We start from the raw sequence: 997867 nt of genomic DNA on the forward strand, positions 1-997867 counted from the left end.
CAAACAGGTGTGGCTAATAAGCGCGGACTAACAGACATGCGGTGCGGCGTGAGTATGGATATAGGTGGGCGTAGTTCACTAGCATGTAGCGCCTTGGAGCTTGGAGTTTACAGCAGACGACATCTGAGCCTCTTACACTGGCGGGATGTACCGAGTAAACAGCCGTTATCAGAGAAACAGCAGGTAAAGTGGAACTTCGTAGACAAGGGAAGCGGGTTACGTCGAATGCTCAGGAACCGAGGACAATGTGCTTATCAATATACACCACTCGCCCCATGAACAGTGATATGTGCCATTCGCACGCGAAACTGCACTTTTCATGGCGAAAGACAGTTGAATGAGCGCTTATTCAAGGTGTAAAACAGGAACTTTAGTATCACGAAGAAATAAAATATCGATATAAAAGGACCAGAAACACACCGAAGACAACATAATATTGCCAGTCTCTTGATTTGTGTAGATATTGTGAGTTGTACATGGGAAGGATCGTCGATTTTGTAAGACTACGCTGTCAAAACCCACAAGTAAAGTTACACGTTTACCCTAACACGTTCAGACTTCACTATGTGATGTATATTTAAATGGTATATTCGAACTGAAGAGCGAAGTTTTTTAATCAGTTTGTGCTGAAAAGTTCCATTTTTAAGGCTTTTTGATTTTGATCTGTCTGCATGTTCACAGCCAGGAAATACAATCTTTGGTCTGCGTATTTGGTCAAGCACATTAGAGATGAATGTCCCTTGCGTTCATGTTCAAATGCTCGAATGTATGTGTATTCCTAAAGGACCAAACTGCTTAGGTCATCGGTCCCTAGAATTACACAATACTTAAACTTATACTAACTTATTCCAAGAACAACACACACACACACACATGCCCGAGGGACATGGCGCCTCAAACCACGTGGCCACTTCCTGTCAGAGGAACAGTAGCGACCTCGTGAATGCTGACGACACAGCTCTTATATGGATTAGAAACTTATATATTGACATTTAGTTATTTTTTTGCGTAGTTTTATATTTTCGTATTATTGTTATGTACACATAATGATGTTATATACCTGTATTCTTAAACTGCATGTGAGCCATACGAATAAATAAATAAACTCTGTGATACTGAGTATATTTTCTGCATCGACCTCCAAGCCTATTTACAATATGCTTGGCAGAAAGCAGGTGAGGACAATGACATAACAATATCTTCGTCTGAAAATGTAAGTGTCCTATGATATTTGATTTCCTAAGTGCAGAATTGATGCTGAACGTAAAAAAGTGCCTTAGAAGCGCGTATTGATCTCTTACACTTCGCTTTAACCACATCACTGAAATTCCACACCTGCACATCGAAGATGTAAGGCGCACAGTCCTGCATGTGAATGGTTCATACCACTGCTTTTGGGACAAGGTTTAATATTTTAAGCACATTTTAGTGCTGTTCTTAACGTTCGAGGTCACGCAGTTTGTTTGTGAGTGTGGTTTTGTCTGGGCGATTGGGTGTTGCAAGGCAGTGTAAATTTAAAGGGCGCATATTATTTCATAGCCGCTGTATGAGTAAGCCCTGTAGTAATAAAGTTACGCAAAAGGCAGTGGAACACGATGGAAAAGAAAAACGAGGCGAGTAAGCACGTTTACAAACTCGCTCCGTCGGCGGAATAGTACCTTGGGAAGAGACAATAATTGATAAATATGTATCTTTTATTAATGAGAATCCTGAAAATGTTAGCCAAATATAGCGCCAGTGCACGCGTTTGAAGAGCACTGTCGGAAATCTGTATCAGAGGATTTTTATTTAAGTAACAATTTGAATAATGTGCCATAACGTTGATTCTGATGATTATTAATCATATTTTAATGTAAAATAAATTGGGAAACTATAAATATATCGGTGACATGGAGTGATAAATCGAAATAGCTGTCTGTAGAAGTACAATTCTAATCAGTTTTAAATTGTTAGTGGTGAATAATGCTAATTTTGGGAAATTCGTCCTAATGAGATGCAAATAGGTAGAGAGCCTAAGTGCTCCAGCAAAAAACCAACGTCAGCATGTAAAGGCTGTTGAAAGTAGGCCCCATTGTGCAGCTTGTTGTAGTAATAAACATAATGTACTTTGTATTCATTTAAAAGTCTGCGCTGAGAAACACGATGCAAAATATATGTATAGAAACCAGACAAGTGCGAATAGGATCCGCGATCTAAGGGTCCTACACAAATTTGGTTGTGTGTATTACACCCATAAACTAAGTTGACACTGTGGCCGATGGGTGCCACTGTGAAGGGGAAATGCCTTTATGTTCGCTCCCATCAGCCATCACGCCGAGTGCCAACTTAGTTTGCACGTGTAGTACGCACTGCGAAACAGAGTAAACAGTCACTTTTTTGACACCCCGAATTTGTTTCCCGTTGCGAGAAGAAAGTATCAGATTAGGCTCAGAGGTGCCTAGAACGTTCGTCTATAATCGTGCAAAAGAGTGGCGTCCTGTAGTATCACCCTAGGGCTCGCCGATACTTGAAACCGAAGGGTGTCGCCACAGGACAAGGGCTACAGCTCAGAAATCCATCTCATGTTGGTTAATGGCACCACACTGGTCCAAATTTAGCCACAAATCTGCTTAATGCCACTGTGCACGTGTCGCGATGCGAAGATCGTCACCTCCCCCCTCCATCCCCCACCACCCCCAACGCCGCCGCTAACCACATTTCATCCATTCTTTTGATGCCGCAACGACGATCAGAACTGCGGCGCTCTCCGCTGAAATCACGTGGTTTTCTTATGGTTGACCGAGGTAAGCATTTCGGATACATTGTCGACAGCATCGACACGAAAAGGCCGTAGGGGGTTGCATAAAGGGCGTTGCGGTCGTAAACGACACTTGGCCATGCGATGAGCAACAGGACTAGTTCTTGATAAAGTTCAACATTGCTGACACCCTATGAACGATTCATACCTTTTCCAAGGACGTCATTTGGCTGCAGCACCCTTGCCGTGACCCCTTTGGAGTGCAGCACAACCGCATTGTTTACTCTCGAATACTGCATGGAACCACTAGGGAGCCATCGGGCTTCATGCCCCCCTGTGGGGTGATAACAAGGGAGGAACATTCACACGTGTGTGAATAAAACGGCAAAGGGTCCCTCTAAGAACCCCCACCTTCACCTTCATCCGGTCCGGCAGCACACTTGGTGCCAGCAACACACCTCTGACGAGCGCTCTGAAAATGTACCTCTGCAACGACTTCGACACCCATTCACTTGTGTGGCACTGCCACTGCTCTAGCGCCTGAGGGCAGGCAACACTTTTGATTCCACATGCCCGCCCACATGCCTGCACAATCCTCAAAATGTTCAAATGTGTGTGAAATCCTAAGGGACCAATCTGCTTAGGTCATCGGTCCCTAGACTTACACACTACTTAAACTAACTTATGCTAAGAACAACACACACACCCACGCCTGAAGGAGGACTCGAACCTCCGGCGGGAGGGGCCGCGCAGTCCGTGACATGATGCCTCAAACCGCGAGACCACTCCGCCCGGCGCACAATCCTCCATAGAGCTCCAATCTCTCCCCATGCAATTTCCATATTTTTGGAGTCCTGCGAAAGATATTCGTCGCAATCGATTTGCTTGAGATGAAGATATGCACGTCTGGGTACTATCAAGTTTCTGTAGGCAACTGTAAACAGTGAAGGCAATGATCGTCTCGTCTTACAGTGAGACAGCTGTACTAAAAGTTATGGCGACTACTTTTGAAATAATACCTACATTTCTTCCATTTGTCTATTTTTCATTTCACTGTCCCTCATACATCTAAATAAATGAAGCTTTATTCGTACATTTTTGTCATCGAAACAACACAAGAATGGCACTAAATATTCAAATATAATATGCGGTGCCGGCATCTGACGACATGGAGTTATTGAAAGCACAGCTGGAAGCTGCGTTGGCTACCGTCGACAAGTTTTTAACTAATGCTGAAAGTAGCGGTGACGTCGGGGCGCTAGTGACGAGACCTGCGACACCTTTGGTGCCACTGGAGTCCCCCGGTAACCCGGACGCCGCTGCGGCTTCTGGTACGCAACATCTGACCGGTCTGTCCTCACTCCATAGTGGGTGGCAGTCAGTCGTCGTTTCGCGTGTCACTGGGTGGAAGGCGAAAAAGGAAGCAGGCCGTGCGGCTGGCTCCCTACGTCTTAGCAACAGGTACGAGGTGCTACCCAATGTTGATGATAACTCTGAGCCAGCACGGGATGCCTCTCCTGTTGGGCTAGCGGTCGATTTTTCTGCCCCGTCAGGACAGTACAGAGATAGGGTATGCTTGCCATTTGGATCTCAGACGAGTGATGGATCCCCTCAGGGAGATAGCAGGCAAAGCTGCGTTATGTTTGCAGGAAGGTCTCATCCATGATGTGGAGGAGGTCCTGCCGTCGGCTATCGAGCTCACCAGATGCAACCAGCTGCGTGTAGTGGCACATGTCGCACGAATTACGCCTGCCGCTTGGTTTCTGAAACCATCCTCGGCTCCTTTCGGCGGCTGGCTGATTTGGTGAAGGCAAATAGCAACGCACGCGGGATGCAGTCTAAGCTGTCTATTTGTAGCATCGTATCCAGGATTGATCGTGATCCTCTGGTTTGGAGCAGAGTGGAAGGTCTAATCCAGAAGCTCAGACGGCTCTGCGACGGGATCGGATGGGAATTTCTCGACCTCCCCTATCGGGTGCAGAATTGTAGGGTTCCACGTAATCGGTCAGGCGTGCAATACACGCAGGAAGCGGCTACTAGGGTACCGGAGTACGTGTGGCGTGCACATGGGCCTTTTTGAACTTAGATGACCCCTCCCCTGCGATCAAAGACGAAATGCCTGTTTAATCATGCACAGTGACCTCAGAGAACCTTGGTCCTCGCAGATCAGAGATAGAAAAGATTAATAAGATTTCAGTAAAACTGCAGGAGCATCCAAAACAAGGTCCCAGAATTGGTATCACTTACGGAAGCCTGTAATGCACAGACAGTATTGGAAACAGAAGCTGGTTGAAACCAGACATCAATGACAACGAAATCCTAATTTCAGATTGGAATGTTTATCGTAAGTAGAGGTTAGTCGCAATTGATGGTGGCATGTTTATTACAGTAAAAAATTCGATAAAATGTAACGAGGTTATCACGGATTCCGAATGTGAATGAATATGGGTGAAAATTAGTATCAAAGAACGGTCAAAAATGGTGATCGGATGCTTTTATAGATCACCTGGGTCAGGACCCGTATTTAGAACGCTTCAGACAGAACTTGCAGAATATCGTTAGTAATTTTCCGTTGTAATAGGGGATGACTTCCAGGTATTGATTGGGAGTGTTATGCCATCAAAACAGGTGCCAGAGACAGGGATTCGTGTGGCATTGTTCCAGAAGCGTGGGAGAAGCGTTCAGTGATTCTGAAAGTAAGGCTTTGTCAACCGAACTGAGTAAAAACCCTAAGAAAATTTGGTCGTATGTAAAATCAGTAAGTGATTCAAAATCATCTATTAATTCTCTTAGCGACCACACTGGCAACGAAACGGAAAATAACAGAGAGAAGGCCGAAATATTGAATTAGGTCTTCCGAAATTGTTTCACCGTGGAAGATCGTAACACTTTCTCTTCTTTCAATCGTCGTACGAACGTCGAAATTCCAGATATTGGGATAACCGAAAGTAGAATTGAAAAGCAGCTACAATCACTTAATAGTGCAAAGGGTCAGGACCAGATGAGATACCTATAAGATTCTATAATGATTATTCGAAAGAACTTGCTTCCCTTCTAGCAGTAATTTATCGTAGATCGCTTGAGCAACGAAAGGTACCTAACGACTGGAAAAAAGCGCAGGTCATTCCCGTTTCTAAGAAACAGCTTAAGACAAATCCACACAATTGTAGACCTGAATCGTTGACTTCAGTCTGTTGTAGAATTATGGAACATCTTTTATGCTCAAGAATTATGACGTTTTTGGAAAATCAACATCTCCGTAAAAATCAACACGGATTTCGCAGACAGAGATCCTGCGTAACTCAGCTCTCTTTGTTCCTCCATGAGATCCACAGCGCAGTGGACAACGGCACTCAGGTTCATACAATGCTCCTTGATGTCAGTCAGGCATTTGACACCGTCCTGTATTGCTGTTTAATGAAAAAAAACACCAGCTTTGCGAGTATCGGAGCAGACTTGCGATTGGATTCAAGACTTTCTTCCACACATAGCTTAACACGTCACTCTTAACGGAACTAAATCGACAGATGTAAAGGTAATAACCGGAATACCAAAGGCAGTGTGATAGGGCCGTTGCTGTTTACAATATATATAATTGATCTAGTAGAAAGCTTCGGATGCTCTTTAAGGATATTCGCAGTTGTATATACCAAAGTAGCATCGCCAGAAGATAGTAAGAATTTGCAGAACGACGTGCAGTGAATTGATGAGGGATGCAGGCTGTGGAAGATGACTCTGAACGTAAATAAATGTAGTATATTACGCATACACAGGAAAAGAAGTCCACTACTGTATAGCTACACTATTGATGACAAATAGCTGGAGAAAGCGTCTGGCATTAAAAATCTAGTGGAATGACCACATAAAATAGTGGGAAAAATTGATACCAAACTCAGGTTCATCGGAAGAATCTTAAGGAAATATAGCTCACCCACGAAAGAAGTGGCTGATAAGGTGCTTGATCGAACGATTCTTGAGTATTGTTCATCTATCTGAGCGCCATATCAGGTAGGACAGAAAGGAGAGCGGCACGTTTCGTCACAGATCGTTTACCTGGTGAGAGAGCGTTACGGAGATGTTAAAAAAACTCCACTGGCAGACGTTACAAGAAAGGCGTTGTGCATCACGGAGAGATTTACTCTTGAAGTTTCAGACAGCACTTTCCAGGAGGAGTCAGACAACACATATGAACAGAGGCCTAAAGACAATCGTTCTTCCCACGCGATATTCGCGAGTGGAACAGGGTTGGAGGGATCAGATAGTGGTACCAAAAGTACCCTCCGCCACGCACCATTAGGTGGCTTGAGGAGTATGATGTAACTGTAGATGTTACGTGTTGTGGTTGGCAGGAGAGCCAACACCGTGTTACTAGAGGAGGCCGAAATGCACGCGTTTTAGCTCACGCAGGCTGGCGTGAGGTCTGGAACAGAATAAGGAAATTAGAATTTAGAAAAATTAATGATGAACGTCGGTTTTGACGGTACATGATTCCCAATATCAATAGTAACTGAATTTGGTGCCTTGCTAGGTCGTAGCAAATGACATAGCTGAAGGCTATGCTGAACTATCGTCTCGACAATTGAGAGCGTATTTTGTCAGTGAACCATCGCTAGCAAAGTCGGTTGTACAACTGGGGCGAGTGCTAGGAAGTCTCTCTAGACCTGCCGTGTGGCGGCGCTCGGTCTGCAATCACTGATAGTGGCGACACGCGGGTCCGACGTATACTACCGGACCGCGGCCGATTTAAAGGTTACCACCTAGCAAGTGTGGTGTCTGGCGGTGACACCACATTCCTCCCCCGCAAATCGGCGTACGGTTGTGGAATAAGGCTTCTGCCCGGCGTGGGGAGGACCCCCTGTTGACGTATGCGACGAGGTGGGTAGCCTAACAACAGCCGAGGCTGTGCCTCCCGCACCCTGCCATTCGGACCGCGGGGATCTGGGAAACGCCTGAAAACCTGCTCCAGGTTGCACGCCAACATGCGGTGTATGCGCCCGTAGAGAGACAGGAGGGGCCGAAGGGTCGACCTCCATCGGGCCGGGGCACCCGACGGGCGAAGACGACACATAGTCCGGAGCGGGCAAGAGTTCCATGTCGGAGGACAACTGGTCCCGGGAAGCGATCGACGGCGCGTGACCCAGGGAGGCGCCCGGCGGCTGCAGCGAAGCGTCCACTGCGGGCGTCGCCGGCGGGAGAACAGGCGGCGGCGGCGGCGCGTCGCCATGGGGCAAAATTGAAGGCAGCGTCGGTAACACCTGGGGCTGAGGCGAGCCAGTAGATGGGTCCCCAGGGCGCTGACCGGACGGCACCGTCGCTGGAAGCAGTCGGGGAGCGGCAGATCCCGTGCGACGACAGAGGCGCAGCTGATTGAGATGCCGACGCACCTCACCAGAGGCCCCCAAAAGCAGATACATAGCGCGGCCGAAGCAGCGAAGAATACGCCCTTCGAGCCAACGCCGTGAACCTCGATAGTGGCGATAGTGGACAACGTCGCCTGGAGCAAAAGCAGGTGTCTGCCGCTGCACAGGAACCTGATGCGGCGGATGTAGCAAAGACATCAAGGTTCGATGATAACGACCGTGGAGCAACTCAGCCGGCGAGCGACCATCTCGGGGGTGAGAGGGATACGAGGACAAAAAGAGCAATAACGCGTCCTCCCGCGAATGCGACTCTTTCAACTTCAACATCTGTGACTTGAAAGTCCTGACCAATCGTTCAGCGGCACCGTTTGACTATGGAAAAAGCAGTGCGGACGTCAGATGTTGAATACCATTGGCCTTGCAGAATGACTGAAATTCTGCGGACATTAATTGTGGGCCATTGTCGGAAACAATAGTCTGTGGAAGACCTTCAATGCAAAAGATAGCAGATAACGCTCGGATGGTGGCAGATGACGTCGTGGAAGACATCCAGACAACAAAAGGAAAATTACTGAATGAATCTACCACAACCAACCATCGAGCATTCCAGAATGGACCAGCAAAATCAATGTGTAAGCGTTGCCAAGGGGAAAAGGCTTTTGGCCATGCAAAGAATTTCCGCGGTGGTGCTGATTGTTGTTCGGCACACTCCATGTAAGAAGAGCACATATTCGTAATCGCGGCATCGATTCCGAACCAAGTACAGTGCTGACGAGCAAGTTGTTTCGTTCTCACTATACCCCAATGTCCTTGGTGGAGAAGCTTTAAGACATAGGACTGTAACGAACGTGCTACCACGACCCTGGACTGATCATTATCAGAACGCAACAGCAAAACACCGCGTCGTACAAAAAGTCTCTCCTTGTGAGCAAAAAATCGGCGAACCAACGGGTCCCTGACCTGTGACTTTGACAAGGGCCATTGCGTAGCAAACAAAAAGCAGAACGGTAGCAAGGACAGGGTCGGAAGCTATGGCTGTAGCTACACGACGAAAATCAATCGGAAACGATTCGACCACGTCATTGGTTTCCGCATCAATGAACATGGAAGCAAGTTCGGAGGAATCAAATGCCCTATCCTCAGCAACAGGCAAGCGGGACAACGCATCGGCGTTTCCATGCTTAGCAGTGGACCGATACAAGATATCGTAGCGGTATTGCGAGAGGAAAATAGCCCAGCGAATGAATTTCTGCGCTGTACGTGGAGGTACAGGCTTGGTCGGATGAAAAAGCGATGTCAAAGGTTTGTGGTCTGTGATTATGGTAAAGTGACGACCATACAAGAAATCATGAAACTTTGTAACACCAAATACGAGAGCCAATGATTCTTTCCCGATCTGTGAATAATTTCTTTGCGCAGACGAGAGCAATTTGGACGCAAAGGCAATAGGGCGATCATTCGATCCATCTTTGTGCGCAAGCACAGCACCGATCCCGAAATCCGATGCATCCACCATCAACAAAAGCGGCTTCTGGGGATCGAATGGCGTAAGGCAAGTATTGGAAAGCAACGCCGATTTCAACTGGCGAAAGGCGCGTTCGCATTCCGTCGTCCAGACGAACGGAACACCTTTACGGCGTAAGCGATGAAGCGGAGCTGAAATGGAAGAGGCATGTGGCACATATCTGTTATAATAATTTATTTTTTCCAGCACACTCTGTAGCTGCTTCAAATTCTGCGGCGAAGGCAAGTCTTGTATGGCACGAAGGTGCGTCGGACTGGGATGTATGCCTTGGGCATTGAGTACATGTCCCAGGTATGGCAAATCACGAGCAAAAAACACACACTTGTCCTTCCGCAAGCGAAGACCATTTTGTCGCAAGACCTGAAATAATGTTCTGAGATTGGCCAAATGTTCTTCTTCCGTCTTTCCGGAGATCACAATATCGTCCAGATAATTTGCTGCAGTAGGGACCGACGCACAACAAACTGTTTTTAGATTTTGCTGAAACAATGCAGGGGCGGATGCACACCGGAATGGCAGTCGTTTGAATTGATACATTCCAAGATGCGTGTTAACCACCAAAACGCGCTGGGATTCTTCGCCCACCAGTATTTGCAAGTACGCATCTGCGAGGTCCAACTTCGAAAAATATTTACCCGGGCCCAGTTTGTCAAAAAGATCTTCTGGGCGGGGTAAAGGAAAAGTTGCAATCACTAGTTGTGGATTCACTGTTGCCTTGAAGTCCACACATAGTCTAAATTTTCCCGAAGGTTTTGGCAAAATTTCTAAGGGTGATGCCCAGAGAGAAGCCTGCACAAGTTCAATTACACCTTGTGATTGCAAACCGTGTAATGTTTTTTTGACCTCATCACGCAATGCGAGGGGAACATTGCGCGCTCTGAGAAATTTCGGTTGCGCGTTTACTTTCAGTTCCAAATGGGCTTTATAGTTCTTAGCGCAACCAAGGCTCGGTGCAAAAAGGTCTGCAAATTCTTCACATAGACAAGAAACACTGTCAGAAGGCACAGTCTGGTTCACTGATAGGACCAGATTTACTATAGACAAGTTAAACAACTGAAATAAATCGAAACCAAACAAGTTCACTGCAGAAGAAGAATGAAGAACGTAAAATGACACAAGTTTTGTTTGTCCTTTGTATGTTGCAAGAAGGCTGCATTGTCCTAACACAGGGATATCTTGACCTGAACAACTAGTTAACTTAACATTTGCGGCACGCAACGGAGGTGTGCCCAGCTGTTTGTACTTGTCTTGATTGATCAGTGAAACTGCAGCTCCGGTATCGAGCTGGAATGGTATCACTTTGCCGTTAATGTCCAAGTCTACAAAAAGTTTATTGTCCTGCTGACGACCAGAGCGACTGTCTCGTGGAATGTGAACTGACACTGGTACATAATCACTTGCGACTTGACGGGAATTCCGGCGATGTCGACGCACACTATTTGTGGGACGAACACAGTCACTGTTAGAGAGAGTGGCACTGAGCGGAGTGGAATGAACTACATGAATTTCCATGGGCGAAGTTTCACGAGCCTGAGTATCCTTGGTTCGAATCCAGTGCGAAGCAAAGGGCCTGGAATGGTTGTGAGTTTCCGATCTGACCTTTTTCTGGCAAACAGTCTGAACATGTCCTTCTTTATTACAGAAGAATCAAATAGCTTGGCGTGATGGGCAATTCTCAAGCGAATGTTTAGCAGCACACCGCGGGCATGATTTGAACACTCCATTTGCTTGCCGGCGCGGCACACGTGACTGAGAGTCTGGCGGCAGCGGCGCGGCCGGGCGAGAGGGCTGTTTACTGCACCGTGCAGCTCGCCCGGCGGACTGGTTAACCTGACACATGGCTGGTGAAGTTTCAAATGATTCCTGAGCAAAGTCAAGTGTGTCCTGCCGATCCAATATGTCCATAACTTGTTGAAGGGAGGGATTGACTAGTTTCAAAATCTGTTCCCTTATACGAACATCAGAAACATTCTGTGGAATTGCATCACGTACCATATTATCTGAATAAGGGAGTCCACATTGACACTCAAAAGCACAATCCCTAGAAAGGCCTTGCAAGGTTGCAACCCACTCCCGATTAGTCTGACCTGCCGTACGTTTTGTACGAAAGAAGGTATACCGTTTCACAACTACATTTCTTCGTAGGATAGAGTTGCTACATCACGTCGGGGAAATAATTTGACTATCACATGGTACGTGTTCACCCCGACTGATGATAACAAAAAGGCTGCCGCTCATTACCTTGAATTCTGTAGGCGGCGAGATGGAATCCAAATTGGCGTGACCACTCCGTCCAACTTTCCAGTGCAGCATCAAAAGGTCGAAAAGTTGGTACAACTGCGTGTTGTGGCTGCGTTAGCGGTGGAGCGGCTGCATCGCACGTTGACCCGGGACGAGCTGTCCAAGGGCATCCAGTGAGGCCTGCGTCTGCTGATTCTGTAAGCGATAAAATTCGGACAGTACATCTGGAGATTGTGGCGAAGCCATTACACAAGTAAATCAGGGCAATATCGATAAGAACGCGGTTTTGCCTCGTCGCCAATGTTGTGGTTGGCAGGAGAGCCAACACCGTGTTACTAGAGGAGGCCGAAATGCACTCGTTTTAGCTCACGCAGGCTCGCGTGAGGTCTGGAACAGAACTAGGAAATTAGAATTTAGAAAAACGGACGTAGCTGGTGGAATACTTAACTTTAATCCATTAATGATGAACGTCGGTTTTGACAGTACATGATTCCCAATATCAATAGTAACTGAATATGGCGCCTTGCTAGGTCGTAGCAAATGACGTAGCTGAAGGCTATGCTAAACTATCGTCTCGGCAAATGAGAGCGTATTTTGTCAGTGAACCAGTGTACAACTAGGGCGAGTGCTAGGAAGTCTCTCTAGACCTGCCTTGTGGTGGCGCTCGGTCTGCAATCACTGATAGTGGCGACACGCGGGTCCGACGTATACTACCAGACCGCGGCCGATTTGAAGGCTACCACCTAGCAAGTGTGGTGTCTGGCGGTGACACCACATTATGTAAGTGGAAACGTTAGTCTTTGAAATTCAATGCCTGAAACCGGTTACGGCTCTGAAACAAAACATTTTAAAACTTTTTATGGGTGGTAGTGTTATTCATCAACAACATATGACATTACTCGTAGTTTAAGCACATGATCATTTTCAATCGTGTTGCTTCGGTGCTCTGAAAATGGTCACACGTCGAAACTGGCCAGTAATGTCATATATATACATGGTGCAGTAAAGGAATCGTCTATAATAGAACTGACAGCCCGCGGAAGTTACACTAAAACTGTGCACCCACACATGCAGAAACTGATATGCAAGAATTAAGGAAGGTCTACTTTACCAACTTCACAGCTAGGCACGTGATCAGTCTATCTTATCCGAGAACAGGTCTCATCACTGTCCAGTCACTAGGCATTAGCAGCGATGATAATACCTGCAGTTATCCCCAACGGCGACTGAGGTCGCATTTCCCTACCAATTTTACTTAAAAAAAAAAAAGCAGCACACTCCTGTCATGAATCCAAAGACTTTCCTGTTTAAGGTATATTTACAATATTAGAGTACCTTTGGTTCAGCAAACGTCTGCTGAAGGTCGATGCAGTATTGGCAGCGTGATGAAAGCTAATGTGATAAGATTTTATGCCCGTCTACAAGCTGTTTAAAACAAGTGTCACATATTCCTACAGAAGATATTATTGATCCAAGTAGAACAAAAGTTCCTGTAATGGTATGTCTGGAGACCAATACTTGTTGAAAAAAGGGCTATTTCACTTGCGACAAGTAATGTGTAGCATTTTCAGATAAAGCAGGATTCTCAAGAGACGTCGCAGTAAAGTAGTACAAAATATGCACGTGTGAGCAGATGTAAATCCTCGATCAATTACGTAGATGAGGCATCAAGACTGCTTCAGTACTAGTGTACGGCCTGTAAGTCTGGATGACAGCCTCCTAGGATTCATTTTACCAAACAGATTAACTGTTGCCTTGTATCACTGATGAATTAACAGCAGCAATAAAGAACCTTACCCTTGCGGAGATGGAACGGCTTGTGAAGCAGTATCTCATAGCAACGTTTCAAGGCCGATGGATTATTCGCGCAAGTCTGTTAGCGTAGCGTCCACGCTCGGCGGATTTGACCCCAATATTTATCTGGCTGTAGGGACGTTTAAAGAAAATGGTGTACGCCCAACCCATCGACAATATGCATAATTTATGAGATCGTGCGACCAATAAATGTGACGCTATCCGAATGGAGGCAGGCGTATTTGAAAGGATGAGTGATTCACTGCGAAAAAGGGATGAAAGATGTATAAGGATGCGTGGTAACTACATACACCACTGCCTATAGTGTCTACTTCTACGTAACAGACAGATCGGAATGAGAGATTGACTCCTATCTGAAGTTGCTTTTCTACTAGTTTCGACCAATACCATCTTCTGTGCGAATATGTATAACTTATTTTTTAAACACCCTATGTACGGCAACTCTCAAAGCCTTTTATATCACATGATAAAGAAATATAATATGAAGAAATTTTATAACTTAGCGTTATTTGGAGTTACAATACGACACTCTATTTGGAGTTACAATACGACACCCAGTAAATAACGTGAATGAGATGTTTCTTATGTACAATTGGATGAAGCGAGTTTTGCTTTCTTGAATCGCTCGTGATTAAAAGCAAGGTCTCTGGTGAACTCCCGCTATGTGAGCAGAGGTTGACCCGAGGATGCGCACCAGAATCGAAACGCTGCGCCTCGCAGCACGTGAAGAGGCGGCTGCTTCGACGTTATCTCGGCTCGCAGGGTGGCGCCGCCGGCGCCGCAAGTAATGGGGCAGCCACTCAGCAGAGTTGAGCTCACGCGTCCTGATCACGCTCGCCAATCGACCCCGAACGTGGAGACGCTTCCAGAGACCTAGGGCTGGAGCGCAGGAAGTGGAAATATGTTTCACGTAGACCAGCTCTCCGCTTCAGATCTCCAAACTCTAGCGCACTTCCTAATCTGTTACAGCTTACTAAACTCACGTTGAACTCATTCGGTAATCTCACTTAATTTCTAATTTACTACAGAGTTAATGGCTAAGTATATACACTCTTATAATATACACAAGGTTGTACCAAATAATAAAAACGTACAAATAACAACGCCTCCACAAGACGAAGCTATTTCTGAATAACATGAATAAATAAAAAAGATATTTCAAGATAATTATGAATGTAAGTTTACTAGCTCGTCACTCAGGTCTGTATTATGTCCGTTGCTACAAATGAATTTTAATTGTTAACTTTGCGATTGAGTTGGGTTGGGTTGTTTGGGAGAAGAGCCCAAACAGCGAGGCCACCGGTCTCATCAGGTTAGGGTGGAGAAGGAAGTCGGCCGTGCCTTTACAAAGCGGTTCGCCTGGAGCGATTTAGGGAAATAACGGAAACCGAAATCAGGATGGCCGGACGCGGGATTCAACCGTCGTCCTCCCGAATGCGAGTCCAGTGTGCTAGCCACTGCGCCACCTCGCTCGGTGCGATTAAGACCCTATATAATTGCACAGGAATACGCGAGGCAATAGTGACCCTGCGAATTAACTTAGAAGATAGGTTAGGGAAAGGCAAACCTACATTTATAGCATTTGTGGACTTAGAGAAACTTTTGACAATGCTGACTGAAACACTCCCTTGAAATTCTCAAGGTACCAGGGTAAAATACAGCGAGCGAAACGCTATTTAGAACTTCTTAGGAAACCACACGAAGTTTCAACAGTCGAGGGGCATGAAAGAGATGCAGTGGTTGAGAAGCGAGGGTTGTAGTCTATCCCTGAAGCTTTTCAATTTGTGCTTTGAACAAGTAGTAAAGGGAACCAAGAAAAATTTGGAGAAGGAGCTAACGTTCAGGGATGACATTGTAATTCTGTCAGGCACAGCAAAGGACTTGGAAGAGCAGATGAACGGAATGGACAGTGTATCAAAACGAGGATATAAGATGAACATCAACAAAAGCAAAACAAAGATATTGGAATGCAGTCGAATTAAATCCGGTGATGCTAAGGGAATGAGATTAAGAAATGAGACACCTAAAGTTGTAGATGAGTTTTTCTATTTGGGCAGCAAAGTAACTGATGACGGCCGAGGTAGAGAGTATATAAAATGTAGACCGGCAATAGCAAGGAAAGCATTTCTCAAGAAGAGAAATCTGTTAACATCGAATATAGATTTGTTAGGAAGCCTTTTCTGAAGGCATTAAAGTGGTGTGTGCCCAGGTATGAAAATGAAACATAGGCAGTAGACAGTTTAGATAAAGAGAGAATAGAAGGTTTCGAAATGTGGTGCTACAGAAGAATGCTGAAGATTACAAAGGTCGATCAGGTAACGGTTGAGGATGTACTGAATAGAATTGGGGAGACAAGGAATTTGGTGCCAAACTTGACCAAACAAAGGGATCTGTTGATAGGACATCAAGGGATCACGAAGTTAGTATTGGAGGAACGAGTGGGTGGTAGAAATCATAGAGGGACACCAAGAGGTGAATACAGTAAGCAGATTCAGGAAGATGTAGGGCCGGCCGCTGGTGGCCGAGCGGTTCTGGCGCTACAGTCTGGAACCGCGCGACCGCTACGGTCGCAGGTTCGAATCCTGCCTCGGGCATGGATGTGTCTGTTGTCCTTAGGTTAGTTAGGTTTAAGTAGTTCTAAGTTGCAGGGGACTTATGACCTCAGCAGTTGAGTCCCATAGTGCTCAGAGCCATTTTGAAGATGTAGGTTGCAGTAGTTACTCTGAGACGAAAAGGTTGGCAGAAGATAGAGTAGCATGAAGAGCTGCATAAATCCAGTGAAGTGAAGACCACAAAAACAGCAACATAACTGGGTTCATGTTTCGCCTATGGCATAACATAAAAGAAATATATTGTTACCTTGCTACCGGGTCCGCAGTATGTTTGAGGTCTAAAAATATCTTTTACTTATGGCACAGGTTTCCAAAGCACTATTGCTTTATTTACTCGTAGTAGTTACAAGGTTACACGACGAGATTGTCTCCTACCTGTGCAAATGATGTAATAGGTAAAATGCTATATTAGTTACTATGCCTACGTATGGCACAATATGCTTAAGTCTTACATTGTGTGACGTGGTTCGTATTGCGTCTTGGTGCATAGGTTACCGCTGTCTTCCACTTATGTTACGGACATTTTATTTCTATGTATTTTTACAGTCTGATCAAGGTAAACTTATTTGCGACAGTTTTCGATCCAACGATGCTGTAGATTTACAACAGAAATTATATTTTTCGGGAAGTCAGTGGTTCCGTTTCATTTTCAGAGAAAGCATTTTGTGGTTTTACGTAAATAACAAAAGTTCTTTTGTTTTTGCTTGTTGTGATAATTTACAAACCTTTTCTATCCTTTTTTACAGCGTCAATAAAATTTTCTTCGTATTTTTTATATTTAAAATCTATTTGTTCATTAAGGATTCCCTCTCGGTCTTTTTCTGAATGAGTGTAAATTTTATTTTCTCCGAAATGTTCATTGCATTACTTTCAGGTGTTTTGTGTAAAAATTTTATGGCCTTTTCGGTATTTGACGTCTTATGTTTCTGGGTTCTTAAATTCAAGTAAATCGAAGATCCAGCCAGTTTGCCACTTTCACGTGTCTGAGCCACTTGAGTGATTTTTTTTAACTCACTGCTAGTGTTTCTGTGCTCTGATAGCCATCGAACGGTGTGTGCGGAAGAAACGTTGTGTTGCGCTATCACATCTCCGACATCTTCTATTCGCAATTTGCACGTGGGAAAAAAATAAAAATTAAAACAGTGCATAGTCGCAGATTACGGATATGTCCGACATGTTAAGAGCAGCATTGAGTTACGAACTCTTCATGTACTTTTTTCAAAAATAATTTATTAATAATAAATGCATTTATACACTCACAGATCTTCCAGCTCGTCCACGTATTTCAAGACTAGTATGACACCGGTAAGAACAGAATTCGACTTGTCAGACTTGCAAACATTCTAAAAGCTATTTGTTGTAGATACGTTACAAATACCCGTGGTCTAGGGGTAGCGTCTTTGTTTCATAATCAAAACGTCTTCGGTCCCGGGTTCGATCCCCGCCACTGCCCAAACTTTGATAAATAATCAGCATTGGCGGCCGAAGACTTCCGGCATAAGAAGTTAGCCTCATTCTGCCAACGGCCTTGTCAAAGAAGGCGGAGGAACGGATAGAGGTTCAGGGCACTCTCTTGTCCTAGGGGTGGGAAATTGACCCTAAAGGCGGAAGAATCATCAATGATCAACGACATGAGGATGCAGAAGGCAATGGAAACCACTGCATTAAAGACACGTAACGTGTATCCACAGGACATGTGGCCTGTAATTGAAGAAGTGTCATGATGATCTCTCCATTGGCAAAAGATTCCGGAATAGTCCCCCATTCGGATCTCCGGGAGGGGACTGCCAAGGGGGAGGTTACCAAGAGAAAAAGATTGAATCATCAACGAAAGGATAACGTTCTACGAGTCGGGGCGTGGAATGTCAGAAGCTTGAATGTGGTAGGGAAACTAGAAAATCTGAAAAGGGAAATGCAAAGGCTCAATCTAGATATAGTAGGGGTCAGTGAAGTGAAGTGGAAGGAAGACAAGGATTTCTGGTCAGATGAGTATCGGGTAATATCAACAGCAGCAGAAAATGGTATAGCAGGTGTAGGATTCGTTATGAATAGGAAGGTAGGGCAGAGGGTGTGTTACTGTGAACAGTTCAGTGACCGGGTTGTTCTAATCAGAATCGACAGCAGACCAACACCGACAACGATAGTTCAGGTATACATGCCGACGTCGCAAGCTGAAGATGAACAGATAGAGAAAGTGTATGAGGATATTGAAAGGGTAATGCAGCATGTAAAGGGGGACGAAAATCTAATAGTCATGGGCGACTGGAATGCAGTTGTAGGGGAAGGAGTAGAAGAAAAGGTTACAGGAGAATATGGACTTGGGACGAGGAATGAAAGAGGAGAAAGACTAATTGAGTTCTGTAACAAGTTTCAGCTAGTAATAGCGAATACCCTGTTCAAGAATCACAAGAGGAGGAGGTATACTTGGAAAAGGCCTGGAGATACGGGAAGATTTCAATTAGATTACATCATGGTCAGACAGAGATTCCGAATTCAGATACTGGATTGTAAGGCGTACCCAGGAGCAGATACAGACTCAGATCACAATATAGTAGTGATGAAGAGTAGGCTGAAGTTACTGACTTTAATCAGGAAGAATCAATACGCAAAGAAGTGGGATACGGAAGTACTAAGGAATGACGGGATACGTTTGAAGTTCTCTAACGCAATAGATACAGCAATAAGGAATAGCGCAGTAGGCAGTACAGTTGAAGAGGAATGGACATCTCTAAAAAGGGCCATCACAGAAGTTGGGAAGGAAAACATAGGTACAAAGAAGGTAGCTGCGAAGAAACCATGGGTAACAGAAGAAATACTTCAGTTGATTGATGAAAGGAGGAAGTACAAACATGTTCCGGGAAAATCAGGAATACAGAAATACAAGTCGCTGAGGAATGAAATAAATAGGAAGTGCAGGGAAGCTAAGACGAAATGGCTGCAGGAAAAATGTGAAGACATCGAAAAAGATATGATTGTCGGAAGGACAGACTCAGCATACAGGAAAGTCAAAACAACATTTGGTGACATTAAAAGCAACGGTAGTAACATTAAGAGTGCAACGGGAATTCCACTGTTAAACGCAGAGGAGAGAGCAGATAGGTGGAAAGAATACATTGAAAGCCTCTATGATGGTGAAGATCTGTCTGATGTGACAGAAGAAGAAACAGGAGTCGATTTAGAAGAGATAGGGGATCCAGTATTAGAATCGGAATTTAAAAGAGCTTTGGAGGACTTACGGTCAAATAAGGCAGAAGGGATAGATAACATTCCATCAGAATTTCTAAAATCATTGGGGGAAGTGGCAACAAAACGACTATTCACGTTGGTGTGTAGAATATATGAGTCTGGCGATATACCATCTGACTTTCGGAAAAGCATCTTCCACACAATTCCGAAGACGGCAAGAGCTGACAAGTGCGAGAATTATCGCACAATCAGCTTAACAGCTCGTGCATCGAAGCTGCTTACAAGAATAATATACAGAAGAATGGAAAAGAAAATTGAGAATGCGCTAGGTGACGATCAGTTTGGCTTTAGGAAAAGTAAAGGGACGAGAGAGGCAATTCTGACGTTACGGCTAATAATGGAAGCAAGGCTAAAGAAAAATCAAGACACTTTCATAGGATTTGTTGACCTGGAAAAAGCGTTCGACAATATAAAATGGTGCAAGCTGTTCGAGATACTGTAAAAAGTAGGGGTAAGCTATAGGGAGAGACGGGTCATATACAATATGTACAACAACCAAGAGGGAATAATAAGAGTGGACCATCAAGAACGAAGTGCTCGTATTAAGAAGGGTGTAAGACAAGACTGTAGCCTTTCGCCCCTACTCTTCAATCTGTACATCGAGGAAGCAATGATGGAAATAAAAGAAAGGTTCAGGAGTGGAATTAAAATACAAGGTGAAAGAATATCAATGATACGATTCGCTGATGACATTTCTATCCTGAGTGAAAGTGAAGAAGAATTAAATGATCTGCTGAACTAAATGAACACTCTAATGAGTACACGGTATGGTTTGAGAGTAAATCGGAGAAAGACGAAGGTAATGAGAAGTAGTAGAAATGAGAACAGCGAGAAACTTAACATCAGGATTGATGGTCACGAAGTCAATGAAGTTAAGGAATTCTGCTACCTAGGCAGTAAAATAACCAATGACGGACGGAGCAAGGAGGACATCAAAAGCAGACCCGCTATGACATAAAAGGCATTTCTGGCCAAGAGAAGTCTACTAATATCAAATACCGGCCTTAATTTGAGGAAGTAGTTTCTGAGGATGTACGTCTGGAATACAGCATTGTATGGTAGTGAAACATGGACTGTGGGAAAACCGGAACAGAAAAGAATCGGAGCATTTGAGATGTGGTGCTATAGACGAATGTTGAAAATTAGGTGGACTGATAAGGTAAGGAATGAGGAGGTTCTACGCAGAATCGGAGAGGAAAGGAATATGTGGAAAACACTGATAAGGAGAAGGGACAGGATGATAGGACATCTGCTAAGACATGAGGGAATGACTTCCATGGTACTAGAGGGAGCTGTAGAGGGCAAAAACTGTAGAGGAAGACAGAGATTGGAATACGTCAAGCAAATAATTGAGGACGTAGGTTGCAACCAATGTGGTCGAAGCATTAAGACATAAAAAGAATGTTGGTGCTGTTACTGTGATCTTTAGTCCGAAGACAGCTGTCCACGCTGCTCTGTGCTACCCAAGCCTCTTTATTTCTGCATAAGTACTGCAAACTTCATGCATATCCATTTCCATCTGCTTACTGTTTTCATCCCTCGCTCTGCTTCAACAATCCCCCCCCCCCCTCCAAAAAAAAAAAAAAAAAAAAAAAACACGCACACACGCATCTCACTTTTACCAACTTGACAATTCCTTCATGCCTCAGGATGTATCCTATGTATTGACCCCATCTTTCAGCCAAGTTTTTGTGCCAAAATCATTTTTCCTCAGTTACTGTCTATACCTCTTCATAAGATACTTCATCTATCAATCTAAAGATCTGCATTCTTCTGTAGCACACTTTTCAGAAGTTTCACTCTCCTAGAGTTTATCATTAGCATTTCGTTTCGAGTCAAATACCATCGAAAAAGTCCGGCCGAAGTGGCCGTGCGGTTAAAGGCGCTGCAGTCTGGAACCGCAAGATCACTACGGTCGCAGGTTCGAATCCTGCCTCGGGCATGGATGTTTGTGATGTCCTTAGGTTAGTTAGGTTTAACTACTTCTAAGTTCTAGGGGACTAATGACCTCAGCAGTTGAGTCCCATAGTGCTCAGAGCCATTTGAACCAACCATCGAAAAAGTCTTCCTAACAATGAAATTTGTATCACACGTTAGCAGATTTCTCATTTTCCGAACTGTTTTTCTCGCTGTAGCTAGTCTACATTTTATATCCTCTCTAGTTCAGCCATTAACTGGTATTTTTCTGCCCAAATAGCAAGATCCATCTAATACTACTTGCGTCTCATTTCGTAATCTAATTCCCTCAGCACCAACCATTTTAATTCGCCTTCTATCCACTACCTTTGTTTCATTTTTGTTGATGTTTGTCTTGTACCTTGTAACCTCCCCGGAGAAAAGTTTGAAAAGACAATAATTGAATGTTAATCGGAATAGAACCTAAGTGTAACCTTCCCGCAAAAATGAAAGATAATTTTTAAATGAGAATAGACATCGTGCTAAGTGTAACCTCCCCGGAATTATTTTTAAATAATATGAATTGAATGAAAATGCAAATAGGAGCCAAATGTCATCTTCCCACAGTAACAAAACTCAATGATAACAAAAATGTGCAAAAATGCTAAGTCCCCACAAAATTAACGTTATGATCAACCTGATAAATTTTATAAGGTCATCTGCGCTGACCTTAGGCCCTGTGCAAATCTGATAAATTGATTCTGGCAGGAAAAGCATAGGAAGTATTGTTTCAATTGTAATGATTATTTTCTTAAAAAATTGCTTTCAGAACAAAATTATTATTGGGGCGATTCTTGAACAAATTAATTACTGTTAAGGTACACTACATAATCAGATGAGCGCAATGCTGCTTCATTACCTTATTTAAAAATACACCTCGTCCTGAACCTTGACCAGAGCCCCATGTCGAGATCCGCCGACTCCTTACACACAACTGCGACTCTCGCGCGCTACTACATGCTCTCGCGACTCGCTACGTACAACTACTGCCTCGCAACTGCACTGCAACTACCGACTCCCTACATGCAACAGAACACTCGCGCGGTCAAGCGCAGACTAGCAACGATAAATAACTCTCTGGTCAGAGATTCTGTCATGCCTCGCCATCGCTGCTACTGAATACACTGAATACATACGTGTTTCAACCTGTTCTCAAGACACTTTCAATTCCGTTCAGCTTCTCTTCCAAGTCCTTTGCTGTCTCTGAATAGAATTATGTCGTCAGCAAACCTTAGTGTTTCTATTTTTTTTTTTTTTTTGCCTCAAGTTTAGTTCCATTTGTAGACTTCTTCTTCGCTTTATCTACTGCTTGCTCAGTGAAAGGATTAAATAACATCGGGGACACTCTACAAACTCGCCTCATTTTCTTATCGACCACTACTTTTCTCTCACGTCCTTCGACTCTTATAATTGCTGACAGGTTTTTGCACAAGTTGTAAATGACTTTAGGCACCATGATCGGCTTGTACACGTTTTTCCATTCTTCTCGAAAGGATCTGTGTTAGTATTTTTCAGCACCCTTCCAGGGGACACCGCCTTATAGTAGGCACCTCCAGTGCCGGGCGGGAGGGTGTGCGTACTTCGTAGAAGTCGAGAGCTATGGCGGCGGTAGCATAGCTACTGGCAGGGTCACCCAAGCTGGATTGGTCTCAACTGAGGAGCCAGACGAAGTGCGTCCCAGAACATAGGGCAGTGTGAACTCTGGAGGCGTAGTGAAGCCAGCTACTGTAGAGGAGTAAACCTAATACAAATCCTGGTCCTCCGGGTTGGGTGTTGGTCATGGGATTAATAACTCAGTACTGTAAAAAAAAACATATTACCGATATTCAACAGAAGCCCCGGAAACTGGATGGAAAACATGTATCACGATCCCAGCAAAGGAAACGGATAAAGGATCTGACAGTAGCATCATAGAATGTGAGGACAATGCTTGACCCTGCAAAAATGAAAGAAATAGCTAGTGAAATTTTAAAATTTAAATATGTTGTCGTGGGGCTACAGGAAATAAGATGGCAAAGGAATGGGCAGATAGATAAACCTCAGTACCCTGTGGCACATAGTGGATCAGAAAAAGGACAGGCCAACTTGGAACAGTGTTTTTAATAACTAGGGAATTATGGAAACGCCTACCAGAATTTGAAACCATAAATGAAAGGATGTGCAGACTCAGACTAAGAGGGAATATAGGAATATATCAATAGTGAATGCATATGCACCGAGAAGAGGATATAATTACAAAACAGTTCTACGGAGACTTGGAGAAACTACGCTGCGCAGTACCTAAATATGACCTGCTGCTAGTAATAGGAGACTTTAATTCAAAAATAGAGAGTAATGAACTTCCACATGGAGTTCCTGGAAAAGATTTACTACGTGAAGAAAACAACGACAATGGAAACTTACTATGCCAAATCGCAGCAAGAAATGATATGATTATTAAAACTACCTGCTTCCCACACAAAAGGATCCATCTGGATACTTGGAGGTTTGCAGTCAATGGAGTAGTCAATCAGACTGACCATATTTTAGTGATTGCACGCCACTCCACGTCTGTTGTGAATGTATGGAGCTGCAGAGGATATAGACCACTTTGTGATAAAATCAATCTTGAAAAGAAACTGTCACTGACAAATGGCAGTAGAACAGGAAAGATGATGAAATGGAATACAGACAAACTGAAAATCCCTGATGAAGTAAAAAATACCAAGTACAGTTGAGTCTCGACAGTTCGAAGTGAACGGGAGCTTGCAGCGATTTGGCATAGTAAGTTTCCATTGTCATTGTTTTCTTCACGTAGTAAATATTTTCCAGGATTTCCATGCGGATGTTCATTACTCCACCTCGAACTATCGAAAACTCGGACTATCGAAATTGAAATGGGAAAAAATATTATGATATTGTAAGTAATACAGGTCAAAATATGAACTTTATTAAAATAAAAGTATTTACACATGCATTTGCATTGGCAGAATAACAATAATTATTTATTTAGACAAGTAATAGTTTAGTGTCATTTGTTTGGCCTATCTGCAACGTTTCCTCGCGGCAATGGCACGCCACCGTCTCTGGAGCAGTAGGTCAGTTGGTGTCGCCTCAGGCTGTTGTTCCACGTAACATATGGGGGCCTCGAGAGCAGCGTAGCCATCGGTGTGACTCATCATCGGTGCGGCCTCTGCCTCGTCATCCTCGTCACTCTCACACTGCGATGGAATGTTAACCATGTCAATTATAGAAGAGTCTGTCACTTCCGACTGTTCGTCCGAATTTAACCACTCTCCTACATCCACTTCTTCTGCCTCTTCACACCCTGGCAATCTTCTGATTAAATTACACAATGGTTGATCGTCCTCATCTACTAAATCTTCAGTTTCTCTGTCTGGCATACTTTCCCGTAGAATTTTCCTCTATGACTTAGAAATTGTATCTGACTTTATTTCGCTCCAAGATTCGCTAATCCAGTACACGACGTCCTTCAAAGTCACTTTCTTCAAGGCTCCTACAATGCTTACGTTGTCTTCGGAAGACAGGATTGACTGTAGCAATTGCCGTCGATACTTTTTTTAGACATTCCAGAACGCCCTGATCAATGGGCTGAATGAGACAGATAACGTTTGGTGGGAAAATCACGGCGCTGATGCCGTCGCATTGCAGTTGTCCTGCACTTGGATGTGAGGACGCATTATCCGTGATTAAAATTGCTTTGAATGGCAGTCCCCTTTCTTTTAAAAAATTGTTGCAGTCAGGTACAAATGAGTTAAAAAACCAGTTCTTGAAGATTTCCTGATTCATCCAGGCATTATTCTGATGTGCATAGACAACCGGAAGAGCTGAGATGGATACATTCTTGAATGCTGTTGGCTTGGCAGACTTCCCAATCACAACTAGTTTTAGTTTGTGGTTTCCAGTTGCATTTGAAGCTGCATTAACTTGCTTTTTTGGTGGCCAGGAGTACTTTTTTCTTCACAAGAAGCAAGTGTTCTCGCTGGTAACATTTTAAAACGTAGCCCAGTTTCGTCACAGTTATTTGTTCATTAGACAAATTTTCATCAGTTATGATTTTTTTTAAACTCGACAATAAATTCTGAAACGGTCTGAGCGTCACCAGAGAGTTTTTCTCCACATACGTCTAGTTGACGCAGTCCATACCTCTTCTTCCACTTGTCTAGCCAGCCCACTCTAGCGACGAAATTGTCATCTCCTTCCTGCATCTGGTTTCTGAAAAACAAAGCTTTTTCTTGCAAAGATTGGGCCATAAATCGGAGCACCCTTCTGTCTCTGTTGGGTAAATCACATGAACAATGCCTCACTTGTTTATTCGAAGTCTGAGTTCTTTATACTTCTTCTACTGAGAGATTCGTGTGAGCATTTCTGTGAAGAAAACTGTTCCAATTTAAGTCGGTTTCTTCGCCAGTCACCAACAGGAACTTCACCGACACCATATTCGAGAGCAAGTTTTTTTATTGTTTCTCCAGTGTCAAGTCGTCTTAGTGCTTCTAATTTTAGATGCAAAGGCACAAATTTCCTCTGTTTTATTACAGCACTCATCTTTGTGAGGTGTACAACGGAAAACACAATCAACAAACAAAACGACACACAACACTGTACATTACAGGTACTGGGAACTACATCAGCGTATGAACTCCCCAGTTTTGATCGGTAGCAGCCGGCAGCAGTCGGGATATATCGTGCCATACTAACAACAGATGTTCGTGCAAAAGGGCAGCGAGCTAACCGTCGCTGTTGATTGCATTGTTGTCTGCTTTGTCATTGAACTGTGCTCTCCCTATCTATCTTTTGCAATGATGTTTTCGTTATTTATCATGTCAGTAAAAAAAAGACAGTAGATCGTTGCAACTTTATTTTTTTTAAGAGGTTGGGATTATGGGAAACTCGAACTATCGAGACCCGAACTATCGAGACTCTACTGCAAGACTAAGCAGAAAGTTGAGCAATGAAGAGACAGCAGTAGGAGTAGACGAAAGGTGGAACAGGACTGAAAAAGCGATTAAAGATGCTGCAGAGGAAATAGTAGGCATAAGAAGGAACAGAAGAACCCAGGAAAGGTTTGATGAAGATTACAGGTCAGCAGCAGAGGAAAAGAAAAGGGCAAGAAAAAAGTGCTACAGGGAGAATCCAGAAATAATGTGGAACAATATAGAGAATTAAGGAGAAGAGCTAACAGACTGCGCAAGAGAAAGAAAAGAGAGTGGACTAAGAAGAAATTTCAGGAACTAGAAGAGTTAATGGAACAGGGTGAAACAAGAAACTTGTATCATGCTGTATGCAAAATGAAGAATACGTTCCGGCCAAAAACAGTGGCCTGTTCCAATAAAGATGGGAAAATGATCATGGAGAATGAACAGATAGTGTGAAGATGGGCAGAGTATTTCAAAGATACGCTAAACACCAGTCTAGAAGATGAAGAGACAGATCCACAGGAGAAAAGAGTGGAGCTGGAATAAGACAAGAAGAGAATAGAAGCTTTCGGAATGTGGTGCTATAGAAGAATGCTGAAGATTAGATGGGTAGATCACAAAACTAATGAGGAACAATTGAATAGGATTGGGGAGAAGAGGAGATTGTGGCACAACTTGACAAGAAGAAGGACCCGTTGGTAGGACATGTTCTGAGGCATCAAGGGATCACAAACTTAGCATTGGAGGGCAGTGTGGAGGGTAAAAATCGTAGAGGGAGACCAAGAAATGAGTACACTAAGCAGATTCAGAAGGATTTAGGTTGCAGTAAGTACTGGGAGATGAAGAAACTTGCACAGGATAGGGTAGCATGGAGAGCTGCATCAAACCAGTCTCAGGACTGAAGACCACAACAACAACAACCAATGAGACAAGAAAGCCAGCACTACAAGAGGTCTGCTAGGCTGCTTACAAATCAAAAATCAATCGAACTCCTGGGGAAGACAGCATAATCCCTGAATTAATAAAAACTGGTGGTAAGACTGAGATAAAGGAATTGCACACATTAATATCAGATATATGGAAAGCAGAAACTCTGCCAGATAATTGGAAAACTGGAATAATAATTCCCATTAATATTAAACGAAGGATACAGATTTGTGTAGAAAGCATATTAGGGGTATATCAATGTGGCTTTCGAACAGACAGAGGAACAACTGATCTAATATTTGTGATAAGACAAGTAATGGAAAAGTTCTATGAACATGATATAGATCTGGATTTCCTATTCATCGACTTCAAACAAGCCTTTGACAGCATAAACCGGCAAAAACTATACAGAGTACTGGTAGAAACTGGTGTATATGCTAAACTAATAAGACTAATCAGAATGACAATGACAGAGATATGAGCAAAAGTGAAGATCCTTAGGAGGACAAGTTAAAGCTTTGACTTTAATAAAGGCGTGAAGCAAGGTAATAGTCTCTCCACTGTCTTATTCAAGATAGCCATGAATAGTGTAGTAATTAAATCAACAAAAGAAGCACCATATTTATGAAAACTAACCAGATGTGTGCATACGCTGATGACACTGCTATAGAGGAAGAAATATCAATACACTCCAAGAAACGTACCGAGCAATGGAGACAGAAGCCTTACAAATTGGCCTCGTGGTGAATGAAAACAAAACAAAATATATGGTAATGTCACAATCTGAGGCCGCAAGAGCCCCAAGAAACCTAAACATCAATCGAAAATGCTTCAAAGGAGTGACCTCTTTTAACTACTTGTGAGCCCTAATAACAAATGATAACAGTATTGGAAAGGCTATAAGGGAAAGAATACAAGCAGGAAACAAAGCTTACTTTGAAAATATGCAACTTTTCAGAAATAGCCTTGTTACAAGAAAAACAAAACTACTAATACATAATTCCGTAGTCCATCCAGACATCACATACGGGTCAGAGCTATGGACGTTAACAGAACACGATGAGAATGCACTAAGAACCTTTGAACGGAAAATACTACGCAAAATATATGGGCCAGTAAGGTAGGAAGAAGACTAGTGAATACGCTACAACGCCGAATTACAAGAGTTAATACGAGGTAGGGGGACATTGTAAAATTTGTGGCTAGGACACTTGGAGAGAATGTTAGAGGATAGAATTCTAAATAAAATGATGAAAAGTGTGATCCATTCAGCTAGGCGAAAAGGGAAACTTAGAAGAAGATGGATTGATGACATAATACTGGATCACCAGTATGGGAGTTCGGAGGTGGAAAAGGGCAGCAAATAATCGAGAAGTGAGGAGGAAGATCGTTGAAGAAGCGAAGGCTCACCACGGGTTGTAGCGCTACTGAAGAAGAAGAATAAGAAGAAGTATTTTTCACCAGTGGCTTATTAAATTGATAGTTCGGTAATATTCACACCTGTCGCACATGCCTTCTTTGGAATTGGGATTATTACATACTTCTTCAAGTCTGGGGGGTGTTTCGCCCGTGTGATACATCTTGACCCGAGGGAGAATAGTTTTACCCTGGCTGCCTCTCCCAAAGACCACAGTGATTCAGACGAATGTTGTCTACTCCGCTGGTACTGTTTCAGTTCATGCCATTCAGTACTCTGGCAAATTCTTCTCGTAGTATCATATCTCCCATCCTATCGTCATCTATTTCCTCTTGCCTTTTTACACTACTGGTCATTAAAATTGCTACACCAAGAAGAAATGCAGATGATAAACGGGTATACATTGGACGAATATATTATACTAAAACTGATATGTGATTACATTTTCACGCAATTTGGGTGCATAGATCCTGAGAAATCAGTACCCAGAACAACCACCTCTGGCCGTAATAACGGCCTTGATAGGCCTGCAAGTTCAGGCAAACAGAGCTTGGATGGCGTGTACAGGTACAGCTGCCCATGCAGCTTCAACACGATACCACAGTTCATCAAGAGTAGTGACTGGCGTATTGTGACGAGCCAGTTGCTCGGCCACCATTGACCAGATGTTTTCAATTGGTGAGAGATCTGGAGAAAGTGCTGGCCAGGGCAGCAGTCCAACACATTCTGTATCCAGAAACGCCCGTACAGGACCTGCAACATGCGGTCGTGTATTATCCTCATGAAATGTAGGGTTTCGAAGCGATCGACTGAAGGGTAGCGCCACGGGTCGTAACACATGTGAAATGTAACGTCCACTGTTCAAAGTGTCGTCAATGCGAACAAGAGGTGATCGAGACGTGTAACCAATGGCACCCCACACCATCACGCCGGGTGATAGGCCAGTATGGCGATAACGAATACACGCTTCCAGTGTGCGTTCACCGCGATGTTGCCAAACACGGATGCGACCATCATGATACTGTAAACAGAACCTAGATTCATAAAAAAATGACATTTTGCCATTCGTGCACCCAGGTTCGTCGTTGAGTACACCACCGCAGGCCCTCCTGTCTGTGATGCAGCGTCAAGGGTAACCGCAGCCACGGTCTCCGATCTGATAGTCCATGCTGCTGCAAACGTCGTCGAACTGTTCGTGCAGATGGTGGTTGTCTTGCAAACGTCCCCCCGTCTCAGGGATCGAGACGTTGCTTAACGATCCGTTACAGCCATGCGGATAAGATGCCTGTCATCTCGACTGCTAGTGGTACGAGGCCGTTGGGAGCCAGCACGGCGTTCCGTATTACCCTCCTGAACCCACCGATTCCATATTCTGCCAACAGTCATTGGATCTCGACCAACGCGAGCAGCAATGTCGCGATACGATAAACCACAATCGCGATAGGCTACAATCCGACCTTTATCAAAGTAGGAAACGTGATGTTATGCATTTCTCCTCCTTACACGAGGCATCACAACAACGTTTCACCAGGCAACACCGATCAACTGCTGTTTGTGCATGCGAAATCGGTTGGGAACTTTCCTCATGTCAGCTTGTTGTAGGTGTCGCCCCCGGCGCTAACCTTGTGTGAATGCTCTGAAAAGCTAATCATTTGCATATCACAGCATCTTCTTCCAGTCGGTTAAATTTCGCGTCTGTAGCACGTCACCTTCGTGGTGTAGCAATTATAATTGCCAGCAGTGTATAATGCTTCTGAGTTCTTGATGTTCAGTTTATCGTTTCTCCCAACTTTTTATGTAAGCGGCACCCTTCTACAGGCTTATATTCGTCCTGTAGCGCATCCTCTTATTCATTTTGCACATTCTGCCAATCGCGTCTTCTATATGTGTGTATTGTCTGTCACATGCTTATTTTGTTGCCATTTTACATTTTATCCTTTCGTCGACTAAATTCACTATCTACATTTATATCTACATAGTTACTTCGCACGCCATCTTACGGTGTGTGGCTGAGGGTACCCTGTACCACTACTAGTCATTTCCTTTACTGTTGTGCAATCAGATAGAGCGACGGAAAGCGACTGTCTGTATGTCTTCGTATGTGCCCTAATTTCTCTTACCTTATCTTCGTGTTCTTTACCCCATATCCACATAAAACTGTGAGAAATGTATCATTACGATTCATAAAACCAAAAATATAGCCCCTGAACTAGCATAAGTTAGAAAACTCATCCGCCAGAAGAAATGAGTATTGACACAAAGAGGGGTAACATATGGCGAAATAAAATGGCGCGAAGGGTCCGATTTGACTTACATTAAATATTCAAACCAGAGTTCGAATATCTTCGAGCGCAGTAGGTTTGGATGTAACGGATTTCTTCTTCAGAATATGTGTCTCCAGTCATTCCCAAGTTAGACATTCATGTTGTGTCTCGTTGTTCGCCGAAACTACATCATGAAAAATACAACCGCATAAACATTAGTGACTCTCACTAAGTGTTGAAAACAACCGAACGAGGAAGTAAATTTGCTTTGCGAACAATACTTAAGACTCCACACCACTTTTTGGTCGATCGTATTAAGCGATTCGTAACAAACCAGGCGCCAGAAGACGAATGATAAAAACCAGCAATACGTTTTCTACAGAGTTTAACGATGAACCGATTCATTCTGTAAGGATAAGTATTTCAATAGAACTGCAGAAAATACGCAGAAGATATGCTTTCTACATTCTGGAAAGATAACGCAGAGGTATTCTCGCCCATTTGAAAGTTACATGTTTGTGCGAAGACAGTGTTATGCTCCGTATATGAAGAACAAAAGTTTACCAGCACATGTTGAATTTGACGCCAGCAGGGTCATGGCCTATCCAGGCTGCGCTCAGTTATTCTGCACTTCTGGTGCTCGCGGCGCTCGGTATCACACGGCTGTCAAGTGAATTTGAAATCTATGGTTTGATTGGAGTCATACTTTCCATCATACAAGACTTGGACAACCGCATGCGACTAGTGCCTGAGGGTGAAGACATACCCTGAGGTGACAAAAGACATGAGATAGTGATATGCACTATACACAAGGCATAAAACGGCAGTGCATTGGCGAAGCTGTCATTTGTAGTCAGGTGATTCGTGTGAAAAGGTTTCCTACGTGATTATGGCCGCATGACAGAAATTAACAGACATCGTGTGGTAGCTGGAGCTAGACGCATGGGGCAATCCGTTTCAGATGTCGTTAGGAAATTCAATATTCCCGGACCCAGAATGTACAAAGTGTACCGATAATTCGAAATTTCAGTCATTACGTCTCAGCACGGACAACACAGCGGCAGACGGGTTCGACTTAACGACCCAGAGCAGCGACATTTGTGTAGAGTTGTCAGCGCTCACAGACAACCAACGCTGCGTGAAATAACCGCAACAATTAATGTAGTACGTAAGACGAACTTATCCGTCATCACAGTGCGCCAAAATTTGGCGTTAATGTGCGAGGGCCTTTGCTAACAGCACGACATCGCCTGCAGAGTTCTCTTATGCTCATGACAATACCGATTGGCTCCTAGCCGACTGTGAAACCGTGGCCTGGTCAGATGAGATCCGATTTCAGTTGGTAAGAGCAGACCCACGAAGCCATGGACGCAATTTGTCAACAAGGCACTGTGCAAGCTGTTGGTGCCAAACACTGGTATGGGCTGTGTGTGAACTTCATCTTCCCAAACAATGATATCATGTCATCGGGTCCCAATTGTTCGCGACTCGATTGAAGAACAACCTGGACCGTTCGAGCGAATTTGTCCACCCATATCGCCCTACACGAGGTCAGCTCGTGCACAAAATCCTGCACCGGCAGCACTTTCGCAGTTATGGACGGCTGTAGATGCGTCACGGCTCAATGTTTCCGTATGGGCCTTACAACGAGTTTTTGAGTCCATGCCATGTCGAGCTACTGCACTCCATCGGCAAGGTACCCCATGGCAGTTTTTAGTGTAAATTTCAGTAGGTCGTGTAGGATGGTACCTCCAATTCAAGTACCTTGATTCAGGTAATGGGCTTGTTTGTAGCAAGATAAGTATCCAGACTGACAGAGGGAAGATATCTGAACACACTGGTCTGTCACCACGGCTTATTGCAGCTTCCCTTGACGAAGAAGCAGTGAGAGGTGCTCCGACAGTGATACGCCCAAGGACAAGAATGAACACAGGAGTGCCATGACGTCTTTTTACAAACACAGCATCACTATGCTCGTATGCGCGTGTCTAGGCTCCGAGGCGAACGAAAGTTGCCAGAGTTCGCAAGTGGTCATCATAGGGGCCCACCAAGTGCCATAGTGATACGTGATGTCACTCAACCCACAATGGGTATACCTCTGATACCAGCAGACTGTGACTTCGGCAACAGTCGTTGCACTTCTGGCCCCATGACGTCTGTGGCCGTGCCCTGTCTTTGAGGTCCCCACGGTGCTATCAATGAAAAACTTAAGGCAAGATCAGGTGTTTGCCGTTCAGTCCTGATCTGCCTAGACAGAAAAGGTCTTGGACTGTTTTCCTGTGCATTCTCCAGATTTCTCATCCACTGAAAGCATCTGGTGAGACTGCCACGACACAACTCACCAGCCACTGCGGTTAGTGAACTCTGGAATAGAGTTGTAACATCTGTATCTGTCATTCAGGCTCAGGTCGCCCAAAACCACAGACAAAAAAGAGCCATTGCTGCAGTCAGAGGGATAGCAACTCTGTGTACTAATTTTCGGGCTCTGCATAGTCTCAAATAATTTACAAATACACTGCCAAATATAAAAAATTAGCATCCGGAAGGAGAGAACGAAATTGAACAGGTTAAAAGAATTGTTGTTATTGTAAACTAAACCAAATTTACAAAGTAGGTACTTTGAAGTAAGAACCCACGTATCAGTATGATGTAGCAGTCCATCTGGGCGGGATGCATGCAGTGATTCGATTAGGAAGAGTGTCACAAAGCCTACTTACACCTACACATCCACAGATAAACCGAAAGCCACCGTAAGGTGCGAGGCGGAGGGTACACTGCAGCACACTAATCATTTCCTTTCCTGTCCCACTCGCAAATAGGCATAAGCCTTAATTTCATGTATATCTTCGTGGTCCTCATGCGCAATGTATTTTGGCTGTAATAGGCAGATTCAAACGCCGGTTCTCTAAACTTTCTCAACAGTGTTCCTCGAAAAGGATGTCAGCTTCCTATCAGGGATTCTCATTTGAGTTCCCAAAGCACGTCATAACCCTTACGTGTTGTTCGAACCTACCGGTAACAATTCTAGCAGCCAGTCTCTGAATTCTTTCGATGTCTTCCTTTAATCCAACCTGGTACGGACCTCAAACAGTCGGGTCGTACTCAAGAACAGGGCGCACCAGCGTCCTTTCTGCGGTTTCTTTTACAGACGAACCATACTTTTCTAAAATTCTCTAAATAAACCGAAGTCGACCCATTCATCTTTCCTTTTAGTGATTGCACGCCAATCCTCGTCTGTCGTGGATGTACGTAGCTGCAGAGGACCAAACTGTGATTCAGACCACTTTGTGATAAAATCAGTCTTGAGAGAGAAACTGTCGCTAACAAATGGCATTAGAATAGGAAAAATGATGAAATGGAATACAGACAAACTGCAAATCCCTGATGAAGTGAAAAATATGAAGTAACACTGAGCAGAAAGTTGAGCAAAGAAAGAGACAGCAGTATGAGTAGATGAAAGGTGGAACAGGACTGAAAAAGCGATTAAAGATGCTTCAGAGAAAATAATAGGCATAAGAAGGAACAGAAGAACCCAGGAATGGTTTGATGAAGATTACAGGTCAGCAGCAGAGGAAAAGAAAAGGGCAAGAAAAAAGTGCTACAGAGAGAATTCAGAAATAATGTGGAACAATATAGAGAATTAAGGAGAGGAGCTAACAGACTGCGCAAGAGAAAGAAAAGAGAGTGGACTAAGAAGAAATTTCAAGAACTAAAGGAACAGGCTGAAATAAGAAAGTTCTATCATGCTGTAAGCAAAATGAAGAATACATTGCTGCCAAAAACAATGGCCTGTTCCAATAAAGATGAGAAAATGATCAGGGAAGAAGAACAGATAGTGGGAAGATGGGCAGAGTATTTCAAAAATACGCTAAACACCAGTCTAGGAAATGAAGAGACAGCTCCACAGGAGAAAAGAGTGGAGCTAGAATTAGACAATGACACCAATGAGACAAGAAAGCCAACACTACAAGAGGTCTCCCAGGCTATTCACAAGTCAAAAAAAAAAAAAAAACAATCGAGCCCCTGGGGAAGACAGCATAATCGCTGAATTAATAAAAACTGGTGGAGACTGAGATAAAGGAATTGCACGCATTCATATCAGATATATGGGAAACAGAAACTCTGCCGCATAATAGGAGAACTGGAATAATAATTCACATTTATATTAAGCGAAGGATACAGATCTGTGGAGAAGGCATACTAGGGGACTATCAGTGTGGCTTTCGATCAGACAGAGGAAAAACTGATCAAATATTTGTGATAAGACAAGTGACGGAAACGTTCTATGAATATGATAGAGATCTGCACTTTCTATTCATCGACTTCAAACAAGCCTTTGATGGCATAAACCAGCAAGAACTATACAGAGTACTGGAAGAAGCTGGTATATGTGCTAAACTAATAAGACTAATCAGAATGACAATGACAGAGACAAGAGCAAAAGCAAAGATCCTTAGGAGAACAAGTGAAACCTTTGACTTTAATAAAGGTATGAAGCAAGGTAATAGTGTCTCCACTGTCTTATTCAACATAGCCCCGAATAGTGTAGTAAATAAAATCAACAACTCTTCCACTCCATATCGCCTTAGAACGTTATGCGCAGGTATTTAAACTATGTGACTATGTCAAGCAGGACACTATTAATGCCGTATCAGAAAATTACAGACTTTTTTCCTGCTCATCAGCGTTAACTTACATTTTGCACATATAGATCTACCTACCATTCATCACACCAACTATAAAGTTTGTACAACTCATCTTGTATCCTCCTACAGTCACTCAGCCTTGACACCTTTCCGTACACCACATCATCATCAGCAAAGAACGACAGATTGCTGCCTATCCCGTCCGCCAAATCATTTATGTATATAGAAAATAACGGCGGTCCAATCACTCTTAACTGGGACACTCCTGACAATAGAACGATAACCTCGCTGTTTGGTCTCTTTCCCCAACCAACCAACTCCTGACGATACCTTGTCTCTGATGAACACTCGCCGTCGAGGACAACATACTGGGTTCCATAAATAAAAAAAGTCTTCTAGCCACTCAGATATCAATAGCCTACAAAAGGGTGCTGAGTCTAATGCTTTCCGAAAGTCTAGAAATATTGAATCTGCCTGTTGCCCTTCATCCAGAGTTCGCAGGACGTGTATCATTTGAGAAAAGGGCAAACTAGGTTCCCCACGTACGAGGCTTTCTAAAATCGTGCTGATTCGTAGACATAAGCTTCTAGGTCTCTAGAAAATTTATTATATTCGAACTGAGAATACATTCAAGGATTCTGCAACCAGTTAGGGATATTAGCCCCCAATTTTGCTAGTCCAGTCTTTTACCCTTCTTGTATACAGGAGTGACCTGCGCTTTTTCCAGTGGCTTGGGAGTTTGCGCTGGGCGAGAGATTCGCGATAAATGCAAGTTAGGTAAGGGGCCGATGCCGTAGAGTGCTCTTTGAGCAACCGAACTGGGATTCTATCCAGATCTGGTGATTTATTTGCTTTCAGATCTTTTAGTTGTTTCTCTACGGCAGGGATGCTTATTACTATATCGTCCTCTCCTGAGGCAAAATGGTCCACAACTGAGGTAACTAGTGTCTGATGTCCTGGGGGCGCACTGGGACACAGACGGCTTCTGAGCCGGTGCCACACACGTTCTACCGAGGACGGGTCTTGTGACCTCACAGACTACAGGACGTATGCAATTTAGGACACGTGACATGTGTCCTGTTAGCAGCAGGATACTGTCGCAGGATGTCGGTGATGTTCTGTTACGTCGTCATAGTTCCGTCAGTAATTACCAGGCGTGACGTAAAGTCGTACCTTGTGGCTTCCCACACCATGTCGCCAGGAGTAACGCCACTGTGCCTTTCGAAAACTGTGAAAAAATGGTAAGTGTCTCCTGTACCCGCCAATGGTCACCCGGGGTAGTTCAGAACACAATGAGACGTAACTCAACAGCAGTTCGTGCTTTGCGGTCACGGCACCATTCCAGAGGCAGCCGTGTTATTATTAACTGCAGCGCACGCGTGCGACGGTGATTTCCCGGCGCAGCTGCTGCTAGTTCAGAGAAGTTATAGAGGAATTGCACTGCTTTGTATAGTATAAAACGTATCAGGAAAATATCATGACGGAGCAACTCAGTACGTATGTAGGGGAGTATCTACGAGACAACTAGTGTGTTTTCAGAACTAAGAGATCCACTACAGATCAGATTTTTACCATCAGACAGATCTCTGAAAAATGTTACGGGCAGATCATCGATGTCCACCACCTGTTCATTGATTTCAAAGAAGTTTATGTTAGTATCAAGAGGGATCAACTTTGGAAGGCAACGTAAGACGCCGGAGTATCAGACAAGCTAATAAGACTGGTCCAGATTGTGGTATCGATAGCTACGATGACGACGACAACGTCCTATAGCCGGTGCTGTGCAGCTCTACGAGCGCTACTCCGGATTGAACCCATTTGATTCCGAGTAGACGACCAAGCAACATTGTTTCTATTTCATAGTGGGCAAGCCACTACAGAGTTTGCCTTTGTAACTTGATGTACAGCTTCGCACCTACGTGCTCATCTCAGCCAAAGTTAAGTACAAGTTATTGTGTGGTGATATAGTAAAACCACTTTTAATTGCAGAACCAAGTGTTCTACCTCACCCGCTCCTTCTAGCTTCCTACATTCGGCCTACCCTTCCGTTTTCAGGAGCAGACTCACAGATGGCTTTGAGATGATCAGTATGTAAAGTAAAGGGTGAGGATACTTTCTCAAAGCCATTCGAAGTTAGCAAAGGATTGCAACAGGTTAATGGTCTCTCCATTTTTCTGTTTAATGTCGCTTTGGAGAGGGTAATGCGAGAGACACAAAGCGGCAACCCTGGGGAAACACTGTTTAATAGAGTGACGCAGGCTCTTGCTTATGCAGATCATATTCATTTGTTATCCAGGAGGAAACAGGACCTAGAAGAAAAGCTTGAAAAATTAGAAAGATATGGAGTAGAGATGGGGCTGCCAATTAATCAATCAAAGACAAATTATATGTTATATCTACGAAAAGGTATAGTGAAGGAGAAAGAAGCATGAATCTGATCGAGAAACAATTTGAACGCCGTGAAAGTTTTAAATGTCTTGGGTCACTGGTAACTGAGAATAATGATATGAGGAAAGAAATACGTGCAAGGATTACAGCTGATAACAGGAATTATTTCGCACTGATGAAAATATTTAAAGCAAGAAGCCTGAGCAGGAATCTGAAAGAGACAGTGTATCGTACAGTAGTGAGACCTGTGGTGATGTATACTTCGGTAACTTGGGCAGTGACGCAAAATGATGAGTTACTGTAGAGATGGGAAAGGAAGATGTTTAGGAAAATCTTCGGGTCAGTGAGTGATACATGGTTTCGGTGAATAAGAAATAATAAGGAGAACAGGCAGTTATACAACCAACCGGATATCGTGACAGAAATAAAGAGTAATAGAATATGTTGGTTGGGACATGTGGAAAGAATGATGGAGAGCAGCACAGTCAAGAAAATTTTCAAACGAAAACCAGATGGACGCCGTATAAGGGGCACACCAAGTACCAGATGACTAGAAAACGTGGAGATGAGAAAGATGGGAGTTAGGAGATGGAGACCCAAAGAAGCCAGCAGAGAAGAGAGGGTGGAGATTGCGTAGGTGGGCAAGGCCCTACACGGTCTGTAGCTCCATAGCTCCAAGGAGTTAGTAAGTAGCTGCTGCTGGTCTCTGACCAAAGCCAGGAGTGACACAAAATGCTTTACGCGTTCTCAGAAACCAGGTGCAATTATGGAGGGGCTGCGGTGTGCTCTGTGCACAGTACAGCTATTGTCTCCTGTGCTGGTCAGATGCGGTTGGCCGGAACCCTGGCAGCGAGTATGCCCACCCTCACATTCCTATGCACTCCAACAACGGATCACTGTCTCAGCTGAATGCCCTACAATTCCCGATACTGTACGATTCGACCATTCGGCTAGATGGAGATCAATAATGAAAGCCATTTCAAACTCTGTATCGTGCTACCAACGCTGCCTCATACGAGTACGCAGTGTCTGCGTATGCTTCACGTTGATCACTCACCATCTGAACGCTGTTAGCTTTCGTTATACATCGTCAACCAAAATTCCACCGAAAAAAATTTGGAACTTGTCAGAGATATATTCTGGTTATTTTGGTAAAAGAAATCGATAATCCCAGGCGGCTCCTTATAGAGTAATAATCTAATTATGATTTAATCGTTTTTCTTCAATTACCGCTGTTTTTGTTGAAAATATATTTACAATCACCAAAGCATACAATATTAAACACACATTAACGTACAGATGCACATGTGGTGTGATGGGGTTGCCATAGCTGAGGAAACACCTCAGCATAGCGACATTCAGCTCGTCTTCCGCTGCAATGTGCGACTAACACATTACGTGTAAACTGGCCAGCTCTTCGTCAGTGAGTATGCCTATAGTGCAGTGCCTCACTGTTAACGTACAGCTGACACTGCAGCAAATACAAATCCGAGAGAGAACCGAGCAATACTGAATACCAGCTTCAGGGCGAAGAGTAAAATGTCAACAGGTTGCCAACAGGAAGTACCTTCAGTGAATGGCACAAGTTTGTTTTTAAACAAGACACACATCGCATACCGTCGATATATTTTCAGAGAAGTAAACATACAGAGATAAATGGAAATCAGACATCAGACAAAAAAGACTGCAGTTACACTGTAATGGGCCACTGGACACCACCAGTTCCTTATACCGAACTGCTCGGAATATATCCCTGAACAACCTCCAAGAAACCGTATTACTCAGAACATGTCCCTGAACAATATTCCAAAATTCTCGTTTGAGTTGTGGTTCACCCTGTATATCGTACCAGGCTTGGTAAGAAGCTAACCACGGACAACACTGACGCAATCTGGTGCCTATTCTGCCTGTCACAGAGAATTACGGCACGAGACAATTACATACCCGCTCAAGTGTACCTCCACGAAGTTACAATGTCACCCGACCATGCCTTCTAGGCGTTTTACCTTTTTTGGCGGACAGTATGTGTATTCGTGATATTGTTCTGTACCAAATCCAAAAAATTCCAAAAATGACTTATAGATAGCAGCCCTTACCTAATAGCTTGCTGGATCTAACAATTTAATATTTTCTTGAAAAAACATCAAATTTCTTCTTGTTGTTGTGGTCTTCAGTCCTGAGACTGGTCTGAGGCAGCTCTCCATCCTACTCTATCCTGTACAAGCTTCTTCATCTCCCAGTACCTACTGCAACCTGAAACCAACATCCTTATGTATCTGTTTAGTGTATTCATCTCTTGCTCTCCCTCTAAGATTTTTATCCTCCACGCTGCCCTCCAATACTAAATTGGTGATCCCTTGATGCCTCAGAACATGTCCTACCAACCGATCCCTTCTTCTAGTCAAGTTGTGCCACAAACTTCTCTTCTCCCCAATCCTATTCAATACCTCCTCATTAGTTATGCTATCTACCCATCTAATCCTCAGCATTCTTCTGTAGTACCACATTTCAAAAGCTTCTATTCTCTTCTTGTCCAAACTAGTTATCGTCCATGTTTCACTTCCATACATGGCTACACTCCATACAAATACTTTTAGAAACGACTTCCTGACGCTTAAATCTGTACTGGATGTTAACAAATTTCTCTTCTTAAGAAACGCTTTCTTTGCCATTGCCAGTCTACATTTTATATCCTCTCTACTTCGACAATCATCGGTTATTTTGCTCCCCACATAGCAAAACTCCTTTACTACTTTAAGTGTCTCATTTCCTAATCTAATTCCCTCAGCATCGTCCGACTTCATTCGACTACATTCCATTATCCTCGTTTTGCTTTTGTTGATGTTCATCTTATATCCTCCTTTCAAGATACTGTCCATTCCGTTCAATTGCTCTTCCAAGTGCTTTGCTGTCTCTGACACAATTACAATGTCATCAGTGAACCTCAAAGTTTTTATTTCTTCTCCAATGATTTTAATACCTACTCGGAATTTTTCTTTTGTTTCCTTCACTGCTTGCTCAATATACAGTTTGAATAACATCGGGGAGAGGCTACAACCCTGTCTCACTTCCCTCCCAACCACTGCTTCCCTTTCGTGTCCCTCCACTCTTATAACTGCCATCTGGTTTCTGTACAAATTGTAAATAGCCTTTCGTTCACTGTATTTTACCCCTGCCACCATCAGAATTTGAAAGAGAGTATTCCAGTCAACATTGTCAGAAGCTTCCTCTAAGTCTAATAATGCTGGAAACGTAGGTTTGCCTTTCTTTAATCTAGCTTTTAAGATACGTCGTAGGGTTAGTATTGCCTCACGTGTTCCAATATTTCTACGGAATCCAAACTGATCTTCCCCGAGGTCGGCTTCTACCAGTTTTTCCCTTCGTCTGTAAAGAATTCGCGTTAGTATTTTCCGTCCGTGACTTATGAAACTGATAGTTCGGTAATTTTCACATCTGTCAGCACCAGCTTTCTTGGGGATTGTAATTATTATGTTCTTCTTGAAGTCTGAGGGTATTTCGCCTGTCTCATACATCTTGTTCACCAGATGGTAGAGTTTTGTCGGGACTGGCTCTCCCAAGGCCGTCAGTAGTTCTAATGGAATGTTGTCTACTCCCGGGGCCTTGTTTCGACTCAGGTCTTTCAGTGCTCTGTCAAACTCTTCACGCAGTATCGTATCTCCCATTTCATCTTCATCTACATCCTGTTCCATTTCCATAATATTATCCTCAAGTACATCGCCCTTGTATCGACCCTCTATATACTCCTTCCACCTTTATGCTTCCCCTTCTTTGCTTAGAACTGGGTTTCGATCTGAGCTCTTGATATTTATACAAGTGGTTCTCTTTTCTCCAAAGGCGTCTTTAATTTTCCTGTAGGCAGTATCTATCTTACATACAGAGATAATTAAATCCAGTATTTTACGCTAAACATACAAAATCCCTTTTAACTTTCATAGCAATAATACCAAATCCTCTTGCACTAATCTGACAGACTGCTGTGACGTCACAAACGCAGCGAGCCAACTTCAGTTTGTTATTGTGTCATTTCATATAATATTCTTGTGTTTACCGTTATGTTTGTTCATGGTGAATGCTTAAAAAGGAATTCTGACATGTCCGATGAACGTGCCGATGTGCCTGAATTCACAGAAAAGTCAGGGCAAGTATGAAACGAGGTAGTGTTTGCCGGGTAGCCCCACATCCGTAATCACTGTGCACATCGTCATAGACGGTTCAGTATGGCACAGAAAAGATGCCTACTAGATTCTCTGCAGTAGAGGGCATGGAAGAAAAGGAAGCAGGCCCAATGGCTTAATTCGAATCGTTCTGTTGGTTTTCGGATGTGGAGACAGTTTATAGAGACCGAAACTGTACACCAAAGACCAGGACAGGTCCGAACACGTGTGACTTCCGAAGAGAGGACCGTTATTTGGTCGCAAAGGCACGACAGTACCGCCTTAGTACTGCACAGAATTTGCTATGTGAGCTCGCAGCATCCACTGCACGTGTTTATCGAGGCAGACGGTGTACAGAAGGCTTCAGCAGTGAGGCTTTTATTGTTGGAGACATGCTGTATGTCTATCTCTGAACGCCGTTGTGGCCGAGCGGTTCTAGGCGCTTCAGACTGGAACTGCGCGACCGCTACGGTCGCAGGTTCGAATCCTGCCTCGGGCATGGATGTGTGTGCTGTTCCCTAGGTTAGATAGGTTTAAGTAGTTCTAAGTTCTAGGGGACTGATTACATCAGATGTTAAGTCCCATAGTGCTCAGAGCCATTTGAACCATTTGAACAGAAGGGAACGTCTAGAGTGAGTCATCAACTAGCCACCTGGACGGTCGAACTGTGGGCCAATGCTGTTTTCCCCGATGGGTTCTGAAAGTCTGGAGAGTGATCTTCGATGGATTTGCATCTGGAGGGAACGTGGAACACGATTTCGGCACCCAAACATTGTGGAAAGAGACCGAGATCGAGGAGGATCGCTGATGGTGTGGGCAGGAATTATATTTAACACCCGACCCCCTCTTAATGAAATTGAACGGGTGAATCGGCAAGGTTTAACTGTTGTTAGGTGTAGTATCGAGATCTCGGGACCCCATTTTCGGTTGTTTCTAGGTGCTGTGTGCCCAGACGTCGTACTGATGGATGATAATGCTTGACCTCATAGAGCACGGGTAGTTGGTGTTTGTTGGATACGGAAGATATTGCACGCATGGCGTAGCCTGCTCGCTCTTCCACTTTGTATGCAGTAGAGCTTGTCTGCGACGCACTTGGGAGACGGCCTGCATCACGTCAGCATCCACCGACCGCTCTCCAAGACAGCGAGCAGCTCTGCAGGAAGAATGGGCGTCACTGCCTCAACGTGAGACCGATGACATCGTTCACAGCATTCCCGTCGTTGCCAAGCCTATATTGCTCTCAGAGGTGGTCGCACCTCATACTGAGCACATTAAGCAATTGTCGGAATGTGTGTGCAAATCCGTTAAGTTGGAAAAAACGAAGAATAGTTTTGTCTACCGTTATGCACCTCGCAGTTGTTTACCTTCTGTATTCTTTACACTGTTTCTGCTTTAGTATCTCCTGTTTATACTGTTTTGTGCTAAATAAACGCAACCTTGCAAAATTTCCTTTGGTTGCTTTAATTTTGGACACCAATTTGTGTGGAAACGGAGTGTTCTGAAACACGAAAAACACAGATTTCCTGCAAGTTCAAAACCTCAAATTACGTGTAAATATAATGACGATTCTTGCAAAGGATTGTGTGTGTCATAAGATGACATGATACGTGAAAATAACATAGTCGAACACCACAGAAAAACTTTATATTGATGTGAAATTCTAAAAGAAGGAAGCCTGATCAAGGTAAGAAAGAATGTGCAAGCAAAAAGAAAATTATGAGCTACAGGACACTAACCGCTCTTCAGGGGAAGGTCCATCTTGTAGCGTGCAGCTGATGAAAACACGGACAGTGGGGCAGCGGTTCTGGAACAAGAGGTGGTGGAAGACTTGGTGATATTATCCAGAAACTATAGGCTGAAATTATGGCTCACATAACAGGTTTTAAATGCAGAAACAGAAAAAATACACAGTTAATAAAGTACCTGCTTCAGAATTAACTGTATCTAGGATGTGTAATTTATTTTGGGAGGAGGGTGTTATTTGTTCATGAAGTACAATTTGTACACCTTTAAAACAATTTTTACAACAGCAAGTACAAAATCGACAATTAAGTTCCTAATAACTGGACAGTAACAATGAGGTATACCTTAATTTTTTTTCTAAAAGGCGTATCAGTCAATCCCCGTCAAATAGTATATCAACTAATATTTGCGTACGAGAACTACACAGTTAGTAAAGTACCTGCTTCATAATTAACTGTGTGTAGGATGTGGAATTTATTTTGGGAGGAGGGTGTTATTTGTTCATGCAGTATAATTTTTACACCTATAAAAGAATTTTTACAACAGCAAGTACAAAATCGGCAATTAAGTTCCTAATAACTGGACAATAACAATGAGGGATACCGTAATTTTTTTCTAAAAGGCGTATCAGTGACTCCCAGTCAAATAGTACATCAACTATGATTTGCGTACGAGAACTATTGTGGCTACAGGGTATTTGCCTGCTCTGTTCAAGCATATGGATTTGGTACCTTTTGGAACCAAGATCTACATACGTAAAATAAGTAAAATGTCGTTGTTTGCTGTCCATCCTCATGCTGTAATGTTAATATTCGGCACTGCAATTTGTTACGATGATATTTCAGCTACGTAAACATACTTCACTGTTTGTGTGCATAAGACGCGGCTGCCGGAGCCGCTGCCCTGACACGTCTCGTTGAGTAGCTCGGCCGTCAGTGCTCGACTGCTCAGGTCGTTGACCAGTCCGGAGACGGTAAAGAGCGACCGGCCCGTCTGTAGCGAACAGCGGTATCCGGCAGCAGACGAGTGCAGAGTAATGATAGCGCCGGCGTAATGAGGTCCAGAGGGCGGCTGCGGCGAGAATGGCCCACGGATAGCTGCGGCGAGCGGCCGGCTCCGAGGCGTAATCTGGAGGAGCCCCGCGTCCCAGCCCACAATTAACTCAATCTGCTAAGTTTCGCGGCAAGTCGGGCCGGAGGGAGGGCCGCGAAGGAGGAGGAGGGGTGGAGAGGCGGGGGAGGTGGCTGACCCGGCAATCTGCATTGCAGAGGGCGGCGGCGCGCCTCGCCCTTTGATACCTGCCAGCAATTACGTGCGCCGATGCGATGCTCCGGCCAGAGCGCTGCTCGCAAGGTAATACCTGGCTAGCCACGCCGGCCGCCGATGTCAGGCTAATAGCGTTTACGGGACAGCGTGGACGCGCACTCGCCCGCATGCAGCAGCGGCCCGACTCACCGGCGGCTGCTGTTGCGGAGCTTCCGTCAAATAACTGCTGTGCGCCGTGCAGCCCGGCCTGACTACAAAGCTGTCACGTGCTGCCGGTGTACTGGCTGCGCCTGCCCCCTCTGTGTGCTTTACGGTGCTCATACTTCCAGCTCATCGCGTGCCTCTGCACCGAACCGAATTTAACTTCCCCGTCGACAGGATGGTCATCCGGAGTAGTTTCGTTCCTATCTGGTAAAGGCGTCGCCTACATCTATCCAGTAAAGGCGTCCCCTACATCTACAAACATAAAACAACAACGAACCAAGAGGGAATTATCCAATGGAACTGAAATCGATACATCTTATATACATGTACAGACAAGGAAATGACTGCCGTTTCAGAAGAACTGGATGATTTATTCAAGAGAAAGAGCTTCCCAAATTGAACAAGTCATTAACTCGTTGTTTCACCTCTGGCCCTTATGCAAGCAATTATTCGCCTTGGAACTGATTGAGAGAACTACTGGACGTCCTCTAGATAAATATCGTGCCAAATTCTGTCTAACTGCCGCACACGATTAGCCGTGCGGTCTAAGGCGCTGCAGTCATGGACTGTGCGGCTGGTCCCGGCGGAGGTTCGAGTCCTCCCTAGGGCACGGGTGCGCGTGTTTGTCCTTAGGATAATTTGTGTAAGCTTAGGGACTGATGACCTTAGCAGTTAAGTCCCATAAGATTTCACACGCATTCTGTCTAACTGGTGCATTAGATGGTTGGACGGCTCTGCTCAGAATGCTCCAAACGTTCTCAATTGGGGAGAGATCCGAAGACATTGCTGCCAAGTTAGGGTTGGCAAAGCATGAAGACAAGGAAAACAGGCATATTCTTGGTGAAATGTAAGCCCAGGGTTGCTTGCCACGAAGGACAAAAAACCGGGCGTAGAATACTATCGACGTACAGCTGTGCTGTCAGGGTGCCACGGATGACAACCGAAGTTATCCTGCTACGAAAAGAAATGGCGTCCCAGACCATCACATCTGGTTGCCGGGCTCGGTCTGGTATCCGACCACTATCCGGGGCGTCTCAAGATACGTCAGTTGTCCTCTGCGGCACCCTTACAGTACAGCGATAGGTCGGGGACATTATATGTTCCATTTTATTGTAACTCATGGTAAACCATCCTGGACTTATATTTCAGCAAGATAATGTCCTCCCGCCACGTCGAGAGACTCTATTGCTGGCCAGCAAGGCCACCGGATCTCTCCCTAATTGAGAACATTTGGAGCATTATGAGCAGCATCCTCCATCTCCGGAGAGTGACCATATAACGCACCAGTTGGACAGAATTTGGTACAATATTCCTAAGGAGCACATCAAACAACTGAATAAGTCAGTGTCAAGCCGAATAACTGCTTGCGTAAGTGTCAGAGGTGGACCCATACGTTACGGACTTGCTCAATTTACGAATCTCATTTCCTTGAAGGTATGATTAAATAGAACCCAGTACGTTGTCCTCGATGGTGAGTGTTCATCGGAGGTGAGGGTATAATCTGGACTGCCCCAGGGAAGTGTGGTAGGTCCGATGTTGTTTTCTATCTACATAAATGATCTTTTGGATAGGTGGATAGCAATGTGCGGCTGTTTGCTGATAATGCTGTGGTGTACGGGAAGGTGTCGTCGTTGGGTGACTTTAGGAGGATACAAGATGATTTGGTCAAGATTTGTGATTGGTGTAAAGAATGGCAGCTAACTCTAAATACAGATAAATGTAAATTAATGCAGATGAATAGGAAAAAGAATCCTGTAATGTTTGAATACTCCATTAGTAGTGTAGCGCTTGACACAGTCACGTCGATTAAATATTTGGGCGTAACATAGCAGAGCGATATGATGTGGGACAAGCATGTAATGGCAGTTGTGGGGAAGGCGGATAGAATTTTGGGAAGATGGGGTTCATCTGTAAAGGAGACCGTTTATGAAACACTAATAAGACCTATTCTTGAGTGCTGCTCGTGCGTTTGGGATCCCTATCAGGCCGGATTGAGGGAGGACATAGAAGCAATTCAGAGGCGTTCTGCTAGATTTGTTACTGGTGGGTTTGATCATCACGCGAGTGTTACGGAAATGCTTCAGAAACTCGGGTGGGAGTCTCTAGAGGAAAGGAGGTATTCTTTTCCTGAATCGCTACTGAGGAAATTTAGAGAACCAGCATTTGAGGCTGACTGCAGTACAATTTTACTGCCGCTAACTTTTTCGCGGAAAGACCACAAAGATATGATAAGAGAGATTAGGGCTCGTACAGAGGCATATAGGCAGTCATTTTTCCCTCGTTCTGTTTGGGAGTGGAACAGGGAGAGAATATGCTAGTTGTGGCACGGAGTAGCCTCCGCCACGCACTGTATGGTGGATTGTGGAGTACGTATGTAGATGAAGACGTAGATATTTCTGTCATTGTAATCATTTGTTTGTCGCTACATGTACATTATATCTACCGATTTCCGTTCCATTCGGATCATTCCTTAGTGGTGCGTCGTTTTCTTTCTTTCTCTGTTTCTTTTCCTTTCTCTTTATTTTATCATAGAGTGTGTACACCTCGTAGCGGAAGGCGTGTTGCAGCAGTATTATTTCCTTTCCTGTACCATTCGCTTATTGATGAGGCTTTTGGAAAGGTAAGGGCACCAGGGAGCCGGACGTGTCGTAGCGATTGATAACTGAAGAAAGACTTAATAAAAAATCAGAACAAGATCATAGAATTCGTCGAGCTAAAAAAAGCCTTCGACAAAGTAAAATATGCAAGATGTTCGAAATTTTGTGAAAAATAGGAGTAATCTGTAGGGAAAAACGGGTAGTACAAATATGTACAAGAACCAACAGGTAACAATAATAGTGAAGGATAATGAACGATTTGCTCCGATTAAATAGTGTGTAGCACGCTGTTGGAGTCTTTCGCATTTACTGTTAAATCTGTACATCGAAAAGCGATGACAGAAACAAAAGGGAGGTTAAAGATTGTGCTTGAAATTCAGGATGAGAGGACATTAATGATGAGATTCGCTGGTAACATTGCTATCCTCAGCAAAAGTGAAGAAAAATTGCAGGACGTGTTGAATGGAACGAACAGTCTATGAGTGTAGAATGTGGACTGAGAATAAATCGAATAAAGGCGAAAATAAAGAGGAGTAGCGTAATGGAGAGTATCGGTAAACTTAACATCAGTATTGAGGACCTCTAAGTCGTAAAAGTTAAGAAATTCTGCAAGCTTGGAATAAAAAAAATGATTCAAATGGCTCTGAGCACTATGCGACTTAACGTCTCAAGTCATCAGTCGCCTAGAACTTAGAACTAATTAAACCTAACTAACCTAAGGATATCACACACATCCATGTCCAAGGCAGGATTCGAACCTGCGACTTTAGCGGTCGCTCGGCTCCAGACTGTAGCGCCTAGAACCGCACGGCCAATCCGGCCGGCAGAATCAAAATAACACATGACATATGAAGCAAGAAGGACACGAAAAGCAGGCTGCCTCAGGAAAAGAAGGCCTTCCAGGTCAGTAGAAGTCTGCTAGTGTCGAACATCGGTCTTAGAGTGTGCGTTTGGAGTACGATGGAGTTCAATAGGTAATGCAATTTTTTTTTAATACACGCGTTGGTTTTACTCAGGATTCCAATACACCATACTACTCCCCATTATTTTGGCTATAAATCCATGTTTTTCAAAATCATCTCCGTTCAATGCAGCGGTCTTCCGTCACCTTCCATAGAGGGTCTGTATGCCCGCATGGTACCACTCGATGTCGGAGCCAACGTCTTGTTTCCTCAGTAACCTCCCCACCATCCATGTACTGCTTGCTGAGGAGTGGATGTGGCCAAAGAAATGGAAGGTGCGAGACCTGTGCTGTAGAGCGAATGAGGAAGAGCAGCCCAATGAAATTTTGTGATGATGACAGATACCTCGCTCAAGACTCACCTTGCTTTTGGTCGCTGCCAAGTATCTGTAAAACGCCTGAGTATCTGTGACGCTCTGGTTTTTACCTGTTTGTGTCGAACCTCCGCCGCAGACGCCGTTTTGAAGGTTACGTATAGCGCCGCCACCTACTTCATGAAACTGTAGGGGCTGAAGCGGTATATTCCACGATGACCCATTTTTTTTCTTTATTGTTATTTTAGTACCTTTAAAATAAAGGTAGGCCGGCAGCGGTCAATCTACGCCGCTCTTCGGCCACAGTGAACACATACAGGAAGATAGAAGACAGTAAAACAAACAAACATGGTGGATAGAAACGGGAGACATACATAGTAAAATAAATGATGCCTTTCACTGGCGCACTGTTTTGATAAAAACGTTCATCACTGTACACAAACTGGGCAAACAGAGTTTACACACGTTAACGGAGGAGCACAAACGGAGAGACACTGAAGCACTGACGCGAAGAAACACACGATCACTGGCGACGGTCTCCGGCGCACGAAGATGCACTGTTCACGCGAAAAAGCCGGGGACCTGCCAAAGGGACGAGGTGCCGGTAGGAGGGAGAGGGGGAGGGTGTTGACGCCAGTGGAAGAGGAGAAGGGAGGGGGGAGAGGGTAGGGGGGTTATGGAAGCCCTGGGGGAGGGGAAGGAGGAAGGAAGAGTGAGAAAAAGAGGGTGCCCTGGAGGAAAATCGCAGGAGGAGGAAGGGGAGGATCAGAGTTCGTAGGAGGGGTAGATGGAGGGGATAAGGGCATCGTCAGGGAGGGGGAGTTGGTGGAAGCCACCTTGGGCAATGATACGGAGTGTGGGGAGATGGAGAGTGGGTGGTGGCATGTGGGAGTACATGCGTAGCAGTGGACCAGGGTGGGAAGTGGGAAAGGATGGGAGAGACAAGCGGGTGAGAGGGATCAAGTCTGCAGGAAGTGTAAAGGATCCGTATCCGTTTGAGGAATAAGTGGAGGTGTGGGAACGGAATTACGTCATAGGGGATCCCCGTGGGGGAGGGGAGGCGGATGCGATAGGTGAGGCGGAGCGTTTCCAGGTTCAAAATGGTTCAAATGGCTCTGAGCACTATGGGACTCAACTGCTGAGGTTATTAGTCCCCTAGAACTTAGAACTAGTTAAACCTAACTAACCTAAGGACATCACAAACATCCATGCCCGAGGCAGGATTCGAACCTGCGACCGTAGCGGTCTTGCGGTTCCAGACTGCAGCGCCTTTAACCGCACGGCCACTTCGGCCGGCAGGAGCGTTTCCAGGATTTGAAGGGATTTGTAGAAGGTAGGAGGGGCGGCGATCCAGGCGGGATGGGCATAACAGACGATAGGGCGGATGAGGGATTTATGGGTGTGGAGGACGGTGGGGGGTCCAGACCCCATGTGCGGCCAGATGACCCAAAACAAACTTCGAATTTATTCAGCTGAAAATAGCCAAGAAAAGAAATGTGTTGCATTACTCATTGAACGCTCCCCGTATGTAGTGAATGATGGACTGTGGTGAAACCACAAAAGAAGATAATCGAAGCGTTCGAGATGTGATGTTATAAGGGATGCTGAACAATAAGCGTGTGCCGTTTGGTGATTCATTAGATTTGTCATGTGGATCTGTGTCTCCATGCGGTGGCCCACCTGTAAACGTTAGCTGTTGGAAGAGTGGCCGAGGTGGAGAGTCTATTGTGAGCCCATCACAAGGAAGACGGCGCCCGTGTTTGTAAACTGTCGGCTGATGTTAGTGGGCGGATCTACGGGAAGCGGCGGTGTTGTGACCCTTGGCCAGGTTTTCGGGAGCACGATGTTGGCTTGCGTTTGTATTAGAATCCGGATTTGCATCTAGCACTGTATGAATTGACATTATCTGCGATAGTTTGGAGTATTATTGGAGTACAGCTGAACTTCCAGGAGAAAAAAAACGTTTTTTGAATACATAAGTGACATTCGAAGGAGTAGTAAATAGAAGTGGTAGTGTCTTCTGTTACCTATAACAGCTTTCTTAACCTGTGTTTGAGTGCATTCTCTCTCCGAAGTTGTGGATTTCATACTGCCTGTTTTGTGCTTTCCCTTCCGACCTCGCGCGGTGCGAATTAAACATGGAAGTTTGGTCAAAGCTTGCAGGCGGCGCCTCTGTCTTGTAGAGGTTGTTACAGGCATAAATAACTACGCAGTGGGGCACGTGTTCATCAAATTGTTACCTCTGTGGGTGATGGGCGTTAATTTTGTACGGCTCAATGTAAGAAGCGGTATCTTGATTTAGGCTCTACCGTGGTGTTTGCTGTATTAAACTGATTCAGTACTCTTGACCATAGTGGAGCCACGGAGTGTGATGCAAAAACCTTTGCATTATATTTTAAGACGATGAAAGACATCCATTTATTTGACCACATCTGTAATTAGAGTGTAGAAATTAGATACGGTATTTTGCCATTTTCATGTGCCATCTTTATCATTTTCTACTCGGGCTAACGCCTACAAGAAGTGTGGGGTATGCCCTTTATTTTAATCCTTTGCGATCAACAGATTTTATTTTATAAACACTCCGTGTCTAGAATGAAATCCATTCTGTTAGTTCAGCTGTGGGCTAAAGCGAATTTTCTGCTCTCTCCAAGTTCAGAAACTGACAGCTGAATCGTTGGAATAAACAGGACAATAAAGTGGGAAGAGGGCGGGGCGCTGAAATCGAAGAATAGGGAGGGAGGTGGTGCTAAAAGACGCTAGCCCTCTCTGTCTTGGCGCACGTGACGTGGGGCACACAGGCGGAACGATCAGTCCCGCCGAATTCGTGGGCGTGCGTTTCCATTGGTTGCTGGAAGTTTGAGATGGAAGGATCGAGATCTTTCGAGAGAGTCTCTCTGTTAAAACAAGCGATCAACGAATCCATAGCATGCGCTTTTGTCGCAAGCTGATTGATCCATCGTGTTGCTCCTGGAACCTGGAGCTTTAATTGGTCAGAACGTGGGCCAAAACATGTTTCATCTAGTGAATGTACTGGAGCGAATGAGACAGTTGAAGATGGGAGGAACTATACGCTGGATGCGTTAGAAATGCTATTGGCTCGTGGTGACACACTGTGCAGCTGTACCGCCAGCCAATCATGGTGAGATGTAAGGCAAGTGCTAGCTGGCGCTCCGTCAGTCAGTGTGTGATCAGAGCTGATTAGTATTCCCCGTTCTGTGCATCAAACTCTTGTCGAATTCCTGGAGTTCTTGGCACATGCTTTAGTAGGTACGTTCTTTACACTGCCCTGTTCTAGGTTGAGCAATGTGTTCGTTCTCTTGTTTCAATGAGTGTAATTAGCATCTGTTTCACCTGTCGCCCTGCTCTTGTCCAGCGCAAATCGGTTAATGAAGTTTTGAGTTTACCGGCACCAAGAACTTCTGTGAATGCGCAACAACAACTTTCTCTCTTGTTCTTTGGTATCATCAATGTTTGTCTCGGTTGCAGCATGTTGGATCACACACAAGCTTATAAAATCCGTCCCTCGTTCCTATAGAGGCACCCCCACACTGATCACTGTGTCTGCTGTCAAGTCTGCATTTCATATGGAACCGCAGCATTTAAGAACATTACTTATTAAGCAGTTAAACTTTCTCCATTTGAAAAGTAACTCTAATAAATCCAGAGGTTTAAATTCAGTCTTTTACTTCGAGCCTCCCAGGTCAATTTCAGATAGGTCCGTCAATGGGAGATAACGCTAAATTTTGGTTCATCTCATTAAGGCTATGCTGTACTGCTTTTTTCCTTTGCGTCAGAGTAAAGAAACAGTTTTTCTTGTTTTCAGAACTCAAATTGCTCCTAACTTAATTTATCATAGTGTGGCCATGGCACTTATGTGATATGAGACCTTCATCAGTGGATGTGATAAAAAGACAAAAGGGATCAATAGTCAAATGTACTGAAGTCCCATCTTTGCCTATTTATGATCAGAAAAACAGATTGAGGTCCCTAATTCATTAACACATCACTCCATGCCACCGTACATAAGAACACAGCTGGCACGATATCAAGTATCTTTTAGTGGTTAGTAACTCGGTGTTATATGTTATTTTACATCTCCTAGGTTGCCTTGGTGTTTTAGAATGTAGATGGCGACACTCATGATAATAATTTACTGATATGTTATTTTAAGTTATTTTAATGAATACTTGTTAAATGCTGAACCTCGATCTAAGGCATACTCTCCAGTATATAATACAAGTAATTATTTTGTGAAGTATGATTTGTGGACTTGTTAATGTATTCTGAAGAGTTAACTTCGAGTCGGGCTGGGTTATAATATCCGCATGTGGGACAGGGCTGGAAAGAAGTTGATAACCATATGTAAAAGTTAGTGTGATAACAATTTTCTGGTACAATCTCTGAGTGGTCAGTATGGAGCTTAAGTACTGATGGTTTTTATCCTGTGGACAGTCCTCCGTGTAAATACCTTCCAGTGCTACCCACTGTATTATAGTATCTATGTAAATTGAGTTACTCTGTTTCTTGGCATATAAGTTTTGTTCCTTAAAAAAATTAACAAAATGAATTTGTTTGATTAATACGCTTTTCAGTTCTCATTCTGCATTTAAATTACTCAGACCTCGCTCCGCTACACCTTGTGGAACAGGTGGGCTTAAAGTAATTAGATTATTTGTAACATCGACGTAGGAAGGAACATACGTAAAACACTGGCAAGAAACTGGGGCGGTATGGTAGGACTTGTGTTAAAACATCAGAATTGACTTCCATTTTACTAAAGAAACAGAGTAAAGGCTCTACGGGAAGGCATAAACAGAAATTCATCGAAGAAATAATTGAGGACGTGGGTGCAAGTACTACTCTGAGAGAAAGAGGTTGCCCCAAAAGAGGAATTCATGGCAGACCGACCGCGTCGAACCACTCAGAATATTGATGAATAAAAAGAAACTGAGTGAGGGGAGAAATAACCGTATGTAACCTTTGTACTCATCTCTTTTTCGATATCTGTATGTGTTTCTGACGACGTTGGCAGCGTAATGGTCGAACAGCCTTCTCTAAATTTATTCAACAAGCTTTCGAGACAACTTCGGCCTCATTCTTGGAAGTGTACCCGTTTAAATTTGCCGAACATATCTGTTACATTTTCACGTGACCTCAACCGGTGTGTTGTGATCCTAGTAGTGTGTTTCAGAATTGAGTCCATACCTACTGCCACGTCTAGACTCCAAACACTGGAACAGTACTGCAGAAGTCGTCGCACCAGCCTCTTGTATGCGATTTCGTTTACAGAGGCGTTGAATTTTCCCGTAATTCTTCCAAAAAGATCTGGTTTACTTTCGTTTCTCCTAATAATGATTTTCTCTCGTCAACCCATTTCATATCCCACCTTAGTATTACCCATAAATATCAACGCGATGTTACTTGCCATGATGCTCATCACTAATTATGTAACAATGTAATATGAGGTTCTGTTTGTTGGAGGTATTATCTTACATTTATCCATATGTAAAGAGACCTTCTATTTATTGCACCAACTGAAAATTTTATCCAAACTTTCCGCAGTTCCTTGCAATCGTCCAACGACTATATCTTCCTGTATGTAACATCAGCAACGGAGACACCTTTATAGTGCTGCTGATCGTATTAGATAGATCGTTTATGTATATTGGGCAGATTAAATTCTTATTCCTGTTACCGCACACCCGGCGTAACCCCTTTCCGGGTTGCTGTCGCACACAGTATATGTTGTGAACTGCAATTAACTCGCAGAAATGGTGTCGATGTGATTTGTGGAAGCTGTGATTTTAGAAGGAAATAGTGCATCTAACTCAAAGTCTGAAAACTGATTCGACAATACGCTTAGACGCCTCCGGAAAGCAAAGAACAAACATTTCGTGTGAAGGAGCTTGCAAACCACTTAGCCTGATTCCTCATTGATCCACCTGACTGAATGATGCACCTGAGTGATCTTCATTCCTCTCTGCTTTTGCTTACTGCCCACTGTTCCATCTCTGATACTCATCTCTCTCACTGAATCTCCTAGGCAACTCCCTCTGGATGTCTTGATCGTTTTCCGCCTCTCTGTCCCTCACGGTGGTGAATATCCCATCGCGTCATCTCCATCACTCGTGGGCCCAGTTTGGAATCTCACCCAGTTAACGGTCGACGCTGTGAATTCACACCTACCAGTCTTCGTACAGAATTCCTAAATGTCTACCCTTGCTAGTCGAAAACCCTTGAGCGGTGGCTTGCATGTGAGGAAGGAACTCCCAAATTGCTCTTCTGCTGTCCGATTTCGCTGCACTTCCAACCTTACCTGCTGATCAGTTTTATTTTGAAAACAGCTAATAAGGGCAACTGAGTTTGTATAGGCCCTACCTTCCGTCTGGCAAGGTGGTTATTCCGCAAGTTACGAATTGCTAGGTAATGAAGTTTCTTGTTTGTGTGTGAAATTTATCTTTAACTTTTTTTTTGTAAACAGATTCCTTATTTTAGAGCATGTACCGCCATGTGGCAATATTTAATCGACATGGTGTTCTCCAGGTCTGTACTATGTGCATATCAAACAAGACTTTTGTATATTTTTTGCAAGTTTTTCAACAGAAGCAGAGAACAGTACAACGTAACGACGCACGAATTTCGACGTAATTAATCAAGTTACACCTTCGTGATGAGTATTCGTTGGTTTCAATGGTCATTAGAGTACTTACAGTTAAGTGGGTTCTTTCTTACATTATATTTTTGACACATAGTACCAACAACCTCTCACATAAATTTTTTGTGCTGCTGTTGCGACTCACATTGGCGGAAGAAACCTTTTGGTTGCTTTGTTGAATTTTCGCAGCTTCTCTACCTGTTTCTGAATATATGGGGTGAGTCACATAAGACATAACACCCCTTTCATTTCGTGAACAGTTACACATATCGATAAAACTGAAGAAACTGCAAAAAGGTGGGAATTGAAGGCGATGGGGCCTGGATAAACTAACCAGAGTTTGTACAGAGTTTCAGGGAGAGCATAAGGGAACAATTGACAAGAATAGGGGAAAGAAATACAGTAGAAGAAGAATGGGTAGCTCTGAGGGACGAAGTAGTGAAAGCAGAGGATCAAGTAGGTAAAAAGACGAGGGCTAGTAGAAATCCTTGAGTGACAGAAGAAATACTGAATTTAATTGATGAAAGGAGAAAATATAAAAATGCAGTAAATGAAACAGGCAAAAAGGAATACAAAGTCTCAAAAATGAGATCGACAGGGAGTGCAAAATGGCTAAGCAGGCATGGCTAGAGGACAAATGTAAGAATTATCTCACTAGGGGTAAGATAGATACTGCCTACAGAAAAATTAAAGAGACCTTTGGAGAAAAGAGAACCACTTGTATGAATATCAAGAACTCAGATAGAAACTCACTTCTAAGCAAAGAAGGGAAAACAGAAAGGTGGAAGGAGTATATAGAGGGACTATATAAGGGCGATGTACTTGAGGGCAATGTTATAGAAAGGGAAGAGGATGTAGATGAGATGAAATGGGAGATACGATACTGCGTGAAGAGTTTGATAGAGCACTGAAAGACCTAAGTCGAAACAAAGCCCTAGGAGTAGACAACATTCCATTAGAACTACTGATAGCCTTGGGAGAGCCAGACCTGACAAAACTCTACCATCTGGTGAGCAAGATGTATGAGACAGGCGAAATACCCTCAGATGTCAAGAAGAATGTAATAATTCCAATCCCAAAGAAAGCAGGCGTTTACAGATGTGAAAATTGCCGAACTATCAGTTTAATAAGTCACGGCTGCAAAATACTAACGCGAATTCATTACAGACGAATGGAAAAACTGGTAGAAGCGGGCATCGGGGAAGATCATTTAGGATTCCGTAGAAATATGGGAACACGTGAGGCAATAATGACCCTACGACTTATCTTAGAAGCTAGATTAAGAAAAGGCAAACCTACGTTTCTAGCATTTGTAGACTTGAGGAAAGCTTTTGACAATGTTGTCTGGAATACTCTCTTTCAAATTCTGAAGGTGGCAGGGGTAAAATACAGGGAGCGGAAGGCTATTTACAATTTGTACAGAAACCAGATGACAGTAATAAGAGTCGAGGGGCATGAAAGGGAAGCAGTAGTTGGGAATGGAGACGAAATAAAAACTTTAAGGTTCGCCAATGACATTGTAATTCTGTCAGAGACAGCAAAGGACTTGGAAGGCAGTTGAACGGAATGGACAGTGTCTTGAAACGAGGATATAAGATGAACATCAACAAAAGGAAAACGAGGATAATGGAATGTAGTCGAATTAAGTCGGGCGATGCTGAGGGAATTAGATTAGGAAATGAGACACTTAAAGTAGTAAAGGAGTTCTGCTGTTTGGGGAGCAATATAAGTAATGGTGGTCGGAGTAGAGAGAATATAAAATGTAGACTGGCAATGGCAAGGAAAGCGTTACTCAAGAAGAGAGATTTAAGTGGCGGGAAGTCGTTTCTGAAAGTATTTGTATGGAGCGTAGCCATGTATGGAAGTGAAACATGGACGATAAATACACTCCTGGAAATGGAAAAAAGAACACATTGACACCGGTGTGTCAGACCCACCATACTTGCTCCGGACACTGCGAGAGGGCTGTACAAGCAATGATCATACGCACGGCACAGCGGACACACCAGGAACCGCGGTGTTGGCCGTCGAATGGCGCTCGCTGCGCAGCATTTGTGCACCGCCGCCGTCAGTGTCAGCCAGTTTGCCGTAGCATACGGAGCTCCATCGCAGTCTTTAACACTGGTAGCATGCCGCGACAGCGTGGACGTGAACTGTATGTGCAGTTGACGGACTTTGAGCGAGGGCGTATAGTGGGCATGCGGGAGGCCGGGTGGACGTACCGCCGAATTGCTCAACACGTGGGGCGTGAGGTCTCCACAGTACATCGATGTTGTCGCCAGTGGTCGGCGGAAGGTGCACGTGCCCGTCGACCTGGGACCGGACCGCAGCGACGCACGGATGCACGCCAAGACCGTAGGATCCTACGCAGTGCCGTAGGGGACCGCACCGCCACTTCCCAGCAAATTAGGGACACTGTTGCTCCTGGGATATCGGCGAGGACCATTCGCAACCGTCTCCATGAAGCTGGGCTACGGTCCCGCACACCGTTAGGCCGTCTTCCGCTCACGCCACAACATCGTGCAGCCCGCCTCCAGTGGTGTCGCGACAGGCGTGAATGGAGGGACGAATGGAGACGTGTCGTCTTCAGCGATGAGAGTCGCTTCTGCCTTGGTGCCAATGATGGTCGTATGCGTGTTTGGCGCCGTGCAGGTGAGCGCCACAATCAGGACTGCATACGACCGAGGCACACAGGGCCAATACCCGGCATCATGGTGTGGGGAGCGATCTCCTACACTGGCCGTACACCACTGGTGATCGTCGAGGGGACACTGAATAGTGCACGGTACATCCAAACCGTCATCGAACCCATCGTTCTACCATTCCTAGACCGGCAAGGGAACTTGCTGTTGCAACAGGACAATGCACGTCCGCATGTATCCCGTGCCACCCAACGTGCTCTAGAAGGTGTAAGTCAACTACCCTGGCCAGGAAGATCTCCGGATCTGTCCCCCATTGAGCATGTTTGGGACTGGATGAAGCGTCGTCTCACGCGGTCTGCACGTCCAGCACGAACGCTGGTCCAACTGAGGCGCCAGGTGGAAATGGCATGCCAAGCCGTTCCACAGGACTACATCCAGCATCTCTACGATCGTCTCCATGGGAGAATAGCAGCCTGCATTGCTGCGAAAGGTGGATATACACTGTACTAGTGCCGACATTGTGCATGCTCTGTTGCCTGTGTCTATGTGCCTGTGGTTCTGTCAGTGTGATCATGTGATGTATCTGACCCCAGGAATGTGTCAATCAAGTTTCCCCTTCCTGGGACAATGAATTCACGGTGTTCTTATTTCAATTTCCAGGAGTGTAGTTTGGACAAGAAGAGAATAGAAGCTTTCGAAATGTGGTGCTACAGAAGAATGCTGAAGATTAGATGGGTAGATCACATAACTAATGAGGAGCTATTGAATAGGATTGGGGAGGAGTTTGTGGCACAACTTGACACGAAGAAGGGACCGGTTGGTAGGACATGTTCTGAGGCATCAAGGGATCACCAGTTTAGTATTGGAGGGCAGCGTGGAGGATAAAATTCGTAGAGGGAGATCAAGAGATAAATACACTAAGCAGATTCAGAAGGATGTAGGCCGCAGTACGTACTGGGAGACGAAGAAACTTGCACAGGATAGAGTAGCATGGAGAGCTGCATCAAACCAGTCTCAGGACTGAAAACCACAACAACAACATACACACATCGAAATGCGGCTTTCGGAAAACGTTAGAAGATCGAGGGGCACGTATGTTTCTCTATGGTTCATGTTTTAGCTCTTATGTAAACTGTGATATTGAAGAAAGAACGTTTTTTTAATAGAGCCGTACACTTTTATGTAAGTTCATTCGATAGCTCTTGAGAAGACACTTACAGTGACATCGCGATCGTTAATGCTGACATTGAAACCGGTCGTAAATAAAAGAAAGAAAAATAACTGAGGAATGTTCTACAATGAGAGAGCACGGTGGCCTGGAAACAGCATTTGCGGTACAAACACTGCCAAACTGGCGTTCCGGACCTGCCTGCGTAGTTGTATGCCGTAAGGCAGGCCAGCGCTACGAGAATAAAACTTCATTTCCCTTTGAAACAACGTACGACGTAGATGCAGGTTCACCTATGGATTTGAATATGGAAACGTGACATAGGCTAGAATCTAGCGTATCGCAAAGCGGTTAGTAAAACTATTTCACATTTGTGTGTCCTTCTTCCAGATATACGTGAGCTGAAACAAAGAAATCAACTGTTCATTCTTCAAAAATAAAGAGGTCTTATGTTCTGCAAAAAGCAACTACTGTATTAAATATCTCAGTGTTAGTAGGAAGATTTCACCTATCTTTTCCCTTGCCTGGCTGTTTAATTCTTAGAGGTAAAAGGCATGCTGTCGAACAACTGTCTCTATCAACACTGCTTTAAATTGTACCATGTGGGATGCATTCATTGAGCTAAACAATTTATTAAAAATACTTTGGTGACAACCCATTCACCGCAAAATAAATACTCTTCGTAAGGAAACGCCGTTTCATGTTGAACGTAAGCGCTTAATGACAGTGTTCACAGCTACGTACAATACACGCTGTCGACTTATTTGACATTACAATGGAATTTGGTACACACGAAATGAAGTAAACAAACTGCTAACCAAGATTCGGTAACCATCCAAATCATATATATAACATAAATTTTGTCTTTCAAAAAAATGAGTTTAGCCTTTATTTAAGCATGTGTTCAGACTGTTGACAATGGCTTGAAACGTCCATTTGGAACCGCCTTCGAAATAACAATGAACAGATGTAATTACAGTGAACGATACGGTAGAGAATGCACTGGCGAATCGACGACACGTAACGTCAGGCTAATTGGAGCTTCCTCAAAGACTGCATCTTTGAGTCCTCCCCAAAGAAAGAAATCAAGAGGAGTCAAATCGGGGGACCTCGCAGGCCATTTGATAACAGTATACTTTCCTCCTCAAAGTCCAGGAAAGTTATCACTCATTAGCTGTGTTGCAACACGGGGTGAGTGAGCTGGATTACAGTCGTTTTGCCCAATATTCAGTGGTATCTCTTCTAGAACAACCGGCAGAATGTTCATCAGAATTTGTACGTACGAATGTACGTTTAGAACGCCTGAGACGAAGTAATGTCTCACAATGTAATTTCCTATGATGCCACACCATACGTTTACGCTTCACGGCCATTGCTGTTGCACCTGACGAAGCCAGTGTGGATTTTCGGCTCCCCACTAGTGATTTTATGCCAATTTACATTAGTGTGGTTTGATGTGTCGGCAGCTGAGCCAACACCTTGTAGTTAGAGGTGGCTTAAAGGCACGCGAGACTAACGTAGACGGGCGTGAAGTACTGGAACAGGATACGTAATTAATGCTATGAAGAAAAGAACGGAGTTTCTCATATACTTATCTTTAATTTCTTCTTGTACATCTCTATGGTGAACACAAGTGAGACTCTAATTACAATCACTGTAAGGCTAATGGCGCCTTGCTAGTTCGTAGCCATTAACTTAGCTGAAGGCTATTCTGTCTCTCGGCTAATGAGAGAGAAAGGCTTCGTACGTCTAGTCGCTAGCTCTGTCGTCCGTACAACTGGGCTGAGTTCAAGTCAGTCTCTCGAGACCTGCCTTGTGGTGGCGCTAGGTTTGCGATCACACAGTGGCGACACGCGGGTCCGACATGTACTACAGGACCGCGGCCGATTTAAGCTACCACCTAGGACGTGTGGTGTCTGGCTGTGACACCACATGGTTAGTAAACGTTACTTCATCGGAAAGAGCACACGTTGTAAAAACATAGGGTCGTTCTCAGTTTCTGAAAGGAAAAACCGACAAAATTCTGTACGATACAGGATGCCAACGACACTCGTCTTGGTGTTTTCACATTCCTTGTTATATGTCTCGTACTACTGTGCAGATTCATTAGCAGCGTAGCCAGAACAGTTCCTTCGTGCTCTCTGTCAGTTGCAGTCTTCTTTCTTGTCCTCTTTTTGACGTTCAAGCAGCCTGTCCGCACTGGCGTCTTAATAATTCATCCAACTGCCTGGTGTGTCGAACATTGGCGATCCGGATAGACAGCCCCACACCGCTGCACTGTTTTCACAGCCCTTGTTTTACATTCATCATATAAAAGCAGTATATCCAACTTCTCCTCATTGTTGTACTTATCTGCATTCAACGAATGTTGAAGCAGAAATTAGCGGCGTGCAGTGCAGATAAGTAAACAGGCAAATGTGTTGACATTTTTATACAGCGTAGCATGAGAGCCCTGCTTGGCGGTGTTTGCACCGCTAATGCAGATTCTGGCCACCGTGCTTTCACGTTCTAGGACATTCCTCTAATTTTTTACAGGTTTCAACGCTAACAGTAACAAACACTGTATCACTGCAACTGTCTTCTAAAGAGCTATAGATTGCAGTAACAACGAGTATGCGGTTCCATTTAAAAAAAGGTACTTCCTTCAATATCTCCGCTGATAATAACTCTAAAACTTTAACCAAAAAAGAAAAGTACATGCCCCTTGACCCTCTGTGGAACCGTCACGAAATAAAAGCGGTGTTAGGTCTTACATGACTCATCATATGAATAACTGAGCCCAATCAACGTATTTCGATACTCAATCAACAAAATGTGCTACAATGTATGAGCACTTACGGTGTTACAGCCGCTCATTGACACAGCTACCAGGAGAACAGAAATGAAGTCCGCTTTCCTTCATTTATTCTGAGACAACTGAATATGAGGCAGTGGCAGACATTAAATTTCTCACTGAATCCCGGTAAGTAATAAGCAAAAGCTGAGCAAAAAATGTTTTCAAAACGTTACGCAAAACCTAAAAACTAATGGAGAGAGTTACGTTGTAGCTAAGGGAGGCCTCATATAATACAAACGCACGGACCTTTCGCCACAAGGGGCAGAAATAGCTGACAACTAACGCAAATAACGAAATTTAGTCTAGACGTGAACACCGGTCTGAAAATGAAACTGTCGGTTCTGTTTGTATAAATAAATAACGTTGTGAACAGTGAGTGGAGACTATTTTCTTCTTCGTAATAATTTTCTTGCACGCTGAAAAATATTATTCTGTCAACGGGATTTGATTTTATACGTATTTGGAACGCAAATATATATTTAAGTGAAATACGTACAGCTACGAAAGTTGTGAAGCATATTTACAAATGCCTAAGGTATAGATTACATATGTTCGGTATGTCCTCCACCTGTGACAAGAACAATGTCGCATCGACACTGGAACTCCTCCCACAATCGGGTAAGCATGTCTAACTTCACTGGTCTTATGGCAGTCAGTGCACCAGATCGGTTGACCGTGGATGCTGGCTTGGAAGTGCAAAGTCGTCGGCTGTTGGACGACCAATTCAAAGGCTCGGTAGAGTTTCATTCAGATGATCACGCACTTGACGACACCCGGACGGGTGGAAGGGGGAGGGTTGGGGAGGGGGGCCTCTGTTGAAAAATTACTTCGTTTTAGTTCGGACGATAGGTTTGCTACCTCAGCCTGATACGTGTTTGCACTGTAGTGACAGAATTACACTTCACAGACTCGAGAACGCAAAGTGATTTCTGCTTCGTAGTAGCCATTTTGCAACGTGTGACCGTAACAAAACAAAACGAAGGCATCCGAATCTAGCGGCTATAAATATAAACTAGACACCGACTTCTGGCACAGAAGTGGATAGTCTTGACAACATAATACTTTTTAATACATTAATTCTTTTTGAAGTACATATATTTTGTAACATCTATAACTAAAAACGTGGGACACATTCATTACATAATTGACGCATGAGTAGTTCACTTTCATACCATTACCTGTTGCATGCGCTGCATGACTTTCGTTAGAAATGTTACGAGTATTTTCACAGCGATTAAAAATTCACAGTAGCAAATTTTTACAACCATTTATATGGCTTAAGAATCTCTATGAGGCTCGAAGCAATTATTTTACACCCGTTAGTCTGATTTTAAAACGTATTACATTACAAATTTATATTTATTTAAATAATTATTTTCTGCTTCTTACAAGGGAACCTCCCCATCGCACCCCCCTCAGATTTAGTTATAAGTTGGCATAGTGGATAGGCCTTGAAAAACTGAACACAGATCAATTGAGAAAACAGGAAGAAGTTATGTGGAACTGTGAAAAAATAAGCAAAATATACAAACTGAGTAGTTCATGGGAAGATAGACAACATCAAGGACACTGGGAACGCAGGAACGTCGTGGTCTCGTGGTAACGTGAGCAGCTGCGGTACGAAAGGTCGTTGGTTCAAATCTCCCATCGGGTGAAAAGTTTAATTTTTTATTTTCAGTTTATGTGACAAACTCTTATGTTTTCATCACTTTTTTGGGAGTGATTATCACATCCACAAGAAAACCTAAATCGGGCAAGGTAGAAGAATCTTTTTACCCATTCGCCAAGAGTACAAGTTAGGTGGGTCGACAACATATTCCTGTCATGTGACGCATATGCCGTCACCAGTGTCGTATAGAATATATCAGACGTGTTTTCCTGTGGAGGAATCGGTTGACCTATGACCTTGCGATCAAATGTTTTCGGTTCCCATTGGAGAGGCACGTCCTTTCGTCTACTAATCGCACGGTTTTGCGATGCGGTCGCAAAACACAGACACTAAACTTATTACAGTGAACAGAGACGTCAATGAACCAACGGACAGATAATAACTATGCAAAAATAAAGAAGGTAAAATTTTCACTCGAGTGAAGACTTGAACCAAGGACCTAACGTTCTGCAACTGCTCACGCTACCACGGGACCACGGCGCTCCTCTGCTCACATTGTCCATGATGTTGCCTATGTAGCCAATGGACTACTCAGTTTGTATATTTTGCTTATTTTTTCACAGTTCCACACAACTTCTTCCTGTTTTCTCAGTTGATCTGTGTTCAGTTTATCAAGGCCTGTCCACTGTGCCAACTTATAACTTAATCTGAGGGGGGTGCGATGGGGAGGTTCCCTTGTTAGTCTTGTATGTGAGAAATTTCTCAATGGATTTTAGACATTTTGATGATAGTTCATTATTGTTGCAAACTATTGTAACCAGAGTCTCACAAGGATTGGAAACGATTCAAAGAACCACCACAGACTTGTCGTGCAGATGCTATCAGTAGCTGTCAGCTCTGTGTGAACAGGAGGGCAACAGGAGGAAAACACACAACAGGGACGGCACAACAGAATGACAAAGTTCAAATGAGTAATCGGAAAGCAGAAACATTAAGCACAGCAAAATATGAGCCCAAACAAACAGAATGTAATGAGAACGGTATGAGAGAGCAGCGAATACACGCCTGAAGGCAGAACCATAGTTCTCGCAGGCAATAATTGGCCAGCTAGGTGGGCGTAGCGCTGGTTTTCCATGAGGACAGCGCTGCAGAGGCAGTACTAGTGCCGTCTAGTGACCGCTCACGCACACCGCCTGGAACACGCTGCAGTGCCACCCACACAACATACTGGTCCTTCAGGGCAGCCGAGACGTCAGGCATCACCAACCCCTTTCACCCTATGTCTATCCCTATGGGAGCTAGGTGGATGGAACACATTAGAAAGAGAATCAACACTGCAGTTCTGAGCTATGTGTAGAATCTGTTAAGTGCCAAAATCATACAGCTAAGGACATATGATGAACTGTTGGAAAACTACACGCTATCACACCAAAGTTCAAAACAAGTACAACAAAAAATGAACACACTTCAGACGAACTGTATATTTGTAACTTAGCAAATTCTTTTAAGAGCTTTATGTTCCATTTCTGAAACTAGGAACAAGTGATAGTGTCTGATGAGCAATATAATTTTTTTGCAAAGCACGAGTCGCTTAGGACAAACAAAACGAAAGAATGTCCGAAACTAAGGAAAAGTAATAGTGTCTGTTAATTAACGTAATTTTTCACAAAGTGCAAGACACTTAGGACACAAAACGAAACAATGTGTGCAACTTCAACGAACCTCAAAGGCAACAAACTATGGTACATTTCCTGAAACGAATTTCCCTTATACAAAGAATCAGATAGAACACATATTGTTTCACCTACAAACCACAAACTTGTGAACATGAAAAGTAATAATCGATTATGTGCTCGTATTTTCACACGAGAGTGGTTCACGATGCCTGTAGACAAAATGTGCTCACTAGCGGACATCTTCTCATGCACTTCAATTATATTGCACGTTAACATGGGGAACATACAACGCTCCTGACATTTCGGACAGTATTCGAACATACCCATGTGAAGCTGGCTGATACTTAGGAACCCACATCTGACATCTGAATTTTGCACTCATTAGCTTCATAAGTGATTCATGATCAAATTTACACAACAATTTAGAAGGTGCCGTGATGTTGCATTCTTCAGTACAAGGGCAGGTCTGATGCAGCCTTCCTGGCTACTCTTTCCTGTGGAAGCATCTTCATCTCCGATTAACTGTTCTAACGAACCGCCACTTCAATCTGTAAGGCTACTGTCCACACAAACACACTGACGGCAAAACCCTGACTGCAAAATTGTACGTCACTCTGGTGACTCAACCTGCTGTGCTGCCAACATGCTTTACAGAGTGTCGATTCGTTGCCATGGCCTGCTCGAGCACATGGGACAACACCAACATTGTCCACAAACAGCATTAACCGTCCGTGTGCTGACTGACCAGCTTCAACAGGCATGGAACTCCATCCCACAAACTGACTTCTATAACACAGGGCATGCACATTTGCGTGCTTGCATTCAACATTCTGGCGGTTGCACAAGTTATTAATGTACCAGCATATCACATTCACAGTGGCTTATCTCGCGCTTATGTTGTTCTGTGATCTTTCAATGCTAATTGCTTCAATATGTTACCTAAACAAATGTATTTCGTTACTCTACACTGATTATGTTTCTGTGTTATGATTTTTTTCCGTCAATATACGTTCCCCTAAACTAATTCCCAGAATCTAAATCTGCATTCGATGATAACAATTTTTTGCCACTCAGCGTTTTAAGTCCTCTTTCCTTGTGCACTCATTAGTTATTCTGACATCCAAATAACAAAAATCGTCTGCTACTTTCTGTGACTGGTTTTCTAATCTAATTCTCTCATCAGAACATAAATTAACGCGATTATACTCCATCATCGTTGTTTCACTGTTTTTGATATTTTCAAACACTATCCACTCCGTTCAACTGAACTTCTCAGTCTCTGGAGGAGTTAAAATGTCATCCGCAAACTATAAAGTTAAATTCCTATTGTTTCCTTTACTGAAACCTCAGTGTACGGGTTGAAGAATGTGAGTGGGCTATCCCTTCAAGCACACCTCTCAGCTAACTTCTTTATTTCTTTATATCCCTTGAATATCAGCGTTTTATAAGCTGTATTTTACTGCTGACAATTTTAAAACTCAAAACAGTGTTGCTACCATGTATGATTTCATAATTATGGCAACAACTTGTTTATCATGCCTTATGACATATTGCTTTTAGATTTATGATCAGTAGGTTCTGTAAGAGACTGTCTACACTGTGGGAAAAATCGCAATACCAAAGAAATACTTAACGTAGAGTAATGAAATTTCAGGAATACATTTGCCTAGGTAACATGTTTACGTGATTAATATTGCAAGATCGCAGGTTAATTTACTGCTGGACATTAATAACCGGTATAGCTGCCAGAAAGTTGAATGCAAGCATGCAAACGTGGAGTCGTTGTTTTGTGCCGGTGCCGGATGTCAGTTTATGGGGTGAAGTTCCATGGCTGTTGAACTTGGTGGGTCAGTACAGGGACAGTCAATGCTGTTTGTGGATCAAGCCGAGATCCGACGACGTCTCATAATTGCTCGAGTGAGGACAGTTCTGGAAATCGAGCAGGCCATGGCTCTATGGAGCATCTCGTGTTACAACAACGATATGTGTGCGAACGTTATCCTCTTCACCTTCTGGAACGCTGATCAAATGGTTCAAATTGCTCTGAGCACTATGGGACTTAACATAGGAGGTCACGACCTAAGGACGACCTAAGGACATCACACACATCCATGCCCGAGGCAGGATTCACACCTGCGACCGTAGCGGTCGCGCGGTTCCTGACTGAAGCGCCTAGAGCCGCTCGGCCACAGCGGCCAGCTGGAAAGCAGTTCATGACTGGCAGCACAGCAGGTTGAATCACTAGACTGACGTACAAATTTGCAGTCAGGGTGTGTTGAGTGCACCTGCTGTCATACGAAATCGCATTCCAAACCATTAACTCCAGTGTAGATCCCGTGCACGTCGACAGGTTGGTTGCAGGCCCTCAACTGGCATCATTCTAACACACGGCCATCACTGACACCCAGGCAGAATTAACTTTCGTCGGAAAACACAACAGACCTCCACCCTGCCCTTCAATGACCTCTCGCTTGACACCACTGAAGTCGCAGATGGCCGTGGTTTGGAGTCGGTGGAAAGAAGGATACAGGGCGTCCGTCTTGGAGCTGTCCTTGAAGCAACCGATGTATAACACTTCATTCTGTCACTGTGGTACCAAACGCTAATGAAATTTCTGCTACAGATGCAGTTCGATGGGCCAGAGTCATACACCGAACACGATGGTAGCCGGGTCTTCTTGCGATTACATTCCTGCTGAGCCTTTCTGCAGTGTCGCAAAAGGAACATCCAACTTCCCATAGCCCCATTACACGACTTCGTTCAAACTCATCAAGGTACTGACAGTGGCGTCTTTGTCACCTTAAAGGCATTCTTGAGTAACATCAGCTCGCAACACTCAGTCTCAAATCTACACTCCTGGAAATGGAAAAAAGAACACATTGACACCGGTGTGTCAGACCCACCATACTTGCTCCGGACACTGCGAGAGGGCTGTACAAGCAATGATCACACGCACGGCACAGCGGACACACCAGGAACCGCGGTGTTGGCCGTCGAATGGCGCTAGCTGCGCAGCATTTGTGCACCGCCGCCGTCAGTGTCAGCCAGTTCGCCGTGGCATACGGAGCTCCATCGCAGTCTTTAACACTGGTAGCATGCCGCGACAGCGTGGACGTGAACCGTATGTGCAGTTGACGGACTTTGAGCGAGGGCGTATAGTGGGCATGCGGGAGGCCGGGTGGACGTACCGCCGAATTGCTCAACACGTGGTGCGTGAGGTCTCCACATTACATCGATGTTGTCGCCAGTGGTCGGCGGAAGGTGCACGTGCCCGTCGACCTGGGACCGGACCGCAGCGACGCACGGATGCACGCCAAGACCGTAGGATCCTACGCAGTGCCGTAGGGGACCGCACCGCCACTTCCCAGCAAATTAGGGACACTGTTGCTCCTGGGGTATCGGCGAGGGCCATTCGCAACCGTCTCCATGAAGCTGCGCTACGGTCCCGCACACCGTTAGGCCGTCTTCCGCTCACGCCCCAACATCGTGCAGCCCGCCTCCAGTGGTGTCGCGACAGGCGTGAATGGAGGGACGAATGGAGACGTGTCGTCTTCAGCGATGAGAGTCGCTTCTGCCTTGGTGCCAATGATGGTCGTATGCGTGTTTGGCGCCGTGTAGGTGAGCGCCACAATCAGGACTGCATACGACCGAGGCACACAGGGCCAACACCCGGCATCATGGTGTGGGGAGCGATCTCCTACACTGGCCGTACACCACTGGTGATCGTCGAGGGGACACTGAATAGTGCACGGTACATCCAAACCGTCATCGAACCCATCGTTCTACCATTCCTAGACCGGCAAGGGAACTTGCTGTTGCAACAGGACAATGCACGTCCGCATGTATCCCGTGCCACCCAACGTGCTCTAGAAGGTGTAAGTCAACTACCCTGGCCAGCAAGGTCTCCGGATCTGTCCCCCATTGAGCATGTTTGGGACTGGATGAAGCGTCGTCTCACGCGGTCTGCACGTCCAGCACGAACGCTGGTCCAACTGAGGCGCCAGGTGGAAATGGCATGCCAAGCCGTTCCACAGGACTACATCCAGCATCTCTACGATCGTCTCCATGGGAGAATAGCAGCCTGCATTGCTGCGAAAGGTGGATATACACTGTACTAGTGCCGACATTGTGCATGCTCTGTTGCCTGTGTCTATGTGCCTGTGGTTCTGTCAGTGTGATCATGTGATGTATCTGACCCCAGGAATGTGTCAATAAAGTTTCCCCTTCCTGGGACAATGAATTCACGGTGTTCTTATTTCAATTTCCAGGAGTGTATATAACTCTAATGACCCTTACAACTGATATTTAGAGGAAATCTGGTTTGCATACTCTTAGTGTCGCTACTAGCACCACTCTTACGTGACTGTTGTGAAATGGGAAGAGACATCGTCTTTCAGATGTAGCAACACGCCAACCAACTTTCCTTTATGTCGCACAGCTCCTTCTTGGCGTTGAAATTTTTTAACCGTGTCTTCGCTAGGTTCACACAAGCTTTCACAGTAACGTAGATGTAAACACTACAAAACCCTCATTGGCACTGTAGCGAGAAGAAAGTACTTCTTTGGGCGGTATCACAAACCTGGGGTCTTGCTGCTTCGTAAGTCCCTCGTCACGCAGTATTAGCGCTCAGTCGCCAGGTTCCATGTAGGTGGTGATCCTGCTGGAGTGTTTAGGGATGCCAGTCGTTAATTGTCAACAAAGTTTGTACTATACTTGTTTTAATACCGAAATTGCTTTGTCACACACGTCACAAAATCAGCATTAGCAATATGGCGGCTCTGGGCTACGCCGTTATATTCGACCCTTTACACACACTAATACCATTTTCTGACTTTACATAATGACAGACACCGCCCACGACACGTGGCGTTCTTATAACTAATAACTTCACTCTATATTTTGTTAACATCTGATATATGCACTCGCGACCGTTCTTTTAGAGCCGCCCCGGTTACTCGACCGTGCGTTTTGAGTGGCCCCTCGCGACTGACTCGCCCTGTATTCCCAAAGGACAAGAGAGACCTCCCTCCTTTCTTCCTCAGCCAATAAGGACACTTCTATTGTGTGATATATATATATATATATATATATATATATATATATATATATATATATATATATATATATATATATATCCAAACCTTCAGCCAATAGGCGTTCAGATCACTGTTGCTAGGCGGATCTGACGTCACGTTTGCGGACATTGTGACGGAAGTTTGTCTCGGAACATTGTCTCAGATCGTAAGATCCTACTCCCGAATAGTCAAATCTTGTCCCTACTAAGGTTGCACAACATTGCCTCCTATGATTTCATCATTAATGTACATGTACCCTAGCTGCTACTGAACGTTCCTGATCGCATAGATATGCATAATACTTGGCTTAAACACGTGAAGGGAATGTACATATGCATTACAACACTACGTACGGATGAGGCGGTAGGCATATTCAGACTATCCGACTGCTGGCTACAAGACAGTTCGTGGAGCAATGTGCGATTGTGGTACATGTGATCAGAATGTCACCAACGCCTCCAGCCGTTACTGCCAGTAGATGAATGCTGATTATGCCGCTGTAGCTCCTCATTTGGTCTCACAAGGGCTGAGTGGATCCCGTATTAAATCTCCGCACCTGAGAAAAAATATGACGAGAAACCGGGAATCTAATGCGGATCTTCCCGCACTGCTGGCTTCGACGCTAACCTTGTTTTTACCGTCCGGCTACGGAAGCGCTCGGGTTCCGAAGTAAAATGCGGAAAAAATCATTCAGGAGTCATTCCACTGTACTTGCATAGCAGTCTGTTCAGAGCGCTTAGTAATGTTGCTTTCCTCACGGAAAATTGTGAAGTCTCCGAGGAGACGCAAAAGGGACTGAAAAACATTGGAGTTTATGCAGGCTCCAGTTCACAGGCTGCGGCAATTTCGATTAAACAATGGTATTAATCAGCTTTATATTGAATCACATATAATTGGCCCCGGCGTGGCCAGCCCACACAATTGTTAAAATGCTCAGAATAAGCTTATTGAGCAAATCAGCACTGCAGATTGAAACAATATATAACCACTACCGGCTTTGTAAACAGAATTTTTATATATAGGTATATTCGTGTAAATACACGTATGCACAAATTACTGTGTGTGTGTGTGTGTGTGTGTGTGTGCGTGCGTACATGCACGGCCAACAGAGCAGTCCTATATGAATCTCTGCTAAAACAGCACAATCTGGCTACGTCGTAACACGGACCGCTGCTTTGTTAATACTGAACAGAGTGCTACTTTACGTTTGTTTCTTTACTAGTTTAGTTCGGAAATAAGTTGACTACTTGTTTTCGACAGCTACTTGGATCCATTAAGAGCAGTTGCTCCACCCAGCAGAACGTACACGTATACTCATACTTACTGAGGAGGGAATGTTTAGTTATTCAGACGTTTGTATTATGATAAGTTGTCCTATACAGATGAAGCAGAAATTACGAAAACGAACACGCCATGGAAGAACTTTATGGAAACCTTTACCATAAGGTGGGATAGATTGATAATAAGTACGTTGATCCATCCCGAAGAAGCTAACTTTCAACTAGAAGGTGGATTTGATGAGAAATATTATTAGCAATTGGAAATACTAGAATTTTTAAAATAGATGATATAGAGTGTTACCTGTATCAACTATACAGAGCTGAGAAAATTGACACTAAATGGATGGCATAAACTTGTCGAACGATCGATAGTTAAAAGAAGGCACTACACTTAAGTTGCAAAAAAATTTAACACTACTTCAATTTTAAAAAGTACCCGAAGCATGTCCTTGCATGCGTTAAAATATACACACTAATAATATTTGATCATTCTTTTGAAAATAAAAAGTTTGTAGTCCTGTGCATAATTTAAAATTGACCCCAAGTGTCTTCAATAATTCCAGCTATCCTTTCAAACTTCACACGGATAGCATTAGTGTCAACGACCGGACGACTTGCCTGGAATGGCGGTAATAAACCATACACACAAGCCTTGATGGTGAATCAGTCTGTCTGCCAGTAGAAAACATAACAAAATCCCTACAGCAATTTCTGAGATCAGCTTCCACATACAGACAGTAAAGCTCGGCGGGAGGATTTTAATTTAGTGACATATGTATATAAACTTGGGAAATTGGATGAATTTTTTTAAACACTCCGTCGACATTGTGTATCCTATCCTAGTGAAGTAAGTCCAACAAAAATACCCGTATTTTACCGGTTTCGGTCATCAGCCAATTTCTTTTTCGTTTCGAGCCAGGTTATTTTATAACAAAACTACCTTAGAGCCTGTTGGTTCTCTCGCGTAGACTATATGACTTGCAGTGATTTTTTGTTTTTATTTAATCGAATTTTTATGTTGTTCACAGGTTGCAACACCTTTTAAGCTTTTGACGCTAATGAAGGCCATATACTCATTATCTTTTCTGAATGTACGTCTGACCGAAAAGCAATTCAGGTAACTGTCGTCCGAGGGTTTTGCTAAACATGCCATTTGCGTTCTTGTGGAGATATTTCCACAGCAACTTTCATCCCATAACAAATGTTTCTTTATATCTAACTAAGAAGTGAAATACTAATTTTCATAAACTTAGCTTGAAATTTTTTAATGTAACCAAATATTTTCTTAAAAATTTCTATTCCCTATTCCAAATTCTAAAGGTAGCAGCGGTAAAATACAGGGAGCGAAAGGCTATTTACAATTTCCGCAGAAACCAAATGGCATTTATAAGAGTCGAGGGGCACGAAAGGAAAGCAGCAGCTGAGAAGAGAGTGAGACGGGATTGTTGCCTATCTCCGATGTTATTCAAGCTGTATATTGAGCAAGCAGTAGAGGAATCAAAAGAAAAAATTGAAGTAGGAATTAAAGTAGAGGCAGAAGAAATAAAAAAAATGAGGTTTGCTGATGATAATGTAGTTCTGTCAGAGACAGTAAAGGGCTTGCAAGAGCAGTTGAACGGAATGGACAGTGTCTTGAAAGGAGGATACAAGATGAACACAAAAAATAGCAAAACGAGGCTAATGGAATATAGTAGAATTAAATCGGGTGATGCTGAGGGAATTAGATCAGGAAATGAGACACTTAAAGCAGTAGATGAGTTATGCTATTTGGGAAGCAAAATAACTTATGATGATTGAAGTAGGGAGGATATAAAATGTAGAGTGGCAATTGCAAGGAAAACATTCACGAAGAAGGGATTTTTGTTAACATAGAGTATAGATTTAAGTGTCAGGAAGTCCTTTCTGAAAGTATTTCTATGGATTGTAGCCATATATGGAAGTGAAAAATGGACGATAAACAGTTTAGACAAGAAAGGAATAGAAGACTTTGAAATGTGGTGCTACAGAAGAATGCTGAAGATAAGATGGGTAGATTGTACGAGGAGGTATTGAATAGAATTGAGAAGAAGAGAACTTTGTGGTACAACCTGACTAGAGGAAGGAAACGGTTGGTAGGACATTCTGATGCATAAGCCATCACTAATTTATTACCGGAGACAAGTGTGAATGGTAAAAATCGTAGGGGAAGGTCAAGAGATGAATACAGTAAGCAGATTCAGAAGGATGTCTTTTTTTTTTGGTCATCAGTCTACCGACTGGTTTGATGCGGCCCGCCACGAATTCCTTTCCTGTGCTAACCTCTTCATCTCAGAGTAGCACTTGCAACCTACGTCCTCAATTATTTGCTTGACGTATTCCAGTCTCTGTCTTCCTCTACAGTTTTTGCCTTCTACAGCTCCCTCTAGTACCATGGAAGTCATTCCCTCATGTCTTAGCAGATGTCCTATCATCCTGTACCTTCTCCTTATCAGTGTTTTCCACATATTCTTTTCCTCTACGATTCTGCGTAGAACCTCCTCATTCCTTACCTTATCAGTCCACCTAATTTTCAACATTCGTCTATAGCACCACATCTCAAATGCTACGATTCTCTTCTGTTCCGGTTTTCCCACAGTCCATGTTTCACTACCATACAATGCTGTACTCCAGACGTACATCCTCAGAAATTTCTTCCTCAAATTAAGGCCGGTATTTGATATTAGTAAACTTCTCTTGGCCAGAAATGCCTTTTTTGCCATAGCGAGTCTCCTTTTGATGTCCTCCTTGCTCCGTCCGTCATTGGTTATTTTACTGCCTAGGTAGCAGAATTCCTTAACTTCATTGACTTCGTGACCATCAATCCTGATGTTAAGTTTCTCGCTGTTCTCATTTCTACTACTTCTCATTACCTTCGTCTTTCTCCGATTTACTCTCAAACCATACTGTATACTCATTAGACTGTTCATTCCGTTCAGCAGATCATTTAATTCTTCTTCACTTTCACTCAGGATAGCAATGTCATCAGCGAATCGTATCATTGATGTCCTTTCACCTTGTATGTTAATTCCACTCCTGAACCTTTCTTTTATTTCCATCATTGCTTCCTCGATGTACAGATTGAAGAGTAGGGGCGAAAGGCTACAGTCTTGTCTTACACCCTTCTTAATACGAGCACTTCGTTCTTGATAGTCCACTCTTATTATTTCCACTTGGTTGTTATACATATTGTATATGACCCGTCTCTCCCTATAGCTTACCCCTACTTTTTTCAGAATCTCGAACAGCTTGCACCATTTTATATTGTCGAACGCTTTTTCCAGGTCGACAAATCCTATGAAAGTGTCTTGATTTTTCTTTAGCCTTGCTTCCATTATTAGCCGTAACGTCAGAATTGCCTCTCTCGTCCCTTTACTTTTCCAAAAGCCAAACTGATCGTCACCTAGCGCATTCTCAATTTTCTTTTCCATTCTTCTGTGTATTATTCTTGTAAGCAGCTTCGATGCATGAGCTGTTAAGCTGATTGTGCGATAATTCTCGCATTTGTCAGCTTTTGCCGTCTTCGGAATTGTGTGGATGATGCTTTTCCGAAAGTCAGATGGTATGTCGCCAGACTCATATATTCTACACACCAACGTGAATAGTCGTTTTGTTGCCACTTCCCCCAATGATTTTAGAAATTCTGATGGAATGTTATCTATCCCTTCTGCCTTATTTGACCCTAAGTCCTCCAAAGCTCTTTTAAATTCCGATTCTAATACTAGATCCCCTATCTCTTCTAAATCGACTCCTGTTTCTTCTTCTATCACATCAGACAAATCTTCACCCTCATAGAGGCTTTCAATGTATTCTTTCCACCTATCTGCACTCTCTCCTCTGCATTTAAGATGAATTCCCGTTGCACTCTTAATGTTACCACCGTTGCTTTTAATGTCACCAAAGGTTGTTTTGACTTTCCTGTATGCCTAGTCTGTCCTTCCGACAATCATATCTGTTTCGCTGTCTTCACATTTTTCCTGCAGCCATTTCGTCTTAACTTCCCTGTACTTCCTATTTATTTCATTCCTCAGCGACTTGTATTTCTGTATTCCTGATTTTCCCGGAACATGTTTGTACTTCCTCCTTTCATCAATCAACTGAAGTATTTCTTCTGTTACCCATGGTTTCTTCGCAGCTACCTTCTTTGTACCTATGTTTTCCCTCCCAACTTCTGTGATGGCCCTTTTTAGAGATGTCCACTCCTGTTCAACTGTACTGCCTACTGCGCTATTCCTTATTGCTGTATCTATAGCGTTAGAGAACTTCAAACGTATCTTGTCATTCCTTAGTACTTCCGTATCCCACTTCTTTGCGTATTGATTCTTCCTGACTACTGTCTTGAACTTCAGCCTACTCTTCATCACTACTATATTGTGATCTGAGTCTATATCTGCTCCTGGGTACGTCTTACAATCCAGTATCTGATTTCGGAATCTCTGTCTGACCATGATGTAATCTAGACCACGGGTCATTCCAGAAGAATGTAGGTTGCAGTAATTACTCAGAGATGAAGAGGCTTGCACAGGGTAGAGTAGCATGGAGAGTTGCATGAAACCATTCTTTGGACTGAAGACAACAACAACAACAACAACAACAACAACACTACAACATTGCACTCCCTTAGGGGTTGAATTCCCAGAAACACTGAAATATTTTTTTAAATTGTAACCGAGAAGTCATATACCAATTGTCATAGATGCAGCCTTGAAAATCCTTTAATAGTTCCTTAGAAATAATTTATTTTCCAAAAAACTTTCATCCACTGTCTTACTTCCTTAGTGGTTGAAGTTCCAAAAATGCTGAACAAGTATTTTTTATTTTCTGATTGAGAAACCAAATATCAGTGTCATAGTTCTATTTTCAAAATCCCATTAATGGCGACATACTCTCAAAATTTTTTTCATCCCCTATTTCAGCCTCTTCGGGGTGGTATTTCGGACAATTCCTTTTGAAGCGATGGCTACAGTATAAGATCCACAGCCTCTCTATTGTTGGCGGTTTGGGCTGGGCGATGATGGGTCAGTGACCCTATGAGTCTGGCCCTATTTCATCCCCTTACGGGTTGAATTTCCAAAAACAGTGGAACACGTATTATATCCTCCCTTACCGAAAAACTAAACAACAGTTTTCAAAGATGTAGCTTTTGCAGTGGAATATTTCCATAAAAATATTTAGCCCCCAGTTTCACCCCCATAGTGGTTGAATTTCCAAAAACAATGAAACACGGAATTTTTCATCTTCAACCGAGAAGCAAAAGACACATTTTCATCGATTTAGCTTCAAAAATTCTCGCACAGTTAAACATTTCGATAACAACTTTCATTCCCCGTTTCACCCCCATAGGCGTTGAATTTCAAAAAACATTGAAACACATATGTTATTATTTCTAATTGAGGAGCCAAATGAAAATTTTCATAGATTTAGTTTTAAAAATGCTTTCATAATAAAATATTGTCGTAAAAAATCTCATCCCTGTTTCACCGCATTAGGGGCTCAGTTTCCATCAACACTGCAACACGTATTTTTTACTTTTAACCGAGAAGTCAAATACCAGTGTTCATAGATGTAACTTTAGAAATACTTTAGTAGTTCTTTCACCCACTATTTCAACCCCTTAGGAATAAATTTGAGAAAAATGTTGAAACACGTGTTTTTTCATTTCTGGCCAAGAAATCAAATACCAATTGTCGTTGGCCTAGCCTCAAAACTGCCTTAATTGCGACTTTTTCAAAAAATCCCTTCATCCACTATTTCATCTCCTTAGGGTCGGAATTTCAAAAAAAAATCTTCTTGAACGACGGCTACAGTATAAGATCCACACCTCCTCCAAATTTCAAGTTTCTGTCCTTAGCGGTTTAGGCTGGACGATGATAAACTCAGTCAGGACATTGCCATTTATGTATAGAGATTGCCCGGGCTTCGAGTTAGGATCAAACACGAAATATGATGTTCATCGGAATGAAGACTATTAAAAACAATCAAAATATTTATGAAGTTGAGTGAACTGGTTATTTGTCTGTCTTAAAGGATCGTGGTGTACCATGTGAAACTGTAAAGCGTCAAGACTAAACTTACTCCATTAACTCATGATAGTCTATTTGTTGTTGATGGATATTGTGGCCACCCCACTCTTTACTTTCGAGCCCCCATTCATCACGTTTCGTTCTGTCGAGGGTTTGCTTTTCTGCACTGTTAGTTACACGTTAACAGGGTTATACAGCAGTGTGGATAGTCCAACTGATGGAATCGTCGTATGTCACTATTAACGTATAATTAACACTGCCAGAAAAACAAATCCTAGACAGAACCGACCAGTACTGAATGAGTGCTTGAGAGCAGACGATACAGTGGGCGTTACTACTATATGCAGCAAATACCATGAGTGAAGGGAAGAAATCTATTTCCAGGCAAGATAGACAGTCCATACAGCGCAAACCTGCATTGTTTAACATGTGTTCTCAATGCAGTAGGGACACAAAGATAAATAGGAGGGATAAACTAAACGAAATATCTCGAGACTTCGTGCACCGCGGGACCCTCGTACCGAAGTATTCCGAAAACAACTGTGAACGCATCCGAAATTTTGTCCGAGGAGTTCTGGTTCACCCCATATACTGGTGACAGTTACGCAGCGTGTAATGAACAATAGACCTAATAACCATCGATGGTAATCAGAACTAAAACGTGATACAAGTGGGAAATAAACAAAATTTCCTTTCTGTATCAGTATTTGAGACAAGCTTGTATCTATTCTGAAGGTGATCGTATGGAGACTGAATTACTTGATCTTTTTATTACCTTATCTTAACGGCTAGCGGACGCTCCGCCGCGCTGGAAACAAACATACCTTCTGATTGGTTTTGCCACGAGCGTGTGACAACTTCTCACTTGCACTTTTCCGTGTCGGTTGATTACTCGTGGTAGTGCATCCCAAAGATTTTATGGTGTCCGAGTAAGACATAAAAATGAAGGATAGTGCTGATTATGTGAAAATGAAGTATGTCTTATTATCTACACTGGGGGCCGGCCGGTGTGGCCGTGCGGTTCTAAACGCTTCAGTTTGGAACCGCGTGACCGCTACGGTCGCAGGTTCGAATCCTGCCTCGGGCATGGATGTGTGTGATGTCCTTAGGTTAGTTAGGTTTAAGTAGTTCTAGGGGACTGATGATCTCAGATGTTAAGTCCCGTAGTGCTCAGAGCCATCTACACTGGGAAAAAAGAAACTCAAATATATAGTAACACTAGCAACGTGACACGTCCTCGTGGGAGTACACGAGAGCATTGAAACGGCTGGTGAATTTCTTGAAACTGTATTGTCAGTTATTGGCTATTGTTTATGAATTGTCGTAGATTAAAGTATGGACTGGTGACATGTACTGTGAAATATTTGTAAATTTCTCGCGAGCTATTGAAACTGCAGTATCAGCTGTTTTGAATTCTTAATCTCAAAAACAAAATATAAGAATGAAATTTAGAACACGCATTAAAAGCACTTCATAAAGATTATAGAGACGTACTATCATTTATTTCGAGAAAATTTTTAAAATATGACCACGAAAATGTCAGCAGGGGATGGTACACTTTAAAGACGATCGCCTGTATCTAGGCCTTTAATTAAAGTTTAATATATTTTATTCTTCGATTTTAAGTGGTGGTATTCACTTTTTACAGGGTGCGATCTTTTTCTGAAATTTCAAAATTTACTCCTGAAAATCAAGGTTTTCCCAAATGTGAAAACCTGTTCGAAGGTGTAACACGATCTTTAACTACGAACAAATATTCTATAGAAATTTAAAAACGTTACAATAGAGAAAATATTGCCGATATTTTATTTAATCACCAAATGAACTGGAATGAAGCACAAGTGTTTTCACAAACCTGTTACAATACGTAGTATCATGCCCACTCGTCTACTATAGAGTCGCTAGACAACAATTCAAGCAAATCGTCTTAATGGTGATTATCACAGTCTGCTAAACTGACAATGTTTAACTTTGTGTATTCACAAAGATGTGTCCCAAGCAAATGGCAACATGCAAAAAATTACTGTCCTTCAATGCAAGCAAAACAATTCAGTTCGTAAGTCACTGCTGTAGCATTTTCAGAACGGCTTGTCATCTGCTCCGTGCGACCTGGCGGAGCGGCGCTTAAATTCTCTAGGCCTGGATGCCGCTCCTGTCTTCGTGTCGTCTAAGGGTACTGTTGGCTGACGCCGTCTCACAGCCCTCCCTCCTCTCCCGTTCTTCATCGTCGTGGCGGCGCTTTTCGTTACGCCGGAACAAAACACATTTTGGAACTGAAGCCATTGGAAACTAACACAGATTTCCATTTTAGAGACAGGATAAGTTATTAAGAAACCAAAGAAACTAAGTTCATTTGTATGTATCACGTGTTCCATGGTGAAAGACCATCTGTTACAAGCTGGCTCACGACCGACGTAGTATGGCTTAACTATCCACACGTGTTCGAAAATTCGTTTTAGAAACTACAAGGACTTGTAGAAGAGAGTGAATAAATAATATTTTGAACAGAAACACATATCCGGAAACGTACCTCTTCTTTCGTGAGACGGTTTCAATTCAGATGTGTAAAGCGTCCAATTCTGTAAGGGAAACACAAAAGTTTCAGAGTTGCTTGTCCTGGTATGCAGTAGGGCAGACAGGATGACGATTACTACTTCTTTTGGGGTCGTACGCAAAGATTCATTTACGAGACTCCTGTAGAGACGCGGATAGATATTCTCTCACGCATTCTGGGCGCTCTAGTAGAAACTGAAGAGACACCGGATGGAATGGACAGTATGTACCAGAAGAAACTTCGCAGGTACAATGTCTTGTTGTAATGCATCAATATTGTTCTTTATGTAGAGTATACTGGGTTCTTTTTTTGTGTAGGAATAATATGTTGTTGTTGTTGTGGTCTTCAGTCCTGAGACTGGTTTGATGCAGCTCTCCATGCTACTCTATCCTGTGCAAGCTTCTTCATCTCCCAGTACCTACTGCAACCTACATCCTTCTGAATCTGCTTAGTTTATTGATCTCTTGGTCTCCCTCTACGATTTTTACCCTCCACGCTGCCCTCCAATGCTAAATTTGTGATCCCTTGATGCCTCAAAACGATGTCCTACCAAACGATCCCTTCTTCTAGTCAAGTTGTGCCACAAACTTCTCTTCTCCCCAATCCTATTCAATACCTCCTCATTAGTTACGTGATCTACCCACCTTATCTTCAGCATTCTTCTGTAGCACCACATTTCGAAAGCTTCTATTCTCTTCTTGTCCAAACTGGTTATCGTCCATGTTTCACTTCCATACATGGCTACACTCCATACAAATACTTTCAGAAACGACTTCCTGACACTTAAATCTATACTCGATGTTAACAAATTTCTCTTCTTCAGAAACGATTTCCTTGCCAGTGCCAGTCTACATTTTATATCCTCTCTACTTCGACCATCATCAGTTATTTTACTCCCTAAATAGCAAAACTCCTTTACTACTTTAAGTGTCTCATTTCCTAATCTAATCCCCTCAGAATCACCCGATTTAATTTGACTACATTCCATTATCCTAGTTTTGCTTTTGTTGATGTTCATCTTATATCCTCCTTTCAAGATACTGTCCATTCCGTTCAACTGCTCTTCCAAGTCCTTTGCTGTCTCTGAAAGAATTACAATTTCATCGGCGAACCTCAAAGTTTTTACTTCTTCTCCATGAATTTTAATACCTACGAATTTTTCTTTTGTTTCTTTTACTGCTTGCTCAATATACAGATTGAATAACATCGGGGAGAGGCTACAACCCTGTCTCACTCCTTTCCCAACCACTGCTTCCCTTTCATGCCCCTCGACTCTTATAACTGCCATCTGGTTTCTGTACAAATTGTAAATAGCCTTTCGCTCCCTGTATTTTACCCCTGCCACCTTCAGAATTTGAAAGAGAGTATTCCAGTTAACGTTGTCAAAAGCTTTCTCTAAGTCTACAAATGCTAGAAACGTAGGTTTGCCTATTCTTAATCTTTCTTCTAAGATAAGTCGTAAGGTTAGTATTGCCTCACGTGTTCCAACATTTCTACGGAATCCAAGCTGATCTTCCCCGAGGTCCGCTTCTACCAGTCTTTCCATTCGTCTGTAAAGAATTCGCGTTAGTATTTTGCAGCTGTGACTTATTGAACTGATAGTTCGGTAATTTTCACATCTGTCAACACCTGCTTTCTTTGGGATTGGAATTATTATATTCTTCTTGAAGCCTGTGGGTATTTCGCCTGTCTCATACATCTTACTCACCAGATGGTAGAGTTTTGTCATGACTGGCTCTCCCAAGGCCATCAGTAATTCTAATGGAATGTTGTCTACTCCCGGGGCCTTGTTTCGACTTACGTCTTTCAGTGCTCTGTCAAACTCTTCACGCAGTATCTTATCTCTCATTTCATCTTCATCTACATCCTCTTCCATTTCCATAATATTGTCCTCAAGTACTTCGCCCTTGTATAAACCCTCTATATACTCCTTCCATCTTTCTGCCTTCCCTTCTTTGCTTAGAACTGGGTTTCCATCTGAGCTCTTGATATTCATACAAGTGGTTCTCTTCTCTCCAAAGGTCTCTTTAATTTTCCTGTAGGCAGTATCTATCTTACCCCTAGTGAGACAAGCCTCTACATCCTTACATTTGTCCTCTAGCCATCCCTGCTTAGCCATTTTGCACTTCCTGTCGATCTCATTTTTGAGACGTTTGTATTCCGTTTTGCCTGCTTCATTTACTGCATTTTTATATTTTCTCCTTTCATCAATTAAATTCAATATTTCTTCTGTTACCCAAGGAGTTCTACTAGCCCTCGTCTTTTTACCTACTTGATCCTCTGCTGCCTTCACTACTTCATCCCTCAGAGCTACCCATTCTTCTTCTACTGTATTTCTTTCCCCCATTCCAGTCAATTGTTCCCTTATGCTCTCCCTGAAACTCTCTACAACCTCTGGTTCTTTCAGTTTATCCAGGTCCCATCTCGTTAAATTCCCACCTTTTTGCAGTTTCTTCAGTTTCAATCTGCAGTTCGTAACCAATAGATTGTGGTCAGAATCCACATCTGCCCCTGGAAATGTCTTACAATTTAAAACCTGGTTCCTAAATCTCTGCCTTACCATTATATAATCTATCTGATGCCTATTAGTATCTCCAGGATTCTTCCAGGTATACAACCTTCTTTTATGATTCTTGAACCAAGTGTTAGCTATGATTAAGTTATGCTCTGTGCAAAATTCTACAAGGCGGCTTCCTCTTTCATTTCTTCCCCCCAATCCATATTCACCTACTATGTTTCCTTCTCTCCCTTTTCCTACTGACGAATTCCAGTCACCCATGACTATTAAATTTTCGTCTCCCTTCACTAAGGAATAATATAAACACGTAATATTTAAGTATTAATACAAACAAATCCGCTTAAGTGATAAATGTATGTTTCGTTATTTTTTGCTTCCGAATTGTTGCCTAATAGTGGTGTTGCTGCACGCATACTCCTATTCCTTAGGCTGATGTGGAAGCGTTATACATCTGAACTGAAACTGTTGTGCTCTGCCAGTCCTAGAAATTTTTAACGGGAATTTCCCAACACCTTGTACAAATGTGTATAAAACATTTAGCATTTTACTCGCCATAGAATTCTGTACCTTAAGATTTAACAACACATATATTCCAAAGAGCTTCAATATATTATGCAGACCGCAATTGTGTAGGGCGCCAAATATTTAAATATGCTGTACAGAACACAACCTTATGTCTAACAACAATAAAGACTGTAGAAAATAGTGTAAACTGCTTACGGTAGTCTCTAGTGTGTGTATCTTCTTGTGACTCTTTAAGTCAGCCCTTGGACTGAAGTATCAACCAAAAAACGTCATGAGTACCTAGGTATATTATACTTAAGGTAAAACACCCTCTCTTACACAAAACAAAAACCACTGCAGTGTTACATCTGTCACAGTTGGTTAGTGAATTGGACAAAAATTCGTTGAAATATGTGAGATGTGAAATATCAAGTTACTCTAACGGCGCTAATTGGCAGGCAACTACACAAAAAAAGATATATTGTAAATGGATGCACAAAAATACACTGATCAGCGTGAACTTTGTTGTCATCGATCTACTATCTATATAAACCCACCCAGGCTATAGCGGCGTCACCTGGCGAGGAATGACTGTTAGTCAGACACACACTCACGATGTATGTAGTATCAGTGAGCATGCTGTCCTTGTGTAGAATCGGAAAGGCCGAGATCTGTCTGAGTTTTACTGTTGCATGGCCTGACGAATCCTTATAACCGTCACCATGTCGATAGGAGGGCGTGAATCCGCCGTCTGTCAGGAGGACAGCTCCTTGACACCTGTACTGCGGGTCGGAGCATCTGTCTGAGTTTTACTGTTGCATGGCCTGATGAATCCTTATAACCTTCACCATGTCGATAGGAGGGCGTGAATCCGCCGTCTGTCAGGAGAACAGCTCCTTGACACCTGTACTGCGGGTCGGAGCATCTGTCTGAGTTTTACTGTTGCATGGCCTGACGAATCCTTATAACCGTCACCATGTCGATAGGAGGGCGTGAATCCGCCGTCTGTCAGGAGGACAGCTCCTTGACACCTGTACTGCGGGTCGGAGCATCTGTCTGAGTTTTACTGTTGCATGGCCTGATGAATCCTTATAACCTTCACCATGTCGATAGGAGGGCGTGAATCCGCCGTCTGTCAGGAGAACAGCTCCTTGACACCTGTACTGCGGGTCGGAGCATCTGTCTGAGTTTTACTGTTGCATGGCCTGACGAATCCTTATAACCGTCACCATGTCGATAGGAGGGCGTGAATCCGCCGTCTGTCAGGAGGACAGCTCCTTGACACCTGTACTGCGGGTCGGAGCATCTGTCTGAGTTTTACTGTTGCATGGCCTGATGAATCCTTATAACCTTCACCATGTCGATAGGAGGGCGTGAATCCGCCGTCTGTCAGGAGAACAGCTCCTTGACACCTGTACTGCGGGTCGGAGCATCTGTCTGAGTTTTACTGTTGCATGGCCTGACGAATCCTTATAACCGTCACCATGTCGATAGGAGGGCGTGAATCCGCCGTCTGTCAGGAGGACAGCTCCTTGACACCTGTACTGCGGGTCGGAGCATCTGTCTGAGTTTTACTGTTGCATGGCCTGACGAATCCTTATAACCGTCACCATGTCGATAGGAGGGCGTGAATCCGCCGTCTGTCAGGAGGACAGCTCCTTGACACCTGTACTGCGGGTCGGAGCATCTGTCTGAGTTTTACTGTTGCATGGCCTGACGAATCCTTATAACCTTCACCATGTCGATAGGAGGGCGTGAATCCGCCGTCTGTCAGGAGAACAGCTCCTTGACACCTGTACTGCGGGTCGGAGCATCTGTCTGAGTTTTACTGTTGCATGGCCTGACGAATCCTTATAACCGTCACCATGTCGATAGGAGGGCGTGAATCCGCCGTCTGTCAGGAGGACAGCTCCTTGACACCTGTACTGCGGGTCGGAGCATCTGTCTGAGTTTTACTGTTGCATGGCCTGACGAATCCTTATAACCGTCACCATGTCGATAGGAGGGCGTGAATCCGCCGTCTGTCAGGAGGACAGCTCCTTGACACCTGTACTGCGGGTCGGAGCATCTGTCTGAGTTTTACTGTTGCATGGCCTGACGAATCCTTATAACCGTCACCATGTCGATAGGAGGGCGTGAATCCGCCGTCTGTCAGGAGGACAGCTCCTTGACACCTGTACTGCGGGTCGGAGCCAAGCTGGCGGCGGCTCCATTATGCTCTGGGGAACATTCACGTGGGCATCCATGGGTTCCCCGGCTCTGTAGCCGAGCTGTTCTAGGAGCTTCAGTCCGGAACCGCGCTGTTGCTACGGTCACAGGTTTGAATTCTGCCTCGGGCATGGATGTGTGTGATGTCCTTAGGTTGGTTAGGTTTAAGTAGTTCTAAGTCTATGGGACTGATGACCTCATATGATAAGTTCCATAGTGCTTGGAGCCATTTGAACCATCCATGAGTTCAGTGGAGCTCGTACGCTGCTTGCAGACCACGTACACCCCTTGATAACGATCCTGTTTCCCGACTGCAGTGGCATTTTTCAACAAGATAATGCGCAATGTCACAAGGTCAGGAGAACGAAGGAGTGGTTCGAGGAACACTGTGGCGAGTTCCAGTTGATGTGCGGGTTCCCAGCTCACCAGATCTAAACACGATAGAACACATTTAGGATATGACTGAACGTGTCGATAGAGTTCCTCCCCCCCCCCCCCCCTCACCAACTCCCCGGAATTTATTGGAAATACGTGATTTCTGCGTGCAGACGTAGTGCCAACTCTCTCCAGCGACCTAACAAGTCCTCAGTGCTTCCATGCCGAGACGAGTCGTCGCAAAGGTGGATATACTGGCTGTTAGGTACGTGTTCATAATGTTCTGCCTGATCTGTGCGTGTTGGATGAAAATAAAAGAAGCAAATAAGATTACATAATAAGGTATAAAAACCTACCAAGTAATATGGAAAGATCAAGTCTTATCTTGATCTTGGGTAGAACTTCACTCACGGTTTGACAGAATGAGAAAAGTCGTAGAGGAAGAAGGAACAGATGGAACAAACGTCTACAAAAACTTTTTGCTTGAAATAACCATCCCTCTCATCAGCCGGAACATATTTCTTTCCTTTTGAGGAACCGAGTATATGCGATGTAATCAAGTAGTACGTGAACAATTACGCTCCTTTGAGTGTAAAGGCATTTTAATGTTTCTTATGTCCATTTTTTGTAACAGTGGTGATAAGTTGAATGTCGTCTGTATGTCCATATCAGTGTACGTGGAAAGAAAAACATTTTTTTCTGAAACGTAAAAGTTATAGTGTGTATTTTTATGCATGGATGCACAGCAGTAATGAGGTTACTAATGTACTTCATCAGACGTTATAATGTTTTAACTACTCGTATATTTTGATGACGTTCTGGAACTGACATCTGGAGTACACCAAATGTTTTCAACGTTTGATGAATTCTGTGTACGATTAGATGAAATACCATGATTTACCTTAGACTCACATTGCACTTGGATAACACTTTCTTAAAATAATTCCAAAGATTTCCTTAAGGCGTCGTTCTCACTTCCTTTAGTATTGTACAAAAAGGTGTACACTATTCACTAGTTACACTTCCAACAGGCTTCCAGCAGAACTGCAACTAATGAGCGCCACAAGGAAAACATCCAACTTCGATTCGTTGACCTTGGGCATATCACTCATTATTTTCAGTTCTGCCGAAATTTTATTGAAAATAAACCTTACGAACAGCGCACACCTTTCTGTAAGGAAGTGTTGCTCAAGTGTAATACGTGTCTACGATCAAGTAAGTTGTTTTACCTCATTGTACATACAGTGAGTCAAATGTTCAGAACTCGACATACCTGAGTTCCAGAAAACTATCGAAACATTTCCCCTTCCCCTTTCCACGACGTGCTTATTCACTCTATCAGTATTACCATGGGCACATACCCGTAAATTGTTCCTGCAGCCAGTTTAATGTAACGTAAACTGTACGGTTGGCTTAACACTGTAACTAATACCTGGACCAATATGTCTTCCTCTTTCTTTTCTTCTCCTTCTTCTTCTTGTACACTTCACACATTAAGTGTTGAGCTTGTTTAATCTTCACACATTATCTGTCTCTTCTAAGATCTTCCAAGATCTCTTCTTAGCTCCGGTTTATAAACTAAGGCTGGATCAGGAAATTGTCTACTGATCATTCTTTATATCTGTTTGTACCAGGAGTTGCGGCATTTGGTTATTCTGCTTTCAGTTGCCTCTGCTTATAGTTCTTACCGCACTGTTTCGTTTTTTTATGTTGTCTGGTCTTGAGCATCCTTTTGTTCTTCTTAGGAACTTCATTTCTGCACTTTACATTTCACCAATTGTTCTTTCTGTAGGTGCCCAGCTCTTATTCCCATCAAATCGTGGAAGGGGCATATTATATTACTATAAATTTATAAATTTTTACTTTCGCTTCACACACACACACACACACACACATATATATATATATATATATATATATATATATATATATATATATATATATATATATAGCCTGTTTTTACATATTGATCTGTATTACTGTCTAGGCTAGTAGAATAATAACTAAGAAATTAAAGATTTGACTAGTCAGGATCGTCATGTGAACTATATGCTGTAGCGTTGCTCTTGGGGGACGAAAAGAAAAGGAATTGTTACTTTTTTTTTTAATGTCGAAAAAGTGAATATTTTTGGTGGGCCACTTGGCAACAGAATCAGGGATTTATTACGCTATTATAATAAGATACGTTGACCATTAAATACCTGAATAAGAGCAGCATATTGATGTATATATATAAGATCGCTCGGAAGAAACATGATCATTTCTGTGCATTTTTATAGTCGCGATGTAGTCATACCCGGATCAACACTAAGGGACCAGAAGATTTATAGACTTTAAAAGATATGCAACACTACACAATTAAAAAAAAGTTGGTTCAGAAATAATAGGAAAACGATAATGTTCCTTCTGCCTCTTGCTGCGTTCGGCCCATCAGCGTGATCGTAATTTCTGGTGATGAAGTAACACAAACAATAATTATCATTCAGAAAGGAGATGGAATCATCAAGGTTAATTTACGAAAATAAGCACACTTATCTTTAACACACGTTTTTTTAATGCTACGTACCTTTTCATATTAAATTACAATAGATGACCATTGTGGTTAAATACTTTATACATAACAATCAAAATGTCCTCTTGATGCTGTCTGTTCAATATCAGTTACAAGAAGCTACATGTTTTCTGATTGAAAAAAATAACAATTAGCATATTCACTCAATATTTTCTCATAAAATATAAAATACTGTTGCGGAACACAGCAAGTCCGCGTCCGCCTCTCATGGAATACAAACAGTAAAAGGTGAGGCGCCAAAAGCCTCATTTGTCTTGAAACAACAGAATTCATTTTTATACCATTAATCGATACTGTACATAGAGATTTACAGGCACGGCGCAAGAACGGCAAAGATAAAGAATAATAGATTCTGTCGCTGCTATGCGATGGTTCATTTCTTTTACTTTACAACTGTTCGATAACTTTAGGCCATCAGGCGTTTACTATTGAGCGTATATTAATGTTTGTGAGGCGAAAATTACTAATATTACACTGCCTTCCATGAGGAGGGAAGGAATACCGAAGGTATTACTTTCATCCTCATGCCCATTGGGGTATTTGTAATTTTCGGGTGTAACATACAGGTTATTAAAAGATTCATTTCATATTCATTCCATAATAAAAGAATTAACGCTTCAATTTGTAATTACTGACGGTGGATCATTGTGAATTTGTTCTGTGTTTCTATCAGTGTTTGCATGGATTCAGTCTTTCTTGATGATTCTTAAAATTAAGGCTATAAGTACACATATTTACAAACTTTATAAGGAAATAGAGTCACACTTCATTTTTCAACGTTGCAAAAGTAATTTGACTATCACAACTGGTACACAACTTTCTGTTTTGACTGTATTCATTATATTGTCATCGTCTTGTCGATTGATTGCCTTGTCTGTTGTCGCACTTAATTATACATTTATTTTCGTCGCACATACACTATTTATGATAGACTTGGATTGCAGAGCGGCCACTGGTGATGGCTTCGACAAGGAAGTCCATATCTTTCTCTTTCAGGGCTCGAGTGTGGCTCTCCGAATTATTTCACATATGAAACAGATAAAATATCTTATATTAGAATAGCTTACAAAACTAATTTTATATACTTGTGGGATGGGATTTAGGAAGGATCGGATCCTTTGACGTATTTTCGTGTGCTTATTTTCATTCGTATCGTTTACATTTCAACATTGTTTAGAGGTGACCTTGTGACTTGTCTCTGTGTACAATCAGTCATTATACTAATTACGTTAACTTCTCTTTCTTAGAATCTCTCGGAAGGTTTATGATACATACAAAATGTTTTTCAGTACTGGGTGTGAATGTTTTTGCAACAGAATGTAGCGCACAGCAACCGTGTTGGCGGTTGAACGTTTACATTATTTCGTCACGTGGTGGCTGTCAGCCTCCACTGTTGCGAGCAGTCTTGAAATTCAGTCTGTGCGCGCGCACGTGACCGGAGCTTTCTTGCAGAGCGTTGATTTCGCGCTTGAGGTGCCGTGCGTCGCTTTTGTTCGGCGGATCGTGGCTTTGTGGTTTTTTAGATTGCTGGAGGGAGCTTCTGCCACCGAAACTGCCTCACATCACTTCCTGTCCACTATCCAGTTACGGATTCACAGGTAAGTGGTAGCTACCGCTGCAGCTGCATGTGTGGAATGACACTGATTATTACACACTGCACACATCAATGAATTTTTCACACATATGGTGCAGTAGAATACTGCCACTGAAAATCGTCGAACTTTAAAACTTCACTTGCACTGTGGTGAGCGTCTGCGTGAACGATGTATTAAAAGAAATTCTCGCTTCATAACATCACACGGTGTTTACAATTTGATTTACATACTAATATTTAAATCGAGAAATAATCTAATTGACCACTTTGAATAAAAACAATTGTTTCTTAATTAGTCTTTTTTTTATTTATGCCTACGGTCACAGGTAGGCTATTATAAGTCCTTTTTCTTTGACCAAATTCATTCCAATCTCCTTTACAGATTAATTTAATTCATAGTAATCTTTATCACGCTTGCTTATTCATTTTGTAGGCCCAATAAATTAGTGCTCATCTTATTTAGTGACTTGTGAGGGGAGCTTCATTTATGTCAAAGTTTTTTCTCGTATGTGCTTGTCTTTAAAGAAAGTTCGAGGACAGATTTGAAAATAGCAATTCCGCCTCGGGATTTCGTGTAGGAATACAAACAGTCGAAAAAGAAAAATGGGCAAAGCGGGCCTACTCGCGGATCGTCGACAGAATTTAAATTACTCCTCAACCAGGTCGAAAATTTAATTTACATTGCGCATTACAAAAGCAATATGCGCGTCGCGAACCTACTCATTTTTATACGTAGTGCCTCACTTCCTAAGCACACGTGCATCTTTACAAGTTGATCCTGAGGAGCGGATATGATCAAGGATCTTAAAGGATTTGCACTTAGGAAAGGGATTCAATAATCACATAATCACAGAGAAAACAATAAATATTGCAGTGCGCACTTAAAATAAAATCTATCACTTCTAGCATTTATATCTAATATGTATCTTGCTGCAGCTTGCTTACTACTCTTTGCTCATTTCTTAGACTAAGTCCAGTTTATGCATTACGCATTTGGGTATTAATTATCATTTGTATATATAAGCCTCTCACTAGAGTGTTGTTGTTTGCTGCTGTCGCGACCTGTGAAGCTTGGGCGAGATCCTTATTCTATTTGCGGCTAGCTTGTGAATTTGCAGTATCGCTAATGCTCAATAGTACCGTGAAGTTGGCATAATAAACCATGTTACTCATATGTTCTTTTACTCAGCTTGTTTATAGTCTGGACTCATCTTACTTTGCGTTATATAATAAACTTCCTTTTTATTCCATCACGCTTTTACTTAAGGTTAACGTCAGGCCTTTTTTAGAACAATTGCACTGCGTTATCAATTTGTTCATGCTTAATCCTAGGTATCTGTTTACTTCAAAGAGATGTTATTTCATCGCTGGCACAGCACTGTGCTGGAACTTACAAGTTAAATCTACCGACTGTTTTGCGCTATCAGGTGGTGCCTTATTTACGTCACATTTGAAGATAGGGAATAACCTCATGGAATCGAATCTTTTCACACAACTTTCCTCTTTTGTCTGGACGTTTATTTATTTCCTTTTAAAACAGGTCATTAACTTGTCCTCGATTAAATTTCACTTACTAATACTAAGCACATATAATCATCATTTTCATATTACTATTTAGTGAGAGAAGTGCATTATTCGCTCCTTCCTGCTCATTCTCAAATTGCTGTTTAGCGAGAGAAGTGCATTATTCGCTCCTTCCTCTTTCCTCATTTTAGTACCTCGGGGCTAATTAATACCTCTCGAGTACATCATTTTTCTTACATACTAATTTATAACTAAAATTGAAAATCGCCTCTAGGACATGTCCTCCTGTTTGCATAAAGATTATTCATGTAAATACTTGTCTACAACTTATTCTGTATTTTATTTTCCAGACGCGTTGTTTTAATACATAGGTTCCCTTTTAGCACCAGTTAACGTCAGTAGTCAGTTCAGTTCCGTTCTTGTTACTCATTGGTTAATCCTGATCTCCAATACCTTAGAATTTTCTTACAGCTTAAATTAACTTAATTCCTGGCGTTATAAAATTTTCTTAAATCATGATGGTGGAACAATCCTTTGATTTTATTCGTGGCAGGGTCAGATAACAAATAGCTACCAATGTGTGGTTTCCTCATTATCACAAAGGGACCTTCATAAATGTGTTGCCACTTACGATTCTTCTTTAACAACAGGGATGGTTTAAAGTGAGTCCTGACTAATACCTTTTCTCCTTCTTTGAAATCTATAACTCAGTTTACCTTCTTATCAAATGCCTTTTTTCGGAGGTTAGCATACGTTGTCAATGATATGAGAGCTTGCCTGATTTTTGCGTCTAGGTCCAATTCGTTGTCTTGTAACTTTGGAAGGGGGTCTATCCATTCAAACCTGCAGCATCCTCTAGGAGGCTCAAAGGTGCTGCTTTTAATTTTCCGCTCGACGCTTACTTTCCTGCTGATTTATATTTCTTAAAGTTTCTTCCGTCTGGAACTGGTGTTGGTTTTGTGGTACGAACTCGGTTGGAAATGGATCTTGTTGTCCTGGCGTATTCGCTTGCACATAATAAATTTGCGTATTATGCTGGCGTTTAGGCTTCAGACTTCCCGAAGGTCCGTTCGCTTGTTGCGTGAAGTGTATATTTTGTGGCTGAAAGGTATTTTGCTGTGGCTTGTGTTGATTGTAACCGTTACTGAAAGGTGTACGTTGGTCTCCACCTTGATTATGCCATTTATTTCTTTTCCACTGACGATTTGAATCGTAAGACTGATCGTTTTGATAATTACCGTTGATCGGTTGCGTGTTTCCATATTGCTGGTGCTGTGTATTATAAAGTGCATTTCCGTACTGAGGTGGCGACGAATTATATATTGGATTGTATTTCTGGCCGTTATTGTACTTATTTTTGTATTTGCTGTTGGAGTACGTAGTGTGTTTATTTTTGAAACCGTTGTGGGGTTGGTACTGGCCGTCGCTGTGACGCGCTTTCGCTCGGCCACCATTGTTGCCTGCGTATTCTGTATTGTGCTGGCCGCCTGCACTGAAGTGGGCGTTACCAACATCAACTCTAGCGTCCTCGTAAATCAGATCTAACGAGTCTAACACAGATAGGAAAGTGTCCGTATCGTCCTCAGACACGTTTACTAACTTTTCTCTGATCGCAATCGGTAGCTTAGTTTTTAGAATCATAATAACGTCTTTGGCGGTGATCGGCGAATCCCAGAACTTGATTTTCGCTAAATACTTTTCAAAATATCTTCTCAAACTACCGCGCTTACTGTTAAACACTTCGGCGTTGTAAACCTCTTTTCTCAGGCGCTGCTGCACACCAGAACTCCAGAATTTAGTTAAAAACATCTGTTCAAACTCTTTGTAACTTTTACAAGAGTCGACCATTTCGGTTCCCCATAAGGCAGCATCGCCTACGATAAATCCACTAACGAATTGAATTCGCTGGCGGTCACTCCAGCTACTCGGGAAAATTCCTGAAAAATTTCGGAGGAACACTATAGGATGAATTTCTCTTTTCTGTGGGTGAAAGGTCGGGAAAATACGATGTTTGATCACGCTTTCCTCCTGCATCAAACTGACAAAAGTGGGTGGGCTGGTACTCTGGTTAAATTGTGCTTCTATAGAACTATGAGTTTGAGCGTTATCAAATGGTGAACGGTGATGTACCTGCTGTTGTTCATTACTTCGTGGTGAATTATTCCAGTCTCCTGACACGGGAGGTGGGGAATTTTCAACTTGAAATTTTAGTGTACGAACTTCATCAACTATCTGTTGACGCCATTCAGGTAAATCTTGAGCTAACGTTCGTCTTATCTGGCCTAATTCTGACATCACCGTGTCTCCTGTTTTTCCAGGGCTGCCAATATTTCAAAGGTCACGTTTTTGACAGTTTCCCTGAGTTCGTTCTTGACCTTGTTTTCTATGAATCCGTCTTTGTTTTTAATCCTCTCTTGGTAGTGGTCGGACAATGCTTCAGCATGTGCCTTAACAGTATTCTTTATTTGATCCTCTACATTAAGAGTCTCAATCTGTTTCGAAAGATCATCAACAACATTCTCGATCGTGTCAACTGCGGTTTTAACTCCTTTGACCTCATCAGAGATTGCAGTATAATCTTCTTTTAAGGTCGCAGCTTGTTTTTGATATTCCATCACTTTTGAATTTATTTCTCCTTTGGCTGCTTCGATTTTTTCATCTAACCTTTTTGAAATATCCTCTATTTTTGACTCTACTTGTGTGTCAATTTCTAGCCTCATGGTCGTGATCTGACTACTGATTTGGCTTTGGACATTACCCAACAGGGTATTTAAATCAGCTGTTATGTCTGCCTTTAGTTCGGCCTTTACCGAATTTAACCGTGTATTTAGGTCATTTATCTCCGTTTGCAGATCTGTTTTTACTGAATTTATTTCTGTTTTTACTGAATGTATGTCTGCTTTTACTGAGTTGCACAGATTTGTAAGGACCTGATTTTTATTATGCCGTCTTTCGACCTTCTCTTTTTCTTCGCGGGCCTTTTCATCTAATTTTTCCTGCTTTTCACGTTCCTGTCTTTGCACTTCTCTCTGTCTTTGACTTTCGAACTTGCGTTCCATTATTGCTTCGATCATTGCGGCCAAGTCATTTTTTTCAAAAGCGGGAATAGTTTGTACACTAGGACCGGCTTCTAAAACTTCGGTCGAGGCTGTTTCTGCCTCCGCTCGTGTACCTATCGCGCGTGATCGTAATGGATAGTGAGGTCCATTCGCATCACCGCTGTCGTCTGGTTTTGTTTGTGTCCGCTGTTTACCGTCAGCCATGTTCATGAATTATTTGTCAAACGTCAAAATGCTACAGATATTGTTTGTCACTGCCGTCAGTCGTTTGTCTGTGACGTAGTGCTATGGTTTACTGGGACCTAAGATGAAATTTTAACTCTGAGTAACAACTGACGTTCATTTACGCCAAGAAGACAAGATGGTTCCTACTAATTACAAACAATTGAAGTATCACACGTTTTACCAGTTTTGAGCGTAGTTATCCGCCATATCGTAATTTTTTTTATGCGCTGACAACAATGTTACACTTTCACTGAATTTAACTACATAAGAATGGACTATGGACAAATTGAAATAAAGCTGTTTCAAGGCAAGGGAAGACAGGTTCACGTTCTGATCAACTCGAAAGATGCTACGTCACTACGAAAGCTTGGCTACTGCGTATAAAAATTTCACTTACTATGGCTGTCTTGATGATGATACGGCTGGATACTCGCGTTTTTTGGTAATTTCATCAATCGTTCTTCTGAATTAATTAAAAAGTCTTCCCACTTCTCTTTGTCGGTTGAATTGCAACCACATGAAAAAATGAAACAATTATTTAAACAAGCACTGAAAAAATTTTTAAACACATACATGAAATGATTTTTTGATCAAGTCCCTGTTCGGGCGCCAAGTGTAGCGTTGCTCTTGGGGGACGAAAAGAAAAAGAATTGTTACTTTTTTTTTAATGTCGAAAAAGTGAATATTTTTGGTGGGCCACTTGGCAACAGAATCAGGGATTTATTACGCTATTATAATAAGATACGTTGACCATTAAATACCTGAATAAGAGCAGCATATTGATATATATATATAAGATCGTTCGGAAGAAACATGATCATTTCTGTGCATTTTTATAGTCGCGATGTAGTCATACCCGGATCAACACTAAGGGACCAGAAGATTTATAGACTTTAAAAGATATGCAACACTACACAATTAAAAAAAAGTTGGTTCAGAAATAATAGGAAAACGATAATGTTCCTTCTGCCTCTTGCTGCGTTCGGCCCATCAGCGTGATCGTAATTTCTGGTGATGAAGTAACACAAACAATAATTATCATTCAGAAAGGAGATGGAATCATCAAGGTTAATTTACGAAAATAAGCACACTTATCTTTAACACACGTTTTTTTAATGCTACGTAACTTTTCATATTAAATTACAATAGATGACCATTGTGGTTAAATACTTTATACATAACAATCAAAATGTCCTCTTGATGCTGTCTGTTCAATATCAGTTACAAGAAGCTACATGTTTTCTGATTGAAAAAAATAACAATTAGCATATTCACTCAATATTTTCTCATAAAATATAAAATACTGTTGCGGAACACAGCAAGTCCGCGTCCGCCTCTCATGGAATACAAACAGTAAAAGGTGAGGCGCCAAAAGCCTCATTTGTCTTGAAACAACAGAATTCATTTTTATACCATTAATCGATACTGTACATAGAGATTTACAGGCACGGCGCAAGAACGGCAAAGATAAAGAATAATAGATTCTGTCGCTGCTATGCGATGGTTCATTTCTTTTACTTTACAACTGTTCGATAACTTTGGGCCATCAGGCGTTTACTATTGAGCGTATATTAATGTTTGTGAGGCGAAAATAACTAATATTACAATGCCTACATCACCTCCGTCCTTTTTACACTTTCGGAAAACGTTTTACGATCGCATATTACGATCTTTATGGGCACCGAAAATCTTTTCTGCAGTATCCAACACAGATTCGCAAACAACAATGGTGCGAAACCAAGCCTGCTCTGTGTCTTCGCGAGACGCAGGCGGTGTGTACTGGCACCCACGCTATTAATATATTCCTTGGCTTACGTACGGCATTCGATAAAATTCTGTTGCCGTGTCACCAAATGAAGAGTTTCTTGCAAATTAACACGGTGTTTCGTTCTTCACACAGAGAAATTTTCGTATATAAGACCCAAAAGAAGTAAGTTAGGGCCAGTACTGTTTGCAGTATGTATAAATGACTTAGTAGATAATCCCAGAAGATTCACAGAATCATGGTGTTGTATATAAAGAAATCAAGGCGGCAGAAAATTTTAGATAAATGTAGGACAGTATGATGAGGATCGACACTTGTTGCATGGCCGTTGATTCTCAATACAAACAAGGGTACATCTATTTCTTGGAAGACGTCTGGCGGTATGTGGCGAAGCGTACTTCTCATCTCATAATCTTTTCCCCTATTCCCTGCTCCAACAATGAATGGTGTGTGGGAAAGGCTATTGTCGATAAAGCTCCACATGACATCCAATTCCTGTAATTTCTCGACGTGATCACACCGTGAGACGTATATGATAAGAAATACTGAATGACGCTTCTTGGACGCGAGCTCTAGAAATTTCAACAATAGACCCGCCCGTGATTCACACGTTCCTATTGTAACGTATTTCGCATAAAAAGGCTGACAGACTCGTTATTGGAGAATTGTACGATTGCCGAATAGTTACTGGAAGCGGCCACATCCGTGAAACACGTGGTAACATTCGTACGTAGCGATATAAAGTGGAATGACCACATTCGATTAAAAGTAACGGTAGCAAACGGGATTTGCATGACAGTTATTGACTGGAAGAATCCTTAGTCCACCCAGGAAGGATGATACAATACCATCGTTCGACTGATTATAAGTATTTCTACCTCGAGAACCTTATCAGACAGCAATGACAGAGGAAAGAATGGTCCAAAGACGACAGTGCGTTTCGTCATAGGTTGGTTCACTAAGCACGAAAGCGGTACAGAGTTGTTACCCAAAGGTTCAACAGAGGCGTTGTGAATCACGCTGTGCTTTAGTGTTAAAATAGTCCGCCACCGTAGCTGAGGCACTGGGTTCGCTGCCTTCTGTAATAAAAAACTGAGTGAGTGGACCAACGGCAAACTTGAAGAGGCGTCACTGGACGTCCCTCCTGGACAAATGCAACGGACGTTAACGAACAAATTGAGGTCAGAAAAAAAAGTGGACAGCGCTCCGGCTTGTCATGCCGGGAGGCCCGGGTTCTATTCCCGGATGGGTTGGAGATTTTCTCCGCTCAGAGACTGGGTGTTTGTGTCGTCTTCATCATCATCATTTCCTCCTCATCGACGCGCAACAATTCGCCGGAGTGACGTCACTTCAAAAGACTTGCATCAGGCCATTAGGTCTACCCGCCGGGAGGCCCTCGCCAAACGGCATTTCATTTTAGTGTTAAAATTCCGAAAGCGTACTTTTATAGATAGGTCAGATACGCTATTACTTTTTGCTACGTATATTTCGTAAATAGACGATGAAGTTAAGCTTATAGAAATTCCAGTTATCAAGGAAACTTATCAACAGTTGTTCTTTCTGGGCCTTACTCTCGATTGGAAAAGGAATTGATGTTGGGACGTAAAGTAAACTCCGCCATACATCATAAAGTTGCATGCGGAGTATAAATAAAGCATCAGGCTGCACGGTGAGTAGTTTTTGGAAAGTTTCTTTCTCAACTGTCGCTGTTTGGAGTTATTTTCTTCTTGTAACTGTGTGGATCAAGAATGTGGACGACGTAGGACGCAAAATAAAATCTACGAGCATTATGCGTTAATGGTCCGATAAGTATGGTAGAAATACAAGAAAAAAGAGGTTGTTTCGTAAACAACTCACCTTAATTGTCTTCAGTCTCCTTTGAGTGATACACACTTCGTCCAGCGACCCGTCAGCTGTTTCATGCCATCAGAAAAATAGGTTCTGTCAAACTCTACTAAATACTCGTTGACTGCAAGTTTCACCTTCTCATCTGATGAGAATTTTTTCCCATGAAGCCAAAGTTTGAAGTTATGTAACAGGAAAAAGTCACTTGGGACTAAGCCTGGTGAGTAGAGTCAATGAGGAACTAAAAGTAATTCGACTTCAATGACTGTGCAGAGACGGCGTGAAGTTCATCAACAACTGTTCTGATTTGTCTGGCAGTTCAACACTCTGAATGAAAATGTGTAATAACAGCAGGAAACTCAGTTTCTTCCATTTTCAATAGCAGTTGACGCGCCAACCAATTCAGACGGCTGTCAACAGTGTTGAAATTCTTAGTATCGTCCTTGGAATAATCAAGGTTAACAGCCATGAAGCCGCAACAGAAATGTTTCATTCTTTCATAGAAATTTATTAGCCTTATCAAACGCGCCTAATGCATGACAAAAAAACAAAGAATCACTTAGGGAAGACTCTTACGCTTACTCCTGAGTCTGACGAACAGAATATATAAAGGAGACGTTGGAAGTTTTTGATGTTTCAATATTATGCCAGCCATTCATGTTACCATATTTAGAATTAAAAGAAAAGAGAAAAATAGGCAGCTGAATATTGTGCTTCAGTAACTGGAGCGTAATATCGCGAATGACAGGTGTAATTCACTGGCATTTACGACCAAATGAGAACTGCGCAGCAGTCACTAAATGGGACGGGCATTTCAGTTTTTCCATCGCTGTCCTTCGATCACTTTGGGCCCCGAGGGAGCTCTGCAGGGCCGGCGTCCCTTGGAGGAGGATAATCGGGGATTACTCAGGCTGAGCCTGCGTTGATCTGAATGAAATGGTTTTCTGTCACGAGATCAATGCGGGCCCGATGTGAGCCATCCGCGAAATCCCCCATCACAGGCCGCTCTCTGCCAGAAATTTTAGGACGCCAAAATTCAGTAGCGGTGTACGCAACTACAGTTCGCTTTTCAGGGTATATTACTCTGACAAATATGTCTCTGAATTTTTTTTTCGTTAATACACCCCGGTAAAACAGATGGTCGCAGCAACGAACACGGTATCACTAAGGAAAACTAGAACAAGGAGATCAGTAAATCTTAAGTTTTCTTTGGAACTGTACTCAAGACTTTTCGCGTTTCGTTAATTTTGTCGTTAAATTACTAATTTGGGAGAAGAACATTAACTTTAAGAAAACTGTTAATCTGTAGCTAACAATTAAGTTATACATTTAAGCATTTTACTCATTAACCACCCTAGAGATACCACCACTTGTCCTTTGTTGAACATTTGGTGCAAGTGAACCCCTCCCCGCAAATTGTAATATAACAGTGTTCCTAGTTACATATGCTATTCCTTAGTGCACATTGTTTGCATGGCTATACCTGCTGTTTCCATCGTTTCTTGGTGGGAAGATGACTCTCAGATAATAAAGACATTAGTATGTGAGGAGTGCATAGGCATATCTTATGACTATATAGTGCATCCTATCATTTAGGGTGTCTATTCTGTTGCAAAATACCATAAAGCACTCAGTCTTCAGGTCACAAGTGGCCCATCTGGATCATCCGATCACCGTGTCATCCTCAGTTGCGGACGGGAAGGTCATGGGGTCAGCACACCGCTCACCCACTCGTGATAGATTTCTTTGACCGGAGCCGCTACTATTCGGTCGAGTAGCTCCTCAATTGGCATCACGAGGCTGAATGCACCCCGAAAAATGGCAACAGCACATGGCGGCCTGGACGGTCACCCATCCAAGTGCCGGCCACGCCCGACACCGCTTAACTTCGGTTATCTCACGGGAACCGGTGTATCCACTGCGGCAAGGCCGTTGACAAAAATACCATACGTCAATAAGAAATCAGAGTGCTATACATGTATCTTGGTGATTAATGTAACGGTGAATAATGTTGTCTTTTATTTCATGAGACCTAGGTCACTATTGTTTGAGATGAAAACAGATTTCAAATACCAGTTAATAGTAGATAGTTATTTGAGGGGAAATAATTATCACCTCATTCTCTGTGTTCAAGTAACATGATTTGGTGCTGAATATATATCCCTCTAATTACAAATGTCTATTAGCCACAGACACCCCTCTTTCACATCAATGGAGACCAACATTTCATTCATTATGAAGGGATGCAAATCGTATCACATACAGTGAGATCCAGGGGAATGAACGCACCAACTCTGATTTTCTGCTGCTTATACACCAGTAAGGTCGTATGGTCATATATACTGCCTCGAGATGCACTGAAGATGGCTATTTGTAGTCAAAACCTAGATATGTAACAGTAATAAAAACTAATAGGATTGCGGATGATTGCTGTGTGCCTCTCCTCTCTTGTAAATATACTTGTTTCTGTGTAGTCCTAACAGCAATTTTGATTGTGTATATAGAGTGTTGAGCATAACGGATTTGTGGAGTTGGGTTGTTGTGGGGAAGAAGACCAGACAGCGAGGTCATCGGTCTCATCGCATTAGGGAAGGACGGGGAAGGAAGTCGGCCGTACCCTTTTGAAAGGAACCATCCCGGCATTTGCCTGGAGCGATTTAGGGAAATCACGGAAAACCTAAATCAGGATGGCCGGACGCGGGATTGAACCGTCGTCCTCCCGAATGCGAGTCCAGTGTCTAACCACTGCGACGGATTTGTGGAACGAGCTTGTAAAATGTATTTATCTGCTACATATTTTTAATAATTGCATCAGACAAATATTAGTCACCCCCTTAAAAGAGTTCATCGGTGCTGCAGATTTTGTAGAGTTTGTAACAGGTCGTCAAGTGACCGTCCACCACAGTCATGGGAGTGAAAAGGTGTGAGTGTGTCAGCCAGTTTCATGGAAACAGCGCGGGAAGATGGGTCTACATGGAGGCTTAACGGACTGGCAGAAAAAAGGTATCGTGTTTGGATGCATCCATGAGCATCTCATGAATGAAGGCACTCGATTTATTGGTACCATGTGGTTGTAATTAGATGATGGTTTTCTGAGATCTGCAGTGCGGGCTGCATACATTGCAGGACGCCGAAATGCCGTTGGCGTGTTCAAGGAGTACTCCGTAAAAAGTAATAGTTCCTCTTTCTGCCACCCGGTGAAAATACTGTGCTGTAATCTACTGTGCTGTAATCAGTCAAATGTAAGATGTTTCCTGATTTGATGTCAGTATGTTATTTGTTGATTTCTTTTGTGAAGTGACAGTTGGTGTCAAGGATTACAAAAGTTAGATATTTTCTGTTCTTCATACGTAATGTCTGTTGAGAAGAAGGACCGTCCACTGCTGATAAAGTTGTTTTACCAGAACGGCTTCAGCAGCAGCGTTGCATTGCGTGAATATAGTCGACAGAAACACTATGAAGAGGCCCCTTGTTAATAAATGGGCTGAAGAATATGATCAAGAAATTATCTGAGAGTCATCCTCCCACCAAGAAACGATGGAAACAGCAGTGGTACCCATGCAAACAATGTGCACCAAGGAGAATGAGCTGGCCCAATGCCATGGAAATTGCTGATGAAGTTGCTGTCACTATAGCCAAAGCGCAGCATATTCCCCAGCTTCTGCAGCCAGTGCTCCGGCTGTGTGACGTGAATTGTCTCTCCACTGGTCAACAATTAAGAAGATTTTGTAGCCCATTTTACACTCGTATCCCTACAAGATTCGAAGTATACAAACGAAGCCCTAGGACAGGCTAAAATGCCGTGACTTTGCCCTTCGTCCTTTGGAACGTGTGGAAATCGATGACGTATGTCTGAGGAACATTCTTTGCGTGGAAGAGGCACATTTTACTCTGCACTGTGCCGTGAATGCACAGAACTGTCGCACCTGGGGTTCTGATCCACCACATGTTGTTCAGGAACATCCACTGCATTGAGATTATGTGACTGTGTGGTTTAGATTCTAAGTTCCATCTTTCCCGGTCCGTTTTTCTTCGAGGAGATGACACCTTGCGGGTCTGTTAGATGTACAGTGACGACATCTTTGTGCAGCAATTGATTTCAGCTTTGCCAGAATTCAACTGTTTCCGCGCCACTAGTACATTCTTACAAGAGACACCACATACAACTTACCAGGTGACAGATTTGCTTCGAGACACTTTTAACATCTCTAGCAATTTCAAGACGTGTGGGCTTCCAGCTCCCCCGACCAAAATCCATCTGACTTATAGTAGTTGGGGAATTTGAAAGATCTTGATCCTGAGGATAGAATCTGACGACATTTCGCTCTGATTATACCAGATATGGTGCGAGCAACTGTCGGCGGTGCAGTGTTATGAATGTAGCATGTTGCTGAGTCAGGAACACTTACTGTAACTCGTGAAGATATCCTAACAGCCGTGCCAGAATCACAGTTATCATGCATCTAATTGTTCCTCCCTTTTCTTGCTCCTATATCACATTCTGAGAACTTACAGCACCATATTTTCACTTGGTAGCAGAAAGTGGAACTATATTATTTTTCAGCATATTGCGCTATTGCATCGATTAATGATCATACCTTCGACGTTTCAGCACCCTGTGACGTTCACAGCCCACGCTGTAACCCTCAGAACACTGTCAGTTTGATTATAACCATCTTGTATATGACTGGACTGTCCAATGCAACTACAACAAATGTGCTACTCACATAAGTGTGATACGATGTATAAAGAGTGGTCGTAAATGCAGACAGACCGACACAGACCTGAGATGTCTTGTTCATGACAATCCGTTTCGATCTCAGTGAGTGCAGGACCTTCATGACCAGCTCCCGAAGTACATTGCGGATTGAGCTGCAATGAATGGACATCAGGAGTCGGATAGCTCGCAAATTGGAATTGTACCCAGCGTCACATAAAACTGCACGCATGCATTGTGCCAAAAACACAGAAATTGCGCAGTAGCAGACTAGAGGCCTGTAACGTGGTCCTACAAGAGGCAGTTTCCCATCTTTTCAAATTTATCGAGGCACAGAGAACACCGACAGCCCAATGATGCCACCACTGCTTCATGACTTCGGACCACTCATTCAGATTACCGTTAACATAACCCAGAAAGGTTTTTTCAGCATATTCGGCGATCAAGCGTTGGCGTTTCTCTCGCACTTTCTTAATGAGTACTCTGTGCACACCCCAAAAACAACAACTTCCACATATCTTGGGTTGTCGGGTGTTCTGCCGGATATCAGCGTCGTACTTGCACGATATTTCGGTCACGTAGCTCGTAACTTTCATCAGGTGCGACCTGAGACTGCTCCTCGAGTGGACCTGGTCCAGTATTTATGCCTATGGCCTTCCCCCTCCACCAACGGCTGCAGGCGCTTCCTCTGTGGTCCGCGTCCATTCCCTGCGACCTGCTGGAGCGTTGCTGCTCCGTTTTCCGTCCGCTGCAGGTCGCAGGGAATGGGCGCGGACCACAGAGGAAGCGCCTGCAGCTGTTGGTGGATCGGGAGGCCATAGGCATAAATACTGGACCAGGTCCACTCGAGGAGCAGTCTCAGGTCGCATCTGATGAAGGTTACGAGCTACGTGACCGAAATATCGTGCAAGTACGACGCTGATATCCGGCAGAATACTCGACAACCCAAGATGTCATTAGATCGCCGGGAAAGCCTGAAGAGTTACAACTTCCACATACATAGCACTGCACACATACGTTCGTGGTTTGATGAACTCTCAGGTACCCTTTCGCATCTCGACTGGAGCCTTGCACCGCGCCATATGCACCCGCCCGAGCCCATCTGCGGCCGACCGCTTCGTCCTGCTGCCCGCGCAGCGGGTATCCTATCTGAACTCTATCGCCAACGGAGTGCGCGGTCCACGATGCGCCGTCGAGGCTCGCGGCTCGTTGGTTAGCAGGCCGAGCCCAGGTGTCAACAGACATCGGTACAACCGGGAAACAGGCAGCGATGGGAAGACGATATTGACTGGCCACATACGTGTGGAATTGCTTTCTGAATCCTTTGGACACCTTTGAGAATCGTGAAGGTTTGATATGCTTGGAACAGGCCGTTCTTGATCGTTTACAAATAAAAATAACGCGTAATGTAAAATGATAGACGTAACAGAAGAAGAGCTTTCTGTAACATGGAAGTAATTTAATTCAAAGCAAATGGTTTAATAGCCCTAATGCTTCTATAATGCTTTATTACAGCAAAACTCAATTGGTCTTTCTTCCCTCTCATTCTCAGTACCAAGCCCATATTCTCCCATAACCCTTTCTTCTATTCATCTCTCCACAACAGCGCTCCAGTCCCACATGACTATTACATTTTCATCTCCCTTTACGTACCGAATTACCTGTTCAGCATCCTCGTATACTTTATCTCTTCATCGTCAGCTTGCGACGGCGACATGTGTACCTGACCAATTGTTGTTGGTTTGCTGTCGATTCTGATGAGAACAACGCTGTCACTGCCCTGTTCATAGTAACACATTCTCTGCACTACCTTCCTATTTGTAACGATTCGTACTCCAGTTATGTCACTTCCTGCTGCTGTTGATATTACCTTGTCTTCTTTCCATTACACTTCACTGACCCCCACTACAGGGTGTTACAAAAAGGTACGGCCAAACTTTCAGGAAACATTCCTCACACACAAATAAAGAAAAGATGTTATGTGGACATGTGTCCGGAAGCGCTTAATTTCCATGTTAGAGCTCATTTTAGTTTCGTCAGTATGTACTGTACTTCCTCGATTCACCGGCAGTTGGCCCAATTGAAGGAAGGTAATGTTGACTTCGGTGCTTGTGTTGACATGCGACTCATTGCTCCACAGTACTAGCTTCAAGCACATCAGTACGTAGCATCAACAGGTTAGTACTCATCACGAACGTAGTTTTGCAGTCAGTGCAATGTTTACAAATGCGGAGTTGGCAGATGCCCATTTGATGTATGGATTAGCACGGGGCAATAGCCGTAGCGCGGTAGGTTTGTATCGAGACAGATTTCCAGAACGAAGGTGTACCGACAGGAAGACGTTCCAAGCAATTGATCGGCGTCTTAGGGAGCACGGAACATTCCAGCCTATGACTCGCTGCGGGGGAAGACCTATAACGACGAGGACACCTGCAATGGACGAGGCAATTCATCGTGCAGTTGAGGATAACCATAATGTCAGCGTCAGAGAAGTTGCTGCTGTACAAGGTAACGTTGACCACGTCACTGTATGGAGAGTACTACGGGAGAACCAGTTGTTTCCGTACCATGTACAGCGTGTGCAGGCACTATCAGCAGCTGATTGGCCTCCACGGGTACACTTCTGCGAATGGTTCATCCAACAATGTGTCAATCCTCAGTTCAATGCAAACGTTCTCTTTACGGATGAGGCTTCATTCCAACGTGATCAAATTGTAAATTTTCACAATCAACATGTGTGGGCTGACGAGAATGCACACGCAGTTGTTCAATCACGTCATCAACACAGATTTTCTGTGAACGTTTGGGCAGGCATTGTTGGTGATGTCTTGATTGGGCCCCATGTTCTTCCACGTACACTCAATGCAGCACGTTATTATGATATAATACGGGATACTCTACCTGTACTGCTAGAACATGTGCCTTTACAAGTACGACATAACATGTGGTTCATGCACGATGGAGCTCCTGCACATTTCAGTCGAAGTGTTCGTACGCTTCTCAACAACAGATTCGGTGACCCATGGATTGGATTCCATGGCCTCCACGCTCTCCTGACCTCAACCCTCTTGACTTTCATTAATGGGGGCATTTGAAAGCTCTTGTCTACGCAACCCCGGTACCAAATGTAGAGACTCTTCGTGCTCGTATTGTGGACGGCTGTGATACAATACGCCATTATCCAGGGCTGCATCAGCGCATGAGGGATTCCATGCGACGGAGGGTGGATGGTTCAAATGGCTCTGAGCACTATGGGACTCAACTGCTGTGGTTATCAGTCCCCTAGAACTTAGAACTACTTAAACCTAAGGACATCACACACATCCATGCCCGAGGCAGGATTCGAACCTGCGACCGTAGCAGTCCCACGGTTCCGGACTGCGCGCCTAGAACCGCGAGACCACCGCGGCCGGCGGAGGGTGGATTCATGTATCCTCGCTAACGGAGGACATTTTGAACATTTCCTGTAACACGCTGAAGCCACGCTAGTACGTCCTGTTGCTTTGTGTTTCCATTCCATGATTAATGCGATTTGAAGAGAAGTAATAAAATGAGCTCCAACATAGAAAGTAAGCGTTTCCGGACACATGTCCACATAAAATATTTTCTTTCTTTGTGTGTGAGGAATGTTTCCTGAAAGGTTGGCCGTACCTTTTGTAACACCCTGTATATCTAGAGTGAGCCTTTTCAGAATTTTTAGTTTCGCTACCACGTTAAAGCTTCTTACATTACACGGCGCTACTTGTAGAATGTTATCTCCTACCAGAGATCCGAATGGGAGACTTTTCTGGAATCTTTTGCCAATGGACACATCATCATGACACTTTTTCAGTTACTGGCCACATGTCCTGTGTGTAGACGTTAGGTGTTTTTAATGCAGTGGTTACCATTGGCTTCTGCATCCTCATCTCGTAGATCATTGCTGATTCTTCCGCCTCTAGGGCAGTTTCCCGCCCCATGGGTAAGAGAGTGCGCTTACCTCTGTCTGCTCGGCACCTTCTTTGACATGGCCGTTCGCAGAATTAGGGCGACTGCTTATGCCACATGACTTTGGCCACTAAAGCAAACTATTATTCAAACTTTGAGCAGTGGCAAGTTTCGAACTTGGGACCGAGGACGTTTTGATTACTAATTAAAGGCACTACTTGTGAGCATTGGTTGTAAGGGACACGAATTAAAATGACAGAATTTAAAGTTGCATAATGTACAGGGACACATTTCCAGTGATAAAGAGTAGTTACTCAATGCAGTATTCAAGCCAAGAAGACCTTCCAGTGTCATGTTACATGTCCAGTGTTAGGTTACACAATTGGTCGACTTGGGTTCATCCAGCAACACCACTTGAATGAGATGCCGCAGATGATACCAGCAAGTTAGATTTTCATCATAAGGCATTGATCGAGGCTTGTATAGTGCACTACACATAGCTGCTTATTTGTCAGAGTTGTCAACAGCTTCGGGAAGGAACTATTTCGCTCTACTAGGCACTCTAGACACAGAGGAACGCTGCTGTGCTTGTCATCCTAATAGGTGGGATATGCCAATTCTACCACCAGGGCATATCCTTCACCAATATTTACAACTACACGATGGAAATTTTCCTTGAATCAAGTGAGTTATTCACGTTGGCCTACTTGTGCATGCAGTGGCAAAGTCTCTGGCACTAGCCGCCTTCAGAGTAGGGCAGCATGTCAATATCGATCAACATTTCAATGCTGACATGTATTCGTCCCAACATTGCGTCCTCGTGTGCTGAAATAGAGGGGAGGATCGAGGTAGTGTATGCCCATCTACAGACTACGGAATTTCTCGAAAATGTCCACGAGCTGGTGTACATCTCTGTTTAATATAGAACCTAACACATTCTCCTAAGCCACAAATGCCGAGCTCCTGCCAAACATTCACGACATGCTCACAGTCTGCAACTACTGTGGCACAGTATGTTAGGTTGCTGTTAATGTGGTTGTTGGACAATGTGGCTTCGAGGATTCTCTCCAATGAATCCAGGTATTCATGTGGCAAGACTTCCCAATTTGTCACAAGCTGAAACTTTGCATCATCAGGGTATGTGGCTCTGCTGACATGTATATCCTTCTGAAGCATTGTATCAGAAATTTTGTAAAGAGAAGCATATAGAAAACAAAACAAGTCGTGGAATTAGGACTACATTTTAGGCGTGATTCTTTTGGAGTAAAGATATACTTGTCAACAACATCAGGAAGGACACTGACCTTATAACTTTTCCGACCGTAATTAGCCTAATGCTGAAAGTGAGCATCATGCCCTCTCGAACTCTGAAACAAGACAAATATATGCCACAGAAGTTAGTACTTCAAGTCGCATGTTTTGCGAGCTATGCCATGGAACTTCCCCATAAGATGACAGCAGTCTTGATATGGGATTTGGCTTCTCTGTACAATGGCAGCCTACAAATATGACAATCAACAAGAAATCTTTCTTCTATGAGTTGGTCATTGAGATGTTTTTCTGATAAATCCCATGAATTCCCACATATGTATTTAGAGTGCAGTGAGCAATGATCTTACAGGATTATCTCCAATGTGTGTTTCAAAATTGTTATGAGCAAACCACATGATATGCTGCTGCATACAATACATGCGATTCTGTGCAGGTAGTGTCAGAGACATTGGGTTAATCTTCTCACTGTGCCACAGGAACTAGAGGACACTTGAAGTTGCCATATGTCATGAAGATATATCACTCCTAGCCGTAGGCATTCTTGAACTTTAAGAAACCCTCTCTAGGTACATCCACATGTACTGATTCATTGCTCAAGCTATCAATGGTGTACCTTTCTAGAACCCCTCTCTTGGTAAAAATGTAGAAAAACCAAACCTACATCAAAAATTTCTTGTACAGTACCTTCTACTCAGCTGAGAGGAAAGTAGGCAGTACATGTTTCTGATCCACTCACATTGTTGCTTGTTGCACTTGGAGAATGGTAACAGATCTATGTGTTTTGGGAACTGACCAGATAATTTTGAAAACCAGATGGGTCCAACAAATTTGTGAGTGACTTCTTTGTTCTGAACAATGTGCTCATGGTAATCTTCTGACTTTCTATCATCAACATCCTGGGCGCATACATGAATTGAATAATCTGGGCGCTGCCTGTCGAATTTTGGTAGGCCTTGGAGTTTTAGGGGGACAGAGATGCCTCGGAAATTTTGATGGCCATGGACATTAGATGTGTTGTAATACTCGGAAGTACTGCATTTGTAGTGTGATTTCTGTTGCTAGACAGAAGTGACCATGCAAACCAATAACTATCAGCAATATTCTGGACATTAATGCATGGTATTTTAGCAAGAATACCTTTCCTAAGAGGGATAAAAATGGAACCTCCACATCTCTTCATCTCTTCGGAAATAAAAGAGAAAAATTGATAAGTATCGCGTATAAATAAAAAAATGATATATACAATTGTCTATAGTAGTTCTACTCACGTTCTAAATTAGCAGCGTCTGAATAAGTCCAGAGTCCCTAGCCACATCATTGCTTACAGCGATGGTTTTTGTAACATGGTGGCCTGTCTATCCATCCAAATATTATCATCAAGTGCCTCTATAAATGAAAGTCCTTTATGATTGTGAGATATTCCAGGTCATGACTCCCTTGGCAAACGAGGTGGAATTAACCTTCCGTCGGGCGCGGCTGTTCAAATTCATACACCTCGCAGTTTACTGTAAATTATTTGTCAACGAGTGGCAACACTGACGCCTACTCGCTAGGAGCTAGTCTTTTCCGAACGCTTGTCATTGTTGTGTGCTTCAGTGTTGATACGACTGCTCTGTTGTCGTATATGTGCTGATTGATCAGTTTGATACACTGCGCCCGTTCGTGTTGCATTTCAACAATTGATTTCTTTGGTTATCAACATAACTTAGTAAGTAGTACAATGTTAATATACAATGTATAATGCACTTATTTTCTGTTTGGACCGTTTAATCGTCAGTTAAGAATGTTTTGAGTATCAGGTATCAAATTGATACACTGCGCCTGACTGCGTTATTGTATAGGAATTTTATCATTTTAGGTGTGACACACTTGATCATGGGAAGCTACAGTAAGACGTACAACCTCCTTGACCCAAATCATGTTGCAGAAATACAAAAATTGGTGTTCGAAGAGGATAACGATGAAGTTCAAGAGGATTTTGAAGATGAAGTAGACACAGATTATGATGACGCAGTTGAAGTTCGGCAGGAAGATTCAGAAACAGAGGAAAACGACAGTGAAAACGACGAGGAAGTACTTGAAGAAAGCCAGCATTATTATACTGGTAGGGATAAAGAGACAAAATGGAATAAAGTTCCACCATCGCAGAGAGTACGTTTCAGGGCCCACAATATTATTCGAAAGTTACCTGGTCCTATAGGTGCGGCGAAAGCATTAAGAACGCCTTTGGAATGTTGGAATTGCCTCATAGATGATGACATTTTGTCGATTGTAGTTATTTATACCAATCAGTATATTGAGAGCATCAAAGCTTCTTTTCAGCGAGAGAGAGACGTAAAACCTATAGATATTATTGAATTAAAAGCTTTCATTGGTCTTCTGTTTTTGGCTGGTGTTAACAAAAGTAACAGACAAAGCTTAGAAGATCTGTGGGGAAGTGATAGGGATGGAACTGAAAAATTTCGTCTCGTTATGAACATAAAACGTTTCAAATTCATCATGCGGCGCCTTAGATTTGACAATCGTGTGACTCGCGACGAAAGGAGAAAATTAGACAAGATAACAGCGATTCGGGAAATATTTTCTCTGTTTGTACAGAATTGCCAGAAATCCTACATTTCTAAATTTTCTCCTTTTATAAATTATATCAATATCTCTTGTGTTATCCTAGGATTCCTACAAGGCTTCGTCTTTTTACCTGTTTTATACTCTGCTGCCTTCACTATTTCTTCTCTTAATGCTACCCATTCGTCTTGTACTCTGTTCCTTTCCCTTATTCTAGGTAACTGTTGTATAATGCTCCCTCTGAAGTTCTCAGAAACCTCTAGTTCTTTTAACTTATCCTGGTCCTGTCTCCGTAATTTCCTACCTTTCTCCAATTTCTTCAATTTTAATCCATAGTTCATAACTAATAAATTATAGTCAGAGACCATATATACCCCTGGAAATGTCCCACAATTTAAAATCTGGTACCTAAATCTCTATCTAACCATTATATAAACAATCAGAAACCTTTCAGTGTCTCCAGGTCTGTTCCACGTATTCTAAATTCTTTTATGTTTCTTAAACCAAGTGTTAGCGATATTTAAATTACATTCTGCTCAAAATTCTACCAGACAGCTTCCTCTTTCATTCCTTTCCCCCAGTACGTATTCACCTTTTATTTTGCTTTCTCTTCCTTTTCCTACTGTCGAATTCCACTCCCCGAACACGATTAAATTTTAGTCCTCTTTAACTACCTGAATAATTTCCTTTAGCTTGTCATACATTTCTTCGATCTCCTCATCATCTGCGGAGCTAAGTGGCACGTAAATTTGTATTACTGTGTTAGGCGTGTGCTTGTGGTCATTCTTGGCTACGATAATGCGTTACCAAGCTGCTCACGGTGGCTACCCACATTCCTATTTTCTTGTTCATTACTAAACATACTCCTGCATTACCCCTATTTGATTCTGTATTTAAGAAGGGCGTTTGAAAAGTCCATGCAAAGTCGCATATCGAGGTCATGTTTAGTTGGTAACATCTTTGGAAAGAATGCACATCAAATTTCAGCCATATTGATCTATTTCTTTGTGTTTGGCATTCGTGTGAATCAAGGAAGTCGAGTGATTGTCAAAACATGGACGAAAAAGAATTTCGTGTGGTGATTAAACATTACTTCATGAAAGGCAAAGTGCCTCAGGAGACTAAAGAGAAGCTTGATAAACATCACGGTGACTCTGAACCTTCGATTAGAACTGTTTATAGGTGGTTTCAAAATTTTCGGAATGGCCATATGGGCGCAAGTGATGCTGAACGCTCTGGACGCTCTGTGGAGGTTACGACGCCAGAAATCATTTATCAAATCCATGATATGGTGATGGATGACAGAAGAGGTGCGTGAGACTGCTAGAGCTGCGGGCATCTCGAATGAACGGGTACATAATATTTTGCATAAGCATTTGGACATGCGAAAGCTGTCCGCAAGATGCGTTCCGCGATTGCTCACACTTGACCAAAAACGGAATTGTGTGAAGTGTTGCAAGGATGGTTTGCAGCTGTTCAGGAAGAATCCGCAGGACTTTAAACGTCGTTTCGTTACTGTGGATGAAACATGGATACATTACTACACTCCTGAGACCAAACAACAGTCTGAACAATGGGTTAACAATGGAGAATCTGCACCAAAAAAGGCGAAGACCATTCCTTTGGCTGGAACGGTTATGGCGACTGTCTTTTGAGATTCGCAAGGGATAATCCTCATCGACTATCGGGAAAATGGCAAAACTATTACACGTGAATATTATTCATCGTTATTGGACAGTTTGAAAACCGAGCTGCAAGAAAAACTCTGGCGACTGGACCGCAAAAAGTCCTTTTCCATCACGACAATGCACCAGCGCACACCTCAGCAGCTGTGGCCGCAAAAGTAATGGAAACAGGATTCCAACTCGTTTCACTCCCCCCCCCCCCCTTATTCTCCAAACATGGCTCCCTCGGACACTATTTGTTCCCCAATTTGAAGAAACGGGTGGTGGGACAAAGATTTTATTCAAACGAGGAGGTGATTGCAGCAACTAATAGCTATTTTGCAGACTTGGACAGTTCCTATTATTCGGAAGGGATCAACAAGTTAGAACAGTGTTGGACGAAGTGTATAAGTGTATGTCAAAAAATTAAAAAGGTTAAAAGGTTTACCCTAAACAAGTAAGTAGTTTTTATTTTTGCACAGACTTTTCAAACGCCCCTCGTACGAGGGCAGTTCAATAAGTAATGCAACACATTTTTTTTCTCGGCCAATTTTGGTTGAAAAAACCGGAAATTTCTTGTGGAATATTTTCAAACATTCCTGCTTCTTCCTGTATAGTTTCATTGACTTCCGACAGGTGGCAGCGCTGTATGGAGCTGTTAAAATGGCGTCTGTAACGGATGTGCGTTGCAAACAACGGGCAGTGATCGAGTTTCTTTTGGCGGAGAACCAGGGCATCTCAGATATTCATAGGCGCTTGCAGAATGTCTACGGTGATCTGGCAGTGGACAAAAGCACGGTGAGTCGTTGGGCAAAGCGTGTGTCATCATCGCCGCAAGGTCAATCAAGACTGTCTGATCTCCCGCGTGCGGGCCGGCCGTGCACAGCTGTGACTCCTGCAATGGCGGAGCGTGCGAACACACTCGTTCGAGATGATCGACCGATCACCATCAAACAACTCAGTGCTGAACGTGACATCTCTGTTGGTAGTGCTGTCACAATTGTTCACCAGTTGGGATATTCAAAGGTTTGTTCCCGCTGGGTCCCTCGTTGTCTAACCGAACACCATAAAGAGCAAAGGAGAACCATCTGTGCGGAATTGCTTGCTCGTCATGTGGCTGAGGGTGACAATTTCTTGTCAAAGATTGTTACAGGCGATGAAACATGGGTTCATCACTTCGAACCTGAAACAAAACGGCAATCAATGGAGTGGCGCCACACCCACTCCCCTACCAAGAAAAAGTTTAAAGCCATACCCTCAGCCGGTAAAGTCATGGTTACAGTCTTCTGGGACGCTGAAGGGGTTATTCTGTTCGATGTCCTTCCCCATGGTCAAGCGATCAACTCTGAAGTGTATTGTGCTACTCATCAGAAATTGAAGAAACGACTTCAGCGTGTTCGTAGGCACAAAAATCAGTACGAACTTCTCCTTCTTCATGACAACTCAAGACCTCACACAAGTCTTCGCACCCGAGAGGAGCTCACAAAACTTCAGTGGACTGTTCTTCCTCATGCACCCTACAGCCCCGATCTCGCACCGTCGGATTTCCATATGTTTGGCCCAATGAAGGACGCAATCCGTGGGAGGCACTACGCGGATGATGAAGAAGTTACTGATGCAGTACGACGTTGGCTCCGACATCGACCAGTGGAATGGTACCATGCAGGCATACAGGCCCTCATTTCAAGGTGGCGTAAGGCCGTAGCATTGAATGGAGATTACGTTGAAAAATAGTGTTGTGTAGCTAAAAGATTGGGGAATAACCTGGTGTATTTCAATGCTGAATAAAACAACCCCTGTTTCAGAAAAAAAATGTGTTGCATTATTTATTGAACTGCCGTCGTATAACGTCCTTTTCGCCCGACAAGAAGTCTGTTCCTCCTGCCACCGAACTTCACTAATGCCCACTATATCTAACTTCAGTCTATCGATTTTCCTTTTTAAATTATGTAACCTATCTGCCCAATTAAAGAGAGCTAACATTCCACTCTCCGTTCCGCAGAATGCCAATTTTGTTTCCTCTGATGACGAGATCCTCCTCACTAGTCCCCGCCTGGAGATCTGAGTAGGGGACTATTTCACATCCGTAATATTTTACACAAGAGGACGTCATTCACATTTAATCATACAGTAGAGCTACAAGTTCTGGGGAAAATTATGGCTGTAGTTTCCCCTTGCTTTCAGCCGTTCGCAGTACCAGCACAGCGAACACCCAAGCCACCCCACTGATGGCAAGCTCCATTGTTCATGGGTGGGAAAGGGGACTCATATTCTTTGAAATGTAGTCGCAGGAAGACCCGTCGTCTTTGATTACCAATCGTAATGTCCTTGGTCCAGGGTTGGAAACCTCTTAAATTTTCATTTGCGACCGAATACTTCCGGCGTAAAAAGTCACCCTCATTCTGCCAACGGCCTTGTCAAAGAGGGCGGGGAAAGGGACAGACGTTAAGGAACTTTCCTGTCCTCGGGGTTGAAAACTGCCCCCAAAGGTGAGAGAATATGCAGTGATTAACCGCATGAGGATGCAGAAGGCAACAGAAACCACCGCATTAAAGACACACAACGAGTATCTACAGGAAATGTGGCCTGTAACTGAAAAAGTGTCATGATGATCTCTCCATTACCAAAATATTCCGGAATAGTCCAACATTCGGATCTCAAGGAGGTGACTGCCAAGTGCGAAGTGACTACGAAAAAAAGACTGAATAACCAAAGAAAGGATAACGTTCTACGAGTATGGGCGTGGAATGTCAGAATCTTGAATGTGATAGGGAGGCTAGAAAACCTGAAAATGGAAATGCGGAAGCTCAATCAATATATAGTAAGGGTGAGGAAAGTGAAATGGAAAGAAAAAAGAATTTCTGGTCAGATGAGTACAACGTAATATCAATACCAGCAGAAAATGATGTAACGTGAAAATTCGTTATGAATAGGAAGGCAGGGCAGAGAGTTTGTTACTCTGAACAGTTCAGTGATGGGGTTATTGCTATTAGATTCGATAGCAAACCAACCCCGACAACGAAATTCAGGTGTACATGCCGACGTCGGGTGCTGATGAGGAAATAGAGAAAGTATATGAGGTTATTCAATGGGTAATACAGAACGTAAAGGGAAATAAAAATCTAATAGTCATGACGGACTGGAATGAAGTTGTAGGGGCAGGAGTAGAAGAAATGGTTATGGAAGAATATGGTCTTCGGACAAGGAATGTGAGAGGAAAAGGACTAGTTGAGTTCTGTAATAAATTTGAGCTAGTTATAGTGAATACTGTCTTCAAGACTCACAAGAGGAGGAGGTATACTTGGAAAAAGCCGGGTAATACGGGAAGATTCCAGTTTGCTTATAGCATCGTTAGACAGCGATTCCGAAATGAGATACTGGATTGTAAGGTCTACCCACGAGCAGAAATAAACTCAGATCACAATTTAGTAGTGGTGAAGAGTAGGTTGAAATTTAAAAGATTAGTTAGGAAGGAATGAAGAAATATGCTTGACGTTTTGTGAAGCTATAGCTATAGCAGGAACAGCTCAGTAGTTGAAGAGGAATGGACATGTCTAAAAATGGGCCATCACAGAAATTGAAAAGGAACACATAGATACGAAGACGGCAACTGCGAAGAGACCACGCATGGCACAAAAAATACTTTAGCTGACCGATGAAGGCAGTAACTACAAAATTGTTCAGGTAAATTCAGAAATACAGATATACAAGCCGCTGAGGAATGAATTAAACTTGAAGTGCAGGGACGGTAAGAAGAAATGGCTGCTTGAAAAATGTGAAGAAATGGAAATGTAATGGTTTCCGAACGACTGCCTCAGCATGCAGAAATTCAAAACAACCTTCGGTGAAATTAGAAGCAAGGGTGAAAATATTAAGAGGCCAACGGGAATTTCACTTTTCAAGGCGGATTGGAAAACCGATACGTGGAAATAGTACAATGACTGAAACCCTCTATAAGGGGGGGGGGGACAGATTTATGTAATGTGATCGAAGAATAAACAGAAGTCGATTTAGAAGAGATAGGGGATCCAGTATTAGAATCAGAATTTAAGAGAGCTTTGGAGGACTTTAGAACAAATAAGGCACAAGGGATATATAACATACCATCATAATTTCTAAACTCATTATGGGACTGGCAACAAAACGACATTCACATTGATGTGTAGAATGTATGAATCTGGCTATATACCACCTGACTTCCAGACAAATATCATCCACACAATTTCGAAGACCCCCAAGAGTTGAAAAGTGCGAGAATCATCGCACAATCAGCTTAACAGCTCATGCTTCCAAGTTGCTAACAAGGATAATATACAGAAGAAAGGAAAATAAAATTGAGGATGAGTCAGATGATGATCAGCTTGGCTTTAGTGATGGTAAAGGCACCAGAGAGGCAACTCTGACGTTGCGGTTGATAGTGGAAGCAAGACTAAAGAAAAGTCAAGATACGTTCGAAATTCTAAGGAAAATAGGTGTAAGCTATATTGAAAGGTGGGTAACATAAAACAAGTACGAGAGCCAAGAGGGCATAATAACACTGGACGACAAAGAACGACGTGCTCGGATTAAAGTGGGTGGACCACAGGGATGTAATCTTTCGCTCATACTGCTTAATCTGTACTTCCAATAAGCAATGATAGAAATAAAAGAAAGGTTCAGAAGTTGAACTAAACTTCTCGGTGAAATAAGATCAATAATACGATTCGTTGATGACACTGATACCGTGAATGAAAGTGAAGAAGAATTACATGAGCTACTGAACGGAATGAATAGTATAATGAGCACAAAATATGAACTAAGAGTAATCGAAGAAAGACGGAAGAACTGAGAAGTGGCAGAAACAAGACAGTGAGAAACTTAGCATCAGAATTGATGGTAATGAAGTGGATGAAGTTAAGGAATTCTACTACCTAGGCAGCAAAATAACCAATGATAGGCGGAGCAAGAGGGACATCAAAAACAGACTACCACTGGAAAAAGGGCATTCCAGGCCAAGAGAAATCTACTAGTATCAAACATAGGCCTTAATTTGAGGAAGAAATTTCTGAGAATGTACGTTTGGAGTACAGCATTGTCTGTCTGTGAAACATAGACTTAGCGGTAACGGGAACAGAAAAGAATAGAAGCATTTGAGATGAGGAGCTACAGCCGAACGTTGAAAATTAGGTGGACTGATAGGGTAAGGAATGAGGAGGCTCTGCGTAGAATCAGAGAGGAAAGGAATATGTGGCAAACACTAACAAGGAGAACTGATACGATGATAACACATCTGTTCAGGGAATGTCTTCCATGGCACAAGACAGAATTGTAGAGAGCAAAATCTGTGGAGGAAGACTATGAGTGGAATACGTTATGCAAATAATTGGAGATGTTGGTTGCGAGTGTTACTGTAAGATGAAGAGGCTGATACAGGAGAGGATTTAGCGGTGGGCCGCATCAAACCAGTAAAAATATGACTAAAAAAATGAGAATAAATTGCACAGGAATATCTGTCGCACCTTCAGTCAGTATACGCCGTTTGGTGTTGACTTGAAAGCCCCAGTGGCTATACAGGGTGTTACAAAAAGGTACGGCCAAACTTTCAGGAAACATTCCTCGCACACAAAGAAAGAAAATATGTTATGCGGACATGTGTCCGGAAACGCTTGCTTTACATGTTAGAGCTCATTTTATTACTTCTCTTCAAATCACATTAATCATGGAATGGAAACACACAGCAACAGAACGTACCAGCGTGACTTCAAACCTTTGTTACAGGAAATGTTCAAAAAGTCCTCCGTTAGTGAGGATACATGCATCCACCCTCCGTCGAATGGATTCCCTGATGCGCTGATGCAGCCCTGGAGAATGGCGTATTGTATCACAGCCGTCCACAATACGAGCACGAAGAGTCTCTACATTTGGTACCGGGGTTGCGTAGACAAGAGCTTTCAAATGCCCCCATAAATGAAAGTCAAGAGGGTTGCGGTCAGGAGAGCGTGGTGGCCATGGAATTTGTCCGCCTCTACCAATCCATCGGTCACCGAATCTGTTGTTGAGAAGCGTACGAACCACACGTTGTGTCGCACTTGTAAAGGCAGATGTTCTAGCAGTACAGGTAGAGTATCCCGTATGATATCATAATAACGTGATCCATTGAGTTTAGGTGAAAGAACATGGGGCCCAATCAAGACATCACCAACAATGCCTGCCCAAACGTTCACAGAGAATCTGTGTTGATGACGTGATTGCACAACTGCGTGCGCATTCTCGTCAGCCCACACATGTTGATTGTGAAAATTTACAATTTGATCACGTTGGAATGAAGCCTCATCCGTAAAGAGAACATTTGCACTGAAATTAGGATTGAAACATTGTTGGATGAACCATTCGCAGAAGTGTACCCGTGGAGGCCAATCAGCTGCTGATAGTGCCTGCACACGCTGTACAAGGTACGGAAACAACTGGTTCTCCCGTAGCACTCTCCATACAGTGACGTGGTCAACGTTACCTTGTACAGCAGCAACTTCTCTGACGCTGACATGAGGGTTATCGTCAATTGCACGAAGAATTGCCTCGTCCATTGCAGGTGTCCTCGTCGTTATAGGTCTTCCCCAGACGCGAGTCACAGGCTGGAATGTTCCTTGCCCCCTAAGACGCCGATCAATTGCTTCGAACGTCTTCCTGTCGGGACACCTTCATTCTGGAAATCTGTCTCGATACAAACGTACCGCGCCACGGCTATTGCCCCGTGCTAATCCATACGTCAAATGGGCATCTGCCAACTCCGCATTTGTAAACATTGCACTGACTGCAAAACCACGTTCGTGATGAGCACTAACCTGTTGATGCTACGTACTGATGTGCTTGATGCTAGTACTGTAGAGCAATGAGTCGCATGTCAACACAAGCACCGAAGTCAACATTACCTTCCTTCAATTGGGCCAGCTGGCGGTGAATCTAGGAAGTGCAGTACATACTGACGAAACTAAAATGAGCTCTAACATGGAAATTAAGAGTTTCCGGACACTTGTCCACGTAACATATTTTCTTTATTTGTGTGTGAGGAATGTTTCCTGAAAGTTTGGCCGTATCTTTTCGTAACACCGCGTATACAAGTTTTGCGCTGTGTAGTGTCAATCATTTGGAATGTGCTGTCCGATGCTGATGTGTAGCACAGGTGTCCGCAGTCGACTTGTATCCTTCATAGCGACCGCTGTAAAGTCATAGCCGTCCGCCGATCAGAGCCTCACCATACGCTAGTCGTAGCTCTAATGATAATGCAGGCTTATTTACATTTAGTCATGATGTATATGATCAGGGGAGCACATCTTACTTTATCATAAATAATCATCCTAAGATATTGAGTTGTTTTCCCAACTGGAGAAGTTTGTTGTCCGACTTACATTGTTTGAGAAAGTAGAATCCTATGACGAGTAAAGATCATAAGAGTAGACTTGTTGTCAGAGATTTCGAAGCCACTTTCTGTACACCATTCATGTAGATGTTTGAGATCATGTGAATTTTCAGACGTAAGGTTCAAATGGTTCAAATGGTTCAAATGGCTCTGAGCACTATGGGACTCAACTGCTGAGGTCATTAGTCCCCTAGAACTTAGAACTAGTTAAACCTAACCAACCTGAGGACATCACAAACATCCATGCCCGAGGCAGGATTCGAACCTGCGACCGTAGCGGTCTTGCGGTTCCAGACTGCAGCGCCTTTAACCGCACGGCCACTTCGGCCGGCTCAGACGTAAGGACTAAAGACTGTTGTCTTGAATATGTGCATACGCCGTCTTTTTACTGTGATATATGGATGTCACTGGCAAAGGTCTCATGCAGTTCTGCAGTATAGAGACTGAATAACAAGGCAGCCAAGACTGGTTGCTACAGGAATTCTCTGTAAATTTCTCTGCGTCCCTGTGTAGTCCTGTGTTGCAAAATTTGTCTTCCTATTGCTCAGATAGCTTACAGTGTTACACATGAGTGATTATGGAATCTGGAGTTTGTCCAATTTTCTCCCTAACGTTAACAAGACAACGTGGTCGTATGCTTCAGTCAAGTCTACGAACGCTATTATCATGTAATTATCCCGAGAGAAATTTAGCTGTATGTCGGTAAGTAACGGTTAGAGGATTTCAGTCGTCCCTACGAACGCTATTATCATATAATTATTCCGAGAGAAATTGAGCTGTACGTCGGTAACTAACCGTAAGAGGATTTCAGTCGTCCCTCTTCCTTTTCGAAACCCAAGTTGTTTCCCAGTAATATATTTTTTCCATACCACCATTCAAAGCCCCATCTGACAATCATTTCCACTACCTTCGCCGAACACTGGAGGAAGGTAATAAGTCGATACGACTCGTTTTCCCAATTTGTCGATGGGGACAGCAGAACATCTGTGATTTTTATCTTTTGTGTACATGTACCATTGTAAATCTTGAGCAGCACAGTTTCTCATTGTGTGGGATGTGTCGTAGCGTTGGATAGTCAGTACAATCTGGGCCAGGTGCAGTACTCTTCCCTAGGGTGATCCCAATCTGGAGTCCCTCTAGAGAAAAGGGCTGTGCAACTGCACTGGGGTCCCTCTCATATTCCGCCTCGTCTTCCTTGCCCATTACGTCAGGTGGAGCTATCGCATCACGTAAGAAAGAATCTAAAAGTCCTTCGGATGGTGGAGGTTTATGCTTGTCCATTGTCAGTCCGTTTTCTACATTCCTAATCACGTTCCAAATCCTGGTTATGTTTCTTTGCACACTCCAATGCAAAGTTTTACCACGATTTTCGTATTTCATTATTCCCTTGCTGCAACTTGTGCTTTCTTAATAACGAGATTATGTCATTAGAGCGACTCTTGTATTTTGTCAATGCCTACCTTCTTTCCTTAAGCACTGTGTCACATTATGAATCCCATCAACACTGTGGTGGCTGATGAGTGATCCCCTTATGTCTTTTTTGAAGTATGGAGTTTCTCACTGCTTCACTGAAGTAGTAAGTTCAGTGCACTAGGAGATAATTTACTGAGCAAGCCCTCCCAGCAACAAAAATAATGTATGAAAAATTATATTAATAAGAATGTTTTCAAACAATGAAATTCAGATTGTGAAATTCGTTATCATTATTTTTAGTACTCCTCATTCCTTTATACTTTAGCTTAATTTTACCATCTTAAAAAAATTGAAACTCCCAGTTAGTTATTATTTTATTAAACCTCTCTAGCAAAATAATTTTACCCTTATTATCAAACTCCATACAAATATTCTCTCCATATCTACGTTTTAAGTATTCATATCCCATAATGTAACACAAATCATTTACTTCTAGCTCACTAATGTGTTTAAACGAATTAGAACTGATTGGATTATTCAGCTTTTTCAGCAGAGTATAAATTTATATAGAATAAAATATAAGAACATTAAAAATTTTCACTGAATATAAATATGGCTCACGTGCAGGATGAATTGAAATTTGACAATTTTGTTGACAGAAATAATGAAAAAGAGAGAAGCAAGTCCAATGAAACTGATATAGAAATAACAGAGGAAATAGAAAACTCAGATTCTCTCTTTTTTATGAATGTAAAAAAGTAGCGAATTATAATTTACCTATAAATAATTTACAAAAAATATAAATATTTATTTAGTTCTATTCATTATTCTTAGAAATGTCTCGCTCAGTATTTAGAAATTTAGAGAATACTATAAAATTCAACTAATAAATTTATACAACAAATGTGTGGTAGCGTCTTTGATTCATAATCAAAACGTCTTCGGTCCCGGGTTCGATCCCCGCCACTGACGAAATTTTGATAAATAATCAGCATTGGCGGCCGAAGACTTCCGGCATAAGAAGTCAGCCTCATTCTGCCAACGGCCTTGTCAAAGAAGGCGGAGAGCGGATAGAGGTTCAGGGCACTCTCTTGTCCTAGGGGTCGGAAATTACCCCTAAAGGCGGAAGAATCAGCAATGATCAACGACATGAGGATGCAGAAGGCAATGGAAACCACTGCATTAAAGACACGTGACGTGTATCCACAGGACATGTGGCCTGTATTTGAAGAAGAGTCATGATGATCTCTCCCTTGGCAAAAGATTCCGGAATAGTCCCTCATTCGGATCTCCGGGAGGGGACTGCCAAGGGGGAGGTTACCATAAGAAAAAGATTGAATAATCAACGAAAGGATAACGTTCTACGAGTCGGGGCGAGGAATGTCAGAAGCTTGAACGTGGTAGGGAAACTAGAAAATCTGAAAATGGAAATGCAAAGGCTCAATCTAGATATAGTAGGGGTCAGTGAAGTGAAGTGGAAGGAAGACAAGGATTTCTGGTCAGATGAGTATCGGGTAATACCAACAGCAGCAGAAAATGGTATAACAGGTGTAGGATTCGTTATGAATAGGAAGGTAGGGCAGAGGGTGTGTTACTGTGAACAGTTCAGTGACCGGGTTGTTGTAATCAGAATCGACAGCAGACCAACACCGACAACGATAGTTCAGGTATACATGCCGACGTCGCAAGCTGAAGATGAACAGATAGAGAAAGTGTATGAGGATATCGAAAGGGTAATGCAGTATGTAAAGGGGGAGGAAAATCTAATAGTCAAGGGCGACCGGAATGCAGTTGTAGGGGAAGGAGTAGAAGAAAAGGTTACAGGAGAATATGGGCTTGGGACAAGGAATGAAAGAGGAGAAAGACTAATTGAGTTCTGTAACAAGTTTCAGCTAGTAATAGCGAATACCCTGTTCAAGAATCACAAGAGGAGGAGGTATACTTGGAAAAGGCCGGGAGATATGGGAAGATTTCAATTAGATTACATCATGGTCAGACAGAGATTCCGAAATCAGATACTGGATTGTAAGGCGTACCCAGGAGCGGATATAGACTCAGATCACAATATAGTAGTGATGAAGAGTAGGCTGAAGTTCAAGACATTAGTCAGGAAGAATCAATACGTAAAGAAGTGGGATACGGAAGTACTAAGGAATGACGAGACACGTTTGAAGTTCTCTAACGCTATAGATACAGCCATAAGGAATAGCGCAGTAGGCAGTACAGTTGAAGAAGAATGGACATCTCTAAAAAGGGCCATCACAGAAGCTGGGAAGGAAAACATAGGTACAAAGAAGGTAGCTGCGAAGAAAACATGGGTAACAGAAGAAATACTTCAGTTGATTGATGAAAGGAGGAAGTACAAACATGTTCCGGGAAAATCAGGAATACAGAAATACAAGTCGCTGAGGAATGAAATAAATAGGAAGTGCAGGGAAGCTAAGACGACATGGCTGCAGGAAAAATGTGAAGACATCGAAAAAGATATGAATGTCGGAAGGACAGACTCAGCATACAGGAAAGTCAAAACAACCTTTGGTGACATTAAAAGCAACGGTGGTAACATTAAGAGTGCAACGGGAATTCCACTCTTAAATGCAGAGAAGAGAGAGCAGATAGGTGGAAAGAATACATTGAAAGTCTCTATGAGGGTGAAGATTTGTCTGATGTGATAGAAGAAGAAACAGGAGTCGATTTAGAAGAGATAGGGGATACAGTATTAAAATCGGAATTTAAAAGAGCTTTGGAGGACTTACGGTCAAATAAGGCAGAAGGGATAGATAACATTCCATCAGAATTTCTAAAATCATTGGGGGAAGTGGCAACAAAACGACTATTCACGTTGGTGTGTGGAATATATGAGTCTGGCGATATACCATCTGACTTTCGCAAAAGCATCATCCACACAATTCCGAAGACGGCAAGAGCTGACAAGTGCGAGAATTATCGCACAATCAGCTTAACAGCTCATGCATCGAAGCTGCTTACAAGAATAATATACAGAAGAATGGAAAAGAAAATTGAGAATGCGCTAGGTGACGATCAGTTTGGCTTTAGGAAAAGTAAAGGGACGAGAGAGGCAATTCTGACGTTACGCCTAATAATGGAAGCAAGGCCAAAGAAAAGTCAAGACACTTTCATAGGATTTGTCGACCTGGAAAAAGCGTTCGACAATATAAGATGGTGCAAGCTGTTCGAGATTCTGAAAAAAGTAGGGGTAAGCTATAGGGAGAGACGGGTCATATACAATATGTACAACAACCAAGAGGGAATAATAAGAGTGGACGATCAAGAACGAAGTGTTCGTATTAAGAAGAGTGTAAGGCAAGGCTGTAGCCTTTCGCCCCTACTCTTCAATCTGTACATTGAGGAAGCAATGATGGAAATAAAAGAAAGGTTCAGGAGTGGAATTAAAATACAAGGTGAAAGGATATCAATGATACGTTTCGCTGATGACATTGCTATCCTGAGTGAAAGTGAAGAAGAATTAAATGGTCTGCTGAACGGAATGAACAGTCTAATGAGTACACAGTATGGTTTGAGAGTAAATTGGAGAAAGACGAAGGTAATGAGAAGTAGTAGAAATGAGAACAGCGAGAAACTTAACACCAGGATTGATGGTCACGAAGTCAATGAAGTTAAGGAATTCTGCTACCTAGGCAGTAAAATAACCAATGACGGACGGAACAAGGAGGACATCAAAAGCAGATTTGCTATGGCAAAAAAGGCATTCCTGGCCAAGAGAAGTCTACTAATATCAAATACCGGCCTTAATTTGAAGAAGAAATTTCTGAGGATGTACGTCTGGAGTACACCGTTGTATGGTAGTGAAACATGGACTGTGGGAAAACCGGAACAGAAGAGAATCGAAGCATTTGACATGTGGTGCTATAGACGAATGTTGAAAATTAGGTGGACTGATAAGGTAAGGAATGAGGAGGTTCTACGCAGAATCGGAGAGGAAAGGAGTATGTGGAAAACACTGATAAGGAGAAGGGACAGGATGATAGGACATCTGCTAAGACATGAGGGAATGACTTCCATGGTACTAGAGGGAGCTGTAGAGGGCAAAAACTGTAGAGGAAGACAGAGATAGCAATATGTCAAGCAAATAATTGAGGACGTAGGTTGCAAGTGCTACTCTGAGATGAAGAGGTTAGCACAGGAAAGGAATTCGTGGCGGGCCGCATCAAACCAGTCAGTAGACTGATGACAAAAAAAAAAAAAAAAAAAAAAAAAAAAAAAAAAAAAAAAAAAAAAAAAAAAAAACAAATATGGTACAGATTCTTACATTAGAAGATATAGAAGTATTATTTTAAAATTTATTAAATAGTAAATAATTGTAATATCCACAAGGCACTGCATCATAATTTTCAAGAACTACTCTTTTATCCTATTCAAATGAGGATTCTTTTTGAGCCAGTTTATTAACTAGATTTTTAGTGTCAACATCTCTAGTTATCTGACTGTAGTCTAATTGTGTCTTTTCCTGCAGTTTACTCTCAGTTAATCTTATCATAGATTCGCCATTCAGCTTTTCAATTTTCTTGTAAGTTAATGTGAATCCCTTTACTTTCATTTCTACTTTTTATCATTTTCTTCGTCAGTCCATTCCTCTATCGAACAACCTCTTTCCACAGTATTTACACCATTATCAATATTAACTATACAATTTGTATTAAAATATACAAAAGATATCCTAGTTTATCCAACATACCATACAATCTATGCCTTGCATAGTGAATGCCGCTATAAAAATATTTATAGCTGCATTATTTTCCATATAATAATCCTTGAAAGTGAACTTCATCTAAACCATATCGTCAATTTATATGTATATTACGTAATCGATCATCTGATAGAATCTCATAAAATCGCTGTAAATTTGTTACATAATCTGTTTGACTCATAGTTTGCCTTTTCCCAAATTATCCCTATAATGAATTAAGACATAGCAATGGCTCGTTTTCCTGGATTTCCCTTTATTCTATCAGGATCTAAGACAATATCTAATTTTTCTTTAACTATTTTGATAAACTCTTTATCAGTTTCAGAATTATGTGGACTGGTTTATAATTTTATTTCCAGAAATCTTTCACGTAATTTTTAAACAACATGTTGGTTTTGTTTCTAAAATCCCATAACTCGCACTCATGTAAAATTTTACATCCTTTTTCTACAGCTTTCTTCACTTCATCTGTCGTCCAAGTTCCAATACAATTTCTTTTGTTATCATTGTGATTGAATTATCTGTTTTTACTTGAATACGTGTGACACACAAAGGAAACAACAGTTTTTCATTTCTTCTTACTGCTAAAACAGGATGATACAATACTTTACCTGCCACTACTTTACATTTTATTAAACCATACCATTTTTTAGGTTAATATCTTGGTGTATATATTTTTCGCAGATACTTCCGACTGATTGCCTGCCTGAGAGTCTCGCTAGGTTGTACATTTGTTATGCTTTGAACTGGCAAGTGATCCAAACAAAGTACCTGGTACCACTTCCCATGTTGTTCTGGTAGACAGTGCAGGGGATGAAAAGCTGACGTCCACTACCGTAGGGGCTTCATTTGATTGGACTATTAGTCTGGGTGAGTCATTATTTAGTACTATGAGATTTTCTGAATATAATTCATCCACTAGTATTTTTCCCACTGCGTTGGCATTTCTGCAGCCTCACTGTATAGACTAAGCGAAAAGTAGCACAAGGGGTTTCCCGGTAGAGACAATAATTGTTGTTAAGTGTTTTTTGCAAAGTGTGTCGGTTAGGTGCTTTCGATGCTGAGACCAAATTCAGTTGGAGGTCCTTCATCCACAGGTGGATACCCATTATTTGTAATATGCCTTGCTGAGTGCCAGTATCAACAACCTTGATACGTTGTTTTACCAGGAAGTGTCGTAGCCATTATCTCTGTCTTCTCTAACAACAGAGTAGCCCAGAAGTCTGAACGGTTAGTTCGGTGTTACCCGTTTCGGTGATGGCACATAGGTCTACATTAATTTTGAGCAGAAAATGTCGAAGGTTATCTTTTTTTGCCATGAGCGATCTTGTGTTCCATTGGATGATTTTATAGGCCGTTTCATCTTCCTTTGGCCTAAAGTGAGAAGAAAGGCCAATTAGGCCGTTTCATCTTCCTTTGGCCTAAAGTGAGAAGAAAGGCCAGTTCCAAGATTCAGCTTGGATAACAAATAACTCCACATCAACAGCGGGTACCTTATATAGTTTAGTAAAAAGGCGAGTATGAGTCTAGTGCTGTGGGTTGCACACTCCAAAATCAAGGGGCTTCTGTTACATCTGTGTTAATGTGCTTCCTTCGTTCCCACTGTAGTTCCGGAAGTACGACAAGCGTGAGTACTATGGCGCTGCGGTCGCTTCATACTCGTCGACTCGTTCTTTCTTACTGAAGCGTGCGCGACTGTAGGGCTAGTCGTGATTTACTGCTTGTACAAAAGATGAGTGCACGGTCTGACTACTGTAAAGTAACACTGACAAGGTAAAATGATCGGTTGATGGGATCAGAAGGTTTTTAACGGAGCGGTGTTTTGTGAGACAGTGGAGGGGGTATGCAATGTACATATTCTCAAATGTTTTCCATTAGAGTAGGACAAATATCTGGAATAAGTCTCATGCTCTAGTCCACACAACAGACGAAAAACATAAAAATGCAAAGAAAATGCTTCTATTCGCAATTATACTATCTCCACCATAACATAAGAGCTGTATCACACGAAAAGTATCCACAGAGCAACGTCACAGTGTCTCTGTGACGAAAAAGCGCTCTATTTCTGGATTCATTTAGGTTTGGCAACTTGCTTTTATGGTTAAAAGCATATTATGTAGCTTAACATTCAATTCTGTAATTTATTTTAATAATTAGTCACCACTTAGCAATTCCACTTCATTCTCGTGTCATGTTCTCTAGTACTGCCGTTACAGACTCGGTAACGCGTCAAAGAGTGTGCATATGTCAACGTAATTATTAGACATTCTCTGAATAGGTATTAAATACTAAAAAAAATTTGTAAAAATCTTCGGAAAAGTACTACATGTACAGATGTATATATAAACAAAATAATATCATATATCATTATTTTGAAATATGACAACCGGCATGTTTAATGATTGATTTTGTCCTTCAGGCAGGTCGGACTTTTGTGGCGTTTCAACTTGAACGCGAGAATGGCTATAAACCGAAATCACGACTGCGTGAAATAAATGTACAGTAATTTACAGAGGTGAAAATTTCTTTCAAAACGATTACATACGTAACAGTAATGGCGCGAGTCCACGGCTGTACTTGCCGACTTTTCTACGCACTCTGCTTTCCGAGCGAGTCGAGTCCACCTGTAACCGACAACAGAGTCAGGTGACGGGTGGGCAGCGGCGAAGACTCACCGAGTCTACGGGCACACGGAGGTGGCGAGTTCGGAGATGATGCTACAGGACTCACTGGCGAGTTTAAAGCGAATGTAAGACCACGGACACACACGTTTAAACCAGCCTCATTTACGAGGTCACCGCGGCTCAGTTAGAATCGGGAGTTTTAGGTGACAAGCAACCGCTTGAGTGTGATAACGCACAAGGGCAAAGATGTTTATGGCATTCGATTCTCCTCATTGGCTGCTAACGGGGGCCGGAACTGGAGGTCTCCAATGGCGAGCACAGCGTGAAGCTACGGAGCGTAATTGAAATGCTTAGTCGACGAGTAACACATAACAATGCTATACTGCTAGCAATGGAAAGAACACACAAAGCAAACATTGCGTTATATCTGTGACACCAGTTGCTAAAGCTGACATTTCGTCAGAACGGAGCCCAAGCAATTTCGCAGAGTAAGAAAGAAGTACAGATGAAATATTAGTGTTTCTGCGAGATAAGTCAGTGGAATGTGTGGTGTCGTATACGCTCGATTGTGCGCACAATGCACGTGTGGAGAAGAATGATGGCGATAAGTGCTTGACATCTTAAAGTGATACTGAAACAGATGACTAACTATCCAGCTCAGTTTCCTTGTCGGGCAGGAAGCCACAAATCTACGTCCATTGAAATGTAGTAAATTACAATCCTTGTCCATGGTGCAGATACTACACGTACATGGAAGATCATCCGCAGCATAGTAGAAAGACAGCTATGAACAGATTTCGAATAAATTCGCAGCAATGTGAAAGTCTAGAGCATAAGAAAACTGCGGATATTCAAGGGACGACAAGGCGCAATTATTACAAAAAGTGGTTTTTGCTGTTTCAAGGATGATGGCTACAATTTACAGGATGTGTATGATAGTGACCTAGTACGTTATGCACATCAAATTGCGCGTGACATACATTACAGCGATTTCAAGGGACGCAGTGGATGACTGCATAACTTCTAACACTGCTACAAAATTGGAAGACGCAAGATAACGAAATTTCAAAGAAAGCGTCAACTCGACTATACACAGTAAACGGCGGAATCGATCTGAAAATTTGTAGATAAGATAAACAAACTAATTCCATAGTTCAGTACGGAATTTTTTTCAATTCCGAACAATGGGGACTTGAATAGGAAGTGCATATGAAACGAACCCTGGTTATTAGTGGTATCAAAACAGCTGTATCAAGATCAACTAACATCAGTGACTTGACGCATTCGTATACAGTAATGCGAACTGTCAATCTTGGTGGTACATTGGATGCAAAGTTATTTATTATGCTGCGACAAGTTATAGGTGTTCTTCCCCTTCTTTCTTTCCCGTGTGCGTGATCTTGCAAGGGAAGTAGGGAAAACTTACGTCTCAGTGAGTAAGAGTGTGAAAATGGGCGTAAGAGCACTACAACTATGGTATAAGCACTGCTTTTGGCCAGTAACTGGTCAAAATAACTTGCTTTCATTTAATTCCTGGTCTACGAGTAATAATCCTACTACTTTAGAGCAAACTAGCCCTCCTGCAAACTGCGTGGCATTGCAGTACATACCACATGGAACTAATTGCAAATTCTACATCTGGATATTGGTTTTTTTCCGCGCCTATAAAACATTCTATCGTACTACCTGCAGCTATACTTTAAAGGATAGCCAGTTTCACAATAAGCTCCACAACAGACTGTTTCTGATTCGATTCCATGTCGCCAGATTCCATTAGTTTTCAATATCCCGCAACACCAGTATGATTCTATATGAATTCTTTAAGAGTGCATACCTAGCTGAATGTCCTGCACGGTTTGCAACTCCCAAGAAGTTCACCTTCGATCTTGATGATGCGAACTTATATGATCATTGTGGAGTACCGTTTTTCATTCAGTGTTCATGGTGCAAGTTAATGGTTTGATTTGAACATTGCTTAAATGTCGACAATACCCATTTTGCGAGGTGAAATACATCCTTCCCATAGAAAGCCGATATCTGCATCTCACGTACACTCAATTTTCGTAACCCTCCTGATCCACATGGTGATCCAGTAGCAGCTATTATACCTCCTGTCATAACTGTTAACACTTTCAAGTGAGCGCTACTAAAGATTGAACTTTTGATCTCGTACTGCTTGTGAGACACTTCTCCACAATACAATGAAGTTCTAGGCCGCAGGCTTGTCTGGAGACACAGTGGACGGTGGTGACATACCAACCTGACTGTGCCCCGCGATAAGGCCCGACAACGGGGAGTCACTGTCTGGGGTGACGTTTTCTTCGTAGCTGGACTGCTCTGGTTGTCATCCGCGGCACCCTGACTGCACAGCAGTACGTCGACAGTATTCTACGTCCCGTTTTGTTGCACTTCATGGGACGCCATCATGAGCTTACATTTCAGCATCATAATGCCCCCCTGCACAATTCGACAGTTTCTACTGCTTTCCTTCGTGCTTGCCAAACTCCAACTTGGCCAGCAAGATCGCCGGATATCTCCCCAATTGAGAATTTTTGGAGCATTATGGGCAGGGCCGTCCAAACCACCTAGGGGTATTGACAACCTAATGCACCAATTGGACAGTATTTGGCACGATATCCGTCAGGAAGACATCCAACAGCTCAATCAGCCAATGCCAAGCCGAATAACTGCTTGCATAAGAGGCAGACATGGAACAAAGCGTTGTTGACTTGCTCAATTTGTTAAGTTTCTTCTTTTGAATAAATCATGTTTTGTAGGGCTGTACTTGTACTTTTTACAAGGGTGTATATCGAATGAGTTCTTGAAAAGTTTGACCTGATGAGGTTGAGCACATAACTAAGAATTCAGTGAAATTCAGATGCTCCTTAAACAATAAGCTTATGTCAGATTAACATGCTGAGAGCCATTGTTCATATTATTATCAGACGATCGCACTGCTTTTGATGTTGTGTAGAGTTCCATGTGCATGGTAATTTAACGCGCTGCACTATGTGGTGATCGGCACCTTCACTCTGGTCCTGCCAGACAATTTCCGAAGATGAAGATTTCTTCCACCGTCGGTATTCGAAATAGCCATTTCCGGCGACAAGGGCACAGAATCTTTGACGTTCACGGGGACCCTGTGCATTTATCTCACAAGAAAGTAGCGGCAAGCAGTGTAGTATAAATATAACTTGTTATTGCATGTGACGATAAGTGAAGAAGTTGAAGTAGATATTGAATACGTTAGTTCAAAAGACTATACAGAGCAAGGTCAGCTTGTACCTAGAGAAACCCATGAGTGAATGTCATTTCGAAATAATAGTGATAAGTAAAATGTACTGAATGACTTTCGGAAGATATCAATTAGCTGAACAGAAAACCATCTTTCATTTTAATTATACATCACTTTACTTGTTGTGATTACTTCAGTTAATATGGCATCAAACTATGAGTCACGAAATGGAGAGATGAGTAATTCCTAACTGGGAACATGAACAGTTACTAGAAAAGAGGTAGATAAAATGAAAACGAATATTGTAATATATTATAATTAATCAGTCAGCCTCGGAGTAGTAGACAACTAATTTATCTTTCACACTAGAGTTTAGCAACAGTAGGCACCTACAAAAATGTGACTAGGCGCAGTGGTAGCAAGAACTGATATTCACACTAAGCTCTCGTCATTTCGCACTGATGATATCTGTTTTGCTTGGGATCATGTAAACTTTATATTTTGGTTTCTTTTACCGGAACCATCGAAGACCAAGATGCCAGTGCAAAACACTGAAGAATGTTCATCATTTGAGTTACTACAAAATTGTTGAGGCTTTCGTGGCCACTTGTTGACAAACTGCCTATTGGCTTCTGTCTCGGGTTCTTCGGCCGACGTTCATCTAATGATTTTTCTGACGTTTCGCCAGCACGAGTGGCTGGCATTGTCAAAGCTTCACCCTCCATTGCCGGTGGTGAACTGGAGCCGAGCTCGCGGGCGCAGGCTATATGTACCTGGCGCGCCAACGTCCGAGGGCTTCTCCGCGGTCATTTCCGGTGCGGTTCTCCTCTTGCTACCTGCGACGGTCGTTCGCTGCAGTACGGGAAGCCAGGATCCGTTGACCTTAAGGCTTTCCTCTTTCTTGTTCAAACTGTTCGCGTGTTTTTGTATTTCTACAGCTTCTCTGAACAAGCGCGTGTGATAGTGCTTCTCTACAGCCAGAACTTCCGTGTCGGCGAATTTTATCACATGGTCGGTCTCATTCAGTGCGTGCTCTGCCACGGCCGATTTCTCCACCTGCCCCAACCTGCAATGTCGCTTATGCTCCTTGATCCTGGTGTTAATGGATCGTCCAGTCATTCCGACATAAACTTTTCCGCATGTGCATGGTATGCGGTATATTCCCGACATTGCAAGTGGGTCTCTTTTCTCCTTCGCCGATCTAAGACACTCTTTGATCTTCCTTGTCGGTTTGAAAATCGTCTTTACGCCATGTTTGCGCAATATACGGCCGATTCTGTCCGTCACTCTGGGAATGTATGGCAGAAAGGCCGTACCCGACAATTCTTTTTCCGGTTCCTTACTTCGCCGAGGTTTGGGCTCTGTTACACTTCTAATATAATTTGTGGAGTAACCATTGCTCCTCAGGACAGTTTCCAGGTGTTGAATTTCTCGTTTGAGGTGTTGCGGCTCACATATTCGTCCTGCTCTCGTTACGAGCGTACTAATCATGCCTCTTTTCTGGCTCAGGTGGTGGTTTGACAGTTTGTGCAGGTATCGGTCCGTGTGAGTCGGTTTTCGATACACGCTGTGTCCCAGATCTTCGCCGTCCCTTGTGACCAGAACATCTAGAAATGGCAGTTTCTTGTCCTTTTCTACTTCCATGGTAAATGTTATGTTGGCATGGAGGCTGTTCAAGTGTCTTAGGAAGTCACTGAGCTGTTCTTCACCATGGCTCCACACCACGAAAGTATCATCGACGTACCTGTACCACACCTTAGGTTTGCAAGTCGCCGAGTCCAGTGCCTGTGCTTCGAATTGTTCCATGAAGAAGTTGGCCACCACTGGACTGAGAGGACTACCCATGGCGACGCCTTCCAGCTGTTCGTAGAAATCGCCATTCCACGTGAAATAGCTCGTGGTGAGACATGCATGGAAGAGCTTTCTGATGTCTAGCGGAAAAATGGAACCGATGTGCTCCAGAGCGTCACTGAGTGGCACTTTCGTAAATAACGAAACAACATCAAAGCTGACCAGGATGTCGTTTGGTGCAAGTTTCAGTTTCTTCAGCTTCTCAATGAAATGTCCTGAGTCCTTAATGTATGTGTCGGTCTTCCCCACGTGTGGCTGGAGCAGAGAGGCCAAGTGTTTTGCCAGTTTATATGTCGGTGATCCAGGAGCGCTAACGATCGGTCTCAGTGGACGTTGTTCTTATGGATCTTGGGTAATCCATACAGCCGAGGTGGTAGGGCTTCTGTGTTGCGCAGGTTTCTCTGTATGTCCGCCGGCAGAGAAGACGCTTTGATTAATTGATTCGTATTCCGTGTGATACGTTGCGTCGGATCTGCGCTTAGTTTTCGGTACGTCGTCGGATCTAATAGGTCTCGGATCTTTTGCTCATAATCTTCGGTCTTCATTACGACGGTCGCATTCCCCTTATCGGCAGGCAGTACCAATATACTCTTGTCGGCGTTGAGATTCTTAATGGCTTGTACCTCTTCTTTCTTCAGGTTGCAAGCTGGTGGTTTTGCTCGGCGTAGTATCCTGGCTGTTTCCGTGCGTATTTCCTCTGCTCTTTCACAAGGAAGGGTACGAATGGCTGCTTCGGTGTTGGCAATGATGTCCTCCATAGGTATAGTTCTCGGGATGATAGCGAAATTCCCTCCTTTTTGAAGAACAGACACTTCCTCTTCGGTCAATTGTCGTTCAGTGAGGTTGACCACTGTGTGTGACATGTCGGGAGTCGCCTTGTCGGTGTGCTTCCGGCATCTTTCAAACTTTTTCTTCTGTCGATCGGTGCAGCGCTCGAGTTCGTTCTGCATGCTCCTGTGAGTGATGCTGTCAATCTTGTCCCAGTCGTCTCGATGCATTCTGCTACTTAGTTGATAGAAAAGGTCCAGAAGTTCCTGATCCGTTCTTGCCAAGTCTCTCCGTGTTGTATGTATTCGCTCACGAAGAAAAGCTCGTTCCATTCTGTCGTAGATACGATGTGCTTGGGCGGTGGTGAAAAGGCGCTTACATCTCAAGAACTTCGGTGTAGCACATTCATCTCGGCAACGTGACAGAAAGGCGAGAGAGGACATCAGTCGCGCTTTCTTCTTCCGTCGTTGGTCAAGGCGTCGGTACAATCTGCAAATCTCCTCCCCGTAGAGGCGTAATACAAAATTGTTGAGGCTTTCGTGGCCACTTGTTGACAAACTGCCTATTGGCTTCTGTCTCGGGTTCTTCGGCCGACGTTCATCTAATGATTTTTCTGACGTTTCGCCAGCACGAGTGGCTGGCATTGTCAAAGCTTCACCCTCCATTGCCGGTGGTGAACTGGAGCCGAGCTCGCGGGCGCAGGCTATATGTACCTGGCGCGCCAACGTCCGAGGGCTTCTCCGCGGTCATTTCCGGTGCGGTTCTTCCCGTACTGCAGCGAACGACCGTCGCAGGTAGCAAGAGGAGAACCGCACCGGAAATGACCGCGGAGAAGCCCTCGGACGTTGGCGCGCCAGGTACAAATAGCCTACGCCCGCGAGCTCGGCTCCAGTTCACCACCGGCAATGGAGGGTGAAGCTTTGATAATGCCAGCCACTCGTGCTGGCGAAACGTCAGAAAAATCATTAGATGAACGTCGGCCGAAGAACCCGAGACAGAAGCCAATAGGCAGTTTGTCAACAAGTGGCCACGAAAGCCTCAACAATTTTGTATTACGCCTCTACGGGGAGGAGATTTGCAGATTGTACCGACGCCTTGACCAACGACGGAAGAAGAAAGCGCGACTGATGTCCTCTCTCGCCTTTCTGTCACGTTGCCGAGATGAATGTGCTACACCGAAGTTCTTGAGATGTAAGCGCCTTTTCACCACCGCCCAAGCACATCGTATCTACGACAGAATGGAACGAGCTTTTCTTCGTGAGCGAATACATACAACACGGAGAGACTTGGCAAGAACGGATCAGGAACTTCTGGACCTTTTCTATCAACTAAGTAGCAGAATGCATCGAGACGACTGGGACAAGATTGACAGCATCACTCACAGGAGCATGCAGAACGAACTCGAGCGCTGCACCGATCGACAGAAGAAAAAGTTTGAAAGATGCCGGAAGCACACCGACAAGGCGACTCCTGACATGTCACACACAGTGGTCAACCTCACTGAACGACAATTGACCGAAGAGGAAGTGTCTGTTCTTCAAAAAGGAGGGAATTTCGCTATCATCCCGAGAACTATACCTATGGAGGACATCATTGCCAACACCGAAGCAGCCATTCGTACCCTTCCTTGTGAAAGAGCAGAGGAAATACGCACGGAAACAGCCAGGATACTACGCCGAGCAAAACCACCAGCTTGCAACCTGAAGAAAGAAGAGGTACAAGCCATTAAGAATCTCAACGCCGACAAGAGTATATTGGTACTGCCTGCCGATAAGGGGAATGCGACCGTCGTAATGAAGACCGAAGATTATGAGCAAAAGATCCGAGACCTATTAGATCCGACGACGTACCGAAAACTAAGCGCAGATCCGACGCAACGTATCACACGGAATACGAATCGATTAATCAAGGCGTCTTCTCTGCCGGCGGACATACAGAGAAACCTGCGCAACACAGAAGTCCTACCACCTCGGCTGTATGGATTACCCAAGATCCATAAGAACAACGTTCCACTGAGACCGATCGTTAGCGCTCCTGGATCACCGACATATAAACTGGCAAAACACTTGGCCTCTCTGCTCCAGCCACACGTGGGGAAGACCGACACATACATTAAGGACTCAGGACATTTCATTGAGAAGCTGAAGAAACTGAAACTTGCACCAAACGACATCCTGGTCAGCTTTGATGTTGTTTCGTTATTTACGAAAGTGCCACTCAGTGACGCTCTGGAGCACATCGGTTCCATTTTTCCGCTAGACATCAGAAAGCTCTTCCATGCATGTCTCACCACGAGCTATTTCACGTGGAATGGCGATTTCTACGAACAGCTGGAAGGCGTCGCCATGGGTAGTCCTCTCAGTCCAGTGGTGGCCAACTTCTTCATGGAACAATTCGAAGCACAGGCACTGGACTCGGCGACTTGCAAACCTAAGGTGTGGTACAGGTACGTCGATGATACTTTCGTGGTGTGGAGCCATGGTGAAGAACAGCTCAGTGACTTCCTAAGACACTTGAACAGCCTCCATGCCAACATAACATTTACCATGGAAGTAGAAAAGGACAAGAAACTGCCATTTCTAGATGTTCTGGTCACAAGGGACGGCGAAGATCTGGGACACAGCGTGTATCGAAAACCGACTCACACGGACCGATACCTGCACAAACTGTCAAACCACCACCCGAGCCAGAAAAGAGGCATGATTAGTACGCTCGTAACGAGAGCAGGACGAATATGTGAGCCGCAACACCTCAAACGAGAAATTCAACACCTGGAAACTGTCCTGAGGAGCAATGGTTACTCCACAAATTATATTAGAAGTGTAACAGAGCCCAAACCTCGGCGAAGTAAGGAACCGGAAAAAGAATTGTCGGGTACGGCCTTTCTGCCATACATTCCCAGAGTGACGGACAGAATCGGCCGTATATTGCGCAAACATGGCGTAAAGACGATTTTCAAACCGACAAGGAAGATCAAAGAGTGTCTTAGATCGGCGAAGGAGAAAAGAGACCCACTTGCAATGTCGGGAATATACCGCATACCATGCACATGCGGAAAAGTTTATGTCGGAATGACTGGACGATCCATTAACACCAGGATCAAGGAGCATAAGCGACATTGCAGGTTGGGGCAGGTGGAGAAATCGGCCGTGGCAGAGCACGCACTGAATGAGACCGACCATGTAATAAAATTCGCCGACACGGAAGTTCTGGCTGTAGAGAAGCACTATCACACGCGCTTGTTCAGAGAAGCTGTAGAAATACAAAAACACGCGAACAGTTTGAACAAGAAAGAGGAAAGCCTTAAGGTCAACGGATCCTGGCTTCCCGTACTGCAGCGAACGACCGTCGCAGGTAGCAAGAGGAGAACCGCACCGGAAATGACCGCGGAGAAGCCCTCGGACGTTGGCGCGCCAGGTACATATAGCCTGCGCCCGCGAGCTCGGCTCCAGTTCACCACCGGCAATGGAGGGTGAAGCTTTGACAATGCCAGCCACTCGTGCTGGCGAAACGTCAGAAAAATCATTAGATGAACGTCGGCCGAAGAACCCGAGACAGAAGCCAATAGGCAGTTTGTCATTTGAGTTACTGTTGTAAAAATCCATTTAGGTTTTTAATTATTAAAGTTTAATTAAATTGCAAGTACAGGTCAAATTTTGTTATTTTATCGAACAATTTTCTTTGTGCACAGGACACCCGAAACGGTCAGTATTACTTTTATTCAATCGCGGCACCACTTACGCGAAAATTTCTCGACGTTTTCAAGTGGTCACGGCAGTTCGCTCCGATAAACGAAAGAGAGAACATCGGTACGCTATGGTGCGAACACTTTCTACGTCGCTAGGGCTCGTGCATTGAGTACAGTGACAGTTTACATATTTGTTCTACTTACATAGTTAAACCTTTTGCTATGCTACGATCAACACCATGGACGATGGCGACTGCAGCCCTCTCCCTCCCTCCACCCCTACCCCACCCCCTATTTATAACACTATAATTGTTTGCGATTTGGACATGGCAGAAAGCAGTGCAGAAGCAACACAAGATGTGCGTACTGAGCAGACCTACGCAGAAATGATGCCTGTGGGAGGGCCAGTCAGCCAACCTGTATTCATTGTACCGGTGGTCACAGCGCCCTGTTTCGCACCTGCCCAACGTATGCCAAACACAAGGAAATTAACAAAAGTGTGTGTCTGAATAATAATACTTTAAGAGAAGCAGCATCTATGTTTGTAAATAGGCCTTAATTGAATGCAGTTACTTCCCACCCGAAAATTACTAGACGCAGTACAGAATTTCTAGCCTTCCGACTTAAGAGCAGCTCAATGCAAACATCAGCACCTCCTACGATCCGCGACGACCAACCCGTCCCATGATGACACTGCCACAGGCATCAGGAACGGTGGCTGCAGAGGATTCACTGCCGATACCCCCGCCCATTCCTCTCATACAGCGTGTCCAACTACACCAACAGCAACCTGTATATTCTACGAAACATAAAGGGCTCCGACCTAAACACGGCCCCCGATACCTTACTGTACCACCCAGCACTCTTCCAGCCTCTCGCTCCAGTGAATCCCAAACTCTACCGACCATAACTTCGCAGACTCATCCAACACAATGATTTTGAGAACTACGCCGTTAACAATATTCCTAGTGTGGTTGTGATGAATGATATATCGTACCAGACCCGCCAATTCTGTACTACAAACAGATTCGATCCGGATGTTAATCCAGAATATGTTGGGGAAAGAGAAATTAATTGAAAATGAAGTTTTGTTTTAGAAATCACACTCCATTGTATTTCAGACGTAAGTAATACAGAGGAAATACTCTTACAAAATTCGAAGGAGAATTCTTGACATTAAAACAGAAATGTCTGTACTAATAAATGTACGAGAAATATAAATTTTTATTAACAAAAGTGAAGTACGTAGCAAATAACCACACCTAGAATCACACCTAGTTCTGCTCCTTAACCGAAGGATATAGGAGAGTACTGGGAGAGGCACTTGTAATAAACAGTAGAGTCTAAAGTAAATTATTAAACTTGTGCCTCGATCTGAGAAAGCATTTCAGGAAAATCAAACGCTACTTGGTAAAACACTTTTGAATTGTACGTTGATATTGGAGTATCCGTTGAATTACCTTAAGCAGTGACGTAGCACACATTCGCAGAACGCTTGTCTCTAATCGGGGAGGAACACGAATAAAATCCCTGTCTGGTCACCCAGATACAGATTTTCTGCTTTTTATCATATCTGCAAAACATGAATGGCAGGATGGTTGCTTTACAAAGAATATAGCGGATTTGTTTCGCAATCCTTGCTGAACCAAATATTCTGCTTCGTGTTTGATGATGTAGTCATTGGCGGGAGGCCAAACCATTATTTTCCTTCAACATTTCCGTCAAATCATTCTGACAACACATTTTTGCACTCCGGAGGGAATAGACGAAATTGTTTCTTCAGTGAGATTAATGTAGGGTACGTTTTGGTCCCAATGACACCTTTGTCACAATGTCTGAAATTCATAGCGCAAAGAACGCATCCCAATACGAAGTTATTGCCTCATTTCTCTGTCCTTTTTTTCGGTGGCCGAGCACATTTTGTGAAGGTTCCTATTGGTGAGTCTGTGCCACGTTTCTCAACCCATTCTGGTGTGTTCTGTCGTGGTCGAATGATTTTACTTGGGAAACCCAGTATTTTGTCCCGATTGTGGGGGACATTTACAAAGTGTATTGTAGGTTCTGTGAAGGTTCGAAGCTCACTACTCATCAGTAGCGAGCTAGAGTGTGTATAGGTGGGGACGGAACGTTGGGTTCTTCCAGGAAATTCGTTCCAGAACGGCATAATACCTCGTAATATTTTAATAAATGTGACATTTGAGTCGTAAAAATTTATACTGTAGAATCTCCTTTGTGCGTAAAGACGCCATGACGCTAAGCCAGGTCAAAAGTAGGGGAAATTTTTGCTGTGGCCCTCATCAGGTTAAAAGAACGCCCTAAGCTCTCTTTTTTACCTTGTCACAGAAAAAATTTCTCACTGTTATTATTCAGAAAAATTCTCATTCAAGTAATTTTTATTTTCTTCAATCGGCTCCTACTGTAATCTCATATGGGATCAGATCAACAAATTAAAATACAAAGATCAGTTAAGAGCGTGTTTAAACTAGTGACAAAACCAGATACATAATTTCAGAAGTAAGACATAATTTGTAAAGTTACTTTATACATAAGCTAAAAGTGCAATGGCCACGTTTTAGCGTTAAATAAGGCACATTTCCACTGCACTCTCATCAGTTCTCTCGAAAGCTGATAAATATCTCAAATGCGTCGGAGTTTCTATCACAGCGTCCTCAAAGGCTTCCGGGAAAACCAATAATTCATTATCGCTGTGAAATTAGTACCATTCGGCTTAATGAAATTCATTTCCCTTTTGTTGTTGGCGTATATGTGTTTTGAAGTGCTCGTTTCTCTGCGTACCTTGTTTCATTTAGCAGTCGGAATAAGCAGTTAATCAAATACATTGTTCTTTATTTTCCGAGCCCGCAGATACTGTGAGCAAAGAGAGAGTTTGCTCTTCCTTTTCGCTTATTGTGCTACGTAATACACCGACATACAAACGTAACAAATTTGAAACCGATATAGAGATATAAAAGATATACTCCAAAGATTTCTGCAGTACTTCCAGAGTTTAGTTATACAAAAGTAATTAAACCACTTTCCGAACTTGGAAAGAAGGCAAAGGACAAATCACCGGATGGAAAAATTTTCCGGGCAATTTTCTAATAGAATGTACATAACAGCTGAAATTTAACATTCTATTACTAGCAAGAAATTATTCTCAATTTCTTACACAGATAAATCCAACATGAACAAACGGCCACTTATCACTTGAAGTCTACGAAAAACTCCAAAAGCAACCAAATATGCAATAAATTATTTTCTGCCGTTGTCGTGAATGCACACTTATTGATACAGTATATCCGAACATCAGACAATTATTCTCTTTTGTACACTGACGAAATCTCTGTTCCTACATAGTAATTGCATCAATAAATATTTAGTGTACTGCGTGAATAAATTTAAACTAGTGAACTGAACATCGAAGAGTCAAAGGACATGAAGAAGACGCAGAAGTTGAAGAGGTGGTAGGGTTCTCTACCACGGCATTTAATTTCTCCACGGAGCTAGCAGAAAGCTGGAAACTGAACTAAAGTTCGGAGAGAAGAAACAAATGCTTTGAAGCTCGCCGGTGGCATTGTCACTGTGTCAGAGGCGGGACAACAAACTTCAGAATCGATTGAAAGGAGTGCATGTCATCTCGAAAAAACATTTTAAGGTGGAAATAAAAGCTGAAGTACAGAATAAATTATAAGTCAGGTAATGCTGACGGTATGTTATTACGAGATAAGATTTTGTAAGTAGTAGACAAGTTTTACCATGCATGGTGAGTTACGCAATACCTAACACCCCTTTTATTTCTTGAATGGCTACACGTATCCAAACGCTGTTTCCGCCAAATGTTAGAGTGTCGAGGGGCACACTTTTTTTGTTTGGTTAATGTTTTTAGCGCTGGGATCAACTGAGATATTGAAGCAAGTACGTTTTTTTAAATGGAACCATACTTATTTTATAATTTCATTCGATAGCTCTTAAGAAGACAATTACAGTGATATACCGTTTGTTAATGTTGATGTTGAAACTCTCGTAAAAAATTCGAGAAATGTCCGAGAATGTGAGAGCACGGTGGTCGGAAAAGGCATACTTGCCAAGCAGGCATCTCGTACGAGGATGCGAAGTTGTATACCATAGGGTAGACCTGCGATACGAAAATAAAGCTTTATTACCCCTTGAACCAACTTACGACCAAGATGCAAGTTCACCTACGAATGGTGTGTGTTGAAATACGACGTAGGCTAGAGTCTAGTGCATCACAAAGGGCTTAGGAAAATTATTTCACATCTGTGGGTCCTCCCAGAGGGACGTGAACTGAAATAGAGATATCGACTGTTCATTCTTCAAAAACAAAGAGGTCTTATACGCTGCAGAACCCAACTACTGTATTAAATATCTAAATGGTAGAAGAAAAATTTGACCTATCTTTTCCTGTACGTGACTATGTGCTTCTTACAAGGGAACATCCCCATCGCATCCCCCTCAGATTTAGTTATAAGTTGGCACAGTGGACAGGCCTTGAAAAACTAAACACGGATCAATCGAGAAAACAGGAAGAAGTTGTGTGGAACTATGAAAAAAAAGCAAAATATACAAACTGAGTAGTCCATGCACAGGACAGGCAACATCAAGGCTAATGTGAGCTCAGGAGCGCCGTGGTCCCGTGGTTAGCGTGAGCAGCTGCTGAACGAGAGGGCCTTGGGTCAAGTCTTCTCTCAAGTGAAAAGTTTAATTTTTTATTTTCAGACAATTATTATCTGTCCATCCGATGCGATCACTTTTTTTGGGAGTGGTTATCACATCCACAAGAAAACCTAAATCGGGCAAGGTAGAAGAATCTTTTTACCCATTCGCCAAGTGTACAAGTTAGGTGGATCGACAACATATTCATGTAATGTGACGCACATGCCGTCACCAGTGTCGAATAGAATACATCAGACGTGTTTTCCTGTGGAGGAATCGGTTGACCTATGACCTTGCGATCAAATGTATTCGGTTACCATTGGAGAGGCACGTCCTTTCGTCCACTAATCGCACGGTTTTGCGGTGCGGTCGCAAAACACTGACACTAAACTTATTACAGTGAACAGAGACGTCAATGAACAAACGGACAGATCATAACTTTGCGAAAATAAAAGAAGTAAAATTTTCACTCGAGGGAAGACTTGAACCAAAGACCTCTCGTTCCGCAGCTGGTCACTCTAACCAAGGGACCACGGCGCTCCTTAGCTCACATTAGCCTTGAATGTGGCATATCTTGCACATGGACTACTCAGCTTGTATATTTTGCTTATTTTTTTCGTAGTTCCACACAACTTCTTCCTGTTTTCTCGATTGATCTGTGTTCAGTTTTTCAAGATCTATCCACTGTGCCAACTTATAACTAAATCTGAGAGGGGTGCGATGGGGAGGTTCCCTTGTTGGATCTGAAATACATGCTATCGGACAACAGTCTCCACCTGCACTGCTCTAAGTCACATCATATGGGATACATTCGTTGAACTAAATATTTTGTTAAATATACTTTGGTGAGAACCCGTACACTGCAAAACAAACATTCGTCTTAACGAATGGTCGTTTCATGCTGAACGTAATCGCGTAACGACAGTGTTATCACCTATGTGCAATACACGTGGTCGACATATTTGATATTGCAGTGCAATTTCGTAGACACGTAAATGAGATAAACTATTTACTAACAATGATTTGGTAAACATCCAACCACATAACGTAAATTTTGTCTTCCAAAAACTAACTTTACACTTTATTTAAGCATGTTTTCAAATTGTTGATCATGGACTGAAAGGCAAATTTGCAATCCCCTTTGGAAAAGACGATGAAACAATATAATTACAGTGGATGATATGGTAGAGAATGCACTGGCGATTCGACAAAACACATCGTCTGACGTAGTTGGGCCTTCGTCATAGACTACATCTTTGAGTGCCTCTCAAAGAAATAAATCATGAGGAGTCAAATCGGAATACCTCGCAGGACATTTGACAACAGAATTTCGTCTTATCCAGCGTCCAGGAAAGTTCTCATTCAATATTTAATCTGCAACACGGGGCGTGTACAATTTTACAAATGTACATTTAGAACATATCCCGTTAGAGACACTTATTTTTTTATCTTTACTGTTGTTGTCACGGCGATTCTTAAGCCTGGATTGATACAGCTCTTCACGTTAGTCAGCCTTGTGCAGGTATTTTTGTATCTGCATAATTAATTCACGCTACACTCATATAAACCTCCATACTGTATACTTATCTCACGACAATTTCTATCCCAGACACGTGCATTTGTTGTCAAATTAAATATTTTGTGTTGTCCTCATCATTTCATAATCATTCATGAAAGTGGCAAGATTGGACTGGGCAAAGGTTGGGAATTCGTATGGGCGCTGATAACCGCGCAGTTGAGCCCCCCGCAAACCAAACATCATCATCATCATCACCACCACCATCATCATCATCATTATCATCATCATCATCTAAGTCATATCTTATGGGATACATTCGTTGAACTAAATATTTTGTTAAAAATACTTTGGTGACCACCCGAACACCGCAAAATAAATATTCTTCTTAACGAAAGATCGTTTCATGCTGAATGTAATCGCGTAATGACGGTATTATCAGCTAAGTGCAATACTCATGTACAAATACAAATGACCGTTTAGAACGTCTGAGATGCAGTTGTGTCCCACAATGTAATTTTCTATGATGCCGGACCGTATGTTTCGCTCCCCGGCAATTGGTGATGCAGCAGACGAAGGTAGTGTGGATTTTCGGCTACACAGTAGTGCATGTTATGCAAATTAACATTAGCGTGGTTACTAACCGCTGCTTTTCGGTAAAGCTTGTCTCTCAGTCGATGAAGGGAAAACCGCAAAATTATGTACGACGTTCAAAATCACCTGATATAGCGACAGATGATAGGGATGGAAATTCTGTCTATGCAGGATTCGAATGATACTAGTCTGGCTGATTCAACATTCCTGAACAGTTTCTCCGAGTTCCCTGTCGGTTGCAGTATTCTTTCTTGTCCTCTTTTTACCTCTCAAGCAGTCTGTCGGCACTAGCATCTTACAATTCGTGCAACTGCCTAGCGTATCGAGCGTTGGCGATCCGGATAGATAGCCCTTACGGCACTTTTCGTACATTCACCACATACTCGTAAAAGCAGTATATCCAACTTCTCCTCATTGGTGTACATGTCTGCACAAGACGAATGTTAACGCAGATATGAGCGGCCCGCAATGCAGACAAGTAAACAGGCAAATGTGTTGACATTCTGACACGCGAAGCACGAGAACTTTGCATGGCGGTATTTGTACCGCTTTTGCCGATTCCGACCACAGTGATCTAACATTCTAGGACATTTCTCGAAATATTCCATGACAGGTTTCAACGGCAACATTAACAAACGCTATATCACTGTAACTGTCATCTTAAGAGCTATCGGATGCAGTTATAAAAAGTATATGGATCCATTAAAAACGTGCTTGTCTTAATATCTCCGCTGATACTAGCGTTAAAAAAACCATCAAACCAAAAAATACGTGCCCCTCGACGTTCTAACATTTGCCGACAACTGCGCGGCGATACATGTAACCATTTACGAAATAAAAGTTGTGTTACGTCGGACGTGACTCACCCTGAATATATTTTACCAAGTGAAATATGGCGGTGAAATATGGGCGATAAACGGTGGTGACGTGTGGTGGTACAAAAGAAGGCGGAACATTGTATGGGTCGTAGTGCATCAAGGACTAGTTAATTTGACAACAAATGGAGGTGTCTGGTATAGAAATTGTCCTGAGATAAGTAGGTTTGTATACAGCATGGGGATTGATATGGACGTAGCGTGAATTAATTATGCAGATACGAAAATTCCTGCACAAGACTAAGGTGGAGAGCTGTATCAAACCAGGCTTAAGAACTGCCGTGACAACAACAGTAAAGATAAAAAATTGGTATCTCTAAAGGGATATCAGAAGCTATCGAGACAGAAAAATGGCCAGGTAATTCTGAAATCAACGACTGTTACAAACTCTTTCCATCTTTGTTCCAAATGACTGGAAGTTAAAATCAAACACTCATAGTAATAAATTAGTGCTCCCTCACTGTTGATGATTTTGTCAGTCACACTTACGTGAAGAGAAGTGACTACTGGAAGGATAGCTACCAGCAGCACATACATAGCTACAATGACATGTAACAAAGTGTCATCCAGATGGAGGCTGGCGTTTTTTGGTAGTTTTCCTATATGATGCGATCTGATATTCCGAAGAATTTTGTTCTAATTTATGTGCATGTTGGTCAGTAACATACTTTAAATAGTACATACTCTAAATATTAACCAATGATCTGCCATTTACTCACGCTAGTACGGAAAAAAGTTTTTACAGTTTGTAAATCATCTTTGCCTTACGATAGAAATAAAACATTTGTGAGCCCCAGATACCAGTTATAAGCACGCATCCAAATATGTACGTGTAATTTCTTCCTATGTAAGAAATAGGGAAGCAGTACAAAAGTGCTTACCTTCTAATAGACTATAATGCAATAGTCTGGGTAAATCTATCCTTCTACTGCACTTCTTAACTGCGGGGCCACTTGAAATAAATGTTATTAACGGCACAAATACTTGAATTAGCAGAAAGGGTAGGGTAATTTACATATATCAGTCTGCTTAGCTATAAGGTAGAGCAGTGACATCAAGTCCTGACACGAATCTCTTCTGGAACTGGCAAAAATGAAGATGAATTACGTAAATGTGGGCATAACTGTGTTTCTTTTGTTTCCTTTCCTTCTTTGTGGGTACATGCAAAGCCTCTTGATAAGTGATGGCCATCTACTTAATATTTCATAGACTTTTCTCAAGACACATCAAAATGGTTCAAATGGCTGAGCACTATGGGACTTAACTTCTGAGGTCATCAGTCCCCTAGAACTTAGAACTACTTAAACCTAACTAACCTAAGGACATCACACACATCCATGCCCGAGGCAGGATTCGAACCTGCGACCGTAGCGGTCTCGCGGTTCCAGAGTGTAGTGCCTAGAACCACTTTTTTTTCGAATTGTGTATTTGGACAAAAAGAAATTAATTTTTAATCAATAATGCAGCTAATTTGTTAAAGATAATGTAGGTTTGGGAAACTTTCTGTATAATTGGTGGAATAACAAAAGAAAATGAAACAGAAGAAAAAAAAAGAAGTGCTGGAGGAGAAATCGAACCCCAGAGCTCTAGCGTAAGTGTCCGAGCCATAGCCACCTTTTTTTTCTTTTTTTTCTTTTACAAACATAAACTGCTTTTAGCATTGTTTTTTTACATATAAGACGATGACCTTTATAAAATAAATATTTCTGGGAAACGTAAATATGTAGACTTTTCTTACATAATGGTGTAACAATAACAAACATAAATTGCTTCTAGCATTTTTTTAATATATAAGACGATGACTTTTATAAAATAAAATATTTCTGGGAAACGTAAATAAGTGGAATTTCTTTTTACACAATAGTGAAAAAATATCCTGCTTCTGTCAGTACAAAACAATAACGGACCACGTTCCTCTTTGGGGCGCGTACCTCGCTAATCCCGTTATACCTCGCGTTGGTGTCGGGTACGTCTTCACATGTGGTTGTGGATCCTCTCCACTGTCCTGGTCCTTTCTTGTTCTAATACTTATAGGCAATAATTACATTCTCCGACCCGGGACACCCCAACTGGGTGGGGGATCAAGCAGGGCACTCCCTAAAAAATTTGTGTAATATGTTCGATATCTCGGATGTCTCATAAGCTGTGAGTGATGTTCCTGTAGTAAGGCCCAAAAGTCGAGCACATTCTTACTGCCGTCTCAGAAAAGATAACGCACAGTCAAACCTCAAATCCAAGTCACTACGTTTGTCTTTGTTCGGGAATAATATGTCCTATCATGGAAAAGTAGTATCCGTGCGGCCCCACCTGAAGGAGGAAGGCGATCATTTTTTTGACCAAACACCATACGTCCGCCGAAGGCTCGCATATCAGGCGATGCTCCTCTGTGTCTATAACATTGCACTGCGGACACAGTGGCTCGTCAGCCATATGAATAGTATGCGACCTGGAACGAGTCACGTATTTACCACCTGATACCACATTGCGCGCGTTCCCGTATCAAGGTGTGGGTGGTGCACTGTACGCCATACCACTGACCACGTAACAGTTGGTTGGCGGCGCTCTACGGCATTATTCGGCCGTCGTCGAGTCAAGATGTGATATATATCACGTGCCGTTGCCGTCCTGGTAGTCGGTAGTTCCATATGTACATAACTCTGTTCCACAAAAAAAGTTCGCATATGGGCAAGCGATGGTGAGATGTGAGACACCGCTACCGGAGCCGAACGAGAAGGTGGAGCGAGTTCGTCTATATACAGAAAGTTTCCCAAACCTACATTATCTTCAACAAATTAGCTACATTATTGAATAAAAATTATCAAGGTGCCCGTCAGACTTGTCCGGTGTCGTGTCAACATATTTATCATTGTGGTTACATAAATAGCCACTACTCGGTCTCGTACGTGGATTAGTCCAAGACCTCCACGACTACGAGGAAGAGTGAGGGTTTCGTACCCGACCTTAAAAAGCAGACCTGTTCTCACAAAATATCCTAGTGCCGCCAGGATTCGGCGGGCCAACACCACCGGCATAGGAAGAATTTGTGCCAGGTGGGGGATGCGAGAAGCTAGATAAGTGTTGACCTGTTGTATCATATCCAGTGCCCTTAACCTGTGACTTCGGACACTCGCACGAATTGTTTGCAGAAGATGTCTGTAGCTCAGTGCTGCCGTGCGTCGAACGTCCGTAGTGAAGAGAATTCCTAGGCATTTCATCGTGTTGATCGGCTGTAATGGTGCTAAACTTCCTGTCCCGATGTTCATCGCTCCCGACTTTGCCATGTTCAGGCGACTTCCCGTAGCCATACAATACAAATTAATCCACTCCAGGGCCGCTCTTGCCTCGTCTCCTGTCCGTGCTAAAAACACTAGTTCATGCGCATATGTTCTGCATATAAACTTGTTGTGCCTTATGGTCATTCCTTGGAGTCGATTCCGGAGCCCGCAGAGCAGTGGCTCGACAGCGATGGCATACAATATCGTCGACAGCGTGGCACCCTTGCCTGACCGATCGTGAGATGGTGATGGGCCGCACCAAGCGTCCATTGATGAGCACTTTGGATGCGGCTCCGTGGAGTAGTCGCATGACGACGGTGACAAAACTTTCCGGAAACTTCATTTGCGTCATCACTTCCGTGAGATAAGCATGGCTCAGCCTGTCAAATGCGCGATCGAAGTCTATCGATACCAATGCACCCGGTGACGACATGTTGATGCCAGTGCGATAACATCGCGGTAGTCGCTGAGTGCCGTTTGTATATTGCTATCTCCTCCTAGCTGGGTTTGGTCGAGTGATATCACTTGGCGTATTACGCGTTTAAAGCGTGCTGCAAGTATCCTGGTGTAGATCTTGTAGTCGCAATTAAGAAGGGTCAGTGGCCGGTAGGCCTGTATCCCTGTGCCTCCGGATGGTTTGTGGATGGGGATCATCATTCCTTCCACGAAGGAGGGTGTAAGAGGCACGTTGGGAGACATAAATTCGCAGTATATGGCAGTCCATCGTGGAGTCATGAGATCTTTAAATGTACGATATAACTCTAACGGAAACCCGTCGGGCTCCGGCGGTTTGTGCGACACTCCCTTATCAATCGCTTCCATTACGTCGTCAACTGTGACTTGTTAACTCCCGGTTGGCCGTCTCGTCGAGACACGCGGAGAGCGTTCGTCGGACCTCATGAAACGCTGCCTGATCGTGTTCCGCTTCTTCATAGAGATGAGCGTAGTGTTCCACAAAAGCGTTGGCAATGTCTTTTTGCGTTGTCATACGGCGATCATCTGGCAGTACGACCGTCTGTATTAAGGTTCTGCGACTACGTTGTTTTTCTCTGATAACGTGATACATCGACGGTGATTCTCCACGGACTCGTTCAAAGCCCCTTGCACGGATTGCGACAACCTCCAGACGGCGGCGGGTTATGGAAATTATTTGGGCCTGTGCTCGTTTTATACCGGCACGACGCTCCTGTGAAGGTGCTTGTACAGATAGTTCGCGGAGCATCGTGAAATAAAATTCCGTCGTGTGTCGCCTCCACATCATCTGCTCTCTTCTGTATGCAATTAACGCTCTGCGCAATGCAGGCTTAACGCATTCCAGCCACCACTACAACGTCGTCGGATACGTCACGATGCGTCGTACACACATATGCCAAGTGTCTTCGATTAAGCGTCTGCACTCAAGTTCTCTGAGGTGTGCTGTATTCATTTTCCAAACACTGCGACTCCTCCACACTGTAACCTTCCAGCAAAATTTCGAAAGACAATATTTAAATGTTAATGAGAATAGAACCTAGTGTAACCTCCCCGCAAAAATATGAAAAAGTATTATTCAAATGTTAATGGACATAGTGCCAAATGTTACCTCCCCGTAATTATTTTTAAATGAATACAATAGAACAAGAATTGCAAACAGTGCCAAAAGTTAGTAATTATTATTTTCTTAAAAGATTGTTTTCATAACAAAATTATTATTGGGGCGATTCTTGAATAAATTAGTTACAGTTAAGATACATTACATTCTCAGATGTGCGCAATGCTGCTTCATTACCTTATTTAAAAAATATACCTCGTCCTGAATCTTGACCAGAGCGCCATGTCGACGCCCGCCGACTCCTCACACACAACTCCGACTATCTCTCGCGCGCTACTAGCACTGACTGAGTGCAACTAGCAACTGCTACTACTGACTCCCTACATGCAACTGAACTCTCGCGCGGTCAAGCGCAGACTAGCAACGATAAATAACTCTCTGGTCAGAGATTCTGTCATGCCTCGCCATCGCTGTACTGAATACATACGCGTTTCATAACCCTCCACTGGGGGGGCAAAAATTTGGCAGCGATGGTGAGTCATTTGGACTTCCCATGAACAACAAATTTTTTCTTAATTAATCAACTTTACAATCACAGAGTATACAGATGTAGTACATGAATTAAATGTGGTGCACACGCACCGAGGACAAAACATTTCAGATAATGACAATGAGTACAGAACATATGACATGAGTGCACAGTTACTGACGTTCAGCACAAAACATATTAATACATGACATAAGTACACATGCACTGAAGAATTCTTCAACGTTTTCATAGCAAAAAATCATCAAATCACAAAATGTATATACAATATAAATGACAAGAGTGCACATATACTGTACTTCAGAATATATCAACAAATCAAAAAAAATGTACATAGAATGGGTAGAAATCATGTTACAAAAATGACAAAAGTGCACACGCACTGAAAAACTCTTTAGCATTTTCATAACAAATAAACGCAAAGGTAAAAAATTATGTTGACAAGTGACATAAGTGCACATGCACTGCAGTTGAGAATATATCAGCAAATCACAAAATGTATATACAATGAATACAAATCATATTGATAAATGACAAAAGTGCACACGCACTGTAGTACAGAATATATCATCAAATCACAAAATGTATTAATAAATGACAAAAGTGCACACGCACTGTAGTACAGAACATATCAGAAAACCACAAAATGTATACGTAATGAGTACAAATGGCATAAAGTGCACACGCACTGTAAAACTCTCTAATATTTTTACGACAAATAAACCTAATGAGTACAAATCATATTAACAAATGCCATAGAGTGCACACGCACTGTAATGCTCTCTAGTATTTTTCTTCAACAAACAAACAAATCAAGGAGTGTAATAAAGTGCACATGCACTATAGAAGTCTTTAGTAATTTCAGGATAACTGATCTTATTAACAAATGAAGGGAAGTGCACACGCACTATATATGACTTTTTCATTTTACAAGAATTAGGGAAGGAATAGGAAGTATTGCGTCATGGTTGTAGCACTTAGGTCACACGCAGCTGCACTGAAAGTCCATATCTTTCCACAGAAGTACAACATCAAGTGAGACAATAGGAAGTTCTTTTCCCAGAAGTGTTTATCAGCGTAGCCAAGACACTGAAATGTCGTAGTAATATTCCATGTTATCATTTTGGCAGTACATCAGGTACACCAAACAGTGGAACCATAATAATGTCTCCATCGCTCACGATGGTGGACAGCATGTCGTGTCAACACCACGCTCTTAGAAGGCACACCAACGTAGAATAAGTGCAAAAACCAAATATAGTGCTCCATGATCATGAGGATGAACAGGACAAATGGATATTGCAGTAATTCAGGGTAGTTAGCTCAGAAGGTGAAGGACATTAAGTCACATAGTAGTCTTCATTCAGAAATACAGTAGTAGTTTGCGGCATTCATAGCCCAGTTATTGAACATTTCTGTACCATGTATTTAGTATTACAGAATAATGTTCATAAAATTAACTGAATATAGCAATTATTGGCATCATGGGTAATCGTATTACAATAAACAGTGGCAGTCCTTGGCCAGTTACAAAGCATATTTAGTATGACAGAATAATGTTCATAAAATTAACTGATTATAGTGAATATTGGCACTTATTGGCTAGTTATAAACCATCAGAAGTCATCATTGAAAAGGAGAGTCAATTATTGGCATAGCATTAACATAATTCATTGAGTTATACTAATTATTGGCACTCATTGGCAAGTTACCAAAACATCAAAAGTCATCATTGAAAACAGGAGCTAATGAATCGCATAGTATTAACATAATTCATTTAGTTATACTAATTATTGGCACTCATTGGCCAGTTACAAAACATCAAAAGTCATCACTGAAAACAGGAGTTAATGAATGGTATAGTATTAACATAATTCGTTTAGTTACACTAATTATTGGCACTCATTGGCCAGCAAGTATTGAATAGTACAAAACATTGTTCATCATTCAGTATCATTCAGAACTCTCTTAAATAGGTAGCATTATTTGGAACTGGTGATACATTTTTTTTGTTGTTGTTGTTAGCAATGCATTGCTTTTGGTAATTATAAGGGAAAGCAAGAAGAGAAAAAGAAAAAAAAATGCTTCTGGGTTGTTTCTGTAAATGGAAATGTGTAACGTCATTCGTCATGAGTCAGCTGTAGCAAGGTTATGAAACAAGGAAGTATATGTGATCACATTTATAAATGATAGACACAACTGGGTAAAAAAAATGCAAGTACTAGTACAGGTTTAATAAGTAACAGGTTTACTAAGTATCATGAAAAGCTTCTCCTGGAAAAAATACAAAATGGATTATTGAGCTGAAAGAATAAACGCATACTATGCTGAAAAGTAGTGAACTTCGAATTAACAGGTAGTGAAATGTGTATAAAAAATGTGTTCAGTAGCTGTACTTTCCAAAACCTTCAGTCATCATACCATACGATATAAAACATACTGTCAAAACAAACTGCAACAAATACTTAAATAACTACATAGCATAAATACATAAACTTCAACATCATCCTCATTTGTAAAGAAAAAACTTCATTATCCATATTATCGTAACTTCATTATTATCATCACCTGTAAAGAAAAACTTCATTACCCATAGTAGCATATTCTTCATCATTATTCATCAGCATTCATTATCATCTGCAAAAAAATCACTTCATTACTCATTACACAATTATTCCTTATCTCTAGCATATTTCATCACTAAAACTAAGATGTGTAGTTCTGTCTGACAGCCTGCATCAATCGCCTTGTATTCTGAAAGAAAAAATTTGTTAAGACTGCTATTCTACGATGTGTATAGTATATTCTTGTTAATGCTTGTTAATTCTGATCCATTTACTCTTCCTCATAAGGTTTTTGTATCTTCTTTCGTCTATTCCGTAGTTGAAATTCCCATTTCTGTTTAATTTATTTCCTTTACACGTTATTTCTTTCTGAAAATGATGAACAAAGATTAATGTCTTGCATTTACATCATATACTCACTAAATAATGACTGGTTTATGTTGACAAAATTAAGTATACAGCATAACATGACAGAAAACGTAACATGTGAAAAACATAGATAGTGTTCAGAGGCAAAAATGTACACAGAATATCACAATGCAGCAGCAAAAAAAAAAAAAAAAAAAAAAAAAAATGTAAAACAGTCACAATATTGAGATATCATAAGGCAAAAATGTTAAAGTCAACTGGTGTTTGCTATGTCTTAACCATTTCATATTGCATACAAACAAAACATGAAACAATTGTATATACATAAGAAAGACAAAATGTGACGTTCGTTGTGTTCAGCTTGTATGTAGTGTAGTTAATAAAGGCGAGAATTAAAGACTTTAATGGAGAGAGAATTTGATAAAATTAATACGTCACTACATAGAATTGCATAATTATTCATAAAATACGTAAGTTTGTCTGGAAAAATATGCACGGTCTGATGTGTAACGACAAGAAAAGCGACCTGCTAACCTTACCTTGCCGGGCACTTGCCAAGAAAAAAAAAATACGATAGTCATCAATAAGCAGTCACATAATTATAATTGCATAAGAGGTCATAAAAATTAGTAAATGGCATCATAGCATGTTAAATCATAAAGTGGTTTCATTCAATAAAGGGTTTAATGTTCGACACATGGTGGTTGCCCTTACTTTTCCTGATTCTCAAAGTTTCGACGTGTACAACATTGGGGTGAGGAATGCTGCGAATCCGGTATGGACCTGCGTATAGAACTTCAAGTTTACTTCACTTACCTTTTATTCTGCTGGATAAATAGTGTGTACGTACTAATATCTTCTGTCCAATGTGAAAGTCACGGCGTGTACAAACCTGTTTTTGCTGTCTTCTTCGGCGCTCTGCGGCACGTTTGATGTTGTTCAGCGCAATGTTAATTATTTCATGGTGTCGTAATCGACGAGATGTAGGAAAGTGTACTAATTCTTTAATTTTGTTAGGTGGTTCAGCATTTTTCAGTATAACAGACGGAGATAGCATAGTGGATTCATTTGGTATGGAATTAATTACATCTTGGAATGAGAATATGTGTGTGTCCCAGTCAATTTGTCTTTTGTGGCAGTATATTCTACACAGTTTACCAATTTCTTTCATTAATCGTTCACAAGGGTTCGAAGAAGCATGGTACTTGGATATATAGATCGGAGAAATGTTTCTAGCTCGTAACATACGTGTCCATGTAGCAGAACGAAATTGTGATCCATTATCAGAAATTACTTTCATCACATGCCCTACATGAAATAGAAAATGTTTTACAAATGCTTTCGAAACAGTTTTAGCAGTAGCTTTGCGTAACGGAGTGAAAGTAACAAATTTTGAAGTGAGTTCAACAGCGACAAAGATGTAGCAAAAACCTCTGTTAGTTCTCGTAATTGGACCAAAAATGTCTACAGCGGCCATATGTCTTAATTTAACATGTACAATGGGATATAATGGAGGAATATGTGAAGTTGTGTCTGACTTAGCTTTCTGGCAAATTTTACATGACGCTAAAACTCGTCGTATACGTTTTTCCATGTTGGTAAAATAACAGTTCTGTCTCAGTGTAAGAAAAAATTTTCTGGCTCCGTAATGTCCATAACTTAAATGAGTGTACCAGATTAATTTGTTAACCAGTTCGTCAGGAATGCATAATAACCAATTGTTGCTGTCAGGATGAGAGCGGCGAAACAGAATGTCATTGCGTACAGTGTAATGGTTTCTAATCGTAACATTATTCTTATTTTGCCAAAGGTGTTTAATTTCTTTCCACACATTGTCTTTACTTTGCTCTTGTGCTATGTCCTGTAATGACGACGAAATAAAATTTTCGAATGAAACTTGCTGAATGTACATAACGCTGAAATTTGCTTTGCAGAAGTTGGTTGCGACGTCTTGTTGATTGTTGCTGAGAGAACGAGATAGTGCGTCTGCTATAACATTTTGTGTGCCGGGAATGGGAACTATTGTAAAATTAAATTCCTGTAAATAAAGCTTCCATCTGCTTAATCTGTCGTGAGTGAATTTAGCCGAAAGTAAAAACTGTATCGCTCTGTGATCTGTGTAAACGGTGGTATGTCTGCCATAAAGAAAGTGCCGAAATCTCGTAAAAGCCCATACAACACATAATGTTTCCAGTTCTGTAACGGAATAATTTCGTTCAGCAGGCGACAAGATGCGACTTGCAATTGCGATGTTTTTAATTACTGTAGAGCCATCTTCTTCAATTTCCTGGAAAATATGTACGCCTAAAGCGGTGTTAGAACTGTCGGTGGCAATAGAAAAATTTCTGGGAAAATCTGGGTGCGATAAAAGTGGTGCATTCAACAAAGCAGGTTTCAAATAACATTCTCGTGAACAAGATTCTGCGTGTCAAAATTATTGCTTACGTTACTGGAATATGCAATCTGTGCTGTATCTGTTTAAATTCCATCGTACGTGTTATTATTTTCAGCAGGATTCTGTGGCATTTCAACTATTTGAACTGTACTATTATTTCTTCCTGACGTGTTACGCTATAGATGACACCTATTGTCTGGTTCATTCATGATAATAAGTTGTTGCGGATGATTTTGCTGTTGGTAAGATCGACTGTTATTATACGTACGCTGATAATTGTGCTCATCGTTTTTACGCCTGTCGTGATAGTCATTCCTATACGGTGCATTGCGATAGGAATTGAAATACTGTGTTTTCTCTACGTAGTTGTTTCTTTGCTGCCGTGCGTTACTATTTGTTGTACCAGGGACTATACGTCCACGCGGCGAAACATTCAAGTTTGGTTGACCTTGTGCATTACATTGTTGTTTAGGTATGCTAACCGGCTGGTTTTGTTGCTGTTGTTGTGAAAAACCTCTATTGTTAATAAAATATGGTTCCTGCTGCTGATAATTTTGACGATACTGATAATTAAAATTTTGTCTGCTATTAAAGTTCTGGTGGTTGTCGTTCCTAAAGCGTCTGTTACTTTTACTATTGAAATTACGTGGTTGATCGTAATTACTGTAAGTTTGCTAGCCTTGGTTATTATATGAACAATTTTTGTTTACAAAAGAATAATCAGATTGTTGTACTTCTAAAAGCTGCAACAGATCTCTGAATGCTGAAACGTTTTCCTTCTGCTGACCCGTTAGAAGTGACACTCTTAATGACCTTGGTAATTTAGAAACGCATAATTGTATGAGTGCAGATTCACTATAAGGTTCACTTAAATACTGGTTTTGTTGCACCATGTGCTCAAAAAATTGCTTCACACTGGGAAAATTTGAGTTCTCATAATTTGGTAAGCTAATTAACTGATCTTTAATTCCGCGCTGTGTCGTCTTCGACCAATACGCTGACAGAAAAGCATTCTGAAATTCTTCTGCTGAATAACATTGTCTCGCGATCGGTCTCATACGAGTTGCCGGTTCGCCTTCCAAAAAACTGCAAATGAGTTCAAGTTTGTGCATTACAGGCCAAGTCGGTGGAAAAGCAAAGCTAAACTGTTGTATCCAATCCAGTGGGTGAATCTGTGTTCTGTCATTTTTAAACACTTTAAATTTTCTCACTGATAGAAAATGTTTGTAATCAAAATTATCGTCTCTGTGTGATGGAACAGGTTCATGGTTGTAAGAGAATCTATTTGGCTGTGTCTGTTCGGAATCTAAGTCGTGTACTCTCTATGGTTCAAATGGGTCTGACCACTATGGGATTTAACTTCTGAGGTCATCAGTCCCCTAGAACTTAGAACTACTCAAACCCAACCAACCCAAGGACACCACACACATCCATGCCCGAGGCAGGATTCGAACCTGCGACCGTAGCGGTCGCTCGGTTCCAGACTGTAGCGCCTAGAACCGCTCGGCCACTCCGGCCGGCGTGTACTCTCTATTGATTACCTAAATTATACGCACTGCGTGAGTCTAACAAATGTTCACAAAGTGGCGTCTGTTGTGACGTGTTAAACGCTGAAACATTTTTTATCTCTGTTACCTCTTGCTGTAAACTTGACAATTTTCTACGCAACGTGTTATTAGATGAATCTATCTCATTAATTGTCTTTCAAAGAAACAACTATCGCGATTGCAATTTTATACAGATTTTACGCAACGGGTAGAGCGCGACAAACTGCTCCAAGTTGCCCCACTTTTTAAAACATGTATTAAACGGTTTCACGAATCACACATTCTTACACAAAATATTCCGATAAAATATTTTTGTCGTTTCTCAGAAATTTACCAGAGTTCGCAATTCACATTAGTGCTTTGGGTGTACACTTTCAAACGTCCTCTTTGTAAAATTATGAATGTGTGGTAAACTTCTACGTGATTTGATTTTCAAACAGCTGAGCAAAACTCAGCGTACTGAAACAGTTCTCTCTTTTTACTTATTCTTACCATCACTAAACTGACACACAATATTTTAGCGCAACGCAATCTGACTTTCAATAATCCTTACAAAAGAATGACCCTGTCTAACAATAACCTAAACCTTTCATGAATCACTTACCTCACAAAAATCATCGTTATTCGAACTACTGCAATACAGCGAGCGCCAATAGTGCCAGCTAAACAAAAGATTCTAACTGCTGAAGGCACTAACTATATATATATATAATTTTGAGACATCCAATTAAACAAATTTCTTTTTTCTGACGGACGCACGCCCAGATCGTTCGCTCAAAACTCTGGCATTTCTGTCTCCCCATCCACCACTGTTGGCGGCTCACCTCCAACTGCCCAACACTGCGCTCTGTTCACATCCAACTGCCCAAAACTACAACAGCGAATATCCCAACAATGCCAACCAGCCACAGGCTGCACACAGCACAGCCAGTGATTTTCATCCATAGCGCCACGTGCCGTTAGCAACATAAAAACCTACACAGCATACTTACAACTTTATCATTAAGTATATCGCTACACTTGCATGTATGGTTCTCGGGCGAGACGTCGGATGTTATAGTGAAAACTGCACAATATTTCGTCAGCGCAACTGGCCGACATCTTCAGGTCGCACCTGAAGATGTCGGCCAGTTGCGCTGACGAAATATTGTGGAGTTTTCACTATAACATCCGACGTCTCGCCCGAGAACCATACATGCAACATGTCCGTCGGGAAAGCCTCAAGCAACACATCGCTACACTTGTTCGCAACCATTTTCCTTCTGAATCAGGACTTACTAATGACATGGTTAGTACTTGATTTTTCGTGGTCAATTTCCTAGACCAAGTTAGTATCCTAAAGCTCTGTCCTCGATACCAACATTTTTTATTAAAGCCTCTGCTTTTTCGTGTAGCAATTTTTAATACTGTTGGCGCTCAGGGAGAATTTATTTTGTTCGAAGTTACTGCACACATCTGGCAGAGACTCTGAAGAAGCACCACACGAGTGACGAGTAACAAACAATGTAACTCTTGGTAAGGAATTACGCTCTTTGGATTTTATAAGTCCGTTAATTATACTCGTAACTGAATGCAGAGGTGCACTCGTCGATATTCAGCGCTCTGAAGGTATTTTTCTAGCAGAGCGAGGTTAAAGCTCAAAACTGGTTCAAATGGCTTTGAGCACTATGAGACTTAACATCTGAGGTCATCAGTCCCCTAAAACTCAGAACTACTTAAACCTAACTAACCTAAGGACATCACACACATCCATGCCCGAGGCAGGATTCGAACCTGCGAACGTAGCGGTCACGCTGTTCCAGACTGAAGCGCCTAGAACCGCTCGTCCACATCGGCCGGCGGTTTAAGTTACTCTGGTATTCGTTAACATATTTCGAAAATGTTTTCCGTTTACTTACACACTTATTGTGGTATGTAAGGGACACTATACTAGGAGCTAGGTATTTTCCTGTATAGTTAATAGACTGTTCAACAAAATTTTGGAATACTGTCGTAAAGTCTAGTCTACGACACTGGAGATCTCATTGATCTAGGCACTTCATGCAGCATTCTGTTAAGAACCCTTACTGCTGGCATGAATTGTGGTCTTTCCCCATTCATGTAAACGTACCACTGCCGGAGCGGCACACCGGGAGCGGTCCAATATCAACCATAGCTTCATTTGATTTGCGTTCATCACTGCAGTAACATGCCACGTAGAAGCGTAAAATACTTTGATACAATCAGGTGGGTTGCTTTAGTTTCAACAGGTGATACAGAGCAAGATGTTGCCGATCGGTTACATGTCACTCAAAGTGGTGTGTTCTAAGGTATGGAGAAAGTACAGAGACACGCTAAATTTAACAATAGACCTCACAGAGGTCGTACTCGCAATGTAGGATCGTTTCCCCCAACTGCTGGCTCGCTGACGCCCAGCATCAAATGCCAGTAATATTGGAAATGGCTTCTTTTGGTCAAAAATAATTTGCATCTCAGGCCAAACAGTACTCACAATATTGCATCCGTGTGCTCTTCACACTAGAAGACCAATGAGAATCTTTACAGTGAACCAACTGAACCGACGGGGTCGAAGGATTTCGGCTCTTAAACATCAACATTGGACCATTTCAAAATGGAGTAACGTCACGTTTGCTGACGAGTCCAGGATTGGTTTGCGACCGATACTAGACGTGTTAGGGTTTGGAGGAGCGCTAGACGACACCAGGAATGCCGATAATTTCAGGGGGGCTTTTTTGTGTTGAGTCTGGCCTTTGGCCTACGATTTTAGACTGTGTTTTTAATGTGTTTCTCGGTGGTTGGCTTTTCCTTTTTTGTCTCTATGGTCTGCCAACCACTGTCCCACTCTGTGTAATTCTACTTCCTTTTGTCTGGTCTCTGTCTCAGTCTTTCTTGTCTTGTGTCGTCTGCCGTCTTTTCCATCGTTCGTTTTTATTCTGTGTGGGTGTTTGAAATTTTGGAAAAAGGGACCGATGACCGTAGCAGTCTGGTCCCTTTAATCCCCCAAACCAACCAATCTCTAATTCCCATCTATGGTCATTTGACTGGTCCCCGATACCTCCAAGAGGTCCTATAAACGATTGTAAGGCCCTACAGATGTCAAGTCGGCGACAACTTTATCCTAGTCGATGACAATGCAAGATCGCACCATACTCTATCAGTGTCTCGGTATCTTCACAGATGCAACATCAACCAAATGCATTGGCCAGCACAGGCTCCAGACGTGAATGCAACTAAGCATGCATGAGCCCTGTTGAAGGTGGCCATTGCACAGCGTCCAAATCCCCACGGAAATCTTCAGGACCTCATAGAAGCTACCACTGAGGAGTGGGACCTCATACCCTAAGATAAACATCTAGAGAATGCCTCACAGAGGGGAAGAACTCACCCATGTGCGGGGAGGACATATTCACTATAAAAGACCGATAATCATTACTGTGAGATAAAGATTTTCACTGTTTTTGTTCTCAAGATGTACACTTAGAAGAGAGCCTGCTTTGTTCTGTAATGATTTTTTGTAACTAACCAAACTCGTTCTGTTTTCAAAAGGTATTGTTTTTATTTTGTTAATAAGGTATTGTACAAACCACAGTGGGTGTATTATAAGAAACCATTGTAGTAAACTCTGTGACAGTCCAAACTTTTGTTGAGATATGCTCTTGTAGTTGATTTTAATACATAGATACTGTAGTCAGTATAAGCACTGTTGGAGTTTTGATGTCCAACTCACTATTAATAATGAAATACATATCAATCACATCCCGATACATAGCTACTTTTCATGTTAGAACTTAGAGCATACATATTGTACCTGCTTGATCTTTTTATAAAGTATTATGGGCTTCAGTTTACTAAAATTGCAGTTTACTAAAATCTATGTCGTCACGGTATCTCAGAGGCACGTACTAATGTTCTGTACTTTTGTTTACGAAAGAAAGCGTTAACGGAATGGAGCTAATCGGAAAAAGACCGTTGCTAACTGAAAAGAGAAAACGTTGTGTCGATAAGCAATTTGCAGCCAATGTGAGGCACGTAAACATCTGCATAGCAGCGCTATCCCCTTCAATTCGCCATAGCAGTTAAAGTGAACACAGATGGGAATATGGCCGCGCAGAATCGTAAGGGGCTTCTTCACAGAACATTTGGTGATCGAGTTTAATGCGCCACATCAAAGCTGCACGGCCGGCCCTGGGAGTTAACTGCCAGTAAAGGGTCAGAACAAAGCGCGGCCGGGCGCACTTGCTAGCACCCGTAAACCCGTTTGAGGGCCGTGTAAAAACGGTACGGAAACACGTCGCGCGAGCCATCACCGTAAATCGGAAAGTGTTGACATTTTATTCATTCTTAACTTACATAAAAGCGCCATTATTGGAAAGTAACGACGACGCAACTTTGCCCTCATGCTGGCTAATTCAGTCTATCAGCAATTGTCTCCGTTAGAAATAGGAAAGAACGTTAAGCTCTAAGGGCTTGCAAAAAGCTCAGACAGTGATTTTATTTAGTAGAAAGATAAATTACATAAACAAATAAAAAGAAAGAGGGCTGTCAACAACCGTAGCTTCATATCTGCCTATAAAGTAGGTCGATCGCCCCCTTGTAATGATGATTTTTATTTGTACACAGTTTTATTGCGGTTATACCAAACTGAGATAGGAATGCTTGACAATCCATAACTCGTTTCATAGCTTCCTCTCTGATCCAGAAAAAGCGGTTCATAAAATAATTTCGGATGTCAGTACAACTGTTATTCAAATCTGTAACCGACTCTTTGAAGACCTATGCAGAGTAAAAAAAATGCAAGAAAGAAAATACTTTCGCAGCTGGAAATCAAGAAACTTACAGTCCTTCCTCTCTGGCGGTTTCCACCAGACTGAATCTACAATGGAATATGCAACGTAGTAAGACTCACTGTGATGATACTGGCATTCAGTGGTTATAGCGGCGGAAGAAATATGCATACGTCCTATGCCAGCAAGCTCTAGTCTCTCCTGCCTTACGAAATTTAAAAGGTTCAAATGGCTCTGAGCACTATGGGACTTAACATCTGAGGTCATCAGTCCCCTAGAACTACGAGTACTTACACCTAACTAACCTAAGGACATCACACACATCCATGCCCGAGACAGGATTCAAACCTGCGACCGCAACAGTCGCGCGGTTCCGGACTGAAGAGCCTAGAACCGCTCGGCCACCGCGGCCGGCTATGAAATTTAAAGATTAACTGTAGTGTGACATAAAAACGGAAATGTAACCAAACAAAACGCAGTCTGTTCAAAAGCACACATTTCTCTCTCTCTCTCTCCCTCTCTCTGTCTCTTATTCGGGATTTACACCTCTTCCCTCCTCTGGTGGTGATTAAGCATAACTGCTGTTTTTCCATGATATTCTTTAGGTCGCATTTCTGATGACATTTCGTGCAAAACTCAGTTTGCCCTTTTCTCAAATGACATGTTACAAACCTTGGATAGAGAGCAACAAGAGATTCCACATTTCTCGATTTCCGGAAATCGTTCGACGCGATCCCTCACTGCAGGCTGTTCACGATGGTCCGAGCATACGGATTAGGTTTCTATATGTGTGAGTGGCTCGAAGACTTCTTAAGTAACATAACCCAATATTTTGTCTTCACCGGCGATTGTTCATCAGAAACAAGGGTATCGTTAGGAGTGGTCAGAGAAGTGTGGTAGGAACGCCCTCATTCTCTATATAGGCAAATGATCAGACTGGCAGAGCGAGCAGCAATCTATGGTCGTTTGCTGATGACACTGCGGTGTACTGGAAGATATCGTTGAGTGGCTGTAGGGAGACACAGGATAACTTAGACAGAATTTCTAGGTGGTATGATGAATGGCAGCTTGTTCTACAAGTAGAAAAATGTGAGTTTATGCCGATGAGCTAAGAAAGCCATACCTCTGACTTTCGAATACAGCATCTACATCTACTTCTGCATCTACGTGATTACTCTGCTATTCACAATAAAGTGCCTGGCAGAGGGTTCAATGAACCACCTTCATGTTGTCTCTCTACCGTCCCACTCTCGAGCGGCACGCGGGAAAAACTAGCACTTAAATTTTTCTGTGCGAGCCCTGATTTCTCTTATTTCATCGTGATGATCATTTCTCCCTATGTAGGCGGGTGCCAACAGAATGTTTACACAATCGGAGGAGAAAACAGGTGATTGAAATTTCATGACAAGATCCCGTCGCAACGAAAAACGCTTTTGTTTTAATGATTGCCACTCCAATTCACGTATCATGTCTGTGACACTATCTCCCCTATTTCGCGATAATACAAAACGCGTTGCCCTTCTTTGTACTTTTTCGATGTCATCCGTCAATCACACCTGATGCGGAACCCACACCGCACAGCAATACTCAAGAATAGGATAGACAAGCGTAGTGTAAGCACTCTCTTTGGTAGACTTGTTGCACCTTCTAAGTGTTCTGCCAATGAATCGCAGTCTCTGGTTGGCTCTACCCACAATATAATCCATGTGACCGTTCCAGTTTATGTTATTTGTAATTGTAATCCCTGAGTATTTAGTTGAATTTACAGCCCTCAGATGTGTGTAATCGAAATTTAGCTGATTTCTTTTAGTACTCATGTGAATAACTTCAGACTTTTCTTTATTCAGGGTCAACTGCCACTTTTCGCTGCATATAGATATCTTATCTAAATCATTTTGCAAGTTGTTTTGATCATCTGATGACTTTACAAGACGGTAAATAACAGCATCATGTGCAAACAATCTAAGACGGCTACTCAGATTATCTCCTATCTCGTTAGTATACATCAGGAACAATAGAGGGCCTATAACACTTCCTTGGGGAACGCCGGATATTACTTCTGTTTTACTCGATGACTTTCTGCCCATTACTACGAACTGTGACCTTTCTGAGAGGAAATCACGAATCCAGTCGCACAACTGAGGCGATACTCCGTAGGCACCCAGTTTGGTTAGAAGACGCTTGTGAGGAACGGTGTCGGAAGCGTTCTGGAAATCTAAAAATATGGAATCAATTTGAGATCCCCTGTCGATAGTACTTATTACTTCATGCGTGTAGAGAGCTAGTTGTGTTTCACAAGAACGATATTTTCTGGATCCGTGCTGACTATATGTCAAAAAGTCATTTTCTTCGAGGTGCTTCATAATGTTCGAATGCAGTATATGTTCTAAAACCCTACTGCAAATCGACGTTAGTGATATAGGCCTGTAATTCAGCGGATTACTTCTACTTCCCTTTTTGGGTATTGGTGTGACTTGAGCAATTTTCCAGTCTTTAGGTAAGCGAGTGGTTGTATATACGTAATTGCTAAATATGGAGCTATGTTATCGGCATCAGAATCGGTAATGTGCTGCTTGACACAGTCACATCGATTAAACACATACGCGTACCTTTCCACGCAATACCAAATACCAAATGGAATGAGCAATTCTGGCTGGTAGTCAGGAAGGCGAATGCTTGACTTGGTTTTATGGGAGAATTTTGGGAAAGCGTAGCTCGTCTGTAATGGACAAGGTGTATAGAACAGTAGTGCGAAACATTGTTGAGTAATGCTCGAGTGTTTGGCATACTCACCTTTCCCGGTTAAAGGAAGACATGAAAGCAATTCAGAGTCGTGCTGCGTTCAAACGGCACAGAAGTATCGCGGAAATGCTTCGTGAGTTCAAATGGAATCTCTGGAGCAAAGACGACCCCCCCTTTTTGCCGGCCGCTGGTGGCCGAGCGGTTCTGGCGCTACAGTCTGGAACCGCGCGACCGCTACGGTCGCAGGTTCGAATCCTGCCTCGGGCATGGATGTGTGTGTTGTCCTTAGGTTAGTTAGGTTTAAGTAGTTCTAAGTTCTATGGGACTTATGACCTAAGCAGTTGAGTCCCATCGTGCTCAGAGCCATTTTTGAACGACCCTTTTATCCGCGAGGTACTGTCGGGGACATTTAGACAAGCCAACGGTATTTGAAGCCAACTGCAGGTCGATTCTTCGGCGGCAGCGTTCATTTCACGCAAGGAACACGAAGATAAGATGAGAGAAATTAGGGCTCTTAGGGAGGCTTATAGATAGTGGTTTTCCCCCGCTCTGTTTGCGAGTGTAACAGAAAAGGAAATGACGTGGTAGCTTCCTCCAAGCGTTGTTTGTACGTAGATGTACAGTGATAAGGTTAGGTTAGTGTTCAACGTCCCGTCGACAACGAGGTCATTAGAGTGTACAGTGATAAGCCAAAACATTATGACCACTGTCCACCGTGGCGTTGGATACCTCATGGTGGCATTGCGGGTACATGACGTGGTGAGAAAAGTATCCGAGAGGGGCAGATGAGGACGAGGTATCGCCTTAGCGAAGATATGAGGTGCAAATGGGGAAATCCACTGAGATAAGCGACTTTGACAAAGGAAAGCCTGCGTACGAGTATTTAAAAAACGACGAAGCTGATCGAACGTTCACGTGCTACAGTCGTGAGCTTTTGCGGAAAGAGGTACCGCGACAGTGAAACTGTCGCTAGGAGGTAAATGGTTGGACGTCCACGAATCTTCACAGATCGTGGAGTTTGGGGGCTTGTCTGCTCTATAAAGTAGGATAGATTGTGATCTCTGTTGAAAGAGCACAATGTTGGTGCACGCACAAGTGTTTCCGAGCACACCGTTCATCATAGATTGTTGAATATGGAGCTCCCTAGTCGTGCACCCCTACGTCTTCGAATGTTGACTCTTCAACATTGCCAGTTACGATTGCAGTGGAAACGGGACCATCGGTATTCGACCGATCAATGGAAACGTGTCGACTTTTCGGGTGAATCACAGTTTTACTACATTAGGTCGATGGTCGTCTCCACAGACGCCGTCATCGAAGTGAACGACAGCTCCAAACACGCAGCGCGTCACGTATGCAGGCTCGTGGGAGCAGTATTATGCTATAGGAGACATTCTCCTGCGCTTTTATGGGACCTCTGGCAGTATTCAAAAAGATGCCGGCAGCAACGAACCACCTGCATCCCTTCATGCTTCATGTCTTTGTTGGCGGCGATGTCATCTTCCAGCAGTATAAAACTGCCTGTGTCTCGGAGCATCTAATCCCACGTCCCCACAAATCTACCAATAAATTGTCGGATCCCTGATACGCAAAATCTGTGATGTATTTAGTTCCAGATAGAGACAAACAAGCAGTGAAGCTGGTGGTAATAATGTTTTGGCTCGTCAGTGTAGATGTAGGTGTTCATCGGTTTCCTTCTCAGATTTCATGTGTCTTCTTCACTTCCAGCATTGCTTTCAGCTGTTACAATATACAGCGTCGGAGCGAAAACCGGTTGCCGAGTTTTCTTCGCCCTTAACTTTAATCCAATCTCCCATTTTTGTGTGTGTCGAGGAAGGCTGCCGTCGTGTCTCACTCTCTTCTCAACCCCTGCTTCCCTTTCGTGCACATCGACTTAAGCCATCTGGTTTCTATTCAAGTTGTGTACAACTTTTCGTTCGCTGTATTTTACCCCTGCTTCCTTTGGAATTTAAAGTTACTATTGTAGTCATTATTGTCAAAAGCTTTCTCTAAGTCTACAGATGCTATAAACGTAGGTTTGCCCTTCCGTAAACTACTTTCTATGATTCTAAGTCGTAGAGTCACTATTGCCTCGCTTGTTCTCATTTTCCTACGAAGTCCAAACTGATCCTGGCTTCTACCGGTTTTTCGATTCTTCTGTAAACAATTAGTGGCAGTATTTTGCAGCCATGTCCTATTAAACTGGTAGTTCGCTAATTTTCACACGTATCAGCAACTGCTTTGTTTCGAATTAATTATTATTGTTGAAGTCTGAGGGTATTTAGCCTGCCACTTCCGTCTTACAGACCAGGTGGAAGAATTATGTCATGGCTGGCTGTCCCAAGGCTATAAGTAGTTCTGACGGAATGTCATCTATTCCAGGGGCCTTGTTTCGACTCTAGCCTTTCAGCGCTCTGTCAAATTCTTCTCTCAGTATTATATCTCCCATTTCGTCTTCATCTACGTTCTCTTTCATTTCTATAATATTGCCTTCAAGTTCATGTCCCTAGTGAAGATCCCCTACACACTCTTTTTTCTTTAAGATTTCCCTTCTTTGTTTAGTACTAGTTTTCTATCTGAGCTCTTGAAGTTCATACAGCTGCTTCTCTTTTAACCAAAAGTCTCTTTAATTTTCGTGTGGGCGGTATTTACCTTTCCCCTAGTGAAATATGCTTCTAAATCCTTACTTTTGTCCTCTATCAATTCCTGCATTGTTATTTTGCGCTTCCTGTAAATCTCATTTTTAGACGTTTGTATTCCCTTTGGCCTGCTTCATTTGCCACATTTTTATATTTTCCTCCTATCATTATTCAGTAGCTCCTGTGTTATCCAAGAATTTCTACCAAGCCTTGTCTTTTTACCTCTTTCATACTCTGCTGCGTTGAGTATTTAATTTCTTAAAGCTACCCATTCGTCTTCTATTGTATTACTTCCCTTTTTCTAGTCAGTCGTCGCCTAATTTTCCATCTGAAACCGTCAACAACCTCTGGTACCTCCACCTTACCCAAGTCCCATCTCCTTAATTTCCTACTCTTTCTCAATTGTTTAATGTTCTGTTCGGCCCACAGCCTAGTCCACGTCGGCATAAGACGTTACGGTAATAAATGATCGAAACCAGCTGCAATACAGTAATACATGTTTCAATATTTTACACGACAGTCGTTTCGGCTTATTGCCTTTATGTACAGATAATCTTAGAAAGGTTATTTCGCAGGTCACTTGATTATGTCAAGGATTCGAAACAGGCCTGTTCTGTAAAAATTAAAAAAAAAATCATATTACATTATTGCAGCTGATTTGGAGCATTCATTTCCATAATTCTCAGATTTTTGCAATTTCTTCAGTATTAAGCTAACCAGTAATTTGAAGCCAAGGACCACATCTGTCCCTGTAAATGTCTTACAGTTTAAAATTTCACACCTGCATCTCTCTCTGTCTTTGCATGACGAATCTGAAACCTTCCGGTGTTTCCCGGTCTCTTCAACCTATACAACTTTCTTTCATGATTGTTATACCAAGTGTTAGGATAATTAAATTATGCTCCGTGCAGGCGGCTTCCTCTTTCATTTATTTCCCAAGGTCAATATATTTCTTCAATCTCTTTATGATCTGCAGAGCTGGTTGGTCTATGTACTTGTACTACTGTGGCAGGTGTGGGCTTCGTGTCTGTCTTGGCTCTGATAATGCGTTAATTATGCTTTTCACAGTAGATTACCCGCATTCCTATTTTCTTATTCATAATTAATCCCACTCCTGCTTTACCCCATGTGACTACTTATAACCCTGTATTAACCTGACCAGAAGTCCTGTTCCTTCTGCCACCGAAGTTTGCTAATTTCTACTACATGTAATTCCTACCTGTTCATTCCCCTTTTTTAAATTTTCTAGCCTACCTGCCCGACTGAGGGATCTAACATTCCACGCTCCGATCCATATATAACCTAAGAGAATTAAAAGTAAAACAGAATTGTTATCTTATTGCTCATGGCACCGACTGTTCGTTAGCTTTTGCCCAGTTTACAATAAAGAACAGATATTATTTGTTCATTATATATTATTACTCGTGCATAAATTATTAATAAGAAATAAAAGAGGCTATAATTAGGTGTTTATCAGCCGTAACGCAGTCGACAAGCTGGTTAAATTTGACGGTCTGCTTTCACCCATTCTCGATCTAGTGTAGCTTTTAAATTGGCTAAAAGGTGTGTTTACAAGGCGCTGCACTTACTGGCAGCAAAAACTTGACTGCAGGAAAAGCATTGGTTAGAGGGACCAAGCAAAAATACGTAAACTCCCCATATTTTTTACTTGATTCTTTCACCATCGTGTCTCACTCCAGCCCTTTCTTGTCATAAATCGAAAGCCCTCTGTCAACAACAACCGCACTTCTCACTACCACAAAAAAAGAGAAGTGGTAAAATGAAGAAGGAGGATCCGTGTTCCATCACAGTCGCCATTTTTATCACGTTTCGTTTATCGTGAAAAAGGTGCAACAGCAGCCGCTCGCAGACTCCAACAATAGCGCACGGAAGTCGCAGAGAGGACTCCATTGTTGTACATCAGCAAGCTGTGTAGGCTGTGGCTGTATAGGCTGAGAGCACTGTTGCCACTTAAGGAATGTGATGTAGTCGTTTCTTTATGATTTCACTTGGACAAAAGGAGACAGTGGAACAGTGTGCGTTTGTAGTTGCATATCAAGGGAAAACGTTTTTCTCTAACGCAGGAGATACGAATCTCGTGTAGGAGAAATATTGTACGTTTTATAGTTAATTATTAAACTTTCTTTATTTATTGTTTGCCTTTTCAGTGAGCTTTTACACTCCATTTGTAGCTGTGGCCTTGGTAGTGTCCTATTCCGCCATACCCTCGTTGCGGGTCTGGCCCTCGATACTCATCTTTCAAACTTAAATCTGAAACTAGGTACCATTCAGTATTCACTAAGGTTTTGCTCCACCCCATGCAAAGTAACATGCCTGCACTCTCCTTGCTTAGTGTCCGGAAAGGTTCAGATCAAGCACAAGTCAGTCCAGTTCTTTGACGGCGTTCCTGCTGTGATCGAGCGTGTAAGAGCGGTTCCCATCGACGACATAATGCGAACATCAAGCGGATCCCAATTTTGGACCATACGGGTATTTCCAAGCTTGTTGATTAAGAGAGGTGGACAAGAAATGTTAAGCAGTGTTTAAAAACCTTATTTATCTTACTAAGTAACCCAAGGCTCTTAGTTCCAAATCACAATTACTGACATCTACTGGATTCTACGCAAAGCTTTCTTTTACTTGCAAAACCTTGACAGTATAAATTTATATTGAAGCAGGACATCACAGTAAAATCAAATCACAGAAAACAAAAAAATAAAAATTAAGTAATTTTATAGTTGTGGTGTCACCGCCAGACACCACACTTGCTAGGTGGTAGCCTTTAAATCGGCCGCGGTCCGCTAGTATACGTCGGACCCGCGTGTCGCCACTATCAGTGATTGCAGACCGAGCGCCGCCACACGGCAGGTCTAGAGAGACTTCCTAGCATTCGCCCCAGTTGTACAGCCGACTTTGCTAGAGATGGTTCACTGACAAATTACGCTCTCATTTGCCGAGACGATAGTTAGCATAGCCTTCAGCTACGTCATTTGCTACGACCTAGCAAGGCGCCATTATCAATTGCTATTTATATTCTGATGTAGTACAGTCAGACCGATGTTCACCAATTATGGATTAAAGTTAAGTATTCCAGCAGCTACGTACTTTTCTTGATAGTATAATTACTTTACCTGTTCCAGACCTCACGCCATCCTGCGTGAGCTTAAACGCGTGCCTTTCGGCTTCCTCCAAACCCCGTGAATTGGCTCCTGTCAATTCACAACAATAGTAGATTAAAACATCAGCTTTACGATTTTCAAAACCTTCATCAGTTTTAAAATTTGTCAAGGTAAACTTTACAATAAATTTTCAGAAAATAAATATTCACAATTACCATTTGAAAGGTAAGCAACGCAATGACACTTTTACAGTAAGTGAATTATTATGTATGCAAAGACATACAAAAGCGTTGTGCTGACTGCAGCTCTTAAAACGTGTATACTGATTGTACTAGTATCTCACTTTCATCTCCCTCTATATCACTACTGTGCAATTTACACTAAAGTGCTTCGCAGAGGGTACATCGAAGCCTATTCCTCCGTCATTCCGTTCTCGAATGAGGCGCGGGAAAACGAACACTTCAGTTCTTCCTTGCAAGCTCTGACTTCTCTTCTTTTATTACAGTCATCGTTTTTGCATATTCTCGCGGACGCCAAAAGAATATTTTAGTATTCAGAGGGGAAAGTCGGTGACTGAAATTTCGTGAAAAGATCTCGCCGCTGCGAGAAACGCCTCTGCTTTGACGGCTGCCACCCCATCTCGCTTATCATATCCGTGACGCTCCCCCACCCCCCACCCCCCTTCCCCATTTCACGATAATATAAAACGACCTGCCCTTCTCTGAATTTTTTCGATGTCCACTATCAGTCATATCTGGTAAGGATCTCGCACCGCACGAAGGTACTCCAGAAGGGGGCATACAATCATAGAGTGGCCATCCTCTTTCCTAGATTCGTTGCATCTACGAGGACCTTTATCTTCTACCAAGAACACGCAGTCTTTGAAGTGCCCTTGCTACAACATTTTCTGCTTGATAATTCCTGTTTAAGTTGTTCGTAACTGTAATCGCAAGGTATTTAGCTGAATTTACACTGTTTGCATTTGTGTAATTTGTCATGTAATCGAAATTTGACGGATTTTGGTACTCTCGTCGATGAGCACAAACTTGTTTTTGTTCAGAGTCAACTCCTCGTTTTCGCACCGTACGGATAACGTTTCTAAATCATTACGAAATTGGATTTGATCTACTAATGACTTTACTAGACGGCAGACGACAGCAACAAACAATCTAAGAGGGCCGCCCATATCGTCTCCTAAATAGTTTCTGTAGATTTGTGACATCAGAGGGGCTGTAACTTTGACTATTATTCCTAGTGACGGCGAGGAACATGTAAAGGTCCTTGCTGTAGTTACATACTGGCTGCAACGGGCACACAATACAACGAAGGTACAAGGACTCCTATACATGACTTTATCAGTGCACACGAATACGAATGAATGTCATAAGCTTCAGTATTATGAAAAAGAGAAGTAGCTACTCACCATATAACTAAGATAGGAACAACAAAAAGACTGTCACAAATAAAGCTATCGGCCAGTAAGGCCTTCGTAAAAAATAGAAGACACACACACACACACACACACACACACACACACACACACACACACATACACACACAACTCACACACACATGACTGCAGTCTCAGGCAACGGAAGCTACATTGCCCTGTTGCCTGGGATTGCAGTCATACGTGTGTGTGTGTGTGTGTTGTGTGTGTGTGTCTGTCATCTTAATTTTTTTGGCGAAGGGCTAACTGGCCGAAACAGTTGCCTGAGACTGCGGTCATGCGTGTGTGAGTTGCGTTTATGTGTGTGTGTGCCTGTCATCTTAATTTTTTTGACGAAGGCCTCAATGGCCGAAAGCTGTATTTGTGACCGTCTTGTTATTGTACATATCTGCAACTCAGCATCGCCGCTATGTGGTAAATACCTACATCCCTTTTCGTAATATTGTTTCATAAACTTCAATTCATTTGTTAATTATTTGATCTAAAGAGCGGATACAATCGTCTGCGAGTGAAAAACGTAGCATATTGAAACACCGCAAAAGACAGGGTTCAATAACAGGAATTATGTATTCGTGGGAAAATACAGGAAACATTTAACTGTCCCCGGGTGTGATGAGTTTAGCAAGACTATTATTTGGATGGAGTAATGAAATCTTGCCTCTCTTCCACGTGCTTCAAAAATTAACCACCTCACTGAACAAACAATAATAACTTTGAATATAGGTAAAAACACTATATTATCTGAAAATGTTGCAAACAATTTCACTATACATTTGTAGTCCGTGATATGTGAAAGACTAACAGAAAGTACCTTCAAACTAAGCTGACACATTACCCTTCCATTGCAGAGATGCAGCAGCAGGAACAGCAGACAGGGAAGCTCTGCCAGGAGTTGACGCTCTGTGGATTCAAAAGGCCAGTACACAGAGGAACAAGCCGCTCCCATTGGCTACAACTACCACTCACTAAAGGGTCTCACTTCAGAAAACACTCCTAAGCTCGTCCAAGAGAGTGGTAGCATCGGCAACTCATTGCTTAACAAAGAAACGTATTTGCAGTATGCCTCCGGTTCTGAACACGTGGAAGGTAGTGTCATCGTGACAAGCAACTTTCATCTCGTAGGAGGCTTACTGATTGACGGGGAGACATCTGACTAGTGTCTGTATCGACTCGCCATCACGAGGACGACGGTTGAAACCCGCGTCTGTTCCCTTGAACTGGATTTTCTTTGATTTACCTAAATCACTCAAGGCAAATGGCTGGATGGTTCCTTTGAAGGGATGGCCGATTTCCTTGCCCATCCTTGACACAATTCAAGCTTGTGCTCCGTCTCTAACGACTTCGATGTTCTTGATGTTAAACCCCCTGCAGGTAATCAATGCGACACAGATCTTCAGTGTTCTGTGTTTCACAGTAATGACTGAATGTTGAATGACGTCAGCAAATTGGCGGGTAATGCCGTACACATACCATGTAATCTGCTTTGTGACTGGAGACGCAGCTGTCTCCGCTGAACTGCACTGAGAATGCACATTTGCGTCTCCCTCCATTACACAGGTGAATGTACATAGCTATTTTCTCTGCTCAAAACAGAATTCCGCATCCATATATAAATTTCCCAACCCACCGTACGATACGTGGTGGAGGGTACCCTGTACCGCTACTAAAGATTTCTTTTGCTCCTCCATTCGCAAACAGAGCGAGGGAATAGCTACCCTTTCTAATCCTCCGCACAAGCCTTAATTTCTCTCATCTTATCTTTGTGGTCCACACGAAAAACGTACGTTGGTGGCAATAGAATCGTTCTGCAGTCGGCCCCAAACGCCAGTTCTTTAAATTTCTTCAACAGTGCCTCATGAAAGGAACGTCCCAAATGAGTTCGCGAAGCACCCCCATAACACTTCCTTGCTGATCGAACCTAGTGGTAACCAATGTTGGAGCGTCTTACTGGATTAGTGTGGATCACTCGAGCAGTACTCAAGGATGGATGACACTATAGTTCTATACGCCATCATCTTTAGAGATGATCTACATTCCCTAAAATTCTGGCAATAAAACGAAGTCGACCATTCGCCTTTCCTATTACCAGCCTGAAATGCTCGTTCCACTCCACATCGCTTTGCGAAGTTACGCCTACAAATTTGATACATGTGACTGAGTCAGATAGCACACTACTACATTTGTATTAGAACCTTACAGGTTTTGTTACCTCATTTTCCGCATTAACTAACATTTTTCTACATTTAGAGTAAGCTGCCATACGTCACACTAATTAGAAATTCTGTGTAATTCACCCTGCATCCCCCCAACCGACGACACCACAGCACCATCAGCAAACAGCTCGTCACCAAATCCGTCAAGTCGTTTGTGTATAGGGAGAAAAGAGCTGTCTTATCACATTTTACTGGGGAACTCTTGACGATACCCTCGTTGCCGACGAACACTCGCCGGCGAAGACAACATATTGGGTTCTATTACTTAAGAAGTCTTCGAACCACTCTCATATCAGGGAATCTAATCCCTATGCTCAGACCTCCGTCAACAGTCTGCAGTGGAGCACCGTGTCAAATGCTTTCCGGGAAGCATAACTACAGTTTTTCAAATACTGAGAATTTTATTTCTTCATTGCATTTTATATACTTACGGTACTTACGGATGTACTCGTACTTTAGTTAACTGGTATTAGGGTTTGTTTAACCACATTGAGGTACTCACCATTACAGGACAACATCGAACAGTGACATACATGTTAGCTATTGCACCATTGCCTTGTACAGAAGGATGTTCAAAATGCACAGATAGAATTATTCAGAAGTTTCACTAGTCAAAAAAAAAGTGTTCTGGAACTAACTCTTTCTATAGATTTATGACACCAAGCTTCTTGCCAAACTGTATGTACAAAATCTCAATATGTACCGCGGATTAACAAAATAGACTAATCGTCAAATTGCGTAGACACATTTGTACACTGTTGTTAAGTATAATAGCTAACTTTTAATTTAAAAACATTAGTCTCTATATTCTGAAATGGAGTTATACATAAATTTTATGTGTAACACCTTCTGTAGAAGAGAAAAAGATATACATGGACAAATAAATAAACAAATAGATATCGACCTGAATGAAATTTTTACTCTGAAACGGAATTTGTGTTAATATGAAGCGTTCCGACAGATTTAAAGTGTGTGCTGGACCGAGACTCGAACTCGGGGCTTTGCTTTTCGCGGGCAAGTGCTCTACCAACTGAAATATCCAAACACGACTCACGTCCACTTCTCACAGCTTTACTTCGCAGTAGCCTGTCTCCCACCTTAGGCAACTTCAAAGCAACTCTCCTGCGAACCTCGAGCACTTGCCCGCAAAGGGCAAAGGTCCCGAGTTCGATCCTCAGTCCCTCACACAAGTTTTAATCTGCTAGGAAGTCTTACATGTCGTCCTCTCTCACACAAAATAAAATTAAAATTTCCAGAAGAGGAAACAGAAAGAGAGAGAGAGAAAGAGAGAGAGAGAGAGAGAGAGAGAGAGAGAGAGAGAGAGAGACGCAGGGCGAGAGAGCTCAGCAAGAAGGTCTATAAGTCTATACAACTTACAATTGAGAAAATAATTCCGACACAAAATAAATGACAAACCATTCACCTATTACAGCTAAGACACTATTTTGAACTGTTTATCTTTAAGATATTGTAACAATATTTTCCAGATAATTAAGTAATAATACGACAAGTAACTATGAACTCCTGCTTGCCACACATCTTTAATCGGTACATGAAATGAGCTTTTTCTACATCTACATCTACACTCAGATTCCGCAAGCCATCATACGGTGCAGGGTACTTTCGGTACTTTGTATCACTACTGATCACTCCCTTTCCTGTTCCACTTGCACACGGACTAAGGGAAAACGACTTTCTATATATCTCAGTACGACCCTATTATCTCATAAATTGTCTTCGCGATCCTTTCGCGAGATGTGCGTTTGTTGCAGTAAAACCGCTCTGCTGTCAGCTGAAATGTCAGTCTTCTAAATTTTGTAAATAGTGTAGGTTGATTCTTGCAGAGGAGATAACGCCAACAAGCCACTTTTTGTAATGCTATTTTTGTATATAAATAGCGCCGTTACCGGTTCTGAACTGACACCTTCACCATCAGACGGCTTGTTCATTTTATGATACATTTCTCTTGTAGTTTACGTTAGTCTGGGCGTCCTACAACCAAAACTTGATGTGAGAAAATTTCTGTTTAACTGTAACTATGCCACGCAACGATTTTAAACGATGTAAACAAATTATTAAAGTGCATACGTTTTGATTCCTTACGTCAAAAATTCCTCGCCATTAAGTTCCAGTGCTGAATGCTTGTCTTCACGCTTCAGCGAAGACCATATGAAGCACTTTCTTCATATATACTCTGAAGCATCACTCACACACCAAGAAATTTCGCCACATGGAAAGATGTATACAAAGATGGTGATATCACAACCATAACAATGTCGAAAAATTTGTTTCCCAAGGCTATTTCAATATGTACAGCAATGTGACAGTAGGAATTTACAAACTACAAACGTTCTATTACTTACAATTTATTTTAAATGAGAACTGATTAAAATTAAGGCAAACAAATAAAGCTTCTAATCTGTTATAAAGTTTTACTGTAATGATTTTTTATAAATATTGTCTCATACATTGTCGAGATGCGATGGTTCAAAGTCGAGCTTAATTCGGATATTATGTAAAAAAAAAGTTTTTGTTAGCTTTTATTTCGCGCGCCACTTCTATGTTTTATGTTTCAGACTTATGCAAATCGGATCAAGTTTTGTAAGAGGGTAAAAAAATTTGTGTAATTAATGGTCGTCCTGTTGTTTTGTGAAAGCTTTATTCGTTGTCACGATATACAGGTCTTAAGTCGCTCATAAATAGCACGCAAAATCCGGTTTGACGTATTTAGCACACGCTAGAACGGTTGTAAGTTATACAGAAGACAGTAAAAAAATATATTTCTATGGCATGTAGAAACGCTGATAAAAATCTTTCATCGTTCAGGTTTTATGTGCGAAAATTCACGCCCTTGCACATGAAACTGTGTTTCGTAGAAATGCGCTGTATTTTAAGCGCTACGTTTAGATATAATTAAAAAAAATGGTTATTACAGTTGATTATCGTTTCTTCGTCTATCCTTTAAACATTTTATATCAGTGGCTTAATAAGATCATCGAAAAATATTTGGACGTGCAAAAAAAGGCATGTATCGTATCAAATTTACACCCATCCCTGTACAAAATGATATACAGATCGCTCAATTAAAGTTGCATCAGTGGCCTTGCAGAAAATTAAAGTAAGCCGAAAACTGCGATACAAATAACTGTCAGAAAAATTTCACCTTATTTCTAACCAATAGAACATGTTCTGCTGCGTTTTCGTCAAAAACAATGACGCTGCTTTGTAGAAAATTTATTTTCGGGCAGTTATTGCACAGAATTGAAAATTTGATAGTAAGTTATCGTGCGCACATTATTTCCAGCTGTTCTGCTTCTTTCAGCGAATCATAGTCATACTTACTTCGGAATGGTTGTTGCATAATTTTACGCCAAAATGATTCACATTTTTCTAGCAGCGGTTTCTTAATTTTTCAATTTTTATTACTGCGTACTTTAAATAAGCAAAGAAAAGGCTTTGAAGAAAAGAGAAAGCAACAAGATGATGGCTTTTCAGTAGTCTGTTTGTTGCGCGAATCGTGCAGCTAGCAACATAGTAAGCTGGGAAATAAGTTTCTCTGTCTAATACGGTAACGAATCGCATGTTTATCTGCATAATATAAACTATTTACATATATTATTATCATAAACTTCACACAGTACTTAATATTTTGTTCGCTATCGTATTTATATTACGTGTTATGCTTTGCATTGTATTAAATATATAGGTTTCTTTTCATACGTTTCCCTATAAAGTCTCATGGATATATGAATAAAATCTGTGAAACACTAAAAAAATTAAAAAAACAATAAGAAAAATTTAGACATTAAACAATATATTCTAAAACAAAGTACAGACTAATAAAAATAATAAAAAATGTGAAATATAAATAGAAAATAAAACAATAATGTGCCGCAGACGCTGTGCTGAGGGCGGAATAGGCTACAGTGAACAGGTTCAACCATCCTAGGCGGGTAAATGCAGAGTAGCCAGATTAACGATCCCAACATAAGCAACATGATTGTAAAGAGAATAAAAAAACTTACACAGTTTCAGTCACCCCCCGAGTCAACAGAAAAATACATCGGTGTTATGGTATGGCGGTCTAATGTGAAAATAATGCAAGAGTAAAAGCTGGAACCAGAGTGAAAACTGCTCCTATGATAGCACAAAAAATGGCGAACATGTCTTGCGTGATGTTAGGGATGTAAAATAAGGGAAGTAGGATCTTAACTTATCTGGCAGCTTCAGAAGTATTGAAATCAAAAAATCAAAACGTTTCGCTTTATTTGCGCATTTTTACGAATTACCTCTACTTTCTCAGCGCGGTGCGCTCAATTAACTGTAAGGTGTTGGCACCCGTGCATTTTGCAAACTGTAGGCTACAGTCCATAATCCTGTGCCCAAAATTCAGAAACTTTGCTACCCATAGTAAACAATAACTTATATCGTGTGGCTGAAGATAATACTTGTAAGAGCTAAAAACGTTTTTCTGGGAGTATAAAATTTCTGGGGTTGTACTTGTTCCTGGAGGGACTCTAAATCAGTTTTTTCGTTTCTGGGTGAGGTGGGTTGATTTTTTTCCCCGAAGGGACCGTTCTCTCACAAACCCATCCCCTTTTGTATGAGTGGTGAGCGGTGGAAGAACAAACAGGCAAAACTTTATCTGCTTCTAGAGAGTGTGATGCATGTACAACAGGAAGTGTCCGTGGCAGGGGTGCATGTATAATTCGAAGTATGGAAAAGTGGGCATGTATGAATCCTAAACTTTAATGACACTTGTGTTCTATTCCACGAAATATCAAATGCCATGCTGGACGACACGATGGCATGTGTCACGTTGTGCCACATGACATCATGTACCGTATTACTTTATTGACACGGTGCATTACATCACGTAAGGTGAGTACTAGTGCTGACAAATAGAAAAGCGCAAATATGCCAAGGTATTTTGATTTAAATATCTTTATATCAGTCGAGGAAGTAGTTCTCCCCTTTTAAATCATATTCGTCTTTTTGTGCCATGAGAGGTAAGTGTGAACGTAATAACAAAGAGACATGGGAACTCGTAATATTATTGGGCTCTTCGTCGTGTGAAATCTGCAAGTACAATTGGAAAGGCATTCACCTAGCTGTGTATTAAATGATCAACTTATGAGATGAGACCTATTCTTTGAAAGACATTTGCTTTATATAATTTACGTAACTGTAAAGATGCGCATCTAGCGCGAACGCTAATACATCGCTTGCGCAGTAAAAGAAACATTTTCGATCTAAATAAAAAATTTGACGGTAAAAGCCTTTGTAGACCTTCAGATTTTATCGTACTTCTTCATGCGATGTGAAAGCGAAAAGAAGGCTGTCTTAAAGCCTTAAAAGTGAGCGGTCTTGCCAGCGTGCAGACAACAGTTATTAATTAATAAAATTCAAGTAATTTATGTTCGAAACTGTAAATTGGCAAGTTATTTTTATGAAGGTGTTGAACGGTGCAAGAATTGTCTCGAAGGAATCAGAAAAGTAATGACTGTAATTTGTGACAAAAACGTGCAGCAAGAAACTAGCATAAGACGGGCTGAAATCTGGTCGCACCATACAGTCAGAAAATTACTTATGTAAAAACTGCGGCATCCTGGTCGTAGACAGAAGGCCGCTTCTTTTTTTCTATATAACTCATAGCCGCCCCATTTATTAATGATTTCATTTGTAAATGCAATTTTTTTATTGTTCATTGTTAAAGGTCCCTTAGGGAATTACAAAATTCATACTGATTACGTAAAGGAATCCGGTTTGTTATTTTACAAATAATATAAGCTTTTGCGTAATCAAAAACTAGCCTCCTTCTGACAACGTTTAGCCGGCCGCGGTGGTCTAGCGGTTCTAGGCGCTCAGTCCGGAACCGCGCGACTGCTACGGTCGCAGGTTCGAATCCTGCCTCGGGCATGGATGTGTGTGATGTCCTTAGGTTAGTTAGGTTTAAGTAGTTCTAAGTTCTAGGGAACTGATGACCCCAGATGTTAAGTCCTATAGTGCTCAGAGCCATTTGAACCATTTTTGACAAAGTTTAGGGGCCGATCAGAAGACGGACGTGTTCGACGTCTTTCATGTTTTCTCTGGCAAAGCTGTGCCAAACTGGAAACACGACATTCTAGTACGAATAATTATCAGATTAAAATTGAAAAAATTGAAATACATTTCATTTAATTTATTTTTTTCTTTTATCATACTAGAAACTTCCGATCAGAATGACAAGAAATAAAGCGCACATAGCCGCACATAGGCGAAGAAACCCAAACCAGTGGGTATGAGCAGATCGCTGAAAATGGGTAGAATAATAAATCAGCGGAAATAGAATCTAAAGTTCTGTTCATAGATCATTTTCATATGAACAAAAGGTAGAAGTGAGAGAAGTATCAGTCAAGCATCATAACGTGTTTTCAAAAAGGCTAGCTATGGTGAGAGATTATTATTACTTACATTTATATGTAAAACCTGGCAATATTTTTTTTTTTCAAAAACCGTGTCCAACACCTGTCACTTGACAAGAAACTGTTAAGAAAGTAATTGAATGAATGTTAGATAGGATAGCCAATAAGTATAATTAAAAATCCTGTGATGGAAGCATAAAATTGGCAATGAATACACGCAGGTTAAATGAAACTGAAACGTGGGAATGGGACCGTCCGCAATATAAAGACGAGCTATTGCAGAATGAGCTACTTTTCTCACATCAATGGACATTTCTTCTTGGCAGTGGAGTCTGCCATTGGAAAAAGAGTCACGAAAGTAAACGGCCTTTTTATATGAGAGAGTTTGCTATCAGTAGAGAGTGGTTTCCTTTAGCTTGAATGTCAATGTAAGAGCTAAAACTCAGATGCTAGAGAAGGAACTATTAGATAATGACATACTATGTAGACAATATTCTGTTGGCAACCCCACATGGGAAGAATATATTAGACTATTGGAGAAAGTATTACATGCATTAGGAAAAGAGGTATGAAACAGAAATTAGAAAAAATGGCACGCTTTGGGAACCAACTGGTTTTTTTCAGCCATGTTCTTAGCTGGAAAGACGTATTATCAAAACCATCCAAGATCTTAGTTACTGAGCAGTTTGAAGCTACAAATAATAAGAAACAACCTAATGCCATGTTTGGTTTACCCAGACATTAGCAGCGAGTTGTTGGGGATCAACCATTCACTATTCCTTACGGGCATCATTTGCTAAAAAGATACCTTTTTGATATGGACTGCAGAATGTCAGGCCGCATTTGAAAAACTGAAAAACTCCTTGTTAAACAGATCACAACTACGTCCAGAAAACTTTTTCTATATTTGCAGACTCAAATGGATTAGGAATCAGAGCGAAGCTGTTTCAGATAGAAAAAGAAGGGGATACGGAATTTCATAAGTCTATCGCATTTTCTAGCCAATCATTACAAACTGTGGGGCTTAATTATGGGATTTTAAAGCTAGAAGCACTGGACATCGTATAAGAAACTTATAAGCTGGGAAGTAAGTTTATCTATCTAGTATGGTACCTTTGCACTTGCAAAACACTGCATGTATCGTATAATATTTATACCCCGCCCTGTATAAAATGATTTACAGAACGATCGCGCGATTGAAGTTGTATCGGGGACCATGCAGAAAACTAAAGTAGGCCAAAAATAGCGATTCAAATAACTTCCAGAAAATGGTCACCTTATTTCTGACCAATAGAACATGTTTTGCTTAATTTCTGCGTACTTTGGTGTACCTCTTGCTATGGCAATGTATGGCCATTTACAAATCCCACCAACTAACGAGTGTAGGAACACAAATTCATCTCTAGTCTAATCAGTCAAGTTTCGTTTAGGTAGAAAGACAAGAAGTCTCTCGTCAGATGTGGAGACGTTGACCCCGCACTGCTCAATCCTGAGATTAAAGATGTACAAGGGAAGGATAATTTAGTAGCTGACGAAAGTGCTGAGTCATGTAAGAAACCTGGAATTCTTTTAACATAAAACTGTGAGTTGTATAGTATTGCCATAAATGAAATGAATGAGATAAATTTATTGAATAAAATGTGTAAGAGTTTCCTTTTGTGGCTGACTCGTTTCGTTAAATATTAATTCTGTCAGCTTTTAATATTAATGTCGCCGGTTCATTCAATCTGAGGACAAAAATATATCAGAAGTAACACAAACAATTATGATCTTATCAGCCCATTTCTGTTTACTTTGGTGTACCTCTTAGTATGGCAGTGTATGAGCCAGTTCTAAATCCCGCCAACTAGCGAATGGAGGAACACAAATTCATCTGTAACACAATCAGCCAAGTTTCCTTTAGACAGAAAGACAGGCAGTCTCTTCTCTGATGTGCAGAGGTTGTCACTGCTCTGCTCTAATGCCCTACCTGACCTTTAGGACCTTCGCCCGCTAGGCGTGGGAGCTGAACTCCGGCGCAGAAAGAGATCTCTTGATTTTTGCTCGGTAGGCCACAGGCCAAGTCCAATATTTCTTGCTTCGCTTCATATACTAGCTTGTGCTAAGACGAGTAAGATGTTCGTCCAGTTATGTATCGGAAGATTTCTCTTCGGTTTTATTTCAGTATTTAGTATTTTGAGTTTTTATTTTGGTAATTCGTAAACTCATTTTTCATCTCATTTTCGATGTGCCTTTGTGTCCTTACATCCACATGACTGGGTGGACTTGGGAATCTGTTGGTTTCAGGAAAATGATTGGAGTGTTTCACATTCTAAGTTTTTTTTTTTTTTTTGCTTTATACTTTCGTTTAATGCAAAGTCTAAATTTTTTCCGGAGCCCTAGTTTTTCATTGTGTTTTGTGTGCCATCGTGTCAGATACGGTCTGACTAAGTTTCACGCTAGCTTAACTATCCGATGTCGGTTTTCTCTTGCTTAAATTCTTTGCCGCAGTGTGCAGAACTCCCTTACGTAATTTGTTTGATAAATTTTTAAAATCAGTACTATTTTTCTTTGTGAGACGTGGTGAACATGTCACTGAACAACGGTTTGCTGTAACTCGCGATGCTACGTAACCTTTCCCACCGTTTATTAGTGTTAAAGTAATTGCTGTTCTAAAATAATTCCATTCTCGGCACCTTTTGCCATTTATTTTATGTATTTCTATGAATTTCCTTTGTACTTCCGATACTCGTCGGATAAGACACACAATGAATCGAATAGCATTAAGATACAGAGGCGCTTGTACGCAAGTTCTTTTCTGAATTCTTTCTCCGATTTGAAGGACTACCCACGCGTGTTCAAAGGAGATTCGAACGTGTCATTTCATGCTAGTATCCTGTTGTGTGACCACTGACGTCGACAGGACGCAGGTTTCTTCTCATGATCGTGCCATTAATCCCATTTACATGTGTACTCGAAATGCACATGGCCAGCGCAGTTATTTCTATAATTTAAGAACGCGACAATAAGATAAATAACCAACCTTCCTATTCGTTCCATTGTGTCCTCTGGTCCACCTACGGTCGCTCTGAATTATTATTCTTTGTAAGCTAAATTACTTCCTATACTCTTTACTTCATTGAAATTTTAGTGCTCATCTTTGTCAGTAAAAGGGGAATCAGTAGGGCTCCTTTTGTTATTCAATTTCGTAATTCGTTAACCTTTCCTCCTGATCACTGACTGATTACTCAATTGTCCGCACATGATACTTACATGAAAGGGCAAATAAAAGAAAATGCGTTGCAAACTGAATTTTAATTGCATATTTATCTCCGTAGCCTTTTCCTTTGCCAGGGAAGTGCACTTTCGCCTTTATTGTTTATTATTGTTATGGATGAAATCCTACAGCAAGTATCAGATGCAATTGGACATCATAAAATGAAAGCAGTGCTTTTTGCCGATGACCTGATGTTATGGGGAAATTGCGAGAAGGAGGTGCAAGAGCAGTTAGATGCATGGGAGGCAACGGCAGCACAATATGGAATGCATTTCTCTGCAAAGAAAAGTGAAATAATTGTCACGACAAGGAAGAAGAATAGGCCAAATGTGGATATAGCTTGTGGAGGGGAAAAACTACAAGTGGTAGAGAACTTCAAGTACCTGGGAAGCGTGATTGAAAGTAAGGGGGGAAACGAAATGGAAATAAATGAAAGGTGCAGAAAAGCAGGGCAGTTCTACAAATGCATTAGGGGGCTTATTTGGAGCAAGGAGGTGCCACAGAAATCCAAGGGAATTATATACCGAACCTACTTTGTCCCATATTAGCATACGGAAGTGAGACATGGGTAATGCACAAAAGAGACAAAAGTAGAATACAGGCTAGTGAAATGAAGTTCCAGAGGAGCAGGTTGGGTGTAACAAGACGAGACAGATTGCGAAATGTGTATGTGAGGGAAAGACTAAAGGAGGAACCAGTACAGGACAGGATAGAAAAATCAAGACTGCAGTGGTATGGACACATGAAGAGAATGGATGAGGAAAGAATTCCAAAGAGGATGTTTGATCTGCAACTGGAGGGGAAGAGGCCCAGAGGAAGACCAAGAGATAGATGGGTGAAGGGAGTGAAGGAATGTGTAATGAGAAGAGGAGAGAACTGGACGAAGGTGGAAGAGGGGGAATGGTGGAAAGACAGAACACGATGGAGAGGCTTGTGTTCCCGACAGACCCAGCCAGTGGCTGGAAACTGTCCAAGATGATGATGATGATGATGATCTCCGTAGCCGAGCGGTGATCGTTGCAGGTTGCCTTGTGGAGGACACATGTTCGGTTCCCGGTACTGCCACAGATTTTTCGTTGGTCGGAGGACTTGAACGGGGTGTACTCTGTGATACCAACTGAGGAGCTACTTGACCGAGTAGTAGCGGCTCCAGCTCGTGAAACTTGACAGAATCAGGGAGAACGGTGAGCTGACCACACGCCTCTCCGTACTGCAGCCAGTGCCGCCATTGGCAGAGGATGGTACGGTGGTCGGTCGGTCTCTATGGGCCCGCTACGACCTGTGAACGTACATGAATAATAGCGAACGCTCTGGATACCAACGGATCAGTCAGCAACAGTCTTACTACTACGAGTCTTGCAATATGTTTCGGAAAATGTGTTCACAAGTACTTCACGAGACTGTCTGTCCATACCACCCGCAATTAAACCATAGATGTCCCAGTATATACTCAGTGTGTTAAAGTTGCCTCCAACTAATATTGCACGATTCGAATGACTCTCCGTTACTAAGGTTAGACTTTCTTTTAATTATTCTACTGTTAGGGCAGAATCGGATGGCTGGTACAAACATTCGATGATTGAGTTCACTTTGGCCACTCACTTGCGCCGAGACTCTATTTCGACCTCGATATATTAATATTTTCTTCGACTGCAACCAGCTCTCCCTCTCCTATAGCATCTAACCCGTCTTTTAGATACATGTTCCATGCATTGTTAAATATTTCGGAGCGTTGTGCTTTGGGTGTAATTCAGCTCTACAGTGAGATGAAAAAAGTCGCGGGATACCTCCTAATATCGTGTTGGACCTTCTTTCCCCGGTGTGCTGCAGCCCTCTACGTGACATGGACTCAATAAGTCGTTGGAAGTCCGCTGAAGAAATATTGAGCCATGCAGCCTCTATAGTCTCCCATTATTGCGAAAGTGTTGGCACTGCAGGATTTTATGCACGAACTAATCTGTCGATTTTGTCCCATAAATGTTCTATGAGTTTCATGGTGGGCGGTATGGACGGCCAAATCATTTGTTCGAAATGCCCAGAATGTTCTTCAAACCAATGGAGAATTATTGTGGCCTGGTGACATGCCACACTGTCATCCATAAAAATTCCGTGGTGGTCTGGGACATGAAATCCATGAATGGCTGCAAATGGTCTCCAAGTAGCTGAACGTAAACATTTCCAGTCAACGATCGCCGAGCGGTCCTAGTCGCTACAGTCTGGAACCGCGCGACCGCTACGGTCGCAGGTTCGAATCCTGCCTCGGGCATGGCTGTGTGTGATGTCCCTAGGTTAGTTAGGTTTAAGTAGTTCTAAATTCTAGGGGACTGATGACCTCAGATGTTAAGTCCCATAGTGCTCAGAGCCATTTGAACCAGTCAGTGATAGGTTCCATTGGACAAAGGACCCAGTACATTCCACGTGAACACAGCCCGCACCATTATGAAGTCGCCATCAGCTTGCACAGTACCTTGTTGGCAACTTGGGTCCGTGAATTCGTGGTATCTGCACCACACTCGAAACCTGCCATCAGCTCTTACCGTCTGAAATTGGGGCTGATCTAATACTAGTCTCTTCGGGTCCAACCGATATGGGCACGAGCCCAAGAGAGGCTCTGCAGACGATGTCGTGCTGTTTGCAAAGACACTCGCGTCGGTCGTCTGCAGCTATAGCCATGAATTCCAGATTTCACCGCACTATCCTAACGGATACGTTCGTCGTATTTGTCTCACGCAGTGTTGCTTGTCTGTTAGCAGTGACAACTTTATGCAAACACCGCTGCTCTGGGCCGTGAAATGAAAGCTGTCGGCCGCTGTGTTGTCCGTGGTGAGAGGTAATCGATGAAATTTGATATTCTCGGCACTGTCGTGACACTGTGGATCTCGAAATATTGAATTGCCTTACGAATGCCGAAATGGTATAGTCCATGCGCCTAGCTCCAAATACCATTCGGCAATAAAAGTCTATTAATTCAACATCTACATCCATACTCCGCAAACCACCTGGCGGTGTGTGGCGGAGGGTACCTTTAGTATCTCTATCGGTTCTCCCTTCTCTTCCAGTCTCGTTCGTGGAAAGTAAGATTTTCGGTAGGCCTCTGTGTGGGGTCTCATCTCTCTGATTTTATCCTCATGGTCTCTTCGCGAGATATGCATAGGAGGGAGCAATATACTGCTTGACTCCTCGGTGAAGGTATGTTCTGGAAACTTCAACAAAAGCGTCTCTCTTGCAGAGTCTTCCACTGGAGTTTATCTGTCACCTCCGAATGATCCTGTTTTGCAGCAATAATCACATCGAACACCTTTTCACATGAATCGCCAGAGTACAAATGACAGCCTCGCCAATGCACTGCTCTTTACAACGTCGTGCACGCGATACTAGGACCGTCTGTACATGTACATATCGCTATCCCATGACTTTCATCCCTCAGTGTAGGTTCCTAGCATAATTTGAGGGCAACAGCTTTTCTGTACCGCGATAGAACTCAAGGACTTTATTTGAATGCCTCGACTGTTTGCCGTTAAAAGTTTGATATTCAAGGTACGGTTACTTTGTACACGATCCGATTTTGCCTTCTGCGTATCGACTGATCAGAACCTCAAAGCATTTCCTAGCCTTACAAACAAGTAGTGCACTCCACAAGTACTCTGTTACCCAAGTATAAAGCACACCTGACCTGTCAAGGGGAATCCTTCTAGTCTCCAACCCACGGAGGTCTAGGAATCTGCAGCGAATACCGCTACAAAATCCACCCAGCTTAAAACCAAATGAACCCGGTCCATTCTGGGTACCTATTAGTTTCTCCGTATTGGGAGGGAGTTGTTATTCTTTAGTTCTTTATTCAGTCAGTGTAAAGCTTACTACTGGTTTCGGACTTCATATGCAATCCATTTTCAAGTGGACCTAAAACCCTAATTATTAATGCATAATGTGAAGGATATACATATATTTTACATAGTAGGAGATGAATACAAAGCTGACACATGTAGACTATTATTACAAAAAAAGCTACTGTGCTTTGGAGAACTTAAGAGCAAGGTGGATAAAGTAACATAATGTATTAACTACTCGGTGGAAATGGATGAAAGTGCAGGACCATGTTGCCTGAGGTCTTCCAGTTGTGCACCCAAAGCAAGACGTCACAGGGTGTGAGATCAGTGCGACAGTAGTGGCAAATTGCCTCGTAATACAAGGAGTTGAAGGCACGAGAAAAGACAGTATGTGTCAATCAGCGAGCAGTTAGGGTGCACTGTGGTGGTGTTGTTCATGGCCTGGAGACAACATGTGGATGACTTCACACGTGGAAGAATCTTCGGGTAACTGGAAAAAGGATGAAGTCTGACGAGAGTAGCCCAGGAGTATGGTAGTGATCACAGCACTGTTTCACTTGCATGGTCGGTGTTTTCTACCACAGGCGCTGCTGCCTGAAGGAGAGCCGGTGGTCGACCATGGTCAATACAGCAGCAGGTGTCGCTACGCTGTGCAACAGACTAGAAGGAACTCACATATACCTGAACTGCAAGACACAATATCTGACACTCCACAGTGGCACGGAGACTGCGTCGGGGTGGTTGGTTGATTGGGGTTGAAGGTCATCATACCCTTGTTTCAAATGTGGTCCATTCCGACAGTTTGACATCGCAGAAAAGTCAGAACGATAAAAGAGAAAAGGCTAAAAAACGTAAAAGTGCAGGCGTGTCGTCAATGGTAAAACCAAAATGAGGGAAGTCAGCAAGAGAGCAACCCCAAGGCTGTGCTAGAGGTTGGAAATATCCGACCTCTGATGCAGTAGAGGCAAAAGCAGCTACTATTTAAAAGCGTTCAACCGCTAGAATGTAAAAGTGTGTATTGGAAAAGGAGACCAATTCTAAAAAGTGATAAAAACAGAGTAAAAGGGAAAAAAAAGAGGATCTTGGCCAGGGAGGGGAGTCGGGAATCTCCAAACACAGCTTACAGTGGGAGACCCCCCAAACGTCACCGCACTGCCTCAACACCAGAGTGAGATTATAAACCTTGAAACTGAGAATAAAAACCACTTTCACGGAGGAAACTGAGAACCAGTTCGATCATCCGGGAATCGTCAGCCAACATTAAAGGTAAAGTGCGGGGAAGTCTGTACTTAGTGAGCAGAACCAAAAGAAGGGGGCATTCCACTAAAATGTGGGCTACTGACTGGAAGGCTCGACAACCACAAAGTGCGGGTGGCTCATTACGCAAAAGAAAAAAAATAGGTCAGCCTGGTACGGCCGATGCGGGGACGACACCGGGTGGTTGAGGCCTTTCAGGAGAGGCGGAAGGAAGAACGCCACGGAACTGGTGTCACCTTAATCGCAAGAAGTTTATTAGACAGGGAGGTAGCCTCCCAAGAGTTGGCCCATGATTGTCCGAAGTGGGATTTGATGTGAAGCCGTAAATCCGCTGCAGGAGGGGTTACAGAGAAGAGGGGTAAGTGATTGCTCCCGAAGCCAAACGATCAGCAAGCTCATTACCTGGGATACCCACATGGCCAGGGACCCAAAGGAAGACAATGGAACAAGCACCACGGTGAAGATCAGCGAGATGGTTATGGATGGCGCATCTGGTTGGTCTCCTTGCCCGAAGACCAGTATGTTGTGCTCCGTTGACACCCGCTCTACAGTGACAGCTTTTGCGATGTTGCCCAGAGCTTAGGGACTAGAGATACGAAAAATCAGATCGTGTGTTCCTTTTGGATGAGAGTAGGTTCAGCCTGAGTAGTGATTCTGGATGCACTCTCATATGGTGAGAGGTGGGAAGACGTAATACACAAAGGAACATTATCGAACATGATCGTTTTGGAGATGCAGGTGCCGTGGTGTTGGGATACAAAATCTTGCATGGGCGTGCTAACCTGCAAATGTTTGAACACGGCACACTTATTGGTCAACATTACTGTGACAATGTACCCCGTCGCGACCGTCGTGTTCCCAGGGGCGAATTCGGCCCTGACTTCGCTCCTATGGATGACAAAGCGTGACTGCGTCGAACTGTGCAGGTATAGGAGCTCTTGGGACGAGTAACTATTCGGCGAATGGACAGTCCTGCATGTGACTGAGGAGATGTATTACAGCTCTTTTACGTGCGCCAATGACCATTCAACAATCGTCAACCGCGATGATGAAAGAATGGAACGCCCTACCTTAATAACTCCTTACCAACCTTGTGGACCGCATACGAGCGTGTTGCAGACCATGTACAATTGCCCGCGGTGATCACACTCCCCATACAGAAGCGTGTCGCACCTTTTCTAATGTCCACGGAACCACCGTAAATCGCAGTGACTTTAGTGTAGTCGTAATTATTGTCTTTGAATAGAAGTGTCGTTTCTGCTCCCCTGACTGTGTATTTCGTTGAACTACCTTCTGGACTACATTGTAGCAGTTTTTTCTACGTATGTTGTTAGTGACACAACTCGCCAAAGCTACATGCGTAGTTACATTTTGCACACCAGTGTATATTATCGTACTTTGTGCTATTATGAAGCAATGTAAATGAAATTAAAGTGAAAGTTTGGTGGATTTAAAAGCTATACATGCTACTATATCTTGAGAAAAATAAGCGTTTCATGCTTATAAAATCTGTAGAGTACGGTAGATTAAAATTATTGGCATGTTTATGGTTTAAAAGAAATTAATTCTGGCATTTTCGAAATGTCCGATTTTATGGTTTACTAGTAAAAATCTAATAATAATTTTTAGATTTAATAGAAATCGAAAATAGTTACAGTGGACTATGCAAAGTTACGTCCTCTGACGTGAGCGAAAAAAAAAAAATTAAAAACACCGGCAAATGTAGAAACGATAGTATGTCTTGGATGTAACGTGGACTGAAAACAAGAACATGTTTACTAACATTTAGAAGTAGCTAAAAGATATGCAGAGTACCTTTAAAGGAAGTTGTCAATAACTGGCGGTAAATGTCAAAGAAACTGGTGTTTTTTTTAGTGCCTATTGCTCATTGACACTCTCTTTTATAGATTTTTTCCTATCCACTTAAAAGTGGTTTGAATGTGAAGGCCAAAACCGATCGTGGACTTCAGTACAGTACATATCAGAATCTGAAAAGGCCTTTCACTAACTCAGTTCTTGGTAGCACCCTGCAAATTGTAAGCTCTGCTTCCGCTGGTTTTTTTTTTTTTTTTTTTTTTTTTTTAGTGACTACTGCTCATTGAGTTCCTCTTTCCTAGCTTTTTGCATTAATAATTCCATTTTCAGACCCACATGAAAGCAGCCGTCTGCAAATCCGCCAGCCGCCTGTACGAACTGACGACGGCCTCGAAACCCAAGAGACGGTCGTCATCAGGGCCGAAACGGGCCACAACTTGCAGATGGCTTCATACTGAACCATCGATAGCTGCTGGCAGGTCCGCCTCCCCATCTATGATTCAGATCAGGCTCCCTACCTAACACACGCTCATTAAACTTTAGAGCCCTGGACGCTATTTTCCTAAGCGGCTATAAAATATGTCTAAGCGTCCTCTGATTAATTCTTTGTCCATCTCGTACAGCCTTGTCATTTTTATAGTCTCCTGCGTTCATTACCAACACTTATTATAGCAACATTTTAGGTGGGCCATTTCCCAAATCACTGTACTAACAGCCTTCCAGAAATAAGACATTGGTTTATGTGTTTTACTGTAGAATATATATTTTAGTGCTGAAGCTTTTAATAGAGGTGATGATTACTGTCGAAACTTCAGGAATGAAAGACGACAGACAACTTCGAGGTTTGTTCTTTCGTCGTATGGGAAATTCTCGCCGGCCGCGGTGGTCTAGCGGTTCTGGCGCTGCAGTCCGGAGCCGCGTGACTGCTACGGTCGCGGATTCGAATCCCACCTCGGGCATGGGTGTGTGTGATGTCCTTAGGTTAGTTAGGTTTAAGTAGTTCTAAGTTCTAGGGGACTTATGACCTAAGATGTTGAGTCCCATAGTGCTCAGAGCCATTTGAACCATTTGGGAAATTCTCAATTTCTTAAAATGGGAAAACAAAGAAGTAATAAGCCGTAAAGAAAGCCTTCTCAATCATCTGTGGCTGTCGATAATATTGCACTGTTTACCTTTACTACAGTCGACTTTTAACTATGAGCGAAATAACTTAATAGTAAAAGGAGGCCTGAAAATCATACATGATACTCCCAGAATAATATCTCATTTAAAATAAAATAGTGTAATTTGACAATAGTGTAATTTGAAACCACTTTGTAACACTTTCAGTTTAATGTAACTGAATGCTGTTAGTGGGTGGATAACAAAATAAATAAAAAGTACGGAGGTTGAGACGGTACATCCCGAAAGTGCCTACGAAGCGCTAACAACACACGCAGCAGTGCGCACGCGTTCTGTCATAACACCGGCAGTTGTATTCAGATTTTTATTTATTCTGAAGCACGTGGAGGGGGCTCAACAGTCGAACTTCAGTCGAAGCAGCAACTAATAGCTTCACCATTAGTCATTTACTCTTTCCTTAAGCAAACAGCAAGAAGAAGAAGAACAGTTTAAAACAAACATTTTCTCTCGCGCAAAGTTGCATCTCTTCCGAGATCGTACAAAAATATTTTACCCCTTAATATTGCCCCATTCAATGTCGCAATATGCTTTCAGCCATTTTGGCAATTAATGGTTCGGATAGGAAGTGAAACACATTGATCAAGGGGCACGCCGGAGTGCAACTCGCATTTACGGCTGTAATAACAATTAATGCAGATACGCGGTACAGGTAGATGTCCAATTGGTTGGCTGGTGTGCCAAAGGAGAAGTAAGACCAATACGAAGACTTATTGGGAAGTGGGAAGACGGCTTTAGAAGACATGTAGGAGCTACAACGACTCATAACTGAGAATGCAATGCACGGAAAAGAGTAGGTGGATGACACACACACACACACACACACACACACACACACACACACACACACACACAGGCACACGCACGCACACACACACACACACACACACACATACATACATACATACATAGAGAATGCATGCATCTCCCACCCTCCCGGTTCTTCACACGGTCGTACTCAATCGGAAATTATCCGTAAATATGAAGTCGGGAAGCGTGAGCGAATGAAAAGGGAACTAAAACCGATCTCGGGTTATGTCCGTCGCGGGGACGGCTGCAAGCTGCACGGTACGAAATCCAATAACAGCTCTGCCAAACAGGTTATGACAGTCGTAATGGAATTTGCTTCGTGGAGGTCAGCACCCTTCTGCGGTTACCGCGGTGGCAGGTGGGGGAAGCCACGTCTGGACGGGGGCGTAGTTGTCCGTCTCGCTCCCACCAACACTCCCGACGTCAACTGATTCTTCTCTCTCTCTCTCTCTCTTTGTGTACGTGTGTGTGTGTGTGTGTGTGTGTGTGTGTGTGTGTGTGTGTTTCTACACAGCTCAGTTGTGTCACTACTGACATCTGACATCGAAATACTCCGAAATGGACCATGGGATTATGCAATCATGCACACCCAGCCAGACACACACTGTTATCTCTACATCCCTGCCTCTCCGATCTACACACACACACACGCACGCGCGCGCGTCTGGCGACAATATTCAGTCTCCCAGCAACGAAGCGGCACAACCATAAGCTGGATGTAGGCCCGCTCAAGGACACTTTTCGGTACACTTTACAGTGAAACTACAGCCAAAAGTGATTGTTCATGGCGACGTCATAATCTCATCGTAGTTTTACACTCGCGTGTATCGACGCACGCATGCACGCTTTTGTTATTCCTTTGGGCAATCGAACACGTAGGAATAAGACTGCGAGTTTCAATGACGTGAAGGAAGGTAATAACAGTGCTTTGCTATTGAGGTGAACAGCCAACAATTCTTAAAAACAATGCATTTGTTTGACAAATAGCTGTCTTCATCTTAATAGTGAAGAGCTGCAGTTGCTTTCAAATGTTAAATTTCCAGGAAAACTCCTTCAACTGGTAGTCCATATCCTTCATAAAAATTAATAAATAATGTCTTGCCACAGTAACGACCACAGGGTGGTATTGTAGAATAAGCTTTTTTTTTGGACTGGTTTCTGGACAGTCGACAAGAACTATCCACCGCGTCATGAAAGCAGATTGCTGATAGCTAGCCGCAAAGTTCAAATCACTGCTCCAGGCTAATTGAAAGATATGGCTGCCCGATACTGCAAGTACACTGAGACATATTCACGGAAATCTAAAAATGTACCTCGTAAGATGGTTGTTCGTGGCAGGTGCGCGACGCGAACCTGCTGCGCTCAACCACTTTAACCATGAAGGATCTGCTCTCGCCAAACGCAGTCCATAAATAAAAGCCTATACTCAAATGAGAATCACAGGATTTTTTTTTATCAACGTGGTATTTACCTGTTGTTAACTTACTCTTCATAAAATTCCTGTAATGAGGCTTCTAGATTCATTTGTTCTTGTAATTAATAATATGAGATACTAACTTACTATGGCGTCCTATTGTTTGGTGTACCTAACTGCTCTAGCAGTTTAATATTTATACAGAAATGAGATGATGTTTGGCGCCGAACGAGATGGCATAGTAATGTGGACCCTGTTCTAGTATTTGGAAGGAGCGCAGTTCCAAATCCTTTCCAGTTATTGAGATTTAAGTTTCCTGTAATTTCTTTAACAAGTTAAGGTAAATGCCGAAATAGTGTCATTGAAAACGTCGTGCCAAATTTTTTCCACATCCTTGTCCTAACCGACTTGATCTCTGTCCCTAATGACCTCATCGTCGACGGCCATTAAGCCTAATGTCACTTCGTCTCCCTTCCTTCTTGTGCAGTTATTTTCATACATTTTCCCAACCCTTACGTCTGTTGACAACGGTAACGTAAAAATATCTCGTTACATGGTTGATCTTGGCAGGTGCGCGAACCTGTTGCGCTCAGCCCACTTTAATCGCCAAGGATATTTTCTTGCCAAACGTTGTCCATAAATAAAAGTCTACAGTAAGTGTTCACTATTGGTGGTCAAATGTATCTGGACACCTATTAGTGGACATTAATATGAGAAGTATCCATCCTTCGCCTTTGTGCTTTAATTCTGCTGGGGGCACTTTCAGTGATGTGTCTGAATATCTCTGGAGGAATGGCTTCAAAATCCGAAACCAGAGAAGTTAGTGATGTTGGCACCACGTTCTCTTTAAGTCGCTACACAGAGTCGTTGTGATAGCTAGATAGCTTGTATCACTTTGGAACTTCCAGGTGATTCCTTCCTTTGGTTTGATGCGATTTTTTACAACCACCCTTCCCAATGGTCGAGGGTCCCTCCTGCCCGCCAGTACATGAGATCTGCCTGGTCTTCGTTTAGATGGTTTTGTACTCTCACGTTTTCACTTCACAGCCACGACACCCGCAATCGAGTTAGGCTGCTTTAAACGGTTTGAAATGTCCCTGCTATACTTGGCACCCAGATGACTAGTCGAAACAGAAAGTCACTGAGTTCTCCAGACCCTCTCTTTCTGCTCATACCGCTTCTCTGCTGATAACACAGTACTCCCAGCCTCCTTTTATACTGGTTGGTCTCCGCCTCGTAACATCCAGTGATCAGTTCTGCTTTACATAGCGGTGTCTGTGTACTTTTGGTCAGTTATTGTAAATAAACCATCTGTAACACATTTTGAAATGTTTCTGCTGGCCCACGGTTAACAAAGTAATAAAGTAGATCATGACAAAAGAGCGAACCACTGGTGTCGATACGCCGTTTTTGCACTTGTTATATCTTTTCGATCGATGGGCAAGGACTTAGGGACTGTAGAAACCTTGGGCATTGAAGATTTATCGGGTCCGCCACAAGATGCGGAAACTGCGGCACTTGAGAAATAAGAAAATGCAGTGTACCCGCCAGCAGAGGAGACGGAAGGCTGTTATCTTTGAGCAGTTTGCTCAGATGGATCATCAGCAGCTCCACTAGGCCACCTTCCTCTCAAAGACACTGCTGCTGCTGTTGTCATTTTTCCACCTTGTCTGGAGCCTCCCCTGTCTTCAGCAACCAGCAGGTCTTATTGACAGCGATATAAAAGGTAGCTCATGGGTATGGAGAAAACTGTAAATGCACATGACTTTTACTGTTTCGATGTTCCTCATTCCGTGCAGTGCAGCTGTGTGGTGAGCATCAGATGTGGCTGTCACTGGTGGCGTCGTTGATTGTTGCACTGGTCGTGGCAGTGAAAGATCAGCTGGTCGTCACGAAGACTCTAGAGCAGTGTGCTCCACTGAGTCGGAGGTGTGGTTGCGTGATGAAAGAAATGGCGATGATTCACGTTGGTGTGTGCTGCAGGCGTGATCTGCTAGATATTGTTAGTATATATTTTGATATCAGTGTCTGTTGTACATTACGGTCATCTGTTTCCAGAGTGAAGGTCAGATATGTGGACCACTGTCGACAAGTGTACGCTCTGGTGTTACAGAGACAGGCATAAAGCAATCTTCCAGTTTGACTGGATCTCCAGTACCATCATTAGCCTTGTGCAAGTAGCTTTCGAACTTTGTAAAGGCCCATATAGATAAATTACGATTATTTCACTGTTATTTCATCAGTGGCTACTATGAAGAAAATGGCGCCGTTACTTCTTTGGTAGCAAACCTTTGATGGAAAACTTAAGGAAGTAGGTGGAATTTAATTGAAGTCTTATGGCTGTATGAAACTTATATATAATGTGCCTTCATAAAGAGAAAAACCTCTATCAATTTTCAGATCTGAATTCAGTTCACAATAAGATGCTGTAACATTTATGCCAAATAATAGGAACCTATTATTCCGTAATGTTGTGCAATATGGTGCCAGAGTACTGTAAGAGAGTGAGGGATGATGGCGTTGGATGATGTGTAACTTTCAGAGTGGCACCAGGGTGACTTGTCTTGTCGTCAGACACGTAAGGGTACGCTACTGGCTGAGCTAGGCAGCAGTATTTACATATGTGGAAAGATAAAAAATAGCTGTTACTCATGACAAACACTTTCATTCAGAGCTCTGATTCGAATACTACCTTTAACAATTTCCGTATACGTCCATTAATCATTAACTTCATTACTACAGCGTACCAGTAGAAAACAAACTAACTCACTGTCAAACCATAATCATTCCACTAATGAACAGTACTTTGAAAATTATGTCAAAATAACCACAACACCTATATACTACTGATTGTTATAAAGAGGCATCAAACCATCTACAGTTCTTGGAGTTACAGAATAATTTCATTGACTCTTGTGGCGTCTGCGTCTCCTTAAGAGTTGACACGACTTAGCGGTGATGGTTGTCCCAGTCGGTATGACGTGGAACGGCGTCCATCGATCACGACAACGCCACCCTGTAACTACTAAGAAAACACAAATTCCTCGCTTGGTTTGGTCACATTTCAGATACAGTCTTCCGTGATTAATGTCAATATTCGATAGAGCAGAGCGTCAGAATGTGCAAGCCGCTCTTGCTCCTTCTTTTTAGTATGGCCGGTTAGATAATGGATGCTGACTCTTAATAATACAAAGTATTGAATCTTCAATTCATCACCCAAGTCGTGGCCACATTATGGAATTGCGAGGTTATTAAGTTGATAAATTGTTACTGCGTCATCAAGACGTCGCTTCGTCACGTGTTCAATAACTACACGACGTAATTCCGAAGATAACGTATACTTAAGCAATGTTCACAATGCGTCGTAATCTTGGGACAAATCGATGTCTGTTCACTGTTACATAATCATTATTTCACTTTTCACTTCCAAATATTCTAATAGTCAGTTACTTTTCACTAACACGCATGATAATGTCTATTCGGTTATGTAGAGAGAAACGAAGAATTAAAGTTTGAATCCAATTTTATTGTTCCTTGTAATTAATTGTCCCTACGCTGAGCACGCACACCGATTTCCCACTCAGGGAATTGCTTCCGTTTGCTTCAGTAATCCTGTCGTTGGCGACAACTTCTAACAACTCGGCGCAGTTGTACGTTCTTCATGTTGGCGTTTGTATGTTACCTAACCAAGACTAATAATTGTTTTTCTGTGGGCGATCTTTCTTTTTCAGTGTCCTTGAATGTTCGTGCTTATTCAATATTACGAAGGCCAAGTCCCATCACAAATCTCACACGATTTAACTTCGTCACGAATCTCCATATCCCATTATCTTGCTAACGGTAAAGATGTCTTTCCTTTAGTATGACTTCTGAATAATACCGCAGTCTATATCGCAAACTTCCAATGAGCTTAAAACAATCTAATAGCGCTTACATGCATGCTACTATCGCAATAGAACTAAAGATCGACTAGATAGCAACTGAAGCTAATATTTCCATTTCCGAGTTACATCGTAGTCATATCGAACTTCCTTTTCGATGCGGCTACAACTCTCTTCTACGGTAAATGTTATCTTTGGCCAATTTGCCATCTGGGCTTTGACGTTCGTTATTAATTATTTCGCAGTTCTTCCTTTGATGTTTTTGTTACGTATCTTATTAGATTCTTTCATTCAGTGTCTATTTCATGATAAATGTTATTATTCACATGACATTCCCGTTGATCAAATTATCACAAGTGTAAATTTTGTCGTCAGCACCTACCGTTATTGTCAGGATGAATGATTTTCCTACTTCTCTTACAACAAAGGGTTGTTTACTTGGGTTTCTGTAATTGGGGTGTTACACTCTGCTTTCCATGTTCGTTCACATATACTTCCTCATTCTTGATTTGTAAAAAAATAAATTCACATCATTCCAAATATTTGTCTTTAAAAATATCCTGGACAATAGCACGAAATTATTATAACCTTTCCTCTATTACTGTAGACAATCATAGTCAAAGTGCAATTTTTAGCTATTCCAAGTACAGTGCAATCATCTTAAGTGAAAAAGAAGTTTGAATAATAAATATCAATTTACTCACCTATTTCTAGTAGCTCATCGTAAATAATGGGGCACGCTGTCAAACACGACTCGATGTAAGAGTAAATTTCGTATAAGAAGTATGACTATGTTTGTTACTTTACATGACGACACTACATGTCTCGTTTTCGACCACCTGATATTTTCTTAATCTTTGTTTCACTTTTTGTATTTTTGGATTTCCTCATAACAACAAAAATCAGTCTCTATATCTATACAGACAACTAACTCTAACAGAAAAGAATTACAAACTCCATACAAGTACTGATTCACGCCAAAAGTTGTTAACTCAAGAAGAGCAAGTAATATAAACAGCTCGCAGCACAGTTATCTTACAAAACATTGATTTTACATCCATGTAATACACATAATGTTAATTATTTCTGTTATAGATTATTGCTGAGATAAAATTACACAAAACACAATCATGACAATAAATATCATGAATTTCAAACGTCTCTTAAAATTAAATTAGGAGCTTTTTAGTATAATTAGTATTTTAGTTAAGAATAATTCAAAACAACTATTTACAACTGAATAAGGCTAACATACTTGTATTACTTTATCGTTTGTTAATTTAAAATATTCTAATTCTTTGATCGTATCGAGTGCTCCAGTGTATTATGAGAGCGGTCCACTGACCAGCTTCATTACAGCCAGCAACAGTATTGATGGCCGACTAATTTGGCCTTGGAATCATCAGCCGACATAAACCTGAGTTGCTGAAACTGCGAACAGCTGAAAGCAAGGGGAAACTGCAGCCATTATTTGTATTGAGGACGTGCACTTCTACTGTGTGCTTAAATCATTATGGAATCCTCACAGGTAAAATGATCAGGTTGTAAAATTGTACCCCAATTCCGATCTCTGGGTAGGGAATACTCTGGAGGATACAGTCATGAGGAAAAACAAATCTGATTCTCGGGGGGATTGGAGTAGTCTTTCTGTCAGGTAGGTTAACTAGAAAATTTAACACCGGAAATGAATAGGTTGAAGTTAGGTATAGTGAAGATTAGTTAAGTTCAGAGGCAAGCTGTGCAGTATTTCTGGTCCGATGAGGACAGCGCTATAAATATAAAATCAAATCGAGTTAATGCTGCAGTAGGTCCAACAATGAATAAGTACATGGAAATGTGGGTAAGCTAGTATGAACCGCATACCGAGTGAATTATCATACGTAAGTTGGACAAAAATTTAACACCTACTACAGTACTACAATTTCATATGCCAACTAGCTCTGCAGGTGACGAAGAGCGTATATGATGATATACACGTAAATCATTTAGATAGTTTGGGGACAGAAAAATTTAATTATGATATATGACTGGAATTCAGTAGTAGGAAGAAGAAGAGAAATAAAAATAGTAGGTGTGCGGTCCTGCTCATTCGTCTCTTATAGGGTACCTAAAGAATACGGCTTTCTCGTATTCCTATAAAAAAATTCAAGCAAATCAAATTAATCGTTTTTATTACAATAAAGTAGCTTGACAATACTTAACCTTGATTGTAACGAGTTGTAGCAAACGAAGGGCGACATACAAATAACCAATGTCTTTCGCTATATACAATGACCATGCAAGTAATTGATATGGATAACTAATAACTGAACTTCTAATGCTCTCTTCTAGTCCAGGTCTACTAGTCTGCGGCCGAGGCTGGCAGGAGCGGCGCTTATATTGTCTTCTTGTGGAGGCCGCTCCTGGTTTGGTGCGGTCCTGGTCAGCGAGCTATTGGCTGATGTCTCAGAGCTTTCTCTGCTGTTTCGTTATTCATCTTCGAGCAGGCGCTTGTGGTTACAACGGAACAGTAAGGGCATATGAAAATAGTGAAAAGGAATTGAATAGGAATCTGCCTGATAGAATTTTGCATGGAGCATAATTTAAAAATCGCTAACAACTGGCTTAAGAATCATGAAAGATGGTTGTAGATGTGAAAGAGACATGTAGGAACTGGAAGTTTTCAGACTGATTATATGAGTGCAAGATTTTAAACTCTAAGACTTTTCCAGAGGCATATGTGGACTATGAAGATTATTTATTGGTTATGAACTGTAAATAGCAACTGAATGATTTGGAAATAGGTAGGAAATAAAGGAGATGGAACCTGGATAAGTCAGAAGAACAAGAGGTTGTTGAGAGATTCAAAGGGAGCATTAGGCACGATTGGCTTAAAAGGGGAAATGAATGTAGTAGAAGGCGACTGGGTAGATTCGCGAGTTGAAATAGTGAAGGCAGTAGAGTATCAAAGAGGTAAAAAGATAAAGCCTACTAGGAATGCTTGGATATCACAGGGGACATTAAATGTAATTAATGAATGGGGAAAATATAAAAATGCAGAAAATAATGCAGGCAAAAGCGAATATACAGGTCTAAAAAATACGATCAACACGAAGTGAAAAATAGGTAAGCAGGAATATCTGTAGGACAAATGTAAGACCATAGAAGCATCTATAACTTGGGGAAACACAGAGATGATGTACGGGAAAGTTAAAGACACCTTCGGACAAAGCAGAAACAGCTGTATGATTATCAAGAGCTCTGATGGAGAAACAGAACTAAGCACAGAAGCGAAAGCTGAAGGTGGAAAGAATATACAGAGCTGATGAATGAATTAGAAGGAACTATTGTAGAAAGGGAAGAGGAAGTACCTGAAGATGAGATAGAAGATACGATACTGCGGGAAGAATTTGACAGAGCACTGGCAGACCTAATTCGAAAGAAGGTACTGGTGTGGATGATATTCTCTCAGAACTGTTTACGTCCGTGAGAGCTAGCGATGACGAAATTGTTTTACTTGGTCTGCAAGATATATAAGGCAACAGCATTACTTTTAGACTGCAAGAAGAGTGGAATAATTCCAATGCCAAAAAAAGCAGGTGATGATAATACCTAACTAGTAGTTTAATCCGTCATATTGAGACGTATTTTTCACAAACAATGCAATTACTGGGAGAGGCTGACCTCAGAGAAGATCAGATTAGGTTCCAGATAAATGTTGGAAAACCTGATGCCGAACTGACTCAACGACACGTCTTACACGAAAGGTTAAAGAAAGGCAAACCTAAGTTCATAGCTTTTGCAAAATCACAGAAACAGTTTGACATTGTTGACTAGAATACTATCTTTTAAATTCTAAAGATGGGAAGGCTAAAACAAAGGGAGTGAAAGTTTATATACCAGAAACCACACGGCAGTTGTGTCTATGGGCATGAAAGTGCAGCATCAGCTGAGAAGGGAGTGAGATGGGGTTGAAGCATATCCCTGATGTTATTGAGTCTGTACATTGAACAAGCAGTAAAGGAAGTCAGAGAAAAATTTGGAGAAGGAATTAAAGTTCAGAGAGAAGAAATAAAAATTTAGAGGTTTGCTTATGGTACTGTAATTCTGTCAGAGGCGGCCAAGACATGGAAGAACAACTGAGTGGTATAAATAGTGGATTGAAATGAAGTTATGAGATGTACGTCAACTAAATGGAGCTACGGTAGTTGACTGTAATCGAACTAAATCAGGTTATGGCGAGGAAGCATATTAGGAGATAAGACCTGAAAGCAATAGATGAGTTTTTCTGTTTCGACAGTAAAGTAAGTGATTACGGCCGAAGAAGAGAGGATATAAAGTTTAGACTGCCAATGGCAACAAAAGCGTTTCTGAAGGAGAGAAATTTGTTAACATCGAACATAAATTTAAGTGTTAAGAAGTTCTTTCTGAACGAATTTGTCTCGAGTGTAGCCTTTTAGGAATTGAAACATGGGTGTAAAGCAGTTGAGACTAGAAGAGAACAGAAGCTTTTGAAATGTGATGTTGCAGAAGAATGCTGAAGATTATATGGCTAGAGCGTCTAACTATTGAGGAGATACTGAACAGAATTGGGACAAATGAAATTTGTTGCATAGCTGGACTAAAAGAATGGATCAGTTGATAGGACACATTCTGAGGCGCCAAGGAACTGTCAGTTTGATACTGGAGGGAAGTTTAGGAGGAAAAATTGCTGAGTTGGCGATGGGGACCAAGAGACGAGCATAGTAAGCAAGTTCAAACGGATGTGAGTTGCAGTAGTTATTTAGGGATTAAGATGACAGAATAGAATAGCGTAAAGAGCTGCATCAAACCAGTACTGGGAGTGAAGGACACAAAAAACTATGGGGTGTTATGGCCTGTTTATTGTAGTGTGTATACCCGTGGTCTAGGGGTAGCGTCTTTGATTCATAATGAAAACGTCTTCGGTCCCGGGTTCGATCCCCGCCACTGCCGAAATTTTGATAAATAATGAGCATTGGCGGCCGAAGACTTCCGGCATAAGAAGTCAGCCTCATTCTATCAACGGCCTTGTCAAAGAGGGCGGAGGAGCGGATAGAGGTTCAGGGCACTCTCTTGTCCTAGGGGTGGGAAATTGCCCCTAAAGGCGGAAGAATCAGCAATGATCAACGACATGAGGATGCAGAAGGCAATGGAAACCACTGCATTAAAGACACGTAACGTGTATCCACAGGACATGGGGCCTGTAATTGAGGAAGTGTCATGATGATCTCTCCATTGGCAAAAGATTCCGGAATAGTCCCCCATTCGGATCTCCGGGAGGGGACTGCCAAGGGGGAGGTTACCATGAGAAAAAGATTAAATAATCAACGAAAGGATAACGTTCTACGAGTCGGGGCGTGGAATGTCAGATGCTTGAACGTGGTAGGGAAACTAGAAAATCTGAAAAGGGAAATGCAGAGGCTCAATCTAGATATAGTAGGGGTCAGTGAAGTGAAGTGGAAGGAAGACAAGGATTTCTGGTCAGATGAGTATCGGGTAATATCAACAGCAGCAGAAAATGGTATAACAAGTGTAGGATTCGTTATGAATAGGAAGGTAGGGCAGAGGGTGTGTTACTGTGAACAGTTCAGTGACCGGGTTGTTCTAATCAGAATCGACAGCAGACCAACACCGGCAACGATAGTTCAGGTATACATGCCGACGTCGCAAGCTGAAGAAGAACAGATAGAGAAAGTGTATGACGATATTGAAAGGGTAATTCAGTATGTAAAGGGGGACGAAAATCTAATAGTCATGCGCGACTGGAATGCAGTTGTAGGGGAAGGAGTAGAAGAAAAAGTTACAGGAGAATATGGGCTTGGGACAAGGAATGAAAGAGGAGAAAGACTAATTGAGTTCTGTAACAAGTTTCAGCTAGTAATAGCGAATACCTTGTTCAAGAATCACAAGAGGAGGAGGTATACTTGGAAAAGGCTGGGAGATACGGGAAGATTTCAATTAGATTACATCATGGTCAGGCATGGATTCCGAAATCAGATACTGGATTGTAAGGCGTACCCAGGAGCAGATATAGACTCAGATCTCAATATAGTAGTGTGGAAGAGTAGGCTGAAGTTCAAGAGATTAGTCAGGAAGAATCAATACGCAAAGAAGTGGGATACGGAAGTGATAAGAAATGACGAGATACGTTTGAAGTTGTCTAACGCTATAGATACAGCAATAAGGAATAGCGCAGTAGGCAGTACAGTTGAAGAGGAATGGACATCTTTAAAAAGGGCCATCACAGAAGTTGGGAAGGAAAATATAGGTACAAAGAAGGTAGCTGCGAAGAAACCATGGGTAACAGAAGAAATACTTCAGTTGATTGATGAAAGGAGGAAGTACAAACATGTTCTGGGAAAATCAAGAATACAGAAATACAAGTCGCTGAGGAATGAAATAAATAGGAAGTGCAGGGAAGCTAAGACGGAATTGTCTGCAGCAAAAATGTGAAGACATCGGAAAAGATATGATTGCCGGAAGGACAGACTCAGCATACAGGAAAGTCAAAACAACCTTTGGTGACATTAAAAAAAGAAACGGTGGTAACATTAAGAGTGCAACGGGAATTCCTCTGTTAAATGCAGAGGAGAGAGCAAATGGTTCAAATGGCTCTGAGCACTATGGGACTCAACTGCTGTGGTCATTAGTCCCCTAGAACTTAGAACTACTTAAACCTAACTAACCTAAGGACATCACACACATCCATGCCCGAGGCAGGATTCGAACCTGCGACCGTAGCAGTCGCACGGTTCCGGACTGCGCGCCTAGAACCGCGAGACCACCGCGGCCGGCTAGGAGAGAGCAGATAGGTGGAAAGAATACATTGAAAGTCTCTATGAGGGTGAAGATTTGTCTGATGTGATAGAAGGAGAAACAGGAGTCGATTTAGAAGAGATAGGGGATCCAGTATTAGAATCGGAATTTAAAAGAGCTTTGGAGGACTTACGGTCAAGTAAGGCAGAAGGGATGGATAACATTCCATCAGAATTTCTAAAATCAGTGGGGGAAGTGGCAACAAAATGACTATTCACGTTGGTGTGCAGAATATATGAGTCTGGCGACATACCATCTGACTTTCGGAAAAGCATCATCCACACAATTCCGAAGACGGCAAGAGCTGACAAATGCGAGAATTATCGCACAATCAGCTTAACAGCTCATGCATCGAAGCTGCTTACAAGAATAATATACAGAAGAATGGAAAAGAAAATTGAGAATGCGCTAGGTGACGATCAGTTTGGCTTTAGGAAAAGTAAAGGGACGAGAGAGGCAATTCTGACGTTACGGCTAATAATGGAAGCAAGGCTAAAGAAAAATCAGGACCCTTTCATAGGATTTGTCGACCTGGAAAAAGCGTCCGACAATATAAAATGGTGCAAGCTGTTCGAGATTCTGAAAAAAGTAGGGGTAAGCTATAGGGAGAGACGGGTCATATACAATATGTACAACAACCAAGAGGGAATAATAAGACTGGACGATCAAGAACGAAGTGCTCGTATTAAGAAGGGTGTAAGACAAGGATGTAGCCTTTCGCCCCTACTCTTCAATCTGTACATCGAGGAAGCAATGATGGAAATGAAAGAAAGGTTCAGGAATGGAATTAAAATACAAGGTGAAAGGATATCAATGATATGATTCCCTGATGACATTGCTATCCTGAGTGAAAGTGAAGAAGGATTAAATGATATGCTGAACGGAATGAACAGTCTAATGAGTACACAGTATGGTTTGAGAGTAAATCGGAGAAAGACGAAGGTAATGAGAAGTAGTAGAAATGAGAACAGCGAGAAACTTAACATCAGGATTGATGGTCACGAAGTCAATGAAGTTAAGGAATTCTGCTACCTAGGCAGTAAAATAACCAATGACGGACGGAGCAAGGAGAACATCCAAAGCAGACTCGCTATGGCAAAAAAGGCATTTCTGGCCAAGAGAAGTCTACTAATATCAAATACCGGCCTTAATTTGAGGAAGAAATTTCTGAGGATGTACGTCTGGAGTACAGCATTGTATGGTAGTGAAACATGGACTGTGGGAAAACCGGAACAGAAGAGAATCGAAGCATTTGAGATGTGGTGCTATAGACGAATGTTGAAAATTAGGTGGACTGATAAGGTAAGGAATGAGGAGGTTCTACGCAGAATCGGAGAGGAAAGGAATATGTGGAAAACACTGATAAGGAGAAGGGACAGGCTGATATGACATCTGCTAAGACATGACGGAATGACTTCCATGGTACTAGAGGGAGCTGTAGATGGCAAAAACTGTAGAGGAAGACAGAGATTGGAATACGTCAAGCAAATAATTGAGGACGTAGGTTGCAAGTGCTACTCTGAGATGGAGAGGTTAGCACAGGAAAGGAATTCGTGGCGGGCCGCATCAAACCAGTCAGTAGACTGATGACCCAAAAAAAAAATATCTACAAAAAAGATTTTTAAAGTGGAATTTTACCTACCCTTTCAACAGAGAGGTCCTCAATTAGTCTATAGCGTTATTCGTTTCACCTGTTAGGTCTTAACAGAGGCACTGAAGGACGAGGAGTAATCAATCATTCCGCAATGATAGGTGGGCCCTGACGCGTGCTAACTACTAGGCTGCTACGCGCTGCTCAGTACCTACTGGAGTACTGGTTGGTTGTTCTTCGTGTTATTAATATTCCTGTTCATAAATATCGGTAATACGAATATCGCACTAGAATCATCTGGTTGTGCTCTGAAGAATGAGCACAGAAAGTTCCGATTTAAAAATTATTTTGTTTGATGTGGGAAGCAAACTAACCAATTCCGTCGACGCTGAGCGTCTTATAAAACACATGATGAGCAGTATTTGTTTGGGCTGTCACCAGTTACAGATTGCAAAAACTAAATGGCAAATATCTGGCGAAACAGCAGTTTTTTTCCGAATAGATTTGTAATCAGGTGCTCATATTGCTAGTCAGTCAACAGATTGTTACAACACTTAGAAAGTATATTTTTAAATGAAACAATGCCTGTTGACATTGACGAAGTAACGGTAGGGTACATTAGAATGTCAGTGGTGTTAGTTGCAGGATTCTAATACTAGTCGTTTACGAGGTATCTTATGGAGCAAAGCTTCTACATTGACACTTGTTTGTGCCATTCAACCTGCGTGGTTGCTAGGTACGACGTTGTTATGTTTGCTTACAGTGCGCTTGTGTGATCCTTGAGTGCATTGTGATTTGCTAGTCAGTTAGTGCGTGACAGTTGAAGCAGCAGGTCGTGACTGGACGATGAGATTTACCTATGCAGAAAAAGCCGACATGGTCATGGTATATGGAGTGTGTAGAAAGAATACAGTTCATTCTTGTACAGTAAATGAGGCAAGATATCCCAATAGACGTCAACTATGTAATCAATTATTTATCCACCTCTTTAAGGGGAGCCGGACGTGCCTATGCTGCCCATGTTAAAATCACTAAGTTTGAGGAACATTTATGAATAGACTACCAAATAGAAAAATTTGAATTTTTTTTTACATATAGAATGGTTTAGTATTGCAGTTATGACAGAGGGATTTTGGAGTATCTTTTCTAGTTTCCTTCCAATTATTTTTTTTATTAATGACCCAAATTTTTTTACAAATAATTGCTCTATAATTAAACTGAAATGAAACTACTGAACATATTGCCAAATGTCTGTGGTACAATGTAAGATTGACCACTAGGAGTGCTGTATAAAAATTTCATCTCTCTAGCTTGAGTGGATTTTGAGAAAATGTTTCTTATATTCGAAAAATTCTAATTTATGGGAAATGGCTATCAAAGTTTCTCAATACATTCCTGCACTATAGGATGGATTATCAGGCTCTTCTTCTTCATCCTCCAAAAGCTTCCTCTTCTGTCTTCTTTTCTGGCCTGTTGTTCCATCACACTTCATATGCCTTTCTCTTCTTTCTGCTCCTCTTATCCTTTCTCTCTCAGTTTCTTACTGCTCGTACAGTGTTCACCCCAGCTGTAAATCCTAATGCCTTTAGAACTTCACACTTTACACTGTTCTCTTGGTTGTAGGTTGCTATTTCATCATAAATGCCAAAGTGCAGTGTTTTTATGCCTACAAACCGCCTTTAAGAATCACTTTCCAAATCAAATTGTTTACGCTCTCATTAGGATTCTGCGTCTTTCCATGTAGACATCTGTGTAACAATTCTGGCTGTGCTAAGTCATGAAAAATTGGTTTTATTGTTCCCTCCTGATTCTTGTACATACTGCATATTACCCGCTTTACACAAGAAGTATAGGGCTAATACTACCAACAACAGGCGCAACACTGAACTAATTGGAAACGGTAAACATCAAAGAGACGATGTTCCGCGCTCTTATTCATTGTACTCGTAGTATCGCAACTTGGTATTAGTGTTAATTTTCTTTACCCTACGTTCTTCTTCATCTTATATACACGGTTATTAAAACGTGGCATCATAACCAGAACAAAAGTGCACGACAATATTAAATGGAGCAAGATGTTCGAAATTCTGAGGAAAATAGGAGTTATAGGAGTCAGGCTCTTCTTCTTCATCCTCCAAAAGCTTCCTCTTCTGTCTTCTTTTCTGGCCTGTTGTTCCATCATACTTCATATGCCTTTCTCTTCTTTCTGCTCCTCTTATCCTTTCTCTCTCAATATTAATAATATTTGTCACAGAAAACAATGTAGCCAACCCTTGCACACTCGCTGTATGCGTAACATAAGGCGCTGTATGTGCAACAGGCCGAGAAAATCCCAAGCAGTTCGCCAGGAAGTCACGATAGGGTGTTAAATGCATTCAGCGGCCGCCCATTTCCTCTGCAGGCGTGGGGGAAAATGGTAATAACTCCACTTCTAGGGCGAGTAGAACAATAATTCAAAGTTTACATTAAAGAGGAATGTTCCAATTAATTTTCGGTAGCAAAAAAAAAAAAATCTTAATTTTTTGGATTTGACCACCTCCGGCTCGCCTTAATCAGTTACTAGAATAAGGAAGTGTAAAACGCACGCAACGTAACAGAAGGAAACAAATGATGGAAGAGGGAGCAATTAACGTTCCAGCTGCTGTTGCAGTTGATATGCACGTTAGCTCCCGCGCAATAGCACGATGAAGTGGCGTGAGGCAGGCAACTGTCCTGCGCATTCTCCATCGACATGGTTCCATCCCTATCATATCTCTCTCCATCAAGAGTTGCATGGAAACGATTATGAGAATCGTGTGAAATTCTGTACACAGGCATTACGACAGGATTCTTCAGATGTATCATCTTTCTTATCGATGAAGCCCCATTTACCAATCATGGCCAGGTAAATCGCTGAAACATGTACTATTTGTATGTTAACAATCCCCTTTGGTTTCGATAGTGAGAATGTCTGCGTCCATGGAGTGTAAATGTGTGCTGTAGCGAGCCATCAACTCTTTGGCCCGTTTTTCATACATGGAACACTGAATGCACCCAGGTATCGCAGCCTCCTAGCAGACCGTCTTCCACACATGCTAGAAGACATTCCTCCACAGACAACGAGGAACCTGTGCTACCAATACGATGGCTTTTCAGCCAATATGTGCAAAGTAATGCACCATGTCTTCACGAATTGTTTCCAAATCGTTGGATTGGACACAGAGGACTTGCACGTCGGCCAGCCTGCTCCCCAGGTTTGAAGCCTGTAGACTTTTTCTGTGGGAAAGCTGAAAGCCGCTGACTACCCGGACATACCAACTACACCAGATGGTAACCAACGACATATGACTGCACGTTGTCTGGACATCTCCGCTGAAATGCCGGCACGTGTGCAGCAGTTGTTCCGTACCAGACTGGAAGTGTCTCTCGTCGTTGCGAGTGTTCATTTTGAACACAATCTCTGACGGTCAGTTGTCTAGTTGCTAGTCACAATCCACATAACTGGTGTATGTACTTGCATTGTTCTTTAGTGTGTACTAACACGGGTATTGCACAAGTGTCAGCGAGGGAGTTTTTCAAAATATGGTATCTCACAGACGGCTGGCATTCTAATGTACCCTAATCTTATTTTGTTAATGTCAATAGGCACTGTTCCATTTAAAAAGTGTACATTTGCACAAAAAATACACTTTCTAAGTATTATTACAATCCCTTGAATGGCTAACATTACGGGCCCAAGCCCCTGACTATCAATCCATTCGGTGAAAACCGCATCTAAGTAGCACTTTCCATTTCCGCAATATTCACACTGTATATATATTGTGATACCTGCCCCAGTGGCCACATTTGCCAACACACAATACTAGTGGCCTAGGACCAGACAAAGTCAGACCTCATAGAGCAACAACCGGAAACGCTGGTGGATACTGAGCGGGACTTGCATCGACAGTTCCTGTCCCTCAGTACCTCCTTCGTATCCGAACAACATCGGTTTGGTACACTCCGATACGCCTGGGCACTTGCCTTGTTGAAGGCCCTTCATGACGCAACAATGCGGAAGCGATCGAACCTCGGTATTAACCGTCTAGGCATGGTTGAACTACAGACAATACAAGCCGTGTACTTCCTTCCTGGTACTGACCGGCTGTCGGACACCCCACCACCCCCTCCCCCGTCTAATAGGCGCTGCTCATGCATGGCTGTTTACATCTTTGGGCGGGTTTAGTGACATCTCTGAACAGTCAAAGGGACTGTGTCTGTGATAAAATATCCACAGTCAACGTCTAACTTCAGGAGTTCTGGGAACTTGGGTGAAGCAAAACTTTTTTGATTGATACTCAGGGTGAGTCACCTATCGTTACCGCTGGATATATTTCGTAAACCACATCAAATACTGACGAATCGATTCCACAGACCGAACTTGAGGAGAGGGGCTAGTGTAATTGGTTAATACAAACCATAAAAAAATGCACGGAAGTATGTTTTTTAACACAAACCTACGTTTTTTTTAATGGAACTACGTTAGTTTTGTTAGCACATCTGAACATATAAACAAATACGTAATCAGTGCCGTTTGTTGCATTGTAAAATGTTAATTACATCGGGAGATATTGTAACCTAAAGTTGACGCTTGAGTACCACTCCTCCGCTGTTCGATCGTGTGTATCGGAGAGCACCGAATTACGTAGGGATCCAAAGGTCACCGCTTTCACCCGTTTCATGTGTCGCTACATCAGCAATTACATGGTGATGACTTTAATCATCGAGTGCAATTCTGTCAATGGGCATTAACAGAGAATGCGTTGCAGTTCTACCTGTTCACCGATGAAGCGGGTTTCACAAACCACGGGGCAGTGAATCTACGGAACATGCATTACTGGTCCGTGGACAATCCTCGCTGGCTCAGACATGTAGAGCGACAGCGACCGTGAACTGTAAATGTATGGTGCGGAATCATTGGCGACCACCTCATTGGTCCTCACTTCATTGCAAGGGCCCAAAGAGCTGCAACATACATCGCGTTTCTACAGAATGATCTGCCAACGTTGTTCGAAAATGTGCCACTGGAAACGCGTCGACGTATGTGGTATCAGCATGATGGTGCACCTGCACATTCCGCAATTAACACTAGGCTGACCCTTGACAGGATGTTCGACGGGCGTTTCATAGGACGTGGAGGACGCATAAATTGGCCAGCCCGTTCTCCTGATGTTACACCTCTGGACTTCTTTCTGTGGGGTACGTTAAAGGAGAATGTGTACCGTGATGTGCCTACAACCCCAGAGGATATGAAACAACGTATTGTGGCAGCCTGCGGCGACACCAGATGTACTGCGGCCAGTACGACATTCATTACGCCAGAGATTGCAATTGTGTGCAGCAAACGATGGCCACCACATTGAACATCTATTGGCCTGACAGGTCGAAACACACTCTATTCCACTCCGTAATTGAAAACGGAAACCACGTGTGTACGTGTACCTCACCCCTCATGGTAATGTACATGTGCGTCAGCGAAAAAGACAAATAAAAAGGTGTTAGCATGTGGACGTAATGTGCTGTTCCAGTCTCTTCTGTACCTAAGGTCCATCACCGTTCCCTTTGGATCCCTACGTAATTCGGTGCTCTCCGATACAAATGATCGAACAGCGGAGGAGTGGTACTCAAGCGTCAAATTTAGGTTACAATATCTCCGGATGTAATTAACATTTTACAATGCAACAAACGGCACTGATTACGTATTTGTTTATATGTTCAGATGTGCTAACAAAACTAACGGGGTTCCATTTAAAAAAACGTAGGTTTGTGTTAAAAAACATACTTCCGTGCATTGTTTTATGGTTTGTATTAACCAATTACACTAGCCCCTCTCCTCACGTTCGGTCTGTGGAATCGATTCGTCAGTATTTGATGTGGTTTACGAAATACATCCAGCGGTAATGTTAGGTGACTCACCCTGTATGTATATGGAATGAACTTCAACAGCACCCATGACATCCTGCACATTTATTTCACTATGTGTATACTGAAATCAACTAGTTTCTGAACAGTATGAAATTCTGCAGAACTGTCCACACTTTATACTTTCTGTGGGTGTTAACACCAGCCGTTAGGCAGCATGTTATATAGGTATCAAATACGAACTTTGTTCTTGCTACTGATGATGTTTGTTCCTCTTTTTACTGCATATAGGTACTACTAAGTGACAAATCTCTATCAAAGATGATTTTCTATAGAAGAATGTGACAATGGTGGTTTTTTCAGCACATAAATTCTGGTTTCTGGTAATGCCTGACACTGTCAAAATGTAGAAAGCGGTCTTCATATAATTTATTAAAATTTTAATTTTTTAAAAAAATCTTATGTCTATACTGTGTTTATGTAAAACTAAAAGGCTTTTGTAGAAAATATTAATAAATTTTTGTCTTTTATGGATGGGAATATTTTTCGCTTAAGTGTTCAGCATAATGAAGAAAACATACAGCAAATTATAAAGCTTTCTTGTTGTACACTGAAATAGAAAATATAGTGTGTATACTGTTGAACACATTTTATTGTTAATTTTGTTGAAATGTATGAACCATTAACTGAAAAACTGTTAAGTATTGTAAGTCCTTTCAGTTTGTATGCACCCATTTGTACCTTCTTGCAACTGTGCTCTGAATTCATCTTGTAAGAAACTTCAGTCTGAAGGATTTCAATGAGACTTAGGCTAATAGTTCATTATCCTGAACTTCATAATCCGCAATGATCGAAAGCTCAGTTAATTTGCTGCCATCATACACTCTGTTTATAGTAATCCACAATGTATGTGGACTAATGGAAAAAATCGCAGTACCAAAAAATAAGTTATAAGTTATGTAGAGTAGTGACATTTTGTGAATACTTATGCCTAGGTAACATATTAAAATGATTTACATTGCAAGATAACAGGTTAATGTAAGTGTGAGATACGCCATTGCAAATGTAAAATACTGGTTCATTAGTAACCTGTGTAACCGCCAGAGTATTGAATATGAGCAAGCAAATGTTCCTGCTTCGTGTTGTACAGGTCCTAGATGTCAGTTTGTGGTATGGAGTTCCATACCTCTTGCACTTGGTCCGTCAATACAGGGACGGTTAATGCAGTTTGAGAGCGACACTGGAGTTGTCGTCTGATACATGCTTGATTGGTGACAGATTTGGTGATCGAGCAGGACAAGGCAAAATGTTGACACTCGACAGAGCATGTTAGGTTACGACAACGCTATGTCGGCGAGCGTTATCCAGTTGGAAAATGACCCCTGGAATGCTGCTCATGAATAGCTGCGCAACTGGACGAATCACCAGGTAGACGTAGAAATTTGCGATCTGCAGCCTCATAGTGGCGCTACTGGCACTACTCTCAAGTGACTGGTGTGAAATATGAATAGACAACATGTTTCAGGTGTCGAAACGTGCATACCAAGTTTCGTTTATGTTGCACAACTTCTTCTAGTGTCGCGATTTTTTTCCCGTCAGTGTTTAATTTTACAACTAGAGTGGCTTGGTGTCGGCATAAATTCTCTATCACAGATGGATATGAGCACCGCAGAAGAAGAGAGCTCATGGATAGCAGAAGTCATCACTACCATCTATCTACGTATGTTGATCTCCGATGTTACTAATATTGATTCCTGGCGAATGTGGTTAATACATTGACGTGTAACCTAGTGTGTCGAAGTCCCAACCGTGACGTGTGCGTGGTAAGATAGGCAATTCTTCGTAGCTGGTGCTACTGTGTCTCACAAGGGAAGTGTTACATTTTTGGCCCATAACTGGATGGCCAGTCATTAGCTGCTGTCATGGAGAATACGGCAGGCTGCGTCCCACACCAGTGGTGTAGCACGAAGGCAGCAGCGTTATTAGTACGGCACTGAGTGGCACAGGCTGGAAATTATAGATCCGCTCAGTCATTCGACGACGACAACAGGCTGGTCCCAGGGGGTTTCAGTACAGCTGTCCAGGGCCGACAATATGAAACACGTACCGTTTCTATGTCATGCAGAAGGGATTCCAACAGCAGCCAGTAACATCAGCCTAATTGCGGTAGCACAGTAGTGTCCCAGATCCGGATATTGCGTCGTGGATGTTTGGCGTAGAAATTTCTCGTTACTGCTGTGGTTTCTGAGGCAGGCAAGTTGTTAACTGTGACTGCTGGCCAAGAATGTGCTCTGGTTACGACTCTGGACTACGGCTGTGTTCTATGCTGGTACACTTCTTTCCCTTTAAGAAAATTCAGCTTTCTGTATTCCTGTTGTAAGCTAGCTGCAACATGAGCACTCATACATTTCAGTTATTCAAAGTTTATTTCCCTTACTTCAAACTGGGTCTCAATTGGCCCTATACACTTTCTTTACAGTTTCAGTAGCACTTGGGACCCACACTAACCTTTTGATTCATGGTTGGATTTGTCCTGCGTCAGTCAATTTTTAGCTCGTAGCGATATTACTGATGTGGAGTAATATGTAGTGCATTGGTAGGAATCGAATTTCGGGAACACTGCGCTTGAAATGACAGTAATCTTAATCTATTATGGATAAAATTATGCAGGCAGCATTTTTTGTGGTTTTATGGCTACAAATAGGCAATGATGTTTTGTATGATACTTTTACACGGGATCTACTTGATGATCCGTTAATATGCAGCCTTTCTGCGCAGCTAACGTCTCATCTAGAGAGGTGAGCAGAGTCGAGTCTTGTTGTTGTTGTGGTCTTCAGTCCTGAGACTGGTTTGATGCAGCTCTCCATGCTACTCTATCCTGTGCAAGCTTCTTCATCTCCCAGTACCTACTGCAACCAACATCCTTCTGAATCTGCTTAGTGTATTCATCTCTTGGTCTCCCTCTACGATTTTTACCCTCCACGCTGCCCTCCAATGCTAAATTTGTGATCCCTTGATGCCTCAAAACATGTCCTACCAACCGATCCCTTCTTCTAGTCAAGTTGTGCCACAAACTTCTCTTCTCCCCAATCCTATTCAATACCGCCTCATTAGTTACGTGATCTACCCATCTTATCTTCAGCATTCTTCTGTAGCACCACATTTCGAAAGCTTCTATTCTCTTCTTGTCCAAACTAGTTATCGTCCATGTTTCACTTCCATATATGGCTACACTCCATACAAATACTTTCAGAAATGACTTCCTGACATTTAAATCTATACTTGATGTTAACAAATTTCTCTTCTTGAGAAACGCTTTCCTTGCCATTGCCAGTCTACATTTTATATCCTCTCTACTTCGACCATCATTAGTTATTTTACTCCCTAAATAGCAAAACTCCTTTACTACTTTAAGTGTCTTATTTCCTAGTTTAATCCCCTCAGCATCACCCGATTTAATTTGACTACATTCCATTATCCTCGTTTTGCTTTTGTTGATGTTCATCTTATATCCCCCTTTCAAGACACTGTCCATTCCGTTCAACTGCTCTTCCAAGTCCTTTGCTGTCTCTGACAGAATTACAATGTCATCGGCGAACCTCAAAGTTTTTATTTCTTCTCCATGAATTTTAATACCTACTCCGAATTTTTCTTTTGTTTCCTTTACTGCTTGCTCAATATACAGATTGAATAACATCGGGGAGAGGCTACAACCCTGTCTCACTCCTTTCCCAACCACTGCTTCCCTTTCATGCCCCTCGACTCTTATAACTGCCATCTGGTTTCTGTATAAATTGTAAATAGCCTTTCGCTCCCTGTATTTTACCCCTGCCACCTTCAGAATTTGAAAGAGAGTATTCCAGTTAACGTTGTCAAAAGCTTTCTCTAAGTCTACAAATGCTAGAAACGTAGGTTTGCCTTTTCTTAATCTTTCTTCTAAGATAAGTCGTAAGGTTAGTATTGCCTCACGTGTTCCAGTGTTTCTACGGAATCCAAACAGATCTTCCCCGAGGTTGGCTTCTACCAGTATTTCCATTCGTCTGTAAAGAATTCGCGTTAGTATTTTGTAGCTGTGACTTATTAAACTGATAGTTCGGTAATTTTCACATCTGTCAACACCTGCTTTCTTTGGTATTGGAATTATTATATTCTTCTTGCAGTCTGTGGGTATTTCGCCTGTCTCATACATCTTGCTCACCAGATGGTAGAGTTTTGTCATGACTGGCTCTCCCAAGGCCATCAGTAGTTCTAATGGAATGTTGTCTACTCCAGGGGCCTTGTTTCGACTCAGGTCTTTCAGTGCTCTGTCAAACTCTTCACGCAGTATCTTATCTCCCATTTCATCTTCATCTACATCCTCTTCCATTTCCATAATATTGTCCTCAAGTACATCGCCCTTGTATAAACCCTCTATATACTCCTTCCACCTTTCTGCCTTCCCTTCTTTGCTTAGAACTGGGTTGCCATCTGCGCTCTTGATATTCATACAAGTGGTTCTCTTCTCTCCAAAGGTCTCTTTAATTTTCCTGTAGGCAGTATCTATCTTACCCCTAGTGAGACAAGCCTCTACATCCTTACATTTGTCCTCTAGCCATCCCTGCTTAGCCATTTTGCACTTTCTGTCGATCTCATTTTTAAGACGTTTGTATTCCCTTTTGCCTGCTTCATTTACTGCATTTTTATATTTTCTCCTTTCATCAATTAAATTCAATATTTCTTCTGTTACCCAAGGATTTCTATTAGCCCTCGTCTTTTTACCTACTTGATCCTCTGCTGCCTTCACTACTTCATCCCTCAGAGCTACCCATTCGCCTTCTACTGTATTTCTTTCCCCCATTCCTGTCAATTGTTCCCTTATGCTCTCCCTGAAACTCTCTACAACCTCTGGTTCTTTCAGTTTATCCAAGTCCCATCTCCTTAAATTCCCACCTTTTTGCAGTTTCTTCAGTTTCAATATGCAGTTCATAACCAATAGATTGTGGTCAGAATCCACATCTGCCCCTGGAAATGTCTTACAATTTAAAACCTGGTTCCTAAATCTCTGTCTTACCATTATATAATCTATCTGATACCTATTAATATCTCCAGGATTCTTCCAGGTATACAACCTTCTTTTATGATTCTTGAACCAAGTGTTAGCTATGATTAAGTTATGCTCTGTGCAAAATTCTACTAGGCGGCTTCCTCTTTCATTTCTTCCCCCCAATCCATATTCACCTACTATGTTTCCTTCTCTCCCTTTTCCTACTGACGAATTCCAGTCACCCATGACTATTAAATTTTCGTCTCCCTTCACTACCTGAATAATTTCTGTTACCTCGTCATACATTTCATCAATTTCTTCATCATCTGCAGAGCTAGTTGGCATATAAACTTGTACTACTGTAGTAGGCATGGGCTTTGTGTCTATCTTGGCCACAATAATGCGTTCACTATGCTGTTTGTAGTAGCTAACCCGCACTCCTATTTTTTTATTCATTATTAAACCTACTCCTGCATTACCCCTATTTGATTTTGTGTTTATAACCCTGTAATCACCTGACCAAAAGTCTTGTTCCTCCTGCCACCGAACTTCACTAATTCCCACTATATCTAACTTTAACCTATCCATTTCCCTTTTTAAATTTTCTAACCTTCCTGCCCGATTAAGGGATCTGACATTCCACGCTCCGATCCGTAGAATGCCAGTTTTCTTTCTCCTGATAAGGACGTCCTCTTGAGTAGTCCCCGCCCGGAGATCCGAATGGGGGACTATTTTACCTCCGGAATATTTTACCCAAGAGGACGCCATCATCATTTAATCATACAGTAAAGCTGCATGCCCTCGGGAAAAATTACGGCCGTAGTTTCCACTTGCTTTCAGCCGTTCGCAGTACCAGCACAGCAAGGCCGTTTTGGTTATTGTTAAAAGGCCAGATCAGTCAATCATCCAGACTGTTGCCCTTGCATCTACTGAAAAGGCTGCTGCCCCTCTTCAGGAACCACACGTTTGTCTGGCCTCTCAACAGATACCCCTCCGTTGTGGTTGCACCTACGGTACGGCCATCTGTATCGCTGAGGCACGCAAGCCTCCCCACCAACGGCAAGGTCCATGGTTCATGGGGGAAGAGTCGAGTCTTAAGTACTGTTTAAGTATATCAAGTTATGTGCATGTAGGATCAGAGATTAGGATGGTTAGACAAATAAATGTCTGGGTGAAATTTAGTGTGGTATGCCCAGTGATGATGGTGGATAGCTGGAAGGCTGATCCAGTAAAATCACAATAAAAAAATGCCATCCATCAACAATCCTTGTCTCTGTATTTTTATATGTACTGTGCACTACTATAATGTCACTGCTTGTAGTAAGTAAAAATAGTGAACATTGTGTTTGCCATGGATTTCAACCAATGTGATCCTATCCTTGAAGCTATTTTATCTGAAATTACTTGTTCAGGACATTCCATAGTGGATTTCTGACAGCAGAACAGGGAGAACTTCTATAACCTGAATGGAGTCTGTATATCTTGTGTAGAGTAGATGGAGACTGGCCTGACCCGGAAGCACAATAATTCCTGCATAGAGAGTAAATACACAAAATTCGTATACACATTGTGCCCTCATTTTGGAATCCTTTTCGTGACGTTATGATATATGGGTGGCTTGGAAAAACCGTATGAGATTACTGTTTGTTTTGCTTGGTCTTAACATTCTCTTCCTTTTTTCCATCCATCCCACTCCACCCTTCTGAAGTTGTTGCTCGAAATGGGTCCTCGGATCTAGAGCACAGCCTTTGTACACTACTGCTGTGATGTGTGTTAATTTAATATTAGCAGGTGACATCATGTCAGCTACTTGGTAGGTTCGTTGTCAATGTGCAACAGACTTTTAGTGTTTCCTTTCGTCACATAAGGGCTGATCACAAATCGCCCATTCTCTAACATAACACCTTGGTAATGCTGCTTTTTAATTATTTCTATCTTCCTGTTGTCCCAAGCTCTTAGTGTTCATTTCTGTAACTAGTCATCAAGCATTTCTTATCCTTAAAAAAATTAAAGCTGATGATATATCTTTACCTGAAGGCACTTTCATAACTCGAAAGGAGTCGGCAGCTTCTGATTGAAAACGACTACATGCAACATATACTCAAGATTTTTGTTTTATATACGACTACTGCATAAGGGAGCAGGGCATCTCAAGATCTGTGATGGCTGTTAAAACGGTAACTCAACATTTCTCGTATTGCCAATAGACTTTCTCATTTCGTCTGTTTGCCTGCTGGTGTAAAGCAATACTCTTGAGTTTCTTAGTGCGTAATAATCGATGCAACTGTTTTATCCAATCTGAAATAAAATGTATTCCTAGGTTCACATTGTCTCAGATGTTTCAAACTTTAATATCTACTGATTAATCATCGCTTGTGCCACTGTTTCTGCCAACTGGTTAAGTTTGGCTATCATGTACAATAAACATGAAGAATGAGAAATTATCATTAGCGCTTAATGGTTCCCTGCTAGTGTATGAGCATATTGGTCCAAGTTTGTCTATGGAATATATTGGAAGTGATTTATCTGCTTCTGGTAATCTCTGTAATGTAATTTCTTGACGACAGAGCTACACTCATTGCATGCATGGAACATAATTTTTTCGTGTAGCAATCGACATCTCTTTTGTGTGACTTTCACTAGTCGGTATGTGCAACTGTGCATTACGTGACTCGACAGCGACTGTTTTCTGCTAGAACTGTCATGAGCCTGCCTCATTATCTCATTTCATACACCTATAGGCCAACTACGTCTTGTATGCAGCTGCCGGTCCTCTATTCTGATCTGTGGTTCCTTCGTGAACTGCCAACATTCTGGATCAGCACCCTGATTTTCCTGCCATTAATTCTGCATTCTCAAGTACATATTTTGCAAGTGTTTCTGTATTCCCATGTGATTCACATGCTCAATTTATTAACTCACATTCGAATTCACTTACTCCTAATTCTTGTTGGGTCTCAGTAGACATATCAATGCTGTGTGAACAGGTATTATCTTGAAGCATCAACTGTACAAATAACAGCAGAAATGTTAATGCTAGCATTTCCTTTTTAGTAAACAAATAACTTTCCTCTGTCTTATTGAGTTCCCCTACCACATTTGCTGTTGGATATTCTCGTCCGCCTACCTCCTGGCGTAAAATGCAACCCAAGGCCAATCGTTTGCTGGAATCGCATGACAGTTGTAATAGCAAGAACTGGATTAGTGTTCAATACGTCTTTTAAGTTTACAATTGCTGTTTCACAATCCAAGAGCCGGCCGGAGTGGCCGTGCGGTTCTAGGCGCTACAATCTGGAACCGCGTGACCGCTACGGTCGCAGGTTCGAATCCTGCCTTGGGCATGGATGTGTGTGATGTCCTTAGGTTAGTTAGGTTTAAGTAGTTAGGTTTAAGTAGTTCTAAGTTCTAGGGGACTGATGACCACAACAGTTAAGTCCCATAGTGTTCAGAGCCATTTTCACAACCCAGAGACCATTTAAAGTTTATTATATTCTTTAATAAGTGTGTGAAGGTTCTCACAATTTCAGCGAATTTTGTAATAACTTTTCTATTGAAATTAGCCAATCCCAGATATGACTACAATTAACTTTCTGTAGGAGCTGTCAGGCAGTTTCTCAGGGCACCAACAAGTCAAAGGTCAGTGCATAAACCGCCAATATGGCCCAAGCAACAGTTCCATATATGCAAAATTGCTCTTTTCCAGGCTTTGTGTTAGTCATACCCCACCCAACTATCTTAGTTTTCGCGTAAATTCACTATATGCCCTTGCATATCGTTGGAGAGCACAATGATGTCACGCAATTAGACCACTCATTACTTTGGTTTAAATTACTATGACACCCATGTAAAACATGTACGGAAGTTGTTATCATGTTTATCAGTCCTAGTGACATAAAACAATGCTGATAATGATCGCATTGAACTGCATATGGTTTTCGGTCCAGAACTATTTCTAATTGATAGTACCCACTTCTTGGGTCGTGGATGCAAAATAATGACAATGGCCTAAATTGTCTATGTCTCTGTTGTATTAGGGGCAAGGTACGCATCTGTAACTGTTCGTTTTTAATAATAACCACACATGTAACAAAACCTGCATGCTTTCACTGTCATCTGATGATTCCTTTTGCACACTGACCACTAGAGTGGCCCAATTACTTTTTCTGTGGTCTGTGATCCACGGGGATCAAATAAATAAATGTATTCTTCCAACAGTCTCTCCATGTCCTCCTTGTTTTGTCCCTCTAGATGTGATACTTGCATCCTCAGTGCAGCTGAACTGACAGACAGTCACAGCATTGCATAGACTGATGTGAAATCCCTGTTTCATTTAGCCTCATCCAGTAAAACTAACCCAGCTAACAGAGTGCCATGTGAGAGTTTTACCTCTGTGGAATAAAGTTATCATGCTCACAGGCACAACTAAGAGGAGACACTGACTGCAAATTTGTATGTTAGTCTGATGATTCTACTTGTTACGCTGCCATTCATGAACATAATTTCCGAGGGCTTTTTCCAACAGGATAACTCTCGCCCACATACGGCTGTTGTTACCCACCATGCTCTGCAGAGTATCGAAATGTACCTTGGACTGCTTGATCGCTAGATCTGTCTCTAATCGAGCGCGTATGGGACATCATAGGATAACAAACCAGCATTATGGACAATCAGCATTAACTGTAACGAGCGACCAAGTGCACATGCGTGGAACTCCATCCCACAAACTGGCATTCAGCACTTGTACTACGAAATACACACAAGTTTGCATGCTTGCATTCAACATTCTGGTGGTTACACCAGCTACTAATGTACCAATATTTCACTTTCGCATTAGCTTATCTTGCACTTACTGAGCCGTGGTAAAAAAATTGCTGTTTTGAAGAGCGCGCCGCAGCGCGTTGTGTGAAGCAGTGGTCCTCCGTTTCTGGCGGTGGCGCCGCTGTGCCAGTCGCAGCTTTGGTGCCTCTTTCTGGTGGGAAAGCGGAAAGGTTGCCTGTTCACGTGCATTTAAGGGGCGTTATCAACTCGGTACTTCGTTAGTCGGGGTGAGGCTAGGTCAGTCTCGCTTCACCAGATGCTTGTCTGTCTCTCGTTCGCATTTGAGTCTGCGCGTTAAGCCGCCAGTCTGCTCGAGTAGCTCGGGCAACGGTCATTGGCGGTTGGATCGGTCGGTTGGTCGGTCGCACACTGAGACACGAGATGGCTTGTCCGCCTTGAGCGTCAGCGCATGTGAGATCCCCACGTGAGTCCAGTGGGCCTCGCCGTATAGAAAGGGGAGTGGCTTCGCGGTTGACACGAGAGCAACAGGAGTGAAACCACGACATCGGACTGGCCGGGGCGAGCTGCGACGCCGTGAGACGGGAGATCGGCGCGCCTTCTTGCGTCCGTTGAAGCGGCTGGCAGCGGACGGTTCGGGAGAGCGTTGGGGGTGCTGCGCCAGGTCTTCGCCAGAAATCGCAGATTATTAGAAGTTAAGTGATTGGGGATACGTTGTTTCATTTACTTGTTAAATTCTAATTGTTATCTTGGTGAGGTCACCAACCGCTTTGTTTTGGGGTCGTCCCACCATCTGCTCCGTTTGCCCACCCGCGGGAAGGTGGTTATTTGTGAATAGGGTGGTCAATTTTTCCCTTGTTGAGTTGGGGAGGGTTAGAGCAATCTGCGGTTGGGGTTGTTCAGTAATCCCCCTGTCAATCTGATTACGTTAATAGCTGCCTCTGCCATGTTTGTCGGATTCGGTGTTAACGAATTTATAGAATTAAGGCGTAAAGGCCGAATTCCTGAAATATGTTTTTATCTTGCCTATCATCTTGCGAGGCGGTATATGTGTAATGTAGAGCATGTTGTACATTTTATGTAAGTCTGAATTTTATGGGTTTTATTTAAATAGTCATTTTTATAAAGTTGCCTCCCTTCCACCGTAAGAGTCCTTTTAAAAACAAATTGCACTTCCGGTGGCAAATAATTTCTTAGTGTGAGTGTTTGTACCATTTCCATCCCTCTTACGGGGTGCATAGTTAATGTGTTTGTGTGAGTTGTTAAAATTTTTGGTTTAAAGTAATCTGGTGTGTTGCAGATTTGCACCAGTGTAGTCTTTCAGAGGTTGTTGTGAGCGGTCGTGACTACGGCCGTGTTGAAAGGGAGCGGCAAGCTTCTCTGCCCGAAGGCTCATACTGTCGATATTGTTCTTTCTGCCTCTAAATAAAATTGTAACTTGATATTTCGAGGGTGCTTTCCTGCTTATTAATTTTAAATCTGTTTTTGAAAAAGCTTTTATGAATAAAATTCCCATTTGTTAAAGGTAATTTCATTTTCATCAGTTACTACTTTCGCGCTCACCTAGTGTGATTAAATGTGTTAATGTTCTTGATGAATCGCTAGTGAATAAAGTAAATTCTTTAAGAAAAATTTTGAAAGTAAATTCACGGTCCACTTACATTAACTTGTTATCTTGTAATGGTAATCTGTTACATATATTACCTCCACAAATCTATTCCTGATATTTCTTTTCTCTACATTAATTTTTTTTTTTTTGTGTTGCGATTTTTTTCTCACCTGTGTAATGGCTAGAATGACCTCAATTCAGAACAACGGAGCAGGCTGCTGCCCTCCATTCGTTGTCCATTTTCATCTTCATTAGTTCTTCTGACAGTGTGCCTAGAATGATTTGGTGTGGGTGGTGACTCTCTATCAGAGAGGGATGTAGTTGCAGCACAAGAACACAGCTCATGGAAGCAAAAACCTATTACTATTTATTTACAATCATCAGTCTCTGATGCTGCTGGTGTTGATCTCTGGCCTGCTAATACACTGACAAAGTGTCTGCCACTGTGCTGACGTCCCAGCCTGCCCCTGTCGGCGGTACCACGGGCTGTGCCCTCTTGCTGCTGCTACTGTTGCTGTGTCAAGTTAAGTGTGGTGGCCCATAGCTGTACTGCCTGGTATTGACTTCTTCTACTGACAGTATGACGTTTATCCCGTCCCAGCCTGCTTTACCTCCTGTATCATGTGGGTAAGACATGATGCAGTGTAACTGTTTGTATAAATAAATAACAAAATCGTTGCCATCCCTGCTACAGCATAACTGTTTAAACAAAATACCTACTTCTTGAAACCCAGGTGGGAAAGATTAAGTGGACATGATGTCACGCTACCGCTACTCCCACCGCAACCAAAACCTCAGTCATTATTGCAATAATCCAAGTTCATTATTTTAACAAAGTAAATATGCTTATAAAGATGGTCCTGCATGCTGAAGTGCAGTTGCAGCATAAATGGGCTAGGCCTGCCTTTTTCGATTGAGGGAGTGAGAGGCAAGGGCGGAGGTGGAAGGAACATTGATGACCTTGGCATTGACCTTGACTTCGGAGGGGCAATGGATGATCTTAATTTGCGCCAGTAATCTTATTCATTCACTACTAGCATACCCCCTGGAAGAACAATCTGTTGTTTTCTATTCTTCCTAGTGTTCCATTTTTAATTATCAACAATGTGCACTTGGAAATCAGCAATTTCGTAGAGAAAGCTTCACAGATCAGATTTTCTTATTTCAGAAGCCTGTGATTTCATCATCATTTCATTTCCAACAAGTGACACCTGACCATGAACCTTCCATCAAAAGTTTTTTTTCCAGTTCCGTTGTCCTTTAGTATTTTAACATCTTAATGATGAGCTAGACCTTCGGCTACATTTTCATCTTGTCAGCCTTATACAGTGTTGCCTTTTCATCACGGTACTCATATTTTAGTGATGGCTTTAGCAGTCTGACAACAAAATTGTATGCAGTGAGTTATTTTATTATTTTCCTTCGTGTAAAGTGCTGTGTAGTCATTAGTTCCGCTCACCTCTTGCATAATTACCATTCTCACAGCACTCGCCTCTCTTTCCAGACAGTTTCGTTATTTATCTAACTATCGATTGGAATTTCTCTGGCACCAGCTACAGAGATAGTGTCCGACACACGCCACTGTTGACAAATGTCAGAGCTGTTAATTTTTCTCCACTCGAACATTTCTTACATAATGCATCTCGACTAGAATATTCTGTCCTCTCTAATGCCTCAGAAAGATGAAAACAGCCATAAATAAGATTACTCAGGGGAACAACAGGAGACAAGTATAAATCGACGCAGCATTTCGCTTCGATAGTACTTATGTGGTAAACGCATTACGAAACAGGAAATAACGATTTGCATTCATCGTCTTACAGGTCTGTTCTGAAGTAATACTTTTATCAGAGCGCAGTTGTGCTTCTTACCGACATGCAGACGGGAGCGTATAAGTTACCAAAAGATATACCTGTATGCAGACGTGCGTGGAGAAAGAAAACATCAGACAGATTACGAGAGTTTCATCAACGCTGGAGCCTGCTACTGTGGAGAGCATTTGGCCTTATCCCTCTGCGCTGCAGACATCGCCACAAAAGAGCTTCTAGGTCTTTTCTATCTTTCGTGTGGCTCATAGTCTTCTGTTGTGGAAATATTTCCTCCATGAATGACATTCTGAACTGTCATTCAACATCTCCTCTTCATAAACTAATTGCCTGTTTGGATATGGAAATGGCGCAACTGACGTCAGTATTATTACTATGTAAGAGCATACGCACAGGATGCGGAATTACAAAAAATGCTTGCTCATTTCCCAAAATGAGAGCTGGACCCAGATCTGGCACTTCGTGCACGAAACATGGCGCTAGCTGTTTTGCATTGGCCGTTTTGCTATTTACTGTTTGGATCTTAGCTGTCAGCGTACCCTGGGCCCCCACGCAAGCAGCATGCATGCATGGATACACCATTTTGGAGGTGTTTCTTGTAGTCCACACAGTAGTCTGGTTGTACCAGTTCGTGTCCTTGGTCGACGACGTGAAGCGGAGCATCGACACACTGAAGAATCAGATACCGAATCGGTTACGTCCACAGAGATTTTCCACAGTATTGTTTCTTCAGAAAGGTAGGTAGCAATCGTTTTAAGTCTTGTAATTGGTTACGGGTCATCTTCATCACCTTTTGTAGAATGCTAGTCCTTCTACGGTTACACTACAGCTACATGCAGCATCCACAATAATAATAAAGAACGTTATAGTACACATAGCTAGAAATATTTACAAGATATAAACAAAATCATAGAATGGAACAACGTGTACTGACGGCCACCTTGTCTACGATTAGTAACTTTGAGAAAACTTCTGACACAGTTTCAACAAATCTGTACGACAGTCTTTCAGAAACATAGCATGGTTATTCTTCCTATGTAAGAATAATGATGAATGTCACGTAATTATTTTTTCAGCAACTTCTGTTATAAAACAAATCGGATAGTGAAAAATTCAGAATTAAAAGAGAACTTAGACAACGAGGGTCGTTGTACGTAAAACTGTTTTCAACAGATCTAATTGATGTATTCAGGTCCCAGGAAGGAAGAAATATGTTTACCGTAACTGTCCTCCATTTAATCATAGCGTTGCTGTTTATATACCGTTTGCCTTTAATGTAGATTAACTCCAAAAACTTCAAAATAGGAGTAAAATATTATACAAAAACGCTTCTAAAAAGAAAATTCTACAAATAAAAAAGTTGTCTCAGATCCTGATGAATTTTTGTGTTGATCGCAGTTCAAGACAGTAATTAGACAGAGAGAAAAAAAGAGACTGCAGAAGTAATAATAGTTTGAAGTGATTTTTGTATACTAAATACATTTTCAAAGGTGAACCTCATTGGTTTGTATAACGGAAAGTATTTTCACTTACGGCACTGATCAAGTACGAAAAGCATTCAAAAACTAAGAGCTTCAATCCTGCCTCGGGCATGGATGTGTGTGATGTCCTTAGGTCAGTTACGTTTAAGTAGTTCTAAGTTCTAGGTGACTGATGACCTGAGATTCCCATAGTGCTCAGAGACATTTGAATCATATAACTAGTGTGGGGTACATAATAATGACTACAATGAAATTGAATTTGAGGTGAGCGAAATACCTACGAAGGCAAAAGCTCAGTTGGTGGATGAAAGCTATGGACCTTCCTTTAGAGATCGAGTAGGAGCGTAAGTTCGTAACATTCTTCCATAAGTTTAATAAACACAACACATACACATAACGGAGAATCTAGTCATCAATAATATATTCTCCTCCTCTATTTGGATGTCTGCTGACGCTGGGATAGCTTTTCAGTACTGCGACTATAGAAATCACATGGTTTCGAGCCATGTTCAGAGGGCATACTAACCGGGGAATGAAGTTTCTTGAAGTTTGTTCGATAGACAGCGGAAAAAGGTGAAAATCTGATGCCACAGATCAAGGTGGGTGAGGAATTACTCCTGCATAGTCCTTTTTGCCAATCTAGTAGAATGGGGCGGGCGCAATTATGCAGTATCATCACTTAACGCAATCTTCCTGGTCGTTGTTCTTCAACTGCGTCTACAAGACGTCTCACTTGCTGACAGTAAACGTCAGCAGTGATAGCTGCATCTCTGGGAAGCAATTCGTAGTACACCACACCATCGCTGATACACCAGATGCGTAACATTACATTTTGTGGACGCGCCCAGGTAGGGGCAGTTCCTGATTTGTTTGGGCTCAACGATTCCTTTCTTTTCCTTCTGTTAGCACAAGGACACCGTTTCTCGTCACAAGTAACGATAAAGAATAGGAATAGTTGGTGTTCCCAGAATGAGATTTTCACTCTGCAGCGGAGTGTGCGCTGATACGAAACTTCCTGGCAGATTATAACTGTGTGCCGGACCGAGACTCGAACTCGGGAACTTTGCCTTTCGCAGGCAAGTGCTCTACCAACTGAGCTATCCAAACACGACTCACACCCCGTTCTCACAGCTTTACTTCTGCCAGTACCTCGCCTCCTACCTTGCAAACTTTACAGAATCTCTCCTGCGAACCTGGCAGAACTAGCACTCATGAAAGAAAGGATATTGCGGAGACATGGCTTAGCCACTGCCTGGGAGATGTTTCCAGAATGAGATTTTCATTCTGCAGTGGAGTGTGCGCTGATATGAAACTTCCCGGCAGATTAAAACTGTGTGCCGAACCGAGACTTGAACTCGGGACCTTTGCCTTTACGGGTAAGTGCTCTACCAACTGAGCTGCCCAAGCACGACTCACGCTCCGTTCTCACAGCTTTACTTCTGCCAGTACCTTGCCCCCTACCTTCCAAACTTTACAGAAGCTCTCCTGCTTCTGTAAAGTTCGCAGGAGAGCTTCTGTAAGGTTTGGAAGGTAGGAGGCGTGGTACTGGCAGAAGTAAAGCTGTGAGAACGGGGCGTGAGTCGTGCTTTGGTAGCTCAGTTGGTAGAGCACTTTCCCGCGAAAGGCAAAAGTCCCGAGTTCGAATATCGGTCCGGCACACAGTTTTAATCTGCCAGGAAGTTTCAATAGTTGGTGTTGCTCATGAGCCCGTTGATGACGAGCAAGCAGAAATGCAAATGTGGCCTCCTGTTGATTTTCATGATTTTGGCTTAGAACAAGCCGTACCATTACACCTGATTTTCTAACCTACCCCACTGCAAGCAAACATCGCTCAACAGTGGGATGATCGCAGTTCACTGGAGCGAATCATTTTGGAATGATGCGTTTAAACGATCTTCATAAAACCCTAAAGGTCTTTGATATCATCTTTGCACCCAGGGTGAAAAGACGGAAGTACCAGAGAGCTGGTAACCTAGGATAAAAGGTCCTGGACTGAAAGTCCTTGGAATCTAAGAACAACCATTTATTATCAAACGAAGTTACAAACAATTTGTCACTGAGCAACAGTTAGTTTAAAAAGTTTCCCAAAAATGAAATTTATGTGGACTACTCCCCTGCAGCAATTACTTTGTTAAAATTGAAATGTACTGAATAATAATAAACATATGGGCTCTAGCCCACCAACTATAGAACAACGGGGACTACCCCACTGTAGCAAATACTCTTTGTTGAACAACATACATTGAACATTAAACACTTAAAAATATTAACACTTTCCTGAAGGTGCAATTTACGGGTACTGGCCCACACCAGTAATTACTCTTTCTTGAAAAGAATGTATTGAACTTCCAATGATTTTACAGGCAGCAAGTCACTGGAACAGTTGCCTTCAAAAAATGAACTGCTGTACCCATCCCGTGGAAACTGTCCGACCATTAACGAAGTATGACATACTTCGACAAGAAGCAAAATTCAACACCATTTACGAGAGCAAAGTAGAACGGATAGCAGCACGTATTCTTTAACTAGAGATACATATTCAGATGCGATTACCGGTGATAACACCCAGCGACAACTACTGACAAATAGAAACGGTTTATGCTAGCCGTTCTAATGAACTTTTCCGCCATTAACACATTGTGACTGTTATACTTTAACTCGAAACAAGTGTTCAGGTGCTTTGACTTGCTCTAACGCACTATGGCAATTAGTCTCTGAACAGACACAGTTTTATACTGTGCTAATCAGATGTCGTTTTCGGCCACTAGTACATTGTAACATCTAATCTTTAACTTGGAAGAAATGTTTAAATATATTTACCTACGCTAACACACTGTGGCAGTTACTCTCAAAACACATTCAGCCTTATTCTGGCCATTCAGATGAAATATTCAGACAGTAACACACTGTGACATCTATTCTTTAATTTGCCAAAATGTTCAAATATACAGGGTCCATAAAAAAGAATCATCCGATCTTTTTTACCTTTTCAGAGGTGTTCAGTATGCCCCCCTTGAGATGCGCGGAAATTGTCAACGCGGTATTCAAATTGTTCCCACAATGCAGTGAGCATGTCTTGAATTACAGTTTCCACAGCAGCTGTTATGCAATGTCTCAGTTCATTCATTGCAATTGGTAACGGAGGCACACAAACAGAGCCTTTTATAAAACCCCACACGAAATAATCACATACAGTCAGGTCCAGCGACCTTGACGTAGGAAAGGTAGGGCTGAATCATTTGGTCCAGTGCGACCGATCCGCCGTTCAGTAATCCTTTGATTTAAAAATTCCGGTACTTCCAGATGCCAGTGTGGCGGTGCTCCCCAGTTGGTAAATGAAGTCGTTCGAATCAGTCGTCAACCGTGGAAAAAGAAAGTTCTCAAGCATATCGAGATGATGTGCTTACTGCACAGTGTTCTAGGCAAAGAAAAATGGATAACACCCATTATCCCGTGAAACTGCACAAAATACATTAAAGCTTTGAGAATTCCTAACATATTGTACAACTTCATGTGGTTGTTCCGTCTCACAATATGACAGTTTATCTTCCTATTTAAATGGAATGTTGCCTCCTCACTAAACACTAAGTGTGGAATAGAACTGTGATCCCCCATCTTGCCCAGAACGAAAATACGTAAGTTCAGAAGTTGTTGTTTTCACCTTCACAGAGAGCTTCCAATAGCTGAATTCCTTATGGTTTCATGTGTAAACGTCGACGTAACACACTCAAGACGGACGTCGGGGCATGATGAGCTGTCGAGTTGCACGGCCAACGGATTTCTGCGGATTCGTTCGACGTCCGTGTCAGACACTCAGGGACGGCCCAGCGATTTCTCTTTACACAAACAACCTGTTTCTCGGAACTTTTCTTACCATCGTGTAATGCTCTCTGCTGTAGGAGGATCCACATCATACTTAGTACAAAAGTCACTCTGAACAGCTATTACTGACCAGCAATGCGCATAACGCTTTCTGTTGTCCCGCGACCACTTTTAGTAGAACTGAAGTGAGTACACACTGCTGCTACCTAGCGCGAACCATGTAAAACTCGAGAGTTTACTCTTTCCAACAGTACGTTGTTCAAGCACATATCTCAAATAACACATTAGTTATTTTTTTTTATCAGATGATTCTTCTTGACGGACCCTGTATTTACATGCTATTTACAAGCGCTAATACAATATTGCAGTTACTCTCAAACCGATACTGTTTTGTACTGCCCGTTGAAATAACATTTTTTGGACACTCAACAGTAAGACTGTTACTAAACCGTAATGGAGGAGATAAACCAACGAAGAACCATGGAAAGCCTCTGAACCTCGTAACCAGCCTTCAACTGGACAGTGAAAGATACATAACTTAGTATATCATCCGCTGTCCTCGGCTCGTAGGAGGTTGTGCCAGGGTTCTGCCGCATCAACCAAATTGCACTTCGTGACTGCCACCGAGGCTTCCTCTTCACACAGCACACCGCATTCGACATCGTGTTGATCTTCAGATCGGTGGGTCCATGAGGTCGTCACCCACAGAAGCGACTGCTTCCATTGCCCGTCGCCAGCTAACTAACGTACACACCACTCACAGGTGTTATCATCATTGACAGACGCGGGCAAACCTCTCTGATGCGCATCGATACTAACTACTTATCGCCAGTCTTCCTGAATGTGGAGAGTCACTAAGGTCCAAATGATTCTCCTTAAACGAGAAAACCGTTTTCTTGCCTTACCTTATCCAGTGGTATTATTCCCATACAAGGCGCAAATGTTTCTGGCTTGCCTCCGCTGCTGTCGCCACTATGCTGAACTCAAACATAGGAAAATCTCGTAAATGTTCCTACATCTCTGTTTGATACTACATTTTCTAGCGTCCACAGCTCCACTCACCATCTCTAAATGACAAAATAACAATACCTACACTCAAATAGGAACTATAAACTAAAACTAAAAAATGACAGTCGATAAATTAACCAATAGCAACCGGAATACCAAAATGCACAACAAATGCGCTACTAACTTAAGCACCAATCTATAAGCGGTGTTGCCGGCCGCTGTGGCCGAGTGGTTCTAGTCGCTTCAGTCCGGAACCGCGCTGCTGCTACGGTCGCAGGTTCGAATCCTGCCTCGGGCATGGATGTGTCGCCTTAGGTTGGTTATGTTTAAGTAGTTCTAAGTCTAGGGGACTGATGACCTCAGATGTTAAGTTCCATAGTGTTTAGAGTCATTTTATACGCGGCGTTCAAAGAGAAACGAGTCGGAGTCTGGAATGCGCAAACTGGTGACAGGAAGGTAATATCGTGGCTTGTGTAACGAGGTAAGGTTCCGACCAGAGCGTGGAAGTTCACAACCCGTCGTTAGAGGGCACGCTTGCACGTCACGTGACTATACAGAGCTAGCAGCAGCATCCATCAATCGTCCAACGCTGCCAGTTGTATTGCAATCGGTGACATGGAGACGTCAAAAGAAGAGCAGAGAGGTGTTGTTCGTTTTCTTACAGCGGAAGGAGTAGGTCACAAGTGTACGGCGAACACTGCATGTCCCTTGGAAGGGTCAAGGCATGGCACAAGCGCTTCAGGGAAGGACGCGTGTTGTTAGCCGGTGATGCATTACCAATGACATCGTCCAGCTAGTGGATGCACTTATTACCCAGGACCGCCGAGTGACAGTGAAAGCCATAGCCGCCATGGTTGGATTGAGCGTCGGAAGTGTTCACACCATCATGACGAAACGACTGCACATGCGCAAAGTATGTGCACAGTCTTCAACCACACCAGGAAGGATGTCGAATGGCCCATTGTCTTGCTCACCTGCAGCTCTATGCTCGGGAAGGGAATGGGTTCCTGGCACGAGTGGTGGCTAGAGATGAGTCTTGGTGTCATCATTTCGAACCAGAATCAAAACGATAAAGTCTCCCGTGAAAGCATCCAGGGACACCACCATCAAAAACAGCCAAGGCCATCCACACGACCGCGGGGAATGTTATGCTGACGTTCTTCTTTGACCAAGATGGCCCCCTTCTGATTCACTTCCTGCAGCACGAGGCAACAGTGAATGTGCAACGTTACTGGCAAACCTTGACCACCCGTCGCCAAACCATCAAATCAAAGCGACCAAGCAATCTTACCTATGAAGTCATTCTGCTCGACAACAATGCAAAGTCTCATACGGCTAACACAGTCACGGCACTCCAGCAGAAATTCAAATGGTTCTCGGCCACCCTCCATACAGTCCGGACCTCTCTCCCTGTGATTACGTCATTTTTGGTCCACTTAAAAAGCCTCTGAGGGACAAACAATTCACCGCGGACGTCGACGTCCAGCTGTACGTGCGGAACTGGTTGACACCGCAGCCCCGGTAATTTTATGAGACAGTCATTCACCGGCTTGCCTCACAGTGCGACAAGTGTCTGAACTGCCAGGGTCAATACTTCTAACATACAGGTACTGGTTTCTGTAATTATGCCTCCGGCTCGTTTCTTTTTGAACGCCACTTATAATACAATACTGTTAACCATTACGAATGGGACGACGCCCTCCATTTCTTGCCCGATGATTTTGTATTTTTGCTGGCCTCAAAACAAACCATTTACTTTCTTACAGACATGGAAGCTGCACGTGAGACTTTCACGTCCACCTCGAACCTCCGCACGCAGTACATGGCGGTGCTGAGGGAAATGCGGCAACTGCAGGACCACTTCGGGCTCTCCGTCGCCTGCGATGTGGCTGCCAACATCACCACCCTGTTGTACAGCATCGACCTTTCCCTTAGCTTTGCTCCAATGGGGTACGAGATGCGCATCTTCACAATAAGTACGATTTTAATATGTTACTCCCTGTTGCGCCTCTTGGTGGTCGCGGAGACCTGCGCTGCAGCATCCAGCGGCGCTTATGAGGTCCGCAGTCTCTTCGCAGAGTGTTCGCTGGAGGTTCCGCCATTGCGCTTCTCCGCTGCCGGGTTCTTCTATGTTGACAGGTCGCTGCTCGTCTCAGTCATCAGCATTACCGTCACGTACGTCATAGTGCTGTACCAGTTCCATTCCGTATAGCGCATGTAGCTTGTGTACCATCACCGAAGACATGAATACAAATCTATAAGCCATCGTACCATCGATTACTAACTTTAATAGAATATATAGCTGTGACACTGTAACTATCATATGATGAGAACTACCGCACGACTCAACCCTAATCTGTAGTTTAGGTAATTCGAATGAAATCTGGTTTCTACTGTGTTTGTTAAAATGATTGTAATTAACCCCATTAGCAGGCCTGTCTGAACAACGTTCGACTATCACTGTGGTACATTTGTAACTTGTATCATGTACACAGCTAGGACTCACAAAATAATGGGGCTGTTCTCACTGTCTGTAAACAGTCTCGAATTATTAATCACACTTTTGCTACTGGTTCTTCAAAATACGTGGGTTGGAACTTTAATAGTGGCAAATACTTATTTGCATCTCGTACAAAATATATACGTGTTTCAAAGTTTCACTGACCTTGAAAGTAGTCACCAGCATTATGTATAACCCGTTGCCAACGATGAGGAAGTCCTAGGGTACTCCTAGCAGTGCCAGTTGTGTTGACAGTTCGAGCGGTGCGGTCTATTTCCCGACGAATTTGTAGCAGTTCTGAAACGAATGCCGTGAGGTGTTTCCTTCAGTTTAAAAATCGAGTTGAACTCACGAGGTTTTAAGTCAGGGGAGTGCAGTAGGCGGTATAGCACTTATCAGCCCCATCAGTCAAACAAATCAGTAACAGCTTGCACTCTACGTGCCTAAGCTGGTTGTAGTTTGTGTTTGAAAAATGAACAGCATAGACACTCTCTGCAGGACCTCACCATCATTTTGCCTGACAATGCATTACTGAGTGTGCTGTACGATCTGTATGCACACAAAGATAACCCGACAGAAAATGTAGGCCGGCTGAGGTGGCCGAGCGGTTCTAGGCGCTACAGTCTGGAACCGCGCGACCGCTACGGTCGCAGGTTCGAATCCTGTCTCGGGCATCGATGTGTGTGATACTCTTAGGTTAGTTAGGTTGAAGTAGTTGTAAGTTCTAGGGGACTGATGACCTCAGCAGTTGAGTCCCATAGTGCTCAGAGCCATTTGAGACCAGAAACTGTAATATGCATTGGACTTTGCAAGAATACTGTTACTGTGTACGTTTTTGTGTACGTCAAGTCCTGTTTTTTTAGATATTGGCACAATGTCGCACTCTCATTAATCACCAACACAAGGTTGAATTATAAAGTGATACTGGATATAACGAAGCTGTATTTATACCTCTTTCTCAAAATGAATTATAAACTGATACTGGACAAAATGAAACTGAATTTCTATTTCTCTTCCAAGACAACTGAATTCCTTTACTAGAGTTAAAGGATAATGCGAAATACTCGACTGCAAGTGAATGTCTGTGTTTGATTGTGGAATAGAATCCATTGAGTTTTGTTATTTTTTAGGAATAACCGACGCTAATTCAACGTCTTTTGCTGATATCTACATTAATTCTGCTGTGAATTGTTCAGTTGCTTTGTAAACATTCGCAGACTTGTTGATAAGATGGCTACCTAAAGGTGTATTAATGCTAATCTCACCTGAGTTGTAACTGCCGCGGCAGGCGACAGTCGTGGGTCATGTAATGAGGTCGGCGTTCCTTCATGTCGTAGAAAACTGTAAAGATAGCAATGAATCCTCAACTGCAACGTTGCAAATTATAAGAAAACTATCTTCTTTCAAACAGCTACTACAAAAATTGATGTGAGAACATGTGAGAGCATGAAACATTTTGAGTTAGGTATGGCGAAGTGATTTCTATGGGCTGATTAAATATTCACACAGTTCTAAGAACAACAGCGGACGACCATCTAAAGACTGAATTACGTACCGTAGCGTCTGTTTATCAACATTGGATTTCTGAGTAATGGCTGCTTCGGTCCTCACATTAATGATTTTGCAACAGTTAATTCTTTCACTGTGCGCTTTCTCAAACATAGAAAATTGATAAACTGTCACTGTGATAATAATTTTCACACTTCAACTCCACAGTCTCCCCATTTCTTAATCAAGATAATGTCTACATCTCATTCACACACAGTCTCTCTTAATGCATGGTATACTCGTGTTTTGTGAGGGAATTTCCCACGATTCTCTTCTTTTAGATGTCTGATAACCTTAGACTTTGGGTCTTCTGTTTAGATCAGCTAGCTGAATCTTGCGTGCCTGTATCTTCTCTTTTACGTTGAGTATTATGAAAAACTCTTGGTATCCTTTTAAAATTTGATAATTCGCTGCAACAGTGATGTGTGATAAGTTTATGCCAACTTGTTTGTTTTACTCATATGTGGACGTGAAAAACTGCTTCCACTGTCTCAATATTTTATCTCCCCTCTGCACATTACATTATCCACCAATTACCACAATTAAAATTACTTCTTTTTCTAAAAAACCAGTGGCATTGCTAATAATAACCTCCATAAACTATTCATTTTCAACTGTCCTTAAATCTCAATAAAATTTACAAAGATTAAATTTCCCCTACTGGACCAAAGTACTCTCTCTCTCTCTCTCTCTCTCTCTCTCTCTCTCTCTCTCTCTCTATATATATATATATATATATAAACCATGATATACATATGTCTCTCCTAATTTATTTAATATTTATGTCGATAATACGGAAACATAAAAATAATCTGTGTGTGTTGTTGTGGTCTCCAGTCCGAGCTCTCCACACTGCTCTACACTGTGCTAGCCTCTTCGTCTCTGAATAGCTATTTCAAAATAATTTCATTTGTACCGGCTCACTCTATTCATTTCTTGGCCTTCCTACCATCCATACTTCCATCTAGTACCAAGCCGACGAAGCCTTGATCTCTCAGAACGTATCCTATCAAGTGATACCATCCCATAGTCAGACTACGCCACAAATTTCTCGTCTCCCCAGTTCTGTTCAGTAGTTGCTCCTTAGTTACGCTAACTATCCAACTTATCTTCATAATTATTTTGTTACACTGCATTTCAATGGCTTCAGTTCTCTTCTTTTCTAAACTGTTTATTGTGAATGTTTCACTTCTGTACAACACTACACTCCAGACAAAACCTTGAAATAAGACTTTCTAACTCTAAAATTTATTTTCGATATTAATAAATTTCTCGTCTTCAAAAACACTTTTCTTTCCATCGCCAGTCTACATTTTATGTCCTGTCTACTTCAGCCTCATCAGTTATTTAGTGTCGAAATAGATAAAATAAACTGCTACTTTTATTGTTTCGTTTCCTAATCTAGTTCCCTAAGAATAGCCTGATTTAGTCCACTGCATTCTATTACCTCCGTATTGCTGTTTTTGATGATATTCATCTCATGTTCTCCTTTTATCACACTGTCCATTCCGTTCATTTGCTCTTTCAAGTCCTTTGCATATAAGTTACACTGCAAGCCGTCGCAACATTTAATCATAAATGTGGAGCTACTCATGAACCACAACAATAAAATAAAAACAGTGAATAGTACAGGAAGTATGAGAGAGAACACGGGCGTACGTAAGTTAACAAAATCATGACCAGTTTTGTGAAACCTTTAGTAACTACATTTAGCTGATAAATTTTCCACGGAAGTGACAAACAAATCAGATAAGAACTGGTGTTTGATAAGTGAAGCAAATATTTAGGTGGAAACTACACTAGTGTCCATTAAAATTGATACACCACGAAGATGACGTGCTATAGACGCGAAATTTAACCGACAGGGAGACGATGCTGTGATATGCAAATGATTAGCTTTTCAGAGCTTCACACCAAAGATCACTGCCTTGATTTTTGCAGATCTCATAGGGCTGTGTGGCTTGCACGTAACTTAAGGGCTCTATTTGCATAGCTGAGTATGGCATCTATTGAACACTGATTACTCTGGATTAGACAAGATACCTGTACGCCTGACACATCATAAAGAGTTGTTCCCAGATGGTTAGGGGTGGCTCACCATCCTTAATATGATGAGGAACCATAAGCAATCTGTGGTCACCCATCTCCCTTGATGGTACCTAGTGTCTATGATTCTTAGATGTTGCAGAGCCCCCTACAACATGCTGACATGAGAAAAGTTTCCAACCGATATCTCATACACAAACAGCAGGTGACCGGCGTTGCCTGGTGAAACGTTGTTGTGATGCCTCGTGTAAGGAGGAGAAATGCCTGCCATCACCTTTCCGAAGTTGATAAAGGTCTGATTGTAGCCTATCGCGATTATGGTTTATCGTATCGCGATATTGCTGCTCACGTTGGTCGAGATCCTATGACTGTTAGCAGAATGTGGAATCGGTGGGTTCAGGTGGGTAATACGGAACGCCGTGCTGGATCCCAACGGCCTCGTATCACTAGCAGTCGAGATGACCGGCACCCTGTCCGTATGGCTGTAACAGACCGTGCAGCCACGTCTCGATCCCTGAGTCAACAGATGTGGATGTTTGCAAGACAACAACCATCTGCACGAACAGTTCGACGACGTTTGGAGCAGCGTGGATGATCAGCTCGGAGACCTAGGTTGAGGTTACCCTTGACACTGCATCACAGACAGGAGCGCCTGCGATGGTGTACTCAACGAGGAACTTGGGTGCACGAATGGCAAAACGTAATTTTTTTTTTGATTAATCCAAGTTCTGTTTAGAGCACCACGATGGTCGCATTCGTGCTTGGCGACATCGTGGTGAATGCACATTGGAGGCGGGTATTCGTCATCGCCATATTGGCGTATCACCCAGCGTGATGGTATGGGGTGCCATCGGTTACACGTCTCGGTCACCTGTTATTCGCATTGACGGCACTTTGAACAGTGGACGTTACATTTCAGATGTGTTACGACCCGTGGCTCTACCCTTCATCCGATCCCTACGAAACCCTACATTTCAGCACGATCACGCACGAGCGCATGTTGCAGGTGCTGTATGGCCTTTCTGGATACAGAAAATGTTCGACTGCTGCCCTGTCCAGCACATTCTCCAGATCTCTCACCAATTGAAAACGTCTGGTCAATGGTGGCCGAGCAACTGGCTCATCACAATACGCCAGTCACTACTCTTGATGAACTGTGGTATCGTGTTGAAGCTGCATGGGCAGCTGTAGCTGTACACGCCATCCAAGCTCTGTTTGACTCAATGCCCAGGCGTATCAAGGCCGTTCTTACGGTCGGAGGTGGATGTTCTGGGTACTGATTTCTCAGGATCTATGCACCCTAATTGCGTGAAAATGTAATCACATGTCAGTGCTAGTTTAATATATTTGTACAATGAATACCCGTTTATCATCTGCATTTCTTCTTGGTGTAGCAATTTTAATGGCCAGTAGTGTATACAAAGTTTCCCCTGTACTAAACCCTTGTACAACGCAATCTGACTTTGATTATATGAATCCACTGGGAGGTCCAATTCTATTCAAACAGAATCAACTGTATCCCAAACTAAGGTTCACCTGATAACAGGGAGCTGTGAATATCATGTAACAACCCTACGACTGTGAACCATCACTTTACAATTTAACCTTGATCCAGGCAGAAGCAGAAAACCGTGCGCTGTAGGCGAGGAGCGATCGCTGGGGCAGCTGTAATGTTCTGACACGTCCCAAGAAAATATGAACCCCACGCGGCATGGAGTTCCGATTATCACAAAACGCGGCGAACTTTCCCATCAGAGTTCTGAAATCCTGGCAGACTTCAGTGTGAGGTGTACCTGTTCGCTGGTCTGCCCAAATCAATTTGACTCACAGGAACGACGGTGTGTGCTGGAATTGTAAACCCAGATAGCCGAGTCAGGACGAATAAGTTCACCTTCATGACACTGATATGTCCGAGATGATACGCAGTTCCATTGTCGGTACAGCTGGAAACTGCCACAAGCTCTTAGTCAACCACAAGATACGGACCACAAGGCTCACCCACTACTGGAAGACTTGAAATTCTACACCTGGGGAGGACCAGAAGACGAAAATCCCTAAAGAATCACAACCACTTTCCACGAAGTCTCAGTAAGGGAGCCGAATTAGCTAAACTAAACCGCCCCCACATTGCACAAACTAACTACTCATTGAATGTACTCTCTTGAGTGTTTTGTTGGTGTGGTAGCTACTCCAGACACAGCACTAGTGTTCTCACATTGAGGGATCAAGCCTCGACTTTGTTTATCCTGAGAGGAGCCAATCAGCGACTCCAAATCCCTCTTGTCTGAAAGAATACAATTTTAGCCCAGCGAGGCATCATTCGGTCATTTGCACGCTAAGTATGGCCATGTTAAGGCAAAAAATATCTATGTAGACAGGACCACTGTCCCTCATATATGGAGTGATCTAATCTTTCCGGGCCGACCATTTGCAGTTTTTTTTAAGAAGGCTGTTAAGCTTCGCAGACAGTCGTTCCCATGAAAAATATGTTTTTGCCGCTCACTAAGAGAACCTGGAGACATCCTGGAGTCAGGCTAGTATGACACCTGCTCTGTCTGCTTCGTCCCAGCTTCTAACATATTCACAGAGTTTTATGACCTTCCCACCGTTTGGAAGAACCTCAGTTTACAGCATTCTCTCTTAAATGCTTGCTCCTTCCACTTGCAGCCATCTGGACGTCCTCCGTGGCCGACAGGCGCCAGGCCCAGGTAAAATGTTTTGTGAACCAGCACCATTCTATGCGAATCCCTAGTGGAAGGAGAAGAGATTTTCAGCCAGAAGTCCCTCTGTAGTTAATAATACTGAACACTGTTTCCCAGAATCACTGTCATGGCCAGGTTATTGAACTGAGCATTTATTGCGCCCACCTCATCTCATTTTCTGTTATCGATCGCCTCCGCTATCATCCCTGGGCACAAGGTCTCTGCAGGTTACACGTGCAGTTACAAAAACATTCTGCCTACAATTTCCTCATGTTTAAAAAGTCATTAACCACACATAACAAATGTAGTATTGGGGAACACTGACATTGTGTGCTAAAATGTGGATGTTAATACGACTGACAATGGTGTTGGGTTGGGTTGGGTTGTTTGTGGGAAGAGACCAAACTGCGAGGTCATCGGTCGCGTCGGATCAGGCAAGGACGGGAAAGGAAGTCGGCCGTGCCACAATGGTGTTAAAATGAGAGAGTGTTGTGCCACCTGTCTACTTTAAATCTGCCTTACATTCTCAACTACTACTAAAAGACACTGTGTTAATTATCCATGATGAAAATCTCCATCACATGTCCCTCTGGATATTCTAATCAGTTAACATCATTCTTGTTAGCATTTCTGACAGTTTCTGACATTTAGATTTTGCTGTGTGCGTCTTATTGTTGACACTCGCAAGTAATGCGTAGGTATAACCATGTGAAGGAGGGCACTAAGTGCCCAAAACCGGTAAAGGAATTAAATTTCTTTTATGCAACTGGTTGCTTATTATTTCTTCATATACAACTATAGTTGCTGAGGATGGATAAAATACTGTAGTTACATGAACCTATTACTGATCAAATTTACACATCTGAAAGAGTTAACAGTCTGAATTATGCCCATAACACCCATTCTCCCCCCAGCCCCCCCCCCCCTCACTCTCTCTCTCTCTCTCTCTCTCTCTCTCTCTCTCTCTCATACACACACACACACACACACACACACTCACACACTCACACACACAATCATACTCTCTCACATGCATACCAACACGCGAGACTAGCACCCTATATACGTTCAGTTCATTGAGAACTTCAGTGTTTATTAATAGTTCGTGAAGAAGTCGCACTTCAAAATTCGTACCTGTGCTTGCTAGCATATGACTCAGAAGCATTTTTTTTAATAACAGCTTACTGCCGAAATTAGCATTCTCTCCGAGCATATAAATCACTCCTTCCATTCCCAACACTGTCGTATGGCGCTCACAACAAAAATCAGCATGCTGTGTCACGCCGTGTTGTAATTACTGTGCAGGCACCAATCTTAAAGAACTCCTCTCCCTTTTTACACACATACATTACTACAATGAAACATTGGCAACACGTACGGAAAAACTAACAAAACAATACTGCAAACATGTCTTTACGCCTAGTATGTCCTTCAGCGATATTTCTGTAGTTCGGTATTGTTTTTTTGTCCCATGTCTCTCACTTATCTCCAGCTAATTCGTTCACATTTTAACCGGTCTGTTTCAGTTTCTAAATGGTCTCCGTACCAATTACAAAAACATTTAGATTTCTCTACATAGTTTTCTATGACTTGTCGCTAGAACGAAGTCTCTAATTCTATTGTCTTTACACTTTACTCTTGCATAACGTCTGCTTTTCCTCAATGCCGCCTCGCTTTCAAATTTTCCTATGATGCTTAGATTCTCAATTAAAACTGCTTTCTGCTGATTCCTCCTAATCAAATCAGATGTTAGATCTCCTTTCGTCAGTATATATGGTGTCTGACACGTACTTTTGTATACCGTTGATGACATCCTCAAATAGCTGAACATATTTTTTCCGAGCATTGTGTCTGTCTGGACAGTAGGTCTTGTCCATTCAAAACGTTTCCCTCACACAATGTTCTGATTCGTTACTCACTGGATGGTAAGGTGTCGTGCATGACTTTTTATGCCCAGAGCCACTCACTTGTGATTCCACTCACTGGTACAAACTGTGAACCATAGTCTCGCAGTATGGGTTTCAGTACAGCCATTTTATAAACACTTTCACATTACAGAAAGACCATGACTCAGCTGGTGTAGTCACTTAATTTGTCAATCAGCTTTTCAGGTCAATAGATGTGGTCAGTTAATTTGTCTATCAGCTTCTCTGCTCAACAAATTTCCATTCAGAGTTGTCATATTTTCTTTACGCAAATAGTATCTGTTTTTGAATATGGTAATATTTTTGCTGTGTATTACCACCTTAATAAACTGAATCTTGTATTAGTTTCAAATGCAGGCTTACCTCTTGACACTGGTGTAGTTTTTAACTTATTTTCTTAATCTCAACTTCCTATGGAATATCTTCGTTATGTATAATTTTGTACAACGCAGCTGTTCTACTTTTACTTTCCTATCTGTGTGATTATGCAGTGTAACACTGAGCTCATCAGTAGCTGTTTGTAACATTAGTTGCATTTCAAATGACACTTCTGTTTTAGAGTATCTATATCCATAGTTATGTAGATTACATGTCATTCTTATGAACATTATGTATCTGATCTGATACTTGTGAGTATTATGTTACTGTAGAAACTTTATATGTAATTTTGGTATTTCAGTTCTTAAAATAAGATACTCACACAACCATTAAACCACGTAATAACAGAATATGTGGAAAACCAGTTATCTCATTCCTAAATATAATCTGAATTGACAATCACTGTTCCTATGTGCACTTCACAATGCTTAATTCTAACCTTAATGATTACATGACTTACATGCACAACAAATGTTACCTCAGCAATGTAATGCAATTGCATTTATCTGCAACATGCTGAAATAAATCATGATTCTTTTACCATCATTTAAATTGAACCTAGAATGTACAATCCCAAGTTTATTAAGTGCCAACAGATCATAAGTAAACAGACAGGCCTTGTGAGCTGCAATGTTAGTCTAAAATGCTATGCTTTAAAAACTTTTAACGTGCAAGTGAGTTGTGGAGGTTCAAATTCAAATAATTTGAAACGTGATTGAACTTTGGTCTTGTATGCGTTATCCAGATTGGAGAATGTGAATAAGCATACATTGCTTATCTTTATTGTAAACAATCATAACTTTGAATACTAAAGAAAAATTTTGTGATGTCAAAACTTTTAAGTAAAACATTCTTTTACAGTGACTACTTTAAGAGGATGAGAGTAGAAGAGTGATGTGTTTCTTTCCTTAGTTTGTGCATTTATGAGATATGTGAAACAACAGTACTGTAATACTCAAACAATGTGAGTTACAAAATTCACAAAGCAAAACCCAAAATATTATCTACCTCTGACATACAACTTTCTGCAATGCTGTTGCTTGCTAATCCACAGCCAGATATTATGTTCTTTAATAAATACCAAGCCCTAGCAGCTATGCTCCAAAAGCATGCCCCAAACCATCAAACACCCTGCTTCAGCCAATGCTTAACATAGAAGAGCCTGCCCACACATGTAGATTAGTTGACAATGATATAAAATTTGGAATCCAGGGAATCTCCTTTATACATGTACTCCGAAAATATGGATACTGGGATAAGTATCACAAACAAAACAGGAACTTCTAATAATTTAACAACCTTTCATCACCCCTCACACTACCACATAAAACGTATGGAGTATTCTCTTACTAAGAAAAATAGCAATTAATATTTAAGAAATTCTTTTACAGTCTTACACAAAAGTAATAGGAGTATTGATAAGTATATGTGTGAAAAAGAAGACAAAATGCATAAAGCTATACATCCAACAATTAGAAAACAGAGCAAAAACAATGTGTATTGAAGGAGTAAACACAAGAAAATAATGGACGGGGGATGTGGTAATGTAATGTGAAAGCTAGATATCTACAGTTTCACTAACACTTGTTAAAGGCTAAGAATATTATATTTGTCATCAGTTCGACAGAATAGAATAATATTACACAAATTGTGTAGTCTGCACATTATCATATGTGCAAAATAACAAAATAATATGTGAAATAATTGTAAGAGACTGTACATGTTGAGTGAGGAAATTGGGTGAGTATCTGGTGAATACTGACACTAAAGGTAAGCGTAAAAATCTTAAATGTTTCAAATGTCTAAAACATTTTAATTGTTTTTCTGTAAATGTTGAGTGAGGAAATTGGGTGACAATCTGGTGAATACTGACACTAAAGGTAAGCGTAAAAATCTTAAATGTTTCAAATGTCTAAAAAATTTTAATTGTTTTTCTGTAAATGTTGAGTGAGGAAATTGGGTGAGTATCTGGTGAATACTGACACTAAAGGTAAGCGTAAAAATCTTAAATGTTTCAAATGTCTAAAAAATTTTAATTGTTTTTCTGAAACGAAGGAGTAAATACATATGGGACAATGTCGTGCTAGGAGAGGGTGGAAAAAATTCATACACAGCACGTATTTTTTGTAGAGGATACTCTCTATTAGTTGTTTCATGTAATCACACTTGAATGGAAAGCAGCATACCTGTGGATTAGGGGACTGTCTCGGGGAGCAGAAAAGAGTTCGATCAGTTTCTCCACTGACAAGCCAAAGATCTGGACGACATAACAGTAGTTTTGATAAGGACAAACTCAGAGAGGACAAAAGAGTTAAGTTACTTCCTTCACCGACAAGCCAACGAGTCACTGCCGACAGAATAACAGCAGTGTTATCTCTTTCATCATCTGTCATCACTTCTACTTCATGCTTTCAATGTCAGTAAACTTCACCAACAGCCATATATTTTAAGGAATTTTATTTCATTCTGAAAGCAGCTAATTTCGGCAAATCATTTTGCCATCTTCCGGCCCTATACGCTTTTATCCAAATAAACGAACTTATCGTACAGTGCCATAAAACCACTGGATATCGTGAATTCCAGTCGTTATACAAATGTTTCATACGAAGACGTGGCAGCAACTGAGTCCACCTACCTGCCCCAGCTGTCTGTGAGCTTCCGTAGGTAGAGCGGAACTAGACATGAAGCTTCAGTATTTATACCGTCAATAAACAGCTTCTCTCAAGGTAATGTGAGCGTGTACACCTTTATGGCTCTGAGTAGCCCCCATGCTTGTCCAGAATACATGAAACAAAAAAAAGGAAACTCGAAACTACGTTTATCACACATGTTTCCCAAGCTGTAATAAAATACTGATTGAACAGGAATATACTGTCTGACATTTAAACACTACAGTATTTTTTAAATAAATAACATATAAGCTTCAGATACATCTAAATATCTTATAAGTGAGATCCCAAGCTTTGTATATATTACGTTATGAAGGTATGCAGTGACATGGAAGTTGTATCTATGGATAATAGAATAGGTTCTATTTAGTTGTTGGTATCCATTTAACATAGTTCATTTTATTTTCAGTTATTATGATTAACCACAAAGAAAATTATTGTATTGTGTTTCATTTCAGGCCATCCTTCTACTAACTACATTTAACTACTCAGATATACCGAACTACGACAGATACAAACCGTTCAAGCTTATGGCAAAGGGAATAGGAAGAAAGATTGAACAAATTACAATTTTCTTATAAACCATAAAAGCCAACAGATTGTCAGACGAAGCATAAACGAAAATCTGTACAGGTCTCACGCACAGATAGGCGTTACAAAGAAGTGTTGTGTGCTTGCTTTCACCGCAACTAACGAATGCTGAAGAACACTGCAAAAATGTGCGACAAATACTGGGAACAGCTTTGACAGCTAACAGGTGAGAAAGAGAACAGTTCTCGAGTCACACACCAGCCCAGCGAGATAGAAAATTTTCATCTTGCACTGGGAGGCCTGGTCACGAAACGGCGATGAGTTATTGGCTGGCATTGCAGATTTAGTCTGTCAGCGACAGCGCTGACAGGGGAAAAAATTCATGGTGTCTGTGAACTAAGGAGAGTGATAGAAGTTGTAATATTATTGGATTTCAGATACTAGGCATATGAGATATTTGTCTTAAAAGAAAAGGACAATCAACGAGCTGTAGTTCGTAAAGATGCTAAGCATTACAGCGCGAGAGTAAAGAGACGAAATATTTTTATAACGTGCACCTATACCAAGACGCCCGTCCAGCGTTGAAATACTCGATATAAACACTATGACACGCTGGGCACAGATATTTAAAATCATTGCCGCAGCGTTTGATAGCAAGAAGCTGCGAAACAGAAGAAATAACAATCTATCTTCTTTTAAGAAATATTCTAGAGACTTTAGTATCCTTGTACTTTTAGTCGCCGACATGTTAATACTTACTACATAGCATTGCTACAAATTGTATTTTTTATTTTGTGTAAAACTATGTGAAACGACGAACAAACGTTTCGGTGGCTCGGGTGAAGATATACTTACGCGCACGCAAGGACATTGAATTTTAAGAAGGAACGGAATGATAAAGCAGCGATTATTGGACTGCGCCATGTACAAAAGAAATATCAGATGTAAGTCATGTATTTATTGTGTATTTGTCAATGTCTAGAAGTTTAAAGCCACTTTGTTCAAAATATATTAATACTTTACGAAGCAGTAATTTTCTTCTTGTTCTTTTCTTTCACTAACTGAAAATAATGTTCAAATTGTATATGAGCTTTGTTACAGGTTCGCTCTTTATCGCAATGTCTCGATTGTATTTGAGAGACTATTAATGTGTTCAACTTCCGATCTGTTAATCTTTCTCTTACGAAATCCCACTAATTTGCTTTCATTTCCATTTTTATAATCAAATAGGTCCCTTGGGTATTTCCACCGAAGATTCGGGTTGCGTGAAGGCAATCCGGGTCAAAAGTCAGTTAAGAAAACCCCTTCGCATAGTAAATCCGTACGTCTCCTGAACACAATCGAGAACCGACGCATTGGTGATCAGTTATTAATCTCTCTTTCTCTTTTTAAGTCATACTGAAAAACGGCCACACAGGATAGCCGTAAGTACGCAGTCTAGTGTTAGGTTGCATTTTGCCAGTAAATATTACCAACCAACAATGGCAGCGTCACTATTATTATTTACTACCATTTCTTATACAGAATAAGCAAGTTCCTAACGCCAGAAAGTGAAGACATAGTCAGCGAGGGATCGCAGAAGTAAGAGGAGATGGAGACTTTCCATCCATCGCCTACTTAATCTGCTGACATTGAACTTGATCCTTATTCCCATCCTAACGTTCATCGTCACATTGTGATTCCTCTCCTGTTTCATGTTAAATGGACGAATACATATGAGCTAGTGCTTGGGAATGAAGTACTCGACTGGGCATCACAAATCCCCGCCTAGCATATGCCTCCAGACGCCATGATATCACTGCTATGGCTACAATACCATATGGCCAGCAGTCAACGTGGAGACCATTCCTGAGCCCCCCTGAATGCCGTGGAGCACAACAGATGACCGACTCGCCCCCATATAGCTCTGAGGCGGCACATCGTCTCAACCCGGCATCTGCAGCTCTCGTCATCACATGACAGATGACTCTGAAGAATGGTTGTATGATTTATTCCTCCCTGTTTCCCCTTAATAACTGAGTTGTGTCCAGTCCAGTCTAAATGACCTGAGATTTGTGATTTTATTTAGAAAAGCTACAGAAATAAAACCAAAAACTCATTTTTACCGCTCTAATTAATCTATTCCATCAGCTTATTAGTCCCTTAATCTCATAACCTTTTTCTCTTTGATTTCACGTAATTATGGATCACAGAGTGCGGTGGTCTCATTAGTAATCTGCTTATCATTTCGCGCCAGAGATAAGATGTTTGAGTTTAGCACGGTGTATTATATATGCAATAAACTTCAACACCGTCCATTCTGCACCTGTATTTCACTTTGTGCATAATCAGATGAACTACTTGCTGAAAAGTATGAAATTCTGCAGAACTGTCCACACATTATACTCTCAATGGGTGTTAACAGCAGCTGTTGAACAGCATGTTATATAGATATTAGGATTCATATATGAATTTTTTTCTTACTGCTGATCTCAAGTTACGTTTGTTTTACTTTTTAGTAAAATGTAGGTACTAGTAAGTGAAATGTCCCTCTCAAACATGATTTTCTATGGAATAATGTGACGGTGGTGGTTTTTTCATCACATACATTGTGGTTTTTCGCAATGTCTGACATTGTCACAAATGGAGAAAGCGGTCTTCGTGTAATTTATGAATATTTAAATTTTTTTCAAAAATATTTTAATGCCTATACTGTGTTATTGTAAAGCTAAAAGGCTTTTGTATAAAATATTACTAAATTCTGAAACTTCCTGGCGGATTAAAACTGTGTGCCGGACCGAGACTCGAACTGGGGACCTTTGCCTCCCGCTGAAGTAAAGCTGTGAGGACGGAACGTGAGTCGTGCTTGGGTAGCTCAGTTGGTAGAGGACTTGTCCGCGAAAGACAAAGGTCCCGAGTTCGAGTCTCGGTCCGGCACACAGTTTTAATCTGCCAGGAAGTTTCATATCAGGGCACACTCCGCTGCAGAGTGAAAATCTCATTCTGGATTAATAAATTCTTGTCTTTTATGAGTGGGAATATTTTTCCTTAAGTGTTCAGCGTAATGAAGAAAACATGCAGCAAATATAAGGCTTTCTTTTTGTATACCGAAATCGAAAATATAGTGTGTGTACTGTTAAACACTTTTTACTGTTACTTTTGTTGAAATATATGAATCATTAAGTGAAAAATCGCATCTATTGTTAGTTGAAATTAAACATAAGTTATTAAACTCTTTATTTTTGTTCTTTATTTTTACACCCACCCATTTGCACCTTCTTGCAATGTGCTCTGAATTCATCTTGTAAGGAATTTCAGTGTGAAAGATTTCAAGGAGACTTAGATTCATAATTCATCATCCTCAACTTCATAATACACTATAATCGAAAGCTGAATTAACTTGCTACCATCATCCACTTTCTCTGTAATAATCCATAATGTATGTAGACTGATGGAAAAAATCACAGCACCAAAAAAAATTATGTAATGACATTTCGAGATTAGGTAAAATATTTACGCGATTAACATTGCAAGATAACACGTTCATGTAGTTGTGAGATAAGCCACTGGAAGTGTAAAATGCTGGTACATTAAAAACCTGTGTAACTGCCAGAATGTCGAATATAATCATGCAAATCTGCCTGCTTCGTGCTCTAGAGGTGCCGAATGTCAGTTTGTGCTATGGAGTTCCATACCTGTTGAACTTGGTCCGTCAACACAGTGACGATTAATGCAGTTTTAGAGTGACACTGGAGTTATTGTCAGATAATGTCCGATACGTGCTCCATTGGAGACAGATCTGGTGATCGAGCAAGAGAAGACACCATGTCGACACTCCAGAGAGCACGTTAGGTTACAACATCGCTATGACGGCGAGCGTTATCCAGTTGGAAAACGACTCCTGGAATGTTGTCCATGAATAGCAGCACAGCTGGACGAATCACCAGATAGTCGTAGAAATTTGCGACTAGGACGCATGGGATCAATACGAGAGTATTCCTGCTGTCTTGCGAAATTGCGCCCCAGGCCATAACTTCAGGCATAGGTCCAGTGTGTGTGTAGCACGCATGTAGGCTGGATGCCAGGCGCTATACTGGCCTCCTAACCAGCGCATGGTCATGACTAACACCGAGGCGGAACCAGGTTTCCTCAGAGAACACAACAGATCTCCACTCTGCCGTCCAGTGACGTCTTGCTTGACACCACTGAAGTCGCACAGGGCACTGGTTTGTGGTCAGTGGAATGCACACTGAAGGGCATCTGACTCGGAGCTCTCCCTCAAGTAAACGATTCTTAAGAGTTCTTTCTCTAAATGGCTCTGAGCACTATGGGACCTAACTTCTGAGGTCATCAGTCCCCTAGAACTTAGAACTATTTAAACCTAACTAACCTAAGGACATCACACACATCCACGCCCGAGGCAGGATTCGAACCTGCGACCGTAGCGGTCGCGTGGTGCCAGACTGTAGCGCCTAGAACCGCTCGGCCACCCCGGCCGTCAGTTCTTTCTCTGACTCTAGTGCCAACAGATGCACAAACTGCTGCTGCAAATGCTGTACGATGCGCCACAACCATACACCGAACACCATGGTCTTCCTCCTCTTCTACCGTCGATTTAAGTGACAACCATTGCCAGCAGTCATGCATAGCGTTGCTAAACTCCTGTCAAATCTTTCAAGAATACCGCAGAAGGAATATCCAGCTTCTCGTAGTGCTCTTACACGAATTCGTTCAAACTGAGTGAGGCGACGATAGTTGTGTCTTTGCCACTTTAAAGAGATCCTTGACTAACATCAGCTCACTAAGTCCAATCTCAGAGGTAACTAGCGTTCACGGCCGTTGCCGAGTGTGTTTACAGCAAAACAAAGATTTGCTGCCTCACAGTGGCGGTACTGGAGCCACTTTTAAGCGACTAGCGTGAAATATGAGTAGACGTCATCTTTCAGATAACGGAACATGCCTACCAAGTTTCGTATATGGTGCACAACTCGTTCTTGGTGTTGCGATTTTTTCCCATCACTTTTTAATTTTCCACTTAGCGTGGCTTATTGTCGGCTACATTTCTCTACCACAGATGGATGTGGGTGCAGCAGAAGAAGACATGGATAGCAGAAGTCTTTACTACCATCTATCTACATATCTCCGATGTTACTAATATTGATTCCTGGCGAGTGTGGTAATTATAAGTCTAGTGTGCTCAACTCCCAACCGAGACCTGTCATTGGTAGGACAGGTATTTCTCTATTGATGCTGCTACTGTATCAAGGGAAGTCTCTCATTATCGGCCCATAACTGGATGAGCAGGCATCAGCTGCTGTCATCGAGAATACTGCGAGCTGCGCCACAACCCAGTGGCGTAGAGCAAAAGGGTCCATAATTCTTACCGTGCCATCAGAGGTATGTGAGGTGGCAAAAGTGCAGAGTTGGCCAAATGCTAGGGTGGTTAGGCAGTGGCTGGAGGTTATAGGTCTGGCTACAGTGGTGGCAGCAGCGTCATTAGTACGGTACTAAGTGGCACAGACTGGAAATCATAATTCCGCTCAGTCAGTCCACGACAACAGGCTGGCCCCAGGGGGTTTCATTACAGCTGTCTAGGGCTGACAATATGGAGCAAGTTGCATTTCTGTGTCATGCAGAACAGATTGGAACAGCAGCGATTAATCTCAGCCTAATTGCGGCTGAACAGTAGTGAGTCACGCCACAGAAGCCTCCTGTAAGTAGGTCAATGTCCCGGAACCGGTTATTGAGTCATGGAAGTTTGGCGTGGAAATTTTTCGTTACTGCTGTGCTTTCTGAGGCATGCATGTTGTTAACTGTGACTGATGGCCATGAATGTGCCCTAGTTACGACTCTTGACTCTGGCTGCGTTCTATGCAGTTCTTTCCCTTCAAGAAAATCCAGCTCTCTGTATTCCTGTTGTAAGCTAGCTGCAAATCAGCACCGATATACTTCAGTTATTAAGACTTTATCCCCCTTACTTCACATTGAGTGGCAATTGGCCCTCTACACTCCTTAGACTTTCCACCGAGCGAGGTGGCGCAGTGGTTAGCACACTGGACTCGCATTCGGGAGGACGGCGGTTCAATCCCGTCTCCGGCCATCCTGATTTAGGTTTTCCGTGATTTCCCTAAATCGCTTCAGGCAATTGCCGGGATGGTTCCTTTGAAAGGGCACGGCCGATTTCCTTCCCCATCCTTCCCTCACCCGAGCTTGCGCTCCGTCTCTAATGACCTCGTTGTCGACGGGACGTTAAACACTAATCTCCTCCTCGTCCTCCTTAGACTTTCTTTGCTGTTTCAACAGCATTTGGCACCAACACTTACTTTTTGCTTCATGATTGGCTTTGTCCTTCGCTGGTGGCGATATTATTGATGTGGATCAGTATGTTGAACATTGGTGGGGGATGAAATTTCTGCCACACTATGCTTGAAATGACAGTAATCAATATCTATTATGGCGACAATTACGCAGGCAGCAGAGGTTGTGGTTTTATGGCTACAAATAAGCAATGATGTTTTGTATGTTACTTTTGCATGGGATCTAATTGGTGTTCCATTAATATGTACCATTCTGCGGAGCTAGCATCTGATCTAATGGGGGTGAGCAGAGTCGAGTTTGAAGTATTGTGCAAGTATATCAGGTTTTGTGCAGGTAGGATCTCAGAGGGCAGGCTGGATAGGTAAATAAATCTTTGGGTGATATTGAGGGTGGTAATTCCAGTGATGGTGGTAGATAGCTGGAAGGCTGATCCAGTAATATCACAATAAATACCATTGGTCAATAATCCTTGTCTCTGTATATTTTTATATGCTGTGCACTACTATAATGTCATTGCTTGCCGAGAGCAAAAATGATGACCACTATGTTTACCATCTATTTGAACAATGTGATCCTAACCTTTGGAAGAATTGTATTTTATCTGGAATTACTTCTTTAGGATATTCTTCGTGACGTTAAGACATATGGGTAGGTCGAAAAACTATAGGAGATTCCTGTTTCTTTCGCTTGATCTTATCCTTCTTCTCCTTTTTTCTAGGCACCCTTCTGAAGCTGGTGCTCGAAATGGGTGCAGGGATTGAGGGCACAGCCTTCGTTCACTACTGGTGTGATGTGTGTTATCAGCGTTAATTTAATAGTACTTAGAAAGTGACGTCATGTTAGCTACTTGGTGGGCTCGTTGATAATGTTTACTAACGTCTTAGTGTCTCCCTTCGTCATGCAAGAGCTGACTAGAATTCGCCCATTCTCTAACATAACACCTTGGTAATCCTGTTTTTTAATTATTTTTACCTTCCTTTTGTTTCATATTCTAGTGTTCATTTCTGTAACTAGTCATCAAGTATTTCTTATCCTTTTAAAAAAAATTTATGGCTGATAGAAATCTTTACCTGGAGGCACTTTACAGAACTCAAAAGGAATTGTCAACTTCTGACTGAAAACGACCACATGCAACATATTCTCAAGCATTTTTGTTTTATATACCCCTACTGCATAAGGGAGCAGGGCATCCTAAGGTTTTTGTTGACTGTTAACATGTTAACGTTTGTCGTATTGCCAGTAGATTATTTCATTTCCTTTCGTCTGTTTGCCTGATAGTGTAACACACTACTCCTGTTTCTTAGTGCGTAATAATCGATGCAACTGCTTTACCCGATTAGAAATGAAATGTATTCCTTGGTTCACACTGTCTCAGATGTTTCAAACTTTAGCATCTACTGATCAGTCTTCGCTTGTGCCACTCTTTCTGCCCACTCCTGAAGTATGGCTATCATGTACACGAAACATAAAGAATGACGAATTATAACTAGCGCATAATGATTCCCTGCTAGTGTATGAGCACATTTCTCCCAGTTCGTCTATTGCATTAATTGGAAGTGGTTTATCTGCTTCTGGTAATCCTTGTAATATAATTTATTGAAGACAGAGTTCCGCACATAATTTTTCATGTATCACTCGACATCTTACTTGTGTGATTTCCACCAGTCGGTTTGTGCAATTGTGCGTTATGTGACTCGACAGCGACTGTTTTTTGCTAGGACTGTATCATGAGCCTGCCTCATTACCTCATTTCATACAACTATGGGCAAAATACGTCTTGGCTTTTTCTACAGTAGCTAGTCTTATACGCTGAATTGTGGTTCCCTTGTGAACTGCTGACAGTCTGGGTCAGCACCCTGATTTTCCTACCATTTTTCCGCATTCTGAAGCACATATTTTGCAAGTGTCTGCATTCCCGCGAGATTCATTTGCGTGATTTAGTAATTCACAGTCGAGTTCACTCAGTCATATGCCCATCTAGTAAACGACTTGTTGGGTCTCATTAAACCTTTCAATGCCGTGTGATCAAGCATTATCTTGAAGCATCATCTGTACAAACGGCAGCAGAAATGTTACTGCTAGCATTTCCTTTTTAGTAAACAAATAACTTTTCTCTGCCTTTTGAGTTTCTCCGACGCATTTACTATTTTATGATCCCATCCATCAACCTCCTGGCTTAATATGCAATCCAAGGCAAATTGCTGATATATGACAGTTGTCCTTGGTAATCTGGAATAGTAGACACTTGATTAGTGCTCAATACGTATTTTAAGCTTACAACTGCTGTTTCAAAATCTACAGACCATGTAAAGTTTTTCTATTCTTTAATAAGTGTACGACGGTTCTCACAATTTCAGCGAATTTTGTAATAACTTTTCTATAGAAATTAGCCAGTCCCAGATATGAGTGCTATTAATTTTCTGTAGGTCGATGTCAGGCAGTTTCTCTTGGCATCAACAGGTCACCGAGTCAGCGCATAAACCATCGTTGCCGTCTATGTGAACCTAGCAACAGTTCCAGCTATGCAAAATGGCACTTTTCCAGGCTGAGTGTTAGTCGTACTGCACCCAACTATCATAGATTTTCGTGTAAATGCACTATATGCTCCTGGATATCATTGGAGAACACAATGATGTCACGCAATTAGACCACATATTACTTTGGTTTAAATCACTATGAACCCCATCTAAAACATGTAGGGAATTTGTTAGCATGTTTATTTGTCCTAGTGACACACAACACTAGTGATAATGACCAGATCAGGTGCCATCTCTGATTGATAGTTCCCTCTTCTTGGGTCCATAGATTCAAAGTAATGACAATGGTCTAAATTCTCTACGTCTCTATTAAGCATCTGTGCCTGCTCATTTTTAAAAATAACTGTAACTGTAACAAAAACTTGCATGTTTTTTCTGTTATCTAATGATTTCTTCTGCATAATGACCACTAGAATGACCCATTTACTTTTCCTCTTATTTGTGATCTATGATACATGTGGATCAAATAAATCAATGTACTATGTGATAGTTTTACCTCTGTGGAACTAAAGTTATCAGTGCTGACAGACACAACTGAGAGGAGAGACCATCCTTCGTAGTGTTTGGGCCTGGTGCATCCTATTGTATCTGCAGCAACAATGTGAGCAGCAGTTGGAACCACATAACACAACGAACTGCTACAAATCGGTTACTTCAAGGACAGCTTCAAGCCAGACTGTAGTGTGCATTACACTGACCCTAAATGACCGCCATTTGCGACTTCAGTGGTGTCAAGCGAGAGCTCACTGGAGGGCATCGTGAAAGTCTGTTGTGGTTTCTGATGAAAGTTGGTCTTGTCTCGGTGTCAGTGAGGCCATGTGTTGGTTGGAAGGGGCCAGGGGAGAGCCTGCACAAACCTTTCTGCATGCTAGACACATTGGACCTACACCTGGAGTTACGGTCTGGGCAGCGATTTCGTGACGCCAGGACTACTCTCATGGTTATCCCACGCACGCTGACTGCAAACGTGTATGTCAGTCTGTTATGCTGCCACTCATGAAAATACACTCCTGGAAATGGAAAAAAGAACACATTGACACCGGTGTGTCAGACCCACCATACTTGCTCCGGACACTGCGAGAGGGCTGTACAAGCAATGATCACACGCACGGCACAGCGGACACACCAGGAACCACGGTGTTGGCCGTCGAATGGCGCTAGCTGCGCAGCATTTGTGCACCGCCGCCGTCAGTGTCAGCCAGTTTGCCGTGGCATACGGAGCTCCATCGCAGTCTTTAACACTGGTAGCATGCCGCGACAGCGTGGACGTGAACCGTATGTGCAGTTGACGGACTTTGAGCGAGGGCGTATAGTGGGCATGCGGGAGGCCGGGTGGACGTACCGCCGAATTGCTCAACACGTGGGGCGTGAGGTCTCCACAGTACATCGATGTTGTCGCCAGTGGTCGGCGGAAGGTGCACGTGCCCGTCGACCTGGGACCGGACCGCAGCGACGCACGGATGCACGCCAAGACCGTAGGATCCTACGCAGTGCCGTAGGGGACCGCACCGCCACTTCCCAGCAAATTAGGGACACTGTTGCTCCTGGGGTATCGGCGAGGACCATTCGCAACCGTCTCCATGAAGCTGGGCTACGGTCCCGCACACTGTTAGGCCGTCTTCCGCTCACGCCCCAACATCGTGCAGCCCGCCTCCAGTGGTGTCGCGACAGGCGTGAATGGAGGGACGAATGGAGACGTGTCGTCTTCAGCGATGAGAGTCGCTTCTGCCTTGGTGCCAATGATGGTCGTATGCGTGTTTGGCGCCGTGCAGGTGAGCGCCACAATCAGGACTGCATACGACCGAGGCACACAGGGCCAACACCCGGCATCATGGTGTGGGGAGCGATCTCCTACACTGGCCGTACACCACTGGTGATCGTCGAGGGGACACTGAATAGTGCACGGTACATCCAAACCGTCATCGAACCCATCGTTCTACCATTCCTAGACCGGCAAGGGAACTTGCTGTTCCAACAGGACAATGCACGTCCGCATGTATCCCGTGCCACCCAACGTGCTCTAGAAGGTGTAAGTCAACTACCCTGGCCAGCAAGATCTCCGGATCTGTCCCCCATTGAGCATGTTTGGGACTGGATGAAGCGTCGTCTCACGCGGTCTGCACGTCCAGCACGAACGCTGGTCCAACTGAGGCGCCAGGTGGAAATGGCATGGCAAGCCGTTCCACAGGACTACATCCAGCATCTCTACGATCGTCTCCATGGGAGAATAGCAGCCTGCATTGCTGCGAAAGTTGGATATACTCTGTACTAGTTCCGACATTGTGCATGCTCTGTTGCCTGTGTCTATGTGCCTGTGGTTCTGTCAGTGTGATCATGTGATGTATCTGACCCCAGGAATGTGTCAATAAAGTTTCCCCTTCCTGGGACAATGAATTCACGGTGTTCTTATTTCAATTTCCAGGAGTGTAATTTCAGGGTGCGTTTTCCAGCAGGATAGTGCTCGCCCACATACCGTTATTGTAACCCACCCTGCTTTGTGGACGTCTGCTTTGTCTTGGTTTATCCCCAGTCGAACACACATGGGACATCATAAGATGACAGCTCTAGCATTATCCACAATCAACATTAACCTTTCCAGTAATGAGCGACCAAGTTCACAGGCATGATATTCTATCCCACAAACTGGCATTCAGCACCTGTAATACGCAATACACACATGTCTGCACGCTTGCTTTCAACATTCTGGTGGTTACGCCAGTTATTAATGTAACAATAATTCACATTTGCAATGGTTTACATAGCGGTCACATTAACTTGTTATCCTATAGTATTAATCATTTACAAATGCTACCTCAACAAATGTATTCCTGCAATATCTTTACTATACATTAATTATTTTTTGGTGTTGCGATTTTTTCTCATCAGTGTAACTGGCTAGAACGACTCCAATGCAGAATATTGGTACACACTGATGTCTTCCATTCATAGCGCATTTTCACCTTGATTAGTTCTTCTGGCACCACATACAACAGTGTGTCTAGAATGGCTCTGCGTGTGTGGTGATTCTCTATTAGAGAAGAATGTAGATGCAGCAGAAGGACACAGCTCATGGATGCATGAAACTATTACTGTTTATTTACATTCATCAGTCTCCAGTGCTAATAGTGTTTATCTCTGGTGAGCACAGATAATACACTGACATAGTGTCTCCCAGCCTGGCCCTGTCAGTTGTAGCCCAGGCTGTACACTAGCCCACGCTGTACACTTTTGCTCCGGCAGCTGATGCTGTGTCAAATTAGGTATGGTGGCCCATAGCAGTATTGCCTTGCATTGACTTCTTTCACTGAGAATAAGGCAGAGTTTATCTCGTCCCAGTCTGTTTTAGCTCTTGTGTCATGTAGGTAATACATGATGCAGTGTAACTGTTTATATAAATAAATAGTAAAATTGTTGCCATCCCTGCTAAAACTTAGGAAAATACCTCGTTCTTGAAGCAGAGGTGGAAGAGAATTAATGGACATGATACCATGTTACCACTACTCCCACCACTACCAAACCACAGTTCATTATTGCAATAACCAAACTGCACTATTTTAACAAAATAAATATGCTTAAAAGGATGGTGCTGCATGCTCCAGTGCAATTGTAGCATAGCTGGGCTATGCCTGCCTTCTTTGATTGAGGGAGTGAGAAGGAAGGGCGGAGGTGGGAGGAGGATGAATGACCTTGGCATCGACCTTGACCTTGGAGGGGGAGGGGAGTGGGTGATTTTAATTTGCGCCAGTACTCTTATTCATTCGCTACTAGCATACCCACTAGAGGAACAATTTGTTGTTCATCCTAGTGTTCCAGAGTTAATGACCAACAGTCTTCACTTAGAAATCAGCAATTCCGTTAAGAATACTTCATAGATCAGATGTTCTAATTTCATAATCCTGCAGTTTTACCATTGTTTCATTCCAGAAAGTGACATCTGGCCATGAACCTTCTATCAAAACAGTTTTTCCAGTTGTTTTATCCTTTAGTATTTTAACATCTTAATGATGAGTTAGATCTTCGCCTATATTTTCAACACCACAGCGCTGCCTTTTCATCGTGGTATTCACATTTTACTGCTGGCATTAGCAATCCGACAATAAAATAGTGTGCAATGAGTTATTTCGTTATTTTGTTTCATGCGCGAAGTGCTGTGTAGTCATTAGTTCCAGTCGTCTATTACACATAGACCATTCTCAAAGCACTCGCCTCCCTTTCGAGACAGTTTCGTTATTTATCAAAGTATCGATTGGAACTTCTCTGACACCAGCTGCAGAAGTAGTGTCCGATACAATCCACAGTTGATAAATGTCGAAGCTGTTCACTTTTCTTAACTGCAAACATTATTTCTTACATAATGGATCTCGACCAGAATACTCTGTCCTCCCTCATGCCGTAAAAAGATGGAAACTGCAAAAAATAAGGTCGTTCAAGGGAAAAACAACGGACAAGTATAAATTGACGTATTTCGCTTCGATTGTGCTTATTGCGTAAACGTATTACGGAACATGAAATATCGATTTGTATTCATCCTTTTACAGGTCTACTCCGAAGTTGTTCTTTCATCAGAGTGCAGTTGTGCTTCTTACCGACATGCAGACGGGAGCGTATAAGTTGCCAGAAGATATACCTGTAGGCAGACGTGCGTGGAGAAAGAAAACATCAGACAGAGTACGAGAGTTTCATCAACGCTGGAGCCTGCTGCTGTGGAGAGCATTTGGCCTTATCCCTCTGCGCTGCAGACATCGCCAGAAAAGAGCTTCTAGCTCTTTTCTATCTTTCGTGTGGCTCATAGCCTTTTGTTGTGGAAATATTTCCTTCGTGAATGACATTGTCACCTGTTATTCAACATTTACTCTTTATAAACTAATTGCCTGTATGGATATGGAAATGACGCAACTGACGTCAGTATTCTTACTATGTAAGAGCATCCGCACAGGCTGCGGAAGAACAAAAAATGCTGGCTCATTTCCCAAAATGAGAGCCAGACCCATATCTGGCACTTTGTGCACGAAACATGGCGCTAGCTGTTTTGCATTGGCCGTTTTGCTATTTACTGTTTGGACCTTAGCTATCAGCGTGCCTTGGGCCGTCACGCAGACAGCATGGAGTCCGAGATACGTGTTTCTTGTCGTCCACACAGTAGTCTGGTTGTACCAGTTCGTGTCCTTGGTCGACGACGTGAAGCGGAGCATCGACACACTGAAGAATCAGATACTTAATCGGTTACGTCCTCAGAGATTTTCCACATTTCCTCAGAAAGGTAGGTATCAATAGTTTTTAAGTCATATAACTGGTTACAGGTCATCTTCATCACCTTTTGTATAACGCTAGTCCTTTTACGGTTACACGACGGATACATGCATACTCCAAAATAATAATAGGGAACATTACAGTACACATAGCTAGAAATATTTACAAGACATAAACAAAATCATAGAATAGAGCAAAGTGTACTGACAGCCACCTTGTCTACGATCAGTAACTCTGAGAAAACTTCTGACACAGTTTCAACAAATCTGTACGACCGTCTTTCAGATCGAAGCATGATTATTCTCCCTATGTAAGAATAATGATGAATGTCATATAATTTTTTTGCAGTAACTTCTGTTATAAAACATTACGATAGTGAGAAATTCAGAATTAAAAGAGAACTTAGACAACGAGGGTCCTTGTACCCGAAAGTGTTTTCAGCGGATCTAATTGATATTTTCAGATAGACAGAAGGAAGAAATATATTTACTGGAACCATCCTCGATTCGCTGCTGTTTATATACGATTGGTCATTAATGTAGATGAACGCCTACAAACTTCAAAGTAAGACTAAAATATTATATCAACAACGCTTCTAAAAAATACTAAAAATTAAAAAAGCTTTCCTGATGATGAATTTTGTATTGATTGCAGTTCAAGACAGTAATGAGACAGAGAGGAAAAACTAGACTACAAAAGTAAAAACAATTTGAAGTGCTTTATGTATACTAATTATATTTTCGAAGGTAAACGTCAATTGTTTGTGTAACGAAAAGTATTTTCACTTATGGCACAGATCAAGTACGAAAAGCATTCAGGAACTGCGAGTTTCTCATCTAGCAGTGTATGAGATACGTAATGAGAATCATTATGGAAGACAGAAAAATAAATGGTTCAGCGATCTAACGGGATTGGGATACATAATTGTGACTATAACGAAATTGAGTTTCATGTGAGCGAGATACATACGAAGGCATAAGCTTGGTAGATGGCTGAAAGCTATGGACCTCCCTGTAGGAATTGAGTTGGAGGATAAGTTCGTAGCGTTCTTCCATAAGGTTAATAAAAACAACACATACACATAACGCCAGATGCATAACATTACCTTTTGTGGACGCACGCAGATACGGACAGTTGCTGCTTTTCCTGGGCTCAACCAATCCCTTTTCCTTCTGTTTGCACATGGACACCATTTGTCGTCACCAGTAACCATACAGGGTAGGAATGGTTTGTGTTGCTCACGAACTAGTTGATGACGAGCAAGCAAATGTGCACATATGGCCCCCTGCTGAGTTTTGTGATTTTGGCTTAGAGCATGCAGTACCTTTACACCTCATTTTAGAACCTGCCCCACTGCATGCAAGCACCGTTCGAAAGTGGAATGATCATAGTTCACAGACATGAATAATTTTGGACGAGTGCGCTGAAACGATCTTCATGAAACCCTGAAGGTCTTTTATACCACCTTTGCACTCAGGGTGAAAACACGGAAGTACCTTAGAGCTGCTAAGCTAGGATAAAAGGTCCTTGAGTGAAAGCCATTGGACTTTTAGAACAAAAATTTATTAACCAACGAAGTTACAAACAATTTGTCACTTAGTAACAGTTATTTTAAAAATTTTCCCAAAAGTGAAATGTATGTGGACTAATCCACTGCAGCAGTTACTTTGTTAAAATTAATATACACTGAATAATGATAAACTTACTGGCACTAGCCCACCAACTATAGAACTACGGGAAACTACATGACTGCAGCAAATACTCTTTTTTAAACAACATACGCTGACCATGAAACTAAAATATTAACAATTTTCTCAAGAAGCAATTTACAGGTAGTAGCCCACAGCAGTAACGTATTGAACTTCCAATGATGGTACAGGCAGCAGATCACTAGAAGAGTTGCCCTGCGATTTGCCTTTACACAAAAAACCTGTTCCTCGGAATTATTCATGCCATCGTGTGCTGTAGGAGGATCCACACCATACTTAACACGAAAATCACGCTGAACAGCTATTACTGAACCGCAATGCGCAAAACATGGAACACAAAAAGCTTTCTGTCGTCCCGACACCATTTTTAGTAGAACTGAAGTGGGTAGACACTGCTGCTAGCTAGTGGGAACCATGTAAGAGTCGAGAGTTTGCTCTTTCCAACACTACGTTGTTCACGCACATATCTAAAATATCATATTAGTTATGATTTTTTTCAGTCGGACGATTCTTCTTGATGTACCCTGTAACTAGAAGCGCTAACACAATGTCGTAGTTAATCTCAAACCGATACTGTTTTGTAATGCTTGTTGAAATAAAATTTTTGGACACTCAATGCTATGACAGTTACTAAACCGTAATGAAGTACAGAAGCCAACGAGGAACCATGGGAAGCCTCTGAACCTCGTAACCAGCTTTCAACTGGACAGTGAAAGATACATAACTTAGTAAATCATCCGCTGTCCTCGGCTCGTAGGAGGTTGTGCCAGGGTTCTGCCGCATCAACCAAATTGCACTTCGTGACTGCCACCGAGGCTTCCTCTTCACACAGCACACCGCATTCGACATCGTGTTGAACTTCAGATCGGTGGGTCCATGAGGTCGTCACCCACAGAAGCGACTGCTTCCACTGCCCGTCGCCAGCTAGCTAACGTACACACCACTCACAGGTGTTATCATCATTGACAGACGCGGGCAAACCTCCCTGATGCGCATCGATACTAACTACTTATCGCCAGTCTTCCTCAATGTGGAGAGTCACTAAGGTCAAAATGATCTTCCTTAAAACGAGACAACGGTATTATTGCCTTGCCTTGTCCAGTGGCATTATCCCCATACGATGCCAAAATGTATATGGCTGCCTCCGCTGCTGTCGCCACTATGCTGAACTCAAACAGAAGAATATCTCGGAAATGTTCCCATATTTCTGTTTGACACTCCATTTTCTAGCGTCCACAGCTCCACTCACCATCTCTAAATGGCAAAATAACAATATATACACTCCTGGAAATGGAAAAAAGAACACATTGACACCGGTGTGTCAGACCCACCATACTTGCTCCGGACACTGCGAGAGGGCTGTACAAGCAATGATCACACGCACGGCACAGCGGACACACCAGGACCCGCGGTGTTGGCCGTCGAATGGCGCTAGCTGCGCAGCATTTGTGCACCGCCGCCGTCAGTGTCAGCCAGTTTGCCGTGGCATACGGAGCTCCATCGCAGTCTTTAACACTGGTAGCATGCCGCGACAGCGTGGACGTGAACCGTATGTGCAGTTGACGGACTTTGAGCGAGGGCGTATAGTGGGCATGCGGGAGGCCGGGTGGACGTACCGCCGAATTGCTCAACACGTGGGGCGTGAAGTCTCCACAGTACATCGATTTTGTCGCCAGTGGTCGGCGGAAGGTGCACGTGCCCGTCGACCTGGGACCGGACCGCAGCGACGCACGGATGCACGCCAAGACCGTAGGATCCTACGCAGTGCCGTAGGGGACCGCACCGCCACTTCCCAGCAAATTAGGGACATTGTTGCTCCTGGGGTATCGGTGAGGACCATTCGCAACCGTCTCCATGAAGCTGGGCTACGGTCCCGCACACCGTTAGGCCGTCTTGCGCTCACGCCCCAACATCGTGCAGCCCGCCTCCAGTGGTGTCGCGACAGGCGTGAATGGAGGGACGAATGGAGACGTGTCGTCTTCAGCGATGAGAGTCGCTTCCGCCTTGGTGCCAATGATGGTCGTATGCGTGTTTGGCGCCGTGCAGGTGAGCGCCACAATCAGGACTGCATACGACCGAGGCACACAGGGCCAACACCCGGCATCATGGTGTGGGGAGCGATCTCCTACACTGGCCGTACACCACTGGTGATCGTCGAGGGGACACTGAATAGTGCACGGTACATCCAAACCGTCATCGAACCCATCGTTCTACCATTCCTAGACCGGCAAGGGAACTTGCTGTTCCAACAGGACAATGCACGTCCGCATGTATCCCGTGCCACCCAACGTGCTCTAGAAGGTGTAAGTCAACTACCCTGGCCAGCAAGATCTCCGGATCTGTCCCCCATTGAGCATGTTTGGGACTGGATGAAGCGTCGTCTCACGCGGTCTGCACGTCCAGCACGAACGCTGGTCCAACTGAGGCGCCAGGTGGAAATGGCATGGCAAGCCGTTCCACAGGACTACATCCAGCATCTCTACGATCGTCTCCATGGGAGAATAGCAGCCTGCATTGCTGCGAAAGTTGGATATACTCTGTACTAGTTCCGACATTGTGCATGCTCTGTTGCCTGTGTCTATGTGCCTGTGGTTCTGTCAGTGTGATCATGTGATGTATCTGACCCCAGGAATGTGTCAATAAAGTTTCCCCTTCCTGGGACAATGAATTCACGGTGTTCTTATTTCAATTTCCAGGAGTGTACCCTCTAATAGGCACTGTGAACTAAAACTAAAAAATAACAGTCGATAAATAAACCAATAGCAACCGGAATACCAACATGCAAAACAAAAACGTTATTAACTTAAGCATCTATCTAATACAATACTGTTAACCATCACGAACGGGTCGACGTCCACCATTTCTTGCTCGATTATTTTGTATTTTTTCTGGCCTCAAAACAAACCATTAACTTTCTTACAGACATGGAAGCTGCACTTGAGACTTTAACGTCCACCTCGAACCTGCGCGCGCAGTACATGGCGGTGCTGAGGGAAATGCGGCAACTGCAGGACCACTTTGGGCTCTCCGTCGCCTGCGATGTGGCTGCCAACATCATCACCCTGCTGTACAGCATCGACTTTTTCATTAGCTTTGCTACAATGGGCTACCAGATGCGCATCGTCACAATAAGTACGATTTCAATATGTTACTCCCTGTTGCGCCTCTTGGTGGTCGCGGAGACCTGCGCCGCAGCATCCAGCGGCGCTGATGAGGTCCGCAGTCTGTTCGCCGAGTGTTCGGTGGAGGTTCCACCACTACACTTCTCCGCTGCCGGGTTCTTCTATGTTGACAGGCCGCTGCTCGTCTCAGTCCTCAGTATTACCGTCACGTACGTCGTCGTGCTGTTCCAGTTCCACTCCGTATAGCCTGTGTACCATCACCGAACACTGGAATACATATCTATAAGCCATCGTATCGTCAATTACTAACTTTAACAGAATATAGCAGATACATTCTTACTATCACATAATGAGAACTAATGCATGACTCCACCTTAACCTGTAGTTTAAGTAATCTGAATGAACTCTGGTTTCTAGTGTGTGTGCTGAAACGGTTGTAATTAACCCCACCAGCATGCCAGTATGAACAACGCTCGACTATCAGTGTGGTACATTTGTAACTTGTATCACCTACAGAGCCATGACTGACAGGCTAATGGGCTGCTTTCACACACCAACACATGAGACTAGCACCCCATATCCCTTCAGTTCTATGAGCACTTCATTGCTTATTAACACTTCGTGAAGTAGTCCCACTTCAAACATTCGCATCTGTGCTTGCTAGCATGTTGCTCAGAAGCAATTCTTTTTTTTTTTTTTTTTTTTTTTTTTTTTTGTACACAGCTCACTGCTGCAGTTAGCATTCTCTCCGAGCAGATAAATCACTCCTTCCATTCCCAACACTGTCGTATGTCGCTCTCAACAAACATCAGCATGCTGTGTCACGCCGAGTGTTGTAATTGCAGTGCAGGAACCAAACTTATAGGACTCCTCTCACTTTTCACACATAAGTATTGCTACAATCAAACATTGGCAACACATACGGAAAAAATAACAAAATAATGCTGCAAACAAGCCTTTACGCCTACTACCTCCTTCAATATTATTTTTGTAGTCCGGTATTATTTTTTGTCCCATGTCTCTCGTTTATCTCCTGATCAGCTAATTCGTACACATTTTCAACCTGTCTGTTTCAGTTTATAAATAGTCTCCGTACCAATCACAAAAACATTAGATATCTCTACATCATTTTCTATGACTTGTCGCTAGAACGAAGTCTCCAATTCTGTACTCTTTACGCTTTATTTTGCATAACGTCTGCTTTTCCTCAATGCTGCCTCGCTTTCAAATTTTCTTCTGATTCGTACTCTTGGATTCTGAACTAAAATTGCTTTTTGCTCTGACGATTTCATGGTTCCTCTTAATCAAATCGGTTGTTAGATCTTTCGTCAGTATATATGGTGTTTGACATATACTTTTATGTAAATTTGGTGACATTTTCAAATAGGCGAACACATTTTCCTCGAGCAGTGATTTGGTCTGTACAGTAGGTCTTGTCCAGTCACAGTGTTTCCCTCCCGCAATGTTCTGATTGGTTACACACTCGATGATAAGGTGTCATGTAAGATTTTTATGTCACTTGTAATTCCACTCCCTGGTACAAACTGTGAACCATAGTCTCATAGGGTCGGTTTCAGTACAGCCATTTTATAAACACTTACACATTCCAGAAAGACCCTGACTCAGATGTGTGTAGTCAGTTAATTTGTCAATCAGCTTCGCAGATCAATAGATTTGTCTATCACCTTCTCAGGTCTACAATTTTTTATTCGGAGTTTTCATATTTTCTTTACGCAAATAGTATTTGTTTTTGAATATTGTAATATTTTTGCGGTGTATTACCACCTTAATAAATTGACTTTGTATTAATTTCAAATGTAGGCTTACTTCTTGACACTTCTGTAGTTTTTCACTTATTTTCTTAATCTCATCTTCCTATGGAATATCATTGTTATATATAATTTTGTACAATGCAGCTGTTCTACTTTTACTTTCCTATCTGTGTGATTATGCAGTGTAACACGGCGCTCATCAGTAACTGTTTGTAACAATAGTTACATTTCAAATGACACTTCTGTTTTAGAGTACTTATAAGCACAGTTATGTAGATTACATGTAATTCTTATGAACATTATGCATCTGGTCTGATACTTGTGATTATTATGTTACTGTAGAAAGTTTATATGTAATTTCGGTACTTCAGTTCTTAAAATAAAATACTCACACAACCATTACACCACATAATAACATAATATGTGGAAAACCAGTTATCCCACTACTAAATAAAATCTGAATGGACATTCACTATTTCCTGTGTGCACTTAACAATGCTTAATTCTAATCTTAATAATTACATGATTTACATGCACAGGAAACGATAGCTGAACAGTGATATGCAATTGCATTTATCTGCAACATGCTGAAATAAATCCTGATTCTTTCACCATCATTTAAATTGAACCTGCAATGTACAATCCCAAGTGTATTACGCGCCAGCATATCATAAGTAAATAGTCAGGCATCGTTAGCTGCAATGTTAGTCTGAAAACCTATACTTTAAAAACTTTTAAACAGCATGTGAGATGTGGAGGTTCAAAGTCAAATAATTGGAAACGTGACTGAAATTTACTCTTGTATGCATTATCAAGACTGGAGAATGTGAATAAGCATACATTTCTTATCTTTGTTGTAAACAATCATAACTTTGAATACTGAAGAAAAATTTTATGATGTTAAAACTTTTAAGTAAGACCATTTTTTACAGTGCTACTTCTAGAGAATGAGAGGAGAAGAGTGATGTGATTCTTTTCCGAGTTTGTGCATTTATGAGATACGTGAAACAACAGTATTGTACAACTCAAACAATGTGAGTTACAAAATTCACAAAGCAAAACGGAAAATATTACCTACCTGTGACATACGACTTTCTGCAATGCTGTTGCTTGCTAATCCATAGACAGATATTATGTTATTTAATACATACCAAGCTGCAGCAGCTGTATTCCAAAAGCATGCCTCAAACCAGCAAACACCTGCTTCAGCCAATGCTTAACATACAACAGCTTGCCCACACACACAGATTACTTGGCCACAATATAAAATTTGGAATCCAGAGAGTCTCCTTTATACAAGTACCCCGAAAATATGTATTCTGTGATTAATATCACAAACAAAACAGCAACTTCTAATAATTTAACAACCTTTCATCACTCCTCACACTACCAAACAAACTTTTGCATCATTCTCTTGCTTAGATAAATACCAATTAATATTTAAGAAGTAATAGGAGTATTGTTATGTAAATGTGCGAAAAAGAAGACGAAATGCATAAAGTTATATGTCCAACAAGTACAAAACAAAGCAAAAAACAAACAGTACTGAAGCAGTAAACACAGGAAAATAATAAACAAGAGATGTGATAATTTAATGTGAAAGCTTGATATCTACACTGACACTAATACTTGGCAAAGATTAAGAATATTATATTTGGCATCAGCTTGACAGAAAAAACACCGAAACATAATAATATAAATTTTTGTCGTGTGTACATTATCATAAGAGTAAAACAACAACATAATAAATGGAATAATTGTAAGACACCTTAAATGCTGAATGAGGAATTATGCTGAGTAACTGGTGAATACTGACAAAATGTTAACAGTAAAAATCTCAAATGTCTGAAAAATTGTAATTGTCTTTCTGAAATGAAGGAGTAAATACATGTGGGACAATGTCATGCTACGATAGGTAAAGAATTGTTTAACTACGGGGTAAAATGTCATACAAAGCAATCTTACGTAATGGAAGAAACTCTTCTGTTTTTCGATGGAAGAAGGAAGTACAAAAATGTTCAGGAATAAAGACATAAGTCACATAGGAATGAAATAAATAGCAAGAGCAGGGAAGCTAAGGCGAAATGGCTGCATAAAAAAATATTAAGAAATCGGAAAAGTGAAGATTGTTGGAAGGACTGACTCAGCCTGTATAGAAGGCAGAACAACCTCTGGTGACAGCAGAAGCAAGGTTGGCAACATCAGAATACAGAATATAGATGATGAGTAAATAGCAGAAAAATTAAAGTAATGAGAAGTAACATAAATGAGAACAGTGAGAAAGTTAAAGTCATGGTTGGTGATCACGAAGATAAGAAGTTCTGCTACGTTTTGAGCAAAATAACCCACGACAGCGAAGGAGGACACAAAAAGTGGAATAGCATTGGAACACATGGCATTCCTGGCCAAGAGAAGTTTACTACTATCAAACATAGACCTTAATTTGAGAAAGAAAATTCTAAGAATGTACGTTTGGAGCACAGCATTGTATGGTAGTGGAACATGGACTAAGGGAAAATCAGAAAAGAAGAGAATCAAAGGCTGTAAAACGTGGTGCTACAGAAGAATGTCGAAAATTGGATGGACTAAAAAGACAAGAAACCAGAAGGTCTTCGAAGAATCGGCAAGGAAAGGAATATGTGGAAAACATGGACTCGAAGAAGGTATATGATGGCAGGAAATATGTTAAGGCACCAGGGAATAACTTACATGGTGTTAGGGACAGCTGAAAAGGTAAAAATTGTAGAGGGAGATAGAGACTGCATACATCCACGGAAAAATTGGAGACATAGGCTGCATTTGCTACTTTGAGACAAAGAAGTAGGCTTAGGGGACTGCTCAAAAAAAAAAAAAAGACTTTGGTAGCATCTGAATGGATATACCATTAGTAAAAATGTCATCATTGCAGAGAAAAGTCAGTCACATGTCAGTCACATATATGTTCTTTATCCTAAGATAATACTATCTTAGTGCTTAAATGTAATACCTGTTGTAACAATAAAAGAAAATACATTTAAACCACTTATGCCCTTAATGACAGAACTATTGGTAGAAATCGTGTGACAACTAGAGTGACCTTCTACTATTCTTCTCAATAAAATCAATGGCAGAATAGATTTTACCTTCTCTGAAGTTTAATGTTAAATACTGCCCACGAGAATATTAATAAAATTTTCATTTTCAATAGTATGTCAAATTGTCTGTGGACATCTAGTATCAATTCTCTGTTTTATCCTGTGTCTATAACTTCGCAGCAGTATAGAAAAGAAATTAACAGTTCAAAATTATAAACAAATGATATCTGTCGTCAAAAATGATTCATAAATCTACCAAATGTTTGACAATAGATTCCATTACAAATGTCAGAACAACCCTTCTAGTAATTACACTCGCTGTACCTGAAATAAACACTCCAAATAAATTTCTCACCTAAGTTTCCACAGCGGTTTCTTTACAAATGAGCAACTCTTACTCTGTGCTGCCACACAAAATAACAACAATTTTACAAGTCATCAACATATACTTTCATTTGTCTTTCCCAATTAGAAAATATGCCTGATAAAATTCTAATGTTTATCCCTGTGCTCAAAAAATTATGTATCATTGTCTTCAACAGATACTTCCATATTTCCTTTCATAAATGTCAGTAGATACATAATATGATACTTACCGTTTTACACCTCTGTTTAAAAACTCCTTTGGCATCCAATTATCCTTAGCATCACATATCTCACATTAAGTTCGCATATTTTCTCACAAAGTCGTCACACTTAATCGTAGCAGCACTCCTTCACTATTTCTCAGGGACAACCAAAAATAGCAATGTTCTCAACAACATGACGATAGGCTAGAAGATCAAAAACTTCAGTATATAACCACAGACACGCAGATTATTCCTCGTTTCACAGTGTATGTAATGTAAATAGACAGATTCCTCTTCTGAGACAGTATATAACGATTTAGCCTATTGCCTACTCAAATTCCATCCATAACAGATCAGAAAATTTTAATCTTGTACATGCTACCACACAGAAATAATGCAGCCTGTAGCAATTAAAGATGTTCTACTTGTACAGCAAATAATCCTATGAAAAAGAGTATTACAGCAAGAACACACTGTAGCAACATTGACAAAAGAAGAAGCAGAAATTAATCAGCAGCTACAATACTCACCATCATCACACCTCTCTGAATCAAACATATTTTATTTGTACAATGACTGACATTTGCAGCTGTCAGTCTGTACACCATATATATTCTTAAACACAGTGTAACCTTCTTTAAGAAGTCCTAATCACTTGTGTACTCATGAACTATCATACTTTTTGTAGAACCTAATTATGAATTTTATTATCACTCTTCAAGTTTCTCTGTGAACAGTTTTACAGGATACCACTAAAATCTCCTTTCCTGTAAAAGAAGAAGAGACAAAGAATGCAATCTGAAATAAGAAGTAAAATAACACTCAGCTGAATCATCCCAGTCATCAGTTGGTGTTCCTGCAAAAGAGCAGTCGGATCCCTATGCTAGTAGTGTGTTGTCATTATTTACATATGCTTATCAAGACTTCCATGTCCCAAGAAATTTTTATTCTTTTTTTAACCCACACTTTCCCAGTAGTCTCTAAGTTGTTCATACAAGCTGTTCATACAAGCAGTTTATACAGTTGAACACAATTATCTACCATCATTTCCCTACACCGGAGTCTAGTCTTAAACTTACTGTAAGTCAGTAAGAGAGGTTTTCAACATTTAGAAAGAAATTTAAATATGCTGTATGTGAATTCTATCACCGTAGGTACCATCCCAAATCCCTGTCTTTCAAAAGCATTATGTCTGAGAGTCAGTTCCCCGACATGCCCCGAATCTGCTAGTTTATCAGAAATTCCAGTGTGAGAACTATTTCCCTACCACCCTCCTCTCCAACCTGACTGAATTTCTGTTTGATACCAGAAATATGGTCCTATCAATCCTTAACCTCTCGTTTATGCTGTTTTTTAATAGGTATTTCCCTTCCTTCAAACACTGGAAGGACTTAATTTTTCAGAATCGGCAAACGGCAGTAACTGAGAGTCATCTGAATTTTTATCGCAATTAGTGAATAATAGTGCTATATTTGTAGCTTGTTTCTCCACCTGTTTATTAATTGTGTTCCAATGTTCACAAATTTTTAGTGACTGAACATCCTTCTAATTATAGTCTGAACTCTTCTAATCTTGTAGCCACAAGATGTGTTGATTCCCTTGTTCTTTTAGCTTAAAAATTTCAACAGTTCCTGTATACTAAAGCCTGGACTCTGTTTTATTTATCCCAGACATGATATCTTCATGCACATTATTACTAATCTGCTTTGACAACTCGTTGACCAAAAGTTCATCCCTAAACGCTTTGCTTTTCTATACTTGACTTCTAGCATTACTCACTCTTTTTTCTAAATATATTTTTTTATCTATTATCATTTAACTTAATCTCTATGAACGCTGCTTGTTAAACTTGAAAAGGATTCTTGCCCCCATATTCGGCACTAATACTGGAAGAAGGAGAGACTGTGTCAGTTTTTATTGAAGTTATAGATGCAAGGCCTGGATCATTAAACAGTAAACTGGAGTATTGCTACACATCATATCCTGCACAATTATTTTCAAATACTGAATCCCCTACTATGGGGAAGCAAGCTGGCTCTAATGAGGCACGTAATGTATTGATTTTTCCCAGCTGCTCAGTGAAGGTCAGTCCAGCAGAGCTCTCGATGTACGCTCCGAGCCGCCAATGACGATATTGTAAATTATTGTTACACAAAATTAGTTGTTTAAATAATGTTTCAAGCTTTGGTCACATAACATAAGCCTTGAAAGGGTGAAATACTATGAATTTCTATGTAGTTCACTAATTGGTTGCTTCAAAAACCCACTTTTAGTAAAACTGTAAGAGCATGCTGTACTAAAGCTAGAAAGTTCTACTTTCGGAATGAAATGAAGTTTGTATGGAAACACATAGTAGAAATTTTGCTTTTTGAATAATTCGACTATTTCTCGGAATGTTTGAGGTGCATTATCTTACAGTTACAAAGTTCTGCTTTCGTAATTAGGTTCAGCTTATCATAAAAACCTACGTTAGAAGTTTCTATGAAGATAGCTCATCTACTTTTCGTAGTATTATGGGATAACCAATTACTGTACCTAAATTTTGTGAAAGGAGTTAGATTTAATAATCTCTGTTATTAAGCCACAAAGTCAAGAAGACAACACTATATTCATTAAATGCGATAATGAAGCTGTGAGAAGTTTCAAGATAATGTTGTAAATTTTAAAAGGTACGGAATTAAAACTGAAACAGTTCAGAGGCCACCGTCTACCTTCGGTTCCGTTTGGAAAATTTTGGAGTTCAAAATTTAGGAGTTATCGGGCTAAGGATTTTGTAGAACATAAATAAAGTATATAGATACTTCCAGAGACATTGGGATTGTTGTTAAGCTTCACCTAACAACCACATAAATAATTTTGTAACCAAACATGGTGCTGGCTTGGCATTATTCCCTTAGGTGCAGGCAGTTATGGATTAAGTTTTCCTTTCGCCGAGCACGTAAGTAACGAGGTGTCTGCAATTGGGAGGTTATTCGATCGATGTCGGTCACACGAGAATGTGCTACGCTCTAATTTCCGCGTCCGCTTAAGCCTCGTATGGCGTTAATAGTGGCTGTCGAAATATACATGTATAACTAATGCAACTGCGCAAAAGTGAACTTACTTGAATTAAAATTTTACCTGGAGAGCCCGTGTTTCCTTCTAAGTGTTTTGCTTTAGTGTCTCCTGCTACTTCATAGAAAACACCGTGGCAAGTATTCTAAATTATCTCCACTTTCGAGGCGAGCAATTACCTTTTCCTTAATAGGAATAAAGAATAGAAGGCGTCTCTGAACTGTTTAGAGTGACGCGAAATATGTTCTGAAAATTCTTGACACTGTCTTTCTAATTTAAAAAGCAAATAATTTTTGCAGTTTCTTGCAGTGAGGTGTGCTGGATCGACTCTTATCCCACTTTTTCTTTAGCGGTTTCTGTGAGCAGAGAAGACAGACTTCAAAGTTTAAGTAGTCTTGTTGGCAGTTGATGGGGTGTGTTGACTTTTGTGTGAACACTGCTGTTATGTCTACACACATATGCACCTTTTGTTCCAACAAACAAATAACCTTTCATCGAAGAAGAAAAGCTTAGTTAAGAAGTTTAATATGAAATTTGCAATGCTACATACTATTAGATTGGACAGAGTAGGAAATTCGATATCGCGCAGGCTGCAGCACAATAAATGAGACAAACGAAAGTTGGTTTCTTCTTCTTTTTACTCCAAAAAACTAAGTAAATAAATAAATAAAATTTTTAAACTGTTGTGAAGTGTATTTTACACATTATTAGACATTCTGCTTCCGTTCTTTACGTATAAACTTGTGTTTAAAAATGTAAAACATTCCCAGTATCAACATGTTTTGTTAAGTGGGTGTCATTAAACCAAAGCTCATATATCAAAGACCACAGAGCTTTTACATTTATTACATTTTATGTATTGAGACCAACACATGTTACACTGTTTAAGAAACTGCAGATTAGTTTATCACAGCTTTTCAGGGGTCCCTGTATTTTCACGGAGAAAGTATGGTAGGGTTAAGTAGAAGCCGACAACGTTCTCAGAATAATAACGTTTCACACACTGTATTGTAGACTGCCGTCCTGACAGCTTACTTCAAAATATTTTGAACAATCATGAAGATGATACCAGACATAAACCCAATGTAAAATTTCTGTTCAGTCACCAAGTAAACTATGCATATTTCCAAACTTGTATTGCTGAATTTAGTTCTTAAGGCTTATTTAACCTAGCAGGTTGTTTAACAATATGTAAAATTTTTGTCGTCTGTAAGCGGAGTTATTTTAAAACGTAAAAGGTTAAAATGAGTACAGAGCAAAAACTGCCCCACCCCCCCCTAAGATGCCGCCCCTAGGCTTGTGCCTAGTGGTCCTATATGTAAATCCGGCCATGGCTGTGGTGTCCAAAAATCGCGCAAGACTACTAAAAATTTCAACCTACAAAATAAGGAAACATAATATTACTTGTAGCCACTCACTTTTGTAGCACGTCCTGTTCGTCTCTAAGTACAAAATGGCGACTGGTATTGTCTTCTCTGTCATCATACCCAACTCCCTTGAATCTCAAACCCGAAAAAGCCTGTCTTCAGTCTTCTTTTCTATGTCCAGTAACTCTTTAGAAGTAGCTTCCCAAGTCCCTGGACTCCTAATTTTGAGTCAGAGTTTTTGACTTGTTAACCCAAATACGGAATCTAACAAATGAAAATCACCAATATCTAAGTCGGTCAGTTGATAATTAATACACAAATAGTTATTGAAAACATACCCAACTTCGCAACAAGTCCGAGAATCGACAAGGCACGGAAATATGCTAGCAACACTTATGTCTCAAAACATTCATTTTCAAGAACGAAACAAATGAATTTTCCTGTATGTATACCAAAAGAGAAAAATACCTGCACTGCAGTAACACAAGACCGTATATTCATCACGAACATCCACCATAAATCTGTGCTTAACTATACAACAGCACAAGCCAAAAGTGGTGTTCAATGAAAAGAACGTCTTATTACAAAAGCAAAAAAATGGCAGTAGGAAGGAAAAACGTTGTCTATTAATATCAGTTACTTACTCTGGATAAGTACAGAAGGAAAGGTAACGCATCAAGTGAAGAAAAACTTTTTCCAAGCAGATGCCGATCCTACACACTGCTTGTCACTTTGGAATATTACACAATATAAATGCCTCTATCTCACAAACAATCAAATAAAAATAACTATTACACTGTAGCAGTGTTGCTTACAATGTGTCTAGAAGAAGCACAAAAATGCTTCCAAATCTTGCTGATGTGTGCTACAGTATCATTCTTCATAAACAATATATTATATTTGCCAACCTACAATGGAGACACAATGTGTCATACGGTCTACATGCACAACAATGGATAGTTGGGCAGTGTTATGCAATTGCACTGACCAGAAACGTGCTGAAATATATCATGCTTCTTTTACCATTACTTTAATTTAAACTTACAATGTGCAGCTCAGCTGTGCTAAGCACCAGTAGATCATAAGCAAATAGTCAAGCCTTGCGAGCTGCTATGGGAGTCTGAATTACTATGCTTTAAAAAAATTCTACTTAGCAACTGGGATGTGGACCTCAAGGTTGAATAATTTGAAAATTAATTGAAATTTACTCTTGTATACATTTGCTGGGTCAGAGAATGTGAGCAAGAATCCATTATTTATCTTTCTTGCAAACCAGCGTAATAACTTTGAAAGTTGAAGATGAATTTTATGATGTCAACATTTTTAAGTAAATCTTTTTTATAATAGTGTGGAACTATGTGATTCCAGATACTTTTTCAAGTCTCAAACAACTATGATTACTTTAAAAGAAATAGGAGATAACAATGATGTGATTCTCTCCTAATGGAATGCCTAATGAGATATTTCAAACAACAATATCGTAATAATCAAACAATGCAAATTACTAAAATTTTCAGAGCAAAACTGAAAATGATCTCTAAACGTGACATATCACTTTCTGCAGAACTAGTGCTCACAGATGCTTAGGCAGATATTACCTTATTTAATGTACATCAACTCCAGCACCAGCATTCCGAAAACGAGCCTCCACTCCAGCACATATCTACTTCAGCCAACACTTGACACACATGAGTTTGCCCACAGATAAAGATTAGTTGACAACAACATAAACTATTAAATCCAGAGAGTCTCCTATAAAGATGTGCACAGGAAAAGTGTTTACTGTGGCAAATAGAAAACTGCTACTTCTCATAACGAAACAATCCTTTTTTATTGACTCTGATAAGTTGTCACCCTGATTGATGTCACTGATATTTCAGTAATGTGTGTCTGGTATCACATTCTGTTCTCCTTTCACATATTTTATCTCTATACCAAACAGATGAGTGAATAATGACTGCAACATCACTGCGTCACGTAGCGGTATGCAGTCCTTCAGATATATTGAACCTTTATGATCCGTAGTGATTTTTGTGGGATGCGCTCAGTTCTGGGGCCGACTTTCTGTTGCAGGACCGCATGGCAGAGCCGATTTGCAGCTGTAATAGTCATTGATCCTGGCTTGATTGTTTTACTGGGTGCTGGACAGATCGGATTGTCTCACACAGTTATCGCCACTGCTTTCGAATCCTCATGTATTAAATCTGTCGAGTCCAGTATACAGATAAAATATTTCAAATTTGTATCGGATGCGTGTACCAATCTCTCTCTAAAATTTATCGGTCACTTAATTTGCAATATTCTCATTACGACCATAGGCGAAATGGGCTCATCCCAATATTGCATCTTGTTCAGGTAACGCTCAAAGTCTTTATACAAACTGCCTTGCTTGCTCTTACATTGCTTAGGGTAAGAAACCTCTTTACAAAGTCGACTAAAATTTCGGGAGGAAAGCTCTTTGGAACTGCTAATACGTTTTGCATTTCTCCGTGGGTTCCATCACCCAGAGTGCTATGTCTCATTGGATGCATACTGTAATAAACTGAATCTTTCGTTGCTCTGTACAAGTTTTCGGAAACACACCTTACAGCTTTTTATAAATACAGCCGTGTATGGTGCCTTCTTTTCGGAAGAAAAGACCAGAAATCTCTGGTGTTTCAGCAAGTGTTGCTCTAAATTATTGCTGATAGGATGGGTACCACTCTCATACTACAAACTGAGAGATTAGTCGGCGGGCGAAACTAACCTGCATTGTCTCAGTATGGTCTGTCGTATTGACCTTGCTAAGTAATAAGTGGTGGTCCGCTCTGAACTTTATTTTCAACCATGACAAGCCTCTGTGTAAATTGTTCATCTGAGAACTGGGATGTCCTGCGTTAAAACTGTCTTTCACCTTGTACCTCAAAATGCTTTTGTAACATTATGTCTAGCTCAGGTGTGATACTACCAACGTTTACTGAAAATTGCTGAACGGTCTTTCCTGTTGTATTCTGTCATCTGCAGAGATTGCACATCAGCTGAAAATCTTGTAACAGCTTCTGCTATACCTTTATAGACTTCTTTCGATCCCGAAATCTCGGTTGAAATATTCGTCAAACTATTGTTTATTCGAGTAGCATATTCTGTATTATCAGCCTCAATTTGTGTAACTAAATCCTTATCACACTCGTTCATTTTCGCGGATAATATTTTATTCTGTTCATTCATTCACGGATCCGAGTCTATACTTCGTGCACTTAGTAAAACTGCAAATTTTGGATATAGTTCCATAAAATGATTAGATTATTTCAGTTGTTTGCGAAATATTTTCTTTGGTCACCGAGCGTCTTTCTGTTTGATGTTCTACTGAGGTGAAACATTTATTCTCAATTGCCAGATCTCCTATATGGCTGCTGTCGACATATAATTCCACCTCACTGTTATCAACAGGATCCATTTTTATGTGCTTTCCAAATTTTATCATGACACAGGCAATAAATAAAATTTATTCTAAAACAAAACATCACTTTTCTTATACTTGTGCAACAACAATATGGCCCACAATAATAATAATTCAAGAAACGAAATTAAAAAATGGAATCTGTGACATTACAAAAGAAACTAAAAACAGTTCATGATGTTATCTTTGCGCTGTGCAAGGTCAGCCATATTGTGAATTTACTCCTAGTAAAAAGTTCACCATTTTAAAGTGTACTTTCTCCTTATATTTTATGGTGATCTTAGAATTGAACTCTAAAGTACGTGACGCAAAAGAATAAAAAGTTATCCTATCTATAAGTCGTCACTTCGAGTAATCACACTGCAAAAGCCATTGAATTGAAAATTGATGCCAGTGTGTAAAAGTTACTTTAAAATGACCTCTTTAAAAAAGGTCCCATCGCATGCCATTATTTGAATCAGGTCAATGTGCTATGTTTGCCCTGTCATTGTTCAGTGGCATTTGACTACATATGTCACTGAAACTCTCAAGCAATGAAATTATATTTGAAACATAATTGGACTTCGTTTTGTATGAAAGCAGTTTCTTTGTGAAAAATAATAAAATGTTTTACGATACTTTGCGACTGGCGCATGATCATACTAACCACGAAAGAACATGGTCCAAAATGTTTGTAAGATAGATAAATTATAAATACATCCATTGAATATCTTTAATGTATTAAGGAATATGAGTTTTTAAATGAATTCCTTTAAACAAATTTGAATGAAAATGCTATTATTATTAACATATAATTCGTTACACGACACTTACATCTGAACAGCCAAGCTCCAAGGGAAAGAAGGAGAAAGAAACAGTAGTGAAACAAAAGATGTATGCTCAACAAAAGTCAAATGATTTGATCTAAGATGACATACTGAGTAGTTTCTTCGTCTGTAATTTTATGGTACTAAGTCTTTGCCATACACAGGGTTATTTGTACATGTTTTTTGTTTATACACTACATTATATGTATTATTTGTGTTTGATGGAGACAATACAAAAAATGAACCACTATATCTTCTTCCTTATCCTCCTCCTCTTCTTCATCCTCCTTATTAAAACCTAGTCCTTCACTATCTTCAACCTCTTTCTTCTATCTTCACCCTTCTTTCTTCTTCTGATGGATATGTCTCGGTTTCTTGTTCTTCTTCCTCCTACAAAATGTTGCCGCCTTCTTCTCACTTATTCAACTGCCTCGGTATCATTATCTTCACTTTCCTCTTGGTTGACACTATTCATTCTTTCCCCTTTCTGTTTCCTCATCACCAAATCCTACTCTCACATTTTCTTCGTGACTTGCCAAAAATCGTATTAATTCCCTCCGTCTCTCTTTCTTCATTATATTTTTCGGTACTGTAGGCTTCTTGTTATGATTACTTTTTTATGTCTTATTTCATCCCCTACTTCTGATTTTTCCAAAGCTTCGGTTTCCTGCCTCCCATTGGTCACAGCATTTGTTGTCCTATCCACCGAATTCCAAATGCTCCATTTTCAGCACTTAGTTGTCGTCACTGACGTCACATAGTCAGTGCTAGATCCTGTTCTGGTTGTTTCACTTGTCTTGTGATGGCACATGATGTCTCATCCGTTGGTGTCGCTGTCCTCCGTGCATGCTGTACTCCACCCTCTCTCTGACTACTAATGACGTTCCAAGGGGCCGATGGTGAGCTTCGACTTGGTTAGTTTATTTATTGCCTGACCCCATCTGGACTCTCTGGAAATCAAAGTTCTCCCCATGGGTTCAGATACGCAATGACAAATTGTACTCAACGGATAATGCACAAATGATCCTTATGGCCGAACCATATGTGCCGGTTCTGCAGACTTATTACATGATAAGGACAGGTTTTTTTAACTACTGAAAAGATTTTAAAAGCCCAGATATTGTCTGAGTTTATATTTGTAATGATAACAAAAGTGGGGTAAGAAATCCACACAGTACTTACATCTCAGAAAGGAAACCACAACATTAACAAACATCCTTAAAAAAATCGCTTGGCTTATGTATTGTACACTTGTGGGTGGACCCCAGGGAAAACTATCTAAACAAAATGAAAGACTTCATCCTTAGTGAACTCTGTGAAAACCTACGTGGCCCGATGAAACGAAAACAATTGCATTCATCATATTACACAAGGTGGAGGTTAATTAGACATGCAAAAGGTCAACTGCAGCCTCTCGATATTGGATGAGCATTATTTCGGAAATGTGTGGAGACAATTCAATTTTCTGTGGTCTACTCGAGAATTAAATAAGACCACTTGATGAAATTATTGGGATAGTGCTCAATAAAACACACATCTCCGTGAGGTTCCATCAGGATTCGCAATTCCTGTTTGTACACGACACTCTATGCAGTATTACCAACCGAAAAGTCCTTATCGAGGGTGAAGGCATCGTCTCCGTCCGTCGAAATCTGCTCTCAGTCTCGAAGTCTATACCCAGTGTAGTGAGAAACCAGTGATAAAAACCACTGAATCTTTCTCCAGTCGGCCATAGAGTAGATGCATACTCCTCAGGACCTAACATCAGAGTGCCTTCCACTGTTCGCCTTTATACCGTTCTTCACAGTCGTAGGGGAAAACGCAACTAATCTTGCCTCAGCCAGTCAAACTCGTGTAACTGTTAGTCCACCAAACGGACGAGAAGATATCGACGTCTCGAATCCTCTCTTGGTGAACTTTTTAGAGTACCGATTCTGTGTTGCAACACATAAAATTGATAGTTGATTTTGACTGTGACTGTGTGACATGAGTTTGTCGCGACAATTTCTATATTTATAAAACTTTGGAATTCGATCCCCCCCAGACACAACGGCAACATTAGCTGCGATGCTGCAGACGGCGAGGTGTCAGGAGGACGAAATGTGATATGGCTTGGCAAAGGACAGCTGCCTTTGGCCAGAATGATGGCTGTGTTTCTCACTCACTGCAGAAGCCTGTTTAGGGAACTAGGCATACTAACTACTGCTTCCCAATATATTTATTCCTTAATGAAATTTGTCATTAAAAATATATCACTTTTTCAAACCAACAGCTCAATTCATGGAAACAATACTAGAAATAAGAATAATCTTCACAAGGATTTAAAGTCACTTAGTCTTGTACAAAAAGGTGCGCATTATTCAGGAACACACATTTTCAATAACTTGCCAGCAGCCATAAAAAGCTTAACAACCAATGAAATTCAGTTTAAGAGAAGCCTAAAGGATTTATTGGTGGCCAACTCCTTCTACTCCATTGATGAATTTCTCAGTAAAACCGATTTGTGTATATACATATAAGTACAGTATAACTTCTGCGCAATTTCAGTGCAGTAATGTGTTCATTGTAAATGTGTGTGTGTGTGTGTGTGTGTGTGTGTGTGTGTAAGTAAAATCTAACTTCTGCACCATTTCAGTGCAGTTATGTGTTCATTGTAAATAAATATTATAGTAGTTGTATTACATGTTTATTACCTTATAAATAAATAAAAAACTTTTTTATTTTAAATTCAATGCATTAGTATTTGTAATATGATTTTCATATAGTGTTCATTAAAAATGACGATCATTCCACTTGGGACCTGTTGAATGGTACATTAGCTTATTTGTTTTAGTTGTGAATATTTGTCATGCATTGTTGTTTTTCTGACATGTTCCACATCCTGGAGGACCTCCTCACTATGGATCAATTGGAATGAAAGTAAATCTAATCTAATCCAATCTAACTCCCCATTATTCAGAGCGTGATCAAACGGCTGTCTCCACAAAAGTGGATAAATCTCGTTAGTAATCACCACTGCGGCTCTGGCCATTAGCAAAGCGGTATTACTCAAACAACTCTTAAATCTGTATTAGACACGTCCCCGATGACATAGAAATGGCAAGCTCTGACAAGATTCCATCACACCACCCAAGATGCTAGGCAGCGCTCGAAGGACCTCAACTCCTAAAGCCTTGAAGGTGTAATTGATCTTTTGTGAAAGGATAACAAAAGGGCCCCCCAATGTTTCCAAGTGTGATGTGACATGCCACAAAAAGTCTCCACATACCTGGGTTACGCTCATCCAAAAAATTTAAGTACAGTGCGAAAACTAATTTATTTCAGTAAATATTGTGATAGTTCGTCTACTGCCTCACATGGTGATGGATCTCTACCTGCAATAACTCCTGTTGGTTAGGAGCTCCATGCTTATCCTTTTTCTGACGGAATGCCAGAAACTAGCGAGACTTGAAACTAGAAAGCTAGGCTATTGACAGACCCATTTCAAAGTCACCCCATGCGTATATATTCTCACTGAATTTCACTCTCCTCTTGTTGTTCTGTGTTGCCGTGACTGTTTCGACACAGATTCCTATTTGGTCTCAATAGTTGTTGTGCCCACATCAGTCTCTTGAGCTGTAATACTGGCAAGGTTGTCCTTTCTGCCTACGCCAAAGTGTTGGTCCCAGCTGCACTCTAACATGTGTGCAGACTTTCACATACTCACTATTTACATTTCCTGAGTATTTATGTTTCGATTTCTTGCCCCATCTTTCTCTACTTCTGTTCGTCATTTGCCCCCTGAGTTGTTAGTCCTTCCTCAGTTGCCTCTGTCACATACTCCACGTCCGCTACGTTATTGTTTCGCGATGAGCAATTGATATAGTTCATGCATGGTTCAGATGCCATATTTGCTATAAAAACTTGCAACCACAAACTACACCCTACTAAGACAAAGGTCTACATCCTTCCATAGCCCTCCACCAACCACTCCTTGTATCGCACTTGTCAGTTTCCACCATAATGCTGTGATCTTTAATTCTCCATTAGCCTACTTATCAGTGTTGAAAAACTTATTAAGTAGGCTGAAAAACTTACACTGCTGTATCCTGGACGCTGCATAAGTAGAATATCTGTAACAACTCTGCATCAAGATATTTGCATTTATGACACGTGACCCAAGTCTGTGACCAATGTATGATGTCACAACAGCCAACCCTCCTTATCTATCACATGAGTTGGCACGTCATCCTGATCTGTCACATAAGACACCATAATAGGCCTCTCCCTCTTTCCCATTCCCCTCCCTCCATAACTCCATACTCTCATTTCCAGCAGATATCTGTGTAGTATCAAAACGAAACAGTCAGTCACAGCGAAACATCATTAAAGCCCCTTAAAACCCATATTGACCATACTCAAAATGTCTCCAAGATCTGAATTTTTGCACTATTTACCAATGTAATTTTACAAACAATAACATGAAGGAAGTTCCTTGTACATTCACGTGTGATCTATGTCGGCACACACGTCATGAACTTACTGGCAGGCAGCACTCGTGAAAGTGCAAAATTTTATCTATGTACCGTATGTGCTGCAAGACACGTCGTGCTGCAAGGCACGTCAGGTCATCGAAGAAAATATTTTTCAAAACGTGAATTGTTATATCATGCAACAATTTACATTTTCAAAAATGTTTCTTATCAAGTACTAAAAGATAACTGCACATCCGAAATATGTAAAGTGTGCTATTTCCTTTCAATGTATAAGCCGGGGTGGCCGAGCGGTTCTAGGCGCTACAGTCTGGAACTGCGCGACCGCTACGGTCACAGGTTCGAATCCTGCCTCGGGCATGGATGTGTGTGATGTCCTTAGGTTAGTTAGGTTTAAGTATTTCGAAGTTCTAGGGGACTGATGACCTCAGAAGTTAAGTCTCATAGTGCTCAGAGCCATTTGAACCATTTGAACCTTTCAATGTGAGAATATGTTATTGGTGATTCATCGAACAAACTGACATTACAAATCATTTTAGAAGTTTTTCAGTAATGCTTCACCTTAACAAGTACTGTTGAAGTGGGATAAATATAATGCACCATGTTATATACTAGAAAATGTAACCATTTGGGAACTACATCTTTTTATTACTGATGACTGGTCCCAGTCAAGGTTACGTGCAATAACATTTTTAAAGGAAAGCTGCAATATTTACGAATCAGAACGATGGTGCCAAGGCTCTCTAAAACTGCACCGTAATCAGTTACTAAAAAACACCACCATATAATAAAATATATAGTGTGTGAACACATACTCTCACATAGCGTAACCAAATGACAAAAAATGGAGGAAACTCTGTTTTAGGTAGGAAGGAAGACGGAAGATTTTTTGACGAAATTGTTTTAGTACAATATAGCATCTGCTATATCGTAATAAATACTTTCGTAATACATAACAAGAAGTTTTGCAGTGCTTACATGCAGATCATCATGAGCAAAGATTGTGATCGAGCAACCCGGAGATGAATTATTAGTCTTTTATCGAGTAAAAAATGTGTAGGTTTCTTATTGTACTATATAAATGTAATTAGAAATCTCTGATTAAGAATCAAATTCAGCATCAAAATGAAATCTATTATTTCTCAAATTACGTAAGACTTTAAGTCCATAACGCACTTTGCATCTACAGTGGACATTAAAATTAAATATTTTCACTTCTAAATTGTCTGTAGTACTATTTAAAAGATACATGGCTTTCTTAATGGCGCTACTGAAATAAATTATATGTTAGTAGAGTAGCACAGTTCGATCTTTGTTCCATGCATCAATACCACATGTTAAGTTCATCAAAATGCATAAAAATTGGTTCTATAACATCACTAAAGATACACGAGCACTACTGCAGATCTAACTTACTACTTAAAGTGCACTTGTTGATGGTGGTTAAAGAAGTAAAAAAATTTATTCCCATGACGTTGGCACTGACAACATCTTATGCTTGCCAAAGGCTGTAAAGCTGTTTCACCTAGTTCACCATTCAACCATGCAACATACCATGCTTGAATACATCTAACTTCGAGGTATTATAATTGTGCCAAACATCTGAAATGCTTGTTGTTGGTGATATGTCAAACTACGATTGCCCAACTGAAATCTTTGGGAAAGTGGAGCTATTGAAACCTGTTTCTCTTTAATGTCATCATACATTACCCAGTCTTCATTCATTCAACAACTCAGGAAGCATCCAGATCAATGAAGTAAGTTCCTCAATATTTGTCTAAGAACCTCATTTCTCTAAGTATGACTTAATATTCTCATATGCTGCTCACCATTCCAGTTTATTTTCCAGAGCCATTGTAAATCTCTAGCAGTTATCGAAGGTTCTCGCAAGTTCTCATTTAATTATCATCTGATAATGGCTGCCCTGCCAGTTCTGAAGCTAGCAAGGGAACTAATTGGTGTGTCAGTCCATTCAAGTTATTTTGTCAATATATACTACAGATTTGTTGGAGACTGTCAGCCAATCATGGACATTGTCTTCCTCATCATATTCATTCCCTCTTTCTTCGTCATCATTATTAAATTCCTCTTCTTCTTCTCCAAAATCTCCACCTTCAGCTTTCATAAACAGTTAGTTTTCTTTGTCTTTAACATTTTTGTTTTTTCTCCTTGTTCTTCATCTTTTTCTTCTTCCTCCTGATCTGTCTTCTTCTTTCTTTTCATCTCCTTCTCCTCCTCCTCCTCCTCCTCCTTTTGGAATAGCTGTCCCAATCATTGTGATGTCTGAGACGTGGACTTAACTGTCTTTCCAGCAGAGATTCTGTTTGAGCTTACGTTTTCTGCAGCAATGGCAGTGTCTTGTGGATAGTCAATCTATATTTCATCAGAAACTGTGAGATATTTCGTATCCTATATTAGGCACTGCTGGATTAAGATCTGAAATAGAGATTAACGTAACATCTCCATTAAGTAATATTAGGATATTACATAAAATCTGTTTTCAATGATTTTTCACATGTTGATGGATGGTGTCTGCTGCGGATCACAACAACAGATTTTAAAATTAATTAACATTAAAATGTTGACTGAATTATTATTAAAAATATTTCCTCATCTTATTAGGCTGTAGAACGACGCGTGAACATAAATATTATTACCAGTATAATCAGTTTTAATTTTACAGCTGAATCACTGCACCTTCATGAGATCTATTATTTGTTAGACTTGTACCTCAGTAAAGAGACACCTATTACGTCTTTTGTCACTTCACGATACGTTTCTTTCGATTTTTCCGCTCTCTTTATTTTCTTTCTCTAACTTCTCTTGTTGCCTTCAGAAGGAATATAAGGTTATTGCACCACAAGAAACGACATCAAATAGTAACGAACTACCTTCACCATTTTTGATTCAGTTATAGACAATAATTGTTCAATTCATTTCCATCGTTGCACTGTTTCGAAATAACTGCAACAAACTGCCCTCCATGTTACAGCAAAAACTGCAATTATTTTAGAATCTCTGAATAACTATTGCAAACTAATTTCATTTGTACCTGCTTACTCTATTCATTTCTTGGCCTCCTTACCGTCCGAAAGAACAGATACCATCTTAGTATATATATAGTTAAGGCTCACCGGCCAATTGACCATCTTCTTCTTCTGTGCGAATGCACAAGCAGTGCCCGAACTCTTACGGGAATCGGCAACGCGCCGCGAGTAATGAGTATAATGGGCGGGGGCACTATGAATGTAGTGCGGGACAGTACGTTGAGAATGTGGGTTTCGCGGGAGGCGTGCCAGACATAAATCCCTGCTGTCGCGCTCTCCTCTGTGTCCTCGGTGGCTCAGATGGATACAGCGTCTGCCATGTAAGCAGGAGATCCCGGTTTCGAGTCGGGGCACACATTTTTATCTGTCCGCGTTGACGTATGTCAACGCCTGTAAGCAGCTAAGGGTGTTCATTTCATTGTAATTTCATTCTAACGAGCTGCATGGTCACCGATGGTATCTGTCGGACATGTTCGAAAGAACAGATACCATTTAGTGTATATATGTATATACACTCCTGGAAATGGAAAAAAGAACACATTGACACCGGTGTGTCAGACCCACCATACTTGCTCCGGACACTGCGAGAGGGCTGTACAAGCAATGATCACACGCACGGCACAGCGGACACACCAGGAACCGCAGTGTCGGCCGTCGAATGGCGCTAGCTGCGCAGCATTTGTGCACCGCCGCCGTCAGTGTCAGCCAGTTTGCCGTGGCATACGGAGCTCCATCGCAGTCTTTAACACTGGTAGCATGCCGCGACAGCGTGGACGTGAACCGTATGTGCAGTTGACGGACTTTGAGCGAGGGCGTATAGTGGGCATGCGGGAGGCCGGGTGGACGTACCGCCGAATTGCCCAACACGTGGGGCGTGAGGTCTCCACAGTACATCGATGTTGTCGCCAGTGGTCGGCGGAAGGTGCACGTGCCCGTCGACCTGGGACCGGACCGCAGCGACGCACGGATGCACGCCAAGACCGTAGGATCCTACGCAGTGCCGTAGGGGACCGCACCGCCACTTCCCAGCAAATTAGGGACACTGTTGCTCCTGGGGTATCGGCGAGGACCATTCGCAACCGTCTCCATGAAGCTGGGCTACGGTCCCGCACACCGTTAGGCCGTCTTCCGCTCACGCCCCAACATCGTGCAGCCCGCCTCCAGTGGTGTCGCGACAGGCGTGAATGGAGGGACGAATGGAGACGTGTCGTCTTCAGCGATGAGAGTCGCTTCTGCCTTGGTGCCAATGATGGTCGTATGCGTGTTTGGCGCCGTGCAGGTGAGCGCCACAATCAGGACTGCATACGACCGAGGCACACAGGGCCAACACCCGGCATCATGGTGTGGGGAGCGATCTCCTACACTGGCCGTACACCACTGGTGATCGTCGAGGGGACACTGAATAGTGCACGGTACATCCAAACCGTCATCGAACCCATCGTTCTGCCATTCCTAGACCGGCAAGGGAACTTGCTGTTCCAACAGGACAATGCACGTCCGCATGTATCCCGTGCCACCCAACGTGCTCTAGAAGGTGTAAGTCAACTACCCTGGCCAGCAAGATCTCCGGATCTGTCACCCATTGAGCATGTTTGGGACTGGATGAAGCGTCGTCTCACGCGGTCTGCACGTCCAGCACGAACGCTGGTCCAACTGAGGCGCCAGGTGGAAATGGCATGGCAAGCCGTTCCACAGGACTACATCCAGCATCTCTAGGATCGTCTCCATGAGAGAATAGCAGCCTGCATTGCTGCGAAAGGTGGATATACACTGTACTAGTGCCGACATTGTGCATGCTCTGTTGCCTGTGTCTATGTGCCTGTGGTTCTCTCAGTGTGATCATGTGATGTATCTGACCCCAGGAATGTGTCAATAAAGTTTCCCCTTCCTGGGACAATGAATTCACGGTGTTCTTATTTCAATTTCCAGGAGTGTATAAATTCATGTTGGTTTGCAGAATGCTTAAGTCTGGTGACATACTATCTGAATTTCGTAACAATATCATCCACACAATTCCGAATACTGTAACAAGTGCGAGAATTATCAGACAATCAGCTTAACAGCTCATGCATCCAAGTTGCTGACAAGAATAATATACAGAAGAATGGAAAACAAAATTAAGGGTGTGTTCGATGACGATCAGTTAGGCTTTATGAAAGGTAAAGGCAACAGAGGGATTATTCGGACATTGTGATTGATAATGGAATCAAGGCTAAAGAAAATTCAAGACACGTTCATAGTATTTGTCGACCTGGAAAAAGCGTTCGACATTGTAAAATGGTGAAAGATGTTCGAAATTCTGAGAACAATAGGGGTAAGCTATGTGGAGAAATGTGTAATATACAATGTATACTCGGCCAAGAGACAATAATAAGAGTGGACCGCCAAGAACGAAATGCTCGGATTAAAAAGGGTGTAAGACAGGGATGTAGTCTTTCGCCCTTACTGTTCAATCTGTTCATCGAAGAAGCAATGATGGAAATAAAAGGAAGGCTCAAGAGTGGGATTAAAATTCAAGGATGATAGCATTCGCTAGTAACATTGCTATCCTGAGTGAAAGTGAAGAACAATTACGTAATGTGCTGAATGGAATGAAGAGTCTAGTGAATACAGAATATGGATTGAGAGTAAGTCGAAGAAATGCGAAATTAACGAGAGTAGTAGAAATGAGAACAGCGAGAAACTTAACATCAAGATTGATGGCCACGAAATAGATGAAGTTAAGCAACTCTGCTACATAGGCAGCAAAGTAAAAAAATGACGGACGGAGCAAGGAGGATATCAAAATCAGACAGGCAGTGGCATTCCTGACAAAGAGAAGTCTACTACTATCAAACATAGGTCTTAATCTGAGGAAGATTTTCCTGAGAATGTGCGTTTGGAGCACAGCACTGTGTTGTAGTAAAACATGAGCTGTGGGGAAACCGGAACAGAAGAGAAACGAAACATGTGAAACGTGGAACTACATATGAATGTTGAAAATCAGATGAACCGTTAAGGTAAGGAATGAGGAGGTTCCGTCCAGAATCGGAAAGGAATATGTGGATTACACTGACAAGGAGAAGGTTTAGGATGATAAGATATCTGTTGAAACATCACCGATGATTTGCATGGTACTAGAGGGAGCTTTAGAGGGCAAAAATTGTAGAGGAAAACAGAGATTGGACTACATCCAGCAAATAACTGAGAATGTAGGTTGCAAGTGCTACTCTGAGACGAAGAGGTTGGTACAGGCAGGCCGCATCAAAAAAAAAAAAAAAAAATCTACCCATCACATTTATGTTGACTTCAACTATGTTGCGTAGACTTTAAATGACGCATCTGAATGTCTGTTGAAAGATGGCAGCTCAGTTCTTCAACAGCCGCAGCCAGGCAAGATAACGATATTAGACGCTGGGGATTGGAGCTAAGTCGACGATCTGACTCGTCCTGACGGTGTTCCACCAATTTCAGGTCAAGGCCCCTCCGAACCCAGTCTGTTTCAGGACGTTATTAGCCACGAAACATTGCTGAATGCACATGTATAGACACCAGAAAGTCTAATCGTTACCTCAACCAAGCAAGGTCATACTTGTTCTAGCAAGCTGCAAATTCTTCCAACTTTAGCACCACGTTACAAAGAAACTTTAACAGCTTCCCGTCAAAACAGTACTACCTGTCCCTTTGAAAGCGTAACAATTTGTCCCACGACTGTAACAAGCAGTATTGCAACTGTAGCAACTTGCTCAGCAGCTGTATGTTGCCCCACAGGTCTATAACAACCTGCCCCACTACTATAAAACCTTGTATCTGTGGCGCCTCTTATTGCTGCCTACTGGCACTTCCATGATCGGTGAAAGTGCTACGTTCTTTTTCTGTGCCCAGCCAGTATTCTTCCCGTTGTCGAGGTACGTGGAAGCGGGGCAACACAACGCTGTCTGTTATTGCAGTCAATATTAGTTGATTATGTCCGCTCTTTGCAATAGTTTGAGTCAGACTATTTCCTCAACAAGTTTAGATTCAAATTATTACTATCGGCCAGCTGCATTGTTTAGCGGTTGCCCCCAAAGATGCTCAGTTAACAGCTACACTCAAGCGCCAAAGAAACTGGTACAGGCATGCATATTGAAAAACAGAGATATGTAAACAGACAAAAGACGGCGCTGCGGTAGGCAACGCCTATATAAGACAACAAGTGTGTGGCGCAGTTGTTGGATCGGTTACTGGTGCTACCATGGCATGTTATCAAGATTTAAGTGGGTTTGAACGTGCTATTGTAGTCGGCGCACGAGTGGTAGGGTACAGCGCCTCCGAGCTAGCGATGAAGTGGAGATTTTCCGGGACTATCATTTCACGAGTGTACCGTGAATATGAGGAATACGGTAAAACATCAAATGTCCGACATCGCTGCGGCCGGAAGAAGATCCTGCGAGAACGGGACCGACGATGACTGAAGAGAACCGTTCAGCGTGACAAAAGTGCAACACCTCCGCAAATTGATGCAGATTTCAGTGCTGTGCCATCGACAAGTGTCAGCGTGCAAAACATTCAACGAAACATCATCGAAATGGGCTTTTGGAGCCGAAGCCCCTCTCTTGTACCTTTCATGACTGCACTACACAAAGCTTTACCCCTCGCCTGCGCCCGTCAACACCGATATTGAACTGTTGATGATTGGAAACATGTTGCCTGGTCGACCGAGTCTCGTTTCAGATTTTACCGAGCGGATGGGCGTGTACGGGTATGGACACAACCTCATGAATACATGGACCCTGCATGTAAGCAGAAGACTGTCCAAGCTGGTGGAGACTCTGTAATGGTGTGGGACGTGTGCACTTGTAGTGATATGCGACCCCTGATACGCCTAGATACAAGTCTGACAGGTGACATGTACGTAAGAATCCTGTCTGATCACTTGCATTAATTCATATCCATTTTGCATTCCGACTGACTTGGGCAATTTCAGCTGGACAATGCGACACCCCACACGTCCAGAACTGCTACACAGTGGCTCAACAACACTGTTCTGAGTTTAAACACTTCTGCCGGCCACCAAACTCTCCAGATATAGACATTATTGAGCATATTTGGGATGCTTTGCAGCGTGCTGTTCAGAATAGATAAAAAAAATTGCTCTGAGCACTATGGGACTCAACATCTGTGGTCATCAGTCCCCTAGAACTTAGAACTACTTGAACCTAACTAACCTAAGGACATCACACATATCCATGCCAGAGGCAGGATTCGAACCTGCTACCGTAGCGGTCACGCGGTTCCAGACTGACGCGCCTAGAACCGCACGGCCACACCGGCCGGCCAGAATAGATCTCCACGCCTCGTACTCTTTCGGATTCATGGACAGCCCTTCAGGATTCATGGTGCCAGTTTCCTCCAATACTACTTCAGACATTAGTCGAGTCCTACCCGGGACCCTACACGATTTTAGACGGGTGTATCAGTTTCTTTGGCTCTTCAGTGTACTAGGCTGTCGATGTGCGTTTCAGAATGAATTGATATCTTTGATATATGTAGCACATGTACACCGAATTATTCTTTCAACAAAACACGATGTTTTGTGTGTGGAAAATTATTCCCTTTAATATTAGTGTGGAATAAATTATTATTCTTATTATTGTCCACAGATAATCCAACAGACGGTTCACTTCTCATGATACTCTGTTCCAAATCGTAGGACACTATAGTTTACTTAACTCGGTTTTTTAGAAATACTGTTTCTTTGAGTTGATTCCCTGCTCACTTTATCCCGACAATAAATCTCCAAACGGGGTCTATGATCGAAAGTCAAGTTGCGACGCAATTTTGAATACTAGCTTCGGCAACAACTCAAGTTCTTAAATTGGAATTAATTATCCCGATCTTTTATCGACTAAGACGTTCGCTGGCTGTTATTATCTCTGTTCTGTCAGTTTTCGTACTTTCGATAGTAAATCAAACGAACAAAAATTAATTAGCCCGGCTCCCAATTAAGTTAACTATTTTACTCGGTGGCGCCTGAACATAAGAGACGCCAACACTCAGGACTCAAACGCTGAAAGCTCGGACACTGAAATCTCGAACACAAAGACTCTCAGATACTAGAAAATCCCAAACGCTAAAGACACCCAGACGCTAAAGACGCTAACAATACGTGCCTTGGGTTTATATAGTAGTTGTGAAACGTAAGAGACGTTCATTAGACGCTCTTTCAATAGAGCCCCTTGCTACTTTGCAGACACTACTCTATTCCATTGGCTCTTATTATTCTTTTATTTAATTTTCTCTACCTTAAAACGTGAATTCGTGATTTTATATGAAATGCGGGAATTGTTCATAGCCAGTTCGAGTAAATTTTAGTTTCACAAAAGAACAGATATGTAACGAGTGTTAACATGCTGTAACAACATAAGATACACTCCTGGAAACGGAAAAAAGAACACATTGACACCGGTGTGTCAGACCCACCATACTTGCTCCGGACACTGCGAGAGGGCTGTACAAGCAATGATCACACGCACGGCACAGCGGACACACCAGGAACCGCAGTGTCGGCCGTCGAATGGCGCTAGCTGCGCAGCATTTGTGCACCGCCGCCGTCAGTGTCAGCCTGTTTGCCGTGGCATACGGAGCTCCATCGCAGTCTTTAACACTGGTAGCATGCCGCGACAGCGTGGACGTGAACCGTATGTGCAGTTGACGGACTTTGAGCGAGGGCGTATAGTGGGCATGCGGGAGGCCGGGTGGACGTACCGCCGAATTGCTCAACACGTGGGGCGTGAGGTCTCCACAGTACATCGATGTTGTCGCCAGTGGTCGGCGGAAGGTGCACGTGCCCGTCGACCTGGGACCGGACCGCAGCGACGCACGGATGCACGCGAAGACCGTAGGATCCTACGCAGTGCCGTAGGGGACCGCACCGCCACTTCCCAGCAAATTAGGGACACTGTTGCTCCTGGGGTATCGGCGAGGACCATTCGCAACCGTCTCCATGAAGCTGGGCTACGGTCCCGCACACCGTTAGGCCGTCTTCCGCTCACGCCCCAACATCGTGCAGCCCGCCTCCAGTGGTGTCGCGACAGGCGTGAATGGAGGGACGAATGGAGACGTGTCGTCTTCAGCGATGAGAGTCGCTTCTGCCTTGGTGCCAATGATGGTCGTATGCGTGTTTGGCGCCGTGCAGGTGAGCGCCACAATCAGGACTGCATACGACCGAGGCACACAGGGCCAACACCCGGCATCATGGTGTGGGGAGCGATCTCCTACACTGGCCGTACACCACTGGTGATCGTCGAGGGGACACTGAATAGTGCACGGTACATCCAAACCGTCATCGAACCCATCGTTCTACCATTCCTAGACCGGCAAGGGAACTTGCTGTTCCAACAGGACAATGCACGTCCGCATGTATCCCGTGCCACCCAACGTGCTCTAGAAGGTGTAAGTCAACTACCCTGGCCAGCAAGATCTCCGGATCTGTCCCCCATTGAGCATGTTTGGGACTAGATGAAGCGTCGTCTCACGCGGTCTGCACGTCCAGCACGAACGCTGGTCCAACTGAGGCACCAGGTGGAAATGGCATGGCAAGCCGTTCCACAGGACTACATCCAGCATCTCTACGATCGTCTCCATGGGAGAATAGCAGCCTGCATTGCTACGAAAGGTGGATATACACTGTACTAGTGCCGACATTGTGCATGCTCTGTTGCCTGTGTCTATGTGCCTGTGGTTCTGTCAGTGTGATCATGTGATGTATCTGACCCCAGGAATGTGTCAATAAAGTTTCCCCTTCCTGGGACAATGAATTCACGGTGTTCTTATTTCAATTTCCAGGAGTGTATTATCAACGACATTGTCATTGGAATAGAATTCTGTATTTCGATAATTCTCATCGGCAAGTGCACTGTAAACCGTAAGTTAGATGAACGGCATTGCTCACATGCGTTTTGCAATGTTATACAACCAATTTGTATGTAACTTGATGAATTTAAGATCGAACAATGTTCGCCTACTAAACGGTATGTCAATAAGGAGACCATACGTACAGTGGTGGACATAACGAGCGAGACCCTTCGCTTATTCGTTATGCTGATCCGCACAGCTTTAAAGTTTGCAACACAGCATAACAGGCAAGGCGACGAAGTGCTACCAACATACTATGCACAGGCGTGAAATTGACAAACTATCCGAACTTTGTCAGACTGTTTTCATTCATGTGTATGACTATATTAATGCTGATTAGTGTGTTAAACACAACACGTAAATGTAAGATTACATGAAAGAAGAAACGCTGATTAGTATGAACTGTACTAATAAAAGGTAAGTTCCGTTTGTATTTCTATCCGCGGCGGCGCTACGATCGCAGTTCCGAGCATGCGCGGCAGTTACTCTGACTCTAGGAGAAGACATGTACGCCATTTTGAGATCGCTGCTGCCGACGTGTGCTTGGTTGGTTTGTAGGGAGCTGAAGGGACCAGACTACAACCACGTGTGCTTTGTATAGTGCTTCTTTATAATGTCAGCCCTAATTGAAAATGCCGCCGCGTGTAAAATCAGATCTGTGATCCGTTTTCTAAGGGCAAAGAAAGTTAAACCAAAAGTAGTTCATCGGTAGATCTGCGAGGTTTACTGACAAAATCATATGAGTGATTCAGTGGTTAGAAGATGGGCCAGGCTGTTCCACGAACGACGTGATCAAGTGCACGATGAAGAACGAAGTGGACGCCTGTCTGTGGTTAATGATGAAGTGGTTCACACAACTGTAGAGAATATTAAGCACAACCGTAAGTTCACACTTAGTGCCCTTACTATGGAAGATCCGCAACTCTCACGAACACTAATTCATGAAATTGTTACTGAAATTTCGAAAACTTTGCTCACATTAGGTACCCAAAATTCTTACTGAACAACACAAAAAACAACGGATGGGCAGTGCACTACAGATTTTGACACGCTACAGTGAAGAAGGCGATGGTTGTCTTTCTCGGATAGTCACGGGGGATGAAAGTTGTGTATCGTACGACACCCCTGAAACAAAATGGTAATCAATGGAATGGAAGCACACTTCATCCCCAACGAAGGTGAAACCTAACCAAATCTTGACACCTCGCCATGTGTACCGTTTTTTTGGGACAGAAAAGGCATTTTGCTGGTTTTGCGCCGCGCAGTACAGAACAAGCACCGAGGATTACCGTCAAAAGCGGTTGTTTTTTTCCACAATAATGCCCCACCTCAGACGGCGAATGTGACCAAACAACTTTTATGGGAAGTTCACTGGGACGCGTTTGATCATCCTCCGTACAGCCTGGACCTGGCTCCTAGCGACTTCCATCTCTTCTTACACCTAAAATCTGTCCTTAGTGGTCAACACTTCAGCGATGATAACGAGCTGAAAGAACATGTTACCACATGGTTGAAGACACAGGCATACGAAAACTTCTGCCATGCTATGACAAGTGCCTACAAAATTACGGAAGCTATACAGAAAAGTAGTTGTACAGTTGTAGATTTTTGTATAGTAAATAGTTTTTCTGTAAATGTACACGTTTGTTTTATGTAACCAAACGGAACTTACTTTGTGGCCATACCTCGTATGTCGGTGTTATTAGCATCTGATTATGGTGACTGCAGTTTTAGATAGCCTGAGGCGACAAAAGTGATAGCATACCCATTCACAACGTGTCGCACGTTCTTCTGCGAGTACAGAAACTCGACATTGCGTGCTCAACAGATTGTTGGAAGTCCCCTGCAGAAATACTGAGCCTTGCTGCCTCTATAGCCGTCCATAATTGCGAAAAGTGTTACCGGTGTAGGATTGTGTGCACGAATGATCACTCGATTGTGGCCCTTAAATGTTTGATCGGATTCGTGTCGGGCGATCTGGCTGGCCAAATCACTCACTCTAATTGTTCAGAATGTTCTTCAAACCAGTCATGAATAATTGTTTCTCAGTGACATGGCGCACTGTCTTCAATAAAAAATTCCATCGTTGTTTGGAAAAATGAAGTCTATCAATAGTTGAAAATTATCTCCAAGCTGCCGAAAAAATAACCATTTCCAGCCAATGATCGGTTCCGTTGGACCTGCGGTCCCAGTCCGTTCCATGTAAACACAGTCCACACCATTATGGAGCCACCTCCAAATCGCACAGTGCCTTGTTCACAACTTGGGTCCCATGGCTTCGTGTCGTCTACGCCACACCCGAACACTACCATCAGTTCTTACCAACTGGAAACTGTGAGTCATTTCATGAGCCCACCGTTTTCCAGTTCTCTAGGATCCACTAGGATCCAACCGATGTCGTTGCGAGCGCAAGAGAGGAGCTATAGACGATGTCGTGCTGTTAGGAAACGCGCTAGCGTCGATCATCTGCTGCCATACCCCATTAACACCAAATTTCACCGCACTGTCCTAATGAATACGTTCGTCATGCGTCCCACTTGGATTGTTGGACGCACTGTTGCTTCTCTGTTAGCACTGACAGCTCTACGCAGATGTCGCAGCTCTTGATCGTTCGTGGTGAAAGGTAATGCCTGAAGTTGGGTATTCTCGGCAAACTGATGACACTGTGGATATCGGAACAATGAATTCCCTAACGATTTCTGAAATGGAACGTCCTATGCACGTAATTCCAGCTCCCACTCCACATTCAAAGTCTGTTAGTTCCCGTTGTACGGCCATAATGACGTCGGACACCTTTTCAGACGATACACGTGGGTACACAGCTCCGCCAGTGCAATGTCCCTTTATGCCTTGTGTACGCCATAATACCACCTTTTGTATATGTGAATATTGCTATACCAAGACCTTTGTCTTCCCAGCGTAGTTCTGCTTGGAGATACCGCAGCATTTCTCAAAATTTGTTATTGTACATAATGTTGAATAGGCCTTACCATTTAATAAAAGCAATAATTACCGATTAATGTCAGCAATCGTCATTTGTAGTACATAACATGACAATTTATGTCCATCCTCTGTAAAACTGCGCTTACTAAAGTAAAGCAATACTGAAAAACTTAGAAAAATGATGCGTGGTGTCAGTTGGGTTAACCACTAATAAGATGTGCTCAGTCCGCAGCTCGTGGTCGTGCGGTAGCGTTCTCGCTTACCGCGCCCGGGTTCCCGGGTTCGATTCCCGGCGGGGTCGGGGATTTTCTCCACCTCGTGATGGCTGGGTGTTGTGTGATGTCCTTAGGTTAGTTAGGTTTAAGTAGTTCTAAGTTCTAGGGAACTGATGACCATAGATGTTAAGTCCCATAGTGCTCAGAGCCATTTGAACCATTTTTTGAAGATGTGCTCAGATTCAAACACCCTACACGTAATTTAGATGTAGTATTACCATTGCAACACTTGACAAGCACCAAAGAACAATTTAGATGTGGAAATACTTAATTTGAGTATGGGGATACAAATGGGAATAATTACATTCTTCTACTAGCTGGAAGTATTTCAGACTGCCTATTTGTTTGTGAGCTTGTAGTACTCTAGACGAAATGGGTTTTTGGGAATTATAACCTCGGTCAGGTTAGGCTTCACTTGAAATGTCTGTTGTCGGTTAGCACATTCTTTTTAGCTAGATTTGGTATGAATATAGCATTGAGGCACTTGCTTTGAGGGTCCATACTGCTGTTTTAGAAATCAGTTTGATGCATACATATTTGGGTGGAGGGTAACAGTGTCCTACTTCACAAAAACATTGCATTTTTTGTATTTCAGACGTTAAAAGAACGTTATGACACTGGATACACATCATACAACAATTTACACTTGCAAAATATTATATTTGATAATACGTTGTCCCTTGCAGCGAGAGATCAATCTTTGCTCTTTCATTAGTGCTTCCTACCCGTAAGTTCAAGGTACAAACATAGAATGTGTGTGTGTGTTGTTATTGCTGATGTATTTTACATGCGTAAATCTTACAAGATACACGATTTACGTAAATTTGTGGCTACATAGTTTGGAAACTGGCGAAAAAATTCTGACTGCTTAGATGCTTTTGAGCATAGTCAAACTGACTGCTCTGGAACTATATTGTTATTATATTTTAATGCCCGCTAAAAAGCTATGTTGTGACTGTTTCTTTCTACTATTATGCTGAAATTGGTCGGAGGTGGGATGTGGGAGGATGGAGGAATGGGAGAAGAGGTACGTGGCATTTCCAGTTCATAACGAGGAGGGTGCACCTTGCCATCTGATGTGCAAGGTTCAAATGGTTAAAATGGGTCGGCCGGTGTGGCCGTGAGGTTCTAGGCGTTTCAGTCTGGAACCGCGTGACCGTTACGGTCGCAGGTTCGAATCCTGCCTCGGGCATGGATGTGTGTGATGTCCTTAGGTTAGTTAGGTTTAAAAAGTTCTAAGTTCTAGGGGACTGATGACCACAGATGTTAAGTCCCATAGTGCTCAGAGCCATTTGAACCATTTTTATTTGGTTAAAATGGCTCTGAGCACTATGGCCCTTAACATCTGAGGTCATCCATCCTCTAGAACTCAGAACGACTTAAACCCCACTAACCTAAGGACATCACACACATCCATGCCCGAGGCAGGATTCGAACCTGCGACCGTAGCGGTCGCGCGGTTCCAGACTGAAGCGCCTAGAACCGGTCGGCCAAACAGGCCGGCGATAGGTAAGGCGGTGTGGCTTGTGCCACATAAGATTGTGACATCATAGGCAGGGCGATGACATGGGTCACATGACTTCACAAATGCAAACAAATGAGACTGAGTCGCTATTGATATAGGACACACACAAAATGTCTCACTACTTAGCCTTGTTAGTCAGGTGGCAAAAATTTCAGTAAATTTCTGAATTAATCTCTCAGGCTTTTGGCATTGGCTATATATTTCACACGCCCAATATAGGGTACTTTCTTTCATCGAACTGCAGGCTACATCTATTTTCTTCACCTCGATTCAGTATGCTGATATATTTCGCCTTAGCAACACCTCTCACACACGGAAAATCGCGGACGTGCAAAACAAAGCGCCGTGCGTGTTTGCACGATGCATCGGTCAACTCGGCTAAATTCGCCCGAACTCGGCTTGCATGATGATGCCACCTGGTATCCTTCCGAGTGCGTTGATATACACCTCATTCAACACTGAAATACATAAACGGATAAGTGCAAGTCATTTACGAAAATAAACGAATAACTTGCTCCCAAAGAAACAAAGATTTCCGAAAGTCTGTTTAACCAGGGGAGGGAACTTTCTCATCTTTTGTTAACTCTATCGATAGAGCCAAATGAGTGTAATTATAAGTGTAACAAAGTCGTGTATTGAAGACACTACAGCAATCGGCAGTCAGAAAACTACAGTTAAATCGTAGGGGAGGCCAGAGAGGAAGGATTAAAGAAGTTGCAACCTCTTTCAGAAATGAAATCTGTATCAACAAATTAAATTTGTACCAGTACTTTAGCCAGTTTATTTTTGTTAAAGGTCCAGCGTAACGAACTGAAGTTTGTTTACATTCCTGTCGAATGTTTATTCGTTTTCGCTTGTAATACTTGTAACATAATCTTTTTACTTTCAAAATGGTTCAAGTGGCTCTGAGAACTATGGGACCTAACATCTGAGGTCATCCGTCCTCTAGAACTCAGAACGACTTAAACTCCACTAACTTAAGGACATCACACACATCCATGCCCGAGGCAGGATTCGAACCTGGGACCGTAGCGGTCGCGCGGCTACAGACTGTAGCACCTTGAACCGCTCCGCCAGTGCGGCCGGCCTTCTTACTTTGATTTAGGGCAAAGATGAAGAAGGGTGCTCGTGAAGACTCACGGAGCTACTTATAAAGTTACTTTACGTTTAGAACGAGCTGGGAAGCCGTTTATGGAAGGGCCATTAATAAATAATATTTTATTGGACATAGTAGAGAGAATGATTCCCACATTAGCTCTCGTATATAGCAGAATAGCACTTTTAAGTAAGAAAATCTCTCGGCGAATGAGTGAAATTGGCAGGAATTTGCATGAAACATTAGCACCTAAAGTTGAAAATTTCCAACAGCACTCCAAAGCACTTGGTGAGTTCACAGACATTAGCGACGCCTCTCAGTTCTCCATTTTTTGCGTGGCATAGACGACGAACTGAATGTAACGGGAGAGCTCCAAGATCTCATTTCTATGAATGGCACTGCTACAAGGGCGTGTATTTTAGAAGCGGTCGAAATGGCAGCGGAAGGAATAGGACTCACCTGGTAAAAGATGTTTTCTGTAACAACAGACGGGACTCCAGCAACGTTCGGTTAAGTAAAAGGGTTTATTGGCCTATTGCGAAAAAATCTTAACATGCCGAATTCTCCTTCCGTTCACTGTTTTGCACACCAAGACTCTCTTTGTGCCAAAGTAATCGGTCTTCAAGACGTGATGAAAGTAGGTTGCGTATTGTGATGTAGTGAGTTGATATACGTCCATACGCATCAGTTTTCGTTCTTAATTGTTATACTCCCTGTATACGGAAATATTGATTTACTGATCAAAAAGAATAAAACGTTTCTTCCTATAATTTTACCAAACTTATGAACCAGTTACGTACAATCCCGCATTCTTTGACAAACATATTTCGTAATAGCCAAAAAAGTTTATTCGTCTAGCTACAAACCCACGTATATGATAAGCAACAGCACTTTATCCCGCAATATTTTCGTTCATTCACCTTTCTGTTGTAGTTCTGATGGGCTCAGATTTTACGAGCCATTGTCTTCTACCGTACAGCATGTCGGTCCGCCAAAGCTGTTCCCACAAAGTAAATTATATTTTTTTCCCATTTTACGACGAGAGAAAGAAGTAAATTGCATTTTACATTTTACTTTCAACAAAAGTGCACGGTGCAGCCATATATGCCGCGATTAATGTATTTGCTCGGACGTCATGAAACACGGTTTACGATCCTGATTTATTTTCCATTTCTGGACGCAGAGATGAGGCGAACCTACCGTCAAGGAGATTTAATTAAGATGCAGCACAGACTATGGAAGAGCTCCGGCGTGCACGGATCCGTCGCGCTGCAGGTTCCGCGGCTGGCCGCCAGTTGGCGAGAGCGTCGCGCACCCTCCTGCACAGAAAGCGGTGGCCGGGCGATCTTCCGCAAATGAAACCCGTTAGTCGGTAACAAGGTTCCCTAAACGAGTTCTATCTGCCCTCGTCCACGTCCGATCCCTTACCCTTCGGGTCTAAATAAAAATAAATAACAATAGCCACACGTAGGTAATTGAATTGGGATTTCCAATAGCGGTCCAGCGCCTGACGGGAATTCGAGGGGGTCACTTACGGAGACGCACGTCCTCCGGGTTCCCGTGTCCACCGCGCGGCAGTAGTAGGGGTCCGCTTCAGTGCGTTCAGGTCTTCAATACATTCCCAGGAATTGTCACAGCAGGTAATGCCTGCTGTATGTTATACTAGAGAACGGCAGAGCCAGCAGCATCGAAGCGGGTCTAGTGAGCGATTTATGAGAGTAAAAGAACCTTAAATTATGGAAAGGAGAAGCGAGACGCTCGGTATTTATTGTTAAAAACGGAAGCGTGTCACAGTAATTGGCCGTTCGACTTAATGGGCATAAACTGTTGTGCTAGAAAGACGGTCGAAACAAGTAGATTAAAAAGCAATAAAATAAAAAAGGCATGTAATTATCGTAATTCGAGTGGCATTCTTTAATGGGAACTGTCAAAATTCTGGAGTTGCTGGACTGTTTTACGTGGCTGGAGGGAAATGTAAGGAATATTAATAGTCTTAAGACACCAACCTAGTAGCTGCATAAAAAAAAGGGGGAAAAAGAAAATTTGGCCGTGTGCCACGACTGGCGCATTAAGGGTTCCATACAAATTTAGTTGATCCATTCCGCCAGTCGAGAATCTCGACCATTTTGGCTGTTATCGACATTGATACTGGCAAGATATGGATTCTACGAGTTTCGAGCTTGTTTTAATTTCTATAATCCAAATGTCAGGCAGGCGACCATTATTGTAACAATCAGAAATTCTGCATTCAGGTTGTCTGGGTCACAATGGTAAAAGTCAAACATCAAGAATGGAATGCCTTTATTGCTCTTATGACATGTTTCGGAATTTATCCTTGATTAGGTATCAAGGAGCAATTGTCGCACGTAGATATGGCGTTTCAAATTGTACGTGAAAGAAACATCCGGGGGCTAGCCATATGAACATGTAGCAATAGTTCCTTGATATGCCGATAATAGAGTCATTCCCTGCATGATGTTTGACTTTTACAGGTGTGACCCACAAACCGCGAATGCAGAACTACTGATTGTTTTAATTTCAAGTTTGACGTCGGATAGAAACGTCAAAAGAAATTGCCTTTCATGTAATATAATTACAAATTAACAATTTTCAGAATTTTTCCTTTAGCTGCAGTGAAACCTCCCTTCTTGCCAAATTTCATGATTCCAGGTAAACGGAAAGTACCCTTTTAGACTTTGATGAGTATCAAAATACGTTACATAAAAGGCCGTATCCTTTGGTTGCATTTACTTATAAGCGTACATCTATTAACCCGCCAAGGGCTTATAGGCCCGCCTGTCCGCCTGTTATGTACACTCGTTACTAAGAAAAAGGTGTATTTACCAGAGAATCAGCTGTGAGTACCGGGCGTGAGTCGTGCTTCGGTAGCTCAGATGGTAGAGCACTTGCCCGCGAAAGGCAAAGGTCTCGAGTTCGAGTCTCGGTCGGGCACACAGTTTTAATCTGCCAGGAAGTTTCATATAAGCGCACACTCCGCTGCAGAGTCACAATCTCATTCTGGAAACATCCCCCAGGCTGTGGCTAAGCCATGTCTCCGCAGTATCCTTTCTTTCAGGAGTGCTAGTTCTGCAAGGTTCGCAGAAGAGCTTCTGTAAAGTTTGGAAGGTAGGAGACGAGATACTGGCAGAAGTAAAGCTGTGAGGACCGGGCGTGAGTCGTGCTTCGGTAGCTCAGATGGTAGAGCACTTGCCCGCGGAAGGCAAAGGTCCCGAGTTCGAGTCTCGGTCGGGCACACAGTTTTAATCTGCCAGGAAGTTTCAATCAGATCATAAACGTCTAAAAAATTTTTTGCGTGTGACATAGCTATAAATTTACAGTTTTCGGATTGTTTCCCTTCGTTCTACGGTGAAACCTTGCTTCTTGCGAAATTTCATGATTCAGGCAAAAGGAAAGTACCCTGTACGTTCTGATGAGTGAGTTTGCGAATGTCAAGTATGTAACGTAAATGGCTGTACCTTTCGGTAGCACTGACTGCGAAGCTTCAATTTTTTACACCGACAAAAGACATGGCCCTTATGGCATTAAATAAATTTCTATTTGATACGACTACTCGTTCCTGAGGAAAACAGTTTTTAACAGCCGAACGGACAGACAGACGGACAGGTGCAGAAAAAAAGTGATCCTTTAAGGATTCCGTTTTCACCGACTGAGAAACGGAACCATAAAATAGTAATCTTATAACGTGTTAGCGTATTGCTCATGGTACGAATGACTGGTATTGTGAGTTCACGCGGCCACGTGGAAATGTCATCTCACGTTGCTTACGTCATCCCGTGCCCAGCCGCTGTCACTAGCGTATTTTAGGGTCAAGAAAAAAGTAATGAGACAAAACGTATGTTGTCTTTGTATCCCTCAATTTATTTACAGTTACTAATTATAATATGAGAACTCAAAAAACTGAAGTATGTCTTCAATGTTTGGTAGGCTGAAATATACTTATTTCTTATACTTCACAATAGGAAAGAAAACTAGTTCTACAGATAACTTTGTTGTTGCCATTGTTTCGTCATCTTCTTTAATTTTTTTTCAGTTATTCAGAATCAGTATCGCTCCAGTTTACCAGGGAAATACAATTTTTCTTCAATTTTGGATTGCTCTTCATACTATGAGCTCGGGCTGTAAGACCCTCCGCTTCTTCTGTATCTAAAAGAAACTCTTTCTTCAGTCGAATTACATATTTCTAACTAAAATTTCGCATAAGACCAAAATTCAGTTTTTCATTTTTGTGCGTCATTTGACATTTCTTTTTTTTTTTTTCTTACAGACTGTCGATTTCGAAAAAAGAATCATCTTCCATCTTCAGCCATTTGAGTTCGAATAGTACAAGCGTATGGCTTAGGGTGCATATCATAATGTTCTTCCTGGAACCACGACCATATTAACTGGAAGTATGTAACTCATGTTAATGCACGTGCCTATGATTGCACATGGTCAACTGTCTGGAGACGGAAGATTGATTTTTCGAAATAAGTTGCCTGTAATAAAGAAAAATGAGGCGTACTCGTATTTTATTAACTAGAATCTGTTTTTCCCCGCCAAAGATGTAAATGTCTGACTCGTCTTCTACTGTATTGTAATGGTTTCGGGAGTAGAGTCTTTAGTACAGACATCTCAGCAGCGTCGTTTCGTTGCCTAGCGATCGCTGGAACCCAACCAATGATGGTCCACGTAGAAGCTGGTAACGATAGCAATGTTGCCACGCGGCGAAACAAGCGCATGCGTATGTTTAAGCGTGAATTTCTTGCAGGTAGTTGGTACTGTCGTTTCACTTCGCTTTAAATTAATGTTTATTTCATAGCTTATTTTGTTTTTGATGTTTTCAGGGTTCTATTCAATTCTATTTCATTTTAAAGTTTTTCAGTGCGGCGAATAGTGCCGAGCATTCGCAGATTTTATTTTCATTGTTGAATAATTACATTAGTACCTTGTTCTACAACGAGGGAAAGAATAATTTATCAGTATATGCGTAGCTATAATCTCAAGAAAGTGCTCAGCATTTGATGATCGTTAACAATTCGACGAGCCGGCCGGGTTCGCCGAGCGGTTCTAGGCGCTACAGTCTGGAACCGCACGACCGCTACGATCGCAGGTTCGAATCCTGCCTCGGGCGTGGATGTGTATGATGTCCTTAGGTTAGTTAGGTTTAAGTAGTTCTAAGTTCTAGGGGCTGATGTCTTCAGAAGTTGAGTCCCATAGTGCTCAGAGCCATTTTTTGAACAATGCGAAGAACAGCCGATGGAATGCTCAAGTTTTAAATTTCTGGGTGAGTTGCATTTATTGTAACGCAAAAGCACCTGTCATATCGCTGTCAGAATCTGATACCGAGTCGCTTCCGTCTTCACTGTTAGCACTGTCTCTGACATTAACCGAAGTTTCGTATAGTACGCAATATTCTCGAACGTCACAGGCATGATTCTCCAGAGAAATCTTCACCGCCATGTATCTTTCCCCTTAAGATGTCATGCCCATTAATAACTACATAGCTGATGCCTATGTCTTTTAGCACTGCACTCAAAGAAGATTTGTTTCCTTTAAAAAGATAGTCTTTCTGAAGCGAAATGAACAGTTTCTATGGCGTAGAATGTTCCCCTGTCTTATACACGAGGCGACGAATAGCATCTTTCTGGAAATCGTTCAGAGCTATTACTTGCTTCTTCCTCTGTCGTTTTCTTGCTTAGTGCATGTAGCTTTGTTGTGCTTCTCTCATCACAATCTACACTGCACTGTTCTTTCTCTATCGTTACAACAGTGTTTCTCCTCACTATCAACGCTGTTGTAGCCCTCTTCACAACTACAGCAACAAGAAGTAAGGATTCATCTGTTTCCTTTCCTTTCTCAAAGTAGTTCCTAACAGGGCACACGGATTATCGGGCTTGCTAGCACTGCACGCTTTCATTCCGCTATTTCTCGCCCTGTTTCTGGGTTGCACTATTCACCGCACTGAAAAAGTTCGAAATGAAACAGAACTGAATAAAACCCTCAAAATACCAGAAATGAAATAAGCTATGAACTAAACATTAAGTTAAAGCGAAGTGAAACGACAGCACGAATTACCTGCAAGAAAATCACGGTTAAACATGCGCACGCGCTTGTTTCGCCGCGCGGCAACATTGCTATCGTTACCAGCTTCTGCGCGGTCCATCACTGGCTGGGTTCCAGCGGTCGCTAGGCAACGAAACGACGATGCTGGGATGTCTGTACTAAAGACTCTACCCGTTAACATGGGTTAAGAACTTCCAGTTACATTGACGGTGGTAGCAGAAAGAGCATTATGATATCCACCCTAAGCCATGCGCCTGTATTTTTCGAACTCAAGTGGCTGAAGATGCAAGATGATTTTTCTTTTTTCTCTAAATCGACAACCATTAAGAAAAAAAAGAAATATAAAATGACGCATAAAGATTAAAAACTGAATTTTTGCTTTATGCGAAATTTTAGTTATAAATATCGCATTCGACTGAAGAAGAGATTCTTTCAGATTCAGAAAAACTGAGGATTTTACAGCCCGTGCTCATAGAATCAAGATCAATCAGAAATCGAAGAAAACTTGTATTTCCACTGGTAAATTATGGCGATACTGATTCTGAATAACTGCAACAAAAATGCTGAAAGAAAATGATGAAACATTGGTAAAAACAAAGTTATCTGTAGAACTAAACACATTCAGAAAGTTTCGGTGAAACTGTTACAGAAAATTTGTCAGGTAGACATTTCAACAGCACTGAATTACGCCCATGACGAAGTATAAATGACCTGTATTAGCAGTTAGGAAGAGTAGGCTTGCGAGGCAAAACTTTAGATTGGGTGACATCGTAAAGAAGTCAATTAAAGAAGTAACTAAGAGGACTCAGGAACGTTGTCGTTGATCTCTGGGCAGCTGCTTCTAGATACTGGAGATTCCATGCTGACTATTTTCAGATTGAGTAACTGTAGCAAGAAAATGTATGTAAAACCTCAAAAGTCAATTCTTTTGCAAACACCAACTATCGATATGACTGTGATGATACAGACATTATACACCGCCCAATGGCCGGCTAGAAACTTAAGAACGGAATGCAAGAACTGGAACGACTCACTAGAGAAACTGGTACACCAAGGGCTGGAACTCTAACTTCAATTGCCGCGCGGGATTAGCCGAGCGGTCTTAGGCGCTGCAGTTCATAGACTGTGCGGGTTATCCCGGTGGAGGTTCGAGTCCTCCCTCGGGCATGGGTGTGTGTGTTAGTCCTTAGGATAATTTAGGTTACGTAGTGTGTAAGCTTAGGGACTGATGACATTAGCAGTTAAGTCCTATAAGATTTCACACACATTTGAACATTTTTTTTTCTAACTTCACTTGATTTTTGAGCGTAAACATGTAGCTGAGATACATGCTAAAGATGACTGGTGGTGTATGAACAGAGACATTACGACAATACCAATCGAGGTGGTGTCATAGGCGCGTAAATCACTGGATTCGCCTTCACGAGGATCGAAGTCCGGTCACCCATGTGGCCTTACTGATCGCCTTGAACTACGCTGGGATGGTTCCACTGCAATGGACGCAGAAAATTAGCTTCCCTCATTCCTTGCCCTACTCGAGTTTTGCTCTGCTTTAATGCCTCGTCATTCGACTGATGTTAAATTTTCTTCCCTTATCGATAATTTTAAAAGATCGCATAACATCAACGCTCATCCAATAAGGCTCATTGTTACCACAGTAACAACTTACACCTAAAGAAGATAGACAAATTAAGTACATATTGCAAACCAACGGATATATTTAAGACGGAGTCATGCTATCTGTGCTATTATAATAAAAGTTATAATATCAGGCACAAGAGCTACACCTATCACACTGCATGAAGATCTATGGGCTGGGCATGAGAGCAGATATCCGAAGAGTGATAAAAAAGAAGTTATGATATTTGAGACTACAAGAAGAGACTAGTACTGTGCCGGTTGCGTCTGTTCTGTAGCGTAATTATAATAGCACTAATTATATTTAAGCACAAGAGACGTCGACACGGGGAGGGCCATGTGCGGAAATCACTCATATCGACGATTTTCACTTCTGAGGAATTACATTAACTAGTATAAGAGACAGTAATAAAACCTCACAACACACAAGTTTATGTTGTGGAAACGCCGTTGAGATAGTATGTCACGGTCATTCCAAAGCGTAAAATGTGGGACGGTGAAAGATTCGTTCTGGGGTGGAGGCTAAGCCTTCCTTCCAGGTGTGCTGGTCCAACAAGGTCTACGTGTCAGCTTCTGCGAAGTTTGGAAAGTTAACGGGCTCGAATTCCTGTCTGGCACACAATTTTAATCTGCCAGGAAGTTTAATTCCCGATAACAGGATTCGTCTACTGTAGTTTTTCTGCGGATCTATAGCCTTTCCACCTCTAAGACTCTTGCTGATGCCGGCCGGAGTGGCCGAGGGGTTCTAGGCGCTTCAGTCTGGACTGCTACGGTCGCAGGTTCGAATCCTGCTTCGGGCATCGATATGTGTGATGTCCTTAGGTTAGTTAGGTATAAGTAGTTCTAAGTTCTAGGGGACTGATGACCTCAGATGTTAAGTACCATAGTGCTCACAGCCATTTGAGCCAATCTTGCTGATGTCACGTCTACAGTTCCTGGATACAAAATTCTCAGAATACTGTCGCTTTTTCTAGCAAGGAAATCCCATAGATATCTTTTCTCACCTACTCTTTTCATTGATATTCATACCTTAACTTTCCACTTAATTTTTAACATTTTACGGCAGCAACAAATCACACACACACACACACACACACACACACACACAGACACACACTTTCTTCTCGAACTGGAATTTCCGTGGACCAAATTTCACTTCCATAGAATTCTGGATTACAGATGTACGTTTTCATATCATTCTCAATTTCATAGCAATATTTGACACTAGTAGGAATACTACAGGAAGCTTATTCTCCTGCGCCATTTTACTGTCACATATATTCCTTCTTTCATGTATACTTTATTGTCAAACTTCCTAGATAACAGTACTCTTTCACTTCATCTATACCTGTAAGTGTTAAGTTAAACGATATTGTCATATCTGCCACTCAAAGTCAGTAGCATCTTGGCTTTGTTCAATGTTAATCTGTGCTCTGTCCAAAGTATGCTTTTCAGCAAATTCAAATTTATTCCTTGCGTTCCCTTACTTTTAGGCAGAGGGGTTATGTCGTTTTGACCACAGTATTGTTTGGTAATAAATACTGGAATTTGGGAAAATCGGAAAAGAAGGAAATCGAACAATTCATCTAACAATTCAAAATGTGATCCAGTGGTAAGATGCTGAAATTAGGTCCACTGACAAGATAAGAAATGAGGAGGTTCTCCCCAGAATCGGCAAAGAGAGGAACATGTGGAAAACATTGACAAGAAGAAGGGCCAGTACGATAGGAGATGTATTCAATCATCAGGGAATAACTATAGGGTGTTGTGTAAGGTTGTTGTTGTTGTTATGGTCTTCAGTCCAGAGACTGGTTTGATGCAGCTCTCCATGCTACTCCATCCTGTGCAAGCTTCTTCATCTCCCAGTAACTACTGCAACCTACATTCTTCTGAATCTGCTTAGTGTATTCATCTCTTGGTCTCTACGATTTTTACCCTCCACGCTGCCCTCCAATACTAAATTGGTAATCCCTCACATGCCTCAGAATATGTCTTAGAAACCAATCCCTTCTTCTAGTGAAGTTGTGCCACAATCTCCTCTTCTCCCCAATTCTATTCAATACCTCCTGATTCGTTATGTGATCCACCCATCTAATCTTCAGCATTCTTCTGTAGCACCACATTTCGAAAGCTTCTGTTCTCTTCTTGTCTAAACTATTTATCGTCCATGTTTCACTTCCATACATGGTTACGCTCCATACAAATACTTTCAGAAACGACTTCCTGACACTTAAATCTATACTCGATGTTAACAAATTTCTCTTCTTCAGAAACGCTTTCCTTGCCATTGCCAGTCTACTTCGACCATCATTAGTTATTTAGCTCCCCAAATAGCAAAACTCGTTCACAACTTTAAGCGCCTCGTTTCCCAATCTAATTCCCTCAGCATCACCTAATCTAATTCGACTGCATTCCATTATCCTCGTTTTGCTTTCGTAGATGTTCATCTTATATCCGCCTTTGAAGACACTGTCCATTCCGTACAGCTGCTCTTCCATGTCCTGTGCTGTCTCTGACAGAATTACAATGTCATCGGCGAACCTCAAAGTTTTTATTTCGTCTCCATGGATTTTAATTCCTACGCCGAATTTTTCTTTTTTGTCCTTTACTGCTTGCTCAATATACAGGCTACAACCCTGTCTCACGCCCTTACCAACCACTGCTTCCCTTTCATGCTCCTCGACTCTTATAACTGCCATCTGTTTTTTGTACAAATTGTAAATAGCCCTTCGTTCCCTGTATTTCACCCCTGCCACCTTCAGAATTTGAAAAAGAGTAGTCCAGTCAACAATGTCAAATCAAAAGCTTTCTCTAAGTCTACAAATGCCAGAAACTTAGGTTTGCCTTTCCTTAATCTATTTTCTAAGATAAGTCGTAGGGTCAGTATTGCCTCACGTGTTCCAAAATTTCTACGGAATCCTAATAGATCTTCCCCGAGGTCGGCTTCTTCGAGTTTTTCCATTCGTCTGTAAAGAATTCGTGTTAGTATTTTGCGGCGTGGCTTCTTAAACTGATGGTTCGGTAATTTTCACATCTGTCAACACCTGTTTTCTTTGGGATTGAAATTATTATACTCTTCTTGAGGTCTGAGGGTATTTCGCCTGTCTCATACATGTTGCTCAGCAGATGGTAGAGTCTTGCCAGGGCAGGGTCTCCCAAGGCTACCAGTAGTTCTAATGGAATGTTGTCTACTCCCGGGGCCTTGTTTCGACTTAGGTCTTTCAGTGCTCTGTCAAATTCTTCACGCAGTATTATATCTCCCATGTCATCTTTATCTGCATACTCCTCCATTTCCATAATATTGTCCTCAAGGACGTTGCCCTTGTATAGACCCTCTATATACTCCTTCCACCTTTCTGAAACTTTAATGGAAGTCAAAGACTGGAATACATCTAACAGAGTAAGTGAGGTCGTAGGCTATGTTACTCTGAAATGAAGAGGATGGCAGAGCAGAGGCATAAAAAAAGAAAAAAAACGAAAAGACTATCCTCTGGTCACGGTTTTACGTCTTTCGTTTATTTCAGCATTATAAGCTTTGTAATGACTGACTAACCGTCGAATTTTCTTATTATCCACAGTCTCAATGCCTATAATGTTCAAGAACACTACAGCCAACATTAACGTCGTTCTCGGTTTTTAGCCCACTGTTCATTTTTCTCCTTAGTCTTTTAATCTGAAAAATTATCAGCTTGCACCTAGTAGATAAATTTGATACCTATTGGACAAGAGTAGGAGATGAATGATTAGGTGTTTCAAATGGCTCTGAACACTATGGGACTTAACTTCTGAGGTCATCGGTCCCCTAGAATTTAGAACTACTTAAACCTAACTAACATAAGGACATCGCACGCATCCATGCCCGAAGCAGGATTCGAACCTGCGACCGTAGTGGTCGAGCGGTTCCAGACTGTAGCGCCTAGGACTGCTCGGCCATCCCGGCCGACTGAATGATTAGCTACAGCTTTGTCTCACAGAGCTGTTCGCTTTGATCGGCCGGTTTGTGCATTTACTCATTTAGTTTCTTGATCACGGCACATCTATTATGATTGGCTTGAGAATATTTTCGCTATGTGCTGCTTAATATTTAGTTCGTAGTTGGTTCGTGAAAACTGGAGACGTCGCTGGTGAATTTGATTTAACTGCGCTCAAGATTTAACTTGTCACATGTCGCTCACATTCCACACCAAACACAAACACTAAGAGTGTTAAAACTGTCAAGATGGTTTCTGTACCATTATTTTTCCCTCTCATGTCGCCAATAACCCAACATTATTTGTAAATGTAATTTGTATAAATTGATACTCTTATCTGGAGTTGTATAAGGGGGCGATCAAAAAGTTTAGTTTGAAGGCGTTGCTGCAGCTATACGAAAAGTAACGCGACCCCGAAGCGGGTATATAGGAACCGACATGCAGGAAAAGGATTGGTGTGGAATTTGTGCCTTTCCGACGTGCGTGCGGTACATGCGGAAACGGACCAACATGCTGTTATTCTTCTCTTGGCTGCCGAAGGACAAACACCGATAGACATCCACCAAGGAGTGAAGACTGTATGTCTGTCGAAAAGTGCCTTTGTGGAACAGTAAGCCAAGGTCCCTACTGCTGCTTCTTGATAACGCACGTCCCCATATCGCAAATGTAACTCAGAAGTTAGGCCAACTCTTGTGGGAGACACATGAGCACCCACCCTAGAGTTCTGATGTCTCCCATGCAATTATCACACCTTCTCTCCTTTAAAATAGTCGTTGAAGGCTCGACGATTCCTGTCGGACGAGGATGTGCCTCAGGTGGTTACGGATTCTTCACGCAGCAGGCTGGCTCAAATGGCTCTGAGCCCTATGGGACTTAACTTCTGAGGTCATCAGTCCCCTAGAACTTAGAACTACTTAAACCTAACTAACCTAAGGACATCACACACATCGATGCCCGAGGCAGGGTTCGAACCTGCGACCGTAGCGGTCGCGCGGTTCCAGACTATAGCGCCTAGAACCGCTCAGCCACCCTGGCCGGCCACGCAGCAGGACATGGTGTTTTACCAAATGGGTATCTACAACCTGGTGCGTCAGTTGGATGATAGTCTCGGTGTTCATGGCGATTTTTCGGGACTGACATAACGATTCCGGACTGTATGAGCTTCTAAAGGGAACTATTTGATCGCCCTTTATAGATTTATAATTAATTTCCAAAAAACAAAATAATGGTTTTAAGTTACAATAACCCCAGCAATCTCTTTATCCAAGTTCCACTTTGTATACGTAACGGAAAAAATAAAGAAATCTCGGTTCACTGCAAACTACATTGGTAAATTGTAAGCCACAAATTATCACATCTGAGGCTTAACTGGCGTAAAGCAAGTTCGCAAAACTTCAGGTAATTATTGTGCTCGCTTTTTCCGTGAGGATTGTGTAGCGTGCCTAGGATCTTGGCCGATTTTGTGGGGTTAATATGTGTGTTTTGGTTTAGGAATGTTTTTATTAAACATTTTCCCTAAAGGGGTGGAATAGGCTCACTGGAGTAGCTACCAACTTTCTCGTGCTCTGTCTTGCGAATAAAGCAAAGGGATATAAAAGAGAGAAAAAGCTTAAGATGAACGGAAACGCATTATGGCCATTGGTTGCTTCTACTATCAGACTTAGTGGAATCTTATATTTGTGTTGTTATATTGATCACTCATATTTGCTGAGTTGTGAAAGTTTATTATATAGATTAGCTCCGTGATGATGTTACAAACTTTCATGGATGAAAAGACCGAGTCGAAAGTTACAATCGAAAATCGTTCAGTGGAAAGCATATACCAATATTGCTGTTGCTACGATTGCAAAGAAGGCAGCCTTCAGAAAGGGTAGTAGGAGCCAAAACAAAACAAAAAAAGTCCTTAAATGAAGCAAGTTTACTGTTATCAGTCACTGTTTATTTCCACGACGCTTTTCAATGGTTTAAACCTTCGTCATCAGGTAGATTTACATTTGTTACTATGACATGTGTGTGTTTGTTGTGTTACGATTTTTTTGGAGCATATGTTCGCATTTAAAAAAAAAGGCCAGCAAATATGTGCTCTAAAACGCATACCTTAAGAGCTATGAGAACTTACTCATCTTCGCTACTCTGAAACACGTCTTTTCTGCTGAACAAATTCCTATGGTTCGTGTAGTTTTAGAGCCCATATTTTGTGGAAAGTTTGTTTTGGACCATATTACACCCTCCAAAAATAAGCAGACTCAAAAGTTTGCAGGAGAAGATATGTGTTTCACACTATCGAAGAAGAACCAGTACTGGTAGTTGTTAATTTAAGAATTGTAGCGCCCATGTTTACCTGACTTTTGTTGTTGTGTTTTGGCCAGTCTATCCAATCTGCACGTTGTCTACCATTAGAATCTTTGCAACAGTAGTATTCGTACAAATACTCTATTGTCAGAGGTATCAGAATAATTTTCACACATAACCTTCGATTCGGTCGTTTCCGAATCAGTGTCCCTTAAGTCAAATTGATACATATACCCTTATCTTTCATCCGACACTCGCCAAAAGACGCTTCAACCCAGGGGGGGGGGGGGGGGGACACTTTGGTTCTGGGCTCTGAGGAAGTGCTGCCTTCTGTGCAAGCCGGATGACTTAGGATTTTGAGACACTACAGCCACCCCACGCACGCAGCGGAATGCTAAGTCTGGCGACCAGCTGCAGCGTTCCCAAACGAAGTCATAGGATGTACACGAAGTTTTCAGATTGGCATTAGGGCTTTTACGTTTCTAACTCAAGTACAGTCTTGTACTCATCATATGCTCAATCTAGATAGTGGGTGCATGCATGATTCTTTTTTCTAACTTTTTATTTCCATCTCTGATTCACAGTTGGGAATCACTGTGAGATTTCCACGAGTTTAATCGTCCTCTCACATATTATATTGAATTTAAAGTATTCACCTCAGTCTTATTACCTGACGGTTGCTAATGTGATGTTATTTTAATCATGTTGTAACTTCCAGTAATACTCAATTGAACGTAATGATTTCATGTCTTTGTGTACTTGTGTTTAACCTGAATTCCAATATAAATTGTTATAAATTGGATTTTATAGCGACGACTGTTTCATTTAGGAGTTTCGTGAGCCTCCCTGTTTTATAATCTTGCAAGCTACAGCACGCTGTTTCACGTATGTCAGGCCAGTCAGTTTAATAGATTACATTCATTAAGTTATTCACTGTGTGACACTTCTAATTCATTAAATTCACGTGATTTTTTCGGGAGCGGGCTGATTAACAGTAAAGTCCCATGGTACAATTCTCCAGAGTCGTATTTCGATGGCTCAGCAGTAACTTCATGAAGAAAACTGACGGAACCTGCCATTATTTCGGTTACTTTTATCTCTTGAATTAGCAGTCAAAGTCTTTACTTTCAGTAAAAATTTCGTATTTTTCTTAACAGTTAACGCTGTGCAGAAGGAACCATCATTGCAAAATTAATAATCACTGAACTAACGAAGTGAAAGAACCATTAGGTTGCTGGCACATACCTATCCCACGTACTTTCTTTCAGCAAGTAGAGGTTGTTCTTATCAGTCACTCGTTGTCCAATTGAAGATCGTTGTTTAACTTTTGAAGGGATATGTCTGCTTATTTTTGGAGGGTTTTCTTGTGTTGAGTACGTAGGTTACTCGAGTTTGGTCGAATCTTGTAGGCTGGGTTCACGTGTTGCGAATATTCAGGGTTAATTTCATGAAAGTATGCTGACATTCACTTGAGCAAAAAGTTAAGGAAGGCTTAGCGACGCTTGGGCGGAAATGTCTACTAATTTAAACTTGTGGAATCGTCAGAACAAGCATGGACAACGGGAACTACAGTATAGCGTGGATGAACGAAGGAATAATGCAAGAAGAAGCGACCAGCACAATCAGGGAACTGAAATAGTAGACATTTGCAGTCCAGAACAATGTAGAAATCAGCGGAATGTGGAGCAAAGAAATGTCAGAGAATCTGACTAGTGGCTGAGGTTCAGACTTCATTTTTAGAAGGTGTAAGTCTACAGGGATCCTTGTTTGTAAATTGTGACGAAGTAAAGAAAACTTTGTCACAAGGAGTAAAGAAATTCAACTACAGGAAGAAGGATAATGTTTGCACCATCATACACTTTAAGACAAAGAAACGATGCACCACAAAGGAATTATGTGAATGGGGCGGAAATCGGTAGATGTAATGTACATGTACAGCCAAGCAAACGATTCCAATTTCACAAAAATGGGATGATTTATTCCAGAGCAAGAGCTTTACAAATTTAGCAACTTGATAACCTGTTTGCCCACCTATACCCCTTATGCAAGGAGCTACTCGGCTTGGCATTGACTGACGGATGTTCTCCAGAGCGATATCGTGCCAAGTTATATCCAACTGGCGAGTTACATCGTCAAAATCCTGAGCTTGTTGGGGGCCTACCCGTAAAGCTTCCAACATTCATTGGTTAGAGTAGAATTGTTTCAGTGATGAGTCCCATTTCGATTTGAGCGCCAGTTACCAGCGAAGACGTTCTTCGGTCACTGTGGACGGTAGTGGGATATAGACCTGACTCCCACATGCCGTATGACCCTACAACCAGGAGTTATGGTCTGTGGTGCCATTTACTTTCATAGCAGGATCGCTTTGGTTGTCATCCATGGTACCTTTCACAGCACAGTAGTACGCAGATGATATTTTACAGCCCGTTTTGTTGTCCTTCATGGCAAGTCATCCTAGGCTTACATTTCAACAGAATAGTGCCAGCCCACGCAAAGCGAGAGCGTCTACTGCTTGTTACGTGCTTGCCAAGCCCTAGCTTGGACAGCAAGGCCGCCCTATCTCTCTTCAGTTGAGAATATTTTGAGCATTTTGGGCTAGACCCTCCGATCAGCTCCAGATTTTGATAATTTAATGTGTCAATTGGAGAGAATTTGGCACAATGTCACTCAAGCGGGCATCCAACAACTTTGTCAATCCATGCTAGGTACTTGCATAAGTATCAGAGGTGGACCTAGGCGTTATTGACTTGTGCAGTTGTGAAGACCTTTGTCTTGAATAAATCATCCAGCTTTTATGAAATTGTAATCATTTTTTGAGTGTGCACGCACATTTCTGTCCCAACTGGATACTTCCCTCATGGTGGGTCATTTGTTTTTCTTGGAGTCTAGATGTAAATATGAGTAGCAACACGGTATCATGTGTGTTGGACTTGGGAATCCATGTGTTTGTGGTAGATAAAAATGCATGTGATAGTTGTGATAGAGAGAGGGATAATGCTCGAAATGCATAGATTGAGAAAACACTGCGCGGTAATCGGGAAACGGACTTCGAGTGCAAACCACATGTACACACCGTGAAATTTTCAGTGGTACATAACCAATCAAACTAAGTGACACTGGAATTAGACCTTCTAAAATATTACCGTATTGTTTTGCACTTGAAGAAAAGATGTGCTAGTTTCCACAGTTACTAACGAAATTCGTTCGTTTGCTGAGGTTGGCAGTTAACAAAACGCAAGAAAAATGTACATGATTGGTGGCGTTAAATGTTGCCTTCAAAATGGCGTCTATAACGGTTTTGAGTTCCGAGCAGAAAGTTTCTTTTGGCGGAAAACCAGAGTATAGGGACATATTCATAGGCGCTTGCCGAATGTCTTCGGAGACTTGGTAGTAAACAAAAGCATGGTAGGCAATTTGTAAGGTGCAATATTTGTGGTGTACTTATTCTAGGACTGAAGGCAATGTATAAGGTGAAATGCCATGTTTAATGTCACAATATCAGCACAAAAATGTACACTTTTACACAATTTTCAATGTGACAACAAAAAACAGTCGTCAGGATAACGCATCCTGTCAACATCAAAAAGTGAAATAATACTAAACACAACAATATTAAATATTAACTCTCAGAAGGTTAAATTATCCTAAACATGACAATATTAAAGTTTAACTAGAAGTTTCTTTACAGAATTGTTCCTACACTTACATTATGATGTTGGTCAGTATTTCGAAAATCGTCCGATTCCGGTTCAAAGTTCAGTACTATTTTTAGGATGACAGTCAAGTCTACGGTGGATGGTTAGTTATGTGACAAATTAAGCAAAAGATTCCCCATGTCGCTCCAGTTTACAGTGGGTGTAACCTGGTGAACGAATTTGTATACGCCTCTGCACGCAGTATTTACCTTATGCTGCGATGACCTGTCGTCTGCTAGGCCGCTCTCTTCCACTGAAATTCCTACAAACTAATTACACCTTTGCTGAATTTTCCAGCTGAAACTTTCCCTATGTTCCTCGTTATCCGAGAGAACATGCACTCATCTCTAGTCCTAGAATGTGGCGATATACACGCATATAGTTCGAGCAGTGTGCAGAATATAACGCCCCCTCAGTTCTCACAAGAACAATTAACTAATTGGCTAGTTAGTTTCTCCACTGTTGGAGCTAAACGATGCTACAGTTAATTTCTAGCTGGATATCAGCCGCTATGAACGCAGTGTTCATACAAATTACTCCTCTGAATCATACAGAGCGTTATGCGCTCCGTTCTGCACTTGACGCCGGTTCAGAGAAGAGTTCACAAAAATTTCCGTCTTGTCTTACTCATAACCGAACTGTTTCCCCACCTGGATTCTTTCGTTCTTCACTTCACGGCTTTTTTTGACCAATAGGATTGTTCCTCTTATTTTGTGGAAACTCTCTCTACCAATCGCAAGGTCCCTACCATTAAATCGCATCGAAACTTCGGCTCTTTTCTCCGTCCTAGCGCGTTTCCGCCAATTGGACGTTTTGTGCCCGTTCCATACACCTAAATGTGTACATTGACTCTCTCATGTATGTACCACTCGCTGGACATGTGATCGAAAATGCGTCACTGGTCTTGTTTCGTATCCATTTCGAAATGCAATTTTCTAAAAGCTCTCTCTCCTGTCCTCCTTCAGATAGGCCTTATACTCGCTCTCCCCGTCTCAGTCACCTGGTCAGTCGTTGAAATGGTAGCCCTGTAGTGTGGCCTTGCCTCTGCCCTCGTCCCTCTGAATTCTAAACTAAAACGCCTCTCGCTGCTTGTTTCAACTTCTGCTCAAACATGCATTGTAGGAATGGTGTGTTAATTACCGTACATTGAGTGTCATCGCTTTTTGCATTAGATACTGATAGGAAAATTTGCTCATTAGTGCTGAATTAAGTTAGTTGTCATATTCATCTTCCCATTGCAATGTGCAAAGGTCTCATTAAAGGTGTGAATCTGACCTTCATGTATTCTGCCACCTTACATATCCTCCTCCTTCTGCATTCAGTTTTGTGCTGGGTCAATCACTGACTGAGAAATTGATTGAAGTGAGTGCAACATTGGTTGCAACTGCTGACTATAGCAATTGACATATTTACAGACCAACTTCCATTTTTAAAATTTTGTATAGCTTAAACAGTGCTTCGATTCAGTGTCATTATTTTACATTGTATTTTATTGTGTGTCTGCAGATTAAACCTCTTAGAGTGATTTTTTTAATTTTAGAATTTAACATCGACTCTAATTTTCAGATTTTTTTATACAATACTAGTTAACTAATCTAAGAATTTTTTTCTTTCAAAACAGTGGACTACATTTTTAATTTTAATTCTAATTCAAATAGTTTGAATATATTTGGAGACTGATCAGGTTTTTTTGTTTACCTAATTTATGTTAAATATCATGGATATGTACTGAAGTTCAGGAAACCTTCATTTAATATTATCCTCCCCTTTTATAACAAATGTTACTGTTCTCTAGCTTTCATATTAATCCTAATCGAATACACATTCATTTCTTAGAATTAAGCTCTGTGATCTATAACTCAACCATATCCATGACTTTACAGGCATACTCGTATACATTAAAATGGTTATGTTCCCCAAACATATCAACTCTATGCATTATGACTTTACAAAAATTTTCAAATTTGTCTTTTACAAACTTATTAAATTTCTAATCCTACAAATTACCCTACAAAATTTAAACTGATATCATGGAATAGGTAAACCCCTTCATATTTATCTGTCCTATATTTTTAATGAGCACATTACACTAGAATATTAACCCTCCAAAAATGTTAACATTAGATTTTCTTAACTGAAACATGTTGGAAAAAATATGCAATATAAGAAAATATTATTCACATGTCAAGGTAAAATAAAAAAAACATCATTAATAAAGATCTATCGCTAACACCTAATATCTTCAGATTCCCATATTTTTAAACACAATAAAAAATTTACATTTTTTTGGATTGTAGTCTGTCTCAGATAGTTCTTTCTCCTACATCTTTAACATGGTTTATTAAAATCTGTCAGTTTCTTTTTTTTTTTCGAGTGTTTCGACGTGTCCCCGTCGAACATGGAATGACGGTCGGTCGTTTGCCTCGCCGTGTCTCTATTGACCATGGAACGACGCTTGGCATGCGTCTCACCGTGTTTCCGTTGAGTATGGAATGACGGTCGGCAGAGAGAAAGGTTGCTGAAGGTCTGAGCGTTTCGTGAGTACGTGGTTTGCTTTGTTTCATGTTGCATATGCCCATGGTGACGTTGTACTGGTGATCCCTTTTTGGCAGCATAAACTTTTCTTCATCTTTCGTCGAGTCTTTAATCCTGTTCATCGTTGGTCCCTTCGTCTCTAGGTTTCCATACGAGTTGTTATCTTCCATTTTTGGTATGTCATCTGAAGGTGTTGCAATTTGCCATAAAGAGTATGGGATGTTTATATCGCTAGAACAGTTAAATTGGATGCTCGCTGGTAGTTACACGCAATGGATTCTCATTGGTAGTTAAATGCGACAATGGTCTTGTATGGGAAGGGATTTGAAAATTTTTGTTGATCTCTTCTAGTACAGGCTCTTCCTTCTTCCAAATCTTCTGCGTTGCATCTTCTGCTCTTGGTGCGTCTTGCTGTCTTCTCAGTTGTATCTTCGCTCTTCTTTGGACCGGAAAGTAGGACTGAAGACCTGTTTAACCTCATTCTCGTTTAATCCGTTCTTATGGCGTCTTCTTTGCAATTGTTGTGTATTCTTCATTGTAATCGGTTGTTCATCTGGAAAAGTTGAACAGCCTTCCATCGTTTTCTTGTTTCGTCTCATGAGTGTTCAGGGGTTGTTTCGCAGTTGTCGAATTTCGTATGGTCTGATAACAGTTTCCGCTATTCTGCACATTGAGCTACAGAAATGCGTTTCTTCTTCTTCTTCTGTGCTGAATTTAAGCCTCCGCTGTTCGTCGACATAATATGTCCGCCTCCGTTCCTGTTCGGTGGATATAAATTATCTCTTCATATTGCTGCTTTGAATAGATCGCGATAAAGGTGCCACATATCGAACACTTTCGCAAAACCATTGTTATATCACTTGTGTGTGGTTTCATATGAATAAAGTTCACGTCATGGTACGGGTTGATTGTATGCAGGATGCGTTGGAGCTCTCCAAACGTTTCCACAGAGGAGTTATCGTCTAGGAACGTTGCTCCCCACCAAGGCCTCGTCTTTCGTCATCTCGTAGCTGACGTACCAGTCTCCCTCACTCAGTGTCCCTCCCTCTCACGCCTAACCGCTCGCCTCAGTCATGTCTTCCATCTGGCCGCAATGATGCCGCACCTTGTCTGCTGACTTCATATCTAACGTTTCTCTCTTAAATTAGGCTTACACTTTACAAACATTAAACTTCTTTTAATGGCTTTACAAAAAGTATTATTACTCTACCCAAAACAGCTTTTCTTCTCCCTATATATTGTTTTCCATTCTTTCCCCATTTTCTTTTCTTAATATAAAGGTCATGGATTCCTCATCTTCATCACGATGTTTAGTAAGAGTGAAATTGATGCTGATGACCGTTAGGAAGTTAGTGACTTTCAAATTTTACTTCCCTTTTTTTAGATTTCAAACTACAAATACGAGGTGTGGCTTGAAAAAAACCGGACTAGTACTGGTGAAACAATAAAACGAATGCAATAAGGCTGAAAGTCGCGTGGCCTGTCACGTGACTCTCGCTGCGCCTACTGCTCGAGTTTCATCTGCCTCCTGCACTCAGTCTGCCCGTGGCGTCTGTTTTAAGTAGTTGACGTTTTGTCTGTGCGTCGGAAAATGTTGAGTGTACAGAAAGAACAACGTGTTAACATCAAATTTTGTTTCAAACTAGGAAAATCTGCAAGTGAAACGTTTGTAATGTTACAACAAGTGTACGGCGATGATTGTTTATCGCGAACACAAGTGTTTGAGTGGTTTAAACGATTTAAAGATGGCCGCGAAGACACCAGTGATGACACTCGCACTGGTAGACCATTGTCAGCAGAAACTGATGCAAACATTGAAAAAATCGGTAAACTTGTTCGACAAGATCGCCGGGGTGGGATCACTTTCAATGTTTTCCAGGATGTCAGAACAAATCATTCTTCGGCGTTCCTTCTGTTCAATTGTGAGACACTTTGGAACCATTTTTGAACACACTTTGTTCATGTTGAAACTTTCATGAAGAATCTGCCTAACACTTTCCTTGTCAACTCCTGTTAACTCAGACACTGCTCTGATTGTTAAACGGCGACCTTGTCGAACAAGTTTACCGATTTTTTCAATGTTTGCATCGGTTTTTGCTGACAATGGTCTGCCAGTGCGAGTGTCATCACTGGTGTCTTCGCGGCCATCTTTAAATCGTTTAAACCACTCAAACACTTGTGTTCGCGATAAACAATCATCGCCGTACACTTGTTGTAACATTACAAACGTTTCACTTGCACATTTTCCTAGTTTGAAACAAAATTTGATGTTAACACGCTGTTCTTTCTGTACACTCAACATTTTCCGACGCACAGACAAAACGTCAACTACTTAAAACAGACGCCACGGGCAGACTGAGTGCAGGAGGCAGATGAAACTCGAGCAGTAGGCGGAGCGAGAGTCACGTGACAGGCCACGCGACTTTCACCCTTATTGCATTCGTTTTATTGTTTCACCAGTACTAGTCCGGTTTTTTTCAAGCCACACCTCGTATGTTAGTTTGAAAACTTCGCACCTTGACTCCGACTTCAGCGTCCTTTTCTCTGCAAACTCTTCCTTTTGTCCTCAGCTGTAACAGAACTTCAAAATACACTTTATCTGTGCTTTATTGATGTTTTCCCTTTCGAAAATTTTGTCTATTGTTCTATTGCGTTGTTTTTAAAGCTTAAAATTTCTTTTTCTCAGTTGTACTTCTCCCTTTCCCCAGTATTCTCGACAGTAATCTTTTGTATTCCTTTCTTCCCTCATCTTGCTTTTCCTTATTGAAATCTTTTGTGGGTTAGTTTTTCTTCCCACTGTTTAACTCCATCCACGAAATAACATGTTTCTCCTTCAATTCCCTTTCCCAATTATTACCTCCTAATGACTTGTTATATTTATTTCCCTGATATCATTATCCATTTACCTTCCTAACAACATTTATTTTATTTACTTAACTGAGATGAGTAAAAATTAAAAATTTTATCTGTTTGTATTTTGCTATCTTTCATACTCTTTGATTTCTGGACATTTAATACAACTAAATTATCGTGTGGAGTTACTCTTCTTTCCTTTGTTTAATATTTATATACTCTTAAGTACTCACATGGTGCCAGCCTAATGATTTTCCTGTTTTTGCATTCATCAATTCGATTCCACTATTATGGACTACTTTACTTCCATGGGGCCTTTGTATATAGAAAACAATTTGTTTTCAACGCTGTAGCCTTCCTATTGCTTGGCGCTAATTTTACGAAATGTCGATGTTTTACTTTCGGGACTGGAGGGACTTCACTTCTAGCTTGGGTATTACTATAGGTCTTCGTACCGTTCATATCGTCAGTTCTGTCTTTTACCTGGGATTGGTGGCCTCAACTTGACTTATTCTACCGGTTCATTTCGCGTGGATTGTCCCGCTGAAGCTTGATTTTCCCAACCTTTCTGCATTCTGGCCATTCCATTACCACCTGAATAACCTGGATTTTGTTGCTGGAAACATCTAAACCTTCCACCTTAGTTCGCATGGCGATTGTATCTGAGATCATAGTTACCACCGCAGTTTCTAGAACCAAATCCACCATGGTAATTCCGCGGCCCCTCCAAAACCATAATTGATATTTGTCATCTGTGCGTTTCCAAAACCTTAATTATTATTGTTATTCCATGGGTGATTACCACTCCTTCCAAAACCATTCCCTTTTCATACGTTATTGTTGCCATTGGAATTATTATTATTATTAAAATTTGCCCCCCATGAACCATGGACCTTGCCGTTGGTGGGGAGGCTTGCGTGCCTCAGCGATACAGATGGCCGTACCGTAGGTGCAACCACAACGGAGGGGTATCTGTTGCGAGGCCAGACAAACATGTGGTTCCTGAAGAGGGGCAGCAGCCTTTTCAGTAGTTGCAGGGGCAACAGTCTGGATGATTGACTGATCTGGCCTTGTAACATTAACCAAAACGGCCTTGCTGTGCTGGTACTGCGAACGGCTGAAAGCAAGGGGAAACTACAGCCGTAATTTTTCCCGAGGACATGCAGCTTTACTGTATGATTAAATGATGATGGCGTCCTCTTGGGTAAAATATTCCGGAGGTAAAATAGTCCCCCATTCGGATCTCCGGGCGGGGACTACTCAAGAGGACGTCATTATCAGGAGAAAGAAAACTGGCATTCTACGGATCGGAGCGTGGAATGTCAGATCCCTTAATCGGGCAGGTAGGTTAGAAAATTTAAAAAGGGAAATGGATAGGTTAAAGTTAGATATAGTGGGAATTAGTGAAGTTCGGTGGCAGGAGGAACAAGACTTTTGGTCAGGTGATTACAGGGTTATAAATACAAAATCAAATAGGGGTAATGCAGGAGTAGGTTTAATAATGAATAAACAAAAAGGAGTGCGGGTAAGCTACTACAAATAGCATAGTGAACGCATTATTGTGGCCAAGATAGACACAAAGCCCATGCCTACTGCAGTAGTACAAGTTTATATGCCAACTAGCTCTGCAGATGATGAAGAAATTGATGAAATATATGACGAGATAAAAGAAATTATTCAGGTAATGAAGGGAGACGAAAATTTAATAGTCATGGGTGACTGGAATTCGTCAGTAGGAAAAGGGAGAGAAGGAAACATAGTAGGTGAATAAGGATTGGGGGGAAGAAACGAAAGAGGAAGCCGCCTTGTAGAATTTTGCACAGAGCATAACTTAATCATAGCTAACACTTGGTTCAAGACTCATAAAAGAAGGTTGTATACATGGAAGAATCCTGGAGATACTAAAAGGTATCAGATAGATTATATAATGGTAAGACAGAGATTTAGGAACCAGGTTTTAAATTGTAAGACATTTCCAGGGGCACATGTGGATTCTGACCACAATCTATTGGTTATGAACTGCAGATTGAAACTGAAGAAACAGCAAAAAGGTGGGAATTTAAGGAGATGGGACCTGGATAAACTGAAAGAACCAGAGGTTGTAGAGAGTTTCAGGGAGAGCATAAGGGAAAAATTGACAGGAATGGGGGAAAGAAATACAGTAGAAGAAGAATGGGTAGCTCTGAGGGATGAAGTAGTGAAGGCAGCAGAGGATCAAATAGGTAAAAAGACGAGGGCTAATAGAAATCCTTGGGTAACAGAAGAAATATTGAATTTAATTGATGAAAGGAGAAAATATAAAAATGCAGTAAATGAATCAGGTAGAAAGGAATACAAACGTCTCAAAAATGAGATCGACAGGAAGTGCAAAATGGCTAAGCAGGCATGGCTAGAGGACAAATGTAAGGATGTAGAGGCTTGTCTCACTAGGGGTAAGATAGATACTGCCTACAGGAAAATTATAGAGACCTTTGGAGAGAAGAGAACCACTTGTATGAATATCAAGAGTTCAGATGGCAGCCCAGTTCTAAGCAAAGAAGGGAAGGCAGAAAGGTGGAAGGAGTATATAGAGGGTTTTTACAAGGGCGATGTACTTGAGGACAATATTATGGAAATGGAAGAGGATGTAAATGAAGATGAAATGGGAGATACAATACTGCGTGAAGAGTTTGACAGAGCACTGAAAGACCTGAGTCGAAACAAGGCCCCGGGAGTAGACAACATTCCATTAGAACTACTGATGGCCTTGGGAGAGCCAGTCATGACAAAACTCTACCATCTGGTGAGCAAGATGTATGAGACAGGCGAAATACCCACAGACTTCAAGAAGAAAATAATAATTCCAATCCTAAAGAAAGCAGGTGTTGACAGATGTGAAAATTACCGAACTATCAGTTTAATAAGTCACAGCTGCAAAATACTAACGCGAATTCTTTACAGACGAATGGAAAAACTGGTAGAAGCGGACCTCGGGGAAGATCAGTTTGGATTCCGTAGAAATGTTGGAACACGTGAGGCAATACTAACCTTACGACTTATCTTAGAAGAAAGATTAAGAAAAGGCAAACCTACGTTTCTAGCATTTGTAGACTTAGAGAAAGCTTTTGATAACGTTAACTGGAATACTCTCTTTCAAATTCTGAAGGTGGCAGGGGTAAAATACAGGGAGCGAAAGGCTATTTACAATTTGTACAGAAACCAGATGGCAGTTATAAGAGTCGAGGGGCATGAAAGGGAAGCAGTGGTTGGGAAAGGAGTGAGACAGGGTTGTAGCCTCTCCCCGATGTTATTCAATCTGTATATTGAGCAAGCAGTAAAGGAAACAAAAGAAAAATTCGGAGTAGGTATTAAAATTCATGGAGAAGAAGTAAAAACTTTGAGGTTCGCCGATGACATTGTAATTCTGTCAGAGACAGCAAAAGACTTGGAAGAGCAGTTAAATGGAATGGACAGTGTCTTGAAAGGAGGATATAAGATGAACATCAACAAAAGCAAAACGAGGATAATGGAATGTAGTCAAATTAAATCGGGTGATGCTGAGGGGATTAGATTAGGAAATGAGACAAAGTAGTAAAGGAGTTTTGCTATTTGGGGAGCAAAATAACTGATGATGGTCGAAGTAGAGAGGATATAAAATGTAGACTGGCAATGGCAAGGAAATCGTTTCTGAAGAAGAGAAATTTGTTAACATCGAGTATAGATTTAAGTGTCAGGAAGTCGTTTCTGAAAGTATTTGTATGGAGTGTAGCCCTGTATGGATGTGAAACATGGACGACAACCAGTTTGGACAAGAAGAGAATACAAGCTTTCGAAATGTGGTGCTACAGAAGAAGGCTGAAAATAAGGTGGGTAGATCACGTAACTAATGAGGAGGTATTGAATAGGATTGGGGAGAAGAGAAGTTTGTGGCACAACTTGACTAGAAGAAGGGATCGGTTGGGAGGACATGTTTTGAGGCATCAAGGGATTACAAATTTAGCATTGGAGGGCAGCGTGGAGGGTAAAAATCGTAGAGGGAGACCAAGAGATGAATACACTAAGCAGATTCAGAAGGATGTAGGTAGCAGTAGGTACTGGGAGATGAAGAAGCTTGCACAGGATAGAGTAGCATGGAGAGCTGCATCAAACCAGTCTCATGACTGAAGACCACAACAACAACAACATTAAAACTTGATCGGTTGCTGTTATGCCCCGTATTATTGTTTTCTTTGATTGTACGTTGTTTCTTTGTGTCATCTTCACTGAATATGAATTCAAGTTCTCTTAACATTCCTTTAAATGCTGGTATATTATCTCCTGCCCAACCAACCAATGACTGCTGATAACGTAACGGTAACTTCATTGTGCACATCCGTATGTTCCCCATCACTGTATGGATTATCTAAACATTGATTATTTTTTGTCATTTCTTCGAAAAATCTAACGGGTTGCCTTTCTTCTGGATTTTCGAACACCTCTTTCTGTAATAACTCATACTTTATTCTATTTTGTGTTTCTGTGGACCAGTATCGCTCCAAGAATGCGGATTTAAATTGCTCATACGATTGACAGTTTACAGCTACTCTTTGCATGGATTCCGCTACTGCGCCGTCCATATGCCCACAAATGAAATCAAGTTTATGGATAAGTGGCCAATGCTCTGGTAAACCGATCTGAAATTGATTTATAAATGTGCGTGGGTGTAAGCCGTTTCCGCTTTCACTGTATTTATGTCCCATCTAGCATCGTATTTACGCGATGGTGTACAGTTATTTACACCGTACCGTTCCTCGTGTATCGCACTGAAAGATTCGTTTACATTTCTCGTTAATGGTTCAGTGTTTTGCCTTTCTATTATATTCATATTGTCTTGGGGTCTATAACCTGTCGTACTGTAACTTGGAAATCGCTAAATTGGAACATATGTCGCCGTCACTTGCTCTGCTCTCGCGTCACTCGCGTACGTTCGGAGGGTCGGCTGCCGCTCTGTTGGAATTCGCGCGTTTACCGTTTCTCGCTCCCTTGTCTGCTTCGCTAAGCTGTGTTAACTATTCTTTTCCTATTTGCTTTTGTTTCGCTTCCGTAAATATGGACCCAACCTCTTGTGGATATACGACTGGAATTTCATGACGTTTTTGTGTTTCCGCTACTGCTTCGTAAGATTGCACAACTGACTTGTTTATTTCTGGCTTTCTGTCCATCATTATGTCGGATGAGACCACTGATTCCGTCACATCGCTACTGTTTTCAATTTGGTTCTCGATACACTGTTTCGATTCTGTACGAAGGTCTTCATACTGTTTCTGATTTTGCGAGACTATATTTTCAATGCGTGTGTCGAATCGTTTTAATGCGGTTCGCGTGATACGTTTTCTGACATTGAGCTCTCCCATGACTTGTTGCTTCTTACCAGACATCTCACGTTTTAACTTATCAATGCTTTAATTAACGTTAGACAATGCATCCTGCACTGGTCAACGTCAGAACGGATCTTTTTCTGGCCAGCCATTAACGACTGTGTAAGCTCGCGTGAGTCTCTCGCCTCTCTGCGGATTTCAGTAAACTGTTCATTGACTTCTGTTCGTAGTTTTTGCTGATATTCGCGGACTTTTTCGAACCCAGCGTAAGTTTCAAATTGAAGACTACTTAAGGCAGCATTTGTCTCTGTTTTCAATTCCACCGTTTCGGTTTTTAAATCTTATAACCTCGCATTTGTTTCCGTTTTTAAATTCGCTAACCCCGCATCAGTTGCAGCTTTTAAATTCATGAACCCTGCTTTTGTTTCTATTTTTAAATTTGCTGTTTCTGTTTTTAAATCCACCGTTTCCGTTTTTAAGTCTCCTAGCCCTGCATTTGTCTGATTTACGACCATAGTGAGTTGCTTCAATATTGCAAACACACTGTCTGACTCTTCGCCATCTTCACCTGTCACCATTTGATGAAAAGTTTTCCGTTCGCGTCTTTCACGTGGCGGTTCACCGACTTCTGTGCATAGTGCAGACGCGCTTACATTCTTTCTGTTGGAAACCGTCCCATTTGGTTCGAAATTACTATATTCGGTTCAACGTTAATGGTCCAGTGTTTTGCCTTTCTATTATATTCATATTGTCTTGGGGTCTATAATCTGTCGTACTGCAACTTGGAAATCGCGAAATTGACAGGATCGTCATTTTTAAGGTTCAATATTTGTGGTTTACTTATTCTAGGACTGAAAACAATGTATAAGTTGAAATGCCATGTTTATTGTCGCAATATTAGCACAAAAATACACGCTTATACACAGTTTTCAATGTGATAACAAAAAACAGATCTCATGATAACGCATCCTGTCAACATCAAAAAGTGAAATAATCCTAAACACAACAACATTAAATATTAACTCTCAGAAGGTTAACTTATCCTAAACACGACACTCTTAAAGTTTAACTAGAAGTTTCTTTACAAAATTGAACGCGCACTTACATCATGATATTGGTCAGTATTTCGAAAATCGTCCAGTTCCGGTTCAAAGTTCGGTACTATTTTTAAGACGATAATCTAGTCTATGGTGGATGGTTAGTCATGTGACAAATTGAGCAAATGATTCCCCATGTCGCTCTAGTTTACAGTGGACATAAGCTGGTGAAACAACAAGTATACGCCTCTGCATGCGGTATTTGCTTTAAGCTACGAGAAGCTGTCGTCTGCTAGGTCGCTCTCTTCCGCTGAAATTCCTATAAAGTAATTACACCTTTGCTGAATTTTCCAGCATAAACTTTCCCTATGTTTCTCGTTATGCGAGTGATTATGTACTCATCCCTAGTCTTAGAATGTGGCGATATACAAGCATATGGTTGGAGCAGTGCGTGCATATTATAATGCCCTCTCAGTTCTCGAAAGAACAGTTAGCTAATTGGATGGTTCGTTTCTCCACAGTTGGAGCTAAACGATGCTACAGCTAATTTGTAGCTGGATATCAGCCGCTGTGAACGCAGTGTTCACACAAATTACGTCTCTGTGTCGTACAGAGCGTTATGTGCTCCATTCTGTACTTGACGCCAGTTCAGAGAAGAGTTCCTGAAAATTTCTGTCTTGGCTTACCCACAGCCTGGGATCTTTCGTTCTTCACGTCACGGATTTTTTCGACCAAAAGGAGCGTTCCTCTTATTTTCTGGAAACTCTCTCTAATAACTGCACGATCCCTACCATTTAATTGCGTCGAAACTTTGGCTCTTTTCTCCTTCCTAGCGTGCTTTCGCCAGTCGGACGTTTATTGCCAGATCCAGACACCTAAAAGCGTACATTGACTCTCTCAGGTGTGTACCATTCGCTGGACATGTGATCGAAAATGCGTCACTGGTCTTGTTTCGTTACCATTTGGAATTCCGAAATGCAGTTTTCTAAAAGCTTTCTTTCCTGTCCTCCCTCAGTTGGGCCATTATACTCGCTCTCCCCATCTGAGTCACCTGATTGGTCATTGACTTTTCGCCGGGGACACCCCTTTAAGTGGTTTCTGTGGTACCCCCTGTAGTGTGGCTTTGCCTCTGTCCTCGTCCCTCTGAATTCCAAACTAAAACGCCTCTCACTGCTTGTTTTACCATCCACTCAAACATGCATTATAGAAACAATGTGTTAATTACCATCAATTGAGTGTCATCCTTTTTTGCATTACATACTGATATGCAATACAGAATTAAGTTTGGTGTCATATTCACCTTCCCGTTCCGATGTACAAAGCTCTCATGTAAGCTGTGAATCTGACCTTCATTTATTTTGCCACCTTACAAATTGAGCAAGGCGTCTGTCACATTGCAATAAGGTCGCAAGAATATGTCATATTCCCTGCATGCCTGCCGGTCTCACACAGCAGTGATTCCTGTAATTTTGGAGCATGTGGACACTCTCATTCGATGTGATTATCAGATCGCGGCCAAACACCTCACTGCACCACTGGATGCCTCTGTTGGTAGTGCAGACTTACACATTCGTTCACCATTGGGGTACTTAAAGGTATGTGCCCATAGGGCTCCTCTCCGACTAACAGAAGACCATATGGAGAAACGAAGTATCATATGTGTGAAAGTGCTTGGGCGTTACGATGTTGATGTTTAGCGATGTCCCTCTTTTGAAATATTGTGATTCTTCAACTCCACCTGGCGTATTTCTTGCTCGGACAGACCACGGGTGTACTGCTGGTCCATAGTGTCCAACGGGCACAATATTTCGGAGATCAGACATGTCGCCATCGTCAGATCCGCTGACGAGCTGAGCTGCTGAGGGCGGGCGGCCGTCCCAAATCCCCTTCCCCCGCAAGACGTTCTCTCCGCGGTCCGCGCCCGCGGCCGCGCGTCGGCGGTCGCTGAGAGGCTGGCGTCGGCGTCTTTGATGGCGTCGGTGTAACTGCCTCGTCCGCCCTGGCCGCTCGTTCGGTTTCTCTGCTGAGCCTCTTTTTAATTACGCTCAGTGCTGGTTCCCATGCCTCGCTGAGGTTATAGCCGCAATCTCTGTTGATGAATCCGGCCCTGGTACGAATTTCGATAGCCTCTCTAACGACGCTGTCCGAGAATTTAGATGTCTGTGCCAAGACCCTAGTATGTTGGTAGTCCATTTCGTGATTTTCGGACAAACAGTGCTCTGCGACTGCTTCTTGTTGGGGTACATAAGTCGAGTGTGTCTCTGATATTCTCGGCAACGATTATCTGGGGTGCGTACTGTCTGTCCAATGTAAGTCTTTACACACTCACAGGGAATCTGGTATATACCGGCCTTCCGCAAACCAAGATCGTCTTTGACACTTCCCAATAATGCTCATGTACTATTGGGCGGGTAAAAGACAGTTCCTACTCAATATTCGTCCTATTTTCCCCGATAGTGCGCCAGTATACGGTATATAGGCGGTGGCTACCTCTTCCTCCGTGACTTCGTCCATCTCCACACGCTGTACTGTAGAGGTGGGGCGGAGAGCGCGTCTGATCTGCCATTCCGAGTACCCGTTATTCCGAAATACAGTTTTGAGGTGTTCCAGCTAATGGGACAGACTCTCTGCGTCCGAGATGGTGCGCGCCCTGTGCACCAGTGATTTTAGTACCCCATTCCTCTGCGAAGGGTGGTGGCAGCTATTTGCATGCAAATACAGGTCGGTGTGCCTTTTCTTCCTGTATACCCCATGGCCCATATCACGAACGTGTCATCAACATAACGTAGAAAACAAGTAGGTTTCCATTTGGATGACGCCAAAGCTGCCTCCTCGAAATACTCCATATGGAACTCTGCGACCACAGGCGAAAGTGGGCTCCCCATTGCGACTCCTTCTGTTTGCTCGTAGTATTCTCCATTAACCCTTTCAGACCCTCTGGCTACAATTGTGTATATTAACTTTTACAGTCTGTTAGTAGCAACAAAAGTATTTCTTCCCTAAGCGAACCTGAGCTACACACTTGTAAATGTTCAACCTTCTCATCACGCGGAAATGCTGCCAACCGTTGGGCATCACTATAAAAATATGAGCAAGTCAATGTAGCAGTGCGCAGCAACTCGTGACCACCAGAATACATGTTTCGCTATATTCCAGTGTATAATTGAATATTGTTGTTGTTATTTTACATGGAAATTACTGAATGATCATTTTACTATTTATTACAATAGAGAATATTTCATAATTAGTTATTTTAGTCCTTAAAGTGAAGCCAAGTGAACAATGTACATTTTGGAAATGGGTACATATTTTTGTATAAATCTTGCTCCTAAAATCATTAAAAAATCACCTAAGACCACTACCACATAAAGAAAAAATTTTCTTCCTCCAGAAAAATTTCGGGTCTGAAAGGGTTGAACAGAAAATACGTGGAGGTCAGAAGGTGCCTGAAAAGGTCGGTCGTACTCTCGTCAAATTTCTGTGCAATGAGCTCAACTGACTCTCGACGAGGCACCCCGGTGAATAACGAGACAACGTCAAAACTCACCAGCATATCTGTCTTTCGGCTTGAAGTTCTCGAGACGTTTTACGAAATCCATAGAATTCCGAACGTAATGAGGGCATTTACCCACAGAAGGGCTTAGTAGTATAGTGGTATAAGGAGGAAAAGGAGACATACAATTAGGATGTACACAGACATACCGGCCAACGTTATCGCTATGTGTGTGTTCTACGTTTTTCTTTGTAGGCCGAACGAGCCTAACACACAGGGTCACAACCACGGTATGCGCAGCGCAGAGCGACTGAGTAATAATGTGCTGATGAGCCGATGGGAAATCCCCCCTCCCACACCACCCCACTGCGCCAATACTGAACTATAGTAGATGCGAAAAAGTACCACCACAGCTGTATCCTGACAATGTCTTTATTCTACAACACGACTTGTTTCGGCGGGACATTACCTACATCATCAGGCTCCACCATTGCCAAGAGAGTATTTGGTTTCCGTGGCGCATTTACTGTGGGATCTTTGTTATTAGCACACTTGGACTAGCTTTCATCAGGAGTCTATACTCGACACTGTGAGATCTTCCCCGAGATTGCATTGGAGACAACACAGTGCCGAGTATAGATACCTGATGAGAGCTAGCCCACATGTGCTAGTAACAAGGATCCCACAGTACATAAGCCAACGGAATCAAATACCCTTTTGGCTGTGGTGGGGCTGAAGATAGCGGTAATGTGCAACTGAAACTAACCGATAGAATATAGATATTCTCAAGATTAAGCTCTGGTGGACACTTTTCTCATACATATCATCAGCTGAGGTCCCTCGTCTATGAAATAAGATGGAGATCCATAAACTTAACTACAGGTTCAAATGGCTCTGAGCACTATGGGACTCAACTTCTGAGGTCATCAGTCCCCTAGAACTTAGAACTACTTAAACCTAACTTAACCTAAGGACATCACACACATCCGTGCCCGAGGCAGGATTCGAACCTGCGACCGTAGCGGTCACGCGGTTCCAGGCTGTAGCGCCTAGAACCGCTCGGCCACCCGGCCGGCTAACTACAGGTATTAATAATTTCTTTACATGTCTAGCTGAAATGACCAAAGTTGTTGAATGACTTTTCATTTTCGTTGGAAGAATAGCTAATTGTTTATTTTGTTTGATGAAGACTTTTCAGCTTTTCTGACGTCAGGAAGAAGAGCGAGTGCATAGTTCCTGTCGTAATTTCCGAATTGTAATGATGTTTACTGACTGCTATTTTAAGTTTAAGCACGTTTAAGGTTGATATCGCAAAAAACTGACTATTAGTGATTACTAATAAATGACTGAGAACACCAATCTAACTCGGTTTTTCAAGACACAAAGAATCAAGGACATTACCTGCCAGTGGTCACTGATTTATATCAATGGGGAAAGTTGAAAATTTGTGCCAGATCAGGATTCCAACCCAGGTTTCCTCCTTATTAGGCACATGTGATGACCACTATGCCATCTGGACACAGCAGTCGCCACGACAGCACGGACTGCTCTTGCATGCCTACCGTCAGACGCAAATTCTCAGCTTATGCGAAACGCCATTGAGGTAGGCCCCTGCTCATTAACCCCATTACTCATGGCATATCACTGATTCCTGTAAGAGCTTGGTACGTATCTGCACTGATGGGATGATTGGCTGTCATCACCTTAATTATATATGTGGTGTGCCCTGTCAGACATGTGCGAAAGAGCCGACACCTTTTTGATCCTGCAATCATTATGACTCAAGACATAAAGCAATCAGACATTTGTTGCCATGAGACACTGATTTATATCAGTGGGGCAAATTGACAAGTTGTGCTGGACAGGAAATCGAACCCAGGTCTTCTCCTTACTTGCAGATGCGCTGACCATTGTACCATCCAGACACATTGGTTACCACGCCTGCAGGGACTACCCTAGCACGTTTCCCGTCAGGCCCAAGCTCTCAACTTACTCATACGAGAATCGTTGAAGTGCAGTGAGTAATGAGGCTAATGAACAATGGCATTACATCAGTAATGTGGGGTATGAGCGGAGAATTCGTGTCTGACGGGAAACACGCTAGATTAAAACTGTGTGCCCGACCGAGACTCGAACTCGGGACCTTTGCCTTTCGCGGGCAAGTGCTCTACCATCTGAACTACCCAAGCACGACTCACGCTCCGTCCTCAGAGCTTTACTTCTGCCAGTACCTCGTCTCCTACCTTGCAAACTTTACAGAAGCTCTCCTGGGAAGGTAGGAGACGAGGTACTGGCAGAAGTAAAGCTGTGAGGACGGGGAGTGAGTCGTGCTTGGGTAGCTCAGATGACAGAACACTTGCCCGCGAAAGGCCAAGGTCCCGAGTTCGAGTCTCGGTCCAGCACACAGTTTTAATCTGCCAGGAAGTTTCATATCGGCGCACACTCCGCTGCAGAGTTAAAATCTCATTCTGGACGCTAGATTAGTCCATGCAGCAGTGGTGAACACTGTGTTTGGATGGATTAGTGGTCAGTGCATCTTCCTAGTAATCAGGAGACCTGGAATCGTATCCCGGTCCAGCACAAATTATCGACTTGCCCTTGACGTAAATCAGTTCCTACTTTAAGCTAATGGCTTTAATTAGTTTGCGTCTTGATTCATAGTGGCTGCAGGATCAAATTGGAGTCGGTTCTTTTGGACAGTTCCGAAAGAACAGACAAAAAAATGGTTCAAATGGCTCTGAGCACTATGGGACTCAACTGCTGTGGTCATAAGTCCCCTAGAACTTAGAACTACTTAAACCTAACTAACCTAAGGACAGCACACAACACCCAGCCATCACGAGGCAGAGAAAATCCCTGACCCCGCCGGGAATCGAACCCGGGAACCCGGGCGTGGGAAGCGAGAACGCTACCGCACGACCACGAGATGCGGGCAAAGAACAGACACCACATATGTAATTCTATTTCTGTTTAAATGGTTCAAGTGGCTTTGGGTACTATGGGACTTAACATCTGAGGTCATCAGTTCCCTAGAAGTTAGAACTACTTAAACCTAACTAACCTAAGGACATCACACACATCCATGCCCGAGGCAGGATTCGAACCTGCGACCGTAGCTGCCACGCGGATCCAGACTGAAGCGCCTAGAACCGCTCGGCCACAGCGGTCGGCCTATATCTGTTTAAAATAAGTATGTTAAAATGTTCGCTTAAATAAAACACCAAATCGGCTTTTTTTTATTTTTAGACCTGGAAACCTTAGCAACAGGTTCTTTTCCAGTAGTGCCATACGATCACTTCCATTTCCATCAATCCCTTTGCGAATACACCAAATTTCACGTAAACTGTTACAGTACCTTGATTTTGTTTTCGTTTACGCGCTCAGAGCTTACACTTAGAGTGTTTGTGAGAAATCGCGGAAAGTACAGTGTGTGTGCAAAGAAGCCGCGTACTTGAGAAAGCACTGTTTGACCACTGGAGCCGGCCGAAGTGGCCACGCGGTTCTGGCGCTGCAGTCTGGAACCGCGAGACTGCTGCGGTCGCAGGTTCGAATCCTGCCTCGGGCATGGATGTGTGTGATGTCCTTAGGTTAGTTAGGTTTAACTAGTTCTAAGCTCTAGGGGACTAATGACCACAGCAGTTGAGTCCCATAGTGCTCAGAGCCATTTGAACCATTTGACCGCTGGAGTCCTTACCAGTACGTGTGACAGCAGACGTCGAGCGAATACAGAGACGAACTGTAAAGATCATAGTGTATCAGGATAGCTCGTACAAAACTGTAAAAGTGAAACTCACAGAATTTATGTTGGTAACTTCAATTCCGGTAATCTTTATTGAGAGCTAGTAGGTACAGCTGCCTAAGAACAGACACTAAATTCCTCGCGCGAGCATAGACACCAACTGTTGCTTAAGATAGTTTAGGAGACTTACGGTCGTGATAAGATGGGTTCATTTTTCTGTAGTCTCTCTGCTGGTACGTCGTTGTTCACCGTGATTGCTTACCCTCTTCACGTCTCTGTTCGCCACTGTTTATGAGTGATCAGCGCGGCTGACTGTCATACTGAGTTCCCTTGTTTGAATCCCGGTATGGCGAGAAATTTCCCTTGATGGGAGGACTGGTACAGGGTGCAATTAGGCCTCGTGAAGGCGATTGAGGAGCTGCTTCACGGCGTAGGAGGTCACGAAAAGTGAAAGTGCCCGTTAGAGCATTCCATACAGTATCCCATGACGACATAAGACACAGAACGACACTGCGGTTGATCTGTACCTAAAGGCCCGCCAGGGCTGTGAACGGAGTTTGCGTTTACGTGTTCACTTCTTTACATGTGTGGATTACTTGCAGTAATCTAAAGGGAAAACTGTAATGTCAGCGCAAGGAAGAAGTAGAAAAGATACAAAGAACATTTTTTGTGCAGTACTTTCCGTCTGCGAATGCTTCCTCGAGCTGTGCCACAAACTCAAATTTTGTGCAGTGCAGTTTTTCTGAGAATTATGAATCCCGTGAAAAACTTTCCCTACATTTTCTCATTTTGCGAGAAATGAGGGGCGATCTGATTAATTATTAAAAACCATTCAACAGCAAAGATCGCATAATTTTTTTTATTTAAGGCAACGGTTTCAAAATACTACGCTGTCCTCTTCAGGTTTTAAAATCTTTTGTTGTGAAACATGTTCATTTTAGCCTGACAGCACGCACAAGATTTCAAGTCGATAAAAATAGCACATTATAAACAGTTACTCATCGCTAAAACTATCTAAAAACATAAAGCACGCTGTGCATCAGGACATAGCCTGTTGCACAAGGGGCTTTATGTTTTAAAGTATTTTAACGATGCCGAACGTTTTATAATGTGTTATTTTTATCCACCTGAAATCTTGTTCGAGGAGTGTATTCCTGGAATTTTTATTTCCTCCATGACGTATTTCTCGGATGGCGCGATCCAGGCTATGTGCAGAAAAGCGTACAGATTTCCACGCATTCAGTCTCTTCTACCATCTTAACAACGTACACAGTACTCTCTTCGGCCTTAACGCCCTTTTCTGAGTAACACAGCAGAAACACTTGTTCCCTTGAGAGAAAAATCGTTTCTGATCTACTCCAGCACTCAGCCACATTCTCGAAACCATTTTGTTAGTAACAGTAACTCTGTAATGATCTCCCTCGTTATATCAAACAACTGAACAACGTCTCTAGCTATAAAAGACAATTAACGACATACCTACTAAAGCAACAAAAAGTCTACGTTTGTTGTTATGGGCACGCGCTGTACTATTACAACTAAGTTTCCTTCTTTTTTAGCCGTAGCTTCCTGATTTAACGATTCTACCTTAATTTCCATCCCTTCAGACCTACGAGGCGCGTTCAATAAGTAATGCAACACTTTTTTTTCTAAAGACAGTTTGATTTTATTCAGCATACTAATACAACATATTATTCCTCACTCTTTTGGCTATAAAATCCTTTTTTAATCTCCGTTCACTGCGCCGGCCTTACTCCGCCTTACTGAGAGAGCCTACATGCCCACGTGGCATCACCCTACTGGTCGACGTCGGAGCCAACGTTTTCCTGCATCATTAACCTCCTCATCATTTAGGTACTGCTTCCAGCGCAGTACATTCTTCACTGGGCCACACAGATAGACGGCGAAAGGTGTGAGAACCAGGCTATACGGCCGACGAGGGAGAACAATGACGTTTTGTAAGCTCGTATCAGGTACCCAGAGTTGTATGTAGTTTTGCTTTATCATGAAGAAGGAGAAGTGGCCCAAGAAAGACAAAGGACCTGAATTCGAGTCTCGGTCCGGCACACAGTTTTAACCTGACAGGAAGTTTCATATCGGTGTACACTCCGCTGCAGAGTGAAAAGTTCATTCTGGAAAGAGTAGTTCATTTGTATTTTTTGTGTCAACGAATACGCTGAAGTCGTTTCCTTCAGCTTCCTGAGAGTAGCACAGTACACTCCACAGTTGACCGTTGCACCATGAGGGATTACATCAAATAGAATAACCCCTTTCCGTAGGCCGCAAGATCTTCGTCATGACTTTACCACTTGAGAATGAGACTTTGAATTTTTCTTCGGAGGAGAACTGTGTGTCGCTTTGTTCAAATGGTTCAAATGGCTCTGAACACTATGGGACTTAACATCTGAGGTCATCAGTCCTCTAGAACTTAGAACTACTTAAACCTAACTAACCTAAGGACATCACACACATCCATACCCGAGGCAGGATTCGAACCTGCGACCGTAGCGGTCGCGCGGTTCCAAACTGAAGCGCCTAGAACCGCTCGGCCACACCCGCCGACAGTCGCTTTGTTTCCAGTTCGAAGTGACGCGCTCATATTTCAACGCCTGTGATGATGTTCGACAAAAAATTGTCACAATTAGCCTCGTTACCGCAAGCATCTACGCACCGGTAGTCCTTCGTTGGTCTGAATGGTCTTTTGTCAGGTTGCGAAGAACCCAGCCTCCACACACCTTTGAGTACCCCAACTGGTGAACGATTGTGTCAGCACTAACAACAAAGAGGTTCAGTTGAGCACTGAGGTGTTTGATTGTGATCCGTCTTTCCCATAGAATGGGAGTAACCGCATCTTCTAGCATTGCAGGAGTCACAGCTGCGTGCGACCGGCCGGCACGCGAGAAACCGTACAGTTCTGCGTTACCTTGCAATGATGACAGAAGCCTCGCCCAACGAACCGCCATGCATTCGTTCACTACCAGTTTTCGGTAGACCTTTTGCGGGAATGGAAATCCGGTAGTATCGATAGACCTCTGTTTGAAATACCTCATGAAGGAAGACATATGGAGAAATGTAAACAAATCGGTGAGAGAGCACGAAATATGTGGAAATACAGGGTGTCCCAAAAATAATGACCCGATTTTAACTTGTAATAATATTGAGATAAAGGTTACTAGGTAACTGAAACAGCGCTAGATGTAATCGGCATGGTCTAGAGTTTCAGAAAAATCCGCTAGATGTCGCTCCGAGTGCTCACCTGGAGCGTGGAGCTAGTTTTGCGCAATATGGGGTCCGCGCAACAGAAGGCGTATTGTGTTATTGAATTTAGTCGTACTCAATCAGTTCAGCGGGCGTTTCATATACGATTTCGTGCTAAACCACCATCACCAAAGAACGTTCGACGGTGGTATAAACAGTTTGAAGAAACAGGATGCTTCTGCAAAGGCAAAAGCCCTGGCCGACCATGCGGTTCCTGAACAAACAGTGGAACAAACCCGACGAGAGTTTGAGCAGAGCCCCCGGAAGTCTACGCATCGTGCTAGTTGAGAACTTGCGTTACCGCGCATGACAGTGTGGCGTGTGTTACGGCGTCGTCTTGCCCTCAAACCATACCGATTACAATTACAATTGGTACAAGCTCTTCGAGATACTGACAAAGTGAAGCGAGTTGACTTTAGCAATGCTTATTTAGAGGACATGGAAGATGACACTTTTATGTCACTGTTGATATGCAGCAATGAGGCAACTTTCCATATCAGCAGTAAGGTTCACCGTCATAGTGTGCGTATATGGGGGCTCGAAAATCCTCATGAAAGAATTGAACACGATCACGATTCACTAGAAGTGAATGTTTCTTGTGCTATTTCGCAAAACAAGGTTTATGGAACCTACTTTTTTTTAGGAAGAAACCGTTAACAGGACAGTCATATCTTGCAGTCCTATGGAACTGGTTATTCCCACAACTTTACTCTGACAATTTCATCTATCAGCAAGATGGAGCACCACCGCATTGGCACAAGAATGTGCGCAATTTACTAAATGCCACCGTGCCTCAATGTTGGATAGGGCGTACATGACTGCGAGACCAGGCTTTACACTCTTGGCTTCCTTGATCCCCTGACATAACACCATGTTGTTTCTTCCTGTGGGGATATGTTAAACAATGTGTTTACGTTCCTGCCTTACCTCGTGGCACTGACCGAACTAAATACCAGAATATCAACTGCTGAGCTTCAGTGACAGAGGACACATTATGCTCAGTTTGGGACGAATTCAGCTATCGACTAGATGTCATCCGTGCAACCAATGGAGGACAATTGAACATTTATGATGGATTTTTAAACACTTCTGACTTTTCTGAGTAATTTAGTATGCAATTTGTTGGTGTTAACCCCTTCTTCCTAATAAATAATTATATTTAAAATCAGGTCATTCTTTTTGGGACACCCTGTATTTTATACGATACGAAATCTTAAAATTGTTATGAGAGACGCCACAAGTAGACCAAAAATATGAGAAGTTCGGTAATTAATGTCTGAAACAATTTGCGATATGCGTGTTTGAGTAAACACAGAATACATACCTACAGACTGGAAAATCACAATTATGTGCCCCATACTTAAGAAAGCTTTTACCCTTGTGTAAGATAATTACAAAGGAATTTCTTGACTGGTGCTTCAAATCGTATCGATTTACCCAACAAACAGGCTGACCCGCACAATTGGAGAATTAACTGACGACTACTTGTACGGTTTCCGCTGAAGTAGATCCACTGTATATTATTTACTCACTCTAAGAAAAATAATTGAGAAGGCGTGGGATTTCATTATAGATGGCCAGATACTGCTTTCAGATTTCAAGGAAGCCTATGACTGCATACACCAACAGACACTCCTAAGCATAATGATGGAATCTGAAATACCATCAAAGTTAATGAGATTAGTTGAAATGTGTATGGAAGAAATTTTCTGTCGTACAAAGGCACCTCCGCGAGACCGCTACGGTCGCAGGTTCGAATCCTGCCTCGGGCATGGATGTTTGTGATGTTCTTAGGTTAGTTCTAAGTTCTAGGGGACTAATGACCTCAGCAGTTGCGTCCCATAGTGCTCAGAGCCATTTGAACCATTTGAACAAAGGCACCTCTAGGAGAAACTGAAAATTTTAAGGTTTACATTGGACTAAGACAAGAGGAGGTGATTTCACCTACTTTATGTAACTTCATTTGCAGAAGGTTGATAAGGAATTTATTAAAACCTAATCCACAAGGTATACAAGGGAGTAAACATCACTAGACTCGCTTAATGCTGATGATGTAGCATTAATAAGAAGTTCAAAAACATAATTAGTCCTAATGATGCAAGATTATTACAAAATCGCTGAGAAAACACGATTATACTGGAAGTAAGAAAATCCGAAGCAATGCATCTTTCATTTTAGTTGGACAAACTTCATGTGCTTGGTCATTCTTTTGAGTAAATACATCAGAAGCGGTAAAGAAATAGATGTCACCACTGCGATCAAAACGCTATTTTGTTGTATCAATATCTTAAGGAAAAGATTACTTTCACTAACTTCAAAACCTGCTTGTATCAATCTGCTGTTATACTGGTAACATTATATGGATTTGAAGCACTAAGATAAACTTAATATTCGATGGAGAAGTACTAAGGAATATTTTTGGACCTGTAACTGATGAGAACAAAATGGAATGGAGGAAAAAATAAAGTAACGAGGACTTGTAAAAACACCGTAACAACGAAGTGCTAAAGAAAAAGAGTTGAGGTGTTACAAATCGGGAGGACGATGGTTTAAGCCCGCGTCCGGCCATCTCGTTTGTATTTTCCGTGGTTCACCTAAATCGCTCCATGCATCTGGGTATGGTTACTCTGAAACAGCAAGGCCGATTACCTTCCCCAGCGGAGTTTGTGCTCAGTCTCAGTCTCTGATGACCTCTATGTCGACGGAATGCTAAAGCCAATCTTCCTTCCTTCCTCTCTTTAACTTGAGTGCTCATCAGAGACAACGGTATCATCGGGAGCGTGATAAGACCGCCCTTATTCTCTTACGTGCGGGGTGTGCAGCTGTCTCCGGCTCTTAGCTGATGACGCTGTGGTGTACGCGAAAGAGTCATCGTTGATTGACTGGAGGTGAATGTGAGATGATTTGGACAAAATTTCTGGTTGGTGTGATGAATGACAGCTTGTTCACAATGTAGAGAAATGTAAGTTAACGCAGATGAGTACGGAAAACAATACCGTAACTTCTGAATACAGTATCAGAAGTGTGTTGCTTCACACAACCACATCGGTTAAATGACTAAGTGGAACGTTATAAAACATTATGAAATGGAACGAGCACGTAAGAACGGTAAGTACTTGGGAGAATTTTGGGACACTGTATACAGAACGCTGGTGCGACCCATTCTTGACTTCCACTCGGGTGTTTGGTATGGCCAACAGGTAGAATTAAAGGAAGACATCGAAGCAGTTATAACCGCTCTTTTAATTATGAACTATATTATCAGGCTTACTTTCATATAGGGGAGAGGTGATCGATACTATCGATAATAATTAACAGCATTGGAAAAGCTTTCATTAAAACTATCGATATATACTCTTTCATCAGAATAACGCGAGCAACAAAGTAGTGCTTCAGGGATATCAAAGAGAATTTAACGCGGCTACTTTTGTTTCTCAATTCTACTATATAAATCATGCGCGGGTATTGTTAGTTCTCTTGTCTTGTTTTCTGCGCTCTGAATAAGTCTACGTAGTTGCGGCATGCGATATAGCGGGCATTTCCGTGTGCTATGCTACGGAAGGGATCAGGGAACTTTTGTTAAACTGCAAGAAAATTGACTATAGTTAATTTATACGGGATAGACCTTTGCCGTAAGGTCAGAGACTAAGGATATTTGAGGAGTTGTGTGCTCGAGAAAAAGTAGCACTCAGTATTAAATTCTAGTACATGCCGAATAAGTGACAATTAGATCTGTGGACTATACGAAAGGACGGTAAATTCAATATAAGAACGGAACTGGACACATCTGAAAATAAAAGCGTACGCAGTTTCAATGTCTGGTACGAAGTATCGTAATGGACCATAGTCGTCACTCTAATATCTTTGAGTGACGAGCTATATAAATCACGGATATTTTATGTGCCGTAATTGCTGAGAGTAGCCGGCCGGGGTGACCGAGCGGTTCTAGGCGCTACAGTCTGGAACCGAGCGACCACTACGGTGGCGGGTTCGAATCCTGGCTCGTGCATGGGTGTGTGTGATGTCCTTAGGTTACTTAGGTTTAGGTGGTTCTCAGTTCTAGGGGCCTGATGACCTCCGAAGTTAAGTCCCATAGTGCTCAGAGCCATTTGAACCATTTTTGCTGACAGTAATTGCAGGACCACCCCTTCTTTTCCCTCTATTCAAAACGCAGTCATTCATTATCATTTAAGTATTATTGAATGTTGTTAAGAAAAAAAATGTTATTTCCATTATTACGTGTTATTAGTAGCTAATAAGTAACATCCAAAGACGTTACTAATTATCGTGTTCAAATGGTTCAAATTGTGTCTGAGCACTATGGGACTTAACATCTGAGGTCATCAGTCCCCCAGACTTAGAAATACTTAAACCTAACTAACCTAAGGACATCACACACATTCATGCCCGAGTCAGGATTCGAACCTGCGACCGTAGCAGCAGCGCGGTTCCGGACTGTAGCGCCTAGAACCGCTCATCCACAACGGCCAGCAACTATCGTGTCTTACGTAAGGCAGCAAGAAATGAACGATGATCGACTGAGCAAAAAGGTAATTTTATTTAGTTGCCGTTACAGTGAAGATGTTTGTGGCTGCTCCATCTGAGGTACAGATATGGCGAACAGTGAGACATATACAGCAAACATAATATAAATATCGTACGTCAGAAAAGTCGACGACAGCAGTTCGACGGAGGGCGGCTACAAGGTTCAGAGGCGGGGTGCTAGATTTGTCACAGGTGGATTCATTCAACATGCGAATATTACGGACACGGTTCTTGAAATCAAATGGGGATTGGTGGAGGGAATCCTACGTCCATTTCGCGAAACACTGTTGAGAAAATTTAGAGAACCGGCATTTGAAGCTGACCGTAGGACGATGCTACTTCCACAAACGTACATTTCGCGTAAGGAACACGAGGATTAGGGACATTAGGGTGCGTACGGAGGCATCTAGACAGTCGCTTTCCCTCACTATATTTCTGAGTGGATGAGGAAAAGAAACGATTAGTAGTGGTGCTAGGTACCCTTCGCAACGCATCATATCGTGGGTTGCTCTGTATGTATTTAGATGTAGATACTGAACATCACTTCCATAAGGACAAACAATCCAGCCAACAGGATGAAATGGAAGAGGCTCGTACAGCAGATAGATAAGGTCTTTGTAAAATAGAGTGAAGCAAGTGGTTGAGAAGATGCTGATCTTTTCAGGTTAAATAACAGGGTAATATTAAATTAGGTACACAGAATAGGAGCTGTTAGAACAGAATCAAAGAGAATGTCGGAAACAAACGCTAAGAGTGTTGTAAGGCTTCAGAAAATAAGTGGGGCCAAAGGTTCCGGCTAACGAAATCTGGCAGGCACGGAAAGACGGCTCAGTGAACGGCATGGAACTAATTTCCAAAAGATTACGCCCAGCTATCGCCGTCACGTACGACACACGTGGTGCATACAAAACCCACTTTCCGAACTAGAATTCCTGTCGGATACTTGCCCCATAAGGGAGTGAGAAACTCTCTAGTACATAAAAGTATTCCCACAAAGTTAAGAAACTATTCGCTACGTAGAGAAGGTGACAAGTTACCTATGGGGCTGACGTGGCTACTGCGCGTCAGTGAACTGCTAGGAACGTGCAATGCAAACCAAGTGTGGAGCTGAGATTGTTAGCCGTCTGTGTAACTCAGTAGCGGCTGGGGCTTCAATGCACGGCACGACGAACTGTAGCGTCCAGCCGACACCCCCGGGATAACAAGGCCGTCCAGCAGTGTTAGTGACGTCACACTAAGCGGCCCATAGCCGACGCAGCAGTCCACGGACACCTCCGTACAGACGCGCCTGATGCTAACGATCTTCTGTCCGTCATACAGAAAGGGGCGAACTATAATTCGAACCAAAGACCAAATTATATATATTCTTGTAAACAGCATAAAGGTTCATAACGAAATACCGATTACATATACGGGCAGGAATAGGTTCTAGAACTCCTCTGAAAAGTGTTTATCTTCAGTACCAGAATGAACATCAAATTGTCAGGTTTTCTAAATAGAAAAGCACTTTGTTAGTAACAGACAGCAATAATGAGACTTGCAGTTGGTGATTTCTACGTGGAAAAGCTGTAGAGCGATTGAAAATGGTAAGTAAAGAGCGCCTCAGACTTTTGCTCACATTCTTACATGTAATGCACTTGGTTGTTTTTCATTTCCTTACCTTTCATAACATTTTTAATATTGTTTCAAGAAGTGTATCTTCAATAGCAGAGTGAACTTCAAATTGTCAGGCTTTCCTTAAAGGAAAGAGCGGTCCCTTAGTATCACAGTGCAAGACAGAATCTTGTGTTCAGTGATGTCTATGTTGAAAGGAGAATATTTGATATTTATCTTTTGTTTCTATTCTTTATTACTGGGGATACACTTGTAAAAATTCTTGAAAAGAGCTGTGACCATTAACATATGAGTAAATTCACAATAGTCATGTGTTTTATGAGATAAAGCGAACTCTTGTTACCTTATTGTAAACGAAAGTTGTGAGGGTTTTGCTATGTATGACAGTGTTTAAGATAATTTACTTTCAGTGTAATAGCTTGAAAATGTTAAGTCCTGCTGTCAGTTGGCATTTGTCACCACCTGTATGCGAGTTTTAAAGCTAAATAGTGTTCTGACAATTATAAAATATTGGCAAAGTTCCTCAATCGATTAAACTTATTCCTGCCCGTATATGTAATCGGTATTTCGTTATGAACCTTTATGCTGTTTACAAGAATATAAATAATTTGGTCTTTGGTTCGAATTATGGTTCGCTCCTTTCTGTATGACGGACAGAAGATCGTTAGCATCAGGCGCGTCTTTACGGAGGTGTCCGTGGACTGCTGCGTCGGCTATGGGCCGCTTAGTGTGACGTCACTAACACTGCTGGACGGCCTTGTTATCCCGGGGGTGTCGGTCCAGCGCGGTAACTGCTGGCTCTTTATGACTCACCTCCGCATGCTCACAGGTATATAGTGAAGTCGCTTCGGTTTGCTACTGGGCATCTCGGTCGTCTTGTCAGATGATGTCGTTAAAACTTTGCAACATTTGAAATGAGAGCTCGATTGAAATAACGTTGACAGTGACCTCGAAAGAGCGCTATGTCGTCAGCTAGTGCGCAACAGGCCCTGAAATCGCGCAGTCGATCTATCGACAGTTACTCGTAAACTGGAAATAAATCAAAACGCTTAGTTTCACATTATCCTGATGACCGATCTATTTTTAGTCCCATTCGTTTCTGTTTGTTGGCTGTTCCTTTTGTTTCTTTTTTCAGTTTCGTTATGCAATGCTACATGTGTTTACGAGTCTAAATTAATTAAAAAATGGAATTCATAACATGGGTCTAATGGAAACTTGTCGTTACAAGAACTACATTACACTGACGTGACAAAAGTCATGGGATTCCTCGTCATATCGTGTCTGACCTCCTTTTGCCACGCGTTGTGCCTCAATTCGACGTGATACGGACGCAACGAATCTTTGGAAGTTCCCTGCATTAACATCGAGCCATGCTTTCTCAACAGACGTCCATAACTGCGAAGGTGTTGTCGGTGCAGGATATTTTACAGGAACTCACTTCCTGATTATGTACCACAAATGTTGAGTGGACATGTCCGGCGACGCTCGACACTGTCCTGAGTGTTCTTCAAAGCAGTCACAAACACTTGTGGTCCAGTGACATGGCTCATTGTCATCCATAAAAATTCCATCGTTGTTTGGGAACACGGAGCCCATGTATGGCTGCAGATGTTCTCCAAGAGATTTGGGTGGACCAGAGGAGCCAGTCCACTCCATGTAAACAGCCCATACCATTATGGAGCCATCACCAGCTTGCACAGTGCCTTGTTGACAACCTGGATCCATGGCTTCGTGGAGTCTGCGCCCCACTCGAGCGCTACCACAGCTCTTACCAACGGAAATCGGGACTCGTCTCAGCAGGTCACTGTTTTCCTGTCATCTAGGATCGAATCAATATGATCACGAGCCCACGAGAGGGGCTGCAAGTGATATCGTGCTGTTAGCGAAGGTGCTTGCGTCGGCCGTCTGCTGCTATAGACCATTAACACCAAATTTTGCCGCGTTGTCCTGACATATGTGTTCGAAGCACATTCCACACTGATTTCTGCAGTTTTTTCACGTAGTATTGCTTGTCTGTTAGCACAGACAACGGTACGCAAACGCCGCTGCTCTCGGTCGTTCAGTGAAGGCCGTCACCCACTGCATTGTCGGTGGTGAGAGGTAGGGGAAGGGTGGGCAAAGTGGCCGTGCTAAGGAATATAAATAAGAAATAATCTATTAACATACGATATCCTACATATTTAGCTACATAAGGCAATTTTTATTTTGACTTTATCCCGGTAAATTTATATATTTTTTTTACTCTATCCCTATAAAATGGCCACTTTGCCATTCGGGGGGAGGGGGGCAAAGTGGACCTAGAGATGTTAAGGAGCGTGGAGGGCGTGAGTTTTTCCTTCTGTGGGCGAAACCTTGTTTCTATGATAAACTTTGCGTATTTGTATGACGGATACTTGCATATGCTTTAAACTTGTGGGAGTGCTCTCGCTTTTTATACACTATGAGATCAAAAGTAACCGGACACCTGGCTGAAAATGACTTACAAGTTCGTGGCACTCTCCATCGGTAATGCTGGAATTCAGTATGATGTTGGCCCACCCTTAGGCTTGGTGACAGCTTCCAATCTCTCAGGCATACGTTCAATCAGATGCTGGCAGGTTTATTGGGGAATGGCAGCGCATTCTTCACGGAGTGCTGCACTGAGGAGAGGTATCGGTGTCGGTCGCTGAGGCATTGCACGAAGTCTGCGTTCCAAAACATCCCAAAGGTGTTCTGTAGGATTCAGGTCTGGACTCTGTGCAGGCCAGTCCATTACAGGGATGTTATCGTCGTGTAACCACTCCGCCACAGTCCGTTTATTATGAACATGTGCTCGAAACTGTCGGAAGATGCAATCGCCATCCCCGAATTTCTCTTCAACAGTGGGAAGCAAGAAGGTGCTTAAGACATCTATGTAGGCCTGTGCTGTGATAGTGCCACGCAGCCCGCATCTCGTGGTCGTGCGGTAGCGTTCTCGCTTCCCACGCCCGGGTTCGATTCCCGGCGGGGTCAGGGATTTTCTCTGCCTCGTGATGGCTGGGTGTTGTGTGCTGTCCTTAGGTTAGTTAGGTTTAAGTAGTTCTAAGTTCTAGGGGACTGATGACCATAGATGTTAAGTCCCATAGTGCTCAGAGCCATTTGAACCATTTGAGTGCCACGCAAAACAACAAGGGGTGCAAGCCTCCTCCATGAAAAACACGACCACACCGTAACACCACTGCCTTCGAATTTTACTGTTGTCACTACACACGCTGGCATATGACGTTATCCGGGCATTCGTCACACCGACACCCTGCCATCGGATCTCAACATCGTGTACCGTGATTCATCACTCCACACAAAGTTTTCCCACCGTTCAATCGTCCAGTTATTTCGCTCCTTACACCAAATGAGGCATTTACCTGCGTGAAGCGTGGCTTATGAACAGCCGCTCGACCGTGAAATGCAAGTTTTCTCACCTCCCACCTAACTTACATAGTACTTGCAGTGGATCCTGATGCAGTTTGGAATTCCTGTGTGATAGTCTGGATAGATGTCTACCTATTACACATCACGACCCTCTTCAACTGCCGACGGTCTTTGTTAGTCAACAGACGAGGTCGGCCTGTACGCTTTTGTGCTGTACGTGTCCCTTCACGTTTCCACTTCACTATCACATCGGAAACAGTGGACCTAGAGATGTTAAGGAGCGTGGAAATCTCGCGTACAGACGTGTGACACAAGTGACAGGCATCTGACAACGTTCTAAGTCCGTCAGTTTCGTGGAGCGCCCATTCTGATCTCTTAGGATGTCTAATGACTACTGAAGTCGCTAATACACAGTACCTGGCAGTAGGTGTCAGCATAATGCACAATGTACCTACTCTGGAAAATGTATATTTTTGGGGGTGTCCTGATCTATGATTCTCAGCTGTTTTACACCAACTGGACCCAGCGAGGGCCGTGATCTTGTCCCGAAACGTGTTGCCAAATTACTATCTCGCTGCAGTGCTGATTCTCGCGATCCGGTCACATACTAAACACCACAAATGAGAGACAAACTGAACTTTACATAATTTTAAAGATATTCCATGTGAACCAGTTACAGCAAGCAATAAGCATCGTTTACACACCTACCACTAGTGGCAGTGGGGAATACTCTTCCAACAGCGCTTTTATACAAATAATAAGTCTTATAGCTCACAAATTTGGTGTAAATTCCTCCAGGAGTTCCTGAGTTGTGCGTAAATGTCACCCGCTTTTCATTTCCACCTCTAAGGTGCGTAGGTGGCCTTAATTTCACACTGCTTCTCTCCAAATAGCAAGCTTTAAGAATCGAACTCCCCTCTATGAAATAGCTTTAACCTTTGATTGCTTTATAAATGAGATAAGCTGATATCTGTTTTTTTTTTTTTTTTTTTGTTACGCAAGCAAGCGAGAAAAATTTGGGAAAGGATCTGAAACTACATTTAAATTTTCTTGGAAAACGCTAAGTGCCCTCATTATTAAGTTCTTGATGAATGTAGACTGGGCAAATCGCGCTACGTTTTAAGTGAACATAGTTTTTCACGTGTGTCAATGATCATCATATCTTTTGAACTAGGAGTCGTACATTTGTATGACTTTGCAGGCACTTTCAGTGGTATATATGGATGACGTGTAAGAAGTTTGTTGCTAACACAGTTACTAGTAAAGAAGTAATACACTATAAGACAAATGAAAAACGACTCACCTCAAAGAAATTGTTCGAACGGTACGTAAGTCGGCAGATGTGTTGACAAGTACAGACAAACAAATGATTAAGGTTTCAGAAAAACTGAATGATTTATTCAAGAGACAGGGATTTACAAACTAAGCAAGTCAATAACGCGTTGGTCCATCTCCGGCCCTTACGCAAGCCGTTATTCGGCTGATCATTGACTGATAGAGTTGTTGGATGATTTGCTGAGGAACATCGCCTCAAATTCTGTCCTGTTGGCTCGTTAGATCAAAATCCAGAGCTGATACCCTCGCCGTTTGTTGAAATGTAAGTCCAGGATGCTCGGAATAAAGGGCAACAGAACAGGGCGTAAAATGTCACGGACTATTGCTGCTGTAGCGATGCCTCGCATGAAAACCAGAAGACTCTTACTGTGAAATGAAATGGCACCCAGAATCCTGGTTGTCAGGGCCACATGTTGCGAAACAGTCAGGTTGGCATATCACCGGTGTCCAGACATGTCTTCAGCCTGGAATGTCATTGACTAGACTAAAATTGTTTTCAGTGATTAGTGTCGCTTCAAACTGACCAGCGATGACCAGCGAAGACGTTTCTTGGGCAGCGGTGCACCACTGAACATTCTGTCGACCGACATACGACCCAACCGCCGGGACTGATGGTGTCGGGAGCCTTTTCTTTTCATAGCAGGACTCCTTTGGTTCTCATCCGAGGAACTCTTACAGCACAGCGGTTCGTCGACGATATTTTAAGCCCGTTTTGTCGCCTTTCATGATAAGCCATCGTGGGACTAGATTTCAGCAATATAGTGCCCGACTGCACACGGTGATGCTTTCTACTGCTTGTCTTCGTGCTTGCCCATCCCTACCAATCCGATCGAATTTGGCACGATATCCGTCAGGAAGACATCCAACAATTCCAGTAATCAGAGCTGAAAGAAATAATTGCTTGCATACGTGCAAGAGGTGGACCAACGCGTTACTGGCTCAGTTTGTGAAGCTCTTTCTCTTCAATAAATCATCCAGTTTTTCTGAAATTGTAATCTTTGCTCGAGTGCACATGTACATCACATCTACCAATTTTCGTCCCATTAATATAATTACTTCGTGGTAACCTGCCAGGTTAGCCGAGAGCGCTAATGCGCTGCTTCCTGGACTGGGGTAGGCGCGCCGGCCCTGGATCGAATCCGCCCAGCAGCTTAATGACAGAGGCCAGTGTGCCGGCCAGCCTGGATGTGGTTTTTAGGCGGTTTTCCACATCCCACTAGATGAATACCGGGCTGGTTCCCACGTCCCGCCTCAGTTACACGGCTCACAGACATCTGCACACATTCGCAATATTCCATGGATTACTCTATACACAGACAGTTGGTGAAACGTCCCCTTTGAAAAATTATACATGACTGTGCTTAAACTGACACACAATATTTTTTAGCGCAACGCAATCTGACTTTCAAAAATCCCTACAAAAAAACGGCCCTGACTAACATTAACCTATACGTTTCACAAATCACTTCATTACTCGAACTACTGCAATACAGCGAGCGCCACTACTGCCAGCTAAATAAAAGATTCAAACTACTGAAGGCACTAACTACTGATAGGCATAGTTAGCAAATGAAAGCTTTTGATAGAGAACAAACAATGTATTTACCTTAATAGTGTTCAAAGATCATAATATACACTCCTGGAAATTGAAATAAGAACACCGTGAATTCATTGCCCCAGGAAGGGGAAACTTTATTGATACGTTCCTGGGGTCAGATACATCACATGATCACACTGACAAAACCACAGGCACATAGACACAGGCAACAGAGCATGCACAATGTCGGCACTAGTACAGTGTATATCTACCTTTCGCAGCAATGCAGGCTGCTATTCTCCCATGGAGACGATCGTAGAGATGCTGGATGTAGTCCTGTGGAACGGCTTGCCATGCCATTTCCACCTGGCGCCTCAGTTGGACCAGCGTTCGTGCTGGACGTGCAGACCGCGCGAGACGACGCTTCATCCAGTCCCAAACATGCCCAATGGGGGACAGATCCGGAGATCTTGCTGGCCAGGGTAGTTGACTTACACCTTCTAGAGCACGTTGGGTGGCACGGGATACATGCGGACGTGCATTGTCCTGTTGGAACAGCAAGTTCCCTTGCTGGTCTAGGAATGGTAGAACGATGGGTTCGATGACGGTTCGGATGTACCGTGCACTATTCATTGTCCCCTCGACGATCACCAGTGGTGTACGGCCAGTGTAGGAGATCGCTCCCCACACTATGATGCCGGGTGTTGGCCCTGTGTGTCTCGGTCGTATGCAGTCCTGATTGTGGCGCTCACCTGCACGGCGCCAAACAGGCATACGACCATCATTGGCACCAAGGCAGAAGCGACTCTCATCGCTGAAGACGACACGTCTCCATTCGTCCCTCCATTCACGCCTGTCGCGACACCACTGGAGACGGGCTGCACGATGTTGGGGCGTGAGCGGAAGACGGCCTAACGGTGTGCGGGACCCTAGCCCAACTTCATGGAGACGGTTGCGAATGATCCTCGCCGATACCCCGGGAGCAACAGTGTCCCTAATTTGCTGGGAAGTGGCGGTGCGGTCACCTACGGCACTGCGTAGGATCCTACGGTCTTGGCGTGCATCCGTGCGTCGCTGTGGTCCGGTCCCAGGTCGATGGGCACGTGCACCTTCCGCCGACCACTGGCGATAACATCGATGTACTGTGGAGACCTCACGCCCCAGTGTTGAGCAATTCGGCGGTACGTCCATCCGGCCTCCCGCATGCCCACTATACGACCTTGCTCAAAGTCCGTCAGCTGCACATACGGTTCACGTCCACGCTGTCGCGGCGTGCTACCAGTGTTAAAGACAGCGATGGAGCTCCGTATGCCACGGCAAACTGGCTGACACTGACGGCGGCGGTGCACAAATGCTGTGCAGCTAGTGCCATTCGACGGCCAACACCGCGGTTCCTGGTGTGTCCGCTGTGCCGTGCGTGTGATCATTGCTTGTACAGCCCTCTTGCAGTGTCCGGAGCAAGTATGGTGGGTCTGACACACCGGTGTCAATGTGTTCTTTTTTCCATTTCCAGGAGTGTATATAGCAGTTTATGACATCCAGTCTTACAAATTTCAAAACTCCGCCATTTCTCTCCCCACATCCACCACTGTTGGCGGCTCACCTCCAACTGCGCAACGCTACACGCTGTTAACATCCAGCTGCCCAACACTACAATGGCAGATATCAATGCAAACTAGCCACAGACTGCACACAGCACAGCCAGCGATTTTCATACAGAGCACTACGCGGCGTTACCAATAAGAAAACCTAAACAGCCTACTTACATAGCCCCCATGCTCCCCACAAAAAATTTTACAAATTGTTTTGGGCACTGGCCAATACAGATTTGAAAAAATTTTTCATAATCATAATTGCAATAACAAAGGAATCAAATGCACACACTTATTGATACAATGTTGGTCAAAAGCTAAAATTTTCTCACAGTCCATAAAGACAGTCCTGATCATTCATCACAGTAAAATTGCAGTGTTTTTTTTTTCTCAAAGTCTGAGCAGTAAAAGAGAATGCACACCGAAGTAGTGGATTTCCATGCAGTCTTGAAGAAGTAGTGTTGTCCTTCCAACGGAAAGACAGTACTGACAGGTAATGGGCCACAACAGAGCAAACCCACCACAGAGTCAGTCGAAGTTTATAAGAATATTGGTAGGTAGGTCATCACAGAGTAGACCCACTGTATTCCTAGTCGAGATTACGGTATTGGTGGGCCACCAGAGGTGCAGACCCAGTGCAGTCCTTGTAGAAATAATGGTACTGGTGAGTCAGCAAAGGTGTAGACTCACTGTAGTCCTTGTAGAAATAATGGTATTGGTGGGTCATCCAAGATGCAGACCCACTGTAGTCCTTGTAGAGATATAGTCTACCCCCTCTTAAGCTAACTTAAATCTACTGAGCTCAGATGCTAAACTAAGGGACGAGGGAATGCAGCAGCACAAAACAGTTAATGCAAACATCAATGAAAAAATGGAATAACATAGTAAAATGAAGTAACATAGTATTTGAAAAATTCTACAACGTAAATCTTATTAGCTAAACACATAAAGACATGACCAAAAGACAAATACACAAGGGTACATAAACACATAGCAGAATAACACAGGAGAAAAGGACAGGGTTTGTTTTCAGTGTAACATTTGGTACTGCTTTCTGTACTTTTTTCATATAACTTCTCAATGCATTTCTTCCAATTCATCGCAACTCATTCTCTAATATAGTCTACCCCCTCTTAAGCTAACTTAAATCTACTGAGCTCAGATGCTAAACTAAGGGACGAGGGAATGCAGCAGCACAAAACAATTAATGCAAACATCAATGAAAAAAATGGAAATTGTCAAAGCAAGCACCAAAAAACTATAAATTAGCAAAGCAATTGCAATAATACAACTAATATAAGGCAATGTGCAGCAAACAAGAAAAATAAATCTGTAGTAAAACTGGCTTAACACAGTAATATAAAGTCAAATTCAGTAACATTATGCCTGGCAAAAAACAGCAGCAAATGCTATGACATTTATCTAAACATGACAAAGCTCAAGCAGAAAGAATATTACAGTAAAAATGGCCATGTTTAATACCTATGTCACATCTTAACACTACAGTGATGCATCACGATAACTTACTCTACCATAAAATAAAAATTACCAAGTAGTTGAAAAGAAAATTATGTATGCAGTTACTGTTATTAATTCCTTCTTATTGTTCTTTCCTTTCTAAGTGCTCCTTTTTCGAAGAACGTGGATCATAAAATTATTATTTAATAGATCTGTTGACAGAAAGTTTTCACATTAGCAAATGCATTTAATTTTATTTTATAAAACCAATGCTGCAACACAGCTGGAAAACAGATATCAAATGAAATAAGCAACTATGTACAAAGCATAAAAATATCATTCAATAGTCATGTGGCATTTCATAAATTAGTAGAAATTCTCTCAATTCTCGTAGAAAGACGCCTGTCATAATCAGGTGTGCAGATGTAAGTATCTTTCCAAGTAATGAGCGTGTCGTATTTGTGATGCTTTCTACAAAGGAATGTCAATAGCGAGGATAATGGCCTCTTTTTTTTTCACCTAATGGCTTTCTTTTGTCAGACGACTACCTCTCAGCTAGGCGCCCAAAACTCATTACGTCAAGGTCACTTACCTTTCTTACCGAAATATTTACGACAGCAATTTCCGCTACAGTGACAGTCTCATATAAAAAAAAAATTTCACAGGTCAAGAATTTGCATTACAAATCTGTAGAAACAAAATCCTATAAATATAACAGTGTCCAAAACATTTTTGTCGGCATATTGAAACATTCACGCATGTACAGACATTTCATAACTCTTAAAGTACGATTCATGGTTTCCAACATCCGTTTTCACAAATCTGAGTCCCTAACCACTTCTCATTGTTCCTTACCTTATTACACATATACATATTCGTCGACACGTCAATCTTGCGTCGACACTTCAATATTTCATCATAATAAATATGTAGCATCATCAGATTCCTCATATAGCATCAGCTTATTGATCATAAACATACCTCAACAGCATAATACACATCGTCATCGTAATAATAACATCATAACACCTCAGTCAAATCTCAAAAACGTCGTAGCTTTCTGCAACAATTTCAAAACCTAAAAAATTCTCTGCTCATTTAAATAGTGTCATCTAGCTCAAACGTTCTTTAAATATCATGATCCCATACCAAACACATCATTCAAAGCTCTCATAGTATCACAATGGTTCCGAAAAAATATGAACAGTTCACACAGTGCAGACAAAATACAATTTCATAAGTGTGAAGTTATCCAACTGTGTAATTGCGTAAACATGTGTCACTGATGAAGTAAAAAAAATGTTTGTCTCTCAGTTAAATGATCAGATAGCTGTGTAATTTAGTTGTTGGAGAAATATGGTACTGATGTGTAAAGTTGTATAAGCAAATACCATATTAGCTAGGGCTCCTTGTGCTTGCCAGACACATGGTACACAAATTATGCGTGTACCCCCTGGGGATTAATGTAATTATACCCTCAGGTGTTACAGATTACAGCAATGGAATGAAATGTATCACGGAAAATCTTTGTATCATTGTACTTCAAAAATCTTTAAAAATAAATGATTTAAGTACAAAATTAATCACTCAAATACGTGTCCTGTAGCGCTAAATGTGCGTCTTGCTGTAAGATAATCTCTGTGGAAGTGTCGTAGTTATTGTCCTCCGAAAGCTAAGTTCTGCAGAAGCCAATGTACTTACCTCATGGTAAACAAAAGTGAAATGCTTTGCGTATAGATATTTTAGTTATTACGCTTATTCCCGTGATGAAGAAAGTACTGTGCTATAACGTATTGTTGTGCTACAGAAAAGGCTGTCTCATTATAGCTATACCGCAAAAGTTACTACTAAAACATGTTTTACTTTCCAGAATAATTCAGAAAAGCTGTGCAGATTTAAAACAGAAACACCGCAAAAGCAACATTGTAAATTGTCACTCATTAGTAGTGTCGTGATAAAATCGTGTAGCTGTCACATAAACTAACCACTGTGTCATCTGGTATCTCACAGAAAGTATTTTAAATCCAGAATGTATTTTCAACTAAACCAAAATGTTGCTTTAAAATCTCATTAGCAGTACTGGTAAATGTTCTAAGTATGTGAGCCTTATAGTCGTTACGTAATAGTGCAACTAACAAGCAAGAATGTACACACACAATAACACTGTGACGTCTGTTCACTATAACAATGCATTCGTAATTTCAGTTTAAATACGTTCTCTTGGTTCTTGATTGGATATTTAACTTCAAACATTGTTGCATGGTAACAGTTTCTAAGTCTGACAGTGCATACTAGAAATGTGAAGTGAAAAGTTTTATGGCAAAGACAAAGTTAAAAAGCAGATTATCTTTCAATAAACGGTTGTACATGTGAAATGTGGTGTAAACCTTTACTCTTCCTAGTACGCAGAGTTTCAACCTGAACGCAATTATCATGCGGTATACGTCGATAAAGAATACTGGAATTTTCTCAGGGTTAGCGTCTATGTTATTTTTCTCTGAACCAGCCGGCGCACGTGGCTGCCTGCGGTGCAAGTCATTGTCTGTCTCTTTGTTGGCGCGCGCCGTTATTGGGATTAGGAGACCTAACTTCTACAAATTCACTTTGACGAGAAGGCCATGCCCGGTTTGAAGCTCGCCAGTTCTGATGGAATTCAGGTCTGTCGTTTTGTCGGTAGTTTACATAGTTTCTTGTTTGTCGGTCATGTGGTGCAGAATTTCTCCTGGAAACGTGGTGGACTGTTCCATCTGAAGTTATTCTGTCTCCCTTGATAATAATTATTTTAGTTCCCATATTGTCTGTTTCTATGGTTATCTCTGTCATATTCATTACTAAGGAAATGCGATCTTTCTCTGTAACTATTACTCTGCCAGTGGTTGTCATATGGGTGGTGTCTGTTTTGGTCACGATTTGTGTTGTGAGAATAGCCTTGTCGTGTCCAGTTATTATTTCTTTCATCACAGAGTTGCGACGGATGTGACCTGTAATTGTTGTGTTCCTGTTTTCGCGTTCCGCGATTGTCAGTGTCAATTTCTAATTCTTGTAAGAGTCCCTGAGAAGCTTCAATGTCGTCTTTGCAACGTCCTGCCAAAATAATATGTCGTAAATGTTCAGGCAATTTGATTAAGCAAATGTGGATGAGTTCTGAGGGGCTGTATGGGTTTGACACATACTGATCCTTGTGCAACGTGTCTTCAAAATATTTCACAAGACTGGAAAATTCAGATTGTTCGAAATGTTTCATCATTATGATGCTATGTTTTACTCGGTCTTGTGTAGCTTGAGACCAATATGCTGAGAGGAAGGCATGGTAAATATCTGCTTTACTGTGACAATCGTGAATGACCGATCGCATTCTTACAGCTGGTTCATTCTCTAAATAGCCACACACAAATTCTAATCTGTGCTCTAATGACCAGTTGGGAGGAAAACAATGAGAGAATTGATGGAGCCACGCTTGTGGATGAATGTTGTAAGGCGTATGCTTCGCTGGCGATGGGCGAAGCATGACAGAATCTCTGACCAGAGAGTGCTTGTCGCGAGTCTGTGCGAGGCAGTAGTAGCGAGTCGACAGTAGTAGTCAGTCGGATACAGTAGTAGTCAGTCGGATTTAGTAGCGAGTGGACAGGAGTAGTCTGCGGGAGTTGGCATGCGTCGGCTGTGTGCTCTGCTCGCGACTCTGGTCAGGATTCTGGACGATGAGTATTGTTGTAGAAGGTAAAGAAGCAGCCTTGCAAATATTTAATAATGTATGTTAATTGTAATTTAATTTGTTCAGAAAAAATGCCCCAATAATAATTTTTATAATATAAAGTAACTCTTTTAAAGAAAAGCATTCATTTCTATTTAAAGAATTTTTCCAATGCATTATCATTGCTTCCAAGAATAAAAAAAGTATATGCCAGCATTGCACAAAGCTGTGTCGAAAAATGACTAATTAAGAGCAGATATAATTGCAGTTTTATTGAGGTAAGAATTTTTGCTTGTTTTATTCAGAATACAGGGCCGAAGGTCAGCGCTGCTGTCCTTATAAAATTAACCAGACATTATTATTTCGGTTGGGAGGTTACATTTCGTTCATGGTTCATTGTTTAGTTAATATTATTGTGTGATTTATGGTCTATTTTCATTCATTAATTTCTGTGGGGAGGTTACGCTGGGCTCCATTTCTATTTTTTATTTAACATTTTCTGTGGGGAGGTTACACTGCGCTGTTGTCCTTATAAAATTTACCAGACATTATTATTTCTGTTGGGATGTTACATTTCGTTCATGATTCATTATTTAATTAATATTATTGTGCGGTTTATGGTCTATTTTCATTCATTAATTTCTGTGGTGAGGTTACGTTTGGCTCCATTTCTATTTTTTATTTAACATTTTCTGTTGGGAGGTTACACTACCGTTTACACAGATCATAGAGCTACATTTACACACGACAGATTAAGTTGATGGAAACTTTATTTGCAGGAATTTAATTTTACAATTGTTCACATTCCCGACACACAAAATATTGTAGCAGACTCACTATCCCGTTCTCTTAACAACAATCAGCAAGACATCGCAACCAACTTCTGCAAAGCAAATTTCAGTGTCATGTACATTCAACAAGTTGCATTTGAAAATTTTATTTCGTCGTCATTACAAGACATAGCACAAGAGCAGAATAAAGACAACGTATGGAAAGAGATTAAACACCTTTGGCTAGATAGGAATAATGTTACCATTAGAAACCATTACACTGTACGCAATGACATTCCGTTTCGCCGCTTTCATCCTGACAGCAACAATTGGTTATTATGCATTCCTGACGAACTTGTTAACAAATTAATCTGGTATACTCATTTATGTTATGCACATTACGGAGCCAGAAAATGTTTTCTTATACTGAGACAGATCTGTTATTTTACCAACGTGGAGAAACGTATACGACGAGTTTTAGCGTCATGTAAAATCTGCCAGAAAGCTAAATCAGACACGACTTCACATATTCCTCTATTACATCCCGTTGTACCTGTTAAATTGAGACGTATGGCCGCTGGAGACATTTTTGGTCCGATTCCCAGAACTAATAGAGGTTTTTGCTACATCTTTGTCGCTGTTGAACTTGCTTCAAAATTTGTTACCTTCACTCCGTTACGCAAAGATACTGCTAAAACTGTTTCGAAAGCATTTGTAAAACATTTTCTATTTCATGTAGGGCATGTGTTGAAAGTAATTTCCGACAATGGACCACAATTTCGATCTAGTATATGGACACGTATGTTACGAGCTAGAAACATTTCTCCAATCTATATATCCAGGTACCATGCTTCTTCGAACCCTTGTGAACGATTAATGAATGAAATTGGTAAACTGTGTAGAATATACTGCCATAAAAAACATATTGATTGGGACACACACATACTCTCATTCCAGGACGTAATTAATTCCATACCAAATGAATCTACTATGCTATCTCCGTCTGTTATACTGAAAAATGTTGAACCACCTAACAAAATTAAAGAATTAGTAACCTTTCCTACATCTCGTCTACTTCGACACCATGAAATAATAGACATTGCGCTGAACAACATCAAACGTGCCGCAGAGCGTCGGAGAAGACAGCAAAAACAGGTTTGTACACGCCGTGACTTTCACATTGGACAGAAGATATTAGTACGTACACACTATTTATCGAATAGGGGAAAAGGTAGGTGTAGTAAATTTGAACTTCTATACGCAGGTCCATATCGGATTCGCAGCATTCCTCACCCCATTGTAGTACACGTCGAAACTTTGAGAACCAGAAAAACTAAAGGGAACCACCACATATCCAACATCAAACCTTTTATTGAATGAACATACTTTATGATTTACCACACTGTAATGCCATTTCCTAATTTTTATGACCACTTATGCAATTATATTCACATGAACACTTACTGATGATTATCGCATTTTTTCTTGGCAAGTGCCTGGCAAGGTAAGGTTAGCAGGTCGCTCTTCTTGTCGATATATATATATATGACCATGCATATTTTCCCTTTTTTTATGTACGTATGATTGTTTTCCTGTTTTGTTTGTATGCACTATGAAATAGTTAAGATATAACAAACACCAGTTGACTTTAACATTTATTCATATGATATCTCAACATCGTGACTACTTTATCTTTTTTTTCTTTTTTTTTGCTGCTACATTGTGATACACTGTGTACATTTTTGCTTCTGAACACTGTCGATATTTTTGACGTATTAAGTTTTCTGTCATGCTATGCTGTATGCTCAGTTATGTTACTATAAACCAGTTTTTATCTAATGGGTATATGAATTAAATGCAAGACATTAATCTTTGTTCATCATATTCAGAAAGAAATAACGTGTAAACGAAATAAATTAAACAGAAATGGGAAATTCACCTTCGGAATGAACGAAAGAGGATGCAATACCTCGTGATGAAGAGTAAATGGATCAGAATTAACAAGCATTAGCAAGAATATACTATACACATCGTATGATAGCAGTCTTAACTAATTTTTTCTTTCAGAATACGAAGCGATTGATACAGGCTGTCAGATACAACTACACATCTTAGTTTTAGTGATGAAATGTGCTAGAAATAAGGAATAGTTGTATAATGAATAATGAAGTGACTTTTTTGCAGATGATAATGAATGCTGATGAATAATGATGAAGTATATGCTACTATGGATAATGAAGTTTTTCTTTACAGGTGATGATAATAATGGAGTTATGGTGATATGGATAATGAAGTTTTTCTTTTCAGATGAAAATAATGATAAAGTTTATATATTTGCTGTTAGTTAAGAGATGCTATGTAGTTATTTAAGTATTTGTGCAGTTTGTTTTGACAGTATGTCTTATATCGCATGGTATGATGACTGAAGGGTTTGGAAAGGACAGCTAGAGATCATATATATATTTTATACACATTTCACTACCTGTTAATTCGAAGTTCACTACTTTTTAGCATAATATGCGTTTCTTCTTTCAGTTTAATAATCCATTTTGTATATTTTCCAGGAGAAATTATTCATGAAATTCATGTGCTATAAGCAGTTGTTATTAAACCTATGTCATTTATGAGTGTGATCACATATACTCTACTTGTTTCATAACTTTGCTACAGCTGACTCATGACGAATGACGTTACACATCTTCATTTGCAGCAATAACTCAAAAGCAAACAAAGGAGTTACCAGTCCCAAATAATGCTACTAGTTTAAGAGAGTTCTGAGTAATACTGATCAGCTCTGAATAGTATGTCACTCCATTAATGACTTCTGAATAACACAAAAAAATGCTTTGTAACTGGCCAATGAATGCCACTGATTACTGTAATAAGATGACCTATGATGCCAATGATTACTATAATTAGATTAATTATGTATAAATGCTATGCCAATAATTAACTCATTTTGAATAATGACTTCTAAATAATGCGTTAACAAAATGCTTTGTAGCTGGCCAATGAATGCCACGGATTACTGTAATAAGATGACCTATGATGCCAATGATAACTGTAATTAAGTGAATTACGTTAATACTATGCCATTCATTAGCTTCTGTTTCGAATGATGACTTCTGATGGTTTGTAACTGGGCAATGAGTGCCAATAATTACTATATTCAGATAATTTATGAACATTATTCTGTAATACTACATACATGGTACAGAAATATTCAGTAACTGGGCGATGTGTGCCACCAATTACTCAAATCAGTTGTTAGACTAGTGTAATTCTCAATGAAGACTACTATGTGACTTGATGTCCTTCACCTTCTGACCTAATTACTAGAAATTACTGCCATATCCGTTTGTCCTGTCTATCCTCATGATCATGGAGCACTATATTTGGTTTTTGCACTAATTCTACGTTGGTGTACTTTACAAAAACATGGTGTTGACACGACATGCTGTCCACCACCTTGAGCGATGGAGATGATATTATGATCCCGGTGTTGACACAACATGCTGTCCACCACCTTCAGCGATGGAAATGTTATTATGGTCCCACTGTTTGGTGTACCTAGTGTACTACCAAAATGATAGCATGGGATATTATTACGACATTTCAGTGTCTTGGCTACACTGATTAATACTTCAAAGGAAAAGAACTTCAGATTGTCTCACTTGGTGTTGTGCTTCTATAGAAAGATATGGACTTTCAGTGCAGCTGTGTGCAACCTAAAGTGCTACAACCATGACGCAATCCTTCCCATTCCTTTCCTAATTCTTGTAAAATGATAAAGACATATACAGTGCGTGTGCACTTTATTTCATTTGTTAACAAGATCAGTTGTCCTAAAAACGCTAAAGACTTCTACAGTGCATGTGCACTTTATTTCACTCCATGATATGTTATGTAAAAATGCTAAATACTTGTACAGTGCATGTGCACTTTATGCCATTTGTACTCATTACGTATACATTTTGTGATTCCCTGATATGTTCTGTACTACAGTGCGTGTGCAGTTTCGTCATTTTGTTAACATGATTTGTATTCATTGCATATACATTTTTGTGATTTGCTGATATGTGCTGAACTACAGTGCGTGTGCACTTTTGTCATTTGCCAATATGATTTGTCCTCATTATGTTTATTTGTTGTAAAAATGCTAAAGAGTTTTACAGTGCGTGTGCACTTTTGCCATTTGTTAATATGTTTTGTACTCATTGTGTATACATTTTGTCATTGCCTGATATGTTCTGTACTCAGTGCATGTGCACTATATTTTATTTCATGTTCTGCACTTATATATATATATATATATATATATATATATATATATATATATATATATATATATATATATTGTGATTGTAAAGTTAATTAATTATGAAAAATTTGTTGCTCGTGGCAAGTCCAATTGACTCACCATCGCTGCCAAATTTTTGCCCCCCCAGTGGAGGGTTATGTAAGGCGTATGCCTCATCGGCGATGGGCGAAGCATGACAGAATCTCTGACCAGAGAGTAGTTTATTGTTAGTTGTTGCTTGTCGCGAATCTGCGCGAGGCAGTAGTAGCGAGTCGACAGTAGTAGTCAGTCGGATACAGTAGTAGGCGATCGGCTTTAGTAGCGAGTGGACAGGAGTAGTCTGCGGGAGTCGGCATGCTTCAGCTGTGTGGTCTGCTCGCGACTCTGGTCAGGATTGTAAAGAAAAGCCATTCATTTCAATTTAAAGAATTTTTCCAATGCATTATCATTGCCTCCAAGAATAAAAAAAATATATATGCCAGCATTGCACAAAGCTGTGTCGAAAAATGACTAATTAAGAGCAGATATAATTGCTGTTTTATTGAGGTAAGAATTTTTGCTTGTTTTATTCAGAATACAGGGCCGAAGGTCAGCGCTGCTGTCCTTATAAAATTTACCAGACATTATTATTTCTGTTGGGAGGTTACATTTCGTTCATGGTTCATTATTTAATTAATATTATTGTGTGGTTTATGGTCTATTTTCATTCTTTAATTTCTGCGGGGAGGTTACGTTTGGCTCCATTTCTATTTTTTATTTAACATTTTCTGTGGGGAGGTTACAATGTCGTTGCCAGAATTCTTAAATGTTTTAAATTTACGTGTAGTAATGAACAGCTTATAGTCAAAATCATCATGTCGGCGAGTCGCATATCGGTCATTGTTACGTCTTTTCAGGCGGTTCCATTTCAAAATGCGGTGCACCTTGCCAATTTCTTTCATAATTTCCGAAATGCGCTGTGTTATTATTTTGTGACTGTTCCATATTTCTATGTCCCTCTTCCCGTATTGGGGCGCGAGCGTCCTCTGAAATACGTAATTCTTGTATTAACTGTGTCAGCTGATCTTTTACTTCCCGGATTTCTCTTTGGTGTTGCGTATTAATTTGATTCTGATTTTGTTTGAATTTCCTAATTTGTTCGCACTCTTCTGTGTCATTAAAGACTACCGGTTTTGTGTCATTCAGATTATCATATACCTTCATAGATAAATTATTTAGCTAATCCGAAAGTTCAATGACTTTCTCTGATAATGAACTAATTTCCTCCATTTGTCTTTCTGAACCAATTTTCAGAGTGTCTACTGTGTCCTTTAAGTTTTCTTGAGTTTTTGCAAGTTGCATAACCGAATCGGTAGATGCAACTGAGTCAATTTTAGCTTGCAAGGTCTTATGATTTTCATGAACAATAGTTTGCAGTGCTTTTATGGCTGGTTCGTGATTCTGTAATGCATTTTCATACCGCGAAAAAATAGGTTGAAAATGCTCACAAATTTGTGTTTTTACGTCATTACAGACTTTCTGACATTTCGATTCAATGTTATGTAACTCAGCAGTTAAATCTTCACGTGTTTGTTCAAGTGTGGTGTCTAACTTTTGAAGTTTTTGCTGTGTTTGCCTCTGATTTTGTTCCAAGGTATCTAACTTATGAAGATTTTGTTCCATTGTGTCTAACTTTTGAAGATTTTGTTCCATTGTGTCTAACTTTTGAAGCTTTTGCTGTGTTTGTCTCTGAGTTTGTTTCATTGTGTCTAACTTTTGAAGCTTTTGTCCCATTTGTTGCATTAATTGTAATAACAATGCACTGGTGTCTGAAACATGTTCCTCAATGCTTTTCGGCAGTGAATTTGCACCGGCAACATTCACATTTTGACAAGCGGAAAATGTGTCTTGACTCATTTGAGAAAACGGTGAGAACCCAAAACCTGAGTCTACAGTATGTTCAATATTGTGTTCTGTCATTCCCGATTCCTGAGGCGAGCTGTTGCCGACCGATCGATCGATAATAATGCTTCCCTGTTCACTACCTGTTTCACTGTCTACACCATTATTTGCCGCCCGCTCCATTTCCCTACGCACAGTTACCAAATTACTACTTTGAATGTCTGTTAATTCACTACACAGTGGTGCTGGTAAGCTACGCTCGTCGTCACTATTATTTCTCAGTTTCCTTTGGAGCCTAGTGTTACGTTTTTCACACGCCATTATTGTCACAATATTTCACACGATAACACAGAAAAGCACAATTTGAAGAGCAAAAGTAAGAGAACACATTAACATAGCGCTGAAAACGATATCTAGTTAATTGCAAGCGCAGCTGCGAAATACTTGGTGCAAATCTACATGCATGCCACAACTGTTTTACTGTACAACAGTGGAGGACTGCAACTACCAAGGAGATTCTCTCTACAATTACGCGCTAGCAATAAACAAAAGCTACACTAATTGCACAAACTACAAGAAAAAATCAGAAGATTGCAGTGAGGTATCCTCGGCTAAGGGTCGACATATGAAACGTCCCCTTTGAAAAATTATACATGACTGTGCTGAAACTGACACACAATATTTTTTAGCGCAACGCAATCTGACTTTCAAAAATCCCTACAAAAGAATGGCCCTGACTAACATTAACCTATACGTTTCACAAATCACGTACCTCACAAAAATCTTCGTTACTCGAACTACTGCAATACAGCGAGCGCCACTACTGCCAGCTAAATAAAAGATTCAAACTACTGAAGGCACTAACTGATTCTCGCGATCCGGTCACATACTAAACACCACAAATGAGAGGCAAACTGAACTTTACATAATTTTAAAGATATTCCATGTGAACCAGTTACAGCAAGCAATAAGCATCGTTTACACACCTACCACTAGTGGCAGTGGGGAATACTCTTCCAACAGCGCTTTTATACAAATAATAAGTCTTATAGCTCACAAATTTGGTGTAAATTCCTCCAGGAGTTCCTGAGTTGTGCGTAAATGTCACCCGCTTTTCATTTCCACCTCTAAGGTGCGTAGGTGGCCTTAATTTCACACTGCTTCTCTCCAAATAGCAAGCTTTAAGAATCGAACTCCCCTCTATGAAATAGCTTTAACCTTTGATTGCTTTATAAATGAGATAAGCTGATATCTGTTTTTTTTTTTTTTTTTTGTTACGCAAGCAAGCGAGAAAAATTTGGGAAAGGATCTGAAACTACATTTAAATTTTCTTGGAAAACGCTAAGTGCCCTCATTATTAAGTTCTTGATGAATGTAGACTGGGCAAATCGCGCTACGTTTTAAGTGAACATAGTTTTTCACGTGTGTCAATGATCATCATATCTTTTGAACTAGGAGTCGTACATTTGTATGACTTTGCAGGCACTTTCAGTGGTATATATGGATGACGTGTAAGAAGTTTGTTGCTAACACAGTTACTAGTAAAGAAGTAATACACTATAAGACAAATGAAAAACGACTCACCACAAAGAAATTGTCCAAACGGTACGTAAGTCGGCAGATGTGTTGACAAGTACAGACAAACAAATGATTAAGGTTTCAGAAAAACTGAATGATTTATTCAAGAGACAGGGATTTACAAACTAAGCAAGTCAATAACGCGTTGGTCCATCTCCGGCCCTTACGCAAGCCGTTATTCGGCTGATCATTGACTGATAGAGTTGTTGGATGATTTGCTGAGGAACATCGCCTCAAATTCTGTCCTGTTGGCTCGTTAGATCAAAATCCAGAGCTGATACCCTCGCCGTTTGTTGAAATGTAAGTCCAGGATGCTCGGAATAAAGGGCAACAGAACAGGGCGTAAAATGTCACGGACTATTGCTGCTGTAGCGATGCCTCGCATGAAAACCAGAAGACTCTTACTGTGAAATGAAATGGCACCCAGAATCCTGGTTGTCAGGGCCACATGTTGCGAAACAGTCAGGTTGGCATATCACCGGTGTCCAGACATGTCTTCAGCCTGGAATGTCATTGACTAGACTAAAATTGTTTTCAGTGATTAGTCCCGCTTCAAACTGACCAGCGATGACCAGCGAAGACGTTTCTTGACTCTCCTTGGACAGCGGTGCACCACTGAACATTCTGTCGACCGACATACGACCCAACCGCCGGTACTGATGGTGTCGGGAGCCTTTTCTTTTCATAGCAGGACTCCTTTGGTTCTCATCCGAGGAACTCTTACAGCACAGCGGTTCGTCGACGATATTTTAAGCCCGTTTTGTCGCCTTTCATGATAAGCCATCGTGGGACTAGATTTCAGCAAGATAATGCCCGACTGCACACGGTGATGCTTTCTACTGCTTGTCTTCGTGCTTGCCCATCCCTACCAATCCGATCGATTTGGCACGAAATCCGTCAGGAAGACATCCTACAATTCCAATAATCAGAGCTGAAAGAAATAATTGCTTGCATACGTGCAAGAGGTGGACCAACGCGTTACTGACTGGCTCAGTTTGTGAAGCTCTTTCTCTTCAATAAATCATCCAGTTTTTCTGAAATTGTAATCTTTGCTCGAGTGCACATGTACATCACATCTATCAATTTTCGTCCCGTTAGTATAATTACTTCGTGGTAACCTGCCAGGTTAGCCGAGAGCGCTAATGCGCTGCTTCCTGGACTGGGGTAGGCGCGCCGGCCCTGGATCGAATCCGCCCAGCGGCTTAACGACAGAGGCCAGTGTGCCGGCCAGCCTGGATGTGGTTTTTAGGCGGTTTTCCACATCCCACTAGATGAATACCGGGCTGGTTCCCACGTCCCGCCTCAGTTACACGGCTCACAGACATCTGCACACATTCGCAATATTCCATGGATTACTCTAGACACAGACAGTTGGTGAAACGTCCCCTTTGAAAAATTATACATGACTGTGCTTAAACTGACACACAATATTTTTTAGCGCAACGCAATCTGACTTTCAAAAATCCCTACAAAAAAACGGCCCTGACTAACATTAACCTATACGTTTCACAAATCACTTCATTACTCGAACTACTGCAATACAGCGAGCGCCACTACTGCCAGCTAAATAAAAGATTCAAACTACTGAAGGCACTAACTACTGATAGGCATAGTTAGCAAATGAAAGCTTTTGATAGAGAACAAACAATGTATTTACCTTAATAGTGTTCAAAGATCATAATATACACTCCTGGAAATTGAAATAAGAACACCATGAATTCATTGCCCCAGGAAGGGGAAACTTTATTGATACATTCCTGGGGTCAGATACATCACATGATCACACTGACAGAACCAGAGGCACATAGACACAGGCAACAGAGCATGCACAATGTCGGCACTAGTACAGTGTATATCCACCTTTCGCAGCAATGCAGGCTGCTATTCTCCCATGGAGACGATCGTAGAGATGCTGGATGTAGTCCTGTGGAACGGCTTGCCATGCCATTTCCACCTGGCGCCTCAGTTGGACCAGCGTTCGTGCTGGACGTGCAGACCGCGCGAGACGACGCTTCATCCAGTCCCAAACATGCTCAATGGGGGACAGATCCGGAGATCTTGCTGGCCAGGGTAGTTGACTTACACCTTCTAGAGCACGTTGGGTGGCACGGGATACATGCGGACGTGCATTGTCCTGTTGGAACAGCAAGTTCCCTTGCCGGTCTAGGAATGGTAGAACGATGGGTTCGATGACGGTTTGGATGTACCGTGCACTATTCAGTGTCCCCTCGACGATCACCAGTGGTGTACGGCCAGTGTAGGAGATCGCTCCCCACACCATGATGCCGGGTGTTGGCCCTGTGTGCCTCGGTCGTATGCAGTCCTGATTGTGGCGCTCACCTGCACGGCGCCAAACACGCATACGACCATCATTGGCACCAAGGCAGAAGCGACTCTCATCGCTGAAGACGACACGTCTCCATTCGTCCCTACATTCACGCCTGTCGCGACACCACTGGAGGCGGGCTGCACGATGTTGGGGCGTGAGCGGAAGACGGCCTAACGGTGTGCGGGACCGTAGCTCAGCTTCATGGAGACGGTTGCGAATGGTCCTCACCGATACCCCGGGAGCAACAGTGTCCCTGATTTGCTGGGAAGTGGCGGTGCGGTCCCCTACGGCACTGCGTAGAATCCTACGGTCTTGGCGTGCATCCGTGCGTAGCTGTGGTCCGGTCCCAGGTCGACGGGCACGTGCACCTTCCGCCGACCACTGGCGACAACATCGATGTACTGTGGAGACCTCACGCCCCACGTGTTGAGCAATTCGGCGGTACGTCCACCCGGCCTCACGCATGCCCACTATACGCCCTCGCTCAAAGTCCGTCAGCTGCACATACGGTTCACGTCCACGCTGTCGCGGCATGCTACCAGTGTTAAAGACTGCGATGGAGCTCCGTATGCCACGGCAAACTGGCTGACACTGACGGCGGCGGTGCACAAATGCTGCGCAGCTAGTGCCATTCGACGGCCAATACCGCGGTTCCTGGTGTGTCCGCTGTGCCGTGCGTGTGATCATTGCTTGTACAGCCCTCTCGCAGTGTCCGGAGCAAGTATGGTGGGTCTGACACACCGGTGTCAATGTGTTCTTTTTTCCATTTCCAGGAGTGTATATAGCAGTTCATGACATCCAGTCTTACAAATTTCCAAACTCCGCCATTTCTCTCCCCACATCCACCACTGTTGGCGGCTCACCTCCAACTGCGCAACCCTACGCTCTGTTAACATCCAGCTGCCCAACACTACAATGGCAGATAACAATGCAAACTAGCCACAGACTGCACACAGCACAGCCAGCGATTTTCATACAGAGCACTACGCGGCGTTACCAATAAGAAAACCTAAACAGCCTACTTACATAGCCCCCATGCTCCCCACAAAAAATTTTACAAATTGTTTTGGGCACTGGCCAATACAGATTTGAAAATTTTTTTCATAATCATAATTGCAATAACAAAGGAATCAAATGCACACACTTATTGATACAATGTTGGTCAAAAGCTAAAATTTTCTCACAGTCCATAAAGACAGTCCTGATCATTCATCACAGTAAAATTGCAGTGTTTTTTTTTTCTCAAAGTCTGAGCAGTAAAAGAGAATGCACACCGAAGTAGTGGATTTCCATGCAGTCTTGAAGAAGTAGTGTTGTCCTTCCAACGGAAAGACAGTACTGACAGGTAATGGGCCACAACAGAGCAAACCCACCACAGAGTCAGTCGAAGTTTTGAAGAATATTGGTAGGTAGGTCATCACAGAGTAGACCCACTGTAGTCCTAGTAGAGATTACGGTATTGGTGGGCCACCAGAGGTGCAGACCCAGTGCAGTCCTTGTAGAAATAATGGTACTGGTGAGTCAGTAAAGGTGTAGACTCACTGTAGTCCTTGTAGAAATAATGGTATTGGTGGGTCATCAAAGATGCAGACCCACTGCAGTCCTTGTAGAGATATAGTCTACCCCCTCTTAAGCTAACTTAAATCTACTGAGCTCAGATGCTAAACTAAGGGACGAGGGAATGCAGCAGCACAAAACAATTAATGCAAACATCAATGAAAAAAATGGTATAACATAGTAAAATGGAATAACATAGTATTTGAAAAATTCTACAACATAAATCTTATTAGCTAAACACATAAAGACATGACAAAAAGACAAATACACAAGGGTACATAAACACATAGCAGAATAACACAGGAGAAAAGGACAGGGTTTGTTTTCAGTGTAACATTTGGTACTGCTTTCTGTACTTTTTTCATATAACTTCTCAATGCATTTCTTCCAATTCATCGCAACTCATTCTCTAATATAGTCTACCCCCTCTTAAGCTAACTTAAATCTACTGAGCTCAGATGCTAAACTAAGGGACGAGAGAATGCAGCAGCACAAAACAATTAATGCAAACATCAATGAAAAAAATGGAAATTGTCAACGCAAGCACAAAAAAAATATAAATTAGCAAAGCAATTGCAATATTACAACTAATATAAGGCAATGTGCAGCAAACAAGAAAAATAAATCCGTAGTAAAACTGGCTTAACACAGTAATATAAAGTCAAATTCAGTAACATTATGCCTGGCAAAAAACAGCAGCAAATTCTATGACATTTATCTAAACATGACAAAGCTCAAGCAGAAAGAATATTACAGTAAAAATGGCCATGTTTAATACCTATGTCACATCTCAACACTACAGTGATGCATCACGATAACTTACTCTACCATAAAATAAAAATTACCAAGTAGTTGAAAAGAAAATTATGTATGCAGTTACTGTTATTAATCCCTTCTTATTGTTCTTTCCTTTCTAAGTGCTCCTTTTTTGAAGAACGTGGATCATAAAATTATTATTTAATAGATCTGTTGACAGAAAGTTTTCACATTAGCAAATGCATTTAATTTTATTTTATAAAACCAATGCTGCAACACAGCTGGAAAACAGATATCAAATGAAATAAGCAACTATGTACAAAGCATAAAAATATCATTCAATAGTCATGTGGCATTTCATAAATTAGTAGAAATTCTCTCAATTCTCGTAGAAAGACGCCTGTCATAATCAGGTGTGCAGATGTAAGTATCTTTCCAAGTAATGAGCGTGTCGTATTTGCGATGCTTTCTACAAAGGAATGTCAATAGCGAGGATAATGGCCTCTTTTTTTTTCACCTAATGGCTTTCTTTTGTCAGACGACTACCTCTCAGCTAGGCGCCCAAAACTCATTATGTCAAGGCCACTTACCTTTCTTACCGAAATATTTACGACAGCAATTTTGCTAAAGTGACAGTCTCATATAAAAAAAATTACACAGGTCAAGAATTTGCGTTACAAATCTGTAGAAACAAAATCCTATAAATATAACAGTGTCCAAAACATTTTCGTCGGCATATTGAAACATTCACGCATGTACAGACATTTCATAACTCTTAAAGTACGATTCATGGTTTCCAACATCCGTTTTCACAAATCTGAGTCCCTAACCACTTCTCGTTGTTCCTTACCTTATTACACATATACATATTCGTCGACACGTCAATCTTGCGTCGACACTTCAATATTTCATCATAATAAATATGTAGCATCATCAGATTCCTCATATAGCATCAGCTTATTGATCATAAACATACCTCAACAGCATAATACACATCGTCATCGTAATAATAACATCATAACACCTCAGTCAAATCTCAAAAATGTCGTAGCTTTCTGCAACAATTTCAAAACCTAAAAAATTCTCTGCTCATTTAAATAGTGTCATCTAGCTCAAACGTTCTTTAAATATCATGATCCCATACCAAACACATCATTCAAAGCTCTCATAGTATCACAATGGTTCCGAAAAAATATGAACAGTTCACACAGTGCAGACAAAATACAATTTCATAAGTGTGAAGTTATCCAACTGTGTAATTGCGTAAACATGTGTCACTGATGAAGTAAAAAAAATGTTTGTCTCTCAGTTAAATGATCAGATAGCTGTGTAATTTAGTTGTTGGAGAAATATGGTACTGATGTGTAAAGTTGTATAAGCAAATACCATATTAGCTAGGGCTCCTTGTGCTTGCCAGACACATGGTACACAAATTATGCGTGTACCCCCTGGGGATTAATGTAATTATACCCTCAGGTGTTACAGATTACAGCAATGGAATGAAATGTATCACGGAAAATCTTTGTATCATTGTACTTCAAAAATCTTTAAAAATAAATGATTTAAGTACAAAATTAATCACTCAAATACGTGTCCTGTAGCGCTAAATGTGCGTCTTGCTGTAAGATAATCTCTGTGGAAGTGTCGTAGTTATTGTCCTCCGAAAGCTAAGTTCTGCAGAAGCCAATGTACTTACCTCATGGTAAACAAAAGTGAAATGCTTTGCGTATAGATATTTTAGTTATTACGCTTATTCCCGTGATGAAGAAAGTACTGTGCTATAACGTATTGTTGTGCTACAGAAAAGGCTGTCTCATTATAGCTATACCGCAAAAGTTACTACTAAAACATGTTTTACTTTCCAGAATAATTCAGAAAAGCTGTGCAGATTTAAAACAGAAACACCGCAAAAGCAACATTGTAAATTGTCACTCATTAGTAGTGTCGTGATAAAATCGTGTAGCTGTCACATAAACTAACCACTGTGTCATCTGGTATCTCACAGAAAGTATTTTAAATCCAGAATGTATTTTCAACTAAACCAAAATGTTGCTTTAAAATCTCATTAGCAGTACTGGTAAATGTTCTAAGTATGTGAGCCTTATAGTCGTTACGTAATAGTGCAACTAACAAGCAAGAATGTACACACACAATAACACTGTGACGTCTGTTCACTATAACAATGCATTCGTAATTTCAGTTTAAATACGTTCTCTTGGTTCTTGATTGGATATTTAACTTCAAACATTGTTGCATGGTAACAGTTTCTAAGTCTGACAGTGCATACTAGAAATGTGAAGTGAAAAGTTTTATGGCAAAGACAAAGTTAAAAAGCAGATTATCTTTCAATAAACGGTTGTACATGTGAAATGTGGTGTAAACCTTTACTCTTCCTAGTACGCAGAGTTTCAACCTGAACGCAATTATCATGCGGTATACGTCGATAAAGAATACTGGAATTTTCTCAGGGTTAGCGTCTATGTTATTTTTCTCTGAACCAGCCGGCGCACGTGGCTGCCTGCGGTGCAAGTCATTGTCTGTCTCTTTGTTGGCGCGTGCCGTTATTGGGATTAGGAGACCTAACTTCTACAAATTCACTTTGACGAGAAGGCCATGCCCGGTTTGAAGCTCGCCAGTTCTGATGGAATTCAGGTCTGTCGTTTTGTCGGTAGTTTACATAGTTTCTTGTTTGTCGGTCATGTGGTGCAGAATTTCTCCTGGAAACGTGGTGGACTGTTCCATCTGAAGTTATTCTGTCTCCCTTGATAATAATTATTTTAGTTCCCATATTGTCTGTTTCTATGGTTATCTCTGTCATATTCATTACTAAGGAAATGCGATCTTTCTCTGTAACTATTACTCTGCCAGTGGTTGTCATATGGGTGGTGTCTGTTTTGGTCACGATTTGTGTTGTGAGAATAGCCTTGTCGTGTCCAGTTATTATTTCTTTCATCACAGAGTTGCGACGGATGTGACCTGTAATTGTTGTGTTCCTGTTTTCGCGTTCCGCGATTGTCAGTGTCAATTTCTAATTCTTGTAAGAGTCCCTGAGAAGCTTCAATGTCGTCTTTGCAACGTCCTGCCAAAATAATATGTCGTAAATGTTCAGGCAATTTGATTAAGCAAATGTGGATGAGTTCTGAGGGGCTGTATGGGTTTGACACGTACTGATACTTGTGCAACGTGTCTTCAAAATATTTCACAAGACTGAAAAATTCAGATTGTTCGAAATGTTTCATCATTATGATGCTATGTTTTACTCGGTCTTGTGTAGCTTGAGACCAATATGCTGAGAGGAAGGCATGGTAAATATCTGCTTCACTGTGACAATCGTGAATGACCGATCGCATTCTTACAGCTGGTTCATTCTCTAAATAGCCACACACAAATTCTAATCTGTGCTCTAATGACCAGTTGGGAGGAAAACAATGAGAGAATTGATGGAGCCACGCTTGTGGATGAATGTTGTAAGGCATATGCTTCGCTGGCGATGGGCGAAGCATGACAGAATCTCTGACCAGAGAGTGCTTGTCGCGAGTCTGTGCGAGGCAGTAGTAGCGAGTCGACAGTAGTAGTCAGTCGGATACAGTAGTAGTCAGTCGGATTTAGTAGCGAGTGGACAGGAGTAGTCTGCGGGAGTTGGCATGCGTCGGCTGTGTGCTCTGCTCACGACTCTGGTCAGGATTCTGGACGATGAGTATTGTTGTACAAGGTAAAGAAGCAGCCTTGCGCATATTTAATAATGTATGTAAATTGTAATTTAATTTGTTCAGAAAAAATGCCCCAATAATAATTTTTATAATATAAAGTAACTCTTTTAAAGAAAAGCATTCATTTCTATTTAAAGAATTTTTCCAATGCATTATCATTGCTTCCAAGAATTAAAAAAATATATGCCAGCATTGCACAAAGCTGTGTCGAAAAATGACTAATTAAGAGCAGATATAATTGCGGTTTTATGAGGTAAGAATTTTTGCTTGTTTTATTCAGAATACAGGGCCGAAGGTCAGCACTGCTGTCCTTATAAAATTAACCAGACATTATTATTTCTGTTGGGAGGTTACATTTCGTTCATGGTTCATTGTTTAATTAATATTATTGTGTGGTTTATGGTCTATTTTCATTCATTAATTTCTGCGGGGAGGTTACGCTGGGCTCCATTTCTATTTTTTGTTTAACATTTTCTGTGGGGAGGTTACACTGCGCTGTTGTCCTTATAAAATTTACCAGACATTATTATTTCTGTTGGGATGTTACATTTCGTTCATGATTCATTATTTAATTAATATTATTGAGCGGTTTATGGTCTATTTTCATTCATTAATTTCTGTGGTGAGGTTACGCTTGGCTCCATTTCTATTTTTTATTTAACATTTTCTGTTGGGAGGTTACACTACCGTTTACACAGATCATAGAGCTACATTTACACACGACAGATTAAGTTGATGGAAACTTTATTTGCAGGAATTTAATTTTACAATTGTTCACATTCCCGACACACAAAATATTGTAGCAGACTCACTATCCCGTTCTCTTAACAACAATCAGCAAGACATCGCAACCAACTTCTGCAAAGCAAATTTCAGCGTCATGTACATTCAACAAGTTGCATTTGAAAATTTTATTTCATCGTCATTACAAGACATAGCACAAGAGCAGAATAAAGACAACGTATGGAAAGAGATTAAACACCTTTGGCTAGATAGGAATAATGTTACCATTAGAAACCATTACACTGTACGCAATGACATTCCGTTTCGCCGCTTTCATCCTGACAGCAACAATTGGTTATTATGCATTCCTGACGAACTTATTAACAAATTAATCTGGTATACTCATTTATGTTATGCACATTACGCAGCCAGAAAATGTTTTCTTATACTGAGACAGAACTGTTATTTTACCAACATGGAGAAACGTATACGACGAGTTTTAGCGTCATGTAAAATCTGCCAGAAAGCTAAATCAGACACGACTTCACATATTCCTCTGTTACATCCCGTTGTACCTGTTAAATTGAGACGTATGGCCGCTGGAGACATTTTTGGTCCGATTCCCAGAACTAATAGAGGTTTTTACTACATCTTTGTCGCTGTTGAACTTACTTCAAAATTTGTTACCTTCACTCCGTTACGCAAAGATACTGCTAAAACTGTTTCCAAAGCATTTGTAAAACATTTTCTATTTCATGTAGGGCATGTGTTGAAAGTAATTTCCGACAATGGACCACAATTTCGATCTAGTATATGGACACGCATGTTACGAGCTAGAAACATTTCTCCAATCTATATATCCAGGTACCATGCTTCTTCGAACCCTTGTGAACGATTAATGAATGAAATTGGTAAACTGTGTAGAATATACTGCCATAAAAAACATATTGATTGGGACATACTCATACTCTCATTCCAGGACGTAATTAATTCCATACCAAATGAATCTACTATGCTATCTCCGTCTGTTATACTGAAAAATGTTGAACCACCTAACAAAGTTAAAGAATTAGTAACCTTTCCTACATCTCGTCTACTTCGACACCATGAAATAATAGACATTGCGCTGAACAACATCAAACGTGCCGCAGAGCGCCGGAGAAGACAGCAAAAACAGGTTTGTACACGCCGTGACTTTCACATTGGACAGAAGATATTAGCACGTACACACTATTTATCGAATAGGGGAAAATGTAGGTGTAGTAAATTTGAACTTCTATACGCAGGTCCATATCGGATTCGCAGCATTCCTCACCCCATTGTAGTACACGTCGAAACTTTGAGAACCAGAAAAACTAAAGGGAACCACCACATATCCAACATCAAACCTTTTATTGAATGAACATACTTTATGATTTACCACACTGTAATGCCATTTCCTAATTTTTATGACCACTTATGCAACTATATTCACATGAACACTTACTGATGATTATCGCATTTTTTCTTGGCAAGTGCCTGGCAAGGTAAGGTTAGCAGGTCGCTCTTCTTGTCGATATATATATATGACCATGCATATTTTCCATTTTTTTATGTACGTATGATTGTTTTCCTGTTTTGTTTGTATGCACTATGAAATAGTTAAGATATAACAAACACCAGTTGACTTTAACATTTATTCATATGATATCTCAACATCGTGACTACTTTATTTTTTTTTTTTTTTGCTGCTACATTGTGATACACTGTGTACATTTTTGCTTCTGAACACTGTCGATATTTTTGACGTATTAAGTTTTCTGTCATGCTATGCTGTATGCTCAGTTATGTTACTATAAACCAGTTTTTATCTAATGGGTATATGAATTAAATGCAAGACATTAATCTTTGTTCATCATATTCAGAAAGAAATAACGTGTAAACGAAATAAATTAAACGGAAATGGGAAATTCACCTTCGGAATGAACGAAAGAGGATGCAATACCTCGTGATGAAGAGTAAATGGATCAGAATTAACAAGCATTAGCAAGAATATACTATACACATCGTATGATAGCAGTCTTAACTAATTTTTTCTTTCAGAATACGAAGCGATTGATACAGGCTGTCAGATACAACTACACATCTTAGTTTTAGTGATGAAATGTGCTAGAAATAAGGAATAGTTGTATAATGAATAATGAAGTGACTTTTTTGCAGATGATAATGAATGCTGATGAATAATGATGAAGTATATGCTACTATGGATAATGAAGTTTTTCTTTACAGGTGATGATAATAATGGAGTTATGGTGATATGGATAATGAAGTTTTTCTTTTCAGATGAAAATAATGATAAAGTTTATATATTTGCTGTTAGTTAAGAGATGCTATGTAGTTATTTAAGTATTTGTGCAGTTTGTTTTGACAGTATGTCTTATATCGCATGGTATGATGACTGAAGGGTTTGGAAAGGACAGCTAGAGATCATATATATATTTTATACACATTTCACTACCTGTTAATTCGAAGTTCACTACTTTTTAGCATAATATGCGTTTCTTCTTTCAGTTTAATAATCCATTTTGTATATTTTCCAGGAGAAATTATTCATGAAATTCATGTGCTATAAGCAGTTGTTATTAAACCTATGTCATTTATGAGTGTGATCACATATACTCTACTTGTTTCATAACTTTGCTACAGCTGACTCATGACGAATGACGTTACACATCTTCATTTGCAGCAATAACTCAAAAGCAAACAAAGGAGTTACCAGTCCCAAATAATGCTACTAGTTTAAGAGAGTTCTGAGTAATACTGATCAGCTCTGAATAGTATGTCACTCCATTAATGACTTCTGAATAACACAAAAAAATGCTTTGTAACTGGCCAATGAATGCCACTGATTACTGTAATAAGATGACCTATGATGCCAATGATTACTATAATTAGATTAATTATGTATAAATGCTATGCCAATAATTAACTCATTTTGAATAATGACTTCTAAATAATGCGTTAAAAAAATGCTTTGTAGCTGGCCAATGAATGCCACGGATTACTGTAATAAGATGACCTATGATGCCAATGATAACTGTAATTAAGTGAATTACGTTAATACTATGCCATTCATTAGCTTCTGTTTTGAATGATGACTTCTGATGGTTTGTAACTGGGCAATGAGTGCCAATAATTACTATATTCAGATAATTTATGAACATTATTCTGTAATACTACATACATGGTACAGAAATATTCAGTAACTGGGCGATGTGTGCCACCAATTACTCAAATCAGTTGTTAGACTAGTGTAATTCTCAATGAAGACTACTATGTGACTTGATGTCCTTCACCTTCTGACCTAATTACCAGAAATTACTGCAATATCCGTTTGTCCTGTCTATCCTCATGATCATGGAGCACTATATTTGGTTTTTGCACTAATTCTACGTTGGTGTACTTTACAAAAACATGGTGTTGACACGACATGCTGTCCACCACCTTGAGCGATGGAGATGATATTATGGTCCCGGTGTTGACACGACATGCTGTCCACCACCTTCAGCGATGGAAATGTTATTATGGTCCCACTGTTTGGTGTACCTAGTGTACTACCAAAATGATAGCATGGGATATTATTACGACATTTCAGTGTCTTGGCTACACTGATTAATACTTCAAAGGAAAAGAACTTCAGATTGTCTCACTTGGTGTTGTGCTTCTATAGAAAGATATGGACTTTCAGTGCAGCTGCGTGCAACCTAAAGTGCTACAACCATGACGCAATCCTTCCCATTCCTTTCCTAATTCTTGTAAAATGATAAAGACATATACAGTGCGTGTGCACTTTATTTCATTTGTTAACAAGATCAGTTGTCCTAAAAATACTAAAGACTTCTACAGTGCGTGTGCACTTTATTTCATTCCATGATATGTAAAAATGCTGAAGACTTATACAGTGCCTGTGCATTTTATTTTACTCCATGATATATAAAAACGCTAAAGACTTCTACAGTGCATGTGCACTTTATTTCACTCCATGATATGTTATGTAAAAATGCTAAATACTTGTACAGTGCATGTGCACTTTATGCCATTTGTACTCATTACGTATACATTTTGTGATTCCCTGATATGTTCTGTACTACAATACGTGTGCAGTTTCGTCATTTTGTTAACATGATTTGTATTCATTGCATATACATTTTTGTGATTTGCTGATATGTGCTGAACTACAGTGCGTGTGCACTTTTGTCATTTGTCAGTATGATTTGTACTCATTATGCTTATTTGTTGTAAAAATGCTAAAGAGTTTTACAGTGTGTGTGCACTTTTGCCATTTGTTAATATGTTTTGTACTCATTGTGTATACATTTTGTCATTGCCTGATATGTTCTGTACTCAGTGCATGTGCACTATATTTTATTTCATGTTCTGCACTTATATATATATATATATATATATATATATATATATATATTTTGTGATTGTAAAGTTAATTAATTATGAAAAATTTGTTGCTCGTAGCAAGTCCAATTGACTCACCATCGCTGCCAAATTTTTGCCCCCGCAGTGGAGGGTTATGTAAGGCGTATGCTTCGTCGGCGATGGGCGAAGCATGACAGAATCTCTGACCAGAGAGTAGTTTATTGTTAGTTGTTGCTTGTCGCGAATCTGTGCGAGGCAGTAGTAGCGAGTCGACAGTAGTAGTCAGTCGGATACAGTAGTAGGCGGTCGGCTTTAGTAGCGAGTGGACAGGAGTAGTCTGCGGGAGTCGGCATGCGTCGGCTGTGTGGTCTGCTCGCGACTCTGGTCAGGATTGTAAAGAAAAGCCATTCATTTCAATTTAAAGAATTTTTCCAATGCATTATCATTGCCTCCAAGAATAAAAAAAATATATATGCCAGCATTGCACAAAGCTGTGTCGAAAAATGACTAATTAAGAGCAGATATAATTGCAGTTTTATTGAGGTAAGAATTTTTGCTTGTTTTATTCAGAATACAGGGCCGAATGTCAGCGCTGCTGTCCTTATAAAATTTACCAGACATTATTGTTTCTGTTGGGAGGTTACATTTCGTTTATGGTTCATTATTTAATTAATATTATTGTGTGGTTTATGGTCTATTTTCATTCATTAATTTCTGTGGGGAGGTTACGCTTGGCTCCATTTCTATTTTTTATTTAACATTTTCTGTGGGGAGGTTACAATGTCGTTGCCAGAATTCTTAAATGTTTTAAATTTACGTGTAGTAATGAACAGCTTATAGTCAAAATCATCATGTCGGCGAGTCGCATATCGGTCATTGTTACGTCTTTTCGGCGGTTCCATTTCAAAATGCGGTGCACCTTGCCAATTTCTTTCATAATTTCCGAAATGCGCTGTGTTATTATTTTGTGACTGTTCCATATTTCTATGTCCCTCTTCCCGTATTGGGGCGCGAGCGTCCTCTGAAATACGTAATTCTTGTATTAACTGTGTCAGCTGATCTTTTACTTCCCGGATTTCTCTTTGGTGTTGCGTATTAATTTGATTCCGATTTTGTTTGAATTTCCTAATTTGTTCGCACTCTTCTGTGTCATTAAAGACTACCGGTTTTGTGTCATTCAGATTATCATATACCTTCATAGATAAATTATTTAGCTAATCCGAAAGTTCAATGACTTTCTCTGATAATGAACTAATTTCCTCCATTTGTCTTTCTGAACCAATTTTCAGAGTGTCTACTGTGTCCTTTAAGTTTTCTTGAGTTTTTGCAAGTTGCATAACCGAATCGGTAGATGCAACTGAGTCAATTTTAGCTTGCAAGGTCTTATGATTTTCATGAACAATAGTTTGCAGTGCTTTTATGGCTGGTTCGTGATTCTGTAATGCATTTTCATACCGCGAAAAAATAGGTTGAAAATGCTCACAAATTTGTGTTTTTACGTCATTACAGACTTTCTGACATTTCGATTCAATGTTATGTAACTCAGCAGTTAAATCTTCACGTGTTTGTTCAAGTGTGGTGTCTAACTTTTGAAGTTTTTGCTGTGTTTGCCTCTGATTTTGTTCCAAGGTATCTAACTTATGAAGATTTTGTTCCATTGTGTCTAACTTTTGAAGATTTTGTTCCATTGTGTCTAACTTTTGAAGCTTTTGCTGTGTTTGTCTCTGATTTTGTTTCATTGTGTCTAACTTTTGAAGCTTTTGTCCCATTTGTTGCATTAATTGTAATAACAATGCACTGGTGTCTGAAACATGTTCCTCAGTGCTTTTCGGCAGTGAATTTGCACCGGCAACATTCACATTTTGACAAGCGGAAAATGTGTCTTGACTCATTTGAGAAAACGGTGAGAACCCAAAACCTGAGTCTACAGTATTTTCAATATTGTGTTCTGTCATTCCCGATTCCTGAGGCGAGCTGTTGCCGACCGATCGATCGATAATAATGCTTCCCTGTTCACTACCTGTTTCACTGTCTACACCATTATTTGCCGCCCGCTCCATTTCCCTACGCACAGTTACCAAATTACTACTTTGAATGTCTGTTAATTCACTACACAGTGGTGCTGGTAAGCTACGCTCGTCGTCACTATTATTTCTCAGTTTCCTTTGGAGCCTAGTGTTACGTTTTTCACACGCCATTATTGTCACAATATTTCACACGATAACACAGAAAAGCACAATTTGAAGAGCAAAAGTAAGAGAACACATTAACATAGCGCTGAAAACGATATCTAGTTAATTGCAAGCGCAGCTGCGAAATACTTGGTGCAAATCTACATGCATGCCACAACTGTTTTACTGTACAACAGTGGAGGACTGCAACTACCAAGGAGATTCTCTCTACAATTACGCGCTAGCAATAAACAAAAGCTACACTAATTGCACAAACTACAAGAAAAAATCAGAAGATTGCAGTGAGGTATCCTCGGCTAAGGGTCGACATATGAAATGTCCCCTTTGAAAAATTATACAAGACTGTGCTGAAACTGACACACAATATTTTTTAGCGCAACGCAATCTGACTTTCAAAAATCCCTACAAAAGAATGGCCCTGACTAACATTAACCTATACGTTTCACAAATCACGTACCTCACAAAAATCTTCGTTACTCGAACTACTGCAATACAGCGAGCGCCACTACTGCCAGCTAAATAAAAGATTCAAACTACTGAAGGCACTAACTACTGATAGGCATAGTTAGCAAATGAAAGATTTTGATAGAGAACAAACAATGTATTTAGCTTAATAGTGTTCAAAGGTCATAATATATATAGCAGTTCATGACGTCCAGTCTTACAAATTTCAAAACTCCGCCATTTCTCTCCCCACATCCACCACTGCTGGCGGCTCACCTCCAACTGCGCAACGCTACGCGCTGTTAACATCCAGCTGCCCAACACTACAATGGCAGACAACAATGCAAACTCGTCACAGACTGCACACAGCACAGCCAGTGATTTTCATACAGAGCGCTACGTGGCGTTACCAATAAGAAAACCTAAACAGCCTACGTACATTGGGGTACGCTGATTCCGCCCTGGGGGGTACGGGGTGGTGGCAGTAGGGCACCCGGCCACCCCTTAACTTAACCATTCCAAATCCGATTAACGATGCCGACCCTGCGTCATTGCGGGAAAAAGGCATAAGCTAAAGACAGAAAGAAACGAAGTATAATTACTTCATGGTATGTCTTTTTCTTTTTTGTCTTGAGTGTAAATTAAAACGTCAAACATGATTCGTCAGTTTTATTGCATGAACAGACAAAATGTAGTAACCAGTAAACTTTTTCGTTTCATCATTTTCGTGTTAGGGAGAAAAAGTTTCATAAAGACTTTAAAGCACGTGAAACGTTTGTCGCATGTCGCTAACAACTCTCGTTCTCAAACACTGGATGTAATCAATCACGGTTTTGCGCACTATGTGTTACGCTTCTTTTTCACCGCCATCCCCACCCCTTTGAGTGTTAAACGATTCTTACTTCCACCGTGCTTGTTTTCGGATATCAACTGGTACGTGTCCCAAATTTTATCGAAATCGATATGATTGTCCAGGAGGAGTTGCTGAACATTCGTGCGAACATCCGTTTATATGATATGTAAAAATTACTGGATAATACTGCATTTTTACTGTGTACAACTTCCTTGTAATTAACTGCGTCATCTACGAAAATAATGAGATGCAAGTGAATAATATTCAATCTCATTAATCAGTATGAACAGCAATGGTTTAATGGTGCTTTATTGCGGCATACCGCACAGGAATTTTGTGCTTATAGATGTCAGCGTACAGCGTCCTATCGGTGAGGGTATTTTCGATCCAGGTGCAAACCGAGTTAGATATTTCATAAGAACGCAATTTCTTCAGCAGTCGTTGATGTAACAGTCAATTAAAATCTTTTTGAGGGACTAGAAAGTCTGATTCAACCCACTTTCCTTTACCCTCGTTACTGGTGATGTCACGTGTCCAGAGCACCATCTGAGCATTACGAGATCGATGTATTTGGAATGAATGCTGATTTACATGGAGACGATTATTTTCTTCCAGGTAGTTCATAATGTTTAGTTCAATATCAGTTACAGTATTCTACTGCAAGGAGATGTGACTGAGTGATATAGAACGGTAGTTCCGTGTTTCCGGTATCTGAAGTCACGGACGCGTATTGAATGAACTACTTCCAGTGATAGAAACGGCTTCCAAACTTACCTGTGCATGGACAATGGTAACAATATGCAACAACAGGCAAAAGTTATGGTTTCTGCATAGGAAAAAAATACGAAAGTATTTGTAATGTGTGCTTATAATCCTTGCATTAGGCATCTTGTTTCAGAATACTTCTCGGTCCTGTTCATGAGCTGTGCTGTTCAAACTTATTGTTTATATTCAAGGTTTAAAGGTAACTAGAGTAATTTCTCTTATGTACCTTACCCTTACTTGAATGATTTCCTGTTTGTCCTCTATTTTTCTGTGTGTGTGTTTTTTTTTACACTGTTGGTGACCCAACACGCAAATTTTTCACGTATTACCTTTTGAGATATTTCGAAAGAACGTGCTATCAAAATCTAAATACCACATCCTTATATTTTTCTTTTAAAAACTCAGTCTGATCTAGTATATACATTACTCATATGATTAGCCCCAACAGACATCAAATATTGACTTGTCACTTCAAATCCAGTTTTCTATTGGATAATACGTGCTGCAGGAGCACTGACCGCAAAGGCAGGAATTTGAACTTGTCAAATTCACAGACAGCTATTAACAACTTATTGTGAGACAAACTCATATGATTAGCCACAACAGACATCAAATATTGACTTGTCACTTCAAATCCAGTTTTCTATTGGATAATACGTGCTGCAGGAGCACTGACCGCAAAGGCAGGAATTTGAACTTGTCAAATTGACAGACAGCTATTAACAACTTATTGTGAGACAAACTCATATGATTAGCCGCAACAGACATCAAATATTGACTTGTCACTTCAAATCCAGTTTTCTATTGGATAATACGTGCTGCAGGAGCACTGACCGCAAAGGCAGGAATTTGAACTTGTCAAATTGACAGACAGCTATTAACAACTTATTGTGAGACAAACTGGGAATAATTAGTTGAAAACCGAAATCAGTCAGACGTAGAAATATTCTGATTAGACTCAAAATCATCCAAACCGTAGTCTAAAGAGATGTGTATAAAACAAAGTAAAAAAAAAAACAGCTATGACACATTTTGTTTTAACATTATCAGAAAACGTTATTGTAATTTGTTGCCTCGTCTTAAGGCTTTGCAACCGATACTGAGTATACTTTGACAATCATACTGTCGAAGATTTATCACTAAATGCCGTGGTACAGAAGGTATAAAACTGAAACATAATGTTTATTTCGAATGTAACAACAACTTTACTCCAGGAAAGTTTCAAAATAAGGAAAAGAAAAGGAAAATAGTCAGACAATTGCAGTTTGTAGACGTAAGCAAGGAACGGTGTGCACAGAAATATTCGTACGGTATTTATAATTTTATTTTTTCAGCAACAACGAGTGAGCTAAAGAAACAGGAACCCACTTTTATACGTAGCATTCGGCACGTCTGTGAGAGAGAATTGTGTTTTGTACATAGTAAAAATTCGGCATTCCCCCTTGCAGGTTCTGCATTCCTTTCGCTACTAGTTGGTTCCGATGTCTGCCGCTGAGCGCTAGCATGCAGGAGTAGCAGCCAACGCAGTGTTCATTTCGTCTCACAGATGGCTCTGCGTATTGGACGAGCGCCCGCACCACTGCCGCTGTCCTGTCACTTCCCATCTCTCTCTCTCTCTCTCTTCTGTAGATACGCACCACTTCCTCTCACCAACCTGTCAGTTTCTCGTAATCTTACTTACTAATGTATTTTCTCTGTATTCCGAGAACCGTTGTATTGATGTTTGACAGCTGTTTCTCAACATTGGGTAATTAAAATTTAATAAATGAATAAAGACAGCTGTCAAGTAATAAATCAATACTATACTATAGAAACTGAAGTGAAACCTCATATACAAAGGTCAGGTGGATGGAAATTAACCTAAGCTCATCTATTTTCCATAGCAAGTACATTATATACTATATACGCTATAACAATGAAACCCACTATTTTTTCTAGCAATATTCGGTCGCCTGATCTATCACATGCTTGTGACATATACTAGATCAGACTGAGTTTTTAAAAGAAAAATATAAGGATGTGGTATTTAGATTTTGATAGCACGTTCTTTCGAAATATCTCAAAAGGTAATACGTGAAAAATTTGCGTGTTGGGTCACCAACAGTGTAAAAAAAAAACACACAGAAAAATAGAGGACAAACAGGAAATCATTCAAGTAAGGGTAAGGTACATAAGAGAAATTACTCTAGTTACCTTTAAACCTTGAATATAAACAATAAGTTTGAACAGCAAAGCTCATGAACAGGACAGAGAAGTATTCTGCAACAAGATGCCTAATGCAAGGATTATCAGCACACATTACAAGAACGTTGTAGCAGTTACTCACAGATCCACTTTATAAAATACACAGAAAGAAAGCGTTTCTTTACATCGTCCTCGACAGGTGTAAAAATAAATACTGAAACATCATACCAAAAAACACAATGACATACAAAAGTGATAACGAAAATATTTTAATGCAGCTTATTATAGACGTACGTGACAACGAACAACAACATCCTTTTTTTGTTCTTTAAGAGATTACGAAATACCAAACGTACTTAGCAGATACATGTTTTTGGGTAGGCATGTTTTCCATTTTAGCCTAAGTAGTCACATTTGAGGATCAGCTTACGTTCGACCTTAACAGCTAATTGGTACAACCTATATAAATACATTTGTAGGACAGAACTTTGTTCACAACTAATAATGTAATCCATCATCGTTCACTCTATACTAGTATCCGTTAGTACGACTGAGAGAGAAACATTCTCGTAACAGAAACATTTATCTATTAGTGAGCCGTCAAAATTTGTGCCTGTCACGTTAAATTAAGCTGATATTGTGATTCTTGAGTTTCTCCCGGCGTATTTGATAATCAAAATATCCACGGGTGTACTGCCGGTCTACAGTGTCCAACGGGCACAATATTTCGGCGATCATACATGTCGCCATCATCAGGTGAACTGACGGACTGAGCTCCTGTGAACGTGCCGGCACGGAGATCCGTACACTATGGCTGCTCAGGGGGAACTGGGTTCGGTCGCGGCTGCGGCCGATTTAAATACCCTCCGCCCGCGGCGCGCTCACTCCGCCGTCCGCGCGCCGCACTGCGTTTATCCCATATACAGGGGCACTCTCGGGGAAAATCGCCCGCATTTTGAAGAAACACCGGGTCGGAACTGTGTTTTGTCCTCCGAATAAAACTCGTGCACTGGTGGGGAGCGCCAAAGATGACCTCGGTTTGAGGAAGGCCGGCGTGTACCAGATTCCGTGTCAATGTGGCAAGTCGTATATTGGTCAGACGATGCGTACCGTCGAGGATCGATGCCGTGAACACCAGAGGCACACTCGACTGATGTATCCGAGCAAGTCGGCGGTCGCTGAACATTGTTTTTCGGAAAATCACGCTATGGAGTATGAACGCACGAGGATTCTGGTACAGACGTCAAGATACTGGGACAGCGTTGTTAGAAAGGCCATCGAAATTCGCACCAATGACGACCTCATAAACCGTGACTGTGGCTATAATCTTAGCAAGGCTTGGGAACCAGCGATTGGGTTAATCAAGAGTAAATCGAGCAAATGTATAGTTGTGACGACCACGGCGGACAGAGCCATCACACCGACGTCATCTCAGACGCCGCCGCAATCTGTTCCACCGCGCGACCGTGGCGCGGGGCGCGGACGGCGGAGTGAGCGCGCCGCGGGCGGAGGGTATTTAAATCGGCCGCAGCCGCGACCGAACCCAGTTCCCCCTGAGCAGCCATAGTGTACGGATCTCCGTGCCGGCACGTTCACAGGAGCTCAGTCCGTCAGTTCACCTGATGATGGCGACATGTATGTTCGCCGAAATATTGTGCCCGTTGGACACTGTAGACCGGCAGTACACCCGTGGATATTTTGATTAAGCTGATATTACTCACGATTGCTCGTAACCTTTGGTTAATAGAACCTTGTACGATGTATCAGACGGAAAAGGTATAACAGAAACGACTGTCGTGTGATGGACAGTAAATTTTGTTCTCAGTACATATGAACGAATAACGAGGTACAATCAACAGCACTCGTTACTGTTAACTAAAGATGGTGTTGTTTAGAGGAGAGTATCACCACTGAATGGCGATTTGGATCGATAGTACCGTACTCAGAGAATAGTGCTAAAAATTTTATGGTAGTCTCGTCGTTTACATGTGTAGGATTATATTACAAACTGTCATGAAATGGAGCGATCATGACATATCAGTATGTAACGACCCCTGATTTGATGAAAAATGTGCGCAGGAGAACCATTCAAACTTTCTTTGCAACTGGAACCGTACAATCATTTTTTGTAACTCTATTGTTACTTACACGGTTGTCTAGTAATATTTTTAGAACTAATACTCCTTAGTATGTAGTGATTTACTTGGAATCTATGCTTATCACAACAGCCAACAAGCTACCTAATGAAATACACTCGTGGAAATTGAAATAAGAACACCGTGAATTCATTGTCCCAGGAAGGGGAAACTTTATTGACACATTCCTGGGGTCAGATACATCACATGATCACACTGACAGAACCACAGGCACATAGACACAGGCAACAGAGCATGCACAATGTCGGCACTAGTACAGTGTATATCCACCTTTCGCAGCAATGCAGGCTGCTATTCTCCCATGGAGACGATCGTAGAGATGCTGGATGTAGTCCTGTGGAACGGCTTGCCATGCCATTTCCACCTGGCGCCTCAGTTGGACCAGCGTTCGTGCTGGACGTGCAGACCGCGTGAGACGACGCTTCATCCAGTCCCAAACATGCTCAATGGGGGACAGATCCGGAGATCTTGCTGGCCAGGGTAGTTGACTTACACCTTCTAGAGCACGTTGGGTGGCACGGGATACATGCGGACGTGCATTGTCCTGTTGGAACAGAAAGTTCCCTTGCCGGTCTAGGAATGGTAGAACGATGGGTTCGATGACGGTTTGGATGTACCGTGCACTATTCAGTGTCCCCTCGACGATCACCAGTGGTGTACGGCCAGTGTAGGAGATCGCTCCCCACACCATGATGCCGGGTGTTGGCCCTGTGTGCCTCGGTCGTATGCAGTCCTGATTGTGGCGCTCACCTGCACGGCGCCAAACACGCATACGACCATCATTGGCACCAAGGCAGAAGCGACTCTCATCGCTGAAGACGACACGTCTCCATTCGTCCCTCCATTCACGCCTGTCGCGACACTACTGGAGGCGGGCTGCACGATGTTGGGGCGTGAGCGGAAGACGGCCTAACGGTGTGCGGGACCGTAGCCCAGCTTCATGGAGACGGTTGCGAATGGTCCTCGCCGATACCCCAGGAGCAACAGTGTCCCTAATTTGCTGGGAAGTGGCGGTGCGGTCCCCTACGGCACTGCGTAGGATCCTACGGTCTTGGCGTGCATCCGTGCGTCGCTGCGGTCCGGTCCCAGGTCGACGGGCACGTGCACCTTCCGCCGACCACTGGCGACAACATCGATGTACTGTGGAGACCTCACGCCCCACGTGTTGAGCAATTCGGCGGTACGTCCACCCGGCCTCCCGCATGCCCACTATACGCCCTCGCTCAAAGTCCGTCAACTGCACATACGGTTCACGTCCACGCTGTCGCGGTATGCTACCAGTGTTAAAGACTGCGATGGAGCTCCGTATGCCACGGCAAACTGGCTGACACTGACGGCGGCGGTGCACAAATGCTGCGCAGCTAGCGCCATTCGACGGCCAACACCGCGGTTCCTGGTGTGTCCGCTGTGCCGTGCGTGTGATCATTGCTTGTACAGCCCTCTCGCAGTGTCCGGAGCAAGTATGGTGGGTCTGACACACCGGTGTCAATGTGTTCTTTTTTCCATTTCCAGGAGTGTATTTACATCGTGTCTGAACTGTGACCTATTTTCAACTCGTATATTAACAATAAAGCAATCAGTATCCTAAGATACAAGACAGGCTGAACTATGGTTGTTAATTTATTGTATCACTTCCTACCTGCTTAGCATACTGCACAAAAACGAACAATTTGTAGCAGTTTAGTAGATAGAGGCTAACAAGGGAAACTTCCCATCACATCCCCAGTCAGATTTAGTGATAACAGTGCTCGGTGGACAGACCGTCAAAAACTGAACACAGATCAAGCATGAAAACATGATCAGGTGCACTAGACTGTGAAAAAAAAATAGTAGCAACATAAACTATTCAAGGATACGTAATACATTCTAGAACAACCGAGATGGAAAATGGTATCGTGTTTAACTTCTTACTGGTTTGGACTGCAAGGCAGGCGAGCCCTATTCCATCTCCCATATGCAATTTTTTTCTGTTCGCTTTATTCAAATTTGTGCGTGTGTCGTGGGGTAACGTCCGTCTGCAACAACGAGGTGTGAGGTAGAGACCTACAATGACAGTTATTCTGCACAACTACTCAATTAGCAGCCAAAAGGAAGTGGCTTTCGAATGGGAACGGCAAATAGGCAATAGTAACAGTACGTATGTCATATGTCAGGAATCTCTTACCGATGCACCTAATTTGTACGACTGGCAAGAGAGTGAGACATGCCGCCTTGGCTGATTTAGGTGTCAGTATGACTGTGAATGTAATCACTCCCGAACAAATGATGAAAACATAATAGTTTGTCATATAAGCTGCAACAAATGAACGCAACTGTTTCACAAGTCTTGACGCTTGAATACCTTAGGTGTAACATAGTTGACACCCGTCTGCTTGTTCTTTTCATTTCTTTGAGACGCCTATGTGGTACCTCGCCTGCACTCACTATTCATCACATTTGCTTGCGACGGCAACGTATTCTTACCACATGTCTGATATTGTATAACTATTGTATAGCATGACAACTCCCACGACTACAGAAAGAGAACAAACATTTCAGTGACCAGACGAACAGTTCATAATCTTCTCAAAAAAAAAAAAAATGGCTTAACGGAGTTCTCCCCCGTGTTGGCAGTCCTATATCATGAACACTCACCCACGACGCCTCTGCTAGTTTCAGTAGCTCGTTATTGCACTTCTTGTTAGTGGACCGTTACTGTTTCTATTTTGCTTTTTTTGCGGTTCAGTACACCTTCTTTTCGTTTTCATCCTTCATCTGTGTTAAAATTTTGACGACCTCCCAAGTGCACCATCTTCCCACTAAATCTGCGGGGGATGGGATGGGGAGTTTCCCTTGTAAGGCAGAAGCTAATACTTATCATTATAAATTCCACCAAAAGTTTTATATTTTTGAAAATTTTGTAAAACTCTGCACTGGAAAGATAGATTTGTTTCCATCTGAATACCGTCCTTTTGCATTAAATTTCAGAAAGCAGGAGCACTTCATTACTTTGTAAAGTTAAAACTGTTTGAAAAAGAACAACGTCTGTGAATAAATGTGAAGAATAAACAGAAACAATTCATTTACTTGAAGAGTTGTAGCAGTCTGAAACAGAATAACGTCCTTTACAATGAACTAAGTGAAAGCAAGAATTCACTAGCAATGGGACGTTTCCGCTTATTGTGGGGTGGAGGATGACGTTCTACCAGTGCAGTGGAGGACGGCATATACTTATTTCTGTACCCCTTCCTTTAACCCTCCTAATACCGTGGGGTCTATAATGACCCCAGGCCGTAATTTCATGTAAAATATACCTTATTCCCAGTTCTTAAAAATTATGAAAAATTCGGACTTTTCCTGAATTAAGTAATGGGTTCGTAGTATATCAATAAAACATTTTGAAAATATTTAGTTTTGCAGAAAATCATGAGAGAACCACTGAATACCATTGGGGTTAAATGCGACCCCATTTCTCTCTTGCGGTATTATTACCCAATAATGCTGCATTGAATCCGTAACTGTTGCTGTATTTCCTTTGTTTTGTCCTTGTAAATATTGATGTAACGCGTGATTGTTGCCAATACTTTATCAGCCGACAGTTATTTGTTCCTTACAAGTGGAGACTACTATTGTGTGTGTTGCATTTAGTGGAAACTGTCTCGCACCTTTCCGCAGACCAAGTGCTTGAAATATTACTGCAGGGTAATCCTCTATCTGGAGAATCAAATAGTGATATCAGCGATATAGTTTCTGATGTCTCATGCAGCGATGGGGAAATTGATGTCTTAGAAAAGAATATTCCTCAATCAGACGGAAGTTCAGAAGAAGATATGGACAGTGCAGATGTCCAGCCTGAACAAGAAATAGCACATATTTCTGACTGTTATGTGTAAATACACACTGTATTTTGTAAATGTGCATTAGGGTCTAGCGCCAAGATATACCATTTGTATTTTTTATTTTTTTTATTTTGTGTAGGTCTAAAAACAAAGAAGAGTTGTGGCACAAACAAGAGTTGAGAAGAGCTTGTGGAAGAGAAGAGAGATGGAACATAATGTGAGTAAAGCCAGGTCCAACAAAATTCGCAGTGAAAAATGTGACTCCATAGAATCAGCTTTTCAGTTTTTTTTAGGAGAAACATTGTTGATGTAATTCTAAAGTGGACTAACAGAGAGGGTAGTCTTGTTTACGGTAGTAAATGGAAACCAGTAGATGAAGTTGACCTGAAGTGCTTTATCGGTGTTTGATCCTAGCAGGTGCTTACAAGGCGCATAATAAAGCAGCTACATATCTGTGGAACAAAGACGATGGTAGACCCATTTTTAGTGAAGCAAATTTCAAGGTGCATCCGATTTGATGACGCAGATGAGAGATGTCACAACCATGCTCCCGACGAGCTGGCTCCCATTAGAGATACATTTGAAATGTGGGTACACACATTCCAAGAAGCATGTGTTCCTCACAGCAACGTAGCAATTGATGAAAAACTTATGGCATTACGTGGTAGATGTCCATTTCGGCAATATGTTCCTTCAAAACCAGGAAAATATGGATTGCAATTATGGGCTGTATGTGATAGTGCAACGTCTTACGTTCTCAGTCTCCAAGTTTACACTGCTCTACAAGAAAATGAATCCCGTGAAGATCTTCAAGGCAACAGAGTTGCTTTAGATATGTTGAAAAGCTTAGAAAACACTGGCAGAAATGTAACAACTGACAATTTTTTCACTAGCCTTAGTTTGGCTAGAGAACTTCTGAAAATCAATCTCACACTCTTAGGAACAGTAAGAAAAAATAAAGAACTACCACAAGCTTTCACTCAGACCAAAGGTCGAGTCAAATATTCGTCTATTTTTGGATTCCAAGAGCATGCTTCAAATGTTTCATATTGTCCGAAAATGGGAAAGTTCTAACTTTACTCAGTACAATGCATTCAAGGAAGGACGTGGAAGATCATGAAGAATGCAAGCCAGTAATGATTCTGGATTATAATAAAACAAAATCAGGAGTAGGTACCATGGACAAGCTGGTTAGAACGTACACTACAAATAGGACGAGCAGAAGGTGGCCAATGGTGTTATTTTACAACATGATTGATATCAGTGGACTGAATGCATTTATCATATGGCTACATCTTACACCAGACTGGGCAGAAATGACCAACTACAAGAGTTGGGCATTTCTCATAAAATTAGGAAAGCAGCTCGTCGGAAGAAAGCCAGACAAAATTATTTCCCCAGTACTTCCATCAACAGCACAGACAAAAAAAAAAAAGACAAAAAAAAGAGGAAGGTGTCCGTTTTGTAAAAGGTCTGAGGATAGTAAATTAGCCGATAAATGTTCAAAATGTTGATGTTCTGGGTGTAAAAACCACTCTGCAATTTATTACTGTAAGTGTAATGCGTCATAAATGTCAATTCGGAATTTAATCAAAAATATTTGTAGTTTCATGAGAATCATTTGTAAATTTTACGGAAATAAATAATTAAAAAAATATGCATTTTAATTTAATGTAATGTAACTGACATCATGTTTTAGAGTGTGGAAAAAATAAGGAATGTGATTTTATTCTACCATTATTAAAACTAACCTTAATAAAAAATAAAATCCGTTGGGGTCACTAAAGAACCCATTGGTGCTCAGTGTAACAAAAAATACTCGGTATTAGAAGGGTTAAGCTTTAACTTTCCTCTCCCTTTAAATATCCTTTAATCTTAACCTTTTAGATCCTAATCATTACTTTCATCTGATACTCATCTGAAGAAGCTTGCAATGGGTAACTATCTTTCATATTTAGCATATTAATTAAAGGAAGAGAACAGGACACCTAATTGCGTCAATGAATTCTTCAACTTACTGTTCCACAAATACATTAAGGTATGGGAATGGGACTGCGAAATAATGGAATATTTTGGCATACGATCCACATGGTTTATTCAAAAATTTGATTGCTTTTGGATCACGTCTAGACAAGGCACCAGTATTCAAATAACAGTAAACTGTGCGAGGCTCAATATTACATGAACATTTAAAGAATAATTTTCTAACATTCTGCGCGGTGTGTGTTTGTTCAAAATCGTGTCTCCTTACCACTTTCGCGCAACGACGCTCTGAGCGTGTTTTTTTAGGGAATTGACTAGTTTGAACCTGGGAGCTGTTGCTGGTAAGGAGACGCCAGACCACACATGACATGTAGAGTTCAGAAGAGTTCAGTGAGACTAGCGATGATATAATCAAATACTTAATGATTTCAGCGTCAGCTCCACTGCACTCCCTGTAAATGAATCTTAATACTAAGTAAATTTAGTGGAAGGGTTTCAAGGCATTTATATTTTTAGTTAGCTGGTAAAATAACGTCGAAAAAGCAATTAAGTTTACAACTGGAAATTTTATTCTACTCACAAAACAGTGTTTATAAATTGCACTATTGATAAAAGGAAACATTTTAATACAGGATGATAAAAACCAACTGCGTTTAACAAAAATGTGAACAAATAGTCCCTGAATAGGTTTCCAAGTTCTACAATGGATCGCAGGATGACCTATGCCATATCACATGTATAATCTAGGTTTAAATTAAGTTTCATAAAAGAGAAAACTATCAAAAATGGTCTACAGTTACCTTCAGTTATCTTTAATTACTTATTTAACTTGTCGTAAATTACAGATTTGGCTTCTCAATAATTATATAACAGAAAAATCATCGCATTTCAGATTTTAACTTTTAATAGCAAATGTGAATACCACGAAGTTTAATTGACGATCGACACTAGTATTACGTAAAAAGGGGTGTGACAGATGAGACTTCTGCAGTTCTGAGTGAAGCTTTATGTGCTGTTATGCGGTATCGCGTGCGTTCATTACCTTGTCGTTGGTCAGGCAGCATCAGGGGGCGGCGGGCGGCGTAGCTCCACACACCTCGCCGTCTTGGAAGCAACTCCTCTCTAACCTCTCTTTACTACAATTTACCGAAGTTGGTTTAAGAAAAAGGTATCTGGCTGTGTTTTCAACTGACCCATCAGGGTCTCAACGTTAACCTTAAGCTACACCTGCAAAAATTGTCTATCCAATGAGAAACGTTATACTTTTCGTGGTGGGGCAATGTTTTTAACGTTTGCAATGTAACCGAGACACATATATTCTCACGCTAAAACTTGCAGTTGGTGTGGCCCTTTTAGTGTTATCGTAAGATCTATGCTGTTCTTCTGGAGGGTTCTATCTTTTAACATGGGCTGGGGGGTGGTCTCGGCAGTCGGCTGGCGACGTGGGTGTCCCTCCCTTATCGTAGGGCCTTCTAGCTTAACACGGTTCTGCTCTCGGCTTCTGTTCTCCTTTCTCCCCTCGGAACTGCGTCTGTTTCATGGTGGGAAGGTATGTCATGCATTTAGGCGTTCTTGTGTTAGTCTGTGGTCTCCATTTGCTCACTCGTTGATCGTATTACTTTGGTTAATTTAATGTCAGGATTTATTCGGAGCTATGTGACATACTGCCGGAATTGCTATCATGTCAGGATTTTCACGGAAGGTGTTGTATTTGCCTGACACCTTACAATTTTAATACATCAATATAAACACTGTTGTTGGGATTTAGGATGGTCAGAGAACACAGGAATCCAAAAAGCGAATGTAACACTGTTACATCCATCCATTACAGAACAATACCAATAAATACTGCACTGGTACTTACAGAAATACCACAAAATCCATCGACATACTGCAGAGAGATTCTTGGGTAATTCTCAGAGATAAAACTTTAACTGAGCGACAAGTGGTCACGTAAGGCACAATGCGTCCAAGGAAATCTCGTTATAGCGTCGACAAAATTGGCAGAAATATGTTAAGCACAGATCCACAAATGCCGAAGGCGTGGGAATTTATCGAAAAAACATTCATGAGAGGATCGTCTAAATGTGAACTGCGATATCGGCCGTTATCCGGTCGGCCACATTTTAGAATATGAGCGCCGCCAGTTACGCCGCCGCGTTTCCTGCAGCCGCCACCGAGGCATGAGGGCGCTGCCTGCCTCGAACGTTTACCCGGCTGCCAATGAGAGGCAAGCTTCGTCTCTCCAGAGCTGCAGCGGTGTGTGTAAGCTGCAACATTATGCACTGAGCTAATTTTGTGTATTTGCAGTTGGATGACGTTTACAGTCTTTCAGTGGCCAGTGACCTACTAAATAGTTACTGTATTGAAGACTGACTGCTTTGTGAACCTGCGGCATCTGTGTATGTTTCAACATTCAAAGCTACTGTTAGCATGTGATGCTGAAACTACAGCAACGAAGTTATGTATTACTTTTACTATCTGATATTAGGTGTAGAATCAGCTAATATGGGAGTTATCCATTCACGAAAAGCATCTTTTCCTCACTCCAGTATCCCTTAAGGACCGCGAGGCGTGCAAGGAAGTTGTAACATGAACCAGTACTACAAATGGCGAAAAAAATCTTAAAGCAGTACATTGTCTAAGCATCAAATAATTCAGCTAAGCAAATATACGGGGTGAACATTAATAAAACCTGAAACCGCAGGGACGGATTTCTGACTGGAAATGGAGAAGAAAGGGTCCTATGAACATATATCCGGAAATGCACAAATTCCACAGTCGACGGCACTCACGAATGAAAGTCCCTTGTGTGTTGCAGGCTGAGTGATTGACGCAGCAGAATGATCCGGTATTCATGTAGAAGAGTAGCCGAGATGAAAGCGTTTGAAAACGGTCGAGAAGCAGGTCGGCTACACCAAAAAAGGTGTCGTAACTGATACCAACCACATCACACATCTCAAGCCCTTTTTGGGTGTTTGGGCATCATAGGTACTTTCAGACAGACAAATGCGGAGGGAGGTGGCGGACTGTGCGTAAACCAGATTTGGAGGACCATGTTTTACAGGATATTGAGACGAACCCAAGTACAAACTTCAGGCAAGTGGCCCTCCAACATGGTGTAAGCCAAAATGCGATTGTGTATATCCTGCATGACAACTGTTGTTATCCTTATCGACTGCAACGAGTGCAGGGATTATCAGCGGTGAATTTCCCGCTGCAGGAAGGATTCTGTCGATGGTTTATGCACCAGACCATAACAATTTTGCTGTTTCTGTCATCAGTCATCTTTACCGACCAAGTAGCCTTTACCAGAAGTGACACCAACCACAACACACAACATCTCAAGCCCTTTTTGGGCGTTTGTGTATCATGGGTCCTTTCAGACAGACGAATGCGGAGAGAGGTGGCGGACTGTGCATAATCGTCATCTGTGGTCTACAGACAATTCTTAGGGAATGGTTCAGGCGTCATATCAGCAACGGTTCAGCATCGATGTGTGGGCAGGCATTCTTGGCGACCACATACTTGGACTGGTTAATACTCCACAACGCCTCCACGGAGGAACGTACCTGCAGAATACTCTGCCTGGGCTGATTGAGAGCGTGCCTTTGGAAATACGACGGGTTCTGTGGTTTCTCCATGATGGAAAACCACTCGACATCCTCGTGACAGTTCGCCGATTCCTCAACAATATCTTCCTCAGACATTGGATAGGACGTCCTGTAGCTTGGCCTACTAGATCACCACGCTTAAACCACCTGCACTTTTAGTTCTGGGGGACCTGGAAAACGTTGTGTATACTGAACCAGTTCTTGATATACAGACCCTTCAACAGCACGTTCACGACGCCTGTGACGCTATTCGGAGAGAGGCTGGAGCTTGCGAAAGAGTGTGGCAATCCATAATGTGACGTGTGAACGCGTGCATGGCATTCCGTTGTGGCCACTTTGAATATCTGTCCTGACATGGAGCGCAGCAGCTCTGTTCTATTTCCCGGGACGATTTGTTGTCGTTGCAGGCACACCGTCCACTTGCACATACATTGTAAGTAGGCTGTTTAGGTTTTTATGTTGGTAACGCCACGTAGCACTCTGTATGAAAATCACTGACTGTGCTGTCTGCAGTCTGTGGCTGGTTTGCATTGTTGGAATATTTGCTATTGTAGTGTTGGGCAGTTGGATGTGAACAGCGCGTAGCGTTGTATAGTAGGAGGTGAGCCGCCAGCAGTGGTGGATGCGGGGAGAGAGATGGCAGAGTTTTAAGAGCGGAAGATCTGGACGTGTGTCCGTCAGAAAAAGAAAATTTGTAAGACTGGATGTCATGAACTGATATATATATATATATATATATATATATATATATATATATATATATATATATATATATATATATATATATATAATGACTTTTGAACAATATTAACGTAAATACATTGTTTGTTCTCTATCAAAATCTTTCATTTGCTACCTACGCCTATCAGTAGTTAGTGCCTTTAGTAGTTAGAATCTTTTATTTAGCTGGCAGTATTGGCGCTCGCTGTATTGCAGTAGTTCGAGTAACGGAGATTTTTGTGAGGTAAGTGATTGAATGAAATGATAATTAAATGGACACCCTAGCTGCAAACAGGCGTTGATGTACTTCATTGAGGACATGTTGAAAATGTGTGCCCCGACCAGGACTCGAACCCGGGATCTCCTGCTTACATGGCAGACGCTCTATCCAACTGAGCCACCGTCATATATAGGTAAGTGATTCATGAAAGGAGGTTATTGTTAGTCACGACCATTCTTTTGTAGGGATTATTGAAAGTCAGATTGCGTTGTGCTAAAAGAAAAAAAATACTCTGTGTCAGTTTACTGATGCTCAGAATAAGTAAAGAGAGAAATGTCTGAGTACGTTCAGTTTTGTTCAGCTGTTTGAAATTCAAGTAACGTAAGGGGTTTACCAGCACTGTCATTCAATAGTTTTTCTAAGGGGAGGTTTCAACATGTTCGTAGGACCTTTTTACTCCATTCCCTGTCAAGAATCCGTCCCTGCAGTCCTGCATTTTATCGGTTTTATTAATGTTCACTCTGTATATTCCATATTAAGGACTGATTTATGCAGTACACTTTACACTGTTCACAACATTGAATCCTACAGTGAGCGGGTGTTGATTTACAACGGGAAGTTCAATATCGTTAAAAACTGTTTTTCATAAAATGCTCGTGCGCTGAAGATGCACACATTTACTACGCGTTACCAAGGAATGGGGGTTCGATTCCACCATCAACCACGTGGCAGTTTGGCTGTACAAATCCACTAACTTTGAAGTTCCCAAACTCCCAAATAAATTAAAATTCGATTTCGCGAATCTCGTAATACCGTCTAATCAGTACTCTATATAATTTTAAAATGAATCTACTACCACACCAGTCTGGCAAAGCAAGCATCTTTTGTTTTATCTCACACGTAGAGTCCAGCTCAGTAATATACAAAATATTCTCATCAAAACTCACGAACGAACTAAAAATCTAAGGCTTGTGGCTCTCACCATTCCGTTTGATAAAATTACTCTGTATATTTATATGGATTCACTACATATGAAGTTAGTATCTGTCTCTGAAAGAACCTATACCATTGATGACCGTGCAGCTCCTCTAGAAAGAAATGATAGTTAAATCATCACTCTAACTGCAAACAGGCGTTGATATACATCATTGGGGACATGTTGGAAATGTGTGCCCCGACCGGTACTCGAAACCAGGATCTCCTGCTTACATGGCAGACACTTCTATCCATCTGAGCCATCGAGGGTACAGAGGATAGTGCGCGTGCAGGGACTTATCCCTTGCACGCTCACCGTGAGATCCACATTCCCAACATGTCCACACCACTCCATTCGTAGTGCATCTCAAAGATGGTTGTCCATCACACGGTCATCAATGGTATCTGTTCTTTCGGGGACAGATACTACCTTCATGTATAGTTAAAATATGGCTACGCGGCCATTGACCTCCTTCAGCGAACGCACACGCTATGCCCCAACTCCAGCGGGACTTGGTAGATTAATCTGCCACGGGTAATGAGTGTGACGGGCAAACATCTATTAAGAGCACTAGAAATGTAGTGGTGTGGACATGTTGGGAATGTGGGTCTCAGGTGGAGCGTGCAAAGGATAAATTCCTGCAGGCGCACTATCCTCTGTGCCCTCAGGCGCTCAGATGGATAGAGCATCTGCCAGGTAAGGAGCAGATCCTGGGTTCGAGTCCCAGTCGGGGCACACATTTTCAACATGTCCCCCAATGATGTATATCAACGCCTGTTTGCAGCTAGGGTGTCGATTTAATTTTGCACTTTCATTATGTTGAATCCGGTACGTTTCTGGTCTTTGAAACCAAGTCTTTTTTGTTCTCAACATGGAGCCCAGCTCACTCTTACCAAAAATTCGAGAATGATATTAAAACTTCACTCGAAATTATTCCCGTGCTAACTAACATGTTTATCAATGCCTACCAGGAGAAACTACAATGAAATGATTGGAAATTCACACCTTAAATATTTCAGATTCCACTTTCGATGGGCTACCCGCAGATCAGTCCCTAATATTAATCCCCGGCTCGATAGAGCCTCCTTTTTTGAATCCAGTCTAACGGCTTCAGCCACCACTGTACTGAAAATAGGGGCGGGGGGGGGGGGGGCGGGGGCAAACATGGAAAAGAAGGGAAAAGCTGTGGAGCACAGTGGCTTCCAAAATATGTAAAGAAGAGGGAGCAACAATTTTCCTTCTTTGCAAGCGGAGAATCAAGTCGAAAGAAACTTTGTTGTATATATACACTTCGCAGTTCTCTGCCATTTTGCACTTTCTTACCCCGTAGTAGCGTCATTTGCACTTCACTTTATTTTTGGAAACTGAAATTCAGTTGTATGTGTTCGCACTGAGCTTAGTATTACAATGTTCATGTTACTTCATTCGTTTTTCGTATAGGTTGTGAGCGTTGCCAACCTGTGAACTTTTTTAAATAATATAATACAAGTGTGCGCGAGTGTGTGTGTGTGTGTGTGTGTGTGTGTGTGTGTGTGTGTGTGTGTGTGTGTGCGGTGTGTGTGTGTGTGTATGTGTGTGTGTGTGTGTGTGTGTGTGTGTGTAAGAGGATGGGGGAGAGAAAGAGAGAATAGACTGTGGCAATGGGAGAGACCAGAGGGAGAAGTGTGTGTGTTTCAGTGAGTGTGGATGGATGGCTGGGGGTGAGCTTTATTGTATATTTAGGAGAAATGCGAGTGGTTGGGGCGGGGGGGGGGGGGGGGTTGAGCTATTGTACGAATTTTGGGGGAATAGTGATTATAGGAAAGAAACTTAGAGGATATGGCAATGGTGAACGGGGCCTGGTAATGTGTATATATTTAATGATATCTGGTCAGTTAGTTCAAAGAGTGCGTAGTCTGTCAGATTAGTCTGATCTTTTAAGTGTTGTTTCTTTTCTTTTAGGTTTTATGAATGTGGTAGTATTTTTGTGAGGTGAGGAGGCATTTTTTGTTTTAATTGTTATTATGATTTTCATGTCCGTATCCATGGTAGTAATTTTATGTTGGTGTTGGTGTAAGCGTTGTGAAAAGTTGAATGATTTGTCCTTTATTTCCATGTTCTTACATGTTCTTTGTATCTGGTGTCAAATGTTCTCCTATCTTGACGTACTGATCTTCCACCATGTTTCAAAAAAACAAGGCGTAAAAGTAGCGCACCAAACCAACAATTCAATTCAAAAGTACTTTCCAAAAACAATAGGAAAATCCGACCTATATCAGAAATCGGAAATATGCCATCTGAGATGCAATATATGTGATGGAACCATGGATCCTCAACCGATAAACCTAGCGCAGATAACCACGTTACTGGAGTCGACATGGATCCACATCCCTGTTGGTACCTTCCAGAACCTCACTGAATCTCTTCCTGCTCAACTCCGTACAAAAGGATGTTATTCACTATTGTGAAAAGTCTTCACAATTCGAGGGCAGTTCAATAAGTAATGGAACACATTTTTTTTCTGAAACAGGGGTTGTTTTATTCAGCATTGAAATACACCAGGCTATTCCCCAATCTTTTAGCTACACAACACTATTTTTCAACGTAATCTCCATTCAATGCTACGGCCTTACGCCACCTTGAAATGAGGGCCCGTATGCCTGCACGGTACCATTCCACTGGTCGATGTCGGAGCCAACGTCGTACTACATCAATAACTTCTTCATCATCCGCGTAGTGCGTCCCACGGATTGCGTCCTTCATTGGGCCAAACATATGGAAATCCGACGGTACGAGATCGGGGCTGTAGGATGCATGAGGAAGAACAGTCCACTGAAGTTTTGTGAGCTCCTCTCGGGTGCGAAGACTTGTGTGAGGTCTTGCGTTGTCATGAAGAAGGAGAAGTTCGTTCTGATTTTTGTGCCTACGAACACGCTGAAGTCGTTTCTTCAATTTCTGAAGAGTAGCACAATACACTTCAGAGTTGATCGTTTGACCATGGGGAAGGACATTGAAGAGAATAACCCCTTCAGCGTCCCAGAAGACTGTAACCATGACTTTACCGGCTGAGGGTATGGCTTTAAACTTTTTCTTGGTAGGGGAGTGGGTGTGGCGCCACTCCATTGATTGCCGTTTTGTTTCAGGTTCGAAGTGATGAACCCATGTTTCATCGCCTGTAACAATCTTTGACAAGAAATTGTCACCCTCAGCCACATGACGAGCAAGCAATTCCGCACAGATGGTTCTCCTTTGCTCTTTATGGTGTTCGGTTAGACAACGAGGGACCCAGCGGGAACAAACCTTTGAATATCCCAACTGGTGAACAATTGTGACAGCACTACCAACAGAGATGTCAAGTTGAGCACTGAGTTGTTTGATGGTGATCCGTGGATCATCTAGAACGAGTGTGTACGCACGCTCCGCCATTGCAGGAGTCACAGCTGTGCACGGCCGGCCCGCACGCGGGAGATCAGTCTTGCTTGACCTTGCGGCGATGATGACACACGCTTTGCCCAACGACTCACCGTGCTTTTGTCCACTGCCAGATCACCGGAGACATTCTGCAAGCGCCTATGAATATCTGAGATGCCCTGGTTTTCCGCCAAAAGAAACTCGATCACTGCCCGTTGTTTGCAACGCACATCCGTTAAAGACGCCATTTTAACAGCTCCGTACAGGGCTGCCGCCTGTCGGAAGTCAATGAAACTATACGAGACGAAGCGGGAATGTTTGAAAATATTCCACAAGAAATTTCCGGTTTTTTCAACCAAAATTGGCCGAGAAAAAAAATGTGTTGCATTACTTATTGAACTGCCCTCGTAATTTGACTGGACAGTGTAATATTCCTGTATTTTTGTCAAGGAATTTTGACACAAGGCAACATGTTGTACAAAACGTAAGTACAAATGAACGGTATCCTATGTACAGTTCTATCAACCAAGCAAAAAGCATTCATAGTTTCCTTGTTCAAAAAAAATGGTTCAAATGGCTCTGAGCACTATGGGACTTAATATCTGTGGTCATCAGTCCCCTAGAACTTAGAACTACTTAAACCTAACTAACCTAAGGACGTCACACACATCCATGCCCGAGGCAGGATTCGAACCTGCGACAGTAGCAGTCGCGCGGTTCCGGACTGAGCTCCTAGAACCGCTAGACCACCGCGGCCGGCAGTTTCCTTGTTAACAGCTCACACATGCATATCTCGAATACAGTGTGACTGATACAAAAATGATATACTGATCACTGTGTTGTGTTCTCACGTAATCTCAAAATTTTACAACTAGCATTAGTCGATTCCACTATTGAATCTAGTACTTTCGTATGAAAACTCTTGGCCAGCATAGTCAGATGTAAAAACCGAATATTTAAAAAGTTGACTGTCTTGTTCCGGGTATATTTGCATGTCTTTTAAACTTTTCTTATCTAATTTTATTTCTTTGTTTGGTCTAATTATGATTTAAACCCAGATGAACAAATAAAGAAGCATACAGTTGTCGTCAAGAACATTACGTATGAAACAAAATAATACAGCTAGTTTTACTTAATCTCTGCTTTCGTGTTTCAATTATCTGCAGGTACAAAAGGCTCATAAATACGTCAAGAGCTTAGCGCTCTTCAATCTACTGCAACTTTAATTTAAAATTCTTCATCTCTTTCTTACGTGATATGGTCGTTGGCGAATCTTACATCTTAAGATGATTTATATTACAGTAGGAAAATTTCTTGTTGCAGCATCTTTCCGTTAATCAGGAATCCTAAAAGTTTCCCTCATTGGTGGACTCGAAAGCGGCTGGCGAAAGTAGGCCATTGTAGCATTAATTCACTCGCAACTTCCGAAACCAAAGAACACAATCTGTGTGCGTGGCGACAGAAAAGTGTAGGGAGAGAGCTTTGAATTGCGACTTCCTTGGATAAGCAATAAACTTAAAACGTTAAAGTCGATTTGTATCATTACATATGTTACTCACGCAACAATATGGTCGAAAGTGCCCCAAGATGCGATTTTAGCCAATCAAGAAGTGTACAGTCGTGGACAAAACGAGCGAGACCCCTCGCCTTTTCGTTATGCTGATCCGCACAGCTTTAAAGTCTACTACACAGTATAACAGGCAAGGCGACGAAGTGCTACCAACATACTATGCACAGGCGTAAAATTGACAAAGCATCCAAACTTTGTCAGACTGTTTTCAATCATATGTAAGACTATACGAGGTTTGGAACTTAAATAGTGGGAAATATTTATTCACAACCAATACAAAAGAGTTACATGTTTGCACCTGTTACTGTCCTTCAAAGTAGTCACCAGCGTTGCCGTTACTCGCTAATAGCAGTATTTTGTTATTTCGATAAACACCCCGAATGATTGTCCCATAAGCGATAACGTAAAAGTAGAAAATTCATGTTTTAGAGTCTAGAAAGCTCTATGCAACGGAAACTGCAGATCTTTTTTTCCATTTTCATTGCGAAATTGCTGGCTTATTCATGTCTGGGGTAATAACAGAGGGCTTTTTGTCTGGGTTGTCTTCTAGCGTAGTCAAAGGTGTCTGCTACTGCAAGGGAGGTCTGGTTTGTTTTCGGTTCTAATCTCGATGGAGGCAGATAGACTATCAGTAAAGCAATTTTAAGAAATTCTCACGCCCCCAATACGTTTTATTTTTACCTTTATTCTGTACTGGCGCCCTCTGGATGTTAATATGAAACTCTTGTAGTCTTTCATACTTGTTACTGTCTTCCTTTGTCCTCTTCTGTCAATAAATGAAGTAACTTACGTGTGACACTGAATGATTTGTAACTGAATTTCGTTATGAATGTTCACGCATTGCTAAATTTGCACGTTTTCATGGTAGGTCAGCAACGGTAATCCACTATGACTGTTCTGAAAGTTGACATAAACCGTTTCGCTTCCGAATGCGCATAATATTTTGCTAATTCGTAACGATCTGAGGTACTTTGTCCTACTGGAACAGTTGTGTTATATCGATAAGCTGAAATTCATTTTTATTAGTACAGTTCATACTAATTAGCGTTTCTACTTTCATTTATATCTTTTATTTACGTGTTGTGTTTAACACACTAATCAGTATTAATATAGTCTTACACATGATAGTCTGACAAAGTTCGGATAGTTTGTCAGTTTCACGCCTGTGCATAGTATGTTGGTAGCACTTCGTCGCCTTGCCTGTTATGCTGTGTAGCAAACTTTAAAGCTGTGCGGATGAGCATAACGAAAAGGTTAGGAATCTCTCTCGTTTTGTCCACGGCTGTACAGGGCGACAAGCGCAATGATGATGATGATGATGATGATGATAATGGTGATGATGTTTGGTTTGTGGGGCGCTCAACTGCACAGTTATCAGAGCCCGTATCGATTCCCAAGTTTTACACAGTCCAGTCTCATTACTTTCACAAATGATGATGAAATGATGCGGACAACGCAAACGCCCAGTCCCTGGGTGAAGAAAATCCCCAACCCGGCCGGGAATCGAACCCTGGACCCAGTGACCCAGACTCAGCAACGCAAGCGGAAGGGAAGGATAGCTATCCATTCCCTATGCAGAGCTCTAACCGCACCTGCAGAGTGGTCCGTTCTCCTGTACATCTTTACGAGAATGCACGTATGTACAAATAGGCAGTGTTGCTAAGAAAAATATAGTCACCTGGCGTATGTGACAAAACATGGATTATGTAAGTGGCATCAAACCAGTACTTCTAGTTTTTTACTTGAAAATAGATTAAAGTGGTTGGTTGCTTTGGGGGAGAGGACCAAACAGAGAGGTGAAAAGTCAAATCGGATAAGGGAAGGATGGGGAAGGAAATAGGCCGTGCCCTTTCAGACGTGATTTAGGGGAATCACAGGAAACCTAAATCAGGATGACCAGACGCGGGTTTGAACTGTCATCCTTCCTAATGCGAGTCCAGTGTGATAGCCACTGCGCCACCTCTCTCGGTAAAGTGAACATCAGTCTTATAGGGCTCCACAGTTGAGTGTGGGAGGAAATTAAACAGTCCGCCTTGCAGAGTATATGTATCCAACGAACGGAAAAACATAGAAAGACTAGTCACATATTATGATGCTCTGCAAATAACAAGGGCCGAACAGAGAGTTTGTGGTTTCACACAGCTGAACGGAAAAAAATGGCACCTTGACATTTCGGTCAATCGTCGACTGTATTATCATTGATCACTCTCTGTCCGTAATAGGCTATCTAAACGCGCCTATTCATTGCACTGTTGTGTTGGGACAATTTCTCTGTGCGTTCTGTACGGAATGAATGTAGCTTTTTTATGTTAAAAAAAGTCGCCTTTGCACTAAATAGTGCAATGTAAATGAAACACGATTCTTTCTCTCTCTCTCTCTCTCTCTCTCTCTCTCTCTCTCTCTCTCTCGCTCTCTCTTTCTCTCTCTAGCTATTGCTGTTAGAGGTAAAAGAGTATTGCGTTGTACGTTAGCAATGTACTAATTAATTGCGCTGCAAATATCGAGCGTTTTCGTCATATATGTCCTGTTGTCACCAAAAATTAATAGGTGATAATTAAATACGGAGCTGAGATTTGCAGTCGTATAAATTATTTAATGAAGTGATACTTTTTAATAGTTTAGAATGATTTATGTAATTTGATGGAAAATAATTTTTTAATGAGTCTGAGATAAAACTTTGATTCGGTGGTGGTTAAGACTACATAATTTGTACAGATGGTCAACAATTCGACTATTTAACGATTTCGGTCACTTATGGTTTTATTTAAATAGATAATGAATCATTTATTTCCATATCAAGTAGATTTTATGTCCTCACTCTTTGTACACGAAAACTGTAAACTGCAGATCAGCTAATGTTATGACTGAATTTTATTTTGAGGGCGAGCATTCTGTTTAAGAAGGTTGTATCTGTAGAGTTACGATTTTAAACAGGATAATTACGGTACTAATTCATGAGTTAGGAACTGTATAATATGTTTCTTAGTGCCACTGGACATTCTCGGCCAATATATGGAATGTAGTTCATAGTAGTATGCTGGGGCTGCTATTCGGTAATTATCGTAATGAGAAAGATAACGTTAATTTTTTTTATATTGACGTGAGGGAACAGTCTGGCAGTTTGAGGCCTCGTTTGCTTTTCAGTGCCACTGAGTATTGTCTTATTTGTGTTGTTGATTCTGAATGGGTATTGCTCACATTGCTACTAATTAAGTAGTTGATTTATGCATAAACACAGAGGATATTAAGAGGAGAAAGGTTAAGTAGCCGCAGATACTGTGAAGATTGTTTGAAGAGTTTTGTTTCTTGCTTTCAGCACGGTTAATAATGCGGTATCTCATTCTTTACTGCACAAATTGATACGAACTTCGGAACTTACACCATATATGTCATGTCTTGGGACATTAGTTTTAATTTCTAGTATCGTTGCGAACGTCATCATGTTCTGGAATATTTACTGTTAAATTTGCATAGACCACGCAGTTGGAGAAGTTTGGAAAACATGATAATATTAAATGTTCATTGGTAACTGTTTCAGTGATGTTACATTTTGATGTGTACGTGGGTTGTATAGACATATCTATTAATGAAGCACTCCAGGCTACCAAGGTGAATGATTGGGGTCATCGGAGGATCTGAATAGGACAAAAAAGAATCAATGAGGAACTACGTATCTTGCTAGTGAACCTCCATCAACTGTGAAGAACAAGTTGACAGTTAAACTTGTTGCTGACAACGTCAGTGTACGTCGTGGACAAGAATACAATTGCAATCACCAGATTCATAAATAACTTACATAATCCTTGCTAAATGTGACGCAATAGCATTTTGTGTCAAATGGCGCCTTGATCTATCACTGGTCACCACAGAATCGCCTGGCAGATATGGAGCCATTATTGTAAAAAGGCTTGAAGTATGATCCATCTAGAAACGGTGTTGCTACAGCTAGGGTAATAATTTTTAAGAAGCCACCACATAATATTTGAAATACTGAATCTTTCTTTCTTTCGCGTACGCCATAGTCTCGCAGCGATCGCAGGGTCGGCGTGGTTACAACAGATTTGGCAATGTATTTTAAATACTGAATATCAGGCTTAAATTAAGTAGCTTTGAGTAGATGTCCCATTTTACATTGGAATTATGGTCTAGTATTGAAGCAATTGGTGAGTCAGCATTCCGAAACTGTACTTAAGGCTTTCTATTACGTTAAATTTTCTGCATGTAGAAGAACTGAACACATCGATTCTGAAAACATTCTCTTCATGCTACATGTACTTTAGATAACGTATTCAGTTCCTAAGAAAAACTGACCGTTGGTTGGTCCTGTGTTGTGGATGTGAACAGAGTCTTGAAATAAAAGTTTAAATTTCATGAAATGCAAAATTTGAAATAAAGAGAGTGAATCTAATTAAATCTGCAAAACAAACTAATTGTGTGCTAAATGAAAACTATGTAATTAAAACTCGGTACTTAAGCACATTATGAACGTTGCATAATATGTAGTGCAACGTTACCGTTGGAAAGCCCACAAAAAATAAATTACTTCAGTACGTTGAAGAAAATAACTCTGTTCACACAAAATTAATGGACTAGCTAATGAGATACCTGGCAATCCTAACTACACACAAGAATGAAAGGTGAGATCTTTTGTGAAATAAAAGATACTTAGGGGTTTCTGAGCATGTTGTTCTTGTGCCTAGAATATTGATGTTGTCGAAGCAAATAAAAATCAGCAGTTGCAACAGCTAAAGATAAATAACCCACTCTACATTCTTTTTGTCAGAAACAATCTGTTGCTGTGAATGGTGTAAGGTGCAATGCACACATGGTAGGTGGGTTTTATTTTAAAGAAAATCGTTTTTGGGAAATCAAACTGTTATTATAAAGACTGCATAACTATAAGAACACTCTAACATTTACAAAATTCTCTCAATACAAAGAAACCACAAAAAGTCTTTAAAAATCCTCCAAAATCTTCTCTGTCAATAATAAGAGCAACAAAGTATTACATGTCACTTTTAAACTTCACAATAGTATTCTACATGGATTGTCCCAGATTCACAGAATCTCATTCTTTGAGAAACTAAGCTGCTTGCTGCTATACCTCAAATAAGAATGTCTCAGCGCTACACAACTGACTGACTAAGAAGTCAACATCAGATAAAACTAAACACAGAGTCAAGGATCTTATTCACTACTACTGCAGTGCACTCATTCATATTTGTCCCAGTAAGTAAAGGTGAATTTTTTCACAATAGCAGAAGACAGATGAAAACCTTACATTATCGTCTGCCCTCCGGAAAAAATTTCATACGGGGTGTGTTAGCTTTGTTAAGGCAAGGAAATGAATTTAAAAAAAAGTTACAAAGAATTGTGTACAGTAAGTTAAAAGCATAAATAACATTATGAGTGTGAGGAATCCAGCTACAAAATGTACAAAAAATGCTCTGACTGTTGTTGACATATGAAGATTCTCTGCACAGGGAGAAAACATACAAACTATTTGCTGGGTTCTATAGATTGTAGTTAATTGTTGTATAACTCACAACAATAGAAGTTTTTCTTTAAAGTCTCATATCACTAATCTTTAGGCTAGTATGTGAATACAATTGAAGATAAAATGTTATGTTACTCGGTACCAGTAAGATACTTTTAATGTTCATTGAGATTGCTCTGGTGGCCAAGAAAAGGAAGGCAACCAGCACAATATTGTCACATTTCTTGATGTATGGCCAACGATCAGCACACTGACCCTTTAGCTCTGATCGTACGGATCCAACAGATCAACAAAGCAGAAGAATATGAAAATTGCTTCAGGCTTAGGAGCAGCCCTTTGATAGGCGTCATGTATTCGAGTGTGAGCGATCAGTGATGTTGTAAAGCTGTATCGTAGAAATTATTGTCTCTCATATGTGCGAGGGCGCAGTGCAGCAGACTATGTTTAGCAGTATTAGAGCGAGGAAGCAGACAATATTAAGCAGTGTTACTGTGAGGAAGCAATGGCAATACTGCGTTTCACATTCAATGTCTCAATTCATCAACTTGTTCAATCAACGTCATTATACCAAAATTGTTACAGAAACTGATTTGTGAAGGAAGAAGATTAACACAATCAGAGGTAAAATGTATAATGATGTCAAATTTTTTCACTATTGTTGTGTCATCGAATTAATGTACTGAGAGTTACTAGATTTGAGAGATAGGAAAGTGTATTGTTTGGATGTTAAGAAGTTCACTAATTTTAAAATCTGCCTTGAGCACTTTTTCACGGTATACAGAAAACCTTAGTGTTGCCATTTATGCACATATTTCATTTTTTTACCGAACTTTCACCTACAATTTTTAATAGATCATAGAACCAAATGTGTTCGAGAAACAGTTCGATTTGCAATTTACAGAGAATTCATTGCACCTCTCGAGTGTCTCTGTCTAGATACAGTGATTTGCAGGTTTAGCATAGCACGTGCAAGACATAGCAGTACTGTAACACGTTATCCAGATTTGCGCAGAATAGATGTAAAGACTAAATATTTTGATTTTTTTTCTTTATTATTCAGGACCAAATTAAGTCATTCAGACACAGTGTTTGTGATCAGTTTTGCAAAACCAATGAATGTGGGTTTTATTTCAAAATTCATTATTCAGTCAGTTTATACTGTTCAAAATTCTTGCAGATTGCTAACTTTTACAGTTTTAAGGAATTCCATTTTCATTACGACAGTTAATTATTATTACAGTGTAGCTTTACTGTCACATTACGACAGTAGATGTTTAATTGTGACAGTTCATCTATTATTACAGAACAGAGCATACAAACTGAAAAAGTACTTAAGCCATATTTTTAATTACTTTAAAGAGAGCTTTCACTGTACATTATTCTTTATTTTATTTAAAAGAGAACTTTCTCTTGTAGATGCCCTTATACAGTACAGGCGACGTAGGAATATTTTGAGAAAGAGTCAGAAATTCTGTACTGCTCTGTCGTATTTATTATTACAATTTTGGCGAAACGCAAATTATTATACTAACATTGTACATCTCTTTTCAAATTAGACATTTATTGTTTTCGACGTTGTTTATTACGTCTGTAATTTGTTTATATATTTCTCTATTATCATGCTGCCTGGTACGTTTGTCAGCAAATCAGGCAATACGATGAAACCTCATAAATATGATTCGCAAAATGCAACCGACAGGAATAATACCTTTGCTGATCATTCTGTTACTACTAATATTAACCATATTTCTGACGTAATAATGGAAGAAGCTATGTCTTTACAACGGGGTAGTCAATGCACGAACATTGTACACACTCTTGATTCTGACGTAACTCAACATTCCGATATTAATATTTGTCGTAATACTGATCTTTTATTTTGTGAGTATAGTAATATGGAAGATTCCCTCCCTTTGACAAAATCCGACCCCCAGCGTCGACAAAACTTTTCTCTGACAACCAACAATTTACATTCTTTTTCTCAATCAGATTTTGTACGCCTGTTGCAAGCTATTAAGAAATTATGTGACGAAAATAATAAACGTTTTAAGGAACAGCCCACTTGTTTTGCTGAGAATTTTGGAGAATACATCAAGGCACTAACGAAACGTTTCGATGAACAATCCACTTGTTTTGGCGAACAGTATCGAGTCACTTACAAAGCAATTTCAAGAACTTAATGTTAAATGTACTAAAAATTATGAATCTATTAAAGAATGTTTTTATGCACAGGCTACTCATTTGGAAGAGCTTAATCACAAATTCGAAGAGCATAAAAATCTTTAGATGCTCTCCGTCGGAACCAGAAAGCACTCTCTGCCGAACTGAATGACAGCCACAAAAGTTTAGCAGACCGTACAAACGATGTTTCAACTGAGGTTACCAATGTCACATCTCGTTTGAGCGAACTAACTACAGCTCATGACAACCTTAGTCAGAAAGAGAAGTAGCCATTCATGAACAACTTAATACCATTTCTGAAGATCAGCGGCAAGACAAAACCCTATTAATTGCTAAAATTAGGTAGTCGGTAACATGTGAAATTGTTGCTACGCTGCAAAGTCATGCTGTACAGTTACAGTCACTTAAATATGATATTACCAACATTCGCGACCAATACGACAATCTGAAAGCCGAATGTGATGAACTCGCCAACACAGTAGCACAATTAAAATTAACTCATGACAATCACTCTGAAGGTACACAACCGGTACACTTCACTGACAGTGAAGAATTTCAACCACTTGAAAACTTTGGACAGGGACAGATGTAAATTAAATGTCAAATCAAACATGAACTTAATGAACTTAATGCTCGCCTGTCTGACGATAGGAAGTATACCATTTCTCAGGACTGCTCACATAACATTGCCACGCATTGTATCGATCAGAATATAGAACATTCTCTGCAACCTCAGCTTATTAAACCGGTTAGAGAAAGGAACTTTTCGTAATTACGTCACAACTCTCACTCCTTTTTCAGCCTACAGCATTCTTTCCATAATTTTAGAATCGATGGATTTGACTACAAGCATTTTTTATCTCTCAGGAAATTCAAAGTATTTCGTAATGGTCCTAATTGCCTACATCCCTTGGACTGGATTCAGCAATTTACTTTTTCTTTGCCACCAAGTTGGCCTGTCTCTCATCAATTAGAATTTATTTGTAGCTTTTTTGGAAGGGGTACCGCAGACGAGAATGCGACCTATTGCACGCCAATGATTTTCACTTGAATTCCCAAAGTGCTTTCCTCGCAGCGTCCTGTAAGAGACAAACTGATAAATTTACCGAATTCCAACAACCCGGATTTTGCAACGTTAACACATGGTACAACAAAACCAAAATTTACTTGAGCCATTCAGCTCGTCAGGTTTGATCCACCTCTGTATGTCAGAACTTCCAGGAAATCAGAAATGTGCATTAAAACTAGGTCAACAAACATCTAACATACATGCTTTTCGTGACGTTTTACTGTTACTTGAAACTGACCAGTCATTTTCTCAGCAGAAGAATAATAATAACTTGTCAAACGACAACCGCAATTTTCACTACAAACGCAACGATTGTCATTCTAGGACGTTTTTCAATCGCAATAAGGGCAACAATTTTTGGAAATGAAAGACATCACGAAATTTTAATGGTAATAAACAACAGCATTTTGAGCAGGACCAAATTTTTCCTAATAACTACCAACAGTAGAATCACAATTTTCAGCAGCCTAGTCAGCAATATGTTAATTCCCGACAACACAGAAATCAGTCTTTGCCGCAACAGCTGTCACAGCAGAAATCATTCTCGCAAAATGATTCTGGTAATTTGTACACAGGAATACTTTCCGTAAATGTAGACAACAACCGTACCAGAAAACTGTTTTGGCAATGTCCAGCATTTTCAAGGTCACAATGGGAATAAGTCGGGGAAATAGAAATTTTGATCATAATTACAGGAATAAAGGGCACTTTAATAACAACCAGTCTTTATGCTTAAATTAACCAGACTCACACTTTCACCAGCGACAAGGTAATCAAAATCGTTCAGAACCCCAGCATACTGCTCAAATCACTGAAGTCGCATCTGCCCGCGCACTTAATGGTACAGACCCTACGCAACTATGACTAGCAGACAAGGCGTCAGATGATGCCGACGCTTTCTGCAGATATACAGAATTCGTCGTATTAGTCATTCGAATGCTTAGGAAGTGGAAAGTTTGAGAAGCAAACGTTGCATGGGTGTAAACCATATTACGAGTGTCAAAGAATTTCACAAATAGGACACACTCAAACCGCTTCACACGCGAAGTACCTACACTGAGAACTTGTTTACTATCGGATTGGTATGACCACAACCTATTTTGCCATTTATTGTTTTATAATTTTCTATTTTCCCTGATTCTGTGACTCATCAAAGAGTTCTATGAACAGGACCCACATGCACAGTTTTACAGGCAACACACGTACACTGTGATCTGGATTACTACCGGACTGATATCACTGTAGCCTATTTGTCTTCTCATATCTTATAACTTTGGACTTGCATTGAGATTTTGATTTACTTTGCTGTTACTCAGGAAAATTTTCCACCATTTATCTGATGCTATCTACAGCCTGTCGCTCTCATACACGTTTGTCTATTGTCAGAAGGAATATTTGCCCAGAGCTACACTTCCTTCTTCTCAGAATCTATTGTTATAGCACGTGTTCTGTGTACAGTATTGGATGTTTCATATTTATGTCTATTAGGTTTTTTTAGTGTGGGAGGAAACTGATGTAGACAGAACAGGGAATTTTATTTTGGTCTATTTCACATGAGTTGTGTTATGAAGATTACTGCATATTTGTGTATTTGGTGATGATGATTTCTGACGATATTTAATGAGGTATACGATTATGAATGATGTGGCTTACATATATGAGGTATTGTGTGAAGTTACAGGTGAGACGATGATAATGATAATGATGAATAATATTGTGGTAATAGTTACAGCTTAGTGAGCCTATGTTCGTTGAAGTCGAGTTTATTTCACATGATGATGTTTTGGTTTATAAATATAAAAGTTGAGTTTGGATCAGTCATGGCAGGTTGACAATAATAACTGTTCTACAGTTATTCGCTACTATACTAAGTTTCTTGTGTATGATATTCAGTTGTCACTTTCTTAAAATTTTCATGCAACCCTGGATATATTTGGTAACATTTTTTCTCTGTGAGAGGAACGCAACAGGCTACGGTTATGCTACATCTTACATCAGTGTACATTTCTGGTCTAATTACTACTGAATACAGTGACTCTTCTTCCTTGCCTAATAATCTCCTACTGATTTATCTTGACTATTTGTCCTTGGGGAAGCTATTATTTTTCTCATATGTACTGAATAAATCAGGAAACACATATACAGCTTGTCAGACAACATATTCACACAACTGATACTACTACACGTAATTTGTGTCTCATTTTCCATACTCATGCTCTGTCTTTTGAAGAATGTTGTATGTTATACTTTATATAGATTACTTTACAGCTGGTTTATTACCTATAGGCAGCTACATTATAGACTATGACATATATTTTCCTTGATCTTTACAGTGAACCTTAGTCTTGCAATTTTATTATCACTAGAACATGTAAATCCCATGTACTTAACTGATACAGATCCACCTTGTGTTGGTAAATTTTTCCCTTTTTGCCATCGTCACCCCATAATTTTGTTAAGGAATGACACATCTATATTCTAAGCTTTGGCAGATCATGAATCTTGCTTTTGCACCTGATGAATTTTCAGAGTTTGTACTAATCCATTCTTTAACAGTTCTTACTGGATTGAGAATAGGTCAGACTCTGCGTTTGTCGGCAACTGGTATGACGTTTATGATACTCTGCACTTATTTCTGGAATTACAATGAATCTTTGTGATGTATTTCTTTTGAAGATATTATATAAAGGAGAGACTTCATGTAGATGATGAAACTTTCGTCGGATTTCATGATGATACATTTTTCCTGGTATAGAAGGTGTGAGATTAGGGTCACTTTTTTAATTGATTTACTGCATTGCTAGACTTGATTTCTTTTTCTTTATGGTGTTTTGTGGTTGGATACCTAAGTTCTTGTTGCTTGATGATTACTCTTTATCTGCTATGTGATGATATATATCTTGTCAAGTCTGACATATATTCATTTTTTCGCCAAATTCTTCTTGTTGCTAAGTTCACTGACGCACGACGAATGACTTTAAATTACATCTTTCCACAGGTTAAAAGGGCTCTGAGCAGTATGAGACTTAACATCTGAGGTCATGAGTCCTCTATACCTTAGAACTACTTAAACCTAACTAACCTACGGACATCACACACATCCATGGCGGAGGCAGGATTCGAACCTGTGACCATAGTAGTCGCGTGGTTCTGGACTGAAGTGCCTAGAAGCGCTAGGTCACACCGGCTGGCTTTCCACATGTAAAATAGGTCTAGTGCACTATGCAAACCTTGCTTTCTCTCCTCATATCCTATTTGTTTCCATAGTTAGTGGATCTCCTATTTTTCCCTTGTGTGTGTTCACTCTGCAGAGATAGCCTAGATATTAGTATAATTATTTTAATGTCAAAATAGCAATGTTCTTGTAATCATATGGAAAGTGTAATATCATAAAGCAACTACGTTTGCACACTTCTCTGAATATATGCAACAACTATTTCAAGGAACTGTGATACTCACGTTATCGCATGTGACCTACTTTGCTCTTGATAATTATTTTTCACATGCCACCACTATAACGACTAAGTTTGCACATTATACTGAATGTAACAGGGTGTTCCAATGCCGTTTGCATGTACTATGACATATTGGACTTTATGCGTACTTTTTTCTTGCTGTTGTTGTTAACTTGATTATTTGCATAGGTTTAAGCCACTTCTTTAGTGTTAAGATCTACTGTATTCTGATATTTTTCCTCTTCAAAGTCAAAAATTCTTGTCACACAACAATTTTGCACATCACTTTCAAATGTGGACTTTGTAGATACTTTTGAAAAACTGATTATTTGGTTAGTTTTAAGCCATTTCATCAGTGTTAAAATGTACTGTATTTTTTCTTTTCTCTCTTTAAGGTAATACCTTTCTCATTTTGTTTCTCAATTTAATATGTACACTAGTTCACCATTGTATTTCATTACCTGGACATACCCTCTTGTTTTATTGAAGCATTTGTACTTTATTTGCACTCTTCACAGATATTGAAATATTTTGACTGGGTGCTAGTGTTAGCTCTCATATTTTATTTGCTCAGAGGCTGTAGACTCTTATACTCGGGCTTGTGATTGGCCTGAATTGCACTTAAGATTATACATACTGTGGATGTCTTGTGGAGACATGTTTGTAATGAGTGTTTAGGGACTTGCTACAGTGTGGATGGACTATTTTTTGAGCAGATTCTGATGTTGATACGTCCTCATTACTGCCAATAGCAAATACGTCTGATGTTGGTGCCAGTGGGACTGTGAGATTGTCCTTTACTGGTCAGTCACATCCAGTACTTCTGATGTGGTGCCAGTGAGACAGCAAGATTGTCCTTCACTGGTCAATTATATCAAATACTTCTGATGTTAGTGCTAGTGGAACTGCAAGATTGTCCTGCACTGTCAGTTATACCTAATACTCACGATGACAGTGCCAGTGGGTCTGCAAGCATGTCTCACTGCGGTTTTCAAATAATATTTGTACTGTCATTGTCTTTGGGACTGCAAGATTTTCCATCAGTGTGTCATATAGTTTGCCTATGCACGTATGGTTGCAGTTATTTACAACTTTTTCTGTTGTGAGGACACAATTTATGCTGCAACATACGGTAGTGATAAGCATTGTCTTTGTACTTAGGACATTAGTATGTGCAGTGCATTCATATATGTATTCCATCGGCTCTCTGTACTAACAGTCTACACATGTAAAACAGTCTGAACTACTGTGAGTGTACCCTATGGTTTAGCAAATACTAAACTGGTAACAGTATGTTTATGTCCAGCAATAATTTTTTACTTATTTTCAGTTATGCCACTGTTTATGTCCAGCAGCGATTTGGATCTATTTTCAGTTAAGCAACTGTTCATGTCAAGCAATAATTTGTACTTATTTTCTGTCATGTATAGTTTTATTATTACCTTATGAACGAGCAGCGATGATGTAAAGCTGTATCACAGAAGTTAAGTTATTGTCTCTGATGTGTGCGAGGGTGCAGTGCAGCAGACTATGTTTAGCTGTATTAGAGTGAGGAAGCAGACAATGTTAAGCTATATTACTGTGAGGAAGCAATGGCAATATTACGTTTCAAATGTAATGTCTCAATTTATCAATTTGTTCAATCAATATCATTATATCAAGATTGTAACGGAAACTGATTTGTGTAAGAAGAAGTCTAATGGAGTACCAGAGGTAAATATTATAATTATGTTACATCTTTTCGCTACTGCTGCGTCATCGGACTAACTTTCATATTGTACTGAGAGTTGCTAGATTTGAGAGATAGGAAAGTGTATTGTTTGGATGTTAATAAGTTCATTAAATTTAAAATCTGCCTTGAGCTCTTTTTCACGGTATACAAAAAAACTTAGTGTTGTCATTTATGCCCATATTTCTTTTTTTTTACCAACCTTTCTCTTACAATTTTTAATGGAACATGGAACCAAGTGTGTTCGAAAAACAGTTCGATTTGCAATTAACAGAGAACTCATTGCACCTCTCGAGTGTCTCTGTGTAGATACAGTAATTTGTAGCTTTAGCATAGCGGTGTGCAGGACAGAGCAGTACTGCAACATGCTACCTAGAGTTTTGCAGAATAGAGGTAAGGGCTAAATATTTTTATTTTTGTTCCTTATTCATTGAGGACCAACTTATGTCATTTAGGGACAGTTTTTGTGATCAGTTTTTCAAAACCAATTACTGTAGGTTTTATGTCAAAGTTGATTATTCAGGCAGTTTATACTGTTCAAAATTCTTACAGGAAGATTGCTAGCTTTTACAGTATGATATACTTCCCTTTTCAGTACAACAATTAATTATTATTACAGTGTAGTTTTACTTCCACATTATGATAGTACAAGTTCCATTATGAGAGCTCATTTATTACTACAGCTCAGAGCTTACAATCAGAACCAGTACTTCAGCCATCTTTTTAATTATATAAAAGAGAACTTTCATTATATATTATTTTAATTATTCAAAAGAGAACTTTCACCATGAGGCAATTGAATCACAACACTTAGAAGATTTACTGTAAACGTATAGTCAGACATGAACAGACTCAGGGAAGCAGTGTTACACGGAAAATCCAAATTTGATAACTGATATGTCCAGCATATGTTTTGTAGATAAACTAAGTTCTTATATTTCCTTTAAGCGTGTGCAAAACTTATTCAGGTACCTGGAAATTTCACTGAATTTGTGATTTGCGTTACAAATAGGCTACGTGACATGCATATGCAGTATTGTATATGTAACAAATTACATTATTCCTAGAAAATATTTTAAATAGTAAATATCATTGCCTGAAAATGTAAGATGAAGCTTATGTAGAAAACATGAATATTTGGAGATTACGATAGTCAGTGTGATCGGAAAACATCTTATACAGAAATAATTATGCAATATTCTGCGCCTGATAGAAAGTAAAGTTAAGAATAAGAGTAACTGGCTAAAGAGAATTACATTCTAATAATGACAAATAGCCATGCACTCAGTAACAGATCTATTGTTAGAGGAGATGTATAGTTACTCATAACTAACAACTAAGATGCCAAACGCAGGAACAATGATATTAAAAATACATACATAAAAAACATACACACAGCATAAGAGGAAGATGGTTAATAGACCAGAAATAAAGGACGAACAAACAAATGAATCATGGTTCATGTAAATGAAAAGTGGAGGGAATTAAGTGCTCTTCAGAGTCAAAGTCTCATTCAATCTGTGTACTACTTTAATGTACTGAGCATCTTCTGTACTGTATGCATGCTTTCTTTGAATCGTTATACTTTGCTCATAATATCTTTATCTTAGTTTATCTGCCAAAAACATCATACTCATATAATAATACCTCTGATGTCAGTTTACTAATTTTGTTGTCACTTCAGCATAACCACATAATATAATCATTATTCAACCTGCCTAAGTTCATTTATTTTTCCATAAAACAATTAACATTATCTTCCTCCCACCATAGTATGTATCGAATTTTATTTAACGTTCTTACTCACACACCTTATTACATTTCTTTTTGTCACACCTTTCTCATCCTAAGTGCAGCTACTACGAGTATACTTTCAACTTTCTCTCTTCCTACACCCATTTTCATAATTATATTCTATCATGACATTTACCTTATTTATAGCCTCTAATAGGAAATGCTTATACTAAGTGAGCTCTCATAAAGCTATAGGCATCATGTAATAAACATATACACAAAAATAGTTCATCAGGAAAGCAATGCAGCCAAATTCATTAAGCATAATTCATTATCATACATATATAAATATGACAAACATTACATCATAAAGGCAATGCAGCAAAATATCTGATCCCACACATATTCAACAAAATGAACACTTTCTTAGGAAAGCAAATCATACACAGAAGTTTCATCGTAAAAGCAGTGCAACAGCTAAAGTTAAGTATGTCATTAAAAACTGCAAGATATATGTGTCATGAAAAAATGCCAATAAGAAAACAGTGCCAAACGTTTGTTGGTATGGCAATGATTGTGTAACTGATAAATTCAATAGAGGCAAAATTGTCCTAATGAATAGTAAAATTATGCAACAAGATTATAAATATTTTCTAACATTATCCATAGCAAGAAAATTAATTAATAAATGCTACAATGCAAAAAGGAAGAAAACATCATGGATTAGTAGCAAATAGTTCTTGGAAACACTTACTTTACCAGAAAATACATATCTGTTTTCTGTCTCTGCCTGGTGCCATAATTAAAATTAGTGTTCAAGAACACACTGTGTCTCATAATCTGGAATATACGCATAGTTAGCCAAATTCTTTTTCATATATGTCTATGATACCAAGTCTGTGATAATCTGACCTGAAAACATAGTAGGTTTGTAATTAGTTGCAAAAAAAGGATAATGTTCTGATATGCCACAAGCAGCCAATCAAAAAAAGTCACAGAACATAAAACATACCTATGACAGAAATGTATGACATACCAGTTCTACCTGATAACCCAAAAAAGTTCACATAAGATAACCTGTATTGCTTTTTATCATATTGGTGTTACTTACCATTCCAGACCTCTGTTCTGCTACTAATCGTTTAACTAACGATTGGATTTTTCTGAAATATTATGGTCATTATCCTTGTTGCCATCATCAGTAATCACTAACATCTTCAACATTTTCGTCTCTACTGTATCATCATCATCATCATCATCATCATAATCTCATATCACATAATATCCTCACATCTTGTAACTAATAACAGTAAATACTCCTAGCCCAGTTTTATTAATCAATCGATACATGAGAAGTACTCCACAATCACACTTGATAAATAACACTACTAAGCTAACATACCTTCGGTGAAAAGAAAATCTTAACAAAAATACATATTACCTTAGACACTGATATTTTCCCCCATACAACTCGATATTATCTTTAACAACTCGTAGATATTCCTTGAACTGCTAGAAAATTCTTTATATACATGTAATTCACCAATCTCACTACAATTTAACAAACTGATTTTCGATTTACACAGCACAACTATATTCTCAATAATCCATATTCTTATCAGAACTGGTACTATATCTTTATTTTATAATTCGTGACGGCTACTGCTGTAATTTTTTTCTTTTTCTACAGTTTAACGTGCCTGGGACGATCATAAAGAAATTTTTAAATTAGTAAAATTGTTTTATAATCACTAAATGTAATTGGAATTTTCAGTTTCGTCAGAATCAGAATCTACTTTGTGGTCAATATGACAGATTCGTAATCATACCTTACAAATCACTAAAATTGCTTTCAATATAACTACATTACGGTAGTGGAGAAATTACGTTGTACTTATCTACTAAAAGGGGTAGTGGGAGAAGACAAGTTACCAAGAAACTGAAAAACAATAACACCCAACTTGGGAAGGCATTGTTCGCAAATCGATGCATACAGAAATGTATAATGAACCCCTACCTACATTATTTTGAATGTAGGGAAATATATTGAATTGATTGTCTCTTCTTTTCGTATTAATTTTGCTCAGATGAGTATAATAGCATACATACTGTTCACTGCCTTGTGTGTAAGTGTATTTTGGTACACGAGAACAATCGCCTAATTTGACTGCATGAAAATGTTTATAATCTTTCCTGGTCGCAAAACTTCTTTTATATGCCGCCGAGACTGTTCACTGTTTCAACTGCGACTGAAACTGTGTTCTCGCAAAAGGTCACATATATGCCATGAATGCATAAAACACGGAAAATGTCAAAATGTAGATAAGAATAAGCAAAATCATCGCACTAGCATCTAAGTGCAAGCTATTGTTTAATCATTCTTAGATGTTCGTCTGCGTGGTGTTTCAGAGTTCGACGTTTCTCAGTTCGTGAAGTTTCTACTTATGTTACTCGTACTGATCGCTGTTTTATCGTGTTCTTCATGGGTAGGGATAGCACGAGGTCCTATTTGTTGCTCTCCATGAGCTGTAATGGTACAGGGTATGACTTGTATATTGATTTCTTTAGATGGTTGTTCTATTTTGCCGTTGCGCGAATTTCTTTCACTGTTTAGACTCCTGTCAGTTAATTTCGAGTTAGCATTTAGACCCCGCGCTGGATGCGGTGGCCAGTGTGTAGTGACAAATTTTCGTCCAAAGCTCTGGACGAGTTCATTCGTCTGTTCGGAAGGTGAGGCGGACAAGTGTTTTCTACCTTTCGACGATGACAGAGTCGAGGACCACGCGCAGCAAAATTTCTCAAATGATTTACAGAAACTATTCGGTCAAACGATTTCATTTTTGCATTACTTTTAGCTTTATATGTCAGACTTATGATGACATGCCTGTAATTTCATCAATGGTCATAGTTGTTGTGGTATTTATGTGCAAGTAAACAGTGCGCGAAATTCGAAAAAGTTTGCAATGAAAAATAGGGGTCTTTATGATTTTGGGTTTGGTGCATATTACATAATGTATTGCTGCATATTAAATTTAGTTTACATACTGAATTTTGCTTTAGACTTTGGTACAGGTTTTTATCTGTCACCAATCTCGAGAAAATTGACCTAATGTAGCACACTCATTTGCGAACGCGCCATTCCAACGGTAAGGCCAGAGTGAAATAGCCACAAAATCCCTTATATTTCACAAACGGTTACAGATATCGAAATGAGATTTTCGCAAATGATAACACACAAAGAGGAGAGTATTTTGCCGTATCATTATTATGCAGAACTTCAATATTTAGCATTTATTCCAGTAACTACAGACCTTTACGACGAAAGAATTCAGCTTTTAAGGGTCATTGATAGTAGGTGGAAAGAGAAATGCTGTGGGTTTTGGAACAAAATACGACAGGACATTTGTACTGAGGATTTGCTTTTTTGTAAGGTGTTGAACTAGCTTTTCCTCAGTTCCTCCCTTAATAAACTTAATAAACCTTTGTTTTAAAATTTTCTCGCAGTTGTGTCTGTACAACATATTAGTCAAATCAGGCTGTGTAACCTCTGCTGCTTTTTGGCTAAAAAAGGGAAATTTAACACAGCAACACGAGAAATGTGTAGGTTTTTACTCAAAACCCGCCACTCATAACAAATGTTTAGCATGCCAGGCGAAAATAAATCGCTTCATTTTCGGAGGAATTCCTTCAAGATACTAACCAAAGCTGAGGTGATAATCGTTTTGAAAGGTCACCATGAAAGTGTGGTCGTGAAGGAGCCCTACTTAATGTTTCCAAAAAATGTGATCATACTCTTCAGTTTAGAAAGATACCTCCCCTCCAGCGCTCCGCAAATTCTACTACAACGGTTGCCCCACCACTACTGCTCTGCCCACACATGCCCACCGTCTGTGCATCTACGACCATAGTTTTATGTGCCAACTCTAGTTCGTGTTTCTGTTGAGTTGTGTTTAAATTGCTTCGTTCAGTTTCAAGGCTGCATAGACAGGCCTTAAGCCTCTTAAGTGATTTTGGTTAATCTTATATACAGTGTTAGGTCTAATTGCTGAGATTGTTTTGTATTTCTTCAAGTGCTTTACATGTGTCTTATCAGGTTTTATTCAGGATTTGCAGCAACTGTAACAAAGATGAATTATTGATTTCCACATCCAGGTTTACTGGATTTGCAACGACAAAGTGTAAATTGTCAGTAGTAGATGATGGGTCATGTACCATTTGGTTAAAAAAACTGGAAGCTAAACCCTAATCGGCTGTCTCAGTGCATGGTTGTTGCGAAATTTCGCATAGCTGAGGCGAATTGTAGCCTGCCAATTCGTACTCTGAAATTTCTTGTTCATTCGTTTAGCCTTTGTTGGAAACTACTTTTACATTACTTTTCAACAAAATACCGAGAAGAGGATTTGTGCCCAAGTCGTTAAAGTTGGTCGAATTGTACTAAAATTTCTTGTTATACAGCATCCGATAATTCCGCCCAGTTAGCTTACTAAATTTAAACACTGGCGAGCACGATTAATAGCCAGCTGTCTGTGTTGCTGGAGAAAGTTGTTGCTGATAGTCAAATTTGTATTTCTGGTCGCACTATTCTGAGCCCGATTTACATAATTTCATGACGTCGTATCGGTGGCTGCTGTTACTTCCGTTTCTCGTGCTTTGGATTTTTATGGATTTTGACAGGGCATTCGGCGGTGCCAATCAGGGATTCCTGTTGCATGTTCTTGAAGCCATTGTGTTCAACACTGACTTGCACAGAGTCTTGTATAATTTGTTTGCGGGTATCTAAGCTTCGGTGGCTGTCAATGGCCAACTGACAACACGATCAGTATCCGTATGGATTTTTCTCAAGGAAGTCGGCTTTCAGTGTCGTTATTTATGCTATCACCTGAGCCACTGCTTCAAAGGATCGTCGCTCAGTTACAAGCATAGACATTCTTAGGCGAGACGATATCGGTGGGCGCATACACAGACAGTGTGATGGTGTTACTCTATTCACCTGCTGAGATTCCGTCGCTCAAGGCTTCATTGGATTCCTGCACAAATGAAAGCAAACCTTGGTCGACGAATTTCGGTGTTTTGATAATGCTGTCATTTCGTGAGCGGCGGTCGCCGATTTACGTAAATCTTTGACAGTCATAATTGATCGTTATCCATTCCAAATGGCTACACTTAATTGGAAGTCGGATACGGAGATGAAACAAGGTGCAATCCCGGGACGTGAACAGCGTTCCCTTAACCTGCTTCAAAAAGTTCGGATCCTGAATTCCTATGCCTTGTGCAAAATATGTTATGTCGCACATATCTTTTCCCTTCCCATCTACATCTATGTCATTACTCTGCAGTTCACAATAAAGTGCCTGGCAGAGGGTTCAGTGAACCACCATCAATCTGTCTCTACCGTTCCACTCCCGAAAGGCAAGCGAGAAAAACGAGCACTCAGATTTTTCTGATCGAGCCCTGATTTCTCTTATTTTATCGTGATGATCATTTCTCCCCATGTAGGTGTGTTCCAATAGAATGTTTTCACAATCGGAGGAAAGAACTGGTGACTGAAATTTCATTACAAGAACTCGTCGCAACGAAAAACGCCTTTGGTTTAATGATTGCCACTCCAATTCACGTATAGTGTCTGCGTCACTATCTCCCCTATTCCGTGAAATACAAAACAAGCTTCCCTTCTTTGAACTTTTTCGATGTTATCCATCAGTCCCACCTGATGCGGATCCCACACCGCAATGCAATACTCCAGTTTATGGCGGACAAGCGAAGTGTAAACAGTCTCTTTAGTAGACCTGTTGCACCTTCTAAGTGTTCTGCCAATGAATCGCAGTCTTTGGTTTGCTCTACCCAAGAAATTGTCTATTTGATCCTTCCAATTTAAGTTATTTGTAATTGTAATCCCTAATATTTAGTTGCATTTACAACCTTCAGAATTGTGTGACTTATCGCGTTATCGAAATTTAGCGGATTTCTTTTAGTACTCATGTGAATAACTTCACAATTTTCTTTATCCAGGGTCAATTGCCAATTTTTACACCATACAGATTTCTTATCTAAATCGTTTTACTGCGTTCAGCCCTGACCGCTGCACAAATTTTAATTCACTTCGGTAATTCATTACCATAGATAAAAACGAGTCTCAAATGTCTCGAGGAGAATTAAATTTAATTAAAAGATTGATGTTAGTATTGTTTATGTCATGTACACATAATTATTTATACTTATGTGTACAGTCTCCCGATGGCTAATACACTCTGACAGAGTAAGCTGATAGTGCATCATTTATGTGGAGGCATGATGCAGCTGTCGAAAAGCAGCGCGCTTTACGTATCCAGGGCAGAGGTGAACAATTCATGTCACATTTCTAAGAGTCGAGGGCCGTCTTTAAGAACCAGATGTCTTAGAATAGACCGACAGCAGACTGGTAGATCTCGCATTGTCCAACTTTTCAGTTTAAGGCAGATGTGTTACAGTGATATATGTGGTGTCCGGTTGTAACGATTCATGTTGAATGTTACTTAAGTTTCTTCTGCCTGGTCCAATGATGAATGAATGTGAAATTTTAATGCTAAAAGAATTTTATTCACATTAATTGACATCCGAACTACACACTCGTCATGTAAACAAAACGCAGACTTCACAGATCTCTTTGACTTCCAAGCAGACTCTCTAGCACACTCAACAACAACTAACTTGACTAAAACGGAACTACACTAAACTTAACTGAACTGTCGCAGCATCGAAAAATCTCTTTATATACAATTTTAACAATAGCTTTCAAAATAGTCCATTATTAAATTTGTACAATTTCAATGTTACAATTAAAATTTACAAAATGTAAAGAAACTGATGTTACAGCCGAATAAGGTATAAAATACAATATTTGAGTAACAATCTATTCTAGTAATATCCTATGCCAAAACTTCCACAGCATTTTATTATCTGTTGCTTTTTATTTATTCATTCAATTTGTTGATTATTCATTTAATTTAGCATTTTTAGGTAATTTTGTTAATGACAACAATCTCTTGATAATTATGACAATATGTTTTTCGAGGGCCGGCCGCGGTGGTCTAGCGGTTCTAGGCGCTCAGTCCGGAACCGCGCGACTGCTACGGTCGCAGGTTCGAATCCTGCCTCGGGCATGGATGTGTGTGATGTCTTTAGGTTAGTTAGGTTTAAGTAGTTCTAAGTTCTAGGGGACTGATGACCACAGATGTTAAGTCCCATAGTGCTCAGAGCCATTTGAACCATTTTGTTTTTCGAGAACCTTCTATTCGCTTTCACAATGAATATCAAGTATTATTAGCAAATTGGACAGAAAGATATACACACAGAAACACATAAAAAATCCCTAGGAAGCAATAAATTGTCCGATAATCATCCGGATGCACATAAAAATGGTCATATCAGACATCTCATATGAATTGTGGTGAAGGCTCTATCGTTATACGGTCTTTCGAACATGTCTGAAATAAAAGACACCACATACATAATTAAGGCGATGACGGCCAATGATTCTTTCAGTGCAGATGCACACCATGCTCGAATTCTTACAGGAATCGGGGAGCTGCCGCGAGTAATGAGGGTAGTGAGCAGGGAAACTACATCAGTAGCGTGTCGCATAAGTTGAGAATTTTTGTCTGACGGGAGGGGTGCTGGAGTAGTGCATGCCGCTGTGGTTATCACTGCGTCCGGATGGCTTAGTGGTCAGAGCATCTGCCTAGTAAGTAGGAGACACCGTCTCGAATCCCGGTCTGGTACAAATTTACAAGTTGCTCCACTGATAAAAATTAACGCCCACTGGCATCTAATAACTTTACTTCCTTCGTGTCTTATGTTACAGTGAACTGAAGATAACTCAACACCAGAACACGATACATAGCCAAAGACTAGTGCGTTCTGCACAAGACAGGCACGCGTCCATCCTGGTATGAGAAGGTACAAGACCTTCCAGCTGATAATTTCCCACAGCAATTAGAATTCTGCCAATGGCATCTACACCAGACGGTAAAAATCTGTGGCATTCATACGTGCTTTTAGTTTACTAACGGGACTGCCTCACATTGGACGGAATATTCAGCGTTCACTAAGCCACTTCTGGGAGTTGGAAAATTTTAAGGCAACACATGTGTTGCCCCCTCGATAGAGATTTACAGTAAATCTATAGGCTCGTATTGTTCACAACCATCTGATTGGGCTGTAACTTCTGCCTAACAGGCTCGATGGAAGACATTACCGAATCTTTGGCTGTGAAGTAATACCATAAATGCTGGAAAATGTCACGCACGCAGTAAGGCAATGATTATGGCTCCATCACCACCTGACTTTGGTGTTCGTGCGAGAGAACATTGAAGACTGTTTTCGTCAGTTATTGGATCGGCAGGACCGTGATCACAACGTTCTTCCGAAATCTACATTTTAGATTTACATACTCTACAAGCCACCGTATGGTGAATGGCAGAGAGTACCTAGCATCACTACTAGTCATTTTCTTTCCTGTTCCACACACAAATAGAGCCGTGATTACTCTTTCTCTTAAATTCGTGGTCTTTACGCGAAATTTACGCTGGCGGCAGTAGACTCGTTTCGTAGTCAACTTGAAACGCCAGTTCTGTAAATCTTCCCGATAGTGTTTCCCGCAAAGATTGTCTCTTTCCTTCCAAGGATTCCCATTTACAGTTCATGAAGCATCTCCACAATAGTCGCGTGTTGATTAAACCTAGCGGTAACAACCCTCCTCTGGATTGATTCGCTGTCGTCCTGTAATCCGACTTGGTGGGGATCCCAAACACTCGCTCAGTACACTACTATTTTACATGTGGTCTCATTTACAGGTGAATCACACGTTCGCCTTCTCCGCCACCGTCCAAAGGCGTCCGTTCCACTTCATATCGCTATACGTCGTTACCCCCAAATATTTACTAGACGTGACTGTGTCAAGCAGCACACTGCTAATGCTGTATGCGAACATTACGGAATTCTTTTTCCTACTCATCTGCAGAAAGTTACATTTTTCTATATTTAGAGCAAGCTGCCACTTATCACACAAACTAGACATTCTGCGTATGTCACTCAACGACATCTCCTTCCCGTACAACACAGTGTCATCGGCTAACGCATGCAGATTGTTGCTCAACCTGTCCGTCTTATCAAAGATGCATATAGAAAATAATAGCGGTCCTATTACACGTCTCTGGGGCACTCCTGACAATACACTTGTCTGTGATGAACACTCGCTGTCGAGGCTAAGGTACTGGATTCTATTACTTAAGAAGAACTCGACCATCCACATAATTATCTGAGAAGGTGTTCCGTGTTCTTGTATTTTCATTAACAGTCTGCTGTGGGGCATTGTGTCTTAAGTTTTCCGGAAGTGTATGAGTATATAATCTGCCTGTTGGCCTCCATCTATGTTTCGCAGGATCATCATCATCATCAGTTTTCTGCTATATTAGCAAGTCCTTTGCCTCTCCATTTTCTGCGATCCATTGCTTCCTTCTTAAAGCTGCTGTATGTTGTACCGTCCATCACGTCATCCAGTATCTGAAATCTCTTCCTTCTTCGCTTCCTTTTCCCCTCTACATAACCATCTAAAACTATTGTTATCAGTCCGTCATTCTTTCTTAATATATACCCAATTCAATTTTTTTCTTCTTTTTATTACATCTAGTAAATGTCTTTCCCATTCTTCTCAGTACCTCTTCATTTTTTACTCTGTCCATCCAACTTATTCTTTCCATCCTCGGCCATGTCCACATCTCAAAAGCTTCCAGCCTTTCTCTGTCTTTCTTCCTCAAAGTTCATGTTTCAGCGCCATACAGAAGAACTCTCCATACAAGACATTTTATGGATCTCTTCCTGAGTTTTCTGTCCAGACCGCTGCAGAAAATTCTCCTTTTTTTTTATAAAATGCCGCTTTTGCCATTGTTGTTCTTGTTTTAATTTCTGTGGTACACTTCCAGTGGGTGTCTATCCTGCTTCCAAGATACTTAAAATTTTGCACCTGTTCCAATATTTCTCCATTCAGCATAATTTTTATTTCTTTATTTCCTCCTAGGGCATGTACTTTTGTTACCTTTGTGTTAATTTTCATTCCATATTTTTTTCCGTTAGCTTCAATAGTGTTCACCAAATCCTGTAATTCTTTCTCTCCTGTGGCTAGAAGGACCATGTCATCAGCAAATCTCGAACACCCTACTCTTCTTCCTCCAATTTCTACTCAATTGTCATCTAATCAGCATTGGCCAATCATATTTTCCAAGTAGAGGTTGTTCCAGTTTGTAGTTTCTCCTGTCTCTTTAACTGATGCTTTTTGATTAAGATCTAATGAGTTTACAAGTTTTCTGGTTTTCCAGTCCACTCTCTTTTCTGTCATCATAGTCGTCATCATTATCGTAAACCACAGTGTCAATGAAGCACATGTATAGGTCTCTTCCTTTTTCAATAAACCTTTCTCCCAAGATTCGTAGGAGGCCTATTGCATCTCTGGTGCCCGGATTCCGTCTAAAGCCAAACTGCTCCTCGCCACGATTCGCAGGATATTGTACGAGAAAAGAGGAAGTCGAGTTTCACAAGAGTGTTGCATCGTAATTCCACCCTCACTTGTGGACAGAAGCTTTTTCGTCTCAAGCAAATTTATTGTACCAATCCTACATATTTTCTTTTTTCTAGGGAAGGAAAATGAAGCGTTTGGTATACGGGGAACCACGGACAGAAAAGAAGTGCTGGTTGCAGACCTGGCTGAGGCTGCAGTCATAATGAAACATATGGTTGTTTAGAGAGTATTAAACAATCATTAACATGTAGATCCCGTTTATGCGTATCGTGAGAAGACGACATTTTCAGCAACATCCCTGAAATAATATTCTTAAGATAGTAGATTGGTTACCTTCTCTGAACAGCCCTAACTCCAAGACCTTAGATCCTGTAGTATCGTCCGCCGTCCGGTCGGCCGCACTTTGAAATACCCGCGCTGCCAGTTAACGCCGCCTCGTTTCCTACAGCCGCCACCGCGGCACGACAGCGCTGCCACCAGCGCTTACGTCACTGCGAATGAGATGCAAGCATCCCTTCTCCGGAGCTCCGGCGTCGGGTGTATTTAATTTCGAACGTTTATGCACTAAGCCAGCTGAATAACAGTTACAGACTTTCATAGCGGCGAGGGCTCGACGTCTTCTGAATAGACATTACATGGAAGAGTTACAAATTTATAAATCTTTTCTATCTACGAGGGCAGTTCAATAAGTAATGCAACACATTTTTTTTCTCGGCCAATTTTGGTTGAAAAAACCAGAAATTTCTTGTGGAATATTTTCAAACATTCCCGCTTCGTCTCGTATAGTTTCATTGACTTCCGACAGGCGGCAGCCCTGTACGGAGCTGTTAAAATGGCGTCTGTAACGGATGTGCGTTGCAAACAACGGGCAGTGATCGAGTTTCTTTTGGCGGAAAACCAGGGCATCTCAGATATTCATAGGCGCTTGCAGAATGTCTACGGTGATCTGGCAGTGGACAAAAGCACGGTGAGTCGTTGGGCAAAGCATGTGTCATCATCGCCGCAAGGTCAAGCAAGACTGTCTGATCTCCCGCGTGCGGGCCGGCCGTGCACAGCTGTGACTCCTGCAATGGCGGAGCGTGCGAACACACTCGTTCGAGATGATCGACGGATCACCATCAAACAACTCAGTGCTCAACTTGACATCTCTGTTGGTAGTGCTGTCACAATTGTTCACCAGTTGGGATATTCAAAGGTTTGTCCTGCTGGGTCCCTCGTTGTCTAACCGAACACCATAAAGAGCAAAGGAGAACCATCTGTGCGGAATTGCTTGCTCGTCATGTGGCTGAGGGTGACAATTTCTTGTCAAAGATTGTTACAGGCGATGAAACATGGGTTCATCACTTCGAACCTGAAACAAAACGGCAATCAATGGAGTGGCGCCACACCCACTCCCCTACCAAGAAAAAGTTTAAAGCCATACCCTCAGCCGGTAAAGTCATGGTTACAGTCTTCTGGGACGCTGAAGGGGTTATTCTGTTCGATGTCCTTCCCCATGGTCAAACGATCAACTCTGAAGTGTATTGTGCTACTCTTCAGAAATTGAAGAAACGACTTCAGCGTGTTCGTAGGCACAAAAATCAGAACGAACTTCTCCTTCTTCATGACAACGCAAGACCTCACATAAGTCTTCGCACCCGAGAGGAGCTCACAAAACTTCAGTGGACTGTTCTTCCTCATGCATCCTACAGCCCCGATCTCGCACCGTCGGATTTCCATATATTTGGCCCAATGAAGGACGCAATTCGTGGGACGCATTATGCGGATGATGAAGAAGTTATTGATGCAGTACGACGTTGGCTCCGACATCGACCAGTGGAATGGTACCGTGCAGGTATACAGGCCCTCATTTGAAGGTGGCGTAAGGCCGTAGCATTGAATGGAGATTACGTTGAAAAATAGTGTTGTGTAGCTAAAAGATTGGGGAATAACCTGGTGTATTTCAATGCTGAATAAAACAACCCCTGTTTCAGAAAAAAAATGTGTTGCATTACTTATTGAACTGCCCTCGTATGTATTTCTACAACTAAAGTACACTGTTATGAACTGCCACTGCTAATACAGCAACAAAGTTACGCACTATTTTTCTGTTAGATATTATACGTAGAATAAAGTAATATCTCAATTCTCTGTTCGTGAGCAGCATCTGTTCCTCTAAAGAATCACACAGCATGCAAAGGAACACATAATACATACCTAACGCAGATACAGTGCACACATGACAATTTTATCACATACAAAAAGTATTTCTTTTTATTTCTTTTAGACACAATAAAATTTTAATTTTGTATATCTAGGTCTCTTACACCCTGTATAATTCATCTTTGTAGTAGCGCGAGAATGAAACTGGGACAGTACCTCTTTATCTTCGTATGTTAATGAGTATTTGGAAATGGGCTATAGCATATCTTCTTTTGGGTTACTATTTTCAATTTAGTTTCATGTGTCACCCGTTAAGCCGGCCGAAGTGGCCGTGCGGTTAAAGGCGCTGCAGTCTGGAACCGCAAGACCGCTACGGTCGCAGGTTCGAATCCTGCCTCGGGCATGGATGTTTGTGATGTCCTTAGGTTAGTTAGGTTTAACTAGTTCTAAGTTCTAGGGGACTAATGACCTCAGCAGTTGAGTCCCATAGTGCTCAGAGCCATTTTTTTTGTCACCCGTTAGCGTTATCATACTAACTTTACAGATGGCCAGAATTTCTTTTGGGTTTTTTGAGACAACTTCCAATAACAGTCTACTACAGAAGTCAGTGAAGATTTTACACATCGTCATTTTGACTGCTAAACACATTTTAGTTATCCACTGACTTCACAAAAAGAACTGATACCCAACTAAAAAATGGCGTGTTTCTTATGTATTGCAGTAAAAGTCAACTAAATGAAGCAGACACACACACACTGACAACATCAAAAGAAACGGCTTAATACACACAAAAAACGCACTTGAAAATGGGAATTATTTGTCGAAACGCGTCGTGCGAAAAGTAAAACAAAGAAAAATCGTGACTGGTAGCAGAATATTTATTTATTTATAAACATACCTATTGTTTCTACAGTCACTGGCTTTCAAAAACCATTTATAATGGATCAAATCAGATTAAACGTTACTTATGTGTAACTAATTTATAAACACCCTGTATACCCCCCACTGCACTAACACAGGTAGAAAAAGTGGTTTGTTTCTCAGTGAATCATCTGCAGAATTACCTATGGTGGCAACGAAAGGTGTACTACACCAGTTTAAAAACAAAGCCAACGAAGATAACTTCCCCTTTCACTAGGCTAATTCTTTTAGATCCATGGGTGAGCTAGCTATGAAAAAATTATTCTATTTAGTGTGCAACACATACGACATATGTAAAATACCCTCAGCCTTCAACAAGAAAGTAAAAATTATAATTTCAAACAAGTCAAGTGCTGACATGTGAGAATACTTCCGAATAATAAGTTTATTAAATAATGGTTGCAAAATACTGACAGGAATTATTTACAGAAAAAAGGAAAAAACAGATAGAAACCGGCCTAGGAGGTCAGTTCCGCTTTCGGAGAAATGCAGGAACACGCAAGACAGTACTGACCCTACTAATTACCTTAGAGCATAAGCTGAAAAAAGGCGAATTACGTTTATATCGTTTGGAGATTTAGAGAAAACTTTTGACACTATGGATAGGGCTACACTGTATGAAATTGTGAAAGTGGCAGAAATAAAATACAGCGAACAAAAAGATATTTACAACTTGTACAGAAATCGGACAGATGGTACAAGAGTAGAAGCACGTGAAAGGAAAGCCAAAATTGAGAAGGGGGTTGTAGCCTATCACCAACATTACTCTATCCTCGGACACTGAGTAAGCTGTAAATAAAACAAAGATTAAATTCGTAAAGGGCATTAACGTTCAGGGAGAAGAAACAAAACCTTTGTGGTTTGCCTATGACTATGTAATACAGACAGAGATGAACATTAGTAAAACTAAAGCAAGGGTAATATAATGCAGTCGAATTAAATTCGGCGATACTGAGAAAATTAGTTTAAGAAATGAGACACTAGAAGCAGCAGCAACTAAGTTTTTCTATTTGGGCTTCAATACAAGTAATGAAGGCCGAAGTAAGGAAGATATAAAATGAAGACTAGCAATAGCAAGAAAAGCATTTCAGAAAAAGAGGAGTTTATTAACATCTAATATCAATTTAAGTGTTAAGAAGTGTTGTCTGAAGGTATTTGTCTGGAGTGCAGAATTGTGTGGCAGTAGTTCGGACAAGGGTGGTATAGAGGAATGCTGAAAATTAGATGGGTTGACCGAATGACGTATGATGAGGTTGTATGCTGTATGTTAACCGGGGACCTAGAAACGACGGAGAGACTCCGTCCCCGCCGCAGCCACAGTGGTCCACAACCCCACGACGACTATCGCAGTCCACTTCACCCCTCCGCCGCCCCACACCGAATCCAGGGTTATTGTGCTGTTCGGCCCCCAGAGCGCTCCCGCCCCACAGGGAACGTCTCACACCGGAGAAGTGTAACCCCTATGTTTGCGTGGTAGAGAAATTGTTGTGTATGCGTACGTGGAGAACTTGTTTGCGCAGCAATCGCCGACTTAGGATATCTGAGACGGAATAAGCGGAAACAGCCCGCATTCACCGAGGCAGATGGAAAACCGCCTAAAAACCATCCACAGACTGGCCGGCTCACCGGACCTGTACACAAGTCCACCGGGCGGATTCGTGCCGGGGACCAGGCGCTCCTTCCCGCTCCGGAAAGCCGTGCGATAGACCGCTCGGCTAACTGGGAGGGCTGTGATGAGTTACTTAACCTGATTTGGAAAGAAATAAATTTATGACACAATTTGACGAAAAGATGGGATCGAGTGATACGACTTATCCTGAAACATGTAGGAATTTTAAATGATGATAAGAAGTATGGGGACTAAAGTTGTAGCGGGAGACAAAGGCCTGAATACAGAATGTAGGTTTAAATCGACGTTGGCTGCGGAAGTCATGTAGGCTTGAAGAGTGTTGCTCAGGATAGGCTTGCATGGAGAAACAAATTTTCGGGCTGAAGAGCACAAAAAAAATATTCTTAGTAACTGGCGCTTCCAGGAGGAATGGTCAATATCTAGGGATATGACGGGAATGATCATTCGAAACAAAAAAGTAAAGTAAACACGGGTTCTAAAGCGTATACCTTTAAAGCTTTGAACGATTCTTAATCTTCGATAGTGTGAAGCAAATCTCTTCTACTGCAAGTTCTTTTCTTCCATATTTTGCGAAGTGGCAGCAAGACCAAAACAAGAAAAATGTGTCTAGTAAACAAGAGCTCTAAAATGAATACCTTACGAGTTATGAAAACATACTACTTTGAAACACAACTCTTCTAATGAACAAATGCTCATAACTTTTAAGGTATGCATTTTAGACTACATATTTACCGGAAACTTTTTTCCTTTTTTGGGCCATACTACCGCTTCCCAAAGTATGGAAAACAAGGGGCATGCAGTAGAAGAGCTTAGTTTCACAGTATCGAATATGAAGAACTAGTCATAGCTCTTAGGGTATACGTTCTAGAGCCCATGTTTACTTGACTTTTTTTGCTTCGAATGATCGTTCCTGTTGTATCCCTGGATATTGACCATTCTTCCTGGAATACGTTGTATATTTTGAAAGCACGCCACTTCTTCAGTGAAAAGGCATATAGACTGAACATTAGTTACGGTGCGATACAGGAAGCTTCAGATACGACACAAGCGCTGAACCCGGGACCTGTAGTCCGAAGCAGCCCTGTTTTCCGCATACACCATGGCTCTGTGCTGGGACAGCGGAGCGTATCAGTTTCTGCAAAGCAAACAAGTCCAATAAAATCACTAGAACCATTCTATCACCAAAAACATGTGGCAAAACCTTCATAGAGACATTGGAGCTATGTGCCCTTACATTGTTGTGCGTGAAATACACTCCTGGAAATGGAAAAAAGAACACATTGACACCGGTGTGTCAGGCCCACCATACTTGCTCCGGACACTGCGAGAGGGCTGTACAAGCAATGATCACACGCACGGCACAGCGGACACACCAGGAACCGCGGTGTTGGCCGTCGAATGGCGCTAGCTGCGCAGCATTTGTGCACCGCCGCCGTCAGTGTCAGCCAGTTTGCCGTGGCATACGGAGCTCCATCGCAGTCTTTAACACTGGTAGCATGCCGCGACAGCGTGGACGTGAACCGTATGTGCAGTTGACGGACTTTGAGCGAGGGCGTATAGTGGGCATGCGGGAGGCCGGGTGGACGTACCGCCGAATTGCTCAACACGTGGGGCGTGAGGTCTCCACAGTACATCGATGTTGTCGCCAGTGGTCGGCGGAAGGTGCACGTGCCCGTCGACCTGGGACCGGACCGCAGCGACGCACGGATGCACGCCAAGACCGTAGGATCCTACGCAGTGCCGTAGGGGACCGCACCGCCACTTCCCAGCAAATTAGGCACACTGTTGCTCCTGGGGTATCGGCGAGGACCATTCGCAACCGTCTCCATGAAGCTGGGCTACGGTCCCGCACACCGTTAGGCCGTCTTCCGCTCACGCCCCAACATCGTGCAGCCCACCTCCAGTGGTGTCGCGACAGGCGTGAATGGAGGGACGAATGGAGACGTGTCGTCTTCAGCGATGAGAGTCGCTTCTGCCTTGGTGCCAATGATGGTCGTATGCGTGTTTGGCGCCGTGCAGGTGAGCGCCACAATCAGGACTGCATACGACCGAGGCACACAGGGCCAACACCCGGCGATCTCCTACACTGGCCGTACACCACTGGTGATCGTCGAGGGGACACTGAATAGTGCACGGTACATCCAAACCGTCATCGAACCCATCGTTCTACCATTCCTAGACCGCCAAGGGAACTTGCTGTTCCAACAGGACAATGCAGGTCCGCATGTATCCCGTGCCACCCAACGTGCTCTAGAAGGTGTAAGTCAACTACCCTGGCCAGCAAGATCTCCGGATCTGTCCCCCATTGAGCATGTTTGGGACTGGATGAAGCGTCGTCTCACGCGGTCTGCACGTCCAGCACGAACGCTGGTCCAACTGAGGCGCCAGGTGGAAATGGCATGGCAAGCCGTTCCACAGGACTACATCCAGCATCTCTACGATCGTCTCCATGGGAGAATAGCAGCCTGCATTGCTGCGAAAGGTGGATATACACTGTACTAGTGCCGACATTGTGCATGCTCTGTTGCCTGTGTCTATGTGCCTGTGGTTCTGTCAGTGTGATCATGTGATGTATCAGACCCCAGGAATGTGTCAATAAAGTTTCCCCTTCCTGGGACAATGAATTCACGGTGCTCTTATTTCAATTTCCAGGAGTGTAGGAAAATGTCTTTTCATTAGATGTCGTAGATGTCGAATCAGTATATATACAGAGGTGTTACAAAATAAGGAAATACTCCGAGAAATTCATGCTTGAACATACATGCAAATGCTAGCCAAGCTTAGCCGGCCGGTGTGGCCGAGCGGTTCTAGGCGCTTCAGTCTGGAACTGCGCGACCGCTACGGTCGCAGGTTCGAATCCTGCCTCGCGCATGGATGTGTGTGATATCCTTAGTTTAGTTAGGTTTAAGTAGTTCTAAGTTCTAGGGGACTAATGACCTCAGAAGTTAAGAGTGCTCAGAACCATTTGAACCATTTAGCCAAGCATATAGGTTGCGCTGCTGTGTTTGGCCACGAATGGAACCTGTTCAATGACCTTAATACGTTGCAAGTGTCAGTTGTGGTCAGAAGATTGTACTGTGTAACTGTGAGTGCATTATCTCGGAGTTCAGTGTCTTGTAATGTGGAAAACTTGTTGCTTCCACAAGCAAATCTTGTGCAAATCATATCCCGTGCACGGTAGCCGAAGTGTTTGGGTTTTCAAGAGGCACTGTATTGAACCTTCGTAGTGCACACAGGGAAAGCGGGAAAACATCATCTGGTATGCAATAAAGCAGACGAAAGGGTGATTTGAGGGATCGTGGTCTGTGACGAAACATAAGAAGACAACAAGTGCAAAACTCACTGCAGAACTGAATGTTGCGCTCGCGAACACCGTCAGTACCAAAACGACACGAAGAGAGCTAGATAAGCTTGGTATTGCAGGTTAGGTGGAATTCAAAAGCCATGAGTGCTGCCACGAGTGGAACATGGTGGTGGTTCGGTAATGGTTTGGGTGGCCATATCTTGATACTCCATGGGTCCCATTACTGCCAAGTATGATGCGACCATTTTGGATGATGAGGTCCATCCTATAGTACAATGTTTCTTCCCCAATGTTGTCGCTGTGTTTCAAGACGACAGTGCCCCTGTTCACACAGCTTGCATCGTGATGGACTGGTTTTGTGAACGCGAGGATGAATTACCGTATCTCGCCTGGCCACCACAGTCATCAGGTCTCAATATTATTGAGTCTTTGTGGTCTGCTTAGGACAGGGGTGCATGATCACTATCCACCTCCATCATGGTTACCTGAAGTTGCCACTATTCTGCAGGAAGAAGACCCTCTAAAACCATACAGGTCATGTATTTATCCAATCCAAGGCGAGTGGAAGCTGTTTTGAATCCCAACGTTTTCCTACCCCGTATTAGGCGTCGTAATGTGTTTTTGGTGTTTCCATATTTTTCGCACCCCATGTGTTGTTCACATACTTACCAGGAGTTATGGTTACACGAAAAAGATGGCTACCATAAGTCGCCTTGCACTATTTGCACGCCGCACTCCGTTTGTCACATCGTGCAGTGGCTGTCCATTAAATGGTAAGGACTTTTAAAACTAGAATAACGAGTGCTCTGATTGTTCATCATAATTCAAGAAAAAGAAATTTTCAGCATCATATTTTTCATCGTACAGAATCTACAATAGCCAGTTGCCATACTGAATTCGAGCTATAATATCCGAACAGATCAGCTGTTCCACTACCATTGAATACTTCACCTACGAAGTACAGCCTTTGTTGATAAACAGTAACATTTTACAGCATCAGTCACTCGTTTATTTTCCACTACGTGCTTCGATTGTTTATACAAACATCTTCACATGGAGAATCGTCTTGTTACATTCCTGGTATAATGTAGAGCACACATAAAGTACATACGTTGATTTATTTTAATTCATCCCTGTGCCAAAAGGAACAGCTTAAGAAATATAAACAAGTAATGTATAAGTAAAAACTTTTGTTATTGTAAGAATGTAAATAACCCAACTCTTGCACCTGCAACAGTAGATTTTTAGTTTTTCGTGGTGCAGTTGACTCATAATTTAGTAATGTTGGCTCTGAGCACTATGGGACTTAACATCTATGGTCATCAGTCCCCTAGAACTTAGAACTACTTGAACCTAACTAACCTAAGGACATCACACAACACCCAGTCATCACGAGGCAGAGAAAATCCCTAACCCCGCCCGGAATAGAACCCGGGAACCCGTGCGCGGGAAGCGAGAATGCTACCGCACGACCACGAGCTGTGGACATTTAGTAAGGCAAGATAGGTGGTGTAAAACGGCTCTGAGCACGATGGAACTTAACTTCTGAGGTCATCACTCCCCTAGAACTTAGAACTACTTAAACCTAACCAACCTAAGGACATCACACACATCCATGCCCGAGGCAGGATTCGAACCTGCGAGTGCACCGGTCGCGCGGTTCCAGACTGTAGCGCCTAGAAACGCTCGGCTACTCCGGCCGGCCTGGGGTAAAATGGCGGCTCTAATGGAAACTGACTTTTCACCAAATCCCTTGGCCACTGATAGGAGCTTGGTGCTCACATATTGCGAAACTACATGTTATAAGGTATGACATCAATCTTTTTTTAATTTTTGGAAAGTTTCTATGGGACCAAACTGCTGACATCATCGGTCCCTAGGCTTACACAGTACTTAAAGTAACTTACGCTAAGTACAACACACACACCCATGCCCGAGGTAGGACTCGAACCTCCGACGGGGGATGCCACGCGAACCGTGGAAAGGCGCCTGAGGCCGCTCGGCTACCGCGCGCGTCCAAATTTTTTTAAGGGAAAATAACGTGTAGGAACTGCATGAATTTTCTAAAGATGCCACGGTAACAGGATCCAATATTTGTTGCTCTAATTTCCGGACATATTTTGTAGGCATCTTGATATCCTAGTATCTGAAACAACGCCAAACGGCTGCAGCAGACCGTTTCCAATAGGATTTTTGTATCAGGCTAAATACATAAAAACTGAGATAGTTTTAAATAATATAAATTAATTAACCCAGTTCTGTGTCAAAGGGATATACACTCCTGGAAATGGAAAAAAGAACACATTGACACCGGTGTGTCAGACCCACCATACTTGCTCCGGACACTGCGAGAGGGCTGTACAAGCAATGATCACACGCACGGCACAGCGGACACACCAGGAACCGCGGTGTTGGCCGTCGAATGGCGCTAGCTGCGCAGCATTTGTGCACCGCCGCCGTCAGTGTCAGCCAGTTTGCCGTGGCATACGGAGCTCCATCGCAGTCTTTAACACTGGTAGCATGCCGCGACAGCGTGGACGTGAACCGTATGTGCAGTTGACGGACTTTGAGCGAGGGCGTATAGTGGGCATGCGGGAGGCCGGGTGGACGTACCGCCGAATTGCTCAACACGTGGGGCGTGAGGTCTCCACAGTACATCGATGTTGTCGCCAGTGGTCGGCGGAAGGTGCACGTGCCCGTCGACCTGGGACCGGACCGCAGCGACGCACGGATGCACGCCAAGACCGTAGGATCCTACGCAGTGCCGTAGGGGACCGCACCGCCACTTCCCAGCAAATTAGGGACACTGTTGCTCCTGGGGTATCGGCGAGGACCATTCGCAACCGTCTCCATGAAGCTGGACTACGGTCCCGCACACCGTTAGGCCGTCTTCCGCTCACGCCCCAACATCGTGCAGCCCGCCTCCAGTGGTGTCGCGACAGGCGTGAATGGAGGGACGAATGGAGACGTGTCGTCTTCAGCGATGAGAGTCGCTTCTGCCTTGGTGCCAATGATGGTCGTATGCGTGTTTGGCGCCGTGCAGGTGAGCGCCACAATCAGGACTGCATACGACCGAGGCACACAGGGCCAACACCCGGCATCATGGTGTGGGGAGCGATCTCCTACACTGGCCGTACACCACTGGCGATCGTCGAGGGGACACTGAATAGTGCACGGTACATCCAAACCGTCATCGAACCCATCGTTCTACCATTCCTAGACCGCCAAGGGAACTTGCTGTTCCAACAGGACAATGCACGTCCGCATGTATCCCGTGCCACCCAACGTGCTCTAGAAGGTGTAAGTCAACTACCCTGGCCAGCAAGATCTCCGGATCTGTCCCCCATTGAGCATGTTTGGGACTGGATGAAGCGTCGTCTCACGCGGTCTGCACGTCCAGCACGAACGCTGGTCCAACTGAGGCGCCAGGTGGAAATGGCATGGCAAGCCGTTCCACAGGACTACATCCAGCATCTCTACGATCGTCTCCATGGGAGAATAGCAGCCTGCATTGCTGCGAAAGGTGGATATACACTGTACTAGTGCCGACATTGTGCATGCTCTGTTGCCTGTGTCTATGTGCCTGTGGTTCTGTCAGTGTGATCATGTGATGAATCTGACCCCAGGAATGTGTCAATAAAGTTTCTCCTTCCTGGGACAATGAATTCACGGTGTTCTTATTTCAGTTTCCAGGAGTGTAGAATGACGGATGACAGCTGTGTACACGAAAGGGTTTCAAAAACGGTGCAAATGGCTCTGAGCACTATGGGACTTAACTTCTGAGGTCATCAGTCCCCTAGAACTTAGAACTATTTAAACCTAACTAACCTAAGGACATCACACACATCCATGCCCGAGGCAGGATTCGAACCTGCGACCGTAGCGGTAGTACGGTTCCAGACTTTAGCGCCTAGAACCGCTCGGCAAAGGGTTTAGAATCCAGTTTGATCTGTATTATTGATATATGGAAGTAAAAACTGTCATTGGGGTAAACGCCATGGACACTTTTCCCGACGAGTATTGTGGTTACTTTTACGGCAGAACGCCATGTTTTCATTACTGGTTTACAGATAAGCTATCAAATCGAAAGAAACACCAAGAAGCTTCGTTTTTCTGCCAAAAGATGTTGTTTAAACGTTGATGTTGTAAACAGGTGTTACTCTATTTACAAGTGAGGTAGAAAGAGTAGTGTAACTGAATTATCTTGCATGCCACGAATGAAAATGAAATTTTACTAAAAAAAAAAATAAAATGTGACTAAAAAATAACGGAACCATCTTCCTCTGTGAAACCCACAGACAACAGTTGTAGTGCGTATCAGATCTAGTCTGACCACTTCTCGGCAAGCATCAGCCCTGGTCAAGGCAAAAAGAAAAAATGTGACTGCTATTCTATCCTGTCTTCCTCTGCATGCGACCAACTAATATAATTACTGAATTGTGATGTACATTAAATTTAACAACCAAACAACAGTAATTCCACCTTTCAATTCTCTTTATATTCAATGTAAACGTAGCATATCTCATCTTTGTGAGAGACAATAGTGTAACTATAATGTACGGTGAAGAGAACGTGTAGTAAATACCATTAAGTAGCATCTTTCCGACTCTACTTCCCTCGTAATTCACTTTTCTCTGAGAAATTCAGGTTTTTTTTTTTTTTTCATTTCAGTGTCGCTTCTTCTGGAAAACTAGTTTTATCAGCAGGAAAAGACGAAAAAGAAAACTGCTTTACACTTGGTCTGCTGCTGTGAACAAGTGTCTGTGACCTACGCTAACACCTGTAATGTAACAACACAATTGTCAGCGTGAAGATGATGGTATTATGACGTGGCTATTTTTCTCTCAATGCCTGGTGAGTAGGGGCGGCGGGGACGGAGGGATGGCGGTTGTTGCAGTCCTACACGAACTCTCAGAAAAAGGAAAAAATATAATGTAGTCAGGTACTTCTCTTCCAAGACAGTAGTTTGAAAGTCGATATTATGTTGGTTATCAACAAGGTCGTACTGGACATTTTTTATGGCAACTTTCATGTCGCCATTCGTCTCTCAAAATATTGAAAATACTCCATACTTCCAGATATAGTTCGTCGCCCCCCCCCCTCTGCAAACTATCGTACGGGCGTCCTTGCACTAACATATTTCAGAGGATGATATACCAATTCCCTTGATGAAGTACCCGTTCGGTTACACTGCTCCGTAATTGCAGATCTGGCTTAGCATTTCCGGTGGCTGTTTTCTCTCCACTGCTTGTTTTTCTCCTTTTCCTACATAGTTAGTGGAGTTTCCAAGACTTGATAGCTTACAAGTTGAATGTGTGCGATAAGTGTTCTATTAAGAGGAATTTGCTGCTATAAAACTTTTGGACTCTAGGAAGGGCTCTGCAAATCTCTCTCCAGGAGGGTGTGGACCACGTGCTTTCTGTAGAAAGAAACAGATTTCTTCGCTGAAACCTTTTAACTAGATAAGAGATCTGTAGACAGGTGTGGCTTCCCTTAAGCGTGTGGATTTTCGTTATGATGCTTCGGAGTAACGTTCAATTTGTACTTTCAGAATACAACCATCTGATTGGACAAGACTGTCATTTTGAGGACAGCCCGTACTTTCCACCTGTGCCTATGGAAAGAGTATTCCATTCGTCAGTTTCAGAATCACGTCAAGGAGTGGGAGAATCCTCCTGGGCCGGACGGAGTGGCCGAGCGGTTCTAGGCGCTACAGTCTGAAACCGCGTCACCGCTACGGTCGCAGGTTCGAATCCTGCCTCGGGCATGGATGTGTGTGATGTCCTTATGTTAGTTAGGTTTAAGTAGTTCTAAGTACTAGGGAACTGATGACCTCAGAGGTTAAGTACCATAGTGTTCAAAGCAATTTGAATCAATTCTCCTGGCTCCGGCAGCCCGCCTCTGAACGACTGATCGAGGTATGATACGACAGAAAAGAGTACGTCATTGTTGAGCGCTGGTAGATATTTTTCTTTTATAGGAACTCGGAATCTCCGCGCTCAGTGGGCAGCGAAGATCGCTCTTGGAGAACACACTTCGGTTTGGCATCTGTAAAGCACACTTCACTTTCGGCTTTTGGAGAGTATACAGCGTGGTCCAATGATAGTGACAGGGCCAAATATCTCACGAAACAAGCGTCAAACGAAAAAAACTACAAAGAACGAAACTTGTTTACCTTGAAGGGGGAAACCAGATGGCGCTATGGTTAGCCCGCTAGATGGTACTGCCATAGGTCAAACGGATATCAACTGCGTTTTTTTTAAAATAGCAACCCCCATTTTTTATACGTATTCGTGTAGTACGAAAAGAATTATGAATGTTTAAGTTGGACCACTTTTTCCGCTTTTTGATAGATGGTGCTGTAATAGTCACAAACATATGGCTCACAATTGTAGACGAACAGTTGGTAACAGGTAGGTTTTTTAAATTAAAATACAGTGCGTAGGTACGTTTGAAGTTTTATTTCGGTTGTTCCAATGTGATACATGTACATTTGTGAAGTTATCGTTTCTAAGAACGCATGCTGTTACAGCGTGATTACCTGTAAATACCACATTAATGCAATAAATGCTAAAAATGATATCCGTCAACCTCAATGCATTTGGCAATACGTGTAACGACATTCCTCTCAACAAAGAGTAATTCGCCTTCCGTAATATTCACACACGCATTGACAATGCGCTGACGCATGTTGTCAGGCGTTGTCGGTGGATCACGATAGCAAATATCCTTCAACTTTCCCCACAGAAAGAAATCCGGGACGTCAGATCCGGTGAACGTGCGGGTCATGGTATGGAGCTCCGACGACCAATCCACCTGTCATGAAATATGCTATTCAATACCGCTTCAACCGCACGCGAGCTATGTGCCGAACATCCATCGTGTTGGAAGTACACCGCCATTCTGTCATGCAGTGAAACATCTTGTAGTAACATCGGTAGAAGATTACGTAGGAAATCAGAATACATTCAACCATTCAGATTGCCATCGATAAAATGGGGGCCAATTGCCCTTCCTCCCATAATGCTTCACCATACATTAACCCGTCAAGGTCGCTGATGTTCCACTTGTCGCAGCCATCGTAGATTATCCGTTGCCCAATAGTGCATATTATGCCGGTTTACGTTACCACTGTTGGTCGCTAAATAGAACGCGCGCAAAAAATCTGTCATCGTCCCGTCATTTCTCTTGTGCCCAGTGGCAGAACTGTACACGACGTTCAAAGTCATCGCCATGCAAATCCTGGTGCATAGAAATATGGTACGCTTGCAATCAATGTTAATGTAGCATTCTGAACACCGACGTTTTTGAGATTCCCGATCTCGCGCAATTTGCCTGCTACCGACATGCGGATTAGCCGCGACAGCAGCTAAAACACCTACTAGGGCATAATCATTTGTTGGAGATCGTGGTTGACGTTTAACATGTGGCTGAACACTTTCTGTTTCCTTAAATAACGTAACTATCCGGTGAACGGTCCGGACACTTGGATGATGTCGTCCAGGATACCGAGCAGAATACATAGCACACGCCCGTTGGGCATTTTGATCACAATAGCCATACATCAACACGATATCGACCTTTTCCGCAATTGGTAAACGGTCCATTTTAACATGGGTAATGTATCACGAAGCAAATACCGTCCGCACTGGGGGAATGTTACGTGATACCAAGTACTTATACGTTTGTGACTATTACAGCGCCATCTATCACAAAGCGAAAAAAGTGGTCCAACTAAAACATTCATATTTCTTTACGTACTACATGAATATGTAATAAAAATGGGGGTTCCTATTTAAAAAAACGCAGTTGATTTCAGTTTGACCTATGGCAGCGCCATCTAGCGGGCCAACCATAGCGCCTTCTGGTTTCCCCCTTCAAAATAGACGAGTTTCGTTCCTTGTAGTTTTTTCGTTTGATGCTTATTTCGTGAGATATTTGGCCCGGTCACTATCAATGGACGACCCTGTAGAGTTCGGTTTAGGATAGGGAAGATGACTGATGAGACGAGCTCATCTTCTGCAGGAAGAATGTCCATATTGAAGCACAGAGTACAAAGAGAGAGCAGAAGACGTATTCTCCAGCCACTATTGCATCTTCCACCTTATTCACGTTCCACGTGCTGTGCTAAGAAAACCCAGCATCACACTCGTCAACGTCGTTCAGACTGAGGTTAATGTGCTCTCCTCGGGAGATGAGTGCATGTCTAATCGCGTATCTAGCTTGTGGCTATCGACGTGCATTCTGGCAGTTCTATGGTGTTCGCTCCTATCTTTCCTTGTACTTACGCAGTCACTCACTGAGACCACGAATTATTAACATAACTGTGTTTTATTCTCCCCGATCACCTATGCCAAGGTTATACTTTACTCTTATAACCCCTTTTCCGCTTGTCAGTGGTTGTTTATAAATATCAGTGGGTAAATTTCAAGTTTAAAGATAATAATTCGTTTCCATTTATTGCCAGATGCTCCCTCCTCCCATTGATATGTCTTTGTGAAGGATTTGGTACCCATTTGTTTCATGCTCAGTTGGTGCAGCCCTGTTAATATTCATTTAAATAACATGATTACATTGCGCGACAGTATATTTATTTTAAAAATAATTTGCATGAACATTTTGGACGGTTCGTTGCTCTGTTGGTCACCAAAGTTTGATCTTGTGCGTTCCAGGGATATGGTCGCTACCACAACCGAAACGCCTAGTGGAAATTTAACAAATGACTGACGCAGTAAACGGTGCTGTATACGTATGTGCACCACCGTTACTTCCGTTCTGATTTCGTGTGAAGTTTTATGAGCATAAGCTACTCACACACCAGGGTGAAGCGCTAAATTCAGCAACGACTTTGTCGTAGTCCTTTCTAAGACCGGTCGGAACTCTTATGGTTCACCCTCAGCTAAGACAGAAACGCCACCTGCCAAGTGTGCGAGAAACGAGCCGCCGTCTTCTTACGGCAGTTTCGGTTCCCGTGTGTCGCCATATAAAGCGCTTACATCGCAGTTTTTGCATGGCCAGCTTCCTGTTTTTGCTTTACGCTAACGCTCCACCATTGCTGTTAATATTTACCAGTTGTTGGGCGCAGCGGCACCCCGCAAGTCGTCAATTATTGACACAGATCTGGATTTGGGGAGGCGGAGCTCTCCGTGCCGTTCCGGCTGGGATTATGTGAGCCCGGCCCGCGTCCTTGCTGTTGCCACAGACACCTGTTCATTAGTGCCGCAGACGCCCACCGCAGCTGTTGTCTTCTGCTGCTACTGCCGCCGCTGCTCTGCCGCCACGGGAGACGAGATCACAGGTGAGCGACAAACTCTCCACTGTTACGCCGAACATTGGCATTCGAAGCAAAAATGTCTAATACTCATGAGTTCCAAAATGCGTACCTTAAGAGATATGAGCACTTGCTCATCTACGCTACTGTGAAGCACATCTATTCTACTGAACAACTGCTCGGAGCTCCAAAAGCGTGCATTTTACAGTCGATGTTTACAAGACTTTTCTGCAACGAACGATCGTTCCTGTCATATCCCTGAATATTGACGGTTCCTCCTGGGATACCCTGTATAGGGTGTAGAAAAACCACGGCATTAGCACCAGCAGAACGGAGGGGTGTCAGTCGAAGCGAACAAATTGTTTCAAATAACCAGTGACCGTGTGATGTCCGTCTATCTGAGGTTACTGCCATAAAACGACAGTCAGTCAGCGACGAGCACACAGAAGTTTTTTCGATAAGCAAACGTGTCTGGGTGTATGTAACCGTACATTTTTGTCCGTCAAACATCTGTTCTACGTCAAGTTTTCCGTAAAAGAAGGGTCATTGACGAAATAAAAGTACTTAAAATTTAATTTCTGATTTCTGTTCCAACATCGCCTCACTGAGCAATTACTACAGTATTTGTTAGAATAAATCTTCATTCGTTGCCTGTGTACATCACCAAAAAATTAAACATGTGACCTTTAGATGTCATCGTTAATAACGCTGCACCTTACAGTACCACATGTCAACTATTTGCTACAGTGGTGTTCTGCAAAATACTTCGTTGTCTCAAAAAATTTATGGCATTGGAGTATTTTTTGCATAGTTGATTTAATAGCGAAGCCTTACACAGTAAACACAACATAAAAACCACACCTAATTTAACCAGCCATAGATAGAAATTTTAAGTTCGCCTGGCTTTGAGCGTTCAGCTGAAACCATTATCCTCAGTTAATTTGATTAGTGAGAGCACTATTTAAACATAAAAGAGTTTCAGTTGGAAAAATTAATTAAACGCGCGCCCTCCGCGCACTCGTAGCTAATTCATTGTCATTTTACGACCGTTGCTCCATATTTCTGACCTGTGATAATCCAGAAAATTTTGACACCACCTACCCATTCCTGACTTATTATCATGTGATTTTTCTCCGCGCTGCACTGCAGGTTACCTGAAGTAGTTAAAAGTAGACCTGCTTCTTCCCAAAAGGGATCCATACCTGAAAACTATGTAATGAATTTCTATTCTTGACGCCAAATGGAGAAATGAAGAGAGGTTGTAGAGAATTTAAAATTCAGATGGAAAATCAAAGCAATTATTAAAGAGAATGTTTTGCGAGATACGACATAACAGTCGATTTCGAGAGGCTTTGATCGAAGCATTACTCTTTCTCCTTTTTCTCATATCTGATCGACATCACTGTTTCATTTAGAGATGAACAATTCATGTATGAGCGACAGCATTGTCCAGTGCGGCGCTGCGACATTAGCGTATGAGAACGCCTGCAACTTTGTGTTTTGCGGATTCGTATGCCACAACACTAATCAGCAGATGGCCGAAGTTCATAAATGAAACCAGCCGTTATAAATATAAAAAAAAATACTTGCCCTTAGCAGTAATAGAAAAGGACAGGCTACGAACTCAATTAGAGGCTTGAGAAGCTTATATTTTTAGTCACTTTGCGAAGGCACGAACACATCCCTTACGCTAAACACAATAAATGAACATGCTTTATTACCTTTTCAGTTGCTTGAAATTAGTATGTCGATATAGAAAGAGGACAATGCGTCTTCTTTGGCTGTTTTTGTTCTTTCGATAAAAACTGCTGAAGAAAATGAATACGTACTATTTAGTTTTAAGGATATCTAATAAACCAAAAACATATTAGCAAGGCAGTGCACTTAGGTAGTTAAACATATATCCAAAGATTGACGTGGTTACGTCAGTATGGACGAAAACGTGTACTTTACATTGCTCTCTCCGTCATTTGTACAATTTTAAATTAAAAGAAAATATAATCGAGAGCGAAACTACAACTTTATGTAATTTACTTACATAAACATGGTGACTTCGCCCAGTCTGAAATACTTAACGTTAGTAATACCACAGGTACTAAATTTCGTACTTTCTAAAAAATATTTATCTTATACAACTCATCTGCACCAGCTCTTCGTTAGTAAGTACCTACGGTAGTTTGTATTCAAGCAAGATACACCCTAAGACAGAAAACAAGACTCATCACGAAGGAATTATCCGAATGCGCCGGAAATCGCTGCATGTGATGCACATGTATAGACGAACAAGTAATACGAATTTCAGAAAGAATTGGTGATACAAATGCATAAATTGAACAAGTTAGTAAAGCGTTGGTCCACATCTGGCGCTCAGTCAAGCAGTTATTCGTCCATGCAGAAACTTTCAGAATTGTTGGATGATCCCTCAGGGGATACCGTGCCAAATCTGTCCAGTTGGTGCGACAGATCCACCAAACCCCGAGTTGGCTCGACGGCTGAACCCAAATGCTCCGGACTTAGCTGGCCAAGGTAGGGTTTGGCAAGGACCAAAACAAGTAGTAGAAAACCCACGCCGCGTGCCGGCTGGCATTGTCTTGCTGAAATGTAAGCCCAGGATGGCTTGCCTCGAAGGGCAACAAAATGGAACGTTGAACATCGTCTACATACGGCCCTTACTATTGTACGAGCTGCATGGCGGATGATAGTCACGTTATTATTCCACCGCAGTCCGAGGCGTCTCAAGACATGTCTTCGGCCTGGGATCTCATACTGACTGGAATAGAATTGTCATCAATGATGAGTCCCTCTTCGAACTGAGCCCCGACGACCAGCAATGGGGAGCATTATGAGTTGGTCGCTCCTACAAGCTCGTGGTTTTGACGACCTACCACACCAATTGGACAGCTATTGATGGACATCCAAAAACTCTGTTAGTGAGTGGCCAAGCCGAATAAGTGCTTGCATAAGGGGCAGAGATGGACAAACAAGTTATTGACTTGCTCATGTTGTGAATATCGTTCTCTTGAATAAATCACCAAATTTTTATGAAATTGTAAGCATTTGCGTCTCTTTAGTTGTTCATCGAACCTATTTATTTACATTCCATTCAGATAATTCGTTCGTCGTTTGCCTGCTTTTTCTTCCTCAGGGCTTATCTTGAGTAATAACATTGTACCTTTCCGCGACGAGCCGCGCAGTTTGCACGCGTGATTTGATGCGCCATGCACGGATTTCGAGGCCCCTCCCGGACGAGGTTCGGGTCCTCCCTCGGGCATGAGTGTGTGTGTGTGTGTGTGTTCTGTTCGTAGCGTAAGTTAGTATAGGTATATGCTCTAGCCCTGTTTGCCTTATCGCGATTTTCATTCGATTTGACTCTTCATCCGTAAGATTAGTCCTCAAGCACTATGCTTTCTGTGGCTGATTTGTTATGGATCGGTCGACAAGGTGCCGCTAAAAAGTGGTTCAAATGGCCCTGAGCACTATGGGACTTAACATCTGAGGTCATCAGTCTCCTAGAACTACTTAAACCTAACTAACCTAAGGACATCACACACATCCATGCCCGAGGCAGGATTCGAACCTGCGACCGAAGCGCGTAGAACCGCTCGGCCACAGCGGTTGGCTATGCCGCTAAAAATACTGTCTCGGAACTGGCTTTTGCTTTTGCAAGCCAGGCACACAGGTGCCTCGCACCAGCCCTTAAGATGGAAAATTGTTCAAATTTTAACAACCTGTATATTTCTAATGCTTATGTCACGTTATCGAACAAGAAGATTGCACCAGATGCCTTGTGACGCGTGCTTATCCAGCTTGTAGGTAAACAGGGAGATTCAGCTGCTCCGACCTATTTGTTTCATGCAGCCCGCAATGCCTTCGAAAACCATGTTGAGGAGGAGACTAGTGTTTGTCGTCCCGTCGACAACGAGGTCATTAGGAACGGATCACAAGCTCGTATTAGGGAAGGATGGAAAAGAAGTCAACCGTGCCTTTTCAAAGGAACCATTCCGGCATTTGCCTTAAACGATTCTGGGACATCACGGAAAACCGAAATCAAGGTGGCCGGACGCGGCTTTGAACCGTCGTCCTCCCAAATGCGAATCCAAAGTGCTAAACACTGCACTACCTCGGTCGTTGAAAACCAAATCTCCATAGTCTCTAGGTCACTAGGTGCAAACTATTTGTCCTACAGAAAAAATGAACGTGACATTTATGTAGTAAATTTAATTTAGTTAAATTCTGTACTGGAATCGGTCACAGTGTCCGAATTGAAGACAAACGCCCCATGATGACCTTAAAACGCGGTTTTCTTTAGTAACTCGAAAACAACGGGCTCTATCGGAAAGGTATCCCACACAAAATTTAACTACAATAAATTTCCAAGACAGGAATTCCCGTTCATTTTTCTTGTAGAACTAAAAGTTTTCAAGAAGCGAGTGAGAGAATACGAAAATCTGGTACATGGTATTCGAAGGCATTGTGGATTGCCCTTCCGCCGGAGGTTTGAATCCTCTCTCGGGCTTGGGTGTGTGTGTTGTCCCTAGCGCAAGTTAGTTTAGGTAGTGTGTAAGTCTATGGACCGATGACCTTAGCTGTTTGGTCGCTTAGGAGTTCGCACACACACTGTGGACTACACAAAACCCATGGGTAGGAGTAGCTGAAAAGTCTGTATAAGTGGCCATCTAAGCACAGCATGTACAGATACCACTGGAGTGTGAACGTGGCAACTTTGACGGCGATGGTATAAATAGAAAGAACATAGAATATTACATTGAATTCATCAGGAAATCCTTTTCACAGTTAAATTTCCCATGCTGACAGCTACTCTTTGCCGGTACTGCTAATTGGATCACACTGAAACCATTTGGTCGATTTCTCGTTCTCATCGCGTGTTGCAGTCAGTTACTGCAATTAATGGTGGCGTGAGCTCTGGATATTTTTAAACTATCTGACTTAACACCAAGTACTGCTAGTTCAAAATTTTTTTTGTTTCACTGAAGCTGTGTTGCTTCGTCACTTTTATGGCTAAACGATAGTCCACCGGTTGACATGTCCGACCGTATTTGACATGATATTCGGAAGAGCTCTGATGATACACAGTTGGCCCACAAATAACGCTTTTGTTGCCTTATCTACAAATATGAACTTCTAAAGTTAAATGACGTGAAACTGCCGTCACCTATGCCCTGTTGTACATGAACCGTAAATTATTCCACTGGAGTGCAAGTGCGTGGTGAGCCTCAATTTCACTCGGGTTGGTGGATCGGGGCACATGTGATTATTAACGTAAGAACCAGAACTCATAAGTACTGTGTTCAATTTGAACGCGACTAATTTCGTAAGCAATACCAGGGGTAGACAAAAGTTGATTGCCGCCTAGAAAAATTTACGTTCCACCGCTTTTTTTTAATTTCCTTTCAATGACGTGAGTGCCAAAAGCTCACTAATAAATTGGAAACTGACTGCACCGTTTTGGTTTTAGCTGCAGTAACCGCGTGCCATGTTACTATCAAGAGAAGTTAAAAGTATGCCAGGGTTGCAATCACGTACTACCTGCAAAAAAAAAAAAGAAAAGGTTTTCGTGTTTTAGAGGTGATGATTAAAACCGGCTTTGTCTGGCTATCTATTTTTTCTAATGTTCAATCTAACTCCTCCTCCCTCCTCTGTTTTTCCATCTCCTGGTTCCCACTTTGTTCTCCTCCTCTGTCTCTCTACCCATCCCTTCTCCCTTTATCCATCTCTCCTCCCTCCTCGCTCTATCCATCAGCCCCTGTACCTCTCCATCACCTCCACCTCCACCACTCCCTCTATCCATCTCCGTCCGCAGCTGGTGGTCGTGCGGTAGCGTTCTCGCTTCCCACGCCCGGGTTCCCGGGTTCGATTCCCGGCGGGGTTAGGGATTTTCTCTGCCTCGTGATGACTGGGTGTTGTGTGCTGTCCTTAGGTTAGTTAGGTTTAAGTAGTTCTAAGTTCTAGGGGACTGATGACCATAGATGTTAAGTCCCATAGTGCTCAGAGCCATTTGATTTATCCATCTCCTTCAACCCTCATTTTCTGTCCACTCCTCCTCTTTCCTTTCTCGATCCACTCCTCCTCTTTCCTTTCTCGGTCCACCTCCTCCTGTGCCCTCTCCCTGCCCATTTTCCTACTCCTGTATCTCTACGACCATCTTCTCTTCTTTCTGTCTATGCCTATCTCCACCTTCCCCCTCGCTTTCTGTCCATCTCCTTCTCCTCCCTTCTCTCTCTACGTTATCACGCTCGCCATAACTGGAGGCTGGTGGTTATTACACCGACAGTGTTTCTTTCCAGATTGTGGTTAATATGTGTACCAAATTTGATTACAATCGATCCAGGAATTTAGAAAGAGTTTTTTTCCCGTGGCTTTTCTCGCATATGCACATGTCAAGTATGTTTCACACAGATTTAAAGTATTTCCCGCGCAGTATTTGTTCACGTATTTCACCTGTTTGTCTAATGAATTTCGCTCTGCATTTCCTTTATCAGGAAGTGTAACATTTAAGACGTCGTATCTCCTGAACAATGTGCTGCACGCCGAAATTATTTTGCAAGCACATCCAGTGGTATATTTGCCTACTGCCTGCCGAATGTGTTGCGAACAGATTGAATAGCAAAGAAGTAATAAATTAAAACGTCATGCATGATGCGGCAGTTTTTTTCACATCTCCGTATTTGACGTCATATCTCCTGAACGATGTGTCGTACAATGATATATTTTTGTAGGTAGATTGAAGTGTGGATAGTGTCTGCGAGAAGTGTTTTGAATGGGTTTGTATAAACGAAGTAATACATTTCAACGTCTTGCATGATTCTCTAGTTTTTCATGCATTCAGTGTTCATGATGTCGTACCTCCTGATTTAAATGTCGTATAGTAGTACAATTTTTTTGGTACATTCAGTAGTGTAAGTGAATTCTGCTTGAAACATGTGTCACGAATACAATCATTATTAAAGAAGTAATAAATTAAAATGTCATATTTCATGTACAGTTTTACTGCATGTACAGCAAAAACGTAGCAAGCTACAAACTTTCTTCTGTTCATAATTTAGAGGGTGTTGTCAGGAGAAAAAGTTTCGTAAAGGTGTGAAATTAAGTGTAAAGTGTGTTGTTCAAGTCCATATATGCTCTCATTCTCAAACAACTGGATAAAGGAAGTACTGGTACTCTCGCGGCGTGGCCAACACTGCTTTTTCAGCCCTAACCACCCCGTTTCATAGGTGGGAGGTTTTTACCCACATAGTGTTTTCAGACAGTAAATGATTCGTGTACCAAGTTTGGTTGGAATCGGACCAGTGCTTTGGGACGGGATGTGGAACATAGTACATACGTATATGCATACACTGATCAGCCAAAACATTATGTAAACTGCCCACCGCGACGCTGACTCACGCCTGGTGGCGTTGTGGGCACGTGACGCGGTAACGAAAATATGCAAGTGGAACATAAAGCGACAAGCGATCACCCTAGCGAAGATATGAGCTGCAAACGTGGAAATCCATTGAGATAAGCGACTTTGACAATGGGCAGATTATCACTGTTCAAAGGCTGTGAATGAGTGTCTCGAAAACGGCGAAGCTGGTTCGGTTTTCAAGTGCTACTGTGGTCGAAGACTTGGTGACATTTGCGAACCGCCTGCGTTCCTTCATACTTGGTGTCTTCCCCGACGGAAATTTCATCTTTCAGAATGTATAACCGTAAGTGTCTCGGAGCCAGAACTGTACTGCGGAGGTTTGAGGAGCATTTTAGTGAACTCACATTGATATCTCGGTGGCGAAATTCGCTTGATATAAATCCTATTGAACCCGTTTTGGTCACTATCGGACACAATCACCGCGTACGGAAATCAGCGACCCTTTATTTACGCGAATTACATGACATTTGCGTACAACTTAAATGTCACATACCTCCTAAAGACCTACCCACAAACTGTCGAATCCCTGATACGCAGAATTAGTGACGTATTTCGTTCCACAAAAATTAATTAGATTGTGTTAGGACAATGAAAAAGAGCTCGTCAACTGCGTGCTATATATAGTAAAGGAACAGTTTGGAGCTTACTGTATAGCTTTACTTATACAACTTATTAACCAGTTCGTAACACAGGCAACACACCACATCTAAGCGTAATATTAAGAAGCACGTGCAGCCGATAACAACGGACTGCTTTCATTAACACATCAACCAACGTCTTTCGTGGAACGTAAAATAGTTGAATCCATAAGACTAAATCACTAAATTGAAAGAATGAAGCAGTTAGTTTGTGAAAAACATTAATTGATTTACAGGAAATGTATTCGTTTAGGAACGAGCTTGTGCTGCGAATAAGAATGAAGAAAATTTGTGCCACACTGAGACTAGAACCCGCATTTCTCGCATTACGCGAGCGGTCGCCTTAACTTTTCTTTTTTGAAAGGAAAGACTATTATGTTTTCCTTTTATATGTGTATTTTTTGCAGGCAAGTGCTCTACGGCCGTTTGTACATTTAAACAGTAACAATAGACAACTACCTTTTTGTTGGAATTACAAAATGAGATTGTACTTCAATTTATGAAGTGCGAGTGTGCATATATATACGTTAAAAAGATACTTCTCCACCTATGCTTAAAATTAAAGCAAATCCTGGTTCACATATAACATTTAAGTGAAGTAAAATTTCGGTAACAACCACTTCATTATCATATTACAAACAATATTTCTGTATTGCTTGAAAGCTAATAAACTGAGCTAATGTTCATAAAGAAAGAAACACACAGCGCAATGAAGAATCGTATCTCCAATCCCACCTCTCCGTGCTCTGCCATCTGGGTATGTCTTCTCGTACGCATATGATATCCACCGATTCTTATCTTCCCCTCATTGTTTCTTCGCATCTGTAATTTAACTTCCGCGACCCTGGATGTTCCAGCTATGCGGAGGGTCTTGAAATGCACTTCATATGAAGTTAAAGAAATACTGTCGGTATTCCGGATTGCTCACGATCTTTAGATGTCGTTCCTGCAAAAAGGTCCAAAAGTCCATCATAACTCTGAACAACTCGAGACCCTTCTGGGCTCAACGCCACCTTACTGCATTCGTTTTAGTGTGTGGGTATGGTGTTCAGTGTATTGAACCGGGGAGCTAGAAATGACGGAGAGGCTTCGTCCCTGCAGCAGTCCACTTACCCCACCAGCGGCCCACACCGGACCCAGGGTTATTGTGCGGTTAGGCCCCCCGTTACCCCCCCCCCCCCCCCCTCGTCTCATACCAGACGAGTAACCCCAAATGTTTGCATGGTAGAGTATATTGCCTCCACTGGAATACGGAAAGGTACATCGAGTAACCAGCAAGACAGCGTTTCACGAAAGGAGGAAAGAAACTAATGTGGAGACAGAAAGGAAAGATGGAACCCACGCGAAGTTCAGGATAGGTGGAAAGAGTATATCGGAAGTCTCCACAAAGCTGATCAAAGACCTTATGATATGCAGATTGAGAAGGAAGAAGTCGTAAGCGAAAAGGAAAGGGGAGATTTTATCCTAGTGTGAGAAATAAGTAAGGCTTTGGTTGAAAAGAGAAACAACAAAGCGTTTGGTATAGACGACATTCCAGCAGAAATCTTAAAGAGTTTAAGAGAAGGAGGTGAAAAGGAGTTCACCTCTCTTTTCAGCTACATCTACGACAAAGCGGAATAGCTTGAGGACTTACTTGTGTCCACACTTGTGTCCACAGTAGCCTCAATCACAAAGAGGATGAATTCAGAAAAGTCTGAAGGACACAGAACTACCAGCCTAATATCGCAGGTAGCAAAGGTTTTCGTAGAATTCTGAATAGAGGGCGATCAGGAAGGCTAGAAGAAGCACTCACAGAGGAGCAATATTGTGTCACAAGCAGAAAAGGGACACGGGTTGCCAGTGGACTTCTAAGGGCTATTGGCGAAAGATATATAAAATGTCCAAAGAAGTAGTTGCGGTCTTCATAGACCTCTAAATGGCCTTTGACCAAGTGCAATGCGATGAGCTGACGGATATCTTGAAGAAGAAAGTGGAAGGATAGAAGACTGATTGCAAACCTGTACTTGAGTGAGAAGACAAGGGTGCAATAAGGAAATGAGACCTCAAAAGACGGAAAAATCGGCGGAGGCTTCATACAGTGCTGTTATGAGTCACCAATCCTATTTAACATTTATTTGGAGGAAATAGTGAAAACTTGTTTGGATGGGAAGAGAGGCGTCAGGTTAGATTGATGGGCATTAGAATGCATAAGATTTCCAGACGACATGGTGATTCTGGCAGAAATTGAAGATACACTGATTCAAATGCTACATGATCTGACTGGTTCCTGTATAGCAAAGAGTTTGAAACTAAATAAAAAGGAAACGAAAGGCGTGGTTATAAGGTTAAAGAAAAGAAGAGTAAAACCATGGAACAGGTGAGAGCATTCAAGTATTTAGAAAGCTGGATTAGGGAAGATATACATTGTGAGAAAGATAACAAGGACAGATTGGCGTGGCAAAAGATGCGTTTCAACAGCAGAAAAGACTCTTAGCTAGTTGTTTGAATCAAATGATAAGAAAAACATAATAAAATGCGTTAAAATTTCTGCCATCTGTGCTGTTACGCTCGATTTAGATGTAACAAGTATTGCGCATGGGCTATAGTAGCACTTATCAATAAATTGTTATTGCGCTTCATTATTCAGCCAATTGTACTACTTAACATTTATTTCGTAGTTTCAGTGTATTTGCAAACGCTTACACTACGCAGTAGCGATGTTCGGCGTAGATTTCCAAAAATCGTAACAGATCCCGCAATTAAATTAATCTTTACATCAAATTAATTTCCTCCTCATTAATTTCACATAGTACAGTTATCTCAAAGAAAGGCTTACGTATCTTATATATACAACACATATGATAAACTAAAACCACCCCAAATGAATTTGACTCCAAAACATTTAACTTACACATTTTATGGAAAATATTCTTACCTTTACACCGAAGAAACATTATCAGTCGACCTCTGCACACCAAAATTATCCCTAGTGTTTATCCCACCTCCATGCACCAAAAATGCTCGTCTTATTCTTTTTGTACATCATGATACTATCAACCTTCAAAACTATCACAAAAATCCTACTTACTAAACATAAAGTACATACACAAATGTACTTAAATCTATACACGTATATCACATCCTTATTTCTCAGTGTGTGACTGCACTACCACTGCCTTTCGTAACATTTTCCTCGCCAGTGCACGTACCTTTTAGCCTTTTTGATGTTGTTTTCCTCCACCGTCTCTGCTGCTCAAATTCGAGGCATTATCTTCGTACCTCTATGTACGTACAAACTAACTTTCTAGAGACTGGCGAAACATGTTTTCTGAATCAGGAATCGGATTTATTCCAGCGACCATTTCTCACTTTAGATTCACCTACCTTTCACCTAGAAAGAGAGCCGCCGAAATGGATGATTAGCAGAGCTAAATAGATGCTGTTCAACCACCTGGCTACGTTTGAACACAGAGGCAGCGTTCATGAATTGCTGGTTCCTGTCGCATGTGTGAACCACCACTCCATCAACGTATTCATCCCGAAGTCCTCAGGTCATCTTAGAAGGCAGCCTGTACCTTGCTAGGCTAAGGAATGCCGCTCAGCAATTCGAGATAGGTGTGTGGCTCTGCGACGGTTTAGCTGACACCCAGCAGTGGAAAACCTTGCAGCTTTTCAGAGCCGTGAGACCCAAAACTTGACGCATAATCAACGAGAGCAAGATAAAGTCATGACACACGTCTGGACTCTATCAGCCGACCCACTCGATCTACCAAAGTGTGAGAATCTATCAGGAGGATTTCATGTAAATGCACTCTTTTACCAACAGCAGCGGTGCTGAACAGGGGTGCCTCCAAAGCCGCCTGGAGACATCATTGACAATGACAGAGCATTTTACGACGACCGCTGCCGTTGCTGGTCAGGTTCTAGCGTTTAGCCGCTACCACACGACCAAGGAGAGATGCAGTTGAGCTTCAGTTTTATACTCTGACATGAGAGCTGGTTTCGACGGTCTGTGAGGCTCTTCGTACTGCGTCCAGTGTCGACCAAATTTCGTGCAGCATGCTGAGACAATTTCCAGCAACATCAAAGGTAATTCTCCTCGATGGTTTTAATTAGGTAGGCATACAGGACAATTTCCCATCTCGCAGAGAGAATCATGTTTGATACCTCTCCTCAAACCAAGAAAGGAGTTACCATGTGCCTATAGTTACACAGCGTCGCCTTCAAGAGCCGTGAAGGCAAGACGATCAGCTGCCCTGTGGTCTGTATGTTTGAGACGAAACAACTCCTTAGTTGATCGCATTGTGGATTCAGGAGATGTCGTTCCATTGCCGACAACATGATCCAGCTAAAGGCGGCTATCCAGCAGTTTTTCCTAAGTAGACAGCATTGATATTTTTTGACGTCAATAGCTTGTACGACATTACTTGGAAGCACAATATTCTCGGGCAGCTCCAGTAATGGCGCTTTCGTTGACACCTCCCCACATTCATCAGCTTTTTTCGGTACTGAGTTGGTGGTATGCTGTCAGTTGTGAGCTGGAGAATGGTGTTCCCCAGGAAAGTGTTTTCTAACCCACTTTATATGACGCATACGATAAGGAGTCCTGTGCAGTGCTTCTTATTTGTGGACGATTCTACGGTTTCCTGTTCCTCCTCCAGTATACCATTCAGTTATAGCTTGCAGTGAGGAAACTGTAGAGGCGGGCTACAAAGATAGATTTTACACTTTCCTCAGATAAGTGTGTTTGTATGATTTTAATCGTTCTCGGCGTAATTTTTACTTGACTGATCAGCATATGAGGGACATCATTCTCAGTTTGAAATATTCTGTGAGATTTTTGGGTCTCATTTGCGATTCCAAACTGTCGTGTTTACCAAGGACCCAGAAAGCTCTTAATACATTCAAGTTACTCAGTGACAGGTCCTGGTGAGAGGCCATGGCGCGTCTGTTTCATTTTTGTAGAACTTTTGTGAGAACAAGTCTAGACTATGGATGCACGGTGTACAGATCAGAAAGACGTTCTCACCTGAGGATCACCAGCGCTATCAACCATGAGGGGATCATGTTGGCCATTGGTGCTTACGGGAACATCCCCATCCACAGTCTCTGTGCTGAGGATAGGGAACCACCACTCACCATCTGGCGGCAGCTCCTAATGATGGGTCAAGCAATAAGTTCTACGCCGCTCCCAATTCACTGGCCATCCGTACTGTTGCCCGTCCAGTTATGGAACACCTTTTTATAAATCGTCGGCAAGCAACCAAGCAGTTTTGGGGCTGTGTGAAATATATGCTGGGGACAGTCGATGAGTGGCAACTTCAAATCCACCGATTGCCACCCTGGTCACTGTAGGTATAAGGATTAATTTTGGATTTAGTGCGGTACATGATAGGTGGTACTTCTGCGTCTGTTTTAAATACCGCATTTTACCCCATTTTAAATGAGCACCACAACAATTTATATGTTTTTACGGATCTACATCTACAGCTATACTCCGCTAGCCACTACGCGGTCTGTGACGGAGGGCACAAATCGCGCCAAAGTCATATTCCCCCCCCCCTCCCCCCTCGCGGATCGCGCGAAGGAAAAGACGACTGACTGAACGCCTCAGTACGAGCTCTAATTTCCATTATCTTTAAATGGCGATTTGAAAGTTGGTAGTAGTAATATACGCTCTACATCCTCGGCGAAGATCGGATTTCGGAATTTAGTGAGCAGCCGTCTATCTGCAAGTGTGTCCCACTTCAAACTTTCTATGAGATTTGTAATGCTCTCGCGATGGCTAAATGTACCAGTCACGAATCTTGCCTCTCTTCTTTGGACCTTCTCAATCTCTTGAATCAGACCCAACTGGTAAGGGTCCAATACAGACGAACAGTACTCTAGGACTGGACGAACGTCTTGTAAGCAATTTCCTTTGCTGAACGACTGCATCGCTTCAGCATTCTACCGATAAACCGAAATCTAAATCTCGCCTTGCCCGTTACTTGTGTAATCTGATCATTCCATTTGAGTTCATTTCAAATAGTCACACCCAGGTACCTGACGGACGTTACCGCTTCCGAAGACTGGGCATTTATTTTCTACTCTTACATTAACGGGGATTTTCACCTTGTTATACACAGTACGTTACACTTACAACTATTGAGAGATAACTGCCAGTCATTACGCCACGCATTTATTTTCTGCAAATCCTCATTGATCTGTTCACAATTTCAATGTGATACTACTTTCCTGTGGACTACATCATCATCGGCAGGCAGTCTAATGCCGCTGTCAATACCATCAACTAGATCCTTTATGTAAGTTGTAAACAGCAACGGACCTATTACGCTGCCCTGAGGCACGCCTGAAGTTACGCTTGTTTCTGTTGAAGTCGTCCCATTCAGGACGACATACTGCTCTCTTTCTGTTAGAAAACTTTCTATCCAATCGCATATGTCATCGGATAGACCGTAAGCGCGCACTTTTTGGAGCAAGCGTCAGTGCAGAACTGAGTCGAACGCCTTTCGAAAGTCAAGAAATATGGCATCAACCTGGGAGCCAGTATCTAGAGCCTGTTGTATATTATTCACAAAGAGGGTCAGCTGTGTCTTGCATGGCCGCTGTTTCTAAAACCGTGCTGGGTTCTACAGATGAGTTCTCAGAGTCTAGAAAGGTCATTACGTCTGAACACAAAATATGTTCCATGATTCTACAACAAATCAATGTCGGTGAAATTTGCCGGTAATTATGTGCATCCGATTTTCTACCCGTTTATAGATTGCTGTGACATGGACCTTCTTCCAGTCCCGTGGAACTTTCCACTGTTCCAATGATCTCTGATCGATGATGGATAAGAATGGTGCTATATTTGTAGCACAGTCAACATATAATCTTACGGGGATACCGTCTGGGCCAGATGGCTTCCTGGCGCCTAAGGATCTTAACTGTTTTACAATCCCAGATGCACTAAACACTATGTCAGCTATGCTTGCGTTTGTTCAGTAGTTGAAAGGGGGAATGGTGCTTTAGTGCACTACCATAAACGAGTTTTTGAAAGCTAGTTTTAGAATTTCGGCCTTATGTTTATCATCATCCGTTACATTACCCGTACTGCCAGCAAGAGAAGGTAATGAATTATTTGTAGCGTTCATTTATTTTACATACGACCAAAGTTTTTTGGGGTTATTTTTAGAATCTGCAGATAAAATATTGCTTTCAAATTCGTTAAAAGAATCTCTCACTGACCTTTTGACAGCTACTTTCATTTCACATAATTACATTTCGTCAGTGGGGCAGTGACTACGTTAGAAATGACCGTGCAAAGTTCTTTGCTTTCTCAGCAGCTTCGTAATATTTTCGTTGTACCAAGGTGGATCCTTTCCGTGCCCTATATTTTTGCTAGGCACATACTTCTCTAGCACGTGGTGGACGATACCTTTAAAGTCCAAACAAAGATGCTCATTGTCTTTGTGTCCCGAGGTGAATGCTTAGAGCTGACTATGAAGATATTCATTAATGACACTTTTATTTGCTTTCCAAAACAAGAAAACTCTACGCTGTTTCTTTGGTTTTTTTGCAAATTCCACTGACGTAGAAGCCACAACGACATTATGGTCGCTAATACCTTCTTCTGGATTAAACTTTCTCAAAAAGATCAGGTCTGTTTGTTGCCAGGATATCTAATATGTTCCCATCTCGAGTTGGTTTTCTAAGCAATTGCTCAACGTTGTATGTTGAGATCGCTCTTAGAATAACTTCACACGAGTCTTTGCTTCTGCCCCCTGTGATAAACGTGTAATTTTCCCAGTCAATGGATGTTAGATTAAAGCCTCCACCTATAACTAATGGAAAATTTGGATATTTTTTCTTATGTACTCAAGACTTTCCCTGAAACGTACTGTGACGTTTGTTGCGGATGATGGTGGTCTAAAAAAATGTCCTAATACAATGGTCAATCCATGTCTGATTGACAGCTTTATCCAGACTATTTCATAGTCCGACCCAGTATCGCCCTCAACTGCGTTTAAAGATCTTTTAACTGCAATGAACACACCGCCTCCCACAGCATCAGTCCTATCCTTCCTAAACATTGTCCAATCCGAGTTCAAAATTTCACTGTTATGGTACAGAGGTATGCCTCGGTAGGAATAAGAGTGGCCGCAAATGAAAGACAATAAGCTGCATCTAGCAAAGTCAACAACTCGGCTTCCAATCACGCAGACGACTTGAGGTAATTCTCACTTGTCTTCGCATGGAGTACAAAGCTACTGAATATCATTTACTGATAGATTTGTCCACTACTTTAGCTGAAAATGACACACGTTTTTCGGGGTTTTGTCAAAAGTCTGAAATATTCCCCAAAATTTTAGTGACAAATTTTTATTGTGATGGCAGGGTTGCTCGCTCATTCGGTGTTTTCGTAAGTGAGTAGTCCGTCACGTATTCCTGTCAATCTGTTTTAATTTTCCTCTTGTCTTACTTGCGTTTTAATCGGTAGATATCGAACATCCGACAGTTTTAATACTGAGTTAGTGGTATTATTGGGGTGATGGTGGGTAAGACCGAGAGATAGTGACTGCAATTATATATCAAATTGCTTGTCGCGTCCATGCACAGTCCAATCGCCAGCTTTGGACGAAGCTGTGGGCTGCGTGGCGCAGTCAGGATAATGACGACATTGGGGGCTGAGGTCTGCTAAATCACCTTTAACAGAGTGAGAGGGAGAAAGTCTCCTGGGATTCTTGGCACAGTTGATTTTGCAGCGGAGAGGAAATGTCGTTGGTTTTCGTAGGATTAAGGATTCAGTTTCAGAACAGTTGACTTCCCCTGCAGTTGAATCACATTTGAGAGGTGTCTTACAGTGGCTTTATATCTTAGCAATTCTATGAGGATTCCCTACCGCTCTACGTGTTTTTTATTTTCAACAACTACCACATTCTGAGTTCCCTCTTTCGGTATAAAAGACGAGCGTTCTGTTTGCAACTCCTTCCGACAATATACAGTCAGTCAAATACTTTAACCACAATGGGAGATAAGCGCGATACAGATCTTGTTCCAATCAATATTCTGACACGCAGAAAATATCAACGGTTACTGGTTCCTACTACTCGCGGATGATGCTGTAGTACACAGAGAAGTTGAAGCATTAGAAAATTGCAGCGAAATGCAAGAAGATCTGCAGCGGATAGGCACTTGGTGCAGGGAGTGGCAACTCACCTTAACATAGACAAATGTAATGTATTGCGAATACATAGAAAGAAGGATCCTTTATTGTATTACTTTTGAATGCATTATGGGAACAGCAGTGATCAATGTCTTATAAATAATTACTACTAAAAACAGTCTTGATCCCGATTTATTTAACAAGGTGACCGGTTTCGACCACTACTGTGGTCATCTTCAGACCTATAAGTTGTATACAAAGCTCTAATTAGAGGGCTACATACATTAAACAAAATACATAAAGTTATAAAGCTATAAAACGTTGAATTACCATTGAGTAGGAACCTCTTTCTGTTGGAGAATCACTACTGGAGAAACCAGTGCACGTCTTACTATATATAATGGAGGCTCCACCCACTGCTGAATGCATGATGTCATTATTAACCAATGAGTTATAAGTCGAATTAGAATTTAAAATTTCTTAGTTAAAAGAACATTGTCAAGAATTAGAAATAAATACACACTAAACTTAGCTTATTAAACAGCTATTGTCAATTAAGAAGCATTAAAAATATTTAAATATGTAGGAAAATGAACTTCGGTTTGGCAGTACATGGGTTGCCCTCTCCAGGCCTGTCAGTGAACCATTTGGAATCACTGGTTGCTATGGTGAAGTTAGACGCCGTTGCAAAGATGAAGCAGCAGGCTTTTTTCACTGAAGTCGTCGTAGGGTCGATAGTCGAACTAGTGGTTGCCATGGTGAGGACAAACGCCAGTGCAAAGATGTGGCGGCAGGCTTCTTTCCAACGAAGTTGTTGCGAAGTAGAATGGCAAAGACTGTGGCGTCAGACGATGTATTATTGAGCAGCAACTTGTCTATATTGAAACGAAAAGAGTAAGCTACAATAATCTAGCTGACATGTATACTACATGCTGCCCAAATACGATACAAAGTAGTTGTCCGCATATATGAAATATTATCTACGAAGTTGATATGTAGATTACATCATCCTTTTTTTCATTTAAGGCATTGCTATTCCTCAAGTTATATGCCAGTCATATAAGCAAATAAAAATGAAAGAATTTAAAATTATAAAATTATGAGCCAGTGTAAAAAATAAAACGATTTGAATTAGCAACATGCAGTCTAAAAGCATAAAATCAAAAATTCTAAAACAGATAGTCAATCATAAAATAATGTTTGGTAAAAGACAATTACAATGTGAAGATAAAATATTTGGTAAAAGTCTTTATAAAAAGTCTTTATAAAAAATATACATATAATTTTTTTTCTTTTTTTTCAACCTTTTAAAACTAATAACCCCCTACAGATGAAACTGAAACACACAATTGGAGACTCAAATAGATACCAAAAGTCAGGCGTTTGTAAAACAATATGTAATGACTGTGAGAAACAGTATATTGGCCAAACTGGCCGTAACTTTTTAACACGTTTCAAAGAACATACTACTGGTACTGCACGTATCAAATCAATAATTGATCAACATCTTGACGGATACAATCATTCTGAAGGTTGCATTTCTAGCAATTTGAAAATATTACATACTGTGCCAAAAGGACCACTGCTAAATACCTTAGAAGAAATTGAAATTTTTTCACTTCACAAAAGTAATCCATTATCTGTTTTAAACGAACAACTGCTTTAGAATGTTTACTCTTCTGTCCTTTGTTTTAAAAGGTTAAAAAATAAAAAACAAAAAAACAAAAAATAAAATTATATGTATATTTTTTTATAAAGACTTTTTATAAAGACTTTTAGCAAATATTTTATCTTCACATTGTAATTGTCTTTTACCAAACATTATTTTATGATTGACTATCTGTTTTAGAATTTTTGCTTTTATGCTTTTAGACTGCATATTGCTAATTCACATCGTTTTAGTTTTGACACTGGCTCATAATTTTATAATTTTAAATTCTTTCATTTTTATTTACTTATATGACTGGCATATAACTTGAGGAATAGCAATGCCTTAAATGAAATAAAGGATGATGTAATCTACATATCAACTTCGTAGATAATATTTCATATATGCGGACAACTACTTTGTATCGTATTTGGGCAGCATGTAGTATACATGTCAGCTAGATTATTGTAGCTTACTCTTTTCGTTTCAATATAGACAAGTTGCTGCTCAATAATACATCGTCTGACGCCACAGTCTTTGCCATTCTACTTCGCAACAACTTCGTTGGAAAGAAGCCTGCCGCCACATCTTTGCACTGGCGTTTGTCCTCACCATGGCAACCACTAGTTCGACTATCGACTCTACGACGACTTCAGTGAAAAAAGCCTGCTGCTTCATCTTTGCAACGGCGTCTAACTTCACCATAGCAACCAGTGATTCCAAATGGTTCACTGACAGGCCTGGAGAGGGCAACCCATGTACTGCCAAACCGAAGTTCATTTTCCTACATATTTAAATATTTTTAATGCTTCTTAATTGACAATAGCTGTTTAATAAGCTAAGTTTAGTGTGTATTTATTTCTAATTCTTGACAATGTTCTTTTAACTAAGAAATTTTAAATTCTAATTCGACTTATAACTCATTGGTTAATAATGACATCATGCATTCAGCAGTGGGTGGAGCCTCCATTATATATAGTAAGACGTGCACTGGTTTCTCCAGTAGTGATTCTCCAACAGAAAGAGGTTCCTACTCAATGGTAATTCAACGTTTTATAGCTTTATAACTTTATGTATTTTGTTTAATGTATGTAGCCCTCTAATTAGAGCTTTGTATACAACTTATTGGTCTGAAGATGACCACAGTAGTGGTCGAAATCGGTCACCTTGTTAAATAAATCGTGATCAAGACTGTTTTTAGTAGTAATTATTTATAATCCTTTATTGTATGATTATATGATAGTGGAACAAACACTGGTAGCAGTTACTTCTGTAAAATATCTTGTAATATGCGTACGGAACGATTTTATGTGGAATGATCATATAAAATTAATTGTTGGTAAGGCGGGTGCCAGGTTGAGTTTCATTGGGAGAGTCCTTAGAAAATGTAGTCCATCAACAAAGGAGGAGGCTTACAAAACACTCGTTCGACCTATACTTGAGTATTGTTCATCAGTGTGGGATCCGTACCAGATCGGGTTGACGGAGGAGATAGAGAAGATCCGAAGAAGAGCGGCGCGTTTCGTCACAGGGTTATTTGGCAAGCGTGATAGCGTTACGGAGATGTTTAACAAACTCAAGTGGCAGACTCTGCAACAGAGGCACTCTGCATCGCGGTGTAGCTTGCTGTCCAGGTTTCGAGAGGGTGCGTTTCTGGATGAGGTATCGAATATATTGCTTCCCCCTACTTACACCCCCCGAGGAGATCACGAATGTAAAATTAGAGAGATTCGAGCGCGCACGGAGGCTTTCCGGCAGTCGTTCTTCCCGCGAACCATACGCGACTGGAACAGGAAAGGGAGGTAATGACAGTGGCACGTTATGTGCCATCCGCAACACACCGTTGGGTGGTTTGTGGAATATAAATGTAGATGTAGATATAGACACTCTACAGAGGTTGTTTCTTACTAACAGGCAGGAAACTCAAGATAAAAACTGTTTCTGGATACCTCTCGAAACTCTGTTGTCCTTTCTTGACTGTGTGTGGAGTCGCAGTTCGCACTGCAGTAGCATCGACATGCACTTTGTAATGACTCTGAGATTCAGCTGTAGTACCGCTCCTGCTTCCTGGTAATGACACTGGCCGTTTATATACTGGTTTTCCAGTAACATTTGTGTGAGTTATTCCCGTAGAGGTATTTTCCCTGATTCTTCCTAAGGTTGTCCTAATAATTCTTCCAGAAAATTCCAGAAGGTACTCAAACATTCTGGCTGTATCCCAGCGTCTGCCACTCGCCTTGGTGCCTGAAGGTGCTGTCCTCTCCTAGTCGTTATAGAACTGCAGCTTCGTCAGCACGTTGTCAACAAGTGTGACTTTATTCAGAGCACTAGTCTACACACTGTTGTCCTCCTGACACAACACCTTGTGTGTTGTTTTGAATATTACCTTTATTAAAGTTTCTCTCCTTTCATCACAGGCAAGCCACTTTTCAAATTAACAAAATTCGATAGCCGTTGGCACCGCCCTGCAGCCTCTTAAAATAATTTATGAGCACTTTCTCAGTGTGATATGAATTCCTTTAAATTTAAATACATTTGTTTTACATTATGTTTCTCATAATCTAGTTACATGATATCCGTATTTCTTATCTACTTTCTATTCTTTAAGGAATGCAGGGTACTCTTCTGGCTCAATATTATGTAAAGATCAACACCTATTTCTTTCAGGCACTGTTTATAATGTACACTCCTGGAAATGGAAAACAGAACACATTGACACCGGTGTGTCAGACCCACCATACTTCCTCCGGACACTGCGAGAGGGCTGTACAAGCAATGATCACACGCACGGCACAGCGGACACACCAGGAACCGCGGTGTTGGCCGTCGAATGGCGCTAGCTGCGCAGCATTTGTGCACCGCCGCCGTCAGTGTCAGCCAGTTTGCCGTGGCATTCGGAGCTCCATCGCAGTCTTTAACACTGGTAGCATGCCGCGACAGCGTGGACGTGAACCGTATGTGCAGTTGACGGACTTTGAGCGAGGGCGTATAGTGGGCATGTGGGAGGCCGGGTGGACGTACCGCCGAATTGCTCAACGCGTGGGGCGTGAGGTCTCCACAGTACATCGATGTTGTCGCCAGTGGTCGGCGGAAGGTGCACGTGCCCGTCAACCTGGGACCGGACCGGAGCGACGCACGGATGCACGCCAAGACCGTAGGATCCTACACAGTGCCGTAGGGGAACGCACCGCCACTTCCCAGCAAATTAGGGACACTGTTACTCCTGGGGTATCGGCGAGGACCATTCGCAACCGTCTCCATGAAGCTGGGCTACGGTCCCGCACACCGTTAGGCCGTCTTCCGCTCACGCCCCAACATCGTGCAGCCCGCCTCCAGTGGTGTCGCGACAGGCGTGAATGGAGGGACGAATGGAGACGTGTCGTCTTCAGCGATGAGAGTCGCTTCTGCCTTGGTGCCAATGATGGTCGTATGCGTGTTTGGCGCCGTGCAGGTGAGCGCCACAATCAGCACTGCATACGACCGAGGCACACAGGGCCAACACCCGGCATCATGGTGTGGGGAGCGATCTCCTACACTGGCCGTACACCACTGGTGATCGTCGAGGGGAAACTGAATAGTGCACGGTACATCCAAACCGTCATCGAACCCATCGTTCTACCATTCCTAGACCGGCAAGGGAACTTGCTGTTCCAACAGGACAATGCACGTCCGCATGTATCCCGTGCCACCCAACGTGCTCTAGAAGGTGTAAGTCAACTACCCTGGCCAGCAAGATCTCCGGATCTGTCCCCCATTGAGCATGTTTGGGACTGGATGAAGCGTCGTCTCACGCGGTCTGCACGTCCAGCACGAACGCTGGTCCAACTGAGGCGCCAGGTGGAAATGGCATGGCAAGCCGTTCCACAGGACTACATCCAGCATCTCTACGATCGTCTCCATGGGAGAATAGCAGCCTGCATTGCTGCGAAAGGTGGATATACACTGTACTAGTGCCGACATTGTGCATGCTCTGTTGCCTGTGTCTATGTGCCTGTGGTTCTGTCAGTGTGATTATGTGATGTATCTGACCCCAGGAATGTGTCAATAAAGTTTCCCCTTCCTGGGACAATGAATTCACGGTGTTCTTATTTCAATTTCCAGGAGTGTATATGTTTTACAGATCTTTTATTGATGTCAGGTAATGCAGCACACTTTCTAAACAAATTAGAAGTATTTTGAATATTTTTGAACCTGTTTAGAGTTATTAAAAAATTACAAACAAATTGATGGAATTTTTATCCACAATGGTTTCTCAAATTGAGGTACCATTTAATCCAACGTTATACATTTGAAGGAGACCAAATTTTTACCAGATATGCATGACATGATGGCTGAGGTACGATACCTATTATGTATATTACAAGGATAAAAAAATATCACATCTTACATTTTAGTTTTTATAATTTTTTTCCTAATAAAAATGTTATTTTTTCTATTATTTAGTTGATTCTGCAATAAAGCTTAGGTCTACTACATACGTATGAACTATTGCAAGTTACAGAAAAAAATTAGAGCAATGTTTTTTATACTTTAGGAAATATTTGTACCTGAATGCTGGAATATACAACATGTGGGAATGAAGATATGAGTCCAAGTAAACTGTGCCTCAGAACATTCCTGAAGCATAGTCTTTATTCTACAGCATTTCTTCATCTTCAAGCTTCCTCTTGGCATTCCTATTAGCACTTCTTACTTCTTTGGTAACTTGAAGAGCGAATCTTTCAGCTTCATGCACTCGTTGTCTGTCACACACAAGCAATTGATCTTCCATTTCAATCACATTTAATGCCTAAATTTCTCCAAACTTCCAACCTTCCTATCACTCTATCACTGAAACATGTCACTGCATCTAAAACACCAACTTTTAATGTATTTAGTCTTACATAAACATTCTTTGGTAATCTTTCCCATATGCAATGGTTGAAACTTTCATTTATATTCTGAGTGCCCTGATGGAAACATTTACTAAGCAAAACTGGGTCACTCACGTCTCTAAAAATTGGTTTTATTTAATTCATAACAGGCTCAGGAAGAGAACGCTTATGACGGTATATTTGACCACTTTCTTTTGATTTTTGGTAACCACACCAAACATCTGCTCCTTTAGGGCAAAGTCTGTGAACAGGGTGTTCATCTGTGGACAACTTATGAAAGTAAATGGCCGATACAGCTTTTCTCATTGCTGTAACACGGTTCAGAGGTGCAATTCGTGTAATGGCCAGTCCATAATAACTCTGAAGAAGGTGTATTTCTGTTTCTGTCAATCTGCATCGGCCAGACAGAGATTTTACATCAGATAACGTTCCTTTCATTTCTCTTCTACACATGTCCACAACACTCCAGTTTTCTTACCAAGATATCAACACAAACATTGAACTCATTAATTTTATTGAAAGTTTTAATGTCCCCATCGCCTAGGTACTTCGTATATCTAAAGTTATAAACGGGCACCGACCTCTGAAATATTTTTAGAGGTCCATCACACTCCATACCTCCCCTGTAACCAACATAATTCTTACAACACTGATGTTCAATATGTCCTGAAGTGTGCCGGCCGGAGTGGCCGTGCGGTTCTAGGCGCTACAGTCTGGAACCGAGCGACCGCTACGGTCGCAGGTTCGAGTCCTGTCTCGGGCATGGAAGTGTGTCATGTCCTTAGGTTAGTTAGGTTTCATTAGTTCTAAGTTCTAGGCGACTGATGACCTCAGAAGTTAAGTCGCATAGTGCTCAGAGCCAATTTTTGTCCTTCATTGTTACCATGGCAGGTGTGGCAGTACTTAGATAAGCACTTAACATGAATAACTTTTCCATTCTGCAGAGAAGAAAAACTTACAACACCATTCAAGGAACGATGTCCTCGACGTTGCTACGTCCCATCAAGTGCAACAGCAATGTCCCTGGTTCCACTAATGTTTACAATTTCCTCTACTGCATCTTTCATAGATGCTTTAGACTCAACCGTCAATGCACTCAAAGTACTTTTATGTACTTGCTGAACTTACTGGGAGGAGGAGGAAGGTCCATCAAACCAAAGAAACGTTTGATCAGCCTTTTTTCCTTTTCCTATTGCACGCATTGCATACACTAACTTCAAATTCACATCATATGAATTATGCACAATGCTCGAAGTCATTTTCGAGGTAGATTTATTGCAGCATCTACAAAGAACAACTAATTTTGACGCTAAGCCCTTCCTGCTACTTTGTTGTTCAGTTATTTCCAGACAGCCTACACCATCATATTGTTTACATTTCGACACTTCCTTTATCAAAGAAGATAAGATGCCCACATCAGTAGCAACAAAGCCATTACAAACAACATCATTGTTAACACAAAAATTTGAATCACCAGGAGACACGCCATGTGGGAGTCTCTTCCCTGAAGAACTGATACATAGGTTACTTTCAACAGTGTGGCTTGCTTTGTTTGTGAACTGGTTACCACAGAACTTCCTTTTATTTAATTTCTTGATGCGTGGCATAGTTCGTATTTATTGCACAATAAAGGACATGTACTTCCACAAACATATGTAGTACTTGGGCAACAAACATTCAGTAACGCGTGGACAAACTGCTTCAGCGAAACAAAGGTAAATATTAAGAAAAATAATCATTTACAGACAATAGATATCTGGACTGTTACCAACGTATATAATGTATGGTACGTATAATCGCTAGAAACATAAAGTTCACAGTTCTTTTCGAAATAATAGTGGTTTCCGTAACAGAAATACAGGTGGCATGTTGGCATACATGACTGTAACTTTAAAATTTGGTATATATAGGTCATTTTTCATTTGAAACCCTATAATGTATATATCAATGTAATCAGAAAATACTATAGAATTTAATAAAGTCATACAAAAATTCGATTTTTCCGCCATTTATAGGTACACTGTACCCTTAAGTACACTTTATCTCCTTCTTCATGAAGATGTGTCGCACAGATGACAGTCAATTGCTCTTCACAATCGCGTGGATTAGGGTATATTAACTATGGTAGTCTTAACGCAATATGACTGGTAACAATACCCAACACGAAAACGGAATGTGAAAACTTACATATGTAAGTAAAATATAGGCAGTGCGAGCAAGTCCATAGTTTTACGCTGAAGAGATAAAGAAACTGCCTAATATCATGTACGGCCCCACGAACGCGCAGAAGTACCGTAACACGACGTGGTATGGACTCAGCTAATGTCTGAGGTATAGCTGGAGGGAACTGACACCATGAATCCTGCAGGACCATATATCCGTAAGAGTACAAGGGGGTGGAGATATCTGCTGAACAGCACGTTGCAAGGCATCCCACATATGCTCAATAATGTTCATGTCTGGGGAGTTTGGTGGCCAGCAGAACTGTTTAAACTCAGAAGAGTGTTCCTGGAGCCACTCTGCAGCACTTCTGGACGTGTGAGGTGTCTCATTATCCTGATGGAATTGTCCACTGAACTTGAACGGAGACAGGTGATGAAACAGGGTGCTTACATATGTGCCACCTATCAGAGTCGTATCTAGACTTATCAGGGGTCCCAAATCACTCCAAGTGCACGCGTCGCACACCGTTACAGAGCCTCCACCAGCTTGAACAATCCCTGATGACATGCATGGTCCATGGATTCATGAGATTTTCTCCATACGCGTACACGTCCATCGGCTCGATACAATTTGAAACGAGATTCGTCCGACCAGGCAACATGTTTCCAGCCATGAATAGTCCAATGTCGAGGTTGATGGGTCCAGGCGAGGCATAAAGCTTTGTGTCGTGCAGTCACCAAGGGTACACGAGTGGGCCTTCGGCTCAGAAAGCCCATATCGATGATGTTTCTTTGAATGGTTCGCACGCTGACTCTTGTTGATCGCCCATCATTGAAATCTGCAGCAATTTGCGGAAGGGTTGCACTTCTGTACGTTGAACGATTCTCTTCAATCGTCGTTGGCCGTGTTCTTGTAGGATCTTTTTCTGGCCTCAGCGAAGTCGGAGATTTTATGTTTTACGGGATTCCCGATATTCACAGTACACTCGTGAAATGGTCGTACGGGAAAAACCCCACTTCATCGCAGCCTCAGAGACGCTGTGTCCCTTCGCTTATGTGCCGACTATGGCACCACGTTCAACCTCACTTAAATCTTGATAACCTGCCGTTGTAGCAGCAGTAACCGATCTAACAACCGCGCCAGACAGTTGTTGTCTTGTACAGGCATTGCTGACAGCAGCGCCGTATTCTGCCTGTTTACATATCTCTGTATTTGATAACGCATCAATGTACACTCCTGGAAATTGAAATAAGAACACCGTGAATTCATTGTCCCAGGAAGGGGAAACTTTATTGACACATTCCTGGGGTCAGATACATCACATAATCACACTGACAGAACCACAGGCACATAGACACAGGCAACAGAGCATGCACAATGTCGGCACTAGTACAGTGTATATCCACCTTTCGCAGCAATGCAGGCTGCTATTCTCCCATGGAGACGATCGTAGAGATGCTGGATGTAGTCCTGTGGAACGGCTTGCCATGCCATTTCCACCTGGCGCCTCAGTTGGACCAGCGTTCGTGCTGGACGTGCAGACCGCGTGAGACGACGCTTCATCCAGTCCCAAACATGCTCAATGGGGGACAGATCCGGAGATCTTGCTGGCCAGGGTAGTTGACTTACACCTTCTACAGCACGTTGGGTGGCACGGGATACATGCGGACGTGCATTGTCCTGTTGGAACAGCAAGTTCCCTTGCCGGTCTAGGAACGGTAGAACGATGGGTTCGATGACGGTTTGGATGTACCGTGCACTATTCAGTGTCCCCTCGACGATCACCAGTGGTGTACGGCCAGTGTAGGAGATCGCTCCCCACACCATGATGCCGGGTGTTGGCCCTGTGTGCCTCGGTCGTATGCAGTGCTGATTGTGGCGCTCACCTGCACGGCGCCAAACACGCATACGACCATCATTGGCACCAAGGCAGAAGCGACTCTCATCGCTGAAGACGACACGTCTCCATTCGTCCCTCCATTCACGCCTGTCGCGACACCACTGGAGGCGGGCTGCACGATGTTGGGGCGTGAGCGGAAGACGGCCTAACGGTGTGCGGGACCGTAGCCCAGCTTCATGGAGACGGTTGCGAATGGTCCTCGCCGATACCCCAGGAGCAAAAGTGTCCCTAATTTGCTGGGAAGTGGCGGTGCGGTCCCCTACGGCACTGCGTAGGATCCTACGGTCTTGGCGTGCATCCGTGCGTCGCTGCGGTCCGGTCCCAGGTCGACGGGCACGTGCACCTTCCGCCGACCACTGGCGACAACATCGATGTACTGTGGAGACCTCACGCCCCACGCGTTGAGCAATTCGGCGGTACGTCCACCCGGCCTCCCGCATGCCCACTATACCCCTCGCTCAAAGTCCGTCAACTGCACATACGGTTCACGTCCACGCTGTCGCGGCATGCTACCAGTGTTAAAGACTGCGATGGAGCTCCGTATGCCACGGCAAACTGGCTGACACTGACGGCGGCGGTGCACAAATGCTGCGCAGCTAGCGCCATTCGACGGCCAACACCGCGGTTCCTGGTGTGTCCGTTGTGCCGTGCGTGTGATCATTGCTTGTACAGCCCTCTCGCAGTGTCCGGAGGAATAATGGTGGGTCTGACACACCGGTGTCAATGTGTTCTTTTTTCCATTTCCAGGAGTGTAGAATAATGCTGGACTCTTCTCTCACCGCCCACTTTCTCTCTGCTATTTATCAATCACCTCCTCCACATCATCTAATCGTTTTCCATATACCTGTAGGTCATCAAACATTGTCACTACATGTCTTAATGGCAATTGTAATGGTAACTCTTACATGTTTCTCTCTCTCCAATTCTTCACAACAATTGATTACCATTGTAATACTAGGGACAATGTCTCTTCCAGAGCCAGTGGTCTGTATCATTCTATTAGACTGGACGTATACCTGCGATCCATATCCTTTCCATCTTGTATGGAACGTAAAAAATTCCGCGTCTCGTGAATGAATATCCTCGCAACCTTGTTCTTAACAAAAATGCTCATACTTTCTTCCTTTCTTCCTGCTCAGCACAATAGGCTGTGGGGTGGTAGGAATGGACCAAGGTACACAACAGGCAATCATCATCGACAGTTGCACTTAACACTTAATTGGCACATTTAAACAAGACAAATAACAAACAAAACCATCAACACATTTTTAAAATTACCATTTAGGTGAGAGTAAGTTACTTGAAAATTTAAACATTCATAAACCACGGCACTTATGGCCTATTACACATTTAGTGAAATGAGTTAAAAATAATTTATTCAAAAACTATGACCAGCCTGAAGAACAATTTACTAAAATTTAACGATGAAAGATAGTCTTTCGTTACTGCAGTAATTGGTATTACCAAAGTAATTCAGTGTACAGGCAACAACAAATCAGATACAAAAATGGTTCAAATGGCTCTGAGCACTACGGGACGTAACATCTGTGGTCATCAGTCCCCTAGAACTTAGAACTACTTAAACCTAAGTAACCTGAGGACACCACACACATCCATGCCCGAGGCAGGATTCGAACCTGCGACCGTAGCGGCCACGCGGTTCCAGACTGAAGCGCCTAGAATCGCACGGCAACAATGACCGGCAACAAATCAGATACCATGGCACACAATCATGTTACTTAAATGGCAGTAACCCTTCAATGTAGGATATAAAATATAAAATTTCATGTGACCAAGCAACCCCGTGGGATTCAACAAACTACGCCCAGACCGAGCGAGGTGGCGCAGTGGTTAGACACTGGACTTGCATTCGGGAGAACGACGGTTCAATCCCGCGTGGCCGTCCCGATTTAGGTTTTCCGTGATTTCCCTAAATCGCTCCAGGCAAATGCCGGGATGGTTCCTTTCAAAGGGCACGGCCGACTTCCTTCCCCGTCCTTTCCTAATCCGATGAGACCGATGACCTCGCTGTCTGGTCTCCTTCCCCACACAAACCAACCAACTACGCCCAGAAGCGAACGCCCGCCCGCTCAGCTGTTTCTAATACAGGCTCGGCATGGACCCCCAAACGGGAGCAGCAACGGTCACGAATAGGCACGAAAATTCCAGAACTAGTATGTATCAACAACAGACCGACATCTGACTTAAATAACTAGAAACACAAAAACTCATTACAGAACGTCATCTGTAGAATTAATCAACTTACTAATGAGCATGAGCTAAGCAGTACAAATCTATTATCTTAGGTGCGTAAGGCCAATTATACATCAAGCCGCGAGCGAACTAGATACACGGGCAACCGCCACGTGCAGGCAAAGAGGGAGGAAAATACACAAGAGCACACTCCGGACGCAACCCAGGACCCCGCACCCGCTACCAAGACAAACAGCAGAAGTCCCGATAAAACGAAATCAAATGCAAGTAACTAGCGTGCAGGCTAACAGCATATCGGATCCCGCCCCCGCCGCAAAGCTCTAGGCGACTTAAGAGCTACACTTTAATTTGTGATTAATTCAGGTTTAATTACCACATCCACATACTATCATTGATAGAATTGTAGTACTTTCATTAATAGAATCAGTTTCAAACTATTTAAACACACAATAGCAACTGGCCTCTCAGTAAATTGTAAGAATTTATGAAACTACTTATTCAGAATTAGACACGTGTCTCTCAGACAAACTATCATTTCAGATAGAAACGTAGCAGTAATGTTATTGCAATTCGCAGCAAAATAGATCCAGGGAAAATTGTACCCATGTATGTTGTGGCGTAACAAGCTCGCTACGCCACACTGAGAAGGAAGCCGAAAGGCACGCGTACAGACACGCCGACTGGCGTCAAGTCTGGAACAGGATACGTATTGAATACTATAAAGAAAATACGTAGCTTTGGAATATACTTAAATTTTAATGCTTCCTTTGGTACATCTCTCTTGACTATACAAATGAGACTCGTAAGATACATGCACTGATACAATTGGCGCCTTGCTAGGTCGTAGCCATTAACTTAGCTGAAGGCTATTCTGTCTCTCGGCAAATGAGAGCAAAGGCTTCGTCAGTATAGTCGCTAGCAACGTCGTCGTACAACTGGGGCGAGCTCTCGTACGTCTCTCGAGACCTGCCGTGTGGTGGCGCTCGGTCTGCGATCACACAGTGGCGACACGCGGGTCCGACATGTACTAATGGACCGCGGCCGATTTAAGCTACCGCCTAGCAAGTGTGGTGTCTGGCAGTGACACCACAATGTATATCTATAGCAATTGGCCAGCTTAACTCCGTCGTGTGATATAAATACAATAACCAGATGGCACTTAGACAAGGACCAGCCAAACTATTTTCAATGGCGGTTAACACTGACAGTAGCAATCTACAAACAGAATGTATCAGCACTCCAGACCCTAGTAAATGCTAATCATCACAAAACATACAGCTCTCACTAGACTCTTGCGTACTAAACAAGTTGAAATTAATACATTTGAGGACAGACTCAGCAGGAGCAGCAACGGCCGGCCAAGAAATGAAACGCCCGGGTTCCCGGGTTCGATTCCCGGCGGGGTCAGGGATTTTCTCTGCCTCGTGATGGCTGGGTGTTGTGTGCTGTCCTTATGTTAGTTAGGTTTAAGTAGTTCTAAGTTCTAGGGGACTTATGACCACAGCAGTTGAGTCCCATAGTGCTCAGAGCCATTTGAACAATTTGCCAAGAAATGAAGTCAACAGCACTGAACCCAGTCGTCGATTCCGGCCACAATTTACAGCACAAGCAAGGCTCTTACCCTCTTGCTTGTTCGTGGAAGTCAGCCACCGCAGATCCCTGTGCCAGGAGACATGCAGGAAGCGAAGTACACCAACGGCTTCCCAGTAACGTGACTGCTTCCACGCTGGCGATATTTGCTACGGCGCCGTCAGCGGGTAAACAGCCGGTTTTAGATGTGCTCTTCCTGCTGCCTCACACGGCGCCTGTACTGTCCTCCAGACTTACCAAACGGCATTACTGCTAGGCGTCCCAAAGCAAAAGTCCTCGCTACTTGCTAGAGCTTACCCCTCGCTACCCGATCGACCACATAGGTGGCGCCACCGTGCACTCTGTGCACACCACCGGGAGGACACGGCGGCGGGAATATCGCTGATCGAGCCACACGGCTCAGTGCAGAGTGATTTCATGATGACGTTACAAACTTTCAGAGCTGATGAACAAGACTTAAGGTATCAATTTGAGGTAAGGCACACTGGTGCGGAAGTGACATGGTCGATCCTGTGATTGCGAAAAACATGTACCGTCACTGTTGTCGCTAAGATTGTACGGTAGTCAATTTACAGGAGGTGGCAGTACTGACTAAAAGAAGAAAGAAGTGTCTCGTAAACATAGTCTTCAAAATGCGTACCTGAACATCTATGAGAACTTGTTCATTTTCGAGATCGTGAAAAAACGTCTCTTCTACTGCAAGTACTTCGGATTCCATGGTTTTTGAGGAGGTAGTATGAAACAAAATTAAACAACAGTTCCAGTAAATATGGGCTGTAAAATGCATTTCTTAAGATCTGTGAACACGTGGTCAGTAGAAGAGATGTTTCCCAGTAGCGAAGATGAATGAGTGCTCACAGCTATTAAGGTATACGTTTTAGAGACTTTGTTTACTAGACATCTCTTTCTTGTGTTAGTCCATACTATCACCTCTGAAAGTTGCATACCCCACCATACCATCTAGTCAGCACGTTGCCTACCACGCAGTCTTGGCAACTGTAGTACCGGTCCATGTATTTAATTGCCATATGTATCAGAACAATTTTCGCTTATAAGTTGCTAGTCGATTCCGGACCAGTGTTCCTTACCTCAGGTTGGTACGTTTGAAATTATTCATAATCCAGGAAAGTCTGAAGCATCATCACTGAATCACTCTACATAGCCATTTCTTATCACTAAAATGTATGCACTATGTTTTTTGTAAGGCAATTAACTTCTGGGCGCAATTCTTAGGGATGCTCCTGCTTTGCAGTAGTTGGACTTCACACTCGTCCTGATCAGTCGTGGATAACATTAAAAAATTTTTTGCCTACATATCTTTGTTCCCTTAACAATCTCTTTGCATTTTAGCAACCATCGAGAGTTTTACACGCAGCTTTTTAGAATTACCTAACAGTAAATTTTCTTTCTCTGGCCTTATATAAATCTGCTTCCCTGTGTCGTCTCTTGTTGTGTTTGGGAATGGTAACATTCTCTGTATGTAAAATTAACTTTTTCTTTTGTGTTTGTGGCACGTTAATGACATACCTTAATGCATTATCTGACACAATGACACTTAAATCTATTACTTTTAGAAGCACATATCCACATTTTTTAAAGTATTTATCCACATACGTCTGGTAAGGGTATGGGGCATCTTCCGTTTCCAGTATCATCTTGAATTAACGGTAAATATTTTACTGTCTGTAATGGATACCGTTTTGTGCATGCAAAATAGCACTTACTAATTGCTCATACCCAGATCTTAGTTCTCTAAATAGTCGAGTTAATTGTATCATCCGTTCAGTGAAGATTAAGAACGCACCTATTATCTTTAGTCCTGCGTAAGTCGTCTTTAGCGAGTAAGTAATGAACTGCTGCAACTTATTCACACCGTTTTCTGATATTTACTCATTCATTGGCGTATGCGCTATCGCGTGTTTCAGACCAAACAACATTACTCGTACAATGACTACTTCTTTCTTTGAAAGTCTCAGCAAACTTCCCGATCGCACTTACATTGCATCGATTTGCGTTTTACGGTATGAACCATTTATTTCGTCCTGATTTCCGAATAATATTTTACTGATTTCCCCTACGAAATTGAAAATTACTCTTCTGGGTTTGGAGCTATGGATGGATAATTGCTGAACCAAGTCTGATTTGTTCTAATCCGGCTACATTACTACCAGTCTCATTACTTAGGTAAAATTCTGTTCTATTCTCATATTCTTTTTCTGTACTGTTGTATAGCCTTGTTTCATACCCGGGCCAATCTATGGAATTCCTCATTAAGCGTTCTTAGGTTCAGATACGTCACAAATTTATATGCGATACTTGTGATCTCTGACTTGCCGTGATGGTAGTGGTAAATCCCAGGTGAGTTTTCTGTATTTCGGCTCTCCACTGCGTCTTCGCGTGGTTCGGTTTTCAACCATCCGCCTAGCAAGATGGATACCCATGAGATCAGTTTCGTTTGTACCATGACTCCTGGCTTCTGTAAGACATTTCCTTCGTGCTACTGTCTCCTCTCGACTCTTCTTGCCACTAATAACCAGGCTTCAGTCGGTTTCCATGTGCTTTCATCTGCTAATTTCTAGGCTCCGTAATTCTCACATTCGGTAGGTCTCTCCATACGGTCCTCTGAATTGCACATCTAACTTCCTTGAACGACCCCTCTTTACGATCTCGTCACACAAAAGAACGTTATCTCCTGTCCTAAATATTCTTATACTCTCCGTCTTGTCATAGTGGGCCTTACTGATTCCCTTCACCTCCTTTATCCATCCTCATTCTGCGCGATGCGCTTTTTGTATTATAGTTTGCCTTGATACACATAATTATACCCAACAGGTCTTTCCTCTTTCTGCAGGATTCATCGAATGTTTACTTTTCTCCCAAACATTAACTACAACTTTGCGTAACCACTGCTACTACCTGTCATAGTGAATTTTACTGATTTCTTTCACTTCCTTTACACTTTTACGTGCTACTCAGTGTGCTTCTTACATTCTAGATTGTAACTGATATGTATAATCATCATGATTATATTCAATAGTTCTTTCCTTGTTCTAGAGCACTTCTGCAGAGTTCAATTTTTTCCCAAATATTAACTCCAACTTTGAGTACCTAGTGCTACTATGAGTTGGTGTATTAAATACAGAAGGACTATATGGTAACGATAGATCAAAATTAGTCTGGTCCTCTCTATTGAAGTGTCGTAAATACTCCAACAGTTTCTCGTATATAAGAGAACATTTGTCCGTGGGTGAAACGCCGTGGGTTTGGATCTTACGGATCCTTTCTAATTTCGATACGCCGTTAAACACTTCGGTTAAAAGATTCAACCACTGTTCGGTCAACAACACTGTCAGAATTTTTCAGTTCAAAATAACTTCTTCTACCGATTTCTGTGCCACTGTCTCGGCGTACTGCCTCTCGATTGGCACTGCTACAGTGAACTTGCTCACGTCATCTTGTAATCTCAAGATATATCGATTGACAGTTCTTGTGGTATCTAACGGATCTACAATGTCCATGTTACACTTCTCGAATGCTATTGTCCTGTGTCTGTAATTAGTATGGGAAAGTTTGACTGGCTCTATTTCAACTTACTCCTTTAATAAGTGTCGAATTCTTAATGTATTCTTCTTCTTCTTTTTTCATTCTTTTCCACTGATTATAATTCTTAATTCAGGATAAGGGTTCTGTGCATTTCTTGACGTCCACTTAATGGATTATTGTGCATTTCCTTCATTATTTCGGCCTTTACATCTGCACTAACATTTCCAGTTTTCTTGTTCCTGTTCTTTATTGCCCCTAACCACTCTTACGCGTACTACACTTCCATTTACATTAGCTACACCATCAGACTGTATTTGACGTAATGCATTTGCATTGAGCTTTCCGGATTTATACACTACGTCATATGAATACTCGTCTAGTTTCAACCTCCATTTTAGTTATCTTGACGTTAGATCCTAGACACTGACAAACCGTGTCGGTCAGTGGCTTCTGATCGGTTACTAAGGTACAATATACGGAGTAAAGTGCTCTATGGCCCATAAAATTGGTCAACACTGTAAATCTATCGCAGAACTGCCTTATTCAATGACCATGAAGCATAGTTAGTTGAGTAAACTGCACCTATCTAGTTTTTCAACAGAACTGCTTCCAACGCTTCTCTGTTGGCAACAGTAGTCACTATAAACGGTTTGAAGAAATCTGGGTAGCCCACTGTGGGACAATATACTGTGACATCTCCATTTGTGTGTAATGAATTCATTATTTTACTGACTTTGTAATAAACAGATTGTTCTCCTTATATTCTGACAAGTAGAAATTTTTTATTTCTTGTTGCTTCTACTAGACACAAACTCTACAGAGCTTGTCTTTTACTGACAGGTAGAAAACTCAAGATATTAACTGTACCGTGATACTTATCTGAAACTCAGTTTTCCTCCTTCAAATGTGTGCAGTCTTCTCATAGTTCTTACTGCAGCAGCATCGAAGTGTCATTATATAGTGTCTCTGACCGTCGGAAGTAGTACTCCTTCCTGATAATGACTAACTTAGCCTCTGCATTGGCTGTTTGGATACTGATTTTTCACGGATTTTTGTGTGCGTTTTCCCATTGAGATGTTTTCTGTGAATCTGACAATGGACTTTCTATTGCTTCTTCCAGAAACTTCCAGAAAGTTCTCGAACATTCTGCCTGTATGTCGGCGTCTTCTAGTCGCCTTGTTGCCTGAGGTTGTTGTCCTCACATAACCTTTACAGCACCACCGCTTTCTCAGTAATTTGTCGACAAGTCTGACTTCGTATAGAACACTGTCCCAGTTTCTGATGTCCAAGTGACACCATGCATTGTCTTCGTGATTTCCTAACAGATATACAATCCTCCTGTCCCTTCTTTTTTTCAGTGTTTTCCATATGTTCGTGTCCTTCCGATCTTACCTTATCAATTCACGTAATATTCAATATTCTTCTGTAGCAATCTTCGATTCTGTTCTGTTTCGGTTTCTACACAGTCCATGTTTCACTACAATGCAGTGTGTGCTCCAAACCTACAGTCCGAGAAATTTATTCCTCAAATTAAGGTCTACATTTGTCAGTATTAGACTTCTCTTGGCCTGGAATGGCCTTTTTGTCAGTGCAAGTCACCTTTTTATGGCTTCCTTACTCCATTCATGATGGGTTATTTTGCTGCCTAGTAGCAGAATTACTTAATATCATCTACCTTGTGATCGCCAATCCTGATGTTAAGTTTCTCTGTTCTCTTTTCTGCTGCTAGTCATTACTTTCGTTTTACTTCGATTTACTCTATGTCCATATTCTGTACTCATTAGACTGTTCATTCCAGTCAGCAGGTCCTGTAACTCTTCTTTACTTTCACTTAGGATAGCAGTGTCATTAGCGAGTTTTATCATTGATATCCTTTCACCTAGAATTTAAATTCCACTCTTTAATCGTCCTTTTATTTCCGTCATTGCTTTTTTATGTGTGGATTGAACATTAGGGGTGAAATACTACGACTCTGCCTTACACCCTTTTTAACCCATGCAGTTCGTTCTTGGTCTTTCACCCTTATTGCTCACTTCTTACATCAATAAAACTCGACACCCATGACATGCATCTTGCTTCTTTATCACATTTTCGACGTTTAACAACGTACTAAATTGACTGTCCAGGTAGCTACTTTCTAGCGACACACAGCTTAATGTGCTGCTGTCGGCTGTGGCCTTTTGTGATTACACTACATGCAGTTCCTTCCGCAGTTCGTATTAGAAAGTGCTGAGATAGACCTTAAATTCAAAAATGGTTCAAATGGCTCTGAGCACTATGGGAATTAACTTCTGAGGTCACCAGTCCCCTAGAACTTAGAACTACTTAAAGCTAACTAACCTAAGGACATCACACACATCCATGCCCGAGGCAGGATTCGAAACTGCGACCGTAGCGGTCGCGCGGTTCCAGATTGAAGCGCCTAGAACCGCTCGGCCACTCCGGCCGGCTAGACCTTAAATCACTGACAGTAAATGAGAGCAGGGCCGGCCTGCGCGTGTAGAAGTTAGCTGTGATTCTTGTAGCGGAAGAGTTACCAGTTATCACTGACAAGGTATGACACTCGTGATTGCTGTCGGTTACGATCTTTTCACTACTACTATTTTTAAATCGTATGTCGTGGCTCCGAGCGGTTCATCATTTCTTACAGTCCCCCTGAAAAGTCTTCATTTATTCACCAGCCAGTTGGGTAGCTTCATTCACAGTGTTGTTATAAGCACTTCCAAAAACCGTAGCTCTTCTCTGTGATTCCTCGTGCTGATTCCTTACAACCGACCGGCACATACACACCACTTCAGTTCCATGACTTGAGTTAGCGGTGGCGTGTCACATTACCGTCTAGTACCATTTCGATACCATCTACAGTGTTACTTTGCATCTGATCTTCAGTTTTGGGGGAGAGTGTAATATTTTGTGAGGTGCGATAATTTTTGTAAATATTGACATGCAGGGAAGAAGGAAATTATGTTTCGTGTTACAGAGTACCAGGGTGGTTGGCCTCTACAGTGAGGCAGCGAGTTGACGCCAGGATGTCTCGAGAAAACAGCATAAACAGTCACATATTTTATTAGCAAACAGGTTACAACACTCGTAGTGTCGTTCCGTAGCAGTTACACTCACCTCCGTGCGTTCTGAATGCAGCGCGCCTAGTTTTTGCTGCGGCGCAACATGTCCTCAGTTCGGAACAGGACTGATTAGGTGGTACGCTAGTGACAGCATGTGCACCATCCTGGTACTGCTCTGTAACTCAGGGCAGTTCCGGCCTGCACGTGTAGATGTCAGTCGCTATTATTGTAGCGGAAGACGGCCTCCAGCAGTGGTGGCCGCCTGTGTGCGAGGCGGCGTACAGCATCAGAGCACAGGTAGTTCCAGTTTTCAAGAAGGGTCGTCGAGCAGATGCGCAAGACTATAGGCCTATATCTCTGACATCGACCTGTTGTAGAATTTTAGAACATGTTTTTTGTTCGCGTATCATGTCATTTCTGGCAACCCAGAATCTACTCTGTAGGAATCAACATGGATTCCGGAAATAACGGTCGTGTGAGATCCAATTCGCTTTATTTGTTCATGAGACCCAGAAAATATTAAATACAGGCTCCCAGGCAGATGCCATTTTCCTTGACTTCCGGAAGGCATTCGATACAGTTCCGCACTCTCGCCTGATAAACAAAGTAAGAGCCTACGTAATATCAGACCAGCTGTGTGCCTGGATTGAAGAGTTTTTAGCAAACAGAACACAGCATGTTATTCTCAATGGAGAGACGTCTACAGACGTTAAAGTAACCCCCGGCGTGCCACAGAGGAGTGTTATGGGACCATTGCTTTTACAATATATATATAAATGACCTAGCAGATAGTGTCGGACGTTCCATGCGGCTTTTCGCGGATGATGCTGTAGTATGCAGAGAAGTTGCAGCATTAGAAAATTGCAGCGAAATGCAGGAAGATCTGCAGCGGACAGGCACTTGGTGCAGGGAGTGGCAACTGACCTTAACATTGACAAATGTAACGTATTGCGAATACATAGAAAGAAGGATCCTTTTTTGTAAGAGTATATGATAGTGGAACAAACACTGGTAGCAGTTACTTCTGTAAAATATCTGGGAGTATGCGTACGGAACGATTTGAAGTGAAATAATCATATAAAAGTAATTGCTGGTAAGGCGGGTGCCAGGTTGAGATTCATTGCGAGAATCCTTAGAAAATGTAGTCCGTCAAAAAAGGAGGTGACTACGTAGGCTTTCCCGGCGGAATAAGTCTTGAAAGTCTCTTCGGGTTTGCTGCCGGATCCTAAAATCAACTTGACTCGATATTTCGGCGATCCAACTGTTCGCCATCTTCAGGAAATGCTGCTTCTGCTGATGAGTCACGCTGAGAACTGACGCAAGATTGCAATTCGACGTCCTATATAGGCCACCGTTCAGTACACGGCGCATGCGCCGCCCATCACGGTTTCTGGCTTCCAAAACAGGGAGGTGCACCCAAATGACCCCACAGAAAGGATCAAACGTAAGGCACTTTCACTGCTGGAAAAGAGTTCGTTGTCAGATGATTTACGTAAGAAACTTCATCCTGGTGCTGCCGTTCCGCGTAGGTGGTATGGTCTCCCTAAGTTGAATAAGGAAGGGGTTCCTCTACGCCCTATTGTTAGTAATTTGGGTGCACCGACCTATAACCTGGCAAAGTATTTATCATCTGCTCTCAGTCCATTTCGTTTCCCGTTCATACTTTAATAGTTTGCACCACTATTTTTCAGCCACGATTTACTAAATGATGTTTCGGCTATAACGCACATGGAAGCACCTGCCCTGTTTGTAAACGGAATTATCACATCCTTCGTGCTTGAGGGTATTTCGCCTTCGCCTCAGTCATATATTTTGCATGCAAACGGAACAATTTTTTCATCCAGCGTTCTCCCATGTATCTCACTAGTTCTGAGGAAATGTGGTGTACACAAGGGGTCCTGATGCATCTTCAGAGCTTTTTCAAATTCTTCTCGCAATAACGTATCTTCCATCTCATATTGACCAGTTACCTCCCTCGTCTCTATAACACTGCAATAAATTCATTTCCCTTCCATATATTTTCCCTCTCTTCCATTTCCCATCATTGCTTAGTACTTGTTTCCCATCTGAGTTGTTGTTATTCATACAGATGCTTCTCTTTTCTAAAAAAAGTCTTTAATTTTTCTATGAACGATATCTGTGATCCCCATAGCTATGCATGTTTCCACAGCTGTGGATTTTTACTGTGGCCATTTTTCCTGTCTAATTTTTAGATGTCTGTATTGCCTGCTTAATTTGCCATGTTTTTATGTTTTCTTCTTTCGTCAATGTTATTCAGTAGCACTTATGTGTCTAGAGGGATTTCTACTGGGCTTTCTTTTTTATCTATTTGATATTCTGTTGCCTTCACTATTATTTTATCTCTCAAACCTACCTGCTAGTCTTCTATTCCATTACTTTCCCCTGCTTCAACCAATCGTTGCCTTTTTTTTTTAAACCCAGGCAACCTTTCCGTAGTAGGTGGCCATGGTAATCTAGCAGGTACAGTTAGAGAACCAGACTCAGTGACTCCATACTCCATCCGTAGAAGTCTCGGGATCAATCCTGGAGAGGGATGATGAATTTTCCTCGTTCCAGTAGCTCCAGGAAGCATCCAGATCCACTCTACGGAATTAGTATATGGGATCTTTCCCGGCGGTAAAAGGAGGTTGGCGCAATGGGCACAACACCCTCTCCCCCTCCCCCTCCTAGAACCACGACGAAGAAGGGTTACTCTCTACCAGTAGCCAGACCAATAGCCTGCTCATCAAGTTGCGCCACAGACATTAGCTTTTTGTACCTACGTTTCTATGGTTTCTTCCGTCTTACTCTGCATTTCGTAACTAATAAATAACGATCAGAGGTTACATCATCTCCAGGAATATTCAACATTTTAAAATCCTGTTTCATAATTTCTGCCTTAGCGTTATATAATGTATCTGGCACCGTCCCGAATCAACAGATCTCTCCACCGTGTTCACTCTTCTTTCATAATTCATAAAAGAATTGTTACCAGCTCTGCCTTCTGGCCTCCCATTTTATTCCTTTCCCGGAGTTCACGTTCTTCTACAACTTTTATTTCTTTTCGTTTTCCCACTTTCAAATCACAGCCCTCCACAACAACTACATTCACGTCTTCCTAAGCTATCTGAATATTTTTTGTATCCTATCTCTACCTCTTCATCGGCGGAACTAGTAGGTATATAAACCTGTATTCACGTAGATACACTATACACTCTGATACAGCGGCGAACGTCGGTCTGAAAGAGGAGAAGGTAAGCTAAAGTAGGGCGTTCAGGTCCTGACCGGCCAATCGGGCACGACCAGTGGCCTTTCATCCTCTGTCGATGGCGTCATCGGATGCAGTATGGAGGGGAATGTGGTCAGCACGCTGCAGACCCAGTCTTCGTCGGGCTTCTTGCTCGTCCTTGCAATCGGTCAAGTAGCCCCTCAGGTGCCCTCGCAAGGCTTTTTGCACCCAGCACCAGTCCTCCCACCAAGGAAAAAACCCTGGCCGTCCCGGAAATCGAACGTGGGTCCCCTGCATGGCAATAACCGCTCAGTTGGGGAGGGAGACCAAAGTAAAAAAAAAACTGAAAGTGTAGTTACACAGATTTTGCACGTAGCTGATTTCGTTACATCTTCCATTTCAGTATTCAACAGATGAACACATGAACGTCAGCTTTTCGCACTAAAAAACCGAAATTCATGGATGCAGAAAAGTACGTCTTATGCATGAGGTGGCTAACAATGCAAGACGTTTGTACTTAACACATTATTTCGAGAGAAGGCAACTTCACAGGATCAGGACCTAAAATTGCATGTGACTGTAAATTATCCAATAAGAAGAAAATAATGCTGAATTTGATGGTCTTAAACCACATAATAATTAGAAGTGATACTAGACTAACAAGGTACAGGTCAAATACAGACAAAAACCTAGAAAGAAACAAAGTAATAAAGTAGAAATTTAAATGGGAATCCCTGGAAGGAAGGAGATGTTCTTTTCTAGAAACAGTATTGAGTAAATTTAGAGAGCCGACATTTGAAGCTGACTGCCGAACGATTCTCCTGCCACCAACAAACATTGCCCGTAAGGACGGCCTCGCGGGTTATCCACGTGGTCTAGGCGTCTTGTCGCGGTCCGCACAGGTCCCCCCGTTGGAGGTTCGAGTCCTCCCTCGGTCATGGGTGTGTGTTTTCATTAGTTTAAGTTAGATTAAGTAGTATTAAGCAGTTTGGTCCCATTAGACCTTGCCACAATTTTTTCCGTAAGGACCACGAAGATAAAATACGAGAAATTATGCCTCATTCGGAGGTATATAGGTAGTCGTTTTTCCCTCGCTCTGTTTGCGAGTGGAACAGGAAAGGAAATGACCAGGGTACCCTCCGTCACGCACCGTACTGCGGCTTGCGGAGAATCTATGAAGAAGTTAATGAAGAAAGTTCGATAAATAGATTATGGAAAATAGATCACATTATTCAACATGTTTATTGCCTCAGAAAACGATGAGGATGCAAGGGAAATAATAAAACAAGGTAGTTAGGCAAGCAGTAAAATACAAAAATAGCGAAACTGAAGAAAGTGTCAAATGGCATGAACTAATAATTATTAGAGAATAAAAATAATATACATTACTATGAACTAAAAAAACATATTTCGAAATGCTTCTGAGAGGAGATGAAAGGGTACAATAAAAATTACATAGAAGCAAAAAACTTAAAAAGAGTTTGAAGGGAAAATATAGAAACAAATACTGTGTAGATATTACGCGTTTAATTTGAATGGCATGTGTCACAGTAAATAACAAGAGAGGCAAAACAGTATAGATATTCAAAGATTACTGTGAACCTCAAGAGATGAAAAATAATCGTAGATCAATGAAAACGATGACCTTCTGTCAGTATTTCCAGAAGAGGTGGATAAATCCATTCACTGTACGAAGAAAGGTAAATCGAAAAAAATGATAGTTTATAAACACGTATAATTCTAGTGTTATGTTGAAAAAAAAAGAACTCGCAAAATTGTTGCAAGAATGTTTGGAGACGAATGCTGTTCCTCAAAACTGGAACAATACGTTAAATGTTCTACTTAACTCGACTGTAAACAGAAAGGAGATAAAAATTTATACAGCTCTGAGACTTGTCACAGAAATTTACATGTTATTCACTAAATTTGCCACAAATAGTGCAGACAATCTGACATTTGTAGCTTAATTTAATGACAGTGTTCAAAATTCAGTAGACATAACGAATAAGTTTATTTGAGGAATATACAGATACAGATAAATAGTACGAAGACTACATTCGTAGTAAATAGCAAAAAAATCGAACTTACATCCAAATGGTGTGAATGTGTAAGAAACAAGCACTAAGTACGCAGAATAACAGAATATCCCCACCGGCCGGAGTGGCCGTGCCGTTCTAGGCGCTACAGCCTTGAGCCGAGCGACCGCTCCGGTCGCAGGTTCGAACCCTGCATCGGGAATGGAAGTGTGTGATGTCCTTAGGTTAGTAAGGTTTAATTAGTTCTAAGTTCTAGGCGACTGATGACGTCAGAAGTTAAGTCGCATAGTGCTCAGAACCATTTGAACAGAATAACCCCGGTATTCGTTTGATAGCAACCTTGTAACCTCCCCACAAAAAATGAAAAATGAAAGTGAGCCGAGTGTAACCTACCCAAAGAATAATAATTAAATGAATTTTTAAATATTATGACCTCTGAACAAAATTGGCTCCCATTTATTGTCTGTGTACAGAAATGCATTCACATTTAATGTTACCACAAAATTCTTTTCTCATTTAATGTCAAGTTCGAAACAGAAAAATTCCTAAACACAAAAATAATAAAAAAAGTTTTGTAACCTGGCGCTGACCTTCTGCCCTGTATTCTGAATAAAGAAAGCAAAAATTCTTACCTCAATAAAACTGCAATTATATCTGCTCTTAATTAGTCATTTTTCGACACAGCTTCGTGCAATGATGGCGTATATTTTTTTTTTTTTTTTTTGATTCTTGGATGCAATAATAATGCATTAGAAAAATTCTTTAAATTGAAATGAATGCTTTTCTTTAAAAGAGTTACTTTATATTAAAAAAATTATTATTGGGGCATTTTTTGAACATATTAAATTACAATTAACATACATTATTAAATATGCGCAAGGCTGCTTCTTCACCTTCTACGACAATACTCATCCTCCAGAATCCTGACCAGAGTCGCGAGCAGAGCACACAGCCGACGCATGCCGACTCCCGCCGACTCACCAGATTACTCCAGACTACTACTGTCGACTCGCGCAGTCAAGCGCAGACTAGCGACAAGCAACAACTAACGACAAACTACTCTCTGGTCAGAGATTCTGTCATGCCTCGCCCATCGCCGGCAAAGCATACGTCTTACATAACCCTCCACTGGGGGGGGGGGGGGGGGGGGGCAAAAATTTGGCAGCGATTGTGAGTCAATTGGACTTGCCATGAGCAACAAATTTTTCTTAATTAACTAACTTTACAATCACAGAATATTTACATATATATAAGTGGAGAACATGAAATAAAATATAGTGCACATGCACTGAGTACAGAACATATCAGGCAATGACAAAATGTATACACAATGAGTACAAAACATATTAACAAATGGCAAAAGTGCACACGCACTGTAAAACTCTTTAGCATTTTTACAACAAATAAACATAATGAGGACAAATCATATTGACAAATGGCAAAAGTGCACACGCACTGTAGTTCAGAATATATCAGCAAATCACAAAAATGTATATGCAATGAATACAAATCATGTTAACAAAATGACGAAAGTGCACACGCACTGTAGTACAGAACATATCTGGGAATCACAAAATGTATAAATAATGAGTACAAATGGCATAAAGTGCACACGCACTGCAAAACTCTCTAGCATTTTTACTACAAATAAACATATCAAGGAGTGAAATAAAGTGCACACGCACTGTATAAGTCTTTAGCATTTTTACATATCATGGAGTAAATAAAGTGCACACGCACTGTATAAGTCTTTAGCATTTTTAAATATCATGGAGTAAAATAAAGTGCACACGCACTGTAGAAGTCTTTAGCATTTTTAGGACAACTGATCTTGTTAAAAAATGAAATGAAGTGCACACGCACTGTATATGTCATTATCATTTTACAAGAATTAGGAAAGGAATGGGAAGGATTGCGTCATGGTTGTAGCACTTTAGGTTGCACGCAGTTGCACTGAAAGTCCATATCTTTCTATAGAAGCACAACACCAAGTGAGACAATCTCAAGTTCTTTTCCCTGAAGTATTAATCAGTGTAGCCAAGACACTGAAATGGCGTAGTACCATTCCATGTTATCATTTTGGTAGTACATTAGGTACACCAATTAGTGGGACCATAATAACATCTCCATCGCTCAAGTTGGTGGACAGCATGTCGTGTCAACACCATGTTCTTGTAAAGTACACCAACGTAGAATTAGTGCAAAAACCAAATATAGTGCTCCATGATCATGAGGATAGATAGGACAAACGGATATTGCAGTAATTTCTGGTAATTAGGTCAGAAGGTGAAGGACATTAAGTCACATAATAGTCTTCATTGAGAATTACACTAGTCTAACAACTGATTTGAGTAATTGGTGGCACTCATCACCCAGTTACTGAACATTTCTGTACCATGTATTTAGTATTACAGAATAATGTTCATAAATTATCAGAATATAGTAATTATTGGCACTCATTGGCCAGATACAAAGCATTGTTTTATGTATTATTCAGAAGTCATCATTCAAAATAGGAGCTACTGAATGGCATAGTATTAACATAATTCACTTAGTTATAGTAGTCATTGGCACTCATTGGCCAGATACAAAGCATTGTTTAATGCATTATTCAGAAGTCATCATTCAAAATGAGTTAATTATTGGCATAGCATTTATACATAATTAATCTAATTACAGTAATCATTGGCATCATAGGTCATCTTATTACAGTAATCAGTGGCATTCATTGGCCAGTTACAAAGCATTTTTTTATGCATTATTCAGATGTGATCATTCAAAACAAGAGTTAATTATTGGCATAGCATTTACACATAATTCATCTAATTATAGTAATCATTGGCATCATAGGCCATCTTATTACAGTAATCAGTGGCATTCATTGCCCAGGTACAAAGCATTTTTTTTAATGCATTATTCAGAAGTCATCATTCAAAATGAGTTAATTATTGGCATAGCATTTATACATAATTCATCTAATTATAGTAATCATTGGCATCATAGGTCATCTTATTACAGTAATCAGTGGCATTCATTGGCCAATTACAAAACTTTTTTTTTCTAGCAATGCATTGCGTTGGGATCGATAATTAATTACTGGGGAATAACAATATTTGCTTTTGAGTTATTGCTGCAAATGAAGATGTGTAACGTCATTCGTCATGAGTCAGCTGTAGCAAGGTTATGAGACAAGTACAGTAAATGTGATCACATTCATAAATGACATAGGTTTAATGAACAACTGCTTATAGCACATTAATTTCATGAATAATTTCTCCTGCAAAATATACAAAATGGATTATTAAACTAAAAGAAGAAACGCATATTATGCTGAAAAGTAGTGAACTTCGAATTAACAGGTAGTGAAATGTGTATAAAAAATTTATATGTTCTCTAGCTGTCCTTTCCAAAACCTTCAGTCATCATACCATGCGATATAAGACATACTGTCAAAACGAACTGCAACAAATACTTAAATAACTTCATAGCATCTCTTAACTAACCGTAAATATATAAACTTCATCATTATTTTCATCTGCAAAGAAAAACTTCATTATTCATATTATCATAACTCCATTATTATCACCACCTGTAAAGAAAAACTTCCTTATCCATAGTAGCATATTCTTCACCATTATTCATCATCATTCATTATCATCTGCAAAAAAGTCACTTCATTATTCATTATACAACTATTCCTTATTTCTAGCATATTTCATCACTAAAACTAAGATGTGTAGTTCTGTCTGACATCCTGCATCAATCGCTTCGTATTCTGAAAGAAAAAATTAGTTAAACTGCTATCATACGATGTGTATAGTATATTCTTGTAAATGCGTGTTAATTCTGATCCATTTACTCTTCGTCACGAGGTATTGCATCCTCTTTCGTTCATTCCGAAGGTGAAATTCCCATTTCTGTTTAATTTATTTCTTTTACACGTTATTTCTTTCTGAAAATGATGAACAAAGATTAATGTCTTGCATTTAATTCATATATCCATTAAATAAAAACTGGTTTCTAGTGATATAATTGAGCATACAGCATAGCATGACAGAAAACGTAATATGTCAAAAACATAGATAGTGTGCAAGTGCAAAAATGTACACAGAGTATCACAATGTAGCAGCAAAAACAAAAGTAAAGTGGTCACGATGTTGAGATATCATATGAAAAAATGTTAAAGTCAACTGGTGTTTGTTATATCTTAACTATTTCATAGTGCATACAAACAAAACAGGAGAACAATCATACATGCATAAAAAATGGAAAATATGCACGGTCTGATGTGTAACGACAAGAAGAGCGACCTGCTAACCTTACCTTGCCGGGCACTTGCCAAGAAAAAATACGACAATAATCAGTAGGTAGTCACATAAATATAATTGCCTAAGTGGTCAAAAAATGTGTAAGTTCATCTGGAAAAATGTGCACGGTCTAATGTGTAACGACAAGAAAAGCGACCTGCAAACCTTACCTTGCCGAGCACTTGCCAAGAAAAAATACGATAATCATCAGTAAGTGTTCATGTGAATATAATTGCATAAGTGGTCATAAAAAATTAGGAAATGGCATTACAGTGTGGTAAATCATAAAGTATGTTCATTCTATAAAAGGTTTGATGTTCGACATCCCTTTGGTTTTTCTGGTTCTCAAAGTTTCGACGTGTACTACATTGGGGTGAGGAATGCTGCGAATCCGATATGGACCTGCGTATAGAAGCTCAAATTTATTGCATCTACTCTTTCTTCTGTTGGATAAATAGTGTGTACGTACTAATATCTTCTGTCCAATGTGAAAGTCACGGCGTGTACAAACCTGTTTTTGCTGTCTTCTTCGGCGCTCTGTCAATTATTTCATGGTGTCGCAGTCGACGAGATGTAGGAAATGTTACTAATTCTTTAATTTTGTTAGGTGGTTCAACATTTTTCAGTATAACAGACGGAGATAGCATAGTAGATTCATTTGGTATGGAATTAATTACATCCTGGAATGAGAGTATGTATGTGTCCCAATCAATATGTTTTTTATGGCAGTATATTCTACACAGTTTACCAATTTCTTTCATTAATCGTTCACAAGGGTTCGAAGAAGCATGGTACCTGGATATATAGAGCGGAGAAATGTTTCTAGCTCTAACATACGTGTCCATATAGCAGATCGAAACTGTGATCCAATGTCGGAAATTACTTTCAACACATGCCCTACATGAAATAGAAAATGTTTTACAAATGCTTTCGAAACAGTTTTAGCAGTAGCTTTGCGTAACGGAGTGAGGGTAACAAATTTTGAAGTGAGTTCAACAGCGACAAAGATGTAGCAAAAACCTCTATTAGTTCTGGGAATCTGACCAAAAATGTCTACAGCGGCCATATGTCTCAATTTAACAGGTACAATAGGATGTAATGGAGGAATATGTGAAGTCGTGCCTGATTTAGCTTTCTGGCAGATTTTACATGACGCTAAAACTCGTCGTATACGTTTCTCCATGTTGGTAAAATAACAGTTCTGTCTCAGTATAAGAAAACATTTTCTGGCTCCGTAATGTGCGTAACTTAAATGGGTATACCAGATTAATTTGTTAACAAGTTCGTCAGGAATGCATAATAACCAACTGTTGCTGTCAGGATGAGAGCGGCGAAACAGAATGTCATTCTATGGTAACATTCTAATGGTAACATTATTCTTATCTTGCCAAAGTTGTTTAATTTCTTTCCACACGTTGTACTTACTCTGCTCTTGTGCTATGTCTTGTAATGACGACGAAATGAAATTCTCAAATGCAACTTGTTGAATGTACATGACGCTGAAATTTGCTTTGCAGAAGTTGGTTGCGATGTCTTGCTGATTGTTGTTAAGAGAACGGGATAGTGCGTCTGCTGCAATATTTTGTGTGCCGGGAATGTGAACAATTGAAAAATTAAATTCCTGTAGATAAAGTTTCCTTCTGCTTAATATGTCGTGTGTAAATTTAGCCGAAAGTAAAAATTGTATCGCTCTATGATCTGTGTAAACGGTAGTGTGTCTTCCATAAAGAAAATGCCTAAATCTGGTAAAAGCCCATACAACACATAATGTTTCAAGTTCTGTAACAATAATTTCGTTCAGCAGGTGACAGAATACGACTTGCAAAAGCGATGTTTTTAATTACTGTACAACCATCTTCTTCAATTTCCTGAAAAATATGTACGTCTAAAGCGGTGTTAGAACTGTCGGTGGCAATGGAAAAAATTCTGGTAAGATTTGGGTGCGATAAAAGTGGTGCACTCAACAAAGCATGTTTCAAATAACATTCTCGTGAACAGGATTCAGCGTGTCAAAAGTATTGCTTGCGTTACTGGAATATGCAACCTGTACTGTATCTCGTCAAATTCTATCTGACATGTTATTATTTTCAGGAGGATGCTGTGGCATTTCCACTATTTGTACTGTTCTGTTATTTCTTCCTGACGTCTTACGTTCTGGATGATACCTACTGTCTGGTTCATTCATGATAATATGTTGTTGCTGATGTTCTTGCTGCTGATAAGGTAGACTGTTATTAAATGTACTCTGAAAATTGTGCTCATTATTTTTACGTCTGTCATGATAGTCATCTCTATACGGTGCATTTGGATAGGAACTGAAATAGTGTGTTTTCTGTACGTACTGATTTCCTTGTTGCTGTGCGTTACTATTTGTTGGGGCCGACGCTATATGCGTACGCGGCGAAACATTAAAGCTTGGTTGACCTTGTGCATTACGTTGTTGGTTAGGTATGCTAACCGACTGGTTTTGTTGCTGTTGCGGTGAAAAACGTCTATTGTTACCAAAATGTGTTTCCTGATGCTGATAATTCTGTCGATACTGATAATTAAAATTTTTTTCTGTTATTAAAGTTCTCATGGTTGTCATTTCTGGAGCGTCTAATGATAAATTGTCACTTTCGGTAAAACTTGTCTTATCGGGTTTTCTTTACACGTTTCTTAATCCTAGGTAGAGCGATAGTTGAAGAGCCGTTTTGATAGATATAAAGGATAGTAGAAGAGAAGGCAGCAGTGCAGAAAACTAAAGATGAAACAGCACTACTACGGCTCGGGGCCCTGTGCACGCTACGGCACATATTCATCGAAGCGTAATGAATCCCCTGAGGTCTATTACGCACTGCAAATAAATTTTAGCTTCTGCGTTACAGGCAATGCCGGTGAAAATTCAAAAACAAATTGCTGTATCCAACCCAATGCTAGTTTCTGCATTACAGGCAATGCTATTGAAAATACAAAAACAAATTGTCGTATACGGTTCAAAGCGTGTACCTGTGCTCTGTCATTTTCAAATACCTTAGATTTTCTTACGGATAAAAATTGCTTGTAATCGTTATCGTCTCTGAATGTGTGAACAGGTTCACGATTACGTAAGAATCTATTTGTCTGTATCTTTTCGGATTTTAAGTCGCGTACTCTCTGTAAATTGCCTAAGTTATATTGGCTGTGTGAGTGTGACAAATGTTCGGAATGTGCCGTATGTTGTGACGTGTTAGTGACTGAAACATTTTTCATTTCTGTTACTTTAATACTTTCGTATATTTGACTGATCTGTTGTTCAAATTTCTTATCAACTTCCGTATCCATAGTGTGTGAAAGTTCTGGTGGCTTTAAATTAAACTCGTCGCGTATCTGTGTTGCGATTTCTGAACATTGTTCAGTGACTGCATTAATTTCGTCTCTAAATGATTCTGTTGTCGCTGCATCTGTATTACTTAATTCACGTGCAACAGATCTAATTTCTTCACTACTGTTACTCGCACAAACCTTAGTTTCGCCACGTAATTGTTCTTTAGTATCATCACGTTGCACTGTAACGGCTGTAATCTGTTCACTAAGTTGTTTATTCTGTTGATTAAGGTTGTAGTGTTTTTCATTTGACTGTTTGAAACTTTCATTAAATTGTTTGCGCGATTCAGTAGGTTGTTTGAAATAATTATCTAGTATTTCATTCCGCTGTTTGAGACTTTCATGAATTTGTTTGTTCGATTCATTGAGTCGTTTGTAATTGTCGTCTTGTTTTTTATTGTTTCCAATAATTTGCTGTTTGAGAAAGTCTTCTTGTTCTTTCTTGTATTGTAGAAATAATGCTATTAATTGATCCAAGGCAGTATTACCTACTCTATACTCGGTGCTGTGTGATGGCGTATCTGCTTTTGTCGCGTTTTGTGTAACCTGTTGGTCATTCTCTAATTCTTTAAAAGCTTCGCCACTTGGATTTGCACTGTTATTCACCACACCGGAATTAAATAAATATGCCGTATTCTGATTACACGGTTCATTTTCGTTAGAAAAATTTGTCTGTTCGTTACGTAAATTTTGCAAACCGGGTGTGTCAAACTGAGCAGCGTTCATTGTAACAGAACGTGCCGCGTCATCCATTGTCGTTAAATTAACAGAGGACACAATTGAATTTGCTTGTTCTTCATTAGCATTAGAATCATTACTAGTGGTCGGTACGCGCTGATTGTCTGTATTTGAAGGATTGTCATCATATTGTTCATTGAGTTGTTTGCACGATACATTAAGTTGTTTAATATGGTTGTCGTGTTTTTCATTCAACTGTTTGGAATTTTCATTAAGATTGTCTTGTTTTTCATTAATTTGTTTGAAATGGTTGTCGAATTTTTCATTACGTTGTTTGTACGATTCATTAAGTTTGTCGAATTTTTCATTATGTTGTTTGCACGATTCATTAATTTGTAGCAATAACGCCATAACTTGATCCCATCCAAAATTAGCGGCTCTATTCTCTGTGCTGTGTGATGGTGTATCTGCAATTGTCACGTTTTGTGTATCCATTTGGATATTCTGTGATTCTTGAAAATGTTTGCTAATCGGATGTGCACTGTTAGTCACTACCTCTGAATCAAATAAATCTGTCCTACTTTGAGTATACTGTTCATTTTCGTTGGAAACAATTATCTGTTCGGTACGTAAATTTTGCAAATCGGGCGTGTCGAACTGGGCAGCGTTCATTGTAACAGAACGTCCCGCGTCATCAATTGTCGTTAAATTAACGGAGGACACAATTGAATTTGTTTGCTCATCATTAGCATTAAAATCATTACCGGTGATCAGTACGCACGGATTGTCTGTAAATGGGGGACTGTCATTATTACACTGCGTGTCGCAAGTACTATCGGTCAAGTTATTTAAGTCGGCTATTTCACTCATTATACATCGCGATGTACTGTTAACACTTTTTCGCGGCATTTATCACAAATCAAAATTATTCACTAATGAAACAAAGGCAATGAAAAATGCAACAAACACAAATACAGCAAAGAGCAACAAATTGCCGATGATCAGTAAAAGAAAGAGTGACAAATTAGTAAATGCGTTGCGCCAGATGCAAACTACGTTTAAGTAAATAAGAGCAGATATATGACTACTTCTCAGAAGATTCACAAAGAAATACGATCCTGGCCGGATGTCGCCAAGTGTAACCTCCCCACAAAAAATGAAAAATGAAAATGAGCCGAGTGTAACCTACCCAAAGAATAATAATTAAATGAATTTTTAAATATTATGACCTCTGAACAAAATTGGCTCCCATTTATTGTCTGTGTGCAGAAATGCATTCACATTTAATGTTACCACAAAATTCTTTTCTCATTTAATGTCAAGTTCGAAACAGAAAAATTCCTAAACACCAAAATAATAAAAAAAGTTTTGTAACCTGATGAATTTTATGAGGACAGCGGCGCTGAGCTTCGGCCCTGTATTCTGAATAAAAAAAGCAAAAATTCTTACCTCAATAAAACTGCAATTATATCTGCTCTTAATTAGTCATTTTTCGACACAGCTTCGTGCAATGCTGGCGTATATCTTTTTTTTTATTCTTGGATGCGAAGATAATGCATTAGAAAAATTCTTTAAATTGAAATGAATGCTTTTCTTTAAAAGAGTTACTTTGTATTATAAAAATTATTATTGGGGCATTTTTTTGAACAAATTAAATTACAATTAACATACATTATTAAATATGCGCAAGGCTGCTTCTTTACCTTCTACGACAATACTCATCCTCCAGAGTCCTGACCAGAGTCGCGAGCAGAGCACACAGCAAACACAGGCCGACTCCCACCGACTCACGCAGACTACACCAGACTACTACTGTCGACTCGCGCAGTCAAGCGCAGACTAGCGACAAGCAACAACTAACGACAAACTACTCTCTGGTCAGAGATTCTGTCATGCCTCGCCCATCGCCTGCAAAGCATACGTCTTACAACCTGAGTGGGCCTGACGCAGTCCTGGAGGAGAAAGTCCTCACCCCTACCCGCGATTGAACCCGGGAGCCGGCCGGAGTGGCCGTGCGGTTCTAGGCGCTACAGTCTGGAACCGAGCGATCGCTACGGTCGCAGGTTCGAATCCTGCCTCGGGCATGGATGTGTGTGATGTCCTTAGGTTAGTTAGGTTTAACTAGTTCTCAGTTCTAGGGTACTAATGACCTCAGAAGTTAAGTCGCATAGTGCTCAGAGCCATTTGAACCATTTTTTGAACCTGGGACGTCCAAGGCTCCTTTAGACGATAACGGCTTCTGCTAAATAAATAAGATAGTGAGAAACACTGATTGTGAAAGACCACTCACAGCGCAAAACAGAATAAATAAAAAAATAGCAAGCGCAACTATAACGCTCTAATTATTTATTTACTCTGAAACGCATGAAACCAATTATCTGAAAAATATTAATAGTAGTGTCTTGAAACTAAAATTATTTCAGTGAAAACAGTATTAAGAGATAGGCTTAAATATATCATTCCCTGCAAACTTCGTGTGGTCAAAACACTATAAACGTAAACGAATGGCTTCAGTAATGCAAGAATGCTGTTTCGTAATACAGGTTCGAAAGACACTACTGAAGGGTAAATTGCAGAAAACTGTGTTACGTGCTGGCGATACATTCGTCTCTGGAGACGGTGACAAATGTTTACGAATGCGGTGCCGTGTAGCGCTGGTGTACGTCGAAAGAAGAGACCAGCATACACGCGGAACACCGTCACCCCCGGTTCTAAAAGCGAAATGTGACTTTCAAGTAGGCACTTTTCTCCCCTTTTCAGTCAGCCGCTGGGGAATAAACACGTTACCAATGGCGCTGCGTGTTGAAAGAGAGTTTCCGTGAGCTGTGACAGAAGCTCACACTGCGCCTGTGCGTTCCGCCTAGAGCTGGGCTGTTGTGCAACGGCGGCGGCGGCGAAGGCGGTGATGCGGTGCCTGGCCAGGACACGGAGCCCCCAGGGCGGCCATGGTCGAGGTCGTCTCTCTTTCCGCTGCTCGCTCTCGTTGTTCCGCGACGTTCGTGAGCTGGAAGCGGGCGTCGTCATTTCGTACGACTAATTATGCCGCAAAAAGGTTGCATTGTTTGAATTTATGCAGTTTATTCGACCACTCCTTCCAGAGAGTGTTGGTGCAATTATAGATCCTCTACGAGTCTTTCTCAAAATGACATCGGACGATTAGCACAATCTAGTAAGTAGTACTGCAGGAGAAATCACACTAATACTATGTATACATCCTCTGCCTTGGTGGTTCAAGTGGCTCTGAGCACTATGGGACTCAACTTCTGAGGTCATTAGTCCCCAAGAACTTAGAACTAGTTAAACCTAACTAACCTAAGGACATCACACACATCCATGCCCGAGACAGGATTCGAACCTGCGGCCGTAGAGCTCTCGCGGTTCCAGACTGCAGCGCCTAGAACCGCACGGCCAACTCGGCCGGCCCGCTACCTTTATGAAGGTCTCATTACAGTGAGGAAGAGAGTATGCAAGTTATATGACAGGATACCACAGGGCAAAAAATAGCGACGATGTATGAATGCAGAGTCTCGCGGCGATAACATTGAATAAAATGTTCTCGAGTTTCCAACCGCGTCAGTTGCTTAAAAAAAACTACACGATCTTTGGACTTAATTTCCCAGTAATTTGTAAGGGACGTGGTCGAGATATTTAGGCACACTCTTACGTCCTCCTATTTCGTGTACAACGGCCAGTATTATGATCAGACCGAGTAGCAATGGGTAGCCCGTTGGCTCCAGCTGTTACAAAACTCTTCATGGAGAATTTTGAGGATAATGCCATAGATACTGCACCATTGAAGCCGAAGTGTTTCTTTCGATACGGTGACGACACGTTCGTCATTTGGCCACACGGACGCGAGAAATTGGACGAGTTTTTGGAACACCTCAATGGCATCAACAGTAATATCCAGTTCACCATGGAGGTGGAAATAGATAATGCATTGCACTTCCTCGACGTCCTTGTCCACCGTAAACGAAATGGGTGCCTTGGCCACAGCGTCTACAGAAAACCCACCCACACAGACTTGTACCTGCACGCCACTAGCCATCATCATCCAGCACAGAAGCGCACAGTATTACAAACATTTGTGCATCGTGCAAGAGTAATATCAGACGACGATAACCTGCCCCATGAACTGAGCCACCTACCCGAGGTTTTCAGGAATAACGGCTACGGCGCCCATCAAGTGAAAGAAGTGATTTCTGGGAAATATCAGAATAAGACCACCGACGAAGACCAGGAAAAGAAACTTGCTTTGCTGCCATTCTGTGGCTCTGTGTCGGGCAAGATATGCCGCCTGTAGAAAAAAATGGCTCTGAGCACTATGGGACTTAACATCTGTGGTCATCGGTCCCCTAGAACTTAGAACTACTTAAACCTTACTAACCTAAGGACATCACAGGATTCGAACCTGCGACCGTAGCAGTCGCGCGGTTACGGACTGAGCGCCTAGAACCGCTAGACCACCGCGGCCGGCTCGCCTGTTGAAAAGACGCAAGATCAAATCAATCTTCAGGTCTCCAACGAAAATCCGTCATTACTGAGACCAGTTAGAGACGCAGTAGGTCTCAGAACACCTGGAGTCTACGAAATACCTTGTGAGTGTGGCCAGAAGTACATCGGACAAACAGTGCGCACTGTGGAACAACGCAGGAAAGAACATGAGAGGCATTATCGCCTACGCTATCCAGAGAAATCTGCGTTAGCTGAGCACGCGTTAGAAAACGGTCACCACATAAAATTTGGCGATACCTCTGTCGTGGCTCGCACTAACGGCTTCAGGGACAGTTTAATAAAGGAAGATATTGAAATAAAAATTACCGCAAACACTCTGAATAGAGACGGTGGCTTGCAGCTAAGCGCTGCGTGGGATCCAGCGATCGCGCGGTTGAAGAGGGCACATCGAACGCCGACTCTAAACATGCCCATATATGGCAATGTCACGGGCAGCAGTGACGTCACAGCCGGCAGCTAGCGTATATAAGGGCGCACCAACAGCCCACTGGCAGCCGTACCAGCTGCCAATGGCCAAGGAGCGCTTGGCCGAAAGCTCGTGCGTTTTTTTAAGCAATTCACGCGGTTGGAAACCCGAGAACATTTTATTCAAATAGCGATGGTGTTCACTGATGCGTTTCACCTGCCTGTGCGGCGGCCGGTAAATACGGTAAATAATCAAAATGGTCAAACTTTTGGTACGTCGTTATGAAGAGACACTTAAATTGTGTGTGCTTGCTTTAAATCTACCTTCGCCGGTTACAAGAGCCTTAAAACTACTTTTGCGTTCAGCCAGAAAGCGATGTAGAACATACTGACCATAATTTCCAGTCTGCAAGTCCACATTACTATTGTACGCATTAAAGAAGATGTTCCTACTTTCTAGTCATTCAGCATGATCAGGAACTATGACCATAAATAACTGGTTTGAATTCTAACTGATTGATGTATTCTGTAAAAGTTAAAAAACACACACAAAATATATTAATATCCGTAATAATTATAATAATGTCCCCATTGGAAACAGAACTACTAATAGTTCACGGGTGACCTCTACGGCAAGTTCCAAGTAAAAGGGTCTGTCGCTCTGTCTTATAATCACCAAAAGTAAATTGTTCACCTTAAAAGTAGAAAATAATCTCGCCATCTACCACGCAGTTTCGTCAACATTACGGGCAGCACACAAACAGTTACTTCCGTGAAATTTAAGCGATCCAGGATGTTTTGCAGTCCTCGTGAGTTCACTTCCTACTTTTACCGAAAACGCCTTCAAGTGTGCTCAGCTCTGACGTCATCCGAGGCACAACACGCGCACGTGTTCGACTGACGTCAACACATTGATATCTCGTTGCGAAGTGTCTCTTCTCAACAGCCTCTCTGGCTGTATTTATACAGGGGCGCAGTGGACCGTCAAAGGAACATCCGCTATCAGTCGCTCGAGGCACAGTAGCAGTGTCTAGATGGGCCCTTTCTCGATCACATATTAATTAATATATGTGTCGTTTAACAATTTACAATCTTCTTAATTTTTATATAAACAGATTTATGTTTGCTGTACTTACTGAAACAGTTTTGGCGAGACTGCATTTGAACTTTGCCAGCTAGAATTTTTAAAACGGAACCAATAGCCAGCCGATGAGGCCGAGCGGTTCTAGGCGCTTCAGTCTGGAAACGCGCGACCGCTACGGTCGCATGTTAGAATCCTGCCTTGGGCATGGATGTGTGTGATGTCCTTAGGTTAGTTAGGTTTAGGTAGTTCTAAGTTCTAGGGGACTCATGACCTTAGAAGTTAAGTCCCATAGTGCTCAGAGCCATTTGAACCAATATTAGAACATAATCTCCGAATTGTCGCTTGTAACCAAAGCTATTTACGATACAGTCTTGAAACTTCGTACGTCTGTATTATACTAGGTCTATAGTTTTGGTTCCGCCGTATTTTCTCGAAGTTCGTGGCTTTATTGTGAAAAACTTACAAAAAAATTATGGTTCATGGTACTGCCCATCGCTGGCCACTACATTCTCCTATCTTTCGGATAGCATACGAATCCCGTGGCGGAAGAACTGGGCGTCTTTTGTGGGGATCCATCGATTCGATTTTGCACTTGTTCATACGATCGGAAGTGCTGGTCAGCCAGACTGTATGTCACTGATCGAAAAAGGTGGTAATCAGAGAGCAACGAATGGAGAATACGGTGGGAGGGATAGGACTTCTTATTTCGACGTTTCCATGTATATTTTGACGGGTTTTGCGAAATGGGGTCGAGCACTGACCTGCTGCAAAATTACCTTTACGCGTCTATCGCCGTATTGTGGCCGTTTGTGTTTCAGTGCTGAACTCGAACGCATCAATTGCTTTCGATTATGATGTCTTGTGACTGTCATCGTCTGTTTCAGCAGCTACGAAAACGTTCTGTCTTGCACCGCCATGCCGGTCTTCGACATCATAATCACCGTTCTTACGGCGTTGAAAACATTCTCAGCAGGTTCTTCCACTAATAGTTCCCTTGCCATTGGTCTTACCCAGCATTTTAAGAGCCACAGGCACCGATTTCTTCATGTTAAAGCAGAAAATTAAAACTTCACGCAAATGGCGAGAAATGGGTACGTAAGTTGACGTACTTAATCGAGAATAACCTTATGATACAATCACAAATCGACTTATATTTTTATGGCATAATGTTTACAGTTGCCTAAGCTTATTATATTACACCTATGACTAACTACCTGAACCCCACTTGCCACTACTGCCGCCTATTGCAAAACGGTGGAAGCTAGGTTGTAGACCTAATTGCATGAATGTAATGGTGTGCTGAAAGTAGAACTTTCTGAATCGCTGGGACCACAATTAATGCTGACAGGTACTGTGAGACTCTGAAAAAACTGAAACCGGGCAATTCAGAACCGGAGAAGTGGAATGTTGAGCAAGGGCGTACACATTCTCCATGACAACGCTCGCCCACACATCGCTCGGCAAACCGTTGCTCTCCTGCAACAGTTTCAGTGGAACATAACAACCCAACCCACCCACCCTGTAGTCCTGACTTGGCGCCCAGTGACTATCACCTGTTCCCTAGGTTAAAAGAACATTTGGCCAGAAAGCGATTGAGTTCCGACGACGAGGTGAAAGAAGAGGTTCCTAACTTTCTGAACAGCATGTTGACGAGCTGGTATGACATGGGCATACAAAAACTGCCACAGCGTCTACAAAAACACATCGGCAGAAATGCTGACTATTTCGAAAATGATCTAAATGTTCAAGCTGTAATCTGATGTAAACAGTTTTAGAAATAAAAATAGGAGACTTTACTTTTGGGATTACCTTCGTATTATTTAGCGCCACTTATTTGTTTATTTTCTCTTAAATATTACCTAGCATATTCATTTGATCATTCCGAGATCTTACAATATTAACATTAATATACTGAAGGACATCCTGATGAAGTTTGCAAAAGTTATTTTAATTTTTCATTTCACTCTTAGGTTACAGTGAAATCTTTTGTATGTTAAGCAAAGATGCGTTATGATGACGGGGCGCTGGTAGTAGTGTAATGAGCTAAGCCCCAACACACACGCTCACCTCTGAACCTCTTACAATGACACAGCGTTTGTTTTGCCTCATGCCTTTCCATACAGACCCAAAAATTTTCTATGATATGAAGAATGGGTGATTTAGCAGGCCAGTTGAGATGCTATAGGACAGCTGACTTTTCGTAAAACCAAGAACTTAAGTGTGCAGCCATGTGAGCACGGAAGACGGCAGCGTCCACAACAAACTCGTCGTGAAGATACGGAAGAAAGGGCAACACCTGATCACCGAGTCTGTTGAAGTAAACACTCCGGTTCAGGTTCACAGTAACCTGAATAAGTGGACTCATCTGAAAATAGAAAAAAACTTCTTTGAAACCTCACAGAATCTCTTTCAGCCTCAACTGCACCCTCCATACACGGTGGGCTAGTCGCCAAATTTGGCCTTCGGTTCACTCGACGTCTTGCATCATTTGAAAAGAGGCTAAATCCCAATAGATCGGACCATTTTATACATCCGTTAGGGTTTCTGTATAATCAATGTGTTGTTTGGCCCGCTGACACTGTGCCGTTGTGAGCAATGACATTGTCAGATACCTAACTGAAATGTCCATTTTATGCAGTTCCCTCGTCAGCAGTAACTGGGTTCAGATGGCTCTAAGCACTATGAGACTTAACATCTGAGGTGATCAGTCCCCTAGACGTAAAACTACTTAAACCTAACTAACCTAAGGACATCACACACATCCATGCATGAGGCAGGATTCGAACCTGCGACAGTAGCAGCAGCGCTGTTCCGGACTGAAGTGCCTAGAACCGCTAAGCCACAGCGGCTGGCTATTAACTGGGAAATTGTTTGAGTTGGACCTACATTCACTTACAGCAGTAATTCCTGACGGGTTTGCACCGATTGCCATTGATATGGCGTTACATTCGTCTCCGGTCGCTGTCTTCTACGTTTTACTAACACTGTCTTATTCCTTGTTCCATAGTTGTGAAAGGTACACCATTTCTTGTAGACACTTCGGACAGTGAGCGTTTGTTCATCAAAACAAAACTGACAGCTTCATCCACCGTGCTGCCATGGGTACGTCCAAACACCATTGATCCTTTCTGCCCTTCTATGACGTCTCCACGTTGGCCCTTGTTACTGAGCTGATTGCACGCGACAGACAGGAACAAGCACAGCACGTCACTGTTATAACTTCTGTCGGGGGTTGAGCGTTATATGTCCACGTGGTACCAGCCTTGTATCATCTACAGTCCTTCAGATGCACCAGTGACCTTTTTTAATGGGCTAACTAAAGGTTTGTCCAGTGTGCTTATGTCATTGTCAATATTGCTGTTAGCATGGACGATAACAACTGGCGTAAATACATAATTGTTACAGAACATTGTGTCTGTGGTATGTTGGAGACTGTAGCTCGTACGTGCACTGATGGGCCAAAACGTTATGACCACCTGCTTAATAGCTTGTGTGTCCGATTTTGGAACGAAATACAAAACTGATTTTGAGAGCCAGGTATCCGACAGTTTGTTGGTAGGTATGTGCTGTTATGTGGCCTTAGATGTCTACGCACAGGTCATATAATTCGCATGAATAACGAGCCGCTGATTTGCATACGTGGTGATGATGCCCGATAGCTAGGTAGTTGGTTTCCTTAAGATTTAGGTCGGTCGAATTTGGTCGCCTAGACATCAATGTGAGTTCATTGCAGTGCTCCTCAAACCACTGTAGCATAGTTCTGGCTCCGAGATATGGATAATTATACTGGTGAAATATGACATCGCCACCGGGGAAGACATCAAGCATAAAGGTATGCAGGTGCTCCGCAGCTGTCAGCGTGTCTTCGATTACTACCACAGGGCCATGAGAGCGCAGGAGAATACGAGGTGCGGCTAGAAAAAAACCGGACTGATGCTGGAAAAAACATTTATTTACAATTATTTACAATTTCATGTTATCTCCTTCAATGTACTCTCCTCCTCGGTCTCTACACCGCTCCATACGAATTTTCCACTGTTCATAGCAATGCTGCAGATCATTTTCGGTAAGTCCATACATTACTTCCGTCGCTTTTTCTTTTACTGCTTCAACAGTCTCAAATCTAGTTCCTTTCAAAGCTGACTTGACTTTAGGAAAAAGAAAAAAGTCACAGGGGGCCAAATCAGGTGAGTAGGGTGGATGATCTAAGATGGGAATGTTGTGTTTTGCCAAAAACGTCTTGACTGACAACGCACTGTGAGCTGGGGCATTGTCTTGGTGAAGGATCCATGACTTTTTTCTCCACAAATCGTTCCGTTTTCTCCGTACTCGCTCACGTAGGGTAGCCAGGACGCTAATGTAGTAATGCTGATTCACTGTTTGTCCCTCTGGTACCCAATCAATGTGCACAATCCCTTTGATGTCAAAAAAAAAAACAATCATCATTGCCTTGAATTTCGATTTTGACATTCGTGCTTTTTTTTGTCGTGGAGAATCAGGAGTTTTCCAATGCATCGATTGGCGTTTAGTTTCGGGATCGTAAGTAAAAAACCACGATTCATGGCAAGTAATAACATTTTGTAAGAAGGTGGGATCACTTTCAATGTTTTCCAGGATGTCAGAACAAATCTTTCTTCGGCGTTCCTTCTGTTCAATTGTGAGACACTTTGGAACCATTTTTGAACACACTTTGTTCATGTTGAAACTTTCATGAAGAATCTGCCTAACACTTTCCTTGTCAACTCCTGTTAACTCAGACACTGCTCTGATTGTTAAACGGCGATCTTGTCGAACAAGTTTACCGATTTTTTCAATGTTTGCATCAGTTTTTGCTGACAATGGTCTGCCAGTGCGAGTGTCATCACTGGTGTCTTCGCGGCCATCTTTAAATCGTTTAAACCACTCAAACACTTGTGTTCGCGATAAACAATCATCGCCGTACACTTGTTGTAACATTACAAACGTTTCACTTGCAGATTTTCCTAGTTTGAAACAAAATTTGATGTTAACACGCTGTTCTTTCTGTACACTCAACATTTTCCGACGCACAGACAAAACGTCAACTACTTAAAACAGACGCCACGGGCAGACTGAGTGCAGGAGGCAGATGAAACTCGAGCAGTAGGCGGAGCGAAAGTCACGTGACAGGCCACGCGACTTTCAGCCTTATTGCACTCGTTTTATTGTTTCACCAGTACTAGTCCGGTTTTTTTCTAGCCACACCTCGTACCTCCCCTGCGTTCGTGCCACGCTGCACGTTTCGAGCCGCCATGTGGAGACGAACATCTACCTAGTGTAGCAAAAATGTGATTCACCGGAAGAATTGACACGTTTCCATTGATCGACGCTCGAATCCCGATGGTCCCGTGCCTACTGCAGCCGTAATTGACGATATCATTGGGTCAACATGTGACCGGCAAGGATGGTTTGTTCAACAATGTACGGTGATCGGTGTGCTCAGAAACACTTGCCTGTGCACCAGTACTGTGCTCTTTCGGTAGAGATGCCACACATCACCATTATCATTCTTTACACATCAGACTAGCCTCCGAACTGTGAAGAGTCGTGGACGTCCGACCATTTAGCTCCTAGCGGTAGTTCCAATGTCCTCATATCTCTTTTCCAGATCCTCGTTCACAGGGTCTGCGTAATACGAGGTGAATTCAAGTTCTAAGGCCTCCGATTTTTTTTCTAATTAACTACTCACCCGAAATCGATTAAACTGGCGTTACTTCTCTACGTAATCGCCCTGCAGACGTACACATTTTTCACAACGCTGACGCCATGATTCCATGGCAGCGACGAAGGCTTCTTTAGGAGTCTGTTTTGACCACTGGAAAATCACTGAGGCAATAGCAGCACGGCTGGTGAATGTGCGGCCACGGAGAGTGTCTTTCATTGTTGGAAAAAGCCAAAAGTCATTAGGAGCCAGGTCAGGTGAGTAGGGAGCATGAGGAATCACTTCAAAGTTGTTACCACGAAGAAACTGTTTCGTAATGCTAGCTCGATGTGCGGGTGCGTTGTCTTGGTGAAACAGCACACGCGCAGTCCTTCCCGGACGTTTTTGTTACAGTGCAGGAAGGAATTTGTTCTTCAAAACATTTTGGTAGGTTGCACCTGTTACCGTAGTGCCCTTTGGAACACAATGGGAAAGGATTACGCCCTCGCTGTCACAGAACATGGACACCATCATTTTTTCAGCACTGGCGCTTACCCGAAATTTTTTTGGTGGGGGTGAATCTGTGTGCTTCCATTGAGCTGACTGGCGCTTTGTTTCTGGATTGAAAAATGGCATCCACGTCTCATCCATTGTAAACAACCGACGAAAAGAAAGTCCCATTCATGCTGTCGTTGCACATGCTTGGCAACTTGCCACACGGGCAGCCATGCGGTCGTCCGTCAGCATTCGTGACACCCACCTGGATGACACTTTTCGCATTTTCAGGTCGTCATGCAGAATTGTGTGCACAGAACCCACAGAAATGCCAACTCTGGAGGCGATCTGTTCAACAGGCATTCGGCGATCCCCCAAAACAATTCTCTCCACTTTCTCGATCATGTCGTCAGACCGGCTTGTGCGAGCCCGAGGTTGTTTCAGTTTGTTGTCACACAATGTTCTGCCTTCATTAAACTGTCACACCCACGAACGCACTTTCGACACATCCATAACTCCATCACCACATGTCTCAATCAACTGTCGATGAATTTCAATTGGTTTCACACCACGAAATTTCAGAAAACGAATGATTGCACGCTGTTTAAGTAAGGAAAACGTTGCCATTTTAAGTATTTAAAACAGTTCTCATTCTCGTTGCTGGCAGTAAAATTCCATCTGCCTTATGGTGCTGCCATCTCTGGGACGTATTGACAATGAATGCGGCCTCAATTTAAAACAATGCGCATGTTTCTATCTCTTTCCAGTCCGGAGAAAAAAAATCGGAGGCCTTAGAACTTGAATGCACCTCGTAATAATCTGCTCTTTGTTAAAGTCGCATATCTCAAAGGATTTCCCCATCTACACTCCGTATCTTCGCTAGGGTCATCTCCTGTCCAAGTTTTCTCCTTTAACATAATTTTGTTACCACGTCACGAGCCTGCAACGCCACCAGGCGTCATTCAACGTACGGTGGACTGTGGTCATAATATTTTGGCGGATCAGTGGATATGTCTCGACTTATTTATATTTTTACAAATATCCAGGATTGTTGCAGTTATTTATCTAAAGGAACAGTTCATTTTAATGTTCTTCACGCCACGGCACGCTGCCCTCACTCACACTTCTCTGTTTACCAGGGATAATATTTAGAAGGAGCAGATGAAAGAAGAAAAAAGAATGCTCATCAGCAGAGTTCACAGCATAGAAGTTTAATCAATAAACAGTTAAATATCACTGAAAATTGAAGATATAAAAAAATCTATGGTTGTAGATGGAAGAACGCTTAAATGAAATGCTGTTGCTCAGCAACATGTCACAACTGGTCTTTCCGTGTACACACGAGGATTATCTGTGTGGTTCAGAACAAGGGATAGAAATGAGGAACGGATCACCGAATAACTGAGTCACGTGAACAGCTTTACTGCGAGGTGACGGAAGAAGAGAGGGGCAGTATGTGAAAGAACAGAAAACCCATACTCTGCTCACGGTTCACATGAAAACCGAATGAAAGAAAGAAATGTCGAAGACGTGCAGAATGAAGGTGTACTCACTATCAGGGAAATTATTTATATCTGAATATTTGTTTTGAAATAATAATAATAACAATAGAAGTAAAATTTCAGAGAAATCGCATTAAATTCAGTATACGTTTAGTGTTAGACCAACGTGTCCTCAGTGTGAAGTATAATAAATTCTTTGATGTGATGGCGAGTAAACGAAAAATGCAGACTTCTACATTACAATAGGGAATAATAAAAGTGAAAGAGACTTATTTATAAAGTTGTATGAAAATGAGTGTAAGTTGGCCTGCAGTTTACTATCAGTACTGTAAGGCTCGTCTATTTGAACGACAACGAATGAAATTTAAGAAAACTAAAGATACTCAAATATATAGGGATACAAATACCAGTTCGCAATAATTCTCGTTATATGCAAGGAAAACGCATTGGATATTATGTGGAACGGGCTAACAATCAGCAACGAAATTGAGTTAAAAGTAAACCTAGTACAAACGAATATAGCGATGTGAATCACAAACAACTGACAAACATCAAAATACGGGGCGATGTAGTAGTCGAAACTGGGCGGGATTTTACAGTGGTTGAGGCACTTTACACATTTTTCTGGGGTGCACGGTTCAGATTCCCATCACGATACAAAAGTTTAGATTATTTGCACTTACACTAATGGCTTCTTGTATATCTGGAAATCTCCTCCAGTCGAAGAGAATGACAGCGACAGACATTTAACGAAAATATTTTATCCTACCCTCTTTCCCTAAATCCTTCATCCATCTGCTAATCCACCGTATTTCTTCCATTGATTTCTCCCCTCTGTCGACATTCTGACCATAGGAGATGCATATGGAACATCATAATGTTTATGGAAGGCGCTCCAGATATGGACCATTATTTCAGACCTGAGGCACAAGGTCACATACCCACAACATTTCAATAAAGATTTTAGAAATAAACGTTTAGTAACTACAAGTAGCTATAGTGTCGTAAAACTGGTTGGTATACAGCAGTTCTGTTTCAACGTCGGTGATTTTACAATGCTACGTGTCCCTGAACTTCCTTGAGGTTGTTGACATCTATAGCGCGATTAAATTCAACTAGATTCAGCATAAAACACTGTGATCACCGGAAATGTAAAGGCATAGAGCGACAGTAAAAATGAAGTGAAAAGAAAGGGTGCAAAACGCAAAGAAACTAACAAGTTGGCAAAAAGCATTCTAGGGGGCGACAAAATTTAGGGTCCAGAAAATAGCTTATCGAAGGTCTTGGGTGTATGAAATACTTAGTGGATAAAAGTTTAGCACAAGATACGAAGACATGGAGGACAGAATTCAAACCACATGAACAAGTTGTGACTTTAAATATTATGACAAGGATGAAATTTTTCAAACTGGTACAGAGTTAACGTTGATATGAATAAATTTTTTTTATTACATTGATATGTGTTGCCCACTGACGCAAATCAAGAGTAAACTAAATGTAGGAACTAATAGGCAGTAAAGAAGGCAGTAGCGGTAAGTGGTAGTGTAGCTGACAGGTCGTAGGTGTCACACAATAAGAGCAATAACCCCAACTCCTACTGAACCTCCAAAAAAATCTCAGTTTAGCCGGTGAGTCCGTAGATAGTGTAATAAGGGACTTATAGTATAACTGGTCATTCTTCCCCGCCCCCATCCGCTCTTCCCCCCCGCCACCCCCCCCCCCCTTCCCCAGGTCTTGCCAGTCCGTCCTTGACCTGACTTAGCGTGTCGCCGCGTAGGAATTATGTTATGTGGAGATATTGTCACAGTTTTATTTCCCCTTGCAGAGCCTTAGCAGCGCCTTCGGATTCTGAAAGTGGAGTATTACTGTCTATGTTTTGCGAAATGAAGCGGGAAAAGGTGTTTTTGTGAAAATAATTTTTTAGGCAGGATGCCATTATGGTGCGTTTATTTAAGATGCATCGTAATAGGAGCTTGTTCACACTGATTACAAGAGGGCCGACATGGTTCAAATGCTAATCATTTCTGCACAACATTCTAATATACATTTCCTGTGACTATGAACGTTCTATATACAGGGGAGTAATGTCTGGATCGGTGGATTGGAAGGTACAATCCAACACCCTTGCCATCTAGCTCTCCAGACATTACGCCCCTTCACTTTTTTTCTGGGCCTATATCAAGGGAAGAGTGTTCTTCACACCAGTTGCTGACGTTGACGAACTGAAGGCTAGGATACAAGCTGCTCTGGATACTGTGATAGAACACGTCATGAATCACCTAGTGGGAACTGAAATACCGCCTCGATATTCTCCGAGCTACCAAGGGAGCACACGCTGAGGTTTACTAGCGTAAGTGGTCTTAAAAAAAAACTAGTAACACTAACCTATGTAACGGCATAAAATGTCAAACGGTTATTCTGTTATACATTTTTATATACAGGGCAAGACTTCGTGTTCACCCTGTATACCTGACATGTGCATATGCGAACAAAGCCATGGGTAAAATCCTCAACATAAACCCCTGGAAAGATTTCAGTCATAACTGGTACACATATTGACTGCAGTTTGGAAAGAAATACTGTAGGGGTAAGAACCACCAGCCTCCTAATGGGGTGAGTGTGGTAACATGGAGAAAGGAGGGAAGACAAGGAGATGGACAGTCTACAAGGAGGAAGGAAGAGATAGGCACAGATAAGAGGAGGAAGTGGAAGGAAGACAAGGATTTCTGGTCAGATGAGTATCCGGTAATATCAACAGCAGCAGAAAATGGTATAACAGGTGTAGGATTCGTTATGAATAGGAAGGTAGGGCAGAGGGTGACAGTTCAGTGACCGGGTTGTTCGTATCAGAATCGACAGCAGACCAACACCGACAACGATAGTTCAGGTATACATGCCGACGTCGCAAGCTGAAGACGAACAGATAGAGAAAGTGTATGAGGATATTGAAAGGGTAATGCAGTATGTAAAGGGGGACGAAAATCTAATAGTCATGGGCGACTGGAATGCAGTTGTAGGGGAAGGAGTAGAAGAAAAGGTTACAGGAGAATATGGGCTTGGGACAAGGAATGAAAGAGGAGAAAGACTAATTGAGTTCTGTAACAACTTTCACCTAGTAATAGCGAATACCCTGTTCAAGAATCACAAGAGGAGGCGGTATACTTGGAAAAGGCCGGGAGATACGGGAAGATTTCAGTTAGATTACATCATGCAGACAGAGATTCCAAAATCAGATACTGAATTGTAAGACGTACCCAGGAGCAGATATAGACTCAGATCACAATATAGTAGTGATGAAGAGTAGGCTGAAGTTAAAGACATTAGTCAGGAAGAATCAATACGCAAAGAAGTGGGATACGGAAGTACTAAGGGATGACGAGATACGTTTGAAGTTCTCTAACGCTATAGATACAGCAATAAGGCATAGCGCAGTAGGCAGTACAGTTGAAGAAGAATGGACATCTCTAAAAAGGGCCATCACAGAAGTTGGGAAGGAAAACATAGGTACAAAGAAGGTAGCTGCGAAGAAACCATGGGTAACAGAAGAAATACTTCAGTTGATTGATGAAAGGAGGGAGTACAAACATGTTCCGGGAAAATCAGGAATACAGAAATACAAGTCGCTGAGGAATGAAATAAATAGGAAGTGCAGGGAAGCTAAGACGAAATGGCTGCAGGAAAAATGTGAAGGCATCGAAAAAGATATGATTGTCGGAAGGACAGACTCAGCATACAGGAAAGTCAAAACAACCTTTGGTGACATTAAAAGCAACGATGGTAACATTAAGAGTGCAACGGGAATTCCACTGTTAAATGTAGAGGAGAGAGCGGATAGGTGGAAAGAATACATTGAAAGCCTCTATGAGGGTGAAGATTTGTCTGATGTGATAGAAGAAGAAACAGGAGTCGATTTAGAAGAGATAGGGGATCCAGTATTAGAATCGGAATTTAAAAGAGCTTTGGAGGACTTACGGTCAAATAAGGCAGAAGGGATAGATAACATTCCATCAGAATTTCTAAAATCATTGGGGGAAGTGGCAACAAAACGACTATTCACGTTGGTGTGTAGAATATATGAGTCTGGCGACATACCATCTGACTTTCGGAAAAGCATCATCCACACAATTCCGAAGACGGCAAGAGCTGACAAGTGCGAGAATTATCGCACAATCAGCTTAACAGCTCATGCATCGAAGCTGCTTACAAGAATAATATACAGAAGAATGGAAAAGAAAATTGATCATGCGCTAGGTGACGATCAGTTTGGCTTTAGGAAAGGAAAGGGACAAGAGAGGCAATTCTGACGTTACGGCTAATAATGGAAGCAAGGCTAAAGAAAAATGAAGACACTTTCATAGGATTTGTCGACCTGGAAAAAGCGTTCGACAATATAAAATTGTGCAAGCTGTTCGACGTTCTGAAAAAAGTAGGGGTAAGCTATAGGGAGAGGCGGGTCATATACAATATGTACAACAACCTAGAGGGAATAATAAGAGTGGACGATCAAGAACGAAGTGCTCGTATTAAGAAGGGTGTAAGACAAGGCTGTAGCCTTTCGCCCCTACTCCTCAATCTGTACATCGAGGAAGCAATGATGGAAAGAAAAGAAAGGTTCAGGAGTGGAATTAAAATACAAGGTGAAAGGATATCAATGATACGATTCGCTGATGACATTGCTATCCTGAGTGAAAGTGAAGAAGAATTAAATGATCTGCTGAACGGAATGAACAGTCTAATGAGTACACAGTATGGTTTGAGAGTAAATCGGAGAAAGACGAAGGTAATGAGAAGTAGTAGAAATGAGAACAGCGAGAAACTTAACATCAGGATTGATGGTCACGAAGTCAATGAAGTTAAGGAATTCTGCTACCTAGGCAGTAAAATAACCAATGACGGACAGAGCAAGGAGGACATCAAAAGCAGACTCGCTATGGCAAAAAAGGCATTTCTGGCCAAGAGAAGTCTACTAATATCAAATACCGGCCTTAATTTGAGGAAGAAATTTCTGAGGATGTACGTCTGGAGTACAGCACTGTATGGTAGTGAAACATGGACTGTGGGAAAACCGGAACAGAAGAGAATCGAAGCATTTGAGATGTGGTGCTATAGACGAATGTTGAAAATTAGGTGGACTGATAAGGTAAGGAATGAGGAGGTTCTACGCAGAATCGGAGAGGAAAGGAATATGTGGAAAACACTGATAAGGAGAAGGGACAGGATGATAGGGCATCTGCTAAGACGTGAGGGAATGACTTCCATGGTACTAGAGGGAGCTGTAGAGGGCAAAAACTGTAGAGGAAGACAGAGATTGGAATACGTCAAGCAAATAATTGAGGACATAGGTTGCAAGTGCTACTCTGGGATGAAGAGGTTAGCACAGGAAAGGAATTCGTGGCAGGCCGCATCAAACCAGTCAGTAGACTGATGACCAAAAGAAAAAAGAAAAAAAAGAGGAGGTCGAGATAACAGAGAAAGGGAGGGGCACTGAGAGTTGGGAATGAAGAAGATGGACAGAGGAAGAGAAGAGGAGGAGATGGACAGAAACAGAAAGATGAAAGGCAGTGAGATGGAGGAGTAGGAGGTGAACAGATGGAGTGGAAGGAGTAAATTGACACAGAAATAAAGGGGAAGAGTTGAATAGAGAGAGGGGAAAGGGGGAGACTGACACAAGAAAAAAAGGTGGAGGAGGTAAACCAGGAGAGGGGGAGGAGGAGAGAGAAAGGGTGGAGTTGGAAATGAATAGAGAAAGGAAAGAAAAGGAGATGGACAGAGACAGGAGGAGTAAGAGCAGGAAGTGAGATAGGGCAGAAGGAGATGAACAGATAGAGGAGGAGGAGGAAATGGACAGAGTAAGGGAAGAGGCAGAAATAGACAGAGAGGAAAAGATGGACACAGAAAGGAGAGGGAAGAGATGAATTGGGAGGGGGAGGAGAAGATAGGTGCAGACAGGAGGGGAAGGAAATGGACAGAAATAGGGGAGGGAGAAATGCACTGAGAAAGGGGACTGAAGGAGATGGACAGAGAAAGGAAAGGGGAGATAACAGAGACAGAGACAGGGGAGGAAGAGATAGGCAGAGAGAAAGGTGTACAGGAGATGAACAGACAGAGTGGGAGGAGAAAATCGACACAGAGAGGGAAGAGGGGGGGGGGGCAGAGGAGGAGATGGACACAGAAAGAAAAGGTGTGGAGATAAACATGGAGAGAGGGGAGGAGGAGATGTAAAGACAGAAGTGGGAGTAAGAGATGGACAGACAATGGAAGATATTGACAAAGAGAGGGGAGGAAGAGATTGGCAAAGAGGGAGGAGATTGTCACAGAGGGGAAGGAAGAGATGGAATTAGAGAGGGAAGGAGGAGGTGGACAGAAGGGTAGGAGCAGATGAACAGAGGAGGAGTAGTAGATCGACACAGAGAGGAAGGAGTCAGAGATGGACAGAGAGTGGGGCATGAGGAGAGGGAGTGGGGACGGAGTAGGTGGACAGAGAGAGGGGTGATGGAGATGGACGGGCAGAAGGAGAAAAAGGAGATGAACTAATGCCAGATATTCATCTAGTTGTACATATTCTTCAGCTTTGAGGAAGAAAGATGCCTTTTCTCGGCAACGATTGGACGATTTTACACGAAGCCAAACTCTCCTGTTTATTAGTTACTGTGAACGACATATGGATCTGTGATTTCACTCTAGAAAAGACGCAGGGAACAAAGTAGACGATGAGAAGTAATGGGCGACTGCTCTGCACTAAGGAAGGCCGCGTTCATTTGATCTGCTGGGACCATTTTGGTGAATCGCTTCAGGGAACTTCTCATTGATTATCTTGGAAAATGCAGGAGACACACTGGGCACATATTCGGGAGGAGATTAGTTCAAACTCTACTTGTAGTTATTTCTCTAAAGCTCCTAATGGACAATGATTGGGATAGTTTCTCTGAAAACGGCACGTCGGATTTCCTTTACCATCCTTCTCCCGGTCGGGATTGTGCCACGTCTCTAACAGCTCCGTCGTTGACGGGACCTTATAACCCTAATCTCTTACATTCAACCGTGCTTTTGAAAAGTGTACAAGAGTAACTGTCGAAGAGTGGGCTAATCCTCTTGATTAATACCGTCAAAAACTGTTACGAAGAAACAAGCAGTCTTGGTTGCAGTGTTAAAATTTTTGATACTTCGCGACCTTTATTTAGATATCTTCGGATTGGCTGATATTTGGTAGCGATGAGTATATTACATACAGCACATAAAAATATCCCAGCAGGTAAATGTCCCTCTTCAAAACTTTGAAACAATGCGCGATGTCCTTATAACGACACGTGTCGTAGTCCAGTGCAAACCAAAATGGGAACAGGCCGACAGTAAGTCTTTACATCAGTAATACGCCGGAGATATTTTAACCTATCCATTTCCCTTTTTATATTTTCTAATCTACCAACCCGATTAAGGGGCCGAGCATTCCATGCTACAATCCGTCGAACGCCAGTTTTGTTTGTCCTGATGACGACACCCTTCTGAGTGGTCCCCGCCTGGAGATCCGAAGGGGGAACTATTTTATCTCCGGAATATTATACGAAAGAAGATAACCATCATCATTTACCTAGGGAGAAATGACTGTTTTTTCCCGTTGCTTTCAGCCGTTCGTAATACCAGCACAGTAAGGCAATTTGGTTGGTGTTTCAAGGCTATATGAATCAAGCATCCAAACTGCTGCCCTTATAACTATTGAAAAGGCTGCTGCCCGTCTTCAGAATTCATACGCCCGGCTATGATAGCAGAAGTGATAACGCTCAAACGTTTAATAGAATTTTCCAAGAACAATAATTCTCTTTCTCTAAATATTTTTCAGGGAAAAGTAAATAGCAAGCTGAGCTGCCAAAAATCATATCGAAAATACGAAATTGTATTTTAAGAAATAATAAAAATTGTTTAGAATATGGCGATGTTAAACTATTTTGAAGTTTCAAACGGCGACACATTAGCAATACAAACAGTAGGTAAAAATAGAAGCTTGGAAGAAACGAATTCGTCAGGTAGGAAATCAGAAATTACATACTAATGGATGGGTATACTAAGTGGACAAAAGAAACAAGTTCATGAAAAAAACAAACACAGATGAAGGAGGAAACCATTTAACAACGGGACTTACGAAAAACACTGAAAATTTTGTAGGTGGGAAGAAAAATAAAGAAATTAAAAATGACTCTCGGCAACTATTGAAGAGACAGTGCGAATGGCAGAAAAGATGCCACATTAAATATGCCAAATGCAATAAAACTTACAGTATGAGGGAAGTAAAAGACTAAAAACTATAAAAGTATGAAGAAAATAAAACAGAAACAAAATTTGACAGAATATTTTATTTCATGATTTATGATGGCAGATGCCAAAGGAACTGAGAAACGGAAAAAAAACTGCACCAGTGTTCCAACGTTTATTTACGTGTTATTCTTGAAGCTTTCCCGGCGTACTGAATGTTTATTAAAATGTTTGTGTAACTTTCGAGAAATATTTAATAATTGTGATGAAGCAATGAAATTCTGGGAGTAATTACATACGACACGTCCACTAAGATGGCTGATACGACAAAAAGAAAGGCGTATGGATATGAAGGCATTTCAGTAGTAAAAGGATACATCTGGAGAAAAAATAATTCAAACGAACTAATATATTTATTTACAGAATGTCACTGAAGGGAGACAAATCTCGAAAACTGATAACTGTTGTAATGATTATAGCTTTGTACCAGTTCATAATAAAGGAGACAGGCAATACACAGAAAGTTATAGATGTACAACCATCAGTTCCCTCTCTTCGTTGCAAGATCTGTACAAAAATTCTTACTAACTATATAAAAATTATTAGATTTTAATCTAACAAAGAAATGAAATATCGTCTGAAGTGAATATCGGTTCCAAGACGTGAATCCATACATATTATAGAAATAAATGTACATAATCGTATGTATGTCTATTTGGATGATGTATGTATGTCCCACAAGTTCTCCTAAACCACTGAACTGATTTCGTACAAACTTGGTACACATATCTGTCACTCTCTGAAAACAACTGTTGTGACGTAATAACCACCTACCAGTCAAAGGGGTGGGTATGGGAGCGAAAAAGTATCGTAACTCACGATGCGAAAAGAGCCCGATTATATTCATCCAGTACTTGAGAATGAGACCAGTTAGTGACTTGCAACGAACTTTACACATGATTTCAAACCTGTATGAAACACTTTCTCGCTGACAACCTCCACAAAATGGAGAAAGTAAAAAAGTTTATCGCTCCCTATATTTTCGCTGTTCGTGCAGTGAATCCTTAGCATCAGACACAACATTTTAATTTATTACTTCTTTACTAACTTCTTTACTACTGACTGTATTCGCTACAAATTTTGCAGAGAGCATTTACATATACCACTGACTCAATCAACAAAATTAACTCACGTTCAAAAAAATAAAAAAAAAGAGTACAGAACACGTTGACAGACTAGACATATGGCTTTCATATTTTTTCATTTTAAATGGCTCTGAGCACTATGGGACTCAACATCTGTGGTCATCAGTCCCCTAGAACTTAGAACTACTTAAACCTAACTAACCTAAGGACATCACAAACATCCATGCCCGAGGCAGGATTCGAACCTGCGACCGTAGCAGTCGCGCGGTTCCGGACTGAGCGCCTAGAACCGCTAGACCACCGCGGCCGGCGCTTTCATAGTTGACAGGACATGTACATTAGTATCTTCTGCAGAAATAATTAACATTTCAGTCACCTCGGTTCAGCTAGGCACAGGGTCCGTCATGGGCCCTGGTAAATTTTTCCCTGCGTGAGTGCACCAACGTGTACAAGGCGTGAATGGTGTCCTGTGGTATAGCCATCCATGCCGCATTCACCTGATTGCAAAGTTCATCTGTGGTGGCTGGCACTGGATCACAGCACTGCACCCGTCGTTTCACCATATCCCACACATTTTGGACTGGCGACAAGTCTGGTGATCTGGCGGGCCAGGGCAAAAGGCTGACATCCTATGATACCAAGAAGGGACGTGTTCCTGTAGCAACATGTGGTTATGCATTGTCGTGCTGCAAAATGGCTTCTGGAGTGCTGTGCAGAAAGAATATGGCTACGTTTCACAGGATGTCATTCACATGAGTCACATTGGTAACAGTGCCCTGGACACGCACCACTGTGATTAGGATTGAACGCAATAGCATCCCACTCCGCAAGACCTCGAGTTGGCACGGTACGTCTTGTACGTATACAGCCACTGTGATGACGCTTCCCCTGTCTGCGACGAACCAAAATTCAGCCACCATTTTTGCATGAACAGAACCTGAATTCGAAAACACTATCTGATGCCATTCCTGTTCCCACTGACGTCGTCCCATACACCATTGCCGTCTAGCATGTTTCTGCACATTCGTCAAAGGAAGGCAGAGAAGTGGCCAAAGTGCACGTAATCCATGCCGTAGTAAACGGCGACGGACTGTCAGCCCGGATAGTGTATGGTGTGTTACATTGTTCCAGTGTTGCGCCAGAGCAGAGCAGGATGCAGACTTGCCCTGCAGTGTTATTCGGATGAGGTGTTGATCTTCTCGGGGAGGGGTGGGGGGCGGGGGTAGTCTAGGTGGTGCGACCTGACCCATATCTTCGTGTTCTGCGGCCTCCAGTGAACCATTCTGCTCACACCCGTTGCACTGCCGAAACACTTTGTCGCAAAGAGCAGCAATTTCCTGGATGGAAGCATCACTTCTCTCATGCCAATAATGCGCCCTCTTTCCAACTCACTGACCTGACAGTACTTTTCGCACATACGTCTGCGAGGCATCCTACACATCTGATCAAATCACACTGATCCGTTACCTTCGGTTTATAGCGACAATGAGAGACCCAGGTACATTTCACCGGTAGGTGGTGCTGACCAGCTATATCAATGTTGAACGTGGAACCGCGGGTAGACATGGTTCAAATGCTAATCATTTCTACAGAACATCATAATGTACATGTTCTGTGACTGTGAACGGCCTATATACAGTCGTTCAAGGTGTTCTGGTTCTGTTTTCTTCTTAACATGAGGGTCAGTGTTGTATAGCACGTAGTTCAGGGGACAAGACATCATAAACACTGAGTGGTGTAAAAACTAAATTGCAGGGCGAAATTAGGTAGAGATACAGGTGAAAAATTTTACAAATGTGTGTGGAACATGGTAAGTATATGTGAAATGTGCTTGACATGTGTGTACATTGGTAAAGTCATGAGTATAAAGCACCTTCTAAAGACCTGGACCGATTAGACCAAATTTGGTAGACGTATTACTTACTGTCTGGAAATATAACACTGTGGGCATAAGGACCAGCAACAGTCTGTTATGATGTAGGTGATACTACGGAGACAGAAGGGGGAGCAGGAGAAGGACCGACAGATATATGGAAGGGTAAGATGGGCGGAGTAGGTGGGGAGGGAGAGGAGCAGGAGGAGCTACATGGGGAATGGAGATAGGGGAGGTGGTCAGAGAAACGGCGTGAAGGAAATGGAGTGGAGGAGGACCAGATGGACAGAGAGATTGGGGAGAAGGAGAAAGAGTGAGTGGAGGAGGAAATTCACGTAGGGGTTTGGGGAGGAGGTACATAGAATGGGATGGAGTAAATGGGCAGAGAAAGGGGCAAGAGCAGATGTGAGCAGAGAGTGAGAGCTGGTGAAGGTGGACAGAGAGAGGAGGTGGAAGAGATTGACAGAGAGAAGGGAGGAAGAAGACAGAGCGGTAAAGGGGAAAGCAGGAGATGGACTAACAATAAATACATGCCTGGGCAATGCTGAACAAACAATATTCTTTCTTTGAGAAAGGAGGCATTGAGTCACCTAGCATTATTGAAGAACGTATACGTCAAAGGTATTACACTGATAGTGGGAATCAGAGCCGCTTCGAGAATTTTTCATTATACTTAAAAGGGGAAGTTTACAGTCAGTGTGTATTACCATTTAGAAATGGAACTGAAACGCTAAAATCGTTCGAAAACTGAAACTTTTCAACAAATAATGGAGTGAAGCCTCATGGTAACTGCTGGAGTAGACAGGAAAACAAGCTAATGGACAAGAGTGGACAAATGACAGAGACAGGAATGAAATGGAGGTAGGAGGTTCCGCATGATAATAAAAGACCGAGACGACGATGGAATGGGAGGTCGGCAGTTGACAACAGGAACCGACATTAATGCAATATACTGAAAACCGTAATGTGTGCGTCAGACTTTAGGGGACTGTTTTCTAGGTCTGGATGTGAAGCTGTTGCTGCTGCTGCTGTAGTCGACGATGATTATGGATGACGTAAATAGTGCTTTAATCGTATGCAGAAACAGAGACCAATCTACGTTTGATTAAGATATTTGCTGGACGTACAGAAGTTCTGATGGCATTATGGAAGTGGTACATCTGGAGGGAACTTATTTATCTAGAGAGAGATTTGTGTGGGAAAGACTGGGCAAACACAGAAGTCGTAGTGGAGAACATGACGTTCTAGATTTTACGGTGAGTGATGGTATGTTTGGGAAATCAAAGTCCGAATCATATTGATTACAGTTATGGTAGTTTATATCATTAGCAATTTCTTAGTCGTCCTTCGAACCTACTACAACTACGAACATTATATGTTACACATAATGAGCAGTGAACTGCGGACAGCCCGTCTATGAAGTGCTCATAGGATTGTTATATAATATTGAAGGCCCGTCTGTAACATACACAGTAATCTTCCTCGTACAGAAAATATATTCAGAATAATTTAGAGAGATGCGTATCAACTCTCCCCATAGTAATACAAAATGTTCGACCCAAGACAGGAGGAGTCTATACTTTCAGTTCAAGTAAATGAACGGTAGATATCGCGATTCATAGCTTTTGTGCTAAGCAAAACCGATGTTAATGCCCTTTGGTGCAAAACTCGTACAGCTATCTGCGAAAACCATTTACTATCAATTCCTCCATTTGATTCAACTTTTGTAGATGACGAATAAGACCATGTACAGCCCATCAAATACTTTTGCACGTAGTGTTAAATATATTAAGAATGAAATATACACTACTTGCAATCGAACAGGAGGAAGACTGCTTCCTCGAAACTAAACCACATAAATACACGTTAATATCGATCAGAAGCGTGAATATCTTCACCTAGTTTAACCCTCTAACAATGAACACCTTCAAATATTCTCCCATTTGGGAATTCAGTACGACTGCAGATGCAATACGTATTTTTGTATTTTCAGCACCAACAGAGGACGACTGTATGCCTGCAAGTTCTTTCCATCTTTAACTGTACAAGTTACAACATACAATTCTCTATCGTCTTTTACCCATGTACGAAACGAACTGAAGGCATGTTGATTTTATATGGCGCCATTGTTATGCTTTACAGAACCCACGTTCATTTAGCCAAAACAGTCATCTACATTCAGCCTATCATCTCCTAAAGCTTCTGCACTTATTTCGTAAAGACAACATACAAATGATCTAATGAACAGCTTCGGAAACTTCAAGGGTCTGTTCGTGGACAATGCTGTTGCCTTTAAAAAGGTTATAACGTCTAACGACCGTACTGAAATGAAGAAAGGCCTGCAGAGCATCGACGGTTGAAGTAGGGACTGGCAGTTCACACTAAAAGTAAATAAATGTACTTCGAACAAATAGTCGAGGGGATAAAATAGTGTTTGAGAACCTTATCGGCGGTACACTGGAAGCAGAAACAATCGTAATATTCCTAGGAACAACCATCGCTAGCGACCTAGAGTGGAATGATTACATAAAACCAACAGTAGAAAATGGAGATTCTAGGCTAAGATTCACTGGGAGAATCTTAACGAAATGTAATTCATCTAAGGACGGACAACGATCATCGTAATAAAATACCAACAGGGAAACCTAAAGCTCGCACAAGAAAGATTAGTTTTCCAACTTTAAACGGTACAAAATAATGTAAAGTGGTTATATGAACACTCTACCAAGCACTTAAGTGCGACCTGCAGAGTAGTCATGTAGCTGTATGAGTAGATGTATACCGGAGAGATTAAAACTGTTAAGGAAGTTTACCGATACTCATTCTTCCAACGCCGGCCGGTGTGGCCGAGCGGTTCTAGGCGCTTCAGTCTGGAACCGCGTGACCGCTACGGTCGCAGGTTCGAATTCTACCTCGGGCATGGATGTGTGTAATGTCCTTAGGTTAGTTAGGTTTGAGTAGTTCTAAGTTCTAGAGGACTGATGATCTAAGATGTTAAGTCCCATAGTGCTCAGAGCCATTTGAACCATTTGAACCATTCTTCCAACACTGATGGAACTTGGAAGGGGGAATAGATAGTGGTAGCAGAAGTAGCCTCCGTTACACGTCGTAAGGTGGCTTTTGGAGTGTAGACGTAGGTTTTCCTGCTTCCGCCAATAGACTGCACAAAGGAAGAACAAGCCCATGTATTTAAAGTTGCGCTCTTGAAACTGCGGTTCGGTAGTTTTGGTGCACTATATAAATGACGTAATAAATGGTAGATTTACCTATAGTGTCTGTAGCATTGGTAGGGAAAGAAACATATATGAATGTAAGAGAGGAACTGTTTTTTGTTTGTTTATTTGTTTTACACATAAATAGAGCCGCACATTGTTCAGCGTTAGTCCACAGCGTATTTTATAATTTTACAAAACATAAACTGCATTTTATAAGTGAAAACATTTAGCTGCGCGTTTCACTTCTACGCTTTTATGTAACCAAAACAAATGCTTTTGATACAAGCCCAGTTGACATGCACGAACACAAAAAATGTATACAATTATTGTCGTTATTTTGTACTCAACAGAACGATCTTCATCATGATCAAAGGCAGGAGTTTCCCGTTATAATTGATAAATGCGGAAGTTTTTTAACATCAACAGAAACATGTGTTATTTATGCTGGATGCAGTATCGAAGCGATGTTTGATATGTTTTTTTTTTTTTTTTTAATCTTACCTTCTTTTGAGGAAATTGCGTTTTCAAGCGCTATGTGATTAATCCGTATTGATTTTTTTCCTTTCTTTACTACAACATACATCCGTTTCACGTTACAAACAATCAGTTTTCCAATAAAACCTGAGTTAACAATGTAAATTATCGAGCGAGTTGGGACAGTGGTTAGCACACTAGACTCGTATTCCCGATGTCGACGGTTCAAATCCGTGTCCGGCCATCCTGATTTAGGTTTTCCATGATTTCCCGAAATCGTTTCAGGGAATTTCCAGAATGGTACCTTTGAAACGGTACAGCCCGCTTCCTTCCCAATCTTACCCTAATCCAAGGGGACCGATGACCTCACTGTTTGGACACCTCCCTCGAATCAACCAACCAACCAACAATACAAATTTCAATTCTGCTGTGAGTACTGTATACTTTTAAGAAAAAGACTGGAGGATAACCATGTGGAACATCAATATCTCATAGCTTACATGGACCTTTATACAGGGTGGTCCATTGATAGTGACCGGGCCAAATATCTCACGAAATAAGCATCAAACGAAAAAACTACAAAGTACGAAACTCTTCTAGCTTGAAGGGGGAAACCAGATGGCGCTATGGTTGGCCCGCTAGATGGCGCTGCCATAGGTCAAACGGATATCAACTGCGGTTTTTTTTTTAAATAGGAACCCCCAGTTTTATTACATAATCGTGTAGTACGTAAAGAAATATGAATGTTTTAGTTAGCCCCCCTTTTCTCGCTTTGTGACAGATGGCGCTGTAATAGTCACACTCGTATAAGTTCGTGGTGTCACGTAACATTCCGACAGTGCGGACGGTATTTGCTTCGTTATACATTACCCATCTTAAAATGGACCGTTTACCAATTGCAGTAAAGGTCGACATCATGTTGATGTATGGCTGTTGTGATCAAAATACCCAACGGGCGTGTTCTATGTATGCTGCTCGTTGTCCTGGACGACATCATCCAAGTGTCCGGACCGTTCGCCGGATAGTTGCGTTATTTAAGGAAACAAGAGTGTTCAGCCACATTTGAAACGTCAACCACCACCTGCAACAAATGATGATGCCCAAGTAGGTGTTTTAGCTGCTGTCGCGGCTCATTCGCACATCAGTAGCAGACAAATTGGGCGAGAATCGGGAATCTCAAAAACGTCGGTGTTGAGAATGCTACATGAACATCGATTGCACCCGTACCAAATTTGTACGCACCAGGAATTTCATGGCGACGACTTTGAACGTCGTGTACAGTTCTGACACTGGGCACAAGAAAATTTCGGGACGATGACAGATTTTTTGCACGCGTTCTATTTAGCGACGAAGCGTCATTCACCAACAGCGGTAACGTAAACCGGCAGAATATGCACTATTGGGCAAAGGAAAATCCACGATGGCTGCGACAAGCTGTAACATCAGCGACCTTGACGGGTTAATGTATGGTGCGGCATTATGGGAGGAAGGATAATTGGCCCCCATTTTATCGATGGCAATCTAAATGGTTCAATGTATGCTGATTTCCTGCGTACTGTTCTACCGATGTTACTACTACATGTTTCACTGCATGACAGAATGGCGATGTACTTCCAACATGATGGATGTCCGGCACATAGCTGGCGTGCGGTTGAAGCGGTATTGAATAACATATTTCATGACAGGTGGATTGGTCGTCGAAGCACCATACTATGGCCAGCACGTTCACCGGATCTGACGTCCCCGGATTTCTTTCTGTGGGGAAAGTTGAAGGATATTTGCTATCGTGATCCACCGACAACGCCTGACAACATGCGTCAGCGCATTGTAAATGCATGTGCGGACATTACGGAAGGCGAACTACTCGCTGTTGTGAGGAATGTCGTTACACGTATTGCCAAATGCATTGAGGTTGACGGACATCATTTTGAGCATTTATTGCATTAATGTTGTATTTACAGGTAATCACGCTGTAACAGCATGCGTTCTCAAAGGTACATGTATCACATTGGAACAAATGAAATAAAATGTTCAAACGTAGCTACGTTCTGTATTTTAATTTAAAAGCCTACCTGTTACCAACTGTTCGTCTAAAATTTTGAGCCATATGTTTGTGACTATTACAGCGTCATCTATCACAAAGCGAAAAAAAGTGGTCCAACAAAACATTCATATTTCTTTACGTACTACACGAATATGTAACAAAAATGGGGGTTCCTATTTAAAAAAACATAGTTGATATGCGTTTGACCTATGGCAGCGCCATCTAGCGGCCCAACTATAGCGCCATCTGGTTTCCCCCTTCAAGCTAGACAAGTTTCGTCCTTTGTAGTTATTCGTTTGACGCTTTATCGTGAGATGTTTGGCCCGGTCACGATCAATGGACCACGCTGTATACTCAAACTCAGTTTCTAGATAGTTCACCACCTCAGTTTTCTAGCCTAATCCGGAAAGACAGATATGCAACACCCCTAATATACCGGTAATACGGTTACGATCTTAACTGACCAAACCTAAAAGGAAAACTACCGCGGTCTACGCTTTCTTACGATAGTCTACGGTAGCTTACGGTAGTTTTCCTGTTCTACATGTACTTATTTGGCAAAAGTACCTCTCTCTTCCGCGTCCAGATAAGACCTTGCCTGATCGTCTGCAGATGTGATGTCACGAAACAAACAAGGACGAGGGCTGCACCCCGTGTGGGTAGTAGCGTGGGATGACGGACTTACGTATGCGGGTGGGCATCGGCGGTAGGCAGCCAGCCGCCCACGCACGCATTAGCCGTCTCTGTGCGGTAGGCTTCCCCGCCAAGACCGGCGCGGTTCAATTAAAAAGCTTGATTGGCAGGCCGGCGTTGCGGTGGTGTTGGTGCCGCGGCGGTGGCGGGCGGTGTTGGTGGCGTGGTGGTGCTGCCTCTATCAGTCACGTCGCGTGCGCGGCGCGGCGCGGCCGCCGGCGGTGGCACCGCCTCTGACGCACGTTCGCAGGCCGGCCAATCGGAAAACGAGTCTTTTGGCTTGCACTGTGGCTCCCCCTCCCCACCACGGACCCCTTCCTCAGTCGCTCACCGGACCTCTCCCCCTACTCTCCCTCTTCTTCAGGCCCGGGGTGTCCCAATTCCTCGCCACTCCCACCTACTGTTAAATAAACCAGCCTCGTCGCAGTGGTACGCTGGTCCTCCGCACCACGCCTCGCTTCCAGAGCTTCTGGTAAGTAGTTCGCTGCAGCGGTCGACCGCCTCCACGCATTCACGTGAAACTGCATTCGTAAAGGCTGCTCCCGCCAGTTTACGTTACTTCGTCACAACAGCAAAACACGTAGATAACTACTCGCTAAGCCCAACACTTGTTAATCGTTTCAGAGTCCTCACCCACCTTAACTTGACAATATAGCATTTTAATTCACCGGCATACCTCACGCGAAAGTTGAAATTGGTGCAGTTTTGTATGATTTCCGCAATACATTTATACTGGAGAGCCCTGCGTTCGACATTTGTGCTATCTTTTGACCACACAGTTATTACTTACTGCAGTCTCTCCAGAAGAAACTGAAACATATCGTGGGATAGAGAAGCTTGGTGGCTAGTTATGTGATACTTCTGTTACTTTTATGGTACTTTCAGCAACTTCACCCTATACCACCAAATAAAATCGTATCTACCCCTCGCATATTTGCTTACATCAGCTACTGATTATTTTACGTGTGTGACTAATTACCTCGATATGACTCGTACTGACTTACAGCGAAAGGGCACCAATCAGTCTTTTTTGAAGTACTGTGAGCGGTCGTTGAGTATGACGTTAACGCTACTAACCATCAAAATACCTTTGCTTTCCTCTCCACATACACATTATGGAACAGTTTTTTTCCCAAGAACACAAACCTTAGTGAAAATATGTAATCTGGCGTCAGGTCAAGAACAAACCCTGCGGTAAGATTTTTGTAAACGTTTAGAGTAGCTATAACGCTTCATTATATGATTAAGATGCCTTGAAAGCCTAATAATTATATGGAATATTTTCCTGGTTCATCTGTGCATTCCTTGAATGTTACTACAGAAAATAAAAGAAAAAGGGAACAAAAGGTCTCTCATTTTTACTACACAATTAAGAGCATAAAATACGTTAAAGTATTATGTGCATACTACACCCATCTTAAATGCTGTTATCTATAAAAAGACGTCACGAGAGGGTTTAAATTATCGCCCTTAAATTATTCCACGGTTGCATTAGCTCCTGTTCCGTTGGTTGGTTTTTGGCAGAATATTTTATGCATTATGAATGAAAAATACACGACAACGACGTAGTATTGTACAGTATTTATTAATTTACAAATTAGTTTTCTGGTGTTAAGCTGTGGCGTAACAACCGAAAACGGGCTTTTAAAGTAGTAAATATTGTGGAACATTAAATCAGTGTCTCGTGTTTTTTCATTCAAATTGTATTGTACTTTTCTGCACTGTTTTAATAGCTGTTTGACAATAACACTGGCGAATATTACAGGCGTGCTACTTTCTCTGTTCATGCCATTGACTTTTTGTTTGATGGGGATTAGTTCCATCGATTTCCGCGAAACTCACAAACAGAACTGGAAGTACTTTTGTTTCATCATCTGTATTAATCTGTTGATGTAATTACTGTGCAATAAGGAACAGAGAATGAGATAAAAAAGTTAAGAACGTCATAAAAAATCCGAGTAAGTTTATTTTCATAACTTTATTAATGTCTGTAGTTTCTTGCACATTTCACAAGCTTTTTATTTTCCCAATTATTTAAACAGGTGTCTGCCGACCGTCGATCAAGAATTAGTGGACTGCTCTATAACATAGTCGCCAACACATAACTTCTTTGGAAACGTAAGAGAAATAAATCGCAATGCCACAAACACATTACGTTAATACTACAAAATATAGAACTTCTTTCTGTGTTCAGTAATTGATACGGTTTCCAGACTCGCGTAGCATTATATGCTTTTGTGAGTATCGACGACAAAGAAAAAGTGAAGTGTCAAACAACAATTCCATTATTTACATATATCGGAATCTGAGATGCCTTAGGTCTCCAGTTCTAAACCGATTACAAAAGTATTTGACGACATTACCTCATGTTTGTGCTGAATTGAAATTAATAAGCTTAAAACAATAACTACGAAAAGTATCAGGTTGCACTAATCAGTAATATGTATTAAATGTTAAGTTAGCTACATCTCGTACTATAAAACTCGATAAAAGTAGAAAATTTTCCATAACATACCTTAATAATTACAGTTCTCATGCTACATACTTGACGTGTTCCATCTATGAGGGCTACACATTCGGAGATCCTTTATCTCTAGTGGTCCAACTATATCTTTCGTCTCGAGTGATATTCTTTCCCGTATAATCCATATTTTACATATCTCACTTTTCGTGATATTTGATGCGCTGTTTGTTATCGTGAAAATGGGAGATTATGAAGACGTAGTCACATTGAGTCCTTATAATGTAGCATGTAAGTAATTTTCTACTTTTTTGGCTGCAGTAAAAGTTAAGAATAAAAGGAACACAGATAATGCAGAACACAAACCAAAAAATCTAAAATTTGTCCTTCACACTATGCGACGCCCACTAATTCAAAACTTACAACAAATTTCAGTGTTACTTGTTGCCTTCAGTACTAGTGCTCCAATGATCCCTTTAATTTGTCTTGATAACTTATGTGTATTATTCATTAGCCTTACTTTTTAGAATAGAATACCCCTTTACTGATACCGGACGGAGTTTCATGTAATTCAAAGTGTCAAGTAGGGAATATGTTTTTGACACACTATAGGCTCTTAAATGGTTTCTATGCTTCTAATGGTGGCAAATAACCTCTACATTCAAGGAGTGGTGTGTGGGAAAAAGACAACTGCACAACAAGTGAAACTAAATAAACTTCTAAATGGTGTGTATCTAAATTCATGACCCTAAATTATCACAAAAACCGTATTTCTGCTTCTTTCCCAAGAAAATAAGGAACAGAGAGTTCATTTCTTCGTCTTTCCCTATCAGTTTCTCTTCTAGTACGGGGTCCGTTTTTTACTATACTGCAAATTTTATTTAATTTAATTCTGTGGCCGGATGTGAGTGGCGTGTGTCACCTGTGAAACATATAAACTTGGTTCCGCATGTAATCGCATCATAAACCTCTGCGTATCATATTCTCTGAGACAGAATTTAGAGATGAGCACCTCATTTGCCCAAACGAGTGTGGGAAACCGACTAACCACACGCAGGCTAGCCACTGTACCAGCGCTTGGTTGGTAATACGCCGCGCAGGTTCGACCACGGGTTGGTGCAACCCCCTGAGTCGTCAGCTGGTGTGCTGCGCCGTACGCTGTAAGAGCAGGTGAATTCCTGTATTAGTCGGGTAAAACAGAATACGTCATTGCCGATTTCCTTCGGAAAGTAAAGGGACAGCAAAATTAGCTTAGCGTATTTCGTACTTAGAGCCTAAGTAGCCAAAGCTTTCCTGTACTTGCTGTCAATCACCAACTGTAAACAGCTCTACTCAAAAGTGTAAGCTCGCATTCATATGCTTATTTACGTCTAACTGGAAGACTGCCACGAGAAACTGCATAAACTGAGGGCCACAGTTACCTTATATTTCTTGTCCCTTTCTTTGTTCTCTAATATGTTAAGTGCAGTTCATCGCATAACTATCTGTGGGCCCGAAAGTTTCTTTTCGTTACTTCCACTTCTTCATTTCTAACGTAATAATTATAATAAAGAGTCCACTGATTCTCATGTCTCAGCAACAATTTAAACAACTGAAGACAATCTGACAATAGAAGATAACGTCCACATCTACATCTGCATGACGACTCTGGAATATAACCGTTATTTTCTGAAAGAGAGTTCTTCGACATACCTCCATCTTTCCATACCACATTTGATTTATCTTATATTATTACTATGATCATTTGTTTGTACGTAGGTTGACGACGGTAAAATATTTTCGCGTTCAGAGGAAACAGTTGGTGATTGAAATTTTCTTGAAGAAAGACCTCATCACAGCGATAAACTCCTTTGTGTTTATGATTTCCGCCCCATCACGCTTGTCACACCCGTGACAACCTCTCCCTTATCTCGTGCTAATACAAAACAAGCCACCCTTCTTTGGATTTTTTCGAAGTCCTCCGTCAATCCTGCTTGGTACAGATCCCATACACCACAGCAGTACTGCAACAGAGGACGGATAAGTGTAGTGTAGGGAGTCTCCTTAGTAGATATGTTGCGTCTTCTAAGTGTTACGTCAATAAAACGTGGTATTTTGTTTACCTTCCCCACAACATCATCCATGTGTTGGCTCCAATTTAAGTTGTTTGTAACTGTAATTCTAGGTATTTCGTTGCATTGAAAGCCTTTATCTTTGTGTGATTTGTCGTATAACCAAATTTTAACGGATTTGTTCCAGTACTCACGTGGATAACCTCACACTTCCCATTATTCAGAGACAATTCCTACCTTTCGCACAAACAGCTGTCGTGTATAGGTCATTTTGCAATTGCTTTTGATCCCCAAACGACTTTAAGAGGCGGTAAATGACACATCATCTGCAAAAATTCTAAGAGGACTGCTCGGATTGTCTGCTAAATCGTTTGTTTAGATTAGAAGCAACAGAGGGCGTATAACACGTCCTTGGGGAACAGCTGAGAGTCCTTGGGGAACAGTACAGACCACTTACGTTTTACTCGACGACTGACAGTCGATTACTACGGACTGTGACCTTCCTAACAGGAAATCACGAATGCAGCCACACAACTAAAGCGATATTCCGTAGGCACACAACCTGATTAGAGGTCTCTTGTGAGGGACGATGCCAAAAACCACCTGAAAAATCTAGAAATACGGAATCAATTTGAGATCTCCCTGTCGGTAGCACTTATTAGTCCTTGCGAACAAAGAGATAGTTATGATTCACAATAGCGATATTTCCCAAATTTGTGCTATGTGTCAATAGACCGTTAACTTCGAGGCAGTTCATAATATTCGAACACAGTATATATTACTAAATTCTACTGCAGATCGATACATGTGCTATAGATCAATAATTAATCGGATTACTCCTATTTCCTTTTCTGAGTACTAGTAAATTTGGACAACGTTGTAGTCTTTTGGTATCAGTCTTTCGTCGTGCGAGTAGTTGTATATAATTTCTAATTCTGGGGCTACTGCATCAGCATGCTCTGAAAGGAACCAACCTTGTATACACTGACGTGAGGAGAGTCTTGGGAGACCCCTACTATCTGTAGGAATTCCTACTGCCCGGCATAGTGCAGTAAATTCTTGGAAGTCCCGTGCAGAAATGTTGTGCCATACTGACTCTATACTAACTTACTTACTTACTCCTTGGCCTCTCTGATGATCACAGCCCAATCCTGACGACTTTCTGATCGTTTGCTCTAGCTCCTGACTCCAATCTTTCTCAAATCATTTTCTACATCCTCCAGCCATCGTTTCCGGTGTCTTCTTTTGTTTCTTTTGCCACCTAGATTTCCTGTGTAAACCTTTTTGACAGCTCGATCCTCCGACATTCGCACTACTTGGCCCATCCATCTAAATAAGTTACACTTAATTTCATTCGCCAAATCAGGGCTTCTATACAGTTTTTCCAGTTCCTTGTTTCTCCTTATCCTCCATTGCCCCGCCTCACACACGGCTCCAATAATCTTTCTTAATATTTTCCTCCCCCATCTTCCCAAGAGCTCTTCTTCTGCTACAGTCATTGTCCATGTTTCTGAGCCCTACATTACCACCGGTCTTATGACTGTTCGATAGACAGTCACCTTCGATTTTCTGCTCAGGCAACGTGACTGAAGGATCATGGTCAGGGCCCAGTAAGCTCTATTTCCGGCAGCAATCCTATATTTTATTTCTTCTCTTATTCTACTGTCCTCCGTAATCAGCACTCCCAGCTATTGTAACTTCTCACATCTCTCATAATTGCCTCTGTTCAATTTAATATATTTCTCTTAAACAACAACATTTTTTCTAGAAGCAAAGAGGTACTGTGTTTTTGTGTTGTTTACTCTAAGACCTAACTGTTCTGCCTCCTTTTCCAGTCTGCCAAATCATTCTTCCATTTCTTTCAAACTTCTAGACAGCATACGCATCTCATCGGTATGAGCAATTTTTTGGTGCATACGGGTAAACAGAGTGTCACCTCGGCTATCAATCTCCACCCTTCGCATCACTCTCTCCAATACTATGTTGAAGAGTAGCGTGGATACTATAACACCCTGTCTTAACCCTCGGTTGACCTCAAATTCTTTAGAAGGTTTTCATTCTACTTTTACCTCGCATTTTGTGCTGGTGAGGGTCATTTGTACCAGTCTCGTAAATTTACTTGGGAATTTCGTCTCCATTAAGGTGTCATATAGCTTTCTCCTTTTAATACTATCATAGTTCTGTTTGAAGTCGACAAAAAGCTAGTGTACATCCGAATGATATGCATAACATAATTCCTTTATTTGCCTTATAATGAAGATCTGGTCAGTTGTTTATCTGCCCTGTCTACAACCGCACTGGTAGTCTCCGAGTATTTCTTCTGTAATTGGTGCAAGTCTCATAGCAATGACTTTGGCTAATACTTTGTACACCAAGCGATAACTTTCACAGTTTCCTTTGTTCTTCTTCTTATGAATCGGGAATATAATGGCCGTGTTCCACTGGCCTGGCATCTCTTCATTTTCCCATATTTCTACTATCAGCTGATGTAACAATCTTGTTAGATGTTCACCTCCACCCTTGATCATCATTGCTCAAATGTCGTTACCTGGAGCCTTATTATTCCTTAGGCCTTTAATTGCCTTCCCAACTTCCTCTATTGTTGGTATAGGCACAGGTCTTTCATCCTGACTAACATTCTGCCACCCTTGGTCACCCTGTTTCATTTTCTTCCAGAACTTCTCTTTCTGTAGTGACAGTCAGCAGCTCGCTGAAATATTCGGCCTATCGGTCTAGAACCTGTTCTTCTCCTCCTATAAAATTTCCTTCTTTATCTCTGCACAATACTGTACGTGGTCGGAAGCCTTTCTTCAGTTCCTGAACTCTCTTGTAGAATTTTCTTACTTCTTGATCATTATACTCGTCTTCTAGCTCCGTAATCCATCTCCTCTCTAACTCTTGTTTCTTTCTTCTGCAAATCCTATCTGCCTCTTTCCTTTTCTTATGAATTCTTCTGTATTAGATCTTGTTGTCCTGTTTATCATTTTCTTCCTGCACTCATTTCTCTCTTCCATTGCCTTTATACAATCTTTATCGTACCATCCTGCCCTTTTCACCCTTTCTTTTAAACCTAAAACTTCCTCTGCATTTTCTTGTGGAGCCTCTTTAACTCCACTTCCCTTTGATGCTTTCCAGAGCTTGCCTTTGTTTAGCCTCACACTTCTTCCGCAGTTCTGCCTCTATAGGCTACCATAATTCCAAAGGTATGCTGGTGCAGCATGCTGTGCAGGAACTGATCTCTCGATTATGCCCCATTAATGTTCGATGGAATTGAAGACTGGCGATCCAGGTGGCCATATCATTCGTTGGAATTGTCCAGAATGTTCTTCAAGTCAATCGCGAACAATTGCGGCCTGGCGACGGGGCGCATTGTCACCCACAGAAATTTCATCGTTGTTGATGAATATGAAGTCTATGAATGGCAGCATATGGTCTCCACGTAGCCGAACATAACCATTTCCATTCGGTTATCGATTCAGTTGGACCACAGGGCCCAGTCCCTTCCACGTAAACACAACCCACACTATTACGGAGCCACCACTAGCTCGCATACTTCTTTACAACTTGGCTCCATGGCTTCGACGAGTCTGCGCCACGCCTTGAACCTACCATCAGCTCTTACCGACTGAAGTCGGGACTCATATGACAAGGCAACGGTTTTCCATTCCTCTAGGGTCCAACTGATATCGTCGCGAGCGCAGTAAAGGTGCTGCAGGCGACGCCGTGCTGTTACCAAAGGCACCTCGTCGGTCCTCTGCTTCTACAGCCCATTAAAGCCAAATTCGCCGCATTGTCTTACCGGATACGTCCGTCGTACGTCGCACATTGATTTCTACGGTTATTTCACGTAGTGTTGCTTGTTGTCTTACACAAACGCCGCTGCTCTCATTCATTAAGTGAAGGCCGTCATCTACTGCTTTATCCATGGTGAGAGGTAATGTCTGAAATTTGGCATTCTGGGCACATTCTTGACATAGTGGTTCTCGGAATATTGAATTCCCCAAAGATTTCCAAAAATAGAACGTCCCACGCGTCTAGCTTCAACTACCACTCTGCGTTCGAAGTCCGTTAATTCTCGTTGCGCGGCCACAATAACGTCGTAAAACTTTTCACATGAACCACGTGAGTACAAATAACAGCTCTGCCAATGCACTGCCCTTTTATACCTTGTGTACGCGGTACTACAACCACCTGGGTATGTGAATATCGCTAGCCCATGACTTTTGTCGCTTCAATGTATGTGTCACAAGTTAGCGAGCATCGCGTTACATTGTACGAGTTGGTAGTTGATGGTTGGAGACATAACATCGTTGTTAACACTTCATAGATGTTGGCGACTGATTAACCGCGTATACGACTGTAGTTAAGCCCCTCAGCGTCGGTTAAGGCCTGAAAGTGGTGCGCTGTAGCCCAGAAACTGATAGCAATTTCATAAATAACATCGTAAAGACAGCTGTAGGTGATTCACTTTATGACACTATACGAGCAGGTGAGTTCATGTATAAGTCGTATAAAACAAAGTATGCCCTTTCCGACTTCCGTCGAGAACTAGAGAGACAATAAAGATTTGATTTGTGATTTTACTGCAGCCATGTCTCTCAACATGTGAACTTCTAACAAGAAAGGAAGCTTAGAAGTATCCACGTGAAGGACCTAAGTAGCCAAATATTTTCTCTAATTGCTCAAATACAATATAAGATATCTCTTTTTAATCATCTCTCCTCAAAAGTGTAGGCTCGCATTTGTTTGCAAATCTTCTTCTAACAGAAAGATTGCCTCAAAAAACGTGGAACGTCCAAGTCTCCTTATAAACTGAGGCACGTTGTTGCCTTAATTTTCAAGTTTCTTTCTTTGTACCCTAACATGTTATGTACACTTCAACGCATGGTGGGCCCGAAAGTTTCTCGTCTTTGCTTGCACTGCTGCTTTCCTATCGTAATAACTATAAAGTGTTGAGATAAACAGTCCACTCGTTCTTAGGTTTCAATAAAAGGTTTAAAGACCAGAAGGCAATATGACAATAGAGGATAACACGTGGAAATGGTATGTGTGTACGGAAATCGATAGACAAACAGCTGCCTTTCTTTGCATTGTCAACGACACTTCTGCATAGTAGTGGTTTACAGGAGCAGACTGTGCGCAAAGGCGGAAGGTGGTCAATGGCCACTGCCTTCATGCAACAAGTGCACTTCAGGGGTGTGTGCGGGGTCGTACCGAGGGGATGGTGAGATAGGCCCCGACAAGGGCGTATGCACAGAGAGGGCACAAAAGACCGACGAGAAAAAAGAATACAAGGAAAAAAAAACTGTTTAGTAGCTAACCCGGAGCTGCAGGTAAGTTCTCCTTACCCACGAGTTCCTACCTTCTTCTTATGACAAGAAGCCTTTTCCTCGGTCTGCGACCATAATCACATGCTTTTATCACTATGCAGTTTCTTATGGTTTGATTTGATGTAAGTAGCAACATAAGTAAAAGACCACAACTGAACGCACGTCTATTGCAAACATTGTTTATGTGCCACAATATGCTTCCTTCACACAGCTGTCGGCTCCACACCTCACTGATGTTCAGCGACAGAGTTTGTAGGGCACCCCTTGTTCGCAGATTAGACCAAATTTTACTTTATTTCCAGTTTTGCTATTTCATATACGTGAAATGAACGCATCAGAGCTGTAGTAAGTACAGATCTGGAACGAGCGGTAGGTTCCCGCGCTGGGTAGCTGAGACAGTTGGTCATCTGGCACTTTCAGAACCAGTGAGATCAGGTGCCGATGCAGAATTCGCTCATGGCGTCAGCAAAGAGATACGTAGAGAAAGTACATTCATTCTGGCGCGATCAAGTAATTGTGAAAGGTGCCTTTAAAATTACGGGGTATCTTTAGAATTAATCTGAATATGGGGAGAGGGGGAGGTAAAATATGGCCTCAGTACAACTGTCGCGCAAACGGAATGCAGTAGGATGTGCCGTACATCAGAGCTGGATGAAGCATGGAGTGGAATTTTAGCAGTGAGAGCGTAAACAAAACTTCTGGTAAGAGAACATTTATTATATCGCTAAAATTAATTGCACTCATGAATATGTATAGTGAATAATATGATGGTTGCTGTTGCCTTCAGTCTATTACGTCGCATATTAATTAAATCTAGAACTTTACTTCGGAGTCCCCTGCAAGGTCTATGATCTGTGGGAGAGGAATGATCAAAAGATCGTTTAATCACGAACACTTACATTCACACGCACTTGAGAGACTAACAGGAAGAAAAAGAACTAAAACCTTTCACCACAGGACACGTGGGTAACAAGAGAGGCTGTTCCCTTCATTTTAACATGCTGTATAAATGAATAAAATTTGTACTAAAGTGAATTACTATAAAATAAGCATAAATAAGAATCACAATTAATTCAGATATTCTACAGCGGAAGATCACTGTGGCCTTGGCACTGTAGACTTTCTCACTAGATCACGACCACGTGGTCCTCACAAACAAAAGCGAGCACAAAGAAAGTTATCAAGTGAGACGAACTGCACGAAATTCAGTCATAAAATCACGGAAATCATACGCAATATACATGCTCTCGCGAAAAGAATATAAACAAAAAGAATTGAATCACAAGAAACTCAACACGGCCTCACATGTTTGATTAACAGTTCAACTGAACGATAGCCTATACCGTCCCTGGATTTTAACGCATTTAACACTCGCAAATTAGCATGTAATATTTGTGACACTTGAAATTAAACTATGAATTATTTAAGGAATCATTTACTTTGACTAGCTTTGAAAAACCTACATAAAACACAACACTAACTTCTCATCGAAAAGGCATACTTCCGTTCCACGGAACACTCCACGAGCATTCGCTCTCCAACCAAAACCGCTCCCCGTACCTACGGAAGTGGCCAGAGGAACCCCCATATGCAAAAGGTTCGTCCAAGGCAAACAGAAACCTCTTAGTTACCTGATACATGGTTCCTACAGTTGTCTGTTCTGACACAATGCCCGACTACAACACCCCCCACTGAAATCCTTGCACATACTCATTCATAGATTCAACTGATCGGAAAAGAAGAGGAAAGAATAGAAACATGGAAATATGGCACTTAAATGTATCATACATGTGTGTGGGGCTTCGACAAGTACCAATAACCTAATGGAATGTTAAAACTAAATGTGGATAGTATACGGTGGCCACCACAAACACACTAGCTGCTCTGTCTTTTCCCTTTTCTTCTTTACATCTAGGGCAATAGACCACTTTAGGCCACTTGCACCAACAGTTGAGGTGCCAGAGGCGAACAAATTAAGCTTTGTGGTATGGTAAAATCATGAAGAGGCTCATGCAGAGACGGTTCATCACACCCACACCCCGGAGAAATGACTGTGCTGGGAATGGTTTTGCCATGCAAGGACACACCCAAGCAGGCTTTGATCCATGCCACCGACAGAGAATTGTTAACAGTTGCTCAAGACAAGCAGGAACAGTATGAAATACAACCAAGATTGATAACAGGCAACCACCACTATTACTTAAACCTAACATTTTACAAATTTGTCATCAGTTTCTGTGACATTGTTTTCAAAATTAAATTAATTTTGTTGTGAAACTGAAAATTGTATGTCACTAACAAATAATTAATAAATCAAAGTTGCCTTTTGTCACTTAGAGATTAGGATGAGCCTACAGGTCAAAAATGGTATCTTTAAGTAATTTTACAATGCCATGAAATGTTAATACAAGTATTAATGAATACATTAATAACTTTGACATAACCGAAGATGTGCAGTCTTACACGAACTATACCGAATATACCATCAAGCTACAGGCTGTGCGCCATAGTCGGCAATCGTCGATAGCACGCCTTTCGATCCAGTCCTGCGGTAGACAATGCTCTCGTACACTTAATAGCTGGCTTACGGATCAGTGTGAACAAGTTCATTTTCGGTGATTCTTAAATAAACGCACCATAATGGCATCCCTTTTAAAAATTATTTGCACAGTAACGTTTCTTCCCGCTGCATTACGTTTATTTACTCGTGTCCATAACATGTTGTTGTTGTTGTGGTCTTCAGTCCTGAGACTGGTTTGATGCAGCTCTCTATGCTAGTCTATCCTGTGCAAGCTTCTTCATCTCCCAGTACCTACTGCAACCTACATCCTTCAGAATCTGCTTAGTGTATTGATCTCTTGGTCTCCCTCTACGATTTTTACCCTCCACGCTGCCCTCCAATGCTAAATTTGTGATCCCTTGATGCCTCAAAACATGTCCTACCAACCGATCCCTTCTTCTAGTCAAGTTGTGCCACAAACTTCTCTTCTCCCCAATCCTATTCAATACCTCCTCATTAGTTACGTGATCTACCCACCTTATCTTCAGCATTCTTCTGTAGCACCACATTTCAAAAGCTTCTATTCTCTTCTTGTCCAAACTGGTTATTGTCCATGTTTCACTTCCATACATGGCTACACTCCATACAAATACTTTCAGAAACGACTTCCTGACACTTAAATCTATACTCGATGTTAACAAATTTCTCTTCTTCAGAAACGATTTCCTTGCCATTGTCAGTCTACATTTTATATCCTCTCTACTTCGACCATCATCAGTTATTTTGCTCCCTAAATAGCAAAACTCCTTTACTACTTTAAGTGTCTCATTTCCTAATCTAATCCCCTCAGCATCACCCGATTTAATTTGACTGCATTCCATTATCCTCGTTTTGCTTTTGTTGATGTTCATCTTATATCCTCCTTTCAAGACACTGTCCACTCCGTTCAACTGCTCTTCCAAGTCCTTTGCTGTCTCTGACAGAATTACAATGTCATCGGCGAACCTCAAAGTTTTTACTTCTTCTCCATGAATTTTAATACCTACTCAAAATTTTCTTTTGTTTCCTTTACTGCTTGCTCAATATACAGATTGAATAACATCGGGGAGAGGCTACAACCCTGTCTCACTCCTTTCCCAACCAATGCTTCCCTTTCATGCCCCTCGACTCTTATAACTGCCATCTGGTTTCTGTACAAATTGTAAATAGCCTTTCGCTCCCTGTATTTTACCCCTGCCACCTTCAGAATTTGAAAGAGAGTATTCCAGTTAACGTTGTCAAAAGCTTTCTCTAAGTCTAGTCCATAACATAACATACATATATAGCCGATAGACAGCAATTTACAAACAATATAAGTACATGATTAAATTCCATATGACCTTTAAAATTCCTGCCGTCTGAACTGCTGTATCTTTAGCGATAACCAGGTCGACCATCGGGCGAGGTGCTGGGAGGTCTCTACGGTTGAGCAGGTGTTGACGACCTTGCTGTTCGCCACCTTAACATAGTTCATCTCCTGGAGAGAAACCCCATTTCTTCAAATTGATCTTGCATCGGGATACACCAGTTCTTAGCCCGTTGATGACCTTCCACGTTTTACATGGGAGGTGACGTCCTTTAGCAAGCTCTTCTTTAGGGTTGTTCCAGTATGTCTCTGATGGTGAGTTACGGCAAAGCTGTATTCGACGATTTGCTACTGACGTTAAAAGTGGCTCTGCTGAACGGAGGAATCTATTTCTTGATCTTAATCTTGGATGTTGGTGTTCACATCCGAACAAGGGGTGTCTTGGGTCTGTCTGCTGTTTCCGCTTCTCTTTTTCTGCTGCTGTTCTTCTGATATGTGGAGGTGCTATGCCCATGAGATGATACATTTTATTAATAGGAGTTGTCCGCAAGCAGCCAGTGACAATGCGTCTTGTTTCATTAAGGGCAATGTCCACTTGTTTGGCATGGTTGGAGTTCTGCCACACGGGTGCTGCATATTCAGCAGCGGAGAAGCATAAGGACAATGCAGATGTGCGAAGAACATCTGGCTGTGCGCACCAATTGTTACCTGTCACTTTCCGAATGATGTTGTTCCTAGCAGATACTTTCATTTTTCTGTCCTTGCAGTGGACTTTGAAGGTGAAGGAACGGTCTAGCTTTACTCCCAGGCATTTTGGGGTATCGCAGTTGGTCAGTTGTTGTCCTCTCCAGGTTATGTTTAGGTTCCTTTTGGCCTCTCTGTTCCGTAAATAGAAAGCACACACTTCTGTTTTAGGGGGATTTGGTTTCAGGTAGACAGTGTTTGAAAACCTGTAGTTAGTTTTTCTTCCTCCTCCTCAAAGGTTCTTCCTTGGGAAGCAACTGCTGTATCACCTGCATGGATGAAAGATCTTGTGACAGGTTCAATTAGTTGGTCATTGGTATAGATATTATATGACAGTGGGGCTAACACACTTCCTTGTGGAATGCCATCATTCTGTATCCTCCATCAACTTCTTCTGTTTTGTAGAATAACAACGAAGCGTCTATTTTGTAATAGACATCTCATAAATTGCTTTAGATCATAGTCTTTCGTAACAGCATAGGTCTTTTCTAATAATTTCTTATGGTTGATGGTGGCAGTGAGATCGATGAATGCAACACCAGTTATCTGTTCACGTTCGTAACCGTCTTCTAAACATTGTGTAAAATTACGTAAAACATAGACAGTATTACTGAACTTTCAGAATCAGAAGGCGCGGCTACGACTTTGTAAAGGGACGTGAAACTACGAGAGCATTTCCACATAACACGTAGGAAGAATTCCTAAGCGGCGGCTGACTAAGTTAGTTCAAGGACTGAGAAGCTTAAGTATCGAAAAACTTCGGTGGGAAAGCGTGGCCAGTTATACTGTACGCGCCCTATACCACCATGTACGGACTCACAGGCTAAACTGAGACATTTCTGGAGACTTAATACGAGTGGGAGGTTCTTGTAAGTTCTTAGTGCTGCTTCGCTACTGTACGAGGGATTCTAAACGTCGGCAAATGCGTGCTGAAGCAAATACACTGGTTTATCGAAAGCTTCTGATTTTTGCCTATTTCTATCGAATAAGGACCACTAATAATTTATGAAAGGCTGAACCATGATTTACTTTCAAAGAATATTATAAGAATTTATTTTACTTACTAGCGATTCATCAAGAACAATAACACATTTAATCACACTATGTAAGCATGGAAGTAGTTGCAGGGAGTAACTGATGAAATCATAACCAAATTCCTTTTAACAAATGGGAATTTTATTTACTTTAATATTGCCTAATGCATTTTTTAAAAGACACAGATTTAAAATTACAGTCAGAAAGCACCCTCTAAATATCAAAGTTACAATTTATTCACAGGTAGAAAGAAACAATTTTTGACTGTATGAACTTCGGGCAGAGAACCTTGCAGCTCCCTCTTGACACGGCCGTAGTTACGACCGCTCACAACACCCTCTGAAAGACTACACTGGTGCAAATCTGCAACACACCAGATAACTTCAAACTAGGAGTTTTACCAATTTACACAAGCACACCAACTATGCACCACCCGTAGGAGAGATGGAAATGGTGCAAAACACTAACAATTAAAATATTAACCTTCCCACCGAAGGTGTAACTTGATTTTAACTTCCAAGAAAAGTCTTACAGTGAAAGGGTGGCAACTTTATATACTAAAATGATCATTTAAATAAAAGCCCATGAAATGCAATCTTATATAAAATTCTACAAGGTTGGCGAAACAATAGTTAAGATGCTCTAGAGTATACAGACACCGCCTCTCAAGATCATAGGCAATAATATCAAAGTTTCCAAAGATCAAAACATATTTCAGGTATTAGGCCGTTACACTCCAAGAAATAACTTCGTCAACACACCAAATCCGACAAACATGACAGAGGCAGCTACTATCGTACGGTAGATTGATAGGGAGATTACCGAACAACCCGAACCGCAGGTTGCTCTAACCCGCCCCTACTCCACAAGGGAAAAGCGGACCACCCAATTTATAAACAACCATCTTCCCGCGGTTGGGCAAACGGAGAAGAATGGGGGGACGACCCCAAAGCAAAACGGCTGGTGATCTCACCAAGAAACCAAGTAGACTTTAACAAGAGTAAATCAAACAACATATCACCAATCACTCAACTTCTAATAAACTTCGATTTCTCGAGAAGACCTGGCGCAGCACCCCCAAATCGCTCTCCCGAACTGTCCGCTGCCAGCCGCTTCAACAGACGCAGGAAGGCGCGCCGATCTCCCGTCTCACAGCGTCGCAGCTCGCACCGGCCAGACTGATGTCGTGGGTTGACTCCTGTTGCTCTCGTGTCGACCGCGAAGTCACTACCCCTCGCTATACGCCGCGGCCCACTGGACTCACGTGGCGACCTCACATGCGCCGACGCTCAGGCGGGCAAGACATCTTGTGTCTCAGTGCGCGACCGACCAACCGATCAATCCAACCGCCAATGACCATTGCTTGAGGAAACTCGAGCAGACTGGCGGCCTAACGCGCAGACTCAGATGCAGGAATTAAGCCCCGACCGGGCGACCACTCACTGAGTTCTCTTACTGGCGGAGTGGAAAGACCCTCATTTACCGGCTGTAAAGGTTGATCCGAACGACAGACATACTAGCACTCCGAACGACAGACAGAAACTAACTGACTAATAAATGCGGACGAGAGACAGACTTACAATCTGGGGACGAGAGACTGACCCAGACTGACCGACTGGCGAGCTCATAGCGCCCCTAAAATGCACGTGAACAGGCAACCTTTCTCCTTTCCCACCAGAGGGAGACACCAAAGCTGCGATTGCCACAGCGGCGCCACCGCCAGAAACGGAGGGCGACTGCTTCACACTACGCGCTGCGGCGCGCTCTTCAAAACAGCAATATTTAGCACGGCTCAGAGGCAAATAAATTCATCTCTTTATTATACATGATACTAAAACCAGTGTATAGGGTCGTTATAATTAAACTTTCTCATCTTGAGAGGGCCCCTAAGAAAAAACGAGTGATCATAGGACAACGAAACTTTGTGGAACCATTTGTTAAGGGCATGATGAAGGGAAATAACGAATAAACCATTGAACGAAACACATTTAACTTCCACATGGGAGGGTAAAGTTTGTTAATCGTCATTATCACATTGAATATCATAAACGTGGCTCCTTGTGCCGGCTACCTGCATCCTATACATCCTAGATACAATATCACAATTGTTCACAACACTTTGCGGACGGTGGACCATGCAAAGTTCAGGTGCCGTGCTGGTCGAAGACTGCATATTGCGTCCAGTATTTTCAGAAATGGCAACAGGAACATATTGAACAATATGTAGTGCAAAGGGCCGTCGACCTTTCCCAGGAGCAGTTCCCAATTTACCATTTCATTCAAACTTTCGAATGATGTTCTTAAACGCCGGTGCAGGAAGAGGACCCCGACGTGTTCCTTTATTGCGTCGATACTCGCAAAAAACAGCAGCGCTATTGCTGTTGTTTTGATAAAACAGTTTCGTGAATAAAGCTCTGCTTACCTTGCCCAGACGAATGTTAACTGTTTGGAACTGTAACGCACGCTGATGCACTTGTTTAGTCCCTACATCGCCGTACCAGCACCGGAGCCTAACGGCAAGTCATGACAACTAATAACGCAAGTACTGCAGTGCATTATCTGAACGTCATTCCGATGAAGTTGGGTATCCGTATGGAAAATAGTTCACAGCCTCAAGTAGCTGAAGTTTAATTAAAGCCACCCTGACCAGCAGCCTCCATAAGCAATAAGATATACCAGGCACCACAGTAAAGTAATGAGACTAATGTGAAAAAAATGTTGCTTACCGTTTTAGTCACGTTTAGTGTTGTCTCCTTCAGAGTTGTTCCCTTCTGACTGCACACACTTTTTATGGAACTCATCTTCTGTAATATCCTCGAAGACTCTCGTCACAGCTTTTTGGACATCTTTTGTTGTTTGAAAATGGTGTCCCTTGACCGCCGTTTTGACTCCTGGAAATAGAAAAAAGTGGCATGGAGCGATGTCTGGTGAATAATGTAGCTGCGGTAGTACTGAAATATGTTTTGAGGTTAAAAATTGCTGTACTGACAGAGCAGTATGGGATGGCGCATTGTCGTGATGCAGAATCCAACTATCAGCAATGTTGGCACGGAAACGAAGAACTCTTTTACGAAGTCCTTCTAAAATTTGTTTGTAGTAATATTGGTTAACTGTTTGTCCAGGAGGAACCCACTCTTTATGAGCAATTCCCTTGGAATCAAAGAAGCACACAAGCTTGATGGTCGTCCACTGCTGTCTTCATCTTCAACATTCGTTCTGCCATCACTAAACATTTTATGCCAACGAAAAACTTGAGCTCTTGACATAACCTCTTCTTCAAAAGCCTTCTGAAGCTTACCGTAAGTTGTTTTCATCTAATTTAACGCACAAAAAATGGCATACCATTGCGCAATATTACGCGGTTCCGTTTTCCGTGACGAGAGACACAAAAACGTCCTAACTTATTACATCACAACTCACGACTGAGCAGTTGCATCGATATGCTGCTTGGACTAGAAGCAGCTTATAGACCAAAGTCAAAGATATTGTGAATACGCTGTAAGTAGGCTGTTTAGGTTTTTTTATTGGTAACGCCACCTCTGTATGAAAATCACTGGCTGTGCTGTGTGCAGTCTGTGGCTGCTTTGCATTGTTGTAATACTCGCCATTGTAGTGTTAGGCAGCTGGCTGTGAACAGCGCGTAGCGTTGCGCAGTTGGAGGTGAGCCGCCAGCAGTGGTGGATGTGGGGAGTGAGATGGCGGAGTTTTGTAATTTGTCATGAACTGCTATATATATATATATATTATGACTATTAAGGTAAATACAGTGTTTGTTCTCTATTAATATCTTTCAATTGCTAACTATCCCTATCAGTAGTTAGTGCCTTCTGTAGTTTGGATATTTTATTTAGCTGGCAGTAGTGGCGCCTGCTGTATTGCAGTAGTGGGAGTAAGCAAGATTTTTGTGAGGTAAGTGATTTGTGAAAGGTATAGTTTAATGTCAGTCAGGGCCCATTCTTTTGTAGGGATTATTGAAAGTCAGATTGCGTTGCGCTAAAAAAAATATTGTGCGTCAGTTTAAGCACAGACCTGTATAAATGTTCAAAAGGGGACGTTTCATATGTCGACCCTTAGCCTAGGATACCTCACTGGAATCTTCTGATTTTTTCTTGTAGTTTGTGTAATTAGTGTAGCTTTTGTTTATTGGCAACGCGTAATTATAGAGAGAATTTCCATTGTAGTTGTAGTTTTTCATTGTTGTACAGTAAAACAGTTGTGGCATGCATGTAGATTTGCACCAAGTATTTCGCAGCTGCAATTAACTAGATATTATTTTCAGTGTTATGTTAATGTGTTCTCTTATTTTTGCTCTTCAAATTGTGTTTTTCTGTGTTGTCGTGTGAAATACTGTGACAATAATGGCGTGTGAAAAACGTAATACTAGGCTCCAAAGCAAACTGCGAAATGACAGTGAAAACGAAAGCAGTGTGTTAGCGCCACCGAGTAATGAATTAACTGATGTTCAAAGTAATAATTTGGTAATTGTGCATAGGGAAATGGAGCGGGCGGCAAACAATGGCGTAGACAGTGAAACAATTAGTAAGCAGGGAAGCATTATCGATCGGTCGGTCGGCAACAGCTCGCCGCAGGAATCCGAAATGACAAAACACAATTTCGCAAATACTGTAGATTCAGGTTCTGGGTCATCACCGTTTTCTCAAATGAGTCAAGACACATTTTCTGCTTGTCAAAATGTGAATGTTGCCGGTGAAAATACACTGCCAAGAAGCATAGAGAAACAGATTCCAGACACTAATACATTATTATTGCAATTAATGCAACAAATGGAACAAAATCAGAGGCAAATGGGACAAAATCTTAAAAAGTTAGACACAGTAGAACAAAATCTTAAAAAGTTAGACACAGTGGAACAAAATCTTAAAAAGTTAGACACAATGGAACAAAATCAGAGACAAACACAGCAACAGTTAGACACAATGGAACAACACCAGAGACAAACACAGCAACAGTTAGACGCAATGGAACAAAATCTTCAAAAGTTAGACTCATTGGAGCAAACTCTTGAACAAACACGTGAGGATTTAACTACTGAGTTACATCACATTGAATCGAAATGTCAAAAAGTCTGTAATGACGTAAAAACACAAATTTGTGAGCATTTCCAACCTATTTTTTCGCGTCATGAAAATGCACTACAGAATCACGAAGCAGCCATAAAAGAACTGCAAACTACTGTTCATGAAAATCATGAGACCTTGCAAGCTAAATTTGACTCAGTTGCATCTACCGATACGGTTACGCAACTTGCAAAAACTCAGGAAAACTTAAAGGACACAGTAGATACGATTTCAACACAAATGGACACTCTGAAACTTGGTTCAGAAAAACATACAGAGGAAATAATTTCACTATCGGATAAAGTAGCCGAACTTTCAGATCAGTTCACTAACTTATCTACAAAGGTAGATGATGATCTGAATGACACAACACCTGTAGCCTTCACGGGCACTGAAGAGTATGAAGAAATTAGAAAATTCAATCAAAATCAAAATCAAATCAATACACAGTGCAAAAGAGAAATCCGGGAAGTACAAGATCAGCTGACACAGGTAATACAAGAATTGCGTATTTCAGAGGATACTCGCGCCCCAATATGGGAAGAGGAACATAGAAATACGGAAAAGCCACAAAATAATAACACAGGGCATTTCGGAAACTATGAAAGAAATTGGCAAGGTGCACCGAATTTTGAAATGGAACCGCCGAAACGACGTAACAATGACCGATATGCGACTCGCCGACATGATGACTTTGACTATAAGCTGTTCATTACTACACGTAAATTCAAAACATTTAAGAATTCTGGCAACGACATTCATCCACAAGCATGGCTCCATCAATTCTCTCATTGTTTTCCTCCCAACTGGTCGTTAGAACACAGATTAGAATTTATGTGTGGCTACTTAGAGAATGAACCAGCTGTAAGAATGCGATCGGTCATTCATGATTGTCACAGAGAAGGAGAATTTTATCATGCCTTCCTCTCAGCATATTGGTCTCAAGCTACACAAGACCGAGTAAAACATAGCATCATAATGATGAAACATTTCGAACAATCTGAATTCTCCAGTCTTGTGAAATATTTTGAAGACATGTTACACAAGAATCAGTATCTTTGAAACCCATACAGCCCCTCAGAACTCATCCGCATTTGCTTAATCAAACTGCCTGAACATTTACGACATATTATTTTGGCAGGACGTTGCAAAGACGACATTGAAGCATTTCAAGGACTCTTACAAGAACTGGAAATTGACACTGACAATCGCGGAACGCACGAGCACAACAATTACAGATCACATCCGTCGCAATTCCGCGATGAAAGAAATAATAACTGGACGCGACAAGGCTATTCTCACAACACAAATCGTGACCGAAACAGACACCATCCGTATGACAACCGTTGGCAGAGTAGTAATAATTACAGGGAAAGATCACCTCTCCGCGGTAATGACTATCACAGAGACAATCAGAGGAACAGACAATATGGAAACCAAAACAGTTATTATTACGGGAGACAGAATAACTTTAGACGCAACGGTCCACCGTGCAGTGATAATTCAGGGAGAAATTCTCCACCACTTAACCGAGAAGAAAGAAACTACAGGAACCACCGACAGACCTGAATTGCATCAGAACTGGCGGGATTTAAACAGGGCAGGGCCTTCTCGTCAGAGTGAATTTGTAGAAGTTAGGTCTCCTAATCCCAATAACGGCGCGCTCCAACAAAGAGACAGACAATGACTCACACAGCAGGCAGCCGCGTGCGCCCGCTGGCTCCGAGAAAAATAACATAAGACGCTAGCCTTGAAAATATTTAGCATTCCTTACTGACATATAAAACATGACAATTGCTTTTCAGCTGAAAGTCTGCGTACCAGGAAGAGTAAAGGTTTCCACCACATTTCACATGTAAAACCGTTTATTGAATGATAATCTGCTGTTTAACTTTGTCTTTGCCATAAAACTTTTCACTTCACATTTCTAGTATGCATTGTCAGACTTAGAAACTGTTAACATGCAACAATGTTTGAAGTTAAGTATCCAGTCTAGAACCTAGGGAACATTTTTAAACAGAAGTTATGAATGAATTGTTATAGTGAACAGACGACACAGTGTTGTATTTGTACATTCTTGCTTGTTAGTTGCACGATTACGTAACGACTACAAGGCTCACATACTTAGAACATTTACCAGTACTGCTAATGAGATTTTAATGCAACATTTTGGTTTATTTGAAAATACATTCTGAATTTAAAGTGCTTTCTGAGAGATACCAGATGACACAGAGGTTAGTTTATGTGACAGCTACACGATTTTATCACGACGCTACTAATGTGTGATACAATTTACATTGTTGCTTTTGCGGTGTATCAGTTTTATATCTGCACAATTTTTCTGAATTCTTCTGGAAAGAAACATGTTTTAGTAGTAACTTTTGTGGTATAGCTACAATGAGACAGCCTTTTCTGTAGCACAACAATACGTTACAATATAGTACTTTCTTGATCACGGTACGGTATGTAATAACTATGGTATCCATACACAAAGCATTTCACTTTCGTTTATGATGAGGTAAGTATATTGACTTCAGCAGAACTTTGCTTACAGAGGACGATAACTACGACACTTCCACAGAATTATCTTAAGCAAGACGCACATTTAGCACTACAGGAGACGCATTTGAGTAATTAATTTTGTACTTAAAACATTTATTTTTAAGGATTTTTGAATTACAAAGAAAATTTTCCGTGATACATTTCATCCCATTGCTTCAATCTGTAACACTTGAGGGTATAATTACATTAATCCTCAGGGGGGTATACGCCTACTTTGTGTACCATGTGTTTGGCAATCACAAGGAGCCCTAGCTAATATGGTATTTGCTTATACAACTTTACACATCGGTACCATATTTCTCTAACACACAAATTACACAGCTATCTGATCATGAAACTGAGAGATAAACATTTTTTTTTTACTACGTCAGTGACAGATGTTTACGTAACTACACCGTTGGATAACTTCATGTTTACGCAATTTCACAATTGAATAACTTCACACGTATGAAATTGCATTTTGTCAGTACTTTGTGAACTGTTCATATTTTTTTGGAACCATTGTGATACTATGAGAGCTTTGAATGATGTATTTGGTAAGGGAGCATGATTTTAAAGTACATTTGAGGTAGATGACACTTTTGACATGAGCAGAGAATTTTTTTAGGTTTTAAAATTATTGCAGAAAGCTACAACGTTTTTGAGATTTGACTGAGGTGTTATGATGTTATTTTTTACGACGACGATGTGTATTATGCTGTTGAGGTATGTTTATGATAAATAAGCTGATGCTATATAAGGAATGTGATTACGTGTTTATATGTATATGAATAATGAATAGAAGTTAGGGACTATGGTTTGTGAAAAAGGTTGTTGGAAACCAAGAATCGTACTTTAAGAGTTATGAAATGTGTGTATATGCGTGAATGTATCACAATGCCGCCGAAAATTTTTTTGGACGCTGTTATATTTATAGGATTTTGTTTCTACAGATTTGTAACCCAAATTCTTGACCTGTGAAATATTTTTTTATGAGACTGTCACTGTAGCGGAAACTGCTGTCATAAATCTTTCGGTAAGAAAGTTAAGTGACCACCTGCACGTAATGCGTTGTGGCGCCCAGCTGGGCCAGCCACCTGGAGAAAAAGCCATTAGGTGGAGAAAAAAAAGAGGCCATTAACCTCGCTTCTGACATTCCTTTGTAGAAAGCACCACAAATACGACACACTCATTACTTGGAAAGATACTTACATTTACACACCTGATTATTGACTACTGTCTTTCTAGATGAGATATTTTTTTTTTACAACTTATGAAATGTCACATGACTATTGAATGATATTTTTATGCTTTGCTTTTCATAGTTGCTTATTTCATTTGATATCTAGTTTCTAGCTGCACTGCAGCAGTGGTTAAAATAAAATATTATAGATGTACTAATATAAATATTTTCTGTCTACAGATCAAGTAAATAATAATTTTTTTCAAAAAAATGATGGAACATAAATAGACATTTCCCTTCACAGGAATTGCGTAAATAATTTCTTTACGATTTGGTAACTTATCTGCTAGTGTAAGTTCTCATGATGCATCACTCTAGTGTTAAGATGTGACATAGGTATTAGACATGGCCATTTTTAGTGTAATACTTTTTCTGCTTGAACTTTGTCATGTTTAGGTATAAGTTATGCTGTTTGCCAGGAATAGTGCTACTGAATTGTAATTTGTGTTACTCTTCTAAGCCAGTTTTACTACTGATTTATTTTTCTTGTTTGCTGCTCATTGCCTTATATTAGTTGTAATTTATGCTGCTTGCTTCGCCATTTGTCTTTTTGATCATTGCTGTTTGTGTTAATTGTTTTATGTCCTGCTGCATTGCCTCGTCCCTTAGTTTAGCATCTGAGCTCAGTAGATTTAAGTTAGCTTAAGAGGGGGTAGCCCATAAGAGAATGAGTTGCGATGAATTTGAAGAAATGCACTGAGAAGCTATACGAGAAAAGTACAGGAAGCAGTTATAGATAGGACTTTTGGAAATAATGAAGAACGAAAGGAGATCTCCGAGAAGTAAAGAAAGTTTTGTTTGCAAAACACTGCAGTAAAACAAACCCTGTCCTTTCCTTGTATTATTCCGCTATATGTTTGTGTACCCTTGGGTATTTATGTTTTTCCTGTATTTATATGTTTATCTGATAAGACTTATGTTGTAGAATTTTTCTAATACCAAGCTACATTCACTATGATGAGGAATACTGTTATCCTCAAATATAATTGGCATTAATAATATGTTATTTACCTTGTAAATATGCTTAGACATTATTTATTCTGTTTTGTTTTAATGCTCATGTGTGAAGTTGATGGTTCAAAATTTATTGTGATCTTTTATGTATCTACTTATCTCATAATTCCTGTAACATTGATGTATATGTTTATTTCTATTCTGTTGTAAAACCTGTACTACAAATGTTATCTGTATTGTTATGTTCTTTAATGATGTATTTTGTACCTTTGTAATTGTATTCTTATGTTATAAAATTGTAATTGACACCAGTTCATCATATTATTAACTTGTAAGTTACATTTCACTGCACACGTTTCTGTTGGTCATAGTATATGGACAATATGTGAGAAGTAGGGACTGTTAGTGTTTGCACGTGTGTTAATAATTCAGCAAGGGACTGGATAACAGCATTGCTGGTTCTAAGGACAATTCCAAAAACTTTGTGAGTGCACAAGTGGTGGTTATGGACTTGTTATATTATCCGCAAGACTCTTCAATGGTGATTGTGCACCTGCACAGTCACAACAGATGGCTGCTGGCCATCTCTACAAGGACTACAGTGGGTCTGCATCTTTGATGACCCACCAGTACCATTATCTCTACAAGGACTACAGTGGGTCTACATCTTTGATGATACATCAATACCATTATTTCTACATGGACTGCAGTGGGTCTGCACCTCTGGTGGCCCACCAATTCCGTATTCTCTACCAGGACTACAGTGGGTCTGCTCTGTGATGACCTACCCACCAATACTCTTCAAAACTTCGACTGACTCCGCTGTGGGTTTGCTCTGTTGTGGCCCATTACCTGTCAGCATGTCAAGAGTCAGCACTGTCTTTCCGTTGGAAGGACAACGCTACTTCTTCAAGACTGCATGGAAATCCACTACTTCCGTGTGCATTTTCTTTTACTGCTCAGACTTTGAGAAAAACACTGATATTTAACTGTGATGAACGATTAGGACTGTCTTTATGGACTGTGAGAAAATTTTAGCTTTTGACCAACATTGTATCAATAAGTGTGTGCATTTGATTTCTTTGTTATTGTAATTGTGAAAAAAATTTTTAACAAATATGTATTGGCCAGTGCCCAAAAAATTTGTAAAATTTTTTGTGGGGAGCATGGGGGCTATGTAAGTAGGCTGTTTAGGTTTTTTTATTGGTAACGCCACCTCTGTATGAAAATCACTGGCTGTGCTGTGTGCAGTCTGTGGCTGCTTTGCATTGTTGTAATACTCGCCATTGTAGTGTTAGGCAGCTGGCTGTGAACAGCGCGTAGCGTTGCGCAGTTGGAGGTGAGCCGCCAGCAGTGGTGGATGTGGGGAGTGAGATGGCGGAGTTTTGTAATTTGTCATGAACTGCTATATATATATTATGACTATTAAGGTAAATACAGTGTTTGTTCTCTATTAATATTTTTCATTTGCTAACTATCCCTATCAGTAGTTAGTGCCTTCTTTAGTTTGGATATTTTATTTAGCTGGCAGTAGTGGCGCCTGCTGTATTGCAGTAGTGGGAGTAAGCAAGATTTTTGTGAGGTAAGTGATTTGTGAAAGGTATAGTTTAATGTTAGTCAGGGCCCATTCTTTTGTAGGGATTATTGAAAGTCAGATTGCGTTGCGCTAAAAAAAATATTGGTCGTCAGTTTAAGCACAGACCTGTATAAATGTTCAAAAGGGGACGTTTCAACGCAAGCCTGCAGAGTTGCCACATCTTGCGAAGAAAATCAGTCTCATAACTGTATTGTCGCACCTCGTATATTTTGGTTTACTTCCAGCTTTATTATAATGTTTATACAATTTGTAACTTATTTGCTACTGATGCATTTCATTTGTTGAGTATTTTTTCTTCAATATACACGGAAGCACCAAAGAAACTGATATAAACATGCGTTTTCAAATATACAGATAGGTAAACAGGTAGAATACGGATCTGCGATCGGCAACGCCTATATAAGACAAGAAGTATCTGGCGCAGTGGTTAGTTCGGTTACTGCTGCTGCAATGGCAGGTTATCAAGATTTAAGTGCGTATGAACGTGGTGTTGTAGTCGGCAAACGAACGATGGGGCACTGGATGTCCGAGGTACAGATGAAGTGGAGATCTTCCCGTACGACCATTTCACGAGTGTACCGCGAATATCAGGTATCCGGAAAAACATCAAATCTCCGACATCGATGCGGCCAGGGAAAGATCCTGCAAAAACGGGACCAATGACTACTAAACAGAATCGTTCAACGTGACAGAAATGCAACCCTTCCTCAAATTGCTGTAGATTACAATGATGGGCCATCACCAAGTGTCAGCGTGCGAACCATTCAACCAAACATCATCGATATGGGCTTTGGGAGCCGAAGGCAGGTGTACCAGTTTCTTTGGCTCTTCAGTGTAGATCGTTTGGTAATATTTTTTAATTATCCTATATTTTTATCAAACCTACTCACAAAATTTGCTAAAAACAGCCTAAATGTAATTTCATGGAAAGTGGGTGACAGCGGTGGGGGCGAGGGGGGGGGGGGGGGGGCGTAGATTCGGCAGTTCTGCCAATGGCGCAAGATCATCTCGAGTCATACCTAGCGTGTCTTGACTGCACTCTTCTACTTGTTTGCATTATTGTTTCATAGATACGACTCGTGACTCTGTACCCTTTTTGAAGCTTGTCGTACGGAAACAATGTTAAGTATATGTTAAAAAGTATATGTTTGATAACTGCTGCAAGATGTATTGCACTAGGAAATACTGAAACGAATTGAAGTCAATATTTCTAATCTTCATAATCGTAGAAAGCGCCATGCTGTCAACCTGGAAATAACGAAATTGCCAGTGGCATTATTTTTAGAGAAACAGTTAAACATTTTTCCTAGAAAACAGATAAATGTAACGTGCTAATGAAACGTCTTTTACTGCAGTCGACAACACTAGGAGGCGTCAGTCTGCAGTAAACGACGTTTTAATACCGAATTCATTGACTAAGGTTTACTTGGTCGAAATAGTTTCTTCTTTTCCCATTTCGCGAATTGCACTCTTCAGCAGTCACGTCCGGCTTGGTGTGTACACTTCCTGATTAGGGCTTTGTTTGCTGTACTTTTAATAGCCACTATGTGCCATGCGGGTAGACTGCAGTGTCCCGTATTTCGCACACGTTCAAACCGCAGTGTTTAAACCGTTGTACCGCTGGTGCAGGTCTATTCCATTCGTCAGTGTGGAATCTGCGAAAATTCTTGAGTTCAGACAAACGAATTTGTTTTGACAGCTAGTATTGAGGTACCCAAGAAAATAAAATAAATGTTCTCAGCAGGTTGACGGAAGCGTTGCTGAAATAAAGCTGCAGTATGCTACAGTGTACGCTGTAAATAGAATAGATCCGAAACTGACAGTACGTACGCGTAAATGAAACTGGCAAACAAAACGGGAAAATCTCTACCGCAATGAACGGTTCTAAGAGTTTATGTTGCATTATATGTTTGTAAAATGGTGTAATGAATTATCTGCATAACGATGGAAGTACCTGAAGAAAGATCAGACTGGGTTCCGGAAACATGCAACAACACCAAGGGCAATCTTGGAAAATAGATTTAACAATGACAAACCCATATTTATAACCTCCCTAGATTTAAAAATACTTGCGGACAGTGTTCACACATTTTGTAATTCTGAAGTTATTAGGTACAAAATACAGAGAATGGTTATCTTCAACTTTCCAGAAGCCAGATTGCAGTACTAAGAAGTGAAAGATATGGAAGGGATGCATTAATTAAGAAGGAAGTAAAACAGTACCGTAGCCTATCACTAATATTAAATCTGTAGATTGAGCCATCATTAAAGGAAAGCAAGAAGAAATTTGGAAGGGGCATTGAAGTTTAAGACTTTTGAAGACATAATAATTCTGACAGAGAGAACAAGGAACTCGGAGGTTCAGTTCAGAGGAGTGGGTAGACCAATAGAGTCATGAAAAGAGGTTATAAGATGAATACACTTAAAAGTCAGTCTAACTTTATCGGTTGTAGCCCTATTAATTTGTTGATACTGTTGGATGGTGGTGGTTGTGGTGGTTAGTGTTTAACGTCCCGTCGACAACGAGGTCATTAGAGACGGAGCGCAAGCTCGGGTTAGGGAAGGATTTGGAAGGAAATCGGCCGTGCCCTTTCAAAGGAACCATCCCGGCATTTGCCTGAAACGATTTAGGGAAATCACGGAAAACCTAAATCAGGATGGCCGGAGACGGGATTGAACCGTCGTCCTCCCGAATGCGAGTCCAGTGTGCTAACCACTGCGCCACCTCGCTCGATGATACTGCTGGAATTGGATTAGGAAATAGATCACTGAAGTAGCAGACGAGTTTTGTTATTTGAGCAGAAAAATATGTGACGAGGGCAGAAGAAAAGAGGACCCAAAATGGAGACTAGCGATAGGAAGGAAAGCTTTTCTGAATAAGAGAAATATGTTAACATCGAATATGAATTAAAGTGACAGGGACGTAGCAGCTTTATAGGGAAGCGGAAGTGCAATGTGGACCATAAGGTGTCAAAACAAGAAGAAAATAGAAGCTTTAGAAATGTGATGTCTCAGGAGAATTCTGTACATTACATGATTAGATGGAGAAACTAAGGAAGAGGTACTGAATCGAATTGGGTCTAAGAGGAACTTAATGGCGAAAGTTGCTAAAGTAAAGATAGGTTGATAGGAATAGTCCTTAGGTCTCGAGGAATAGTTAATTTGGCAATGAAGCGAAGTTTGTGGTATAAAAATTGTAGAAGACGCCACGACACCAAGAAAGTAAGCAGGATGAGGCAGTTATGCAGGTACGAAAAGGACTGCAGAAGATAGCCAAAGTGAAGAGCTGCATAAAGGCAGTTTTAAGGCTGATGACTATAACAACATATCCTTATCTCTGCATGCCAACTTGGCAGTCGTGTTGCACGCTCTGTGTCAAGTGTTACCTATAGCTTGTCCAAGCGTTTTCTAAAGCAGCACTGCAAGGAGATCTGAAAGAGTGCTGTGGGCGACTGTAGAGATGCAACTGGTTTCCCAGTTGCATCCTGCACATACCCTACACTTTTGACCAGTCCCTGCAATGGATTTCTTCACCCGCATGCCTCCTCAACGCAGGTCAAAGAGCGCACATCAGAAATGCTACCATCGATATCTCGATATACAGTAATGGCCACAGCAAAACAGCTCATTTGAATGAGGTCAGCGATTTATAATCGGCTGTCCGCATCTGGATGTAGACACTAGTGAGAGACAGCATTATCTGAGTACTGTTAAGCATTGAGCGTAAATGGATGCTCAGGAAGGCGAAATGGACGTTTGTTACATCCTCCGGCTACGCCTAAACATCGAGAGTGCGGCGTAGGGCGGCCTCATCATATCATGATGATGACTGGCCCACCAAGCATTTGACGTAGCCACGGTAAAATCCTCAGGGTTACTACGAATACCTCTCCGTTCCCCTGCTGTAATGATGAAAGACGCATCATCATAGAGGACTTCGTCCAGTAACAAATGACTTCACACTCCAGTGGGTGTAGCCTCAATACAACATATTGAAACAAAATGTATTTTCCATTTTGGTCAGACAGCGGAAGCAAATTTAGAAGGGAGACTAGCGGTCTTCTTTAGCTGACTATTCGAACACTTTGGTTTTGCTGCTACTGTCTTTAAACTGAAGGCTGATTCGATGCAGCTTTTTAGCCGGCTGTTGCAGCCTACTGTAACTTGCAATCTGAACCTACTTACCCCATAGCTATTCAATGTTGCCTGACGATGTGCCCTCTCACCGTACCCCTATTTTACTTAGATGCGTCATAAAATTCCTTTTTCCCCCATTCATTTTGGCACCTCTTCATTAGTTGGTCGATGCACTCAAGAAAAACTCATGTTTATTTCCTGAAAAGGTATTTATGAAGGCTTCTATTCTTCTTTTATTTGTAAAATTCACTTTCACAGCAAAACAAGTAGGATTCCGCCCCGTAATTGCAATGACCTTGTGCTTTCCTTATGTACCTATGTGCAAAACTAGCAGTGAGGGGAAAGACAGAAGTGTTGCTTGTCTTCCTAGACCCGTCCGCAGCATACGACACACTCTGCGGAAAAGGATTTTTTAATGAAACTGATCAAGGAAGTTTTCTGACTATAAATCATCTCCATATTGGACAATGAGCTAAATAAACGCTCGTTTCAAGTTTTCTCCGAACATTTCCAGAATAGGTTGCGCAAACTGAAAAGTGAGCTGTCTCAAGTTTCAGTACTGTCCCGTACACTGTTCAGCCTATACTTCCGCGACTTGCCAGAAACTTCGTATCGTAAATACACTGTCTGGCAGGAACAGTGTACCATACAGAAAGAGAGGAGGAAACGAAATGAATCATGACAGATTGAGAGCATATGTTAGTGCAATGATTACAAAAATTGTGTGTTCATTTATAACCACTTTCAACTATTCTCTCTTTTAAACTGGTCCTCAAAGTTCTTTGTCGTCTTTGTCAGAAAAAGGCGCTATGAACCCAAAAATTAGTATGGCGTTACACTCCACATGTCCTGGATATAGCGCTGCTTCGATTGGAATGGGTGCTAAACGTTGTTTAATCCCCTCCAGAGGCGAGCTGGCACACGATTGTTGTAACCGGTCCATGGCAGCCTAGGTACATACACTGGGACGGATTTGATGATCTAGCTGGTCTCCTACATATTTTATTGGAGACTGATCTGGGATCTTGATGGTCACTTGAATACCGCAACATCACGCACACAGTTCGTTGCAACACGTGTAACGAGCGGACGGGCTTCGTCATGTTCAAAGTGGCACCATGATACTGCCCCATGAGAAGTAACACATAAGTTCGCATGATGTCCGTGATGTATCGTTGTGCCGACAGGGTTCCTACAATCACTACCACATGTCACCTGAAATCTTGCTCGATGGCTTTCATCACCATGACACCTCGCCAAGATATTGGAAGTAAGAGACCACTACCCAGGTTATTTCCATACTCGGTGACGACAGTTGATTGGGGGGAAGGGTCAAACAGCAAGGTTATCGGTCCGATCGGATTAGGGAAGGATGGTGAAGGAAGTCGGCTGTGTCCTTTCACAGGAACCATCCTGGCATTTACCTGAAGCGATTTAGGGAAATCGTGGAAAATCTAAATTAGACTGGCCGGACGTGGGTTTGAGCTGTCGTCCTGCCGAATGTGAGTCAATTGTGCTAACCACTACACCACCTCTCTCTCTGACTCGTCCGGGCTTAGTGCAGAACCACGAGTAATGGCTGCAAACAATTTTATGCCATCATCATCAGTCCATGCTTTCCATTCACGGCATTACTCCAATGCAGACATTTTTCTTGTTGTGTCCATGGCAGCCTACGCATGGGATGGTAATGTCATAGACTGGCTTCTGATAGTCTCTGACCACGGTATTCCACAATGCTGGACTTTTATTACATGAGGGAACATGACAAAATGCAATGCACCTAGGAATATTGCCGAACGTGATCGTTATGGTGGTCCTGTTGTTACGATGTTGTAGGGCATATAGTTCCATTGGTATACAGAACTCTAAATCTTTGAACATGGTATGTTTACAAGAATCTTTTTGTGATACTGTACTCCTTTACCGTATGGGTCTTTCCAGGGTTTGTATTGAGCCATGACTTCATTTCTATGAATGACGATGTGCGACCACACTTCGGAGTGCAATTGTAGGCTCTCTTGGAATGAGACAATATTCGGCGAAACGACTGGCCTGTTCGTTTCCCTGACCTAAGCCCCATGGAGCACGTGTGGGATGTGATGAGTAGATGTATTGCAGCATATGCACATACATCAACAACCATCCAGGAGTTGTCACGTGGACTGGTGGAGAAATGAATGCTTTGCCACAAGAACTGCTTACCAAATGTGTGGATAGCACAGGAGCATGTTGCAGAGCATATACCGACATCTGTGGTGATCACACATCCTATTAAGAACCATGGTCAGTCTGAGAGACTGTAGGGCATTCTCACTTTTAATATGGTGTCATGCTGCTTAATGTTCATAGGGAAGTTGGTCTTTATTACTTTGTTACTATATTTGATACGATCTGACTTCATTCATATGATGAAATAGTTGGTAGTAGTTAATGCTCTTGCTTGTGTGGTTTGGTGAAGGCACAGCGGTAGGCTTTACCTGCATTCCAAGGAAGAGGGTGCCGATTTAATTGACTGCAGTAAAAGCGTATGGCGGATGATGGCCAAGTGGAGCTTTTCTTCGTGGAACCTGGTGAAAACGTTTGATGACAGCCAAGTCCCTCGGTCTCGCTGGGCAGACACATTGGGTGGCGCTGGTCAGTGAGCGGGCACGTAGGCTGACTAGTGTCGAGGAGTCGCTGCAGCTATGAGCGGGCGTTGTAGTTCTGATGACTGGCAATAAAGCAGAGGATGGACCCTTGTTAGGTACAAAGTCAATGAGATGGCTGTGAGTTTCTGCGAATTTCCGTGGGACAGGGCAGTGGCACCCAGGCGATCAGTCTGTGCAACAAAACATACTTGTGAAGGCACAAAGCTTTTAGCGAGTTTATGGCTCTTCTTTGGAAACTGACTGGTCGGGTGTCTGAGAGCGACTTATATATTGTGAGAAAGGGGGGCGTGGTTCAGGTGACACGTGATGAGCAGTGATAATCCATAGCAAAGATAAGGTTGATATATGGACAGTGGCTCTACAAAATTGCTAACAATTTTTATCTTTGACAAGGTGGTAATCGATAGTCAACCTTATCTTTGCTATGGATTATCACTGCTCAGCACGTGTCACCTGAACCACGCCCCGCTTTCGCACAATATATAAGTCGCTCTCAGACACCCGACCAGTCAGTCGGCAAGACTCAGCGGAGCAGCGCCTCCGAGGAAGTCCAGCGCAGTTCTGGACGAAACGTAAGGAGCAGAAAAGTTCTTGGACCACGACCTCACATCCTGGAAAGTATATCAACAGCCATGTCACCCGGTCGTGAAAGCCTTCATTCTACAATCTTCTTTGGAAAGTTCGAAATGGACGCAACAGGAGAGATGCTGTGGTTCCATCCAAGTCATGCTTTTAGCAAAGACACGATGTAAACAAATAGGAAACAGGGCGGAAAGCTGAATATTTTTTGCTTTTCTCCCAATTAATTTTTTAAGTCGCTGGTTGGTCAAATCTGTGTATGTACAGCAGGGGGGCGGTCTCTCAGCTTCGAATGCTGAACTCCAGCTCGTGATTGGCTTGTACTAAAGTGGGCGTAGTCTACACATGTAAATGTGCTATGCTACCCAACTGCAGAGGAAAGTTGTAGAGAAAGACAAGATCTCACTCTTGTACTGGCGCTTCGCCAGTAAAGAAAGGATTGTGTCCTTTGCTAGTGTGCCACTTAGAGCCTGTGCGAGTCACCATCTGAACTATCAGAGGTACTGCTTCTTGCATCATGCAGACAATGAGTTATGTGCGGGTGTACTTATTTGTTTTGAGTCAGCTGTCTAAACATTTGACATATTGCGTCATGCGTAGCCGTATTATAGAGTAAAATTGGTTTGGCAGACCAGCAAGCGGGTCCACCTTCACACTGGAATTCACCGGGGTTTCAGAGGCTCATAGGGAAGTATATGCGTTCCGAATCACCTGGACACAAGACCGCGTACTTGGATATTTCCGGGCACGTGCTGTTAATAACAGATTGTCCCAGTCAGGGACTGCAGTCGGCGAGTGCTGTGCTATGCCGCTCTGACCTGCGGAAGGCTGAAGTATTCAATGCTACGGCATAGAGCTCCAATATATGCTTCTCAGCATCCTGTTCTTTAGAACTATAGTTTTCTTTATGGAATGGCAGAGTATAGATTCTTGATAGTAGCGTAGTTTTTGGGCCATACCACGGACTAATATTTATGAAGTCAGATAAAGTGATTAGTTCTGTTTCGTGTGGTGTGTTGATCCCCAGCTGATCACTTTGTTAACCATAAGCTGCATATTATTGAAAGCGTTTGTCAAATAAAAATGTTTGTGTGGCGTTTCTTTAGCCATCTTCTGTCATGTGATGTTAATAATGAATAAATCTATTGTTATTTAGACCACAAATCCTCCCAGTGTTCTGATTAACATTACCTTTGCCATTTTATTAAAGTCTTGATTGAAAATTACAGAGTCGGAAGCTTGCATACCTTTTGTAATGTTCAGGGGACCATCACGAATCTTGGTGACCTCTGTGTGACTGATGTGTCTGAAAAAAATGTATTCTTTCTGTTCGTCTCAGTGCGTGTTTATTTCAGTTATTTTCTATTCTGTAATGTAGCAGCACTATCCAAGTACGGTCCAATTTTCATCGAGCTACGTTACTTGGCAGTGACACATCATGCGAATGTTATTTTCCGGCTTAAGATTTGCACACCAGTGAACGAGGGCGTGATGAAAAGTAATGCCCCTCAATATCTATGTGAAAATTCTTAAAAAATTCAAAATAAAAAACGTTCGTCATCTCTATTATTCGAGTCTACATAACTGCAGCCCTCTGCCGGTTGAAGGCCCTGGATTGTAGCTTGTGCGAAACAGCGTGTTGTTTCTAATTTAAAAGACTTCGTCCGCACATGGAACACCCTCCCCTTCACCATGTATATGCCAGAATACACGTGAGCGCTTCGACATTTGCAACAACCCAAGGCACAGGGATCACTGTCACCAATCGTCCTCCGTACAGTTGCGACCTGGCTGACTTTTATCTGTTTCCAAAGCTTAAAGAACACATTCGGGGACTTCACCCTGGTAGTGATGTAGCGGTGGTAACAGAGGTGCGGTTGTGGCTCCGCCAACAAACTTAAACAATCTACAGCGACTGTATCAACAAACTGGTCTCTCACTGGGAGAAACGAGTTCGTCGTTAGGATGACTGTACTGAGAAATAAATATGTAGCCATGAAGAATAAGGATGTAGAATGTTAATAACGTTTGTTTTATTTCAGAATATTTAAGACTGATAACATGAAAAATTCGGAGACATTAACTTTAGGACGTCTTAATAGTTGGAATAATCCTATGAAAGCCCAATTGATTTATGAACGAGGGTGTTTACGGATTTGTTACTGTATGTCAGTATGGAACTCTCCCCAAGTTGGAATAACAGGAAGATACCGGAGACACTGACTACCCATTTCTCTGAGGTCTTATTTTTTTAATTCATGGACATATCAGAAATGCATAACAACCTCTGTATGGGGACTCAACTAGAAAGACGATATGGATCACCCAAAGACTTCGTACTCAAATTTTGATTCCGTACATAACAACACCGTCAAAGAAATCAAAAACTTCATCTTATACACTGTCTAAAGGAAAGTGTGAAGGGCCCAGAAGATGTCAGTATAACACCGTACACGTACCGATCGTCACCACGTATCTACATGAATAGAGTCGGAATTCACTTTCACAACCAGAAAGACCGCCGCAGTGCATTAGTGTTCTTCACGTTTAGTGTTGTTAACTGGCCCGTTAGGAAATGAAAGAGACATGATGGTGCCAGATGTCGAGCGTTCACTATGAAAGACACAGAGATACAGCCTTCCTGTCTCAGACTGCGTAATCAGCACCTGACAGAGTCTGAAAGTGGCGTCATTGCGCGTCTCAATTTGGCGTACAGTATGCAGATTTTTGGGGCATTCGAATACGTGAGGGCAGGCATAATACACTCCTGGAAATTCAAATAAGAACACCGTGAATTCATTGTCCCAGGAAGGGGAAACTTTATTGACACATTCCTGGGGTCAGATACATCACATGATCACACTGACAGAACCACAGGCACATAGACACAGGCAACAGAGCATGCACAATGTCGGCACTAGTACAGTGTATATCCACCTTTCGCAGCAATGCAGGCTGCTATTCTCCCATGGAGACGATCGTAGAGATGCTGGATGTAGTCCTGTGGAACGGCTTGCCATGCCATTTCCACCTGGCGCCTCAGTTGGACCAGCGTTCGTGCCGGACGTGCAGACCGCGTGAGACGACGCTTCATCCGGTCCCAAACATGCTCAATGGGGGACAGATCCGGAGATCTTGCTGGCCAGGGTAGATGACTTACACCTTCTAGAGCACGTTGGGTGGCACGCGATACATGCGGACGTGCATTGTCCTGTTGGAACAGCAAGTTCCCTTGCCGGTCTAGGAATGGTAGAACGATGGGTTCGATGACGGTTTGGATGTACCGTGCACTATTCAGTGTCCCCTCGACGATCACCAGTGGTGTACGGCCAGTGTAGGAGATCGCTCCCCACACCATGATGCCGGGTGTTGGCCCTGTGTGCCTCGGTCGTATGCAGTCCTGATTGTGGCGCTCACCTGCACGGCGCCAAACACGCATACGACCATCATTGGCACCAAGGCAGAAGCGACTCTCATCGCTGAAGACGACACGTCTCCATTCGTCCCTCCATTCACGCCTGTCGCGACACCACTGGAGGCGGGCTGCACGATGTTGGGGCGTGAGCGGAAGACGGCCTAACGGTGTGCGGGACCGTAGCCCAGCTTCATGGAGACGGTTGCGAATGGTCCTCGCCGATACCCCAGGAGCAACAGTGTCCCTAATTTGCTGGGAAGTGGCGGTGCGGTCCCCTACGGCACTGCGTAGGATCCTACGGTCTTGGCGTGCATCCGTGCGTCGCTGCGGTCCGGTCCCAGGTCGACGGGCACGTGCACCTTCCGCCGACCACTGGCAACAACATCGATGTACTGTGGAGACCTCACGCCCCACGTGTTGAGCAATTCGGCGGTACGTCCACCCGGCCTCCCGCATGCCCACTATACGCCCTCGCTCAAAGTCCGTCAACTGCACATACGGTTCACGTCCACGCTGTCGCGGCATGCTACCAGTGTTAAAGACTGCGATGGAGCTCCGTATGCCACGGCAAACTGGCTGACACTGACGGCGGCGGTGCACAAATGCTGCGCAGCTAGCGCCATTCGACGGCCAACACCGCGGTTCCTGGTGTGTCCGCTGTGCCGTGCGTGTGATCATTGCTTGTACAGCCCTCTCGCAGTGTCCGGAGCAAGTATGGTGGGTCTGACACACCGGTGTCAATGTGTTCTTTTTTCCATTTCCAGGAGTGTAATTTCCGTGTAGCTGCCGGTCGACCACGTCTGACCACCCCAAAGGAATATTAGAGCAAAGGAATAGTTGAGTCGAACCAAAGCAATAAGCAGCATCCCATTCGAGAATAAGTAATGGACCCCCTGAAGCTCTCCGTGTTATCTCGCATCACAGGTCGGAGACTATCAGTAGCCCTACTAGAGAATTGCTGTCCCATGCGTACGCTGCCGTTACCACAGCGTAAAAGACCGTTTTTGTGGTGGTGCCATAACCAGGAAGCATTCGCTACTAACGTATGGCGTGACAATGAGTTCAAAGATGAACTGCAGTTCTTCATTACCCAGGCAGGACATTGTCAACGAGAGTGGCAGCTACCTGGGGAGAGGTCCCAGTCCTCCAATGTTTCGGAGATGCACAATGATGTTACACCTGGTGCCATTGTTTGGTGGTGCATCGTGTATGACTTCAGTTGACGGTTGGTTAAGAGTGAGGGAATTCTGACAGTACAACGGTATGTCGTGGTCATCATGCATCGCCTCATGTGACAGTAACGTTGTGGTATGATGTATCGATATCATCACACGAGTGTCACAGTTGGAAAGGAGTTTCAAGTTTCCATCTGACGCCGACAGTTGTCACACGGGACCTGGCGGACCCAATTGTTTGTGCCCACTGAGCCATGCATCCAGGAGTCCTGGACTACAAGCGCCCTCTACTGTCGCAATATAGGACGGCCGGCGGCATCCACTCTACCCACTTTCGCTTGGAGGCTCTCCACTAAGACACCGTAGTTCGTGTTTTGTACAGCGAGCCTACTCCTTGTTAACATTGTGAATATTTCTAATGAATCTTTGTATAGTTAGAGAAATACAAGTGAAGTAAATCTTCTGCTTACTGTGTTATATTGTCCGCTAGTCATTCCCGCTCCTGTCTAGCTGTTCCTCGACGACAGCTGACGCACCACTGTGTAGTCCACCCCACCATACCGCTGTGTAAGAGGTTGCACTTCCTCTCCCTCCAGATCTGTCCCCATAGAATAAGTGTGCAAACAGCTTGGCCGTCAACTCTGTCCTAATACCAATAGGCAGCACGTTTTTTATGCGACCGTTTTTCCCAAACAGTCCCATAACTTACGTAAGACCAGTAAGAAAGAGTCAAGTGTAATCTGAATAAGTTAATCCCCATAGGATAATGAAATATGAATCAGTACCAGAGACTGCCAATAATCAGCTACAAAGCATACGACTTCCTGTACTAAATTACATCCAGAGGTAAGTGAGAAGCCACTATGTAAGCAATCTGGACCCCATGGAGAACTAGGGAAGTGTGGTAAGGTTCTAAACTTCAGGGAGTCATCCCACACCCTTATTCGCAGAGTAGCCAGAGCTGACAAGTGCGAGAAATATCGCACAATCAGCTTAACAGGTCATGCATCGAAGCTGCTTACAAGAATAATATACAGAAGACTGGAAAAGAAAATTGAGAATGCGCTAGGTGACGATCAGTTTGGCTTTAGGAAAAGTAAAAGGACGAGAGAGGCAATTCTGACGTTACGGCTAATAATGGAAGCAAGGCTAAAGAAAAATCAAGACACTTTCATAGGATTTGTCGACCTGGAAAAAGCGTTCGACAATATAAAATGGTGCAAGCTGTTCGAGATTCTGAAAAAAGTAGGGGTAAGCTATGTACAACAACCAAGAGGGAATAATAAGAGTGGACCATCAAGAACGAAGTGCTCGTATTAAGAAGGGTGTAAGACAAGGCTGTAGCCTTTCGCCCCTACTCTTCAATCTGTACATCGAGGAAGCAATGATGGAAATAAAAGAAAGGTTCAGGAGTGGAATTAAAATACAAGGTGAAAGGATATCAATGATACAATTCGCTGATGACATTGCTATCCTGAGTGAAAGTGAAGAAGAATTAAATGATCTGCTGAACGGAATGAACAGTCTAATGAGTACACAATATGGTTTGAGAGTACATAGGAGAAAGACGAAGGTAATGAGAAGTAGTAGAAATGAGAACAGCGAGAAACTTAACATCAGGATTGATGGTCACGAAGTCAATGAAGTTAAGGAATTCTGCTACCTAGGCAGTAAAATAACCAATGACGAACGGAACAAGGAGAACATCAAAAGCAGACTCGCTATGGAAAAAAAGGCATTTCTGGCCAAGAGAAGTCTACTAATATCAAATACCGGCCTTAATTTGAGGAAGAAATTTCTGAGGATGTACGTCTGGACTACAGCATTGTATGGTAGTGAAACATGGACTGAGGGAAAACCGGAACAGAAGAGAATCGAAGCATTTGAGACGTGGTGCTATAGACGAATGTTGAAAATTAGGTGGACTGACAAGGTAAGGAATGAGGACGTTCTACGCAGAATCGGAGAGGAAAGGAATATGTGGAAAACACTGATAAGGAGAAGGGACAGGATGTTAGGACATCTGCTAAGACATGAGGGAATGACTTCCATGGTACTAGAGGGAGCTGTAGAGGACAAAAACTGTAGAGGAAGACAGAGATTGGAATACGTAAAGCAAATATTTGAGGACGTAGGTTGCAAGTGCTACTCTGAGATGAAGAGGTTAGCACAGGATAGGAATTCGTGGCGGGCCGCATCAAACCAGTCAGTAGACTGACGACCAAAAAAAAAAGCCAGTCTCCCCTGTGCGAGGGCTCGCCAAGCGGGTACTAGGGTCGCGTCAGGTTGCATTTTGAAAAGAGACCATCCTGGCGCCGCCCTCCACAGTCATATAATGCAGATTACATCTTCAGGATGTGTGGGGACAACAGATATTATTGTTAGCGAGCTTTGTTGTCACGGGATGTGTCCCACCTCATGGCAGACTTCCGGAAGTACTACCGCTGTGGGGAGAATCAGTAGGTACTCAAAATCATCCGAAAAACGTGGGTTATTACGATAACATCTTAGAGAGCAGAATTGGAACAGAAAGCTAGGCACCCCTTTGAAGATCGTGGGATGCCAACACCTCACTCAGGTGCTGGAAAACCAATCAGAGAAACGTCAAAACTGCTATCTGTGTTTCATGAAAATTATGCAGAAGTGGTGGCAAGGAGTGTGACTATGCTTACAGAGGACCATCCAGATTGGCCAGTGCGTAAAAGTAGGTACAGGGAGGAACTAATTCGTACACGTTTTTGACTACCAAGTCAAACAAATTCCATAACTGGTTATCCACCCAAAACTTGACTAAGTGAGGGAGACCAGCTTCTTGTAAGATAATGTCTTACTGGTCGGCACTCACGAGACTTCTTATCCATTGAATCACAAATTATGCGACGCCGAAAATGCACATCATAAGTTTGTCACTGACAGAAGGTCCGTCCCCGGTAGTTGAGTGGTCAGTGCGACAGAGTGCCAATCCTACGGGTCCAGGTTCGATTTTCGGCTGGGTCGTAGATTTTCTCCGCTCAGGGACTGGTTGTTGTGTTGTCCTAATCATCATCATTTCATCCCCATCGACGCGCAAGTCGCCGAAGTGGCGTCAAATCGAAAGACTTGCACCCGGCGAACGGTCTCCCCGACGGGGAGCCCTAGTCACACGACATTTACATTTTATTGTCAGAAGCCCTATGCAAAAAGTTGTTTTTTAGGCTGGAGACGTTAGGGGCAGACTTCATCTGTTAAGTTCATCCAAGGACTGACTTTACTTCTGCACCACTTCTCCAGGCTCATGTGGGACGAGAGGCTCTTATCTAGCTGAGATGAACTTAGATGGAGACACAGAAAAGTCCTCGGGACAGACACAATAACTGATTTCGCAACCATTTCAGCCATCATTTGCATTTTTTGAGTAGGGCGAAATCCAGTCGCAACAGTGAAGCGAACAGTGGGGAAAGTCGAATCATTTATAATTCAGTAATTTCAAGCTTCACTTTGAAAACTTGTTTGCAGTTAGAGATTCTGGCGAGAGATGCAAATGCATATCCTTCTGTACTCTTTTCCATGTCAGTGCAGGAACCTTCGGCAGTCCAGGTACAACTCGCGCAAATGTAAATTTTTTGTCCAAATAAACATTCACTTGGAAATTTATTCTGGATCTCTTATATAGATTTTTCAAGGCGTTAGCTTGTTGCTTTCAATTATTATTAACCCACCTGTTTGTTGTGAATTTAATCACATACGTTTGTAATAAACTGAGTTCATTGAGACCATTATCTCACTTAATAGTCAGCAGCAATCCTCTAACATTGTTCTGATGGGTGCTGATTTTCTTATGTCAGATACACAGATCCAAATGAAGATGATCAAATATTCCAACTGAAGTACTCTTACCACAAGTGAGACAATAGGGCGTAAGCTTACAATATCAAGGGTCATACTGATAAGTAAGATCATGCCTCAAAATTCTTTATCAATTTAACTCGATTTCATAATCAGTAAAACCCTCACATCCTCATTCAAGCTGTGAAATATGATTTTTTGTGTTATACTTTCCTTCCGAGTACTGTATTGTTTTTGTCAGGCAATAAGCTTACCAAGTAATTATGCCCCGATAACCCTGCGTATTAGAGCAGCATTTCCGGGATGGGGAGGTACGCCGGGCCCAGCTGATTAACGACAACGCCCGATTTGCCAGCCAACCTGAATGTTGTTTTTAGGGGGTTTTTCCCTATCTCCTTCGGTGAATACTGGGCTCGTGTCGCAGTCCGTCTCAGGGACATTTAGGAAACTATCGCTGATTTTCAAACGAATAACACTATACGCAGACAGTTAATTGCATGAATTCTGCCTTGGGTGGTAACTGGGAGGCGACAAGGGCATCTGGAAATCCTTTAAATTAAGCGTGCCAGATGCGCTCCTAACCATGTCGATCGTGAACGACACGAAACAAAGGCAGAAGAAGAAGAAGAAGAAGAAGAAGAAGAAGAAGAAGAAGAATGTACTTACCATCTAATGATCGTGGCTGTAAAATGGGAGGTTTTCGCTATTATCCAGCAAAATCCTAGGAATATTTTTACGCCACTTGTCGCGAATGAGACGTGCTCCTAGCCATGGGCAGTGCGATGGCCTAAGAAATACAGAAGTGGTTGTAAAGAAATTCTACTACGTCATATTTCTCGCACATTGACTGAAAGAACATCTACAGGAATTGTGTAGTAACATAAATATCTACCGAATGAATCATTCACCCTGCAGTGGAATGTGTGCTAATTCGAAACTTGCTGGCAGATGTGCCGGACAATGACTCGAACCCGGAACCTTTCCATTCGTGGGAAATGCTCTTTCTGAATGAGCTTTCCAGTCGACTCATGTCCATCACCTTTGTCAGCAGTTCTCTTGCAATTTACAAACTTTGTAGAACCTCTCGTACATACCTTGCCAGAACTAGTGCGTCTAGAAGAAAGGATGCTGTGAGGAAATAAGTTAAGACGCAGCCTAGCAGATTATTTATTGGAGTAATCTTTCACTCTCGAGAGGAGCATGCATTGATTTGAAAATTCCTGGCAGATTAAAACTTTGCGTCCACCCGCGACATGAACCGAAAACCTTGACTATTGCTCGCAGAAATGAAGCAGACAAAGCGCGTCGTTATTCGTGCCTGGATAACTCAGTTGTGGAACCATAACAGACAAAGTTCTGGGTTTGCCTCCAGGTCCGACATACAGTTTTATTCTCTCAGAATGTTTCAATACGATGCCATTTGAACTGGAGATTATTCGCCGTTTATTATTAGATCAATAACACCCTCTCCCCTCCCATTCTTCAAAAAATCGAACTCCCATGTATAAAACGGCTTCAAACGTCTGATTATTTTACGCTGAAGAGATAAAAGTGATGGGCTAACGACATGCACGTACAGAAATGATGGTAGCATCGCGAACACAAGGTATAAGAGGGCTGTCATTTGTATACACTAGATTCGTGTGAAAAGGTTTTTGACGTGATTATGGCACCACGTCGCGAATTAAAAGACTTCGAACGCGGAATGGTAGTTGGAGCTAGGCGCATAGAACATTACATTTCGGAAATCGTTAGAGAATTCAATTCATGCTCCCAAACAACAACGGAATTTTTAAAAATGACAATGCTCCATCTCACCGTGCCGCAAATGTCCGCGATTTATTTTAACAACCATTCTGGAAAATTCGAGCGAATGGTTTTACCATCCACATCGCCCACTACGAATCCAACAGGAAACTTATGGGACATAATCGAGAGATCATTTCGAGCAAAAAATCCTGTGCCGGCAACACTTTCTCAGTTATGGATGTCTGCTGAGACAGCACGGTTCAATATTTCTGCAGGGGACTTCCAAGGATCTTTTGAGTTCACGCCACGTCCAGTTGCTGCACCGCACCGGTGGTTCGACACGACATTAGGAGGTATTCTAAGGCTTTTCTCACCTCAGTAAATCTTTCCGATAGATGCATGCTTGTGTGTGTGTGTGTGTCTGTGTGTGTGTGTGTGTGTGTGTGTTTGTGTGCGCGCGCAAGGGTTCAGCAAGAAAAAATTTCAAAAAAGTATGTACAGTTTGTTGAATGTCTTTCATTGCTCTAATTGTCAAATTTGGGGGCCTTTAGTTGCCATGCCTCAAGATATATAAACTGTTTCTAATTTAAATACTTGAATTAATGCGTTAAATCTTTAACATAAAACATTATACCTCTTAATGAGTAGAAAAAAATGGTTCAAATGGCACTGAGCTCTATGGGACTTAACATCTATGGTCATCAGTCCCCTAGAACTTAGAACTACTTAAACCTAACTACCCTAAGGACATCAAACACATCAATGCCCGAGGCAGGATTCGAACCTGCGACCGTAGCAGGCGCGCGGTTCCGGACTGAGCGCCTAGAACCGCTAGACCACCGCGGCCGGCTCGTAATGAGTAGATTAAGAGAGCATTTTAAGTTTTTAAGTCGGCCAATAATTACACGAAAAACTAAAAATCAAATTTTTCTGCTCGTCGGTGTCATTACATAGGCAATCACCGACTGCGATTTGTCACTGTTTTAAGCGTTTAGTAATAGAGATGAACTCAGCCTGGGCCATGGTACGTGGGTCATGTACATACCACCAAAAGGCTCTAGCCTTTCTCCTGATCCATTTTCATTCCGCGAAATTTCCGGAGTCTTCCCCAGTGGAACACGTTACTGCTGCGCGAGAGTGCGCAGTCACGTGAAGTTACAGCAAGCGCTGCGCTTCTGTTTCAGGGACGCACAAGCGTGTGTGCAAATTTATGGGGCTTATTATTTGAGCAAAACTGAGTACTACCGTGCCTGCTGCGAAACTGTAAGCTGACTAAAGGAGTAGAGCGGCTCGGAAACTTGCCAGAAACTTGCACCGCCGCCGTTTCCGCGCCCACCAACCCTGTTTATGTACGTAGCGAGACGCCTCAGTTTGCACGCGCCGCACACAGCAAAGGAATGATAGCCAAAGTTACCGGCAGAAGTGCGCACAGCCCAGCATGGCGGTGACTTGACTGTAACTGCATTCCGTCACGCATTTCGTTTCGTATGGAAGTCATCAGAACTATTTACTGTATAATCTACATTTGCATCTATACGTCACTGAGTGTTCAAAAAATTTTGAGGAAAAACTGTGCAGACCGCAGAGGATCACTTAGAACTAATTAAAGATGACGAAGTGATGGTCTTGTGGTAGGAGCCCTTCAAGTAGCAACATGTGAGGAGCTCGTGTTCGTCAATTGATTACTTTTCATAACAAATAACTGCCGCGCGGGATTAACCGAGTGGTCAAAGGCGCTGCAGTCATGGACTGTGCGGTTGGTCCCGGCGGAGGTTCATGTCCTCCCTCGGGCATAGGTGTGTGTGTTTGTCCTTAGGATAATTTAAGTTAAGTAGTGTGTAAGCTTAGGGACTGATGATCTTAGCATTTAAGTCCCATAGGATTTCACACACACACACACACATACAACAAATAACTGAGTTTGGCTTCGATAAAACACTGGGTGATCAAAAAGTCAGTATAAATTTGAAAACTGAATAAATCACGGAATAATGTAGATAGAGAGGTACAAATTGACACACATGCTTGGAATGACATGGGGTTTTATTAGAACCAAAAAAATACAAACGTTCAAAAAATGTCCGACAGATGGCGCTTCGTCTGATCAGAATAGCAATAATTAGCATAACAAAGTAAGACAAAGCAAAGATGATGTTCTTTACAGGAAATGCTCAATATGTCCACCATCGTTCCTCAACAATAGCTGTAGTCGAGGAATAATGTTGTGAACAGCACTGTAAAGCATGTCCGGAGTTATGGTGAGGCATCGGCGTCGGATGTTGTCTTTCAGCATCCCTAGAGATGTCGGTCGATCACGATACACTTGCGACTTCAGGTAACCCCAAAGCCAATAATCGCACGGACAGAGGTCTGGGGACCTGGGAGGCCAAGAATGACGAAAGTGGCAGCTGAGCCCACGATCATCACCAAACGACGCGCCAAGAGATCTTTCACGCGTCTAGCAATATGGGGTGTGTTTTTTTTTTTTTTTTGTTCTAATAAAACCCCATGTCATTCCAAGCATGTGTGTCAATTTTTACCTCTCTATCTACATTATTCCGTGGTTTATTAAGTTTTCAAATTTCTACTGACTTTTTGATCACCCGGTACATCATTCGGTAAAACACCAACACTTATTGATGAAAGTGCTGTCCTACGGGTTCCAACACGTTACCTTGAATAAATGGTCGTCGATAGATACAGGAGTAACGTACCACCAGGTAGGTGTGTTCGGACCCCTGTTCTTGATTAATGACTTGATAAACAATATCAATAGTAACCTCAGAATTTTCATAGATGATGCAGCTATCTATAACGAACGAATATGTAGTAAATATATTGGAGATGACGGTCGTCACTTTGAACAGTTGCAGTGAAGGCAAGATGTTGTTATAAGTAATTTTTCCACATAAAATCTGCAATTTTCAATATAGATCATTTGTTCCTCATCTCGAAGTACCTACCCAGTTTGGGATACTCTAAAATTTTGGCCTAAGTGATTTTGGACAATAGGATAGGGTGCACAGAAACAGTATGACAGTGAGGGCAGAACAGAGTAAACGCCGTCCAATTGAGTAAAATTTTCCCACAAAGGATTTTGGAGATAACGATTGTGGAACTCTGGCTGCGAAGTGACGGCTAATCAGTGTCAAGCATGCAAAATTTCGTGCATCTGAACTCACTTGCCCCAAGTAGTGCCTTTTATGCTACACAGTGCAGCTACTAATGAAATTAGTTATCAGTCAGAGCTAGAGGATCTTGAAATTCCTATGCATAGTTCGATAGGTTGTACGAGAAATTTATGTTACGTTTATGGGATAAATCTTTACTGTTTAATCATTTACATGAAAAGTACCGTAATGGTATTAATATTTTAAAATAATAAGCTGTAAAGAGGAAGTAGGAATGCAGTTAGGTAATCAACAAGCGGTAGCATAAGGCACAATGTTGTTAATAGTGAAATATAAAAGGAACTTCTGTCTTTTAGTTCAACGGGTCCAGGAAAACTGTCACTTGCTCAGTCTTGGTGGAGCCACAGTGATGTTCATGTTGGTTCCTGGCCACGTCAGTCTGAAGCTGCTGCCAAGGCTACTGTCCTCATACCTCGGCCCTCTAGTTCTTCCATTGCCTCCGATGATCTCTGTGTTATCGTCTGACAGCAGGTGATCTCACTTTGGCATCACCACTGGTCTTCCCTTCATGGGAACCAGCTCCGGGGAATTAAACCTCTCCCAGCAGCTTGGACGACCTCCTCTCGGCCCTCTCACCGTGAGGAGATCGTTTTAGCTAGCTTGCATAATAGGCACTGTCTTTTTAGCCATCGTCATCTTTTAAGTGGTGCTCCCCCACCACTTTGTGTTCATTGCCTTCAGTCTTTGACGGTTCGCCATTTCCTAACGGAATGCCCTTTTTTTTAACCACTTATGTTCTCATTTAAGTTTGCCATCTGAGTTATCAGCCGTTTTAGCAAACGATGCGCGGGCTGTCCACCGCGTTCTGCTTCTTACCCGTCGTAGCGGTATGGCGAAGGACATTTAATCTTTAGTTCAGAACCTTCGTTTCTCTATGGCGTATTTTATGGACCTTTCTCATGTCGTTTTTAACTCCTTTTTCGTCTTCGCGCTCTACGGTTCTGACGTAAGCGCGTATGAGGCTAGCTGTTTTTGCGCCCTAAGAGTCGGCCGGGGTGGCCGAGCGGTTCTAGTCGCTTCAGTCTGGAACCGCGCGACCGCTACGGTCGCAGGTTCGAATCCTGCCTCGGGCATGGATCTGTGTGATGTCTTCAGGTTTTTAGGTTTAAGTAGTTCTAAGTTCTGGGGGACTCATGACCTCAGCTGTTAAGTCCCATAGTGTTGAGAGCCATTTGAACCATTTTTTGCGCCCTAAGACAAAGGCGAGAAAGGGCCCTTGTTTTAGTTTTGCGCTAGTACACAAAGAGCATGAACGAACTTTTATTCTAATAAGTACTGTACATCGGAAAATATCACCTTTGTCAATGGTTAAAAAGAAAATAGAAACAAAGTTTTTCAGACAATGTTGTTTTGCAGTACATGTCCTGCCTGTAACACAGCTACAAAGCACAACAAACGCATTACAATACAGGAGCAAATTATCCGGGAAAATTCGCAGTGATAGACGCACACAAACACGTCCGCTCACCAGACCAAATTGTTGCTGATTGGCTGTGGTTTAACCTTCATAGGTTCTCAACGGTTGAAGTCGACGTATGTGTAGCTGGGAAATATTGTTCGATTCGACGTTTCCTCCTCATTCCTTACTGCAGGAACGGTTCCATCGAAAGGGTACGACCGATTTCCATTCGCTTCCTTAACCAGTCCGAGTGTGCGCTCCTTCTCTAATAACCTTGCTGTCAACGGGTCGTTAAACTTCAGTCCTCCTACTGTCGTTCCTTTCCTGACCTTACTACTAGATAGTTTTCGCCAAAAAAAATTGTTCAAATGGCTCCGAGCACTATGGGATTTAACATCTTAAGTCATCAGTCCCTTAGAACTTAGAACTACTTAAATCTAACTAACCTAAGGACATCACACACATCCATGCCCGAGGAAGGATTCGAACCTGCGACCGTAGCAGTCCCGCGGTTCCGGACTGCAGCGTCTAGAACCGCACGGCCACCGCGGCCGGCGATAGTTTTCTCCATCCTACACGTTGTGCAAGGGCGAATGGTGATGGTTTTGGTTCAATTACTGTATAAATAATTCTTTACACCATTTACATCTTAACAACTGTTTACAATGAATTATGCCTTTCTTCTTTCTAATTCATTCAGCTGATGTTACTTTGCGATGTTCATGTCTGTTGGGACGCTTCACAATGAATAGAAATCCCAGAAAGTCCACTTTGCTATTGATGGAATGCGGTGTAGAATCATCCAGGTAACTGTATGCCACGTAGTTTCATGCTTTTAACATTCAAAAACTGCTGGTTTTATGACTGCATTGTACCATAGCCGGAGAATGCCCTGTTTGCAGAGAACTGATAAAGAGACGCGTTGACGTAGGTCGTTCGTGAAGAGATCACTGTATTCTCCACACCTGTACCTCTCGACGTGCGTCATAAAGTAGCTTGGGTAGCAAAGCCGACAAAATCAGTATAAGATAAATCACTTAATGCTGCTGCTGTTACTTGTCGAATGACAGTACACCTTGTGCTATTCAGCTTTCCACACCGAGCCTTTCTGATAGTTCTATCGCCGTAGACTTACTCAGGTAACACACTCTACACCTTACAGGTCGAATTTCTCTTTGACGACACAAGCTTAAAGTGAGTAATTAGCATAAAGACACATCTTAAATAAATAAATTTCTTTGATTAAGCTTCGAATAAAGTTAATTGTTAGGATCCGTCCAAAGTTTTAACATATCACTTTATTGCCTATCCTTTGAGACCGAGACGAGAACGAAGTACCAAATTGTTCCCAGAAATAAATTACTTCATATCTGTAATTTCAATTTACAATTTCCTTAAAATGGCGTACATAGCTACATTCTGATAAAATATTATTGATCTTTAAGAAATACATTGGCTGTAAACCTCAACTTCAGCTCCATTCAAAAAAGCTTTTTCCATCGCCGGATCTATGCTCTTGAGACACTCTCAGCTATGTTGTCACGAACAATACACCCTTTCCCTACAGTTTGCAGTTTTCTTTCAGATCCAAAGATTTCAAAGAGCCACGAGGAATTCTGATTATTTCTGTGTTCCATATCAAAGGATTATCTTGTGAAATATATGTCTTCTTTTTGTAAATCAGTAGGTGTTCCGGCAGCATAGATAGCAGCTGAAGACGAGTTCTTTATACATACCATCCATAATGTCGGTAATTTACAGACAGTTCTCTATTTGGTCCCTAATGCACCTAGTAGAGTGTAAACGTTCAAATGAAGTGTATAGCTGTAAATAACTCGATGAATAAATTTTTCAGAGGAAGATGTGATCTTGTTCTCCATAACGCTGAGTCGTAGACAATCTTAGGTATGCTTTCGGTTGTTGCTTTGAGTTTAACTAAAATACTGATGCTGAATACCAGTGAACTGGCAGTTTTAATGCCGGACATCGAAATTTGTAAAAATGACGTTGTTGTCTATGAAAAAGTAGTATCTGTTGGGAACTGGTATATGTACAGGCAGACGTTAACAAGAAATCTAACCGAAGCACATTTCTACGGGAAGTAAAACAGTGGTATATTGAGAGAATTACAAAGACGACATTTCTTTTGAATATGAAATTAAGGAATCAGCCACTTCCTGAAAATATATTGACTCCGGAACTGGAGGAGACATGAAACGTGCAGTATGCTTTGAGTGATTATCTTTTTCCGTGCACAAGTCGGTGGAATGCCTTTAGCTGTGAAATGATGACGCATTTCAGCAACTGAAGTCCTATGAAAGATGTCTAGCACCGGTTGCAATCTGCGCCATTGTACAAAACAAATCGCACAACGTGAAGAATGGCGTATTACGTTTGTTTTTTTGTAAGTAGGTGAGCATGACATACTCATAGGATTGACTAAAGTTAGTTGTTCTACCACATGAAATCCCCATCAAACACTTGCGAAGGTGCTGTTTGTAAATGAAGTCACAGAAAGAGAGATACACATGTCTTTGTGGAAAAAATACAGTCTATTCTTGAATGAGATCGTTTGCAACTTAAACAAGTAACTTGGTGAAGAAATAAAGCACCTCTTCGTTTTTGTACACGCTAACTTTAGTGAGAATGCCATAATAGGTTGGTGTAAACAAAGGTGTACAAAAAGTGTATGGCTGTTGTACTTCTTCAAGTAATGGAATCCACAGCCACGGAACTCACCAACCACTACCATGGATAAATTAATACTGCAGAATTACAGTACGATGCTGCTAGATCTGCAGATCTGTAGGTGGCGATGGAGTATTCGAAAGACATTAAAGATTATGGAGATCAACATATTCAGCTATATTTGTAGGAAAACACCTTTATAATAATGATTTTCATAGCAAAATTCCAGAGGCAATAACTTCTTATTTTTACAAACGCAAAGTAGTGTGAGCTACCATTAAACCTATCATACTGCAGGACTCTACCCGCACAGAAAAAAAAACTAAATTCAACCTTCTATACGAAATTCTTTTGCGTTTAATAATATTTCGTTATCAGTTGGTGCAGAAATTGGCAGTTGACCCTCAAGGTAAATAAATCTATCCTATTGCGCATAAATAGACAGAAAGATGCATTATTTTGTGAGCACACGCCTGCAGGGCACTTACTGAAAACAGTAACATCCATAAAGTGTCTAGGAGTATGCGTTCGGAACTATTCAAAGTGGAACGACCACATAAAACTAATCGCAGGTAATGCGAATACCAAACTGAGATCCACTGGACGAAACCTCAGGAAGTGTAGTTCTACCAGAAAAGAGGTAGCATACAATTCCCTCATCCATTACTTGAATACTGTTTGTCACACAGCGATCGTACCAGATATGAGCGCTAGAGAAAACAGAGAAGATCCAAAGAAGAGCAGCACATATTCTCACAGATTAGTTTAAAAAGCGTGAAAACGTCACGGAGATTCTCAGTTAGCTCCAGTGGCAGACACTGCAAGAGAGGCGTTCAGAATAACACTGTGGTTTACTGTTAAGGTTCTGAGAGGGTACATTGCCAGAAGAGTCAACCATTACATTGCTTCGTCCTACGTATATCTCACAGAAAGATCAAGAAAGGAAAATTAGAGGTTTATTGGCAATCATTCTTTTCACGGATCTACATCTACATCTACATCTACGTGATTACTCTGCTATTCACAATAAAGTGTCAGGCAGAGGGTTCAATGAACCACCTTCAAGCTGTCTCTCTAACGTTCCACTATCGAACGGCACGCGGGAAAAACGAGCATTTAAATTTTTCTGTGCGAGACTTGATTTCTCTTATTTTATCGTGATGATCATTTCTCCCAATGTAGGTGCGTGCCTACAGAATGTTTTCGCAACTGGAGAAGAAAACTGATGAATGAAATTTCATGAGAAGATCCCGTACCAGAGAAAAACGCCTTTGTTTTAGTTATTGCCACTCCAATTCACGTATCATGTCTGTGACACTACCTCCCTATTTCGTGATAATACAAAACGAGCTTCCCTTCTTTGTACTTTTCGATGTCATTCGTCAGTCCCTCCTGATGCGGATCCCACACCGCACAGCAATACTCCAGAACAGGGCGGACAAGCGTGGTGTAAGCAGTCTCTTTGTTAGACCTGTTGCACCTTCTAAGTGTTCTGCCAATGAATCGCAGTCTTTGGTTTGCTCTACCCACAATATTATCTATGTGATCGTTCCAATATAGGTTATTTCTAATTGTAATCCATAAGTATTTAGTTGAATTTACAGCCTTCAGATTTGTGTGACTTATCATGTAAGCGAAATATAGCTGATTTCTTTTAGTACTCATGTGAATAACTTCACACTTTTCTTTATTCAGGGTCAGTTGCCACTTTTCGCGCCATACAGATATCTTATCTAAGTCATTTTGCAAGTCGTTCTGATCATCTGATAACTTTACAAGACGGTAAATGACAGCATCATCTGCAAACAATCTAAGACGGCCACTATGATTATCTACTGTGTCGTTAATATAGATCAGGAACAATAGAGGGCCTATAACGCTTCCATGGGGAACGCCGGATATTACTTTTGTTTTGCTCAATGATTTTCCGTCTATTACAACGAACTGTGACCTTTCTGACAGGAAATCAAGAATCGAGTCGCACAACTGAGGCGGTACTCCTTAGGCACGCAGTTAGGTTAGAAGACGCATTCGTAACTGGTACAGAAAAGGGTAAAGTGACAGTGACAAAGAGGGCAAATAACTTGTCGCATCCCGGCACAGGTTCCCTACCCATGCGTGGCGCAGTCAAGACGTGAAAAACATTGTGCGTTTAGTTTGCTTTGTTATTGAATTTTATAGCGGAGATGAGAGGTAGACAGTCTCGTTGGTTGGAAGAGGTTACGTTGCAGAGCATCGGTAACTCTCGTAGAGTTGGCAGGAATGGTTTCCTGACTAATATGTTGTTACTCTTTCCTTAATCAATTTATTGTTCTAACGAACAAATTCACTTAATGAGGCGTCGGAACAAAACTTCTTATCAGAATGTCATATGCGTTCAATAATCACTAGAAAAGATCCCTATTAGACACAAGTGTTTGACTATCACTCACTGTGCTAACTGCTGGCCACTTGGCCTTACTAAACAATGGTCAACACTGTGAACTACTCACAGGCCACTTCGCCTACCGTACAAGAGACAAGTACCAAGCGGTAACCTATTCCTGCTATTCCCTGATATCCCACTATTCTAACCCTTTGAGACAATGATAGACCGTCTCTGTTCAGTACAATGTATATTATCAAACATTACCTAATTTGCTAATTTGCAGTTTTTGAGTGTCCACCAGTGCCTGTCATCGTCTTCTCATACTTGATGTGTTTACTGATCGATCAGGTACAGCTGCGAAGCGTTACTGCCCTCTGTGTTCTCAGTACTGAGACGTCCCTCGACATGTGATAGCTTTATGTTTGATTGTCTCTCTAAATCGTACGAGCTGTTCTTTCATTAAGCGCATTGGAAAATCTCTTGTTATTCCGTTGACCTCGATACTCGGCACGTATGGCTAGGTGTCGAGTGTACTACTTCCTGGCGTGTTTGACAAGCCTCGAAGAAGCACGAGATCTGTTCAAAAAATTCCGAAACATTCGTCAAAATGCAATTGGCCATCCTGTATGCGCCTGTTTTTAATGTGTAACTGTGGGAAGTTATATTGTCGTATGTCTGTTAGTTACTGTTCAGTGCTATAGTGAGTATAACGCTGAGTCGCACAGTTTGCTAATTTCGAGATTGCAGAGTTAGAGGAGCAAAGGGTCTGCATTAGCTTCTGTGTGAAACTCAAGAGAACGTTAACAGAGATGCACTAAACGATACAGGAACGCAACGGCGATGAGTGCTTGAACTATACTCGGTATTACGAATGGTTAGAAGGATTTAAAAATGACGGGACGGAAGTTAAAAGATGACCCTCGTTCACGACGCTCTTTGCCGTTTACCGACGACATTCATGTCAGTAACGCCAACGAAATTGAGCGTGTTAATCGAAGACTAACTGTGCGAGAGATTGCAGAAGAATGTAACATTTCAGTTGGATAATGTCGCGAAATCCTGACACAGCATCTTGGAATGAGTCGTGTTGCTGCTAAGTTCGTCCCACTGGTCATGAGTCAAGACCAGAAAGACCTTCAACTGGTCAGTCACTGTGGTGCCGCATCCTCCGTATTCGCCAGACCTTGTCGCTTACGACTTTTTTTGTTTCCAAAGCTGAAAACCCCGTTGAATGGACGAAGATTTGCAACGACACAGGAGATAAAGAAAATATGCAGACGGCGCTTTGCGCGATCCAGCAAGAGGCGTACAGAGACTGCTTCCTGTAAACGGCGTTGGGAGCTGTGTATCCACTGGGCAGGAGAGTATTTCGAAGGAGAGCATGTACGATAAGTAAAAGGCAGGCGCAAAAAAATTTTGTGGACAAAGTTTGGAATTTTTTGAACAGACCTCGTATATAGTGTCAAGCTGCTTTCGGAAGGGTTTCCTGGCCTCTTCACCCTGTTTGGCTTCTGTATGTCACACACCCGGGCCGGCTTGCACACAGAACCGTTTCTCTCGTTACGATCTGACATTTAATAATATTTGTTAAGCTTTTCTAAGGCGGCGCCATTTGTTTCTTCAACCACCATAATCAGGTGTAGGCAGGCGGTCGTTCTGTTTGACGCTTCTCAGGAGAAAGTAATTTGTAAAACATAGATAGCTTTAGCATGTAAAGGAGATATAATATATATTTGCTATTTTGTAAAAGAAATTGAATGGAAGTTTGCCCATTTATGGTATTAAAACTGTTTATTTGTTAAGGACAAATGCCGATGCATGTGCAGACGATCGATACGGAACACTGCGACACACTAAAAGTACACAGTGGATGCGATAACAGAAGTAAGCTCGAGTGGATACACGGAGGTGGAGCCTGTAAGGTAGCAATGGAGTTGGTTCAACGACAGCTGGACACTTGTGTAGTATGGACAGTGGAGGTAGGATTCGTGGGTTTCTAAATGGAGGTAAACAAGATCGAAACAGGACTATGGTGTTGGAAGGGATGGAAATCAAGGAAAAGTCCTGATGTAGGAATAATAAGATGGACTGTGTTACACTTGACAGAAAGCGAATGGAAATCTGTTGAAAAAGAGACAAGAAAAGGAGTTGTGGGGTTCGTAAGATGTGTTGGCAAAGGTTCACCTGCATATTTTTTTATTTACCTGTAACTTACGTTCCTTCCTAGGTTGTGAAGGGGGAAATTGCAATAACAATTCTTTACAACGATCTCATAATTACAGGAACAGAAAGTATTATCTTAATATCGACAAAATAATGATGTGTGTAATCTTAAGATCTGTAAGAATAATGGTTCTGTGGCCTCCTGATACAATTTCCTAGGTGTAGGATTTGGGCGCAGATGGAATAGACGATATACACTCCTGGAAATTGAAATAAGAACACCGTGAATTCATTGTCCCAGGAAGGGGAAACTTTATTGACACATTCCTGGGGTCAGATACATCACATGATCACACTGACAGAACCACAGGCACATAGACACAGGTAACAGAGCATGCACAATGTCGGCACTAGTACAGTGTATATCCTCCTTTCGCAGCAATGCAGGCTGCTATTCTCCCATGGAGACGATCGTAGAGATGCTGGATGTAGTCCTGTGGAACGGCTTGCCATGCCATTTCCACCTGGCGCCTCAGTTGGACCAGCGTTCGTGCTGGACGTGCAGACCGCGTGAGACGACGCTTCATCCAGTCCCAAACATGAATGGGGGACGGATCCGGAGATCTTGCTGGCCAGGGTAGTTGACTTACACCTTCTAGAGCACGTTGGGTGGCACGGGATACATGCGGACGTGCATTGTCCTGTTGGAACAGCAAGTTCCCTTGCCGGTCTAGGAATGGTAGAACGATGGGTTCGATGATGGTTTGGATGTACCGTGCACTATTCAGTGTCCCCTCGACGATCACCAGTGGTGTACGGCCAGTGTAGGAGATCGCTCCCCACACCATGATGCCGGGTGTTGGCCCTGTGTGCCTCGGTCGTATGCAGTCCTGATTGTGGCGCTCACCTGCACGGCGCCAAACACGCATACGACCGTCATTGGCACCAAGGCAGAAGCGACTCTCATCGCTGAAGACGACACGTCTCCATTCGTCCCTCCATTCACGCCTGTCGCGACGCCACTGGAGGCGGGCTGCACGATGTTGGGGCGTGAGCGGAAGACGGCCTAACGGTGTGCGGGACCGTAGCCCAGCTTCATGGAGACGGTTGCGAATGGTCCTCGCCGATACCCCAAGAGCAACAGTGTCCCTAATTTGCTGGGAAGTGGCGGTGCGGTCCCCTACGGCACTGCGTAGGATCCTACGGTCTTGGCGTGCATCCGTGCGTCGCTGCGGTCCGGTCCCAGGTCGACGGGCACGTGCACCTTCCGCCGACCACTGGCGACAACATCGATGTACTGTGGAGACCTCACGCCCCACGTGTTGAGCAATTCGGCGGTACGTCCACCCGGCCTCCCGCATGCCCACTATACGCCCTCGCTCAAAGTCCGTCAACTGCACATACGGTTCACGTCCACGCTGTCGCGGCATGCTACCAGTGTTAAAGACTGCGATGGAGCTCCGTATGCCACGGCAAACTGGCTGAGACTGACGGCGGCGGTGCACAAATGCTGCGCAGCTAGCGCCATTCGACGGCCAACACCGCGGTTCCTGGTGTGTCCGCTGTGCCGTGCGTGTGATCATTGCTTGTACAGCCCTCTCGCAGTGTCCGGAGCAAGTATGGTGGGTCTGACACACCGGTGTCAATGTGTTCTTTTTTCCATTTCCAGGAGTGTACAAGAAAGGATATGGAATGAGTGTCGGTAACTGCTAGGAGGGAGGATGTCGGTGGCAGGAGAGGGGCTGGATTTCAGGCATGCACGCACAGGATAGTTTGACACCTTTACTTGGAGAGGAAAAAGGTAGGGTAACAAATAGTTCATAAAGTACATGATTGACTGACAAATTGTACAGTACAGTAGGTGTTTAAAAACATTTGTTAAAACAATTAAAATATGAAACTGAATGAAAAGTCCAATAGTCCGTTGTAGCTGTAAATATTTAAGTCGATTAGAGACCCACACAGCCGTTTTCGCATCGTTTAAGTTGCATCTTGCCGGCCGGTGTGGCCGAGCGGTTCTAGGCGCTTCAGTCTGGAACCGCGCGACGGCTACGTCGCAGGTTCGAATCCGGCCTCGGGCATGAGGCCATTTGAACCATTTTTTAAGTTGGATCTTAAAGTATTGAATGAACAGACTTAAACAGAGAAGAAAATATTACGTAGTTAGTTAGGAAATTAGTTGTGGATCACATACGCCGCACAAAGATCGTGCCACACCGCCCGGCCGTGCCATACACGTATTTAATAATAAGACTTGCAATTTCATACCAAAAGAAGGCCACTTACAAATGCTGTGTCATATCGTATAGGGAGTTGATAAAGAATGTCACAAGGTGTGGAGTGCAAAAACTGGTGGAGTTAAGGGGGTTTGAAGAGATGTGGGGAAATAATAAACTGGTACAGGATATTGGTGAGGGGGCGTATCGGAGTGCATAAAGTTCAAGAACTGGAGGCAATGGAGAAACTTGGGAAGGCCAACAGCGCGCAGGTTAGAGGTAATAGTATGGGGTTTTGGACTCCAGTCATCCACCATCGTGTACGATGTTTGAATATGTCCACTTTGGACGAGAGTAGAGAAGAGCTGGTGTAGATACTTGAGGTGGTGAGGATAAAAATGCCATGAAAGTAGTGCAGGAGTGGAGGGCCTCAACGATATGGGTCGAGCTATAGAACTTGTGTAGGGTAAGAAACGTACCGGTTGTTTACACGGGTGCTGCAATGTTTCCAGATGGCGATGTGGGTGCAGCTGCTGTTGGCGGTGCTGGCTGGCGCCGGTCTGGCGCACGACGGCGTGCAGAACGCTCTGCACTTCAGCAACGAGTGGGTGGTGAGGCTGGAGGGCGGGCCGCGGGCGGCCGGTGCGCTGGCCCACGAGCTGGGATACGTCTTCCTGGGAGCGGTGAGTCCTAAAGCCTAAAACCTATCCAAAAAGTTCTTTACGATTGATAGCGAGGACAGAAGCTACCTGCAGCTGCAGATAGCTCCCGAACTTTCCAAAGCTTCACTCCACCACCACACCACTTCCTGCTTGCAGTGAGATTCAGTTGCAGTCAGCTTGCTGATAAGTGCGATCGTTGCGCCCTACGACTTTCTGTGTGTAGGGGTTATTATTATTTTATTTCTTCTTATTGTTAATCGTTGTTACTATTATTCGTTATTGCTCCTCAAAACTCACTTTCCTCAATATGCTCCGCTGGATAACACAGACCAGTATCTGACCCCAGAGAGACAATGGTTCTCAGGCACTCGAAGAGATGACTGCGTATCGGCTAAGGAATGTGTGTGAACTTCAACAAAATCCAGTGGGCGGTGGGAACATTCCAACCGTTCAAGGCGCCTGGCTCAGATGGAATTTTTTCAGCTCTCTTGCAACAGGCAAAATTATTTGCTTGACGTATTCCAATCTCTGTCTTCCTCTACAGTTTTTGCCCTCTACAGCTCCCTCTAGTACCATGGAAGTCATTCCCTCATGTCTTAGCAGATGTCCTATCATCCTGTCCCTTCTCCTTATCAGTATTTTCCACATATTCCTTTCCTCTCCGATTCTGCGTAGAACCTCCTCATTCCTTACCTTATCAGTCCACCTAATTTTCAACATTCGTCTATAGCACCACATCTCAAATGCTTCGATTCTCTTCTGTTCCGGTTTTCCCACAGTCCATGTTTCACTACCATACAATACTGTACTCCAGACGTACATCCTCAGAAATTTCTTCCTCAAATTAAGGCCGGTATTTGATATTAGTAGACTTCTCTTGACCAGAAATGCCTTTTTTGCCATAGCGAGTCTGCTTTTGATGTCCTCCTTGCTCCGTCCGTCATTGGTTACTTTACTGCCTAGGTAGCAGAATTCCTTAACTTTATTGACTTCGTGACCATCAATCCTGATGTTAAATTTCTCTCTGTTCTCATTTCTACTACTTCTCATTATCTTCGTCTTTCTCCGATTTACTCTCAAACCATACTGTGTACTCATTAGACTGTTCATTCCGTTCAGCAGATGATTTAATTCTTCTTCACTTTCACTCAGGATAGCAATGTCATCAGCGAATCGTATCATTGATATCCTTTCACCTTGTATTTTAATTCCACTCCTGAGCCTTTCTTTTATTTCCATCATTGCTTCCTCGATGTACAGATTGAAGAGTAGGGGCGAAAGGCTACAGCCTTGTCTTACACCCTTCTTAATACGAGCACTTCGTTCTTGATCGTCCACTCTTATTATTCCCTCTTGGTTGTTGTACATATTGTATATGACCCGTCTCTCCCTATAGCTTACCCCTACTTTTTTCAGAATCTCGAACAGCTTGCACCATTTTATATTGTCGAACGCTTTTTCCAGGTCGACAAATCCTATGAAAGTGTCTTGATTTTTCTTTAGCCTTGCTTCCATTATTAGCCGTAACGTCAGAATTGCCTCTCTCGTCCCTTTACTTTTCCTAAATCCAAACTGATCGTCACCTAGCGCATTCTCAATTTTCTTTTCCATTCTTCTGTATATTATTCTTGTAAGCAGCTTCGATGCATGAGCTGTTAAGCTGATTGTGCGATAATTCTCGCACTTGTCAGCTCTTTCCGTCTCCGAAATTGTGTGGATGATGCTTTTCCGAAAGTCAGATGGTATATCGCCAGACTCATATATTCTACACACCATCGTGAATAGTCGTTTTGTTGCCACTTCCCCCAAAGCTTATAAGAGTCCTATGCAGGCTATTCAGGGTTAGCTTAGCAGTAGGAATAATTCCCAACGCTTGGAGGGCAGTGAAAGTTGTCTCCATCCCAAAGCCAGGGAGAACTGATAATACCAAGGCCAAGGATATGGGAATAATCAGTCTGTTCTCCTTCATTCTCAAATCATTGGAAAAACTGGTTAATGTATATGTTGGGGAGGGGAGGCTAAGTAGGGTCCTTCTACACCTGAACCAACACGCATACCAACCAGGTAAATCACGTGAGACAGCTTTCCACCAACTTGTTGGGAAGGTGGAAAAAGCACTTCCAAGAAGTAGCCCTCTGCATCTTCCTGGATATGGAGGGGGCCTTTAGTAACACGACCTTCGATTCCATGGTAAGGGCAGCAGAGGTGCATGACCTGCGGACCAACATATGTAGGTGGACCCGGGCCATGCTTAGTGGAAGGAAGGTAGAGGCTACCATGATGAATTAAAAGATGGTAATTAAGACTACCAGAAGCTGACCACAAGGAGGAGTTTCAATTCCTCTGTTGTGGATTATAGTGGTGAACGAACTCATTGAGAAACTAAATTCCAGACAATGCTTCTGCCAACGATATGCAGATGACTTTGTCATAGTAATACTTGGCAAATTCACTGACACAGTCAGGAATATGGCACAAGGAGGGTTGGGCATTGTGTAAAAATGGTGCATTAAACAGGATCCGAGAGTTAATCCTAAGAAGACTGTTGTGGTGCCATTTACGAAGAGACATATTCAGCATGCAAGTTGGAATCTAAAGCTCTTCAATGAAACTCTACCTGTGAAGGTCGGATGAGAAGCTAACTTGGACCCCTCAAATTAAGAGTATGCTCCGTGGCTAAAAGTACTTAAGTGAGTGTTAGGAGAGCTTGTGGCAAAAACTGGAGTTAAGCCCCAGCGGTATGCACTGGATATACACCACAGTGGTTACACCTAGGATATCCTGTGGGACCGTAGTATGGTGGAAGAAGGTTGCACAGTGTGTTGCTGCTAAGGAGTTTGCTAAGGTACAGAGATTGGCCTGCTTAGCCATAACGTGCGGAATTAGCAGCACACCAACAGCTGTAATGGAAGCCATGCTTGATATGCGTCCACTTACCTTTGGGTTAAGATGGAGGCAGCAGCTGGGGCACACAGACTTAAAACTGGGTCTCATTCGGATATCCAGAATCACACACTAACATAGTGAGTGAGGTAAATATAGGTATGGCTGGGGAAATCCCCGCCGACTATATAATAACTCCCAACTGCTTCGACAAGCTTTACAACATAATAATTGGAAGTAGGGAGCAGTGGGAGAAAACAGTTCGACACCGTACAGGGTACCTCGTTTGGTTCGCTGATGGGTCTAAAACAGACCAAGGCGTTGGGGCAGGGTTGTAGGGGGTTCAGCCAAGACTGGAGAGCATCATCACTCAAGGGAAACTGGTCTCTGTATTCCAAGCCGAAAATACTACAATCAGGGCATGTGTGGAGGAGAATATGCGTAGGTACTACAATGGCCGTAGCATCTACATCTATTCAGACAGCCAGGCAGCCCTGAAATCATTGGCAGCTCCTGCAACAAAATCTAAGATTGTCGCAGATTGCCACAGGGCTCTGGCGGAACTAGGGGGAAGCCATAGGGTGAACCTAGTATGGGTCCCTGGCCACTCAGAGATCTGTGGCAATGAACAAGCCGATAGATTGGCTAGGATTAGGGCAACAGCTCCATTTATTGGACCGGAACCTGTCTTGACAATCACCAAGGCTATGACCAAATTAGAACTAAGGAACTGGCTTAAGAAACAGCACGTAGTATATTGGACCAGGGTCCATAAACAAAAGCATGGTAAGGTAATGACGCCCAAACCATGTTTTAAAAGAAGCTCTGTAATCCTGGGATTGAACAGGAAAGAGATGAAACTCATGACTGGACTGATGATCAGCCAAGAGAACTTCAATAAACACCTACACACAATCGATATAACGGAAGAGGACCGTAAATGTAGGATCTGTGATGAGGGTGAAGAAACTGCAACACACCTAATCTTCGAATGCATGGCATTGGAGACTAAAAGATACAGAATCTTCGGGACAACTAGACGTGAAGAAATTGTGTCCTACAAAAAACTGGTAGAGGGACTCCTTGCACTATTTAAGGGCACTGGTTGGCTTTACTAGATATACAGGGAGCGATACCGCACAATAAACCTAGTTTCTGTGAGGGCAGTAACGTGTCAGGCCTAAGCTGTTTTAGCTCTCCTGTTAAAATCGATCAATCAATCAATTATTCGTTATTACTTTTATTCGTTGCGTGGTACTCAACGATGTCAGCGGTAAGTTTGGCGAAATTTGTAAGTGGAAAATTTCGACGTTGTTCTCTTGGCTAGAGGATTGCCATAAGAGAACAGTCGAAAGAAATGGTTTGCGCTTTACGTTCCTACTTCGAGATGTGGTAAAATAATGAACTGATACAAGGTATTGGTGTTGTCCGTTAACAAAGTAATCGGCAGAAATGCTGCAGCTTTGAATACAAACAAAAACACTGTTGTTGAGAAGAAAATGTTCGACAAACGAAAGGAATCTGAAGAACCATCGAACCTAAACACCCCTAGGGAAAAACATCGAATGGATAAGCGAATTACTAACAGTGATTCGTTTGCAGAGGATGTGATTCGTCCTCAAGCTTATGATTATCATCGTAGGGGTGGAACATCCGACACTCAGGAAGTTACCGGTCACACTTAAAGAATCAGAACTTCTTCAGAAGAGACGCATATCCTTCTCCACAGTTTTACAAAACCTAGGCTTTCACTATGGCCATTTCTGTAGCTGTACGCTTTTTATGGAGAGGAAGTTGCATGGCGATGCCGATTTTTGAGGGACATCCGTAGCATAAACATCGACGTAGTGGTGTGGCTTGAGGAAACGTGGGTCAAGTGTGACCATGTTGTGAAACAGGGCGACGCAGGCGACGCAGCTAAAGGAACAATGCTGCTTCTGGCAGCGGTGCACCGAAGAGCTGTCAGGAAAGCCCCGTTTTGTTACAATTTCTTCGTATAAAGAGACGGAAAATGGCATTGTTGACATAAACTGAGCATAAAGTACTCCACTTCTCAGCAAATGTTGCGGTGAAGTTCTGTAATTGGATTCCACGTTATGTGGTACTTCCGTAAAACCTGAAACTTCTGCAGCAGAAAAATGGTAGAGTGTTTGGCTGTAAGTTTTATGTAAGTTTTAGACAAAATATTTTTGCGTACCATATTCTCTGGAGATGATTGGTTGCCCTGTTTTGTTCCTACTTCGGCATTGAGACTGTACAATAGACGGACTGCTATCACTTGCAGTGTAGAAACCTGTTGTAGGTGTCGCAGCTCTGATGGAAATAAATTATCACAGGTAGATCGAAGTCCCGATTGCAGTTCTTTCCGAAATACGTTGTGCATTCCCCTCTGACTGATGATGATTGCCGATATAAGTTAAATTTTTATGTCTCGTGGCTCTTCTCCGAAAGAGCCCAAAGTTTGTTTTTTCTGCTGCACGAGGATTGCACTAACCAACGAGAAGTGTACTAAATTATCTTAATGTCAACTCAGTGAATTGGTATGAGTAATATAAGGGATCGTTCTAAAATAAAATTAATCTATCCATTCACTTCCGATCACATTTTAATTTTACAGCTGAATTGAGCGTTTTGTTAAAAAGTAATCTAGGTGTAAATAGCTACTTATGCTTCCACAGGCCAGTGTGAAGACGATTATAATCAAAATGTTTTATACTATGACGCGGTACAATACCTACAAGAATTATAATCACCATAACCCCGGTAGGTCTGTCAGAGACATACAGCTTCCGAACAATCCACTCATCCCGTGTATTGCTCGCACGAAACGTTTATGGGGGTAAGGAACCGAAAGATTACGAATACTGTTGAATATGACCGGGTCGGAGGAATGTGGGACTACCAAGTCGTCATGAAGCGTACGGGGAACCCCCTTAAAATAACTAACTGGAGAAATACGGAAACTGACGATTCGGCCCGAACCGGACGCGAACTGAGCGCGCATAAGTAAACATTCGAGTAACGAAATGGTGCTTCCAGTCCCGTGGCAAATTTTTCACACAGTAACGAATACATACGGTATGCGGTAGTCCTAGAATTCGCCGTGACGGCCAGTTGCCCTTTGCTGCGGAGCGCTTTGTCTCTCTCTGCAACATCATAAAACATACGTGCAATGAACATGACATCGACACTGTGCACTACAAGCTACTTACTATGAGTCAATGCACTCTTAAATTATGGTTATCGGAGATTGCACAATATAAAAATTCAATACCTTAAATTCAGGGGATGCCATTTCCCGCTTATGCCTCAAAAAGTTTTTATTCTGCCACTGCAGTTCCAGTGTTACACTACTTTCAAGCATAAATATTCGTTGTTGTACTCTTGTACGGTTGTGTCCCACTTAATAGCCGTGGAGATAACAGGTGTATCACTGATCCAAGAAACGTAACATCCTAACTTGTGCAGCTCACATATCTAAATAATATACAGTGATTCATGCAAGCCATTTACTTCAGAAATTTCCTGAACTTCCTAAGGGGAGTTAGAACGGAGAAATTTTTTTTCGCATTATCGGATTTTTGTCTCATTATAAAATTTACAATTTTCCGAATAAAATATACACTCCTGTAAATGGAAAAAAGAACACATTGACACCGGTGTGTCAGACCCACCATACTTGCTCCGGACACTGCGAGAGGGCTGTACAAGCAATGATCACACGCACGGCACAGCGGACACACCAGGAACCGCGGTGTTGGCCGTCAAATGGCGCTAGCTGCGCAGCATTTGTGCACCGCCGCCGTCAGTGTCAGCCAGTTTGCCGTGGCATACGGAGCTCCATCGCAGTCTTTAACACTGGTAGCATGCCGCGACAGCGTGGACGTGAACCGTATTTGCAGTTGACGGACTTTGAGCGAGGGCGTATAGTGGGCATGCGGGAGGCCGGGTGGACGTACCGCCGAATTGCTCAACACGTGGGGCGTGAGGTCTCCACAGTACATCGATGTTGTTGCCAGTGGTCGGCGGAAGGTGCACGTGCCCGTCGACCTGGGACCGGACCGCAGCGACGCACGGATGCACGCCAAGACCGTGGGATCCTACGCAGTACCGTAGGGGACCGCACCGCCACTTCCCAGCAAATTAGGGACACTGTTGCTCCTGGGGTATCGGCGAGGACCATTCGCAACCGTCTCCATGAAGCTGGGCTGCGGTCCCGCACACCGTTAGGCCGTCTTCCGCTCACGCCCCAACATCGTGCAGCCCGCCTCCAGTGGTGTCGCGACAGGCGTGAATGGAGGGACGAATGGAGACGTGTCGTCTTCAGCGATGAGAGTCGCTTCTGCCTTGGTGCCAATGATGGTCGTATGTGTGTTTGGCGCCGTGCAGGTGAGCGCCACAATCAGGACTGCATACGACCGAGGCACACAGGGCCAACACCCGGCATCATGGTGTGGGGAGCGATCTCCTACACTGGCCGTACACCACTGGTGATCGTCGAGGGGACACTGAATAGTGCACGGTACATCCAAACCGTCATCGAACCCATCGTTCTACCATTCCTAGACCGGCAAGGGAACTTGCTGTTCCAACAGGACAATGCACGTCCGCATATATCCCGTGCCACCCAACGTGCTCTAGAAGGTGTAAGTCAACTACCCTGGCCAGCAAGATCTCCGGATCTGTCCCCCATTGAGCATGTTTGGGACTGGATGAAGCGTCGTCTCACGCGGTATGCACGTCCGGCACGAACGCTGGTCCAACTGAGGCGCCAGGTGGAAATGGCATGGCAAGCCGTTCCACAGGACTACATCCAGCATCTCTACGATCGTCTCCATGGGAGAATAGCAGCCTACATTGCTGCGAAAGGTGGATATACACTGTACTAGTGCCGACATTGTGCATGCTCTGTTGCCTGTGTCTATGTGCCTGTGGTTCTGTCAGTGTGATCATGTGATGTATCTGACCCCAGGAATGTGTCAATAAAGTTTCCCCTTCCTGGGACAATGAATTCATGGTGTTCTTATTTCAATTTCCAGGAGTGTATAATTATATATCACATATAAACAATAATCACTTATAAACTAACATGGGAAGTATTTTATTTTATTTTTTTAAATATAAACTACACCAGTTGAAAATGTTAACATTTTTACGTGCATTACTTCAAGATCTAATTAAATCGATAATTTTTTACATAGAGTGCTGTGCTTTGCTGTGTTACAAAGGTCATGTCCAGAACAGGATGGGCACCAGATTGAGGGAATTGAAACAAAGCTAGAGAGATGAAACTTTATGATGGTAAACCATAAGAGGAAGGCAGAGAGACAAAATGATTGATGAACTACAGCGGTATTATGGGATGTCCATTAGAAATATGTAATACTGAGGATTTGTTGAAAATGAAACAGGCACTATCGGCTACCTTCTTCCACAGACCGTCAACTGATGAATAACCAGTACACCACCTTTGCCCTCGTGGACCTGATTCATGGAGCAGTCCACGCAATGTCCAGTACTAAAACAGTTCATACAGCCATAAACATTCAGTCCCAGCAGCACTCATGGATATCATAAAACCTAATTACAAAGACCTGGCAAATCTTGAATTACTGAAGAAATGTCTGCATGGTCAGACTCAAAATCCCAATGAGTCGTTCAATAATCTTATATGGACTCTCTTACCAAAAAATGTTTTTGTTGGAATGAAGACACTAACGTAATTAATCCTGGGGCATACTGCATCAGAGAACTTGAACGGATGGACAAGATCCGCATTGATAAGGCTGAGGATGCAGGACAGTTGGCCACTATGGAGTCCAGAAAGAAGAAAAGAAGAAAAAATTTGGAAAAAGATCAGGAGGATGATATGCAGTATGGTGCAGGTTGCTTCTGAGTGACTAAAAATAAAAATAAAAATAAGCATATATGAAGTGTGTTACAGTCTTTTGAAACTTTAGAAGCCGTTCCTGAAAATTTTTATTTCCTGTTGCATTTTTCCCTAAATCTCAGAAACCACTTCGATTAGAATATTCAAATTTTCAGTATGTAATAAGATAGATATCCTGATTCTGCTGAACTAAAAGAAGAACATAATGTTATATATAATTGCAATTATTTAGGATAACGTACAAGAAAGTACAGAAAGTTTTAACCGCGTAGTTAAAAACAAAAATGTTCAAATGGCTCTGAGCACTATGGGACTTAACATCTACGGTCATCAGTCCCCTAGAACTTAGAACTACTTAAACCTAACTAACCTAAGCACATCACACAACACCCAGCCATCACGAGGCAGAGAAAATCCCTGACCCCGCCGGGAATCGAACCCGGGAACCCGGGCGTGGGAAGCGAGAACGCTACCGCACGACCTAGTTAAAAACTTGTGTTTCCGAAAGCAGTGACTGAAATGCAATTATTGTAGTCCATTAAACTCAGAACCTACAGTTTAATGTCCTGTAAAAGTTTCATGTCAATGGCACAGTGGTCCCTGAAATACAGGGAATCGAAGTCACTAAATTTAACATTGTCGGGATAAAGCATACCAACTCCCCTTAAGACACTGCAATCATGCTTTCATCTAAATGAATTGGAAAAAGTCCTTATAAACGGCTTAAATTCGCTTTTCTTAGCTCTATTAGTTAGAGAGATTTTGGTGTCATCTTCGATTTTTTAAATGGAATTACAATAATTTGTGCTGCTAGTGTCTATATCTACATCTACTAAATCGACATCTACTTCGGAAGTCACCTGTACCAATGTCACTTGCCCCTTTCCTGTTCCAGTCACCTGTGGTTCGAGAGAAGAACGATAGCTGGTCTTCGTGTGGGCTCGAATCTTTCCAATTTAATAATTTAATCTTATCTTTAAGAAGCAATCTTATCTTTAAGACTAATAAGTGAGAAACAAATTTCCAAAAACAAACAAGTATTTATAGCCTTCGTAGACCTCGAAAAGGCATTTGACAATGTTGTATGGCCAGAAATGTTTAGAATTCTGAAGAAGGCTGGTCTGAAATATAATGATAGAAGGATAATCTTTAAAATATACCAAAATGAAACAGCCTTAGTTAAGAAGGAAAACAAAGAAGAAACAGCAAGAATAAGGAAAGGAGTGAGACAGGGATGCCCACTATCTCCAGTAATTTTCAACGCATATATCCAAGAAGCAATAGATAAAATAAGAGAGAATATTGAAGTAGGAATAAAACTTAACGGAATGAAAATAGATATGTTGCGATATGCAGATGATATCGCCATAATTACAGAAAGGAAAGAAGATTTAGAAGCCGCACTCAATGAAATGGAAAACACCTTAAAAGAACAGTATGGAATGATAATAAATAAGAAAAAGACTAAAGTGATGGTGAGTGGCGCCCTGAACTACAATGAACCCATACGAATAACAATAAAGGGAGAGAAACTAGGGCAGGTTACAGAATTTAACTACTTAGGTAGCAAAATAACAGCAGATGGAAGGAGCAAAAGTGACATTAAAAACAGAATACAACTTGCCAAAATAGCATTCAATGGAAAAAGAAACTTACTGACGAGTAGAAATGTTAGTTTAGACGTAAGAAAGAGAGTCATGAAAACCTATGTGTGGAGTACAGCCCTTTACGGATGTGAAACTTGGACTAGTGGAAAAGAAGAAAAGAGAAGATTAGAGGCATTCGAAATGTGGTGCTACCGGAGAATGGAAAAAATCAGCTGGCGAGACAAGGCTACAAACGAAGATGTCCTCAGAAGAGTGAAAGAAAACAGATCTCTTTGGCGAAATATACAGAAAAGAAGAATAACCTTCATAGGTCACATTTTACGGCATAACAATTTCATTAAGAGAATATTAGAAGGAATCATTGAAGGAAGAACTCGCCGAGGACGACCTAGATTAAGCTACATTCAACAAGTAATAAATGACATCGGGTGCCAGACCTATGCAGATATGAAGAAGAAAGTTGACAAAAGAACGGAATGGCATGCTGCTGCCAACCAACCTGTGGGTTGATAACCGAAGAAGAAGAATGGTCTTTTCACGAAGTATATGTAGAGGGAAGCAACATTTGGCTGATTCTTCTGGGAACGTACGCTCAACAGTGAAACACAACGTTGAGCACAACGCCTCTTTTGCTGCTTCTTTGGCTGAGCATTTCTTCTTCCGAGTTAACTAAATGATCTTGCGCTTCTTTGTATCTTCCCTACAGCCACTATCAGTCGTACACTATGTGATCAAAAGTATCCAGACACCTGGCTGAAAATGACTTACAAGTTCGTGGGGCCTCCATGCCGGACGGAGTGGCCATGCGGTTCTAGGCGCTACAGTCTGGAACCGCGAGACCGCTACGGTCGCAGGTTCGAATTCTGCCTCGGGCATGGATGTGTGTAATGTCCTTAGGTTAGTTAGGTTTAAGTAGTTCTAAGTTCTAGGGGACTGATGACCTGAGAAGTGAAGTCCCATAGTGCTCAGAGCCATTTGAACCATTTGGGGCCTCCATCGGTAATGCTGGAATTCAGTATGGTATTGGCCCAACCTTAGCCTTGATGACAGCTTCCACTCTCGAAGGCGTACGTTCACTCAGGTGCTGGAAAGGTTCTTGGGGAATGGCAGCACATTCTTCACGGAGTGCTGCACTGAGGAGAAAAATGTTCAAATGTGTGTGAAATCCTATGGGACTTAACTGCTAAGGTTATCAGTCTCTAAGCTTACACACTACCTAACCTAAATTATCCTAAGGACGAACACACACACCCATGCCCTAGGGAGGATTGGAACCTCCACCGGGACCAGCTGTACAGTCCATGACGCACTGAGGAGAGGTATCGATGTCGCTCGGAGGGTCTGGGACGACGTCGGCGCTCCAAGTCATCCCAGAGGAGTTCTATAGGATTCAGGTGAAGACTCTGTGCAGACCAGTCCATTACAGGGATGTTACTGTCGTGTAACCACTCCGCCACAGGCGATGCATTATGAACAGGTATTCGATCGTGTTGAAGAATGCAATCGCCATCCCCGAATTGAACTTCAACAGTGGGAACCGAGAAGGTGCTTAAAACGTCAGTGTAGGCGTGTGCTGTGATAGGGCCGCGCAAAACAGCAAGGGGTGCAAGCCTCCTCCATGAAAAACACGACCATACCATAACACCACCGCCTCCGAATTTTACTGTTGGCTCTACAGACACTGGAGATGACATTCGCCGGGCATTCGCCATACCCACACCCTGCCATCTGATCGCCACATTGTGTACCGTGATTCTTCAGTCCAGGTAACTTTTTTCCACTGTTAAGTCGTCCAATAATAATTCCAATCCCAAAGAAAGCAGGTGTTGACACATGTGAAAATTACCGAACCATCAGTTTAATAAGTCACAGCTGCAAAATACTAACACGAATTGTTTACAGACGAATGGAAAAACTAATAGAAGCCAACCTCGGGGAAGATCAGTTTGGATTCCGTAGAAACACTGGAACACGTGAGGCAATGCTCACCTTACGACTTATCTTAGAAGAAAGATTAAGGAAAGGCAAACCTACGTTTCTAGCATTTGTAGACTTAGAGAAAGCTTTTGACAATGTTGACTGGAATACTCTCTTTCAAATTCTAAAGGTGGCAGGGGTAAAATACAGGGAGCGAAAGGCTATTTACAATTTGTACAGAAACCAGATGGCAGTTATAAGAGTCGAAGGACATGAAAGGGAAGCAGTGGTTGGGAAGGGAGTAAGACAGGGTTGTAGCCTCTCCCCGATGTTATTCAATCTGTATATTGAGCAAGCAGTAAAGGAAACAAAAGAAAAATTCGGAGTAGGTATTAAAATCCATGGAGAAGAAATAAAAACTTTGAGGTTCGCCGATGACATTGTAACTCTGTCAGAGACAGCAAAGGACTTGGAAGAGCAGTTGAATGGAATGGACAGTGTCTTGAAAGGAGGAGATAAGATGAACATCAACAAAAGCAAAACGAGGATAATGGAATGTAGTCGAATTAAGTCGGGTGATGCTGAGGGAATTAGATTAGGAAATGAGACAGTTAAAGTAGTAAAGGAGTTTTGCTATTTGGGGAGCAAAATAACTGATGATGGTCGAAGTAGAGAGGATATAAAATGTAGACTGGCAATGGCAAGGAAAGCCTTTCTGAAGAAGAGAAATTTGTTAACATCGAGTATAGATTTAAGTGTCAGGAAGTCATTTCTGAAAGTATTTGTATGGAGTGTAGCCATGTATGGAAGTGAAACATGGACGATAAATAGTTTGGACAAGAAGAGAATAGAAACTTTCGAAATGTGGTGCTACAGAAGAATGCTGAAGATTAGATGGGTAGATCACATAACTAATGAGGAAGTACTGAATAGGATTGGGGAGAAGAGAAGTTTGTGGCACAACTTGACCAGAAGACGGGATCGGTTGGTAGGACATGTTCTGAGGCATCAAGGGATCACCAATTTAGTATTGGAGGGCAGCGTGGAGGGTAAAAATCGTAGAGGGAGACCAAGAGATGAATACACTAAGCAGATTCAGAAGGATGTTGGTTGCAGTAGGTACTGGGAGATGAAGAAGCTTGCACAGGATAGAGTAGCATGGAGAGCTGCATCAAACCGGTCTCAGGACTGAAGACCACAACAACAACAAGTCGTCCAATGTTTATTCTCCTTACACCAAGCGAGGCATCGTTTTGCGTGATGTGTAGCTCATGATCTCGACCATGAAATTCATGTTTTCTCACCTCCCGCCTAACTGTCGTAGTACTTGCAGTGGATCCTGATTAAATTTGGAATTACTGTGAGTGATGATGTGGATAGATGTCTGCCTGTTACACAATACGACCCTCTTCAACTGTCGGCAGTGTGTCCCTTCACGTTTCCACGTTACTATCACATCAGAAACAGTGGACCTACAGATGTTAAGGAATGTGGAAATCTCGCGTACAGAGGTATAACATTAGTGACATCAAATCACCTAATCACGTTCGAGGTCCGCGAGTTCCGCGGAGCGCCCCAGTATGATCTCTCACGATTTCTAATTACTATTGAGGTCGCTGGTAGTAGGTGGCAGCACAGTGCGCTTAATAAGAAAAACTTACGTTTGTGGGGATGTCCGGATACTTTTGATCACATAGTGTAAGTAGTACGGTTCCTATATCATCTATCAGTCGTATGTGGTACGGATCCCAGACAGAAGAGCAGTATTAAAGTATTGGTCGAGCGATTGGTTTATAAGCTACTCCTTCTGTTAAAGGACGGCAATTCCTGAAGATTCTAGCAATGAATGTCAGTCTGGCATGTGACACACCTACCATTGGTTCTATATGGTCGCTGCACTTCAAACCGCTTCTACGCATACTCTTTAAAATATTATGGAAGTAACTAATTCTGGTTATTGTAATGTAACCGTGAAATCATCCAGTAAAAGGTCTTTCTATCTGTATATTCGTAATACATTACATTTGTTTGTGTTGAGGATCAATTGACAGCTGACTGCTGTGGCCGGGCAGTTCTAGCCGCTTCAGTCCGGAACCGCGCTGCTGCTACGGTCGCAGGTTCGAATCCTGCTTCAGGCATGGATGTGTGTGATGTCCTTAGGTTAGTTAGGTTTAAATAGTTCTAAGTCTAGGGGACTGAAGGGGACTGATGACCTCAGGTGTTAAGTCCCATAGTGCTTGGAGCCATTTGAACCATTTTCGTCAATTGACAATCTCTGCTCGAAACGTCAATCTTCTGCAGTAATTCAACAGCGTTCCTATTTCTCTGTATAAAACAGTGTCATCCGCCAAAAGTCTCACGGAAATTCTGTCGTTATCTAATACGTCATTTATATTGCAACATATTTTTTTCTCGGCGAGTTCGGTTGAAGAAATGCGGCATCTGCTGCGGGACATCGCTCAATACTCTCACTTGGCACAGGTGGTGGGACACTGGACTCTCACACGGGAGGACGGCGGTTGAAACCCAAGTCCGCCCATCCTCATTTAGACTTTTTGTGATTTCCCTTAATCGCTTCAGGCAAATGCCGGGATGGCTCCTTTGAAAGGGCTCGACCGACTTCCTTCCCCATGCTTCCCTATCCCTTTCAAAATCAACCAACTAATAAAACAATCAGCCCCTAGAGTTTCATGAAATTCCGACAGGCGGTAGCGCTATACGTAACCTTTAGAATGGCGTCTGTAACGGACGAGCGCTCCAGGTAGAGAGCTAAATGTTGGTACAGACATTCACAGGCGCTTGGAGGATATCTACAGAAAAGTGGCAGTGAAAAGAAGCACGGTGAGCCATTAAGCTAGGTGAATACCGGGCCGGTCCCCATGTTCCGCACCAGTTACACGGCTCGCAGACATCTGAACACATTCGCTCTATTCCATGGATTACACTCGATGCAGGCAGTTGGGATACACTAATTCCGTCCCGGGGGGGGGGGGGGGGGGTATGAGGTGGCGGCAGGAGGGGCATCTGGCCACCCCTTAACCATTAACACGCCAAATCCGATTAACGATGGCTGACCCTGTGTAATTGCGGAACAAGGCTCAAGCGATAGATAGATAGGTAGATAGATTCAACATAGATTATGTTGAAACAGAGTGTTTTGCAGCCAAAGGGCTGGGGAATAATATGGCGTATTGTAATCCTAAATGAAACCAAACTGCTTTCAGAAAAAAAATGAGTTGCATTAATTATTGTACGTCCCTGGAACATTTCCATACGCCTTTCGACTTTATCTGCTGAAGGTATCATCTATGACAAATTTAGTAGATGCTGTTCTACATATGTGATGGCTTCACTGGTTTTAAAGCTGCTCTTCAGCTTTCATTCTGTCGAACTTCTATTGGACAACACTGAATACATGAACACACATACTTTCTTAATGAACTGTTTGTAGTTCGTAACGTATGTTCCCATACACAGTACTGTTGCTAGAAAGATTCGATTGACTGAAAGCAGAACAACATCTTTAAAACCAGCAAAGTAACACACATGTAGAGCAGCATCCATCAATTGTACCACTGGTGATGCCTTCCAAAACAAAAAGAGGCGATACAACTATGGCCATGTAAAACTGGTTTTATTCACTTCACGTTCACGGACCTAAACTGAAAATTATCAGCGTAACTGATGCTATAAATTTCAACCGCCCTCCCAAGAATCGAACCATCCATATTCGGGTTGTATGTCACCACAATGGTGTCTCGATACGACACAAGGGGAAGAGTCTCATTCATTAAAGCACTGAAGAGAAAGCTTTATCTCTCGTTTATGCTCTGTTAAAGCCGTCTCTTCACAAGCTTTTGGGACATTTTGTTGTTCACGATAAACGAACGACTTTTCACACGTCGTTCCTCCGGACAAGCACCCATGTGTGTTTGGAGGCTATTAGCCGGCAGTGTCGGTGTTCGATGGTTGCGTTACCCCACAGGCGACACTGCGGACGCAGCAATAAGCGTGTTCAAAGGCGAGCAGCTCCTCGGAGTGATTGACGCGCACAGCCAGACTGCTCAAATATTGACGATGTCCGCGTACAAAGAGGGACAGCTGACGAGCCACGCCGCTACAACTTGCAGCGCGCAAACGCACGTGGAGGGGAGCGCTGCTCACGTAAATTGCGATGTTTGCACAGATGGGACGTGGAGATGCGTCCTCGGTCACCGATAACACTCTTATAAGGCGATAAGCCGGAGGGGATCAACCACCATACTCGCAGCTCACTCGCGAAAATGCCTGGAGAGATTCCACGATCTTTGTCGTAACTCGGATTGTACCATATTTCCGTGCCGCTCGACGAAGAACGTAAAGACGGCTATACAGGGTGGTCCATTGATAGTGACCGGGCAAAATATCTCACGAAATAAGCATCAAATGAAAAAAGTACAAAGAACGAAACTTGTCTACCTTGAAGGGAGAAACCAGATGCCGCTATGTTTGGCCCGCTAGATGGCGCTTCCACATGTCAAACGGATATCAAGTGCGTTTTTTTAAAAATAGGAACCCCCATTTTTTATGACATATTCGTGTAGTACGTAAAGAAATATGAATGTTTTAGTTGGACCACTTTTTTCCCTTTCTGATAGATGGCGCTGTAATAGTCACAAACGTATAAGTATGTGGTATCACGTAACATTCCGCCAGTGCGGACGGTATTTCCTTCGTGATACATTATCCGTGTTAAAATTGTCCGTTTACCAATTGCGGAAAAGGTCGATATCGTGTTGATGTATGGCTATTGTGATCAAAATGCCCAACGCGCGTGCGTTATGTATGCTGCTCGGTATCCTGGACGACATCATCCAAGTGTCCGGACCGTTCGCCGGATAGTTACGTTATTTAAAGAAACCGGAAGTGTTCAGCCACATATGATACGTCAACCACGACCTGCAACAAATGATGATGCCCAAGTATGTGTTTTATTGCTGTCGCGGCTAATCCGCACATCAGTAGCAGACAAATTGCGCGAGAATCGGGAATCTCTAAAACGTCGGTGTTAAGAATGCTACATCAACATCGATTGCACCCGTACCATATTTCTATGCACCATGAATTGCATGGCGACGACTTTGAACGTTGTGTACATTTCTCCCACTGGGCACAAGAGAAATTACGGGACGATGACAGATTTTTTGCGCGCGTTCTTTTGAGCGGCGTAGCGTCCGTCATTCACCAACAGCGGTAACCTAAACCGGCATAATATGCAATATTGGGCAACGGAAAATCCACGACGGCTGCCACAAGTGGAACATCAGCGACCTTGGCGGGTTAATGTATGGTGCGGCATTATGGGAGGAAGGATAATTGGCCCCCACTTTATCGATGGCAATCTAAATGGTGCAATGTATGCTGATTTCCTACGTAATGTTTTACCGATGTTGCTACAAGATGTTTTACTGCATGACAGAATGGTGATGTACTTCCAACATGATGGATGTCCGGCACATAGCTCGCGTGCAGTTGAAGCGGTATTGAATAGCATATTTCATGACAGGTGGATTGGTCATAGAAGCGCTATACTATGGCACGTTCACCGGATCTGACGTCCCCGGAATTCTTTCTGTGCGGAAAGTTGAAGGATATTTGCTATCGTGACCCACCGACAACGCGTGACAACATGTGTCAGCGCATTGTCAATGCATGTGCGAACATTACGGGAGGCAAACTACTCGCTGTTGAGAGGAATGTCATTCCACGTATTGCTAAATGAATTGAGGTGAGCATTTATTGCATTAATGTGGTATTTACAGGTAATCACGCTGTAACAGCATGCGTTCTCAGAAATGGTAAGTTCACAAAGGTACATGTATCACATTGGAACAACCGAAATAAAATATTCAAACGTACCTACGTTCTGTAGTTTAATTTAAAAAACCTACCTGTTACCAACTGTTCGCCTAAAATTGTTAGCCATATGTTTGTGACTATTACAGCGCCATCCATCACAAAGCGAAAAAAGTGGTCCAACTGAAATATTCGTATTTCTTTACGTACTACACGAATATGTAATTAAAAATGTGGGTTCCTATTTTAAAAAACGCAGTTGATATCCGTTTGACCTATGGCAGCACCATCTAGCGGGCCAACTATAGCGCCATCTGGTTTCCCCCTTCAAGCTAGACAAGTTTCGTTCTTTGTTGTTTTTTCGTTTGGTGCTTATTTCATGAGATATTTGGCCCGGTCAAGGTCAGTGGACCATCCTGTATAACAGTGCGATATTGTACCAGACACTAGCCCAGTAATAACACTGACTTCAGTAGCTAACGGTTACACTGTCGATGATTCAATAAAACCGAACAAAAAAAAAAAAAAAACCAACAGTTTTCCTTCTAAATCTCTTCAAGAATGGTCTATAGTGTATACTCACTACATAGAAACTTCTTAGGAAACAGTCGTTAGTGTGAAATAGGTGTAAGGCAAGGAAAAGGCCTATACATAGAGAACTACTGAATGAAACATACACTCCTGGAAATGGAAAAAAGAACACATTGACACCGGTGTGTCAGACCCACCATACTTGCTCCGGACACTGCGAGAGGGCTGTACAAGCAATGATCACACGCACGGCACAGCGGACACACCAGGAACCGCGGTGTTGGCCGTCGAATGGCGCTAGCTGCGCAGCATTTGTGCACCGCCGCCGTCAGTGTCAGCCAGTTTGCCGTGGCATACGGAGCTCCACCGCAGTCTTTAACACTGGTAGCATGCCGCGACAGCGTGGACGTGAACCGTATGTGCAGTTGACGGACTTTGAGCGAGGGCGTATAGTGGGCATGTGGGAGGCCGGGTGGACGTACCGCCGAATTGCTCAACACGTGGGGCGTGAGGTCTCCACAGTACATCGATGTTGTCGCCAGTGGTCGGCGGAAGGTGCACGTGCCCGTCGACCTGGGACCGGACCGCAGCGACGCACGGATGCATGCCAAGACCGTAGGATCCTACGCAGTGCCGTAGGGGACCGCACCGCCACTTCCCAGCAAATTAGGAACACTGTTGCTCCTGGGGTATCGGCGAGGACCATTCGCAACCGTCTCCATGAAGCTGGGCTACGGTCCCGCACACCGTTAGGCCGTCTTCCGCTCACGCCCCAACATCGTGCAGCCCGCCTCCAGTGGTGTCGCGACAGGCGTGAATGGAGGGACGAATGGAGACGTGTCGTCTTCAGCGATGAGAGTCGCTTCTGCCTTGGTGCCAATGATGGTCGTATGCGTGTTTGGCGCCGTGCAGGTGAGCGCCACAATCAGGACTGCATACGACCGAGGCACACAGGGCCAACACCCGGCATCATGGTGTGGGGAGCGATCTCCTACACTGGCCGTACACCACTGGTGATCGTCGAGGGGACACTGAATAGTGCACGGTACATCCAAACCGTCATCGAACCCATCGTTCTACCATTCCTAGACCGGCAAGGGAACATGCTGTTCCAACAGGACAATGCACGTCCGCATGTATCCCGTGCCACCCAACGTGCTCTAGAAGGTGTAAGTCAACTACGCTGGCCAGCAAGATCTCCGGATCTGTCCCCCATTGAGCATGTTTGGGACTGGATGAAGCGTCGTCTCACGCGGTCTGCACGTCCAGCACGAACGCTGGTCCAACTGAAGCGCCAGGTGGAAATGGCATGGCAAGCCGTTCCAGCATCTCTACGATCGTCTCCATGGGAGAATAGCAGCCTGCATTGCTGCGAAAGATGGATATACACTGTACTAGTGCCGACATTGTGCATGCTCTGTTGCCTGTGTCTATGTGCCTGTGGTTCTGTCAGTGTGATCATGTGATGTATCTGACCCCAGGAATGTGTCAATAAAGTTTCCCCTTTCTGGGACAATGAATTCACGGTGTTCTTATTTCAATTTCCAGGAGTGTATTTGGCACCAGAAGGAAGCTTTCAACGACTACTGTGGTAGAATCTTATCGAAAGACCACTTACAAAACCCCCCGAAAAATTCGCATCGAATGTAAAAATAGGTTACCGCTGCGAATATGCAGTTACTACCGACAACGTAGCTTTCATTAATTTTTGTAATTGTGGGAGTCACAGTCGTGTAGAATTGTCTAAATGATAACATTTTCGTCATAAATTTCGGCTCTATGAGCGTTTTCAGCCAATTCATTAGTATTCTAATTAAAAGAAGATGATAATAAATAAATTCAAAATGGCTATAGAGCAGAAACTGTGGCAGTGTCCACAACCAGACAAAAGAAGTGTCAAACGAAGAACGTGTTATCATTTGTATGTAGATCTCATTGTTGAATGATGATGACAGTTGTGAAGAAGTGATGCTCGGGGAAATTGCTTGGTTTAAGTTGCTGAGCGTACCATAAATGCGTGCATTATAACGGTCTTAGAACGTAATTAAATTAAATATGTTCATTGGATTAATTTATATTCCAAAAAGTGCGCAAATAATGAAAGTTGTGCTTTAGATTTATAGTGAAAAGAATATTATAGCTGATGATGCCAAGTGTTGAAACCAGTTGTATAGTTTAAATAATTTTTTGCACTACATCTACGTTGTAATGCAGTTAATAATAAATGAATTGTTCATCATCATTAATCATAGGATTTACAGAGTAATACCGTAACTGCAATTTATTTGGTTGCTTAGCCCAGTTACCTTTGCTTTTGCGAAGATACCTTCACGAATACAAGTAGGCCTGTAACAGGCTTAAAACGTACAACACAAAATACAGAGTAACGCAAAAGCTCGTAGACGAAACTAGTGGGGTATACGAGGTGCATTCAAGTTCTAAGGCCCCGGTTTTTTTTCTCCGGACTGGAAAGAGATAGAAACATGTCCATTGTCTTAAAATGAGGCCGCGTTCATTGTCAATACGTCCCAGAGATGGCAGCACCGTACGGCAGATGGAATTTTACCGCCAGCGGCGAGAATGAGAACTGTTTTAAATTCTTAAAATGGCGACGTTTTCCTTACTTGTACAGCGTGCAATCATTCGTTTTCTAAATTCGCGTGGTGTGAAACCAATTGAAATTCGTCGACAGTTGAAGAAGACATGTGGTGATTGAATTATGGATGTGTCGAAAGTGCGTTCGTGGGTGCTACAGTTTAATGAAGGCAGAACATCGTGTGACAACAAACCGAAACAACCTCGGGCTCGCACAAGCCGGTCTGACGACATGATCGAGAAAGTGGAGAGAATTGTTTTGCGGGATCGCCGAATGACTGTTGAACAGATCGCCTCCAGAATTGGCATTTCTGTGGGTTCTGTGCACGCAATCCTGCATGACGACCTGAAAATGCGAAAAGTGTCATCCAGGTGAGTGCCACGAATGCTGACGGACGACCACACGGCTGCCCGTGTGGCATGTTGCCAAGCAATGTTGACGCGCAACGACAGCATGAATGGGACTTTCTTTTCGTCGGTTGTGACAATGGATGAGACGTGGATGCCATTTTTAAATCCAGAAACAAAGCGCCAGTCAGCTCAATGGAAGCACACAGATTCATCGCCACCAAAAAAATTTCGGGTAACCGCCAGTGCTGAAAAAATGATGGTGTCCATGTTCTGGGACAGCGAGGGTGTAATCCTTACCCATTGCGTTCCAAAGGGCACTACGGTAACAGGTGCATCCTACGAAAATGTTTTGAAGAAAAAATTCCTTCCTGCACTGCAACAAAAACGTCTGGGAAGGGCTGCGCGTGTGCTGTTTCACCAAGACAATGCACCCGCACATCGAGCTAACGTTACGCAACAGTTTCTTCGTGATAACAACTTTGAAGTGATTCCTCATGCTCCCTACTCGCCTGACCTGGCTCCTAGTGATTTTTGGCTTTTTCCAACAATGAAAGACACTCTCCGTGGCCGCACATTCACCAGCCGTGCTGCTACTGCCTCAGCGATTTTCCAGTGGTCAAAACAGACTCCTAAAGAAGTCTTCGCCGCTGCCATAGAATCATGGCGTCAGCGTTGTGAAAAATGTGTATGGCTGCAGGGCGATTACGTCGAGAAGTAACGCCAGTTTAATAGATTTCGGGTGTGTAGTTAATTAGAAAAAAAATCGGAGGCCTTAGAACTTGAATGCACCTCGTAATACTCAAACAGCGCCCCAAAAGCGACACATGTATACAGTCAGTGGTGAGCGACCGTTCAAGTGGTGCAAAGAACAGTGTCACTGATAATGGATTACTGGAAGCGAGTGAGTTCGAGCGACGAATCACGCTATGCGCTGTGGCAATACGATTTAAGTTGTTTTTTTTTTTTTTTTAATTTGGCGACTGCATGGAGAACTTAAACAGCCATCTTGTGTAGCGCCAGTAATGAATTACGGAGGAGATGGTGTTATGGTGTTTTTCACGGTTAGTTTGCGACCCTTGTCTTGCACTTAAGGGAACGCTAAATACAGAAGGATATGTAGATATTTTTCAGCACTGCGTGCTACATACTACAGGGGAAGAGTTCGGAGGCGGTGATACTTATATTACCATGACAGTGTACCCTGTCAAAAGTAGCACTAGTGAGACGATTGACTGTGGACAATAACATTTCTGAAATGGACTGGCCTGTCCACAGTCCCGACCTGAGACCAATAGAGCGCCTGTGAAGTATATTAGAGCGTCGATTTCGCTCCAGTCCTGGCGCCTATCATCACCAGTTTTTCTGGTTTCGGCTCCTGAAGAAGAAGAGGCTACCGTTCCTCCACAGACATTGGCATTTCGTTGTAAGTGTTCCCAGCAGAGTTAAGCTGTCGTAAAGGCGAAGGGTGGACATGTCCACATTAAATCAAATAACTGGCGTCTCGATTCTTTCCATCAGGTAATGTAGTAGCGCATTCCTGAACATTGCCTTGTAGTCTGTTGACCTCTGCGTCTATAGATATATTCTTTTTATTATACATACTGTCATTGTCTCATTCTTTGATATCATATAACTTGACTTAATTCTTGGCACCTACCCAGATCTTATTAAATGATCTGGTACACATACATCTACATACATCCTCCCAAGCCAACGAACGGTGTGTGGCGTAGGGTACCCTGTACTACTATTAGTTATTTCCGTTCCCGTTCCACTTGCAAACAGATCGAGGTAAAAACGACTATCTATATGCCTCTGTATGAGACCCAATTTCTCTTATCTTCGCGGTCCTTACTCTAAATGTTTGTGGCGGCAGTAAAATCGTTCTGCAGTCAGCTCCAAATGTCGGTTCTCTAAATTTTCTCAATAGTATTTCTCGGAAAGAACGTTGCCTTCCCTCCAGGGATTCCCATTTGTGTTGCCTCTCCGTAGCACTTACGTGTTGTTCGAACCTACGGGCGACAAATCTAGCAGCCCGTCTCGGAACTGCTTCAATGTCTTCCTTCAATCCTACTTGTTACAGACCCCAAACACTCTAGCAGTATTCAGGAATAGTTCACACCAGCGTCCTACATGCGGCCTCTTTTACGTGTGAACCACTCTTTGCTAAAATTCTCCCAATAAACCGAAATCAACCATTCGCCTTCCATACCACAGTTCTTACGTGCTCGTTCCATTTCATAGCGCTTTGCAACGTTATTCCTTTCATGAAATTAACTAGAAATTTTATCTCAATCGTCTTCTATCTTCCTACAGTCATTCAACTTCGACACCTCACCGTACGCCACAAAATCACTAGCAAACAACCGCAGACTGCTTCCCACCCTGTCCGCCAAATCATAGAGAACAACACCGGTCCTATCACACTACCCTGGGGCACTTGTGATTATACCCTTCTTTCATTAACAGTCGCCGTCAAGAACAACATAATGGGTTCTATTGCTTAAGAAATCTTGGAGCTTAAGAAATCATCTCTGAAATGTATATGCTCCCACCTTCGTCAACAGCCTGTAATGGGGCAACGCCTTCCAGAAGTCTAGAAAAATGGTATCTGCTTGTTGCCCTTGATACATAGTATATCACGAAAGAAAAGAGTAATCTGAGTTTCGCATGAGCGATGCTTTCCAAAACAATGCTGATTCGTGGACATAAGATTATCAGTCTCAAGAAAGTTTATTATAATCTAACCGAAAATGCGTTCAAAGAATCTGCAGGAAACTCAAGTTAGGGATATTCGCCCGTAATTTTGTGGGTCCGTTCTTTTACCTTTCTTGTATAATTACACTACTGGCCATTAAAATTGCTACACCAAGAAGAAATGCAGATGATAAACGGGTATTCATTGCACAAATATATTATACTAGAACTGACATGTGATTACATTTTCACGCAATTTGGGTGCATAGATCCTGAGAAATCAGTACCCAGAACAACCACCTCTGGCCGTAATAACGGCCTTGATAGGCCTGCAAGTTCAGGCAAACAGAGCTTGGATGGCGTGTACAGGTACAGCTGCCCATGCAGCTTCAACACGATACCACAGTTAATCAACAGTAGTGAGTGGCGTATTTTGACGAGCCAGTTGCTCGGCCACCATTGACCAGACGTTTTAAATAGGTGAGAGATCTGGAGAATGTGCTGGCGAGGGCAGCAGTGGAACACTTTCTGTATCTAAAAAGGCCCGTACAGGACCTGCATCACGCGGACGTGCATTGTCCTGCTGAAATGTAGGTTTTCGCAGGGATCGAATGAAGGGTAGAGCCATGGGTCGTAACACATCTGAAATGTAACGTCCACTGTTCAAAGTGCCGTCAACGCGAACAAGAGGTGACCGAGACGTGTAACCAATGGCACCCCATACCATCACTCTGGGTGATACGCCAGTATGGCGATGACGAATATTTGCTTCGAACGTGCGTTCACCGCGCTGTCGCCAAACACGGATGCGACCATCATGATGCTGTAAACAGAACCTGGATTCATCCGAAAAAATGACGTTTTACCATTCGTGCACCCAAGTTCGTCGTTGAGTACACCATGGCAGGTGCTCCTGTCTGTGATGCAGCGTCACTGATAACCGCAGCCATGGTCTCCGAGCTGATAGCACATGCTGCTGCAAACGTCGTCGAACTGTTCGTGCAGATGGTTGTTGTCTTGCAAACGTCTCCATCTGTTGACTCAGGGATCGAGACTCGGCTGCACATTCCGTTACAGCAATGCGGATAAGATGCCTGTCATCTCGACTACTAGTGATACGAGGCCTTTGGGATCCAGCACGGCGTTCCGAATTACCCTCCTGAACCCACCGATTCCATATTCTGCCAATAGTCATTGGATCTCGACCAACGCGAGCAGCAATGTCGTGATACGATAAACCACAGTCGCGATAGGTTACAATCCGAACTTTATTAAAGTCGGAAACGTGATGGTACACATTTCTCCTCCTTACACGAGGCATCACAACAACGTTTCACCAGGAAACGCCGGTCAACTGCTGTTTGTTTATGAAAAATCTGTTGGAAACTTTCCTCATGTCAGCACGTTTTAGGTGTCGCCACCAGCGCCAAGCTTGTGTGAATGCTCTGAAAAGATCATCATTCGCATATCACAGCGTCTCCTTCGTGTCGGTTAAATTTCGCGTCTGTAGCACGTCATCTTCGTGGTGTAGCAATTTTAATGGCCGGTAGTGTAGTATATAAAGAGAGTAATCTGAGTTTCGCATGAGCGATGCTTTCCAAAACAATGCTGATTCGTGGACATAAGATTATCAGTCTCAAGAAAGTTTATTATATTGTAACTGAAAATACGTTCAGAGTATCTGCAGGTAACTCAAGTTAGGGATATTGGTCCGTAATTTTGCGGGTCCGTTCTTTTACCCTTCTTGTATAATTAAGTCTGAAAGTTAACCGTCTAACCTCCTCCTTGCCTAGGGACGCCAGATGAAAGTTGATGTCGTCAAGCCCTGAATGAAAATTGCGCAACGGATAACTGGGGAGGGGAGCTTGAGAGCGCTACGTAGAGAGCGTGCCCTCTCTCTTCGATACTAGGCAAGGGGCTGGACGGCTCACACGCTGATGGGTGGGTCCCTGCATTCTATAGCTTTTATTTTAAATAAATTCCTTCAACTTGACTTCTTTGTGATTTTTAAGGTATGTTAAAGATTGATGACAGTTGATTACCTATTTATTTTGAACATTATCACTCGACTTTACAGCGATTGCAGCAATTGTTTCAGTTTACAGATATTACAATTTTACAACTTATAGCTCGGGTATATTATATACTAATCTGCACGCACATTTCTACGGGTAAGACGGAATTGCATTGGCCAAATGTATACCACCAAAGCCTCCCAATATTTTACATAGGACATTCACTATGTGAGGAGGACAACGGGCAAACTGGGGACCAGATACATTATCACAGGGGGGCAAATTTCCTAAATTAATGATATCATTCATTTCCTTACACAGTTCGAAGCTGGAAATAAAAGAATTAGTACAAATATTCAAATACCACTCTTCCATGTGTGAACATTGAGACAGACGCACTGAGGGCACGTCTGCTCACTTACCCGTCTTCTGTAACACTCTCAGACTATGGCGGGCACCTGGAGGTCTACCTGGGCCCCGGTGGAGGGGGTGGTCGAACCACTTGGCCGTGACCAACCTCTCCACCCCAAATCTTGTGACACTGGAAAGTCTTTGACTTTTACCTGCCTGTGCTGTCTCTCTGATCCCCTACCCAGGAGTAAGGTTGGCACTACTATACTACTGAACTACTTACCAACTAAGATTTGGCCACGCTTTACGGAAAGGTGTGAAGAGGATTAGGAAAGTTCATGTGCAGATTCACATTCACGAACAGGAAATACAGAATACACGACACATATAAATACGTATTATGAAGCCTGACACATTTCTTTCCACCCGTCCACATGGGTTCTGTTGCACCCGCGGCCGACCGCGTCGTGTAATAAAATTGGCTGCGGAGCCGCCTCTGTTTCTATTTCCCGGTGCGAGCGAGCAGCGAAACCTGCTGCTTATAGAGCGGAAACTACTCTACCGTTTCAAGTCACCTGCGATTTTTTCAGTCGCTTGGGACTTTGTGCTGGGCGAGAGGTTCACGACACACGCAGGCGATGCAAGGGGCTAACGCCGTAGATTACTCTTCGTAAAACCGAATTGGGTGATTCATTCGCTTTCAAACCATTCAGTTGTTTCTCTACGACAGGGTACCCCTGTGAATGCAGAACAGTAGGTCGTCTACGTGTTTCCATGAGAGAGACGTTACGGGAGACCGGGCAAGAGTCAGTCTAGCCTCTTGCCGCGAAGCACGCTGCCGCCCTAAGCCTACGCGAACCCAGCCACGCGGAAGTACGGGGGCGCTGAGCCGCCTTGACTGGCGTCGCCCACGCGACGCCGGCGCCGGCGCCGCCTCTCTCGACGCCAGGCGGCGCCACGTCGGCCCGCCGTTTCATTTGTCAGCGGCCGCGTCAGCCTCCTGGATCCCCCGCCAAATAATGCCGCCGCGTAATGAAAACATATGGCGCGCCATTGACAGATAACACGCTCGCGCCCACCCGCCAGCGCAGGGGGACGGCACAGAGGTGCGGCTCATACGCGGGCACTGGGGCTGCCCGCGAAGCGTCGCTGGCAAACCGAGTCGAGCGCGTGACTTTCTCCGCGGTATGGAATTTTTAATTACTGGTAATAAAATATGGAGAGTCCATTAACAAATGATACCATAAACGTAAGACTAATTACAGAGTGGGGGAACATTAAGTAGCAAAGTTAACCATGGTGTCCCACAAGGTTCAGCACTTGGCCCAATCCTACTCTTGACCTGGATAAACGATTTATCCGAGACACTGGTGAGTCGATCGGAATACTGACGTTTAGTGTACATTCACGTATACTGATAAAGGGGTTGACCTTTATACGAGGCAGAACCAAGGGAATAATGTAACCAGCATATAACTGGCTCACAGCAGACAGCTCAAGCATTAATATGACGAAACTCGTATCACCCAATTTGAAACGATGTAAGTAGATACCAGTCCGTGCATTATCTATGATCCAACGTTTGAGAAGTTCATACGCATCCAGATCGCTAATATGTCGAGGTTGCATCACTACTGGTAATTTGGCAAAATCTCTCTGACTTTTATTTTGTCATCTTGGTTCCAACTGTTAGAACTTATTTTTTAACGATTGTAATTTCGGCATTAAGCCATTTTCAGTTATCTACAAAACATAATACTACGTAACGAGAACACTAGCTACAACCAGTTTTGCAGATTGTTGACAGTCAGATACAGTACTAACAGTACTAACACATTGGTTTACGTTAGGCAGAGGTAACAACGTATTATGCTAATCAAAGAACAACTGTTCAGCGATACTAGTCAATATTCCATTTTACGTAATGTGATTTTAAGTGTATTGCATATATCAGACATCCAAAAGTGCGCACTTAAAAATACATTAGAGTAAATCTCTAAAACAATGGAGAATTTTTTTTTTATTTTGAGGTCTGTTTGTTCATGGATTACGCATTGTGGTTGTTCTTTCAAGGCGCTTTAAATTTCAATTTCTTCTAGAGCATCCATTAAACTGTCTTTCTCTACCGTATGCAGAACCTTTAAAGATTTATCGTTGCTATCGGTGTTACGATTGTAGTTTCGCAGATGTGCATTAAATGAAAAATTACAGTTCTCGGTTATGTTGGTGTGCTCTCTGAATCTGGTGTCGAAAGATCCACTATTTGCTCCACAAAACAATTTTCAAAAAAATGGTTCAAATGGCTCTGAGCACTATGGGATTTAACTTCTGAGGTCATCAGTCCCCTAGAACTTAGAACTACTTAAACCTAACTAACCTAAGGACATCACACACATCCATGCCCGAGGCAGGATTCGAACCTGCGACCGTAGCGGTCGCGCGGTTCCAGACTGTAGCGCCTAGAACCGCTCGGCCACCCCGGCCAGCCAACAATTTTCACTTTCACCACATTTGATGTTTTAGTTCCCTGATTGTGTAAATGGTTTTGTTTGGAGGTTCTGTCTCTGATTATTATCCCTAACTTTCTTGTTCGTGTGGTACCCGTTTCGGCATTAGTTTTACGAAAATTATCGGCTGTTCTGTCTGATGTGGCACCAAAATAAGGTAAACCAATGTATTTCATTTTTTTCTGGTTTTTTTTCACTTGTTAATGTTATTTCTTTGCTATAGTTTGTTATATAATTTGGTAGCATATATTTTGTCTACCTTATCAACATGGTAGCCGTTATCTGTTTCTATATATTTTAGTATACATAACTCTTTGGTAATTTCGTTCTGTCCTAATGGGAAGTTAATGATTATATTTTTTTGCAGTGGAAAAAGGCTTTCTTTTGCATTTCTGGATGGCACAGTTGCCGACTAAGCTGTCATGTTTCCAGAATGAGATTTTCACTCTGCAGCGGAGTGTGCGCTGATATGAAACTTCCTGGCAGATTAAAACTGTGTGCCCGACCGAGACTCGAACTCGGGACCAAGCAAAGGTCCCGAGTTCGAGTCTCGGTCGGGCACACAGTTTTAATCAGCCAGGAAGTTTCAAGCTGTCATGTATTGACCCATAGACGCAATGAGTAGCGTACTTTGCATTCGTACACGTAATTCTATCCTATTTATCAATCTTCTGGGGGTATTTATTCTACACAAGCGTGCATTAAGAATATTACATATTGTTAATAACGGAACATCTTGTAGAAGCCTCTTCGAAGAGCATTTTGACGCCTGTAGGTCAATACGTGTAACTAGTGGTATTTGTGAGTATTAATTTAGCATGAAATGCGAAATTCAAAACCACAGTAATAGAAGTAGAATTAAATTGCATATGGACTATGTACCTTTCTCTAGTGTTCACAATGCAAATGTTGCGCGTATGTATCAAGAAGAAGTTTGAAAATGGGTAGATATTAAAAACGCCATTAAAATATTACTTTACTGCCCATTCCTTGTGCCGTTAATCAGAATGTCTGGAGTCAGTGATATAACTGCTGCTAACTCCATTGTAGGATATTAAACATCGTCTGACTCTGAATACGGACAGTTGGAAGCGTTATTTTTTAAAATTACATTTATACGCACGTATTACTAAATTAAAGACTGCTGCCGCGTTTCACTGTCAGTAATGCGAAGGCTGATCTTAGGAACCACTGCACGGATTTCGATTCGGTTTCCACTAATAGGTAGACTGATTTGCGATGAAGGTTTGCGTATATAACTTTTTACCTTTACGCAATACAGGTCGTCGAGGCTGAGATTTACAAGGGGAAGGTCTCACATGTGGCCAACCTTTTCTGTCATATACGCCAGGACGCTAGTGTCCAACATAAAATCAAAGACTGTAAGTTATTTTGGCTCAACAGCCCCCCGTCATTTGGAAAACCAACCCTAAATTTCATGACACGCAATCGTGTCAAAATTGTCGAGAAAAAGAAAATCTGTTAGTTGCTCTTCGTGGCAGGATGTAGTCGAATAGGAAAGCAACGTCCGAATTAAATTCAACGTATTAAAATAAGCGACGTTTCGGTTGTCTTGCAGAGGTCTTCCTCAGGGTATACATAGTTTTTGTTCGATGAGGTACACTACATTTCTTTGCAACAGCGGTAGAAGCTACAGAATGGGTTTCGTCGCATGGCAAACAAAAATTACAATGACTTAGAAAGAACAAAATACAAAACGAAATACAGTGACACAGAAAATTTAACGTTCCGCGCTTGCAGAGCGTCTGTATTTGTCACTCCTAGCTAGCTGCATAATAAATGCAACTGTTTTGGCGAGTAGGTGTAACGTTATTGGGGGAATAACAGGTGTTACCAGTAACAGCTGGTGATGTTGTTAAGCTGGCATTCAGTACGAAGTGGTGGTGGCGGGATGAGATTACACAATTTGTACAACTTCCTACTGCAAAACCGGCCAGAAGCGGCCGGACCCGACCGCATCAGTTCCAGTGGCTGCTACCCCACCGTCCATCCGTCCAGCCGGGGTTTATTTCTGGGCCTGGCCGGTCAGGGGGGCCCCCCAGGGCTGACTTGATTTAATTACACGGCGGGGGTCCCCCCGGTGCCCACTACGCCTGCAGAATGCGGCCGGCAGAGGCGCTGCGATCGTCCCTCCTTCCCTGACCCACTTCATTGTTTGCCAAACCTTCGGCGGTGGTAGTCGTTGGGCAACAGTCAAGCCGAGAATAAACTGATATTGCTCTGTCTTCTTCCTCCTCCTCCTCCTCCTCTAGCTTCTGCTTCATCTACTCCTCAGTTTTGATATGTCACATTTCCTCTTCTCATTCACTCACTCAATTTCTCTCCCTCAGAGACCGCAAAACGTACCTTACTGAGTGTCCGTCTTACAACATATTTATTTTCTTTCTCACTTAGAAATGTCAACTAAAACCATATCATCTCTCTCACTACATCAGAATACATGTAGTTTCCAACTATAGCGACTGCGCACATGTGGCGGGTTTTTGGTGGAGGGAGACACTAATGCGTGTGTCTTTACTTTACGGAATTGCTTTTGGTCCAAATCTTCACCATAAGATATTCGTAGACTTGTCATTGTCGAGCTGCGCCATTATCTTTGTTTCCCACTCTAGAATGGAAGCACATACGGTTGCAAGTACCACCTGAAAAACGTTAAAGAATGCAGTAACCGCTTATTCTTCCTAATGTAGGCAACTTTTCCGTCTCCAGTGCTCTGTAGTACAAGTTCGTACTGTGAGTTGGCTTCTGTCTCCGATGACAAGAAAAATGGGGAAGCCGTTACTCAATGCGCGATGTAATTGTCTCACAAGGGGAGGCCACGACTTTTGGAACGCGGATTTACTGCAAAATTCGTACACTCGTAGTACTCCATGAGGACAACAAAATGTGTAAGCAGTAGCGCGTACTTCTCAAGCGTTATTGAGAAAATCGCAAGATAATTTCGGTCGTCGAATATGTATTTGTGCGTGGGCAGTTTAACCATGAAGCGGCTGCAGCCGACTGGTGCCGGCACGGTAGCTCAGCGTGTTCGGTCAAAATTTTAGCTACCCTTTACAATAAAAAAACTGAGCGAACGGATCATCGAACAAACTGCACGGGTGGCATCGGACGTCCGCCCTGAACAAATTCAGCGAATAACATAGAACAATCTTTTTAAAAAAAAAAAACGTGTTTGGTGTTCAAGCTGCTGGATCGCTGGATCGAGTCTACTAATTTTTATTATCATAAATAATGTAATATTCATAACTATCGACTAGTAAACGAGCAATCGCATAAAGTGATGCTGAAAATGTATGCTTGTCCGTGATTTGAAAAATCCCTTATACCTGGAAGGAGCCCGAAACGACTTGTTACCGCCAAGTTTTGACCGGCACAGACGGCTTTCGAAAGACGTACAATTAATCGTCGCTTCCGACATTACGAATACAAGTTGCCGGATGGTATTTTCGTAAAAACATGGAAAACATAAAGTCAAACGGCACCAGTTGCATTGCCTAAATGCTATGTTTCCGCATATGCGAGGTCTTTTGACGGTTTCCGTGGAAAAACAAACTTCGTTAACATTATGAGTATTACATTATTTGTGATAATAAAAATTAGTAGACTGCCCAATTACATTGTAAATTTAATAAAAGTTCATCCGATTACAAGTATTTTTCCCATTATATCAATTGTAATATAAATAGTAAAGAAAATGACTGTGTTGAAAATAAGAAAAACTGACGAACAGAACTCAATCCAGCGATGGCTTGAACGCCAAAAACTTTTTTTTGAAATAAAAATACATTTTTTTTGTATTGTTCGCTGAATTTGTTCAGGGCGGACGCCCGATGACACCCGTTACATTGGTTCGTTCATCCGTTCGCTCTGACCGAACACGCCGAGCTACCGTGCTGGCACCGCTCGGCCGCCGCCGCTTCATGCTTAAAATTGCCACGCACAAATACATATTCGACGACCGAAATTATCTTGCGATTTTCTCAATAACGCTTGAGAAGTGCGCGCTACTGCTTATACGTTTTGTTGTCCTCAGGGAGTACTACGAGTGTACGAAGTTTTCAGTAAATCCGCGTTCCAAACGTCGTGGCCTCCCCTTGTCTGATTTGTGTTGCGGGCAGCGCAACTAAAGATGTGGACCGATTGAATTTTGAAATGTAAATTTCTCTATGCTGTGTAATTAGTTGTAACTCTCTGACTTCTTCTCCAGGTGACTGCAGGTTCAAGTCGTACAATAAGCGAATAATAAGCATTCAAAACTTGTAATAGAGTCACTCCAGTGTCGCATCGGCGCCACATCGATATGTTGCATGTCACCTACAAAGGCTGAAATATGAAAATGATAATACATTGGTAGTTAGCATAAATATGTGAACAGGTATCTGAAGAAAGTGTTAGAAAAAATTTTGACTGAGATTTAGAAGAAAAAATTACAACACATTTTGAATCAGATTTAGCTTAATATACAGGATGTTCACAAATTACGGCCAGCCGGGGTGGCCGAGAGGTTCTAGGCGCTTAAGTCTGGAACCGCGCGACCGCTACGGTCGCAGGTTCGAATCGTGCCTCGGGCATGGATGTGTGTGCTGTCCTTAGGTTAGTTAGGTTTAAGTAGTTCTACATTCTAGGGGACTGATGGCCTCAGCTGTTAAGTCCCATAGTGCTCAGAGTCATTTCACAAATTACCTTTACAAATGAAGACTTTACCACACTTAAAACTGTATTAGAGACTGACTAAGGGGTTTCAACATTTTAGATAATTCACCTCATTCATACACATCAGAGTGTGCACCCTTAGTGGCACGGTTAATTTCTAGTTCAGTAAATGAATATTTTCCTGTGCTTCCATTGCACGTCAGCCAAAAGTGTGACAATTCACACGGACCACCTTTGTAGGTGATAGATGTTCTGTTGTCTGATGAGTTACGTGGCACGTCCATATGGATAGTATTTCAATAGTGAACGCAACATGAATTGTAAACAAACCCAATGTAGACTATGTGCTGTTGCCAAAGATTCTTTTTGAGGAAAGCCGGCCGAAGTGGCCGTGCGGTTAAAGGCGCTGCAGTCTGGAACCGCAAGACCGCTACGGTCGCAGGTTCGAATCCTGCCTCGGGCATGGATGTTTGTGATGTCCTTACGTTAGTTAGGTTTAACTAGTTCTAAGTTCTAGAGGACTAATGACCTCAGCAGTTGAGTCCCATAGTGCTCAGAGCCATTTGAACCCTTTTTGAGGAAAAAGAATCTCTAATATAATTTTATTTTCTTACAACAAACCCTAAGCACTCATCCCACATAGTATCTTCACACATTATGACTCGCTGTAATTTATATAAACTTATATCCGTTTGTGGACAAATTTCTAAAGGTATCAATCACTCACTAACGGTCTGTATGCCAGGTCGACTTGCTTTTGCATCCTCCTCGGCTAAAAAGTGTTTCTTTAGATAATCTAACAAGCGCTTTGATGATTTACTACGAAGGGAAATATTTTCCAAATGCGTTACAGCTCAGACAACAGCGTGAGCGCCAGAGACGAAGTAAGATAATACAGTCATGGTCACATAGTTCCAAAGACAATACCAAAGATATACCTACCCATATGCGTACGCTTCTAGGGTTTCGGCAAGATCAATGTGTAGTATCCCAGGGGGTGCTCCTGGAACCCAAATATGCTGTGGCACAAGTTATATGAGTATTTCGTTTCAAATTTTTTGTGTATTTCATCACAAAATGGGTGTGTGTGTCTCGTCACATAATATACAAATAAGGGAGATACATCCAGAGTCCTCATGTAGGTTTTGACGTTTTGGACTCTTGCTGTCGTCAAGGGGCTCCGGAACGCCCTATACTTGCAATGTTAAAATAACGCTTATAAATTACATCTTTCCTCACAAAGTATTTGAGGTAGGAAGTTGAACTTTTTACAGATTATTTATTGGAATATGGGCTACAACTTAACACAGGGATTTTACAAAATTTTAGTTCAGTTATTAAAGATGATTTTTTTTCAATTGTAATGAAAATTCACAACATTTTTTTGCAATTTTTTATTTGTATATTCGAAAATATACAGATTTTTGGAAAAAGGCTGTGTTAAATTATGCAGAAGGTACTGTGTAGCATTTACTGAAAGTTTGAAACAAATATGTTTGGAAGATCCTTAGAAAACATGTAATTAGTATGAGAAAATAAAAGTTTTGGGAATCGAGCGACAAAGATTGGATTAACTTTTTAGTGCATTCCAGGTCCATAGGATGGATTATCTTCATCCTCTGCAAACTCCTCCTCCAGCTTCCTCTTGTTCCTCCTCCTGTTTACTCTTGCTTGTATTTCTAGACTCTTAACAGCCCTGTCTGCAGCCCGAAGGCGTTCCTTGTCTAAAGCAAGCATCGCTCGTACCATGTTAGAACCTATCTTCATTCCCATATTTCTAAATACCTTGCACCTTACAATGTTGCCATCATTGAAAGTCGCAACAGCATCATACACACCAAAGTGATGTGTTTCTATTCCAACAAATACAGTCTTGGGGATTCTCGACCATATAACACTATTTACACTTTCATTGGGGTTTTGAGTTTTTCCGTGAATACACTTTTTCAACAGTTCAGGTGCTGCTAAGTCTCTGAAAATAGGTTTTATCACCTCCATTATTGCATGAGGCAGACTATGCTTATGAGTGTACACTTCACCAGTTAGCAATCCTTTGTTATATTTACACCAACTGTCTTCTTCTTTGGGACACTAGCTATGTTGGGGATTTTCATCGTCTTTATTGTTTGCAGTAATAACACATACCTTTGGCTTTCCAACATTTCTCCTTTTCTTAAAAGCCTTCAGAGGATTTCTAATAACTTTACTTTTACACATTATTATACTTCAACAAAACAGAGATTCAAGAAACAGAATTAATTACGAATATTTTCGAGATAACGACAGAGTAAATAAACATGAAACAACCGACAATCACACCAGCGATATATATTGAACCATCACAGGTTAGCCACAACACATACTTTATCTCACATCACTAAAATGTACCTGATGAACACGGACGTTAATAATAACACCATTTGACAGCAGTTTAACAGCGCCACAGTGGGTCACGCCCATGTAGAACACATTTCAAAAAAAAAAAAATTAAAAATAGTTGTAGTCTTCGGAATTGAATAAATTATATATCTATTAAAAGGTAATAGTCTGCAGATTCAGAAAACGCAAAAAAGTAAAAATTGAACTTTTCATGATTTTGAGCCTTTCCGGAGCCCCTTACGGGGATCTTGTGCGTACCGCGAGGGGTGGCCTCGATCTTGCGGACGGAAGGCAAAAATGCAGATCTCCCCTGACGAACCGCAAGTGCAGAAGTATGAGAAACTGGAACTATAGTGTTACAAAGATCTTAATCAACATATGGGTGGGAGTCTTTAATAATGGTGCCGCCGGTAGACATAATGATACCAAGAGCTTTTTTTGAGTCCAGCTACATATAAAAGAACCAAAACCAACAGCGTATCTTAATAAAGACTCGAATATGCGACTTTTTGACGAAAAACAGCAAACAAAATAACCAAGAGGAATTCTACACTCAGATAAAGTTAAATATCTAGTGTTAAAGGCATCTAGTACATGAATGTCAACGAAAAATAGCAACCTTTCAACAACGTTTTCAGAACGGCTTTCACTTGTGAAACATGTGAACTCGTCGAAACGTTACGTTAATTTACAAATGCCCCTGCGGAACCGCATCTGAGATCTGGCCTCAGATCCATAGGAGATCTGCGGTCGTATACTGCGCATCCAAAAATTGGATCGACGTAATGGAAATTTAAGGCCGCAAAAGGAGCGATACACTCAATTCTAAGGCAGCACAGCAATCTGGATGATCGGTCGCAGGGCTACCCTCATAATTCGAAATCGACTTGCCGTTTTCAACGATTATTACTCATACATTGAATCAGAACAATGAATTTCCATAAGAACTACATAGAACCATTTGACAACATGCTGAACCTAATGATGACACACCTTAACTAGGGAAAAGATACGCCAGTGGAGTCACCTTCCCCATTTGCTGCCTATAATTAGTAACTTGAGATAAATATCTTACCCATCACGTTGTTATTATTACGTAGCACTCTGTTATTTCGTTACAAATAAAGGAATGCTTTACGGTAGATAAAAAAGAAATCCTGCAGCAGTGGTAGGTTAAGACTGAATTGCCGAGCTTTCGTTTGTAAGATGGAAGAAATCCCAGATACAGCACAATGCAAATTTTCTGTGTTCTACATCCAAACGTAAATTTTTGATAGTAATATTACTATGTACAATAAGATGTAAAGCTATTAATAAATACCCGTTCTTTTTAAAAAAAATAAAAAATGGTAGGAACGAGACCATACGGTATTATATCAGAAAACAATACGGAAGTTTAATGCATATTAGCAGAATACAAGCCTGGGTTCCGTAATGACTAGCAAGGAAATCGACCGTACTCTTGTTTATGTAACAAATGCAGCAATCGTTCGTCAGATGTAAATCAGGGGCGGCGGATAGGGATCTGAAAAGCTACCAATTTCGATGAAGTTCCCGTGGTAGCTGCCCAATGAGCGGTGGTTTCGGTTTTTGTGGAATCCGTTTATGTACTAAGCTGGTCTTGCGCACTTTCAGACGGGCAGTTCACTTGATTGCTTTTTAAATGGGCTAACATTGTACCACCCCACTGTTTTAGGCAATATTGGGTTTTCTTTTCTACGTCTGGACTCAAAACCTGTTGCTTCAAGATACTCGTCAGCAGCTGTCAGTGCCCTTTACCAAGGAGGAAAGGACGCCTAAGAAAGAACGGAATGGTAGTGTGTAATGCATCATCGGCGGCGAAGTCTTTAGAGATGAAACCTGTTATTTTGCTTACTTTGTTTTAGACTCTGCATTCTCTTTAGCGCTGCTTCAAATACAGTATGATGGAAGCCAGCGAAGCGAGGGAACAGAGATTATCCTACTTTTTCTTCGTTATTAACTGTCACACTTTTGTTAAGCCATGAACTGTGCAATGAATGTACTTCCCGTCTGTGAATTACGAGGCTGAAACAGAAAGAAAAAGGAAAAGGTGACTATACTTCAGACATTACTTAAAAAAACTACATATCGTTGCGTATTAGTAGGCGATCGTTTCCCAACATTTAACATTTCCCTCACTTCTTACAGTTTGTTGTAGAGATATCGTTAAGCTCCACCAGAAAATGCCATGTAGTAAGTCTGACACAACAGACTCGAGAGAGGTGCTGCAAATTCTTGTCCTTGCCGAATACAGTCAGCTAGTGGTGGTCGCTTTCAAGTGTTCTGACTTAAAAGCCTTTTTTTAATTATTTGCAATGTTTTCTACATTTTTAGTAGTAAAATAATATCTAACTTGTTCAAAGTGTATTCGTGTATTTGATAGTTTCCTTTTGACTGGAAAGGTGAATAAGTTTTGCTCTTGTCAACACACGCACACACTGCGTCTGTTGTCAGTTCTACAAGAAGGTTTCTTTAAAATGCATTCTGCAACATTGGAATGTTTGCCCGTGTGCTTTACTGATAGTGATATTTTATGTTAATCTTACTGGAAATTATAGCCTTGCAGTCTTTTAAGTCCGAATCATTAGTTATTTGAAATGAAAGGCACTCATGGTATAAAGAGCGACTTGACTTCTTCACCGAAAAAACACTTAAGTACTTTGTACCCCAAAAATACCCCTAAAAGAATTACAAAAGTACTCCTGAATGTACAAAAGTGAGAGGGTTATTCGGAAAGTATGGAACGATCGGTCGCGAAATTGGAAAATACGGTGAAAATCTGATAAATCTTTGCACAGATGCATTGAGCACTGTGTCTAGTACGCCCATTGATCGTATCATGTCGCTCTTTTCGGTTCTGAGCTCACAGTGAGAACGTAAAGACGGATAGAAATTAACGTCTCCTGCCAAGTATGAGGACCTGGCGAAAGATTTCGCGAAAGATTTCCACATAACATAACCGTCATGCGGTTCGTTCTACACGACAATTCTCGGCCGCACTCTGCAGGGGCAATGAAGATGCACCTGCAGCGTTTTCGATGGGAAGTGTTTGATCACCCGCAATACAGCCCGTTATTGGCTACCCCTGAGGTTCATCTCTGCTCACATGCACCACTGGTTATGAAGACTATATTTTGACACAGACAACGAGCTGCAGTCCAGAGTAGAAAATTGTTGAAAAGCATGGTGGCTGTTTTCTATAACGAGGGAATTGAAAAGTTGGTACAACGCTACAACAGGTGTCTAAGTCTGAGCGGCGACTGTGTAGAAAAGTAGCTGGAACGTGTAGCTAACTGTTGCAAATAAGATAGTTTTGATTTTCACTGTGGTTTCCATTTCACGACCTATCGTTCCTTACTTTCCGAACAGCCTTCGTATTCTGTCATTCACTTACTTATTTACAGCTTTACTGTTCTATTTCTTTACTTTTTTACTTCTTTACAATTTCCCCGTTCTCCGACCTGTTCTCTTCTGTGTCTAAAAGTGTGCTGGCACATGCTCGTCATATAATGCCGACAGCTGTCGCCATCACTCCCTGCTAACAGTTCTCAAACAAACCAGAACTATCGCGATAAATCATGTAATTTTCAATAATACTCGAGAACGTTTTAAAATATTCGAGAACATTCCACAACACTCGAGAACATTGTAAAAATGAATGTTCAATAAAATCGTAAAATTGTTGATATTTCACGCTCAAAAATACTCATTAATAGTGAAATCGAGACAAAGTAACCTTGACACCAAAGAAACAGAAGTTAACACCATGATGTGATGCCAACTACTTCAAACACTATTAAGAGGTATCTTCAACTTCGGCCACAACTATATGTACAGGGTGACAGGGGGTTTGGGTACAGGTACAGTGACCATTGGTACTTCATTATGTGCCTACCTCAGTGCTTTGTATTTTCTCTGCGTCTAACAGTCTTCCCGCAATTACACCACTAATTTACTACCTGATGTTTTCTGCACGGTCGTAATTGCGCCACTATGTGGATCACGCCTGTCAGTAGAGACCAACAGTTTTGTGTCCACATGTTCACATTTCAGTACCTCATCTGCTACCCAGAGGATAATAATCATTAATGGTTTGCTCTTGCCATGGATGCTGGTAGAAACTAACCGCCCTAAAACCATGCTACTTCTAACAGTTATACATAATAGCCTGAAAATGAAATAAATTCTGGTGTAATGTGGTTCAGTACGCTGTCTTCAGTCAACAATATAAATATCTGCACTTACACCACTAGAATCCTCTATATATACTTGAGTTCCGCAAATGTATCGATCCAAATTAAATCTATGCTAAAAATGTGTCTACAGCGTAGGCAAAAAATTGTAGTGAAAGAGGCTTCAAGAAAGATACAAAGTCGCCAGCATTATAATCATCATAAGTCGGAGCTGTTATATTTAAAGTCCCACTCAGTGGGATGTATTTCAAACACAAAGAAAAGTTGCACATAATTTTATTTATTATCAGTTCAGTTTTGTTAGCAATTTAATGAATGACGTTTTGATGATTTATCCAGTGTTGAAGGGACGTGTATCACATAGAAGACAGAAAAGTATTTTATCCGAACACTGATTAACACAAACGTTCCCCTTCCAACATTGGCAGCAGTGTTGCTGTCAACCGAATAGAGTGCCCCAGTGTTAAATAAAATGTTAAACCAATCACAAATGTGTGATGTAACTGTCAAGACGTATAGTATGTACGTGATGTGTGAATATTCTAGTGTTGTTGTGATTCAGTTATTTATTCATACCCTATTCTTTTCTAAATAACAGTTAAGGAAGTGTATAGTAAAATAATCGTAACAATTATGCTATGTAAATGTGATGGATGGCTGTATGGCGATGGCAAACTCCCAATGAAGAAAAAAAGTATTGATTTCCTGTAAACGTGCTAGACGTTTATACAATCTTTAATCACAGCTATATTTATAAGCCAGCTGCAAATTGAGCATATACCGTGTTGTGGTTTGGAAGCAGGACGTTTACTTTGTGTTCCCGTGTTTTATTTCCTCGATCTAATGCGGATGCTCGTTACCCACCAAAGGCAGGGATGGGGGTTGAGTTCAGTCCGACTGACAGATTCTTCACACATAGATGAAGTTTTTTTAACTCATTCTAGTTAATACTCTGCATCTTCGCTTGGCCTTCATAGTATCAAATAGCAACGGGGAATCTATATGTACAGATGTACTCTACGAACAACGGTGAAGTGCATGGCAAAGAGCACTTTTCGTATGGCGTACTATGGCCTCTTACTATTGCATTCGTGACTGGATCCTGGGAAGAACAGCTGTTTAACACTAAGAAGGGTAAATCATCGTAAAGTTTACTACTCCACATTTTATTCAGGGGAAGTCATAATTTGTATGTTATGACTTAGTTAATTATAATTAGTAAATATCCAATGGTATGTTACGTACCAAATTAAGTACAAAAGGCCTTCTAATACACCCTCCTGCAATCGTAAATTTTATGAAGGTTGACTAATCTTGAATTAAATGGCCCTGCGTACTGTGATTAGTCCAGTCTCGTTATCGTGGTTCCTACGGGAGCGATGCACAGAGATTGCATTATATTCTTAGATTGCACAATACTGGCTCTTGAAACTTCGTAAGTTAGCTTTCGTGGTGTAGTTGGTGTCTGTATCCAAACGTCTGCCAGTTCTTATGTTCTAGGACTTCTGTGACGCTCAGCCATGGATCAAACAAAAATGTGACCATTCCTCTTCTTTGAATTCATTCAGCAACTCTGTTAGGCCTATTTGATATTTGTCCAACAAACATTAACGATATTCTACAGTGGGTCGAACGAGTATTTTCTAAGCCATAGCTATTGTAGCCTGATTGCATTTTGGCAGTATCCTATAAATGAACCGAGGAGTACCACCTACTTTTCCACACAATTGGGTCTATGAGACAATTGCATTTCAAATCCCTACGTATTTTTGGTTTATCAATGGGGTGATTGTAGAGAGGAAGCAAGTATAGCATCAGATGAAGCTCTCCCATGTAGCTGTATATTACATAGCCGAAACACTCTTGTACGTTTTCTGAAGATTTTACTGCGCCATGATCAGTCCTGGGTTAACACGGTTGTTAGCCGCGTAAACAAAGAGCTAAGTGGGTTGCTTTCGATTGTTAGTCTAGAATCCGTGCTGTAGCCGTTGCTGCAATTGGGAGATGTGGGTACAGAAATCATGGCCAGAATCTCAGTAGGGGGGAGAAGGACATATTAACTGAGCATCTTGCAGAAGGGTAGGGGGACGGAAGGATCACAAGCACACAAGACCAAATCTCTGTGGTTAACAGAGTCTTTGGGGCACATTTTTGAGGTTAGGGTCATGTCATAGACAGACAGTCTTCAAAGAAATTGTAATGGAACATTACTGTAGAATATGCAATGGTGTCTAGAAATCTAAAATTAATTTCTTTCAACAGAACATTAGTGGGCTGAAAAACAAGACGAGATTTTTGAATGATTAGAAGATGTGGAAAATTCTGATGTGAAAGATGTTCTGTGCGTCTCTGATCGCCATGTAATAACAGTGATGCAGAAGTTAAATATCAGAGGTGATAGACTAGCGTCATTTTAATTTAGGGTTAACATGAGAAAGGAGGAGTTGCAGCACATGTAACAATTGGACACAAAGACAGAAATATTAAAATACAGACTTTTCTTGTACCTCAGTACCTAGACGCCTGTGTTTGTTTTGCATAGTACTTCTCTGGGAACTGTAACGTCTACATTTCCGTATCTTGCCACTTTCAGTAATTTATCTGAAATGTAATTGCATTATTGGGCTGCCTGTCAGAGAAAAAGAAAGAGTTAGTGGTTTTTTTGAAACATACAGGCAGAAAAAGGATCTGGAATAGTTATTTGGGTATTTCAATCTAATTTCCGTAGTTAATTTTCCAACTCGTGTGCAGAAAGATAGCAGGATCTTGACTGATTATTTATAAACTGTGCTCAGGCTAAAACGATTAATGTACATCCAATTGTTAATGGATTATCTGATCTTGATGCATAGCTAATGTAAGTAATCAATACAGAATCTTACAGCCCTGAGGCGCGTTCATACAAATCAGTGAGACTTAATGATAAGAAAAGGACACAGTGTTTTAACATTAAGTTAAAAGAGATGGTGTCAGATGAGGTATTATGTAGAAAGAAATGCCAATGTCAGATTCAATGTGTCAATATTCGGAAGTATCTTTACTAAAACGTTATCCAGAAAATCCATTTAAAAAACAAGTAAGCCATGCATAACTAAGAGAATTAAATAGGAAAAGGGAAGTTATATAAAGGCCGAAATCGACATTACTTAGACACTACAAATAATACTGTTGTATTTTAAGGAAAGTCATTAAACTACCCTAAAGTATGCATGTCCTGAAAGAAATAAACAATGGAGAAAATAAGATTAAAACTAATTGGGATACTGTCAATGGGAGACACGACACCCATTCGACGAGAAAGGTACCATAGCAGTTAAACCAAACGACAATGGACAATGCTTTGACTGATAATTCAGAAGTTGCAGGTACTTTTAACAATCACTTTCGAAATATATCAGGAAAAATAGGATTAAATGATTCAGTTAAAGAAGCAAGACAATGTATTAAAACGTCATTACAGAAAAATTTAAGCAACTAGAAGTAACATAGAAAGTAATAGAATTACAAAAATTCTAAAAATCGAAAGCTTCTTTCAGACAGAAGTATGAAAGGTTACTCTGACTTAACCCTAACAATATCAGAGCATTTGCCATAACGTGAATTACCAAGAATGGGAGGTTCTTTATGCCCACCGTAAACAGCTTCTTTAATTGTTGTTGACTTATATTAAAAATACTTTTTAAAGTGATACTCGTGTGTAAGTATAGTCCAGAATGTGAAAGTACCTTTTGACACATTCTTATGAAGATCAACGCACTTTCAGTTACGTGTACTACCGGCGGGGTTGGGGTGGGAGGGGAGTATTTTATGGCCACCATGAAAAAGTACAATTCCTTAACTGTCGTTGACTTTTATTAGTAACATACTTGTTAATGAGGTACTGATGTGTAAGTAAGGTCCCGAATCTGAAAAGATTGACTATAACATCTACTACTAAGACAAATTTTTCCATTACTTTTGAGTGAAGAGTTTAAAAGATTTATGGAATCTGGTAGAAGAATTCATTAAAAATAATAACTATTCTTTTTAAATTTTAAAATATAAAGTAACTGACTGGATTATAATGTATTCAAAAGGTTGGCACGAAGTAGCCTCCCCTCACCTTTTCCCAAAATCCTCGAAAATGTAATGTTCTCAAGAGAAGTTCCACATTTAAGTAGAAACAATTTGCTTAGCATATTATACTTCGCATTCCACTACGGCAACTCGACTGAAAATGCTGTTTATGCAATCACCTTCTCAATATTACAAGTTTTAACTAATAAAATATCGCCAACTGGTATTTTTCGTAATCTTTCCAAGAAGTTAGAACGTGTGGATCATATCACACCCTTGGAAAACTTACGTTTTATGGAACTGATGACTTTACAAACAACCTGTTTGAAAAATACTCAACAAACAGAACGCAAAAAGTTGTACTGGAGATCTCAAAAAACTTTGGAAAGGTAGAAAATTTTAGTGAATGGCGAGAAATCGTGATGGGAATGCCACAGGGCTCAATTTGGCACCCCTGGAAAGACGCACGTGGGGAATGAGTACACTGTTACAGTAACGTTAATATGTGAGAATACTGTGTTCAAGGGTTCAGAGGTCAGTGTACGTAGGTAACATTATTTCTCTCCACACTAAAAGACGCGGGCCGCCGAAACGACCATATTCAGCTACGCTCCTGGGAGCATCGCGCACCCTAATATGGTGAGAGGTGGAAACACATTATGCACCAAGGAACATTGTGGAACAAGATCGTTTTGGTGTTCCCTATGTTACAATGTGGGGAGGCATAATGTAGCATGTGCTTACTGACCTTCAGATCTCAGAATATGGTACACTCGTTGGTCATTGTTATTCTGACACTATACTCCTCTCATTTCATGGATCCATTCACCCCTGAATTCGTTTTTTGGATGATGTGACCGCATCGAAATGAGCGGGTATAGGAGCTCTTCGAACGAGAGGGTAATCGGCGAATAGTCTGCTCTTGCCGTTCCCCCTACCTAAAGCTGATCGAGCACGTGTTGGATGCGTTAGAGAGATTATTGCAGCGCGTCCACAAGCACGAACAACTAACAACCAGGTGTGTACCAAGCTGGTGCAGGAATGGAACGCCCTATCACAAGAACTCCCTACCAACGTCGGGTCAGCATGGGAGCACGTTGCAGAGCAAGCACTACCGTCAGTGATGGTCATAAATCCTATTAAGGAACACGCCTTACCTTTTGTAATGTCCAGAGTACCAACATAAATCGTTTCTGCTCGTCTCACTGGGTATTTCTTTCAGTCACCTTCTTTTGTGTATGGTCCAATTTTCATCGAGCTCTCTTGCTTGCCAGAGGCCTCTCATGTGAAAATTACTTAGGTACTAAGTTTCTTACTCCACTGTGTTGATAGTTTACTTATAGCCTTGGATGCACTTTCAGCTTAGACTTATATACCTGAGAAATGACTCGATGTTCGAAGTGAAAGGCCCCCTCTCTTCGCGGCCCACGTGCCGAACACGCTGGTTACCGGCTTATGGGCACAGCTCGCAGCCCCGCGAGATGCGATGTGTGCCACATATGTGACAGGAGCCGGGCGTGTGGCGGAGGTGATCCCCCGCATCTGCACATAGTCAGGCCCCAGCGGAGCGAACACACAGCACGGCGCAGCGCCTCTCTGCGATCGCAGCAGGCGCCGATCGCTGTCAGCCGGTGATGCTCAACCAGGCGTACCTGTATGCCAATAAGCACTGCCGTTCTGCTCCCAAGAATTCTGAGAATTTTCACAACTTTTATGTCGCTAAGTTCCTGATTTTCACTGTATGTCTGTTCCCTTAGAATTAGTGACCAGTAAAAATGGAGACAGTGGGTGTCTTCACTTAAGTTAGGCTTTCATATTCCATTCATTCTTTAATTTATCTTCCCCCCTTGAACCATGGACCTTGCCGTTGGTGGGGAGGCTTGCGTGCCTCAGCGATACACATGGCCGTACCGTAGGTGCAACCACAATGGAGGGGTATCTGTTGAGAGGCCAGACAAACATGTGGTTCCTGAAGAGGGGCAGCAGCCTTTTCAGTAGTTGCAGGGGCAACAGTCTGGATGATTGACTGATCTGACCTTGTAACATTAACCAAAACGGCCTTGCTGTGCTGGTACTGCGAACGGCTGAAAGCAAGGGGAAACTACAGCCGTAATTTTTCCCGAGGAAATGCAGCTTTACTGTATGATTAAATGATAATGGCGTCCTCTTGGGTAAAATATTCCGGAGGTAAAATAGTCCCCCATTCTGATCTCCGGGCGGGGACTAATCAGAGGACGTCGCTATCAGGAGAAAGAAAACTGGTGGTCTATGGATCGGAGCGTGGAATGTCAGATCCTTTAATCGGGCAGGTAGGTTAGAAAATTTAAAAAGGGAAATGGATAGGTTATAGTTAGATATAGTGGGAATTAGTGAAGTTCGGTGGCAGGAGGAACAAGACTTTTGGTCAGGTGATTACATGATTACAAATACAAAATCAAATAGGGGTAATGCAGGAGTAGGTTTAATAATGAATAAGAAAATATGAGTGCGAGTTAGCTACTACAAACAGCATAGTGAACGCATTATTGTGGCCAAGATAGACACAAAGCCCATGCCTACTACAGTAGTACAAGTTTATATGCCAACTAGCTCTGCAGATGATGAAGAAATAGATGAAATGTATGACGAGATAAAAGAAATTATTCAGGTAGTGAAGGGAGACGAAAATTTAATAGTCATGGGTGACTGGAATTCGTCAGTAGGAAAAGGGAGAGAAGGAAACGTAGTAGGTGAATATGGATTGGGGGGAAGAAATGAAAGAGGAAGCCGCCTTGTAGAATTTTGCACAGAGCATGACTTAATCATAGCTAACACTTGGTTCAAGAATCATAAAAGAAGGTTGTATACCTGGAAGAATCCTGGAGATACTAAGAGGTATCAGATAGATTATATAATGGTAAGACAGAGATTTAGGAACCAGGTTTTAAATTGTAAGACATTTCCAGGGGCAGATGTGGATTCTGACCACAATCTATTGGTTATGAACTGCAGATTGAAACTGAAGAAACTGCAAAAAGGTGGGAATTTAAGGAGATGGGACCTGGATAAATTGAAAGAACCAGAGGTTGTAGAGAGTTTCAGGGAGAGCATAAGGGAACAATTGACAGGAATAGGCGAAAGAAATACAGTAGAAGAAGAATGGGTAGCTCTGAGGGATGAAGTAGTGAAGGCAGCAGAAGATCAAGTAGGTAAAAAGACGAGGGCTAATAGAAATCCTTGGGTAACAGAAGAAATATTGAATTTAATTGATGAAAGGAGAAAATATAAAAATGCAGTAAATGAAGCAGGCAAAAAGGAATACAAACGTCTCAAAAATGAGATCGACAGGAAGTGTAAAATGGCTAAGCAGGGGTGGCTAGAGGACAAATGTAAGGATGTAGAGGCTTGTCTCACTAGGGGTAAGATAGATACTGCCTACAGGAAAATTAAGGAGACCTTTGGAGAGAAGAGAACCACTTGTATGAATATCAAGAACTCAGATGGCAGCCCAGTTCTAAGCAAAGAAGGCAAGGCAGAAAGGTGGAAGGAGTATATAGAGGGTTTATACAAGGGCGATGTGCTTGAGGACAATATTATTGAAATGGAAGATGATGTAGATGAAGACGAAATGGGAGCTAAGATACTGCGTGAAGAGTTTGACAGAGCACTGAAGGACCTGAGTCGAAACAAGGCCTCGAGAGTACACAACATTCCATTAGATCTACTGATGGCCTTGGGAGAGCCAGTCATGACAAAACTCTACCATCTGGTGAGCAAGATGTATGAGACTGGCGAAATACCCTCAGACTTCAAGAAGAATATAATAATTCCAATCCCAAAGAAAGCAGGTGTTGACAGATGTGAAAATTACCGAACTATCAGTTTAATAAGTCACAGCTGCAAAATACTAACGCGAATTCTTTACAGACGAATGGAAAAACTGGTAGAAGCGGACCTCGGGGAAGATCAGTTTGGATTCCGTAGAAAGGTTGGAACACGTGAGGCAATACTAACCTTTCGACTTTTCTTAGAAGAAAGATTAAGAAAAGGCAAACCTACGTTTCTAGCATTTGTAGACTTAGAGAAAGCTTTTGACAATGTTAACTGGAATACTCTCTTTCAAATTCTGAAGGTGGCAGGGGTAAAATACAGGGAGCGAAAGGCTATTTACAATTTGTACAGAAACCAGATGGCAGTTATAAGAGTCGAGGGGCATGAAAGGGAAGCAGTGGTTGGGAAAGGAGTGAGACAGGGTTTTAGCCTCTCCCCGATGTTATTCAATCTGTATATTGAGCAAGCAGTAAAGGAGACAAAAGAAAAATTCGGAGTAGGTATTAAAATTCATGGAGAAGAAGTAAAAACTTTGAGGTTCGCCGATGACATTGTAATTCTGTCAGAGACAGCAAAGGACTTGGAAGAGCAGTTGAACGGAATGGACAGTGTCTTGAAAGGAGGATATAAGATGAACATCAACAAAAGCAAAACGAGGATAATGGAATGTAGTCAAATTAAATCGGGTGATGCTGAGGGAATTAGATTAGGAAATGAGACACTTAAAGTAGTAAAGGAGTTTTGCTATTTAGGGAGTAAAATAACTGATGATGGTCGAAGTAGAGAGGATATAAAATGTAGACTGGCAATGGAAAGGAAATCGTTTCTGAAGAAGGGAAATTTGTTAACGTTGAGTATAGATTTAAGTGTCAGGGAGTCGTTTCTGAAAGTATTTGTATGGAGTGTAGCCATGTATGGAAGTGAAACATGGACGGTAACTAGTTTGGACAAGAAGAGAATAGAAGCTTTCGAAATGTGGTGCTACAGAAGAATGCTGAAGATAAGGTGGGTAGATCACGTAACTAACGAGGAGGTTTTGAATAGGATTGGGGAGAAGAGAAGTTTGTGGCACAACTTGACTAGAAGAAGGGATCGGTTGGTAGGACATGTTTTGAGGCATCAAGGGATCACAAATTTAGCATTGGAGGGCAGCGTGGAGGGTAAAAATCGTAGAGGGAGACCAAGAGATGAATACACTAAGCAGATTCAGAAGGATGTAGGTTGCAGTAGGTACTGGGAGATGAAGAAGCTTGCACAGGATAGAGTAGCGTGGAGAGCTGCATCAAACCAGTCTCAGGACTGAAGACCACAACAACAACAACTTTAATTTATAACCCATAGAGATATTTTTTCACTGTAGCGGTTTAAACTTAATAAGTTCGTAATACGATGCATTAGTATGCCTTGCAGTAATTTTTAACCAATTTCGAGACAGTCTCCATAAGTCGTTGTCCATAAAAGCAGGTCGTACTGTCATTTGCTGGTAATTCGAGAAATGGTAAAAACTTGTACCACTGGTTACCATATACGACTTAGTGATTCCAAGAGTAAGAGCACTCTGCTCACATGGACAGTCTGTCTATTCATGGCTTAAGTGGGTTGTGATCTAAAATTTTTGTTTCAGTTTAATGCTTTTTTTCCTTGCTATGTGAATGTATCTGTTAAGAGTCAACTTTGACAGAAGTTTTACAGTATTGACTATAGTAATGAAATGATCGCTAAAAAATCAAGGTCCGTAGCATAATTTTCTTCAACAAGTACAGAAACAAAATTTTAGTACATGTTACCTTCATCCATTACATGGGAATAAAAAAATAGGCTTCAAAAATTATATTGCCGAACATGGGCTCAACTGCATATCAGGACTACGGAGACCGAGCAAGCTTAAACTGCACTAATACTAACTTCTAAGCTGTGTAGAGGGCGTTCTGTAGTTCATGGCTTGAATGGAAACCAGTGTGCGAAGCCGTATCTTTCACGTGGTGGTCACGGGAAAACAACACGAGCCACTGTATCACGACTACAGAATTGAAAAGCAATTGTTATTCATTATCACTCAAACAATTACTGTGTTAATAAAAAACTAACTAATGAGGGTAACAATATCCCATGAAAGGGACTATTGTAATAGTGGAATGGGCCGACAGTGGAAGGAGAGTCACGGTCTGGGTGACCTGCCATATAAACTGAGTACGGTACGTTAGAGAACTCTTTCAAATGTAGAAATACGTACAACACGCCCAAAAATGCTGGGGAAAGTAGCCATAGCAGTTCGCCGTTACTCCAACGGCGAACTGCTATGGCTACTTTCCCCAGCATTTTCGGGCTTGTCGTACGTATTTCTGTCCACGTTTCAAATTTTCTGTATTAAAACACCACGTAGCTCCAATGAAGTTATTACAAGAATTATTTCTTGTATTAATGTGTGACAAGTGGCTATTGAATAATTGGAGTTTAGATAATTAAAGAAAACACAGAATAAAATGGGAGTTTTTTAACATTGAAAAAAACGTAATTTTCGGAACATTAAGAATCTATTTCATCCGTAAGTACTGCAGACAAGTTTGAATTATGTTAGTTGGAGAAACAGTTACATATATTACCTGACGAAAAGTATCCAGGAGTCATGATCGGATGCCAGTGCAGCATCGTACACGTACCCCCTTCGACAGGTATGTGAATTATTAGAATTGGTGTTCTCTGTGACAGGTACAGTAGAACGTCCTTCGGAGTGTATTCGTGTTGATCCCGTGTTTAGTGTTATTATCGGGCATGGTAGGGTAATAAGGGGCGTGAACATAGTCAGGTGCTGAATGATCACCGTGAAGGACACAGAGATGCCGTGTAGACATGCGAGACAGCATTATCAGCACCTGACAGAGTTTGAAAAGCGGCCTCTTTTGCAGGTCTCCGTTAGGCTGGCTGGTCAAATCGTTTAACATCAAGATTTGTCGGGCATTACAAGGTGACAAGGACCCGTGTAGGACTGCAAGGCAACATGAGGTTAGGCACACTCTTCATTGTTCTGGTCCACCACGTCTGACCACCACCAGAGAGGTTCGCCGTATTGTGCACCAAGCACATTGTAGCCCATTCACCTTTGCGCCTGCCTTCTACCAACAACCATTGGATTCCCTGAAATATTTTGTGTCATCCTACACAATTGGCCGAAAGTAGCTGCTGCCGGACTAGGGGATTGCCGTCCCTTGCGTAGGCTGCCGTCAACACCACAAAAAGATCGACTGTTTTTGGAGAGCTGCCGTGACTGGAACGCATGGACTGATGATGAAGAGCGTCGCAATGTGTGCAAGGATGGACTACTATTTTACACTGCTTGGATGATCATCGTCGGCAACTACAGTGGCAATGTGGGAAGAGGACCCATTCTTCCGAAGCTTTGCAATGGCAGAGCTGTGTTGCTTCTATCGTTATAGTCTGGGGAGCCGTCAGGTATGACTTCAGTAGTGACTGAGGTGACACTGACAGCACAGTGGTTTGTCCTGGACAATCTGGGCCGCCATGTGTTTCATCTAATGCGAACGTACCGTAGTGCCATTTTTCAACAAAACAATGCTCGTCCGTGTATGGTACGTGTCTTTTATGAACTGTTGTGTAATGTTAAGGTACTTCGGTTGCCAGCACGATCCATAGATCTGACCCCGATAGAACTTGTACCATCTCTGACATCAACTCTGTTCCGGTGTCAGCATCCATTATATCAAGGACCAGTTACCACAGTTGTGGGCCAGATTGCTACGGTTGAGGATACAACAGCTTTATGACACCCTTACCAGCCTATTCAGTGCACTTATCTACATCTACACTACATGGATACTCTGAAAATCACGTTTAAGTGCCTGGCAGAGGGTTCATAGAACCGCCTTCACAATTCTCTATTATTCCAGTCTCGTATAGCGTGCGGAAAGAACGAACACCTATATCATTTCGTACGAGCTTTAATTTCCCTTATTTTATCATGGTGATCGTTTCTCCCTACGTAGGTCAGTGTCCACAAAATATTTTTGCATTCGGAGGAGAAAGCTGGTGATTGGAATTTCGTGAGAAGATACCTCCGCAACGAAAAACAACTTTGTTTTAATGATGTCCATCCCAAATCTTGTATAATTTCAGTGACACTCTGTCCTCTATTTAACGGTAATACAAGACGTGCTGCCCTTCTTTGAACTTTTTTCACGTGCTCCGTCAATCCTACCTGGGAAGGATCCCACACCGCGCAGCAGTATTCTAAAAGAGGACGGACAAGCATAGTGTAGGCTCTCTCCTTAGTAGATCTGTTACATTTTCTAAGTGTCCTGCCAATAGAACGCACTCTTTGGTTAGGCTTCCCCACAACATTTTCTATGTGTTCCTTCCAATTTAAGTCGTTCGTAATTGTAATTCGTAGGTATTTAGTTGAATTTACGGTCTTTTGATTCGACTTATTTATCATGTAACTGAAGTTTAACGGATTTCTTTTAGTACTCATGTGGAAGACCTCATAGTTCTCTGTATTTAGGATCAATTGCCAATTTTCGCACCATACACATATCATTTCTAAATCGTTTTCCAATTTGTTTCGATCTTCTGACGACTTTACCAGTCGATGAACGACAGCGTCATCCCCAAATTACCTAAGACGGCTGGTTAAATAGCCCCCAAATTATTTATATAATTAAGGAACAGCAAAAACCTGTAACACTATCTTGGAGAACGTCAGAAATCGCTTCTGTTTTAATCGATGACTTCCCGTCAGTTACTACGAACTGTGACCTCACTGACAATGAATCACGAATCCAGTCACATAACTGAGACGATATTCGATAAGCGCGCAATTTTGCTGCAATCTGCTTTTGTGGTATAATATCAAAAGCCTTCTGGAAATACAGAAATATTTAATCAATTTCATATTCCCTGTCAATAGTACTCAACACTTCATGCGAGTAAAGAGATAATTTTGTGTGCAAGAGCGATGTTTTCTAAATCCGTGTTGACTGTGTGTGACTGGAAATGTTCGAACACAGTATATGTTCCAAAATCCTGCTGCATATCGACGTTAATGATACGTGCCTGTAATTTAGTGGATTACTCCTACTACCTTTTTTGAGTATTGGTGTGACCTGTGCAACTTTCCAGTCTTTGGGTACGGGCCTTTCATCGAGCGAACGGTTGTGTATGATTATTAAGTATGGAGCTATTGCATCAGCATGCTCTGAAAGGAACCTAATTCGTATACAGTCTGGACCACAAGATTAAGCGATTTAAGTTGCTTCACTACTCTGAGGATATCTACTTCTGCATTGCTCATGTTGATAGCTGTTCTTGACTCTAATTCTGAAATATTTACTTCGTGTTCTTTTGTGAAGGCATTTCGAAAGGCTGTGTTTAGTAACTCAGCTTTGACAGCACTGTCTTCGATAGTACCTCCATTGCTATCGCGCAGGGGAGGCATTGATTGTGTCTTGCCTCTAGCGTACTTCACATACGAGCAGAATGTCTTTGAATTTTGTGCCAGGTTTCGAGAAAAAATTTCGTTATGGAAACAATTATAAGCGTCTCGCATTGAAGTCCGCTATAAATTTCGAGCTTCTGTAAAAGATCGCCAGCCTGGGAGATTTTGCGTCTGTTTGAATTTGGCATGCTTTTTCGTTGTTTCTGCAACAATGTTCTAACCCGTTTTGTGTACCAAGGAGGATCAGATCAGTCGTTTGTTAATTTATTTGCTAAATTTCTCAGTTGCTGCCGACACTATTTCTTTGAATTCAAGGTATATCTGGCGAGAGAAGGTGCAGCGCCGTTCTGATAACCACTTATCTCGTACTGTCAAGTTATTTGTAAATTTAATGTGATTTTGTAATCACTGAAATAACATCACACAGTTTCTCAACCGGTGAAGTTACATTTCGTTTACTGCTCTCCTTCCTCGGGTAGTGTATATATTCAATTATAAAAAGAGTTCAGCACATGCATGTTGCGGAAAAAAGAAATAAACCTCCATAAGTTAAGCCTTTATGAAATTTTGTTTCAGTGACTTCAGATATTCAATGCAACGTACAAAAAGGAGGAAAACGCTAGTGTGCAATCGATCTTTATGAAACAGTTATATAACGGGATATCTCGCAAAGAAGGCTAAACTCTCGTGTAAAGAACTATTTTAAATGTCTGGCTTTCACAAATAAATGAAATTAGGGAATCGCGACAGTCTTTGTTGCGTAAGCCTCTGTTCAATGCCCGTCTAGTTCTTATCTTAATTCTTTTCATTCTCTACCTGTAAGGCTGGTAAAAGCTGCTCGAGTTCTGCCCATTTTTAGAGTCAGAGTCTTTCCACAAAAACCCAGGTGAACTTGTCGTGAGGCATAGGAAGTCCCAGTTGAGAATATTTTGTAGGGTAGTTTTAGTTCTAGTAACTGCCTTACAACCAAAGAAAACCCACCGAAAATCGTGGTCAGGTCGGGAGGATGGAAAATATTTTTAAGTTACTTCTGGGACAACAAGTGCCAGACAAATATATAAAAACCAAGTGGATGTCATCGTGTATTAATTTTTGTGTATAAAGAAAAAGCTCGATGACTTTTGCAGGCCACGTGCAGCGCAAAACGGTCGCCGTCGATCGCTGGGAGACACTGCTGGACGAGGTATTTGTCCTGGTGTAAGGATAACATGTTAGTCTCCACCTTAACAGATCACACCGATCGCTGTGGTGCACTGTGAGTCATGGCAGATAAGTATTGTGGGTATGCTAGTCGGTTGTACGGAAACAGCGCCGTAACTTGTGTCGGCCTGGAGACGTGACAGAAATGGCCCATTGCGTTTGGACGTTGCCATAAGCTCACCCTTTATCTGGAGAATGTGCTGGCCACGGCAGCAGTCGAACATTATATGTATCCTGAAAGGCCTGTGCATCATCCTGCTGAAATGTAGGATTTCACACGGATCGAATGAAGGGTAGAGCAACGGGTCGTAACAAATCTGAAATGTAACGTCCACTGTTCAATGTGCCGTCAATGCTAACAAGAGGACACCGAGACGTGTAACCAATGGCACCCCATACCATCACGCCGGGTGATACGCCAGTATGGCGATGGCGAATGCACGCTTCCAATGTGCGTTCACCGCGATGTAGCCAAACACGGATGCGACCATCATGATGCCGTAAACAGAACCTGGATTCATCCGAAAAAATGACGTTTTACCATTCGTGCACCCAGCTTCGTCGTTGAGTACACCATCGCAAGCACTCCTGTTGTGATGCAGCGTCAAGGGTAACCGCACCCATGGTCTCCGAGCTGATAGTCCATGCTGCTGCAAACGTCGTCTAACTGTTCGTCCAAATGGTTGTTGCACTTGCAAACGTCCCCATCTGTTGACTCAGGGATCGTGACGTGGCTGCACCATCCGTTACAGTCATGCGGATAAGATGCCTGTCATCTCGACTGCTAGTGATACGAGGCCGTTGGGATCCAGCACGGCGTTCCGTAGTACCCTCCTGAACCCACCGATTCCATATTCTGCTAACAGTCATTGGATATCGACCAACGCGAGCAGCAATGTCGTGATACGAAAAACCGCAATCGCGATAGGCTACAATCCCACCTTTATCAAAGTCGGAAACGTGATGGTACGCATTTCTCCTCCTTACACGAGGCATCACAAGAACGTTTCACCGGGCTACGCCGGTCAACTGCTTTTTGTGTATGAGAAATCGTTTGGAAACTTTCCTCATGTCAGCACGTTGTAGGTGTCGCCACTGGCGCCAACCTTGTGTGAATGCTCTGAAAAGCTAATCATTTGCATATCACAGCATCTTCTTCCTGTCGGTTAAATTTCGCGTCTGTAGCACGTCATCTTCGTGCTGTAGTAATTTTAATGGCCAGTAGTGTATTTATTCAGTGGCCACAGGCCCTGTAAATCATGCACTGAGTCATTAATCAGTCTCCTGTGCATTCTATCTGTTGCTGTTCCTCCCGGTGGACTGCATTCAAAGCTTCCGCATCTTTCGTTTTGCTATATACCCATCTTTTTTCTTGGTCTATAAAACTCTTATTTTTGTTCTGTGGACAATGAAAGATTTCTTACGAAGTCGGCACTCTGTCATACGGTTTAGTTAAACCGCCCATGCTCTTCTGATATTGTAAAAATTTGAGCTGGTTATTGTTTTCATAAATTTCATTATTCTTTTTTGTTCTCGAAGCATCGCCATCTCTCGCTGCAGCCCATGTTTTCTTTATTGCCTTTCTTTGAGATATTTGAAGATTCTGCAGGTCTCTTTCAGTTAATGTGCAGCCTTCAGAACCATGGAGGACAATGGGGCATATAATGGCATTGTATATCATTTTTGCATAATATAGCTTCAGACTTGAACGTGTTTCTGAGGCCGTAGATACATCTGGAGCCAGCAGAAAGTTTTTCAGTTACATCAATGGGTATTTCACTAACACTTGTATTAGCTTCCAGATGATCAAGAGACTTGAACCAGTGTTCGTTAAGTGTTAAGTGCACATGTGCACATTTAGCACTGCCTATTTGCATTGTTGTTGTTGAGGTCTTCAGTTCTGAGACTGGTTTGATGCAACTGTCCATGCTACTCTATCCTGTGCAAGCTTCTTCATCTCCCAGTACTTACTGCAAACTACATCCTTTTGAATCTGCTTAGTGTATTTATCTCTTGGTCTCTCCCTACGATATTTACCCTCCACGCTGCCCTCCAATGCTAAATTTGTGATCCCTTGATGCCTCAGAACATGTCCTACCAACCGGTCCCTTCTTCTAGCCAAGTTGTGCCACAAACTCCTCTTCTCCCCAATGCTATTCAATACCTCCTCATTAGTTATGTAATCTACTCATCTAATCTTCAGCATTCTTCTGTAGCACCACATTTCGAAAGCTTCTATTCTCTTCTTGTCTAAACTATTTATCGTCCACGTTTCACTTCCATACATGGCTACACTCCATACAAATACGACTTTCAGACATTTAAATCTATACTCGATGTTAACAAATTTTTCTTCTTTAGAAACTCTTTCCTTGCCATTGCCAGTCCACGTTTTATATCCTCTCTACTTCGACAATCATCAGTTATTTTGCTCCCCAAATAGCAAAACTCCTTTACTACTTTAAGTGTCTCATTTCCTAATCTAATTCCCTCAGCATCACCCGACTTAATTCGACTACATTCCATTATCCTCGTTTTGCTTTTATTGATGTTCATCTTATACCCTCCTTTCAAGATCCTATTTGCATACATCTTTTTTATGAGTAGTACTGTTACTATTCCGACCTTTCTGTACAAATGCCCAATAACTTGTTCGCTATGTTGCCTACTTAGGGAAACATGTCAAACCTGCCACCTTCTATTCGTAGCCCGTTACATTCTTCAACTTTGCTCTCTGTTACTACTTTCTCCAGGGCGAGATTAAACAGTGCACATGACAGCGCATCTCGCTATCTTAATCCAGTTGTTATGTGGAAAAGCACGTACTACTACTCTTGATTCACTCGTACATACTCTAATCATGAACAGTGATCAAGATGAGAAGCAGAATTCACGAAGTTCATAAAAATTTTCGCCAGTCGGGATATTAAATAACTTGCTTGAAAATGATTAAAGTTCAATTAACTAGGCTTTATTTACTCCAAAACAAGTTTTAAATGGCTACCAAGTCCGCACTTACTCTTAGAACTGTTACTGGTGCAAGTTAGCTACTGATTGTACTACAATGTTTCACACGAAAGCAGCCATAAGATCCCAAGTCCAACACGAATAATTTTCACATTCGATACAGTCACTGACCCACTGCTATTCACAAGTTACTGGAGTTACTGCAGCAAGTCGATCAGCGGTCTTCTTAGAAATAAATACTTGCCTAAATGTTCTTAGATGTTCAGGAAACATGCCAGCAGAGTATTAAGTACAAGGAGATAGTTCACACGACAATAACTTCAAAAAGGCAAGTCACTTAAAACTTCCAAAGTTTCTTCCGAAGTTTCACCAAAACATTCAAAACTATAGTCGTTTTGCAAAGACGATAAAAGAACAGACCGGATGGAAGATGTTCTTCATCTTAACGAAAATATCTGTGGTGCAATTTCACACTGATCTGCACAATAAGATAGTTCTGAAGCGACTCCTAGAGACACTGGCTTTTGTAGCACAAAGCACTACACAAAGCATGGAAGACGCTTAATTCCTATTGGCTGATGATTTAGGCAGACAATCAAAATAGCTCCACCTCTCATATACTCGCTGTAATCCCTAACTCATCCAACAAAATTACAGTAAGCAATTTATAAAAGACACTCTAAATTTACGACACCAAAATTAATGTGGATGAATAAAGTTTGAATTGTCCCCAGAAATGAGATATTAATTGATTTAACGCCTAACATTTCTTTTGGTTGAATTATACAGAATGTGCATACTGGGCACACGTAATATACATTACAGGATTTATGGCTTTACAAAAATTTTCCCACGCTTACATTTTACATAGCATTAAAAATATAAAAAATCTAGACTTAACGTATGTCCGCCGTACACTCTCTAATTGTCTCCACAACCTTCAGACAAGAAATCATAAATAACATTTTGAAAGCGGTTATTATAACGTCAGCAAGGTATGGTAATGACAGCAAATAAATTACTAGGAAAACAGTTTACATGAACTAATCTTTATGGCAATGATTCGAGATGAGACTGCAACTGTGTACACTAGAAGCTTTAGCTCTGCTTTGCGGTACTTGAAAAGGTGTTACTGGTTTTAGGTAAAATTGTGTGTGTCAGAAACGTACTAAAAATGAAATGATCGTCGTTCGGCCGCCGAAATTGCAAGTCTTTCTTAGCTGACGCCACTTCGGCGGCTTGCCAGTCAATGATGATAGACACACAGCACGCAGTCATCTCGAGGCAGAGAAAATCCCTGACACCGCTGGGAATCGAACCCGGGACGCCGTGTGTGGGGGAAGCGAGAACGCTACCGCAAGACCACGAGCCGCGGAGTGTCGGCCGTACTGAAAATAACAAACAAATATTTTTAAAATGTATTACAAAAATAAGTGGGTACATCGAGTGTAAAAAACATCGTGTAAATTTTAATACCCTTTCTCTCCATTAGTTGGGAATGTGCGTATTGAAATCGGTCGGGTGCGAGTCCAGCACGCTGCCCTAGTTGCCACAGCGTCAGTTGCGCTGATGTGAGGACAAGTAAAACTGTTCTCCTCCCGACTACGCGGCAGGTCACACAGCAAGGACGCTTTCTCCACTGCAAGGTGTAAGGACCCAGAATAATTTGCTGTGTTACAAGTAGTTGAAAGATATGGACGGAATCCATGCTGAAATTCTTATCATTACTAGCCTGAAATTAGGCGCCTCATAGTGCGTATTCCCTGAGTAGTACAAGATGCACAGGTGTCTCCGACACAATCAAGGTGAAGCAGAGGTGGGGTGACTGTACTCGTGGGACTCAACGAAATACATTCAGGTAACAAAAGTCATGGGACATTGTCTACTGTCGTGTTGGAACGCCTTTTGCGCGGCGTAGTGCAGCAGTTCGACGTGGCGAGGACTCAACAAGTCGTTGGAAGTCCCCTACAGAAATACTGAGCCATGCTGCCTCTATAGCCGTCCATAATTGTGAAAGCGTTGTCTGCGCAGGGTGTTGTGCACCAACTGACCTCTCGTTTATGGCCCAAATACGTTCTATGGGATTCATGTTGGGAGACCTGTGTGGAAAAGGCATTTGCTCGAACTGTCCAGAATGTTCTAAAAACCAATCACGAACGACTGTGTCCCGGTGACATGGCACATTGTCATCCATAGTTGTTTGGGAACATAAAGTCCACTAATGGCTGCAAATGGTCCGTTCAGTTATTGGGGTTGGGGCGGTTGTTTTGGGGAAGGAGACCAGACAGCGAGGTCATCGGTCTCATTGGATTAGGGAAGGACGGGGAAGGAAGTCGGCCGTGCCCTTTGAAAGGAACTATCACGGCATTTGCCTGGAGCGATTTAGGGAAATCACGGAAAACCTAAATCAGGATGGCCGGACGCGGGATTGAACCGTCGTCCTCCCGAATGCGAGTTCAGTGTCTAACCACTGCGCCACCTCGCTCGGTCAATTATCGGTTCATTGGACAAGAGGACCAAGTCCTTTCCACGTAAATACAGCATACAACATTATGGAGCCACCATCTACATCCACAGTGCCTTGTTGATAACCTGGGTCCATCGCTTCGTGAGGTCTTTACCCCACTCGAGCCCTACCATCAGATCTTATCAACTATAATCGGGACTCGTCGGACCAGGCTACTGTTGTACTGTCGTCTAGGGTCGAACAGACGCGGGATTGAACCGTCGTCCTCGCGAATGCGAGTCCAGTGTCTAACCACTGCGCCACCTCGCTCGGTCAATTATCGGTTCATTGGACAAGTCCACTAATGGCTGCAAATGGTCCATTCAGTTATTGGGGTTGGGGTGGTTGTTTTGGGGAAGGAGACCAGACAGCGAGGTCATCGGTCTCATTGGATTAGGGAAGGACGGGGAAGGAAGTCGGCCGTGCCCTTTGAAAGGACCATGCCGGGATTTGCCTGGAGCGATTTAGGGAAATCACGGAAAACCTAAATCAGGATGGCCGGACGCGGGATTGAACCGTCGTCCTCCCGAATGCGAGTTCAGTGTCTAACCACTGCGCCACCTCGCTCGGTCAATTATCGGTTCATTGGACAAGAGGAGCAAGTCCTTCCCACGTAAATACAGCATACCCCATTCTGGAGCCACCATCTACATCCACAGTGCCTTGTTGATAACCTGGGTCCATCGCTTCGTGAGGTCTTTACCCCACTCGAGCCCTACCATCAGATCTTGTCAACTGTAATCGGAACTCGTCTGACCAGGCCACTGTTGTACAGTCGTCTAGGGTCGAACAGACGCGGGATTGAACCGTCGTCCTCGCGAATGCGAGTCCAGTGTCTAACCACTGCGCCACCTCGCTCGGTCAATTATCGGTTCATTGGACAAGTCCACTAATGGCTGCAAATGGTCCATTCAGTTATTGGGGTTGGGGCGCTGAGGGCGATGTCGTGGTGTTGGCAAAGGCACTCGCGTCGGTCGTCTGCTGCCATAGCCCACTATCGCCAAATTTCACCGCACCGTCTTACGTCCCACATTGCTTTTTGCCGTTATTTTACAGTGCTGGTCGTCCATTGGCACTGATACCTCTACGCAATCGCTGCTGCTCTCGGTCGTTAAGTGAAAGCCATCGGTCACTGAGCGGACTGAAATTTGGTATTCTCGACACACTCTTTGCACTACGGATCTCGGAATATCGAATTCACTAACAATTTTCGAAACAGAATGTCCCATTCGTCTAACTTCAGCGCGTTCGAAGTCTGTTAATTCTTGTCGTCCAACAATAATCCTTATCACATGAACCGTCTGATTACAAATGACAGCCCCGCCAAAGCACTGCCCTTCTGTACGTGCGTACGCGATGGTACCGCCATCTGTATACGTGCATGTCGTTGTCCCATGACTTTTGGAACCTCATTGTACGTGGCGGTTCGTAACGAAATTAGTATCACTTGCAGAAACGAATCGCTGGCCAGGAAACGGAGGCGGCGGCGCGTCTGAGTGTCGCGGCCGGTAAGTAGCTAACTCGTTAAATTGCTTCCGGCGCCGGCACTTAGACGGCGGCCGCCGGTGGCTGGTGGCTCTGTGGGGGCGGCCCGACCGCCAACGACTCCCCGGTTAATTGTGTTCTGAGAGCAGAGCAAACACGGCGCTAATTGTGCATCTGGCGGCTGAGTGGCGCCGGAAGCCACCAGGCGGGCTGCCCTCTGCACACGGCTGCGGCGGCGGCGGAGTCAGCGTAGGACAGGCGCGTGGTTCTACTGTCGCAGCGGTGTCGTGGTCAGGAGGTGACTACTGTGCGTCGCCCTAACTTCTGCTTTCCGTGGGACACTACTCTACTGAACTAGAGCCCAAAAGCGTGTAAGAACGCAGTGCAATGGGACTTTCGCGTTCTCGTCAATACGGTATCAGAACGTTTATGTTCTACCACTGTAAAGACGGAAGATCCGCGATTCGGAATGTCAGAACTGTGTAGTAAGTAGCGGCAGGAACACCACCACAAAATTACGTAGCACTAACACTCCAAACCATCGACTCAAGGAGAGAGATTTTGACCGTGTTCAACCTAATGGTAAAGTATCGAACTACTTTTCTCCGAATCATACAGTTTGTGGGAAAAGCAGTGAGAATAATTACTTTTGGAAACCTTTTATCAGACAAAGCCTGTTATAACAATAAACTGCTTCGCTTAATAAAACGACCGCCAGCCCATATCGGGCACAGAGTCTACACAAAAAGATGAAGTCAATTTTCGACACTGAATAAATAACCACTTTCACTTACTACGTAATTTAAGCACAACCACTTAACTTCCATTTACTACAATCACTTGGCAGTAAGTACTATTAATCCTACTTTCTGTTACTTATGGAATTTATCACTATACTTCAGAGATTATTTAAAGAAGACACACATATGTTTCAACAAGGATACAAAAAAATATATTAAACTTATAGCTATCATTCATATGACCAAAACTATTATTTAACACGACTAAATTGCATTTCTTTAGGACTGTTATTTGTTAACGTTTTACTAACACCAATATTTGTCTGGTTTTCTTTGACATGGAGAAGCAACACGAACAATTACTGTTAAGATTGTTGCAGTTAAACAATTATGTTACTTTATTTTCAGAAATGCTTTTGAAAACGTATGCTCATGGTCATGCAAAGCGGTGGCCCTTAAACTGATACGTGCAAACTTTAGTATTTAATAATGATTTTCCGAATTTGCTACCAAAACAGTACTATTGCCAGTAATTTACTATTATTCAAGGTTCAATAAACACCAGGATACTCGGAATAAATTCGTTTAGGTAAGGACCATACTGAGGTAAATGAAATAGGAAGATTACAGTTAAACACAAAGGTACATTTAACACTTGTATTCCGCAGACTGAAGATGGGTGGTTCATACTGTGATACACTTCTAAATAAAGTACTTTGCCTGTTACTGATGTCGAAGGGGGCGTGAGGCGGTGCTGCGCAGTAACATTGCGCAGGTATGGCTCTTGATGTACATAGCTCTGTCTTCCTCTTGTTGCCGACGATAAAATTGCAAATTTTTGAGCTATTAATTTATTGCCGTACTGCGCCAATCATGTAGAAGCAGTCTTGCAGGTAAATTCGGGGCCTCTAGTGCTTGACCAACGTAATGCGTGTTCACCACTTGCAGGGCAGCTACCGACTGTCTGAGCCACTTGCGCACCAATTCTCACTCGCACGCACCACCACCTTTTCGGAGTTCCGTTCTGCCTATGACCCCTACACCTCTTCAATTTAGACTTCTGCTTACAAAAACCCTAAGTATGAACCATCTACAATTGCATGACAGCATATACATACAAAATTGACATAATTAAATACAGTTGCACTAGAAATATTACATAACTCTTTACAAAATATGTTTTAATACATTTATTCCACCTATGCCAAAGAGGTTATTTTAAACAGATAAACTACACTTAACAATAGCTTACTCTCGTTATAGTATTTGCTTAATTTTTCAAAATTATTACGGAACAAAAAATTTTAAAATATACAGATGAATGGCAGTATTCTATTTACAATAGCATTACAGCAGGCCAGCGATACAAGTTTTGTTTCAATGAAAGTCGCATTTAGACCTTTTTTCTATGCACTTATAGTGTTGCGAATGCTAATATGGTGACAAAGAAGTCATATCGCAGATGACATTTTTGAAATACTAACACTCAGTATTTTAACCCTTCAAGTAGGTGTGTGAAGTACCTAACCGTAACCACACGTTGTCAGGCGAGTCGACGGATAAGTTAGTGATCTGCTTATAGATGTTGACTCTGACATCATTGGTATATCACTGCACCACTTACATAATGTGGCAGTTCAGAGGCTTCCTTTGCTCCTTTTTCAAGAAGTTCTTTGCAGATTGGGAAAGTGGCCATGAAAGCGAAAAACAGTATTCCATATTTGAGTCCGCAGATGTGTCAAATCACTGGCACTGAACAGGTATTTGAATGTTGTGCTAGGGCAGTTGAATTTAGTGAAACGTAACTCCCAATTGTTGTTATTCAAGAATGGTTCAAATGGCTCTGAGCACTATGGGGTTTAACTTCTAAAGTCGTCAGTGACCTAGAACTTAGAACTACTTAAACCTAACTAACCTATGGACATCACACACATCCATGCCCGAGGCAGGATTCGAACCTGCGACCGTAGCGGTCGCGCGGTTCCAGACTGTAGCGCATAGAGCTGCCCGGCCACCCCGGCCGGCTGTTATTCATAGGTCCCCTAATTCTGACTTCAGACCGTCTTTTTTTTCTCAGGCGAGAGACGTTTATTGTTTCACTCCGCGTGAAGTACCAAAAATGTGTTGTATGTGGTAAATTCAATGTTAATTTTGTGTGTGATTGTGCAAGAAAAGGATATTGGAAGATCTCTCAAATTCATATGATGTGATGCAGCCTGCATTTTCTTCCAACCAGGATGCAGGGGAAAAGTACTACAACCAATGACAATTTTTTTATTCATTCTACATTAGTAGATGGGCATTTGATAGTAAAAGGTTGAATGGCCTTTCAGAGCACGATGCACAAATTTTAACACTAAATGGTTTTTGTACTCAAACAACTGTTATATGTAATGACAAACTGTGTAAAAAAGCTATTCCAGTAGCATTAGAGAGTTTTTTAAACCTCGTTAAGTAACAAGAGTGGCAGGATGTTTATAGTGCTAATAACATAGATTAGAAATATAATACTTTCCTTGACACATGTCTGACGCTACTAGAAAGTTACTTTCCAACAGAAAGTTCATAAAAGAGTTTTAGCAGTAAAAGACAGCCTGGATGGTTGAACCAAGTGGGAATTATATTGAAAGTAGTCACAATAGAATTACAGTAGCCTATTACAAACATTACTGTAAGGTGCTAAAATGTTATTAAGAAGGCAAGGAGTATGTGTTATGCAAATGGAATAGCTAAATCAAACGAAAAAATTAAAACCATATGGTCAATCGTGAAGGAAGTGTCCGTTAAAGAGCAGAAGGTCGAGGATATAAAGTCAGTGTGTAGCAGAAATGTTTCTGTTACTGACGAACCGTATATATGTAGAATATTTAACTATCACTTTCTGAACATAGCTGTTGGAATAACACTTAGTTTCTACAAGCAATCATATAACTCTCTTGGAAAATAGATATCTGAGACTGATATCTAAAATACTCCTCTGTGATACTGACAAGTGGGAGATTGAGTCAGTAATTAAATCACTGAAGACTAAGAACTGTCATAGATATAATGGAGTATCTAGCAGAATACTGAAGTACTGTGCTGCACTGTACTTAACCATATTTGTAACTTTTCCTTTAGGAATGGTCAGTTTTCTTAACGATTAAAGTACTCAGTAGTAAAGCCGTTTTATAAAAAGGGAGAAAGGGATACTGTAGACAATTGGAGACCTGTTTATATGTCATCAGTGTTTGATAAAGTTATCGAAAAGACTGTTTACAAAAGGATAATTGATCATTTCAATCATATAATTTGCTGTCAAATGTAGAATTTGGGTTTAGACGTCGCGTAACAACTGAAAAATCTATATTCTCCTTTCTCTGTGAAGTACTGGATCGATTAAACAAAATGTTTCGAACACTAGGCATCTTTTTTGATTAAACTAAGGACCATTATGGAATATGGGTTATAGCTCATAATAGGCTTATCTCTTACTTTAAGAACAGGCAGAAAAAGGTAGTTCTTCACAGTTCTGAGAAAGTTGGCTATGATCTAGGGTCCGAGTTGGCAGAGTTAAATGGGAGGCACCCCAGGGATCAGTGCTGGGGCTACTCCTGTCCCATATTTATATAAATGATGTATCTTCTTGTATTACAGGTGATTCTAAAACATTTCTGTTTGCTGATGACACTAGCTTGGTGGTAAAGGATGTTGTGTGCAACGTTGGCACCATTTCAAATAGTGCAGTTCAAGACCTGAATTCATGGCTTGTACAAAATAAACTAACTCCAAATCACAGTTTTTACAGTTTATAACACACAATTCAACAAAATCTGACGTTTTAACTACACAGAATGCACATATGTTTAGAGCGACTGAACAGTTCAAATTCCTAGATGTTCAGATAGATACCAAACTGTCGTGGAAAACCCATGTTCAGGATCTTGTTCGAAGACTTAATGCTACCATTTTTAGTATTAGATCAATGTCTGAAGTAAATTATTGCTCGACATGAATAGTACTCTACTTTGCTTATTTTTATTCGCTTATTTTATTTATTTATTTATTTATTTATTGTTCCGTGGGACCAAATTAAGGAGAAATCTCCATGGTCATGGAACGAGTCAATACATGAAATTATAACACGATATTAGAAACAGATAAAATGAAATATAGAAAAAAAACATATTCAGGTGACAAGTCATAAGTTTAAATGAAGACAATCAACAATGTAACACTGGAATTTGCTTAATTTTTTAGCTCTTCCAGGAGCTCCTCGACAGAATAGAAGGAGTGAGCCATGAGGAAACTCTTCAGTTTAGACTTAAAAGAGTTTGGGCTACTGCTAAGATTTTTGAGTTCTTGTGGTAGCTTATTGAAAATGGATGCAGCAGAATACTGCACTCCTTTCTGCACAAGAGTCAAGGAACTGCATTCTACATGCAGATTTGATTTCTGCCTAGTATTAACTGAGTGAAAGCTGCTAACCCTTGGGAATAGGCTAATATTGCTAACAACAAACGACATTAAAGAAAATATATACTGTGAGGGCAATGTCAGAATTCCCAGATTTTTGAATAGGGGTCGACAAGAGGTTCTCGAACTTACACCACATATAGCTCGAACAGCCCGTTTTTGAGCCAAAAATACCCTTTTTGAATCAGAAGAATTACCCCAAAAAATAATACCATACGACATAAGCGTATGAAAATATGCGAAGTAGACTACTTTTCGTGTTGAAGTGTCACTTATTTCAGATACTGTTCTAATGGTAAATAAAGCAGCATTTAGTTTCTGAACAAGATCCTGAACATGGGCTTTCCACAACAGCTTACTATCTATCCGTACGCCTAGGAACTTGAACTGTTCCGTCTCGCTTATAACATGCCCATTCTGTCTGATTAAAATGTCAGTTCTTGTTGAATTGTGAGTTAGAAACTGTAAAAACTGAGTCTTACTGTGATTTAGCATCAAATTATTTTCCACAAGCCACGAACTTATTTCATGAACTAAATTATTTGTTACTGTTTCAATATTACACACAAGATCCTTCACTATCAAGCTGGTGTCATCAGCAAACAGAAATATTTTTGAATCACCTGTAATACTAGAAGGCATATCATTTATATAAATAAGAAGCAGCAGTGGCCCCAGCACCGACCCTTGGGGAACGCCCCACTTAACAGTGCCCCATTGGGACTGAACATCACTACCACTCTCAATATTGCGGAGAATTACCCTCTGCTTTCTGTTCTTAAAATAAGAGGCGAACCAATTGTAAGCTACTCCCCTTACTCCATAATGGTCCAACTTCTGCAGTAATATTTTGTGGTCAACACAGTCAAAAGCCTTCGTTAAATCAAAGAAAACACCTAGCGTTCGCAACCTTTTATTTAATCCGTCGAAAACCTCACAGAGAAAAGAGAATATAGCATTTTCAGTTGTTAAACCATTTCTAAAACCAAACTGAACATTTGACAGCAAATTATGTGAATTTAAATGCTCCAGTAACCTTGTATATACAACCTTCTCGATAACTTTAGCAAACACCGATGGCATAGAAATAGGTCTAAAATTGTCAACATTATCAATGTCTCCCTTTTTATAAAGTGGCTTCACTACCGAGTATTTTAATCGATCAGGAAACCGACCACTCCTAAAGGAAAAGTTACAGATATGGCTAAGTACTGGGCTAACATACATAGAACAATACTTCAGTATTCTGCTAGATACCCCGTCATATCCATGAGAGTTCTTGGTCTTTAGTGATTTAATTATTAACTCAATCTCCCTCTTGTCAGTATCATGGAGGAGCATTTCAGGTAACAGTCTCGGAACACTTTTTTCTAAGAGCGCTATATGATTCCCTGTTGGAATGATGTATGGTATTATATTTTGGGGTAACTCTTCCCATTCTTCAGAAACGGACGATTCGAGCAATAAGTCGTGTAAGTTCGCGAACCTCTTGTACACCCTTGTCCATTAGTCTTGGTATTCTCACATTTGCCTCTCAGTATGTATATATATACTTTAATGTCGTTTCTTGTTACCAATAGCAGCTTATTCCCAATAATTATCAGCTTTCACTTAGTTAATAGCAGGCAGAAATCCAGTCTGCATTTGGATTGCACCTCCTTTAGTCTTAAGCAGTATTCTGCTACATCCGTTTACAGCAAACTACCACAAGAATCATAACATCCTAGAAGTAATCAACGCGCTTTCAAATCTAAACTGTATAGTTTCCTCATGGATCACTCCTTCTATTCTGTGAGGAGTTCCTAAGATAACTAACGACCAACCTTGGCTTCGCAATAACAAGTATCTATACCTGGCGTAGCGATCAATTCGTTTACAGGCTGCTGCTTGGAGTTATCCATAAAATTCAGAGAACATTCTTAGGTAATGTAATATGATCAGTCTCATATAGGCCTAAGTGAAACCATTTAAGTAATTAGTATGTTTACAACCAATGTAAATATTCTATGCACCTTAACGGTGTATGCGTGCGTGTGACTGCGTATATCGCTGAATTTGTAGCACTTAATGTAATGGAGGCTCGCTAAGTCGATCATGTCTGAAGGCAACAAATAAAATGAACCAGGGAAAACTTGCATCATGTAGATATGTCACCTGTGACAGCACTCTTCTTGTCGCTCTGATTCATTGTTCAGACTTCTTGCTGCAATTATTTGTCGCAGACTCTTTATGACAGACTTATTCGCCCTGCCACGCAAAGAATCGTGTCCGTATATGAGTTTCACTCAAAGGAAAAAGAAAGCTGAAAGTTGGCATGTGATGCGACGCTGAAAAAAATCTTTCCTCGAGTAAACCGAGAAAACAGCCTTGCATGCTAAAGGAGCTCTTCAGAAAATTTGTTACTTCTTGAGTAAAAAATTAAAAACCACTAATTTTGATTTCGCTTGTTTTTTGCTGCGCAGTTGTTCTCAAACGATTGCTTATGTTACTTCTAAATGAAGTTACTCCCTGCCAGCTGTGCGAAAAATGCGCAGCGAATTGCGAGTGTAAATTACAATTGCAGATCTGAGGAAATCAGAAATGGATAGTATGATATTGTTGTGTTTTTCGAAATGAGTCCCCCAATCATCTGTAGAAGTTTTTCGAAATCTTCTGCAGTCATCCGCAAGGAATTCAGGAATGTCATCCATCCTCTATTTTCTCTATGTGAAGAAGATCGTACACATGTGTGTCTCTTTCTGTATGATGCTGACGAATCCATCAACGTTTATGAGCAATGCTGCTACTTTTAGGTTGTTGCACTTCAAGATACTAATTTCTGTGCACGAAATGTTGCCTATTTTCAAAGCGTGCAAACAGGTAATATGTGAGTACCTTAGATCGCGTCCACACTGGCCGCGCCGTGCAGAAAGCCGTTACGCCCGTTCTTGGTTCATCAAACGAAGCCGAGCGTTTGCGAGCGCTGCCTGGACGTTGCTGCATCGCGCCGGGCACAACAGTGGTTTCAGAGAGTCCTGCCATTCACCGCTAGATGGCAGTTGTATCGTTTTCACAGGACGGTTTATTACCCTACCACTACTATTGTAATGTAGTATGCTTTTACCTAAATAACAGAAACCGTGTCTGTATGTTACCACGTATAACCCTCTTACTATAATTTTGTTTGGTTACCAAATGAGAGGATAGTCCTGTTTATTGGAAAAGGTAATCAACAGAGTTACCCGGCCGGCCGGAGTGGCCGAGCGGTTCTAGGCGCTTCAGTCTGGAACCGCGCGACCGCTACTGTCGCAGGTTCGAATTCTGCCTCGGGCATGGATGTGTGTGATGTCCTTAGGTATGTTAGGTTTAAGTAGTTCTAAGTTCTAGGGGACTGATGACCTCAGCAGTTAAGTCCCATAGTGCTCAGAGCCATCTGAACAGAGTTACCCTTTTTGCAGGATCAAACTTAAATACTAAAATATTTAGATATTAAAGCACACGCTTTTTATACTGAACATTTCATGTCAAGGAAACCTCTTTCTTATGGAATTTACTTTCAAAAGCTATTACTCTCTGAACTAGTTCTGTATAATCATTTAACAGACTTTTATATCTTGGCTTCACTGAGATTGAATTTTACGTAAGCAAACTTTTACTATAACAAAAAAAAAAGTCGTTCAAATGGCTCTGAGCACTATGGGACTTAGCATCTGAGGTCATCAATCTCCTAGAACTTAGAACTACTTAAACCTAACGAACCTAAACATATCACACACATCCATGCCCGAGGCAGGATCCGAACCTGCGACCGTACCGGTCGCGCGGTTCCAGACTGAAGCGCCTAGAACCGCTGGGCCACAACGGCCGGCCTTACTATAACACTTTGTAATAGTTAAGAAAACCTATTTATTGTTTTCGCAAAAACAATTTAAATGTTGCTTCTTTATATTAACTTGGCATTTCACAAGTCTGTAAAACGGGGTATTCAGATTAATCAAACACCAGGAAGGAAACATTTACAGGTGTATGATTAAGTTGGAATAATAGGGTGGACCAGTTCAAGAATGATTACTAAAATACAATTTAAATTAATGCTTCACGATGTACAAAAGGAAAAATAAAAAAAAAAATCTTATCTGGTGGTTGTAGACTTGGGTGTGGCGAAGCGTTATGACGGCTACACTACCCACAGTACGGCCTCCAAGTACCTTGCTGTATGTGCTCAATTTCTTTTCGGGGCGTCGTTCAGCCTCAGATACAGTAGCCCAACAACTCGCAGCTGTGCCGTAAGCTGTTTGCTGTCTTCAGCTGGGGCATTTTTGTGCAAATTTGCAGGCAAAGCTCCTCCTACTCCACAGAGGTGTTGCCTCCATCACTGCTGCCTACAGACTGTGTGACTTACTTCCCGCTCTTGTTCTAGGAAGCGCGCCAATTCGCCCTTGCCACCTTTTCCACTCCCCAGAGCCACTTTCAGACAAAAGCACATTGGCTTTTACACAACCCATACTTCTTACATTGTTCCTAAGCGTGACCATTTTTTAGATTGTCAAATTCACATCAACATGAACAATTTATACACACACATATTTTTAAGTACAACATGTCATCAGAAAATTGTTTAACATAATAAACAATTTACATAGTATTTTATATACATTACTCACATACAATGCAAAGAACTTCAAACTCCAGTGTAGCACACTTTACTTTACTTCTACAGAAAAGGTGGAAACAATATGAGGGAATTTTTAAGCAAAAGAAAATTATAAAAATTTAAATGGACCATAAGCAAATAATGTTATAAGTTGACTGTTTCATCATAGTTCAGTCAATTGACAAGAAATTTTTGGAAACTTATAGACACATACCTTCCATGTAAATCAGTCTACCTACAAGCAGAAACTGTATCAAAATTCCTAAAGTAATTCCTGAGATCAGCCCAGTTGTGCCGAAAGAAGAGAGCAGTGGAGAAAAGAAGACACGAAGACAGGAATTAAGAGTTTCATGCCATCAGATGTTAGAATTCTGTCCACTTGGAAGCTCTCGTCAGTCAAGATGACATAAGTATTGTGACAAAGCGGTTTCTAGGGCAAAATACCGTTATCCAAGATGGCGCCGATGACGTCATTCAAGATGGCGGATTTTGGCAGGAAATTTGACATTTGGCGGTAAAGTGCCACGCTCCCCTTACCCAGAAAAATGGAAGGAAGTAAAATTCCAATATGATAATGCGTCACACCAAGAAAATGGCGGCAAAAATGGACGTCTTTATTATTTAACCAGTTTCAAGCATGTGTGTTCGTCACTGGGTTTGGACTTCTACTGACTTATTTCATATCATCGCCACCTGAGAGCGCCACTGTGACACCACATCACGACACAAGTACCAGTATTCAAGATGACTGCACCCAGTGGGTTCACTGTGAGCTCCAGAGCCCAACTGACTTAGTTCATATAGAGACCACCAGAGGGCGCTACCGTGAAGTCGCGTGATGACATAAGATCATCTGCTATCTCTTGTGCGCGCGCGTTACAACGGACACGTGCCCCACCACCGGCCCATAGGCGTCCGACTGCTTACGTCAAACACCGTCGGCCGCCACCTCCATACACACGCCGTACACAGTCTTCTGTAAATATGCTAACTAAACTAACACCCACATCACGCATCTAACCTATCAATTACCTAAGTACTTAATTCCATTTCAATTTTAACCATATTCAATAAGTCAACTTACAATTTCAGTATTCAATGATCAAATGAGAAATTCCACATTTTCCCACTATCAGCGCAGTGTTAATTCATGACCTAGCACCGCCCACCCCTAGAATGCTGCACTCCTATTGGCTACTGCATTAGTCACGTGATTCAAATTCATATAGGTAAGAAAAGGGGTTCATTATACTTTCAACTAACTAGTTTCAACTACTTTTCAAGGTTCAGAGCGCATCCTCTTCCCAGGAACCGCCGCCGAGTTTGAATTCTGACAGTAAACAAAGGTCGCTTGCACTTTGGCCACCAACCTAAGGAAATTGTTGCAACAAATCACAGAACACACGCTCTGACATGCCCCACAGCATACAGACCTGCAAACTACTCCTACATAACTCATGTATAAGGCTCTACACACACACTTGCTAATTGTAAACTGTCAAAAATAATGCACTGCACAGCCTACAGACATGCGAACCACTCGTAAATAAAGCAATACATTTATGTCCAGATAGCCAAACATCTTCCAAATTGTCAAAATAATAATCCATCTAGAATACTCTGCATCCTAATCATCAACCGTCTAAATCATACACCACTCTTTATTAAAACAATTAGAGGCAGTGGAACCACCACCAAGTGTATTCGCCACTAAGTCCGTAGCTCAACTGACTTAGTTCTTATCATCGATGCCACGAGAGGGCGCTGTAGTGACTCAGGTGATGACGCCAAGTACTATAATCTAAAATGGCGCGATCTAGTGGCTTCACCACAAGCTCCAGACCCCACCTGGCTCAGTATATTTCGTCACCGCCAGAGGACGCCACCGTGACACCAGCTGATGATGCAAGTACAGTTATCCATGATGGCGACAAATGGTGTGTTCTCCACTTCGACCATAAATATAATAGACTGGCCCTGACGTCATTTTCGTGGCTCCAACATCTCTGGGCTGAAGTCACGCGAATGTTGGCAAAACATGGTTGTTTCGTGTTGCGCTTATGGCTGTTACTCAGCGTTCTGTCGGGGAAATGGCATTACATTTCACGTGTGTTTCTATGATAGTGCAGATGCGTTTATTGAAATCTGCTGAAGTGACTTTTATATGTTTTTTACACTTGAAGTTGAGTATCACGTAAATTAAAGTGTTGAAAGTGATGCCTGTAAAGTCAGACTCATATTACATTTTGGAAAGTATCTGTGATAATTCGGTTACAGAAGTAAGTATAATCGTTTCTCGTTCCTACTCGTAGGTTCCGTAAGGATGAAAACCGAAGGCAGCTTTGGATACAGGCCCTGAAACGGAAAAACTTTAAGCCATTTGCACATACGCGCCTTTTCTCGAAGCACTTCGCGGAGAAGTGTTTTGATAGGTTAGTTATTATTTACAATGTATATCTATAATTTGTATTTACAGTGTCTGTCATTTTTAAACCTAGGCTCCAAAATTATTTTCTGAAACTGCAAAGTCTCACCTTTCATTTAAAATATCATTTTTTTTAAACTGGTAGTTTAAACTTTTCTAAAAATAGTGGGAACTGAACCTTTGAAGTGCACCTAAAATTGATACTCTAAAATGGACCTGCTCCTAAAGTAAACAATTTTGACACATAATTCCCATAGCCCATTTTCTTTTATCAGTGACCAGAGCTCGAAACGTGGCGAATACAATGTTTAAAGTTTTGACACGAGCCCACTCTTACCGTTTAAAAGAATTTTAACGACATTTTACTATAATTGAATGTAGTTCTGGCATAATTTATCACAAATAAAAAAGTAGTTTTTGTTGGAAGCGTTTGGCAGTCAGTTGAGAAATGTGGGGAAAATCCGATGCAAACATAGGATGGCAGACCGCTGATTTGAAATCCCGCCACGTTTTGCCAACACTCACGTGGTTTATGTTGGAGCCACACTAGCCCCATAGCTTCTGCACAGCAAGGCCAGTCTACTAGTATCTATGGTCGAAGGTTCTCCACGAGGCCTAGTACTCAGTGCCAGCAGCAGAGGACACTGTCATCTGTTTCCTGACATAAACCAAGATGAAACTTCCTGGCAGATTAAAACTGTGTGCCCGACCGAGACTCGAACTCGGGACCTTTGCCTTTTGCGGGCAAGTGCTCTACCAACTGAGCTACCGAAGCACGACTCACGCCCGGTACTCACAGCTTTACTTCTGCCAGTACCTCGTCTCCTACCTTCCAAACTTTACAGAAGCTCTCCTGCGAACCTTGCAGAACTAGCACTCCTGAAAGAAAGGATATTGCGGAGACATGGCTTAGCCACAGACTGGGGGATGTTTCCAGAATGAGATTTTCACTCTGCAGTGGAGTGTGGGCTGATATGAAACTCCCTGGCAGATTGAAACTGTGTGCCCGACCGAGACTCGAACTCGGGACATTTGCCTTTCGCGGGCAAGTGCTCCACCAACTGAACTACCGAAGCACGACTCACGCCCGGTACTCACAGCTTTACTTCTGCCAGTACCTCGTCCCGAGTTCGAGTCTCGGTCGGGCACACAGTTTTAATCTGCCAGGAAGTTTCATATAAGCGCACACTCCGCTGCAGAGTGAAAATCTCATTCTGGATAAACCAAGATGGTTATCGAAAATGGTGGCAAGACAAGTCAGCCTACTCTGGGCTGCTGGGGAGAGTAAGGATTGACTGCACTCTATTTATTTTGAAACATCTTATTTAAAGGTAGACTATATCTATCACACTGATACAAAAGACCCATCCTGACGTGCCCAGGGCCACGTTACACAGCCCACAGACACGCAACCAACTACTAATTTCAGTACACAATAGCAAAATGCTCCTAAATAACTCTTCACACTGACGTGTAGACACCTTCAGTACTCGTAAACTGTCCAAATAACGCGTAGCACGGCCTACAGAGCCGCTCGCGAAATAATGCAATCAACGCGCGCAAGCACAGTCCACTGCCCCTATCCAGTAGAGCAGGGCTTAACAACTGGCCGGTTTTGAGCGCGAGTACTCGCGTCTGCTCAGGCACGTACTCGCGAGCAGGTGCAAGGTCGCGGAGTAGGGAGGGAGGGGAGGGAGGGGAAATGCGCGCGCACGTTTGAATGTGATCTCGCGTTCTTAGCAGATTTAACTAGCCATCTGAATGCTTTGAACATTTTACTACAAGGTAAAGATCTGCTAATTACTCATTTCATAGATCGAATACAAGCTTTTAAAATGAAATTGACACTTTGGGTGAGTCAGCTGGAAACAGGAAATCTAGCTCATTTTCCTAAATTATCATCCATGCAAGATGTTCACAAAGACTGTGAACGTTATTAAAATAGTTTAGTTGCCCTTAAGGAAGAATTTGATCAACGCTTTCAAGATCCGACAGCACTAGACAGTGATTTTGATCTGTTCTCCTCTCCATATTCAGCGAATATTGAAGAGATTCGTCCTGAGTTGGAACTAGAAATTATTGACCTGAAGTGTGACAGAGAATACAGAGACAAATTTCAGAACAAGAAAAAAATTTGGAATTCTACAGACACTTCCCCCAGGATAGATTTCCTCGTTTGCACAAACTGGCGGCTACAATAATATCAATGTTCAGTTTCACGTATGTTTGTGAACAACTGTTCTCTGCAATGAAATGTAACAAGACGCGCCTGAGAAACGCATTGCCTGATCGAAATTTAAACTGCACGCTGCGCCTACAATGCACAAGAACAATTACTCCGAACATAGACGCAATTGTAAAGGGCAAAAAGTACAAGATAACCGAGAATCCCACACTTCAGTGACACCTTTTATTGTGTAACAGTTCACAAATTAATACGAATGCAGAGGTATACACTAAGCTAATAAAATTATGTGGCACGTGTACATTCTCCTTTATTTGTTTCATTTGTCGCAGTAATAATTCGTGAGTGATATCCCTGCAGGTGGCCGCGGATTTACATTGACTGGCGGCAGCTGTTGTGTGCCCCACGTGACTCTCCCCACTCTCCGCTCTGGTCCGGTAGTGGGGGTAGCGTGCTCGCGCTGCTCCGTGCTTACGCTTTGCTGCTCACAGTTTGCTCCGCGAGCACGATGCTGTGAAGCCCTGCAGTAGAGTACACAGGAGGAAGCGATAAGTGACACATCAGTCAGATGTCAAACCACGCACAGGCTCCTGCTCGGCTTCGCAAGCATGAGGCGGCGGCACCCCACTTCATACGTAACACCTGAGAATTTCCTATCTGCTAGACACCGGTGATGACGCGATCGCACATACGGTCGACACGACCGTCAGCTGTCGAAGCACTCACAGACCTCCATTTAGGGCTGTGCATGCCACAACCACCGCAAAGTGAGGCAGCCGCACCTCGGGTCCCATGCGCTCTGTCACAGTCCCCGAGCCGCTGTCATCAAACACCGGTGAAAGTTGCATGCCTCTATACAGTCACCATATTACTGTCAAAGCTGTCCAAAACGCTTTCTTAAATGGTGACAACTAAACATCGCAAAGTTGTCTACAGGTCATCAAATATATACAATACTAACAGAATATTGGAAGCGTCAAACCGATCTCCAGCCAGGGAATATACAGGGTGTTTCAAAAATGACCGGTATATTTGAAACGGCAATAAAAATTAAACGAGCAGCGATAGAAATACACAGTTTGTTGCAATATGCTTGGGACAACAGTACATTTTCAGGCAGACAAACTTTCTAAATTACAGTAGTTACAATTTTCAACAACAGATGGCGCTGCGGTCTGGGAAACTCTATAGTACGATATTTTCCACATATCCACCATGCGTAGCAATAATATGGCGTAGTCTCTGAATGAAATTACCCGAAACCTTTGACAACGTGTCTGGCGGAATGGCTTCACATGCAGATGAGATGTACTGCTTCAGCTGTTCAATTGTTTCTGGATTCTGGCGGTACACCTGGTCTTTCAAGTGTCCCCACAGAAAGAAGTCACAGGGGTTCATGTCTGGCGAATAGGGAGGCCAATCCACGCCGCCTCCTGTATGTTTCGGATAGCCCAAAGCAATCACACGATCTTCGAAATATTCATTCAGGAAATTAAAGACGTCGGCCGTGCGATGTGGCCGGGCACCATCTTGCATAAACCACGAGGTGTTCGCAGTGTCGTCTAAGGCAGTTTGTACCGCCACAAATTCACGAAGAATGTCCAGATAGCGTGATGCAGTAATCGTTTCGGATCTGAAAAATGGGCCAATGATTCCTTTGGAAGAAATGGCGACCCAGACCAGTACTTTTTGAGGATGCAGGGACGATGGGACTGCAACATGGGGCTTTTCGGTTCCCCATATGCGCCAGTTCTGTTTATTGACGAAGCCGTCCAGGTAAAAATAAGCTTCGTCAGTAAACCAAATGCTGCCCATATGCATATCGCCGTCATCAATCCTGTGCACTATATCGTTAGCGAATGTCTCTCGTGCAGCAATGGTAGCGGGGCTGAGGGGTTGCCGCGTTTGAATTTTGTATGGATAGAGGTGTAAACTCTGGCGCATGAGACGATACGTGGACGTTGGCGTCATTTGGACCGCAGCTGCAACACGGCGAACGGAAACCCGAGGCCGCTGTTGGATCACCTGCTACACTAGCTGCGCGTTGCCCTCTGTGGTTGCCGTACGCGGTCGCCCTACCTTTCCAGCACGTTCATCCGTCACGTTCCCAGTCCGTTGAAATTTTTCAAACAGATCCTTTATTGTATCGCTTTTCGGTCCTTTGGATACATTAAACCTCCGTTGAAAACTTCGTCTTGTTGCAACAACACTGTGTTCTAGGCGGTGGAATTCCAACACCAGAAAAATCCTCTGTTCTAAGGAATAAACCATGTTGTCTACAGCACACGTGCACGTTGTGAACAGCGCACGCATACAGCAGAAAGACGACGTACAGAATGGCGCACCCACAGATTGCGTTGTCTTCTATATCTTTCACATCACTTGCAGCGCCATCTGTTGTTGAAAATTGTAACTACTGTAATTTCTAAAGTTTGTCCGCCTGAAAATGTACTGTTGTCCCAAGCATATTGCAACAAACGGTGTATTTCTATCGCTGCTCGTTTAGTTTTTATTGCCGTTTCAAATATACCGGTCATTTTTTAAACACCCTGTATCACCGAGTACCGTTTCAATCTAGTAAACATGCAATTCACATCCTCCACCATACTAAATCATCCCCTTTACATCAGCGAACTGAAGTCAATCTCAGAACTGATGTGCAAAGACAGGCTCGTTTCCCCTTGGCACAAATGCGTTACTGTTTCCGCTTTCTTGCTCACATTTCTACAGACATCTCCAGACTTGTCGATTACAAGAACAACCACATTTTCGCCATAATATTATACAATTTTCGCCGTACTTCTCGATATCAAGCACACAGCAGTAGCGTCCCGATCACTAACACAACATAGTGCACAAGATATAGACTGTAAATTATTTCTCCACGAACACCAAACTTTAGCGAGGTGCAGCATGCTGTAAACCATTGACTAACTAGAAACATGTAGAGTAAACTGGACTACAATGTTCTGCACTTCAAAACTGACTATAATCTTAGATCGCATACTTTTCTGGACTATCAAACATCCTTCTTCCCGGTTTCTCTACACTGAACTATCTTATCGAATCGTAAAACATTTGTGTTGCACGATAGGAGCACAATATGGCTTTGCAGAGACATATAGTGTCCACTGTTCACATCTGATCATGGGTCAGAAATTATACCATGCCTGCATCAGGCCTATATATAAAATGATAGTTAGTAGGGGGGGATACGTCCTACAAGGAATCACATAAACGCATAGCAGCAGGGTCAGACATGTGAAAATAACAATTCATTCCGTCACTAACACTGTAAACAGAACATCAGTCAGGCAAATGTGTACACAGGGATTGCAGCACATCACGAGCTCTTACCGCTAAGTTAGTTATGACTCTGAAGTCTCGATTTTGCACCCAAGATGCGACAGGGAGAGAGCCGGCCGCGGAGGTCTAGCGGTTCCAGGCGCTCAGTCCGGAACCGCGCGACTGCTACGGTCGCAGGTTCGAATCCTGCCTCGGGCATGGATGTGTGTGATGTCCTTAGGTTAGTTAGGTTTAAGTAGTTCTAAGTTCTAGGGGACTGATGACCACAGATGTTTAGTCCCATAGTGCTCAGAGCCATTTGAACCATTTTGCGACAGGGAGATCGCATAAAATGAAAGTACTTCCTTAGTTTCCCTGCATTTAAGTGTATAATCGATCAATTTGTACCGTAATATAGCGCTGTACTCAACTGTATACTCACTCTATACACAGACCGTAATATAGCACTGTACTCGACTGTATACACACTCTACACACAGACATGCAGAAAGCAGAGCAAACGCTCCCCAAATGTGGAGGTGACTGGATACAGTCGACTACAATGCTATGTTATGTCTCCCGATTATTACCTTTGGACTAGGTTTTGGCAGTTGTGTTAAATTTACAGGCAAGTTTAGAGCCCAGAACGAGTGGTTACATCATGATCGCATGAATAGATCTGACATAAAATCGATAGAATTTAGAAAAATGTCTAGGGAATAGGTATAAATTGATCGAATGTACACCTAAATGCGGGGAAATTGAGGAAGTACTTGTGCATGTTCTGGTTCGCGCCGAACACTTTGTACATGGGATCAAGTATGCGCGAACAAGAGGAATGCAAGACAACGTTGGGCTATGGACTCAGTGGGAATACACTTGGTGGTGGTGCTGTTGCCTCTAATTGTTTAAATAAAGAGTGGTGTATGATTTAGATAGTTGACGATTAGGAAGCAGAGTGTCTTAGATGGATTATTATTTTGACAATTTAGGAGTTGTTTGGCTATCTGGACGTAAAAGTATTGCATTACTTAGGAGTGGTTCGCATGTCTGTAGGCTATGCAGTGCATTATTTTTTAAGGTTTACAGTTAGAAAGTGTGTGTGTAGAGCCTTATACGTGAGTTATGTAGGAGTAGTTTGCAGGTCTGTATGCTGTGGGGGGCATGCCAGAATGTGTGTTCTGTGATATATATACACCATCCTTAAATAAATTGCTCCCAAATACATAAAGTACATTCCTTCCTTTTTCTATCAGCCTAGTGTGGGCTGAGGCCTTTTACTAGCAACCCCTAGGAAGAGGTTGCTGCGTGGAGGCAAATGTGGTGAGCTTTGTTTGCAACAATTTTCTTAGGTTGGTGGCGAAAGCACAAGTGACCTTCTTTACTGCCAGAATTCAAACTTGGCGGCGATTCCTAGGAAGAGGAGGCGGTCTGGACCTTGAAAAGTAGTTGAAACTATGCAGTTGAAAGTACAGTGAACCTCTTTTCTCACCTACATGAAGTCGAATCATGTGACTAATGCAGTAGCCAATAGGAGTGCAGCATTCTAGGGGTGGGCGGTGCTAGGTCATGAATTAACACTGCACTGATAGTGGGAAAATGTGGAACTTCTCATTTGATCATTGAATATTGAAATACTAAGTTGACTTATTGAATATGATTAAAATTGAAATGGAATTAAGTACTTAGGTAATTGATAGGTTAGATGCGTGATGTGGTTGCTAGTTTAGCTAGCATATTTACAGAAGAGTATGTACGGCATGTGTACGAAGGTATCAGCCGAGGGTGTTTGATGTAAGCAGTCGGGCACCCGCGGGCCGTTGGCATGGCGCGTGTCCAGTTATAATGCGTGTGCGAGACAGAGAGCAGACAATCTTGTGTCATCACGTGACTTCACGGTAGCGCCCTCTGGTCGGCACGATATGAAATAAGTCAGTTAGGCTCTGGAGCTCGCGATGAACACAGTGGGTGCCGTGATCTTGAATATCAGTTCTTGCGTCATGATCTGATGTCAGGAGAGTGCCCTCTGGTGGCACCGATATGAACCAAGCCAGTTGGGCTCTGGAGCTCACGGTGAACACACTGGGTGCAGTAACCTTGAATATCGGTACTTGCGTCATGATCTGACGTCACGGTGGTGCTCTCTGGTGGCGATGATATGGAGTAAGTCAGTTGGGAGTCCAGACCCAGTGGCACATGCTTGAATCTGGTTAAACAGTAAAGGCAAGTCCATTTTTGCCGCCATTTTCCTAGGTGTGACCCGTTATCAAGTTGGAATTTGAACTTCTCACGATTTTTCTGGAGGAGGGAGGTGTGACACTTTCCCACCAAAATTCAAATTCCGCCACAATCACCATCTTGATTGACGTGATCGCCGCCATCTTGGATGACGTCTTCGCCGCCCTCTTGGACAACGGTACTTGGCTCTCGAATCCGCCTTGTCCCAATACTGACATGCATTATCAACTGTGTGAAAGCTGTTTCAAAATAAAGGCTGGTAAGAACGCATGTATTTCACATTTAAGTGCCAGGCAGATAGTCCATGGAACCACCTTCAGACTACGTCTTTACCGTTCCACTCTCGAAAAGCGCGTGAGAGATCTTTTCGGAAGAGCTCTGATTTCTCTTATTTTGTTACGATGTTGATTTTTCCCAGATTAGGTGGGCATTAATATTGTTTTCGACTGGGAGGAGAAAGTTGGTGACTGAAATTTCTTGAAAAGGTCTTGCCGCAATGAGAAACGCCTTTATTTAAATGATTGCCACCACAACTCGCGAGTAATATCCGTGGCAATCTTTCCTCTTTTTGGTGATAACACAAAACGAGCTCCTTCTCGTTGAACTTTTTCTATGGCCTCTATCAGTCCTATCCGGTAAACATCCCATACCATGTAGAAATACTCTACAGGAGGACGGGCAAGCACAGTGTAGGCAGTCTCTACCAAATCTATAGCGGCTTTTTAGGTTAGAGGGACCCCCCCTTGGGCGAAACGATAAAATACCTGACGGCTTACCAGAGAGAACATTATCATCGTTGATAAAGAACGTCCGTCCTCAGAGACCAAAAACAGGAAAAGTTAACGTAATATTGGTAAACTGCAGGAGTATCCAGGGCAAGGTTCCTGAATTAGTATCTCTTATTGAAGGAAATAGTGCGCATATAGTATTAGGAACGGAAAGTTGGTTAAAACCGGAAGTGAACAGTAACGAAATCCTAGACACAGAATGGAATATATACCGCAAGGATAGGATAAACGCCAATGGTGGAGGAGTATTTATAGCAGTAAAGAATTCAATAATATCCAGTGAAGTTATTAGCGAATGCGAATGTGAAATAATCTGGGTTAAGTTAAGTATCAAAGGTGGGTCAGATATGATAGTCGGATGCTTCTATAGGCCACCTGCATCAGCAACCGTAGTAGTTGAGCGCCTCAGAGAGAACCTGCAGAACGTCGTGAAGAAGTTTCGTGATCATACTATTGTAATAGGGGGAGACTTCAATCTACCAGGTATAGAATGGGATAGTCACACAATCAGAACTGGAGCCAGGGACAGAGACTCTTGTGACATTATCCTGACTGTCTTGTCCGAGAATTACTTCGAGCAGATAGTTAGAGAACCAACTCGTGAAGCTAACGTTTTAGACCTCATAGCAACAAATAGACCGGAACTTTTCGACTCCGTGAATGTAGAAGAGGGTATCAGTGATCATAAGTCAGTGGTTGCATCAATGACTACAAGTGTAATAAGAAATGCCAAGAAAGGAAGGAAAATCTATTTGCTTAACAAGAGTGATAGGGCACAAATCGCAGAATATCTGAGTGACCACCATCAAACGTTCATTTCTGAGGAAGAGGATGTGGAACAAAAATGGAAAAAAATTCAGAAACATCGTCCAGTACGCCTTAGATAAGTTCGTACCGACTAAGGTCCAAAGCGAGGGGAAAGATCCACCGTGGTATAACAATCATGTACGAAAGGTACTACGGAAACAAAGAAAGCTTCACCATAGGTTTAAGAGTAGTCGAATCATAGCTGATAAGGAAAAGCTGAACGAAGCGAAAAAGAGCGTAAAGAGAGCAATGAGAGAAGCATTCAACGAATTCGAACATAAAACATTGGCAAACAATCTAAACAAGAACCCTAAAAAGTTTTGGTCATATGTAAAATCGGTAAGCGGATCTAAATCCCCTATTCAGTCACTCGTTGACCACGATGGCACCGAAACAGAGGACGACCGAAGAAAGGCAGAAATACTGAATTCAGTGTTCCGAAACTGTTTCACTGCGGAAAATCGTAACACGGTCCCTGACTTCAGCCGTCGCACGGACGCCAAAATGGAAAATATTGAAATAAACGATATCGGAATTGAAAAACAACTGCTATCACTTAGTAGCGGAAAAGCATCCGGACCAGACGAGATACCCTTAAGATTCTACAGTGATTATGCTAAAGAACTTGCCCCCTTTCTATCAGCAATTTATCGTAGATCTCTGGAAGAACGTAAAGTACCTAGCGACTGGAAGAAAGCACAGGTCGTTCCCATTTTCAAGAAGGGTCATAAATCAGATGCGAATAATTATAGGCCTATTTCACTTACGTCAATCTGTTGTAGAATAATGGAACATGTTTTGTGTTCTCGTATTATGACGTTCTTAGATAATACAAATCTCCTTCATCATAACCAACATGGATTCCGCAAACAGAGATCATGTGAAACCCAGCTCGCCCTATTTGCCCAAGAAATTCACAGTGCCGTAGACACTGGCGAGCAGATTGATGCCGTATTCCTGGACTTCAGGAAGGCATTTGATACGGTTCCGCACTTACGTTTAGTGAAAAAAATACGTGCTTACGGAATATCGGACCAGGTTTGTGATTGGATTCAGGATTTCCTAGAAGAAAGAACACAACATGTCATTCTTAACGGTTCAAAATCTGCAGATGTAGAGGTAATTTCGGGAGTACCGCAAGGAAGCGTGATAGGACCTTTATTGTTTACAATATACATAAATGACTTAGTTGACAACATCGGTAGCTCCGTGAGGCTATTTGCAGATGACACGGTTGTCTACAAGAAAGTAGCAACATCAGAAGACTCGTACGTACTCCAGGAAGACCTGCAGAGGATTAATGAATGGTGCGACAGCTGGCAGCTTTCCCTAAATGTAGATAAATGTAATATAATGCGCATACATAGGGGCAGAAATCCATTCCAGTACGATTATGCCATAGGTGGTAAATCATTGGAAGCGGTAACGACCGTAAAATACTTAGGAGTTACTATCCGGAGCGATCTGAAGTGGAATGATCACATAAAACAAATAGTGGGAAAAGCAGGCGCCAGGTTGAGATTCATAGGAAGAATTCTAAGAAAATGTGACTCATCGACGAAAGAAGTAGCTTACAAAACGCTTGTTCGTCCGATTCTTGAGTATTGCTCATCAGTATGGGACCCTTACCAGGTTGGATTAATAGAAGAGATAGACATGATCCAGCGAAAAGCAGCGCGATTCGTCATGGGGACATTTAGTCAGCGCGAGAGCGTTACGGAGATGCTGAACAAGCTCCAGTGGCAGACACTTCAAGAAAGGCGTTACGCAATACGGAGAGGTTTATTATCGAAATTACGACAGAGCACATTCCGGGAAGAGATGGGCAACATATTACTACCGCCCACATATATCTCGCGTAATGATCACAACGAAAAGATCCGAGAAATTAGAGCAAATACGGAGACTTACAAGCAGTCGTTCTTCCCACGCACAATTCGTGAATGGAACAGGGAAGGGGGGATCAGATAGTGGTACAATAAGTACCCTCCGCCACACACCGTAAGGTGGCTCGCGGAGTATAGATGTAGATGTAGATGTAGAGTGTCCTGCCAATAAAACGTAGTCTTTAGTTTGCCCTCTCCACAACGTTTTGTACGTGACTGTTTCATTTTAAGTTGTTCATAACTATAATCCCTACAGTCGAGTTGGTGTATGTTGATATCTGACAGTTGGCAGCGCTGTTGCTAGCTTTCAACTGCTGAGTACAAGCTGCTGCAGGTGAAAATAGTAGTCATTTATAGAGCTCCGGCAACACTTACGCGTTGCCTCAGAGACGTAACGTGATTGGTTACAGCACCAATTTGCTGCCCCCAGCCCACTGCAACTGTCAAGGAGTTTTTTGCAGTTCGATGGACAGACTTTAGATTTGTGTGATTTATCACGTAACCGAAATTAATTGATTCCTATTAGGACGGCGACGTACCTTGGTACAACTCTCAGGCTTCCTCTTCTAGCCAGCCCAGTTACCTAAGTCTAGTATACTGAAGGTCCCTTTTTAAATGATGGCATTCGCTTTTTACGTGCAGCTTTCTTTACCTGAAATTACAAAAATTGCTGCTGGAAATTAAAAGTTTTTCCAAATGCAAAGACATGTTCAAAGGTGTAGCATACGCATGTAGCTCCGAACAAATACTCAACTGAAATTTAGAAGCACTGGAATCGAAAAAATCTTGTCAGTACTGCATTTAATAGTCTATGTGTTACATCATTAATGTGCTGCACACCTATTAACAGTAAGTGAAATCAAATAAAGCAGAAGTATTATCAAAAACCAGTTACAAATTAAACGCATTTGAAACAGAAACTATTGTGAAGTAACACAGAGATCGATTTTCAAGACAGGTAAAATTGTTTAAGACATTAAAGAAACTTAGTGCATTTGCAGTTATCACACGTCCCATGGTAAAAGGCTTTCTTGTGTCTCAAGGTATAAGACGGTGCACACTAGACAAAGTGCTGCTTTACTGCCCGCGAGTTATCTAAACAGATCTAAAAATATTTACTGTTTACTCACTATAAAATACTGTACATGAAGTGTAAACGATGTATTAGAAATAGCTTAAATATAATATACAGCACTTAAATGTATAGGATGCGAAACATTATACGAGGTCAGTTCAATAAGTAATGCAACACATTTTTTTTCTGAAACAGGGGTTGTTTCATTCAGCATTCAAATACACTAGGTTATTCCCCAATCTTTTAGCTACACAACACTATTTTTCAACGTAATCTCCATTCAATGCTACGGCCTTACGCCACCTTGAAATGAGGGCCTGTATGCCTGCACGGTACCATTCCACTGGTCGATGTCGGAGCCAACGTCGTACTGCATCAATAACTTCTTCATCATCCGCGTAGTGCCTCCCACGGATTGCGTCCTTCATTGGGCCAAACATATGGAAATCCGACGGTGCGAGATCGGGGCTGTAGGGTGCATGAGGAAGAACAGTCCACTGAAGTTTTGTGAGCTCCTCTCGGGCGCGAAGACTTGTGTGAGGTCTTGCGTTGTCATGAAGAAGGAGAAGTTCGTTCTGATTTTTGTGCCTACGAACACGCTGAAGTCGTTTCTTCAATTTCTGAAGAGTAGCACAATACACTTCAGAGTTGATCGTTTGGCCATGGGGAAGGACATCGAACAGAATAACCCCTTCAGCGTCCCAGAAGACTGTAACCATGACTTCACCGGCTGAGGGTATGGCTTTAAACTTTTTCTTGGTAGGGGAGTGGGTGTGGCGCCACTCCATTGATTGCCATTTTGTTTCAGGTTCGAAGTGATGAACCCATGTTTCATCGCCTGTAACAATCTTTGACAAGAAATTGTCACCCTCAGCCACATGACGAGCAAGCAATTCCGCACAGATGGTTCTCCTTTGCTCTTTATGGTGTTCGGTTAGACAACGAGGGACCCAGCGGGAACAAACCTTTGAATATCCCAACTGGTGAACAACTGTGACAGCACTACCAACAGAGATGTCAAGTTGAGCACTGAGTTGTTTGATGGTGATCCGTCGATCATCTCGAACGAGTGTGTTCGCACGCTCCGCCATTGCAGGAGTCACAGCTGTGCACGGCCGGCCCGCACGCGGGAGATCAGACAGTCTTGCTTGACCTTGCGGCGATGATGACACACGCTTTGCCCAACGACTCACCGTGCTTTTGTCCACTGCCAGATCACCGTAGACATTCTGCAAGTGCCTATGAATATCTGAGATGCCCTGGTTTTCCACCAAAAGAAAGTCGATCACTGCCCGTTGTTTGCAACGCACATCCGTTACAGACGCCATTTTAACAGCTCCGTACAGCGCTGCCACCTGTCGGAAGTGAATGAAGCTATACGAGACGAAGCGGGAATGTTTGAAAATATTCCACAAGAAATTTCCGGTTTTTTCAACCAAAATTGGCCGAGAAAAAAAATGTGTAGCATTACTTATTGAACTGCCCTCGTAAATGATGCACAGAGCACAACCTTACATCTAGCAACAACAGGCACTGCAGAAAATGGCGGAAGTTGCTTGTGGCGGTCTGTAGTGAGCATTACTTCATGTGATTCTAAAATCCGTCACTAGACTGAAGTGCCGACTAAAGAACATCGTGTGTCCCTAGACACATTGTTCTCTAGATACAATACGCTCCCCTACTCGTGTGGATGACCTCACACTTTTTGTTGTTTAGAGTCAGTTGTCACTTTTCGCACCCTACAGATATATTGTTTAAATCATTTTGCAGTTGATTTTGATCTTATGATGACTTTACTTGACGCTAAACAACAGTATCTTCTGCGAACAATCTATAAGGGCTGTTCAGATTGTCTCCTAAATCGTTCATATAGATTAGGAACAGCAGAGGATAACACTTCCTTGGCAAACGCCAGATAGCACTTCTGTCTTACTCGACGACTTTCTGACAGTTTCTATGAGCTGTGACCTTTCTGATAGGATATCAGTCGCACAACTGAGCAGGCAATCTGATCAGAAGCGACCTATAAGGAAAGATGTCAAAAGTCTTCTGGAAATCTAGCAATATGGGATAACTTTTATATCTTATGTCGACAGCCCTCTTTACTTCGTCTAAATTAAGAGTTAACTGTGTTCCACGAGAGCGATATTCTCTGAATCCATGCTGAGTATGTGCCAATAAATCATTTTATTGCAGGTAATTTAAATTGTTCGAACTCAGTATATTTTCTAAAATTCTGTTGCAACTAGTTCTCAGTGACATGGATCTGTAATTCAGCGTATTACTCTCATTTCTTTTCTGGTGTATTGGTGTTACTGCGCATAATTTAAGTCATTAATTACAAATTCTTTCGTCGAGAGAGCGGTTGTATAAAATTGCTATTTATGGAGTTATTATACTATCATATTCTGAAAGGAACCTTACTGGTATACCATGTGCACCGGAAGACTTGCCTTCATTGAGTGACTTACATGATTATCTTGAGGACAAAAATAATTTCTAGAACTGTTTTGGAACTTGCTCATGAATAGCCGTGAAAAAGTTTTTGCGTTTGCCTCGATGACCAGTACATTGGTCCTAAATTGCTTGATAAAGTGAAGAGTAAGAATACCTATGTTGTCAGCGCAAAGCGGTAAAATTAAAAACGGAAGAAGAGCTAATACGTAACAGTGTACAGACATGAACAGATTTTGATGAAGTGCCAGGACAAGTGAGAAGTCACGACGGTCAGCACGTTCCATAACGATAGATTTCAAGGAGTAAAGTCCAAGAGTGGTGGCACCGTGCAAAAACCGACTGTTGTCATGGACTACAAGAAGAATTTGGAAGGCGCGGATAGGAGCGATTTCCAGTTGCAGATCTATCAAATGACGAGCAGTAGAATAAAAAATTACTGTCACAGGGTTTGATTTTTCGCCATTTAGTGGACGTTGCTCGTTTCAGTGCATACGTTGTGCAGAAAAAACATGGCAGCAACAAAAAAAAAGTATTGGAAGTGAAGAATAGCTCGGAGAATAGTTGGCTGTATCCTCTCCACAACGATGATCATCAACTGATGCACTCCTCCAACTCCAAAAGCGGCTCGTCTTACAGGCAGGCTTTTTTCTGAAATGTGTGTCAACAAGTAGATGTGAAGTATACACGAAAAGAGGCCTTCGAGAAGAAACATCTTGTTTGTGTGCAGGATATGAACTTCCTGCTTGAACAACATCATGTCTTGAAATATTTCAAAGGATGCAACATTGCGTCAAAATAAAATTTCATTGTCCTCTTTAATACGTTCTGATTGACTACTCACGTTTGCTCCACAAAAAAGGGGGCAACGCATGTAGCTTGATTGCACCAACCAGTGGTATGGGAAATGACCAAATGAACGCAGAGCAGTGCGCACGAAAAACACCGACGTAAGTAATTAAAAATAATTTTAGAGCTTTTAATTATGAATATTGCCTATACTGCACTAATGACCTTTAAAACTGCAACACCATGACACCAGCATGCATCAAAGTTCTAATTTACGTAAAGTATACGACCTGTTTGGATATGCAAATGATTGTCGCATTTCGGAGCAATGGCGAAAATTAGTTAACACGATCTACTTTCCCTGTATAAAGAAAGATAGCGAATTTGTCGTTCAGAAATCGCATTTCAGTGTACATTACTTGTAGGAAGATGGGATTATGCGTTGTGTACGAAGGGGAAAACTTTAGCAGCATTTGTCTGATTTCGGCACCGAAAGGATCTTGGCCTACAGAGAGAGTGGTTGATCACTTCACGATATTGCTTCTCGTATTGATCTGGGTCCTATAACAGTCATCCGAATAAGGAGTGGATGAGTGCAGTAGGGTTGCACTCAACGCTATGCAGAATTCCAACTGCCTGACTGGCTAGCGCCCGAGAAGACAGACATATTGTGCACTAAACCACGCCCTGTCGTTCGGCCACATCACGTACATCTAGTCAAGAATTAAATTAAATTTCTAAAACATTAAATGAAAAGGAAAACCATCCAAAACTCGAGTCATGATACTACATTTGTTAATCATCTCTACTACCATCGCAGCAAATGGTCTACTGGAAAACCTCATCTTAACCACAGAGAAACATCAGAGTTAAGGATGATATATCCTACATCAACGGCCCCCAAGCCACCACTAGATACTTCTGTGCGAGACAGTCCCTGATTGCTGGGGGCAACATGCTAAATCTCTAGAACTGGGATTCTAGGGATCTCAAACCATCCCCATACAATCCCGAACCTACTGTGCGTCAGCCCTGAAATTCTCCAGATGAGCTAGCGCCGTCATCCACAGTCCCAGTGGAGTCAACCAACGGAACTTAATGGAATCACTATACCAAGCTCCCTGCAGCCCGCACTTGCTGGGAGACACACCTAAGTTACCTACACGTTCCCATTTATTGTACCTGTGTTGCCACAGCTGCCACATTGTTGGCCACATATCTACTGTTTCTATTCGTCCTCTGTCTAGAAATAAATTGCGGCGCTGGCGAATCGCCAGTGGTACTCATTCACTCCATTACAATATACACTTCAACATTATCACATCCAACTGGGTTTCTCTTGCACACTAAATACTTTCTGTACCTCCCAGATATCTTATTGGCTACCTCGTTCAGCAGGTATCATTTCTCCTTGTTTATAATAAACATGCACACATATTAGACGGATATTTATTTTGTGTAGTCACCGCCAGACACCACACTTGCTAGGTGGTAGCCTTTAAATCGGCCGCGGTCCGTTAGTATACGTCGGACCCGCGTGTCGCGACTGTAAGTGATTGCAGACCGAGCGCCGCCACACGGCAGGTCTAGAGAGACTTCCTAGCACTCGCCCCAGTTGTACAGCCGACTTTGCTAGCGATGGTTCACTGACAAATTACGCTCTCATTTGCCGAGACGATAGTTAGCATAGCCTTCAGCTACATCATTTGCTACGACCTAGCAAGGCGCCATTATCATTTGCTATTTATCTTGTGATGCATGTACCGTCAGACCGATGTTCACCAATTATGGATTAAAGTTAAGTATTCCAGAAGCTACGTACTTTTTTTACTAGACTCAACTCCTTTAACTGTTCCAGACCTCATGCCAGCCTGCGTGAGCTTAAACGCGTGCCTTTCGGCTACCTCATAGTGGCTTGGCTGTCTTGCCAAGTCACAACATATTTTCACATTGTACATATACAGAGCATGATTAATGGCGTGGTAGGCAGTGAATCACGCCTTTAGATGGGTTTAAATGGCTCACAAGCATCCTCTCCTTGATGTTTGGAAACATGCTATATACCCAGCGACCTGTTCTGATTCTTATCTCTTTGCCACTCGCGCACTCTCTACAAATGTAATTCTTGTTTGGTTGTTATTACCTGACCTGTACTTTCTCTCACCTTGAGGAGATAGCCTTTGCGAAGACAGCAAGGATCCTCCGTATCTGATAGGAATACTTACTGGGCACACGTCTGGTATGAATGATACTGTCTCCACTGGTGTTGTCCCATAGGCTCTTGCGAGGTTCAGCACCACACTCCTCTGTGCACGCCCTGAGTTTGACTTGTATCGACTGTGTCGCTGTTTGTGTACCCAGACACTGGCGACAAACCCTACGACAGCAGTAATCATTGAACCGTGACAGAGTCTAAGCATCAGCAAAAGGATCTTGAAGTCAACAGTGCTTTGTCTTGTCAATTTGTACATAATTCTAACAGCTTTCTGACATATCTAACAGGTACCTGTTAATGAAAATTACGTTTCTCGTTCAAGTGTATGCCGAAGTTCTGATGTAGCTCACTGCCATGCACTGTAGCGCCCCCTCAATCCTCAGAGTAGGATTCCTCAAACCGGAGAGGCTGCCTTCGTGGAGCAGTATGTAGTCTTATTTGGAGCGATTTCCAATTTATTATCTGAGTACCACTTTTTCATGTGAGCAAACACACCACGCACTTTTCTTTCCAGCCTTGAGATCACAACCACTATGTCATCGGCGTAGGGTATTATTCCTGACAGGGACAGTGCGACTACGACTGGTTAATCTCGGATTGTTACCATGGCGACCATTTTTGGGACAACATAGATACGCGCGAGGACAATGGTGGGCCCAACGAGAAGATTAAGCCCCACCTCGCTTTTTCATACGAGTCTAAGTTCTGACAACAGCATCACGATGGGTGTATCCATGAGTGGAGGCCCCATGTGGAGAAAGAACTTGCCCAGATTGCATTCGTGAATTCCTTATGAGCGCAGAACCTCCGTGTTGGTGGGGGTTGCCACGTATGGTTGCCGCTTATGGTTCGCATAACAGATGATTTTAGTACAGCAGCTGTTATACAGGGTATCCAGGATAGACCCAAACAAATCCTAATAACGAAACAGCTCGACATTTTGAGTTTCCGGTTAAATACACAGTCGATAGACACACTCTCAAAGATGTGATCCTCACCATTTCATTAACAGCGCTGAGTCGCATGGCGCATGCGCGGCAGTGACAGGGCACACCTATCCCGACATGTTGGCGTGCTATGCAGTTCCACAGATACGTCCCGATATCATTTTCCAGCAGACATTGGATCGGAAGGGGCGATCCCATTGCGTGGCCCCTCGGTCTCCCGCTCTGACTACGCTGCCTTTCAGTGCTTGGGGGCGTTTATCAAGGAGATCGTTTCGACAACAAGCATTCGAGATCTGGCAGATTTGAGACAACGGATCTAGTAGAGGCCATAACACCTGTCATGCTTATGAACATGTGGCGAGAAACTGAGTACCGTTTGGATATCTGTCGACCTGCTGTGCCCACATCGAACTGAACCAGCATGCACAAACATGTTTGAGGTCCCGTGTACAATGTTATACGTACTGAAATATAAGCAAATGTTTCTGTATACCTCTAGCCCGTACATCTTGTATTTATTACGTCCTATGGCCAATAGCTGTGCGCTACTTCGAGTCCTCCATGACGTTATTTATCAAAAAGATTATAGCTGCATGGAATGACGTATGCCTTTCTGTCACAGACGCTTAGTTTACTCGATGTCCAGCGGAGCAGGACCTACTATTGGAGCTAAACTCAGCTCATTGATGTGATACCTAAATATTTAATCGTATACTCTGCCTGATATTCTGCGTAAGCACAATAAGTAATATTTAGTCGTTGCGGTCCTTCTTGGTATCGCAGTTTTAATTGGCAGCAGGGAATTCAGCTAATACACTGAAGAAAAGGAAAGCAATACGCGGTAGAGCACTAGTTCGATATTATCAAACCTTGTTGGGGTGTTCATCACATAACGGCTAACAAATGATTAAGCTTTCATTGGATTCTGAATGGATGCCTATTATCAAAATTAGTATAATGTAGCAACTTGACTATTCTGAAATTGATGGTGTATCAGTCGGTACGAAAGTGTAAGTCTTCTCATCGTATCCCAGACATACTATGTGGAAGACAAATCAGTGGGCCTACCAGACCAGTCAGGGATTCGTATATTCCTCAAGGACCTTGTAGTGTCAACCGCAGTCGGAGTTCTTGCGTTATCCTGCTGGAATATGGCATTTGGTATGCTGATCGTGAATGAAATGCCAACAGGTATTATCATTATTGCCACAGTTGGCAAGCAGTCCGTCTCACTCGATCAATTATCAAATCAGTCCTGTTGTTAAATCCATTAACTTTCGACACAAGGATTCCAGAAGTTGGAGAAATTTGGATCTCAAGAGTCGCTGCTTCCTGTGGCCTTACACCTGATCACCTACAAGCAAGTATGCGTCGATCTAACCTCCAAAAAAATGTAGTGACAAACATCACTGAACACAACTCAATGCCACCAAGTGTCCCAGCTGACGCAGGTTCTACACTATGCAGTTCTCCGTTGTCTGTCGGATGTTATCAGCGGTAAATCACACTTGGGAACTTGAGATCACAAACTTCCGTCCAGTAATCTGTTAATAGTGACACTCTGCCTGTAACCCCAGCGTAGTTCAAATGGTTCAAATGGCTCTGAGCAGTATGGGACTTAACTGCTGTGGTCATCAGTCCCCTAGAACTTAGAACTACTTAAACCTAACTAACCTAAGGACATCACACACATCCATACCCGAGGCAGGATTCGAACCTGCGACCGTAGTGGTCGCGCGGTTCCAGACTGTAGCGCCTAGAACCGCTCGGCCACTCCGGCCGGCACCCCAGCGTGGATTACAGCTGCTGTTATCCGTGAATTCGTCAGACACAGTATAAGTACTCTACGACGATCTCGTGGACAGTGTGTGGAAGGAATGGTGTCTAATGTTCTGCCAAAACTGTTGTCCTGTACCTATATCGTCACTAACCGTTCTGCAGTCACCACACAACAGCGAACTGTCTGTGCAATCTGTCGGTATGGTAGTCCATGATTCGACCTCCGTCAAAGTCAGAAGAATGGCAATAACGCTCACCTTTAAACCCTCTTGAGAAGCTGTGTTACGATCTCCAACTTAAAAACCGAGTGAGGTGGTGCGGTGGTTAGCACTCTGGACTCGCATTCGTGGGGACGACGGTTCAAACCCGCGTCCGGCCATCTAGATTTAGGCTTTCTGTAACTTCCATAAATCGCTCCAGTCAAACGCCGGGGTGGTCCCTCCCTTGACACAGTCTGAGCTTGTGCTCCATCTCTAATGACCTCGATGTCGACGGAATGGTGAACCCAGTCTTCCTTCCCTCTTTTTCCATCTTGAAAGTTTCAGTAACGCTCGACATAACCAATAGTCATCACGTACCACAGCATTCTTTATCTGGACAGATCGAGTCTTTCTGAACGGAAAATAAGTTCCCATACGGATGACATCTGAAGTGGACATATCCCACTGTATGGAAATGCAAGAGTTTCAGTTTGATAAAATCTGGCCGAGGTTTTCGCGGTGAAACGCATTATGTTTCAGTCGGCGATATTTCTTATGTGAGTGGAATAGCACGGTATTTGACTCGGTACCACACCAACGCTTACACGATCCGTTCACATTAATGTGACCACTGTCTATGTTCGACGTCTACGTGCAATAATCACTCACAGATGACAGGTGGCAGCACTAGTAGTGGAGAGTATATAAAGCGTGTCGGTGGAGCACCGAAAACATTACACTCGTTGTCGTAATGCGCAAACACAGCGGTTTATCTAACCTCCAAAAGGGGCGTGACCATTGGCTTATGGGTCAAGGGTGGAAGCATTTCCGAAACAGCTAAATTTGAAGATTGTTGACAGTATGAAATTTTCACTCAGCAGCAGAGTGTGAGCTGATATGAAATTCCCTAGCAGATTAAAACTGTTTGCCGGACCGAGACTCGAACTCGGGACCTTTGCCTTTCGCGGGCAAGTGCTCTATCGACTAAGCAACCCAAGCACGGTTCACGACCCTTCCTCACAGCTTTAATTTCACCAGTACCTTGGTTCCCAACTTCCAAACTTCACAGAAGCTCTCCTATGAAACTTGCAGTACTAGTACTCCTGGAAGATAGGAGACGAGGTACTGGCGGAATTAAAGCTGTGAGGACGGGGCGTAAGTCGTGCTTGGGTACCTCAGTCGGTAGAGCACTTTCCCGCGAAAGGCAAAGGTCTCGAGCTCGAGTCTCGGTCCGGCACATAGTTTCGATTTCAGAGGAAGTGCATGACGAAATATGTACAGGCGAATAGACGTGCAGTTGTTCAGCAACTGACCTCCCAAATGCACAAAGAGGCTACCAACGGTGTCTCCTCAACGACACTTCAGCGAACGTTGCTGCGTATGGGTATTCGCAGCTGGCGACTGGTTCTTGTACCCATGCTGAATGCTGTTCATTGGCAAAAAACAACATGACGGTTATATCCCACCCGCCGTACTCGCCAGATTTGGCACCTTGCGACTTTGCGCTATTCCGAAATCTGAATTTCAAGTTGAAAGGCCGTTGATTCGACTGTCTAGAGAGGATTCAAGATGCATCGCTGGCGGTGATGAACACCCTCAAAGAACAGGACTTCCAGAAAACGTTCGAGCAGAGGCAGAAGCGCTGGGACCGGTGTGTACGTGCGGATGGGAACTACTTCGAGGGTGATGGTGACCATTAGTCCAAAGGTAAGGTTTTCAACAGATGGCAGCACCAGTCCCGAAAATTGTGGGTAGCACCTCATATTGCCCTCCATTACAAGTCATCCTGGGCTTACTTTCAGGAAGATTATGTCCGCCTTCACATGGCGAGAATATCTAATGCTTATCAGCGCGTTTGGAAAATCCAGCCTTGATCAGCAAGATCGGAGGACTCTCCCCAATTAAGAACGGTTGGAGCATGTACTTATTTCCGTCCCATTTCGATTCCTTCGTGGTGGATCTGTTTATTTATTCCTTTAAGTGTTGCTCCCCTGATCACCAAACTTCCTGGATTTAAACCCAGTCGAAAATCAGTGAGGCCACGTCGATCTGGCTGTACGCACCACAGATTCTCACTCATACCTACCATAGCTGGCCACGGCACTGGATTCGGCATGGCTCCCCATGGAAATGCGGTTATTCAGTCACATTAATGTGACTGGACATTGTATTAACAAAAGCACGATCACGTGAAGTCTAAAACGAATTTTTAATTATACTGACGATTTTTTGGCTGGGAGGACACAGGAGGGGTCTCATGTGTAGAGCGTCCTCGACAGATGTAACTTTAAGTTTCCCCCAGGGATGTATTTTGTGACACTTTATGCTCATGTTATATGTTCATGACATGCCGTACAATAGTAGCAGACATCCTAGACTTTTTACAGGTGAATCAGTTATCCATAATAAACTATTATGTGGAAAAGGCGGCTCAAATACACATGTGCATTCATATCTTCATAATATTTCCAAGGGGTCCAAAGATTGATAACTCAATTTAATTTTTAATAAATTTAAAATTGTAAACACCACAAAACGAAAAATGTTAGTATCTATGACTATAATACAGGGTGTCAGAACTGGAATCAGCCAACCCACGGAAATACTTGTGTATCATATTATTAAGGGATATAAAATGGAACAATGACAACTGGATGTCGTAGCTGAAGCAGGTGGCAGACTTCATTGGTGGAAATATAAAGTCACTCTACAAAAAAGACTTCTAATAAAATATTTGTGTGATGCATCATAGAATATTGCTCAAGTGTGCGAAAACCATACCGCAGAGGACTAACAATGGTACCCCACTGAATATATACGGAGAATAGGAGCACATATGTTCGAAAGGCGAAATAGCCCCAGACTGAAAGAAGAATATAATAATTCCAATCCCAAAGCAAGCAGGTGTTGACAGATATGAAAATTACCGAACTATCAGTTTAATAAGTCACGACTGCAAAATACTAACGCGAATTTCTTGCAGACGAATGGAAAAACTGGTAGAAGCCGACCTCGGGTAACATCAGTTTGGATTCCGTAGAAATGTTGGAACACGTGAAGCAATACTGACCCTACGACTTATCGTAGAAGACATATTAAGGGAAGGCAAACCAACGTTTCTAGCATTTATTGACTTAGAGAAAGCTTTTGACAATGTTGACTGGAATACTCTCGTTCAAATTCTGAAGGTGGCAGCGGTAAAATACAGGCAGCGAAAGGCTATTTACAATTTGTACAGAAACCAGATGACAGTTATAAGAGTCGAGGGACATCAAAGGGAAGCAGTGGTTGGGAAGGGAGTGAGACAGGGTTGTAGCCTATCCCCGATGTTATTCAATCTGTATATTGAGCAAGCAGTAAAGGAAACAAAAGAAAAATTCGGAGTAGGAATTAAAATCCATGGAGAAGACATAAAAACTTTGAGGTTCGCCGATGACATAGTAATTCTGTCAGAGACAGCAAAGGACCTGGAGGAGCAGCTGATCGGGATGGACAGTGTCTTGAAAGGAGGACATAAGAAGAACATTAACAAAAGGAAAACGAGGATAATGGAATGTAGTCGAATTAAATCGGGTGATTCTGCGGGAATTAGATTAGGAAAGTAGACACTTAAAGTAGTAAAAGAGTTTTGCTATTTGGGGAACAAAGTAACTGACGATGGTCGAAGTAGAGAGGATATAAAATGTAGACTGGCAATGGCAAGGAAAGCGTATTTGAAGAAGAGAAATTTGTTGATATCGAGTATAGATTTAAGCGTCAGAGAGTCGTCTCTGAAAGTATTTGTATTGAGTGTAGCCATGTATGGAAGTGAAACATGGACGATAAATAGTTTAGACAAGAAGATAATAGAAGCTTTCGAAATGTGGGTGCTACAGTAGAATGCTGGAGATTAGATTTTCAATTACTTCACCATAACTTGTAAGATACGTGTTGCAGTCACGGCATCAACACAACACAGCGCCCACGCTCCCCGAAAGCAACGCCACGGCTACCCACCGTTGCTCTGCGCTCGGTAGAGGCGACTACCGATAGTCACCGATACAGTTCTATGCTTACATGGTGTTACTATGAAATGAAACGCCACCCCACACCATCACTCCTCGTTGTCATGCCGCTTGGTCTTTGAAAGTGGATTTGGTATCCCATCGCTGTCTGGGATGTCTCCAGACACGTCTTCGCTGGTCATCCAGGCTCATTTTGAAGCGGGACTTATCACTGAAGACATTTCTACTCCAGTCAATGAGATTCCAGGTGAAGACGTGTCTGCAGACGCCCCGGATACCGGAGGAATAGCAACTTACGGTCCGACAACTGGGACAGATGGTCTGGTGTGCCATTTCTTTTCGTAGCAGGACACGTTTGGTGATGTGCGGTACCTTTGCAGCACAGCGGTAAGTTGACGATATTCTGCAACCCTGTTTTATGCGGTGGAATCCAAAATTTTCGGGACTGGAAAGTACGAATAGGTGATCTTTGCACCGCTAGGTGGCGAGAGCTGCATATGTGATGAGTCAGTGTGCGGAGTGACATTCAGGTGGGAGGACGTGTTGCGAGTCCACAGTGATTATCGTAATACTCTGTGTTCGGCGTGCGGCGATTTTACGATGGATCCGCGAACAGAACAGCGCATGTTTAAGTGCGCACAGACCTTCGTCAGACCGCATCTGATGATCCAGCCTTCTTGTCACGGGTTATCACCGGCGACGAGAGCTGGTCTTACGGTTATAACTCAGAGACAAAGCAACAAACATCCCAGTGGAAGAGACCGGGCTCTCCAAGACCCAAAAAAGCGAGACTGGTGAAGAGCAAAGCGAACAACATGATCATCGTTTTCTTTGATGCCAAGGGAATTGTGCACAAAGAATTCGTCCCACCTAACCAAACAGTGAATTCCGCGTACTGTGACGTTTTGTGACGGCTCCGTGAAAACGTACGTCGACGACGGCCCGAACTTTGGCGCCTTGTCACATGTCCTCGTTCACCAGAACCTTTTCGGCAAAAAACAACATGGCGGTTGTACCCCACCCAGCGTACTCGCCAGATTTGGCACCTTGCGACTTTGCGCTATTCTCAAAACTGAAACTCAAGTTCAAAGGCCGTTGGTTCGACTGTCTAGAGAGGATTCAAGATGCATCGCTGGCGGTGATGAACACCCTCAAAGAACAGGACTTCTAGAAAACGTTCGAGCAGAGGCAGAAGCGCTGGGACCGGTGTGTACGTGCGGATGGGAACTACTTCGAGGGTGATGGTGACCATTAGTCCAAAGGTAAGGTTTTCAACAGATGGCAGCAATAGTCCCGAAAATTTTGGATAGCACCTCGTATTGCCCTTCATTACAAGTCCTCCTGGGCTTACTTTCAGGAAGATAATGTCCGCCTTCACACGGCGAGAATGTCTAATGCTTCTCAGCGCACTTGGAAAATCCAACCTTGATCAGCAAGATCGCCGGACTGTCCCCAATTGAGAACGGTTGGAGCACGTACTGATTTCCGTCCCATTCGGATTCCTTCGTGGTGGGTCCGTTTATTTAAGTGTTGGATGCAGGAATATACTACCACATCCTACGTCTCGCTCTAGTATTAAATGTGAAACCAAAATAAGACTAATTACAGTGGTCACAGAGGAATTTAAGCAATCATTATTCCCACGCCGGACACGCGAAAGGAACTGGTAGACGCTGTAACAAGTGGTCCAGTGGGTGTTACCCTCTGCCATGCAGGTCGCAATAGGTGCAGAGATGTAGATAAGGAGATGTAGATAAGGTTACGGTGTCATGAACTAGAAGGTTGGATTCAGGGCCAAAACACCTTTCTAGGCCAAGTACTACTGGAAGTGGTTTGCCCTTGCTTTCCTCCGACCTTTGAATTCTTTCTTCCACCCAGTTACCGGAGACATACAATTCAGCATAGACTGCGAGCCACTAGTAAATTTGTCATTTTCAATATGTAGAAACCATTGTAAGAGGTAAAATAAGCGGTGAGTGATAGAAAATATCCTAGGCCAGATTGATGTTTGATCTCCGGGGCTTTTATGTGTAATCCTGCATGGAACCAACATGCCACAGCTACAACGTGAATTCGAGTGATGTTTCATATGTTAAAGCATGGAGACTAAGCTACGCTAGTACGATAACCTATTATATATTTACACGACAATGATATTCAAATGTATGAAATAACTTTCTAGTTGACCAGTTTGTACAGTTTACGTAACTTCCTTTATCACTCTGTATTATGAATGCGACTGGATGTTGTGTGTCTGTCAAGCTTTAGCAAATTAACTGCAGAAATACGAGTAGGAGCAATACATTGGAAAAAAATCGAATATCATTTATACGGGCTTAATACTTTAATCATAAACGAAAACACAAACTGTAATAACATGTCCCACAATAGTGATTTGCTTATTAGAATTATGCATCGAAGCGCCAATTCATCGAAAACTGCCCAGTAAGCAAACAAATATTGCGGACCATTTTGTAGGTCGTGTTCCCATCGATGACATGAATGCTATCAGATAAACACCACCGATGCATTCCATTAATTTAATTTGATATTTAACACTGGCGAGCTGCACACAGCTTAATCCTTCGGCTAATCACGCTATTTTCGTTCGCTGGCAAACTGAGATTTGATGGCATCATTTCAGGCTGTTTCGCGATAGATCTCGCTGTCAATCTTTGATTTGAAACAGAAAAAAATTTCTTTGGTGTGAGCTATGGCACTGACGCTAATATTCTCTAGGAAAACCCAGAAGGACGCCAGGTCGTGAGCAACATGAATTACATGTATGCATGCGAAAGTAACCAACCATCGACACACAAAGTGTGTGTGACATTGCATTAGAAGTGGGCTGAATAATTATCAAACAAAATCTCGGTTACATTTTTCTGTTACATTATTATTTTACCTTTCGAAATCTGGAACCTTCAGGTCTTCTCGTGTATCTAACTAAACATTATTCTCAAAATTCTCTTCTCAAGATTTAGACTACAAGAAAGATAAAATACTATTTAAAACACTGAATGACATAACAGTTACAACGGTTATCATAAAGGCAGATCGTTTACTATTGCCAAAATCGTGTTTGCTACGTACTATGGTTATTGTTAAGGAGTAAAATAACGACAATAAAACCATTAGCCAGTTAACATTTAGACTGAAATGAGGTAATTACATGTTTGGTCAAACAGAGAGCAAGGGAAGTTAAAAGTCAGGAAAAGAGAGGATTATTATTGCCAAATTGTTATAGAAAGGAAATATTAGGAATGATGGACATAATAGTCCAGAATGAAGTAACGAAAAAAATAACGTTTGTTTCTGTCACCTATTGAGTGCAGAATATTTCGAATTATATCAAAGTTCCTGGTTAATGTGTTTAAATATGCCTGGGTGACATTGAAATGGGCATGGAGAATTTTTTTGTGTTATGTACTCATGCAGTCACGACAATGGATAGATTAAATTTTATTTTATAGTTTTGTAAGATAATGTGACTGCATACGCACATTGACTAACATGTGATGTTCTTGTGTCTGACTGTGAGAGTGTCTCAGGCAGTTCAGCATGAGGTATGAACAGCATCTCCATGCATGTTTTACCAAGGAGAAGAGGGTAACATGATCTTGCCCGCTGCGGATTTTAATGCGACTCTCACAGGTGACCCGTACGTAAGCGTCCTGTCTGATCACCTTCATCCAGTCATGTCCATCGTGAATTCCTACGGACTTGGGCAGTTCCAGCAGGACAATGCGATACACCACACGTCCAGAATTGCTATAGAGTGACTCCAGGAACACTCTTCTCAGTGTAAACACTTCCGTTGGCCACCAAACTCCCCAGACATGAATATTATTGAGCATATGTGGGGTTTCGGGTTCCGCTGGATAGGTCAGGAGTCCACTACACGCAGCAAGCGGCTACACGGGTAGCAGGGGTTGTGTGGCGTGGACTGGTTTTTTTTTTTTAGGTTAGATGGCCTCGGACAAGTACAGAAAGGGCAACAGCCTCAAAGGTTGCGGGGCAAAGTCAGGACATGCGGGGGCCAAGCAGCAATCGGTATTGTAATAGTAAACTGTCGAAGCTGCATTGGTAAAGTACCGGAACTTCAAGCGCTGATAGAAAGTACCGAAGCTGAAATCGTTATAGGTACAGAAAGCTGGCTGAAGCCAGAGATAAATTCTGCCGAAATTTTTACAAAGGTACAGACGGTGTTTAGAAAGGATAGATTACATGCAACCGGTGGTGAAGTGTTCGTCGCTGTTAGTAGTAGTTTATCCTGTAGTGAAGTAGAAGTGGATAGTTCCTGTGAGTTATTATGGGTGGAGGTTACACTCAGCAACCGAGCTAGGTTAATAATTGGCTCATTTTACCGACCTCCCGACTCAGCAGCATTAGTGGCAGAACAACTGAGAGAAAATTTGGAATACATTTCACATAAATTTTCTCAGCATGTTATAGTCTTAAGTGGAGATTTCAATTTACCAGATATAGACTGGGACACTCAGATGTTTAGGACGGGTGGTAGGGACAGAGCATCGAGTGACATTATACTGAGTGCACTATCCGAAAATTAGCTCGAGCAATTAAACAGAGAACCGACTCGTGGAGATAACATCTTGGACCTACTGATAACAAACAGACCCGAACTTTTCGACTCTGTAAGTGCAGAACAGGGAATCAGTGATCATAATGCCGTTGCAGCATCTCTGAAGATGGAAGTTAATAGGAATATAAAAAAAGGGAGGAAGGTTTATCTGTTTAGCAAGAGTAATAGAAGGCAGATTTCAGACTACCGAACAGATCAAAACGAAAACTCCCGTACCGACACTGACAACGTTGAGTGTTTATGGAAAAAGTTCAAGGCAATCGTAAAATGCGTTTTAGACAGGTACGTGAGGGACGGGAAAAACCCACCGTGGTACAACAGCAAAGTTAGGAAAATACTGCGAAAGCAAAGAGAGCTTCACTGCAAGTTTAAACGCAGCCAAAACCTCTCAGACAAACGGAAGCTAAACGATGTCAAAGTTAGCGTAAGGAGGGCTATGCGTGAAGCGTTCAGTGAATTCGAAAGTAAAATTCTATGTACCGACTTGACAGAAAATCCTAGGAAGTTCTGGTCTTACGTTAAATCAGTAAGTGGCTCGAAACAGCATATCCAGACACTCCGGGATGATGATGGCATTGAAACAGAGGATGACACGCGTAAAGCTGAAATACTAAACACCTTTTTCCAAAGCTGTTTCACAGAGGAAGACCGCACTGCAGTTCTTTCTCTAAATCCTCGCACAAACGAAAAAATGGCTGACATCAAAATAAGTGTCCAAAGAATAGAAAAGCAACTGGAATCACTCAACAGAGGGAAGTCCATTGGACCTGACGGGTTACGAATTCGATTCTACACAGAGTACGCGAAAGAACTTGCCTCCCTTCTAACAGCCGTGTACCGCAAGTCTCTAGAGGAGCGGAAGGTTCCAAATGATTGGAAAAGAGCACAGGTTCAAATGGCTCTGAGCACTATGGGACTTAACATCTATGGTCATCAGTCCCCTAGAACTTAGAACTACTTAAACCTAACTAACCTAAGGACAGCACACAACACCCAGCCATCACGAGGCAGAGAAAATCCCTGACCCCGCCGGGAATCGAACCCGGGAACCCGGGCATGGGAAGCGAGAACGCTACCGCACGAGATGCGGGCAAGAGCACAGGTAGTCCCAGTCTTCAAGAAGGGTCGTCGAGCAGGTGCGCAAAACTATATACCTATATCTCTGACATTGATCTGTTGTAGAATTTTAGAACATGTTTTTTGCTCGAGTATCATGTCGTTTTTGGAAACCCAGAATCTACTCTGTAGGAATCAAATGGATTCCGGAAACAGCGATCGTGTGAGAGCCAACTCGCTTTATTTGTTCATGAGACCCAGAAAATATTAGATACAGGCTCCCAGGTAGATGCTATTTTCCTTGACTTCCGGAAGGCGTTCGATACAGTTGCACACTGTCGCCTGATAAACAAAGTAAGAGCCTACGGAATATCAGACCAGCTGTGTGGCTGGATTGAAGAATTTTTAGCAAACAGAACGCAGCATGTTGCTATCAATGGAGAGACGTCTACAGACGTTAAAGTAACCTCTGGCGTGCCACAGGGGAGTGTTATGGGACCAATACTTTTCACAATATATATAAATGACCTAGTACATAGTGTCGGAAGTTCCATGCGGCTTTTCGCGGATGATACTGTAGTATACAGAGAAGTTACAGCATTAGAAAATTGTAGCGAAATGAAGGAAGATCTGCAGCGGATAGGCACTTGGTGCAGGGAGTGGCAACTAACCCTTAACATAGACAAATGTAATGTATTGCGAATACATAGAAAGAAGGATCCTTTATTGTATGATTACATGATAGCGGAACAAACACTGCTAGCAGTTACTTCCGTAAAATATCTGGGAGTATGCGTGCGGAACGATTTGAGTGGAATGATCATATAAAATTAATTGTTGTTAAGGCGGGTACCAGGTTGAGATTCATTGGGAGAGTCCTTAGAAAATGTAGTCCAGCAACAAAGGAGGTGGCTTACAAAACACTCGTTCGACATATACTTGAGTATTGCTCATCAGTGTGGGATCCCTACCATATCGGGTTGACGGAAGAGATAGAGAAGATCCAAAGAAGAGCGGTGCGTTTCGTCACAGGGTTATTTGGTAACCGTGATAGCGTTAAGGAGATGTTTAGCAAACTCAAGTGGCAGACTCTGCAAGAGAGGCGCTCTGCATCGCGGTGTAGCTTGCTCATCAGGTTTCGAGAGGGTGCATTTCTGGATGAGGTATCGAATATATTGCTTCCCCATACTTATACCTCCCGAGGAGATCACGAATGTAAAATTAGAGAGATTCGAGCGCGCACGGAGACTTTCAGACAGTCGTTCTTCCCGCGAACCATTGCATGGGGGCTTAATAAAAATATTAATGCAAATAATTTTAAATTTTTTTGCTTTAGTAGCTGTCTGTCCGATTACGAAGTCTCGTAACGGTTGGCCCTGACTATTATTATTACGCAATCTGACTGCTTAGAACAATAACAAAGAATGAAATGGAAATTTTCATTAACACAGTTAATTAATTAAGCCCCCAGCAACTATAAAACCAACGCAACAACAAGCACAAGAGTAACTGTTCTGTGTGTGGGAGTGTGACTCAACGTACGCATCTGGCACGGTTCTTCTTCAACAACACAACAATTTTTAAATAACATTATACTGAATTAATTAAAGAAAATACAAATACCATAATTACTCAAGAGAACCACAATTACACTCTAATCCAAGAACACAAGCCAGATGCTTTGTTGACTGAACCTGTAATGACACATTATTTAAAACATGGAAATAATGAAAAATAAATCAAGTTTCGTTACCTTCATATATTGACCAAAATCACTCTCATAATTACAATATATCTCCACACCGCCTCGCTATTACCACATCTGAACAAGAACCTTTCAGTATCACATCTCAGCAAGCACTCCCTACTAGCACATCTGAACACCAACTGACTACCACGAGTCCTGGACAAGCACTGACCACTACGACATCTCAATAATCACTGTGCCAGTGGAGGCGGCGGAAAAATGCTCTCTAGCGATCTCTGGCGCTGTGGCTCAGTGTAGCCACCTTTCATATGCCCTTCCTCCACGGCTAGAATTTGATGGTATTTTTGCCAGCATTGGTGGTGAAAATACCACCAAATTCGTCAAAAAATACAGACAAAAATAAAAGATAATATTAATACGTAAATATCATATAACTAGATAAAATTTTGGCTTTGCACTGACCTTTCAATAACCTAATATATAAAATACAGTAAGCAATACAAATTCTTTCATACATGTGGCTTTACATAAGTTTACACAAGTATTATGTGGTTAAACAGTTCAATCAATAGCGTCAGCAATGACGAATATGTGCAGGTAAGAGTCTCATAGCTTCTCACAAACAGTAATACACAAAAAATCAGTTTATACAAATATTCACATAAACGCTTTCCATAGCCCAAGAATAAGCAGTTGACAGTTCCAGCAGTAGCACCCAGCAATTGTCAACAGGTGCAAATACCAATAAGTAACATTTTTTCAATAGAAGCAGTCCATCAGTGGCACCCGCAATGTTGATCAGGTGCACACAGCAACAGGTGACTTCATTTCAGTAGAAGCAATCCATCAGTGGCACCCAGCAATGTTGAGTAGGTGCAGACACCAACAAGTAACACCATTTCAGTAGAAGCAGTCCATTAGTGGCACCAGCAATGTTGATCAGGTGCACACAGCAACAGGTGACTTCATTTCAGTAGAAGCAATCCATCAGTGGCACCCAGCAATGTTGAGCAGGTGCAGACATCAACAGGTGACATCTTTTCAGTAGAAACAGTCCATCAGTGGCACCCAGCAATGTTGAGTAGGTGCAGACACCAACAAGTAACACCATTTCAGTAGAAGCAGTCCATTAGTGGCACCAGCAATGTTGATCAGGTGCACACAGCAACAGGTGACTTCATTTCAGTAGAAGCAATCCATCAGTGGCACCCAGCAATGTTGAGCAGGTGCAGACATCAACAGGTGACATCTTTTCAGTAGAAACAGTCCATCAGTGGCACCCAGCAATGTTGAGTAGGTGCAGACACCAACAAGTAACACCATTTCAGTAGAAGCAGTCCATTAGTGGCACCAGCAATGTTGATCAGGTGCACACAGCAACAGGTGACTTCATTTCAGTAGAAGCAATCCATCAGTGGCACCCAGCAATGTTGAGTAGGTACACACAGCAACAAGTCACATTTCTCAGCAGAAGCAGTTCCATAAAATCTAGTATCACTGATCACACTGTTCATCAGAGTATATAAGCAGAAATTAAACATGTCCTAGTGGCACCAATCATGTAGAGAAGGTACAAGTAACAGTCCATAATTTTTTTTTACAATCACTGATCACACAGTTCATCAGCAGAAATTAAACATGCCTAAATGTCACACATCATGTTGAAAAGTGCAGCACCATCACTAACCAGACAGTTCAGGCATGAACAATAGTTTGAATACACATACAATGCTTTTACATTAAACATACAAATCATAACAAACACACAAATGATATCAGATAATTGTCCTATTAACTATTACAATACACAAATACCAGTAAACCTATAACATTTATGGGTGTCAGTGCAAGCCACTACCAACAAATAAAATAATATTTAGGAGATAGGTGGGTAGGATTAGAAAAGGAAAACACACAAAACACATCCACTCATCTTTCATCCACATTAAGTACTACTGTGTAATTGAATAGTGTTAACTGTGTAAATGTAACTCTGTCCAAGATTTGATGTTCATCATGTGTACCAAGTACTAGTGGCAGCAATGTATAACAGTCAATAACAGTTAAGTCAACGTCATAGTCATCATGTCAAGACCAATGTTTGCCAAGCCAGATCAAAATGTACGGTTGCTGAACAACTGTCAGTGAGCCAAGATATGCCCATGCTTCCTCTCTCAAAAAAAAGTATATACTGCTTAGTGATTTAACAAGTGTGTGTATAGACAATCTTCCTTCCACTTTAGTGTTCTAGTCTGCCATCTTCATCCTCCTTGTTACATATAAACCAACAAAAACAATATGCTCCTCATTTACTTTACCTCTTATCCACCAAAACTCCAATAATCATCAACTTCACCTAATCTCAATACCTCTATAATACCTCTTACATCGTTACATATAAACCTCATTACCAATATCATTTCACTTCCAAAACAACTCTTTCCTCTAGTCAGTCTCCTCGAACAAGTACAGACAAAATCCTAGTGCAACTTCAATTCATCATCCCATACAATCCGAAGACACAGTGTCCACACACAACCTCTGTGTAATCTATCTGACCCAAATTTTCTACTCATTATAAATTATAAGATACATTTTGGTTCCTTGTCCATCATTAAATAAAAGAAATGCATACATGACCTCTAACAGACTTTAGTTCGAATAACTCTCAGTAATTAAGTACGATTACGGAGTGTGAATGATCATAATATTTCACAGTGTGTACACCACTTCAAGAATCATAGCAGAAGCAAACATGTGGAGTATTTTTTGTGTCAAGTGTCACTTCCTATTTCAATTGCTCACGAAAAATGCAGTGTAATACTGTCAATGGTCTAAACCCAGTTTTGGTATGTCATGTCGTTAGCTTCCTTCCTGTTAGCATAAATTTATACAGCTTCCATAAAACCTCAGCTCATGTGACTTCTATGACTCTCTTGTACTAATGTCGTTCGTCGAATTATAGCAGTTCATTTTCTTATCTTAAAAATATAAGGCACTGAGCGTAAGCAAAACATGCAATAGCGAGTAAATATACCAGTAGACAACAGAATGTCAACAAGTGGATGCAGCACAATTCCTACAACGAGGCTCTGCCAAGCGAACAATCTATAATTAATACCACAGTGTAACCTAAACTCTATGTTCGTACACAGTATATCAGCATTTCTATATACTAAATTGAAGAGTAGTTATGACAACAAAACAGAAATGTGTAAATATGCAATCCATACGCACAGCAGCAAACATGCCTTACACAATAAACAGGTCATTAGCATCACATCGACATAAGCAAATAAATGCTCATATGTAATCATAATAAGTACCCATGAAGGCGCAAGCAGATAAATCACAAAGTATAACTTACATATCTAACCACATTAGCACAATTAATCAGGTGACAATTATAATTTAAATAAATAAGCACAGCAGGCACATAATAAAAAAATATATCATCAGTGAAAAAGCATAGCAGCCAAGCGATGCATAATATATACAAATAACAACCCTGTTCATTAGTCAATCATTGTCAAAATCAGTTAATGTGCGCAAGCACGTCGCTTCACAAGTAAATTCATAGAACATGAAATTAGCACAAAGTATGAGTCACGTAATCGCAAGCAGCAAATTACGTCTAAAGTACGTACCTAAGTGGAATTATGTTACCTGAAAAATAAACTCAATTAATAGTTACCCTTTTTAATTTATTACTTTTTTTTTTTTTTTTCGAAATTCCATTCTTCCTGAAATTTTCTCGATAGCAAGTCGTCTTAACGTCGGACACGCACCGAATTTACCTGAAGGTCTTAAATACTTTAGACAACCGTGTCCTGAAAAATACTGAACGTTAATAACATAATTTATGAAGTCCTTATAGCTTTATACAGAATTTAGTTGGAGAAATTAGACTGTGTATTTGTTTACGTCTGTCAGTGCATTCGCACTGAGCGCTCGATCAGCTGTAGGCGCGTGACGTAGGAAGGTAATTGTTTGCGGTCAACGACTGCCTTGTGCGGCGCGCCGACTTGACTGTTGCTTTGAGTATGTGCCGCCGCCAAAACACAGCGCGGTATCCTTGTACTCTCTTCGTGTTTACATGTAGCTGTTGGTTTCTCAAAAGTATGTCATTCCACAAAAATTTTTACGTTCGATATATGATGTATTCCCCTAGAGCGCCGAGATTTAAGAGTTTCTACTTCAACAGTGTTATCATGAATAATTTTGCGAACTCTAAATGGACCGTTATAAAGCAGAAAAAATTTGCGACACAATCCCTTTCCTTTGTGAGACAAACGATGAGACTTAATTAATACCTTCTGACCAACTGACAAAGTTTTTAAACGACCAGGACGTTTAGCTGATTTCTCTCTTCTTGCAGCCGCAGACGCAATATTTCGTAGAGCCAGGTTGACAACTTCAGAATGCCGCAGTTTCCGTGAAGGCGGAAAAGGAACGATTTCAGAAATGCGATTTGTTGGTACTTTATTTTTTAATATCAATAGAGGCGGTAAAGAAGTTGAGTCATTAGGAAGTTCATTCAGAATGTTTTGAAAAATATGAAGATACTGATCCCAAGTTCTGTGATTCTGATGACAATAAAGACGGCACAATTTATTGATTTCCTTCATCCATCTCTCTGAAGCATTAGATTGAGGGTGAAAAAGTGAAATGAAAATTGGTTTAATTTTACGACGCCGTAGAGTACGAAGCCAAATTTTAGAGCGAAACTGTGATCCATTATCTGATATAACCTTATCAACATGACCAACTTCCTTAAGAAAATGTTTGATGAAAGCATTAGATACTGAACGAGCTGTTGCTTTGCGTAAAGGTGTAAAACACACATATTTTGATGTTAATTCCACTGCTACGAAAATATACGCAAAACCATTAGTAGAACGAACCACTGGACCGAACAAATCGACTGCAGCCATCTCCTTTAATTTCGCTGGAATGATAGGAAACAACGGTGCTCTGTGAGAAACTGTTGGCGGCTTAGCCTTTTGACATAATTTGCATTTGGCAAGAACAGATCGAATACGTTTTTCCATATTACTGAAGTAGCAATTTTCTCGTAATTTATGGAAGCATTTTCTGGGACCAAAGTGCGCATAACTGAAATGTGTGTACCAAATCAATTTATTGACCCACTCATCAGGAATACAAACTAACCAAACAGAGTTGTCGACCGATTTTCGTTTGAAAAGAATATCATTGCGAACTAAATAATACTGTCTGATCGCTACGCTTTCCTTTCTCCTCCACTTCTCCTTAATGTCCTTCCAGATTGGATCCTTATTTTGCTCCTTAGCGATGTCCTGGAGCGAAGACGAAATAAAGTTCTCAAACGCAACACCTTGAATGTACATCAAACAATAATGGTTTTCTTTGCCGTCCTCTTCGGCACTTTGTTTCAAACCCATAGGTGCACGTGATAAAGCATCAGCAACAATATTTGAAGATCCCTGTATGTAAACAATACTAAAATCAAATTCCTGTAGGTACAACGCCCATCGTGACAATCTGCCATGAGTTAATTTTGTCGACATAAGGAATTCCAGAGCTCGATGATCGGTGTAAACCTTAGTATGTCTGCCAAACAAAAATGTGCGAAATTTTGTGAAGGCCCATACAACAGCCAAAGCTTCAAGTTCCGTAATCGAATAATTCTTCTCTGATTTAGAGAGAACACGGCTTCCAAAGGCAACAGTTTTCTGTACTACAACGCCGTTTTCTTCTATCTCTTGAAATAAATGTGCACATAGGCCTTTGTATGATGAGTCCGTCGCCAAACAAAAATCTTTAGATAAATCCGGATGTGAAAGAAGTGGGGCAGCAACTAAAGCATCACGAAGTTGTTCAAATTCTGACTGAGCTTCCTCATCCCAACACCAATTAGAATTTTTTCCAGATAATTCACATAAACGAGGTGTGGCCAAATTGTCCAATCTAACAAAGCGTCTAAGAAAATTACAGACACCAAGGAAACTACGAACATCACGTTTTGTGGTAGGAACAGCATAATTACGAATAGCGTCTAGTTTCTCTGGATCAGGGAGAATACCTTCTGTAGAAATAATGTGACCGAGAAATTTCACCTGAGAACGACCAAATTCAGATTTTTCCAAGTTCACTGTCATGCCAACTCGTGCAAAAATACGTAATAATGAATCCAAAATTTTGTTATGCTCACTCCAAGAACGTTTAGCAATAAGAATGTCGTCAACATAAGAAGTAATATTGTCACGAAGATAAACAGGTAAAATTTCATTTAAGCTACGAATGAATGCTGCTGAAGATACAGTAAGTCCAAACGGTAATTTCCGAAACTGGTAACAGTTACCAAAGGCTAAAAAAGCAGTATATTTTCTACAATCAGGGTGGAGTTCTATTTGCCAAAAACTTGCGCGCATATCAATCGTGGATAAAACTTTAATTCCATGGAAATGTTGAAGAAGTTCATCTAAATTTTGTGGACGGTCAGTTTCAGGAATAATAATATTATTTATCTGTCTGGAATCCAGAACCAAACGAATTGACCCATCCTTTTTAAGAACAACGTGTAATGGGCTGGTATAAGGACTGACTGCTGGCTCAACAATGCCCTGATCTAACATGTATTGAAGTTCATTCTTAACCGTGTCTCTGTAAGCCAAAGGAATAGCGTACGTTTTTCCGCGAAATGGTGTGTGTTCTTTTACTTTAAATAAATATTGTAAGCCTTGTATAGTTCCTGTGTGATGACTAAACACTGTAGCATGTGAAGTCAAAATATGGTGCAGCTCTTCTCTTGCAACGTCATCTGGCACTTCAGCTTTCTTAACCTTTTCATTAATTAATTCTTCGCTATTAATTACATCATCCATCGCGTCCCTGTATCTATTGTCATTGTCATGAATAAACACACTGTCGTCATAATGCTCAACAAAAGCATCAGAAGTAAGAAACCTTAAACATTTTGTATCTGATTCAGATCTTGCTAAACACTCGAAAAATTTCAAACATTTCAGCATTCCGGCAACAGTCAAATTCACACTTCCTTCTTTAAAGTTCAAAATTGCCTTATGTGCGTTAAGAAACTCCATACCTAAAATAATCTGTGTACTGAGTAATGGAACAATAATAAAATTAGCACAAAATTCGTATCCTTGACAAATGAAATTTAGGTTGGTCTGTTGTTTAACTTCCACACCTTTTCCAGAAATCGCTCCTCGAATTGTAGTTTTAGAAATAGGTAACACGGGACAGGCAATAGTTCTTTCACATATACGAAAAACTGATTCACTAATGACGTTCAATGGGCTCCCAGAATCTAAAACTGCAGTGAACTTATTCTTACCCACACATACTTCAATAACAGGATGTAAAAATGCGTCTACATTAGTTTCCTTTTCGTCTAACAAAATGTCTCTCATGTCTTCCAGTCGTACGTAGTGTAAAGTCGAAGTGTCATTACTTTCTGAACCGTCTATATTGCTGCCAGAAGCCGAAGCTGCTAGTCATTGTCGATTGTTTGCGTCACGTCTTTGATTATTCGCGTCATTTCGCGGATCAATTTCTACTAATTGCACTTGTCTCTCTGAAGTTCTGTCACGTGGAGGATGCCAATTAGGTCCTTCCTGTCTGTTGGATGCAAATTCTTGGTTGTGTCTGTTATTAAAATTTCTGTTTTCCTGTCTGTCTGCATAACTACTTCTTGTGTAATTTCGACTGTCACTTCTGAAATTATTGTTGTATCTACTACCCTGGTTATTTCTGTAGTAAGAATTTCTGTTATTGTATGAATAATTTCTATCTTGATGATACCGATTACTGTTTCCGTATGGTTGATCATTCCGGTAGGAATTTCCGTTATTATAATTGTCTGTGTAATTTCTGTTAGAACGTCTGTTATTGTCATAAGGCTGGTATCTATTGTCCTGTCTGTTACGTCTGTCATTCTCAAAGTTACCCAAATAACGTCCGTTCCGATCACTATCCCTTTTCTCTGAAAATGTATTGTAATTACTGCTACTGAAAAAATTACAAGAAGTCCCGTCGTCGTTGTCATACTCAAGTTCTTGTACCAAAGTCTTAAAAGTCTCAATGTCGTCTTTACATCTTCCGGCTAAAGCAATTTGTCTTATGGATTGTGGCAGCTTAGTTAAACAAATGCGAATTAATTCAGTCGGACTGTAAGGGTTGGAAAGGAACTGATTCTTTCGAATCATGTCTTCAAAATATTCTGCTGGCGTGCGGAATTCAGACTGTTTGAAATTACGCTGCATAATAAGACTGTGTTTGACTCTGTCTTGCGTGTTTTCGGACCAATATGCCGATAGAAATGCATGATAAAAATCATTCAGATTATTACAATCTCTAATGAGTGCACGCATCCGCGTCGCCGGTTCGTTTTCTAAATATCCACACATAAATTCCAGTTTGTGACTTAGTGGCCAATTTGGTGGGAGTGCATACATAAATTGATCTAACCATGCACATGGATGTATGTCATTTTTAGAATTGCGGAAGATCTTAAATTTCCGAACAGTCAAAAAGTGTTTATAGTCAAAGTTTTCGCCTCGTGGCGACAAAGACCTACCGCGTCTGTCCCAGTTTGAATGTCGATTATTGTCAAGTTCGCGCGCCTGGCGCTCTCTTGTTGTGTCCCGTAAATGAAATAAATTACTTTCTTCAAACCCCTCTGCTATCTGTGATTCTAAATTTCTTCTGCTGTCTTTTCCTACGATTTCGCCTTCAATTTGTTTGACTTGCTTTCGTAATGCCTCAACTTCCCTTTTAACGCGTTCATTAAATTTTCCCTGATTTTCAACATGCTTATTTATGTTCTGGTACTCTTCGGTTTCTGCAAATGGTAATGGAGCTGTATCATCTGAATCTCTGTCCCCATGTAAACTAAGATTTGTCAATTTATCTGAAATCTCCTCAACTCTTTCCGATAAGTCACCTAATTGTTCTTTCTGTTTATTTACGTCTTCCGTAAGTGTCGCGACTCGGGTTTCAGTGTTGACACATTTGGTAGTTAACTGTTCATATTGTTGTGTTAGATTATTTATTCTGTCATTTGGTACGGATTCCTCGATTCTCTCAAATATCTCTTCCTTATCGTGTGCACATTGTAAATTTAGCTCTGAAAATTTTTGTACTATCACGCGATCTCTTTCTTCCTGTTCTCTTTCCTGTTCCCTTTGTCTAATCTCTACTGCAATTAATCTATTATTGTGAGAATTCAAAATCGGTTGTACTTCCTCTCTAATTTCTTTCTTTAATTCATCTTTCATGTTTCTGAAACATGTTCCTATTCGTGAATCTAATCGTGTTTCCATTGTTCCTATCTCAGTTTTAATTGTTCCTATTTGTGAGTCTAACCGTGTTGCCAAAGTTCCAATCTCTGTTTTTAATTCAGATCGTAACTGTGATCCCATTGTTTCCCTATCTGTTTTCAATTCAGATCGTAACTGTGATCCCATTGTTTCCCTATCTGTTTTCAATTCAGATCGTAACTGTGATCCCAAATTTAATATTGCACCCAACAACTGCTCCATAATAGCCGGTTCGAAATTCTTTTCGCCCCTAACATTTCCCGCAAAACCAGTTTCCTTCGTCATAGCTGTAAAGCTATCTGTGTTCGATACTATTCCAGAATCTTCTATCGTTAATCTCGTATTCTCTAAATTTTCTGATTGAGAAAAATTTTGAAATGGTTCCGGACTATTTTTCCGACTTATTAAATTGTTTTCCACTTCATTATTCATGATACTGTTTTCCTCTGTTGGCGAGTTCGCCATGTTAAAAATTTCGTCATTCTCACTATCCATCATTTTTGCCTTTATCATCGATCGCGTAATCATTTACAAAACATACAAAACTCGTCACAGTACGAAAATTACACACAATGACTCTTTATAATCAACAATACCATTCACTCGAAATGTTTCCCAAAAAACACGATTAACGAACAATTGAAATAATTGCGCTAAATCGTCAACGCGTATACAAGACAACAATCAAATTCAGAGAAAAAAATACCATTATAAGAATGACAATTACCAAATCTACACATGCAAAATAGACTATAATTACTAAACTACAAATTACTACAACAATGCTACTGTCCACTATTTTTACAATCAGAAGAATTCCAAGGGACGATCCGAAGCAGTGGTCGCCACGTGCATGGGGGCTTAATAAAAATATTAATGCAAATAATTTTAATTTTTTTTGCTTTAGTAGCTGTCTGTCCGATTACGAAGTCTCGTAACGGTTGGCCCTGACTATTATTATTACGCAATCTGACTGCTTAGAACAATAACAAAGAATGAAATGGAAATTTTCATTAACACAGTTAATTAATTAAGCCCCCAGCAACTATAAAACCAACGCAACAACAAGCACAAGAGTAACTGTTCTGTGTGTGGGAGTGTGACTCAACGTACGCATCTGGCACGGTTCTTCTTCAACAACACAACAATTTTTAAATAACATTATACTGAATTAATTAAAGAAAATACAAATACCATAATTACTCAAGAGAACCACAATTACACTCTAATCCAAGAACACAAGCCAGATGCTTTGTTGACTGAACCTGTAATGACACATTATTTAAAACATGGAAATAATGAAAAATAAATCAAGTTTCGTTACCTTCATATATTGACCAAAATCACTCTCATAATTACAATATATCTCCACACCGCCTCGCTATTACCACATCTGAACAAGAACCTTTCAGTATCACATCTCAGCAAGCACTCCCTACTAGCACATCTGAACACCAACTGACTACCACGAGTCCTGGACAAGCACTGACCACTACGACATCTCAATAATCACTGTGCCAGTGGAGGCGGCGGAACAATGCTCTCTAGCGATCTCTGGCGCTGTGGCTCAGTGTAGCCACCTTTCACCATACGCGACTGGAACAGAAAAGAGAGGTAATGACAGTGGCACGTAAAGTGCCCTCCGCTACACACCGTTGGTTGGCTTGTGGAATATGAATGTAGATGTAGATGTAGATGCTTTGCAACGTGCTGTTCAGAAGACACCTCCACCCCCACATACTCTTACGGCTGCAAGGACAGCCCTGCGGTATTCATGGTGTCAATTCCCTCCAGCACTACTTCAGACAGTAGTCCAGTCCATGCCACGTAGTGCTGCGCTACTTCTGTGTGTTTGCAGTGGACTTCACGATATTAGGCAGGTGTACCAGTTCCCTTGGCTCTTCAGTGTATATACATCATAGATATTTGAGGCTTGAAAAGGTCTCTGGAACGATATAGTTACATTTGATTGAAGTTTTGAGTCAGTTTTGATTACTGTTTAAGAAAAAGTGCTTCATTTCTTATTACACACATTCCTCTTCCATGAAGCTAATATCAGTTGCCTCCCTTCACATACTGGCAACATAGTTTTGATCCTGATCGACTCTCTTAAGACTTTAGAATTATGGAATTTAATTGGATTTTGCCTGAATCTCATGAGGCGTATCGAAGAAAGTAGCTGGCTGAGTGCACTGACGGCGAAAGGTAGATAACCTGATCACGACTTCGTCTAAAGTATCATATTCACGAAGATCGATACCAGCCGACGATATAGTGACATGAAAAAATTTCTGTCTTAAAATGGAATGAAATTATTCTAATAAAATAATAGGTCCGTCATGTACATTCGTGCTCAGAAGTATCCGAACGACCTGAATTGCATTTCGCCCGATTCGCATGCAACCAGCCTACCGCAGCTGTCTAGCAGGTCCTCTAATCGCTCCTTGGTACAGTCGTTTGACTATTGAAAATAGTTCCAACAAAACACCACTAGAAAATACTGCTCTGTATCGCAATAACTCAAGATGTAAAGTAATACCACGATACTACAAATATCAGGGAACACCTTATCACAGATAAGACTGTCCTTAAGGCTTGTAAGCTCACGTTTATCGCAATAAATGACATACCTGTAATGTTACCACCCTCATTATTACGTCAGATAGGTAATGCACGTAGTAAGTTCGTCGTATTCATGATTTCCTCTTCAAAGTAACATACCGTACTTGTTATTTAACACAAAATGACATTAAAAATTCAAGTTATTCACGAGCAGCCAGTTGAGAATATCTATGAACTTCAAATGACACGACGAACCGTCTCGTTCTGCATATGCATTCAAAGCCAGGTCATGCTGACTAAGATTTCGTGACTAACGAAAACTAACAGTCATTCCCGACTAGGCATACACAGAGTGATATACCTCGATTTTAGGCGGTATCAGTTAGCAAATATCAACTCTAAATTACATAAAGTTATCATTTTTAACGGACGCGAATTCCTACCCAGCATCTGTTCTCCCTGTGAACGAACTACGGGAGATGTTAAATATTGCTTCTTCACAAGTAACTTACTTGAAATGCCGTGAGGTAAAGTTTTGTGTTGGACAGGGATTCGAACCCAGAACCTAATCGGATTGTTATCGAAGCACAATCAACTGTGACATATCGGATTTCCTCGGCAGTAGCTAGATGTCTTAACTGAAATGACGAGACGAAACATTAATTTTTTCCTTCCCAGGACTTCAACCCGGCACCTATCGCTGTTATATTCTAGAGAAAACTAACGTTAAATGTGGGTTTGTTACACCAGCAGCGACATGTAAGTATGTTTGAACTAGAAATAATATGACGAAAAGTTCAGTGCTGACTGGGAATCGAACCCCAGACACAAACAGACGTCAGCTACAGAATTTTTCTCCACCAGCAGCTCGGAATAACATCCTTGAAATTACAGTGATCTCGCAAATAGTTATATGACTCACTGGGAGTCAAAAACGTCAGATATCGTTAGTGTTGACAACGAATGAAAATGCATTAAAAATCAAAATTATTATCCACCAGCACATAGGTGTTCTCACGCTAGAGCTTGATAATTCACAAGGAAAACCTTAGTGCCGGGACAGGATTCGAACCCATTCACGCGCAATATGTGGAGATGTTGAGGAATCTGCAGTTTTGAACAAACAACAAATTACGGTCGAGATGTATTGTCACGAAGGGATCAAATTCGACGTTAAGGGCGGTCTGAGCTGCATTCTCAGTTCAGGACCTATTTTATCGGCACACAGAAGCTCAAATAAAAGATGAAATAAGTGTCTTCTGACCCTACATAGCGTTTGTTTCGTCACTAGAAATAAATAACTAGTATAAGAAAGGATACTGGTGATAGAGTTTCTACATGTCGCCACTCCTGACTTTATTGTGGTTCAACCTAACGTCTACTTGCTGGAGAAGGAATATCATGTTTAATGTGAATTTCAGACCACAATGCTACTGTACCTTCTTCATTTGGCATAGCCAGAAGAGAGTAGAATCTGTCTCTCCCTATCAAAAAACGTGGGCAGAAGATGGAATCGAACCCAGACCACAAGAACACGAACCTGTCATCAAACCAACAGACCACCAAACCCTCTTCGCTTTCATTCATTTTCCTTTCATAACACCGTTGCGCCACACTGGATGAGACTTTTGATGCTCAGGCTCCCTGTAGGGGGTTTGCTGCATGTTGAGTACATTCATTTACTTGGTTGACCGAATCGCCGTGAACTAGCTGCCTCGGCTATCCACCCAATGCATAAATGCGACTGTTTTTTGTAAACACCGAAGTAAAATCATGTAACTGCCAACTACACAGAACTGCCGACAGTGTAGGATGCAGAAGTTTAAGTAGGAAGTGTTCTTTTGCATCTGAGCTATTCTATTGCCCTATCTGTTTGTTTAAAACGTCGTGGAGTGCAAAGAAAAGCTGTAACTGTCTGTCTCTCACAAGTCTAGATCCGGCCGTATACATTATCTCACAGCACTGTGGAAAGCGTAACTTCTAGAGTAGTTGTTGTTGACTTCTGTAACTATGTGTTAGCTGGTAGCGTGATGGGAAGCGTTGTGCACTGTAGATATGATGTCTTCAGTTCGTGTACCTTCGCCGCTTCATTTATTTAGACGCAATTCTGCTGTCTGCTGAAGTTATCAATCTAATGGAACTTAGAACAAAATTCCCTTCACCTCTCAACCCAAAATAGTCGCATGTGGAAAAAGGGCTAACTTCTGCGATATTTTTTTCTTTTCAGGTTTAACCGACGCTGCTGGTGTAACAAACCCACATTTAACGTTAGTTTTCTCTAGAATATAACAGCGATAGGTGCCGGGTTGAAGTCCTGGGAAGGAAAAAATTAATGTTTCGTCTCGTCATTTCAGTTAAGACATCTAGCTACTGCCGAGGAAATCCGATATGTCACAGTTGATTGTGCTTCGATAACAATCCGATTAGGTTCTGGGTTCGAATCCCTGTCCAACACAAAACTTTACCTCACGGCATTTCAAGTAAGTTACTTGTGAAGAAGCAATATTTAACATCTCCCGTAGTTCGTTCACAGGGAGAACAGATGCTGGGTAGGAATTCGCGTCCGTTAAAAATGATAACTTTATGTAATTTAGAGTTGATATTTGCTAACTGATACCGCCTAAAATCGAGGTATATCACTCTGTGTATGCCTAGTCGGGAATGACTGTTAGTTTTCGTTAGTCACGAAATCTTAGTCAGCATGACCTGGGTTTGAATGCATATGCAGAACGAGACGGTTCGTCGTGTCATTTGAAGTTCATAGATATTCTCAACTGGCTGCTCGTGAATAACTTGAATTTTTAATGTCATTTTGTGTTAAATAACAAGTACGGTATTTTACTTTGAGGAGGAAATCATGAATACGACGAACTTACTACGTGCATTACCTATCTGACGTAATAATGAGGGTGGTAACATTACAGGTATGTCATTTATTGCGATAAACGTGAGTTTACAAGCCTTAAGGACAGTCTTATCTGTGATAAGGTGTTCCCTGATATTTGTAGTATCGTGGTATTACTTTACGTCTTGAGTTATTGCGATACAGAGCAGTATTTTCTAGTGGTGTTTTGTTGGAACTATTTTCAACAGTCAAACGACTGTACCAAGGAGCGATTAGAGGACCTGCTAGACAGCTGCGGTAGGCTGGTTGCATGCGAATCGGGCGAAATGCAATTCAGGTCGTTCGGATACTTTTGACCATGACTGTGCATGGGTTCGAACATGCTATCCAGTTGCTGCCACGGAAAATATTATTATCCCTGCGCAATATTTTATCTTTGGTGAATGGTTTATATATTCTGCTGTATAATTTAATATAGGTGATATGTTCTTTCGTGAATAAGATGGTGCAATCGAATTTGAGGCACAATACTCTACAACTACTATTTACATTCTTTCGCAGGCATTAACAAATATGAAGACAACGCTAGCCCTATACTACGATATTTCTGTACGTTTGAGGCATTACAAGCCTGATACATAAGTAACTTCCAGGCATGTACAAATACGTGTTATTTTAATTTTGTTTCTGTTACCATTGTTTGCTGGCTGTTCGTTTCGTCTAAGAAGCGCGTTAACGTTAAGAGATACAATTTCCGTGCAAATTTCATGAGTAAATAACTGTAAGGCTACGTTCTCTTCCCATCACTGAAAACGCTGCTTTTTTTTTCTACGAAGAGGATGAGTATTTAAACAAAGGAGCAGATCAAGGACAGTAATTGTTGTAACGCCTAGAACATGAAATATGATTTGGACATGTAGATAAAAATACGAGTGTCAAGAAGTACAACACGCCTTGATAGAAATACAATGAATTACATCACTAGAAGTATACGTCAGTGAATATTATTTACTGTTAATTACGCATAACGTTCTGCTTTCGTACTTAAAGTATGATGGAGCAAGTAGTTTTACCATTCACCGGTAATTATACAGGGAAAATTAGAACTAGTTCAAGTCACCTTCGTCCTTCAGAACAAGAGACAAACATCGTAGCTAAGGCATCTCCGAGATATTGCGACTGCAAAGAAACAGCCTGAAAGATAAATGACAAGAAAGCCAATGAGATGATAACTTGACTCGATGCCCTTTTTTTTCGGTCTTTCCTGTCTCAGCGGTTTTTTCGGACCCGAGTTGGTCACACACTGTCGGATAAATTTGAGAAGGAGAATGGTGTCCCCCAGCGCAGTGTTTTAAGTGTTAACCTCTTTGCCACAGACATAAACAGCATAACATCTACGGTAAGGAGTCCAGTACAGCGCTCCTTATTTGTGGACGACTTGGCTGTTTTCTGTTCCTCCTCCAGTGTTGCAACGGTGAGCCGTCAGTTCCAACTTACAGTGCGGCGGTTAGAGGAGTGCGCTGCAAAGACGGGTTTTCAGTTTTCTGCCGATAAGGGTATGTGTTCATTTTAATCGTTCTCGTCGTCCTTTCAATTTGCCTGCCTTGTATATAGGGGACAATATCCTACATTTTAGAGACACAGTGCGGTTTCTGGGCCTCATTTTTGCCTCCGGATTGTCATGGTTGCCACACCTGCGAGACTCGAAAGTCAGAACCATGAAGGCGCTGAACATCCTCAACTGCCTTAGCCACAGGTCTCGGGAAGCAGACAGGGCGTGTCTTCTCCAGTTTTATCGATATTTTGTGCGTTCGCGGCTGGACTATGGGTGCATGGCGTATGAGTCAGCGAGGCCCTCTTATTTGCGGATCCTTGATGCTGTCCAACCTACGGGAATTCGACTAACCACGGGTGCTTATCGGACTATTCCCATACCCAGCCTCTGTGCTGAGGCGAGAGAACCGCCACTTACCATCCGGCGCCAGGCTTGTTAAGTTTCTTGCAGCCCCAACCTCACCCGCTAATCATATTGTTGCTCGTCCGCCCCTGGAGCACCTTTTTTCCAACCGTCCACGAGCCACGATGCCATTAGGTCTCCGAGTGTAGCGTGTGCTTGAGTTCCTCGGTGTGGAGCCCGTACAGCCGCAAATCCAGGATTTTAACTGCCTGCCACCCTGTTTACTGGAGAGGCCCAGAATGATTTTAGATTTGGTGCGGTACAAGAGAGATTGCACTCCTGCCACCGTTTTTAATGCAACATTTTCTGCCATTTTATCTGAGCACCACGACTATGTAGCTGTCTTTACGGATGGGTCGAGACAGGGGGATTCTGTTGGCTACTCTGTTGTTTTTCCCGATCGTGTCCTCAAGGTCCGACTACCTCAAGCATTTACTGTCTTTGATGCAGAATTGTCTGCTTTCTTGCGAGCACTGGAGCAGACGAATGCTCTTCCCGTCCTAAATTTCTTGTCTGTTCCGATTCACTAAGTGCCCTTCACTCATTGCAACGTTTGTATCCAGCAGATAAAGTAGTCCAGAACATCAAACATGCCCTTCTCCAACTACAACGACTGGGGGAGGAGGTGGTTTTCTGCTGGGTTCCAGGGCACGTCGGCATTGCTGGGAACGAAAGGGCAGATCTCGCAGCCAAGGAAGCGTGTCTCGATCGGCAAATACGAGGGCAGTTCAATAAGTAATGCAACACATTTTTTTTCTGAAACAGGGGTTGTTTTATTCAGCATTGAAATACACCAGGTTATTCCCCAATCTTTTAGCTACACAACACTATTTTTCAACGTAATCTCCATTCAATGCTACGGCCTTACGTCATCTTGAAATGAGGGCCTGTATGCCTGCACGGTACCATTCCACTGGTCGATGTCGGAGCCAACGTCGTACTGCATCAATAACTTCTTCATCATCCGCGTAGTGCGTCCCACGGATTGCGTCCTTCATTGGGCCAGACATATGGAAATCCGACGGTGCGAGATCGGGGCTGTAGGGTGCATGAGGAAGAACAGTCCACTGAAGTTTTGTGAGCTCCCCTCGGGTGCGAAGACTTGTGTGAGGTCTTGCGTTGTCATGAAGAAGGAGAAGTTCGTTCTGATTTTTGTGCCTACGAACACGCTGAAGTCGTTTCTTCAATTTCTGAAGAGTAGCACACTTCAGAGTTGATCGTTTGACCATGGGGAAGGACATCGAACAGAATAACCCCTTCAGCGTCCCAGAAGACTGTAACCATGACTTTACCGGCTGAGGGTATGGCTTTAAACTTTTTCTTGGTAGGGGAGTGGGTGTGGCGCCACTCCATTGATTGCCGTTTTGTTTCAGGTTCGAAGTGATGAACCCATGTTTCATCGCTTGTAACAATCTTTGACAAGAAATTGTCACCCTCAGCCACATGACGAGCAAGCAATTCCGCACAGATGGTTCTCCTTTGCTCTTTATGGTGTTCGGTTAGACAACGAGGGACCCAGCGGGAACAAACCTTTGAATATCCCAACTGGTGAACAATTGTGACAGCACTACCAACAGAGATGTCAAGTTGAGCACTGAGTTGTTTGATGGTGATCCGTCGATCATCTCGAACGAGTGTGTTCGCACGCTCCGCCATTGCAGGAGTCACAGCTGTGCACGGCCGGCCCGCACGCGGGAGATCAGACAGTCTTGCTTGACCTTGCGGTGATGATGACACACGCTTTGCCCAACGACTCACCGTGCTTTTGTCCACTGCCAGATCACCGTAGACATTCTGCAAGCGCCTATGAATATCTGAGATGCCCTGGTTTTCCGCCAAAAGAAACTCGATCACTGCCCGTTGTTTGCAACGCACATCCATTACAGACGCCATTTTAACAGCTCCCTACAGCGCTGCCACCTGTCGGAAGTCAATGAAACTATACGAGACGAAGCGGGAATGTTTGAAAATATTCCACAAGAAATTTCCGGTTTTTCAACGAAAATTGGCCGAGAAAAAAAATGTGTTGCATTACTTATTGAACTGCCCTCGTATTTCAATGTGCCATCCCCCTGCACGCACTCACTTCGCTGTTGAGCTCACGAATCATGCGTCGGTGGGAAGATAAATGGCTGGAAATGACTGTCAAAAGCTCCGTTTGGCCAAGCCCACAACGCGTATGTGGTGTATTTCTTTCTAGCCACGTAGACGGGACGAAGTTCTCCTCACTCGTCTTCGGATAGGCCACAGTCCTATGACGCATGGCTGCCTGCTCCGATGACAGGACCCTCCAATGTGTGGTGCTTGTGGCGTCCAGGTCACTGTGCGCCACGTTTTATTGGATTGCGTTTTATTTTCTGACCAGCGGGCCGCGGCTGACTTGCCGGCGGATCTGCCATCTCTTTTAGAAAATACTTCAAACGAGTGTGGCTGAAGTTTTAAAGTTCTGTGACTTGTCCAATGTTTTTACCAAGATTTTAGGGAGAGAGTCTTAATTTGTTCACAGAATGACTGGCTCACCCATATTTTACGTTAATGGCCAGCCAGTGACAACTTCCTGTGGCATCCCTTGACGTTCCTTTCTCGTTTCCCTTACGTTTTCTTTTTTTTTTTTTTATACAGCATTTTGCATCTTTTCCCGCTTTCTTTGCGCGTATGCGTCCATTTTACTAAATTTATCCACATTCGATCCTTTTAATATGTGTCAGGGTGCTGATGACGCCGGCCGGGGTGGCCGAGCGGTTCTAGGCGCTACAGTCTGGAACCGCGCGACCGCTACGGTCGCAGGTTCGAATCCTGCCTCGGTCATGGATGTGTGTGATGTCCTTAGCTTAGTTAGGTTTAAGTAGTTCTAAGTTTTAGGGGACTGATGACCTCAGTAGTTAAGTCACATAGTGCTCAGAGCCATTTTTTTGCTGATGACAACGTTGAGCGCCTGTAAACCCCAACACACACACACACACACACACACACACACACACACACACACACACTCGTAGCTCTTATGTTTTAGTGACAATTTATTAATTTAGCTTAGCTGTTAGGTAATAAGTAAATGAAGTCGTACTGAGTTGAATTACAGAAATAATTTGAAACAATCGGTTGTTGTGGCAGTGAATCATTTATCGAAGAAGGCCGTTTCTCGAATTTTCTCTGCTGGAAACTATCTAACCCACATACCTACTGAATCTATCAGAAATGCCATGGGGGCTCGAAGGACAAGTACTAGCAAAAATGAAACGAATGTGTTTTACATTCCGAAGAAACAGGGATAACTAAATCTGATCTCTCTCGACAATTTACAACAATATGTAATCAATGACGCAAACAATACGCCACCAGGATAACATCTGCCTATTTGCGCTGAATATGCAGTGCCTGACAAAAAAAGGAAAGCACCAACAAAACATAAGTGAATGTAGCTTTGCCCACATAGTCACCACCGGCGTCCGCAGCTCGTGGTCGTGCGGTAGCGTTCTCGCTTCCCACGCCCGGGTTCCCGGGTTCGATTCCCAGCGGGGTCAGGGATTTTCTCTGCCTCGTGATGACTGGGTGTTGTGTGATGTCCTTAGGTTAGTTAGGCTTAAGTAGTTCTAAGTTCTAGGGGACTGATGACCATAGATGTTAAGTCCCATAGTGCTCAGAGCCATTTAAGCGAATCACCATCGGCGGGTCGGTAAATCATTAGAGTTGGAATGTTCTGTGACAGTTGGACTACCACCAGAGTACATTAGTGCTGTTCGTGTTTAGTGCTGATACGAGAACTGGTAGAGTACACAAGGGGTGTGAACCACGTCAGTGTCTGAGTGATCACTGTGATGGTCGCCAAGATGCCACGTACTCGTATGAGACTGCATTATCAACACCCAACTGAGAGAAGGGCTTCTTTGTGGGTCTCCATTTGGCCGCCTGTTCAAATCTCGCAATATCGAGATGTGTGTGGCATCCGGATGTAACAGCGGCTCGATGCTGGACTGCATGGGAAAGTGAGGGCAGGCACATTCGTAATCAAGATTCGGGTCAACCATGTCTGGCCACCACAGGGGAGAATCGTTGTAGTGTGCACAAAGCGAATCGTAATCCCTTTACACCTGCATTTGCCATCAGTGAACAGGTAATGGACTGCGTGCAACATTCTGTGCCATCCCAGTTCATTGGCCGGAGTCTAGCAGCATCTGGACTAGGGAATCTCTGTTCCATGCTTAGGCTGCCATTAACACCACAACACGAACTGCTGCTTTTGGATTGGTGCAGCATGGACTGCTGATGAACGAGATCACATTGTGTTCAGCGATGAATGTTCTACACTATCCCGGATGACCATCGTCAGTGACGGGGGAGGCCAACTGGGGATAGGTCCCATTATTCCGATATCTTGGAGTGGCACAACTGTGTTACTCCTGGGTCATGGTGTGGGGAGCCGACAGGTATGACTTCAGGTCGCGGCTGGTTGTAATTGAACTCTAATGGCAAAATCTACATCGTGTGTTACCTCTCATGAGATAGTATCGTGATGTCATTTTTGAACAGGATTACGCTCGACCATACATGGCATGCATCTGATTAAACTGTCTGCCTGATGGTGAGGTGCTTCCGTGACCAGCTAGATCACCATATCTCTCTCCAATGGAACATGTGTCAGATCAGCTCGGACATCAGCTCTGTTCTAGTGGAAGGGATAAGGATATCAAGACCAGTTTCAACAATTGTGGCTACACTTGCTTCAGGAAAGGATATGACGGCTTCCCAACCGAATCTGTGGATGCATCCAGGCCAGAGGGGGTGCAACATCATATGCTAAGTGGGCTCATACGACCAAGCTATTAATAAATCTGACTCGCTTGCTAATCGCTGAAGCAACACCACATATCCTCTAAACCAGAAAAGTTTCGTTTCGCTTCCTCCTCCCCATCTGGGTGTTTAACTCTTTTTGTCAGGCAGTGTAGCTACTTCCATACACAAGAGTAAACATCAAGAGGAATCATTAGCTTCCCATGTAAACCTCCACTGTCACTGACAAAATAGCTTTGATACTGATTGAATCTCTGAAGACTTTAGAATTATGGCAGTCAAGGCACTGTCATGAAGATTGCACGGATCTGCTGGCCTGTCTTGCTATAAATTGAGCTTTCTAATAACAACACGTCACTTCTCCCACAAATACGTCGCAAAATGATCACGATGCATAAATCAGAGATATTAATGATTGTCGACAGTCGTCCCACAATGCACCAGTTGCGAATAGAAGAAGGAGCAGTGGTACCTCAACTCATCATATACAGGGTGTTTCAGGAGGATGGTTAGTAACGTGATGCTACAGAATAAATCGAATAAAACATTCCATGTAACGTGTGTCTAATTTTTATTTTTTACAGGGGTACAACTGTGAGACCAAATACTCGCAGGAGGTGTTAATCAAGGGAAGATTGTTAAGCTCAAAATAGATTTTCACGAATTCCACATACGACTTCAATTATCCTTCGAATTCTCTTGACATTACCACTTGTGGCTCTTCTGAGGTCGTGTTGGTGTTCTTCTATACAGGCAACACTATTCTCAATCGGAACGATCAGTTAGTCTCTTGTGTTTACTTTATCTTTGTAAACATAGCCTTCAGCCAATCACACAGGCAATAGTATAAAGTAGTAAGGTCTGGGTGCCTTGGTTACCAAGAAACGCGACAATTTCTGCCGATCCATCTCCTGTAGAATGGTAAGTTTATGTGACGTGTCATTTGGTGACTATTATGTGCAGCTGGGAAAATATTCCCGTCCTTGTAGCAAAACGAACATCTTTCAAGGCTGTAGGAGGCTCTTTTTCGAGAAAATATAGAGACGATGCGGTAACAGTCAACTGAATATGTACAATATCACATCAAACATTTTCAGAGAAGTGTTTTTGTAAATGTGTCTCCACAATGACATGTGGGTTTTCGGTGGCCCACTGATATGTGTTACGCCTGGTACTGATACTGGTACGAATGAAAGTTGCTTCATCGGTGAACAGTATTATGCAAGTATTCAGCGATTTCCAGTTAGCCAACGAAATATTCCAGTCATCTACCATCATCTCCTTTTCGAAGGCGTTCACTCCACAGTAAATGTTAAGGATAGAGACAGTGCATACGTAATGTCCGCCATATTCTTCTCTATAGGCCACCAACCTGTGTACCATTTCTGCGTGTGCTTGATAAAGGACTACCTTGTACCAACTGAATAACGTTTGCTGTTTCATGCACGCTTTGTTCATTTAGGTAGATCTGTAGATGAAACATTACAACTGCCCCACCCTCATGCAGTTTGATGAAAACACGAGTAAATATAATCCCGTACTCTGCAGCTAGGAAATCGTCTACCATATTCTTGACAAGCAGGAGCAGTTTTTTCATTACAAATCCCATACAGAAATACCATATCTGCACATTTAGGATTTGTACATCAATGCATCTTGATTTAAAAAATACAACAGAACTCAGAACCGTACCACAGTCACAATCACAATTAAAATACTCAGCTAACTGAACTTCGGCGCAAATTCAAAACAAAAGTAACAACAGATAAATAAATTTACAGTAACTGGCATATCAACACACGACATGAAAACTTATCTCTATAACCATCTGTACTTCTGTAGCAGAAGGAAACTGGTACACGCTATATGAAGTTCAAATGGTTCAAATGGCTCTGAGCACTATGGGTCTTAACTTCTGAGGTCATCAGTCCCCTAGAACTTAGAACTACTTAAACCTAACTAACCTAAGGACATCACACACATCCATGCCCGAGGCAGGATTCGAACCTGCGACCGTAGCGGTCGCGCGGTTCCAGACTGTAGCGCCTAAAACCGCTCGGCCACTCCGGCCGGCCTATATGAAGTGTTTTATTCAAATTAGTCTATATTTAGAAGCAAGAAGCCATTTGAAGTGTCGCTGTTCATTTAATACGAGAATTACACTCAGCTAAGAGGACAATGATGTGGCAGAATATTACAATAATGGCTTGTAAGCTTGAATTCGACTAGAGCGTTTGTATGTACTGACGTCTAACTACATATCATAATGTCATTTAGCATGGTGCTCATCTCCATTTTCTCTGCTATCTAACAGTGCATTGGAACCGATTTTGGACGGGCAAGGCACTGTTCCACATAACGAAAAAGCGGGCTTGAGCAGTCAGCAGGAACTCTGACATTCGCAAAGGACAGGTAATGTAAGATGCTGCATCCAATCTTGCCATATTCTGAAGAGCGTCCTCAGCAGACGACAATCTTGCGCTCTCCTGAGCAAACACGACATGCTGCAAAATAAGAGCCTTGCTTCGAGTGCAGTTTTTATTTTATGAGGAATTGTGATGGGAGGCTATCTGCTGGACATGAAAATGCGCGATGCTTGTGATATGAGGAAGGCAGATGATAGGGGAAAGGTTTTTAGAGCAGAAGAGTAGATCGAAAAATCATTCGAGGTTTAACATAATCCATTTTTCTTGACGCGATTTGTGTGAAAGAAGCAGTCACACAATGAGTAGCTGGAGTGTTCTTATATAGCGATTGACGGTCATGTCTTATTGGCTGCAAGGAAAGAGCAGGCTGTATGATTTAGCTAGAAAATTAGGGTTCGTCCTGGGATGTTGGCGAAATGTGGACATGAGTGGTCATTCAGAGACAGAGAAGGGGGTAGATCTAAGAATTTATACGAGGCCAAGAGTTTGTATCGGTGGAAGCAGAACACTCACATTTTACTTCAGAGAGAGTTGCTGTGGCTACGCTCTGCACACTTCATGCTGCTAATTTATGCTGAGCATTATCAGCAGCATTGTTTGTGAAGGGGCTTTAGGTCTTTTTATTTTGGTTTCAATAATTGCTTAGGACGACCCTTGGTCAGAATTTAGTTATGTCGTTGCTGTTATCTGTCTCAAGTACAGCAGTGCTTTGGTAGATGCACGCGTTTCTCAGTCCAACGGCCAAGCCAGTAGTCATTGCGTGTCTCACTTGAATTTCACGGGTCGTTTTGAAACGTTAGTGGCGTCTGATGCGCATATTCTCAACACTTTAAGCTAACTCTGACAAACAACAGGTTCCCTTGCTGTAATCCATGCAGTGTGCTTTGTAATATCAAGTGACGTTAGACAGTCAGAGGGATTTATGTTTGCGTTTTCAATTGAATAAATTCACGTGTTCATTTAAAACTTTTTCCGGCCAACAACTTGAGTTATTCTGTCTTTAGTTGTGGTGGTAGGTTCCTATGGGACCAAACTGCTGAGGTCATCGTTCTTTAAGCTTACGCACTACTTATTCTAGCTTAAACTAACTTACGCTAGGGACAGCACACACACCCATTCCCGAGGGAGGACTCGAACCTCCAACGGGGGAAGCCGCGCGAACCGTGGCAAGAGGCCTCTATTTTTAGTATTATGGAGTTTCCACCACAGGATCCATAGCTAAGGTCATACAATCTTCACGTTAGTTAATCCATTTGTGCGAAATAATTAAGTTTGTGTGTGATTCTTATTTAATTTCCAGGGTGCGAGTAACCACTTGAAACACACAAAGGTTTTAGCAATGTTACCACCGGTCTGACCCGAAGCGAACGCACGCAGTGGATTAATGACTGTAGGTTGGTGCAGTGGCCGGCCTGTGTGGTGGTGCAGTGGCCGGCCTGTGTGGGGTATATATGCGGTTCGCCTGCTCGTTTAGGTAAACGCTGGGCACCTCAATGTGAACATCTACATCTACATCTACATTTATACTCCGCAAGCCACCCAACGGTTTGTGGCGGAGGGCACTTTACGTGCCACTGTCATTACCTCCCTTTCCTGTTCCAGTCGCGTATGGTTCGCGGGAAGAACGACTGTCTGAAAGCCTCCGTGCGCGCTCTAATCTCTCTAATTTTACATTCGTGATCTCCTCGGGAGGTATAAGTAGGGGGAAGCAATATATTCGATACCTCATCCAGAAACGCACCCTCTCGAAACCTGGCGAGCAAGCTACACCACGATGCAGAGCGCCCCTCTTGCAGAGTCTGCCACTTGAGTTTGTTAAACATCTCCGTAACGCTATCACGCTTACCAAATAACCCTGTGAAGAAACGCGCCGCTCTTCTTTGGATCTTCTCTATCTCCTCCGTCAACCCGATCTGGTACGGATCCCACACTGATGAGCAATACTCAAGTATAGGTCGAACGAGTGTTTTGTAAGCCACCTCCTTTGTTGATGGACTACATTTTCTAAGGACTCTCCCAATGAATCTCAATCTGGTACCCGCCTTACCAACAATTAATTTTATATGATCGATCCACTTCAGATCGTTCCGCACGCATACTCCCAGATACACTCCTGGAAATGGAAAAAAGAACACATTGACACCGGTGTGTCAGACCCACCATACTTGCTCCGGACACTGCGAGAGGGCTGTACAAGCAATGATCACACGCACGGCACAGCGGAAACACCAGGAACCGCAGTGTTGGCCGTCGAATGGCGCTAGCTGCGCAGCATTTGTGCACTGCCGCCGTCAGTGTCAGCCAGTTTGCCGTGGCATACGGAGCTCCATCGCAGTCTTTAACACTGGTAGCATGCCGCGACAGCGTGGACGTGAACCGTATGTGCAGTTGACGGACTTTGAGCGAGGGCGTATAGTGGGCATGCGGGAGGCCGGGTGGACGTACCGCCGAATTGCTCAACACGTGGGGCGTGAGGTCTCCACAGTACATCGATGTTGTCGCCAGTGGTCGGCGGAAGGTGCACGTGCCCGTCGATCTGGGACCGGACCGCAGCGACGCACGGATGCACGCCAAGACCGTAGGATCCTACGCAGTGCCGTAGGGGACCGCACCGCCACTTCCCAGCAAATTAGGGACACTGTTGCTCCTGGGGTATCGGCGAGGACCATTCGCAACAGTCTCCATGAAGCTGGGCTACGGTCCCGCACTGCCGGCCGAAGTGGCCGTGCGGTTAAAGGCGCTGCAGTCTGGAACCGCAAGACCGCTACGGTCGCAGGTTCGAATCCTGCCTCGGGCATGGATATTTGTGATGTCCTTAGGTTAGTTAGGTTTAACTAGTTCTAAGTTCTAGGGGACTAATGACCTCAGCAGTTAAGTCCCATAGTGCTCAGAGCCATTTGAACCATTTTTGGTCCCGCACACCGTTAGGCCGTCTTCCGCTCACGCCCCAACATCGTGCAGCCCGCCTCCAGTGGTGTCGCGACAGGCGTGAATGGAGGGTCGAATGGAGACGTGTCGTCTTCAGCGATGAGAGTCGCTTCTGCCTTGGTGCCAATGATGGTCGTATGCGCGTTTGGCGCCGTGCAGGTGAGCGCCACAATCAGGACTGCATACGACCGAGGCACACAGGGCCAACACCCGGCATCATGGTGTGGGGAGCGATCTCCTACACTGGCCGTACACCACTGGTGATCGTCGAGGGGACACTGAATAGTGCACGGTACATCCAAACCGTCATCAAACCCATCGTTCTACCATTCCTAGACCGGCAAGGGAACTTGCTGTTCCAACAGGACAATGCACGTCCGCATGTATCCCGTGCCACCCAACGTGCTCTAGAAGGTGTAAGTCAACTACCCTGGCCAGCGAGATCTCCGGATCTGTCCCCCATTGAGCATGTTTGGGACTGGATGAAGCGTCGTCTCACGCGGTCTGCACGTCCAGCACGAACGCTGGTCCAACTGAGGCGCCAGGTGGAAATGGCATGGCAAGCCGTTCCACAGGACTACATCCAGCATCTCTACGATCGTCTCCATGGGAGAATAGCAGCCTGCATTGCTGCGAAAGGTGGATATACACTGTACTAGTGCCGACATTGTGCATGCTCTGTTGCCTGTGTCTATGTGCCTGTGTTCTGTCAGTGTGATCATGTGATGTATCTGACCCCAGGAATGTGTCAATAAAGTTTCCCCTTCCTGGGACAATGAATTCACGGTCTTCTTATTTCAATTTCCAGGAGTGTATTTTACAGAAGTAACTGCTACCAGTGTTTGTTCCGCTATCATATAATCATACAATAAAGGATCCTTCTTTCTATGTATTCGCAATACATTACATTTGTCTATGTTAAGGGTCAGTTGCCACTCCCTGCACCAAGTGCCTATCCGCTGCAGATCTTCCTGCATTTCCCTACAATTTTCTAATGCTGCAACTTCTCTGTATACTACAGCATCATTCGCGAAAAGCCGCATGGTACTTCCGACACTATCCACTAGGTCATTTATATATATTGTGAAAAGCAATGGTCCCATAACACTCCCCTGTGGCACGCCAGAGGTTACTTTAACGTCTGTAGACGTCTCTCCATTGATAACAACATGCTGTGTTCTGTTTGCTAAAAATTCTTCAATCCAGGCACACAGCTGGTCTGATATTCCTTAGGCTCTTACTTTGTTTATCAGGCGACATTGCGGAACTGTATCGAACGCCTTCCGGAAGTCAAGAAAAATAGCATCTACCTGGGAGCCTGTATCTAATATTTTCTGGGTCTCATGAACAAATAAAGCGAGTTGGGTCCCACACGATCGCTGTTTCCGGAATCCATGTTGATTCCTACATAGTAGATTCTGGGTTTCCAAAAACGACATGATACTCGAGCAAAAAACATGTTCTAAAATTCTACAACAGATCGACGTCAGAGATATAGGTCTATAGTTTTGCGCATCTGCTCGACGACCCTTCTTGAAGACTGGGACTACCTGTTCTCTTTTCCAATCATTTGGAACCTTCCGTTCCTCTAGAGGCTTACGGTACACGGCTGTTAGAAGGGGGGCAAGTCCTTTCGCGTACTCTGTGTAGAATCGAATTGGTATCCCGTCAGGTCCAGTGGACTTTCCTCGGTTGAGTGATTCCAGTTGCTTTTCTATTCCCTGGACACTTATTTCGATGTCAGCCATTTTTTCGTTTGTGCGAGGATTTAGAGAAGGGAAGGCGATACACAAACAGTTGAAATACGATGTCACACGGAACAATGGATCCCGGTGGAAGTTCGAGTCCTTCCTCGGGTATGGGTGTGTGTGTTTGTCCTTAGGATAATTTAGGTTAAGTAGTGTGTAGGCTTAGTCACTGATGACCATAGCAGTTAAGTCTCATAATATTTCACACAAACACACACACACGGAACAATATTTACAAGATTCATAGTCAGAGGGTGGGAGAGACTTCAATGGCTTTGGTTGACTCGACGACTGCGGTGTCAGGACGGACATCCGGCAGCAAATTTAAATAATGAAATAACATTTTACAAATGCTGAAAAGCCGGATCCCGTACTAAACAGGTTAAAAACTAGGGAAGCGAAAGAAGAGCTTATACTACCACCTCGTAAAATATTACCTGTAAAAAAAAATACACTATTCCTCTCGAAACACCTTGCATGTGTGGTATTTTGGTGCTCACGTAGCCTCATGAGCAATCTAAAAGGTGGGTTTGAAAGTTATATGTCCGGCTACAGAAAACAAAGGAAAAAGAAAAGAGTTGCAAACGAAATACGTTTATTGGCGGTCAGTGCAATCACCATTAGCTACAGCACACTTCTGACATCGATTGTAAAGCTGTTGGAAACCATCAATAAAAGCTTCTTGTGGAATTACAAGAAAGTACCGTCTTCACGCGTTGTTGGATATCCTCAGCGTCTGCGAATCTCCGTGAACAATACTAGTTACACTGTCTTCGCTTATTTTCAGCTCTTCTGCTCTCATTCTGAAAGACAGCCGCCAATCATCATCAAGCACATGTCACTCTCGTCTCATTGCAAACTGGAACGCAAGATTGAGCAACGTGTTAACATGAAGGTTTGCTTCAAATTAGGGAAAACGACTACGGATACTCATGAATTATTAGTATAAGTGTTCAGTCTTGAAGCGAAGTGTGTGTTCGAGTGGTTTAAACGCCTTAGAGATGGAAAGGGAACTGTCGAGAAAGAGCTGCATTCAAGTTCCAAACAGTTACAGGAGAGCAGGTGTCAACACAATGCCAGACAATGTCGCATGCGTGCGACGAATGCTTGCGGATGATCGGAGACGGTCTTTGAGAATGAGAGCAGACGAGTTGAATGCAAGCGAAGACGACCATTCACAGATATTGTGGATATCCAACAACGTGTAACCACAGTACTTCGAGCTATTCTACGAGAGGCCTTTGATGACACATGTCAACAATATAACCGACCTCAGAAGTGTGTTGTAACTAATGGTGACAACTTTGAAAGCCAATAAAGATACAGTGGTCAAAATAAATGTTACGTGTTGCCGAAACTTTAATTTGAAGTTTGTGATCCAGAGATACGTCGTGATATCAATACATTGTTTTGTTTATAACGTAATTCTAGCAGAAACGGTGCATGATTCTACTGCGAGGTGGCAGTATGTGCAGTCTGTGGCAACCATGTGACCTGTAAGCATTGGAGTACTTCTGCTGTGTGTTACGAGAGTTGTGTTCCTTCAGTATGGTTCGGCCTACAGTAACGTATAATCAGAGGTTCCGTATAGTCACTATAATGGAGCAGGGAATTAGACAGGTGGACATCGTAGTGAATGTCTCTGTAGAATCGAAGAGATGTCTCTAGAATATGTAACAAGTTTCTAGCGACAATATCGATTGAGGATCGCAGAAGAGGCCGCAGAAGAAAAGCAATAGGTGTGCAGGAATGATGTCTGCGTATATCAGAAAGCAGGGACCTCATCATAATGCTACGCGTCTACGGCCGCAGTTCCAAGCAGTTACAGGAGTGCAGCTGTCAACAAAAACCATACGAAACAGGTTCCATGAGCAGGGTTTACGTGCCAGAAGGCCTTGCAGAGCTCTTCCTCTAAATCGGGTTCACAGAGCAGCTCGTGTCGCATGCGCATGAAACCGCTCTTTGGCACTAGGCAGCAGTGGAATACAAAGCTCTATGGACGCAATGAGGACAACGTTACTCCCTAACTGTATCGTTGACCGCCACTTTTATCAAGCGGTCATGTTTTGAGGTGGGACCATGTACGCCTGAATGGCACCCTTGGTGCCAACACGTGGGAGGAAGACTGGTGTAAGTATTGGGACGACATCCTTGAAGGAATGTGGCTCAATTTGGTGAACATGTTGCTGTGGGATTTACTCTCACGGATGAAAATGCACGCCACCATCGTAACTGTCTTGTGAACACTATCCTAGTGGAGCTCTGAATCAGTCAGATGGTATTGAGAATGCATGGTCCATGCTAAAACAAACGGTTAACAATTTCCTGTCCCACCAGAAACCTTACAGGGCCTCTTAGAGGCCGCTGAGGAGCAATGGCTCAGGCTTCTGTAAAAGTAAAGAGTATGTCTAACAGCATTCAGAAATGTTTCCAGTTACGAGGATGGCCAATCTACACTCCTGGAAATGGAAAAAAGAACACATTGACACCGGTGTGTCAGACCCACCATACTTGCTCCGGACACTGCGAGAGGGCTGTACAAGCAATGATCACACGCACGGCACAGCGGACACACCAGAAACCGCGGTGTTGGCCGTCGAATGGCGCCAGCTGCGCAGCATTTGTGCACCGCCGCCGTCAGTGTCAGCCAGTTTGCCGTGGCATACGGAGCTCCATCGCAGTCTTTAACACTGGTAGCATGCCGCGACAGCGTGGACGTGAACCGTATGTGCAGTTGACGGACTTGGAGCGAGGGCGTATAGTGGGCATGCGGGAGGCCGGGTGGACGTACCGCCGAATTGCTCAACACGTGGGGCGTGAGGTCTCCACAGTACATCGATGTTGTCGCCAGTGGTCGGCGGAAGGTGCACGTGCCCGTCGACCTGGGACCGGACCGCAGCGACGCACGGATGCACGCCAAGACCGTAGGATCCTACGCAGTGCCGTAGGGGACCGCACCGCCACTTCCCAGCAAATTAGGGACACTGTTGCTCCTGGGGTATCGGCGAGGACCATTCGCAACCGTCTCCATGAAGCTGGGCTACGGTCCCGCACACCGTTAGGCCGTCTTCCGCTCACGCCCCAACATCGTGCAGCCCGCCTCCAGTGGTGTCGCGACAGGCGTGAATGGGGGGACGAATGGAGACGTGTCGTCTTCAGCGATGAGAGTCGCTTCTGCCTTGGTGCCAATGATGGTCGTATGCGTGTTTGGCGCCGTGCAGGTGAGCGCCACAATCAGGACTGCATACGACCGTGGCACACAGGGCCAACACCCGGCATCATGGTGTGGGGAGCGATCTCCTACACTGGCCGTACACCACTGGTGATCGTCGAGGGGACACTGAATAGTGCACGGTACATCCAAACCGTCATCGAACCCATCGTTCTACCATTCCTAGACCGGCAAGGGAACTTGCTGTTCCAACAGAACAATGCACGTCCGCATGTATCCCGTGCCACCCAACGTGCTCTAGAAGGTGTAAGTCAACTACCCTGGCCAGCAAGATCTCCGGATCTGTCCCCCATTGAGCATGTTTGGGACTGGATGAAGCGTCGTCTCACGCGGTCTGCACTTCCAGCACGAACGCTGGTCCAACTGAGGCGCCAGGTGGAAATGGCATGGCAAGCCGTTCCACAGGACTACATCCAGCATCTCTACGATCGTCTCCATGGGAGAATAGCAGCCTGCATTGCTGCGAAAGGTGGATATACACTGTACTAGTGCCGACATTGTGCATGCTCTGTTGCCTGTGTCTATGTGCCTGTGGTTCTGTCAGTGTGATCATGTGATGTATCTGACCCCAAGAATGTGTCAATAAAGTTTCCCCTTCCTGGGACAATGAATTCACGGTGTTCTTATTTCAATTTCCAGGAGTGTATATAAATGAAATAAATGTCGATTTGTTCAAAATCGTTGATCTCCGAAAGTTCTTAGCCGATTGCTTTGAAATTTCGACACAGCGCCGGAATCTAATATGGGGTTGCTCTTGTTATCTAGTTGTGTGTGTGTGTGTGTGTGTGTGTATGTGTGTGTGTGTGATGTATAAAGGGAAACCATTGTTACTTAAAATCTCAAAAGATACCTTCCCAATTTACATAAAATTTTTTCACGTTACTTTTGTAGACGTTTACACACGCACGCACCAAATATATATGTAGAACATTGTTAGCAAACAGGGAAGTTGTATTTATGGCTTAATGGTTTAAGTTTAGAATACTACTACAGAATCTGAATTTCCAATAACAATAGAAAAAGGCTCAAGGTCAGAGAGAGAGGGACAGAGGGGTGGAGGGAAATGGATACACAAAACGGGAAGGAGGTGATGGACAAACAAAGGGGGAGGGGTAGAAGGACAGACACAGGAAAGAGAAGCAGATTAGGATGTAGATCCAATTACCATACGTTGCCAGCTGCAGCTAGTTGGTTCATAAACATTGCCTTATACAAGATGACAGTGAGAAGAACTGTAGTGTTAGCAGTGGACGTTTTGAAAGGTTCTGGTTTTGTATTTTTTTTTCTTTTTTTTTTGTTAATCAAGTGGAAATGTGTTTATCGTCTATATTTTTTTTTTCTTATGACTGCACCTGGCAGAAAAAAGTCGGTTTTGTTTCCCATTATGTCCGATATTGACAAACAAAGCAATATGCAACTTTTTTAAATATTGCCTTTTGTTTGTAACTCTTCTTCTCTTTATTTTCTGAGACCATTCACCGAACTTCTCAGACGCAACTTGTATATCACTAACGGACTAACATGGTCACTTAATCAGCCGGCTGGGGTGGCTGAGCGGTTCTAGGCGCTTCAGTCTGGAACTACGCGACCGCTACGGTCGCAGGTTTGAATCCTACCTCGGGCGTGGATGTGTGTGGTGTCCTTTGGTTAGTTAGGTTTAAGTAGTTCTAAGTTCTAGGGGACTGATGACCTACGATGTTAAGTCCCATAGTGCTCAGAACCAGTTGAACCATTTGAACCACTTAATCACCCAGTGCCAGTTGCAGAATGCCTCTGTAATTGCTTCCAAGGTGCAACAAAAATTATTCGATTTTCAGTATTTCATATACTAAAAGAGGTCGGTGGAAGACAGTGCCAAGCCTCAATTTATTAGAGATCATTCTGCTCACTTTACTTCTTGTGTTTTCGTAAGCGCAACATGCATGTAACAAATAGTTCCATATGTACAGCTAGAAGATACTATCTAAAATATAACCTGCATTTCTCATTATATTTCTGATGTTGTCTTTGAATTTAACCAAACTTATAACGTGCAGAATGAAAAATTCGCTCTTGTGGGTTAGCACCTCCTTCTGCCGGCCACTGCAATTACTGACCGAATTTAAAAATTTCACTTGCTTTCACAATCTAGTCATTAAGGAGTACGTTAAAGTTTTAACACAGTAAGTCAAATATTTAAGTTAGAAACTGTGTATCTGTCTTGATATAGCGTAATGGGGGGGGGGGGTGCAAATTATCTAGAATTCGGAAAGTAAGGAATGATCGGTAGTGAAGTGGAAACCACAGTGAAAATCAAAAGTGCAACAGTTAGCTACACCTTCCAGCCACGTCTCTACAAAATCGCCGCCCGGACTTTCTCATTTGCCGTAGCGTTGTACCAACTTTCCAATACCTTCGTCATAAGAGGGCAGCCGCCTGAGCTTTCCGCCAGTTCTCTGCGTTGGTCAATGAGCTCGTTGTCTGTGGCGAAACGTTGTCTTCATGGCCAGCGGTTCGTGTGATAAAGAGATGAAAGTCAGGGGAAGCCAGTTACGGCCTGTAGTGTGGCTGATCAAACACTTCACATCGGAAACGCTGGAGGAGCATATTCATTGCCCCTGCAGAGTGCGGCAGAGAAACGTTATGAAGAAGGAAACACATAACATGTATGTTATGTCGGCTGCATGACATCAGGCGAAATCTCTCTCCAGGCCTCATATTTGGTGGAAAACATTATTTTCTAGGCTTCTTTAGGCTCTCACTGTGCTCTCAGAAAAGAATGACATGTGCAATGGACAGGCAAACTAGAGACACTGCCCAGCAAAAAAATGGTTCAAATGGCTCTGAGCACTATGGGACTTAACATCTGTGGTCATCAGTCCCCTAGAACTTAGAACTACTGAAACCTAACTAACCTAAGGACATCACACACATCCATGCCCGAGGCAGGATTCGAACCTGCGACCGTAGCAGTCGCGCGGTTCCGGACTGAGCGCCTAGAACCGCTAGACCAACGCGGCCGGCACACTGCCCAACACATCTGTGCAAATATTCATAAGGTTTTCGGTGTGGATTCCATTTCGTGACCGGTCGGACCTTACTTTCCGAACAGCCCTCGTATATTTATCTGTTCTTGGGAATGAGAGTGCTCAGCGGGTTGCAGAAAAGCTTACATAAAAGTTTCAGAAATTTCTCTCGTTGACGCCCTATCCCCCTCGCTGCCATACACAAAATAATGGTTAGACAAAAGATTATTGCTTATTACTTTTTCGCCGTATATACACTACAACTTCAACGTTACGCATGAGATCTCAGTTTATTACTTTTTTGATACTAGTTCTCTTAGCAACACATTTTACAGACAGTGTTACGTACATAAGTAGATGTACTTGCGAAATCATGTCATTGTTCGACACATCATTCAGGCGATACGTCGTCATAAGTATTGAGATGCGCGAAACGAATAATTTATACAGGGAAGTTTGATTCCTTGTGGAATGGGGAGGGGGCGAGGATACTGGTGCTTTTATACACTACTGGTCATTAAAATTGCTACACCACGAAGATGACGTGCTACAGACGTGAAATTTAACCGTCAGGTAGAAGATGCTGTGATATGCAAATGATTACCTTTTCAGAGCATTCGCACAAGGTTGGCGCCGGTGGCGACACTTACAACGTGCTGACATGAGGAAAGTTTCCAACCTATTTCTCATACACAAACAGCAGATGGCCGGCGTTGCCTGGTGAAACGTTGTTGTGATGCCTCGTGTAAGGAGGAGAAATGCGTACCATCACGTTTCCGACTTTGATAAAGGTCGGATTGTAGTCTATCGCGATTGCGGTTTATCGTATCGCGACATTGCTGCTCGCGTTGGTCGAGATCCAATGACTGTTAGCAGAATATGGAATCGGTGCGTTCAGGAGAGTAATACGGAAAACCGTGCTGGATCCCAACGGTCTCGTTTCACTAGCAGTCGAGACAACAGGCATCTTATCCGCATGGCTGTAGTGGATTGTGCAGCCACGTCTCGATCCCTGAGTCAACACATGGGGACGTTTTCAAGACAACAACCACATGCACGAACAGTTCGACGACGTTTGCAGCAGCATGGACTATCAGCTCGGAGACCAAGGCTGCGGTTACCCTTGACGCTGCATCACAGACAGGAGCGCCTGCGATGGTGTACTCAACGGCGAACCTGGGTGCACGAATGGTAAAACGTCATTTTTTCTGATGAATCTAGGTTCTGTTTACAGCATCATGATGGTCGCATCCGTGTTTGGCGACATCGCGGTGGAAGCACATTGGAAGCGTGTATGCGTCATCGCCATATTGGCGTATCACCCTGCGTGATGGTATGGGGTGCCATTGGTTACGCGTCTCGGTCACCTCTTGTTCGCATTGACGGCACTTTGAACAGTGCACGTTACATTTCAGATGTGCTACGACCCGTGGCTCTACCCTTTATTCGATCCCTCGAAAATCTACATTTCAGCAGGACAATGCACGACCGCATGTTGCAGGTCCTGTACGGGCCTTTCTGGATACAGAAAATGTTCGACTACTGCCCTGGCCAGCACATTCTCCAGATCTCTCACCAATTGAAAACGTCTGGTGAAAGGTGGCCGAGCAACTCGCTCGTCACAATACGTCAGTAACTACTCTTGATGAACTGTGGTATCGTGTTCAAGCTGCATGGGCTGCTGTACCTGAAAACGCCATCCAAGCTCTGTTTGACTTAATGCCCAGGCGTGACAAGGCCGATATTACGGCCAGAGGTGGTTGTGCGGGGTATTGATTTCTCAGGATCTATGCACCCAAATTGCTTGAAAATGGCACATATGAGTCCTAGTATAATATATTTGTCAAATGAATACCCGTTTATCATCTGCATTTCTTCTTGGTGTAGCAATTTTAATGGCCAGTAGTGCATAACGGTTATCGAATTGCAAAGCCACCAACAACACAAAGGAGTGCACAGCCCAGTTTGTTGAAACATGCTGTACTTCTGCCCAACACTTGGCACACTCTATATTTCTGCGCCCTTGATGGACCCACATTCCAGCTCTGTATGGCAGAGTCGGACCCGCCGCTGGCAATGTGCTGCACGTGGGGGCGACGTCAGCGCGTTCGCATCTGGCGCGCCGCAGTCTCAAGCCCCTCCAGCGCACGCGCCCTGTACTCCTCACCGGTGGGCCACGCTATCGATTTTGGCAGCTCCGCTCACCCGCACCCCTCCCCGCTGTGTGACGCGTCCGCCAGTCGAACCCTCCGCGCCCAACACCGCGCGAAACAGCTCACGATACCTCCTGCCCTCTGCTGTCGCCCTGCTCCTGGCGTCCTCGGTGGCGCCAACGTGGGCGTCGCTCGAGGACGCCGCCTATCGATCCGCGCTAATCGATAGCGTCGCGCCACCTCCCACCGCGGCATGGGTCCCTGGTATGGCGGCGCTCTTCCGCCTTCCCTGCCGGCACATGGACTCGTCCGCCGTGCGCGCGCACCCGCGTCATCGTCCACTGCGGCTGGCTGGCGCGGTACGATGGCTGCAGTGCTGCCATCTCTTGAGTAGGTGCCAAACTGAACTTAGCGTCCACAGCGCGGCATCCAACTTCGCTTTCAATTACCGAAGGTTTCCGTACTATCACCAGTCATTTTTAACATTTAATTTCAAGCTACGCTGAATGCCACTAGAAAAAAATGGGCAGTGAGGTCTTGTAAGCTCTTGTATGTTTCTGAAAAAATAACATTCGATATCCCGTATGTCTAACAAGGGCAGGCCGCCAATTGTGAAATTCAGATTCGATTCATACTGTGCATAATAAAAGCTCATGGCCAGAGGTGTAATGTGGCAAAGCACCAAGATGCACTTCTCAGCCGTTGTCGAGAAAATCGACAGTTAAAAGAAACCGTTGCGGTGAAATACTCTCTACGATTAATGATTTACTACAGAGTCGTTGCGCAGTGGTAAGCACTCAGGTTCGTAATCCAAAGGTCACCGGATCGAATCTCGCGCCATGCATTTTTTTTTTAGTATTTGTTTTTTGTAATTCATATATATATATATATATATATATATATATATATATATATATATATATATATAGGTTGATTCTTACAAAGAGGACAGCGACCGGTCGCTGTTAATACTGTTATTTATTTAAGTAAATAGCGCCGTAACCGGTTTCGAACTGACACATTCATCATCAGACGGGTGTTCACAAGACTTAACAGATGTCCTTTACATAATCGTCAGTTTTCGATTTTTGTTCTTCCACCGTGGCGAAATATTCTTGGTGCCCTACGGTAGAAAACAATGTCAGAAGCGCCCTATGTGTACTTAACTAACCTCCAAACGGTGACATACAGAGTAAACAAATATGTGACGTTAATTGAATATGGCACTTTCATCGAAAATACGGCGCAATTTTGTTGCGAGGTTGCAGGATTGTATTTTTCAAATATTCCAAAATATATGCAGCACTTACGTGATTTGCACATCACCATATTGTGCAAAGCACCACGCACACATACACACACACACACACACACACACACACACACATACACCAAAAAGTTTTAGAACCGCTCGGCCACTCCGGCCGGCGTTACTTGAAAGCCTGGCGTTGGTGCCTCCAGACGGAGTGAGACAAGACTCACCTTCGGTGGTTATGAGCTTCACTTCGCCAATCGACTATGCTAGTTAGATTTTTGGACGTTTCGCTAAATCATTTCAGGCGAATAATTCATTACACAAGGCTATGGCGAATTTCCTTCCCTGTGTTGCTTCCACCACTATCGTATGATCTGTCTCCAACTTTCTGCGTTTTGAGGGGACGATAGACGTTAACTACTCCCTTTCTGTGGCTTCAGAGTTTATCGGGAAACTTTGAGTTAAAGTAATAGGTGGCGCATCTTCTACAAACAAACGATTCTCAATCAAATAAATGTCAATCTAAGATTTCGACTTACACTGGGAGAATGTTTAAAAATATTACATAGTAATTACATAATACCTAAATAACATAAAAGTGTTTCATACCAACTTAACGGCTAATTGACAGAATTTCGAAATTGTTTACAGCGAGGTTTTCCCACAAAGGTGGGGCTGTTCCCACACTGACAGCGGTGAGTTTCATGACTATCAATAGTGCTGCTAAAAGCAATGTACCAGCGGGAGAATCTTACGACAGAAAGAGAGCTTCTGGAGATAAATTTCTTCCCTGATGGAGTTTACAATGAGATGAAAGTACGGAATAAGTATTAAGATTTTTAATCATAAGGGAAACGTCGAGATCGAATGTTTCTGTAGAAGAAATGACTGTACATAAACAGTGACAAAACATTTCATTAATATTAAGTGAAGAGAAATGCTATAAGATATTAAGAAAGCATGTGTGCTTAATGCGACAGATTCAACAATTTTAGAATAGATAATCTGAAATATGATGTAGTTAAATTTACATTTCTGAGATGAGCAACTCAAATAAGAATTGAGAACCTGTATTCGGTAGTGCGAAATCGATATACAAAATGCTTGTATTTGCAGTACATCTAAAGCAGTGTGCGATTTGTGGTTTTACCAGTGGGTGGGATGTCTTAGGGGGTTAGTATAATTATATATCTTACTAGCGTGGACCGTGGCGTTACCCATGGTTAAATAGTTATTTATAAATAGATTTTAATGCCGAAACTCACTATTCACGCGTATGCACTATCAGAAAAGCCATCCCTTGTTGTATCTTTAAAAGTACGTTATAGGTAAAGCTTATTTACAAAATCATCTACATACAGGTATACGAGGGGAATTAAAAAAGTAAAGGCACATTTGTGAAAAGCTGTATTTATTCTGATGATAGAAAACTGAAACATGCATTATTTTTCTACGTGACCTCCCTGGACTTCAATGCAGTTTTCCAAACGTTTTACGAATTTTTTTATTTCATCAGATAATACGTTTATCGGTTGCATCTGTAACCAATTTTGCACCGCAGCAATGACGTCTTCATCACTTTCAAATCTTATTCCCTGTAGTGCTTCCGTTAAGGGTCCAAACATGGGAAAATCGCTCGGAGCCAGGTCTGGACAGTATGGTGGATGTTCCAGCACCTCGAATCTCAAATCCTTTATTGCGTCGGCTGTCCGTTTGGCAGAATGTGGGCGAGCGTTATCTTGCTGCAGGATGACACCTCTTCACAGTTTTCCACGACGTTTGGATCTGATTGCAGGTTTTAGTTTCGTACGCAACACATCACATCCACCATACAATACAGACCTGGCTCTAAAGCCTCGTTTACGCTGGGGCGACGTCTTGCAACGTTGTGGCATGCTACGGAAATGTGGCGTGCGTCGTCTTGTCATTTAGTTCTAAATGTTTTGAAATGCTTAACTACTACATAACACTTTTTCAAAATTAATAAGCAAACATATTAATAGTATTAATAGTAAACTTTCAGTGTTCGGCTCCAGAAATTTAAATTATATGTAAAGTTTTACTCCAGTGCGTGGGAAATAAATATCCCAGGTTTGGATGCATAAACTAAAACCAGAGGAGGGGATGGTCTGATGCAGAGGGGGTGAAATCCCCTCCCCCATCCCCCCTGCAAATCGCACACTGATCTAAAGATACATGAATTATTCATGAACCATTTATACAAGCTGAAATGTAGCTGGAGGCGGATGAATAACAGAACTATCTTCCGAACTCAGTGCTGAATTCGAAATGGGCTATGTGCAAAGGAAGCAATTCGTTGCGCAACGAGTAGTTTCGTAGAACATCAAGTTTAAAACAGGTTTTCGAAGACAAAGCGAGATGTATGTACGAGGTGTGGCTAGAAAAAAACCGGACTAGTACTGGTGAAACAATAAAACGAATGCAATAAGGCTGAAAGTCGCGTGGCCTGTCACGTGACTCTCGCTCCGCCTACTGCTCGAGTTTCATCTGCCTCCTGCACTCAGTCTGCCCGTGGCGTCTGTTTTAAGTAGTTGACGTTTTGTCTGTGCGTCGGAAAATGTTGAGTGTACAGAAAGAACAGCGTGTTAACATCTAATTTTGTTTCAAACTAGGAAAATCTGCAAGTGAAACGTTTGTAATGTTACAACAAGTGTACGGCGATGATTGTTTATCGCGAACACAAGTGTCTGAGTGGTTTAAACGATTTAAAGATGGCCGCGAAGACACCAGTGATGACACTCGCACTGGCAGACCATTGTCAGCAAAAACTGATGCAAACATTGAAAAAATCGGTAAACTTGTTCGACAAGATCGCCGTTTAACAATCAGAGCAGTGTCTGAGTTAACAGGAGTTGACAAGGAAAGTGTTAGGCAGATTCTTCATGAAAGTTTCAACAGGAACAAAGTGTGTTCAAAAATGGTTCCAAAGTGTCTCACAATTGAACAGAAGGAACGCCGAAGAATGATTTGTTCTGACATCCTGGAAAACATTGAAAGTGATCCCACCTTCTTACAAAATGTTATTACTTGCGATGAATCGTGGTTTTTTACTTACGATCCCGAAACTAAACGCCAATCGATGCATTGGAAAACTCCTGGTTCTCCACGACAAAAAAAAGCACGCATGTCAAAATCGAAATTCAAGGCAATGATGATTGTTTTTTTTGACATCAAAGGGATTGTGCACATTGATTGGGTACCAGAGGGACAAACAGTGAATCAGCATTACTACATTAGCGTCCTGGCTACCCTACGTGAGCGAGTACGGAGAAAACGGAACGATTTGTGGAGAAAAAAGTCATGGATCCTTCACCAAGACAATGCCCCAGCTCACAGTGCGTTGTCAGTGAAGACGTTTTTGGCAAAACACAACATTCCCATCTTAGATCATCCACCCTACTCACCTGATTTGGCCCCCTGTGACTTTTTTCTTTTCCCTAAAGTCAAGTCAGCTTTGAAAGGAACTAGATTTGAGACTGTTGAAGCAGTAAAAGAAAAAGCGACGGAAGTAATGTATGGACTTACCGAAAATGATCTGCAGCATTGCTATGAACAGTGGAAAATTCGTATGGAGTGGTGTAGAGACCGAGGAGGAGAGTACATTGAAGGAGATAACATGAAATTGTAAATAATTGTAAATAAATATTTTTTCCAGCATCAGTCCTTTTTTTTTCTAGCCGCACCTCGTATACTAACGAAACAGCCCACAACGAGAGAGGAAGACCTACCTAGGCCATAGAGTACGTCTTTCAAATGACGCTGAAATTGCATTCACTTAATTATACATCTACTATCAATATAGTCCTGGCGATAGCAGCGTGACCTGGCGAGGAATAACCTATTTGTCATACAAACGCACGGTGCATGTAGTATCAGTGAGCGTTTTGTCACTGTGTAGAATGTGGAAGGCGCGGGACCTGTCAGAGTTTGACCGAGGGCAGATCGTTATAGACCAGAGGCTCGGTGCGAGCGTTTCGGAAACTGCACGACTTGTCGGCTGTTCGAGGAGTGCTGTGGTGTCCTCAACAGATCGCAAAAACAAGGTGAAAGCACGTCCAGACTTCGTGGGGTTGGGCGGACACCCCTTATTAAAGATGATGGACGTAGTAGGCTGGGCAGATTTGTAAAACAGGTCAGGCGGAGAACTTTGGCGGAACTAACATTAGACTTAAATGCTGGGCAGAGTAAAAGTGTGTCTGTACAGACAGTGCACCGAACATTCTTAACGATGGGCCTTCGCAGCCGACGACCAATGGATGTGCCAATGTTAACACAACTGCATCGGCAACTACGAATGAAATGGGCACATTGACTTTCGGCACTGGACGCTGGTGCAGTGACAGAGTGTTGCATGGTGTAATAATCGCGATAAGTTTTTTTCATCATGCCGTTGGGAAGGGGGCAGGGGGCGCTAATCCGTCTTCTTCTAGGGGAACAGCTCCTTGACACCTGTACTGTGGGACGGAAACAAGCTGGCGGCGGCTTCATTATGCTCTGGGGACGGCAGTAGCATTTCTCAGCGCCATTTCAGAAGGCTAGGGTAAAAAGTGTCAAAGCTTTTCGTGTTTATAATTAAAGGAGATAACTGCTTTTAAAATCAGTCATTAGTTTATTGCAATATACAGGGTGTTTCAAAAATGACCGGTATATTTGAAACGGCAATAAAAACTAAACGAGCAGCGATAGAAATACACCGTTTGTTGCAATATGCTTGGGATAACAGTACATTTTCAGGCGGACAAACTTTCGAAATTACAGTAGTTACAATTGTCAACAACAGATGGCGCTGCAAGTGATGTGAAAGATATAGAAGACAACGCAGTCTGTGGGTGCGCCATTCTGTACGTCGTCTTTCTGCTGTAAGCGTGTGCTGTTCACAACGTGCAAGTGTGCTGTAGACAACATGGTTTATTCCTTAGAACAGAGGATTTTTCTGGTGTTGGAATTCCACCGCCTAGAACACAGTGTTGTTGCAACAAGACGACGTTTTCAACGGAGGTTTAATGTAACCAAAGGACCGAAAAGCGATACAATAAAGGATCTGTTTGAAAAATTTCAACGGACTGGGAACGTGACGGATGAACGTGCTGGAAAGGTAGGGCGACCGCGCACGGCAACCACAGAGGGCAACGCGCAGCTAGTGTAGCAGGTGATCCAACAGCGGCCTCGGGTTTCCGTTCGCCGTGTTGCAGCTGCGGTCCAAATGACGCCAACGTCCACGTATCGTCTCATGCGCCAGAGTTTACACCTCTATCCATACAAAATTCAAACGCGGCAACCCCTCAGCGCCGCTACCATTGCTGCACGAGAGACGTTCGCTAACGATATAGTGCACAGAATTGATGACGGCGATATGCATGTGGGCAGCATTTGGTTTACTGACGAAGCTTATTTTTACCTGGACGGCTTCGCCAATAAACAGAACTGGCGCATATGGGGAACCGAAAAGCCCCATCTTGCAGTCCCATCGTCCCTGCATCCTCAAAAAGTTCTGGTCTGGGCCGCCATTTCGTCCAAAGGAATCATTGGCCCATTTTTCAGATCCGAAACGATTACTGCATCACGCTATCTGGACATTCTTCGTGAATTTGTGGCGGTACAAACTGCCTTAGACGACACTGCGAACACCTCGTGGTTTATGCAAGATGGTGCCCGGCCACATCGCACGGCCGACGTCTTTAATTTCCTGAATGAATATTTCGATAATCGTGTGATTGCTTTGGGCTATCCGAAACATACAGGAGGCGGCGTGGATTGGCCTCCCTATTCGCCAGACATGAACCCCTGTGACTTCTTTCTGTGGGGACACTTGAAAGACCAGGTGTACCGCCAGAATCCAGAAACAATTGAACAGCTGAAGCAGTACATCTCATCTGCATGTGAAGCCATTCCGCCAGACACGTTGTCAAAGGTTTCGGGTAATTTCATTCAGAGACTACGCCATATTATTGCTACGCATGCTGGATATGTGGAAAATATCGTACTATAGAGTTTCCCAGACCGCAGCGCCATCTGTTGTTGAAAATTGTAACTACTGTAATTTCGAAAGTTTGTCTGCCTGAAAATGTACTGTTGTCCCAAGCATATTGCAACAAACGGTGTATTTCTATCGCTGCTCGTTTAGTTTTTATTGCCGTTTCAAATATACCGGTCATTTTTGAAACACCCTGTATGAAGTGTGATGGAGGTGAATTATTGTGCCATTAAGCATCGGTAAAGGGCTATGATTCTTCTCTTTGCAAATTTGGTACACTTTGTGCATGAAAGGAATTCTTCTGATGCGTTCCTAACTGGAAAGCCCGGTGACCAGGTGGACACAGGTAGTGCGCCCAGGGGCGAGCGGCGGTCGCGCGCCTATGTCGGCACGCTTCACAGAGGGCACGCCCCCAGAGGATTAGCGACAGGCGAAGACGCTGCATACATCAACACGCTGCCAAGGGAAGCCTTGGACACTTGCACGTGTGCCCGAGGCAGCGGAAACTACAAACTTAGAGCGAAAAACCGTAGGTGACGCGGACAGAGCGGGGAGTTGAATAGCAACGGCACGACTTGGGTGTCCAAGAATCTCCAGTGACCCAGGGAATTTTGGCCGTTTCCCGCGAGCAGAACACCTGGGAACGTAGCGGCAATACTCAAAGGGAGAAGTCTTGGTTTATTTGTATACTCTGTCTCACACAGAGTATGGCTCTCTTTTCCTCGCAGAATGCGACGGCAAGGAGGGAGGAAATTTTGAAAGGGACTTCTTCATTGGCAAGAATCTAATGTTATCTTTGAAAAATAGTACGAGCTACGTAATTTGCAGAATGGCGGAGACAAGACGCTCTAGAGGAGTGGCTCTCTCTCCCTCCAGGTGCGAGGAGCGCACTAGTATTGGACATTCGGAATATTGCTTCTGAGGAGGGAGGAGTTTACTCTTGACTGCTTCCGATAAGTCGCAAGGATTCTCTTATCGCTTCTCATGAGACAATGCACTTTGCATCCGTCGCAAACAGCGTAGAATCAAAGTTTGTTAGATCCATGTAGGCGAGCTTCACTCACTGTACGTGTTATCAAGAGCTTAACTCAGCATCACAGTTTGATTTACTACATGTCCGATGACGGTAGTACTGTTAGAACAGTTTTGAGCTTTGTGTAATGCAGTTTCACGTAGGTTTGCACTTGCAGATGGACGCATACCGTCGTCCAGTAATGATAACTTCCAGTAGCAGGTTTCGGTCACTATTTTCAGCGTACGGCATGTTAGACGCTACCAACTACGTTTCCGGCAGAGTCTTGATGCAGCCGCACGCAATCAGCCGACTCCACCGCCACGCCGACCACGCTATGAACATGGTAACACAGAAAACGCCCACTTTCCTAGCTGCGCATTCTTATTTCGCTTTCTTCAATTTCTTTGCAATGTGTTACATGCTCATAAAGACGCAAGGCACAGTATTCATCGTTGGCCCGCTAAGAGGGTCATATGTTCAGCTGTTTTTTTTTATATATATATTCCTTCCTCATTTATTGCACCAGGTTAACCCGTCTCGTGTAATTTATTTATATGTTAAATTAGAATGAAGTCATACAATCCTCATGTTAAAAGGCAAATACCATGGCCGGCACCTTTTATAATTCACTTGTTGTGAGCTCTTGGTGTCAATTCAATTCCATTTGTTTTTTTGTTGTTTTTTTATACTTTCTACAGTATCTGGCGACCCAAATTTCCTTGTTTATCATTATCTGAATAATTTGTGAGTGAATGTTCAATGAATTTGATAATTTCAGTAATTATTGCATATGCAGTTTAATGCAGGTTCACTGAATAAACCACTTATATGTTGAACAGCACTCCTTGCAATTCATTTACAGAATCTAAATAAAATTCACACCTCTTTCTCTCTCCCATACGAGGTATCATGCAAGTGGTGATGGGGGTAATGGAGGTGATGCAGACGTTCGAGGAACACAGTGGGAGCCGGCCGCGGTGGTCTAGCGGTTCTAGGCGCTCAGTCAGGAACCGCGCGACTGCTACGGTCGCAGGTTCGAATCCTGCCTCGGGCATGGATGTGTGTGATGTCCTTAGGTTAGTTAGGTTTAAGTAGTTCTAAGTTCTAGGGGACTTATGACCACAGATGTTGAGTCCCATAGTGCTCAGAGCCATTTGAACCATTTGAACACAGTGGGGAGTTACAGTTGATGTGCTGCGTCCCATGTCGCCAGATCTGAACACGACCGAACACATGTGGGATTTAATTACACGTGGCGTCAGAGCTCATTCCCCCCCTCCCCGGAATTTACGGGAATTAGGTGAGCTGGCTGGTGTGGCCGAGCGGTTCTAAGTGCTTCAGTCTGGAACCGCGCGACCGCTACGGTAGCAGGTTCGAATCGTGCCTCGGGCATGGATGTATGTGGTGTCCTTAGATTAGTTAGGTGTAAGTAGTTCTAAGTTCTAGGGGACTGATGACGTCATATGTCACGCCCCATAGTGCTCAGAGCCATTTGAACCATTTGAATTAGGTGACTTGTGTGTGGAGATATGGTGCCAGCTCCCTCCAACGACCTACCAAAGCTTCATTGCTTCCATGCCTCGACGCGTCGCCGCTGTTATCCGTGCCAAAGGAGAGGATATAATGTTCTTCTGGCCGATCAGTACATAGTACTAATTTGGGCTCTAGGTACAGGTCATCCAAGTCAGACTGTTTCGAAATTTTAAAGGTGATATTATTGTACCTAGCGGAGCAAGAAACACGAACGTTTTCGAATCATGTTGTTGTTGTTGCGGTCTTCAGTTCTGAGACTGGTTTGATGCAGCTCTCCATGCTACTCTATCCTGTGCAAGCTTCTTCATCTCCCAGTACCTACTGCAACCTACATCCTTCTGAATCTGCTTAGTGTATTCATCTCTTGGTCTCCCTCTACGATTTTTACCCTCCACGCTGCCCTCCAATGCTAAATTTGTGATCCCTTGATGCCTTAAAACAAGTCCTACCAACCGATCCCTTCTTCTAGTCAAGTTGTGCCACAAACTTCTCTTCTCCCCAATCCTATTCAATACCTCCTCCTTAGTTACGTGATCTACCCACCTTATCTTCAGCATTCTTCTGTAGCACCACATTTCGAAAGCTTCTATTCTCTTCTTGTCCAAACTGGTTATCGTCCATGTTTGACTTCCATACATTGCTACACTCCATACAAATACTTTCAGAAACGACTTCCTGACACTTAAATCTATACTCGATGTTAACAAATTTCTCTTTTTCAGAAACGATTTCCTTGTCATTGCCAGTCTACATTTTATATCCTCTCTACTTCGAGCATCATCAGTTATTTTGCTCCCTAAATAGCAAAACTCCTTTACTACTTTAAGTGTCTCATTTCCTAATCTAATCCCCTCAGCATCACCCGATTTAATTTGACTACATTCCATTATCCTCGTTTTGCTTTTGTTGATGTTCATCTTATATCCTCCTTTCAAGACACTGTCCATTCCGTTCAACTGCTCTTCCAAGTCCTTTGCTGTCTCGAATCATAATGACAGATTAAAGCTGTATGCCAGGCGAGGAATCGAACACGGGTCCTCCAGTGTACAACGCTGTTTCCAACTAAGCTATCACAATTACCGTCATGCTTTGAACGTGCTTTCAAAGAGGCAGCTAGTTCTAATCCTGTATGTGGAACAAATTTTCACCTCCAGCATTTGACCAGCACAGGGTCGAGAGGAGGTAACCTAACGCCAGATTTTGTTCCAGTGTTCTGGATTAAACTACCAAACCTCTCAGTTTCTCATGAAGTGAGGACATGTAACACTGTTGATGGTGACCCGTCCGTCGTATGGGAACTGTGGCTGCCTTGGTGCTGTTCTGGAGGAGTAGGTTTCACCACCATACGACGGACCGATCACCGTCAATTGTGTTACATCATATTAGCCGAGCGGTCTAAGGCGCTGCAGTCATGGACTATGCGGCTGGTCCCGGCGGAGGTTCGAGTCCTTCCTCGGGCATGGCTGTGTGCGTTTGTCCTTAGGATAATTTAAGTTAAGTAGTGTGTAAGCTTAGGGACTGATGATCTTAGCTATTGAGTCCCATAAGATTTCACACACATATGAACTTTTTTTGACTCGAATAGAACACACTGATTTATTGCAGTATTTACCTTTTCACCTCAAAAAATATCAAACGACACATTTTCTCTGGTACCCATAATGAAATTTTCACTTGTATAACATAGCTCACATTTTTCCAAGGGAGGCCTCTGCTTGAATTGTTCTATGGGACGACGTACGGCATTGGAGTCCCTCTCCTGCATCTATGTGAACGTAATGAACATCTGTTGCTGCATTCACAACACCGCCGGAACCGGACGAATTCGTCAAAGAGAAATTACGAAACACAAGCATAACCTTAATATAATACATGAAATTACCTAAAACGAATTGTTAATACATACTGTAATCCTCGTTAATTACAGTCTCAACAGCGCTATCAATGTATGGATAAGGTTTTACTGTTGCTACTCCTCGTAGCAGACTATATGGCTTCTTACACGGAGCAATAATTAAATATTTTAAGCCCTGTAAAACAACGATTCCATCCCTCAAGCCATGCTAAGTTATCGCTGCTTGTATAGTCTACTGGGGTAACTTTGTACCACTTTTTTCCATTTTTTGTAGATATTGAATACGAAATAAATTACAGATCACGGATGACATTGTAGCATTTTTCCTCTATAGTTGCTGAGTGGCCGGAAAAAGGAAAATGAGTAGTAATTATGCCCTATAAGAGTAAAATTTCAATTTTAATAGTGGTACTAAATTATTCTGTCCTTCAGCTTAACTTTAGACCAGTCTTTAAAAAAGCCACAGTATTTTTTGCATATCTAATTCTTTAACTAATAATGAGAAAAACTTACAGAGTTGGAACGAACATTTATCTGCGGTTCTAAATCGTGCGTCTAATGCTGCTAACGACCTTCTTTTTAAAGTCCCTCAGCGACCCCAACAACCATGGATGGAAGTTCCACCCAGATACAAAGACTTCACCAAAGCACAAAATGAAGTAAGACAAAGAACAGCTCCCGGTTCTGATATCATCCCTTAGGAAAAGGGAGGAATACTCTTCCAGTTTAGACTTTTCACACTCATCCTCTTAATTTGGAAAACTCAATTCATCATTATCTACAATAAAGACGATCGCAGTGCATATTGGAACCACGGAGGTCTATCGCCATTGTGAGCTGCAGGTAAAATTCTCGCTTAATTTTTTTTTTAAATTGACTCCAAATTATTTTAGAGATGGTTTTTCCTAAATCTCAGTGTAGTTACTGAGCCTCCAGAGGTGCAACAGGTATGATTTTCTGTATTGGATGGCACAAGGAAAACTGCACAGAGCAACAGAAGCCGATATATTTTAGTTTTCTACGACCTGGAAAAAGCATTTGATTCAGTAGCCAGATCTGTCATGCGGAAAGTACTGAGACACTTTAGATGTCGTGAACGGTATGTGGAAATGGTTCAAGCTCTCCGTGATGGCATGTGAGGTAGGACCTTCAAGGCGTCCTTGCATCGAATTTGTTCCCATTCACGCAGAGCTGAAGCAAGACAGTGTGATCACTCCCATAGTCTGTTCACTGCACATGGCTGCCATGCTGTACGAATCATCCGCAAACAACCAAGGCATGGAAAAAAATGGTTCAAATGGCTCTGAGCACTATGGGACTCAACTGCTGTGGTCATCAGTCCCCTAGAACTTAGAACTACTTAAACCTAACTAACCTAAGGACATCACACACATCCATGCCCGAGGCAGGATTCGAACCTGCGACCGTAGCAGTCGCACGGTTCCGGACTGCGCGCCTAGAACCGCGAGACCACCGCGGCCGGCCAAGGCATGGAGATTAAGTTTCGTTTTGGTGGACTTTTCTTCAGAGTGGCAAGAATTCGTTCACAAAGACATACCCAAGTTACCGAGGTGACACAGTTGCCGTATGGTGATGACACCGTATTTTCTGCTTAATATCTGCGGAATTACTGCAGTCGGACTACTGTTCTGAAACTGCGTATGATCGCTTTCATCTAACCGTCAATGCATAAGAAAAAAGAAGCCACTAGTACAATCTGCCAAGGATTAACTCTCTCAATTTGGACGCAACACTGGAGCAAGCTGTTCACTGTTCATATCTTGGAAACATCTCGTGTGAACGGTGCACCAGCGAACAGGATGTTGGTAAAAGAACTGGGGCTCCTCACGCAGCATTCGGGTGGTTGATGGACGGAATCTTCACGAATAAAGACCTAAAGCTGCATATCAAACTCGTGGTGTACAGGGCTGTTGTCATTTCCACGCTTCTGCATGGCTGTGAAACTTGGACGCGCTAATGCTGCGATATCAAAAACCTTGACCGCTTCCATCAAAACGTTGAGGTATGTCTTGAACATTAAGTAGGAGGAATTTGCAGTTCTCGAGGAAGTGCGTATAAATATCATGGAGACAACCATCATCTCTCAACAACTGATGAGGTTAGGCCCTACTCACCGTGTGAGTAATACCAGGCTTTCCTGCTAACTCTTCTCTGGCAGTAAAACTCATGAAGCCTCTCTTATGAGCTGTAAAGACCAGATAAAAAACATCATGAAGACCACCGGTGTAAATATACGAACACGCCGTGGACTTTTTGCATCCACCGCTCGTAAGGTACCCCTTAGGTTCAAGGCACATTTTATTTATTTTCCAGTTTTACAATTTTGGATCGCTTCTGCAGGTATAATGCACCAATCAGTGGGTAAAGCGGTACTGTAAAATACACCAAGCCTGGAGTAAGAGTTTAGTTCCCAAGCTGGCTGAAGGAGCCTCTGGGCCATACGGCGGTAGCAGTGGACGATGGTCCAAGACGCTGTAGCTAGATACGAGGATGCCCGTTGCGTCAGCAGCGTGGTACGTAGGGAAAGCACAGTCGTTCTAGAGCGAAGCAGGTGATCTTGCTTAACATCCTACTAAAAGCCGGTTTTTCCAGTACAAACGTTAAGAGAAGCCTGCACATCATAAATAATTTCTCAGAACAACATTATAAATCCATAAATCGATCATTATAATAAATATATTAATAATGTTTACGGTAACGAAAATGTATGAGCGGGTACGAAAGATCACGACTGTAAATACGATGTAGAGGATGTCCGCTGTAGTCGTCAGTCGCGGTCAGGATGCCTTCCGATATACTTCTGTCGTAAGACCGTGCTCTAAGGAAACAGTTTTCAGTTAAATCATTATCAGTTATGTTAATATTATCGTTCTACGGTGTTTAATAAATAAATGCATCATAATAGCATCATTTGAACGTTACTCCGAATAATATAGCTTCCAGCTTCATAGCTTAGAATCACGGTAAGTGTAATCTCACTTTACGGAGGACCCGACGGCGCTGATATTGCTACTGTGAGGGCATCAACTTAGAGAGGTTCTCGGCGAAACAGGCAGAAAAAGTCATACACGACGACTCATAAGAAAATTCAAGGGCGGATTGTCTTAATCTCCGCGAAACTCATATGGAAAAGGACGGCCAGTCATACTGCAAGCCTCTTATACCATCCTCTGAGGACTCATTGGCTAAACTGAGACATTTCTGGGGGTTAGTACAAGTGGGGAGTTCCTGCACGCTGTCAAATTATTTGAAGGAGAACGTCTCAACTTCTTATCTGGGTATGAATTAAACTGATGTGTACGTCGAATTGTCAAAAAGAAACTCACACCGTTTCCCGTGTTGAGACGGCTGTGTGGACGTTTCGAAAGCCAATTGAAATACACTCCTGGAAATGGAAAAAAGAACACATTGACACCGGTGTGTCAGACCCACCATACTTGCTCCGGACACTGCGAGAGGGCTGTACAAGCAATGATCACACGCACGGCACAGCGGACACACCAGGAACCGCGGTGTTGGCCGTCGAATGGCGCTAGCTGCGCAGCATTTGTGCACCGCCGCCGTCAGTGTCAGCCAGTTTGCCGTGGCATACGGAGCTCCATCGCAGTCTTTAACACTGGTAGCATGCCGCGACAGCGTGGACGTGAACCGTATGTGCAGTTGACGGACTTTGAACGAGGGCGTATAGTGGGCATGCGGGAGGCCGGGTGGACGTACCGCCGAATTGCTCAACACGTGGGGCGTGAGGTCTCCACAGTACATCGATGTTGTCGCCAGTGGTCGGCGGAAGGTGCACGTGCCCGTCGACCTGTGACCGGACCGCAGCGACGCACGGATGCACGCCAAGACCGTAGGATCCTACGCAGTGCCGTAGGGGACCGCACCGCCACTTCCCAGCAAATTAGGGACACTGTTGCTCCTGGGGTATCGGCGAGGACCATTCGCAACCGTCTCCATGAAGCTGGGCTACGGTCCCGCACACCGTTAGGCCGTCTTCCGCTCACGCCCCAACATCGTGCAGCCCGCCTCCAGTGGTGTCGCGACAGGCGTGAATGGAGGGACGAATGGAGACGTGTCGTCTTCAGCGATGAGAGTCGCTTCTGCCTTGGTGCCAATGATGGTCGTATGCGTGTTTGGCGCCGTGCAGGTGAGCGCCACAATCAGGACTGCATACGACCGAGGCACACAGGGCCAACACCCGGCATCATGGTGTGGGGAGCGATCTCCTACACTGGCCGTACACCACTGGTGATCGTCGAGGGGACACTGAATAGTGCACGGTACATCCAAACCGTCATCGAACCCATCGTTCTACCATTCCTAGACCGGCAAGGGAACTTGCTGTTCCAACAGGACAATGCACGTCCGCATGTATCCCGTGCCACCCAACGTGCTCTAGAAGGTGTAAGTCAACTACCCTGGCCAGCAAGATCTCCGGATCTGTCCCCCATTGAGCATGTTTGGGACTGGATGAAGCGTCGTCTCACGCGGTCTGCACGTCCAGCACGAACGCTGGTCCAACTGAGGCGCCAGGTGGAAATGGCATGGCAAGTCGTTCCACAGGACTACATCCAGCATCTCCACGATCGTCTCCATGGGAGAATAGCAGCCTGCATTGCCGCGAAAGGTGGATATACACTGTACTAGTGCCGACATTGTGCATGCTCTGTTGCCTGTGTGTATGTGCCTGTGGTTCTGTCAGTGTGATCATGTGATGTATCTGACCCCAGGAATGTGTCAATAAAGTTTCCCCTTCCTGGGACAATGAATTCACGGTGTTCTTATTTCAATTTCCAGGAGTGCATATGGAGAACGTCGTGGACATGAAGAGGGCAAGCTCCAAGCAAGAAAGCTCAGTCATCCTTCAGTTACAGCCACACTCTCCTCCAACCATTCAGCGTGATTTGCTTGGGCGCAAGCTTTAAGCTACGACTGATCTGTTAAGTCATCACAAATACATCCATAAGCGGTGTTGGAATGCTCTTTCTAGATAGGAATAAGTTATGTACACCCGGATCGAGTTGCAGCCGATGACGGGAGTAGAATAGACCATGCCAAAAGGAAATCACGTGTTCATAAGAAGTAAAAAGAAATAGTGTTAATTAACCGTTGTAGGATTACTTTGAAATAACAAGATACTTGAATCATCCCCTGCAGTTCAATTTAAATCTCTGTTGTCAGCAGCTGTACAACTAAATCTATGTCTATATACATAACCCGCAAGCTACCGTAAAATGAGAGGCGAAGGCAACCTGTACCGCTACTAGAAAATTCCTGTCCTGTTCAAATCACAAATACAGCCAGGAAAATGCGACTGTCGATTATGCCTCTATATGAGCCCTAATCTCACCTATCTTATCGTCGTAGTCCTTACGCGAAATGTATGTTGGCGGTAGTGGAATCATTCTGCAGTCAGCTTCAAATGCCGATTTTCTAAATTTTTCTAAACAGTGTTCCTCAAAAAGAACTTCCCATTCCCTCCAGGGATTTTCAGTTGAGTTCCCGAAGCATCTCTGTAACACTTGTGTGTTGTTCGAACCTACCTGTGACGATTCTACAAGCCCCCCTCTGAACTCATTAGATGTTTTCCTTGAATCCTACCTGGTACGGATTCAAAACGCTTGAATAGCACTCAAGACTCTGAAACTTCCTGGCAGATTAAAACTGTGTGCCCGACCGAGACTCGAACTCGGGACCTTTGCCTTTCGCGGGCAAGTGCTCTACCATCTCCTGCAGGAGAGCTTCTGTAAAGTTTGGAAGGTAGGAGACGAGGTACTGGCAGAAGTAAAGCTGTGCGTACCGGGCGTGAGTCGTGCTTCGGTAGCTCAGATGGTAGAGCACTTGCCCGCGAAAGGCAAAGGTCCCGAGTTCGAGTCTCGGTCGGGCACACAGTTTTAATCTGCCAGGAAGTTTCATATCAGCGCACACTCCGCTGCAGAGTGAAAATCTCATTCTACTCAAGACTATGTCGCACTAACGTCCTATATGCGGGCTCATTTTCAGATGAACCACACTCTCCGAAAATTCTTCCAAGTTTACCATTCACCTTCCCTACCACAACGCTCACATGCTTATTCCATTTAATATCGCTTTGTAACGTTGCGTCCACATATTTAAACGACGTGACTGTGTCAAGAATGCTGTATGGGATCATTACGGGTTTGTTTATCCTACTCATCAGCATTACCTTACATTTTTCTGCATTTATATCTAGCTGCCATTCATCACCCCAACTAGAAGTTTTGTCTAAGTCGTCTTGTATCCTATAGTCACTCAACTTCGACACATTCCCGTATATCACAGCGTCATCAGCAAATAACACCAGATTTATTCCCACCCTAAGCGCCACATCATTTATGTATATAGCAAATAACAGCGGTCCTAACACACTTCCCTGGGGCGCTCCTGACGATACCCTTATCTCTGATGGACACTCGCCTTCAAGGATAACATACTGGGTTCTACTACTTAAGAAGTCTCCGAGCGACTCAGATACCTGTTAACGAGTTAACCTATTCCATATGCCCGTATCTTCATTAACAGTCAGGAGTGGGGCACCGTGAGAAATGCTTTCTGGAAATCTAGACGTATGAAATCTGTCTCTTACTCTTCATCCACAGTTTGCAATATATCATGTGACAAAATAGCAAGTTGAGTTTCGCACAAGCGATGCTTCCTAAAACCATGTTAATTCGTGGACATAGGTTGTTCGGTCTCATGAAAATCTGCTATATTCGAACTGAGAATATTTTCAATGACTCTGCAGCAAATCGATGTTAAGGATAATGGTCTGTAATTTTACAGGTCGTTACTTTACACTTCTTATATACAGAAGTCATCTCCGCTTTTTTTTCCCGATGGTTGGGACCTTACGCTGGGCGAGAGATTCGCAATAAAGGCAATCTAGATAAGGGGTCAATGTCCTACAGTATTCTTCGTAAAACCGATTTGGAATTCCATACGGACCTGTCGGTTCATTTATTTCCAAATGTTTCAGTTGGTTCTCTTCGTCATGAATGCTTATAGCCACGTCGTCCACACCGGAGTCTGTTCGTTGCTCTCTTCAGAACAGTCACAACTAAATAATAAGGACGTATCTGAGAGCTGTAGGCTAATATACTTTTTACTAACAAATGCACGTTTTACAGTTTTAAGGTAATGAGTATTAATGAAGCAGATAATGCCATGGAGATTTTATTGTCTCTCCGTCCGTTCTAACTTTTTCAAACGTAATCGAATAATATTTTATGTATCTTGCAACGAATTGTTATAACAAATCTAATTTATATTTATCCAGCATTCTTACATCAATCTACACAACAGAAGTAATGTTGCCCCGTGCTGCCATCTCCCGCAGTTAGAGCGTAACGTGTTAGTTCCGTGTACAGACCTGACATCTTCCGTGAGAATCGCGAACCAAAAGGCAGCCAGCGCGTGTGGACGTTCAGTTCTTCAGACGGAGAACAATAGCAGTCTGCATATTTCTTTTTTCGAAATAACTAGTAACTTCAGTTATTTAAAAGGGCTTTATAATAATTACTAGTCCAGTAGCCATTAACCTTCAAAAATGATCATTTATTTTGGAAAATGTTTGCGGTCGTGAGTGACGTATGTGGCGGTGCTGTAGAACGATGGTACTCTTAGTTACTATTTCTTACACAGTAGGACGCGAATTTGTCGAACGATTAGTAATAGTGACATTACGTGGCAGACACGTATTACTCACAACACTTAAAAGTATGAGGCTGCGGAAATCGCAGTTACAAACATGTGACGATGTACAGTGTCTGATTTGAATAAAAATCCGTAACCGAAGGCGTGGCAGAGATAGCATTTACAGTTTTGGTTCATCTTCAGACACGGGTTTCTACAAGACTTAAAGATTCTTAGGGAGAATTAAAAACGCTTTGTATAATCGTGAATGAACAATTCTTTCTTTTTCCGCAATTAGCATTTGGATTTACTTGATGTTATCTTTGACCTTTCTGTGGGATGTCAATATTGCCGTTTCTCATGGTCTGTACACACTTTATCGCTCTTCATTGTTTTCTCAGTACCCTTCCCCCTACTGCCCACTGGACTATCTTTCGATATGACGTCAGTCACTTTCTCCGTCGGTGGAGATTTATTCTCTCGACTGCTCCAAGTTAAATGTTTCAGTTTCTTTTCTTCTTTTTATTTGTGTATTTATCTGTACCGTTTCGACAGTACTCACGTTTGAGTTAATTCTTGTTTATTGTTTTCCGATTTAATCTCTCTGCATTTTTCATTTCCGCCATCTGCTGTTCTCCAAAAGCATTTCCTGAGAAACCCTGAGCTCCAGGCTAATGACACATGCAGGTCGCTTATATTGTTCAAGAGCGCTCCCTATTTCTGCATCTTGTTGCTTCCTTACACCACCGATATTAGTTATCCTGAATTTTAGGTAATAACCATCTGTTCTATATCCTCTTATGTTGATACATAACCCACGCCCGGGTTCCCGGGTTCGATTCCCGGCGGGGTCAGGGATTTTTTCGGCCTCGTGATGACTGGGTGTTGTGTGATGTCCTTAGGTTAGTTAGGTTTACGTAGTTCTAAGTTCTAGGGGACTGATGACCATAGATGTTAAGTCCCATAGTGCTCAGAGCCATTGGAACCATTTTTGTTGATACATAAGTTTATTTCAGCAGTAGACATTATATCACCGCTATGTTCTAGTGGTAGTCACTCCAAAGTATACACTGCACTCTCCACGAATGATAATTATTATTCTATTGAAGTTTTCCTTTCAACCAGTATAGTATATTACCTGCAGATTTTTCTGCCGTAGTTGGAATTTTATTCCTACGGCTGAGGTTAAAGGGATGGGGATATTTTTACTTTCTCTTCAATTTCACTCGCCGTAGCCCGTGCCTTTCAAGTTATGGAATTACATTTGGCAGGTAATTATTAGTTTAAGAGTAAACAGACTCTGAGACTGAACTCTAAAATGATGCCAAGTATATAACGCAAAACATGTTATTGTAGTTGTTCACGCAACTTTTTACTTGAAGCGTTAAAAGAGAGAGTGTATTAACTGAATGTATATGTTGACTTTGTACTCCCAGTAGTGTGCCCTTTTTTGTTTATTGCTAACATTAGACGCACGCGCACATCTTCAGTGGCCTGCATTGCCAAAGATAATATAGCTTTCAAAAGACTTTTTATCTCCAGTGTCTCCTGTTTCATGTAAGTTAATGTGACCGATATTTTTCATGTATGGTAGTTTAACTCGCCTTACGTGTACTGGATTCCTAGCCAAAGACCTATTTTTATGACATTATCATAATTATCTAATTATGTGAAACTGATATATGTGTATAGTGTTCTGCGCCCAGTCAGTTAACATAAACGTACGGTGGTGCGTCAGCTTGTAAAGCAATCATCACTGGATAAAACCAATATTTCAGGCCTAATTCTGAGTCTACTATGGCAATGACAATCTTCATAAAAATATACGAGGGCCGTTCAGAAAGTAACCTCCGGTTGATTTAAAAAAATACACCAAGTTAAATAAAAATATTTTAATATATACATCTTACAACTACATCTTTGCACTATTTTTCTACATAGTCTCCATAGCGATTGAGGCACTTATCGTATCTCTTCACAAGCTTTGAAATTCCTTCTGCATAAAAATCACCCGCTTGTGCCTGGAGCCAGCCTGTGACCGCATCTTTGAGCTCTTCGTCGTCATCAAACCGCTGTGACCCGAGCCATTTCTTCAAATGCATGAAGAGGTGATAATCACTTGGCGCCAGGTCTGGGCTGTAAGGTGGATGGTTGATAACGTCCCACTTGAAGGACTCAAGAAGGGCCGTTGTTCTGCGAGCAGAGTGAGGACGGGCGTTATCGTGCAAAAAAACGATACCGGAAGTAAGCATACCACGGCGTTTGTTCTGTATAGCCCGTCGTAACTTTTTTATTGTTTCACAGTACACGTCTTGATTAATGGTCGTACCACGTTCCATGAATTCAACCAACAACACCCCTTTGGCATCCCAAAACACTGTTGCCATCAGTTTTCTGGCAGAAAAATCTTGCGAGGCTTTTCTTGGTTTGGTAGGCGAATTTGAATGTGCCCACATCTTTGATTGTTCTTTTGTCTCAGGGTTCACGTACTTAATCCAGGTTTCGTCACCGGTCACGATTCTGTTTAACAATGGTTCTCCTTCGTCCTCATAACGTGACAGAAAGTCTAATGCAGAGGCCATTCTTTGAGTTTTGTGGTGGTCGGTAAGAATTTTGGGCACCCATCGTGCACAGAACTTACGGTAAGCCAATCTTGCTGTCACTATCTCGTACAAGAGAGTCTTAGAAATCTGTGGAAAACCAGTAGACAACTCCGACATTGAGAAACGTCGATTTTCACGAACTTTTGCATCAACTGTCTGAACGAGTTCGTCAGTCACCAATGATGGTCTACCACTCCTCTCTTCATCATGAACGTTTTCTCGTCCACTTTTAAATAAACGTACCCATTCACGGACAACTCCTTCACTCATAACTCTTGGTCCGTACGTGGCACAAAGCTCACGATGAATAGCTTCTGCAGAATATCCTTTGGCTGTAAAAAACCTTATGACAGCACGCACTTCACATTTGGCGGGGTTTTCTATTGCAGCACACATTTCAAACTGCCACAAAAACTAAACTAGCGCAGGTATGACGTTCACTCGACCACGGCTTGATGCCGACTGACCTGTTGAGTACGTGAACGCACAGATGGCGTCGCTACTCCCCCCACAACCCGCACTGTGACCAATCGGAGGTTACTTTCTGAACCGCCCTCGTAGATGTTGTGAAACTGTCAACTGCAATGTGTTTTACATACGAATATTATGATTAAGTTGTTTATTTGATAGATTACATCATTTCATTTCCAGTTTGTATTAGCTATGTTAATGGAACCACACCAGTGGTATTTAACCTTTTTTCTCAGCATACCAAAGAAGACAATTTTCCATTCCAGCCTGTATCCCTAAGCATAGTCCTAGAGCTATTTTTAATTTAAATTTTACAAAAGCTTATCTAAAATACGTTATAAAATTTATGGATTATTAAATACTACAAAATGGAGGTTAGTGTTATAAATGCATACAATAAATACAGGAACTAAGAGACCGATAGTACATACACATACAAAAATTACTCGAAGTTTTATATGTCTCTGACCAATTAATAAGCTGCCCGAGCTTGTTTTGGGACACCAGCTTCTCTATTCGTGGCTGAATCTACGTTGTATGAACGGTGATTCCGGATCCAAGCAATTCCTTTGTTATCTTTCTATTACTGTCAGTGCAGAGAAACCCCGCTCACACTTGTAAATAGAGGGGAATGATAGAATGTGTGGAGGAATACACCTTCTCGCACTTTTCACTGATGCTGGTTCAACACTATCACCACTGTCACTTGCTTCAGCGTTTTTATGTTTTCCTCTTATTACGAATTAATCTGTCTTACAGCAAAAGTTTAACTATGTTGTCCACTACCGCAATAACAAACAGAAATTCAACGGTGATACTCTGAAAATAAGTTCACAAATATCAAGAATGAGATGTGAGACTTATGAGCAAAGGAAACGATCTTACACATCATACACGCGAAATTATACTAAATACCAAAAGATTATAAATCAGTCGGTAACATACATTCGCAGACGCATTTGAAACAAACAGTACAATAATTAACGATCTCATCTGTAAGATGTCATTGTTGGGTAGACAGGTAGAGTAACCAAAATGGATTCTTGGATAGAGGACCATTCTGATCTCTCGGGCTGAAATATTTTTCGTTATTTGTGATCATTAAGGAAATATAGTGTCTGTACGCGTATTTTAAATTTTACGTACCGTAAAAAGGGCTAACTATGGCCGCTTTTTAAGGCCTTTTTTTAATTTTAATGTGACGATGAAAACGAAACATTGTGACTAAATTATAGACATTCTCCTTGGTATATTACACACAATCATGTGGAAAGGTAACTGTCAGGATGCATTTTGCTTGCTTTATAAAATTTTTGGTCGTGGCCGAAGTTTCCCAGAGAATGGGTAATTTACACTTCAGTAAGTTATTTCGAAATATGTCCAATTTGTCTTTTACGTTCTTGAAAAAATATATCATGAAATTTAAGCATTCTGTATTACAAATTTCCAAATAAGAGTAGTAACGTAAAAATTAATAAATCTCTGCAGTAAGGAAGCAAGGATTCCCGATTTTTCCTGTACGAATTTCTTTCTTTGTTCAAGGTAAAGCGTATATTTCGGAGGCGTGGCATAACGATAATTTCCCTTTCCGAGACTCTTCAATGCATTTTGTAAATCACCTTTCTTTTAGTCATAATAGTCGCTCCCTCCTACTTTCCTACGTACTTTCGGCTTCACAGTTATTGGTCGTTCCCCTCTGACGCATGCGTACTTAGTCTGTGGCAGCATCAGTCCCGTTTTTTTATAGCCACATCTTATACACTTTCCCTAGCAAGTCAGCGCCCGCACCTTTCCTGCTCAGCATCCACTCTCGCGCTGAAAAGTGATCTTAATAATTTGGTCCACCCTGCGTACCAGGTATAACAGCTCTGTCATGTTTGGTTCTCCCAATTATTTCAAAGAGTAAGAGGGAATGTTCTCTAATCGAGGTGCCTTGTTTCAACTTGAAGCATGTCACTGCTCTACCACATCCTTCTCGCAACATCACTTCTTTCATAAAAAATAAAACGCTGTCTTGCATGAATAGACATTCTGATCACGTTAAAGCAGTCGTGTCACTGAAACTTGCTGACAGATTAAAACTGTGTATCGGACCGAGACTCAAACTCAGGACCGTTGCCATTCGCGGCAAGTGGTCTACCAGCTGAGTTACCCAAGCACGACTCAGCACCCGTCGTCAAAGCTTCAATACTGCCAATACCTCGTCTCCTATCTTACAAACTTCAGAGAAGCTCTCCTGCGAAGGTAGGAGACGAGGTACTGGCAATATTAAAGTTGTGAGGGCGGGTCCTGAGTCGTGATTGGATAGCTCAGATGGTAGAACACTCTTCCGCAAAAGGTAAAGGTCCCGAGTTCGAGTCTCGGTCCGGCACACAGTTTTAATCTGCCTGGAAGTTTCATATCAGCGCCCTCTCCGGTGCAGAGTGAAAATTTCATTCTGGTTCAAATGGTTAAAACGGCTCTGAGCACTATGGCACTTAACATCTGAGGTCATCAGTCCCCTAGAACTTAGAACTACTTAAACCTAAGTAACCTAAGGACATCACAAACATCCATGCCTGAGGCAGGATTCGAACCTGCGACCGTAGCGGTTCATATCAGCGCACTCTCCGGTGCAGAGTGAAAATTTCATTCTGGTTCAAAAGGTTAAAATGGCTCTGATCACTATGGCACTTAACATCTGAGGTCATCAGTCCCCTAGAACTTAGAACTACTTAAACCTAACTAACCTAAGGACATCACAAACATCCATGCCTGAGGCAGGATTCGAACCTGCGACCGTAGCAGTTCATATCAGCGCACTCTCCGGTGCAGAGTGAAAATTTCATTCTGGTTCAAATGGTTAAAATGGCTCTGAGCACTATGGCACTTAACATCTGAGGTCATCAGTCCCCTAGAACTTAGAACTACTTAAACCTAACTAACCTGAGGACATCACAAACATCCATGCCTGAGGCAGGATTCGAACCTGCGACCGTAGCGGTCGCGCGGTTCCAGGCTGAAGCGCCTAGAACCGCTCGGCCACAGCTGCCGGCTACATTATGTAGCCGTGTTATTCTTTCCGTGCCTGCGCCTCCTAACATGAATGAGATTGTGGAAATGCAGCGGCTCCTTCCATTCCCAGTAATGTTCCAGCACGAGACCGTGTCCCACAGTAGTACCTCACTCAGTCTGTGGTCCTGTGTATTGCAGGTGCCAGGATTCCCAGACACGTACCGCATGCTGCGCCACGACCACCCACCGACGCAGAAGAGGGCGTCGCATACCATGACTCAGAGGCTGGCAGCTGACGCAAGGGTGAGTGTCACGCCCACCTACACATTTATCTCTTGTCCTGTATTTGAACCTTAGAGCGTCCTTTTCTAAGATAGAAAATTCTTCATATTTATTCAAATTACATCAATTCATCAGCGTCTTCAGAGGATTAACTCGGAGGCCTAGAGCCATAAGTATCTATAAAATGTATGTTTTGAGATAAAGGCAAAACAAATTTTACAAGAGTAGAAACACTATCATTGTTACCACCTAAGTTCACGACGCTGGTAATCATGATACCTCATGGTTTATAGAATATGTTTACACTCACTAAATTTTTAACTTTAGCGTTATGTACTACATAACAAAAAGATAGGCACTGCTGTAGATACTTTGTTTTGAATTCAAACATTTTGGGTCTTTCAAAACGAAGATCCATGTACTACAAATAATAAAATGGAGTGCATTCGTAAACAAAATACATTTTGCTTGATTCTGATAAAAATTCTTAACAGTGAGTTTCAGAGATTTATAAGCGTTTTACAGTGCTTCAGAAATTACATAGATCGTAATTCTATCATCACTTGACTTTAAAACAACACAACGAATTATCACTATAAGAAAATAACAATACATATGAGAAACACAATATAATTATTCAATTTATTTCTGCGGCTATCAATGAAACAGAAAAAAAGACTTACTGAAAGCTGAATATACTTTAGTCGTTATTATCATCAACAGTAAGATCTGTTTCTTTACCAGTTGATGTATCTACCATTAATGACTTATAGAAATTATGGTACTGCTTCGGTATTATTCGCAAGTTGCAAAGATTTGGAAGATCCTTAAGCTTTTCCATCTTATGAGTGAGAACTGAAGGAGAATACAAAGGCTGAAGTGTGAAAGATTGTTCCAACTCCAGTTACAGCTTTGCAGGAGATTTACATTCTTTTAAATTTTTTCCAAAGTATTGTTGCTATATGTAAAACAAATGTGATCTGAGTTTTCTTTTCTTTACAGGAACCAAAATATGTCGAACCAGTTGACTTTATTTATATCAGTGTCAACGTTTCTGTTCTTTATTTTGTAGTGTCTGATTACATCTTTGTACTGAACTTTAATAACATGATCTTTCCTGTTTGCCATTCAAACGGCCTTGAACCATTCTGATAGATCAGATACATCAAGCACTTTTATCTTTCTTCCTACTGTGGCATGAACTGAGTCAGACTCCATTTACGAGTGACCTAGCTCAAAGAACATATGTTTTACTATAGAGACATCAAGATGTTCCACAACATACAGCAATATAGCAGAGGTATTTGCATTTGTATTTTGCCCTGTACATCTATTGGAAAAGAAATTCCAGGATTTATTATCTTCCATTGTTTCTGAAAAGTTAAAAAAGCATCAGCCAATTTCTGCGTATGCACGTTTGACTGTCCTTTCACTCCGCATGTATCACGCGGCTTCTCTTGGAGTTATATTGTATAGGGTTAAGTTGAACACAGTAAGCCTTCGGCGCTAGGACAATGCTTTGCAGTTGTCTTTTCACAGTAGCAGACAGTCTCCAGATCAAATTCGTCTAAATTGGTTTTCACGTATTTTGATTTCGAAAATTAACATTGGAGTAATATCCCATGTGGTTTTATCAATCAAAGTATAGTAATTTGTGAAACAGACTTCTTGATGTGGGGGTCATCAAAGTGGCAAAGAAATTCAGGCATCAACAAAAAATTACCACATTAGTAAGTTTATTTACAAAATGTACTCTAATAACTCTTCTTGGTGTTGAGTTATATACAACGAGAGAAATTTTCTTGATAGAAACAAATAGTCTTGGATGTTGGTATAATATAGTAAGTCATTAACAAGTAGAAGAGCTCAGTAGCGTCACGTTACGTTGGTGTATCGTCTCTTTGTAGCCTTCTGTGCTAAGGTTGGTACAAGTCTGAAGCTCCACAGAGTCTGGGGTGAAGCTCTGAATCTAGCCGTTTAACAAGACACATCGGCCAGTCAGAGTCGCAGGCAGTGAGGTCGTGTCAATTCAGCATCCTCTGATTACCTTTTTGTAGTTGTATGATTGTCTTTCTTAGCCACTTCAATGACCGCAACATCAGGAAATAGAATTTACGTATTATTAAAATCTGATTTAAAAACCCACATCGAATCCTACAACAATGTTATCTTGGGAAATAAAAACACAAAAAGTATTGCCCTGAGCTGTCGACTGTGTTGCTTTTGCCCACGGTTCCTGTGTTGATTAGCAGGAGAATTGCGTACAGATTGAAAATGAGGGTCGTATTTCTTCCCAGATATGTGTGGAGCAGAATTTACTTTGAAATTAGAATTATATTAATACCCGAAAGAACAGACAGCATATCCATATAACTATATAGTTCTGGCAACACAGGTCATGACCTTCTTCTTCTGTGCGGATGCACACATATTCCCCGAACTCTTACGGGACATGGTACGAATGTCATCCACGGTAATGAGTGTGTTGGGGTGGGACTCTACAAATGTACAAGGTGAGAGTGTAGGTCTCGCGGGAGGCGTGCGCGAGATAGTCCCTGCCATGTAAGAAAGGAAGATCCCTTGTTCGAGTCCCGGTCGCGGCACACATTTTCACCTGTTCCTGTTGATATACTCTGCTGGCCACCGTAAATGCAACACCCTGAAGGAAGCATCCGAATCAAGTGAAATTTACACCATGGGTTTGCAGCGATGAGATATGCAACTGATTAGAATTTCAGCGCAGACGCACATCACGCGCGCCTGTGGCGCCACCTCATAGCGCCATATAAGGCTTGGCGATTTCGACGAGTGTACGTTCAGCACGTGTGTTTACCTTGTGGTTGTTTCACAAGACGATCAGTTATGCCTCGTAGACAACAGCGAACATCGTTTGATCAAGTATCCGAGTTCGACAGAGGAAGGATAGTGGCTTACCGAGATTGTGGATTATCATACAGAGAAATCGCTAGTCGTGTTGGACGAAACCAAACAACTGTAATGCGGATATGTGACCGTTGGATGCAGCAGGGTACGACGGACCGACGTGGTCGATCGCATTCACCTCGGTGCACCACTGCACGTGCTGATAGGCAAATTGTGCGCATGGCAGTGACGGATCGCTCAGTGACATCCCGAACCATAGCACAGCACATTGCGTCTGTAACGCTTCATCCAGTGTCTGCGCGTACCATTCGACGCCGTTTACAGCAGAGTGGTCTGTCCGCAAGACGTCCATTGCTTCGTCTACCATTGACGCAGAACCACAGACGTCTCCGTCGCCAATGGTGTGATGACAGACGGATGTGGATGGCAGAAAGGAATGACGTTGTCTTTACTGACGAGGCACGCTTCTGTCTGCAGCACCACAATGGTCGGATTCGAGTGTGGAGACACCGTGGAGAGAGGATGCTGGACAGGTGCATTATGCACCGCCACACTGGTCTTGCACCGGGTATTATGGTATGGGGCGGTATTGGATATTAGTCTCTCACGCCTCTAGTACGCATTACCGGTACTTTAAATAGCCGGCGCTACATATCCGAGGTGCTGGAGCCAGTTGTCCTTCCTTACCTTCAGGGCTCGGCCACAGTCATATTTCAACAGGATAATGCGCGACCACACGTGGCACGCATTGTCCAAAGGCTCTTCGTCAATAACCAGATTGAAGTGCTTCCCTGGCCGGCTCGCTCTCCGGATCTTTCGCCGATAGAAAACATGTGGTCCATGGTTGCTCAACGAGTGACCCAGATTACATCCCCAGCTGCCATACCAGATGATCTTTGGCAACGTGTGGAAGCTGCTTGGGCTGCTGTACCCCAGGAACACATCCAACGTCTCTTTGACTCAATGCCGAGACGTGTGGCAGCGGTGATCTCCAACAATGGCGGCTACTCTGGCTACTGATTCTGGCAGGAACCACATGTCACAGACGTCTGTAAACGTAATCATTGGAAACTTGGTCAACATGTTATCTACAAAATAAATTTTGTTGTGCTACCTCTTGTCTTTCTTGGTGTTGCATTTACGGTGGCCAGCAGTGTATATCAACGCCAGTTATCAGCTGAAGGTATTAATATAATACTAATATCGTTCTAGACGGCTGCAGATCATCAATGGTGTCTGTTCTTTCGGGTATGTTCAAAAGAACAGACACTATATCCATATAAGAATTTACTTTGCGTTTCTTTTGCGTGAACGCTTGTTGTGTGTTCCGGATTTGTGGCAATGTCGGTATTCTCCATGGCGGACTGTTTTCCTGATCATGCATTACAAAACGTGTCACACAACACTTCACACAGCTGAAATTAGCTGAGGAGGCAGCGGTGTTCCTTTCGCCTTGATTATGTTGTTGCCTATGGTTGGGGTGTACTGTGCGATGCGAAACTGAGGCCGTTGCGAGCTATCCGCGGTCAGCGTGCAAGAACAGGCACAGTAACGTGAAGTTCTACAAAGTTTTGCACTGTCTGAGCTTCGATTATTATAAGCACGTCATTGCGACCAGGGATGTTATGCTCTAGAATCTCAGTCATTATTCTGTTATCAGCAAGGTTTTGGATAATGGTATCGTGAAGCATTTCGTCTTGAAATCAGGCTCCAATAGAGCAGTTAATTTTACAGTTCCTAATCATGTCTTGCAATTCCAAGATCCATTCCTCGTAAGACTGATAATTATGAAGAAGATTGGAACGAGCAGCAGCAACATGAAAGTGAGCTTCGAAGTACTAGCACTCATCAAGTTTGCTAACAATGTTTTCGTGCGGTAGGGTTTAGGGCTCTAGCTGATGGGACAACTTCCTACACAACCTAATAATGTACATTGCTACTCCCTCCCCCCCCCCCCAGAAAAGAAAAGAGAGAATCGTAATTAACCTGATACGCTATATGCTGAAAACTGCTACCCGAGCTGCAGGCAGTATTCTGTTCATTTCTCTCCTTGTGTATCAAAATAGGGGCAACACAGAGATCCACGCAGGGAACATAGCGTGGCAGCTGCGTCAGCAGCCTCGCTTCCTGGCAGACCGACATGACCAGGAACCCACACAAACTGCAGAGTGGCTCCATCAAGAGTTAGCGATTGACAGTTTTCCTGGACCTATTGCAGTAAGGGATGAGCGATGTACAGCGTTCAGACACTTTGAAGGGCGCTGAGAGAGTCTGAGCAGAGGACTGGATGCGAATATGGAGGGGCATGTGGTCAGCCCACCGTTGTCCTGGCCGTTGTCAGTTTTGGTGACCGGTGCTGCTCCTTCTCATTCAAGAAGCTCTTCAACTGGCTCCACAAGTGCTGAGTGCAAGCAAGCGCTCGGCAGACCCGCATGGTCACCCATCCAAGTGGTAGCTGTGCTCGGCAGCTCTTACTTTGGTGATGTGACTGGAACCACTGTAGCAAGACCGTCGGCGCCAAATATGTGCTGCACAGAAATCATGAAAAATTTACGAATTTACGGTAGCTGTCCCACTTAAGCACAAGAGTCATCGTGAATGGGTGTCTAAGGTGTCAGTAATTGAGGTGGCCAAGAAAGTCAGTCAGACATCTAAAAATAGGTAACACATTAATGAGTTTAGTTACTAATAGCCTTCTCCTCTCTGCTTCACCTGCATATGCCTTTGACACATATATTGAACACATCTCCTCCCCCCCCCCTATCCACCCCTTCCTCTCTCCGTCTGTCCACCTCATTCTCCAGTCTTCATCAGTCCATCTCCTCATTCCTACTCTCTCTGTCTCTTCATCTCCTCCTCTTCTCTTTGTCTATTTCCTATACCCTATCTCTCTGACCATATCTTACTTCTTCCCTCTCTGACCATATCCACCTCTACCTCCCTCTTTCCATCTCTGATTCCCCCTCTTCCTTTCCCACCTGCTTCATGAATCTACACCTCCTCCTGTGTCTCTGTCCATTACCCCTCCCACTCACTCTGTGCATCCCCTCCTCTAGCTATCTCAACCTGTTCCCAGCCACGTTCATCATGTGCAACCCATCAGTACAGTTCATTAAAGCATTCCGATACTACTCCCACAACACTCGTGCTATACAGGGCAGGCTTCACATCAAGGGCTTGAAAATCATTCATTTCCACATGATGTACAGGCTACCATCAAAAACAGGTCGATAAATCAGCCTGAAACTACTCCAACACAATGCAACTATCATGCAACGTAGGCTACATGTTGGGACCCAGAAAACAATTTCTTGCCCATGACATGTAGGCACTGCCTTTGGAAACAGGTTGATTTCACATGCCGATTACGTTCCCACGCAACATTCTTGTCATGCAGGTCGGCCTATACGCCAGGCGCTGGGGTAGAAACGTTTTGGCCCTATCTCCACTCCTTTAGAAGGTGGGAGGTTACTAACCCTACAGGGATGGTACTCATGAGGCTTACTGTTCCTGTAGCAAATCTAGTTGAAATGATCAGGTGGTTTGGGAGGAGATCCCAGACATACACACATACACTCTGCTTTATATATGTGATGGATATGTACATTTAAATGTGGGGAAATGGGTTCCATAGTCCAGAACATCTCCTTGAAAGACTAAGAAAATTTTTATTCCAGGTTTAATTATTAATGTTTCTATTGTTTCCATTGTTATTTTAATTCTATAGTTCACTGTTTTATTGTTCAGATTCTTTCTGTTATACATTTAGAGTATCTAGATTGAATCTTTCACAGTGTAATGGCATGTACGCTGTTATGAAGTATGATAGATTAAAACTGTGTGCTGGATCCGGAATCAAAAATAGAACTTTGTCTTTCGTGACCAGTTATTCCATCGTCTTATCTGTCCGTGTGCAGCTGCAGATCTTCTTTCACAGTTTGCTATGAAGGGGAGAACTTGCGAATAGTTGAGAACATAGGAAGCTAGTGGTTGTCATGTATCTTATGAGATTAGTAGGTTGGTTTCAGAACTAATACTAGTTTCAGGAAGCGTACAACAGCTACTGCGTATATAATGGTAATGATTGTAGAAGAAAAATCTGAAACTTCAGTGTGATGTTAAAATTGGAATAGGCAGATATTGCGTCTTTTGTCAATAAAATTAATAGTATTTGACATGATCGGGAGTATTGGTGCATGCCATTACACAGTACTCGTTTGGTGCTTTCAGGAGCACATCAGTACGTAATGAAATCTGTTTGGATAATTTCCGGATGAACATGGCCGCGAAAGAATTCCGCCTTCGCACTGCTTCTTCCATTCACCTCGTGTGTCACATAAACTGTCGTAGTGTTAGTAGCCTCTTCCACATATTTTGTGACTGACACATCTTTCTTCTTACTACTTGTTTTCATTTTCTTTCCCTCTCACTTTTTGTTATTATTAGCTATCTTTTATTACCGCTGTTAGATTATTCTTTTGCAATGTTAGGTGGAGGGTCGTATTAATGGGTAAATTGGTGATCATTGTATACCATATTTTTCTTAAAAAAAAATTCCATTCTGGCCCGCACAATCGTGCGGATTAGGTTTTACATTTGTTGTGATTCAACTACATCACTTTCCGTGTAACTTCGGTCTGCAACGATTCTGTGACCCCGGCCTTCCGTTTCACAGTTGTTTTGTTCAGCATTGTGACAACCATAGCGCAACAGACCATTTCAAACTTCAACGAGAAGACGAAGCCATGTGTCACCGAGATAAATACGTTTTCCTATATTTCGTTATTTTAGGGCAATTCGTGCATTATTTTAGACTCAGAATATTTCATTTAACTTATGTAAGGTGTCCAAACACACGTATGAAGTGCCACTTGGGTATTGTGCTACTTGGATATTATACATGTCTGTATTTTGAGTACCACGATCATACTAGCGACTTCTTTAACAAACTATCAACATGAGTTTTTTGAGTATTTTTGTTTAATTCCAGAGGTCATAAAGTACAGAAACTGATACCTATCAGATAAATTTTCAGGAAATTTTCTATCAGGATGGAAAGGGCTGTAGAGCAGATGCACTATAATTCATAGTAGGCCTACATAATACAGTGGATGCAGGTGCACTATAGTACATGATTACAGATACACTATAGTACAATGATGAATGAGCTCTCTTATCAGTATGTCTAAGTGACTAGGTAACGTCTCTAGGTGAGCAGAACTCCCTTTTTCTTCTTTTCCTAACTGTCCTAACGTTTTCCTATGATGCGTCACGATATTTGTATGACCCCGTTCGCAAGGTGGAAGTAATTTCTGGATGATAATTATGGAACCACGTCGACGGTTTATGTATGCTACTTCTGCATAGACTTCCGTTGCGATGTCCCTATATTGGAACCATAAAATCTCCAAAAGAGAGAGATTGTATAGGGCGTCTAAGTAGATACTCTTTTCCTCCCTGGTCAGAAGCGAATGCTTCAGGTGTACTTGTAGTTCTTACGCAACTGGCTAACTCCACTACTCATCAATGAATGTGCGCTATGTTACAGGTGCTGTGGGCTGAGCAACAATTCTCCAAGAGCCGAGTGAAGAGGGAGGACCTACCAGTGCCGAAACAGTCGGAGATGCTCTTCAACGACGAACTCTGGGACCAAGAGTGGTACCTGGTACGAAACCAATAACTCCATATGCTTATTTTGTTGTCATTACATCATGATGTTAAGCAATAAAGAGTCCTGCTTGGGTGAAAGACTTAGGTGTGTACGCTTTCTAAATGTGACAATGCATTTTTCTGTCTAACGATGTAACGACGACCTCCCCTTCTCCACACTCGAACATGTAAACATGACCAAAAAAAATTAAAACACTCAGAAGACATGGCCGAATGTCAATGTAACTTCATACATGTTCACACCATCGGCTGGTGTGCAATTAACGTTGCAATTTTCTGTAACAGTTTGTAACCTCCCAACAGAAAAATTCCGTAACCTCCCAACAGTAAAAAATGTAATTATAACATTGACATTTAGCGTAACCTCCCAATAAATAAATTCCATAAACTACCAATAATAGAATGTGACTAATCTCTCAGTAAAAAATTGTCGCTCACTTATAACTTTTCAATAATGACTGTGAATTTAAACTGCTGAATTTTGGACGTCAGCAGTGCTGCGTCATGGCCCTGAAAGATCATTCTGAATAAATAGTACATTCTTACCTCAGTAAGGTCACCGGATAACGCGTATATATCTGCTGCTATAAGAAATTTTTCTGGCACAGCTCAGTTCAATGCTGGTCGATAGATTTGTCATGTATAAAAAGAAAGAACTGATTTTTCTTTACAATAATCAGGATGACCAAGGATTGGAGAAATTAGTAAAATCTTTAAATTGAGTTGAATGATTGTCGAAAGTTAATTTTTATAAGAAAGATTATTATTAAGAGATTTATTTTTAAAGGTATTTACATGGGACTTGATGTAACAATAATACATATGTGCGAGGCTGCTTTTTACCTTATACTACAACGCTCAGGCACCGCCATCGCTCCCACGACCGGCCCAGCCAACACGATACACACGACTGCTCGCTACTACTACACAGTTCCTACCGCACTGCTCTCTGGTCTGAGATTCTCTTATACCTTACATATCGCAGGCAGCGCGTGAGCTATCCATCGAAATTACATCTGCTCGAGTGCGCTAGCAACAAATTCCTTAATCATGGACCTCTTACAAGTTATAACGGCCACCATAGTGCACTAGTGACGTTCGTCTTTCACGTTGTTATCAGGCGCGGTAGGGCACTGAAGGGGCCTGAACAGCGACAACTATTGCGTAATCACTGTGAAAGACACGGAGATGCCATTTACTCATGTGAGAGAGCATTATCAGCAACTGACAGAGTGTGAAGCGGTCTCAGTGTGAGTGTCCATTTAGTTGGCTGGTCGAATGGTGAAATAACGAGATTTGTGGGACATTCCGATGTGGCAGTGCGCCAGTGTTTGGCTCAATGGGAACTCCAAGATAGGCATACACTTCGTCGAAGTTGTGTTCGATCACGTCTATCCTCTGACAGGTAGAAAGGTGAGATTTCTTTTCTGTGCACCAACCACACAGTAAGCGCTTCACATCTGCGCCTGCCGCCCGAGAACAAGTAACAGACTCCCTGCAACGTCCTGTGTCATCTCTCACATTTTGTCGGAGACAGGCAGCAGCCAGACTAGGGAATTGCTGTCGCATGCATAGTTTGCAATCAACACCACAACACAATCGGTGGCAGCAGATTCACGAGAGCCATTAATGAAATATTGTTTGGCAGAGAGCTAAACATTTGCTTAAAACAGTATTTGTTAATACATGCACTATTCAAACACGGCGGAATGGAACAGTATGCGCACTTGACATGACCAACATGTAGATAAGTTACATAATTTTAGGCGCATAAGCACCACAGTAGCCCAGTATCAAAACAATATTGAACATTATGCAGATCTTTGACATAAGCTCCCCTGAAACATAACATTTTTATTTTCTTTCTTGAAGCTGCAAATAAAGGGAAACATGAACAAAATACCTTCTCGTATGCAGCAAAATATGCAATAACCCTTTCTGCAAAAATGTTTGAAACAGTCTACGTATGCTTACAAAAAAGAACTGACTCTTTTGAACCGAGGATTCAAAAACCTATGCACATTATTCCATGGAAATCTGGGAAACTTACAACAGCCTTATACAAAAAGTTTCTGACAGATATAATGAAGCCCTATGTGCAGAAGAACATATTCGCCTGTTAATTGACTTGTTGGGAGGATAAAGAAATGCACACTTATACAACAAGATATTTCGAGATGTACTTGCAGAAGCATTGCCATCGGGCATTGCTCAAGTGATTCCTCCCGTACGCTTTCCGCTAGTGTAACCCTGCGAGATCTGTTATCATTGTCATGTAGCTAATGTGTTCAAAAAGGAATAGAATTGCTTTTATTTCATCTAGACCAGAAAAGAAATCATATCAAGAGAAGACAACATCAAAATACGTTCCCCTGAACATCACCAGCTATCCCCGTCAATATCTGGCATGATTTGCTACCAAACTCTGCGATGAGGGAGAACATTTTATGAATCGAAACCATGTTCGTTTACAGGAACGTTAAAACAACCCGATAGTAGTAAAAATGTGTCGTTTATAAATTATGCAATACGGCGATAAAATTGCTGCTCCCCTGTATCTACTATAAATACTGCCGCAGCACGTGTAAATCATCAAGTAAAATAATGAATGTAATTTTATGTACGAAGTTCTCGTGAACGCCTTGCAATCTCTTCCCGGAATTTGATTTCCAATGCCACATTTTGCTGTGCCTTCCCTTTTTATGCCTGTTATGAAAATATTAGTAAATCAATATCGTATTGAGCATTATTTCGGTTTATTTGCAGTATAAGTTATGTAAAAATGAAAATAAAAAAATAAAAATTTGGTTCTCCAGACAAACTCGAACCTGTGCCCCTAGTATTACCACAGCGAACTCTTACCGTTGCGCCAGCCACTCCCTTGAATGTCCGCTAGCATACATAGTTTATTTCTCTCCTGACCGACGCCAAAAATGCTTTTTTTTTCTAAACGGTCAGCCACATGTAGCTCCTAGTCATATCACTTTATTTCTGGCCGAGCCCTGCTTGCATCACAAATTTGTGCGAAATAGGTGATGACCAGTAGGCGTGGTCCCCGTGTAAGACTGCAACATCAGTAGTGCAATTATTTCGATATTGCAGCACTTTTGTTACTCCGAATTAAGAACTCAGGAAATGCATGCATGTCCAGAGCAGAGTGGTCAGTTACGAATAGGTGGAGACAAAGCGGTCAGGTGTCGGAACCCGAGGCCTGGCCTCGATGCCTCCCCCTCCCATCCCTGAATCACTCCCTCAAAGTAGCTTTTTGATTTATTTATTTTTGTTATTTTATTTTATTTCATTATTTCTTTTTACCAGGAACAGGGCAAATGAACAAAATATCTTTATTGGTACAAGTTTAAATACAACAGAAATGCCATCCTTCTGGCGGAAATAACACTAGACATTACACTGGTACAAGGCGAGCAATTTTTTTTATTAACAAGGTATGGGAAAAAAGGAATAATAATACTAATGTAAGCTAAGAGATGCGAAGGAATAGACAGTGGAGTGTGGGAAAAACCAGCGTGTTCTGGTATAGTGCATAAAAGGAAGAAGGCGCGTGTCCATGCACCTACTCCAATGTGGGGCACAATATACTAGGGCAGTTCAATAAGTAATGCAACACATTTTTTTTTCTCGGCGAATTGTGGTTGAAAAAACCGGAAATTTCTTGTGGAATATTTTCAAACATTCCCGCTTCGTCTCGTATAGTTTCATTGACTTCCGACAGGTGGCAGCGCTGTACGGACCTGTTAAAATGGCGTCTGTAACGGATGTGCGTTGCAAACAACGGGCAGTGATCGAGTTTGTTTTGGCGGAAAACCAGGTCATCTCAGATATTCATAGGCGCTTGCAGAATGTCTACGGTGATCTGGCAGTGGACAAAAGCACGATGAGTCGTTGGGCAAAGCGTGTGTCATCATCGCCGCAAGGTCAAGCAAAACTGTCTGATCTCCCGCGTGCGGGCCGGCCGTGCACAGCTGTGACTCCTGCAATGGCGGAGCGTGCGAACACACTCGTTCGAGATGATCGGCGGATCACCATCAAACAACTCATTGCTCAACTTGACATCTCTGTTGGTAGTGCTGTCACAATTGTTCACCAGTTGGGATATTCAAAGGTTTGTTCCCGCTGGGTCCCTCGTTGTCTAACCGAACACCATAAAGAGCAAAGGACCATGTGTGCGGAATTGCTTGCTCGTCATGTGGTTGAGGGTGACAATTTCTTGTCAAAGATTGTTACAGGCGATGAAACATGGGTTCATCACTTCGAACCTGAAACAAAACGGCAATCAATGGAGTGGCGCCACACCCACTCCCCTACCAAGAAAAAGTTTAAAGCCATACCCTCAGCCGGTAAAGTCAGGGTTACAGTCTTCTGGGACGCTGAAGGGGTTATTCTGTTCGATGTCCTTCCCCATGGTCAAACGATCAACTCTGAAGTGTATTGTGCTACTCTTCAGAAATTGAAGAAACGACTTCAGCGTGTTCGTAGGCACAAAAATCTGAACGAACTTCTCCTTCTTCATGACAACGCAAGACCTCACACAAGTCTTTGCACCCGAGAGGAGCTCACAAAACTTCAGTGGACTGTTCTTCCTCATGCACCCTACAGCCCCGATCTCGCACCGTCGGATTTCCATATGTTTGGCCCAATGAAGGACGCAATCCGTGGGAGGCACTACGCGGATGATGAAGAAGTTATTGATGCAGTACTACGTTGGCTCCGACATCGACCAGTGGAATGGTACCGTGCAGGCATACAGGCCCTCATTTCAAGGTGGCGTAAGGCCGTAGCATTGAATGGAGATTACGTTGAAAAATAGTGTTGTGTAGCTAAAAGATTGGGGAATAACCTGGTGTATTTCAATGCTGAATAAAACAACCCCTGTTTCAGAAAAAAAAAATGTGTCGCATTACTTATTGAACTGCCCTCGTAGAAAGTAGCGCGGAGAGTCTTCAGATGTCAGTAGGGGGGACGGGAGAGCTGCCGGCGTGTGGCACCATCCAACTGAGCTGGGGTGACGTAAAGATCGCGTGCAGATAATTGGCGAAGAAGGCGCAGTAGCGCGGTCGGTGCTCGACTTCACTGTGGGCGGTTTGTAAGTACTGCCAGAAATCAAGGCCTGATTTTGTCGCCATCATTATACATGTAGGTGATCGTCCATACCTTGATCCATATAATCGAATGATTTTCGGTGGCGGGGAAATAAGTATCCTCAGGATGGATAAAAGTCCATGGATCAATAGAGTCCGGCGGAACGCGGAGGTAACAGGCAACGAACTGTCGGGCAAGTTTCCAGACGTCACTGGTGGCAGCACAAGTCAGTTGGTGGACGTCGTCATCCATGAGGTGGCAAATGGAACAAAGTGGAGAGTCCGTTAGTCCGATGGCGTGAAGACGTTGATTTGTGGTGAATTTTCCACTTGCGACGTGGTACCAAGTTCCCCGGACGTTGGAGGGAAGGAAAGGCTGGTGGATATGACGCCAAACCGCTTGGACGTATGTCTGAGTTCGATATTGTTGCTGGATATGGAACGAAGCAGTGGGGTGTAAAAATTTTTAGGTGGAGGAGAACGCGTGGTTGGTAAGTGTGTGTGGGCATAACTAAAGTCGACGATGAAAACAGACATGTGCGTCAGATGGTGCTTGATGTGTACTGGTACTGGTGGCGTTATGGTCGCGGGCACAAGAATTTCCAGCAAGCTGCGCGTAAGGGAGGTGCCCCCGTGCCACTGCTTGTGCATGGTGGACATATACAAGGACGCCGCTCGGAGTCGCACATTGACAAGGCCGAGGCCTCCTGCTCGAGGGGGAAGGGTGAGCGTGTCGTAGCGGACCTTGAAGAGCGTACCGGCCGTAAGAAAGTATCCGAAAGCAACCTGGAGGCTGCGTCCAATAGTTGATGGCAGCGGGAGAACCTGTGTAATGTGGACCATTCTGGACGCAACATGTTGATTGAGGTATTGGACACGTTGTAAAGAATCGAGTCGGCGGAGAAGATTTTGTCGCACCATCGTGCGGATAGTTTGGAGTGCACGCCGAAAATTGATGGCGCACGGTGGAGGTGAAAATGATACCAAGGTATCGTAGTTTTTGCACACACGGGAAAGGTGCTAAGTCGTCGTGTGACAGGCCGCGTCCAACGGACATTGCCGTAGACTTTGCCACATTCATGTTACTGCCCGCTGCAGTTCCGTGCGTTGATATCAAATCAAGTACCGTTTGTGTTTCACTCCGTGAGCGGACCATGAGGAGGAGGTCGTCCGCATACGCACGACATCGAAAACTGTGCTGTCGCAAAGTGAGACCAGAATGGTGGCTCGTCAGACTCCCGATGAGTGGCTCCAGGCTTATGGCATAGAGTAGGGTCGAAAGTGGGCAACCTTGCCTTACGGAACGCCGGATCGTCACTGGTCCCGCCACACGGCCATTAACCTGAATCAACGATTCGGCGGAGCCGTACAGGTGCCGGAAGACATCGATAAATGCTGGTGGAAAACCCATGCGGTTCATCGCTGAGAACAGAAAACGATGCCGCACCTTGTCGAATGCGCTGTCAAAATCGACTGCAACCACCGCGGCGCGGAGTCTGCACGCCACTGCCAGTGCAATTAAATCGCGACATTCTCCTGTGGCTGTTTTTATATTAACTGAACCACCCGGAGTTGTCAGTTCCGGAGATAGAATGCTAGGCAGGACCTTGTGGCATCGCGTCGCCAGTAAGCGTGTAAAAATTTTATAGTCTGCATTAAACAGAGTCAGGGGACGGTAATGTGCTGTCGTCACACCCGGTGTCGGTTTGTGGATGGGTATAATAATTCCCGTGACAAAGGACGGCGGTACGGCGTTCTCCATCGTCATCAGTTCATGAAACATCGTCGTCCACCGTGACGCCATTAGTGTGAGGAAAGCGCGATAAAATTCTATCAGCAATCCGTCGACACCAGGTGACTTATTCAGAGCACCTTTGTTGATTGCATCGTTGACTTCATCACGGGTAATTGGCTCCATCAGTTCGTCCGCTTCGTCGCTGGCGAGGGTGCGAGTTACGTATGGTAACACAGACTCCGGCGTGGTTGTCGGTAGACTTCTCCTGGTACATTGTGCGGTAGTGGTCGACAAGGGCACTGACGATTTCGGCCTGGCAAGTGACGTGCTGGTCGTGACAGGTGTTGATCTCGGTGATGAGTCGTTGTCGTCGATGTATCCTATCGGAGGCGATATGATGCATGTTGGGATGTTCTTGTTCCGCCGAATCTTGACATCGGGTTCGCACCATAGCCCCCTGCAGTCTGCTGCGTGCCAACTTCACAATTTGCGCCTTAATCCTGCTGCGTTCCCTCTGGGTGTCGGGGATGGGCGGCTGGGCGTCCAGGTCGCGGAGAACGGCGTAGAAATAGTCGGTAGTGTGCCGGCGCCACCTAGCAACTTCCTTGCCATATTGAATCAAAGTACGTCGAATGGCAAGTTTTGCACATTCCAGCCAGCAGGTCAAGGTCGTGCGGTACTTAGGTAAGCGACGTTCACAGGTGGCCCATGTCTCGGTAACACGTTGAAGACATTCGGGATCATGAAGATGGGAGGTGTTTACCTTCCACGGTGCACGACTACGCCAGACCACTTGCTGGGGGAGGAGAATATTGCAGATGTACGCACAGTCGTCCGAAAAAGCCAAGGGCCAGAGTTCTGCACCTTGGACTGTAGGGGTGAGATCTCGAGAGACGTAAATCCTATCAAGGCGGCTCGCGGAGTGACTCGTCTGGTAAGTATATTCAGGCGCGTCGCCGTGCCGAACTTCCCAAGCGTCGCGGAGCAACAGATCTCGGACGACAAGACGCAATTCTTGACAGGTGTTGTAGTGGGGCACTTGATCCTTAGGGTGCAAGACAGAATTACACTACGAATGTAGTGTGGGACAATACGTTGATAATGTGGGTTTCGCAGGAGGCGTGCCAGAGAGAAATCCCTTCAGTCGCACTTTCCTCTGTGTCCTCGGTGGCTCAGATGGATAGAACGTCTGCCATGTAAGCAGGAGATCCTGGGTTCGAGTCCCGGTCGGGGCACCCATTTTCATCTGTGCCCGTTGACGTATGTCAACGCCTGTAAGCAGCTAAGGGTGTTCATTTCATTGTAATTTCACAATTAAAATCACCCCCAAGCAAGTAATGGTCGCAGCGTCCAAGAAACAAAGTGGCGATTTCTTCTGAATAGAAGAGTGCCCTGTCGCGTTTGCGGGTGGAGCCTGACGGAGCGTAAATGTTGACAATACGCGTCCCCATGACGGTGACGGCCATGCCTCTGGCGTATGGAAGGTATGTGATATCGGCCACTGGAATGCCTTCTCGGGATTAGATGGCTATGTCGCGTCCCAAGTGGTTACCAGGAGAAGGATAAGTGTTATATCTCGCGACGTCTGGAAGTGTGGCCAAGTGAACTTCCTGTAGTAGTGCGATGTCGACGACCGACGCCCATATCATCTCTCGCAGCAGTTGAAGCTTCACGCGTGAGCTAATGGTGTTATTGTTTATCGTCGCTACTCGGTAGGTTTGGAGCCGTACCCCGCCGCGGAGGGGAACTCCACCAGCGGAGGATGGAGAGGGGCGAGGCCACGGCGAGTCGTGCCGTACGCCACCTGACGGCGTTATCAGCGGTGTAACGAGGCTTCCGTCTGGGGTAACTCTGTCCCCAGCATGTGGTCTGGGTCTTCATCGACGTCCTCAGTCCACACCATGGAAGGTGCTGTCGTTGTGATGGTCGTACGTTCCACTTCGGTCGTAGGGGCGGAAGACGTCTCGGCGGCAGTCGCAACGGTGGAGTCCATTGGTTCAGGAGCACCTGGGCGAGCCAGTAGAGTAGGCATCGACACAGCCACAGTCGGCGTCGTGTTGTCGTCGTGCGTATCGTCGTGCAGGTTCTCCGAGGCCTCGTCGGGTCGGACGGCCTCTGAAGCATCAGGGGGAGGCGATCCGTCTCGTTCCGAGACTGTACGGCGCCTCCTCTTGCGCCTCTTAGGTGAACGTTGTTTGCGGGTTCGTCCCTCTGTGTGGGAAGACGGAAGGTCGCGGCCCTCTGGCAGGAAGGCCGTCACGGGAACACCAAGTGAAGGGGCGTCCATATGATCGGCCGGATGAGGATCGGAAGTCGTCGCTGTTGGTAGTGGCGCCGGAGTAGCGTCTGGCTGTGAGCGCGATGTGTTGGCCCGGCGGTATCCGTAACAGAAGGAAGGGTCACCGGTACGTGGTCCGACGGGCGGCGGCCGGTGGGAGGAGAAGAGAGCGCCGATGCGTAGGTGATCGGTAAAACCGTCGTCGGAGCCGGAGGTGCCACGGTAGCGGCTGGCAATTGGGTGAGTCGTCGCTGAAGACACTCAGATCTGAGGTGGCCTTCTTTGCCGCACCCGGAACAGGTCTTGGGTTGGCCATCGTATATGACAACCGCGCGACACCCGCTAATTTGCAGGTAAGATGGCACGTGGCGATAGAGATCGATGGTGATCTGTCGTACACCGTTAAGAGCGGGATACGTTTGGAATTGCGCCCAGCGTTCGGCACTGTGGCCATGTACAGCGCCATAGGGGCGGAAAGCCGCGATAACGTCTTCCGCCGGGAGCTCGAACGGGAGTTCGAAAACTCGTATGGTGCGCATTCCTAAGCCTGCATGGTCGACAGTGACCGCACCGACACTGCCGTCGGCAAAAGCGTAACCCATGTTTGGTGTCCCAAAGTATTCTTTCACATGTCGCGTCATTGACGACTTCGACGTACACCGTACTGCTTAATATGGACAAATGGATGCCCAAGATGTCGGAAGCTCGGATCTTAGCAACGTCACGTAGGAAGCGTTCCACTTCCAAAGCCTTTGGTCGTGCGTAGTCGTTGCGAAAGTTGAATCGTAGTGTTGATTTTCTAAAGCGCTTGGCCATGGTTCTAGTGCACGTAAGCGACGGCCGCTGAAATGTAAACAACAGCGAGCGCGCACGCTACGCAGGCGGAAACAACAACACGTCCGTACTGCACGGCGGCGAAAGCCGGACTGTCCTTTTGGCTATGCATGAACGACTCAAGGCCAGACCCAAATTTCCATATGTCGTCAAGTATGTGTCTACAAACTGTATTCTAACATTCATTATTTGTATTACCCGAACAGGCGAGACATTTTCTTTGAAAGCTGCTTGCCATATTTTGGCGGATAAATACCGTATTGCAGTACCTGTGTTATTCCGAATTACGAGGCAATGGAATTAACATGGCAGCTACAGCGGTTATGAAATACCGGGTGATCAAAAACTCAGTATAAATTTGAAAACTGAATAAATCACGGAATAATGTAGAAAGAGAGGTACAAATTGACCCACATGCTTGGAATGACATGGGGTTTTAATAGAACCAAAAAAATACAAAAGTTCAAAAAATGACCGACAAATGGCGCTTCATCTGATCGGAATAGCAATAATTAGCATAACAAAGTAAGACAAACCAAAGATGATGTTCTTTACAGGAAATGCACAACATGTCCACCATCAGTCCTCAACAATAGCTGTAGTCAATGAATAATGTTGTGAACAGCACTGTAAAGCATGTTCGGAGTTATGGTGAGGCATTCGCGTCGGATGTTGTCTTTCAGATCCCTAGAGATGTCGGTCGATCAGGATACACTTGCGACTTCAGGTAACCCCAAAGCCCATAGTCGCACCGACTGAGGTCTGGGGACCTGGGAGGCCAAGCATGACGAAAGTGGCGGCTGAGCACACGATCATCACCAAACAACGCGCGTAACAGATCTTTCACGTGTCTAGCAATATGGGGTGGAGCGCCATTCTGCATAAACATCGTACCTCTCACCCGTCGTGGTAGCAGTTACAAAACCAGAATCACGCATTTCCTCGAAGAAAAAAGGCCCGATAACGGTAGATGTGGTAAATCCAACCCATACCGTGACTTTCTCGTCGTGCAATGGAGTTTCCACGACAGTTTTAGAATTTTCGGTAGCCCAAATTCTGCAGTTGTGGTCGTTGACAGACCCTCGGAGAGTGAAATGAGCTTCGTCGGTCCACAACACGTTACTCAACCAATCGTCATCTTCCGCCATCTTTTGAAACGCCCACACCGCAAATGCCCTCCGCTTCACTAAATTGCCAGGTAACAGTTCATGATGCCGATGAATTTTGTACGGATAGCATCGGAGGGTACGCCTAAGTGCCAACCAAACAGTAGTGTATGCAATGCGGGTGCGACGTGCGACTGCACGAGCGCTGACTTCCCCGTGCATAGACGAACCCGCTACAGTCTCAATTTCTTCCTAAACTGTCTCAGCAGCATTACGGCTTGTGCTCGGTCGGGCACTACGGTGTCTATCGTCTATACAACCCGTCACTTCGAAATCATTCTCGCCACAGCTGCATTTGTCAACGGACCTTTACTGGTTCGAATCCCCTTCCTATGGCGATAGAATCGTAACGCTGAACTAGCACATTCCCCAATCTGATAATACAGCTTCACTAAAAGCGCCTTTTCAGGTAACGTCAACATGCTGCAACTGCTGGCGCATCTGATTCTCTCTCTCGTTACAGCTCCTTTTATACACGATTGTCATGCGCAGTCACTGATGTTTTGCTGTCCAGCGCCATCTGTCTGACATTTTGTGAACTTTGTATTTTTTTTATTCTAATAAAACCCCATGTCATTCCAAGTATGTGTGTCAATTTTTACCTCTGTATCTACATTATTCCGTCGTTTATTAAGTTTTCAAATTTATACTGACTTTTTTATCACCCGGTACATTAAATGTATTCGCAGCTGCGAACATGGACAACAAATCTCACCTTATGGCAGGTACTGGGGCTACTTAAAATCAAAATATCTAAAGAACATTATTGTTTTAGAAGTTCAGTTCAACGGACATTTCACTGCTGGGTGAAGATTATCCTCCACTGCGTATAATGTTCGCTGGCAACCATCTTCTAAAAGATGTCACTCGCAGTCGAGATGAATAATTCCGTTATCTACAGTAGTTTCAGCCTCAAATACCGAAACTGTTGACAGTTGTGTCACTTTTTTACCCTGAAACAAGGAGACAGCGGGCTATATGATTCTATGCTATCTATTATTTCCCCCTTTTTAGTGCGGAAGATCTTATCGAATTTATTTCGAGTCTTGAAGTGCCCTGTTCCAGAAACAAACAGTCTGTTTCCAGAATGAGATTTTCACTCTGCAGCGGAGTGTGCGCTGATATGAAACTTCCTGGCAGATTAAAACTGTATGCCCGACCGAGACTCGAACTCGGGACCTTTGCCTTTCGCGGGCAAGTGCTCTACCAACTGAGCTACCGAAGCACGATTCACGCCCGGTACTCACAGCTGTACTTCTGCCAGTACCTCGTCTCCTACCTTCCAAACTTTACAGAAGCTCTCCTGCGTCTCGGTCGGGCACACAGTTTTAATCTGCCAGGAAGTTTCATATCAGCGCACACTCCGCTGCAGAGTGAAAATCTCATTCTGGAAACATCCCCCAGGCTGTGGCTAAGCCATGTCTCTGCAATATCCTTTCTTTCAGGAGTGCTAGTTCTGCAAGGTTCGCAGGAGAGCTTCTGTAAAGTTTGGAAGGTAGGAGACGAGGTACTGGCAGAAGTAAAGCTGTGAGTACCGGGCGTGAGTCGTGCTTCGGTAGCTTAGTTGGTAGAGCACTTGCCCGCGAAAGGCAAAGGTCCCGAGTTCGAGTCTCGGTCGGGCACACAGTTTTAATCTGCCAGGAAGTTTCATATCAGCGCACACTCCGCTGCAGAGTGAAAATCTAATTCTGGAAACATCCCCCAGGCTGTGGCTAAGCCATGTCTCTGCAATATCCTTTCTTTCAGGAGTGCTAGTTCTGCAAGGTTCGCAGGAGAGCTTCTGTAAAGTTTGGAAGGTAGGAGACGACGTACTGCCAGAAGTAAAGCTGTGAGTACCGGGCGTGAGTCGTGCTTCGGTAGCTCAGTTGGTAGAGCACTTGCCCGCGAAAGGCAAAGGTCCCGAGTTCGAGTCTCGGTCGGGGACACAGTTTTAATCTGCCAGGAAGTTTCAAACAGTCTGTTTCCCGACGACATAGATTTAGGTGCTTCAAATATTTCTTTTAAATTTTAAATTAATGCATCGATTTTGTAAACTGATGATACATTGACTTATTTCCTGGTCTATGAAATTAATACTGTGGCAGTATGGTGGGAGAATGGCTTTGTCTTCAGTTAGTAGCATAGTGTAATTAGGAATATAATACACGTTCCAAATTTCACCCTTCCTCTTCTTTGCATTATGAGGAAAGGCTCTAGTAACTGGAAGTCTTACTCTTGTCTTCATTTACATTAGCGACTCAAACCAAACGAATTTAATTACTCGCAACTAATTACTGTTTCCGGCAAGTCCTAGTGAAACCGCAGCTGACTATGATTTATATGGAAACGACAGCTGACCTTTGTAATTGTAGCGGAATACAGGCATATGAGGCTCAAGAGGATATGATTAGTTAGCACTACATGAGGTATAAATGAAACTAAAGGTGTCCAAGGATTATGAACTCTTAGTATAATGGAAATCGTCTTATAGGGGATCATGTATGCAGTGCTCACATTTATGTTGTTTGTATAAACTGAAGCGACTCTGAATCTTACTTAATTACAAAAACAGTAATCTATAAACACAAACAAAATAGTGGTGCCAGGAAATTGGGAGTGTGAGTCACCTCTTAGTATGATGCTACACCCTCTCTGGCCTGCAGACAGATATGGGGATCCCGCTACCTAAGCGAGTGCATTTGCATCAGGCAGACAGTTCATAGAGACAAGTGTCGTGTGTGGAAAAGCTATGTCCTGTAGTGAAGTTGAAATACACTCCTGGAAATGGAAAGAAGAACACATTGACACTGGTGTGTCAGACCCACCATACTTGCTCCGGACACTGCGAGAGGGCTGTACAAGCAATGATCACACGCACGGCACAGCGGACACACCAGGAACCGCGGTGTTGGCCGTCGAATGGCGCTAGCTGCGCAGCATTTGTGCACCGCCGCCGTCAGTGTCAGCCAGTTTGCCGTGGCATACGGAGCTCCATCGCAGTCTTTAACACTGGTAGCATGCCGCGACAGCGTGGACGTGAACCGTATGTGCAGTTGACGGACTTTGAGCGAGTGCGTATAGTGGGCATGCGGGAGGCCGGGTGGACGTACCGCCGAATTGCTCAACACGTGGGGCGTGAGGTCTCCACAGTACATCGATGTTGTCGCCAGTGGTCGGCGGAAGGTGCACGTGCCCGTCGACCTGGGACCGGACCGCAGCGACGCACGCATGCACGCCAAGACCGTAGGATCCTACGCAGTGCCGTAGGGGACCGCACCGTCACTTCCCAGCAAATTAGGGACACTGTTGCTCCTGGGGTATCGGCGAGGACCATTCGCAACCGTCTCCATGAAGCTGGGCTACGGTCCCGCACACCGTTAGGCCGTCTTCCGCTCACGCCCCAACATCGTGCAGCCCGCCTCCAGTGGTGTCGCGACAGGCGTGAATGGAGGGACGAATGGAGACGTGTCGTCTTCAGCGATGAGAGTCGCTTCTGCCTTGGTGCCAATGATGGTCGTATGCGTGTTTGGCGCCGTGCAGGTGAGCGCCACAATCAGGACTGCATACGACCGAGGCACACAGGGCCAACACCCGGCATCATGGTGTGGGGAGCGATCTCCTACACTGGCCGTACACCACTGGTGATCGTCGAGGGGACACTGAATAGTGCACGGTACATCCAAACCGTCATCGAACCCATCGTTCTACCATTCCTAGACCGGCAAGGGAACTTGCTGTTCCAACAGGACAATGCACGTCCGCATGTATCCCGTGCCACCCAACGTGCTCTAGAAGGTGTAAGTCAACTACCCTGGCCAGCAAGATCTCCGGATCTGTCCCCCATTGAGCATGTTTGGGACTGGATGAAGCGTCGTCTCACGCGGTCTGCACGTCCGGCACGAACGCTGGTCCAACTGAGGCGCCAGGTGGAAATGGCATGGCAAGCCGTTCCACAGGACTACATCCAGCATCTCTACGATCGTCTCCATGGGAGAATAGCAGCCTGCATTGCTGCGAAAGGTGGATATACACTGTACTAGTGCCGACATTGTGCATGCTCTGTTGCCTGTGTCTATGTGCCTGTGGTTCTGTCAGTGTGATCATGTGATGTATCTGACCCCAGGAATGTGTCAATAAAGTTTCCCCTTCCTGGGACAATGAATTCACGGTGTTCTTATTTCAATTTCCAGGGGTGTAGATACTTCTTGCGAATTACTATGGGTAGAGGTTATACTCAACAGCCGTACCAAAATAATAATAGGCTCCTTCTGCCGACCACCCGACACATATGATATAATAGCTGAATGCTTCAAAGAAAACTTGAATGTCATTACAAATAAGTACCCAACGCATACACTTATAATGGGTTGGCGAAAATACATGTTCAAATCCGGTGGTAGACAGAAAACATCTTCCGAAATTGTACTAAATGCTTTCTCTGAGAATTACTTTGAACAATTAGGTCATGAGCCTTCCTAAGAGAGTCTCCATTCCTTCCAAGATAATTATGTAAGTGTAAACCAGATATGGCTCAAATTCAAAGATACAGTATCGACAGTAATAGATAGATTCATACCGCATAAGTTAATAAGAGACGGGACAGAACACCGTTGCAGAAGCAACGAAAACAGTATGCCAAATTCAGAAGGACGCAAAATCCCCAAGACTGGCTAACTTTCACGGAAGCTCGAAATTTAGTGCGGACGTCAGTGCGAGATACTTTTAATAGTTTCCACAACGAAATATTGCCTCAAACTACGGTAGAAAAGTCAAAGAGATTCTGGTCGTATGTAAAGTACACCAGTGGCAAAAAACAGTGAATACCGTCACTGCGCGATAGCGATGGAAATGTTACCGATGATGGTGCCACTAAAGCGGCGTTACTAAAGACAGTTTTCCGTAATTTCTTCACGAAAGAAGACGAAGTAAATATTCCAGAATTCGAAACCAGAACGGCTGTTCGCATGAATGAAATAAATGTAGATATCTTAGGTGTTGCGAAACAACTCAAATCACTTAAGAAAGGCAAGTCTTCCGGTCTAGACGGTATACCAATCAGGTTCCTCTCAGAGTATGCAGACACAATAGTGCCTTTCTTAGCAATCATATACAACCGCTCACTTGACGAAAGGTCTGTTCCTAAAGACTGGAAAGTAGCACAGGTCACACCAATATTCGAGAAAGGAAATAGGAGTAATCCATTGAATTACAAACCCATATCACTGACCTCAATTTGCAGTAGGATTTTGGAGCATATACAGTACTCGAACATTATGAATCACCTTGAAGAAAATGACTTTTTGATACATGACGAACACGGATTCAGAAAATATCGTTCTTGATAATCAAATTGCGTGCATATGGAGTTTCGTCTCAGTTGTGTGACTGGATTCATGATTTCCTCTCAGGGAGGTCATAGTTCGTAGTGATAGACGGTGAGCCTTGGTAAAAATTGCTATTTTGAAGAGCGCGCCGCAGCGCGTAGTGTGAAGCAGTCGCCCTCCGTTTCTGGCGGTGGCGCCGCTGTGGCAGTCGCAGCTTTGGTGTCTCCCTCTGGTGGGAAAGGGGAAAGGTTGCCTGTTCACGTGCATATAAAGGGCGCTATGAACTCGCCAGTCAGTTGGTCTGGGTCTGTCTCTCGTCCGCATTTGTTAGGCAGTTAGTGTCTATCTGTCGTTCGGATCAAACTTTAAAGCCGGAAAAATGAGAGTATTTCCACTCCGCCAGTATGAGAACTCAGCGAGCGGTCGCCCGGTCGGGGCTTAGTTTCTGCATCTGAGTCTGCGCGTTAGGCCGCGAGTCTGCTCGAGTTTGCTCAGGCAATGGTCATTGGCGGTTGGATCGATCGGTTGGTCGGTCGCGCAGTGAGACACAAGATGAATTGACCGTCTTGAGCGTCGGCGCATGTGAGGTCGCCACGGGAGTCCAGTGGGCCGCGGCGTATAGCGAGGGGTGGTGACTTCGCGGTCGACACGAGAGCAACAGGAGTCAACCCATGACATCAGTCTGGCCGGTGCGAGCTGCGACGCCGTGAGACGGGAGATCGGCGCGCCTTCCTGCGCCCGTTGAAGCGGCTGGCAGCGGACGGTTCGGGAGAGCGATTTGGGGGTGCTGCGCCAGGTCTTCTCGAGAAATCGCAGTTTATTAGAAGTGATTGGTGATATCTTGTTTGATGTACTCTTGTTAAATTCTACTTGTTTTCTTGGTGAGGTCATCAGCCGTTTTGCTTTGGGGTCGTCTTACCATTCTTCTCCGTTTGCCCACCCGCGCGTAGGTGGTTGTTTATAAATTGGGTGGTCCGTTTTTCCCTTGTGGAGAAGGGGCGGGTTAGAACCTGCGGTTCGGGTTGTTCGGTAATCTCCATATCACTCTACCGTACGTTAGTAGCTGCCTCTGTCATGTTTGTCGGATTTGGTGTGTTAACGGTTTTATTGCTTGGAGTGTAACGGCCTAATACCTGAAATATGTTTTGATCTTTGGAAACTTTGATATTATTGCCTATGATCTTGAGAGGCGGTATCTGTGTACAGTAGAGCATCTTAACTATTGTTTATCCAACCTTGTAGAATTTTATATAAGATTGCATTTCATGGGCTTTTATTTAAATGATTATTTTAGTATATAAAGTTGCCACCCTTTCACCGTAACAGTTTACTTAAAAGTTAAAATTAAGGTTAATATTTTAAGTGTTAGTGTTTTGTACCATTTCCATCTCTCCTACGGCGGGGGGCGGGGGGGGGGGGAAGGGTGCACAGTTTGTGTGCTTGTGTAAATTGTTAAAACCCTTAGTTTAAAGTTATCTGGTGTGTTGCAAATTTGCACGAGTGTAGTCTTTCAGAGACTGTTGTGAGTGGTCGTAACTACGGCTGTGTCAAAAGGGAGCGGCAAGGTTCTCTGCCTGAAAGCTCATACAGTCAAAATTTGTTTCTTTCTGCCTCTGAATAAATTGTAACTTTGATATTTAGAGGGAGGATTCTGATTATTATTTTAAATCTGTTTCTTAAAAAAATGCTTTCAGGCACTATTAAAGTGAGTAAAATTCCCATTTGCTAAAAGGCATTTGATTATGATTTCATCAGTAACTCCCTGGCAACTACTTCCATGCTTACATAGTGTAAATAAATGTGTTAATGTTCTTGATGAATCGCTAGTAAATAAAATAAATTCTTAAGAATATTCTTTGAAAATAAATCACGGTTCAGACGGTAAATCATTGAGTAGAACAGAAATGATATCTGGCGTTCCGCAAGGTAGTTTCATAGGCCCTCTGCTGTTCCTGATTTACATAAATGATCTATGTGATAATCTGAGCAGCCCGCTTAGATAGTTTGCAGACGATGCTGTAATTTAATGTCTATTAAAATCATCAGACGATCAATTCCAATTACAAAATGATCCACATAGGTACTAAAAGAAATCCGATAAATTTTGGGTATACGATAAATTGCACACATCTAAGGGTTGTCAATTCGACTAAATACCTAGGAATTACAATTAAGAGCAAGTTAAATTGGAAAGACCAAATAGATAATATTGCTAGGAAGGGGAAACAAATACTGCGCTTTGTTGGCAGAACACTTAGAAGATGCGACAGACCCACTAAAGGGACAGCCTACATCACACTTGTCCGTCCTCTGCTGGAATACTGCTGCGCGATATGGGATCCTTACCAGGTAGGATTGACGGAGGACATCGAAAAAGTGCAAAGAAGGGCAGCTCGTTTCGTGTTATCGCGCAATAGGAGTGAGAGTGTCACTGATACGATACGTGAGTTTGGGTGGCAGTCACTGAAACAAAGTCGGTTGTTTTATTTGCGCTGAGATCTATTTACGAAATTTCAATCACCAACTTTCTGTTCCGAATGCGTAAATATTTTGTTGACACCCACGTACGTTGGGAGAAATGGTCATCATAATAAAATAAATCAGAGCTCAAACGGAAAGATTTAGGTGTTTCTTTTTCCCAAGCACCATTCGAGAGTGGAAGGGTAGAGAAGTAGTATGAAAATGGTTCGATGAACCATCTGCCAGGCTCTTAAGTGTGAATTGCATGGTAACCATGTAGATGTAGATGAAAAATGGCACCACAACACTGTTGTATAACACGTAACGCAGGATGTCCTTGACGTACTGCTGTGCTGCCACAGTTACCTCAATCACTACTAAGTGTGACCTGAAGTCATAACCGATGGCTCCCCACATCAGAACGGAGTAACACGGCTGCGCCTATCCGAAACACTGGAAGAACGGAACCTCGCCCCAGGTCGCCACCATATCATCGACAACGGGGTCCTAGTGATCCATAGTACTGTGAAACCGCGATTCATCGCTGCCATCATCAGCAGCTCACACTTCCTGGCACCACTGCTGATACAACGTTTGTGTTGTAGTGTTACTGGCAGTCTATACACGGGACGGTAATTCTTTTTTCCAGCTGATGCTAGTCTCCCACCAATGTTGTGGGGAGTCCATTACCCTTTCCCAGACGGCAGCAGTAGATGTGAATTGTATGCAGTGTGCTTCACGATATTTTCTTGAGGTAGTCAGAAGCGCTCGATGCAACCTTTACGAGGAGTGTACCTGCCCTCATGTTTCCATGCAGATCAGCAAAGGGTCACTGTCACATGCGAATGTCCCACAAATCTGGATATTCCACGACTTGATCAGCTGGCGAAATGTAGACTCACAATGATGCCCCTCTCAAATTCTGCCAGGTGCTGATCACCCTGCCTCATGTAAGTACCCACCATCTATGTGTCCTTCACAGTGATTGCACAACACTTGATGTTGTTCATCCACTTTATATAACGTATGGGGCATGCTAACATAACTAAACACTAACAACAGTAATGGACAATTGAGGCAATTTCCCCATCACAGGGAACTGCAGCTCCAATCATTTACATACCCACTGATGCCGTGAACGTTGATGTAGTTACATTGACATCCCACCATGTCTTTTTGGGTATTTCATTGTTTCATCAGGCTATGGACTTAAATAGACTTTATGCACTATGTGATGAAAAGTATCCGGACACCTGGCAGAAAATGACTTACATGGTCGTGGCGCCCTCCATAGGAAATGCTGGAATTCAATATGGTGCTAGCCCGCCATTAGCCTTGATGACATCTTCCACTCTCGCAGGCATACCGGTAACTTCAATCATGTACTGGAACGTTTCTTTGGTAGTGGCAGGCCATTATTCACTGAGTGCTTCACTGAGGAGTGTTATCGATGTAAGTAAGTGAGGCCTGACACAAAGTCGGCGTTCCAAAACATCCCAAAGGTGTTCTATAGGATTCATGTTAGGACTCTGTACAGGCCAGTCCATTACAGGGATGTTATTGTCGTGTAACCTCTCCGCCACAGGCCGTGCACTATGAACAGGCGCTCGATCGTGTTGAAAGATGCAATCGCCATTCCCGAACTGCTCTTCAACAGTGGGAAGAAAGAAGGTGCTCAAAACATCAACATAGGCCTGTGCTGTGACAGTGTCACGCAAAACAAGGGGTTAACGCCCCTCCAAGAAAAACACGGCCACACTGTAACACCACTGCCTCCGAATTTTACTGTTGGCACTATACACGCTGGCAGATGCCGTTCACCCGGCATTCGCCGTACCCACTCCCTGCCATCGGATCGCCACATTGTGTGCCGTGATTCGTCGCTCCACACAACGTTTTTCCACTTTTCAGTCGTCCAATATTTACGCTTCTTACCGTCGTTTGGCATTTACAGGCGTGAGGTGTGACTTATGAACAGGCGCTTGACCATGATATCCAAGTTTCCTCACCTCCCGTCTAACTGTCATAGTACTTACAGTGGATCCTGATGCTGTTCGGAATTCCTGTGGGATCGTCTGGATAGATGTCTGCCTATTACACATTACGATCCTCTTCAACTGTCGGCGGTCTCTGCCCGTCAACAGACGAAATCGGCCTGTACGTTTTTGTACTGTACGCGTCCCTTCACGTTTCCACTTCACTGTCAAATCGGAAACAGTGGACCTAGGGATGTTTAGGAGCGTGGAAATCTCGTGTACAGACGTGTGATACAAGTGACTCCCTGAGCACGTTCCATGTCCGAGTTACGCGGAGCGTCCCATTCTGCTCTCACGATGTCTAATGACTACTGAGGTGGCTGTTATGGAGTACCTGGCAGTAGGTGGCAGCTCAGTACACCTATTATGAAAAACGTATGTTTTTGGGGGTTTCAGGATACTTTTGATACAGGTTGTTTAAAAAATGACCGGTATATTTGAAACGGCAATAAAAACTAAACGAGCAGCGATAGAAATACACCGTTTGTTGCAATATGCTTGGGACAACAGTACATTTTCAGGCAGACAAACTTTCGAAATTGCAGTAGTTACAATTTTCAACAACAGATGGCGCTGCGGTCTGGGAAACTCTGCAGTACGATATTTTCCACATATCCAGCATGCGTAGCAATAATATGGCGTAGTCTCTGAATGAAATTACCCGAAACCTTTGACAACGTGTCTGGCGGAATGGTTTCACATGCAGATGAGATGTACTGTGTGGTGTCACCGCCAGACATCACACTTGCTAGGTGGTAGCTTAAATCGGCCGCGGTCCATTAGTACATGTCGGACCCGCGTGTCGCCACTGTCAGGATCGCAGACCGAGCGCCACCACAAGGCAGGTCTCGAGATACGCACTAGCACTCGCCCCAGTTGTACGACGACGTTGCTAGCGACTACACTGACGAAGCCTTTCTCTCATTTGCCGAGAGACAGATAGAATAGCCTTCAGATAAGTTAATGGCTACGACCTAGCAAGGCGCCATAAGTAACTTCATGTATCTACTGAGTCTCACTTGTATCATCAAGAATGCTGTATACCAAAGGACGATATAAAAGTTAAGTGTTCTAGTAGCTACGTTCTTTTCTTTATCACATTCATTACGTATCCTGTTCCAGACTTAACGCCAGACGGCGTGAGTTGACGCGTGCCCTTTCGGCTACTTGACTGTGGACTGGCTGCCTTAACAGTCCAATACATACTGCTTCAGCTGTTCATTTGTTTCTGGATTCTGGCGGTACACCTGGTCTTTCAAGTGTCCCCACGGAAAGAAGTCACAGGGGTTCATGTCTGGCGAATAGGGAGGCCAATCCACGCTGCCTCCTGTATGTTTCGGATAGCCCAAAGCAATCACACGATCTTCGAAATATTCATTCGGGAAATTAAAGACGTCGGCCGTGCGATGTGTCCGGACACCATCTTGCATAAACCACGAGGTGTTCGCAGTGTCGTCTAAGGCAGTTTGTACCGCCACAAATTCACGAAGAATGTCCAGATAGCGTGATGCAGTAATCGTTTCGGATCTGAAAAATGGGCCAATGATTCCTTTGTAAGAAATGGCGGCCCAGACCAGTACTTTTTGAGGATGCAGGGACGATGGGACTGCAACATGGGGCTTTTCGGTTCCCCATATGCGCCAGTTCTGTTTATTGACGAAGCCGTCCAGGTAAAAATAAGCTTCGTCAGTAAACCAAATGCTGCCCACATGCATATCGCCGTCATCAATCCCGTGCACTATATCGTTAGCGAATGTCTCTCGTGCAGCAATGGTAGCGGCGCTGAGGGGTTGCCGCGTTTGAATTTTGTATGGATAGAGGTGTAAACTCTGGCGCATGAGACGATACGTTGACGTTGGCGTCATTTGAACCGCAGCTGCAACACGGCGAACGGAAACCCGAGGCCGCTGTTGGATCACCTGCTGCACTAGCTGCGCGTTGCCCTCTGTGGTTGCCGTACGCGGTCGCCCTACCTTTCCAGCACGTTCATCCGTCACGTTCACAGTCCGTTGAAATTTTTCAAACAGATCATTTATTGTATCGCTTTTCGGTCCTTTGGTTACATTAAACCTCCGTTGAAAACTTCGTCTTGTTGCAACAACACTGTGTTCTAGGCGGTGCAATTCCAACACCAGAAAAATCCTCTGTTCTAAGGAATAAACCATGTTGTCTACAGCACACTTGCACGTTGTGAACAGCACACGCTTACAGCAGAAAGACGACGTACAGAATGGCGCACCCACAGACTGCGTTGTCTTGTATATCTTTCACATCACTTGCAGCGCCATCTGTTGTTGAAAATTGTAACTACTGTAATTTCGAAAGTTTGTCCGCCTGAAAATGAACTGTTGTCCCAAGCATATTGCAACAAACGGTGTATTTCTATCGCTGCTCGTTTAGTTTTTACTGCAGTTTCAAATATACTGGTCATTTTTGAAACACCCTGTAACATAATATACACTCCTGGAAATTGAAATAAGAACACCGTGAATTCATTGTCCCAGGAAGGGGAAACTTTATTGACACATTCCTGGGGTCAGATACATCACATGATCACACTGACAGAACCACAGGCACATAGACACAGGCAACAGAGCATGCACAATGTCGGCACTAGTACAGTGTATATCCACCTTTGTAGCAATGCAGGCTGCTATTCTCCCATGGAGACGATCGTAGAGATGCTGGATGTAGTCCTGTGGAACGGCTTGCCATGCCATTTCCACCTGGCGCCTCAGTTGGACCAGCGTTCGTGCTGGACGTGCAGACCGCGTGAGACGACGCCCCATCCCTCCCAAACATGCTCAATGGGGGACAGATCCGGAGATCTTGCTGGCCAGGGTAGTTGACTTACACCTTCTAGAGCACGTTGGGTGGCACGGGATACATGCGGACGTGCATTGTCCTGTTGGAACAGCAAGTTCCCTTGCCGGTCTAGGAATGGTAGAACGATGGGTTCGATGACGGTTTGGATGTACCGTGCACTATTCAGTGTCCCCTCGACGATCACCAGTGGTGTACGGCCAGTGTAGGAGATCGCTCCCCACACCATGATGCTGGGTGTTGGCCCTGTGTGCCTCGGTCGTATGCAGTCCTGATTGTGGCGCTCACCTGCACGGCGCCAAACACGCATACGACCATCAATGGCACCAAGGCAGAAGCGACTCTCATCGCTGAAGACGACACGTCTCCATTCGTCCCTCCATTCACGCCTGTCGCGACACCACTGGAGGCGGGCTGCACGATGTTGGGGCGTGAGCGGAAGACGGCCTAACGGTGTGCGGGACCGTAGCCCAGCTTCAGCTGCGGTCCGGTCCCAGGTCGACGGGCACGTGCACCTTCCGCCGACCACTGGCGACAACATCGATGTACTGTGGAGACCTCACGCCCCACGTGTTGAGCAATTCGGCGGTACGTCCACCCGGCCTCCCGCATGCCCACTATACGCCCTCGCTCAAAGTCCGTCAACTGCACATACGGTTCACGTCCACGCTGTCGCGGCATGCTACCAGTGTTAAAGACTGCGATGGAGCTCCGTATGCCACGGCAAACTGGCTGACACTGACGGCGGCGGTGCACAAATGCTGCGCAGCTAGCGCCATTCGACGGCCAACACCGCGGTTCCTGGTGTGTCCGCTGTGCCGTGCGTGTGATCATTGCTTGTACAGCCCTCTCGCAGTGTCCGGAGCAAGTATGGTGGGTCTGACACACCGGTGTCAATGTGTTCTTTTTTCCATTTCCAGGAGTGTATGTTCAGAAGTAACCAGACACTTATTAGTGGACATTAAGACGGGTTGTGTCCACTTATCGGCTTTACGACAGCTTGAACTTTATTGGGGGTACTTTCAATGATGTGTGTGAATGTGTGTGGTAGAATGGCAGCTCATTCTTCCTCGAGAGACGAAACCAGAGAAGGCAGTAACGTTGGACTCTGGAGATTGGACCAAACTCCACATTCTAACTCATTCCAAAGGCTGAGGACAAGACTCGAGGCATGACAAACCATTTTAGGTTTGCCACTGTGCATAAACAACTGCGTCACAGATCCTTCCTTATGACAGGGTGCTTTTTTCGTGCTAAAACTAAACTAAATTCTATCCGAACAGGTATCGAAGGCCCATTGGTACCGACCGACTACCATGTCATTCTCAGCTCGCAGGCGTTACTGGATGCGGATATGAAGGGGCATATGGTCAGCACACCGCTCTCCCGGCCTTTCTCGGTTTCCGCAATCCACATCAAGTCGTTCCTCAACTGGCCTCACAAAGTTAGAGTGCACCCCGCTTGCCAACAGCGTTCGGCGGACCGGACCGTCATCCATCCAACTACGTGCCAAGTACGACAGCGGTTAACTTCTGTGTTATGACGGGAAGCAGTCTTATCATCGCGGCAAGGCCGATTGCGCTTTCTTCGTGCTGATGTAAATAACTGTCGTCTGCGTACTACTGCTCCACTGTACTCAGTGCTGTAAAATATATTAATATCTTTCAGCATTTTGCTTTTTCTTAAGCTAAATAAGGGGACCACGCCCCTACGACGAAAAAAATTTCCACATCGTACCACAACCTCCTCTGTACTTCTCTGTTGGCACTACACATGAGGGCACATAACGTTCTCCAGGCATTCGCCAAACCCAAACCCAAACCCTTCCATCGGACTGTCGCATTGTATAGTGTCATTCATCACTCTAAATCAATCTACAGTCCAGGCCACGCCACTGTTTACACCAAATTGAGTGTTACTTAGCTTGGCTTATGAGGAGCTGCTCGAACTTTGTACCCCATCCTTTTCAACTTCTTCCAGATTGGACTGTTGGTACCACACTGAAACTCTGGACTGATTTCTTCTGCTGATTTTTTGCGGCTTCGTTTCTTACAACCACACTCCGCAATGGTTTATGGTGTCCATGCGTCTGTACGTAGGTCTGCTGATCCTTGTTTAGCTACGGTTGTTCCTTCGCCTTTCCACTTCACAATCATATCGTTAATAGTCGACTTGGGTAGCTTTTGGAGGGTTGAAATAGCATTGATAGACTTGGTATTCTCGTGAGATCCAATGATTAGTCCACATTCGTAGTCTGTTAGCTCTCCTCGCAGAACCATTCTGCTGTTACTGCCTCTATACTGATAACACAATACTACAGCCTCATTTTATACTGGCTGGTAGACCTTTCGTGACAGCTAGTCGTCAATTCCCCATTACATTGTCGTGGCGGATACTTTTGATCATACAGTGTAGCTGTCTGTGGGCCTTTCCATTCTACACTACTTCCTATTACAGCAAGGGAAACGAAATTGACCTCTTTCCGTCCGTTCTCCTAGTCCGAAAGAAATTCCAATAGTTCAAGAACGTATTTATCACCAAATTATTTGTGGTTTTACTCTCGAGATAAACGGGCCAAAGATAACGGATGATCACATCAGAAGTGTTAGCAACTTTTACTGAATTATTGTCACCTAGCCGGCCGGTGTGGCCATGCGCTTCTAGGCGCTTTAGTCTGGAACCGCGTGACCGCTACGGTCGCAGGTTCGAATCCTGCCTCGGGCATGGATGTGTGTGATGTCCTTACATTAGTTCGGTTTAAGTAGTTCTAAGTTCCAGGGGACTGATGACCACAGATGTTAAGTCCTATAGTGCTCAGAGCCATTTGAACCATTGTCACCTAGTCGAAGAAACTAATCCGTCATTTATCAGGAGGGAAGTATTCAAAAGAAAATGACCGAGCCTAGTTTTGAACTATTATTACACAATACCAAAATCGCGTTCCAGCACTGCCTCAGTTCGCTTGGCACAAATACGGTGTTAACAAATATACTAGGTAATCTGTGTCAGAGTAAAAATTTAAGTAATTTTCTCATGAAATGCAGCTGTGTCCTGTAATGTAAATGACACTTTACGAGCATCACAACTTCGCATGTAATCTACAGTATCGACTATATTCTCGATAATTACGTGCACGATTAATGGGTCCAAACAATGCGGTCGGACGGAATGATGCACTGGAATAACGGTGCAATTGTAACTGTGTGGAAGACAAATGAGAGGTCATTAAAGAATACGTCCCACTGTGTTACCCTGTAACCACATTACTGTCAATGTTTCGGCTTACTAGTGCAGTTAAAGATAGAACATCGAAACAATTACCGTAAAATAATTACGCCTATTATAACGTAATGGGTTGTTTTAGCTCTAGATAAACGACACCCACTTCGTATCGAATGCCACGCCATATGACCTAGATTGCCATCATACGTGGGAATATGCAGTTAACAATGACATTTTAGCACACGTGTATGTCCGATATATATGTATGAGCTCTTTTTACAGGTAATGTTTCTTATATATTTTTATACGTATTTAGGAGACTTGAAGATGTTCGTTCGTCTGAAACTGATTGTATATAAATATTCAATAATTTATGGTTCCATGATGTCGTTCTTTAAATATAATTTTTATATACACACAACTGGTTTTATAAGTGTGCAGTTTTAAATTGTACATCTTTTCCACTGTCGTGATGGTCCCTCGACTGATAGATACTGTAGGCTATTGTCCCATATCATACCTACAGGATATTCCTGTTAATATCATATGGTCATCATTCTATTATGTTTTGCAGCTTTCTTTACATTGTCATAAATTGCATCCTTTCAGAAGACAGAAATATCTCAGTACACTCTCTTTTATTCTGTACGTGCATTGATTATTTACGCAGCTGATTCGTTGTTGCTCGCACATACTGACAATACCCATAGAAAAGACAGTTCACCAATAAAATCGCTCTAACGTCAAGTGCTTGTACTTCCACGAACTTCCAGCCATTTTCAGTTGCTGATTCACTGACATGTGGTCACTGGCTTCGTCCTTATATTAGTGTCGTACTGGGTCACTGGCTGGGACTCGTGCTAGTGAATACTGGACGTGCTTTAAAATTAGCTATGGCTGGCTTCCATGCTATACTCAGCTGCAAGCTGTCATATTTATTGAGGACGCAATTAGATACACACTTCTGGTCCTTAAAACTGCGACACCTTCAAGACAGCATGAAAAAAAGTCAAATCGCGTGGAGTGCATTACATGTTCGAATATTGAAATGATTAGCGTTTCAGCTCAGCCACACAGGTTAGGTAAGGATAACACCAACTACACTTCGTTTGTAAGTCAAGTTTACATAGCGGGCTAGTATTTCACAAATTGCATTCAAAGTTGTTAGTCAGTGTATCGTTCGACGAAATTGCTTCTCTCGTTGGTCGGGATCCAACGACTTCCATGCGAATACGGGTCAGTAGATTCAAGAGGCCATACTCGACGCTATGCACTATCTGCACAGCTCCAAGCAACTAGCGCCCGAGAGCACTGACGTATTGTTAACATGGCCGTGTAGGCTTGTACAGCAACGTCCTTACAATGGGGCAGATAAAGGGCTTGTTCTTAGCAAGCCAATTATAGACATGGACAATGCGACAGCGTCTACGCCACCATTTTCAGCACGGCAACCTAGGTCGTGTCTTTCCTTGTGACGGCAGCGTCGAGAGACGTGGAAACAGTGGTGCGTCCAATGACAATATCGGACACAACTATGGCACCATCTCGTTTTCACAGACGAGTCCTGGGTCTGTGTAGAAGATCCGGATGGACTACAGACAACGTAAGTTGTTGTAATTTTGAAGCCTGCAAAATTCCTGTATGAATTGTCGTAACACAAAGCAATTGCACGACATTCATGTTCGCTGGAGATGTTAGGGACAGTAATAAAAGGCAGGATAGAATGCCAGTACGAATATAACGGCCTGTTGCAGAATGGACAGGTGGGCTTCTGCAAAGATAGCGGAACCTATGAAACACTAGCACAGCTTATTACAGATATCCAGCTTCGCCTCGGAAACAAGATGGTTCAAATGGCTCTGAGCACTATGGGACTCAACTGCTGAGGTCATAAGTCCCCTAGAACTTAGAACAACTTAAACCTAACTAACCTAAGGACATCACACACACCCTTGCCCGAGGCAGGATTCGAACCTGCGACCGTAGCAGTCGCGCTCGGAAACAAGAAGTCCCTAATAGCGGTTTACAGGGATATTGAGAATTGTTATAACGCATCTGACCTTTGTTTACTATTTAAGAAGACAGAACTACACAACATACGTCTTGACTACATTGCCAATCTCCTTCATCTACTTAAAAACAGAGAACGTTGTATGAAAATTAGTAACAACAGCGTGGGACGAAGGAGTATGAGTAAGGGCTTCCCTCAGCTCTCTCACCGATACTGTGTAATATCTACACCGTAAATATGCACACCATTTTCGACATCAAAATACTACAATACGTTGATAATTTATGTACGAGGGTAATCCCAAAACTAAGGTCTGCTATTTTTTTATAAATACATAGACCTGTTTATTTCTACAATGGTTTACATCAGTTTACAGCTTGAACATTTAACTATTTTTCGACATAATCATCATTTCCGTCGATGCATTTTTGGAGACGCTGTGGCAGTTTTTGTATGCCCATATCATACCAGCTCGCCCCCATTCTGTTCAGAAAGTTATAAACCTCTTCTTTCACCTCGTTATCCGAGCTTAATTGCTTTCGAGCCAAATGTTCCTTTAACCTAGGGAACAGGTGATAGTTACTGGGCGCCAAGACAGGACAATATGGTGAGTGGATGATTATGTTCCACTGAAATTGTTGCAGGAGAGCAACGGTTTGCCGAGCCATGTGTGGGCGAGCGTTGTCATGGAGAATGTGTACGCCCTTGCTCAGCATTCCTCTTCTCCCTTTCTGAATTGCCCGTTTGAATTTTTTCAGAGTTTCACAGTATCTGTCAACGTTAATTGTGGTCCCAGCGTTTCAGCTCCGACAACGAGATGAAAGAAGAGGTTCATAACTTCCCGAACAGAATGGCGGCGAGCTAGTATGACATGGGCATACAAAAACTGCCACAACGTCTACAAAAATGCATCGACATAAATGGTGATTATGTCAAAAAATAGCTAAATGTTCAAGCTGTAAACTGATGTAAACCATTGTAGAAATAAACAGGTCTATGTACTTACAAAAAAATAGGAGACCTTGCTTTTGGGATTACGCTCGTGTGCAAGCGACAGTTTAGGAGATAGACCGCGTAAAATTGACGCAGAGACGACAGCCATCGGCTAAAGGCTGGAGGAAATCGGACTGACCATTTCGCAGACCAAGTCTGCCGTGAACATTTACACCAGACATTAGGTACAAAACATCCCGCCCATGAGGCTCGGATCATGTATTCCGCCGCTGAAACCAGTGCTGAAGAACCTTGGCCTGTACATCGACTGTAAACTTCGATGGACAGCACTTACATATAAACTTTAATGCGGTAAGAGCAGTGGTAGGTGTAACATGGGGTGCGGACTACTACATATGCATGAACGCGTATCTTGTGGTACTATGGTCGTGTCTACATTATCGAAGTGTATTCTACAGATTGGCGATGGACAGATTACTACAAAAACGTAATACGATACAATAAAAAGCACTTAGAGTACAGGGTGTCCCAGAAATGTTGCTTCAACTTCGACAGTATGCAGAGGGTGTCTTGAGAAACAAACCCAGGATAGGAACCTGTTTCCGGAAACGCCACCCAACGACTCTACAGAGCGTCGAAGTTAATAGCCGCCAGCAGCTGCCACAGTGCCAGCCTGCGAGCAGAAAACGTGATTTTGTACGCTGACGGCCTGTAAGCGGGAACATCTCGCAACACTGTTTGTTATTCAGTGATCTCTGATTGCCACAGTCAGTGGAGAAGATGGATCTAACAGCTGCTTAGACAGGTCTTGCCTCCTATGAATATGATGCTCTGTAGCCTTGATGGATTACAGACTCTGGTTTCCATCTGTAGTTGAGTTTTCTCCTGTGCGCCAAAAAACAATAGAGGTTTCAGGAGGGTCGAGGAGGAATACACACTGTAGACTTCAACTCGTGTCTCAAACCATCGTCTATTGAGGCAACAGACGATCGCATTCATAGCAGGCAAGGCGTTTGACTAACAAACAACATTGAAACACGTTCCGACTATGGCCTGTCAGTACATAAACTCGCGTTTGCTACCGAAGGTGCGGCTGCTGCTGCCGAGCGATTCTCGGCGCTTCAGTCCGGAAACGCGCTGCTGCCTCGGGCATGGATGTGTGAAATGTCCTTAGGTTAGTTAGGTTTAAGTAGTTCTAAGTCTAGGGGACTGATGAGCTCACATGTTAAGTCCCACAGTGTTTAGATCAGGGCTTAACAACTGCCCGGTTTTGAGCGCGAGTACTCGCGTCTGCTCACACACGTGCTCGCGAGCAGGTGCAAGGTCGCGGAGTAGGGAGGGAGGGGAGGGAGGGGAAATGCGCGCGCACGTTTGAATGTGATCTCGCGTTCTTAGCAGATTTAACTAGCCATCTGAATGCTTTGAACATTTTACTACAAGGTAAAGATCTGCTAATTACTCATTTCATAGATCGAATACGAGATTTTAAAATGAAATTGACACTTTGGGTGAGTCAGCTGGAAACAGGAAACCTAGCTCATTTTCCTAAATTATCATCCATGGAAGATGTTCAAAAAGACTGTGAACGTTATTCACATAGTTTAGTTGATCAGCGCTTTCAAGATCTGACAGCTCTAGACAGTGATTTTGATCTGTTCTCTCCATATTCAGCGAATATTTAAGAGATTCGTCCTGAGCTGCAGCAAGAAATTATTGACCTGCCGTGTGACAGAGAATACAGAGACAAATTTCAGAACGAGAAAAATATTTTGGAATTCTACAGACACTTCCCTCAGGATAGATTTCCTCGTTTGCACAAACTGGCGGCTACAATAATATCAATGTTCGGTTCCACGTATGTTTGTGAACAACTGTTCTCTGCAATGAAATGTAACAAGACGCGCCTGAGAAATGCGTTGTCTGATCGAAATTTAAACTGCACGCTGCGCCTAAGATGCACAAGAACAATTACTCCGAACATAGACGCAATTGTAAAGGGCTAAAAGTACAAGATAACCGAGAATCCCACACTTCAGTGACACCTTTTATTGTGTAACAGTTCACAAATTAATGCGAATGTAGAGGCATACGCTAAGCTAATAAAATTATGTGGCATGTGTACATTCTCCTTTATTTGTTTCATTTGTCGCAGTAATAATTCGTGAGTGATATCCCTGCAGGTGGCCGCGGATTTACATTGACTGGCGGCAGCTGTTGTGTGCCCCACGTGACTCTCCCCACTCTCCGCTCTGGTCGGGTAGTGGGGGTAGCGTGCTCGCGCTGCTCCGTGCTCGCGCCTTGCTGCTCGCAGCTTGCTCCACGAGCACGTATGTTGTGAAGCCCTGGTTTAGAGCCATATGAACCATTTTGAACTACCGAAGAAGTGACCTAGTGGCAGGCGCTGGCGCCTGCAACTTCGACGCTCTGAAACGTCGTTGGATGACGTTTCCAGACAAGGGATCATATCCTCAGTTTGTTCCTGAAGACAACCTCTGCAATCCCTCGACGTTCGTCGCCACATTTCTGGGGCACCGTTGTATGTCTTGGTGTCATGAAGTTAACCGAACAAATGTGTCAGTTTTAGAAAGTAACGCACCACCCCTACACTTGCTGCGCACATATTAAGGCATAATTTTCCTAATGAAGAGGGTTCAATTTTCAGAGAACATCGTATTATCTTGCAATTTGAAATTTTCCGCAATATGCTACACGTCTACATGTTTCAAAAAAGTTACATCTGTACTACCGTTGGACTGATGTGAGATCTGAGGCCCCAGTTTCAAATCATGCGGGCTCTAGCTCCGAGCCATACATCCACAGACGAGGATACTCTGCGTACATGGCCTAAAGAACCAGAAACGAACAGAATGCGCTTTCGGATACTTACGCGTAAGCAGGATTTAACCGCAAGTTGCCAAACGAAATGACAATGATGAGGTCCGGAATTACGGACATCGTGGAAGCCCTTAAATACAATTATACGGTACCAGAGGAAAAAGTGGCCATTTTGTTGGACTCTAAATCTGCGGACACTCTCTTTAAATATTTTCATCGAGGATATGAAAACCACCCGTAAGATAATAGCACTGGTAAATCATCTAGATAGGAATGGATGCAGGATATCCACGTACCGGATTAAGGGCAGCAGGTACCTTGAAAATTCGTATGTCTAGGGACATTTTTTCCGTTGATTTGAGCTTTCAGCTATTACGTACACAGACTCTTGTGTTACACTCAGATGTTTCCTGTAGTAATACAGCAAAACATGATTTTTTTCTGGGCATAGAAATACCGAGATCGAATTCCAGAAGTGTCAAGAAAAGGTATGGAAGATATAAAACAGTGAATATCATGAAAAAAAGTGTTAGGTTAGTGTATGACAGTTTTACTATTGGAAAGGGGTTAACGGTACGGAAAATCGTCTTTGCCATTATCAACTTAGCAAGTTTTCCTCCAAAATTCAGAAATAATTTTTTTTGCTGCATACAATGAAAGAAGCTGTGAAAGTACATGATTAGTGCGTAGCAAGAATGGTATGAGAGCTTTGTATGTGAAATAAAACTGCGGATAAGACGGAGACACAAACCACATATTTTTTGGACGAACAAACCGGTGGAATTTCAGATCAGAGTTGCTATGGAAAGTTGTGAGCAAGAAATACCACTGACCAACGTCTATGTCAACTTTATTGGCAACCACAGACTTTGTAATGTGTAAAGAAACATACACCTTCCTAATGGAAGCTAAAAGGGAATTACGGGATAACTCACGTAAATTAAATAACTTTTTGTAATGTCAGTATGTTGTTTCAACTTGCTTTTGCTTTTGCTTTGTATCATCATCGTTAAAGTTCGTTAATATCAATTTTCTTTTGTGCCGATACACGTTGTTTGTCACTATGATTTATTTACGTGGATGACTGTAAGGAGAATACTCAAAGGCCAATAAAATAATAACAAAACATCAGGATATGTCCCCATGTGTGAGGACTCCAATGAGAATGAACACTACCATATTGCATTCCTCACTGTCGCATGGGCCAAGATCTTTGTTGATGGTATGAGGTGCCAGACGGTACACGATATAAACGCATCTGGTTTGCACAAGACCGTAATGTAACAACATGCATTTTATTTCTGATATATTGAGACTGTACTTTATGTTTGATGTTCTGACATTCAGTTCGCTTTATATTTTGACAGAATAACGAAACACATTGACACGGAGCGCAGACGTTTCATGATTTTTTATTGTACGAGGTGTGGCTAGAAAAAAACCGGACTAGTACTGGTGAAACAATAAAACGAATGCAATAAGGCTGAAAGTCGCTCGGCCTGTCACGTGACTCTCGCTCCGCCTACTGCTCGAGTTTCATCTGCCTCCTGCACTCAGTCTGCCCGTGGCGTCTGTTTTAAGTAGTTGACGTTTTGTCTGTGCGTCGGAAAATGTTGAGTGTACAGAAAGAACAGCGTGTTAACATCAAATTTTGTTTCAAACTAGCAAAATCTGCAAGTGAAACGTTTGTAATGTTACAACAAGTGTACGGCGATGATTGTTTATCGCGAACACAAGTGTTTGAGTGGCTTAATCGATTTAAAGATGGCCGCGAAGACACCAGTGATGACGCACTGGCAGACCATTGTCAGCAAAAACTGATGCAAACATTGAAAAAATCGGTAAACTTGTTCGACACTTTCCTTGTCAACTCCTGTTAACTCAGACACTGCTCTGATTGTTAAACGGCGATCTTGTCGAACAAGTTTACCGATTTTTTCAATGTTTGCATCAGTTTTTGCTGACAATGGTCTGCCAGTGCGTCATCACTGGTGTCTTCGCGGCCATCTTTAAATCGTTTAAACCACTCAAACACTTGTGTTCGCGATAAACAATCATCGCCGTACACTTGTTGTAACATTACAAACGTTTCACTTGCAGATTTTCCTAGTTTGAAACAAAATTTGATGTTAACACGCTGTTCTTTCTGTACACTCAACATTTTCCGACGCACAGAGAAAACGTCAACTACTTAAAACAGACGCCACGGGCAGACTGAGTGCAGGAGGCAGATGAAACTCGAGCAGTAGGAGGAGCGAGAGTCACGTGACAGGCCACGTGACTTTCAGCCTTATTGCATTCGTTTTATTGTTTCACCAGTACTAGTCCGGTTTTTTTCTAGCCACACCTCGTATCTACGCTAAGGTGAGGAAAGTCATGGGACTGCTGTATGCATGTATACAGATGACTGTAGAATCGTGTACACAAGATGTAAAAGGTCTGCGCACTGTTGGAGCTGTTATTTGTACTCAGGTGATTCGTGTCAAAAGATTTCCGACGTGATGATGGCCCCACAACGGGAACTGACCGACTTTGAACGCGTAGTGGTAGTTGGATCTAGACGCATGTGACATTCCATTTCGGAAGTCATTCGTAAATTCAATATCCCGAGATCCACGATATCAAGAGTATGCCGAAATACCAAATTTCAGGCATCACTTCCAATCACGGAAGCTCAGTAGCTGACGGCGTTCACTTAACGACCGAGAGCAGTGGCGTACGCATAGAGTTGTCAGTACTGACAAACAAGCAACATTGTTTGAAGTGACCGCTGAAATCAATTAGGACAACAGAATTAATCATAAATTACCCAGTTTCGTAATTTTAGGGGACACTTATAGTTCGACATAATTTGGGCTGACATTTTTAAGTAGATGTTAATTTGTTACTGTGAACTGGAAAACGAGACCATGAACCCCTTTAAGCAGTATCATGATTTTATACCGTTGCCTCTCCAATTTCGCATGTAAAAAGCATTTGTACGTTAATATCAGTTTAATTAACACATAAAAATTCGCGTATTCAGAGGAACAACAAACAAAAATTTGCCTAGGTGGCTTCAGTCTCAGAAAAACAAATGGTTCAAATGGCTCTGAGCACTATGGGACTTAACTTCTGAGGTCATCAGTCCCCTAGAACTTAGGAATATTTAAACCGAACTAACCTAAGGACATCACACACATCCATGCGCGAGGCAGGATTCGAACTTGCGACCGTAGCGGTCGCGCGGTTCCAGACTGTAGCGCCTAGAACCGCTCGGCCACTCCGGCCGGCTCAGGAAAATAGTGAGAGAGAATGCCCTACTTTCACGAGAAAAGTTCTCAACGCACAAGACAGACACCAGTTGACGAGCTACATTTTGTTATCATTTATCCACGAAACTATTAAATTCGGTGGACAGATTGGACATTACAGCTTTTTTAAAGTGAAGAATGTTAGTCCCATAAAAATTTGAAGCTAAGATCAGTTCACCAGGGCACGCAAAGATGCAGTTGTAATACCGATTACTTCAGCTTCATTATTCCATAGGTAATTGCCATGTTCCTTCATAGTCAACAACAGTTACCATCTGAATATGAACGCAATGACGCAGTACACCATGATAGAAAAAAAAGGTGTTATTTTCTACAACGTAGTAACAATAAATAATTTATCCCAGGACAAGAGAGAACAGCATCGTAAGGATAGAAAAGATTGGGAGCAGAGATCTTAAGATATGCACCTCCAGCATATGAGTTCATTGTTTATAGATTACTGATGTTGCGCATTTTTAACCGCTGATTTTCAGAACACCTACAATCGTTCTGTCAGTACAAAAACTGCTATTGAACTAACATTGCTCTCAAAGACTGCACAATTACAGGTAATAGCATACATTTATGTAACATTATGGACCGACTTTCAAATGGTCTTACAATTATATAACAATTAACGTTCGTCTCATGATATTCAAAAGATTGGGTGGTGATCGTTATAAGCAAAGGGATGTCATTTCACATACGAAACTAGGGGAGTCATGACCACGACTAACGCATCCGTTAGGACAGTGCGACGAAATTTGGCGTCAGTGGGCGATGGCAGCAGATGAATGACGTGACTGCCTTTGCTGACAGCACGAAATCGCCTGCAGCGCCTCTCCTGCGCTCGTGACCGCATCGATTGCACGCTAGACGACTGGAAAACCGTGGCCTGATCATGCGGGTCCAGAATTCAGCTGGTAAGCGCTGATGGTAGGGCTCGAATGTGGCGCAGACTCCACGAAGCCATGGACCCAGGTTGTCAACAAGGTTAACACTGTGCAACCTGGTTGTTGATCCATAATAGTGTGGGCTGTGTTTACTTGGAAAGGACAAGGTTCTCATGATCAACTGAAGCTATAATTAAACAGTTATCTTCGGCTATCTGGACACCATTTGCAACCACTAACTGAATTCATGTTCCCAAACAACGATGAAATTTTTATGGATGACAGTGTGCCATGTCACCGGACCATTGGTTTGCGATTGGTTTGGAGAACGTTCTGGATAGTTCGAGCGAATGATTTGGCCACCCAGTTCGCCCGATATGATTTACATCGAACATTTGTGGGACATAATGTAGAGCTTAGTTTGTGCACAATTTCCTACACCGACAACACTTGCGCAATCGTGGATGGCTATAGTGGCAGCAGGGCACAATATTTCTGCAGGAGACTTCAAACGACTTGTTTAATCCACGCCACGTTGAGTTGGTGCGCTACACCAGGCAAAAGAAGTTCCGACACGATATTAGGAGATATCCCAAGACTTTTGTCACCTCACTGTATACTTGCAAATACAAGCCGACATAGCCAGATATGTGTGCACAATGTAGTCAAATGTCACCACTTGTTCAATTGTTGGCTGTTCTTACAAACACTGACACAATGAAAGGCTAATATGAAACTTCCTGGCAGATTAAAACTGTGTGCCCGACCGAGACTCGAACTCGGGACCTTTGCCTTTCGCGGGCAAGTGCTCTACCATCTGAGCTACCGAAGCACGACTCAGCTGTGAGTACCGGGCGTGAGTCGTGCTTCGGTAGCTCAGATGGTAGAGCACTTGCCCGCGAAAGGCAAAGGTCCCGAGTTCGAGTCTCGGTCGGGCACACAGTTTTAATCTGCCAGGAAGTTTCATATCAGCGCACACTCCGCTGCAGAGTGAAAATCTCATTCTAAAGGCTAATATGTTTCCATTTTTCGTGGAGCATGGTGCATAACCGTTGTCTTACTTTTGCGCAGACTGACGTTGCACACAAGCTTGTCATTGATATTATAAGAGATTTAGATCGTGTCACTGACAGCCAAGCCCAGAAAAATCATCTTAATTTCGTGCCACGATGGGACAGTCGTTGTTTTGTGGACAGAAGCACTTTCATGCTGATATCGTAGAGCTCCAGTTCGAAATTATTCCCTCATGGAATGGAAGCATGGTATGTTTATATCCTCTTATAAACATATGCATATTTCTGTCCAAAATTAACTATTGGAACACACACAAATGAAGCAATTCAAATCCGTCACAAAACTCCATCGAATATCATTTTCATCGCGGAACACTCTGGTAAATACTGTTCGCCAGGAATTCCGGCGCAGAAGAAATATTGGTTACTGTCAAGACTGTGATGAGTATTCTTATTTCTAAAATGCACTGTGTTGCAAGAAATCACGGCTCTCAACTGCATGCAGTCATTCCGAGTATCACGCCAGATTTTTGCACCCAGTGGTTTGAAAATTAGACGCATCAATCAAATGAAAGCGTCAGTACCGTTTGAGAAGAAAGGTGTTTTAAATTATTCAGTGGTCTATCATTCTGGTTCCCTCTGAAGTCTTAATATAATGTTGGTAAAATTGATCTACAACTTCTCTAAATAGTATTCGTACAAAATTACAGATAATAGGGACAAAAAGAACTGTAAAGCAACAAATTAAATAACAAAATTTGTAGCTAATTAATTTTCAGAAATGGAATTGTAATATTATTTCTTCATCAGTTTCCTGTAAACGAAAAAACTTTTTAATTAGCTAACAGGAATCAGTATCAAAATAAATTAAAACATTTGAACTGCCAAGACACACTCTCAAACATGCGAGGGTTGTAAATGAACAGGAAGCGGCCACAGTGAGTTTCCATCGGATCAGCGGAGAGGTCAGACTGAGAACCTGTGAGGAAATCCCGTTAACCGACGTACATGCAAATAGCATTAGCGTTCTACGAATTTTTGTTTCACTGTATAGGCTCGCAGCTAGTTTTCCTGCAACTGTATGTACGAATCGCGGCAGACTAAATCCTGATGATACACACATTTGTTCCAAGTATTAATTACACCGTTTTTTCCATGCCTCACAGCAGAAAATGGGCATTCCTCATTACAAGGGTTGATTTTAATCCATTAAGACAACCCTGTTTTATTTATTTTCAATGAAAGACTTACAGGAAGTAGAATTTTAATACGAGATCTCCTCTACTAATTAAACATGATTATTCACAAGAAAAACTTTCACAGGAAACAGCGTCGATGATAAGGTAAGTAATTAGGAAAATACTGTGTTAGAGAATTGAAAGTCCAGGTTGTATTTATTTTCCTCTAAAAACGAAACATTGATGTCATAAAAAGACAAATTAGGACAACAGAATTAATAATAAATTACCCAGTTTGGTAGTTTTAGGGGACATTTATAGTTCGACATAATTTGCGCTTACATTTTTAAGTACATGTTAATTTGTTACTGTGAACTGGAAAACGAGACCATGAAACCCTTTAAGCAGTATCATGATTGTCTACCGTTTCCTCTCAAATTTCGCAGGTAAAAAGCATTTGTACGTTAATATCAGATTAATTAATACATAAAAATTTGCATATTTAGAGGGACAACAAACAAAAATTCGCCTAGTGGCTTCAGTCTCAGGAAAACAGTGAGAGAAAATGCCCTGTTTTCACGACAAAAGTTCTCAACACACAAGACTGACACCGGTTGACGAGCAACATATTGTTAGCATTCATGCACGAAACTATTTTTTCGGTGGACATATTTGACATTACAGCTTTTTAAAGTCAAGAATGTTAGTCCCATAAAAATTATAATTTAAGATCAGTTCACCAGAGCACACAAAGAAGCACTTGTAATACCGATTACTTCAGCTTCATTATTTCACAGGTAACCATCTTGTTCCTTCATAGTCAACGACAGTCACGATCTGATCTTGAACGCAATGACACAGTACATCATGATAGAAAAAAGTATAATTTTCTGCAGCGTAGTAGAAACAAATAATTTATCTCAAGACAAGAGAGAACAGCATCGCAAGGGTAGAAAAGAATGGGAGCAGAAATGCTATGATCCGCACCTCCGGCATATCAGTTCATTATTTACAGATTACTAATGTTGCACATTTTTAACCGCTGGTTTTCAGAACACCTACAATCATTCTATCAGTACAACAACTGCTATTATGCTATAGCATTGCCCTCAAACACTGTGCAATTACAGGTAATAGGATACATTTATGTAACATTATTGATCAACTTCATATTAAATAACACTTTCAAATGGTATTATAGTTGTATAGCAATAAACGTGCGACTCATGACATTCAAAACATCGGGCGGTTGTCGTCATAAGCAAAGGGATGTCATTTCACATCTGAAAGTAGGTGAGTCATGACCACGCATAATCAACTGCGTTATTGCTCCGTAGTGGTGGTGTCAGAAAACACAAAATTCCACGAAAAAGTACAGGGCGTAAGTCCATTCGTCTGAAAGCGTACTAAAAAGGTGTGGTTGATTCTTTGCTGCCATGGCTATTGTATTTTTGAATGTCCTATGAGAGGAATTTGTTTGATGTCAAGAGCGCTTTACAATCCGACTGTTGTGTGACACACGTTTATGTTTTTGCACACGTAGAAACCACTTGAAAATCGGTCTACACGTGGAGTCCGCCAACAGATTCATATAAATAAGCATTATTCTCAGTAATTGTACAGTCTTTGAGGAGCAAAGTTGTCATCCAAAAACAAGTAGTCGAAGACTGTATTACCAAATCTGAAAAAATAAATGGAATCTTAATTTGTTGATACAATACCTAATCTACTTGCACAGTCGATATCGCTCATCGGGAAACTACTGGCCACCAGTTATAGCATGGAAGTAAGTTTCCCCAGAACATTACTTTTTCTTTAATTGGATTTGCTTTAATCAATCATACGAGCGGCGTATCTTCTAATATGCATGCCACAAACCTTATATTTACTTTATTACCTTGTCTAAATTGAACACGCATTATTTAATACGTCTATTGACCACTGATATCACATTACCGCATATAGTATTCTAATGGTTTATACTACATTCTGTTTCACATATTGGACGCACATTCACACACTGACACGCACACACACACACACACACACACACACACACACACACACACACACACACACACACAAATTCATTTGAAGCTAATGTTGTCGGCATCACACCAGTTATTAACACAGGATTACGGCTAATGGACCTGACCCATAAAGCCTTCCAAAACAATACTTACATGCAGTGGCGTTCATATCTGTGGATGCCGTGGGCGGTAATAGTTAGCTGCTCATAAGTATAAAACTACCGAGTATTAAACAAAGTTTCACACATCAAGAACTATTTTGACGCATAACATACGTAAACCAGTTGTTCAGAATCTGGCACAATTCATATAGTGTAGTTCAGCTGTCATCCTGAATTTGTTTCTTTTCGAACCTTGATCTCTTAAGAAGATAAGGAGCGACAGATAGAGAGAGAGAAAAAAAGGGAAGAAATATCGACAAGTTTCTTCGCGGGGCGTATAGTGTCTCATAAATGTGCGCTGCCATCTGCACGCAACGTGAGTAATGTGGTAATAACAATGCCTCACAACCGTTTCGAACATTCGGTTGACTACGGTGGACATAAAGGGTTCATTAACTAAATTTGATTTAGTAAACATATCTGAAACGTAATGATAAAGCTTTCTGGGCAGTAGACGTACCTGAGCCGATGCAATAATCCAGCTAACGACGACCAGCATCACGGAGGGACTCTGCGCTGTAACGAACTAAGGGATCGTTACCTAGCAACTGCACACTGCTTGTTGTAACAAAAGAATATCGTTATTCTCGCTAGCCGCCGGATGGACAATTGCACCACGTCCTTCGGAAGATATGACTGAGCAATTCGCCAACTTCTGTCGTGGGTATACCATTTCACAACAATGTTCATAAGATTTAAAAAATGTGACTGTTATTACGGTATCGTTAACTCTCGCTTTAAAATTTTATGCAGGAAAATTCCTAAAAAACTTCGTCTTTCTTTCCAGACCAGTAGATCGAACCGGAACCAACTAATTTCTTGGCATACGTTGCCATACCGATGAGAAATTTGGGTGCGCTGCAAAGAGGAATTCATCATAGGAGAAAGAGCTTCTTAACATACTGCTTGCACTAAAATGAAAATATTTCGGATTTACTTACTACCAAAAGGTTTCTGTACTTAAACTGGGAAATTATTATATCGCCGTGTATTGATAACACCGTTAAACGTATGTAGAGCGGAGTAGGGTGTCCGCAAGGTACTGGCTGTACTCATGTGGAGACTGCAAGTGATTTAAATACACTACTGGCCATTAAAATTGCTACACCACGAAGATGACGTGCTACAGACGTGAAATTTAACCGACAGGAAGAAGATTCTGTGATATGCAAATGATTAGCTTTTCAGGGCATTCACACAACCTTGGCGCCGGTGGCGACACCTACAACGTGCTGACATGAGGAAAGTTTCCAACCGATTTCTCATACACGAACAGCAGTTGCCGGCCGCGGTGGTCTAGCGGTTCTGGCGCTGCAGTCCGGAACCGCGGGACTGCTACGGTCGCAGGTTCGAATCCTGCCTCGGGCATGGGTGTGTGTGATGTCCTTAGGTTAGTTAGGTTTAAGTAGTTCTAAGTTCTAGGGGACTTATGACCTAAGATGTTGAGTCCCATAGTGCTCAGAGCCATTTGAACCATTTGAACGAACAGCAGTTGACAGGCGTTGCCTGGTGAAACGTTGTTGTGATGCCTCGTGTAAGGAGGAGAAATGCGTACCATCACGTATCCGACTTGGATTGTAGCCTATCGCGATTGCGGTTTATCGTATCGCGACACTGTTGCTCGCGTTGGTCGAGATCCAATAACTGTTAGCAGAATATGAAATCGGTGGGTTCACGAGGGTAATACGGAATGCCGTGCTGGATCCCAACGACCTCGTATCACTAGCAGTCGAGATGACAGTCGTCTTATCTGCATGGCTGTAACGACAGCTAAACAAAGACCTGGCAGACATCATAAGCGCTGATAGACAGGAACTGCCCGGCAATGCAGAGAGTGATGGTATTTTTTTGGAAATTTGTGCTAAGGTCTTATGGGACCAAACTGCTGAGGTCATCGGTCCCTAAGATTACACACTACTTGATCTAACTTTAACTAACTTACACTAAGAACGAGACATACACCCATGACCGAGAGAGTGATGGTAAAAAAGCGCATGGAATCAGCGTAAGGGATCACTTGCGAGTACCGAAGTGCTACCAGACTTCCAGCTAGCAAAATGTTTGTGCATAGGGAGTTAAAAAAAGAATGTGGTATAATGACAAAGCCGCTCCACATAAGTTACAAAATTGTGTAGTAATTCAAAATGGTTCAAATGGCTCTGAGCACTATGGGACTTAACATATGAGGTCATCAGTCCCCCAGAACTCAGAACTGCCTAAACCTAACTAACCTAAGGACATCACACACATCCATGCCCGAGGCAGGATTCGAACCTGCGACGGTAGCTGTCGCGAGGTTCCGGACTGAAGCGCCTAGAACCGCACGGCCACCGTGGCCGGCTGTGTAGTAATCAAAAGACAATGGATGACTGTAAACAAGTGATATGAGTACCCTGTGACATCTCGATGGAGAAGTTTTAGTTTGGAAAATTCCTTGAGAACGTTATCTGTCATCACTTGAGGCGCCAAGAGTTACGTGCGGAGGAGAAAGTGTTACGGCAAGGGGGTGTGTTCCATCGTTATGGTGTGGTTCCCTTCTTGCGCTGTAGAAAACGCTAAATGCGAAAGGACACGCTGACTGTTTAGAGCACTGTGTACTCCATTCAGCAGCAGAACAGTGCAGAGTCGGTGACTGTTTGTTTCAACATGACAATGCCCCGTCATAAGGCAGTATCTTTGAGGCAATGATCTGTGGAGATTAATATTCCTAAATTGGGCTAACCTACCCAGAGTCCTGATCTAAACCTTTACGAGCAGTTACAACGTCGACATCGCGTCCTGTATCAGTACCTTCTCCGATTTTGTATCTTGAGAAAGACTGAGCTGCCGTATCTCCACAGACGTTCGGACAACCCGCTGAAAGTGTTCCCAGCTGAGTTAGATCCTACACAAACGCGAAGGGTGGATACACCCCACACTGTTGTCCACTAACAGGTGTCTAGACACTTCTGAAGAGGCAGTGTATTTCGCGGCTTTACATCAGCAGTGACGATCATAATTCTTCCGCAGAGGGACACCCGCACGCGGCCAGACCTGCCCAAGCTGGACCTGCACGTGCTGCCTGTGTACGCGGCGGGCGTCACCGGCAGGGGTGTCCGCGTTGTCGTGCTGGACGACGGCGTGGAGAGGACGCACGACGACCTGCGCGACAACTACGTGAGTACCCCAACCCCATCTGCTGCCTGCACGCCTGCTGCTGGTGTTGCGCTGCAACGTACACACCGCGTTCTGTGAGTAAAGTAGCTCAGTAATCTAACTGTCTTACGGTGGATGTACGAGTATAACAGACGAAGCCATCGATCACAAATATTCAAACTTAATTCTGTTTAATCTTTCATTTTGATCCCTTCGGCTCCCGCATTACGTCTAATACTTTTCTTACATTAGTTACCTCTATGTTGAGCGAGATGACATAGCAAAATTATTGTCTTCCTTTGACAAGAATGTTGCGTATTCGGAATGAGATTTTCACTCTGCAGCGGAGTGTGCGCTGATATGAAACTTCCTGGCAGATTAAAACTGTATGCTGGACCGAGACTTGAACTCGGAACCTTTGCCTTTCGCGGGCAAGTGCTCTACCATCTGAGCTACCCAAGCACGACTCACGGCCCCCCCCGCCCCCCCCCCCCCCCCCATCCTCACAGCTTTCCTTCTGCCAGTGTCTCGTCTCCTACCTTCCACACTTTACAGAAGCTCTCCTGCTAACCTTGCAGAACTAGCACTCCTGAAGGAAAGGATATTGCGGAGACATGGCTTAGCCACAGCCTCGGGGATGTTTCCAGAATGAGATTTTTTCACTCTGCAGCGGAGTGTACGCTGATATAAAACTTCCTGGCAGATCAAAACTGTGTGCCGGACCGAGACTTGAACTCCGGACCTTTGCCTTTCGCGGGCAAGTGCTCTAGGCTCTCCAAGGTTCGCAGGAGACGAGGTACTGGCAGAAGTAAAGCTGTGAGGAGGGGGCGTGCGTCGTGCTTGGGTATCTCACATGGTAGAGCACTTGCCCGCGAAAGGCAAAGGTCCCGAGTTCGAATCTCGGTCCGGCACACAGTTTTAATCTGCCAGGAAGTTTCATGTTGCGTGTTAATTACTCGAAACCTGGAAAGCAAGAAAACGAAATAAAATCGAACTGCATTCAGGAAGTTACCAGAGACGCTGATTTTGTGCTGATAAGAAATTTCGAGAACTGCACTTCGCAATGATACATCACTTGGTACAAGTCACTCATTTTGACGTATTTTCTAAAATTATAGGGGAACTTTATTGTTAACAACAGTAAGCAAAATATATATAATAGTCATGTGAAGGAAATTTCGGAACATTGTAGAGCGGATGCTTGGAGAAGAGCAACGTAGCTTTACGAACTAATATCAACATATAGATGCCATATTTATAGACGGATAGTCAATAGAGAAAAGAATACATGTTAAATTTCCCTTGTATTTGATATTCCCATCTTCAAAAAGTTTATGACTGAATCAAAAGACATTTACGGTGGCCAGTATTAGAAAATTACCACGTTCCAGGCGATTTAGTTAATGAAGTAATGTGCTAATTCCAACCCTCACTCATCAGAACTGAATTGGTCCAGTAACTACGAATTCTGTGAAGGACGTCTTCTACCGCCACTGTTATTTCTTACCTATAACGGCTAAAAAATCCAGGAAATGAAAGAAACTAATCCATGAGATACAAAACTTGAAGAAGCTCCTTGTTGCTATTATTATTATTTGAAGACGGCTGAAAGTGAAGATAATTTATAAAGATCTATATTCAACATAGAAAAAAAATTTTTGGATGAAGTCTTTCAAGACAAACTAACGATCGATTACAGAATAAGTAACATACTTTGTGTTTCGGGAGCCGTAGTTCCTAATTTACAAACCAAACAGACAGAAAATAATTTGACGAAGCACTATTAATTAAATGGAAGATTAAAAATTTGACCGTTAAACAAATGACAAAATAAATACAAACAGGTTTCAAAAAAATCTTCAAATGTGTGTAAAACCTTATGGGACTTAGCTGCTAAGGTCATCAGTCCCTAAGCATACACACTACTTAACCTGAAGTATCCCAAGGACAAACACACACACCAATGCCCGAGGGAGGACTCGAACCTCCGCCGGGACCAGCCGTACAGTCTATAACTGCAGCGCCTTAGACCAGGTAACATAATGTAATATCAAAACTGACTCTTCTACAGTGACTTTATGATGGACCCTTTATGATTGTGATAAAACTAGAACAAACCGTTCCCTAAGTGGCATAATACTGAGAACGCCAGAGAGGAAAGAAAGCATAAGACAATAGTGGCATGCAGAAGAATGGTACGTGGTGTACAAACGCACCAACCTAAATAGCATGAACATGTTACTAGGATGGGGATAGGTTGCCAAGTGTACTTCTTAATTAATCAATCTCAAGGAACGAGAAATTATAAAACCTTGTCATCGATAGATTGAAATGTATGTGTAGGTCCAGTCGTAGCACAGTAGATATTCAGTGCTGCTAATGGATGGTTATGGTCGCCAGTTACCTTATTTAACTTATTAAGTTACAGCTCTGACCACAATCTATTGGTTATGAACTGTAGATTAAAACTGAAGAAATTGCAAGAAAGGGGGGAATTTAAGGAGATGGGACCTGGATAACCTGACTAAACCAGAGGTTGTACAGAGTTTCAGGGACAGCATAAGGGAACAATTGACAGGAATGGGGGAAAGAAATACAGTAGAAGACGAATGGGCAGCTCTGAGGGATGAAGTAGTGGAGGGAGCAGAGGATCAAGTAGGTAAAAAGACGAGGACTAGTAGAGATCCCTGGGTAACAGAAGAAATATTGAAATTAATTGATGAAAGGAGAAAATATAAAAACGCAGTAAATGAAGCAGTCAAAAAGGAATACAAACGTCTCAAAAATGAGATCGACAGGAAGTGCAAAATGGCTAAGCAGGCATGGCTAGAGGACAAATGTAAGGATGTAGAGGCTTATCTCACTAGGGGGTAAGATAGATACAGCCTACAGGAAGATTAAAGAGACCTTTGGAGAAAAAAGAACCACTTGCACGAATATCAAGAGCTCAGATGGAAACCAAGTTCTAAGCAAAGAGGGAAAAGCAGAATGGTGGAAGGAGTATATAGAGGGTCTATACAAGGGCGATATACTTGAGGACAATATTATGGAAATGGAAGAGGATGTAGATGAAGATGAAATGGGAGATACGATACTGCGTGAAGAGTTTGACAGAGCACTGAAAGACCTGAGTCGAAACAAGGCCCCGGGAGTAGACAACATTCCATTAGAACTACTGACGACCTTGGGAGAGCCAGTCCTGACAGAACTCTACCATCTGGTGAGCAAGATGTACGAGACAGGCGAAATACCCTCAGACTTCAAGAAGAATATAATAATTCCAATCCCAAAGAAAGCAGGTGTTGACAGATGTGAAAATTACCGAACTATCAGTTTAATAAGCCACAGCTGCAAAATACTGACGCGAATTATTTAAAGAATGGAAAAACTGGTAGAAGCCGACCTCGGAGAAGATCACTTTGGCTTCCGTAGAAATGTTGGAACACGTGAGGCAATACTGACCTTACGACTTGTCTTAGAAGAAAGATTAAGGAAAGGCAAACCTACGTTTCTAGCATTTGTAGACTTAGAGAAAGCTTTTGACAATGTTGACTGGAATACTCTCTTTCAAATTCTAAAGGTGGCAGGGGTAAAATACAGGGAGAGAAAGGCTATTTACAATTTGTACAGAAACCAGATGGCAGTTACAAGAGTCGAGGGACATGAAAGGGAAGCAGTGGTTGGGAAGGGAGTGAGACAGGGTTGTAGCCTCTCCCCGATGCTATTCAATCTGTATATTGAGCAAGCAGTAAAGGAAACAAAAGAAAAATTCGGAGTAGGTATTAAAATCCATGGAGAAGAAATAAAAACTTTCAGGTTCGCCGATCACATTGCAATTCTGTCAGAGACAGCAAAGGACTTGGAAGAGCAGTTGAACGGAGTGGACAGTGTCTTGAAAGGAGGACATAAGATGAACATCAACAAAAGCAAAACGCGGATAATGGAATGTGGTCGAATTAAGTCGGGTGATGATGAGGGAATTAGATTAGGAAATGACTTAAAGTAGTAAAGGAGTTTTGCTACTTGTGGAGCAAAATAACTGATGATGGTCGAAGTAAAGAGGATATAAAATGTAGACTGGCAATGGCAAGGAAGGTGTTTCTGAAGAAGAGAAATTTGTTAACATCGAGTATAGATTTAAGAGTCAGGAAGTCGTTTCTGAAAGTATTTGTATGGGGTGTAGCCATGTATGGAAGTGAAACATGGACGATAACCAGTTTGGACAAGAAGAGACCAGAAGCTTTCGAAATGTGGTGCTACAGAAGAATGCTGAAGATTAGCTGGGTAGATCACGTAACTAATGAGGAGGTATTGATTGGGATTGGGGAGAAGAGACGTTTGTGGCACAACTTGACTAGAAGAAGGGATCAGTTGGTAGGACATGTTTTGAGGCATCAAGGGATCACAAATTCAGCATTGGAGGGCAGCGTGGAGGGTAAAAATCGTAGAAGGAGACCAAGAGATGAATACACTAAGCAGATTGAGAAGGATGTAGGTTGCAGTAGGTACTGGGAGATGAAGGAGCTTGCACAGGATAGATTAGCATGGAGAGCTGCATCAAACCAGTCTCAGGACTGAACACCACAACAACAACAACAAGTTACAGCTCATTTACTTCATTATTAATTCCACAAAGTTTCTCACAGAACGCTATCCCCTTGTCTCAACTTTTAGAAATGATGACAACGAACGTAATCACCATGCATCGTTACCATTGAACTACAGAATCTTCTGCAGATGCTAACTTGAAAAAATTTCTAAGCACTGACAATGAGAGGAATTTGTCAGTCGGGCTCCACAACTTATTCAAACCGACCTTCATAGGTTAAAAAAAAGAGTAAGACTCAGCACAGACAGACGATGTCTTCTTTTGCGTTTAACTGACAGCGATTGACTCATTGTGCCACCATTTATTCTGCATTTGACCTCTCTCCACCGGCATCGTAAATGTCATTTATGAATCCAGGATATTAACTACTTTTTATACAACAGTCTCACAAAAGGTCTCCTTACACAGCTGAATGCATGCCTCGTTTCTGTGTAATAATGTTTTCAATGTACAGTATACTGTTGAATTTAATTATTAAAAAAACCAAATGGACTTTAAGCAATATTTAATAAATGAAGAACTAGGGCTGTGTGTTGAGTTACGAAATCAGGGAATGAGTTTCATGATATTGGAGGGTGCCACAGAGGACCAACGCTGTAGGGGAACACAAGGATTACAATAAATACAACGTATAAATATGTTGTGTGTAGGTTCTGATGAGGTGAAGCGATTGGTATCACAATGAAATTGTGACAGACGACTTCTGCCGTTCCTCCATCCCATCAAAGAAAGCGAAGCAAACAAGATGTAATGACGAATTAGAAACAGAAGTTACTGTCACTAATTGCATTATCTACCGGTCATTACATTCACCACACAGGTGCACGATGATCACGATACACTTCTTGTAGTGTGATACCAATGAAACCAATGCAGTGTGTATGCAATAGATGGTGTAATAAATGGCTATCTAGCTTACACACTGGTAGTCAAAATTAAAGTAACAAACGGAAATTTGGCAAGGTTGCGTTTATTTTGCCACAAAACAGTATAAACAGTTGATAGTAGTAGAAATAAAGAAAAGAGAACGTGAACAACTCAACATGCAAACAGGTAGACAAAATCGTTCTTCGATTCTTCCAACTTTAAGGATTTGCACACACATTCCGACAACTGGTTAATGTGCTCGGTATGGGGTGTGACCACACCTGGCAGCAATACAGGCTGACCAGGCTGACAGCTTTGGCTCATGCTGTGAATAATGTCGTCAGTATCACGTGGAGACAATAACGCCCATTCTTGCTGCAGGGCTGCTCGCAAGTCTTGGAGAGTGGTTGGTGGATGCTGACGTGATGAAACCCGTCTCCCTAGTGCATGCCAGGCATGCACCATGGTATATCTTCCGTTTCCAAAAAAACATCAACAACCCGTGCTCCATGCGTCGAGCATTATCGTCCATCAGCACGAAGTCGGGGCCCACAGCGTCTCCCAACAATCTCACATGAGATCACAAGATCTTGTCACGTTACCTGACACCAGTTAATGCTTTCCGATTCATATGTACAATTTCACAAAGAGCTGTTCGAGTTGTCAATGTATTCCTTGCCCAAACTATTAGGGAACTTTCTCGATATCGGTCTTTTTTCACAATGTTTGGGTCCCGAAATCGTGTTGCACGTTACTTCCACATGCGAATCCGTTGAGAATAACTCTCCAGACCAAATTGGGACTCATCTGTGAAAAGAACATTAGCCCCCTGTTCGACCACTCAGGTGGCTCCACTCTAAACGTTCCCTTCTTTAAAGCGCGACTGCTACGGTCGCAGGTTCGAATCATGCCTCGGGCATGGATGTGTGTGATGTCCTTAGGTTAGTTAGGTTTAAGTAGTTCTAAGTTCTAGGGGACTGATGACCACAGATGTTAAGTCCCATAGTGCTCAGAGCCATTTGAACCTTCTTTAAAGGCACGCCAGAAACAGACAGCAGGTCTCCAACAACAAAGGCCACTCTGCTTGCCTTGCGCACACCGTTTGTCTCGATACAGCCCGCCCAGAGGATGCCAGTTGCAGTGCAGTACCAAAGCGGTACCGTCGTGCCCTTACAGTCAAATAATGGTCCACTCTCTCTGTCACACGTGAGTCGGCCTGTCCTGGTCTCCGGGATACAGTTTCGGTCTCTATAAATTGTCACCTCATCCGAGAATCAACAGAATGATCCACATTAAGCCATTGGCCCATATCAGTTTGCGACTGTCCTGCTTCCATTCTTCCTATGGCCCTCCACCACAGTGAGTCTGGTAGGCGTCTTTTCTGTACCATACTGCACCGTCTTTGGTTGTGTACACAGCGATTGTGGATGTGGGACTTCCCGACAAATATTACCCCGGTTTATGGGTGCCCTGACGTCATCTCTGGCTTGGTTGTTCGTTGACCGGAATGCCTTCATCCGTCTGGAACACGATCGTACTGACATCTGTTTAATTTTGGACACCAGTGTATATTTTACGTTATACATCTGCACGTTCTGGGGCCCCAGTGTTTCCACAACGGCAGGTTCCTAGCCGTCTGAATTTGATTCTTTCGCACTGTGTCGGATCCGGACGAATCCAGAAATGCGGAACTGACCACTACATGTCACGGGAGTCGAACTCGACAGTATAAAAGAAGGCGGGGAGTGCTGCCAGAAGAGAAGCAGTAATAGCAGAATGGTTCGATCAGGTGAGCTCAGTGACTTCGAACGTGACTGGTTACTGGATGTCACTTGAGTAACTAATCCATCAAGGACATTTCAACACTTCTAAAGCTGCCCAAGTCAATTGTTTGTGATCTCATTGTGAAGTGTAAACGCGAAGGGATAACTACAGCTACACCAAGACCAGGTAGAACTCATACACTGACGGACAGGTACCGTCGAGCATAGTGAAGGGTGGTTGTGAAAAATCACATGAAATCAGATGAAAGAATCACTCATGAGTTTCAATGTGACGGTCCAGCTACCACAATGACTGTGCATAGGTAATTAAAAAGAATGGGATACAGTGGTCAAGGTAACTCCTCAAACGTCACACATTCCCGTAGTCAGTGCTAAGCATTGCTAGAGGTGGAGTAAAGAAAGACATCAACGGAAAGTGGATGACTGAAAATGAGTGATTTTGAGTGATGAATCACACTACAGCCTGTGGGAACCAAACTAAAGGGTTTGGCGAATGTTTGGGGAACATTGTCGACCGTCATTTGTAGTGTCAACAGTGAATTCAGAGGAGGTTGTGTTAGGGTGTGGTCCTTTTATGCGCTTAAAGGAAACGTTAATTGCTGAAGGATATACCACATTTTTCAGTATTGTGTACTGCGGAGAAAATCATAAATCGGTATGCTACGACACCAAGCGTACCTAATGTGTTCAAAAACGCCGCGCATAAAAACGGTATTTTACGGTGTTCATACCACGAGGTCGATTCGTTATAGAGAAGTAGCGTAATGTGTTTTGGATAGTTCTTGGGCTAGACACCATTTGTATATCCAACAAAAGGATCGTCTTAGTGCCACTATCTTATAGTATGCACATTACACTATTACTATACTATACTATTACTATAGTATGCACATTACACTATCCTGCTTATGCAAATGGGGCAAATTGGTTAGTTCTTTTTACATTTGATGTGGCCTGCGATGGTCCTGACGGGACTTATGGAGGCAGCATTGGTTCATGGGCGGTCCCTCGGAAAACCGCAGAAAGGGTTTCCTCACTATATTTTCGGCGTCGTCAGAGGACCAAAACCCATCTGAGGGTTTCAAGATGGCTGAATATTTTCGAATATGTTCCTAAGATCCCGATGTCGAGCAAACTCAAAATTTTCTTGATAATTTTATCCCTTTCCAAGGTACACAGGTTCAAAGTGACAGCTACACTTACAATCTGACATGAGGTGAAATCTAAACAATAAATAACCTCAGCAAATTGCTCAAACCTTAGCTGTATATTCTCTAGGCATTTCTCTAAGAGAGCTATCTCTCTGTTTTCAAAAATCTTTATCCGTAGTCGAGGAACACCCCAAAATTTTGTTCTTTGGGTACCGATACCCAGCCGGGGTCTACAAGACGGCTATGCACACCAGACGACAGTAATTTTTACGATGTTTTCCTAAGGTCCCGATATCGAATAACCTTGAACATTTTCTTCGTATTTGTATCCGTTTCCGTGATACGGAGCTTCACTGTTATTCTACTTGTACAAATAAAATAAGTACGTAGTATCCGGTGTAAGGCGAAAACGTAATTTATAAAGCGACATAGTACTGACAAATGTGCTGTAAAGTGTCTCCGTTATCATCTACCATGTTGTAGTACTGAAGCACATGCAAATTTTTTTAGCGTAAAAGCCGATATGTCAGCGTTATTTCAAGATCATATAAGTAAACTACCTACATTTTACTGGGCAATACCAGTCCTTTCATTTGAATTGAGCTCTGCTGCAACATGGAAAAGAAGGAACCAGAGGAATTACGCTTCTATCGGAACACGAAAAATAGGAATACGTTCCCGTTTATTTAAAAGACTCTAATCGAAAAGTGGGTTCCAGCAGCCTCATTCTACTTTCCTCAGCACCTTCAAAAATTTTCCCACGAATTTTTGCACGCGAACATATTCCCGCTGAAAGAAAAGAAGGCAATAGCAGTGGAAAAGGGACGGAAAAGTAATAAATACTGGAAGGTAGTAGACAGTGGTGGTCTTACAGAACGAGCGAAAGAGACAATGGCAGTGTGAGAAAAAAAGAGGGACACTGACAACGGGACATAATTGACAGCAACAGATCATTGGTTCGATAAGAGTGATGGAGACAGTGCCAGGGAGGGAGGAATAAGACAGAAATAGCGGAAGTGGGTGACAGCCAGTGATAATGAGAGACAGATTACAAGACAATGACAACGCGGAAGAGAGAGGCAGATACAGCGAGAAGAGACAGCAGCAGTGGGAAGAAAGGAATTATTTATTAGCAGTAAGAGGCTGTGGTTCCCACACAGGAAATAATGACCGAGAGACACAAAGAGGTAATGACAATCAGTAGCGCTGAATGACTGAGTTAGAAAGGACAACCTGAAGTGGCTGGGTGTCAGCGACCTACAGCGATTGACTAGTGGGTGTGAGTTACATTTAGGGGAGCTTGTAGTGAGCTGCATGTTAACAAAAGCGCGAATATGTTCGCACGCCAAAATTTTTGGGAGAATTTTTAAAGCTGGTGAGGAAGGTGGAATGGGACAGCTGGTATCCCACTTTTCAGTCAGTCTTTTATATAGATAGGAACATTTTTTTGCTGGTAATTATATCGTAATGTCCTGGTGATTCATGTCTTCGCTCTGATCGAGTAGGGAGATCGCCACTGGTCACTAAAATTGTCGGTGTAACGTTGCAGGATCCGAACATAAGCTTCGATGCCAACGATGACGACCCCGACCCGACGCCACGCTACGACCCGTCGGGCTCCAACGCCCACGGTACGCGCTGCGCCGGCGAGATCGCCATGGCTGCCAACAACGGAAAGTGCGGTGTCGGCGTTGCCTTCAACGCCCGCATCGGAGGTGAGTGGCTTCCACTTCTCTAAAATTTCAAAATTCAAATACAGAACCGCGTGTCAGGTCAACAAGTCCCCTTCATCCACATGCACACTGCCGCACTAGCCAGGCACAAGGTACAGGTGTAAACAGCTGATCCCTGGCACTTACAAACTTTGCTGTCTTCTTTATAGACACAACAGAAACATTCTACCGAGAAAGCTGCCTCACTAAAATGAAATTAAAAGGAGTTCAAAATAAAACCGTAATATATAATGGTACGACATGTCTAAATTAAGCTTTCCAGCACTGTCCTGTAGTTTGCTTTATTGTGACTATAAAACACCGATTGAAATACATCGTGGTTCCACCGAGGCTCTCTGTTACTCAAATAAAATGATTCATTCGTCACTGTTGATGCACATTATCTGAACACAGGAATATTATCAGATCTAATGTACAAATGGAACATTTTTTCTGGTATTTCGTCACATACTTGCCATTTCGTTTTTGTAATGTGTAACTAGAGCCAGTCCAAACAACTATTGCTCACCACGTAATTCATTCGACGGTCAGTGTGAACAGTAAGCGTCGATTTGTTTCCCATACAAATAACAGATTTTTTAATCGGAAATTTACGTGCCCATTCGATAGAGCTGTCCGAAATTAGTCTAGCGGAGCTCTGACGGCAAAGGAGTATCGTACACTGGTTGCAGACCACGTACATCCTTTCATGACGATAATCTTTCCGGAGAGCAGTGGCATTTTTCATGAAGATAATGCGCCACGTCACAAGGCTAGGAATGTAATGGAGTGGTTCGTGGAACAGAGTGGCGAGTTGCAATTGATGTGCTGGCACACCAACTCGCCAGACCTGAGCCCGATCGAACACATCTGGGATATGACTGGACGTGGCGTCAGAGCTCATCGCCAGTTTCCCCGGAATTTACGGGAATTAGGTCACTTGTGTGTGCAGACATAATAACAGGACGTACCCTCTGTCATACATTTCACATTGGTGTGCGGAAATTCCCGTTACAGGTTTCGTGTACTTGTAGAGGGAATAAGTGCAGAATATTTTGAATTGGAACCTATGTCCAGAAACGTCATCCAATGATGCAACTGAACGCGCTGGAGTCTGTAAATGTGAGTGTACGCAGAGTGATTCCTCGATGATGTTACAAACTTTCTACGATTATGGAGACGAGTAAATGAAGCAATTTGAAATGTGGGTCCCTGGTTCGGAAACGAACGAGTCGGAAGTTACAAGCAAAAAACGTTCTGAAACCTCTGGCACTGGAATACATGTACCGCTACTGTTGTTGCTAAGTATGTAGAGGTGGTAGTATGGACCAAAACACGGAAAAAAGGTCTAGTAAACATGAGCTCTAAAATACGTACCCGATGAGCTGGGCGTGAAACACATCGCTCTTAAGATATGCATTTTAGTGCCCATATTTGCTAGACTGTTTCTTGTTTTGGCCCACGCTACCACTTCTGGAAGTTGCATACGCTACGTCCTTTAGGAGCAACAGCTGCCGTACGTGTGAACCAGCGTCAGAGGTATCAGAACGATTTCCGGTTATAATTTTCGACTAGTTCGTTTCCGGACCAGTGACCCTGTACTCAAACCCATACAGTTATCCATCTAAATTGTGCCAGAAAGTTGGTAACATCATCACAGAACCATCCTGTGTATACACAAATTTACAAGCCACAGGGCCCATACGTTCGACGCTCTGTAGCATCGTTCGATGACGTTTCCGGATATGGGTTGCTATTCAAAATGTTATGAACTCACGCTATTCTACAATTCCGAGAAATTTGTAACGGGAATTTCCGAAAACACCCCACATGCTTCCCGTCCAGTACTAAATTGGTGATCCCTTGATGTCTCAGAATGTGTCCTACCGACCGATACCTTCTTTTCGTTAGGTTGTACCACAAACTTCTCTTCTGCCCAATTCTATTCAGTACCTCCTCATTAGTTAGGTGATCTACCCATCTAATCCTCAGCACTCATCTATAACACCAAATTTTGAAAAGCTTTTATTCTCTTCTTGTCTAAACTATTTATCATCCATGTTTCACTTGCATACATGGCTATACTCCATACAAATACTTTCAGAAAGGACTTCCTGACACTTGAATCTATACTCGACGTGAACAAATTTCTCTTCAGAAACGCTTATCTTGTCATTGCCAGTCTGCATTTTATATCCTCCCTGCTTCCCAAGTAGCAAAACTCATCTACTACTTTAAGTGTCTCATTTCCTAATCTAATTCCCTGATTTAGTTCCACTACATTTCATTATCCTTGTTTTGCTTTTTTAGATATTCATCTTATATCCTCCTTTCAAGTTACTGTCCATTCCGTTCAGCTGCTTTTCCAAGTCATTTGCTGTCTCTGGCAAAATTGCAATGTCATCGGCAACCCTCAAAGTCTTTATTTCTTCTCCCTGGACTTTAATTCCTACTCCAAATTTTTCTTTTGTTTTCTTTACTGCTTGCTGTGCATACAGACTGAATAACATCTGGGATAGGCTACAACCCTGTCTCACTACCTTCGCAACCACTCCTTCCTTTTCGTGACTGTCGACTCTTACAACTGCCATCTGGTTTCTGTACAAATTGTAAACAGCCTTTCGCTCCCTGTATTTTACCCCTGCCGTCTTCAGAATTTGAAAAAGAGTATTCCAGTCAATGTAGATGTAGAAGCAGAAGATTTTTTCTGTGATATTTTCTGTTGCATTTGAAATAAATTATTGTGTGCATGGGTCCACTTCCGCTATCAACAGTCTCTCGCAGGTAAATACGTTAAATCTTGAAATTTATACCAGATGGGAGGGTGTGATTGTTGTCGAACTGGTTTCTGACTATAAGCCAGTACTCTTTTACCTCACGAATGCTGTCCTTTCATTTGATGCTCGTTCCGCTGCGACCCTCACTAATGGGGACAGGTTTGCCAGGATACTTAATAACACCATTCGACACGACCTCGATTTGACAAAATGGCTCTGAGCGCTGTGGGACTTATCATCTATGATCATCAGTCCCTTAGAATTTAGAACTACTTAAACCTAACTAACCTTAGGACAACACACAACACCAATTCATCACGAGGCAGAGAAAATCCCTGACCCCGCCGGGAATCGAACCCGGGCGTGGGAAGCGAGAACGCTACCGCACGACCACGAGCTGCGGACTCGACTTGACAACACCGGCCAATATAGTACGCGCTTTGGATTACCTTACTGCCAAAATACAGAAAGCAGTGAAACTCTCCACCTCCACTGCACCCCGAAATTTAACACCCCTGGACGACTTGCCCCCTCTGTTACGAGAGCTGAAGGTGCAAAAGAACCGCTACCGCCGGAGGTGGAAGCAGTTTCGTGACCCTCAGGACAAACGCCAAATGAGACGCCTCCAACGCGAATTCAGCCACCGGCTCGCCGAATGGTGGTCTGGACAGTGGGAAGGACAGGATGTCCACTCTCCTACATCACCAAAAATCTGAATGGGCTGTCATTCGTACCCTGCGGCGTTCTATGCCAGCGACTGCCCATCCTATTCGCACAGCATCGGGCTTCTCGTATGATACCCTCCAAGTTGTGGAAACGCTGGCAGATGCGTTCGAGGCCCAAAACCGCCCTCTGGTCCAGGACCTTTCTCCGAACGAACTACAGGATGAACATGAAGTCCTGACAGCTGTTGCTGCTTTCCGCAACCGCCCACCCCAGTCTGCTCCCCTTCTTACGTCCATGGCAGAAATTCAGCGGATCCTTCGACGGAAACGTGGCCGGTCGGCCCCTGGATTGGACGGAATTTTAAATGAACATCTTTGCCACTTTCCCCGCACACCACTCATCTTGTTCACCAAGATTTTAAACTGTTGTCTCACGTCTGGCCTTTTCTCCCCTCAGTGGAAACAAGCCAAGCTGATTGCGAACCCCAAGAGGTTCAAGGACCCTACAGTCCCGACCAACAACAGGCCCATCAGCCTCCTAAATACTAAGGCGAAGGTCCTTGAATCTGTGATCCTTCACAGACTTTCCCAACCGCTTGCGGTAGCTGGGACGAATCGTCCTGAACAGTTTGGATTCACTTCGCACCTCTCTGCTGGACTTCCGGTCCTACAGATCACTGAACACATCAGCAAAGGCTTCAACACTGCCAAGTCGACAGCTGCCGTTTTTCTGGACTTGTAAAACGCCTACGACAAGATCTGGCAAGACAACCTCGTACTGACCTATACCGGATATTTATGTCAAGAGCGTGGATGACTTCCTCTTTGGTAGGACTTTCCTAGTTTGTCAACGGGGAATGCGTTCTGGCATTCGCCAATTGTCGGCAGGCACTCCGCAAGAATCGGTGATATATCCCATCCTTTTTAATATCTATGTAAATGATATGCCTGTCATACCCGAGTGTCACCTTGCACAATATGCTGACGACACAGCACTATACACCACTGGCCGCATTACTGACGCCGTCGTCGCCCGCCTCCAGCGACAGGTGGACGCCACCATCACCTGGTGCCGGACAAACAAAATAGCTCTAAATGCCGCCAAAACTACGGCAGTTTACTTCACGAAACGGCGCCCAGCCCTCCGCCGCAATATTTCGATTGCAGGTGTGCAGGTGCCCTGGTCCCCGACAACCACCTATCTCGGGGTCCAGATGGACCACAAGTTGCTCTTCCACTGTCATGCGGAGTATGTCACCAACAAGGGGCAAAAGCTAACCAGGGCTTTGTACCCGCTCTTTCGCAGTAGGGAACTTAACCTGCATACCAAGCTCCGCATGTACCGAACACTTATCCTGCCAGCCCTCACGTATGGATCTGCTGCATGGGCCACGATTAGTGTCACCAGGATGCGTACATTGCAGCGCCTGCAGAACAAGTTGCTCAGGTGGAGCCTGCACGCCCCGCCACTCACGAGAATTATCCCTCTCCACGAGGAAGCGGATATCGTCCCCCTAAAGACGACCATACGCGACAACGCGCGGCGGCTCTATGAGAACGTGGATGCCTTACGGGACACTGTCTGTCCATGGGTTACGCCACTTTGGGACCACACTTCCACGCCGCTGGCATCGACATCCGGTTCCCCTAACCATCCTAGAGGAATCGGATTCCGACCATGGCTAACGATGGGGTTGGCACGCCCATCACGGCCGCATCCTTTGGCGGGACTAGCGCCCATTCTACGTCCAATACTGTCCAACCATACCTGCCCACGTTACGCTAAATTTTTCTGCCTGACTCATGTAGTACTGTCACCGTCAGAGGGTGGTACGGGACTACAAGTCCCACCGCCACACCTCCAAAGTGAATTGCAGTGACGCAGTCACTTCCCTGTGGATAAATTTACTGCCTCACCAACACAGTTAGACCGAAATAGACCGGTGATGCTGTATTGTAACATCACACAAAAAATGTATTTGTTGTAGTTTATCATTGTACTTAAAGATATGATAGTGTTGTGTGCATACGCTCATGCAATACAGTGCGAGATATGTTCGTTTCTTACTTTGTGTGTATTTAATTTTTGATGAGTAGGTATGACCAGGCGCGCGGTGTCGGTGCTATGAGCCTGCCTCGAAATGTACTACGAGCAGCAATGACCAAAGGCGACTCTTAAATCACAAGTAATATAGGGCGATAACACGAGCCTGCCTCGAAAACTGTTAAGAGTAGCAATGGATAGCGACTCCTAAATCATGAGTAGTACAGAACAATAGCGTTAATAAATACAAATTCATTATGAGAGAGGTTCAGTTTTATGAAGAATGTACAATCCAGTATAGGTGCTTTTGTTTTAATAGTCTGTTCCGCGCTAATTAAGCCACTAGGAAACTGCCTAATTAGTTCGCGATTGGTTTGAAGAACATTCTGGATACTTGGAGCGATTGCTTTGGTCAGCCAGATCACCCGGAACGGATCCCATCGAACATTTATGGCACATAATCGAGAGGTCAGTTCGTGCACAAAATCCTGCACCCGCAACGCTTTCGCAATAGAGTCCATGGCACGTCGAGCTCCTGCATTACGCCTGGCAAAAGAATGCCAGACATGATGTTAGGAGGGATCTTAAGACTTGTCACCTCAGTGTGCAGTAACAGAAGAATGAAGGGGCATCAACTTACTGCTTGTAGTGCTGGTGCCTCCAGATTTTCTATATATATATTAGAGCTGACACGTGTTCCATTACATTTAGCGCGCAATGCAATTCTAGTTTACGTCCGCCTGCCATTGCCGTATCATTCATTAATAATATAGAGCTAATTATCTGTCCCTGATAAACAATAACAGTCATTCACGTATCCGAAATCAAATTGAAGCTGTTACAGTTTATAGCGCCACAGTAAATTCCGAAATACGACCTCATCTGCATTTTGAATGTATTTCTCTCCATATACATAATAAACAGTATTTCCGCAGTGTGTTTATACACGCGAGCCGCCTGGCGGTGCAACAGTAGCGAACTTGCAGGAAAACTGTCCGAGATAAGTGATTCATTATAACTCTGTTATAACTTCATTGTTAACATGCGCTTGGTTGTTTTTTATATGTTTACATTATTTTAATCTTATTATTAATAACAGTCATTTTATACTTATACTTCTTGTCCACTGTAAACGACAATTTCTACTGTTCCATTTACAAATATTTAGTATATTATCCATTCTCAGCCACTGTAGTCGCATATAACGAAATAGTAAGCAACCAAATGCATTAAAGGGAATTTAATTTATTTACCGTTTTCGGGGATTTAGTGCCCTTTTTCTGAAGGTTACCTATCGCATTAATTGCGAGTGTCAGAAATATGATGCACACAATAAAATGACATGGTATGTGGTTCATAATGTCCGTACAAAATCGGTATAAAGAAGCGAAACAACAATTGCAGACATCATGCCAGAACGGGAACTAATGCTGATTGGCTCCTTTTGTCGCATTATGTCTGCATGTGTAGTTTCGGTTCTTTATACTAATTTTACACATACGCTATGAACCACCAGGATAATGCTCGGGCATACACTGCCCGTGAAACTCAATGTGCTCTACAAGAAGTCCAGCAACTCCACTGACCACGGCCATCTCCGGATTTGTCTCCAGTCTCCACGGGGAGTGACCCGTGTGACTCAACCAACAACTCTTACAGAAATACGTGAACAGGACGAGCTGGCGTGGCATAACGTATTCCTCTATTCGCCATCTGTACGACCGACCGGATTCCACCAGAGCACCCGCGTTGCCGCTCTTGTACTAATACGAGTGTCTCAGCATGGGTCGATATCTAGTACCCCAGAACCGCTTGTGCTATTGCTCTGTAAATGTAATTGTTTTACGTAATCCATATGCACTGCTGCAACAATAGACCTTGGTAACCTATAAAAGGATGTACTAGTATTTTCTCCGACTGTGTATATCGTGTTGACCCATAAGTCTTGGCGACTTTTTTTTAAGTAAAAAATTTTGCGTGATATGTAAAATGTTCTGGCGCTGCGTTTCATATTATTCGATAGACGATTATGTGCTCAACAAAACAGTCTTTTTAGTTTTTTTTGCCGATAGACATCTGGTCCTTTCATATCATTAAAATGAATGGTCAAGTCGACAAGTGAAAGCGTCTCCGACATCTTCGGCTTCTTATTTATAATGGATGTGCCACAGGCGCATAAGCTGCTCGAGAGATTTGCGAACTGTATAACGAAGAATCGGTGCCTCTTCGGACGGCTCAAGATTGGTTTAAGTGATTGAAATATCTCAGTTTCGACCTCAAAGGCGTGCATGATTCACTACAAACTGCTTGATTGCAACCGAACTGTGTATCAGGTGGAACTTTAAGTTCAAGAAATGGAATAAACTATCCAGCAAAAAAAATTGTCAGCTGCGAGTAGGAGTCGTGATCCGAGGCTTCCGTACAAACTTAATTATGTATACAGAAAGTTTATCCATTCTGGGAATCGAGAATCCCGATCATTTTTGCCTGTTATCGACATTGATACAGGCAAGATATCGGTTCCAGAGATTCCAAGACTTTCAAGAATGTTTTAATTTCAATAACATAAATTTAGCATAAAGTCGTCCAGGAGGCAGGCGACCATTATAAAAATAATCAGTAGTTCTCCATCCACAAAAAAAGGAAAAAAATGGTTAAAGTGGCTCTGAGCACTATGGGACTTAACTGCTGAGGGCATCAGTCCCCTAGAACTTAGAACTACTTAAACCTAACTAACCTAAGGACATCACACACATCCATGCCCGAGGCAGGATTCGAACCTGCGACCGTAGCGGTCGCGCGGTTCCAGACTGGAGCGCCTAGAACCGCTCGGCCACTCCGGCCGGCTCTCCATTCACAAACTGGTTCGCAATGGTTAAACTTCAAGCAGGGAATGACTATTACCCATATGAGGCGTTTCGGAATTTATCCACCATCAGATATCCAAGAGCGACTGCTGCACGATATCTACGTGGCGTTTCACTTAAAACTCGAAACGTCATATCTAATTGCAGATATCGCTCCTGGATATCTGATGATGAATAAATTCCTAAACACGTCAGTAATTACTTGCCTGGTATTTCACTTTTACCGTTGCGACCTAATTAGCCTGAATACAGATCTGTTGACTCTTAATTTCAAGTCTGACGATGGATAACAAATGACAAAAGAAATGTTTTTTCGTGTGATACAATTACAATTTAACAAGTTTCGTATTTTTTTCCATTTAATTGCACTGTGAATCCTTCCTTCTTGCCAAATTTCATAATTCCAGGTCTATGGGAACCACCCTAAGGGTTTGGATGAGTGAATTTGTATCAAAATATGGCATGAATAGCCGTATCTTTTGACACAATGATTATAAGACTTGATACGTCTACCCTTTGCTGATAAAAAGGGGTTTTAACCGATGGACGGAGAGACAGTCATATCTACATCTTCATCTACATGATTACTCTGCAGTTCACATTTAAATGCTTGGCAGAGGGTTCATCGAACCTCAATCATACTATCTCCCTACCATTCCACTCCCAAACAGCGCGCGGGAAAAACGAACACCTAAACCTTTCTGTCCGAGCTCTGATTTCTCTGATTTTATTTTGATGATCATTCCTACCTATGTAGGTTGGGCTCAACAAAATATTTTCGCATTCGGAAGAGAAAGTTGGTGACTGAAATTTCGTAAATAGATCTCGCCGCGACGAAAAACGTCTTTGCTTTAATGACTTCCATCCCAACTCGCGTATCATATCTGCCACACTCTCTCCCCTATTACGCAATAATACAAAACGAGCTGCCTTTTTTGCACCCTTTCGATGTCCTCCGTCAATCCCACCTGGTAGGGATCCCACACCGCGCAGCAATATTCTAACAGAGGACGAACGAGTTTAGTGTAAGCTGTCTCTTTAGTGGACTTGTTGCATCTTCTAAGTGTCCTGCCAATGAAACGCAACCTTTGGCTCGCCTTCCCCACAATATTATCTATGTGGTCTTTCCAACTGAAGTTGTTTGTAATTTTTACACCCAGATACTTAGTTGAATTGACAGCCTTGAGAATTGTACTATTTATCGAGTAATCGAATTCCAACGGATTTCTTTTGGAACTCATGTGGATCACCTCACACTTATCGTTATTTATTTATTTGTTGTTCATTTCCTGTTTATTTTTGTGGAAACCGACACTAAAAAAAAGGACCACCAGAACTTATGGGCCAGCCCATATAACGAATGAAAATTTTTTTCGTGTTATTTAATAAAAAATTTACAGGTTCCTGATTTTTTTTCCTTTGGTTGTACTGTGAGACCTTGTTTCTTGCAGGAATTACATGTTTCTAGGACTGCGGAAAGAACGCTATGGGTTTTGATGAATGACTGTGCGAGTGTCAAAATATGACGTAAATAAACCGTTTCTTTGGATTGGATTGACTTAGAAGTTTCAATTATTTACACCATCAAGGGACCATAGATATCTAAATGTGGCATAAATTTCAATGTCTTACATGGACTTGTTCGTGGGAAAAATGGTTTTTAATAGGCAGACAGACACAGACAGATGGTTGGACTACGAAGCGATCCTATAAAGGTCCCGCTTTTACCTACTGAAGTACGGAACTCAATAAACCACCCGATCGGCGATATGGCGTCCTTCTGCGACATGACAACGACCTGACATCACCAAATAAGCAATTCAGACGATTAGCTGCCTTCAGATTTCTACCTGTTGCGATTCCTGTAGAATGCATTGCCTAGCGTATCGCTCAGTATTCACGTGGAGCTGAAGGTCTGTGTGGACGATAAAACCAGGCTATTTCTGCTATCTAGGCACTGAGCAGCTTACTGAACGTTGGGAAGAGGTTGTTAACGACAACAGAGAATACATCGTTTATTGATTTGTTGTTCATTTCCTGTTTATTTTTGTGGAAACCGACACTAAAAAAAAGACCACTAGAACTTATGGGCCAGCCCAACAGCACATCAGGTTTTTTTTGCGTTTGGGACGGGACGGGGGTGGGGGTGGGGGTGGGAAGGGAGTTGGTGTACGGGCAGCAGAGGCAGGAAGAAATCAAGGAGGTCGTATTTCAGGCTTGAGGTATACGAAGTACAATGAAACAGCAAGATTTTGAGATGAAAAAGAATATGAAGCTTGGGTTCATTCTATACAGCGTCATAAAAATTGTTTGACTACGACAGACCTACTTACGGAGACGAATCTTTCTAAAAGATACTGAAGGTTTTCGTAGAATGGAATGTTAATGTCTCTAAAGTTCATTTCCTATTGCCTCTTGTTTACTTACTCGGAACTGATACAGTAAATAAAAATAAAAGTGTCGATACGGAAAGGGACGCATAATTTCAGTCTATTGATGTAGTTGTCATAACTGGATGATACGTCACACGAGAACCAACTCTTATTATTACACAGTTTTAGATAGGTTATAATTTACAAAGATGTTTTTTTCTGAAGTAATTGATCTGTAAAAGAGAGTGGTCGCATTCGGTGTCGACTTTATGAAAAGAGCGGCGAGTTCAGTAGAATTATATCACCACTGCATACGGTTAACCCACAGGGGTGCGCTTGCTGGATGGTGACGTCAACGACAGGGTGGAGGGCGTGTCGCTGGGCTGGGCGCACCAGCTGGTCGACATCTACAGCGCCTCCTGGGGGCCCAACGACGACGGCCGGACCGTAGAGGGCCCGGGGCGGCTCGCCACTGAAGCCATCGAGAGGGGCATCCGAGAGGTGAGCTCCGCAACTGACCTGTATTATCGCAGACCCACAGAGCACATCCGGGATGCCACCGAGATATATTCAGGGTAAACAATGATGACACCGACAGACTGCTGGGACAGATTCCTGATTGGAAATAGAGGGAAAAAAAGGCCTATGAAACGCATCGTTGCCGTGGTAGATGGCGCTGACGAATGGAAGTTCCTCTGTCTACGTGCCGTGTGTTCCTTTTGCGTTGCAGGCTGTGTGATCGACGCAGCGTACTGTAAGCAGCAGAGTGATCAGATATTCGTGTTGGGAACAAGCCGAAATGGTGTTTGTGCACGGCCAAGCAGATGGAAACTGCCGACAGGCAGAAACCGGTCCTCCAAATCTGGTGTACATACAGTCCGCTGCTTTCCTGCTCATTTGTCTGAAAGGACCCATGACGACACAAACGCTTGGAATGATGTGTGATCTGGTTGGTGGCTGCGAGAGTACTGGTTTTGGTACAGCCGTGCTGCCTCTCGACAGTTTCATCTGCTTGGCCGTACACAGACACCATCGCTGCTTGCTCCCGACGTGACTACCGGACCGTTCTGCTGCTTACAGTAAACGCATCAATCACACAGTATTTAACACACACAGCACATGGTAGGAGGAACTTCTATTCGTCAGCGCCATCTACCGTGCCAATGATGTATTTCCGCTCATATGTTCATAGGGTCTTTTTTCCCCTACGTCGAGCCAGGATTCTGTCCCCATAGTTTGTCGGTTTTATTAATGTTTATCCTGTTTAAGTACCGACCACATCCGAGTCTCTGTGAAATGTGGACGTTGGCTGAGCGGTCATGGAGCATAACGCCCGCCACTTCCCACTTTCCTCCCCCCCCCCCCCCTCTCCCCCTCCCCACGCACCACCAACACATTTTCACACATGTAATCCGTTTCTGCGACATGTGGCCAACACTGTCATATGGTAAAGTACACTTTGCGCTGTCCCTATTCCAACACATATCTCACTCAACGAAAAATTATGAGTCCTGACATCGAATGCCTGCGAAAACTTTCAAGTCCTAATTATCTCAAATCACTTAGAGGAATATACTATATCCAAATATGGACTGAACACCACGAAACTATCACACTACGTGCGAGAGATCTAGGTTGTACATCATTAATCATCATCGTCAATTTCCTGATATGTTTGTAGTTCCTTTGCGTCACTATTTCTGGTGGTCCATCACTGCCTTCTTAACTATACCTACACTCTAAGATTGCTCTTAAAATCACTCTTGTGATCGTAATTTAAGTCCGATCCAGTTTCTTCTCCCTTTTCTTACGTTGAGTATTTTTCTCTGCTCTGCAACTCCTCTCATAGCCTCCTCATTATTTACTATATCAAACTTATTCTGTCCGCCAAGTAAATATCTCAAAAGACTTCAGCCTTATTCTATCATTATTCTCCCGTTCCAACATCCTAGAGAACAACCCTCAAATGTTTGTCCATACTGCTGCAGAAAACTTTCCTTTTCTTACAAAATTACAAAATCTCTCTTTCGCCACTGCTATCTTGGTATGAATTTCTGTGCTGTTCCAGTCGCTTTCTTTCCTGCTTCCTAGATATTTAACGGTTTGCGCATCTAGTGTCACGCCACTCATAATGCCATTACTTCTGTTTTCTTTGTAGTGATTATCAATCCATTGATCATTCCCGCAATTCTTTTTCATCCGTTGCTACAACGGCCGTGTTGTCTCAGTGCTCAAACTCCATATTATTCTCTTGTCTTCCAGGGGTGACTGCTGTCATATCCTTTAAGTAGAGACGGAAAATGTATGAGATATACAATGTTTTTATTTTACTCCCTCTCCTAGCTTTGAGAGACGAAATAGTGAAGGTACCAGAGCATCAAGTAGGTAAACAGACTTGGGCTAATAGATATCCTTGGCTAACAGAAGAGACATTGAATTTAAATGATGAAAGGAGAAAATATAAAAATGCAGTAAATGAAGCAGGCAAAAATGAATACAAACGTCTCAAAATTAGATCGACAGGAAGTGCAAAATGGCTAAGCAGGGATGGCCAGAGGACAAATGTAAGGATGTAGAGGCACATATCACTACGGGTAAGATAGATACTGCCTACAGGAAGATTAAAGAGACCTTTGGAGAAAAGAGAACCACTTGTATGAATATCAAGAGCTCAGATGGAAACCCAGTTCTAAGCAAAGAAGGGAAAGCAGAAAGGTGGAAGGAGTATATTGAGGGTCTATACAAGGATGATGTTCTTGAGGACAATATTATAGAAATGGAAGAGAATGTAGATGAAGATGAAATAGGAAATATGATTCTGCGTGAAGAGTTTGGCAGAGCACTAAAAGACCTGAGTCGAAACAAGGTCACAGGAGTAGACAACATTCCATTAGAACTACTGACAGCCTTCGGAGAGCCAGCCCTGACAAAACTACCATCTAGTGAATACGATGTATGAGACAGGCGAAATACTCGCCGACTTCAAGAAGAATATAATAATTCTAATCCCAAAGAAAGCGGGTGTTGACAGATGTGAAAATTACCGAACTATCAGTTTAATAAGCCATGGCTGCAAGATACTAACGCGAATTCTTTACAGATGAATGGAAAAATTGGTAGAAGCCGACCTCGGGGAACATCAGTTTGGATTCCGTAGAAATGTTGGAACACGTGAGGCAATACTGAATCTACGACCTATCTTAGAAAACAGATTTAGGAAAGGTAAACCTACGTTTCTAGCATTTGTAGACTTAGAGAAAGCTTTTGACAGTGTTGACTGGAATACTCTTTCAAATTCTGAAGGTGGCACGGGTAAAATACAGGGAGCGAAAGTCTTTTTACAATTCCAGAATCCAGATGGCAGTTATAAGACGCGAGGGGCACGAAAGGTAAGCAGTGGTTGGGAAGGGAGTGAGACAGGGTTGTAGCCTATCCCAGATGTTATTCTATCTGTGTATTGAGCAAGCAGTGAAGGAATCAAAAGAAATAATCGGAGTTGGAATTAAAATCCCTGGAGAAGAAATAAAAACTTTGATTTTCGCCAATGACATTGTAATTCTGTCAGATACAGCAAAGGACCTGGAAGAGCAGCTGAACGGAATGGACCGTGTCTTGAAAGGAGGATATAAGATGAACATCAACCTAAGCAAAACGAGAATAAAGGAATGTAGTCGAACTAAATCGGGTGATGCTGCGGGAATTAGATTAGGAAATGAGACGCTTAAAGTAGTAGATGAGCTTTGCTATTTGGGGAGCAAAATAACGGATGATCGTCGAAGTAGAGAGGATATAAAATGTAGACTGGCAATGGCAAGGAAAGCGTTTCTGAAGAAGAGAAATTTGTTTACATCGAGTGTAGATTTAAGTGTCAGGATTGGCTCTGAGCACTATGGGACTCAACTGCTGTGGTCATAAGTCCCCTAGAACTGAGAACTACTTAAACCTAACTAACCTAAGGACATCACACACAGCCATGCCCGAGGCAGGATTCGAACCTGCGACCGTAGCGGTCGCGCGGTTCCAGACTGAAGCGCCTTTAACCACGCGGCCATCCCGGCCGGCCTAAGTGTCAGGAAGCCGTTTCTGAAAGTATTTGTATGGAGTGTAGCCATCTATGGAAGTGAAACGTGGACGATAAATAGTTTAGAAAAGAAGAGAATAGAAGCTTTCGAAATGTGGTGCTACAGAAGAATGCTGAAGATTAGATGGGTAGATCACATAACCAATGAGAAGGTATTGAATAGAATTGGGGAGGAGTTTGTGGCACAACTTGACTAGAAGAAGGGATCGGTTGGTAGGGCATATTCTGAGGCATCAAGGGATCACTAATTTAGTATTGGAGGGCAGCGTGGAGGGTAAGAATTGTAGAGGGAGACTAAGAGAGGAATACACTAAACAGATTCAGAACGATGTAGGTTGCAGTAGGTACTGGGAGATGAAGAAGCTTGCACAGGATAGAGTAGCACGGAGAGTTGCATCAAACCAGTCTCTGGACTAAAGACCACAACAACAACAACTCCTAATTCAGTCGTGCTGGTAATTCTTCCTTTCATTTTCACTGATACTTCAACATATCAGTAACAGACAGAAACGCAAGAACACATAGTTGCTCTGAAGTTCACCTTTGACACACACACACACACACACACACACACACACACACACACACACACACACAGTGGTTACGGTTACTACAAGCCACACCACAATTTGGGAAACGGGGCCAAATTTCTTACTGTCGAGTTGACATTTTCACACACACATTTTTTATTCATATCTTATAAAAACTGACAGTACGGCAATCAACAACCTTTCAAAACATGCTAACGGCAATCAAGTAATTTATAGCAATACAACAGTTTAAAAAATTTAAAGAACATTAGTAAACAGGCTACTAAAGTAAATACAGAACTACGGTGAGGTAGTGAAGCTACCAACACCGCCATTAAAAAAAATCAAAGGTCTCAGCAAACACACGATTAATGGCAATAAAGTAATGGAGGAATTTAAAAAAGTTTTTAAACAAAAGTGTCCTGGAATATCATTAGAACATAACAGATATGACGGACCCGTGTAATGCGGCCACAAATCACCCACTCAGGGATGCTCAGGCTAGGCAGAATGCTGACCAATTTAAATACGCCCGTAAACACAATTGCCACTCTCAGGCTGGTCGCTGCACCGACTTCTAGCCAGCGAAAACTTGTAATAAGATGTCTTCACTTGCTGACAGAATTACAGCTAACCTCGTGCAAGGAAACATTATACCACGCAGTCCTGAATGAGCGACCACATGATCAACCAACAAGAAGCATGAATTTACTTATAACACACGACAGAATAGCGATACAATTAAACTGCCAAAACTACACCTCCCATCGGGCAGTAACGAAAGGAGGAGGAAAGATCACTGACTTCAATTACACCGGTGCCGTGGACAGGAAACCTGATCGCCGGAGGCCACAAGGCAGAGGAGACACTGGTTACGCAAACTTATTACTTAATGATTAAACCTTCCACTAACTTAACTTGCAATTATGCTCGAACAGGCAGTACACGACCTCCGATGGCAAGTATCCATACATCTGACCGCGCACGCGTCGCCAATGTACCCAACACGCTACGGTCACGCGACAACACGCTCTGTCACCGGATTTCACGTCTTCTCTGCAACGTTGACGGGTATTGACCGCTCCTTCATGTTAGGTGTCACCTTTTAAACTCCAGTGTTGAAACGGAGGACTTAAAGAAGCTTGTTAACGTCCCACCAAGGTGAAATGAACAGCAACTACTCGTGGGACGATTCTGTATACAACCAACCCGCGGGGAGCTCTTCCGTCAACTCGACTCGCTCGTTACACACAACCGACATACATCACGTAGTGACTCGGTACAACCGACCACGCCTGGTCCGCGCTGGCGAGCCACACTGCCCTCCCGTGTCCACCAGACTCTCTGAGCGCACCCCCTACTTCCGCGCCATCACACGAAGTTACCACCGGTCAAAGATCTCACTTCCTCCATAGCAGTTTCCCGGAAGCAAAAACGCAGATATCGATAGCCGAGGGAAAAGACAACCAAGCAGCCACTTAATGACAGACAACATATCAAACAAACATGTCAGGGGAAGAAAAGGAAAACCAATGCAATTTAAGCACAAGGTGTAGCACGAGTCGATACAAGGCTCAACCTTCTATTACACAACAAACTCATACGCAACAAAGAATAATAATTTTATAATCTGCAGACTTTCTGGTCAGGGGCTGATCTGCATGTTGTAATATTTGAAGAAGTATTTGAAAGTCAAGATCACATTTAAGTATTTATTTTGAACAGATGACCGGTTTCAATAATACTTTGCTGTTACCTTCGGATCCAAAGGAAGCCAGACAGGAGAAACACAGCGAACAGAAGCACATCGTGTGAGTTTCCTGTCGTTTTCCTTGTGGTACCTTGCTTTAGATCCGAATATGACAGAAAAGTACTGCTGAATAAAGTCTTCACTTCAAAATAAATACGTTTTTAAATGTGACCATGGCTCTGAAGTACTTCTTCAAATGTTACAAAGAATAATAAACTTTTGCACACAGTTTGCAAATACTAACAACGTAACAACATTATTCTATCTGTCTGTGAAGGTTTTCGCCGCCTTTGAATGCAAAAAAAGAAATATTTATGTGTTTCTGGCTACACTTTGTCGCTTAGGTCGCTGTGCGACCACACGGTTCGGTAAGACTACTGTCCCTTCCCATCTTCTGGCGAATTGACGTATCACAGTTCAGCTCCTTATATACGTATTAGTGTCAGAGATGAACACATTCCGCCTTTAACCTGCCCATGCTTGCCTTTTAGGCAGACACGCAAGCTGCCGCTACGCCGAACCCAAGAAGACTAAAGGAGTATTATTTGCCCGCTCGGATTGTCGCTCTGCTCCACGAGATAGTAGTCCATGCTGTATGTTTTTATTGCAGTGTTATAAGCAGGGTTCGGAAGTTGATGAAAAGTTCTCTTTTACCCCTGTAAAACAAGACGAGGCTCAATGAAATATATATTCATTTTTGGTCGTTGCCGACCAGAAAGTTGTGGATTTTATTTGCCTCTTTTTTTTTACTTTTCGGCGAATTTTGAACTTATATATTTATTTAGATGTTAACAGTTTTCTGTAACTTCACGTCCTTTTTACTAGTAATGGCTGTTCTCAACTCGAATCATCATCAGGTCACCTCCAATGCATGTTAACCGTTGCGCGCAGAATCATCTCTGGAAATCGAGTTCCCTTACATGCATGAACCTGAGGATGTCTGTCTTACTGAACGCCAACTAAAGTAAAGTTTTGGAAGTCTAGTTTCTGAACTGAGCCAAATAAGACCCCAATTATACCAGTTTTAATTACTTTTTGTAGGATGTGTTTTGCAGGTTCGCCGAATTCATTCTAAGTCGCCAAAATAGTTCATTCTAAATTCCTGAGGTGCACCTTAGCAAACACGAAGCTCGTTTTTCGTATTACGCCAGTCTAAACAGTACATGTCTGAAAGAGGAAGCTTTTCTTTAATATTAAGCTTTCATCGCACTACGTTACATACCAAAAATGTGATTTTTTATGTACACTGAGCCATAATATTTCCTGCTTCATTCAATGTTTGCCCTAATTTTAGAAAGCCTGTATACTGATAAATGGTCTCAAGTCATTGGCAAACATTTCCACACACTTATCAACCACAAAATCTTCGTCCTCTCTCAAAATATTTTGAAATGAATTAACTGCTGGACAAAAACCCGAGGTTGCCGAATGAGAGTTTAGTAACTTTTTACACAATTTGCATTGCGAGATACCTACTGATTAATTTTATGCTGCCTCATAAACACACGAAGATTTTTCTCCTGCCGGACTTTGACTCTGTTTCGTGAGGGCTATATATTCCCCAGTTGTTAATTTCTCCTTGGACTCGTGTAAATTTGAATTGTTCATTTGTTGCTCCCACCGTTAAGATAGCTGACCTGCAGTGAAGCTACCAATGCAAACATATACCTAGTTAGTCACTTTGTGTTGAAAGCGCAAACTGTTGTCAGTTGCAGCAGGCTGCAGCGGGTCCCATGAAGCTTGCCAGACTTGCAAAAACCCAAACTGGTCTGCTTAGACCACTGTGCATAAGTACAAATGTTGAGCTGCTTAAATGATTGTGGCAGTAATAGGGGCTGGAAAGTGGAAGTAAATTTGCACGCCTCTGATTAGTGTCGAGCACTTAAATCTCACAAACGCAGCTCCACAACAGTTGAACATTGGCCTGGTCGATTGTGTACGTATCCGGCAACAGGTGTCGGCCAATCACTTCAGCCCTACGCGATGCACGTCTCAGTTGCCTTTCCCGTCGTAGTCCTCCAAAGGCTGGCTGCCAAGTTGGGCTGAGGGCGAAACAGTTATCTCAGTTAACAAAATTCATCGACACTCGTAAGTACATTGTCTCCTTAACAACGCTATCCCAGAAGCCATTATTTGAGCAGATGGCAGACATCTTTTCAATTTCCAACATGTAGTTTTCCATTAAGCTGTTCACGGCTAGAGCAAAAATATTTTCCTGCTATAGTCGTAGTTTGCGTATGTGTTCCGTCCGTAGCAAGGAGATACATCCCTGCATTTGTCCAATGTAAACATTCCCACATTCCCACGGCAACTGATACACCCAGGCATACGATGTCCAAGGTCATATTTCATGCTACCCTGAAAGTTCCTTATTTTTGCAGCCGGACGAAATATTGGTATTGGTACCTTTCTTAGATAGCGCTTGCCGAAACTGCCGCAATCTATGGCAGGAACGCAATCCTCCAGTATTTTTCATTGTTTTCTTCTGTATCTTATACTATATGACAGGTGCTTTAATTTTATATTTTAGTTATTGAGAAACTGTGTTAAATTTTCTTTATTCCAGCGTACATTTAATTCATGACGGGTGAATATGCGACCCTTTAACACAATGCAGCGCTTCAGCAACCGTGAATTGTTTAGACAATAAGAAATTCAGCCTTCAGTTGCAAGGTAATTTTTGTTTAGCTTACCTAGGTTTCGATGCCAATAATGGTATCTTCTTCAGAACCTATAAATTAACCCATACGGACAAATATTAAACACTGAAATACATCATCAATCTAATGATTTCATAATAAGGAAAATCGTGATACAAAAATTAAATTATTTTGAGGGCCAAACGTTGGCCATGTCACAGGATAAAACTAATGCAGAATAAAGACGCATAATCATAAGATTATGTCTGTCAGTGTAAAAAACAATAAGAAAAACGTAGACGCAGCTACGCTGGGCCAGGAATAAGGGTCACACGTAAGCAACGAGAAAACTAGGCGTAGCGAGAAGTTCTGCGGCGAGGCTCGGCCAGCAGACAAGCGCATACGTGAGCGCATGCGGCAAGCGCTACAGACGAGCTGTATCAAAATTACTTATCGCAACGTTAACTGTAAACAAAATGTGAGCCCGCCCGGTTGGCCGTGCGGTCTAACGCACGGTTTTCCGGGCGCGAATGAGCGCCTGGTCCCTGGCACGAATCCGCCCGGCGGAGCCGGCCTGTCTGACCGAGCGGTTCTAGGCGCTACAGTCTGGAACCGCGCGACCGCTACGGTTGCAGGTTCGAATCCTGCCTCGGTCATGGATGTGTGTGATGTCCTTAGGTTGGTTAGGTTTAAGTAGTTCTAAGTTCTACGGGACTAATGACCTCAGAAGTTGAGTCCCGTAGTGCTCAGAGCCAGCCGTCCGGCGGATTTGTGTCGATGTCCGGTGAACAAGCCAGTCTGTGGATAGTTTTTAGGCGGTTTTCCATCTGGCTCGGCGAATGCGGGGTGGTTTCCCTTATTCCGCCTCAGTTACACTATGTCGGCGATTGCTGCACAAACAAGTTCTCCACGTACGCGTACACCACCATTATTCTACCACGCAAACATAGGGGTTACAGTCGTCTGGTGTGAGATGTTCCCTGGGGGGTCCACCGGGGGCCGAACCGCACAGTAACCCTGGGTTCGGTGTGGGGCGGCGGAGGGGTGAAGTGGACTGCGGTAGTCGCTGTGGGGTTGTGGTCCACTGCGGATGCGGTGGGGACGGAGCCTCTCCGTGGTTTCTATGTCCCCGGTTAACATACAATACAATACATACATACAAACAAAATGTGACAGGAAACAGTCCTACAGATGGACAAATGCCTACCTATGGTACAGCACATTAATCAGTTTTCCTAAGAAGTAGCAACTACTCTTTCTTATTGTCTGAATATGCGACATTGCATTTCATTATTGAAACACTACAATAGGTGAGAGCGCTATACATTGCAACACTTTAACATTTTCTGCTGTTTATAAGTGCGTCAGTCGTTTCCTGAAACTGCAATAATTACTCCGGATAGCAAGGTTTTTCTAAATGTGAAAAACTGTTCCAAGCCACAACGTGGTCATGTACCTGAGGTACAGCCAAATGAAAACAAAACAGACGGAAGAAAGGTAAGAAAACTGTTTATTATTCCAACAGTAATCATCATCACTGTTAATAAATTTCTCCTTCGGTGAGACAAGATGGTTAGTACCTTCATGGAGAATTGTTAGCGGTTGCCTGCGGAAACATGATAGTACCCAAGTGTGCATTTCTTGGTCCGAATCAAATCGATGGCACGATTGTCTTTCTTCACGGCTCTAAAAGTATGGAAATCACATGCGGAGAAATCGGGACTGTATGGAAGATGTGTAAGGACTTCCCAGCCAAACGTGTGCAGCGTAGTCATAAGTACAGGCACGCCAGCACCGGGAAAGTCATAGTGACATGTTTCTTTGCTTGCAAGGGCCCACTACTTACTGAATTTCTCGACAATAGCACCACAATTAACGCACAGCAGTACGTGTACACTTTGCAAACATTTAAGCAAGCCATCAGGTTCAAATTCACAGGAATGTTGATGGAAGGCATCTTTTTGTTGCAGGATGCCATGTTGCCCTGGTTGTTTCGATGACGTTGCAGAAGTATCGCTCCGAAGCCGTTACACATCTCCATACAATCCCGACCTCTTCATATACACCTCAAAAAAATTTTTGCATCTCCCCGGTTACCAGAACTCCTGAAGATAGACGTTGACTGAGGACATTGTATCACAGACACACTCCTTTGACTGTTCAGAGATGTCACTAACCCCCCCCCCCCTCCCCCAATGATATAAGCAACCATGAATGAGCAGCGCCTGTTAGACGGAGGGTGTCCGACAGCAGATCAGTAGCAGTCATTCAACCAGGGAGGAGGTACACGGCTCGTGTTGCCTGTACTTCAACCATGCCTATACGGTCAATACTGCGGTTCGACCGCGCCCGCATTGTTACGTTGTGCCAGGAAGGGCTCTCAACAAGGGAAGTGTCCAGGCGTCTCGCAGTGAACCGAAGCGATGTTGTTCGGACATGGAGGAGATACAAAGAGACTGGAACTGTCGATGATATACCTCTCTCAGGCCGCCCAAGGGCTACTACTGCAGTGGATGACCAGTATCTACCGATTATGGCTCGAAGGAACCCTGACAGTAACGCCACCATGCTGAATAATGTTTTTCGTGCAGCCACAGGACGTAGTGTTACGACTCAAACTGTGCGCAGTAGTCTGCATGATGCGCAACTTCACTCCCGACGTCCATGGCGAGTTCCATCTTTGCAACCACGACAGATTGACCCAACAAATGGTTCAAATGGCTCTGAGCACTATGGGACTCAACATTTGAGGTAATCAGTCCCCTAGAAGTTAGAACTACTTAAACCTAACTAACCTAAGGACATCACACACATCCATGCCCGAGGCAGGATTGGAACCTGCGACCGTAGCGGTCGTGCGGTTCCAGAATTGGCCCAACAACATGCCGAATGGACCGCTCAGGACAGGCATCATGTTCTCTTCACCGATGAGTGTCGCATGTGCTTTCAACCAGATAATTGTCGGAGGCGTGTTTGGAGGCAACCCGGCCAGGCTGAACGCCTGAGACACACTGTCCAGCGGGTACAGCAAGGTGGACGTTCCCTGATGTTTTAGAGTGGCATTATGTGGGGCCGACGTACGCCGCTGGTTCAAAATGGTTCAAATGGCTCTGAGCACTATGGGACTTAACATCTGTGGTCATCAGTCCCCTAGAAGTTAGAACTACTTAAACCTAACTAACCTAAGGACATCACACACATCCATGCCCGAGGCAGGATTGGAACCTGCGACCGTAGCGGTCGCGCGGTTCCAGAATTGGCCCAACAACATGCCGAATGGACCGCTCAGGACAGGCATCATGTTCTCTTCACCGATGAGTGTCGCATGTACCTTCAACCAGACAATCGTCGGAGGCGTGTTTGGAGGCAACCCGGTCAGGCTGAACGCCTGAGACACACTGTCCAGCGGGTACAGCAAGGTGGACGTTCCCTGATGTTTTAGAGTGGCATTATGTGGGGCTGACGTACGCCGCTGGTGGTCACGGAAAGCGTCGTAATGGCTGCCATCCTCCGATCGATAGTGCAACCATATCGGCAGCATATTGACGCGGCATTCGTCTTCATGGACGACAATTCGCGCTCCAATCGTGCACATCTTGTGAATGACTACCTTCAGGATGACGACATCGCTCGACTAGATTTGGCAAGTATGTTCTACAGACACGAACCCTATCGAACATGCCTGGGATGACTGAAAAGGGCTGTTTATGGACGACGTGACCCACCTACTACTCTGAGGGATCTACACTGGATATTCGTTGAGGAGCGGGACAATCTGGACCAGCAGTGCTTGATGAAATTGTGGATAGTATGCCAAGACGAATACGGGCATGCATCAACGCAAGAGGACGTGCTGTAGGGTATTAGAGGTACCGGTGTGTACAGAAATCTGGACCACCACCTCTGAAGGTCTCTCTTTATGGTGGTACAACATGCAATGTGTGGTTTTCATGAGCAATAAAAACGGCAGAAATGATGTTTATGTTGATCTCTTTTCCAATGATCTGTACAGGTTCCGGAACTCTCGAAACCGAGGTGATGCAAAATTTTTTTTTGGTGGTGTATTTTTGGAGCCTTGGGGAAACACATTCGTGGAGCTGATTTTCCTCGAATGAAGAGATGCACACGTTTGTGCAATCATGGTTTCATAGGCAACCGCTAAAATTTTCTCTTGAAGACATTGACCATCTTATTTCACACTGTGATAAATGTGTTAACAGATATGACGCTTACTTTTGAAATAACTTACCCTTTTTTCCACCTGTCTCGATTCCGTTTGACTACCCCTTATACTTATGACAATTTCTTTAAAAAATATTAGTATTGCAGAATAGGTAGAGTCATATCGTAATTTCCCATAGGTGTGCGATTTGAATGGAGTTCCTGGATATTTAATAGCATTGGCAGCTCATCAAACGTCAAGTCTTCAATTTCATTTAATTTATATATTGCTAATTCAGTTATATTCGAGCCATGCAAACATACCTAAGACTCATGTGACTTGCATTATCCTTATTTGTTGGTTCCTTTGCTCCTCAAGGTTGAAGGTTGTCTGGCAGCGATAGAACGTGCTACTCTGTAGACGAAGCGTTTGTGGAAATATAACCAGTTCTAAGTCGATAAACAGATTAAAGATACGCATGGTTTTTTAATATAAATGATGAGTACACACTAAAGTTTTTTACAAAATACATTGTTAAATATGAGAAAGCACTTCGCTGTACTAAACGCCAAGGTCTTGCACTGGGACAAGCTGAGTAGCTTTGTTATTGTAATGGGTGGGGTATCAGTGGAGCAGAAGGTTTGGTGTTGCGGAATCTGTAAAATATGGGGCAGTTTGTGGTAGCTTACATGAGATTTGAAAAAAAACTGCAACTGGGTTAGAGGCCTGGCCATGGTTATGAGGAAGAAAGAGTGGGAGGAAGGAGCTCTGATGTGAGAGACGATAGGAAGTGCGTTAGATGTGGTAAGGAGGGAGGCAGGGGCGATGTCAGGGTGGACTTCGTTGTCTGGGAGATGGATCTGCTAAAATTGCTTAGAGGGAAGATGTGGAGACTGTGTATATGTAGCGTTGCTGTTGTTATTGGTACAGGTACAACAACGTACCATGGATAGCAACTCGAGAGGAAAATAAATGTAGCAGTGGATTTTCCGGTATGTATTAGATACGTGGATGTATTTAATGCATGTTAAGAATGAACATGGAGTGATGAATTGTAAAGGGTTTTGTGTAGGTCAGGGTAAATGGACTGGTGAAGAGTCTGATATTTGGTGGAACGGATATTCATACTGCAGGCTGCGTGTGGCATGGCTCGAGACACTGCAGGTGTTGGAGTGGTGGAAGGATGCAATTCCCCCATTCACCCATTAGTAGTTGCAGTCCACTGTACACCTTCTGATCGATCGTTAGTAGGTGAGTTTCTACGTTATTTTATATTCGAGGTTTGGTCCCAGATAGTTATATGTATTAGTTAATTGAATTGGTCGGTGATAAATCATTACAAAATAGTCACGGAGACAAAAGGTTCGGATGGTTCTTTCTGAAATTATTGACTGGGCTTAAAACGGGGTTATCTTGAGAAGCAAATGACTTAACTAGGAGGTGAACTGCTGGAGATGGAGACACCCTTGGGTGTGCGTTAGTTATTTCTATGGTTGTATGGTTGTTTACTGATGTCTCTGTCATACATGATGTGTAAAAACTTCACCGGGAATACTCCGACGCCTAATATCCCCGTCGCTGAATTTGTCCTCCCATCCTTTTCCAGCCAACCTGTCCTCCGTGATAGCTTCGCACTCACTGTGTTCTTCCTGTTGTTGGGAGCAGGGCCGTGGCGGCAAGGGCGCCATCTACGTGTGGGCGTCTGGCAACGGCGGCAGCCGCGGCGACAACTGCAACTGCGACGGCTACATCAACAGCGTGTACACGCTGTCCATCGGGTCGGCGTCGCAGCACGGCCAGTTCCCCTGGTACGGCGAGCGCTGCGCCGCCACGTTCGCCACTGCCTACTCCAGCGGCGCCTACTCGGACCAGATGATCGTGAGTACCGCCAATGGCTTCTGCTTGACGTGACTGCCTACGTGTCCCACAGTCCTCAAGGTAGCAGCAAGTACCATGCACACTTTGACGGGAGGTATTTAGGCCTTGGTTAATTTTGTTTTATGATCACCAGGCCGTATTCGAAGTCACATTTCATGAAGCATTTATTAACACATTTATCACAGTTGAAGTAACCTATGATTGGCGACTCATTTCGATCCAACTGGTTCATTCTCAAGCCAGGCCTAAAAAAAAAAAAAAAAAAAAAAAAATGCCAGTGAACAATGAGAACGAAGTTGGAATTACGATGTGAACCGTTCAAATACAACACAAATTAATTGTGCTTGACCTTAAAAAGAAACATCAAAACCGCAAAACATGTTGTAACCACCCAACAGTTAAAATATTTACATCTATTCCTAAGGAAAAGTTTTTAATTTCAGTAAAAAATATAGTTATATATTAGTTTCAGTTTTTATGTAATTGTTAGATATCGCTACGTGGGGAAAGGTGCATAGTGTAACCTCCCAACAGTAAAAATATTTACATCATTCACATTCAGTGTAACCTCCAAATAGTTTATTATTCTGTAACCTCGCAATAATAACATGACTAACCTCCCAATGAAAATTGTGGCTCACATATAACCTTTCAATAATTAACTGACTGTGAATTTAAACTGGTAAATTTTGGACGTCAGCAGTGCTGCGTCATGGCCCTGAAAAATTATTCTGAACAAATTGAAAATTCTTACCTCAATGAAGCCGCCGAATAACGCATATGTATCTGCTCCTACACGAATTTTTTCTGGCACAGCCCAGTGCAATGCTGGCCGCGAAATTTGTCATGTATAAAAAGAAACAACTGATTTTTCTTTACGATAATCGGGATGACCATGGACTGCAGAAATTAGTAAACTCTTTAAATTCAGATGAATGATTGTCAAAAAGTTAATTTTACAAAGAAAGATTATTATTAAAAGATTTTTTGAAACATTTACATGGGACTTGATATAGCAATAGTATAAATTTAGTTGTAAGAAATTAGATATGCGCACTTCTGTTTTTATCTTATACTACATCGCTCAGGCACGACCGATCAAACCGCCCGACTGCGAGCTACCACTGCCCACACAGCTCTTACTGCAGCCAACACTGCTCTCTCGTCTGCGATTCTATTATAGCTTACATATCGCAGGGAGCGCGTGAGCAATCCATCGAAATTACATCTGCTCGAGTGCGCTAGCTCAAATAAATGGCTCGGAGCACTATGCGACTTAACTTATGAAGTCATCAGTCGTCTAGAACTTAGAACTAATTAAACATAACTAACCTAAGGACATTACACACATCCATGCCCGAGGCAGGATTCGAACCTGCGACCGTAGCGGTCGCTCGTTTCCTGAATGTAGCGCCTAGAACCGCACGGACACTCCGGCCGGCAGTGCGCTAGCAATACATTCCTTAATCATGGACCTCTTACAATGTTTTGTAAAATGTTCGCTGAGTGACCGTCACGATCAATACGTGCCTCTAACAAAGTCAGCATCAAACTGGAGAACAACACTGCCAGTACCATCAGGAAACATTCGATGGCGATACTGTCACGCTTGACGTACAAGCGCAAGTCCTCAGCGAGTAGTTGTGTCGCGTTTTGAATGTGATGCGTCGAAGCACCATTACTCATATTTTCATCAATATAGTGAATGATAATGGCAAACGTATAAGTATTACACAATCGCAAATAATAGTGTCGTGCGTATACGTTACAAATTTGCACGTAAGACAGTCGTTTCATATTCAAGTATGCGTCCAGACACATCGAATTGAATAATAGATACCGCAGTTCCATTATTAATCAGTCACAGCCAATATAAAGTACAATACAAATATATAAATAAAATTAGTTTTGAAGCTTTGCCTCTTACAAATTTTAATTATTCCATTTAGCACCCTCAATACTGTATGATGACCTCACAGTGAATAAATAAGTATTACTGCGGACTATGCGACGTATAGCACAATGTTTCGTAGGAGAGCGCTTTGTAGTGGATCTCATAGCATTTAAGTGTATTGGATTAGCATGTCTAGGTAATAGATTTGTCAGATTACGACGCTTGAATCTTACAGGTGCCGTAATTCATGGAGGTAATAATGAAAAACGTTGTTCATACAGCGTGTATAATGAGTGATGCAAAATTGCTGAAAATTATGAAAAATGTTTGAATGGTTCAAATGGCTCTGAGCACTATGCGACTTAACTTCTGAGGTCATCAGTCGCCTAGAACTTAGAACTAATTAAACCTATATAACCTAAGGACATCACACACATCCATGCCCGGGGCAGGATTCGAACCTGCGACCGTAGCGGTCACGCGGTTCCAGACTGAAGCGCCTTTAACCGCACGGCCACACCGGCCGGCAAAAATGTTTGAGTATTCGTACTTCTGTACTCGTCCTGTGTAATTTACAACAATAGGATTCACACGAACAGATACCCACTATCATTACAGGGCAAGGCGATCTCAGTGTGGTCGCGCATACGAGATGACATAATGATTCTGTGCCATCAGATGTTCTTTTATTAGGACTATGTAGCTGCTTTTTTACAAAACTTATTGGCTAAATAACCAATGTGTATTTTTTAAATGTTTTATATAAGTGAGCTATTTTAATCTTAGACGACAACGATGTGTATGTATGACGCAAAATTTGTAACGTAGCAACAAATATAATTTTATTTATTTATCTTTATTGTATTCTATATTGATTGTGACTGATTAACAAAAGCGTTACGATGCCTCTTATAAAATTCGATGCACCTATTGGCTATGGGTGCGCACTTGAACATGAAACACTAGTTTTACGTTCAAATATGTAACGCGTATACATGAATCTATTATTTGTGTTTTTGTAATACTTGTAAGTTTGTCATTATCATTCACTAAATTGATGAACAGGTTAATAAACGTGCTTCGTCGCATCCACATTTACAAAGCGGCGCGCCCAATGGTTGCGGACGTGCGCTTGTACATTAGACATGTAACTAACGCCATCGAAAGTTTCCTGGTACTGTTGACTGTGTTGGCCTCGATTTTGATTCTGTCTTGCTGAATAGACACGTGTTGATTGAGATAGTTATCTGCGAGCATTTTATTAGTTACGTGAATGCGTAGTATCTGTTCTTTCAGACGTGTTCGAAAGAACAGGCAACACGCATTCAGCTAACTGATTCGCTTCGATGAGAGACGAATCCAGAATCTTCAGTGTGGATGCACATTTCTTTCGACCTCCAGTGGGAAAATAAAATTAGCGAACTTAGAGGACAGGGACTGTGGAATGATGGCGCTACGAGGGAATGTGAGGCGGCAGGGGAGCGTGCCAAGATTGTCCGCGCATTTCCGGCAAACAGTGTCCGGATGGTGCAGTGGCTATCGCAACTGCCTTGCAGCAGGTACCAGGTTCGAATCCCTGTCAGCCACGCATTTTCACGCATTTCGTATAAAGTCCCGACGCAGCTGATATCATAGCTCCTTCCATTTCCTCTCCTTTCTGCCCCAACCACCTTCAGTTTATATAGTAAAGCGTGCATTGCCAAGTTGATGCTTGTTATTAAGATCACGCACATTCAGTGCAGACATGTATGAATTCAGATAATTAATTTCTGTCACATTTGAACTGTTTTTATTGTATTGCCACATTTGTACGTTTGTATTCACTGTCCACTGACAACTATGTACTGTTGTTTCTGTAGCCTCAGTACGCCAGGCTTGAGAATGAATCGGTTGGTTCAAAACTAGTCGCCAGATATACATTACTGCAATTGTGACAGTTCTGACAATAAACGCTTAACGAAATATAAAAATCATTGCTGCTGCTGTGTCGACACAATGCTGAAACTGGAAAACAAGGCATTTTTATCTGCCCAATGTTTCATCTTCCAGTGCAGTGGACATCGTCAAAGGCTACAACCACTTAGAGAGCAGATATAATCACAAACTAGCTCAGATATCAGAACTATTTTTACGTGTGCATGCAACGGTCGGCTCGTGACATCATCAGACAAGTGTGGAAACCGGGATTGTGTGGAGCATGTGTGACGGCTTATCAGCGGAACTTCTGCAGCGTAGTCGAACCAAACTTGACAACATGTGGGCCATTTCCCAATGAAAGCATTGTTCGTCTTGTCTCAGAGTGGAGAAAATTTATTAACAGCTGAGGATGCACGTTTGGCTCATGTCAGGTGGTTCCATGAGTGCAGTGGGGGAGTGGCAGACCAGTGTCTTTCTTTCCTGCCATTGTTTACGTGTCGTGGCGGGAGGTAGTGTGATGTTGGGTGCCCCTATGTAGGATATGTGTGGGTGTATGTGGCTGATCTGAGCAATGCTGCATGTCGGGAGAGTGCGAAATTCTGTTTTATGGGAAGACCTCACGTCCTGGTTATGGCAGTGTCGATGGTGTAATGTGAAACTTTTGACATATTGAATAGTTTAATTACTTTTGTCGGTGTGTCTCATTTTCATTTGACTATCCCTTATAGATTTGTGTTTACATTTGATTTTAAGGTTTCTGTACATCGGAAGATTTGAGCTATTGTGTTACATTTCATTGCGCTACTTTGAAGCGCCAACGAATATTTAACGATCTCTGCATATCTTAGACGCAAAGTATCCCGCTTCCTGATTTAAGTACGTGGTATGTTACCTATTCTAACGTTACTTGCTTCACGATCCCTCTACTTTTGAATTCAGTGCTCTACACAGTGACACTCTGCCCTGTTTACTACTCAATTGATTCCCATGGCCTTTCAGTGAAATTCGCTTGTCATTCATCGTATTTGAAAACTGTGGTATCATCAACATACCATGTGTAATAGATAATTCCTTTGCTTAATTTTCCAAGCCTCTTCTTCTTTGTCGTGTTGCGCAGCAATGTGAGTGTTGCACAGTACGAATTAGCAATGGTGGTTGTGCCGCTTCCCATAAACTCTGCGTCCACAGCTCCTTCACATTCGAAGAAAACGTTAGCCATGACCTCCCTTGCTGATGGCGCAACCTTGCATTTCTATCGTGTAGGCGGAGAGGTGAATCTCCACTCTATAGACGCTCTCCTCGTTGCACGTGTTGTACGATGGACCCATGTCTCGTCGGCCATGATGATGCGGCGTCGAAAATCATTGTCGTCCACGGAGTAACGCACAGGGAACTCTAGAGACGCATTCGCGTGCAGCTGACAGTGATCGCGAAATCCGGCGTGACCGCAATTTCCGATACTGCAGACCATCTGGAAGGATGGAGTGAGTACTGCCTATTGAAATGCGCATCTGCAGGGCAATGTCTGCCATAGTCACTGCGCGACTGCTGCGAATCTCTTCCTCGACTGCCTGACACTGTCGTCTGTGGTCGGTGACGATGTCCGTTGCTCCCGATCAGCATCACCCAGTCTGTGCAGCCTCTCAACCTGTGACACCACCTCATTACGGCTAGGTGTGACATACCAACTGGTCTACATACCGTGAGAATTTCACGGTAAATCTGTGTACAATTGAGGCGTATTTCCCCGCAGGTATCTTACTTTCCCGCTTTAGAATACGTTTCCAGTTGCCTATCCATTTCACTCGCGCACTGTAATGCACATGTTATCCTCGTCGCAGCAAGATTATGTCTGCAGGAAACCTGGAGTATGTGCTGTCTTCTGACAATGCGCTATTCTTGTGGGGCAACGGCCTCAACGTGGGACGACACACGTGTAAATTTACCTTATGATGTCCCTACGCATATTATGAGATTATCGTCGCACATTGTTTGTTTACGTACTTTGTAGGTACACCTGGATGATAATCAGGCTGGCTGGAACCCTTCCGTCTAATTCAATGTGAAAAATCAGGCGACGCCCTTGCCAAGCAGAACGGTCAACATCAGCGCCGTTCCGTTGGTTAATTCACGCTATGCATTCATTGGCCTCCTTGAATGCTTCGCTATAACCCACATACTTTTCTGTGTGCAGGCCACGACAGACCTGCGCAACTCGTGCACCATCCGGCACACGGGCACGTCTGCCGCAGCGCCCCTCGCTGCAGGCATCATTGCGCTCGCTCTGGAGGTCAAGTGAGTACCCTAACCTGTCCTACACTAGCAGTTCAGTCCATTTTCCGTTTATTGCCACGAATTTCTGACCTGTTATCTGGAAACTCCAAATAGTTTGTACATACACAATAATCATGGTGATACACAATGATTTATATCTTTTATGTGGCTATAAAATATGTTAACACCTACTATTGATACTACTGACGTAGAAATAAAACATAAAATTGAAAATAAGAATGAATTTAAAAAATTAAAAGGGATTAACTCATGTTTCAAGTGAATACCTTCCAGCTCATATTACTAGATATGTTACCGGCAGCCTCGGAATTACTCGAGGTTGGCCGACTAACAACAACTATACCTACTTCGAAACCTACTGTTGCTACACTATGCTACATTGCCCACACTGGTCCGTGCGCGCCCTGGAAATCCTCGACTTTGCGCATACCTGTGTGGGTGACGATAGCATACTTTCTTTCTTCCCTTTTTTTTAAATGTTTCTTTAAGTTTCCTACTTAATTAAAATTATATGTGCCTATCAGCGTTTGTAATTGAGAAAATATTTCTTGTGGTTTGTTGACGTTATTTGATATTCAGAGCTTCCACTTGATCAAACTGAATGAAAGCAAAGCCGTTAGCTTTCAGATATTCTATGTGCAGTCATATTAACTGTCGTCCATAAGTTTTCGTCCCTTACGATTGTTTGCAGGCAAACTGTTTACAGTCTCTCTTTACCTGAAAAAAGGAGGCAACTAGACATGATCAGCGAAACTTTCCTCTCCATATTCACGAGTTAGTGTGTCATTAAATCCTTTTTTTTTTTTCAGTCATGAGTCTTCTCACTGGTTAGATGCAACCGGCCACGAATCCCTCTCCTGTGTCAGTCTCTTCATCTCCGAGTAGCACTTGCAATTACGTCCTCAATTACCAGTTCTATGTATTCCGATCTCTGTCTTCTTTTACAGTTTTTTCCCTCTACAGCTCTCTCTGGTACAACGGAAATCATTCGCCAATCTCTTAACAGATGTACTATCATCCTGTCCCTTGTCCTTCTCAATGTTTTTCTCATATTCCTTTCCTCTCCTATTCTGCGCAGAACCTCCTCATTCCTTATTGATCCACCTCATTTTCTGTAACACCACATCTTAAATGCTTCGATTCTCTTCTGTTCCGGTTTTCCCACAGTCCATGTTTCACTACCACACAACCACACCATGCTGTGTACAAATGAACATTCTCAAAAATTTCTTCCTCATATTAAGGCCTATGTTTGACACTATTAGACGCTTCCTGGCCAGGAATGCCATTTTTGCTAGCCTGATTTTGATGTCCTCCTTGTTCCGTTCGTCATTTGTTATTTTGCGGCCTAAGGAGTAAAATTCGTTCACTTCATCTACTTCGTGGCCCCGCGCGACTGCTACGGTCGCAGGTTCGAATCCTGCCTCGGGCATGGATGTGTGTGATGTCCTTAGGTTAGTTAGGTTTAAGTAGTTCTAAGTTCTAGGGGACTGATGACCACAGATGTCCCACAGAAGTCCCATAGTGCTCAGAACCATTTGAACCATTTGAACTTCGTGGCCATCAATACTGATGTTAAGTTTCTCTCTGTTCTCCTTTCTGCTACTTCTCATTACTTTCATCTTTCTTCGATTTACTCTCAGTCCACATTTTGTACTCATTACTCTGTTCATTCCATTCAGCAGATCATGTAATTCTTTTTCATTTTCCCTCAGGATAACAATGCCATCAGAGAATCGTATCATTTATATCTTTTCACCTTCAATTTCCAACTCCTGAACCTATCTTTTATTTCCACCATTGCTTCTTCGATGTACAGATCGAAAAGTGGGGACGAAAGACTACATTCCTGTCTTACACCCTTTTTAATACAAGCACTTCGTTCTCGGTCGTCTATTCTTATTATGCCTTCTTGACTCTTGTACAAATTATAATTTACCCGACTCTACCTATAGCTTACCCCTATATTATTCACAATTTTGAACATCTTGCGCCATTTTGTATTGTCGAACGCTTTTTCCAGGTCGACAAATCCTGTGAACGTGTCTTGATTTTTCTTTATTCCTCCCTCCATTATCAACCGCAACGTCCTTAATGCCTCTCTGGTTTCTTTACCTTTCCTAAAGCCAAAATGATCGTCACGTAAAACATCCTCATTCTATTCGATGCAACTGTTTGGGATATGGATCATGATCTGTTGAAGATACACCATATCTCGAGTAGGGGCAATGCCGCCTTGTTGAACCTGTTCCTGATGATTGGGAATATATGGCAAGCCCGCTTGCACTTCTTCTAACGTCCCAGTCATACTCCCATTCATCTCACTTCCACGCTCGTAAATGTTTTTGATCAGTAATACGGTTCAAATGGCTCTGAGCACTGTGGGACTTAACATCTGAAGTCATCAGTGCCCTAGACTTAGAACTACTTAAACCTAACTAACCTAAGGACATCACACACATCCATGACCGAGTCAGGATTCGAACCTGCGACCGTAGCAGCAGTGCGTCTAGAACCGCTCGGTCACGACGGCTGGCATCAGTAATATGAAATCCTGAGATCCCGTAACACGCTATCATATTGTCCACGCCCCCAACCAATACAGTGCTACCCTATAACGTACCATAAGACGCATCGGACATACCCCGAGAATCATCAGTAATCCTTCGACAAATGTAGTGCGGAAGGCAGCGGTGAGCCTGAAAAGTACACTCCACGGAATTCGTCGCAGTATTGTTTTGTAACTGCCTAGCATCGCAGGCCACCAAAGATCACCGAATGTGCCTGCGATGTCAATCATGAGCGCAAGTTGATACTTTTCTGTCGAATTTTCTACAGTCTGAAGAGGTCTGTTAGTCGCAACATCTACGCAAATCCCTTCTATGGACCCATACTGACACTGATTTAGATGCAAGGGATCCACGTGCGTCAGCAACCGGACACAGGGCAGACGATCCTGAATTTTGGCCAGAACGTTTAATAAGCAAATATGTCTACAGCTTGACGGTGATGCCAGGTCTTTATCCTTTCCCTTTTTAATCACTACTGCTCTAGCTGTTTTCCATATCTCCGGGATCCTACTTATTCGCAACGTCTCCATTAATAATGCTGTCAAATATGGTACTATCATTGGACCTCCCACCCGCGCGACCTCAGAGTTAACTCCTTCCGGACCAGGTGCCTTTCCAGTTTTGAGCTTAGAAACTGTGATAGCAACTTGTTCTTGAGCGAAAGGCATCACCAACATCTGATTGTCGTATTCGTTATCCAAATCACTTCCAAGTTGTGTGTGTATTTCAGTATTTAAGTGTGTCGTCATCAGGAAGTAGGGCGGATAGCAGGTATTCTACTGACTCCCCCCATCTAGCCGTCATTGAGGCGTCCTCTTTACGAATTCAGTAGCGTATATCGTCTTCCTCATATGTCAAATTGCAGTTGCCTTCGAACAAACCTCTTCCAGTGTATTCTTTTAGTTTCCTGAAGCAATGATTTGTAGCGCATCTTAATAGTGCTGTATTCCTATGCCGGCAACTTGATCCAGCTGCTAACACGTAGATAATTTCACTGTAATTATGTTACCTGACTAGTTCTATTTAAATTCATCACCCAAGTAGCAGTAAAAAGGAAGAAATACGGATTCTATGTCACCATCTCAGCAGAGATATCTAAATGTTATTTGGCTTAAGAACTTCTAAAGGCTGTAAACGAGACTCATTTGTAGCCAGTGTTGACTGTTTTCCCACTGTGGTACATCTTATTTCACGGATAACGTGTTCCACAAATTCAGTATATGAGGGTTGTCCAATAAAGGATGATCCTTAATTCAAATAACTTACGGCTATGCGGTCGGGTGACGTCGTCGGCATCCGCCGATATTTCGAAAGGTGAACAGCCTGTCATCTATCTTGATTGCCTTTTTGGTTGCCAATATTTCTTTCATCTTCCGGTTGTGATCTTGCTTGCGTTCTTCGGTCCATTTTACGCCTGTTCGTTTGTCACAGTGTGTCTCATGCAGTTTGCTTTTCTTATTGATGTTTCTGAATTTTATTCTGTCGTTTATTGTGTCTCCTGTTATTGGTGTTTTACCCTTAAAAAACGCAGTTGGACTAAACTACATGGCCAATTCCTTTTGCTGCCTTCCTTGCTGCCCAAACTTTCCTCATTCGCTCGCTGTGTTTCTGTTTCCGGTCCTCTGTCCAGGCTTCTTGTCGTCTTCGTGTCTTCGGCTTCATCTTGGTTGCCTTTTTGGTTGCCCATATTTCTTTCATCTTCCGGCTGTGATCTTGCTTGCGCTCTTCGGTCCATTTTACGCCTGTTCGTTTGTCACAGTGCATCTCATGTAGTTTGCTTTTCTTAATGATGTTTCTGAATTTTATTCTGTCGTATATTGTGTCTGCTGTTATGTTGAGTTAGTTCAGGTCGTTTTTTACCTCTGCCACCCATTTGTTGTTTCTAGTGGTTACCCAGTCAAAGATCTGTTCGGTCAGTCTGTGTGATGGCATTCTGTATAGGTGTCCATAGAATTGTAGTCTGCGTTTTCTAATCTTTTATGTGATTGTCTCCGTATGTTTGTATAGTTCCTCTGTAGGTTTCTTGATCCATTTTCCATTGTTGTTAGTTGCGGCAAATATTTTCATAAGTATTTTCCGTTCTACTTTTTCTAGTTGTCTGATACGTGTATGCCCTAGGATTAGTGTGTCCTGTGCTGCATATAGTGCCTCGGGGAGCACCACCGTGTCGTACTGGCGTAATTTGTTTTTTTGTGATACAGATTTCTTGTTGTAATGATTCCACACTACTTTGTATGCCTTGTCGAGTTTAGTTTTTCTTTCTTCGTTTGAGTATCTGTTATGTCCGCTCATTTGTAGTGTTTCATTAAGGTATTTGAAGTTTGCCGTTTTGTAAATCGTGCCGTATTTTGTGTTCAGAGATAGTTTCTTTGTGCTCATAAACTGTGTCTTTTCGTAATAGATCTGTAGTCCAGTTTCAGAAGCGATTTCGTGTAGTTTTTCAATAGCGTCTTTTGTTTCGTTTATACCTTTCGTGACAATCGCCAAATCGTCTGCATAAATCAGACATTTAATCTGCAGGTTTCCCAGGGTTATCCCCTGTTGTGATGTTTCCCATTCTTTTATTACCTGCATTGAAAAGGAGAGGTGAGAGGCCATCGCCTTGTCGGACACCTGTGCGAATTTCAAAGGGCTCTGATAGTTCCCCACAGAACTTTACTTTGGAGGTCGTGCTGGTCAAGGTTTGCTCTATGATGGTCTGTGTTTTGTTGTCTACTTTGTGTTCTGCTAGAATTTTGAAGAGAGTTTTCCGGTCGATAGAGTCGTACGCCTTTTTGACATCGACAAAGGTAATGATCAGGTTCTGTTTGTGTTGTAAAATCATTTTCAGGTTCCAAATTTGTTCCGCGAAAGACCGCCCTTTACGGAAGCCTGCTTGGTATTCCCCAATCCAGTGGTCGGTCTGGCATTCTAGTCTGTTTACTAAACCTTTAGAGAGGATCTTGTATGTGACCGGTAGTAGTTCGGGTCAGTCTTGTCACTTTTTTTATGTAGTGGGTGTATCAGGGCAGTTTTCCAGTCGTCAGGAATTTTCATGAACCACCAGATACCTTCCAAGATCCTGTGGATGTCTTTGGTGAGTTCTGGGTCTTGTAACTTCCAGATTTCCGCGATGATACCGTATTCTCCTGGTGCTCTACCATTCTTGAGTGACTTGATTATTTCTTTAACTTCTTGTAGACTAGGAGGTTCACTATCTGCAATGTACGTGCTCGTTTCTGTCATCATTTCTTCGACAGTGGGGCGGGGGGGAGGGGGGCAGTGTTGAGGAGTTTTTCAAAGTACTTTGCCAGAATGTCACCTTTGTTTTTGGTATTGGTTTCTAGGGTTCCATCTGGTCTTCTGAAGCACAAGTTGGGTGGTTGATATCCAGTCATATTTTCTCTGAACGTTCTGTAGAAGTTTCTTGTATTGTTCTTCGTGAAGTCCGATTCGATCTCCGTCAGTCGCCGTTTATCATATTTGCTTGATTGTTTCTGTGTTTTCAGGAAGTTCATCCAATTCTCTTGGGATTTATGGCTACTAAATTTTTTCCATGCACTGATTCGTCGGTCAATAGCTTGGTCACATGTGTGGTTCCACCAACGGTGTTTCCTTGTGCGTGGTGCTTGTGCTAGTTTCATGGCCTCTCGGATTCTTCCTGAAATTTGTGTCCAGTCTGTCGTTTTCTCCATTTTAATTTTGTCTAATATTTTTGTCTGGTTTATAGTAAGGTATTCTGGATCTGGTCTAACAATTTTATTCTTCTGGAGCTTTCTCTTGGGAAAAGACGAATCCTGATCTGTAGCAGGTGGTGATCTGAGTCGAAGTAGCCTTTACGTATGTCTATGTTCTAAATTTCTTTTTGTGAGTCTTTCTGGACTATTACGTGGTCGATTTATAGTTCTTGCTTTCCGCTGGGGAATTTCCATGTTGTAAGTTTCCGTGTTGGTTTCTTGAATTTTGTTGACATAGTGGCGAGGTCGTGACTTTTGCAAAAGTCTATCAGGTGTTTTCCATTTTTGTTTATGTCCTTGTGTGCAGTATGTTTTCCTGTGGTATGTCTGTATATCTTTTCTTTTCCGAGTATTATTTTGACCCTATGTGCAGGAATTTTCCTCATAGTTTCTTCCATTGTCGCCCAGAAGTCATCAATTTCGTCCGAGTTTTCCCTGTTGTAGTCATTAGTCGGTGCATGTGCGTTGATTATTGTGTAGAATTTGTTGGCTGATTTCACTGTGATGGTGCAAATTCTTTCGTTCGGTGACGAAAAGTCGATTACGGTGTCCGTGATGGACCTGTGTACTGCAAATCCTGTGCCAAAAAGCCGTAGATTTTTCAGTTGTCTCGATGGCAGTGCACATATTTTGATTTGAAATTTTTCGAGAGTGTCTGTGAGTTGCTTCATCTTTCCTGTCTTCATCAGTGTGTTCACGTAGAGTGTGCCGATGCAGTGTTCGCGTTTGGTCTTGAGGGAGTTTGAGAAGCTCCGATTCTTATGATGTCCGTGAGCCCCTGGAATCCAATGCTTACGACGATCCCAGTCTATTGACTGGGGCCCGGAGTAATGAGATTTTTCTCGTTGTACCATCATGATATTTAGTATATTAATTTTCACAATCGATAATGTCTGACGTCGGTCATATTTGGTCATGTGTATTTCCAATATATATAAGACGGGCGTCAGACATTATCGATAGTGAAAATTAATAACCAACTGATGAGGCAGCGATAGTGAACCAACTGATGGGGTAGCATTAATTCTGTCCTTCATTTTTTTTTTTTTTTTTTTTTTTTTTTTGTTAGAGAGGAAGCAGGAATCCACTCAGAATTTAGCAAACACTTTCATGTCTGTTTAGAGTGATACCTGCTAATTTAATTTCAACTCCATCCATTAGAACACTATCCCAGTTACTGTTAAGAGAATCCAGAATCTATGTGACGCTTATGCTCAGTACACCGGTCCTCCACAGTGCTGACACTCTGACGAGTGTATGACATGCCACAACTGCAAGGAGTATGGTACTTTGCGCAAAACAAGGTAATCCTTTACAGAAGCTAAAATGATCCAACTCTTAGATGGTGGTCGAGAAATACGTTTCACATCATATTTCCTCAAAATACTGTAGGCGCCCCAGTGGTCCTGGTCGCCTACAGTGGACTGGAGGCCGAGCGGTGACCTCTCCAGTTGTCAGGATGCTAGGAAATGACTGTGGACGCGTCAGAAACGCCAAAGAAACATTATTAATTCATAACACCTTTATTCCTGCCGAGTACAATGTGGCTTGGTGATATCATCTTCGCCAGAAGATGGGTAGTATGACACTTCCCGAAACGTCGCGAGTTATCAACGCTACCACCCTGCTGGAGACCCGAGAAACCTTCATTAATAGTTTACGCCGGGAAAGCCTACAGTCACATATTTTTAAACTGTCTTGCAGGTACGCCATCCGTCGTAAGTGACGGAAAATTGGCGTGCTCAGTCAGGAGACTTCAAATAATATATACGTACCGTTTCGCATTCGTATCATTGTTTTTTACTGAGAAAAAAATGCGGTGCATTACTTTCTGGGTAACCCTTGTAAATCATCTGATAGATAGCGTGAGCAGCAGTCTGCGACTGCCTGCTGAAGACGCTGTGGTCACTGAGGACTGCAGTAGGGATCAGGACAACTCTGACACAATTTTTACTCTGTGTATCTGTCTGCATCTTTCTATATCTTTTCAGAGATTGTTCTGGCCGTCGGCTGTCCAGTACAGAATGTCAAATAAAACAGCTTTCAGCCGTATAAATTTCCAAAGTGTTATTTTATTAGGCTGCCAGTTTTGGCCGTATATTAGGCCGTCTTCAGGGCCCCTGACCGACGTGTAGGAAGATTCAAGCCTCGATTCCTGTCGAAATATGGGCCAGCGTCCAAAGACTGCTATGTGCATATCTTTGAGACAGCGGTCACTTTAAACATCACCTGCCGGCAGCTGGAAATTTAGACGTCTGAAAGGTTTTTGATCTGATATTCTCTACAAATTTTACTTGTTGTGATAAAGGGCAGCTTGCTCTAAATATTAAAAGCGTAAGTAGAGTAGAAAAAAGATCCCTGTAATATTCGAATAGAGTATTATTAGCGTGCTGTTTGACACAGTCAAATCGATTAAACATCTAGGCGTAACTATGCAAAGTGATATGGAATGGAACGAGCATGTAAGGTCGGTTGTGGATAAGGTGAATGTTCGAAATCGGTCGACTGGGAGAATTTTAGGAAAGCACAGCTTTACTGTGAAGGAGATTGCCGTACGGAAAACATGAGTGACCACTTGTTGATACTGCTCGAGTAGTTGGTATCACTACCATTTTGGATTAAACTACGATCTCGAAACAATTCAATGGCGTGTTGATTGAATCGTTATCGATATGTTTTAGCAGCACGCGAGCGTTACAGAAAGTCTTCGTAAACTGAAATGGGAATCCCTGGAGGAAAGAAGTTCTTTTTGTGAAACACAGTTGAGAAAGATTAGAGAACCGACATTTTTGACAGATTGCAGAACGCTTCTGCTGCCAATAACGTACATCTTGTGTGACGATAACGAAGACAAGATGAGAAGATACGGAAGTATAGAGACAATCATTTGCGAGTGGAGTAGGATAGAGAAGGGCTTGCGTCGTACAATGTAACCTCCGCCAAACACATGACGGCTTGCGGAGTATGTATGTAGATGTCCATGAAGAATCATTAACAAAGAAATCGTCACATTATTTATCACTTTGATGTTCTTCCGTTATGTGTTCTGTCACTTTATTAAATATACCTTCAGAAAATCGTACTTCTTTATGTTAGTACTAGCGACGTATCCTGACTTCGCGTTGGTAGTACTACGTATCTACGGCCGCATGATTTGTCTGTTGTAGTGGCATTAATTACTCAAACAAACCTTCCGCGGGTATCTGTCTACTTGTTTAGTGGAAACCGTATCAGAATCCCTTCAGTAGTTTCCACCTTCACATACAGACATAAAGATGCACAGATAAGAGAAGAAAATATTGAGTTTGCTAATGATAACCTTACAACGTATCTTCTCAGTATTTTACATTTTATGGCCCTAATTGAGACTGAGGTTTCTGAAATAGTTTTTGTAATTATTCAGCATGCAAAACACGATAAATGAGGGTTAATACAGAGGTGCTCGAATCGAAGGTCATGCCCCCGTCCCCTGACTGTTAGTCTCATCAAAAGTACTTGAACTTCTCGAAGTAGCAATCATAAAGTAATGTATAAAACATCCTCGTCTCACTTAAGAATTTCTAACTTCTGTTCCACTCTTCCTCGCATTGCATTTACGCTTGTTCACCGTTACTTTTCCTTTCCCTTAACTGTGTCTCCGCTCGCGTTCAGTTGACACATCATCTAACTTGTAGCACAGTTGCTAATTGTACGCATTCAGCTTTTGAAGATCGCGGTAAACATGACGGCTTCTGATTACTGCTGCCTTCTTCCGATTCCAAACCAGTTTGGTTTCCCTCTATGGTCAGCGGCCAGAAAATAAGAATTTCGTGGGAGTAGTCTTGTTGCACACTGTTCCCAACTTTTGGCCGAGTTTACGTATCAAGACTGAAACGTGGCGGGGTTCGGTGATGAGTTAGATAACCATATCTTCGTATTCTATGGGACCCATGGTTACTCTTCAGCCGGCCGCTTTGGTCGAGCGGTTCTAGGTGCTTCAGTCCGGAACCTCCGCTGCTGCTACGGTCGCAGGTTCGAATCCTGCCTCGGGCATGGATGTGTGTGATGTCCTTAGGTTAGTTAGGTTTAAGTAGTTCTAAGTTCTAGGGGACCGATGACCTCAGAAGTTAAGTCCCATAGTGCTCAGAGCCAGTTGAACTATCTTTTTATACTCTTGAAGGTCGCATTTCTCCTAAGGATTATGTGACCATTAAGGCTGATCCTGTCCATCCATGGTACAGAGTTTGTTCTCCAGTGGTGACGCAGTGTTCCAAGACGACAACGACAGGGCCTCTGTTACATGACTCACATCGCAAAAGACCGGTTTCAAGAGCTCGAAGATGAACTGTTGCATCTTCCCCGGCCACCACTGTCACCAGATCTCTATTTTATTGAGTCTTTGTTGTGTACATTGGAGAGAATGGTGCATTATCGCTATTCACACCCATCATTGTTACCTGAAGTTGCGACTCTTTTGCAGGAAGAATGGTACAAGATTCCCCTGAAAACCAAACAGGGCTTTACTTATCCATTCCGAGCCGTCCGTAAGCTGTTTTGAATGCCAACGGCTTTCCTACACTGCGTCAGAAAGGGTATGTGTTGCGTTTGCGGCGTTTTTACAATTTTTTGCAGCATCTGCACTCTGAGGTGACAAAAATCATGGGACAGCGATATACAATACACAAAAATCGGTATTATCCCATACACAACACATTGGAGGAGCTGTCGTTTGTACTTAGATGATCCTTGTGAAAAGACTCCCGGCGTTATTATTGCCACACGACGGGAATTAAGAATTCAGTTTTGGAAAGCGTTAGTGAATTTAATGTTCCGAAATCCATAGTGTCAAGAGTGTACCAAGAATACCAAATATCAGGCATTACTTCTCACCACGCACTACGCACTATCCGACGGCCTTCACTTACCGACAGAGAGCAGCGGCGTTTGCGTATGATATCAGTGGTTACATACAAGCAACGCTGTGTGAAATAACCGCATAAATCAATGTGAGAAGTACGACGAATGTATCCCTTGGACCAGTGCGGCGATATTTGGCGTTAATGGCTGCGGCAATAGATGACCGACGCGAATGCCCTTGCTAACTCTACGATCTCGCTCGCAGAGCGTCTCCTGGGCTCTGACTATTTCGGTTGAACCCAAAACGACTGGAAAACCGTTGCCTCGTCAGACGAGTCCCGATTTCTGTTACTAAGAACTAGAGCTTACGATAGGGCTGGGGTGTGGCGCTGATCCCGCGAAGGCATGGTTCCAAGTTGTCAACATGGCACTGTGCAAATTGATGGTGGCTCCATAATGATGTGGGCTGTATGTACACGATATCGACTGGGTCCTCTGGACCAAATGAATTGATCACTGACTTCAAATTGTTATCCTCGGTTACTTGGTGTCCGTTTGCAACCATTCATCGACTTCATGTCGCAAACAAAAATGGAATTTTTTCGGTTGGTAATGAGCCATATGACTGGGCCTCAATTATTGGCGGTTGGTTTGAAGAACTTTCTGGACAATTCTAGTGAATATTTGGCCACGCAGATCGCCCTACATGAATCCCATCGAATATTTATGGGACAACGCTTTCGCAGTTACGGACAGCTGTAGATGGAGCATGGCTCAATATTTCTGCAGGGGACTTCCAATGACTTGTTAAGTCCATGGCACGCCGTGTTGCTGCGCTAAGCTGGGCTAAAGGAGGTCCGAAACTATATTAGGAGGAATCCCATGACTTGTGCGACCTCAGCGTGTATCACAAAAATAGACTAGGCACCAGTGGCGTAGATGTGTTTTTTTGCCGCACAGAACACGGTAATACCTATTTAGTTACAATGAAATGAATCCCCTTAGCTGCTTACAGGCGTTGACATACGTCAACGGGGAGAGATGAAAATGTGTGCCCCGACCGGGACTCGAACCCATGATCTGCTGCTTACATGGCAGACGCTCTGTCCATCTGAGTCACCGAGGACACAAAGGATTGTACGACTGCAGGGGTTCATCTCTGGCACGCCTCCCGCGAAACCCACATTCTCAACGTATTGTCCCGCATTACATTCGTAGTGCCCCTGCCCATTATACTCACTGCGCGTTGCCGATTCCCGTAAGAGTTCGGGCACTGTTTGTGCATTCGAACAGAAGAAGAAGATGGTCAAGTGGCCGGTGAACCTTAACTATGTATATACTAAGATGGTATCTGTTCTTTCGGACAAGTCCGAAAGGACAGATACCATCTTAGTATATAAATACCTATTTAGATTAGTACAGAATCCAAATCCGAAATCATTCAGATGAATGTAAGTGTTAAAGGTGTGTTAGGCAGTCATTAATGTAGAGCTGGGTTCAGTGATCGCAGTACCATTGTAGCAGCAGTAACTACAGGTGTAAGTAGAAATATAAAGAGAAGAAACAGGTTTCAGATTACCCGAGCATTCAACACCAAACATTCAGCTCTGAGACTGAAAATGGTGAGAAAAAATTGAGAAAGCTAAACAGTATTGCGGAGTACACCTTAGAAGAATGTGTGCCGAGCAAAATATTGACGGGTGGGAAAGAACCGCCGTGATTCGACAGGCGCACGAGAAAGGTACTGCGAATAAAAAGAGGGCTTAGCCGCAGGTTTAAACGTAGCCCATACCTCACAGTCAAATATGAACCTAAATAATCTAAAATTTGTGTACTGAGAGTCGTGGAGCAGTCTGCGGATTGGAAAGTAAAATTCTGTCTACGGATCTGATACAGATCTGAAGCAGATTTGCTCTTAAATTAGACCAGTAAATTGATGGAACCCAGCTCACCGTACTCCCAGTCATCGTAACAGCATCGAAATCTAAATCTACATCTACATAACATAATCCGCAAACCACTGTAGAGCGCGTGGGAGAGGTACCCTGTACCACTACCAGCCGTTTCCTTTCCTATTCCACTCGCAAATAGAGCGAGGGAAAAACGACGGTCTACATGTCTCAGAATGAGCCCTAATTTCTCTTATCTCTCATAATGTGACATTGGTGCGGAAAGAACCCTCCGCTACACATTATAAAGTTGTTTGTGAGGTATTAGTGTACAGGTAAATGTTTTCTAGCTTTTTCTATTTGATTCAACATTACTTGTACCTGGACTTCAACGTTCACTGTGGTTGGATTGTGTACGTGGCGGGCAGACGTTTACTGCTTCGTTTTACGGTAGAAGTTCCCCTCGCATAGTTATTTCTAGCACACACACACCCATCTACCCTTCTATGTCCTCACTGTCTGTTTTTCCATGTTTTATGTTCATAACGAACTGTTCTCCGCTTTTGATATCCTAAAAACCGACATTAAAAGCAACAGTTCCATTTTCTACACGTACACACACACACACACACACACACACACACACACACGCACAAGTCGTTTTCTATTGCTGCACGTATGTCTATTACCATTACCAAAAATAAATTTACCCGCCTTAATAGTACACTGTCGTAATAAGTCTTTAATTAAATGCTATTTTCACTGCTTATAGCAAACTATTTCTTATCTACTAAGTGAGCATATAATCTACACGCACTTAGATTAACTACATTGTAACTACTAATTTGCTCTCAGTAGTAGCATGTTAAGAACAAATGAAAGACGTCACCCTTCATGGAAAACGAACATAAGAAGACTGCTCCTAAAGGAGTCCGTTACATGCAAAAAGATGCACAGAAATACAAGAATTTATGATAATTAACGTAACGTGAAAACTTAATGTATGAAGTTTGTGCGTTCTGCGGGAGGGCACTCCAGAATTAATTTGGTTGCTCCCCTTTTAGCTTGTTCCCTTATCTGATTACTTGTCCCCCAAGAGCAACGAGTCTTGCTAATGAAATTTTCTTTTATGCGCTTTGGGTGTTTATTTTCCCAAGCCTAACTTGCATGATGTAAGAGGTCACTTTCAGTTATTTCGGGCACGTCTTTAACCATCTGTGCTAGACTGACGACAGGCATCGCTTTTCCATAGCTGACCAAAAAAAGTAAGAACAACGCAGACTGTATTCTGCCTCCAGTAAGTGGGAATAATTTATCTTAAAAAAATACTACCGTCATTCACTGATGTATTACGCTCTATATTTGAATTTTTGCTCGGTAGGCACGCATAAAATATTTTCTTGGATTAAATGCAATTTTAATGATATTCTTTAGCTTTACAGATACCTTCGCAGCAGCTTTATGATGACAGAATATCAAAGAAAGTAGTGAATGTTTGCTGACCATGCAAACTAGAAATTAGAAAAAATAATCAAAATATTTAGGATTACATATGAAAAAAACACGTTATGTATGTTACACAGTATTTATTTATTTTAGTAGCGGTTTACGGCTTACAAGACCTTCATCAGACATTAACTATTGCCATCAGAGAAGGTACAATATTCGTGAACAACATAAAAAAATTTCGTAATCGACGCCACCTCTCAGAAACCACAATCTCTGTTACTGTAATAAATGAAGAAACACCTTATGGATCACAACTACTTTTATTTAGACTGCCTGATTAGATCTGCCTTGCACATCACCTTGGGGCCTAAGTAGGAAAAGGAAAAAGCGGCGACAAAAGAAAAACTGTGAGAGTGTTACATTACAAGCAGCACCATCAAAGATAGCGAAAACAACAACATAACATCATAAAACCGACACATACCTGGCGCCGCAAGGAGCACTTTGTCAACATTGGTATGAATGACATAAAAGTAATGTGGAAGAAGAAACAAAGTGTTTGGGAAAAACTATACAGTCTGATATGTGACATGTGCGCACGTCATTGACCAGCACATTAATTCAGCATATGTAACATTCTTCCATCATTAAAATAAAAATAAATAGTAGCGTTCATAATTCAAAAACACATTGAACTAATATATTTCGGTATGTATAATGTGTTATAAAGTCAAAGCTAATATACCAATGCAGGAAACAGCTCCATAGTAAATAGTAACACAAATTGTAGATTTTAAAGTCAGGCATGTCTATACGTTAAAGGACGAGAGACTTAGGCCAGTTATCCTACCGGAAGAGTTGCGTCGTCTTGGTGTAGGAAAAATCAAAGATAATGCTGATGCCGTTGACCCAACTGAAGAACTAAGCCGGTACTACATATTACTTACATCCACAATTGAACCGTAAATGAAACAGAGACTTATGGTCTACTACTATATGGGGACCAACGACGGCAGTGACGAAAAATCCCGTCTAAAAATAACGTAAAAAATCAGTCATGCTTATCGGATCATCATCTACTCGATACGGTGGCATTAAAGTCCAAATGATGAAGCTTATTATTGACGCACTACTGCCCACTATAACAGACATCTTAAACCACTCATTAACGACAATGTTTTCCCTAAGCCTTGGAAGCAGGGACTAGTTAAGCCACTACCTAAAAAGGACATCGCCACAGCATCCTCTGATTACCGACCTATTTCCATTCTTTCACCACTGTGCAAGGCCTTAGATTTTACGCTGCTTTCCAAAACTGAAGCAACAAACTTCTGTTTCCCCGTCCTGTGTCTAAGTCACGATATAATCATACCAACTGTCAACAGATGTCCATATGGTCGTGTTCTGCACGGAAGATGACATTCCCTAAGCCTTGGAAGCAGGGACTAGTTAAGCCACTACCTAAAAAGGACATCGCTACAGCATCCTCTGATTACCGACCTATTTCCATTCTTTCACCACTGTGCAAGGCCTTAGATTTTACGCTGCTTTCCAAAACTGAAGCAACAAACTTCTGTTTCCCCGTCCTGTGTCTAAGTCACGATATAATCATACCAACTGTCAACAGATGGCCATATGGTCGTGTTCTGCACGGAAGATGACATCCCGGTCAACGGCAACCACGCCAGCAGTGACGTCAAGGCACCCATCAAACGGGGTATTATTTGTCGGGAAATCTCACATCCACAATCGCCGTGTAGATGCAGTATGGCACAGGGAAGGATGCAGTATGGCAACGGGAAGACGCCTACCAGACTCACTGCAGTGGAGAGCCATAGGAAGAATGGGAGCAGGACAGTCGCAAGCTGATGTGGCCCGGTGGCTTATTGTGAATCGTTCTGTTGTTTCTCGAATGCGGCGACAGTGACAGAGACCGAAACTGTATCCCAAAGAGCAGGACACGGCCGACAATGTGTGACATCAGAGAGAGAGGACCGTTATTCGGCTGTAAGAGCAAAACCGTACAGCATTAGTACTGCACAGTACTGGCATATGACCTCGCAGCATCCACTGGGCGTCTTGTATCGAGGCAAACGATGTACAAAAGTCTTCGGCAGAGTGTCATTTACGGTCGGAGACTTGCTGTAATACTGTTTTTCAGACAAATCCATTTTATGTAAGTGTTTTTGTAAGTGGTAGTGAACCTAAAGCTGATGATAATGTTCAGCCTGAAGTGAAATATGTATCTATGATGGTAAAGAATATTGTAACACTAACCTTTTGTAAGAGGAAAGGCAATATAACATTTTAAATAAAAGCATATTCTTTCAGCTCATGTCGGCGTTATTATTTTTTTATGAAAATTGGGAACACATCCGATATTATCCTGATAGTCTGCGGCTTGCTTTCCTGGTTCCTGATTCCGACGTTCGAATTGAAAAACTCGGACGCGCCTTCACAGGAGGGAACGTCTAGAGCGGAGTCGTCAACATTCCACCTGGTCGCATAAACAGTGGACCAATGTTCTTCTCACACATGAGTCCCGATTTGCTCTCAAGAGTGATTCTAGGCGGATTCGCGTCTCGGTGGAAAGTGGAAGAGGATTTCGGGACCCAAATATTGTAGAAAGAGACCGTTATCGAGGAGGGTACCTATTGGTGTAGGCAGGATTATGCTGCGCACTTAGACAGCTCTTCAAGAAGTTGTACGGGTGAATCGGTAAAGTTTAAGTGTTGTCAGGTATCACGACGTGATCTTGGTACCTCACGTGCGTTTGTTGCGAGATGCTGTAGGCCTAGAGTTTCTAATGATGGACAATAAAGCTCGACCTCACAGAGCAAGGGTGTTTGATGTTTTCTTGGAAACAGATGATGCTGCACGCATAGTGTTGCCTGCTCTCTCTTCCGGTCTGAATCCCCTAGAGCATGTCTGGGAGGCACTGCGGAGACAGGCTGCATCAGAGCATCCATCAACCACCTCCAAGACTTGAAAGCAGATGGGGAAACATAGGCGTTGTTGCCTCAGTATGAGATTGATGCCATTGTTCACTGCATGGCGCGTCGTTGTCAGGCCGCTGTTGCTGCCAGAGGTGGTTACACCGCATACTGAGCACATTAATCAGTCTTCGTAATCTGTGTACAAATCCATTAAGTTGGAAAATACGAAGAACATTTTTGTCTATCTTTACGCATGTTGCAGTTGCTTACGTTTTTTATTCTTTACATTGTTTTTACTTTACTGCCACGTGTTTATACAGTTTTATGCCAAAGTAAATGCAACCTTGCAAAATTTACGTTTGTTGCTTTAATTTTGGCCACCAATGTATAATCCACCACCAGCTAATTTAAACACCTGAAGACAAACACCAATTAGGTTTCCGTTAACGATGCAACACAGCATCTGCCTTCACAATGCTTATAGATGATCTGAAGCCTGCAATGGATGCGAAAGAGGGAACCAGCCTTTGACGTTGTCAATCTCGTCATTTTGCTTCCCAAACTTAGCAGCCTAAATTTCTCGCCAAGTCTCAGTGCACTGGCTTCATTCGTACCTGACGTCTTCCTGCAAAGCGTCAAGTCCGGCACCATGACGTCACAATGAAGGCAGGTAGGATCAGGCGTCCCCAGGATTCGATATTATGTCGTATACTCTTTGCACTGTATGTCAATGATTTCTCATCAGTTTTGTGTTACCGTAAAAACTACGTGTGTGCTGTTGACCTCCAGTTGTACCCAACTGCAAAACCATAAACTTGAAGACATATCTCCAGAATTTCAGTACTTAACTGCACTATCAATATGGGCGCAGTATATAGCTTTAAGGCTCCACCATTCCAAAACCAAAGCGGTCCCAGTTGCTAATTATAAGCTCGTCAGCACGAAATATCGGGAACCCCTTTCATAACTAACTTTAAATGGGACAAATATCAACTTCCATCCCTCAGCAAAGAGTCTAGCAGGAATAATAGATGCAAATCTAAAATGTATTGTGAACATAACTGCAGTGTGCAACAAGACGGTAACAGTATCTCTCCGTGCCAAAGAAAAATATAAATAGTCCTTCCCTTTTGACCTGAACTAGAAACTTGTATAATCGCTGATAATTTCAGTTGTTGATTACAGTATGGTTTCCCAGTGATGTCTTTTAACGCCATGGCGAGTGGAACAGATTATGAACGCCTACGTTCGGTATGTCTATGATGTTCGACCCTTTGATCATACTTCCTCCATCATGTACACAGTTATGCTGGCTGCATGCAGCCAAGTGCACAGATTCCTCTACAATCTGTCTTCCCTACTGTCTTATCAATGTACACTGTCCCTTGTATCTGTCCTCAGCCTTAACGCTCCTGCCTGAACAGCGGGACAGAAACACTCATTCCCATCAGAGCAAAATCATTCCCGTCCCACCCCGTAACTCAGCCTCCTTCTTGAAGTTCTGATCAGTAGCAAGAATCCAACTCAGGAATAACCTTCCCCATTCTAGCAGGAAAATGAATAACATCTCCAGTTTGAAAACAATATTAATTACGTATCAACTGAAACAACAATAATGTCTACCTTTCTCCCCTGTACGCCCTCGTTACTTTCTTTCCACTGAAATGGTTCTTTATTTACGTGACCATTGCGGCACTGCAATCCCAGTTCTAGATACCACTAATATCGTAATACTTTTCTGCGAAGTTCAAAATGGTTCAAATGGCTCTGAGCACTATGGGACTGAAAACCTGAGGTCATCAGTCCCCTAGAAATTAGAACTACTTAAATCTAACTAACCTAAGGACATTACACACATTCATGCCCGAGGCGCAATTCGAACCTGCGACCGTAGAAGTAGCGCGGTTTCGGACTGAAGTGCCTAGAACCACTCGGCCACCGCGGCCGGCCTTCTGCGAAGTAACAGATATATTTTTGTGACAATATTCTCGTTTGGTTTTAGTAATGTTTAGGTACTCCGATGTATCGATATATTACAGTGATATGGTTCTTGTCTGTATTCATTTCTGTGAGACTGTCATAATCTTTGACTTACTTGTAACCGTTTTGGCGCGAATGCGCACAGAGCAGTCTTTGTTTCACTTAGCAGAAGTTAAGTTGTTATTTCGCTTTGTAAAAGAACAGACAAGTCTTGTGTTTGGTTAAAGTGGAAATTAAATATATGAAGATTGATACAAAACTGTTTTCTTGATGATGTTACAATTAAGAAGAAGTATATGTGAATTTACAAGAAGTTTAATAGAAATGTGGATCGTGAACACCAAATCAAAAATTATTTCTACCATACCACTGTTCTGATCTGGGATTGTTTGATCATTAAGAATTTCCTGAAAAACGCATTTGTTAGGTCTTCAAATATTGCTAAAATACAGAACTGGACCTTCTAGCAGTCAAAGTGGAATCACCCTAGAATCAACAAGATGAGCCATAACAACTTCGACGAAATCTACGTGGGAACCCATTCAAGATAAGTGCCAAAATTAATGACTTTTTTTACAGTGAGTTCATTAGTTCCATTCTGACGATACCATCCACAGTCAATAACTTTGTTGTTGCCCGATAAAGCAAACATATGCTGCGTGAGCAACATTATTAATCTGATTTCTACTTGCAAGTGGTGGTATTGTTAGACCACCTACAAATTCGTCATTTCCCAACACTCCTATCTCGTGTATTGTGCTTAAATGTCGCTCTCGCTATATGAAAACACATCTTCTTATACACCTACAAGCACTTCTTTGCAATGACACTATCACTGATTATTATTATTATTATCATTATTATTATTATTAGTTGCAGCAGCAGCATTTGTGAGACCATTCCCAGTATTAACGTCATTAGTTATTAGTCAGTTCTGTATGTTCACATTATCTCTGACACTCTGACAGCAATTTTAACTGTATTAATGGCCTTTTATTTGTATTAGTCATATTAAAGTTATTGTTGAAGGCAGTAATATAATCGGCTTGCATTGATACAGTGACGGAAAAAAATTGCAACACTAAGAAATAATTAATGTAGAGCAATGAAATTTCTGCAATATGTCTGTCTTGACAACATGTTTCGGTGATTAACATTGCAAGATCACAGGTTATTGCAAAAGCGAGAGAAGTCGTGGTAAATATGAAATTATGGTACTTTAATAACCGGTGTAACTTCCTGAATGTTGAATGCAAGCATGCAACCGTGTATGCATGGCGTTGTATAGGTGCCGGATATTAGTTTGTGGGATGGAATTCCATGTCAGTTAGACTCGGTCGGTCAATTCAGGGACGGTTAACGCTGGGTATAGATGCCACTGGAGTTGTCGTCCAACGATGTCCCGTAAGTGCTCGATTGGAGACAGAACCGGTGATCTAGCTGGCCAAGGCAACACTTCGGCAGTCTGTAATGCATGTTGGGTTACAACAGCGATATATGGGTGAGCGTTATCCTATTGAAAAACACCTCTTGGAATGTTGTTCATGAGTGGCAGTACAACAGGTTCCAAAAATGGTTGAAATGGCTCTAAGCACTATGGGACTTAACATCTGAGGTCATCAGTCCCCTAGACTTAGAACTACTTAAACCTAACTAACCTAAGTACATCACACACGTCCATCCCCGAGGCAGGATTCGAACCTGCGACCGTAGCAGCCGCGTGGTTCCGGACTGAAGCGACTAGAACCACTCGGCTATAGCGGCCGGCAGCACAACGGGTCGAATCACCGGACTGACGTAGGAATTACCACTGAAGGTACGTGAGATAACCACGAGAGTGCTCCTGCTAGCATACGAAATCGCACCCCAGGCCGTAACTCCAGGTGTAGGCCCAGTGTGTCTACCACACAACAGGATGTTTACAGGTTCTCAACTGGTCACCTTCTAACCAACACACGGCCATCATTGCCACCTTGGCAGAACCAGCTTTCATCAGAAAATACAACAGACCTCCACCCTGCCCTCCGATGAACTCTCGCTTGACACGAATGAAGTCGCAACTGCAGTGGTTTGGGATCCGTGCAATGCACGCTACAGGTCGTCTGGCTCTGAGCTGTCCCGGAAGTAACCGATTTGCAATAGTTCGTTGCGTCACTGAGGCGCCAACTGCTGCTCAAATTGCTGCTGCACTAGCAGTACGGTACAACAGAGCCATATGCTGAACACGATGTTCTTCCCTCTTGGTGACACCACGTGGCCGTCCGGAGTCTGGTCTTCTTGCGACGGTACATTCTCGTTACCACCGCTAGCAGCAATCACGTACGTTGGCTACATTTGTTTCAAGTCTTTCTGCATTACCGCAGTACGGATATCCAGGTATTGGTAATGACGTCTTTGATGCCTTCACGGCATTCTTGACCAACATCAACTCACAACATCAACTCGCCGCGTCCAGTCCTAAACGTAACTGACGCTCTCGCCCGTTACAATCTCTATTTGAAGCAAATCTACGAGGGTTGGAAATTTAATAGTGGACACCATTTATTTACTGCTCTTACAAAATAGATACTTGTTTCAAAGTTTTACTGACCTTCAAAGTAGTCACCAGCATTGTGTATAACCCGTTGTCAGTGATGTGGAAGTCGTAGGATACTCTTAGCAGTGCCAGTTGTGTTGACAGTTCGAGCGGCGCGGTCTGTTGCCCGACGAATTTGTAGCAGTTCTGAAGCGAATGCCGTGAAGTGTTCAGTTTTGATATCCAGTTGAACTCACGAGGGCTTAAGTCAGGGGAGTGCAGTAGGTGGTATAGCACTTAGCAGCCCCATTAGAAAAAACAAATCAGTAGCAGCTATGCACTATAAGTGCTTGAGCATTGTCCTGCAAAGCGATGGTCAGGTCCGGCAGGAAGTGTCATCTCTTCTGTCTCTAAGCTGGTCGTAGGTTGTGTTCCAAAAATGAACAGCATAGAGACAGAAGTGATGACATTTTTTGCAGGACCTGACCATCACTTTGCAGGACAAAGCTCAAGCACGTACAGTGCAAGCTGTTACTGATTCGTTTGACTGATGGGGCTGCTAACTGCTATACCACCTACTGCACTCCCCTGCCTTAAGCCCTCGTGAGTTCAACTCGATTTCTAATGTGAAGGAAACACTTCACGGCATTCGCTTCAGAACTGCTACAAATTCGTCAGGCAATAGACCGCGCCGCTCGAACTGTCAACACAACTGACAATGCTAAGAGTATCCTACGACTCCCACATCGCTGGCAACGATCTATACACAATGATGGTGACTACTTTGAAGGTCAGTAAAATTTTGAAAGACGTATCTATTTTGTACGAACTGTAAATAAATAGTTGCCACTATCTAACATTCTGCGTGGTGTCTGTTTGTTCTAAGTCGTGTCTCCCTACCAATTTCGCGCAACGACGCTCTGAGCGTGTTTTCTTTTTCCTTTTTTTTTTTTTTTTTTTTTTTTTTTTTGAGGAATTGACATGTTTAAACCTGGGACCTGTTGCTGGTAAGGAGACGCCAGATCACACATGACATGTAGAGTTCAGAAGAGTTCAGTGAGACTAGCGATGATATAATCAAATACTTAATGATTTCAGTGTCAGCTCCACTGCACTCCCTGTAAAAGAATCTTAATACTAACTAAATTTAGTGGAAGGGGTTCAAGGCTTTCCTATTTTTATTTAGCTGGTAAAATAACGTCGAAAAAGCAGTTAAGTTTACCATTGGAAATTTTATTCTACTCACAAAACATTGTTTATAAATTGCACTATTGATAAAAAGGAAATATTTTAATACAGGATGATAAAAACCAACTGCGTTCAACAAAAATGTGAACGAATATTCCCTGAATGGGTTTCCAAGTTCTATAACGGATCGAAGGATGACCTACGCCATATGACATCTATAATCTAGGTTTAAGTTAAGTTTCATAAAAGAGAAAACTATCAAAATGGTCTAAAGTGACCCTCAATTATCTTTAATTACTTATTTAAATTGTCGTAAATTACAGTGGCTGATGTGGCTTCTCAATAATTATATAACAGAAAATTCATCGCATTTCAGATTTTAACTTCCAGTAGCAAATGTGAATACCACGAAGTTTAATTGACGATCCACACTAGTATTACATAAAAAGGGGATGTAACATATGAGACTTCTGCAGTTGTGAGTGAAGCCTAATGCGCTCTTATGCGGCATCGCATGCGTTCATTATCTTGTCGGTGGTTAGACAGCGTCAGGGAGCGGCGGGCGGCACAGCTCCACACACCTCGCCGTCTCGGAAGCAACCTCACGAATTTCTCTTTACTACAATTTACCGAAGTTGGTTTAAGAAAAAGGTATCTGGCTGTGTTTTCAACTGACCAATCAGGGTCTCAATGTTAACCGTAAGCTCCGCCTACAAAAATTCTGTCAATCCAATGAGAAACGTTATACTTTTCATGGTAGGGCAATGTTTTTAATATTTGCTACGTAACAGAGACGCATATAGTCTCACGCTAAAACTTGCAGCTGGTGTGGCCCTTTTAGTGTTATCGTAAGATCTATACTGTTCTTCTGGAGGGCTCTATCTTTTAACATGGGCTGGGGGTTTTGGCGTTCAGCCGGAGATGTGGGTGTCCGTCCCTTATCGCTAGGGCCTTCTAGCTTAACACGGTTCTGCTCTCGGCTTCTGTTCTCGTTTCTCCCCTCGGAACTGCGACTGTTTCACGGTGGGAAGGTATGTCATGCATTTAAGCGTTCTTTGTTAGTGTGTGGTATTCCATTTGATCACTCGTTGATCGTATTACTTCGGTTAATTTAATGTCAGGATTTATTCGGAGCTATGTGACATACTGCCAGATTTGCTATCATGTCAGGGTTTTCGTGGAAGGTGTTGGATTTGCCTGACACCTTACAACTATTAAAGTTCCAACCCTCGTAATTTGCATCCTTCATATTGGCACTACTAGTGCCACACTTATTCACCTGGCTTCAAATCTGAACAGACATCATCTTTCAGACTTAGAAACACGCCTACCAACTTCCGGTCGTGTCGCACAATACGGTCTTGGTGTTGTGTTGTTCTTCCGTCAGTGCGTATTTTCATTTTCATTTTTGTTTCTACATGCATTGGTCGCACGCTTCTACAACGTGTGCACGTTGTTGATTGGTCTGGTATGCACCAATGTCTTTCAGTCTCCCCACAGTGAGAAGTGGAACGCATGCAGGTCCGATGCGCAGGGCGGCCGCGCTACCGGACCTCCTCGACCAACTCATCGCCCATGAAACGGTGGGGTGAAGAAATGCCACACGACCTATAGAGAGTCGGTTGGTGTCCAGTAATGCATAAACCAACGTCGGTGTATTTCTGCAAGAGAATGTCCTCCAATAGAGAGGGTAACTAGTCTCGTAGATCCCTGATACAGCATCTGCTAAGCCGTTTGGTAAAGTGTGTGGGCCTGTGAGTAATATCACCAACATTTCCTGTCCGTCTGTTGTCCCTTATGCTTCATATCTGCGACTGCTCGAGGATTTGCTTCTTCCCACATATGCGTATTACGGTAATTTACTCTTGTGAGTGCCCGCATCTCGTGGTCGTGCGGTAGCGTTCTCGCTTCCCACGCCCGGGTTCCCGGGTTCGATTCCCGGCGGGGTCATGGATTTTCTCTGCCTCGTGATGGCTGGGTGTTGTGTGCTGTCCTTCGGTTAGTTAGGTTTAAGTAGTTCTAAGTTCTATGGGACTTATGACCACAGCAGTTGAGTCCCATAGTGCTCAGAGCCATTTGAACCATTTTTGAACTCTTGTGAGTCCTCCCTCATATTCAAATAATTCGCAGGCTGTGAGCTACGGTATTCAGTAGTCTGTTGTAGCAGCCACTGGCGGAACTTTAACCCGGCATGGTGGTCTACCTGTCATAGGTTTTGTACACGTTGCATGTGACAGAGGTAAAAGCAATTACTCGTGCAGGATAGACCACGTCAGAGTGTGACTAATACCTACAACACCTCCAGTTCTTCGCACACTTGTTTTGGGATCATATTCTACATGTTGCAATACTTCCTCGTCAGTTTCCGGCGTGCGAACGGGGCGAGGACAACCGCCGTCCGTTATCCTTGCTGCCGATGGTCCAGTGACAGCATGTCGCTGGAATAGCCTACAGAACACTCTTGCAGATGGAAGGGTGCATTGTCGTTCGGCGTACACTTCACAGGCTTGGAGATTACCGCCACCGGCCGACCCTGGGGTTGTCAAAGTGTGCCGTCACGGTTCCCTGGGCAGTTCTGGCATTACAGTAGGTGCGTTGCCGTGCTATCACAAAAATAATAATGTGGTTTGACGACGGTTATTTGAATATCAGTTTTACGTGTGCTACTGTTAGACGACGGTTATTTGAATATCAGTTTTACGTGTGCTACTGTTAGAAATAAAGAATTACGACAGTATTTAATTTGATTCAAAGTTCTAGCTACTGAAGCAAAGCTTCCTAACAAAGTAAAATGACATTAGGAATCAAATGACACGTTAAAAGAAGTGACCAAAAGCAAGCTTTCACCAAACAAGCTTTGATTCGCATTCTTATTTCATCTTAGTAAGTTGCCTACCATGTAGCAACGAGGAAGAGACCTCACATAATAGCAGGAGATCTCATTTTGCCAGCTTCTCTGGACATGATGCCTATTATGATAGGTGAGCCAGCTGCCAAGCAGCTGGTAAGTATGCCTTTGTTAGACAACTCTATCTGTCGTCGAATACCTGATATGGCTGACGACATTGGTGATCTATCGGTTCAAAACCTCAAAGATAATGATTTCGCTATTCAGTCGGATGAAGCTCTAACGTTCTGCGTGGTGTCTGTTTGTTCTAAGTCGTGTCTCCCTACCACTTTCGCGCAACGACGCTCTGAGCGTGTCTTTTAGGGAACTGACTAGATTCAACCTGGGACCTGTTCCTGGTAAGGAGACGCCGGACTACACATGACATGTAGAATTCAGAAGAGTTCAGTGAGACTAGCGATGATATAATCAAATACTTAATGATTTCAGTGTCAGCTCCACTGCACTCCCTGTAAAAGAATTTTAATACCAAATAAATTTAGTGGAAGGGGTTCAAGGCTTTCCTATTTTTAGTTAGCTGGTAAAATAACGTCGAAAAAGCAGTTAAGTTTACCATTGGAAATTTTATTCTACTCACAAAACATCGTTTATAAATTGCACTATTGTTAAAGGAAATGTTTTAATACAGGATGGTAAAAACCAACTGCGTTCAACAAAAATGTGAACGAATATTCCCTGAATGGGTTTCCAAGTTCTACAATGGATCGAAGGATGACCTATGCCACATCACATCTATAATCTAGGTTTAAATTAAGTTTCACAAAAGAGAAAACTATCAAAATGGTCTACAGTGACCCTCAATTATCTTTAATTACTTATTTAACTTGTCGTAAATTACAGTGGCTGATGTGGCTTCTCAATAACTATATAACAGAAAAATAATCGCGTTTCAGATTTTTACTTCAAGTGGCAAATGTGAACACCATGAGCTTTAATTGACGATCAACACTAGTATTACGCAAAAAGGGGACGTAACAGATGAGACTTCTGCAGTTCTGAGTGAAGCCTTATTCGCTCAATAATGCGGCATCACGTGCGTTCATTACCTTGTCGGTGTTCGTCAGGGGGCGGCGGGCAGCACAGCTCCGCTCACCTCGCTGTCTCGGAAGGAACTCTTGTCCTAACTTCTCCTTACTACAATTTACCGAAGTTGGTTTAAAAAAAAGTATCTGGATGTTTTTTCATCTGACCAATCAGCGTCTCAATGTTAACCTTAAGCTCCGCCTACAAAAATTCTGTCTATCGAATGAGAAATGTTATACTTTTCGTGGTGAGGCAATGTTTTTTAAAGTTTGCAGCGTAACAGAAACGCGAAAAAGTCTCACGCTAATACTTGCAGCTTGTGTGGTCCTTTAGTGTTATCGTAAGAGCTATACTGTTCTTCTGGAGGGCTCTATCTTTTAACATGGGCTGGTGGGTGGTCCTAACGTAACAGAGACGCGAAAAAGTCTCACGCTAAAACTTGCGGGTGGTGTAGCCCTTTTTGTGTTATCGTAAGATCTATACTGTTCTTCTGGAGGGCTCTGGCTTTTAACATTGGCTGGGGGGGGGGGGGGTTGGTCTTGACGTAACAGAGACGCGGAAAAGTCTCACGCTAAGACTTGCGGGTTGTGTGGTCCTAGCGGTTAGCTGGAGACGTGGGTGTCCGTCCGTCCCTTATCGTAGGGCCTTCCAGCTTAACACGGTTTTGCTCTCGGCTTCTGTTCTCGTTTCTCCCCTCGGAACTGCGTCTGTCTCACGGTGGGAAGGTATGACATGCATTTAGGCATTCTTGTGTTAGTCTGTGGTACTCCATTTGCTCACTCGTTACTCGTATTACTTTGGTTAATTTAATGTCACGATTTATTCGGAGCTATGGACATACTACTAGATTTGCTTATTATGTCAGGGTTTTCATGGAAGGTGTTGGATTTGCCTGACACCTTACAAAGCTACTGAAAGAGACAATGATGCACATATTTTTTGTTACGTGCGCTTTTTACCTGACGTGAAATTTCATGAAGTTCTTCTTTTTTACAGAAAAAAATATCTCGAGGAACAGAAGCAACAGTCCTCTTTGAAACGTTACACTCTTACTACATTAATTTCGAAAATCGTGTAGATGTGTGTACAGATGGTGCTCGTAGTATGGCTTGCTGTTACGCCGGAACTGCAAGCTATGATCCGTAAACAAGCTCCTCATGTTACTTGGGCTCGCTGTTTTATTCACCGGGAAGCACTTGCCTCAAAAGTCATGAACCACGTGCTTCATGAGGTTGTTCAATCAGTGACTGTAGTGGTAAAATTCATTAAAAGTCGGCCACGTTAGTCGAGATGTTTTCAATATATGTGCGTTGATACGGGAACTGGGCACATTTCGCCAGTTTATTACAGTAGCTCTTGCTGGCTTTCACGTGGGAATATCTGAAAAAAAAAGTGTACCAACTCTGAAATGAACTTCACTCTCACCGTGACCAAGAGAAGTATTTCAGTTCGGCAAAGTTCTTAGACAGTGACTTGATTCTGAAGCGGGTGTACCCTTGTGACACTCTGCAGCTGTCTGAAAAATTTCAGAGGGATATTACTATTCTGGACAAAAACGTTAGACTATGAAGATATGCATTAAGTATTCCCTGCAGGTTACACAGTTTTATAAGACAATGACTTTCAGTTAAGTAAAGAACTGAAGCCATGCCTGCCGAGGATCTGATTGAACTCACTAATTGCTTTCTGGAGTACTTTCTTGAAGAAAATGTCAGTCAAAAATAGATCAAAGAGTCGTTCTGTCGACACTTACCACCACAGAACGAGAGCAATTTATTGATATTTAGATTCCAAACTGAAAACGAAGTTCGTTTCCTCATCAGTGCTGGTGTTTTGTATCGTAGTGGAACAGGTGTATCCCGTAATGAGTAACCAGACTCTAAGATTTTTGATGCTTTTTAAAAATCCTATTAATTTGGCGAAGGTCTCTCAGCATTGGCGGCCATCAACATGAGATGCAAACTGTGAATGAATGTAGAGAAATAGATGCCAGTCGCCATTTCCAGTCTTGTGTTGAGATTTGAAGAACTGATGACGAAGAGACAAGTTCATGCTTCCCATAGATTTCGTTGCAAGAATAAGTTGTAGAGACATTAAACGTTGATTTAAAAGTGTTATTTCAACAGTTAACAGAGATATAACTAATGTTATTTTTTATTTAATTTTTTTTATTTATTCTGTAATTATTTTGAAACTTAAGTTTACTTACCCTATTCTTCGAATCCGATCTCATCTGCTAAAGGTACTGCAGGTGTTTACGTTGACGTCAAGGGAGCCGTGGACCCAAAAAGTCTGAAACCAACTGGGATAACCCGTAACAGAATACCATGTCTGCTACTTTCGCCGTGAAGTAGCATGTCTCCTTAGCACCTTTTACGCTACAGTTCGTCCACGATGCAAGGAATCACTCCTGTTTTGGTAAGTTAATGCACGAACAGAAAACAGCCTCAACTGACTGATGTAGTAAGTGGATGCACTGTGTGACTGGTGAAGCGCCAGCATTAGCGTCGGCGAGCTACAACCATTGAGACATGCGCAGTGAACTGCGTCAGTAAGACGGCCTACACTGCCGGGTATTACACATTACTTGTCACAAGCAAAACAGCCCATTGAGCCATATCGCTGGTCGATCATCGGCCATCGGCTTGTTATCTTTGGCGCGTCCCCGAGCATGAGCATCTTTGCGTTTTCGGCTGGGGAGCACGGGGCGGCGAGAGGCAGTCGGTTTGGGGCGGCCGGTGAGACTGGCGGAGTGGTGGCTCGGGCGTAAGTACATGTGTGATGTCTGTTACGCTGGGTCTGTTTGCTAATTGTGAAACTCCTGCGGCGGTTACTGGTTGCCTGGAAGGCATTTCGTGTAAACTGTGCCAAGCCTAGCAGTGAGAGGGGAGTTCGGAGTTGGTGTTGGCCTAGATGTTTGTAAAAATTGAGGTGCCTGTGTGAGAAGTACGGCGTGGGCCTGTTGGTTGCTTCGTCCTCCTGGCAGCCACCGCGAGTGGATGTTCGGCCAGAATGTCTACAGTTTGTGGTGAGCATAGTGTGAACAAGTTCTCGCAGGATGTGCTCCCAGCCTGACTCTTAGCCTGTGTTATTTGTGGGTGCCGACCCGTTGTCTGTTACTGCTTCCGGCTGTCCTGTAAGATTTCACAGCAAAACTGTGTTTTTGTGGCATTCTGTGTTTCTGGCTCAGCCTCCGCCTAGAAAGGGGACATCTTTTGGAATTCCTTGATGTTGCAATTTAAACATATAAAAAACAATTGTTCGTTCAGAATAAGCGCGTTTCTTTGGGACACTGCAGTTCAAACAGGAGTGGCGTAATGTTAATGAGTATTTGTTATTCGTCAAATGAAGTGTATTTATTTGCAGTCTTCTGGGGCACGCAGCTGTGTTACAGAACTCATTTTGGAGTGTTCTGTCGAGTGAATGACTGCTCCCCACTTCAGTGTATTCTTTTGAGTAGCATTGTAAGGTTTTTTTGATATTTGTCAGAGGGGCGTATTTTGAAACGTCCCCTTAGAAAACTTAATGAATTACTGTGCTGATAAACCTCTTACATTATTTGATTTTCCAACAGCTGAGCATAACTGAACGTACTCAGAGATTTCGCTCTTTCCCTATTCTGATCAACACTAAACTGACACACAATATTTTTAGCGCAACGCAATCTGACTTTTAATAATCCCTACAAAACAATGGCCCTGACTAGCAATAACCTATATCTTTCACAAATCACTTACCTCGCAAAAATATTCGTTACTCGAACTACTGCAATACAGCGATCGCCAATACTGCCAGCTAAATAAAACATTCAAACTACTGAAGGCACTAACTACTGATAGGCATAGTTAGCAAATGAAAGATTTTGTTAGAGAACAAACAATGTATTTACCTTAATAGTGTTCAAAAGTCATAATATCTATATCAGTCCATGATACCCAATATTACAAATTTACTGTCTCTGTCCACATCATCCGCTCTCAAAACTCCGCCATCTCACTCCCCACATCCACCACTGCTGGCGGCTCACCTCCAACTGCGCAACGCTACGCGCTGCTAACAGCCGACTGCCCAACACTACAATAGCAAATTCCAACAACGCCACCCAGCCACAGACTGCACACAGCACAGCCAGTGATTTTCATACAGAGCGCTACGTGGCGGTGGCGTTACCAATATGAGAACCTAAACAGCCTACTTACAATTGATTCAATTTTGTTTTTCTCTTTCTTTTGAATTACGGACAATTGTTTAGTTTATCTGGTTATTGGCTTAACTCGCGCTTCACGCACTAAATCAGCCGATATTGAAATTGTTTTTTTTTTATTCCTCTTTAATGTCAGACAGATGCAAATGTAACTTCATTTATGTTATTTGAAATAAATGTATTGGATTGACCTTAATGAATTGTGTGCAATCGAAGTAAGGGACCCAGTCCTTCATTAGTGGTTAAGAGTGGCGTTAGTTCGGGTTGTGAGCCGCGTGCTCGGACCACCATATCCCAACAGGTGTTGGTTTCGGGACATATCACTGTAGGATCTTTCCTGCTGGTTTTGATCGATGCTATTTCCTGTATGATTATCTGGCACTTTTGATAAAGATACTGTATTTATGTGTGAAGCCGTAGTATTACAGTACGCGACACGTGCGCTGTGGTGACGAGGTCGGTGTGTGTGTGTGTGTGTGTTGCTGCTGCAGCCCGGAGCTGACGTGGCGCGACGTGCAGCACCTGGTGGCCTGGACGGCCGAGTGGGCGCCGCTGAGCGACAACCGCGGCTGGTCGCGCAACGCGGCCGGCTTCCGTGTCAACACGCGCTTCGGCTTTGGCCTGATGAACGCCTTCGCCCTCGTCTCGGCCGCCGCCAACTGGACTAACGTGCCGCCCAAGGCCATCTGCTCCACCCCCATGACGCCCACGTGAGTATCTGCCACGTCGCAACGCGCACTAACAAAATGAGGACACTATGTTAGGAACTGTTGCTATGGTTTCCAGTCGGTACATAACGCTTCTTGCAGTTCTCTAAGCTGTTCCTTCCTGCGCAAGTCTCTCCATCACTGCAAAACTACTGCAACCAAACTTGCCGCCTATTAACTAGACAGCACCGGCAAGGATAGCATACAATGAAATTGTACTTGTTGTTCGTGTGCACTCTATAGGGAAGAACACATGGTTAAAGTATGGGTCATTTTGGGGTGTATAGGGGGTCGCGTCATGGCTAGGTCTGTTGTTGAAAATATCAATATACCTCGGCGATAGTTTTCCAGCGATATATCACAGTCAAAGTGGCAATATCGAGAGCCGATATTTTGATTTTATATTATATTTTATTCGCAATTACGAAAAATATTTGAAATTGTTCTTTTGAAATTGTAGTAGAACATAATTTTACTTTCACTGTCTGAAGCAGTCTAACTATTTCTTGAGCATTCATCACGTTCAGTCTTTCTCTTTGACATAAAGAAGAAGTCCGATTCCACCGAGGAGGGGAGAGGAGGGGGGGATGGGCAAGGGGGGAGTGGGGGGGGGGCAGTGTGAATGGAATAACAAGATTTACGATGTGAAGGCATAGCACACCAGTTGCGTTGATAAACAATTATTGAGACGCAGCTAGTGCGCTATTTCTTCACACCGACACTCTTCAAACACAGTTGCTGAAAATTATGGACAAAAGTCCAAATGACAAGACTGGTTTTTGTGGTGGGCAGAGACGTGTGAGAGAAAATGACGACGTAATCGGCGCTCGGTGCTACCAATATAAACTGGAAAGTTTAACTTCACCACGCAATTTTGGCACAACAACTGCTAGTTCGCTGGCGTTTATAGGAATGAAAAAATAGGGAAGTCGACATGAAGTGTTCCGGACAAATCCGCTATGTGACGAAACCGAACGACGGACCCATCTGACACCTTTTATTGTGCCACTTACATGCAGTTACCATTGTTCGCAAAGTGGTTATTGCTAAGCTTGACAGTGTATCGTTTACCTTTGTATTCTTGCTGTAAGGGGGATAGGCAGGCTGCTACCTTATTGATGCACAGAAAATCTAATAATAACTCAATACTTAACTATACGGCTCTATAGCCGACAGTGTATTTACAATGTGCAGACGATATATTTATAGGCCGGCACGTCATATTTTTTTATGTCTGTATGTTGATATATCGAACGTTTTCGATATTTCGATAGCTGACAATGACGTTTTATTGGTTTCCCGATATTCTTAAAAACATCAACTGTGTTAGTCCTGGCAGACGTTCAAACAACAGCTTTGGATGAAGCTGTTGTCTACTTGGCGCAATTAGGACATTGATGACACTGTGGAATGAGATTTGCTAATTTACTTTTAACGGAGAGAGAGCGGGAAAGCCTCCTAGGATACTTAACAGAGGTGATATTGGAAAGAAGATCGGACGTTTTTTGGCTTCATATGAAGGGAATAAGGATACAAACGCTTCCTGATGCAATTTACAAATATTTTACTTTCTAATAATTCACCTCTACTCAGAGAGGTTTCTTATAGTAGCTTTTGACATATCAATGATTACATTCTACCGCTCACGTATATTAACGTTTTCCAGCAACTCCCAGATCCTGAGTCCTACATTTGACTATGAGAGAGGAGTAATCTGCTTGTGACTTGCTCTAATGATACACAATTAAATACCTAAAGAGATGAGTGCGGGACAACACTCGAACTCCATACACACAAAAATAACAACTGTCCCATGTTGCGCCTCATGCGCAAGTGTAAGACGGTGCAAGCCATCACTTGCTTTAATCATAAATATATGTCCGAGGGACGGTAAATGTTATTATCTTTACGTATCAATATTCTTCAAATCGTGAGCTGCACCCATAATTTTTATATATGATATTAGTGAATTTTCTCATGGCGCTTTTGTTGCCTATGTCTGCAGTCACATTCAGAACTCAAGTTAATAATCAAATTAACTAATTTAATAAGACTAAACCTAGAATTGCTGGTGTATCCAGGCATCACCACAGCAAAATTAAAACAGTGAATAGTTGAGCGAGTACGATTGAGAACAGTGGTATATTTAAGTTTACAAAATAATGACGAGCTAGTAAATCTCACAAAAAAATGAATACAAATCAGAAAAGTGATGGTACTTGACTGAAAAAGCGTTCATTGGGGCGGAAGCTATACAAATTCTCCCATGAATTAATCCCTTTTACAACGCTACCTGACTTTGTTTACATGAATTCACTGTGAGGTCTAATTGTATTAAAACGGAATCAACTACGATCAAGTACACTGACTGTGGTTCACCGGAGAACAGGGAACTGTGAATATCATTCAGCAACCCTACGCCGGTGCAGCAATACTTCACCCTTTCACCTCGATTTAAGCAGCAGTAGAAAACGGCACACTGTAGGCCAGGAGCGGCGCTGTCCATCAGCTGTAATGTTGTAATGCGTGCTCGAAAATTTTCAAACTACGCGGACTGGCTTTCTGATTGTTAGAACGTGGGAAACTTCCTTATCAGAGACCTGAAATCCCAACAGATTCAGTGTGAGGTGCATCCGGCCGCTGGTCTGGCCAAACCAATTTGATTCACTGGCAGGATGGTGCATGCTGGAATTAAATGTCAGACGGCTGACTCAGGACGTGTAAGTTCTCCTTCGAGACATGCTGTAGTGTCCTGCGGTCGGCAGGAAAGAATTAACAGTCAGTTTTAACACACTTCATTGTAATTAAAGGAAACGCCTTCTTAGCATACACTAAGCGTACACAACTCTTGTGGTGGCAAACTAGATAATGAAACAGGACAATGGAAGAAAATACTGGCCAAAATCTACACTACAAAATACAAAATACAACGTGCTACTCAATGCTACTGCGGGCGTTAAGTACTGGCTGGAGCTATTCCTAGCATTTGGTGAACACTGCCGGTCTGACGGTCTAGGCGTGCTTATAAAGCCAGGTCGGCGTAGTGCTACAAGAGTCAAATGAGTTCCGATTGGTGGAACACTGTCACATGTTGTCTGGCGAAGTAATTCCATGTTTATTTGGAAAGTCTGTTATTGTTACTGTCCGCTGGCGATGTTTCTCTCCTCCCTCCTGAAAGGGGGTCGACAGCCCATCTTGCGTGTGTGTTTTGTGCGGGCCCTCTAACAATAAGGGGCCGTTACAACACACGCGATATGTCCGAGATGCTGTTCTACTGTCCACATTCTACAGACTAATCGAGCTACCCGCTACTTCTTGAATCTCCCCTCTTGACTGTTCTGTTGGCTTGGTAGTCAGTCCAGACACAGCACCATGTTTACCACGCCGGGGGAGCAAGCCTCTGCTTTTCATATCCTGAGAGGAGCCAATCTTTGACTGAAAATCTCTCTTGTCTGAAAAAAGAAGATGTTCGACTAATGAGACTTCGTTCTCACTGTAAGCATCGACATGTTTCTGCAAAAAACATCTATCTGGACGGGACCACAGTCCCTCATTTATGAAGATATCTAACCTTTCTAGGCTGGCCATTTCCAGTTTCTGAAAGAAGGCTGTTAAGCTTCCCAGACAGTTGTGCCCGTGAAATATATGTTTTTGCCGCTCTCTAAAAGAACCTGGGGACTTCCTGGCTTCACGGGGACTTACTGTCTTGCCTATACTAAACACGTGTACCAGCTGCTCTCTCTGTATCGTCCCAGCTTCTAAAATGAGAATGCTCGCCCTTTTATGACCTTCCCACCATTTGCACAAAAGTTCAGATTACAGCAGTCTCTCTTAAATGGCTTCCTCCACCCACATTCCTCCAACTGGCTACCTTCACGATGGACTGTCGCCTGGCCCAGGTAAAATGGTTTGTGAGCTGGTGCCCTCCTGCTCTGACCCTAAGTGAAGGATGGAAGTGCCAAGGCCTGAGTCCCTCTGCAGGTACAGTCCACAGCGCTGCTTCCCAGAATCATTCGCACAGCCAGGTCACTGGATTCAGTATTTATGGCCCTAAATTCATCTCTGTACCTGTTATCCATCGCCTCCACTACGGTCCCTCAGTACAGGTTCTCTACAGGCTACATATTAAGTTAGATGAACATCCTGCCCACAATTTCTTCATTTAAAAATGTCATAAACGACACGTGCCAAATGTAGTGCTAAAGAACACCGAGATAACGACCTAAATTATGAATATTAATCTGACAGTATTATTAAAATGAGAGAGTGGCATGCCACCTATCAACACTTGTTCCTCTATATATTCTGAAACACAGGAATACTAATATTCGTTCCTACTTCTAGAGTCAAACTCTACAGAGCTTGTGCTTTACTGACAGGCAGAAAACTCAAGGCAATAACTGTGGCTGGATATTTATCAGAAAATCAGTAGTTGCTCCTTCGAATTTGTAGTCTTCTCGTAGTTTACTGCATCATCGAACTGTCACTCTATAATGTCAACCTCTGACAATTAGTTGTTTCCTACTGATAGCTGTGACTTCAGCTGGGACTATAACACTGACTACGCTGCTGAGAATACCTCTGACTGCCATTTATTTACGGTTGTTTCAGTGTCTAGGGGGAGTTTCTCTGGCAGTACTGCTTTCCCCTGCTGTTACGGGAAGTCCTTTTAATAACTGATTTTTTTTTTCAGAATTTACTTGAACCTATTTGAATAGTCTGGAAAGGCCCTACCTGGGCTGACACTCACTTGTATCAGCCGCTGTTACATATAGTTCTTTTATTCTAGGTCAGTGACCATGGCCAGCCCAAACTACTTTCTCTCCTGCATGAAGTGACACGTATGTTTGTCCCACTTCTTGGCCACCCTCATTGTGTCCCAGCACTGTTTCTGAGTGAATGTTCAACATTACTACTTACTCATGTTTTATTTATTTTCAGAGCGTCCTAAACACTTATTACATTAGTTAAATTTGGCAGCTTATATTCATAAACTTTGATAGATTTGACAAGGAGGAAAATATAACCGCCAAGATAACAAGGGAAGATATATTGGAGAACTACCACACAATCAACTTGACGGCTCATGCATCCAAGTCACTAAAAATAATAATATACAGAGGAAAGGAAAAGAAAATGGAGGATATGTTACATAACAATATGTTTAACTTTTGGAAAGATAAAGGCACGATATGGAGTTTTGATGTTGGAAGCAGGACATAAGAAATATCAAAACACATTCATTTGATCTGTCAACACAGAAAAAGCGTTCTACGATGTAAAATAGTGCAGAATGTAGGAAATTCTGAGAAAAATTGGAGTGAGCTGTAGGATATTATGAGTAATATATAATACGAACAAGTATCAAGAGGCAACAAAAGAATGGAAGATAAGAATGAAGAGCTCAGTTTAAAAAGTGTGTAAGAGAGTGGTGTAGTTTTCCACGCTACTGTTCAATCTGTAAATCGCAGAAGCAATGACATAAATAAGAAAAATGTTCAAGAGTGGGTTTAAAATTCATGGTGACAGGATATCAATGACAAGATTTGTTGATGTCATTACTGTCCTTAGAAAACGTGAAGTAGAGTTACAGGATCTGTCAAATGGGATCAACGTTCTAATGAGTACAGAATATGGATTGCGAGCGTTCTGATGGAGAATAAAAGGCCTACGAAAGAGCATCCCACGTCGCGTATTTGGTAACGTTTTTCCATGTACGAACTCCGATTTCAATCCGAAGTATCAGTTCTACATCTAGGTCTACAACCATAGTCCACAATAATGGATAAGGAATGTGGTAGGTCCATTGCGCATCATTGTCACTTCCCCCCTTTCGTGCTCCAAATTGATTGACCTCCATGTGAGCTGGAATCTCCTTAAATCTAGTCTAAATGCCGTGAGATGTACGTAAGAGAAAACAGTGCATTAGTGGACTCTGCTAGGAACGTACGTACTCGGTATTTTAGTAAGAGCCTACATTATGATGCATGACGCGTCACTTTCGGCATCTGCCACAGGAACTGGCTGTGCATGTCTGTGACGCTTTCACGCTTACTAAAGAACCTGTGATTAAACGCTCTGCTATCCTTTGGATCTTCCCTGTTTTCTCTGACAATCATATCTGATAAGGCTACGACTCTTACGAACAGTACAACTGTGTAGTTCGAACGAGAGTTCTGTAGCCTACTTCATTCGTGGCGGACTATTTACTTCTTGACGATTCTTCCAATGAGTCTCCGGCATTTGCCTTTTCTCCAATCAGTTATATTGGTGGTTTTATCACAAATAGCTGCCTAAGTGCACTCACAGATATTAAACGAATGTGACTGCTTCCAGTGAATGATCGGACATCTTGTTATCATACAGTAACGTGCCTTTTCTCCAAGTTATGTTGGTGTTAGTTGTTAACCGCCAATGTGTGCACCAAGGGTCGATCCATTGCAGGTCTTCTTGCATTTCACTATAACTTTTTATCGTTGTGATTCCTCTACATACAACAGCATCGTGGAATTTCCAACATTATCCATTTTCAATATAAATTAACCTCACAATGGATTGGTTCCATGCCGTACTCAGCTGCAAAGCTGCTACTTTTATTTTTAATTTTTTTAGGATAGCTGGACTGGCCGTTGTAGAACATTATGTTTTTTTTTGTCAGCCAAAAATCCCAGTACACTGGGAGTGAGGCAGAGGGGATCTAAATAACACTTGGGACAGAACTTACAGTCCCGGCTTAACAACCAAAGAAAATCTTATTAAAATATTGGTGGGAACCGGGGGATTGGAACTATGTTAGTTTATCCCTGGGGCACTGATGACCAATGTCCCTGTCAAAAAGTACGATGTAACGGAGAAAGAAGAATAAAGACGCCAAAACATAATTAATGTACAGTAATGAAATTTCGGAAACACAATTGTCTTGGTAACTTACTCGCATTTAAGTGATTAAAATTGCTACATCACAGGTTAACCCAAGCGCGACATAAGCCATTACAAACGTGAAATGCTGGTACATTAATGAGCAATATGACCGCCAGAACGTTAAATGTAGCGTGAAGGCGTGCACACTTTTTGTTGTACAGGTGCCAGATGTCAATTTGTTGGCTTTAGTTCAATGCTTGTTGCACTTGATCGATCAATACATGGGCGGTTAATACTGTTTGTGAATGATGCTGGATTTGCCGTCCGATTATGTCCCATATCCGCTCTGTAGGAGACACATCCGATAATCGAGGCCAAGGCAACATTTCGACACTCTATAGAGCATGTTGGGTTACAGCAGTGGTATTTTGGCGAACTCTGTACTGTCGGAAAACATCTCCTGGAATGCTGTTCGCCAGCGTCGGCATCACAGGTCGAAATCATTAGACATAGAAATTTTCAATGAGGGTACGAGGGATAACCACGAGAGTGCTCCTGCTGGTCTCATACGAAATAGAAACTCAGATCGTAACTCTACGTGAAGGACCAGTGTGTCTAGCACGCAGACAGGTTGGTGGAAGACCCTCAATTCGCCTCTTTACAACCAACACACGGCCATCACTGGTACCAAGGCAGAACCAGCTTTCATCAGAAAACACAACAGACCTTCACCCTGCCGTCCAATGAACTCTCGCTTGACATAACTGAAATCGCAAATGGTAGTGACTTGCGGTAAATGGAATACACGACAATTCTTCATGCGGAACTGCTCGCAGTCTTGGAGAGTGGTCGGTGGATGCTGACACGATGCAACCCGCCTCCCTAGTGCAACCCAGACATGCTCTATGGGATTCAAACCGGGACAGTGAGCAGGCGATGCCATGTGTACAATATCTTCCGTTTTTTTTCTTAAAAAAAGGATCAGTCACCTGTGCTCTGTGAGGTCAGGATTAGCGCCCATCAGTACAAATTCTGGGCCCACAGCAACTCGCAAAAACCGTGCTTGTGATCCCAAGATGTCTTCTCGGTCCTGACAGCATTTAAATTTTGCTGATTCACCCGTAAAATTTCACGAAGAGGTGCTTGAGTGGCCAACATAATCCCTGCCCATATCATTCGAGATCCTCCTCGATATCGGTCTCTTTCCACAATGTTTAGGTCCCGAAAGCGTGTTCCACGTGCCCTCCAGATGTGAATCCGTCGAGAATCACTCTCGAGACCAAATCTGGACTCATCTGTGAAAATAATATTGCCCACCGTTCGACTGTACTCCACTCTAGACTTTCTCTTCTGTGAAGACACGTCAGAGGTAGACAGACAGCAGGTCTGCAACAATGAAGGCCAGTCTTCTGAAGCCTTCTGTATACCGTTTGCCTCGATACAACACGTCCAGGGGATGCTGCGAGATCAGATGTCAATTGCAGTGCAGTAGTAAGGCGGTACCATTGTGCCCTTACAGCCACAAAAGGGTCCGTTCTTACTTATGTCACATGTGATCGATCTCCAGGATACAGTTTCGGTCTCTATGGACTGTCGCCTCATCCGAGAAACTACAGAACGATTCCCATTAGGTCATCGGGCCACATCACTTTGTGACTCTCCTGCTTCCGTTCTTCCTATGGCATTCCTCAGCAGAGTGTCTGTAGGCGCCTTCGCGACTTCTCTGTGCCATACTGCACCGTCTGTGACTGTGTGTACGGTTCAGATGGTTCAAATGGCTCTGAATACTATGGGACTTAACATCTGAGGTCATCAGTCCCCTAGAACTTAGAACTACTGAAACCTAACTAACCTAAAGGCATCACACACATCCATGCCCGAGGCAGCATTCGAACCTGCGACCGTAGCGGTCGCGCGGTTCCAGACTGCAGCTCCTAGAACCGCTCGTTCACAACGGCCGGCTGTGCTTACGGCGATTGTGGATGTGGGACTACCATGGAAACACTACACCGCTTGATAGGCGCCATGACATCATTGCTGATGTGATTGTCCCCTGATGGAAATGCCATCTTCCGTGCAGAACGCGATCATTGCGACATCTGGCGATCTAATGACAATTTGTATGATTATATCGTGAATAAGACACCTGACCGCCAAATAGCAGTTCATTGCTTTAGTGTTTTAGTTTTGGCCACGAGTAGAGAGAGAGAGAGAGAGAGAGAGAGAGAGCGACTGCGAGTGTTGCGAGTTCGTTCATTTTAGTATCTGTTATAGTGTTAAATGAAACTATTATTCGAGGATCAACAGTCTACTGCAAGGATCATGTTTCAACTATTCACTGTTCTTTTTGTGGTGCAATCAAGCAGCATAAACCAGGAGAGTAAGGTTCCTGGTTGGTTCAAATGGCTCTGAGCACTATGGCACTCAACTGCTGAGGTCATTAGTCCCCTAGAACTTAGAACTAGTTAAACCTAACTAACCTAAGGACATCACAAACATCCATGCCCGAGGCAGGATTCGAACCTGCGACCGTAGCGGTCTTGCGGTTCCAGACTGCAGCGCCTTTAACCGCCCGGCCACTTCGGCCGGCGGTAAGGTTCCTGAAAAGCTGAGTTTAATCAACGCAATTCACAGTTAGCGGAATGATACGGCCGGACCGAACGCAAGTTTGTCTGCACCCCTGTTAACTGCTTTGGATCTCCTGCGTCGAGAGCGCCCTACCTGTGAGGGCTAATGTGTAATTAAACCAGAGAGCTGCCAGAGGTCCGTGTTTCAACCTCTAGATATTACGTGTCACAGGGAGTCGCGACTTAACAGCCGCTGCTACTGTCAATGTGAGCTGTTCCACTAACGAATTCCTCTCAACTCGGAAATGGCTGTGTTAAGGTCATGGAAACCTCTTGCGCTTTGGTAATGCGGTGTAATACCTGACACGATCTCTCACTCTTACGCACACACGCACACACACACACACACACACTGTGCATTTCACAATTTCTGTATTGACGTAACATCCTTTCATTGTTAATCCTAAAAGCTTATACCAGGATCACTCTCTTAGTGTTACTGTTTGCTACTGTGCATGCTGATCTGCAAATAAACAGCCCGCTGCCATCAATGTAACTTCAGCACTGAGTGAGACCTAATAGAGGATTGACGTTCGAAGCTGCGAGACAAAGTGGTTTCATTAACTTGACAGGAATGTTCTTCGAAGGGTCACTGTGACCCTGGTGTAGATGTCATGTAAGCATTCTGTTGTCGAGTAAACGGCACATACAATGACACTTCACATACGTAAGATGTTATACGGGAAGCACTGTTAGAAGAACTCAACCGTTAACGTGACGTAGGTGACTTTCGTGATGAAACTGATCCTGAATCCGATGCTCCTGGAGCACTCATGGACAGTGTTGCAACTGATCAGTGTGCCAAATTTCAGACAACGATCAAGAAAATATAGTGGTCCATGGTAAGAATGTTCATTGGTGGAACACAGCTGTCCTTAATAGATGACCTTCCCAGTTGCTTATAACATTATAGTCCATATTTCAAGAGTATGGAAATAATGAATAGATCGATTTATGAATAATTGAGAATACCTCAAAATATTTGTGTAAAATATGCATTTTATAAAATGTATAACATCTTCATCTAATAAACTGCAAATAAAGTCTTTCCATTCAGAAAAAAAAATTCAAGTTTCAGCATTGAACAATTTCCTAGGCAGTTTTTACTTAGTCTCGAATTTGGGATGTGTAAATACTAATATTGTTTGAAAAAGAACATGACAGATGTGAAATAAAATGTGCTACATGAGTGATCAATTTCATTATAACTCTACATTCGGGAAATTTCTCTAGCAAATACTTAAGGGTCACTGCGACCCTGGCACACTTTTGAGGTTATTTTATTGAGGTTTTAATAATTGTACCACAGTGGCCTATAACGACCTTGCCTAAAATCAAAGTACCTGTTTGCACATCTTTTACCGTTTGGCATAAACACATATTCCCAATAAGCGTCCCTAAATTGACGTATTAAATCATCCAAATTAGGGTTATAGTACCACAATTCTTCCAATACAATAACGGCTGCAGAATAATTAATCCTGTTGCCGTAAAATGTTATAGCAAGTTCATCAATCCTCTGCTGGTTGTTAGGAACAAGGAAGGCGAGGCGTAGATGGTCCGGATAATTTCGGATATGGTCCCAGTTGGGATAAAAAAAATTCCAACGCAGACATTAGCTGTAAACAAACACCTTTATTCAGAAAGTAACATTACCTTTCCTCTTACAAAAAGTCATATAGACTCTATTTCTTACAACAAATGTGACATATTTTACTTCACTCTGTACATTTTCATTTTTCTCAGGTTCATCACCAGCTATCTGTAGTCCTATATAAAATGGGTTAGTACCTTGAAAAAGGCGGTTCTTAACTTTACACTCCTTCTCTAAATCTGTCCAGGATTTAGATATATCAGCACTTTGTTCAGGCTTAGAATACGTTACAAACTGAAATCTATTCTTTCTAGTATATTTACGCAAGGGTACACCTCTTGATGAACTGTGTTGAAGCTGCATGGGCAGCTGTACTTGTACACGCCATCCAAGCTCTGTTTGACTCAATGCCCAGGCGTATCAAGGTCGTTATTACGGCCAGAGGTGGTTGTTCTGGGTACTGATTTCTCAGGATCTATGCACCCAAATTGCGTGAAAATGTAATCACATGTCAGTTCTAATATAATATATTTGTCCAATGAATACCCGTTTATCATCTGCATTTCTTCTTGGTGTAGCAATTTTAATGGCCAGTAGCGTACTTTTCCGAGATTAGCTATTGTTTTTGTCCTGTACTTAAGATTTTTGTCCATTTCGATATCTTTAGTCTGTTCCCCATACGAAGACGACAGCGGAGTTAACATCTGTACACACACATTCATACATAATAATAGCCATGATCGGTCTGGATGGTCCGCAGTTACGTACGTTATTAATTTAACTTCGTGAATCAACCGGAAAATTAGGAGTATGTGGTCTTTCAGATCATGATGCACAAATTTTAACACTAAAAGGTTTCTTGTGTGTGTGTGTGTGTTGGTGTGTGTGAATGCCTAAGGGACCAAACTACTGAGGTCATCGGTCCCTAGACTTACACACTACTTGATCTAACTTATGCTAAGAACAACATAGACACCCATGCCCGAGGGAGGACTCGAAACTCCGGCGGGAGGGGCCGCGCAATCCGTCACATGGGTCCTTAAGCCGCGTGGCTACTCGGTGCGGAAAAAGGTTGTTTGTACTCAGACTAATGTTATACATAATTAAACTATGTAGAAAAGTTAATCCAGCGTCAATAGAGAGCTTTTTAAACTTCGTTAAGGAGCAAGACTGGCAGGATGCTTATAATACCGATAACATAGATAACAAATATAATGCTTTCCTTAACACATTTATCATGCGCTTTTAAAGTTGCTTTCCATTAGAACGGTCTAAACAGAGTACTAGCAGTAAAAAGTGGCCCGGTGGCTGACTAGCGAGATAAGGATATCACATACAAGAGAGTGGGAATTACATCAAAATGTTAGAAGTTGTCACAATTTGTTTATCTACCTTTCTGCAGAGCACTCAGAGGAATGTCGTTTTGACTTTACTCTTGGTGGGGGCGCAGAGCGGAACAGTCCTCTTGCTTCGGACGCAAAGAAGTAAAATGCTTTTGGCCGGGACGCGAAGGTGAAAGGACTCTTGAGGTAGGACGCGAGGCAGAACAAAAGTCTCGATAGCTACCGACCCATAGCATTACTGAGGAAAAAAATTTATACAGTGTGCGGGCTGTGGCAGCTTTTTCAGGACGTAAGCCGTCCGCAGTTGCTGAGGTCTAGAGCGTGTTCTTAGTATGTTGACGAGACTGATGTGTAATTATATATATGGGAGAGCAGAGAATCTGAGGATCACAGCTAGTTACTGTCGAAACTGGTCGTGAAATAAACTATTTCACGTCAAGTGATCGTGGCCTCTAAGATTATAAAATATAACATTAGATCAGCCAAACAGCATACGTTAATTTACTTGAGTGATCTCGTAAGTAAGTTACCAGACTATGATATTCTTTTCCCCGTTGACTTTGCTGCTCACTTTCTGGCAACTGTTTAATTATACAGACTTCTTGTTACGATTTTTACTCCTCTCGAGTGTGTGGGTGAGTGAACTATTACATTTGTTTGTCACGTGCCGTGGCACCTGTGTAATATTTTGTAATAGATGATGGTCACAGCCACCGCTCTTTCACTTCAATATTTATAGCACTGTTCACTTCAACAAGAACCACACCCTCGACTTACTTTTTAGGGTCAACACTTCTTCTTCTGTATACTTTGCATACAGTTTAGTACAAACATTTTATTTAATACTCCACCATATCCTGACCAAAGCCTGGTTGATAAAGGAGTGTGGTGAGCAGTACCACATCGTTAAAGAAAACCTTGGTTCACCTGACCCGGGTGGTAGTATGTTGTGAGAGCCCCGTGCCAGGGTACGATGAACACTTCAACGACAGTGAAGGCGGAGGCGAACATCATCGGAATGGCTGAGCCGGCGGATGAAGCAACCCTGTGTTTTTGGAGAAAGATGGACGGAGGAGGAACCCACTAACCGGTCGTGGAGGCGGATAATGTCAAGCCAGAAAGAATGCTGTGGAGGAGCAGCTTTATGGCGTTTCGAGTCTGTGTCAGATCATTGCAGTCGCACGACTGGAACTTGCACTTCTCATTTCGTTTGAGGCGCAGACCATTGTCCCTAGACCATAATGTGTGGGTCACTTCTCTGCAAGCTGAGATCCACCTTCGACACAGTGTCGCTTGTCGCACTTTTTCCTACTGTCTCACCTTCAGCTGAAGTCCAACTGCGATGGGATAATGGTAGTGGAGGCATGCTTTTGGGTGAAACTGGAAGCATCTAGTTCGTATATGCACGTTCGCAGCAGATGTGTGATGCTCCTCCTTATTAGACCTCGTGACTACTTAGGAATTTGGTCTTGTATTTGGATTTGGACAGGCAACTGGCCACCCTGAACGAGGAAGGCCTTAGAAAATGTGGGCTAAACATCAGTAGTCACACTCTCAGCCTGCTGAGAGGGCGCACACAGCGGGTCAGCCCTCATGCGGTCGAGAAACGAAGCTAACAAAACATGTAGTGATAGGATCCTGGAATGTTTGTAAGTAGGCTGTTTAGGTTTTTATGTTGGTAACACCACGTAGCGCTCTGTATGAATATCACTGACTGTGCTGTGTGCAGTCTTTGGCTGGTTGGACGCATTGTTGGAATATTCGCTTGTGTAGTGTTGGGCAGTTGGATGTGAACAGCGCGTAGCGCTGGACAGTTGGAGGTGAGCCGCCAGCAGTGGTGGATGTGGAGAGAGAGATGCCAGAGTTTTGAGAGGTTACTACAAGCGGACGATGTGGACGTGTGTCCGCCAGAAAAAGGAAATTAGTCAACATGGATGTCATGAATTGATGACTTTTGAACACTATTAAGGTAAATACATTGTTTGTTCTCTATCAGAATCTTTCATTTGCTAACGGTGCCTATCAGTAGTTAGTGCCTTCAGTAGTTAGAATCTTTTATTTAGCTGGCAGTATTGGCGCTCGCTGTATTGCAGTAGTTCGAGTAACGAAGATTTTTGTGTGGTACGCGATTCATGAAAGGTATAGGTTATTGTTAGTCAGGGCCATAATTTTGTAGGGACTACTGAAAGTAAGATTGCGTTGCGCTAAAAAAATATTGTGTGCCAGTTTAGTGATGATCAGAATAAGGAAAGAGAGAAATGTCTTAGTACGTTCAGTTTTGCTCAGTTGTTTGAAAATCAAATAACGTAGAAGTTTACCAGCACAGTCGTTCATAAATTTCTAAGGGGACGTTACATGTTCAAACATTAGTTAAACTGGAAGAAAATAACAGGCGTGAGAGAAGAACATCACGTGTTACCCATAAGCCTCTTCGAATAAACATTGGTATTGCCACCGTAAGTGAAACGAATTTTCCAGCGAAGATAAAATTGCAGAATTCCGTTCAGATCAGACGATTCTCTGGAAGAGAAAAGATGAGAGAGAACGCCAGATTCACGGTGTTGGATCCGCTATGAAGACCACATTCGTGAATGTCGTCAGCTAACCCCATCTGCTGTCAGCGAAAGAATTACATAACTTCCAATCCAATTGTCTGAGGTAAATTTATGACTCTCATCTATGCATATGCTTTCACCTTGGATGCTGATGCAGACACTAAAGATCATTTCTACAACCAGTTAAGCACAACCATCACCGAAGTGGCAGACACATCCTCGGTCTTAGCGCTGGCACACCCTGGCTATATCACAAGACACTATGATAAAAAGGATATCTTTGTCAGTAGGACAGCGAGAAATGCCGATGACTGCTGGACAGATTAGAACACCTTTTCTGTCGGTTGAGGATCTCAGTTTGTCGCAAACCAAAAACATCCATCCACATCCTGCTCAGACGAAAGTTTCACACTTCTAAAAGAATTAAATCCATTGCTACAGATTACAGAAACGCAATCTCAAGTAAGCTGGTTACTCACCCATTCTGCACTAAAAATCAGGAGTGGGCCATACTTCAGGTGGTCATTACTGACTCAGCTGAAGAAACAGTTGGTTTTTGTGAAGAAAAAGAAATGGTTGACTTGATGAAAACAGTGACGGAATTATTCCAATTGAGAAATCCACCTATCCTTTTCAATGTTCCATCTTCCAGTCTGAATAAGTCATATTTGATGGAACTCCATCTACTGTCAGTGAAACAATTATGTCCCTCCGAATCTCACTGAAAAAAATGCCTGGTAGAAACAAGGGAAATGTAGAATAAGCGATGGAAAAAAGCTGAATAACTGCGGAGGCTATCTGATGCCCATGACCTTCGAAGCCTCTACACAGATATAAAGGAGGTATATGGCTCAATTCTATCCTCAATAGGAACACTGAAGGCTGATGACAATTACATCACTTTAATTGACAATAACAAAATCTTAGAGCGTTTAAAGGAACATTTCTCTGCTCCTTTAAATCGTCCCTGGAATGTTTAAGAGGACTTCCTTTGTGAATTCCCTCTACAACCCCAACAAACATTGATAGGAATTCCACCAGCATTCAGAGACTACACCAAAGCACTCTATCAACTAAGAACAAGAAAGGCTCCTGGTCCTGACAACATTCCTCTGAAACTGATGCAATTGAAGGTGTACCGTTGGAGACAAGACTGTTTACAGTCATCTTCTAAACCTGGGAAACTCGAGAAGTACCAGATGATTGAAGAGTATAATAAATTTCTTTATATCCGTCTATGATCACAAAATATTGGGTCCATAGAATACCGGTTTCGGTCAGCAATGACCTTCTTCAGATCTGTTTTAAAAAAATGTACTAATGTAATGGACCCAAAGTGGCATCGTCAAAAGGTAAACACAGAATCAAGGCTGCTACCATCATCACTATCATCAAGACTGCTAACATCCTCACTAACTTCAATGAATGCGACTGTAGTGCAATTTGGAACAACCGTGGTACTTCGCTATTGTCAAATTCAAGGTAAAATTCTCGCTTCAATTCTATTAAATCGGCTCCAAATTGGTTTCAGAGAGGTTACTACTTGAATCTCAATGTTTGTGTGCTAGACAACTCCAGGCAAAACTTAAAGAATAACGGGAGCCTCTACATGTAGTTTTCTATGGCCTGGAAAAAGCCTTTGATTCAGTACTTAGATCTGCAATGTGAAGGTACTAAGACACGCTGGATGTCCTGAACGCTATATGGAATTGGATCAAGCTCTTCATGATGGCATGAGTGGGCTGGTTGTTCACGGCAACTGTGTGAATTGGATTCGTTCCGAAGCACTCAGGAACTCAAACATGGCTGTGTGCTTGCTCCAACGCTCTTTGCACTTTACTTCATTGTCATGCAGTGGAAATCATCTGCAAATGACCAAGCACCGAGATTAAGTTTCTTTTTGATGGAGATCAGACTCGCAGGACTTTGGTGACAAAGACTTACTCAGGTTACACAGGTGAAACCACTACTGTATTCCAATGGCATTGCATCTCCCACTCATACATGGGAAGAGCTACAACATGCAGCTGCCTTAAAACTGGATGAGATCAGGGTCTTGTTCTTACCATCAATGAGGAAAAAAACAAAGGTATTCGCACAACCTGTTCCAGGATTACTTGTCCTCTCCGTCTTAGACAAGGCACTGGAGCAGGCTGATCACTTTTCAAATTTTGGAAGAATCTCGTCTAAATGGTATTCCTGCGAACAGGATGTTGATAAAAGGATTGGAGGTGTCCCTGCAGCTTTAGGACGGATAATGCAGAGAGTCTTTACGAATAAAGACCTAAAGCTGCATATCTAACTAATGGTGTACAGAGCTGTTCTCATTTCCGCGCCCTTGCATGACTGTGAAGCTTTGATACTCTGTCGCGACAGTATCAGAATTCTAGAGCGCTTCCGCCAACAAAAAGTGAGATACATCTTAAACATTAAGACAGGACCATGTGAACAACACTCCAGTATTAGAGAAAGTGTATTTGAACAGCACTGAGGCCAGTGAGGAGATGCTTAGGACGTGTTCATTGCATGAGTGATACAGTGCTTTCCTTTATGGTGAACTCTTTTCTAGCAGTAGTCCTCATAGAGACCCCCTTAAGGAGCAACTAAAACACGATATAAAGAAGACTGGTATAAATATATATATATATGCGTGAGAAGAATGTGCTGTGGACCGCTCACTGTGAAGAAAACGACATCCACCGCTGTCAATTTGTTTGAAGGAAAGCGTCACAGACACGAAGAGGCCAAGCGACAAGCGAGAAAGCTCCATCAATTACGACCTCGCCGTCCTCCAGTCATTCACAGGGGTTTATGTGAACGCATGTTTAATGCCAGAATTGGTCTGTTCAGTCATCTGAAACACATCCATGAGTTAATGACATGCTCATTCCATGCAGGAAGAAGGTATGCATACTCAGAATCGAACAGCAGCCGACGACGACGACATGTGAATCAGAGGGGGGCGATGTGCATATCAAATGGGTTCGTTCGATTCAGATCAGAGGCACTGTTTAAATTTAGCCGTATCTCAGCACCGTCTTGCAAAACACTTGATGCATTTTTGATTTCTCAATTGCTTCTCACAACACACACCGTTAGAAGTTATTTTAAAAGCGTAAGTAACTGTCCTAAGATATTATCAAACTTTTTTAGTGAGGAAGATCCAGAATTTTATATTTATATCTCCCTTGTCACTCATTCCCAAAAAAAATGCTATGTAGTTGTGAAGTCGAAAACTGTTGCGACTAAATCTTCCTTAAATCACACTTAAAATCATGGTCAGATGTTGTTCATCACCGTGAAAACCAAGATGAATGTGGTCGCCATAATACAATGAGACGTCGAGGTTCCTCTTGAGCTCCAAAAGTAGAATGGTTCAGAAGCACTTGCAAAAGAGGATGTCAGATCAATGGTTTCCTTTATCTATATCATCTTGACATCATGAAACTCTAAGAATTTAGGTGCTAGGGAGGGAAATAGACACAAGTTAAACCAAAAATAAGTGGGACCAAGGCGTAGGAGGTATGTACACTATGTCAGAAGGATAAGAAATCTCGAATGAATAGATGCAAGTGTAATTCTTGTGGTCCTTATCTCCGTCACCGCACTTCAATACAGAAACACGTGTGTGAGAACAAAATGACATTCGGGGTGAATGTACGACCCTTAATACGACGAAAATCACTTGTTTTTATGAAGGTGATTTGTAAAAACTTGTTGTGGATTCAGCCGCGTCGTAATTACTTACCTTTGCCGACTGATGTTTGTTGCATACTGCACTACGTCTTTAATTTAAGATATAAAGATTAATGAACGTTGATACGCTTAATCATACAGTTTTATTCCAACACCACCTTCGTTTGAGGTTTAGTTTTTGTTGCAACAGAAACAACAAATGCACCTCAGAGATGCTCCGTGACCATTGTTGTTCCGCAAAAGCTGACTCTAACAGAATATTAAAAGATTTTATTTCTTCCCTGTAAACTTTAGTTTCTTCTTAGTTTATTGCTCACTCAATGTACAGCAGTACAATGGTGAGTGTCTCACTCTTTTCTAGCTTACTGTCTCCCTTTCACTACCTTCGACTCTCAGAACTGCAGTCTGATTTGTGAAGGAACTGTGTTTAACCCTGTGCTCTTTGCATTTCATCCATGATCGGTTTGTTGTCACATCCCCTTCAACAGGGGCGGTTCACCTACTAACTACTGTACGTGTGTTTGAAGGGACAACACGTCGATAAGGCAAGGCGTTCTGACAGTGGCGCACTTCCACACGGACGGGTGTGTGGGCACGGAGCGCGAAGTCAATTTCCTGGAGCATGTGGAGTTGCAAGTGAATCTGCGCTACTCCCTGCGGGGCGCCCTCGAGATATACCTCACGTCCGCTGCAGGTATGTGATGGCTGCATGGCCGTGGAGCGCGAAATCATATTCATCAAGCACGTGGTGCTGAAAATAAATCTGTGTTTCTAGATGAGTGGTGCCTTCCAGATATTATCTCGTGTCCACAACATGTAGGTGGTAGCTGACTGGCCACAGGGTGCGAGCTCACATTTATGAAGCATGTTGAGCCACAACTAAACCTGCATTACTAGCTGCATAGTGCCTTGGAGATATTATCTCCCATCCGTAACAGGTACATAGTGGGTTCATGACCGTGGAGTGCGAGATCATATTCTTGGAGCACGTGGAGCTGCAAGTAAGCTTGTGCTGCCAACTATCCGGAGTCTTTTAGATATTACCTTACGTCCGAAACAGGTACGTGGTGACTGTGTGGCCATGGAGACTGGCATCATTTTCGTGGAGTACATAGAGTTCCACATAAGCCTGTGTTACTAGCTATGTGGTGCCTTCCAGATATCTCATGACCACAACAGATACGTGGTCCCTGAAGTGCCAAAGAAGCTGGCATAGGCATGCGTATTCAAATACAGACATATGCAAATAGGCAGAATATGGCGCTGCTGTCGGCAACGCCTATATAAGACAACAAGTGTCTGGCGCAGGTGTTAGATCGGTTACAGTGGCAGGTTATCAAGATTTAAATGTGTTTGAACGTGATGTTACAGTCGGCGCACGAGCGAAACGACACAGCATCGCCGAGGTACCGATGAAGTGGGGATTTTCCCAGACGATCATTTCATGGGTGTACCGAATATCGCTGCGGCCGGGAAAAGATCCTGCAAGTACGGGATCAACGACGACTGACGAGAATCGTTCAACGTGACAGGGGTGCAACCCTTCCGCAAATTGCTGGAGATTTAAATGGCCGGCCATCAACAAGTTTCAGCTTGCGAACAATTCAACGAAACACCATCGATATGGGCTTTCGGAGCCAAAATCCCACTCGTGTACACTTTATGACTGTACGACGCAAAGTTTAACGCCTCGCCTGGGACCGTCAACACCGACATTGAACTGCTGATGGCTGTAAACATGGTGTCTGGTCGGACGAGTCTCATTTCGAATTGTATCGGGCAGACGGACGTGTGTGGGTATGGAGACTACCTCATGAATCCTTGGACCCTGCATGTCAGTAGGGGACTGTTCTAGTTGGTGGAGACTCTGTAATGGTCTGGGCCGTGTGCATTTGGACTGATATGGAACCCATGATACGTGTAGATAAGACTCGGGCGGTTGACACGTACATAAGCATACTGTCTGATCACCTGCGTCGATCCATGTCATTGTGCATTCCGACGAACTTGGACAATTCCAACAGGACAATGCGGCACCCCACACGTTCAGAATTGTTACAGAGGCTCCAGGAACACTCTTCTGAGTATAAACATTTCCGCTGGCCACCAAACTCCCCAGACATGAACAATATTGAGCATATCTGGGATGCCTTTGAATGTGCTGGTCAGAAGAGGTCTCCACCCCCTCGTACTCTTACGGATTTATGGCTAACCCTGCAGGATTAACGGCGTCAATTCCTTCCAGCACTACTTCAGACATTAGTCAATGCCACGTCATGTTTCGGCACTTCTGCGTGCTCGCGGGGGCCCTACACAATATTAGGCACGTGTACCAATTTCTTTGGTTCTTCAGTGTATATTAAGTACGTGCAGCTGTAAGTAATCCTGCTTGTGGTGCTTACGAGATATTTCACATCCATGACAGGTGCATGGTAGATGCATGGACATGTAGTGCGAAATCATATTGATGGAGCGTGTGCAGCCGCAAAAACAGCTGTGCTACTACCTGCGCAGTGCCTTAGAGGTATTATTTCATGTCTGCAACAGGTACGTGGTGGTTACATAGCCATGGAGCACGAGCTCGTATTCATGGAGCATATGGAACTGAAAGTAAACCTGCACTACTAGCTGTATGATGTCTTTGATATTATCTCACGTCCGCAACAGGTTGGTGATGGCTGTGTGGCCATGGAGCCTGACATCATCTTTATCGAGCACATGGAGCTCCAAGTAATTCGGAGTTACACGCTCTGTGGTGTTTTCGAGATATTATCTGACACTTAGAACAGGTACATAGCGGGTGCATGGCTATTTAGTGCAAGGTCCTATTCATGGAGCTCGCTGAACTGTAAATAAACCTGTCCTACTAGCTGTGCAGTGTCTTCGAGGTATTATATCGCATCTGCAACATTTGAATGGAGGTTTTATAGCTATGCAGCGCGATATCACACTCATGGAGAACATGGAGCGGCAAGTTTCCCTGCTCTACTAGCTGTGCGGTGCGTTAAAAGCGGGATCTCTTGTCCGCAACGGGTACATGGCGGCTACATTGTAGGGGACTGCGAGAGTCAGCCACCAGCCTTCATTGATGAAGCATCAGGAGAACAGCTAGTAGCATATTTAGCTTTTCTATTTGTGTTCTATGTCTAGTTCTTAAAATCTTTGTGTGTTTGTGTGTGCTTGCAAAGCTTAAATCTTAAATTCATTGTGTGTTTTTGTATTTGAGAGGTATAGCATCGTTTTTTAGTAACAGTAATGTGAACATTCGTGCATTCTGTAGCATAGCAGTCATTTATTTGTTTTGGAGGGGCAGCCACCGCAGAATACAGCCAGTAAGTCGTTGACCACAATTCAGTCATCTGCTAGCCTCCGTTGGTGAAGCACAGAGAGACTAACGAGTCTCATATTTAGTTTTTTATTCGTTTTCAAAGTTTAATTCTCAAGTTAGTAGTAGCATGATGCATAGAGTGTGTGTGTCCTGTGTGTGGACGCGGGAGGAGCTGGCTGGAGACGCTTATGACCAGGGTGAGGCGTGCTACACTCTGTAGCAACGTTTGAAACATGTGATTTGGTCGTTATTTTAATTCACAACCATATCAAGTGAAGAAGTCATGCTAAACGCCAGCAAATTAGCTTATTACACAAATATTTTCGCATGTATTATTGACAAAATTGGCCGCGCGGGATTAGCCTAGCGGTCTAAGGCGCTGCAGTCATGGACTGTGCGGCTGGTCCCGGCGGAGATTCGAGTCCTACCTCGGGCGGTCGTGGGTTAATTTAGGTCAAGTAGTGTGTAAGCTTAAGGACTGATGACCTTAGCAGTTAAGTCCCATAAGATTTCACACACATTTGAACACTTTTTTGACAAAATTGGTTACATAACCGAAAGTACATATTATTACCATGACTTTTTTTCTACTCATGTCTAATGATTTTTAATATGTAATTAAGAAAGCAACTCATGCAGCTCATACATTAGTTCAACTGTTTGCTTTGCTATTTTGTTGATTCTTGTGCTTTTATTGTACTTTAATGTGTTGCAGTTATAATACTTAATAATGGCCTAAGGCCGAAATCTAGATTGCGGAATACAAGCTGGTTTACAGTCAAATGGGAGTTGTTTTTGTTGTGGTCTGGACCAAGCAGGGAAAAAGGAATACAAACGTTTCAAAAATGAGATCGACAGGAAGTGCAAAATGGCTAAGCAGGGATGGCTAGAGGACAAATGTAAGGATGTAGAGGCTTATCTCACTATGGGTAAGATAGATACTGCCTACAGGAAAATTAAAGAGACCTTTGGAGAGAAGAGAAGCACTTGTATGAATATCAAGAGCTCAGATGGCAACCCAGTTCTAAGCAAAGAAGGGAAAGCAGAAAGGTGGAAGGAGTATATAGAGGGTCTATACAAGGGCGATATACTTGAGGACAATATTATGGAAATGGAAGAGGATGTAGATAAAGATGAAATGGGAGATATGATACTGCGTGAAGAGTTTGACAGAGCACTGAAAGACCTGAGTCGAAACAAGGCCCCGGGAGTAGACAACATTCCAATAGAACTACTGACGGCCTTGGGAGAGCCAGTCTTGACAAAACTCTACCATCTGGTGAAAAAGATGTATGAGACAGGTGAAATACCCTCAGACTTCAAGAAGAATATAATTATTCCAATCCCAAAGAAAGCAGGTGTTGACAGATGTGAAAATTACCGAACTATCAGTTTCATAAGTCACGGCTGCAAAATACTAACGCGAATTCTTTACAGACGAATGGAAAAACTAGTAGAAGCCGACCTTGGGGAATATCAGTTTGGATTCCGTAGAAGTATTGGAACACGTGAGGCAATACTGACCCTACGGCATATCTTAGAAGCTAGATTAAGGAAAGGCAAACCCTCGTTTCTAGCATTTGTAGACTTAGAGAAAGCTTTTGACAATGTTGAATGGAATACTCTCTTTCAAATTCTGAAGGTGGCAGGGGTAAAATATAGGGAGCAAAAGGCTATTTACAATTTGTATAGAAACCAAATGGCAGTTATAAGAGTTGAGGGGCATGAAAGGGAAGCAGTGGTTGGGAAGGGAGTGAGACAGGGTTGTAGCCTCTCCCCGATGTTATTCAATCTGTATATTGCGCAAGCAGTGAAGGAAACAAAAGAAAAATTCGGAGTAGGTATTAAAATCCATGGAGAAGAAATAAAAACTTTGAGGTTCGCCGATGACTTTTTAATTCTGTCAGAGACAGCAAAGGACTTGGAAGAGCAGTTTAATGGAATGGATAGTGTCTTGAAGGGAGGATATAAGATGAACATCCACAAAAGCAAAACGAGGATAATCTAATGTAGAATTAAGTCGAGTGATGCTGAGGGAATTAGATTAGGAAATAAGACACTTAAAGTAGTAAAGGAGTTTTGCTATTTGGGGAGCAAAATAACTGATGATGGTCGAAGTAGAGAGGATATAAAATGTAGACTGGCAATGGCAAGGAAAGCGTTTCTGAAGAAGAGAAATTTGTTAACATCGAGTATAGATTAAAGTGTCAGGAAGTCGTTTCTGAAAGTATTTGTATGGAGTGTAGCCATGTATGGAAGTGAAACATGGACGATAACTAGTTTGGACAAGAAGAGAATAGAAGCTTTCGAAATGTGGTGCTACAGAAGAACGCTGAAGATTAGATGGATAGATCACATAACTAATGAGGAGCTGTTGAATAGGATTGGGGAGAAGAGAAATTTGTGGCACAACTTGACTAGAACAAGTGATCGGTTGGTAGGACATGTTCTGAGGCATCAAGGGATCATCAATTTCGTATTGGAGGGCAGCGTGGAGGGTTAAGAATCGTAGAGGGAGACCAAGAGATGAATACACCAAGCAGATTCAGAAGGATGTAGGCTGCAGTAGGTACTGGGAGATGAAGAAGCTTGCGCAGGATAGAGTAGCATTGAGAGCTGCATCAAACCAGTCTCAGGACTGAAGACCACAACAACAACAATAACAATGGTATAACAGCTAGGCTGGAAAGCCTCAAAGCAAAAGTAAATAGAACAAACATATGCAAGGTGCAATACAAGTGAAGGAGGATCACAATTAAATCTGAAAATTTTAAAATATATTACCATAATATTTTAAGGCAGAAGGCCGCAATGTGTTTGCCTAAATGGTGAATTAAAGAATAAGGTTTTAAGCGGCTTAAGGCACACAATTGATTTTACAAAATTCCAAAATACATAAAGTCCAGTAAAAACAAGAATCTTTAAATTATTTGCTATTATAGATTACAAACAGACAATTAAACACCGGTGAGAAAGATAATACAGAAAACGGCACTCAGAACCCTCCAGGGAAGTCGGTCTGCTCTCGTTCACTTAGGCGAGACAGGTGGTGAACCCAAGTACACTTGATCCGACGGAACCCAACCAGGGGACAGCCACAGACCGACCGACACAACGATTGGCTTGCCACCAATCTGTACATGAGAACTCAAACACAAAAGGTTACGAACGTGATAATCCACAGTGAAGTATGTATTAGCTGTCAACACTACACACCATGTTGGACAGCGACAACAGGTGAGGAAAGGACGCTGCCTGAAATTACGTTAGTGGCCACGGCAGGTAACTGGATCACTAACGGTCACAAAGCAGAAAGTTCCGCTGGTACACTTGAATTTGAAATACGGTAACACAGTTAACTTCACCCAAAAGGAACACTGCCTGAATTTACGTCAGTGGCCAGGGCAGGTGACCAGGTAACAAGAACACTAACGGCCACAAGGCAGAAAATTCCGCTGGTGCACTCGAATTGTAGTCAACCAATATAGCTAACTGCATCGCATGGCGGTTAAATTTCAGCAATAGAAACACTCGGTGTTGCTCACAGGAAAACCTCCCCAACAGCGAACTACCGAAACGAACCACCACAGCATGAATGGACGTGGCTTGGGTAGTTGAAACCACTATTCATCTTTGCCGTCCTGGGTCGGTGAACCACGAAGCTCGTAGCGATCGGACAGCTCCACACACGCTCCGACACTGCGAAGGACCGCCAGCGGAGCCAGCCGACTGCACCGCGCGGAGATAACTTCCCTGGTCCGCAGCAACCGACCGACTCCTCTCAGAATGCCGACAACATCTAAAATAGTCGTCAGTGGAAATAACGCCAACTGCACACACACCCTGACAAACACGTGCACGAAGACCTGAACGATACCCAACAGTAACTAAGCATGCACAAAGACAAATCGAGAGCCGAAACGCGCGCGCGCGCGCGCGCGCACACACACACACGCACACACACACACACACACACACACACACACACACGCACGGCCGACTCATGAACGATCGGCGAGCCAAATCCCTTCGTCTGGTAGGGCGACCGACCGACGATCCACAAAGACCGTGGCCCGGCTCAAGTGATGCGTGGCGGCAATGGTCGGGCGAGCCATGTCGACGCAAACCTCACTGCTCCTCCAACCCGACTGCACTAGTGCCGCATTGCGACTCCCCGACAGGCAGGTCCGGACTGCGCTCCAGACGCGTTCCCACTGACTGGCAGCCCGAAGTCGCGACCCGTACGCACCTACGACAGACAACGACCGGGAAGCAATAGCAGTCGAGCGAAGATACTACGAGAGGGGATATATCGATACGCGTTGCTAGCGCCGGTCACGGTTAGGCAAAGCAGTAACTCAGTGACAGTAGTAATTTAAATTAACGTAGTGAGGGGGAAGTACGTTAAAAACAGGATGTAAAATACATGATGGCGGGAACACGAGCCACTCACGGCTCACGGGCGTTAAGGAGGCACTGTTGGTACGCCTTGATCCATCTGAGCGGTCTGGTGCTCAACAGTTGCTCGTCTCTTCGCCTATATACACCTCCGCAGCCGTTGTTCACCCCTATTCTTCATGACCCCGTGGTGCAACACAGTCGCCTTGGCACCGCTTTTGGACAGCGCCATTGTACCATGCACTTTTTACTTCAAACACAGCATCACGTGAACAGTTAAAACTTAACCGTTTCGGAAACACTTCCAATTTTGGCCCAAAAGGCAATATCGTGCCCCTTTGGACGTCAAATAAATCGCACAGTTTCCTCATTACGATAATGACTGCACTGTTTTCGGCATCCCGCGACACGTTTTACCCGCGCGGTCTAAGGCGCTGCAGTCATGGACTGTGCGGCTGATCCTGGCGGAGGTTCGAGTCCTCCCTCGGGCATGGGTGTGTGAGTATTTGTCCTTAGGATAATTTAGGTTAAGTAGTGTGTAAGCTTAGGGACTGATGACCTTAGCAGTTAAGTCCCATAAGAATTCACACACATTTGAACATTTTTTGACACGCTTTATTTACTCGTCACTGCTAGCGATGCCACCAGCGAGTGGTGTTTGCACGTTGAAAATAGGCGGTGGTCTCGTTAATGCGAGTGGACAGTGTATTTGTTTTGTTCTGTTATTGTTAGGAATCAGGAGTTAGAGTTCGACGATAGCTTCTAGTCGGATGACTCTTGTTGATTACACACCTGAAGATAGGAGGCTTCAGCTGAGAGTATTCGGCTTGAAGGTTTCTCGTTTTTCGAATCCGCTAAAATAATTACAAGTGAAAAGAAAGCATTGAATTTGATGCAGAGTTCGTATTTACGAGACTCGCCATATTACTTGAGAAATAGAGCAATTTTTTATGGCAGTGACAATAATTTTCGTACGAAGAAACTCCTCGTCTTCTTTCCTTTTCAAGTGCCGGGCTACTGACTGGGCTTATACGACTCTGTTACCTGTGTTATTCGGCAGCACGTTTCCATTTGTCATTGTATCAGGTGCGTTTGTCATTTTCAGCATGACCATTTTTCTTTCAAGCTTTCCTTTACATTGTTTACCACAGCCTTCAGTTTTTCTTAAAATGTCATTGGTGATGTTTTTTGCTTTTCTCTCTTACCTAATCCTACACTTCATTGCTACAAAACACGCCTGATACGCAATTTTTTTATAGAACTTCAAAAAATTTATGTCTGAATTCATTTTCAAAGGATCTTCTAACTGTTTTTACAAATAGTTGATATTTAAATCTAGCTTATTTTTACAATATTATAAAAAGGACAGTGGCCACTCACCATAATGCGGAGATGCTGAGTCGCAGAAAAGCACAACAGAAAGACTGTCGGAAAGTTAGCTTTCGACCAACAAGGCCTTTGTCTAAAATCGACAACATACAAACATACACACTCACGTTTGCGTATGTATGTTGTATTTTACAAAGGCCATGTTGACCGAAAGCTAACTTAACTGTATATGACTCCTATATTCAATTACATATGGCTAGAACGAAATGATTTTGATGCAGAGACGGTATTTATTTAGGTCACCAAATCACATCATATTTTTATAATGCAGTTAAGATAATTCTCAAATAAAGAAACTCCAATTGCTTTCTTTTCAAAGACCATGTTCATTCTTATTGCCAAATTCAGATGTCCTTTTCCTTGGTATCCACGATATTTATTTCGTTCTTTTATAATGCAGTTAAGATAATTATCAAGTAAAGAAACTCCACCTGCTATCTTTTCAAAGACCATTTTCATTCTTATTAGTGGTGGGCAGGAAATCGCGTATCTGTTAGAAATCACAGTGACTGAGAAGTCACAGATATCACAGTAGCAACTTTACAGAATCTAACTGCGATTTCAGTCACAGTTAGCAGTCGCAAGTAGTATTTCACATTCAAAGACGTGAACCATCTCTTGGTCGAATTTAGCACTGCTTTCTGCGATTTCAGTGACAAGTCGCAACTAAGAGTCGCAAGTAGCAACTAAAAAGCGCAGTTAGTACTGCCATCTGTTGAGCAAAGTTCATACTACGGTATTCGCTACCGAGTCAAACTGCGATTTCTGTGACAAATCGCAACTAAGAGTCGCAAGTAGCAACTAAAAAGCGCAGTTAACATTCTTTTCCTAGTGTCATCTGTTGAGCGACGTAGGTACTTCGTTATGAGAGCCTTGTGCCTCACGAGATCGATGTGCTGTGTGTGCATATGAAGGGCTTATTTCAATAGTGGTACAAGTCCATTTTTGTTCATTTTGAGATACAGAGTCGTAAAGTTAAATGAGCGCTGAAAAATCTGCAGTTGAGATACCAGAAATATTCAAGCATATGGCTTCTTGCTAGAGATGAACCTTTATTTATGTTTGTTTGGATCACTAATTTCAGAAGCATTATAGACAGAAACGTGGAGGTAATGGACTTGTACCACTATTGAAATAAGCCCTTCATATTATATGACGACATGCACATTCAGCATCAGTTATGGTTGGTCAAATACTGCTGTGACTCTGAATGTATTATATTAATAAGAAGCAACATTGCCTTTTTCTCCTGAAAATATCATGTAACGTAACAAATGTGTTTGATTCTGCTTCCAATATGACAGTTTTGGTTAATACTCCACATGCCTACAGGACTTTGCAATGTTAACACAGCAGAACTCAGACATCTGTATAAGTGTAGAGAAATGAAAACAGTCATATGAATGCCTCACTTTTGTTCCGACACAGTTCAAGACTCGGGAGAAAAGTTTTACACCTGGTGTTCTACATGGCAACTTCACACACGAGAACTTTTTGCCGACACTACTACCACCTACATAAGTAAGCTTTTCCTGTGTTACTTTCAAGTAATGCACTTAAGCTATTCCTGATTTAACTGGAAGATCTGTACTTCCCACTTTCATATCAACAGCCTCAGAATGCATATTGTAGACTTCGGGATATGTTACAGGTCAGTGTCACACCAAGATTGTGGAGAAAGCGGGGGGCGGCATGTCACTCTCCAACAAGTGTTTACCAATAAGTAAGTGGCGGAAAATTATGGGTATAGGACGGCTTAAACATGTGGAAAATGAGATTTTTATTATTCACTCACTGTATTTGACATTTATTATTCCTTTAAAATCGCACAACAACTTCAATAAAACACAGTTTAATCATTCACAAACTTATTTCACAATTATTTCACTTTTAAACTGCCAATCCTCTAAGAGCTGTCTTGAATCTTCACGAGTCTCTCAACAGCCTTGATGTGGATAGATACGTACAGCAACCAGTAATCAGAGTCAGAACTGTGTCTGCAAAAACACAAGGATTATTAAACAATTTTTGCTGTCATTAATTACTAGCAATATAATTGACAGAGTAGATTGCTAATATTTGCTATAATGAATATCACATTTGCAAGAACGATCTCACTGAAGTAATTAAGTCCATCGAAACGCTTAGAAACTAACCTCTCGTCTGACGAAAACGGTCTAAAGACGCAGTGGCAATTTCTTCAGATCTGTTGACAATGATATTTTGAGTTATCACTTTACTGAGTGGCTGAAATGTAGTTCAGGTACCTGTGAACATAACAATATGTTAGAATTTATTTTCTAAATACGAACTATTACGGTACTGTACGGCTACTTACATATTAATTACACTATTAATATTTTCACAGTTGTTTCTTTAATGCAAAATTAAAGCCAACGGAAGAAAAAACGTAAAACATACTTGCCAATGACAGGTTTGTTGAGATGCAATTTTCTGTGTTGACAGATGTAACTTTTTCATACGGTGGTAAGTCGCAGAAATAGCAGTGGCGGAGGGATACACGACCTATGTTCCTTAACTGCGACAAATCACAGTTAAGAATAACAGATACTGAAAAGTAGCATTCACAGAAATCACTGATATCGGAAAATCGCATTTTAGCCCATCACTAATTCTTATTGCCAAATTCAGATTTCCTTTTCCATAGTATCCACGATATTTATTTCGTTCTTCTTCAGTCAAAATGAACTTCTTTATTCATTGTACTTTGTTGAATCCCGGAAATCTATCACTGATTTGAAACACAGAAAACATTCTTTACAGTGAGTATACAAACCTCACTGAGCCAAAGAATTCTGCGTCAATACGATTTGAATTTAGACGTCAGTACCTACATTTAGCGCTCAAGTGATTCACATAACAGTAAAGACCACCATGAAACGTAATGTGTCATAACGTAGTTCGGCTACCGTGGCAGACGTTTATATTCAATTATGTCTAGAAACCAACTGCGAGAAGTTTTCGTTAATTAGATTTAGACTTAGTTCCTCCAATTTTAGGCAGCATAACGGGCAACGAGTTTACACGAGCCAACTCTATCAGTTGTCAAATTTCCAGCTTTCTCCCAGTTCATGTTCTTGCATTGAAGGTATTTCCCAAAATTCCATGTATTACGAGGTTTTCTTCTACACAGTACAGTCACATTAATGCGATAAGCTATCAAAAGACTGCAGCGTGGTCCACTACGAGGCGTGTAGGCAAAGTTTTACTGAGGCTCTGGAAGGTACAGAAAGGAAAGCGGAGCCATGCCCACTCCAGCGCCGTGGCCAGCTAAGGTTGGTTTATCAGCTGTGGGTCCAAATGTGCAAAATGTGAGAATGTGTGTGAAATCTTATGCGACTTAACTGCTAAGGTCATCAGTCCCTAAGTTAACACACTACTTAACCTAAATTATCCTAAGGTCAAACACACACACCCATGCCCGAGGGAGGACTCGAACCTCCGCCGGGACCAGCCGCACAGTCCATGATTGCAGCACGTAAGACCGCTCGGCTAATCCTGCGCGGCGGTTATAGGTCCATGGAGCGAAAAGACCAGTCGAGGTTTCCCATAGATTTTCGATGATGTTTAAATAAAAGGAGTTTGATGGCCAGGGGAGTACACAAAATTCATCCTGGTGCCCCTCCAACTACGCACGTACACTATGAGCCGTGTGGTACGTTGCATTATGTTGCTGCTACTGCTGAGGGAAAACAAACTGCATGTACGGGTGGATATGGTCGCCAAGGAGAGTTGCACAGTTACGATGATCTATGGTGCCTTCGCCAGAATCATGAGGTCTCACAGGAAATGCCAGTAAAACATTCCCCAGACCTTAACGCTCCCTCCCCCGGCTTGGACACTTTGCTTTCGGACGATTCACGCCGTACAAAGTGGTTAGCAAACTGGACTCGCATTCAGGAGGACGACTGTTCAAACCCGTGTCCGGCCATCCAGATTAAGGTTTTTCGTGAATTCCCTAAAGCGCTTCAGGAAATGTTGGTTCCTTTGACAGGGCTTCACCATCCTACCCTATTCAGGGCTTGTGTTCCGCCTCTAGTGACCTCGTTGTGAATGAGACGTTAATTAGTTTTAACATTCTGCGTGGCATCTGTTTGTTCTAAGTGGTGTCTCCCTACCACTTTCGCGCAACGACGCTCTGAGCGTGTTTTTTAGAGAATAGACTAGTTTGAACCTGGGACCTGTTGCTGGTAAGGTGACACCAGACCACACATGACATGTAGAGTTCAGAAGAGTTCAGTGAGACTAGCGATGATGTAATCAAATACTTAATGATTTCAGCGTCAGCTCCACTGCACTCCCTGTAAAAGAATCTTAATACTAACTAAATTTAGTGGAAGGGGTTCAAGGCTTTCCTATTTTTAGTTAGCTGGTAAAATAACGTCGAGAAAAGTATTTAAGTTTACCATTGGAAATTTTATTCTACTCACAAAACATTGTTTATAAATTGCACTATTGATAAAAGGTTCAAATGGCTCTGAGCACTATGGGACTCAACATCTTAGGTCATAAGTCCCCTAGAACTTAGAACTACTTAAACCTAACTAACCTAAGGACATCACACACATCCATGCCCGAGGCAGGATTCGAACCTGCGACCATAGCAGTCGCGCGGTTCCTGACTACGCGCCTAGAACCACTACACCACCGCGGCCGGCTATTGATAAAAGGAAATGTTTTCATACAGGATGATAAGAACCAACTGCATTCAACAAAAATGTGAACGAATATTCCCTGAAAGGGTTTCCAAGTTCTACAATGGATCGAACGATGACCTATGCCATATCACATCTATAATCTAGATTTAAGTTGAGTTTCATAAAAGGGAAAACTATCAAAATGAAAAATACAGTGACCCTCAATTATCTTTAATTATTTATCTAAATTGTCATAAAATACAGTGGCTGATGTGGCTTCTCAATAATTATGTAACAGAAAAATCATTACGTTCCAGATTTTTACTTCAAGTAGCAAATGTGAACACCAGGAGGTTTAATTGACGATCGACACTAGTATTACGTAAAAAGGGGATGTAACAGATGAGACTTCTGCAGTTCTGAGTGAAGCCTTATGCGCTCAAAAATGCGTCATCGCGTGTGTTCATTAACTTGTCAGTGTTTAGGCAGCGTCAGGGGGCAGCGGGCGGCGCAGCTCCACGCACCTCGCCATCTCGGAAGCAACTCTCCTCTAACTTCTCATTACTACAATTTACCGAAGTGGTTTTAGAAAAGCTATCTGGCTGTGTTTTCAACTGACCAATCAGGGTCTCAATGTTAACCTTAAGCTCCGCCTACAAGAATTCTGTCTATCCAATGAGAAACATTGTACTTTTCGTGGTGGGGCAATGTTTTTAACGTTTGCAACGTAACAGGGACGCGAAAAAGTCTCATGCTAAAACTTGCAGCTGGTGTGGCCCTTTTAGTGTTATTGTAAGATCTATACTGTCCTTCTGGAGGGCTCTATCTTTTAACATGGGCTGGGGGTGGTCCTGGCGGTCAGCAGGCGATGTGGGTGTCCGTCCTTTATCGTAGGGCCTTCTAGCTTAACACGGTTCTCCTCTTGGCTTCTGTTCTCGTTTCTCCCCTCGGAACTGCGTCTGTTTCATGGTGGGAAGGTATGACATGCATTTAGGCGTTCTTGTGTTAGTCTGTGGTATTCCATTTGCTCACTCGTTGATCGTATTACTTTGGTTAATTTAATGTCAGGATTTATTCAGAGCTATGTGACATACTGCCGGATTTGCTTATCATGTCAGGGTTTTCATGGAAAGTGTTGAATTTGCCTGACACCTTACATATCACCACCCTTCGAACTTAATTTTTGCACTGAAGTTAGGCAATGATTGAATTGTTGTCTAAGTCAGTCAAGAATTATTCCTTTATCTAAATTTTGTTGCCTACTGTTCAGCCACGTTATTCTGGTTCTATGCTAGGTTGTATTACTAATTTATATTTTTATATTCTTCCACATTATTCTCAAAAACATGTTTATATTGACAAGAAAAGAATATTTTAATGCTGTTACCATTATTAATTTTTAATTATTTTCTTTCTTTATTTAAGTCTCAAGTTTGTTTTTTAAGAAGTTTGCTATCGAAAGTGAGGAGTCTTTCACATCGATTTTTGTAGAAATATTTTTTTATAAATGTAGTAATTAAGTAAAATCTATTCCTAACACATTTTCTAAATATCATGTACAAGTAAAATGTTTTTGTTTCTAGACACTCATTTCACCATTGTAACACTAACAAATAAGAATTATTTCCATGAATTGCTTTGACAAAGAAATATACATACACAAGTATTGAGATATTATCCTAACAAATTGTACAAATGTTAAAAAAAAAGGGAAAACATCCAAGAAGATAATTTTTTATTCTTTGTTTTTATAAGGAAAAAAATAAGTAAAATATTTTATTTTTATGAGGAGAAAATAAGTGGCATATAGTTTTAGTGTTTATTATGCCTTACTTTTGTTCTTTATATACTCTCCATTTCAGAACTAATGACTTATTTTTATCGATAGTCTATTTTTTACTTAAGTCGATAGTCAATGACTGTTATTTTGTAGTTTATTAGCTGTCTGGTGTGCTTAACTTATTTAGTTTTTCACACGTTTCTTTTGCACAATTCCTACACCACATAATTCGATTTCACACATTCACACAATCCTATGAATGTTTAAGCATGAGGTTGGCGAATGTTTTGGCATGAAGGTGATGGACTTGAGCGAGATGGATGTGGGCAAGTATTTGATGTACAGCTTCGTTCATTGTTCCTTGTTGGCTTTGCAACTGTGTGTTGCTGTTGTGGAGGTCCCATAAAGGAATGGCGTTGTGAGTGCAGAATCTCGTGGTTTACTGGCTTTGTATGCGTGAAAGTCATCGTTATGTGTCGCTGAAAGAGGTCGTTTTTTGTTGTGATACTTCGCACTTGACTAGATTACAATAGGATAGGGATTTGGGAAGGTATGTCATCTACTCTTCACCCATCTTCTTTCTTGGTCTCAATCTTGCGAATCTTCAACTTCTGTTATTCCTGCTTTCTCTCTGCTTCTTACTTGATTCTTGGTTCTTCTCTGGTCAGGATATGGGAATATTTATTGATAACTAGACGCTTTGAAGTTCTCCTCTTAGTAACAGTTTGATAAATTGTTTGGACGTGTCATTTTTACTTTGTGGAAGTGTTCTTCAGTTTCGTACTGCAGCATGCTGTTTAATAGCAGTAGTGTGACGTTTATATATATTTTTTGCCAGTGGTGGCTTGCCCAAGCGGTCTTCTCGTCGGGCCGTTTTTTGCTCGCTCCGCTCATTCAGGGCGCCCCGGGACCCTTCTGGCATTCTGTGTCCTGTCGTGTCTCTGCAGGGTTCCGCCTCTCTGTGGTTCCACTGTCCTTTCCCTTCTCTCGACGCTTCTGCCTTGTAGGAATCAGGTCTTGCTAATTACGTCCTTTCCTTTCTTGATACTTCTCTCGTTGCAACTTGTGGGCCATTGCTTCTGGTTCTTGCTGGATTTTTTTACAATGATTCTTACAAAAAGTTTCACTTATAATCATCTAACATATGTCTAGTACCTACATTGTTTTACACCTTCTTAAAAAGCTTTAAAAATTTTGGAGCCCTTTCCATGTTACAATTCTAAGATATAGTGATTCTCGACTTCTACAAGAATCCTCATATTCGTTTTTTATTTTTGTGTAGTGTCATGGTGTATAGCATTTTAGTATTTCATGCTGTTATACTATCTACGTTTTATCACTTCACCTTAATCTATAGTACTATTGGTGTTATTTTTTGTTTTTGTTTTTATTGGAACTACTTTCTTTTCCCCACCTTCCTCTCTCTTCATTCTTCTTTCTCCTGACGATCTTATTTGCAACATAAACTTGAAATTATGTGCTAATTATTTACCAGTAATAAAATTAATCTTCAAACTTTTTGATATGGCTCACATGGTGAAGTCCTAAGGTTTTGCCTGTTTTTGGGTTCATTAGTTCTACAGCATTATCATGAACAATTCGGCTAATTATGACAGGTCCTTTGTATGCAGCGTAAAACTTATGTATTTTGTGTTTCTGTTTGCTGGAGAGATGGTGTGTTTTTACAAATACTTTCTGGCCTACTGAGAATGTTCTTTTAATTGCTATTCTATCTCCTCTTTCTTTTCTTTTAATGGCTGCCTTTCTGATGTTGGAGAGTGCTGTTGCTATGACTTGTTTGTGCTGTCTACGTGGTACAATAAGAAATCTAACATTTTCGATGGTTATGTTTGGGGGTTCAATATTTTTAAGTACAGTAACTGGAGGTAGTAGTGTAGTGCTATGTGGCATTTCATTTATTACTTCTTGAAAATCTTTAAGGTATATATCCCAAGTGTTGTGTCTTTTGCCTGCATATAATCGTCATAAAGTGCCTATGTCCTTCATAGATCGTTTTGCTGGATTTACGCTAGGGCCATTATCGAAATTATTCGTTCCACTCGACCTACTTGTCTGAGAAAATCTTGTCTAAATGCTTTACTTATAGTAAGACCTGTTGCCCGTTTTAATGGTGTCAAGGTAACATATTTAGAAGTGAGTTTCAAAACGACAACTATGAAAATATATCGATTTTTTGTGTGTGGGAGGAGCCCCATCCAATCTGTTGCAGCTATTTGTTTTAATTTTTTAGGGATTATTGGAAACATAGGTGGTTTGGTTTGGAATGTGACGTGTTTAGCCCTCATACATTTTTTTGCATTTGACTAATACTGTTCTGATTCGTCTTTCCGTATTAGGAAAATGGCTTGTTTGTTTCATTTTCAAAAAGCATTTCTTTGGTCCAAAGTGGCCATTACTTAAATGTGTATGCCATATGTACTTATTAATTAGTTCATCTGGGATATAAATTAACCATTCGTTCGTTGCAACATGTCGTCTAAAAAATAAAACATTGTTTTTTACGAGATAGTGCTGTCAAATGTCTGTAAAATCCTTACTTCTCCACTTGTGTTTGATTCCTAGTATTTTGGGATCCTTGTCCTGTTCTTTGCCTATGTTTTTCAATGCTGTCGTAATGTAGATTTCGAAAGGTACTTGTTTCATACAGTACATTGTAAACTGGTGTTCTGCTGCTTCCAAACCTATGTTATTGGATGCACCCTGTGGACATCGTGATAAAGCATCTGCTAATACATTCGCTGGTACTGGTATGTGTGTAATAGTGAAGTCAAATTCTTGTAGTATTAACATCCATCTGGCTAACCACCCATGAGTTAGTTTGGCGGATAACAGAAATTCTAATGCTTTGTGGTCAGTGTATACTTTTGTTTTTCTTCCGAATAGTAAGTATCGAAAACGTTGGAAGCCCCATACAATGGCCAATGCTTCCAGCTCCGTGACTGAATAGTTTTTCTCACTTTTTGTGAGTACACGACTGGCAAATGTAATTGTTCTATATGATCTTAGCCCTGCCTGTTCGTGTTCTTGGAATAAAACAACTCCTAAACCTGTTTTCGCGCTATCAGTGGCCATACAAAAATTTTGTGTTAGATCAGGATGTGCTAAAATCGGTGCTGTTGTTCGTGCGTTTTTCACTTTTAAAAATTCTTCATTGGCTTGTTGATCCCATACCAATAGCGTGTTTTTTCCAGTCAATGCACATAGGCGTGGTGTTGCGAGAAAGTCGATCCAAATAAATTTTTTATAGAATCCGGTGAGACTTGTAAATCCTCTGAGAGTTTTATTATTATATGGAGTACAGAATTCTTTGATTGCCGTTTGTTTTTCTGGGTCGGGCATTACCCCTTTCTCTGAAATTGTGTGTCCTAGAAATTTGACCTCTCACCTTCCAAATTTGGATTTTGTTATATTTACTGTGACCCCATGCTCTTTCATGCTCTTTAAAAACTGATTGAATGTGTCGTTGTGATGTTCCCAAGAGGGTTCTGCTATAATCACATCATCAACATAACAAGAAATTCTTTTGTAAAATTTCAGGACTGAGCATAGTATTAAATCCCTTATAAACGCTGCTGATGATATGTTTAAACCAAATGGCAATCGTTTAAATTAGTAACAGCTACCGAATACGATAAATGCTGTAAATTTTCTACGTTCTGGGGCCAATTCTATTTGCCAGAAACTACTCTGTAAATCAATTGATGAAAATATCTTAGCACTGTGCAAGTTTTGTATCAATTGCTCTAATTTTTCTGGGCGATCTGTCTCAGTGATTATGATTGTGTTGATCTGTCTGGAATCAAGCACTAACCTGATGCTCCCATCTCGTTTTGTACAATATGGAGCAGGCTGTTATATGTGGAGGTAGCTGGTTCAATAATATCATCATCTAACATTTTAGATATCTCCTGGAATACTTTATTCCTGTAGCTTAATGGGATTGTATAGGGTGGCACTCTAAATGGTTTGTGCTGTTTTACTTCAAACTTGTACTGAAAGTGTTTAATACTGCCAGTCTTAGGTAAAAATTCCTCTGCTTTATGTCGTAAGATACCCTCTAATTCTCTTTTACTGTGTTCCGAAATACCTTGAACTTCTTGCAATTTTTCGTCGATTTCTATATGGACTTCTAACATGAGTTGAGGCGATTCCCCCTTTTGTGCATACCATTCTAATTCTTCATCCTCTTTATCTCGCATCATTCTTAATTGTTTGTTTATAACTGGTATTTCCTCTAATTTTAGCTTTTGCTCAAAGAGAAGTGTGACATTCCTGAATGTTGCCGGCCGCGGTGGCCGTGCGGTTCTGGCGGTGCAGTCCGGAACCGCGGGACTGCTACGGTCGCAGGTTCGAATCCTGCCTCGGGCATGGGTGTGTGTGATGTCCTTAGGTTAGTTATGTTTAAGTAGTTCTAAGTTCTAGGGGACTTATGACCTAAGATGTTGAGCCCCATAGTGCTCAGAGCCATTTGAACCATTTGAACCTGAATGTTACGCTACCTTTCCCCATATCTATTATCGCTCGTCTCTCATTTAAAAAATCTGCACCTATAATCAAATCTACAGTTAGTTTCGGTATAATCACGAAGTTGGCTTCGATATTTTGCCCTTGGTACGAAAGAGTTAACCTTGTTTGTCTCGTAACATCCGCAGCATTGTTTCTAATAGGACCTCTTACTTTAATCTGGCAATTCCTCATTGGCATTACACTACATGAATAAATTTTCTGAGATCGCGGTCAGTTCACTTCCGCTATCAATTACAATATTGACTGGGATATGCTTTACCATGACCTTCACAATTGGTTGAAATTGAAAGGGTTGGTTCTGTTCTTCTTCTTCTTGCATCAACGAATCCTCCACTGAATCATACATGAGTTTTTTCAGGAATTTCCCTTGTGAATTCGAACTTTCTGTAGGATAAGCTTCGACTGCTACTTCTCTCTCTTTTATTTCCTCTTCTCTATTTCTTCCTTCATTTACGCTTTCTTCAACATCCTCTACTTTTTCCTCATCTTCGTCTATCTTCTCCTTCTTCGTCGCTACTACCACATAATCGCATTTAAATGCTCTAACTATCGCTTCATAACTTCCTTCATTATATACGTTGGGTTGTGTGCCCACTAGTAACTTATTTTAAACTTCTGTCGACTGCGCATTATCCTCATTGAATTCGCATTCCATGGTTTCCATCTCAAATAGCTCTTCAATACTCATTACTTCGTCCTTTCCTCCTACATTCGTTGTGCATGCCTCTGGTAATTCATCTTCCTCGTCAGTATTCTCCCAATTAATTTCGTCCCAACACGATATTGTTATTTTCCTGTCTTCGTTTTCATCTGGTCCCTGCGGTTTTGTTTCTTCCTTCTTCTCTTCTCGTGATAAGGTATTTACTACTCTGTTCAAGGTGCTGCAATTATCCTGGGTCGGTGCGTCATTCTCTTTGGCATGGGCGCTTAGCTGTCAATTCGAACGTTTTTCGTGGTTTGGTGGTCTTACCTCCACCTCTTCTACCTGTATTCTCTTTTCTTGCTCCGCTTGTTGATATTGGTTTCCTTGTTGATAATTTGTCGGTCTATTGGTTCTCCAATACCCGTTCTGGTTGTCATTGTTCCCTTTGTAATAGTTGTTGCCGTTCCTGGGTGAATTATAGTTATTGCCATATTCTCTTGTAAATCCATAACCGTTTCTTTGTTGAAATCTGTTGTCGTTTCTTGGTGCGAAGTTATCACGTGGTTCGTAATTATTGTTTCTTAGTACTGTGTCTTGTGGATTCCACTGCTTTTTGCTTTCTTTTTCACGTGCGCTTTGTCTTTTTCTTGCGTCATCTTCCGAAAATATAAACTCTAGTTCCCTTAGAATTCCTTTAAATGCTTCGACGTCATTGTCTCCGCGACCTACTAATGATGCTGGTATTTCAATGGTAACTTTATCGCGCATAATTTAATCAACTCTCCATCACTGTATGGTACATCTAAGCATTGATTTTTCTTTGCCATTACTTCGAAAAATTTCACGGGACTCTTCTCTCCTGAATTTTCAAAATATGTGTTCTGTAATAATTCGTACTTCACTCTGTTCTGTGCTTCGCTGGACCAATATCGTGAGAGAAACTTCTCTCTGAAATCTTCGCACGATCGGCATGTCGCTGCACCATTCTGCATGGTTTCTGCGACTGTTCCTGACATGTGTGCACATATAAAGTCTAATTTGTGTGCTTGCGTCTAGTGTTCTGGTAATCCTACTTGGAATTGATCAATAAAAGTTCGTGGATGTAATGAGTTTCCTTCTCGAAAGTGCTGAAATTTTCTGACTGTGAGGAAATGATCGTTGTCGTACTTGGTCGTAGTTCCATATGAAATTCGCGATTCTTCGCCACTTTTGTTTCTGATCATTTCTCCCGTCGTTCTTTCCGGTTGTGGTAGATCCATTGTATATTGTCCACTGTAACTTTCACCTATCCTTGCTTCATATCGTTGGAGTGGTACGCAATAATTTTGTTCCATCGGTTGTGAACGTGTAGCTGAATGCATTGCACTGTACCCTTCGCGACCTGGCTTTCCATTGTCACGTATTGGTTTGGTATCTTGTCTGGCTAACCTTGCCGCTTCATTGCACTATCGAAACTGTCTTTAAACATACATTTGTGGTTCTGCATGTGTTTGTGGTGCAGTTTGTTCATCAAGAATTTCGAAACGTGTTTGTTGCTGTGCAGGCTGTCTGATTTCACGTATGTTACTTTCCGCCTGTGATTGGAATCGTAAATGCGTAATATCTTCGTTAATTGCTTGTTTTTCCGGCGGTGTTACAGATACGGATGTGGTTGCAGACTCAGTGCTTGTTCGATCCTGTTTATTACGCTCTTCAATAGTTTGCAAGAACTCTGTTCGCAATTTCTGAAATTCTTGCTTCGTTTGCGCTTCTATTTTGACTATGCGGATATCATATCTTTTCAGCGCTGCTTTTGTGATACGTTTGTGTAACACACTGTTTCCAACAATTTCATGCGCTGTACCTGCTGCTTGTCTAGTAATTACGTTTATCTGTTTCTCTAGTTTCTTGACTTCTCCCTGGGTGTTGTTACGTAATGTTTTGATCTCGTCCTGAGTGTCATGACGCAATGTTTGTACGTCCGCTTGTACCTTGTCAATGTCTGTTCTCAGTTGATTGTGACCTGTTATTAAGTTTCCTATCACTTCTCGAGATTCTTTTGCCTCGTCTTCAATATGACTTAGGTGTAACTGAATTTTTTTGTTTTGTTCTTTAATCTCACGCATTTGTCTCGTGGTTTCTGCATTCTGAATTTGAATTTGGTTCGCTATTTCTTTATTTTTCCTTGTCATGGTTTCCGTAATTTGTTGTAATAATTCTGCCAGATTTGTGGGTCCTATTGTGTTTTCTTCCGACGTCCTACGCTCTTGTTTTCGCCCAAGTGTTGGTTTGCAACCGATTGCATTGAACTGTGCGATGACACGTTTCTGCTCAAATTCCTTGTACTCTGTGGTGAGGGAGCTCTGATTACTTGTACTATGGGTTCTACGTATTCAAGACGCAAGTTAGAATCCTCATCAACTGTCTCTCTACTTTCCTGCTCCTCTGTCGTATGCTGACCTACGTTTTCTGGGCTTGGCGTACATTATCCTCGTTATGGTGCGTTATCTGTCCTATTTCTCGCGATACTGCATCGTCTGTTGTACTGTCCTCTATTCTCTGTCCATCTTCATGCTGGGTCTCTACCGCAATTCGGTCAAGGTCTCGATCTGCCATTGCTAATCTTTCCGAATCCCTTATTTTCTGTTTTAAAAGCAATTCACGCGCTCTACTTCACGTCAACATGCGCTCATACGATCTCACGCGTTTCATAAACTTTATGATCACACGACTTGACACTTATTATACCCAAGACTGACAATCCATTCACTTACTTGTTGGATCGGAACCAACTTGTCAATGATGTATCCGCCACCTGTGCGCTGGCTGCCGGATTTCCTTATCATGTCAGGGTTTTCATGGAAGGTGTTGGATTTGCCTGACATCTTACATAGTAATTAGTAATTAGGAGGATGCTCCTTCCTACGTCGTACAAGCACACAGCCACCTGTCTGATGAAGCATGAAACGTGGTTCCTCTGAAAACGCCACCTGCAGCTACTCAGTGGGCGGCCAGTTGCCATACAGGCGTCCCAAGTCCAGGCTTCGTCGCCGATGTACAGCAGTCAGCATGTACGATATAATTTAATCACCGCGGCACGCTAACAGTTTAGAAACTCGGCCGTTTCAAGAATGCTTCCACCTTTGACCTGAAATCAATGATCATGCCCGCCGGCCGCGGTGGTCTCGCGGTTCTAGGCGCGCAGTCCGGAACCGTGCGACTGCTACGGTCGCAGGTGCGAATCCTGCCTCGGGCATGGATGTGTGTGATGTCCTTAGGTTGGTTAGGTTTAAGTAGTTCTAAGTTCTAGGGGACTGATAACCACAGCAGTTGAGTCCCATAGTGCTCAGAGCCATTTTGAACCAATGATCATGCCCTTTTATACGTCAGATAAATCGCTCCATTTTCACATTACGACAAAGGCTGCGCTGTTTTGCGCATGCCCCTGGTAGAGTCTTATGTAATTTACACTAGTGCCGGAACCTGCCATATATGTGTGGTTAACGCACGTAGGCGTCGAACATAGGCGGTGTTCATATTAGTATGATTGGATCGGATGGTTCTGATACATGCGTTGGTTTCCACGACAGTGCTGATTTGGATATTTTTTCATATTTCATGCATAGAAGAAATCCCAGAAGTTTAAGTCTTTTTTCGGCAACGACCTGTGCAGGCAGTGTAGACCACTACTTTTCAGCACTTCGTAATTTGACATGTAGCTGTGATAACTGACCTTCATAATTCATCATAAGCAATGCAGATAAAATAACATTGAGTTTGTATATAGATTTTGATCTAATTTTCCAGTTCGCACACGCGTATATGACCATCGGTATGATGCATCTATGGTCTAGGAGTAGCGAATTTGATTAGTAAATAAAACATCCTTGGCCCGGGTTCTAACCCCATCATTGCTTAAATTCGGAATAAATGCAAATCCAGCATAAGAAGTCACCTTCCTTATGCCAGCAGTATCGTCAAAGAGGACGGACGAGCGACAAATGTTCAGGGTACTCTAACAACCCTACCACAACAAAGGTCAAAAATTAATTATGATTGTAGTGTTGCTCACGCTGCTAAATATTGCATTTTCGGGCAACAAGAAAGTCATATTATGTGGCAGGTGTCATTAGAGCACAGTTAATGAAGTCATTTCTTGAAATGATGGATAAACTAGGCACTCATCTTTTCGTGTTTCCCACGCTGGTCTCGTTGTGAACTCATCGCTCAATCGTCGAAAATCTAGGTAGTGATGATTCCAAGCTCGGATGCAAAGAGGCCTAGGAGTTATTCTGCGATATTCAAAAGTTTTATTGATGTGTTTCATAAACCATTCTTGAAGATTAAACTTTAGCAAGTTAGGACAATGGTGATGAAAGAAAGTAATCAGCATTCCGAATTTAAGTTACACTTCTTTTTTATTACTTTTGTTGCAATGTCACGTAACTAGTTCCAAAACATTACTTCACAATATAAAATATACTTGAAAATATCTTCCTCACTGTTAAAGTTCACATTTCATAAACTGACTACAGTTTGCGTCTTTTTAACATGACGACCAAAGCTTGACTCTCTAATAACCGCTTACGCGCCCAAAAATCAGAGTTACAAGTACGTCAAAGATCATAGTGACAAAAGAAAGAATACACATAAGAATAATATAATTGCAATATAAACATATCGAAGTACCTTAATTAAGTACATTAATGAAATCAAATCTGAATGTTGTCACAGAAATATGTTAACTATTTTACAGAAACACAGTAGAATATTGCTGGTATCGAGAGGTTGAGGTGAGGTGCCGTAATGGTTACGTAATTCAAGTACCATTACAGTACTCTCCTGCCCTTGGGATGGGAAACTGCCCGAAGAGGCCGAAGAACGGCGTGGGGATGCAGATGGCAATGGAAAACACTGCATTATAGACACGTAATGTGTATTCACAGGAGATGTGGCCCGTAACTGAAAAAAATTTTAGGATGATCTCTCCAGTGTCAAGAGATTCCGGACTAGTTCTCCACTCCGATCTCTGCGAAGGCACTGCCAAGGGCTAGGTAACCATAAGAAAAAGACGCTATAACGAACGAAAGGGTCACGTTCTACGAGTCGGGGCGTGAAATGTTAAGAGTTAGAATGTGGTAGGAAAGCAAGAAAATCTGAAAAGAGAAGCACTAAACCTCAATCTACATATAGTGGGCGGTCAGTCAAGCGAATTGGAATGATGACAGTGTTCTGGTGAGATGAGTATAGGATAATACCTGCAGCAGCAGAAAATGTTATAATGGGAGAAGGATTCGTTATGAATAAGAACGTAGGGCTCAGAGTGAGATACTGCAAATTGTACAGCGATAGGGTTGTCCTCATTAGAATCGACGGCAAACCAACACGGACAATAATTGTTCACGTATACATGCCGACGTCGCAAGCAGAAGATAAAGACATAGAGAAAGCATATGAGGACACTGAAAGATACGTAAAGGCAGACAAAATCTAATAGTCACGAGGGACTGAAATGCTGTTGTAAATGGGTGGATTAGAAGAAAGGGATACTGGAGAATGTGGACTTGGTAGTAGGAATGACAGAAGCGAAAGTCTAATTGAGATCTCCAATAAAGTTCAACTAGTAACAGCTAATACACTGTTCTAGAATCACAAGAGGAGGAGGTACACTTAGAAAAGACAGGGAGATAGGGGAAGATTTCAGTTACACTACATTATGATCGGGCAGAGATTCCGAAATCGGATACTAAATTGTAAGGCGTACTTTGGAGCAGGTACAGACTCAGATTACAATTCAATAATGATGAAGAGGAGGTTGAGATTTAAGAGATAAAACGGGAAGAAACACTGCGCCAAGAAATCATGGAAGCACTAAGGAGTGAAGTGATTCGCTTGAAGATCTCTGAGGCTATAGATACTGCGATAATGAATAGCTCAGTAGGCACATCAGGCGAAGAGAAATGGACGCCGCTAAAAAGAGCAATCACAGAAGTTGGAAAGAAAAACATAGGTACCAGGATGGGAAATGCGAAGAAACTATGGTTTCAGAAGAAATACTATAGCTGATCGACTAAACAGAGAAGTATAACAATATTCAGGAATGTAGAAATACAAGACAGAATTGAAATAAATAGGAAGTGCAGAACCCCTAAGGCGAAACGACTACGTGAAAAATATGAAGCAGTCGAAAAAAATTATTGTCGGATAGTATGACTCAGCATAGAAAAGTGAAAACAACCTTCGGTTAAATTAAAAGCAGAGGTGGTAACATTAAGAGTGGAATGGGAATTCCACAGTTAAATGCAGAGGAGAAAGCGAATAGGTGGAAGGTGAACAGCGAAGGCCGCTATGGTGGGAAGGGGGGGGGGGGGGGGACCGCTGCTGACGAGGTAGAAGAAGAAGCAGTAGTCAATGGAAAAGTTAAGGGATCCAGTATTAGAAGCCGAATTTGAAAGAGCTTTAGAAGACTTATGATCAAATTAGAAAGAAGGAATAAATAACATTCCATCGGAATTTCTACAATCATTGGAAAAAGTGGCATATGGTGTGTAAAATATATGAGATGACGATATACCGTCAGACTTTCGGAAAAAAGATCTACACAGTTCCTAAGATTACAAGAGCCGAAGGGTGCAAGAACTATCGCACAATCAGCTTTGCAACACATGTATCCAAGTTGCTGAGAAGAATACATGCAGAAGAATGGAACATAAAACGATCTGTTAAATGACGATCAGTTTGGCTATATGAAAGGTAAAGGCAGCACCGAGGCAGTTCTGACTTTGCCATTGATAATGGAACCAAGACTGAATAAAAATGAAGGATATGTAGACCTAGAAATGCGGTTGTAAAATGCTGCAAGATATTCGACTTTCTGAGAAAAATAGGGATACCCTATAGGGAAGGACGGGTTATATACAATGTTTACAAGAACCAGGAGGGAAAAATAAGAATGAAAGAGCAAGAATGAAGTACTCGGATTTGAAAGGGGATAAGACCTATTTATACATCGAAGAAGCAATGACGGAAATAAAAACAGGGTTCAAGAATGGAATTAAAATTCAAGGCGAAAGGATGACAGTGATAAGATTCGCTGATGATATTGGTATCCTCAGTGAAAGTGAAGAAGTATTATAGGATTTGTTAAGTGGAATGAACAGTTCAATGAGTACAGAACATGGATTGAGAGTAAATCGAAGAAAGACGAACGTAATGAGAAGTAGTAGAAATGAGAACAGCGAGAAATTTAACATCAAAGTAGGAGATCACGACGCAGATGAAGTCAATGAATTCTGCTATCTAGCAGCAAAATAACACAAGACTGGCGGAGCAAGGAGGGTATGAGAAGCATACTAGCACAGGCAAAGAGGACATCCTAGCCAAGAGAAGTCCACTGGAATGAAACATAGGACTTAATTTGAAAAAGAAATTTCTGAGAATGTACGTTTGGAGCAGAGCACTGTATGGTAGTGAAACATGGACTGTACGGAAACCAGAAATAAGAGATCAAGGTATTTGACATGTGGTGCTACAGAAGAACGTTGAAAGTTAGGTACAGTGATAAGACAAGGAATGAGAAGGTTATCCGCACAATCAACGAGGAATGGAATACATGGAAAACGCTAACAAGAAGGGACAGGATGTAGGACGTGTTAGGACATCAGCGACTGACTTCCACGGTACTACAGGGGGCTGCAGAGGCTCTGTAGAGGAAGACAGAGCCTCTAATACATCCAGCAAGTGCTACTCTGAGATGTAAAGGTTGGCACAGGAGAGGAATTCGGGGCGGGTCACAGCCAACTAATTAGAAGACTGTGTAAATGTCACAGAGCAGTACAGCCGAAGTTTTGTGGACATACATAGAAAGTCATATTGTCATATAGATCGCATACGTGGCGAGGTTGTAGAAGCTTCCTCAGTCATGGGGCATCTACGTCTCTATTGTTACAGATGAGGTGTCCGTGAGATGGAAGTCGCTCAACTTCTCGTAGTGGTTGCTGTTGCACTATAAGTTAGAGAGATGTATTTGTAGTTTTTATGGACATTGTTTTTGTTTTCTCACTGTTTATTTTTAGCACTACAGAACTAGTCAATTCATCCAAATTAGTAGCTGTCGGTTGTAAATTTAATGGTTTATCTGCCAGAGGACGATATCACCAGCAAAATCCCGATCCGTATGCCTAGATTGCTCATTTAAACGAATGCCCGCGCTACCGTTGTACATCGAAACTCTTTACGAATTCCACGACAGATATAATGAAAACGAATGTTACAAATTCTACAGTCGTCTGATGCATTTCAGAATAGTAAAGACGGGAGTGTTCTCATCTTCTGTTGTTATTCTGAATAGCAACTCGAATCTACACACATCAAGAAAAGTTTTGCATCACCGCAGTTCCCATAACTCCTGAAGAAGACGTTGACTGTGGATATTGTATTACAGACGGAGTCCCTTTGACTGTTCAGAGATGTCACTAAATCCGCCCAAAGATGTAAACAGCTATGCATGAGCAGTGCCTATTAGACGGAGATGGTCCAACAACCAATGAGTTCGAGTCATTCCACCATGAAGGGGGTACACGGCTCGTGTTGTCTGTAGTTCAACCATGCCTAGACTGTCAACACCGCGGTTCCATCGCGTCCGCATTGTTACTAGAGCTCTCATCAAGGGAAGTGTCGAGGCGTCTCGTACTGAACCAAAGCGATATTGTTCGGACATGGTGGAGATACAGAGAGACAGGAACTGTCGATGACATGCCTCGCTCAGGCCGCCCAAGAGCTACTACTGCAGTAGATGACCGCTACCTACGGATTGTGGCTCGGAGGAACCCTGACAGCAACGCCTCCATGTAGAGTCCTGTTTTTCGTGTAGCCACAGGACGTAATTTTACTACTCAAACTGTGCGAAATAGGCTGCATGATGTGCAACTTCACTCCCGACGTCCATGGCGAGGTCCATCTATACAACCCCGACACCATGCAGCGCGCTACAGATGGGCCCAACAACATGCCGAATGGACCGCTCAGGATTGGCATCATTTTCTCTTCACCGATGAGTGTCGCATATGCTTTCAACCAGACAATCGTCGGAGACGTGTTTGGAGGCAACCCGATCAGGCTGAGCGCCTTAGACACACCGTTCAGCGAGTGGAGCAAGGTGGAGGTTCCCTGCTGTTTTGTGGTGGCATTATGTGGGGCCGACGTAGGCCGCTGGTGGTTATGGAAGGCGCCGTAACGGCTGTACAATGCGTGAATCCCATCCTACGACCAATAGTGCAACCATATCGGCAGCATATAGGCGAGGCATTCGTCTTCATGGACGACAACTCGCGTCCCCATCGTGCACATCTTGTGAATGACGTCCTTCTGGATAACGACATCACTAGAGTGGCCAGCATGTTCTCCACACATGAACCCTATCTAACAAGCCTGGGATAGGATTGGAAAGGTCTGTTTATGGACGACGTGACCCACCAACGATTCTGAGGGATCTGCGTCGTTTCACCGTTGAGGAGTGGGACAATCTGCACCAACAGTGCCTTGATGAACTTGTGGACAGTATGCAAAGACGAATACCGGCATGCATCAGTGTAAGAGGACGTGCTACTGGGTATTAGAGGTACTGGTGCGTCCAACAATCTGGACCACCATCTCTGGAGGTCTCGCTGTACGGTGGTTCCACATGTAATGTATGCTTTTCCTGAGCAATAAAAAGGGTGGACATGATTATCTCTATTCCAATTTTCTCTACAGGTTCCGGAAATCTCGGAACCGAGGTGATGCAAAACTTTTTTTGATGTGTGTACATACAGGTTTCTGAAAACACCATTGTGATAGTTACGTATTCAATATAGGTTTACAATATTCCTGAATGATTTTCGGTGAATACTGCCAAATGCCTTTTAAAATTCAGAATGTTTAGATACAATGGACATTTGAATTCCAAGTATTCTTCTGTTACATTTCACAGAACAAATATTTGTTCGGAGCAGGATCTCCTAGCTCGAAGGCCACCCTGTTCTTCTGTAGTCGACAGTCTGCTGCTTGTTGTATTCTTTACAGAGAAAGCAATCACAAGGCTAACAGATATTGGACTGATTGGTAAGATGGTGAATTATGCGCGGAGCTCCATATTTCAGAATTTCGGTACAGATTTAATTCAGATTAGCTGCTTTAGTAGTTTCAAATGTCGTTATTGTTGCCCACATCTCTGCTTCTGTGATATCATCTGTTTTTGACATTAGCTCTTACTTTTCTGGCTCATTTTCTAATTTGTCAGCAATACCTGAGGTGGGCTGATTTAAGGTTTTTTGAAGTTTTAAACCAATGGGCAGCTTGTTTAGAAGATTGCCGTTTCTGTGCTTTATGACATTGCTTCAAAAGCTGTGAGCTCCAGTAAGATTTCTAACGATACTGTGTAATGTCCTGGTGTCATTTCAAGAGGCAACATTTTGCGCCTCCCTTTCCGTTCAAACCACTCGTTTTTGTCGACTCTTTTGACTCTGTGGTCGAAATGAGCATGTTTTCGTCCAGCTTTCTGAAGCTCTTCTTGATTTTTAGCTGGATCACGTTGTCAGATGCTAAGTACGACCTTGCAGCCATCGCTCTTTCTGTGTTTCCCTCCGACGTCCAGTTGTCTCTTCAACACATTTACTCAAAGAATCTGTGAATTTAATCATTGCGTTTCGACGTCATCAGATAGATCTTTAAGTGTTGGAAGGATGGAATATACAGGTTTGTCTTTGTGTATTTTACAGGAACGAGAGTGGAGTTGCTGAGCCCAAGGAAACTGGATACGTCCAACGAAGGTTTCAAAGACTGGAAATTTATGTCGGTGTTAACGTGGGGCGAGAGACCATCTGGCATTTGGACAGTAGAAATCATCGACAGGGTACGTAACTCTATTCAGTTGTACCAAAAAATCATTAGAAAACCTAAGATATGGTAGAGACATGCTTTATAATGTGACTCATTATACAGGGTGTTTATAAATTAGTTATACAAAATGTTTGATACAGCACAGAATGCAGTGTATCTTCAAGTTTTATTCGCGCGTAACAGTGTTAGTTCCCGATATTCCCGCTAGACGGCATGCGCAAATGCGTTATTCCAACAGTCGTCATGGAGTGTTATTATGGCGCAGGGTTTGTGCAGTGTTATTCATGCTTCCATGAATCCAAATCCGCTAATACAGTTCAGAGAAAGATCAGCACTAAATATAGGAAGCTCACCACTTCAAAGACAACTGTTTCACCGAAATTGGCTCTATGTCACTTAGGACGCCGGGTCACGATCGTCCAGCAGTCTCTGATGTAGCGGTTGAAGATGTTCGATAGTCTTATGTTCGTAGTCCACATAAATCAATGAGACTTGACAGCTTATAATTGAATATGCCTAATGTTACAGTGTGAATGGTATTATAGAAACGCCTGTCATTCAGACACTGCAAGTTGGAACTGTAACAAGCTTTAAGAGTTGCTTCATCGGATTTGTCGGGAAATTGATTGCAGTTGGGACATTTTTGTGATACACAAGGCAGCCATATTGAACATTTCTAAATAAATCATGAAGACATCCTACGTTCAGTGCTGCATCAAAGATTTCTGCACGTTATTTACCTTTGTCACAAGTAAAGGTTACTTTTGTATAACTAATTTGTAAACACCTGGTATATTTTTCGATGTAGTTTAGACATCTGTTGCAGTGTGGTGGCGATAGCTGTGGTCCTTGATGCACTCGCCGACTTGTTATACTTAATGGAACATCAGTATGATTTAATGGAAGCCTTCAGAGAGCACAGAGTCACTGTTGCCTCCAGTTACTTTTTTCGGCCACTTTTCGTAAATATTGTTTTTAAATATTATTGTTAGTCTCTTGGTCCCCACTGAGTAGCCATTTTCAAAACTGATTACTCGACGTGATGGCATATTGTAGTATATGCACATCCTGTGCATTGCAGACGCTGAAGGCAATGAAAAATTTCTTTCTTCTAACTCTGCTCTTATTCGTATTTCACAAAGATAGTGTAACCAGTTTTGCTTTCTGTAGTGCACTGCGTTACATTCCATCACCCGCTAATAAGACTGCTGCCGTACTCTGGAATAGTTAGATCTATGTGGTATGTTTCATCTGCTATAAGACGGCAGAGGTATTTGCCAAAATTTCCCTTAAAAAGCGTAAAAAGTCTCAACTGTAATTAATCGAAGACTGTTTTGACATATTAAACTGAAGCGACAACCATCGAATGGAGAGGTTTGTCTTCCTCAAGCCGTTGCGTCGTGTAAATCATGGTTTGGATGACGTAAAGTGGGCTCCGCAATGTCAGCGAGCTAGAATACCTTCATTTAACGACCGCTAAGTGCAGCCTTTTGAATTCACATCCTCGCCAGCTGTGGGTGGTCCTAAGCCAACCGGTTGTCTAGGTGTAGTTTCTCCAACAAGAAATCGAAACGTCCTGAATCCTGCGTCTGAACCTAGCCACTGCTTTCATTCTCAATCAAGATCATCAGAAATGGCGACCGAGAACTTTGTGCATAAGAAGTCGCCATCGTTCTACGAACGGCCTTGTCAGAGAAAGCGGAAGAACGGACGGAGCTTTGGGGCACTCTCCTGCCCTCGAGATAAGAAACTGCCGCTCAAAGACGAAAGAATCAGCAATGATCAACGGCATGAGGATGCCGAAGGCTAAGGAAACTACTGCATTATAGAAACATATGTATCCACAGGACCATGTGGACTGTAACTGAAAAAGTGTCAAGAAAATCTCTCCATTGGCAAAAGATTCCAGATTAGTGTCCCATTAGGATCTCCGGGAACGGACTGCCGAGGGGGAAGTGAGCATGACACAAAGATGCTATAACAAACGAAAGGGTAAGATTCCAAGAGTCACGGTGTGGAATGTCAATAATTAGAACGTGGTAGGGACGCTGGAAAATCTGGATAGCAAAATGCTAAGGCTAAATCTACATATAATGGGAATCTGTGGGTAATAAAAGGACGAAGATACTTGGCTCGACGAATAAAGGGTAATATCAACGGCAGCTCAGCAGAAAATGGTATAACGCAGTGGTCGTGAAACTCCGGCCCTTCTGCCATATGTGGCCCGAATCAAATGTTCGTGCGGCTCGCGGTTCTCAGCTGTATTTTATAGCAACATGCATCAAGCAACTAACACCTGAATCCCAAACATCAACTAACGTTAAGAGCTATTCAAATGGCTCAAATGGCTCTGAGCACTATGGGACTCAACTTCTAAGGTCATTAGTCCCCTAGAACTTAGAACTAGTTAAACCTAACTAACCTAAGGACATCACACACACTCATGCCCGAGGCAGGATTCGAACCTGCGACCGTAGCGTTCTCGCGGTTCCAGACTGCAGCGCCTAGAACCGCACGGCCACTTCGGCCGGCAGCTATTCAAGGGTGTATTTTTCATGCTCAGAAACAAACAAACATACTTACAGAGACAGTGTACTTTAAGATGTACTTAATTTTAATTCACGTTGGTGAATTAGGCTGTGAGCTAAGTAAATTTTGTCGCTTAAGGGACTGAGTGGTATGTAGCGCGGCCACTACAGGGACAGCAGAAGTGAAAAGGGGAATGTTTTATTGTTTGTCTTGCAGTGCCGACAACTGATAATCGGGCGCTTCTAGCACCTGCCAGCTGCTATGATACAAATGCCAAACGGAAGTAATATGGATTCGAGAATGCGCTTAATAGAGAAGATCATCATCAAATGTGGTACCTGCTTGTAGCAATATGCAGTCAAATTAAGGCAATGTGATGAGTATACATACGTGATCGTGTTTCATATAGCAGTTGCTGTTGTTAATATAACGTACTAATTTATGCAGGTTACCAATTAATAGTAAGATCGGTAGGGGAGGGCGTGGTAAAGTGGCCAGCACGGGAAAGTCGCTATTGCATCCTTTTTGTCCCGAATAGCGCTGGTGCCTGCAAAGACGTGCTCAGATTTGTTCTGACATACATCACCATTGTTGTGAGTTAGACTGACAGAGGGTGCTTGTTTAGTTGATTTCTAGTGAAAACAGCTTTGTTTTTGAGTTGTATCATGTAAGATAAGTCATTTATATTATTCTTGTTATCTGACTTGCATGCGGAGTAATATTTTTTTTTTTACTATATGAATGTTTAAATAATGTCTTTTGGCCTACAAATGTAGTTCTCTGTTATTTACTTCTGTTTTATAGTTTCTTCTGTGGACCACTAATCTCAAAATGGTGTCCAGTGGGGAGAAGTGGTCCTACTACTCGTCGGGAAAAGTGGCCAAGATGTTCACTCCAATATGAGTTGGTTACTTCCCAAAAACACGCGTAGTTCAAAAGATAAAACTGATTTCTAAACCCTTTTATATGCAAAGCTATCAGCCGTACTTCTGTCTCTTTGAGACAGTGTTGTATCAATTGAGTTATATTATTTAAAATCTTACATGCCCTATTTAACCTAATACATAAGACCGACTGTAAGCTGTCTGCGGCAGCCGCTTGGGATTCTGTCACATACTTGGGCGTGATGACGCATAGAAAATGTGCCCAGAGATCAGAAAATAGGATCTTCTTGCGATGGCACTGGTCACAGTACTCGCTTAGTTACGGAAAACAGGGTACTACGTAAGCCTTCAAGAAAATTCATGTAGTTCCACTAACCTATACTATTTTTGTTTTCGCTAAAAATGCTTAGTATCGGTAAGCTTCAAAATGGTTCAAATGGCTCTGAGCACTATGGGACTCAACATCTTAGGTCATAAGTCCCCTAGAACTTAGAACTACTTAAACCTAACTAACCTAAGGACATCACACACACCCATGCCCGAGGCAGGATTCGAACCTGCGACCGTAGCAGTCCCGCGGTTCCGGACTGCAGCGCCAGAACCGCTAGACCACCGCGGCCGGCCTCGGTAAGCTTCTATCGGTAATCATGGTTTGGTAAAAACTGAGTGGCCACTTTAGCCAGCTTCCTTTCCCCTGCGGCCCGAGATCCGGCGCTACAGTGCCAATATTGGCTCTTGAGTAGAAAAGTTTGACAACCATTAGTATAATGGGAGTAGGATACTAATATACGACAGTTACTGGTAGGGTTGTTCTCATCAGAATCGACAGCAAGCCAACGACGAAAAAACCGGCTCAACTAAGCGTGCTGACGTTGCAAGCTGAAGGAAAAAAAAAAAGTCTTTGAAAGTCTTTGAAATAGGGCAGAACGGACAGACAACTTCCACCGGAATTTCTAAAATCATAAGGGGAAGTGGCTACAAAACCCCCTTTTCACCTTGGTGTGTGGACTGTATGACATTTGCGACATACCATCAGACTTTCGGAGAAACACTATCCCCACGATCCCGAAGACAGCAAGAGCCGACAAACGCGAGAATCATCGCACAATCAGCTTAACAGCTCACGCATCCAAAGTGCTGACTACAGTAATGTACACAAGAATGGAAAAGAAAATTCAGGACCCTTTAGATGAAGATTAGTTTGGTAATGGAAATGTCGTGTGGCTAGGGCCTCCCGTCGGGTAGACCGTTCGCCTGGTGCAGATCTTTCGATTTGACGCCACTTCGGCGACCTGCGTGTCGATGGGGATGAAATTATGATGATTAGGACAACACAACACCCAGTCCCTGAGCGGAGAAAATTTCCGACCCAGCCGGGAATCGAACCCGGGCTCTTAGGATTGACAGTCTGTCACGCTGACCACTCAGCTACCGGGGCGGACTATTAGTTTCGTTGTAGGATAGGTAAAGCACCAGAGAGGTAGTCCTGACATTGCGCTTGATAATGGAACCAAGGCTTCAGAAAAATAAAGGTACGGTCATAGACTTTGTCGGAAGAAGCGTTCGACAGTATAAAACGGTGCAAGATGTGCGAAATTCTGAGAAGAATAGCAATAAGCTATAGGGGAAGACGGGTAGAACAAAGAGGAAACAATAAGATTGGAAGACCAGGAAAGAAGTGCTCGGATTAAAAAGCGTCTAAGACAGCGATGCAGTCTTCCGCCTCTACTGTTCAATCTGTGCATCTAAGAAGCGAGGACGAAAATAAAATAAAGTTTCAAGAGTAAGATTAAAATTCAGGATAAAAGAATATCAATAATAGGATTAGTTGATAACATTGTTATTTTCAATGAAGGTCTATGAGAATTTCAGGACCTGTTGAATGGAATGGACAGTTTAATTAGAACTGAATATGGATTGAGAATAAACCGAAGAAAGACGAAAGTAATGGCAAGTAGCAGAAACGAGAATAGCAAGAAACTGAACGTCAGCACTGTTGATCACTAGCAGACGAAGTTACTGAACTCTGTTACCTTGGAAGCAAAATAAACCATGACGAACGAAGCAAGGAGGGTACAGAAAGCAGACTAACACAGAAATGAAGGCTATTCCTGGCCGAGAGAAGTCTACTAGCATCAAACATAGGCCTTAATTTCAGGAAGAAATTTCTGAGAATATACGTTTGGAGCACAGCATTGTATGGTAGTGAAACATGGACAGTGGGAAAACCTAAACAGAAGAGAGCAGAAGCATTTGAGATGTGGTGCTACGGAATAATGTTGAAAATTAGGTGAACTGGTACAGTAAGGAATGAGGTGGTTTTCCGCAGAATCAGCGAAAAAAGGAGCATATGGAAAACACTGACAAGAAGATGAGACTGCAGGGTAGGACATCTATTACGACATCAGGGAATAACCTCCATGGTACCATAGGGATCTGCTAACGGTACAAATTGTAGAGGAAGACGGAAACTGGTATACTATAAATAGTTGAGGATGTACAGTACAAGTTTTGATCTGAGATGAAGAGGTTGACACGGACGAGTATGTCGCCGCATCAAACCAGTTAGGAGGCATTGCTGACTCGAAGGAAAAAGAAAAGGCTTATGAACTTCACTGGACGAGGACCTCTTGTCTCGGCGGTCGGAAACGATGGAGAAATATCTGTTAGTGTGGCATGTAAGTCCCCTTTAAAAAAATCGAAGATAAATTTCTAACAATAACTACGCAACCAAAACTCTTAATTCGATTAGTTTTTCCGTTTCTCACGAAAATTTTACACTCCATTACATTATTTCTACAAACAAGCAACTAATCCTACACCGTAATACTGTGTTTTTTTTATGGGGTCCGAAAAAGAATATGCCGTACAAACTACACTCTAAAAGAGCAAACACACTAGCGACGGATCGCAGCGATAGCGCTGCAACCGGTCGCTCGCTTCGACCCTGTCACACTGAGCTATTCGCCAAGCAATTTCATCCGGTACTACGAAATTCACTGTGCCGAGAATCTCTGCTACGGAAAACCAACTGCTACATTTGGCAGTGGCGCCAGTTGATCTCCATATCTACGAGAATACTTGCAAAAGAAAAAATGAAGAAAAGGGAGTTGAAGTTTATTAAACTAATATCGATTCGCTTTTCTTGGGAATCGTGGGTTACTTTACAGAATACATTACATCTTCCACTGACGGCAAGTGTGTTGCGTATATCTTTCCAGTGTGCTGATCCAATTCCTGTTTTTATTTGTTATTCATCAGTTATTTTTCATTCGTCAGTTTAATGGTTTAACTGCAAGTACACTCCTGGAAATGCAAAAAAGAACACATTGACACCGGTGTGTCAGACCCACCATACTTGCTCCGGACACTGCGAGAGGGCTGTACAAGCAATGATCACACGCACGGCACAGCGGACACACCAGGAACCGCGGTGTTGGCCGTCGAATGGCGCTAGCTGCGCAGCATTTGTGCACCGCCGCCGTCAGTGTCAGCCAGTTTGCCGTGGCATACGGAGCTCCATCGCAGTCTTTAACACTGGTAGCATGCCGCGACAGCGTGGACGTGAACCGTATGTGCAGTTGACGGACTTTGAGCGAGGGCGTATAGTGGGCATGCGGGAGGCCGGGTGGACGTACCGCCGAATTGCTCAACACGTGGGGCGTGAGGTCTCCACAGTACATCGATGTTGTCGCCAGTGGTCGGCGGAAGGTGCACGTGCCCGTCGACCTGGGACCGGACCGCAGCGACGCACGGATGCACGCCAAGACCGTAGGATCCTACGCAGTGCCGTAGGGGACCGCACCGCCACTTCCCAGCAAATTAGGGACACTGTTGCTCCTGGGGTATCGGCGGGGACCATTCGCAACCGTCTCCATGAAGCTGGCCTACGGTCCCGCACACCGTTAGGCCGTCTTCCGCTCACGCCCCAACATCGTGCAGCCCGCCTCCAGTGGTGTCGCGACAGGCGTGAATGGAGGGACGAATGGAGACGTGTCGTCTTCAGCGATGAGAGTCGCTTCTGCCTTGGTGCCAATGGTGGTCGTATGCGTGTTTGGCGCCGTGCAGGTGAGCGCCACAATCAGGACTGCATGCGACCGAGGCACACAGGGCCAACACCCGGCATCATGGTGTGGGGAGCGATCTCCTACACTGGCAGTACACCACTGGTGATCGTCGAGGGGACACTGAATAGTGCACGGTACATCCAAACCGTCATCGAACCCATCGTTCTACCATTCCTAGACCGGCAAGGGAACTTGCTGTTCCAACAGGACAATGCACGTCCGCATGTATCCCGTGCCACCCAACGTGCTCTAGAAGGTGTAAGTCAACTACCCTGGCCAGCAAGATCTCCGGATCTGTCCCCCATTGAGCATGTTTGGGACTGGATGAAGCGTCGTCTCACGCGGTCTGCACGTCCAGCACGAACGTTGGTCCAACTGAGGCGCCAGGTGGAAATGGCATGGCAAGCCGTTCCACAGGACTACATCCAGCATCTCTACGATCGTCTCCATGGGAGAATAGCAGCCTGCATTGCTGCGAAAGGTGATATACACTGTACTAGTGCCGACATTGTGCATGCTCTGTTGCCTGTGTCTATGTGCCTGTGGTTCTGTCAGTGTGATCATGTGATGTATCTGACCCCAGGAATGTGTCAATAAAGTTTCCCCTTCCTGGGACAATGAATTCACGGTGTTCGTATTTCAATTTCCAGGAGTGTATATACACAATTTTTTATGCAATCTCGATGGTTCTATAGAAATGCTGCCAATCGCACCACTGCTGATCACTTTAGCTCCTGTTATAACCTGTTTGAAGGAGGGTTAGATTATATGAAACGACAAGCGATTTGAGTATAGCTGCATAATAGATTTGCTCTAAACGTTTGAATTAAAATTTACACTTAATGTTACGGTACCTCATTCTGTTTAAAACATAAAAACCTTACTAGTTCGTGTAATTGTTTAATAAATAACTCAAAATCATCAGATGGAGACCAGCGTATGGTGACCACGACTAGGAGGTGCCCATAAATCCTACTTCTGCAACGCAAGCTTCGAAACGATAATCATTGCAAAAACGGGGCGTGTCAGTATTTTATATTTGTTTCATTTCTTAATGTAAATGGCAACTCCAGCCTCAGCATCATTCTTAAAGCGTTTCGTGGTCCCTGAATAACTAAAAATTTCAACGTAAAGTTCTTTCTTGGGATGGACACAGCGAAATAAAACAAAACTTGGAAAAAACACTTAATATCTAGACAAACAAGTCGCTGCCAGCATGACATATTGCTGAAGATCGCATTACATCCATCGGGTTGCCTAGGATTTCCATGCAGTCCACTCTTGCGCCCTGCCGTTAATGTACAGGGATTGAACAAAAATTTGGGAACACCGCGAGAAATCATTGCTTGGTGATAAATGCAGAGGCTAGATAAACCTGCGGGCTGGAATGTTCTGTTGATCACGAACGGGACCTGTTCTGTGTCATCAATACGTAGTAAGTGTTAACTGAGAAGACAACAGTTTTCTGTGCAGTGAGTGCATAATGTCGGAACCAAGTAAATTTGAACGTGGGCGTATTATTGGTGCTCGTTGATGTATACTTCCGTAACAAAGATAGCCGATGTGTCTGGTGTTTCAAGAGGCACGACGCTGAAGATTTATACCGCAAGCAGGGAAAGTGGAAAACATGATCAGCAAGTCACAACGCGAGCAGAAGTGTATGTTGAGTGATCTCGGCGATGGCCATCGAAGATGATTGCAACGAAAAGTAAGAGGACGACAGAGGCTTAAGTCACTGCACAACTGAAGGGAGAGCTCCATATGCAGGCAGTTACAAGACGAGCTGGAATTTCATAATCACCCATCAATGATACAAATTCCCGTAACAGCAAAATGTTACGCCGAAACCATAAAAGCTGGACTAAGGAACAATGTAAGAAAGCTATTTCATCTAATTTGGTTTGTTTCACACTGACCGAATTTACGTCCCAACTTAAACATGGCAGGGCTGCCATATAGTGCTATTTTATGGGCCCCAAAGCTACTCTACAAGGCCGCTTTACTGCCAAGGGTAATGTGATAATTTTGGCTGATCACGTGCATCGAGTGAGACAATGATTGTTTTTAAGTGATGATGCCGTTTTCTAAGACTATAGGACCGCTGTTTATACCACTCGCATCGTTCCAGAACTGGTTTTGTGAGAACTAGTATGAAATACCGCATCTCCCATCATTAGCACCAGATTTCAACATTAATCAGCTTTTGTGGTGTACTTTCGAGAGAAGTAGTCGCTATCCACCTCCATCATTGTTATCTGAATTTGCCACTATTAGGTAGGAAGGATATTGTAAGATTCCCTTGAAAAGCCTAAAAACCTGAATCCATTCAGATACAGCTGGTAGCTGTTTTGAATGACAACTGTTATCCTACATTTTATAAGGCATGCTAATGTGTTGTTTCTGTGGTGTTCCTTTACTTTCATCCCCCTCTGTAAGTAACTCTCTCTCTCTCTCTCTCTCTCTCTCACACACACACACACACACACACACACACACATATATATATATATATATATATATATATATATATATATATATATAATCAAAATCTCAGGTCGCCGTCCTAAGAGTACGTTGCATACCACACCGCCTCTGTGTTCGGCGAGACTTTGAAGTCCAACGTAATCTTCACGTGTTCTTTATTGCATTGTTATGTGCGAAACTTGGGAGTTACGTCTGATGTAGCTAACAGTCGAGATCATCACCTGAACACAGAAAGCAATTAATCCGTCCAAATACCGTGAGAATTCAGGGCTAGTGCTTGATGGAAGTACAGAGAGCCTCAGTAGTTTAATATTCCTACTGGTGTAGTTAACAGTACTTTGCCTGCCCGTTTAACTAGAAGGCTTGCGCCTTTACACATCAGCGTGCTTATTTTAACAACTAGAAAAGGAATGTACATTTGTGTGTACTCATACAGCAAGCGAAAATGTTGAAAATGGAAAAGTCACTATGAACTGAACACCTCTTCAGTTTTCTTCACGTTTGCACTCATCTGTCTCTTATTCGTATCAGCTCTTATTTTTGTGTTTCTATGCGTTTTTTGTATTCATTGCTAAATGGATCATTTTTGTCTAAGAACCTGTACTGCAGTCTACATTGACGATTAGTTCTCCGCGGCGCGAGTTGTGGAACGGAATATTTAATACGCTTTCGTACCAAATCCATACAGTGAATTATAGACATTAGGAAGGAGATATGGAACAATGTACGCCTGCGCCAAATAAGAAATATTTTCTCGAAATATCTTCTTTCCAAGAGCGATTGTTTAGGTTGGGTGTCGAGTTGCGGAATAGGAAAAAATGCCACACCCAAGTGCAAAACAACGAATATTTGATTCATGCACTTAGCATATCTTAGTAAAACATTTTTGACAGAGCACCTACGTTACATAATGAATGATTCCTCAACATCTCCCGTTTTTAGGACAAATACTCTCGACTGGGCGTCGAGACATCGATAAAATTAACCTGTTGAGTGCCTTTAGGAGTTCAATTTTGAAAAAGTCTTTGTTCATGTAGAAAGTACAGGGTGATTCAAAAAGAATACCACAACTTTAAAAATGTGTATTTAATGAAAGAAACATAATATAACCTTCTGTTATACATCATTACAAAGAGTATTTAAAAAGGTTTTTTTTTCACTCAAAAACAAGTTCAGAGATGTTCAATATGGCCCCCTCCAGACACACGAGCAATATCAACCCGATACTCCAACTCGTTCCACACTCTCTGTAGCATATCAGGCGTAACAGTTTGGATAGCTGCTGTTATTTCTCGTTTCAAATCATCAATGGTGGCTGGGAGAGGTGGCCGAAACACCATATCCTTAACATACCCCCATAAGAAAAAATCGCAGGGGGTAAGATCAGGGCTTCTTGGAGGCCAGTGATGAAGTGCTCTGTCACGAGCTGCCTGGCGGCCGATCCATCGCCTCGGGTAGTTGACGTTCAGGTAGTTACGGACAGATAAGTGCCAATGTGGTGGCGCTCCATCCTGCTGAAATATGAATTGTTGTGCTTCTTGTCCGAGCTGAGGGAACAGCCAATTCTCTAACGTGCTACATTTTCATCACTCGTTCTCGGCCGTCCAGAACTTTTCCCTTTGCACAAACACCCATTCTCTGTAAACTGTTTATACCAACGTTTAATACACCACCTATCAGGAGGTTTAACACCATACTTCGTTCGAAATGCACGCTGAACAACTGTCGTCGATTCACTTCTGCTGTCCTCAATAACACAAAAAGCTTTCTGTTGAGCGGTCGCCATCTTAGCATCAACTGACGCTGACGCGTAGTCAACAGCGCCTCAAGCGAACAAATGTACAACTAAATGAAACTTTATAGCTCCCTTAATTCGCCGACAGATAGTGCTTAGCTCTGCCTTTCGTCGTTGCAGAGTTTTAAATTCCTAAAGTTGTGGTATTCTTTTTGAATCACCCTGTAATCTCTTAAAAACGTCATATTGTTAAAGTTATTCAATATTTGTAACGATAATATTTACAAAGAGATACAAAAAAAATTAACAGTAGTCTGGCGAACATAATCTGTTCTCTACAAAACAATTCCATATGACTACGCTACGCTCCTAATTTACTCTGCTGGTTTCAAATGCAGATACTGACTCCTCTGTCTTTGTCTGCAGCAACGCAGCTCAGCGAACAACAGCGGAGAGCTTATCTCGGCGTCGCTGATTCTGCACGGCACCAAGGATGCGCCTCAACATCTGAAGAGCGGACCCAGAGCTTACGATGATGACTACAACCACGTGCACAGAAAGGTAGGCACATGTTCTCCGGCTATGCTCTAGAGAGAGCCGAAAAGTAAACGAGGTCATTTCCTGACGCAGTTCGTCCCTTATCCCTTTCTCGACGGATACACATCGTTCACAAACCAACAAGACTCATTCTGATATCAGCGTCTCTGTCAGGTTTTTGTTGTTGCGGTCTTCAGTGGGAAGTCTGGTCTGATGCAGCTCTCCGCCATAGCCTCTATCCATTTCAGTGTGCTTACTATGTGCGAGCCTCGGTCTCCCTCCACAATTTTTAACTTCACACTTTCCTCCATTAGCAACTGACTATTCCCAGTTGTCTCAAGATATGTCCTTTCAGTCAATCCCTTCTTTTAATCAGGTTGTGCAAAAACTTTGCGGTTTTCCCGATGACGTAATTCTTTTAGAGACGGCAAGAGGACCAGCTGCACGGAATGGATAGCGTGTTGAAGAGATGAATATAAACAAAAATAAAACAAGAGTAATGGAATGTAGTGGAATTAAATCAGATGATGCGCATAAAATTAGATTAACATGTGAGACACTAAAAGTAGCCGATGAGTTTTACTATTTGGTCACCAAGATAACTGATGGGCGAAGTACACAGAATATAACACGCTGGCTGGCAGTAGCTACAAAAGCGTTTCTGAAAAGGAGAGAAGTGTTAACATCGAATATAAATTTTAGGAAGTCTTTTCTGAAGGAATTTTTCTTCAGTGTAGCCTTCTACGGAAATGAAACGCGAATGTCAAAAAAGTTAAGACAAGAAGAGAATAAAATACTTTGAAATGTTGTGCTACAGAATAATGCTAAAGATTACATGGGTATATGGCGTAACTAAGAAGGATTCCGTAGATACGCTACATTCTCGTCACGACATTCGTCAAGTAGCTCTCTCTCTCTCGTGGCCGCGATAGGGGAATAAGAGCGTCCCCAAAGATACGGATGACTCTTTGTTGACAACTGATTGGTATACATGCCATCGGGGTGTTGGCTTACACGAAGAAGATTTTTGGCCTGTTTATAATATAATTACTTTACGTTTGAAGTTGCCTGATTTGTCGTTTGTAAGATAAAGAGAAGTAGCGATAGCATGGTACACAATTTTTCTGTTCCTTTTATAATCATCTTTACGTCGTTTGCTTTTCTGTACAAGTCAGGAAGACAATCTAGACAGGCTGGCGAAAGTGGGCCTAGATACATCGAATTGCTACATCTGTAAATGCCCATCTTTTGTTAGACACACAAGCAGCCATCTTTCGCAATAAATGGATATAACACTAAAAAAATAAATATAAAATAAAAAATAGTTTAGATTCTCCACAACGTGCTTTCAAAAATGAAATGTCTCCAAGCAACTGCATACTTTCAAGCAGATTTGTGAGCAATTCCTCAAAGCCACAACTTACGCGACAAAGCAATGAGTGGCAATGCTAGGCAAACCCAGTAAGGTAAGTACATGATAGTTAGCTAGAAGGCCCAACATAGCGTTCGTTCTCAGTTATTGATCTGTCATACTGATTCTGAAGACAGACCAGCGCTATCAGAGAAATACAGTGCAAGCGCTCACACACTAAATTACAGCACCAAAATAGACTGTTTCCAACAGTTATTGTTCCCGTTCAACGAAATGAATAGACAATTCGTAGCTTCCGCGACAGTGATGAAATACACATTCAGCTGAGTGAATCCTTTAAACCATGTATAGCTGATGCACTCGAGCTCCGTCCATAAAATTTCAGAGTTACCTCAGGGTTATTTTCTTATTATTTTTGTCTAGGGGACACATGATCTTCGATTATTCGTTACAGACTAGTCCGTATCGTTTAATTTATTGTCCCTGTTTACCTTTTTATCTGTATTACACTGAAAATATCTGCACAAAAGTGAAAATGCTGACTATATGCACTCCTATTATGCACTCGCATCATGCATTGGTGCTGCTGCTCGCAGTGTGATTTCAGTTTCCTCAGACTACAGTTGTGAGGGCGAGTTGCGGTTGTGTGTGTATATGTGTGTGTGTGTGTGTGTGTGTGTGTGTGTGTGTGTCGTTTATTGTTGACGAAGCTTTCATTGTAAGAGTCTTTTTGTTGTGCCTATCTGCGACTCAGCGTCTCCGCTATATGGTGAGTAGCAACTTCAAATGGTTCAAATGGCTCTGAGCACTATGGGACTCAACTGCTGAGGTCATTAGTCCCCTAGAACTTAGAACTAGTTAAACCTAACTAACCTAAGGACATTACTCACATCCATACCCGAGGCAAGATTCGAACCTGCGACCGTAGCGGTCTCGCGGTTCCAGACTGCAGTGCCTAGAACCGCATGGCCACTTCGGCCGGCAGTAGCAACTTCCCTTTTCGCAATATTGTTAGATTCCATCCTGGATTTTCGACTGTTTGATTATATGCACTGTATGCTTTGTTTGGAAACAAACTTACTCTCTTCACTCGGAGTACTTGCTGTTGACAACAGTAACGCCCACTTTACTCTTTCTTTCTCTCAACCCTACATTCGCTACTGATAGGTTATGTCTCGGGTTTGTTTCGCAGGCATCGTTACTAGTAGGTTAGCAGTGATACAGAAAGGTTACCGATGGAGAGGTGGCTGAAACGCAACTCGTGTATGGGTCTCTACAGGAAAGATACATGCCGCCTATATGAAAGGGGAAATGAGGAGCAACTCTACAAATATCGATAGCTCCGGTGGCGAGCCAGTACTAAACAAAGCGCCGAAAGGTCTGAGGAATGCGTAGAGAGGCTCTACAAGTGAAACAAACTTGAGGACAACAGTGTAGAAAGAGAAAGTACGCGAAGATGAGATGGGAGATATGATAACCGGGAAGAAGCTGTGAGAGGCCTAAATGGTAAGAAGTCCCCTCAATAGAACACATTCTCTCAGAATTATAGAAAGCCTTGTGATAGCTAACCGTAACAAAATTATTCCACCTGATGTGCAACATATACGAGAAAGGCGAAACACCCTCAGAATTCAAGTAGAACGTTCTAACTGAAATTTCAAAGAAGGCACGTGATGACATGTGAGAATACTGTTGGACCTTCGCTTTACTAAATCATATTCGCAAAATATTGACACGAATTATTTACGGAAGAACTGAAAAACTGGTAGAAGCCGACCTCACAGAACATCTTTTTGGGTTCCGAATAAACATAGGAACACGTGAGGAAATATTGACCTTACGATGTACAATAGTATATACACTGGAGTCCAAAATTAAAGCAACAAACGGAATTTTTTCAAGACTGCTTTTATTTTGCTATAAAACAGTATAAATAGGTGATAGTAAAGTAGAAACAATGTAAAGAATAAAGAATGTAAGCAACTGCAACATGCATAACGGCAGAAACAAATGTTCTTCGTTTTTTCAAACTTTACGGTTTTGCACACACATTTCGACAAGTGGTTCATGTGCTCAGTGTGGGGTGTTACTACCTCTGGCAGCAATACAGGCCTGACAATACAGGCCTGACAACGACGGGGCATGCTGTGAATGATGTCATCAGCCTCACGTTGAGGCAACAATGCCCATTCTTCATGCGGAGCTGCTCCGGAGAGTGGTCGGTGGATGCTGACGTGATGCAAGCCGTCTCCCTAGTGCATCCCAGACATGCTCTATGAGGCTGAAATCGAGAGAGCGAGCAGGCTCCGCCATTAATGCAATATCTTCTGTATTCAAGAAAACATCAACCACCCCTGCTCTACGAGGTCGAGGATTATCGTCCATCAGTACGATGTCTGGTCCCACAGAACGTCGTAACAACCGCGAATAAGGTCCCAAGATCTTGTCACGATAACTGACGGCAGTTAAAACTTACCGATTTAACCGTACTGCTTCATGAAGAGGTGTTCGAGTGGTCAACATAATCCCTGCCCACACCATTCAGGATCCTCCACGATATCGCTCTCTTTCCGCAATGTTTGGGTCCCGAAATCGTGTTCCACGTTCCCTCCATAGACGAATCCGTCGAGAATCACTGTTCGGACTAAATTGGGACTCATCTATGAAAACAACATTGGCCAACCGTTTGACCGCGCAGGTGGCATGTTGATGACTCCACTAAAGACGTTCCTTTTTGTGAAGACGCATCAGAGGTAGACATACAGGATGTCTCCGAAAGCCACTCAGCCGAAGCCTTCTAAACACCGTTTCCTCGATACAACCATTCCATGGATCGTGCGAGCTCACAAACCAGTTGCGTGCAGTACCAAGGTGGTACTGTCGTGCTCTTATAACCAGATAACGGTCCTGTGTTTTGATGTCACATTTGGTCGGCACTGCCCTGGTCTTTGGGATACAGTTTCGGTCTCTATACATTGTAGCCACGTCTGAAAAACAGTAGAATGATCTACCTAAGCCATCGGGTCACACCCATTTGCTTTGTTTGTTTTCCTGGCCTTCCACTGCAGGCAGTATGGTAGGCATCTTCTCTGTGCCATACTGCACCCTCTGTGACTACGTAGAAAGCGACTGTGGATGTGCAGCTACCCGGCAGACACTACCTCATTTCATAGGTGCCCTGACGTCATCGTTGGAGCGGCTGTCCGTTGACCGGAATACCATCTTCCGTGCAGAACACTATCGTACGGACATCTGGTTGACAGTTTGTATGATTATATCATCAATTAGACACAGGACGGGCAAACAGCGCTTTGTTGCTTTAATTTTGAACACGAGTGTAGATTGAAGAAAGGCAATGACAGGATTGACTGGTCTACACTCTTTGATAATTTGAAGATAGCAGGCATAAAACAAAGGGTGTGAAAGTTTATGTACGAATTGTACAGAAAATAGACTGCTGCCATGGCAGTCGAAGGACATTAAAGGGAAACCGTTATGGGGAAGGAAGTGAAGCAGGGACTCAGTCCATCTCCGATGTTATTCGGTCTGTACACTGAGCAAGCAGTAAAGGAAGCCAAGGACAAATTCGGAAAGAAAATTAACGTCCAGGAAGAAGAAATAAAAGCTTTATGGCTTGCCGATGATGGTGCAATTCTGCCAGAGGCTGCAAAGGATTTGGAATAGCAGTTGAAATATATCTATACTGTCTAGAAAAGAGATTATAAGATTGGATATCAACCAAAGTAAAACAAGGGTAATGGAGTGTAATTGGATTAAATCGGGGGAAGGTGAGGAAATTAGATTAGGAGATGTACAAGGAAAACAGTACAAGAATTGTGTTATTTGTGCAAAAAAATAAAAAAAATACTGGTGATGGCCTAGTAAGAAAAGAATTGTGGAAAAAGAAGAATTTGTTAACATATAATATCAATTTCATTCTTAGGAAATCTTATTTCGAGGTATTTGTCTGGACTCTAGCCTTGTAGGGAAATGAAACGTAGACGATAAGCATCCCAGACAAGGAGAATATAGAAGCTCTTGATATGGAGTGCTGCAGAGAAAATGCTGAAGATTTAATGGCTAAATCGAATACCGAATGAGGAGGTATTGAATTCGAATAGGTGGGAGAACTTGACGAAAAGAATGGATCGGATGACAGGACAGCACCTGATGTATAAAGGAATTGTCAATCTTGTTGTGGTGGCAAGTGTGTGTGTGTGTGTGTGTGTCTGTGTGGCGGGGGGCGGGGGGGGGGGGAAGGGCGGAGGTTAAAACTGTAGATGGGACATTATCTGGCGTCGGAGCCCTCTAATAAATATTTTTGTTAAGCTCAACCACTTTGGGAGTGAAGTCAGTATGCAGTTTTTTGCATACGGAATGCCTCCGATGTCGCAACTCAGCCCAAAAATCATTGGTCCTAGAAACACAAAATTTAAAGAAAATATTCGTTATGTACAGTAGGCTCACACCAAGAAAGTATTCGGTCAAATCTCAATAATTCAGTGGTTCAATGTTGTATGAAACTTTTTAAAAACTGCCTTTCAAACATCTCGACTCAGAGAGCTAATTGTCACTTTGGTTTAGATTTTACTCATTAGATAAACGTGATTTACTTCTTAGCGAACGTAAACCACACGTAGAAACAGGACAGGAAAATCTGATACTAATTAAGAGACAGGTGGATTGAAACTTGAAATACTTAACTGATGGGGTGTTCAGTAGATGGCCAGTTTTCTTTTTTTACCACCTGTGCTTCTTGTGTATATTCCTGTCCATGAATTATGCACAAGCCGACTTCACCCCAGTACCCATTCCCATAAAAAACGGCGATACGTGAAGGTCCTTGAATTGCGAAGCAAGGGCAGCTAGTAATCAATATTTGCGTTATTGGTCCAATCTGTATGACAGACACTTCTGTTCTGAAACGCTTAGCGCGGACCGCGGTATCATCACGTTGAATAATTGCCCTTTATTTTTTAAGGGATGAAAGTGGTCACACAGCCGTAGTGAACGCCGACCGTTACGCTAACGTATTGGAAAATTTTTTCCTGTCAGGATCTGAAATGTATTACCCCGATTAAAATCTCCTGCGACCACGTCTTTTCCAGGATGTATGTGCGAATGTCCACTCTGATTTAAAACCGAGGACACTACGTACATCGGATTCAAATGGCGAAAGTGAAGTAGAGTACCTATTTTCCTGGGTAATATGTGTCTGATCATAAATTTTTAACTGGAATAACCTGTAAACCACTCGCAGTTGGTGCTTAATCGTCCTTCCAATCAACCTTGTGTCGTTAGTGTCATAGTATCGGCATGTAATACTGAAGACAGAAATACAGAAGTGCACTTAAATTCGCTCCGTAGATAGTTTAATGAGACAGTTCCACATTTAGAAAATGAGTATTACATCTCTCCTGTCAACCCATTAAAAGCCATACGGCTACACCATTTAACATATGATATCAAGAAAGAGGACCGATAAAGTAATCCGCGCCACTCAGTTTTCTGCTTCAGGATTTTCTGTTTATGGTGTGATATTTTTAATGTGCTCAAAGCAGACCATCAGCGGAAAATTTCTTCTTACAGTCTAGAGATAGCTAAAACAAGTTAACAGTGAGTCTTTTCAAAAGGAGTGTTCAGATACTCAATGGCAGGACATAAGTAGTGAGCCAAAATTAGACCGTGGAGTCCCCAGGCTTACTGCATTGTATCCCAGACATGCCCGTAAACGTTGCATCAGAGGGAGCTCTTGCTCTATGTCTGATTACATAATTACGATAGATAACGAATATATGTGATTCTGCACATACAACATTCAAGTGAAATCCAACCCCGGCACTATATGAGGTGCGTAGGAAGATGCGAAACAAATCGAACCAAAATGTATGTTACGCCAAAATGAGGCATGCTCGCTCCACTGTCAAACCTTTTAGCACTATGCAAAAAACTGCGCAACATCTGATATGTTGATCTGGTATTGTTTTCCAAGCCGCTGCAAACGAATAAGTGAATCTTCCTCAACAGCAGTAAGTTCTCAGATTTCAATAAATTATCAGCTACAAGACCGATCCTCCTCGACAGACGCATTTTTCTTAAAGCATATTTGTACAGACATAATACGGAATGCAATCATTAGAAGCTCTAAGGAAGTAGGTAATAATAGAATGAGCACAGGTACGATTGAAAAGATTAAGATATTACCATCCGAGCTCTCTTTAGACATCCTACTGAGTAGAGGAAAAACTTAATTCAACCAGCATCCAAAATCACCATGCATCTATAGATCGATCAGCACATTACCTGCAGTATCTAAAGCCTTACAGTACATTATTCACGAACATCTGACAGGTCACCTAAAAACTTAAAACACCCACAATTAACATCAATCATATTTCAGGAAAAAACCATAGCGTAGCACCTATTTTAAAAAGACTAACTATATCAAACACGCTCTGAACAGTCGTTAAGTGACCATATTAACACTGATGTCAGCAAGGCTTTTGATTCCGTTTATTTCGATATTCTACTTATTTAAATGAAGCAGCTGAACTTCTCAAACAGCACAATACTGCTATTCGACAGCTGCCTCCAAACCAGACACCGAGTCCTCTGTGAGTCAGGAGCCACTGTGAAAAAAAAAAAAAAAAAAAATGTTCTCTCTGGATTCCTCAGGGTTTCGTCCTTGGTCCTTTGATTTCCTTGTTGTATTATCAACGGTATTTCTCCTACACCTCACGCTTGTCACTATCATGTACATGCTGACGGTATCTAGTTCTATATATGTGAAAGCCCTAAGAACATCGTAGGTTCCAAATCTTCTTTGAATAACTGTCTTTCTTCAGCAGTGTGTCGAATCCTGGATTTTAAACTAAACCATAAGAAGTCACAGGTCATTCTCTCATCTCACAGAAGGAAAATCTACGGACATATTCTCAGCCGTATCCAGATACTACTTCATCAAAAAGATAATGGACATAATTTTGGAAGAGCATCGTAATTGGGGTGAGCAGACAAACAAACAGTTGTAGCTTTCAGGGTATTTCTAACCTGCTTACATACAGTCCAAAAATTTAGAAACTTCAAATTCAACAACAATACGTCCTGTCTTTAGTCCCACCGAAATATTACTACTGTGATGTACTTGAAAACGGCGGACAAATGGTGAAAACTGTAGACGACTAGAGCTAGCGATGAACCCATGCTTAAAATACGTCTGCAACATTCGGTTGTTTGATCACATCAATACTTTCCTTACTCAGAGAGGCACGGTCTGATCGGATACACAGCAAGATTTTCACATGCACTCTTTACTTCATCGGTTGATATGTGGTGTTCACAATGCCTCTCCTCACATATCTGTCACCATTCCGCAACTGTAATACCCAACTGGATATGTTCAGGATCTTGACTGTATCTTTGCACGACTCTAAATTTTTCTCCATCTCTTTCTCCATTTTACCCAAACGCCTATAGAACAAATTATTCTGCAACTTGCATCTTATCCAAGCCCAATTGGCATTCTAGAGCAGGTAGAGGCTTTATCTCTTCTCATCGGCGAAGCTCCGCTCTCTACGCTTTAGTCGTCCCACTCTATTTCCATTTTCTTCCTTCCATCTCATCTGCTAATCTTGCAAAATTAGTAAAAGTACAGTATTCAAATTACGAAACATGCTGTGCGAAATATAATGTCTCTTTAATGTTTATTTCACTCAGTATTTGATTGTTGGCATTATTTCTAGTTACATGTCCATGAGCTACGATGAATAAATTCTTGGGTGAGCCTACCGTTGAGCAAACAACATAAAGCTAACCATGAGAAAAACATGGAGGTGCCAAATCCACCCACTTGGGTACTCTCTGCGGAATTTATTTATTTAGTAGCACAGAATCAATAAATTTATAGGTCTTGCATGCACAAGGTGGCAGTTTTCACAGATCTCATGGTTTATGACGTCATATCTCCTGAACTACGATAGGTGATTGTTATCTCAACAGCGATTGTTGCCTAACACTAAGAGATATGTCTACCAAGTTTGGCTGAAATCGATCCAGTATTTTAGGAGGAGATGTGGAACATACACACCATACACACAAACACACACACACACACACACACACACACACACACACACACATATATATATATATATATATATATATATATATATATATATATATATATATATATATATGAAAGATGGTAGTACAGACTAAAGACAAAAATGTCGATTAAACATACTCGCAAAACATCTTTCTACTGCAACCTCTTTGCTGTTTCGAAAGCTCTATAGACCGCATTAAAAAAATGAAGCCACATTCTTCTGTTGCTATACATGGATACAGCATGCAGTAAACACGTGGTATTGTTGCTCCTGGAAACGACGGGTAGATGTACTGCATACATGAATTCTAATGAAACGTATGTGCATTGATAAGTTTGTGAAATTCTTTTACATTGTACTTTTATCATTGTACACGCCAGCATAATACGATCTTATTATTCTAAATGGGAACTGGCAGACATGATTTTATGGCAAGTAGAAGTGAATCCGAGTCATTTCCCGTGTAGAATAATGGACTTCCATTACGCTGATAACGTTATCACATATTGGTTCAAAATGGTTCAAATGGCTCTGAGCACCATGGGACTTAACATCTGTGGTCATCAGCCCCTAGAACTTAGAACTACTTAAACCTAACTAACCTAAGGACAACACACACATCCATGCCCGAGGCAGGATTCGAACCTGCGACCGTTGAAGTCGCGCGGTTCCGGACTGAGCGCCTAGAACCGCTAGACCACCGCGGCCGGCGTCACATATTGGCTGCATGCTATATCCACAGACAATAATAGGGGAATGTGTTCCGATCTGTTTGCTGAATTCCATCCTTGCATTAGAAGAAATGTGTTCCACAATAACAAAGTAGAACAAGTGCTCATAGCTCTTGAGTTGTGCAGTTTAGAGCACATATGAACTCGAAATTTTTGTCTTGATTTGGTCCTTACAACCACATCTCAAAACATAGAATACTTCTTTTAACAGACTGTATATTTCTCACGTAACATACAAATTATAATGTCTGGTTTTTATAAGAGAGTAGCTAAACGCACTTATCTTGGCAGCTGAAATAAATGCAAATAACAAAATAAATAAAAGATGTGTAGTAGACATTCTTTTCCTCATCACCTAATAGCAAAGAACTGCTGTCACCTGTAGCCAACCTAGGCAGTAGACTTGGGAGATTCAGAAATCGTTGTTTGGATCGTTTATTTATCTTTCATCGATGACAAGTGAAAATGGGTTGGCTTCAGAGATGTATCTTGCTCAGTTGAATACCTCATCAATACCAGCAGATACGAATCTAATATTTGCTGCTTTAATACGCAGAACTAAACGGACTGCTGAAATTGGTGTGGCATATGATAACTCCTGGGATGAAGTTATTAGTTTGGCAGTTTTAATGACCCAGTTACCACATACAGTCTCTGCACATTCAATGTAAACATAGGGGTGACATACCTAAACTTCTCGATAAGAGTATCAACCAAGATTGACTAGACTTACTACTCCATGATAACCTAACACGAAGCGTTCCTTGATTTTAAGGAAAAAGGTCAACCGAGCAATCTACCTTGTGTCGTTAGTGTCATAGTATCGGCATGTGATTGTTACTGAAGACAGAAATAAAGAAGTGCACTTAAATTCGCTCTGTAGAGAGTTTAATGAGACTGTTCCAGATTTAAAAAATGAGTATTACATCTCTGCTGTCAACCCATTAAAAGCCTTACGGCTACACCATTGAACATATGATATCAAGAAAGAGTATCAGATAAGGAAAAGTTTTGACAAATGAGTACTGCAACACTCGTGTAACTATATGTAACATCGCATCACTAGTTTGTTTACAGAATGTGTTAAGAATATTGACACTGATTATAATGATAATGTATACAGCTACAAACCCTGCACCGTCTTACTTTGTATTTTTGTGTACTGAGCTACACCAGAACAGTGTGACTATATTTTAGTTAATTGGTTATATGTTGAATACATAATTTGAACGTTACTTTTATCGAAATGATGTGAATAGACTTTAAAGTACTGGCTTATGTGAGTAGTTTTAACACCAGGGAAAATGATTTTACGTTGGATTTAAAGCATGCTATGTGAACAGTCAGTCATTTGATGTTACTGAGAGAAACGATAAAAAATATTTGTTTCTGCATATTGAATTCCCTTCTGTGCCACCGACAGTTTTAATAATGAGTAATAAAAGTAATTTTACGCCTCTAGTATATTATGCATGGACATTACTATTCTTCTCAAAGTGTAACGTATTTTTTATGACGAATTTCGTTAGCGAATATAATGGTATGTACTGTGATGGTGTATTTAAAATGGCAAATCGGCAAGAAAATCGGCAAAATATTTCAGGAGGGTGATTAGTCTGTTTGCAAGAGTAGCAATTATACAAAGAGCAAAAGTAGCTCAACTTAATTCTTTGAGCAGCTGAGTGAGGTGTTCCTTCCAGTTGAAGTTTTCACGATATGTGCACCCAAAAATTTCGAGCGTTCTAGCCTGTATAGTAACTCCTGCACATATACTACATCAAGTGTTGGTATGACTATTGCATAGAATTGAACACTGGTTGTCTTTCAAAATTTAAGGAGTGTCTATTTTAGGAGAACATGTTAATAATTCTTTGAAAAACATCATAATAATTTTCTCTGTGGCTTCCTCTCAAATGGGATTTATTATAACGTCTGTATGGCCTTCAGAAGTTACCAGTTATGCTTTATGAGAGCACACACTGAAATTTTCTCACCTGTCATTGTTGAACACTGAATTACCAGCACAACATCTTGCCTTCTGTTTGTTAAGAGTGATTCAAACCGGTAGTGAGTAAAGCCATCAGTTACATAAAACGCAAATTTCTCTAACAGAGTAACGTGATATATGCATCCAGACGGCTTGAAAACATTACAAAAAATTCCAGTTGGTGACATTATATTTATAATATTTGGTGAGCGAGTATATAAATATCATTCTCAGTTGTGGCATAAGAACTGTAATGTTCTAAGCAAATTGTTTCTACTTTAATGTGAGACTACTCTTGAGTACATTACTTTATCGAACATTTTAAAACGGCGTTAGTAAGGGAATTGGACGTTAATTATTTAAGCTTTCTTGTCACCTTTCTTGTAATTAGATTTAACGACTTCCAATTTTAATCGCAATGTGAAATTTCCATGTGCCAACATTTCATTACGTGCGTCAGGAAGGACATCAGTTATTAACAACGCTTCAAAATTATATTTGAAATTCTATCAACACCATGTGCGCATCCATTTTATGGAGTTTTTATAATTCTTTTAACTTCAGTAAGTTTTCTGTTACTGTACAAATATAATTCCATACCAATTTGCGAGTATGAGTCTGGAATTGCAGAGGAAAGCGTGACTTTTTCCTATGTTATCAATTGTGAGCGTCGTGATGCAACGATAATCTTCATTCACAAACACATTGCGCACTGGATGTATTTTGCTCGGTATAGCCACAGAGGTACCTCATGTAACTTCGCGCCACCTTGTTCCAGAACGTCTGTCCACTATTTGCTTAAACTTGAAACGTGACTAACTTTTAGTCTGGAGGTTTTTTCAATTTTTTACTTTTTATTTTTTTTTTTAAATCAGCAGCCAACGCTACTCAAAATTTTCTTTTCGCTAACCCTGCACACGACGCTTCTCTTGCAGATGGCGTTCATCGAGCCTGTGGAGAAGCGGCTGCCGCTAGACGTTTTGCAAGAGACAGACGCTGCCTTGGACTGGGCTGATATCGTCGGCGTACCCCTGGCTCTAAGGAGCCAGCCTGATTTCAGGTACCGGTCGCAGTGCCCCATTTTGTCCAGATGATGTTAATAATAACCTATGGAACATATCAGTTAATACGACAGTATGGTGTTAATAATATCTTCTAAATAGTACTAGTGGTAGCATTAAGAGTGAAATGGGAATTCCGCTGTTAATTGCAGAGGAGAGAGCGGATAGGTGGAAGAAGTACCCTCTACGAGGGGGAGAACTTTTCCGCTGACGCGATGGAAGAAGAAACAGGAGTCGACATGGAAGACATAGGTGATCCAGTACTAGAATCAGAATTTAAAAGAGCTTTGAAGGACTTGAAGATCAAATAAGGCAGAAGAAATGGATAACATTCCACCGGCATTTCTAATTTCATAGGGAGGAAGTGTCAACAGAACGACTATTCACTTTGGTTTGTAGAGTGTATGACACGGCAAATGTACCGTCAGACTTTCGGGTAAAAACAGTCCTCAGAATTCCAAAGATAGCAACAGCCGATAAGTGCGTGAATTACCATACAATCAGCTTAACAGGTTACACATCCAAATTGCTGACAACAATAACATACATAAGAATGGAAAAGAAAACAGAGGATATGTTAGACGATGATCAGTTTGGTTTTACAAAAGGTGAAGGCACTAGAAAGGCAGTTCTGACGTCGTGGTTTATAATGAAAGCAAGACTGAAGAAGTTAGGATTGGCGACCTGGAAAATGCGTTCGACGGTATCAGGTAGTACAAGTTATTCGAAATTCTTAGGAAAATAGAATTAACCTATAGAGAAAGCTGGGTAACGTACAATATGTACAAGAAGCAAGAGGGAAAAAGAGGACTGGAAGTCCAAGAATAAAGTGCTCGGATTTAAGACGGTGTAAGACAGGGAAGTAGTCTTTCAACCCTACTGTTCAGTCTTTAAGTCGAGGAAGCAATGACAGATACAAAAGAAAGATTCGAAAGTGGGATTAAAATTCAAGGCGAAAAGATGTCAATGATGAGATTCACTGATGGCATTGCTATTTTCAGTGAAAGTGAGGAAGGATTACAGTATCGTTGAATGGAATGAACAATCCAATGAGTACATAATATGGATTGAAGGTAGATGGAAGAAAGACGAAATTAATGAGAATTAGCACAAATGAAAACAGCGAGAACCTTAGCATCAGAACTGGGAAGCAAAATACCCATGTTGAGCTGAGCAACGTGGACATAAAAAGCAGATCAGCACTGGCAAAGAGGACCCAAAATGAAACACAGGACTTCATTTGAGGAAGAAATTTCTTAGAATGTGAGTTTGGAGCACAGCATTTTATGGTAGTGAGTAATGAATGACCTGTGAGGAAACTTGAACGGAAGAGAATAGAAGCATTTGAGATGCTGTGCTACAGAAAAATGTTGAAAATTTGGTGGACTGATAAGGTAAGGAATGATGAGGTTCTCCGCAGAATTGTCGAGCAAAGAAATATGTGGAAGACACTGCAAGAAGAAGGTACAGGAAGACAGGACATCAGGACATCTGGCTCTAGCTTCTATGGTACTAAAGAGAACTGTAGAGGGTAAAAACTGTAGATGACAGAGACTGGAACACACTCAAGAGCTGTTTGGCTACGTAGGTTGCAATTGCTACTCTGAGATGAAAAGGTTGGCACAGAAGAGTAATTCGTGGTGCGCCACATCAACCAGTCATAAGATTAGTGACTAAAAAAATCGTTGAAATAGGAGCAGCAACTATAAATACAAATGAAGCGTTTGTAGAACTGCGTAATGAATGTTTAACAAATGTTTTAGTGGAGCGAAAACAAGACTCCCTAGAAATTACACAAGTTCTCCGAATTTTCATACACTAATAAGGAGTGGGAAAAGTCAAATAGGGTATCAAATTAACCAGCATCAGGTCTTATTTTACAAAACAGATTTAATTGGTTGAAAGCAATCAGGGAACTTAAGAGCTATTTTAGTAGCCATTTGAGGGAAAATTGTTTTCTAAATTTTCGTAGCCAAACGAAGAGTGGGAAAAGGGACAAAGGGGGTATCCTATCCACCAGCATGAGGTGTAACTTTACAAAGGAAGATTTAATTGCTTGAAAACTGTCAGCATAATTAAGAAGAACTTAGTTAAAGATTTGAGGGAAAACTGAAATCTGCTGCTAGCTATGGATAAGAAACGTCAAAACGTCCGTCTCTTCAGGGCTTAGCTATGTTGAACATAAAAAGCTAAATTGGTGCAGGAATTGGTAAGTCCTTTCTTCATGTTCAAAAATTAATGTAATTATCAAATTGTAGCTAAAATTGAAACCTCTTCACATTTTCTTGTTCTATATACATAGATACATACATATATGCTTGTGACATAGGTCATGAGTTCCACATTTCGTAATGATGTGGAATGTGTCACTTTAACATAGATTTTATTTACGCAAAGTAATTAATTAATAAATTTTTTACATATTTAAGAATTCATCTATTAAGTGGAAGGAAATGTCATTCAGAAATTCTTTTGATTTGGTTTTAAATGTTGGTTGACTATCTGTCAGACTTTTAATACTAATCGGCAAATGACCAAAGATTTTTGTGGCAGCATGATTCACCAATTTCTGTGAATATCATTCTTTCTTCTAATGTTGAAGCTATGCACTTCGCTGTTATTTCTGAATTGGGTTGGGTTATTAACGATAAATTTCATAAGTGAGTATACGTATTGTGAAGGTACTGTGAACATCCCGAGTTCCTTAAACAAATGTCTGAAGGTGATCTTCGGTGGGCTCCAGCTATTATACTGATTACACGCCTTTGTGCAATGTATATTTCCTCTCTTAATGACAAATTGCACCCAAAAGATGGTGCCATGTGAAAGCAGTGAATGAGAATAGGCATAGTAGGCTAATTTACTGATATATTTATCACCAAAGTCTCCAATAACCGTAATAGCATAAAAAGCTGAACCTAACCATTTCAGTAAGTCAGCTATGTTTTTCTTCCAATTCAATTTCTCATCAGTGCACGCATCCAGAAATTTTGAGTATTCTTCCTTAGCAACAGACTTCCGTTTGTAGTCTATATTTATCAATGGTCTTATGCCATTTACTGTACAGAACTGTATAAACTGTGTTATCTCAAAATTTAGTTATAGTCCATTTGCAGATAACCACTTAATGATTTTCTGAAAGACATTTCCAATTTCCTCAGCTGATTCTTGCTTCTTGGGTGTTATTACTATACTTGTTTCATCAGCAAAAAGAACTAACTTTCATGAATATAGAGAGGCAAGTCGTTAATATATATTAAGAACAGTAAGGGACCCAAGACTAAACCCTGTTGGACACCATTCTTGATAGCTCTCCAGTTAGAGGACTCTGCTGTTTTTTTGCAGACTATCTGTACTGTTAATTTCAACCTTTTGCATTATTCTGGTTAACTATGAATTAAACCATTTGTGCACTGTCCCACTCATACCACAATACTTAAGCTTATCTAGAAGAGTTTCATGATTCCCACAATCAAAAGTCCTTGAGAGATCACAAAATATCCCAATGGGTGATGTTCGGTTATTCACTTGATCAGTGAAAGCACATATAACATTTTCTGTTGAAAAGCCTTTCTGAAAACCAAATTGACATTTTGTTAGTACTTCATTTTTACAAATATGGGATGCTACTCTTGAATACATTATTTTTCAAGAATTTCGGATAAATCTGAGAGAAGTGACACATGTTCTCAGTCAAGATTTAATTTTACTATATATCATTCTTTCTTAATAGTATTTGAAAATAAAGAGGAATTTCGACAAAGTGACCAATTCTTGAAAAGTGACCAAATGTATTGTGAAGATAATTGTCTGAAAGTGAGAATTAAAATAGATTAAGAGAAACGTTTGACGCGCTTCATTCGCTGTACGTGATTTCGAGTGACTATCAAAGGCGAGTCAAATGTTTCTCTACTCTATATTATTTCTCACTTTTAGACAGATCACTTCACTAAACATTTAAGCTCTTTTTAAAATTCCTTTTTATTTTTAGAGCTGTGATTTAACGATACTATGCGAGGATGATAAATGAGTGCCAGTATTTCTAGATTGGTATCATTATTAACGCATGTTTGTGTTATCATCGCATGCAACCATCGATTATGTGATACTAAAAAGATAATGACACAGATTCATTTGTTAGTTTTGACTGCATTTGACAAACACTAAAGCAAATTGTGTTACGTCGTTTTGGCTGAGGTAATCATTTAGTGATACAGGTTTTGCATTTGGATAGGAACACATGTGGCGAGAAAGATTTAAAAATGAAGTTGGTGTATGGTGGTCCACCGCTATCAGTGACAGCAGATATTTATTGCGTCAATCAATTTGAAGGTGCCCAAACACCTGCTTATGATTGCAATCGTCTAGGACGCACGGATGATGTAGTAACCTAGAAAATCAATACAGATGTCTCCGACTTCGCTCTTATCGTCAAGCGAATCTGCAGGAAGTTGTACTGTCCATGGAGATGTAGACAGGTACTTCAATTTATGTTTTTCTCGATAAAATGACATTTTGTAAATGTCCGTGTACACAAGACTGGGAATTGTAATTGAGGATGTGTTAGATGACGACCAGTTTGACTTTAGGAAAGGTAAAGGGACCAGAGAGTATGTTCTGACGTTGCGCATGATAATGGAAGCAAGACTAAAGAAAAACCAAGATACTTTCATAGGATCTGTCGACCTTGAAAATGCGTTCGATGATGTGAAATGGTGCAAGACGAGAGAAATTCTGAGGAAGATAGGGATAAACTCTACGGAAACACAGGTAATATACTATAATATGTACAAGAGGGAAGAATAAGACTGCAAAACCAAGAACTACGTGCTCCGATTAAAAAACTGTAAGACAGGCATTCAGTCCTTCAGCCGCACTCCTCATTCTCTACAAAAGGGAGTCAATGTCCGAAATAAAACAAAGGTAAAAGAGTGGGAGTAAAATGCAGTATGAAAAGATGTCAATGAAACGATTTACTGATGACGTTGCTATCTTCGGTGAAGGTGAAGAAGACTTACAGAATATGTTGAATGGGATGAATAGTCTAATTAGTACAGAATATGGACTGGGAGTAAGCGACAATTTGTTTGGAATACGAAAAATGCAATATGCGTAGACCGCTAGAGAATGGAAAAACGATCTCCTGAAAACTAAACCACTTCAGCAAGAAAGGAAAGTGCTGTTTGACTATGTCGTGGGTCAGATTGGCTCTACCTGGCTCCCTGCGATTTTTTCTTTCTCGGAAAAATGACGAAATGACTCTCAGGTAAAACACTTCAGCTTGTATTAGGTCATAAATTAGACAAGAACGTATTTTATAAATTTTGATGCTACTTATTTTTTGGAACGACTGAAAAACTTAGACTTGGAGAAAAGTATAAATCATTGAAAGAGGGCTTCGCTGGAAAGATGTGACTATTATTTTTGAAGAAACAAATCGTCCTTATTCTTACTGAAACTTCCTTGTAAGAATAAAGTGAACAACATAGTCGTAACTGATTGTGTTTTTTGCTACCCATGGAAGACAGTATATGACCGAATAAGCGAAATAATGACAACTTCAAGATTCTATCATGAACTGGTTAAAAGCGCGTAATCGCACAAGACAGGATGACTATGATTAGTAGGCTTAGACAATTTTTTGTTTGTGTTAGCTTCAGGATGTAGGCATGATAAAGTAACCATTACATTAATAAAACACAGGTGTTTAATGTATAACAATGTGACTGCAATTATCAGCCATTCAGCATTCAATGTTGGACAAAATACTACTTCAGCCTTCATCAGTTTCATAGCTGTAAGTGATGACCACTAATAGAAATTTAATTTTCGCTCTTCGACAAACTATACATTCAGGTTCGAAATATTTGTTTATATTACCTAAAGCCTACAGTCAATGTTTACGTTTTTGCTATTTCCTTTTCTGCCCATTCATTTGTTGTCTTCCTTTGATACAGAAACTCATCAACTTATCTATGAATTCATAGTCGTTTTGTACAAATTTCTGTACTTCCTCATTATGACCAATGTGCACTGTCAAATATAATTTTTTTTCAATGTTACATTCATGTTCACGAGAGGAAAAAAGTAGAATGACGTTCGCAAAGTGGAAGCTGTTCAGATATCAATAATTAACGTTGTTTTTCCATTTTAAGTTTCCTAAAACTTCCTCTATAACTATTGAGATTCCTTTTGGTGGTGAGAATACTCCCCATGAGGCTTATCTATGAACTATGCATTATCTGCTGTCCTGATGATACCTAATGAACACTCTAGCATCGATGAACGTAGTCTTCAGAATATTAAAATAAGTTGAATCACTGCCATGTTTATCAATGCTTTCAAGTACAGATTTTTGTTGAAATTATGTCAAAAGCTGAATCATAATTGAAAAATTCCAGACAAAGAGAAAATTGGTACTTATTGCTTTATCGTGTAATTTCTTTACAGGTTGTAAATGTCCGTTCTGCTACATCCATTTCATGTTATTCGGCTTCAATGGAAACCTTTTGTCTGTGTAGTTGATGTTAATGTTATTGACTATGACAGGATACTGATAGGTATATAGTTATTTGATTTTCCTTCCATCTCTTGAAGTAGCACATTATTATAATTCTTCCAGTTTTGCTTCCAGAGACTATCTGTACACAATTTTCAGTTTCATTTTGAGTTATTTCTCTGTAGGTATTAATTATTTCTGTTGGGAAATCGACATATTCAGAATGTCATTAGTTCTGGTACGAATTATCATTGTTTCAGATGTATTTCAGGAACTTCACCTATATTGAAAGGAATCTTTGAATTCTTTTAGTGTCTTGCCTGAACTGTTAGTTTCTTTCTTAGTGATAGCAGAAGCACATTTCCTTATCACATATTATAGTTCAATCACTGCCAAAGGAAGAGTCTCGACCACAAAGTGATGAAATTCAGTTTCTAATCAATGCAGTTTTTAGTATACTTGTTGGTATACTAATATACTCATACTGATAAAGTGAGATATGGGTACAATGATACAATTAAAAATTAATTTTTCTTTCTTCTAATGGAGACCTCTTGTTTTTGTGGAAGGAAGATATATATACAATAAAGGGAAGTTGTTGACTGTAATACATGTGTGAAAATTAAAAATAATAATAATACTATTATTATAATTTTTATTCATCTTTTCATCATCGTGAATTGTGACTTAAATAGGTAAATTCCAAACAGACAAAAGTTCGCAGAAAGTAGATCATATTTTATGTAAACAAGTTTGTTTCTTAATTATGTACATAGCAGCGAAATCTGATGTTTTCACTCTTGCACATACATTCTCACTTTTGTTACCACTCCACTCACATCACTTCATCTTTTACAGTCATTATTGCTTATCACACAGACTCACTTCAAAATATTTTGCGGTACCCAAAACACTGAAACAATCAAAAACAAAGAAGCTGCAGCAGAAATAATCTTTATATGAATGAAAACTCAGAAGTGTCACAATATTCGTGTATAAAGAGCCAGTCACAGACCAATGTGAAGAGTTTATATATTCATAAATACTTTTGGAAATCTTAGGTATTAATAACTTTTCATCTCATTCTTAAATAAACTTGGAGATTTTTGTTTTATTTTTAATTTGTGCATTGTATCACAGATTACATTAGGTTAAACAGCATGCTTTTTAATATATAGGTCAGATATGTACCTCTATATTAAAATCATTTCAGCTTCTAGTACACAGACTACAACTATAGATAACATCACAACTGCCATTATATGCAATGATACAATTAGAAATTAATTTTTCTTTCTTCTAATGGAGACAAATTGTCACAAATATAAATCTGTGTAGAAAATACATTGTATGTGAAAGAAGTAGAATTCGTGTAACACACTAATATACTATGTTGAATATTTCTTTCATAATGTGAGTGTTTTGTGGTGAGATACTATATTTTAATGGCATTATTGTAAATAATGGTTGGCTCTGAGCACTATGCAACTTAACTTCTGAGGTCATCAGTCGCCTAGAACATTGAACTAATTAAACCTAACTAACCTAAGGACATCACACACATCCATGCCCGAGGCAGGATTCGAACCTGCGACTGGAGCGGTCGCTCGGTTCCAGACTGTAGCGCCTAGAACCACACGGCCCCTCCAACCGGCTTATTGTAAATAATTATCCATTGACTAATATTGTTAGAACTACAACACTATAAATGAAAATAACCTTCATTACTTCACTTAAAAAGTCGATTGTGGTTCTACCAATTCTGTAGGTAGCAGACAATCTGGAAATTAGCAAAGCTGACTAAGAAACTAAGAATATACCTTGTAGATAACATTTTCGATTCCATTGATGGATGTATATTTCAAAGTTTGTGGTATGTAGTATGAGAAAATGAGAATTGCTTTCTGTTAGTAAGCTCAATTAATTTCAAATATTCTGTAGTCTATGAGTATTATGAACTGTTGTTTAATAATGTATATTCTACCTTCTCACTCCTTTCACATAATTCTGACATGTAGTGATTTACTTTCAACATAAAATTTGTGGAGTTTTAACAATTAAATTACTTACAGTTTTCTGCTCATATCATTGTGCCAAACTGTCATTGAGCGATGAATGAATATTTTGATTTTGACACATAGCGAAGTATAGTTTCCTTGCGCTTCAGTAATAAATGAGATCACCTGTGAAACAAGTAGTTCCAGTGAGGAAAAAGGACGTTCACATATTAGTGAAATTTATATCAGTTTATTATACCCTCTTATTTTACGAGAAGAAAAAAAATGTGATTCCAGTATTTAAACTTGGCGACATAGTGTTACATAAAAAATTAAGAACACAAGATGTTATTGTATAATCTGCTTTTGATTCAATTTAACGAACTTTAGGTATGACTAGTTTCTTGTGTCCTCTCTGTGCAGGGAAATGCTGTTGAGGCTGTGGCTCAGTCGCATCAAGGACCAGGAGACAGCGTAACATATTGAAGACTGCCCCACAGTGGAAGAGTAGACTGTACAGTACAATAAGACAAATTTTTTGCCAGTTGGTTGTATTACTGAAAACTTGAAATAAACAGTAGGTAATAAAGTGCTATTTTAATACTCTGACTTGTTATTTAGTAATAACTGGTAATATGAGTAAATATTTTCAGCTAGCTTAGGTGTTATATGAGAGAAATATCCAACAGCTGAGAAGAACAATTTAGAAAATGCCTTTGAACATTTTATTGGCAGGTAGCATTGGCTCTTACGTTAGTTACAAACATGTTACATGAAAAGCATGATAACAACATAATTATGGTGAAGATCATAGATCGCAGAAATCTGCATAAAATCGTTAAAGTTTATCCTCGTTTGAAACCTCATTCTCTTGGAATCGTGTACTGTCCACAAACAGTTCAGCTGAACTGAGTAGAAGAAATGTACAATTAAATTATAGAAGTCACTGGACAGTGATTTGTTACATATCTATGACCAAGATTGAATCTGCATGTAATGGTATTTTTGTGGTTTCGTATGTAATTAGCTTTTATGTATGCTGCGAAGTTTATGTAATTAATTGATGAGTATAAACCAGTGTGGAATATTTTAGGTTAGACATGTCGTCTCCATTATTACAAGTAAGTCTACAAGATAAATGACGAAGGTAAGGAAGTTAGAAAAATCAAGTTGTTCATCAAGCGTGATAGGAAGCAAATTGCAGAGTGACTGAGTAGTCAACACCAAATATTCAGAACGAGGATGTGGAGCGAACTGGATGTCAAACCTGTAATTATGGATAAAGGGATGTAAGGTGAAAGGTTAGGGTCCAAGCGCCATCATGCATGGTTCCCTGTTAGTACTTTGTTGGCATAAATACCTCTGAAACAGCTAGGCCACTGGCAATCACAACTTCAGTTAATTACAACAAAGACTGAGTAAGATATCGATCTCAATAATGGGTCAATAATAACATGTAGGCCTTGACTAATAAGCGTTCCAGATTACCCAAATTATAGGATAAGTCCTAATTTAATTAAAAGGGAACAGACCGGCCTTCAATAACAACAGCTTCATAAGTCAAATGGTCAAATATAAAACAGACAGGCCTTCAGTAATAACTGCTTCAGTTAAACAAAATTACCAAACAGAGAACTGGCATGCCACCAACGATAATAGCTTCAGTTAAATGAAATTACGATGAATTTGAACTGCATCCTCACAAGGGGTGCACCATCTACATCCTCATCTACGTGATTACTCTGCTATTCACAGTAAAGTGCCTGGCAGAGGGTTCCATGAACCACCTTCAAGCTGTCTGTTTACCACTCCACTCTTGAAACGTGCGCGGGAAAAACGAGCCCTTAAATTTTTCTGTGCGAGCCCTGGTTTCTCTTATTTTATCGTGATGATCATTGCTCCCTGCGCACGTGGGTGCCAACAGAATGTTTTCGCAATCAGAGGAGAAAAATGGTAATTGAAATTTCGTGAGAAGATTCCGTTGTAACGAAAAACGCCTTTGTTTTAATGATTACCACTCTAATTCACGTGTCATATCTGTGGCACTATCTCCTCTATTTCGCGATAGTACAAAACGAGCCGCCCTTCTTTGAACTTTTTCGATGTCATCCGTCAGTCCCACCTGATGCAGAGCCCACACCTCACAGCAATACTCCAGAATAGGGCAGACAAGCGTGGTGTAAGCAATCTCTTTAGTAGACCTGTTCCACCTCCTAAGTGTTCTGCTAATGAATCCCAGTCTTTGGTTTGCTCTACCCACAACATTATCTATGTGATAGTTCCAATTTAGGTTATTTGTAATTGTAATCCGTTATTGTATGATTATATGATAGCGGAACAAACAATGGTAGCAGTTACTTCTGTAAAATATCTGGGAGTATGCTTAGGGAACGATTTGAAGTGGAATGACCATGTAAAATTAATTGTTGGTAAGGCGGGTGACAGGTTGAGATTCATTGGGAGAGTCCCTAGAAAATGTAATCCATCAACAAAGTGGGTGGCTTACAAAACACTCGTTCGACCTATACTTGAGTATTGCTCATCAGTGTGGGATCCGTAACTGGTCAGGTTGACAGACGAGATATAGAAGATCCATAAAAGAGCGGCGCGTTTCGTCACAGGGTTATTTGGTAAGCGGGATAGCGTTACGGAGATGTTTAGCAAACTCAAGTGACAGACTCTGCAAGAGAGGCGCTCTGCATCGCGGTGTAGCTTGCTGTCTAGGTTTCGAGAGGGTGCGTTTCTGGATGAGGTATCGAATATATTGCTTCCCCCTACTTATACCTCCCGAGGAGATCATCAATGTAAAATTAGAGAGATTCGAGCGCGCACGGAGGCTTTCTGGCAGTCGTTCTTCCCGCGAACCATACGCGACTGGAACAGGAAAGGGAGGTAATGACAGTGGCACGTAAAGTGCCCTCCGCCACACACCGTTGGGTGTCTTGCGGAATATAAATGTAGATGTAGATGTATTTAGTTGAATTTAAAGAGTTAAGATTTGTGAGACTTACCGCATAATCGAAATTTAGCGGGTTTCTTTTAGTACTCATGTGAATAAATTCACACTTTTCTTTAGTCAGGGTCAGTTGTCACGTTTCGCATCATACAGATATCTAAATCATTTCGCAATTCGTTTTGGTCATCTGATGACTTTACAAGACGGTAAATGCCAGCATCATTTGCAAACAATCTAAGAGGGTTACTCGGATTGTCTCCTATGTCGGTAATATAAATCAGGAACGACAGAGGACCTATAACACTTCCTTGGGGAACACCGGGTATTACTTCTGTTTTACTCGATGACTTTCCGTCTATTAATACGAACTGTGAACTTTCTGACAGGAAATCACGAGACCAGTCGCAGAACTGAGGCGAGATTCCATAGGCACGCAATTTGGTTAGAAGACGTTCGTGAGGAACGGTGTCGAAAGCTTTCTGGAAATATAAAAATATGGAATCAATATGACATCTCCTGTCGATAGCACTCATTACTTCATGAGTATAAAGACCTAGTTGTGTTTCACAAGAACGATATTTTCTGATTCCTTGCTGACTATGTGCCAATAAATCGTTTTCTTCGAGGTAATTCATAATGTTAGAACACATCATATGTTGCAAAACCCTACTAGAAATCGACGTTAGTGATATGGGCCTGCAATTCAGTGGATTACTCCTACATCCCTTTTTGGGTATTGGTGTGACGTGAGCAATTTTCCGGTCTTTAGGTACGGAACTTTCAGTGAGCGAGCGGTTGTATATAACTGCTAAATATGGAGCTATTGTATCAGCATACTCTGAAAGGAACGTGATTGGTATACAATCTGGACCGATGCTTTATTAAGTGATTTAAGCTGCTTTGCTACACTGAGGATATCTACTTCTATGTTCCTCATCTTGGCAGTTGTTCTTCATTGGAATTCAGGAATATTTACTTCGTCTTCTTTGGTGAAGGGGTTTTGGAATCCGTGTTTAATAACCCTGCTTTAGTGGCACTGTCATCTGTCACTTCACCATTGTTATTGCGCAGTGAAGGTATTGACTGCGTCTTACCACTGGTGTACTTTTGTATGACCAAAATCTCTTTGATTTTTCTGGCAGATTCCGAGACAGAGTTTCGCTGTGGTAATTATTAAAAGTATCTCGCATTGAAGTATGCACTATATTTCGAACTTCTGCAAAACTTCGCCAATTTTCGGGATTTGGCGTCCTTTAAAATTTGGAATGCCGTTTTCGTTGCTTCTGCGGTACCGGTCTGACCTGTTTTGTGTACCATGGGGGATCAGTACTGTCACGTATTAAATTATGTCGTATATATCTCTCAACTGCCGTCGATATTATCTCTTTGAAGTCATTCCACGTCTTTTCTACGCTTACATGATCAGACTGGAAGGAGTGGAGAGTGTCTCTTGAAAAGGTGTTAAGAGCATTTTTATCAGCTTTTTTAAACAGATGTACTTTGCGTTCCTTTCTGATGGTTGTAGGTGAAACGGTAGTCAGCCTAGCAGCAACTGTCTTGTGGTCGCTAATCCCTGTATTCGTCAAGATACTCCCTATTTCTCCAGGACTTTTTGTTGCTAAGAGGTCAAGCTTGCTGTAGCAATCATTTACGTTTCGAGCGGGCTCATGAAGTAATTGTTCAAAATAATTTTCTGAGGAAGCATTTAGTAGAACTTCCGATGACGTTCGATGCATGCCGCCGGGTTTAAACGTAAACTTTTCCAGCATTTCGAGAGTAGATTGAAGTCATCACCGACTATAATTGTATGAGTGGGGTTCCTATTTGAAATGCGACTCAAGTTTTCTTTGAACTGCTCAGCTACTATATAATCTGAGTCGGGGGGTCGGTAGAACGATCCAATTAATAGTTCAGTCCGATGGTCATATATAACCTCTACCCATACTATTTTGCAGGAACTATCTACTTCAATTTCATTTTCGGCTGAACTGATTTCCAGATTTAGCCAGCTTTCCGTATCTACAACTATTTGAGCTTCAGTGCTTTCTATAAGGGCTTGGAACTCTGGTTCTTACCCAGCACAGCTACGACAATTTACAACTACAATACCGATGGTTTCTACAATTACCTTACTGTGCTTTACCTGCCCCCTTTTAGATGGATGCCCTTTCTGTGGTTTCCTGAGACCCTCTAACCTAAAAATCTGCCCAGTCCCTTCCACACACCCTCCGCTACCCATCTAGCCGTTTCCTGTGTGTAGTGGACTCCTGACCTGTTAAGCGGAATCCGGAACCTGATAGCGCAAGTCAAGGAATCTGCAGCCTACACGTTCACAGAACCGCCTGAGCCTCTGATTCAGACCCTCCACTCTGTTCTGCACCGAAGGACCACAGTCGGTTCTGTCGACGGTGCTGCAGATGGTGAGTTCCACCTTAATCTCTCAAGAAACACTAACAGTCTTCGCAATTTCCGCTAACCGCCCGAAACCAGAGAGAATCTCCTCTGATCCAAAGCGATAATCCTCCTTGGTACCGACATGAGCAACCACCTGCAGTTGGCTGCACGTTGTACTCTTCATCGCATCCGGAAGCACCCTTTCCACATCCTGAATGACTACACCCCCCCCCCCCTCCCAGTATGCACACTGAGTGCACACTGGCTTCCTTCCCCCCCTTGGCAGCCATGTTCCTATGGAGCCCCATTACGCGCCTAACGTTGGAGCTCCCAACTACCAGTAAACCCACCCTCTGTGAATGCCCAGACCTTGTGGGGCAGAAGTTTCCTCTGGAACAGAGGGACGACTACATCCTGCTCAGAGACTTCGGCACCCACAGATAACATCCGAAACCCGTTCGTCAAACGAAACGGCAAGGTCCTATGACTGGCTCCTCAAAAAGTCTTTCACTGCCTGCCAGACTTTGAAATGATGTCCCATTCGAAGATGGGTGAGGGATCCGCAGTGCAGGCAGTACCTAGAGTGGTCACAGCAGTGGACTGATCGGGGGACATGTGGGACGTGCTTGACGTCCCTCCCTTAACCCGCATCCAACACCCCACATTGATGCCCCTTGGCATCAGTCTCAAGCTGTGTGATGAAAGTCAACATAGCCTGGAGCTGTGAGTGGAGGGTCAACAACTCAGCTCGCATCTGTGCACAGGAATCACAGTTCCTACCCATTACTGAAGTCACGAATGGTGTACTCGTCTTATTAGCAGCAGGAACTCGCGATATACTATCACTGATGGTCTAACTGACACAGAGCTGTTTAGTGTTTTATATACGATCTAGAAGCCAGCGACACATAACCTTGTATGTATGCAGTGTTCTTCGATAAAACGATGGCTTCTATGCCGTGAGCACAAGACTACACCAAATGGGAAAGCCAAGAAAGGTTACAATGAGGGGATCGACCTTCAAAGGCTCTTTTCATTGGGTATACACCGCCAAAAGAAATATTAACACAGCAAGGTTAATTATGAAAGAAACAGTAATCAGCCAAACGGTATACTCCTGTCACTCCAAGATACCGCCTCTGCAACGACGGCGGAACGCCCGAAAGAAAATTAGGCTGCCAAATTCGATTAAATAGCCACAGAGAAAGCAAAGTTTGAGACGCAGGGATCTCCTAAGCCAATATAATTAACAGAGCGATGACGTCTGCACTGCCCGAAGGTATCCCTAAGCTGGCACCCGGCCCTATTACAAGAGGGAGGTAGGTACTTCTCTGGTGTTCGAAGACGTTTGGTAGGTAGGTCGGCTAAAACCCAACCATGTAGGAACTGCTTGACGACGGGGCGTCCGGCCACAGAGAAGAGACACTTTACACGCGAAAGCACCAGAAAGATGAATTATTTCTGACACTTATATCACATTTGGTTAGATTTTGAACGTATGTAAAATGATGCTTAATGATAGCACAGATTGTGTTTCTATGTCTCTCTAATTGAACGATGAATAATTAATCAATGAAATATTGCATAAATCAAAATTAGATCAAAAATCTATGTTCAACTTCTTATACAGTATTTTGTGCATGAGACCTTGCCTCCAGATCATGTTTTCACTGAAACTGTTTTCCTAAGAAAGTGTCGTGCGATAGAACGTTAAAAACAGTTGCTACATAAGTTTTTTTTTTTTTTAATTTTTGCTTATATCCCTTATGCACGGATAGCAGCACATTTTTAATTTAGGAATGTGTCATATTTTCAGGTATTTTGACAGCACAATCTTACATTCCATGTTCATTTGTGATTACATGTCTGAACATCCAGCAATTACTGTTTACACCACATCTAGATCTATACTCTGCAATCCTCCAGACGACTTGCGTGGAACGTACTCCTGGTAACACTGTTCCATTTGCAAACGACACGTGTGAAGAATGACTGTCGGTAAGTCCCCATATTAGCCCAAATTTTATAGAATTTTCTCGTCATGGTCGTTTCGTGAGATGTATGTTGGAGGGAATAATGTGTTGTTCCACCGTTTTTGGAAAGTACTCCGCCGGCCGAAGTGGCCGTGCGGTTAAAGGCGCTGCAGTCTGGAACCGCAAGACCGCTACGGTTGCAGGTTCGAATCCTGCCTCGGGCATGGATGTTTGTGATGTCCTTAGGTTAGTTAGGTTTAACTAGTTCTAAGTTCTAGGGGACTAATGACCTCAGCAGTTGAGTCCCATAGTGCTCAGAACCATTTGAACCATTTGGAAAGTACTCCGTCGGAATTTCAATAGTAAACCTCTCAGCGATGCACAACTGATCTCTCTTGCAACGTCTTCCACTGGAGTTTGTTGATCATCTCTATATCCTGATCCCAGGACGAAACGCCCCACTCTTCGTTGGATGTTGTCTACCTTTTCTAGTAATCCAGTCTGGCAAGGGACCCAGACTGATGGGCAATACTTCGCAATAAGCCGAACAACAGTCCTGTAAGCCACTTCTTCCATGACTGAACTACATTTCCTTAAGACCTTTACAATGAATCTGATCCTGTAATCTGTTTTTTCTAGATTTACTTTTATACGGTCTTTATGTCGTTCCAGACGGTTGCTCCCAGTTGTATTACATTAGTTACTGTTTCCAGCCATTTTCCACTAGCAGTGTAGTTGTATAGTAGTGGATTTCTTCTTCTATGTGTCTGCAATACGTTAAATTTATTTACATTCAGGCTCAACTGCAGGTCACTGCACCATGCACGAATCCTCTTCAGGTTTTCCTGCAGTTCGCTAGAGACTTGCGGCGTGACTACCTTCTTACAGAGTAACGCATCATCTGCTAACAGCCTCATGGAGCTTACGATATTATCTGCAAGACCAGTCATACACACTGTAAACAGTATCGGTCCTATCAAAAGTCCTTGTGGTAGTCCTGAAATTACCTATACATCTGCCTGTTCAATTCCGTAAAAACGACTTGTTGAGTTCAGTCTGCAAGGAAGCCTTTAATCCAATCGCAAATCTCGTACGCTGCTCCGTAGGTTCATAACAGTGCGCGACCAATGTGGTGCCTTCCTCAAGTCAAGGAGTAGAGCATCAACCTGAGCGCCGTTGTCTGCAGTGGCTATTGATCTCATGGAGGAACAGAGCGAGGTGAGTTTCGAAGGACTGCTGTTTGCGGAATCCCTGTTGATTTTTATAGAGGAGATTTACGTTCTCCAAAACGTCATATTGCTTGAGTTTAAAACATGTATCATAATTCTGCGATACACTGACGTCAGTGATATACGCTTATAATTACGTGCACCTGCTTTACTACCATCCTTGAAAACGAGAATGGCCTGCGGTTTTTTTCCGGTTGCTAGGCCCCTTTCCTTCCTCTAATGCTGTTTCGCATAATCTCTGTATAATCTTACAGGTACCTAATCTGTTCCACTTTCCTTTCCACTACTGAGCGATTGTAGTTGCTTTTCTATTCTGTGATCACTTATCTGAATGTCTGCCATTGCGGTGTTCGTGCGATGATTCAAACCGTGTTATGATCTTCCGCAGTGGAATAACTATCGAAGACCGAATTCAGTATTTCGGCTTTTGGTCTCTCATCTACTGTTTCGGTGCCAGTATCGTCACAAAATGACTGCGTAGATTATTTTCGATCCGCTTACTGACTTTCTGCAAAACCAAAACGTCTTATGCACTTTAGTCAGGTCACTAGGCAAAACTTTCCATTCAGACTCATTAAACAATTACCTTCCTGTTCTTCGTTCAGCTTTCGTTTGTCAGCTAGGTTTTGTTTTTTCTTAGTTCTGTGACTAATCTCTCTCACGTGGCAACTTCATAACACGGTGGATTTTTGCCATACCGTGAAATCTTTCTCGGAACATTCTGACTTCGAGTGCCGTCTTCGTGCATAGCCTGGCCAGCCAGCTGTGGGACGTGACACTCGGACGAGAGAGTTTAAGCCGGTTTCGCTGTGCTAAGTTCCCGCTTCGCTTTGCAACCGGCAAACTTATGCTTCAATTCGTGAACTTCAGTTAAGTTTTGGATTTTAAAGTCTTAACTGTTTCTTTCTTGTTGATACCTATGGGTATGTTGCGATCATTGCGATTTCTTAGCTGATCTATTGCACCACCTTAGAATTATGGCTGTTGTTTGGTTTTTGCCCAGTCAATACAGGGCTTGTTTGTTTGTTAGCAGGGTATCTTAAACTGTGCGAGCCGATGGTGTTTCGTGTGTCTTTACGTACACTCGACCTTACGCAAAGTTTATCGACTTTTAACTGTTTTGGGCAACATAATGATGCTAAACACAGTCGAGCTCGATGCAGCCAGACTGTGTGTTACTTGACACCACCACGCGTATGCGAGTAGTTTCCTTAACATTATACGTAAATTTACTGCTTGTTACCAAATGGCAGCACCATGCAGTAGAGGGTTACCTAAAATGGAGCATATTATAAAGAAGATACTGTCTTAGAAATTAGAAACGGCGACAGGCTTCGATTAATAAACTTCCTCTACTCAAATAAAAGGCACGAAATGTGGGTCCCTTGAATGTTTGCCAAAAAGCCCATTACGGAAAATTACATGTGTTACTTACCATTTCCTACAATGTAATTTCTCTGACACAGTTTACAACAAGAGGTACAAGAACCTGCCAAACTTTTGTAGAAATATCGATAGAAATATCGACAATCTATTGGCATAATGTTTTTCCAGTAGTCTATAGACCATTGGATCATTATGTTCAACTGCTGAACTTTAATATCAGAATGCATACATATATAATAGGTACTGGAAAACTGCATGGTTAGCAAATGAAAGAGGACTACAGAAATTCAAGACGTATTTGAAAATTTCAGTTTTGGAAGATATACATCACAGCGCGGATTTTAATGAAATGTATTTTACGGAAGTGCCAGACGATACTCTTAGAATTGTAGTCCTAAAATATTATCCTGTGCAAACTGATAAAGTGTCCCTAAACCCTGTTTTCTCATCAAAAGATAATATTAAGAAAAAGTAAGAAAAGACTTTACTTAGCGTTAAGGGATACAGATGATGAAAGGATTAAATTACATAAACTGTACTATAGGCGTAACACAAAGTTATCCGAATATCAGGGCACATTTGTCTTCAAGAATATTTCAACAAACTATATAAGAACTGTTTAAATATTGTAAAATCTGGGAACGCAAGAACAAGTCAGATAAACGAAGCAATTCCATCTAAAGATAAATATCGGACTAATCAAAGGTTGGTCTAATATAACATACGCTTTTAATGATATTTGTCCGTTAGTTTCAGATTACTTAGGTCAATATTTCTGTGGTAGATACCTTACAGATCCTGGTAAAAGTGTTGCAAAACAGGTTTTGATAAAATTCAAGTACGTCCTACACCGAGGAATTGAGATTTCATTCCATTACCTAATCTAAAAGTAAATATGCAGGTGACTGACATGAAGTTAGTAAAACAATGAAAGTTATTCAGACGGTCTTTGTAATATATTATGTTCTTTCTGCAAAGAATCTTTTCATAAGTGCTTTGTCCCAGAATCTAATAAACATATTATTGTGAGCCCCTTCAGAAAAGTGACATAGAGAAATAGTTGATAAGAACTGACTCACTGCTGTATTGCTATTGTTTATGAAAACTAGAGAAAACATCCTCAGTGGCCAAAGGTACTGTCTAAAAAAGGACTGTGAACATAGTATTTTGTCCACTGTTCCACAACACACATAATCATTAATGTCCTGCACTGTCACCAACACTTCTCTTATCTTAAAAAATAGTGCAAAGCATGAATACAGTAACAGAAGCAAACTTACCTCCGTAACCAACTGACATTCGTAGAGAGGGGAGTTACATACGTGGGTACACATATATTCATCAATTCAACAACCTGCAACTGCGTATTAAATGTCTTTGGCAAATGTGCTGCAGCTTACAGCTGAATTAAACATCTTTCTGTTGTGCCATTCTCATACTCCACGGAACAGTATCCTAACACAAACTTTGAAGTTTAATCTTTTAGCTTATATAATCTTTTCTTATTAGGGCTATGAGTTACATAAAGTTTGTAGCTTCGATATCTTTCCACGTTCATGAAACCCCCCCCCCCCCTCTATTCTATTTGACCAATGTAGTAAAATACATGCACAACAGGGTTCGAGCTTCACATTGATAATCTTTAAAGAAAAGATGTATGTGAGAATACTACTCATAAATTCTCCTTTGAAAGAAGATCGTTATAATATGACTTGAGGCGTTTTTTTCTTGGCTGCCGAAGGGCAAACACCGGTTTAAATCAACAGGAGAACGAAGAATGTTTCTCTGTCGAAAACTGTCACCGTGGAATGGTACAACAAGTTCCACGCCTGTCGCGATAAGACCAAAGATGCTGATTGATCTGGAGAAAAGCCTCATCCATTATGGACGACAACAACAAGCGGGCGATTGAAAATGTGGTTAGGGTGGACCGGCGCATAACCATTTGCGTGCTAGCGAAGGATCTCGACATCAGCTTTGGTAGCGTGCCACATATTGTCTGGCTGGACTTAGGCTGCCGTAAGATGCGCAGCCAGTGGGTAGGCTGGACGTCGAATGCAGAACAAAAGGCAAACCAGATGTCTGATAGCCTGTCGCATCTGATGCGTTTCAATATTGAAGGCAATACGTTCCTCAAGCGCACTGCCGCAGACGGCGAAAGCTCGTGGCACCACTGGAAACTGCAGTCGAAATCGCCGACGGTGCAGTGGTGGCATCCATCATCGTCCCATTAAGTTCAAGAGCCAGCCATCTGCTGGAAAGGTGTTGCTCACCCTGTTCTTTGATTACCGGAGCCCACTGCTCATTGATTTCAAGGAACCTAATGCCTTCATCACTGAGGAACATTACCACGCAACGCTAAAGAAATTACTGCGTGCAATCAAGGCGAAACGTCTGGGAAAAGGGGTGCGGCTTCTTCATGATAACGCACGTCCCCATATTGCAAACGCTTTAAATGTCGAGTTGCGCCAGCTCGAGTGGGAGACAATTGAGCACCCGCCCTTTAGTCCTGATCTCTCCCCGTGTGAGGTATGCTTTCGATCCTTCAAAAAAATCCCTTGAAGGGTTGACAATTACCGTCGGACGAGGATGGTCAGCTGGCAACTACAAACTTCTTGACACAGCAGGAGACCGTGTTTTACCTAACGGGTATCTTCAATCTGGTGCATCTGTAGGATGATTGCCTCAACGCTCACGAAGATTTTGCCTGATTGGCATACCAATCCTGGGCTGTACGGCATTTGAATGCAAATATTTTTATCGCCTCTTACATAACGTCGGCATTTTTTGTTATCTTAACAATAACTTTTCAGTGTATGGACCACAAATTTATAAACAGATAATTAACGTCTTATGGCACGAAGAACAATCCTCTTCCGTGATCAGAAATTTACTTTCGTAGTTCAGAGGAAAATGTGACTGAGACATGCCACACTTCACACTAATTACTAATCGGAGGAGGGGTAATTAAGGATTCCTTTAACGTTCTGTGCTGAATACACTCTTTTTCGTAGCACATTTAAATACCTTTCGAATCTTTTTATAGAGCTACTCAAAAAATATAGCATTTTCTGATGAAGAAGGTATGTTAAAAGGACGTCCCCTACCGACAAGCAAAGTGATGCAAGGTTTAAGTCCACTGGACACAATTTCAGTAGGAGCAGAATTTCCAAATCAAATGCATACTTTTAGAATACCACGCTCAAATTTCTTCCTCAGTCTCTCCCAATCAGAACACGTACACCACATGTAATAATCTCGTTGTGAAGGTGACTGTGAATTCTAATTTTCCATCATAGCATCGAACTCAATCTTACCATACAGTCTACATCAGGAGCAGTAAACGTCTTTCACCTGCTCCCCACTGTGTTATCTCTATCAGTTATAAAATCTTCTATTCACCCAACAGTTTCACAATAACGATAATTTATAATGTAGGGAAGTAACATTACTTCACAAAATTTTTAAGGACAAGTTAGAGCAAGTTAAAGTATATAATAACAATACTTTACGCCGAAATTTTACGAAAACCTAATGAAAATGTTTTTAAACTGGTAATATTCTGTATCATGCCAATAAAATGTCTTACTGATGTCAATGCCCATGCTCATTATGAAACGCTTCGTTTAAAATTCAGTAGTGTGTAGCTATAAAATAAGCTAAAAAAAGTTAATACCAAAACAGACTAACCATGGACCCCAGTTTGGTAATATTATTACTTAAAAGTATCTGTCATTATAACTACAGTTCTTGGATTTGTGTAGGTTTCACAATAGTTCATCAAAGCAGTTGTCGGATTTCTTCAGGTTGTTACGAAAGTTACTGCTGCAAGACATGACTGGTGATATTCACTCGGCGACGTCCTGTTTTGTCTCGGGCAGAAAAGCTCTTATAGTTGGATGAAAATAGCGCTCCTAGATACCCCTGACGGGATACGAAGAAAGGACTGCCGCCCGCCTGGGTGGGCAATGGCTGTGCTGCCGGGCGTTTCTATGGCTAAAAGGTGAATTACAGCTCTGCAGAGTTCAGCGGCAGGAATGTTGTCTGAAGTGAATGTCATGGGATATTCCAACAAGTTCCATTCCCAATCTGAGACGCTGTTGTAGGTTTCTGTAGTGTAGAATATACTTTTGCTTGTTCCCTAGTGTTGTCAACAGCTTCAGGAAGGAACCATTTCGCAGTGCTGTGTGTTCTGGACACAATTACAAGTCACTGTGTGCGTCACGCAGATGGATGGCATACTCTCTCCAGCATCTGCAGCAAAATCATTGACCTTTTCTTCAGTGCGGCGATTTCTCGTTTGGATGACCACTGAAGCCCTCCAAATGGCAACTTTGCTGCATGGCTTGCCCATAGCGGTTGTTTGCCCCACTAGTAAATATTATAACTTAAATCGTCAGCTGGTTTACACTTTCTCCTCACTCATTCACGGGTTCACCTTAGCATACCCGTGCATTCTCTGACAAAGTACCCCGCGTATCTAGTGTTCGAATTACAAAAAAATGTTCAAATGTGTGTGAAATACTATGGGACTTAACTGCTAAGGTCATCAGTCCCTAAGCTTACACACAACCTAAATTATCCTAAGGACAAACACACACACCTATGCCCGAGGGAGGACTCGAACCTCCGCCGGGACCAGCCGCACAGTCCATGACCGCAGCGGCTGAGACCGCTCGGCTAATCCCGCGCGGCGTTAGAATTACAGAAGCACGTCAGCACTGTTCCACGGTTTCATATTGACACTTGTTCTTCTTAACATTGCGTCACACGAAAGCCCTGGCACGATGTAGCAAGAGTTAGCACCCAGAGAATATATACCCAGGCAAACTGCCCAGAATATTTCGAAAATGTTTGCGAGAAAGGGTAAAATCTGGCACAGGTGTGGGCAATAGAGGCCCGCAGGTGACATGCGGAGCGCTAATGGTTTTCGTGCGGCTCGCCAAGACAGTCAGAAAAGTCGACATTGAACCAAAATCTCCTTCCTGCGCACAACCGAAGATTTCCACTAGGATGGCCACGTCAATACGCGTGCGTAGTGTACTCGTAGATAGTATTCGCGCTCCCATCAACCACTGCGGGCGCCGAAAAGCACTGTGCGACGTACTACTCGTGCAAAGCTGACGGCACGATGGCTAGGAGCGCTATCACGTCGAGTGTCAACTTGGGTTGTACGAATAAGACGACTCACAGTGCTTTCCGTTCATTTGGTTTATTTCCACTTAAATATATAAATTTTCAAAGTTAATAGAACCATGAACCGTCTGAAAAAAACATAAAATTACTCATGAACGCCTGGTCTTTAATGAAGAGTGGACAAACACACATTTATTTGTTGATACCGGGAATCAAGCGGTGTCTTTATGGTGTCCCTTCGAGATGTTTCATTGCTCACCTTCTTCGCTCGCCACTGTGCTGGGTGTTTGTACCGTTGTTGAACAGAGATGCCTAGGTAAATTGACCAAGTGGAGATGGTTGCCTTGTCTGTGACGACTCAACCTTCCTTACTGCGTCCAAAAAGGAAGCACGCATTCTCCTTGGGATATCGACAACTCACAATTTGTAGGTAGCTGTCATCAGCTGTTGTCGGCAAAGGTCGACCAGAGCGTCTGAATTTTCTAATGACGTCGCCCTAGTGTATGGCAATGAGGCGGGTGATTCCTCGTACTGATAACCCCCTCTTGTCGTAAAATGTAACAGGTTGTTATATTAAGGGAAGTGGTAGTCTGTGATATTTGCCGTAGTAAACACTTTTTCTGAGAACATGTGTAAAGGGTTCTCTGGATTCCAAAGTTTATGTTATTATCAAGTTGTCACTCGGCGCGGGCAAGAATTTCGGTGCCGAACGTTGGTTGGATAGGGTTTGTGAGCAGGTGTGGAGGCCTGATTTCGCAATGCTGTTGCTGCAGCTTGGTTTTTGTTGATGGTGGTGGTGGTGGTTAGTTCCTATGCGATCAAACTGATGAGGTCATCGGTACCAAGGCGTACACACTACTTAATCTAACTTAAACTAACTTATACTAAGGACAACACACACACCTATGATCGAGGGAGGACTGCAGCCGTCGACGGGGGGAACCGCGCGAATAGTGGCGAGATGCCCTAGACAAATGCGGCTACCCCGCGCGGCTGCATGTGGTAAGTAAGGTAACATGTAGCTAAGGATTTTCGTGCACTGGCATCGCAGGAAGTGGGATGACGCGTCTAAGGAACATTTTAAGTTTAGGCTTGTAAATTTTCCTTACTTGCATTGTTTGACTGTTACGATACTGTTGTTTCAAATACCTGAGAAATGCAGGATCTCAGGAAAGAATGACATCACTCTTAGCTCTTATTTCTTTTAAAGTACTCATTGTAAGACAAGTTTTATTCAAAATTTTAAGGTTATAAATTTTACTTTGTATATTCAAAGTTGTTACTGTTGCTTACAACAACGCTTATTCACATTCTCTAATTTGGTTAATGAATACAAGAGTAGAGTCCAATTAGTCTTCGGATTATTCAGTATTAAGCCTCCTCATCTCAGTTGTCATTTAAAAGTTTTTTTATATATACCAAATCGGACTCACATGGCAACTCCGATTACTAACTTGTGATCTGTTGGTGCTTAGCATACATTCCTTGCACTTTGCAAGTTGTAGGTAAGAAAAGGAAAAAAGTAGCGTGTTTCATTTCAGTGTGTTCCAGAAAAATGCATTCGCACTGCAGTAGCCTAATTATCCGTTGCCACATAGGAAAAACAAGTGATTATTAGGGCCCGAATTAAACATTGTTTTGTGCACTTAACGAACAGTGATGGTCTATTCAGATCCCATTCAGTGAAATAATAGCTGGTTTCACACATTTTCTGATATCACTTACTTCTGTGATTCTGTAAATGTTTTCCACTGGAGATCTAAGTACATTATTTAGATTACATATAAAGTTTTTCTGTAATATAGTTATCACACGTGGTAGGTCAGATGGGTAGTGTTTGTAAGGGTAGAAAATCATGTACATAATCATGCACGTAGATACTTAGAAGTAGAATCTTAATAAGCAGTACAATTTATGCTTACACACAATTTCATCACACTGCTTAGATAGTCACACAGATAGAAAAGTTAAAGTACAAAAGTTGCACTAGTACTATTCTTAAGAACATTTTAAAAAAAATGAAAAGCTAGAGAGCCATACAGACAGCAAAGTTCAAATCCGAAAAGTTACAAGTGAATGTGGATTCATTGTTAAAGATTTTCAGAGTCTTTAGAACATGTTGACTGACTGTTCAATATACGTAAACCGTATTAGCCCACTGACAGTTGGAGAGACAATGCGTTCTACTGAATACAAAGTCAAAAGGACAGTGCAAATATTTTTTTTAGCGCTGTACCTCTTATTAAAATTGTCTTCTAAACCCATTTTAAAGTTCCATATCACGTTTTTCTGTTTTTCTTTTATGGGTAATCTGAGAAACTACAGTAGGGATTTGATATAGTTTTCACTAACAGATATACTGATTCACGAGTATGGGTTGTGCATATAATTTACTGTTTATAGTGATCATCAGTATATATTATATGTACTGATGTCTGTTCTATATTTAGTCTGCGTCTGCAGTGACATATGATATATCGTGGCAATGATGGGAGTTACGAGCTGGTCAGCTACAGAGGAGGCAATACCTGGCAGGGAAAGCAGTACAGCCGCCGCAACTGACAACAGCGAAGCTTGACCAGAATACATATGTAGATTCATCCATAACCCATAGGTGGTCCGGATTTACGCTTCCCTTTTAGTTCTTACCGTTCCTTCTCCTTTTGCTAGATATATAATCGCACTTGCTTGTGGCTACAACCTGCTTTGAAGATGAAGTGGGCACATCTCAGGACCACATGAATAGTATTGCTTATTCTTAGAGTTACATGATATTAGTATATATATATATATATATACTATAAATTACATTTTCCCGCGATGTTTTTCTGTCTGTGTGTGAATTATAATCTCAGGAACTACTCTAGGGTTTTGGATACGGTTTCCCTTATAGATGGACTGATTCATAAGGAAGGTTTGTATTTATTACTAAATATCCTACACAAGTCATCTGTCTGCCGATGCTGCTACCCTTGCGAAGCTTAAGTGGATCGTCCACAGTTTTTTTTTTTCATCACATGTGTTCTTTTGTGTTCATGTCATATTTTGAGAGTAGCCCTTATTGTAACTTGATGAAATTCGACTCATGATCTCTTACTATATCAAATATAAATTGAGAAAACAAAATTTGTGTTAGATTTTTTCAAACCCCAACGATTAAAACACGTTGAAAGCTACAACAAGTACCCAATATAAAAAAAATTAGCAGTACCTGTATTCGATAATATTCGTGAAGCGGTCGCCCGAATTTACAGCTAACACGTTTATCAACGTATTGTGAACTATTCAGGACGTTTTGTTCTTTATCTATAATTTGTAACTTTATGTCGATTCATCCATAATCCATAGGTGGTCCGTATTTACGCTTCCCTTTTAGTTCTTACCCTTCCTTCTCCTTTTGCTAGATATATGTTCGCACTTGCTTGTGGCTACAACCTGCTTTGAAGATGAAGTGCGCACATCTCAGGACCACATGAATATTATTGCTTATTCTTAGAGTTACATGATCGCTACAAATATGTGAACCATTATATCAAGCTAATCTTCTGATGGTTGCCCAAGTGCTTGTTTACAGAAATGGGATGTCACTTTTGAGAAACCCGAGTTTCATATTTAATAAATTTTAGTTACCAAATGGAATAACTGAATCACATTCCTTGCTTCTGTATCCCGAAACCCATATCCATACATATTATAAAAAATTATGTATGTGTATGTATGTACATATCTTCTACATCTCCCCTAAACCACTGGACCGATTTGAACCAAATTTGGTACACATATATCTTACTGTCAAGCATCATTCGTGGGGGTAAGTACTAGTTACCTATCACAGCTTAGGAGATATAACGTCATAAACAGTGAAATGCGTAAAAATCTGACGCATTGTTCATGACATTTACATTTATTACTTCCTTGCCACTGATTCTATTCGCAACGTATTTCACAGACAATATCTGTAGGACGCCGCTGATGTACCTACACAAATATCTATATCTACATCTACATCTACATCTATACTCCGCAAGCCACCTGACGGTGTGTGGCGGAGGGTACCTTGAGTACCTCTATCGGTTCTCCCTTCTATTCCAGTCTCGTATTGTTCGTGGAAAGAAGGATTGTCGGTATGCCTCTGTGTGCGCTCTAATCTCTCTGATTTTATCCTCATGGTCTCTTCGCGAGATATACGTAGGAGGGAGCAATATACTGCTTGACTCCTCGGTGAATGTATGTTCTCGAGACTTTAACAAAAGCCCGTACCGAGCTACTGAGCGTCTCTCCTGCAGAGTCTTTCACTGGAGTTTATTTATCATCTCCGTAACGCTTTCGCGATCACTAAATGATCCTGTAACGAAGAGCGCTGCTCTCCGTTGGATCTTCTCTATCTCTTCTATCAACCCTATCTGGTACGGATCCCACACTGCTGAGCAGAATTCAAGCAGTGGGCGAACAAGCGTACTGTAACCTACTTCCTTTGTTTTCGGATTGCATTTTCTTAGGATTCTTCCAATGAATCTCAGTCTCGCATCTGCTTTACCAACGATCAACTTTATATGATCATTTCATTTTAAATCACTCCTAATGCGTACTCCCAGATAATTTACGGAATTAACTGCTTCCAGTTGCTGACCTGCTATTTTGTAGCTAAATGATAAGGGATCTATCTTTGTATGTATTCGCAGCACATTACACTTGTCTACATTGAGATTCAATTGCCATTCCCTGCACCATGCGTCAATTCGTTGCAGATCCTCCTGCATTTCAGTACAATTTTCCATTGTTACAACCTCTCGATATACCACAGCATCATCCGCAAAAAGCCCCAGTGAACTTCCGATGTCATCCACAAGGTCATTTATGTATATTGTGAATAGCAACGGTCCTACGACACTCCGCTGCGGCACACCTGAAATTGTATGACACATATTTTTAGAGGTATGAAGTCATTAACACTGAGGTACGTGAAAAATGAACCATTACGCATGAAGTTCTAAAACATTTATTATTTACTACTAAGACACTCCTACACTCGAGTCAACTTAAAGAGCTTTTGACAACTTTCAGCTGCGAAATGCAAACGGCTGTAGTCTCATCAATGGCGGTCTATAGAGCTATCAAAAGAAACGTTTACAAAATCGCGTTGTAGAGGCTGGAAGTACCAGCACCTAGTGCACAGAAAGTACTTCTGAATTTCAAAGGTATGTTCACGAATACATTACAAACACAGTTCATTTTTTGTTTCCATTTCTAACAGAAAATTGGCAAAATAAGTCCCCGAGCAAGGATTCTTTTGTCAGCTGATTTTTCAAAAAAATTAAAGCTAAATGCGCAAAAAGTGGACTCTTTTGTACAGAATAAGACCTCTCTCGATGTCGCCAGCTCGAAATTTATTTAGCCCAGAAGCTATACAACAGCGACGAAGAAATTACACTAAAAACTCGTATCGGTCACCTGAGTATTCCACACCGTTGTTTGGTATTTATTTACTCATTAATCATTTTTCACAGAGCCCAACACGAAGAAGAAACATGAATGCGAAACGACCCAGAGTATAAGCTGGTAGAAACAGAGGCACCCAAAAAGAAAAAAAATAGTTGTTAAACGTCCAGTTAACGGCCGTGTAACTGCCACACACTATTTATTCTTGCGAGGGCTAGAAGTGAATATCATAAAATTATAAGTCGTCCTGTTACATAAAAAAGTATGTTACTATAGAACTTTTACTGTATAGCGTCGATTTCTCTGTAAGTGCTTGATTCATTTTATTTCACATTACCATCAACACATAAGGAGTATTGTTTTTTATTTTCACAAAAATTAAGGAGTACATGCGATGATGATTGATATATTTCATGCCGCAAATTGAAATTTTCCATTTGTCATTGTAGGTAATAAGCTAAATTGTAGAGGGGCGATAAATAACGTGTTTGTCAAGCAAGAAATTGTGGCGATTCCTGTTGCACTCCATACGTCTGCATATAAGATCAGATGCACAACTTTAGACAAACAGACGGAACCTGCATGGATGTAGATGTATTTAACAGATTTCATCAAAAGTGGGTTTTTATTACTAGCTACAGGTACTATAATGCTGAAAATAAACAGTGAATGTAAGAATTTCAATATCGGGGAGGAAGTGCCCGCCAAAAGTTATCTGATTTCCATACTATTATTATTGCACGCGTTCTTTTTCTGGCGAACCGTTTAATTTAAGTTATTTGCATTCTCTCAGAGGGCAGTTGTGCAGTTGTGTAGAACAGCAGTCTTGAAGGTATACATATAAAACTAGCTCCTTTATGTACATGTAAACACACTGAAATATGAGACTTTCCCGGCTGATATGTCGCATATGCATTTCTCGGGGTGACCGCCGGTCAATATTGTTTAAGTCTCAGAATACAATCAAATGTCCGACCTCTTCAAAAATGGTTCAGTGGCTCTAAGCACTATGGGACTTAACATCTGAGATCATCAGTCCCCTAGAACTTAGAACTACTTAAACCTAACTAACCTAAGAACATCACAAACATCCATGCCCGAGGCAGGATTAGAACCTTCGACTGTAGCAGCAGCGCCTAGAACCGCTCGGTCACAGCGGCCGGCCCCAACCTCTTCAGGTAGTTACTAAAGTTACTGCGGTACATGTAAGATACAATGCCAGCGTTGGAAGCCTTGTATTAAGCGGACATATCGCACTGCGGAAGAATGCTTTATTGAAAGTCATCGCCATACTCACCTGGGTTAATCTCACAAATCAGCAGTAGAGGAATATTGTCTGTACATGGGACATGCACGTATTGTGAGGAGACTGAAGTTTCATCCCCCGTATCCTCGTTCTGGAGTGTGTTATATCCATTCCTCGGACTTTCTCATGAACAGGTGTCAGATTTCAAATAAGCAGTGCCTGGAATCCAGCTTTGGAAGACATTAAATAAAAACTGTCACCTTGAGCCTTGTTTATTGTTATAGCAAATGATATAGAGTGGAAGTTACAGGAAATGAATTGGAAAATGGTTGGTATCAATGGTATATGGGATATGAGAGAAACATCATCGTCTGCCCGATCTGTGAGGTCCATAGCTTCAATACAGTATTTTGTTTACTTTTAATCTGCGAACGTGTATGAGCAAAATGTTTCAGTTGATTTATGTTCCATAGTAGTATTCTAATCATAAAAGAATAACCCACAAAAGCTACTGTCCTATTTTTTTATTAAAACCACCTGTGAGGAAGAAAAAACCGTCCTTTTTTGTCTATACAATTTTCGTTTAAAATTACAAATAAAGAGGAAGAATGTATTTGGAAGAAACGTTTGTCTGATGATTTAACGCCCTGTATCATAGTTAAAACTGTGAATAAGTTAATGAAAGCGCATTTTCCACAGCACAGCGCTTTCTTTCTCAAACAACTCATATTTTTTGTTAGTCGCAGTATTTGTATGTCTTCTGGTGTTGTCTTGGGATAACTGGAAATATTTGTCGAAAATCTCATGAGAGTATGAGTAGAGCTCCTCCCATCACTTCGGAGTTCCCTCGCAAGTCTTATAACGTACTGTCCATGACTTCGAATGATGGCGTTGTGCATTCGTCCAGAAGATAATTTAATTTGCTTTGGAAGTTCACCCCGTCAAATGCTTTTGAGATTTTACATACCGGGAATGTTATTCGGCTATATTCAACGGTAGTTGTAGGGCGGAATGGGCAGTTCGTCTTCCTTCCATACGTTGGCTGCGATGCCGGATGATTCCAGTGAAAGTGCGATGTGTTGTTCAGCACGTACGGGTATTTCCGCCAGCAACAGATTTATTAGAAACGTTCTCCCGGTGCCGCCTGGTGCGTCCAAGTAAATAATTCCGCCAGTTGTCGATCCGGTCCATGATAATGTTGCAAACTTCCTTTTGATTGCCGTTGATGAGTGGTTTGTTGCGGGCAAAGTACTCAAGTAGTTCGCTGCTGTTGTAGCTTTTTACCTTTGTAATTTCGAAGTTTAGCACACTGGTAGCATCTTTTCGTGGTGCTTCCATCCCAAGTTGTACTAAAAGGTCTGTTTGTTTATTGCTAAACATGTATCTCAGAAGGTGGGTGCCGCACACAAGCTCCCTGCGTTGGTGAAGTTTCCCATGTCCAATGGTCACTACTTCACAGGTAAGCGCGCTTTGACGGAACTCGATGAGTCTGTCAGTGGCAGGTAGTCTGCCGATCATCATCATCAAGGGTAGATCGTGGTTTCTCTGAAACATTTAGCTCGTCATTCTCTACGGTTCAAGTTCCGCACAGAATGGCAGCATGACTGAATGCCTGGAGCCCTTAAGCTCTATTATCCACGCTCTTACACTGAAGTGACGCGAGTCATGGGACAGCGACGAGCACATATACCGGTGGCTGTAGTATCGCGTACAAAAGGCGTCAAACGGCAGTGCAGTGGCGGAACTGTCATTTGCACTCAGGTGATTCATGCGAACAGGATTCTGCCGTGATTATGACGGCATGACGAGATTTAACATACTTTGAACGCGGAATAATACTTCGAGCTACATACGTGGGACATTCCATTCCGGAACTGATCTGGAATTCAATATTCCGAGACCCACAGTTTTAATATTGTGCTGAGAATACCAGATTTCACAATTAATCCCTCACCACGGATAACGCAGTGGCCGATGGCCTCCACTTAACGATCGAGAGCAGTTACGTTTGTGCGAAGTTGTCAGTGCTAACAGACAAGCAACCCTGCGTGAATTTACCGCAGAAATCAATGTGGGACGTAGAACGAACGCGCGGAGAAATTTTGCTTCAGTGGGCTGTGGCAGCAGACGACCGATGCGAGTGCCGTTGCTAACAGCACGACGTCACCTGCAGCGCCTCTCCTGGGCTCGTGGCCATGCTGGCAGGACCCTACACGTCTCTAGAACAATTGCCTGGTCAGATGAGTCCCTATTTCAGTTGGTGAGAGCTGTTGGTAAGGTTGGAGTGCGGCGCAGGCCCCACGAAGAAATGGATCCAGGTTGTCAACAGCCACTGTGCAAGCTGGTGGTGGCTCCATAATGATGTGTTTCCGTGGAATGGACTGTATCCTCTGGTCTAGCTGAGCCGTGACAGGAAACGGTTAGACTACGTGGAGACCATTTTCAGCCATTTAACGATGGGATTTTTTTT

At 42.3% G+C, this 997867-nt stretch overlaps 2 protein-coding genes and 3 non-coding genes across 6 annotated transcripts; 3 read left to right on the forward strand and 2 right to left on the reverse strand.

The window, feature by feature from the left end:
- Positions 1-266409: 266409 nt before the first annotated feature.
- Positions 266410-266853, forward strand: LOC126199466 (uncharacterized). The gene has a single exon (XM_049936387.1). It carries the CDS (start codon positions 266410-266412, stop codon positions 266851-266853), a length of 444 nt encoding a protein of 147 aa, XP_049792344.1.
- A 184450-nt stretch (positions 266854-451303) lies between these two features.
- LOC126199013 (neuroendocrine convertase 1-like) lies at positions 451304-974239 on the forward strand. 2 transcript variants are annotated; one of them, XM_049935697.1, is made up of 15 exons: positions 451304-451401; positions 593459-593629; positions 762363-762467; positions 770878-770994; positions 815333-815479; positions 825419-825584; positions 836635-836807; positions 851134-851346; positions 857352-857452; positions 889158-889376; positions 908577-908743; positions 939530-939663; positions 951776-951910; positions 965017-965141; positions 974062-974239. In XM_049935697.1, exons 2-15 carry the CDS (start codon positions 593459-593461, stop codon positions 974114-974116), a joined length of 2028 nt encoding a protein of 675 aa, XP_049791654.1. In that variant the 5' UTR covers positions 451304-451401; the 3' UTR covers positions 974117-974239. The 2 variants fall into 2 exon arrangements, with proteins under 2 accessions (XP_049791654.1, XP_049791653.1); XM_049935696.1 differs by lacking the exon at positions 451304-451401 and adding an exon at positions 534784-534983.
- Positions 668482-668556, reverse strand: Trnal-caa (transfer RNA leucine (anticodon CAA)). The gene has a single exon. It is a non-coding gene; the product is annotated as a tRNA-Leu (tRNA).
- Trnas-cga (transfer RNA serine (anticodon CGA)) lies at positions 783263-783337 on the reverse strand. Its single transcript has one exon. It is a non-coding gene; the product is annotated as a tRNA-Ser (tRNA).
- Trnas-cga (transfer RNA serine (anticodon CGA)) lies at positions 783962-784036 on the forward strand. The gene has a single exon. It is a non-coding gene; the product is annotated as a tRNA-Ser (tRNA).
- Positions 974240-997867: the final 23628 nt, after the last annotated feature.

Source organism: Schistocerca nitens, chromosome 8 (genome assembly GCF_023898315.1).
Source record: "Schistocerca nitens isolate TAMUIC-IGC-003100 chromosome 8, iqSchNite1.1, whole genome shotgun sequence".
In the NCBI taxonomy this organism is placed as follows: domain Eukaryota; kingdom Metazoa; phylum Arthropoda; class Insecta; order Orthoptera; family Acrididae; genus Schistocerca; species Schistocerca nitens.

What these genes read in the sequence shown, in the direction of transcription:
- LOC126199013 (XM_049935697.1), top strand. Translation starts at nt 593,459, where the DNA reads ATGGCGATGTGGGTGCAGCTGCTGTTGGCGGTGCTGGCTGGCGCCGGT. An exon ending in GCGCTCGCTCTGGAGGTCAA is followed by an intron (nt 857,453 to 889,157) that starts GTGAGTACCCTA and finishes TTGCTGCTGCAG; the next exon opens with CCCGGAGCTGACGTGGCGCG. An exon ending in CAGTAGAAATCATCGACAGG is followed by an intron (nt 939,664 to 951,775) that starts GTACGTAACTCT and finishes CTTTGTCTGCAG; the next exon opens with CAACGCAGCTCAGCGAACAA.
- LOC126199466 (XM_049936387.1), top strand. Translation starts at nt 266,410, where the DNA reads ATGGAAGCTGCACTTGAGACTTTAACGTCCACCTCGAACCTGCGCGCG.